Here is a 1153433-nt window from a genome sequence, read left to right on the forward strand (position 1 = left end):
AATGCGTAACACATGTACAGAGCCATGAATTGCACATGTAAATAATATAATGTATCATTTTATAAGGAAATTAGTAATCAACCACTAGTCAAAAGTAATTAGCTTGCAACAGATAAGGAAATTTGAACAATACAAAGCATACGTTTACTTGAGAATAGGTAAAAAATGTCTACCTTTCAATAAACGTCTCTTATATTCAGTGCTACTTTCTAGTTTCGTATTCCAACATAATCCCCTAACATGGCTGGGTCCCATCGTCCTTGGTAACGACGTTCCATGTCAGAAATGTCCTGATGGAACCTTTCCTCCTGTTTATCACTTGCATCACCTAAATTCGTGGAAAATATTCAAGATGAGAATGTAGAAGATGAATTTTTAAAGACATTCGGCAACCCTTTTCTTTGTAACACCTCAGTAGCTCTGAAACTAGAAATTCATAGTTCTCTTCTTTTTTGTTTCCCAGGAATCCATTCACCACAGCTTTGAAGAAACGCCACCCTGCCAGCTTGACGTCTTGGAGCTATGAGTAAAAAAAAAATGTCTTTCAGGAGTTTTCTAATTTGTGGTCCCACAAAAATACTTTCCTTCAATTTTCTTTGTTGTCTAGTTCGAGAAAAGATCTTGGAGGTAACGAAATCCACTGCCATCTTTATTCAAGGTTTTCGCGAAGTTCTTCATCAATCCTAATTTAACATGTAGTGGTGGGAGGAGAATCTTCTTTGGATCAATAAGCGCCACATATTTCACATTTTTCTCCAATTTGGTATTCATCCCTCATTCCCCAATCTTTAACTACAAAATGATGACTTGTGTCGCGACTCTTCCACAGGCACAAAAAGCAGCAATGTTTCAAAAAAACCTCCCTGTAATCCTGTGAGCAAGGCAATAACCTTGAGATCAGCACAGATTTCCCATTCATATTTATTATAATTTACAGCTGCTAAGAAAGCAGACATTGTTTCGTATGTTTCCTTCGTATTTAGAGCATGGAATAAAGGAATTGATGGTAAAACATTGCCATTATTCAACAATACAGCTTTCATACTTAATTTTGAGGAGTCTATGAACAGTCTCCAATTTGGGTACTGAATGTCGAACACCGAACTCATTCATTAAGGAAACAATATCTACACAGAAGCATATATTTTCTTTCATTGTGAAATACTTGGAAAACTGTTCGTGACTGTTTCGATAAATGGAAATTTTTGTATCTTTCGCAAGGAGTTTCCACTGCTGAAGCCTTGAACCAAGAATCTCTGCTTCTTTTTTCCAAAATTTAAATCACATATAAGATCACTTAGCTCATCCTGCATAATGAGGTGCACACCATCTTGTTCGTCACAATGGTATTCTACGTCGATTGATGTTGACGGCTCGTCTGCGGTATCTTCATCTGGTGCTTCCACAACCTATGTGCGTGGGGGTTTTGGAACTGGTAGATCCACGCTGTGGTGTACCTGTCTCATATATAAATTTACATAACAACTTTTCAAATGAAGTAATTCTTTCCCTTTCTTTTCCAGGTAAACATCTAGCCTTATTTTCCAATGTTCGTATACCTTATACCTTAAATTTTATTTTATTAAAAATTGACATTATGAAAAATTTTTACGTGTAGGAGAATTTTGAGGATTAGTTTCGCTTACAACACTACAAAAAACATTAAAAACAGTCATTACTTTCACGGGGGCAAAAATCATGTTCCCTAGTGTTATCATTCGCAGAGGTGTAGTAAGGGGTTCACATCTCATGGGACTGATATGAAAAAAAATTGCAATAAATACGAGGGTCACTATTTATATTTTGAGCCTAACAATGAAAAAACAGGAATTTGGCATTGAAAACTGCTTTATTGTTTTTCGAAGTATTCTCCTTTATGGTCAATACACTTTTGCATTCGTTCGAACCATTTGTCAAAGCAGTTTTTCCAATCTTCTTGAGACACCTCCATAATATGGTTTTTGAACGCATCAACGGCGTCTTCTGCCGACGAAAATCGTTGTCCACGCAATTTATTCTTGACATTCGGGAACAAGAAGAAGTCATTGGGTGCCAAATCAGGACTGTACGGCGGATGACCCATCAATTCGATTTTTTTACTTCATAAAGTCGGTTGTTAGACGAGATGTGTGACAGCTGGCATTGTCTTGATGAAGAATGATCCGACGGCGTTTGTTTGTTTTCCGTATTTGACCGAAGACCTCTGGCAAACAAATTGTTGTGTACCATTCAGAGTTGACCGTTCCTCTAAAGGCACAGTTGCCACATGACCAGTTTTCCCGAAAAAACAGGCGACCATTTGTTTTGATGTGCTTCGAGCGCAAACAACTTTTGTTGGATTGGGTTCATCTTGAAACACCCATACAGTCGACTGATGTTTACGTTCCGGCTCATATGCATATATCCATGATTTGTCACCTGTTACAATCTTATATACGTCTTTTGAAGCACCACGATTGTATTTATTGAGCATTTGTTTGCACCAATTGACGCGAGCGTCTTTTTGAGTTTTTGTCAATTTGTGTGGGATCCAACGAGAACATACCTTTCTCACAGCTAAATGATCATGTAATATTTTATATATGCTGGTGGAACTAATGCCTATGGTTGCCTCAATCTCACAGTATGTCACATGACGATCTTGCAGTATTAGGTTTTGCACAGCATCAATGTTTTCTTGAACAACAACTGATTTTGGACGACCTTCGCGAATGTCGTCGGGGAGCGAATGGCGGCCACGATTAAATTCGTTATACCAGCGTTTCACAGTGGCAAAGGATGGGGCTTCATCGCCAAATGTGGAAGTAAGTTCATCGATGCACTCTTGTCTTGATAATCCACGTCGAAAATCGTAAGAATCATCGCACGAAAATGTTCACGAGTTAATTCCATTTTATTGTTGTCGCACAATCTCCAAGGCAACATAAACAACACAAATGAAGCTATTGACAAAACATTTGAAGTACGTTATGGTCAATAATGCCAGACGATTCCGTGCAAACATCAAATCGCGCCTAACTTCAATCAGTGTTCTAAAAATATAAATAGTGACCCTCGTAGAAGTGAGAAAAAATAGATGAAAAAGGCTAATTTTTGTGAGCGATAAATTACAACATTATGCTTTTATCTGACTTTAAATTTTAGTTAAACGTTACAATTTGAATTAATAAGTCAAATATTTAGTACTACAAGAACATTTCAGACATGTACAACAAAATGAGGTTCACAATTCATTGATACAATTAATGTTCAGCAAAGTCAAAATGATTATATTAAAAGGTCTTATTCTGCATGTATTGAGCAAATGCCTATTATTTTATGATTTCTTGATATTGAAACTGATTCTTAGAAGACCATTTTGTTTTGTTTTTTTTTTCTGTGGAAGAAACTGATGCTGCTGTGCTAACAGATACCATTTTGAAAGACGTAGAATATTTGGGTTTTAGTATGAATGACTGTTGCAGTCAATGAAATCTATGGCAATGCACAGTGGTTGAAGTGACTGTAAAACCTGGCCAAAATCCCAAAATTAAAATTGCAAAAGTATACTATGTTGCCATTCATCACCGGACACCCGATACCAGTACATTAATCCGGTCGGAGCACCACATCAGTATCGTGTAGGGCCACCTTTCACTGCAATGACGTCCGCAACCCTTTGAGGAAGACTTTCCACCAATTTGCGATACGTGTCGATGGGAATCTTGCCCCATTCCTCCTGCAAAGCGGCAAACAGCTCAGTGGTGTATTTTGGGCAGCATGGCCTGGTTCTAAAGCTGCGTTCCAACTCGTTCCAAAGGTGTTCAATGGGCTTGATATCTGGACTTTGGGCTGGCCAATCAAGTTTTTACACACCCATGTCCTCGAACCACATTTTGATAATGTCTGCCGTATGACATGGAGCTTTGTAGTGCTGAAATAGGTATGGGCCAATACTGAATTGTTCCCACAATGTTGGTAGCGCAGAATTGTCCAGAACTTTTTGGTATGCATCGGCCTTCATGTTTCCCCGAACTAAAACAAGAGGACCAATACCATACAACAAAAAGCAGGACCACACCATAAAGCCAACTCCGCCGAATTTCATTGTGGGTACGATAGTCCTGTAAACAGCATTCACCGGGCATACGCCACACCCACACACATCTATCAGACTGCCACATCTGATAGCATGATTCATCACTCCATAGGACGGATTTCCATTGTTCAAGAGTCCAATGGTGGCGTTCCTTGCACCACTGTAACCAACGGGTCGCATTGCAGGCTGTGATATGCTGCTTGTGAACTGCGCGACCATGACAACCAAGTGCGACGATCTCCCGGCGGACAGTACGATCACTTGCAGCACTACTGGAAGCCGATCGAAACTCCTGTGCCACGATCTGTTAATATTTTCAGTTTACTGGGTCTGGGTCGGCATGTCATGACCCCCTCTCGCTTCCACTTCACGATAACATTACTCACTGTCAACCAGGGTATCTGAAATTTGTTGGAAATCTCATGGGTCGAATGCCCAAACCTGTGGGCTCCAATGATCATCCCTCTTTACGCCTCACTCAGTTCGCGTTGTGTGTCCATATTGACTGCTGTAGCTGGTATGAGTGTATTCTCAACCGGCAATGCCTTTTATAGGTTGTATGACATGTACAGACGATCCCAAGCACTTTTTGAGGGGTGTCCGGTGACAAATGGCAACATAGTGTAGGTTTGGTACCCTTATAATTCTAGAGTAAAAGGCCTATTCTATTGAAAAACTACCTGATGTTACACAATAAGTGTCACCCTCAGTTGACTAGCAACCCTTGAAGTGCGGCTATGATGTGATCTTTGTTAGTTTGTTGCAGAAAGGACTTTTCCATGTAGTTAGAATAGTGTTCGGGATCTCTGAGGACAATGTTGGAAGGGTGATAAGTTCATGAAAACTCATGTCGCCACCAACGATCATGTTCAATTGGAAAACCAGCATTCTGCGCTATAGCCCGACAACGTAATTTCCATTGCAACAGACTTTTCCGAAGAGTTATCATGTCCAACTTTTCCCACTCCTCATGACGGGCTTTCCAGAGGCCATTGAGAGTGTGTGGACGTAGTCTCTTTCCTAAGGCCCGTTTTAGGAATCCAAATGCACAGAAGTCCATGGGTGACCCATCTGGCACCTTGACCGGAATGTCGCTGTAAGGAAATGCACGGATGCCAGTTTCCAACTCCATTCGCTGTAAGAACAGATGAGTCGAACGGGAGGTATGGCTGGATGCTTTATCTTGGTGCACCCAGACCTGGTTTTTGGCACCCCCATACAGTGTCGGGATATCTATGTTAAAAATGGGTGTTAAAACCTCATCCTGATAGTACGTGGAGTTCACCATCACATTATTAGCTACACGGTGAATTGCTAGCTTGCCATTATAGCATTATCCAGCGATGATCATGAAACCCCATGGAAAACTTTCCTGGCATTCTCGATACAATGTTTGATAATTGTTTTTGTCGCGAGGGCTGTAGTAAATCGCGTGGGGTTTGTGACAATCACTAAGGTAGATATATGCTTCGTCTAATGTCACCACATTTTTCCATCTCTCCCCTGCAAGATAGATCTCGTAGAGCTTTCTAGCGTTCGTGCGACGTTCCGCAATGTGACGAGGCAACAGCTTGTGAACTCGCCACTTATGCTGCATTTCTAGTTGCAGGTCCTTCTTGATTATGGTGTCCACTGTTAACACAGACATTCCCAACTTACGTGCAATACTCCTTTGGGGAGCAGGGTTACCACCTGACACAAGGGCCTTCACTTTTCTCACTATGTCCGATGTACGACTCGTAGCTGCTCGTGGATTTGCCTGTTTCTTCCCCTGTGGAATTAGGCCCAGTCAGCATTTGCCTTTTTTTGTTCAATACCACACCGATCCCGTTCTTCGATATCACAAAACCATGCTTCTTGCACATTCCTTTGATTGCCAAATAGCTATATTTAGCATCAGAAAGGACTGTTATGTAGCCCTCCCAGTATGGTTCAATTTTCTTCGGCATCTATGTAGGTAAATGGCACAACACTCTGCACACGCGTTCTCGGTACTGACGTGACTCAGCATGCACCGTTTGGACGGACTGACGTTGATAACAGCGCCGCCAGCAGCTTTCAAAATCGTCACCAGATATCCTGAACAACCTTCTGTATTTATCGGATGCCAATTGTGGTTTGAAACTTATTTTTTGGTAGTTTTAAGCTTCAATTATAAGGAGATACTTTTGTCATGTGGTTTAATCAAGTATTAAATTGTTAATGTGCCGGAACTCAAGTTAGTGCTAAAAGCCACAGATTTCTTCTTTTGCGATACTTCTCGTTGAGTTACAAAATGACTAAAACAAGCTCAAGTTAAGATTCAACCATCTTATGTTAGAATAATGTTTCTAGTTTCAGGATCCAAAAGTAGTTTTTCCTGTTCTTGCCCCTTTTAAAAAAAAATCGTAAAATGCAATTGGATACGCGAGATCTTCCTTCTACTTAAGTTAGGTTGGCATGGACATCTGGGCAATTACAATGTAAGCAGAGGGTCAAGGAAGAGGGATTTCAAGACACAGGCCTTTTCTTCACATCCCTTGTGCAGCTTAAGCTGCACTATGAATGAAAGAAACTAGGAAAAGTTGCTATTTGACAAAATCTTTGACCTTCAACAATTTTGCTGGCCGATCACGCTTCAATTAAAAAAAGAAACAACTGCTCTCACTATCTTATAGACTGGGCCTAGATGTGGTGAAATTTGAGATGGGAACCAAAGAAAATTGAGCTGCACTTCTCGCTCTATCAACATGCCAACTTCCATTCACAAGATACTTGTCCATTGTCCTGTGATTATTTCGGCTGCTCAAGATGCCGGAAACAAGCATATAAAGAAGTATTATCCATAACACCATGCTTGGACCAATTCTCAGGGGGGGGGGGAGGGAGATGCTGCATGTAATCCTTCAACTCCTTAAATCCAGTCATCTCCACAGAGCAGACAGACACGTGTACAACTCCTGTGTGTGCCTAATCTACAACTTCAAAACGATGTATTAGACTTCCTTAACCCATTATGTACCAGCGTCCTATAAATAGGACAGTTGATTTCTTAATTTTTATTAAATGTAAAACTAAGTTTATGAACAACCAATTGTTTTATTATTCAATAAAGCATATTAATAACTATGTTCATAAATAAAGATAACAATTTGGGTTGAGAACAGCATAAGTAAAAGTACAGTTAATTAAAGCAATATTTAGTACTATGTCATGCTATCAGTTTAATTCATCTAGTTTGCAAACAATATGCAGTGGGCGTGTAAAAATGCTATATATAACTTTGAAAGGGTCTCCATACGATTTATATGAATAATATCTCAAACCCACGAGGTTTTTGTCTTTGTGGAATGGTAATGAAGTTTGCTGTCCTATTTTTAGGACGCTGGAACTTAAAGGTATCAATTTCATCTTTTTCCTCACAGATGTCTCTAGCTTCGTTGCAACAGAAGACAAACGAGTAGTTGCGTATGCAAAGCCATTGTGATTTTTGCGTGTCAGGAGGTAACAGCTTGCATGTTACAGTGCCCGTTATTCATCATCTTATCTTTGTCGACATGTTTAGGAAGGGGCTTACAGCAAGTGAAATAAAGGATATTCTCCTTGATCCAGCCGTAGTTGACAACTCTGCAGAACTGAGTGTGGTGGTTCTGCCTCCCGATAATGACATCATCAGCGATGAAGATATTTTTGAAGATGATCAAATAAATGATGTGGAGGTTGCAGATGTTCCTGGTGAGTTACTTTTGCAAATTGTACCAAATGAAGAAAACACGGAGTCTTCTTCTTTGAATGTGGAAGAACCTGAAGAAATCCCTACACCTGGTTGCAGCAAAAGTAGAAAGTTACGAGGGGGAGTGAAGAAGAGGCAGCTATCAACATGTGATGTAAATTGGAGGAAATGTGACCCAGTGTACACCAAATTGCAAGTTGAAGGTCTTTGTGCAGAATCACAGGCAGCCGATATGGAAACTGCATTGGCAGGCAAATCTCCGCTTCAAGTTTTTGAAATGTTTTTCGATTGCGATGTTTTGAATTTGATTACTACACAGTCTGTGAAGTATGCAACAGAAATGAAAAACGAATTGCAGTTTTCTCTATCAGTTGATGAGTTAAAGCGATTCTTAGGGATTCTGTTACTATCAGGCTATCACAAGGTGCCCAGCGAGAAGCACTTTTGGAGTGATGATGATGATTTATGTGTAGATATTGTGAGAAAGGCCATGCCAAGAAATAAGTATCTCAAAATTAAGAGTTTTATACACTTCAATGATAACAGCAAAGTGAACGAATTCAAAGATGATCGAGGTTTCAAAATCCGTCCACTATTGGATGCTGTGAATGAGAAATTCCGAAGGTGGGGCATATTCGAGAAATATTTGTCAGTGGATGAAATGATAGTGAAATATTATGGCCGCCATGGACTGAAGCAATTCATTCGCGGAAAACCAATTCGATTTGGATATAAGATGTGGGCTTTGTGTGGTGAAAGTGGATACTGCTTTAATTTTGATCTATATTGTGGCAAAGACATAGCACACAATGAAAGAGAAGACTTAGTTTTAGGTTCCCGTGTTGTGCTCAATATGTTGGAACCAATTCAAGAGCCAAACTGCTACTGGGTATTTTTTGATAATTTATTTACTAGCAGAGACTTACTTGTGCACTTGCGAGACAAAGGCATTAGAGCTACAGGTACGTTGAGACAGAATCGCCTTAGTAAGTGTCCCTTGAAGGATTCAAAAGAATTGAGTAAAGATGCAAGGGGCACATTTGACTACTATTTTGATGTGGAAGGAGAGATACTATTTGTCAAGTGGAACGATAATAAATGTGTTGCTATCGGTACCAACTTTGATACTATTGAGCCATTGTGTCAAACATCACGATGGAGCAGAACAGCTAGAGCGAAAATTTCCATCTCTCAGCCACATATTGTAAAGACATATAATAAATACATGGGTGGCGTTGACCACCACGACTGGCTCGTAAGCAAATACAATGCTTCTGTTCGAGGTAAAAAATGGTATTGGTGTATGTTTACAAGAATGCTTGACATGGCAGTTGTAAATGCGTGAATTGTGTACAGAAAGGTATCACAATCAGGAATGGACTTGCTGGAATACAGAAGATCAATTGCAGTGGCATATTTGAAGGCAGGACAAGGACGTCCATCTGCATTTGGAAAACGCACGAAAACATCATCACAATCCACATTTCAAGATGTGAGGTATGATGGCATTGGACATTATGTTGTGCGAAGAGATAAACAAAGAAGGTGCCAAGGACTGAACTGCAAATCTAAACCCTTAACATTTTGTGAGAAATGTCAGGTAACATTGTGCAAAGATTGTTTCACACCTTATCACACACAATAAGCAACCAGAGTTCCATATATGTATTGTTTCCTTTTCTTATTATTTGAAAATGTATGTGTATCGTGTGTATCAAATGTAATAATCAATAAACAGCGAAGTAGTAATAAAACTTTTAACCAAGCTATGAAACTTCTTATATCATCTTAGGTTCTGTCAGCAAGGTGCATATGTTGAGTATGATACCCTTTTGTACCAGCGTCCTATTTTTAGGACAGTTATTTATATGAAACTGGTAACAGGTAAATTTTTTATTGCTGCGTGGATCACTTTAAAACAACCCCCTTATCATATCCAATGAGAATTTCAGTCAATAAAATCAAAAGAAAAAGTGTGGTACTTAACGGGTTAAATATCCGCTCCAGGCACTGACTAATGTTGAAACCAAAAGAGATGGAAATTTTAAATATGTTGAGCAACACATATAAGTCGTGGTTTACTGTATTGTGAGTGCAATTGGCATTAATATATAATACTGTCCAATATTGTTTTTTTCCCCTAAAACGATAGAATATGGGGATAAAAATCTGCATTCTGAGGTCATACACCAAAAAAATGATTTTTTACCAGGTTTTCCATGCATCTGGACTAGGGATGGCCAAACGGATCCGGATCCAAAAGTTTCGGAACTGGATCCGGATCCGAAAGTTCCAGATCCGAATCCGAAAGTTCCGGATCCGAGAGTTTCGTATGTCAATCCCATTATAATATTACCACACATTAAAAGGTATTATGATCTTCGATTACAAAGAAATTTTTCATTAGTTAGTCCTACAATAATTTTTTTCAAGTGTTGTTCCTAAAATACTTTGCTACGCATCGGCTAACAAACTCGTGCACAAAAATAATCTTACTTGTTTAACATAAAATGTCAGAGGTGATTTTGTAAATGCCATTGAAACGAATATGTATTCATTCGAATGTATTGGAATTGGAAACACACATAAATGTGAGACATTCCATTCCAGGGTGAAACCTTTACTCGTATAACAAGATAGAAATGTTATACAAAAATTATACAATTTTTCTACAGTTACAGTTTTACAAATTAAAATAAAACATTATAATATATCCAGTGTTATATAATTACAAAGTGTAAGACTAACATGGGAGGTTATCTAAGTGTGCCCCTCCGATTTCCATGAAACTTGGTAGGTGTATAGTGGGTCCTAATGGAAAAAATACATGTTTTTTTTTTGTTTCCCTGCGTCAATTTGTCTTCATCTTGACCTTTGAGGGGGGTTTTGCCCCCTAAAGCAGTTTTTTTTTAGCTGAAACACAAAAACGCGTATTTTTTCCTTTGGGCCCCTCTATACACCTGCCAAGTTTAATGGAAATCGGAGGGGGAGACTTAGACCTCCCTTGTAAGTGTATTGATTAAATACAAATCGCGCATGCGCGCACACACACTATATATATATATGTATATTAGCAGGTAACAATATGTTATAAACACATTCTTACTTTCCTAAGAATCGCATGTGGGATGGCAAAACGGATCCGAAAGTTCTGGATCCGGATCAGAAAAATTTTAGGATCCGGAACCAACCGGATTTTGGATCCGCCAGGATCCGGATCTGGCCATCCCTAATCTGAACCACTGTGCAACGGTGTAAATATGCTTGGTGTAAATTCAGGCATTGAACCTGAGATCATTTTTCACACCATGGGGTTATAATTTGAATCTTCTTTTGGGTGATACTGTTAAATCATCTATTATGGCAAGTAGTTTTTTTTTTGGGGGGGGGGGGATGTTAGTTCAGAAGGTATGTACATCATCTTCTCTAGGTCTTCTAAAAGATTACAATACTTGAGTCTCTGTTTTCATTGTATGGTCTGATGTCCTGTCTCGTGTTAACGAAGTGAATAAGGTTTGGAAAGTTATTGAAGTAAAGAAATGTTTACATAGGCCTATATTGTTCAGTGAAAAATTCATGAAGCATATCCGAATATTTGTATTTTGCTGAAAATCATTCTGACTCTTACTGAAACCACTGCATCCACTGAAAGAAGCTTTTCTGGGTTGAAGTTAATGAAAAAACGACCCAAGTCACAAAATCAAATGTCAGGACTGGTAGTATTATCCTTAGAAAATGGCATTGCTGACACACCAAAAATGTTAAATTCAAATCAAATCAAAGAAAATGGCATCGCCTTCAGGTTCGGCTGTCTCCAAGGCAGGTGTTTTCAAATTTTCGTCTCCTTTTGAAAAACCACTATGATATTACAAAATCTGAAAAATTACATCTTAGAATTCCCTCTAGAGCATTGGTGTGGTTTGCTGTTATATAGATATTCTCAATAGTTTTGGGATTACGTAAGTCTATTAAATTATTGATAATATCTAGATAACAGTTAAAGCAAACCACATGAAAATTCATGTCAATGCTGTATACAATTTTTCCGGAATGTCTGGAGTAGTGACGCGTAGAGGCAAAAGCTTGTGAGCAGGGCCAGACTATGTGGAGAAGGGTGCGATTGGCTAGTCAAGTTGCCCCCTCCCCTCCGCATGTTCATTGGACGAGGCACACACCCGCAATGTGCACCCAGTACAAGTTCACGTTCTCGTACTCCAGACATTTCGGAAAAGGAGTATAGGAGAAAGTGTAAGATGTAATACAGTGTATTTCAGATTTTCAAATATCACAGCTGTTTTTTGAAAGGAGAGGAAATTTGGCAAACAGTTGTCGTGGCGGCAACCAATGGCCCAGCCAAGTCTTAAATCTTGACTATTCAGAAGTAGTGAGCAAATTCAGCTCCAGGAAAAGCAAAGAAACACATTTTAGAATGAGTGAAGCTAGTTATTAAATATCATCATTATTATTCAAATTTGAAAATACCTTTGCTGATGTATCTATGCCTGAAGGTTTTGTTTCAATTTACAGATATTTCAAATTTAAAGAACATGTCGGAACATCACATTCTAATCTCGCCCAGGGCCCCGTGATATGTTGCTATGCCACTGATCATTTGTGCACATAGAGCTGGCTGCATGTGGCTTCTGCCATCTGATGAAAATTTCACACACTAAAGTGAGTGACATATCCAGTTGGGAATGAATGAGTCAATTTGCATAAGCCTGTACTTGATTCTCAACAGCCAACATGTTTAGCTTCAGTGGGAAATCCTCAACCCTTTCGAGGCGGATGACAAAATATTCGTAATGCATTGAAATTCCCCAAGGATGGGGCTCATTTGAAGCAAAATGTAACATGGAAAAGTTGTAATAATATGATAAATGCCAATGAGGGCTTGTTTTATTCAGAATTTCCAAGGCTTTCGTTCGGTAAGGTAAACATGTCGATGTGTACCCATTTTTGGAAGCAACAGACAGAGGAATTTCAATTATTATTATTTTTCAAAGTTTGGCTAGCTCCCATCTGGTAGCACTCATCGATCTGGGCAAACCACCACTTGTCGCTGATTGCCCCAAGTTATGTAATGGCCAATACATAGTATCAAAATGATAATATTTTTAAAAAAAGAAGAAGAAAACTCAAGGTCAACTGACCAGAAACTCCATCAGAAATTTGGCCATCGATCTGGACAAACCGGCACTGGTAGCTGATTGTCCCAAGTTATATAAAGGCGATTACGTAGTATCAAAATGATAATACAAATAGTATATTTTAAAAAAAAGAAAAAAAAACTCAAAATCAAGGAGAATTTTCATCACAACTGGCCGCAGTGACGTCATCAGAAATGCGCCCATCGATCAGGGCAAACTGCCACTATACGGTGATTGCCCCAAGTTATATAAAGGCGAATATGATAGTACAAATACTAAATTTTATAAGAAAAAAGAAGGAAAACTCAAAATCCAGCCCATTGGCTAGCGCCCATCGATCAGGGTAAACTGCCACTAGTCGCTGATTGCCCCAAGTTATATAAAGGCGAAAACGACAGCATAACAATTAGCCTGGCGATGCAAGAATGACGTCCAAGTCTACTCAGTGATGATGGCAGATGTGAGGTGAAAGCTTGGAGAATAAACCAAAAAAAGATTCTATGTGTTTTGTTTTTTTAATTCGGTATCCTGTTTATTAAACTTTTATTAGCAAAACATTTCTTCGACTAAATATTTGTCGTCCGTCCGAGTTACTTCTGGCATCTATAGGCCCTGCCTCGAAAGGGTTAAAGGAGCAATAAGGTAACCATCCAGTATGTAGCATTTACCATGCATGCATGACAAAGACTACCAGTGACATGATGCATGTATTGAGAAAACAACGCAGTCTGAGCAACAAGCAAAGTGAGCATTTTGATGCGTTACTCCAGTACAAATTTTGCATTCACTTCTGAAGGCCTAATTCCAAGTCATACATGTTAATAATCAATTCAGTATGGAAACTCCCTAAGGGGACATATGATTCTAAATTTGTTTCTGCCAATTCGGGTACACGAGGGCTGCTGGAAAAGTTTCTGCAATTAATATGAAACAAGACATGTGAAATTCTGGGAATGGCTTTATTGTTTTTCAAAGTATTTACCCTCAAGATCGATACACTTTTGCGTACACTCAAACCAATTTTGAAAGCATTTTTTCCACTCTAAAGCTGATACCTCAGAAACCGCTTGAGGAATGCATCAAGAGTTGCTTCAGGTGACACAAATCGCTCACCACGCATCTTATTTTTCATGTGTGGGAACAAAAAGAAGTCATTAGGTGATAAATTAGGTGAGTACGGACAATGAATCATTAATTCGACATTTTTACTGGACAAAAAATCAACAGTTTGGTGTCTGAGTGGGAACTGGTGTTGTCGCAGTGAAGAATAATGCAACGATTTGGGTTTGTTTTACGCAATTCATCGATGACCTCTGGCAAACAAATAGTTCTATACCACTCAGTATTTACAGTCCTTCGATCTTCTAAAGCTATTGTTGCCACATGTCAGGTATAACCGAAGAAACAAGCAATCATTTGGTTTGCAGAACTCCTCGAACGAACAACTTTTGTTGGTTTTGGCTCACTTTGAAACACCCAAACATTGGATTCCTGTTTAGTTTCGGGTTCATATGAATAGATCCAAGTTTCATCCCCTGTAACGATGTAGTACACCAAATGTGACTTGCCTCAGTTGAATTTTTTTAGCATTTCTTTACACCAATTTACACAAGCTTGAAAGTTTCTGTACTTTCAGGTGACCATGCAAAATCGTATTTTTTGCTTTCATGTCAATGTTCAAGGATGTCTGAATCTCATGGTATGTCACATGCCGATCTCTCTCAATCATTTCACACACAGCATCAACATTACTGGCAACAACAGAAGTGGATGGACAACCTTCACGAAATTCATCACTGAGAAATGTGCAACCACGCTGGAATTAGGAAAACCAATTGTACACAGTCCTATTGGATGGTGCTTCATCCCCAAAAGCCAAATGAAGTTGCTCGATGCATTGTTTTTGGTGTTGAACTACATTTGAAATCATAAAAAAATCATTGCCCAAAAGTGTTCACGAGAAATTTCCATTTCTCACACGAAACTACTTCTTCAAACTGCTGTGAAAAATAAATGAATAGGCTTAAACAAACAATCAAAGATATTTTAACATAAAAAAAAAGGTATATCCTTCCGATTTTTATAATAGCGGAACACTAGCACCACTGTTGGTGGTAGTTTGCAGAAACTTTTCCAGCAACCCTCATAGAATCTGAAAACACTTAGGTAGATTTATTGTCTAAGTAACATGTGTCTCCTGAAGACCAACTAATTGACTGGAAGCTGCTGTGTGAAAGTTTGTTATTGATAGATTCATTGTCAAGTGACACATTTCACTTGCTACTTTGGTATGAAAGCTTCCTTAAACTTTAGTCGACGACTGAGAAATATAAAATGGGCTATACCAGTGGTTCCCAAAGTATGTGCTGTGGCTGGCTTACAGGGGCACCGTGAAAGGTTCGAATATTTTCATTGAAATGGCACTTGTTAGTCTACACACGGTTTTAGAATCGGACTCACATCAATCCAAATATGTGCTTATTGAGTACTTTTTACATGTATAATGTTTCTGAATTTGAAATATATGTTTATTTTTTAAGTTAAGGCGAGCAACCTTACCACACTCACTGAGCATTGCAAGTGTTAGACAGGCCTACATTCTGACTTGGTTGCTGCGGAAAAATCTTATGCTTTCTTGCAAATTTGGTCCATTTGGCATCCATAGGGTCAACAACACAAGAAGCAAAATTTCAAAATTTGTTTTCGTAAGCTGGTAACACTCCCCCCTCTCTAGAAATATCAGCCTATTTTCAACAGAAGTTTGTATGGTTGTAGGAATGTACCGCTACTACATTGTTTTTATTAACTTTTGTCTATTGTGGTAGCCACAGGGACATATCGAAAAAAAAAAAATTATAGAATTTCAATTCACTTCTGCTGAAAGCAGTCATTAAAAAAAAAAAGGATTTCATGCAAAAATTAGTTCTCGACCTATGTTCTTTTTTGTACTTGATAGCAAGTTTGAAAAGTGCTCGTCCATAGGGGCTAACATGGAGAAGAGACTTCCACCAGCTAAAGGTTAAGAAAGTATAATAAATGTGATGATGTGGAAAAAATACCATAAATCAAACTGCACAAAATGTGGTTAACAAACCTCTGAGGTACGCAACATATTATGCTCAAAAGCATAAAAATTATTCACAACTGTTAGTGTTGTGACACACTGAAACGAAATAAATTTGTTTATCTCAATGGTAAACTGTGCAGAAGCACCAAATCTTCGCAGGGGAGGCACAAAAACTTCTAAAAAAAGATTTCTTTTCCTCCTAAAGTTAAAAATTTATTTAAAAAAATAATAAAATAACTGGATCTTTAGCCATGGTGGTGATCCTGAGTCCATATACAGATCAAGAGTAAATATCTAGAATGAGATGAGGCTTGTAATTTCCAAACATGTACCCACATTGGATAAACTGTGCGACGTGAAGCAAGCTCATACATCCCACTGACCTTGCTAAACATTACAATGTGTCTGTTATTAACATTAATTATCCAGGTGTCCTTACTGGCTACATTTACCTTTTTTCTCATGAAAATTCTATCGCTGAGTGAATGGATGATATTCAACTTGACATCAGACAGTGTACTCTGGAAGAAATCTTGCAAATTCGCGCATGTTAAGGAAAGCATATGTTTTCTTACAGCGAGAAAATTTGCATTTCACCACTTTACATGGTTTCTGTAGGGCTTCGGGAAAAGTACACATTGCTCATATGATCACGATAATCATACTTTAATTCACTTTAGGCAAGGCCATACATACTGTAACTTGCTACCCAGCATGTTTTCAATGCAGAATCTTATCTGTTCGACTGAAATATGGCACTAGAAATTATGGGGAGGAAGTTGTTCGCTGAATATCATCCATTGACACTTGCTTATAAATCTTAAAAAATGTACATCATCTGTATTGATCTCATATTTCTATTACTTGTATAGTATGTGTACTGGGCCTCCCTGATGGTGTAGTGGTAACGTTGTTGCCTTGTAATCAAGGGATGCTGGGTCGATAACCTGTGTATCAGGATCACCAATATCACTGTTCTCATCTGATTCACGATGTGAATCATTGTCTGACTCATCACTTTCGTCATTTGTAATAAATTCGGCAATTTCAGCATCGATAAGAGCACTCGTACTTGCGCGACTAGAAGCCATTGCAAACAATAATAATGGGCAAAGTATACAAAACAACGACCGTTCTCACTATAGATGGCGGTAGTTATTTACAAGTTTCACAAACTCACATGGCAATTCCACGACTCAAAACACATACGCTAATCTTTAGAACCAGTATACTCGCCCGTAGCATACACGAACATAGTTGCTTTGTACCTTCCAACATGGCAGTAGCTATCAGTGATCAACAAATTTGAACCTGCATTGTGCTGACGCCAATCTAAAAATAGGAAACTAGTTGGGCAAGTATACTCGTCCATAGCATATGAGTGTATTATTCCTTGGATGAGTATACTTGCCGGTAGCATTAAAAGGGTTAAACTCTAGGTCCAGTCCCAATTAGCCTATCTGTGCATAAAAGTGGACTTAATAGGTATTCTTCGTGAGTGTCCCTTGGTCAATTTCATATCATCCTCATCTTCGCAATTAGCCAAGAGTGACAGAAAAGCTGATCACATCACCTTCATGGCATGGTGCAAAGCACAGGGGAGAACTCACTTCATGGTTAGGAAATTTTAAACAGTTTTAAATCAATTGCTTGCCTCACGAGTAAAAAAAATTACCACTTGCCGATGTATCATTTAGATGTTCAAAACTAATATTGAAATTTTCTTTTAGGCTTGAATTTGGTGTTTGACGGCCATTTTCAATTCATCACACATATTCCTTTTGGTACAGATGATGTTCCCTATTTCTGTGTTGCAAATTTAATTGGTTTTTTGGTTAATTTGAAGGGATCACTGCCTTCATTAAGAAAAGTTATGGGATGGTGCCACTGCTTTGTTCCAAGAGGAGGGGGAGGTCCAATTTCTCCCATCTGGCTGCATTGATATATATGTTTCTTGGCTTGAGTCATCTGCTGTGCTTTCTGCAAATAGTTGTTCTGATTTTTGTCACCTGGCGGCAATTGGCAGGTTGGGCTGCCTGCTGTGTTGTGCTGCTTAGCGCATCATGGTTTGTGTTCCTTTGGTAGGTGATAGCAGGTTGTACAGGAGGTCCGTATTTATTCTTGCTGTCTTGACTTTAGCACACTAAACTTCAAAAAAATCACAGACAGCAAGAACAAATGCATATCTCCTGTACAACCCTGTATCTGCCCAAGGAACACAAACCATGCTGAGCCAGCCTTTGAGGCACAGTGGTTAGCACAGCACACTATGATGCCAGGGGTCCCAGCATGGATGATCTTTACGAGTGTTCCTTCATTAATTTTGTCATATTACTAATCCTCTTCGTTGCAATTAGCCAAAAGTGGCAAAAAAGCAATGTTAAATAACAAAAATGAAACAAACCACGATGCACTTAGCAGCACAACACAGCAGAAAATCCAACCTGCCAATCACCACCCTCCAGTAGCGCAAAAACAATGGAAATTGTAACTGGCAGCAGACTAACTCAAGCCAATAACCAGGAACAAAACAAGTAGTGATGTACTACCATATCCAGCCCGTAACATTTGTTAATAAAGGCAGTGGTCCTTCGAAACTATCAGAAAAATCAAAACCATTTGCAACACAGGAATACGGAACATCTGTACCATATTAAACCACATTTATTGTGCTCACCATGAATATATTCCTTCTTGCTTATCACCATGTTCTACTCAAGAGATTAATAGCTTCTGATCTATAGTGCAATGAGTACGATGGATTTTTTTCTATTTCTCACCTTTGGGGCAAAAAATACCATAAATTTAACTTAATGTTTAGTGCAAGGTGACAGACAAATCGGAAAACTATTGAATATTTCAGATATCTACACACCCATTTTTTTCTTGAAGCTAGAAAAATAAATTAAAAATAGCAAAGGAAGAATTAAGCAACATGTGGAACATCGGAGCAGGATAAGGAAATCAACCCCCCCCCCCCCCCCGGTTTATTAGTGAACAACTGTGAGTGTGTGGACACTAAAAAAGCTTTGAATACTTGTAAATACAATATGGAAAATATGCATTCACTGAGAGTAGAACCATATTTAGTGCTGTATATTTTTTTATGCTTCTATCCAAAAATAAATTCATTGAAACCTAGACATGTTCACTTAAATTTTGCAAAGTTAAATTCAGTTTTCTTTTCATATAGCATACATTTATGTAAAAATATAATTCTCCTATCAACATTATTATGTGAGTAGATTATGCAGATTCAGTTATGTTATCTTAGTATACCCCCCTGAAATATTTTAGATTTGACAAATTTTGAGGTTGATGCTTTTTTTAAATAATATTCAAACCTTTTTATACATACCAGTCTTTTTTTTCAAAAGCAAAAGAATGAATCAAATCAAGTATTAGATTTGAACAATATCAGACCAAAGAGAAGTTCAGATGCTTCAAATACATTAATAAAAAAAATATATCACATAAAGTACATTTTTTACTTTGGTGTTTAATCTGAAAAGTCCGTGTTGACACAGAAACTATGCAAAATTCTAAATTTCTGCATTATTCTTTTAGCTAAAGAAATATCTTTCCCCTGCTCATGTTGGTTAGATATGAATACCTTAGTACAGTGTGACCCCAATTTTACATTTTTTTGCATTATACGCTTAATCTTCATGGTTTCAATGAAGGTTTACATTTTCCCACATTTTAAGTTTTATTATATTGGTTTCCTGAAAAATGTAAAACTGAAGTTCCACTGTATTTCCATGTTTCTTTCTACTTTTTTTCATGTATATAACAATTTTTTTAAGTCATTACACTCGATTGGCTGATTTCCCTTCGCAATTCTACCACTTTTCACTAATCAAGAAGATGAGGAGTAATGATATGGTGAAATTGATGCAGGGACACTCACAAAGAATACCCAGACCAGAATTTGAACTCAAGACCCCTGGCATCATAGTATGCTATGCTAACCACATGCAGCTAAAATTTACATGTACAACAACTTCTGTAACCTACTTTTTGGTGTGAAATTTTGCCACAATTTCACCTTAAAACGAACAACTTAAAACCAACATTCAGCTTTTACACACACACACAAAACTTTCAAACATTAATTCTCACTTATTTCTAAACTTACAAACACTTCTGTCATCCTCTCATACACCTTGCCAAAAACCATCCACCATACAAAATGCAGACCTAATCTTTAAGCATAGACTAATGTTTACAAAAATAAGAACTTTTAAGCAAAAAATATATTTTGCACTAAATCAATCAAACATATAAAAAAGCAACTTACATGAGATCAACTATTCAAAAACATTCATTTCTTACATGTAAAAGTGAAATCATGTGTGGTACAAATTAGCATCCATATTATATTTTCAAACCAGAAATGTGCACATCACAATGGCACTTATTTTCAAGTCCTATCACCTCTTATGCCATCATAACGATATACGATATTGCAATTGACAAAAAGATAACATGTTTATAACAATTTTGTGACTCAAAATAACATCTAAAACCTCAAATCAAGATGGGATTTTCTGCATCTGCTCGTAACCAACCTTAACCAAATACTTAAAGCTGCTATTGTTTGTAAGGCTCACCAGTTCATCAGAATCTAGAAGTTTTTCCAACGGTATTACAATCTCGTGGACTGGATCTCCCATCAACATAATAAGATCAATTAACTTGAAGAAAAGGGTCTTCTGACATACTTCCAGTGGGTTGTCCATATCAATATCTGCCCAAGTGTCACGAAGAACTGCCTGACACCAAATAAAATGCTTCAATTCTTCCTTCTCCATATCATCGTTGACGTACGAAAGGAGATCAAGTGCTTTCTTAAAGTCCAGCTCGTTTGCATCCCTGTTTTCATCAGAGGCATACAGTCTGATTAGTTCTTGTGGAGAGAGGACCTTCTGCTTCTCTACATCGTAGCTAAATGCTGTGAGAACAGGCTCTGGAAGATCCTCTTGGTACCGTGTGAGGTCTATTTCAGTGTTCAAAACCTCCATCTTGTTTTTCTTGCTCTCCATAGGCTCATCGGAAGCCAATAACGCCAGTTTGGAAAGGCTCAGCATAGTTTTCTTGCGCCTCAATAGCTCACTCTCATTTTCCGCCAACTGCTTCAGCGTGTTGCTGGCTTGCGAGTAGTTTCGTAGCAATACATTTTGTAACCACGAAAGGGATGGATGGCTCTCAAGAAATTCTCCCAACGCATGCTGCTTCTGAGCATCTTCTGCACCTCGGAACTGATTCAGCAAACGACCCTGTTTCTGTTCACGAATGTACCATCCGAATACAAACTTCGAAAAATCCTGATTAGCAAATTTCTCCATGTAATGATTGAGCCTCTCTCTATTTTCTGTGAGCTCACATATCTGGACCAGGATCTGGAAGTCACAATACTTCTCCGCAAGAACTGCAGCTCGTTCAAACTCTTCGTCTTCAATAAATGGTGAGATCAAAGCATATCTATCAACTTCATACTGGTGGAAATATGTTTCGTGCTTCTCTGTACCAGATATGCTTTCCAAATGGCTCTTGCGCCCATCAAGAATAATGTCTATGATGTTCACAAGCTGATCATAGAGTTGGTTTCTCAGTAACAAGTCACCAACAGAACGAGCTCCGTTGTTCAAAGTTACTGAATGCTGCAAGGTTAGAGCATCACGCAATCCACATTTCCCAGGTGCTGAGGTCCACGGTAAATACTCACACAAAGTGACACTGGATGACGAAGGCACAGTGGAAGAGAAAATGGATGCTTTTTGTTGACGGTATTGTATCACATCTTGGAGTACAGCCAAAATAATAGTGTTAGCTTCAGCTATTACCTTTGCTAAGTTCTGTGGCTGCGTGTCACCGTGTATTAGATCCTCACATTTCTTGCTCAATACTTGAATGATTTCATGAACCCTCGACACATCCCTGTAGAAGAAATCCTGGTAAGTGAGAGCACCAACAAGCTGTATGTTCCTCTCTGTAAGTACATGCTTGATTGCTGTATCTACTGGTCCTACCAATTTTACCTGTAGCATTCGCAAAGATATGGCTGCCACAATCTTTTCAGCATGCTCGCCGAGTACCAACGATGTTGCCTTCACAATGCCATCAAATGTAACAGCAGAAAATCTGTTCCACAAACCTATATTTTTCAAGAACGTAACATATAACTCATGTGCTTTTTGCTTGTCTTGCAACTGGTGAAGTATTTGTAACGACGTTGGAGCTCCAACAGTAGTGGTGAATCCTTGTGTATCAATTTCAGCCCAACGTGGGTCGCCAGCAGGTGAATCATTTACTATTTCATGACTTACTTTCACAACAACTTTATCCAATGATGCATCAATGTCTATAACATGTTCTTCTTCCACAGGAAATAATTCATTGACAAGAGCTTCAGCTTGCGATAAATTTTTGCAACAATAGTGCAGAAAAGCTGCTTTCAGACGTGCTGAACTATCCTTATGCACACTGAGCTCTTCAAGGTCAGCTACAGATACAGACATGTTCAGCGATTCTGACATTGACACATGATCCAACGTGGGCCCTTCACTCATATTTAAACTTGAATTCAAGAACTCTACATTACCTCCCTCCATAGACACAGAGACAAGACCATGCTTCTTTGAAAAAAACACTGGCACATTCCCACACATACCAGCACCTAAGATACAATCTCCAGTACTTACAAATTCAATTTTCTCATGTTCTTCACTGACGGATGAATGCTGAACTGCAACAACAAATTCCTTGTTGTACAACAATGCAGTATTGTCAACCAAGAGAAACTGGAATTCTAAATTATCGCTTCTATCATCTAGATAACCAGCTACATTTTTCAGAACACAAAAATTCACAAATTTTACAGGAGCAACATTATCATCGGTATTTAGTAGTCCGAGAGCATAGTACTTTTGTGGTGACATGTGACTACTTGTTCCTGCTGCTAAAACCATTATACCTTTCCTAGCAGGCTGCATGTCTAACAAAAACATATCTTGGTCACCAGTACTCCCAATGTTATAATGACCCAGATGAACATCAAAAGCCTCATGAACCATGCGATTGATGTCACATTCGTATACAAGTCTCTCATATTCACCGTCTGTAAGTACCCATTTTTGCAATGTCTGTCCAGCAAGAATAAACAAATGCCACTCATCATCATCAAACCCAACACCATGCTTATTCATAGCTACAACTTTTACAAGCTTTGCTTCAGTAATCTGCATGGATCCAAACAACAAGGATGACATACGGCGACCGATACCACCCAACCATCCCTGGGGAGGTTTAAGTGAACGGCAACTAATCGTATGCCGTCCACCTGAAAGAACTGGCTGTACTAGCACAATTGTAGTTGTGGTAGTTGCCAATATGCAACCAATTGGTGATATGTCTGTTAGAGAATCACACACTTGTCCTTGTAGATCTGCACTACCTTCTACAGATGTCCCTTCATGTGCTACGCTTGGCCAGAACCTTACTGTACCCTCAGGAGACACAGCTATACATGATGGCACCTGCTTTCCTCGTGGAGTAAAAACACACACCAATTCAGCTCGATGGGCGAGGTCACTTGGTGGTAAAGTTAGCTCACGACACTGGCTGTTTACTATTCTTCGCTGTCCATCTTGAAGATACTGCCAAATTAGAAGACGACGACCGCACACAAACCATGCCCAACCTGATGCACATAACCGAACGCTCACTGCAACACTGCGTTCTGCTCGTTGAAGAGCCTCAGTTACAAGGACAGGAAGTGATAAACCAAATCTTTCTACAGCATGGTGAACAGTTTTGAAAATCACTTGTGGAGAGTTATTAGAAAGAGCAGATACGTTAAGGCTACTTTGATTTTTTCTAGCTTGTCCGTGTAACAGTGATCTTCTCCTAGCGGTGCTTATCCCCGATCTTGGTGTTACAGATCCGAAACTTTGTGACTTTGGCCTAAACGGACTTCCACCGGACTGCAAAATACTTCTATCCATTTTTAACCGAGAATCGAAAATCTTGAAGCAAGTGACGATACAAACAATTAACGGTTACAATTTCCCGGCATCACGAACACACACCACGATTTCTCACAGACTAGTGAGAATTGACAAAACATGATCGGGTAAGTAATATGTGTTTTGCCTCTCTCCGAGCGAAAGATAAACATGCAGATTCCGAACGAAAAGTGGTCTGATCGGTACCGATCCAGAAAGCAGAAGTATGTTTGGTTGGTATCAGGTTCAGGTGCCTGCAGTCTCGTATCACTCCTTGCTTTAGTTTTGAAGCCAGTGGGCAGAGCTTAAGTTGGTCGTCGCAAGATGGCCACATCTACTTCATGACTTCAACAGACAGAAGAACATTGCATCGGCTACAGCGCCTATACATCGGCTGCTGCAAGCGCCCGCGGGCTGGAAGCCAGGCCCGTAGCTAGAATTGATCTATAGGGGGGGGGGGGGCTCACGGTTTATCAGGGGGAGGGGCTTTATAAAATGAGTGACTTTTAAAAAAAAGTTTCACATTAAATAAAGGTAAGCTATTTTGTGTGTGTTAAGGGGTCATTAAGTTAATATAAAACATTAAATAGAAATATAATACAAATAGTACCCTCTTTTTCAATATATTCTAAAACACTCTCATCTCTCGAAGTGTTAATTGAATGTTACTGACCTCATTCCTTACTAAACACTTCATAAACTTTTGATTACACAAATATTTGTATCCCATATGAAAAATGCACAATATTCAATAATAGTGACCACAGTACATACCTCTGCCTTAAAAAAGTTGGAGTCGGCGATTCTTCATGTTGTTGAACCTGTGAAGAAGTCTGGACATATCTATGTTCGATGCTCGTTTCTTCTCAAATGCCAGAAAACAAGATTTGCCAGGCGCTTGCTGCACATTGACAGTCTCTGAGGGCTATGATGCGGGTTAACACAGAGAAAGTGGATTCACACAACGCTGTACTGCATGCAAAAGTTCTTATGCCAGCAAGTAGAGCATAAGTGTCTTCATAGGCCATTCTAGTTTTGTACAGTTCTTCAAAAGTATCAGGGGAATCCAGTTTCTTGAGATATGCATTGGCAACAGTTAGTTCCTCTTTTGACGGAATGGTGATTCCAAAGGATGATAAATATTCAATATTGCTAAATTGAAGGAACTCAGCCGATGATATAGCCTCCAATAAGACGTATATTTAGACAGCCCCCCCACCTTCTCCGATTTGCACCAAAATGGTGCCAAACGTTAGTGCATCGTTTGTGCATGAATGTGCACGCAAAAATTTCGTTTGTGCACAAGGGGAAATCCGAGATATTAACACCTTAACTTTTGGGGTCAGCCCCCCCACCTTCTCTGATTTTCACTAAAATGGTGCCAAACGTTAGTGCATCGTTTGTGCACGAATGTGCACGCAAAAATTTCGTTTGTGCACAAGGGGAAATCCGAGATATTAACACCTTAACTTTTGGGGTCAGCCCCCCCACCTTCTCCGATTTTCACTAAAATGGTGCCAAACGTTAGTGCATCGTTTGTGCACGAATGTGCACGCAAAAATTTAGTTTGTTCACAAGGGGAAATCCGAGATATTAACACCTTAACTTTTGGGGTCAGCCCCCCACCTTCTCCGATTTTCACTAAAATGGTGCCAAACGTTAGTGCATCGTTTGTGCACGAATGTGCACGCAAAAATTTCGTTTGTGCACAACGGGAAATCCGAGATATTAACACCTTAACTTTTGGGGTCAGCCCCCCCACCTTCTCCGATTTTCACTAAAATGGTGCCAAACGTTAGTGCATCGTTTGTGCTCGAATGTGCACGCAAAAATTTAGTTTGTTCACAAGGGGAAATCCGAGATATTAACACCTTAACTTTTGGGGTCAGCCCCCCCCCCCCACCTTCTCCGATTTTCACTAAAATGGTGCCAAACGTTAGTGCATCGTTTGTGCACGAATGTGCACGCAAAAATTTCGTTTGTGCACAAGGGGAAATCCGAGATATTAACACCTTAACTTTTGGGGTCAGCCCCCCCACCTTGTCCGATTTTCACTAAAATGGTGCCAAACGTTAGTGCATCGTTTGTGCACGAATGTGCACGCAAAAATTTCGTTTGTGCACAAGGGGAAATCCGAGATATTAACACCTTAACTTTTGGGGTCAGCCCCTTCACCTTTGTGTTTGTGGGGGGGGGGGAGGTATGAATGACTTATTTGAATTCCTCCTGGTTAATATTCTTTATTCTACCAAGCTAAAGGTCCCGGGTTCGATCCCCGGTCGGTTCAAATCTCGAAACGTTTCTAACTTTGGAAGCGGCCCCGGCGACCACCCAGCATCGAATGACTTAGGTACCAGGGGGAAACCCTGGGGGTATAGCGGTCAGGGGCGTGATGCTGATCACATCATCCCTAGTCACTACCAGTCAAGAAAGTGAGGTGTTACCCCCACATCCCCTATAGCTACGCCTTCATGGCGTGGTGCTAAGCACAAGGCGGCACTTTACCTTTTTTCTTCTTTTTAATATTCTTTATAACTGTGATTTGTAAGTTAACCTATATTGTTTATTTGTTCTATGCGACCTGTTTTGCAGCTACAGGGGACGAATGGAACGGTTGTTGATGTAAGGTGAGCTCAGACCGAGTAAAAATATAATTTATATAAGATAGTGTCGATCACTTTGTCTTAGAGCCACTTGATTTTCTTTTGCGCATTATTTTAATAATTTGCAAAGTAGATGAAAGGAAAATCTTGTTCCTTTTGCTCCTGAAGCAGCTGTGTCGTAAGACACCTGTATGCCTAATAACTCCACACCACGGTATCAGTTCTTGATACACACGGTGATTCAAAAGTCCGGTGCAGAAAGCGAAAAATGTAAGGACGGAAAACGTGTCGTTCGGAAATATATTGTTTTCAGTCTAAAGCAGTGGCGGCGATTAGGGGGTTGAGGGGTGCAATTGACTTCCGCCACATTTTGCCACCTTTGCCCCCGCACTATGCTAAACCTTATCTAAAAAGGGAAATATACTGTCTTTGCCCCCCAGTTTTGTCATCTTGTATCCCGGTTTTGGAATCCAGTCTCCACCACTCGTCTAAAGTGATTGAATTTTCAACTTTGGTTCACCGTGGAGGTTGTATATTTGTACGAGTTTTAATGGAAGCAGAAAATGCCATGTTGCCACATGCTTCGTTCGAAATACCGTGCATCGTCGCAGTAGCGTACTGGATAAATTAAGAATTGGTGACGATTATTATGGGCAAAGTTAAAAATTAAACAACGTGATTACTTGAACTGTTACACGCGCAGATCCTCCACCCCTCCTCCCTGCACCACCGCTATTAGAAAAGGTGGAGTGTTTCATGTTGTAATTTTACGAATGCCTGTGGCGTCAACTTTTAGTTTTGTATGACGTCGTATGTCTTTCTCTGCGATTAAGCAGACACTTATGGAGTCAGCCATTTATCACGGGTGTACCCATATTATCACTTGTGCGTGTTTAGTCTTTTCTAGCGTACGAGGGAAGTGGAGGGGGATGCACGTGTCACATGTTTATTTCTCACTTTTTACAGTGCCTGTGCTTATTGTCAATAATTATTAATTTAGCCAGTACAGTATATTGCAATAAATATGATATTCTGGACAAAGCACGTGGCAAAAAAGTGAAATAAAAGTAAAGTGCCCCCTCCTGTGTTTTTCACGACGCCGTAAAGACGTATAGGGGGTGTGGATCACGGTCGAACGTGATCAATGTGTTGGTCACTATGGATCATACTGAATTCTCTCCTTAGAATAGCTATTTAGTTATATGATGATTACGCCAGGAGAAGACTTACTTCAAGAGATCAACAGCTGTGAATTGCCAAGTTCTTGTTTATAGCATATATTCTGAAGATAGAGAAACAAGGATAGAAACTTGCATATTTTCATTTTCTTGATGCGTATAATTTTTTTTATTTTGAACTAAATTCTTCAGAAATAGTAATCAATAAAAAGTTTTAATGTAAATTATAAGTGTATTGTATTTACAAATTAAATCTGGTATATAAAAATATGAATCAAGTAGTTAAGGAAAATGTGCTAATTGAAACATAGGCACATATTACACTGGGGAACAGTGAAATTGCGGCACAGTGTTTGAGAGCTAATTTAGGGCAATTCCATGCTGCTGATATAATATAATGATATAATAATATATTTCCTGAATTGGCTCTAATTTATTAAATAAATGCAACTTAATCAAAATGGCGGAAACATAAGACATACATATAAATGAACTTCCAACAACAATTTAATATTTCTTTTTGTGATTACAATAATTAAAAATAAATTTATATAGGCCTATGATCATAATAATTAAGAAAATATGTACACAATGAAGTAACAAACTATGTGAAACGTTTTCTATACGATTTCGTGCTGTATTGCTTTTTAGGACAATCCCTCTGTAAGCTCCAACAGTACTCGGCCATCATGTGGCGATCCCACCATCCCTGGTACCTTTCTTCCATTATCCTTATATCCTGATGGAACCTTTCTACCTGTTCTTCACTAAAATCACCAAGGTTCTCAGGAAATCTGTCAATGTAGCTATGTAGAAAATGTATCTTCACACTCATATTAGCTCCGAATTTCTAAAACTTTTTCAACATATTTCCAACTATATCGCGGTAGTTTTCTGCTCTGTGATTTCCCCAAAAGTTTTTGACGACGGACACAAAGCTCAGCCAAGCCCCAGATTCGATCTAAGACATGTAAGTTGTAAAATTGGCATCATTTATAAGTGTACTAATTTGTGGTCCGTCAAAGATTCCTGCCTTCAATTTTTCTATACTTAGTCCTGGAAAAGTGTGGCATATATATTTCAAACAATCAACACTTGTATCTAAGGCCTTGACAAACTGTTTTATCAACCCAAGTTTAATATGCAGTGAGGGAAGGATGATTTTGTCCCTATCTATCAGCGGTTCATGAATGATATTAGCTTTTCCCACTGTAATATTTTCCCTTGGGGGCAAAACTTTTATCGTCCAATCCTTTTCTCTAGCACGACTATCCCACAAACATAGGAGATATATTGCCTAACAATGCTTCGTAAGTTGCCTAGCAATGCTTCATAAGTTGCCTAGCAACAATTTAAAAATATATTAATAAGTTTCTTATGGGAATTTCAGCCCATTATCAAATTTTGATATTACCGAGAAAAGCGTGGAGTAATTTTACCTCCTACATTTTCCATGGTGTGTTTATTTTTTAAACTGGAGTCAATTCAACTGAACCAATCATACAATTGGCAATCACAGCTGTTTTGTGTGCTGAAACTGTTATTAAACTTTATACCGCAAAATAAAATAATTTTTTTGTTCCCCTGTGTTATGTATAAAACACAATTCAATATTACAATTTTAAGTTAATTGAACATTTATTATTGTTGTTAAAGACGAATAAAATTTATTACATTGATGCAGTGAATTTCTCGTTTTTTGTTAGTGTATCTCATTAAGAAATCTTTCATATCATTCTTCCAGTCATCATCATTATAAAATTATTTCATATTATACTTGCAGTTTGCAAACTAAGTAATGTCAATAGATCACACTAGATTTGATATTTTTTTTTTATAACAGCATACGCATATACCTGTGAGTAGATGCAATATTTATGCTGCTAAACAAGTAGAAGAATTCTAGGATTATGAGTTTCATCTAGAGTGATCTAGCATGCTAACTGATATGAGTACAGGTTCAATCAAGCAGGAAAATGTATTACTTGCTGGAAGTATGGATATGTAGGTGTACACATGGATATACGTCATTATTGAAATTGATTTTTCATATTTTTTCCGTAAAGGAAAAAATGATTTAGTGTATTTTACTTCTCTCTTAAGACACTTTCTGCTAATAGAAGGGGATGAGTGATGATATGATGAAACTGATAAATGGACACTCCCAAAAGCCCATGCCCAAGCCAGGATTCGAACCGGAGACCCCTGTAGTCTATCCATGTTCTAACCACTCCAACACTGGGCCCGGCGTAAGAGAAAAGATATCGTGGTACAGTGTACCAAGAATATAACCGTGCAAATTGTCCATAACCATCTTCATTAATTTTTATCTTATATCTTATGTGATTTTAAGCAATGAATTATTGTGTGTGCTCGTGCAGAAGTTGTCAACAGTTTGTTTGGACTTTTTATTAAACTTCTTGAAGCTCTTATTGCCTCGAATAAATTGCACCAAAATGGTGATGGACAATTTTCACTGTAATACATATGAATCCCATTGCACATGTATTCCATATCGCACACATGAGATAGAATAGATGTACACAAATTCACAAACGATGCACGAACGTTTGGCACCATTTTGGTGAAAATCGGAGAAGGTGGGAGGCTGACCCCAAAAGTTAAGGTGTTAATATCTCGGATTTCCCCTTGTGAACAAACTAAATTTTTGCGTGCACATTCGTGCACAAGCCATGCACTAACGTTTGGCACCATTTTAGTGAAAATCGGAGAAGGTGGGGGGCTGACCCCAAAAGTTAAGGTGTTAATATCTCGGATTTCCCCTTGTGCACAAACGAAATTTTTGCATGCACATTCGTGCACAAACGATGCACTAACGTTTGGCACCATTTTAGTGAAAATCGGAGAAGGTGGGGGGGCTGACCCCAAAAGTTAAGGTGTTAATATCTCGGATTTCCCGTTGTGCACAAACGAAATTTTTGCGTGCACATTCGTGCACAAACGATGCACTAACGTTTGGCACCATTTTAGTGAAAATCGGAGAAGGTGGGGGGGCTGACCCCAAAAGTTAAGGTGTTAATATCTCGGATTTCCCGTTGTGCACAAACGAAATTTTTGCGTGCACATTCGTGCACAAACGATGCACTAACGTTTGGCATAATTTTGGTGAAAATCGGAGAAGGTGGGGGGGGCTGACCCCAAAAGTTAAGGTGTTAATATCTCGGATTTCCCGTTGCGCACAAACGATGCACTAACGTTTGGCACCATTTTGGTGAAAATCGGAGAAGGTGGGGGGGCTGACCCCAAAAGTTAAGGTGTTAATATCTCGGATTTCCCGTTGTGCACAAACGAAATTTTTGCGTGCACATTCGTGCACAAACGATGCACTAACGTTTGGCACCATTTTAGTGAAAATCGGAGAAGGTGGGGGGCTGACCCCAAAAGTTAAGGTGTTAATATCTCGGATTTCCCGTTGTGCACAAACGAAATTTTTGCGTGCACATTCGTGCACAAACGATGCACTAACGTTTGGCACCATTTTAGTGAAAATCAGAGACGGTGGGGGGGCTGGCATTTAGACAGCCCCCCCAAATTGACTTGCTAATATTGGTGTTTTCCGTTTGTGCACAAACGAAATTTTTGCGTGCACATTCGTGCACAAACGATGCACTAACGTTTGGCACCATTTTGGTGCAAATCGGAGAAGGTGGGGGGGCTGCCTAAATATACGTTCCAATAAGTCGTTGTTATTGGTAAAACGTCTATTTATTTCTGTTAGCACAAGATCTAAACATTCGTAGAATATTTGTGTGAGAGATGTGTGCTTTTCCTCTCCTAGGACGTCAGTGATGACAAAGTCTTGCAACTGTGTATTTCGTTTTCTCTTTCTTGAGGTGTGCTCAACAATCTCGTCCTGAATTCCAACCTCTTCTAGCAGTGCATTACTTTCTTGCAAAATGCCTTCGTACACATTATCCTGACGCATGCTTTTAATGTTTCTGTGGCAGCTTCAACAGGGTTGGCAAAATTTGTGTTTTTTTTTAAAAAGAACAAAACAAACTGTTTTTTGTTTAAAACATGTTTTTTTTTAAACATAGCTTTAAACATGAGTTAAAAAAACATGTTTTAAACAAAACAAATTCAACCTTTTCCCAGTAAATTATATTTAAAGTCGTTAAAGAGAAAAAAATACTCATTTTTATGAGTACAGTGGCGACAGGACAGTTTATTTACCTTTGGAGATAAGGTTTACCATACTGCAGGGTAGGGGTGTGTGGGACAGAAATTTTTTGGTTGGGACGGGAAATTCTTTAAATCCCGACATTCGGGACGGAAAAAATTCTCAATTTCCCGAAAAAGTCGGAAAATTTTCGGGACGGGATGTGTTCGAAATTTCCCAAAGCTCTTGAAATCTCGAATTCTACCCGTAATTTCCACCTTAAGTGCTTGTTTTTGCGCTTCTGGTACAAAACCTAACATTTTCCGATAAGTTCCAGACATTTACAATGCAGATAACGTCTAAAATTGACGACGTTTTAAAATGACCATTCGGAATTTCCAGACTGCTTGGGATCCCAGAAAGTCGGGAAGTCGGGATCGGGACGGAAATTTTCTTTCCCGATCCCGGTTCCGACTTTTCGGGATCCCGCACACCTCTACTGCAGGGACAAAGGTTGTGGGTAATAGCCCCACTTTTTCCGCCACTACTGAAGTAGGTTAGGATGTATATTCATCTAAATTTCAAGAAACTAAATATTATAGAATCACTATCCTCGTCCTGAAAAAAAATCACGGTGAAATATTTCATGCTGCCTGAACAGTTTATATAGCAGAAAAGAACCTGCAGTGTCATAATAGATTCTCCAGATCAATTTATCTTTCAAAGTACAAAATTATGTTACCAAAAGTAAGCATCTGCGCTTCATTCAGTTATACAGACCAATGAATCGTATCGCAAAAGAAAAAAAAAATCACGTCATGATCAAAATCACGCATTGTGTATTCAGATATTACTTTCGATTTCCAGCTTCCACCAGTCTCAAACTTACAGGACGATACGAAACAAGAAACTGAGAGGTTTCGATTTCTACAGTAAAGCACGGGTCTTTCTTGTCGCACAACAATTTTGCTACCTTGTGCATACATAGCTAGCCTGCCTAACCTAACAACATAGGCATTTAGCATAAAATTAAAAAGTTTTCTCCCGTGACGTCAGAACATAAGGTTGCTCAAGTGTTGTGCGATAAGTGAGACCTGTAAAGCACGGATCAATTGACACAGATTCAATTAAAAACAGGGTTGCCTAACAAAAAAAATTATCACAGACTATAAAATATCTACCACCAAAATGTGTTTTAAACACTTGTAAAAAAACATGTTTAAAACATTTGTAAAAAACAAAGCCGTGTGTTTTAAACGTTTAAAACAAAGTGTTTTAAACACTTTTGTTTTAAACATGCCAACCCTGAGCTTCAATCATCTTTCTACCAGCATCCAAATGAACATTACGTGCTTGAAGCATTTTATCAACTGGACTTAATATTTCAAGGATCTTTTTCATGAACACTAAGCAAAACCGAAACTGAAGTTTGCTAATGACTACAAGCAAACCAACACTTGCTGCTACGTCATCCCCGTTAAAATTTCCATTTTTCACCAACTGCAAAACATGAATTATATCTCTGTAGTTTCCAAATATTGTTCTCGTCATTTCTAAATGTCCTGACCAACGTTGTTCTAAATGTTTTTAGAAAATTGTGCAACATGGAACTCTGTTCGAAAAAGTGTTTGATTGGAGAAATTTCATCCACACATTTAACAATTACCAGATGTAACCGATGGTTAAAACAATGAACGTAAGGAATTAGACGCCCAAACCGTTGCTGGATTAAAGCTTGCACACCCCTTTTCTTCCCACTCATAACTGAAGCTTTGTCAAAACACTGGCTGAGCAATTTCGCACTATCCAAACCATATTTCTGGAAAATATTTAGTGTTAGATCTGCAATAGACTCTGCATCAAAAGCTGACAGTGTTTCTATGTACAGAATTGATTCCACGACTGTCCCATTCTTTACATAGCGAATTCCTATGGCTACGTTTTCTCTGTTGTTTTTATCTCGTGTATCAAGGAACATCTGCACTATTAATGTCACTAACAATGTTTTCACGTACGATGTCAGCCATTATTTCAATAATGTCATTTTGAATTTCAGGGGACAAGCAAGATGCGTTTTTAGGCACCTGCTTAAAACAGTCGGCCAGTTTCTCATCTTTTCGAAGTGTGAACTCGAAAAGATTTCGAAACAGGCTTTGTTCTTCATGTTCTTCTAAGTGGTACGTTCCCCTAAGAGGCAATTCGTTTATTGCAAGGAACTGAATAACTTCAGAAATGCTCTTGATATAACATTGATTCCTTTCAAGAACATTCTGATTCACTAGTGTAGAGATAGATTTTCCCATCAACGAACGGTTTTGCTTTTCTGGCCACCTTGACATTGCTTCTACGTGTGTAAGTGTCGCATCATGTTTCACTAGCCCTGCTTTGGTTTTACCGAAAGGCCGATATTGTCTACAAGCATAGCAAAATGCTGCATCTAGAAATTGTGAATACTCTAACCATTTGGACCTTTTAAACTAGTCACTTTGAAAACATCGTCCATCAGTATTTCGGGGGTAATGTTTGAGTTTTAGCTGTTTAATTTCCTCACCTGGTTTGGAAATGTCCTTCACTTCTGTAAGCAAGAAATCCTCTTCTTGATGGGAGGCAGCCTAAGAGGGGAAAGAGTAGTTACGGTGGTCGCCGTGGTCAAAGATTCAGATGTTTTTTTTACGAATTATAAATTTATCCATGGTGCTGAGGAATCGTTAAAATATCACAACACTACACACCAAGGACGAAACATGGTTATATTATTCGCCACTAAAACCACTCACTATCACACGAATCAGTTTTATGAAGATACGAAACTCAATATCACCCGCGCAAACGCGAAACCTTCTTTACACGAACAAAGAACTCAACGAAGTGTCTTTGTCAATGTTTTTCCCCAACAGGGCATGGGCAAGCTCTTATATTCCACCCCCGACCGGGCAATAAAACTCCCCTTCGCAAAACTTGGAAGCCGATGACCTTTGATGCAGATGGAAAGGACCTGATACAAGGGAAAGCCGAAAGAGGGGAAGCGAAGGTGCATAGATCCCCTGTGGAAGAACTTTAGAGAACCTTCTAAATACATCCCGTTACTTAAACTTCGGTTTATAAACAAGATGAACAAATGTGATGGCTGCTCTTCATGTTCTGTGAATTTATCCTTGTATCAAGTAATGAGCAAATAATATCCACTCTCTACATTTCACTTGAAACGGCAAACAAATTATGCAACAGTTTTACCTAATACCAGGGGGCTGACGACAACGCCAGGGGGGGGGGGGCTGACGACAATGCCAGGGAGGCTGAGCCCCCCTGGCCCCTGCCTGGCTACGGGCCTGCTGGAAGCAGCGGAAGTAGGCTCCAACTACAAACGCAAACTCGAGGTTTACTTTACACTTAAATACTACAAAACATAACTATAACTAGCTTTATTTACTTATGGAATATTATTCCTTCAGGTTTCCTGTCGCTTCTGTTAGTACAGCCACATGTCGAGCAGGCACCATTACTTCCTAAATGTTATTCAAAAGTACACAAAATTACATGCTTTCTTACGGCGTCTTCCAATGTTTTGGTCTGGCTCACTTCTCCGGTTCTGTCACGTGACCCGGCTTCAGAAACAGCGCGCAGGGCTTACTCCTCCCTTTCTTACCTCCAAGGTTGGTATAGTCTTGTCGGATTGCAAGCAGGAGCGCACACAGGAAGGTACAGGGTGATTTTTTTAAAACTCATGGTTTTCTTTGTTGTGTAAAATTTGTAAATGAAGTATTATTTCCATGCGGTTTGTGGCAAATGAATAAGGAAGGATGGGAGATTTATTGGAGTATGTTAACCGGTTTATATGCATCCCGGGTAATATCGCCCACGCCTCAACAAAAACAGCAAATATTCACCAGTGTACCCTACAATAACATTGAAGTATTAGATTTTTGCTAAACTGAATTAATGAGTTCTTTTTTTTGTATTCACTCAAACATAAATAAAACATAAAAATTATGGCACAGACATATGACATAACATCTCACCTTTAAAGAAGGTGCTGAAAGTGTCGACCTCCTTCCTGTAAACAAAGTCGAACACGCCGTTCCATATTAAGGGCTGTCTGACATAGTGTTTCTGCGCTAATGTTCGCAATTTCAGTGATAATGTTCTGCTTCAACATTTTGTGTACACACGTCCCTTTAGGAAGCCCCACATAAAGAAGTCAAGTCAAGTTAAGTCTGGAGACCTCGGAGGCCACAATCCCTTTCAAATAACCCTATTCGCAAAGAAACTTTCAATCAGTGCCATACTGTCATGCGATGTATGGCATGTAGCACCATCCTGTTGAAAATAACCCTATGTGAGTTCAATGTCGTCCAAACTTTCAACAAATTCGATGAATATTGCCCTGTACCGCTGTGTTCACTGTTTCATTGAAGAAGATTGGACCCACTATACGTGATGCTGAGACAGCGCACCATGGTGAGCGCAACGGAATTTCGATTACACTATGTGGATTTCAGCTGCCCATATCCGTGTATTCTGAGAATTAACATACCCAGAGAGATGAAACCAGGCTTCATCAGTAAACCACGTTATTTTCAGAATATCAGGATTACGCACAATAAACATTAAAAACCAATTACAGTAATCTACTCGTTTAACTTTATGTGGATCCTTCAATTCTTGAACAGCTGTAATTTTGTACGCCCTTAGTTTCGCAGTTTTCGCTGCCTTTTGACATGTTGAATAGCTATAGCCGGTTTCTTGTGACAAACGACGGAGAGATTTCTTGGGCGACCTCAAGAGTCGAGCACTGACATCTTCCACAACACCTGCCCGCGGGGTCCGATGCTTCCCTGTCTCACTCAGAAGCGATCCTGTTTCTTCCAATTTCTTCACTAGCGACAATATTGTGTTCCTGTCTGGGGCAAAACGTGAGGCAAATTTGTTTCTAAATGCCCTTTGCGTAGCAACAACAGAATCAGTTTTCCAAAAACTTTTCACGATAAACACACGTTCCTGCAAGGAGTACACCATTCTTACTGTGTGTCCTGATCACAATAACGCAACTTTTCAGCACAACAATTACGCAAAAGCACACAACTTTCCAGCACAACAATATAACAGCTCAGTTTCCTGGTTATTGTTGACAATGACAACGGTGCTATCTACAGGAGGAAACTTAAACCTCCGCACTGCATCCAAACCCCCAGACCATATATACGCGAAAGATACACTGGTGAATATTTGCTGTTTTTGTTGAGGCGTGGGCGATATTACTCGGGATGCATATAAACCGGTAAACATACTCCAATAAATCTCCCATCCTTCCTTATTCATTTGCCACAAACCGCATGGAAATAATACTTCATTTACAAATTTTACACAACAAAGAAAACCATGAGTTTTAAAAAAAATCACCCTGTATTATGGTGCGCACTGCAACATCGATTTGGGGGGAGGAGTACTTAAAATAATATGAAATTCAACATTTATATATTTTTCTAGAAAATAAAAAAGTTTACACCTTAGGTACAGCATATTTAATCAATTAGATAAAGAAAAGGAATTATTTAGGGACAGGTGGGTTTGTAGACGCAAGTTGCGTATATGGCTTTGGACAAAAGTTGAATAACGTTACCAACTGACCATTGTTGTTATATGAGTAATTGTAATGACTAACAGGCGTAGCAAGGGGCAGGTCTTATTTTGCTGAGAATAAGTGTGGGCAATACTCAGATATAGGCATACGCACGGGGGGTGCGAGAGGTGTCTAAATTGGCTCTCAAAAAAATAAACTGTAGTAACTAACTACAATTATAATAATAAAAATATTATCTTTGTTTTATAAAGTAAGCGATTTCTTTTCATTTTAGATACTCCGCTCACGCTCCCTTTCCCTCTCCCCCCAAAAGAATGTGATATTGTTTACTATTATAATCAGTAATTATGTAGTAAATACACGTTATAAATCGCATAGAGTATTAACTTACAAGTGACCAAGTGAAATATCACATTTTATGAAGTAATGTGCATTATAAAACGTGAACAATTGAACCTGCAGATTTATTTAATGAGAGGGATTCATCCGATACCTATAGTGATATGGCTTTGTATTTTATTACATTTGCTCCAGTTGGTTATTCTGTAGGGGTCTGCGGGTTCCCGAAAAGTCGGGACCGGGACCGGGAAAAAAATTCCCGTCCCGATCCCGACTTCGGGAAATGACTTCCCGACTTTTCGGGATAACGAGCAGTCGGGAAATACCGAAATGTCATTTTAAAAAGTTGTTAATTCTCGACGTTTTCTGCATTGGAAATGTCTGGAACTTATTTGTTTTTATTCCAAAAATGCAAAAACAATCCCTTAAGTTGAACATTTCCCGTCCTGAAAATTTTCCGACTTTGTCGGGAAATTGCGAATTTTTCCCGTCACGAATGTCGAGATTAAAAAATGTCCCGTCCTGACCAAAAAAATTCTGTCCCGCACACCCCTATTATTCTGTACCAATACTGATTTTCAATTGCTCACTTTATTTAAGTAATGTAAATATCGTCACAATGGAAGAGAACCCTGCTCTATGGTGATAACAAACACTCGAACTATAATGTTCTCCATATACCTAATAGTTTCTGTAAAGAAGGTACATGAAGTCAAAACAATTGCGCTAACATTGTCCAGATAGGCAACTGATCTACCCCAAATAAATTAGCCTGCATACGCTGCCCTAGTCGTCGCCACTGATACAATCTGAAAATTGATATCTTTATACATTTTAGTCATGTTAAATTCATTAATTGGCCAACGTTTGCTAATTCAAATTATTGTAACTTTTCAGGTAAAGTAAATCTCTAATCTAAAATATGTTAATAAAGAAAAGTATGCACCAAATGTTAAATACAACACTGAACGTATGTAATACTAAAACACCATTTCACAATAATAAATCATAATAACAACAAACCAACTTGAAGAGTACCGAGATTTTTCTTTCCAGAAAACGAGCACTGATAATGATAATAGTAATAAATACCATTTTTATTTTAATACTATGAATTTATTAATTAGTTATTATTATTACTATGATTATTATTATTAGTAGTAGTAGTAGTAGTAGAATCGAATTGTGAGTATAATTTGCATTTTTGAGGTCCACGTTCAATACATTTCCGTCGCATTTTAAAATTAGCTTCAAAAGTTCCAAGAAATTTCCTCTATTAAGGCTTCCCTCAGACTCAGGCACGTAGCCAGAGGAAGGGCTCAGCCCCACCGAAATCCTTCAAATATCTAATTTAAATAGTGTACAGCAGTAATTAATTTTATTTCATTATCAGGATTATATATCTTGTATAATAAGTTGTAATACATTGGGAAATTCATCTTCAGTTCTTGTACCCCGCCCAATTTTTCGCCTTTAGGGCGATGAGCCGTCTCCGAAGTAAATTTCTGGCTACGGACCTGCTGCTCAGACTCATCATCATCTCGAAAAGCAAGCTTGTGAATATTGTAGTAAGATACCGCGATGCATCCACAATAACTGACAAGTAGTGTCGGTTTTCTTGAACCATCTTTGAATGTCCTTCACTAATTTTTGTTGCCACTATTATAATTATTTGCCGTACTATCGATGATGTTTTGTGGCCCTCAGAATTTTCATGTTGTTTTGAGACAATCCACGTTTAAAGCTATTTTCCAGTTAAACCTGGTTAAAACCTAAGTTAATGCAACGATAACAAGATATATATGAAGGAGAAATCACGTATAAGGCCAGGTCGGGTTTGGAATCTTGAACAAAAGTCACACAAACATACAACTGAAACAAAATTAATTTTTGTTAGTCAAATTGGTATTATACGCAGGGAAAGTGATAACATGGAGAATACACCACTTAGAAAAGTTTAAAAATCGCCATATTCCTAGAAATGAAGATTTATTATCCGATATTTCAACGTCAGTTGGGGAGCGGATTGTCTGACTGAGGGGCGCCAGCTCTTCCTGCTCCCCTCTGGCGAAGTCGCTGGATCTGAGAACAATGGCTAAAGACACTTTTAAAACATTGCCTAGATTTGAAGAATGTTTGGTCTGTTGCAGTGATAGCGCCAGGAGAAAGTGACAGGGGGAGGGGGGCGAGAAAATATTGTAGGGGCACTTACATTACTTGCACACAATGTGTACGTGCATAGGCTTGATTGATTGAATTGAATGAATTAGTTTATTTTACTTCGCGTTTTGTGCCTCTTGGCTAATTTGCGAAGATGGGGATGAGTGATGAAATGATGAAATTGATGAATGGACATTCACAAACAACCAAGCCCGACCGGGATTCGAACCCGGGACCCTTGGCGTCGCAGCGCGATGTGCTAACCACTCGGCCACAGGGTCGGGCACGTGCATAGGCGTGCGCAGGGTGGTTGCCAGGGGTGCCTGAGCACCCTCAATGTCTCCTCAAAAATAAAAAAAATAAAATGTAGAAACTACCATCAAAACAATGAAAATAATATCTGAATTTTTAATTTCGTTTAACTTGAGATGCCCCGCTCTATCTTCCCTCAATACGCAGTAAAAGTGTTTTTCACTTTATAAATCGCACAAAATTGCTTTGAAAAGTACTGCATAAAGAAAGAAAGGAGGTACTTCGGATGTTATGAAAAAATGTAGAAATACGTATAACTAACCACCTCATGTAGCTTAGCGAAAAGTTATAACTGAAACTGGAGGGGATTGGGGTGGGGTCTGGTGTTGTAAGCTCCGGGCCTTCACATATAGAAATCCCGGCCTAAAGGAACCAATAAAAAAACATCTTAACTGTTTCCTCCAGCAACACAATAAATTATTTCGACTCTTTGTAATTACGTCTACATTGAAATTCCAGAAGTGTCTCTTTCCTTATTTTATTACAATTTTTACATACATGTCATCTTCAAATATCTACGTTGTATACAAACAACAACTTTGTATTCGTTCTACTAATGAATACTAAAAAAGAAGTAATCACAATAATCACTACAATACCGAGATGTATAAATTTTGATGCAACAGTTATGTTGGTTTGGAAAAATCTACAGAATTATTGAATTGATAATAGTCAATCAGGTACGTAATGATGCGATTTTTCTTGTGATTAACTTATGTAGAATTAAAAGAAGAGAAAGGTTGGTAGGAAAGCTTTGTTTTGAGGGCGTCAGAAAACTAATCAATCACGATGAGAATGGTTTAAACTTTAGAAGCATCAGAGGTTCGGCCGAAAAGGTCAACAGAATCTGTAGATGCAGATGAAGTAAAGAAAAAAGGTGTCACGAAGTATCCATTAGAAAATTTTGTTTCTTTGTTTTTAAATCCACTTTTATGCTCAGATAGGCTAATCGGGACTAAACCTACAGTTTAAAGTGGAGTCCGAACCAGTGCGCATTGTGCTCCCACCAGGGAAGGGGGTAATAGAAGCCAGAACCTCTTCATTATAAGGCAACAACGTTATGCCATTCGAGAAAAAAATATGCATAAAGAACTCACAGAAAACGTTTCATTTTATCACCACAGAAGATGCGTTCATTCATATTGAGAGAGAGAAATATTTGAGATTTTCGGAAAACAACTTTATTGTTCACGGACTTATCTGCCTTGATCCAAGAATGAAACAATGTGAAATTGAAACTACCACCTCAACTTTCGAAGGGTATGAACTAACGAAACTCCACTTTTGAAAAAGTAAGTTGTTGCTGATTCGACTGATTTGTTCTATGTGAAGTCACTTTTCTGCTAACTTGGCTAATGGCGACGATGAGGTTCAATGGTGATTAGGTGAAAGTTACGAAGGACGAAAACAAATACACGCAGACTCTGAAAATACAACCCATCACAAATTATTATTTTGACTGTGGTTCCAGGCGCCAGAGATTCGTTCACCTTCAGGATTAAAGTTTCCAGACTCTGCTGGGCAGGATAGAGGTTGACATTTGAGGGCTTTCGAAAAGGTCGCGCCATACAACCTAAGTCATCTGTGAAAAAGAGATGAATTACCGGGTATGGTGATCAATTTCGATTAATTCCTTCTGTCCAAAATCACATTCTACAAAATGTAAACTATTTGTTACCTCAGTGCATGTGTTCATCTAACCATACGTGTGTTACTTCACCCGCATGAGTAACGAAGACTAACTTCAGAAAACGAATAGCAACTTAACAAATAATCTCTTCAATTCTTAACAGATTTTTTAATGTTACTTGATTATTACTTTTGGGCGATGTCTTGTCAAAATAGCCTTTCATAAGCCTTGGGATACTTTATGCAGATTGAAGAAAGAATTATTTTTTTCGTTTTTTTTTTTGTGTGTGTGTGTGTGTGTGTGTGTGTGTGTGTGTGTGTGTGTGTGTGTGTGTGTGTGTGTGTGTACATTCCCAATAAGACATTAATTTTAATCCAAATATCCAGTGGCGGCGATTAGGAGGGAACAAGGTGGGAAAGTTACCCCTCGCCACATTTTGCCACTTGTTGCATCGCACTATGGCCTCTTAATGCTAAGACTTTTCTACCAAAAAAGTAAACTGTCCTTGCCCCCAAGTTTTTGCACCCGATCGCCGTTACTGCAAACATACATTCAGATACATTTGTCAGTTGTAATAACTTTGTAAGCCAAGAACAGTTATCATTAACCCCTAATTTTCAGTCAAAAACTCATATGATGAAAATAAAATGATGAGGAGAAATTACAAGAAAGTAATTTAATTCTTCAGCATCACACTTTCTATCACTGTCGCCGGATAGCTATATAAAATTGAGTATGTGCCTTGTAGCTTTGCACTTGAAGGACAAAATGTGATGCAACCGATTCACATTTATTTCTCTACATTGACATGAATGAAAGAATGTGATTAGAATGTATGGCTGCGCACACACAAACACTTCCTTGAAATAATTGTGACCATCGGAGACAAAGAAGTGGAACAAGATGCGAGAATAGATTAGAAAAGAAAGAGGAAAGACACCAAACACACACACGTGTGTGCCAGTTAAGAGAAATACTTGAAGAATGCAACGAGAGAAAGTGAAAGGGAGAAAGAGGTAATAAGCTGAGAAAGATATGAGAAGGCACTAAAGAGTAAAAAAGAAAAGATGAAAATTAAAGGGAATAGAAGTGTAGGGAAATCGGGAGTGTAAGAGAGGAGGGGATACATATTAATATATACATACATATATGTATATGGCCATACATTTATACCTGCCCACCTTAATCTATCAATATACAGCTTCTGCCCACCCGGTGAAAAATTTCTGGCGCCGCCCCTGATCTCAGAGCAAGCAAAGAAAATAATACGCTCGAAAGTTTTCTTCAATCTTTTGTGGACAATATGAAGAGAAAGCCAAGGTTTCTTTTCGTATGTAGTGGTATTAAATGTATATTCATGCGTGTGTTTTTGGGTGACATATATATATACGCATATGTAGGGACGTGAAGTTTTCGTTTTATTTTCCCCTGAATTTAGTTGTTATTTTTTAATGCAATTCGGTGTATTTTTCGCGGTTTAGGGCAAAATTCGGTGTTATTAATTTAAAATCGGTTATTTTTACATGTATTTACTGTTCCTTCTATGCTTAAGATTTTCACCTTATTTCAGTTCTGGAAAATGGAGACAAATTTTAGTCTTAATAAAAGAAATATGGCTAAGCTTTCTGAGAAATGACCACAGTTCTTCCATTTGAAAACTATTTAATCTCACCAGCCACTAAATATGAAATATTTATTGAATGATTATATCCAAATCTTTGAACATAGTCATACACATATTTCCATAACAATGCCAAAAAAAACCTCTGCGACCATTTTGTGTACACACACACATACACACCCTACCCCCCTAAACACAACAGCTGCTTCTCCCTGAAAATTTTCCTACGAAATTTTCCTTCTGGGAAGACCCCCCTGAGCGAATTCTTTCTCAGGACGAGGTAAAACAATGCCAGTCATATGTGCGCCAAACTGAAATAAACGAAACGTGATAATCTCTTTTGAATCTAACTATTACCAGCTATACACTACAAATGACAGAATAGCGCCTCAGACAGGTCTTTTTGAACAGAAGAAGTATTCGCTATCCCAAGATTATATTGCATATTTCGTGGCGTTTTCACGTTAAAGTGTAAAATTAGGTGTAATTATGAATAATGGCATAATTCGCGTTATTTCGCGATTCCGAAACCCCGAAAACTTGCCTCCTTTACCTACCAAATACATTTTAAACACTTTATTTTGTTTTCCTCAACCTAAACACTCACTCGAGTAAAAGACAAATCCACACCACGGGTCTGATCGCAACTCGGAGCTAGGTCGCGCGTAGCTCACACTCCGGTGTCGATTCTAGTCAAACTGTTCTCGTTAATCCAAATCATCCCTTTTATTCAAGATTTGAACGTGGTGACGCTCTAGCCTTTTCGGTATTATCGTTAAAACAAAAATTTCACGTCCATATGTCTTAAAAACGTTTTTATGCTTTACATTTTGTTTCGACGCTGCGAATCGACGAAAGACGGAATTTTATCTTGAATAGATGAAACCGGGCAACACAGGTTCGCAATTGTCACTAACGGATTAACTTTGCAATTAAAGTAAACAAAATGTACGACTTATTTGAAAAAAGAAAATCAATAAGATATACGATTGGTATGCCTAAATAAGACACATAGTATTTATTTTAAGCAATTTCTTCATATATGATGCCAGAGTTTCAAACGAAATCGTCTCGATTATCAAGTTCCGCCTCGCTTCGATTTTGCAGAGATTAATTTCAGTACCGTCTCGAAATTTGAGAGGAAGCAGAGACTTTTCTTATCTCAGTACCATCTGTATTAAAAAAAAAATACTTTTAATATATAGGTTTAAGTATCGTTACCCGAACACCCCCTTACAGAGTTATGAAAATAATGGGTGAGCCCCAAGTTGGTCTGTTGTGTGTCGTCTCGTTTGTGCAAATATTTCCATTTAAAAAATGCAAATGAAAAGAAGGAGAAGGTCAGTCATATACTCTTCTGATGAAGATTTGTATCGACACGACCACTTTAGAAAAGTGTACCCCCCTACGCAAACCAGCATTTGTCTGGAACGTGATTTTCTGAAATTAAACTTTACCTGATTCCAACGTTCACGCACATTTTAAACAATTTTTATCTGTTTGAAGAGGTTTCCAAGAGAACCCGACAATGAACAAGCTAGTATTATCAAGCACAATGTAGTAGAATAAGTTTACATTGCTTGAATTTCTGTGGTAAGGAAGATAATGCTTATTAAGTTATGAACAATATGAATTTCTCTTATTGAGCGAAATGAAAATAGGTTCGTTTAACAGTAGCACCTTGCATATGTCAAATTATCTAAGGGGGTACAGGGGGTACAATTGGATTTACGGATTTATGGGGTACAGTAATCCCTTTCAAAAATTTGCGGGGGTACAATGTACCGCTGTACCCCCCCACCCCCCCGTTCCTGTGCCACTGATCAGAATTATGGCAAAAACAAGGGTCTCTATCTTATCGCAGAAAAAAACATTTATTTACCTAAATTCCGTTCCCTACTTATAACCACTCCGCCACGGAGGTCGGCTTTTCATAGAGTAAGGATCTACCTGTATAATTGTGGGACAAAGATTAAAACTTTGATTTCTCGAAAAATCTGGCAATTGTTATTTGATTGTGATATGTATTCTTTCTTCCCTGCTGCTGGTTCATGAAATAGTGACTGTTATCATTCACGTTATCAATTTATCGGGTTACGAAATTTTCCAATGTAATTTAGCACGTTACAATATCATTATTTCAAGGTAACTTCGCCGGACCCTGTGGCCGAGTGGTCGTCGACCCCCGTGGTGGAGTGGTTAGCACATCGCACCACTACGCCAGGGTTCCCGGGTTCGAATCCCGGATCGGACATGGATGTTTGTGATTGTCAGTCTTGAAAGTCCTGAAATAGAAATTTGAGTGAAATGATATGAGTAAATGAAGTGTGATGGGGGAAGCCTCCGCTTAGTAGCTTTCCTTTAAAAATAATAATAATAATAATAAAAAATGTTAGCAAATCGCGCTGCGAGGCCAAGGGTCCCGGGTTCGAATCCCGCTCGGGCTTTGTTGTTTGTGAATGCCCATTTATCAATTTCATCATTTCATCACTCATCCCCATCTTCGCAAATTAGCCAAGAGGCACAAAACGCGAAGTAAAATAAAACTAACTCAATCAATCAATCAATCAAGTTAACTTCGTAATCTATAATAATATTGGGAAATTTATTTAATAAAATTACATTTTTAGTGCCAGAGACCTTAAACAAGTACAGAAATCAGAAATAATACGTATAGGTAAATATTTAAATATATATACATACTTTTTTACATATTTTAGTATATTTACATATATTTGTACATATTTCAACTATTTTTTCTAAAAGGACCTCCCCGATGGCGTCACCTTGTAATCAAGGGGTCCCGGGTTCGACACCCGGCGGAGGCACAAGTGGTTCGGGTTCCACTTTAAACTGTAGGTCCAGTCCCGATTAGCCTTAATGTGCATAAAGTGGATTTAAACACCAACTCAACAACTCTATTTTTTCTAAACATTTATGTACATATTTCGTATGTTTTGTCTACATAAAAATTCAGGCTCTAGTTATGAGAAGTTGATTTTGCGAGTAAGGTGGACAAAGATTGGAAGTGTCTTCCCGATTGCTTAGTGGGAACGTCGTCGCCTTGTAATTAAGGGGTCCCGGATTCGATACCTGGTGGAGGCAGATAGTGGTTCGGATCCCACTTTAAACTGTAGGTCCAATCACGATCAGTCTTACTGTGTATAAAGTAGACTTAAAACACAAACTCAATTAATCAATTATTGTTTTTGACGAGTTATCTTACAATGGAGCACTGAAGTCGCAAGTGAATAATAATACAATCTGAAACTTGATAATGTTATACATTTTAGCCACTCTCAGTGGTATTACGATCAAATCATTAATACTTTTGCTAATTCAAATAATTGTAAATTTTCGGGTAAAGTAAATCTCTGAAGGTAGTCTTAAATATGTTCAGAAAGATTAATTGATTTGGTGTTTTAAGCCCACTTTATGCACAATAAGGCTAATCGGGACTGGACCTACGGTTTAAAGTGGGATCCGAACGACTTCGTGCCTCCACCGATGTTCATAAAGAAAAACATGCAAAAAATGTTAAATACGGCCATTGCACAATAATATATAATAACAACAACAAACCAAGTTGAACAGTACGGAAACCTTTCTTTCCAGAAAGAGAGCATTGATAATGCTAATAATAATAAATAAGGTTCTACTTTAATAGGAATTTATTATTATTATTATTATTAGTAGTAGTAGTAGTAGTCGTACTCACTATTTGTTTGTGGTTGGCGTTCCGGCTATTGATCGAAACTACTTCAAGCGCTATTGTCGGATTAAAAATTATGGATTCTCGAGTTTGGACTCCAATTTAAAATTAACCAGTAGACCTACATGAACACGAATTACATCAAAATTGAGCTTATTCATTTCTGCGTTAATCTATACTAACAATTTTTTTTTCAAGTATGCCTTCCATTTCTTATCGCCGTGAGAACAAAAAAAAAATGCCTTTTTTAGTTTTGCAAATGATCGCTCTCTTTGAAATCTTGTAAATAAAAAACGGGTAGTCTGATCGTAATGAAATTTTAATAGGTGCAGGCAGAAGGTTTTTAATACAGTTCTTAATTTTCAGATTTTAAGAATTGGTCCAAACACCGTTCTTATCACTTTTGTGGAACTACTTTTTCTTTGCATTGGGTAGTCGTTGCCCTACAAATACGATTTTGGTCTTGTTTTGAAGCTCTTTGCATCTGTTTTTAAAATCCATTATCATTATCAATTCACATTGCGAAACCGATTTAATAATCTTTTTTAGAGGTCCCGGGTTCGACACCCGGTGGAGGCTCATAGTGGTCCGGATTCCACTTTAAACTGTAGGTCGAGTCACGATTAGCCTTACTGTGCATAAAGTGGACTTAAAACACCAAATCAATCAATCAATCAAGATTTTTATTGAACGGAGTAAAGATTCATGTGGAACGCAGCTCCACACACAGCAATGTCCGTTGAACCGTGGAAACTGCGATTCAGTGATTAGCCTTTTCTCTGGGGGCGTGTCTCTCTGAAAGTGCACAAACAGTTCTCAGAACTTTTACTACACTTCAAATGAGAAAATGTACGTTCATCTGTAAAATTTGTGTTCATTAATGTTAAAAATGACAATATCTCCATTTATAGTGCTGCATCCCTTATCGTGATATTCCTTGTGGAACTTAAGAACGTTATGTAAAGCATTCCAGATTGAGCAAAAACGAACGTCTTCAAGCAAGCCTGTCACTATTACAAGTAGCGACACCTGTGGTGAATTCTTGGAAGTATTCCTTACGTAGTGCTTGTGTGTTCGTGTTAGATGGAATGTTTGTAAGTGATTCTGTTGCATTTGAAGATATATTTATATTGAATGGAAGCTCTAAACTGTGTGATATCGTATTGTGAGCGAAATACAGGATTCGTGTACCGTAATTTCAGGCTTTTTCGTGATACATCAATGACATTCCAAGTTGGTGGTGTACGTGCACGTGACTGCGAAAATTGTTTCGAACATTTCTATCGGTTTTTATTCATCCGTCAAGTTCAAAGAAAGCATATTCGTACTTGTAACGTGAATGTGATATATGATAAATGGATGAAACTACGTGGACAATACATTTAATCCATTCAGCATACAAGTGCAGGAAGCAATGTACATAAGGTATGTTACAAACTTATTATATTTGTTATTAGGTTCAACTTTTGTGACTTTGCGCCATATTTCTATCAATCAAGGTTAACAGCCGCTTCAGTGCCCAACCACGTTGAGTGGTCGAACTCGAAGTCTCACCAGGTTCTGACCTGCTTGTTTGTCATTTCTTTTCATTGCGAGTATCCCATCGACTTTTTCACTTAATCATTATTCCTCATCGTTGTAATTAGCCAAATGCGACAGACAAGTGACGTAAAATAAGTACAAGGGCAATGAATAGTGTTTGTATTTCGTTACTTTAACTCGCGTTTCTTCCGCTGTCTGCTAACCGCGACGATGAAGATGAGTGATGATTGGATAAAATTGATGCAGGAGTACTCACAAAGATCACATATGCTCATGCTGGTATTCGAACCCGGTTATTTTGGTGCCGACATCGTAAATCAACCACTTAACGTGCTCGTGCTACACCTAACCGGCTAGAGATTAATGACTCTTGAAACTAACTTGTAATTAAAAAAAAGTTCGATTTTTGGTGGGATCAGGGCCGGATTAAGACGAAATTGGGCCTGATGCTGCATACCGTCGATGTTTTTGTGTACAACTAACTTTCAAGGTGAAAATTTTACTACCCGTGTCTAGGCGTTCAAAACTGGGGCTCCAAATTTCATTCTAAGATTTATTTTCAGGTTAATATAGCAAAAGAAAACTGTTCAGAGTAGTATTGATCCGCGCCAACGTCGGTCGCTATTTAATATTCGCAATTTAATTGCACGTATTTATAACTAATTTGCACGGGTTTTAATTAATTCGCATGTACTTAGAATTCATTTGCACGTACTTAGAATACTTTACATTTATGTATTTGCTTAATTATAACTTTTATGAATATATAATTATTTATTTTATGAAAAAATATGTATATAGAAGGTAATTAGAGGTACTAAACGCTATGCATATGGTTTTATATTCATTACTGCAAAGTATGTAATGTAGGAATCGATAATAATTAATGTTTATAATATTGAAAATAAGAGTTTACGGTTTATGAACCGCTATGAAAGGTGGTAATGGGTGTAGGTACAGGTCCAATTACGATTGGGGACGGTCCCGGTACTCGAACCCGCGATATGTAATATTATTAATTAGTACTATGCAATAATTTCATTAAGTTATGAAACACGATGATCTCAGACGCTAGACAGTATACTGTCTCAGAATCTCGACTCGGCGTTGAAGGTAGGAGAGAAAGGAATTTGGGGAGTGTGCGTTCAAGGTCAAATGACGTCAGAACGTCAGAACAAAGGAAGAATCTGATTGACCAATCAGAGAACGCGTCGGTAGATTTTCAGAACCGGTTTTTTCAAGGTTAACCAGTACGCAAGAACAGGGGAAAGCTATGCAATACTGTAGGGCAGGGGAGGGATTGAACCAGACAACAAAGGATGTCTGGAAATGCGCAGCAAGGGTCAAATTTTTTGAAACTGCGCGTCGCTTGCATGCTACGACATGTTTCTGTCAAAGTATGCCAAGGTTACCGAGAACACTAGAACAAAGGATGATGGGAAGGAGTTCAAGGTTAACTAGTACGCAAGAACAGGGGAAAGCTATGCAATACTGTAGGGCAGGGGAGGGATTGAACCAGACAACAAAGGATGTCTGGAAATGCGCAGCAAGGGTCAAATTTTTTGAAACTGCGCGTCGCTTGCAGAACCGGTTTCCGCCGCCAATTAATATTCCGCTGAGGTTTGCCTCCAAGGCACAGGACGCTTTACCGCGTGTTTCAGGGTAGAGCGCTTGCATGTTAGAACAGGTTTCTGTCAAAGTATGCCAAGGTTACCGAGAACACAAGAAAAAAGGATTTTGGGATACCCAATTAGATTGGAGCGAGAATTTTACTCTGAACAAGGAGAACGAAGCGTAAGGGTTTTATATCTGTACTAGGAAGAAGGGAGAGCTATCAGGGACTGGGCATACAGTTTTCACTATGTGCTTTTATCACGGGGTATCGAATCTAGAACCATTTGATTATTGATTTAGGTAGTAAATTTATGTTACTGTGTGCTATTTAATATAATATTGAACTTATTTTTTACCAAACTTTGACTTTATGTCAAATCTTTTACAACTTTATGTTAATTTTTTACCAAAATAACACTATTTGTACTATTCAAGCAACATTTTTTATTATATTTTAGATTTACAAAGACATTTTTTCAACTTTGAACTTATTATTTTACAACTTTATGTTAATTTTTTACCAAAATAACACTATTTGTACTATTCAGGCAACATTTTTTATTAAATTTTGGAACAAAGACATTTTTACCAAACTTTGACTTTATGTCAAATCTTTTACAACTTTATGTTATTTTTTACCAAAATAACACTATTTGTACTATTTAAGCAACATTTTTTATTAAATTTTGGACTCTCAGACATTTTTTCAACTTTTAACTTATTATTTTACAACTTTGTTAATTTTTTACCAAAATAACACTATTTGTACTATTCAAGCAACATTTTTTATTATATTTTAGATTTACAAAGACATTTTTTCAACTTTGAACTTATTATTTTACAACTTTATGTTAATTTTTTACCAAAATAACACTATTTGTACTATTGAGGCAACATTTTTTATTAAATTTTGGAACAAAGACATTTTTACCAAACTTTGACTTTATGTCAAATCTTTTACAACTTTATGTTAATTTTTACCAAAATAACACTATTTGTACTATTTAAGCAACATTTTTTATTAAATTTTGGACTCTCAGACATTTTTTCAACTTTTAACTTATTATTTTACAACTTTGTTAATTTTTTACCAAAATAACACTATTTGTACTATTCAAGCAACATTTTTTATTATATTTTAGATTTACAAAGACATTTTTTCAACTTTGAACTTATTATTTTACAACTTTATGTTAATTTTTTACCAAAATAACACTATTTGTACTATTCAGGCAACATTTTTTATTAAATTTTGGAACAAAGACATTTTTACCAAACTTTGACTTTATGTCAAATCTTTTACAACTTTATGTTAATTTTTACCAAAATAACACTATTTGTACTATTTAAGCAACATTTTTTATTAAATTTTGGACTCACACGCACTCTCTCACACACACACACATCCACACACACACACACACACACACACACACACACACACACACACACACACACAGAGAGAGAGAGAGAGAGAGAGATATTTCCAAGTTTACAGGATTATTCTCCAAGTTTACTCAAATAACACAATTTAAATGTGTTTTGAATTATATTTTGTACACAGGAAGTGTGTTTCGTCAAGTTTTACCCTTTTATTTTACAAGTTTAGGCTTAATATTACTCAAATAACACAATTTAATCTAGTCAGGAAGGATTTGTTATTATATTTTGGATGCACAAAGAGATGTTTTCAACTTTTTTACTGATTTTTTGCAGGGTACGTATTAATTTTTATTTATTTTGTTTTGTATTATATATACATTTACAAATTTTTAACTTAGAGTTTAGTATTTATTTAAATTTTTTCAAAAACACTAAAAAAAGTACTTTTAGCTAAAATGTAAGCCACAGAATATATTATTATTATTATTATTATTATTATTAGGGTTTACTGATTTCCACTATGCTATTTTTGGTTCTGTATTTCTATATGTATTTATTTAGGTCCGGTTACGCCTGCTACGTAGGAAAGTTTGTTTATTTTCGAGTTTGCTGAGTATTTTATTACTTTTATACTAGGTAAAGTTTCCAAAATATATCAGGTAGGGCTCCATCCATATACTTTTGTTTTTGCTGTTTGGAGATGATGCGATCAGCATCACTCTCCATCTGCTTTTTATTTTATGTACCCAATATTATTTTGAGGCTTAGTGAATTCTAGAGCCTATTTATGCAGGAGAGAGGGCTTGAAAATTTTGATTTCAGATAACCCACAACTATTTGTCAGAGTATTTTAAAGGATATTTTATATTTATTATGTGCTACTAGAATATCAAAGCTTGCTTAATTTTTATGTCTGTAACGCTGTTATTGTATTTCTAGCTAAGGTTTACTGGATAAAGTACACGAAATGTTTATCATTTCGACTATTTACTTTTATACGAGGCCAAATTTTTAGTGTAACGAAAATTATTGTGTGTCTATAAAGACTGAAATCCCTTTACCGAAGCGTCATATCTGGACGCTTACCAACATTGTTTCTTTTTTTAAAAAAATATATATAACCATTTATCAATATATTCTCAATTCACAGGACAAGACGAAGTTCACAGACGACTGACTATATGGACCATAGGTCCACTTGCTAAACTTTTTTTCTATGCTAGAAGAATAATTTAGCCTTAAAGCCTTTTTCAAGGTATTTTTGAAGTATTACTGGTTTTTTGGGTGCATCAACATTTGGGTTATTTCTATTTTCTTTATTATACGAGGCCACAATCACTATCTGAACACTGAAATTCTCTGATTGAAACTAAAACCTTAGGCTGTAACTAGGGATTTAGTATGTATATCGACAATTTATAGGACAACACGAACCTTACAAAGGATTGTAGGTGATGTAGGTCCACACGCCAGAGCTTTGTTAACCTGCAAGAAGCATTTACAGCTAATGCTACGAGGAAATGAGGTTGATTTTTTACTGTTTCACAAGAATGCTATTTTTTATACACCCAATATTTGCTTTTCAAGTAACTACATGTACCAGAAGCACTTACAGGCCAACTCTAACTAGACTTCGACTTATTCTATATCAGGTGCTAAATTTATAAAGAACTATGATTGTGTATATTTCTGAGGAAGTACGCAAAAGCAGATTACCCGATTAAAGTATCTGAAAAACAGATTTTTCTATGCAAGTATATTTTTATTGACTGGATTATTTAACAGATCAAACAGGAAGACTGCAATATTCATTAAATGTAGTTCTATAGTATAGGTGGTTTCAGAGATATAAAAAGAACAAATATAAGATTTCGCTTTTTTTGCTTCTGAGGCTAATCGCGACGCTAAGGGTAAATGGCGAGGAAATGTAACGGAGGAGAAACAGTCCCAAAAGATATGGGCTGCATGTAAGTTAATACCACAGAGATATTACAGTAGGTGTAGGTTCTACCACCAGAACTTTTCTATTATAATAATACTAGTTATGCTGTACTGTTAACTAAAGATGCTGATATTTGAGAAACTTAAAAGCTTACTCACGACTTACTGTTGCACAAGATCCGATGACAAAATTTAAAAATTGTTATCGCCCAGACAGGGACTCGAACCCTGGACAGATAGGTTAAAAGCCTAACGCTATACTAACTAAACTATCTGGGCACAAGGTATTCTTTTCTTGAAAAGTTTGTTATGTTAAGAAATATATTGAAACATTTGAGAACAATCTTGGTCTGGTTCGACAGAGAAGGAGACAACATTTCCAATTTTTACAGACTGGGTTTATTTTTCCACTATAGAGGCCTTCACTATATGTAATTCGAAATGCTAAAGTTCATTTAGCTTCCAAAATTGAGGTAAAGATTGTGTTTGGCGAGATTAACAAGTTACAATTATATCCAGTTACGGACAAATAAAGCTAAAACTCTCAGATTAACTGTACTAGCCAAGTTTTAGTAACATTTTTCTCACTTTAGTACAAATACCAAAGAAATAGGTATATTTTATTTATAATTTGACAAAATGTACTAGTATTTAATTCACAAAGTTAGGTAAAAAACAGTATTTTTTAAAAAATATTGTTACTGCCTTCAAATTTTATGTTATTTAGCCACTAACAAGTGGTTTACACTGTTTGGCATCCTTTAAATAGGAAAAGAAGGAATTATTTGTTTAGTATTTTTACTACTTTATATTTATTTAAGAAAACAATTCTACAGTTTAACTTAATTTTTAACAAATTGTTACTAATTTATATATCAAAGTTATGTTATTTAGAGTGTATGAAGGCGTATAAAGTTAATATTTGTACTTATCAGTGCAACTAACAATTATATTTTACACACAAAAGATTATGTTTACAGTTAAATTATTTGAATCAGAGAATAATATTTTACAGTAATTGATTCATTCAGCACTAGTCAGTACTTTTATGCATCAGAAAGTTTTCTTAATTTTCTATTACGCATGCTATTTTGGGCTATTCTTAAAATGTATTTCTAAGGCAAACTGGTTTAATTTTCTGCTTATAATGCAAAGTTGACATAGTTTTCGCACAATGCATTGTACATTTGTTATATTCTCTACTTACAATCCTTATATTATGCTTATTTAATGTATAACTAACTAAGTCTCTAGCCTTTTTACACCCGAATGTTTATGACTGCAGCAACACATGCCTTTCATCTGTCCCTGTCCTGAGGAAGATCTATATACTCCTTTCCTTCCCTACCAATTTTCTTTAGGTCCATCTCTACATTATCCCTCCATCTTTGTTTTGGTCTTTCTATTGGTCTTTTACCATCAGGTTTTCCAACAAGAATCCTGTATACTCTTTTTTCCTCTCCCATATGTACCACATGATCTACACACCTAAGTCTTTTTGATTTAAGCATTCTAATAATATCTGGACATGAATACCAATTATGTACTTCTAAATTATGTAATTTTCTCCATTTATCTGTCTACTCATCTGTTTTAGGCCCAAATATTTTCCTAGGGATTTTATTTTCAAATACTCTCAATTTATGTTCCTTTTTCAATGTAAGGGACCAAGTTTGTTTACTGTATTTAACTTTCATTTTTTGTAATTAACAAAAATTAAAAGCTTATACTGTAGTTATTATATATTTTTCTATCAGCTTATTTTGAAATTAATATTATTAGGTATAGTCTTTGATTTATAACTATATTGCTTTTCTATCAATTTATCTAAGAGTACATGCAGACAAACATATGTGTACACACTTTTATGTACATAGATATGCCTTTTTTCAATATTTTAGTATGAAGATTGCACTTTAGCTATTCAAGCAAGGGTAGGACATCGGGGAGGCCAAAGGTAGGAAAGGTAGGATTTCTGATAATTTGTTGCAGGATTTTGTTTTCCAAGTATAGATGAGAACTGAGCTGGAAGACTGTTTTGAACCTTTTCATGAGAGTTTACATGTGAACTGTATGCAAATTGAGCACTATTGACTGTGCATGCTTCTAAGATTTGCTGTTATTTCACATCAACTCTGTGAGACTGTAGACAATTTTCCCATTTCAAGTAGTTTCTATTGATTGTATTTGTATATGTTTTGGGGACTTGACAGTTCTATGTTATGAGGCAGTTTATTGTAGAATATTTTTTACCTGATGGTATGAGATATTGAGTGTCTGCTGCTTTACTTGTAATTATTTTCCTTCTTGTGTTGTGTATTTGACTATCTTTTGTCCAAGTTCGTAGTATTTAGAATAATTGTTATTGACTTGTAGATGTAGGGAGTAATAATCCTTTGCAAGATGCCCTATACTTTAGTCTGAACATTATTCTTAGTGTTCACTTTTGAAGCCTTAGTATTCTGGTAGTATTATTAATGTAGAGGTAAATTAGGGTGAAATGTAGGCATTTTTCTGATAAATTATACTCACTTAGTTGTTTCAGCAGGTAAAAGTTGCATGATGGTTTACTGCTGATGATGTTAATTTGCTCTTCTTATGTACTATGTATGATGTAGCTTACTTGAGTAATTGGAATTTTCTACTGAAAAAGGATTGCTTGTCTATTTTATTCCTATGTTGTTGAGTTTGTCCATAAGCAAGCCATGTTTTTACTCTATTCTATGCTTTGGAAGAATCTAGATATATTGTGTTTGCAGTTTTATGTTTCTCTAAGGTTTCAGCTATGTAGTTTTTTAAACTGTGCTGTGGGTGTGACTATTGATTTCTCTTTCTGGATGCCATGTTGGTTTCTGTGTATTCCTCTTGCTGCTTGAATTTGACTTAGGTTGTTTGCTTTTTTTCTTAGATCTTTATTTGTTTATTTGTTCAGTATTTTTTTTTATTTTTGAATTTTAATTACTTTAATTTTACATTAACTAATATATTTTATTTTAACAACAAAAGAATTTACTCTACTAACAAAAATGTACTATTATAACTTTTAATTTTAGAAAATTGTATTTTTTAAACTTTAACTTTGAAAAATTGATTTTTAATTACTTTAATTTTACATTAACTAACATATTTTACTTTAACAACAAAATAATTTGCCCTAGTATAAAAACATGGCTTGCTTATGGACAAACTCAACAACATAGGAATAAAATAGACAAGCAATCCTTTTTCAGTAGAAAATTCCAATTACTCAAGTAAGCTACATCATACATAGTACATAAGAAGAGCAAATTAACATCATCAGCAGTAAACCATCATGCAACTTCTACCTGCTGAAACAACTAAGTGAGTATAATTTATCAGAAAAATGCCTACATTTCACCCTAATTTACCTCTACATTAATAATACTACCAGAATACTAAGGCTTCAAAAGTGAACACTAAGAATAATGTTCAGACTAAAGTATAGGGCATCTTGCAAAGGATTATTACTCCCTACATCTACAAGTCAATAACAATTATTCTAAATACTACGAACTTGGACAAAAGATAGTCAAATACACAACACAAGAAGGAAAATAATTACAAGTAAAGCAGCAGACACTCAATATCTCATACCATCAGGTAAAAAATATTCTACAATAAACTGCCTCATAACATAAAACTGTCAAGTCCCCAAAACATATACAAATACAATCAATAGAAACTACTTGAAATGGGAAAATTGTCTACAGTCTCACAGAGTTGATGTGAAATAACAGCAAATCTTAGAAGCATGCACAGTCAATAGTGCTCAATTTGCATACAGTTCACATGTAAACTCTCATGAAAAGGTTCAAAACAGTCTTCCAGCTCAGTTCTCATCTATACTTGGAAAACAAAATCCTGCAACAAATTATCAGAAATCCTACCTTTCCTACCTTTGGCCTCCCCGATGTCCTACCCTTGCTTGAATAGCTAAAGTGCAATCTTCATACTAAAATATTGAAAAAAGGCATATCTATGTACATAAAAGTGTGTACACATATGTTTGTCTGCATGTACTCTTAGATAAATTGATAGAAAAGCAATATAGTTATAAATCAAAGACTATACCTAATAATATTAATTTCAAAATAAGCTGATAGAAAAATATATAATAACTACAGCATAAGCTTTTAATTTTTGTTAATTACAAAAAATGAAAGTTAAATACAGTAAACAAACTTGGTCCCTTACATTGAAAAAGGAACATAAATTGAGAGTATTTGAAAATAAAATCCCTAGGAAAATATTTGGGCCTAAAACAGATGAGTAGACAGATAAATGGAGAAAATTACATAATTTAGAAGTTCATAATTGGTATTCATGTCCAGATATTATTAGAATGCTTAAATCAAAAAGACTTGGGTGTATAGATCATGTGGTACATATGGGAGAGGAAAAAAGAGTATTCAGGATTCTTGTTGGAAAACCTGATGGTAAAAGACCAATAGAAAGACCAAAACAAAGATGGAGGGATAATGTAGAGATGGACCTAAAGAAAATTGGTAGGGAAGGAAAGGAGTATATAGATCTTCCTCAGGACAGGGACAGATGAAAGGCATGCTGCAGTCATAAACATTCGGGTGTAAAAAGGCTAGAGACTTAGTTAGTTATACATTAAATAAGCATAATATAAGGATTGTAAGTAGAGGATATAACAAATGTACAATGCATTGTGCGAAAACTATGTCAACTTTGCATTATAAGCAGAAAATTAAACCAGTTTGCCTTAGAAATACATTTTAAGAATAGCCCAAAATAGCATGCGTAATAGAAAATTAAGAAAACTTTCTGATGCATAAAAGTACTGACTAGTGCTGAATGAATCAATTACTGTAAAATATTATTCTCTGATTCAAATAATTTAACTGTAAACATCATCTTTTGTGTGTAAAATATAATGGACATTTCCACTCAATTTTTTTTACAGCAGTTTTAAAAACTACACCCTGGAAAAATAACCCCTGCAAGTTCTCGCGTTTCTCTGCGTCCAGTTTAAGGCAGAAACGAGACTTCCAAAGTTGCGAGGCTAGCGTTGCGCTGAAAACACGCCGCCGCCATGTTACTACGTCACTCCTTAGGGAGAGCTCGTTTGTCGTCTGCTTCGAGCGTCCAGTTCCGGATGGGTAGCCCACGGTGAGCGAACACGTGCAGCAGTTTTACAAATCTGCCCCGATTTAAATAATGGAAGGAGGAGCGATAGGAGAAAGGAAAGCTATGCTTTGTAATGATCATTCTTCTATGGAATATCCGTGCTGCTCACGTGCAAGGTAAATGGAAGGGTTCAGTTGCGTGTGTGTTCTCAGGCCATACGAAAAATATTGCTTATAAAATTGGTTTGCTGACCAGACACTCAAAAATAATTTTTAAACTTATATTTATCGATACTTACCGTAATCTATGTAGTGCAAGATAGGAATTTTCACATTCTTCACTTTATTTATAAAGCCTATTTAACTTTCTTTTCCATAAAGCAATTTCAGTTTGTGTTCCATTTCTGTTGCGCAAATTATGATCAAATATTTTTGTGCAGATAAGAGAAAATACACTGAGAAGATTACATTAGTTGCACAGTACATATCTATACTTAGTTTATGTATAATTATTACAAGGAAATAATGTGTATAACCATGGGCGTATTTAAGGGGGATTCAACGGGTCCAACCCCTCTCTTTTTTTTGGTTCACTAAAATTACCAGTTTCCTTGTTCTATCCGCTTGTTCATGAAAAATTCCTTCGGACTTATTTCATTCTCTTAAATTAGAGACGTATAGGACGGGATACGGATGGGAAGGAAATTTCGTAATTCCACACACCAGATGGGACTGCAGACCAATATCTGCAATTTCCTGATAGTTTCGGAATTTCTGCGATAAGAAACTACATTGAGACTGTCAAATCAGTTATTCCCCCCCCCCTCGAATCATATTAAAGAAATTTGGTTCTTAAAAACGTAGTGACACAAGATGAACAGAAAAGTATCAATACTAATAAGTAGTGTGACTACATACACAAAACTTTGTCGGGTCCAGCACCCCTCCCCCCCCCGCTCCCCAACAAGCTTCCGGCCAGCAGTGTCCTGGATTTTCACTTACGAAATAAAGCAACCCTAATCATACCAAAAGTTGATCCATCCCTCTCCCCCGTGAACTACATATATATACGCCCATGTGTATAACAATATCCCATACTGAAATGGTACGATATAATTATTTTGAATTTTGTACTGCGAAAAAAGCCGCCTCATCTCGTTATCTCTAACGCATTAATTGGTTGGTTCACAACTTCACCACTAAGGATCCTATCGAGACGAGACATGGCAGCCTTGGTCTAGTTCTTGTTGAGAGTTGTAAATGTCTGTCTCGTGTTTATTTGTAAATGTCTCATTGACAGTCTCGTCTCAATTTATAAACATCCGTCTCGGTTTGGGAAGCAATTCTCGTTCTCGTCTCAAGTCTAGAAAAAATATAGAATTAACAACGTATGCAAAGGCTTATCATTATAAATACAAAAAAACCTTATATATATATATATATATATATATATATATATATATATATATATATATATTGATTCCTCGTTTCGACGGTGCAGCCTTCGAAAACTAAATATTATCCTGCTCATATATGCAAACCAAACTGCAGATTCAGAATTACCAGGAATGAACTGGCGTTGTAATTATTATACACAAAATTCATGCCTATCTGAGGAAGTCGCATGTTCCAGGTTTGACTCGACCTGGGCATGACTGTTTCCTTGTGAGTGACATTTCATTGAACTGGAAATTGTTACATGGGAGGATGTTTGCTCGAGACTTTGGGGACAGCTAGGGGGATGCTTCTATTGTTAATGTTAGTGTTGATCACCAGACGAGGCATGTTCCGTCTCGTCTCATAAAAGGAGATGGGACAGTGAATGATTTCGAAATGAGATGGGACAGAAGAAAAAGTTCGTCTCTTATGGTGGCAGGTTGGGTGATACTTAGATTGTGCAGTTGGTGGTAGTGTGTGTGTGTGGGGGGGGGGGTGTACTCCTGCACCCCGACTTCGAATACTGCTTGTAGGTATTCATCTTCATTGTAGCGATTAGCAAAAAGTGGGAAGAAATGTGATGTTAGAGATGATACATAATAAATTAACCATGCGTTCTCATCGTTGCGGTTAAACAAAGTGAATGGAAAAGCGACGTAAAAGTAGGCTAAATACAAAAATTTGCAATATACATTAAGTGAAGAAAACTGTCATTTACTGCAGGAAATTTAAAAACTCACGTACCTTTTTATACCGTATCACCTCTTATATTGCAGAAATTGGCGTGTAAACCAGTGTGTTCTAAAAGTATTATCTTAAAATTTGCGAAGAAAATATTATGACGAAAATAATTGTAATTCCAGAAAAGGCATTCCTATAACATTAAGTTCTTGTCAGTCAGAACTAACCTATGTATTCGCAATGAACAAGGCTGTTCACGTGTTCAGCCACTGACTGTTACAAGGTTTGTTTTGTCACCCTAATGGGATAACCCTCTACCGAGTGGCTGAATTATAGTAAATACTACTATACTGCTAGGTCATAATTCATCTCCAAGAAATGGACCACAGATTTTTGCACTGGAAGTTGTAAGATACTTGTTTTACACAGTAACAAGTTCATTTTCTGTCGCTTCCGCGGCTCATGCTAAGTTGACGGGACGAGCAGAAGCCCCGCCTCCACGCATTTCTAAGTGATGACGTCAGAGGACCTCCTGTCTGTGGAGAGAACGTTTTCAGATCTGTGACGTAGGAGGTGAATTTCAGCGGTGTTTGAAGGCGTGTTTCTCGAGAACCGAAACAAATATCGCCGAGATATTTTGCACATCTCATGTTTGTGTCATTATCTGTAAAATGAATGGATTTAAAACGTTTTTCATGTCAAAGTGGAAATGTCCATTGTTAGTTGCACTGATAAGTACAAATATTAACTTTATACGCCTTCATACACTCTAAATAACATAACTTTGATATATAAATTAGTAACAATTTGTTAAAAATTAAGTTAAACTGTAGAATTGTTTTCTTAAATAAATATAAAGTAGTAAAAATACTAAACAAATAATTCCTTCTTTTCCTATTTAAAGGATGCCAAACAGTGTAAACCACTTGTTAGTGGCTAAATAACATAAAATTTGAAGGCAGTAACAATATTTTTTAAAAAATACTGTTTTTTACCTAACTTTGTGAATTAAATACTAGTACATTTTGTCAAATTATAAATAAAATATACCTATTTCTTTGGTATTTGTACTAAAGTGAGAAAAATGTTACTAAAACTTGGCTAGTACAGTAAATCTGAGAGTTTTAGCTTTATTTGTCCGTAACTGGATATAATTGTAACTTGTTAATCTCGCCAAACACAATCTTTACCTCAATTTTGGAAGCTAAATGAACTTTAGCATTTCGAATTACATATAGTGAAGGCCTCTATAGTGGAAAAATAAACCCAGTCTGTAAAAATTGGAAATGTTGTCTCCTTCTCTGTCGAACCAGACCAAGATTGTTCTCAAATGTTTCAATATATTTCTTAACATAACAAACTTTTCAAGAAAAGAATACCTTGTGCCCAGATAGTTTAGTTAGTATAGCGTTAGGCTTTTAACCTATCTGTCCAGGGTTCGAGTCCCTGTCTGGGCGATAACAATTTTTAAATTTTGTCATCGGATCTTGTGCAACAGTAAGTCGTGAGTAAGCTTTTAAGTTTCTCAAATATCAGCATCTTTAGTTAACAGTACAGCATAACTAGTATTATTATAATAGAAAAGTTCTGGTGGTAGAACCTACACCTACTGTAATATCTCTGTGGTATTAACTTACATGCAGCCCATATCTTTTGGGACTGTTTCTCCTCCGTTACATTTCCTCGCCATTTACCCTTAGCGTCGCGATTAGCCTCAGAAGCAAAAAAAGCGAAATCTTATATTTGTTCTTTTTATATCTCTGAAACCACCTATACTATAGAACTACATTTAATGAATATTGCAGTCTTCCTGTTTGATCTGTTAAATAATCCAGTCAATAAAAATATACTTGCATAGAAAAATCTGTTTTTCAGATACTTTAATCGGGTAATCTGCTTTTGCGTACTTCCTCAGAAATATACACAATCATAGTTCTTTATAAATTTAGCACCTGATATAGAATAAGTCGAAGTCTAGTTAGAGTTGGCCTGTAAGTGCTTCTGGTACATGTAGTTACTTGAAAAGCAAATATTGGGTGTATAAAAAATAGCATTCTTGTGAAACAGTAAAAAATCAACCTCATTTCCTCGTAGCATTAGCTGTAAATGCTTCTTGCAGGTTAACAAAGCTCTGGCGTGTGGACCTACATCACCTACAATCCTTTGTAAGGTTCGTGTTGTCCTATAAATTGTCGATATACATACTAAATCCCTAGTTACAGCCTAAGGTTTTAGTTTCAATCAGAGAATTTCAGTGTTCAGATAGTGATTGTGGCCTCGTATAATAAAGAAAATAGAAATAACCCAAATGTTGATGCACCCAAAAAACCAGTAATACTTCAAAAATACCTTGAAAAAGGCTTTAAGGCTAAATTATTCTTCTAGCATAGAAAAAAAGTTTAGCAAGTGGACCTATGGTCCATATAGTCAGTCGTCTGTGAACTTCGTCTTGTCCTGTGAATTGAGAATATATTGATAAATGGTTATATATATTTTTTTAAAAAAAGAAACAATGTTGGTAAGCGTCCAGATATGACGCTTCGGTAAAGGGATTTCAGTCTTTATAGACACACAATAATTTTCGTTACACTAAAAATTTGGCCTCGTATAAAAGTAAATAGTCGAAATGATAAACATTTCGTGTACTTTATCCAGTAAACCTTAGCTAGAAATACAATAACAGCGTTACAGACATAAAAATTAAGCAAGCTTTGATATTCTAGTAGCACATAATAAATATAAAATGTCCTTTAAAATACTCTGACAAATAGTTGTGGGTTATCTGAAATCAAAATTTTCAAGCCCTCTCTCCTGCATAAATAGGCTCTAGAATTCACTAAGCCTCAAAATAATATTGGGTACATAAAATAAAAAGCAGATGGAGAGTGATGCTGATCGCATCATCTCCAAACAGCAAAAACAAAAGTATATGGATGGAGCCCTACCTGATATATTTTGGAAACTTTACCTAGTATAAAAGTAATAAAATACTCAGCAAACTCGAAAATAAACAAACTTTCCTACGTAGCAGGCGTAACCGGACCTAAATAAATACATATAGAAATACAGAACCAAAAATAGCATAGTGGAAATCAGTATACCCTAATAATAATAATAATAATAATAATAATATATTCTGTGGCTTACATTTTAGCTAAAAGTACTTTTTTTAGTGTTTTTGAAAAAATTTAAATAAATACTAAACTCTAAGTTAAAAATTTGTAAATGTATATATAATACAAAACAAAATAAATAAAAATTAATACGTACCCTGCAAAAAATCAGTAAAAAAGTTGAAAACATCTCTTTGTGCATCCAAAATATAATAACAAATCCTTCCTGACTAGATTAAATTGTGTTATTTGAGTAATATTAAGCCTAAACTTGTAAAATAAAAGGGTAAAACTTGACGAAACACACTTCCTGTGTACAAAATATAATTCAAAACACATTTAAATTGTGTTATTTGAGTAAACTTGGAGAATAATCCTGTAAACTTGGAAATATCTCTCTCTCTCTCTCTCTCTGTGTGTGTGTGTGTGTGTGTGTGTGTGTGTGTGTGTGTGTGTGTGTGAGAGAGTGCGTGTGAGTCCAAAATTTAATAAAAAATGTTGCTTAAATAGTACAAATAGTGTTATTTTGGTAAAAATTAACATAAAGTTGTAAAAGATTTGACATAAAGTCAAAGTTTGGTAAAAATGTCTTTGTTCCAAAATTTAATAAAAAATGTTGCCTGAATAGTACAAATAGTGTTATTTTGGTAAAAAATTAACATAAAGTTGTAAAATAATAAGTTCAAAGTTGAAAAAATGTCTTTGTAAATCTAAAATATAATAAAAAATGTTGCTTGAATAGTACAAATAGTGTTATTTTGGTAAAAAATTAACAAAGTTGTAAAATAATAAGTTAAAAGTTGAAAAAATGTCTGAGAGTCCAAAATTTAATAAAAAATGTTGCTTAAATAGTACAAATAGTGTTATTTTGGTAAAAATTAACATAAAGTTGTAAAAGATTTGACATAAAGTCAAAGTTTGGTAAAAATGTCTTTGTTCCAAAATTTAATAAAAAATGTTGCCTGAATAGTACAAATAGTGTTATTTTGGTAAAAAATTAACATAAAGTTTTAAAATAATAAGTTCAAAGTTGAAAAAATGTCTTTGTAAATCTAAAATATAATAAAAAAAATGTTGTTTGAATAGTACAAATAGTGTTATTTTGCTAAAAAATTAACATAAAGTTGTAAAAGATTTGACATAAAGTCAAAGTTTGGTAAAAAATAAGTTCAATATTATATTAAATAGCACACAGTAACATAAATTTACTACCTAAATCAATAATCAAATGGTCCTAGATTCAATACCCCGTGATAAAAGCACATAGTGAAAACTGTATGCCCAGTCCCTGATAGCTCTCCCTTCTTCCTAGTACAGATATAAAACCCTTACGCTTCGTTCTCCTTGTTCAGAGTAAAATTCTCGCTCCAATCTAATTGGGTATCCCAAAATCCTTTTTTCTTGTGTTCTCGGTAACCTTGGCATACTTTGACAGAAACCTGTTCTAACATGCAAGCGCTCTACCCTGAAACACGCGGTAAAGCGTCCTGTGCCTTGGAGGCAAACCTCAGCGGAATATTAATTGGCGGCGGAAACCGGTTCTGCAAGCGACGCGCAGTTTCAAAAAATTTGACCCTTGCTGCGCATTTCCAGACATCCTTTGTTGTCTGGTTCAATCCCTCCCCTGCCCTACAGTATTGCATAGCTTTCCCCTGTTCTTGCGTACTAGTTAACCTTGAACTCCTTCCCATCATCCTTTGTCCTAGTGTTCTCGGTAACCTTGGCATACTTTGACAGAAACATGTCGTAGCATGCAAGCGACGCGCAGTTTCAAAAAATTTGACCCTTGCTGCGCATTTCCAGACATCCTTTGTTGTCTGGTTCAATCCCTCCCCTGCCCTACAGTATTGCATAGCTTTCCCCTGTTCTTGCGTACTGGTTAACCTTGAAAAAACCGGTTCTGAAAATCTACCGACGCGTTCTCTGATTGGTCAATCAGATTCTTCCTTTGTTCTGACGTTCTGACGTCATTTGACCTTGAACGCACACTCCCCAAATTCCTTTCTCGTCTACCTTCACCGCCGAGTCGAGATTCTGAGACAGTATACTGTCTAGCGTCTGAGATCATCGTGTTTCATAACTTAATGAAATTATTGCATAGTACTAATTAATAATATTGCATATCGCGGGTTCGAGTACCGGGACCGTCCCCAATCGTAATTGGACCTGTACCTACACCCATTACCACCTTTCATAGCGGTTCATAAACCGTAAACTCTTATTTTCAATATTATAAACATTAATTATTATCGATTCCTACATTACATACTTTGCAGTAATGAATATAAAACCATATGCATAGCGTTTAGTACCTCTAATTACCTTCTATATACATATTTTTTCATAAAATAAATAATTATATATTCATAAAAGTTATAATTAAGCAAATACATAAATGTAAAGTATTCTAAGTACGTGCAAATGAATTCTAAGTACATGCGAATTAATTAACACCCGTGCAAATTAGTTATAAATACGTGCAATTAAATTGCGAATATTAAATAGCGACCGACGTTGGCGCGGATCAATACTACTGTTCAGCTTTCGGAAAATTCTCGTCTGTTTTCATCTGTGTCTATTTTAGGAATGGGCCTAATGCTGCAGCATCAATAGCACCCACCTTAATCCGGTCCTGGGTGGGATACTTTCGAAATATGTGTCTATGTCGCCAATAACCAGCCATCGATTGGTAAAAAAAAAATAGGAGTATGCTCAGGAAGAAATCGGAAGGGATTTTGAAAGTGTTAAAATTGTCAGCTCTGCTCTTTTTTATCACCAATTTTACCAACTTTGAAACTACTGGGTAATGTAGTACTCTGGCGTTGCGTGGCCAGTCAACAAGGATAACTTTTCCTTGACTCCGCACATCTAGAGCACGAGTACGTACTGCCGTTAGTTACATACGGAAAGGTTTAAAATCAAAGGCAAACATTCAGAAAGAAAAGTTACTTTTGAACAAGGTGGATTGATTAAAATCAAGTGATTAAAAATATTGATTTAAATCACTTAAAATAAATCATTTTTAGAATAATGTACATAAGGATTTTATACATATCAGAATCACTTTTCTTGAAAGCACACTAATCTTGTAATCATTGAATGGTGTTTATTAGGCTCTAAGAAAGAAAAATAAAGGAAACAAAATATACGTACCGATGGCGTGAAGCTCATACGAAAGGAAATTTAATATGTAAACTGTAAACACACTTAAATTCTCTTGATTTAAAATTCAATAATTTCTATGGGCAAAAATAGCAAACATTTTGTGTATAAAATTACACAAAATACTAATCATGTTAATCCGTAAATAGGGTCATTATCACTAAACTGTAAATAGACATTGCAGCTGATATTTTGCACATTAAAAAATAATTGCCAATATTCAGCTACAAAGAATTTAAAAATATTTTATGTTACAATTATAGAGTTCATCCAGAATGTTTTATTTTCACTCGAAGAAAAGTTACTGAAATAATTATAGTTTTACTAACCCTATCAACAAACATTTCGATAGAAAGTTCATATATCAGAAACATAAAAACGTATATTTACATATGATTTTTTATTTGCTTTAATCAAACTTTTAAATTATTTTACAAGGTCGTTTACTAGAAAAAGCCTTTATATAAAAACATATCTATATGTATGGTGCCAAAAACCAAACAAGCAATTTTATGCGTGATATTTAAAAAAATCGATTTAAATAAAATAAATCATTAAAAATGATATTTTAAATAAAAATCATGATTTTTATTCACCCTGGTTTAGGATATGTTAATGTGGGAGATAAGATTGAGGTCATTCCATGTCAAATCAAGCTTACAATGTTGTAATGAATAAAAACACAGCATATATTATTTATGGTTTTCTGTGTTTTTGGCCTTTGCGCTGGGTGGGCGTTTACTGCCTAAATGTAATTCTTGATTACGAGTTTATCTCCATACGATTAGTTTTAATAAGGGTCGTTCCATGTCAAATCATCCAGAATTTTGTGAAAATGTCACCCACCATCTCCGATTTTGATGAAATTCGGTACACTTATAGAACTTTTGATTCTAATTACAAAAATGACAACTTTTTTGAGATTGGTCAAGGAGTTCAGAAATTACGGGTTTTTAAAAATCTCCGTGTACGCCACATGCGGCTCCACTTTGAATGACACGCATTAGGTTATAAATTACAGTATCTTCTCTCAGGTTTTCCGTAGAAACTTCAAGTTTGATTTCTTTTGCTCAGGATAGTGTAAGCTTTCATTTAAATAAGATTTCAGATCAGTGTATCAATAATCATGTATTTTATGTATAGTTTCATGTATTTTTTATAAAAATAAATGACTAACTTCAAGAGCGAATTTCGTGCAATGCCCCCCACTTCAATTTCCCCCAAATTTTATATACAGGTATCTCAGAGTGGGTACTGATGCTTGATGGAAAAATTGGGATGGGCGGTTCAGAGACAGGGTGATAAAAAATCATTTGCATTAAAACTTAATCTTATTAAAAATGCTTATCTATTTAGCACAAAGTCTGAAGTACAATATGTTTTGAGGTATAATATTCAAAATTTCTGTTCACTATGTGTGAAGGTAAGCATAGGCGTAACCTGGCGGGGGCAATAGGAAGCATTTGCTCCTCCAAAATTTATAGATTAATTAAAATTTACAAATAATAATTGCAGTGGAAACCCCATTTCAAGATCGTCGATTTTACATTTTCCTAGATTTTACATTCAATATTGGTGGTCCCAACAAAGCAAATTGCTAAGAAATTTTCCTCGGTTTTACATTTTCTCGCATTAAAGTTTTTTTTAGCTTGGTCCCCTGAACAACGTAAAATCGAAGTTCTAAGTTAGTTTCAACTGTCTTCAATTTTTTAAAAAATTATAATCCTCTTCATTAGCATTCCCAAGTTTAGCAAATTTTCTTCGAGAACATTCTTCTTTTTGTGCATTTTATCTCAATATGGATTTTTTTTGCTACTCTTCACGGAGTACGTAATATGAAGTAAGAATTAATAATACACATTTGTGCTGATTGAATTTTTTCCATATGGAGCTTTTCTTGCCACATACCACAGAAAATCTCCTTGTGATGGGGTGGTTGGAACACTTAGATGACTTGTATAGACATCTACAGTATCAAGTAACAAGTGCAGCAATGAAGTACCAATTCCGTCAAAATAGTATTAGAGGCATAAATTTCTTATTAATCACGTAAGGTAAAATGACAACAACCCGTAGTACAATGTGTCAGCGATAGCAAAGTGCTATACAACAGCACCAGGAAGATTAAGTATGCACTGTTTTGAACTTAGGCTACAGTCTATTTACAGTGTTCGGTAAGTTACTTTTTACAAGTAACCGAGTTACAGTTACTGGTACTTTGAAAGTAACTGTATGTTACTTTACAGTTGCTGTGAAAGAAACTTACAGTTAATGATCATTGATTTGTGTAAAAATTACAAATTGTGTTTCTAGTACATAATATGTCTTCATATACTTACATTACTATTGCAAATAAATGATGAAACACAGAGTCAACTTTGCTTGAACGATTTTAATTAAGAAATCATTTGTATGCTGACCACGGTATTCTGAATATGGTGTCATTGATTCCACTTCCTCCTTTTTTCTCTCCTCCATTCCAAGTTCAACAAGATCCAAAGATCCACTCCTTCGACAATGACTTTTTCCTAGTTCGACAGTCCACCTAAAACCCTGAAGTTTTCACATACAATTAGATATGAATTGAAGTAAAGCGTGGATGAAGTTAGCATGCAACAGCATAGCTTTCTTACCAGGCCAGCAATTCCAAGAAAATCATTTTACGTAGCATCCAGAGAAGGTACAGATATATTTTTTACAGTTGGTAACAGAACATGTGAACGGTATAATTTACAGTGCATGAAATTTTGGAAATGCATAGTGTACAATAGAGTAAGTATTATTAGGTACTATCTTCATGGGCGTAACTTGGGAACTATCTTTGGGTTAAGAGAAACACAAAGTTTTCCATCCAATAAAAATAGTGTCAAAGATTATTTGCTAAATACATTTGAAAAATCACAATAATTACTCTTTTTTGTTTGTTCCTCAAGTGCCAGGAGATTTACAAAATATATTGAACTTGTAATTTTTAATTAATCTATACATTTTGGAGGGGGCATATGCTTCCTATTGCCCCCGCCAGGTTACGTCTATGCTTACCTTCACACATAGTGAACAGAAATTTTGAATATTATACCTCAAAACATATTGTACTTCAGACTTTGTGCTAAATAGATAAGCATTTTTAATAAGATTAACTTTTAATGCAAATGATTTTTTTATCACCCTGTCTCTGAACCGCCCATCCCAATTTTTCCATCAAACATTAGTACCCATTCTGAGCTACCTGTATATAAAATTTGGGGGAAATTGAAGGGGGGGGGGCATTGCACGAAATTCGCTCTTGAAGTTAGTCATTTATTTTCCTAAAAAATACATGAAACTATACATAAAATACATGATTATTGATACACTGATCTGAAATCTTATTTAAATAAAAGCTTACACTATCCTCAGCTAAAGAAAACAAACTTGAAGTTTTTACGGCAAAGCTGAGAGAAGACTATAATTTATAACCTAATACGTGTCATTCAAAGTGGAGCCGCACGTGGCGTACACGGAGATTTTTAAAAACGCTTAATTTCTGAACCCCTGGCCAAACTCAAAAAAGTTGTCATTTTTGTAATTAGCATCAAAAGTTCTATCAGTATACCGAATTTTAACAAAATCGGAGATGGTGGGTGTCAAGGCCTGGATGATTTGACGTGGAATGACCCATAAAGGCTTTAGTTCTCTTTATTCGTGGAAACTGCCGAAAGTTGCATTGTGTCTAGTGGCGTATTTCAGTTTAGAGAGAGAGGTAGAAAATGTTTTGAAATAGTTTTCTCATGTATAATTTCACAATGAATAGTTTTTCTTGAGATGAAACTAGTAATATAGATATTTAAGTTAGAAGATAATAATATAATGAGAACAAATCAACTGTTTCGAAGATTTTAATTTTGTTGCAAACTAATATAGCGGAAGAAAATAATTTCCTTAAGTATTAGAAACCACGAATGTCAGTGAAATGCAATTCTCCTATTCGCAACACACGTGCTTTGGAGAATGCATTGACCTCCTGCGGTACGTCCAAGAGTTGACATTCCTCCTTCTCAATAGCAATGACAGCCAAATGAGACAGTTTGGCATTCTGCTGCGAGCAATAATTTTAAAACATATCAAACACGAAAAAGATTCTTTACATATGCTGCACTGGAAACTGGGATTGTCACAGAGATTACAACTACAGGGTGTCCCACGAACGGCGCAACTGGGAATTAAGAGTGGCGTTACTTTGTAACCGAAACCTGTACATACATAAATCATACACCAAATGTTAGCCCTGTCCAAGTAGATATTTTTAAACATAGAAACAACAAACGGGGTGCAGTGTTGTTCATGCAGTGTTGCCAAATGTAAGTGAAAGTGTAAATTTATTTTTCCACAAAGCATGGAAAATTGCATGTCAAACATTCGTACGGAAATTTGGACGTCAATTTCCACCTTCGGTAGGTGGACTATTTCGCCATCTATAGTTCAGAGAAGAAAACCGATCGTTTTCGCGTATAGCCAATCCTGAAATGCCTCGTAAAGGCGTACCGGTCCAAATGGGTGTTTTAAAAAAAAATATGAGGTACAGTGGCAACGCTGTTGATGTTTGAAGGCAACAAAAGGTGTGTTTAGTGATGGTCTATGACATGAAAATACTGGAAACAGGAAAAAAAGAAAATGAAAATTATGGTGACAAAAGTGTTACTTACCTACTCCTGGCAACCATGCAATGCGATAAGAGCGCCCACCGAACGAGAACAAAAGAATCAGTTAGTTATGTACTCAGAACTGTTTGAGCCGTGCATTTCGCATTGTTCGTAGTGGAAGATTAGAATTGTTCTGTGAAATGAAGTACTCTTTAGAAGAGAGGGTGTTCATTGTGGAACATTATTTTTGTTCAAAATCGTACGCTAGTGTAAAAACTGTGTTTCGCGAGAAATATCCGAATAACAGTGTTCCAGAAAATTCGACAATACATCGACTTGTTTCCAGATATCGTGAAACAGGATCAGTTAATGACAAACCCTACCACAGACAACCACCATGTGTGCTGCAGGATGTAGAGCAGAGAATATCACAATCTCCCAGGAAATCTGTTCGTAAACTTGCTGCACAGTCAGGTGTATCAAAAACAACAACTCACCGAGCGTTAAAACAATTGCACCTACGTGCATATAAGGTACAGGCTGTGCAAGAACTGAAGGAAGCAGACAAAGGTGCACGTGTAAGATACTGCCAGTGGTTTAGAAATTTTATTAGAGACAATGGTGTGAATATTTTGGATAAGGTTTTTTTCACGGATGAAGCATGGTTCCACTTAAATGGATATGTCAACAGTCAAAATTCTCGACACTGGTCAAGTAACAATCCCCATTTGTTACATGAACAATCACTTCATCCACAAAAGATCGGTGTGTGGTGCGCGATTTCGCGGAGAAAATAATCGGTCCATTCTTTTTCAACACAACAGTTGACGGAATAGTTTATCCTGACCTTATCACACAGTTTATTTCTCTGTTGGAACGTGATGAAAGTGATTGTTGGTTTCAACAAGACTCCGCAACATGTCACACGTCTAATGAAACTTTAGACATGTTGGCAGCGTTTTTTGGCGATCACATTATAAGCAAAAACTTATGGCCCAGTCGCTCCCCGGATCTGACGTCTCCAGATTTTTTCTGTGGGGTTATTTGAAACAAACAGTTTACATTAATAACCCAAGAACACTTGATGATCTAAAAATAAACATTTGCACAGCCATTAACAATATAAACCAATCAACCTTACATAAAGTTGCTTCCAACATGATAAAACGTGTTGATGAATGCCTCAGGGAAAATGGTTGTCATTTTCAACATCTTTTGTAAAGCTACACTGCCTGTTACGCGCATTGCATGGTTGCCAGGAGTAGGTAAGTAACACTTTTTTCACCATAATTTTCATTTTCTTTGTTTCCTGTTTCCAGAATTTCCATGTCATAGACCATCACTAAACACACCTTTTGTTGCCTTCAAACATCAACAGTGTTGCCACTGTACCTCATAATTTTTTTAAAATACCCATTTGGACCGGTACGCCTTTACGAGGCATTTCAGGGTTGGCTATACGCGAAAACGATCGGTTTTCTTCTCTGAACTATAGATGGCGAAATAGTCCACCTACCCAAGGTGGAAATTGACGTCCAAATTTCCGTACGAATGTTTGACATGCAATTTTCCATGCTTTGTGGAAAAATAAATTTACACTTTCACTTACATTTGGCAACACTGCATGAACAACACTGCACCCCGATTGTTGTTTCTATGTTTAAAAATATCTACTTGGACAGGGCTAACATTTGGTGTATGACTTATGTATGTACAGGTTTCGGTTACAAAGTAACGCCACTCTTAATTCCCAGTTGCGCCGTTCGTGGGACACCCTGTAGCTTGTGAACTTCGCAAAATGTCAATTTATATTTTGCTACAAAATCTACGAAATGTATTAAATACTTCTGTTCCACCTTCTTTGAAACGCTGAAAAGTTATGGACAAAATCTGTAATTCAGCTTTCAGGATAATGATATCACAGTAATAAAATGTTGCAAAAGGTACAGTTATCTCATAAGACAAGAAATAATTTAACCCTGGCACACTTCTCACCCTACCACTCCATCATGTTTGCTACGCAATTACATACTTCTATGAAGTTATTGGAGAAAAGATATTTTTACGGAAAACATTAAAAAAAGTTAAAGTGCACCCCTGTGCTTAGCAGGAAGACGTATAGGGGGTGTGGGGGTAACGCCCTACACTTTCTTGATCCGGTCGTGAGGGAAGTGATGTGATCAGCATCACGCCCCTGACCGCCTTTACCCCCCCCCATTGTTTCCCCCAGGTACCCATGTCATTCGACGCTGGGTGGGCGCTTGGGCTGCTTCCGACGTTGGAAAAGTTCCCGGATTTGAACCTGCCCGGGGATCGAACCCGGGACCTTTAGCATGAAAGTCAGTTGCGTTACCGACTGAGGAAAACAATTTTGGCAGAGAATAAAACACATTATCTTTCACTTTCCATTTATATAGTATTGCCTCTGTAATGAGATAATTTTTCTCTGTTAATGGCAAATAAACATTACTTTCGATAATAAAATTAGTGTATATTAAGAAAATTAGTTCAAATTGTTTAGAAGTAAATTATTATTGTTGGTTAATTGTGTCGGTTAATAATAATAATGGCAACTATTAATTTTTTTAGCTTTATTGAGCTATGGAATGTAATAGAATCCTCACAATTTCTCTGCATTCGTTCCTGGCTATTCCACCTACCCTCCACACACACACTGCTCTGTGCAATTTTGAGTTTTATCACAAAATGTAGGGCTATCGGCTATGGGCACTGTTGTATTGTACAATACTCGGATAATAAACCATTTTTTCCTGTTTTTTTTTTCAAGGGAATTTCTCACCTGACAACACAGTGTACGAAGAGAGAGAATTCGAGAGCACAATGCCGAAAAAAAAAGGAGGGATAGTTTTCACACGATCTCAGGTGTTTTTCGTTGCTTTCCTGTTGCCATAGTGACCGGCAATTTTTATGACATCGTAAACCTTGAGAGGTTTCTTATTTCCCCCATCTCGACTCTTGCAGAGAGCACCATCTGCCACGAGACCGAGAGAGCAGCTCTGCTTTCTATTCTCTTGCAGAGCAATTCCCTGTCAGACTTCAACATGTGAGAGGAACAGAATATATATGTAACGCTTGAGAATTCAATTTTCCATTTTCCCCAAAATTCAGGATGTTATTTTATTCATAGCTTGATGTGAATAATATAAGAGAAAATGTAGGAAGAATGACTGCATATTTTCGTCACAGATTGGGCTGTGTATAAAGGAAAGGGGCGGGTAAATCTAAGCTAGAGTCGTTTTCACGTTCAGAAGACACAATGGGCTCTTATGGGCAATGCTTTTCTTATGGGAAATACGAGCGCGCTGTTGTCAAATTTCTGGATTTACAAATTTAGCTTAAGTAAAATCGGTACCTGCAGTTTTGCAGGAAATTTTGTAGAGAATACGATGGTGAACACAAAAAACTGGTAACTTGCTTACATAATTTTAGATAAATTAAAAACGCAAATTTTCTGTGAAAACACAATTTTTACATTGTTTTCATTTCTAACGTTGAAACATGCCGTAAAATTGAAGCTTTCATTATGAAAAAAATTGACACTGTTTTTTAATTGTCATAGGTGACGGTGGTACTCAGAATTTATCAATACTTTAAAGCATATTTGCATTAAAAAATATTCAAATAAAGTATGTGGAGATTTTTTATATTCGTGCAGTAGAAAATGTCGTCGCTGGCCATTTTTTGTTCGGTAATTCCAAGTAAAAACTTCCAGCGACAAAGTTGTGGAGAAAATAATGAAATTATTTTTTATAACCACTCAAAGGTTCCCAGAAATATTACTTCCATGCATTTGGAGTTTCTTTTTAACCCGAACCGCGCGCGAAGTAAGGAGACGTTGTCTGGCCATCTTGAGCTGACTCACCGCAGCATTCCGGCTAATCACCACCAAGTTTTCGAGTTATTTTATTTCCATTCAGTAAAAATATGAACTTCATGCTGTTTGTTATAATAGAATTGAAATTACTTAAATTTAATAATTGACAATTATTTCCAATGCTGTTGTTGTAATCAACATTAGTGCTGTTGCAAATACACGTTGTTTTCCTTTACATTACTATCGACATTAATAGGAAATGAAGATCACCTTTCAGTTTCCAACGTACACATAAATTCATAGACAACATATTAACCCTTGAAAGGCTTTCCAACACGTGACAAAATATGGGGCTTCAAGATAGAAATATGACAATCCTTGCTTGAGTCGTTCACGTCTTATCAGTTCACGTGGGCCATAACTCATTTGTTTGTTTGGGTTGCAACTTAATCTAACCCATGTGCCAGGTTCCCCTTACTTGAGTGAGAGATCTGCTTTGGTCTGTTTAGACTTTTTCCCTCTCCCGAAAAAGTGTTTTCAGTTGTGTGAGCTCTCAGTGATTTTTACTTCTTTAAGTGATTTCTGAAGTGTCATATTCGTGCATTACACTCGCGTGTGTAGTGATCGCAATGGATCATAGTAAAAAGGGTACCTGTAACGTTCTCAGTATAATATTAATATTAATAATTACATATAATTATCATTATATATACAAAATATGTAACACCTTCATTGTGAAGGAAGCTCAACATTTCCCGGCGACATGAGCTAGCGCTGTATTGGCAACACTGTGCGGTTTCTCCATAAGCGCCGTTGTCTCTTCTGAACGTGAAAACGACTCTAGTAAAACTCAAGACTAGTGACTAACGTTGTCAGCTTCATACTGTTTTTTTTCCCCACCAACTTTGATTCAGTCCCTCAAATCGCATGTCATGTTGTGATTGTGGTTCACGTTTCTTTTCCTTTTACATGGCTTCTTAGCTGTAGCCTAGAATAAATTAAATGAGTATTTTTTAAAAACGTTATCAAGTCCGTGAGAGAAAGATCTCCGTCACTACACACGGGTTCCTGGATAGGTTAGTGGTTCAGATCCTCAGTGACATATCCAATGCTCATGAGACATTTTCTAGGATTTACTTTGTCACTTCAGCATACAGAACTGGCTGTAATTAGTTCATAGTTCGCCCAAAACAACTTCTGCAACCACTTGACGCCCCCGTAGTATTCTTCGCTGCAGAACTATACACACAAACAAAGACAGGGTTAAACCGGCCTCCGTGGTGGAATGGTTAGTACAGCGCGCTACGACGTCAGCGGACCTTGGTTCGAATCCCAGTCTGGACATGGGTGTTCTTTGTGAGTGTCCATTCACCAATTTCATCATTTGTGTATCATTCATCCTCGTCATCTTCGCGATGAGTAGAAAATGACAGAAATGCGAAGTAAAATAAACCAAATCAATCAATCTAGTCGGCAGGGTATCTGACTGCCGCGCGGGATACACGGGTTCGATTTTCGGGGTGGGTGAACTATGGTAGGAAGTTTTCCGGCCTTATCCTCATATACAGCGGCTCCGGGTTTCACCCAGACTCAACCTTGAAGGGTAAAGGCGGCAGGAGGGTGATGATCATTACATCACATCACATCCAAAGTTGCCAAGATCGAGAACCTGTGGGGCCCTATCCCCACATTCCCTAAATGTGTCTTCATATGCACTGGGAACTTTACCTTCTCTTACCTTAATCAATTATTCAACATACAGGATAATTATAAAGATTTTTAAAAATCGATACTATAATTAACCGATTATGAACCATGTAATTAATCATACTCCAAGTGAAAACAAACTCTCAATTCAAGTTCTCATAAATTTTCAATATGTCAACCCTTTGAAACACAGGACACATCTAGTCTCTAGTCCATTTCTGTCAACAATCGACGCAGCATGTCAGGATTGACTGCTAATGGCAACGGTGATCTGGTGTCGCAGATCACCGAGGTCCAGTGGTGGGGGTGGTGCATAAACATGATCCTTAACGTAACCAGGAATGTAGTCGAGGGCTTACCGCGGTATAAGCAGTATACCCAAAGTTTAACCTTACTCATTATTGTATATCTTCTACAATTCATATATAACTTCTGCTTTCGTTTCGTTCATATTTATTTATGCAATTTGGTCATTACTCCAGTGAGCTTATTACTGTCAACTACTTCTGTTTTCACTTGACCGGGAACATAATTTCGACAAGGTCCACCAGTTGATCAGTTTAAGCCTGAGAAATATGTGAAAATATGGCTGCAAAATGCAAAATATGGCGGCGCTAGAAAATGTTGACCGGGTGGGCAGGATCCACATATTGATAAATTAGGGTGGACAGATAAAAAGTGTATACATTTCACAAACATACATTCTCCTTCTACCTCTCCCCCCTGATTTTGTTTGCATTTCTTCCACATTGCTTTATGCTGTGTACATTTTCAAATGTGTCCTTTACATATATTTTCCTCTGCTTCTTTTCCCATTTTTTTTTCTCTCTCTCTCTATCTATTTATCTATCTACCTGTATATTATCTATATCTCTCACACACTCATATGCAAGTGCGCGTAATCCTTTCATAAATTCTAATCAAATTTCTCATCTGAATGATCTCTATTCACTCCATTCTAGAAAAAGGTAGCGAAGGGATTCGATGCCGTCTCCTATTGAACAAAAAACACTTGGTAGGTCTTGGCTCAGGCTCGTAACCAAGATTTTATTTCTGGGGGAGGGGGTTCATCCTTTTAAGCAGCCGCTATCTAAAGTTGGAGGGTAGAAGCCCTGAAGATGAATTTCTCAGTGTATATCAACTTATTGAACAAGATGTTTATTCCTGCTAAGGAAGTAAAATTAATTACCACTAGACACTATTTAATTTAGATGTGTGTTATGTGTATGATTTCTGGGATGGTGGTGTTCAGTCCTCTTAGCCTTACCCTCTCGGGATGTGCCTTTCCTGACCCCTAAAAGACCTGCTGCTGCTCAGGGGTTTTTCCCCTCTCTCTCATATCTTCTGTCTTTCCTATGTCAGTCTTGACATAATCTTCCTAATTCTCTCTCATTTTAGTTCACATTCCATTCATTGCATCTGCCTGTCCATGCTTTCAACTGCTCACTGTATACTTCATTTTGTACAGTGAATATATTGTCTTGTCTCTTTAAGTTAAGAAGGAATTTTCATACTTCTTTATTAGGTGAAAGTGCAAATAACAGTGGGAACGTACTGGTTAATTCATGCTAAAATATGAAACCTACGAAAGAATTAAAGGCAACGAAAGTTATCAGGTTACATTCCAAGAAGTATTTATAATTGTGAAACCCTAGGGTTAAGGATTCGCCCTACCTATAGGGAAGCTGCCTAACAGCAAAAATATTTTTAATGTAATTTTAGCATACCCAATGGAGGCACATAGTGGTTTGTATTCCACTTTATATTGCATGTCCCGTCCCTATTACTTAAAACAAAAACTCAAATGTAATTTTAGCGTTTTAGGTTCGGAAAGCAAGTAATGCCAAAATTCAACATTTACAGTTGTACAGTGTTTCTCAATAGTTTTAGGACAACGACATTTTTAACTAGGCAACCCAATTTACACAAGGCGTTGGTGGGTTGCATGTAGAGTTAGGCTCAATTTCAGGGTTGCTACATGCACATTAGATATTTATAAAATACGCGAAAGAAAGATATCCAAATATTATTGCATAAAACTAGAAAAAAATCAGTATTACATTTGTTGCAATACTCTCAGAAAGAAACAACGTCGATTTTCTAGTATTTCATTGTTGATGAGTCTACACAAAGGAAAAGTGGAAAGAGGAAACGAAAGGGAAGAAAGGAGAGGAAAAAAGAGAAAGCAAAAGGAGAAGAGGAAAAGTAAAGAAGGGAAGAAAATAGAGGAAAGAGGAAGTGGATAGGAGAAGTAATGAGTGGAAAGGAAAAAGATGCGAGGAGAGATGAGGAAAATGGAGCAAATAGGAGAGAAGAGAGGAAGGAAAGCGAGGTGATAGAAGAGGAGGAAAGGAGTTTGGAGAGGAGAGGAGGAGACGAGAAGAGGGAAGTGGAGAGTAGAGTAAAAGAGAGAAAGAGAGAAGAACGAAAAGATGAGGAGAACAGTGCCGTGGAGTCGGAAATATAAGACAGGAGAGGAGATAAGAGGAGTGGAGAAGAGTGGGATGAAGACAAGTGGCGAGAAAAGTAGGGAAGGCGGTATGAGATAAAAATAGAGGAGAAGGAGGGGAGAGAAGAAGGAGAAGGAGAAGTTAAGAACAGAAGGGACTGGAGACGAGAGGAGAGGAGAGAAGGGGTAGTTGCAGAAAATACGTCTCAGCGTCAAGAACTGATGCATTGATAAATTTATCGACATGAAACATTCATTAACATTTTATAATGTATTGGAGAATGTATTAGATCGGTGCGAAATTCCTTTTGGCCGAGTTCAGAGCAAGATAAAATCTTCCACGTAAGATCTTTGATTTTACCTGCGATTATATCACTAAAATCATGAATGTAATTTTCATATTTATAAGAATTATCCAATTTTTCTCCTCTTCTCGGTTCGTTGAAATTTTGTTATTTAACATTTCCCCTCCTCCCATCGTTAATTCCAAACTGAATCATTCCGTTTCATACGGCGTGGACAATGAACGCAATGGGATATGTCTAAAACGTACGAAAAGTTTCTGCCACCGGAGGGGTTTGAACCTACGACCATCAGATTATCAATCCTTAACGGTAACCACTACCCCACAAGCTTTCGCTCCTGAACACAGCTAGAAGGAGCTGACCAATATGAAATGCAGATCCAACCCCCCTCCTACATGTCATGTGTAAAGAATACTTGTTTGTTACAAAGAAAACGAAGGTAATACGACTCGGCGAAAACATTTAATGGAGAATTGCACATGATGGAAACTTTTCACTCGATATTTGCGAAGGTATCTTTGCATTGAACTCGAGTGGAAAAAGGGGTAATATTAGTGTGTCCTGAATTGCCACAAATATAAATGGTTATTTCATTAATATTTGTCATGTCTTTGAAGCAGAACACAATTATCGTTAGAGTATCATAATTCAAGATCTGATACGTGAAAATATCCCTTTGATCGTGTGTCAATTCATTTATTTTTATTTTTTTTAGCAAATTCCAGATGTAGAACAATGTAACCATTTACACTACTACTACAAATAATGTCACCTTGCTCTTGTTTAATAGAAGGAGAATTAAATAAAAGAGAACACCTCGTATGGAGGATCGAACCTGGGACCGCTAGCAGCCCATATCATTTCATTCAATTCTCAATTTCAGGACAGACAATCACAAACATCCATGCCCGATCCGGGATTCGAACCCGAGACCCCCGGCGTGATAGCGCGATTTGCTAATCACTCCACCGCGGGGGCCGACACCACTACACCACGCCCTTACCTTCCGTTGAATCAACAATGTTTAAGTATTCTGTTCCTCCAATATTGTAAATGTCCTTGGATATACATGAATGGCTTATTGCAGAAAGGGACCTGAGTCACATTTTTGAGGTATCGGAGTTAATTTTTTCATCTCCACTGTGTCTAGCAGCATACTGCAGGGGGGTTGCAATTTTAACTATTCATTATGTTGAATATTTGAGCCAACAACGGCACATTTCTTTCTTACACTATTAATATTATACGATTTTTCATTGTTTTTCTCAGAATTGTGCAAAAGTGACTCAGGTTCCTTTCTGCAATAAGCCATTCACATGTAGTTGAATTTTACTTTAATTTTGAATTTTTTTTTGTAGTATAGCAGCTATCTTTGAGAATATATTTTGGAAGTGATGAAGAAAAACAAGAATATTGGTAGTTGTTGTGAAAATGCTAGTTACTTCTTCTAACTTATTATGTTAATTGGTCATTATTAATGAAAAATATCTTGAGTCTTGAACATTGCAGGGCGATGTTCTCTTCTTGTGATACTGCATCATACGAAATGCTTGTTTTCTGATGCAAGTCTCGTGTCCAGAACAGTCTTATGAAATGTATTTGCTGTTACGTATGGTAACAGGAAATAATTACAGCGGTTGCAAAAACGTTTGCGAACTGCCAAATGTGCGAGACATTATACGTAAACAGGCGGAAAATTGTATTCATAAAATCACATCACATTTGACAGTGTTGGTCAATAGAGAGTCGTGGAACAGTGTGTTAAGGTGTTGGATTAAATCCTTCTTATTTTACTATTTCGAACAACAACAATTTTTAAGGTAGAACAACAGTCGTTCCGTTCAGCTCTTTATTTCTTATATATTCTTACACATTCCTTTAATTGATTTAAAGAATAAATAAAAGTATTGCTTGCTTTTCTGTCATTGGCCTAGACAGTGGAATTATGTGTGAAAAATTCCTGAAAGCTCAGTTTGGTTAAACCGTTTATTGACAATCGTGAACTTTTCGTTTAATAGATAATATTTGGTTTTATACGACGGGAGAACATTGGTTGAATTTCCTTTCTTGCTCTTTTGAGATAATATATACAGTGATGGACAAAAGTAGTCATACAATGGAACTGAAAGGAAGAAAGGACGAATTGCAGCAGCTAGGAAAGCAATAAGGAAGTCAAAACTGTTAATGCTTGACCATGTATGCACCAAACGATATATTGACAACAACAATAAATATCAGATGCTGCTTGTAGAAAAATAAAATACAATACATTCTCAATACCCGCTTCTTTGGCTGGACAAAAGTATTCATACACCAACATAAAAGTTCACTTTGAAGACAAGAAAGGAACAAATACCATGTCGTCAGAATTTAGTACGCATTCCTCTGTTATGGAGAACAGCTGTCAGTCTCTTTTGCATAGAATGAACAAGAGGTGTGGTTATTTCAGATGTAATATTGTGCCACTCATGCAAAATGACCTCTTTCAGTCTATTCTTGCTTGTTATGTCATGTTTTCGGAGTCTAGTTTCCAAATGGCTACAAAGATGTTCAATGGGGTTAAGGTCTGGGGACTGAGGTGGAGTTTTGAGTGTGTGGGGAGTATTATATAACAACCAAAGGCGGACAATCTCAGCTGTATGTTTAGGGTCGTTGTCCTGCTGGAAGTAAAAATCATTCCCAAGACCCAAATGATTGATACTCTGCTGCAAATTATTCTTCAGAATATCCAAATAGACAAATCTATCCATAGTTCCCTCAATAAAGACGAGTTCTCCAACACCTGAGGCTGACATACAGCCCCAGACCATAACGCCACCACCTCCATGTTTAACTGTAGCCAAGAGATTTCGAGGCTCAAGCTCAGTATTGGGCTTTCTCCACACGAAAATTCTACCATCACTATGGATAATATTAAATTTACTCTCGTCCGTAAACAACACTTTATCCCAGAAGTCCAAACTTTTACTCACATACTCCTTTGCAAATGTTAATCTGGCCTTCTTGTTCTTCTTACTGATGTATGGTTTCCTTCTAGGTACCCTAGCTCTGTATTTTGCTCGGTTGAAAAGCCTTCTAATACTTCTTCAGGACACTTGTTTTCCCAGGTGTTCGTGAACATGTGCCGACACTGCTGACGATGTTAATTTTGGGTTTTTCTTGATCATTCTCAACAGTCCTTGTTTCTCTCTCGAAGTAAGTTTCTGAGGACGCCCAACCCTTTCCCTATTTAAGAGCACTTTTGTGTCATTATATCGTTTGATGACACTTTGCACAGTCGCACGACTTCTCCCAACTATGTCTGCGATATCAGAATATGATTTCTTATTGTGGTATAATGATATCATAATTATCCTCTCTTCGATCGTGGTTTCCTTCCCTTTGCGGCCCATTTGACTTCCTGCAGCACGCCAACACCAAACCAACCACTTCCTTACACAGGTGGAACTGCAGTAAACAAATATCTGGCACTGAATGATGGAAACGGTTGTTTCACGAACTTTTTTTTGGGATTTATAACCTGGCGTATGAATACTTATGACCATCCAGAAAGCAGTTTATCTAAGGATTACCCATCATGACAATTTCAATTGTATGCACACAATTGCTTTGCGTTTCTATTCTTGCCATTCCAATGGAGCATATGTGCTATAGACTTGATTTGCCTTTACGGTCTTCTTTGTATAATAACATGTTTCATTCAGACAATGCCTTTGTATGAATACTTATGTCCATGACTGTATATACTTCTACAGTAGGAATCGCGTTCGGGAAAGGTTAAAAAAATGACTTGGTATTCAAAGGCAGATAAGCTTGGTAGCCTAGCTTGTTCGCGTTCATGAGTCACGCTTCACAAGGTCGCTTGTTATCGCAAAACATTGTGCGTCGATGCACAGCGTCTACACCCAGCAAATTACAAGTGACCAGAGTCGAATTTTAAAGACAATCTGAAGAATAATAGATTTCATCAGAGGCGGCTAGGTGGGCACTAGCTCAACATGCAATAAGTAATGATTCCTGGCAAACAAAAATGCTTATTGAATGAGTATTCGGATAGTAATACGTGCTTTATCGTGTAACATGTAAGATACTTATTGGGATTACCGCGTAGTAGGGCAACCGATCCATGAAAAACAAAATGAAATTGAATGGTTGGTTTAATATAGATAAATCTTTTTTTTATTAATTTTTCCTCATTCCCTTGTTTTTCTTATTTTAATAATAACAATAACGCATAGCTCAACAGCTCTCGAAGGGCCTTGGCCTATCTCCCGACTGCCAGTCTTCCTCCCACAATCCATCCTAGTGATCTTCAACCAGATGGAGTGACGTGCGGTCAGCACGTCGAACCCTCAACCATTATGGGTTATTCACCTGATGTTTACAATTTCGTTCCTGTTCGGCACGGGCGGGACCCTACTTCTGGTTTTGAAAGAGTAACATGGATAATAAAGATGTAAGGGTAATATCTTGCAGAAAAGACGACAATCATTGCGTGGCTGTTGATTGCAATATGACGTCCAGAACGAATAATTTTTCTCAAGTATCTGTGAATCTTTTTTCGATAGACCAGATACGAAAACTCAGTGGATTCAGGCAGTAATCCAAAAAAAACTGTGAACCACGACATGAGAAAGTAGGCCCTAGACACGTCACTTCATCGCCGTTAAATAAACCCAATGAAATATTTAAGTGTTTTTAAATTATAATTTTCTAACGCACATATGTTGGCATAAATTTAAAAGATGTAATTTTTTACAACCATGCATGTTTTTATCTGTGGAAGAAAGAACAATTAAGAGAGCTGTGTTCTAGTGATACACAATGTCGAAAAATTATCCATTCTGATATAATCAGAGTACATTTCAGTTTTTTTTGTTTTAAGTAAGACTATTCGGGACTCAACCTAGAGTTTAAGCCACATTGTGCCTCCACCAGATATCGAATGTAAAAATTGATCTGTGGTTTTATTAATGAGAAATAAAATGTGCACTTTATAACTATTAGGCTAAGCAGAATATCTTTGTTTTTCATGGGTGTATTTAATCTTCCTTTTACCTTTAAGAATTTATTATTATTTACTTCTTTTTAATATAAAAAGTCTGTTACTTAATTTATAAGCGAATCAACTTTCTTGTTTAATGTATATACCAACGAAAGCATTGGGTTCGATACCCGGTCGAGGCACATAGTGGTTCGGATTCCACTTAAACTGTAGGTCCAGTCCCGATTAGCCTTACTGTTCACAAAGTGGACTAAAACATCAACTCAAAACAAAAAAAACAAAAAACGAAACCATTGGCAGAGGATCAACATTGTCTCAGTAAAGATTTCTATTGTTCCATAAATCTTCATCCAATGGCTCCGGGAACTGGTCAATTTCTTCGAGGTATCTTTAATTCTCTGTCACTTAAAAATTTCAAGTGATCCATTTTGTATCCGCTCCTTTTTAACAAAGTAAGCTCTCTATTCCAGTAGTATAATTGATGATATTACTGGCTCACTTATAGCGTAGAAAAGAAGAGCTCATATGATTAAACAGCCCGATTTGCCTACACTTAAAATTATGCCAAGATGCCCTTATTACCCAATTCTTCAAGTGTGATATGCTCTTAATCCCAAGAATCTTGAATCCTAGTGTAGAAAAGAAGAACCCTCAATAGACAGATTTGCCTACACTTAAAACAATGTCAAGGGGGGCATATACCCCAATCGGCCATGTGTGTACATATTTAAATCTAAAGAATTTTGAATTCTAGTGTAGAAAAGAAGAACTCCTCTCAGACAGATTTGCCCATGTGTGCAAAAGCTACATCTCTCAGTTTGTTGTCCATAAACTTGTCAAAAATATGCCCCCCTTGATATTGTTTTGACTACACTTAAAACTAGGTCAAAAATGTTTATATTCTCATGCTCTACAACTTACGGATCAATACAATGGGACAGGGGCAGGCAAGAAGTTTCATGTTCTTTCTAATCTTTGATCAGTTTCATGTCCCGGCCAGCAATAAATTATGCACGCCTGGGAGATTTTATATGCTTGCATGCATGAGATAAAATCTACACTGTGCCCTTTCAGGCAAAATTGCCATGCCATCATGCTATTAACTCCAATTTACTGGAAGAGCATAAAACTTCACTCTTGCATGTTATCATATATGCCTGAATTGGATTCAGGTTTTGCCTTGTTCTGATAATATATACCCGAGTGAGACTTACAGAATATTCATTGCACAGTTCAAAGTCCAACTTTGAATTGTATTTAGCTGATATAGAGCTCATAACTCCTGGGTTCTGATATTCAATGTGTATTGCATGTGGACATAGTCCCATGGCTTATATGCTTTGTAATCAAGAGGCTTCTGTGTTTGAGGCCTCCCCTGATGGCAAAGTGTTAATATTGTTGCCTTGTAAACAAGAGCTCTGGGTTTGAGTCCTGGTAAAATGTGAGGCCTCCCCTGATGGCAAAGTGTTAATATTGTTGCATTGTAAGCAAGAGCTCTGGGTTTGAGTCCTGGTAAAATGTGAGGCCTCCCCTGATTGCAAAGTGTTAATATTGTTGCCTTGTAAACAAGAGCTCTGGGTTTCAGGCCTGATAAAATGTGAGGCCTCCCCTGATTGCAAAGTGTTAATATTGTTGCCTTGTAAACAAGAGCTCTGGGTTTGAGTCCTGGTAAAATGTGAGGCCTCCCCTGATTGCAAAGTGTTAATATTGTTGCCTTGTAAACAAGAGCTCTGGGTTTGAGGCCTGATAAAATGTGTAAGATTGAAATACATGTGGCAAAATAATATCTCCACAAGTGAGATTTTGAGAATATTCACTGCTAGTTGATATACAACTGATAGCTCCCAGATCTGAAACCTGGTAAAGTGTGTTGTACAACAGCATAAAAGAGCAAAACTATTTTATATTGGGGATCACCAGAGCCTAGTTACTGCTGTTGTCTGGGTATAAAAGCACCAGCTCAGCCACTAGCTGCTGTTATAATTGTTTTGGCATTCTATCCATAGTTCTGTTTTTTTGGAGCAAGAAATTTTATATAAACAAACAACAAAAATGCCAAATCAAAAATATTGCAATCAGTGTAATAAAAATATATCTAGATCTAATTGGTCTAGACACCGGCATATTTGTGACCCTAAGAAATGCAGAAAGGCCACAAAAATGTGTCCAAGATGCCATAAAATATTAAGCAAGGCTTATTACAAATGGCATAAGTGTATTTGTTATGAACAGTCATCAACATTGCCCCCACAACCATCTACATCTGGTCTGAAAAGGAAGCATGAAGCACCTGTTAATGCTAGAGCAGCAAAGCAGCCACGCTATGAACCCATCCATAGAAGTTTTATTGGCCAATTAAGGGATCACTGTTTTAAATCAGAGCCAAGATGTGACATAAAGAATTTTTTGAACAGTATAAATTCTGATGTGCAGGCAATTCTAAATGCACAAAATGGCTCTTATAAGCTGTCCCTCAAATTGTTTACACAATATAAGAAGCCAAATGGCACACAATTTACACAGCCCCACATTACAGAAACTGTACCTATATATTCAAATGCAAATTCAGACAAAATAATAAGCAGTTTGATAGATTAATTGAATATTAAACACTCTGAATTTGCAGCAAAAGAGTCAGGATGGAGCCTATGCGGATCTCCACACAAGCTATATATTAATATTTCTGGATTCAGCCCATTACAAGGTTCCACTTATGTGCCTTTACCTGCCAATATTAAAAACAAAAAAGCCGTGGTTAATATAAAAAATAATGATGAGAAATGTTTTCTGTGGTGTATTTTAGCTGCTTTGTATCCAGTTTTAGATAATCCAGAGAGAATAAGTTATTATAAACAACATGAACATGATTTTGATGAGGCAATGGAGGGTTTAGAATATCCAATGTCTGTTCAGAATATTGATAAATTTGAAAAAAAGGCCCGGGATATCAATGGTAAACAATTATCTATTAATGTATTTATTTGTTCCACTGGTCGTGGCAATTGCTTGATAGCACCTCTCAGAATCAGTACACTTGATGATGATTCTGCTGTTCCGATTGATCTGCTTTTAATTGAAGGGGATGATAAACACCATTATACTCTGATACATAATCTTGAAGCTTTAGTCAGGAAACAACTAGACAAATATAATAGAATATTTAAGTTGTGCCGAAGATGTTTAACTGTATTTGATGGTCAAAAAATGGTGAATGGGGTTCGGGAAGTGAATGCAGAAATTGCTAAAAACAAGTTAATTGAGCATCTGAAATACTGTGGCAACCATAAACCTGTTCATATGGTGATGCCTAACCCAAGTGAAAATGCCAAATTCAAAAAGTTTGAAGCCTTGTTGGAACACCCAGCATATATAGTGTGTGATTTTGAATCAAACCTCAAACCCCTTGCATTCTGTAGCCCAGATCCTGATGAACCTTCAATTACATCATACCAGTTACATGAACCTTCTAGTTTTTATTATGTGATTGTACAGGATGGTGTTGTTAGTAGAGAATATTTATACATGGGAGCAGATACCATCAAAGAATTTGCACATAGAACAGAAAATGAGTGCCATGACATAGCATCTAATGTCTTATTAAAATCAAAACCTATGATGCCTTTAACAGAGAAACAGATTGAAGATTTCAACAATGCAGAAACATGCCCGGTATGTGATTCTGAATTTTCAGATATAAATAACAAGGTGCATCACCATTCTCATACAGATGGTAAATTCTTAATGGCCCTGTGTAATAGCTGTAATATTAAGATCCAGAGACCAAAATTTGTCCCCATATTTTGCCATGGTGCATCCAATTATGATTTTCATCATTTGATCAGGTACGAGGGGTTTGACAAGCAGAATTTAAATATTTTAGCTGAAAATAATGAGAAATATATTGCTATTAGCAAAATAATTAAAGTTAATGGTGTTCCTATTCACTTAAAATTTCTTGATTCATACAGAATTCTGTCTGCTAGCCTGGCTACACTGGCCAGTCAATTATCTCATGATCAATTCAGAATCACATGTGCTTTGTTTCCAAATCAGGACCTGAAATTAATTAGGCGGAAGGGTGTATATCCATATGACTATGTTACAGGTTTTTCTAAATTTGATGAGTGTTCTCTGCCACTACAACAAAAGTTTTACAGCAAAATCAGAGCATCTGGAATCACTGATGATGGTTATCACCATGCCCAGTTGATGTGGAACAATTTAAAATGCCAGACATTTGGTGATTATCACAAGGCATATTTAAAACTTGATGTCACTCTCTTAGCTGATATACTGCAGGCATTCAGAAAATCTTCCATGCAAAATTATAAGCTGGATCCAATGTATTTTTACAGTGCTCCAGGCCTAGCATGGTCTGCAATGTTTTTAAACACTAAAATGCAGTTGGATCTCATTCAGGATCAGGACATGTATCTGTTTATGGAACAATGTATAAGAGGTGGCATGGTGCAATGTTCTCATAGATATGCCAGAGCAAATAACAAATATATTCCTGATTATGATCCAGCACTGCCATCAAATTATATACTGTATGTAGATGCCAATAGCCTGTATGGTTATGCTATGATGGATAAACTGCCATATGCAGGGCTTGAGTGGGTTGAAGATTTCAATTTTGAAGATCTTAAGGATTTTGATGACAGTAACTATGGCCTGTTCTTAGAGGTTGATCTGACAATTCCTGATGATTTACACAACACATTTTCTGATCTGCCCCCCATTCCTGAGGTTGAGTGCTCACCTGGCTCTAAACAAAAGAAATTGATGATGACTCTAGTGCCAAAACAGGATTATGTCATATATTACAAAAACCTCCAGTTTCTGATGCATCATGGTGTTCAAGTTACCAAAATTGGAAAAGTTTTGAGGTTCAGGCACTCAAGATGGTTGAAACCATATATTGATACAAACACAGAGCTTCGAACATCTGCAATGAGCCAATTTGATAAGACCTTGTTTAAATTGATGGTCAATTCTGTGTATGGCAAAACAATAGAAAATGTCAGAAAACATATTGATGTTAAAATAATTACTGACCCCAGCCGGAGCAAAAAATTGATTGCAAAGCCCAACTTCAATTACAGAAGAATTTATGATGAGAATATGGCACTTTTCAACATGAAAAAAACAAAGATTAAGTTTGATAAGCCTATTTATATAGGGGCTGTGATATTGGAATTGGCCAAATTACACATGTTAAAATTGTATTATGATGTGTTGAAGCCTTTTTATAAGGATCGTGTAAAACTGATGTACATGGACACAGATAGTTTTGTTCTTGATATTCAAACAGAAGATGTTTATCAAGATATAACACAGCCTGAATTGTTTAAATATTTTGATACCACTGAACATTCAAAAATTAAACCCCACAACAAAAAGGTGCCTGGCAAGTTAAAAGATGAGACACTTGGTGATGTTATTGTGGCATTTGCTGGGTTAAGGGCCAAGATGTACAGTTTTGAAACATGTAGTGGCGCTGTTGCCAAAAAGGCCAAGGGCATTGGCAGAGTGACTGTAGACAAAGAGCTTGAATTTGAAGATTACAAAAATTGCCTCAAATTATGTAGCACAATCAGAACATCAGAATCCAGAATTCAGAGTGTGGATCACTTGTTGACTACAAATATTGTAAGAAAAGTGGCTCTGGATCCACATGATGATAAGAGATGCATTTTATCATGTGTCATACATACTCTACCATGGGGTCATTGTGATTTGAAAAGTGGTAATCAATGCCCAATTACAGAGCATGATTTGAAATAAATAAACATGCCTATGAACTTATTTAGGTTCAAAAAACAGGCTATTATGGACCTGCCAACACCACAACCCTCTTCTGATATAATATCTAAACTAAGTGCTTTGTTAATTATTCATCTGAACAGCATACTTACAGATGTTGATGATGAAACAGGTAAAACATTGTACATATTTAACAATAATTTAAATCATTACCAATTACCTGTAGGTGGTCAATTGCAATTTATTACAACCCCTGAGGGTAATGTCAAGATTTCAGTAGGGAGAAATATTTATAGAATTAAGCACTCAAACATGATTTCTGGCACTGTATATACTGTTTCTGCTGGTGACTGCTTATATATTGAGGTCCCGGGATCATATGACAAGCTTATACCTTTTTTTATAGAATTAAGAATCAGATATTCAATAATAAATAACCACTAAAACAAAATGCCTAATGATATATTTGGCCATACAAGGCATGAAGATCACAGTGATGAGATTCTGATGCTTGATGTCAGAGTCAAGAAATTAAGAAGTGATTTACAAGCTTTACAAACCACACTCAATGCCAGTCTTCAACTAGAAATTACAAATTTACAATCACAATGCATGGACCCTCTTCTTAAAATTGATTCTGAACTCAAATTGCTGCTTCAAAAACATACTGACTTGGCCACATTGGATAATTTTCAAAGTTTAGAAGAAGCTGTAGCAGCTCTTCAAGCCAAATTTAAGACCCAGGCCACCAACTCTGAGCAATTGAAACAGCAATTGGAAGAGCAGATAAATAATGTCCAGACACAGCTCCAAACAATTGTCAAAAGCATAAAATCACAAGAAGATTTTGATCTAGTGATTTCCACTCTAAAGGAACAGATTCAATCACTCCAGATACCTAATCTGGACCCCTTGAACAATGCCATAGCCGAGGTTAAAGAAAAAATTGAGACACTTGAAAATTTTATGAACAACTTGCCATCTTCTGATGCTTTGAGTGCAATAACTCGGAGTGTTGCCAACATTAAGCTGCAACTTGAAACATATGAAGATTTTGGAAAAATTTAAAGTACCATAACCCATCTTGAGGGTACAATAGCAGCAGTGCAAAGTGATTTGACAAATGTACAAGAATCTCTAGAATCTCGCCTGCCTGGTATTGTAGACACACTTGTCAGTGTCCAGCAACAGATCACAAAGCTTGAAAACCTCAACACTGAATCTGAGCTATCTCATTTTCATCACTTGATCGATGATATCCAAACAAAACTTGAAATTTTACAACAATCAACACCCACTCAGGCAGATATAGCCCTGCTCCAAAATGCTATGCAAAATGTGGCTGATGCTTCTGAATTAAATAATGTGAAATTGGCACTTGAATCTTTGCAAAATACTGTATCAAATCTGCCTACATCACAGGAACTTAAAAATATTAAGAGAGCTGTGAATCGCATATTGAAATCAGAAGATATCAAGAATATCCAGACAGAGATCAAACAACTTACTCAGACAGTGGCCACTCTACCAACTAATCAACATATTAATGAACTACATGCCCTGTTTGAGGATATCAGAAGACAGGTCCATGATCTTATTGTTCAAAATTCAAAATTGGAAGTTATTGAAAATTTGCAACAAATTGTAGCTAATATCAAGCAACAGCTAGGGACCATGGAATCCAATCAAGCAAATGCTCTGTCTGTTTTTGCCACCCAGCTTCAAGAGATTGTGCAACAATACAAGAAACTTGTTGTGGACATAAAAATCAAGCCAGGCCATGATGATGTTGTTAGGACCATCAATGAGCACCTTGAATCTGTAACAAGCAGATTGCTTACAGCATAAAAAGAAATAACAGGCATAATCGAGAATCCTAAACATACAGTAATTCTTGAATTGTACAGCATCCCCAACAAAGAATATGATTCACCATTTACACCAAGTGGCAAAATATATATGCTGTCCCCTGCACAATTTTATTACCAGTTTTTTGTTGGGGGCACACTTAGACCAATCAAGATCAAATATTGGCTTCAACCACAGGCACACCACTACCCCACCTTATCAATAACAAATGCTGACAACAAACCAAAAATCACCAGTGTAGAGTTAGAGGATTTTACAGATCCCAATACATTAGAAACATCTTATGCTGAAGATGATGGCTCTCTGGAATTTCATATACAAATAGGAGACAAATTATATTTAGAAAATCCTGTAGTATCAGCTGCTGAACACCCCATAGTTGCAATATTCTTGTTTTCATATTATGTCTAGAGAAATTATTGTTGATGAATTACACAGACAAGCCAGACATAATTATAAGAGACTGCCAGTAGTTACAAAAGGCATAGATGATTTATGGCAGAGCGACTTGATTGAGATGGCAAGTGGACAGCTGAAAAACTTAGACAAAATCAACAAGGGCTACAAGTATCTACTTACTGTAATAGACACATTTTCAAAATTTGCCTGGGCTGTGCCACTCAAATCCAAAACTGGAAACTGTGTTACAGAAGCCTTCAGGACAATCATCAATCAGAGTGGAAGATCACCGCGCTATTTGCAAACAGATAATGGCAAAGAATTTTATAATTCTGTGTTCCAACAATTTATTAAAAGCCAGTCAATACAACATTATTCGAGTTACAGTGATCTCAAGGCCTCAATTGTAGAGAGATTCAACAAAACCCTAAAAAATCTTATGTATAAACAATTTACACTTCAAGGTAATTATAAATGGCTTAATATTCTTCCAGAACTTCTACATAAATATAACAACTCGGTCCATTCCACAATCAATATGAAACCCTCTGAAGTAACTTCATCTGATGAGCAAAAATTGATCAGGACTGTTTATTATCCTAGATACCAGCCAACAACAAGAAAAGCCAAATACAAGGTGGGTGATCAAGTAAGAATCAGCAAATATAAGCACTTATTCAAAAGAGGCTTTACAAGAAACTGGAGCATCTTGGCATAATTTTAAGTGTAGGCAAATCGGGCTGTTTAATCATATGAGCTCTTCTTTTCTACGCTATAAGTGAGCCAGTAATATCATCAATTATACTACTTATTCCACTAGCTTATATTGGAAACTTGGTCAAACCGAAAGTTCTTTTATCGCCTTCGATAATCGAATTGTCTGATCGACTATTTTTTGTTTACCCAGGAACATCCCCCATAGGAGATTTACGATACCGGGTTACGCTACTCACTCGTAGTACCCCAATTTCCTCACGATGGTGGGTTGCCACCGGTCCTGTATACAGGCCGAGAACCCAGAGACTGAACCCAGGCGGACACGAACACATGCCGTCCCGCAGTCGAAGTCCAAAGCACAGCGCCTTAGACCGCACGATCACGGAGGAGGACTTTTCTTATTTTACTTTTGGCTAATCGCGAGGATGAGGATGAATAACGAATAGAAAAATACAAAGATGGTCACGCACAAAGAACAGGACGGGTCTTCAACCTCTTAGGTGACGAGTTCAAGCCCTAAATATGAGGATTTCAACCATAGACCTCAATTTTAAAATAATATATAAACAAAATAACTATTTACACTAAACTTCTTATCAAGGCCAAAATAGTTTGTAACTGTGAAACTACCCCCTGAATGCAAATTGACAACATTGAGTAAGAATTAAATGTGTGGCACACAATTAACTGTACCCTGTTCCAGCATGTCTGGAGCAAAGTCGCGCAAATCGGAAGAGAAGGGGAAAGAGGGGAAGGGGGATCGAGTGGACAGAGCGAGGCAGTACACGCTGCTGGAAAGGCTGGTAACTGCAGTGGATCTCCTCCCTCCACGCAATACCGTTCCTCTCATGTGTTCATCGCTGCTCAGATACTTGTTTTGTTCACTTGCTCCAGAGATAAGTGGGATAGAGTGTAGTTCGCATACATGTAGCAAGTAAGGCAACTTATCTCAGAATGAAAATTCCACAGAGTTTTCAAACATTTGTTTCAGCAATGATTACTGGACACGGATCACACATAATCCCTTGCCAAAATCTAGTGGTCTAAAATCATTTGAAAACTTGAATGTATCTGTTTACAGATACCAAGTTATAAGGAACTATTTCGTAGATGTTCATGTAACCGTTATAAAATTACAAATAAAATATATTCACAACCTTAGATATACTAATACGAAGAAAGAAATTCAGAGTAAGATTTCAAATGCATGTGTATAAAGTAATTATAGAAGTACAGAGCAATATGAGAGTATTTTTTTTCAGGATAACGTTTACAATATTGAGGCGACAGAATAATTAAGGACGTAGTGCATTGGTTAGAGTTCTTGAGAGCATTGTAAGCGGTCCTAGGTTCGATCCTCCTTACGAAGTGTTCTTTCTTTTTCTTTTTAAAAATATTTCTCCTTCTATTAAACAAGAGCATGGCAACATTATCTGTAATAATAGTGTATAGTGGCTAGATTGTCCTAAAACTGGAATTTACTAAAAAAAAGTAAAAAAAATAAAATAAATGATTGACACACGTTCAAAGGGATATTTTCACGTATCAGATCTTGAATTATGATACTCTAACGATAATTGTGTTCTGCTTCAAAGACATTGACAAATATTAATGAAATAACCATTTATATTTGTTGCAATTCAGGACACACTAATATTACCCCTTTTTCCACTCGAGTTCAATGCAAAGATACCTTCGCAAATATCGAGTGAAAAGTTTCCATCATGTGCAATTCTCCATTAAATGTTTTCGCCGAGTCGTATTACCTTCGTTTTCTTTGTAACAAACAAGTATTCTTTACACATGACATGTAGGAGGGGGGTTGGATCTGCATTTCATATTGGTCAGCTCCTTCTAGCTGTGTTCAGGAGCGAAAGCTTGTGGGGTAGTGGTTACCGTTAAGGATTGATAATCTGATGGTCGTAGGTTCAAACCCCTCCGGTGGCAGAAACTTTTCGTACGTTTTAGACATATCCCATTGCGTTCATTGTCCACGCCGTATGAAACGGAATGATTCAGTTTGGAATTAACGATGGGAGGAGGGGAAATGTTAAATAACAAAATTTCAACGAACCGAGAAGAGGAGAAAAATTGGATAATTCTTATAAATATGAAAATTACATTCATGATTTTAGTGGTATAATCGCAGGTAAAATCAAAGATCTTACGTGGAAGATTTTATCTTGCTCTGAACTCGGCCAAAAGGAATTTCGCACCGATCTAATACATTCTCCAATACATTATAAAATGTTAATGAATGTTTCATGTCGATAAATTTATCAATGCATCAGTTCTTGACGCTGAGACGTATTTTCTGCAACTACCCCTTCTCTCCTCTCCTCTCGTCTCCAGTCCCTTCTGTTCTTAACTTCTCCTTCTCCTTCTTCTCTCCCCTCCTTCTCCTCTATTTTTATCTCATACCGCCTTCCCTACTTTTCTCGCCACTTGTCTTCATCCCACTCTTCTCCACTCCTCTTATCTCCTCTCCTGTCTTATATTTCCGACTCCACGGCACTGTTCTCCTCATCTTTTTGTTCTTCTCTCTTTCTCTCTTTCACTCTACTCTCCACTTCCCTCTTCTCGTCTCCTCCTCTCCTCTCCAAACTCCTTTCCTCCTCTTCTATCACCTCGCTTTCCTTCCTCTCTTCTCTCCTATTTGCTCCATTTTCCTCATCTCTCCTCGCATCTTTTTCCTTTCCACTCATTACTTCTCCTATCCACTTCCTCTTTCCTCTATTTTCTTCCCTTCTTTACTTTTCCTCTTCTCCTTTTGCTTTCTCTTTTTTCCTCTCCTTTGTTCCCTTTCGTTTCCTCTTTCCACTTTTCCTTTGTGTAGACTCATCAACAATGAAATACTAGAAAATCGACGTTGTTTCTTTCTGAGAGTATTGCAACAAATGTAATACTGATTTTTTTCTAGTTTTATGCAATAATATTTGGATATCTTTCTTTCGCGTATTTTATAAATATCTAATGTGCATGTAGCAACCCTGAAATTGAGCCTAACTCTACATGCAACCCACCAACGTCTTGTGTAAATTGGGTTGCCTAGTTTAAAATGTCGTCCTAAAACTTTTGAGAGACACTGTACAAGTTTCAACTGTCCTCCTTTATTGGCTACTATTAACGTCCTTTACAAAACGAAATACTTTATTTTTCTTTGGATACAAGACACATGGTGTGTGTGTGCATTGTATATTCGAGGATGGCGACAGAAGATATGCAACCAGCGACATCAGTAAAGATTCATTTGTTTTATCCATAATTCAAATGAATGATGTTGAACATCAAGTTATTATATTGTGAGTTTTTAACTGGAAAGAGTGTTGCTTACTGAATGAGGGTTAATTGTTTTGGTTTGGTATTTTAGGTTCACTTATGCACAGTAAAGCTAATCGGGACTGGACCTACAGTTTGAAATGGAATTCGCCGGGTATCGGACCCAAGACCCATTGACTACAAAGCAACGACGCTACCACTGCGCCATCGGGAGGCTCTTCCAATGCGAAAAAAGGAGAAGTTGGAAGTTCAATAGAAATATGCAATTTGATCATGGTAGCTACGTAGCAATTTTTCTCTTCCTCAAGCGTTTTAAACCTTTTGGAAAACGTTTCATTTATTTATTTACTCTTATCACCATATGCGTCAACTTTAGGGGCAATTTCTGCCCTCCAAATTCCTCAAGAAGTATATAAATTATAAGAAATAAATTGTTGTCAATCTTGCCCCCTGCCAAATGTTTATATGAAGTTGGCACCCTCTGATTATTATCATACTATCGATATATACTTGTAACATCCATTGTTATATATGTCATGGATCGAAGTTCTTTTTCATACCATATGAAAGTAACGTGTTTTTTATTTACCTGTTTGGTTGTTTTAAGATATTTGTACCATTCTGAATGTTTTTTTTTGCTCGCCACCCTGGAAAACGTGCATTTTGGCTATACCCAGATATTACACTACTTCTAGTCACAGACAGAGGCGCAACCAAGAATGTTTGACGAGCGGGGAAAAGTACCAGGATAAACGTACTACTACTAATACTACTACTACTACTAATACTACTACTACTACTACTACTACTACTACTACTATTATTATTATTATTATTATTATTACAGTAGTAGTAACAAAGAAGTTATTATCCTCGTAAATCACGTAAAAAGGGGATAGAAGTCGGTGATACAGCATTTGTGTTGGCACAAACGATTGAAATTTTATTTTCAAAACGTTCAATTTCACATTAATAATGGAAAACAAGCACACAAACTGTATTTTTGAAAGTCAGAAAATGCATGATAAATGCATTCCGAATAAAATTCATTTCTTACACATAACATGTATAACTTTCACGTACAACATGTGTTTTACACATATGCAACATGGAGCGACAAGGTCTGGTGACCTTGGTGGCCAGGTCAGAGGTGCAGTCCCTGATCAGTGGCTGTCACTCGGCCTATCCAAGGACACGGCAGGTTGAGGTAGGCGCGTGCGAGGTGGTGTAAATGCGAAGTAATGCCAATCTTGCTGGGGTATGAAATCCCCGCTGCCGCTCATGCCAATGACAGTCCCCTGAGGGAAGAAGAAGTGGCCATAAGCCTTCTTGTTGGAGATGGAACAGAACACGTTTACTTTTGGCAAGTCCCGAATGGGCTCTAGAATCTAGCACGTTATGTCGGTTGATCTTTCTGGGAAGGTAGAGAGCTGCTTCGTATCTGGAGATCAATTTGTTTCCGAACCGTCATCTTCCACATGCTCCAACATTTCAATGCAGAATTGCTCTTGGACAAGTTTATCGTCGGGAGTTATGGCTTGGGGGAGTTGCAATTTGGGCTTCACTCGTAAACGTTTACGAAGGATTTTCCGTAGCGTTGGCTGCGGGGTGTTTAGCTTCTGACTTGCTCAATATATTGACTTTCTGGGACTGCGCTTGAATGTCTCCCTCACACGATCTTGTCTCTTGACAAGCAAGGGCGGATAGACAGGACACATTTTGGCGCATGGGCAGTAGTTGCAGCGTAGGTTGCGCTGAGCAGCGTGTCTGTAGCTGTTAACAGTGGTGCATTATCAAATTTCTTGTGAAGGAGAGACTTAAACCAGATGAGATGTTCAGAGGTTTGCAAGCATAGTGTAGGGAACAAACCAAGTCCCGGCAAGAATTCGAACGGTGTTGGGGTGTAAAGCGCCTAGTACACGATCAAATAAATCATGAACAAGTCCATGAATTGAACACTTAAAAGAAAATGACGTCAGAGACAACGCCATTTTTCTCATTGGATCCAAGGTTCGGTCAAATAATTTCTATTTAGGAATGGTTCTAATTAACACGATCCGAGTCTGACTGTCGACCAATCAGACCACATGATATTGATTTGATTTTGGTTTGATTTGGTGTTTCAAGTCCACTTTGTGCACAGTAAGGCTAATCGGGACTGGGCCTACAGTTTAAAGTGGGATCCGAACCACTATGTGCCTCCACCGGGTATCAAACCCGGGACCCCTTGATTACGAGGCAACGACGCTACCACTGCGCCATCGGGGAGGACACATGCTATTGAAATCGATTATTGAAAAGCGACCTCTAGGTTTCGAATGCAGATTTAATGGATGGCGGCCAGGTGAGATGTAAACAATGTATCACTTCACATTTTTAAAAGACGATAACTATTCAACCGAGAGAATTAACGTTTCGTATTTAATGGTTTTAATTACAAAGGAATGGTGCTGATTAAATACATACTTTATAGCGTTTACTGTACATGTTTGGAAGAATATTTTAGTTTTTTCAATTGTAAACACCGTGCATTCACCATAGAAGGTGTAACTCGATGTACCTTTCGTGCTGTATGTACATTGTAATCGGAAGAAGCTAACCGAAATGTTCCAGGAAATGCTTTCGTGTAAAGTACGTACTATCTGTTCTGCTATAAGATTTTTTGAAGCATTTACTTAGCATTTATGATAGCAAAAATATTAATGGAAATGCTTCCGTTTAAAGCTGACTCGAGAAAATACATCAACATCACACTTCTTTCGAATTTCTAATATATCCTACTTCTTTCTTTGGAAAAAAAATTGTCTCTGTTACGGCTAATAGCTAGTCTCTTTATTTATTTCCATACCGTACACACTGCCACGTTTTGGTGAAATGTGAACTTCTCCAATTTTTCTTTGATCGCGTACATGAACAATTTCAGACCATTCAAGATTTCCAATAGGAACGCTGTTCAACGACTTTCAATTGCGTTCAATTCAACGACTTGGTTGGCCTCCCCCATGGCGCAGTGGTAGCGTCATTGCCTTGTAATCAAGGGGTCCCGGGTTCGATACCCGGTGGAGGCACAAGTGGTTCGGATCCCACTTTAAACTGTAGGTCCAGTCCCGATTAGCCTTAATGTGCACAAAGTGGACTTAAAACAGCAACTCAACGACTTGGTTGACCCTTCCACGTAGTACACCCTGGACTACATTTTGCAGACTAACGAGGCTCTGGCGTCTAAACCTACGACCAGTATAATCATCTGTAGAGCTGTGTGTGTGTTGTCTCGTGTATTGTCCTTACGTGTCCTGAGTGCCCCTTTACAGTTTCAACTTTTAACCCAAGTAAGAATATTTTAGTCCGACGTTACAGTTATGTTTTGTTACTGTAGTTATATTTTAGTTGTGGTAAGGGGCTGGACCCCGTATTATTAGACGGGGGCAAAATAGCCTAAGTGCTGACGCAACCAAAACTTCAAATTCAATCAATCAATCAATCAATCAATCGAACGTTGTCAACAGTTACTCGGATGAGAGTTGTCTACGAATTAAATGCATGGGCAAGTGTGATAAAACATTACTGCACCATTTCATCCCAGGGACCAAAAGAAACTTCATGGAGTGGTGACATAAGAGTTCCTCGTCATCCATTAAGCAAAGTACAGTCGTCTGCCGACAAAGCCTTTGAAACTGTGTTCTAGAACATGAGTTGATATTTTGGATGAAGTGGTCACATTTAATTCCTGGCATTATAACAGATTATTTTGATGACTGCTTATTTCTTCCGAGAAGAAAGAGGTTAGAGAGATTAACACCCCTCGGGGAAAATGAACTGTCCTTACTATGCTAAGACAAAGGGACAAAGAAAAACGCGGGGAAGTTTTTCGAGTAGTGTTTGTAGAGCCTTTGAGTGAAAGGCCGCGTTGCTTCGCGCGTTGGCTGCAGAAGTTTACATGCAGCAGTTGGTGTCGAGATCTCTTTATATGGAGAATTCGCGAATTTGATAGTGCTATAGGCAGTAAGTTGCAGTTAGATATTCGGGGACTGTTTTTGTAGATGTCGTTTGCCTAGTGGACAGTTAACAGTGATCTGTGTCCCGGAGATCTGAACGTTCGCGTGATTGGGAAAAGAGCGCGCGGAATTTTATTTAAATACAGACTGTTTTCTCGTGGCAACTTTTATAGCGCAAAAAGTGAAAAGAACACTGCAAGTGTGTAGTTGTGAACTGAGAATTGCTAATCGAGATGACGACGTAGATACCAAGTCCGACCTTTGAACTATGAATGCGACGGTGAATTACTTCGAGGGATAGACGTCAAAGATCTTCGAGGGAAAGAAGTCATCAAGGAGCTTCTGCCAATAGTGTCCCCCCCCCCCTAGTGTCGAGAGCTCTCGAGATGTGTACTTTTATATCGGAAGTGTTGATTACAGTCAAAGTGAAAGCGCAGCGCTGAGTAAATTTCGTAAGTAGGTCGACCATATTATTTTAATTGAGGTTAAAGTGTTTATTTTCTGTTTATTAATCTATGTTACTAACCTAAGATTAATCTAAGGCAACTGGAGGTAATTTTTGTATTAGTTTTAACTATGTAAAACAAAGCCCTCCAGCTTTCCAGGGCAAATTAAAGATTTATTAACCGCTAGTTTATTTTAAAAGTTTGTAATAAATCAAAAAAAAAAGGAAAAAACAGTAAAGAATCCTTGGGTTTTCTTAAGTAGTTCTAGCGTAAACGAAACTGCGACGTTAAAAGTCCAAAAACAACTTATAGCGTTATATGGTGCCGGAACTACCGGGAACTGCTTTGGATTATATTGCTGAGAAAATAATAATAATAATAATAATAGCGAGCATTGTTTGTAAACTGTCGAGTGTGTTTATTTGTAAACATTGATTTTTGTATAATGTAAGAAACACGGGAACGGCTATTACTTATTGGTTCAAAGAAAACATACACCCGTGTCCAGACATTCTGTCGTCAAGCGAAGTTGAGTCGCGTCAGCTGTTAGGCTTAAAGAAAAAAAACAAAACAACTGACACCTCCTTGTTTTGTGTTATCGGAAAGGGGAGAAGTAGGTCGGCAGAAACGACAACATGAATCGTATAACAGTGTCACCTTATGAGAAGGATCAGGCCCCCGAAATTCCCTGGGATACCGTGATAGATTGCTGCGGGAAAAGACTTGACATTGATTGCGCTGTTGAATGTACATTGTGTAAGAAATGGTCGCACAGAAAATGCGAAGATATGAGTGAAGAGGAGTTTAAAAAATTTCAAGATAAGCCTGAGGAAATTTTTTCTTGTAAGCGTTGTCGAGATCAGCTGGAGAATGAAACGTCTAGAAAGGGAAAAGACAATGAAATTTCACAGGGTGTCTCGAAAGTAGTGGACAAATTTAAAGAAAAGGAAGATGTAGTTTTTGATGAGAGCTGTGATTTGAAATCTATTTTGTTAAGCATGAGAAAGGATCAGCTTAGATTTAGGGAAGAAGATAAGCTAGAGCGGAGTAGAGATAAACAGGAACTACTTAAAATTATGGAACAAAACAAGTTAGAACAGGATGAAAGATTTGATTTCCTATATCAGAGTATAGAGCAGACTAAACGCACTTTTCGGGAAATAAGCGACCGATTAGGAGAAAAAGTAGAGAAATTAGAAGTTAGGGCACAAGAGAATGATCAGCAGAAAGTCAGTGCTTTGGGACGGTCTGCCAGTCCGCGGCGTAATATGGTCGTTGTCAAAGACGAACCAATTCAAATAAAAGCGAGTTGCTGTGAAAATCAAAAGAATGCTGAAAAGATACAAGATCTTTGTAAACAAATAAGTAGGATAGAAACAATGGAGGACGTTATTCAGGATAATAATGCATCATGTCACGCCGTGATAGATGAAGTGAAAGATGATTGTAATGAGGTCCGTGAGAAAAGCGAAATGATAGAGGATAATTCTGATCTAGTACAAGTGGCTATAGAAAATGAACACAGAGAAACAGATGAAAAAGTACAGGTTCTTGAGGAACGAGTTTGGAAGTTGGGATTGAAAAGTCAAAAAGTTGATGAGTTACATTTTGGGATACAGTTAGCTCCCGAACTGATAAGTAAAGATGAAAGTTTTCACGAAAAACCGGAGAAAGATGATAGGTTTTCTAAACTGCAAGAATGTGTAACTTTAGACGTGACGATACTGGAAATGACTCTGATCAGTAAACGGAAGAAAATTAGGATGAGACCTAGATATAGTTCAGTAAAGAAAGTGAAGAAAATGAAGAGAAATAAATTGAAAGCTGCAAAGAAAATTGAAGAACCGTCAGTGAAAGCGAAGAAGAAAGTTCGTAAAAGATCTAAGAATGTCAGCGCAGAAGGATCAGACACAAGTATGAAAGAGATGAAACCAGAAAAGAGAGCAATGCATTCATCTGATGAGCATTTTGAAAATTACTAGTTTATGTAAATCTTGATAAAATGATGGAAATTGTTCAAATGTAAATAAGCTGTTAAAAAAAAAATGTGGGTATATTGTTATGAGTCAAGTATATTGAAAATTGAGAAAATGAAAAGAGAAAGTTATTGAAAGTCAATTGTTTTGTATAAATTATGTGAAAACTAGTTGTGGTTCAATGGGAAAAAAAAAATATTGATGGTTGATAGAAGTGCTGGTAAATGTTATTATTGTCAATGAGCGGGTAGATATTGTAAAATTGAAAAAAAAAAAAGCTTTGTAATAAGAAAAAGAAAAGGAAGATAGAAATATGAAAGTAAACCTCAAAACTGTTAATGATGCTGCAAAATAAAGAGTGAAGAACGAACAAGAAAGAAGGTTGTACAGATGTGCTCAAAAGAAGTCAATTGGGAAATTCTTCAGAGATCGAGATGAAATAGCGTTAACAAACGAGGAGATTGCATTAATAGCAGGATATTGAGAGTTCTTGGACACAGCTATATGAGCTAAAAGTCAGTGTGTATTAAGATATAGTGCGAGAGAGGCACGTAAATGTAAGGTCGAAGGCGGACCAGAAATGAAAAATAGTAGGTCGAAGGCGAACCGAAAATTATTGTAGTTACGTAATAAAGAACATGCTGATATTGAAGTAAAACTTTATGTCCAGAAATCTGATGCAAGTCTGACAATTATATGCTGTTAAGAAATAGTTTAGTTAAAGAGAAAAGCGATGTATTGTACGATGTAACTTCCTGAAATTAGTAGTTGGAGCATGCTGATATCTTAAAGAAGAAATGAAAGGTAAAGATCATGATAAGAGAAAAAGAGGTTTACTGTTAGGTTAATTTCATGAATATAATGATATTTTGTAAAGATAGAAATTAAAATATTTTTATAATATTCTACATTTACCCGCCTGTAACCGCTCTAGTAAATACTTGAATCACAACATGTGGAAAATTTAAAATTATGGAATTGTAGTAACTGTAAGAGAGAAATTTATGTAAGTCAGTTGAAAAAATTCGAAAACCTGCAAGACTAAATGTTATTGATTAATGTTACTTGTACTGGATTGATAGACCGTATAGTGGTAATGATTGAAAGTTGATTTTATGTAAGGTATAAAGATAGGTGAACTATGATGATATATATATGATATATGATATGATATATATATATATTGGAAAGTTTCTGTAGAATGTTAATAGTGCTTAGATGAATGAATACACATGGTGCTTATGTGTGAATTCAAGAGTAAATATTTGATTTTTTATTGTCGTGAATTCACGTGAAATCATTGTAATTAAAATATTATATACTCATTTGGTAACTGAAAATCATACCTTATAAATATTTTTGTGCTACATATAAAGGAATATCGATATAGTTATGTGTATTTAAAAAAAAAAAAATGATAACTGTAATGTGAGTGTGAAAAATGTATATGTGAGGTCTGGTCAAAAAATTCAGGGAGATGAATAGACTCTAAAAGACATTAGCTCTTCTTGATCAGTCCATCTAATGTCTCTTCAGGGGAGGGGGCATTTATAACAGATTATTTTGATGACTGCTTTTTTCTTCCGAGAAGAAAGAGGTTAGAGAGATTAACGCCCCTCGGGGAAAATGAACTGTCCTTACTATGCTAAGACAAAGGGACAAAGAAAAACGCGGGGAAGTTTTTCGAGTAGTGTTTGTAGAGCCTTTGAGTGAAAGGCCGCGTTGCTTCGCGCGTTGGCTGCAGAAGTTTACATGCAGCAGTTGGTGTCGAGATCTCTTTATATGGAGAATTCGCGAATTTGATAGTGCTATAGGCAGTAAGTTGCAGTTAGATATTCGGGGACTGTTTTTGTAGATGTCGTTTGCCTAGTGGACAGTTAACAGTGATCTGTGTCCCGGAAATCTGAACGTTCGCGTGATTGGGAAAAGAGCGCGCGGAATTTTATTTAAATACAGACTGTTTTCTCGTGGCAACTTTTATAGCGCAAAAAGTGAAAAGAACACTGCAAGTGTGTAGTTGTGAACTGAGAATTGCTAATCGAGATGACGACGTAGATACCAAGTCCGACCTTTGAACTATGAATGCGACGGTGAATTACTTCGAGGGATAGACGTCAAAGATCTTCGAGGGAAAGAAGTCATCAAGGAGCTTCTGCCAATAGTGTCCCCCCCCCCCCCTAGTGTCGAGAGCTCTCGAGATGTGTACTTTTATATCGGAAGTGTTGATTACAGTCAAAGTGAAAGCGCAGCGCTGAGTAAATTTCGTAAGTAGGTCGACCATATTATTTTAATTGAGGTTAAAGTGTTTATTTTCTGTTTATTAATCTATGTTACTAACCTAAGATTAATCTAAGGCAACTGGAGGTAATTTTTGTATTAGTTTTAACTATGTAAAACAAAGCCCTCCAGCTTTCCAGGGCAAATTAAAGATTTATTAACCGCTAGTTTATTTTAAAAGTTTGTAATAAATCAAAAAAAAAAAAGGAAAAAACAGTAAAGAATCCTTGGGTTTTCTTAAGTAGTTCTAGCGTAAACGAAAGTGCGACGTTAAAAGTCCAAAAACAACTTATAACGTTATAGCATTATTGCACATTGATGAAGGGTGCCGCACGAAATACCATTCGCAAGAAAGGGCCTGGGTTGTTTTCTGTAAATGTCATTCGTCATGACAATGCCCTTCCCCACACGGCCAATTTAACAACAGCAACTCTGGCGTAAATACAGTGGGAAGTTTTGCCCCATGTCTCCTATGGTTCGTACACGTAGCCCACAGGGATTATCGTTTGTTACGGCTCCTTAAACCTCTGGGAGGGAAGCAGGGGCGCCGACTTGTCAAAATTATTGGGGGGGCTCTGATCACTGAAATAAATTAATGAATAACTCACTCTCTCCCTTTTCTAAGTTTTGGCCTCAGTGTTCGGAATCTCATAAAAGCCCATGAATTCCTCAAAAATATCAAAATTTTTATTCACAGTTCGAATGCAGAATATTAATTGTCCACGGAAGGATATGTCACAAGTTTCGTCAACCATAATAGCAAAATATTCCCGACTTTTAATATCTGGTATCACGGAGCGCAAAACAGATCTCCCTAATATATCAATGATCTCGTTCTGAATGTCATGTGAGAGCCATTTGTAGCCCGAACGTCCCATCCACTATCCTAGTTCATGCACATCGTCTTTTGAAACTCTTTTTAGTAAAAATGTTAACAATACTCATAATTATATACTTAGTATATAGTAATAAGCCATGTGTTTTGCTGTCTCTGGTCATAGTCCCCACAAAGTTGATGGTTTAGCGGTCTCAGCCCCCCAAATTGATGGTCTAGAACATTTCAAATGTGTATTTAAAGTTAGGTTCATGAGGTACAATCCAGAGTAAACTTAGAAGAGAAGCAAAATAATACATTAGATCCTCTTAAGCAAAATTATTTGGGGGGGGTCTGCCCCCACATCGTTAACATTGGGGGGAGGGGGGCTCGAGCCCCCCAAGCCCCATGGTGTTGGCGCCTATGGAGGGAAGTAATTCAAGTAACAGCAGCAGCAGGCCAGTTCCTTCTACATCAAATGAATCAGGAAGTTACCACATCGATTTCAGCCGTGCCTGAACGCACACTGGCATGTTTGGTGCATGTCGAACTTTTCATTTCCTATGTAGAAATATGAAGATTCGGTCAACCTTGAACTACCAATATATATATCACCACAAAAATAAAAATGTATATATCCTAAGAGGTAATGTAGATATACTGTATACCCCTCCCCCCACACACATGAACGCACACACTGAGGTAATAACGTAGAAACGAGAAAATTTCCATAATTTTGATGTATCAGATTCTTGAGGATAATAATCGAAAGTAATGTCCTCTTTCTTCACAATTTGGAATTGTGTCTGTTCGAGGTGAAGTGGGGTGAGTTAGGGTGACTTAGTGGAGTTTATACTGCCCGCCTTATCGTCCACTTTTCTAGAGAATAAAATGACTTCACGTACATGAAAAGGTTGTAAAACATGATACTGGCTGATAAGAAAAAGTCATGCCCTTTTAACGGTCATGTCCTTTCCTACAAAATTCCAAGACAAGCCACTGTTGTAAGAATGAAGATGGAAGTCGGGCCACCATGGCGAGTGGGGAAGTTGAGGTTTATCTTTCATGTCACCTTTATGTAATTCTCTCACACGGAACACAACGTGAGTGACTCCATATTTAATAACACCCAATGTAGAATTAGTTCGTAACTTCAGAAGTTTGGTCGTAAATGTTGCATGTTGTCGGGTCATAAAGTTCCAGGATATTTTCTTCTGAGGTATTGAAGATGGAGGGCAGTATATGATTACGTCTTTTTTATAACAGCAATATTTTTTTGGGTAGTAAATGTTGTGTTTCATCTAGGTAAGCAGTGGATATGGTTCTAAATGATCTACAATTTGTGGTCGTCTTTTTTAAAACAATTTTTCTAATTATAATATTTCGTGTTATACTCTCTACTGTAAGAATTTCTTTTACCATAACAAACTGAAGGAAAAACTTGTTGACTCAATTCAGTTTCCAGGATACACGAAATAACATTATTGGAAGTTTCCTATCATATTTAGCCAGTGCCGGCGCCAGAAAAAAAGTAGTAGGGACGCAGGATGGACGGGAATATTTTTTAGGGGGAGTCCCATTTAGTACACACCCAAATAAAATATGAAATAAATATTTTGGACTAAAAGAACATTTTTATCTAGATTTTCATAACTGATTTTCACCTGTGTGTAAGAAAAATATAGCTATTTCAGTTTCAATGTTATCTTTTGGAACTGCTGTTAAAGGTACGTTCAGCAAAATCAAAACCGCTACTCTGTCTCGTCGTCACAATTCATGTTCTATTTCCGGACAAAATTCAGCATAATTTTAGAAGTTTTCATAAGTAGCCACTCTTTCGAATTGCGTATATTATATTATTTATTATCTTCCTTGTTTTTATATATGTTAAACGTATAAATTTGATAAATCCCCCCCTCGAAGTTTGCGCAGCTAGGTCGCTCCACTCAATGCCCTGTTTGAACCATTGTTCTTGCTTGGACCATGAATTCCTCGTCATATACAATAACAACCTTGTGATTAAATACTGCATTCCTTCTATTCGTTTCCTTTGCTTGCATTTGCTTGTAATGGATTACCAACACTGAAAGATTGTGGAACACTGAGTTCTGCAAGCAGTTTCTTCAGATGAGGAATTGGCAACACTTCTAGTTATTTTCCGTTCTTCCATCCTTGAAGAGTTGCCCCGAAAGACGAAATTATTTGTTCAAAAAAAATAATTGTTTTAAAAATTAGAAACAATTTCACATGCCAAGTATTTATTAATATGTGAAACAATACTTCTATTATCGATTAGTTGTTCGAGAAACGTATGTGGAAGAAAGAAATATATTAATTTAAAGGAATTCTCAAAGGAACAAGTTACAATTCATCAGACTGGTGAGTAACTGTTGTTTCATTTGCATGTTAGAACCTGTTAGAATTTTCTGTACGTACAGTCTTGGACACTGCTGGGTTGTAACGATCCTATTGAAGAAGCAGTGAAGCAAGCCCTCGATGTCTGACCACCAAGCGCCTTGTGAGTAGACAACCCAAACAGCATTGCAAATCTGCGGCTTGTATACCAGTCACGTGTATACATCTTGGGAAATTGAGCAGTGATGCCTAAGAGAAATACGAGATGAAGATTTTCGGAATTAATGTCTCGTGTTATCGACGTGGAATAATACTCGGTCCACGTTACGTTCTTTATTTAATGTTGTTTGGGAACGAACCTGACGGACTGGGTTTATATTTTCACTCCTTGCATTACACTAAGTTCTATATTTTACAATTATATTAATGCTTTGAACGAAAATAATACCTAGAACAACATCCAACACACGTTCGCACCACTCTTGTCACACACATGCACGTGAAAACACACAGACAAAGCTAAGTTTTAACTTCCAAGTGAATGTCCAAATAACAGTAAACGGAGAAGCATGATGTGCGAAACATGGGATATTTCACAGAAAGAATGCGTCTATTTTTTACATTCGTGGTTTCTATCAATAGACAATGAAACAATTATCAGTGAAATTAAGATGGATTTGCTTTTTCAGGTGTTGAGGAAGAAACAGACTGACTGGAGAAAAGGAAATGTAGTGTTATTGATAGTGTGTTGGTTAGCGTGCAGAGCTTTCATCAGAAAGGCCTGGGTTCGATCCCCACCATCGGCAATTTTTTTCATTTTTCTAGCAGTGAACAGTATATTATATTGTTTTCTAGGCATTCCCCTTACCCAACCAATCAGCACAAGTCACATAACCTCCCCCCGTAGGGGACGTAACCTTCACGACCCAAAATTATTGATGTTACATTCTTAACAGGTCAATGTGCATCAATCTCCACACACACACAAGCACACACTCGGGAATGTTTGGAATGCAAGACTATTGATTTTTGTCTGAGTAAAAACAACTAGGTTACATGAGAATTCCTGCAACATTTGTGTTAATATTCAATTTGCTTAAAGTTACTGCTTAAGAAAAAAGTTTTCTTTTTAAATTAAAAAAAGAAACACTACGAAAACCTATGACCTTACTTAGATTTATTCACCAAATCATCTGCTTTGAGTCTCCGATGCTCTGGTGAAGTCTGTTCAGGTTCTATCGCCCACAAGTGCGTTCCCTTGCCAATCCAGGAAATGTGAGAATAATAGACAGCAACCTTCTATTTATACTCTTAGGCAACAAGTCAGCAGAGGTCACATGACATTCTTAACAGGTCAATGCCTCGATGTTCGCACACAGCTGTAAGTACATCAATCTAAACACACACACACTCAGGAATGTTTGGAATGCAAAGAATTCTCGTGACAAGACTATTGATTTGCCTGAGTAAAAAAAAAAAGAAACTAGGTTACATAAGAATTCTTGCAACTTTTCTATTAGTATTCAATTTGCTTGAAGTTACTGGTTAAGAAAAAAGGTTTTTTACACACCAAGTTACATATATATTTTTATATAGCTTTTTTCTTTTAAAAATATTATATACATTTCAGACGTAAATTAATCAGAATATACACATTTGAGAAATAATTATTTATACTACACTGTACTGCTAATAACTTAAAACAGTATCTACATTTCAGACGTAAAATTAATCAGAATACACACATTTGAGAAATAATTATATGCACTACACAGTACTGCAGTGCTAATAACTTAAATTAGTATCTATACATTTCAGACGTAAAAATTAATCAGAATACACATATTTAAGAAATAATTATATACAGGGTGAGCAAAAAAAAACAGTCCCTGGTTTTGAAAGAGTATAACTTTAATACCAAAAGTAATATTCTGCGGAAATGTTCACACTAGTTGAAAAAACTCTTAAAGATTTTGGTGGTGTTCATTGACATTGCAAACACTCAATGTGCGTGCCACCTGTTACGCAAGAAACATCGGGACCGTGATTCAGTTCCAACCACACCTTCTCAAGCGTATCCGATGTTATGAAGTTGACAGTTGAACTGATGCGTTCCTGAAGATCATTCAGGGTTGTGTGTAGTAGAGGTACATAGACCTGGTCCTTCACGAACCCCCAAAGGAAAAAGTCACAAACCGCCATGTCCGGTGATCTCGGTGACCACTTGCATAGATTTTGATCTTTGGGTCCATCGGTGTGGGAGGTTGTCGTTCAGAAAGCTGCGTACAGATTGATGCCAGTGTGGGGGCGCTCTATCTTGTTGTAGAATGTAGTCACCTCTCTCTGCAGCAAGTTGAGGAATTAACCAATCACGTAGCATTGTTAAGAAACTTTTAGTTGCGATTGTTGGCTCCTCAAAGAAGAACGGACCGTACAATCGACGCTCTGACACTGCACAAAAGACATTCACCTTGGGTTAGTCAAGTTCCGCATCAAGAGTGGCATGCGTATGCTCGCTTCCCCAGATCCTAACATTATACCTGTTCACATTTCCACTCAAGTGGAAGGTCGCCTCGTCACTAGAAATGATCTTTGTCAGAAAGGTGTCCTCGTCCTCCGTTAAAGTGTGGATAGTCTCGCAAAACTCATGTTGCTTTACGTTGTCTTGTGGATATAATATTTGAACCAATTGCAGCCGGTACTGGTGAAACCTCAAACGCTTCCGTAATATGTTGCTTACGTTGTTTTGGCAAGTTGTAACACGCACCAGCTTGCTGCGAGGTGAACGTCATTTTCGATTTCACTGCCCTCTAGCTGCCGAAGTCACAACTAGTGATTCTGAAGAGAAAGGTATGAAAATATTTTGAGATAACTGAGCTTTGGATATCAATTTTATCAATATATTCAAGTAACTATTAATTTTATGACATCTTGAAATCAGGGAGTGTTTTTATGCTCACGCTGTATACTGCACTACACAGCACTGCAGTGCACTGTAAAATAACTCAAAATCATTATCAATATATCTATTTTTTTAAAAATATATAATAATTGTAAATGTATGCTTAACATATACTGATATAGGCTCAAAAAGTAAATTTTGCCCCCTATGAATTGAGCTTTGATTAAGAAAACATAATTATTTTTTATACTATAAAAATAGTAAACTTTGGACTTTTTGGATATTTTCTCCTTGGAAAATTAGCTGAAATCGGGGTAAAATTAATAAATAGCAAATAAATGGCCGCAAAGGTACAATTTACTCTACTTACGATAATTACTTGTGAATAGTATTACGTATATTTATTTATGCATCATTTTCTCGAAAGAAATGTATACTTAACATTTTTTGAATAAAACACGTGGACAATTAAATATGTAAATGTTTGTGAAATGATGAGTGGGAAACTATCGAAAAAAATCATTTTGATAAATAAAATTGAAAACTGTAAAATTGAGATTTCTACCCAAAAATAAAATAAAATTTAACCTTTATTTAAATAAATTATTAAATATAATACTAAAATGAGTTGCTCGAGTTATTTTTTTTAAAAAAAATGTGCAGCAGTAGAACGGGAATCGAACCCAAAACCTTCAGGATGCGAAACTTATTCGCTATCACGGGACCGCCTGGCCACTTGAATGTCATACAATAGCTTCGCCTCATCAAGACACTTGGAAAGCATTGAATCCTTCAAGCGCTTTTTCTTGGATTTTTTCTTCTTTTAAGTCCACTTTATGCAGAGTAAGAAAGGTAATACCGGACTGGACATACAGGTTAAAGTTGGATCGATCCCAAGCACTTGCGTCTAAACCAGGTATCAAATTTTCCTCGGAAATTGTCAATACTCGTTTCGAGCATGGATGTTTGTGTTTGTCCCAATGAGAATAAAGATAACATAGAGAAAATTAACATGTGTGACAACTGAGAAAAATGTGAAAAACTGGGGATACTGACGAGTAGATTTATTCCTTTAATTTAATAATAAAAACTACAGGGTGCCCTACCACTACAAAAAGTCCCGTTCCAAACCGTAGCCTCTTCTTCTTATATGAAATCAACAAATATTAGCAGTTTGTGACTTGTGTGCCTTTTCTTGAAAAAATTAGATATTTTATTTTAGTTTACAATTTTACTTCATCATTAGTTAGTAGTGTAAACTTATTGTTTCTAAGTAACACTTGGTACGAGCCCTTTTTCCCCCTCTTTTTTTATCAATTGAATATCAGTTTTTGACATATTTTGACAATTTTTTGTCGATGTTTTAGCGTCTGGCGATGTTTTAGTGAAATTTCCCTTTTTTCCCACCTCACACTTGGTACGAATTAGGGATGGCCAAACGGATCCGGATCCGAAAATTCCGGATCCGGATCCGGATCCTAAAGTTTCGGATCTGGATCCGGATCCGAAAATTCCGGATCTGGATCCGGATCCGAGAGTTCCGGATCCGCGGATCCGGATCCGGGTCTGAAAGTTTCGGATCTGGATCCGGATCCGAAAGTTCCGGATCTGGATCCGGATCCGAGAGTTCCGGATCCGGATCCGGGTCTGAAAGTTTCGGATCTGGATCCGGATCCGAAAGTTCCGGATCTGGATCCGGATCCGAAAGTTCCGGATCTGGATCCGGATCCGAGAGTTCCGGATCCGGATCCGGGTCTGAAAGTTTCGGATCTGGATCCGCATCCGAAAGTTTCTGATCTGGATCCGGATCCGAGAGTTCCGGATCCGAAAATTTTGGATCCGGATCCGGGTCCGAAAGATTCGGATCTAGATCCGGATTCGAAAATCCGGATACGGATCCGAGAGTTTCGTATCTCAATCCCATTATAATATTACCACACCTTAAAGGGTATTATGATCTTCGATTACAAAGAAATTTTTCGTTAGTTCTACAAGAATTTTTTTCAAGTGTTGTTCCTACAATACTTTGCTACGCATCGGCTAACACACTCGTGCACACATGTCAGAGGTGATTTTGTAAATGCCATTGAAACGAATATGTATTCATTCGAATGTATTGGAAATGAAAACACACATAAATGTGAGACATTCCATTCCAGGATGAAACCTTTAACACATATAACAAGATAGAAATGTTATACAAAAATTATACAATTGTTCTACAGTTACAGTTCTACAAATTAAAATAAAACATTACAATATATGCAGTGTTAAATAATTACAAAGTGTAAGACTAACAAGGGAGGTTATCTAAGTGTCCCCCTCCGGTTTCCATGAAACTTGGCAGTATAGTGGTGCCCAAAGGAAGAATTACGTGTTTTTTTTGTTTCAGCTTAAAAACGGTTTTAGGGGGAAAACCCCCTCAAATGTCAAGATGAAGACAAATTGAAGTGAGGATCTGACCCCTGTGTCCCCCTCCGATTTCCATGATACTTGGCAGGTGTGTGCATAAACGGGCCCAAATGAAGAAATACGTGTTTTTTTTGTTTCAGCTAAAAAACTGTTTTAGGGGGCAAAACCCCCTCAAATGTCAAGATGAGGACAAATTGAAGTAAGGATCTGACCCCTGTGTCCCTCCGATTTCCATAAAATTTGGCAGGTGTATAGTGGGGTCCAATGGAAGAAATACGTGTTTTTATGTTTCACCTAAAAAACGGTTTTAGGGGGCAAAACCCACTCAATTGTCAAGATGAGGACAAATTGAAGTGAGGATCGGACCCCTGTGTCCCACTCCGATTTCCATGATACTTGGCAGGTGTGTGTATAAACGGGCCCAAATGAAGAAATGCGTGTTTTTTTTGTTTCGGCTAAAAACTGTTTTAGGGGGCAACCCTCCCCCTCAAATGTCAATATGAGGACAAATTTAAGTGGGCATTTGACTTATGTGTCCCCCTCCGATTTCCATGAAACTTGGCAGGTGTATAGTGGGGTCCAAAGGAAGAAATGCGTGTTTTTTTTTGTTTCAGCTAAAAAACTGTTTTACAGGGCGAAACCCACTCAATTGTCAAGATGAGGACAAATTGAAGTGGGGATCTGACCCCTGTGTCCCCCTCCGATTTCCATGAAACTTGGAAGGTGTGTGTATAAACGGGCCCAAATGAAGAAATACGTGTTTTTTTGTTTCGGCAAAAAGTTGTTCTAGGGGGCAACCTCCTCTCAAATGTCAAGATGAGGACAAATTGAAGTGGGGATCTGACCCCTGTGTTCCCCTCCGATTTCCATGAAACGTGGCAGGTGTATAGTAGGGATGGCCAGATCCGGATCCTAGCGGATCCGAAATCCAGATCCAGAACTTTTTTATTTTAATTTGTAGAACTGTAACTGTAGAACAATTGTATAATTTTTGTATAACATTTCTATCTTGTTATATGTGTTAAAGGTTTCATCCTGGAATGGAATGTCTCACATTTATGTGTTTTCATCCCCCCCCCTCAAATGTCAAGATGAGGAGAAATTGAAGTGGGGATCTGACCCCGAAACTACGTAAATGTGGCATAGGAAGAAACAAGGGGCATACGGCCTCTCTATACACCTATCAAATTTCATAAGAATCGGAGGGGGACACAGGGGTCAGATGATCCTCACGTCAATTTGTCCTCATCGTGACATTTGAGGCGGGTTTTGCCCCCTAAAACAGTTTTTTAGCCGAAACAAAAAAAAACACGTATTTCTTCCTTTGGGCCCCGCTATACACCTGCTAAGTTTCATGAAAATCGGAGGGGGACACAGGGGTCAGATCCTTACTTCAATTTGTCCTCATCTTGACATTTAAGGGGATTTTGCCCCCTAAAACAGTTTTTAGCTGAAACAAAAAAACACGTAATTCTTCCTTTGGGCCCTTCTATACACATTTGAGAGGAGGTTGCCCTCTAGAACAAATTTTTTGCCGAAACAAGAAAATACGTATTTCTTCATTTGGGCCCTGCAAGTTTCATGGAAATCGGAGGGGGAGACTTAGACCTCCCTTGTAAGTGTATTAATTAATTACAAATCGCGCACGGGCGCACACACACTATATATATATATGTATATTAGCAGGTAACAATATGTTATAAGCACATTCTTACTTTCCAAAGAAGCGCATGTGGGATGGCAAAACGGATCCGGATCCGAAAATTCCGGATCAGGATCCAAAAGTACCGGATCCGGATCCGAAAGTACCGGATCCGGATCCGAAAGTTCTGGATCCGGATCCAAAAGTACCGGATCCGGATCCGAAAGTACCGGATCCGGATCCGAAAGTTCTGGATCCGGATCCGAAAGTTCTGGATCCGGATCCGAAAATTCTGGATCCGGATCCGAAAGTTCTGGATCCGGATCCAGATCCGGATCTGAAAATTCCGGATCCGCGGATCCGGATCCGGATCTGAAAATTCCGGATCCACGGATCCGGATCCGAAAAATTTTAGGATCCGGATCCTTAGGATCCGGAACCAACCGGATCCGGATTTCGGATCCGCCAGGATCCGGATCTGGCCATCCCTAGTACGAATGCCACGATCCTACGTGATTTAACTTAACCTATTTATTTTTTTTGGTGCTAAACTACACGAGAGCCTCTACGTGCTTTGACCTAGTTTAGATAGTAGGTGGAACCCAACGTTCTGGAACCATCCTTTGACCTACTTTTTATTTTACGACGTTTTACACACTAAACTAACCTACAATGAGAGAAAAATGGACAGAAAAAGCTCTGGCATCACTTTTTAAGCTATTTTTTACCTCCTGCAAATTTTGCTCTTATGCTAACTCGTCCTTTGACCTACTTTTGAAATGACTTACGACATTTTCCTATAAGGCTGCCTCCTCATACTGTAAGGTCCCCCTCAGTGTAATCTACTACGACCTGCTAATAGGCTTCTGCTCTCAGCGTAATCCGTTTTTTACGCACTAAACTAACCTACAATGAGAGAAAAATGGAGAGAAGCAGCTCTGGCATCACTTTTTTTTTTAGCTATTTTTTTTTTACCTCCTGCAAATTTTGCTCTTATGCTAACTCGTCTTTTGACCTACTTACCTATAAGTCTGCTGTCTCCTCTTACTGTAAGGTCCCTCATTGTAATCTACTACGACCTTGCTCTCAGCGTAATCTGCTACGATGTTTTTTTTTTTAAACTCTCATGTGTGATCTTCTACAATGTGTGCCCCCCACTGCTACGACCTAACGGGAGGACCTCTCTCCTACAATGTTTTTGGGCTCCCTTGCTACGATGTTTTTCTCCTCATGATGCAAAAAAAAAAATGCTATTGTAGCGGTATTTGAAATCGACTGTGCTGCGTGAAGGGGGGGGGGAATCTTTTCATGTTCAGTGAACAAAATAGGAGAGCGGAAGAGAGCACTTCCTGGCTTTTCATCGAAAACGGAGCGCGATGATGTTCAGTTCAAACAATTGGAATTGGGGGACTAAAATTTTCTGATGCGGATTACGCCACCTCGCATCTTTTTATAATCTGAAAGCTCTGTGCCGTGGAAACTTCCATATCATCTAGAGCGACTGTTCTGAAGGCGATATTTTTAAAACTGCTCTGTGACCCTCTCGTTCTTCACGTCGTGGACGAAGGACTTCTCTGCGACCAGGATGACGCTACATAGAGTATCCTCGGGCAAGGCATCGTGGAACTCGCAGACGACCTTGATGTTGGTTCGATCGTTGACCACGACCTGCTTCCTCTTCGTCGTGTTGATGACGGACATGGGTCTGTGGGTTTTGAATTCGCTGGGCGTGTAGTACATGTCCACGCTTCCCTCGGTCACGCGTTTGTAAGAGGTGTAAGCTTCATAAAGTTTTAGGTAATCGTCTTTGGTCATGTCGAGGTTGTAATTCTCGCGCGGGAAGACTTCGTTCCTACCGTTCTTCAGATAAACGTTCTTGATCTTGCAGTCGTCGAACTTGCTGGAATCTTTTTCCTGATTCTTATCGCGCCCGGTCTGAAAGAGCACTATGACGAAATCTGGCATGTCGAACTGTATGTTGTTGAACTGCGTCGTCACGTCGAATTCCATGTGACTTCCCGACGCTATCTTCTGCACGCACTGGTAACCGTGAAAGTGAATCGGCACCTGCGGACTTTTCAAGATCTCGGCTTTGTACTTGAGGGCGTAGTTCGTTTCGTATTCCACCACCGGCATTCTCAACTCCATGCTCCGGATGACGCACTTGGCTGCTTCGGGTAAAGTGTTGGCTATCGGCGTGGTGCCGTCCGGACCCAAAGTAGCGTATCGCATCAGTGCGTCGTTGTCGTTGGCCGCTCTTCGAAACGTGATCCTCAGTCCTCCCTTCCACATGATCTCCTTGTAGTCCGAGAAGAAACCGGGCAGCAGACGCATGGGAAAGAGCACCGTGTGACTTCTCGTCGATATTTTCGTCCCGGCTTCGAATCCTCCCGCTTGATAGTATGCCGCGTCCGTTTTGGATAATTTCAACGTTCCCACTGCCGTCGACGTGATGCCTGGATAATCTATTCTGTCGATGACGGTGTTGTGTTTCCTCACCTCCACCTGCGAGAACAGGTGAGGCACGAAGTTGTCCACGAGTATCAAATTTGCTGCTGCGGGGAACGCGTCTCCGCTTTCTTTCTTCACCACGTCGAATTGAAGGTAGAGGTCCGCTCTGTGAGGATGAACGAACCCGTCCCCTACGTCCACGTCGTATTCGATCTCCCGGTTCGCTTCGTTCAAATTTGCGAACGTGCGACGGTTGGGAGGAAAAGATTGCAATTCGTAACTTTCGATTTGTTCCATGATGTATGGTTATTTATTATACGTTGATCTCCACGATGGCAGTGGTCGTTGCACCTGCGAAATCCACCACGTCTCCTTTCTCGTTCGTCACCACCAACTCTATGTCGTCTATGCGGTTGCGACATACTGGAAAATAGATCGGCGAAGAGGGTGTGTAGATGATCGGTTCCATGAACTCGGAACTTGGTTTGAAAGTGGCTATGATTCCCGTCTGCTTGTGACTTCCCAGCAATCCGTCCGAGGATTTCGTGATCATGCCTTCCGCCACGTTACAGTGTACGTTCAAAGTTTCGATGGCTAGAAATTTAGGAATGTTTGTTGCTACGTGCTTGATGCCAGCTTCGAGTTTTGTGTCGTTCTCGAAACCTAAAAGTTCTCCCATGGTGCCCAGGTCCACGGTCTCCGTAGCGGACACGATTTCCACTCTGTGCGTGACCGAATTTTGAGAAAGGTACGTGCCTTTGGGTAATTGAGCTTGCAAAGTGGAAAGATTGTATTGGCCTGGCGTGACGACGATATGTTCGCTTCCGACGCTAATTTTGTTGTTGTGCTGCGTGACGTTAGGTATGAGGTACATGCTGTAGAATGCACGCAGAACTACGGATTTAGGATAGACGATGTCGTCGTGCAGCGTGAGTTTCAAGATCGAAGATTCGCTCGTGAGATGGAACACGCCCATCGTGGTGATGCTGTTTAAGATTCCACAATGCTTTCTGGAAATCCTTGATCGTAGGGTTATTTATTTTAGAGAGAAACGTGAACATGGAGAGGCAGAGATGACCGCAGTTCACGTCTCCGAAATTTTGAATGCGTTCGTCGTTGTAGTATATAGAGGATTTTTTCGTTTTCAGATAATGAACTAAATTTGTAGGTGGAACACCTCCGAAAGAATCGAAAACGAATGCCTTGTTGTTGTCGTTTTTGTGGTAACATATCCAATGCGTGCCTGGATTTTCTTGACTGTCCAAGTTGACTACTCCGCATTCTCTATTTTTAACGGTTGAAGGTAACGAGTCGGACATGAAAACGCCTCTGAAGTGTTTGATTTGTAACGGTTCGATCAGAGATTCAATGTCTCGGTTGGTGAGTGCTGCTGTTTCTTTTTTTTAAACTTCCTCATGACGCCCTTCCCCCCTTTCTTCTCCATGGCCAGGTTGTGACGTTTCTGTTCTTCCAACTCCGCCTTGTTCTTCTTCGAGTCGATGACGGTTTTCGCGATGGCGGCGCTTCCGCCGGCCAAACTTCCCACGGCCCCCAATGCTGCCAGGATGGCCGGGATGCTGAATATGAAACCTCCGATCTTTTGCTGTTTCCGCGAACGCTGCAAGCGTCTCAATTGTGGAGTGCTGAGAAGTAATTTCATTCCGTGTCCTTTCGTCAAGCAAGAACGTTTCTTCTCGCGTTGTTTCTTGGTGAGTAAGCCATCGAGGGCACCTAGATTTTTCAGATTGGAGTATGGTATCTGGTACACGACACCCTTGGGCTTCATGTTGATGCTCTATGTGTTATTTTCACGGTATGTTATTTATATATGTTCTGAGATTTTTTTTTTGTTTCGCGTAATTTTTTTTTCAAGGTATGTTATTTATATATATAAATATCTTTCGAGATTTTTTTTTGTTTCCCTCTCGTGTAATTTTTTTTTCACGGTATGTTATTTATATATATGTTCTGAGATTTTTTTTGTTTCGTGAAATTTTTTTTTTCAAGGTATGTTATTTATATATATATGTTCCGAGATTTTTTTTTGTTTCGTGTAATTTTTTTTTTTCAAGGTATGTTATTTTATATACTCCGCACAGCCGTTACACAAATTCTATTACGTGCTTCGTTTTCTTACCAAGAAGTTCCTTTGTCCCCTTGTACACGATTCGAGTTTTGTTCTCGATTAAGATAGCTAGCTTCTCGTCGGATAACATGTTAGCGTATCGATCTGGTAAAAATAGACTGTATTGTCCGTCGAGCAACAGACGCACCTTGGGACCATACTGGGTAGAAACGATTGAACCGGAAGTTATTGTGTAAGGTTTGCCGACTTCCAATTCCTGAATTTTTACATACTCGACTGACAAATTTAGCATTTGTTTTAATTCTTGGAGATCAGTCATTTTTTTTCAGTCATATCGAAGGAGAAAAATTTTCAGGGTGTTATAGAATTTTTTTTTTCACAATGTGTGTTATTTATATATACCGAAGATTATTTCTTTTTCACGATGTGTGTTATTTATATATACCGAAAATTATTTCTTTTTCACGATGTGTGTTATTTATATATCAAGTTTTTTTTTTGACACGTATATATTATTATTTTTTTTAACGTAGGAAGAATGTCCGTGCTTCCGACAACGCGATGATGTGCATAATAATATCTTCAGTCTCCTGTTTAGACTTGCGCCAATCATCCGTGTATCGTCTTCTCCCCTGCCTCGCCTCGTGCAGTTCGTCCATTCTCTCGTTTAATTTTTTCCCTGCGGCCGAAAGAAGAGTGTCGAGATCACCGCACCTCATTCCACTGATCTCCCGAAGACGGTCCTTGACAGCCATTTCACATGGGATTCGAAATGCCGGCGTCGTTTTAGCTATGATCAAAAGTTTCCCTATATCCTCACAATCTCCGTTTACTGCCTGTTTGAATATTTTTCTAAGCAGTTCGTGCGGCAAATCAGTTATGCAAGCCATGTTGTTTTTTACTGTATGTTATTTATTTATACACCCCACCCAAATTTTTGTTTCGTGTTCATGGCGATGGTGGTGCCCAGTGCGGCGACCCGTTCACCCAGCGATGCGTCTCTGCTGACGAATCTTTCGAAAGCGGCATGTTCCAATTTCTTGTCTGCTTCGTGACGTGCATCCAGATCCGTCTGCGTGGTGTTGTAGGCAATGTCGTGATCTTTGCATGCGGCGTCCAACGGATTCACACCCTTGTCTCCTCTCTCCAATCTTTTCTCGAGTTTGGTACCCGGTCCGCAGTACTTTTAGCCAGGTAAATGCATCTCGAAAGGTAACTTGTTGATGATGTCGTTCACGAGTCCCTTTCCTTCGGCCACGTTCCAGAATCTCGGAGGCAGCGTGTTGATAATTTTGATCATTTAACCTATGCCCTTGTCGTCGTTCACGATGAAGTTGGAAAGTTTCGTGCTGATCATGTCCACGATGCCAACCTTCTCGTTGTAGAAATTACGATTGCCTGCATTTTCTTCGCCGGCTATCACCAACAATCGGTCCAAGAGCTTCCTAACGTCGTCCACCCAAACGAATTCTTTAGGTTACGTGTTGTAGCGTTTGACGCCGCTGCCTGTTTTGACCTGGTTCCAAATCGGTTTGATGAGATTCCTGTACTTCTCGCCGCTGCTCGATTTCACCCTATTCTGCGAGGCATCGTTGTTCTGGTACAAGGCATCCGTCATGATCAGAATTTCCCTGTAACTCTGGTAATCTTCGTCGGTGTAATCTTTCGGCTGCTTTTTGGCAACGAGTTCCCACAGTCCCACCGTACCCGGATACCTGGTCCAACTATCCTTCTCGCCTAAATTAACTTTAATGTCGTTGCCTTCGAAGGTCACCTTCGATTTTCCAATCTTCCACACCACACCGCCTTCGTTGCTCTCCATGCTCGGATACAATCCGAACACTTCATCCTTGTCGAACTTCCCCGTGCTCAGGTAGTCTCGTGCCAAAGGTCCCAACTCGATCTTATCCGAAGACGACGACGTGCTACCTATGGCTCGACGTCGTGGTACGTCCTTCAGTTCGAACGGCGTCGAAGGAATGCTCGAAATGGGCGTGGGTACAGCGTAACTTTTAGCTGCGAGTGGTACGAGTTCGTTGATCAAATTTTTATTTTGTTCCGTGACACCTTTAATTTCTTTACCTAGACCGCTGATGGCGTCGATCACAGGTTGATCTTGACGTTTCTTCTCTTCGTAGGATCCGCGATTCTCGGATTTCCAACCTTTGAAGCGCTTCACGAGGTATTCTCGCAACTTGAGATTTTCGTCTTCTTAAAATTGACGTTTTGACATTTTTCTACATACGTTGAAACGTTTTTGAAACGTCGAATTCTCAGCCTATACGTTCGGTTCTCGTAGTTTTCTTGCTGTCACCCGCTTGAGACTATCCACTTTTCTAACACTCACTTTTTGTTGTAATGGTTATTTTACATATGCTTGTCAGACGTTTTGAAAAAAAAAGAACGTTTTTTCAAATTTTATTTTTTAGATTCTCGATTTTTGATTTTTTTTGGATTTTTTTCTTCTTGTTGCAAATCTGAAATTGTCCTCTTGTTAGCCTTTGAGACGTCTAGATAAACGTTTATTTTATTCCTATATTTTCCATGGTTTGCTTTTCGAGTCATGTCAATGGTCACGAATCCGAAATCACCTTGGTTCCAACAGTGGGAGCAGAATTTAGAAAATAGATTGTAATTCATTTCAGCCCCTACGTAATCATCGTGTGCGTGTTTTAAATTGGTGTGGTCTTGTCGAAACAAACATATGAAATTAGCGTTGTCGCGTAGCAGTTGTTTCGGAACCTTGGAAAAAGTTTGTGCCAGGTAGAAACAATCTAATCCTTTGTGACGTCCTCGAGTGAAAAAATTACGAATCTCGTTTTGATTTTCCAAGATCATGTCGTCGAACACCACAACGGAATTCTCGAGACAATCGTCCAGTGGAATGATTTCAGTTGCGAAAGTTGCAATGCCCAGTCCCTCGTACAGTTTCATAAGTTGCTGGTATTTCGCTTGTTCGAGACTTTTCGAAAATACGTAGAGGTGTCTGTTTTCCCAGTCTAACCAATTGGGTGCGAGGATAAAATTATCAATGAGCAGTGTCGTTTTTCCGCACCCCGAAGGTCCTACGATCAGACACTGTATGCTGTCGGGGAGCAATTCGCCGTTCCTTTTCTTCGTTCGATTTTCCGAATCAGGTAGACGTTTCACAACATTCCACGTACTCATACAATCACTTCGTTCGAATCGATCCAACTCGTGTCCGGAAGTCCCAGCCATTTCACCAAAAGTTTGTCACCTCTCTTACGCAAAACTTTTTCGATAAGGTACGTGTCGGGGTATTTAGTTTTAGAGAGTTCCTCCTCGTAGAATCGCCCCAATAAAATTTCACCGCCACTGTCCTTTATTATATACGTGTGACGGTTCCCGGGTAAAACTCGAACCACGGTAAAAAGTTCAGTGCTCCAGTTTCGTGTGAAACCCCTGTCGAACGTTCGCTTCAATTTACTGACCCTCACCTGGTCTCCAATTTTGTATTTAGGTTTTTTTGTCGTGGGTGTGTACTTTGGACAGTAAACGCTAGAAATTAAACGTTGCTCGTCGGACTTGGTAACGTCAGCTGGCTTCATGCCTATCGTTCTGTGCACCGTGTGATTATAGTCGTTAACGAGTTCCGGAAGAATGGTGACCCACTTGTAGCTTCCCTGAAGCGTGAAGCGTGACCACATGCGCGATTTCAGAGTGCGATTAAATCTTTCCACGATGCTGGCCTTTACGTCACTGAAGGTCGAGTAACGTTGAACGTCGTGTTTCCGAATAAACTTTTGGAATACGGCATTGTAAAATTCCTTCCCCTTGTCCGTGTGCAGAAACCGAGGTCGTCTGCCGCCGCTTTCGCGAAAAATTAATTTGAATGCTTCCGTGACGCACGTTCCTGTTTTCGCCTTCAAAGGTAGAGCCCATGCGAATTTCGAAAATGTGTCTATGACGGTGAGGAGGTACTTGTTGCCCTTGTTCAATTTATGTACATTTTTCAAATTGCCGCTACTCATCTCCACGAGGTCGCTTTCCCAGAGGTCATCGATGCCCTTGGTTACCACCGCCAAACGTTCGTAGTTGCGGCGTGCAGGTTTATGCAATTCTTGGACGATGGCTTGCCTAGACATTTTTTTTTAGAGATTACGTTTGAAGAGAAGCACCAGCGTGATGGGATTCAAAGAGGGTGGCACCTCGCTCGTGTTTTGAACGATCAGCTTATCGCCGGCACTCACGTCGAAAACGGTAAGATCTTCGTCTTCGTGTATTTCATATATGTTGCGCGTTTCGTTCCAACGTGCCAGAGGAATGTTTCCTGCTTTCTGGACACCACGATTCGATATCAACATCACGGTGGGAACGCTAGCTTTTCTGCCGTGAGACCAGTACGAAAATTCGTTTACCTGAATCGTGCCATCGAGGAGAAACTTGTAGTACGGATGATAAGGATGCAACATGAGTAGTGTCAATATGTACCTCTGACTGCAACTCTGATTTCTTGACCAAACGACCACAAAAAGTTGAAAAACTCACTTTTTCTCCCTGTTCCGTGCCTCATTTATTACGATGACGACGTTTCACGGGCGCAAAAAGGCAGTGATGAGTGAAAGATGAGCTCTCATCCCCTCATCCTTCTCATCTTTCTCATTCTCTTTTTATTCTCTCATCTTCCTCTCATCCTCCTCTCATCCTCCCATTTTTCTCTTATCCTCTCATTTTTTTATTTTCTTATTTTCTTATTTTTTGAAAGATGAGTGCATCTTATCGTAATTTTCCAAGTCTGGGACCAAATGTTTATATATCATGACCTAGGTAAACCTCTTTTCTCATTCTCTCATTCTCTCATTCTCTTATTTTTTGAAGGATGAGTGCACTTTATCGTAATTTTCCAAGTTTGGGACCAAATGTTTATATATCGTGATCTTCGTAAACCTCTCTTCTCATCCTCTTATTCTCTCATCCTCTCATTCTCTCATTCTCTCATTCTCTCTACCTTTAGAATATTGTCGTCAACATTAGAGATGAAGTTGGAGTGCTGGAATCAACGGGGCCAAATGTTTATATATAGTGATCTTCGTAAACCTCTCTCTCGGGGGGGAACGATGTGGCACATACACACGCGCGCGCTCTCATCTTCTCATTTTCTTATTCTCTTATTCTCTTATTTTGAAAGATGAGTGTATTTTATCGTAATTTTCCAAGTCCGGGACCAAATGTTTATATATTGCGACCTACGTAAACCTCTCCTCTCATCTTCTCATCTTCTCATTTTTGAAAAATGAGTGCACCTTATCGTAATTTTCCAAGTCCGGAGCCAAATGTTTATATATATCGTGACCTTCGTAAACCTCTCCTCTCATCCTCTTATTTTTGAAAGATGAGTGTATTTTATCGTAATTTTCCAAGTCCGGGACCAAATGTTTATATATTGCGACCTACGTAAACCTCTCTCTCGGGGAGGGAACGATGTGCCACACACATACGTGCGCGCGCTTATGTATTGTAACACAAACAAACAAACAAATAAATAATAATGGTTGTTTTTTAGGATGCCTGGCCCCTATAACCTCGCCAGGGTGCGTGGTGCCCAACCAAAAATGTAAAAGTTTTCTAATGGCTGCGGTTATAGATTACCGCACCTCTGTAGAGTTTCACGTGTTTTTTTTTTTTCCCCAAACTTCCATGAAACCCTACAGAGGACCTCCGTAATGCATGCAACGTGTACTAACGACTCTAGTGTTATTTGATGTTGTGATATTTTTTGGATATAGAGTTTTATTATGAGATAGATAAAAATAATTATGTTTATTATGTTTATTATAATATTTTCTTGATGAAGATGGAGAATGTATGTGTGTGTTACAAATAAAGTTGCATGCTTTTTTCTAGTGTGTGTGTGTATGTGTTTTTGATGTTTCGACAGCATCTGAAACGATAAAAAAGAAATTTTATTGTTAATTTTCACGTGTAAAAAACAACAACAAATTTTTTTTGTGCAAATTTTCTGATTGTCTCGTGCTATAGTGCAAAAAAGATATTGTAAGTGATAACTAATGAAATTGACATTTGTAACTGGTCTGAACTAGTGAAATTCGTATTGTGCTATTGTAACTGATTGTGCTAGTGCAGAAAATTTCTTATTATGCAAGAAAAGATGTTAAAAAACTTGTTAAAACTGCTCTGTGACCCTCTCGTTCTTCACGTCGTAGGCGAAGGACTTCTCTGCAATCAGGATGACACTGCATAGGGTATCCTCGGGCAAGGCATCGTGGAACTCGCAGACGACCTTGATGTTGGTTCGATCGTTGACCACCACCTGCTTTCTCTTAGATGTGTTGATGACGGTCATGGGTCTCCGTGCTTTGAATTCGCTGGGCGTGTAGTACATGTCCACACTTCCCTCGGTCACGCGTTTGTAAGCCGAAAACGCTTCGTAAAGTTTGAGGTAATCGTCTTTGGTCATGTCGAGCTTGTAATTCTCGCGCGGGAACACTTCATTGCGTCCATTCTTCAGATAAACGTTCTTGATCTTGCAGTCGTCGAATTTGCTGGAATCTTTTTCCTGATTCTTGTCCCTCCCGGTCTGAAAGAGCACTACGACGAAATCTGGCATGTCGAACTGTATGTTGTTGAACTGCGTCGTCACGTCGAATTCCATGTGACTTCCCGACGCCATCTTCTGCACGCACTGGTAACCGTGAAAGTGAATCGGCACCTGCGGACTTTTCAAGATCTCCGCTTTGTACTTGAGGGCGTAGTTCGTTTCGTATTCCACCACCGGCATTCTCAATTCCATGCTTTGGATGACGCATTTCGCTGCTTCGGGTAAAGTGTTGGCTATCGGCGTGGTGCCGTCCGGGCCCAAAGTAGCGTATCGCATCAGTGCGTCGTTGTCGTTGGCCGCTCTTCGAAACGTGATCCTCAGTCCTCCCTTCCACATGATCTCCTTGTAGTCCGAGAAGAATCCTGGAAGCAGACGCATGGGAAAGAGCACCGTGTGACTTCTCGTCGATATTTTGGTCCCGGCTTCGAATCCTCCTGCTTGATAGTACGCTGCGTCTGTTTTGGATAATTTCAATGTTCCCACTGCCGTCGACGTGATGCCTGGATAGTCTATTCTGTCGATGACGGTGTTGTGTTTCCTCACCTCCACCTGCGAGAACAGGTGAGGCACGAAGTTGTCCACGAGTATCAAGTTTGCTGCTGCGGGAAACGCGTCTCCGCTTTCTTTCTTCACCACGTCGAATTGAAGGTAGAGGTCTGCTCTGTGAGGATGAATGAACCCATCGCCTACGTCCACGTCGTATTCGATCTCCCTGTTCGCTTCGTTCAGATTGGCGAACGTGCGACGGTTGGGAGGGAAAGATTGCAATTCGTAACTTTCGATTTGCTCCATTTTACATGTATGGTTATTTATTATACGTTGATCTCCACGATGGCCGTCGTAGTGGCACCTGCGAAATCCACCACGTCTCCTTTCTCGTTCGTCACCACCAACTCTATGTCGTCTATGCGGTTGCGACATACTGGAAAATAGATCGGCGAAGAGGGCGTGTAGATGATCGGTTCCATGAACTCGGAACTTGGTTTGAAAGTGGCTATGATTCCCGTCTGCTTGTGACTTCCTAACAATCCGTCCGAGGATTTCGTGATCATTCCTTCCGCCACGTTACAGTGTACGTTCAAAGTCTCTATGGCCAAAAATTTAGGAATGTTGGTTGCTACGTGCTTGATGCCAGCTTCGAGTTTGGTGTCGTTCTCGAAACCTAAAAGTTCTCCTATGGTGCCCAGGTCCACGGTCTCCGTCGCGGATAGGATTTCCACTCTGTGCGTGACCGAATTTTGAGAAAGATATGTGCCTTTGGGTAATTGAGCTTGCAAAGTGGAAAGATTGTATTGTCCTGGCGTGACGACGATGTGTTCGCTTCCGACGCTAATTTTGTTGTTGTGCTGCGTAACATTGGGTATGAGGTACATGCTGTAGAATGCACGCAGAGCCACGGATTTAGGATAGACGATGTCGTCGTGCAGCGTGAGTTTCAAAATTGAAGATTCGCTCGTGAGATGGAACACACCCAACCTAGTGATGCTGTTTGAGGTTCCACAATGTTTTCTGGAAATCCTCGATCGTAGGGTTATTTATTTTAGAGAGAAACGCGAGCATGGAGAGGCAGAGATGACCGCAGTTCACGTCTCCGAAATCTTGAATGCGTTCGTCGTTGTAGTATATGGAGGTTTTGCTTGTTTTCAGATAATGAACTAAATTTGTAGGTGGAACACTTCCGAAAGAATCGAAAACGAATGCTTTATCATTATCGTTTTTGTGGTAACATATCCAATGCGTGCCTGGATTTTCTTGGCCGTCCAAGTTGACTACTCCGCATTCTCTTCTTTTGACACTTGAAGGTAACGAGTCGGACATGAAAACTCCTCTGAAGTGTTTGATTTGTAGCGGTTCGATCAGAGATTCAATGTCTCGGTTGGTGAGTGCTTTTGTTTCTTTTTTTTATATTTCTTCAAAGCATCGAGGTTGCTTTTTTGTTTTTTGGTTATACCTTTCCCCTTCTTCTCCATGGCCAGGTTGTGATGTTTCTGTTCTTCCAATTCCGCTTTGTTCTTCTTCGAGTCGATGACGGTTTTCACGATGGCGGCACTTCCGCCGGCCAAACTTCCAACGGCCCCCAATGCTGCCAGGATGGCCGGGATGCTGAATATGAAACCTCCGATCTTTTGCTGTTTCCGCGAACGCTGCAACCTTTTCAATTGAGGTGTGCTGAGCAGCAATTTCATTCCATGTCCTTTCGACAAGCAAGAACGTTTCTTCTCGCGTTGTTTCTTGGTGAGTAACCCATCGATGGTACCTAGATTTTTTAGATTCGAATATGGTATCTGGTACACGACACCCTTGGGCTTCATGTTGATGCTCTATGTGTTATTTTCACGGTATGTTATTTATATATATTCTGAGATTTTTTCTTGTGTAGTTTTTTACGGTATGTTATTTATATATAAATATTCTGAGATTTTTTTTTCACGGCCCCGCAGTCGCTACACAAATTCTATTACGTGCTTTGTTTTCTTGCCAAGAAGTTCCTTTGTCCCCTTGTACACGATTCGAGTTTTGTTCTCGATTAAAATAGATAGCTTCTCATCCGATAACATGTTAGCGTATCGATCTGGTAAAAATAGACTGTATTGTGCGTTGAGCAACAGGCATACCTTGGGACCATACTGGGTAGAAACGATTGAACCGGAAGTTATCGTGTAAGGTTTGTCGACTTCCAATTCCTGAATTTTTACATACTCGACTGACAAATTTAGCATTTGTTTTAATGCTTGGAGATCACTCATTTTTTCGGTCGTCATATCAAAAAAAATTTCAGAGTGTTAGAGAGAAATTTAATTGTTTTTCACGATGTGTGTTATTTATATATACCGAAGATTATTTTTTTCACGATGTGTGTTATTTATATATCAAGTTTTTCTTTGACACGTATATATATTATTATTTTTTTAACACAGGAAGAAAGTCCGTGCTTCGGAAAACGCGAGGATGTGCGTAGTGATATCTTCCGTCTCCTGCATAGACTTGTACCAATCATCAGTATACCGTCTTCTTCCCTGCCTTGCCTCGTACAGTTCGTCCGACCTATCGTTCAATTTCTCCCCTGCAGCCGAAAGCAGAATGTTGAGATCACCGCACCTCAGGCCGCTGATCTCCCGAAGAAGGTCCTTGAGAACCATTTCACAAGGGATGCGAAATTCCGGCGTCGTTCTTGCTATGATTACAAGTTTATTAACATCTCTGTTTACTACTTTCTCGAATATTTTAGATAGTAGTTCGTGCGGCAAATCAGTTATGCAAGCCATGTTGTTTTTTTTACTGTATGTTATTTATATACCCCACCCCAATTTTTGTTTCGTGTTCATGGCGATGGTGGTGCCTAGTGCGGCGACCCGTTCACCCAGCGATGCGTCTCTGCTCACGAACCTTTCGAAAGCTGCGTGCTCTAACTTTCTGTCTGCTTCGTGACGTGCATTCAGATCCGTCTGCGTGGTGTTGTAGGCGATGTCGTGATCTTTGCATGCGGCGTCCAACGGATTCACACCCTTGTCTCCTCTCTCCAATCTTTTCTCGAGTTTGGTACCCGGTCCGCAGTACTGGTAGCCAGGTAGATGCATCTCGAAAGGTAACTTGTTGATGATGTCGTTCACGAGTCCCTTTCCTTCGGCCATGTTCCAAAATTTCGGAGGCAGCGTGTTGATGATTTTGATCAGGTAACCTATGCCCTTGTCGTCGTTCACGATGAAGTTGGAAAGTTTCGTGCTGATCATGTCCACGATGCCAACCTTCTCGTTGTAGAAATTACGGTTGCCTGCATTCTCTTCGCCGGCTATCACCAACAATCGGTCCACGAGTTTCCTAACGTCGTCCACCCAAACGAATTCTTTGGGTAGCGTGTTGTAGCGTTTGACGCCGCTGCCTGTCTTGACCTGGTTCCAAATCGGTTTGATGAGATTCCTGTACTTCTCGCCGCTGCTCGATTTCACCCTATTCTGCGAGGCGTCGTTGTTCTGGTACAAGGCATCCGTCATGATCAGAATTTCCTTGTAACTTTGGTAATCTTCGTCGGTGTAATCTTTCGGCTGCTTTTTGGCGACGAGTTCCCACAGTCCCACCGTACCCGGATACCTGGTCCAACTATCCTTGTCGCCTAAATTGACTTTAATGTCGTTGCCTTCGAAGGTCACCTTCGATTTCCCAATCTTCCACACCACACCGCCGCCTTCGTTGGTTTCCATGCTGGGATACAATCCGAACACTTCATCCTTGTCGAACTTCCCCGTGCTCAGGTAGTCTCGTGCCAAAGGTCCCAACTCGATTTTATCCGAAGACGACGTGCTACCAATGGCTCGACGTCGTACCGGTGCATCCTTCAGTTCGGACGGTGTCGAAGGAATGCTCGAAATGGGCGTGGGTACAGCATAACTTTTAGCTGCGAGCGGTACGAGTTCATTAATCAAATTTTTATTTTGTTCCGTGACACTTTTAATTTCTTTACCTAGACCGCTGATGGCATCGATCACAGGTTGATCCTGACGTTTCTTCTCTTCGTAGAATCCGCGATTCTCGGATTTCCAACCTTTGAAGCGTTTCGCGAGGTAATCGCGAAGCTTGAGATTTTCGTCTTCAATTTTTCGTTTCCTCATGACGTTATTTATATACGTCGTTTCTCACAACGTTGCAACGTTTAGAAAGTCGTTGATTTTGTTTCTGTATTTTCCGTCGTTGGGTTTCCTCGTCATGTCGATCGTCACGAATCCAAAATCGTCAACGTTCCAGCAAGAAGAGCAGCCTTCCGAAAATTGATTGTAGTTCATGTCTCCGCCTACGTAGTCATCGTATGCGTGCTTGAGGTTGGTGTGATCTTGACGAAACAAACATATGAAATTAGCATTGTCGCGTACTAACTGTTTTGGAATTTTGGAAAACGTTTGAGCTAGGTAGAAGCAATCCATTCCTTTGTGACGACCTTGCGTGAAAAAGTTGCGAATTTCATTTTGATTTTCCAGGATGGCGTCGTCGAACACAACGACTGAATTTTCACGACAATCGTCAAGTGGTTTTATTTCCGAGGCGAACGTTGCAATGTCCAGACCATCGTACAGTTTCATCAGTTGCTGGTATTTGGATTGCTCCGAACTTTTCGAGAACACGTACAGATGCCTGTTCTTCCAATCTAACCAATTCGGTGCGAGGAGAAAATTGTCCACGAGCAGTGTCGTTTTCCCACACCCCGAAGGACCTACGATCAGACAGCGGATGCTGTCGGGAAGCAATTCGCCGTTCTTTTTTTTTCTCGTTTGACTTTCCGAATTAGGTAAACGTTTCACAACATTCCACGTACTCATAGAATCACTTCGTTTGAATCGATCCAACTTGTTTCCGGAAGTCCCAGCCATTTCACCAAAAGTTTGTTGCCTCTCTTGCGCAAAACTTTTTCAATAAGGTACGTGTCGGGGTATTTAGTTTTAGAGAGTTCCTCCTCGTAGAAGCGCCCCAATAAAATTTCACCGCCACTGTCCTTTATTATATACGTGTGACGGTTCCCGGGTAGAACTCGAACCACGGTAAAAAGTTCAGTACTCCAGTTTCGTGTGAAACCCCTGTCGAACGTTCGCTTCAATTTACTGACCCTCACCTGTTCTCCAATTTTGTATTTAGCCTTTTTTGTCGTGGGCGTGTATTTTGGACAGTAAACACTAGAAATTAAACGTTGCTCGTCAGACTTGGTAACGTCAGCCGGCTTCATGCCTATCGTTGCGTGCCGTGTGTGATTATAGTCGTTAACAAGTTCCGGAAGAATAGTGACCCACTTGTAACTTCCCTGAAGCGTGAAGCGTGACCACATGCGCGATTTCAGAGTGCGATTGAATCTTTCCACGATGCTGGCCTTGACGTCACTGAAGGTCGAGTAATGTTGAACGTTGTGTTTCCGAATAAACTTTTGGAATACGGCATTGTAAAATTCCTTCCCTTTGTCCGTGTGCAGAAACCGAGGTCGTCTGCCGCCGCTTTCGCGAAAAATTGTCTTGAATGCTTCCGTGACGCACGTTCCCGTTTTCACCTTCAAAGGTAGAGCCCATGCGAATTTCGAAAATGTGTCTATGACGGTGAGGAGGTACTTGTTGCCCTTGTTCAATTTATGCACGTTTTTTAACTTGCCGCTACTCATTTCGACGAGGTCGCTTTCCCAGAGGTCGTCGATTCCCTTGGTTACCACAGCCAAACGTTCGTAGTTGCGGCGTGCAGGTTTATGCAATTCTTGGACGATGGCTTGCCTAGACATTTTTTATTATTTTTAGAGATTACGTTTCAAAAGAAGCACCAGCGTGATGGGATTCAATGAGGGTGGCACTTCGCTCGTGTTTTGAATGATCAGCTTATCGCCGGCACTCACGTCGAAAACGGTGAGATCTTCGTCTTCGTGTATTTCATATATGTTGCGCGTTTCGTTCCAACGTGCCAGAGGAATGTTTCCTGCTTTCTGGACACCACGATTCGATATCAAAGTCATGGTAGGAACGCTAGCTTTTCTACCGTGAGACCAGTACGAAAATTCGTTTATCTGAATCGTACCATCGAGGAGAAACTTGTAGTACGGATGATAAGGATGTAGCATGTACAGTTTGTTACCTTCGACGAACGTGGAGATTCTCTGTTGATTGGGTACGCTGTTGATTTCGATGGCTTGCAGAGAATGCAGTTTAGCGAATTTAGTATCGACGCTAACGAGGTTGCTGTGAAGCTGACCCAGCGTGTTTTGTACGGGCAACAAATGTTCGACTATGGTATCCGTTACGGTAGAAAATGACGGTTTGATTTTCACTTCCACGTTCAACTGCTTGTAGCTTTCGTTGAGTTCTTGCAACTTGGCACCGAAAGAGGTCAGCGTTGATTCCTGCGTTGATTCCAGCACTCCAACTTGATCTCTGATGTTGACCACAATGTTCTGAAGGTTCTCGATTTGATTCAATTTCGAGCTCTTCTCGGTAAGATCGTTCACGATGATTCGCATCTCTGTAAACTGCGTGTGAAGGTCGGCGACGCTCTGCGAAGTGGGCAGCATCGACACCAGCGAAGCAAGTTCGTCTCGAATCTGTTCCACGTTCGCCGTTTCCGTTTCCAGTCGTTTCAGCATACGTGATATGTTCCTTTTCAAAGCATGTAATTCTTTGGAGGTGGGGAGATTGGCCACTTTACTCTCGAGATCGCTCAACGAACTTTTGATGTCACTCGAATCGGATAGTGCCGTCACCGCCGTTTTCAATTTTTCCAAATCTTCGCTCGAAGGCACGCTCGTTCGTAACGATTCCAAGTCACCCTGTATGTTGTCCAGTACGTGATGAAAATGAGCAAGATTGGATTCGACGTTCAAATTTTCCAAATATTGGATCTTCTGCTGAACTGTGCTTAACGTGTCCTGAATACTCGTCAATACACTTGCTTCAGCGTGAATATTTTTAATTTCTTCGTTGATCAACTCCAGAGACGCCTGAAGCGTAGCGATGGTGGTTTGAATGTGTTCGAAATCTTGATAAGCCTCCAGTTGAATTTTTATGTTCGCGACGCTTTTACCGATGACCTGCAGTTCGTCCGACGATGGTAGGTTCATTATTGTATCTTCCAAAGTCTGCAACTTGGATTTAATTTCTTCCAACGTGCCGGTGAATTCTTCTTGTAATTTGGAAACGACGACATGCAAGCGTTCTACATCAATATCGTTCACCACGGTTTGAAGTTCAGAGAAATTCTTTTCTATTGCGGAAGTTCGTTCTTCGATTTCGAGTTTCAATTTTTCCAAATCTTCATTTTTCGATTGAAATTGCTGTAATTTGGCCAAATCATTTTGAAGCGAATCCACGTTCAACTGTATATTTTGAACGCTGTCGTAAGAAGGTACGTCGACATAATTTTTTATCAGCGTTTTCAGTTCGGAATCGATTTTCAGAATGGGGTCGAGACATTGCGTTTGGAGCGTAGCGATTTCCGACTCTAAACTTTTGTTTAAGGTTTCCTGCAAAGCGATCAAATCAGTCCTCAACTTCTTAACTCGAATGTCCAACATGAGAATCTCTTCTGCGTGGTCCACACGCTTGGTGTTGCCGAAAATGTCGTTAGGCATTTTGTTAACGGTTATTTATAATAGGATAGACGATTCGTAATTCTACGAAGAGAGGAATAAGTTTGTCGTAGTCTCCGAGGAGTTCCACGTACAGGTAATCTCCTGCAGACACATCGTACGTAATGTTAGAAAGCATCTTGTCGTGCTTGATTCGAAAAATGTTCTTGCCGGTAGAAATTTTGATTTCGCCTGTGTTCTCCGGATTCACGGTGATTTGAAGTTTCCCGTCGATCGGAATTTCATAGAAATGTAAATTGTTATTAAAAACATAAAACATCTTGCCCACATCGTTATTTATTTCCGTCCATATACTATTAAGATGTACAATTAGTAGACCATTGAGTTTAGATAACACGGAAGGTAAGAGGCTATTGGAATTTGGTGATGCAGTCTCCATGTTGTTTTGTTTGCGAAAACCAAAGAGATTCATTGTCCTTGTTAGTTATTTAACACGTGCCTTTGCTATTCTTCAAAAACAGACGGAGGAAAAGAATGAAAGAGGGAGCCCTCGGGCGATGAAAAGTTGCAACCTGTTATTATGTTGTTAAGCCCGCTCCAAACCGAGGCTCATTAAATTCAACTCTTATTTTTCATCGCCCCGAGGGCTCCCTCTTTCATTCTTTTCCTCCGTCTGTTTTTGAAGAAGAATGGCAAAGACACAGCGGACTTCATGGCTATGAGGTTACGGTTAACACACGTCACATTTATCGCTTTTATTGTAGTGCCCCCACTCTCGCGTGTGGATTTGACAATCGAGAACACGTAACTTGTTGTCCGTTGCATCCAATGCTACTTTGGTTACGCGCGTCGTGTACAAATCATGCGATTTACTTGCAATGCGATGATCGGTGCTGAGTTGCCTTTTACCATGAAAAAGGCATTCTTTGTAGTCTTGCATGCTAAATTTGCTGGTACTTATTTTTCCCACCCCCTTCGCCTTCTTGATCTCTTTTTCTTCTGCAATCTTTACACAGTACATTTTGGCACGAAGCCCCGCAAATTCGCTGCTGTAATTACCAGCCGCTTCATCTTTGAACTTTCCAATCGTCATTTTGTTTTCTGCCGAATGTAAGTGATGGCCTGATGGTAAGTTGCTAAAATCAAACAGATGCTTCATCTTAGTCAGATCATGTTCGAGGCTTGGTGTTTGGATTAGAAAAATGAAGCTATCCGTGTCAATGTAACATATTTGGATGTTATCTCCATAAAAAGGTTGAAACTGATCGTAGTACGATTGGTACATGTGCAATTTTGATAGTTCAAGAACGGTGGCACCTATGGCAATCGGCTTGTTGAGCATCACTTGCTTCTTGTTCCTCTCAACGAATACTAGATTCTCGTCGAAAATGGTGAAGTTTTTGAAGTAGGGGGACGCGACGATCTTTTCAAATTTCTTTTCGTCCGTGACCAACGTTGCGTCGATGTAATTACGCACGTTCTCCATCGTCTTGCCGTAGATGGCGTTATTGAACAGTTTGTACAGATCCTTGTCTGCAGGCGATGTCGATTGCGCTCTGCGGCGCGTGTTCTCGGTTATGTAGGGTTCCAGCCACTTGCTCTGTCGGAACTTCAATCCTCTATGAACTTTCTTCAACTGCAAGCCGTGACTTATGTAAAATTGGAGGAGTCGGTAGTGCAGAACGTAATTCCGCTTGTTCTCCATGCTTAGTATGAGTTTTGGCTCCGATCCTCCAGGTGGCTTCTCCTTGGTGGGGGCCAGGGCCAATCCGTGATGTTTCTCGTGAAGCGTTTCGGGATAATCGAGATCCACTTCCAAGAAACAACCCCATTCATTATCTTCCCTCCAGTTGAGAAAATCTTCGCAGGAGAGTTCCTCTTCGGTCATCCACCCGTAGTTGTTGATGGGAAGACACTGGGACATGGAGTGGCCGTACAGGTTGTTGACATCCCAGTAGACGATGTAGGTGTTGGTCTTCGATGCGTCGTAACCAGGCGTATGAGGATTGTTTGCCTGAGTATAGCGTCGGGGACATTGGACGATGCCACCGCGTATCGCACTCTCCATGAAAGCATACTGCTCCTTCTCTGCAATAAGTCCCAGCTCCACGTTGGTGTATTTCATCATCGATTCCCAAGTCAATCCCGGCGTGGTGAAGAAATACGCAGGATCCAACTTGTATATCGCGATGCATCTCTTACGAAACGATTCGAAAATGTCCATGAGGAGAGTCACGTCCAATTTGAGATAGAGATCGTGATAATCCCGAAAAGTTTGGCAATTGAATGCCGTCCATACACTACGAGCGTGTTCGTAGTCCTCTTCGGAACAGACATCCTCTGTGAGATGAGAATAAAATGCCTTCCGGGGTGGAAGTTCCGTCTCATCAAATTTCTCGAAATCGTTGACGTACTCGTAGGGGTAGACGCCCTTGCAACGCAACAGATTCAAATTCTCATCTCTCCCCGAAAAACATTTTTGTTTGGTGGCCACAAGATCTTCGTCGTCAAGTTGAGATGCAAGGCTTGCGAGGCTGGAGGACAGGAAATTGTACGAGTCCAGGATTCGCACTTCCACACTTCCTCCTTCTTGGAGAGGGATCCACACTCTCACTGTAATATACTTCTCGCTCGTTCTCGGAATGATGCTGATTCGAGAAGTTATGTTGTGGAGCTCTTTGACGAAGAGATGTGTGTCGTACTTCTCCGTGTAGTGCAGAAACACGGCAACAAAATGCGACTCCTTAATTTTAAGATTGCACGAATTACAGATGGTGCTTAGAAATAATCCATTCTGGTGGTTATGGTGGACGACCTTGTAATTTTCGGGGGTGAAAGCTTGGTTACACTCCTCGCATCTTGTCGCCGCGTCATGTCTCTGTTGTTGTTCTGTTGTGAGAGCAGGTGGAGAAACGTAAGAGCCTTTCAGGCTGGGTGCAAGTTCTCTCGCGCATTCCGCTATCTTCTCAACAAAATGTTTTGCCGCATCGGGTCCGCAATACAAGATGACATCATTCAATTTTTCTCCGTAGATGGAGAAACTGCAAGGCTCGTGGTGAAAAATTTGGGTCGTGCTTGAGGTAGAGGGATCAGGGTTGCAAGACGTCATGGGAACTTGGAAGCTTTCAAAGTCGGCATAAAGGACGACGGGGTGGTGGAGAAGAGCCTGGTGTTTCTGAAATTTCATCTTGGTTCCGGGTTCCGGCATGACATCTTCGGGTTCTGCATTCACGGAGCCAAAACACTTGTGCTGTTCTTTCATCTTCTTACCCCCGCGAAAAATTCTCAAGCATCGATCGCAAATTTCGATCTTATCGTGATGCTTGGTGATCTGTCTTCCTACTAATCCTGAGAAATTCCGTATCAAACTGTAACGGCCATCTACAAGCAAGAGTCGAATTACATTATTCTGGCTTCTAGCAGGTCTTAACACACGAATATTGCCGGAATCGTCAACCCCAAAGACAGAAATATCGATATCTTCTCCTTTTTCCTCTCTATAGTTTTTTAAAATTTGATTGATCTTATTCAGGGGCACAGGATAGGAAATTCCTCTCATCATATTCTCGTATCTTCCCTCGTATCCTCTGTAATTGGACAGACGTTCGGGGTTAACATTATTAGCTGGGTGTAATGCGGCGATGACAGACCATAGGAAACTCTTCTGATCATTACTTTGTATGTTCAACACTGCATTTTGCTTTTTTTGTTTTTTGTTTTTTTTTGAGCGCTGCGTAATGGTTTGAAATTGCAGACTCGAAGTTCTAACATGTGGCTGCGACCGCAAAGACTCCACCCACTTCCTCTACCTTCAAACTCTTCTTGTTTTTGTGTCAGGTGCTCAAATAGCCGTGTCACTATCTCGTCAAGATCCTCGTTATTGTCATCGTGTAAGCCTTCACACCCTACGTAAAAGCTAAAAGTGCTTGACTCGGACGAGACAACTTTCTCATACAGCAGGGTCAAGACGAGATGAATTTTAATTGCAACATTGACGAGGCAATCACGTAATTTATCAACTACCAGAGATTTCACATTGTCGAGGAAGATGCTCGAGTCACATTTTTCGTCGCTTCCAGATTTATACGTCATGATGCGTGCATTTTTATTCAAAGCACCGTCTTCATGCACATCAATGCGAGATTTTTTTGCCGGCGGGGTTACAACATCATGATCCGGTCGACGACATTTTTTCAAATGCCTAGCAATGTTAGGTTTAGAAATTAATATTCCACAGTTGCGACATGCCACTTCCCCGCAAAGACCGGAGGGACCTGGTTGCGATTCCATTTTTTCCCTCTGTTATTTATATATATATATATATATATATATATATATATATATATATATACAGAGAAATTTTTTGGGGGGGTTGTGGTGATGGTGGTGGTGGTAGGGGAAAGCGCACTGAAACAGAAGAAAAAAAAATTGAAAAAAATGCTAGACATTTTTTTCCTTCCACATATATATATTAGACGCGAACAGTATGTATGTATGTATGTGTGTGTGTATGCACTGTTGTAGGAGGTTAAAAATATGCGACATGTAAGTGTGTGTCAATTTTTTATGACTCCTCTGAATATGTGTGTGTCAGACGCAAAACAAAAATATTAATATATTATGAAAATAAAAACTTACCTTTCAAGAGAGATAGAGAGAGACTTCAAAATAAAAACTTGTAGCTCACTAAAACTTCCACAATGATATATATGTATACTGCCAGACAAACAATTAAGAATACTGAACTGCCACGATTGACGTTCACCTTTCAAGAAAAATAGAGAGACTTCAAAATAAAACTTGTAGCTCACTAAAACTTCCACGATGATATATATGTATACTGCCAGACAAACAAATTAAAAAATACTGAACTGCCACGATTGACGTTCACTATGATAATAATGTACAAAAAAGAAACTGGTAGGTTATATAGGAACTCCTCTCCTTTTTCTCCTTCTCTCCTTCCTACTCCACGCGACTCTCTTTGGTGAAAACACAATGAGCGCTATAGTCAATGTCCTAGCAAATAAAACTCTTGTTGACTGATTTTACTCATGCTATATTTTTTTTCAACAAAAGATTTTTGTGATGCGCACAATATCCTGTGGGGGACAAATAACAATAAACGGGACGTTGATAGTTCCACCCATGTATGTATTGTCGATCATTTCCCCTCGGCCTCTATTCCACGCCCCGTCAGGGTGTGGTGTGTGAAACAAACGATTCCCAGTATAAAACTCAAAAAGCGGAAGATGCTGCTGTGTTTGCTTCCGCCACATCCCCCTCTGATTCTATTGTTATCAGGGATGTGATGGATTCTTCATTCAGAACCGTGGGAAAGCTGAAAAAAATAGAATCTCTTCAGGCGAAAGAGGATGCAAGGTGAATGGGTTCGGGGAGGGGTTGCTGTGGATAGTTTGGTCCGTGATGAAAATGTTACATTGAGCGACGAAACACAATTTCTCCACAGGGACAGGAAAAATTCTACCGAGCATGGTTATCCACGCGAACATTAGAAATTGCCTGAATGCCTTGGGGGCTTGGCATAGGATTATCGATTTTCGTTTTTAGAGAATAATTTATGTAAGATTCTAGCATCGAGAATAAACAATATTGATTAAATTTTTGACAACACTCACAGTACAAATCTAAACTCGTGATGATTTCGTCGCCACCACGCACCCTGGCGAGGTTATAGGGGCCAGGCATCCTAAAAAACAACCATTATTATTTGTTTGTTTGTTTGTGTTACAATACATAAGCACGCGCACGTATGTGTGTGGCACATCGTTCCCTCCCCGAGAGAGAGGTTTACGTAGGTCGCAATATATAAACATTTGGTCCCGGACTTGGAAAATTACGATAAAATACACTCATCTTTCAAAAATAAGAGGATGAGAGGAGAGGTTTACGAAGGTCACGATATATATAAACATTTGGCTCCGGACTTGGAAAATTACGATAAGGTGCACTCATTTTTCAAAAATGAGAAGATGAGAAGATGAGAGGAGAGGTTTACGTAGGTCGCAATATATAAACATTTGGTCCCGGACTTGGAAAATTACGATAAAATACACTCATCTTTCAAAAATAGGAGAATAAGAGAATAAGAAAATGAGAAGATGAGAGCGCGCGCGTGTGTATATGCCACATCGTTCCCCCCCGAGAGAGAGGTTTACGAAGATCACTATATATAAACATTTGGCCCCGTTGATTCCAGCACTCCAACTTCATCTCTAATGTTGACGACAATATTCTAAAGGTAGAGAGAATGAGAGAATGAGAGGATGAGAGAATAAGAGGATGAGAAGAGAGGTTTACGAAGATCACGATATATAAACATTTGGTCCCAAACTTGGAAAATTACGATAAAGTGCACTCATCCTTCAAAAAATAAGAGAATGAGAGAATGAGAGAATGAGAAAAGAGGTTTACGTAGGTCATGATATATAAACATTTGGTCCCAGACTTGGAAAATTACGATAAGATGCACTCATCTTTCAAAAAATAAGAAAATAAGAAAATAAAAAAATGAGAGGATAAGAGAAAGATGGGAGGATGAGAGGAGGATGAGAGGAAGATGAGAGAATAAAAAGAGAATGAGAAAGATGAGAAGGATGAGGGGATAAGAGCTCATCTTTCACTCATCACTGCCTTTTTGCACCCGTGAAACGTCGTCAGCATAATAAATGAGGCACGGAACAGGGAGAGAAAGTGAGTTTTTCAACTTTTTGTGGTCGTTTGGTCAAAAAATCAGAGTTGCAGTCAGAGGTACATATTGACACTACTAACATGTACAGTTTGTTACCTTCGACGAACGTGGAGATTCTCTGCTGATTGGGTACGCTGTTGATTTCGATGGCTTGCAAGGTGAACAATTTGACGAATTTAGTGTCGACGCCGAGCAGATTACTGTGAACGTGTCCGAGTTTATTTTCGATGGGCAGCAAATGCTCGACTATGGTATCCGTTACGGCAGAAAACGACGGTTTGATTTTCACTTCCACGTTCAACTGCTTTTAGTTTTCGTTGAGTTCTTGCAACTTGGCACCGAAAGAGACCAGCGTCGATTCCTGCGTGGATTCCAGCACTCCAACTTGATCTCTGATGTTGACGACAATGTTCTGAAGGTTCTCGACTTGATTCAATTTCGAACTTTTCTCGGTAAGATCGTTCACGATGCTTCGCATCTCTGTAAACTGCGTGTGAAGATCCGCGACGCTCTGCGAAGTGGGCAAGGTCGACACCAGCGAACTAATTTCGTCTCGAATCTGTTCCACGTTCGCCGTTTCAGTTTCCTGTCGTTTCAGCATTCGAGATATGTTCCTTTTCAAAGCGTGTAATTCTTTGGAGGTGGGGAGATTGGCCACCCTACTCTCGAGATCGCTCAATGAACTTTTGACGTCGCTCGATTCGGATAATGCCGTCACCGCCGTTTTCAATTTTTCCAAATCTTCCTTCGAAGGCACGCTCGTCCGTAACGATTCCAAGTCACCCTGTATGTTGTCGAGTACGTGATGAAAATGAGCAAGATTGGATTCGACGTTCAAATTTTCCAGGTAGTCGATTTTATGCTGAACCGTGCTCAACGTGTCTTGAATGCTCGTCAACGCCCTCGCTTCAGCGTGAATATTTTTAATTTCTTCGTTGATCAATTCCAGAGACGCCTGAAGCGTAGCGATGGTGGTTTGAATGTGTTCGAAATCTCGATAAGCCTCCAATTGAATTTTTATGTTCGCGACGCTTTTACCGATGACCTGCAGTTCGTCTGACGATGGTAGGTTCGTCATGGTATCTTCCAAAGTCTGTAACTTGGATTTGATTTCTTCCAACGTGCCGGTGAATTCTTCTTGTAATTTGGAAACGACGACATGCAAGCGTTCTGCGTCGATATCGTTCACGACGGTTTGAAGTTCAGAGAAATTCTTTTCGATTGCGGAAGTTCGTTCTTCGATTTCGAGTTTCAATTTTTCCAAATCTTCATTTTTCGATTGAAATTGCTGTAATTTGGCCAAATCATTTTGAAGCGAATCCACGCTCAACTGTATATTTTGAACGTTGTCGTAAGAAGGTACGTCAACATAATTTTTTATTAGCGTTTTCAGTTCGGAATCGATTTTCAGAATAGGATCGAGACATTGCGTTTGGAGCGTAGCGATCTCCGACTCTAAACTTTTGTTTAAGGTCTCCTGCAAAGCGATCAAATCGCTCCTCAACTTTTTGACTCGAATATCCAACATGAGAATCTCTTCTGCGTGGTCCACACGCTTGGTGTTGCCGAAAATGTCGTTAGGCATTTTGGTTAACTGTTATTTATAATAGGATAGACGATTCGTAATTCTACGAAGAGAGGAACGAGTTTGTCGTAATCTCCGAGGAGTTCCACGTAAAGTAAATCTCCTGCTGAAACGTCGTACGCCATGTTAGAAAGCACCTTGTCGTGCTTCATTCGAAAAATGTTCTTGCCGCTAGAAATTTTAATATTTCGCCCTTCGTTCTCCGGATTCACGGTGATCCGAAGTTTCCCTTCGATCGGAATTTCGTAGAAATGTAAATTGTTATTGAAGACGTAAAAAATCTTGCCCACATCATCATCCAATTTTGTCCAAATACTGTTGAGGTGAATGATCAACAGACCATTGAGTTTAGTTAACATGGAAGGTAGAAATTCATGATCTGTCGTCGTGCGGTGTACAGTCTCCATTGTTTGCTTTCGGAAACCAAAAAGATTCATGTTGGTTATTTAAGAAAAAATTGATATCGTATCTAATATAACCAACACCACAAATAGTAACTTCATCTATGGTAGATCGTTTATGTTTTGGGGTCTAATATAAATAACACCACAAAAAAAGTGTGCAAATTTAGTAACTTCATCTTTTTTTTTCTTAGCAAAAAAATTGAGAAGAAGCAAGCGAAACGTGCATGTGCCGACTGTGGGAAATATATATCCATTTCTAACTTGAGTAGGCATCGGAAGAATGTGCATGGGGAAGGATCAAGTAAGAGAAAGCTCGATGTTGATAATCAAGCGCCACGAAAGAAGCAGAAGAGTGCCGGCGAAAGTATTAGAAATATTTTAACCGAGGAGACTTTCCGATCTGAAGAAACATCTGATCTAAACAACTTTTTTCGCACTGTCAAAAGCAACTTAATTTCGTCTATCACCGAAGCTTTGTTGCAATGCTCGTTGAAAATCCACCTCATTGTTTCCGTTATTTATGAAAACGTAAAAAAAGAGCGAGAAACTTTCCATCATTACACTGGTGTAAAGAGCCTCCACGCCGCCGACGTCGATGAGGTGGATGCCATTTGCAACCAGATGTTTGACGCTTTGTTGAACAAGCACGAGACTTTCCAAAAACGTGGATCGGGTTGGACACTTTGCGGTTCGCCTCACACTTTAACTTTGAAGGTGGCACGATACAACCCGATGGGAGCATCCAGCTACATCAATTTGCCTCCGGAAATAGCCAGTAAGAAAGCAATCATCAACATTCAAAATGAAGATAACAGATGCTTTTTTTGGTGCATCATTGCCGATCATCACCCAGCCAATGATAACAAACATTGTTTATACCACTACAACAAGCCAGAATATCTCTCAGAATTTGAAAAACCTATGGCTGGCATTAATTACCCTGTAAATCTACGAGACATTAGTAAATTTGAGACACAGTACAAGACAGATAAAAACGAAAGTATAGCAGTACACATATTCGGATTAGACAAAAACAACACCATCTACGTTCTCAGACACAGCAACATTAAAAGTAATCATGTCATCAGATTACTCCTGATCGAAGATGATGATAATTATCATTATTGTCTAATCCAGAATCTTCCAAAATTAACAAGAAGTCAAATTACCACAGATCATCATAAAATTCGAGTATGCGACAGATGCCTGAGTATATTCTACGGTCGAGGAAAAAAGAATGTTGATGAAGAACTCAGAGATCATCATGAAATGTGTAGTAAACATCCGGCTACGGCTATCAAAATGCCTTCTCGAGACATGACATTTTCCAACTACAAGGCATTACTCTGGCATCCCGTGGTGATATGCGCCGACTTTGAAAGTTTCCAACTTCCACTCGCCATATGCGAACCGAATCCCAGCGTATCGAGCACTACCGAAATTCTACATCACGAAGCCTGCGCTTTTGGATTGATGGTCAACAACACAGGCAATGTTATTTTACATCGTGGCAATGATGCTCCACAAAAATTCGTTCAAACCTTGAAACAGATGGTCATACAATTCGCTCCTCTACTAAGAGAAGACAAAGCAATGGAGCCTCTTACCCAGGAAGAGAAGGAAGCATACGACCTTGCCTCTCAGTGTGGTGTGTGCGAAAGTAACTTCACCCTCGAAAATGTCAAAGTTCGCCACCATAATCATCACACGGGAAAATATGTGGCCCCCGTGTGTAACAACTGTAATCTTCAAATCAAAAAACCAAATTTTATTCCTGTATTCATTCACAATTTGGAGGGCTACGACGCCAAAAATCTTCATAAAGGAGATGGGATGCGACGCTCAACCCATTAGCGTCATAGCTCGCACCAATGAGAAATTCATTTCATTCAGCAAGAAGGTGGACGTTGGAAATGGCAATCACGTAGAAATTCGCTTCTTGGACTCCTACAACTTTCTGTCTTCGAGTTTGGCGACACTTGCGTCTCAACTCACCGACGATGATTTGGTCGCCACCAGGAAATGTTTCGGCGACCAACATTTAGCACTGTTGAGACGCAAGGGTGTTTACCCCTACGAATACATGACGGATGCTTCCAAATTCTCAGAAACATTGTTACCACCGAAGTAGTGGTATTGATGATACAACCAGTGCCGGAAAGTATGAACCCCCCTCCAGCAGATTTGCTTATACTTAAAACAAGCTCAACATGGCCATATGAGCTTTTTGCTCTAGTGTGGAACTCTGCCTAATTCAAGATTTTTGTAAAAATGCCCTCGGGAATTTCTCGGAAAGTATGACCCCCTCAGATTGATGAGGCTACACTTATAAAAGGCACTTCTGTGAGATTGTTGTCCATAAATTTGTCAAAAATATGCCCCTCTTGATATTTTTTGTTGCCCACACTTAAAACTAGGCCACCTACACCCACACATACACATACACATACCCATACATATTTATTTCTGGTTTAAGTTCAATTGGATACCAGCTTCAATTTGTTTATCTAATATTAAAACAATGTAATTCTTCTAGAATTGCTCAGTGACTCTCTCATTTCTTACATCATAAACATATGATTTTTCTCCTATGAGAATAACACTACAAATGGTGTCATCGGGTAATGCCTCATGGAATTCACAGATAATTTTAATGTTTGTCCTGTCATTCACCACAACTTGTTTCCTTTTTGAAGTGTTGATTACAAACATGGGTCTCTGTGCTTTGAATTCATCTGGTGTGTAATACATGTCAGTATTGCCAGTAGTGACACGTTTGAAAGCCGAAAATGCCTCATATAATTTGAGGAAATCATCCTTGGACATGTCTAAATTATAATTTTCTCTAGGAAATACCTCATTTCTGCCATTTTTAAGATATATGTTCTTGATGTTGCAGTTATCAAATCTACTTGAATTTTTTTCCTGATTATTGTGTCTTCCAGTCTGAAACAGTACCACCACAAAATCAGGCATGTCATATTGTATACTGGAGAATGAATTTGTAGCATCAAACTCATAATAGGTGCCAGATGCGGGCTTCTGTACGCATTGATATGTATAAAATTGCAGAGGAATCTGTGGATTTTTTACTATATCTGCTTTGTGTTTAAGAGCATAACTGGCCTCATATTCAACAACTGGGATTCTTAGCTCCATAGTCTGAATAATGCATTTGCCTGCATCAGGTAGGGTATTAGGCAGAGCTTCTCCTGTAGAGTTTAATGTACTGTACCTCATCAAAGCATTATTATCATTTGCAGCTCTTCTAAATGTAATTCTTAACCCACCCTTCCACATAATATCTTTGTAATCTGAGAAGAATCCTGGCAACAGGCGCATGGGGAACAGCACTGTGTGGTTCTTAGATAATATCTTATCACCAGCTTCAAATCCACCTATTTTGTAGTATGATGCCTCGGTTTTGGATAATTTTAGAGTGGCCAAAGCTGTGGAGGTAATGCCGGGATAATCTATTCTGTTTATAACAACACCATGCTTTCTGATCTCAATTTCAGAGAACAGATGCGGCACAAAATTGTCCACCAATCTTATATTTGAATTTGCCGGATAATCTGTTCCATCGAGCTTTACAACATCAAATTTGATGTATAGATCTGCTCTGTGGGGGTGTATAAAGCCATCCCCTACATCAAGATCAACCTCAATTTCTGTGTTGGGTTGATTTAAATTTGCAAATGTCCTCCTGTTTGGGGGGAATGATTGTAGCTCATAACTCTCAATATTTTCCATTGTATGTATTTTTATTTAAATGTTAATCTCTATGATAGCAGTTGTTGTGGCTCCAGCAAAATCAACTAATTCTTCTTTCTCATTAGTGACCATCAATTCAATATTATCTATTCTATTATGACACACAGGAAAATATAATGTTGGGGATGGATTGTAGATGATGGGCTCCATAAATTGGGAATTAGGTTTGAATGTTGCAATGATGCCAGTTTGTTTGTAAGTGCCTATGCCATTTGATTTGGTGATCATACCCTCAGCCACATTACAGTGAATATTCAGAGTCTCTATGGCTAAGAATTTAGGTATATTCATAGCAGTGTGTTTGATGGCCGCTTCAAGTTTTGTGTTGTTCTCAAATCCCAACAGCTCTCCTATAGTACCCAGATCCACTGTTTCTGTAGCAGATACAATCTCTACTCTGTGAGTGACAGAATTTTGAGTTAATACTATACCTCTGGGTTGAGCATTTAGAGTGGAAAGATTATATTGCCCTGGAGTGATGACAATTTTTTGATCCCCTACTGCAATTGTGTTGTTGTGGTGTGTAATATTGGGGATCAAGTACATGCCATAAAATGCTCTGAGAGCTATTGTTTTGGGATACACTATATCATCATGCAATTTGAGTTTCAATATTGAATTTTGGCTGGTGAGATGGAATACCCCCATGATGTTTTAAATACCACAAGGCCTTTTGAAAATTTTCAATTGATGGTTTATTTATTTGAGACATATATCTAAGAACAGATAAACACAAATGTCCGCAATTAACATCTTTGAAGTTTTGAACACGGGTATTATTGTAATAAAGATTAGGTGATTTTAGATATTTTATTAAATTTTCAGGTGGAACACCTCCAAATGAATCAAACACAAATGCCTCATTTTTTAAATATTTAAGATAACAAATCCAGTGAGTGCCCTGATTTTTGTACTCATCCAAATTAACAATGCCACACTCTTTGTTGAGTGGTTGTTCCGGTAAAGAATCAGACATGTACACACCTCTAAAATTTTTGATGCCCAGTGGCTTGATTAAAGCTTCAATATCTTGGTTTGTAAGCGGCTCTTGTTTTTTTTAAACTTATTCATGGCTCTCTTAACACCTTTGCCTTTTTTCTCCATGACCAGGTTATGGCGCCTCTGCTCATCTAATTCTGCCCTATTTTTCTTGGCATCTATTACTGTTTTTGCTATGGCAGCTGATCCCCCGGCCAAGCTCCCAACAGCCCCGAGAGCAGCTAAGATGGCAGGGATAGTAAATATGAAACCCCCCACATGTGATTTTTTTCTTGATTGCTGTATTTTTTTTAATTGGGGGGTACTAAGCAACAATTTCATACCATGTCCCTTTGCAATACAAGAGCTTTTTTTCTTGCGCTGCTTTTTGGTCAAGAGACTGTCAATAGTTTTAAGAGATTTGAGACCTGCATAAGGTATTTGATACATAACACCCTTGGCCTTCATTCTAGGTTTATTATATACATATTTACAACCCCCACCCCAGTTTTTGTTTGGTGCTCATAGCTATGGTGGTTCCCAATGCTGCTATTTTTTCACTTAAAGAAGCATCTTTGCTTACAAATCTACCAAATGCAGCCTCTTCTAATTTCTTGTCTGCAACATGTCTCTTGTCAAGATCAGAATGTGTGTTGTATGCTATGTCATGGTCTCTACAAGCAGCATCTAGAGGATTTACACCAGGATCACCTCTGTTTAATCTATGGTCCAATTTTGTGCCTGGACCACAATACTGATAGCCTGGAATATGTAGTTCAAATGGCAGCTTGTTTATAATGTCATTAACCAACCCCCGGCCCTCAGAAATATTCCAAAATTTGGGGGGTAGAGTATTAATAATTTTTATGAGATATCCAATCCCCTTAGGGTCATTTACTATAAAATTAGACAATTTTGTGCTTATCATGTCCATAATTCCAACCTTTTCATTGTAAAAATTGTGGTTGCCAGCATTTTCCTCCCCAGCTATCACCAATAACCTATCTACAAGTTTCCTGATATCATCAACCCACACAAATTCTTTAGGCAGGGTGTTGTATTGTTTGATTCCACTGCCAGTCTTGATCTGTGACCATATGGGCTTGATTAAATTATTGTATTTTGCCCCACTGCTAGACTTAACCCTTTTTTGTGTGGGATCATTGTTCTGGTATAGAGCATCTGATTTTATTAATATTTCTTTGTAATGCTCATAATCTTGATCTGTATAGCTGCCAGGCCTTTTCCTAGTCATCAGTTCCCACAACCCAGGTGTTCCGGGATATTTAACAAAACCACCTTTTTCTCCGAGACGAGATTCTGAATATACAATCAGATCATCTCCCATAAATGTTACTCTGAAATTGCCAATTCTATGTATGATGCTACCATCAAGCTCTGTGTCAGCATATAAGCCAAAAACCTCATCTTTATTGTCTTTAGGTGTTGTTAAATATTTTTGAGCAAGAAGACCCAATTCAATAGGATCCTGAGTAGCTTCAATTCTTCTAGGAGCAACAGGACTAGGTGTATGAATACTGGAAAGTGGGGTGATTGGATAATCTAAAATGTTCCTTGCAGCTACAGGCACAAGCTCTGTGATCAAATTTTGATTTTGCTCTGTAACAGTTTTGATATTTTTACCTAATTCACCAATAGCATCAATGATAGGCTGTTCTGTTTGTTTGTGTTGTTCATAGATTCCTCGGTTCTCTGATTTCCATCCCTTAAATCTTTTTACAAGATAATCTCTTAACTTAAGATCATCAATGATTGGCCTTTTCATGTTTATTTATTTATATTTCAATGTCTAGAAAATTGTTGATTTTATTTCTGTATTTGCCACTATTGGGTGTTCTTGTCATATCAATTGTGACAAACCCATAACTGTCCTGGTTCCAGCACCTACTGCAAAACTTGGAAAAATCATTGTAGCTCAAGTCCCCACCTACATATTCATCATGTATGTGTTTGAGGTTGGTATGATCTTGATGAAACACACATATAAAATTGCTGTTGTCTCGGATCAGTTGCTTCGGTATTTTAGAAAAAGTCTGTGCCAGGTAGAAGCAATCAATGTTTTTGTGCCGCCCCTGTGTAAAGAAATTTCTAACCTTGTTTTGATTATCCAGTATAATGTCATCAAACACAACAACAGAATTATCGAGACATTCATGAAGTGGCTTAACATCTGGTTCAAAAGTGGCAATATCCAGTCCATCATATAGCTTCATCAGCTGCTGATATTTTAATTGTTCCAAGCTCTTAGAGAAGATATACAAGTGCCTGTTTTTCCAGTCTAACCAGTTGGGTGCTAATAAAAAATTATCAACCATTAGTGTAGTTTTACCACAAGCAGATGGCCCAACAATAAGACACCTAATATTTTCAGGCAACAACTTGCCATTTCTCTTATTCTGTTGTTCAGGTTCTGGCAGCCTTTTTATAACATCCCAGGTGCTCATATTATCACTTTGTCTGCATCGATCCAGCTGTTTTCCGGATGACCCAGCCATTTGACAAATAACTTGTTGCCTTTTCTGCGGATGATTTTTTCTATGAGATATGTGTCAGGCTGTTTAGTTTTGCTGAGCTCTTGTTCATAGAACCTGCCTTTGAGAATTTCTCCTCGGTGATCTTTTATTATATATGTGTTAAGGGTCCCAGGTTTAACTTGAACCACTGTAAATAATTCAGTGCTCCAGTTTCTTGTAAAGCCTCTTTTGAATAAGTGCTTATATTTGCTGATTCTTACTTGATCACCCACCTTGTATTTGGCCTTTCTTATTGTTGGCTGGTATCTAGGATAATAAACAGTCCTGATCAATTTTTGCTGATCAGATGAAGTTACTTCCGAGGGTTTCATGTTAATTGTGGAATGGACCGAGTTGTTATATTTATGTAGAAGTTCTGGAAGAATATTAACCCATTTATAATTACCTTGAAGTGTAAATTGTTTATACATAAGATTTTTTAAGGTTCTGTTGAATCTCTCTACAATTGATGCCTTGAGGTCACTGTAACTCGAGTAATGTTTTATTGACTGGCTTTTAATAAATTGTTGGAACACTGAATTATAAAATTCTTTGCCATTATCTGTTTGCAAATAGCGCGGTGATCTTCCACTCTGATTGATGATTGTTCTGATGGCTTCTGTAACACATGTTCCAGTCTTGGATTTGAGTGGCACAGCCCAGGCAAATTTTGAAAATGTATCTATTACAGTGAGTAGATACTTGTAGCCCTTGTTGATTTTGTCTAAGTTTTTCAACTGCCCACTTGCCATTTCAATCAAGTCGCTCTGCCATAAATCATCTATGCCTTTTGTGACTACTGGCAGTCTGTTATAATTATGTCGGGCTTGTCTGTGTAATTCATCAACAACTAGACATAATATGAAAACAAGAATATTGCAACTATGGGGTGTTCAGCAGCTGAGACTGCAGGATTTTCTAAATATAATTTGTCCCCTATTTGTATTTTAAATTCCAAAGTGCCATCATCTTCAGTATAGGCTGTTTCTAATGTATTGGGATCTGTAAAATCCTCTAACTCTACACTGGTGATTTTTACTTTGTTCTCAGCATTTGTTATTGATAAGGTAGGGTAGTGGTGTGCCTGTGGTTGAAGCCAATATTTGATCTTGATTGGTCTCAGTGTGCCCCCAACAAAAAACTGGTAATAAAATTGTGCAGGGGACAGCATATATATTTTGCCACCTGGTGTAAATGGAGAATCATATTCTTTGTTGGGGATGCTGTACAATTCAAGAATTACTGAATGTTTTGAATTCTCGATTATGCCTGTTATTTCTTTTTCTGCTGTAAGCAATCTGCTTGTTACAGATTCAAGGTGCTCATTGATGGTCCTAACAACATCATCATGGCCTGGCTTGATTTTTATGTCCACAACAAGTTTCTTGTATTGTTGCACAATCTCTTGAAGCTGGGTGGCAAAAACAGACAGGGCATTTGCTTGATTGGATTCCATGGTCCCTAGCTGTTGCTTGATATTAGCTACAATTTGTTGCAAATTTTCAACAACTGCCAATTTTGAATTTTGAGCAGTAAGATCATGGACCTGTCTTCTGATATCCTCAAACAGGGCATGCAGTTCATTAATATGTTGATTGGTTGGTAGAGTGGCCACTGTCTGAGTGAGTTGTTTGATCTCTGTCTGGATATTCTTGATATCTTCTGATTTCAATATGCGATTCACTGCCCTCTTAATATTTTTAAGTTCCTGTGATGTAGGAAGATTTGATACTGTATTTTGTAAAAATTCAAGTGCCAATTTCACATTGTTTAATTCAGAAGCATCAGCCACATTTTGCATAGCATTTTGGAGCAGGGCTATATCTGCCTGAGTGGGTGTTGATTGTTGTAAAATTTCAAGCTTTGTTTGGATATCATCGATCAAGTGATGAAAATGAGATAGTTCAGATTCAGTGTTGAGGTTTTCAAGCTTTGTGATTTGGTGCTGGACACTGACAAGTGTGTCTACAATACCGGGCAGGCGAGATTCTAGAGTTTCTTGTACATTTGCCAAATCACTTTGCACTGCTGCTATTGTACCTTCAAGATGGGTTATGGTACTTTGAATTTTTCCAAAATCTTCATATGTTTCAAGTTGCAGCTTAATATTTGCTACACTTCGAGTTATTGCACTCAAAGCATCAGAAGATGGCAAATTGTTCATAAAATTTTCAAGTGCCTCAATTTTTTCTTTAACCTCGGCTATGGCATTGTGCAGAGGGTCCAGATTAGGTATCTGGAGTGACTGAATCTGTTCCTTTAGAGTGGAAATCACTAGATCAAAATCTTCTTGTGATTTTATGCTTTTGACAATTGTTTGGAGCTGTGTCTGGACATTATTTATCTGCTCTTCCAATTGCTGTTTCAATTGCTCAGAGTTGTTAGCCTGGGTCTTAAATTTGGCTTGAAGAGCTGCTACAGCTTCTTCTAAACTTTGAAAATTATCTAATGTTGCCAGATCAGTATATTTCTGAAGCAGCACTTTGAGTTCAGAATCAATTTTAAGAAGAGGGTCCATGCATTGTGATTGTAAATTTGTAATTTCTAATTGAAGACTGGCATTGAGTGTGGTTTGTAAAGCTTGTAAATCACTTCTTAATTTCTTGACTCTGACATCAAGCATCAGAATCTCATCACTGTGATCTTCATGTCTTGTATGGCCAAATATATCATTAGGCATTTTTGTTTTAATGGTTATTTATTATAGAGTATCTGATTCTTAATTCTATAAAAAAGGGTATAAGCTTGTCATAAGATCCAGGGACCTCAATATATAAGCAGTCACCAGCAGAAACAGTATATACAGTGCCAGAAATCATGTTTGAGTGCTTAATTCTATAAATATTTCTCCCTACTGAAATCTTGACATCACCCTCAGGGGTTGTAATAAATTGCAATTGCCCACCTACAGGTAATTGGTAATGATTTAAATTATTGTTAAATATGTACAATATTTTGCCTGTTTCATCATCAACATCTGTAAGTATGCTGTTCAGATGAATAATTAACAAGCCACTCAGTTTAGACAGCATATCAGGAGAGGGTTGTGGTGTTGGCAGCTCCATAATAGCCTGTTTTTTTAACCCAAATAAGTTCATAGGCATGTTTATTTATTTCAAATCATGCTCTGTAATTGGGCATTGATTTCCATTTTTCAAATCACAATGCCCCCATGGTAGAGTATGTATGCCACATGATAAAATGCATCTCTTATCATCGTGTGGGTCCAGGGCCACTTTTCTTACAATATTTGTAGTCAATAAGTGATCCTCACTCTGAATTCTATTTTCTGATGTTTTGATTAAATTCTGGGATTTGAGGCAATTTTTATAATCTTCAAATTCATGATCTTTTTCCACAGTTACTTTGCCAATACCCTTGGCCTTTTTGGCAGCAACACCACTACATGTTTTAAAAGTATACATCTTGGCACTTAACCCAGCAAATTCCACAATAACATCACCAAGTGTCTCATCTTTTAACTTGCCAGGCACCTTTTTGTTGTGGTGGTGTTGAATCTTTGTATGTTCACTGGTATCAAAGTATTGAAACAATTCAGGCTGTAACATATCTTGATAAACATCTTCTGTTTGAATATCAAGAATAAAACTATCCGTGTCCATGTACATCAATTTTATACGATCACCATAAAAAGGTTTCAACACATCATAATACAATATTAACATATGTAATTTGGCCAATTCCAATATCACAGGCCCTACATAAATAGGTTTATCAAACTTAATCTTTGTTTTCTTCATGTTGAAAAGTGCCATGTGCTCATCATAAATTCTTCTGTAATTGAAATTAGGCTTTGCAACCAATTTTTTGCTCAGGCTGGGGTCAGTAATTATTTTAACATCGGTATGTTTTCTGACATTTTCAATAGTTTTGCCATACACAGAATTAACCATCAATTTAAACAAGCCCTTATCAAATTGGCTCTTTGCAGATGTTCGAAGCTCCGTGTTTGTATCAATGTATGGTTTCAACCATTCTGAGTGCCTGAACCTTAAGACTTTGCCAACTTTGGTCACTTGAACACCATGTTTCATCAGGAACTGGAGGTTTTTGTAATATGTGACATATCCCTGTTTCGGCTCCAAAGTCATCATGAGCTTCTTCTGTTTAGAGCCAGGTGAGCACTGAACCTCGGGAATTGGGGGCAGATCAGATAATTTGTTGTGTAAATTATCTGGAATTGTCAGATCAACCTCTAAGATTAGGCCAGAGTCACTGTCATCAAAGTCCTGAAGATCTTCAATGTTAAAATCTTCAACCCATTCAAGCCCTGCATATGGCAGTTTTTGCATCATGGCGTGACCATAGAGGCTGTTTGCATCTACATACACTATATGATTTGATGGCCGTGCTGGATCATAATCAGGCATATATTTGTTATTTGCTCTGGCATATCTCTGAGAACATTGCACCATCCCCCCTCTTATACATTTCTCCATAAACAGATACATATCTTGATCCTGGATCAGATCCAATTGCATGTTAGTGTTTAAAAACATTGCGGCCCATGCTAGACCTGGGGCACTGTAAAAATACATTGGATCCAGCTTATAATTTTGCATGGAAGATTTTCTGAATGCCTGAAGTATATCAGCTAAGAGGGTCACATCAAGTTTCAAATAAGCCCTGTGATAATCACCAAATGTCTTGCATTTTAAATTATTCCACATCAATTGGGCATGGTGATAATCATCATCAGTGATTCCAGATCCTCTGATTTTGCTGTAAAACTCTTCTTGTGGTGGCAGAGAACACTCATCAAATTTAGAAAAATCTGTAACATAGTCATATGGATATACACCCTTCCGCCTAATTAATTTCAGGTCCTGATTTGGAAACAATGCACGTGTGATTTTGAATTGTTCATCAGATAATTGAGTGGCCAGTGTAGCCAGGCTAGCAGATAAAATTCTGTAAGAATCAAGAAATCTTATGTGAATAGGAACACCATTAACTTTAATTATTTTGCTAATAGATATATATTTCTCATCATTTTCAGCTAAAATATTTAAATTCTGCTTGTCAAACCCCTCGTACCTGATCAGATGATGAAAATCATAATTGGATGCTCCATGGCAAAATATGGGGACAAATCTTGGTCTCTTGATCTTAATATTACAGCTATTACACAGGGCCATTAAGAATTTACCATCTGTATGAGAATGGTGTTTCACCTTGATATTTGTATCTGAAAATTCAGAATCACATACCGGGCATTTTTCTGCATTGTTGAAATCTTCAATCTGTTCCTCTGTTAAAGGCAACATAGGCTTTGATTTTAATAAGATGTTAGATGCTATGTCACGGCACTCATTTTCTATTCTATCTGCAAATTCTTTGATGGCATCTGGTCCCATGTATAAGTGTGGCTCACTAGCTACACCATCCTGTACAACCACATAACAAAAACTGGAAGGTTCATGTAGCTGGTATGGTGTAGTTGAAGATTCTTCAGGATCTGGATTGCAGAATGCAAGAGGTTTGAGGTTCGATTCAAAATCACAGACAATATATGCTGGGTGTTCCAACAAGGCTTCAAACTTTTTGAATTTTGCTTTTTCACTTGGATTGGGCATCACCATATGAACAGGTTTATGATTCCCACAGTATTTCAGATGCTCAATTAACTTATTTTTAGCAATTTCTGCATTCTCTTCCCGAACCCCTTTCACCATTTTTTGACCATCAAATACAGTTAAACATCTTCTGCACAACGTAAATATTCTATGAGTTTTGTCTAGTTGTTTTCTGACTAAAGCTTCAAGACTGTGTATCAGAGTGTAATGATATGTGCCATCCCCTTCAATTAAGAGCAGATCAATCGGGACAGCAGAATCATCATCAAATGTACTGATTCTGAGAGGATCTATCAAGCAATGGCCAGTGGAACAAGTAAATACATTAATAGATAATTGTTTGCCATTGATATGCCTGGCCTTTTTTTCAAATTTATCAATATTCTGAACAGACATTGGATATTCTAAACCCTCCATTGCATCGTCAAAAAGATGTTCATGTTGTTTGTAATAAGTTATTCTCTCAGGATTTCTTGAAGCTGGAAACAAAGCAGCTAATATACACCACAAAAAGCATTTCTCATCATTATTTTTTATATTAACCACGGCTGTTTTGTTTTTGATATTGGCAGGTAATGGCACATAAGTGGAACCTTGTAATGGGCTGAATTCAGAAATATTAACATATAATTTGTGTGATGAACCGCATAGGCTCCATTTTGACTCTTTTGCCGCAAATTCAGAGTGTTTGATATTCAATTGATCTATCAAACTGCTTATTATTTTGTCTGAATTTGTATTTGAATATACAGGTACAGTTTCTGTTATGTGGGGCTGTGTAAATTTTGTGCCATTTGGCTTCTTATATTGTGTAAACAATTTGAGGGAGAGCTTATAAGAGCCATTTTGTGCATTAAGAATTGCCTGCAGATCAGAATTTATACTGTTCAAGAAATTCTCAATGCCACATCTTGGCTCTGATACAAACCGGTGATCCCTTAATTGGCCGTTAAAACTGCTACGGATGGGTGCATAGCGTGGCTGCTTTGCAGGTGAAGCATTAAGAGGTACTTCGTGCCTTCTTTTCAGACCAGATGTGGATGGTTGTGTTGATGATTGTGCAGAGCAAGTATCTTTATGTGTATATGTGAAGTATTGCATGCTGTATTTTCTATTGCATTTGGGGCAAATTTTTGTGGGAGTTCTGTATTTGTCTGGGTTACAAATCTTTTGGTGCTTGGCCCAATTGGGGCTGGATATATTCTTATTGCATTGATTACAATATTTTTGACTTGGCATTTTTGTTGTTGTTTATTATATACAATTTCCTGGGATTCAAATCAAAATTCTATGCTGGATAAAAATATCAGTTGGGGTTCAGCACTGTGCTTTGTATGTGTGTATGTATATATGTGTGTATACACTTAATATTTTTGGCTTTGGTATTTATATACAATTTCCTGGGATTCAAATCAAAACTCTATACTGGATCAGTTGGGTTCAGCACTGTGCTTTGTATGTGTGTGTATGTATGTATGTGTGTATACACTTAATATTTTTGGCTTTGGTATTTATATACAATTTCCTGGGATTCAAATCAAAACTCTATACTGGATAAAAAATATCAGTTGAGTTCAGTGCAGACAAAAAAAAAACTGCATAGCTCTATGTCAATTAGTTCTTGAGATTTTGTATTTAGGAACCACTTTGGCCCCCTGCCAAAAATTGGCTTTTATTGCATCAGTGTATATTGTGTCTATGACCTTACTTGGGTTATTCCGCCAAATTATATGCTTCAAGTCTCCTATACTTTGGTGGAGCCTGTTCAGGTTCTGCCCCCCACTTGTGGGTTCCACTGCCGATCCAGCAATGGTGAAGAATCTGCACTGTGCCCTGGCTTATATAGATTTACAGAGCCAATAGAAACACTGCTTATTTAAACCAATCAGAAAACACCACATCATCACATTATGTCATAACCATTTAATCAATTAATGCAATAGAAGTGGACCGGGAAGTAAATATGTATGGATGTGGGTAGGTGTGTATGGGGGTGGGTTGGGGGTGCATTCAGAAACATGAGCTCTTCTCTAATATTTTTTGCTGAAGTATTTTCTTCTGAGCGTACATCCCGTTTTTCTGCTGAGCGTACATGCAATCCATACCGCAGCGCCATGCCTCCCGGTGCGGCGGCAGAATTGTCTGGAACTAATCGATGTCAATAGGGAGAACCGCGCTGCGGCGATCAGTTGATAGGGAGAAATTACAGTCAATAGAACTGCCGCTCCAAATATTGATCCCATTGCTTTGGGGCCGTCATGCGCACATATTGTTCAAGTATTGATCTTATACCCTCTCGGTGCTTGATTTTATATATGAATAGATTACAACAAACAAGCTGGATGTAACAAATGCAAAATATCCCAGTTTCAATTCAATCCATTTATCTGAATTGAAGAAACCAACAATTCACATATCCCCATATCATTGTATGCTTGCCCTATTGGTACCTCTTTTGCTGTTGTGCAATTTTCTTGAAGAGGCAATTTTATTGAAAAAACCTAATAGAACAAGATACAGCGGTATGAGAAATATGTGAATTAAAGATATTTTAGTAATATACGACGTCTTAAGAAAGGCATATTTGGCTCCAAAGTACTTTGTCTAATGCTTATTACCATTTCCCTATTACTGGCAAAAAGAGTTAAAAATATTGACATATTGAAAAAAATTGACTTGTTCCCAAGTGTTCACCGAGTTCAGACATTTGCACATAGATGGCCCTGTTGTTGTTGCTTATTTTTTTGGAATATCTCTAAAACAGGCAAATTTTGTTTACTGTTTTCTACAATTGGCAGTACTGACATGTATTACACACCAGATGAATTCAAAGCACAGAGACCCATGTTTGTCATCAACACTTCAAAAAGGAAACAAGTTGTGGTGAATGACAGGACAAACATTAAAATTATCTGTGAATTCCATGAGGCTTTACCCGATGACACCATACGTAGTGTTATTCTCATAGGTGAAAAATCATATGTTTATGATGTAAGAAATGAGAGAGTCACGGAGCAATTCTAGAAGAATTACATTGTTTTAATATTAGATAAACAAATTGAAGCTGGTATCCAATTGAACTTAAACCAGAAATAAATATGTATGGGTATGTGTATGTGTGGGTGTAGGTGGCCTAGTTTTAAGTGTGGCCCAAAAAAAATATCAAGAGGGGCATATTTTTGACAAATTTATGGACAACAATCTCACAGAAGTGCCTTTTATAAGTGTATGCAAATCAATCTGAGGGGGTTCATACTTTCCGAGAAATTCCCGAGGGCATTTTCACAAAAATCTTGAATTAGGCAGAGTTCCACACTAGAGCAAAAAGCTCATATGGCCATGTTGAGCTTGTTTTAAGTATAAGCAAATCTGCTGGAGGGGGGTTCATACTTTCCGGCACTGGTTGTATCATCAATACCACTACTCACCGAGAAAAGCAATCTACAGTCGTCTTAGCGACACCTGTTGCACCGAAGAGGACTACCATCATGCTCACCTTGTCTGGTCTACATTCTCTTGTCAAACCATGGCCGACTATCATGATCTGTATTTGAAACTAGATGTTACGCTATTGAGCGACCGTTTTCATCTCCATCGCTCGAGAGGAATGGCAGCATATGGTTTGGACCCCGCTTTCAGCTACACCACACCGGGTTATTCTTGGCAGGCGATGTTAAAATCCACGAAGGTGAAGATAGAACTCATCAAAGACGTCAATCAACTTTTGTTTGTCGAAGAAGCAAAACGTGGTGGAATCGTCGAGTGTCCCCTTCGATACGTCAAGGCCAACAATCCATATGTTGCCGATTTCGATGCAGGGAAACCGACAAACTTCTTGGCATACTGGGACATGAACAACCTGTATGGTTATGCCATGTCCGAGCCTCTGCCCATCGGAGAATACGAATGGATGAGCGAGCAGGAACTTCAAGATTGTTTAGAATGGAGCGAAGATCATGAAAATGGATGTTTCCTGAAAGTAGATTTGGAATATCCTGCATCGCTTCATCGAGAACACCATGGATTTGCGATGGTACCTGTGATGGAATCGGCTCCGGAGAAGAAGCTGATGCTCACCTTCAAGAGCAAAGAGAATTACGTGGTGCATTATCGTCTCCTACAATTCTACCTCCAGCATGGATTGGTTTTGAAGCGTGCGCACTCGGGACTGAAGTTTAGACAGACCAGGTGGCTAGCAACCTATATCGATGGCAACACTCAACGTCGAGCATCAGCTTCTTCTTCGGCAGACAAAGACCTATACAAATTGATGAACAACAGCATCTACGGCAAGAGCATGGAAGATGCGAGGAAAAGAAAAAATATCAACTTGGTCTCCGATCCGAAGAAAATAAACAAGCTCGTCGCTCAGCCCACGTACAAGAACTTCACGATACTGAGCGACACGTTGGTATTGATCGAACGTGCTCTCCGTCACATAACATTCAACAAACCAATCGCCGTAGGAGTCGCGATCCTCGAGTTGTCGAAGCTGGCCATGTACAAGTTTCACTACGACATCATGAAACCACGCTATGGAGAGGGGATCGAGGTGGCTTACACCGACACGGACAGCTTCGTGTACAACATCCGCACCGATGATCTATACGAAGATCTCAAAAGCATGAGCCAGCATTTCGATTTCTCCAATTATCCGAAAGATCACGCTCTCTTCGACGACAGCCAGAAAATGACGATCGGGAAGATGAAGGATGAAGTCAACAGCCGCCTCATCACAGAGTTTGCTGGTCTTCGAGCGAAAATGTACGCCGTGAAAATTCAGGATGAGACCGAAATGAAGAAAGCAAAGGGGGTGGGGCGTTCGAGCACAAAGAAACTAACCGTAGAAGATTACAAGTCGTGCTTGTTCATCAAAGAAATCAAACGCATGACCGAACATCGGATCACGAGCACCATCGACCAGTTGCGTACATCCACAATCAACAAAGTGGCGCTTGATCCCCACGACACCAAATTGAGGCTACTGGACTGCAACATCCACACCCGAGAATGGGGATACCATGACGAGGAAGAAATCTGCTCGCACCATTAGACTTCTGCATCAAAAAAGTACGTATTATTTCTTGCACCACTTTTTTTTTTTTAAAAAAAAAACAATCATTCACACTAATTTTTGCATTCACACTTTTTTTTTGTATTTTTCTATCATATTATGTACACTATTTTGAGGATATTTTTTTTTCTTTCAGATGCTGCACCCTACGGAAACTTTTTTAGTTCTTACACATTCCATTCTTAACCAAAATTTTTTCTTCTCTTCAATCATAAAACACACACATTACACACGGAGGTCCTCTGTAAGGAGTCATGGGGGGGTTTAAAAAAAAAAAAAACCATGAAACTCTACAGAGGCATGGCTTAGTTAGCCGTGGCCATTAGAACTGTGTTGGGCACCACGCACCCCTGGCGGGATATTTTCTTTTTTTGGGGGCCAGGGATTTCCTTAACAAAAATAATTTTGATTATCACACACACACACACACATCGTAGAAGATCACACATGAGTTTTAAAAAACAAAAAACATCGTGGCAGATTACGCTGAGAGCAAGGTCGTGGTAGATTACACTGAGGGAGCTTACAGTAAGAGGAGACAGCCGCCTTATAGGAAAATGTCGTAAGTCATTTCAAAAGTAGGTCAAAGGACGAGTTAGCATAAGAGCAAAATTTGCAGGAGGTAAAAAATAGCTTAAAAAGTGATGCCAGAGCTTTTTCTGTCCATTTTTCTCTCATTGTAGGTTAGTTTAGTGCGTAAAACGTCGTAAAATAAAAAGTAGGTCAAAGGATACTTCCAGAACGAAGCATGCATACTACTTTAGTTCTCTCTTATTTATTTATATTAATAACTAAATTCCTTTTACAGTATGAAAATACATTTCACTGTTCATAAGTCATGCATTGTAAACTGTTAAAAAAATAATACATTGTGAACTGTTGAAAAATAATGCATTGTTCTCTGCAGTTTTCAATCCACTACTTAGGCTCTCTTATCGTGCATCTTAGGCTTCACATCAGGGACTGATCATTTTAAAGATGGTTTAAGCGAAATTCTCCATTTTTTTATTCTTTCAATATATGATATCAATATCACATTGCAAAAACAGTTATTAATGGTGTTTCAGTGTCATTTGTTTGGAAAAAAAATTGTATTACTTTGGATTCGAACATGCAAACACAAGTATCAAAGTATTTACTTTAGACAGCACTCACGGTTTTGAAACATGGGAAGGTAATAATTTTACGGAGAACGTGAAAGTTGGTGTGTTGACAGAATGTAACTACTGCCATATCAGCACTGACAACTAGGAAGCGATCTCAATGATAACATGGCTGCATGCTTTTCGCTAATAACTGTGATTTTTCAACATATAGACAAATACATCGTCGCTTCGGAACAATAAATTTTCATCTTTGCTGCTTTCAGATTACCGACATACGAAGTGGCATGTAATTCAAAAGGTTTTGAAGAAACCTCAGTTTTATAAATAATGTTCGATGAAATTAGACAAAAAAATGTTACCTTCCGGTGGGCTTGAGCTCAGGTTGGCCGCATGCTAGTCCGACATGATAGCAACACTTCAAACGAGACAACACGAAACGTTTTTGCAAGTAGTCGACTAAACCGAAAGTTTATTTTCAGATTGCTAATTCCCAAAATATAACATGGCTTGGCAGGTGTGTCTTGCATTTTCTGTACTTTTGGTATTTGAATAGCTTTGGTCTCTCCCTAAGTTAATCCCGGGAATAGTGAGTAATGTTTTTTTTTAGACGAGGATGATATATAGACACACAGGAATAATCACCCTTACAAGAAATCCAGAGCTCGAGCCTGAAACTTTCGAAGAGAGGTGTGTATCTTGTTCTAACTATATCTGTGTGCTTTTGTTAGATTCATGGTATCGTGAGGAGATATGAGGAAAGTAAATAAATAAGACAAGTGGGTGGAAGGGACTAGAGAATCGTAGCTACGGAACCATTGAGAAGATATCCTTTGCCAAGATAGAGAATATCTATATCCCTTGTGATAGAGAACCTCTTAGAACAATGAATGGACAGATTAAAATATTAAATTTGATGTTTATCCTTTCGTCAAAATGTCTAGAAAACAATATAATATACTGTTCACTGCTAGAAAAAATGAAAAAAATTGCCGATGGTGGGGATCGAACCCAGACCTTTCTGATGAAAGCTCTGCACGCTAACCAACACACTATCAATAACACTACATTTCCTTTTCTCCAGTCAGTCTGTTTCTTCCTCAACACCTGAAAAAGCAAATCCATCTTAATTTCACTGATAATTGTTTCATTGTCTATTGATAGAAACCACGTATGTAAAAAATAGACGCATTCTTTCTGTGAAATATCCCATGTTTCGCACATCATGCTTCTCCGTTTACTGTTATTTGGACATTCACTTGGAAGTTAAAACTTAGCTTTGTCTGTGTGTTTTCACGTGCATGTGTGTGACAAGAGTGGTGCGAACGTGTGTTGGATGTTGTTCTAGGTATTATTTTCGTTCAAAGCATTAATATAATTGTAAAATATAGAACTTAGTGTAATGCAAGGAGTGAAAATATAAACCCAGTCCGTCAGGTTCGTTCCCAAACAACATTAAATAAAGGAACGTAACGTGGACCGAGTATTATTCCACGTCGATAACACGAGACATTAATTCCGACAATCTTCATCTCGTATTTCTCTTAGGCATCACTGCTCAATTTCCCAAGATGTATACACGTGACTGGTATACAAGCCGCAGATTTGCAATGCTGTTTGGGTTGTCTACTCACAAGGCGCTTGGTGGTCAGACATCGGGGGCTTGCTTCACTGCTTCTTCAATAGGATCGTTACAACCCAGCAGTGTCCAAGACTGTACATGGGAAGTATGAATACTTGTACTTAATGTTCCAGTAATTTTTTGATAGCATAGCAAACCAGTAACAAGACAAAGGAACATAAATATTTCAATGAAGGGTGTTAGAATTACATAAGGTTGAGTCATGTTAATCAATTTTGAGTATTTACTTACAATGCATGCGATCTGATAACTCATAGCGTCGTGTGAACCAAACCCTCGAAAATTCACATTGAAATGTTGCACTAACCACATATTCGAAAATAGCAAAAAGTGAAAATTTGAAATCGAGCATAGAAATGCTTATATCTTGAAATGTCAGTTTATTTATGGTTAGTAATTACTAAAATTCTTACACGCTTCTTCTACATATGTGAAATTTCAAGTTTCATTCCCGTCTTACGTCACACGCAAGGAAAAGAAAACATGATCCTTAGATACAGACTGAATCTAGTGTTCAAGATAATTTTATTAATTACTTATGATTATTAAATTATGATACAAATTTAAGCAATTATAATAGAATAAAGCGAGAAGTTAACAGCACGTTTAGAAGTTTTAAAAAAGAGATTACTCGATAAGTAAAATTAACGAAATTGAAACAAACAGCAAAAATAAAAATATCAGAGATTTATATAAAGTTTTAAATTCATTTAAAAAGGTGTGGCAACCTAAAGTAAACTTGATAAAAGATTAAAACGGTGATTTTTTTGGCTAACAGTAGTTGTCAATATGTACCTTTGACAACAACTTTGATTTCTTGACCCCACGACCGCCAAACCCTCAAAAACTCACTTTCTCTCCACGTTCCACGCCTCATTTATTGCGCTGACGATGTTTCACGGCGCAAAAAAAGCCGTGATGAGTGAAAGATGAGCTCTCATCCTCTCATCCTCTCATCCTCTCATCCTTGAAGGATGAATGCATCTTATTGTAATTTTCCAAGTCCCGGTCAAATGTTTGTATATCGTGACCTTTGTAAACCTCTCTCTTTCGGGAACGATGTGCCACACACACGCACGCACACGCGCGCGTGTGTATCACTTTCTCCCCACGTTCCGCGCCTTATTTATTGCGCTGACGATGTTTCACGGCGCAGAAAAGCAGTGATGAGTGAAAGATGCACTCTCATCTTCTCATCCCCTCATCTTCTCATCCTCTCATCCTCTCATTCTCTCATCCTCTCATCCTCTCATCCTCTCATCCTCTCATCCTTTGAAGGATGAATGCACCTTATCGTAATTTTCCAACCCCGGGGGACCAAAAATGTTTATATATCGTGACCTTTGTAAACCTCTCTCGGGGAACGATGTGCCACACGCGCGCGCCTGCTTCTTATTATTTCCGTATTGTGACACAAACAAACAAATAATAATTGTTGTTTTTTAGGATTCCTGGCCCCTATAACCTCGCCAGGGTGCGTGGCGGCGAAAATCGTCACGAGTTTGGATTTGTATTGCAAATGCTGCCAAAAATTCAATCAACGTTGTTTGTTCTCGATGCCGGAATCTTACGTAGATTATTCCATGAAACATAAATCGATAATCCTATGCGAAGCCTCAACGGTGTTTATTGCCATCCGCTTCCGCAGTGGACGACTCCACCCTCGGCAACCACAAACGGCAACAAACTCCCCGAACCTAATCATCTCGCATCTGCTTCCGCCCGAAGTGAATCTGGTTGAGGAAAAATGATCGAATACCATGACAAACACGCATAAGGTGGAACTGTCAACGGTGTTTATTGCCATCCGCTTCCGCAGTGGACGACTCCACCCTCGGCAACCACAAACGGCAACAAACTCGCCGAACCTAATCATCTCGCATCTGCTTCCGCCCGAAGTGAATCTGGTTGAGGAAAAATGATCGAATACCATGACAAACACGCATAAGGTGGAACTGTCAACGGTGTTTATTGCCATCCGCTTCCGCAGTGGACGACTCCACCCTCGGCAACCACAAACGGCAACAAACTCCCCGAACCTAATCATCTCGCATCTGCTTCCGCCCGAAGTGAATCTGGTTGAGGAAAAATGATCGAATACCATGACAAACACGCATAAGGTGGAACTGTCAACGGTGTTTATTGCCATCCGCTTCCGCAGTGGACGACTCCACCCTCGGCAACCACAAACGGCAACAAACTCCCCGAACCTAATCATCTCGCATCTGCTTCCGCCCGAAGTGAATCTGGTTGAGGAAAAATGATCGAATACCATGACAAACACGCATAAGGTGGAACTGTCAACGGTGTTTATTGCCATCCGCTTCCGCAGTGGACGACTCCACCCTCGGCAACCACAAACGGCAACAATCTCCCCGTTCCTATATAACACACCAGTTTCTCTTTTTGTACATCATTATCATAGTGAACCTCAATCGTGACAGTTCAGTATTCCTAATTGTTTGTCTGATAGTATACATATATATCATCGTGGAAGTTTTAGTGAGCTACAAGTTTTATTTTGAAGTCTCTCTATCTTTCTTGAAAGGTGAACGTCAATTGTGGCAGTTCAGTATTCTTAATTGTTTGTCTGACAGTATACATATATCATCGTGGAAGTTTTAGTGAGCTACAAGTTTTTTGAAGTCTCTCTATCTCTCTTGAAAGGTAAGTTTTTTTTTCAAGTGTGTTTTATTTTGTTTTCACGATATATATTTCTTTTGTTTTGCGTCTGACACACACACACGCACATATTGAGAGGCGTCATAAAAATTGACACACACCTCCTACAACAGTGCACACACTGTTCGCGTCTAATATATATATGCATTTTTGTGTAAGGAAAAAATATCTAGCATTTTTCAGCTTTTTTGATCTATTTTTTTTCCTTCTGTTTCAGTGCGCTTTCCCCTACCACCACCACAACCCCCCTCCCCCCAAAAAATTTCTCTATATATAAATAACAGAGAAAAAAAATGGAACCGCAACCAGGTCCCTCCGGTTTTTGCGGGAAAGTGGCATGTCGTAACTGTGGAAAATTAATTTCTAAACCCAATATTGCCAGGCATTTGAAAAAATGTCGTCTACCTGAACATGATGTCGCCCCCCCGGCAAAGAAATCTCGCATTGATGCGCATGAAGGCGGTGCTTTGAATAAAAGTGCACGCATCATGACGTATAAATCTGGAGGTGACGAAAAATGTGACTCGAGCACCTTCCTCGACAATGTGAAATCTCTGGTAGTTGATCAATTACGTGATTGCCTCGTCAATGTTTCAATTAAAATTCATCTCGTCTTGACCCTCATGTATGAGAAAGTTGTCTCATCCAAGACAAGCACTTTCAGCTTTTACGTAGGGTGTGAAGACTTGCATGAGGGCAATCACAAGGATCTGGACGAGATAGTGACACGGCTATTTGAGCACCTGACACAAAAACAAGAAGAGTTTGAAGGTAGAGGAAGTGGATGGACCCTTTGCGGTCGCAGCCACACGTTACAGCTTCGAGTGTGCAATTTCAAACCCTTACGTAGCGCTCAAAAAAACAAGCAAAAAAAAAGCAAAATGCAGTGTTAAACATACAAAGTAATGATGAGAAGAGTTTCCTATGGTCTGTCATCGCCGCATTACACCCAGCTAATAATGTTAACCCCCAACGCCTGTCCAATTACAGACGATACGAGGGGAAATACAAGAATGTCATGCGAGGAATTTCCTATCCTGTGCCCGTGAATGAGATCGATCAATTTTTAAAAAACTATAGAGAGGAAAAAAAAGAAGATATCGATATTTTTGTGTTTGGGGTTGACGATTGCGACAACATTCGTGTGTTAAGACCTGCGAGAAGCCAGAATAATGTAATTCGACTCTTGCTTGTAGATGGCCGTTACAGTTTGATACGGAATTTCTCACGATTAGTAGGAAGACAGATCAGCAAGCATCACGATAAGATCGAAATTTGCGATCGATGCTTGAGAACTTTTCGCGTGGGAAAGAAGATGAGAGAACAGCACAAGTGTTTTGGTTCCGTGAATGCAGAACCCGAAGATGTCATGCCGGAACCCGGAACCAAGATGAAATTTCAGAAACACCAGGCTCTTTTCCACCATCCCGTCGTTTTTTATGCCGACTTTGAAAGCTTCCAAGTTCCCATGACGTCTTGCAACCCTGATCCCTCTACCTCAAGCACAATCCAAATTTTTCACCACGAGCCTTGCAGTTTCTCCATCTACGGAGAAAAATTAAATGATGTCATCTTGTATTGCGGACCCGATGCGGCAAAACATTTTGTTAAGAAGATAGCGGAATGCGCGAGAGAACTTGCACCCAGCCTGAAAGGCTCTTACGTTTCTCCACCTGCTCTCACGACGGAACAACAGCGGAGACATGACACGGCGACAAGATGCGCGGAGTGTAACCAGACTTTCACCCCCGAAAATCACAAGGTCGTACACCATGACCACCAGAATGGATTATTCCTGAGCACCATCTGTAATTCGTGCAATCTTAAAATTAAGGAGTCGCATTTTGTTGCCGTGTTTCTGCATTACACGGAAAAATACGATACGCATCTGTTCGTCAAAGAGCTCTACAACATAACGACTCGAATCAGCATCATTCCGAGAACGAGCGAGAAGTATATTACAGTGAGAGTGTGGATCCCTCTCGAAGAAGGAGGAAGTGTGGAAGTTAGAATCCGGACTCTTACAATTTCCTGTCCTCCAGCCTCGCTACTCTTGCAGCTCAACTTGGCGACGAAGATCTTGTGGCCACCAAACAAAAATGTTTTTCGGGGAGAGATGAGAATTTGAATCTGTTGCGTCGCAAGGGCGTCTACCCCTACGAGTACGTCAACGATTTCGACAAATTTGACGAGGCAGAACTTCCACCCCGGGAGGCATTTTATTCTCATCTCACGGAGGACGTCTGTTCCGAAGAGGACTACGAACACGCTCGTAGTGTGTGGACGGCCTTCAATTGCCAAACTTTTCGTGATTATCACGATCTCTATCTCAAATTGGACGTGACTCTTCTCATGGACATTTTCGAATCGTTTCGCAAGAGATGCATCTCGATCTACAAGTTGGATCCTGCGTATTTCTTCACGACGCCGGGATTGACTTGGGAATCGATGATGAAATACACCAACGTGGAACTGGGACTCATCGCAGAGAAGGAACAGTATGCCTTCATGGAGAGTGCGATACGCGGTGGCATCGTCCAATGTCCTCGACGCCATGCCCAGGCAAATAACCCTCATACGCCTGGTTACGATGCATCGAAGACCAACACCTACATCGTCTACTGGGATGTCAACAACTTGTATGGCCACTCCATGTCCCAGTGTCTTCCCATCAGCGACTACGCGTGGATGACCGAAGAGGAACTCTCCTGCGAGGATTTTCTCAACTGGAGCGAAGATAACGAATGGGGCTGTTTCTTGGAAGTGGATCTCGATTATCCCGAAACGCTTCACGAGAAACATCGCGGATTGGCCCTGGCCCCCACCAAAGAGAAGCCACCTGGAGGATCGGAGCCAAAACTAATACTAAGCATGGAGAACAAGCGGAATTACGTTCTGCACTTCCGTCTCCTCCAATTTTACGTGAGTCACGGCTTGCAGCTGAAGAAAGTACATAGAGGATTGAAGTTCCGACAGAGTAGGTGGCTCGAACCGTACATAGCCGAGAACACGCGACGCAGAGCGCAATCGACATCGCCTGCAGACAAGGATCTGTACAAACTGTTCAATAACGCCATCTACGGCAAGACGATGGAGAACGTGCGTAATTACATCGACGCAACGTTGGTCACGGACGAAAAGAAATTTGAGAAGATTGTCGCGTCCCCCTACTTCAAAAACTTCACCATTTTCGACGAGAATCTAGTATTCGTCGAGAAGAACAAGAAGCAAGTGATGCTCAACAAGCCGATTGCCATAGGTGCCACCGTCCTTGAACTATCAAAATTGCACATGTACCAATCGTACTACGATCAGTTTCAACCTTTTTATGGAGATAACATCCAAATATGTTACATTGATACGGATAGCTTCATTTTTCTAATCCAAACACCAAGCCTCGAACATGATCTGAGTTCGATGAAGCATCTTTTTGATTTTAGCAACTTACCATCAGGCCATCACTTGCATTCGACAGAAAATAAAATGACCATAGGAAAGTTCAAAGATGAAACGGCTGGTAATTACATCAGCGAATTTGCGGGGCTTCGTGCCAAAATGTACTGCGTCAAGATTGCAGAAGAAAAAGAGATCAAGAAAGCGAAAGGGGTAGGAAAAATAAGTACCAGCAAATTTAGCATGAAAGACTACAAAGAATGCCTGTTTCAAGGTAAAAGACAACTCAGCACAGATCATCGCATTGCGAATAAATTACACGAACTGTACACGACGCGCGTAACCAAGGTCGCATTGGATGCCAGAGACAACAAGTTACGTGTTCTCGATTGTCAAATCCACACGAGAGAGTGGGGCCACTGTAATGGAAGCGATAAATGTGACATGTGTTAACCGTAACCCCATAGCCATGAAGTCCGCTGTGTCTTTTGCCATTCTTCAAAAACATATGGAGGAAAAGAGGAGCCCTCGGGGGATGAAAAGTTGGAAGTTGTTATTATGTCGTTAAGCTCGCTCTAAACGAGGCCTCATTAAATTCAACTCTTATTTTTTTCTTCTTCATCCTGATCTAATGACATAATTACACGTTCGAGTAATTTGAATTGCATCGCCGTAGATAAAATCTTCTCTTCTTTTTATTCGATCTACAAAGGGGCACAGCATATAGAAAATTTAAATAACTAACAAGGACAATGAATCTTTTTGGTTTCCGGAAACAGATCAACATGGAAAGTGCACCACCAAATTCCAATAACCTCTTACCTTCCATGTTATCCAAACTCAACGGTCTACTGATCGTTCACCTCAACAGTATTTAGACGAAATTGGACGACGATGTGGGCAAGATGTTTTACGTCTTCAATAACAATTTACATTTCTACGAAATTCCGATCGACGGGAAACTTCGGATCACCGTGAATCCGGAAAACGTAGGCGAAATCAAAATTTCTACTGGCAAGAACATTTTTCGAATCAAGCACGACAAGATGCTTTCTAACATTTCGTACGATGTGTCTGCAGGAGATTATCTTTACATGGAACTCCTCGGAGATTACGACAAACTTATTCCTCTCTTCGTAGAATTACGAATCGTCTATCCTATTATAAATAACCGTTAACCAAAAATGCCTAACGACATTTTCGGCAACACCAAGCGTGTAGACCACGCAGAAGAGATTCTCATGTTGGACATTCGAGTTAAGAAGTTGAGGACCGATTTGATCGCTTTGCAGGAAACCTTAAACAAAAGTTTAGAGTCGGAAATCGCTACGCTCCAAACGCAATGTCTCGACCCCATTCTGAAAATCGATTCCGAACTGAAGACGCTGATAAAAAATTATGTCGACGTACCTTCTTACGACAATGTTCAAAATATACAGTTGAGCGTGGATTCGCTTCAAAATGATTTGGCCAAATTACAGCAATTTCAATCGAAAAATGAAGATTTGGAAAAATTGAAACTCGAAATCGAAGAACGAACTTCCGCAATAGAAAAGAATTTCTCTGAACTTCAAACCGTCGGGAACGATATAGACGCAGAACGCTTGCATGTCGTCGTTTCCAAATTACAAGAAGAATTCACCGGCACGTTGGAAGAAATCAAATCCAAGTTACAGACTTTGGAAGATACCATGACGAACCTACCATCGTCGGACGAACTGCAGGTCATCGGTAAAAGCGTCGCGAACATAAAAATTCAATTGGAGGCGTATCAAGATTTCGAACACATTCAAACCACCATCGCTACGCTTCAGGCGTCACTGGAGTTGATCAACGAAGAAATTAAAAATATTCACGCTGAAGCGAGCGCGCTGACGAGCATACAAGACACGTTGAGCACGGTTCAGCATAAAATCGAATATTTAGAAAATTTAAACGTCGAATCCAATCTTGCTCATTTTCATCACGTACTGGACAACATACAGGGTGACTTGGAATTGTTACGGACGAGCGTGCCTTCGAGCGAAGATTTGGAAAAATTGAAAACGGCGGTGACGGCACTATCCGAATCGAGCGACATCAAAAATTCATTAAGCGATCTCGAGAGTAGGGTGGCCAATCTCCCCACCTCCAAAGAATTGCACGCTTTGAAAAGAAACATATCTCGAATGCTGAAACGACTAGAAACGGAAACGGCGAACGTGGAACAGATTCGAGACGAAATTAGTTCGCTGGTGTCGACGCTGCCCACTTCGCAGAGCGTCGCCGAACTTCACACGCAGTTTACAGAGATGCGAAGTATCGTGAACGATCTTACTGAGAAGAGCTCGAAATTGAATCAAGTCGAGAACCTTCAGAACATCGTCGTCAACATCAGAGATCAAGTCGGAGTGCTGGAATCCACGCAGGAATCGACGCTGGCTTCTTTCGGTGCCAAGTTACAAGAACTCAACGAAAACTACAAGCAGTTGAACGTGGAAGTGAAAATCAAACCGTCGTTGTCTGCCGTAACGGATACCATAGTCGAGCATTTGCTGCCCATCGAAAATAAACTCGGACACGTTCACAGTAATCTGCTCGGCGTCGACACTAAATTCGCTAAACTGCATTCTCTGCAAGCCATCGAAATCAACAGCGTACCCAATCAACAAAGAATCTCCACGTTCGTTGAAGGTAACAAACTGTACATGTTACATCCTTATCATCCGTACTACAAGTTTCTCCTCGATGGCACGATTCAGATAAACGAATTTTCGTACTGGTCTCACGGTAGAAAATCTAGCGTTCCTACCATGACTTTGATATCGAATCGTGGTGTCCAGAAAGCAGGAAACATTCCTCTGGCACGTTGGAACGAAACGCGCAACATATATGAAATACACGAAGACGAAGATCTTACCGTTTTCGACGTGAGTGCCGGCGATAAGCTGATCATTCAAAACACGAGCGAGGTACCACCCTCTTTGAATCCCATCACGCTTGTGCTTCTCTTGAAACGTAATCTCTAAAAAAAATGTCTAGGCAAGCCATCGTCGAAGAATTGCATAAACCTGCACGCCGCAACTACGAACGTTTGGCTGTGGTAACCAAGCGCATCGACGACCTCTGGCAAAGTGACCTCGTGGAGATGAGTAGCGGCAATTTGAAAAACGTACATAAATTGAACAAGGGCAACAAGTACCTCCTCACCGTCATAGACACATTTTCGAAATTCGCATGGGCTCTACCTTTGAAGGCGAAAACGGGAACATGCGTCACGGAAGCATTCAAGACAATTTTTCGCGAAAGCGGTGGCAGACGACCACGGTTTCTGCAAACAGACAAGGGGAAGGAATTTTACAACGCCGTATTCCAAAAGTTTATTCAAAAACACAAGATTCAACATTGTTCGACCTTCAGTCACATCAAAGCCGGCATCGTGGAAAGATTTAATCGAACCTTGAAAACACACATGTGGAAACGATTCACGCTTCGGGGAAATTACAAATGGGTCGACATCCTGCCGGAACTCGTCGACACCTATAATGATACGGTACACAGAACGATAGGCATGAAGCCAGTTGACGTTACCAAGTCTGACGAGCAGCGTTTAATTTCTACCGTTTACTGTCCAAAGTACACACCCACGACAAAAAAAGCTAAATACAAAATTGGAGACCAGGTGAGGATCAGCAAATTCAAACGCACCTTCGAGAAGGGATTCACAAAAAATTGGAGCACGGAACTCTTTACGGTGGTTCGAGTTTTACCTGGAAACCGACACACGTATATAATAAAAGATAGTAGCGGCGAGATTTTGAAAGGAAGATTTTACGAAGAGGAACTCTCTAAAACGAAACACGCCGACACGTACCTCATCGAGAAAGTATTGCGTAGGAAAGGTGACAAACTGTTTGTCAAATGGCTGGGACTTCCGGAAAAGAGTTGGATCGAGGCGAACGAAGTGATCTTGTGAGTACGTGGAACGTGATGAAGCGTCTACCGGATCCGGAAAGTCAAACGAGAAAAAAAAAGAACGGCGAGTTGCTTCCCGACAGCATCCGCTGTCTGATCGTAGGTCCTTCGGGGTGTGGGAAAACGACACTGCTCGTGGACAATTTTCTCCTCGCACCGAATTGGTTAGATTGGAAGAACAGGCACCTGTACGTGTTCTAGAAAAGTTTGGAGCAATCCAAATACCAGCAACTGATGAAAGTGTACGATGGTCTGGACATTGCAACGTTCGCTTCGGAAATAAAACCACTCGACGATTGTCGTGAAAATTCAGTCGTCGTGTTCGACGACGCCATCCTGGAAAATCAAAATGAAATTCGCAACTTTTTCACGCAAGGTCGTCACAAAGGAATGGATTGCTTCTACCTAGCTCAAACGTTTTCCAAAATTCCAAAACAGTTAGTACGCGACAACGCTAATTTCATATGTTTGTTTCGTCAAGATCACACCAACCTCAAGCACGCGTACGATGACTACGTAGGCGGAGACATGAACTACAATCAATTTTCGGAACGCTGCTGCTCTACTTGCTGGAACGGTGACGATTTCGGATTCGCGACGATCGACATGACGAGGAAACCCAACGACGGAAAATACAGAAACAAAATCAACGACTTTCTAAACGTTGCAACGTTGTGAGAAACGACGTATATAAATAAACGTCATGACGAAACGAAAAATCGAAGACGAAAATCTCAAGCTTCGCGATTACCTCGCGAAACGCTTCAAAGGTTGGAAATCCGAGAATCGCGGATTCTACGAAGAGAAGAAACGTCAGGATCAACCTGTGATCGATGCCATCAGCGGTCTAGGTAAAGAAATTAAAAGTGTCACGGAACAAAATAAAAATTTGATCAACGAACTCGTACCGCTCGCAGCTAAAAGTTACGCTGTACCCACGCCCATTTCGAGCATTCCTTCGACACCGTTCGAACTGAAGGATGCACCGGCACGACGTCGAGCCATTGGTAGCACGTCGTCTTCGGATAAGATCGAGTTGGGACCTTTGGCACGAGACTACCTGAGTACGGGGAAATTCGACAAGGATGAAGTGTTCGGTTTGTATCCTAGCATGGAAACCAACGAAGGCGGTGGTGTGGTGTGGAAGATTGGGAAATCGAAGGTGACCTTCGAAGGCAACGACATTAAAGTTAATTTAGGCGAGAAGGATAGTTGGACCAGGTATCCGGGTACGGTGGGACTGTGGGAACTCGTTGCCAAAAAGCAGCCGAAAGATTACACCGACGAAGATTACCAGAGTTACAAGGAAATTTTGATCATGACGGATGCCTTGTACCAGAACAACGATGCCTCGCAGAATAGGGTAAAATCGAGCAGCGGCGAGAAGTACAGGAATCTCATCAAACCGATTTGGAACCAGGTCAAAACAGGCAGCGGCGTCAAACGCTACAACACGTTACCCAAAGAATTCGTTTGGGTGGACGACGTGAGGAAGCTCGTGGACCGATTGTTGGTGATAGCCGGCGAAGAGAATGCAGGCAACCGCAATTTCTACAACGAGAAGGTTGGCATCGTGGACATGATCAGCACGAAACTTTCCAACTTCATCGTGAACGACGACAAGGGCATAGGTTACCTGATCAAAATCATCAACACGCTACCTCCGAGATTCTGGAACGTGGCCGAAGGAAAAGGACTCGTGAACGACATCATCAACAAGTTACCTTTCGAGATGCATTTACCTGGCTACCAGTACTGCGGACCGGGTACCAAACTCGAGAAAAGATTGGAGAGAGGAGACAAGGGTGTGAATCCGTTGGACGCCGCATGCAAAGATCACGACATCGCTTACAACACCACGCAGACGGATCTGGATGCACGTCACGAAGCAGACAGAAAGTTAGAGCACGCAGCTTTCGAAAGGTTCGTGAGCAGAGACGCATCGCTGGGTGAACGGGTCGCCGCACTGGGTACCACCATCGCCATGAACACAAAACAAAAATTGGGGTGGGGTATATAAATAACATACAGTAAAAAAAACAACATGGCTTGCATAACTGATTTGCCGCACGAACTACTATCTAAAATATTCAAAAAGGTAGTTAACGGAGATGTTAATAAACTTGTGATCATAGCTAAAACGACGCCGGCATTTCACATGGGATGCGAAATAGTTCTCAAGGACCATCTTCGGGAGATCAGCGGCCTGAGGTGCGGTGATCTCAACATTCTGCTTTCGGCTGCAGGGGAAAAATTAAACGATAGGTTAGATGAATTGCACGAGGCAAGGCAGGGAAGAAGACGGTACACAGTAGATTGGCGCAAGTCTAAGCAGGAGACGGAAGATATCATTACGCACATCATCGCGTTTTCCGAAGCACGGACTTTCTTCCTCTGTTAAAAAAATAATATTATATATACGTGTCAAAAAAAAAAAAACTTGATATATAAATAACACACATCGTGAAAAAAAATAATCTTCGGTATATATAAATAACACACATCGTGAAAAAACAATTAAATTTCTCTCTAACACTCTGAAATTTTTTTTTGATATGACGACTGAAAAAATGAGTGATCTCCAAGCATTAAAACAAATGCTAAATTTGTCAGTCGAGTATGTAAAAATTCAGGAATTGGAAGTCGACAAACCTTACACGATAACTTCCGGTTCAATCGTTTCTACCCAGTATGGTCCCAAGGTACGCCTGTTGCTCAACGCACAATACAGTCTATTTTTACCAGATCGATACGCTAACATGTTATCCGACGAGAAGCTATCTATTTTAATCGAGAACAAAACTCGAATCGTGTACAAGGGGACAAAGGAACTTCTTGGCAAGAAAACGAAGCACGTAATAGAATTTGTGTAACGACTGCGAGGCCTTGAAAAAAAATCTCAGAACATTTATATATAAATAACATACCGTAAAAAAAAACTACACAAGAAAAAATCTCAGAATATATATATAAATAACATACCGTGAAAATAACACATAGAGCATCAACATGAAGCCCAAGGGTGTCGTGTACCAGATACCATACTCCAATCTTAAAAATCTAGGTGCCCTCGATGGGTTACTCACCAAGAAACAACGCGAGAAGAAACGTTCTTGCTTGAGCAAAGGACACGGAATGAAATTACTTCTCAGCACACCTCAATTGAGACGCTTGCAGCGTTCGCGGAAACAGCAAAAGATCGGAGGTTTCATATTCAGCATCCCGGCCATCCTAGCAGCATTGGGGGCCGTTGGAAGTTTGGCTGGCGGAAGTGCCGCCATCGCGAAAACCGTCATCGACTCGAAGAAGAACAAGGCGGAATTGGAAGAACAGAAACGTCACAACCTGGCCATGGAGAAGAAAGGGGGGAAGGGCGTGATGAAGAAGTTTAAAAAAAAGAAACAACAGCACTCACCAACCGAGACATTGAATCTCTGATCGAACCGTTACAAATCAAACACTTCAGAGGAGTTTTCATGTCCGACTCGTTACCTTCAAGCGTTAAAAGAAGAGAATGCGGAGTAGTCAACTTGGACGGTCAAGAAAATCCAGGCACGCATTGGATATGTTACCACAAAAACGACAATGATAAAGCATTCGTTTTCGATTCTTTCCGAGGTGTTCCACCTACAAATTTAATTCATTATCTGAAAACGAACAAAACCTCTATATACTACAACGACGAACGCATTCAAAATTTCGGAGACGTGAACTGCGGCCATCTCTGCCTCTCCGTGCTCGCGTTTCTCTCTAAAATAAATAACCCTACGATCAAGGATTTCCAGAAAGCATTGTGGAACCTCAAACAGCATAACTAGGATGGGCGTGTTCCATCTCACGAGCGAATCTTCAATCTTGAAACTCACGCTGCACGACGACATCGTCTATCCTAAATCGGTGGCTCTGCGTGCATTCTACAGCATGTACCTCATACCTAACGTCACGCAGCACAACAACAAAATTAGCGTCGGAAGCGAACACATCGTCGTCACGCCAGGACAATACAATCTTTCCACTTTGCAAGCTCAATTACCCAAAGGCACGTACCTTTCTCAAAATTCGGTCACGCACAGAGTGGAAATCCTCTCCGCGACGGAGACCGTGGACCTGGGCACCATGGGAGAACTTTTAGGTTTCGAGAACAACCACCCAAAACTCGAAGCTGGCATCAAGCACGTAGCAACCAACATTCCTAAATTCTGGCCATAGAGACTCTGAACGTACACTGCAACGTGGCGGAAGGCATGATCACGAAATCTTCGGACGGATTATTAGGAAGTCACAAGCAGACGGGAATCATAGCCACTTTCAAACCAAGTTCCGAGTTCATGGAACCGATCATCTACACCCCCTCTTCGCCGATCTATTTTCCAGTATGTCGCAACCGCATAGACGACATAGAGTTGGTGGTGACGAACGAGAAAGGAGACGTGGTGGATTTCGCAGGTGCCACTACGACGGCCATCGTGGAGATCAACATATAATAAATAACCATACATGTAAAATGGAGCAAATCGAAAGTTACGAATTGCAATCTTTCCCTCCCAACCGTCGCACGTTCGCCAATCTGAACGAAGCGAACAGGGAGATCGAATACGACGTGGACGTAGGCGACGGGTTCATTCATCCTCACAGAGCGGACCTCTACCTTCAATTCGACGTGGTGAAGAAGGAAAGCGGAGACGCGTTTCCCGCAGCAGCAAACTTGATACTCGTGGACAACTTCGTGCCTCACCTGTTCTCGCAGGTGGAGGTGAGGAAACACAACACCGTCATCGACAGAATAGATTATCCAGGCATCACGTCGACGGCAGTGGGAACGTTGAAATTATCCAAAACGGACGCAGCGTACTACCAGGCCGGGGGATTCGAAGCCGGGACCAAAATATCGACGAGAAGTCACACGGTGCTCTTTCCCATGCGTCTGCTGCCTGGTTTCTTCTCGGACTACAAGGAGATCATGTGGAAGGGAGGACTGAGGATCACGTTTCGAAGAGAGGCCAACGACAACAACGCACTGATGCGATACGCTACTTTGGGTCCGGACGGCACCACGCCGATAGCCAACACTTTACCCGAAGCAGCAAAATGCGTCATCCGGAGCATGGAATTGAGAATGCCGGTGGTGGAATACGAAACGAATTACGCCCTCAAGTACAAAGCGGAGATCTTGAAAAGTCCGCAGGTGCCGATTCACTTTCACGGTTACCAGTGCGTACAGAAGGTGGCATCGGGAAGTCAAATGGAATTCGACGTGACGACGCAGTTCAACAACATACAGTTCGATATGCCAGATTTCGTCGTAGTGCTCTTTCAGACCGGGAGGGACAAGAATCAGGAAAAAGATTCCAGCAAGTTCGACGACTGCAAGATCAAGAACATTTATCTCAAGAATGGACGCAACGAAGTGTTCCCGCGCGAGAATTACAACCTCGACATGACAAAAAACGATTACCTCAAACTTTACGAAGCGTTCTCGGCTTACAAACGCGTGACCGAGGGAAGCGTGGACATGTACTACACGCCCAGCGAATTCAAAGCACGGAGACCCATGACCGTCATCAACACATCTAAGAGAAAGCAGGTGGTGGTCAACGATCGAACCAACATCAAGGTCGTCTGCGAGTTCCACGATGCCTTGCCCGAGGATACCCTATGCAGTGTCATCCTGATTGCAGAGAAGTCCTTCGCCTACGACGTGAAGAACGAGAGGGTCACAGAGCAGTTTTAACAAGTTTTTTAACATCTTTTCTTGCACAAATAAGAAATTTTTTGTACTAGCACAATCAGTTACAATAGCACAATACGAATTTCACTAGTTCAGATCAGTTACAAATATCAATTTCATTAGTTATCAGTTACAATATCTTTTTTTGCACTCTAGCACGAGAGACAAATCAGAAAATTTGCACAAAAAAATTTGTTGTTGTTTTTACACAAGAAAATTAACAATAAAATTCTTTCTTTTTTTATCGTTTCAGATGCTGTCGAAACATCAAAAACACATACACACACACTAGAAAAAAAAAGCATGCAACCTTATTTGTAAAACACACATATATTCTCCATCTTCATCAAGAAAATATTATAATAAACATAATTATTTTTATCTATATCTCACAATAAAACTCTATATCCAAAAATATTACAACATCAAAATAACACTAGAGTCGTTAGCACACGTTGCATGCATTACGGAGGTCCTCTGTAGAGTTTCATGGAAGTTTGAGAAAAAAAAAAAAACACGTGAAACTCTACAGAGGTGTGGTTATCTAGAACCGCAGCCGTTAGAAAACCTTTTACTTTTTTGGTTGGGCACCACGCACCCTGGCGAGGTTATAGGGGCCAGGAATCCTAAAAAACAACAATTATTATTTGTTTGTTTGTGTCACAATACGGAAATAATAAGAAGCAGGCGCGCGCGTGTGGCACATCGTTCCCCGAGAGAGGTTTACAAAGGTCACGATATATAAACATTTTTGGTCCCCCGGGGTTGGAAAATTACGATAAGGTGCATTCATCCTTCAAAGGATGAGAGGATGAGAGGATGAGAGGATGAGAGGATGAGAGAATGAGAGGATGAGAGGATGAGAAGATGAGGGGATGAGAAGATGAGAGTGCATCTTTCACTCATCACTGCTTTTCTGCGCCGTGAAACATCGTCAGCGCAATAAATAAGGCGCGGAACGTGGGGAGAAAGTGATACACACGCGCGCGTGTGCGTGCGTGTGTGTGGCACATCGTTCCCGAAAGAGAGAGGTTTACAAAGGTCACGATATACAAACATTTGACCGGGACTTGGAAAATTACAATAAGATGCATTCATCCTTCAAGGATGAGAGGATGAGAGGATGAGAGGATGAGAGGATGAGAGCTCATCTTTCACTCATCACGGCTTTTTTTGCGCCGTGAAACATCGTCAGCGCAATAAATGAGGCGTGGAACGTGGAGAGAAAGTGAGTTTTTGAGGGTTTGGCGGTCGTGGGGTCAAGAAATCAAAGTTGTTGTCAAAGGTACATATTGACAACTACTGCTAACCCAAGCGATATTTTAAATAGATGGAATAACTACTTTAATGACCTTTTAAATGTTCATGTAGAAGATAAATCAGAAGTAAATGAAGTACACACAGCAGAACCTTTAGTTCCAGAACCTAACTTGACTGAAGTTAAAGATGCTATTAAAAGGCTAAAGAATAACAAAGCACCTGGCATTGATTTAATACCAGCTGAGTTAATTAAATATGGTGGAAATTCGTTAATATGTCAAATTCATAAATTAATTTGTTTGGTATGGAATAAAGAAGAAATCCCTCAACAGTGGAAAGAATCCGTAATTGTTCCTGTGTTTAAAACAGGTGATAAAATGAACCAATAATTACCGTGGAATTTCTCTACTCTTAACAACATATAAAATATTATCTAATATTCTTTTAGCAAGACTAACCCCATATGCTAATGAAATTATAGGTGATTATCAATGTGGATTTAAACGTAACAGATCAACAACACTTGAGAAAAAGTGAGAATATAATCAAAATGTCCATTAGCTATTCATTGATTTTAAAAAGCATATGATTCTGTCAAAAGAGAGAAATTATATACTATATTAGTTGAGTTTGGAATACCTAAGAAGCTTGTTAATTAAACGGTGTGACTTAGCTGTTAGCATATGCACATGATGTAGACTTACTGGTGGACGATGTAAATAAAATTGAAAATAATGCTAAAATATTTTTCAAAGCAGTTAAAGAGATAGGTTTGGATGTTAACAAAGAGAAAACTAAATGTACGGTATGCTTACGGGCCGAAACCAAGTGTTAGGTAATAATCAAAATCTAATGATTGATAACAACTTGTTTGAACCAGTTTCTAAATTCAAGTACTTAGGAGTGAGTAATACTAACAAATGAAAATTATATTAAGGAGTAAATAAAAAGTAGGCTTGTTACTTTTCTCTTCATAAAATTTGTCTTCTCGCGTAATATCTAAAAAAACTAAAAGTTAAAATATACAAAACAGTAATTATGCCTGTAATATTGTATTAATGTGAACTTGGTCCCTTACATTGAAGGAGGACCATAAATTGAGTGTGTTTTAAAATAGATCATTAGGAAAATATTTGGACCTAAAAGGGATGAGGAGACAGCTGAGTGAAGAAGGTTACATAATTTAGAAGTATATAATTTGTATTCATGTCCAGATATTATTAGAATTATTAAATCAAGAAGACTTAGGTGGGCAGGCCATGTGGCACGAATGGGAGAGAAAAGAAGAGTTTACAGGATTCTTGTTGGGAAACCTGATGGTAAGAGACCAGTAGGAAAACCAAGACGAAGATGGAGGGATAATGTTGAGATGGACCTAAAGGTATTTGGTAGGGATGGAAATGAGAATATAGATCTTGCTCAGGATAGGGACAGATGGAAGGCCTGTGTTGCTGCAGCCAAGAACCTTTGGGTTTAAGAAGACTAGAGAGTTTGTTAGTTAATTCTTTATGATCACACTTGATTACATAAGATCAATGCTTACATATGCTTGTGTAGTGTGGCAACATGGCGAAACAATATAAATCGCCTCCAAATGAAGAAAACAAAACACTGCGAATAGTAACAGGCACAGACAGATAAGATATGTTTCCAATATGCAGATTCGAGAAATGATAGATCCAAAACTCTATTCGACTACATGCAAAGAGAAAAATCAAATTTTGGATGAAGCAGCCTCACCATCCAAATCCTACAATTCATAATATAGGACGAAGGGACCCAAGAAGTATTTATATACACAAAATGCCACGTCTTGATCAATAATATTACACAACTAAATGTAACATCGAAGCCGCTGTAGCTCAGTCGTAGTCGGCCTCCGTGGCGGAGTGGTTAGCACAACTTGCTACGACAACAGGGATGCCGGACTCGAATCCCGGCTAGGACATGGATGTTTGTGTTTGTTCGTAATGAGAAGAACCGAAAAGATTGTAAAAATTGATATTAGAAGAGTTTGAATGACGGGGGATACTACCGCATAGGGGTATTATTTTCAAAAAGAAAAAGAAGTCGTTAGAGCGTCTGACTACCATGCGAGATGTCCAGGTTCGATCCCCGGCGGGATTTTTTCCATCTGTTTCAAGGAGCTCCGACGCCCACCCAGCGTCATATAAAGTGGGTACGAGAATTTTTACCAGGGGGTGTGGTGCTGATCACATCATCCCCACCTTCGGCCGTGATCAAGAAATAGTAGGGCCCTAACTCTACACCTCCCTATACGCCATCATGGCGAAGTGCAAAGCACAGGGGAACACTGAAATGTAACATCAAATAAAGTCCAGCATCTCCTTCGGTCAACGTATCGATGGGTGGCTGACAATCAATAATCAATGTATCATGTTAAACATTATACACACCATCAATTAATTATCTCCATCTAAATGTAACGTGAGTAGATTGGGTCTACATATATGGGAAAATGGGGTAGCTCCGGACATGTTCACACAGTAATGTGCTTCTTGGTAAGAAGAAGCAAAATTGTTTTAAAACAAGCCTGAAATATTTATTTGGAATGCGATCTTTATTGACAAAGCAAAGTTATCGAAAGAAATGCAAAAAGAAGTACATAAACAAATGACAATACAGATCGCTACATTTTACATATTTTCGCATATTGGCGGGTACCACCGGACACTGAAGATAATTGAAAAAGAATCATATTCTACACTTGGAAGGAACAATAAGAACACTTACCCACGAAGTTTACAGTGATCACTTGTGTAATGGATATCAGTTGATTCGATATCGGTGCAGTTGTCATGGGCCCAGCCATCGCAGGATTGACACTGAACCCAGCCTTCATTGAACGTTTCTTCGCAAATGATGGATTCAGTTGTGATTTCCTTCCGTCTGGTCGTATGTCCTCTTTGTTATTGTCACAAGCAAGCTGATCGTGGCCCATTAGCTTCTTGCGTCCTTTCTTTGCTAGTACATGTGTTGAGGTCACCTTTCTTTCAAGTTGCTTCTTATATGGTGAAGATGTTAGTATCTCACTCACTGCAGTTCTTCTTGTTCGTGACGCTAAACGTCTCTTACGATTTTCTGGTAATGGTGATAACTTTTCAATAATGGAGAGCCCTTTGCTAGTTGATGGACGAGGAGACTCAGGTTCCTCGGTGACATGTAGAGAACGTGGGTCCACTGCAGACGACGGAGAAGAAGCAGCCCCCGTTGCCTCCAGCGCTGCTGAAGTTGAAGGTTCTGGGTCTTCGCAGGTTTGCGGAGTGTAACATCTTTCAACGCGAGTCACGTTTGCGGGCAGGTAGTCAATTTCTGTGAATATATTACGGTTGAATGGATATATTCCAGCGCACGAAAATCCATTGAGAGCAATGTCCATGCGACACACCTTACGGTATGCCTCTGCAACAAGGTGCGCTACATCATAATCGGTTATCTTTACTCCAGCATTCTTGCGCATCCACATCGAACAAGCTTCATTGTATACTCCTTTAAACGGTTTCATAAAATACCTGTCAAGGGTCTGAGTCTTGTGCGTGGTATGTGGAGGAGTACTGAGGATTATTATGGATACTATGATCCCTCGCATATTGGATCAATTGGATATTCAAATCCTTATGACTGCAATGTCCGTCAACAAGTAGCAGAACTGGGTTCTGAGGGGGAAAGATGTGCTACAGCAATACTGTCGGACGGAGAACCAACCATCAGCTTGTCATTGAATCTCTTGCGCAGAAATATGAAGAGGGGCGGTACAAACTGACCAGTAACGGAAGTTTTACTGACAAACAAAATATAGCTGATACATTTTGTGAAATGTTCGAAAAGAATTTTTCTTTTCCTTTATAATGGTAATTATGCAAATAAAGAGTGGTCTACTCTGCCAATATTTCCTCCACTTATTGATGAAAAGGAAATCTTAGATGCTTTTCGTAAACTTAAATCCAGAAGTGATTTTGCCATTCAACGCATTCCTAATTATATTTTCAAGGGGTGCAGTAATTTACTTGCTCCTATTTTGTGCAGCATCTTCAACAGGTCTCTATCAAGTGGAAAGAAGTAACAATTATTTCTGTCCCAAAATCGAGAGGAAACATTGAGGTAACTAATTTTAGACCTATTTCAATTATTAATATTAATAGTAAGTTGTTTGAACAGATTATTTTCAAATAACTCTATTTTAATTTTAAGAAAAAGATTACTCGTATTAACCAACATGGATTTATGGCTGGGAGATCAATAAGTACGAATCATTTAGTATTCTCAACTGATATCTCCCAGGTTTTTAGCAATAGACACCAATTAGATGCTATCTACCTAGATCTGTCTAAGGCTTTTGATTCTGTGAACCACGAAGCATTGGTTGCTAAACTGAGCAACTATGATTGTATATCGATTTATTGTAACTGGTTTAGTAACTATCTTAGGTACAGATTATTTAAAGTCAAAATTCTCTTTCTAAACCCCGTTTTATCAACAAAGGTGTACCTCAAGGGTCTCCCCTGGGTCCCCTTTTGTTTATTTTTTTTCTAAATGATATAGAAGATGTTGTAAAGTATTCGAAATGTCTTCTTTATGCTGATGACTTTAAGCTGTATGCAGAGATTAATGATGTAAATGACCATTATAAACTACAAACGGACATAAATGCAATTAAGAAGTGGTTAGATGATAATCAATTCTCCATCAACTTGTCTAAGTCAGTTGCAATGACCTTCTCACGCAAGAGACAACACTCCTGCTACAATTATAACATAGACAATGTGAATCTTAGTCTTGTAGAAGATGTTAAGGACCTTGAAGTTTTTCTTAACAGGACACTTAGCTTTAAGGTGCATCTTAATCATATGGTGTCAACAAGTAGAAAACTGACAGCTTGGGTCATGAACAAATGGCAAGGTCTGAACAACCTCCACCTTCTCTTAGTTATGTACATGGCATTTGTCAGACCCATTCTGGAATTCAGTTCTGTGAAATTGAATTTTTCCTGTGGTGTTGGAAAAAGTGTGACATCATTGAGAATATGCAAAATAAATTTATTTCCTATTTATATTTTAGATTTAAACTGTTTAAATTATTTTATAGTTATGACAACCTATTGAACAAGTTAAAAGTTGAATACGTTTCAGCTAGAAGAATCAGAAATGATCCAAAATTCGTTGAAAATTCTTTAGAAGATTACTACTCCGTTCCAACGCTTTTATCCGAAATAGCTATACGAGCTACGCCATATCGAGTACGCACAAAAGGGTCGCTATTGACAACATGTACATATAATGAGTTTCTAAACTCCATAGTCACTAGTTATAATGATTTCCATCAAACCTAAATATCAATTGTATTTTAATCATTCATCAAGCCTATTTTAATGTACGAGTACTTATCATGTATACTTTAATGTATATATCATTTATATTTTATTGTACCTATTTTTGTATTTAGCATTTCTTTTGTACAGTCACATCTTTATCATTAAATCTTGTATTATAAATTTATGACATGATTCATTCGTTTGGAAAAGGCTATATTTTCAAAAGTATTACACGTACACACATGAAAGATATATGAAAAGAACCACAAACTCACCAAGTTTATACACCCTCAACAAATGTTCCTTGGATACACGACACACGTCCAGACGATACTCGAGCTCATTCCATACATTTTGTAGCATAGTCCTGTCAATGGTCTGCACTGTAGCACTGATGCGTTCTTTGAGCTCGACTATGGATTGTGGTAGTGGGGGTACGTAAACAAGGTCCTTAACGTACCATCACAGGAAGAAGTCGCAGGGCGTTAAATCAGGAGATCTGGGAGGCCAGGGGAACAAATCTAGGTCATCCTCACAAATACTTCCAATCCAGCGATGCGAAAGTTCATCGTTTAGGTAGTCACGAACTGGAATATTCCAATGAAGGGGTGCCCCCGTCTTGTTGGAAGACAAAATCCCTGAAGTCAGCACTGAGTTGCGGGAACAACCACAACTGCAACATATCCAGGTAACATTTACCGGTCACAGTTTGCTCTGTGAAGAAAAACGGCCCATACATATTTGTTTGGGACACTGCACAGAAAACATTCACCTTTGGCGAATCTCTTTCAACTGTCACGACTGCACGTGGATTTTCCGTGCCCCAAAATCGCACATTATGACGGTTCACGTCCCCGGATAAGTGGAACGTTGCTTCATCGCTGAATATCAACTTGGCGGCGAAATCCTCGTCCTTCAATGCTTCCTGCATGTTGACGCAAAATTCTAGTCGACGGGCGTAATCCTCCGGCTTTAATTGTTGCAGGAGCTGCACACGGTACGGTTTGAAATGCAATCGTTGAAACAAAATCTTCCACACAGATTCTTGTGGTATTCCAAGTTCACGGCTTGCTCGGGCCGTTGATTTTTTTGGACTACGCACGAAACTATCCCTCACTCTCTCCACTGTTTCTTCTGGCACTTTTGGTCGACCGGTGCTTTTCCCTTTACACAAGCAACCAGTGTCCTTGAGTTGCCGATACCACCGCAAAATGCTTTGTTTACATGGCGGTTCTTTTCCATACTCTCTTCTGAAAGCGCGTCCCACAGCTATAACAGACGAACATCTGGCATATTCAAGCACACAAAAACTCTTTTCTTGATTTCCCTCCATTTTCGACAGGTACTAACCTCGTACTGCCACACCCGATCGGAAAGATAATGATCTCGTGCTGCCACATGGAGTACACAATACAAACTTGGTGAGTTTGTGGTTCTTTTCATATATCTTTCATGTGTGTACGTGTAATACTTTTGAAAATATAACCTTTTCAAAACGAATGAATCAGTTAAGCTAGCCCTGTATTTATATGTATACATACTGCTGTACTAAGGCCAGCCAGCTGTTTTCAGTAGGATAATACTAGCATTAATAAAATTAAAATAAAAAATATAACATAATATAGCTACATTGCTTTATATGGCTTGTACAGTGTTCAAACGGGGCGTAGAATACCGAAAGTATGTAGTTTTTGGTTATCTCAGGAAGTGCAATGGGGAACTAATTTCGTTTATGCAAAAGAAATTGGAATCGTTTTCTTTCTTGGGAGCTGAGGATCAATTATGCCTTTTTTGGCAGTCCTGTATTTTAAAATATTCTTCCTGTATTGGTATTCATCGTTTAGTATAAAATAATATTATGACCCCAAATCTCTTCCTAGGCATAACGTCACTTAGTAGTGGCATAATTAGCTTCTTTACACAGCATTCATGTCCAATATCGGTTGAACTAATTGAACTCTATATATTAGTGGAACGCCCTGTAGTGACCGAAAGTAAATATTAATTTATTATCCGTCCACCACGGTCTCACTCACGTGTGAAAACTGGCTTGCCGCTAGATGGCTATCGAATCGAGAACCAGCTTGTGCACGCGCCCTGAGTCTTTATTTAGTTCTTGTCCTGCATTAGTACAACAATTTTACCTCCCTCTAATACTCGCCATCGCGTGCACGAATCCACCTTATCGCTATGCACGTGATAAGTTTGGAAGGAAGTTGCCACTCTAAATGGCAGACACCTTGCTCTTGGTAAGTAGTTTTTCGGCGTGGCATTAAATGGGAACAGTCAATAACATTTTTGTTGCAGAGTTTAGTTTTTTGTTTTTAAATCAGATTCTCACATTATTTAAAAACTTAAGTTTGAAATACTACGTGAATGAAACAGGTTAATTGCAGCTTCATAATAGCATCGTCGTTTCTGTATAACCTAAGTTAATCGCAACGATGTGTTAGAGGATGACGAAACACATTGGTGATGCGATTTGAAGAATGTAGGTATAGTGAAGAGTTGAATTACTTTGTATATTTCACTTTTACGTAATTTGTGTGTGGAGAGATTGAGTGTGTGAATGCCTGTCTTATTTTTGGCGAGGCCGAGTGATCGGGAGAAGAGTGGCGGGCGGCGCTAGCGCAGAGACGGAGATTTTCGACCAGTAACGTCCCGCTTAAGTTTACCCTCGAAAGCGTTTTGCTTCGCTCGGAATCGTTTGGAGGTTTCGGATGTGCAACACTGTGTCAAGATTGCGTTGCAGACTAAACAGTTAGAAGTCAATTGTTTTCGTTAGCATTGTTTGCAATCTGAAAGCTCCGAGCTGGAGTTGTTCTTTTTTTCGGGACTACAGGTGCCCTGGACAGAGCTGCGAATGGAGTGAGGAACAGATCCTGAACCAAGAGAGTGTTAATTTCGTACTGTGTGTAAGAGTGTGGTGTTTGGTTACTTGGCGTGCTACTTTTCTGTGTAATTGCAGTGTGTGTGTGTGTGTGTTGCGTGTAAGTGAGGCGAATGAAATCCCAGCCGCAAAGTTCACGTTAGAACAAATATTTTTATGTATGACACTTACGTGTGCGATTATTATTTGTGGGGAACCTTAAAATATAGAGTACTAGTTTACTATTGTTCGGGCAGATTTCTTCATTTCTACAGAAGAAACTACTTACCGTAATAAGTTCCTGTAGTATTGTCTAACATCGGGAAGATGTTGTGTGTGAAATTCAGGTAAGTTTTCCGTATCCTGGAAACGGATTTCTTCAAATTTAAAAGTTTGGGGCTCATTTGGGGGCAGGTGACTCCGGCCAATTTTTAACATGCCTTTAACAGGGAGTCTATAGAGAAAGCCGGGGAGCCGGAGCGGAGCGGAGGCGGAGCCGCGTCAGCGGTTGGGGGCGGTAGGTCAATTACCCCAGGGGCGGAGCCCGGAAACGGTGCGAATTTTTTAGTTTAAATTTCCCACCGATTCCGGGATGGATAGCTCCAAAAACCATTCACGGAATGTTCCGCGACGCAGATAGGTAAGTACGAAAGTCAAAAATTGACGAAACTAAGACGTTATATGTGTCCGAAGGATAGTAAACTGTTAACCAAAAATAGAGTCTCCCGAAATAACCCTCATAGTATCGACGAACTAAAAGACAATATATGAGCAGAACTTGGAAGTATTACGGAAGAACTTTTGCTTGTGAATCAAAACTTTAACAAACGATGCTAGAAATGTGTGAATGTAGGTGGACCTCACTTTGTACAACTGTTACGACTCAGGTTAGTGCTCGTTTTGCAATATTAATATCTGCATGCTATAGATATTTCCATAAAAATAAGCGGGACGTTACTGGTCGAAAATGTCGGCATATCCGCTAGTGCCGTCCGCCACACTTGTCCCGATCTCTCGGCCTCGCAATTGAATGGATGCACGGTATATAATTTATATCTGAGTGTATTAGTGAATGGCCAAAGACGAATACAAGGAATTAGAAATCTGAGAAATGACTTCTTACTTCAATCTATGTACGTATATGTGAATCTCATTTGTTTCGACTCGAAGAAATTTTCCGTTGCAGGACAAAATATATTCATTACCTTTGGGCCAAGACAACGCACCCTCACGTCGTTTGTGATTATTCAGGGAGGCAGCAGTTAAGAATAAGAGTGCAAGATGAAGTATTTACTCCAAGATACATTATTTTCATTTCCCCTCCGTTTATGACCATGATATGATGCAAGGATTATTGCTGGGTCCTCCCGATGGCCTTATGGTTACGTCGTATAGCCTTCTAATCAAGGAGTTCCAGGTTCGATACCCGGTGGAGTTCGAATCTTACTTTAAACTGCATGTATAGGTCCAGTACCGATTGCCCTATCTGTGCATAAAGTGGACTTAAAAAAGAGAAACTCATACTATTTTTTTCCTTTCAAATAATAATGAATTTCTATTTGCTCTTGGTATGCTATTCTCCATAGTGAAATGTAATTGAAGTAATTTCTATTTTTTAACGTTCCTTTGTTCTTTTAACTGAATTAAAAGAACACGTGAAAGATATTGGATTAACGTGACATGTATATTTTATTTTTCTTATCGTAAATTATAAAATAATTCCCTAATAAATATGTAAGTAACGAATGCAAGGATGTTCTTTCTCAAATGTACTCAAAAGTTCATCTCTGTTCCACGTAGAACAACCTAAAACTGCATTCATTCAGGCAAACGAGGCTCTGGCGCCTGTACCTACGACCAGTATACCTTTTACATGGCTTGCGTTCAATGTTCCCTTTAAGCATTATTCTTTTCGTCTAATCACCATAGATCCTCATCTAGACTTGAACCATGAATTTTGATTTTTTTTTGGATTTGCTTTGTTTTACTTCGCTTTTTGTGCCACTTTTGGCTAATTTGCGAAGATGGGAATGAGGGATGATATGATGAAATTGATAAATGGACACTCAGAACCATCCATGCCCAGTTCAGGATTCGAACTCGGGACCCCTATCGTCGTCGCGCGATTGGCTAACCATTGAACAACGTATGAACAATGCACGAGCACATTATTGAAATCCAGGAAACCATTGATTATTGCAGAGAAATGTTTCGATTTTGTACATAGAGAAGCATTTAATCATGTCGTCTCTCCAATGATAACTAGTAGATGAAACAGAAGTCTTTGCATGATGTACTAAGACAGTAAGTACAAATGGAAATATGGAGTGTGTGTGTGTGAGTATGAAACTACCCGAAAATTGAGGGCAAACCGTAGAACATATGACCCAATGCCATAAGAATCCATACTACAGTACATAGTTTTCCTCATTTAGCTTAAACGCAGACCTCCATTGCGGAATGGTTAGCACACATGTCTTCTCTGCAGGCTAGCACATAACCATTAGAATTGACGTCATAACAAGGAGAGTGTTTGTTATATTTAACAGCAAACATTCTCAATGTCCAACTATTCAATTGTGGTAAGATTTGATGAACATGAATAATGGGATAAAACACCATGACACATTCCTGGGTTCTAACCCGGTATCTATGGATCTGTCGCGCCTAACTCTTGCCACTAGTCCACGAACACCGTAGTTAGCACAGCCGCTACAGTTCTAGGTGTCCCGGGTTCGAATCCCGGCCTGGGCATGGGTGTTGTTTGTGAGTGGCCATTCGTCAGTTTAATCATATCATCACTCATCCTCATCGTCGCGATATTGTGTGTTGTTTTAAATAGACATAAAAATGTTAATTCGTACAAAACCTTTTTTACACCTTAGTAACTTTTCCCGCACACTGAACGTTCATTATTTTCTTCTTTGTAATTATTTTCTTCTTTAATGTTTAGAAAATATGAACATAGAGAATGGCTTAGGTGATTGAGTGATTCTGGTACTAGCACAACTGATACACATACACATTTTTGTAAAGTTCCGAAGATGTTTTCTGTTTTCCAAGTTGTTCCTGTGAAAGAGCGTTCTCTAGAATAGTGCACGTAAAAAACTAAACTGCGATCAACATCAGATACCGATTAAATTAGGTGATGTTGCCTTTTGTTGAACAAGTAGGGTACAGCGGGGCTATTCCGCTAACCTATAATAGATGAATTGAAGCATTTGTATGGAATTCGACACTTGCAATACAATAATGATACCTTAACTAGGAACACGTAGCCGTGTTGGTTAAGGCGTTCACTCGTCTTGAGACCGTTCGCTGCGGGACGGCGTAGGTTCGAATCCGGTCTGAATTTATTCGGCCTACGTATAGGGCCGGTGGCAACCCACCATCGTGAGGAAATAGGGAGATTCGAATGAGTAAGCGTAATCCGGTCCCGAAAAACTTCTATAACGGCTGGGTATACGTCGGGCTGACCCCCCGGCTATTCCAATACTGGTTGGAGATCTCCACGCTTAGAGGTGACGAAGGAACGCGTGGGAGGGAGACCGGCAGTCGGTAGGTAAGCCAAGGCCCTTCAGGGCTGTTGCGCAAAGGATTATTATTATTATGATTATAACTAGGAACAGATTACTAGACATATTTGAGGAGTGCAGCAATAAGATTTCACAAAAACAGCGCAATAATTCCGCCCAGTCAAAGGGCTATTCTGCCCAGCACGTTTTGGCTACCAAAATCTTAGACGAGAGGGTTGTTAAGGGGGAAATCAGTTTCGTCAAAATTAAAGGTCAGGTGAGGCTGACCACAAATGCCAATAATCCCACACAGATCCCATACAACTCCAAGAATTTACTGACAGCCTGATTATTCTTTCATTAGCTCTAGATTTTGATAATCATTCCGGCTTCTGAGCTCACCAAACCTCAGTTGAAATGGCGAGTAAACGCCAGGAGGGACGAAATTCTATCAAACCTAATTTGGAAGGACGAGTAAACCCCAGGAGGGACGAAATTCTATCAAACCTAATTTGGAAGGACGAGTAAACCCCAGGAGGGACGTAATTCCATCAAACCTAATTTCTAAGGACGAGTAAACCCGAGGAGGGACCTAATTCCATCAAACCTAATTTGGAAGGACGAGTAAACCCTAGGAGGGACGTAATTCCATCAAACCTAATTTGGAAGGACGAGTAAACCCGAGGAGGGACGAAATTCTATCAAACCTAATTTGGAAGGACGAGTAAACCCCAGGAGGGACGTAATTCCATCAAACCTAATTTCTAAGGACGAGTAAACCCGAGGAGGGACCTAATTCTATCAAACCTAATTTGGAAGGACGAGTAAACCCGAGGAGGGACGTAATTCCATCAAACCTAATTTGGAAGGACGAGTAAACCCGAGGAGGGACGAAATTCTATCAAACCTAATTTGGAAGGACGAGTAAACCCCAGGAGGGACGTAATTCCATCAAACCTAATTTGGAAGGACGAGTAAACCCCAGGAGGGACCTAATTCCATCAAACCTAATTTGGAAGGACGAGTAAACCCCAGGAGGGACGTAATTCCATCAAACCTAATTTGGAAGGACGAGTAAACCCGAGGAGGGACGTAATTCCATCAAACCTAATTTGGAAGGACGAGTAAACCCCAGGAGGGACGTAATTCCATCAAACCTAATTTGGAAGGACGAGTAAACCCGAGGAGGGACGTAATTCCATCAAACCTAATTTGGAAGGACGAGTAAACCCCAGGAGGGACGTAATTCCATCAAACCTAATTTGGAAGGACGAGTAAACCCGAGGAGGGACGTAATTCCATCAAACCTAATTTGGAAGGACGAGTAAACCCGAGGAGGGACGTAATTCCATCAAACCTAATTTGGAAGGACGAGTAAACCCGAGGAGGGACGAAATTCTATCAAACCTAATTTGGAAGGACGAGTAAACCCCAGGAGGGACGTAATTCCATCAAACCTAATTTCTAAGGACGAGTAAACCCGAGGAGGGACCTAATTCTATCAAACCTAATTTGGAAGGACGAGTAAACCCGAGGAGGGACCTAATTCCATCAAACCTAATTTGGAAGGACGAGTAAACCCCAGGAGGGACGTAATTCCATCAAACCTAATTTGGAAGGACGAGTAAACCCGAGGAGGGACCTAATTCCATCAAACCTAATTTGGAAGGACGAGTAAACCCCAGGAGGGACGTAATTCCATCAAACCTAATTTGGAAGGACGAGTAAACCCGAGGAGGGACCTAATTCCATCAAACCTAATTTGGAAGGACGAGTAAACCCCAGGAGGGACGTAATTCCATCAAACCTAATTTGGAAGGACGAGTAAACCCGAGGAGGGACCTAATTCCATCAAACCTAATTTGGAAGGACGAGTAAACCCCAGGAGGGACGTAATTCCATCAAACCTAATTTGGAAGGACGAGTAAACCCGAGGAGGGACGTAATTCCATCAAACTTAATTTGGAAGGACGAGCAAACTCCAGGAGGGAAGAAATTCTATCAAACCTAATTTGGAAGGACGAGTAAACGTCTTGAGAGGCGCAATTCCATCAAAACATAATTTGGAAGGACGAGTACACATCCGAGGGACGAAGTGCCATCAAACGTAATTTGGAAGGAAGAGTAAACTTGCGAAGGTACGAGATGTCATCACACCTAATTTGGAAGGACGAGTTAGCGCCCGAAGGGACGAAATTCAACCAAACCTAAGTTGGAACGACGAGTAAACATCGAATATATTATACTCATTGCTTTGTAATAAAAATATGTAATTACTAAATAATTGTATTTAATAATTTTGTAGTTTCGTACAAATATTCGAAACTGAAGTTAAACGGATGTGTAAGATGTTTCTTATGATTTTAGGTGACATGACGTTCTTCATTTTTAAGCAGTTTTTTTATCTTTAATATCGATTCCATTTATTTAAATGCATTTTTCACTTATATCTTGGAATTTTGATTTCTGGAGGTTTTCCTTTTCTAATCTTTTGTATGAAAGGTATTTTTTTTACCTATGGTAAGTACTGTGTAACTGTCATATTTAATTTTCCATTTCATTGTTATTTCTTTTGCTTATGCTTCCATCTATCGGTCGTCACTTTTAATATTTCTCGATGCATTTTTATTTGAAACTTTTAGAGCGTTGATTATGCGTATATTTGTAGACAATGTCATCTTTCGTGAAATTCTGTAGAAACAGGCACAATCATAGATACGTGACACTTAAATGCTACTAATTATCTCATTAGTACTTGAATCTTGTCGGACACTGTCACATAATATGCATTGCTTTTACATGTGACTTGCACGTACAGTGTCCAAGCGGGGTATACAATACTGAAAGCATGTAGTCTTTTGGTTATCTCAGGAAGTGGAATCGAGAACTAATTTAGTTTATGCAAAATTAATTGGAATAGTTTTCTTTTTGGGGAGGTGAGTATCAATTATGCCTTTTTTGGCAGTCCTGCGTTTTACAATATTCTTCCTGCATTGGGTATTCTTATTTTAGTATAGAAGAATATTATGATCCCAAAACCTTTTCCTAGGCATAACCTCACTTAGTAGTGGCCCAATTCGCTTGAAACCATGCCCATCCCATAAGCTAGCATGTGTATTCTGATCTATTGCTTTGCTATAGAACAGAAATAAATATGATTTGGTCATACTGTAACAATGCAATCACTTAGTCCCGCACTGTGGCCTGCGATCTAAGTAAGGCATCAGACTTTGAGCTACGGGACGCGCGTAGGTTCGAGTCTCCTGCGGGAAACATAACTTTTCTCCCGAGACTTAGGCTACTTCTAAAGACGAATACAAGGAATTAGAAATCTGAGAATTGACATCTTACTTCAATGTATGTCTATGTGAAGCGATTTGTTTCGCCTCGAAGTAATTTTCCGTTGCAGGACCAAATATATTCATTACCGTTGGGCCAAGAGAACACACCAGCAAGCAGTCTGTGATTATTCAGGGAGACAGAAGTTAAGAATAAGAGTGCAAGAATGTGTTCGGAAAGTTACTTTTAAAAAGGTAACTAGTTACAGTTACCTGCTTAAAAAAGTAACAGCTACAGTTACAGTTACTCATTTCAAAAAGTAACTCTGTTACAGTTACCTGTACTTCAAAGGTAACTAACTGTAAGTTACTTTTACAGTTACTTTCTGCTGAAAATTTTCTTGCAACCAAATTACACAAATCAATCATTAAGGCCGTACTAAAGGCAATTTTGTGGTAATTTTTCGATAACAGATGGCAGCATCGTTTGCCATGGCAACCGAGGGCCATGTTGCCAGATTTCCGCGTAATCAAGGAAGATACATACAGGTTAGTCGATTAGGGTACTCCTTAATGGGATATGACGTCACGTTGGTTATCAGATTTTATTAAAAAATTTAAGTAGATGCGGAACTAACGTAATAGTTTATCATGAGATTTTAGTTGTATGTTCTTATTGAAAAAACAACAACAATTTATCAGCAATGGAAGATAGTAATAGTCGTAATAGTAATATAAAATCCCTTGCATTGTATTATGTATTTCTTTTAATATTTTGAAAGCAGAAGAGAACTTACAAAGGTAACTGTAGATAATTCAAACATGAAATGCATAAAGTAAGGAGAATAATTGAAATAATTGAAAACATTTTGCAATTACGTTAGAAGCGAATACTGCGTTGACTGTAGAATTCACTTTATATGACAGTACTTGAACACATTATATCTTTTATCGGTGACGTTACCAGATTTTCTTCCTAAATTTGCAGAATTTCAGTGTACATTTTGTAAATATTTATAAATATTAGCGCTCTCTAATATATTTTAATATCGCGATTTTGAAAGAAAAATGTCAGAATAATCCTGGATACACAAGAGAAGAGAGATTTGTCATTTTTATAATAGTTAAATATTAAATACAGTTTTGTAGAGCATCTAATTTACTTGCATGTCTTGTCACCACACAATGTCCTGTTTCATAGTTCTTTACGAATTTGGTCTATTCTGGCTTTCAGTTCTGCAGCTGATGTAGAATCTTTGGAAGTATCAGTAACATTTGTAAGTAACAGTAACTGTAAACTACTTACGTTATGAAATTAGTAATTGTAACTCGTTATTTTTCCACCTAACTAGTAAGTTGTACAATTACTTTACATTTTTGCATGGAAAGAAATAATACAGTATGTAACATTATTGTTCCTACTCACGTATTTTCAAAGAAAAAGCATTAATATCTGAAAGGAAATACACTCTGTTGAAATTGTTTCTTTACAATTCAATAACTAATATCATTAGGAACATAAAATCTTAAATAAATTCTGTATAACCAATGACAATAATCAATTAAATGAAACTGAAAGAGAAACATGCCATTTTGTGTACAACTTTTCTATTCGTACACTTAATAATAGACAAGAAAAAAATATATTCAGAGCAAATTGACTGACAGTTCTAATACTTTGATGCGTATCCTTTGGCTTTAGTTACTGCTTGACAGCTGTTCTTCATAAAATTTACCAGTTTCCGACATGTTTCAGAGCTTATTTTATTCCACTTGGCTTGCACAAGTTTTCAACTCTTGTTTGGATTTTACGCCTACTTTATGGATTCGCCTCTTCAAAATTGCCCATAAATGCTCAATGGGATTTAAATCTGGACTTGGAGCTTGTGTTTGTAGTAGTTTGGGCACATTCCATATTAGCCAATTCACGTTAACTCGCGCCTTATGCTTACTGTTATTGTCTTGTTGGAATCTGTAGATAGGCGGCATGTCCACTTTTTGGACACTCTGCTTTACATTGTTCTTCAATATGTCCAAATAGACATATGCATCCATGATACCATCAATAAACTGGATGGTACCAACACCTTTGGACGACATACAGACCCACCACCGTGTTTAACTGTGGGAACTGTGTTAATGTGATCATTGTCTTTATATGATTTTCTGCAGACCGTATTTATCCCATCTGACCCGTATATATTAATCTTGGACTCGTCTGACCATATGACCATATCCAAAAATTCCTGGTCCTTGTGGATGTGCTCTTTCGCGAAAGAAAGTATATTCCTGCGATTTACCTTATTTACAAACGGCCTTTTTCGTGCTATTCTGCAATGATATCCATGCTTGCACAAGGCACGTCAGACAGTTTGATCGGACATCATTTTGCCAGCAACATTTTCTACTAACGGTCGTAACTGAGGAACACTTAGTCGAGGGGTTTCTCGCACTCTTTTTAAAATAAAGCGTTCATCACGTTTATTCATCCGTCTCTGTTTTGGTTTTCTCGGCACATTCTGTGTTGAACCATCCTCTCTAAATTTGCTTACTATGTATTGAACTATGGAGTGTGAGTTATTGACTGTTTGTCCAATTTTTCTTAACGAATAACCTTTAAGGGCCAAATTTATAATAACATCCTTCAATTCGGAACTAAGTTCCTTCACCTTGCCCATTTCGAATACGCTGATAGATAGACGATAGGCCTACAACAATACCTACGCCAGCATTCCGCTTGACGGGGAGCGCGCCTACACGTTGAAACTTGTTACGACGTTGCAAACTGCACGAAATCGCCCGAATAGCGGTGGCGCTGTATGCGAAGAAGATTGAAACTCTTGCCTGTACGAATAACAATGTTGCATGAAACAGCGTGTTTTTCTCTCTTCACACAAATTATACGCTTTGTTTATACACTTTGAACATATATTTTTATTGACATTTGTTGGTGAAACCTTCACTAACATTAATTTCCAGGTACATATGAAAATGATTATATTTAGTAGTAGATATGACATTTTTTCCTCGGAAATTCTATTTGTACGAATAACAATGTTACACACTGTATCTTGAACCAAATGTTCTCCTCAAAGAATGGGTAAATTGACGATTATTAAAGCCGGCCATCGTATCGGAGTGGTTAGCACATCGCGCTACGACGCCAGGGGTCCCGGGTTCAAATCCCGGCCTGGGCATGGATGTTTGTGAGTGTTCATTCATAAATTTAATCACATCATCGCTCATCCGCATCTTCGTAAATTAACCAAAAGTGGCAAAAAAAGCGAAGTAAAATAAAACAAATCAATCAATTGATAATTATTAAAATCTTGAGCCCATGAGAACAATTTTGTAATTTTTTCGTCAAGAGCCAGGATGTATCCCAAATTTATTTGTATTAGAACACTTACTATATAAGACTACATACATAATCTCCAACAATCGTCATGGAGACACAGTAATTTTATAGCTCAACAAAAATTCTAAAAAAAAATTTGGTTTGCTCAACAAAATAAAATGAAATGTTAATCGTGAATTTTATTGCCTCAATCTTTGTACATGAAATGTAAGAAATAAGTTATATTTCATGAAACTTAATGCTAAGCATTTGGTGGTCATCGGTGGTGAAAAGGACATCGCGCTTGCAACTCATGTTCGGAACAACATGTTACGAGATGAAACAAATCTAGAGTAAAGTAACTGTAATAATAACTATGTCAGGTACTTTCTAAAGAACAGTAATAACAGTAATTACAAGTGAATTACTTTCTCAAGTGATTAACTCTTGAGTTAATTTAAAATAGTAACTATTCAAACACTGCTGATATATCATCGAGTTCTGCAACATATGGGTACGAATTGGGAGGAAAGTTGAGCCTTCCCCATGGCAAAGTTGTAACGTAATAGCCTTGTAATACATGAGTCCCAGGTTCGATAGACGGTGAGTGTACAGTGATCGTCAATAAAAATGGGACAACTAGATCCTGAAAGTATCCCTTCTCTGCAATGCGTCTTGTGTGTTGTCTAAATCTACGGCGATGAGTGAATTTTAATAGCAAATTTTCAATGGCATGTTCTGTCACTACCGTTGAGTTAGGCAACACACGTAACGCATTGCAGGGATGCGGGTATTTCAGGATATAGGTGTCCCATTTTTATTGCCGGTGGCTGTACATAGTGGTTTAGATCCCAGTTTAAACTTTAGGTCCAGTCCCAATTAGCCTTTCTGTGTATAAAATAGACTTCAAAAGCGTATTTCGAGGGAAGATACAATACAGTAATAAATACCAATAGACCACAAGTTTCAAATCTGGGTCCTCTATTCTTTGCAATTTATATTAATGATTTACGGATACTAGGAAATTACAAACTGATATAAACATGGTTCATAGGTGGAATGTAGAGAATTATATCAAGTTTAATATTAAGCAATGTTCATACAAGATATTTACCAGAGCACGAAATAATTTTCGAAATGATAAGTATGTTATTAACGGCAAATTTATATAAAAAATGTGTATTCCATTAAAGACCTAGGAGTAATTATTACCCATAATATGACTTTTACTGAGCATATTTCTTGCATTATCCAGAATGCTTACAGGAATCTTGGATTTCTAATAAGAAATGCTAAAAGTTTAAATGATATATGCTCTTTTTGTATGCTCTACAAATGTTTAGTTAGAAGCAAATTAGAATATGCTTGTTCCGTATGGGCGCCAACCTGTGACTCCAGATAAATATGATTGAACGTATACAGAAGAAATTTATCAGATTTTTATATTATAAGAAGTATCGAGTATCGCCAAAAATTCTTAAAATACCATACATTGATTTGTTAAATGAATTTGATTTTGTAAACCTATCAAATGGACGTGAAATTTCTCAACAAATGTTTCTGTATAAAATAATAAATGGACATATTGATAGTAGTTCTATACTAGAGAGAATATGGTTTAATGTGAGACAGGGTCATTTACGTAATAGGCGTTTGCTCTCATACAAAATCCCAAGAACAGAAATGTATAAAAGTTCCCCACTACAGAAAATGACACTTCAATATAACAAAATCTCAAATCATTTGGTGGACTTGGATTTCGGTATGACACGAACCAAATTTATGAACATGTTAAAGGGGTATCTCTCTTAATAATGTATTTATTATGAGAATTGGATTTGTCATATTGAAGTTTGTTGTAATGATATATTGTACCAGTGTTTGTGATACTTGTTTTGTGTAATTCAGATGAAATGTGTAAATATCTGAAAATTTCTGTTGTCACAGTTAAGCAGTAAACCTGTTCTGTCACCAAGATGTCTGTATATATATATATATATATATATATATATATATATATATATATATATATATAATGTATTTTCTGTCTATGTTTGTGAATATGTGTGTGTGTGAAGGAGGAAGGAGGGAGAATGTGTACGTGTGTACGTACAAGTTGTAAATGAAAATTTCAATGCATATTTATTATTTTTCTTTGTAATACCCTTCAAAGCATTATTGCGTTCTCTGGGAGTAGTGTTGGCGATTGTGTTCCAAAACTGGGAGGGGGCAAGGACACTTTAATTTCCCTTGGTAATAAGGTTTTGTATAGTGTTGGGGTAAAAGTGGGGGCCATCTGCCCCTCCCCATAATTGCCGCCACTGTCTGAGAGATATGCTTTTTGCAAATCATCATCGCATTCAGGAAGCAATGAATGTCCTAAGATTTTGGAAAAATACCTCTCAAAATTTCAACTTGCAAGAATATCAATGAATGTGTGCCAATGCTTGACAGACAAGACAAGTAAGTCACACCCCTTGCATTGTTTTCTTTTCTCCTGTTTCTCCTAATATACAAGTTACAGTTGATGGCCACTTGCTATCAGATATTATTAAGGATTGAAACATCATTTGTTGAGCATATTTTGTACCCTTGATTTGTAGTAAATCATCACCATTCAATCAAGTGTGTACGCTAGCAAGCAAAAATGTATGTACTACTCTTCCATGTAAAGTTCAAACAGTCCACTTCGTTGATTTATAATCCGTAGAAGCTTATACACCAACTGCCATGGTACGCAACTGCTATTGTCGGTCAAACCTATTGTTCTTTTGTACAAATTTCAAGAGTACTCTTTACTATTGGTAGAAGACACTTCGATTAGATTCTCAAATACTCATCTGCAAAAGGAACAAATAAAAATGGTGTTAACATCGTATGAACTTACAAAACATGTTTAAAAATTATTGATATTACATTGTTACAGCCTTAGACAAGTTAAGTTAATAATGGAACTTACATATATTGTGTAAATGGATTTGAAAATAATGGATCTAATCGGCACTATAATGCTTAACGATATCGTCCTATTATTAAAGGCTGTTTGGTTCACGATATGAGCTCACTTCAGTGATCTAACGTTATAATGAATGCTAAATATGATGAGCCTAAACAGAAATTTGCAAAATAATTGTTAGGAATATTTTCATAGTAGAGTGATGATTGCAACGCTATATGGAGTGAGATTCCTCCAGGTTCGAATCCTGGTTTCATGTATGTATTTATATTATTATCTTTGTTCCAACCATCCATTTTATCAAATCATTATTCATCCTCATTGTCCCAAGGGGCATGAGTTGGATGTAAAATAACAGAAATACATTATGAAATGGAAATGATTCAGTTACTACTATATTTTAATTTGAATAATTATAGTAGAACAGCCAAGAAGCAAAAAAGCTTAAAAAAACTTTTACCTGCATGGAATTGACATGGTCGCCGTGCTCGCCGATCAACCACTCTCCCTTCAGTTTCCTTTCCTCCAATTCCAGGGGAGTCCTTTCAGGGCTGCCAATATTCCTATCAGCACATATCAACAGGTGAATGACTATGAAGAGCGACGCATAGCGTTACGCAAAATTAGGAAGGAAAACATAACAACTGATGAGGGATAACGCTCAAATTCAAAATAAAACAAATACCATCCTTTTGAAATCATCATTGCTTAGCTGCATAGCTGGGGAGAGACCTGCGCTCGATCGCCAGCTCTAAACTTCGAAGGAGACGAAGAAAGTGAGCGGAAACATCCATCGCGACACTTTAGGCTGCTCTCATACTGAACTAGGCTTCGTGGCGGTTCCTCTCTCGAACCTTTAGGCCACCCTCTGTCGTCAACGTCCTCGAGCATAAATCGCCTTCGAAAAACTATACAATCGCAGCTATTACATTTAAAAAAATCACGAAGACAAAGCGTCCATCCTCATCTTTACCTTCCTATTTCTTCAATCACCTTTCAATATCCTATGTCATCTGTTTCTTCACCTCGGCTAAAACTCAGTGGGCTAATGGGATACTCTGACTCCTCTCAGGTACGGGTATAGTAGTAGAAATACGTGGGATATGAAGCTTCGACTGTTATGTACTAAATCATTTGACAGGCTATGGAAAAAGAAGATTTTATAAATGAATAACATTTGTTTCCGAAGAAAGGTCTTCAGTAGGCTTCTTTATGGGCAATTATTTTCCTGAAGATGGTTTATTTTCAAGATACTTTTATAAATTTACATCTTAGTTACAGATCTCCATAAATAAAGGACAGAACAGATTTCTTTCTTATAATTAAATGTACGCGACTTTTGCAGTTTATTTACATAATATGGATCAAGCTGTCATATCAGTTATATAAAGACGACCAGGCGCTTGCTTGGAACTTTATGAACGCTCCTTGACATAATGAAGCATAACTTCGACGTGACTGGCGAAGGTTTTAAGTATTGACTCCGATTTTAATATAAATTGGACATTATGGTCTGGCTTCAAGATACGTATATGCAGAAATACAAACTGCTATGATTCTTAAAATATTAGAGACATCGACTTGATATCGGGTATGGCAACATGTTAGCATGTTCACAGGGCGAAACCTAACCATGCCAGATATCAATAATGAATAACCTGATCAATAAATAATTATCATGGAGACGAAATAATCTGAACTTATTCTTCCGTATGATGGCATGTTAGCATGCCCACAGGGCGAACCTACTCATAGGGCAGAATAACATTAAGTCCTGTTGCTTTATGCAAAAATTGAAAATATATTACGTATATGTTTCGAAGAAATCAAACTGAATTATCACAAAGTTGTGAGCAATCGTAAATTAACTTATTCTCACGCATGGTGACATGTTAGCATGCCCACAGGGCGAACCTACCCATGCGTCAGAATAACAGTAAGTTCTGAGTCGAAATTTAACATTATTTTGCTAAGATTTTATTTAAAATTTCAGAAAACTTCAAAATAAAGTTGAAATTAACTTATTCTTTCGTATGGTGACATGTTAGCATGTCCACAGGGCGAACCTACCCATACGACAGAATAACTATGTCCCTAAGCTAATTTGGGAACGAAGACAGTTCTTGAACCCTCCCATAAAGGGAGCTGAGTATTTAAGATGTTAATCCATCGGAGTCGGTGATGAAAATGCCCCCGAATTAGGTTCCGAAGCTGTGTTTATACCCCCGCATGTCAAGCAGAGCGCCTCCCGTGACTCACTCACTCACTCACTCTCTAGCCTTCTTAAACCCGAAGGTTCATGGCTGCAGCAACACAGGCCTTCCATCTGTCCCTATCTTGAGCAAGATCTATATACTCTTTTCCATCCCTACCGATTTCCTTTAGGTCCATCTCGTGACACTGATATGCAGAACTAATTTGTGTATAATGGCAATATTCTAAAGATTAAACAGTATGTTCCATAAGGTTCATTTTTCTATGTCTAAAACAACAGTTATGATCCTTAAAGTTTCTATAATATTCTCTACTATAAAGTTGTCACATTCTTAAGAACTTCTTCCCAATGCCCATAAGGCTTATATTACTAATAACTCCAACTGAAATTTAGCTCTTATGGCTTTCATAATAGTTTGATTCTAAAACTGAGAACACATATTTTTGACTAATTGTCAACAATGAAAGATTTTGCTTTGAAGAAGCTTGCAAATAACAAATTCTAACTTTTCGAATGACAGAATTAGGTCATCAGTTCAACTATTAAATATCTCATCCTTCATAACGCTTTCATAGTGAATATAAAAAGTAAAATAATTAAGAATAATATTAAATATGACCGAATCTTTGATATGGTTCGGGAGGATCATATCAGAATGTTAATAATAGGCATCCATGCTAAAACAATCAGTCATGGGTCTGACAGAAAAACTAGGGTGGATGCCACCAAAAATTTCGACCTTGTAGGTCATTTTAAGCTCATATTCTGACCATAAAAGGTCAGATTTCAAACTCATCCAAATATATCCATGTAATATATCAAGCGAAAGGTATTGACGAGACAAACTGTTTGGTGATATTTTTAGGTCAGAATATGGATGTCAGAAGTAGTATTGTGGCGTAAAGTTAATCAGGCTAAACTTGTATATGCGGGAGTCCTACATAGAGAACCATCCAAGAAGCAGAAAATGTATTTTTAAAACATTTGAATGTATGGAATGATAGTATCAGGCCAAGGTAATTTTATATAAGGTAGCGCCATCCGAAAATTGCCGATCATGCACGAGCGCGTGACGTCTTGTGGGAGGATCGGTTATGCTCGGTGCCCCTTCGGTTATGTTCGTTCGGGGCTTGGCCGAAGCAAACGGCCGCTATAATTTCTATGCGAGGTTCAGAGAGGGAAAGTGTTTTATTACTTTGAGGAGGGGGAATTATTAAATATCGAAATTTTGGGATGGTATTGAGGCATTCCTTTAATGATTAGTAACATGACTGATTGATTCAGTTGGTGTTTCAAAAGTCCACTTTATGCACAGAAAGGCTAATCGGGACTGGATCTACAGTTTAAAGTGGTATCCGAACTACTATGTCCCTCCACCGAGTATAGAACCCGGGATCCCTTGATTACAAGGCAACGACGCTACCATTTCGCCATCGGGGAGGCACTAGTAGTAACATAATTGAAAACTCGCAAACGTATTGTGAAAATCCATATTTTTCAAACTTTCTGATCGATGTTACAAAGATAGTTGCGCATGTTCTCATTTACCATGTCTTCATTTTATAATCATAGTATACTATAATTTTAACATGCTAAAGAAGAATTGCATGAATGAAAGAGTTAAAAAGGAAATGATCGTTTCATAGATTTATTTTGTTTATTTGTTTCACTCCGCTTTTCTGCTACTTTGGGCTAATCGCGAAGACAAGATAGTAAAATGTCACGTAATTGCCTTCTACTGGTTCTACTGGTTAACTTTTAATTGGAGTCCAAATTTGAATATCCGTAATTTTTAATCCGATAGTAGTCCGGTATAATCTATTTACAACATATAACACAACGCAGTACAAAAGCCTATAATAGTTCGTTTTCTGACTGAATCGTTCCTTCTTATTCATTCAGAACGTTGCAATCATTTCCAAGAACATTTCAAATTTTACATAACATCAGAAAGTATTAAAATAATACTGATATACTTAAAATCCAATACCGTTCTACATAATGTAACTTTATTTCTCAAATTATCAAGTGAAAGAAGCAATATACAATCTAGATAAAATTTTACTCTGCATTTGAAACTTACTCTAAATTCGAAAGAATCCCCAACCTTCTTCATACATTTATTTACTGTACGATAATTTACGGATCAAAGTCCCACATGCAAATTTTTTTTGGAAAGTTTTATGTGGAGGAAGAATGACGAAATAGTTTGTAAGATAGTAGTTTCAGACTTTGAAAACGCAATTCCAGTTTGTAATTTGCAGATATTTTAAATTTCTCTGGTTCAAATTTGGCTGCAAATTATCGTTGTCATAGTTCTGAAAAGTATTGTTTCGTATTAAGAACTTTACAATCAAACGCGTTCAGAAGACGAGCCAAAGTGTACAAGTACTAATTTAACTAACTTAACCTGCTCTAAATACTTGATGAGTGCTAGGAACATCAAACTTAAATGTCTTAACCTACTAAATTCAAGCCAATAGAAATAGATTTATGATCACACGGTAAATGAAACGCTTTGAGAATATCGATGAAAATATCTTAGTTTAATTAAACAATAAAGGAGAAAAGTTACATGAACTCACAATGATTGACTGTGCAAGTGTACGAATCATTATTCGTTAAAGGACTTTGTCCGCAGATTTTTTATTTCCATTTCCATGTGTGTCCGAGTTGTATAACCGGAAAATATACTCCAAGGTTGATATGTGACACACATTTGTACATTAACGAAGTAACTTGCATTACACTAATCTTATATCTTGCTCTTTTTGACAGAAATGTACTACAAAGAAATAATGTAAGTTCCATTGGTTTATATTGAGTACAAGGGTACAAAATTATTTACAATGTATTTGTGAAATACCAAAATTGAACAAAGTTGCAAAAATTTCAATGATGGGTGTAATATTCACTCATGCAATATTTACCATCGTGCATAGAACTCTACGTAACTCGAATTGAAGATGTACTAAGTGAATTTAATTTCCAATAGCGTGGAAGTTAGTACGCGATCTTCGAAATGCACATTTTCGACAACGTTTTTCACAATAATGTGAACGTACAAATCACAATCAACATCGGTTTGTGTTAAGTAAATGAATTTGTTAGTAATTATAAATCCGACTTACATAAAATGTACATAACAAATCAGTTAGGCTCACTACGTACTTCGCACTAGTTGAACACATTTTCAAGATATTGATGACTTTTCTTGTGGTACTGTCGGTTAGGTTACGTTTTAGGTTTTGAAATTATTTATTTAGTTAAAGCAGGTTGATAGAGGTTGTTTGTAATCTTTAATTTATTTGCTTCTGAATGCAGACGTGTGTTTCTCCTTTGTAAACGATCGAATATGTTTTCCAACTACGAAACATTGCTTGCAGTTTGTGTATATACCTTAGTCTATATATTTTTCTCTTTTCTGGCAGCATATTCTTTAGCTTGTTTATGGCACGTCTTCCTCGATTTTTTGGTACTAAAGTAGGTAAATTTCTTAAATTGGGTGTAATTTTAGCGATGGCACTGCAGTTGGCTTCAGCACGTTCTTTGGTGGAAAATACAGAAATTCTGCTTTTAGATCTCGCACATAGTCTTCTTCACGATAATTGCCACTGCACACTTGCATTTTTTTACATTTCGTCTACAAGCATGAGTCCACTGTTTACTTACGCAATTATCGACTGGAAATCTATGATATTTTATGTCAGTTCCTTTAGTTTTCTGGTGATAGTTTTCATAGCTTGCTGCAGCACAATTAGACATGATTGCAGTCTACAAGTACAAAAATACAATAAAAATAAATCGAACGCTACAAAATCAATAACCTGCTTGTTCCGATTTTTGCGACGTGTTAGTAGCTAAATGTACCCCGCACCAAACTTACTGCACATAGCAACGAGCACCGTCAAACCCGATCCTCCCAGATGACGTAATGCATACGTACTTCACATAGCAACGAGCACCCCCTGGTATCAGGCATCCATGCAAAATCAATCAGTCATAGGTCTGAGAGAAAAACTAGTCAAGCTTCATACTCACTGGTATTCAAAGGAAACTATTTACTATAGACGGGTACTCAAATTCAATATGATATTGAACCAAATGTACGTAGCATAATCAGGACAAATTATGATTTTTTATGAAGCTCTGTGTCATCCACAATTAAATTATTGCCCTTGTACTTGCCAGTATGGGAACTAGTATCTTCATTTATCTATACCGGTACTCATTTGTAAATTCTCAGTAAACATACAGACTTGTGTTCGATAGACGGTAAGACTTTAGTCTCATAACTGTTAGGGTGTACTTTTACACTGTAAATATATACAGCATAAAGTTTTTGGACGAAATGCACTCTCATTATGAGCCGTCCTAAATTATAAAAGGACAAGAAAACAGAAGAGCTTCATACAGTTTACAGAACGGGGATTCTGACGTGTTTCTGTAAAGGAAGGTAACAGAACTGTGTCCGAAACGTGCAAACATTCAGGGATCTCACATTACATCTATTCGAATCAAACCTAACTTAGCCTGACCTACTTAATACATATGAATATTTGCGAGCTGCTTCAAAAAAAAAAAAAAAATGGAAAAACTCTTGCAGAAAACAGGTCAACCATGTACAAGGGCAAAGTGAAAAACATTTAAACAAACTACTGATTTGTAATCAACATTCCGATGTTGTACATGTGAATAGCACGAGTTTCCTAGGTTTGGAAATTACTTACAGGAATTTTATGCAATACTGATTTAATGATATCAGATGTAATCTATTTTAAGCTACGTATATTTTATGCTCTAGTACAGATCTCGAAACGGTACTTATTAGGTTTATGCCTAACGTAAAATATAACATCCTATTCTGATTTTACATTTACAAAGAATTATCAACTTCGTTTGGAAGTAAAAAGTCATACCGTGTTGGTAAATTTCTTATATCCGGAAAACGGCTGAAATTTGCTAGTTATTTTAATTTCAATATTCGTACTTATAGCCCAACACATATATTTCTGCCGTGATATGCGCGACACAACTCAAGAAGCAGTGTTGCTAATGTAGCAGATAGAAAAATCGCTGGAGTGTGCCGATGCACAGCTGTTACGTACAACAAGAAAATTAGAGAATTCAGGTCTATCTAACATTGAGTTTTAAACGTCATGCATTAGACCAGGACTAGGATTAATATGTACTAACAAGTGGCTTTGCATGTAGCTACATACACATGGCCTAAAAATTCACAAAATATGGACTAACACATACGTAATATTACCAAAAATGCTACAAAGAAGACTTCTTTATAGTGATTCCTTATTTGAGTGATTTCAAACAAAATAAATAATTTATTATTTTCCATTACATTAATGCACTGGTGGCGTTCTAACTGTTCAGTCCTAAAAACCCGTCTACACTGGTACGGAACTGGAAAGACAGATAATACACGACCGACACTAAAACTGCTTTGAGAACTAATAACATGCGGACGTGTTAAAATGCGACTATTGGACCACAACACTTCTCCTCAAGCAGTATTATTGTCTCTCTGTGATCGGCGACAGTCGGTTGCCTTTGTTGTACATTTACAAACGATCCACAACAATAACAAGTACATACACTGCCACTAGACGATAAGCTGCGCGGCTTTTTCTTTTGCTATGAACTTGTCACCCATCAAAGCATGGCAATTTTAACACAGAAAACAATATGCATCGCATTAAGCAGCAAAAATGACAGTCTCTTCTATGCAATTTCTACAAGAACACGTGCCGGAGCCAAGAGTTGAAATACTCATGGACAGTGGTGCAACCACAGGGGGGCAGGGGGCATTGCCCCCCCAACCATTGACCGAAATGAGTTCTAGGGGGCAAGCGGGGGGCAAACATCGACTTCCAAGTGTACCTGCAGGGGGTAATTACCGCCCACAACTTAAAATTTTATGCAAATAAAAATACTTTTCGGAAAATTTTCTTGCTCGCTTCGCTCTCAATACCTCCTTCTCTTAGTCTCATCAAGTTCAGAACCGTAGCTAGGTAGCAGCGGCAGTCGGCCCTGGTCGCTGAATGATCTAAATGAAAATAAGTTGTAATATTGATTGATTTGTGGTTGTAAGTCCACTTTACGCACAGAAAAGCTAATCGAGACTGGACCTACAGTTATAATTAGGATCCGAACCACTGTGCCATTTGCTTCCACCGGGTATCGAATCCGTGACCCCTTGATCACACGGCGACGATGTTACCACTACACCATCGGGGAGGCACAAAAGTTGTTAAAGAGAGAATGCATTGGCGTCCCGTGAAATTATTTGCGTCCTATTAAATCAATATTGATTTCAGCCTGCAAAAAAATTGGATCCAAAATATTCTTCCTCGCTTCGCTTACAATTTATCATTGTTCTCTGTAATGCATTGTAAATTACCAAACAGAGAAATAAGACTTCTCTTCATTGATTTTGTTTTAAATGCATGAACAATTGTTTCGAGGAAAGGGAGCGTGCACATTTGAGACAATTTATGTTTGATTGATTGATTTGCTTTATTATACTTCGCGTCTTGTGCCACGTTTGGCTAATTTGCGAAGATGGGGATGAGTGACGATATGATGAAATTGATGAATGGACACTTACAAACATCCATGCTCAGGCCATGATCCGAACCCGGGACCCCTGGCGTTGTAGCGCGATGTGCTAAACCAATCCGCCAAGGGGACCGGCTGTAATTTTTGCTGTTGGATGTTGTGAGATGCATGAATAGGTTGTGTAATGTATTTAAATAATATATGTTTTATATAATATGTATTAAAGAAACTTTGAATACGTACACAATTTAGTGTCCACGTCGCTCCATGTTGCATATATCGTGCATGAAAGTTAAACATGTTAATGCAAAAAGAATTAATTATATTTGGAAGTCATTTATCAAGCACTTTCTGTCTTTCAAAAATAGTTTCTGACGTGTTGAAAAAATAATTCACATCGCTTGTTCGAACACAAATGCTTTAGCACCAACTTCTTTATACTCCTTTTTGCATAATTTACGAGGGTAATAACGTCTTGGATACTACTACTACTACTACTACTACTACTACTAATAATAATAATAATAATAATAATGTTAGTCCCGGGATCGAATCCCAGCTTGGGCATGTACGTTTGCGAGTGTTCATTCATTAATTTCATCATACCATCACTCATCCCTATATTCGTAAATTAGCCAAAAGTGGCACAAGAAGCGAAGTAAAATAAAGCAAATCAATAATAACAATAATAATGTTAAAATAATAACACTATTATTATTATCATTATTATTATTAAAATAATAATAATAATATTTATTATCATTATTATTATTAAAATAATAATAATAATAATAATAATTATTATTATTATTATTGGTACATTTATCCTGGTACTTGTCCTCCAGACAAGAGCTCGCGGTTGCGCCTCTGCTCATGGAGCCATATAATTTATTTATTTGAACAATTCCAAAATTATGAAATATGAACAATTTGTGAAATAAACCTGTTGAAATATGTAAAGTTAAGTATATTTTCCTTAAATATGTAAAAGTAAGTATGTATTAAAGTTAGAAATATGGAAAAATATTGACAATAAAATGTCGCAGCCGCTGCTCTCTTGCCAAATTTTTTTATTGGGATGCTAACACCTTGACTGGCTTCCTCCTTCATGAACTCGTGCACGTTGCTTAGAATTTCCAGAGCTTGGCTATGCAAGGTTTTTTATTTCACAGAACTGGAGGCATTATGGAATTTAACGTTCATTAACAAACACACACATTCACATAAACACACGCACACAACGTCAAACCGGTCAAATAGCCTACTTAGTATAAAATAAAAACATGGTGCTTCCAATCCAACAAAACTCACCGCTACTTTACCTGCCTTTCTCCTTCCGTGACAGAAATAGTGCTTCATTATTACAGTTGGCATCACTAGTAGTAGCTAGCCAATGAACATGCACTGCATAAAAGAAGCAACCACTTCGTCATGCTATATTGCCACATTACCGTTCCTGCCGATCGGTGTAAACCGCAAGCTGGAGCGCTGTTCAATTGTTTTCAATGATGTTTGCGCGAGTGTGTACAGGAATGGAATGACAATATGGCAACAATGGCGAAGGTTGGCGAACAACGTAGAACACGTGATGCTAAGAGGGAGGGAGACGAGACGAAAATTGGTATCTGCGCAACGGCAAAGATATGTGTGATGCACTCTACGTATTCTGCATTGAGAAATATTGTTGAAGGTGGCATTTCGCTTATTTCACGGAAATAAGCTATATTTGCGACATATCGAGTAAGTTTTCTTGGTTGTTTCTTCCCTTCCGTAACACGCGAAATGGCCATCACAGTTTCACCACCGTAGTCATTATGCAATTTCTAACTTGCCTTTAACACGGACTCTATAGAGAAATCCGGGTAGCTGGAGCGGAGCGGAGGCGGGGCCGCGTTAGCGGTAGGAAGCGGTAGGTCAATTACCCCAGGAGCGGAGCCCGCAATCGGTGGTAAATTTAGACCAAAAAATTGCAAATGAAAGCTACCACTTCAGCGCCATCTGTACGCAACAGTTTGAACATGACGGATACCTTATATTTTCTGTTATTTACTTAAATCCCTTCAATCGTAACAAAATTATAAGGTTCACATGTTCAAGTGAATGAAACAATCTTTTCTATCGGAATGTTTCTTCCTTACCGAATTTATATTAGCTGTACGGTTATCCATGGAAATTTGGGCTATGCTTTAGCATGGCTTTAGAACCACCTTAATTGTAACAAAATATTTTGTGGAGACTAACATGTATTTTACTTATGTTACTGGTAGATAATATAAGTCTTCGTATATTTATATTTATTACAAAAGAAATTGCTCTCCTGTGCTTTGTGCCATGCCATGAAGGCGTATGGGGTGTGTGAAGTTAGGGCTCCACACTTTGTTGATCACGGCCGAAGTTGGGGAGATGTGATCAGCACCACGCCCCTAGCCGCCATTACCCCCCAGAATTTCCTCTAAGTACCCGCTTTATACGACGCTGGGTGGGCGCCGGAGTCGCTTCAACAGGTGGAAAAAAAATCCTCCCGGTTCTCCCACCGAGGATCTAACCAGGGTCTCTCGCATGGTAATCAGGCATCCTAACGATAGCCCTATGCGTTACTATCCCCCGTTATTCACACTTTCTCAATTTTCTCTGTTTTCTGTATTCTTGGGACAAACACGAACAACCATGTCCGAACCGAACTAAAATGCGGAACCCCTGGCTGTGCTACCCACTCCTCCACGGAGGTTGACTGAGGTACAGTGACTCATACATTTATATTTAAATAAAATGTACATATATTTTTGTTGTTGTACTTAAGGAATGTCCATTGGTAAGGATAGGGGGCGGGGGATTCTAGAAACTGTATAGAAATGGCATGATATTATACCATCTAACATACCGTTTCCTCTCATTCGCTGCTCACGTATGTGTCTCTTTGTGTCCGTTAAAGGGATGCAGGGTGCTATCTCGACAATTTACGGGGGCGAACCACATTTCCGTGTTACTAGTCATTTAACTTCAAAATAAGCTCTGTACAAAAAATTCCTTTAAAAATATGGGACATCATTTTTTTAATAGTTGACAAAAAATTGTTGATTTAAGTTTGTATCCTGTGTCCTGGCAAAGAAAAAGTTCAAGGTTACTTTACGATCAGACCAGCTGCTGTGACTAGGCTGTGACAGTTTAAAGTGAGATTTCACGCTCCCACCAGAAAACATTGAATACAAGGTGACAGCAATAAGCACAACAATATCTCTGAGGCCCATTACTGTGTATATAATTTCAAAATTCATTTTTGTTTCGGAACTGATGAAGAGAATGAATTAAATATAGATTTTTCTGTATTTTAGTAATGATATTTGTTCGCTAATGCTACTTGAGAACGTATGATGAAACCGAAAAATATTTATAGCAAAAAATACAACCTTCCAACTGGCCTCGTGTTTTAATTCAGGGGTGTTGAAAGATTATCAACTTTCAAAGTTACAGAGATCCACTGTATGGGCTGGTATAGGGTGTGTGCTGAGAGAGAGAGAGAGAGATCGCTCGCATACAATATATTCTTACAAGGGAGGTCTGTTGCGCATAAAGGGTGTGTCAGAGAGAAATAAATTTGTTGTACAATTTCAAGTATATATGAACCAGAAAATGATAAAAATGATAATTTAGTAGCCTATAATTGTGCGATATCAATGAAGGTGAAAATGTCTATTGTTTGCAAGAATCAAAGGATGGGCTTTTATATCGCAGCAGAAACTGAATTCCGGCTCACTTTAAGTCCTAGATCGCCAATAATTTACGACACTTACAAAGCAGTTTAAGTGTCGCAAAGTATCTGTGAAAGTAACTGTTAAAACGTTACTTCTCGTAAAAAAGTAACTCAGTTACAGTTACTTAATTTAAAAAGTAACTAGATACAGTTACATTTTCTCTAAGAAGTAACTGTTACTTGTAACTAGTTACTTCCAAACACTGTCAAGATGAAGTATTTTCTCCAAGAAACATTAATTTTCTTTCCTCTCCGTTTATGACCATGATATGATGCAAGGATTGTTGCTGGGGCATATGATGATATGATATTTATTGATATTGATACGAGCCCTTCGGCTGTGCGTATCCTACAATATTGTTATACAAACACCCCGCCTTAAACATACACCCCATTGATCATACATTCAGAAACATTTGGAAAAGAATTACATATGTACATATATAAATGGGAATGTGGTCCTTTTCTTACAATTGAGATTGTTCATTATCACTACCTTCACAACACTGCACTCCACGCTCCACCTATGCCTGAGCCACTGCTATTCCGTACCCTTCACTTTCACTGCCTCCTTGCAGCATTTTCCTGCACTCCCTCCGAACTGCATGTAAATAGAAGCCCAAGCCTTTGATGTTTGCATTCGTTATATCACTCCACTCCTCCCTACATACAGCCTGGATCGTCTGCTCAATGCTGTCCCTTGCATTGTCCCCCCATTTGCGTTGTCTGAGGGATGCCGACCAAACACACTCATGTAGGATGTGAGCCCTCGCCTCCTCTTCGCCGCATAACGTGCAGATGGCACGACCGTCCGGCCTCTTGAGTTTGTGTTGCCTCCACCCCCCTAACAGGTACCAGGCGAATCGACTTCTTTGCTGGTACGTACACTTATGAATGTATCGTTTTCTCCCCCATTCCACCCCCACCCCTGGCGGTTGTGCGGCGGCGAGCGTTACCTTCTCCCTACATTCTGCCATGATGTATTGCCTGATACTGTCCACCAACCTCTCCCTTATAATTTGCACCATCCCAGTTTCGCACCTCCCGTCCCTCACATCTTCCCACAGTTCCCCCAGACCCATTCTGTACAAGTCATCCCTAATCCCACTTGCCCAGTGGCGTGCGAACCCTTCCTCAATCTGAACTCGCAGACAGTGCTCTTTCAGTGAGTCTCCAGCGCCTTGTTCCATCTTCACCCAGTACTTGAAGCATCTCATCTTTGCTTCCACATCCTCCCTATGTTTTCCCATATCCCTCAGGACGCCACACGTGCTTGCACTCGTGCTGGTTCTCAGTATTTGTTTTAAAATCTGCGCTTGTATCTGATTTGCTACCCTCCCCCATAGTTCCGCGCCGTAAAATAGGGTTGTTTTCACCGTTGCTTCATAAATTTGATCCAGCAATCTCACACTGACTGTAGGGACTTTCCGTTGCAGTCGCTCTACTTTGCCCAGCCCATAACAAGTTTTTCCCTTTCTACCTTCGATGTGCTTCGTCCACTCCCCTGCCATACTCAGCGTGATGCATAGGTAGGTGAAACGTTTGACCCTTTCAAGCTCGGAATCCCCGTAGGACCACCGCTCCTTTGTTGCGAAAACATAAACTTTCTTAAACACCATTATTTTAGTTTTTCGTGTATTTACCTTCAACTTCCATGTTGTGCAATATTGTTTAAGTCTGTTCAATCCCCACTGTAACCCCTGTACTTCGTTTAATATTAAAACGAGATCATCCGCATAGAGAAGCATTGTATCGGTGTCCCGACTATCTCCGGTGTTTCACCACCTTCTTCTCCCCCGTAGCTAATGTCATTAATAGAAAGAATGAAAAGTAAAGGCGAAAGTATGCATCCCTCTTTGACGCCTACCGTGCTCTTGTGCTGCCCAGACACCACCCCTGCCCACATTTGACACAAAATTTGACCCCTCTGTACATATTCATTAGCGTATTAATCATTCTAGCCCAAACCCCCATGTCCCATAACTTCCCCCATAGCATTTGCCTATTGATAGAGTCAAACGCCTTTTCAAAGTCAACGAAACAGCAATATAATTTCCCCCTTTTCTCGTTTAATTTGCTTTGGTCAGTGTGTTCAGGACAAAAACATTATCTACAGTGCTATAATTGGACCTTAAACCAGCCTGCAGGGGGGGGTCAGTTTCTCAAAAATATCGACCCATTTTCTCAATCTGTTGTATAGAATGCTACAATATACCTTCCCTAACACGGGCAGGAGAAATACCTCTGTAATTATTACTGTTATTTACATCCCCTTCCCCATTGTATAGAGGGCAAATAACGCTCGTTTTCTATATTTTGAGGAAGGTTCCACTATTGAATATCTTGTTGAGCAGAGACCTTCCCGTTTCTGCCAATCGCTCGTTACAATTCAGCACCTTCACGAGATCTGGCCCGATTCCATCATATTCCAGCCTCGACAAACTTTCGTCAAGGATTGGGACAAAAGTACCCAGGAACCTGCCCTCGTTTGGAATAGCCCCTGACCCCCCTCCCCTTCCAGCAGCTTGAGAAAATGATCCTCCCAACTCCGTGCAGAGATACTGCCTATTGTGTACCGGCCCCCTTGCAGATTGCGAATAATCCGCCACAAGTTCCTCGTATCCCGGCCCTGGATGGCCTCCTCAAGAGCCCTCACTTTCCCCTCCCCCCACTTCTCCCTCTCCCTATCCAAAACTTGCACGTAACGCCGGCGTTCTTCTCCGTAATTTAATCTAGACTGCTCAGTTTTGCGAGCACGGAATTGCCTTAGAGACTAATCCAATATTCGTTTGTGCATCTTACATACGTCATTATACCACGTGTCAGCCGTGCCTGGAGCTTGTCGACGTGTGTCCCGCAACATTTGCCTCGCTGCCCGCATTATGATGTGGTAGTATACAGAGACCGCTCTTTCCACTTCGCCTTCGCCCAGCGCTCTTTCCATTTCCCTCATAAGCATAACCGCTATATCATCTTGCAATCCTTGTTCGAACCACTCTAATCCCTCCTCTGAAATCTTATATTCCCTCAGAATCGTCGTTTCCTGTTCTTTCTGCCAAGGAATCGCCATTGCATTAAAATTAACCGCGATCGGACACTCCACTTCCAGCACAAACGTGAACTGCCGACTTTCTGTCCGCTCATCAACATAGAACTCTGCCACCCTGTTGGCCAATCCGCAAGTTGAAAAAATGTAATCAATCACAGACATCCCGGCTTCGCGCACAAATGTGAAATTTCCCTCGAAATCCCTCCCATATTTCCCGTTCATGCCCTCTAGTTCAAAACTCTCCGCCAGGTTGAGCAACTTTCTCCATTCCGCATTTATTTGTTGATCTAGGCTTCGTCTAACCCTCCCTCCCCCCTCTTCCCCGTTCGTCATGCAATCCTCCCCTCCAATTCTCGCATTAAAATCCCCCAGCTACAGCACGTCCGTCTGCGGATATTTATCTTCGACAAGGTGCAGAAAATCAGCTACAGGCTCAAAGAATCTGTCACTGTGGTACTTGGACGAGACTGGTTGGTTATAAAGTGCAATCAAACATAATTTAATATTGTCTATACACAGGTGCACGCCTTGAATCCCATTACAGTCAATCTCTATTTTCGTCAGTTGCGCCCGTAGGCTTTCCTTCACGAGCACCATCAGCCCCCCTAGACATCGCCCCCTCCCAGCCCGTCTCTTCATGATTTGTGCATACCCCACCATTCCCAGACCCTGCGGCGTCTCCGCAGTGCTAAACCACGTTTCCATAAATACCACAATGTCAAATTCGGTAACGTATCTACAGAATTCAGATTGAGGAAGTTTGCCCTGCAAGCCCCCCACATTCCAGCTAAGAATTTTCAAAATCCATTTCGAAAACGCTCGGGGTTCGCCACCAATCTCACCTCCCCCACCCCCTCTTCTTCCAAATGTCGCGTAGACTCACCTGGTTCCTGTGTGATGCTCCCTTCGTTTGCAGCCGGTCCAAAGGTCACTGCACCCTTCCCTTGGATCTCTTCTTGAGTTGAATTCCTGGAAACGTTCCTGTGCTTTCCGGTTCACTAACCCCCTTCCCCAAGTACCAGTACCCCCGGCGGAGTTTGTCGCCTGGGGGCGCCTTTCTCCCGTGACGTTGTCCTCTTCTTGTCCACCAGACACCCTGTCGCTTCCAGAGAATCCATTGTCCCTTCCGTTTGCAATGTTGCCATATCTTCCCCCTCTCCGGCAGCATCACGCAGATCGTCGTGTCCTCTTCGTTGTCCCACACAAATAATGTCCGAGCCATCATCGTTCGTCTTGTAAACATATTCGTTTACAATCAGCTTGTCGTAAGATACGTACGCGCGTCTCCCTTCCCTCCTGGCATCTAGCTTGTGTTCCGTGAGCACTTGTCGCTGCTGCGCAATTCTGGGTGAATAATCTTCTCTTCCGTACACGGATGTGTCGTGTAGTTTCCTCCAATTCGCCAATATCTGCTCCTTTATTTTGTGATGGTGCAGCTTCACTATGATGGGTCTGCAGCCGGCCACCTTGTAATCAAGCCTGTGAGCTCTCTTGACAGCCTCCTGGTCGAGCTCTACCCCCATCTTCTCCCTCACCAGCTTCTTGATTTTGTCCTCACACTGCTGCCAGGTCTCACGGCCCGCTTCTTCCACGCCATCGAAAATAAGATTGTTCCTTTTCGAGTGGCCCATAATTCTGTCCACATCAGCCTCCGTTGCACAAAGCCTACGCCACAGATCTTCGTTCTCCTCCCGGAGAGAGTGGTTCTCTCTCTCGAGTTCCTCTAGCCTCCTTCCAATTGATGCTAACCCCGTCTCGATATTCGCAGTCTTCTCATACACCTCTTGTAGTGTTCCCAATTCGTCATTAATATTTTGGATAGCCGACGGTACACTGTCCAGAGCTTTAAGCTGGTCCAAGATGCAGTCCAATTCGTCTCCAGAGTTTGGACCTGGGTTCAACTCCACGCCACCCATCACTAGTAGCATGGTAAGTAGGATGGCACAAATGACCGTCTCTGTGTGCACGTCGAAGGATTTCCGAGCACTTGAGCATCTACGGGCGTTCCATCGCCCCACACGCGCTCTCCACACAGCAAGCTCCGTCCTCATCTTAAGAGCTGTCACCCGGCAACGTCCGTACTCTACGGCGGTCAGAACAATTCTCCACAGCGTTGAATAAGCGGTGGATGGATAGGCAGGCTTGGAGATCACAATCGTGAGACCTCACGCCTTAAACTTTTACTTCTGATCACACCAAGACAAATGTGTACATACAGTGTTCGTGTTACCGATTTCGAGAACTTGAAAGTGAGGACCAGAGAATCAGTTCAATTTGCTTGTTTGTGGCAAGAAATGGAGTATCGATTAGATGTCTGTGGCGCAACAAACGGAAACCACATGCAATTGCATTAAAATAACTTTATGAGTTGGTCTTGACATCATCTTGCATGTATTCGAAATGTTTACTGTTCAGGATTTGTTCAATAAAAAGTTTTGAAACCTCACCATGACTTTACGGACACACTATACCTTTGCCTTGGTGTGAGAAATTCAGAATGTTGTTGCAATTTTACGCGGTGATTCAAACGTGAATATAAACTTGAGCTAATTACAAAAGGCATTGCGTACTTCAATTACTTCATGTGATATTGAATGACGTCTCAGTCACTATAAATATATCTTTAGTAACAACAGGAGAAGATTTACGTTTCAGCACTTAAAATAACGTTTTGTAATCCATTGTTTTGTTAACAGGAAATAAAGCACATTTTGCATTTGAATTTTGCATCACGGTTAATGTGATGTAAGCCTAATTCATTTTATTTAAATAGCTGAGCCGTTTGCTCAATGATAATTGCTACTACAATTGTAAATCCATATTTAATTCCATATTTTGATTAAAATAACTAAATATATATTTACATATCAAACCCTTTTTAGTACAGGGTTATTCAAAAAGAATGGTACAAAAGTAAAGTTAATTGATTTTTAAGTGAAAAGAGATACAAAAGCAATTCTGGTGGGAATGAAGAAAGGAAGGTTGTAAATTTACCTGGGCAATTACAAATGTTGGATATGAGCACCCTGGGTGATACTGCAGATGTCAAAGCAATAATCCATTTCTTGCCAGACGCGTTCCAACATATCCTCTGTTATCACATCCACTGCACAGACATCCATTTGATTTAAACTTCTGCACCCAGGTATAATGCATTGTCTAAGTGGTGGTCGTTTCTTGAATTTCGCATGAAAGTGTCTCTGAACTGTTACAACTGCCCCTGTTCGTGCAAATTCCATTACGCAATATGCTTTCTCTACCTTCGTTGTTGCCATTTTAGCTATCAACAACAAGTAGCGCCTCTAGCGGATTTTACGTCAACCACAACCACAGGCTATAAATTTACAACTATCCTTTCTTCTTTCCTACCAGAATTGCTTTTGTATCTCTTTTCACTTAAAAATAAATTAACCTTACTTTTGAGCATTCTTTTTGAATAACGCTGTATATATCAATCCGTTCATTGATCCACCCCTTCCTAGAACTCAACTATAGAATATCCAGCCCCTCCGAAAAAAAATATTCCTTACGGTAGTAGGGGAGAGAGGGGGAACTGCACGCACATAACTTTGAACGGTTACAGTGTGAAATTATTTATTTATTTACAAAGCTCTTTTTCTTAGTGGAAACCTGTACATTAAGGAATACATTGTTGGGAACAGATTTTCAAAATAAGTAAAAAATACAGAGTTATAAAATACATATGTTGACAATGGTGTAGAATACCATGTCTATTTTTCTGAACAAATATCACATTTATAATTGACTGCACTGTCTGCATCACTGCAATCTGCATGTACCCACCCCGAGCACAGCACACATCTGTTCCACAACTCCCTATCCCGACAAAATTCCCCTCAAAATAGACACACGTTCTGAGTATCATTGAATTGAGGAAAGGAATTACAGTCAACTGAACTGTCATCTTGATACAACTCTGCATCTGAAATACGAAGGTTTGGGAGTAAGTCATGGCAACCCAGTAATAATTCGACAATCGAAGGATGTATTAAAAATTTGTTATATACAACTGAAAGAGAATCCATTATGGATATTTTGTTGGCAGGAATCATGAAAGAAAACCCAAGCAACCCTGTGACATACACATGTATTAATGCACAAGTTACAAAAACCTATCTGACCCTGTGACGTGCACATGTTACAAAAACTTGTCTGATTATGACAAACCTTCGAAAGTTATCTCCCGACAAAATCTTATAAGAAAAATCACAAACACACAAAAAGCTTCACCAACGTGAAACACTTCCGCCGACATCGACCAAACTACTCGTGGAAGTTCAGACAAGCTTCTGATACCTAACGATGATGGGTAGAGTCCATTATGTTCAAGGGGGTGGCTCTCAGCATGCATGCGTGCCATTGCCCGCCACGTGCTATTACCCCTCTCTCCCCCCTTCTCGTGCAAAATATTTCCCAACAGATAAATGCTGCCAATATCAGGCAGAATAAGTTAGTGAAAGTTCTGGAATAGTGCCAAATAATTAACAATTCTTTGAGTTAATATGGAGGTGAATTGGTCTTGTTGAAATGAAATTGCGCATATTCTTCATCGAGGAAATTACATCATTGCCAGCTATTGTGTATATATATTGAATTGGTATACACAGTGATAATCAATTTAGAAGCCATTTTTGGACATGCCAGTCATATGCAGCAGGAGGGAAATGGATTACTGTTTGTATCAAAGGAAATTCTAATTCGTGTTTGAATTGGTTATTCATTTGTGTTGTTTGCGAAGCTCATGACTGGAACGCGGAAATCTGTTGTCTGCTACACGAAGCAGCATATACGTTGTAAAGAGGGAGGCGAACGCTCATTGGCTGTAGTGTTTGCAAATAGGAGTTGCGGGGAAGTAGGGGAGGAGAAAGAGAGTTTGCTGTGCTAGTTATACCCTGCCCCATCATATCTCTAGAGCAAGCGAACGAAAACAAGTCTCTGTGCAAGTAGTGACGCGAGACGACTCCACCAATGAACACGTGAGAGGGAACGGGATTGCGTGAAGGGGAGGAAAGCCACTGCAGTTCCCAGCCTTCGAGCAGCGTGTAGGCTACTGCTTCGCTCTGACCACTCAACCGCCCCCCTTCCTCTGCCGCTATAAGCGGCCATGCTCCAGCGATACCCGGAACAGGGAATAGCGAAAGTTGAGTAGCATGTACAGTCACAGACACTTGTGAGTTGCAAGGACCGTATTGGCCTTCAATGGGTTATTGCAACTCGGAAATGCCCATGACTGTACTTCCAAACTCGTAGCATCCCAAGAGATGCACAATTGTTTTGTCGATTAGATACGGCCTCACCCCATTATGTTGCTTTTAATTCTGATCTTCAACTCATTTTTGCTCGAGACTGTACTATAAATTGCTCGAAATCATCACACTGTTGTTGGAAGTAATTCATGTTGAACCCAAATTGATAAGAAACGGTAGTGGAGGTATTCATTCCTTTTTTTTTCAGTTTCGCATGTTCATTTGCTTACCAGAGTGATTTGACATGTTAGGGAGAGTTCAGACCGAAGCGACACATGTGTATATCCATTTCAGAGAGTACAAGCAGGGGCTTCTATTTCAGGAACCAACCATTGCACGGTGTACAGTCACACACACTTCTGGGATGTAGTTACAGTGGATATGTTACAAGCCACAGATGTCCGTTACTGTACCATTGCGTTTAATTTTCCCCGCGTCACGTTTGTTTACGTCTCAGGCTCGCATTCGTGGCGAATACATCCCATAATTTATATTTTGATAGCGTAAGTGAAATTCGCCTATTTTCATTTAGTGAATTTAAAAAGTGTATTAATTACTTTTACTTTTGAAATATCGTTTGTTTGCCCTTTCTTGACAGGGTAACCCTGCAGACAGCCCCGTGAGCTTTCCATGGAAACTTCTTCACTACCAATTAGCAGGACCTGAGTGGGGATACTCAAGAAGAATGTACCAAGTGTTTTCGACCTGCGGTTTCGGGCAAGGAAAAGGTCTTGTGAAGATCAAACTGGATATTTTTAAAATTACAGATGGAAAATTAGCAAAGGAAACTGTTCACCAATACAAACAGAATTGATATAGATATCTTGACTTAGTCTAGTGCAGTGGTTCTCAAACTTTTCTCATTGTACCCTTTAGTCGTAATTAAGCGTCTAATGTACCCCCGAATAGTGGATTTTGGAGATTTTTTTTTTGCTGCATGATTGGTGGGGCGCTTTTGATATGTTGGAGGCGTGTATCAACAATAGAGCAAATTGGCATTCAGGCTGTATGTGGAAAGATGGTTAACAAATAAACATTAAAATTCTACGTTGTTATTATATTGGGTGTTCCTATGTTAACAATCTTAATGATTGGTTACAAAAATTAAAATGTGAAATACATGTATGCTAAAAAGTATATAAAAAACTTTAATTTTCACATATTCTTCCAAGAGTTATTGAAAAAAGTAAAGAACAAACAAGTTTCTGAACAAACTGAGAAGCACGTTTGAAATTTTTATTGTAAATCCTCAGAGTTTCTAGTGAGAAGGATGTGCCTGCATAGACTGTCACATTTTCTTGATGTCTGGTTGTGCACTTGAAACTTTCAAGCGCAGATCGGCTCCAAATTTAGTCCATTATAGATTTCGAACGAGTATTTTATTTCAAAACATACGAAACAAAGATAAAAGTGTCAGTGACAAAATCAGCCTTATTTTCCTGTTGAGTGTTAAAGCTATGAAGTCTGAAACAATAAAGTCTGCTCTATACACCTGCAGCAAAAAGTTGCCGTGTGGGTATTCCGGAAAATTCTCTTCCGAGCTGACTGCCTTAGCTGAGGCCATGGATGGAAGTGCGCATGCGCCAATTGGACGTGTTCATTGGCAAAATATGGCTGACGTCACTTTGGTCTTAAAGCGGGTTCCGTGAAAATCATCTGCTGTGGATACAACAACGAAGTTGGAAACGTAGTAACATCGCCGCCAAACTACGTAGAGATGTTTACGAATTATGTAAGGTTACAGAATGAAAAAAATAATCATCCATTCTACTATGTAAGCAAACAGATCATATCAGGAAAGTATTTATCACGTCACATTCGTAGATAAACTTGTTTGTAAACCAGTAACATTATTTTAGATCATTCAATTAAATTGATCTCCTTAGTGAATATTATAATTAGCACAAATGTACTCAGCAGTAATCAGAATAGTATTCACTAATAATAGTATTATTATACATAGTATTATAAATAGATATAATAACGAAAATGTAGCAACTGAATCGTTTGTGGCATTATGTATTACATCAAGGGCGTTTTGGTAGAATGTGCAACAGGGACCAAAACGTCACAGTTTTCTTTGTTCGACTTCGAAACGGTTTGTTACGAATTGTAAGAAACATGTAAACACAACACAGCAAGCAAAAATAACCTCAACAAGCGAGCAAGCAAAATGCCACAGTGTGGTTTGGTGAGTGTTCAACCTTTTTTCCCTCTCGCGTTTGGAATGGCACTTTCCATCTAGTTTCGTTTCTCTTGGCCAGACTGTACCCCCTTCAAGACGTTCATGTACCCCTGGGGGTACGCGAACCACAGTTTGAGAACCACTGGTCTAGAATATGAAATTTCTCCACTTACTACGATGGCGAAAGTATGCCATAAAACAATGTTGTGCTCAAGGAGCGGTTGAGAGCGGTATATTCCCAAGTATCTTAGGTGTCAAGAATTGAAAGCAATCGCAGTGGCGGCTGCTCCTTAGGTGGCGAAGATGTGCAAACACTACATATTTCTGAACTTACATAGATAATTTTTGAACCTGTTTTGTAGAGAATAATAGTTACAATAAGGTAATCACACGGGCAATTTCTTTCGGAACATTTTCTGTTGTTGTGTGCCTATGTACGGGGTGGGAATACCCTGTACTCGGCTTCTGCCACTTCAAGAGGACATTGGAGGTCTCCCTATCCTTTTACACGCGTTTGAGGCGTTACACCTGACTTTTCCCCAATTCCAGTGTATGGACGGTCGGTGGTTGCAGGCTGGTTGCAATTGTGAATGCCTCCAGAGTTGACAACCTCAGAACTACAGCGCCTACTCAGAATGTCGAAACACGGATGTCAAAGTTGCCATATTCTAGTCTTCTGTACAGTACATTTGCATTTAACGATGTATATAAGATGAGAGCTTTCGCAATTATAGCAAATTATGCGTCATTTTTTATTACATTTTAAATAATTTAAGGGACATCTTTAGCAATTTTGTCTTGGACACTTTTATGACATTTCTGCATACCAACGTAATTTTTAACAGAATTTTTTGATTGGATTTTGATTTCACTACCGAATGTAACAGGTGACATTTTCAACCAATGACCATTCAACCTTATCGTCTGTATGGATCTAAATAGATTGAAAGGTAACATAGTAACATTAAATACCAAAATTCTGTTTGGAAATTTATCTGACTTTTTTAAAATTTATGTGAAATACAGTCTATATATAAGATTTCTTTATTTCTCTCCACCCATGCAATTATATACATACATACATACATACACACACTTTATATATAGTCTAGTGTGGTTGGGATTGTCTTGTGTAGTAGTTATGCTGTCTAGTGTGTTTGTGTTTATCTTGTGTAGTAGTTATGCTGTCGAATGTGTTTCTGTTTGTCTTGTGTAGTATCGGTGGTGTGTATGTATGTGTCTTGTGTTGTAATTGTGCTGTCTAGTATGTTTGTGTAGTAGTTGTACTGTCTAGTATGTTTGTCTTGCCTTGCGTAGTAGTTGTGTTGTCTAATTTCTTTGTGTTTGTCTTGTGTAGTAGTTGTGGTGTGTAGTTTGTTTGTGTTTATATTGTGTAGTAGTTATGGGGTGTTTGTGTTTATATTGTGTTATAGTTGTGATGTGTTTGTGTGTGTCTTGTGTAGTAGTTGTGCTATCTAATGTGTTTGTGTTCATCTTGTGCAGTAATTGTGCTGTCTAATGTGTTTGTGTTTGTGTTTGTCTTGTGTAGTAGTTCCTCCATTCATATTGGGGGTTAGGCGTAGAGCTGACAACTCTGCACTGTAAAAAGCCATGTCAAGAATCAGCAATATAAGGCCATGGATGTTCCCAAGGTAAAATATTCCGGAGGTAAAATAGTCCCCCGTTCGGATCTCCGGGTGGGGACTACTTTGGGAGGTCCCTGGACTAAGGATAAGATCTACGTTAGGAATAAGGATATTAAATTAGGCACCTGGAATGTTCTGAGCCTTTACCGGCCTGGGGCATTTCAGTGTACAGTTAATGAGATACTTAAGTATAAATTAGATGTAGCAGCTGTCCAGGAAGTTAGGTGGCCAGGAGAAGGGAATTGTAAAACTAAAAATTATACTTTTTTCTATGGTGGTACTGAAAATCATAATTTTGGAACAGGCTTTTTTATAAATAATAGAATTATCTCGGCTCTTAAAACAGTAGAATTTATTAATGATAGGATATCATATGCAGTTTTACAGGGTAGGTGGTGTAAAATTATTTTAATAAACATACATGCACCAACGGAAGATAAAGATGATAATACTAAAGATGATTTTTATACAGAGTTAGAACAGGTCTTTGATAAATTTTCTCAGTATGATATGAAAATTCTGTTAGGTGACTGTAATGCACAGATTGGCAAAGAAGAGACATTTAAACCTACGATTGGTAAAGAAAGTCTTCATGAATTAAGTAATGATAATGGTATAAGATTGATTACTTTTGCAACCTCAAAGAATTTAATTGTGAAAAGTACCACTTTTAAACATAAAGATATCCATAAATATACCTGGTCTTCTCCAGATGGTAAAACTCATAATCAGATAGATCATATTCTCATTGATAAGAGAAGACATACTAGTATAATTGACGTTCGTACACATAGAGGTGCGGACTGTGCCAGTGACCATTATTTAGTAATTGCTAAATTAAGAGAAAGACTCTCAGTGTTAAATCATAAGCAACAAAATCTAAAAGTTCTAAAATTTGATACAGGAAAGTTTACTGATGAAAGAATTAAGAAAGATTACCAAATTAAACTGTCAAATAGATTTGATATTTTGCAGGATTTAAATGATGATGAAAATATAAATGAAATAGACGTAAATAAGAATTGGGAGCACATACGTAATGCAATAGAATCAGCAGCTAAAGAAAGTATAGGATACCATAAACCGAGAAAAAGTAAGCCATGGTTTGATAATGAATGTCATAATCTAATAGAAATAAGAAATCAGGCTAGACTTAGGTGGTTAAATAACTCTGATGATACAAATATAAACAATTATAATAGAATAAAGCGAGAAGTTAACCGAACGTTTAGAAGTAAAAAAAGAGATTACTTGAAAAGCAAAATTAACGAAATTGAAACAAACAGCAAAAATAAAAATATCAGAGATTTATATAAAGGTGTAAATGAGTTTAGAAAGGGGTGGCAACCTAAAGTAAACTTGATAAAAGATAAAGACGGTGATTTTCTAGCTGACCCAAGCGATATTCTAAATAGATGGAAGAACTACTTTAATGACCTTTTAAATGTCCATGTAGGAGATAAATCAGAAGTGAATGAAGTACACACAGCAGAACCTTTAGTTCCAGAACCTAACTTGACTGAAGTTAAAGATGCTATTAAAAGGCTAAAGAATAACAAAGCACCTGGCATTGATTTAATACCAGCTGAGTTAATTAAATATGGTGGAAATTCATTAATATGTCAAATTCATAAATTAATTTGTTTAATATGGAATAAAGAAGAAATCCCTCAACAGTGGAAAGAATCCATAATTGTCCCTGTGTTTAAAAAAGGTGATAAAATGAACTGCAATAATTACCGTGGAATTTCTCTACTCTCAACAACATATAAAATATTATCTAACATTCTTTTAACAAGACTAACCCCATATGCTAATGAAATTATAGGTGATTATCAATGTGGATTTAAACGTAACAGATCAACTACAGATCAAATTTTTCACATCACACAGACACTTGAAAAAAAGTGGGAATATAATCAAAATGTCCATCAACTATTCATTGATTTCAAAAAAGCATATGATTCGGTCAAAAGAGATAAATTATATAATATATTAGTAGAGTTTGGAATACCTAAGAAGCTTGTTAGTATGATAAAAATATGCACCAGTGAAACAGAAAGTAAAATTCGTGTGGGTATTAATATGTCTGACAAATTTACAATTCATGATGGGTTAAAACAAGGAGATGCATTATCTCCATTGCTCTTTAATTTTGCCTTAGAATATGCTGTTAGGAAGGTAAAAGAAACTAAAGAAGGACTAAAATTAAATGGTGTGACTCAGTTGTTAGCATATGCAGATGATGTAGACTTACTGGGGGATGATGTGAATACAATTAAGAATAATGCTAAAATATTTTTCAAATCTGCTAAAGAGATAGGTTTAGAAGTTAACAAAGAGAAAACTAAATATATGCTTACAGGCCGAAACCAAGTGTTAGGTAATAATCAAAATCTAATTATTGATAACAACTCGTTTGAACCAGTTTCCAAATTCAAATACTTAGGAGTAATATTAACAAATGAAAATTATATTAAAGAGGAAATAAAAAGTAGGCTTAATTCAGGAAATGCATGTTACTTCTCTCTTCATAAACTTTTGTCTTCTCGTTTAATATCTAAGAAACTAAAAGTTAAAATATACAAAACAGTAATTTTGCCTGTAGTATTATATGGATGTGAAACTTGGTCCCTTACATTGAAAGAGGAACATAAATTGAGAGTATTTGAGAATAAAATCCTTAGGAAAATCTTTGGACCTAAAAGGGACGAGGAGACAGGTGAGTGGAGAAGGTTACATAATTTAGAACTACATAATTTGTATTCATGTCCAGATATTATTAGAATAATTAAATCAAGAAGACTTAGGTGGGCAGGCCATGTGGCACGAATGGGAGAGGAAAGAGGAGTATACAGGATTCTTGTTGGGAAACCTGATGGTAAGAGACCTGTAGGAAGGCCAAGACGAAGATGGAGGGACAACGTTGAGATGGACCTAAGGGAAATCGGTAGGGATGGAAAAGAGTATATAGATCTTGCTCAAGATAGGGAAAGATGGAAGGCCTGTGTTGCTGCAGCCATGAACCTTCGGGTTTAAGAAGGCTAGAGAGTTAGTTAGTTAGTTAGTTAATATAAGATGAGAGCTAAGCAGCGTCAAACTGTGCCATGCCGCAGCTCAAGCATCGAACCGTGGTCAAGGCATGGATATATCATTATGTTTGTCCGGTTCATCCATTTTGTTTGCTGATCATCATCGTCGCGATTAGACAACTACATAGAAAATGGACGTAAAATATGCACAATAGAAGTGAATGAAAATAGATAGATAGACAATAGTCTGTCAAAAAAAATTCTGAACGCTTTGGTTTTTTTGCTGCTTCTTTGTGCAGACCTACAGCTGTTTTATTCATAGATATGTTTCTATCACTTTAAAAACATTTATAATACACAACCGACCCCCATGGCAGAGTGGTTAGCACATCGCGCTACGACGCCAGGGGTCCCGGGTTCGAATCCTGGCCTGAGCATGGATGTTTGTGAATGTCCATTCATCAATTTCATCATATCATTTCTCATCCCCATCTTCGTAAATTAGCCAAAAGTGGCAAAAAAGCGAGGTAAAATAAAGTAAATCAATCATTCAAAACTAGGTACGTTTTTCACTTCATCCTCAGGTACCCATTTATTTGAGTCTGAGTGAACCTCAGAACCTTTTTATGCAGGTACAATGCTGGAAAATTCTGACATTTGATTACCCGCCCGGAAATCAAACACGCTTATTAAGCGTGGTAGATAGACAACCTCCAGACTAAAATATTGCCGCTCGAAGATATGTATAAGTTTCCAATATATTGTGGGGAAACTGAGAAAATAGTAGTAACGCTAAATAGGAGTGAAGGTGGCCCTCTCTCACAGAAAAACAACTGGACCCCAGTTTCAAGAAAAACATATTTTGATTGTCAATACATAATAACATCATTATAACCAGGGTGCTTTTTGAAGGGGGTTAAGGGGGAATTTACCATTCTGGTTTCTATGTGCTAGTGATGTGATTGAGATTTGTATAAGGGTATCTAAAAAAGATGGAGCATTTTGAAACGGTGGTATAGAGAAGATAATATATAGTTGCAAGAGAAGTAATCATGGAAATGAGCAATGCATAGGATGTTGTCGTTATGTAGTTACTAGACCTCGCAAGTAGTGGGGTTTGTGGTGGGATAAACTCAAGAAAGTATGAACCCCCCTTCAAGCAGATTTGCTATACTTAAAACTATCTTAACATGAGCATATGAGCTTTTTGTTCAAGTGTGGAATCTTGTCTAATCTAAGATTTTTGTGAAAATGCCCTCGGGAATTTCCTCAGAAAGTATGACCCTCTCAGATTGATTTGTTTATACTTACAAAAGGCACTTCTGTGAGATTGTTATCCATAAATTTGTTAAAAATATGCCCCTCTTGTGGCCACACTTAAAACTGGCCATCCATACACATACACACACACACACACACTCACATATTTATTTCTGGTTTAAGTTCAATTGGGCACCAGGCTCAATTTACATATCTAATATTAAAACAATGTAATTCTTCTAGAATTGCTCCGTGACTCTCTCATTTCTTACATCATAAACATATGATTTTTCTCCTATGAGAATAACACTACATATGGTGTCATCAGGTAATGCCTCGTGGAATTCACAGATAATTTTAATGTTTGTCCTGTCATTCACCACAACTTGTTTTCTTTTTGAAGTGTTAATTACAAACATGGGTCTCCGTGCTTTGAATTCATCTGGTGTGTAATACATGTCAGTACTGCCAGTAGTGACCCTCTTGAAAGCCGAAAAAGCTTCATATAATTTGAGGAAATCATCCTTGGACATGTCTAAATTGTAATTTTCTCTAGGAAATACCTCATTTCTGCCATTTTTAAGATATATGTTCTTGATGTTGCAGTTATCAAATCTACTTGAATTTTTTTCCTGATTATTGTGTCTCCCAGTCTGAAACAGTACCACAACAAAATCAGGCATGTCATATTGTATACTGGAGAATGAATTTGTAGCATCAAACTCATAATATGTGCCAGATGCGGGCTTCTGTACGCATTGATATGTGTAAAATTGCAGAGGAATCTGTGGATTTTTTATTATATCTGCTTTGTATTTAAGAGCGTAACTGGCTTCATATTCAACAACAGGGATTCTTAGCTCCATAGTCTGAATAATGCATTTGCCTGCATCTGGTAGGGTATTAGGCAGAGCTTCCCCTGTAGGGTTTAATGTGCTGTACCTCATCAAAGCATTATTATCATTTGCAGCTCTTCTAAATGTAATTCTTAACCCGCCCTTCCACATAATATCTTTGTAATCCGAGAAGAATCCTGGCAATAGGCGCATCGGGAACAGCACTGTATGATTTTTAGATAATATCTTATCACCAGCCTCAAATCCACCTATTTTGTAGTATGAAGCCTCGGTTTTGGATAATTTTAGTGTGGCCAAAGCTGTGGAGGTAATGCCGGGATAATCTATTCTGTTTATAACAACACCATGTTTTCTGATCTCAATTTCAGAGAACAGATGCGGCACAAAATTGTCCACCAATCTTATATTTGAATTTGCCGGATAATCTGTACCATCGAGCTTTACAACATCAAATTTGATGTATAGATCTGCTCTGTGGGGGTGTATAAAGCCATCCCCTACATCAAGATCAACCTCAATCTCTGTGTTGGGTTGATTTAAATTTGCAAATGTCCTCCTGTTTGGGGGGAATGATTGCAGCTCATAACTCTCAATATTTTCCATTGTATGTATTTTTATTTAAATGTTAATCTCTATGATAGCAGTTGTTGTGGCTCCAGCAAAATCAACTAATTCTTCTTTTTCATTAGTGACCATCAATTCAATGTAATCTATTCTATTGTGGCACACAGGAAAATATAATGTTGGGGATGGATTGTAGATGATGGGCTCCATGAATTCGGAATTAGGTTTGAATGTTGCAATGATGCCAGTTTGTTTGTGAGTGCCTATGCCATTTGATTTGGTGATCATACCCTCGGCCACATTACAGTGAATATTCAGAGTCTCTATGGCTAAGAATTTAGGTATATTCATAGCAGTGTGTTTGATGCCTGCTTCAAGTTTTGTGTTGTTCTCAAATCCCAACAGCTCTCCTATAGTACCCAGATCCACTGTTTCTGTAGCAGATACAATCTCTACTCTGTGAGTGACAGAATTTTGACTTAACACTACACCTCTGGGTAATTGAGCATTTAGAGTGGATAGATTATATTGCCCTGGAGTGATGACAATTTTTTGATCCCCAACTGCAATTTTGTTGTTGTGGTGTGTAATATTAGGAATCAAGTACATGCCATAAAATGCTCTGAGAGCTATTGTTTTGGGATACACTATGTCATCATGCAATTTGAGTTTCAATATTGAATTTTGGCTGGTGAGATGGAATACCCCCATGATGTTTTAAATACCACAAGGCTTTTTGAAAATTTTCAATTGATGGTTTATTTATTTGAGACATATATCTGAGAACAGATAAACACAGATGTCCACAATTAACATCTTTGAAGTTTTGAACACGGGCATTATTGTAATAAAGATTAGGTGATTTTAGATATTTTACTAAATTTTCAGGTGGAACACCTCCAAATGAATCAAACACAAATGCCTCATCTTTTAAATATTTAAGATAACAGATCCAGTGAGTGCCCTGATTTTTGTACTCATCCAAATTTACAATGCCACACTCTTTGTTGAGTGGTTGTTCTGGCAAAGAATCAGACATGTACACACCCCTAAAATGTTTGATGCCCAGTGGCTTGATCAAAGCTTCAATATCTTGGTTTGTAAGCGACTCTTGTTTTTTTTAAACTTATTCATGGCTCTCTTAACACCTTTGCCTTTTTTCTCCATTGCCAGGTTATGGCGCCTCTGCTCATCTAATTCTGCCCTATTTTTCTTGGCATCTATTACTGTTTTTGCTATGGCGGCTGATCCCCCAGCCAAGCTCCCAACAGCCCCAAGTGCTGCTAAGATGGCAGGGATGGTAAATATGAATCCCCCCACATGTGATTTTTTTCTTGATTGCTGTAATTTTTTTAATTGGGGGGTACTAAGCAACAATTTCATACCATGTCCCTTTGCAAGACAAGAGCTTTTTTTCTTCCGCTGCTTTTTGGTTAAAAGACTGTCAATAGTTTTAAGAGATTTGAGACCTGCATAAGGTATTTGATACATAACACCCTTGGCCTTCATTGTAGGTTTATTATATACATGTTCACAGCCCCCACCCCAGTTTTTGTTTGGTGCTCATAGCTATGGTGGTTCCCAATGCTGATATTCTCTCACTCAAAGAAGCATCTTTGCTTACAAATCTACCAAATGCAGCCTCTTCTAATTTCTTGTCTGCAACATGTCTCTTGTCAAGATCAGTATGTGTGTTGTATGCTATGTCATGGTCTCTACAAGCAGCATCTAGGGGATTTACACCAGGATCCCCTCTGTTTAATCTATGATCCAATTTTGTGCCTGGACCACAATACTGATAGCCTGGAATGTGTAGTTCAAATGGCAGCTTGTTTATAATGTCATTAACAAGCCCCCGACCCTCAGAAACATTCCAAAATTTAGGTGGTAGAGTATTAATAATTTTTATGAGATATCCAATCCCCTTAGGGTCATTCACTATAAAATTAGACAATTTTGTGCTTATCATGTCCATAATTCCAACTTTTTCATTGTAAAAATTGTTGTTGCCAGCATTTTCCTCCCCAGCTATGACCAGCAACCTATCCACAAGTTTCCTGACATCATCAACCCACACAAATTCTTTAGGCAGGGTGTTGTATTGTTTGATTCCACTGCCAGTCTTGATCTGTGACCATATGGGCTTGATTAAATTATTGTATTTTGCCCCACTGCTAGACTTGACTCTTTTTTGTGTGGGATCATTGTTCTGGTATAGAGCATCTGATTTTATTAATATTTCTTTGTAATAATCATAATCTTGATCTGTATAGCTGCCAGGCCTTTTCCGAGTCATCAGTTCCCACAATCCAGGTGTTCCGGGGTACTTAACAAAAGCACCTTTTTCTCCGAGACGAGATTCTGAATAAACAATCAGATCATCTCCCATAAATGTTACTCTGAAATTGCCAATTCTATGTATGATGCTACCATCAAGCTCTGTGTCAGCATATAAGCCAAACACCTCATCTTTATTGTCTTTAGGTGTTGTTAAATATTTTTGAGCAAGAAGACCCAATTCAATAGGATCCTGACTAGCTTCAATTCTTCTAGGAGCAACAGGACTAGGTGTATGAATACTGGAAAGTGGGGTGAATGGATAGTCTAATATGTTCCTAGCAGCTACAGGTACAAGCTCTGTGATCAAATCTTGATTCTGCTCTGTAACAGTTTTGATATTCTTACCTAAATTATTAATAGCATCAATGACAGGCTGTTCTGTTTGTTTGTGTTTTTCATAAATTCCACGGTTCTCTGATTTCCACCCCTTAAATCTTTTTACAAGATAATCTCTTAACTTAAGATCATCAATGACTGGTCGTTTCATGGTTATTTATATATGTTTCAACGTCTAGAAAATCGTTAATTTTGTTTCTGTATTTGCCAGTATTAGGTGTTCTTGTCATATCAATTGTGACAAACCCATAACTGTCCTGGTTCCAGCACCTGCTGCAAAACTTGGAAAAATTATTGTAGCTCAGGTCCCCACCTACATATTCATCATGTATGTGTTTGAGGTTGGTATGATCTTGATGAAACACACATATAAAATTGCTGTTGTCTCGGATCAGCTGCTTCGGTATTTTAGAAAAAGTCTGTGCCAGGTAGAAGCAATCAATGTTTTTGTGCCGCCCCTGTGTAAAGAAATTTCTAACCTTGTTTTGATTATCCAGTATAATGTCATCAAACACAACAACAGAATTATCGAGACATTCATCAAGTGGCTTAACATCTGGTTCAAAAGTGGCAATATCCAATCCATCATATAGCTTCATCAGCTGCTGATATTTTAATTGTTCCAAGCTCTTAGAGAAGATATACAAGTGCCTATTTTTCCAGTCTAACCAGTTGGGTGCCAATAAAAAATTATCAACTACTAGTGTAGTTTTACCACAAGCAGATGGCCCAACAATAAGACACCTAATATTATCAGGTAGCAGCACTCCATTTCTCTTATTCTGTTGTTCAGGTTCTGGCAGCCTTTTTATAACATCCCAGGTGCTCATATTATCACTTTGTTTGCATCGATCCAGCTGTGTTCCGGATGACCCAGCCATTTGACAAATAACTTGTTGCCTTTTCTGCGGATTATTTTTTCTATGAGATATGTGTCAGGCTGTTTAGTTTTGCTGAGCTCTTGTTCATAGAACCTGCCTTTGAGAATTTCTCCTCGGTGGTCTTTTATTATATATGTGTTAAGGGTCCCGGGTTTAACTTGAACCACTGTAAATAATTCGGTGCTCCAGTTTCTAGTAAAGCCTCTTTTGAATAAGTGCTTATATTTGCTGATTCTTACTTGATCACCCACCTTGTATTTGGCCTTTCTTGTTGTTGGCTGGTATCTAGGATAATAAACAGTCCTGATCAATTTTTGCTCATCAGATGAAGTTACTTCAGAGGGTTTCATGTTGATTGTGGAATGGACCGAGTTGTTATATTTATGTAGAAGTTCTGGTAGGATTGTAAGCCATTTATAATTACCCTGCAGTGTAAATTGTTTATACATAAGATTTTTTAGAGTTCTGTTGAATCTCTCTACAATTGAGGCTTTGAGGTCACTGTAACTCGAGTAATGTTTTATTGCCCGGCTTTTAATAAATTGTTGAAACACTGAATTATAAAATTCTTTGCCATTATCTGTTTGCAAATAGCGCGGTGATCTTCCACTCTGATTGATGATTGTCCTGATGGCTTCTGTAACACATTTCCCAGTCTTGGATTTGAGTGGCACAGCCCAGGCAAATTTTGAAAATGTGTCTATTACAGTGAGTAGATACTTGTAGCCCTTGTTGATTTTGTCTAAGTTTTTCAACTGTCCACTTGCCATTTCAATCAAGTCGCTCTGCCATAAATCATCTATGCCCTTTGTGACTACTGGGAGTCTCTTAAAATTATGTCTGGCTTGTCTGTGTAATTCATCAACAATAATTTGTCTAGACATAATATGTAAACAAGAATATTGCAACTATGGGGTGTTCAGCAGCTGATACTGCAGGATTTTCTAAATATAATTTGTCTCCTATTTGTATTTTAAATTCCAGTGCCATCATCTTCAGTATAGGCTGTTTCTAATGTATTGGGGTCTGTAAAATCCTCCAATTCTACACTGGTGATTTTCACTTTGTTCTCAGCATTTGTTATTGATAAGATAGGGTAGTGGTGTGCCTGTGGCTGATGCCAATATTTGATCTTGATTGGTCTCAATGTGCCCCCAACAAAAAATTGATAATAAAATTGTGCAGGGGACAGCATATATATTTTGCCACCTGGTGTAAATGGTGAATCATATTCTTTGTTGGGGATGCTGTACAATTCAAGAATTACTGTATGTTTTGGATTCTCGATTATGCCTGTTATTTCTTTTTCTGCTGTGAGCAATCTGCTTGTTACAGATTCAAGGTGCTCATTGATGGTCCTAACAACATCATCATGGCCTGGCTTAATTTTTATGTCCACAACAAGTTTCTTGTATTGTTGCACAATCTCTTGTAGCTGGGTGGCAAAAACAGACAAAGCATTTGCTTGATTGGATTCCATGGTCCCTAGCTGTTGCTTGATATTAGCTACAATTTGTTGCAAATTTTCAACAACTGCCAATTTTGAATTTTGAGCAGTAAGATCATGGACTTGTCTTCTGATATCCTCAAACAGGGCATGCAGTTCATTAATATGTTGATTGGTTGGTAGAGTGGCCACTGTCTGAGTGGGATGTTTGATCTCTGCTTGGATATTCTTGATATCTTCTGATTTCAATATCCTATTCACAGCTCTCTTAATATTTTTAAGTTCCTGTGATGTAGGAAGATTTGATACTGTATTTTGCAAAGATTCAAGTGCCAATTTCACATTGTTTAATTCAGAAGCATCAGCCACATTTTGCATAGCATTTTGGAGCAGGGCTATATCTGCCTGAGTGGGTGTGGATTGTTGTAAAATTTCAAGCTTTGTTTGGATATCATCGATCAAGTGATGAAAATGAGATAATTCAGATTCAGTGTTGAGGTTTTCAAGCTTTGTGATCTGTTGCTGGACACTGACAAGTGTATCTACAATCCCAGGCAATCGGGATTCTAGTACATTTGTCAAATCACTTTGCACTGCTGCTATTGTACCTTCAAGATGGGTTATGGTACTTTGAATTTTTCCAAAATCTTCATATGTTTCAAGTTGCAGCTTAATGTTGGCAACACTCCGAGTTATTGCATTCAAAGCATCAGAAGATGGCAAATTGTTCATAAAATTTTCAAGTGTCTCAATTTTTTCTTTAACCTCGGCTATGGCATTGTGCAGAGGATCCAGATTAGGTATTTGGAGTGATTGAATCTGTTCCTTTAGAGTGGAAATCACTAGATCAAAATCTTCTTGTGATTTTATGCTTTTGACAATTGTTTGGAGCTGTGTCTGGACATTATTTATCTGCTCTTCCAATTGCTGTTTCAATTGCTCAGAGTTGTTAGCCTGGGTCTTAAATTTGGCTTGAAGAGCTGCTACAGCTTCTTCTAAACTTTGAAAATTATCCAATGTTGCCAGATCAGTATATTTCTGAAGCAGCACTTTGAGTTCAGAATCAATTTTAAGAAGAGGGTCCATGCATTGTGATTGTAAATTTGTAATTTCTAATTGAAGACTGGCATTCAGTGTGGTTTGTAAAGCTTGTAAATCACTTCTTAATTTCTTGACTCTGACATCAAGCATCAGAATCTCATCACTGTGATCTTCATGTCTTGTATGGCCAAATATATCATTAGGCATTTTCTTTTAATGGTTATTTATTATAGAGTATCTGATTCTTAATTCTATAAAAAAGGGTATAAGCTTGTCATATGATCCAGGGACCTCAATATATAAGCAGTCACCAGCAGAAACAGTATATACAGTGCCAGAAATCATGTTTGAGTGCTTAATTCTATAAATATTTCTCCCTACTGAAATCTTGACATCGCCCTCAGGGGTTGTAATAAATTGCAATTGCCCACCTACAGGTAATTGGTAATGATTTAAATTATTGTTAAATATGTACAATATTTTGCCTGTTTCATCATCAACATCTGTAAGTATGCTGTTCAGATGAATAATTAACAAGCCACTCAGCTTAGACATTACAGATTGTAAATCAGAAGAGGGTTGTGGTGTTGGCAGCTCCATATTAGCCTGTTTTTTGAACCCAAATAAGTTCATAGGCATGTTTATTTATTTCAAATCATGCTCTGGAATTGGGCATTGTTTCCCATTTTTCAAATCACAATGCCCCCAAGGTAAAGTATGTGTGCCACATGATAAAATGCATCTCTTATCATCATGTTGGTCCAGAGCCACTTTTGTTACAATATTTGAAGTCAACAAGTGATCCTCACTCTGAATTCTATTTTCTGATGTTCTAATTGAATTCTGTGATTTGATGCAATTTTTATAATCTTCAAATTGGAGATCTTTTTCAACAGTCTCTCTGCCAATGCCCTTGGCTTTTTTGACAACAGCACTACATGTTTTAAAACTGTACATCTTGGCACTTAACCCAGCAAATTCCACAATAACATCACCAAGTGTCTCATCTTTTAACTTGCCAGGCACCTTTTTGTTGTGGTGGTGTTGAATCTTTGTATGTTCACTGGTATCAAAGTATTGAAACAATTCAGGCTGTGACATATCTTGATAAACATCTTCTGTTTGAATATCAAGAATAAAACTATCCGTGTCCATGTACAATAATTTTACACGATCACCATAAAAAGGTTTCAGCACATCATAATACAATATTAACATATGTAATTTGGACAATTCCAATATCACAGCCCCTACATAAATAGGTTTATCAAACTTAATCTTTGTTTTCATCATGTTGAAAAGTGCCATGTGCTCATCATAAATTCTTCTGTAATTGAAGTTGGGCTTTGCAACTAATTTTTTGCTCCGGCTGGGGTCAGTAATTATTTTAACATCGGTATGTTTTCTGACATTTTCAATTGTTTTGCCATACACTGAATTCACCATCAATTTAAACAAGCCCTTATCAAATTGGCTCAATGCAGATGTTCGAAGCTCCGTATTTGTATCAATGTATGGCTTCAACCATTCTGAGTGCCTGAACCTCAAAACTTTTCTAACTTTGGTCACTTGAACACCATGTTTCATCAGGAACTGGAGGTTTTTGTAATATGTGACATATCCCTGTTTTGGCTCCAGAGTCGTCATGAGCTTCTTCTGTTTAGAGCCAGGTGAGCACTGAACCTCGGGAATTGGGGGCAGATCAGAAAATGTGTTGTGTAAATGATCTGGAATTATCACATCAACCTCTAAGATGAGGCCACTGTCACTGTCATCAAAATCCTTAAGATCTTCAATATTGAAATTTTCAACCCATTCAAGCTCTGCATATGGCAATTTATCCATCATAGCATGACCATAGAGGTTGTTTGCATCCACATAAAGTATATAATTTGATGGCCGTGCTGGATCATAATCAAGCATATGCTTGTTATTTGCTCTGGCATATCTCTGGGAACATTGCACCATCCCTCCTCTTATACATTTCTCCATAAACAGATACATATCTTGATCGTGGATCAGATCCAATGGCTTTTTGGTGTTGAAAAACATTGCAGCCCATGCTAGACCAGGGGCACTGTAAAAATACACTGGATCCAGTTTATAATTTTGCATAGAAGATTTTCTGAATGCTTGCAATATATCAGCTAAGAGGGTTACATCAAGTTTCAAATATGCCATGTGATAATCACCAAATGTCTTGCATTTTAAATTGTTCCACATCAACTGAGCATGGTGATAATCTTCATCAGTAATTCCAGATCCTCTGATTTTGCTATAAAATGCTTCTTGTGGTGGCAGGGAACACTCATCAAATTTAGAAAAATCTGTAACATAGTCATATGGATATACACCCTTTCGCCTAATTAATTTCAGGTCCTGATTTGGAAACGATGCACGTGTGATTTTGAATTGTTCATCAGATAATTGAGAGGCCAGTGTGGCCAGGCCAGCAGATAAAAATCTGTAAGAATCAAGAAATCTTATGTGAATAGGAACACCATCAACTTTAATTATCTTGCTAATAGATATATATTTTTCATCATTTTCAGCTAAAATATTTAAATTCTGTTTGTCAAAACCCTCGTACCTAATCAGATGATGGAAATCATAATTGGATGCTCCATGGCAAAATATGGAGATGAATCTTGGTCTCTTGATCTTAATATTACAGCTATTACACAGGGCCATTAAGAATTTACCATCTGTATGAGAATGGTGATGAACCTTGATATTTGTATCTGAAAATTCACAATCACATACAGGGCATTTTTCTGCATTGTTGAAATCTTCAATCTGTTCCTCTGTTAAAGGCAACATAGGCTTTGATATTAATAAGATGTTAGATGCTATGTCACGGCACTCATTTTCTATTCTATGTGCAAATTCTTTGATGGCATTTTTCCCCATGTATGAATATTCTTTAATAACAACACCATCCCGTATAACCACAAAACAAAAGCTGGAAGGTTCATGTTGCTGGTACGGTGTAATTGATGATTCTTCTGGATCTGGGCTACAGAATGCAATAGGTTTGAGGTTCGATTCGAAATCACAGACAATATATGCTGGGTGTTCCAACAAGGCTTCATACTTTTTGAATTTGCAATTTTCACTTGGATTGGGCATCACCATATGAACAGGTTTATGGTTGCCACAGTATTTCAGATGCTCAATTAACTTGTTTTTAGCAATTTCTGCACTCTCTTCACAAACACCATTCACCATTTTTCTACCATCAAATTCAGTTAAACATCTTCTGCACAACTTAAATATTTTATGAGTTTTGTCTAGTTGTGTTCTCACCAAAGCTTCAAGATTATGTATCAGAGTATAATGGTGTGTACCATCCCCTTCAATTAAGAGCAGATCAATCGGAATAGCAGATTCATCATCAAGTGTACTGATTCTGAGAGGTGCTATCGGGCAATTGCCAGTGGAACAAATAAATACATTAATAGATAATTGTTTGCCATTGATGTGCCTGGCCCTTTTTTCAAATTTATCAATATTCTGAACTGACATTGGATATTCCAAACCCTCCATTGCATCGTCAAAATCATGTTCATGCTGTTTGTAATAACTTATTCTCTGAGGATTCCTTGAAACTGGATACAAAGCAGCTAATATACACCACAAAAAGCATTTCTGGTCGGTATTTTCAATATTGACCACGGCTCTTTTGTTTTTGATATTAGCAGGTAATGGCAGATATGTAGATCCTTGTAATGGGCTGAATTCAGAAATATTAACATATAACTTGTGTGGAGAGCCACATAGGGTCCATCCTGACTCTTTTGCTGCAAATTCAGAGTGTTTAGTATTCAATTGATCCATCAATCTGCTTATTATTTTGTCTGAATTTGCATTTGAATATACCGGTACAGTTTCTGTTACGTGGGGGTGTATAAATTTTGTAGCGTTTGGCTTCTTATATTGTATATACAATTTGAGAGAGAGCTTATAAGATCCAAGATGTGCATTTAGAATTGGCTGCACTTTAGGATTTACACTGTTCAAGAAATTCTCAACGCCACATCTTGGCTCTGATACAAACCGGTGATCTCTTAATTGGCCGTTAAAACTGCTACGGATAGGTGGTGCATGGCGTGGCTGTTTTGCTGCTCTGGCATTAAGAGGTGCTTCGTGCCTTCTTTTCAGTGCTTGTAAGGGCAATGTTGATGGTTGTGCAGAGCAAGTATTTTTATGTATATATGTGAAGTATTGCATGTTATATTTTCTATTGCATTTGGGGCAAATTTTTGTGGGAGTTCTGCTTTTGTCTGGATTACAAATTTTTTGATGCTTGGCCCAATTGGGGCTGGATATATTCTTATTGCATTGATTACAATATTTTTGATTCGGCATTTTTGCTGTTGTTTATTATATACAATTTCCGGGGATTCAATTCAAAACTTTATACTGAATAAAAAATATCAGTTGGGGTTCAGCACTGTGCTTTGTGTGTGTGTATGTATATATGTATGTATACACTTAATATTTTTGGCTTTGGTATTTATATACAATTTCCTGGGATTCAAATCAAAACTCTATACTGGATCAGTTGAGTTCAGTGCAGACAAAAAAAACTGCATAGCTCTATGTCAATTAGTTCTTGAGTTTTGTATTTAGGAACCACTTTGGCCCCCCTGCCAAAAATTGGCTTTTATTGCATCAGTCTCTATGACCTTACTTAGGTTATTCCAATGCAGACAAAAAAAACTGCATAGCTCTATGTCAATTGGTTCTTGAGTTTTGTATTTAGGAACCACTTTGGCCCCCCTGCCAAAAATTGGCTTTTATTGCATCAGTGTATATTGTCTCTATGACCTTACTTAGGTTATTCCAGTGCAGACAAAAAAAACTGCATAGCTCTATGTCAATTGGTTCTTGAGATATTAATTATTTTGTATTTAGGAACCACTTTGGCCCCCCCTGCCAAAAATTGGCTTTTATTGCATCAGTCTCTATGACCTTACTTAGGTTATTCCAGTGCAGACAAAAAAAACTGCATAGCTCTATGTCAATTGGTTCTTGAGTTTTGTATTTAGGAACCACTTTGGCCCCCCTGCCAAAAATTGGCTTTTATTGCATCAGTCTCTATGACCTTACTTAGGTTATTCCGCCAAATTATATGCTTCAAGTCTCCTATACTTTGGTGGAGCCTGTTCAGGTTCTATCCCCCACTTGTGGGTTCCACTGCCGATCCAGCAGTGGTGAAGAATCTGCACTGTGCCCTGGCTTTTATAGATTTGCAGAGCCAATCAGAAAACACCACACATCGCATTATGTCGTACAATATTAATTGATTAATATTGCACAACATGATGCAATAGAAGTGGACCGGGAAGTAAATATGTATGGATGTGGGTAGGTGTGGGTGGGTGGGGGTGGGTGTGTGGGGGTGGGTGGGGGTAGGGGTGGGGGTGAGGGTGGGGGTGAGGGTGGGGGTGGGTAGGGGTGGGGGTGCATCTTGGCTTAGTTTTAAGTGCTGTGTTCAAAATAAAAATATAGTGGCTGGTAGCTGTATCCAAACCCTATTATAATTTTTGTTTCTCTATTCTGTCACTAATTTTGATCCTAGGCCAGTAATATTTTATGGGGTGACTCTACATGGCCCCCAGAGCAACATACTGAAATTTTGAAAAAATCGATTGTTTTATTTTTGCTATTTTCACTAATTTTGATCCTAGGCCAGTAATATTTTATGGGGTGACTCAGTATAGCCCCCTGAACAACATACTCAAATTTTGAAAAAATCGATAATTTTTTGGATTTTGATTATCTCTGGAACCATGAATCCTAGAGACATGGGGTTTGTTGCTTTGGACTGGGCATGGCAAAATGCAACTTTTTGGTCTCTATAAATTTTTCAAAATATCTTGCTGTTCTCTAGATCTTGAATAACTTGCCTATTTTTCAAGATAGAGGTATGGGGGTTGCATATTTGAAATCTAGAGGCTGTTTAGAAGTTTTGTTAAAAAATCGATAATTTTTTGAATTTGAGATTTTTTCAAAAACTATCAATACTGGAGACTTGAAATTTTGTAGGCATATTTTAGACATGATTCTCTACATTTTATGTCTCTATAATTTTCCTGATATATGCAATATTTAAGCTGTAAATCTCTGATTTTTATAAATAGAATTTTCTGAAAAATGCAATATTAACAAAATTGTTAATATTTTGAAATCTATACATGCTAGGGTACTATAACAGTTACTATACTTAAGATATCATACAATATCAAGAGGGGCATATTTTTAACAAATTTATGGATAACAATCTCACAGAAGTGCCTTTTGTAAGTATAAACAAATCAATCTGAGAGGGTCATACTTTCTGAGGAAATTCCCGAGGGCATTTTCACAAAAATCTTAGATTAGACAAGATTCCACACTTGAACAAAAAGCTCATATGCTCATGTTAAGATAGTTTTAAGTATAGCAAATCTGCTTGAAGGGGGGTTCATACTTTCTTGAGTTTATAATACCACAAATACCACTACTCTCGCATTTTAGGTTCTAAAAAGTGTACTTTTAGGTTACTAAAATAGGCTCTAAAAATTTCAAAATAGGTCTTAAAAATCCTAAAATAGGTTCCGAAAATCTTAAATTAGGCAAGAAGAATCCTGCAGCAGGTTCCAAAAGAAACTTAAAATGCTTCAAAATTTCTGAAAAATACTGATTTTGTACATCTTCAAAAACAAAATTTGATAAGAACCGTAAAAAAATTTAATAGCCATATGTAACATCGAAATATTAATTTTCTAACAAAATTTTCATTTGCATACATTTTCAAAAGTATCCACAAATTATTGTAATCCTATATTTGTGTTGTTAGCAAAAGTTACTTGTTGATCTGAAGAATGAATCAAGTATCTATGATTTGCTGCACAATACCAGGGTGGCTAGTCACTGGGAACTCCTTGAATTCCGGAAATTGTCAGTGAATTATTGGCTCCGGTAATTCTGCGTCAATTTTTCTGCATAGACGTGACAAAATGCAACTTTTATTAATCCAAATCTCATGGAATTTATAGATACTTATAAATGCACTGACGCTCTTCGCAGTTTAGCTTTTATTTCTATCGAAGAAGGAAAGGAAAAGAAAGCTGCGTGGAAAATAAAGGGAGGGAAATCGTTAGAAAATGTTCAAAGACATTAGTCATTGATTTGTTTGTTATCAAACCGAGTAAATACCTCTGTGTGACATAAAAATCCAGAAAAACCTTAAAATATATATGAAAACCTAAAAAGAAGGTTTGATTTAGGCCCATAAATGTAAAATAGGTTCTGACCAGCAAAATAGGTTATTTTAGTCACTATGAAACTTCATCAGTTGTTTAGTTTTTAAATGAAACTCGGACGTAACTTGTTATTTCTTATTTACCTGCTAAGTAAAATAAGTTAAAAACATAAAATCCGAGGTCTAGTAATTACATATCGCTAAATAGATGGCTAGGTTTGTGACTTGATGACGTTCAGTAGATGACGATCACTTCTGTTCACACATTCCTGCAGTCGAGGGACATCCTGCAGAGCTCAATGTAACAAGGCCACAGGAATCTGGGCGATTCTTCAGTTGTGGCAGGTCTAGTCGAAAGGATCCGTGAGGAAATATTCGATGTAGAGGAATTTCTCTATACTTCCATTACATCTCCGTAGAGGTTAACCTCTGTTTACAAATAAGCGGCGTTAAATAGATCTCTGTATAGAAGCTAGAACTTTCATTACTCTCACTGGGGTGGTGGAATAACTGTGAAATCCACTAAGCACGAAAGGTAATACAGAATGAAGGGAAATTGATTAAGAAGGTATTTGATTGAACGCCAACGAAATAAACACGAAATGATAAGCGTGAAGCAGAATGGAAAATCGATAATGAGATTAAGCTCGATAGCAATCTATAACCCACATTAAGCACGAAAGAAACCGTGGGAAAAACAACCGTGAACAAGACGGAACACGAAAGAGTAACTGCAAACAGGATTTTCGTGGAACGAATAACTGTGAACAAGCTTAAGCGGAAAGGGACAACTTGGAGCACGATTAAGCATGAAAAGAAAAACCAGGAACACGATAAGCGTGAAAGAATCTAGGAACAGAATTATGTGTGAAAGAGACCATCATGAATAGGGTTAAGCATGACAATAGCTATTTTGAGCAGGATTATGAACGTAAAGGAGATGATAATGCGTGAAAGGAACAACTTCGAACAAGATTAATCGATTCTTGTATGTATGTATTTCTTGCATTGAAGAATTATTCCTCTTGTAGTTTAAGGTTTTTACAAGGAAAGAATTATTTGGACCAAAATCAGGTGCCACGAACATAGTTTGGACATCACAAACTTAGACACAAGAACGGGAGCTCACATCATCGAGAAGAAGTATACAGGGTGATTGGTAATTCGACCTATTCCTGGAAAGGGGTAATACTAGAGCACATTTGACCCTATGCACCGGGGGTCGAAAATCAATGGGTTTCGAGTTATTGCAGTTTGTAGATTTTCGTGAAATATTCCGACTTGCGACCAAAAAACTAATAATTGTGAAAAAACTACTACACCCTGGACACTTAATCGACACGTTGCTAACAGCTGATGAATGAATGACTACTGGGAAAAAAATCATGTCCAAAATTCCCATACTCACAGAAAGAAACAGTCATTGGTGCACACGTCATGAAGAAATTTGGAAACTATCGTTTAAATCTTAGATGATTACTCAAAAAAATGGTAACACACTTGGCGTAAAAATTACGGAAAAAACTTCCTCGTTTCATAAGCTCTCCAAAAATATACAAATATTGTCAACTGGCACACGGGTTGGGGGAAAAATCTGAATTAAAAGCGGAGAAGGCGCGTTGTAGACCTCTTTGTAAAGTGAAAAGAAGTTGTCGGTTGTGAGAAATAAAGGGACGAAAATGTGTGAAATAATAATGTTATTTACCATTCTCATGATTCCAGGTTGTCAGAATTAACTGTTACAAAAACTACAAATCCTGTTAAAATTGCCTCCCCCGGTTACGTATGCAGCACGCAGCCTGCGGCGTACTTCAGACACAGTCACTCGCGTTGACACTGTCTCTTATGTCTCAACTCTCTCTCAACACTTCTTGGGAATCCACTGGTGTATTGTAGACTGACTCTTACATGTGACCCCAAATGCAAAAGTCGCATGGGGTAAAATCCGGACTCCTCGCCGGCCAGGTTTTCTGGCCGCCTCGACCAATCCATTGCATGGGATAATTGTCGTCCAGCCACTGTCGCACACCCCGGAAATAGTGGGATGGGCAGCCATCATGTTGGTAAATCATATCCCATCTTGTGGCGAGCGGCACATCCCAGCAGCGTCGTCAATTCTTCCCTTAGGAAGTTTTCGTAGGTAATGCCGTTTAGGTTTTGTAGCAAAAAGAATGGACCGATCACATGATTGCGAATGATTCCCATTTAGTGAGAATTTTCTCTGGTGAGCCTTTTCTTTAGATTTTCTTGGGTTATGACCCTTAGGGGCCCAAAAATGCGCATTATGAAAATTCGTAATACCATAACGGTCGAATTTTGATTCGTCCGTCCACAGAATTCTTGTCAGGTGATGGGGGTCTTCAGTGTCGGTATGTAGTAAATATCGACACAAATCCAACCTTCCTGAGGATATCCCTCCTCAATAGCATGCGACTTTTACATTTGGGGTCACATGTAAGAGTTAGTCTACAGTACACCAGTGGATTCCCATGAAGAGTTGAGAGAGAGAGAGAATTGAGACATAAGTGACAGTGTCAACGCGAGTGACTGTGTCTGAAGTACGCCGCAGGCTGCGTGCTGCATACGTAACCGGGGGAGGCAATTTTAACCGGATTTGTAGTTTTTGTAACAGTTAATTCTGACAACCTGGAATCATGAGAATGGTAAATAGCATTATTATTTCACTCATTTTCGTCCCTTTATTTCTCACAACCGACAACTTTTTTTCACTTTACAAAGAGGTCTACAAGGCGCCTACTCCGCTTTTAATTCAGATTTATCCCCCAACTCGTGTGTCAGTTGACAACATTTTTATCTTTTTGGAGAGTTTATGAAACGAGGAAGTTTTTTCCGTAATTTTTACGCCAAGTGTGTTACCAATTTTTTGAGTAATCATCTAAGATTTAAACGATAATTTCCAAATTTCTTCATGACGTGTGCACCAATGACTGTTTCTTTCTGTGAGTATGGGAATTTTGGGCATGAATTTTTTTCCCAGTAGTCACTCATTTGTCAGCTGTTAGCAACGTGTCGATTAAGTGTCCAGGGTGTAGTAGTTTTTTCACAATTATTAGTTTTTTGGTCGCAAGTCGGAATATTTCACGAAAATCTACAAACTGCAATAACTCGAAACCCATTGATTTTCGACCCCCGGTGCATAGGGTCAAATTTGTTGCAAATGTGCTCTAGTATTGCCCCTTTCCAGGAATAGGTCGAATTACCAATCACCCTGTATAATCAAAATGATAAACATTTTAATAAAGTAATGGGATAATATAAATTTAAATATGAGGGAGGCTTAGTTCACTGCAGAAAAAGAAGAAATTAAGTAAGTTTAATAGCAATACAGACTCACTATGCAGTTCTCTTTTACACAAGTTGGGTAAGCCGCCATCTTTGATAATTTTTTACACTCAAAGAAATCAAGAAACTTTGTAGAAAATGAGATTTTGAATTACCTGATCCCATAATGGGATTATTAATCAATATTTAAAAAGTTCTTCAGTTGTTTGTTTCACAGTTGAGTTATTAGATTCCAACAGTGTAACATTACTGACAAGAGTTATTGATGAAGGGAGCGTATGTTCTCCCGAAACGTTACATAAAGATATCGTTTAACTCTAAAAATGATGTTTTCAGTTTTGTTTATAAATGAACTACTCTGAAGATCTCTACTTGGAGTTCGATCGACATACCACCACTTCTAATCCTTAGCAGTAAGGTAGAGACATCTATCTTCAATTTACTGACTCTTTTTAAGAGTCTGACCTATTCCTAAGAATACATTATTTCCTCTATCCTGTAAATTTGATAAATTGGAGTTAACGTCCCTCTGCTTCTCATACGATGAAATGCTTCTAACAACTGCAATATAAACTAGTTACGGAAATTTACGCGCTTTATTCACGGACAGCCTACAGTACCGCCATACGGCCGCGAGCGCCTCCTTTGCCGATAGTGCAAACAGCGGCGCAGCGGTCTACACTTGAATGGATCACTCTGTATAATAGGAAGGATAAATTATTCGCAAAAGGAAAAACGCCAGCAGGATTAGGCGTGATTATTTCACCTCAACGCTTTTAATGGTTGTTCCGTACAAGGCAGAGGACATATGTTTTGAAATTTAGATTAAAATGTCAACGAAGATTTAAATTTCCTTCCTGATTAAACCCTAATTTTGAGGGCTTCATTTATAATTAGACATCAAAATTTTGGACACCCTGTGTTCAGATTCGGACACTCTCGCCCTTCGCACGGGGCGGGCACTTGCACGTCGCTCAGGTGTTCCTCGTATGCGTAAACGTGACATTGTACAACCCCTTTCCCGCAGAGCTCCACTGCTACCCCGGGCAACGAGAGAGAGGAGCAACAGGATCCTCAGTCGAGGCCCAGCGACCGATCTAAGCGGTCGGACGGGGGAAAAAGCGAGCCGCACAGTGCTTTTCGGTTTGTTTTTGTTATCACAGTGCAAGAGAGAGAAAAAAAGTTTACTGGATGGATGCGAGCTGTTCGGAACTGTTGAAGGAAGAAGGCCAGGCGGGTACGGCAGGCGGAGCAGGTGAGTTGTGTTGCATACATCCAGGGGCTCACAAGCAAGCATCAGGTGGCTACGGATCACGTGCGGGAATGGGGGGAGGGGTGTAGGCGGATCAGAAAGTTGGCAGTTTCATTTTTTTCCCAACAGAGTTGGAGGGCGTTCTTTTCCACTGCCTTCATGACCCAGTCGATATGCTCTGTTTCTTGTTCTCGTTTCAAGTGTGCGATTGTGTGTAGTACGTTTTCATTTTAGATGAAATTTCGTGGATAGCCGTACATACAGCAAGACATACCTGTGTCCTAAGCTTGCATAAATCGTATTTCTTCTGCCCGTCTGTGCATCCGAGCTGTTGAAGCTAGTGTAATAAGCAACTTTATATCGTCTGGTGCGTAATACGGGCTTGTAGATGCTCGAAGGTAATGGAATAGTTTAACTTTACATAATGTGTTGCGCAACAGCTGTATAGCGCTCCATGTTCAGCATTGCAGTGCGTCGTGAGTATTTGAACGTTTTATAGCCCTTGATGTGCAAGTTCAATAGTTTTATAGCATTTCCTGTGTAAATATAATAACTCATTAACATTTGATACATAGCTATATAGCGCTTCATGTTTAACATGGGTACGTAATAGAATAGTCTTAAAAGGGCTTACTGAGAAATGCAATTGTTTTATAGACCTCGCTATGCAAATACAATAATTCTTTATCGGTCTCCCAGATGGCGTAGTGGTAGCGTTGTCACATTGTAATCAAGAGGTCCCGGGCTCGATACCCAGTGGAGGAACATAGTGGTTCGGATCCCACTTTAAACAGAAGGCCAAGTCCCGATTAGCTTTTCTGTGCATAAAGCGGCCTTAAAAGCACCAACTTAATAATTATTTAGCGTTTGCTGTGCAATTCTTGTTGGGAAACCTGATGGTAAGAGACCTGTAGGAAGGCCAAGACGAAGATGGAGGGACAACGTTGAGATGGACCTAAGGGAAATCGGTAGAGATGGAAAAGAGTATATAGAACTTGCTCAAGATAGGGAAAGATGGAAGGCCTGTGTTGCTGCAGCCATGAACCTTCGGGTTTAAGAAGGCTAGGGAGTTAGTTAGTTAGTTGCTGTGCAATATAGTAACTCTTTGACATTTGAAGCAAGAGCTTTACACAGTTGGCGATAGATAGTTTGTTTTGTACACATGCACAGAGAATCGTATGCTAATGGATGTACAGTTTAATATGTACCACTGAAATTTCCATCATCGAACCAGTGACACCTTGATTACAAGATTAGAATATATAGTGCTTTGAAAGTAATGCTATAATTTCATAAAGAATTATGCGTAATTCAATAGCTTTTAAAGTATTATAGTATTTGCGATCTTTGCTGTTTGGGTAATATAATACAGTGTGTTTCAAAAGTCGTGCAAAATTAGGTGAGAGATTAATATTTGGTATTCTCGCATATAAAGCTTCATGTAGTATATTTGTTTGGTTGATGGTTCATTTAAACAGGAATTCCAGGAAAAAAAGGACTCGTGTTGGAGTATTGTTTTTCCGGATTGAGAGAAAAAATGTCTTAAAATTATTGCAGGTTGATAATTACGTTTTGTCATTGGCACCTTGGTAATCTGTAACCTGCGCAAATATGAGCCATGTGCAGCACTTGATGAGTTTTGAAATAGCAAGTTTTATGTGCCAATCAATATGGTGACATTTTAGTGGCTTGGTTAGCAACACTAGCAGTCCAAAATTTGGTCAGCGTATCAATGCAACATGTACTCAAGTACTGACCATGCAATCCCATGGAAAAATCTTTGTTGATAAATTTTCAACCGGATTTCTCAGGAAGTACAATACCAAGAAATAAGAAATTCGGTACCCAATGCAGTGTTTCTGAGGCTATACTACCCGAGCCATAGTCACAATAGGCTTTTGAACTGTTTGAATTTTAAATACGTAATTGTAATTTTCACTGTACAAAAATGATAATTTAATAAGTAATAATATTATCTACCTGAAAATTTACAGTTGCCAGTTTAGTTTAAATATCTATGTGGAATGGATATTCTAGCGGTTAGCATAGGCATAATAGGAAGAATAGACAAAAGTCCTGAAGCATGCTGGGGTTGCTAATGGGATGTGAAGCCAAGTTGCCTACAGTAGAAAAAATACCAATTCTCCGTAGACTGAGTACGTGAACCCCACGTGAAAACTTTTCTAACATATTGTACATTAACAATTTGTCTGTCAGTACGAAACATTATAAGCATAGCTAAAATTAACGACTATTGAAACATTTGGTTATTAACAATTTGTATGTCAGTATGAAACATTATAAAAATAGCTAAAATTAACGACTGTTGAAAAATTTGGTTATTTTACTTCGCTTTTCTGCCACTTTTGGCTAATCGCGACGATGTGGATGAGTAATGATATGATGAAATTGATGAAGGGACACCCATGCCCAGGCCGGGATTCGAACCAGACCTCACCCCCCTCGACACTGTTGTGTGCTGGCGTGTTGAAAAGTATATTAGTTTTGTTACTATTTGTATAATTAAATTTGAAATGTGCATAGGCCTGCTGCAGAAAATATAACATTAAATATGTTTAATCAAGAGCTTGAGTTTCAGCTTTGTTTTAAGTCTACATTATGCACGTATGGACTCATTGTGCCTTGGCATACAGTTTAAAGTGGGACCCGAATTACTACGTCCCTGCACCAGGTATCGAACACGGGACCTCTTGGTTACAAGGCAACGACGTTATCACTACCCCATCGGAAGACCCAAGAATTTGACACATGTTTTACATTTACATTTACACATATATATGTATGTATATGTATGTATATGTATGTGTATACATACATACATACATACTGGGTGTCATTTTAATGGCGCCCACGGACCACGGAAACGTATAGAGGACATCAAAACAAACAACTTTTCTCAGTAACATTTTTCTCGTTGGTGCATCATTTCGGCGCTACAGTCGAAAGCCCGTTTTCCGCCTGAATGCTGGCAACCACACACAACATTCGATTGCATTTGTGACGTCATTTCCCGTCGTGAAGCGATGCGTTCCAGGGTTGTCAGGAACACACATATTCTGTGAAAAATGACATAGCTATAATCAGCCACATTATGTACCGTGAAACAAAACGAGAAAACACGTTCTGTAACCTAACAGGAAGTAAACAAACTATACGAAAAATGGTAGAGAGAAAATAGAATTCAAGTGTAAGTGGTCATATCGACTTTTGTCAGCTTACATGTCAAATATTTGCAAATCTAGTTACCAAGTTGGCATCTACAATTTAGTCTATCCACTTCGTCCTTCTGATAGGCCTACTAGTTGTCTGTGACGCACTGAACAAATGACAAAATAGAAATGGAAGAAATCAAAATTCAAAAGGTAAGCAACACATAATATAATGTACAAATTCAGTGCATTATGAGGCAAGTGACAAAAATGGATTAAAATACAGGGATATAAGTAGTAGTAAAACAAGCTCTCCGACGACTGTGTTTATCTACGCACCGGATACACATGTAATAGTTTGCATCTGTGAACAGGGCAGTATATTCGCTACTGATTCATAATTAGATTGTTACTGTGGTTGTACGTGGTTTAGGCGTAATGTAACAACGTGAACCTCGGATACTTCCGTTATCAGCACAAAAGTACCACAAAGCAACTGGACACAAACCTGTAGATATCAACCATGCAACGAGATTTGCAAATATAATTGACATGTAGCTGGGCGTAAACAGCCACATGTAAGCTGTAAGTTCAATAAAATTTATTGTTGTTCATATTTGACATATAGGCTGAGACAAAATCCGATATTGACACTTCATTTTGAATACGTTTTTTACCATTTGAAGGCCCAGGGGGAAAAACGATGAATGTCGATTTTTCGCCCATTTTGAGATCGCAGCGCCATCTGATAGCTCAGAAGCTGTACTATAAGAATGTGAACGACCTTGGTTGGGAAAACGGTGAGAAGTGCCTGAAAAACGCATTCAAACATACGGGGCAAGGAGGAAAAACGATGAAAGTCCGAGCGTCGGGGGAAGAACGATGAGTGTTTTCTGTTAAATAATGTGTGCCTCACTGAAACGGGTTAGCGCTACGAGAAGGTTATTCCAGTCGTTCGTTGTGCGTGTGTTGAATCGTGCAGTGTTGTGATCAGTTCTATTGTGTACTATTTGTGACGAACATGAATTTTTGCTTAATATTTGTTGAGATATTAAGATTTTTAAATGTTTGTTATTTCAAATTATATGCAAGATGTCACAGACAACTTTAATTATATTGATACAGTTGTGGTTGGAACTTGTATATGTGTTTCGAAATACGTCATAATCTGTTCGCATTGACGTCACGTTCACATCTCAACAGAGGATGTGACTCCTACGTACAAGTCGCAAAAAGTTGTGGTTGAAGCTGGCATCAATGACTCTGAAAAATCAAAAAGAGAAACAGAACTCTCAAGACTGGAAACAGAACACAAACTTCATTTACTGAAAGCTCAGAAGTTTTATTCCCTCAAGAATTTATACAAAAAGAAGAGTAGAAAGGATGACACCATAGCTGCAGTTACCATGGATGTTCAGAAAAATTTACCGACCCCCAACATTAGCACCAATGATGTGTATTATAAACGTCAGTTGAGCTTCTACATCTTCAATATTCACATCCTTTCTCTGGTGATTCAGTTTTCTTCATGTACGACGAGACCGTTGCTCATAAAGGACCAGAGGATGTGTGCTCTATGGTCGACAGTTTTGTGCACAACTTTTTCCCGGGAAAAAGTTCGTCGCGTGGTTATCTTGTGTGATTCTTGTGCCGGCCAGAACAAGAACTATACTGTCATTTGATACCTCCACCATCTAGTGACAGAAAAACGTCGTTTCGATGCCATCAACATGTTTTTTCCAATCAGGGGCCACTCCTACTTAGAGTGCGATAAAAATATGAGCTACATAAATCAACAGTCCCATGTTGAGTTGCCGGACGAATGAAGAGATGTAATAAGGAGCAGCAAACACAAACCAAAGCCATTTCCTGGGGTAAACAGTACGAAGGAGCTCTTCAAGACGTGGACTGAGTTCGTGAAGCCAATTTTCCTGCCAAAATGTCCATTTCCTACCAGGCCAGTGCGTTGTTTGGAGATACGAGCTGAAAACCCTACCAAAATTTTCTACCGCAATACCTATCTTGGCACTTACTTGCGCGCTGATGTCATGTGGCGACCACCAAAGCGAGGAAAGAACAAAGGGACCTCTACTTCACCTAGAACCATTTTGAGAAATCTGTACGATGGACCGCTGCCCATTCCTTTGCCCAAGTACATGGATCACCCGGATTTGAAGCGATTTTTCACCAACCCAGAGGCTCAACAGTTTTACGAGACCATGCTAACCACCAACGCTACGATAGAAAATGATGAGGATCTCTCTGTGGACTACTTAGTTGATGATCAGGAATAGTTTGTGAGTTACCCCCAAGACTGATCCAACTTTTTCATTTTGATGATAGTTTGATAAATAACAAACATCACTCTTTTTAATGTTGTAGTGTTACTCTCATTTTGTCTTTGTTCATTAGTGCACACCTACAGTGTAGAATTAAAACCACATTTTTCGGCATAATTTTGCTTATTACTCTTTTTTGGTTTCCTCTGATTCTCCAGCAACATTTTCCTATGGTTAACTACATCTGTGGGAGTAAAAAGATACTTAAAAATAATTATTTTGGCATATAATGGCGTATTTATGAATATAAATACTTGTTTTTCATTTCCTGGCAAATCGTCTCGAATGAACATTCATCGTTTTTCCCCCTGCCCCTTCATTTCTCATATCGATGGTTCACTTCCCCCTTCAACTGAGATGACTGCTGATCTTCTGGCTGGTAGGCTATGATGTTTGATCTATTGGACACGTTTCTCGCTTCGTTTTACAGCTAATAATGTGTTGGTATTTTGTCATTTTTCACAAAATTTGTGTGTTCCTTGCAATACTGCCGTGCGCTGTTTCGCTGCAGGAAATGACGTCACAGATACGATCAAATGCTGTGTTGAGTTGCCAGCATCCAGGCTACAAAACGGTCTTTTTTGAACGGCTGTAGTGTCGAATCAACGCACCAACGATAAAAATGTTACTGAGAAAAGTTGTTTCTTTTGATGTCCTCTATACGAATCTGTGGTCCGTGGCGCCATTAAAATGACACTCTGTATATATATATATATATATATGTGTGTGTGTGTGTGTGTGTGTGTGTGTGTGTGTGTGTAATAATGTACATTTACTTGTTGAGTAATTTTGGTGGCAGATAGAGAGCTGCGCTGTCTTACATTACGCAATGATGTATACAATTTATGCATTTCTTAATTCCATTTACAGTTTATCTCTGTCTTTACATTAAATTTTACTCCTGTGTGTTAAGGACTATATTAACAAGTTATTAAACGGCATGGGTTCGATCCCGGGTTCAGTCTCCGGGAATTCTCGGCCTGTGTATAGGGCCGGTTGGAACCCACCATCGTGAGGAAATTGGGAAGCTTCGAATGAGTAAGCATAATCCGGTCGCGGTGACCTACTATAACGTCTGGGGATACGTCGGGCTGACCAGCCGGCTATTCCAATACTGGTTGAAGATCTCCACGCTTAGAGGTGACGAAGGAAACCGTGGGAGGGAGACCGGCAGGCGGTAGGTAAGCCAAGGCCGTTCATGGGCTGTTACGCACAGGATATTATTATTATTATATAATAATACTTAATCTGGCTGTAAGAAATATGACGAACGGGTTTAGTCCTGCCAAGTGATGGACGAATTCTCATCCTCTTACAACTGTTGGCAATTAAAAGGGCATTTGCCTCAAAATATGTGTTTTCATGTAATCTAATAAGGCAAATAAATATGAATTTATGCTTATACAAAATATTTCACCGCTTTATTTAGAGACATTGTTTTAATCCACGAGTATGTGTTCTACTGCTCATTTGAACTTTTTTTTTACTCTCGTAATTTTTGTATGTACAAAAATGTTGTATATTTAATACATATTAGTATGATATTTGATATTTAGGAAGGAATCATTTGAAATATGTAAATGTACTCACGATTTACTAAAATAAGGGTACCTTCATTCCCGAAATTTTGCTTCCTCTCATAAGTAAAATCAGGTCAAAAGTTCATTGTAGTGATCAGTTAAAAAAATGCAAGAAAAAACATTCGTACATACAATCACCAGCGATAAAATAGGGACACCTAGATCCTAAAATACTCGCTTCCATGCAAGGCGTTATGAGTGTTGCCTATATCTACGGCGGTGGTAGAAGTTGCCACTTAACTTTCTCTATTAAAATTCACTTATCGCCGTAGAGATAGGTTGGTTGGTTGATTTGGTGTTTTAAGTCCACTTTATGCACAGTAAGGCTAATAGGGACTGGACCTACAGTTTAAAGTGGGATCCGAACCACTTGTGCCTCCGCCGGGTATCGAACCCGGGACCCCTTGATTACAAGGCGAAGACGCTACCACTCCGCCATCGGTGAGGCCCCCGTAGAGATAGGCAATACACATAACGCCTCGCAGGGAAGTGAATATTTCAGGATGTAGGTTTGTCATTTTTATTGCTGGTGATTTTACTTAGTGAAGCTTTACGGAAAAATGTAATTACACCTGCGTATCTTGTTCTTACGGGGGTCGAAAATCACTGATCATTATATAATCTAACTCAGTAATACAGGGTGGGTCAAAAGTTACGAAGGGGTTATAACTGTGAATAACTTTTTCATTGATCATTACTTTCCAATGAGATTTTACAGACTTGAAGACCAAGGATGGGAGATTGATTACACTTATGTGTGGAATATAATCTCCTCAGGTAGGTGTCCGCCATTATGGGCCTCACAGATACGGGCCCTGTGTAGCACATGATGCATGACAGGGGTCAACACTTCTGGTCCGAGTGCCCGTATTTCTGCACGAATATTGTCCTTTGAGCTGTAAACAAACATTGTAATGTTTGTGTTTTGTTCACATACACTTTGTCCTTCAGAAAGCCCCAAAGAAAATAATCAAGCGGAGTGAGGTCAGGCGAACGGGAGGGCCAGTTGATGTCAGTGTTTCTCGAGATTATGCGATGGTCGAAAATGGTCCTCAGGAGCCCAATTGAGACAAAAGAAAGGAGAAAAGAATAATTAATCACCAAACAAATTATCACGAATTGTACACTTAAATCATGTGCTACACAGGGCCCGTATCTGTGAGGCCCATAATGGTGGACACCTGAGATATTCCACATATAAGTGTAAATAATCTCCCATCCTTGATCTTCAAGTCTGTGAAATCTCATTCGAAACTAATGATCAATATAAAAAGTTATTCACAGTTATAACCCCTTCGTGACTTTTGGCCCACCCTGTATATCTTTTACGTAGAAATATTTACTTTATGCTCCAAAAATATGTTCTTCACTCTCAGTTTTTAATTTTAAAATTTTCTCACGGTGTTCCAGCGTGAGAGTCATTTGACTGCCAAGCGGGAGACATGCCTTCGATTCCCGTGATGGGTCACCTCAGGTGATAATTTTTCCGTTAATGCCCCTACTTAAGCTACTCGCACAGTCTCTCTTCAATGGAGCCGCAGCGTGGTGCTGATCACATCACACCCTCTGATTAATTTAAGGATTGCTTATTTCTTAGTGTCACCCAGTAATACGTAGTGATGCACGATTAGAATGCCCGACACTACACTTAATTTATCTAATTGGTTTTGAAATAAATATTTCAGAATCCATGTAGCCTTTGACAAAATACGTTATTTGCTGTACTTTTCGAGAATCAATACTAATAGAGACGTTGTGAAATCCAGAATTTGTGTATCATACCCTGTATAAGATAATCTAGTCCGTATAGCGTCGAGACCTGTGTTCCATTCCTGGGGTGCGCAATCTAAAGTTAGAAGTTCTTCGTCCTTGACTCCTCATAGCGGCTCTTTGGTTGACCCAACCTGCAATAAATGGGTACCAGAGGCATGTTAACCCTTAACTAGGCGCCCGGGGGTAAATGTAACCCCCAGGTAGGTATTTTGTAATGCTCAGACATTTTTTGGTTGCCCACGTTGCTATATCTCTTTTCAGTTCTTACGGCGGGCGCTCTAGAAGCTGGCAGGGGAGTGAGGAGCGGGGATTACGCAACAGACCAACCAGACAACAACAGTAGCGCCGAGAGACACGATGCGGCCGGAAAAAGTACTACGTGAAACTCGTTTGACTGGCCGCTACGTTTCTTATCGTGCTGGATTGCTCGCTTCCCTGCTCCCCACTTCCCCTACCAGCTTATACAGCGCCCGCCGTAAGAACTGAAAAGAGCTATAGTTTATCTAGTTGCTAAAATCTTTCGATTTAACTGTCAAGCTGACTTCCATCATTATGTGTGTAACTGTAGCAAGGCAAAACTGTTCCAAAGTGATGGGGATTAAATTTACCCCCACGCGCCTGGTAACGTATGTGATTTTTCTTGTTCATTTTTTAGAACTTTTGCTTACTGTGCATCTTGAGTGAAATATTTTAACAGTTTTACTTGTTTTGTGTTGTGTGACCGTCCTTTAAAGTGTATGTTTAATTTTTCTGAGAAATCGTTCAAAACTTGGAGTGTGAAAGACAGCAGGAGCGTATACGACAGCTGTTGGAGGAAGTTTTGAACCTAGTTCATCTGAAGTGTGTCAAGATGAAGAATTAACCCCAAAATCAGATCTTGATGTAGAATATCATGTAACTAAGTCAGAACATGATACTATTTCGAAGAAACATCATGATGAAGAGAATGATATCTCGGAAGAAGATGGAACTTATTTCCTTGGAAGAGACAAAATAACTCGGTGTAAAAAAAGTTTCGTGCTCATGTTCAAATATTCGCACGATATTTATGAACATTGTTTTACGGCTTCCTGGACCACGTTCAACTGCAAATAATGCCAAATCAGCTATTCAGGTTTCTCACTTTTCTTAGGTGACACTACTGTAAGGGTCCGTCGACGCCTTGTAATCAAGGGGTTCAGGGTTCGATACCCGGTGGAGGCACACAGTAGTTCGGATCCCACTTTAAACTATAGGTCCAGTCCCAATTAGCCTTACTGGCACAAAGTGGAATTAAAACACCAACTCAATCAATCAACTACTGTGAAAATCATTGTGGAAACTACCAATACGAATTTATAAGGAAAAGTGTTGTCACATTGACCGATGAAGACAAAGTTAAAAAATGAAAGCAAGTTTATGTAACATAATATATGATGTAGATAAACAAAACAGTGGTCCCATTTAGTTAGTTGTGGAAAACAAGATACAATTTGAAAATTGATATGCATTGCACTTCAATTTTTTTAAGGGAAAATGTTCTAAAAAATACATGTATTTTCTTTAAAAAAAATTGATATTACTAAATTTATACAAATATTTGAAGTGTATACTCAACAACAACAACAAAAACTAGTTTATTTTTTATTCTACACTTTCCATATTATTATCATTTGATTTAACTATTGCAAGGAAAGGTTTTGTAATGTTGAAATTGCCATGACTGTCTATATTATTTTTAAAAAATTAATTGCAACCCTTTTCTACATTCAAAAACTACTTTATGTTGTTGAAAATAGTCAATTTAATCACATTATGTCCTCTTTGTTACATATGAATCTTACTTGATTACAGATAATATTTTATATTTGGGGGTCAAATTTTAACAGCCTGTCTGTCAATTTACAAACACGGGACACGATCATTTTTTAATTAAAATATCATGTTATAACCAACCAAAGGTTGGGTATACATCCCCAATACATACAGGCAGCACTCCACTCCAACCAAAGTACAAGGCCAATTCAATTCAGGTAAAATTAATAGGAATAGACATTCCCATATATGTTAAGATTAACAGAAATTAGGCCTAATTAGTAAAAGTATGATAAAACATCAAAATATTAAGTAAATAATAAGCCCCAGACCAAAATTCATTGGTTATCAAAAAGACATCCTTTTTTTGGACAAACAGAATTCAGAGAGCACATGTTGTTTTTCATGCAAATTTTTTATTAAAACAGATATTTTCAGGATAACATTTGTGCAAGCACAAATTAACTTGCTTTCCCTGAAAATAACTCCAAACCACAATTATATGTGCAAACAAACCACAAAAACATCAAAAAATCGATGTTTTTGGACAAAAGACAATCGGTCTCACAGCACCAGAGCCATCTGGTGAGAGTCAGTGGAACTAGCCCTGACTGGACTGCCATCTATTGGATCTCCTTAGGTACTAGATCAAGGCAAGTAACCCAAGGTGCTGTGGACCAATCAGATGGCTTCATGGGCGTGGCTACCAGACAATGAGACTGTGATAGCTTCTAACATGTGAGGAAGCCATCTTGATTTCACTCTGTGTTGATAGTTAGGATAGTTAACATCGCTCCAAGTTTTGGGCCAGTGTAGGCCAGTGGAGAGAGGACAAAGGAGAAGCCATTGTGTTCGAACATGTGGAATATCCACTAAGTGCTGGGAAACAGCCCTGTAGTGTATAATATGGACGAATTACAGCACTTGAAGTACCTTAAAGTGCATGAAACCAATATCCATGAAAATTCGGAAATTTTCAATACCACATGGTGAGGGCAATGAGCCGTCAGAAAACCATGATGCTTTGTATCCAAAGACATCCACGATTATTCAGTCCATCCTTTGTGATATAGCTCCCTGAAACAGTCCATGTGCAAGCCAATACCCATATGTCTTAAGATACCGCTATATTTTTAGTGAAAACCCACCAGAAATTCCCCCATTTATAGTTGGAGTGAAAAGTGTTTGTTTTAAGGCCCATGTGTGATGAGGTGAATGCAGGATATGTAAGTACCATGCTTTTTGTTACCTATTTGTTGGTTCTAAGTGTAAAAACGAACCTATAAGTTTGTGCAGTGCTTGTGTAGAGTTAAATATGTTAACATCAGAATATTAAATGTGTCTTTCCAACATCTTGATTTATCAATTCATATTTGGGCGGGTAAGTCCGGGAAGCGTACTTCTCGCTCCGGAATAAATAGGCTGAAAGTCCCTATGATAAACCAGCAATCACTCCTCGGAATGGATGCTGGTCTATTGGGGACATCCTCCATGTTAATGGTCACTGGAGGACAGCGTAGAGCTGCACGGGGATAGGTGCGTCCAGGTTGCATAGCCAGGTAGTTTTGTGGGTTCAATGAAGCCCAAGGTGGGTGAGTAGGTTAGGTTCATCCTTCCTACCACTCGGCAACGTAACCTGGAGGCACGTATCCCTGGACCAGCCGCGTAGACAAAGCCATCCGACTCCCAAATCTATCGTCAGTAGTCTTTGGTATCCGTTGTGTCTTTTGTCTCCTTGCCGCGCGGATCGCAAGATTATGAGACTCAGTACCGGCACTCCCCAAATATGAATACCAGATCAAGGTCGTTGGAACGGCCAGCAGGTCGTGGGTTCCCACCCAGCGGTAGTGCAAGTTCCATTAATAACCCCCAGCTTGATCTCATTGTAGCAATGCTCCAGGAGCAAGCGAAAGTATCTGAAAATGTTAGTCAGAAACTTGAGGCACAGGGTCAGAAACTTGATGCGAAACTTGAGGCGCAGGGTCAGAAACTTGATGCGCAGGGTCAGAAACTTGATGCGCAGGGTCAGAAACTTGATGCGCAGGGTCAGAAACTTGATGCGCAGGGTCAGAAACTTGATGCGCAGGGTCAGAAACTTGAAGCTCAGGGTAGGGAATTTGCCAAGGCATCGGCTGAAGTAAATCGGAAACTCGAAGCCGTAAGGACGGAATTCCAGGCCAGACTGGACTCCATCCACAATGCCACCACAAAGACCTCAGAATTGTTAACTAAGCAAGTAGCGACCAACACCAATAGAATTAACCAAATAGAGATCCAGTGTAATGACCTAGAGTCAAGGTTAGGTAGGGATTTTACACATGTGTCAGGCCAAATTTCGGAACTGAGGGAACTCGTTAGCGAAGTGCAAGGCGGTGACAATCAGACCACCACAGCTCAGATTCTAGGGAGGTTAGATGCCCTAGAAAACATATGCAGAGAGCTCACTTGCAGTGACCACATGGTCACGATCGAGAACAGGGTTCTCGAGCAAGTGAGGAAGGAAATGCCGAACTGCCAGGCGGAAAGCCGCAGCTCGCATGTATGCATTTCCGAGGGCCAAGTCACTGAGCAGCGCACCTCCTCACAAAAAGGGTTGGTGAGGAGCAGCTGTCAGCAGAACAAAGGTCTGACGATGCGAGCCTGATGAGGATTCTTGCTTGCCTGGAAGGGATGGAGAGACGAATTACTCAGTCCGCCCTTCCACTGACGTCAGTTACCATGCCCGTCTCATCTGCAAGGAATGTGTCTGTTCACCATGCCTTGCACAAAGCCAAACGAAGACCTAAGGGTTACGAAAGCTCTGACCAGAGTAGTGGCTATGTGTCTCCCCCTAACAAGTACCACCCACTTGGTAACTCCCCGGAGTCCAACTCCGAAAGCTCGGACGCCGAAGTCCGCAGCCAGAGGAAGAGGAAGAACCGGAGGAGGAACAAGAGCAAACCTAGGGTTAGGTTTGCTGATCTCAAACAGCTCCCAACCTTTAACGGGCAGGGGAACAGGCTGGCCTCTGATTTTGTGCAGGAGTTTGAGAGAGATCTCACTCTCCTGGAGGTAGATTTGGCGGAAGCCCTCCAAATAATCTCGTTCTGTCTACGGGACGAGGCAGGGCAGTGGTACGAGAGGAACGAACGAAAGTTCAAGTCCTACTCAGATTTCAAAAGGCAGTTCCTCTCATATTTCCAAGGGGATGAGTTGAGAGCTTCTTCCCTTGCGAAGGCTCTCAACGAAAGGTACAACCCATCCCAGCACAGATCAGTGCACAAATATTTCTGGCGCCAAGTCAAAATGATTAGGCTTGCGTTGCCAGAAATCGCCGACAACCAGGTTTTCACCCACGTTGTGCAACAGCTGCCGCGCAGCTTGAAGGACCAGCTAATCCTAGCTCCCTTCGTCTCTCTTCAGGAGGTGGCCAACTCCATACTTCGGTATGAGAGTGTGCAAGTGCCACAATATACTGAGAGGGAAGTTGCAAGGCCAGCACGTCCCAATTACGGGAAAACCACGACTCGCATTAACCGGACCTATGTGAGTCGTGGTCAGGGTGAAGCGAGCGGTTCGTCCAAAAAGGAGGACGCTCACATGTGCAAATCTGCGAGGGGCTCCCGGCCTAAGGAGTACCCAAACAGAACCAAGGTAGACCGGAGAAAGGGTGGAACGTCCCAGCGTAAGAGTTCCGCCAGCTCACACGGGTCTTCCGAGCATCTCGCTGAGGTGCATCCAAATGTGCACAACCAGGGAAACTAGGTAGGCAACGTCCTGACGTGGGGAAGGGCGATGCCAAACCTAAACCTGTCCCACAATGTTCAGATTCATGCAAGCACACTCCATTGATAAATCAGTATCAGGCAGTGGGTGATTCAATGTTATCACGTCTTGCGCAAAGAAAATTCGGGTATCCTGTCCAAAGAGACAGTGATGGTAATTACCACATCGGACTTTGCATATCTGGACAAACCTCAGCGCAGTTGCTCAGTGCTTTGAGAAGGGAAAAGTGTGTTCATAAAAATGTGGTATTAATGGTATCCACAAATGATATGCTCCGAGGGAAGGACACCAACCAGGTGTTCCGGAACCTCCAGGATATCATTTACACCCTAAAGAGGAAAGGTGCTCAGAAGGTCATTGTTCTGACTCCTCCACCAGTTCCCAGGTTAGCCAATGAGAACCGACACAGGTTCTGGGCCATGTATGACTCACTAATTGCAAAAATATTATCCCTTGATGATAATAGCAATGTAAGGGTTCTGGATTCCTCATCGAAATTTGTGCACAAGGGCCAAGAAATGAACATGTCGCTGTTCGAAGAAACCATGGGTTACGGTCAAAACATGAGACCCGACCTGGTTCACTTCAGCCCACGAGGTATGGATGCCATACTCAATGCACTCGATGAGGTAAAATGGTTCACCAAACCAGGTCACACACCTAAGGGTAAACAAATGGAATCTCAACAGAGCGAGATGAATGCCATTCTGCCCTATGAGCAACCCTCGGGAAACTAGCCAGTGCTATTCTCGCTGGGGGTGATGGTGGCCAGGGTGTAACAATTCCTACTCGGTTAGTAAGCATGGAATTTAATAGTGAGGAAACTCATTGATATATGTTTTGTACATTTTTCACTTCCCCAAAGAATCATAGTAGACAATGGTCCCCAGTTAGGGCCAAACAATTCACTCAGGAACCCCGTTATGGAACACTTTCATATTCCTACAGGTGAACAAACCGAAGGGGATCAGCAATTGTTCATGGCTGTATCCCGGACGGCCGAAAGGCGAAACAAAGCCAACAATAAGGTAAATGAATCACAGCAAAACAGGACTGTGATCAAAGTGTATGACTTAGTATTTCTTAAATCCCATCTCCAAAGCAAAGCTCTAGAGGGACAGACCCACAAATTATTCCACACCTTCTTCGGTCCATTAGTTTGTAGTGATCAGGTGACAGATAACATATTTAATCTTGTTCATTGTGTTAGCGGTAAGAGCCTACCCAACCAACATGTCAATAACATGAAGTTGTGGAGGTGTAGCTATAAGGTGTATAGTCATTACATTGAGAAGCTCAGACTACTACATCCGGTGTTAGCATCGAGAGTACCTCAAAGAAGTTAATTCAAGCCAAGGGGCCTCTGAATTCAACGAGGACTCAACCTCAATCCCGACGGGGTGCAGCCGTTTCCCTACGACTTGCTTTGTCTGTTGGTAAGACGAGTAACTGCGCACAAATGGCTCCACCCTCGTACCCTTGTGATACTTCCCCATGGAAACTGTAGATGTCTGCTCGTCAGCTCTACGTTTCTTCCTAAACCCGATATCAGTAGGACCTAGGAGAGAAGTACGCGACGGTATGGCTCCTGCGCTATAGTATTAGTCGCATAAGAGGTATTGGTATCCCTCTAGCGCATCCAGGGTAAGACGCACGGATAGGAGTGTACAACAGGTACAAGATGAGGAGAAAAAGCTACACATTTTTTGAACACTAGTGTTAATATATGTTAAAGGTCAGAGGTTATGTGGATGAGGTTCTGTCTGGTCTGTGACATTCACCCATTTGTACAGAGGGTAGAAAAATTTATGTCAAGATCGTGTAAGGGATTATTTTATCATTGTATGCAAAAGTCAATTTCATTGTTGTATACAAAACCCTATTTCATTGTTGAGTATAAAAGTCAATTTCATTGTCGGTACAAAAGTATTATCTCGTTGTTTTGTACAAAAGTATTACCTCGTTGTTTTGTACAAAAGTATTATTTCATTGTTGTATACAAAAGTATTACTTCAGTATTATATGCCAAGGCAATTTCATTGTGGTATAAAGGATAATTTCATTATTGTATACCAGGGCCATTTCTTTGTTGGACACAAAAGTGAGTCCAACCATCATATAGAGATTTATTTCCTTATGAGTGCAAATCTATGCTAGATCACTCACTACCAATCAAGCGAAATATTGTTTAGCAATTATTGGGTATTTGCACTACCGATGGGTTGGGTTCGACCAAACCAGGGTTAGCGGTAATAGAGAGATGCAAGCACCCCCAAACATATAGGGTTGTTTATGAGGAACAACCCATAACCAACAAGGGTAAGGTCAAAGCCTGCGTGTGAAGTGGGGCCAGTGAGTACATCACTCCAACTCCCCCTCAGTGTCACCACAAAACCCCGGAGCAAACATACAAAAGTGCATGGTGTCATAGGCAGAAGCAGACCCCCAAGCATATTATGCCAGGAACCAGAGACAATCTTTTCAGCGTTCCAGCAATATGGGGAAGCAGGGAGTGTGTCAGGGGTTCGTAATCGAACATTGACATCCAGGAACGAACCACCATGACAATCCTACAGACTTCACGCAAGCAGTGCATTCCACAGATTGTTCACAATCCCAATGGGTAGCCAGGTCGAAGCATTGTTCCGCCAAGCGAGAACAAAAGCATTTGCTGGCAACGGATGCTGCGCAAAGCCAGGCGACAGCATGCTCCACCTAAGGAGATACTGAAGAACAATTGTGAGGTGACCAAACGTGGACAACATACCAAGGTGTATGATGAACAGTTCTTCAAGGTACTGCACCCTCAAGTGAATGAGGGGCAGAGACATTAGATACATGTCTAAAAACTATTATGCAGCTCAGGTCGAGTACAAAAACTGTATTCAGTGCGACAAAGAGCAGACATTATAACCAAAATCATTTATTGAAAACTTTTAAGTGTGTGTTATATTAACCATGTATATACCGTCTAGGAAGCCGTTCGATATATCAAACAGAACAATATCTCAAACATATATCCATGTGACGGACAAGAATAAGTGCAAATTTACTTTTTTTTCATGTATATGTTCTTTTCGGACCAGCGTGGTCATAACGATTCAGTGTGTATATAAATGTTTTGTGTATGTATTTGGGTATAGTGTAGTAAAGGGTAAAGAAAAATGATCCGCTTCACGTATCCTTTTTCTTTTCCCGAGGGCCCGGGATATGTATAACCAACCAAAGGTTGGGTATACATCCCCAATACATACAGGCAGCACTCCACTCCAACCAAAGTACAAGGCCAATTCAATTCAGGTAAAATTAATAGGAATAGACATTCCCATATATGTTAAGATTAACAGAAATTAGGCCTAATTAGTAAAAGTATGATAAAACATCAAAATATTAAGTAAATAATAAGCCCCAGACCAAAATTCATTGGTTATCAAAAAGACATCCTTTTTTTGGACAAACAGAATTCAGAGAGCACATGTTGTTTTTCATGCAAATTTTTTATTAAAACAGATATTTTCAGGATAACATTTGTGCAAGCACAAATTAACTTGCTTTCCCTGAAAATAACTCCAAACCACAATTATATGTGCAAACAAACCACAAAAACATCAAAAAATCGATGTTTTTGGACAAAAGACAATCGGTCTCACAGCACCAGAGCCATCTGGTGAGAGTCAGTGGAACTAGCCCTGACTGGACTGCCATCTATTGGATCTCCTTAGGTACTAGATCAAGGCAAGTAACCCAAGGTGCTGTGGACCAATCAGATGGCTTCATGGGCGTGGCTACCAGACAATGAGACTGTGATAGCTTCTAACATGTGAGGAAGCCATCTTGATTTCACTCTGTGTTGATAGTTAGGATAGTTAACATCGCTCCAAGTTTTGGGCCAGTGTAGGCCAGTGGAGAGAGGACAAAGGAGAAGCCATTGTGTTCGAACATGTGGAATATCCACTAAGTGCTGGGAAACAGCCCTGTAGTGTATAATATGGACGAATTACAGCACTTGAAGTACCTTAAAGTGCATGAAACCAATATCCATGAAAATTCGGAAATTTTCAATACCACATGGTGAGGGCAATGAGCCGTCAGAAAACCATGATGCTTTGTATCCAAAGACATCCACGATTATTCAGTCCATCCTTTGTGATATAGCTCCCTGAAACAGTCCATGTGCAAGCCAATACCCATATGTCTTAAGATACCGCTATATTTTTAGTGAAAACCCACCAGAAATTCCCCCATTTATAGTTGGAGTGAAAAGTGTTTGTTTTAAGGCCCATGTGTGATGAGGTGAATGCAGGATATGTAAGTACCATGCTTTTTGTTACCTATTTGTTGGTTCTAAGTGTAAAAACGAACCTATAAGTTTGTGCAGTGCTTGTGTAGAGTTAAATATGTTAACATCAGAATATTAAATGTGTCTTTCCAACATCTTGATTTATCAATTCATATTTGGGCGGGTAAGTCCGGGAAGCGTACTTCTCGCTCCGGAATAAATAGGCTGAAAGTCCCTATGATAAACCAGCAATCACTCCTCGGAATGGATGCTGGTCTATTGGGGACATCCTCCATGTTAATGGTCACTGGAGGACAGCGTAGAGCTGCACGGGGATAGGTGCGTCCAGGTTGCATAGCCAGGTAGTTTTGTGGGTTCAATGAAGCCCAAGGTGGGTGAGTAGGTTAGGTTCATCCTTCCTACCACTCGGCAACGTAACCTGGAGGCACGTATCCCTGGACCAGCCGCGTAGACAAAGCCATCCGACTCCCAAATCTATCGTCAGTAGTCTTTGGTATCCGTTGTGTCTTTTGTCTCCTTGCCGCGCGGATCGCAATGTTGTGCATTAAGTTAGATAATGATAAAAATTGCAGTGGTTGAGTGCACTATAAATATATTTTTAAAAACTGAACCATTAAAACTACATTAAATAGATTAACTATGTAATGGGCATTAATCGTTTAAAAACGGTTCTGGTAATTTTTATGTTTTTTGGATGGCAGCGGAAATTAACGGTCTTAGATCGTTATTTACCCAGTCAACTCGGCGTTGTAGTACTGTATGCTAACCACTCTGCGGCACGAAAATGTCAACAATGCCATAGTGGCAATTATATTTCTTGTTAAACCTGTAACAATGTGGAACACAAACAATCTACATTAAAATTAACTACGTAGAGTGAAATCCGTTTAATGGATTATTTATTTACATGTAGATTTGTCCCTATCAATCATAGTAGGTCCTGAATTATTATCATTTTGAAACGTTAACACTTAACGCGTTCCATTGTCATTCTATTGTATCCCATAATATGTCTATACACAGCATAAGACAAAGGTAAAGGCTATTTAATTGCGTTTCAAACAATAGAGATTAGATCAAAATCAAGCAGGCTTTTTATACCTGTCAGGAAATAGAAACCGGATACAATACCAATATTTGATATACTTTCTTATGCTCCCCACTTTATCGGCACTTAAATTCCCATTTGAAAGAGTTAAAAAACAAATTTTATTTTTCCTTCTTCATTATTTGGACAGAATATTTCCACTTTATCCTGTGAACTTGTCGCTGAATACCATGGGATCATGCAATTGTGCACAAACATGACACGTTCACATTGTTTTTCTGATGAAGCATTCTGGTAGGATTTGGGGAGGGAGAGTAAAGCTTAGTTGCTATGGAAACCACATTCATATATCAAACTTTCCTGATTCATCGTGCAATTGAGGTAACAAAAAATTTAAGCGGCTTAGGTTGTTAGGAGAAATGGGATTTTACAATACTTGAAGCTTGTACCCATGTTTTCTGGCATTTCCTATTTGTATTCTAGCGTTTCGTGGGTTGATGCTGTTAATTCAGGCGTCGTAACCAATGGGGGATGCTTGAGGTATGTTTCCCTTGTAATAATCGACGGATCTATGCTTTTTCTCTTGGGACGGGGAGGGGGCAGAATTATATTGCAAAATCATGTGTTCTCCCAAAATTACATGGTTCCTTGCAACAACCCCCAATTCAATACAAGGAGCAGTCAAAATGTTCCAGGAATTATGGTATACCACTGTAATGAATATATGGAAACGCTTACCTATCCAAAGTTGGATCCTTGCGCGCACACACACTTGCCACATCGATTCTGCCATTGTTGGAAGCAACGACGGAGGATTTGTTTTGTAATATTCCGGTGCTCAGCCTTCTTGTTCGATTTGTTGCTACACGCGTTCCCTTGAGGCTCATTTTCAGTCATTCAGAGCGAGATCCGGGGAGTACGGTGGTTGGGCGATGACAGGAATGCTTTCCACGGCGAAGATTGATGGATTTGGTTTACTTCACTTCGCTATTCTGTCGTTTTTGGCTAAATGCAAAGATAAGATGATATTGATGAAGGGACGCTCACCTAGGCTTAGATTCGAACCCGGAACCGCTGGCGGAAGACTGCTCTCGGAGAAGAGTTTCTGCACTGCACAACAAGCGATGTATGTGTCGGTGCGTTATCGTGCGAATGCTGTTCAATCACGACGAATGACAAACTCTTCCCACCACAACAATGCGCACTATCCTATCTCCGTATCTAAGTCTGGAAGGGAATTATGGAAACTTTTTGACAGCACGTCGTAAAATGTATGGTATAATATTATTGAACGTTACAAAATAAGTTTATTTTATACCTAGGCATTCCATGATAAATTTTAGATATATTGGGACTTTAAAAATTACATAGGTGAGTGAGTTTGAGTTTGAATGACCCATCGAATCCTTATAAGATACCCTCAACGGCAAAATAAACAGTAGGCGAATTGCCTACCATTTTTGTTCAGTTTGTTTTCCACACCGTGATGATAAGAAATTGAAATTAAAACTCAATAAGCAGAGGTCAACGCCTACTTCGAATCAACAGCATTCCATTTCTTTAAACATCACAGGGTGTAGAATAAAAAAAAATAGCTATGGACAATTTGCATACTATTATATTTGCTGTTGGCTGTGCAACTAGTGCGTACGACAACGGTAAGAAAATGATATTTTTTTCCATGTAGATTAATTAATTAATGTCAAAATAGCAATAGAACATCTTGAAACGAACATATACAAAATGAGTTTCGAAGAGATAATATCATGTGATGGAGCGCCAGGAACAAAGTTTAGAAGAGAACAAACGCTATTTGATAATTTAGGAAGAATTGCTAACGAAAAGATGTCGATGAAACGTGCATTGTCAAAATATTCACCTTCTGTTGGTGGAGTCCATTATCTGTCTATGCTCAAAGGAACGGATATCCTTGCATTATATGCAATGCACATGGTGGGCGCACGGGGGACAGGGGGACAGTGCCCCCTAATCATGGACGTCCGAAGATTTTTTCCACGGAGGGACAAGCAGGGTATTTATCCGCGGAGCATATTATCCCGATAATAGTGTCGCCACCTCAAAAAAACACCACTTGAATTTGAAATTATCTCATTAGTGTAAATTACTATGACTGAAATCAAATTATACTTGTGAAATATATACTTTTAGGTTGACATTCGATTTCTAAGGGGGAGATGTTGCCATCCTTGCCCCCCTTCCAGACGTCCATGTCCCTCCTACATTATTGTACTTTCACCTAGAAATTTAGTGGAGAGTAATCTTATCGCTGTTATTATTAAACGATATTATACTCTTAAAGATAATTAAGTATTTTCAAGCCGATTAAAGTTCAAAGCGACTACAGGGGAAGGGGGTGCAGTGGCGCAACCACAGGGAGGGCAATGTGCATTGCCACTCCCCAACCTTGGACGGAAATCAATTCATGGGGGGCAAGGGGGGGGGGCAAACATTGAGGTAAAACAAAGCAAGACTAGTAGAATCTAAGAGTAGCATGACAAAAGGATACTGAAGATGGAATTAGTTTTCACGTCTTTCTGGCATTATTTCTTCCAGAGCACCTGCAGGGGTGTTCCCCAAATGATATACAAATAAAAATACATTTCGTAAAATTTTCTTGATCGCTTCGCTCGCAATGTCTGCTTTTTTTACAGTCTTGTCAAGTTCGGAGTTGGCGGCAGGAGTCGGCCCTGGGCGCCGAACGACCAAAACAGAAAAAATATATTTAAAAGGGAATGCCATGGTGTACCGTGAAAATTTTTGTGCCATATTAAATCAATAACGTTTTCAGTTTGCAAAAATTGGGATCTATTAATTTTCTTGCTCACATTTTTATTGTTTTCTGTAATGCATTGTAAATTACCAGAGAGAGAAGTTATTACTACTAAGTACTTCAGACTCTTGCTGCTAAACAGTTTTTTGGAGGAAAAGGAGTGCGGCACATTTCAGAGACAATTGATTTATTCGTTATGGTGCCCCTATGTTGCTGCAATATATACTATATACGTATATATTATGTATGTATATATGTATGTATATACATATAATACATATAGCCATCAATGCAATGAAACTAAAACAGTGAGATAAAATGAGGTTTTTCTTTCCCGACTGAACTTTCATCACGACTTTTGCCACCTCCCCCCCCCCCCACTAATCAGAGGATCTGCGCACGCTTATGCTAATGCACCAATTGTATGTGTTATTCGAGTTGCCTAATCACAAGTGGTTGGCGGTTGCTTCATGTTCTAAGTGTGTTTTCCTTTGTATGTTGTGCATGGATTCCGTCCAACTACTAACGCTTGTGGCTGTACAATGAAATTCCACTCCAAGAAACACACACACACATGTTGACCATCGGCACATAAGGGTCAAGATCTTTGACTTCCAGGGATATTCTCTGACATGCCTGTCCTTTTCATCTTCGCGTTTGAACAGATAAGGTCGAAAAAACGCGGTTGTAGTGTCAAAATTCCAATCTCTTCGACGGTTGGTGATTGCTGATGTTCGGCCAACTGCAAGGGGAGGTGTTGCGCACATTAAAGGAAACTCCTGGATTGCAATTGCGGACGGAAGGAACGTCAATCACGCGATCGATTCTGGGGGAGAGGGAGACAATCGCATTGAAGAGGCGGTTGAGGCTCGAAGTTAGAAAGTAGTTCCCTGAAAACCTCCATAAATTCCTTTTTTGAGCTGCATTTCTCTGATGTTATGTGCCGGCCCCTATGGCGGAGTGGTTATCACATCGCGCTACGACGCCAGGGGTTCCGGGTTCGAATCTTGGCCTGGGCATGGATGTTTGTGAGTGTTCATTCAATTTCCTCACTCATCCCCATCTACGCAAATGAGCCAAAAGTGGCACAAAAAGGGAAGTAATACAAAGCAAATCATTCAATCAATCAGTTTGATGTTATGTGACGGTTTGTTGAAATTACCTGATCACAATCACATGACAGCAGATACCTGAACATCTTTTCTTTCACTTTCCGTCTCTGCATTCATACATGTATGTGTGTGTGTGTGTTAATTTTATCTGAAGCTCGGAACCTTCGGTGCTCGGCCAACGAGGTGGCATGTGTGTGTATACATGTGTGTGCAGTGCTAGGGTGGACCGAAAAAATAAAAGTTGGAATTTTGCAACGTAATAGGTGCAAAAATATGCGTATAGGCACGTGTATTCTCCCTGTAAAATCTTAGAAAAATTGATTAATATCTTGCCCTCTTCCGCGTCTTGTATAATTCGACATGTTGCAAGAATTCTCACACGCTAATTTACTACAAGGTAAATATTTATTTGTAACTACTAACATAAATTTGTTATCCACGGAACATCAAACTCAAAAGTGTTTTTTTTTAAAAAAAAATATATATTTATTTACAGGCATCCTTCACTGGGACAACAAAAGATGTTACAAGAAGTTGGAGCGAAGAACAACCCCCACCACTAAAATTTCTTTCAGGCTAAACACGGCTTAAAACAGGATATTCAGTCGTAATTTGTTTCAAGGCCAGTGCGGGTGTAAAATAGTGTTTGAATAGTTACCTACATGATATTAGGCAAATAAAAATGAGTGCTCAAAAGTTTGTTACGACAAGAAGTTCAGTTAGTTGTCCTATTTTTGGGCCTCCTAGTGACCTTAATTATTTAGTTTTGCCAACTGTAAAAGACGTTTTAGTGTTTTACTCTTTCATCAGACATGAGTTAAAAGATCAAAATAAGCCTTCGAATAAAGAACCGACTTTTCATGAAATATCAAATATAGTTGCACAAAAAGTTGATGACATCTGGAAGAAAGCGACAATTCCCATTGTGCCACGTTCTCGTGTCATACAGCTTTCAGATAAGTATCGTAAGGAGTGCTTAAAAATTATAAGGTTTCCCAAAACGAAGCGTAACGAAAGTTATGATTTAAGACTAATCGCATTTAAAAATAATTGTGAAGCTAATTTATTTGATATTGCTGTTTGCAAATGCCCCCTCTTTTCCAATTGTTCTTGTGAAAAGCTTCGAAAAGTTCCTGTAAAGGAATAACGTTTCCTAACAGACCAGAGATTGAGAAGAAAAATGGTAATAGGAGCAGTAGATGTTGCCGAGAGCAATAGAATGGAAAAACTAGAAGAACGAAAAATGAATGAAAAGGCAAGGCAAGAAAAACATTCTAAAGTTAGCTTTGATTCGGACTTTCAAAGTTGTGTACAAAATATTCCAACAGCTAACAGATCTTCCAATGCACCAGTAAATTTAAAGCAGAATCGTTCTCCAGAAATTCTGCAACCCTCGACTTCGGAGGAAAATCAACAGTATAGTCGGAACAAACTAGAACTTCCCACACTTGCAAGAATTTGTGATCAGTTTGCTGTTTCTGACCGATCGGCGGCAGCCGTTGCTTCGGCGGTTTTGCAAGATGTTGGTATTGTGACAGAAGATATTTCAAATGTAATTGACAAGAATAAAGTCCGCAGACTCGTCAAAAAAATTGGGAGTCCCTTAAAAAAATAACTTCCACCAAGTATGTTAAAAGTATTTACTTTGACGGAAGAAAAGATAAAACCCTTTACCAGGAAAAAATTGGAAATAGCTATCATCGCAGAACAATTACCGAAGAACATATTTCTTTGATTGAAGAGCCGAATTCAGTTTACCTATGGCACGTCACACCTGTTTCCGGCACTGGAAAGTCTATTGCAAAAAACATATACCATTTTTTATTGCATATAAACTGCCTTTGGGACAACTCAGTGATGTAGGTTGCGACGGCACCGTGATCAACACTGGACACAAGAATGGAGCGATTCGCTATTTGGAACTGCAAATCAAACTACCTTTGCAGTGGTTTATCTGCCAACTTCATGCAAATGAGCTGCCTTTGCGACACTTGTTCCAGTATCTTGATGGAAATACTACAGGACCTATCGAATACTCTGGACCAATTGGAAATTCACTTGAAAATTGTGAGCAACTACCGGTTGTGAACTTTAGTGTTATCAAAGGAAATTCTTTAGAGGTGGATCCAGAAGATCTTAGTAGCGATCAACAATATTTATTTGAGGTGTATCAAGCAGTCTCATCTGGCTATTGCCCACCAAATTTGGCGAATCGTCATCCTGGGAAGCTTTCTCATGCGAGGTGGCTTACAAAGGCAAATCGTGTATTGCGGCTGTATATTGGCAGTGAAGATCCCTCCACAAATTTAAAGATCCTTGCTGAATTCATTGTAAAAGTATACGCCCCAATGTGGTTTGATTAAATGACCCATTCATCTTGCAAAAATGGGGCTCAGCGCTACTTAAATGAGGACCTAAAATATGTAATTAACCCCGTAATTCAACGGAATGCACATTTTCTTCACTCAGAAAACCTCTTCCTTAACATGCTGTCTGATGATCGCCGTTTTGTGAGAGAATTAGCCTTAAGACGAATTCTGAAGGCAAAACAAAAGAAAGCCGTAGACGTAAGGCAATTTGTACTCCCAGATTTGAATTTCAATGGCACAGATTATATCGAACTGATTAACTGGGCTGATGTCGAAGTCACATTTCCACCAATTTTCTATAACGAAATTGAAGAAAATCTCCAAACATTTATAGAGCATTCTGACGAACCAACATTAGAGTTTTCTCGCTTTCCTTGCCATACACAAGCGGTTGAGAGGTGTGTTAAGCCAGTGGTTAAGTTTACTACAGAGGCTTCAATTGCAGTCTTCGGCCCCGAAACCAGGGATGGATTTGTTCGTGCAAGGATTCAGTCAAGAAAAAAATCTTCTTTCCTTTGAAGACAAAAGCGAATTTAAAGTTGTCTGACATCTTATTCCATAACTTAGCAAGTCAATTATGATTAGTTTTATGGTGTCACTGCGTTATAATATGATATTGCATATTTCATTTATTAATTATACTATCAGAAACGATAACTGTTTTTTATTTGCAAATCTTAAAAATGGTATTTTTGTTTTAACTACTGAACTTTGACGGCGAGTAGAGGGCAGAAGATATAAGATAAATGCAAAAACTTTTTTGCAGAATTATTACTTGTCATTAGCCACATCATTTGGCACCTATTACGTTGCTGATTTTGTAAAATAAAAATTTCACATCTATAAGAAAGGCCCACCCTAGTGTGCACGTACACAAGAGCGTGTGTATGTATGCATATCTGGTTTCCCCGATGATCAGTGGCGGTTTCAGGAATCGTGAACAAGGGGTATGATAAGCAAAACAGGTCCCCATGGACTTATACAGAATGAAATCGATTACAAAGTTTCACACCGTCTTTTATATAGGCCAATTACAATACCTCTACCAATTGACGTGACTAATGTACAATTTACTACAAAAGCGAAGCAAGAGAAAAAGCAAACCTATTTTTGCATAAGTGCGTAACCTATTTTTGTTCACATTGAGTTTCAATAAATTTAAAATTTCTTGCTTTTCCGTTGATCCATTGATAATTTTGTACAATAAAATTTGCTCGTGGATTTCTCTTCTAGTAGAATGTATTCTAATACTATTTTTTTCTAATTTTGTATGTAGTATCTGTATGACGATTTTTTTATAAGTTTAATAATACAGTATAATTAACGTAAGAACTTTTTAGAATATACAGCACTAGTAAAAAGGATCCCATATTATACAGGCAGATTTCTCTCTGCTTCTAAAGAAACTATTAATATTTAATTATTAATATTTAATAATTAAATAATATAATTAATGTCTCTATATTGTTAATGTCTTTTGTATTTGTTATAATAAAACCTAGTACATGATACGAGGTTTTACATACAATATTTTATCAATATGTGTTCCGAAACACGAAAGTTAACTTATGATCAATCATTGATTTCTGTCCTCCTTTCCAAAATATTACCACCCACCTTACACTCTAAGCAGACGAGATCTACCTTTCTCTTGTGGCGCCGGTGCCGTAAGGTTTATTTAATTTTCCTCTATTTGTACTGAAATGTTTGTGCATGTTGAAAATACCAAGGTTAACAGGCGAATTTACAAAAGAAGCCTACGAGGGCCGTACGATCTGAATCTATGAATGCAATGCGAAATATTAACATTTCTGCACAAGTTTCGTTCAGCAAACATCATCAATAATTCCTCGAGTCGATCTTGTGCCATAGTGGTTCTTATTTTTGTTTTCACCAGTCAACTTCGAGAAAGTTCTCTCTACGCTGGCTGTCAAAATTGGTATGCACAAAAATGATCTAATGATTGGTAATGTTCCGAACAGTATTATGAGAGAGGAGCAAGGCTTTTAGAAGTGAAACTCTTGCTGGTGCCACTAAATCGCTTAGTATATCGTACACTCAATAAGAAGATTAGTCTTATTATGAATAAGAAGCTATGAATAATGGAGGTTAGTAATCATGTACAGTTTTTTGAACAGTTCGATGTGGAACGTGGCAATATTCAAACATACATTGAAAGGTTTGACCAATTCTGTTTGGCAAATACTATTGCAGCAGATAAAAGAGTTTGTACATTAGTTTCGGTACCTGGCAGAAGAGTGTACGATATACTAAGCGATTTACTGGCACCAGCAAGAGTTTCACTTCTAAAAGCATTGCTCCTACTCTCTTAATAAGTTAAATTTGCCTCTTAACTCGCCACCGCTCCCTCGTAAGGAATCGTCGAATGAGGTCCATCCAGTTGGTAGAAGAAAAGCACAGAAGGCAACCAATGACTTCGTTAATGAATCAGAAGCTATGAAGTACATAAAGCTTCATAATGTCAATTTGATTAACATGGAACAGTATTTAGACAATAAAATAGCTGACTCGAAGACATCAGTTTGTGAGTCAGAAAGATCAAATTTGAACTCATTGCAAATAGGGGACAGTGAGACGAAATGTATGTCGGAGTATAAGAAATGCATGGATGACGCGGTACATAAAGTGAAGAGTTTGTTTGCTCATCCAAAGAGTGTATTAAACAATGTGTACTCAGTTGTTGTGACTGAAAAGAATGATGGAAAGTACACAGTAATGACAAATGCACAATTGTTAGATGTCTAATCCTAATATTTGATTTTCTTTGGGTGACGATGAAAGAGAATTTGTTTCTTACTTTTAGAATCATTAAGACGACCGGATGTATGAGAAATGGGATAAACTATAGAATTAGGTACGACTACTTCACTCAAATACTCGCCCAAAACGTATGATTTAGTTAACTTTTTTCTCAGGGTCGAAATGTCTCTCGATAACTTAACTTCACGGACAAAAGGTTGGTTAACTCACGTTTCGTTTAGTTGTTGTTAGCCGTACCTAATACTATACGTAGTTTTACCAAGAAATGTCCAATTCTTGCAGCAATATTTTATTGTGATTTCAAAAGAAAAAAGCCAGGAGAGAAGCAAAGACAAAAACAACCAGGGCGGTATCAAGGTTTGTGGAGGCCCCTGGGCAAAATGTTTTGTGGGGCCCCCCATTTTTAAATTTTTTTACTAGGAACTTTATTAGCTCAATATGTTAAACACCAATTTTCAGCAGTTGAAGTGGTAGACCTGATTTTAGAATCAGTAGTCATTCACAATCGAACATATCGCAGATAGGTTTGCAGGGAGAATAGCGCAGTAAAATAAAGTTACAGGACGAAGATTGTAGCTCTATAGCAGCAGTAAAATCCTGCGTCTAAATGTTTACAGTATATTATGAAGAGTGAACACCGTAACTACAATATATAGTAAATACTAAGGGGATTCAGATGGAAAAAGAGAACTGAGCAATATACTGTACTTACGTACATAATTTATTATAAATTATATTATTTACAAGTAAGAGTAAATATGTCACAACATATGCACGGTCCACCTACTGGATAATTACCGACAGTTTCATTGTGGAAATTGTAATAACTACACTTTCTTCAAGAAAATTCCCAAAGGCTTAACACTTATAATAGACACACTTTTCTTGCCTTTTTCGCCGAAAAGTTATCTACTATATCATCTAAATCCAATTCACGAAGAAGTTTATGTTCAATGCTTAATAAACAAAGATTGGATAAGCGATCCTGTCCCACGGCAGCACGAAGTCTGTTTTCATTAATTTCATTTTTGAGAAAGATCTTTCTCTGCTGCAGTTTGTTAAGTTTAAGACCAAATACATTCTAAAGAGAATTTCGACATTGGTAAATGTAACGGGTCCTTACATACAATATTATACATAGACAGTTTCATTGGGATGTCTTTCTGATGTTTGACATTGCTCCTGCCTACTAGGTGTTCAAACTGTATCAGCTCATTCTCTAGGGAGGGTTGCAGATCCTCCTCGTAGATGCTCACAAGCTCGTGAGCTGCAGATGTAATTTGTGATGGAGTTGCCACTTCAAGTTCATTTAGAATACTGAACCTCTTTGAGACAGTTTCATAGAGAAAAATCCTGTCTGCACTCTGAAATGTTCACTAGGCGAGAGGTGGATTTGAGGTTCATTTTCATAGTCAAGAGGATCAAGTCGGATATTTCTCACCCGCTGACGTGTGTTCCTTATTGTACTATTCTGTGCCACTTCTTCTTCTTCTGGCTATCTCCTCACATTCAGAAAACCAAACGATTTCCTTTTTGATTCTACGAACTTCTTTAAAGATCTCAAAATATCAATGGCTGACATTGATTTTTAAAATACAACTTCTTATGTAATTTTTCACAAGCATAGCCAGCTGGTTAAAAGAATGTTTGGTGGAGGCCCTTCACAGCTTCCTTTTGGTAGGGGCACCGGGACAATTGCCCCAGTTGCCCATGGATTAATCCGGCCCTGAAAACAACACTGAACCTGACATAACTAATGTTATCCAAAATCCAAGTTTCAGTATCTCTAGTTTCGAAACTCAATCGCAAATTTTATTTAGCTATGATACTGTTCGGAAAAATCATTCGCTTGAAGTAGCCCGTTTTTCAATGATTTCAATAACTCACCTGATTTTCAACGTTTCAGAAAATTATTCATGAAAGTAGACTGACGCAAGGTAGCCTTTTCCCGTTGTCTCTGCCTTTTCTTATTTTCTGCCCCTGACAGTTTTTCTTTGCTGTACTAATTTTCATTAGATGCGAAAACGGAAAACCAGAAAAAAATTTCAGAAATATGCAAACTGTTAAGCCGTACTCTTCTAATGTATGCTATTCACTCACTACCAGACCACAACTGAGTATCCGAAGGGAAGCAATACTACGAGCTATTTTAAATAAATGTTTATCGTGCCGCTTATTGTTGCGGATTATTAAAATGTTCAAAAACGTTCAGTAGCGCTTCCGAACAGCCGCCTGCCGCGTTTTGAAGCAGTGAACGGAAAAAGAAACACCGACAATTGAATTCGTAAAAGTGAGAATGGATCTTATAAGTAGACTTCGGATTTTTAGATTCTAAAATATGTGCTTTTAGGTTCCTAAAATAGGCTCTAAAAATCCTAAAATAGGTTCTAAAAATCCTAAAATAGGCTCGAAAAAACTTAAATTAGGCTTTAAAAATCCTGAAATAGGTTGCAAAAAAAATTAATTTGGTACAAAATTCCTGAAAAATACTGATTAGATACAATCGTTGAAAACAAAATTTCACAAGAACCGTAATAACCAAATATTAATTTTCTAAACAAATTTTCATTTCTATATATCATTTTCAAAATTATCTACAAATTATATAATACTGCACTTGTGCTGTTAGAGAAAGTTACTTGATGGTATGAAAAATGAATTATATACGTATGTATAATTTGCTGCAAAATATCAGGGTGGCTACTCACTTGGAATTCCTTGAATTCCGGGAATTTTGCGTGAATTATTTGCTCTGGAAATTATTCATGAATTTTGGCAAGACATGAAAAAAGGTACAACCGGATATTTTCTCTAGTCCCATTTTTCTTCGTAGACGTGAAAAATTGCAACTTTTATTAATCCAAATCCCATTAAATTTATACATGTTTATACATGCCCTGAGGCAAGTTTCTCTCAGTTTAGCTTTTATTATTTTTTATTTTTGTAGGAAGAAGAAGAAAGCTACATGAAAAATAAAACAAAATTTTCTCAATCCGTTAACTTCGTTAGTGTCTTTTGCAGAACAATCTATCTGACAGACGGAAGATTATTACAAAATAATATATCTTGAAGTTGATTAGGTAATTTTTTTGTTACATTGGAATCATACAAACCCTTTACATTGTTAATATTTTTGTGTGTGGAAGGGAGGGTGTGAGTCGGTAATATGTAAGGTTGGAATAGAGAAAACATCTGCTTGTATCCTTGAATTTTTGGAAAGTTCGCCTTGAAAACCAGGAATTATACTTGAATTTTTTCATGGTTCTATTGACCACCATGAATATTTTTGCGTTTTCCACACTCAAACTCCACCTCTCGTCTGTGAGGATAATTTGATGTGCTGAAAATTATCTTTCAGCAGAAACATAGTCAGTAGTGCGATTGTAATCAAGGGGTCCCGGGTTCGATAAAGGCACATAGTGGTTCGGATCCCACTTTAAACTGTAGGTTTAGCCTTACTGTGCATGAAGTGGTATTAAAACACTAAATCAATCAACCAGTTAAAGCAAATTTGAATACTGAAACATTACTTCGCAAGCCGTGAATGCCAAAATGGACCAAACTGACACGAGAGTGAGCAAGGCCACACAGATCTGAAGTTTGCACTTGGGACTGTGCAGGCAGTGAAGACGAGAATAGGGAGGAGGGGGGGACAAGAAGTTTACTTTATTTTAGTAGGCAAGGCTTAGTAGTATTAAAAGTCTACAGTGTGGGGATAAAAAGTAAGGGGGAACGTCCCCTTTCGCCGCCACTATGTGCAGGTGACAGTGCGTCAGCCATTTTGTTTTGTTTAGAGCTTTGATAAACATTATATACTTGGAGGGAGGGGAATCGTCAGGAAACATGTTTCAAACATGCCAGTCATGGAATTATTTCGCCACCAAATCTAGTAAATACCTCTGTGAGATATAAAAATCCTGTAAAACCTAAACAAAATATAAAGACCTAAAATAAGATTTAATTTAGGCACACAAACGTAAAATAGGTTCTAACAAGCAAAATAGGTTATTTTAGGCACTATAAAACTTAGTCAGTTGTTTCGTTTTTTTATGAAACGCTGATATCACTTGTTATTTCTTATTTACCTGCAAAGGGAAAAATAGGTTAACAACCTAAAATCCGAAGTCTGCTTATAAGGGATTGTTGACGTTAGAGGACAGGTTCCGCGTGATTGTTGACAGTTGATTTAAGCAGCAAACAAAAGGAACGATGTTTTGGCATTTTTCCTCTTACATATTTCCAAAGTGTTTCAGTCGGAACTTTGCAACGTGGAAGTTGCATAGCAACAAATATGCACAAGAACAAGAACACGTTTACCCCAAAGGATGCATTCAGTAAATACAATCCGGTTACGTTCTACCTTCATGTCGCCCCGGCGTCCGTGAAAAAACAGGGGGTACGGCCGTACCATCGTACCCCCCCCCCACCCCCCACTGGAGCCGCCGGTACCGGTGGTATAGTGGCTAACGCAGTTCCCTTGATGGCTACCTGTTCAATTCGTTGTGGAGAGAGAGTTCAGTGATTCAGATCTCACTTTAAACTGTAGGACCAGTACCGATTAGCCCATCTTGGAAGCATAGTATTTTTCGATAGTGAGAGAAAACTTAACGGGATATTGAAACCCTTATTGAACGAGTGGCATGTACCTGGAGTCTACTACTAGTTACTACTTTAACAACTAGGTTTTGGAGTTCATGCACAGATTGGCCAATCGGGGTAGACCTACATTTTAAAGTGGGACTCCAACTACTGTGGGCCTCCGCCGTGTATCGAAACCGGAAACACTTGAATACAAAGCGACGACTTAACCACTACGCCATCGGAAGATCCAAACAACTAGTATGGTGACAGGCACTATTTTCCACTTTTGCTAAACCTTATAACCAAAAGGCAAGTAAACTGTCCTTGACCCTCTCCCCAGTATTGGCACCTTCACCCCCAAATTTGGAACCCAATCGCCGCCACTGGTGACAGGAAATCTACGACTATATTTTGTGGACTCTCAAGTACTCCTTTCCAAACCTGCACTTATTTTCGTCTATAGCCTACAGTTCATAATAAGCGTTCTTCCTTTTTATATATACCAATAGTTCATAATTTCCTCTGCGATTGTTTATAAACCCCTGCAAAGTTTTACAAGAAACTGAAACTAATATCACTACACTGTTCATTATATTTATATATTTATTATAATATCTTTCAATTTATCCATTTTGGTGGTTATACTACTTAAAAGGCATGTGAAATTAATTAAATCTACTCAAAGGCTACTTGACTGTCATCTATCCTCATGGTTTGCACTAAATGTCTGTAATAGGGATTAATTTATTGTCATTGCGTTGGCGTTGTCAAATTTTCATGCAGACAGGAGTGGCTTATGAATTAAAGTTATCGGTTTGACGACACGCCATCTTGCTTGATTTGGGACTTACGTATGTCGACAGGAAATTATTATTGTAATAATCACAGGCGTAGTATGTGATTCTTTCGATAAGTGATGAATGAGACAGCGCCCCTCTCTATCGATTTCTTCGTCCCAGAGCTATTTTTAGATTTTCCTTATTCACGTACAAATCTTGAAGCAAATTTTTCATCACTTTCATCTGATCATCATTTATTTTCATCGTCGTGATTAGCCAAAAGTAGAAAAACTAAACGTAAAATGAGAAGACAGAAGATTTGTCATAGATTACAAAAATACATATTTTGTCTCGCTCTTGATTTTTCATTTTTTTAAAAATCTAAACTTAACGCCAGGTATACAAACATGCAAAGTTCCAAGAAATAAATGCATCGAAAAACTAATTCCATTCAGAAATTTCAGTAGGGGTGAGAATGGGTCAATAGTGATTCTGATTGCATTAATGATGTTAAAGTTTCAAGTAAGACTCGAGCAGGAAGTACGTATAAGTAACTCACATTTGTATTGAAGTAACATTAACACTGATACACTTTTAAGTAGAAGGGCTACATTTCAAATACTGGCGGAAACGTCTTGTATTTTGTGTGGCACAGCACGGGCAACACAGAGAGCACTTCTTGTAGGACGCCAAATGTGAAATTCAACTGTAAAAATATCCTCACCAAATAAAGTTAGGGTCAAAATAACTGCATCTGAATAACGCACATCTGAAATGACTTGCCACATGACCCCCTTTCCATTTGAAAATCTGGAGGTAATTTAAATATGGCGGTTTTCAAGATGGCCACCATGATGCATATTAGCCCCATCTGGTGTGCCCCCCGCCCCTTTACCCGTATCCGAAGTTTCATCGTCCTCCGTCAAACCGTTTTCAAATTGAAAAGTGTGGCGCTGACATTTTCTTCGACTTGCTACTTAAAAGTAGTAATAGTGCTCCCCTGTGCTTTGCACCACGCCATGAAGGCGTATAGGGGATGTGGGGTTTCGGTCCCACACTTTCTTGATCTCGGCCGAACTGGGGGGTGATGTGATCAGTACCACGCCCCTGGCCGCCTATATCCCCCAGAGTTTCCTCCAGGTACCCACTTTATATGTCGCTGGGTGGGCGCCGGAGCCGCTTGAACAGGTTGAAAAAGTCCCGGTTCTCCCCCGCCAGGGATCGAACCCGGGTCCCTCGCATGGTAGTCAGACGTTGCTACTTAAAAGTAATACTAAAACCAGGTGGCAGTTTTTGTGTGGACAGTGTAGAGCTCCACGAAAGTAATATGAGATTATGTTATAATGACACTCGTGGTTGAAGTCTTCGACATTCAACGTGCGTCACAGGTAAGGTAAACCTTGTTTCTCGTGTGACGCAGGAGAATGCCACTGCTTACGGCATCAGATAACAAAATGTAAGAATCACATCCTATGTATTATCTCAGTCCAAGTGTTTGCTTACTTTCCTGTACGAAGCAACACCATCACGTTGCATGGGACCACAGCCGACAGATTATGACAATCAAACATTACGTTTGTTGCGTCATCGAAATGGCACCCATTAGGTTAGAAGAACTAATATTTAACAGAGCTTCTAACGTTAAAATGTTTTTCAGTACTCACCAAGAGTCTAAGCGACTCTTAAAAAAGAAAATGTAATTGTAAAAGGTGTATTCCATTTTCACGGATGGGACACGGGAACTACATTTTTCATATTAAAGTAACTATTCTACAGATACAGCGTGTCCCGCTTATACGTATAATAAAAGAAAAATTCATAACTTCTAAACAAACTGTCAGAATGATGTGATTGTTGTTTCCTTTTAAAGAATGCCTCAGATTCTTTTTAGCAACATATTCAGTAGTAGTTGCGCATGCGCAGTAGCCAGAATGTCTTGAAATTTGATATTATCAGTTTCTCAGTAGCCATTCGTCTTGTGGTCGCCACAAGAAAAGGTGTTTTGTGTTTTAATTTTGTCTGAAGTGAAGTCTGCGACACTTGTGCAGAGACGATTTAGTGCACCTTATGGTTTGGGTGCTAAAGAAGTAGTTCCATCGTACATTTCAATAAAGAAATGGGAAAATGAGTTAACGCGAAACCGGTTCATTTCTCAAATCTCGTTAGAGACTTCCTGGACGAGCATTTCAATGGAAAATGGATAGGAAGAGGTTCGAATTTTATTGAATGGCCCCCACGGTCACCAGACCTCACCGTGTCTGATTTTTTGTTGTGGGAGTGTGTTAAGAACAAAGTTTACTGTACACCGGTTAGAGATTTCCAAGACTTGCGTGAAAGAATTGTGGTCGCAGTAAGCAACATTACCCCGCACATGCTTCAAAACGTGTGGCTTGAGGTTGACAACCGGTTTGACATTTGCCGTGCCACTAACGGTTCACATGTGGAAGTGCGCTAGTTTTCTTGATTTGTAAAAAAAAATTCTGAGTTGTTACATGTTTGTACAAAGTTTGGACAAAAAATATTGGTAAATAAAAAAGTTGTGATTTTTTTCTTTTATTATACGTATAAGCGGGACACGCTGTAGTTAAACAACATTTTTCTTATAGTTTCTGTGCAGTGAAATATGAAACTTAACACTGTTGATTATACGAGGGCCATCCGGAAAGTAGTACCCGTTTTGGATTTTTTTTAAAAAACTAACAAATATTTTTTTGAAAAACTTTGTAATTGTTAACAACAAACTTTAAACTACTTCTCTACATAGTCACCAGGTACATTTAAGCATTTGTCATAACGTGTGACGAGTTATTGTAATCCAGCTTCATATTCCTCTCCGGCCAGTCCATTGAGAAATGTAGTCTTCTTTCAGAATTTTTTCCTCCCAAAACGTCCTTTAGTTTTGTGAAGAGATGAAAATCTGAATCAATTTCGTGAAGAATTGTTCGTGAAACATCAGGGAACTGTTCACTGATTTCATCCAGTGTGACACGCCGATCTTTCTTGATGAGTTCATCCACTGCACTCAGCAGTTCGTCTGTAATGACAGACGGGCTCCCGGAACGTTCGTCATCATAGACGTTCTCCTTCCCCGAGTTAAAGTTTCGATACCAGCGCCGAACAGACGACTCATCAATAACATTGTCTCCATAAACCCGCTTTAATTTATGGTCGCACATTCCTGGCGTTGAGAAATCTGATCACAGCCCTAACTTCACAAGTGGCGGCGTTTTCAATTATTTTGAAACATTGTAAAAACTCACAGAAACAATAACTACAATGACAGCGCTACGAAACTTCGCACACACTGAGCAGACAGGCAACTGAAGTCGTTTGACCTTGAGCGGCGACTACTGGCGTCACTAGCGCTCCACACGGCGCGAGCAGGTACTACTTTCCGGATGGCCCTCGTACATAATTACCCTTAAAATATTTTCCCAGATTTATAGCTATAAGTGAACAATTTTGTGTCACGGGCGGGACAGACAAAACACTGCCTCTTCACTACATAGGAATTTTTAGAAAAATTCTGAAAATTCTCAAATAATGAAAAATAAATTATTTAAAACAAAGAGAAAAGTAATTGACTTTTTAATATTCTAATGGAGTTGAGAGGGAAATATAACAGATGATGGAGAAATTAATTATTTTTGGTGTCACGGGTGAAACACAATAGAAAACACAAGTAAATCTAAAAGTTAAATTAAAGGAACAATATGTATAATACGTGAATTTTTATCCAAAAGATAATTTTAGATTGTTCAGTGACAGTCACAAGATAGGATAAAGTTACAGCATTGAATTTAATTTTAAAAATTGATGTTCACGGGCACTTTCACATGGAATGTCTCAAAATGATACTTTTTCAGCGAAATTTTTTTCTAGTTTACTAAATACGAGGGCCACTATTTATATTTTGAGCCTTGGCAACACTGATTGAAGTTAGGCGCGATTTGACGTTTGCACGGAATCGTCTGGCATTATTGACCATAACGTACTTCAAATGTTTTGTCAATAGCTTCATTTGTGTTGTTTATGTTGCCTTGGAGATTGCGCGACAACAATAAAATGGAATTAACTCGTGAACATTTTCGTGCGATGATTTTTTACGATTTTCGACGTGGATTATCAAGACAAGAGTGCATCGATCAACTTACTTCCACATTTGGCGATGAAGCCCCATCCTTTGCCACTGTGAAACGCTGGTATAACGAATTTAATCGTGGCCGCCATTCGCTCACCGACGAGATTCGCCAAGGTCGTCCAAAATCAGTTGTTGTTCAAGAAAACATTGATGCTGTGCAAAACCTAATACTGCAAGATCGTCATGTGACATACTGTGAGATTGAGGCAACCATAGGCATTAGTTCCACCAGCATATATAAAATATTACATGATCATTTTGCTGTGAGAAAGGTGTGTTCTCGTTGGATCCCACACAATTTGACAAAAACTCAAAAAGACGCTCGCGTCAATTGGTGCAAACAAATGCTCAATAAATACAATCGTGGTGCTTCAAAAGACGTATATAAGATTGTAACAGGTGACAAATCATGGATATATGCATATGAGCCGGAACGTAAACAGCAGTCGACTGTATGGGTGTTTCAAGATGAACCCAATCCAACAAAAGTTGTTCGCGCTCGAAGCACATCGAAACCAATGGTCGCCTGTTTTTTCGGGAAAACTGGTCATGTGGCAACTGTGCCTTTAGAGGAACGTAGAACGGTCAACTCTGAATGGTACACAACAATTTGTTTGCCAGAAGTCTTCGGTCAAATACGGAAAACAAACAAACGCCGTCGGATCATTCTTCATCCAGACAATGCCAGCTGTCACACATCTCGTCTAACAACCGACTTTATGAACAGTCAAAAAATCGAATTGATGGGTCATCCGCCGTACAGTCCTGATTTGGCACCCAATAACTTCTTCTTGTTCCCGAATGTCAAGAATAAATTGCGTGGACAACGATTTTCGTCGGCGGAAGACGCCGTTGATGCGTTCAAAAACCATATTATGGAGGTGTCTCAAGAAGATTGGAAAAACTGCTTTGACAAATGGTTCGAACGAATGCAAAAGTGTATTGACCATAAAGGAGAATACTTCGAAAAACAATAAAGAAGTTTTCAATGCCAAATTCCTGTTTTTTTCATTGTTAGGCTCAAAATATAAATAGTGACCCTCGTAAGAATAATATAGACTTTTCAGCTGTCATAATTTGGAAGCACCGCAAAACGTTCCAAAACGTTCACACACTATTATTGCTACTAGCACCACATTTTACGTAGTTCCTTCTAGACGGAATGCTTTCTCCTGTGTACACTGGCGTACTAGGAGGGGGAGGTAATGGGGTTACAGCCCCAAACTGTCAACACTTTTTAAGAAAAAGCAGTGAAGAACTCGGGAAAAACCAAAGTGAAATAGGCGAACTTCCCTCAAGAAGACACCTAATTACCATTTTTGTCTTTCACCAACTTTTAAGACGAAGGTTAAACGTGGCATTTACGAATATTTTTCATGGAACCCATTCCTGCCTACAACGCAACTATAGGATATCCACTTTTACAATTCCAGCCTGTGTACAAGTACAAATTTCAATTTTCCTACACTATTTTCAGTTTACCATTGCAGACATTCAATCCCAGAGTCGAATTAAGCCAACGATTATCGTCGCTTGGATAGCCTCTGATACGGTCTGTGAGTAGTCTTTCATTCCTATGCCGGCTGCTGGTAATAATTGGAGCCATATAAGTTTTGAAAACAGCTTTTCAATTATCGAAAAATTGCCATTTCGTCCTTCCATAATATTCACGTCAATTCACACGATTGAAAGCTGTTGGAAATGGCATTGGGTCTAGCGTAATGGACTCAATAGTCAGAGAATCATTGGCGGGCAATTCCAGATACCTTTCTTCCCCACCTCTCTTCACATACGCACACACACACACACACTTGACCATTATCAATATGGTTCCGCCGAAAAACCTTTTGTTGTGTACAAAAGCTCACTGCTAACATGAAAATTGAATTTCGAATTGAGAGAGTTTTTTAAAAATCCCTTCTCTCGTTCGAGGTTTCATGATAGCCGTATTCGTACTCGCTTTTCTAAAACGACTTAACAAATTTCGAACTTTATTCAGGACCTGTTCCAGATTTTGATTGTATTGGGCGTCACACATCGAAATTCTACGTGAAAAAGAAATGGTGCCTGTTACGGAAACAGAAGTCTAATCAGAAAGAACCGTGTGGAAAATTAAATTTATTCCTTCGTGGTAACGATAAGTAGCTATTAGTAGCCTTGACCGATATTATCAAATATTATTTGAGGATAACTTGATGATAGCAAGTAGATCTTTGTTGCTTGTGAAATGAAATCTGCACCAAATTAAGTACTATTTTAGTGTGAGAAGAGACAATCATATCTGCTTTTCTCTCCTGTGACTCAACAAGAAATATCACCTATATTAGTAACCGAACCATGAATATAATATTTGGAGAAGTGTCAGGTGTTACCATTCGGGTTCAGATCTGCTCATAGTACGACAGGATAGTTAACAAGAGTGGTGGATCATCTAAAACCAAATTCAACAGAAATAACTATTCCCTCGGAGTCTTTCTAGATGTCGAGAGCGCATTTGATAGAGTCTGGATAACAGGATTCATCAGAAAACTATTCCAGATGCCAATCCAGGACACATAAATCCATCTGCTAGCCAGCTATCTAAGAGGAAGAACATTTATCTCCACATTCCAAGGAGCTACATCATTGGCCAGAAACATCAACGCAGAAGTTCCCCAAGGCTCCACACTAGCACCAATACTGTATGTCCTTTATACAGCTGACATACCAATAGTACCAGGATGCTTCCCAGCGCTATTTGCAGATGACTCTGCTTTCTGCGCATCCAGGCGAAAACTTAAATTCTGTTACAAAACACTGAACCGACAACTAGAAAAATTCCAACAATTGTCAACTAAGTGGAGGATAAAAACAAATGCAACCAAAAGCACAGCAGTCATCTTTGCCAGAAGAAGAAGACAAGAACAACAAACATCGGAGCTCTTTGGCCGACAGATAACACACGCCAAGACAGCAGATACCTAGGATTAACACTGGAGTGAGGGCTAACATTCAAGATTCATGCAGAAGAAACACACCACAAAGGCAACCAACGAGTAGGAGGATTGTATGCCATCTTCAGGAATCTACAGCTATCCCTTGAAACAAGGACAAGATTATACAAGACAATGATTCTACCAGCAATACTATACGCCATTCCAGCATGGCATCACGCAGCAAAGACATACATGGGGAAACTGCAACAAAGATACAAGGATAATCAGTGGCCATGATAGATTCACGACCAATCTACAAACACACGACGACCTCGAGATAGACCAGATAGAAGATGTCATCAGAAGATAGACAACCAAATTCTGGAACGAACTCAGAAGACATCTCAACCCCACAGTCAACCTAATAGGTACAGCGGCCATCATACATCGCACCCCACGGCCACAGTGAATTCAACGTAAGAAATAAAACAAGAAGATAAACTCCTCGAGCGACAGTTGCAGAGGAAAACACTCTAAGATCATATAAACAACATAGAAACTGGGGGAAAAGACAAATAGAAGTCAAGGAAACGGAACTTCAAAAATTAATCGTCAAGAAAATTCAGCGTCAGCGGTGTTACCTTACTACGTAACTTAATAACTTAACCCCTTCCTCTTCTCCATTAAGAAAATAAGCACAGTACTCTCGAATATGGAGAAGGGAAAGATTAAGTTGTTACATAGTAAGTTAAGAATTCGCACGACCATATTTGCTGGATGTAAGGGCCAATTGAATACGAATTTTATCTGACAACATTATCTCTTTTGGTCCATGCGTTTTAATTTTTTAAAAAGGGGAAATACCTAGGTTAAATAATATTTGATTACGGACATATTACTAGTGACAAAAATATACATTTGGTGGGTTGGAAATTGTAATAAGCATAAACTTTAATCAACAAATTATCCCGATCACTCCAGATGTTTGTTTGTGAACGTTAAACAATCGTTAATACTGTGTTTACCGATGTTGATGAAACCTAGAAATACACAAATCAAATTTGCCGAACTGAAAGATCAATGAATTACCAATTCAATACGACATAAACTATCTCCATTAATCAGCCTGTTTGTAATGTAAACAAAGGGTTTTGTGTTCGATTCTGAATAGGGCAGGGTGTAGTTCGGAGAGCATTACAAAGTGTATATCCAGTCCAGATTAGTTTATGTTCTGGGCTTAAAATATACTTTTGTTACGTTTAGGCCGTTCGCCGGCGTAAACTGCTTGGCTGCAAGAGGATGTGTGTATGAAGAATGGAATAAATTACTCTCATTGCTTTTTACCAATATTTAATAGAATCGCACAAGTGAGAGGGGGGGGGGAGATCACGCACGAGCCAGCAAGATATCTAAACACTGACAGTAATAAACCCAAAGTGTCACCACTGTACCTGATTTCCTTCGAGGTTCCTCGGTTGAGTCACGACGTGGCGCTCTATCGGTCCATTGAAGGTGTCCTCAGTGGGTTCGCCCAAACCTTTTAAATGGACCGACTTAACACTGTCACTCGCAACACACTTCGCGCTTCGCTCCCTCGACCAAGACTCCCTCGGCGACCTCTCGTCACCCGGGGACTGCTGGCGTTTTTGATTACACAGCATTTTATTTCCGGCTCGTGACATGCCACCTCCCCCTGAAAAGAAATGGGATTGGCCAGGGGACAATCACATTTCTTTATTGACAAAAAATATTAAGATATGATTAAATATGTACAAAGACCAGTCCCTGAATAAATGATTACACCCCGTATATAACATGATTCGTCGTAGGGCAGTAGGCAAGTAGCCTATGTAGTGCACTGTAGAACGTAACAAATAATAATACACTAATTGAAGTGTAACACTTTTCTGTCATGTATTCCGAAGCGGATGGAACCAAAATTGGGAATTAAGGTAGTCTCAGCGGCATCTCATCGCACGACGTACATGTACGTGACACTGTGAAAACACTTGAATAAATACAGAAGGTTGTTTCACGTTGATGGTAACGATTTCGATCACCAGGGAGCAGCACATAGGCACAGCACAGAGCAGCCAGAGCCAGTAGGACGAAAGTGCTGTGTGTTGACTTGATAAGACGATGGTTGGTGTGTGAGTGAGTGTTTATTAGGCACCAAGAATTCCAGTCTTTTGGGAGGGGTACATCTTTGCCCTTTCCGACGTTGGCTATAGTTATAGCCAGATAATTAAACAGTGCCACATTAAAACATTCCATGTGTCAAAGAAGGGCATCAATGCAGTGTTGAATCGCCATAAAGCTTCCACTGTACCTGTTGCTCGAAGCAGTCAAAGTGGGCCTCGGACATATCGGAAGCCCAAGCGTTCCTCCGATATTGTGCGGAAAGTGAGATCCTTGGTGCGATGTGAAAACCCTGCAATGCAAAGAGTGATTGTACAGGCAGTGCAATGTTTCCCTGCAACTGTAAATCGCATCATAGCCCAAGATTTACAACTTGTACGGAAGTACAAGGCTCAAGTTCATAAGTTGCGTGCCTCACATGTCCAGAAGAGGAAGACCAACAGTCGGAAGCTCCACGAACGCCATCTGGTAGGGGACCGCTGGAAGTATGTGGTGTCCCTGGATGAAGCATGTGTGTATCTGTCGGGTTGTGGTAAAAAAAAGGGCCATCTACTATCGTCCACGTGATGCAAGAGGTCGATCTGAGTGGGTACGTGAATGTGCTGAAAGTTTTCCATGCGGGTTCATGGTTGTTGGTGGTTACTGCCATAACGGCAAACTTCCACTGCGCAGAGTGGAAAAAAAGGCTAAAATGAATGCAGCCTATTACCAGACGAATATTTTGGAGCCACTTTACAGACATGATATTCCTTCTCTCTATGGCAGCGACACATCTCGTGTTGTCATCCACCAGGACAAGGCTTCCAGTCATACGGCAAAGTCCACGCAGGCATACATGGATCGGATGGCACGTGAAACGGGCATTCATGGAATGCCCTTTACAGACATCCCTGTGAAATCCCCCGATACCTATTCCATGGATTTTTGTGGGTTTCCGTTGTTGAAACGAGCCTTGGGAAGCAGACGGTCCCACACAATTGAGGGTCTTTGGAAAGCTTGTCAGGAGGAATATGATCGTTTGGACCAGTGTGTTCTTCAACGCAGTCTCCTCCAATGGAAACTCCGCTGCAGGGCCATTGCTGCAAGACAGGAGTATCATGTGGAGCACCACCGCTTGTGGTGTCATGGTTTTTCTTAAGGTAAGGTGGGGTCTAACTTTGTTACCATGGACGTGAAACGACCTTCTGTATATCACTGGTAACACTGAACCGAAGATAAGTTAGTAGGTCTCAAATGTTGAAAAGAATACACAAATAAGTTGATTGTAGACAAAATATGTTCGCAAGAAAAGTTCAGGAACAAAATTTATTCGATGCGAAATCTGCTTGCCACTTATGGATGACTTCTGGATGTACTCTGGGAAAAAGACTTCACCTTAGATCTATGAGAAGGTACATTAGTGATGACACAGCAAATGATGATTACTATCAGTGTTTAGTTTGTCATAAAATAAAATTTTGAGCGTGAACAGGAGCAAATGGTAAATTTAATCAGGGTGTAAATAATAAGATTAGATACATAGTATGCATTCGATTATAGCAAAACACAATGAAAAGTCTTCAGAAAAAATAAATGAAGTGAGAGTATCAAATATGTAATACCAGTTAATGTAAATATGTGTCATAAAAATGGCAGATGTAACAAGAAGAGGTAGGGACTTGATTTGGTATTTCTGTCCAAATCGTGTGAGTTGCGTGTCGTATCAGTAAAAAAAAATGTGTTTCTGTGTGAGAGTTTGGTCGGTTTTTAACGATGCAGCGCTCTCAGTTCGCTTCATCCATAGCTGGGACACATCTGCACGATAAAAATTTAGAAGTTAACATGCTGTCATATATTAATTAGATTGGTAATATTGCCGTTTATATGTAAGAAGTTATATGAATTGAAGAAATAGGAAGAGAAAAGGTGGAGAAGACGTTGGCCCGTACATGCTCTGTAAAGGCATTTTGGCGTGTTGAAGGTAGTTATGAATTATTGAAAAGTCACAAAATGAGAATTTTACAGCGTTGGTGCATAGCGTATTGTCTCCGCCAACAGTGAGAACACGTGAGCTCTCTTCCCATATGCAGTAGATGTATTCATCGCGTTCGTGCTCTTTGTTTACGTACACAAAATGCTGCCGAAGCAGAAGGTCGTGTTGCTACGGTATCGTCTTCAGAATTCCATCCTACTCTGTGTAAAATCACATCAAAAAGTGACGTCACGGTGACAAAGGGTCGGCACAATCTTGTATGAGAAAGAAAAAAAAATGTTGCGGCGAGTGCTGTCGCGTGTACGAGATATATTTAATTTTCTTCTTGTTCTGCGAGTTATTGGTGCAGAGAAAAATAGCAGAATTTATAAGAAGAAGCATAATTTATACGCGTTATTCAGCGAGGTAAAATATATAGTTGAGGAGTTGTTACTATTTCTGTTCGAATTTTCGTCGCGGCGAGGAACTATGAAGGATGATGATGATGATGATCGTCTTCGTTAGGAAGTAGCTGTTTTATACTGCCAGTGTTTCAATGTTTCTTGCAGTGTTGTCAACTTCTGATATATAAAGTTCACTAGTTGTGAATTCTTCCAGATAAAGTCCCTCTAGAGTACGAGGGATATAAGCTTGCACTCTTAAATGTAACTTTAAGGCATTCATATTATCTTCCTCTGTACGTGGTTGATCGAGAGTTACCATTTGTGGTGTGTAAAGTTTCATCCTGACCGATGCTGCCTTTTGTTCAAACCGTTTTCCTTGCTTGATCCCTTCAATTCTGTAATGGTTTTTGTCAAGTCGCTCGATTACTGTGAACGGGCCTTCGTACTTGCCTGAAAACGCTTTGGACGTCTTTGATAAGCGTCGATCGTTCCACAAAAGTATTTGATCGCCAGATTTAAACGCTGCTTGAGAATAGTGAGGATCAAGCCGTGCCTTGTCCGTTCTGTGGCGTTTGAGGTTATCAAACGTTGGTTATCTTGTGCAAATCGACGCGAAAGCTTCATGTGTTCCAGCCGTTCATAATTGCTCACATGCTGCCGCGGGGTTTGAAAAATCGCATCCGGTAAGGTGCGGGGGTGATAACCCATCATTAAATAAGTAAGTGAGTACCGTGCAGATGAATGCGGCGTGTTGTTGATAGCTGAGACCGCTGTTGGTAAGAAATTGGACCAATTATTGTGTTTGGCATTGACATAAAATTTGATCATTCCTTCCAGCGTTTGTTGCGTTTTTTCAACTAAGCCAAGGCTCTGATGAAATCCTGGGCTGACAAAGCTTAGTTCAATTTGGAATTTCTTGGCCAATTCTTTGAATAAATCTGAAGTTTGACCTGGAAGTTGGTCCACTATGATTTTTTCTGGAAAGCCAAATGGTAATATGATTTTCGTGTACAAAAAATCCGCCAGAACTTCAGCAGTGAGAGAATGTGTCGGTGCGGCTACTACGTAACGCGTGGCTGCGTCAGTGCACGTGATCACGTAGCGATGTCCCTCTGGTCCTGATGTGACATATGGACCGCATTGGTCCAAGGCGATAATTTGGAAAGGTGTCAGAGAAGTCCTTGTTTGTAGTTCAAAGTGCTTTGGTTGGCGGGACTGCTTAAGTCGTGCACACTGTTCACATTCTTTGCATTTCTTGTAGATGAAGGATTTCTGAGAAGGAAAATAATAACGGTCCTTCGCATAAGCATATGTTTTATAGTATCCAAAATGGTTGAGAGTGTGTGGAGAAGAGTGCACTTGTTCGAACCATATATCTTGTAATGCATGTGGGATGCAAGTCAGTAGCCTTTCTTGTTTGTCTGAACTTCGGGTCCTCCTGTAAATAATATCATCTAGGAGACGGAATTGCTGGCTGGTTCTGTCATATTTAGGGTCGGCTTCTTTACTTCCAATTAAATGTAGGTAAATATTTTTGAGAAAGGGGTCTGCTTGTTGTTCTTTGGCAAGGTCAAATTCACGTGTTCTCAAAACAGATACAATTTCATCTTCCAGGAGAGGAGAAAAAGCTTCATCTTGGATCCTCGTGTTACGGCTAATGGCGTCCGAGGCACTGTTGTCTGTTCCCTTTAGATGTTGAATGACGAAATCGTAGTCGGACAGAATTTGTGAAAAACGCCAAAGGCGGCCTTTGAGGGCAGTTGATTGTCGTAAATTTTGAATACATTTGGAATCGGTGTGTAATATAAATCTTTTGAAAAGGATGTAGTGTCGGAATGCTTTTAAAGCAAATATTATGCCAGAGAGTTCTAACATGTTTATATCTTGTTCTCTTTCCTTATCATTTAGTATCCTGCTTGCATATGCAATCGGCTTAACATTTCCTTGGGGGTCTTCGTGAGCAATGACAGCCCCTAGAGCTATTTTGCTACTGTCCGTGTATATGTGAATAGGAAGAGAGGGATCGTATCTGGCTAATATTGGGCTCGTGATTAGTGAATGCTTTAAAGCATTGAATGCCTCGTTTTGTGCTTCTGTCCATCGAAATTTTCTCTCCTTCTTCAGCAGTTGTGTAAGAACGGATGCGTGTTTGGAAAAATGTGGAGAGTAACGACGGGAAAAATTAGCCAGGCCCAAAAATTGGCGTAAAGTCTTCTTGCTTGTAGGTGTCGGATACGACTTAACAGTTTCTAGCATCTTAGGTGAAATAGCGCATCCTTTTTCGGATAAATGGTGTCCAAGATAGACAATATCATCGTACAGGAATTTTGCCTTTTTAGGAGCCAATTTTAATCCAGCGAGCCTAAGTCTTTCAAAAGTGTGACGCAATATCTTCAAGGAAGTGGGTACGTCGTCAGAGACTGCCAGGAGATCATCTGCATAGAAGAACAAATGGCGGTTGTCAACGACGTTGAGGGCTAAATTCAGCGCTATCGCTAACGCCGTTCCCGACAAATCCTTGTGGGGCATAATTAAAAGCGTAAGTCCCCATCTGCGGCACTTGAAAACTCACTTTTTCACGGCTACTTGGTGTGAGGCGTATCTGAAAATAAGCCGAGAGGATGTCCATAGATGAATAATATTTGAAACCTGCCGCCCTCTCTACGATGTCTAGGAGATGAGGTGCTGGAAAACTTATCTTCTTGGCGACGGCGTTGATTCGACGACCGTCGAAGCAGACGCGGTACGTGTTATTTGGTTTCTTCACAAGCAAAATAGGAGAATTCCAGCGTGGCGCTAAAATAGGAGAAACGACACCCTGTTGTAGCAGTTTCTTGATTTCTTGTTGCATGATTGGAAGTGTATGGGGTGGTATCCTGTGGGGTCGAGTGTACACCGGAGGCGAATCTCCTGTATCGATATCCAGTTCATACAGGGTGCAACTTCCTATATCGTCCTCTTTCCAACTAAAGACATCAGCGAACTCGTGCGTCAGTTCTAGTAGTTTATCTCGGTCTTCTTCACAGACGTTGGGGTTGATGTCGATCTTCGCTTTGTCGAAGTTGTTCCGAGATTCAGAAATGCGCTTTTGGAGTTCTTCAGAATTTTCCTTCAAAATATGTCGATGTGGCTTCCTATCGTCGCTGTTATTTTCCTTTAGTGGGTTCCAGATAGGTTCCGTCCTTGCCTCGGCAGGACCGTTTGTGTCTCCCGTTTCCTGCTGGCCAATTATTTCCAAGACAGCATCAGCTTTCCCTATCGTCGTGAATGTCTGGTGTACAGTGTAACGATAATAAGGCAACTTTCAAACAGAAGTGACAAGTAACATGCGGGTTTCACACTGAAGTGACAAGCGACACGGCGCAACCAACAGATCGTGGCGACACATGCAGCTTGTCGTGTCAGTTTGGTTTGAAAGGCTGCATTTATTTCTGAAGGTTCGTTTACAAGGGACGCGTGTAGCTTGTCGCTTGTCGCTTAGGTGTGCAATAAGACTCTGTGAATATTATATTGAGTTTGAATGTAGCTTTCAGACCGAAACAATATATTTGATTATTTATTGTTTTATTAATTATTAATTATTGTAGAATATGTTCTATATGTATCCCTATATCCACATAAATGTGTGTGTGTGTGTATATGATATAAATATATGTATGTGGATAAGCTTAAGGATATGTGTCCATTAATATGTGTATGTATTTATTTCATTATTGTTCTATCCTATTGTTACGTTTTACAGTGCACTACATAGGCTTTACCAAATTTCGAATCCATCCCAGTGGATGACACGTGATTCATCTGAAGAACATTTGGCACTTTAACTTATATACTCGATACGAGCTTAGAGCTACAGATTCCTTATTTACTTTTCAGATTCGCATCTTTACATCTTTTTTCCATGGTTATTAATTTTGAGTTGATTCTTTTTCACAGTTCTTTCTGTAAGGAAACTCACTTTCGTACTTTTCTTTAGCGGACATTTTCTATTTGTTAGTTTTTTTTAATTTTGATGTTAATACTACACTGAGAATTTTCCTGCCGCTTTTTTTGTTTTAATTGTTACTTGTCTTACTTTCACGGTTTTTCCTGTTCTATTATCAGGGGGAGGGTTTATAAAATTTAGGACGCTAGGCTATTCTTTGGACCCTTCCGACATTACTATTGTCATTAGATAATTTATTTATTTATTAACCAGTCGCCTATGACAGAGCGAAATCTCCAATTACAATAGGCATTACAATTTGCTATATACAAATATCATTTACATAAATACAAACACATATTGATTATTACACAAAACCTTAGATAGGTACGAATACAAAAAGGTATGCAAATACAATACATTACATATATACGGGGTGTTTCGTAAGTTCGTTTACAACGCTTGGGAGGTGATTGTACGAGTGAAAATAAGGTGGAAAGTTCATGTAACAAAATTCCGGAAACGGCTTTCTTGCCGAGTTATTGACGTTTGAAAACGTGGGAAAATGATTTTCCGAAGTGAATAATGGCAAAACGGGTGGAGAGAAGTCGTCGGTGTTGGGCGATCCACTAAGAAATTGGGTACGCTCTTGTCAAAAAATCACGCGGCAATGTTGTGCAATGTCGGCGCAAGGGATTCCCCAAAGGACGCGAACGAAGATGTTGACGGGAGTGGGGTGGGTGTGCGTTCTGCGTGAGCTGGTATCGACGAAAATTGGCATGTGTTAAATGGCACCAAGAAACAAATAAAATTTCCTGAGCGAAGGGCACCATGACGTAAAAACGAAAAAAATGAACTGTCATAGGTTGCATACCCTGAAGGGCAGATGGGTGTCCGTGTGATCTGACGTTAAGTACCACAGTTCCGCTGGGGGCGCCAACAGTGTAGGTTTCCTCATGAAGGAGCGCACGTGTCTGTGCCATTCGTGCTTCAGGTGCTGTGCCAGCAGCAGGTTGTTAAACATTCACGGTTGAAAGACGTGAGGTTCTTGGACAGTAATGTTGGGCAAACATTTGACCTAGCAGTGTTACGTGTTAATTCTTAGCCACAGCCCATCGTGTTCTGTGAAGTGTACTAGTGTTAACGGCCATAAATACTTGTAGCCCGGTGTAAGGGATGGCTGCATACACGTCCCAAGAGCTGGCGGACATGCATCTGATTTATGGGGAGGCTGGAGGTAATAGCGGTGCTGCAAGGCGTCTGTATGGGGCACTTTTTTCAAATAGGGTGTTACCATCGCACACGTTATTTACTTTGGCCCACGTGAGGACTTTTGCCAATGGTTTGTTCATCAAATTGAAACTATCCCCAATTTTCAGAATACGGTACTATGGACTGATTCAATAGTAAAAACAGTCATGTGTGGGAACATGAAAATCCACATGCACTGCTAGTGGCACATCATCAGCACAGATTTGCAGTGAATGTGTGGTGCGGGATACTGCATGACCATTTGATTGGACCGTACATTCTCCCTGTTCGCCTATGTGGACCCACTTATCAAGCATTTCTCAGTGAGGTTTTGCCTGAACTAATAGAGGACGTGCCCTTGGCACTCAGACAAAGACTGTGGTTTCAACATGACGGTGCACCCCCACATTTCGATCGGAATATGCGCCATTTCCTCAATACCGTATTCCGCAACCAGTGCATTGGCAGGGGAGGGCTTGTGCCATGGCCACCTCGATCGCCTGATATTACGCCCCTGGATTTCTTCCTCTGGGGAGAGATGAAACTCCTCGTTTACGAAACACCTGTCGTGTCAGCCGAGGACCTCGTTGCCCTTATCAATGTAGCTGCAGCATCGATATCAGAAACGCCGGGGTTGTTGGGTCGTACTAGACAATCCTTGATTCGCCGTTGTCGCCTCTACTTGGAAGTACATGGTGGACACTTTGCAAACAGTCTGTGATGAGGTTCCCTTCACATCTCCATTAAGCATACTGTGTGCCCTTCAGGGTATACAACCTATGAAAGTTCATTTTTTTCGTTTTTATGTCATGGTGCCCTTCGCTCAGGAAATTTTCTTTGTTTTTTGGTGCCATTCAACACATGCCAATTTTCGTCGATACCAGCTCACGCAGAACGCACACCCACCCCACTCCCGTCAACATTTTCGTTCGCGTCCTTTGGAGAATCCTTTGCGCCGACATTGCACAACATTGCCGCGTGATTTTTTGACAAGAGCGTACCCAATTTCTTAGTGGATCGCCCAACACCGACGACTTCTCTCCACCCGTTTTGCCATTATTCACTTCGGAAAATCATTTTCCCACGTTTTCAAACGTCAATAACTCGGTAACAAAGCCGTTTCTGGAATTTGGTTACATGAACTTTCCATCTTATTTTCACTCGTACAATCACCTCCCAAGCGTTGTAAACGAACATACGAAATACCCTGTATATATTTATATATTACAAATAATCACAAATAGTTACAAATAATTATGACAGTCTTGCTATCATGGTACTCCACTTCCACTAATTGCAAATCTCTGTATTACTAACACTTGTAAACTTTAAAATACAGTACATACACATCTGATTAAAAATTATTAATTAAACTTCGTTTTGGTTTGTAAGCGTCACTTGCACCATGCATTTCATCACACAACACTAATACCGCACACGCACCAAAGGAAAAGAAACCGACACTGCATTACGGCAGCCATACTAGCCGCGAACTAAGGAAGAAGGATGTTGATTTCAACCGTCAATATTCCTTCACTTGACTTTGAATTGTTGGCATTCAAAATGTTTACATTCGTTTCTTCGTTGAACAATTGTTTATATTGAAGCACTTTTACGCAACCTCTGAAAACTGATGTAAGAAGTCATTTAAACGCTAGAAAGTCCTTCCTTCTATCTTCTTTCATGAAATAAGCAAGTAAAAATACTTGACATGTTGTTTTGTTTTGTTATTATCATAATATTAAGGAACTTTAATAGTCGATAGTCTTCGTCACTTCAGCGTCTCATTTTTGTTCGGCCTCCATGGACTTGTGGCGTTAAGGCTATAACCTAGTTGACAATTCTTCCCCTGGTTCTTATTATCTATATTATTCGGTTCCGCGCTTGTTAATGCGTTTCGAATTCCTTTCACTCTTATCCCCCCGTTCCGTATTATCACACTAGTTATTCCTTTCGATTTTGGCCAATAGATAAGTATGTAATGAGGCGAATCATTACTTGATCCTTTTTTATTTTATATGTTTAATTAATTAATCTAATTGGATCGGTCGGGTTTTAGTGTCATGTATTTTGATAATGTTGTGGATGTCTATGTATTCCTGTACGTTTGAGTTCTTGGCCGTTGGGGGTAGGTAGATGTGTCGCTGGACAGCCGACCAGCGGTAAGTTTCCAGTAACGGGTTAGGTCATTAGCGGGTCCTATAAATAGGAAGGGCAGGGGAGCAGTGGCTCTCAGAGAGTGTTGATCGTTACCAGTGCGTAGTTACGAGATCGGTTAGTTCATTGAACTCTCCAGCCTAATTATTCCCTATTTTTGTGGGAGCAGGAAAAGGTTTATTATCCATTTTGCCTTGACTCATCTCACTCAACAGGTCGCTAGGTGCCGTGGCTTGCCGCGAGTTGATAGCTTCCTGGAGATGAGGCCTTCCTCGAAAAGGTTTTATTATCCAGTGGCTCTCGGATGTTTGGCTGAGTACAGCGATGTAAGACAGTAAGATGTGTCTTCTTCTCTAAGGGGAGCGGCTGGGCGAGCTTTCTTTCCTTACTATGTGAACCGACGGGGATATTAACTTTCTTTCTTTTAATACACACACTTGCTTTTTTACATTATTTCAGTAGTTCATTTCATGTAGTAAACCGGGTACACACCTTTTTTGGTACTGAAGGGTCAATTCTTATTTACTCGTGGAGCCAGCGGCTACACGAGTTCATTCTCTTCGGGAAGGGGGGACAGGGTACACCGAAATGTGGATTTTGCGAATAACGGCCAAGAATTAACTTATGTAAATATAATATGAATAAATCTATATATATATCTAAAAGGAAATGGGCGTTAAGTTATAATTTGAAGAAGTACCTGTCTATTGCCTAAACTAGCATCCACAGAACTTCAGGTACTGCAAGTTTTGAACCTCGGGACAAGGATTCAAAAATGTATGGTTGTGTATATTGTGTATGTTGCTGAGAATCGCCTTAAAAGCACAAATTGTACCTATACAAGTAGAAACTTCGGGCTTGTCACATATTTCGGTTCGACGTTGTAACTTTGTATTTTACAGCCTCTCGTTTCGCGGATATGCCTTTCCGCGGTTATCGTGTCATTTACACTTCAAAAAGATGGAGACCGAGAAAGATGGGTTTTCTCTTCCGTTGATTGCCAGAGGAAAAAGACCGTTCGTGATGCTTCACTCTGAGGAAACAGCAATGGAAAGAAAGGGAAGAAAGAAGCAGAGGGTTTACAAAACAGCTTTATTTCGTTCTCACTTCACATGTCTTGCAGAAACCTTCTCTCCGTTCTTCATTCCATCCGCCCGGAACAGATGATGGGCAGGATTAATCCCAATCCGGAACTCTGCTTTTGAGGTTTCCGGCGAGGCTGAACACAAGCCACTCTTGAATGTGGAAGACATAAATAACTTTCGTTTCTGCTCTGCTCCTACAGTTTATTTTTGTTTTCGCATAATATCCAAGATAGGCGTGCATTCTTTGGAAAGTTTTGTTCTTACAAATGTCCATATGGTTTTCTGGTGCTTCCGTGACTAGGAATTCTACCAACATCGAGATCGGAAAGGACTTTATCACGAGCCGCAAGACAAAGAATGGCTGACTGACACGGGGATAGATATCCTGGTAATTTGCTGCTTGGACTTGGACAACTTTTAAAAAGGAAGGTTTAAAATAGTAATTAAGAAATATTTAATGTGTTTCTCTCCCTCCTAGAATGCAGCTACTAGAGTACTGCTTTAACATCTTTTGCTCGCTCGCACTCGAGCGTTTACAATGGAATATCATTTTAAAGTGACAATAATCGTAGATGGGTCATTCCACGTCAATTCATCCAGGCCATGTCACCCACCATCCCCGATTTTGATGAAATTCAGTATGCTTATAGAACTCTTGATGCTGATTACAAAAATGACAACTTTTTAAAAATTGGTCAAGGGGTTCAGAAGTTACGCGCTTTTTAAGATCTCCGTGTACGCCACATCCGGCTCCACTTTGAATGACACACATTAGGTTATAAACGATCAGATCTGCCCTCGGGTTTGTCGTAGAAACTTCAAGTTTGTTTTCTTTTGTTTAGAATAGTATAAGCTTTCATTTAAGTAACGGTTCAGATGAATGCATCAGTAAACATGTATTTTTATATATAGTTTTATGTATTTTTTTTAGAAAATAAATGACTAACTTCAAGAGCGAATTTCATGCAATGCCCCCCCTTCAATTTCCCCCCAATTTTATATGTGGGTAGCTCAGAGTGTGTACTAATTCCTGATCAAAAAATTGGGATGGGCGGTTCAGAGACAGGGTGATAAAAAAAATCATTTGCATAAAATGACATTAAAAGTAAATCTTATTAAAAATGCTGTTGTATTTAGCACAAAGCCTGAAGTACAATATGTTTCAAGTTACAATATTCAAAATTTATGCTCACTAAGCATAGGCGTAACCTGGCGGGGGCAAAGGGAAGCACTGGCCCCCTCCAAAATTTATAAGTTAAATATATTTTGTGATCCTCCTGGCACTTGAGGAACAAACGAATAAAGAGTAATAATTGTGATTTTTCAAATGTATTTATCAAATAATCCTGGACACTATTTTTATGCGATGGATAACTTTGCGATTATCTCAACCCGAAGAAAGTTTCCAAGTGACCCATTAAGATAGTACCTAAAAATTGTACTTTATGCATTGCCAAAATTTCATGTACTATAAAGTGTGCCGTTCACATTTTAGATGGATATTTTGACCATTTCAAACACACTAAAGTATTTAAATGATCACTAAGTACATATGTTCATCCATTTGTATTGTTAATGTCCACTGGACACAGCATACTTTTTGGCCAGTAGTGGGAAGTTGATGGACAAAGTGGATGCAAGAATTTAATAGCTGCATCGCCATTTTCATGTGGACTTTTGAAGCAATCCTACAAACAAGTTTGAGTCGCGCACACACACATGCTACTACATAACTGTTCACTGTTGGAATTCGAAAGCCACTTCTTCACAGAAGTCAAGCCATACAGTTATACAAAACATATCACATCAGCACTTACTATTTTGGCTCTGTTAAACAAATAGTGTTTCGAAGTAACTAGTTACAAAGTTACAAGTACAGTTACTATTTATTTAGGAATTCTAACTGTAACTAGATACTTTTAAAAGTAAGTACCTGTAACGTTAACAACGGTAACAGAGTTACTTTTTGCAGTAGGGAAATAGCTAAAATGGACAATTCTGTTCCAGACTATAAAAAATAAAATATGTACCTTCTCCGGATGCTACATGAAAGGATTTACTTGGAATTGCTGGCAAGGAAGCTATACTTTGTTGCATGCTAAATTTAGAACATCCACGCTTTACTGTAATTCATTTCTAATTGCATGTGAAAACTCCATTGTTTTTGGTAGACTGCTGCATTCGTTTGGAATGTTGTTGTCCAGCTAGGAAAAAGTCATTGTCGAGGGAGTGGATCTTTGGATATTGTTGAACTTGGAATGGAGGAGAAAGAAATAGGTGCAAGTGGAATCAATGACACCATATTCAAAATACCGTAGTCAGCATACAAATGATTTTTAATTATAATCGTTCAAGCAAAGTTCACTGTGTTTTCCATAATTTATTAGCAGTAATAATGTAAATATATGAATACATATTATGCACTAGAAACATAAGTAAAACGTGGAAGTCTTCTTGATCATTGATCTTGTGTAACGCTTACACAAATCAATGATCATTAACAGTACGTTACTGTTACAGTAACTGTAAAAGAAACTCAGTTACTTTCAAAGTACCAGTAACAATAACTGAGTATAACTTTTTTAATGATTGACTGTAACTCAGTTACTTGTAAAAAGTAACTTACGGAACCTGTAAGTTCAAAATAGTGCATACTTCCTGGTACTGTTGTAGTACTTTGCAATCGCTGACACATTGTACTGTGGGTTGTTGTCATTTCACCCTAGATGATTACTAAGAAATTTATGCCTTGAATACTATTTCTTCATAATTGCCGTACTTGTTGCTTTATACTATAGAAGTCTATACAAGTATTTTTTTCTGTTCCAACCATCCCGTCAGAAGGATATTTTCTGTGGTATGTGGCGAAAAAGCTCCATTTGAAAAAAACTTCAACCAGCACAAATGTGTAGTATTAATTCTTACTTCATATTACGTATCCGGGTATCCCCATGAAGAGTAGCCAAAAAAGAACTTCCATATTGAGATAAAATGCACAAAAAGAATGTTCTCGAAAATACATTTGCTAAACTTGGGAATGTTAATAATAATTATATATATAATTATATAATATATAAAATTTTAAAAAATGAAGACTGTTGAAACTAACTTAGATACATTGGAACCTCAATTTTACGTTATCCAGGAGACCAAGCTGAAAAAACTTAATACGCGGGAAAATATAAAATCTTGGAAAATTTCTAACCAGACCATGACGATTGAATGCAAAATGAAGGAAAATGTAAAATCGAGGAACTTAAATCGGGATTCCACTGTAATTATTACTTGCGAATTTTAAATTAATCTCTAAATTTGGGAGAGGGCAAGAGCTTCCCTTTGCCCCCGCCAGGTTACGCCTATGCTTAGTGAGCATAAATTTTGAATATTGTAACTTGAAACATATTGTACTTCAGGCTTTGTGCTAAATACATAAGCATTTTTAATAAGATTTACTTTTAATGTCATTTTATGCAAATGATTTTTTTATCACCCTGTCTCTGAACCGCCCATCCCAATTTTTTGATCAGGAATTAGTACACACTCTGAGCTACCTACATATAAAATTGGGGGGAAATTGAAGGGGGGGGCATTGCATGAAATTCGCTCTTGAAGTTAGTCATTTATTTTCTAAAAAAAATACATAAAACTATATATAAAAATACATGTTTACTGATGCATTCATCTGAACCGTTACTTAAATGAAAGCTTATACTATTCTAAACAAAAGAAAACAAACTTGAAGTTTCTACGACAAACCCGAGGGCAGATCTGATCGTTTATAACCTAATGTGTGTCATTCAAAGTGGAGCCGGATGTGGCGTACACGGAGATCTTAAAAAGCGCGTAACTTCTGAACCCCTTGACCAATTTTTAAAAAGTTGTCATTTTTGTAATCAGCATCAAAAGTTCTATAAGCATACCGAATTTCATCAAAATCGGGGATGGTGGGTGACATTTTCACAAAATTCTGGATGATTTGACATGGAATGACCCAGATGCAAAATATCCGTCCTGGCAGTTTCAGCCCACAATCATCTGTTTCATTTTCATATATCATTGTATTGGTAAACAATACTTTAAGACTTTTGTACTTGATACAGAGTCTGATGAAGACCTTGCTAGAAGGTTGAAACGTTACGTTTAGTTTATGTTTTTAATCAAATAAATTACTGCCTTGGTCAGCATATTTATATTTTTTCATAATAATGGAAACAAGGCTTAATGGTGTTATAATTGGACATTTTCCAAGGCTGATGAGGAAAATTAACAACTGGAAGGACTTGAAGAGGAAAGAAATACACAAAGACGAACAAGAGAAGTTTCTGAGAAAATGTTTGGAGAGAGGCACAGCGCCTAAAGGATTAAAAATAAGTAAGAAGGGAGTGGTTTGCAATACCAGAAGATGGAAGATATTGGTTCAGAAAATGGAAAAAGAACTGATATGGAATGAAATAAGGGCAAGAAGAAAGGAGATAAAAATAATAAAGGAGAACCTTAAAAGAATTGAAAAAGCTATTGAAGATGGTCTCACCATTTTTACGAGAGAATATACATTTTACGAAATGAAAAGCTGGCAGGAGAAATTTAGAGAGAAAATAAAAATAAAGTTGAAGAAGAAAGGAGAGGGACTAGGATGGAAAGAAGAAAGGGGAGAAGAGGAAGAAGAAGAGGATACCAGAAGAAGAGTTGTGGTAATAGGGAACGTAGACCTATCAAAAGAAGAGGAAGCTTTTTTAAAACTAGGAAGAGGTTTCAAAGTTAAAGAAAGAAATGTAGATTATGAGGAAGTTATATATGACATTGAAGAAGCAGTACTCCATATAAAAGAAGAACCAGCTAGAGACAAGATTAGAAGAAGAACAGCAGCCATACTGAAGAAAGAAATGGGAAAACAAAGAAAAGTAGATAATTTGAGTCAGAAAGAAAGGGAAGAGATGAAGAAAATCAAGAAAAGAAATGATGTGGTGATAGAGCAGGCAGATAAAGGAGGAGCAATTGTTGGAAAGAGAATGGTACGAGAGGAAGTTTGAAGACCTAAAAGAAAATGGATATGAGGAGATTTGTGGAACAGAAGAAGAACAAACTATAAAAGAAAGGGTCATACAAGACTGTAGGAGGAGTGGATTCAAGAAATGCATAAAGGAGACAGGAAGACTACCAAGTTTGAAGGGCTTTCCAAAGATACACACAGAGGAGATAAAGTTAAGACCAGTAATGAATTGCAGAAACAATATTTTGGAACCCTTGGAAAAGAAATTAAAGAAAGTTATTGAAGTGTTAGTAACACAGCAAGAAAGCATAGCAGTTAAGAACAGTGAGCAAGTAGTAGACCTCATAAAAGGACTTAAGTTAAATGAGATGAAGACGACAATGTTTAGCTTAGATGTAAAAAGTATGTTCCCAAGCATCAAGAGGGGACACGTTTTGGACATTATTAAAAAGAGAATGGGAAAGGAAATTATAGGAGAATGGGATAGTGAAAGGGTAGTGAAGGCGCTGGAAACCATTTGGAATAACGGTTACAGTATAATGGGAGATAAAATAATGTTAATGAGTGAAGGACTGAATATAGGTTCTAGCCTAAGCCCGGCATTGGCTGAATTGGTTATGAATGAATGGGAAAAGAAAGTGATAGAAAAAGGAGGTGACAAAATAATTTTGTTTTGCAGATATGTGGACGATTGTTTTGGCATATGGAAGGGAACAAAGAGGCAGCTTGACATTTTTGCCAAAGAAATACAACATGAAGAAAGAGGGATTTTATTGGAACTTGAAATAGAAGAAGAAGGCAAGTTAAGCTACCTTGATATATTGATGAAAAGGAAGAGATTAGAAGAAATTGAAACCGCTTGGCATCAGAAGAAGTGTGCAGCAGGGGTATTCTGCCACAAAAGAAGTGATGTAAGTGAGGTGACAAAAAGAAATTTCATAAAGAATATGGAGGACAGAATAACGAAAATATGCACGAAGGAATGTGAAAAAGAAGGCAAAATAAATAGCCTATGGAAACAGCTGGAAAAGAATGGCTATGAGAAGCAGGATAGACTGGACATAAACAGAAGAAGGAAGAAAAGAGGAAGGGGAGAAAGAAAAAGATGAAGAGAAGGAAAAATAAAGGTGGTTTGGAATAAGGAGTATGGGGGAGACCACAGAAAAGATATGCAAAGTGCTTAGGAAAGCGGGCATTAAAACTTACGGGAAGGGAGGGAGAAGCATCTTAGGAATAGCGAAGAATGCAAACAAGAAAAAGGAAAACAGAGAAGAGGAAGAGGAAGGGATTATCTACGAAGTAAAATGTAAAGAATGTCAGAGTGTGTACATAGGAGAAACGAAAAAGAGACTGAAAGATAGGTTGAAACAACATAGGGATGATGTACGACTTAAGAGAGAGAGAAATGCGATATTTAAACACAAGAGAAACAGGACATGACATAGAGTGGGATGAGGCTAAGCAGATAGGAAGGGAGAAGAGAATGCTAGTGAGAAAATGGAAGGAAGCCAAAGAAATAGAGAATAAAGGTGAAGAAGACACAATGAACTGGAATGGGGGACTGAAGTTAAACAAAGAATGGAAGAAAGTGTTAGAAAGAGTGGAAAGGACAAGAGAGAAAGAGGAGAGGAGAAGGAAGAAAATGAAGGAAAAAGAGCGTGAGATATAAAGCCCAATCCACATTCTATATGAAAGTATATATTTTTCGCCTTTTAGGTGAAAGTACAGTTCAATAGTGAAAGCCACCTGCTAGAAAGTTCCAAAACAACTTTCTAATAGTCTGGAGGGAGTAATGTTTTGTGTATATATAATGCCCTGTTTTTGGTATCTTGTTACTTTTGTACTTGATACAGAGTCTGATGAAGACCTTGCTAGAAGGTTGAAACGTTACGTTTAGTTTATGTTTTTAATAAAATAAATTACTGCCTTTAGTCAGCATATTTATATTTTTTTAAGATGGAGGTAATGACTATGTTAACTTAAGTTTCAATTTCACTGTGTTTTCGATCCACAATTGAGGATCCACTACCACAGACAAATTACGGTTATATGTGTACTACTGGGCTTCGAGCGTATACCGCTCATTTTGCCTGTTCGAGCGTTATTCCCTCGACGGCAGATGATTTCGATTCCGCACGCTATCTAACGCCGTCCGTGCGAACTATTTGGCGCTCGAGCGAAATGCTCTTCCTGCAGCACTCTAACAGCTACCTAATATCCTGCATATGCTACACTCTGTCTCTGAATCTCTGGAGCAAGACTGCGCATAACGGTGGAAAAGGAAAGAAAGCGAGTGGGCGGAGTCTACTTGCGCAGAGACTTGTTTTCGTTCTTGCTGGGTTGTAAGGGGTGAATCTTCCACGTAGTATATCCAATTGTCAACCTCACTTTCACGTACTACACCATGGACTGCATTTTGCAGCCTAACGAGGCTCTGGCGTTTGGACCTACGGCCAATATAATCTTCGTAGGACTGTGTGTGTGTGTTGTTCTGTGTTTTGTCTTTATGTGTGCTTAGCCTCAGCTTTTAACCGAAGTCAGAATATTTTAATATTTTAGTTAAGCGACATTACAGTTATGTTATTTTTGTTGTGGTAAAGCGCTGGGCACCGTATAACGTGACGGGTGCAAAATAGCATAAGAGCTGACGCACCCAAAATTTTAAATTCAAATTCAAATTCGTTCGCTTGCTCCAGAAACTACACCCTGAGCAGAGTGTAGTTGTGAGGAAGCATAGTTTTTGCTTCTCTAGTCATGTGAAAAACAAAATTAATCGCTACTGGTTCACCGATCTGTACTTGACTATTCACTGGGGTCTGATTTTACCAGAAGACTGAAGTATGGAGGATATTGGTTCTGATTTTTCTCTTCGCAAGAAATGACAGAGTTTCAAATTTGGCGGTTTTAGGCAAATAGATGCTTTGGAATAATGTTTAGCGACTGGGCACATTTAATGCCTTTTATTTCCCTCCTTGCAACCATCCATGCTTTTTCCTCGGAATGTGCGCCTTTGCACTTCGATAACATTAAAGTAACTTTTCCCTTTGACTTTAATTCCACTACTTCCTCGTCAACCCACAGGCGCTTTACTGAATATTGCCTCCTATCTTGATTTCTTTCTCCGCTTCTCTCTACAGCACACATTACGGGACTCCTAATTATGCATATAAAAACGTGCAGTGGGAAAGCTTCCCAGATATTTGATCCCGTTTTTACCGCCGCTTTTTAAAATAGGTTTAAAAACTTCAGGAGAGGTCGAGTTTATGAAAATGGACTTCGCTTGATTTGCCGAGGCGTTCATTGGCGCTTCAGAGCATGGAGGGAGGGGAAAGAGGAGACAAGAAAAATGAAATTTATTTCCGTGTCATTTCCAAACACTGGATTGATTAATGGCAGGTCGATATTTGTTGTTGTGAAAGGTTCTCGTCGTCTTCGGTTCTGCTATCAGCGATTTCTTCCCGAACTTTAAAAGGGGAGGACGCGTAACATCCTTCTTGTTCTTCTTCAGATGGGTTCTAGAAGGATGTGGTTGAAAGTTCGTATCTTCTCTTCAATAATTAATCACTTTGGGAATGCATAATGGTCCCTGACGGACGGTATTAGAGCAACAGGTTACAATAATGGGAGATTTAGGAGTTGTGAAGGAGTTTTAAAGTCAAGGAAAGGCTGCTATAATTTTATTTAGTCGGTTTTGAACATGAGGTCCTTGCGAGAAGCTAATAACCAGTGGACTTGAAGAATATTCCGGCTGTTTTGTTCTCTTTCCTTTGTGACGATCCCCAAGTCACGCTAGTTGTCCAATCCCTGTGTGCTGCAGAGTTATGATACTCTTCTTATGTTGAGGCTACACTGAGCACTCTCAGAACGTGCGGTTAGAAAAATAACTAACTTCTTGCCGTTGTACAATCATATCACTTTAAACATTCACTGCAATCACTATACTCACTTATGCAAACTCGATACAATAACCTGCTTCCTTACCTTTAAAACAGTGTATTTTACAGATTTTACATCATCTCACTCAACTCAAACTACGTTCTGTCTTCTCACACACTGCCGATTCAACAAAAGATTAGACAGTTCTAGATATTTCTCAATACCAGAAATGTTTTCCGCTTCCGGTATGGAGTTTATCAAGTACCCTAACGCGGTGAGCTCGCTGGTGAGGAGTGTCGAATAGAGCTATTGCCTTCTAAGGGCGTTGGTTGACCTGCTGACATTGCTTGGAAAGGTAGATGGTGGCTCCTCCTTGCTGCTGACACAAAAATATAAAGTGTAATGTGAATTTGAGGAATGACAAATATTGCTGACATGTAGAGTAAAAGAAGAGGTGAATCACGATATATCAATGCGGTGAATGGTATTCGTGGGTGGAAGAAGATGAGGAGATCGGCTGATCTGAAGTTGAGCTGCTGGTAAGTGTTAAGTTGAAGTCCTCATTTGAACGCCACTTTACTTTAAAGAAAGTTCCGAACGATCAGTTTCCCTCTGACAACCAAGTCCGCGTAGAGCCCAGTAGATCCGATCCTCATCTTATGAATTTGAAAAGAAACACTGCAGATAAGTTGCTATTTTGTTACTTGTAAATTACCACCAATATACATCACCAATTAATACAGCCCAAGAATCTAATTGGCTAACCTGTCATGCAACTTCCTTGTTGACTTACCTGTCATGTAGTCTCCTTGTTAGAAGAGTCAGTAATTATGTCTCCTACATCATTACTTCGTTGCAAGTGCGCACATCGTGGATTCGGCGTCGACATGAGAAATATTCGACCGGAACCTTATGGCGTGACAGTCGAAACTATTCGGATGATCTGCTGCACACACTTCAGTGACGGTTTTGCCGGATACCGACCGTCACATTTGATGCATCTGATGGCTTTGTGGTCGGTTGTTTATTAGCTACCCATCCTTTCAGTGGCAACAATACGGGAAACTAGTTGAAGCCGCAATGCAATATGGTCAACATGTTTAAACGCCATTGTCCCCTGCTCACAGGAAATGCCAAAAATCTGCAATCATTCCATCAATCAGATGGTTGTCACCACGGATCAATGGAGTGGAGTAATACTCCTCTGATGTTGGTGGCCATTCGGAATGTAGTTGTATTCTTCCTGTGTAAATTAAAGTTAATTAACATTTTTATTCTAGCTTTGATAATCAGAAACACTGATGTACAGTCACGGACACTGCCGGCTTGTAACGATTCCATTGAAAGTCAATGTATTCATTACAAGCCGGCAGTGTCCGTGACTGTACAAACGTTCATTTCAATTAACGATGTCGAAGAATCTTCGAGGTGAAATGATAACATTTGGTGAACCATGTGACTTGCAAATCTACTTGGTTATTGCTACAAGTATGCAAACAATTTCTGAAATTATAACTGATAAGAAGCTACACAGTATATTCGTAGCTCAGTGTCCTGAATCACCGAGGATTAACTTAGGGAATTCAATTCCTGACAACTATTATGTAAAAAGGCTGGTCGCAGAAATAAAAATAAATCTTCTACCCCTTTCTCTTATCTTTAGTTAAGTTTTCCTTTGGCCACGTTCTTTAATTTTTTTCGTCTTTTTCCTCCTCTCCTCTGGTCTCTCGCTTCTCTTATATTTCTTGACTTGTATTATGTTCTATTCTCTTCTCTTTCGTCGGTAAACTCTTCTTCTCCGCTGTTCTCCTCTTCACACTTAGTTCGTCTTTGTTTCTATTATCTTACATTTTTATCTTTTGTTCCCGTTGTTCCCTTTTTCCGCTCTTTTCTTTCTTCTTTACTCTCTAACTTCTTTTCTTTTCTCTTCTCTCCTCTCTGCCCTTCTTTTCTTTTCTCCACTTTGCTCTTCGATCCCTTCCTTTTCTCTTTTCTCATTTTCTCACTCCTCTCTTGTTCTCTCCTCTCATTTTTCATCTATTACATTCCCTTTTCTTCACTCATTCATTCTGTTACCTACTCTCCTCTTCTTCGCTCTCTTTTCTTCACCCATTCATATATCTTCTATTCTCATCTCTTCTTTTCTTTTTCTTCTCTCTTTCTTCTTTCCGTTCTCTTGTCATCATTTATTTATTTCCCTTCCTTTCTCTTCCCATCTCCTCTCTTCTCTTCATTTATTCATTTCTCTCCTATTGTTTCCTTTTCTACATATTATCAATACTAATATTGTAAACCTTTTTTCTGAAACGAACAAATCCTACAATTTAATCAATTCATATCTCAAACGTTTTTATCCTTGCTTCGAAAAACTTATCGCTTCACCATATTTCTACCAATATTCGAAACCTTTCCAGATGAGCATTTCGGCTCGTCCCTGTGACTGGAAAGTTATTCACCGTTTCCATTGTCATCTGAACAGTCGACGGAGCAGAAATTCCCTGTAATTCGCCTCTGGTTGTGCTAAAAAGCTATCGATCACTCGGTGTCTACTCGGGCAATTGTGGGAGAGAGCGAGAGAGGGAGAGAGAGAGAGATGGGTGTCGGTCGGAACGTTTGTTCTCCGTTTACAATGCATCAAATATCATCCCCCTTTCCCATTCAAACCTACACTTCTGAGACAAAGGTCAAAAGTTCATTAGGTTTGCATTGCCACGAGCACCGAGCTATTTGGCACCAAGTGATGCATGGTTGTGGCTAAGACCTCAGTTTATCTTGCTTCAATGAATATTGTTATAACGGGGCATTCCGGTTTGTAAGAGGAAACTGTTACATTCTGATGCTTTCTGGGATATATATATATATATATATATATATATATATATATATATGGTTTCAAGGAACATTTTGATTCAAACACGCTTGTGATTTGATATTGCAAAATTCTAGACTTTCTTTGAGAGAGTTTCTTCACGAATTTCAGCGAATTATCATTCATTCCCCGACCTCTGTGGTGGATTAGTTAGAACTATTTAGAACAGCACGCTACGGGTTCGATTCCCGGCCTGGGCATGTTATTTTGAGTGTCCCTTCAACAATTTCATCATATCAGTCTCATCTTCGTGATTATCCAAAGGTTCAGAAAAGCGGTGCGAAATAGCAAAAAACAAAATCAAATAGAGTGAAATCGTTTTTTTGACTGCCTCTCGTGGTGGGCTGGTTAGCGTTATGGACTTCAAAGTCAGAGGTTTAGTGTTCTAAAAATGCATTAATAAGGCACTTGCAGAAGGTGTATGGTATTTAATCTACAAACCACTATCATCATTTCATCATTTATCACAAACGTTGCGATTAACCCAAGATATAGAAACGAGAAGATAATTACTCAATAAATATCAGTTGCTATTTAATTTTTGGTATTTCTATTGCCCTTCCTTCAGATTATTCATTTTACCTTTTTCTAATTTAACACTGTCAACAAACAACTAAGTCATTTGAATTACACATTTTAATACCAACATTATAGATAATTTCAAATCTTTATATCCGCAGTAGTTCTAATCTTTTCTGCAATTGTCTTATTGCTTTCTTCAAAGTATGTATTTCATGTCGATAGTGCGCCAGTGCTTCCAGTGGCGCGTCCAGAAGAGGGGGAGGATGGGAAAAGATGGCTGTTAAAAGAAATTGAGACATTACTGGTGACGACGCTATAAAAAAAGGGTGGCAGATTTTTTGGTTGTCAATCGCATTTAGTATATACCTAAATACTAGGTCTGAGCCGATACTGATGCCAATGGTGCCAGCATTTTGATCATTCCAGGGGTTTGCAACACTTCCGCCGAGTCTAATTATACTGAAAATTATACAAAATTCAAAGTTTCTCTTGACTTTCTACTAATATTATGTGAAGAAACTGTATTTTGTAATTACATAAAGGATATTGTTGATATTTTGATGTAATTGAATATTTTACACCGCAACTAATTGTAATTGGAGATGAACCCACTAATAATAATCAGTATTTTCAACAACTTTTAATTGTTAAAATTTTCAAGCATCGGTGTCGGTACCAGTGAGATTCGGTAGGAGTAACAGTATGGGTTCGAATATTGGTATAGGTATGGGTATCAGTTGAAAGTAGTATCTGCTCAGCCCTGCTAAATACCATATACTCTATGCGCCAGCCAAGATTTTGGTATAATTTGATGGTACTAATTTTCCTTACTATTCCGTGATTTACTAATTCGCTGTTGCTCATATCGAAAAACTTAAGATAACATTAAACGTAGAACACATTTTAAGCTTTCATTTGAAAAAAAATCAACACTGAAATCGGACCATTGGTTTCAGAGATATAGTAGTTTTTTCAAAAGTCAACATCTGTCATCTTGGATTGACCGCCATTTCTATTAGCTACCACTTTGAGATGGCAATCATGTTTTTTTACTATCCTCACACACCCATATAACTTAGCATATAGGAAAATTAGTACCCCCAAAATTATACCGAATCCTTGATTTTGGCCACTTGGCCCATAGACTAATGCCACAAAGTATTCATTGTCTTCTGTGAGCGGTGAGGGGGGCATTTACCCCGTGCCCTCCTTTTGGCGCATAAACAAAGCATAACCCCTTTAGAAAAATCTTGTGCACGCTTCTGGGTAGTCGAGAAAAATTTCCGCTTTTACGGTCAGTGGAATTAGTTCAGTGGGGCTCTTGCTCCCCTTCCCCCACATACACGCACACTAGGGCCAAGCAGCACGAGGCGAGCACAGTGGCGCCAGATTGGGAGCAACCGATATTAATGCGTAACGAGGGTCGTCCCTGGAGGCAGGCAACCCGTTCAACGCACTCGCGTACAAGACGTGTCTTATCCGAAGGAACCAAAGATAAGAACAGAGAATATGCCTGGCCCGACTGAAAGCAATTCAATTACTTTTGGCGGCAGGAAATCCTCCAATCTGTGATAATCCTCAAGGGTTGTTCTTTTTCATGATCGCCGCTCCTTCTTTGCTTCCAGTCGCACCCCTCCCTCCCTCTCCACCCCGCCCCCATGAAGGACGGGTTTATAGCGTGTTGCTGCCGACGATAAAAAACGGAGACCGTTTTTAATTCGCCCCCCAAAATCGTTTCATTTTTATGAGGATAAAATATTAAAGTTGGCAACATTGCTCTTTTTATTAAGATTTTGCTTCAACAAGGACTGGACTTTGAATAGGGACCCACACGATAACGCAAATTTAATTATCTTTTTGCAGGCTTCGTTTATAAAAAGCTCCGCTGTGGGACTAAATTATAGGTTTAATGTTGGTAATAACATATTTGATTTCCTTGGTTTTTTCATGTTTTTGTGCATTATATGATTTTTTTTGTAAATCGTAACTCTGTTTTTCACCAGATCATGTATATGATGCGACAGAAAAATGGCTTCATTTACTAATAACACCTAGGCTTAGCCCGAACTAAAGAGGGTAATGCTAGCCTTCTGGTCGCTTCTCCAATAAAAAAAACAACACAATAGCCTATGTTACAAAATTAGATCGTTTTGAATTAATTATCGTGATGTGTTCCCATCATCGGGTTAACTGCGACGGTGACGTGGAGGGTGGAGTAAGTCTCTGTGGTGAAGTGTTTAATGTATCACGCTGAAAAACATGGGGAGTTTCGGTTCAATTATGAGTCAGATCAGGTCATCATCTATTCATCAATAATTATTATTTCAATTAATTATTCATCATCGTCATGATTAACTCGTGGTAGTAACAATCCAGATGGGGAAGGAGGGACGCTTCCTTCATGATCAGACCTTTTCCTCAAAACCACATATATGAATATATAAAACATTAAAATGCTTTATATACCTAAACACGTAACGTTTCCACCCTCTAACAGGGTCTTCTTCAGACGAATATTCTTCTGAAGAAGACCCTGTTAGAGGGTGGAATCGTTACGTTTTTATGTATATTTTTTATACTATAAAAGTTTGTCTTGGTCAGCATTTTATTAACATGGAAACAAACACCATTAAGCCTTGTTTCCATGATTATGAAAAAATATGCTGACCAAGGCAGTAATTTATTTTATTAAAAACATAAACTAAACGTAACGTTTCAACCTTCTAGCAAGGTCTTCTTCAGACTCTGTATCAAGTACAAAAGTAACAAGATACAAAAACAGGGCATTATATATACACAACATTACTCTCTCCAGACTAATATAAAGTTGTTATGGAACTTTCTAGCAGGTGGCTTCCCTTGTCAACTGTACTTTCACCTAAAAGGCTAAACATATTTACTTCCATATAGAATGTGGTTGGGCTTTATATCTCACGCTCTTTTTCCTTCATTTTTCTTCCTTCTCCTCTCCTCTTTCTCTCTTGTCCTTTCCACTCTTTCTAACACCTTCTTCCATTCTTTGTTTAACTTCAGTCCCCATTCCAGTTCATTGTGTCTTCTTCACCTTTCTTCTATATTTCCTTGGCTTCCTTCCATTTTCTCACTAGCATTCTCTTCTCCCTTCCTATCTGCTTAGCCTCATCCCACTCTATGTCGTGTCCTGTTTCTCTCGTGTGTTTAAATATACAAAAACAGGGCATTATATATACACACACAAATATCGCATCTCTCTCTCTCTTAAGTCGTACATCATCCCTATGTTGTTTCAACCTGTCTTTCAGTCTGGAGAGAGTAATGTTTGTGTATATAAATCGTCCTGTTTTTGTATCTTGTTACTTTTGTACTTGATACAGAGTCTGAAGAAGACCTTGCTAGAAGGTTGAAACGTTACGTTTAGTTTATGTTTTTAATAAAATAAATTACTGCCTTGGTCAGCATATTTATTTTTTCATGGAAACAAGGCTTAACAGTGTTACCATGTGAATATATACAGGGTGTCTCAAAAGTAATAGCGCAAACTGACACAAGTGAAAGTACACGATAATAGAAGCAAAGAAGTCTCAGAAAACATGGCTTTCTTTCTATTATCGTGTACTTTCACCTGTGTCAGTTTGCGCTATTACTTATGAGACACCCTGTATACATACATACATTTTTGGCGAAAATAGTTTTTTTCGGTCCAGGTAGCGTGTTGCTATGTTTGTGCCCAAATTATTTTCCCTCTCTTTCTTTGATAACATGGCAAGCCACTGTTTCATACGACGTCATGCAGTGACGTTTAATTCTTTAATATTGACACTTTGTGGCCCAATTCTAGTGACGTTTCCAGTTCCTTGTAGACGATAGTGATGAGGACATTGACTATCGACGATCATGTGATAATTCATCGTCTTAAAGTCAATTAATCAAACAATAAAATAATTTGTGGCTTGTCATACTAATGTATCTGAAATTTCTAGAACTTCTGGGGGAAATATTTGGTACAACATTATTTACGGCATCAAATAGATGACTTTTTAATTTTAAGTACATCGGATATCTTCCTAATGTAACAACAACAATACATATGATATCTATAAAAAGCTTAATGTTGTAATAGTTTTTCAAGTTATTTAGAGAATGTGGCTTATCATATTGTGTTGCCGCGATACCTTGAGGTGGTTTATTATATGATTACAAGAGCATTAAATGAATAATAAAAACTATGGAATTCTTCAAGTTAAAAATTTCCATGCTGAAACATTTATCGGATGTGGCTTTTGTCATGTTGTTGCATCAAGCACTTCATGTTCATATAACCTTTTAGCCCTAATACTCAGTTTTCTTGTGATATGTAGGTGGGTTAAATGTGTGACTAACTTCTCCGAGTGAATATTGCCACCCTCTCTGTTTTCTCCACGCACCACTGTCAGAAAAGTAGGATAGTGACGTAAAATAGCATAAGTAGAAATAGAGATGTCGATGAACGCAGAATTAAAGAAAATATGGTAAATATTTGTGACCTTAGTTAAATGTATTATCGCAACATTTGTTCAGAATGACTCACTCGCCTCCCCGATGCCGTAGTGGTAACTCGCTTGTCTAGTAATCAAAGGTTTCCGGGTTCGATCCTCGATGAAGGCACACACTACATGTCATGTTCGCATTAGCCAATCTGTGCGTAAAACTTGACTTAAAGCAAAGCTAGACGACTTTAGCTTAGAATGACTAGGATAAGTATAATGTGTTTCCGCAGAATATCGAGGGATAGTGTTTAAGCTACTGTACCATTGTAACCGATCTTGACGAACCCCTACAAAAGTTGACCCGTCCTGGCTGGGGGAAAAAGGCGGTAAAACCTGTTAACGTTTTTTTTTCCCGGGGACGGTTGAGGTGCGTTGCTCATAATTAGATCTCGGATACTAGGTTTTTAACCTATTTTTTCCTTTGTAGGTAAATAAGAAATAAGTTACATCAACGTTTCATTAAAAAACGCAACAACTGGTGAAGTGCCTAAAATAACCTATTTCGCTTGTAAGAACCAATTTCAGGTTTTTCAGGATTTTTATATCACACAGAGGTATCATTCTCCTCTAAATTAAGATTTATAGCTAGCCTGAATTCATAACTCCTGTCGCCAGCCGTTGCTCTCGCAGGCATTCAAAGAATGTCACATCAGTAATTTACAAGTCCTTAATGGTCTATTGGAGTTAAGGTGCTGATCAGCTGGTATTTCAAGGCAACGAACAGGGAAGGAGGAAAGAGAACAAAACAGAGAGCAACGTGTGGTGTGAGGTCTTCTGCCTGGAATCGCCGAACAACAAGGAACTGAGGATATTGAGCGATAGAACACGTTTCGATATGAACAGCTATCAGCGGGGAATTGTATCATCAGAGACAGACAGGTATTGTTGCTTCCAACCACGTTGATCTAGACTTGAAGGTAGAAATCCAAAAACTTGTGTTTTGCCATTTCTAAGTGTGTAGTTAGTACCTCTCGCCCATTACCATTAGGCTTAATTTGAAGGGCGAGTGCTCAAATGAAGAGGATGAATGATTAAGCGAGCTACATCACCCACCTCAATGGTTAAGGTTCTTGATTCGATCCCACGTACTCAGAGTGCGTTACGGTTTTTATAGATTATTTCAGGTTTTTCAGGATTTTTATATCACACAGAGGTATTAGCTCGGTTTGGTACTCAAACAATTCATTGAGTAACGTGTTTGGAACATACTTTCAGTCGATTTCCCTCCCTCCTAAATCCATAATATTTTTTCAAAGCTCCAAACAAAGCAAATTGTCTGGCGGCATTGTTAGCCTACCTGCACAGTTCAAAATACAAACTTGTGATCCGTGTGGTCTTGCTCACTTTCGCGTCAGTTGGGTAATTTCTGGCATTCACGCCTTGCGAAGTAACGTTTCAGCATTCAAATTTGCCTCACTCACTATGTTTCAGCATTTGAGATGATCCACACAGACAAAAGGCAGAGTTTGACTGTGGATAACATGAAAAAGATTGATTCAGGGTGGCCACTCTAGGATAAAATTCACCTATAATTCCCGGTCTTCAAGGCAAACTTTCAAAATATTCAAGAGTAAAAGCAGATGTTTTTTCAACGTTCAGGATTACCGCCTCTCACCAACCACACACATACAAACACATACAGTACTATATTAACAATATAAAGGGTCGGTGCGATTCCTATGTATCCAATAATTCTAATTCAATTATACGGTATACATATTTTCAATATTTAATTTAAGGTGCGGAGTTTACATTTTCCATTTCACATACTCAAGACTAAAAACACATCTACGTATAAACAAAAGACACAAATGTGAAATACTTCCCTCAGGACATTAATAAATATGTATAAATTCAATGGGATCTGGATTAATAAAAGGTGGAATTTCACGTAATGGAGAAAAAAATGCTCTTAGAATTCGCTGAATTCAAGGAATTCCCGGTGAGTTGCCACCAAAGGTATTGTGCAGCAAATTATTCATGCGTAATTGATTTTTCATATCATCAAGTAACTTTTGCTAACAACACAAGTATAGTATTACAATAACTTGTGGATAATTTTGAAAAATGATTTATATCTAATGATTATACTTAATCAGTATTTTTCAGGAATTTTGAACCGTTTTCAGTTTTTTTTTGGAAGCTACTTCAGGATTTTTCGAGCCTAATGTAAGATTTTTAGAACCTATTTTAGGATTTCTAGAACCTATTTTGTGAGTTTTAGAACCTATTTGGGGATTTTTAGAACCTATTTTAAAATTTCTAGAACCTATTTTGGGATTTTTAGAGCCTATTTTGTGATTTTTAGAACCTATTTTAGGATTCTAGAACCTATTTTGTGATTTTTAGAAACTATTTTGGGATTTTTAGAGCCTATTTTAGGAACCTTAAAGCACACTTTTTAGGACCTAAAAATCCGAGGTCTAGTCATAAGACAGTGCAAGCAAGCTGATACGAGTAAGATCCGCGTCGATACATGAACTCAGTTTTGCACTCGGGTGTGCAAATTTAGTACAACATTTGGAATAAGTCTAAATGAAACTAAATGGAATACTGTTGAGACTACAATCGTGAAGCTTAGTGTCGTTACTATGGTGCGATCAGAGGTTTTATTAGAAAGGAATCCTATTTATTTCTAACTGTTAAGAAGCAAAGTCGTGTTCCTTTCAAAAGAAAAGTTCTTCTATCGCGAGCTATAAAAGTATTGAAGGTCATTACAAGATACCTGTTAGAATATTTACATATCTCTATGGAAGAGAGACAAGATCGGCGGAACTATGTGAAGATAGAAGACACACAACTGGATTTTAGTCACCACCAAGATTTATACTCCCCCCTCCATGTTTAGTGATTCAGTGTGTTCATTGATTACATTAGTATTTTTAGTGTTATGTAAATTTACTAAGCGCCCCAGGAAAGTTAACGCCTGGAGTGATGAAACAACAGGGTAGATAGTTTCTTGCCAAGTATAGTAGGCAACCTTGGTTACAAAATAAAATGTGTACGGTACAAGGAGTTATTGAAAAATTTTTATTGTATCTCAACAATACCTGAATCTGGCCGGTCAACGTATTCCGGAAACGTTCATAAACCGTTGATGTCAGGTACTTGGGGCCTTCATTATTTACTAATACAGTCTTTAGTGTATAAATATTGTAAGTTAAAGCGTCACCTATAAATCACAGTTCTATAGATTATATATAAATTTAAATATAAAAATCCACTGTTGGTTTTATTTTGCTTTTGACGTCAGTCCACGACAAAATTTCCAACTCAGTCTATTTTTTATGTAACGTTATACCATTACAAGTTTGAACAGCACGTCTGCAATGTTTAAGATGCCTCTCTCTCACCCTCTCTCCCCCATCTCCTTTTTCTTTCTTCGTGAAATATTTGTCACCCGATTCCTTCTTCTTTTCTTCTGGATACTAGAGCTCTTTTTCCACCCGTTGCGTGATGGGAGCCCCTGTGGGCTGGACATCGATGCAGAACCGAACCGTGCCTCTCATACCCCGGATACTGTCAGCGACTCCACTGCACCATGTAACGACAGCCTTGACAAACAGCTTCCGACGGAGGAGGCCGTCCAAGCACGTGGTTACCATCTCTGTCTTCGTTGATGTCTAAAAGAAAAATTCTTCTCTACAAAAATGGGTATCCACGTCTGTTTCTTTTACAACAGTCGATATGAACTTGGACATGAATAAAATAATTCACTTGCCTGCTCTGTGAGTGAGGGCTTTACGTGGTCGAATTTCGGCTTCGCCACCGACGTTCCCGGGTTCGATTCCCAACCTTGGCATTGGTGTTCTGTGTGGGTGTCCCTTCATCAATTAGATCAATTCCTCACTCATTCGTCGCGATTAGCCAAAATGTGGCAGAAATGCAACACTAAATAACAAAAATAAAATTACAAATAATTTATGACATTTCGGGCTTCTGTACAGTACGACAGCATATGACACTTCCCATTAATAGTTTTAATTTAAAACTGCCATACGATACACTGTGTTAATGGTGGTCATTCACATATACTGACAATGGTATAAGGCTTGCAAACACTAATGGAACAGATAGTTATGTTACTAATTGACCCTACCTATCGAATAGAGAAATTGTATTTGTAGACCACTCAACACTATCGGTCATCGAATGAATAAGGTGGGATAGACATTAAATATCGGGAAGACAAATCACTCGGAAGCACTATTAACACTTGGATTTCAATTTTTTGTATTTCTTTGTGGTTTCTTTTGTTCAGACAGGAATGGGTAATATGATGGATTCTAATCAGAGGTTCAAACCCATGGATATGTTTTTCATGTAGTTTTCTTCAGTCATTCCAGGCCAATGTTTGGGATGATACTTTGATCGAAAGATACAGACACGTATTTTCATCTTCTTATTAATCTCTTCTGCTTATTCCTCTATGAATTATTATTTTTTCATCATTAGACCAGAATTTAAGGGGACTAGGGGGCTACAACCTCGAGCCTCCATCTGCAAAGAGATCCTCCACTACGGGAAATTGCTTTGTAAAGGGATATAAAGTGGTGATAGATGACATTTGAAATGTGATGAAAATATAAAAAATATAGCTAATATATCACATAACTTGGAGTAGGCCTGAAAGTTATAACTGAAATTCTATAAAGAGCCTTCAGGATGATGTTGGTCCGGGTTTCCACATATTTAAAAATTCTCCATTCCTCTTTTTCACCATTTTAGCGTATATTTTTTTCCTATCCACAACGTTTCCTCAGGTGTCTAACTAAATAACAACACACATATTTTTACTAGTATATACGAACTGCTATTTTATAATGATGATTAATATTACACCTTGTAGATGCAGTGTCATTTACATAACCAGAACTCCAACTTGTTTGATGCATTTTGCTTTGAACGCAACATTACTAACATTCAATTGTATAAATTGTCTTAATACAAGTTATATGTCATAGTGTTAACGTCATTACCTTGTCATGAAAAGGTCCTGGGCACGGTACTCAGTGGAGACACATAGTGATTCGGATCCCACTTTAACCTTCTGGGACGCGCGCGAGCAGTCGCCTGTTGTACTTTTTACAACATATGCAATTAGCTTCTTTCACAAAACTAATTTATCTTGAATTTCTTGACTATGTTTTTTTTATGTTTATACATTTATATTATATTTATTTTTTATTTTAATTTTTGCTGGTTGAGATTATTTTTATAATTTTTAGTATACAGTGGTTCTGATCCCACTTTAAAATATAGTTCCAGTCCCGATTAGCCTATGTGTGCATAAAGTGGACTTACAACACAAGTTATAATATTCTATTTTATTATTTTTTATCGACGTCAAGATTTTTTCAATAATACAAAAGAATATACCATCCATACACTGTTAGCAAATGTTTTATTTCTGGGCATGCTGCTTCTTGAGAATGTTATGCTCAATATTTTCTTCACTCGCAGCACTGTCACTTTGATCTAAAGCACTAATTACTCCTACATCGTTCTCCGCGCCTGAAGGTTCTTGAAGAAATCGTTCTATTTCACTTGTATATAATCTATGTGACATGTTGAATAAAACAAAAACGCTCGTAAAAAAAGTACAACCAAAAATAAAATACTAGGCGAGAAGGCGTGTGTTGTAAAAGTACAACATTCAAAGTTCGAAACCTTATTTGTCCCTGACAAACCTTTAGGAGAGTTACTTGAACCTATGGATGTAGTGGAGGAGAGTCAAAGCAAGGAATTGACACGGGGGCCACGTTACAATGATAACAAATGCCTTTGTTATTAACAAGAGATCAACGCTGTTGTAAGATTTACAACAGCGCGCGTCCCGAAAGGTTAAATTTCAGGTTCAGTCCCAATTAGCCTTTAAAGTATGTAGTTTTTTAAAAAAACAAGTAATATTGAAAAAGTAAATAGCTGTAGCCTTACATTTCGCTCCCCCCCCCCCCCCCAACCTTCCAATCGTGTTTAACGATCCCATGAGAAAACATTAAGAAAGTGCGAGACCATGAACTGCAGTAATCTTAAATCCGATTCGGGCGGCGCTAACTTCACAGTACCAAGGCTAGCGTATTGGAATCCTCTCCTTCTGCTTGTGAAGGGTTCAGCCGTGGAGAGGGAAGATACGAGGTCGTTGTAGCAGAAAAGTATCTCTACTCCATCCAGAGAGACAATGGCTCGAAGCCAGCTTGGAGTTCCCGCAATGGGACTAAAAATCGTTGCCAACTCAGCAGAAGTCGTTCTCCCGTGTATTACTTGCTTCCGTCTCCTTCACTTGCTCTTAAAGAAGTGGATTTGAATGGAGGTTCTCAAATCGAAACAACTGCTATGTTCTCAGTCTCTGCTTCATTTTTTTTTTAGTTTTCAACAGCACTCTGCAAGGTATATTCCGCCCCTTTGTTCCTTTCACCCCGCCAATTCTCATCACGTCAACAACGTGCATGTCTGGTAATTATACAGTGCCTTTCACGGTCAAATCGTCCGCGGAGCGGCGGAAAGCTCACCTGGCAGCGAGAGCTCGTCTGCCGGCAAACTTGGTTCAACATTCGCGTAACTGGAAACGCAAACTATGTAATAAGATAAGATCGTGCAATTACATGGACAGTTACAATTAGAATGAACACGTACGTTGTTACAAGAAACGTTGGAAATGTTCTCCTCCTGCATCCGCATATTTACGGTACCTTTTTAGCAAATGTTCACTAATACGTATTAGTTTCTCTTCCAAAATTGCTTCAATTTCTCTCCTGATATTTTCTTTCAATTCTTCTAATGTATAGCTTCAGGTTTAAAAGCTTAGTAGCTCGCCACGGAGACGACTTTAAAATGTCCGTTTCTTGTGCAAGGCTTCGGAGGAATTCATTAGGATTATGTTCCAATCGTGCTCGAACGTCGTCTACTTTCTCTTCAGTAAGAACACGTCATTTCACCCTTCGCTTCTTATCAAGAACAAACCCTGTTTCCCAAAATTTGTTCACAAGTTTTCGAACACTGTCTCTGTGTGGAACAGGACCATCTGGGAATTATGCTGCGAAACGCCTTATAACTTCCTTCCCTACAATAATTCGTAATATCTTAAGAGTAGTACATAAAAATTCGTTGTTTTAAATTGTACGGATAGCGTGGCTTTATTGGTAAAACAAGACAATCTAAAACACTTGTAAACACCTTAACACTTCACAAAGACGTGCAAACTGGACACCAGCTATAGGGATACTGAAGCACTGACGCATCTAGTGCCAAGGTCGGCGTACAGCTGTGGATCTAAATGCTGTCAGACGCGCTCTCACCTGCCCGGCGAGCTGACCGCCGCTCCGCGGACGACTCGACCGTGAAAGGCACTGTATAGTCAGTTAAGGCTAGTATAATTCCACCAACTGATCCACGGTCTCATTTTTTTGCTCAATAGGATTTGGTATTGTGGAAAACGAAACAACTTCTAGGATTCTATTCTAGAAATATGACATTTGGAACCTGACAACCAGGGTTATTAAAGGTCCATGAATTTTAAATAAATTCAATTCCGGTCCAGGAGAGAAAAATCAACAAGCGTAAATGGGTTCTGGACCGTAAAAAACCTTTTTATCTGTAACGTATTTCAATTCTGTCCAGGAAACTTTTTTCCGGATCAATTTAAATACGGTTCAGGAACATTTTTCCTGATCGATTTAAATCCGGTCCAAGTTCCGTATTGAAATGAAACAATACGCAACTTGGACCGAATTAAAATGTGCGAGAAGAAAGGTTCAGGTCCCGCAGCGGGGAACCCAATATAACCCATTAGAATTTATGTGTTCCTGGACCTTCAACAACCCTGCTGGCAACATTCACACTGGCAATTCGTTTTACTCTGTGTTTAATGGCAAAAGGCGGCAATTTGCGGAGAGAGAGGACTACGCACTTTTAGCCCGCCCAAATATCCTGAAGAAGTATTCATTTTCGGTTAAAAGATTTCTATTTTAAATTCCTCTGCACATTGAAACAAGCTTTGGAGACCCATAGGGTAGAGGCTCCACACTTTCACGTTCTTGGCCATTGTCGAAGTAATGTGATCAGCACTAAGCTTCAGTGCCTTTACCACTATAGTTACGCCTCCTCGATGGCGCAGTGGTAGCGTCGTCGCCTTCTAATCAAGGGGTCCCGGGTTCCATACCCGGTGGAGGCACATAGTAATTCGGATTCAACTTTAAACTGTAGGTCCAGTCCCGATTAGCCTTACTGTGCACAAAGTGGACTTCAAACACAAAATCAATCAATCAACCACTAGAGTTACTTCCAGGTGCACATTTTTATTACAGGATGGGTGAATCGCAAAGCCATCTTATGCAGAAATATGCTCAAGTTATTATTCCAACACACTTTTTTTCACTTTCATCAAAATTTACTACTTGGATACCATCAACTAAACATACATGCTTATAATTTTTTCAGAATTTTATAGTATCAAGTAGTAAATTTTAGGATATAAGTGAAAAACTATGGGCTGATACAATAATAACTTGGATATTTGATACGAGAAAGCTCTTGTGGAACAACTGCGATATATCTATGTTCATTGGCTTGATTGGTTTTGCTCGTTGCGTAACGGGTATGGTGGAAAAAGGCATGGCTGATATAATTTGTTCAGTTCAGAGATTTCTGGTTCCATTTTCTGTCCAAAACAGATAACTTTAGTATCGAAATGATACACGATTCCTTGCTGAGCCCTTCACACTGTCACCTTCTCTCTGTTGTCACTTTTAGAATCAAGATACTGTGACTCGATTCCCAGTGTCGTCAATAACTTATCTCAATCTTGCTTACCCTTTGAACAACCTCTGCTTAATACTTCCGATGCCATCTGTTAAACGAAACAAACTGAACTATGAGCAAATACAAGTTTGTTCGGGAAAAAACATACATTAATGTAATTAGCTACAGCGTGACTTTTTTTGTAAATACCTTACCGATATGTTTATTGTGTACATTATGACACATATCGTATTCCTCATTGATTAACGTCCTGATTTCGGACATTAATGCGAGTTTGATGGGACAGGCAATGACGTCATGTTTGGTTAATAAACAGCTGCTTCGTGGTTCACACCCATGCCATTTCCGTGCTCTTTTTGTATTTTTTATTGCAATGCTAATATTCTCACAACAACATTGCTTTTTGTTCTACATCTGCCGAACCGAGAAATTTTGGACCATTGATTCTACGGCGAAATTAATAAAGAACATTATAGACCCATAAAATTTGACCCGACCTGACATTCTGAATTTTCAGGTTTCGATTCCTATGCTAACTAGATTTAACTCTTTACCCCGTACACGTTCTCGGCAAAGGTTTCCTGGCTAATTTTTCTTTCAGAGAACAAATCTTTAACAAAATAAATTTAGAAGTTTAAACATAAGCTTTGGAAGCCACAAAATACTTGTTACGTTTCACGTTAGTTCGAGTAAGAATACGACAATCGCTAAAACACGCCAATAATGACCAATAGGTGGATATCAGTAATCTGTACAAACCATCTACCGTGTTCCTTCATACTGGGACTTGAACTCGTATCTACATCCATTTGAACGCCGCGGTGGCTCAGTTGGTCAGAAGTCTCGCGCGAACCGCGGAAGGAGGAAGTTGGATCGGTGCTCTCTCCCGTAGCGTGTAGTTGAGACAGCGCGCGTGTATTACGTAATCGTCCAGTCGAACAAAACTGAAGTCTTGAAAATGGCCATCAAGCGAGTGAACACGTTGAAATTGAACTTTAGAGAAGTGAGATATAAGCCAACGTCAAATGAACTACATCGCTGGATAAGTACGAAATTGAAACTGAAACCAGAACAGGTTGTAAGTATAGAAGTAGACTATTATCGAAAATGTGTTTTTGTGAAATTATTGTCTAAAGTAACGGGTGAACAGTTATTACGCGAGTCGAAAGGAGTGTATATGTATAATGACGATGACGGCGAACATGAAGTGATAATGACGTGGGCAGATGAAAATCATGTGATAGTGCGGCTGCATGTCGTGCCGAGTGAAATGTCAGATGAAGCAATATATTCTGTACTAACTAACTACGGACAGGTGATATTCCTTGATGACGAAACGTATTCAAAAGACCACATAACCAGTGAGAACCGGAAGAAAATTAGTAAAGATGAACTTGTCCCGTGCGATACCTTCATATGTTACGATCAGTGGCGGCCGATATTGGGTCACGTACAATGGTCAAGAGCGTACGTGTTCCTACTGTGACGCGGTCGATCACTTCTTTAACCAATGCCCTAGTCGCCAGAAGCCAACAGCACGCACAAGTGATAACTCGTACGCAGGGAGAGTGCGACCCGCCCCATTCAACCTCAACAGCGCTGAAGAAGTGATACACAATGATCGGACAGTACTTCCAGCTCCAATAACCAAGACGCAAACTGAATCAACCGTAGATGCCAGTTCCGATACAATACAGGATGTCCCTTTAACACCGACCGAAGAAAACAGCACCTTGCCTAGTGTCGATCCCATGGAGGTTCCAGTATCTGCCAATGACGAGACTACAATCATGCCGCTAAGTATCCATACCACGCATATGACTCCTGTGGAAACCATCGAGAACTCACCACCAGTAGATGCAGATTCTTCGCAGACAACAAACATGGACCTGACTCTAGAACCCCCATCATTGCCGACCCCATCTTCACCCATACTGGGAAAGAAGAAGAGGAAGAAGCCACGTAGCACGGACCAGAATCACACCCACCCGGCGAAGAAAACGAACGAACAGCATTCACCATCGCCAGTGAAGTATACCCTGACCCCAATTGTGCCCAACCCTTTGGAAACACCCCCCAACCCCACGATGACGACCACTCTAAATACCGTTTCTTCAGGAAACCTGTAAGTACATGCAATGTTTTGGTTGTTTATATCATTAGTGTGTTATATGACGGCTCCCGTGTATCATTTTGCCACACTAAATCTGAACAAACTATCCTCTACAGTCAAACACCATGCCTTGACTGATTATATAAAGCAAAGTGCTCTCGATCTTCTTTTCCTTCAAGAGGTCGGTACAGACGATTTTACATGTGGCCACGACTACACTATATATAATAATTTCACATACAACGCCACAGGTACTGCCATTTTGGTACGACAAGGTATACCTGTTAACAAAACTTTCCTGCATCCCTCTGGGCGAATTACGTGCGTCGAAATAGGTAAAATCTGGTTTTGTAATATCTATGCGCCTTCAGGATCAGTGGCCCGCGAGGCACGAAACACTTTCTATGCAACAGAAGTGGCGACAGCTTTAGGGGGCAACCACCAACATATTGTTCTTGCTGGGGATTTTGACTGTGTGTTACGACGACAAGATCAATATCCAGGGTTTAACTCATCCCTTAGTCTCTCTACCCTGGTCGAGGCCTTTCACCTAAAATATGTCTGGGAAACCAAGCACCCACAACTGGAAGGATTCACCTTCATACGTCCAGACTCGGCCAGTCGATTAGACCGCTTCTATGTAAGTGCGAACTTATTACCCAAAGTGTCATCTGTAAAGATTTTTCCCACTTGCTTCACCGACCACCTCAGTGTGCAACTAGACATGGCAATGGACGCCAAAACTGCAGTTCGGGGACGGGGATACTGGAAACTTAATAGTCGGGTTCTTCAAGATGAACAATTTCGAACAGCCTTCAAACAAAAGTGGAAGGGATGGGAAAATATGAGCAGGCGCCAAACTGATATCATCACATGGTGGGACACATTCCTGAAGCCGTCAATCAAGCATTTTTGTATAGCATACACACGTATGATGCACACGGATTTCCATAAGAAATACAACTTCTATTATCGCGTACTCCACGAGTTGACGAAACAACTCATACGGGGCGACCCAGTCCTGCATGAACTGAAACGCATACAATCGGTCCTACTGAGGATGCACCACGAGCGAATGGCAGGTTTCGTGGTGAGAAGTCGTCTCCCAACAATTGACCCCCAAGAACAAGCCAGTATTGCCCATGTAAGCGCAGAACAGCGAAGTGGGAAAAGGAAACTCATAACGAGATTGCAACAAGGGAACGAATGCCTCACACAACCCTCGGACATTCGTGCATGCCTATATGAACACTTTGCAGCACAATTTAAGGCACCCCAGGCGGAAGAAGAACACGTGACATACCCCGATATCCCCACGCTATCAGGGGAAGATGAAGCCATCTTAAACCAACCGTTCACTAAGGAAGAAGTGGAAGCGGCCATCCAACAAGCTCTAAAAGGAAAAACCCCGGGCATAGACGGACTACCGATTGAGTTATTTCAAACATTTTGGCCTACCATGGCAGACCTGCTTATGCGGTGGCTCAATGCCTGTTTTGCGCAGAAGAAGTTAGGTCGTACAAGCTCGACAGGGGTCATGGTCTTAATCCCGAAAGTGATACATCCCTTAACACCTGAACATTATCGCCCCATCACTTTGTTATGTGCCGATTATAAAATATTGGCACGAATATTAACGCGCCGACTACAACACTATGCAGCTACCCTACTAGGCCCTCATCAATTTGTGCACGGAACTAATGGCAATATAACTACCGTTCTCACTAGCATACGAGACATCGTTACTGTAATGAATGAAGCCCCTGACTCGGAAGCAGCTCTAGTAGCCCTGGACTTCAAAGGAGCATTTGACTCATTGTATCATCATTATCTATTTCGGCATTTAACTCAGGTTGGATGCGGAGAATCCTTCGTAGAAGCGATAAAGAGCCTATACACCCAGGCTCGGGTACATTTGTGTGTAAATGGAACATTATCCTCGCCGTTTGTTCTTCAGCGCTCTGTTAGGCAAGGTTGCCCCTTTTCACTCCTCGCCTTCTGTACAGCTCTTAGTCCCTTCCTACACCAAATAAATCAACGACTACAAGGAATACAAGCATATGGCAAGACCTACCGAGTTTTTGCATACGCCGACGATGTCACAGTGGTGGTGCGTGATCATCAGGATTATGTTAACCTAATGGAAATCTTGGAACAATTACGAGTAAACACAGGCTTGTGTCTCAACCTGAGAAAATCAAAAATACTACCCTTGGGGACAATTTCATGGAACTGGACAGAATCTGTCCCAATGACCGTGACGGACGTATTGAAAGTACTCGGGATCTACTTCTCGAGAAACCTGGTCGAGACTTCCAACCACACATTTCAAGCCATAGTGCCCAAAATACAAGCAGTATTACATTTCAACCGACTCCGCCAACTGTCACTAAGCGCTAGAATCAAATATGTCAACACTTATGCACTCTCGAAACTATGGTATGTGGCGCAAATACTACCCGTGTCTACCCAAACGGCTGCGAGAATCCGGAGAATGATCACACGCTTTCTCTGGCACGGTCACCTGTTCCATGTAGCTCATAACACACTATGCCTACCAACTCGCCTTGGAGGACTGAACCTGCTGAGTATCGACCGACAAGCGCAAGCCTTATTTTTGCACCGCCATATCACCATGATAGTCCAGCATCAAGATAGCATTACGGCTCGTGTGCTACGCTCCATGCTGGATGAAGTGGAACTACGTGCCCCAATTTACCCAGGTGTTATACCCACTAAATTTCTCTATTTACGAACAACCATAGTGGAAATTTGTTACATGTTGATGCTCCTTCCAAGTGTGGATCCTTCTGATATAACAGTCAAATCTCTATCAAAAATGCTGCAAACCCGGATGAAACATATCCCGCGTATTGTCCCATTATTCCCCAGTGTGCGCTGGAATATCGTGTGGAGAAACATAGCCGCGACCCACCTCCCCAATCGAGTGCGCTCCATATGGTACCTAACTGTACATGATGCTATCGTGACTAGAGTACGATTGCAGAGATACCTTATGGCAGACAACTCCCATTGTACCAAATGTGCACAGGACGACACCTTAGTGCATCGACTGACGACATGTGTGACAGTCGTGGAACATTGGAAACACCTTAAGAAGTTACTTGGAATCATATGCCGCCGCTCCCCGAACGACTTCACTGTGAACCATTTATTAACTCCAGAGTTTCAGTATTTTCCTCTCACAAGAACACGTGCAGTACAATTTCTCATAGGACATTACGTCTATTATGTGCTTGGCAACCAACCTCATGTACAAAAACTGTCATTCAAATTCTATGCCAATGAACAATATTATCACAATGATCAGATAACCTGTAAAGCCTTGTATGCAAATTTCCTACATGTGATACTTTGAAATTGATGTCCAAATGTAAAATTTGTGTAAGTAGTAGCTAATTTCAATAAAGAAAATTTAAAAAGAAAAAAAAAAAAGTTGGTAACGCGTCTGACTACCATGCTAAAGGTACCGGGTTCGATCCCCGGCCGGTTCAAATCTTTTCTAACGATGGAAGCGGCCCCGGCGCCCACCCAGCGTCGAATAACATGGGTACCTGGGGGAAACCCTGGGGGGGGGGGGGTAAAGGTGGTCAGGGGCGTGGTGCTGATCACATCACCCCCCACTCATGACCGGATCAAGAAAGTGTGGGGCGTTACCCCCACACCCCCTATACGCCTTCATGGCGTGGTGCTATGCACAGGGGAGCACTTTACCTTTTATTGTGTTGATTTTGTTGTGTTTATATTGTTACATTAGAAAATAGAAATGCCGACAATGAAAATGTAAGTTTACTGATTAACTTCAAAACAAGTAAAGTTGTTTTCGAAATATTTTGTTGAATATGCAGCGTTACCCAGTTCTTGGCTGTACAGCCCATGTTGGGCGCCAAAACTTTTGCAAAGCTTCGTCCCGGTCTCTACACTTCGTTACACGAGCTGGAGGTCCCGTGCTGTGAGCACCATTAACTTTTGCAAACATCCAACACAGCACGAGCGATGTCCGTTAAAGTGCGGAAACTGCAGTATGAATCAGTGACAGTGAGCCACTTTCAACACGCATCCTTACTCCGTTGAATATAAATCTGTATACAATCTGTTTCGCAATGTGAATTGACAATTATAATGGATATTAAACGCAGCTGAAGAGATTCAAAACAAGTACTACCGAATACTAGGAAAAAGCTGTTTCACAAAATTATGAAAAACATTTTTTGGCAATTAAAAAAATGACAATTAAGAATTGTATTTAAAACCTTTCTACCCGTATTGTATTAAAATTTCATCACAATTCGAATTATAGAATTTCAATGAGAGCGATCGTTTGGAAAACACTAAGAAACCATCACTTTGTAATTCTCACAACGATAAAAATACGAAGGCATATTCTTCGAGAAACATTTTGGTTACCGTATCGTAACGCAGAATAATTTCGTCTTGTGTAGGTATAGTGGTTAATTTTTAATTAGAGTCCAAACTCGAATATCCATAATTTTTAATCCGATAGGAAGTTCGAATTCTGGATAAGAAGGGTGTTTGCTTGTGTTTCTATCTTCATATATATGTATATAGAAGTTCCTTAAAATTGACGTTACGGTACCATGACCATATTAGAATATGATTTCTAGTTTAAGAGTTTTAGATGGTCTTTCAGTAACCGTTCCAGATACGGTAAAAATTTTCAAACAAAAATCTTCTAATTGATAAAATGACGCCGTTTTGCTCTTGAAATTTTTCTATGATAATAGTTTTGACTTTATGAGGCAGATGATTCATATGTTTTATTATTCACTTGTTAGTGTATACTTGAAGAATTGCTCTGCATTACCGTGTGGCATAAAATGAAGAATTGTCCCTGATTGTTATGCAGCACCAAATAACACAGCAGGGAAGCATGAAGTAGGACACGTTAGGATGTGCTTTGTTTGCTAAGTGTTCTTTAGAGCTGACACTTTTTTTTTGAGGGGTAAAAACCGGGAGTGATTATAATTCACATCGCGTCGGTTATGTGTGAGTTGCTTGCTAGCTTTAAAGCCCAGGCAAAAGGAGACAATTTTTAACTGTGGGTGAGATGACAGAAATATTTATAACACCCATCTTCCGCGTGTAAATAGCTAGCACCAGAAAGAATTTGCGACTTGATCTATAAAGTATATAAATTATTCCCTACATACTTCAGGAAGGTATTCGAAGGTTAGCTTGGCATAACTCTGGAATAAATAATACTAACACTAATCGAAAAATAATGTAGGCTCTCTTGAAAACAACATGTCTGTTGTGACTCACTCTGACAGTCAGTGAAATTCACCGAACGAAGGTGTGGCTGATTGCTACAAGCACGCGCCTTATCTCTTTTCAGGGAAACACGGAAATTTTCGTTATGTTTTGCCAAGACGGTGGTGAAAATTCTCAGGATGAACACAACAAGTAATATCGTATTCTATTGGAATTAGATTTCTTGACGTTTAAAAGATATCATAACAGTAAGTAAACCTTTACTTTGAACTATTATGAAGTTATGTTTAAGGATTCATTGACATGTGAAAGCGGAAATTTAGAGATTCTTGTTCTTTACGATTTTTGATGAAGAGTGTGGTGAAACTCCTTACTGGTTGCTACAGCGGTATTGTTACAGATACCATATATTATAGGTTTTCTCCTTGGTTTTTACTAAGCATGATTTGGTTGACTTACGTTAAACAGAAAGTCCCAAACTGTTCTTTTCTGTTTTTTCCTCACTGTTCTGAGTACGCATATGATGATGTTGTTGTTTTAAGTCCACTTTATCTACAGATAGACTAAACTGGATTAGACCTACTGTTTAAATTTCGATCCGAACCACTGTGCAATATGCCTCCACTGGGTATCGAACCTAGGATCACATGATTACAGGACGACGACGTTACCACTACGCCATCGGGGATGCCCGAGTACATATTTCAATATGGAAGTGGCAGCGGCAGGAAAGTCTCGGATTCATTAATCCAAACCCTGTAGTATGTATGCATGTTTATGGAAATTATTTTTCTATTGTTGTAGGCTATGTCTTCGTTCGTCAATAAATTCAAGGGTAACGACGACAATGTTCATTTCCTTAAGCTTTGTTCCAAGAGATTTGTTAATTTGTTTTGAATGGAGTTGCACAATAGGTTGATAATTCACTTTCAGTTTTTAAGGAAACCGTTCCAAACTTCAGTTCATATGTTGTGTGATATAGTCATTTATGGATGATGTTAATTCTGCTGAATGATTCAAGGGCCTCCCTGACAGCGAAGTGGTTAAAGCTTTGTCCTTTTAATCAATTCCAGAACAAATCTAAGCACTTTAAACTGTAGGTCCTGCCACGGACATTCAAGCGAAATTCTCTAACCATTTTAATGGAAGTTTTAAAATTTTAAACAAAACACGTAACGTTACGAGCTTTTAGTACTCTTTGCACGGTTGTCCAAAACTTACCAAGCAGAATGGATATCATTTTATGATTAACACCCGTTTATTTAGTATTGACCTTTTTGTGTGCATTTTCTATGTTTTCCGTCCAAGTCTGATGTAAACCAAAAAACAAGCTGATGCGCTACCAATTCTTTTTTTTTTCTCCAGGCACTTTTCTTTCATTCAAGAACTCATTAAGATCTTGTTCCAGCGTGCAACATCTTCTCCTCCAGTTCTGGAACGAGCCCTCTTTCCCGTGCTCCGTTCTTGAGTAGAGCTGGCTAGTTTTTGTCGTTCAGTGCTCTCGTCGAAGTCTTCGGCGGCCGTAGGAAACTTGTCTTTGGCATGCAGCATTTGCTCGTCCCTCAGGAATGATTGATGGCCGTTCCGGAGGGACACAATTTCAGAGCTCTCCTGTTGGTTATGTAATTACTAAGATTAATACCTGAAAGCGTCTTACTTGTTTGCGGTTTCTACGTTTACGATACAGGAAGTGTAGTGCTAGAAAACGTTTTCGCAGTTTACGATGCTCTTCGTTTGCTCTGACGTACGCAACTCGTCCATTTTCGAAGATATTAAGGTACAGTGGGTGTGAAACGGAAAGGGGGTTGAGGTATAGAGGATAAGGGGCACCAAACGCAAATGTGGAAAAGATTCAAAAAGTTTGAGAGTTCACATCTATCTCTCTCAGAGTCGGACTCTGAATCTCAGAACTTAGTTGAATCTACTACATCATTCACTTGTTTATTAGTTCGAGAGTAGCTCTGAAGATGGCAGTGACTTTAGTTCACGATACTTTGTAAACTTATTTAGGGCTCAAGTGGTTGTTAATCGGAGGGAAGCTCTGATGATGACAGTAAAGTTAGCTCACAAAAGTTTGGAATCTTTTCCAGACTTCACCCGTTTTTCATCTGAGAGTAGCTCTGATGTTATTTCATTAAAGTATCTAATTGTTTCCAGAACTCACCTCGTTATTAATTCGAGAGTAGCTCCAAAGATGGCAATCACTTTAGTTCACGAAAGTTTCGGATTCTTCTGCAGAGCTAACCTGGTTGGTAATCCTAGAAAAGATCTAAAGATGGCAGTTAATTTAGTTAAGAAAAGTTCTGATTCTTTTCCAGAACTAACCTGGTTGTTAATCAGAGAGAAGCTCTGATGATGACAGCGTCTTTAGCTCACGAAAGTTTTGAATCTATTTCTAGAACTCGCTCAGTTGTTAATCCGATATTAGCTTTCTAGTAACTAAGAAAACTGATGATCAGTCCATATTCATTATGGTGGATGTCGACAATGTACAATACCATACATCTTCAAGATCCTATGTGCTATCATCACACCCTGTAATGCACTAGAGATTTTTTTTTTACTTATTTGTGTGTGTGTTTGCGTGTGTAGAGACATGTATGACTATGAAACTCATGAAACTCTTCCCGCTATGTAAATGAATTTGCGCTGTTCTCTGCGAAACTGACAGACACACAAGAAAGAGAATTGTGGTTATGGCTTTCCGAAGAACAATATCTTGTCAAATAAAAGGCGGGATCAATAGTAGACGCATAACCGGAAATAACAAGCCTAGCAATGGAAGCGTTGTCTGGCGTATTGTCGCACAAGATGCAATTCTTAGCCACATTAAAGTATGTTTATGGTCACTAACAGCTAGGTAAGTTTTATGACAATCTTTTCTAGCTGGCGTTGTGAAAGATTTTGTTATTGTCTACTTTTAATTGATATCTAGCCATATTTTCGTGTTTCGAAGATTTCAATTCTATATTTTTATTTTATTTTATGTACAGTCAACGGGAAAGATAATGGTAAGCAAATTGTCGACCGCTATTATTACTTTTACATTCTACATCCTGTGTTGTTTTAAGGAATGAAACTATGTTGGTTCGAAGCAGGCATTCTTCTTTGGTAATTGGCGTCTTTATTTCAATCCATTGTCACATTGTGAAATTCAGACCGAATGAAAATGGTGGTGGACAATTCTCCTACTGTTTCTTTTGCCGTTGGGTGTACAGTTCTTCTCTCTCTCCTCTCTCTCTCTCTCTCTCTCTCTCTCTCTCTCTCTCTCTCTCTCTCTCTCTCTCTCTCTCTCTCTCTCTGTGTGTGTGTGTGTGTGTGAGAGAGAGAGAGAGAGAGAGAGAGAGACGCCGGCCCCTGTGACTGAGTAGTTAGCACATCGCGCTACGACGCCAGGGGTCCCGGGTTCGAATCCCGGCCTGGGCATGGATGCTTGTGAGTGTCCATTCATCAATTACATCGTATCATCACTCATCCTCATCTTCGCAAATTAGCCAAAAGTGGCACAAAAGGGAAGTAAAATAAATCAATCAATCAAGTTCTTCTGTGTCTCTTTTCCTCTCTTCCAAGTACGTATTTTTGCCAAATTTCAATTCATTCTTCTGTATCCAGATATTTTTGCCTCTCTCCACTAATTCTCTTCACTACCTTTTCATTTGCATCTTTGCGTTAACCTCTTTCTACATGTCTTGTCTATCATTAGTATATTTTTCTTCTTTGGTTTATTGTTTAGAAAATATAATGGGCACGTCAGCACTGAGGCTATTTTCACTCTTCTCTTAATCTTAATACGAGAACCTAAGTATTTTTGCAAGAACATAGTAATTTAAAAATAAGTGAATTAAAAGAACAAATATTTCGGAGATAAACTCCTTAACACGATCAAACAGTAGCGGCGATTGGGTGCCAGAACTGCAGGGGCGTAAGGGGGAGGGGTTAAGGACAGTTTGGTAGACAAGGCTTGGCATTAAGAAGTCATAGTGTGGGGGACAGCTGCTTCACTCCGCAATAGCCGTAACTGCGAACATATATAAAGAGCACAGTGAAAAACTAAAATCAGTATCCTATTGAGAAAATCTGTAGAAAACACATTCATGGCATTGATGAAAGTTGAAGCAGCTAAGAGATGGGCAAGAAACAGGACAACACACGACCCCATCGAGGTTGGAGCTGCAAATAATCAGAACCTAGTTACCCTGCAATAATTCAGTCCAGAGCAGGGCCTCGCATCAAATATTGGCCCTGGTGGCAAACACAATAGTGGCATCCCTGACGAACACAGTAACAGATGCTTCTCTCTGCCTTAGATCTCTATTTGCTGCCTCCCTGTGGCAGAGTGGTTATCACACCGCGCTACGACGCCAGAAGTCCCGGGTTCGAATCCCGGCCTGGGAATGGATGTTCTTTGTGAATGTCCATCAATTTCATCGTATCATCACTTATCATCATCATCTTCGCGATTAGCGAAAAGTGAAAGAAGAGAGAAGTAAAATAAACAAAATCAATCAACTCTATGTCCTCTGTCACATCTAACCTCAACTCAAGATAAGGGAATACATTTCGGTTTTAGCGAATTTTGGGTACACTGAACCAACCGTACGGGTACATAATAAGCGGAGTTGACTGTAATCATGTATTTGGTTGTAGATTCGTACAAAGAGTAACAATAAGAAATAACAACATCTACTGAAATGTCCCCCTGAGGATATCGTCTCGCATATCTAGTTAAGTTCCTGCAAGAGCCACTTATCTTTCCTCCTAAGAAATTATTTCTGCGTTTATTTTAAGCCACTTTCGTCGTACGTTGTTACGCACCCTTCATCAGCACTGTCATCCCTCACGAAACAACCATAAGTTCATCCAATTCTTCAGCCAGCATTAGTGGAAGTGGATAATTTAATACGGGGAGCCTCCGCGAAAAAAAGAATGGCGCCCCTCATTGTGTCGGCCGGGACAGAGTGTTTCAATAAATTGCATAAAAAGCCTTGGCTCTCCCTTGCGGCCTGAGAGCCTAGAGAGAGGGGATCATGGATGAAGGACTCCACGGCTAAAAGCCTGAGTTGGGCTTGTCGTCTAAAATCCAAGGATGCTCTTAACATCGGCTCCGGACCCTTTACAAGAAGCTCGTATAGACAGGAATTGGTGGAAGCTATCTCTTATAGAGATGAAAGGCTAGGTCTTTGAATGGGCACCATTGTAACGCTTTAGGTTGAACCATTGCTGCTCGGATGGAAAGAAAATTCACTTTTTTGCGAACAATAATTATGAAAAGGGAAGGATCTTGGCCTTTGTTCGAATTTATTGGGAGAGGACGTTGAAGAATTTGCCCCTTCTCTGCCTCTTTTACCATTCTACGTTTCTAACTTAATTTTCAATCGAGCAAGGAGGCAGAGAGAGATACAGGGAAAACCTATTTGAGAGTGAACGTGTGTGCACACACGCGCGCGCACGCACGAATATACAGGGGGGGACCAAAAGTCGCAATACATAGGAAAAATAAATATGTTGTGTTAATAAACAATGTAATCGTATAATATGCTCTAGTTGGTTACCATTGGTTTGAACACACGTAGCAATACGTTTTTCCCACTCTTGATGAACTCGCATTAGCACATCTGGAGATATGTGTGCAAAAGCGTTGGTGATGCGGTGTATATATTATTATTTTCCTATGTATTCGACTTTTGGTCCACCCTGTGTATATATATGTATATATTAGGGCTGGGTCGATATTGATGCCCAGTGTATCGATATCGGCCGATATAAATGGTATCGGAAAGTATCGATTGGAATTTATTTACCGATGACAGCCGATACATTGTCGGTATTTTGATCTTTTATTAGGTTCTTAAAAATGTTGCACTACACTTTCGGGGAGTTTTAATTATCCTAGAAATTATGCGATATTCGAACTTCCTTTTAATTTTGCATCAATTTTGCGGTAAAAAACTGGATTTTGTGATTACATGTATTTAAATATCCTGATGTAATTCTTGAGTATTTTAAAACAAAATTCTTGGTTAATTGATCCATACGATTGAAGTACAATACTTACACGCTAATACTGACAAATATTTGACCAGCTTTAAATTATTACAACTTTCAAGGTTCGGTATCAGAATCGGTGGGAATCTGTAATAGTATCGGTATCAGTTCAAGGTGCAATTTATTTATTTATTTACAGAGCCCATATAAAGGATACATAGTGAATACAGTTACCTATATTTCTGCAATATAGGCTATATATACAGGGTGACTGGTAATTCGATGTATTCCCTGAAAGGGGTTAAAGTAGAGACAATTTGCAATAAATTTGACAATATGATACCCCGTCCGAAAATTAGTACTTTTCGAGATAATCGAATTTCAATTGTTTTTTTAAAAAATTACAATTTTCCACATAAAAAGATGAATTGAGAAAAAACTGCTCATTGTATGGAACTTATTTCAGCGTTTTCTGATAGCTAACAAATAAGTGGTTCGTTTAAAAAAAAGTTTTTCCCAAATAACAATCACATGTAAGTAACGGGTGGGTCTAAACTTACAAGTGATGATAAAAAAATGCACTCTTAGTTTACTTGGCAACGTATTAATAAAAAAAATGGTATGACACGAAGCGTACTTAAATTACTTCCTTGAGTCATCAGCTATCCAACAAGGTACAAATGTTGCTAACATTCACATTTGTGTACAAAAAATAATACTTCATTCATCTTCATGTGCATGGAAACAATGAACAATACAATTAAAGAACATTCCACGTCTTGCTCAAAGTGGGCACCTCCGTTACGAATGCAGGCACGCAGGGTTTTACGGACATTTGGTCTCTTAACTCGTGATGTGATGGTGTCCTTGATGTGTTGACCAGCTGTTGAGATCCTCTCCATGAGCTCTTCTTGCAAGTTTACCGTTGTCTTGTCATGTGGCTCCAAATGTAAAAGTCGCTAGGCGTCAAATCGATCGGGGGATCGAGCTGGGCAGTCATCATGCTGATAAATCATGTCACATCTTGTAGCTAGAGGCACATCCTCCAACACCATTGCCATCCCGTTCCTCAAAAAATGTTCATAAGTGATGCCATTTAAGATTTGGGACAGGAAAAATGGCTGGATCAAATGATTGTTGATGACGCCCATCCATACTTCTGCCTGGGCGTGCGACAGTGGCTGGATGAAAATTACCCAAAGAAATGGATTGACCGAGGCTGCCCGATTCGCTGGCCGGCTCGATCCCCCGATTTCACGCCTTGCGACTTTTACATTTGGAGCCACATGACAAGACAACGGTAAACTTGCAAGAAGAGCTCATGGAGAGGATCTCAACAGCTGGTCAACACATCAAGGACACCATCACATCACGAGTTAAGAGACCAAATGTCCGTAAAACCCTGCGTGCCTGCATTCGTAACGGAGGTGCCCACTTTGAGCAAGACGTGGAATGTTCTTTAATTGTATTGTTCATTGTTTCCATGCACATGAAGATGAATGAAGTATTATTTTTTGTACACAAATGTGAATGTTAGCAACATTTGTACCTTGTTGGATAGCTGATGACTCAAGGAAGTAATTTAAGTACGCTTCGTGTCATACCATTTTTGTTATTAATACGTTGCCAAGTAAACTAAGAGTGCATTTTTTTATCATCACTTGTAAGTTTAGACCCACCCGTTACTTACATGTGATTGTTATTTGGGAAAAACTTTTTTTTAAACGAACCACTTATTTGTTAGCTATCAGAAAACGCTGAAATAAGTTCCATACAATGAGCAGTTTTTTCTCAATTCATCTTTTTATGTGGAAAATTGTAATTTTTTAAAAAAACAATTGAAATTCGATTATCTCGAAAAGTACTAATTTTCGGACGGGGTATCATATTGTCAAATTTATTGCAAATTGTCTCTACTTTAACCCCTTTCAGGGAATACATCGAATTACCAGTCACCCTGTATATATACACGAATACACACACACACACACACACACACACACACACACACACACTTTGTTGCACCATTTCATTAGGAAATGAATAGTGGCTTTACTGAAGTCCCTTAGGTTCATAGAAAATATGTCAATGGTCTTATTATTGATTAGCAATTTATTGTAACTGCTGCACATTCTCGACCATGGTATCTTTTTTTTTTCAATTTCCGATCTAGCCTTCTTTATAAGAAAAACTTCATTCTTGAGTCTAGTTTTCGACGACAGGATTCGAAAATTGATCTGGCAGAATAGATGTTCGGCATCTACTTCGTAATTTAACAACTTCCACAAGAATACTATTTGATGTAACGTTCTTCTATGACACATATATTAGGTTGTCGTAGTGTTCAAATGTGGTGCAAACGTTCTGAAATTTGTATTTTAAAAATCTAAGAAATATTGATTGGACTCTTTCAATTGCTTCACTGTACTTTGCTGTGTCTGTATTCCATATAATAGATTCGAGTTTTGGTCTTACAAATGAATAATTCAAAAATTTTAGTGTGTCTATACTCATGAAATCTCTTCCCATTCTAAGAATAAACCCAAGGTTCTTGAACGCTTCACTAAAGCTCACGTGCGCAGCAGACAGAGAGAGAGAGAGAGAGAAGTGAGAGAGAGAGAGAGAAGTGAGAGAGAGAGAGAGAGAGAGAGAGAGAAAGAAAGAGAGACAGGGAGAGCGGGAAGAGAGTAAGAGAACCCAACATACGAATATGTTGATTCCATCAAAACACACATAGAAATGCATAAAAAGGTACTTTTATTAGATGCAATCCCGTATGATGCACTAAAAATGTATCAGTCGAAAAGATCGACCACGATCTTTCCAAAGAAACCAAAATCACCCTTTTAACTGTGTCAATTGATACACAGGAAGGGGATTTATAAAATTTGGGCCCCTACGCTCTCCTTTGTTTTGAGCCCAGCCTCCTACCTAAATATTATTAAGTTTTTCTATCATGGTACTTCATTTCCTCTAATTTCATGTTCTTGTAAACTTTAAAATATAGACACATTTGAGTAAAAAGTTGTAAATGCAAAATCCCCATGAAATAACCCCGAATACCATTTTCGTCTTTGAACAAGTTTTAAAGCGAAGATTAAAAAATGTTAATTATGGAATATTTTATACTGTACCCCCACCTCTCCCGTCCTCCGAGAACGCAGCTACATAATATCCACCTTTAAAATTCCAGGCTCCTCCGAAAAAATCTGCGAACTCCAGTGTTTGAAACAAATGGTTATTTAAAAATGAAGTGTTAAAAGGTTCAATTGAAGGACATGTAGTTCAATTTTACACATATTTGGAAAATATTCCAAATCACAGAGAGTACTCAGCCTCCTCATCTCCCGTTGGCAATCAATTGCTAAATTAATGGTTCAGTGGGCCTTCGAGAGCACTGCAGGCAAATCTTATGTTATTTCATCGCCTTTACAGCATCCACCTAGCATCGCTTGTTACTTGCAGTACGCCGGCTTCAGAAAACAAGAGAATACAGCCGGGACCCCATTCTTTATGTCCCTGTGACAAATTACACGGAGGCTCACAGTGATCCCGTAAAACATTACAACTGGTAGGGAACAGCAAGATGTAAGAGGCTTGTTTTGCTAGGCGTTACGAACGGGTGTGTTGATGACAAACGGTGCTGAGATTACGATGTCTCTTTCATTCATCACATGGCACTGGCGTTTTCGTCTCACTTGCAGCGACGTCATCACCGTGTGGGACTCTAGCACACTGTGAAAGCTTTCCCTCCTCTATCTTCCTGCAACCCAATTAGCCCGAATGCAAAATGTTCAGCATCATTTATAGTGGAGGAAGGATCACGTATACACTCGTTCACACACAAGTAGATACAGGAGAGAGAGACCGAGCGATAAACTTTGAGAGGAAGTGACAGAACGAGTGAGAATGAGGACGAAACAAGTTCATAGAAATAAAAGGAATAAAAGAAATCCAAGAAGGTAAAAGAGAGAACAAGATACATTGAAAGTTACAGAGAAATATTAAAGCAAGAGAGAGAATAAATAGAGAAAGAAAAAGAAACAGCAAAAGGAAGAGGGGGAAGAGAGAGAAAGAGAGAAGAGAGACCGAGAGGCAGAATTTGAGGGAAAGTCACAAAAAGAGATAGGGAGAAGAAGTGAAACCAAACCAATCCAAAGAATTAAAAAAAGGATATAAAGGTAGTAAAGTAAGTAAAAGAGAAAGAGACAGATATAAACTATGGAAAAACAGAGAACAAAATTATTGAAGAAATAAATAAAGAAGGTGGTAGAGAAAGAGGAGTGAGACAGGGACAGCGAAAGAAATAATACCACATAAAGAAACAGAGAAAGAAAAATTTCAAACAGAGGAATAGAAAGAGAAACAGGAGCAGAATTTGAAAGAAACAGAAATACAGAGAAAAAGAGGACGAAGCAATTCCATGGAATTGAGAAGCATGAAAAGGAAGCCAAGCTAATAAGAGAGAGAGATATAGAAAAACAAAATTTTGGAAGAGAGAAAAAAAGGAAAGAGGATTAAAGCGGAGGGTGATGTGAGAATGGAGAGAGGGGAAGAGATAGATAGACAGGAAAAGAAACAGAGTAAGACAGAAAGAGAGGGGGGAGAGCAGAAAAATTCCAGCACCGAAGCACCCAGTTGAAAATATCCTGTCCTCCCTTGGTCACACCTGCATTAAATTATTTGGGAATATCACTGTTCATGTGAAAGTGTTAGAGATCGCCTCCAAAATTAAATATGTATAAGGGGAAGCAAAATGCAAGTACAATGAGCCAGCTAATGAAATGAAGTAATTATATTCTCCAATTACGCTTGGTTTCTCACTAGTGGTGTGATTTAAAATATTTGTTCTCGCAACGCCAATTATATCTAAACATGTTTTATCCAAATCAGGTCAGTTCAGAGTGCCAGGAAGTGCATAGTGGAGAACGAAAAGCTAGAGCTATATTATTTTTTATTTGAAATATCCTGAATAGAGAATGATTCCATTTTGTATAATGATATCTACCACCCGAAATTCTAAATTATAATATTAATAAGATGCACACAAACATTTAACATGATATATAACGACTGTAAATAATGTATGCAATAAGTAAATATGTATTTGCTATTTTATTGTAATAATTACATTAGCTAAAAGAGTAACCTATGAGTTACTAATAACTTTTATGCGACAAAGTTAATGTGTAATTTAATTCTTTATAAAAAAGAATCTGAGTCGTTTGCTCGGATAGAGTAAATAAACTCAACATCCCCATCTTTCGGTGGAAATACACACTAGAAAAAATAATGTATCCATGGCCATTTGCGAGACCGATGGTCTTGGTGTTAATAAAACGTTTGTATCTTGAAAATCAACGAAAATCAATTATTCCAAAAACATGCGTTCTTATTGCGCCACCCTGTACAATGTACCGCATTATACCAAGAACACCACATGATGAGTGGAATAAAAGCAACAAGGATAATAAAAGCTTTGAAATTAAATGAGAGGTAGATTAAGACAAGAGGGTATGCACATGACGCGTCGCAGCAGCTGCACCACAGTTTGGTGTTTAAGGTGCTTCTGCATGCACCAAAGCGCGACAGAAGAGGGAAAAATATTTTGGAAGCTCCCTTCCATTTGTATTGCCCACAGACGCGCCGGAAAGCTTCTATTATCTCCTGATTTGTGCGCCATTGTTCCGTCGCTTACTGTTGTGCCGTCTGCTTTCAATTAGCGACCGGGACACAAATCCTTCTCGCCACAATCGCTGACAGAAGCGCGGCGAACGCAATTCTGCACTTTGTGAATGCGGGGGAGAGCATTTGTCATCAAGTACCTCCTCGCTTTTGCATGCGGTTTTGCTCTGCTGTTTTTTTGTTTTTAACATTTTGTTTGCTTGTTTTTCTCGTGTGTTCAACCCGATGGGAGAATATGGTGTTTATTGCACCTGGCGACGTGCTGACAGAGGTCAAGCATGGCGTATTTTTAGTGGTTATGGCGTAGGGATAATGGCGCCAAGAGTGGGCGATGTCGATTAAGGATGTAAGCGCAAATCTGAACGTGAATTACCTGAATCCAACATTGAATGGTCAGCCCAAAGAAGAAACTAAGCGCCAATGATCACGTATACTCTCTTGAAACTTTTACGCAAAGCAAAAATCGATCGATGAATTAGGTTTATTTTAGGGCTGAGCCGATACCCCTTGGACCGATACCAATTACTCCTACCGATACCGATACTTGAGAATTGTAATAATTAAAAGTCAGTGGCGTATGCTGAGTTTAAGACCCGGACCAGCTCTCTTTGACAACTGGTCCTAGGCTACGGGAGGCAGGGAGAAGACTAGGCTCATTCTTGACGTCTTCAAGGAAGACACTTTGCCATCCCTGGTTGCCAACTTCTAAGAATTCAGGTTGCCAACTCCTAAGAATTAAGGTTGCCAACTTCTAAGAATTCAGGTTGCCAACTCCTAAAAATTAAGGTTGCCAACTCCTCAAAATTCAGGTTGCCAACTCCTAAAAATTAAGGTTGCCAACTTCTAAGAATTCAGGTTGCCAAATCCTAAGAATTAAGGTTGCCAACTTCTAAGAATTCAGGTTGCCAACTCCTAAATCGCCATTATCTTATTTTTTAAATCAGGTTAATTCATAGTTCCTAATCGGTTTTTCCTCAGTATTTTACTTTCTAGGCTTCAGGATTCGCAGATAGCCTCGGTAGCCTGGAATATACGCTCCTGTTAAAAGTTGTTCAAAAATATTGATTAACATTTCTATGTATTTCATTGTAATTACATGCATCAATTTACCAACATTTTACTTTAAAATATTCGAGTATTACATCAGATTATTAAATTAAATGTTATATCTAGGGCTCGGAAGTTCAGGAAAAATCCTTTTTTTTTTTTCTTAGTGTCCGAAGACGAGGCCCAACATAATATGTGTTCATTTTGGGTCATTGTAGGCCAGAAAAAGGTGGGTTTTATTTGTCCTTTTTCGGCGTTTTTTGGCTTATTGGTCCTTTTTTTAGCCTTTTTTAGGTCTTAACGGCTTTTTTTTGCAACTTCACCTTCTTTCGACTACGTTTTTACTGCCCATTCTCAATTCGAATTATCATCAGTTCATCACCTCTTAAACATATAACAGCCCTAGTTATATCATTACAAAATTGTGCGCAAAAGTGGTGCAAAATAGAAAGAAACTGAATCTTGCATAATTTCTAGGATAAGTAGACTCCGCAAAAGAGTGTTATGGCATTTTTGCGGACCCCGTGTATCGGTATCGGTTCAGCCCTAGTATATTTTACTTCGCTTTTCTGCCACTTCCGTCTAATCGCAAAGAGGAGGACGAGTGATGATACGCTGAAATTGATGAAGGGACACTCGCAATGAACACCCATGACAAGGTCATCATTCCAAACAGGGACCCCTGGCGTTGTAGCCACTGTCGAAACCAAGCATTTCGGTGCGCATTGATTTCCGTATTTTTTTAGAGCCAATTCTTATCTCTCTTAATTTTTAATAAAAGCACAAAGCAGTAATTCTCCTACAACATTCTTCAAATTGCTCGTCCATCTTTACAGATTGTCTGCTCTGCGCAATGTCTTATGGGAACAAAAGTCTATCGACAAGTACGGCAACAAGTACCGTGCGAGGCGAAAACTACCAAATGGGTAACCAGTCCAGCGCCAACTAGGGCACAGCTACTGGAAATCCAGTTCCGTGTGATTCGGGTTTTAATCCACAAAGCAGCATACTTTTCAGCAGGAAAATCTTTGATGACTGGTACATTAATGGACACGAATGATTTTTTAAATTGTGTTTATTATCGACGATTAAGAAATGGTATACCGTACAGGGTGTCTCAAAAGTAATAGCGCAAACTGACACAGGTGAAAGTACTCGATAATAGAAGCAAAAAAGTCTCAGTAAACATGGGTCTGCAAACGAGCCGCTTTCGAGATAATCGCGAATGTGTGATTACAAGCCGCCACTGACTTCATTGTTTGTAAACGTCGTCCTAGTTGGTAAAATGCTAATAATACAGTAAGAAAAGTGACTCCCACAGTTTGATTAGACTGGGGACTGATTCTATCCATCCTGTTTGATTACAACGTCACCTCTCGGAAATCTTGTGTTTTGTAAACAAAGAGCAAACCTCGGAACGCGCAAGGAGTAAAAGCACTAGGTGTTTACAAAATGCAATCAGTGACGGTTTCTAACCACACATTCGCACACGCTATTAGCATTTTACAAACTACGTCGACGTTTACAAACAATGAAGTCAGTGGCGGCTTGTAATCACACATTCGCGATTATCTCGAAAACGGCTCGTTTGCAGACACATGTTTACTGAGACTTTTTTGCTTCTATTATCGTGTACTTTCACCTGTGTCAGTTTCCGCTATTACTTTTGAGACACCCTGTATAACTTGCGAATTGTGGCCGCAAGGTAGTGCAATGTTGCATCATAAGGACCTAGTTTTTCCGCACATTAAAACTACAAAGAGTTATGCTGACACACTAAAAGCGAAGGTCAAAACGCTACTCAATCGAACAGAGAATTGTCATTATTGATGTTCCACACAGTCTGCAACGTACAGTAGTTCAAACCTAAGCATTCTTTATAAACAACATCCTTCAGGTCCTAAATCTCCGATCTTACATCAGTTCACCCTAAACTTTTATTATTGTATTGTATGTTTCAAGAAAGTCACAAGAACTACAATTGAATCTAATCAGCATTATTTATTTCATTCTAGGTAAGTCGATCCTTTGGTTGAAAATCAGAGCGAATCGATGAGTTTATGTATTCAGCAAGTAATGAACCAGAAAGTAAGTAAATATTGTAGTTATCGTATTTGAATATTATAATATTGTTCCTGCAGAGCAAGTAAATATTCTAGTAATAGGTGTCGTTCCAATGAAAAGGTTAAATATATTTATCTAACAAAGAGTACACTGCAAAAATTTGGCCGGAAAACTTGCGGACTAAGACTGTTATTTTCGTTCCTATTCATACTTAATAATTTTAATTAATATAATTTTTATTATTCAGTGTTTAAAAACATATTTATGGCGCACTCAGTTGCAATTTATAGGCATTATCTATCTTTATGTATGACACCATGTTCAAATTTTTAAAAAATAACGGTTTGGGTCTCGTTTTTGTAAATTTGCAGGTGAACTTAAATTTTAACGGTAAACTATTTTAAATTACTACAACTTATAACAATGTTTTTGAATCGAAATTTGCAATTGTTGTAAGTAGAAGGCATGAACAGTGATATTTAGAATACCATGTACGTGTAGCATGAGTAGTGGTAGCGTCTTTGCCTTGTAATCAAGGGGTCCCGGGTTCGATACCCGGTGGAGGCACAAGTGGTTCAGATTCCACTTTAAACTGTAGGTCCAGTCCCGATTAGCCTTACTGTGCATAAAGTGGACTTAAAACAGCAACTCAAACGTGTAGCATGATTTATTGACATAGGAAATGTAAGCATGGAAATGAAAATATTTCACATAATAAAGTAGGGTTAAAAATGAGTTTTTATAATGATGCTTGATTACAATGTCAAATTCTATTAGGTTCATATCGTCCAACTAGAGTGAATTGGTGGTATAAACGACTGACGAGAGTCGTGAACGTTGCTAATGATCGTGGGAAACTGGCGCTCGATCAGAGCTGCAGCGGCCGCATTTTAAATCAGATATGAGAAGAATGATCCTTCTTGGTTGACGGCATATTTGTTTACCTGAAAAACTAAGCACATTTATAACTTTGATAGCTTATAATTCGTCTCGTAACCCTAAGTGCACGGCACTGGCTTGCTTAAATCCCCTTTGTCCAGGTGGGGGGGGGGGGGGGCGACCCTTTGGCCGAGTGGTTACTACATCGCGCTGCGACGCCAAGGGTCCCGGGTTCGAATCGCGGTCGGGCTTGATTGTTTGTGAATGTCCATTCATCAATTTCATCATTTCATCACTCATCCCCATCTTCGCAAATTAGCCAAGAGGCACAAAACGCGAAGTAAAATAAACTAAATCAATCAATCAATCAATCAATCCAGGTGGGGGGATATTAGTGAATGAATTAACCATAACCAAAAAGATATATTTTTCCAGAGTTCGACAGAAGAATGTTTATGAGAATGCGCACATGTGTAACGGAAGATAGAAATTTACCGATGCACCTGTTCCCCGTGTTACTTTCCTTGATCTGACCCCATCTTCTTTGTTCTTTGCCTTCGCAAATTCTACTAGGTTCACCCCGGCAATGACTGGATATTTTTCTCCACAATCTCTCACCAGTTTCATGCTGAGACTGATAACTGCAGAGACACAAATTCCACGAATTTGCCAACCCGTTTGCATCTAGGCTAAAACCAATTTGCAGATTTTTAAGGGAAATTCTAATCCGTTTTCATGTGTCATGTTACCCAATTTCCAATTTTAAGAAATCAACCCGTATCCAAGATTGTAGACATGTGTCTGAAATGTAGGTTTCTGTCCCCTGATTGTGGTGGTATGCCCATATTGACAATCACCACTCACATTTGGACACCAAAGAACTTCCAGGGCACGTCTGAATCGTCCTGTATCTCTATTTGTGTCTAATGTATTCATGTATATAGTGTTATGTATGGTTGAATGCAAGGAAAATCTGATTACGGTTTTAACTCTGCCCTTCGAAATAAGACAACAACAATAATGACTTGATGAGATATGTGATGAAACAAGCACAATAAAACGTCCATACTCTTCCTGAAACCCCTTACTGCGACTATCTAGAGCCTGGCTTTAGATTTTCATATCCAGTGCTTTTTTTTCTGACGGTACGCAACGGTACGGCGTAATAGGTTATTATTTATGAACATACCATAAAGTTTTGAGTAATTATTATGATGAACACAAGAACAAACCGGAACCTTTCTTCCCAGAAAAAAAAGCACTGTTGAATTAAAATGGATTCCAACCACATGTAAAATTAAATTTTTCTGAAAATTTCTATACTTTGCTTCCTATTTCTCCATGTTTTGGAAACCAGAGCTTTTGTACGTTCCGAATAATTACTTCTGGACTCTATATCTGTGCTTTTCCGAGAAAATTCTGAACGCGTAGCAACTGTATTGTTGTGACGGAACGTGAAATTCCAGGCAATGTTTTTTTCCCCCTTTTTCCAACGAAAAACTCTTTAGTTTGACAGAACAGAACGAGACGAATGATATTCTGCCCTTGAGACATGGAAAGTTAAAGGGGGGAGGGGGATAAATGTGTATCACATCCGAGAAGAGAAAGAAACAAATCGATCGTGCATTCATATTTGTTTCATGTTCAGGGAAAGCCCCAGGAACTCTCTCGTACTGATAGCTTTTGCCATTCAAGCTGACCTTTTCCCGATCAACGTGGGCCGTAAGGTTTTTCCCCGTGAACAACGAGAAGAGGAGTCTTGATGAGGTTTCGCGGGGGCCGGTAACCATGGCAACGCGAGACTTGCGAGGCACGAGGGGAGAGCCACGTAAGCTCTGATTTGTTTACAGTTGACAAATCCTCCCGAGTATGACGTGGAGAAGCCGGTGACTGGCGGGTTCATCCCCCGGCGGGATGCTTTACCCAAGATCCTCTCGCGAGGTAGGGGAACTTCGTTAGGAGGTCGTGTTACACGTGTAATGTCGGATCTTTCCCGTCTGCCTCGTTGGCGACATAATACAGTTACTGAGAGGAACACAGTTGTCGATTACAGGATTCTTAAACGTCATACTGAAAACTTACATTACTTCAATCATTTCACTATTTTTTTCCAACCCTCTTGTGTCGCTGCTTCCATTATTTTTTATAGTTTGAATTTAAAAAAATTCCTGTGAATTTCATGGAAACATGTTTTTATTTTTTTTCTGAATGGCCAAGAAAATATTTCAGTTTAAAAAATAATTCGTAATGTTCGTTACGTTAAGTACTATTTCCTAACATTTTTTTCGGAATTATTATTGAAATTTGAAATTATTGCTAATGATTCATTTATTTTACTTCTAATTTCCGCCAATTTTGACTAATCGCGAAGATGAGGATGAATTGTGATAAGATGAAATGGACGAAAAGGACAATCACAAACAAACAAACAAGAACAAACACAACACGAGGATTATACTGACCATGAGTTCAGACGTCAGAGCCTCGTAAGTCTGCAAAATGCAGTGCAGAGTGTATTTTGTGGAAGTGAGGTTGACGTTTGAGTGTCTTGAGAAAAGGTCTCCCCTTTCACCCCATAACTGTATTTTGTGCACACTCCACATATATGTATAATATATATATATATATAAATAGTTTTTCAACTTATTACGTCTACTGTCTTAAATCACGAATTCACAAATGTAGCCAACCTCCGTAGAGGAGGGGTCAACGCAGCAAGGGATCTCGATTAGAAAAAAGTAGCAGAAAAGCGATGCTAAATAACACAAATTAACAAGTATTCACAAATGTAAGGTGAAGACGTGTTGTTATATGTGGTATTCTGTGTGTGCGACTTCGTTCAGGCCTATTGCGACCTAACATGAGAACAGCACCGGCAAACTTCTGCACGTTCTCGATCTCAGCCACAGAGTAGATGATGCGATCAACGCCAGGCTATTTTAAATTTTATCCCCCCTCTACACACACACACAGTTGCAAGTTAATGAGTGAGACCCCATGCAAGAACATGCGTGGAAACATTTCTTCCTGACATGACCAATCTCTGAACTCTGGTCTTATCTTGTATTTTCATATGAGTATAAAATTAACCACATACACAGTCCGTGCAGTGGGAAATGTGACTAATGAGAAATGAAAGACAAGACGTTGTGGATTGGTAGTTTACAATAACGTTTATTTAAAGTAGACAACTTGTGAGTCAATACATGGACTGAAGCGGTTGAAGAACTTTGTGAAGCAGTCTTGGTACTCCTGTTTCGGAATTGCCTCCAAAATCGCGGTCGAAGCCTTTTGGATGTCTGGAATGGTGTCGAAACGTCTTCCTTTCAACGCCAATTTCAGTTTTGGAAATAGCCAGAAGTTGCATGGAGCTAAATCTGGAGAATATGGGGGGTGATTGAGCTCCACTATCCCTTTTTTGGCCCAAAACTGGCGTACCAACCTGCTCTTGTGCAAGAGTGCATTGTCGTTCAACAGAGACCATGAGCCATGTTCCCGATATTCAGGCCGAACTCTACAAATCCTGCCCAATAGACGATGACAAAAACCCACGTAATACTCAGCGTTCACAGTGTGACCATCTGGAGTGAATTTCTTGTGGATGATGCCTTTGGAATCGAAGAAAACCGTGAGTAGGGTTTTGATTCGGCTCTTCTGCATGCGCACTTTCTTCGGTTTTGGAGAGCCTGGACCCTTGACCATCAGGAAATCTTGTATATCACTTAAACACGTTCTTACGGCTCAATGCTTCAATACCGTAAACAGTTTGAATGATTTGAAACGTCTCTCTTGCACTTTTACTCAATGTGAAACAGAATTTAATGTTGGCACATTGCTCCGTTTCCGACCGACGTTCAGCAGGTACTGTCAGTCACAAGATCCGTATGCGTGGACAGTCGACGCTAGTGCTTTGCAACTTTGCCGGAAGAAAGTCAAAATGTGTCGCTACGTAGTACATATACTTCTCCATAGATGGCACTGGTGGTTCTGTGGCAAAAAATCAGTCACCTTTCCTACTGGACGGACTGTGTAGTTACAATGCAAGGGTAAGATGGAAAAAATATTTTTTAAATTTCTTTTCAATATCTACGTACAATCAAATTTTATTATCAATGTTGATTTCTGCTGGGACTCCTGATGTGGGGGGTGGTAACGCTGTCGACTTGTAATCAGAATGTCCCGTGTTCGATCACCGGGAAGGATGTAGTGGTTCGGATCCCATCATTCTAGTTCTGGGCATAAAATAGACTTGAAATAAACTTTCGATTGTATTTCTTTACTGAGCGTTGCATTTTTACATATTTTATTGAACTACAACAATAAGATTGAATAATTACAAGAAATAGATGAAAGGATAAATACAACGAAATAATATAAATTAATAAAAATAGTTATAATAAGGAAGTTTTTCATTAAGCGAGCGAGATTGAGCCTGGAGCTACTCTGGTACCTAACCCTTGTCAGGGCCGGATTAAGGTGGATGCTATTGATGATGCAGCATTAGGCCCATTCCTGAAATAGGCCCAGATGAAAACAGACCAGAATTTTCCGAAAACTGAACAGTTTTCTTTTGCTATATTAACCTGAAAATAAATCTTAAGAATGAAATGTGGAGCCCCATTTTCGGACGCCTAGACACAGCGTTAGTTATTATACAGATACTATTATTCTTTGCGCTGTGACGTAACTATAACGTCGTTGTGTTTATTGTTCACCAATGATTTCAAGTTAATGCTATCAATTTTACGTTAAGCATCAGGCCCAATTTCATCTTAAACCGGCCCTGGCCCTTGTCATGTAATGTAATATTACATATACTGAAATACGTATAATAAACTGCGTATGAGCAGTAAGATACATATAAAATAATACTTTTATGTGTACTACCTGCAAGGTAAAAAAAAAAAAAATTAAATGAACATACAATCTGCTTAAACACAAAATCAGAGAATGATAATATTAATAGACTTTGGTATGTACCGTGACTGCCATTGTTCCATTAACAGCAAATCTTTTACTTTACCTCTAAAACATGTTTGTACATTCAATGTTTCCAACATGATCTGTCTGAGAATACATAGTTATTCAGAGGCGTCTCGTGAACGCATGCGGTGCATGCTGCGCATGCGTCAATTGTGGGAAAAAGGACAGCTTGCTCTGCGACGACATTCATGAGCATTTCTACATTCTAATTTCTTCATGTAGGAGAAGTATTTATTTTACACGATAGCGCTGAACTAAGCTTATATTATATTTCTTGGATCTGAAGTGACGCATGCATCAATTGTGTGAAAAGAATTATTACTTTCTTTCACTTCAGATCCAAGAGATGTAATATAAGCTGAGTCCATTAGCAGAAAAAACACTGCCGCGGCGTCTGGTGAAATAATGATAAAAAGCCTTGAGGATAGGAGTAACCAGATGTCCGGTATTGTTTTCAAACCCTCTTCTTTCTTCTACTACCTCACGCTGCATTCAAATTTATGCAGATGTATTCTGTTCCGGTAGGGGACAGGGAGGGACAATATTAACTCTATCCGCGGGAGTTGGAGTCGCCCTTTTATTTTCTACATTGCACGACCATATTTTTAGGAAGTATATGAAACTAGGGTTGAAACGCATCTGGATATTTGGCGTGCTGTTTTCGGCTAGTTCGTTTTAAGGGCAGTGAATTAAGTCTGTCAGCGAGTTGTTTTTTTTATGATGATGATGATGCTGTTAGACAGACTATTAAAAGGCTGAAAGGAATCGAAGCGTGTTTTGGATTCGCATATTTTTAGTGAATGCAAAAATGTGCAAGTCCCTTATCACCCCGCTCTGTCTTGGTAGCATTGGCGTCCGGAAGGGGGGGGGGGGCACAGAAAAATGAAAGTGAAGCAAAATTTATGTATTTCACACATATAATTTCATTTAATTATGTGTTAATTATTGCATGATCACCATAAATTCAAATTTAAGCAATGTTTTGTTTAGGGAACAGCACTATTTTTGGAGAAAATGTGCCTTGTTTGCCCCTCTCCTGGAAAAAAATACCTTCCTTCCCCTCCCTGGAAAAAATCCTGCAGACGTCCATGCTGGTAGTACACCAAACGCCAATGCAAACAGTAGGCGAATTGTTCATCACCATTTTCATTCGATCTGTATTACACAAGTGTGATGAAAATGAATTCAAATAATGACGTCAATAAACAGAGGGCAATCAATGCGTGCTTCGAAGTAACATAGTTTCATTCCTTAAAAGAACGCAGCATTTAGAATAAAAAAGTAATGAAAATTGCGGTGGGCAATTTGCCTACCATTATCTTTGCCGTTGACTCTACATCGAGCTCCAAAGCCAGACGTCTCCTAGGTACAACCGTTTTCAGTAAAACGGGTCGAGCATAGGCAGGCGGATATTTCGTAGATGTACTGTCACACTGTATGCCCCAAAATAGGGTTTATGGCCCCAAATTTGAGATTTGAAGTTCTTTTTATTACAAAATTTCACTCATCAGTTGATTGATTCATTGCTATGCTCTATTTCAATTTGCTTTTTTGCGAGTTTTATCTAATCTCGAAGATGAACATAAACGGTGATATAATGAAATCGATAAGAGGACAATCACAAATACACATGGATAGAGGACACGGCACAAGTCGCATAAAGGATTACACTGGCTCATTTTAGGGCTAAGCACGACAGCCACGGAAGCGTCACACCTTTGTCTGGTTTTCTATCGACATCATCTGTCTGTAGTTTCACCACTTTGGCAAAGATCAAACTTTGAACTCTCAGTACAAAGATTGTACTCAGTAGTACCAGATCACACAAGTAGTTTATCTGCACCAAAACTATCAGTGCCAGTGCCAATGACTGTATGCAACATTTTCTCACTAAAACATTTTTCTCACGTACCCCTGTACGTCCGTTTCCTTTTACCGAAAGCAATGCTGGAAAATAAACTATCTTCTTTCGAGATGAAATGAGATCATTTTGGTTCATCTAGTATACTTAATCGAATATTTTACATGTCACATTATTTTCGTTTTAACAAATTTTTCCAGTTCGGAGAGCAATTTTCTTTTTTCGAACAGTATTTTTCATGATTTCATTGATTTGAAAAGAAGAAAAGGAAGAGTTCGAAGTTGAAACATTTACAAATTTGTCTTACAGAATCCACCAGAACTCATACTAGAAATATTTACATTTTTGTCCTACAGAAGCGGCCAGATGTAGTACTGGAAATGTGTACAAAGTTTGTCGCTTAGATATCTCCAGAACCTCCTACAGAAGCTGCCAGATCTAGTACTGGAAATGTTTACAAATTGTCTTAAAACACCAGAATTGATACCGGTTTGTCATACAGAAGCAGCTAGAATTCTTACAAGGAATGTTTACGAATTTGTCGTAACGAAGTTCTAGAATTCGTGATGGAAAAGTTTGCAAACTGTCTTAGACCACCAGAGTTGGTACTGGAGATGTTCACAAATTTTTCCTTCAGAAGCCACCAGAATTCATATAATGGAAATGTTTACAATTTTTTTTACAGAAGTCACAAGTATCCATACTGGAAATGTTTACAATTTGGTTTTGCACAAGCCGCCAAAATTAGTACTGAAAATGTTTAAAGATTTGTTTTACAGAAATAGAATTAGTATTGGAAATGTTTAAAAATTCGTGATACACACAAACTGCCAGAATTCGTACTGGAAATATCTGCAAATTGCCTTGCAGCACCAGAATTTATACCTGAAATGTTTAAAAATTTGCCCTTAAGAATTAGCCAGGAATTGCACTTAAAATGTTTACAAATTTGTGTTATATCGTCGGCACTTGCAAGGAGAAGAAAATATCGTTCTCTTTCGCTGAAAACAGCGGATGAAAAGCACATGTTCGTACCTCGGATAACACACATTCCCTTTCTTTCAGGCTAACGAGAAAGGACTCTTAAGTAATTACACATCCACTCTCCTTGAGATTAATTTAACACAGCCTCTTCTTTAATCTTCTTCCGGTGCATCGCCAACAAAGAGGGAGACAAGGCATTTCTGGAAGAAAAAGAAAAGAGAGAGGTGCACGATACGACAGCTATAACGTCAAGGGTTGCTATGACAACGGCACTTGACAACGGGGACCGAAAAGTAAAAAAAAAATGAAGGAGCTGGGGAAAGTTTTTAATTAAGACTAGGCCTAAATACATCGTCATAATTATCCAGATATGAGGGAGGCAGTGGACGAGACGACGTTTATCATTCCTGCCCGTTGTCCTGGAGAATTTTCGCTAGGAACGAAGCAGATGAAGCGTGATGTAATTGGATACATCTGCAGCATTGGATTATTTCTTTCGGAGCACTGAAGTTTGGCGGGGGTGGGCGTTGGGGTTAGTTGCAATTAAGCAGCTATTCATTTGGCGCCTGCTGCTTATTAATCCGCTATGATGTGCTGGGAAGTTAATTGGTAGCCAGTGTAGCTTCTCGTTCCGTTTAGTTTATCATTTCAATACTGCTGGACTGGTTTGGTGGTGTGCCGAAGAAGGGTAGGTTGTGACCCCATGGAAGGAGATTCTGTTGTCTTTTTTAATGGCTTCTGATGTATATTTTCGTGCAATCGTTGTTTTAAATGGCGAACAGTGAGTCAGTGGCGTAGTCGAAGAATTTCCATTGGGAGGTGTAATATAGCCTCTGCTTCAGTCATAGCTACTATGATTTTTTCTCTCTCTTTTCACTTCTTTCCATGTTGCTCTATCTCTTTTCCTTCTTTCTTTCTTATTTCTTTGTGTCTCTCTCTCTTTTATTCCTAGTTTCTCTGGCTCTATATCTCTCTCCCTCCGGAAAAGCCATCAACATTTGGGAAGTCCAGGCACTTGGCGAATATGGAAGGGAGATAACTTATCTCTTCCCATTTATTCTTTCTTCTTCATTATATTTCTATTTTCGCTCCGATTTTCTGTCTCTCTCTCTTTGCATTTCTTCCCCTGTTCCTCCACCTCCTTCCCTTTTCTTTTTTCTACTCTATTTCTGTTTCTCTCTTTCTTTCCATTTGTCCCCTTCTTTATATCTATCTTCTTCATTTATTTCTCTGTATTTTTCCCCTTGCCTTTTCCTTCTTTTATTTTTCTGTCTTCTCTGTTTCTTCCTCCGTTTTCATATCTCTATCACTCTCTCTTTACTTAGTTCTGTCTCTCAGTATTTCCATGTGTCTATCCTTCGCTGAGTGTGATTGTTGCTGTACTCTAAATGATAGTGAAAAGTTTTCATGTAACTTAGTTGGGTGGACAATGACTATTTCACGATGAGCAAGAAAACCCACCTCCATCTTCGTGGTGTCGACGTCCTTAGAGAGGGTTATAACCCCATCAACTTCATCTCAGCATACCCCTGAATGGGACCCTCAGCAAAACTGTCTTTGACATGGAGATGAACGCGGATTTTGTCAAAAAAAAGAAAGTATTAATTTTTGAGTTTCATAAATCGTCGCACGTTGTACATTTGAAATGGAAATGTTCATTTTTTTCCTTGTGCGGGAAAAGTATTTTTAACATATAATGTAAATCCTGAGACAGATTAAGTTTACATCAAACATTTCACACGCCGAGAGACCAATACACGCGCAGAAAATAGTTCCGCTGAGACAGGTTTTATTCCGACACAATTGTCTACTTGCAAATTCATCATTTACTTAATATGTAATGTAAAGATAATAACAATTACGAATTTTATCGATTGAATCACTGAACAGGCGAACTTCGAAAATTCGATTTGACAAGTGCCAATGAGCTAGCTACCAGATCGAAGTTTGACATCACTCAAATACACTGTTTTGGTTCATGCTAGTGTTGCTAACCGTACTGTCTTAACCCTACATATTGTAACGTTCTCTAAACATGGCAAAATTTGAAATAGATTATATAGATTTACCGATGATGTGTCAGTATGGAATTATAATTACGAAAGGTATAGGGGAGAGTCGTACAGTACCGGCCGTCGTACAGTATCGGCCAATTGCTAGTTCGGACATTTGACACTACATAGCAGTAGTTCACGGGAGTAGGAGGGAAGGGTATGTATTCGTGTGCGCTTTAGTTCGGGGTCACGCAGTATTGTGAGAGCTGTGCCTGTGTTACTGTGAAGAGTCAAGTGGCTGCTTGAGGGAAGTTATTTCTAGGGCCCTGGCATTCATGTTCGAGTTAAGTGTTTCATTTTATTGTCATATTCAGTTTATCGGTATTCTACCAGGCTGTCCCAGAAGTCCTGCACCATCAGCACACTGAGCTCCAAGAGGTGAAGTTTGCAAGGGTAGGTTGCGCCACCGGTGAAAGGCTGTTGGCAGGAATAGAGGACAGGTTCGTGGGATCAAGTGAAGGCACGCACAGCATGTGTAGCAAGTGTTCCCGTGAAGTTAAAGTGATCACGATGAGTGAGGACCAAATTGAACTTCGTGCAGTGCTACGTTTTGTATGGAGAAAACGACTAACAGCAAAAGCAGCAGCGGTGGAAAATTGTCGTGTGGAGAACGAAGAAGTAGTGAATCGGTCGACAGCTTCCCATTGGTTTAAAAAATTCGCTTCAGGTGATCTACGCCCCGCGGACAAGCCCCGCACGGGTTGACCTCCGATGGACATTAACGAGCCTCTGCAGGATGCCGTGATTGGTACACCACAATCCAGCAAACGTGTGTTAGCAAGAGTGGTTGGGTTATAAAAATCGAAAGTAACAGTCGCTTGCTTGACATGGATTACACCAATAAACAGCCCCGACAAAGTCCGCACGAGCTGACAGAGGTGCAGGCCCAGGGCAGAGTTGCAATTTGCCAGACATTGCTACAAAACCCGCATGATCTTTGTTTTTGGAGGAGGATTGTGACAGGAGATGAGAAGTGGGTGTTTCTGAAAACCCTGATACACGTAAAGAGTGGGTGAAAAGAAGACAGGATGCCATCGCCCATGTGAAACAGGACAGATTTGGGGAAAAGCTCGTGCTGAGTGTGTGGTGGAATATTGACGGGATTGTCCATTATGAGTTTGTTCCACAAGGTAATGCTGTAACAGGTGAACTGTATTCTGAACAATTACGCCGAGTGTATGCCATTCTGAACGGGAAATGCCCGGCATTGACGAGGAGGAAGAGGTTAATCCTGCAAAATGACAATGCTCCCAGTCGCCGGTCTCGAAGAGTGACCAACACACTAGCTGTGCTTGACGGATTTGAGTTGTTACCTCATCCCACCTATAGTCTGGATGTTGCACCATCGGATTACGGTTTGTTTAGCTCTCTCTCACATTTCCTGTGTGGTCGGTAGTTCAATTCATATGATGAGGTAAATTCTGCCTGTCGCGAGTTTTTTAATTCTAAACCTGCCACCTGGTATCGCCATGAGATTGAACTGTTGTCGCAGAGATGGGTGAAGGTAATTGAACAGGGAGGCCTGTACTTTGCTGAATAAAGTCTGTCTTTGTTTCTGATATTCAATGTTTGATTTTCGCCTTTGTATGGTGCAGGACTTCTGGGACAACCTGGTATAAGGAAACTAAAACCTGCAAATAGTTTAGCAAATTGATTATGAACAACGTGTAATCCGAACTTTTGTTACCACCTAATGAGCGTACAGTATCGGCCAGCGAAGTGTAGCCCAGTATCGGCCACACAGAATTTTGTACGCACCTACTGCAGTCCTGCTTGCTTTTGCTTTCAGAGTAAGATGGCAGACGAGGAGGGCAGCAAAAGAGGTAAATGGACTGAAGAGGCCATGAAAGAGGCGGTAAATGAGGTAATGACAAACAAAATGACAGCAAGACAAGCCGCTAGTATATATTGTTTACCAAGAAGCACGTTAGGAGATAAATTGATAGCAATTCAACGTGGTATGGATGTAGACCTGACAACTCAGATGGGCAGATTTAAGAAGACGTTTGATGACGAAATGGAAAAACATTACTTTCGTATTTGAAAGACTTGGACAATAAGTTTATGCCCCTCAGTAAATAAAAAGACAACTGTAGAAACTGCACAATGCATAATTTGTCTCTAGTCCTTGGAGGAATATTGCATTCACTGTACCGAATGTGGAGTTTGGCACATGGTGAATGCATAGACCAAGAAAATGTTTTGTATTTTTGTGACTATTGTAAAAATATGATTTCAACTCTGCTTTAACGGACTTTATTTCCACATTTGTAAACTACCACACCTTTGAACACATAGTTTACAGTTTCTTCATAAAACTGAAGCATTTATCAATAGTTACCACTACCTAAAATTAAAATATTGACTGGCCGATATTGGACGACAATTTTTCCACTCATTGAAAATTCAGCTTTTCGTTTCTTGTATATATCTTGTAGTTCTGAAAACATTTCAGAGAAATTAAACCCGTGTTCCTTAAAGTATACATTGAGGTATCATATTACTATGTTCAATCCGACTATCTCCTAATCCTTTATCAGTTATAATCAATAAGCATAAGGTGGCCGGTACTGTACGGCTCTCCCCTATATCTTGATTGGTGTATGTGTTTCGCACTACGGAAAAGTCCAGCTTTGAGAAAGTGTTGCTAACTTCAAATGATGTCAAGAATGGAATTGTTTGAACTACAAACAGCTAAAACTGACTAGAAATACTTGAATAGAAACCCAAATTTTAACAATCTGCATAGCACAAAATTGTAATAATGAGTAGCATATATACTCAGGGATCTAAATGTTATGGGCTGGTTCTGAGACAGTGTGTGTTTACAGATTAGCCCACACCACGAAAATGGTTATGAAACTCATAAATACACACAATCATCATACGTGTACATGCACACACCAGAGCGGTAGCTAGAGATTTCTACGATCAGTATGGGAATAGGATTCGCCCCCACCCCCTCCGAACTGAATTGGGAGCAACACTGCATTATGTATGCAAATGGTCATCTCTGTTGTCCAATATTCGCATGCAAACATCAGCCAATAAGGAATTCGTAGTCGAAATGATAGCAATTTTGTGTCAAATACACACACACACCCCTCGACAACAAAAACTCTTCTCTTTCAAAAACTGAACCAAACTTTACTTGTCCAGACAAAACTGTCCCATGGTAAAAGCATGTTCGCACTTGTCCTTATGTAGTATCTCTGCTCTATTGTAGAATTTACTGAGTGAGAATCGTTAAAAATAGCATTTTTTATTGAAACAACGTTGTAAAAATGATCCCATAACACCACAGTGAAGTGTTATTTTTGTAGTACGAGGGTCACTATTTATATTTTGAGCCTAACAATGAAGAAACAGGAATTTGGCATTGAAAACTGCTTTATTGTTTTTCGAAGTATTCTCCTTTATGGTCAATACACTTTTGCATTCGTTCGAACCATTTGTCAAAGCAGTTTTTCCAATCTTCTTGAGACACCTCCATAATATGGTTTTTGAACGCATCAACGGCGTCTTCCGCCGACGAAAATCGTTGTCCACGCAATTTATTCTTGACATTCGGGAACAAGAAAAAGTCATTGGGTGCCAAATCAGGACTGTACGGCGGATGACCCAACAATTCGATTTTTTGACGGTTCATAAAGTCGGTTGTTAGACGAGATGTGTGACAGCTGGCATTGTCTTGATGAAGAATGATCCGACGGCGTTTGTTTGTTTTCCGTATTTGACCGAAGACCTCTGGCAAACAAATTGTTGTGTACCATTCAGAGTTGACCGTTCTACGTTCCTCTAAAGGCACAGTTGTCACATGACCAGTTTTCCAGAAAAAACAGGCGACCATTTGTTTCGATGTGCTTCGAGCGCGAACAACTTTTGTTGGATTGGGTTTATCTTGAAACACCCATACAGTCGACTCCTGTTTACGTTCCGGCTCATATGCATATATCCATGATTCGTCACCTGTTACAATTTTATATACGTCTTTTGAACCTACCAATTTTTGTATTTATTGAGCATTTGTTTGCACCAATTGAAACGAGCGTCTTTTTGAGTTTTTGTCAAATTGTGTGGGATCCAACGAGAACATATCTTTCTCACAGCTAAATGATCATGTAATATTTTATATATGCTGGTGGAACTAATGCCTATGGTTGCTTCAATCTCACAGTATGTCACATGACGATATTGCAGTATTAGGTTTTGCAGAGCATCAATGTTTTCTTGAACAACAACTGATTTTGGACGACCTTCGTGAATCTCGTCGGTGAGCGAATGGCGGACACGATTAAATTCGTTATACCAGCGTTTCACAGTGGCAAAGGATGGGGCTTCATCGCCAAATGTGAAAGTAAGTTGATCGATGCACTCTTGTCTTGATAATCCACGTCGAAAATCGTAAAAAATCATCGCACGAAAATGTTCACGAGTTAATTCCATTTTATTGTTGTCGCGCAATCTCCAAGGCAACATAAACAACACAAATGAAGCTATTGACAAAACATTTGAAGTACGTTATGGTCAATAATGCCAGACGATTCCGTGCAAACGTCAAATCGCGCCTAACTTCAATCAGTATTGCCAAGGCTCAAAATATAAATAGTGGCCCTCGTATTGACATTCTAAATTCTGAAAATAATAATATAGTATAAACCATTACAATCACAAAACTCAGAAGCCACCTCGGTGGCCAAGAGCGTTGGGTAGATTCCGGCTCTTGACCTCCGTGTTTGAATCCTGGCTAGTACTTTGGCGTGAATGTCTCTACATCAATTTCATGAACCACAATGCATCCTCATCGTCGTGATTAGTCAAAAGTGGCTGCAAGGCGACGTAAAGCAACAAAATGAGAATACAATACGCCCAAAACTTATTTCATAATTTGAGTGTCTGAAAATTATCTTACGCATATTACATGTATTTGTCACCATCTTTGGCAACTTTTATATAACATATCACAATTAGGAAATATTTTTGAAGTAATGAATAGTGACGAAGAATACTTTCACTAAATACATATAGGCTATTCCTTTTGAATGAATATACGTATTTAGTATAGCACAGTGCCAATAATTTCACGGGGTAGCACTTTTTTTTACTCTTTTAATATTTTCCCCCTCGTTCAGGGTTCTCTCTCTCCGTCGTCCATTTTTACAGTTATGGCTCTAACGCGCGTGCGCACACACACACACACACAGACAGACACATTCACTCTCTGTCTCTTATATTTCGAAGATTTTTTACGCTTAAATGAAACTACTGTAAAAACAACTAAATATGTACATAAACCTCTAGAAATCTATGCTACACGAAACACTAAAGGAGAACACCACATTCTCCTTGGCTTGCATATCTGGCTTTCATGTGTTCTGAGGTTGGAAACACTGTCGATCTCCTCAGCACGCTGCGATACGCATGGTTACGGTACGATTGACATAGCAGAAGTTGAGACCTTTCTCGCGCGGAAAATATATAAAACACTTCTGCAAAGTTAACCGGTCTTCAGGCAAAGAAGCTCAGAATGTTTGCCTTTTGTCATACTGTAGATATACTTTCTGACCGCTTTTACTGTAGCTTCTAACTCTGCAGGAACAACTGCTCTTTCCCTAAAAGTTTGCAAACTAGCTGCGAATGGAAATGTCAAAGAGCAGATTCATCCTAGATTTAGTGGGCAACTACCGCTGGGCAATTTAACGGACCGAATTTGATGAAAGTTGGGCACAGAAACCATATTCTCCTTTCTGTGTGGCGCCATATTGAAAAAAAAAATACCTGGCAGTCAAATGTGCAAGCTGTTGTATAGAAACAATGGCCTGAGAAATTCATAAGACACAGGAAATATTTTTAAATACTCTGCATTTTGGTATTCATTCATACACGTGGAAGTAGGGTTCAAGGAAATACATTCATCACCTGACAAAAATGGAAAACCTTCAATGATAGAGAGGAAAAGTATCTGGTCTGAAGTTGATAAGCTAAAAACCTTTCCCGTTAGCTCTACGTCAAAGTCAAATTCATCCGATTTGCCACAATATCGAGGCAAATTATTGGCGATGTACACTCAAAAGAAAGAAATAGCAGGTGAATTGTCCACCATCATTCAAATTCAGTTTGTTTTTCACAATATGATGATCATGAATTGAAATCAAAACGTCAATAGGCGGAGGACAACATCTGCTTTGCATCAACAGAATGCCATCTCTTAAAAGAACACAGGATGTGGCATAAAAAGTAATGAAAAGAGTGATGGACAATTTTCCTACTATTATCTTTGTCGTTGACTATACAGGGTAATTATAAATGAATGAATGCAACAACTTTACGTGTTTTTTTAATAGAGCAACTATTTATAATACAGGGTGGCTCAAAAAGTCACTTAACACCCTCGGTACAAGGCCACTGCAGCGCGCAACATGGAAATGGTGATGACCAATCGTTATCAGGCCAAGCGGGAACCACATTGATACCACCCGCACGGTCGGCGGCCATCTTGATGTCCGCCATCTTGAATTCAACTTTAGAATTTTAAATGGGAAGGGGGTGATATGATATATCAAATCAGGCTAGAATTTCACGAGAAATGCAATGGCGAAGGTTTTTTTGTGTATCTTTAACCAGTAAAAAGTAATGACTGAATTCTTGTGCCAATTTGCTCCTTTTCGAGGTGTTACAAAAATGCCTTAAAATTTGTTTAGCGCATCCGTAATGCATCAAGATCAAAGTGACGTCTAGGGAGAGACGTTTGCATGCCATTGCACAAGATTTTAATCGGATACATCCACGAAGAGCTGTGCATTATGAATGGTTGTCGCGAACAATTACAGTGTGACGCTTCCATTAAATGAAAAGTCCTTCACAGTGACAAGGCTAATGTTTATGTTCATAAGGAAGTTCATAAACAGAATATTCGATGTTTTTTTATCTGATAACTCATTTTCGACAGATCAAGGCTGAATGGTTAGTGGTAAGTTAATGGTGTGGCGTGCTGTGTGGAACACGATTGGTTAGTCAATTTTCCATCAACGGAACTTTAAATGCTTAGGGCTACTTGGATTTGTTAAATAAACAGGTTTTTTTATCCTTGCGTATGGAAGAAGGTACTTTTTACAGTGTTTTTTTTTCAATAGGGAGGAACACCAGAACACTATGGGAACATTGTGAAGCAGTTTCTGTCCAAAGTTAGTTATCAGATGACAAGGGTCGCATATTCTGTTTATGAACTTCCTTATGAACATAAACATTAGCCTTGTCACTGTGAAGGACTTTTTATCCAATGGAAGCGTCACACTGTAAATTGTTCGCGACAACCATTCATAATGCACAGCTCTTCGTGGATGTATCCGATTAAAATCGTGTGCAATGGTATGTGAACTTCTCTCCATAGACATGACTTTGATCTCGATGCATTACCAATGCGCTAAACAAATTTTAAGGCATTTTTGTAACACCTCGAAAGGAGCAAATTGGTACAAGAATTCAGTCATAACTTTTTATTGGTTAAAGATACATAAAAAAACCTTCGCCATTGCATTTCTCGTGAAATCCTAGCCTGATTTGATATATCATATCACCCCCTTCCCATTTAAAATTCTAAAGTTGAATTCAAGATGGCGGACATCAAGATGGCCACCGAACGTGCGGGTGGCATCAATGTGGTTCCCCCTTGGCCTGATAACCATTGGTCATCACCATTTCCATGTTGCGCGCTGCAGTGGCCTTGTACCGAGGGTGTTAAGTGACTTTTTGAGCCTCCCTGTAGAATAATTTATTAGGCATCAATGATATGATATAGGAAAACTCTCAAAGTATATCAAAAATGTTCACAAACATTCCATTTGATAGAGGCGCTCTCAAGTCATTCTGAGATCTTTACCAAAGCGGATAAGCCTTTGTAACCGTTGTGACAGTAGTTTTTATTTGCTAACTTGAACACAGCATACGATTTGTCTTGGTCGTCCAGCATCTTACGACAAAGTTTAATAGTGTCCCTGACCGTGCGGAACAATGCATATGGAGTACATGTACTCAAACTTTGGGAGATTTCTTATCCACCGATGCATAACACTTTATTCCATTACAAAAAGTTCCATTATTATAAACTTATAAAGTTGTTTCATTAATTTATAATTACCCTGTATAAAATAATGGACACATAATGGAAATACTAATTGGAAATGACTTTTCCTCAATGCAGCTATTGCATCGATGAACGTTACCCGTTGCATGCTGGTTATTTTAGAATCTTGTATTATTTATTCTCTGGAAATTACAACAACTGGTTTCTGATAATTTATTGGCAGTCAATTGCGAGTGGGGATATGGAAAAGTATGAGTACCTATCATTGGTCTTTCATGACGTAAATATTGAATTTTGGTATGTACAAGAGAGTACACTGATGTTCAACATGCTGCGACCGAACATGTTTTGTCGTGGGACAATTCTCGACAGCTCTCGACTAAAAGAAGTACTCTTCCACATCAACAAATCCATACATCAGAGTGTCAATTGGAAATTACATCAGCGAATGAATTTCAAGAGGTTTGCATTCTTCAGATAACGTTCCACTATAATTTCGTAAATATGTAACAAAACTACATTCTCACTTGAATAACGTCACTTTCCAAGTGGCCAGTAAAAATTCAATTGCATTTCAATTTCTATTTTTCTTTATTAAAGGGTGAAGTTCAGCCTGCAGTTACAATGTTGAGATCTTATGACTTTACAATGTGAATTTAAGAACGTGCATGTTTGAAAACAACTGACAATCAAAAAGTAAACACTTAATAAAAAATTATGTAATGGATATATACAAATGGTAGTGATACAATTTATTGTTCATATTCAATTAGAAGTTGTGACGGCCCTATGGATACTAATTTTCTCTGTATAAATGATGTAATATTTGGAATTTGGCCTTTGTTGTGGTGACGAAAAACAACAGTTCTCTAATAGCTGTATATTTGAGGGAAACTAAATAGTCCAAAGTGAACTTAAATCTTGTATTGTTTTATTTCTAATACTAAAACCCACATAAGTAATATATTCACTTTCTTGCTTTCTTTAAAGGTACTTATGAACCAATGAAATAATTGAATTTGTATAATATGATTACGAAGTGATCGTTTCAGTAAATTGGTGACCTGCATCCACTGCTGGATGAAGATGATGAGTATCTTGTGTGTGTTTACACTTTTCTATGCTTTAGGAATGTATAAAACCTATTTTAACTGTGGAGGTTCCGCCGAGGTTGAGTTTGATATTGCGAGATTTCACCGATACACTTTAACAATGTTTATTTAATGTTCCCCCTGAAGAAAGCTTCTCTGTCGCAATGTCTGGGAATTAGGGGAGGGGCGTGTAATAGGTCCACCTCGTACGATATGAACCAAGGAAATTTGTGACCAAGCATTCCCTCACTTGACAACTAAAATGTGGATAAGCAACGTCCAAATTAGAGTCCCTGGATGTATGACGTGACGTCAAGTCATGCATCCGAACTAACAGGGACACTATGAATTATTGAAGCGTGTGCAGATACGAATTTCCTATGACTGTCGACTCCTTGACGGTGTTTAGGTGAGTGTCCTTCGTTGACACACAAAAAAATCACACAGCACTTGAACAACGGAATTCAGCTCGGAAAAACCATACGGCTTGTACTCTCTTTCACTTTAACATTCATTTTAACTCTCGCGACTGCAGCGCCAATTTGGAAAAAAACACTTACTCATCGAACGCATAATGTGCGTTTTGGTGTACTGCTTTATGGTACTGATTTGAAATGTATCACTCTAGTGTTGCTATATCCCTGACGTCAATCTCTGTCTCCGAAAAAAATATATTATTCTACGTAGCATCGGTTTTCCCTCTTCTCCAATGTTGTCCCTACTAACAAAGTTAGTAAATCTTGGGCAATGGTGGTGTGAGGAGTGATCGTCTCTGAAGGCACCCAAAATTCAACCTCATTTCCATGTGGTACACTCTAGAAACTGCAGGCTAACGAGGTTATGTCGCCTGAACTCACAGCCAGTATACTCTTTTGTAGAGCTTGTATTTGTTTGTGATTGTCGCTTCGTCCATTTCATCTTATTACAATTCATCCCCAACGTCGCGATTAGCCATAAGTGACAAAATGAGATGTTACATAAACTAAATCAATCAAATAAAATAAAATCTGGGCCAACGGTACCAATATCACATCTCTCACGTACCTAAACACTCAGCGGTGTAGCCCCCTCCCTTCCGCCATCTTGTTTTTTTCATCGCCAAGGCCTCCCCGATGGCGTAGTGATAGCGTTGTCGCCTTGTAATCAAGTGGTGAAGGGTTGGATACCTGATGGAAGCACATAGTAGTTCGGATTCCACTTTAAACTTTAGGTGCAGTCTCGATTAGCCTTCCTGTGCATAAAGTAGACTTAAACACCAACTCAATCAATCAATCTTCTTCGCCTAGTTGCAAAAACGTCGACAATAAACACTCGCTTATTTTGTTACAGAACTGGAATGAAATGTAATCAAGAACCGCATTCGTTATTGTAGTTTTAAGTTCCAACAATGAAACAGTTCTGCCAACTTCGAGTCATATGAAGAAAAAATAAATTGAATTGAAAATATCCCTCATTTGAAAGGAACAATAAAGTCGGTACAAATAGGCGCCCCGAAGATATTTGTCAGGACAGTGAATTCATTTAATTATTAAATTAATTTCTGTCCCGTAAAACCTGGCAATCCCATGCCGTCTCAGACTGGACATGCGAAATATTATACGATAGTTGCCTTTGTTGTTATAATAAATCGATTCTAATTGACTTTCAAATAGTACCATTATTTAAATCAGCTTAAAAAAATCTAGAAATTAGTAATTTTGTGCATTACGCCATCACATGACGAAATTATCTCACAATGAATATTCACATGGGAATGCGGCATTCGCGACTGGGAAAAATAGATTTTCAGTTTTGGACGTCAGCCAGGCGTACAGGTGTATCTGACAGACTAATTTCGGTAACTATGCGCCAGAGAAATCTAAACCCGTGTGAAACTATCACCGTTGAAATTGACAAATCCATGTCGCAGACGTATCCCTCGTGTGTAGTCGAATATTAATATGTTCGCCTAGCGGCCGTGGACGAGAACAATTAACATTCTGCTTCCGTATTAGGCTACTTTCATTTCGAAAAACGTGCTCTTTAATGACGAGATTAAGGGAGATCTCCTTTACTTTCGTGATTACACCGAGGCAAGAAGTTCAAGGCGACGTTCCACTGCAGCGTATGTGTTCTTACTTTCTCCACGGAAGAAAACTTTGCCAAAGTTTCTGCTCTAATCAAAAACTTGTCCAAACTTTCTTTTTCCCTGGAACGACTGCATTAACTTTTAACCCTCGGGCGAAAAATTCTTCCGGCGGGAAATCGGAAGAAGATGGGAACAATGCCGGGTTTGTTATTAACGAGGCGCATTCACGGACGCAACGGTCGTTCGGAATTTGAAATTGGCTCTAAAAGCAGTGTTAGCCCATTGGCGAGGATTGTTCTACACTTTCAGCAGCCTGGTTTTGGTTTTCGTCCTCCTATATGCGAATGGGCGTTATATTGCACGTTGTGCGTGTCGTAACATGACTATCCCAGAGGGAATTTGATGTACATTTGCAATGATAGTGCAAATATGACGTGTAATGATTTAATTCCAGTCCGTAGGTAGATGTTCTGGCGCCCTAGGCAGAATTGTGGTTTCCCTCCTCCCCAAGCACTACCAAGCACCGATATTTTAGGTGCGTCCTCCGATATTATCTTCTTATGCCCAAGTTTTTTGATATTGAAATCCTACAAATTTTGAAATGAAGAAACAAAGATGAACTCATTAAAAATAATATGAGTTCTATTTAAGGATTCGTAGTTTAGATTTCAGATTAAAATAAAGTAGTGTATTTACGAGTATTTTAGTGCCTGATGTCGTATTTAAAACATAATATTAATACTACTTTGGGAAATAGAAAATTCCAACAGTTACCTGAATGTGAGCTTACAAGTAAAAGAAGAAAAAGGTTTAAGAAGGGTGTGCACTATGTGCTTAGTAGAAAAAAATTGTAATTTAAAAATCAGTTTGAAAATAATTACATCGTCATAAACTAGTATGCATTATATTACACATTTAAGTAAAATTTACAATATACAGTAAAACCTCGTTAATCATGACTAATGGGGGATAAGTTGACCGGTTTAACGAAAGTCCGGATTAACTGAAATAACCTAAGAGAGCAGTAGAAAGTGCATTTAAACTCCGTTTATAGCAACAAAACACGTTTATTATGGTGTATTTAAAGGGCATAAGAACAAATACACTATAGAGTACAAAGACTGCGGGAAACAGAGAATTTTATCAGTGGTTGACTGCCTTTTCTTTGGGAAGTTCTCTTGTTGACTTGTAGCCTAATTTAAAACCTTTCATTGTGCTTTTCTTTTTTGCTTCTTGCCTTCCAGGTTAAGGGAAGTCCAGCTTATCGGGGCCCTAATTAACGAGGTTTTACTGTATTTATGAAATCCGACATATCTCAGAAAGAAAATAATTAGAATTTATCTTTTCTTGCATTCATTGAAATTAAATCGTAAATTATCCTTACCTCTGCCAAATGTGTAGCATATTCTGACTTTGTTTTATTTATTTAAAAAAAAAAAACATTGAATAGCGGCCTAGGCTTCAGTTAAGGAAAACAATGTATCATTGAGGTTACATTTGATAAGTGTATCAAAAGATGTAGCAATATCTTCTTTCTTCCTTCCTTTTTTTGCACGTTCATATGCCAAATTAACACATTGAATTAGATTACACTATTAGATTTTATTTACAAAATATACACAGAACTACTGTAGTTATTCGAGTGTTTAATAAGCCAACTGCAATATGAAGTTAACACTTGGGGGAAAACATCCATTCAAAAAAGCCGGCATTTTTGCAACTATTCCTTATGTCTAGTTATGAATTCCACGTTATACGAGGGGTAGTCAAAAAGGAATGAGAATGATAATTTTACTTACGAAATATCTTAGGCAGGGTCCAGGTTGATATGGTATTTTTCAAAGTAGTCCCCATTGAGTTGTATACACTTGGCCCAACGTGTCTGCCAGTCCTGGAAGACGTGCTGGAACCAGTCTTTTGACACCGTCCTCAGAACCGCCTTCGCCTTCTTCAGAACGGCCTTTGATGAGTCGAAACACTTGACCCGCAGCTCCGATTTCAGACGAGTGGACAAAACAAAAGTCACATGGAGCAAGATCCGGATAGTATGGAAGGTGCGGGACACATTCAATGTTTTGTCGAGCCAGATATTGGGCAACAACGTTGGAATCGTGAGGTCGTGCATTATCCTGGTGTAGGCACCAACCAGACGGATGCAGCTCAGGGCGTTTTCGACGGATGTGTTCAGCCAGGGTCTTCACAAAACACAACTGTCACGTAATATTGCCCAGTAATCGTGGTATGCGGGGCACTTCATGTTGGTAGACCATTCCACGGTCGTCAAAGAAGGAAATCACCATTAACTTATTCGCCGACGGAACAGCTTTGGATTTTTTGGCATCGGAGAACTGGGTGACTTCCAGACTGTGCTCGCCTGTTTGCTTTCGGGATCGTGGTGAAGTCAGTGGATGGAAATCAGGGAGGCCTCGCCATGCTCCGCTACCAGACGCTGAAGCCCGACACACGTCCACTCTCAACTGCTTCTGTTCAGGCGTTAGCAATCTCTGCACCCATCTTGCACATACGCGTCTCATGTGCAAGAGATCGTGCAGAATGGTGAACGCACTACCATGGGAAATGTGTAACACGTCCTTAGTTCATCTGTTGTTATTCGGCGATCTTCCAGAGCATTGACGGCAGCTGTGTTAACCATGATCTCGTCCACTGCGGTGCCCGGAGTGCCCGGATCGCCCTGCTTTGTGGTCGAAACACAGCCCTCCTTAAACTGTTTGAACCACCGAAATGCGGTTGATTGTGGAAGGACATCTTCGCCGTATGCCTGCTGCAACATTTCGTATGCTTCCGTCGCGGATTTTTGCAGACGAACACATAATTTCAAAGCCGCGTACTGCTCCTCACGAACCGACTAAATTTTTCCGTATGCGACTTCTGGCCATTCGTGTTTTGTTTGCGCAGTGTTACCAGACGCATGCGCATACGCGCTTGAAATTTTATCTGCCGATTCCAAGAGACACGTTCTTCTCGCGCAAATCTTGTTTCACCGCTACCATTCACTGTGTGATATATATAAAAAATCATTCTCACTCTTTTTTGACTAACCCTTGTATTTTGAATTTAGATAGGGTGGCCTTTTTACAGTACTGAGATAAATGCACTCAAGTAATATATTTTCAATGATTTGAAACACTTTTCGGAAAAATGCTGAAAAAAAGCCCAATAAAAAAAACCGCAGAAAAAACTTTGATTTTTCCAAAAAAATATGTTTTTCCCGACCACTTTTAACTCTACATACACCTGAGTATACTAACCAAATGCTACATATAGCTGTGTACCCTTTTGCCGTAGCAGCAAATGCTAGGAGTCAACAGTGTATTGCATGAAAATGATATTTAAGAGTTTTAAATTTTCAATACGACTTCTTGTAGTCATTTAGCAACGAAAACTAAATGTGTAACTACAGAAATATTAAATAATTTTACTTAAAAACAATTATGACGTTGCTTTGGCTTATTATAGCTTGTATCGTTAGCTAAATTCTGATTGCAGATTTTCAATGATCATGAAATTTTATTTTACTTTATTTGATCCACAATATGCCTACATCTCTGTCTTTTATTGTCACGAGCCAGAATAAAATGCTGTGTAATCAAAAACGCCAGCAGTCCCCGAGTGACGAGAGGTCGCCAACCTGGAAGCCGTTGTGTGTTTTTGTCTTTCTCTCTCTCTCCCTCTCTTCCTGTTTCTCTACATTTGATTCGTTATTTTATTCCATTCTCTTATCGTTTCCCGATTTCTATCTTTTTTATATTTGTCTCTCTCTCTCTCTCTCTCTCTCTTTATTCCTCTTTCCCTACATGTCATTCTCTCTTACTTCAATTTTTGTTTGGTTTGTTCCTCGATTTCATTCTTTATTTCTATCTCCGCCTCTCATTCTTTCTTTCTTCCTCTCTACGTCTCTATCTCTCTCTCTCTCTCTCTCTATTTCTCTCTCCTTCCCTTTCTTTCTTTCTTTCTCACTTTCTCACCCTCTTTTTCTGTTTTTCTCTCTTCCTCTCTTTCTCTCTCCTTCTATTTCCTTCTTCCTCTCTTTCTTTCTCACTTCCTCTCTTTCTCTCTCTCTCTTTCTTTCTCTCCTTCATTCTTCCTCTTTCTCTATTTTTCATTCATTTGCTTTCTTTAATTATTTCTGTATATCTATCCTTCTTTCTCTCTTTCTACCAGTTTCTCTTTATTTCATTCAGTCTTTCATTCTTGTTTCCATATTTCTTTCTTCTCAATTTCTTTCTATTCCTTTATTCATTTAATCTAATCATCGTTAACCGAAAGGGGCAGAATGGTGATGTTAGATGATTTTGAAGAAATTTTTGTGTATAGATGAAGACCATATCAGGGATAGATATATCCCACCCAATGTCTACGTCCTTTTTACGGTTAGTTTTTATACATGTTTAGGTTCATATGAACATTTTTATACTCTTGTGAACATTCGCTACTAATGTGTTGTGTAACAGTTAAATAATAGGAATATATTTCACTGCATGTGCATAACACACAAATTTACGTCGAAAAATAAACTCCGACCGTTGGTGATACATTTTCAGGACCTTGTATTCTGAACCCATCCTATAGGTTCAACTGGATCGGAATTAGCTACAGCTCCATTAATGTAAAGACCAAAACAAGGAATCCATAGGAGTCGTAGATAATTTTTTAAGGAGTCAAAATCGAAAAATTGTACAGTCATCGGCAATAAAGAAGGACACATAGATCCTGAAGTGCTTCCCTGCAAGGCGCTATGTGTGTTGCCTACATTACGGCGGTGGTAGAAGTTGGCATTGAAAAGTTGCTATTTAAATCAACTTATCGCCGTATATTTAGGCAACACACATAACGCGTTGCAAGAAAGCGAGTATTTCAGGATCTAAGTGTCACTTTTTTTGCTGGTGGCTGTACCTTGAAAATGGAGAGACGGGTATTGACGTCACTCTTACGGGTCAGAATAGAAGAGTAGAAGAGAAAATACATGAATAAGGGGAAATAAGAAATACAGAAATTCGAAAACGAAGAAATAGAAGAAGTTATGTAGAAACTAGGGAGAAATGAAAAAGGGAAATGAGAAGGAGAGGGAGTGAATGAGAGAGAGAGATTAAACAAACCATACAGAGAAGAGAGAATGTAATAGAGAAAGAAAGAGAGTGAGAGAAATAAAAGAAGCAAAACCGTGAGTAAGAAAGAGGGAGAAGAATGGAAAAATAATCAACAAACGAAGGAATATTTCAAAGAACATAAAATTAATAAAACGGAGAGGAAGGTAAAAATCTGACGTTACAAGTCCATTAACACGGAAAAGGATAAAAGGGATGGAAAATGTTTTTCTTATTCCAACAAGGAGAGAGGCAAAGCGGTAGAAAAGTCACAAAGATGCTACACGGACAATTGAGCTAGCGTACAGGAAGAAGTACATCAGTACAAATCTGAGGGTTAGAATGGCTGTAAGCAATAAAATAGAACTGTTCCCCTTCCCCAAAGATGGCGCACGATTTTTATTGCTCAATTTCTGGTTATTCAACTGTCTGGCCGAGTGCCAAGGTGCAGTGCTTAGGAACCATTTCAATGTTTTAATTCGCTCGATTGTAATCGCTGCTTTGACATGCGTCTAGCTCGTTGCTAAAAAATGCCAGCAAGATTCGGCTTACAAAATCTCACTATCCAATCGCTAATGGATTACAATAAATAAATCCCTGGGATTGGGATGCGTTCGAATTGATGGATTGTAAGGATTACGAAATATAGTGCTCTTGTATGCGTTATATATTTCTCTTTGAGATTTATTTTTTAAAACTCGACGAGCCTTTAAAAAACGACATTTTTCCTGTACCTAGATTCAGGGTTGCCACTGTTATTCTTTATTTTTTCGCTTTTACCTTTTCGGCAACTAAATTGACGATTTAAACCATGGGATAAGAGTACTCTACATGCAAGCATGCGTTAGTTGCTCCTTCTAAGAGTTAAACATGTACACTATGAGAGCAGTCCATAGGACAAAAGCGTATATTCTAGGCTAGCTTTGCTATGTGAGAAGCCTGAAGCCTAGAGAGAAAACACAGAAGAAAAATCGATTAGAAATTGTGAAGAATTTAAGCATTTCAACAAGAAAATGATGGTGATTCTAGAGTTGGCAACCTGATTTCTTAGGAGTTTGCAACCTGTTGCTGTTGGAATGTAACGTGACTTCCTTGAAGTCACTGAGAACGAGGAAAATAGATGTGTGTAACCTCTAATCACGGTGTTTTTACTCGCCTAGTCTTCCCCCTTCCTTCATAGCCTAAGACCACATGTCGTAGTGAGATCATCAAAATCTTAATGTCAGCATACACCCTCCAGTGATGACGCCAGATGGCAGCAGTCGATAAGTTTACTTTCGTTTACCGCTCAACAGAAAACCTGACATCGAGAAATGGTTTGGTGCCATCGACTTCGAATAAATACTGGATCATGCGTGATTTCATGTAGCAGCAAATGTAAGATAAACCTTATCGGAAATCAGAAGGAATTTATATTAGTCTCTCTATCCAGTTGTCTTGCTTCTGTAAGTAACATTTTAGTCTTTGATGTTGGGCGTCAACATCAAGAACATTAGATTGTGTTGAGTTACATTTGGAACGGATTTATATGTTGTAAAAATGTGCTAAATATGTAAACACATATTTAGATATTTTAATCAAAATTGCAAAAATTTACATTTTTAATAATGAGTCATTCCATGCCAAATCAACACATATATGTGCAATTTTCAACCTGACCATCTCCGATTTTCATGAAACTTGAGAGTTGAAACTATGCATGGAACTTAGTAACTATGAAAATTTTGAGTCTCGCTTGAGTCTCGGGTGCATATAGCACAACCTATGGCTGATTTGTTAGCTCGATGAGGCTAGCATATACTCTACCAGCCTCTGAGACTTTGATTTGATCCCTAAGATAAAGCTTCCGAACTGTTCCAGAGATTCTTCAGGCTATAGACCTGTGCATTCAAACCATCACCATACCAGGGCTGCCAGAGAAACACTACAACTTTCACATCGCTGGCAACGGTTGTACACAATGTTGGGACTGTAAAAGTTTCACAGAGGTATCTCTTTTTCATTTGAGAATAAAAGTTGTCGATATTAAATTTACAACCCACGTATATCACATCAGCCCCTTTCGATTGAAAATGTTTTGAGTTGAATTCAATATGACGGTCAACAATATGGCTGCCATGCCCCCTGGACCTAACATGTTTCTATCATGACCAATTTTACCCAGCATAACTCCCTTACATTTTATAGGTGGTGTAAAAAGACTTTCGATACACCTTTACATTGTAATGACGCCTTTATCAGTCACATAACTATGCATATTATTTTGCATCTTCTGATGCCATTGTAGTCCCAGCTTGATTTTTTCATATGTTTAAGAGTATAGCATGGTGTGCGAAATATATTTTTTTACGATATTTGTCGATGGTATGTTTTGAGATATTGCTACCTTCATTTGGTGCAAAGGTACATAAACCTTAATCTTAAAACTCAGCTAGCTTATCTACAGGGTAGGGTTCTTTGTAGACAACGAAACCAGACAGGATGCCTTCCAATGGAGACGTTTAAACGAATATATTATTTACACAGGATACATGGAGTAAGAATTTTACATGATAAGCTACATTCTTCTATAATTTTCTCGTTTACAGTCAATTTTCATCTCAATATTCTTCCTTCGTAATGGGCAGATCTGGATCGGGACTTCCTTCTCAATGGACGGTCTGGATCTGGACTTCCTTCTCAATATGGAGGATCTGGCCTTCCCTCTTAATGGACGTTCTGGATCGGGACTTCCTTCTTGATGGACGGCCTGGATCGGAACTTCCTTCTCAATGGACGGTCTGGATCTGGACTTCCTTCTGGATTTCAATTTATTTAGGTTTTGACTATTTAACGAATTCCTTTATCCTCCAAGCTTTGGGAATAATACTAATATCCTCCCTTGGGGCTGCAATTGGAACGCGCCACCACTAACTAGGTACAACAGAGTGTATACTTGGTGCAAACGATTTACACGCGCATCCAAGTAGGTGCTACGGTTAAACCGCGCAACCAAAAAGTGCTGTGGGGCGTCGATCAGAACGCGCTCGCCACTGATGTAAACAAAATTTCCCCTATAGGAATGGTAAATCAATCATACAGATGCAATATCTGTTCAAAGACACAAACATGCATCAGTGATTTGACTTCCTTAATTTTCATATTAACTTACATGTGATCACTGATTTGATTTATAAAATATATATATGAATTTACTTCTTTCATATTTATTTTTTTGTCTTCTTATAATATATTCTATTGTTTTTCATCTTTCCAATTTGCTTTGTTCTTATTTATAAAATTATTCACATATATTATGCCAATTCTTAACCTTGCACGCCTGGTGCTGCCATCTCTATTCATCTTTGGCAAACTATTTACATTACTTGGTCCTATTGGGTACGTAACAATATTCAAGTTCAAGGTCACGTGACATTTTTTTTCCAAAGGTACGCTTGTTGCATATCATTGGAAAGCTTGCTCCATTCCCTGCGAAATAAACTTTATTTCAGCTTCCTAGGCCGAACCCGGGACTGGCTTGAAGAGAATCCAGAAGCGAATCCCGTACGTGTGCCACAAAATCGTTGCTTCTGGCGCTGCTGTCGTGACTGTCTAGAAGAGAAACCAGAAGCGAATCCCGTACGTGTGCCACAAAATTGTTGCTTCTGGCGCTGCTGTCGTGACTGACTAGAAGAGAAACCAGAAGCTAATCCCGTACGTGTGCCACAAAATTGTTGCTTCTGGCGCTGCTGTCGTGACTGTCTAGAAGAGAAACCAGAAGCGAATCCCGTACGTGTGCCACAAAATCGTTGCTTCTGGCGCTGCTCTTGGGCGGCATATAGATGCTAGGCTGGGATTAGCAGTGGGCTGCTCGGCTTGGAACTCTCTTGCAACGTTGCCAAAATAACCTTTGTAACAACCAGGAGCTTGAGCCCTCATTCTCTATTGTTGACAACAATTGTAATAAACAGGAATTTCAAGTGTTTTACAATAGCAAAAGCAACCAGTTGGGAGGTTTGAAATTGAAAAAAATATTTTAAAAAACATTATTGTTCGGATGACAAAGAACTTGTAATTGGAGGGTGTAAAGACGGTCGTAAATTTTTGTTGTTTAACGTCGCCTTGCACTTTGTCAGTTATTTGTCAGTTCTTCGCAAGAAATTCAGCCAACTCTTTCGGTCACACGGCGACATGAAGTTATTGGGCGAATATGGAGAGAAATGTTCTAAAATATGAAAATAATGTGTAAAAGTAACCAAAATATGTAAAATATCAGCCAAAAACCTAATATTTGTAAAAATATGGAAAATATAAAATGAACTTTCGAGTCTACATACAATTATGCGCAAAGGCAATACAAAATATAACTGATTTCAGCTTCATACATAACTATGTACTTACATATAAATCAGTTCCCTGGTCATACCTTTCTTTCTCCTTGTACTTCACGTTTCTTATCGTTCGCAATTTACATCTGCTGCAACTCCATACATATTGGTAAGTATTTCCTACTTCAGTAATGGAAAACATGATCGCCCCAAGTCTGCAGGATGTCCTGAGTTCGAAGCGTGGCGACGATACTGCTTGCCATTTCATGCACTCCATCGTCATTCTGTCACGACGGCAGGTTTTTTCTCCCGAGAGTTCCCATCGTTTGATCTGAAGCGAGACAGCCACTCCACTCCGGATCTCAAAGAAAAACTTCGATCGCCCCCGCCACATTTTTATTACGTAGGGGGAAAAAAGTTTCCTCAGCTGAATCGAGAAATCCTTTTTCCTGTTTCTTCAGTTCGAAAGATGAAGATCAGAAGAACGCGTACTGGAAAGTTAGAGAGAGAGAGAGAGAGAGAGAGAGAGAGAAAAAATAAAAAAACACAGCTGGGAAGAAAATTTGAGAAAGAGAAAGTAGATAGAAGAAAGGGAGAATGAACAGGGAAAGAGACAGTAAGAGAAGTGGGAATTACAGAAGATGAAAGACAGGAGGAAAGTAGGAGAAGGGAGAGAATAATAGAGTAAAAGCGAGACAGTTGGAGAGAAAGAGAGAAGAAGGAGAGCTACAGAGATTGAGAGAGACAGAGAGAGTGGGTAGAGGAAGAGAGGAAACAGGAGAATGAAGAGAGAAGCGAAGTGGGGTTACAGAAAACTAATGACAGATGGAGGGAAGCAGAGAAAGAGAGAGAATGACAGAGTAAAAGCGAGACAGTTGAAGAGAAAGAGAGAGAAAAGAAGGAAAGAAGTGAACGACATAGAAATGATCGCTGGAGAGGTTGAGAAAGAAAGGTAGATGCAGGAAGAGAGAGAAGTTCATAGAGGAAACACAAACAGGAGAATGAAGATAGAAAGAGACAGTAAGAGAAGTTGAAATTGCAGATAATGAAAGACAGAATGAAATAATTAGGGAAATTGGAGAACAATCGATTAAAAGCGAGACAGTTGGAAGGAAGAGATAGATAGATATGTATGTGTTACTAATGGCCGATTAAGCTCCCGCTCTGTTGTGTAATGTAACGCTGCCACTTTTAATCAAGGAGTATCGGGTTCGATACCCGATGGAGGCACACTTCTCAGTTGGAACACATGTATACAGAAACATTCATCCCAGGACTTGAACCAGGATGCTTCTTAGTGACAGATTAGCAGGAAAAAATGTACTGAAGTTTGCTGAAGTTGTGAAAGTTGGCTCGATAAATTGCCCGTCATTACTTTAAGTGGAATCAGTCTTTAGCCAACGGTTCTAATTGAATGACTGGAAATTACAAAGGTATTAGCAGATTAAAGAAGGTGAAACCGCAGGGTTGTCTGTTCGAACGTAAAATCCTCTTACTCCTAGAAAGTTGACGAGGTCTTTAGTGCAAAGTCAGGTTCACCTCTCACCGCAAACCATTGACGCGGTGAGAACTCCTGACAGGAGGGGTGTTGATATCGAAGGAGCAATTTGTGAAATATTTTGCTTCGTTGTGAGCTTGTCGTAATTGGGGATTAAAATCCATGGGTGAACTTAGCAACGAATATCATCAGTCTTGTAAAATGCAGAGGATAAAAGCCTGAATACACGAGAAGTTAGTTTTGGGTGCCAAGATCACGGGGAAAAAAAACACACACAAAATGTTTTACCTTAAGTGGGAAACTGTAAATGAGCTAATTTTGTTTGTAAAAGAAAGCAAGTTAAAGAGTTCTATATGTGATTTGGTGTGTTAAGTTGTGACATGTTTTGATATCTGTATAGTGAAACTCTACCGTAGCCTACAGCGTTCTGGAAAATCTATTCAGATGAATAACTGCGTGAGTGATCAGAACAGAGTTGCAAACCATAGTTAGCTTTTGGATTTTGGACTTTATTTTCCCAGCACTAATATTTATCGTATTGACCAAGATGAGCAAACCCTCTGGCGCTGACATCGAATTTTTCAACCGTAAGCGATTGGAGGGAGCGTGAGCGATGAAATCAACCATTTATCATATAATCTTGCCCTTGCTTTCCTAAAATGTACTACATTATTATACACCTCGTCATCACCTTTATTCATTGCCAAGGTTTGTATCATCATGAAGGGGAAAACCGTACACAGCCAAAGCAGATATTGTTGAAATTTTTGACAACGTAGCAAGGTAGGAAAGTTATGCATGTTGCAACACAGCGGCACTCGGACACAAGCGAAGGGAACGAGAGGAGAAAACAAATTACTTGAGTTTGCGAATTTGCTGGAGTTCTCATCTTGGTTGATCTGAACACTTAAGGATTTGAGACGTGTATCTCATATACTAAACGTAGATCTTTTCCATACTGGAACTGTGAAAATTAGAACAAGACATTTCTTATAGCTTTCAAAATGTGCTGCATGGATTCTGAAACGCAACGCTTTAAGAGTCAGAGGAGTATTGTCATTACCGATATACTTCTACTGTTTAGGTTATTTTACATCAGTCTTTTGTTAATCGCGACGATGACGAAATGTTGAAGAGAGCAATTATGAAGGGACAAACACAATGATACGCCAACTCCTCACCCAGGGTTAGACCTCTGGCGTCGTAGCACATTATGCTAACCACTTCGCCACACAGGCCGGTAACTACTATTAAACTAATCTATAACTACCACTCTATAATAAATAGCAACATTGGATTACAAAGACTTACCATCATCATTGGTCCGTTTATTCGGTAACTTCACTTCGGCTCCAACATAAATTCAAACGCGGTGCGTTTGCCCTCGATCGCCGGCCTAACTCTGTGCAAAACTTTCCAGTTGGTTGAACGCAGCACCATTGCCTGGCAATAAATTTCCACCAGAGCCATGTCGTATTTGTTCCAGCAGACAGGAGAGGGAAAAAATTATTTCGGCATTTGTACTGGAGGCGGGGAACCATTGCGAAGCGAGCGCCATCTCTCTTTGATCCACGAATCATTCAGCGTAAGTTGGAATCGACGTAGCCTTCCGGTTCACATACTTTACTCATGAGTGGGATCAATGATCCATTGATACGATTTTAAATTTCAGTTTTGAAATTTTAGGAAGAATTTCCAGTTCTACATTTGATAGCTCGGTATTGGCAATAGGTCCAGTATATACGTGTGTTTCTTCCTTGAAAACCTTTGAGAATGATTTTTTTTCCTGTAACGTTTGCTGTTTTTAAGGCTATATCAAAAGTTTTCAGGGTATCGAATCGTTTCCAAATATGTTCCAAAACGTAGTGATTATCGTAAATGATCTCGAATCCAGTAGGAGCAGTTCCAAAACGGTTGTAAGGGGTGTAAAGGGTTACCCTATGCTTACACACCCAAATGGCAATCTCTCTTCCATTTGGTACACTCTGGACTATATTTCGCAAACTAACGAGGCTCTGGCGTCTGTTCTCATAACCCGTGTAATTGTCTGTGGGATCAACTTTCATTGTAATCTTCGCGATTAGACGAAAGTAGCAGAAAAGAGAAGTGGAATAAACCAATCAATCAAAGCAATTCTGTTTAGCGAGAAGCGAATAATAGCAGTTACTTTTCCAGTGGCAACCATGTAAAATGAAAATTAACTTTAATTATATGAAGCCCAAATGTTCTTCCGTACAAAAAACAAAGAAAAGTAACCGAAAGTAAAGTTACCATTTCATTACGTTCCTTGAGAAAGTAACTGTGTTACGGTAACTCATTTTCAAAAAGTTACTCGCTACAACGCCAGGGGTCCTGGGTTCGAATCCTGGCCTGGGCATGGATATTTGTGAGTGTCCATCAATTTCATCATATCATCACTCATCCTCATCTTCGCAAATTAGCCAAAAAGGCACAAAAGGCGAAGTAAAATAAATCAAATACAAATCACAAATCAAAAAGTTACTGAGTTACGTATACTGTTTACTCGAAAAATCAAAGAAGAAGGTGCCCTTAATATTTTCTCCATTCCTTTCCGTGTCCCTGTTTGCTTATACTTTCCTAATTGTGGGGACTGTATAAAATGCAGGGGAACTTGAAAGTAACTACCTATTGAAAAATAGTTATACCTTTTGTAAATAGCGCCGCATTTGCACAAAAGAAAATGCGTTTTGATCCTTGAAATGGTAGAATATAATTTATATGGTGTGCTTTCTCCTCACGGTGACAAAAGAAGCCCATAATGACGCGATGTGTGATACTCCGTGAACGTGCCCAGATTACGGCCCTCATCATGGCCACCCGCAGGGGGAGGCACTTGAGATTTCTGGAAAGAGTTCATGTATTCGAATGGTGAAATTGTAGAGATATTTTATAAGAAAAAGTATTGTTTTCTGTAACTTACAGGCCGTAAGTTACAACTATTATTATTATTATTATCAACATCATCACCATTTAAAATACGATTACATTTAAGCTTACAGTCTATTTTACACTAATTATCTAACTATAAAGAAACAGCTTTTTGTCCTACATGAATTAATGTTTTATGCAAATTGTATACCGGGTGGTCCAAAAGTCCCGGAACGGTCACATATCGTGAGAAATACACATCAAAGCGGAAAACGAAAAAATACATGTTGAATAAGTCAAAGAAAGCTATTCAACGATATCACACTTGATTCCCCACCCCCGCCCCCTGGGGGTGGGACGGGAGGCAACTGTGAAATTTTAAATGCAAACCCGATTTTGTATTGTAGAATCGGAAAGAGGACTTCATTCCGAGTCCAACGAACTATCAACCATCCTCCTAGCTCAATTAGAAACGGAGATATGGAGATTTTAAATCTTCGCAAAAGTTGAAAATTTAATAAAACCCAATTTTTTTTTAAAGGGGCGTATCTCTGCCCCTAATTGAGCTAGAATGAAAGCGATTGCAGATTCGGAATCTGCACGTCACGACCTTTCAATAGGGTATATGGGAAAGGGGGGTGGTTTGTCTACGATCACATGCAGATACCGAATCTGCAATTGCTTTCACGAAAATTTAAAATCGCCATATCTCCGTTCCTAATTAGTGTTGCCCACGAGACGAGACTTTGGTCTGTCTCGTCTCGTGGAAATGCTGTCTCGTCTCGAAAATATTCGTTTGTCTCATGACACATGGTCAATCTCGTCTCGTCTCGAATTTTTAAAAGCCTGTCCCGTCTCGTCCCGTGGACAACACTATTCCTAATTGAGCTAGGAGGATCGTTGAAAGTTCGTTGGACTCGGAATGAAGTCCTCTTTCCGATTCTACAATACAAAATGGGGTTTTCATTTAAAATTTCACAGTTGCCCTCGCTCCACCCCAGGGGGCGGGGGTGGGGAATCAAGTATGATATTATTGAATAGCTTTCTTTGACTTATTAAACACGTACTTTTTCGTTTTCCGATTCGATGTGTATTTCTCACGATATGCGACCGTTCCGGGACTTTTGGACCACCCGGTATATACCTATATTGACCTACAGAATATGGAAATTACAAATGTATGTAATTTTAAAAAGTAGTAGTAATAGTAATATAATAATAATAATAACAACAACAACAGAAAAATATAAACAATAAAAAGTTTCTGTAACTCTGCCCCCTCCCTGAGAAAAAAATCTTGCGGACACCCTTGGACCTCATGCTTCAGTGGCATTGCAAGTTGATAATTACGGGATCTGTGGTAGATACTAGCAAGGACGGTTGTCTCTCAAAATCCAGATTCGAGGAAACTTTGCAGCTGGTGCAGAAAATGTTTGTTCACTCATCAGTTTATGATGTTATTGGTATCCGATGAATCACAAGATCCGTGCCCGACATCGGCTCCTTTTGGGCTGCTCTTGTCACCGTGAGGAGAAAGCACAAATTAGCAATTAAATGCTACAACTTCAAGAATCACAATGCATTTTGTTTCGTGCAAATGCGGTTCTAGTCACAAAAGTTATACAGTAGAACATCGATTATCAGAAACAATTCGGGAGTGGGGGCGTTCTCATAACTGATTTTTCGGATAACCGATCATTTACGAAAAAAGTTGTACCAGTGTCATAGGAGCAATATAAAACAAAGAAACAGTGATATTAAACATAAAACTGTATATATTTTGTATCACACGTCTTATAAATACATACCTTACGTAAAGTAGTACAGTAAAGTAGGCCTACAGTTTAGGAAAAGAAGTCCAAAATTGTATTTTGCCGGACTGGAACGCTTTCGGTTAACCGATGTTCCGGTTGATCTGTGTTCGGATAATCGATGCTCTACTGTAATCATTTCTCAATTGGGGAGTTCCTTTTCAGCCACTCTGTATAAATGTGGACCAGAGCCCCACCATCTCCCACTGGGCTTTCCGTTGTTTTTACAATACATAAATTTCATGAAGCGGAATACTTTTCTGAATACGCAACATCTTACCACTTGTTCTGGGATTGGCACGTGTCATACTGCAAATGGGTGAATCAGAAACATGAGATTCTCTGCGGCTTATAAATCGATGAGGCGTTTCCTCGGAAGGGTGGATCATTCTCAAGATTCAAAGGAGCCATCCGGCTATTCTTCGCCAAAGCAATTGATTGATGAAACCCGGTTTCTTCTCTCTCTTCTCGGAATCTCTCCAGAGACCTGGAAGTGTTTCCATAACCATATCTTTATCGCTAAAGAGTATCTAGGGTACACTACACAACACAATATCAGACAAGACAAGCTTTCCACTGATGTTCCTCTCTTGCGAAAAATGATTAGTTTAGTGGCACTTGACTCAATCTGTATTTCTTCCTAAGTGTTGCCAACCCAAAATACGGATACATAAAATGGAGATGGCGTGTAATGTTGCGGCAGCAATGATAAAACTATCCACACAAATGTAGAGAATTAACAGGCTATATAACACGAGGAGAAAATGCAACAGCTTTTTTCATCTCATGTGCTCTCAATTCACTTTGTAAGATACTTTGCAAGTCTCATAAAATTACCTTCTTTTGACTTATCAAATCATGTATACATCTTTGGGTCTCCCTTTTTCATTTATTATGTAGAGCCTCCTCGATAGCGTAGTGTGACGCCATCGTCTTGTAATCAAGGGGTTCCGGCTTAGATACCTGGTGGAGGCACATGGTGGTTCGGATCCCACTTTAAACTATAGGCCAGTCCCAATTAGCCTTACCGTGCATAAAGTGGACAAACTCATTTATTATAACAGATCTATTTGTAATTATACATATGTGCCTCGACCCCCTTTTAAAAACAATCATTGCCATAATGAGTAGAACGAAAATAAACCGTTGCTCTACAAGGAGAAGGAGACATTTGAGCCTCGAATTATACACCAACGTACTGAAGGACTTCCTTTCAGATCGTGGTTACTGGGCATCTTTCATTACCTAACTTTTGCTCTTAACATTTATTTAGATACTCAATAACACTTCCTAGATTACTTTACTTATAACTCTCATATTTTTCGCGTTTATTTTGATAGTAATTCACACTTAATTCATTTCTCAGATAAACATTTTTACATTTATTTTACATTTGCATTCACACTTGTGCCTATTCCTTTCGCTTTTATATTCATGACATTTGAATACATTTATTCTTGTTCTTTATTTTCGTATTTTGTAGGAAATGAATCATAGTTTCTGTTTCACCACTTCTATCTATATTGTTTCGCAAGTTGCTTTCATGGATAACCACTAGAACGCTAATATTAATGTAACTTGATATATGAAAACTTGCATTATTTATCAAGACTTTAACTGATTATATGCATGCAAAGTATAAAGAATTTTCCTATTCTTGATAGAAATATTAATTACATATTGGATGAACTGTATCAAGAATATAATGGAGATAATTTTTCTATCTGGCATCATATTCATTGCTTATTCAATTATTCATATTTCTCTTCAACTATTTTTAAATTTAAACTTCAATGATACACTCCCATCTAGTGAGCAAATTATTAGTTTAATAGTTTATTTTTCCCTGCAAGTGGTTTCTTTGTGTGGAGACGTTTGCTAAGGATCATTCCATGACAAATATAGCTGCAAAAAAAGCCGGCTTTTTTTGAATGGATGTTTTTTTTCGACAAATAGCCGGCTTTAAAAAAGAGAACGGATTTTGTTTTGTTTTTAACTAATTACGGTTAACCTATTTCACTTGCAATGTCAGTTAAGAGTTCAGAAGTTCGTAATGTAATATTTTGGATGTAGTTAAATAATTTTACATGGTGTAGCAACCAAGAGACACATATTGTCGATTTCTTCGAGTTACTAATTTGTTTTTGCCGCATATACGCGAGTGTGTGCATGTGCCTACCCAATGGTGTAATGGTGACGCTGTTTCCTGGTAATCAAGGAGTACGAGTTTTCATACTCAGCGGAGGCATAGTGATTGAGATTCCATTTTAAAACTGTAAGCCCAGTCCTTATTAGCCTATCTGAGTGTGAAATGAACTTAAAACAAACTGTTACGTTTTTGTGCCATTGAAGTCATAAAAAATGAGACAAATGTTAATATTAAACTATTAGATGTTTCAGGAAAATTAAAAACTTTACTATTCACAATATGTATGCAGAACTACATTCATATAGGTATTATTTTGGTGTTTTAAGTCCACTTTATGCACAGTAAGGCTAATCGGGACTGGACCTACAGTTTAAAGTGGGATCCGAACCACTATGTGCCGCCACCGGGTATCGAACCCGGGACCGTTTGATTACCAGGCGACGACGCTACCACTGCGCCTCGGGGAGGCCCTATATACTGTATATAGGTATTATACCCCATTTAATGCTTAAGATCAGTATGCTACTACAAGGGAGACTTATAGCCCAAAGTTACTTATAAATGTGAGTACTGTTGTTGGAAAATGTCCAGATTTTGATTGAATGTATATACATAAATATATAATTTTAATATATATACTTTTTGTATACACACTCCTCACAAAAAGTTTGGATTATTGTTATATTAGGCATTAGGTGATAGGCACAGCCTTGGATTTGCAACAACACATGGTATCTGTCTCTGCTGGACGTCCTTGTGTTTTCGCCCACCGTGCCTGTCACTTACACCAATATTCCAAACTTATTTTGATTAATATAATAATATTCCAAACTTGTTTTGATTAATATAACAATATTCCAAACTTGTTTTGATTAATATAACAATATTCCAAACTTGTTTTGATTAATATAACAATATTTTAAACTTGTTTTCTTTAATATAACAATATTCCAAACTTGTTTTGATTAATAAAACAATATTCCCATCTTGTTTTGATTATATAACAATATTCCAAACTTGTTTTGATTACTATAACAATATTTCCATCTTGTTTTGATTAATACAACAATATTCCATCTTGTTTTGATTATATAACAATATTCCAAACTTGTTTTGACTACTATAACAATATTCCAAACTTTTTTTGATTAATTTGACAATATTCCCATCTTGTGTTGATTAATATAACAATATTACAAACTTGTTTTGATTTTTTATAACAATATTTCCATCTTGTCTTGATTAATATAACAATATTCCAAACTTGTTTTGATTAATATATCAATATTCCAAACTTGTTTTGATTACTATAACAATATTCCAAACTGGTTTTCTTTAATATAACAATATTCCAAACTTGTTTTGATTAATAAAACAATATTCCCATCTTGTTTCGATAATATAACAATATTCCAAACTTGTTTTGACTACTATAACAATATTCCAAACTTTTTTTGATTAATTTGACAATATTCCCATCTTGTTTTGATTAATATAACAATATTCCAAACTTGTTTTGATTACTATAACAATATTCCAAACTGGTTTTGATTAATATAACAATATTCCAAACTTGTTTTGATTTTTTATAACAATATTTCCATCTTGTCTTGATTAATATAACAATATTCCAAACTTGTTTTGATTTTTTATAACAATATTTCCATCTTGTCTTGATTAATATAACAATATTCCAAACTTGTTTTGATTAATATATCAATATTCCAAACTTGTTTTGATTAATATAACAATATTCCCATCTTGTTTTGATTATATAACAATATTCCAAACTTGTTTTGATTACTATAACAATATTTCCATCTTGTTTTGATTAATACAACAATATTCCCATCTTGTTTTGATTAATATAACAATATTCCAAACTTGTCTTGATTAATATAACAATATTCCAAACTTGTTTTGATTAATATAACAATATTCCAAACTTGTTTTGATTTTTTATAACAATATTTCCATCTTGTCTTGATTAATATAACAATATTCCAAACTTGTTTTGATTAATATATCAATATTCCAAACTTGTTTTGATTAATAAAACAATATTCCCATCTTGTTTCGATAATATAACAATATTCCAAACTTGTTTTGACTACTATAACAATATTCCAAACTTTTTTTGATTAATTTGACAATATTCCCATCTTGTTTTGATTAATATAACAATATTCCAAACTTGTTTTGATTACTATAACAATATTCCAAACTGGTTTTGATTAATATAACAATATTCCAAACTTGTTTTGATTTTTTATAACAATATTTCCATCTTGTCTTGATTAATATAACAATATTCCAAACTTGTTTTGATTAATATATCAATATTCCAAACTTGTTTTGTTTAATATAACAATATTCCCATCTTGTTTTGATTATATAACAATATTCCAAACTTGTTTTGATTACTATAACAATATTTCCATCTTGTTTTGATTAATACAACAATATTCCATCTTGTTTTGATTATATAACAATATTCCAAACTTTTTTGATTAATATAACAATATTCCCATCTTGTTTTGATTAATATAACAATATTCCAAATTTTTTGTGAGGAGTGTATAGGTATAAGAATGATTGATTGATTTGCTTTATTTTACTTCGCCTTTTGTGCCACTTTTGGCTAATTTGCGAATATGGGGTTGAGTGATGATGTGATGAAATTGATGAATGGACACTCACAAACATCCATGCCCAGGCCAGTATTCTAACCCGGGATCGCTGGCGTCGTAGTGTGATGTGCTAATCACTCTGCCACGGAGGCGGCAGATATAAGAATGAGCGTAAAGTATGAGGATTGAATTAAATCGTTAATATTTTTTAATGGTACATATTATAGTATTCATACTATTCATATGGGCTTTCCCCTCTACGTGAAGATTCGTTGTTGTAGCGAGGGGGTTTAACAGAGTATGGCGTCTATGTTGCTATCATTTTTGTGTTGTGGTTTATATTTTATATTTTATTTGTTAATTATTATTATTATTTGTCGTGTTTTGTGGGTTTGATTCTTCTGACAGACACATATCCTTTACAATATATTTACACAAATTTGGATTCTCCTTTTATGGGCATAGTTTCGTGGCAAAATTAGTCACGAAATATCGCAATAGTGTTGCGGGTACGTAAGTCTATATTAAACTATTGATAATATCTAGATAGCAGCGACTGGAAAAAATTCTAAGCAGATGCAATTTTTCAGATTTGGGAATACCCTAGCGATTTTTACGAATGCTGACTGTTAAAAAAGTTAGAGACAAGTACGGAGTGTTAAAACTACAACCAGCACTCCATCTACACTATTTCCCCCTATATTGAATTTCTCTTTTGTGCGTCTCTGTCGTTCTTTCTTTCCTCGATTAATCCAAGAGTAAAATTTCAAATCAGCCCAACGGTAAATCCAATTCTTGATCATGCGCGAAATAACAATATGGAAATACCTTTCACTTACACAAATTGATATTATAAATAATATTGAGACAAGGTATCGAAAATATATACAATGAAATAAAAAAAAATCTTCATAGGGACAAGCTTACTGCTAATTCACGATTTTAAAAAGAGAAGAAAATTTGAGAAGAATGGTATCCAATCTGTTATATATTATTTTACGTTTATTAAATATTTTAATATCAATTGTTTTTAATTTTAATACAGCGCGTCATTTCACTAGTCGTTAAGCTCGTCGTTGTAGTAATCGGAGACAAAAATTTCAACACAGTGTTCAGTTTCGTGAAAATTTCATTTCGAGCCCTGAGTATATGTAACGCTCGCGTCTTGTAATCACGTTGTCCCAGGTTACATCCCCATTGTACAGTCACCGGCAATATAAATGTAACACCTAAATTCTGAAATACTCGTTTCCCTGCAAGGCGTTATGTGTGTTGCCTAACTCAACGGCGATAAGTGGATTTTACTAGAAAATTTTCATGGCACCGCCGTAAAGTTAGACAACACACATCACGCCTTACAGGGAAGCGAGTATTTCAAGATTTAGATGTCACATTTTTATGGCTGGTGACTCTACATTGTATAGTGGTTCGGATCCCACTTTAAACTAGGTCCCTTACCGATTAGTACAAAGTTAACTTAAGATGAACAAAATATTTTGAGAAACATTGATTCAGAAGATAAATTCTCATGTTGAATACTATGACTATGGTTTGCAACACTTGCAGTGATAGAGTTCTTACAGAAAGGCGACGCTGGAACAATGGGAACAAAGGAGAGTACTTCTTTTTTTCTTCCCGACGAGGGTTTCAAAACACGATCCCCAGTCTCCTTTTTTTCTGGAAGAAAGCCGTTCTTTACTTGGATGTCGGTTGACCTGATACACCAGAATCAGCCCGTGCAAGTTCACGGTTTTTTCGCTGTGAGCTTACAAATTTATCGCTAGATGTAAAGACATTAAAGGTAGATTTATGTGACGCACGTGCTGTTAAACGTAATTCATTGTGATTTCAAACTTACGTTATTAAACTTTCTTAATTTATATACAGAACGTTGTGACTTTAAGTTTTAATTTCGCAGTTTTTTTTATATGGGCTCAGAAAATTAGAAACTGTTACAAGTACTTTCTTTACCCATTGAAATAAAGTTTATCTCAAGGTCTGTTTGGATCGAGGGGGTGTCCATCTCAGAGATCTTACTAATTGGATGCTCAAAATATAGTACACGTGAGTTGATGCTGGATAAGAGTGGGTTAACTTACCTACCAGTGTACGAATTAACAGGGGTGATTCCCCCACAAGAAATTTCATTCCCGTTAAAGTAAACATTCCCCCCCCCCCCACAAACAAAGAGAATGGGATTAAAAATATATATACTACCATTTCTTAACTGTGGAACAACCACCACTGAAATATCATTCGGGAATATAGTTATTTAAAATTTAATACCGTACAATTGCATGCTACTTTAGCATCTCAAGTTCTATTTTTAAAAAGTCCATTGTTTAGTGTTTACATTGTCGTTGGGTGAAGAGGTTTTACAAAGAGAAGTCAGACTAACACCATTGCTCGATTGTTAACTACAAAAAACCTATCGCCATGGAAAATAGATTTTGATTTCGTAAGAGGTAGCTTGAATTTTTCGTCACACGCAATCATTGAGTTAAACAGGCAATAGAAATTTGGTCAAGTTTTGACAGTGTTAGTAGTTCAATAACTTTTTTTTGTATGGTTTTTTTAAGAATATAAGTATACTAAGTGTTTCCAATTTACATTATAAGATTTTGATGTCGTAGGTAAGAACCACTATTCTGAAGTACAGGCTGGCCCCAAAAATAGGTAACCGAAACATAAGGTAACGAAAATTATTGAGTTATTTTTTTGGGCCACCCTGTACTTAGAACTGCAAAGCAATAATTTAGTTTTCTAAGTGGTAGCATATACAAATTTGCATAGCCACCATAAAAACTAACCCCACCGAAATTAAATCACAAATACGCCACTGAAAGGGCATCCCCCCTACCCCAAGCAAAAAGCTTAACTTGCACACTTCTAGTTCAGGCCCAAACTTCAAGTATAAATAATCTATTTTTTATGTCTAGCCCTTCCCGTTCTCAAGACGGTTGGTGACCCTTTCAACTGTCCCACTAATGAAACAGCGTTGTCTCGAAGAAACCATTAATATAACTCAGGCGGAAGTCGTAGGTAAAAAATAACAGATCCAAAAGAATGTAATGAGATTTTTTCGCGAGACAGTCATGTTAACTGCTGATATTAGGTGAACAGGAATGTTATTGTTCAGTGTATGATTATGAATTATTATTATTAGCATTATGTTTTAGAAATAATGCAAGTAAAGGGCGAGTCCAATAATTATTTCTCTGCGAACTTTCAGACTGAAGAGACGGTTACTCGCAGCACAGGTGTCACACTTCAGTCCGTAAAAAAAGCATTCATGCAATACCAACAGACCGAGGCGACACGATGCACGCTATTGAGAAAACGGTACAGTCCGAGTGACACACATTTGCAGCTTCGTGTCACTCCATTCTAAAAGGTTGCATTGATTTCTGAAGGTTCCTTTCCAAGTAACATGTTTTGCTTTTTGCTTGTCACATTAGTCTGGAATTCCCAATAAACTGTCCCACACAATAGTTTTTCACAGACAAGGATGCGCAATAGAATTTTGCGCACGATCAGAAAGATAAGCCGCGAATGAGAGGAGCCTTCTCTGCCACGTCCTGTGTTAGACTCGCTTGCAATCGCTGCTCTGTGCAGCTCTTTCTCTTTTCCCCTATCTGCTTCTTTATCTCTTTCCCCCTGTTTCTCTACCTTCTTTGTTTTCTCTTCCGTCTAATGTTTTTCTTTCTTTCATCCTCTGTCTCTATATCTTTCTTGTTGTTTCTATAACTTTCTTTCTTTCGTTGTGTATCTCTTTCTTAACTCTTCTATTTCTCTATCTCTTTCTTTCTCTATATTGATCTCTATTACATTTTTATTTCTTTCCCCCTGTCTCTTTTTCTTCTTTCCTATTGTTTGTCTATCTACTTTCTTTCTCTACCCGCTGTTTCTCTATCTTTTTCTCTTTTCACCTATATATTTCGTTTCTCTCCTCTATCTTCCTTTGGTTCCTTTTTCCTTTCTTTCTTTCTCTGTCTCTCTATCCCTTTCTTTCTTTCCTCCACTGTTTCTCTGTCTACCCTCATTTACATTGTATTTTTTCCTTTTTCTCTTTCTTAATTCCTCTGTCCATTTCTCTTTGTTTCTGTTCCTCATTCTTTACCCTTCTCTGCGTTATTTGGGTACCCAAAGATTATTTCCACCCTTTTCTGCGTTATTTCACAGTTTATTTAAAGCCCACCCTCTCTCACCCTGTGGGTGTTTTTTCCGCTGTTATCCCGGCCTTCTAGATTGCTTTTCTGCTTAATCTGGTACTATATTTTATATTCACGAATCACGATTAATCTATTTTTCGGTTATTGATTTCGAGCTTGTTTCTGTATTCAATTTTCGTTTCGCTTGTAATCTCCTTCGCTTTCACTGTTATCAGTTTTATCTTTAGCCCTTTCTTCTTTGATGCTTCGCGTTAAATTTCGTGTTATTCTCGCTGCTGTTCCACCCCGGATACATTTCGCTTCGTGATTATCTTAACGTGTTCATTCTATCACGTCAATATAGCTACTTGAAAGTTATTATGAGTCTCATTTTGAAAGCGATTTATCACTTCAAACGCTGTTTCCGACAGCTAGTTTACTGTTCAATGTACAGAGATCACCTCTAAAGTACGGTTGTTAAAGCTCCAGGAACACATCAATTCTAATTGGTTCTACTGGGTTCCACAACAGGACCGGAACAATTTTTCTCGCACAATTTAAATTCGGTCCAAGTTGCGCATGGTTTCATTTTAAAATGGAACTTGGACCGGATTTAAATTTATCCGGGAATTCCTGGACCGAATTGAAATACTTTTAAACAGAAAAAGGTTCTTTACCATCCAGAACCCATTTGCGGTTGCTGATCTTTCCTGGAACGGTATTTGAATTTATTTACAATTCCTTTAACAACCCTGGGATTGTTAGAGATCCAGGAACCCATACATTGTAATGGGTTCTATTGGGTTCCGTAACAGGATTGGAATAATTTTTATCACACAATTTAAATTCGGTCCAAGTTGCGTATTGTTTCGTTTTAATACGGAACTTGGATCGGATTAAAATAGATCCGGAAAAAAGGTTCCAGGGCTGTATTCAAATTGATCCACAACAAAGATTCCTGGACCGTATTTAAATTGATCCGGAAAAAAGGTTCCTGGACAGAATTGAAATATTTTAAACATAAAAAGTTTCTTTACGGACCAAAACCCATTGACGCTTGCTGATGATCTGTCCTGGACCGGAATTTAAATTATTTGAAATTCCTGGAGAAGTTCTAGAGTAGTTAAAACACATTGAATGTGAAGTTGTGACCTAATATGTGCCGTGAGAAAGCAGGTTATCGACAGCGAAGGAAGCACGTGATACGCAGCTGCAAGTTTGAATTTGGATCTCTCATTGGAGGACACCGGCAATTAGCAGAAATACATAGTAAGGCAAGATTTCACGTTAAAACAAAATACGATCGATTTCAACCTTTCCGCCTCTCTATACCCCTCTGCACTCGTTTGTATGAACATTTAACGACAAAAGTAATTTTCATAAGTTAATTTTATTGTACAAAATCCTCCAAGTAAAAGACCCGCAATATCTCTATAACCGATTTCAACATCTTTCCGACTTTCACAGCCGCATCACCAGATCGAGCGAAAGGTCTCTGCTCTCCATTCTACTCCACAAATCCAACTTTTATACAAATTATTTTACTGCTACCTCAGCAGGCCTTTGGAACAAGTTGCCACCTGAAATTCATGTCTCTTCCTCAATTGTGACGTTCAAAAAATTGTTGAAGTTACATATATTATATAATGAAAATTAAATATTTGACTTCCCTAATAAAGTGGCGGGTGTAGAGAATGATAGAAGGACGTAAGGCACAAAAATGATTTAACGTAATAGTTAAGATGAATTATGTTAAAGTATACCGTTTTGGGCTATGTTTAAGTAAGTGTAGTGTTATGTATTTGCCTGTACGTGCGTATGTGTGTATGTGTAAGTACAAGAATTTTTGGATGAGTGTGAATATCTATAGGTTAGATTACCATTCTTGTATGTATTTTTCTTTGTATTTTTTATTACTTTGTAATTTTTATATATTTTCCTTTCTTTTTTCAATAGTTCAATATTCCACTTTTTTTTTTGTAAACATGGTCAAGTGGAAGAAAAGGCTTCACAGCCTTAACTTCGCCATGTAAAAGAGGACGAAATAAATAAATAACATTCTACAGTCGTAACCATGTGACAAATCCATCCGTCCGTGAAAAATAGTGCACCGCTTGTGAGTCTCCCTGTACATGAAATTTTGAAATTCAGAACCGGAGGGTTAAACGTTCACTCAATGAAAAGGGGGAGTGCGCTGTGACGTAAAATGATTTTCCGATGCCATGCCGGATGTTCGTAATGGAATCCTTTGTTGCGTTGATAGTGGTTCGTTTGTGTCCCCACCCCCTTCCCCATTCGGCAAGGAGTTCTCAAACGCCTCCGATGGGATTATAATGTCCCCATTAGGGTGGATGATTATTTCTTTGTCCCCCTTGCTCCTCCAGGAAAAGGCATTGTAACCTAAGGGAACATTGCTAAGAATAGGGTTCCATCTTCAGAGTCCTTAGTAAGTCTCGAATTCTCTGTCGTCGTTATTCTGTGTTTTGTATGGAGCGAAACGGTTGAGTGCTATCGGTCCTTGTCTCGTGGATCCTGACAACAATCTTGCCGTTAAAATAGAAACAATCCGAGGCAGCCTCAGTAATTGCACAAGGCAAGGGAAGAGGGGGCAAGATGCCCTCCGCCAGGCGAATAGCGTTAGAAAAGATATGTTGAATGAACACTGTGAATTCGGAAATTGTGCGAAAATACAGGGACGAATTGTATTGACATACTTGAAAATATCCAAATTTACTGAAATCATACCCTTAGGAAAGTTGTGCAGGGTCAACGAAGTTAGTAATATGGTGTACTTTATACAGCGAATATTGATACACCTGTAGATTGAATTGTATTTTCTGCAAATATGATGTATAAAGAAACTAACTGCCGGAGTACTAATTGAGGTGAGTGTACAGTCGATTGTACGACCTCTCAGAAAAAAGTATTTCGTAGGGGTCAATTTTGATATTTGGGTCACTTTTAATCTCCGGCCCCATATTCAACAATTGCATTAAATTTGTACTTTGTTTTTGAACGACTCTCGTGAAAATATTACATGGGATATTATTTAAATAATTATTTTAATAGGTATTCCTTTTGTATTTAAAATGATTGAGTAAATGTAGTTTGAGATAGCGGCATTAAATGTTAAGTGGTTAAGGGGATAGACTACGGCCGCCATCTTGAAAATTCGTCCCATTCATTTACATGTTAAATTGCTACTGTGATTGTGTAGCTCTGAAATGGAATTTCGACATTCTGCTTGCAGGACATTGTTCTTTGTACTTGTCCGTGTGTGTACTCGTACCTATATTATAGATTGTATAATTACATTAAGCGCAAAATAATAATAAATCGTAAAATACAGCTCTCACGTCTTTCCACTTAATTTTCTTATTTCACAAGAAGAATATTAAAAAAACGACTACGTAGATCACAAGAGGAAACATTTATGCTGCGATTGCTATACTTTTGTTACTGGCAAGATTGCGTATTATTTTGCAATTATATTAACATTCCAAGCCTGCAACGTATTTTTATCACGGCAAATTGTGCTGCCATCTGCGACACCGTCTGGAACTTCCAGCGGGCGGAGGGATATTCGAGTTGGACAGCTTCTGCTAGCTAAAAGTTTTTCGAGTCTCGCGAGTGTTGTGTTGTCAACATAAAATAAGAAAATACGTCACCGCCAAGAAAGAAGAGAGGATTGTTTCTATTAGCAAGAAAAAAGAGGAGAGCAATTAACTTGAAAATTTGGCGAGACATCAAAAGCTGTATAACTGTCTTTTATCACTTTCCTAATGCAGATAATATAAGAAAGTATAATTGTCACGCCAACAATTCCGGCCGCAAATTCATAGATCCGCGAAATCTGTGTTCGCCATACCCTCGAAATAGCCGGAGGGGAATGGACTGTACCGTTCCTCGATCCTCCCTCAGAGAGCTGTGTTATCACCGCCAAAAGGGCAAGGTCGAATTTCAGAATCCTTCTTTGGAATGAATGGTCGATTACCAGAGCCAGGCCAGGAAGTAACTTTCTTCAATTGGGAGCAGGGCTATCTTTTCCATTGAAAAGGAAATATTATTTTTTAAATGTACTGAACCCGTGTATTTTATGTTTGTCCAAGCTTTTGTTACATATTTATGCTGGTTGATCACATTACATAATAATAATGATGATAATAATTGACCTCTATGGTGGATGTATGACAGAAATTGTCGTAGGTTCGAATCCCAAGCAAATATGCATGTGTATTTGTTCCATCGCTTCATCGTTCATCATCATCGTCACAAATATCACAAAAGCTACAAAAGCGACGTAAGCAAAATAGAAATAGAAATAACAATAACGTTTTCATTCTTTTATTTACATCCGGATATCTGCTTATTTTTTCTTGTTTCCTTGAATATTTGAGAAATATTCGTTAACGCATTATCACTAAATTCTATGAAACTATTGGCTGCGTAAGGTCCCTCTCAAGAATAATAGCGAGTAAATTCTGTTTTACTCAATGTGGGGTTTGAGAAATGAAAAATAAAATATTATTTAGAAGCGGAAATGACTGAGTGAAAATAATGGAAAGTAGTTTACCTGCTGATAAAACTTTTGGGGCCACGGACAAATCAACTGGATTTTACTGGATAAAAAAATGCTATGGTTCTAATAGGTGGAACACTGACTATCATGGTCATATGGAATGGAGGGGGCAAGGGGGGCCACGCCCTCCTGGAAAATGAATGTCCATTTAAAACTTTTATATTTCACACATAATTTCATTTCAATTACAGTAATTCATGTTCATTATTATAAATTAGTTGAAGAAACATAATAATTTCGGACTGAAATACTGTTTTTCGAGGGGGCATCACTATTATGGGGAAAAAATGTGCCTCCTTTGTTCCCACCTGGAAAGAAAAGTACCTTGTTTGCCCCTCCCTGGAAAGAATCCTGGGAACCCCCATGCTGACTAGTGGTGCGATTATACCCAAATGACAGTCTGGCCTAGCACTACTAACATGTAACGTATCATCATCTTTTATGTGAACGACAGAATTAAATTTTATATAATCTCATAGACAGTAGTGGTGACAATCAGAATGAAGATGCGAATGATTCTATTTCGATGAAAAGGGGCCAAAATGTGATTGGATTCAATGAATTAAATGTAAGAAATTGCTCCACGAAATTTGCAGAAAGGACCATTTATATTATAAAATGCTTCAATGCTTCTTGTATTACTATATATTTAATTTACATTGTATACTGAGTCTTATACGTTGTAATACAAAGTGTTCAATTTCCTTTCTCTCTCTTTGTGATATTGCAAACTTTATATGTTGTTCCACTATCCCCTTGTTGAAGATAAATGTAAGTTTTGACGCATTTAGTTTCATTGCATTTCTTAACCTTTTCACATTGAGCCGAATACAATTGTAATACAATTAATTATTACTTTCCTAGTTTACAGTTAACTAAACACGCACTATATTGAGTGTGATAATATTTGTTTTTCACATTTCATTTTAAACAAACATAACTATGTCATCTTACCCAGAGTTACCTTGTATGTTGATTGTATATGTGTGTGTTGATCAGTATGCGTCCATTTGCGTAATATTATGTTTTTAGTTTCACCTCATGTCCTCACTGTACCCCTTAGGACTGGAAAAGCAAACGATTCGCCAACAACCGGAAACGATCTATGTACCTCAAAGATCATAATCAAGTGAAAATTTCACAAAATGATCCCTCAAGTGCCGGATGAGGAACTCCCTTTAGTACGTACGAAGGGGTGCTTCGAATAGTGGATAAGAACCCATGGAGCCATGTGGTTAGCACATCGCGCTACAACGACAGGGGTCTCGGGTTCGAATCCTGGCCTAGGCATGGATATTTGTGAGTGTATATTCATCAATTTCAGCATATCATCACCACTCATCTTCGCAAATTAGCCAAAAGTGGCACAAAAAGCGAAGTAAAATATAGCAAATCAAACCAAACAGCCAGTGCGGGGGGGGGGGTTATAACTCGGCTACCATTCTCCTCATAAGGGGATACAAATATTGGGAGGGCCAGTTGTCCCGAGCTAACAAGGCCCTAGGTTGGACTCGTAATACATGAAATATCATCTGCATAGAAGACACAACATGAGATTTGGAACATGGAAGATTGTCACTACAACTGGAAAGGATAGTGAAGTAGAAGCGATGCAAAAATATAAATTTTAGATGACTGGGATTAGAAAAAAGGAAGAAGATGAAATTGAGTAAAGCCCTCTGAACAAGTCGTTGAAAATCTATCGAAAGGAAGTGACGTCAAATGAAACGTAATTTTTCTCCTAGTGCTCTGTGTATGAATCAATGCTTCGTTTCTGTGTAACAATTGAAACAAGAAGTAACGTGTTCTATTTGCTTGTGTATGATAATAACAACAGTACATTATTATTATTTCATTTTTTTTCCGCTAAATTAAATTGAAATGTAGAACAACCTTCGCATCTTGTCTAGTCTAACGCATAACATACGGCCAAAGTACATCTACGTTTCGTGTGCTGCACTAAGAATGGGTAAATTGTAGAGGAAGAACTGCAGCGACGGAGGAAAATGCAAATGAAACGGGGAACTATATTCCATCTCGGAATAAGGCATACTCTTGCGTTGGGCCCGCTCGCGAAACTATCGTTGGTGGCTGCTAGTAATTCGGAAGTTTCACCACCAGATGTCTCAGACGTAATTGTGGCAAACTCGTCTCCTTGATCCATCGCGTTAAGTGGTAGAGCAGCCACACTGACCACGTGCATTGGCCTAGAACAGTATTAAGCGGCACGTGTATACATGACAAAGCAGCAAAACACAATAAGTGCAACATACATATTCCGACCTTTTCCCCCCAAATGTTTGACGATTCCTCGGGAAAACGCCGTCACTTCGAGAGGGACGCTATTTTCCCGGTCGTAGAATTGAGAGTTGACTGTACACTAAAAATATGTATTAAATATTTCATTATCAGCCGAATTGATAAAGCAAATGAAGGCTTATATTCAAAAGTGGGATAGTGGAAGAGTCGATGTAGTCATATTGAAGACAGAAATTGTGAAAATCTTCATGTAATACAATGAGATGGTTACAGATATTTGAGTCTAATGATAACTCTAATTGTTCAGGTTTACGTGCTATCTTCGCACCGTTATGAAAGTGTAGTGGAAAAGGTGTGCGAAGCCATTAAAGAAGTTATCCAATAGGTATTTGAAAGGATATGCAACTGTCATGCTTCTTCGAGACTAGAATGCAGTGGTAGCAAAAGGCAAGTGTTAGTCAATGCAAATACTCTGTTCTTACGGTTTTATAGCCTAGACTTAGTCATGGAATATGTGTAGGGGTGCAGCATGTCAGAGTACAGCGCGCGAACTCCCTGCTGCTGCAAGTTCCTGGGTCCGTGGTTTCGTGTATTTCAGTTTCACTCTGGTACAAATCAAACACATATGGAGACATACTCACACTTTAATAACACGAAAAATGTAAAGAACACTAAATATACTGAAGTGTTCCACATATATACACGGGTAAAGGACGAGGCGTACGACTCCTGCACGTCGTCTCTTGACTCGACTCGCACACATACTGCGCATGCGCAGACTGGCATGGCAACAAGATTAATACGATTGACAATTCGTCCGAACAGAATATACGGGAAGACTGCAGAATATGAGCTGCTTAGGAGGAACGCGGTTCATAATTTTTTGGTAATGTTTTGTAGTTAGTAAACGGGAAAAGTAAGTTTGAAGGTGCGGAAATATTTTCATCTTTGAAAAAAACGAGAAATACGTATACAGGTTGAATGCTCTTGGAAGGAAAAAGTGACATGGTGGCGCACATTCCTGCACAAATCTAGTGAAAGTAAAAAAGGCTTACGTTGTTAGGTAGCTAGGTTTGGTTCTATTAGCCTGAATAATAATTTGTCATTGTATTTGTGCTAATGCTAATGAAACCTAACCTTGTAGGCATTCCTCGTCTGAAATAATGAAATAAACTGTGCGTGTGTGGGTGGAATGCGGAGCGACAAATCAACTCGAATTCAGCTTAACTAAGGTTCTCACTTACCGCACAACACTTGAGCAACCTTTTGTTCTGACGTCACGGGAAAAAGCATTATTATTTTAGGCTAGCTTGGTTTAGTTCTCTTAGCCCAAAGCATAATTTTTCATTGTATTTATGCTACTGGAACCTAACCTAACCTCGTAGGCATTCCTCGTCTGACGTCGGAATGCAAGGTAGCAAAACTCCTGTGTGGAGAGGAAGACCCCGAAACAAATGACAGCAACTGTGCGTAAACAATATGGACGCGAACGAATGGAGAAATGCATTGCTTTTAGTAGTAGGAAAAACATTTTTTACGCGCAATAATATAATAGTAATCGGAAAAGTAACACCGGAAAATGGAAGTAGAAGGTACGTAGTTTCAGGGGATATAAATTTTGTTAGTCTATTTAGAGGAAAAAAGCAGCCCATGTTCTACAGTGAGACCGAATATACGAATATATCGTACAACTGAAAACAGTAGTTTCCATGAGAAACCCTTTAGTTTTCCCGCAATTGATCCACCTAACACTCACCAAAATCAAATCAATTTATCCTGGATATATTATCGAGTTTCCCACTCTCACTTGATAATAATCCTTCCCAGCAAGCCTTCGCACAAAGGGAACATATTCTTGCTTGAACCATGGCGGAAAGAGAACACATTATTTTCAATTATTTCTATCTGGGTGGGTGGATGTTGAGCTGACGTAGCTGCAAGACGAAGGCCGGAACGAGAACAGCGGGGGAGTAAGAAGAGATGGCTCATATTTCCATATACCAAACGCCTTTGTTGGAAAATCTCTCATCTGTATCCTTGACAACGGGTAGTTATTTAGAAGATGTTCCACCTCCTTGTCGAATACATTGTGCAGCGCATCAACTCCGCGGCAATCCGAGCAAAGTTCCAGGAATCGCTCGAGTATAAGTTCTGCGTGTTGCGTTCGCAGAGTGTCAAGACAAAGTTTCTGACTTTCTGGCCCGCCTGAGCGCAACGTTACACGTTCTCCCTCCCTCCCTCCCCCCTCCTCAACATCTGCGGCATGCTTCAGCTTCCAAGTGCCTTTTCTGTGCCAATTAAATTAGCTGAATAACCGCATGCAGAAGACGGCTGGAACGTTTCCTAACATCAGCGGATGCATGAAGCGGTGCAACAGCACGTTTTCTATCGCGATGGTTGTACAGAGTGATTTAAAAAAATGTTAACACTGTATGGGGTATAGAAAATTTGCTTAAATGAGAAAACTTTGCTGCAATGACACAAATTTATTCGTGTTTAGTGTTTTATACAGTATGTTTTCACATTGTCATGTAAATTGGTTCAATATATTTCATTAAATATAGGGCCTCCTCTATGGAGCAGTGGTAATCAAGGGGTCCCGGGTTCGATACCCGCTGGAGGCACATAGTGGTTCGGATCCCACCTTAAACTGTAGGTCCAGTCCCGATTAGCCTTACTGTGCATAAAGTGGACTTAAAACACCAAATCAATCAATCATTAAAGAATACGTAGACGGTGAATAGTACATTTTCTATTTCCCATGTAGGGTTAACATGTTTTTGAATCACCCTGTATTTTACATGTTTCGGTAATCTCAGAAATCCTTCTGTTGTAATATTATAGCTAAACTTTGACACAAGCGTTTCAAGATATAATTTTCACCCAGACGAGATAGATTTTTGGCGCTCCGTCATCCTTATACTTTCCTGCCCCCCTATTTTTCCACTCCCAATAAAAATCTTGACCATGTTACGTATTTACAGTTTTAAATAATAACCTTATTAAATACCGTAAATTTTATTATTGTTAAAAATACGGTTATAGGTATGCGCTTATTTAATACCGTAGGGTAATATAGAAATATCGAAATATACATACGTATATCACTCTTTAATAGTAAGAAATCTTTGTAAGACAGGACCATCAACATTGTTAATCAAGCCTTTAGGCATTTCCGCGTACCTGTGTTACTTAAATACCGTACTTCTTTGTACGTGCCTACTATAGGCTTGAACTTGTTGAATGATCAAAACACTTGTATTTCCCTTTTCATCTTTTCTTTTATACATTATCTTCATCTTTTCACATAATTTTACCATATTTTTTACTTTCATTAAATAAACATTTATCCTCTAACAATTTATTTGTATTTATTTACTTTATTCAGCCATTTATTTTTCTTCTCCGAAACTAATTTATTTCCATATCCTGGTATTGTTTTCAATATGAAATATCTGGTTAGTAATATCAAAAAAAGAAAGCAGGCGGTAACGTAACATACACATTTTTGAAAGGGCAATTATGAGAGTAGAGTTAACATTATTTCCGTAACATCTCTGGCTGTTTGCAGCTTGGGAGGGAGTTAGAATTCTCGAACCATCCAATCAACAAGTAAATCACTGACGTCATCTCAACCGAGCACGTATCGCAAACCCTCTTGATCACGCTCTAGGCTGTTGGTAGGCTCGCTAGCCAGCATCGCACACTCAGCTGGAAATGCAATTTGAATTCCTTACTAAACGGTTAATTTTTCTTAATATTATACTGCACGCACGGAAAATGAGCAATTTAATTTATTCTATTCAGTACGAAGTGTCAAAATTAGCTATTTTTATGCGTATGCAAGTAAAGACTAATATCTTTGCCGCATAGAAACTTTCAATGACAAACGAAGTTGCAGAAAAAAAGCTTGAGCTTCACCATTGGCCGTTCTCTAACGGTTTCTATAGCAACGCCTATACTCGACCATCATGGGTAATTGTTGCCCTACCCGGAGCTGCTCTTGTTTCAATTTGCAACCTTCCACATTTTCTTGTTTCTCTGCTTTTAGTTTACAAATGCATCTATTATTGCCAGAGCCTTGATTACGTTTTGTTGTACAATGTTCATTTCCTAATACCGCTGCTAATCCCGAATCTTTGTTTATCGACGCCGCAAAAAAACACTAGCTCCATCTCTCGGTGGAATCCTCATTAAAATCTGGATTTTGGTCGGTTGGCTGCAGCCTTGACAAAAGCGAAGGGATGGGCGCCGAATGAAAATTAATTTAAAGCCGTTCTCGGGGAGCATTAACAATGCAGATAGGACGAAAGGCTTGTGGGTCGAAGAAAAACCGTTACGTTGACTCCCTCCTGGAGAGACCCGAAGTCACCTTGAATGAGGATATGAGGTTCCCCTCGCCCCTGGTGTAATCCGGTGGGTTGGAGATATTAACAGAGGCCGTTACGTCTCATTTATTTTGCAATTGGCTTTATGCTGCCTGTGTTGCTTGTGGTGTAAAATCTCAAGCTCTAAGTTTAGAAATACTGGTAATGGATAATGTATTATTAAAGTTTGTCGGCTGTAAATACGAGAGAAAGTCCGAAAATAAGTTTTCCGCCGGTTTAGCCAGGGAAATCGTACAGCAATGGGGCCAACCAGGCCGTGTTGGAACATAACAGACACCCATACATCAGTGGTGAAGTACGACCGCGATCCAACAGATGGCGTGCAAACGAGGGGAGGCGCCTCTCAGTCGTGGCCCGGCAGATATGGAGCATCTCATGCGTTATCACCGGGAAGAAAATGAATTTCTCTTTCGGATTGTGACGGGGGATGAAACGTGGGTCCTCCATAGCACACCCGAATCGAAGAACGCATCAATGGTGTGGACATATCCGTCATCTTCTGTCCGGAAGAAGTTCAGGTGTAAGGTGCTTCTCACAGTTTTTTGGGACGCCCATGGTGTTTTGTTGCTTTAACTTTTCGGAACAAGGAACCATCAACGCTGCATGTTACTGCCACACCCTGTCCAAATTGAAGCAGGCTATTCGGCGTAGGCGGCCTGGCCTTCTCACATCTGGCGTGCTGTTGTTGGATGACAATGCGAAACCGCACTCGGCGAGGGCTACGCAACACCATCTTGCAATCCTTGGTTGGGAGCGCCTTACCCATCCGCCGTACAGTCCAGATATCGCGCCGAGTGACTTCCATCTGTTTCCAGCTTTGAAGAAGGCTCTCGGAGGAAGGTGCTTTGGAAGCAATGCTGCGGTGACACATTTCGTGCAACACTTCTTCCATATACAGGACACTAATTTTTTCAAAGGTTTTTTTTTAAGCTTATCAAGCGGTATGACAAATATCTGAATGTCCAGGGTTCCTATGTGGAACAATAAAGTAAGTATGCTATTCCTTTTCTCATTTACGTTTTTTGCTCTTCCTTCCCATCTCTGTCGCCAGGGAAAACTTATTTTCGGACTCTCCCTCGTACTACACATTGTGTTTCGAGCACATTTGTGTCCTAAACACATTTCCTAGAATTCAGTTTCAGCCCCCCCCCCCCCAACATTAAGGATACATTTCCATACACTATGTAGCGGTGAAAGATGTGACCCTTCCACGTAGTACTCACAATTGTGAACTTCACTTCCACGTAGTACACACAATTGTGAACTTAACTTTCACGTAGTACACACAATTGTGAACTTCACTTCCACGTAGTATATCCAATTGTGAACTTCACTTCCACCTAGTACACCCAATTGTCAACCTCACTTCCACGTAGTACACCCAATTGTGAACTTCACTTCCACGTAGTACACCCAATTGTGAACTTCACTTCCACGTAGTACACCCAAATGTGAACTTCACTTCCACGTAGTATATCCAATTGTGAACCTCACTTCCACCTAGTACACCCAATTGTCAACTTCACTTCCACTTAGTACACCCAATTGTGAACTTCACTTCCACGTAGTACACCAAATTGTGAACTTCACTTCCACGTAGTATATCCAATTGCGAACTTCACTTCCACGTAGTACACCCAATTGTCAACTTCACTTCCACGTAGTACACCCAATTGTCAACTTCACTTCCACGTAGTACACCCAATTGTGAACTTCACTTCCACGTAATACACCCAATTGTCAACCTCACTTCCGCGTAGCATACCCTGGACTGCATTTTTCAGACTAACAAAGTTCTGGCGTCTGGAATATTTTAATCCTAGGCATTACAAATGTTATTTTAGTTGTGTTAAGGGACTGTACCCCGTATAATGTGACCCGGTGGAGGCACATAGTGGTTCGGATCCCACTCTAAACTGCAGCTCCAGTCCCAATTAGCCATTCTGTGTATAAAGTGGACTTAGAACAAAAGAAGCTCAAACATTGAAACACTCCGGATCTATGGACCAAGCGAACGAAAACTTGTCCTCTGCGAAATTAGGACTCGAGAGGGATCGACCGATGAACGCGTGAGAGGAGAAGTGAGTGTATGGAGGCGAAAAGGCAGCTGCAGCTACCACTGATTTGCTCCGCCCGTTCGCTTTCTCCTTGCTTTACCGTTATTCGCGGCATTGTTCCAGAAATTCTCTAGACAGAGTTATATTACGGCAAATCTATCAAATTTATCATAATTGGATTAATCATATAGATTAACCGAAGAATAAGTAAGAAAGTAACAAATTTTATTTAAAATAGTTGTTGCCGGTTGTCCAGAGGAATATAGACCTTAAGTAAAATAAATATGAGTGTAGTGTTCATTTCAAGCTTGAAGTTGCTAGAGTATGACATTCATTTTTGTTAATTATCAAAACAATTCATTACTGGAGCCTAATAAAATTGCATTAGTGCTAACTATGTACATAGTTAAAGACGTCTTTCTAATTACAAGATGTGGACTATTAATGGAGTAAATAACATCTTGCTAAGTGCAAGGTGTGGACGATGAATGGCTTAATTGTCACTTAAGAGATGTATTTGAGAAGGTTACGTCCAAAACTGACATCTCTGATTTCACGATGGAATTTACTAAACCGCCATAGTAGTGATTGCTTTCCAATATCTACGCGTACCTCGATCCAAAAATATATGAAAACGAATTGTGTTTACCACAGATCTACTACTATGAGAAATGACAGCTCAGATGTTAAAATTATGAAAAGAGCTCTGACATTTCCAAAAAATTACACCAGCGGTAAAACATTCGTAAACAAAAGAAGTCTGTTAGAACTAAAAATAGGTTAGGTTGAACTATAGTGTCTCTTTATCTCTGGAGGAAGTGAACGAAAACAAGTCTCTGCGCAAGTAGTGATGCGAGACGGCTCCACCAATGAACACGTGAGAGGGAATGGGATTGCGTGAAGGGGCAAAGCGACTGCAGTTACCAGCCTTCCCAGCAGCATGTACTGCTTCGCTCTGCCCTCTCGATCCCTCCCTCCCTTTCTCTGCCGCTATGCGCGTCCTTCAGAGATAACCGGGACAGAGTATAACAACACATCAATAATTGATTATTAGAAATAGTAATTTTTATGTGAAGCACACTATTAGGCACCACTTGATACGTCGTATTATGCAAAAATTCGGCGACAGTGTTGAGGTTCTTTGTGTAGCTACTTCATTTTTCTGATTTTTTGGTATTTGTACTATTCGTATCTTGTTATTTAGCGTCGGTTTTCTACCAATCTTGGCTAATCTGGACGATGAGGATGAGCGAAAATTACATGAAATTGATAAGGAAGCAATTGCTGAGAACATCCAGGACGGGATTCGAACCCGGGAACGTCAGTGGCGAGATCGAAAGTCGACCACTTAACGCGCTTTTTTTCTGTGTAAATTGAAAGGAAAACATCTAAGCATTTGTAGTTTCCCCTCTTCTCTTTCTCTGTATTTTTTCATATCAGTTTTTACTCGATACTCTCAATTTTTCTCATTCAGGACAAATACAAATATCCATGTTGATAGATGCAAGTTATAAAGAAAAGTTAATCAAGTTTATAGTCTGTGAGAGTTACCTAAGTTCGAGATTTTCTGTCAACAGTACGGAATACAACATTTGAATATTCCCCCATACCACAGTCCAAGTAATGGGTTTGCAGATAGGTACGTCAGAATAGGAAAAAATGTAACCAAGTTTATAGTCTGTGTGGGACAACACGATTTTGTTATATGGAAGTAGGAACATGAAGTAAATGTATACATGAATACGTTATTATTGTGATACGTTATGTGTAAGTTTTACACAAGTAAACCGGTGTTGTCATCGTTCGGTGTTGTACCTAATGATTTTTATTTATTATGAAATAAGCCTAAGCAACGGGGAGCGAGACGACATCACATGTCTTAGCCAGGATTCCAACCCAGGACTCCTGGCGTTGCAGGGGAGTGAAATAATCACTCCCCCGCGCAGATAGACTGCTCGGCCACTTATTTTAAAGTATTTTTTCCTTACCAGAGACTGAGGAATAAAATGTATGTTTACGTACCCCAAGGTGTTAAATAGAACCTGTAAAAATATCTTACAACTCTGGTTTTGAGGTTTTTTCTGGTGAAGCCCTCATCTGATTTTCTCAATCGATTCACATTGCGTGGACATCGCCTTGTAATCAAGAGGTCTCGGGTTCGATACTCTATGCAGGATCCCACTTTAAACTGTAGGTCAGGTTGATATGATCCTCCCGAACCATATCAAAGATTCGGTCATATTTAATATTATTCTTAATTATTTTACTTTTCATATTCACTATAAAAACATTATGAAAGATGAGATATTTAATAGTTGAACTAATGACCTAATTCTGTCATTCGAGAAGTTTAGAATTTGTTATTTGCAAGCTTCTTGAAAGCAAAATCTTTCATTGTTGACAATTAGTCAAAAATATGTGTTCTCAGTTTTAGAATCAAACTATTATGAAAGCCATAAGAGCTAAATTTCAGTTGGAGTTATTAGTAATATAAGCCTTATGGACATTGGGAAGAAGTTTTTAAGAATGTGACAACTTTATAGTAAAGAATATTATAGAAACTTTAAGGATCATAACTGTTGTTTTAGTCATAGAAAAATGAACCTTATGGAACATACTGTTTAATCTTTAGAATATTGCCATTATACACAAATTAGTTCTGCATATCACAGCTGTAGCTATGTTTATCTTTTGTGTCACGGGAGGCGCTCTGCTTGACATGCAAGGATTTAAATACAGCTTCGGAACCTAATTCTAGGGCATTTTCATCACCGACTCCGATGGATTAACATCTTAAATACTCAGCTCCCTTTATGGGAGGGTTCAAGAACTCAGTCTTCGTTCCCAAATTAGCTTAGAGACATAGTTATTCTGTCGTATGGGTAGGTTCGCCCTGTGGACATGCTAACATGTCACCATACGAAAGAATAAGTTCATTTCAACTTTATTTTGAAGTTTTCTGAAATTTTAAATAAAATCTTCACAAAATAATGTTAAATTTCGACTCAGAACTTACTGATATTCTGACGCATGGGTAGGCTCGCCCTGTGGACATGCTAACATGTCACCATGCGTGAGAATAAGTAAATTTACGATTTCCTTCAACCTTTGTGATAGTTCAGTTTCATCTCTTCGAAACTTATACGTAATATATGCATTATGCAACAGGACTTAATGTTATTCTGCCGTATGAGTAGGTTCGCCCTGTGGGCATGCTAACATGCCATCATACGGAAGAATAAGTTCAGATTATTTCGTCTCCATTATAATTATTTATTGATCAGGTTATTCATTATTGATATCTGGCATGGTTAGGTTTCGCCCTGTGAACATGCTAACATGTTGCCATACCTGATATCAAGTCGATGTCTCTAATATTTTACGAATTATAGCAGTTTGTATTTCTGCATATATCTTGAAGCCAGACCATAATGTCCAATTTATATTAAAATCGGAGTCAATACTTAAAACCTTCGCCAGTCACGTCAAAGTCATGCTTCATTATGTCAAGGAGCGTTCATAAAGTTCCAAGCAAGCGCCTGGTCGTCTTTATATAACTGATATGACAGCTTGATCCATATTATGTAAATAAACTGCAAAAGTCGCGTACATTTAATTATAAGAAAGAAATCTGTTTTGTCCTTTATTTATGCAGATCTGTAACTAAGATGTAAATTTATAAGAGTATCTTGAAAATAAAACATCTTCAGGAAAAAAATTGCCCATAAAGAAGCCTACTGAAGACGCAGACCTTTCTTCGGAAACAGATGTTATTCATTTATAAAATCTCCCTTTTCCATAGCCTGTCAAATGATTTAGTATATAACAGTTGAAGCTTCATATCCCACGTATTTCTACTACTATACCCGTACCTGAGAGGGGTCAGAGTATCCCATTAGCCCACTGAGTTTTAGCCGAGGTGAAGAAACAGATGACATAAGATATTGAAAGGTGATTGAAGGAAACAGGAAGGTAAAGATGAGGATGGACGCTTTGTCTTCGTGATTTTTTTTTTAATGTAATAGCTGCGATTGTATAGTTTTTCGAAGGCGATTTATGCTCGAGGACGCTGACGACATAGGGTGGCCTAAAGGTTCGAGAGAGGAACCGCCACAAAGCCTAGTTCAGTATGAGAGCAGCCTAAAGTGTCGCGATGGATGTTTCCGCTCACTTTCTTCGTCTCCTTCGAAGTTTAGAGCTGGCGATCGAGCGCAGGTCTCTCCCCAGCCATGCAGCTAAGCAATGATGATTTTAAAAAGATATTATTTGTTTTATTTTGATTTTGAGCTTTTTCCCTCATCTGTTGTTATGTTTTCCTTCCTAATTTTGCGTAACGCTATGCGTCGCTCTTCATAGTCATTCGCCTGTTGATATGTGCTGAAAGGAATATTGGCAGCACTGAAAGGGAACGTTACACAGTCCCGATGCTTGAAAATTGTAATAATCGAAAGATGTTCAAAATGATGATTAACATTATTGTGTAAGTATTTCACTGTAATTATATGCCTCAATTTACAAATAGTTTTGCTTTAAGATATTAAAGAAATGCATCAGAATATCGAATTACATGTTATCACAAAATTCAGTTTTTTGACACAAAACTGGTGCAAATTAATGAGAAACTTTGAATTTTGCATATTTTAAAGGATAAATAGACTGTGTCATTTTTGCGGACCCTGTGAAAGAACAAAATGACGGAAAGATATCGGCGGGTATCGGTACATAAATTTCAACCGATACTATCCGATACCGATACATCGGTATCGGCTAAGGCTTACTTAAAACAAAAAAAAACTCAAACAAACAAACATGACATGGAGATTGAAATTCAACCGTCATCCCTCGGTATTTCAGTTATCCGCGCAGCAGGTGTTTTCCATAAACCCTTTGGGAGGATTTCAAGTTCCCAGATAACCTCATCGTGGTGTCACGGTGCAGAAGGAGTCGAGCCCTCGCCCTGAGCTTTCAACCCCGTGCATCGCACCCCTCGGGTTCATCGATCTCGTCCGCTCCCATTCTAGTGGCCGGGATTTCAAAGGGGTGGTTAAAGGGTTGCGAGGGCGTTCTGGCAGCGGAATTGTGTCACGGAGCGTTCGATCGTCACCTGAGGGGGAAGGGCGGTTGTGGGGGGGATGAATGTACTGGGTTTTCATTAACATTAGTGGAGTTTCATTTACCGAAAAAAGAAAAAACCTAGAGGGCTGATAGGATTGATGTGAACGAGATTTGCTTTGAATTGATTCGATCCAAATTTCTAATTCAGGCAGTGTAAATGAATGACCTGTACTGGTCGTGAAAGCCTCTCATTTGTACAGTCACAGACAGAATTGCGTTGTGGTTCGTCGAAGAGGAAAAGCAATACTTTCAGTCTGGTCCCCTTTTATACAGATAGCCTGGATTACACAAGTATAGTGTGTGGTTGCATACGAACCAAGGATGAATGAATTTGTACAACGCACAATGAAGGCGAAATTTGATTGAAGTTCAATGTTCGGTTTATAATGTTTACTTCTCGTACAGTCATACAAAAAAAAATCCAGACTAATTTCTTTCACAATCTATACTTTATCTCTGTCCAAAGCGAGCGACCGAAAGTAAGTCTCTGCGCAAGTAGTGGGTGGAGAGGACTGGACCTCGACGCCAGGGGTCCCGGGTTCGAATCCTGGCCTGGGCATGGATGTTTGTGTGTGTCCATTCATCAATCTCATCATATCATCACTCATCCCCATCTTCGCTAATTAGCCAAAAGTAGCATAAAAGGCGAAGTAAAATAAAGCAAATCAAATCAAATTATAAATCGAGAGGACTCAACCAATTATCAAGCCCCAGGAAACGGGATTGCGTGGAGGGGGAAAATGTATTGCAGTTACCAGCCTTGGTAGCAGCGTGTACTGATTCGCTCCGCCCATGGCTTTCTCCCCTTCCCTATCGTTATGCGTGGCCTTGCTCCACAGATTGCCGGGAAAGAGTAGAGGAGAGTCTTACAGTACCGGTCGTACAGTACCGGCTATAGTTCGGGATCACCCGCTTTCACACAGTATTGTGAGAGCTGTGCCTGTGTTACTGTGAAGAGTCAAGTGGCTGCGTGAGAGAAGTTATTTCTGGGGTCCCGGTATTCATGTTCGATGTAAGTGTTTGATTTTATTGTCAGATTCAGTTTATCGGTATTCTATAAGGATAAGAAAACCTGTAAATAGTTTAGCAAATTGATTATAAACAAAGTGTAATCGGAATTTTTGTTACCACCTAATGATCGTACAGTAACGGCCACGAAGTGTCGCCCAGTATCGACCACACAGAATTTCGTACGCACCTACTTCAGTTCTGCTTGCTTTTGCTTTCAGAGTAAGATGGCAGACGAGGAGGGCAACAAAAGAGGTAAACGGACTGAAGAGGCCATGAAAGAGGCGGTAAATGCGGTAATGACAAACAAAATGACAGCAAGACAAGCCGCTAGTATATATTGTTTACCAAGAAGCACGCTAGGAGATAGATTGAGAGCAATTGAACGTGGTATGGATGTGGACCTGACAACTCAGATGGGCAGATTTAAGAAGACGTTTGATGACGAAATGGAAAAACAATTACTTTCGTATATGAAAGACTTGGACAATAACTTTATGCACCTCAGTAAATAAGAAGACAACTGTAGAAACTGCACAATGCATAATTTGTCTCGAGTCCTTTGAGGAAGATTGGGTTCAGTGTACCGAATGTGGAGTTTGGCACATGTTGAATGCGTAGACCAAGAAAATATTTTGTATCTTTGTGACTATTGTAAAAATGTGATTTCAACTCTGCTTTAACGGACTTTATTTCCACATTTTTTAACTACCACACCTTTGTACACATAGTTCACAGTTTCTTCATAAAACGGAAGCATTTGTCAATAGCTACCACCACCTAAAATTAAAAAAATATTGACTGCCCGATACTGGACGACAATTTTTCCACTCATTGAAAATTCAGCTTTTCGTTTTTTGTATATATCTTGTAGTTCTGAAAACGTTTCATAGAAATTAAACCCGTGTTCCTTAAAGTATTCATTGAGGTATCATATTACTATGTTCATTCCGACTATCTCCTAATCCTTTATCAGTTATAATCAATAACCTTAAGGTGGCCGGTACTGTACGACTCTCCCCTATATGCACTTATTTTTTCTTAAATTGTGTCACCTTTCTACTTTCCTAGGTTAATAGTGCCGAAAATGATGACATAGTAAGTTGAAACACCAGATATAGAAACATACATATACTTGTCCATGATTTAACCAGAATTGGGGCCCACTTGTTTCGCAGTGCACGACATAATTACTTTATAAAATTCTGTGTATCTTGGCATTTCCCAACATATCTTTCATTGATTGATTGATTGAGTTGGTGTTTTAAGTCCACTTTATGCACATTATGGCTAATTGGGACTGAACCTACAGTTTAAAGTGAAATCCGAACCACTATGTGCCTCCACCGGGACTCGAACCCGGGAGCTTCCCAACATATATCTTTGCCATTTGTTACTTTCTTCTTCTTTTTTCGTAAAAAATAACATGTACAGTCACCAGCAATAAAAATGAATCACCTAGATCCTGAAATACTAGCTTCCCTGCAAGGCGTTTTGTGTGTTGCCTAACTCTACGGCGGCGTTAGAAGTTGTCATTGAAAATTTGCTATTAGAATCCACTTATTACGTAGAGTTATGCAACACACGCCTTGCAGGGAAGCGAGTATTTCAGGATCTAGTTGATGTATTTTTATTGTTGGTGACTGTACATCAATATCATCCATATCTTAATCAAGAATTGAACCCGGGATTACTGGCGGCCAGAACTACAATTCTACTGATGGTGCTGCAGACGCTGTACTGTAATCCGCTAATATTTTTGTTGCAATTCTTGAACTCTTGTTTTATAAGCATGAACACGCTTATCTACCATTTGTTTACACAGTTTTTTGAGGAGTACCGTATAGAAATATACCCTCAGGACTTGAGTTCCAATCCCCGGAAAATATGGCGTGTTTTCCTCACTGTTTGTTTTCGTATCTCTTTTCACAATTCATCAATTCATTGCACGATTGTAGAAATCTGGTCGTAAATACGTTATGAAAGAAAAGCGGCCAGAGGCTTTGAATGTTTGTTCATTAGAATAACTTTCCTGCTACTTTTGACTAATCGCAACAATAATGATTTGCTGACATTGACGAATGGACACTCACTAAGAAGACCCATGTCGAGGCCGGGATTCGAACCCCGGACCTCTGGCATCTGGCATCGTAGGTCGTTGTGCTTACTACTACAGCGTGGAGGTTTACTCTTGTGGCTTTGGAAATGTGTTTATGGTACAGAATAGAGAGGGTGAAGTGAACAGGCAAAGTAAGAAATGATATTGTGCTGGTAATGGTGCACAAGGAGCAGTACTGGAAGCAATTTTAAGGGCAATTTCATTCATACAAATTTACATTCATTTTTTAATTATTTTCTTAGCACATTCAAATATGTAACTCTATCAATTCATGTAATTTCATTGAAGTAGGATACTTCAGAGCTTAAGATACAGAAACAATAAATGAGACACTTAGAATAAAATTAGAATCAATTTAGCCTATATCATAATGAAACTAAATTAAGTGGAATCACCACACATAAAATATTCTACTATAAAAAGTAATAGGTTTGAAACAATATGATATTCGAAAGCCATAAAATTAATGTTGGTTTTCATAATTCAAATTCTGCATAGTTTTCCCCTTTAATTTCATATGTAAAGTGATACTTATTACGGCTCATAATTGTCCCCAATAGGGACGTTTGCTATAAGTCTGGCCTCCTACAAGATGTGCTGGAAGGAATGCTTAACGGGGAGAGTCCGTTGAAGAAGGAGACATCAATTAGCCTATAGGATATACATAGATGTGACATCCAGGGTCTTGCTTATCGTACACCGTATTGAGCACCTTCGTCTACTAACGTCCCGATAAATGTTCTCGTTGTCAGGTATGCTCTAGCATAAATAATACCTTTTTGGTAAGCCCCGAAAAATTGCAGTGTATTTATGCTGAGAGACTTAAACCTAATAGGCCTAATTCAGGGGCATATCCAGAAAGAAAATTTAGGGGGGCAGCCAGGGGGGCTCATTCCCCAAGGCCAATGGCACCCCCTCTATAATAGTACGAGGATAGTTAGCTTGTTTTTTGTGAGGTGTTTTGTTATTCTTGGAATACCAATTTCAGAAGCAGTTTGAAATATTTGGCTTATCTCTTCATCTGAAATCTTCCGAAGTCTCAGAAGCAGTTCTGTGACGTCTCTTGGGTAAGAAAGAGCAGAGGCTAAATTGCGACGAGGGCTCCAAATACTTTGTCAACTGTACAGTAAAACTAAAAACCTCTTTATAGAAAAAGAGTCCAATTAAGAAAGTCAGTCACCTTTTTAATTGGGGATAGAAGATTACTTACTTGGGATGGTTCACACGGACAGCTCCACTTAACTGACAAAGTTCAAGAAATGTAACTAAAACATGAAATAAAGTATGTTTTTCGAGAAATCGAGTTTCACACACTGACAATAGTTTTGATTTTAATGTGTGGTATTTCAGAATCCACAAACCTGCAACACAGAGAGAATTTTCTATACTTGACACATAAAGTGTCTCATTGGAAAGTATGCTGAATCTACTATAGTATTTTCATAAAGAGGAAAGAAATTGGGGGGTCCGGACTCCCTGCATATGCCCTTGGCCTAATCTCACATCGAAAGCAATATGCACTGACGTCAATAGACGAAGGTGCTCAATGCGGTGTGCGATACGTGCGAGCCATGACATCCAACTGTAATGTAAAGCGCAAGGTGGGTGAAAAGTGTGCTTATTTGCAGAGAATAACACCACCCTGCGTTTTTTTTCAATCGGATGATTTCAAATGAATAGGTGATTCTGGAAGTATTTTGAATATCCACGCCAATTTCAATCAACCCACTACATTATAACTGAGTTTTGGACATTTTGTGAAGGAAAGTTTTATGAGGAATTTTGAAAATGGAACTTACGTAATGAAAGTTTACAATTTCCATTGCCATCTATTGAGGTAATGATGGATGGTTAAAAATGGATTTCATTTTCAGAGACACCAGTCATCTGTGAGTCATCCAAACCCATGCATGCCTGTGTAATCAATGAATGAATTTATTTCAATTAATATAAATAGATAGAAAAAAGGATTCAAAACAATAAATTACTATGGAACGAGAATCAATATGAAAGAATGATGGAAGCCATGACACAATTTTTGCCATATATTTCCAAAAATGAAAGAGCGCAAATGAAGGAGAATGCAGGAGAAGATGGCAAAATATGGATCCGACTGCTCTAAAAAGAATTAAAAAGAAAAAAAGAAGTAGACGGAACTCGCCTTGTAGTTACACCCCCTACTCTCCTGAGAAAGACATGCCATAGGAATCGACAGTGCAATATATGTTCTTGACATAAAATAAGAATATGAAGGCATAGAGTACATTCATGTGACACTGACGACTCACGAGAAGTTTTTACATATGAGTGGAAAATGTAACTAAGCAACAAGAACTGGAAACCAGTCACAATTCATCAAAATAACTGACAATAAGTATATTTATTGTTGCCTGAGTAATATTTGTATTTTCTTATTTTACTTTCTTTTCTGCTTCCTTTAAGTTATTGCGACGACGAGGATGAATAATAATTACATAAAGTCAAAATTTGTTTCAAATCCATTTTGTATGCTCAGGCAGGCTGATCGGGGCTGTACAGTAGGATCCATGAGTATTACCGTGCTAATTGTCCATCACCATGTTCGTGCACTTTTTTTGACCCAATAAGAGCTTCAAGAATTAAAAGAAAACTCAAAACAAGCTGTTGACAACTTCTGCACCAGCCTACATAAAAAGCCATCGCTTAAAAACACAGGATGTAAGAGAGAAATGAATGAATATAGTCATGTACAATTTACACGGTAATACTCATGTATGCCACTGTACCTACAGTCAAAGTGGAATCAGAACCACTGTACTCCATGAGGCCTTAAAAAGATCGCTTCGCGGGCTTGCAGCAGACGACGATACGGGGAGGTGTCTGTGAGAACCAACCAGGCCCGCGAAGGACGGAAGGGTGAGTGACCTCTGCCTCTTTCTACCTCGGTCTGTTTGTTCGGCTGAGGGGCAACAGTGTGCGAGCGAAGTCTGCTGTTAGCCCGCGAAGCGCTCTTTCTAAGGCCTCCTGCAGTATAAGCTCTTGTAAATGCACATGAAACTCGGAAAGCACTCTCACGAAGAAGGAACACCATGTTACCACGCCATTTGCCCAACCTTGGACAGACGACTTCCGCGATGGAGTGGTTAGCATAGCGTGCTAGAACGCCAGGGATGTTATGTTCGAATCCCAGCCTGGGCATTTGTGAGTGTCCCTTCATCAATTTAATCATACCATCATTCATCCTCATCGTCACGATCAGCCAAACGTTGCAAACAACAAAAAATTTTAAAATATATCACCTTGGATCGGTGGTAGCGAGATCGTGCAACGCGCTCGACTACAAAAGCGACTATGCATAATATTAGTTTTATTTCTACCTTTGCTGAAAACTTCTTTCAAAAACTTATTAATTTCATCTCTATTTTGATTTGGGACAAATACAATGATATAGAAATAGCTTCACCAGAGTTCGAACCTCGGATCCCTGGTTTTACAGAACGTGTCGCTGTCAACTCCTCCACGGAAGAGAGCTGTTGATTTGTTCTACAGTTATTTGCCTGTAGCTATGGAGTGTCTTGTATTGCATAGAGGCATGGGTATTTTTCTATCGTCTGTTTCATCAAATCAACAATCACTGACATGATTAACCTACGTGTGTTGAAAAATTACGTTTGGTTTCCTGGCTTTGATCCCTTTCCTATCAGTTTATGCATGACTGGGAGTTGGTGGTGCTTATCGCTAGATCGGCAGGTTACTGCTTACACACATTCACAAGGCTCAGCTTGCCCAAGGCCATGAAGCGCCTTCAGTGATGTGCGTCTACGCGTAAACAATGATAGTCTACATTCCACACGTAGACTATTTTATACACGTAGATGACGTAATCTATGTAAACAACATCGCGAAAGGTGATAACTTAGCAAAGGGCGCCGTGGAAGTAAAACAAAATTCTACTACGTATCAGTTGCCGATGTGTGAGGAGATTTTTTCATACTCTTTCTTCCAAATTCGAACAATTTCTCACCTAGGAAGAAACCTAATATAGGAAATATTCTAGTGTTTTATGGGGAAAAGACCACTCTTGCCTCACGACTGCCATCTGTTGTTGTTTTTAGCATTCTATTTATCTTCTTCCATAGTTGATAATAGAAGAGAAGAGAAATTTTGTTGTAAATGGGATTCTTTTCATTTCGTTAGGAACCAATATAGTTGAAAATGTCACTTTCCTTTCATGAAACCCTTGAAAATTAATTTTAATGCACTTTAGATTGTCTACGTAGTCTATGTAAACTACAACCCAATGTAATTTACGCGTAGATTACGTGTAGACAACGCATGTAGACGTAAACTTATAGTCTACGGCACATCACTGAGCGCCTTGCAACGGGAGAACCACGAATTGACAGTATTTTTTGCAACAGTGGGTACTCGTGTGTGTTGTGGTTCGTCGTGTTTGCACGATGGGGAGTTTTAAATCGTTTACTGTGGAACAAGAGCAGCTAGGAGCCGTAGAATGCATGTTCCAGCTACGAACGAGTGACTGGAAAAGCTTCCGACCGTACGAGGCAGTTAGGTCTGGTTTCGTAGAGTGTAATCGTGAAATTTGACGAATCCAACATTCGTGATGCATGTACTTGGAAGTGAAGTTTGATTAACATGTCTGTGTGAGTGCTCTATCGGTTGCACCTACAGGTATTTCACGTTCAGAATACCAAGCAGCTCATCATGACTTGCAATGTTGCTGTGCGATTTTGTGGACCCCATTACAAGGTAATGTACTGCTTTCCTATGTTTGTATTACACTCTGCACTGTAATGTGATTTTCTTTACTGACATACAAGCGAATGTATTTTCACATACGAGGCACATATTGTAAAACTACATTTATAAACGTTTGGTACACTAGACCCTCTATACCCCCTCGAGAAAGTGAAATATTCTGCACCCTTTATGAAGATTATGTTGTCTACGAACGTTTTCAGTAGTTTTTATATCGCGGAAATGTGTTATCCTGATGGGTAAATTTCTCGTATCGGACAAACAGATTTCTTCAAATTACAGGAGAAATTACTTACCGAATGCAGTTTCTTTATACTTGTGGAAGTTCGGGGAAGTGTTTTCTCGCTTCGTTCATTGAATTATGCCGGTAAATCATGTATTTTTCGATATAAATGTGTGACCGATGCACCAAAGCTCTTGCATACATTTACTTCCAGGTGGATGATGACGTAATCCCGGTCAGTGTTTCCAAACACGTGTTTTTTAAACTGAAGAAGGTAGGTTTCCGCAAATGGTTCGTGGGGCTATTCGAGAATGGTGTGTGGGGCTACGCATATTTTTTCAAGATAAATTTTTAACTATTGTAACCTATACGTGACTCTACCTAACCTAACCTTACCGGAAATGGTTCGTGGGGCTATGCGTCAATGGTTTGTGGGGCTACCTAGGTATTTTTGGGTGCAGTGGGGGTGGAAACACTGTATGCCGAGTACGGTAGTGAAACTGTGACTGCCATTTTGCGTGTTACCGAAGACAAAAAGAAACGAAGAAAACTTACTCGATATGTCGCAAATAGAGCTTATTTCCGTGAAATAAGCGAAATGCCACCTTCAGCAATGTTTCTCAATGCAGAATACGTATGTACGAATATTCAAATTAAATCAACTAGCAAATTTCAGCCGTTTGTCCTATACGAGAAATTTACTCGTAAGGATAGCACGCAACACGACATTCCACAACAGCAGCAGAATGTAGCATACCGTTTCAATAATGTATTATAAAATACAGTAAATCAAACGCGAATGACTGAAATCTTATGAAACCAAAATAGAAGTGAAATTATGTTGGGAGTTTTACATTTTTTGGTGTTTATAATTTTACGTGGTTAGATTCGTACTGCTAGGTTTGGTGCTGATAATTTTCGACGTTTTGTTCAGTTAGGAGTGCCAAGTTTGATGGTGTGATCTTTTCCACGTGTTCTTTAGCTATTTGAGTGTGCATAAAACGGGTTTTAACAAATAAAGATCGGCGAGTACTTACTCAAAGAAGGCAGTTTTTAAAATTACTAGGCCATATTTTTGGATCAGATGTCTTCTTTAATGTATTTCGCGCGCTGGAACCAATTTTATATTACGTAAAACATCGAAATCTGTCGATTTATAAAGTAACATAATTCTCGAGGGGGTACTGTAGGTCAACGACCCCCTTTGCTTCACCATAACACATCTCCATGAGCCAAAAGCAACAGAAAAGATTCATAAACAACATAGCCTTGCAATTTTCACTTTTTAGCGGGGGTCAAAAGTACCCATAAAACATAGCCACCTGTCGATTAAAAATTTTGCAAGTGTTTCTTCACTTTTATGTGTGTGCATACAATGGCTTTTTACAAATAAAACACAGGGAAAGTAGTACGTTATTCGTATGCCACTTGACATTTCATCCTGCAATAACATGGCGATAAATGCATATTTATAAGTTTCCTTTTAGATGTGTTGGTAAAAATTTACTATCCGCCGTACACCTATAACATCTTCGTTTCCTCAATTTTTGACATTCGTACTTACCTATCTGCTTCGCGGAACATTCCTTAAGGTGTATTCACGTTTTTTGATCAGAGTAATTGTAATTTTTCACATTACGAGTACTTCTTTCTCGTAGTCTTTTCGCTTGCCTGAGACACAATATGGCGCATACACCTTCTTACATAATCGCGCGTCGTGCTTGTGTTTTGTCGATTTTCATTCGTTATGCAGTGTTTCAACCTTTGGAACCCGTGAACAAGGCTCATCTGATCCAATTTTTTTTAAAAAAAAAAAAACTTTTTCGCATTGTTTTACGAAGAAAATTGAAATGTTTCGTGTCGCTATCCGTGAATGGTTTTTGGGGCTATCCGTCCCGGAATCGGTGGGAAATTTAAACTCAAAAATTATTTTCGTTTGAAATTTTTGAGTCCAAATTTCCCACCGATTCCGGGTTCCCCCCCTGGGGTAATTGACCTACCGCTACCGCGGCCCCGCCACCGCTCCGGCTACCCGGCTATCTCTATAGAGTGTCTGTTAAAGGCATGTTAGAAATTGGCCGGAGTCACCTGTCCCCAAATGAGCCCCAAACTTTTAAATTTGAATAAATCAGTTTCCAGGATACGGAAAACTTACCTGAATTTCACCACGCATCCACGACACGTCATGTTTCTAACTTTCGTTGCAAACACAGACAGTTCGAAACACTCGATACCCAATGAACTTGAACAAAACATCACGACGCGCCAAAGACTATTGTCCGTCGGAGAATTAATTTACAGCAAAGAACATGAATTTCCGCTATGAAACATTCCCACATCACACAAAACAACTTCCCGATGTTAGACAATGCTACAAGAACTTATTACGGTAAGTACTTTCTTCTGTAAAAATGAAGAAATGTGTCCGAAGCATAGTAAATTAGTACTGGGTTGGGATGCTGATATTAATTTTTGACATTTTTGTTAGAAGGGTTTGCTTTGATGCTGACATCAATTTTAAGTTCGTGTTAGCTTAAGCGTGTTTGGTTTTGATGCTGATAGGAAGTTTAAGTGTTTGTTAGGTTAGGAGTGTTCGATTTGATGCTGGTAGCACGTTTACGTTTGGTTGATAGTGTTAGGTTTGACGCTGATAGTAACCTTTGACATTTTTGTTAGGTTCGGACTGTTATTTTTCTCGACGTTAGCATTGGCACGTGTTTCTTCTTTTTCACTCTTCATAAAAACGGTGTTTCGAATAACAAGCTGTGAAAGTATCTGGATATATTAAAGTTACAGTGGTGTAAGTCACTTTATTAAAAAGAAAAACAAGTATCACTCACAGCACTCTGCTGATCAACACAACAGCTGTTTCCTTTATCACTAGACCTTAAACTGTCGTCTGTTGACAGTTGAATGAATCTATGATTGACTTCACGTTTTCTGTTTACAGATTGACTTGTATAGATCTGGTTTCTGTGTCTAAGTATATTTTTTTAAAAAGTTACTTACACCACTGTAACTTTAACCCGTCCATATGTAGTAGCTCTTTCATTTACGTGGTGCATATTCTGAGATTAAATATCTTGGTTATTTATGATTTCCACATCAGTTCAGTTCTCGCTTAATTTTTTCACCATACCTTGTACTTTAACATCGCCACTGTCTTTCTAGAATAATCGCGTACGGCAAGGATGAATGATGATTAGATTAAGTTAATGAAGGAACAGCCACAAGGAACGAGATCCCTTAGTGTACTCAGCCACAGAGGTGGCATCATAACCTGACACAATGGCAGGTCACAACCCTTTACAGTTTACAACCTCAAATCTGCTCTGTGATTGTATACGTGCAGGTTTTGATATTCAACTCAACAATTGAAATGATAGGCAATAAAGAAATGCATTTTACAGGACCATTTGTTTGTTTTGGTGGCAGTTGAACGTTGTCCTATTTCGCATTCCAGCATTTCGAATCCCATTTAACCTATCATGTCATAAAGTAGACTGCAAACAAACCTTTTTTGGCAAGCGCTGTTAAATCAATTAAGAATTTTAAAACTTGGGAAAAGTACCCCGTAGCACTGCTGTTTTCTTTTCAATTTCAATGAATTAGTGTTTGCATATGATGGGTCTAGCAGTATACACAGTAAACACTGCATCATGCAAACTAGTTTATCTGTGACGCAGTGCACAAATGCAGATTGAACAATGAAAACACTTTTTCACCGCAATTTGGAACGTGAATAGTTTAAAACAAAACATTTGCTACAACATACTTGTATTTTAATAGTTTTTAATATTTTCACTCATCTATCTTGAACCAAAGAATTTTCACCTTGCATATTTGATATAAAGTAATGCAAAATTGTATCCATCCTTGTCGACCTCCTTGGCGGATTGGTGAGTGCAGCGCGCTACAACTCCGGGGGGTCCGTGTTCGAATCCTAGTTAAGATATGGATGTTTGGTTTTTTTTGTCCTGAATGAAAATGTAAACAATTCAGTTAAACTGATATATATATATATATATATATATATATATATATATATGAGAAACAGAGAAAACTCATGACGGGGAAACTACCACTTAGGGATTTTCCTTTAAAGAAACAAAAGAAGAAAACACGTTAATGTGGTCGACTCGCCACCAATATTCCCGGGTTCGAGTCCCGACCTATGAAAGGATGTTCTTTGTGAGTGTCCCTTCATGGATTTCAGCTACTCATCAATCATCCTCACCGTGGCGGAAAAGCGACGTTAAATAAAAAAAATCAAATGAAATTAAATTAACAGCTCTCGGTTCGATTCCCGGGTGATTTCAGGTGAGCATTTTCCCGGCAGTGTCCTTGCATTGAGCAGCTCTGGTATTCTCCCAGCCTCTACTAACAATGTGCTTGGAGGGGGATAAAAGCGGACGGAGCGTGGTGCTGATCACATCACTTCCAAAAGGCTGAGATTATCAATGTGTGAAGAAGCTTTACTCCCGTGTACCTTCACGGCATGTTGCGTTATGCAGAAGATAATTCCAGTTTTCCTCGACTTAACCCTACCTTACCCGAGGGGGTTTGGGGGGCTGCCTGGCCCGCCACTTCTATTTTTTTAAATTTTCAACTGTGAAAATTTGTATAAAAATTTGAAAACAAAATACATTGTTCCCTAGGGTGTTCCCAATATTTCTCTATTACGTTTGTTCATAAAAACATACATGTAATGTAAATAGGAGGCAAAATTCACTTGGTGGGCTTATCAGGAGCAATCTTTAAATGTATGTCATTCGAAATTCCTGCGACCGACATATTATAATTAATAAACAGCTGCATCTCGATAACGAAAGAGCATTAATGAAAAATTATTATGGTTTTTGTGAGTTTTAGTGAATGGTAAAATATGTGTGTGACACTCGTGCAATAATTGGTTCTTATTTTTTTTATCAATGATCGTATTTTTTGTAAATATTATAATTAATATATAACTGCACATATATAATCAATAAAGGAAGCAGTGATTCAAAAACAAAATGATTTGTTAAATTTTAGCGTTAAAAAAAGTGTGGGCCTGCGCCCCCCCGCCCCCAAGTAAGTAAGTTTCTCGTACGGCACAAGTAAGCTAGGGTTAATTGGTTCTATTCGAATCGGAAATTGGACAATAACAATCTACTGATTAGTGTCTGATTCATTGTCTCGCTATTTGGCAGCGATTGTTAAAGGAGAAAGCTCGACGAACGTTTTCCAAGAGAGGATTACAACAAAAGACTTGTCGTTCGAAGAGCAAGAGAAGAATCTTGCGATTCAAAAAGAGGGATTGCCCCTACATTCTTTTCCCCCTTTCGTCCCTGGGAAGTTTTTCTTCTGTAAATTACATCAAGAACTGGAGGAGATCTCCTTCAAGGAGGTGGGAACAAAGAGGGAAGGTCTTCGGGCCATTTGCACGTCTGAAGGAGAATGGGCGAGGGGCGGGATGAAGGGGGTGACGTTGCATCGTAATCCACCCTGAAGCCGCTTCCCAGAAGATTTAAATTTTCTGGCTCCAGCAGAATTTGTTTTCGGTTGTGCGATCACTGAATCTTGTAGGCGGTGCACCATTAATATCTTTTAGGTTTCAATAAGGATTGTGACGGCTGTGTTTTTTCTTCTTATGGGTGTTCTAGGCTTGATAGTTCCTCAAGACACTCTGGAACAAAAGGCATCCAAAAATCCAAAATGGCTCAAAATATGGACTTTCAAATTCTAAGCATATTAAATTCGGTTAAAATTTGTGTTCTTGCTATTAGTGCAGTCAAAATAGGAAAAATAAAGGAACTAATTCATAAGCTGAAATTTGGTATGTATCGTCTTTACATCATTAATAACAACATAGCAAAAGTCCCCGGCGATCACCCATACGCTAAGTCCTCCATATTGAAAAATGGCGGACAATGAAAGTTTACACGAAATAAGAGAACCATAATTCATAACAATCTGAAATTTGGTATATAACATCTTAGTAACATTAATAACAACATACAAAAAGTCCCCGGCGATCACCCGTACACTTAAGTCCGCCAAAAATGGCGGACAAACAAAGTTTTCACGAAATAAGATAACTATAATTCATAACAAGCTGAAATTTGGTGCATAGCTTCCTTATAATATTAATAATAACATATCAAAAGTCTCCGGCGATCAGCCTTCCGCAAAGTCCGCCATATTGAAAAACGACGGATAAATTCAAGTTATCAGTAAATATAGAAGTAATTGACAATAGCTTGCTGTTGAATACATATCTTTCATCGTTGCCTTGTAATCAAGGGGTCCCGGGTTTGATACCCGGTGGAGGCACATAGTGGTTCGGATCCCACTTTAAACTGTAGGTTCAGCACTAATTAACCTTACTGTGCAAAAAGTGAACTTAAAACACTAACTCAATCAATTGAAGATACATATCTTTCTTATCACACTAGTAACATCAATTACAACATGTTGAGACTTCAGATGTCCCTTGCCAAGGTGTTTCCTCTACGAAGCCCATTCTTGTTTTCAGAGTTTCCAGAGAAGACAATGGTGAAGACGTTGATAACCAACATGACAACGATGAAGGTGAGAAACTCTCTAAATCAGATATGTCTTTGTGGTGTGCATTACCTATAGGTGTGCATTACGATAGTGACAATCTGATTTATTTTGTGAACAGAACGAGACACGTGAAAACAATAGCCCGCCTGATGAGACGGTAAATATTACAGAATGTCGTCATACCTTACATACCAAACACATTTGCCAAATCAATTTTACAAGTAAATTCCTTTCTCATGCGAAATATTGAAATTATCCGCCGTGCTTCCAATATGACGCCGTTACGTACCGTGTCAATGATCTGCAGAAAACTTAATATGTTGTAATTGATGTTACTAGTGTTATAAGAAAGATACTCGTATGTATCAAACAGCAAGCTATTGTCAATTAGTTCTATATTTACTGAAAACTTGAATTTATCCGCCATTTTTCAATATGGCGGACTTTGCGGCAGAGTGATCGCCGGGGACTTTTATATGTTATTGTTAATGTTATAGGAAAGCTATGCACCAAATTTCAGCTTGTTATGACTTATAGTTCTCATTATTTCGTGAAAACTTTGTCTGCCATTTTTAAATATGGAGGACTTAGTGGCAGGGTGATCTCCAGGAACTTTTGATGTAGAGCCCGGATGTTCAGGCACTAAAAAGTATTAAAAATGGCAGGCAAAAAGGCAACGAAGAAATTTTTAAAAAGGCAGTTTATGTCGAAAAAAAGGCAGTCAAGTTTCAGAAAGAGGCAGTGAAAATTGAAGGAGAGGCATTAAAAATTGAAGAGAAGGACTTAAATTGTTCTTAAATCTTTAAAAATGTATTTACAAATAATAATTTGAATAACAAGGGTTATTGAAAAACGAAATCAAATAGAAGAAGAGAAATATAATTTTAAAAATGCCTTGTCCGAATGACAAAAAAGGGAAAAATGTTTGAAAAAGTGAGAGTAAGGTGAAATAGGCAAAGAAAGGCAACATAAAGTATTGTTTAGAATGTTAAAAACCTTCGGATCGGTGTACTTTTGGCTTCAATTTTTGTCTATCAGCGTCGGAAACGAATAGGCATTCCGGGCTCTAGATAACTAACGTTACAAGGAAGCTACGCACCAAATTTCAGCTTGTTATGAATTATAGTTCTCTTATTTCGTGAAAACTTTCATTGTCCGCCATTTTTCAATATGGCGGACTTAGTGGCAGACTGATCGCAGGGGACTTTTGGTATGTTGTTATTAATGTTACTAAGATGTTATATACCAAATTTCAGCTTGTTATGAATTATAGTTCCCTTATTTCGTGAAAACTTTTATTGTCCGCCATTTTTCAATATGGCAAACTTATCATACGGGTGATCGATCACCGGGGACTTTTGCTATGTTGTTATTAATGCTATAAAGACGTTACATACCAAATTTCTGCTTGTTATGAATTAGTTCCTTTATTTCGAATAAAATCTTCTAAAGTGACTGCACTATATCGTAGAAGCAGAAAATATCATCAGGAACAATGCAAAATACGTTTACTTCAATGTATTCTCAACTAAGCTTATCGAGACTAAACGTACAGTTGAAGGTGCGATCCCGAGTCACTGTGTTCTGATCCTCCACTGGTTTTCGAACTAAATCGGGACCCTTTCGGGCCACTGGTTATCGAACCCAGGACTCTATTATTATAAAGAGACACCGTTAACACAACATCGTCTGAGAGATCCTTTCTGTGTTCTAATAAATGTTTAAGTCTGCACTGCCCTTCTGGATAGGAAGTTGCTACTTTGCACATAATGGAAGTTATTTTAGAATTCTATTCTGGTAACTATGGCCTCAATTTTTTTTAATGGCGAACGCACGAAATCAAATTACTTGTTTGTATAGACTTGTGGCTGACATTTTTGTGTAACGATGATTGAACTATGGCAATGACTTTTATTGTTGAAGGGTATGTAGTCTTTTGGTATACGATAAACATTATATTTATGGATACGATGTAGACAATTACTCGCTATTAAAAATTAGGCAAGTTTTACATATTCTTTTTAGATATCCAAAGCTGAACATCTATTGGCCATCCTGAAAAGGATATCCAATGGACGTCCAACGGATATTCGGAAATGGATATCCGAGACTGGATATCTAATAATGGACATCTAGTTGATATCCATAGTGTCTGAACTGGATATCGTAGTGTACCTCACACGATATCACACGATATTATGGACGTCCCTTGGAGATTTGTTCTGCATGGAAAGTTTTACTTGTGAACATCATACAGCAGTATGGTGGAGTGGTTAACATAGCGTGTTCTATTCACGGCCTGGGCATTATTGTTCTTTGTGAGTGTCCCTTTATCAATTTCATCATATCATCACTCATCCTCATCTTCGCGATTAGTCGAAAGTGGCAGAAAAGCGAAGTAAAATAAACAAAATCAATCAAATGAAACCACAATTAGCACTATTTGAAGATTCTTGTGATAATCACTGATTGTAGTGGTGTTGGGGGGTTGAGGAAAAATGGGTTCAGTGTAATCCTATTCGTTTTGGTACAGCTATTTCTTAACTCCCTGAGGAAGAGCAGAAGCAACAATTTTCCCAGCAACCTCTCCATTAAGGGCGAAGGGGGAAAAAGAGAAAAAAATTGACCTTTCTCCAGCGGTGGCAACTGAAATTAAATTGACCTTAGACTTCCCCAAAAGCTGATGGTGCACTGTAAATAATAAACAAGAAGAATCAATCAGTTCCTTGGAAAGTGGTGGTCTTTGTGCTTATTTTCGCCCACCCTCTCTCCCCTTAACAAGATTTCTGCAGCTCATAACAAACCTTCTGCACCAATACCACGCATGGTTGTTTTGTACACAAGTCGAACATCGGCTGCCTTTGATCGTGGCAACCTTCCCCACCCAGTGTTTCCAACTGATGTAACAAATAAACCCTTTCCAATGCTATAATTTTAAATTTTTCGATTGTTTCATAAATACATACATATCAGGGACAAGAGTGAGAGCGAATTGAATGCAGGAAAGTACAGAAACGCCTCTCCTCCTTCCCTAAATTTCTTCACCTTCCTGTTGATCCATACCCAACCGAGGGTAGAAAATGTCGTTGTTATGCCATTATTCATGAAGAATTTGCACTAAAAAACATAATGTTAAGATTGAAAACTATACGGTGATGGACAACGAACTTTTACACCAAATATTCAGTAGTGATTTTCTATTATTATTTTTTTTTTGTTATTTCGCGTTTCACTTCATCCACTTTTTAGCTAATCGCGACTATGAGGATGAGTGATATGATAAAATTGATGAAGGGACACTCACAAAAGACACGCATGGCCAGGCCAGGATTCGAACCCAAATCTTCAATAGTAAATTTGCTCATCATAAATTTAAGCAACACACTTAATGCCGTTGGGGAAGCGAGTATTTTAGGATATAGGTCCCTGTTTTTTTTATTGAGAGTAGCTGTACCACTGGCGTTTAAATCTTTGTGAAAAATAGAAATCTTCTAAAAGTTATAGAATATTATATTAATTTTTAAAGTACAAACTATGGTCTTAAATACACGCATCGGATATTACAACTTCCCATTTTTTGGCTATACTTATTACTTATGGGGGACCCCATTATATTTTTCAACTCAAATACAATACATTTGTATGTGCCTGTGTATGATCGCGTGTCTTTGGATTCTTTGAGTATTTTAGTTACTTTGAGTCCCTGTTCTGCCAGTTTTGGTTAATCGTGACGTTGAGAATTAATAATGATAGTTAATATTGGAACACTTACATAGAAACACCACGTGCTTAGCCGCTGGCTTTGTGGTTAAGAGAGTTGTGTGGTCGGCTTTCGATCTCACCATCGAAAATCTCTGGTTCGAGTCCCATCCTGAGAGCGTCCCTTCGTCAGTTTCATGTACTCATCAATCATCGTATTCATAACCACAAGCGGCAGAAAAGGAGCGCTAAATAACAAGAATACAGATTGGAAAAAAAAGGATTGGCAATTAGGTTTGTAGAAAGCCATATGCTTACACGCGATTATGTTTGGGTGTAAATTGGGTTGCCTATCTATAAGGATGCAGCTTGCTTAACCGTTTTAGTATCGTTCACAAGTAGAAGTATTTTTTTTTTGCAATACTGTAGTATTTACGGCGGAGTTCTCGTTTAGCCAACTGGCTAACGCTCCCACATTTGGTGCAATGGGTCCCGGGTTCGATTCTCGGTGGAAGGTAAGGAATTTCGGTGTTGACCCAGCACCGTGAAGGCAATTGGGGAGCTGCTTGAAGTAGTAGCGGGCTTCGGATTTGAAAGCCAGAAAACAGCGGCGATGGGACTCTGTGCGCTGACCACGCGTCTCCCAACGAAAAGTCGCTTGACAGGGCATGGCTCTCGAAAGGGCTGTTGCGCCACGGAGTATTGATTAGTAGTATTTACGGTAGATTCCAAGAGTTTCTCATTTATGTCGACCTCCGTGGCGGAGTGGTTAGCACAGCGCAATACGAAGCCAGGGATTATGAGTTCAATTCCCGGTCTGCTTTGCGAGTGTCCCTTTATCAGTTTCATCATACCATCACTCATACTCGCGATTAGCCAAAAGAGGCATAATAGCAAAGTAAAATAAACTAAATCAATCAATCTCATAATTAAATAATTAAAATTAGAACAATTTAATAAAAATATCTATTGATTAGTTACTCTAATTTAATTGAACATCGATTCTCTTGCCATGAATACAGACTCCTACCCCCAAGTTTCTAGCTTTCCTTGTCTCAGTGATAGTCAGGGTGCGAAATCCTGGAAGGATCTTGGCCTCAAAAATCCCCCCCACCAAAAATTTCCGGGGGGAGAGTTTTTGTTATAACAAACAAAAGATAAGCAATTAATTTTAATTTCAAATATACTTTACCAAGAATAATATCGAATACACACACAAATTAGTGTAGTTGTGAGTGTTGAATGATTTCTCTCTCAAGAGATCATTAACAAATCTACATCAATACGCACAATAAAACAAGAATGCAAAACAATAATAACTATGAAATCTAATTGATTTATATTACCACAAAGCAAAAACTAAATAAAAACCTAGGCATAATAAAACCACTTCAACTATTTCATAATTTATTAACTTGTTCAACCAATTAGTAAAGGAAGTAGTTACATTATAATATCTGATATATATAAAAGTAACATTGATTTATTTTTGTGTAATTTATAATAATAATAATAATAATAATATATTTTTAATTTAGTAATTTATTTTTACTTTTAATAACATTATGAATATGTATATCGTATAATTTATATGTATGTTTGAGGGGGAGGGGGTTTGTAGATTAAAGTCCTTCTCCCCCCCCCCAGTCTTAAATGATTTCGCACCCTGGTGATAGCTCTTCTGATAAATCGCTTGAGAATTTGGAAGGAGGGTTCTTAAAGGTCCAGGAAGTTTAAATAAATTGAATTCCGGTCCAGGAGAGAAAAGCAACAACTGTAAATGGATTCTGGACCGTAGAAAACATTTTTATCTATCAAGTATTTTTAAATTTGGTCCAGGAAACTTTTTATCCGGATCACTTTCAATACGGTCAAGGAAGCGTTTTTCCGGATCAATTTGAATACGGTCCAGAAACTTATTTTCCGGATAAAATTAAATACCGTGCAGGAACCTTTTTTCCGGATCAGTTTAAATTCGGCCCACGTTCCGCATTGAATTTAAACAATACGCAACTTGGACCGAATGTAAATTGTGTGATAAAAAGTTCTGGTCCTGTTAAGGAACCAAATAGAACCCATTAGAATTTAACAACCCTTGTTTGAAGCATTTGTCCACTTTGATGTTGATATAATCGGGAGTGGACCTACAGTTTAAGGTGGAACCAGAGTCCCTAAGGGAATCGCACAAAGGGCTTGATTACAAGAAAAGCTACTGCGATATCAAAGGGATTGTATAAGTGAGCTCCTTGTATTCAGGTCTCATAGTCTATGCAATCAACCGCTCGGGGAACGAGAATAGAATTCGCTCTGTCCACACCTGGGCTTGATATATGCAAATATTATTCTCTCCTAGTTTACCCCATTATCAATATTCCTGCGCAAATAACTACTCTACGACTATGTACGTTATCCGTAGGAATAATGATATGAGTTTTGTATCAAACGTAGCCTCTCTTCTACAACAGTAGTCCCTTAACAATTTTTAGGTGCGCAAGAAAATGTGTTTACAAAAAACATAACCTTGCTACTTTCCCCTTGCGCAGTTTGTTAACCCGTTGGTCTTTCTGCCGGTAGCACTAACACATTCTAGGCCTACACTGAAGCCATCTCAGGATCATGGAAACAAGAACACTGGATTACCATTTCAAAGAGTTTATTGTAGTAATAATCGTAAAGTCACTTTGGTAAAACTCATGTTCACAGACGAGATAATTTAACTATCGTTTGGTTCAACTATATTAGCGAATTTCAAATAAGTCTTATTTAGACCTGGTCCACCCAGGATAGATTCCTTTCTAGTCCACCAAGAAGTGTGATCCCTAGTCCACCCAGGAAAGCTTTTGTCAAAGAAATATACTATTCAAGTCAAGCCAGTTCTTGGCGGGTTGTGTTTGTATTTCAGTGTCAGCCCTTGTTGCGCTCGGACTCATTATTTTTAATTGCACTGATGACTGAGGATTTTCTGTATTTTTGTCCTCCCCGCAACTGTCGCGGTTTGTATATCCTTGTTTTCTCCCCTTATGGCAGAATAATGTGTAGCAGTTTCAGATAATCTTGGATGTTTTTTATTAGTCGTCAACCCTTGGCAGCTTATATGTATCGCCGTGGATTTTGCAATCCAATTTCACTAATGGTTGGATTGGGATGGCGTGGCTGAATTACCCAGAACTTCGCATGAAGTCGAAGAGTGTTTCATCTCCAATAGCATCTCTAATTTCAACGTTTGGAGTATATCTGTCTGCAGCAGTAATAATCCTCAGTGTCTTGTATTATACAGCACTATGCATCCAGATTATACATCCATAGGTGATCAGTGTCCGAATGAACAGCCTGTATATATTAAGTCTATTCTTCCATGTGAGCGACGATGTCTTCAGAATGGGATAAAGTTGTCCGATGAGTCTGTCGAAATTTCTCAGTATTTATACCTGATGTTTACTCTTCAATTACCCTTTGATTACAAAGTTATCGCTTCTTAATATAATTCAATTAGTTGAAATGATTTATACATATGTTCATTGAACGTACAAAATTTTAAATGCTGAGATATTATACATGTTTTTCTTTTAGCTTATTTTACCAAAAAGAAATTCTAATAAGTTAATTACATTCAGGTTAGTTACTTCCTTACAATTGAGCGCTGATTCGCGGAACACTTAAAAATGTCCAAACAACAATTACGTAATACACTAAAAACTTCTCAATGTATTTTTTGTTATGAGCCGTAACCTCTTGGTCCTTGGAGGTGTTCCCTCCTCTCAGACAGCAATTTTTGGTTCCGTCCTTGGACACGCTTTAGGCAAAGTTACGTTTCTATCCCATCTACCTTGGTTTCCACCAATTTCTTTCGCACATGTTATTCGTTTTTTAATCGTTTTCGTGTCGTTGCTTCATTTCCCTTTGATAATGGACACGTTCCCCGCTGCGTTTTACAACACATAATCTGGTTGATAATATATGTAAGTTATCGCAGAATGTGTGTGTTCCTTGCCACATTGGTGCACGCTGTTTCACATATGGAAGCGACGTCACCGATGCGATTTAATGTTATGTTGGGTTGCCAGCATACAAATAACAAAACTGTTTTTTTATCGTTACTAATGACGCAACAAGGACAAAAATGTTACTGAGGAAAGTTGTTTCTTTTCATGCCCTCTATACGTCTCTGTTGTCATCTGGCACCATTTTTATGACACCCCGTATAATACAGACTTGATCGAGCGCTCCTGGCTGTTCTGGCTTACCTCCTGCACAGTAAGTAGTAGTGGTGAATCTACTGGCGTTAAGGTATCCTCCTTTCCACTGAACCACCCCCTGTTTCTTCTGTCATGACTACAATTCGACACTCAGATGACGAGAGGTGTCCATTGCACGAATGTGACCGACGGTCCTCCTGCCTTGCTCGCTCTCTCCCTCCTTTCCGCCCCTGTTACAACAATAGAGTACAGTTGCTCGCTCCGAGGTCCACACGTACAGACGAGAACACTCTTTCACAAATACTCGTCGCGATTGGCAAAAAGGGCAGAAAAGCGACGTTAAATAACAAAATTCGAATCTATTACAAATTCGACAAGTTGACCAGGAAGGCATGGTGTAGGATTATAGTACATAACTCCAACATGCACCCATGCGAAGATGTCCAAAGGGAGTCAGGTCAGTTGACTGGGCTGCCCTATTATTCGTTACTTGTATCGATCCATTTCCTGGGAAAATGTTGCTCATTGTGACTTTAGGAACGCTGTGTATTTTATTCCTGGAGATTTACTATTTCTGTTTTTGATGTTTCCTGTCGCATTTCTACATTTTGCTTAATTGCGACAATAAACTGATGAAATACGATAGAATGACATTGGCATGCTTAAGCGAACGAATATAGGATCCGCGTGTGTGACGTCACAGAAACCGAATGTTTGCTCTAAGCCATGAGAGGAAGCAAGGTAGTCACATTCCCTGCGAGAAAAAAATATATATTGTTTATAACTAACATTCAACATTACAGATTGGTACATGCCATTTCAACATGCCTAACCTGCTCACATTGTTTTTGAGTGAAAATTTACCTCGTTCTCAAAACTCGTAACTAGTTTGGGTACAAATGAAGCCAAGTTGGCAACGATGAATCTAGTTTTAAAGTTCCACAGAGTTTTTATTTTATTTTCCCACGCTGTCTTTCTAATTGGATCCTCATGCAGCCAATGAAAAGTTCTTGCAGCTTCGATTCTGGACATGTTCTGAATTTCGAGGAGTCTGAAACTCTTCTTCCTCCGACATCTTCTTTCTTTCTCCCATTACCCTTCCTTCCTCATTACATCTCTGTTCTCGCATAATGCTTCTGGAAAGCTGGAAAAGAAACCAGGCGGAGATAGTCAACGTGCGTGAGTAAGGGCAGCACGTGTAGGCGCCCAATTAACTGTGACTTTATTCAGGGACTGTCGACTCGCATGACAACGATTCACAGTATTTAAAGCTCACCAGTGTTGAACACAGTGTTGTCGTCAGAGACTCGCAGGTCCCTCTACTACACTCTTTCTTCCTTCCTCTTGTTCTCTTTCTATTTCTTTCTATCTCTCGTCATTTTTCTTACCTTTCTTTCTCTGTTTTCAATCTATTTTTTCTTCTTATGGTCTCTATCGCCTTCTTTTCTTATTTGCTTCATTATCTCCTTGTTCTTCCTATGCTCCTTCCTTCCTGTGCTTTTATTTTTCTTTCTCTATTTATCTAATTCCTCACTAGTCTTTCTCTACTTCTCTATTCACTTTTATCCTATGTCTCATTTCCTCCTATGTTCCTCTATCTTATTCGTTTTCTCTTTCTTTCTTCCTCTCATTCTCTATTTCCTTTTCTTCCTATGTTCTTCTATCTCCTGTTGTCTCTCTTCTTTCACTGCTTCTCTGTCTGTTATTAATCTCATTTTCCTCTATCTCCTTCTTCCTCTTTATGATCTTTCATAGTCTGCTTCTATGTATCCCATTTTTCTTCCTGTGTTCACATATCTCTTTCTCTCTGTATCCTCTTTCTATGATCCTTTATTGCTCTATCTTATTTTCTGTTCTTCTATTTATCTTATTCATTCTATATGACTCTATTCTTTTGCGGGAACGCGCGCGTATGTATAATTCTAGCTCCACTAAAAATGATGCTAACAATTTCCCATATAAGCTGTATGGGTGAGCTAGAGTCCCAGGGGCGGCTTACTTACTTGAGTAGCGCTAAAACCTTAATTTGATTATTTAAGCATGGCTATTTGTTTTTAAAAGAATTGTTACTCACCCGTTATTTTATATTGCAAACAATATCACGAGATGGAAAGAAAAGAGTTTCCAAAAAGAAACACAGATGGCAGCACAGAGTAAAAGAGTAAAATAAAAATGTTTGAGGATAGTTATCGAATTATTGAAAATAAAAGTACAATATGAAGATGTAGAAAATATGAAGGCAACGTATAAAAATAGATGGTGGGCAGAAAGGAAAATAGTAGTGGTCTTTAGCATTCAACGCTTTCAAACCTATAGTCATAGGTTTACCAGACCATTATAAAAGAAATGTAGGATATGTTGTCAAATTGTAGGACCTTTAGCCATACATATGACACGATCTATTCCCAGTAAATGATACACATTACTAGAACATGTCAGTAAATAATGTAAAAGTTCCACGTTTTTAGTTAAAAGGAATAATGGTGTTCCATGGTTTCCAAAATACAAAATTATCAAATTTATAATCATTACGAAACCATAGACTTCTTACTACACGTACTTTCAGTTGTACTTCTCAGAGGAGTCAATTTTTCTCAAAATTTCAGGTTTAGTCAAAATATATTTGTGAAACTCTGAACACCTCAAACTCTGAAATTATACTGAACTAGTACCAACCCTCTTACAGACTTTATGAGAAATTTATTTCCCTCGTCAGTTTATTGTGTCATCTTAATGAAAATACTTTCTCAAATTTCCATTATGACCTGGAATGGAAAACGAATATATTCACCAATTAACATAACTTGAAATTATGTGAAACATAATGTCTTTAACACTTGAAATGGTTCCAGAAATTTAATTTTTGGTTTGCTTTTAGTTCAGTAACTTTGTTCTGTATACCCTCAGCTTTAAAATCAAAATATTGAGTATGAATGGGATACACGTAGTATTACTTTCATCGGTATATTCCCCACAGGAAGAAATTCCACACCTCTCTGCCACGATCGGAGCAGCACAACGTGAGAACCAGTGTTGCTAATCTGTTCGATTGAAAAATCGCTATAGTGCGCCGAGGCACATCTGTTCGTAGAACAAGGAAATTAGAGAACTCAGTTCTATCTAAACGTTGAGTTTTAAACGCCATGCATTATAACCAGGGCTGGGATTAATATGTGCTAACAAAGTGGCTTTATTGTATGACGATATTAAGTCATAATTACATCCGAGGTGATAAATACAATATCATATTCATGAATCAAACAGCTAAATGGGGTTTTCAAATTGTTAATTAAATAAACACATGATTTAATATTACTTGCCCGTAAAATTAATGCATATGTAGTAGAGATAATTCTCACTAGGGGGTAGGATATGCAGGCAATCTGTTAGCACGGGATTATTATAATGCTAAATGTGCTCGCTAGATGTCACAATTTGAAAGAATAGTAAAAGAAAGAAAAATCTTATTATTGCTGTGTTTGAAGTAATCAATTTTAATGTAAATTACATTGTTCGTTTATTGGGAATTTGAAAATTATGTAACCTGTATTTCGAGAGTTCTATAAATAATCTTGATGTAAATAATATGTAATGAGGGACAATTTGTCTCATTCGGCGTAAATTAGGAGTGTTCAAAAATTCATGAGAGGAAATGGATAAAAGAGCATTATAATATTTTCGCTTTTATATAAAAATTTTAGTGTATCATTAGCGTAAATTGATTTAAAGCATACTTAAATGTACCTTAACACACACACGTACTACCTCATGTAATAGTTTGGTGCGAATAAGGGTTGCGTGTGTTATCGCTGGCGGAAGTTGGAAGATTCCAAGCGGAGAAGGGCTTGGTGGGAGAGGTATCGAAAGGAACGGCGTCGGTTGAAAATGGAGTGGAAAAAAATGGATGGTGCGAACTGCAGCGGAACTTGGCTGCGTTGGTTTCACACATTTGCAGATAAGTAAAGCAAATGATAGTGAGACGTCCGTGATCCTGAAGTCATGGGCAGAGTTTGAGCTTTTGCTTTGGGGGCGGGGGGCAGACTCTGGGAGAAGCATGTGATGTACCTGAGTGTTGTTGAATATCCCCTAGCTTATAAGGGGTCCGGAGACCTTCTCAGGAAATTAAAAAACAACAACTTAAAAACACTGAGTTCTAGGCCTTTTAGATTTGAAAATGTTAAATTTTCTCGCTTAAGTAAACATATATTAATTAGTATATTGGTTGTCAGTTTTGAAAGAAGCAAAACTGCAGTTTGCATTTCATTAATTTTTTTATTGATACAATACTAGTATTACTTTCAAAAAGTTACGGTACAATAGTAAGCTTCAGAAATTTTAGAAAAATTAAATTGAAAAGTTCTTTTGATGCCTCAGCAGTAACTGTTGACTCAACACAAAGTCATTTTACGTTTTTCTTTCTTCAAACTGTACACATCAATCAAATCGTCTAAGTCTCGCTATTGCGGCGCAATTACCCCACATGCCATCATGCCAAACGTCAAGATTTGTGGTATGGCTTCATAACAAAAATGTAGCAACTGAACTTAATCATGTGTTATTTTTTGTATTTTTTAATGTGGGGGGCCAGGCCCCCTCTGGACCCTCCAAAACTCCGCCTATGCCTGAAGTACTATTGACACTATTAGGCATCAAAATCCAAGAAGTGATTTTGTGGGCTATTGCTAGCTAAGTGAAGGAACGGTAAGAAAGTGGGTTTGCTTGGCCACATCAAGAAGGTAAGAATTTTCCATACCTACAGTGAAGTGCTCACGAGTTACTCGCCACGTACTAGTACCATATACGCAATCGCGACGGGAATACAAGCTTCGTAGAGTTACGTATGTTCGCGAAAATTGCTGTACAGCTTAATTGAACGTAATATATCATGATATAAAACAGTGCATTATAACGACAACCAAGTAACGCATCGTGTTTAACGCAAGCAGCCATTGTGATAACTATCATATTTCACGAGCGAAACTTCATTGATAGGAAAGCAAGGTGATATTACACTAAATAGATACTGCTAGCAGTACATAATGGAACGTTAAATTGACTTCGAAAATAGTACATTCTAGTGGGGGACCGTCACGTGACGAAATCTTTATTTTGAATGTGCACAAAATAGCATTGAAAGCATTGCAAGTATAGCACCTAGTCCAATGCACGGACGAGGTATTTGAGAAAAATAAATGTGAATGGTATCAGATTGAATTCTTTCATATATGTGTATTGTCAACAGTGTGATAGGCAATTACCATTTGAGTATTATAAGAATTTCCGATTTGTTGCATGAGGAAAAGTAAGTTTTGAAGTCATACCTATATACAGGAACAAGTATTTATATTCAGTTCATCCACCGGCTGGTTTGTTCTTTGCTCAAGTGTTAGTTTGAACCGGATTCAAGTATAGAATAATTTGTTGTACTGAGGTACCTTTTAACAACCAGGTAAAGTAACCTGATGGGAATTTATACAATAGTATTGAAAGGTGATGTCAAACCTCATGTAAAATAACAAATATATGTTGTAAGCATGGATGATGGAAAAATCTTGGATATTGTGCTCAGCTTAAATGTAATTTTAACATATTCACAACAGAATAAATAGTTTGAACGTCTGTTAGCTTTACATTTCATCATAATATTACATCACAGTACCTACTATAGTTATCAACTATGCATGTGATATAACCATAAGATTACTTTTCAGGTGAGGGTAACTTCAGGTGCCAGATGGAAATTGCACATATTTGTATACTTAATTGATCAGGTTGAATTTTATTTGGTTCACCTTTCGCCAATAGTGTATTTCAGTATTCGAACATAAGTTATGCTTGAACCCTTTATGGCAAGTCAATTACCACTCAGGAAACAAAAGAAGGAAAATATACTTTAATGTTTACGAAGTCTAACTCTGGTTTAAATCAAGTTTGAGTCAAAACAGAGAATCACTAGTTATGTTCCTCATCTAGCTGGAGTAACACATAAGGTACAGGGTGATGAATAAATAAAGATACCAAATTTAGATTATATATATTTTTATTCTTAATTAGTATAAATTTAGTGTTAAAGTTTTTCTTCCTTTCGGTGGTTACGATCCGCTTATTGAGATTCAGAATAGACGCCAAAGCTACTGCACGGTAGCCAAGTGAGGGTGAGTTGGTATTGGGTCATATAAGTACAAAGGAAGTCATACTCTCAAGTGGGGTAGTGACAAAATTCTCACGAGGCTAATAGGATTGGGCATCCCTGCTCAGGCAGACCGTGATTAAAATCTCGAAATCCAGTTTGTCTCTCATAGCACTCTAAGGGGATGGTGATAATATGTACGTACATATGGACTAACACATGCGTAAAATTACCCAAAATGATGCAAAGGAGACTTCTTCATAGTGATTAATTATTTGTGCGATTTCAAATAAAGTAAACAATGTATTATTTTTCCATTACATTAAGTGACCTGGTGGAATTTTAACTGTTCACTCCCAATAAGCCCGTCCTCACTGGTACTGGAACTGCAACGACATGTGATGCACGACTGACACTACCACTGGTTTGAGAACTAATAACCTGCGCTGTGAACGTTTTAAACCTCGACAATTGAACCACAAGCACTCCTCCTTAAGCAGTATTATTGCCTTTCTGTGATGGGCAACAGTCGACTGCCTTTGTTGTACATTTACAAACGATGCCGGCTTCAGCAACAATAACAAGAATAACAAGTACATGTATTGCCACCAGACGATAAGCCGCGCGGATTTTTCTTTTTTATGAACTTGCCACCAAATCATAGCAATTTTAACAAAGAAAACAATATGCATCGCATTAAACAGCAAAAATAAAGGCTTTCTTCCTTCGTACAATTCCTACAAGAACACGTGACCGAGCCGGGAGTTGAAATGCTCATGCATCTACACAATTTATTTATTTTGAGAAATTCTAAAGTGATTAAATATGAACAATAGTACTGGAGGCATTATGGAATTTAACCTTCGCTAACCAAACACATGCACTTTCACATACACACAGGCAATACACGCACACAACGTCAAAGCGGTCAAGTACTTAAAATAATATTATGGTGCTTCCAATCCAACAAAACTCACAGTCACTTTGTCTTTGCCCTTCCGTGATAGAAATAGTTGGCCACTCTAGTTACTAACCAGCCAATGAAAATTCACTGCATAAAAGAAGCAACTATTACGTCATTCTATATTGCCACAATAACGTCCCTGTCGAACGGTGTGAGCCATGAGCTGGAGCGCTGTTCAATTGTTTTCAATGATGATTGCGCGAGTGTGTCCAGGAATGGAATAACAACTGGGAACAATGGCGAAGGTTGGCGAGCAGGGTAGAACACGTGATGTTAAGAGGCAGGGAAACGAAACTAAAATTGGGATCTGCACAGCGGCAGATATAGGTGTGTCGTCCTCTACTTGTTTTTGCAATATCAGAATCGAAATAAATTTCACTATTGAGTTGAGGAGTGGCGTCCATATTTGTAGTTTACCTGGTTTCTCTTTGTTCAACTGACACACGTACTTTCTTATTTCAAATTATGTTGCTCACAAAATGTAGGACATTTAGCAATTTAAGCTAAGAAATTAATGTTCTTTTGATATTACGAGGTAACACATAAATGCATACTTGCAATAAACGTATTCTTTAACAGTAATACTTAAAGTATTTAAAAATAAGGCTATAATTTTTCTTATGTAAAACCGTAAATATGAAAAGTGGCCAAGGTTTTTATTGGGAGTGAAATGTTGGGGGGGGGGGGGGTATTCGCCTCACCCGCGTCAAAATTTTATCTTGAGCCGCCCCTGTAGAGTCCACGCTTTAGAGACCAATGGCTACAATGTACGGTAACATATATTCTCTAGATATTTCATAACAATGCATTTTCACAATATCGTCTCGACGCTGTTTCACGAATTGACTGCATGCTGTAACTTGGAGACTTGGCACGAGTGCAAAGCGTACAGAAGGGGTTTTCTTGACTGCAGTATTTCTCGTAACCCGACACTAGTTCTTTAGTTCTTTTCTTTTCGGATCAGCAATGTCACATTTTGTCGATATCACAATACACGGACCTTCCGAGCAGGACTCATTCTCCAGACCGCCATCAACCTCGGGCAAGCCCAGGAATCTAGCAACCCTTTAGGCGAGAGTGAGGCTAAGGAATTCTCTTAAATATCGCTCATCAAGTGTGGTAACTCTAACGCTATGTCCAACGTGGATACGGGCAGCACGGTGCGTGCGGGGCGATGCGAGAAACGCGGCAGTCGTATCCGATCAAACCTGTAGTCAGAAACGGGCCCGTCCTACGTAGACACGTGACGCGTGCGATTCGTCCGCTCGCAACGCACGCAACGTTTGATTTTCAAACAGGTTTGTTTTGTATCGCATTTGCCGTCCGGTGGCCAGTCGCCAAGAAAGATGGAAGGGCTTATTGCAGAAGTGCAAAGAAGAAATATGTTCTGGGATAAAAGAAACCCTCGTTACAAAGATCGTTTAATTGTTGATAAGGAATGGGATTCCGTAGCTGAGAGTACAGGAATTAATGATAACAAGCACCATCCAATCTTTTCACAGTATAGTCAAAGGTGTTTATTGTCGTTCTTGTGTACTGATGAAATGCATTTTCATCTGCTCGTAGCTGCGGATACAGATCATGAAATTCTCCATACGACAACCTTTTCCTGAAGTTTGTGTGCGTCTTTTGTCTGTGACGTCTCTTGTGTTCCTTCAATATTTTCATTTTAATTACACTACTTTCCATTAATAGCACGGAGCGCACCGAACTGGAAGCCATGTTCGTCGCAACTGCTCAACACAATCGCACGCAGTAACGTTGGACACTCCCTGCGTTCACGCACATATCTGCGGTGCGGCGCTCGCATCACACCGCACGCACCGCCTTGCCCGTATCCACGTTGGACATAGCGTTAGAAGGATGATTTTGGAACATGCAAACGGAATCAAATCCAGTGAACATTTTCTAGCAATCCGTAGTGCAAATTCTGCATAATTTATTATATTCCCTAAATATATTAACTGTGAGAAACTACATAAAATTATAAATGTTACTTTCACACGTCAACGACCCCACCTCTAAACTTTTGTCCCATTATAATGTATCCCCCCCTATTGTAAGTAGAAAGACTTGTGTTTTTATTTTAAATTCCAGACTGGAAAAATCGAGCCACTGCGTTGTGCTCATCTAGAGCCATCTATCGTCATTTTTATGAAATACAGCTAGAGTTTCCTCAACAAACTTCCTCGCATGGTGTTCTTTTTTAGTTACGTTTGGTTGCCAGCTTGCCAAGAAATCTTGACAGCGTCATTCTTTATACGAGACAGTTTAGTTCGCGATTTTTCTGCAGCGTTGAGTAGAACAGTGACCCTGATTCTGCATGATGCTAAGACTGGGGAATCTGGCCAATGGAGGTTCAGAATTCATTATCTGTTTTTTTTTCTCTTCTGAAAGATAAGTTGGAAAAGGTTTAAAAAGAGAAAGAGCAAGTTGTTATCTCTTTCTTTATTTAAACAAAGGTTGTTCTGAATTGAGAACGAAAGACTTTCTCAGGCGCCTTGGCCACATTAGCCTGCAATGCAACGGATGAAAAAGCGAATTTAGAAAAGTATGGAAAAGTACTCTGATACATTATGAATAGCTTGGTACAGTCTAGCGTACGTTAATTGATTTAAAGAAAATCAAATAGGAAGTAATCCATTATGAGCGCCTGGTTTGGTTCGGCATACTTCGCTTCAGTTCGGCACATGAGCCGAACGACCGGAATGCCTCCGCGAGAATTAAAACCAATCCTTACACTTCGTCTTGAACAGCCAGTACTACCTAAACCACACTCTTTTGTGTACTGTACACACTCGTGTTCTGTGATAATATGAGCAGGAAAAAATAGTTTTTCTTTTAAATTTTAAATAGAAGCCTATCCCTCTGTGAAGCCTCCATTGAAGTTCGCAATATTTTCTCCTATCGTATATAGTGCATCCAGTATGCGGCCACGTCAGTGGTGTCGCCACAGAATGATGTTTCGGGTGGTGCAGCTTCGTTGGTCATTCACGCTAAGGTTCTCACCCTCTTTTGCCCTTTCGTTCTTCCTCGTACTCTTCCTTTCTCTTCCACACTACTCTGTTTCTCCTCTATTTCTTTATCAGTCTATTTCCTCTTCTCTCTATGTTCCCTGCTTCTCCATGCACCTATTCTTTGTTTTCATTATTTCTTTCTTATTGTTTTTCTTCCTTTCTTTCCTACTCTGTTCCTTTGTTTTATCTTCCTCTGTCTCTATTCTCCTCTCTCGTTTCCCTCTGTCTTTCTTTTATGTATTTCTTCTTATTTCATTTCTTTGTTCCTAATCAATTTATCTTGTTTCTTCTTTCGCTCTCTTTTCTCTGTTTCTCAATTTACTTATTTCTTCCTTCCTTTCTGTTTTTCTTTCTTCTGTTTATTTATGCCTCTAATTCTTTCTACTTTCCCATCTTTCCTTTATTTATGTCTTCCTTGGTTCTTCTTGCCCGTTTTTCCTTCCTTTGTTTCTTAAATTTTCGGTGTGATTCTTTCTCTAATGTATTTTGGTGTTATGAACGGTAGGCTGCGCAAGACAATAGCACACCCTCTGGCGACGTCTTTGTCCCACCTCCCTCCACCTCTTCTGATGAGCTATCCATTGGTGGCTACTAGTAGTCCGGTGCTGTGCCGGGCCCTTATAATGGATTTCGTAGTTTAGAGTTCTGACTTTTGTCCTTAGACAATGCACCGTTGCATTTTTGTAGACTGGCTTGGTACTATTCAAAGCTGTGATAGATCTCGAATTATTCTCATGATGCTGGATCAACTGCATAATGACGTGACCTAACCAAACCGAATCTTAGTAACATGAAACATGTAGCTGTATATTAAGAGCTGAAGCTGAAATGAGAGTGAAAATATATGGAAATCAACGGTCAAGGAAGGTTGAACAAAGTTGTTTGTTTCTCGTGATTGTCGTTTGATATGTAAACATTTTGGTTGCATCTGTACGTCACAAGAACGGGATAGGCCCCCTAAAAGCAAAACATGGCACAATTTTCTGAAAATGGCATCAACAAGATAAGAATTGTATATTTTCGACGAATATGATTGGTTGACTGACAGAGAACAGAGAGAAGAGAAGGAGAAATAAATTAAACGTAAAGCAAGAAGGAGAGAAACAGGAACACACAGAGAAACGGAAAATACAGGGAGAAGGGGAACGAGAAAAATGAGAAAACAAGGAAGTAGAGAGGGAAATTAAAGACAAAACATGGAAAGAGATAGAAGAGTGAACAAAGAGGATGATAGAGAGAGAGAGAAGATGACAAGAGGGAAAATTACAAGTACGGAGAGAAAACTGAGAAAAAGATAGAGAGGGAAATGTGAATAAATAACAACCAGAAATAGAAACAGAAAGGAAGAGATATCAGAAAGCACAGAAAATTAAACAGCAGTAAGAAAAACAGGAGAAGATAGGAACAAAGAGAATAGGGTAAGAACTGGAATACAGTAAATGGACAATCAGAGAAGACGCATGTAGAGAAAGATAGAGATCCAAGATACAGAGGAGAAAGTAACAAGCAGAAGGAACGAAAAGGAAAAACAGAAGAAAGATAGATCAAAAATAGAAACAAATAGAGAGGTGGAGAAAGATTAAAGGAAATATGACAGACAAAGACAAACGAACAGAGGTTATGGAAAATATAACTCGACATGCTCCACATATTTCAATATCTTGGCACATTGACATAGCTTGATGTCCGTAGGAGGAACAAAGTGTGCAAGTGAATATTGAATGATCTGTTAGGAGTCGCCCAAGGAGCGTGCCGAGGCTTCAAACAACCACGAAAACCAAGATTGGCTGACCTCTCCACATGCCGACGATGAAATCAACCTGTCACTTCCGCTTGGCATGCTGCGGTCATTGATGTCAGCGCCATAAGCAGGATTTCCATCCGACACGACAGGCGCTTAATCGAGCGTGATTCTGAAAAATTGATGACGCCGGCGGTCTTTGTTGATAAGGTGGCTCGTTTGTATGAGCGTGTTAAAGCTTTAGCTGTATCCCTGTACTGTATTATGGAGATTAACAGGATGTTTTAAAAGTCTTTTAAAGTGTATGGATTCATGTTATGAATGGTTTGTAGTCAGATACAAGTTTCCAATATTTCTCAGATTCTTTGTAACCTAACGGTTACATATTAACCTAAGCTATAGTACTTTGCACTTGACAACATTGAACGAGAAGAAAACTTCTCGTTCAATGTTGTCAAGTGCCTAAATCTCAAAGCTCGTTATGAGCGGTTGGGATAAAACGGGACAAGGTAGAAGTTGGAAGGGAGAGTTTGTGATTGCAGTATATGCGGAGGAGGAATAGGAGGGGTTCGTGCCTCCCTTTTTCACTACAACCATGACAGGAAGTCCGAAATTATTGATCTGAGTATCTATGTAGCCTTTATGTAAAACATGAACATGTATACAATGCGAAACACAAGTCTAGGGGGAGGTGATGACAATACAAACCAGGGGCTTCATTGGCCTAAAATTTTATTGAAAAAAGTAGAAATCGGATATGTGAGAAGGTTTTAAGGCTTCGTACCCTACTTTCAACTATAGGTTCAGTCCATTCACGACAGAAAGGGAGTTAGAGATCTTAAGACTGTATATCATGGAAAGGCCTTTTCCGAATTCGCCTTCCTTCTGCCGATAGAGCGCGCACAGCGTTTACACCACCAGATGTTTTGCCCAGGCCCGCTTCGCGAGGCCCTCAAGAACACGCCTCCTCCGGTACACGGGCAGTTAGTGATTGACAGGTCGTAAAACCCTTGTCATTTCTTTCCTCAGACATGTCCTAGGTTTTGCTGTTCGGGTCTTCACTGCCAAAAGCTGATCTTACCATTTCGTGTCAAAATTCCAGACGATAATATAGAGTCCTGCAGCAACAATATGTGGCTTGTAACATACATAATTGTGAAAGCTTCTTGTCTTCAACGAATAAGGAGTCCCAGTAGTCTATTATTGACCTCCGGGGCGAGGTAGTTAGCGCAGCGCGCTTCGACAGCAGGGGTCCCGGGTTCGAATCCCGAGTAAGACATGGATGTTTATGTTCTGAATGTGAATGTGGAAAAATGTGGAACTGAGTAAAAACTGATATATGAGAAAAGCAGAGAAAATATGACATCGGACTGCCACGTAGTAAACCCAGGTTCGATTCTCAGTGTGAATGATTTCAAGCGGAAAATTTTCCAACATTATCCTTGCATAAAACCAACACTGTGAATGTATTTGATCTATTTTTATAAAACTTTCACTGATACGCAATATATGCACTAATTTAATCAAACTTGCATATTTTAATTAATATTAGGTCTAAAGCAAAATATGGTTATTTAATACCATGTTTTCCAAAAAGATAATAATTAACAAAATGGTCAACTTTTTCTATTCATATATATTTTTGTTGTTGTAACACCAATGCAACGGTAGTATTTTCCTAAACTTGATTTCGTTTAAAAACTGCAGCCATATTTGACTTATGATTTGCGGCATTTTTAGCCTTTGTAGACAGTTGCGGTAATTATGATAACTCATCTAGCTTTGGTAAAGAAACATTGTTTTCAGTTCATTTCAAGCTACATTGTATGTTTCGTGTATTTTTTCAACATATTGATTTTGACCAAAATTCAAAGTTTAGGACCTTTTTTATAGGGAAGTTATGTAATATCAGAGTATTTCGACTGAATTACTGTTATAGTTCTTTGATCGTTTCTTGATTCTCTTTTTCAAAATTTTGAGCCCAGATGTCTCCGATGGGGGAGCTAAAAAAAATTATATTTACAGCGTAAGGATTACTCTATGACAGGTACCTGTGAAACAAAATTTCCAGATTGATATTTCATGGATAACAAACCTACAACAGGGAAGGGATTGTTCAAAAACAGGCATTTTACATTATTATTTACAAAGAAATGTTTGCTTTTTAATAATCATGTAATTAGAATTATTGTATTTATTAATTACATCATGCGAATGGCGTAATAAGTCCGTTAGTAGTGTTACGAATTAAATTTTCCTTTTTCTTTATCTCATTAGTTATGAAGAACTTCATCCCGGCTCGATAAATGTCACAAGGTCTTTCAAACTAAAAAAATAGACTGCTTTATGCCAAATTTAAGTCAGATTACGTGCCAGTAAGCAGTTTTTACCTGTTTAGACCACTACTTCAACTGCGACATTTGTCCGAACGGGAAGTTCACCGATTCTGGCCTATGTTAACTTATTCTTTATAGAATTACAACAAAATGGGTTGCTTTGTTATTTTATTGTAATTTTGAAAAATCCAATTATGTATAAAAATATGTTTTGTTACTATAATTAGCTACTTGTATTTGAAAGATATTGGTAAAGCCACCCACCTGCATTATGCAATGTGTTTTGAAGGCATATTGGTGGGTGGGTGGTGGTGGCTCTTTACATATTCACAGTCTCGGTTATTTATAGAGGCGATGCAGATCGTCTCTATGCTCCCACGAAGTTATATAGTAAGGGTTCCTTGTACGTAGATGCACCTCATGCAGCGGGAGAGCCCACTTTCCTCACCCTCTCCTCCGGGAATCGAACGGCAGTCAAGCTCTCCTATCGACTGACTTTATTCTCCCAAAAATAATTTCCGAAATAAATTATGACCGATTTTGAATCAGGTGCAGCACAAACAACATTGGAGATATTGAATCGGTAGAGAAAACCCGATTTGCAGGTTGTAAACTTATATTGGCTCCCGAGCGTTCGTGCATATAAATACAACCCCCCATTTTTTATAATTCTCTAGGCATTGAATTAATAATGAAGGTTAGTATATTGAATCTTTCACCCGAAATTCATTATAAAATTAATTCTTAATGATTTATTGATTTGGTGTTTTAAGTCCACTTTATGCACAGTAAGGCTAATCGGGACTGGGCCAGGCATGGAACCCGGGATCCCTTGATTACAAGGCGACGACGCTACCACTTCGCCATCGAGGATGCTCAGTTTTTAATGGGGATGTAATTTAAATTACTAATATTACAAAAGCCTACCCGCTATTTATTCCATCCTGTTTAATGATTACGAAAGATTGTTGTTTCAATTTAGCATGTAGAAGTATTCGAACAGGTGTACCAGCCAGATTATATCGGCGTTATCTTCCAACGTTTCGAGCACATACATAGCAACAACATCTCATCCCTGAAGATGAGAGCAATGTATACGATGGAAGCTAACGCTGATTTGACCTCCCCTGTTCAATTGACGTCGCCAGGTAAGCTACAACTCTTATGTAGAAGGGTGGAAATGCAAACGAGTTGGATGAGATAATTGAGGAAATTAATGAATGATAGCCTAAGTCTGATGAGATGGAGGCCAAAAAAAATGTACATATGAAGATAAAGTGCCTACTGGCAAGAGCTAAATAGAATAAGATATTAGATGGAAAATACAAAAATTGATTTAGTGATAATTAGAGGTTATTGTAAGCGTAAAAAATTGATGAATGAAAAATATGTTTTGATATGTTTAATAAGTTTTGATTAGGGTGCGGTTTTATAGGCAATTTTTTCTATCTATCTCTCTCTCTCTCTCTGTCTCTCTCTCTCTCTCTCTCTATATATATATATATATATATCATTACATATGTTTTGTGACTGCTGTTTGTCTACTAACTATTCATACTGTGCTTCAAAAGCTGCTTACTTTTAGGGATACTTCATATCGAAGCAACACGTGTCTCTTGGTAACTGGCTCTCAGTAATAAACGCAATCAACCATTCAGCTTGTGTTGTCTGTTGCTTGTGTGTCCCTAGGACTGAGTTCTTTTTCATACCGTGCATCGTGTCGCCCTGGCCTGTTGTTCGCGCATCCACAGTGAATATTTTGCTTTAGACGGTGTGAAATATCCGTGTCGCTTGATTGAACGCAGGTTTGTGTGACATGTTATCCTACAACTGTGTGAAACGTGACAGGAACTGTTAATTTAAAGGAATGACATTTCTCTTTGTACATTGCATGAAATGAAACTGTGTATTTTCAGAATATCTGCATGTAATATTTCAGATTCTTGAAATTACTAAAGGACAGGGGTTCGAGGCTGAGAGCTTGAGTATAAATTCCTCGTAAGTTGGGGTAGTTGAAGTGTTTGTTTAATAGGGTTGGCATGGATCTCAGGATACCAATAATATAATTTTGAGAATAGCCCGCACTGCCCTAAGTCCTTACCTTAGTGATATTAGACGAACGTTGATTGGATTGTTCTCTAGACGAACGAGTATCTTTTTATCTTCGTATATTAAAAACAACTATATTCAAGGTCTGGTGCTCAAATTTGCTGCAGATCGGAAGTATTCTGGTGGGAAATAAATATTTACAGTCTGACTCATAAACAGTGGGTGGATTTTCTTTACACCTACCATGAGATGGGTTGATGCCCCGACTACTGGAGAGGGATAGAGTAGTTTCTAGGAACGCAAACCCTTTCCGAAAATAAAATGGTCGCTACGCTGCGCCGCTGTTATTGTTGTTACTTTTATGACAGTTTTGCCATTCGCCGGCTTTACTGATCTTCAAATTTAACAAGTATTATTTATATATTTTATTCAATTTCTGTTATTTAGCGTCATTTTTTAGCCAACATCGGCTAATCGCGATGATGATGAAGGGACGCCACCAAGGTTATTGTTGTTGTTGTTTCATTTACTGAGTTTTAATTGTTTCATCATTTCACAATTTGTAATATGTAAATATTAAAAACCATTGCATAAGAAGAAAGTATAAAATGTCGGTGCTTAGTAGTGCGGGGAAAGGGAGGCACCAAACGACAATCCTGCCCAGGGACTGATCAATGGGGCTGGCGTCTTGTTTCAACTCTTAGAACCTCGGAAAACTGAATTCGCCTGAATATGTGAAATGAATGCGCACAGGTTCACAGTTGACACTTACGATTTATCTTTATGATTGTAATTTCGATTATGATAATCTGTAAATAATGAAGTTGATAAATAACGTTCAGGTATGTTTGAAGTAGTCGAGACCGAGAGTATGAAATGCTAATTTAAAAAAATGAAACCTCCAGAAATGAGGTAACTGCGAGGAAGAAGAAAGATCATCCGTGTTAGATGTAGTGAAACAGCAGTATTTGTTGGTGTTTACCGTAAATATGGAAGTACTGCGCAATTAACATAAAATTTCTTGCCCGATCATTTAGCCGTACCATAGAAGTGTACCATTAAAATTCCTTTGAATTATTATTACTTTTCAAACAATGTATCTATATTTATTTATTTATTTATTTATTTCGTCTTCTTTTACATGGCAAAGTTAAGACTGTGGAGCCTTTTCTTCCACTTGACCATGTTTACAAAAAGAAAATTGAATGTGGAATATTGAAATATTGCAAAATAAAAATATATATTAAAATTACAGAGAAATAAGAAATACAAAGAAAAAAATACATATAAGAATGGTAATCTAACCTATAGATACGGGCACACACACTCACACTCACACATACAGTGCTGTGCAAACTAATGCGGACGAAGAGAGAAAAATCACCTTTCCACAGTTCTCCACGCTTTATGGGAGATAATCGAATAAATACGTAACATAAACTTATACTAGTAGTATCAGCTAACTGTTTGATGCGTATTTGATACTGTTTACAACAATTGCAACAATTGCAAGGTTTGAAGCATTTTTGTTGTTTCATTATTGTCGTTGTGGTGCAATGCCAATTATTAACCAACAGACTTCTGTGAGTGCTTGGCTGTAGTAAACACGCTTTGTTGTGCTCCGTGTTCCTACGTGTTTTCAGTATGGATATAACACCCAGAAAACGTTCTAGAATTATTACATTGAGTGAGAACACATCCATGACTGTGCGGCAAATCGCTGAAGTGGCTGGTGTTGGGAAATCAGCGGTGTCAAAAATTATTAGAAACTACAGGGCAACTGGTATAGTTTTTCTCCAAAACGAAAAGGAAAGTGTGGTAGAAAACGTATTTCACAACTGTATACATAGCTACAGCTCGTCGGCTCACACATGAGAAGGAATAAATATCCTACCTCCAATTCTGGTTTGGCTCTATTTTAGAGACGGAGTATCATACTCGATCTCGTGTCCCTAGGCCACGCAGGATCTGATCTCGTTCTTCAATGTAAATTAATATCTTTCTGATAAACTATGGCAGGTGTGGTGAATGCAAACATATAGTGACATTAGAAAATCATGCGCTTATTCATACCTGTATGCTACACTGGTTGTTCTCTGAATTAATTCTTGTTAAAATGGCATTTGAAAATGATTAAATAATAGTTATTGTCAGCTTAAGAGCATATGTGCTAAAAAGGCTACAGAAGTGGCTGCAAGGGTAGGGACCCTCTTAGTATCGATCACGTAAAATTTGAATATCAAAATATATTTATGTGAAGATGTGGTCCATCCAAATCTTTGACAGGTTCTCCCACGTAAGAAAGTCTGGCGCTGTCACTGCTGTTTACCTATTAACTATTCAAAAGCTGCTTACTTTTAGGGATACTTCATATCGAAGCAACACGCGTCAAGCGACACGTGTCTCTTGGTAACTGGCTCTCAGTAATAAACGCAATCAACCATTCAGCTTGTGTTGTCTGTTGCTTGTGGGTCCCTCGGACTGAGTTCTTTTTCATACCGTGCATCGTGTCGCCCTGGCCTGTTGTTCGCTCATGCACAGTGAATATTTTGCTTTAGACGGCATGAAATATCCGTGTCGCTTCAGGATTTCACCAATTGAACGCAGGCTTGTATGACATGTTATTCTACAGCTGTGTGAAACGTTGCTGTTGATTGGATTGTTTTCTGGAGGTATGTGTCGCTTGTCACTTCGGTCTGCAGCTACATTGAGAAACGTTGCTGTTGCTGACACGGGACATTCACATCAAGCAACAAGAGCCTATTCATTTTAAAGCAAAACATGCACGAACAACAAACCCAGTCGACATGATACACGATATTGAGAGAAAGTCCCAATCCGAGCGACATGCGACACGAGTAGCTTCTTTCAGTCTCGAAGAAGTTATGAAGATGTAATTGAATTCATTGTCACTCGCCCTCTTAGGGAGACTCACACCGAAGCGACACGCAACACATGTCGCTTGGGAACGAGCCAATCAGCAGCAACGTTTCACACCGTAGCGGCATGACAGGCAGCACATGGCTACTCTCGATTGGTGAAATTCTCAAGCGACACGTGTCGCCGGTCACTTGTCGTTCCGGTGTGTTTTCTCCTTCCATCACGATTAATGTATTCACATAATATCCAAAGTAAAATATCAATGAAACTAGAATTAAAAAATTTGCAAGATGTGGGTTCCATTATTATAACATAACATAACATATAGTATAATTGAATGTGCAGTGAATTATTCTTAAAATTTAAATATCTACCTTCAGCATAGTTGTCTTACCTCTTTATGAAATACATCGGTGTTCTCTAAATGTGAATGTATTGCCCAAGCGTGTTCTTTGTATAGACACAAATTGTATTTTTAAAATGCGTTGAAGTTAATGTGACTATAATTGAAATTATATTCAGAGATCGAGACGAAAACGAGAGAGCTTTTACATAACTTGGGACAAGAACAAGATTTAGAGTTTGAAAGAGTACCCGACTGTCACTTCCTTTCGCTGTAATTTCTGAAGGGCCTCCCAAGGCACGTATCTAGAAATACACCGAACCAATTGTGTCAGGAATAATAATAATAATAATATGATGTTTAAGTTAAAATTATATTATTACCACATAAATAGGTAAAAAGATCGGATAACAGCACGTATTCATTATCTAGCTTACCTGTAGTTAAGATCGGCATAATTTGCATAAAAAACAAGTGCCCTGACAAAGAAATTCATTTCAAATTGATGAAGAATTGAATATTTATTGAATAAAAGAGAATGTTAGATCCGGTTAGCGAAAAGTAAAGTTCCTGATTAATATTTTATGTATATTGTTATAAATAGTAGCGTGCAATCATAAATCTTTGGTAATTGGTACTGTCCTTCTAAGCCCCCTAATTCCAATCTTTCTTCCAATAAGTTCAAAGAGTGGGCCTCCTCGATGGCGCAGTGGTATCGTCGTTGCCTTGTAATCAAGGGATCCCGGGTTGGATACCCGGTGGATGCAAGTAGTGGTTCGAATCTCACTTTAAACTGTAAGTCCAGTCCCGATTAGCCTTTCTGTGCAAAAAGTGGACTTAGAAACTACAAATCAATCAATAAGTTCAAAGGAAATTATAACCATCAATTATGTAATAAATGAATGCTACACAAATATATTTTCATTATTTAATTTTTGCACTTGGAAAGTCTTTCTTGGGGAGGGGTCCGGACCCCTCCCCAAATAAGTCCTTGAGTTTCCTCGATGAAATTAGTAGTAATTATCTCGACTTGTATTCAAGGGGTCTCACGTTCGATCCCCGGTAGAACTACACAGTGGTCTGGATCCCACTTTATCCTGTAGCCCCAGTCCCGATTACCCTATTTAAGCATGTAATTGACTTAAAACTAACTTTAATTTTGCTATAATGTATGTAAGATTGAATTGGGACAGTCTCTGTATTAATGTATTTATCCTTTTGGAAAATATAAATAAGACAAATGGAACACAATGAAAAAACAGCCGGGTGAAGGAAATCAACTTTGGATTTTCCGAAATGGTCGGAGCACGGTCAAAAGCTGCCCCCAAGGGAAAAGACAATACCAAGGGTAGAAGAAGAAGTAAGCGAAGTAACGCCCACTATTGTAAAACCTGGTCAGAGTCATCTATCGGCAGACGGCTGAACTTGTAGGACTTGAACATAACCCCGCCAGCCGATGGCCAACCCCGCTACGGCTCGAATAAAGCCATTCTCAAAGCTGTTTGAAAATGCATATCAATGTTTGCAAATGGCGTATTGTCACAATGGGCCTCTCAATTTGAAAAAACAAAAAATCAGTTTACTCAGGAAGGATGCAAGAAAGCCTTGCAAGGTTTAATTTTTACAGTAACTTAGAATCGGGCTCTATACGCCTATCCAAAAAGTGAGATATTTGACAGCTAATATCTTTTAAAATATGGAAGTGATAAAAAAAATTCAATATTCACTGTTAAGATTCATCCTTTCTAATCAATTCACCACAAAGATCATTCAAATGTCTCAAATAGTTTTCGAGTAAAAGTGTTCTGAATGAAGGTCTGTTTTTCCGCTGCCCATGATATGGCCTCTTAAATGAGTGCCTCGAACAAGATGAAGGAATCGACTCCATTCCTACATTCTGGGAATGTCTTTGCAATCGAACGAAAACAAATTCTCTGCGCAAGTAAGACTCCAGAGGGCTCGACCAATGAACGCGCGAGAGGCAGTGCCAGGTCTACAAGCCGCAAAACCCCGCAGTGCGGGGGTCCCGGAGGCAAGTAAACCTTTAGGGGGCCCTCAGCCAGAGTTACAGGAACGAATATATATACAGGTGAGAGAAAAGTCAAATTCCCTGTGCACATAGCATCGTGCCGATACCATTTGATTTGAAGCTGGGTGGGCCTTAGAGCCGCTTTATGCGGGGACAAAGCCGGAAAAATTCCGACCTTAGATTACCCAGCCCGGGTTTCCCGCGTGGCAGTCAAACTAGAATCAAATCAGGCTAGAATTTCACGAGAAGTGCAGTAGTGAAGGTTGAAGACTTCAACTTGTCTTTAATCAGGAAAGAGCTATGAGTGACTACATGATTTTGACAAATATACCATTTTCCACGTGTGAGAAAACAGTATCCTATCCCTTCCCAAAATGTTGAGTTGTGTGTTTGTGTGTGTAGGAAGAGGGGGGGGGGGGGGGGCTTTGATAATATTTTGCGGGCGGGCCCAAGACTTGTAGATCCGGCACTGGTGAGAGGGGAAGTGAGTGCATGGAGGGGAAATCACGGCTCCAGCTACCAGCGGTGCAGCAGCGCACACTGCTCTGACCCTCCCACTAGTTTTCTTCCCTTCTCTACCGTTATGCGTCGGCTTGCTTCACGGATTTCCGAGACAGAATGTAGATTTGTACACACTGCAGTATTTCGCCTGAACATCACCTGAGTCCACGTTGCTAATTGGCTGTATTCTCGTCGACCATTGACAAGTGTACATTTGTTTGTACAATTCCAACTCGACAAACTTCGTGGTACCATAGTGGCACTCTTCATATTCCACGCCTCCACAGCACCAGGGAATAGCAACAGCAATTATATCAAACAGTAACATCTTTGTTCACCAACAATGTAATATTAATGAGGTCAGCTTCTAATTTGGAACTTCTCGAAAGAGAATGAGAGAGAGAGAGAGAAAGAGAGAGAGAGAGAGAGAGAGAAAGAGAGAGAGAGAGAGAGAGAGTACACATGGGCGTATATATAGTTCACGTAAAAAGGGGGGGTTCAACTTTTGGTATGATTAGGGTTGCCATATTTCATAAGTGAAAATCCGGGATACGGCTGACCTGAAGTTTGTTGGGGAGCGAAGGGGGGAGGGGGGTGGTGAGCTGGACCCAACAAAGTTGTGTGTATGTACATATCCATTATCATATTCTTTACACTTCTTAAAAGGAAACAGAAATCTATTTCGAAGTATATCATTGATATAGGCGTGCGCAGACCCTCTGATTTGGGGGGGGGGCAAAAGCCTTGATTAAAGTTCAGTCTAGAAACAAAAACCACATTTTATCTCACTCTTTTAGTTTTATTGCATTGAGGGTGTGCGGGTATATATAATATTCTATTATACATATTATTTAAATACATTACATAATCAATTCATCGTCCCCATAACAAATCAACAGCAAAATTGATGAAAATTGTCTCTGAGATATGCGCGCACCTTTCCCTCCCGAACGATTGATTGATTGGTTTCATTTCACTTCGCTTTTTGTGCCACTTCTGGCTAATTTGAGAAGATGGGAATGAGTGATGATATGATGAAATTGATGAATGGACACTCACAAACATCCATGCCCAGACTAGGAATCAAACCCGGGACCCCTGGCGTTGTAGCGTGATGTGCTAACCACTCCACCACGGGGGTGGCCTCCAAACAATTGTTCCTGCATTTAAGACTGTTTAGCAGCAACATTCTGAACTTCTTAGTTGTTATTATTTCTCTCTCTCTTTCTAGTAATTTACAATGCAGCACAGAAAAGAAGTAAAATGCGAGCGAAGCGAGCAAGAAAAATTTGTCATCCAATTTATTGCAAACTGAAAACAATATTGATTTAATAGGGCACAAAAGAAATCATGGGGCGCCATGGCATTCTCTTTATTTTTTTTTTCATTTAGATTGTTTGGCGCCGAAAGCCAACTCCCGATAAAATTTTAAATTTAGTGGGCAATAAACCTCTATGTACCACTGCAGGTTCTCTTGGCCGTCTGGAAGAAGTAATGCAAGAAGGACATAAAAACTAATACTATCTTGAGTGTCATTTTGTCCTGCTACTCTTAGATTCGGCTAGTCTTGCTTCCTTTTACTTAAATGTTTGCCCCCTTCCCCAGAATTGATTTCCGTCTACTGCACCCCCTTTCCCCGTAGTTGCTTTGAACTTTCATCAGCTTGAAAATATAATATTGTTTAATAACGGCAATAAGATTCCTCTACACTAACTTTCTAGGTCAAAGTATAATACAGGGGAATGGTCATCTGGAAGGAGGACAAGGATGGCCACACCTCCCCCTTAGAAAACGAATGCCAATCAAAAAGTATATATTTCACACGTATAATTTGATTTCAGTTACAGTAATTTACATTAATTATTATAATGGGGATGCGGAAATGCGATAATTTCAAATTCAAGTGTTTTTTTTTAGGGAGCAATACTATTATCGGGGTAATATGCAGCATGGAAAAATACCTTGCTAGTCCCTCCGTGGAAAATCTCTTTTAGAATACTGACATGTTCACAGCACCCCTTTTGAGGTGCCCAACATAATCTTGCACTGCATGAAAACAAATTGGTTAGAACAAGTGAAGATGTTTCAAACTCCCCATAGGTTACAAAGTGAAGAAACTGAATAGCTTGCAGAGATATTTCTCTTCAACCAGTAAACATTGTGTCAAACAACTTGAGAATTTTACGGTGTTTGCCTGGTTTTCTTGCACTGTGTTTCTAAAAACCAAATTCCTTTAAGAAAACTCGAAGGAAAAAAAAACATAACTGATTTGACAGTCCAATGCAGTTTTTTTCGCAGAAATTCCGAAATTATCAGGAATTTGCAAACATTTGGTCTACAGTCCCATCTAGTGTGAAATTACGTAATTTTCTTCCCATTGGTATCCCGTTCTATACGTCTCGAATTGAAGAGAATGAAATAAGTCCGAAGAAATTTTCATGAACAAGCGGATAAAACAGGTAATTTGGTAATTTTATTGAACCATAAGGGTCTGTTAGACCCGTTGAATCCCTCCTTGAATACGCCCATGAGTGTACACCTAAAAGGAAAGAAACTGCCACTTCGCATTAAAACGTGTCATGGAGGCATTTAGTAAGGTGCGGATATAGGGATTCACACATTTACGATCTCCGTCATCGTGTAGGCGTCGTAATGAGCACCACGCTCCGGTCACCATTACACCTCACGGTTGCCCCGAGACACAGCCTTATTAGAGGCTAGGTTTAACCCAGAGTCGCATTAGCCAAGGCCATTGATAAAATTCCCACCTCCCGCCTCGGGCGTGGCACCTAGGCTCTCTACCTACAAGACCACCGTGGATCTACAACTAATAGTTAGAACTAGAATATAATTTTTATCTAATCATATTTTACAAAATATGTTCTGAACATTTGTTTACTAATTTGTTGTCAGCTTGGATTTGCTAACAGTATTGAAATTACATTGATATTTCAAAGTTTGCAACACTCCTTCTTAGCTCTTTGGGGAGAATTAAGGTTAGAAACACTGCTCTGAATGTAGACGACTTCATTAACTATTCATCTCTGTGAAGTTTAAACATGTTCCCGTTCTCATAACTAAACTAAAACCACGGACTTTTCCAACAACCTTTGCAACTGCTTAAAAGTTGGAAACTGTTGCATTCGTAATCAGATGTAACCGCAACGCCATATTGGATCCATCTGGAGAAGCTTAACTAAATAAAGTTTTTTTTTTACTCGTCTTGGTATGTCTAGATGAGAGTTTCTGCTCATAGGACTAGAGGGCAGGCAAATGGTACGAACTTTTGTATTCCTGTATACAAGAAAGATAGTTATCTTCACTTGTCAAACTTTAATTTGAGTTAAAGCCTTTGGTATCGCATGGCTTACTTTTGCTCCCTTCAACTTATAACTTTTCTTAACTTGTACAATTATGGGTTCTTCATATTATATGTGTGAAGAGTCTGTTAAAAAGGTGACAATGAAAATATTTATTTGGACGCATGAGTTCTATGTATTATAGTCCGGCTACAGCGCCTTGAATAACGTAGTGTGGAAAACGGCACGGTTCTGCGCTCTCTGGCTGATTCCACTCGAAAATGATCCGCTAGAGGCGCTGGTGTTGGACCCGGTGATTGGTATTCGTCTGCTTATAATGGAAGTAAATGGAGTTTTCGCTGCAACGTCTGATTCTATTACATGAAACATTTCTATGAATGTGATAATTGCTATAATATTTGGTACAGTGGTCGCGAAGATATTAACGAACATTCTAGTCAGTCGACCACGTCCTGTTATCGTCATACTTTCGTTAATAACACGGGAGAAAAAATACGCGTGGAATGCTCTTGGCAACTAAATTTTTGTGTATGAATTAAGTTCATTATTATTATCATCATCATCATCATTATTTCTTTTAAAGATATACACACTGAAGCATTTGTATTTTTCATATTTAATGTTTCTTTTCTTCCGCTTTATACTAATCGCGGCGATGATGGTAATGATGATTCCATGAAACGACAAGGGGAACCCCACAAAACTTTCTTAGTGCCATCGACATGAGTGTAAGGAAACTTTCAAACAAATGGGACAAGCGACACGGGATGTTCACACTGTCACACTAGTGACACACACTTCCAGACTGTAAAATAGCATTCATTGCACATGAGGGTCCAAACAGCAAACGACACGTTCATATGGCGTATTCGCGTGCTACTTGTTACTTCGGTCGGAAAGTTACTTAAAGGAAGGGTGCTCAGACCGAAGCGACGCGCTACAGGGGGAGTTCCCAACTAAGTGACAAGCGACATGGTGCCTTCAGTCTATCGGCAAGCGTTCGCTGCTAATTGTGCAAACAACAGATAGGCGACACGACAAACCGCACATTACAACAACAGATCTAGGCGACACGATAAGCCACACGTGTCGCTTTGTCGCTTGTGCGTCGCTCAAACTGAGCCATTTCCTCAATAGCTTGCAACATGTTGCCGTGGTTTGTTGTTCGCGCATGCGCGTTGCAATGAGTGTCTTGCTTTAGGGAGATTGCGCACCAAAGCGACAAGGGGCACGCGACACTTATCGCTTGAGGATTTCACCAACCGAACGCTGGCCTGTGCTTCCCGTCATGCCGCTACGATGTGAAATGTTGCTCTTGATTGGCTCGTTTCCAAGCAACATGTGTCGCTTCGGTGCGAAAGTTCCCTTGGACCGAAGGACCCGTGTCGCTTTGGTGTGAAATCCTCGTATCGTTTGTCGCGTGTCGCTTTGATGTAAAATCTCCTTGAGGAAACGGTGCAGTCAGAGCTTCTGTCCCTACGGTTCGAAGGGCTGCATTGATTACGGACTGTTCGCTTCCAAGCGACACTTGTGGTTTGTCGCCTCGGTATGAAATATCTCTCAGGATACTATTTATATTCTAATAACATAGAAAAATAAACTCTAGTACACAATCTAGTACACACCTGACGTCCGGAATCACATTGCAATGTTTCTTCTTGGTTACGCATGCTATTTATTTATTCATTTTATTTTACTTTTCTTTCCAAATTAATGTCATTTCGTGACTGCAAATCACTCCACAAATATAACTGTTTCCATCAATTCACGTACCGCCTTTCAAGACAAACAAATCTACATAATATATCCCAAATACTAACAAAGCCACATTACTTTCATAAGAAAATTAGCACCGACATTGATCGCACTGCCATCTATGTTTCTCATCCGTCTGGGGAACCAGTTTCGTGGGTCGTTTTCCACACTACGTTATTCAAGGCGCTGTAGTCCGGCAGAATATGGGGTACACCTCAATGTGGTCTGTAGTTTCTCTGCGTGCATTTTATGATAGTGGGGTAAGTACCGAAGTGACATCTGTCACTCTACAGTGATTTAATTTATGACATTTTTGACGTCACCTTTGCGATCCATCTGACTGAACACCTCACACTGTCCGCTGCATTTATATCTTAATCCGGACAAACATAAGAATAACAACAAAATGAAAACTTTTCGGATATGGTAGGAATGTATCCTGAAAATTACCAAGATTTTCCACTTCAAACAAATCCGCCATCTTTGAAAATGAGCCATGTTTGATTTTATGCATCACTTTAATTTCTCGCCCACATATCTTAACATTAATCAACATGGGGGCTTGATCATTTCTTAGTTCTTTCATACATTATAAAGATGGGTGAGCACTTTTTCTCTAAATACAACAATTTTTTCATGAATTCAGAATAAAACAACTCTGATCTTACGTAGACTTCTTGCACTTTTTGTAGATATTTTAATGTTTTAACGAGTTCATTTTACAGAACTAAAATCTGTAATAGTCCCTGGCTGTAGAGTGATAACAAAGAATCATAATTGTGACGTCAGCAATGACGTCACAGAAAACTATTGCTCAGTGATCAATCAATACTGCAATTGCGTTATGTGAAGGGAACAGGGGTGTGACGAGGTGTAACAGTCATCACAAGTGTAAGAAGCAAATTAACATAACGCATACAGATCAAATACAGTGTGAGACAAAACGTCTGCTTACGTAGGTTAACGGCCACCATAGTCGCTGGACCTAACACCCCTGTATTTTTACTTGTGGGGACACGTATACGCTAAGAAAATTAGAGAGCCCCGACCACCTCAAGGAAAGAATCACAAGCGCCATGTTTCAAATCAGCTCTACAACATTAGTATAGACGCCTTACGCAACTGGAGCGTCGAATTGAAGCATACATTCATGCAGGTGATCATATTGTACATCAGATATCTATGTTTGTATGCTTGTTTTCCTATGTAACCTGACTTTTGCCTCACCCTGTACTGATTTGAAACCTTCTTCATAGATTTTAGCATGTTTGTTTCATGCTCTCGAGAAAGTCTCGTCTACCGTGGTCGGACAGTACTTGAAAGTTTCAGACGTTTTCAAAAGATGACACCGCACAATCTGTTAAAAGAAGAGGTCGCTGGAGTGCGTCGTTTCTCCTTTTAGCAGGGGACAACAAATTCAATCAGAGACTTCCCAAGTGGACTCCCAGTTTAGTAGCGGAAATTGCGTCACCAAACCACCAGGAAACTCAATTTTCCCTCTCCAGACTCTTGTCTGTTTTATTCCTTGTTTCCTACACCCTCCCACCTACCCCTTCCATTCCAGTCTCACATGTCTTCGTACAGGATCCAATTTGCTAAGGATTACGATCTCACCGCACGATGGAGCTCCGAGCACACATCTCCCATCTGCGGTTTCACTTTGCTTAGGATTCACACGTTGTTGTTGAACATCCGGACTAGAAATTTTGACCTAAAAATCGAAACAAAAAGGACATAAATTTTAAAAAAATTGTCTTAGAATGTAAAAATGTGCCGTTAGTAGAAACTAAGGTAAGGGACAGACAGCTGAAATTTGCTAGTTCATTTAATTTGAATATTCGTACTTACGTATTCTGCATTGAGAAACATTGCTGAAGGTGGCATTTTGATTATTTCACGGAAATAAGCTCTATTTGCCACATATCGAGTAAGTTTTCTTCGTTTCTTTTTGCCTTCGGTAACACACAAAATGGCGGTCACAGTTTCACTATCGTACTCGGCATGCAGTGTTTCCACCCTACTGCACCCAAAAATACCTACGTAGCCCCACGAACCATTTCCGGTAAGGTTAGGTTAGGTAGGGTCACGTATAGGTTACAATAGTTAAAAATTGGTTTCGAAAAAAATATGCGTAGCCCCACACACCATTCTCGCATAGCCAACGAACCATTGACGCATAGCCCCACGAACCATTGACACATAGCCCCCAAACTATTTGCGGAAACGTACCTTCTTCAGTTACAAAAACACATGTTTGGAAACACTGACCGGGATTACGTCATCACACACAGGCTACATCCACCTGGAAGTAAATGGATGCAAAAGCTTTCGTGCATCGGTCACACATTTATATAAAAAAATATATGATTTACCAGCAAAATTCAATGAACGATGGGAGAAAACACTTCCCCGAACGTCCAGAAGTATAAAGAAACTGCATTCGGTAAGTAATTTCTCCTGTAAATTTGATGAAGTCCGTCTGTCTGTCCCTTACGAGAAATTTACCGAAACGAAATTTCACATTAATTGTTTTTGCTTCCTGAGATGAAATTTGAATTAATTTGACAGAAAATACTTTACTCCAAATATCAATACTTGGATTTTAACTACATACTATTTGTTATCACTTTATAAGCTTTGAGTTCAAGTGTACACTTCTGGCTGTCCTGAAGAACCGAGTCCTGAATTCGTAAAGTGGTAACATTGCACTCCACAACCAACAAGGTGAAGCAAGCTTTTAGAAAGGTGCTCGTACTAAATGCAGTCATGAAATATTTACATTCTCGCATATTCCATGCAGTTTGAAACTATAAACCAGTATTTAAATTTTCCTTTAAAGAGAAATCTTAAGTAGAATTGAGAATATTGGAGGATAATTACGATTCTTCATCCTCGCATTGAAAGGCGAGAAGGTTCCAAACACTGAAACAGGTTTCACTCCACCTGGAGGAAACTGGCAACAAATCTGAAACCAGAGAGTAGTTTCTCAGGAGTTCAGGCGAAATTTGAGTTAAAATACTTTGCAGAATGTAAAGTGCATATTTTCCACAGTGTGCCGAAATATTGTTCGGAACACGAGCAGGCGTTGTTTTCACAAACAGTTTCGCGTCAAACATATAATACGTACAAAGCAGTTAGTAAATGGTAACAGTTGTTCTCCTCTATAAAGAACAAAATATAGCAGGTTCATAATCATACCCACTACTGTTTTTCCTTTGAAAACAAAACTTTGGTATGTACTGAGCACGAAGTGTTGTAATATAACATTTTACTAGATCAATATAGAAATATTTATGCCATGCATACTTCGAGGAATACTCCTTCTGATCAGTTTGATTTTTTTACAAGGCAACTGGAAGTAAAGTTCGGTTTATTTTTGACTGTACCTCGTACATTGTAATAAATGTTATGCAAACACCACAAATTCAACATTGAAGATTTAGATTATTTACGAACCGATTTCCGCAGTTTCCTACCTAATGGGTATTGACTAACTCTAAGTTTCTTTCCGATTGTTGTTGCTGGTTTGTCTTGTGCGATTGGTACAAGTGAAGAAAACTTTTCTACATTAATATTATTATTACTTGATTGAGTGTTTTCTTTGAAGTGCAATTTATAAAGAACTAACATCAGTGGAAACTATAGGGCTATTAAATGTAGACTGACAGGAAGCATAAGGTAGAGTGAGATTATTTTCGTAACAACTGTGTGTGTTCTGCATTTGCAACTTCGGAGCGAGTCAAAAGGTCCGAAGCCTCCAATCAAGAAGCGTGCCGCTGACGTTATCTCAACCTAGCACCTATCGCTAACTCTCCCGCTCACGCTCTACACTGTTGGTAGGCTCGCTTGCTGGACTCGCACAGGAAGCTGGAGATGTTTTGAAAGTAATCTGACTATAGCGAGTGTGGATGAAGCATTTCATACAGTGTCCTAAGGTTTATCCCACATGTGAGGTGGCTGTTAACGTGTTGTTCTCCATGCCAGATTTCGAACCAGGGACCAGAGGCTTCGCAGCACGTTACGATAATAACTCTGCCACGGAGAACGGCACACATTAACGTGAATACAACAGGAGACGTATACAAATTTGCAAATTAAAAGATAAATAATACTGTAGGACCCCGAAATTCTAAATGCTCCACTGACTCAATCTACTTTTACTCTTGATCGTACAGTCACTCACACTTCTGGGTTGTAACAATCCCATTGACTTTGAATAGCATCGTTATAACCGAGAAGTGTCCGTGACTGTACATACCATTCGGAGCGTGATTGTACCGGGAATCTATTGATTACAAGCTACTTACCCCTAGTTTGTATAATGGCTGAATACTTACGTTACATAAGATTTTCCCTCTTATTAATTCTTTTACTGGGGCTATATCATGATACGAACTCATTGCGTGTAAGGGGACACCCAATGCGAAGACACTATAATGTCAACCTATCTTCCACGTACGGACTGCATTTTGCAGACTTGCGAGGCTCTGGTGTCTGGACTAATGGCCCGTATAATCCTCCGAGGAGCTCCTTTTGGGTGTTGTCCATGTGTCCATGATCGTCCTCTCATCCATTGCATCTTATCACCAGCCATTCTCATCTTCACAATTAGCCAAAACTGGTAGAAAAGCGAAGCAAAATAAACAAGTTCAATCAATCAATAGCGGTCTGCAAGTATACACTGCACGCCAGTAGCGGCGATTGGGTTCCAAAACTGGGGGGCAAAGACAGTATATTTCCCTTTGTAGATAAGGTTTAGCATAGTGCGGGGGCAAAAGTGACGAAAAGTGGGGGACAATTGCCCCCTCGCCCCCCTAATCGCCGCCACTGCTGCACGCTTATATCCCTCACCGCGAGAGGCCTACATGGATTTCAGCCGCCCACAATAAAACATTAATTAAGCTTAAATCGAATTCTCTCTTAGAATCCTTCTTCTTTTTATCAAATTTAATCACGAATTTCTCTCTGAGTTCTATCCCTCATGCTCTTAGCTTGTTCCGTTTCAATCCGACCAGACAAGAGTGCATGCAGAAAATACCCTTCCTCTTTTCCCTTTCCATTATTTCAGATGACTATTTTGTTATGTAGCATTTCCCTGTATCGTTACCCCAGCCTCCGCCTTCCTACGCCCTTGCTGAAACGTTTTTAATAAGCAGCCAGCTTACCATGTAATCCGATGCGTTTCGCATACATAACTCGCAAAAAAGGTAAAAGAATACAAAAGGGATTGTCTGCAATTACCTCCTCCTATATTATCTTGTGCAAGAGTTTTAATTTCCAGCTTCGCAATGTTCACTTCTAATTGTTCTTCCATTTGGTGGCTACCCACGTATCGCCGCCTCCTCCGAACGGAAGAGATCGCCATGTTAAAAAAAAACGATATTGCACTTTCAGTTGAATTCTAGAATGCGCATCTAACAGAAAAACAAAGTAACTTGCCATAAGGACGCTAGAGGGCAGTGTAGTCTTTGCAAAGTGGGATCCACCGATAGGCACTCGGAATGTCTACAATTGTCAGAAAGGTAGTCGCTGAAAAGAAGGACATATTGGAAGAGTAATTAGACAAAACTACGAGTGTTTATTTTTTTAAAAACTAGAATAATTATATCTGAAAACACAGCTTCTTTCAAAAACAAGTAGAAGTATATCTAGTACGTGGATCTGTGAACATCACTCATTACAGGCATTCTGGGCCGACCCACTTCCACGACAACCCCGCTGTACGCAGCATTGGACAGACAGGCCCCCATCCTAGGGTGGAAACACCGAACCCCCAGACCAGACGACCCAAGAAACAGACAGAGACGAACCACTGTACCACTAAACCAACAACCCGACGCAAAAGCAGAACCCTGCCTCCTCCATTTTACTTCTAACCGTTGTAATTCAACCTTAACCTTACCTAAATATCACCCATCAAACCCTGAAATAACCATGTACTTATTGATTTCCTTGTAACATTTAGCACGGTTCGTGCATCACCCAAACAATATTCATGTAATTCCTTGTACCTTGCATTTAACTTGTATGTACCTTTAATTTAATTGTATTTACCTTGTGCCAATCTCTTTCATGTATCTCCTTGAACCTTGCATTTTCCTTGTACGTGCCTCTAAAATCCATTGTATTTACCTTGTGCATAACTCATGTACGCAAATGCCAACTGCATCCTTTGTCACACCCAAATCAAACAAACCTAGCCAAGTCAAAATCCTTCACACCAGGCGAAGGAGCAAAAACACCTCCAACAAACTGCCGGCACGCTCAGCCTCTAAGGAAGCAAATCAATCACTTTCGAGGACAAAACCTCAAAACTTACGATCCAGCCAAGTTAACAGGAGCAAAACCACTTCCCTACCCTCGAAATTCCAGCTGTTGCAGTTGCAACAGGAAACAACACATCCCAATAACAAACCACGCAATTTACCTCTACTACCTAGTACCACCCTACCCAATAAGAATGATGATGATGATCATCGTTACTTTCAAAATTTGTGCCTCTTTCCTGGAACACATTTCTTACTTTTATAACATAGACTGTACTTTTTAAATAGGAGCAACTGTATGGAAGACTGGGGTGAGTTGACTATGTTCGTATGTTTAAATTTTTGCAGCTCTTAAAAATTACATACTACTGATAAAATGCTATAAGCAATACCTGTAGTTTCCTCGATCACTGTGAATTTTTACTTCACCATTCTCCTAAAACTTGTAAAGTTATTGCTTGTTCTTCTGAGCGTGTCAATATTGTCAATTCACCCCGTAGGATTGCTCTCAAGGAATTAATAGTCGTGTTGACAGTTTTTACAAATCTTAAATGCACTCTGATAAATATCTTACAGGAAGAGTTAAATTTTAAACTTTGTTTTTGAAATGTTGGAGTGACAGAAATTCTGTGGAAGTAGTTTAGGATACGGCGATTTGACATAGAGTAAACCTTTCTCGTTTTGTTGGATGCTCAATTGTAGAGTTTTTAGATTTAAAACATAACAGATAATTCACTTTGGAAAAATTTAACCTGGGTGGCCGTGGTCATCATCCACAGGACGCTTTCCAGGAAGCTACCCTAGAAAGGAATTTCTCGAAGACTTTGGTGTCCCCTATTCCTGTGGTGAACCAGTAGAAGCCTTACTTGTACAGGGTGGCTACTCACCGGGAATTCCTTGTACTCCGGGAATTATGCGTGAATTATTGGCTCTGGAAATTATACGTGAATTCTGCATGAATTTTTATCCGTAAACGTGAAATATTGCAACTTTATTAATCCAAATCCCATTGAATTTATACATATTGATTAATGACCTGCAGGAAGTTTAATATATCTTGAAGTTGACTAGATAAATCTGAAATTATTATACAATATTAACAATTATCGTAGATTACCATATCTTGTAACATTTGTGACTTACGTTTGTAGATGTATTTCGAGTATGAATATGCGAAATGGCAAATGTAAACTACGCACCTTAAATTGCATACAACCGTTCAATTGAATTGAATTAGAATTTTTGTATACATTGGAATCACACAAACTCTTTATACTGTTAATATATGTGTGTCTGTGGGTTGTGGCGGTAATACGTAAGGTTGAATAAGAGAAAATATCTGCTTGTAGCCTTGAATTTTTGGAAAGTTCTCCTTGAAAACCGGGAATTATACTTGAACTTTATCATGGTCCTAGAGTGGCCACTCTGTATCAGTTTCTTTTAATAATAAATTACATTTAAGAAATATATAATTTCTCTAAATACGGCCACGAGTTTTGCCTGTCATACGATGAAACCGTTACCGACAAAAACGTATAAACATTACTTTAAGTTTGAAATAGTTACTTATGAAGAGAATGGACATTAACCAAGAAGAGTCATTGCTTTATTTTGCAAGTAAGTATCCCAGCTAAAACGACTTTGAACGTAACTTTGGAATTGTAATTACACCTATTTCCGGGGTACAAGAGATTTTTTTGTACAAGAAAAAGTTTTATCACTGAATATTATAAAGAATTTACAGGGTTTCAAGTCTACTATCAACAAATAACTTACGTAATATAATTAGGAAGGAATACATTTTAATCCTCTTCGTCAAAAACGCAAACAGTAATCTCCAGAGCTAAAGGAAGAATATTTTGAAACCTCCAGAGTCCTCGGACATGCGTATGAACGCTACGTGACTGGAATGCTCTCCCACACAGCAAGAAAGAAATCTAACTCAGAACGGAAAATTTCCAGAAATGAAGGTCAGTGGCGTAGCAAAATATCGCGAGGCCTCCATCCGTTCTTCAAAATTGAAATATCAATGTGAATCCATACAAAATATTCAGGGATACATCAGCAATTTATCATATTTAGGCTAAATAATAAATAAATTACTGACGAGAATGATATTTAATAATTTCACGTACAAGTGTGTCTGTTTTCCGGGAGCTGAAATTTGAAGCTGTATGACAGGCCTTCCAGAGGAGGGGCCATGATACCACTCAACCTATGAAATATTATAATGTGAATATATAAAAACCTACAAAAATAGCATTGACGATTTTTCAGATTGTGCACGAATTTCGATTTCGTCCTTGCATATATGAATGGGTTGTTTGTGGGGCAGGCTCTAGAAGTCTCCAGTCTGCAATATTGTGTAATTTTTGTGTTAATAAACATTGATGCAAGTCTACAAGACTCCCGATTTAGTCGGGACAGTCCATTCTTTCTAATCCCTGTCCCGACATTTTTCAAAGTGCAGTCGTGTTGCGAAAATGTTTTTTTTTCTGAACTAATATTTAGACATGTTCTTCAATCGCCACTAAATATCACAAGAACTTACATTGTCAAGGGAAGTGAAATTAGAAGAGCATTGCCAGTGTGTAAAAGGTACCGAGAAATTAAAAAACACAAACTTGCTGACCAAGACAGATTTATTAAGAAATATAAACACTTAACAAGTAACGTTTCAACCCTAACTAAACTTAGTTTAGTTCTTCGTCTGAGGAAGACTCTGATACAGGGTTGAAACGTTACTTGTTAAGTGTTTATATTTCTTAATAAATCTGCCTTGGTCAGCAACTTTGTGTTTTTAATATGGAAACAAGGCTTAATTGTATTACTTCGAGAGATTCACTAGTAATAGTCATAGGAACCTGAAAAGGCATTAATGGAGAAAAATAAGCTGTCAGAAATACCTCGTAAAGAATATATATATATTCAAAGAGGTAATGAAGGGAATGGGCGTCTACATATTCGTTTTCAGGTAAAGACCATAGTGAACAGTTCCGTCCTGACACCTATTTTATTTTCTGCTAACTAAACGTATGCAAGCGGTAGTTTTGAAACCTGAATATATTCCCTCTCTCTTCCTCTCCTAAATTGGCCACATCTTAATTGTGTCAGAGAGTGATGCGGTTGTGAACCCATCCCCCCATGTTACTCTTCTCGTGTGCCGTTCGCCGCGCAATATTGAAGTCTAAAGAGAGATAGGCAGGTCAAAGGAATTAGTCTCTTTCCAGCGGCGTCTCTCTGATGGATTACGCCACTGATTGTGGCACATTGGTTGGATCTCGTTGTGCTCTTCCACTCACGCTCTCATCTCACAGACTCCGCTCCGAATGTCTTTGGGGGACGATCAATGAAGCCACCGAATTGAAAAGGCTCCAGGGGAACTCCCCCCCACTTTCCACTTCGCGCTTTTTACTCCTTTTTCCTTCCCACCCCCGTTCTCAGCTACCCCTTCCCTCTCTCCCGTGTTAAGCTGACGACTTTTCTTGTTGATGTCAATGAACTGGCAGAAGAACACGATAGATGCTCTCTTGGAAGATGCTCTGTCTAATTTGTTGTCTCGAGACTTGAAGAGATCTCTGAGTTTTCGTGGACAAAGTTGCGGCTTTCAAACCGTAACAATCGCATTTTTCAAAGTTTTACCAAAGTATGTTCTATGCCCACTTTATGCACAAAACGCGGTCGGCAGCCGAGGTGGCTTTCAGAAGTTGGGTTCTCAATTGACAAGATGTATATTTGCTCTCTAAACAAAACTCCATAGCGCAACAGCACTCTACAGATCAGAGCCTGCAAGAGCGACTTTATCATTGGATGACGTCTTGTCAGCGCATCGAGTGGTGCCGTGGGCGAAGCGCACCTGACTTCGTGGCCTTAACTGCACCTAACTTCCGGTTCGCGGAACCGGTCGTATGACTAAGATAGTAGAGTGGACGGTTGTAGGAGTCGTAGGAGTGCTATTAGTATTATTATTATAATTATAGTATAGAAACAATATTGTTATTGAGTGATTAATGGATTTGGTGACTTAAGTTCACTTCATGCACAGTGAGGCTAACCCGGACTGTACCTGAGCCCGTGAATATTATTATTAGGTTAGCTTAGGTTGACCAACGAATACGGAGGGTTCTGAATATGTACTTGGAAGGAAATTTGCTGAAATGCTTACGTACACTGGCGTATATTACGAAGCTAGAATAAGGGTTATCTCTGTAAATGATGTCATTTTGTAATTACTTATGACTAGGGCTCGAAAGTTGAAGACCTATAAATTGCCAAAAAAAAACACCTATAAAAAAACTAAAAATGTTAAAAAAGGGACCTAAAACGGAAAAAATACGTATAAATGTGATCCAAATTAATTAATAACTTCAGTTTTAATTACATATTTAATGAATAAAAAAATAAAAAATTCTGGTGGTATGGAACACAGTGCGAAAAAACTGAAAGCTTCAAAACAAGAGAAAGTTGCCACTTACAGCGCAATCTTTCAGACAAGTTACGGTTAAAGGACCTTGTACCGTACCTGCTTCAGTCGTCAAAAAATGATTTTCTCTCGTTTCAGGGATGATTCAAATATATTTATTATTATTATTATTTTTTATTTTTTTATTTCCTTACTACAGAAAGGATGTTTAAGAGGTGATGAACTGATGATGATTTGAATTGAGAATGGGCAGTAAAAACGTAGTCGAAAGAAGGTGAAGTTGCAAAAAAAACCCGTTAAGACCTAAAAAAGGCTAAAAAAGGACCAATAAGCCAAAAAACGCCGAAAAAGGCAAAAAAGGACAAATAAAACCCACCTTTTTCCGGCCTACAATGACCCAAAATGAACATATATTATGTTGGGCCTCGTCTTCGGACACTAGGAAAAAAAGATTTTTCCTCAACTTCCGAGTCCTACTTATGACACATTATGCGACACGACACGAAAAAAGCCATATTGTATATACATTTTTAAATATGGTGCCATAATTTTAAGTCTATAGCATGCCAATTGACAAGGCTACCAGGCCGCTTGTACAAGTTGGTTGTACTATTCTACAGAAAAGTAAAAGTTATCTCTGTAGATGGGGATGTCATTTTGAAAATATTTGTATATTTTCTGACTGTATTTGAGGATTAGGCTTAGTCATTCTAGTAATATACAAGTTGCTTGTACAGAAGGGTAACCCACGACCTGACCCACCGAACATCCCTTGTGCGCTTCGCCCACCTGCGTCTCGTCCACGGAATCCATCGAGTCCCATCGCCGCTGTTTTCTGGCTTTCGAGACCGGAGCCGCTACTCTTCAAGTAAGTAACTCCACAATTGTTCTCGTGACGCTGGGTCAACGCCGATATTTTGGAGGCTTCCACCAGGAATCGAACCCTGGACCGTTCGCACCAAAGGCGAGAGCGCTACCCACTTGGCTACGGCTCTTGTGTTGGACACACCCAGCTTGCAACAAACGCCAATACTAAATGCTAAGAATTCTAAACCTTGCCCTCCTAATGTAACCACATTTGTATTATTTGACCTACACTCTGTCCCAACTATCTCTGGAGCAGGCGAACGGAAACTAGTCTCTGCGCAAGTAGTGACACGAGACGGGTACACCGATGAACACGTGAGAGGAACGGAATTGCATGGAGGTTGGGATGCGACTGCAGTTACCAGCCTTGCCATCAGCGTGTACTGCTTCGCTCTGCCCACTGGATTTCCTCCCCTTCTCTGCCGCTATGCGCTGCCTTGATCCAGAGATAGCTGAGACAGGGTATACGCGGAATTGTAGGTCACGAATTGTTAGATTAAGAGGGGCAAGGTTTAGAGGTTTTAGCATGTAGTTTGGCATTGACCCTTTAGCTAGGCATGAGCCCTATATTTGCTCTTAGCAAAAGAAGAAGATAAATCTAGCCCCTGAAAATTGTAGCTTGCTGTGAAGGCAAAATGGGAGGGGGGCGGGTACGTAGGACTCTACACATTCACAATCGCGGACATTTATGGAGGTTATATGATCAGCAACAAGCTCCGGGCACTTTTATCCTCCAGGTTGCAATTCCTCGCAGTACATGCAAATTCGACCACCCATTTAAATGTTAATATGAAAACGTTGTCACTGGTATGAAAATAGTTTTCTGGAATTGGTACACCTTCTCAAATAGGGGGATGGGGATAAAAATTGTCATCCATAATTCCATTCTTTTCTCATGCAATGCAGATTGCGCTCTCTCTCTCTCTCTCTCTCTCTCTCTCTCTCTCTCTCTCTCTCTCTCTCTCTCTCTCTCTCTTATTTCACGCTGAACAAAGTAAGATGAACACATTAACCTACGTCTAATTTTGAAGTTTGGTCATAAAACGAGATATACGGGTGCGATGAAAGCACATTTCTTGCAATAACCGAGAGATACTAGCAGCAAGATGAGCCCGTTGGAGGCACAAACTTTATGGATCAACAAACTTTTAAAAAATTAAGCCTCATTTAATGTATTTTATTTACGCGCAATAAGTTGCTTAGGCTCAGCTCGAGACATTATTGAGGAAGTTCTCATATTGTTCTTAGTGGCCATTATCATGTCGCTTTTGTAATATAAAGATGGCGTCTGAGCATTGTAGAGGTTAGCTTAAGGCTCTGGCGTGTTTGGTGGGAATTTCTGCCATTGTTCTTTCATCTACTCATGTTACAATTTTCATAAATCCAAATGATATTTATTCATTCCTCAAAACCCCATTTAAAATTGCATATATTTTTTCCAAAAATAAATTGACACTTTAAATTGTGGTGGATTTAATTTATTTCCCTTCGCTTTTCTGCCACTTTTGGTTATTGCGAACATGAGGATGAAGCGTAATAAGATGGAATGGATGAGAGGACAATCACAAACACATAAGAACAGCACAAGCTTTACGGATGATTATACTTGCGGTGAGTCCGGACGCCAAAGCCTCGCTAGTCTGAAAAATGCAATCCAGGGTGTACTACGTTGGAGGCTAACATTTGGGTGTCTTCGCAAAGGGTCACCTCCTAGGACCTGTTGTTATGCATTGCTTCATGTTTTGTATATTTACTGAAAATTTGGTGGGGGGCCGAAAACAGCTTTGATATATCGTCATAAAAGTCACAAGGCATTAATGGGCGTCATCAGGATATTTTTTCCAGGGAGGAGCAAGGATGGTATTTTTTCAGGGGGGCAAACAAGGCACATTTTCCCCAAAAATAGACTTTTAACTATTGTGCTTGGTTTGTTACAACGATGTTTAAGAGATTCGTTTTGTATCAATCTTCAGTTCATATGTCAATAGTCTCTGAACCCAGGATGTGTTTGGAAAAGGTGTCATTGTGTCAGTGTGTTTTCTCTCCAGTAATTTCAATTCGTCTTCACGACATCAAAGCGTGTCTTCCATTCCAAACTACTTAAGGTGGAGCCTCGGCCACCGCTAGACAATCCTTCAGGCATTATTTATCTTTTCTGTTTTACGTTCTGATTACTAACATTGACTCCATCTCCAAACACAGCCTGTGTTCGGAGACTACCGACCGTCACGGTGTGTACAAAGTTTTAAGACTGGCTTAATAAAAAGTGTAAATGTGTGACTTACCATAAGCCTTGGTTAGTCTTCGATGTATATCCCTCCTAAGTCCACACACTTAGTGATATGGCTGTACGATTGCTGGATACCCCTGCGGATATCTTATTTTGGGATTGTGTTTAGGTGCCTCTTCACACCTTCTTCAATTTCCAAAATGGTGACAAAACGCTGGCACATCAGGTGGGATTTCAATTTGGAGAATAAAAAGTTGTCAGCCAGTGCCAAGTCTGGCGTATAAGGTGAGTGGTTTAACACAATCACTTATTTCCGTGCCACAAAACTGTTGGACAATAATTGCCTTGTGGCTTGGCGCATTGCCGTGCTGCAGAAACCAAGCTCCGGATTCAACCAGCTCTGTTCTTTTACTCGTCATAATCTCTTTAGCAAGCACTCTAAAATGGATCTACACTCAGCTGCAATCATCAGTCATTAGCAGCAATCATCCTCAGTGACTGTGCCCGGTTTTCATTCAGATTTTGTCGAACTTTTTCAACATTACCGCCAGTTCGACTGGTGAAGGAACGATCCTCACTGGGATCATCCTCCACATCTTCCTGACCATCACTGAATCGACAATGCTAAATGAAAACATTGGAATGACAAAAGGCTTCATTGCCGTAAGCAGTTTTCAGTATTTCAAGAATTTCTGAAGGGATTTACTCAGTTTTACACAAAACTTAATCATCACTATCATCACTCTTTCTTCTGTTCTCAAATGCATGTCGAGGGTAAAAAAACACTTCACTAGTTTAAAAGCTGTAACTCACGCAATATTTCACCGAATCAGAAACCGAATTCACTACGCACTCACTACATGTGAAACTACGTAATACATGTATCGAATGCCACATTGCAGCATATATCTTGTTAAAATGTTGCCAGGCTAAAAACTTAGTAGACACACTGTGTACGTATGTCCTGTAGACGGGGACAGAATAAGTCTTTCAAACGCTGGTGTGTATGTGTAATAAGCAAGTATATGGCATGCCCAAGTGAAAAGGAGACTTCCGTTTTATCTAAAAAAAAAAAAAAAAAAAGGTAAAGTGCTCCCCTGTGCATAGCACCACGCCATGAAGGCGTATAGGGGGTGTGGGGGTAACGCCCCACACTTTCTTAATCCGGTCGTGAGTGGGGGTGATGTGATCAGCATCACGCCCCTGACCGCCTTTACCCCCCAGGGTTTCCCCCAGGTACCCAATGTTATTCGACGCTGGGTGGGCGCCGGGGTCGCTTCCATCGTTAGAAAAGTTCCCGGATTTGAACCGGCCGGGGATCGAACCCGGGACCTTTAGCATGGTAGTCAGACGCGTTACCGACTGAACCACCGCGGCCACCGTTTTATCTAAAGAATATTATATTACAGAATATTTACATTACATAATATGTGAATTACATTTAATGTGTAACATGATACCTACATATAACTGCCATTGATATTGATGCACTGATCCCAGCGCGTAGGAAGGGAGTGGATGGCTTCAGTGTAGAAACTCTTGGCTTGCTTACGGATATAGTTTTCCACGGTGGTATGCACTTCCTTGTCACAGGTGAACCGTTGACCTTTCAGTGATTGTTTTAAGGGGCCGAAGATATGGGAGTCACAAGGGGAAATATCGGGGCTGTATGGAGGATGTGCGAGGACTTCCCATTGAAATGTTCCTAGTAGGTCGAGGATCTTCTTGGCCACATGTGGCCTAGCGTTCTCCTGTAGCTCTCCACCTTCTGCGTCTCTGACACACTTTGCCATAACTCAGTTTCTTGTGGATTATGTGTTGCGCAGTTCCGCCATCTATCTGCAAACACCTTTTACCTTTTTCGATTAGATACATCGCCGCTACAGCTATGGTCTCCTTTTCATTTGGGCAAACCTAATAATATTGACCCGTGGCGCAATAGCCCGTGAGGGTCAGGGCCCACATACCGAGGTAAATTGTGGGTAGCCACCGGTTCCATACACTGACAGAAATCTCAGGAGGAAAGTTGTTACGCTTTCCCCAGGAGACTCCTCTCGCAACGGGAACCCAAAGCATGACACCTTAAGCGGGAAACTCGGCAACAGAACGCAACAGACCCGTTTCCGGCGTCTCAATGAGCGATAACCTTTAAAATAACCTGCAGACTTCTGGCACGGAAATTCTGGCTTCTGTTCCGCGCTTTTCCCTGTAGTGGGCGTTACAGCATTTGATTTCAATGGAGGCAGTAAACAGAAGTTCTTTTGCCGGATATTTTCACGATCCGGAACATAATAAGAAAGTACAGCGATTGAAAGTTCAAACAACTCATCATGAATCAGCCTGGAGTCCACAATTTTAGGCTTTTCCCGCTCGAACCTCCAAATCCGTTCGTTTCACGACACCCCTCCATAAACGTCCTCCCATCTCTGCTCCTCTCTTCCATTTATTCGCTCTGCAACTACCAAAACAAAAATCAGTATCTACAAGTTAACATAAGAAGCATAGTACTGTACTTAATGAAGTTAAAATGGTAACTTTTTATGGACATTTCATGCATAGGATTCACTAGAATCGAAGTTGAGGGTTCACTATAATCGAAATTTGCACACAGTATATTCACGGCTGCAAAGCTCAAAATGATTTAAATATGTTCGTAGCTTATCCCATCTGAATCTCTGATGCCTGAAACAGTTATCGTAAAGTAACTTTCTGGTTGGCATCCCAAGCAGGAAGCTTAGTTTACAAAATGCATTCCCACATGTGTTAGATTAACTATGATAGGAAGGGACGAAAAAATGCACCAAAAGTTCCGTTCGAATTTCATACAAGACTGAGCATGTGTTCAGCACACAAGTTAACATGATCAAAGTATCAACTATTTAATAATTCATCATGTAATTTAACTATTTAATGGAGCAAGAGTACCAACTAAAGTTGAAACTGATATGGATGCTACAAAATGCAGGAGTGTTAGGTATTCATAAGGGAGGGTACATGTTTCGTTTTGTGTTCCAATTGCAAGTTCATGAATTCATAAAAATGCTAGAACAAGGTGGCAACATTTCCATGGTGTTTCATCAGGTCACAAAAGCAAATATGGTGCTTATTCAAGAAAATTATTCAAACAATGTGTACGTACCAGGGGTGCCCACAGGGGGGATTCATGACGCGCCTGCGTTATGGGACTTTTCTTGGGAGACAAAATTTTATACCAATTCTATATATATTTACACAAAATTGGGGGGAGGGGGGTCGTATCGTTTGATTGACTTATTGATTTTGAATTCTGGTTATTATGTATAGTTTTTCTACCTACCTGTAGGTGATCGCCGCAATGGGGTTGTAATGAAACACCACCAGTTATGCCAATAGAATCGGTTTGGTTGGAGGGGGGGTGTGGTATTCGCATTAATACAAGATTAGTCGAGCAGACAAACTTTGCAGAATAAGTTTGACTAACAATGGCAGTGAGCCTGAAGTATCTAAAGTAAACATATATTGTTTAAATATGTTTGTATTATACAGTGACGCAACCACAGGGGTGGCAGGGAGGTTAATGCCCCCAAACGTTTGACGGAAGTCAATTCTAGGGGGGCAAGGGGGGACAAACGTTGACGGCCAAGGGCACCTGCAGGCGGGGCACAGAGGAGCAATTACCCCTTCGATTTCAAATTTTATGCAAATAAAAATACATTTTGCAAAATTTTCTTGCTTGCTTCGCTCGCATTATCTGCTTTTCTCGTTTTTGTCAAGTTCATAGATGTAGCTAGGGGCGGCGGGAGTCGGCCATGGGCGCCGAATGATCTACAAAAAAAGTTGTAAAAGAGAGAATGCCATTTCGTCCAGTGAAATTATTTGCGCCCTATTAAATCAATATTGTTTTCAATTGGATGTAAAAATTTACTTGTTTTCTGTAATGTAATGTATTTAAATTGTATTTGTTGTATATTTGTATTGAATAAGCTTTGAATACGTATACAATTTAGTGTTAGCTTGTTGCATATGTATTTTCTTATTTTATGTCGCTCCATGTTGCATATGTGTAAACACATATGTTGTACATGAAAGTTACACATGTATCTTCGGAATGCATTTCTCATTCATTTTATGCGATTCGAAAATACAGTTTGGTTCCATTATTAGCTAATGTGAAATTGACGGTGTTAAAAAATATTTCAAATAGTTTGTTCCAAACAAATGCTTTAGCACAGACTTCTACCACCTTTTTGCGTAATTTATAAGGATAATAACTACTACTACTACTACCACTAGTAATAATAATAATGTCATTCTTATTATTGATGCGTTTGGTACTTGCGCCTCCCCAGACACAAAAATCGTAGTTGCACCTCTGGTATTATATTTTCCCGCAAATTTTGTCTGACAAAAATAATTTGAGTAATTAATTCGGGATAAACGGGGGGGGCAAATGTTATTTTTGGGGGGAGCGCGTCATGGGCCTTGGGGGGGGGGGATGGGTACCCCTGGTACGTACAATGAGGAAGAAAGACAAGTTCGTAATTCCATTGTTCTTTAGTTTTAAATGCATTCTTCTCAGGTTTTCTCTCTTGTATTTGAAGTAATGTTCAATACTTTTTGTAGTGTGAAATGTAATCTACCAAGTTAAACAGACTGTGTGGAAAAAGTCAACTCATATGTCACATTTCAATTTTCTTATTCAACAGAGCTCAATATATACATAGTTAATTATAGTTTGCAATTGGTAGGTTTCGTCGGTATCAAAATAATTTTAGTATTTTGTTAATAAATAAGTATTTTTTGCACAGATTAAAACCATTCTATATTATTTCGCTTTGTTTTACAAGAAATACAAAACTTTATGAAATTAAGTAATGAACTAATTGTAAATACAGACAACGCCATCTCTTGTCAATATTTTCGTGACAGCTAGCGCTTGGCTTTGTCAGAAGTACATAATGCCTTGATAATTATTGTCCTTGCCACAGATTGTCTCCCCCACGAAGCTTTCCGAATTCCCCCGATAGTAAATTTGCTTGCGGATCTTTCGGCATTTCCGAACTACTATTACGTATCGATTTCCCATTATCCGAATCATTTAAGGGTCCACAATTCAATAGAATTGCTAAGGTCCAGGTTACGTTCTCCTCCTGTTAATTTTCGATCCAGCGGCTCTGTAGAGTGGGGGGCTACAAATCACCACGGATTGCCCTCCCCCTCCTCCTCCTTTGCCGGAAGCGAACCGAGAATTGGTCGAACCGGGTGAATCTTCCTATCTCCTCTAAATGTACGAGACAAAATAGGTTTTCGCATGAGGTATAAGGTCCTAAACGGCTGTCCCGATTTCACATTTATTAGCTCTTTGCATATGACACATCAGGCACGCGGGATTTCTGAGCGTGGAGTTGCGGTAATAAAGGGGGTTACAGCTGTGACTGCACCGGTTTGACACACACTCATTGCACCGCTGGCTTTTACGATTGCTGTTAGCGAAGATAAGAGCAACTGAAAGTAGTTTCCACGCTCGTAATCCGTCTTTGTGTTCACAGAATTTGAGCTGCTTCAAGTTACTACCAACAGATGACACTTGCAAATATGTTTGGTGCAATGAGTTAGAAGCACTAGAGTGAGTTTTCCCGCCTGAAGGAAATTGAATGCAAGTTGTGCCTTACAATCGACCGTAAAGTGACTGTCTCTTGGCGGGGAAGTAACCACAAGATCTGCTTATGTAGCTGCGAGTTGGAAGTTGTTTCTCTCATTGAACAACGCTCAGCGTTGTCAGAAAAAAAGTCGCAATATCTATTGCTTTCTCCACGAAAACAGTCCAGTCAAGGTCGGAGCTTCCTCTTGCACGCTCCACACCACTGGCTCTCCAGGGTTGCCACATTTTTCTAAGTTGCTCAGTCGACACTTCGCGCGTTGTATGTATGCGGATATTTTGTCGGTTGAAATTGTTGCTTATTGAGAAAAATGTAGGTGAGAGCCGTGACTTTGACTGGACTGTTTTCATGTATTTAGATTTAGTTCGCTGCACTTTTGACTCTCTTTGCACTCACGTGTCCAGTTGGTTGCAAAGTGCTCACCGATTCGTCTACTTCGTTGATTTGGTGTCGCATTGAAAGCAGCAGGCAGGCATTTGTTGAATTTTCTGTACTTGAACACTTATATTCTTGAGTACTGCGTCTACTTGATCTGCACTACACCTAGTGTTAAAAAGCGCTGCGAACTAGACTGAGCTAGTAAGCTAAAGTGACCAGACGTCCTATTTTTAGAGGGGGACAGTACCGTGTTTTGTAAAAATGTATAAATCTATCTTTTATATATATAAATGTATGTATGTATGTATGTATACGTGTATGTGTGTTTGTTAAGCAATAACTCTCAAACGCCTGGAGCGATTTCAACCAAACTTGGTACACGTATCACTTGCAATCTCGAAAGAAATACTGTGGAGGTAAGACACCGCCGGCACCCCTAGGTATGGGGGTGGGAAGGGGACATAAAATAACATTCTGTTATGTGGCATTTTCGTGTCATAGCCTGCAAGTTATGCTTCCTGCAACACAGCACGGCGACGTTGGTTGCCTACACAGATGGTCCGATATTGCTATCCTCGAGCAATTTCAACACATATCACTTACAATCTGGAAAGAAATACTGTGGGGGTAAGATACCCCTGGCACCCCTATTGGTTGGGGTGGGAAGGGGGTGACATGTAAAAATAATCGAAAACGACCGATAGTAATGTGGAATCCACAGTTTTCGGGGTCACTAAGATGAATAGTGACACTCCTAATGCCGTTCAACTCCAAGTTAATTTTACACTATAGTTACAATTCATTATTTTCCTGTCTAATAGAATATTGGGATAAGTAAATACCCGGGCAACGCCGGGCAACCAGCTAGCGCTGTATAAATGTTCGTTCCTCTCTCCCAGAGAACGCAAAATTAACCTGCTTAGCAAAATGTACTTTACATTTCCAGCTTCAGTGGTCTTTGTAGGTTAGCTCGTTGTGTGTTACCATGTAGCAGAGAAATGCCAAACTTCGACTATCGTTATCGATTCACGATATTGACGTATTGATTTTAGATACTGATAATCGGAATTTGTCACTTCCAGTTCCTTTCCATAGCCCATTTCTTGTTGCATATTCTACCACAGCGTGTACAATATAGCGTCTCAAGTCCCGAAGTGGGATCTGGTGCATGGAATATCGTCGTGTGAGAAAAAGAGGTAAGCAACTCTAATTTATCAAATTTAGGAAATAATGTATTCTTAGGAATATATCTGACTCTTAAAACGAGTCATTGTATTGGACTCCACCTTGCTGCTAAGAATTAGAAGTGGAGATATGTCCGTCTGACTCTTCAGACGAGTTCATTTAATCAAAACTGAAAATCTCATTTTTGAAGTTATGTTCCTCTGGTTGTCATATGACTATACATTCAAGGTCAGTGATGAGGCCGTACGAGTAGCATAACCGCTCGGTTTTCCGAACACAATTTTTCTAAGAGAACTTATCTAATTTACTGCAGAGAGGTATTGAAAATTAAGTTTTAGGAAAATGAGATGAAATTAAAGAAAATTGTAAGGTTCAACATTCATTAACATGCGTACCATGATCTACATGTAGTTTCAAAGAGCAAATGATATAATTTTAAGATTTCTGATCATCGTGGCAGAGTGGTTGCCAAATCCAATAAGACTCGGCGCCAGAGAAGGGGGGGAGGGGTTTGGAAGACTGGCCCCGTTACCGTACCCCTCCAGTAAACAAGATTTGCTGGATATATACTAAATGTTCTTTTAGCTCAAATATGTATGGTATGGTATATAGAGGTATATTAATTGGTCGGATAGGTTCGATTCCTGGTCAAAATAATGGATGTTTCTTTGAGATTGTGCTTTTGATTCAAAATTCATCCTCACCGTTACGATTAAATGAAGAAAAGCAACGTGAAATAAGCAGCAACAAAAAAGGTATATCTTAAAGTTACGATTTTCCGCTCCCATCTACTTAGTTTTATGAACTGCGGTAGCTGTGTTGGCGAGTATCTGTCTACCACGCGGAAGCCCTGGTTTCGAATCCAGAAGCAGGCGATCTGGACCACGAAATTTTCTGAGGCCCACCCAGCCTCGAATCAATGGGTACCTGGGGAGTAAGGGCCACCAGGCGTGATACTGATCACATCTTACTCGTTATGTCCGAGATCAAGAATATGTCGTGCTCTATCTCCACATCACCCCCATATGACTTCATGGCATGTGTGCACGCACAGAGGTACCTTTAAATTTACCTTTTTTATCTATATAATGTTATTAAAAGCTTGCAAACGCTATTTTAATTCTGTCGCAACCCTAATTCCTTTACTTAAAACAAGAACAGAATTCATGTCGATTCATAAAACCCATAATTCAATGGGCGTCGAATTATAAACGAGAGAGAATTTTGCATGACCTCGTATATCAATATAGCAGCCAATCCGGTCGATCGTTCCCCCATCACACCAGGTGGCGCAGAATCAATGTACAAACAAACTTGATGCTGTAATTTAGTGTGCAACCAGACGAGCACGAATTAACGCTTGTAAACTGATTGCCAACTGAGCCCGCAAAAATTCCTGTGGGTATCCATGCTTTTAGACTCATTGAGTGCATGTATGTTTGATTTAAAACTAGTTTACGCAGTTGCTTTAACAAACGTGTTTTGGAAATGGTTATCGGCTGGTTAATAAACATGTTGGGCCAAAATAAATCATCTTGGTGTTAAAATCTTCAGATTCAGTTAGTTCGTTAAACTATCCAGCCTAGCTACTAACTCTATGCCGAAAATATCTGGAGCAAGCCATGGAATTCACTGCGCAAGAAGAGGGCTCGACAAATCAACGCGTGAGAGGGGAATTGAGTGCATGGAGGTAAAAACGCGGCTGCAGCTACCAGCTGTTTGCAGCAGCGCGTACTGCTTTGCTCCGCCCACTGCTTTCTCCCCTTCTCTGCCGTAATGCGCGGTCTTGCTCCAGAGATTACCGATACAGAGTTGATTGATTGATTTGGTTTATTTTACTTCGCTTTTCTTCCAGTTTTGGTTAATCGGGAGAATAAGGATGAGTGATGATATGATGAAACTGATGAATGTACATTCATAAAGAACACCCATGTCCAGGTCGGGGTTCGAAACCGGGATCCCCGGGTTCGATACGCGGTGGAAGCTCATAGTGGTTCGGATTCCACTTTAAACTGTAGGACCCGTCCTGATTAGCCTTAATGTGCATAAAGTAGACTTAAACACCAAATCAATCAATCAGTCGAATTCGGGATCCCTAACGTCCTAGTGCGCTGTGCTAACCACTCCGCCACGGAGGTCAGCTGAAACGATACAGTGTGTTGTACAGTGGGATCCATTAGTATTACCGTGGAAATTGTCCATGACTATTTTTATTATTTTTTTCTCTTAGCTACATCCTATGTGTTTTTAAGCGATGGATTTTATGTGTGCTGGTGCAGAAGTTGTCAACAGCTTGTTTTTGAGTATTCTTTTAATTCTTGAAGCTCTTATTGGGTCAAATAAAGTGCACGAACATGGTGATGGACAATTTGCACGGCAGTACTCATGGATCCGACTGTACCTATTTATGAGGGGTATTCTCACCCAACGGGTTGTCAGGTAACTGTTGCTTGACTGGTATTGATATCTTCCCGGAGAAAGAACATTTTTGGAGAATTTGAACGGATTTGTTCGATACGATATAATTAAAGTGCATTGGGTAAGACTAATGCATCTTACGACTGGTATCTTCACCAAAGGTCGCTGATTTGTTTAATTCTCAAAACTGTATATACTGATTTGAACTCACGTTATCCGCTGCTAAAGCCATTGTTGTGATTCTTTTTTCTTTCATTCTTACGTCAATGTTCTACCCCTTCACGTGTATTGCTCTACCAGGATTCGAACCCGAGAACTTCGGTGGCGATATCGAAAATCGATCACTTGACGCGTTGTGCCGAATTGTTGTCAAATGTTTGTTTCTACAATTTTTTCGCACTTAAGGTAATTTCAACGTATGAATATTAGAACATAAACGCCTTAGTCTTGATTCATGGTGATAAGAAGACATTTCTCCACATTTCCATGCTTCCTTGATATGAACGAAAGGATTATCATCCTCCATATAGTCTCTGGAGTTCAAACTTTGCAGATGCTTGCTAATATTTCCACTGCAAACACTGCTTCCTGTTGACTCAAATTTGCACAAGTGATCAAACTAGGAACACATTATGTTTGCGTAATGTTAATATTTGCACAACTAGGCTGTGGCTCTCCCCTTTCTTTACGGGAGGACGTCTAACTGAAGAAGCAGCTTCATGTGAAATTTCTTTGATATTTGTGCCAGAAATCTCTGCGTATTTAGTAAGCAATTGTCGTTTTATATGTTCCCTTCTTATGTAGGATTACTTTAATAATCACTCGCTTTTTAATTCATGACAATTTGTGTTCTTGGAACGCTAAGTTTGTATTAGGAATATGGTACACGTAAAGTCATAAGTTTGTTGGTAACCAGGTTCCTTAGCCGCTTCTCTGACTAGTCGGAAGTGGAAGTACAGTGACCGGCAATGAACATTGCACCTAGATCCTGTAATATGTATTGCCTAACTGTACGACGGCGGTGGTAGAAGTTACCATTGGAAAATTTACTATCAGTGTCCACTTATCGCCATATATTTAGGAACCACACATAACGCCTCACAGGGAAGCGATTATTTCAGGATCTAGGTGGCCCATTTTTATTGCCAGAGTCTGTACATTAGGTATACAGGGTGTCATAGGCGTAGCTAGAACTTTATATTTGGGTGTGCACAAAGAAAAAAAGGTCTTGTACCTTTTTAATAGCATATTTCGCAACACAATCACTTGGCTCTTTAACTGCACCGATGTTTGTAAAGGAATATAAATTCACTAAATGACAGTGTTGAAAATTTCTGAATATATCTAGTAGAAAAAAACAAATTGAATAGAAATTACACACACACAAAATATTCATAAATGTTACAAACAAATACATCAAAATACACGTCATCTATAACAAGAGACGTCTGTCAAAAGGTACAGTGTTCGTAAACTCATCAATAACTTCATTTATATCAATAGACGAAGCTTTTTCCTGTTCCACAAATAACAAGAGCAGGGCTTCCAATCTATCCTGCATCTGAGTTCCTCTTAATTTAGTTTTAACTTGGGTAAGCTTGGAGAAAGCTCTCTCACACGTGCAGCTTGTGACAGGTATAGAAGATAGGCGCTGCAGTACAGAGTAGAATGCTGTAAATATCTTCTTTCTACAATGACATCGAAAATCTATAGACACCCGTTTCATCAGCGATAATGCACACGTTTGTACCAAGTAATGACATTTTCAACTTCTTACAAACTGCCGCATATTTTCTCTCTTATTGAAATATCTGTCTTTAATTCTCTTTGATAAAGCAGCCCATTAGGGTGTGCCTAGGCACAGCCCGTAGCTACGCCTATGCAGGGTGTACCATAAGTAATAGCGCAAACTGACACAGTTCAAAGTACACGATAATAGAAGAAAAAAAGTCTCAGTAAACATGGGTCTGCAAAAGAGCCGTTTTCGAGATAATTGCGAATGTGTGATTACAACCCGCCACTGACTTCATTGTTTGTAAACGTCGTCCTAGTTGGTAAAATGCTAATAATGTGTGTGAATGTGTGGTTAGAAGCCGTCACTGATTGCATTTTGTAAACACCGAATGCTTTACTTCTTGTGCGTTCCGAGGTTTGCTCTTTGTTTACAAAACAGAACAGTTCCAAGAGGTGGCGTTGTTATCAAACATGATGGATACAATCAGTACACAGTCCAATCGTGGGAGTCACGTCAGTTGTGCTGTACTGCGTATTGAAAATGGAACCTTACAGCAACGAAGAGTACATTTTTCCAACTAGGAGGACGTTTACAAACAATTAAGTCAGTGGCGGCTTGTAACCAAACATTCGCAATTATCTCGAAAACGGCTCGTTTGAAGACCCATGTTTACAGAGATTTTTTCGCTTCTATTATCGTGCACTTTCAACTGTGTCAGTTTGCGCTATTACTTATGATACACCCTGTATACAGGAAAATAGCACAAAACTACTGAAGTGTGTAACCATATGCAAGGTGTACGAGTGTAAAAAAAGAGAAATGTTTAGTTAGTTTGCCACCAGATGGCTTTGATTTGTAAAAAGGGAGCGTGGCTAAGAAATGTCGGAGGAAAGCGAGCCTCGTGTGGGAACTTCACTGATTACCAGAGGTTAAAGCACGTTAAGTTGAGTTCTCTTTGAGTGTTGAAAGGGGTCATCTGGGAATGGAACAAAGTACAGGGAGTATTTGTTTTGTAGTGGTTTAATATTTTAAGTTTTTATGTAGTGTATTTAGTTGGGATTTTTAGTTAAAGCACAGCACTCTATGTTCTATTCTGAGATATGTCTTTTGGGGGGAAAAATAATATTGAAATGAGATTACTACAATCTTCTTTTGGTTAAATAAAGTGTAAGGAAGTCTTAGTTATGTAAATATTTAATTGTATAATTTGTTTCTTTATTATTTATTGTATTTAGATTGGGGGTTTATATTCTTATAATCATCATTTATGTAGTCTCATGCCCTTCAGGCATTATGTTGTTAAATAAACCTCTATACTATCAAGCCTATTATGTATAATTCCTCTAAACCTACAATTTTACGGCTTAAGCCTTCCACTGCCATATATTTATATTTCTGCTAGGTTAATGTACCGACTTCAGTTGCAACCCTTGTGTCCTAATGAAGGACAATATTTCTTAGTGAATAATTTTATAGGACCTGCAATAAGAAGTTGGTCATACACCAAAGCATGGCTGTAGAATTTATGCAAATTGTGATTACTGATCACAATCAATGTGTATTGTTTCAATGCAACATCAAGCAATTACTTTTATTCGCATCGATACATTTCTTCAGACGTTCCCATGAGCTCCTCAAGGGGTCTGAACCATGTCCTGTTAACAGTGGAAACGATTAGGCCGCTTGTTCCCCCTGCACTACAGCCTCTTGATGATAAGCCTTGTCTATTAAGAAAGCGAACTGTCCTGACACCCAACCAAGTTTTGGCACCCAAGCGCCGCTACAGTCTGTAGAGTAGCCTGTATCTCTTCTGGGATTTCAGTTTTCAAATCCACAACACCATGTAGCTGCCGGGAGGGAACTTTTCCTTTGACCCCACAGAAAAAAGTCTGGAACCGTCAGATCTGGAGACCTGGCTGGACAAGGGGCATCCCTATATCTTCAGATCAGTCGCTTTTGAAAGAACTGCGTCAGTTTGGCCATTGTGATACGGACTGTGTGTGCTGTAGCCCCATCTTGCTCAAATCATGTTGTGTATAATACACTTTTTCTTGCAGGTATGGTACAAGAAAATTGTAAGTCATATCCCTTACCTCTCGACGACCGTATCAAGCACAACTCACGATGCACAGCGACAACACCTTTCACGTGCACGTAGGGTATCCATAGTCTGAATACGCATCTGCCCTGGCCAATGGCTCGTGGCAAAAACTAAATTGTTTGTGCTGTAAGGAGTGACCCTTCCACATAGTACACCCAAATGTCTACCTAACTTCCATGTAGACTTCCAATAGTAGTGCCTGGACTTCATTTTGTTGACTAAGGAGGCTCTGGTGTCTGGGCCCATGGCCAGTATAATCCTAGGTGGGATATGTGTTTTGTATTGTCCATATGTGTTCGTGCTTGTCCCTTCATTTGCTTCATCTCATCGTATCACTTTTAATCCTCAACTTACCAATTATCCAAAACATGCAGAAAAGCGATGTAAAATGAATCAGTTCAATCAATCAATCACTAACTAAATGACACACTTTTGTCTCTCAGTTGTGAAAGACATGTGGCACCGATACCCATTCATATTTTAGGATAGCCAGTTATCATTGTACTATTTCCAGATGACCACCTTATACAATACACAATTAATACAGGGTTTTCAAGAATGAATGGTGGGTTATTGTGAAAGATGCTGTATACAATGGATTTGTTTTAGCTTCAGTAATCAAAGAGATGGTTTGGGAACTAAAATAAATTCTGCATTGACTGAAACACATTCAAGACAGCCTTTTTATGCCAGTAGGTTTTAATACGAGACGAACCATTGATAGAGCAATACATAGCGTAAATTAACTCATTTTCAGTTCACACTCGAGCTAGAATGTTTGTAGTAACACTGCTATTTCCTACTCCGATTCCTGATTTGACATGATCCACGTTTTAATTTATTTTCACTGTAAACCATCGTCTTGATATGGTCCTACACACAACACATTGCAGGAAAGCGAGCATTTCAGGGTCTAGGTGTCCCATTTTCAGTGCCCCTGACTGTACATAACTCTTAAAAATAGACATGTACGAAGAATTTACATTGCATGGTTGTAAACCTTTACAAAGCTAACAAGAACTATTCTAATTATACCCCTCTTAGCATTTTTATTGCAAGTACACACCTAATGAAAACATATGACATTTCTGGTTGACAAGAAATTCGACACGTACGAAACCAGCAACAAAATTCGCTTTTCTCTGTTTGAAATTCACATTTGCACGCAGGTCCTGGTAATAATTTGAGTCATGATGGTGCATTACCCCACATTGATATTGCCCCCACCTGCTAAACCATGCGTTTTTTATACCGACCCGTGAAGAGGTGTTTTCTCTTATGACATTGTCCCAGGCCAGAGTTATACCCATGCAGATCGTAATTGTTAATTACGTGTTCTGTTTTGCAGCTCTTCCTTTGCATCTCTGTAGCTGGCAGGTTGTAAAAAAATCTAACTCCCAGGGGCCTCGTTTTGGAAGGTCCAGTTCTAAAAACAGCAGCCTTTTTGTTTTATATATGAGATTCAGGGTTGGCGTTCAGTTGTCGATGCTTTGGCATAAAATAGATATAAATGAACCTGAATGATATTTTCTTTGTTGTTGGTGGCGGCGAGTGAATATTCAAGGGTATTAGAAGCCGCTTTTTTATTTTGCCGTGTTTTCTCTCAATCAACCTACATCCTGTCTCGGGAAACTGTGGAGCAAGGCCGTGCATAAAAGTAGAGAAGGGGAGGCAGCGAGTGCGCGATGCTGCAAAAGACTGGTAGCTGCAGCCGCGTTTTCCCTCCCATCCTCTCACGCGTACATATGTCGAGCCCTTTCATGTCACTACTTGCGCACAGACTTGTTTCCGTTAGCTTGATTCAGAGATTCCAGGAACAGTGTGTGGACGAATGCTGGTATGGTACCTTAACTTTAAATTCCTCCAATATTCGTGCTCTCTTCCTTCCAAACTACATATCCCTAAGCAACGGGACATCTAAGAGAATATTTATTTTCTCTTTTCATTTTTTCTAGGTTGTTTCTATCGCGCTTTATTCGATACTTATTTCGTGCTTGTTTCTTTTCTAGCTGATTATTTCGCGATTGTTCGGTTGTCGTAGATTGTTTTCGCACGTAAACCCATGTTCCTTTTCTTCTAATGTTATTCATCTTCGCGACTAAATAATCTGTTTTGCGCATGTTCCGTCGCATTCATTCTCCTTGGTATTTGTATTTATTTAGTCTCTTTTCTATCAGTTAATTTCGACAATGAGGATGAGTGATGATATGATTAAAATTGATGAAGTGGGACTCACAAAAAACCCATTTCTACATCGGGTTTTGAGTCTGAACCAATGGCGTGTTGGCCAGGTGTCCCGGGTTCATTCCCTTTACACTTAATTGGATTCACTTCCAATGCTTTCGTTGAAAATCTGTTTCTCTCTTTATCATTTCGCTCTCAATCTGCATCCGTTTCTTCATCCTTTTGCGCTCAATCTGCATCGCCTCTTAATCCTTTTGCGTTTAATCTGCATCGCCTCTTAATCCTTTTGCGCTCAATCTGGATCGCCTCTTTATTCTTTTGCGCTCAATCTGCATCGCCTCTTAATTCATTTTTGCTAAATCTGCATCGCCTCTTAATTCTTTTGCGCTCAATCTGGATCGCCTCTTTATTCTTTTGCGCTCAATCTGGATCGCCTCTTTATTCTTTTGCGCTCAATCTGGATCGCCTCTTAATCCATTTTTACTAAATCTGCATCGCCTGTTAATCCTTTTGCGCTCAATCTGGATCGCCTCTTTATTCTTTTGCGCTCAATCTGGATCGCCTCTTTATTCTTTTGCGCTCAATCTGGATCGCCTCTTAATCCATTTTGCTAAATCTGCATCGCCTCTTTATCATTTTGCGCTCAATCTGGATCGCCTCTTTATTCTTTGCGCTCAATCTGAATCGCCTCTTTATTCTTTTGCGCTCAATCTGCATCGCCTCTTAATCCATTTTTGCTAAATCTGCATCGCCTGTTAATCCTTTTGCGCTCAATCTGCATCGCCTCTTAATAGTTTTGCTCTTAAACTATTTATCTCATAGTCCTTTCACGTTTAACCTGTTCCGCTCTTAATCCTTTCCCGGGTTAATCTGTTTGCCTCTTAATACTTTCATGGTTAATCTGTTTCCGTCTTAATCGTTTCGCGGTTAAACTGTATCGCTCTTAAAACCTTCGCGCTTAATCTGTTTCGCTTTAATTCTCTCGTACTTAGTCAGTTTGCAACGACAGAAATAGGTCGTATCAGGAACTTATTATTCATTATTTATTTATCTTCATTATCTTCGATTACATATGTACATGTATAACATAACATATCAGCCATCACACATTTCCAGCCTCGGCTGCTAGATTTTGTTTCCCGTGAAGCCAGGATCCGCTGAACTTCGTCTGCTACTAAATTGCCTTGAGATTATATCAGCTTATGATTCAACTGCCCCACCGTCTCAATTTACAGGTAAATTATGGTCATGAATGATTTAATTTGAGATATGAGCTTCATTACGTTCTCTCATCTCGCAGTTTCACCTGGTATCCGGTGTTTCGGCTTTCATCGTGGCCCAAGTAATCATCATATTAGTCAGTATTGGGCTTAAATTGGTGTTTGTGGTAGGCGGAAATGCCACTTCGGTGGCCTGTTAAGCTCTTTCTCGGAGAAGAGTAGAGATTGGAGTACGGATTAGCATTTTTTTCCGCAAGTGAACACACTGGTGTGCACAGAGTCTAATGTTGAGGGGAAATTTTATACCATACACTCAAAAGTTCTGGATTTTGTGCTTCCTCTGGGATATACAGGGTGTTGCTAAACAAATGCGACAAACTTTCCCCATTACATAGATGACACCAATGTGAACAACATATCAAACAACATTTTACTCTTGAATATTTTCGTTGACCCTACGATCACTCGAAAGACGGTATTATTATAGTTACGGAAAATGATAACTGTATTCACTTCTTTATGTGTAGACTATGGCATATATCGTCTTTGAATTTTACCGGAGAGAGGAAATCATGTATTTTTAGGAATACATTTGTATGACTCATGAAAAGAGTCAGTACATTGGAGACAGGTGTGACTCCACTTTACTGCTAAGGATTAGAAGTGGAGATATGTCGGTCTGACTCGAAATAGAGCTCTTTAGAGGAGATTGTTTGAACAAAACTGAAAACAGCAATTTCTTAAGTTATGTTCTTCTAATACTCATACGACGATATGTTTTCTTGACAATACTATTTAAGACAAGTAGTAGTAATTGTAACAATGTTACTTTTATGTAAAACCTTATATGGATTCCCGAATGCCGTAATGCTGTCACTTTGTAATCAAGTCGTAACAGGTTCGATCCCCGGTGGAAGCACAGTGGTCCTCCTCCCACTTTAAGCCCAAGATACAGTCCCGAATAGACTGTCTGAGCACGTGGTGGAGTTAAACAAGCAAACAAGAACTTGTAATGACATTAACTCTTTACTCTAACCTTATAGTTTTATTACCCATGTACCCAAGGGTATAAGGATAACCTTTAAAGACTCAAATATTAGCCTCTCTTCCACATAGTACAGTGTGATCTGCATTTTGCACACTAACGAGGCTTTGGCGTTTGAGCTCACAGCCAGTATAACCCTGTTAGCCTCGTGTTGTGTCGTTTATTTATGTTTGTGATTGTCCCTACATTAATCTCATCCTCATCGTCGCGATTAGCCAAAAGTGACAGAAAAGCTACGTACGATAAACTACACCAATGAATTGAACCAAAAAGTTCCATATGTCCTCTAAGTTAGGTCTGAAAGAGAAAGTATGAGATAAAGAAGCACAAGAAATACTGAAAATTAAAAGAAATGATATAGGCAGAAATATAGAAAATAACACGAAATGATCAAGAAATAGATAGAAGAAGAGGGACAAATTACTTGTAAAGTATTCGATTTCTCATTAGTATGATGAATTTACTTACCTGTAAATACACTCGACCTTAAGCAAATAGTGATAAGTGTGGTTTGGTCATAGGCTTGCGCAGACCGTCTGATTAGGTGGGGGGGGGGTGGTGGAGAAGCAAAAGCGTTAATGAAAGTTCAGCCGGCTTAAAAGAAACTTCATTACTACATCTTATTGTTTTAAAAGATAGCCGGATATAAACAAAATTCGCGCCTCTTCTTAAATTAAAACTTTTCCACTACACGCATGCACACACGCTTTCAAATTAAAGGCACATATATTTACAAACATTGGAAAGCGTAAACATTGTTCGTCCACCATTATAATGAACTCCAGCAGTCTTACGGATGCGCCTTACACTTACTTCTCAATCTTCTTTTCATTCTGTATACGAGTTACAAACACTGAAAAACCTGCGGGGCAAGATTTTGCTCAACATAAGACAACATTAATTGATTTAAACTGTTAAAACGGAAATATGATGTTGCGCCATCTTGGAGAACACACTTTCACACTGTCACGACAAATCGCAATGGCAGCGTCAATTGCCAAGGCGACGTGTCTTACTCACTTCGTCAGTTTGTACACCCAAACATACAACGGGCTATCACGTTTCCAACGTGTAGACAATGAGGCACAGGCGAAGAAAAACGCACAACCGCTGATCGGTCGCACGGCAGCTGCTTAACTGGACGCGACGAACGTCTCGACGCTACTGTCAACTCAACCTCTTTCACAGCGAGCGCGGCTCTGACACAACTTACCTACCTGCGAGACTTACTATGGCCGTTACGCGCGCTTATTCACACACGAGGGTTGACCTTAGTTTTATGTAAGACGCAATTCATCTGCGTATATATATATGCTCATATAAATATAACTGTGTATTATTTCACCCTCCACCATAACCTTTCAGTAACACACACACACAGAGCACCAAATTATGGTAATCCTAGCCTGCTTCTGTCTTCCAATACCTTATGTTAATTTCACCTCGGCTAAAACTCAGACTGCTAAATGGGATACTCTGACCCCTCTCAGGTACGGGCTTGGTGAATAAAGCATTGAGAACTTAAGGGAGGTGTTCGTGAATCACGAAATAAATGATCGACTCTTCTCAAATTTTGAGATTGGCAACTGAATCTTCTGGGAGGTTACTTTGACCTTTCTTTTCATTCATTTTTATCCAGGAGATGGTTTATTTCCAATACATACGAAAGTTTACATTACACTCAGTTACAATTTACAATCCATGAATATCCTTAAATTTAAAAGAAATACAGAATCCCCTGTTCGTTAATATTAGATTCGATGAATCCAGAATTCTAATTTGCTGCATGTCTCCATGGGAAAAATCCAAATATGTATATGTGCAGGGAATAGTTACGTGTGTCGCTAGGAGGAAGCCGTACCAGGGAAGAGAACCCTGTCGTTTTTGCAACCGTAGACGAAGCTTACGGCCTACCATTCAGTAGCAAACAAAAACTTTCGTACGTGCCCCTTCCTACAGTATTGCGACCAAAATGTGTCACGAGTATCGATGTCAATACGGGCAGGATTTAAACAATAGAATCTACGGCCTCCACTGACTACTTGGGATCGAGAAACGTTAGTAGGCAGAGTGCTTGCATCAAGATACACGCCAATGATGACATTTTCCATTGAAAAACGAGAGACATTGCATTACATGTCTAGTCTTGCTTCCTTGCCCAAATAAGTCGGCGTTGAATAAATTTTGAAGGAGGCCAAAATAAAGTTCGAAGATCTGAAATTCTATCATTTATCCGTAAGAATGAGAACACATGGGTCAACAGTGACAAATACATGTCCAATAGGCAGGCGTCATTAACTTCAAAGGATTTCGGCCGATCGTAAAATGTCGTCCCATAACATTATAAATTTCGAAGTATAAATGTGCTTGGCGAAATACAGGTATCTTTATTCCAAAGTGTCATTAGATGTTTATATCGTAGAGCCGACGCTGATGGAATGTGTGCAAACTAAGCTCCGCATCTACTTATATACCTTTCCAATCGATGCTCACTTGTTAAGCATTACTTAATTTGCACAACGCGACTCGCGACATTTCCAAAAGCTAAATACTCATCAATGTCTATATTCACAATCTCAATATCAAAGTTTAACTAGTTTCCACGTTGCAGCAAAACCAAATAAAGTTGTATAAGGTGAACGATTCATCTCTGTTAATAAAGACTAAACTCGAATCATTCCCCGTTGCAACTTTAACCTCATTTATAACGATCAAATCTTGCTAACTATCAGGTAAATAGATTAATGACCGTAATAAACAATAACAAGCATTGGATTGTGGCTGTTCACCGAGAGTTGCACTGTGGAATACGGAGGACAAGCAGGTTTCCCGAGCGAAGGGGCCGATTCTTGGGTAAAAAAAAAACATAAAAATACAACTGTGGAACCAATGATCGGATTCGATTGAAATTTAAGACAGCCCAGTATCAGATTCTGATCGGCAAAATCCCAAAAGCACAATATGATAGGAGGTGAATTAAAGAAGATATTAAAGTTTAAAGAGCGAGAGTTGATGACAATAGGTACAGACTTCCCGGCGCTCTCTTCGAAGCGACCGTGCAGGATACAATGGGTTCGGCGGAAGGGTAACCTCCCTCCGAGGAGCCGCTGGAGATAGGTCAAGGAACTCAAATTACGCGGGCAAAGATAGAAGGGTAGGATGCCATGGTTTGAGTACGATCTAACAAGGCTGACAGAGAGGGTATCTTAACGAACATTTTGAATAACAGATAAATAGACAAGCGGAGAGCGTAAGAGTACCTCGTGTGTCGGACCGATCAGTGTTGTGTATAGTTCGCCCGGGATTGTTTACTAACACGATGAAGTAGAGATAGCGAAAGACCCCGCTGGGGGCGTTCGACCTCCCTTGCCTCCCTTGAAGATGCTGAGATCCAACCTTACCGCCCAGAAGCCATCTAATCCATCACGCCGCCAAGTATCCATCTCCAGCACGATTACTTCAAACAGATCCGACAAAGGTAAGCCGTATGTGCAAAGTGAAAATGGATAAGCTTCGTTCGCCCCGTCGTAACACGTAATGAACTCGCATAATTACGTATAAATTACTAAGTGACATTGCTTATTACGGTGATTAGATCGTACCAGCGATAATTTTACGAGGCGCATCCAGAAAGTAAGTTTCCCTATTTTTTTCCCGTGAAAGTAAACATAATGAGCCGTGTAAATTGCGCATGCGCAGCAGAGCTAAGACGTATCAATCATATGCCAGGCGGACAGATCCCGCCCGGCGCCAGTAGCGAGGCAGCAGTGGTCCGAAGTGGAAGCTCGTATTCCTTCTCCCGCCGCATGCCAGTAGCGAGGCAGCAGTGGTCCGAAATGGAAGCTCGTATTCCTTCTCCCGCCGCATGCGAGGTTCGGTCGGTGATAAAGTTCCTGAATGCACAAAGCATTGCGCCAATTGACATTCATCGTCAGCTCTGTGAGGTCTATGGGCCGAACATTATGAGTAAGCAGATGGTGCGTCGCTGGTGTCGGCGAGAAACTTAGATCACACTCAGCATCCCTTAGCGTACGAGTACTGCTGCACTGAACTAATGCACTGCTAACTGTTATGCACGAAGTCTTGTAAAGCACATCCAATGAACTTTCGCGCCCGAACTCTTCCACTGAACTTTTCTCTACCAACACTTGTCCAGAACTGTCCTGTAAAGCACTTCCAATTAACCGCTCTCTACGAACACTTGGCTAGAACTGTCCTCTACCAACACTTGTCAAATACTGTCCTGTTCTTTATTGTCCGCCAAACTGTTGTTCTCTCCTCTCGCGGGCTTCCATTCTTCCCAAAATATCCACATAAAGGAGCAAGCTCTGATTGGCCCTTTCCTAGTGAACCACGGGGTCATGCAGGCCAAGGTTCAAGAAAATGTCGGCTACCGACATACCCAACCTGATGAACGGTATCTGAGAAAAGGGATCTATTTTTGCAGAAAAACAGCAAGCGGCTGTCGCCAAGCACGGTAGGTGGTGATGAAAGTTTGGGCCGGAATAGCCACTACTATTGTTCTGAAAAGGTGGGAGATGGCGGGCAGAAGATTCACCCTTTTGGAAGGAAGAGGTGGAATTTAGGTCAGAGCTGGGAGACAATAATCTGCTTAGTTCCCACGAGAAGTAAAGTTTCCATAAACGGGAATATGAGCAATGTGCATCTTAAATAAATAATATAAATATCCATATACCTATACTTAACATAATTAGTAATAATATATATTAGTGGTAATATGTACGGTTACAGTGACAAACGACAGCCTTGAAGCGGCACTTCAGTCTTATTAGCAAGCGTTTGCTGCTAATTGTGCGAACAACAGATCTAGGCGACACGATAATCTACACGTGTCGCTTGGTCGCTTGTGTGTCGCTCAAACTGGGCCATTTCATCCATAGCTTGCAACGTGTTGCCGTGGTTTGTTGTTCGCGCATGCGCAATGCAATGAGTGTCTTGCTTTAGGGATATTGCGCACCAAAGCGGCACGCGACACTTATCTCTTGAGGATTTCACCAACCGAACGGTGGTCTGTGCTGCCCGTCATGCCTTTACAATGTGAATAGTTGCTCTTGATTGGCTCGTTCCAAGCAACATGTGTCGCGTCTCGCTTCGGTATGAAAGTTCCCTTGGACCGAAGGACCCGTGTCGCTTTGGTGTGAAGTCCTCGTATCGTTTGTCGCGTGTCACTTTGGTCTAAAATCTCCTTGAGGAAACGATGCAGTCAGAGCTTGTGTCCCTACGGTTCGAAAGGCTGCATCGATTACAGACTGCTCGCTTTCAAGCGACACTTGTGGTTTGTCGCCTCGGTATGAAATATCTCTCAGGATACTAATAACATAGAAAAATAAATTCTAATACACAGTCCAAGACCTGACGTCCCGAATCACATTGCGATGTTTCTTCTTGTGTTACGCACGCATGCTATTTATTTATTCATTTTATTGTACTTGTATTTCCAAATTAATGCCATTTCGTGACTGGAAATCACTCCACAAATATAACTGTTTCCATCAATTCACGTACCGCCTTTCAAGAGAAACAAATCTACATAATATATTCCAAAAACTAACAAAGCCGCATTACTTTCATAAGAAAATTAGCACCGATACTGATCGCACTGCCATCTATGTTCTCATCAGTGGCGGATTACCAAATAGGCCCACTAGGCACGTGCCTAGGGGCGGCAACTCTTGGGGGCGGCAAATCTTTTTTCCAGAATATCAAGAATAATAAAAAGTGTCTTACGTACACAGTGACAATTTAGACCTATGAAACCAATGTTTCAAATGAACGGTTTCCAACACTTTCGCTTCATACGAAAGAAACCTTGATGTATCGGATTTATGTGTTATCAAGAAATGTTTCGTCTGTTCTGCCTCCTTCAGGCGCCAATCAATTTGTTTTTAACCCGTGCCGTGGCTTTTATCACTTACAATGACAATGCAAGCCGACCAGCCTTTGTTGGTTTGTTTTTGTAATACATACCCCTCGATCTTCCACTAAGCGTTTGTTAATGGCCAGGCAGGAAAGAAGACTGATTGTTTGAAACTCGCATCTGTAATAGGGATGGCCAAACGGATCCGGATCCGAAAAATCCGGATCCGTTCGGATCCGAACCCGGATCTAAAAGTTATGGATCTGGATCCGGATCCGAGAGTTTCGTATCTCAATCCCATTATAATTGTATTACCACACCTTAAAAGGTATTATGATCTTCGATTACAAATAAATTTTTCATTAGTTAGTCCTACAAGAATTTTTTTCAAGTGTTGAAAAAGTGTTGTTCCAAAAATAATCTTACTTGTTTAACATAAAATGTCAGAGGCGATTTTGTAAATGCCATTGAAACGAATATGTATTCATTCGAATGTATTGGAAATGAAAACACACATAAATGTGAGACATTCCATTCTAGGATGAAACCTTAAGACATATAACAAGATAGAAATGTTATACAAAAATTATACAATTCTTCTACAGTTACAGTTTTACAAATTAAAATAAAACATTATAATATATGCAGTGTTATATAATTACAAAGTGTAAGACTAACAAGGGAGGTTATCTAAGTGTCCCCCTCCGATTTACATGAAACTTGGCAGGCGTATAGTGGGGCCCAAAGGAAGAAATACGTGTTTTTTTGTTTCTGCTAAAAATCTGTTCTAGGGGGCAACCTCCCCTCAAATGTCAAGATGAGGACAAATTGAAGTGGGGATCTGACCCCTGTGTTCCCCTCCGATTTCCATGAAACGTGGTAGGTGTATAGAGGGGCCCAAAGGAAGAAATACGTGTTTTTTTGTTTCAGCTAAAAACTGTTTTAGGGGGCAAAATCCCCTCAAATGTCAATTGATTGATTGATTTTTTTATTTTACTTCGCGTTTTGTGCCTCTTAGCTAATTTGCGAAGATGGGGATGAGTGATGATATGATGGAAGTGATGAATGGACATTCACAAACAACCGTGCCCGAGCGGGATTCGAACCCGGGGTCCCTGACGTTGCAGCGCGATTTGCTAACCACTCAGCCACAGGGTCCGGCCCTCAAATGTCAAGATGAGGACAAATTGAAGTGGGCATTTGATCCCTGTCCTCCACTCTGATTTTCATGAAATTTGACAGGTGTATAGGGAGGGCCCAAAGGAAGAAATACGAGTTTTTTTTTGTTTCGGCTAAAAAACTGTTTTAGGGGGCAAAACCCGCTTCAAAGGTCAAGATGAGGACAAATTGACGTGGGGATCATCTGACCCTTGTGTCACCCTCCGATTCCCATGGAATTTGACAGGTGTATAGAGAGGCCCTATGCCCCCTGTTTCTTCCTATGCCATATTTACGTGGTTTCAGGGTCAGATCCCCACTTCAATTTCTTCTCATCTTGACATTTGAAGTGGGGGGGGGCTCTATACACCTGCCAAGTTTTATGGAAATCGGAGGGGGAGACTTAGACCTCCCTTGTAAGTGTATTAATTAATTACAAATCGCGCACGCGCGCGCACACACTTATATATATATATATATATATATATATATATATATATATATATATATATAACTTCCGGTTCCGTCTATTTCTCCTCACACCGATGATGCTATGAAATTAGCGAAAATTTTGAATTTTTCTACTGTCCGGTGAGTGTTTCCTTTTACCTTCTTTGATTTTTACTTAGCCCTTTTGGCCCTCCTTGCTTTTATCCATTATATATATATATATATATATATATATATATATATATATATATATATATATATATACATATATATATGTATGGATGTATATTAGCAGGTAACAATATGTTATATGCACATTCTTACTTTCCAAAGAAGCGCATGTGGGATGACAAAACGGATCCGGATCCGAAAATTCCGGATCCGAAAAATTTTAGGATCCGGATCCTTAGGATCCGGAAGTAACCGGATCCGGATTTCGGATCCTCCAGGATCCGGATCTGGCCATCCCTAATCTGTAACAATGCCAGTCTTTAAAAAAAAATAAACACATAAACACTGCTGATAAGTGAGTGAGTGAGTGAGTGCAGCTTTCGCGTGGACTGCAAAAGTGTCTTACTGTATTATCTGGCTGGTGCATTCAGTTTGTTGCTAGTGCGTTTGCGATTTGGTGTTTTTTTTATGCAGCAGGAAGCATGAAGCGAACAAAGTCAAGTGGGGCGTCTTATCGTAAACTTGCAAACGAAAACCGTGAAAGAGAAGCAACCTTACAGAAAAAGCTTGGTATAGTGGACACGTTTTTTAGGCGAAAGGAACAAGTGATTTCCGAAAGCAGTTCAAAAATTGAAGTGGAAGCGGCTACATCGAGTGAACACTGTGAAACGAAAAATGTCGAAAATATTGTGGGTTTAGTGGAGGAAAGTGCACCTGAGGTAGTGTCCCATCAGTTCGTAGGAGTTCCTGATTGTGACAGTGAGAGTGCAAATTTCGTTAGTGACGATCCTGCCGAGTGGTGTCTGAATGAGTCTACAATTGACATCCTTCTAAGACGTGGAATTAATCAGAATGCTGAAAACGATTTTTCTAAATCGCAAAGACTCATAGCAGGTAAGACAAGCAACCAAAGTCAGGCGGAAGCGGCTTCATTTATGACTGGTGAGTGTTGAATTTAATTTCTCAATACATTACATAATTTTTAGGAATAGCACATACAGAAAATGAATTGTTTGTTATTGATTTTTATCCTTTGTTTTTTTATTTCAGTATGTCCACTCATTTTTATATTAGCCTGTAAAAATACTGCAAATAAGTTACTACTTTTCTTTTGAGAAGGGTGCACATTAAGTTTGTGCCTAGGGGCGGCGAGGAAGCTTAATCCGCCACTGGTTCTCATCCGTCTCGGGAACCAGTTTCTTGGGTTGTTTTGCACACTGCGTTATTCAAGGCGCTGTATCCATGGGTTTTCAAACTTTTCTCTGTCGTGGCTCCTTCCATTGGCCAAATCGGCACGCGCCTCCCCTCAATAATAATAATACACGTTGATAAATACATGTGATGTGGCCAAGAAAGATGAACAGATAATCTCTTCGTATGTTTATTTACTGTTGGTACACACATAAGTAATCCAAATATACTGTGTATAATTTATACAGGTGGTGATATTCAACTTTTATATGTTTATAAGCTTGTGTCAATTCATTCAGCGATACGATATTCATGATATAAAAATGATGATACAGACAGTAAGAAAAATTGGAGAATAGATCTTAAAAACAGATTACTGCAATGTTTGAAATTCTTCATTAAATTATAGTCCTGTATCTTCTAAGATCTTGCTCAGTGTAAGAAATAAATCATCAATGCTTTTATCTTCAATATTTCTTTTCAAAGTAGCAATTTAATTTTGAATGATGATACCTTGTCTGAACAATCATTTTGTGTGAGATATGAGAACGGTATGTCCAATTCTGTACAAAGGCACTATCAATGAAGTTTTCAGCATTGGATGGTTGGGTATAGTTCTTGTCTCCGACGGGAGATGACATCGCAGAGAGACAGTATAATCCTGTACGTCTCTTATTTCCCCCTTTATAAATAATATAGAAGTGAGACGAGGATTATATTATCTGCGCAGTGGAAGTTAATTATCTTTCAGTAGGTATTCAAACTATTTAATGTAAACTTAATATTCATTCAACTATAATATTTATTAACAAATCAAATCAGTAAATATACTTTCCAAATTTAAATATTCATAACATGGTTCATTCATAACCAATCAAAACACCTAAGAACCACATTTTAGTTAACTCAACAAAAATAACTTTGTATTATCTCCCAATTAAATTATAACAGTCCGTCCAATTAGATTGTCAAAAGTCAGTACGTAAAGGCTATACGAGTCCGAAACCTCCACAGCCAACATGACCCGGAGCAATCTACCCTTAAAAAAAAAAGAAAAAAAATCCTTCTCTAGCACTTTTAAGAAGTCGAAATAACTATATTAACGTTAGGCAAATTACACCAGGCCATGCAGGCCCAAAAGGGTGATACACGGAAATACAGTATACTCAGCCTGTGTCCAGTTAGTCCTACTTCTCCCCCAGTAGGCAAGGATCTGCCACGCCAAACTCCTCGCTCAACCCACGCAGAAGCTTAGCCAATGGCATACCCTACCTTAGTCACATGTATATTGCGTCTTCAATACGTCATCAATGAGCTATCGTACACTATGGGCTTACAACAGCCAACATGAGTTGCAAATACAGAAGAATATATTGATACTTTTTAAATTAATACATTTTACACTTTCAGAAAAAAAAATCTTCGGAAGATCTCGTGCCTCCCCTGCGAAAACTTTGGCGCCTCACAGTTTGAATAACTTTGGTATAGTCAATGAACAATATGACACGGAAAAAATTGCAAAACAAATTATTTTTGTCCCATAATGTGTCAGAAAAGTGTAATAATTTATATTCTAAAAATTCTCCACTCAATTATTTAAAGAAAGTCCGCCATCTTGGATAATGGCGGCAAAAATTTTTTTTTTGTAAATAATGTATAGCTAATCTCGTCATAGACAGAAAATATAAATATATGAAACAAAATACCATTGCATTCTGAAAGAAAAATATTCTTCGTATTTTTCGTAATTTTGATGATGAATTACATTTATTTATAAATATGAACTAATTAGAAACTCCGAAAAGTCCACATTATAGGCTAGCTTAAGAAAAGTACATCCTTGTAGTTCTGGAATATGGAAACAGTTATACTTTGTTTTATGAATCATTTTATGCTCAGTTTAATAAACCGTTAAATGCCAGTAGTTGTGTATAGAGCAGTGACGTAAATAACATCCCCGCGGTGCGGAAGGGGGGCGGTGCTGTTAGGATGATAAATTTAGAATGACCGATAGTTCACAAAAGTTTTCCTTTCTGCGTTAAAATACATTTTCAACCAAACATATTATATTTTTATGCCCTACAACTGCAAACAGTAATTGTTAATCACTAGAAAAATAGAATTACCAGATTAGAAGAAAACCTTCATTAGCCTGAATGGTTCAGGTTAACGAAGGGTAGACGACAGGCAAGAAAATGAGTTGGCAACGCTGACTTCCAACCTTGCAACGAGATTTGCAAATAACTTGACGTGTAGGCTAAGAGACAAAAATCAAATATTACCACTTTCGCAAAATTTGTGTGTTCTTTGCAACTGTGTGCTGTGTCACAGCAAAAATTATACCACCGATGCAATGTTGGGTTGCCAGCATTCAGGCGGCAAAACGGGCTTTTTTGAACAAGTGTAGCGCCGAAATGACGCACTAACGATCAGGGACGTCGTTAGGGAGGGGCAAGGGGGGCACTGGCCCCCCGAAACGTTCACGTGGCCCCGGCAAACTGTTCTACATTTGCTGAAAATTTTACATTCATCACAAATATTGAGACTTTTTGTGATTTTTCTTCATTTAGCCTCCACCAGGGTTCTCAAAGTTTCAGGAACCCATAAATTGTAATGGGTTTTATTGGGTTTCGTTGCAGGACCGGAACCTTTTTTCTGGCACAATTTAAATTCGGTCCAAGTAGTGCATTGTTCCATTAAAAAATGTTCCTGGACCGCATTAGAATTCAACCGGAAAAAGGGTTCCTGCACCGTATTTAAATTCAGTCGTAATCAACCTTCCTGCACAGTATTTAAAATCAACCGGAAAAAGAATTCCTGCACAGGATTTAAATTCATATGGAAAAAAGGTTCCTGGACCGAATTTTGGCCTAGAACCCATTTACACTAGTTGATTTTCTCTCCCGGATGGGAAATGAATTTATTTACAATTCCTGGACCATTAACAACCCTGGGATTGTTAAAGATCAAGGAAAGCATACATTCTAATTTGTTCTATAGGGTTTGTTGGTTGATTTGGGGTTTTAAGTCCACTTTATGCACAGTAAGACTAATCGGGACTGGACCTACAGTAAAAAGTGGGATCCGAACCACTATGTACCTCCACCGGGTATCGAACCCGGGACCCCTTGATTACAAGGCAACGACGCCATCGGGGAGGCCCTGTTCTATAGGGTCCCGTAACAGGACCGGAACCTTTTTTCTCACACAACTTAAATTCGTACCAAGTTGACGGAACTTCGACCCTATTTACACTGATTCGGAAAACAATGTTCGTTGACCGTATTTAAATTCATCAGGGAGTAAAGGTCCTGGACCGAATTTAAATTCATCTGGAAAAAATATTCCTGGACCGAATTGAAAACTTTACAGATGAAAAGGTTCCTTACGGTCCAGAACCCATTTACGCTTGCTGATTTTCTCTCCTGAACGGGAATTGAATTTATTTAAAATTCTTGGATCTTTAACAACCCTGGCCCAACAAATGCAGACGCTGTGGCTGCTGCTTAGGCGGGAAAGTTGACTAGACATACAAATAGAATCAATCCGAAGTTACAAGGGTCGTTCAAGGTTGACCAAGACTTTTATTTATAGACAGGAAATATACACACAAATGCATAGAAGCACCAAACTATGTCAGTTTTTCAAAGTGTTCCCCTGAACATCCAGACACCGTTTCCGTCGTTCTGGAAGTTCCTTGATGCCTATGGCGTAGAAAGAAGTAGGTTGGTGTCGTAACCACTGCAGGACAGCGTTCTTGAGTTCCTCATCTGTCTGGAAGCGCGTCCCGCCCAAATGCTCTTTAAGAGCCCTAAACAAGTGGAAATCACTGGGAGCTACATCTAAAACCTCCCAGTGCAACTTGGCCAGTGTTGTTTGAGTCAAATGGGCTGTGTGTGCCCTGGCATTGTCATGGAGAAGAATGACATGTTTCGACAACATTCCAGGCCTTTTCTTCCGAACGGCCCCACGTACAGCACCGTGAAGCAGTGTTGAGTAATACTGGGCATTAATTGTGGCACCCTTCTCCAAAAAATCCACACATATAACTTACTGTCCTGCCGAAGTAATGCAGCGCTACATTGATTAATTAATATTTTACGCACGAAAGTCTTGACCAACCTTGAACGACCCTTGTATATAACGAATAATAGTTACTTACATAATAATATCATGAAATATGGAAAGCCAAATTACTTATCAAGCATTTTCTGTTATTTGCCTATCCTAGTGGGAGCGAAAATCTTTTGCCCTTGGAGGTGAACTCTGTACCTGCAAATTCAAGACGACATTTTCTAATTTTCATTTCAATTTGGGCTGACAACTCCGTGGTGGAGTGGTTAGCAGGTTAAGCTACGAAGCAGAGTGTCCGGGGTTCGAATCCCGGCCTGGGCATGCGTCTTCTTTGTAATGGTCCTTTCATCAATTTAATCTTAACTCATGCTCATCTTCACGATTAGCTACAAAGTTTCAGAAAAGTGATGTAAAATGAACCAAGTCAATCAATTATTTCTATTTCGTTATTTTACGCCGCTTTTCTCCCTCTTGGGTTAAATGCGACGATGAGATTGAATGATGAACCGAAGAAATAGCGATGCGAGAGACATGATGCAACCACACCTGTTAGAGGTCCGAACCTGGGACCTCTGGTCTCTGGTTTCGTAGCGCGTTATGTTCATGCTTCGGGAGTGGAATCCTTTGAATGTATAACTATAAAAGTAGGGTGAAAGAAAGCAACATTGTACTGTGCAAAAAAGCAATGTTTAGTTCCTCTAAAGAAAACTACAATTATGCAGTAAAATTAATTTTGAAGGACAAAGTCTGCGAAGTGTTTTATCCATTCGGTGACGCGAGGTCATCACATCGAGTCCCATCTAGTTTTGAGAGTGGAATTCACTTACATATTGATTTCAAGTAGCTTCCCAATTGTCTTCACGATGTTGGTCCAAACCTGTCAAACCTGTCGTACCAAAGACGAGAGCGCAATAGTTTTAGCGCGCAGGAATTTTGTTATTTCTATTGCCATCATATAATCAGTTTCGCACGCACAAAGAAGATTAATTTTAAGAAATTAGATGTGTGCATAAAATTTCATATATATCGTCATCATTCTCTAATGTATACAGTACGACGCCACAAAAGACTCGGGCATGTTCCATGGGATAGTGATTAACGGTGTCGCCTTGCACTAAAGGGCGCCGGATTCGATTCTGGTATAAACAATATACATGGGATGCCTATCTTGAACTCATTACACAAACATTTCATTTTCGCACCGTTTTCATACTTGTACACCTGATTTCAACACCCTTTTATATGTAAACCCACGGAAGAGGGTTTTCTCTACTTCTCAATTTTCTTCGAGCAAATTTACAAATCTAAGGAGTAACGACTAATGACATTGTTCTTGGTATCTCAAATCTGACATAAGAGAAAATACATGGATTTTTAAAGACTGTCTAGATGCCATTAAGTTAATGCGTTAATTGTGCATTTAGATTCCCGAATAATGGCCGTGGATTTCGCGAGTCTATATTCGTAAATTTTAGGGGGCTACAGGAGAATATAATGTTATATATACATATATATATATATATATATATATATATATATATATATATATATATATATATATATATATATATATATAAGCACACACACATACTGTACATACGCGTATATGTAGGCCTATATGATATATTAATAGTTTGTTAGTTTTTAATGGTTTGATAAAAAAAAATCTTAAGTTTTGGGCCCCCCCAAACTGATCAACCTAGCTACGTCCCTGCTAACGATAAAAATGTTAGTGAGAAAAGTTGTCAGTTTTAATGTCCTATATTCGTTTCTGTGGTTTGTGGTCACCATTAAAATGACACCATGTATAAATTTTACAGTTTGTCTGTTGTATTAACCTTTCGAACCAGTTTTTACATTGATTCTTACATGTATGTATTTTTATGTTTGTGTATACCTAATGTAAATTTAGGCTGTAGAAAGTAAAGCTTTTCTTCAAAACGAGTAGGGGCGCGGAACTGAAAGTTGCGGGGGGCGCAGGATTATTTTTCGGAGGGGATTTAAAGTGTAAAGGTGGATATTACATTGCTGATTTCTAGGAGGGTGTGGGGTACACTATATACTATTATGTAATTATCATTTCTTTAACCTTCGTTTCAAAAGTTATTCAAAGACAATTGACGGTAATTTAAATTGATTCTTTTTTTTAATTCATTGCTACTTTTTTTTTTTTTTGAAAATGTTGTTTTTCTTAAAAATTTCTGGAGCGGATGTAGCCCCATCATCTCCCACCTTGAGTACGGCAGTGAATGCCAATATGCAACTGTTGTTCAGGTTGAAATATTCAAAATGGAGTCCCAGTATGGCCGCATGCACGCAAAACATATTAGTTAATTTCATTATTGAGTAACATATGCCTAAATAATAAACAGTATAATGCCAGCGGTAGCGTACGCAGGACTATTTTTCTCAGGGGGCTGAAAGTGTAACAGTGGATAAACGATTCATTTGAAAATGAAAATGAGAGCAAATGTCGTTAATGTACAGTGCCGGATTACCAAACAGGCAGAGTAGGCACAGGCCTATTGGCCAAACGACTTTTAAGAACAAACGATCAAAATCATGATCATTTGATCTTGAAAAAATTACAATCAAGGTTTCATAAATTGGTACCAAAAGATAAACAAAATGAATTAACTAAAAAAAAGCGAACACTTTACATTAAAAACACCATAGAGAAAACACTGTATTAATTCTAATATTAATACGTAACACATAATTTTTCTTACAATTGTTTTAATTGGATAATATTTTGCTGGCATATTCCTCAAGATTTTGCATAGATTCACATTATTGAAAGTTCAAATGTTAAGAATGGATGGGGGTCTCACATTCTAATTTCGCCCAGGGTCACGCTATATGTTGCTACGCCAATGGTTATAACTGATCAACTTCGAATGATAATTAATCAAGGGATAAATACGTATTACTTAAATAGTTTTGCTTGAACTCTTCAAATCAGCATCTCCAGTCCATAATTTCACAGACACCACCTTTTGAAGTTCGAAAGACACATTGCATTTTGTCCGTGCTCTAAACCTGTGAAATACTGCGTTAAACCAACCTCTGGGTTCCATCCCTCTTTCTACCAGCTTGTTAGATTAATACCAGGTCCTATGGAAAGACCGGTAGATGGCAGTGGAGTTTCGCAACCAAAACATGAAATTTCACAAACAAAATTAATTACTTTACGATAACATAATGCAGTAAATAAATGGAGAAAACAACATTTCTCTAGAAACTTGCTTTTTTCATTGCTCGGGTGAAATTTGAAACATTTCTGTTACCTGCTTCTCAGATAATCCTGACCAAAATTACGCCTTAAGGTTACATATTATATCTCGACCACGGTATTAATACCATTAATGTTAGTATGATTTGATTTAATTTTTAGAAGGGTTGCAGGAATGAATGTATTGCATTCTGGGAACCCTCCAATTAAATTCACCACTGCTACGAAGAAGATATCCGATGGATGCCATAGTGGTTCAGATTGCACTTAAAGTAGGTAGGTAAAATCCCACTGAGCCTGTATGTGTATACAGTGCGATTAAAAACAAACATCTAAGTACAACAAAGTTTTTAAAATCAATGTACTGTCAACGGCAATAGAAATGAGACACCTAGATCCTGAAATACTCGCTTCCCTGCAAAGCGTTGTGTGCGTAGCCTAAATCTACAACGGTTGTAGAAATTGCCATTGAAAATTTGCTATACAAATCCACTGATCACCATAGACTTAGGCAACACACACAACTTTTTGAAGAAAAGCGAGTATTTCAGGATCTAGGTGTCCCAATTTTTATTGCCATTGACTGTACTTAAGGAACTGGAAGAACAGAGACAATAGTGGAAGGGAAATGATGAGGAAGTATTTTTCTAGTCAGGTTGCAATAACTGAGGAAGATAAGGAAATACAAAAATACAGGTTGGAGCATTTTCGATTACCCAGTTTGAAAATAATTTACTCAGCCTTAGAGACAATGAAACTCCAAAAAATTTATGTCACCCTTTTCACTACACTTGTCCATTTACATGCATGCCACGTAGACTTTACTACTGTGCTTTGTGTGCATTTGCTACAGTTATTTGTGAAACACTGTCTGCCAAATGACCACCTTGTTTAGCAATGCACTGCACAAGATGATTACGGACACTTTCATGACACGGCCAAGGACATCCGGGGTTATATGCGCTCAGTTTCCTCCCTGATGAGTTTTTCAGCTCTTCCACACTTCCCATTCTGGTTGCAAACACCTAATCCTTCAAGTGTCCCCAAACGAAGAAGTCTGGGGCAGTTAGGTCGGGTGATCTGGCGGACCATTGAATGAGCCAGCGCTCCATGGCCACTGGTAGTCAAGGCCACAAAGCTGTTTCCGTCGTCGTCCGTCAACGCAGTGTGGCCAACTCTCCGTTTTAAAAAATGTCCGAAAGGTTTCATTTGGCAGACATAGCGTTTCACAAATAATTGTAGCAAATGCACACAAAGCGCAGTAGTAAAGTCTATGTGGCATGTATGTAAATGGACAAATGTAGTGAAAAGGATGATATCACATTTTTGGAGTTTCATTGTCTCTAGGGCTGAGTATACATTATTTTCAAACTGGGTAATCGAAAATGCTCCACCCTGTACAATACAATACAAATACAAAATGTAATGAGAGTGGTAAGGTTTAGATGTGTGTGTGTTTGGAAGGGGCTGATACTCGATCCTTCATAGCAGAACTCAAAATTGTAATCCCAGTTTGAACATAACGCAGCTAATCGACAGATTAATTAAATGAAGATTTGATTACTGGCAGAAGTAATTGATGATCCGAGTGGATCGAATTTCGCGATAAATATAGATAGGCGGAACCGCGCGTCAATGGACTAAGCAGATCTGTTCGTTATCCGAATGTAACACAAATAAAAATCACAACACTGATCCAGTAATTTATTTTAGAATTCATTAATTCCATGTCCGGTTAACTGCAAGCACGCGATCAAATGAAAGAATCAAATTGATATATTTATCAGATGATGCATTCGGAGAGGGTAATATAAATTGCGGTTTATGCGATAAGGATTGATTCTGTAAGTGGTGAGGTGATGGTGAAAAATTAACTACATGCAAATAGTCGGAAGGATATCATCATTAAGTTGTACCTTGGAAAAGATATAGAGAGTAAAAAAGCATGTGCAAAATACTTTTTCTGTATTTTTATACATTTGTATTTTTGTTACTATACGTAGCGTGGTTGGCAAACGTTTGTTTTAAGTCCACTTTATCCTCGGATAGGCTAATCTGGACTGCATCTATACCCTGTCCCAGCTAAATGTGGAGCAAGGCTGCGTATAGCGTCAGAGAAACGAAGGAAATCGAGTGGCACTCCACGCAATTCCGTTCCTCTTACGCGTTCATTGGTGGAGCGGTCTCGCGTCACTACTTGCGCAGAGACTTGTTTTCGTTCGGCTGCTCCACAGTTAGCTTGGACAGAGTATAGAGTTTATTGTGAGATCCGAGAGTAGTTGAAGATATCTCGTAACCAAGAACCCTGCTACTTCATGACATTTGAAAGTTGTCCATCCGTTATTGTTATGTTACATGGTGCTAATAATTTTACACTTTTTTAGGTTTGATGTCCTAACTTAGGAGTTAGGTTGCATGCTTTTAATTAACGGTTTGATGGTTTTAGTAATTTTACTTTTGGTTAGGTTAGGTATTGGTATTTTCAAATTTTACGTCGCTGTTTTGCCTCGTAAGCTAATCGGGACAATTAGATAGAATAAATGAATTAATTGAACTTGGGCAAGATCGCGACTCCAGCTCTCAACCTGCTCTGTCACAGAGGAAATTTAGGTTTAGTGTTAACTGTTAATTTTCACAAGCCCTATACAAAAACTTAGCAGTATAGGCTCTGAGACTGAAATGTTTCAAGTTTGACTTCCTTCAAGCAGTCGATGTAGGTGGTGGACCATTGCGTTATGTGAGGAACGCTCTATTATTGGCTCTACCCATTAACCACACCCGCAGTTGCAATTTCTATATGGGTTTTGTAAATACGCTCCTGAGGCTTGTATTTCCTTCATTGTGCCGGTAGACGTTGGTGTAGCTGCTGCACAGTTGAGATTTCCATGTGGGCTTTAAGGGCCTCCCCGATGGCGCAGTTGTAGCGTCATCGCCCTGTAATCAAGGGGTCCCGGGTTCGGTACCCAGTGGAGGCACATAGTGCTTCGGATCCCACTTTAAACTGTAGGTTCAGTCCCGATTAGCCTTACTGTGCAAACAATCAATCAATCAAACCATGTTGGCTTTGTAAATACACTCCTGCGTCTCGTACAGGTATTTCCTTCATTGTGTATATGGAAACCGACGTATCTGCTGGAGTTTCGTCATGTAAGAAAGGCTATACTATTGGTTGTTACTGTTGCGATTTTCATATGGATTTTGTAAATGCGCTCCTGTACCTTGCATTTCCTTCATTGTGCATGCGCACATAAAACTAAATACATCACTCTACAGTATTTGATGCACCACAAATGCAATCAATGCAATGCCAAGAATCAAGTTAGCTTGATGCATTTTCGTGTTTCGTTTGTAAAGGTAACGCAAGGGTGCAGGTATGATGCAAGTAAGTGTTTCTTTCCATATCCAGCTACATTTTAATGCATCAGTTGATGCGTTTTATGATGCACCTTCCTGCATCTTTCTCGGTGATGCACTTAAACATTTGGTCTGAGCTATAGACTTTACGCATTTTTTTGTTTCAGATGATGCATTTACGTTTCTGTGTGTAGAAGCCCACGTAGCTCCTGGACAGTTGTGTCACGAAAGAAACGCTCTACTATTGGCTATTACCATTAGCCACGCCCACAGTTGCGATTCCCACATGGGTTTTGTAAATTAGTTTCCAAGGAACGAAAGCTCGAGTTCTTCAGCCTTTATATACGTTGGGTAGCGAGTGGAGATGGTCGTTGGCAGCATAACTCACGCTGAAACTTCCAGTAGGGAATGAAATCATCCTCCACTAACCGCTGACGCCCTCCTCACGTGATGCACTCTGGGAGGAGATTTGGCAGGTCTCGATGGCTCTTCCTCCCCCATCCGTCTTCTCTATAATACGCCATTATTCACGCCTGAACACAGGTGTTCACGTAACGCAGTTGGTTCCGGAATTAATTCAACGTGGTCTGAAGTTCAGCGATTGCCTAAATCGTATGGGCTGCGCGAATGGCACGCCACGATATGCGTGAAAATTCCAGTCTTGAGTGATTTGCTGTGTGGGAGGAGGAAGAACATCTCTCGCTAAAGATCAATTATTATTTCAGGCCTGTTCTCTTTATTATTTTATCTACCGTATTCCTTTCGTTGATAATATACATCAGCAGTTCTGCTCATGGTCTGAAATTGTTATAGCTCTTTTCAGTTCTTACGGCGGGCGCTCTAGAAGCTGGCAGGGGAAGTGGAGAGCGGGAAAACAACCAATCCAGCACGATAAGGATCGTAGCGGCCAGTAGAACGAGTTTCACGTAGTACTTTTTCCGGCCGCGTCGTGTCTCTCGGCGCCACTGCTGTTGCCTGGTTGGTCTGTTGCGTATTCCCCGCTCCCCACTTCCCCTGAAAGCTTCTAGAGCGCCCGCCGTAAGAACTGAAAACAGCTATAGTGGCCTCCTAGGTGGCGCAGCCGTTACTTTGTCGCCTTGTAATCTAGGGGTTTCGGGTTCCGTACCCGGGTGAGATACATAGTAGTTCGGATCCCACTTTAAACTCTAGGTCTAATCCCGAATAGCCTTAATGTGCAAAAATCAACTTAAAACAAAAACTCAATGACTTAATGAAATGTTAGTGAACTGAAGCGTTACGTAAATTAACCATATGATATCAATCTTGGCATGAGTAATGTTCAAGGAACGGATTAATATGTACCAAAAAAGTGTTATATATGTGAATTAGTTACTTTAAGCAAAATATGGAATCAAAAATCGAAATTGTGAAACATTGTAATTTCCGGCTTACATAGCTAATAAAAAGGATTAGGCTTGCATAACATTCATTGTAATGCCAATTTCAAATACAAAATGTGCTTCATTTTTTTGTTACCAAAACAATGGCTTACCAAACGTTCTTTCAAGTGCTGAAACGTGAATCTCCTTCTGTTGTTATTAACATATTTATATTGACTAAAACGGCGTTCAGTATCGCATCGCAAAAGCTTCTCTTTTGTTTTTTAATAAGGTAGGTGAGCCAAAGATGGCCATAGTTAAGCTTCTAGTGCAATTTACAAATCTTCAAGAGATAAATTTATGAAATTTTAAGAAATAACTCTTAGAACTAATTAACAACATGGTCCATATAAATATGTTGTAAAATAATTACAAAACAGTTACATCTGTTCCCAAGGTTCACTGCTTATAGTTTCCTAGAAAAATGTTGCTTTGTGCTCAAGAAAATATATTTCTTCATTTTTTTTATAATTTATTAGAGAAATTGTTAGTCTGAAACTTTCGATAGGCGACATGCATTATGTACAGTAACGTCGCATAACCTACCTCCGTGACGGAATCGTTAGTACTGTCTATGATGTGTTGCCAGTGGTCCCAGGTTCGAATCCTGCATGGGCGTTCTTTGTGAGTGTGTCTTCCTCAATTTCATCATATCACTCATCTTAATCTTCGCGATTACCCAAAAGTGAAATTCTTCAATTTCTCTTCGGAGTGATTGTCATCATTAAGAGCAGCGTCCATTGTTGTGGTGAGCTGATCATCGGCCATTGCCAATATATATACACCTAGCATTATAACAATATTTAGTAATTCATGAAAATCTGTGCAAATTTAACATTATTAGGTAAACTTTAATAATAAAACTTATTTCAATGTGGAAAAGAGTGTAAATTCCAGAGGCGAGTGTAACCTGTGGCCCGCCATGGGCACCTTAGGAACTCGCCTCTGGACTACGTTTTTCAACAAACATCGCTCCTTTAACAAAAAAAACATTTTTACAATGTAACTATGTGATCGAAAATATAATTAAACTAGCTTTCAAAAATATGTATAAAATATTAACATTCGTTAATTTCAAAGACGTACACACTCACATTTCCCATTTACCTTAAAATAACAGCGAACAACTAATCTGATCGATCCCTGGCACAATAACATACATAAAATGGCTGCTGCCAGCTCGAGACAGTTGGTTTTCTGCATAGTGCGGCAGAGCGGGACTGGGTACATTGATGTAAAATACTACCTAATATGACTTGCGTGAAGTGGGGCCACCTTGGGAACTATGGCCACCTTTGGTTCACCTGCCTTATGTTAGAATAATAGATTCATTGTATATTGTCAGGGTTTTAAGCAAACAGAGTATGTAAAAGAGGAACAGAATATAATTATAGAAAGCTGAAAGAAATGAATATGAAATATAACTAAAATATGAAAACTCTGTGCTAAAAAGCTAATATATGTTAAAACATGGAAAATGTAAATCTCAATCTTTTAGTTTATATAACACAATTCGCAAAGATAATGCAAAATAACATTGATTTTAGCATGAAATGTGTTTATATATATTTACATTTAAATCTGCTCCCTGTTAATGTCAATTTTCGGGGAGACTCTGGAATGCAAGTGGGACTCGGGAAGTGATACTATAGGGGAGAGTCGTACAGTACCGGCCATCTCAAGCTTATTGATTATAACTGATAAAGGATTAGGAGATAGTCGGATTGAAAATAGTAATATGATACCTCAATGCATACTTTAAGGAACACGGGTTTAATTTCTCTGACATGTTTTCAGAACCACAAGATATAATATACAAAAAACGAAAAGCTGAATTTTGATTGAGTGGAAAAATTGTCGTCCAGTAGCGGCCAGTCAATATTTTAATTTTAGGTGGTGGTAACTATTGATAAATGCTTCAGGTTTATGAAGAAACTGTGAACTATGTGTACAAAGTTGTGGTAGTAATAATATGTAAGGGCGCAGTGCTAATAATAATACAATGCCATATCACCGTTTTCCTGCAAACTCAAATCCATTAAATTCTCAACATAAGCAGCAGGTTTGGTATCACAAACTAATTCGGATTCTACAAGAATGGCAAATCATGAACAGAATACTTCGCGAATAAATCAAGTACAAGGTTCTTTACCTTCAACGCAAGTTTCCGTGAGATGTTAAAATTAAAAGACGAGATAATTTACTTCAAGCAAGTTTTGTTAAAGCATACATCAAGAAATTTAGTTATTCTTCGTACTTTAATTTGAAGACAATTGGATTTTTTTTAAATCTATGCATATTCAATGGAACTGATAATGTTGGAACTTCTTCCTAATGCTACTGATGTGTTAAAATACGAGAATTGTTGCTGCATGCAAGTAAGAATGTGAATGTACATTCTGTTTCTGCGCGATATTGTTTAAGAATTTGTTCAGAGAATAATATACTCTGAATATACGTAAATGATGGATTTATGCCAATGTATTGTGTCTAGTAGGACATAAAAATAGAATTGTCCACTAGATTAAACATATGGTTATTATTTTATTTGAGAAGTGATGCATCTACGAGGTATATGAGTAAATGTAGACATTGCTTTCGTGAAAGGCCATGGATGCCTGACGATGTGATGATTATCTTCGTCTAACAAGTATGATATTTGAAGAAACAGTTGCAGCTTTATATTATTACTTGCAACTCAATATCCAACGTTGAAGTATTTGTTCAAGGAAATTTGTAATCAGGTAGCCAGCCATATTTGAAAAAAAATTACGGAGTTTCCAACTGAGATAGTGATTTAGAAGATATAGAAGAAGGAATGAACTAAGTGTATGTTTTGCATTTCTTGATTGTCTTGTATTAGTTACATCTATAAATTACTATTGCTGAAGAAATTATCCAAGATTTAGTGAAGAAGTGAAGCAAGAAGGTTTGAAGATTTTGAGAGTTACATCGGACAATGAGAAGCTATAAATACAATTTGAGATGTAATAATTTATGTTAATGATTGTTTACATTCAAGAATATTGTTTTTTGTTTAGTGTACTGAATGAATGGAATTACAACAAAGTGCGGTACAAAATGTGTCAGTCAAGTTTGATTCACGGAATTCATAATGAACCGAAATAATATTGTTTAATAAAATGAAGAGTTGATTACAAATTGTAACTTAAAAATGCCATGTTCTTAAGTTTGTAATTAAATCTGGTAAAATTTTCGATATTTACATGTTTGAAATCAAGGGGTGCGTATGGTGACTGACCCAAAGATGTTCATTTATTTCATTTATTATGTTTTGTTTAATTTTGTGCTTAATACGCACGATCATATATCTATGTTATCAATTTCTGTTTTGTTATATTTTGGAAAACGTTGTTGCATTAATATAATGTATAATTAATTATAATCACATTCTTCATAATGTAAAATTACGATGTATACTATATACATTTTTGACCATAGCAACGAAAAAGAAACAAAACACAGTTGATCAATAAGTGAAAAAATATATGGAAATTTTAATTAGTGAAGTCCGAGTTTCATTGAAGTTATCAAAATCCTAATTGCTATTTTGTAAAGTGAATACTAGGATGCTTTGTTGAAGTTCAAGTAAAAGGCTTGCTTCAAAGAGCTCGTGTTTGTAATGTCCTTTTAAGTATTCTGCATTTTCTCGTTAAATGTGCCAATTTTTCTTTCTTCAGGAAGACTTTTTAATCTTACAAACTACAGTATTTATCATCCCTGTTGGGAGATTACAACAGTGTTTTATCAAGAGTTTTTAGCTGTTTGCGAAGAGCTCGTCTCTTCCACTATCTGTGAGGAAGAATTTAGAACAATCTTACATTTTAATGGGTTTGTCTTGTGCACGTCCCTTTACAACATTGTGCTTTTAACTTTTCCCAAGGAACTTTTTACACCTTTTGTTTTATTATTTTTAGTAAGAATTTTAGATAAGGGGATATTGAAGGGTGCAAAATATCCTAATTCACCCAACAATTTTAAATCAATCAATCAATCAATCTTTAACACTACACCAGCGCCACAATGGCCGTGTTTACAAAAGTATTGCTGATGAAAAACAAACCTTCAAGATTTTCTCATTATTATTCAACGAACCTAATTGTTGTGTTTCATATATATACTGTATATAAGTTGTTTACTCAATTATGATACACCCTGCATGTTAATACAGGGTTGAGTTTTGCAAGAATCTCATCAGCCACCGTTTCCTTTTTTCAGGTGCGGTATGAAAGTGAGAACCCAAGGTTCGAAGTCATTCCGAAGGAGCTGTGGATTGTCACTGGCGTGGGAGCCACTGTGCAAAGGAATCGAAAGGCCTAAAACAAGCGACGAATGAAAATCCAACCAATGGCTGACATCAGCGGGAATTCGCAGCTCCGTCGTCACGGGTTCCGGCAGTCACGTGGATTGAAGACCAAATACAACGTCAGCATCCCTCTGGAGCCGCTAAAGGTAGGTGCAAGATTTTGTTTATCTAACCTTCCATCTACCACGTTGATGTTGAATTTACTAATCTTTCTAAGCAGGACTCGATCTCCGGCAAACAGTGTGGACAAACTCTCACACCTAGAATGAGGCAACGTGGTTTCTACCCTTTAGGTTAGAACCAGATCAAAGATCATTAACGTCCTCTTCTCCCTCCAATATAAATTAGACCAATAACCTACTATTAAGATTTAATTTAGGTCATTAAGCTGTCAAGCAAACTAACAGTTTAGCAGAAATTTGCCAATAAGGCATTAGCATAAAAACTAAGATGTGTTCCCATTTCCTTTATCCGACTACGTGAAGTTGATATTAAATTAAAAATCTTATTTATTCTCCAATAAGTCAGTATAGATAGCAAGAGTATGGATATCTGTTGCCGTTGAAACAATGTTCTTGGCTGCGAATCAGTTGATAATTGATTTGTTCTATTTTCCTTAATTAGTTTATAAGTATGATAGTTCAATTCCAGTGTTAAAAAGCAATTTGTACCACGGTAATCCGCTTCTACTAGGTACAGACATCTAGCGACATGTTTCGAAGGTTTTGACACAGGGCAATGATAAACTGTAGTTATGGATCGAAGAAGTAGAACATGTATCATTCGTTCAAGCCTCTTACGTCACTTCCCATCTATTTGATAGAGATTTCTGCCTCATTAAAATGTAGTTTTGATAGCAATGATATGATATATTTTCTTTATCACGTGGCTGAACAAGTGTCGATGAAAGCAGGCTGACCGACGAAGCCTCCTGGTGATTCATTCTTGCACGACTTACGTCGCACATCGTGAACACACTATGTATGTACTGATTATAGCAATATTTACTAGGTTCTGCAAATTCTGCGTGTCTTCACCTGCTAGTAAGCCAGTTACAATAGGTTGCAGCCTATACTGGCAGTGAAAATTTGCTTCGGTTTTTCCTATAACACATATTGGAGTATGCGTAAGTTGCAGATTAAAATTTGCCTTAAATTATCATTATAACAGAAATTCCAACTTGAGTTGTTGATTTATTGAATGAAGAAGAAAATATTTGTGATGCAGATTTTTCTTGTGTATTCCTTTTACCGCAAACCGTAGAGAACTGAAACTCGCTAAGGAGTGAGAGATATAATTTACTGTAACTTAAATAACACAGTATCTGGGACACTTAAAATATTATTTGTATAAACACAACTACAAAGCACAGTAATCAGGAAAATATAAGATCCATTGATAAAAGTACCTGTTCCATAATCCTCAAATAATTTCTCGTAGTTCTAATTAACGCGTAGCCATGTAACAGTCCAATATATCAATTTCTAGAACTTTGGCTGTGTCCAAAAGGTACAAAGAGCAAACTTGAAGAATGGTCTTGACGGAAGTGACGTCACATAGTGCAGTTCGAAAGCGCTAATTAAACTAGCAATCGAGACCACAGCGCGGAGCACGCGTCGATGCAGGCTTGAGTGCTTGACTCCTGCACTCGTTGTTCATTTGTTTAAAATAAAGGAAGTAGAAAGTCTGCAAGATGTTGAAGTTCTTCTAATGTGTGGAAATATATGTATGAGAATGCTGTGTGATTCCTATGGTGAAGAACAAGTGTTTAAAACGTGGGAAGAACAACATATCCTCAGTTTTATCTGCTGATCGTATTTGGCGCTGCAGTCGAAGTGCAATTCGAAAGACGTTCACTTCCAGTCCACGATTTGAAGTCCGGGTTTTCGCCTTTGTTCCTTTATTTTATTGTTGTTTGCAGTCTTCCTGACCAGATGATTGGGCTGCTAAATGATCGAAGAAAGCAAACAAGATTTTGGCATGGTTTTTAAACCCGATTGTATTGTACACTGAACGGCGAAAGAAACAGTAGGCGAATTGTCTACCACCATTTTCATGCGGTCTGTATTACACAATGTGATGACAATGAATTGAAATAAAGACGTCAATAAGCCGAGAACAATGTCTGCTTCGATCCAACATAGTTTCATTCCTTAAAACAACCCAAGGATGTAGAATATAAAAGTAATGAAAATAGCTGTGGACAATTTGCTTACCATTATCTTTGCCGTTGACTGTACAGTCGTGGGAAGAAATACTTCCGCCATAAGGCTGTATGGGGGAAGTATTTTTTGCCATGACTAAGCTATGAGATCGAACAAGAAAGTGATATATTTGTAAAGTAAATCTCATTCCGATCTTAAATGAAAAACTTGTTACAATCCGTACAACGATTTTTCACGACAACCCCATCATGCGCACGAAGAAACAGTTAGGAGAAAAATTGCAACGGAAGAGAAAACATATTTAAAGACAGAAGGAAATATGAAGCATGTTCTTGCCTTGTATCCGAAAAATCTCTCCACCTTGTCCCAATCCTACATTTCCGTTCTTCTCTACGGATGCCGGCAAATGAGAAATGTTGAGAGGTTGAGACGGGCTGTGCCTTTTTCATCTTCTTAACTCTTCCAAAATTCCGGTCTCTCCCCCCGCCCTCCCTCCGTCTCTCTCTAACTGAGCATATTTTGTTTTGTTCCTTCTGCATTCTTCATTTCAATATTACTTCCATGCTTTTCTCTATTATGTAGTCCTTCTGAATTTTTCTTTCACTGGAGAACGAAATTTTTTTTTAGCATTAGCTCCTTGTCCTTGGTCCATTATTCAAGTTACTTCATGTTTCGTTCTCTGTTACATCCAGTCCATTAAGTAGACATTAATTAGAAAAGAATTGAACAGTATATTCGAGCAATATAACCCTGATATTTATTAGCTTATCCCAGAGGTAGACATGTTCCGCTGAACAGCAACTCTGCAAATTTTATCACGTAAAAGAAGATAAATAGGACTGGGTCGATACCGGTGTCGATGGATCTGTATCGGAAGTTATCGATTGGATTTTATACACGGTGTATCATAAGTAATAGCGCTAACTGACACAGTTAAAAGTACACGGTAATAGAAGCCAGAAAGTCTCAGTAAACAAAGGAGCCGTTTTCAAGATAATTGCGAATGTGTTGACTTCATTGTTTGTAAACGTCGTCCTAGTTGGTAAAATGCTAATAACGTGTGCGAATGTGTGGTTAGAAACCATCACTGATTGCATTTTGTAAACACCGAGTGCTTTACTCCTTGCGTGTTCCGAGGTTTGCTCTTTGTTTACAGAAAAGAACATTTCCGAGAGGTGGCGTTGGAATCAAACAGGATGGATACAATCAGTACACAGTCTAATCATCGGAGTCACGTCAGTTGTGCTGTACTGAGTAGTGAAAATGGAACCTTACAGCAACGAAGAGTACATTTTACCAAATAGGACGACGTTTACAAACAATGAAGTCAGTGGCGGCTTGTAACCACACATTCGCAATTATCTCGAAGACGGCTCGTTTGCAGACCCATGTGTACACAGACTTTTTTGCTTCTATTATCGTGTACTTACTTTAAACTGTGTGTTTGCGCTATTACGTATGATACACCCTGTATAGCGATACCATCCGATACATTTTCGTCGTTTTAAATGTTCGTGGGGTCCTCAAAAATGCAGAGCAACACTTTCGTGTGGTCTAATTGTCCTTGTTATGGAAAATTAGAAGTTTCCATTGATTAGGCACCAATATTACATGAAAAAAATATTTTTTATGATTACATTTATATTCTGATGTAAGTTTTGGATATTTTGAAGAAAAATTCTGGTAAATTGATGCTTACAATTGGAGTCGAATACTCACCCATTAATATTAACATTTTTAACAACTTTTAAGTATTACAATTTTCAAGCATCGATATTGTTTTGTATTGTTGTAGGGTAATTGTAATTTTTGAATTGTTTATTATTTTTTTACTCTACGTTCACCTATTGTAATTGGAGCCAGAGCTCTGTTATAGGATATCGGTATCGGTGGGAATCAGTAAGGGTATCGTTTCAAAGGGGTATCGGCAAATAACATTTAATCTACCGCAGCGGCGGCGCCAGGATTAATCATCTAGGAGTGCTGAGGGAGTGCGGAAAGAAATTTAGGGGGTGCGATGCTGAAAGTAAGGCAAACATTAAAAATACGCATCAAACCTTTCAAAACTGGGGGAGCAAGTTGCCAAAACTGGGGGGATGGAGTCAGGACAGTTTGCTTTCCTTTGGTAGATAAGATTTAGCATAGTGCGGGGGCAAAAATAGTAAAAAGCTGGTGGGTGGGGGCAACTGGACCCCTAATTGCCGTCACTGATTAACATAAATTACTCACTGAAATGCAAGTATGTGGGTGAAATATATAACTTTTGGTTGACATTCATTTTCCAGGGAGGCTGTGCTCCCCCTGCCCTCCCCTTGGACGTCCATCATTATGTGCATTAAGTCTTATACTCCAAGAAAGTGGTCATTCAGATACACGTTGCAGTCTTATTGAACTATGTACTGAAATACAAAATGAAAATAAAAAATTATCCTTGCCTTTAAAAACACAATTTTTGAACTTTTCAATGTAACCAATGGAGGTACAAATACATAGTACATACATTGTACCTTCCGCCTGCTACTTCAGGACAAAACGCGAAGTCCACAGCAACTTCGCCTTCGTTAAAATCTCTTGTGCCGCACTATCACCAACAACGAACTGTAAAGTTTTTTCGTGAATATTGGGCATCTTCCTAACATTTTTTTTAAAAAGCCTCAAATAGTACTTTTACTAGACATGTTACGTGGAACAAATACATAGAACGTATTAACTCTTCACGTTACAACTCGCATTAAATAATTTCCCGAATACGACTTTGTGATATCTTGACAGCAGCTGAAATTTTTGCTCCAGTGTGAGGAAGAACAGGTAGGCGGAAAATAAACCGTTTATCAACAATGCAAAAAAGAAACAAGAAAAATAACTCACATTAAGGTATAGGCAATTATGGAAAACCACAAACATACCCCTTGAAGAAACCAAAGAAGAAAAATGCATAACAACGCTGCTGACGAAAGAAGAAAAGGGCCGCTGATCTTTATATAGGCTGCCACCACTACAAGAAAGTATGTACTTGTACATCGGCATGTCTTTCAGTGCTTGCTTGTCGCATACAATAATAACGGCTTACTTCAGTACCTAACATTCTGTGCTCAATATGATGACATGACATAAAATGACACTCCAAGGGTTAGTGTTTTCAGTTGAACGTAGGGGGTGCTGAAGCGGGTGTGGAAGAAAATTAAGGGGTGCGCAAGCGCCCCCCTGATCTACAGTTTCCGATACCGATACATCGGCACCAGTGTGGGTGACTTTCCGAGATATCGCTATATCGCGTCCCGTATCGAGCCTGTTTGGAGGAAAAGTTAGTTACACTTTCACTTGCGAATAATCGCCAAGGCCGAATGGAATATTTGGGAACAAATAAGTGCAAACTGCATAAACGGACATCAATAAAGATAAAAATAATAATAATAATTGATAATTATGAAGCGCAAAACAAGATGAATGCAAAGGCGTGAAATTAATTAATGTGAGAATGATTTCCAAGAAATAAACATAAATGAAATACTTGCAATGAAATGACGGTGAACGGAATCATCGCAAAGGAATGACCGTGAACGGAATGATCGCAAGGAAATGACCATGTACGGAATAATGGAAAGAGAATGATCACAAAGGAATTACCGAAAATACAGGGTGAGCATAAAGTCTTTCCCTGATTACAAACTTTTATTGCTAAACAACTTTGCTAGATACAGATATGCAGTTTGTTGGAAATGGTAGCTTAATTCATAAAAGTTTTTATCAGTACATGATACTTTCCAGACGGATGGATCGGTAGAGACGGTCCCATATCATGGCCACCGCGTTCGCCGGACATAACCCCTCTTGACTTTTTTTATGGGGTTACGTTAAGGGCACAGTGTTTAGTTCACCAGTTCCTGATATGCAAACTCTTCAGACACGAGTACGGGATGCTATAGAGACGGTGAGGGAAGAGATGTTGGCAAAGACATGGAGAGAAATTGAGTATCGCCTGGAGGACAACAAAGGGAGCACATGTCGAAGTGTACTGATAAAAAAACTTTGAGTTAAGCTACCATTTCCAACAAACCGCATATCTGTATCTATCATAGTTCTTTAGCAATAAAAGTTTGTAATAAGGAAAAGACTTTATGCTCACCCTGTAAATAATAAGGAAAGAAATAATTGTAATGGAATAACTGTGAACGGAATAATCGAAAAGGAATAATCCCAAGGGAATGGCCCTGTATGGAATAATCACAAAGAAATTACCGTGAATGGATTAATTGCAAAGATGTTACCGTAATCGGAACAGGCGTGCATCAGTGAGCTTGAGCTAGACAGTCTCGATGAAATAACAACCGCAATAGACGCGACTATCCTGCCTTATTCCTGCCGCTGGTCCAACGCTATGGTTCCCTCTCCAGTTTACGATCCAGGAAAGCACAGAGCAGACACAAATCTCAGGTGCGGCCGTCCTATATTGAAACTCGAGACCTTTCGCAGGTGACAGAGAAAGTGGGTTTCAGCCCCAAGCACTCGGAGTTACTAACTCCCGCTCGCAAATTGCCGCCTCCGTGCCATCTGTTTTGGTTAGAAAAAGCGAGATTCCCAAGCCTCTCCACGCACAACGAAGTCCAATTTGCCGAGAACGAACGGAACTGCCCGATCGCGGCCGAACGTGGCGGAGAGGTAAAATGTGCCTCGGCGGGCAGTCAGAAACGTCGGGTATTGACTTCGCATCCCGTCACGCGGACTTGGCAATCGAATTAAAAGCCGGAGGCAACCTTTCCGTAACGAACAGCTTTCTTCGCGTAAGAAACTAGTGTCAATTTACTGGTTGTTCTAACGTTCGAGAAGCGATTATAGTTTCAGCCCTGTTGACGGATGGATCTGCAACCCCTGGGCAAAATTTCACGCTATAGTGCAGGAAAGTAGACAGCATCTGTACACGCTCAACTGTGGTGACCTTGAACTTCAGGAATGTCGGACCCTGTGCCCGTTGCGCGCCTTCCGGAGAAACCGAAGGATATCTTCATTCTGCCTGGCATCGGGTTCGATCCTCTGAGAGCTCAGGTAGGAAACTTTTTATTTTCCTTAATCGGACACTTTAGTATTTTCACAGTCATTATTGCAGATAAAGTTTCTTCCTACTTCTTTGACCTACCCTCGATAAAGTAAACTTTTGACTTTCTTGAAAAGTTTGTGTGTATATTGGTAATGTACCGTCACGGACATTTCTGGGGTGTAACGATCCTGTTCGTAGTCAATGTGATTGTTGAAACCCAAAAGGGTCATTTACTGTAGACAGCATTGTCGGAAAAGACATAACTTACCACGCGTCTATGTGCATTCACATATTTGACAGCAAGAACAAAATCTCTTTCACATAGATTTGAATTTGATTTGTTGTTTTAAGTTCACTTTATGCACAGAAAGCCTAATCGGGACTGGACCTACAGTTTAAAGTGAGATCCGAACCACTGTGCCATGTGCCTCCACCAGGCATCGATCCCGGGACACCTTGATTACAAGGTGACGATGTTACCACTATGCCATCTGAGAGGCCCTCTTTCACATAGACGAGGAACATTTGAACAACATGAACAATTGTCAATTGACATGGTAAGCCAGTGACATTTTTCAGCCTGATTTACAACAACAAACAATAATAGTAATCCTCTATAATAAAAATAAGAGTGAATGACTCTTTTGTCACCTGTATATTATTAGGATCCTATAGTTACTTAGTTTAATCAGGAAGTGAACTTGCAGTTTAAAGTGTGTGTTTAAACCGCTGTTCCTTCACTGGGAATCGGAATCCGGAATATTTTTATAACATGGAGTTAAGCGTTAGCCACTTCACCGTCAGAGATCCACTCTTCGCCGCGCTATTAAACATTTTCAATAAACACGATTTCCAAACATAACTTTTCTCCTCGCCTCAAGACCATTTGCAGTGCAGAAAGCTTCAGTTTAATATTGATTTTCTAAGAACGCTTACATATAATAGTTCAATAGACCCTAAGATTCATTCTTGATTAGATGAACAACAACACTATGATGCTGTGATTATACTCAATTTTCCAATTACCTGAAATATTACTGTACGCAAGTTTATGAATAACAAACTTGCAAATTATTTGAAAGTTACATCACAATTTGTATCATCCAAAATATCAAATATTCACCAGCAGTCTTCTTTATTTGTATAGGTCTTTAGTTCAAATACTTGCAATTGAACAAATAATAATACAACACTGTTTTCAGTATGATAGTTTCAAATATATTTGTTTCCTCCTAAAGTTTATGGAAATATAAACCAACATGTAACTGCAGAGACATCTATTGTGCGAGCTGATAATGAAACATGAGAATAGTGCTGGCGAATCTGTCTCCACCTCTTTGAAAGATTGTTTTCACTTGAGTTTGATTGGCTGACAGCATAATTACCCAAAGGGTTATGGATGGGTTTTCCTGAAAGCTTGTCAGCTATAGGTCAATGATAAATCGATTATATTGTTTGACAATTTTTGCAATCGAACCGATGTCGTGGATTGAACTAATCTTAGAGTACAGGGAGTTATCTTTTTAAAATAAATTAGACAATGTTTATTTCAAACGAAACCAAACCTAGTTCGATCCAAAGCAATCAAATGATTCGCACAAGATCAATTCGATCTTACAAAGTTCGATTCACGAGAACAAATCGCACCAAGTACGATTCTTGAGAACAAACCGCACAGAGTTCGATTCGAGACTACAAACCGCACAGAGTTCGATTCGAGAGAACAAACCACATAGAGTTCGAATACAAATAACAATTAGTAAAGCGTTCGGTTCAAAAGAACAATTAGTACAGCGTTCGGTTCAAAAGAACAATTCGTACAAAGTTCTGTTCACAAGAACAATTCGTACAAAGTTCGGTTCAAAAGAACAATTCGTACAAAGTTCGGTTCAAAAGAACAATTCGTACAAAGTTCGGTTCAAAAGAACAATTCGTACAAAGTTCGGTTCAAAAGAACAATTCGTACAAAGTTCGGTTCAAAAGAACAATTCGTACAAAGTTCGGTTCAAAAGAACAATTCGTACAAAGTTCGGTTCAAAAGAACAATTCGTACAAAGTTCGGTTCAAAAGAACAATTCCTACAAAGTTCGGTTCAAAAGAACAATTCGTACAAAGTTCGTTTCAAAAGAACAATTCGTACACAGTTCGGTTCAAAAGAACAATTCGTACACAGTTCGGTTCAAAAGAACAATTCGTACACAGTTCGGTTCACAAGAACAATTCGTACACAGTTCTATTCCAGGGAATAAAATCGTACAATGTTCTGTCCCAGAGAATAAAATCGTGCAATGTTCTGTCCCAGGGAATAAAATCGTTCAAAGTTCTGTCCCAGGGAATAAAATCGTACAAAGTTCTGTCCGGAGGAATAAAATCGTACAAAATTCTGTCCGGAGGAATAAAATCGTACAAAATTCTGTCCGGAGGAATAAAATCGTACAAAATTCTGTCCGGAGGAATAAAATCGTACAAAATTCTGTCCGGAGGAATAAAATCGTACAAAATTCTGTCCGGAGGAATAAAATCGAACAAAATTCTGTCCGGAGGAATAAAATCGTACAAAGTTCTGTCCCGGGGAATGAAATCGTTCAAAGTTCTGTCCCGGGGAATGAAATCGTTCAAAGTTCTGTCCCGGGGAATGAAATCGTTCAAAGTTCTGTCCCGGGGAATGAAATCGTTCAAAGTTCTGTCCCAGGAAATAAAACCGTACAAATTTCTGTCCCAGGGTATAAAACCGTACAATGTTCTGTGCCAGGGAATAAATCCGTACAAAGATCTGTCCTAGGGTATAAAATCGTACAAGGTTCGATTCAAAAGAACAATTCGTACAAAGTTCTGTCCCGGGGAATAAAATCATACAAAGTTCTGTCCCGGGAAATAAAATTGTACAACGTTCTGTCCCGAGGAATAAAATTGTACAAAGTTCTGTCCCGGGAATAAAATCGTACAAAGTTCTGTCCCGGGAATAAAATCGTACAATGTTCTGTTCTGGTAAATATTTCGTTTCAAATTCTGTTCCGGGAAAAAAAATGTTCAAATCTGTCCCAGGGAATAAAATTGTTCAAATCTGTCCCAGGGAATAAAATTGTTCAAATCTGTCCCAGGGAATAAAATCGTATGAAGTTCTGTCCCACGAAATAAAATTGTACAAAATTCTGATCGAGGTAATAAAATCTGTCTATTCAAGAGAACAAGTGCATCAGCAAGTCATAAAATGTGAGAAAATAAGTTTTACAGTTATTCCTTCCTTTCATAACTTGTCATTGTATATTTCAATCTCAAATTTAGCTCTTCAAAAATATATGGTGCCCACGCAGAAAATTCGAAACTTCTAAAGCAAGATTTAAAGCACGCGGATCGACTTGAAACTCGAGGGGTTTTGTTAAATAATTGAAAGAATTGTAACGACGCCCTAATTTTAATTATAAACGCTTTCTGAGATGCATTTTTTTATGAAGTATTTAGTTATATGATAATTTAGTAACATTGGCATTTAAATGTCTTATTACTGAAGGAAAGTTATTTGTTGGCATTTTTAGTTATTATTTCTTATCTCTGTTCACAACAATGGTTATTCCATGCTATAATTGTGAAAATTGATTATTTTGTCTAGCGATATGGAAAGCAACTGAACCGAAAGAGATAGGCTATCCTTTGGTTCTGGAATTGACAGAATCTAATTATAAAGCTCACACAAAGACCTGCTTTTCTGAGTACATACACAGAACATACCTGCTTTCTCAAGGGTATTTCTATCTGGAATAGCACAAGCGTAGATAGCAGTGTTTCCAACCTCTCAATAACCCAAAAATCGTAAAAGGAAACCCCACTTGTATTTTAAGGATTGCTACACGATTATGGTACATAATATGTGTATGCGAGCGCGCACGCACGTGGCTTATTCAGGCTGTTGTTTTTGAAGAGAAATATAAAAACAATTTCTTAAAAACTTTACTTTGTTTACGGATGATTGCGATTTGCATTTATTTGCTGGTGCAAGATTTTTTTAAGGTTAGGCATACTTCTATTCAGTTTCAAAAGTTTCTATTTCGGTTGGTTAAAATAACTCAATTTTAGACATTATTTTTTTTTAAGTTAACGGGAATTTCTGATACTTATCCACGATAGTAAAATATGAACTTTGGTATTGCAGTTCAGTATTGAGAAATCATTGCTATCTCTTTTTCTATGTGCCGACTCTGTGCAGGAGGAGTTAGTACAGCGCCCTGCGACGCCAGGGGTTCCGGGTTCGAATGCCGGTGTTGCAGGAATGGTTTACCCCCGAGAGCTTTTACCCCCCGGTAATAATTCCCTATGAATGGTTTACCCCCGCAGAAACTTCAAAGAGAGAATAGCATAAATGGTGGTAATACATTACTAGGGAAATATTATCCCCGGTATTTTACCCCTTCGCCTTTGTCGGCATTGAGTGAGAGGGGGTTATCGTACCCTAGGGATGGTTTTCCCCCTAGAGTACGATTACACCCCTTTCACACAATTAGGCTTTTGTAGTTCCTTTGTAGTGACACCATATGCCGACATTAGTTGAGGGGGTAAACCATTCCTGCGACACCCGCTTGGGTATGTTTTTTTTTTTTTTTTTTTTTTGTGAATGCGATTACAGTTACTTGCGTAACGTTCTACCCTGTAGAACGGGGATCAAGCCAATAGGATGTAGCTCATTCCCCAAATTAATACACCTTCTTGCTGCGACGGTTCTGAAAGGGCCAGATGTGAGGTAACTAATCTAGCATTTAATTAAACGACTTAACAGATGCTTTAGTCACAACACTTCTGACTGAGAATGGCAGATCACGAGAAGAAATAATAACTTACCCCTTCGGCTCGAATAACCTCTATTCACCAGTCTTACTCCTATAGCGATGACCGGTGGGTGCACATAGTGGGTCGGATCCCACTTTAAACTGTAGGTCCAGTCCCGATTAGCCTTACTGTGCATAAAGTGGACTTAAAACACCAACTCAATCAATCAATCAATCCTATAGCGATGATAACCAAAAAGACCCCGCGCCACTCTCGTCACCTGACCTTCACCCACCTTCCGTCTCGCAGTTCCCTGTGAAAAACCTCTTTCTCGACAAAAAACAGACACAGATTATGGCAAGATTCTACTCGTGCCGCTAGGGTATGTTACGATCCCCACCTTACAAAACAATTTCCCAAATTGAAATTGTAAAACTTGAAAATAAAATTTAATTGTCTGCCATTCTCCCAAAAAATTAAAATAGAAGTAATTTTATTACATAAGGAGTACATAAAATGAGAAAATAATGTTTTGAATCCACCACCAAAATAATTAATAAAAGTAAATTTAAAACAAATTGAAAATCACAAAGCTTGACAGATGGAAATGAATTCCCTTTTGCCAGACACGCTGGTAGTGTTTTGTTTTGAAAAAAGAATGATGCATACACATTTGTTTGACAGAGTTTCAATTACTCATTTTAAAATATAGTTTAGTTACTGTTACGTTCTGCGGTAAATTTTCGTGTAAACAAATAACAAATCAATTATCCTTAATTGTTATAAAATAAATATATGGTGGCTTACAGGTGTTTCATTTATGTTTCTGGTGCATGATACAAAATCTTCAAATACAATTAAAACAAATAAATTATGAAACATGCTGTCAGCTTTGCTTGAATGAATTGAATTTCTGCTTTACGTGTATTTTATGCACCGATAGGCTAATTACGACTGGACCTACAGTTTCAAGTAAGATTCGAACTACTGTTCAATATACTTCCACCGGGTATCGAACTCGGGACCCATTGATTACAAGGCAATGACGTTACCAATACGCCATCTGGGAGGCTCCTTAGCTTCCTTTCCTTGGACAGTAGTACTCAACTAATTTCACCTTAGCATCCAGAGAAGACGCAAAGTTGGAAACAGAGTTGGCAAATTTAACCCTTCCCTTACGTTACAAAATTTCAATTTAAGAATTTAAATCCCGTAAAGTACATGTAGAAGTAACTGTTGATTACGTTACTTTTATTGCGAAAACGTTAGAGCTTGAAAGTAACTAGTTGCAGTTAGAATTCCTCAAAAATGTAACCTGTGTTACTAGAAACTACCGTAGTTGCTTCGAAATATTGAATTATGCATTATGCTTTCCTTAATTTCGTCCAAATACAATAACGGAATAATTCTACAATGTATTTCAAACGAAGAATTACTTTACTCCCTTTACCATTTGAAACTTAAGAGTCACAAACCTACTCCTTCTCTGGGGTGACACCACATGTGTTCAAAAATATAATTCTTGACTCGCGTTATCGCGAAGTTGGTTGCAAGTTCCTTCAATTTCTTGCCAGTTTCTAAACTATTAGACCGTTACGAAGTTCTAGACGCACCCTATATATTCTGAGCTTGCTTGCACAGTAAGGAGAATAAATTGGAGTTGGCAGGGACTTCTTGAAATACATACTGAAGTTCCTGCAACTTACCCTATCCTTATTTGATTTGGTTTATCTTACTTCGCTTTTCTGCCACTTTTGATTAATTGCGAAAGATGAGTGATGATATGATGAAATTGATGAAGGAGTGCTCGCAAGGAACGCCTATGCCGAGGACTGGATTCGAACCCGTGACCCCTGGAGTCGAGCACGCTATGCTACGAACTTCGCCACGGAGATCGACACCCTATCCTGAAAAAAAAATGTTGCACGCGTATTGCCTCCCTTCTTTTACCATTATCTGGTTTGTCTTCTACAAATTATGGAGATTTTATGTATTTTTTAATGATTCCATAGCAACGGCAATTTTCCCGTTACTGTACAACTTCAACTTTTTATCATAGGTGCGATAGTACCGCCACAGACGACGTGTCGTTTCTAGAAACTAACCACTGTCCTCTAAGTGTTCATTTGTTCTGAATGAGAAGCATTATCAGGAGAGGGAAACGATGTTGTGGTGTATTTTTCAAACGATAGCTAAACAATTCGAAAATCAAGAAAAAAAGCGAGAATCCTGTTCAACGCAGGAGAACACCAATGATCGTTTTCGAAAATTGATATTTTTTATACCTGTAATTAGCTGGATTTTTCCTGCTTCGTATCGGGAAGAGCTACACAAATCACAGGGAGAGGCACAGGAGGAACAAGGACGTCATCGATTTTGCCATTAGCTCCAGCTTTGTACCGGGTAATAACAAGAGGATCAGCCTTTGGAGTTAGTCCAACTTTTTGTTGTATTTACAATATATAATGGGGCATGTATTTACTGGTTATTTCGTTTTTGCTGTACTTCTTTATTTAGCACGAGTGCGCTTCTGTCATCTCACTGCTTACACAAATACGAGTTCAATGTAGCCTCTTTGATAACTGATTGAACAAGTAGATAAAAACCATTTCAAGCACTAAAAGTAAATTACATTTAATTCGGTGACATCAAGTCACTGTCACTTTCGTTTCTGCGCATATGTTCAGTTTGAAACGTTATTTTAATGAAAGCACAATACTGTTGTAAAAACATAAACACAAGTAAGTTTAAGCACTCAGGATACGAATAGTGTTTTCATATACTATCCAATATTTGTAAATTTATGTGCGTTCAATTTGCAAGCGTGCGTGTAGTGAATGATTTACAATAAGAAAAGTCTACTTTTTAGATTCGGCTTTCTTTACTTCGAGTAAATATCAGTTCCATTTTCGTATCAGATGTAGGGGAGAGTTGCCTATATTGTACAGTGTCTCTCAAAAGTTTTAGGACAACGACATTTTAAACTAGGCAACCCAATTTACACAAGGTGTTGGTGGGTTGCGTGTAGAGTTAGGCTCAATTTCAGGGTTGCCACATGCACAATAAATATTTATAAAATACGCGAAAGAAATAAAAACAAGTATTAGTGTATAAAAAGTATTAAAAATATCAATATTATATCGCAAGTGACAAAATTCTTTCTGAAAGAAAAATAATAGGTTTTCTAGCATTTCATCGCTGATGAGTCTACAGAAAGGAGAAGAGGTGAGAGAAAACGAGAGGTGACAAATGACAGGAGAAAGAGAAAGCGAGAGGAGAAGAGGAAAAGTAGAGGAGAGAAGAAAGAGAGGATAGACGAGGAGAGGAGATGTAGTGAGGAGAATGGAAAAATATTCTAGGAGAGATGAGGAAAATGGAGGAAAGAAGAGAAAAGAGAAGGAAAACGAGATGAGAGAAGAGTAGAGAGTAGAGAAAGGAGAGAAAAAGAGAAGAACGAACAGAAGAGGAGAAAAGTGCGTGGAGTCGGAAATCTAAGACAGGAAAGGAGATACGAGGAGTGGAGATGAGTGGGATGGAGATAAGATGCGAGAAAAGTAGGGAAGGCGATATGAGATAAAAGCAGAGCAGAAGGAGGGGAGAGAAGAAGGAGAAGGAGAAGAGAAGAACAGAAGGGACTGAAGAGAAGAGGTAGTTGCAGAAAATATCGTCTCAGCGTCAAGAATTGATGCATTGGTCAAATTATCGACATGAAACATTCAATAACATTTTGAAATGTATTGGAGAATGTATTAAATCGGTGCGAAATGCCTTTTAGCTTAGTTCAGAGCAAGGTAAAATCTTTCATGTAAGTTCTTTGATTTTACCTGCGATTATAACACTAAAAACATGAATGTAATTTTAATATTTATAAGAATTATCCAATTTTTGTCCAATTCTCGGTTCGTTGAAATGGAGATTTTGTAATTTAATATTTCCCCTCCCCCATCGTTAATTCCAAACTGAATCATTCCGTCTCACAAGGGGTGAACAATGAACACAATGGGATAGGTCTAAAACTTACGAAAATTTTCTGCCACCGGAAGGGTTTGAACCTACGACCATCAGATTGACAGTCCTGAACGTTAAACACTACACTACAAGCTTTCGCTCCTGAAAGTAAGTAGAAGGAGCTGACCAATGTGAAATGTAGATGCAACTCTCCTCCTACATGTAATGTGCAAACAATACTTGTTTGTAACAAAGAAAACGAAGGTAGTACGACTCGGAGAAAATATTTAATGGAGAATTGCACATGATGAGAACTTTTCATTCGATATTTGCGGAGGTATCCTTGCATTGAACTCGAGTGGGAAAAGGGGTAAAATTAGTATGTCCTGAATTAACACAAATATAAATAGTTATTTCATTAATATTTGTCAATGTCTTTGAAGCAGTACACAATTATCGTTAAAGTATTATAATTCACGATCTTATACATGAAAATATCCCTTTGAACGTGTGTCAATTCATTTATTTGTTTATTTTTTTAGAAATTCCATTTGCAGAACAATGTAGCTACTATACACTGCTATTACAATTAATGTTACCATGCTCTTGTTTGTAATAAAAGGAGAATTAAAAAAAGAACACCTCCTAAGGAAGATCGAACCTGGACCACAATCAATGCTTTCAAGAACTCTAACCACTACATCACGCCCTTACTTTCGATTGAAACAACAATTTTTAAGTATTCTGTCTCTACAATATTGTAAATAAAGTTGGGTATACATGTGGTTGAACTTTTACTTCAATTTTGGATTGCTTTCTTGTAGTATAGCAGATATCTTCGAGAAATAATTTTCGAAGTGATGAAGAAAAACGAGAATATTGGTAGTTGTGAAAATGCGAGTTATTTCTTCTAACTTATTATTGTGATTAGACATTATTAATGAAAAATATCTAGAGGCTTGAACATTACAGGACGATGTTCTTTTCCTGTGATACTGCAACAGACGAAATGCTTGTTTACTGACGCAAGTCTGGTGTTCAGAACAGTCTTATGAAATGTATTTGCTGTTGCGTAAGGTAACACGAAATAATTACACCGTTTGCGAACTACCAAATCTGCGCAACGTTAGACGTAAACAGGCGGAAAATTTTATTCCTCACACTTGACAGTATTAGTCAAGAGAGACTCGTGGGACACTGTGTTAAGGTGCTGGAGTAAATCCTTCTTATTTTTCTTCCTCGAAGGACAACAATTTTTATAGTAGAGCAACAGTAGTTCCGCTCTTTCTTATTTCTTTTAAATTCTTCCACATTCCTTTCATTGGGTTAAATATAAATAAAAGTATTGTTTGCATTTCTGTCATTGACGTAGACCAGGCCAGTACGCAGGATTTCTTTGAGGGAGTGGCCAGACCCTAATGTATGTATGTGTGTGTGTGTGTGTGTGTGTGTGTGTGTATAGATACGAGAGAGAGAGAGAGACAGATATTACAAAATAGTTCAAATAGTGCGAGCGCGATTCAAAAGTCATGATAATTCTATGTTTAGAAAATAATAATAATAATAACCCATAGCTCTACAGCCCGATGAGGACCTTGGCTTACCTACCGACTGCTGGTCTCCCTCCCACACTGTTCCTCCGTCACCTGTTGTAGCGTGGAGATCTTAGACCAGTATTGGAGTGTCGGGGAATCAGCCCGACGAGCCTCCAGCCGTTGCAGGTCTTCTCGATCGGGTTACGCTCACTCACTCGGAGCTTCCCAATTTGTTTAGAAAATAATATATTTATAAATTAAATGTTGCGTACTAGGAATTATTATTACAAGAAAAGAACAACAACAAAGAGACATTCTCGCATCTCACGATTGCAGTTCGAAAAAGTCGGGTCAGGGATTGAAAGTAGCGCACTGTCCTGACTAAATCGGTGAATCGGACGTCTGCTAGCCTTGCATTATAAAACTAAAACCATCCAATATGCAGCCTGAAGACTTTTGCGCAAGAAACAGATTCATTTATATAAGAACAAAATTGAAATGTTTACACATTTCTAAAATCGACGATGTTATTTTCGTAGTTATTGATAGAGGTTCACATTTAAATATTTCAGGGTTCGAGGGGGGCATGGCCCCCATGCCCCCCTGGATACTGGCCTGACGTTAGTGACGTAGACAGTGGGAGAGAAATTTTGGAGAATCTTTGTATTAAATTTATTATTTACATCCACCTTATGCTCAGATAGGTTTATTGACAATCGTGAACTTTTTTCGTTTAATAGATAATATTTGGTCTCAAACGACGGGAGAACATTGGTCTAATTTTCTTTCTTGCTCTTTTGTGAGAATATATACTTCTACAATAGCAATGGCGTTCGGAAACGGTGAAAAAAAATGACTTGGTTTTCAAAGGCAGACAACCTTGGTAGCGTAGCTTGCTCGCGTTCAAGTGACTCACTCACGCTATTCAAGGCCGCTTCTTATCGCGAAACATTGTCCTTCGATGCACCCAGCAAGTTACGAGTGACCAGAGTCGAATTTTAAAGAGAATCTGAAGAATGACAGATTTCATCAGAGGCGGCTAGGTGGGCACTAGCTCAACATGCAATAGTTTAAGTGATAATTTCTGACAACCAAGAAACCTTATTGAATAAGTATTGGGATAGTAATACGCGTACCCGCTCCTTTTTAACAATGTAAGCTCGAAGACAATCTGTATTCCATTTGTTTGTATTGGCAACTTGGTCAACCTGAGGATATTATAAGGAACTATTTCCTAGATGTTCATGTAACCGTTATAAAATTAAAAATAAAATATATTTACAAGCTTAGATATACTAACAACGAAGAAATAAATTCAGAGTTAATTTTCAAATGCATGTGTATAGGGTAATTCTAGAAGTACAGAGCTATATCAGAGTATTCAACTTCTTTTTGCAAGGATAACGTTTACAATATTGACGCGACAGAATAATTAAGAACTGTTTCTCCAAGAGAAGCAAAGGGCGTAGTGTATTGGTTAGAGTTCTTGAAAGCATTGATTGTGGTCCCAGGTTCGATCCTCCTTAGGAGGTGTTCTTTTTTTAATTCTCCTTTTATTACAAACAAGAGCATGGTAACATTAATTGTAATAGCAGTGTATAGTAGCTACATTGTTCTGCAAATGGATTTTTTAAAAAAAATAAACAAATAAATGAATTGACACACGTTCAAAGGGATATTTTCAAGTATAAGATCGTGAATTATAATACTTTAACGATAATTGTGTACTGCTTCAAAGACATTGACAAATATTAATGAAATAACTATTTATATTTGTGTTAATTCAGGACATACTAATTTTACCCCTTTTCCCACTCGAGTTCAATGCAAGGATACCTCCGCAAATATCGAATGAAAAGTTCTCATCATGTGCAATTCTCCATTAAATATTTTCTCCGAGTCGTACTACCTTCGTTTTCTTTGTTACAAACAAGTATTGTTTGCACATTACATGTAGGAGGAGAGTTGCATCTACATTTCACATTGGTCAGCTCCTTCTACTTACTTTCAGGAGCGAAAGCTTGTAGTGTAGTGTTTAACGTTCAGGACTGTCAATCTGATGGTCGTAGGTTCAAACCCTTCCGGTGGCAGAAAATTTTCGTAAGTTTTAGACCTATCCCATTGTGTTCATTGTTCACCCCTTGTGAGACGGAATGATTCAGTTTGGAATTAACGATGGGGGAGGGGAAATATTAAATTACAAAATCTCCATTTCAACGAACCGAGAATTGGACAAAAATTGGATAATTCTTATAAATATTAAAATTACATTCATGTTTTTAGTGTTATAATCGCAGGTAAAATCAAAGAACTTACATGAAAGATTTTACCTTGCTCTGAACTAAGCTAAAAGGCATTTCGCACCGATTTAATACATTCTCCAATACATTTCAGAATGTTATTGAATGTTTCATGTCGATAATTTGACCAATGCATCAATTCTTGACGCTGAGACGATATTTTCTGCAACTACCTCTTCTCTTCAGTCCCTTCTGTTCTTCTCTTCTCCTTCTCCTTCTTCTCTCCCCTCCTTCTGCTCTGCTTTTATCTCATATCGCCTTCCCTACTTTTCTCGCATCTTATCTCCATCCCACTCATCTCCACTCCTCGTATCTCCTTTCCTGTCTTAGATTTCCGACTCCACGCACTTTTCTCCTCTTCTGTTCGTTCTTCTCTTTTTCTCTCCTTTCTCTACTCTCTACTCTTCTCTCATCTCGTTTTCCTTCTCTTTTCTCTTCTTTCCTCCATTTTCCTCATCTCTCCTAGAATATTTTTCCATTCTCCTCACTACATCTCCTCTCCTCGTCTATCCTCTCTTTCTTCTCTCCTCTACTTTTCCTCTTCTCCTCTCGCTTTCTCTTTCTCCTGTCATTTGTCACCTCTCGTTTTCTCTCACCTCTTCTCCTTTCTGTAGACTCATCAGCGATGAAATGCTAGAAAACCTATTATTTTTCTTTCAGAAAGAATTTTGTCACTTGCGATATAATATTGATATTTTTAATACTTTTTATACACTAATACTTGTTTTTATTTCTTTCGCGTATTTTATAAATATTTATTGTGCATGTGGCAACCCTGAAATTGAGCCTAACTCTACACGCAACCCACCAACACCTTGTGTAAATTGGGTTGCCAAGTTTAAAATGTCGTTGTCCTAAAACTTTTGAGAGACACTGTACCTCCTAAGTCGTTCCACCGCTGGATTTCTGTGATCCTTGCTCATGAGTACCATCTAGCGGCATGTATAGAAAGGTCTTCAGCAGCGAGGGAGGTAGAGATGAAAGTTGCTGTTTGTGCTCGTCTCTGCTAGTTGCTAGAAACCTTTGAAGGTTTTCAGCAGTGTGTGAAGTAATAATTGTGTCGAAGGCGTAAGGAGATACACGTCGAACTGTGAGTTTGAAGTAACTGATCTTTAAGTGCATGTTGACTGCGAAGTTTTGGGCACGAGTTTTCTTTGTTAGGAGACGAATGGCGGGAATAAGGAGAGAGTGCCGGTTGCCTAATTTGTACCACACGTTGGTTTCCTATATTGTACCGGTACAATATAGGAAACTGCGATGAAAGTTGCTAATGGTCCGTACCCCAATTTTATTTTTCAGATGTATACGAAACGGATGTACGGTACATGGACCACAGACGAGTTGGAGATGGCCATGGCTGCATTCAGGAACGGGGATTGCGGCGTAAATGAATGTTGTCGACGGTACGGCATCCCAAAACCCACTCTGAAGAGACATCTAGAGGCCAAAAATGCATATGCGAATGAATCTGTGAAGCAAATGGGTCGTGGTACAGTTTTCTCGCCAGAACTGGAAAAGGAAATTGAGAAATACCTTCTTCAGATGGAGGAAAGTTTCTTTGGATTGTCAATATCAGATGTTAGGAGGTTAGCTTTCGACATGCAAATAATTTGTCCCATAATTTCAACAAACAGAAACGAATAGCAGGTAAAAAGTGGTTCTATAATTGCATGAGACGACACCCCACGTTATCTGTGAGACAGGCAGATCCAACATCATACGCTCGAGCCAGGGGATTTAACAGAGAATCTGCAAACGCTTTCTTTGACATAATGGAAAAGTGTGTAGATTCAAATGGACTGGATGGAACAAGATTTAATAACATGGATGAGTCAGGAGTGACCACTGAGCAGAAACATATGAGGAAAATAGTGGGAATGAAAGGGAAGAAACAGGTCGGAGGAATCACGTCAGCAGAGAGAGGTGTCACTACAACTGTTTTGTGTTGTGTAAACGCCTCAGGACATTACGTACCGCCCATGATCATATTCAAGAGGCAGAGAATGAGTGATGCCCTGAAGGTGGGCACACCACTTAGAAGTGTGGTGGAAGTCTCCGAGAGTGGGTACATGAATTCGGATTTATTTGTGAAGTTCCTCCGACATTTCATCCAGCACGTGAACTGTTCCCCGGGAAGGAAAGTTCTTTTGCTACTAGATGGCCATACCACCCACTCTAAAAATCTTAAAGCTCTGACTGTGGCCAGAGAACACGGGATAATAATGCTGCAGCTTCCTGGACATACAACCCATCGACTTCAGCCTTTGGACGTCGGTTTCTTCTCGCCACTGAAAAGGTACTATGATGAAGCCATAGAAACTTAGATTAGAAGCAATGTCGGATGTGCAGTAACCCATTATCATGTGACCCAGCTACTTGCACAAGCCTACGGTCTTGCATGCACTTCAGCTGTTGCAGAGAGCTGCTTCAAAACGTGTGGTATCTGGCCTGTAAACCGTCACGTTTTCATAGACTCTGATTTTGCTGGTTTCTCAAATTTCTCGGGAACCTACAGAGGTTGTCGATCAGGTTCAGGGCGCCGATGTAGCCGACATGCCACGACCAGTGACCTGCGCAAAGGTGACCCCAGCAGAAATATTCCCTGTCAGGGTGAAACACTCCACTCGGAAGAGATCCCAGACAGCTGTAGAACTAACTGCTTCTCCATACAGAAGCCAGTTGAGTAAAAAAGAGTTGAAAACGTTTCATCCCGACACCACGGCATGTGCGGTTCTGTTCGAAGCTGCTTCTACGTCTGGTAATAGACGAGGTACAAAGAAAACGTGTCGACCGACAACTGAACCAGCATCAAATAGAGAGGCACATCCTCATCCACTCTCACATGAACATGCAGAAGATTGGTACTGCAATATCTGCGATGCATGTAGCGTGGAAGCAATGACTCAGTCTGTCCAGTGCAAACTGTGGACCCACGATTTATGTTCTGGAGTAAAGAAATATGCTGTGATCTATATCTGTAGTAGTTGTGAAAGTGCTGTGTGATTTACTGCTCCCAGGCTATAATATGAAAGTGTAGGCCTAATTCAGCAAATTTCATATTAGTAACTGAACTTTCAATTATTATCTTTTCATTTGCACATTAACTTGTTATATTCAATGTAGAAGTTCTCATTTTAACTATTAGCTTCAGTAAATATATTCTGAAAGATTATATAAAAGCCTACATATATTACTTCTTTACTTTGACACTGTTTCTGTGATACTTTTTATCCGGTACGAAATAGGAACCCACTGGTACAAATTAGGAGCCCAGTTGCCAATATTGTACCGTTTGTAAACTTCTTTTCAAATAGCTGTTTAACATATTTTGAATTCACTAAGTCAATTGTAACTTAGTGGAGTGTTGCATAAAAGAGTAAATTTTATTTTGGTAATGCAATAGTGCATATATATTTAATATTTGTCAACAATCGTCCAAAATTGCGAAGTGGTACAATATAAGCAACTCTCCCCTATGACAAGTATGTAATTACGCGTAACATTACACGAAGTTAAGACAAGAATGGAATTTTTAAAGTCTCCTGGTCAACCCTAGATAGTCCCCTGTTTTGTACTTGTCGATACAAAGTTTGTAAAACAGGAAAATATAATGTAGTTTTTCTTTCCCCAACAGAAATTTCATCAAAGCTTTTGCCCCCTACCCTAATCAAAGGTAGCCTGCCCGATGGCGCAGTGGTAGCGTCGTCGCCTTGCAATCACGTGGTCCCGGGTTCGATACCCGGTGGAGGCACATAGTGGTTCGGATCCCACTTTAAACTGTAGGTCCAGTCCAGATTAGCCTTTCTGTGCATAAAGTGGACTTAAAACACCAAGTCAATCAATCAATAATTTAATGGGAAGATTGGTGCAAAAGGAGCTACAAAATACCACATCGTACAAGTGGCATGCTGAAGGACCTTGGTATCAAGAGATGAATCTACCTCGGGCAGTGGTTGTTTTTTATATTAAGAATGCGTACAGGCCATGTTTTAGTGAACGGATATTTAACACGTTCTTATCAGTGCGTGGAAGCTCACTACTTGAGGTGAGAAGCCCACTCAAACATTTGTTTCTTCAATGCCACTTAAGGCAACAACATCGAGACACTTTATATAAAAACTCTCAACACGTACAGACTCCATTTCCGATACCAATATCGACATTGATCTCCGAACCTCGTAATACAGTTATTTGGATGCTTTATAGCTGTGCTCGTAAACATAAGATTGCATTGTAGACACTCATAACCCCGAAACTATTTAGACAAATCAATTTAACTTTTAAGGACCTCGTAAATTTGTATTAATAGTATCATGAGACCAGAATGGACAACAGAAAGTGAAAGATATGAATCAAGTGTTAGAATATACGAGGGGCATTTAAAAATGATTTACACTAGGGCTGGTATTCGAACCCCGGAATAGGCAAGCCGGCGACAATACAGTAGTCTGAAAGAGTCGACCTTGCAGAGTGAATAATGATGCGTGAGGCCGGTAGATGTTAGGAGTGGTGTGATTAGCGCGCCACCTGTGTGGCGTCACTTACAGATCGTAGAGAGTGATTATCACGGACAGAGGTGGAGAAATTGCAACGGTCTCCTGGGACGAACATGGCATCCTCATGGTGGATTTGCTCCCGCCGAACATGACCATCAACAGCGATGTGTAATGTGCTTTTCTACAAAAATTGCGTCGCCGGATACAGCAGTATCGCAAGGGAAAGTGGGCCAAGAACGTCCTGTTGCTTCATGACAATGCTTGTCCGCATACCAGCCACCGCACTGAGGATAAGCTGAGATCACTGGGGTTCACTGTGTTGGCACATCCTCCTTACTTACCAGACCTCGCACCGAGCGACTACGCCCTCTTCAATGAAATGATGAAGCCCCTACGTGGTGTCAGACTTCCTGGCAATGACGCTCTCCAAGCAGCTGTCAGAGACTGGGTACGTGACACCACAAGAGATTGGTACCGTGCGGCCATACGAAAGCTACCGGAGAGGTGGCAACGTTGCATCGCTCTTCAGGGAGAATCCTTGGAAAGGATGAAGCCTAACCTGGGAGCCCGGACCATCCACGACATTGTTTGTGTCATTAGTCTAAATTTGTAAAAGCCCTCGTATATAAGAGTGCCTGAACTCGTCAACTTTGGCTAGAAATCAGAAAAATACCCCGGTGTGAGCCAATAAAATAACGACAATGTCTTTAATAGTTCGCGATATACGATAGCTACAATAGAGGGAAGAGCAAAACGACAATAGAGGGAAAAGCAAAACGACAATAGAGGGAAGAGCAAAACGACAATAGAGGGAAGACCAAAACGACAATAGAGGCAAGAGCAAAACTACTACAGTTGTCTCCTGATTTGCTAATCCTGAATCGTGTAAGAAAGAAAGTGAGTCTGTCGCATACCGCCATCACAGCCAGGATTAATGTCCATATTTTCACACACGCCGCACCATTTTAAACCTCCACACAGAGCTGAGAATTGCAATTTACACTTTTCGTCCCGTTATGCAATATACGAGCGCCATCTGCTTCAAGCGCAACAAAATTGAAATGAGTTAGAACCACCGACGGCCGTGTTCCATATGAGATTCCCTTGCATTGGCCGTTATTTGACCTAGAAACAATGCATACACCTCGCACTACCGAGTTTGTATTAATAAAAACCATATGGTGGGGACTGGCAAGCGAACGCAACACGGAACAATATTTCAAAAACTCTCTACGTACTCGCCCACTCTCCAGATTCACCTCCCCCTCCTCATCCACCCCTCCCCTTTACATGCATGAATCCCAGATGCTCTTACGGGATGTCGATACAACGCGCGAGTCCTGTACGCTGATTTACTGTCAAACGGCGTACCCTGGGGATAGAACCGAATCGTAAATATATGGAGCTAACTGTAACATTCAAGATACGGCTAGTTTTGTAATTAGACTCGCAGCGAAATATTGTTGGAAAGGTGGTGTGAGAGAGGGGGACGTGTATGTAACATTTTGGTGAAAGGTACTGTAGAACATTTGGAATTGCCACGTACGGTAACGTACACCTTTAAATGTCCCAACACCAGCAGAATGAGCTTGCAAAGTCTTTAGAAAAAGTCTCAAGGTTGTGATAGAACACAGTTTAAAAACATTTCTCAGAAGTATATGTATATACGTGTTATTTACTCAAATTCGTAAACTCATTTTGATTTGCAAGATCATCTGCTTTTCTACCCACGCAATTAATAAATATGATTTCAAAACTTGTTGAAATTATTTATATTCGTATTTATTTACATATTATCGTGCTCATTAAAGTTGACACAGAACATTTACATATAACATTGTTATATAATTACATTGAATATTTGCACCAGTTAAAATTTAAAGTAGAATTTATATATAAAAAAGATCAATAGCATAAAAAATAGTGAATTAACATGCAGATGCATAAATATTAGTGCCGCGTGGATAGAATATTATTTACATAACTATTGTATTTTTTTAAAATTTTGTTTACATTCCTAGAAATCACTCATATCTTATGCTATGTTTGGTACCCAATCGAAATCATTTTAAAGGAAGAATCACGGAAGTTGTTTTCTTTTTCATTCTCGACAAGAACAATCAGTCCGGAAACTTTTGGGACAAAGGTTGAATTCAATTTTGAGAAGTAGAAAGCAAGTTGAATACGAAATACATTCTTTAATTTGTTTGGTTTTTGCATTGATTGCACTTTCAGATCATTCAGAAGCTACCGATGACGTCAGCAGGATTTTCTTCCAGGGAGGGGTATTTTTTTCCAAAGGAGAGGGGACGAAGCACATTTATCTCGATATTAGTATTGTTCCCGCAAAAATCATTGCTTCATTTGGAGTTATCTTCCTGCAACGATATGAAAATAATTAACGTACTGTATATTACTATGACTGAAATGAAATTAAGTGCGAAATGGATAAATGTTTGGTTGACTTTCATTTCCCACAGGAGGGATGGGGTGACTCACCCCCCCCCCCCTTCCGGACGTCATAATTATAACATGTGTATGCTCTTCTACGCTATCTACCGCTAGACATACACCCAGTGGCGGCTCTTGGTCTGACTTTATGGGTGTGCACTTCAGAATCGTATCCAGAAGAAGTGTTATCAACCCTCTCAAATACTCGCACCCGTATTTGTGTACAAAATGATGCTAAATGTATTGGCAACCAAAGGTATGACCACCTTTTACTGAAAGTAAGGCTATGAGAGAGTTTTATTTCATGAAATATATATATATATATATATATATAAAAATTGGAAATACTTCGGTGAATTTTATTGGGTAATTCAATAAACTAAGTATAATAAAATTCAATAAAAATAAATATTAAGAGAATTGTATTGGGTAATTCAACATTCAATAACCTGACAAAATCACTATAAAAATAGAAATACCGATCTACAATATCAATATTATTGTCGATTTGCAAAATATTTAGTGAAAATTTTCTCCTTCGCTTCACTGATAATAATGAACAAGAATAATAACAGTTGCATACATCAAACAAGCAGGGCCATGCGATTATCCGGGGCGCCAAACTGAGTATCCTCCTTGATTAGAGGAAAATCCTAACCGTGCCTATTTCTTTCTTTGTTTGAGTTCCGTATTATTACTGCAGTCGCTGCACGCTTTGTAGCTAACTTTTCTTCAAAAATTCAACAACGTTAAATATTACGTCTCTGCCTTCGCTATGTAGAGTTTTTCCTTTCATTTTGAAAGCATTTTCCACTGAAACAGGAACGAGCTTTTGACAGTGCAACAATTTTGCAACGCACGAGCAGGCACAGCTGACTGATCCACGGTTCCCCTGCGCCGGTTGATAAATCGACTACGCCACAAGGACAGTTTATTTTGACCAAGCTGCACTAAGCAAAGACAAAGCAAGGCACTGTTCAAAGCACGCGTTTTGCTTTCAGTCCCCACCCCTCTCCCTTCCGTCCTCCCTTCTGTCTTACCCCTGTCATGCTCGGAACAGTGTGAGCGAAGAAACCATACAAATTCCCTTTTCCGAAAAATCCCTCGATTTACGACGATGTGTGGGTTGCCTCTACTCCGCTACACGATCTCGAATGGAACGGGATTGCAGCACTGCTGTATCGTGAACACAGCGCTAGCAGTGTACGTGAAGCCCATAATACCGCGATCTAGAAGATAGAGTCCCTACTCTTTTCTTGCGTGCTGTAAACAGCGGCAAACGAGCACAGGGCGACTTGTGTTCCGAGCAAACGTATCTCAGCGGCAGGCGCTGGTAATGCGAAGCCGACGGGGCGATTGGGCTTCGGAACGTTTGATGTTTTGAAGGAGATAGTGTCCAGTGAATAAGTTTAATAAAAATAAATTGCATTGCAGATTTATTTGGGTGTGCACGTGTGAGTGTGCGAATAGGCAGAAGCCGCTACTGCATACACCACATTTGTAGAATTTACCAACCACGAATTCCGTGCCAATATGCTCGTTTTTCTTTCAAAATTTGTGCGAATCTCTGTAGTTTTGCTCGATTTAAGTTATATTCAGTTGCAAATTTACTGTATCTCCTTCCCGCTTATTGTTAGCCTCGGAGCGAGATAATTTCTTGGCGCGTTCAGCCTGGCTTCCGCAGGACCGGGAAAAGCAGGGAATCTTGGCACCCTTTTGCCTCCTTTTCTTGCTTTTTTAAAAGGCGAAAAATGAGAAAAACGGGCGACAGTCAAGCAGTTTTGAATTTACACATAATATCTCTGAAAACAGCGGTCGTTAACTACTTGGAAGTGCAGTGAAGCGAGCGATAAAGGTCTGATATCATTGCGTAGACTATTTCGGAATTTGCATAGTGCAAGTGGAAGCAAGGGCAGAAGCGGTGGCGCTGTGGTCGACACAACAACCGCTCCATAAACAGAGCTCTGCATCCAGGATTGTGGTGGAAGAGAGAGTTTGGAGATTATTTTTCTCTTCTTCCTCCTCGTCTGCCTTGTGCGGCGCTAAGCTGGCCAAGGACCAAGCATGAAGTCAAGATTGATATTTCGGAGTCGCAGAGTAAGGTTTCCTCGTTTTCTGGAAGCCCGATATGACTCCGTTTTTTATTTGCGTTCCAGACGAAGCCTCCGATTCATGCACGAAGCTTGTGCCAATCGGAACCCGGTGTTGTGTGACGTGGGCAGCGAATCACTGGTCTCAGCTATTTCCCCTCCAAGTACTCTGCTCCAGTTTTTTTCGTGTTATCCGGTACGGTCTTATTATTCTTCCTGCCTATTGTCGCAATTTCATTATTAAGATATAGGCTTTGCACTCTTTTTCCTTTGCACTAAATTTATTTTGGTCCATTCTTCCTGCTGTTCGTCTCAATTTTCTTTTTTGAAATTCTTACTACACATTCTCTTCCTTTGTGAATGCGTTCTGTCTTCTTCTTATTGTCATTCGGCTGAAAACATAAAAATCAGTCTTGGAAATCAGCTTCTTCATCAACCTATAGTTATACTTTTATTTTAAGAACTTGCTAATGCATAGTATTTTCGATTAACATACAGTATGGAAACTTGTTTGTGTATTCTTGTCACATGAAGTCAGCCTTTTTCTTTCCTGTCCTTTCTTTTATTTTTTTATATTTCACAATATCGGGATGGAAATTTTCACTTGTTAATATACATTCAGTTTGTTCGCAGGAGTTGGTTGCAACGTCCTTCCACGTAATCGCCACACTTCAATTAGGAGGACCGCAAAAGTATACCCATAAGTGCTAACTTCCTTAATTCAATCGGTGGACACAGACTCTAGATATCTCAGGGCTTGCTGGGTAAAACGTGAACGACAGCTTTTTATGTGTGTATATATATGTTCATTATAAACTGATCATAAGGAAGTCTGTTAGCACACTAGTCTTTATCACTTACGTGCATTTACAATTACCCTACACGTGCATTCACCACTTCTGGTCTCAAAGGGGGGCAGGGGCCATTCAATTTATTCCTTGCAGTGAGGCGCCAGGCGGAGTATAGGGACCTAATTTTAATTAGGGCGCTGTTCGCGGCCGACGTCACGGGCTACCCTGTAAGAGAAGGTAGTATATGCGTGGTACCCCCAACCACAGCTGGGAACTGGCCGTAGCCAGCCGGCACCTCCGACAAGCGGACGCTGAGTAAAGGATGCCGCGACACCCCCGGCGCTAGCTAGGAATCGGCAAGCCGACCGGTGTCTCCTGTACAAGGACGGCAGGTTAGGAAGGAGGTCCTGGTACTCCCAGACAAGCCGGGCAGGTAGAACTTGGCACCTATCAGCCGAAGCGATTAGACCAGGTAGTTAGGTTGCTGCTAGGCTCTTCTTCCCTCCTTCCTTCTGGGATGGCCGGTTTTTCCCAGGATGTTTGCCAGTTGACATCCGGGAGCCAACTGAGCTCCGGGCCACGCTGCGCTGGCTTTGTACTTGCGGTGGCGCATGGGCGGTGAAAATTCTAACTACAAGTACGCGTTGCCAACTCATATTTTTTACATATTGCAAACTCCGTACTGACAATTATCAAGGTTTCTTATTGAGAAATCACTAGTGGGAAAATCACTAGATGCACGTGTCATAATAAACTAAAACTGTGTGAATTCCGACGACACAATTAATAATGAGTCACGCAGGACTCTGCAATACTAAGCAAAGAGTTGAACAGTGTAAATGACAATAATTGATAACGTTTACAGAATACAGCGACCACGCAGGGACTAATAATAAGTGAAGCTAATAAACTTGGAGGTGGATCCGTAAACGTTTACAGAATACATTTAAACTAAAAGCGTACGCCTGGCAGGGACAATCCGCCTAACTCTTTCATCCGACATTAAAAAGAATATAGCGACCACGCAGGGTCTAATAATAATAATAATTGAATGGCGACCACGCAGGGTCGTTACATGGTATTGTACTAATGGTATTGCTCTGTTTTTTTTTTAATGATCTTTTAGAGTGACGCATGATTGGGACACGTTACTTACTGAGTGACTGTCCTAAGTGACCAGTTCCTTTCAGGTGCTCTCCACAGCATCTCCTCTCTTTTGCCAGACCGAACACTTCTATTACCATGTGATCAACCCCCGTGATCAACCTATCTGTTATCAAGAAGATACTGATAAAAATAACAGAAACTCTTTAATCTGCAATTAGATGAACCAAATATAGGGTTAGCCTAAAAGAAATATACACTTTCAAAGTTTTACAGAAAGAAGAGTTTTAATAATAGGGCTGAAATACTTACATGGTTTTAAGAGTACGCCCTGAAGTTTACATTGAAGTCCAGTTCACCCCCAAACACTATTTTTCTCTTTGCACAGACAACCAGTTTCCTTAAATCCCTTGCTCCAATCGTAGATTGACTGCCTTGTGGGTGGTTGTTTACCAAATCGTGTTCTAAAACGACGCTGCACGATAGTAACAGTATTTGTTTTTGTAAATCACGCAGAAAGCCTTCTCCACCTGGCCAGCGGCCATACTGCTCGACTTGAGGGTGCTCATGTGATGCCGATGTCACGAAGACAGACGAAAAGCGGAGGTCGTAAACTTGAATACTTTCTCTATACAACAACACTAAATGCTTTCTGTTGTAATAAATTTCAATTTATTAAGCGTTTAAACTGTTTATTTCTTTTAGGCTAACCCTGTATATTATACACTACATTAAGATTTTGTTTTAGGTAGAATGTACAGACAACTGCAAATATAATAGAAAGAAAATTGTCCATTGCTATGTTCGTTTTTTTGTTTGTTTTTTTACATCGTGTTGTTTTAAGGAATGGAATTCTGCTGATGGTGAAGTAGATGTTATCTACTTATTCATGTCCTCATTTCAATCAATGGTCATCGGATTGTGGAAGATAGAGCGAATGAAAATGGTGATGGATAATTCGTCTATTATTTTTGCAGTTTGATGTACTGCTTGTAGTTAGTGACAATTTTGATTGGTTTATCAGAAGCTACGACAGATTCGTGTATTGCAACAGATTCAGCGCAGACCATTGACGAAACATGCAAATAATTGAAGAGATGCGCTCTTTAGAAACTTGGTGTTTGGATGAGACAATGAGATCCTACAGTTTAAATAGGATCCGAATAACTATGACTCCACGAAAATCGAACCCGAAATCCTTTGATTGCAGGGCTTCGACGTTAATCGCCGCTGTTATATGACGTTAATAATAAATTACACAATTTGCAATCACTAAGATTGCACTGTTCCTAGAGTTTGATGTGCAAAATGCATCGAAATGGCCAAAGAAATGTTACTATTGGAAAACCGTTTATTGAGAGTAAATATTGGAGATGGTGAATGGTCCTCCGCGTAGATGAATGGTTAGTGGTCTAGACTTTGGTGCGAGCGATTCCGGGTTCGAATTTCGGTGGGAGCTCCCGTTGTTGACCTATTATCTTGAGCATAATGGAAAGCCACTTGAAAACAAATAGTTGGGTCTAACGATGTATCTAACCGACATCCTGCATCTCTAGTCCAGAGTCTGTCTTTGTAGATGTTAGGACGGCAAATATACTTGAGAAACTGGATTCCTGTTTTATTTCCCAAGCAGTTATTGTTAGATAGTTGCGGAACATAACTGCTATTTCTATTCTTCCTGTTCCATTCCTCCATCTTGCCTCACTTAACTTCAATATCCTATTTCGTCGTGCAGAAATCGTCGCAAAGAATGAGCGCCATCTGTGATGGAATCTCTCGTCTCAGACTCTCATTTCTGACACATCTCTGCTTCCCTCCACCCATTCTTCTTTACTGCATTCCTCTCTCTCTCTCTCTCTCTCTCTCTCTCTCTCTCTCTCTCTCTCTCTCTCTCTCTCTGTTCCCGCCTCGTTCTTCCTTTGCTAATGGAATTTTCACCAGACAACGCACTATTCGGAAGTGTCTGAGATTTCGGAAAGCAATGCTGGAGCGTCATAACTTTCTACGTCCCCACCCCCCTCGAAGAAAAACGTCTGACACAAAGAGATTCCATTCCTCACTACATTTATAACGTATCAGGTAACCCTTTAGAAAAGTGTCCCCCAGACGATGGTGGAATTTGACAGAACTGCAGCTTGCCAGAATATTTATATTTTAAGAGCTACCGAGCGAGCGAACAAAAGATAGAAGCGGGAGTGTGAGGGAGAAATTAATATAGCATGAAATCTTTAAATACGAAGTAGGGAGAGCAATGTAATTCTGAATCCTGTGGGAAGGATATTGTGGAACTAAATTACTACACACCTATCATTGTGTGAAACTTTAATGTGTGTAAAACATGGAATAATTTACAACCCCCAAAATAGGGATGGCATCGACAAAGGTTTGTGAAAATCGAGACAATAACGAGACCAGACGCTTCGAGATTTATCGAGACGAGAGTGATAACGAGACAGAACTCTGAAAATCGAGATTCTCGATCTAGTTCGAGATTTTGGTTATGATATTTGAAATAAATTACAAAAATCCAAGTTTACTTCGCCATGAGACTCCAACAGGCTTAGGCCAGCCACACACCGGATCCAACGCGACGAGTCATTTTGTTGCAAACCAACTCGAGGGAACGTTTAACATGGGGCTCTTATGAGCCGCCGCACACCGGACGAAACATTTGATACGAGTCACGTTGCGACAGCTTGCGACAAAACAGTGAAGGTCCCGGAAATTTGGTTTCGGAGGAGCACGATGCGACAAAACGCTCTGCGCATGCGTGAATCCTTTCCTTAATAAGGACAAAATTGATGTGCTATGGAATGAGGTGGCACAGGAGATGAATTACATTACGTGAAAGAAATAGACTTATTAGAAATTATCTTGTAATGTACAAAACATTTCATAAATTGTACAAGAAGACGATGTTCAGGGCAGTTGGATATTTATTCCTCGAATAACTATGTGGTTGCAGTACCCGAATTAAACTTTTTCCTTTTTGTAGGGAAGCAGCGTTTAAAGTGAGCCACAATGCACCGGAACTCCATTCTGGCAAAACTCAGTTCCTGCTGCGACATTGGACATCCATTTTATTTATTTAATGCACCATACAAAAGTCCATTCTTTGTTACATTAATTCTTGTAAAGAATAGATGACATGGATAAAAACTAAATTTGTCTCTTGTCGGTGGAAATGTAGAAAAAAATAATATCTTGCGGTGAGTGAGTGCTATTCGTTTAAGATGCAAATGAGAACCTAATTTCTTGAAACGACAGATGTGATAGATCTTGTGTTTATGCATATAATAATAATAATAATCGGGGCTTTATTCAGGCGGTACCGGTAACCTTTATATGTGAGAATGAAACTAAAATAATTTTATTTTAACGAAAAGAAGTGTGTGTTTGTGTGTATGTGTGAGTACATGTGTGCATGATTTTTAGGTTCTAAAAATGTACTTTTAGGTTCGTAAAATAGGTTCTAAAAATCCTAAAATAGGTTTTAGAAATATTAAATTAGACTAAAAGAATCCTGAAGTAGGTTCCAAAAAACTTAAAATGGTTCATACTTCTTGAAAAATACAAATGAGATACAATTATTAAAAACAAAATTTCAAAGGGACCGTGAGAAATTTTAATAGATATATAACCATCAAAAATATGAATTTTCTAACCAAATGTTTATTTCTATGCATCATTTTCAAAATGATTCGCTAATTGTTGTAAAACTAATACTTGTATCATTAGCAATTTTGCTCTCTAGAGTATGTTTCAAACAAGTTAGTCATTGAATCTTTTCGTTACGAAACAGAACAAATATCTCTGTGTGACCTAACAATAATATAAAACCTTAAAAAAAATACAAAAACCTAAGAAAAGGTTTGATTTGGGCACAAAAATCTAAAATACAGTAGGTTCTAACAAGCAAAATAGGTTATTTTAGGCACTATAACACTTCATCAGATGTTGCATTTTTTAATGAAACGCTAATGTAGCTTTTTATTTCTCATTTACCTGCAAAGGAAAAAATAGGTTGAATACCTAAAATCCGAGGTCTAATGATCATTTATATACCCTAATATTTAAAGAAGTTCTTATGATAAACACAATAACAAATAATAACAACAAACTAACTTGTAGTACCGAAAACTTTCTTTCAAGAAAAAAAAACTACTGAAAAGAATAATTAATATTTGTTTCGTTTTGTCGGAAGCAGTGGCTCGTCGTGTTGCGTCGCGTCGCGTCGCGTCGTGAACCGGTGTGCGGCTGGCCTTACCGAGCCGATATCTACCTGATTATTTAAAGATGTCATGTATTGTGTCTATAGTAATTGCGAAAAGCTAGTCCTTTAATGGCCATTCTGAGCCTACGCTGAGTAGGCTGAGTACGCATATACGGTATATTCAGGATAAAATCCTGTTTTTTCCAGGGCTTGCAGAGTCAAACGAACAAAACAAGAAAGGTGGCGAAGAAAAATTACATGTCAAAATTTATTTATTTATTTTTTTATTTATTAACCAGTCGCCTATAACAGAGCGAGTGCTCCAATTACAATAGGCATTACAATTTGCTTTATATAATATAATTTACATAAATATATAATACATGATACAAACACATAGTAATTATTTCACATACAAATACAAAAGTTACACAAATACAAAAAATTACACGCATATATTACAAATTTTGAACAGAGGAGAAAACTAAAGGACAGAAAAAACAAAACATTAACAAGTAACGAACTATAAAAGCTTGAGAATAATAAAGAAATTATACAAATACCACTATTTAAATAAGAAACAGGAATAAAAAATACAAAGCAAAAGTTCAAATTTGAATTCGTTTATATGTATACAAAATTTAAAAAGCTATAAATTGTATTTGAGACTATAAATATATCACTCTAGAATTAGATCGGTTTTATTTGTATATTATATCTAATATGTTGTCTATATAGAAAGCTTTTAATATTAAAAGCAAAATCCAAATGAATTCCATTCGGGACAATATTATTATGTTTACTTAATAAACCCCTATACGCTGTCAGCGTTTGCACGGTGACAGGATTTTATGTGTTGTTTATACCAGTGTGCGAATTAAGCTTTTTGCTTTGGGAGAATATTCCACGAGTGTCGTATTTGTGGTTTCATTTAGGGGGATAGGTTTTTCTTTGGTGGTATGAAAATTTGTATATGTTACCAGTTAGACAACTTTATTATTGCATTCCAGTTCTAAACACCTAGGACATTAAATCTTATTATAATTTAGAAAGAGTATTTGTACATTCTAAGAAAACCAACACACATACACAAAAAGAGCAATTGAACTAGGAACAACGAGAAAACTTGACCAAATATCTCTTGCGCGTTCAACTCAATGACAGCGTGCGGCGAGAAATGTGATCTACGTACCTCCAACGAACAAATCTGACAAAATCAACTCTAGTTGCCATGGTGGCAGGTTTTCGTAGTATATTTAACAATGGACACAGTCGGCGCAAGTCTGGGAGCTTTTTATAAAACCTCTGCACCCGACCACAATGTAAACAAGTAAACAATGGGCTGTTTAAAAATAAAACTTCAAATTCGAAGTAGGATGCAATTGTTTTGTAAGTCAAACAAATATTTTTCCGAATTTTGAATTCCATTTTCTTTTTTGGGAGTGATATAAAATAATCCGTGACAGGGATTATTTTTTTCTCCTACCCGGGATAAAAAGTTATGCGCGGGGAAATCCTCGGCATCCCCCCCCCCCCCTCAGTTAATTCACATACTGGTTTATACTATATATTTTTAGATGAGATTGAAATTTACTGTTCGAAACCGAGAGTGAAACGAGACGGATGCTTATAAAACGGGACGAGAACGAGACAGACAGCTATATTATGAACTACAAAAGTTTGAAAGCAGGTAACGCCATTTTGATTCATCGGCTGCACAACATTTGCAGGGTGGCGAAAAGTGATGACGTCATGACGAAAGCTCTAGTGTACATTGGTTAATTCCGGAACACCGAAGCGTGCATCAGCTTGTGAACCGGTGAATTCTGGAAAGCTCCGAGAGTGTTCTAGGAGAACTCAACAGTGGCACACAACAGGTTTCCAAAAGATGTTTCGCGCCAGGAAATTCACCCTAATGACTCGCAGTTGCTGTCCTCAGATAACTTGAGCGTAGATTTGCCCATAACGTAAGTCATGGCGCTTTTCCACCCGCCATACAGTCTGGATTCACCAGACGTGACTTGAAAATTGAAGCAGCCACTCAGAGGGATGGCATTCAAGATGTTTCTATAGAGGAGACCCAAGAAACAGGACCTTCGAAAAAAATAAAGATGCTCTAACGAGAAATCCAGTCGGAAAAGCCTGAAAATTTCAACCTCACCCCCCACCCCCCCCCCCCCCACCCCAACACACATATATAAGAAACAATACTTTAATTTCTACGCTGCTTCAAACTAAAAAAAAAAAAGTTTTCAGGCGTCTAAAATTCAATTGGGATATTTCGGTTATATCCCCAAGTATTTTACATGGAAATTTGAAGCAGTGTCTCAACCTGGCATTCTTATTGACAACGGGCCGGCCCCCGTGGCGGAGTGGTTATCACTTCGCCCTATGACGCCAGTGGTCCCGGGTTCGAATCCCGGCCTGGGCATGGATGTTTGTGAGTGTCCATCAATTACATCATATCCTCACTCATCCCCATCTTCGCAAATTAGCCAAAAGTGGCACAAAAAGCGAAGTAAAATAAAGCAAATCAATCAATCATTATTGACAACGAGTGAACACATTGAAGATTTCTTTTTTTAAAATTTCCCGTGCCTATTCATAGATGGAACTGCAGGATGTAATAATTTCATGGTTACTTACTAAACAGTGAAAAATGAAACTGCAATTAACGTTATTTAAGAAATACGATAGAGTTATTACCTTTTAAGAAACCCAATATAAAATTTAACTATGTCTTAATTACTTTCTATTCTCAACAAGAGTTTAATCTTATCCAAGCGAATAATTTTTCAGGTTATCAATGAGCAACAAAGCTATGTTGGCATGTGAAATGCATTCTCTTGAAAAGCACACCTAGTTTAATAACAAATTACACCATTATAGAGACGTTGGACAGGTAATTTACTAGATACGTATTTTCGTAAAATACGTAGAGGTTACTAGTAAATTACTCGGCGTAGAAAACCGTTTTGTATGTCTGTGTAAAGAAAGATTATTTCCTTTAGTTTTGTCAAGATAATGCTTTAACTGAAAATATTCGTAAATTGACATTCATAATTCAATTTCCACCTGATGCTATATAAATATGTACATTTTTGTATTAACTGCAACTGTTCATTGTATTAAACCCTGCTTTAAGAACCAAAGATATCAATTTTTTTCAGTTTCAATAAATCAAGTTTCATCTTTGATTTTTCGGTTTTATATAAGAAAACTGAACTTATAGTATGCAAATATTTTAATCTATTGTTGGAATTAGGTTATTTTGCTTTGCATTTCTGCCACTTTTGGCTAATCACGAAGATGAGGGCGAGTGGTATGTTGAGATTTATGGAGGGACATTTATCCCCAGGGTAGGATTCGAACCTGGTACCCCTAGCCTCGTGAAATTTATGAAGGGACATTTTTGCCCAGAATAAGGATTCGAACCCGGAACACCTGGCATCGTAGCGCGCTGTGCAAACCAATACGCCACGGATGTCTGCGCAAATATTTTGAAATTTCTCATGTACGCGGATAAAGGTTTGTCCAATCACATAAGTACTTCAGTATCGGTGAAACCTGATAACCTTCTCCTATAAATTTAACGCAACTGGTGAGAATTACATCCCGTTAGGATTTGACCATCCACAACACAAAATGTAGGTCATTTGTTAATTAGCGAATGGATACACTGTTAAAACGACGTATTACATGAACGTCCTCATAAGTAAGTGACAACAATTGAACGTGACATTTCGATCAGTTACTTAACCGCTGTTTGCCGTCCATCTCTTAATGACTGCGACAACAATTACGAAGCTCCAGCTAATTGAGAGCAGCAGGTGTGATGGCATCGAGTAATTGATTCGCATACTCACAGTTATAATTAAGTACCTGCGACGAACGCGTGTCACATCATGTGGGGAATCACCAACAATAAACAGGCGTCTATCTGGGTATGGTTCTACCTTGCATGTACGGTACCTGTGGTGGTGTCTATGGACGGCAGATCATACGATTGATGTGGATTGATGTGGTGTTTTAAGTCCACTTTATGCACAGTAAGGCTAATCGGGACTTGACCTACAGTTTAAAGTGGGATCCGAACCACTATGTGCCTCCACCAGGTATCGAACTCGAGACCCCGGCAGATCATACGATTACGAGGAGATGCAGGATGAAAACTATTCTCTGCTTCCAGCTGTGGTATTTGGTTGTGCCGTTACTTGATGACGCAAATATTTCAATTTCGGTATCTGTGTGGATGTATGGTTTCAAGAAATTATGTTATTATTACAGCAAGAAACGTTACTATTTGAATTGCCCTCGTATATGAGTTGTTTGTACATCTTTTGTACATTCATATATATATATATATATATATATATATATATATATATATATATATATATATATATATATATATATATATATATATTTTCTGGGAAAAGGGTTTCAGTACTCTTCGTGTTGGTTTGTTATTGTGTTTATCATGAGAACTGATCAAATATCATGGTATGTTCATAAATGATCGGGTGTCCATGTAGTTACACACACATATTTTTCTGTTTTAATGTTATTGGTTGTACTCTCACCTCTAAAAAGATACCGCTACGGCGTACCGTTGCATATCCCAGAGAAAATTACTATACATACATATAGTCGTACATAGCCGCGCTGGCTCAGTCGGTAACGCGTCTGACTACCATGCTAAGGGTCCCGGGGTTCGATCCCCGGCCGGTTCAAACCCGGGAAGTGGCCCCGGCGCCCACCCAGCGTCGAATAACATGGGTACCTGGGGAAAACCCAGGGGGAGTAAAGGCGGTCAGGGGCGTGATGCTGATCACATCACCCCCACTCACGACCGGATCAAGAAAGTGTGGAGCGTTACCACCACACCCCCTATACGCCTTCATGGCGTGGTGCTAAGCACAGGGGAGCACTTTACCTTTTTTAATCGTACATATATGTGTGTGTGCGATCCTACTGAATTAGTGGCGATGCGATTTTTCTTTTTTTTTTTTGGTATGTTTGGCCACTTCTCGTCACTCATCACCGCGAAAGTGAAGACGAAAGAAAGAGAGAAGCATGAAATATTCATGCTTTACCCAGGATTCCAACCTAGAACCCTTTAGTGGCTACTCACGCACGCTGAAAAACAGTAAAAGAAGTAATATTTGCTGAAAAATATGAAAGCCCTGTCCAAAACAATTAAACCTTTTTTGTTGTCCAGTAGATCGCTGTATGTACCCTCTATGCAAATAGAATCTTTCATGATTGTAATTCTGGAAGGATAACTATATTTTGTGTATTTCGTCATAGTGTGAAATTAGTTCACTACACTTTAATATTGTCTGACTTGTACATACAAGGAACCTCAAATGTATCAGGAGGTTAGTGAGTTAGAAACCCTGCGTGGTCAAGGGCAGCTTTCATAAGACACCTGAATTGCCTCGAGTTGAACCAGGAAGTGGGCGATCCTTCGTGTCGAAGCTGAAGAGCGAATGCCAGAAGAGGTTTGTGTGTGGATTTGGCCAGAACGAAATTTGCTGGATTTGATTTTGATATTTTTTTTAGCGTTGCTTTTTTGCCTCTTTTGGCTAATCATATCATCGCGAAGATGACGATGTGCGATGATATAAGATATGTGGATATTTACAACGATAAGCTTGAATGACGAAATTTTACAAATTAAATTGACGAACAAACACAAGAGTAGCCCCTATGGTAGTGTGGTTAACGTAACGTGGTTCGAAGTAAGATATCAGGATTAAAACCTAAGCTGGAAAATATGGATGTGTATTTATCTTGATCCAACTCCCATCATCTATTGCATTTCATCTCGTATCCTCATCACTAAAAATTAATAGAGAGGGACAGAACATCGACATACATTAACAAATACATAAGTAGAAAAATAAAGATATACAGATGCCCAGTCTGAGTTTGAAGCATTGTTGTTCTTCAATCAACAGCGACAATAGAGTATGGCAGTAAAATAAAATGCCTATTATTTTGAAGGCAATAGTAACACTGGTAGAGAGGGAGGTAGATTCCCCTACTATTTTGATACGCAGAACGGAACCACAGTGACTCCGAGATTATGCATGCCTGCCTCACTGCCCGAGGAATGTTATTAAAAATGTTATTAATACTGTTCTACCATGTAAACACAAGAGTCGAAATCAGAAACCGCACAATAATGGAAAATGTTATATTTACACAATACACAATAGTTTAAAAAAGTGTACATGTAATGTCACTCACGAGGTTCATGTTCTCTGTTCTAGATCCAAGAACAGATATATCACATAATGTAATTGTATACACCAATCATGTCATGTATATATTCCTATGTATAGCATTGTAATTTATTATTATACCTATTACAAAATGCAATCAAACTGTAATAAATAGAGAAAATAAAGTCAAATTCGGAGCAACTGACGTCCTGGTATATTTTTAGGAACCAGGAAAATAAGCGCATACACTCGAATGTATGCGGGAGGAGGCGGGTTTACTTCGGGGGTTCGTCCCCTTAATTTGATTTGATTTTCGATTATATCTCAAACCAATTTCCAATCTGTGTCAATTTCATGGAGTCAAAGTATGCAAATTAAATTCATTATAACGTAAATCTATGCACATTTGACTGATTCTGGATTTTATAGAAACATTGTCAGATCAGAAAGATACCAACCATTCTTCAGCATGAAAATGGATTCGAAAGCAAGACCACCGAAAGCATCTATCAACACAATATTATTCGTCAATTAGGAATAATTATGTTACGGTCCAAATCCTGATATCTGCATTCCATTTTTTGGCAAAACCTGTGCGTTAAACTGTCTCAACCATATGCGTAACTTGGGAAGGGAGGGGGGGATGGGGAGCACTTGCACTTGACGCGGTTCAAGCTAAAAATTTTACCCGGGCGAGGTGGACTTTTGGCGCCCATGGTTCTACCATGGTCCTCCTAGTTCCACCTTCCTTGTTTTCTGCGAAAATCTCTGTCCGACACGCTGTTTCTGCTGCCGCCATTTGCTTTCAGCACGAGAGCACAATGTTCCGTGTGTTAGATGACGTAAACCCCGTAGTCAGTGTTTCAAACTCGCCGTGTCTTCACTATAACATGACGTGTCGAGTATTTTTTTTTAACTATGCTTGCCTAACCTAACTTAACCTAACCTTATGGCAAATGGTTTGTGGGGCTAACGTGAATGGTTTGTGGGGCTAACGTGAATGGTTTGTGGGGCTAACGTGAATGGTTTGTGGTGCTAACGTTAATGGTTTGTGGTGCTAACGTCAATGGTTTGTGAGACTAACATCAATGGTTTGCGAGGTATTAGCATAATTTCAAATCCGGGCACGAAAGTAGGTATTTTCCGGTGAACAAGGTTGCAACACTGCATAAATCGGCAAAACACGTGCGATGAACCAGTACGCTATCGCCATAATGTGTGTTACAGAATCGAAATAACGAGTAACAGTAAGTACCCGTAAATGTAAGAAATATACATCATTTTCGTTAGAAATTCATTATTTCACCTAATGAAATGTTCAGCATTCCAGAATAGTACGTTAGCAATGTAAAAAAGTGCGAAATAAATGATTTATAGGTGTCACCCCTATAGTGAAGTAGTACCAACAATACTATAAGTGTTACTGTTAAAGAACACGTTTATTGTACGTATGTCTTCATTTAATACCTACATAGTGACATCAAAATAACCTTTTAGCTTAAATTGTCACATGATTTTTGCCTATTACGTATGTTATGAAGCCAGTGACTGCGATTAGGAAGGTTGTGGGATGCAGTTGCCCCCCCCCCACATTTTGCCACTTTTGTCCTCGCACTATGCTACACCTTATCTATCACGGGAAAGTAAATTGTCCTCCCCTCAGTTTTGGCATCTTAACACCCAATTTTGGAACCCAATCGCAGCGATTACTTTATGCATCAGTAACTTCAATTAATTAATGTCAACAATAAATACAATTCATTTGAAAACATATAGCCACGCTGTAAACACACAATGGTTCGACTAATCCCTCTTTAAACTATAGGTCCAGCACCGATTAGCCTTTTTGAATAAAGTGAACTTGAAAATAAACAAACAATCAAACAAATAGCCACGCTTATGTAATCAGAAATAATGTATTGGCGATAACCAAATGTGAGGCTATGTTTTGGCGGCGTCCAGGTCACCCGTCCTTGAAGCGGCCCCTGGCAGTTATGTAGCAAATTAGTCCTGTGCACTTGTTTAATGGAATGGAGGACTTTTCTATTTTGCTCCTCATCTTCGCGAGTTAGCGAAGTGGCAGAAGAGCGAGGTAAAATAAGCTTAATCAATCAATATACGAATGAATAGGAATCTTCTTGGGCCTTCCTTGGAATGGTAGATGAGCGCAGAAGTGAGAGGGCGGGTGGACAATTGCGATTACATTTTAAACCTTTTATCAAATTGAAAGTGACTTAACACCCCATAGAATACCTCTTACAAAAGAGTTATGTGAAATATTGATATTTTCGGCTGGAAATTTGGTCCAATCAAGTTTTCGATGATGGGCTAGAGCCAACAGACATCTTTTGAAGTGACCCGTTTCCTCATATGTGCGAATACACTTTCCAACTCTCTCGTCACGTTTCTTCCTTTTCTGACCTTCTAGATTAAGTTCCATCCGCATGTACTTAATGTTGATGTCTTCTACTTGGCTCTTGAGGCAGACCAGAACGTCAACAATTTTTGGATGTGTTATTCAAAGCCACCTATTTACTTTGTTGTTCAAACCTTCTACAGCATTATTAGTTCTGTGGCGCCTTTGATTAGGTTAGGTTAGGTCCTGATCGTCGCATTTGTCCTACCATTAATTTCTAAAATGACCTTCACCGTCAAAATAATCGCAATTGTCCGCCATTGTAATTGTTCTAGATTCCTTGGAATACATAATTTGCTCGAGCGTTTTCAATTTTGCCCTGTTCAGTCATCTATTTACTACTTCCCAATTTGTGGCAGTTAGTTATTGATCATAAGTTGCATAGTTGCAGGATCTGGAGATACCATGCATGTTCAAAGGATAATGTAATTTTCACATAGAATTTTTATTTTTGCTATTCAGCGCCGGTTTTCAGCTACTTTTGACTATCACGACGATGAAGATTAGTGATGATATGATTAAGTGACACTCACAAAGAACACCGATGCCCAGGGCGGGATTCGAACCCCTGGATCCGGTTAGCGCTGTGCGAACCATTCCGCCAAGGAGACAAAGAAAGAAAGAAACTTCTTTCCTTATTTCTTTCTCTCTTCTTCCGCAGAGAAAGAGAGGGAGAGAGAAAAAGGAAGGAGAGATGGAAGGAAAGAAAGAGAGAGAGATTGTGAGATGAGAGAGAGAGAGAGAGGAGAGAGAAAATGAGAGAGAGAGAGAGAGGAGAGAGAAAATGAGAGAGAGAGAGAGAGAAACTCTTTCTTTCTTCCTCCTTTCTTCGAAGGAAAGAAAGAAAGAAGGAAAGAAGAAAGTCTCTCTCTTTCTTTCTCTCTCTTTCCTTCTTTCTCTCCTTCTTTCTTTCGAAAGGAAAGAAGAAAAGAAAGAAAGATAGAAGAAGGAAGGAAAGAAAGACCTCCTCTCTCTCTCTCTCTCTCTCTCTCTCTCTCTCTCTCTGTAAAAGGAAAGGAAGAAGGAAGGAAAGAAAGAAGGAGAGAAAGAGGAGAGAAGGAAGAAGAAAGAAAGGAGAGGAGAGAGAGAGCACGCACGTCTTCCTTACATACTTTCTTTTTATCTACAACACTTCCTACCACTCTCATTATACGAATACTGGAGGGACATAGTGGTTCGGATCCCACTTTGAACTGTAGGTCCAGTCCCGATTAGCCTTACTGTGCATAAAGTGGACTTAAAACACAAACTCGATCAAAATCTTTATACGAATACTACTCACTCGTTTCAAGTTTAGCTAATATTTACAGCTATAGTAGTGAGTTTCATTCATTTCGTGTTGACGCAAATTCCATTACCAAGATTTTACAAATTTTAAAATACGGTCCAATATAGATTTGTCATTGTGAGTTGAGGTAAATCAACAAACTTTTGCGTTGTTTCAAGATTATACATTAGTATAAAATTTGAATGAGACGAATCTGAGTAGGGAAAATGCAATTTCGAGATAGCAATTGCCATGTCCAACTGAACTCCGCATGTAGTGTTTAGCACGTCATACTGCAAGTATGACTGTTTCCGTGATGTGAACTAGGTGGCCCCTCCCGAAACAAAACAGAGATTGTCAAGCAAGTCCGCGCATAACGATGTAGTGTCACTCAGATAGTGTCCAAAAGAAAAGGTATTTGACATGAATATAACAAAAAATACTCCTTAGCAATTAGTAAAAAATATAAGCCAGATTGTCTTACAAAACCTCTCCACTTTAGATTCCGAGTTCGAATCTGGCCGTGGCTATCTCTTTGTGAGTGTCCCTTCATCAATTTAATCTAATTATTATCCATCCTCATTGTTGCGATTAATTATAATAGTGGCATAAAAGCAAAGCAAAGGAAGGAAAAATTGAAATAATTGTAAGATTACTACAATCTCTACTACAACTTCACTTGAAGAAAATGTAAAGACATGATTGAAACATGCATTTGGGGAGAACTGTGTAGACAGACAACATGCTCCCGTAAGTTGCCAGTCGACGTGTAGCATGATCTTCAGTACTGGAGTTGTGCGTTGAGAAAACTTTGCTGGAGGCTCCTCAAGTGTCCTGTCACGAATGTCTCCGTGTGTGCAGCATTGCCAACCAACTTTTTCCTGTTATATCTGCGACCGGGTGTACAACCATACTGTACTGTCCGAGCAGAAATTGCACTACACCCTTGCATATAGCCAAAACTGCGCAATAATGTATAGGGTTACAAACCATTCAGGGATGTAAGAGTTATGGGAACGGGAATCGTGTGTTCCATTTCTGATGGTGAAACGGAACAACGTTGGGTTAAAATTCCGGCACTGAATCGGATATTTCTCTAAAGCTTGGGTCACTAGATTATCAGAAGTCCATGTATCATCCTCACGGACAGCTGGAATAAAAAGGGAGCAGATCGATCTGTCCACATTGACACGTCCCCTGATGGACGCGGAGGTCGATCAAAGGACGTGAGGAGACTACAATGATCCCTGATGACCTCGGCCTCAGCCAAAGACGAATTACCAATCTTATTCCAAAGGATTGCTTTCGACGAGAGGAGGTCAGGATCGAAGGCTTCCTTCCATAAATTGCAATCTTCGGGATATTTCAAATGCAAAGGGTTTGGGTCTTATCTTTGACTTCAGAGCTCAAGTTCCTCACTTCAGTGAGGTTCCTGGATTGCGCTCGATCCCTGGAGATAGTCATATTGTTTTCGGAAAATCTCCAGCTGGTGTCTCTCATCGTAGTGCGGTGGGGAGGTGATCCTCCAACCCAGTGGCTGCTGGTGGTCTGGCTCTATGGATGTGCACTTCAGCCTTGGCTATATATTTGTTGAGTTTATTTTTTAGATCCTCCTTATGCATATAAAAGCAGACACGACCTACAGTTTAAAGTGGGATCCGAATCACTATGTCTCTCCACCGGGTGTGTGGATATTTGTTTTTAAAACGAGTAGGATTTATTGTTAGCAAGAATTAATTGAAGTTACCGCTGAATAACTTAATAAGCATATTGCAAAATCATGTAGGAATTTAAGCTAAGTGATAACTGTTACTTTGATGTCATTATATAGGTATTAAATAAACACATACAATAAACATGTTCTTTAACAGTAACACTCAAAGTATTTTTAAAATAAGGCTATTATTTTTCGTCATCAAAACCGTAAATGTATAACATGACCATGATTTACATTGGAGCAAGGTGGAAAGTAGGAGCACCAGAGGGGGCAACGCCTCACCCGGGCGAAAAGTTTATCTGAAGCCGCTCCTGCAAACAAGGTAGCCGATCCAAAGACAGCATGCAGAAAATCAGTTGTAATCTATCTAGCAGTTGTTTATTTCTAATGACCGACTGACCAAAATAACAAAATCAAGAGAATAATAAATTTGAAAGAAAATAGCAGTACTCACTCAGTCCACACTGCCCTGCTTCGTATTTCAGATGTTTTCCCATTCCGCAGTATCCGTATTATTACTGCAGTCGCTGCGCGCTTTGTAGTTAACTTCCCTCCAAATATTCAACAACGTTAAATATTACGTACATATATGCTTTCGCTGCGCTGTGTAGAGTTTTCCTTTTCATCATGAAATCGAACACTTTGCACTGAAACAGGAACGAGCTTTTGACAGTGTAACAATTCTTGCAACGCATGAACTGGCACACAATGAAAACAGCTGACTGATTAATGATCCCCCTGCCCGCGTTGATCGACTACAGCGCCATAAGGACAGTTTATTATGACCAAGCTGCTGCACTAAGCAAAGGGAATGCAAGACATTGTTAAAAACAAGCGTTTCGCTCTCAGTTGCCCCCTCCTTCCTCCCCTTCTCTCTTGCGCCTGGCATACTCGGAACAACAGTGTGGGCGAATATACCATACAAATGTACCTTTAAAAAAAATCCCTCGATTTACGATGATGTGTGGACTGTCTCCACTCCGCCACACGATCGCAAATGGGATGGGATTGCAATACTGCGTGAACACAGCACTGGTGGTGCTCGTCAAGCCCATAATACTGCAAGCTACAGGCGCCAATCATTATCTTTCCTTTCGTGCTGCAAACAGCGGCATCTGAGCTCACTTCCACTTGTGCGAAACAACGAACTTCAGTCTGCAGGCGCTCTAACACGAAGATATGGTCGCCGATTGGGCGTGGGAACGTTTGATGTTTTGTTTGAAGGAAATAGTATTTAGTGAATAAGTATAATAAAAATTTATTGCATTACATATTTATTTGGGTGTGCACGTGCGAGTGTGCACATAGGCAGAAGCCGCTACTGCCCCAACCCCACTCCTTGGAGTCCGGGTGTTGATTTTAAATCTTCGTTGGTTTGTTGCAAGGAGAATTGCAATTATATATTCCATTATTTTTGAGGGTTTATAAAAGTAACGTATCCTCTTTCAGAATTACAGAAAATGATATTAAACATATTCATTTTATTTTTAATTTCATATATATTTTCTTCACTCTATGAATATGAACAAAACAGAATGGTACATAATACGCGTACGTGTACATTACGAATCTTTTTTTTTTATCTTGAGGATTAAATACAGAGCCTCGTTTATCAAATTACGGAATTGATATACTACAGCAATTTGATTGAAATATAGACTACGTATATATTTTTAATTTACAAAATAAAACAGCAAATATATTATTACCAGACTGTTTTGTCCTAGCGATAAAAATTGTAGGAAAGTTTTATTCATTTACTGTTATTTGGTTTCATGACACTAACTTGAGTATGTATTTTACTATTTTTAGTGTCATATACAGGGTGTCCCAAAAGGTACTTTACAACTTCAATGTCATATAACGAGACTTGTAATTCACTTAGAGAAACAACGTAAGTTTTATGTGGTGCACCAACTCAAAAATTTTTGTTGTGTTAGGTAATGAATAACTTCCTTGTCTTTCCAGGTGGCAGGACCAACATAATGTGAGAAATAGAGTCTGCACAGGAAAAGTTCAGAGAAATTTCAGAACCACCACCGTCTCGGCCATCCATAAGAAAATGGTACAGCAACTTCATGCAGACAGGCACTGTGGATTTGAAGCACCAAGAACAAGTGAATACGATACGGAAACAATTCGACAGACCTTCCAGCGTTCACCGCAGAAGTCTATTCGGAAGGCATAACATTCTGAAATTTCTCTGGACTTGGGTATCTGACTTGATTTCAATAAACCAAGCCACACACTACGCCTTTTCCTGTGCAGACTATATTTCTCAAATCATGTTGCTCCTACCACCTGGAAAGACAAGGATGTTTTTCATTACCTAACAGAACAAAACTTTTTGAGTTGGTGCATCAGATAAAACTTACTATTTTTCTCTAAGTCAATTACAAGTCTCGTTATATGACACTGAAGATGAAAAGTACATTTTGGGACACCCTGTATTTCCTTATTCTGTGTAATGTATAAATCTTGTTGATATGGGGCATTAACATTTGAGCGTATTTTATAATATTAGACATTAAACACATTTAAACAAACTTTAACAAATATTACTTTTTTTTTACTATTGCCGAAGACTTAACTTCAATTCAAATATTGGTTTCTCAAATTTCAGATTTTCGCTTCTTGCTCTTGTAGCCGCATAAGAGTCATTCCATGCCAAATCAACACAGATATGTGCAATTTTCAACCTGACCATCTCCGATTTTCATGAAATTTGGGGAGTTGAAACTATGCATGAAACTTAGTTACTATGAAAATTCTTAGTCTCGTGCGTCTTGTAATTGTTAAATTATTCAAGGTCAAAGTTAGCAGAAATTGCCCTTTTTGAGTCCGCTTAGCTATACTAAATGTGCTGTAACTCCGCCACTATTTCCCCTAGAAAGCTCAAATAAAGCTTATTGTACAGGGAATTGAACAAGCTTTCCAGTGATATATAACAAGCCTACCTTTCGATAAAAATATAATTTTGACACGTGACCTTGACTTTTGACCTTGAATATCTCAAAACATGTCATCACCAAAAATCGTGAAAAAAATATATTTGGTCCCTCATGCCATACTCTAAAACATATCAAAAAATCATTCTGGGACTGCAGTGGGATCAGAAGATACAAAATAATATGTTTAACTATGTGACTGATAAAAGCCTCATTACATGAACCATGACGAGTCAAAAGTCCTTTAACACCCCCTACAAAATGTAAAGGAGTTATCCTGGGTATAATTGGTCATGAAAGAAATAGGTTAGGCACAGGGAGATCTCTAGCTGTGTTTGTCAAGCGCAGGTCCGGCATATTGTTGACCGCCATTTTGAATTCAACGAAAACATTTCAAAGGAAAGTGGGCGATGTGAAATATCGAATCAGGCTAGAATTTCACGAGAAATGAAGCACCGAAGGTTTTTCCAAAGTATATTTAACCAGCAAAAAAATATTACTGCATGCTTGTAATCATTTTCTCCTTTACGAGGTGTTAAAAACAAAGAATTAAGAATGCTCCTAACATGTTAGGAACTCGTCGAGATCACGCTGACAGCTTGGGACAGAAAGATGTATATTCACCATTGCATATGATTTTAATCAGCAACATTCACCAAATACTTGAATAGTGGAGAATATTGGGCAAAGTATCTCAAACAATTATGTGACACTTCCTTTGGAATGAAAAATTCTTCAGTGACGATGTAATTTTTATGTTCCCGGTAAAGTTAATAAAAATTATACGCAATATCTGTGATTTGATAATCTACAGTAGACAGATCCCAGCCGAATGGTTGTTGCTGGTAAGCTTATGATGTGGTATAGTGTATGGAGAACGGGAATGGTTCGTCCATATTCAACAACGGAACCTTAAATGGTGAGGGCTTCTTTGATGTGTTATGTTAAGTGAACACGTTTTTCATCCTTGCTTACGGGGTATGGCACTTTTCCAGAGCTTTGAAACAGGGCAGTGTGTGACCACACTATGTGAACATTCTTCATGGTAAATTTCTAGGTAGATTGATGGGCAGATGGGGCTCTATTAAAAGGCGTGCACATTCCCCAGATCTAACATCTAAGGAGGACTTTTACCTTCAGAAACATTTGAAGAGAATGGTGCATGCACTAAAAGTCCCTGATATTGACCATCTGAGAGAAGCCATAGTTGCTGCTTGCGATGATGGTGCACCTGCTACATTGCCAAATGTTCTATGTGAGTGTGAGAGACGTCAACGAGTGTGCTCACAGGAATATTGACAACACTACAATGTGCATATATCGTAAGTGAAAGATATGCGTATAACGTTTTGCTGGCTAAAGATACGTTGGAGAAACTTTCGTCACATCATTTCTCGTGAAATTCTAGCCTGATTCGATATTTCACATCGCCCACTTTCCTTTGAAATGTTTTCGTTGAATTCAAAATGGCGGTCAACAATATGCCGGACCTGCGCTTGACAAACACAGCTAGAGATCTCCCTGTGCCTAACCTATTTCTTTCATGACCAATTATACCCAGGATAACTCCTTTACATTTTGTAGGGGGTGTTAAAGGACTTTTGACTCGTCATGGTTCATGTAATGAGGCTTTTATCAGTCACATAGTTAAACATATTATTTTGTATCTTCTGATCCCACTGCAGTCCCAGAATGATTTTTTGATATGTTTTAGAGTATGGCATGAGGGACCAAATATATTTTTTTCACGATTTTTGGTGATGACATGTTTTGAGATATTCAAGGTCAAAAGTCAAGGTCACGTGTCAAAATTATATTTTTATCGAAAGGTAGGCTTGTTATATATCACTGGAAAGCTTGTTCAATTCCCTGTACAATAAGCTTTATTTGAGCTTTCTAGGGGAAATAGTGGCGGAGTTACAGCACATTTAGTATAGCTAAGCGGACTCAAAAAGGGCAATTTCTGCTAACTTTGACCTTGAATAATTTAACAATTACAAGACGCACGAGACTAAAAATTTTCATAGTACCTAAGTTCCATGCATAGTTTCAACTCCCCAAATTTCATGAAAATCGGAGATGGTCAGGTCAAAGGCTGTGTTGATTTCGCATGGAATGACTCATAATTGTAATATTGCAAGATTCGTAAGAAATATTAAAACCAAGTGAATGACCCAATTCATATTGTTACTTACTGTTCATGAAATATGCATTTAGTTTTAAGCACTTATTTCAACTTTTGATAACAAAATAGTTGAAGTTTACTCCACGATTGCAGTTGAATATTTCTTATATTATGAAAATACTAAGAGAACAACAATGATGATAAAATTTGCGATCTTGTGATTTATTTCTATAATGCTGTTAACAGCGCCATCTCTGTTTCATTTTTTCACTTTTTTACATTTTTTTAGCTACTGGTTTAAGGGTGGTAAGAAGGAGAGAAACTACAATATCCACAAATTACTTATCTGACTTAATGTAATTATCTTTCACTTGCTCCTTAAAAGAAATATACCGGGTGGTGAATTTTTAAATAGAAACCCCCATTTTGTATTGTAGGATCGGAAAGAGGACTTCATTCCGAGTCCAACGAGCTATCAACCATTTTCCTAGCTCAATTAGGAACGGAGATATGGCGATTTTAAATTTTATACTTGTGTTAAAGAGGATATCTCAAAGGAAAATAGAAATTGATGATACATGAAAAGAAATGGTCCGAAATGATGATAATATCACTTAATAAAGTTGAAGCAAAACAAAATTATGCGAATTCTTAATGAAAGTGATAAACAGTCATACGATTTCATCTATTGGATATCTTGAAAAACTTTCCCGTGAAACTTGATAAGTGTGAATAATGAAAAACTGTTACTTTGGTATCCGTGAACTTCAGGAATCAGAATTAATTTTTCATGGTGTTCAGCTCTGAAAACTACATAATATACATACATTTTAAACTCGGTATTTGAATAGATGTTTTCCAAGGGTAAAAACTGTTAATCAATGTAGGTCATACTCTACACTCAGGAGTTTTCCATTGTCTTGTAGATTGTGGCCTAGGGAGAGGTACAAATATTGTTCCGCAACTGATCCGTGACTATTTACATTAATTTCCCCTTTTTTGGAGTTTTGTTTCATTTCTTGAAGCTCTGACTTTATATAACAAATAGAATAAGCATTCTGGTGGGCAATTTGCTTAGTAATACTCACGTCCATTCTACACAGGCATAAAATCATGCTTAAATGGTTGTTTAATGTGTATCAATATTTGCATTGGAATGTTTTGATTCCACAAATAAACTTTCATTAATTGTACACAAGCTTTCTGTATTTCTTAGGAGAAAATACTATGCTACATGGCACAACAGTGCTTTGAAGGCCGATAATTGACATGGGTTTTCCGTTGGGTGACGTGTTGTAAGCGCACCGAGACTCGTGTGTTATCTGGCTTTCTGCACCACTATTGCATTCAAGTTGGACACCATTTACCCTCTGGTTGCAAGACCAACACCGAATTTCAGGTTCCCAACGGATATCGTGCTGGTACCGTTCGCACCAAAATCGAGAGCGCTATTCCACTAAGAGCAAGGCCGATATTATTTCCGACCTCCAATCGCAGAAGAGCGCTGGTGATAAACTCGTGTGATTGGCTGTTCCATCCACCTGCTGTGGCATATGGAAAGCACATCCCTGTAAGGGCCAATCACTGTCCTTACCTCCTCTATAAATCAATGGCTCCTAGCCGGGTGCGGATAGAGCTGTAAGGGAGGCGTCATGCCGCAAATTAAAGCGGCACTGCTATAGCGGGAACCAATCCTATGTTTCAGAACTTGTATCTTTAGTTTTAGGTAGGTGTATAAAAAAATTTGAAAACAAAACAAGAAGTAACATTTAGATAACTTAAACAGAGTGCACATTCGTAAAAGTGAACAGAATGAATGGATTTGAGACATTGTACCATAAATCAAATTGTTGTTTCTTAAAAAAACTATTTGAGTGAAAATTAATGCAAGATTCAAATTCTAATGCTTTAAAAAAGGAACCTCCCGATTGGATGTGAAATTCTGTTCCTAGTATTAAATAGAATGAATACTTAGAAAGTGGCTAGCACACAAAGTGTTGTCTGGCATCTGAAAAACCGTTGAAAATTATACAGAAAAAGCATAACGTTTGACGTCCAACGAGAATTAGGCTAAACAAGAACATTATATCGGATGGTAAGATGAACTTGAGATTTAATTTGAAAGCAAGTTAAAGATGGGATACGTTCTATTGCTCACATATCCATTCTTGCGATACCGAGAAAAACTCAACAGTTAGAAGAGTTATACATATAATGTTATGAAAACATAGGCAAATAGACCCTTTGAGATGATGTCAAATGAAAGAAGCCGGTCTCTGTGGCGGAGTGGTTCGCGTAAAGCACTACGAAGCGAAAAGTTCCAAATTAGAATCCTGGGTAAGGTGTAGATGTGTCGTCGTGCTTGTCGATTAATCAAGATAGAAAATGGACGTAAAATATGCAACACGAGAATGAAAGATTATGCATATTTCTATTTCCTGGTGCTGGCAACCCTGACTATCTGGCGGTGAGACTGTTTATGAAGCAGGAACTTTCTTTCAGCCCTGTCGGAGAAAAGTGGATGAAATGAGCTGCACCAAATTTAAAATTATAATGAACGAATCGAGTCTCTCCTATTTTTCTTGCCTCGGAGCGAATAATTCCGATTCTTGTTTGCAGAAGTTTAAATCTACGGCCTAAAGATGGGGGAAGGATCGCATTCCAATCTTCGTCAGAAGGGAAAAAAACAAATGATGCGCCTTTCTCTTCCATCGTCTCGAGTTTCTCTAAGAATAAGTCCCTCGCGTATTCAAGTAGCTAGCTTCCTCACTGATGCACTCTTAAGACTTAAATTTCTCCGTAGAATTAATGCTGTCGCCTACCCCTGTCTGTTTCTAGTTATTTTTCTTTCTAGTGCCACCATGAAATCACGATTCTCAAACATCAACAGCTGCACGTGCTCCCTCCCTCCCCCAAATCGTCGTAAAACGTAGATTAAGATGGAGCCAGTTAGAAAATTTTCAATTATGACCCTTCAGTACATGTACAATATTGAAAGATAAGAAACATCACCCTAACTTGCTCAATTAATTTCCACATATTTGTCAACGTAGTAGGAGTAATAATGTAAAAAACAATGTAAATATTGTTCCGAGTTTTAAGTTCACTTTTAAACACAGGCAGGCTAATCGGGACTGAAACTACAGTTTAAAGTGTGATTAGAACCACTAGTGTATGTACCTCCAGCAGGTATCGAAGCTAGGATCCCATGATTACAAGGCAGCTTTTGCGATATCAGCGATCCAATTAATAGTTGCGTGACTTTTGAAACACCTTGTAAGTTAGCTCTTCCCATAAGTTCCTTGGAGTTAGGCAACACACACAACCCCATTCAGGGAAGAGAGTATTCCAAGATATAAGTGATGGCATGCCTTGTTTACAACTGATTTAACTACTTCTCCCCATGCATATAAAAAAGCAATACTTTATTTTGCACACTGTTTCAAATTGAAAAAAAAAGTTTTCAGACTTCTAAAATTAAATTGGGAAGTTTCGGTTATAATACTCAAGTATTTTACATGGGAATTTTGAAACAGACTTTCAACCTGACAGAAATACTGACATGTGGCATTAATATTGACAGCAAGTGTACACTTTGAAGATTTTGTTCTCTAAATTTACCAATCCCATTCATAGATGGAAGCACAGGACTACCAAATTTCATGATTACTTATTTAAACAACGAGAAAATGAAACTTCAATTAATTCTATTCACAAAATAAGATAGAGTTATTGCCTTTTAAGGAAATCAACAAGACATTTAAATCCTTAGCCTTCGCAAAATAATACTTAGCCTAGGCTAAGAAATCAAATAATAGTACAATGGAAAATACAATTTCTTGATGCAACACCTCACAATCTGTGGATGAGCCCTCTAGCTTAATTACTTGATCTTTTTTTATTATATTTTGGTGTATGATGCACTATGGGATTTGATACCATTGGTGAAAGTTTAATCTTTTAGATTTAGTGGGTTTTCCAGGGTTTTGCTTGTATTCTATGTATTCTCCTATTCTACGTCAAGTAGAGAACCCTTCTTACACGTAAATATCCACTCTGATTGGAGACGAACATTTCTCAATCATTGCAATCGCACACATGGAATCAAATGTGTGATACACATCATGAATGACGTCTTGCTCTCTGGACGTTTCCTTTCCGGGTGAGGAAGCAATGTGTAGATGCAGGCAGGCTTGTAGTGTACAGTCAACGGCAAAGATAATGGTAAGCAAATTGTCCACCGCTATTTTCATTACCTTTTTGTTCTACATCCTGTGTTGTTTTAAGGAAAGAAACTATGTTGGTTCGAAGCAGGCGTTGTTCTTTATCAAAACATCAACAACAACAAAAGCATGTTGTACTGTAGCCTGTAAAATATTACTGTAGCCTTTATGTTTAAATGCTATTATTAACCAAATACCAGATTCATATTTTTATATTTCTAAAATGCTTCTCTATTATAATGTGCTTAATTTATATCAATTATGAGAATATCATCATTATAATGAACATGATCATTCCACCATCAATCGCCTTTCCTTGAAGGAATTACATGATTTATCCATTAATTTAAAGGAATCATGGTCTGCGTATAACATGACACGAAACAGAGTATATCCTCTGAAAACTTTGGGACTAGAGCATTGCATGGATACCATCATTATTTACACGCATACATACAACACTGCCCGACACAGTCGCGTTGAGTCCGCTTTATCATTCGAAGTATTATACGTCTTTTCGTTTCATCCATTAAAACTTCAGGGAACAAGACACATGAGAGACTCTAGCTCCACCTAGCGCCACGTTCTCAAATGACAGCAATTTCCACCGAACCTTTCCCTTGTGTTTGTCGTTCCTCTCCTCTAGAGACAAGCTTTCCCGCGGCAACAACAAAAAAAATAGTCCGCATGTTTGAACCGAGAGACGTGCAGTGGTCAAAACTGCAGGTCCATTTGAGAGCGGGTGAACGTGTCCTAAAAACGGAACTGCACATGTCACGAGAGATCATGCCATGAATGCTAAGAATCATATAAATGATATAAATTTCTAAACGTACAACACAAACTCGATTCTTCCGAGACCGCTAGAAGGTTCGTGCAGAACGTATGCCCAGAGGTTCAAAAATACATGTCGCTTCGACCCGAATCTTTCCTTTAGAATACAAATACGCAACAAACTTTTTAACATTTATATCGCATATGCAGAAACAGCCAACTTGAAATAAATGTACCTGAGATGGTAACATTGACAAGAATAAATATTATTATAATATTTTGGCCCCCTCACCCTCCTTTGGGGGCCGAGAGTGACTTGCTCCCCATAGACGACGCCTATGTCGAAAAATGAATCTTAAATCCGCAACTTGTAAAACTGCGAAGATTGTTTTGGATGAGCTGCAACTGTTGTCTCGTACAGTGTTCCACAACAGACACGAAATAGGAAGACAAAATGTACAGAAAGAAAGCCATAGAGAAAAAGGGCCGCCGTCAAATATACCGGGCCGCGAGAGGCTTTTATGAAGATTTGAGACTAGCAGCCCGAGCTGGCAACCACCTGGAAAGATTACCTTTAGTTCGGGGTTCACCAGCGATAAGAGGAAATCCTTTCTTGCCAATGCTGGATAGAAATCAAAGCCATTGAAGGACCCGTCCAGCCCTCAAATTTGAATTAGGCTCCAATCGTGGAGTCTCTTTCGAGTCAGAGCAGGTAGGGTGAAGTGACTTGCAGCCCGAGCTGGCGGGTTGATCAAACGATCAAACCGGTGGTTGTGGGGGGAAATATTTGATAAGCTTAAACATAATCGAACTAATACTTTCTACGATTATGCTATAATATATTTATAAATATTAAATTTTAAGAATATTAATTAACTTATACAGATTTTAAAAATTAGTTATGTACGAGAAAAATTGTGCGTATCGGGGCATCGAATCTTAAACACCGAATTTACCAAGCGGCGAGCTAACGAAGGTTGAGAACCACTGGTCTAGTGGTTAGTGTTGAGTGTAGCAAAACAAGAGCCTATAAGATTTTTTGTCAGTCTTGTATTTTACTGACACATTTGTTATGTACTTATCTGAGACCCGGATGTTTTACACCCACCTTTCTAGATTAATCGCGACAATGAGGATGGGTGAGGAATTGATGAAAGTTGATGAAATGGATGGAGGAATGACAATGAGATTTTCATGCCTTATCCTGGATTCAAACCTAGGAAAAATAGCGTAATAGCACGCTACGGAAACAACATGCTACTCTGTTTTATTTCACACGAGTTGGATATTTTCTAATGTATTCAGCGATTATGATTCATTTCATAAAGGACTGAAGTAACTAATGCAACTGACACGATATGTATTTTAGTTTAAAAGCATTTCTATTGAACGAGCTCAAACATAAGGTTAGTTTGTGTTTACATTGTAGGACGGAACTCTACCAAAGTAATAAGCCACGACTAGTTCGCAGCACTTTTAGACACTAGGTGTAGTGCAAGCGTATACCGGTGTCAGGCTGATGCAAGGAAATGACGTTCAATCAAGTAGGCGAATAGCGGCGTTCAAGTTCAGAAGATTCAACAAATGCTTGTCTGCTGCTTTGAAAGTTCATTTGATTAGTTAGCACGTACCACGTGACCATACACCACACATTACACCGTTCCAGAACGTAGTGCAAACGGTGCAGACACCAAATACACTACGTGACACCAGTGATGTGCGTCTACGCGTAAACAACGATAGTCTACATTCTACACGTAGACTATTTTATACACGTAGATTACGTAATCTATGTAAACAACATGGCGAAAGGTGATTACTTAGCAAAGAGCACCGTGGAATTAAGAGAAAATTATACTGCGTATCAGTTTCTGATGTGTAAAGAGAACTTTTCATACTCTATCTTCCAAATTCGAACAATTTCTCACCTAGGAAGAAACCTAATGTAGGAAATATTGTAGTGTTTTATGGGGAAAATACCACTCTTGCCTCACAACTGCCATCTGTTGTTGTTTTTGCATAATATTTATCTTCTTCCATAGTTGATAATAGAAGAGAAGAGGAATTTTTTTGTAAATAGTATTCTCATTTCGTTAGGAACCAATATACTTGAAAATGTCACTTTCCCTTCATGAAACCCTTGAATATTAATTTTAATGCACTTTAGATTGTCTACGTAGTCTATGTAAACTACAACCCAATGTAAACTAGAACCCAATGTAATCTAAGCGTAGATTACTTGTAGACAACGCATGTAGACGTAAACTTATAGTCTACTGCACATGATTGCGTGACACCTAATCATCGAACTAGGCGACTCGGTGTTGCGCTTGTAACCAACCGGACGCGTGAGTGCAGAGAGTCAACAAATGGAGCGAACTAGACGACGCAATAGATATTGGTTCCGGCTACTCAAAAATATCGTCACTGAATTTGGTTGAAGTTCATGCTTTAACAGTTATTTTCAAACTCTTCTACTCAAATCGTATTGTTATTTTAGATGGCGAAATAAGAGAGAATTTGATACGAAATTCAAGAGTATGAAGATTTATGCAATCCATTCCTCTTTCTTCGCGATGGTGCAATTTACCATTTCATATTAAAACACACAAAGATTTTTGGTTTCGAATTGGAATTCAATGGTCAGGATTGCAAGGGAGATAATGTTAGTACAACATTTGGGACTAGATGTCTCTGTAAATATGGAAAAGTTAAAAAGAGGAATACAACAAGCAGAAACTATATCGACTCGAATATGTAATAGCCCAAAACCTCTAACAGATTATGCTTAAGAGATGAAGGAATTTAAATTATTTGCATATATTTTCGTTGTTTCAAAGGGAAAATCTTCTTGTCTCTTATCTGTATTTTGTGTATAAAATGTTAAAATTTCATTGATGGTTTTTCACATGGTAAAAGTTCATGATACGTTAACGTTTCTTTCTTTCTTTCTTAAAGTAACGTATAATTTACCCATGTATATTGGGAGCCATAGAATTTGGGAAAATTGCTTACTTGTTATTTTTCTTACAATTCATTTCCTCTCTTTCTGTACTATGGGCTTTTTTTCCATAGATTTCGTGTTCTTCCTATCAGTGTGCGAATTAAGCTTTTAGCTTGGGCGGAGGGAAGGGGGGAGATTTGCACACTTTGTGCGGTATTTGTGATACTTGATATTTGGGTGTTTTTAGGTATACAAATTTGTATATGTTACCAGTTAGCAAACTCTACAATTGCCTTCCAGTTCTAAGCACCTATGACATTATATATATCTTATGATAATATTTAGAGTAATTTAGAAAGAGTATTTCAAATATCTCTTGCGCGTTCAACTGAATGCCAGCGTGCAGCGAGAAATGTGATCTACGTACCTCCAACGAATAAAGCTGACAAAATTAGTTCTACTTGTCATGGTGGTAGGCTTTCGTAGATTATTTGATAATGTATAGAGCAACGGCGTTACTCTGGGAGCATTTTGTAAAACCTCTGCACCCGACGACAATAAATAAATAAATAATGAGCTATTTAAAAATAGAAATTCAGTCGCGAAGTAGGATGCAATTTTTTTATGTTAACTAGCTGATTGCCCGGCGTTTGCCCGGGTATTTATTTATCCCAATGATCAATTCTAACTATAGGGTAAAATGTAACTAATATTAAATGTCATCGTGAATGTCACTAATTAACTTAGCGACTCCGAAAACTATGGATTCCACACTAATCTAGGTCATTTTTAAAATGACCATGCCGATAGGTGATGAACTTGGAGTTGAACCCCAACCCCTAGGGGTGCCAGGGGGATCTTGGAGTTGAACGGCATTGGGAGTGTTACTATTCATCTTAGCAACCCCGAAAACTATGGATTTCACACTAATATCGGTATTTTTCGATTATTTTTACATGTCACCCCTTCCCACCCCAACCCTTAGGGGTGCCAGGGGTGTCTTACCTCCACAGTATTTCTTTCCAGATTGTAAGTGATATGTGTATCAAGTTTGGTTGAAATTGCTCCAGGATAGCAATATCGCACATTCTGTGTAGGCAACCAACTTCGCCGTGCAGAGTAGCGGGAAGCATGACTTGCAGGATATGACACGAAAATGCCACGCAACAGAATGCTATTTTATGTCCCCTTCCCACCCCGACCCCTAGGGGTGCCAGGGGTATCTTACCCCACAGTATTTCTTTCCAGATTGCAAGTGATACATGTACCAAGTTTGGTTGAAATTGCTCCATTCGTTCGAGAGTTATGCCGGAACAAATACACACACACACACACACACACACATATCCATTATATATATATATATAGAAAATGGATTAACTGTTTTCCCGAATGATTTTCAAGGGTGTTTAATCCATAGTTAGGAAATGGTATACTTTATGCTTTCAATTTTATTTTCTTTGTTGAGGATAAAAACATCCCTAACAGGGATTAAAACACTTTTCTTCTGCCGGGGATACAATTTGTGGGAGGAGGGGGTTAATCCCCGGCACCCTCCCTTTAATCCGCGCGCTGCTTCCTATATTGTCTCTGTTGTGGAAAAGGAGACATTACCAAATCACCTCCTCCATAGTAAACAAGTCAATTAAGGTACCCTTATAATTTGGACTAGAACGAAGTATGACCTTTATATACATACATGGCCAACGCTCAACACCTACAGGATTTCAGAGCATAGAGAAGACAGCATGCAGAACGAACAACGTTTCTTAGGAACCTTGCTATAGAGACATGTGACACAGATTCATGTTTGCCACCGCATTTATTTATTATTATTATTATCTTGTCGGAAAACATACTAAAAAGATAGTAGGCTAAGGAGAAAAGACTGTTGAAAACAGGCATCAAGGAGAGAAATAAGTGAAGTTGTTTATCTTGAATATCCTCTACAAGCCTAGGAACTTTGTCGGTGTTGTACGGTGATATCCTCTGTGTATGAGAGAGTTATCACTTCTCAGTATTGAAATAAAATATATTTTGTACCAGATAATTTTTAAAACTGCAAATACATATATTATGTGACTGTTTGTACATTGTACATGCATTCATATCTATATCAGTTGAACATATCTACAACTATAGGTGTATGCCATAATGTATAGTCAGCCGCAATAAAAATGGGTCACCTGTATCCTGAAATACTGGGTTCCCTGCAATTTGTTATGAGTGTTGCTTAATTTTACAGCGAGGAGTGAATTTCAATAGCAACTTCTCAATAGTAAATTCTGATTTCGCCCTAAAGTTAGACAACAACATACCGAATTGGAGGGAAGTCAGCATTTCAGGATATAGGTGTCCCATTGTTATTGCAGATGGCTGTAAATATAATACCTGTCAATATATTTGAGTGGTCTAAGTAGAAAACTATTTCAGAGTGTCACAAGGTAAGCTATAATAATAGGTTTATTGAAAATATATTTCTTAGAATTTTATTCATTGCGGTCATAATTCATAAAGCCTTTTAAAGGCCCCTTAAGATATTTGAACATTAGTCACCCTATAAGAGGACATATAATTTCTCACGTGATTAATAGTTTGAATCTGAGATAAATGAACCATATTTAACGAAAGGTCCTGAGAACAGGGGAGCGATAGAACAAAAAGGATAAAAAATGTCCCTGCCTCATTTTTGTCATTTGGCTGTGAGCCAGGTTTGATGCATCCCGGCTTATTATTCTAGGCATGATGTGTCTACTGCAAGCCCCAGACTGCGAACAGACACTAACGTATAGCTTGTGCATGTGGAGCCATCTCTCGGGCTTCGATGCAACCTGCAGATGGCTAGGGGGAAAAGATAGAGTTTTGACTTTAAAAAGAGAAATGCCAAAGTGTTTCTCAACGTCAGGCACGTCAAAGGGAATGCGAAATTGTATTAAATGAGCGAGTCGGTAAAGAATATGAAGATGAACTTATGTTTGTACTTCACAGCAAAGATGTAGCTTTTGAAGAATTATCGTAGAACTCCATGATGAAACAACGCTTGCAGTAATGGTAGCGTTGAATTAATGTTTTGTTGTATAGTTGGCATATGTAAGTGCTTGAAGTTAAACATGCAATATCCTTGGGACTTATGCAATCCAATATACTATTTGCCTTGTAGCTTGATAAACTGCAAATATCTTTTAGGTTGATTGTATATACCTAGGAATTTTGTAACGTGGAATCTGTGACTACTTTTGCACGTAATGTATTATTGTATTAGACGTAATGTTTTTTCACAATAATAATCCCATGTAAGGAACAAGGTGTGTGTAAAAGACCTCCTCTGACTTGGGTTAAAATTTATATATTAATGTGTTTTGTTAGGGGAAGTAATGACAAATGTTTGCATATAAAATTAATGCTATTGCTTCAATTTTAGTACCATTTGTTAATGAAACTGTCTAAGGTTTCCAGATATTAAACTATCCAGGTATGTGCTTTCATTTGGAATTGTGCAGCTCGAACGCGTGACCGCGTAGCGGCTAAAATCGCACCACCTACCGGCAAAATAGGATGTGGGTAAGCTCTCAACTCAAGCTCAGAGATTTATTTTATTAAAATATTTAACAATTACAAATAAAGTAATCACGAATGTCCACACATTTTTCAGAAGGTTCACTTGAAAATCGCCTGCTAGCACTTCTACACGACTTTGTTTGCACATAAGAATCGTACATAAATATTCTTTGTTCTAAAGTGTACTTATGTCGAGACATTCTAACAACACTTATCAACACTTATCGATTCATCACCTTAGCTTAGCAGAATACACAGAAGCAAATATAAATATTTCTTCAACGCAACACATCCAGCCGTATGAAGATCAAATACTGACGTTCCCGACAGAGAGATGCCTCGTTTCGACGACATATTTTTTTCTTCTCGATAACATGTTCTTGATCAGAGATAGCTCGTGTTCCGCAGTGTGCTTATAGAAGAGATACTTGAGGAAATCACGGCTTGGAAAGCTACGAAATACGCTATGCGCTGAAGTTTAGGACATCCGATTTCGTCGGCAAGCGGGGAGGTTTCAGCCGCTACATAGTTTCACGTTCTAGCCACACAATAAACAAATGAATGCAGGATCTGTGTGCGTGCGTGCGTGCGTGCGTGTGTGTGTGTGTGTATAATATATATATATGCACAGGGTGTTTCATAAATAATTGAGGGGTTACAAATATTTATTACAAATTAACTATTGAACTTACGTTAATGAAACCAGTCCAGAACGATCGAGGAACACAAAGAGTTTGCGTGTATGTGTTTTGTTAAGCTGAGAGTTCACATCCCTGCTGCAAGGCGATACTCACATCTCTCACATCACTCACAGTGTTTTGTGCAATGTTTTGGTCCCCAAGATGACCGGCCCTAACACCATGCGACTTCTTTTTGTGGGGTTTCATAAAAGACAGGGTATTCGTCTCACCCATGCCGCGTAATATCGCAGCCCTAAGGGTGTGTATCATCGCAGCGATAGACACTATCGACAGGCCCATGTTGATGCCAATGTGGCAAGAACTAGACTATTGTGTCAATCTGTGCCGTGTCTCGCGTGGTGAACATTTGAACATTTGTACATGTGTAATAAAGAACACCTTGAGTTCCTTGATCGTCCTGGACTAGTTTCATTAACGTAAGTTCAATACTTTACTTGTAATACATTTTCGTAATCCCTTAATTATTTCTGAAACATCCGGTATATTGTGAATTCAACTACTTTTAATATTAAAAAACTACATACATACGTACTATCCTTAAATTTATATTGTGTAACGTATTATGCATATCTCATTTAATGGTGTATTTGTAGAACAGTACGCTATGAAAGACCTTCCAGTGCATATGCACCGGAAACGGAAAATTATTTGTTCCAGAGTTGACTGTAAGTTCTTGTGCAGTAAATGTCACATTGCAAGAAAGATAGTTATGTCAGAGGTTGTAAAAATTGTAAACTTTTATAGTTCAAATGTAATAGTCTATACGAGTATGTAGTTTACGAGGACGGTATTCAATGTATGTTTTATCCTTCGAGAGAATTTCTCACAAAATCGACGACGAATTTTCTCACCTTTGGACAGGATGAAACTTCATACTAGGAAACGTCCTGAAATTTCACAGACAAGGAGTTGAGTAGCTGCATGGATCATTAATGGGAATATTTAAATGGATACATTGGAAACAGAAACTTATTTCCAAAGCCAGACTTAACTTTGTTTATTAGTTCAGTCTCTTTATGTACAGGTGTAGAGTCCATCCTATTTTTCTTTTTTCTTTTGTGTTATTTACTAATTACTGTCATTACATCTATATATCATCGTTTTTAAATGTAAGGTGAAGTACATATGTTTTTCCTTGGTTATTTTCTTGGTTATCATGTGTAAGTTCTAACCCAAACTGTCAGGTTAATACTTTATACTTCTCTTTCATATCTAATCTTATATTAATTTTATATTACTGTAACACATATTATCATATTATTGTACTTTTTGAATTCTTCTGATTGCATATTTTGTGTACCAAACAGTGTTATAATTCCATACCAACAAGACACTGTAAATGGGCATTTGCCTGTAGTGTCATGTCTTTAAATAAAAGAACACCTTTCAGTTTTTGTCCTGAAGGATCTCTGCTACAGCGAAGAATTGTTGGGAGATAACTGAGAGGACAACGCAGAGGGCGCTAAAGCCAAAAGGGAGCATGCCACATTATGGCCGGAATAGTGCACAGAATTGAATCCTGTTTCGGCTTCACTGTGGCGTACTCCCCTCTGCGTCAACACTCCTCGCCCGACGAGGAGACGAGTCGACATGAGCAAGAATATCGACGGATCCTGTTCGCAACTGTTGTGCAAGTGGAATTTTGAAGATGGAAGGGCAATTACATTTTAATGTTAGTTATATTACAAAATGTTTGTGCTATTGTGGCTGCTAATTGACTAGTTTGGTACATCAGTTTGGCTTTTTTATAGGCTAAGGAAACATTAAGAAATAAAAATTCAGGCACAAACAGTTACCACAAATGTTTACGTCAAGGTTAATTAATTTTGCTTTACATATTTTTGCCGTCTTTGATGGGAATAACATTATAAAATTATATTCGAACTTTCTTCCTACTTCTAATAACTGATTCTATGAATTTGTTTATGCGCGGAGACCAATAAAGGAATATTTAGATGATTTTGAAATACACCATTAGTATGGTTACAATCAAAAACCTATCATATTTTAACCTAAAACTTTAATTATCTGATAATTTAATTAGGGCTATTGTATAAAGTATCAAATTTGATCGTCATTAAATTATTTAATTTAAAAGTTGGAATTAAGTTATGTCCCTTAAACAGTGCTCCAAAAATTTACCTCAAAGCTAGGCGCCAGCTCTGAAAATCAGGCGCCAGGAAACCACCTACAAGCAATTGTGCATACTACAGTATGTTTCAAAAGTCGCTCAAACTTTGAAAATCTATATCAGAAATCGTTAAGAGGTATTTTCACCGGGTTTTCTGCACTAAACTAATCTTGCAGGCTATCACTGGGTTCATAAATTTATGTTAGCATTTATCTACATAAAAGCAATTACATTATTTTGAAAAGAACATTGTTAATTTGCTGAAAACATCTGACAACTGATTTTCAACAATAAATACCAACTTTTGAAAAATTTGAGGGGATCATTTGTTGGTGTTTGACTGGTTGTAAAACAGTTGCTTTGTGAGGTACAGCAGAAGCAGGGCATTTTTATTTGAAAACCTCTTGCACATGAGTGTAAGAATGAGTAGTAAAATACTCTTCAGCAATGCACATGCACTGCTCCAATGAATACGCAATTCTGAATCAATTAATAACACAGGCACAGTAGCGGCGAAAGTGAGTGAAGATAAGTCAATGTAACCAGGATCAGCCTAGGATTCTCTCAAAAGTCCAATTTCGGCACAAAATCTTGATTTACGATTTTTCACGTAAATGTATAGACACATGCTGCATGCGACTGTTGGCAATATTTCGACCTGCTAGTGTTGCCATATACGGAGATATGTCCAAAAAATGGACTTTTCACTCAAACCATAAAATCGCCAGTAAAAAATTCATCAAATGTTGCACATGACCAATACTCTACAAAGAAAAGAAAAGAAAAACAATTGTCGCGAATGAAGAGAGCATGGGTGATACAACCAGCTGCTTGCATGCAATCCTGACCCTGCCTTGCCAAAATGGTCGACGTTCCTCAACAAATAGTCGTCACTTTCATTCAGTTCCAAGCGGATCATACAAACAGATGGTGGCAGAGTGAGGTGGAAACAAATGACTGTCTGCTTTAGTTCGGGCTTTGGCTGGGGTTCGTATCTTATTGGTACGACCGTACACAGGTGGCCCACCAAGGCTAAACCTTTCATATGCTATCATGCAAAATCAGAAAATCTACTAGTAACGAAACAAAATATAAATAAATGTACAAGTTTTTCTTCATTTTTCATACAGATTATACAAGCTAGTGATTATGGCACGTTGTTAATATTTTATTGCGAACAGAGAGCTATGTGATTTCTGTACAATTATTACAATTCTTCATTTCTTCTGGGGCCTCCCCGATGACGCAGTGGTAGCATCGTCGCCTTGTATTTTAGGGGTCCCGGGTTCGATACCCGGTAGAGGCACAAAGTGGCTCGGATCCCAATTTAAACTGTAGGTCCAGTCCCAGTTAGCCTTAGTGTGAATAAAGTGAACTTAAAACTCCAAATCAATCAATCTTCATATCTTCTTTCATTCGAACTTTAATTTTAAGTTCTCTTTTCGAATCTTCAAAAGTCTTCTTCTTTTTCAGGCCGATGTAGGCATTAAAGGATTCTAGTGCTCTTGCCTTAGGTGCGATCGGTCCCCGGTTCGATTCCAGATGCAGAACCAGCATCATTAAGACAATTGAGGAGCTACCTCAAGAGAAGAAGTAGCGGGTTACGGTTTCGAAAACCAGAAAACAGCAGCGATGGGACTCGTTGCGCTTACCACGCGTCAACCAGTGAAAGAAACTCCTTGACAGGACCTGGCCCGTTGCGCTATGGAGTTTAGAGACAGGTCTTTAGGCACTAAAAAGAATCGTCTTTTTGCAGGGTTTTTTATGTGGTCCTAAATGCTACCATGAATACGGCGGAAAGATATCAAGCATTTCCTTCTTTCATCAAGCTACAGTGGAGCATATTTGAAGAAAATTTATCGCTCCCATACGCAAGATGGGAGCGCCTCTTAAAGAGTGCTGTAAAACAGGTCCCTTCCTTTCCTCGTTTTCACACAATCGCTGGCAGATTTGCTAGAAGAAAAGGTGTATTCTCTTTTGATGGGCTGTACCCAAGGATGAGAAAGCTTAGAGTCCATATTGCGCGGGAGATTGATTATGTTGAGCTCAGGCCCCGGCTGTTCAGAAGGCATGGCGACGCATGGATTCCGCTCTGTGAGGTTTTTGGCGCTGACAGCAGCCAACATCTGAATGGACCGGTGGCAGATGCGCTCGAAGCGCCTCCTGTGGCAGATGGCGGAGACTCCTTTTTTTTTCGCGGAGACCGCGGGTAGAAGATGAGGGCACATGCATAACCGCACGGGTCTCTGCTGACTGTTAAACGCATGTGTCGCGAACACGAGAAACTACTAACCTCGTTGCAGTGTTGCGTGTAGCGTTCATGTACAGTACCGAGAGGTTAAACACGTTCTTGTGTTTGTAGTAAACGTTGATGTTCTCGCTGGGGTGATACGAATGGTTTCAATAAAGGCGATCACAAAAGTATTAACCGCGAAACTGAATAAACGCGAAAGGAAAGCTCGATAGTGAATGAACACAAAAGGGTAGGATGACCAACTCCCCGTGTTTTCCGGGAATCTCTCGTATTACGTCTATTTTTTACCATTCCGGTTCCCGTACTTACATTCTACATATTTCTCCAGTGTATTTCATTATATTGCTGATGGTTTATTCTGGGTGTTGCAATTCTTTATCGCGCACAAGAGGTGGTACTGTACTGAGGAGCCTTACGTGAACTTAAATGCATGCAAAATAAAAAAAATATGATTTTCAATAATCACTAATAATACCAAATGATAATTATTCAGTACTTGCCCTATTTACATACAGGGTGTATCATAGGTAATACCGCAAACTGACACAGTTGAAAGTACACGATAATAGAAGCAAAAAAGTCTCAGTAAACATGGGTCTGCAAACGAGCCGTTTTCGAGATAATTGCGAATGTGAGGTTACAAGCCGCCACTGACTTCATTGTTTGTAAACGTTGTCCTAGTTGGCAGAATGCTAATAATACAGTAAGAAAAGTCATTGGAGATCTCATTGATTTTATTGAACATTACACTGTGTACTGTTTGTATCCATCCTGTTTGATTCCAACGCCACCTCTCGGAAATGTTCTGTTTTGTAAACAAAGAGCAAACCTCGGAACGCGGAAGGAGTAAAGCACTCGGTGTTTACAAAATGCAATCAGTGACTTCTACTAACCACACATTCGCACACATTATTAGCATTTTACCAACTAGGACGACGTTTACAAACAATAAAGTCAGTGGCGGCTTGTAACCACACATTCGCATTTATCTCGAAAACTGCTCGTTTGCGGACCAATGTTTACTGCAACTTTCTGGCTTCTATTACCGTGTACTTTCAACTGTGTCAGTTTGCGCTTTTTACTTATGATACACGTGGACATTTTGTCTGTTGCTCTACGGCGCAGGACATAAACGCTGCTGCTCTCTAACGGCGTATAAAAGAATTAAAATTCCAGCGTTTGTTGCAGGTGTTCTGCAACGACCAGAGTGGACTGAAGCACGGGGATAGGAAAAAGAGGATTGAACCTCGCTGCAATAGCATGCGCTGTAGAAATCAGACTGTTGCTCCGTCGCTGCAATGCCCAAATGTGCGTCTACTCGTATACTGTCAAATCTCGCTGGTTACCTAGTTCTTTTTAACAGATCATAATGGAATTTGCTTTTTTGAAACAATTAAAGGCAAAATTATCAGATAATTAAAGTTTTAGGTTACAATATGGTAGGTTTTTAATTGTAAGCATACTAATGGTGTATTTCAAAATCACCTAAATATTCCTTTGTTGGCCTGCGTGCATGAACAAATTCATTGGACTTGAAGTTTGTATCGCTCGCCGAACTCTGAATCAGTTGAAATTTCGCGATCTTGTTTGTTAATCAGCGGCGGTTACTGATATTGTTGCAGTGTTGCACCGGATATTTACCACGAAATTGCATACCTTTTGTTAGTAACTTTTTCATTATTTTCATATGAAATATATTGAACATAAACAAATGGATCTTGTTCAGCTTGAAAATGGAAGAAAAGGAAACAAGTGCAATTGATAACACCGCATAGAAAGTGCCGTGGCTAGCATACGAATGATTTTTAGAAGTAAAATCAGTGAAGCAAAGCTCGCTCCTTGTCTCCTCATTTATTTGTTGAAGTAATAAAAATATATGAAAACTTATATTATAAACCAGAAACATAAATGAAATACATGTACACACTCCGGCAATAGAAATGGGACACCTATATCCTGAAACTGATATACTCTCTTCCTTGCAAGGGGTTATGTGTGTTGCCTAACTCTAAAAGTAGATTTTAATTACAAATTTTCAATGGCAACTTCTACCACCGCGGTGAACTATATCACCATCTATCAGCACATATATTTATTTTATTAGAGGTAATGAACTGAGGGTTTTTAATGTAGTTTTAAAACTGTTTTTATAGATGCATATATTGTAGTGTCGGTTACCATAATCTATGCTTTGGTTGATTGATTTGCTTTATTTTACTTCGGTTTTCGGCCACTTTTGACTATCATGAGGTTGAGCGATGATATAATGAAATTGATGAAGGGACACTCACAAAGAATACCCATGCCGGAATTCGAACCGGGGATCCCTGCAATCATAGCGCGCTGTGCTAACCTATCTGCCGCGGAAGTCGGCTCCATAATTTATGCATTTACAGAGTCGTACTATTAAAATACTTTATAATTAGCATAGAGAGGTAGTCTGGAGCATCATAATGTAACCACTCCTAGAAATACAACAGTTCTAATTATACAATATAATGTGGCAAATATACATATATTTTCAACAACCATTTATATTGGTCCTTGCATACAACAGTCATATTGAAATATGAAAAATTTACATAGTTACAATGAATTAACTCAAGGCTCAACAATTTCGATATAAATGTTTAGTACCTATTGTATTGACACAGAGACTGAGTAATGGGAACAATGTATGTGGACTGGGGCAGATATGCGGTGCAGCCAATGTGACTGAATGACATGAGGGGTGAATTATTTACAAGTGACCGGGCTGAATTATTTGAACCCTCGCGAGTGACATGATGTGTGCTTCTGTGTGTGGGCAGCGGTTTTCTGTAACAGCGGTTCGGGCAGACACAGGGAATGATGTGTTTGAGCAATGTCGCACATATGCAGTGCAAATAGTAATACTGAATACCACAGAGATTGCGTTCAAGGACACACTTTTTTTGTTGCTCTGTTTCATGGCTAGAAATTAGTATGAATAATACAATAAACTTTTTAAAAATCACTAGCCTGCCTTTTCTTGATCTAACTTTCTGCTTTTCATTAGTCTACTTAGACTTTTCAGAGAAAGTTACAACAAATGTCCTCTCTGCATGGCATGTTTAAATACTTCTTCATATCTCCTTTATTTAGATTGACATTGTTGCATTTCCTTCCAACTTATATTAGGTTCTGTTACCCCCACCAACTTTTAAGGGACATGGTTTGTCAATGTTGTTACATTGCACTTTCTTGTAACACATTTTTAAATATCAATGTTGATACATTCCTCCCTGTTTGTGTCAGATATTGTTACATTCCCTTTCAACATGTATGAAGCATTATTACATTACATTTCCACTTGATAGATGTTGTTACATTCCCTTCCAACATGTATGAAGCATTATTACATTCCATTTTCACTTGATAGATGTTGTTACATTCCCTTTCTACTTTTTATGAAGCATTATTATATTCCATTTCTATTTGATTGATGTTGTTACATTCCCTTTCTACTTTTTATGAAGCATTATTATATTCCATTTCCACTTGATAGATGTTGTTACATTCAATTTCCACTTGACAGATGTTGTTACATTCGCTTTCTACTTTTTATGAAGCATTATTACATTCCATTTCCACTTGATAGATGTTGTTACATTCCATTTCTACTTGTATGTGGTATTATTACATTCAATTTCCACTTGACAGATGTTGTTCCATTCCCTTTCTACTTTTTATGAAGCATTATTGCATTCCATTTCCACTTGATAGATGTTGTTACATTCCATTTCCACTTGATAGATGTTGTTACATTCCATTTCCACTTGATAGATGTTGTTACATTCAATTTCCACTTGATAGATATTGTTACATTCAATTTCCACTTGACAGATGTTGTTACATTCTCTTTCTACTTTCTATGAAGCATTATTACATTCCATTTCCACTTGATAGCTGTTGTTACATTCCATTTCCACTTGATAGAAGATGTTACATTCCCTTTCTACTTTTTATGAAGCATTATTACATTTGTGTTACGTGTTGTATTAGATATTACCCTTTCTTCCTATTGATATTATGTATTACATGTTCTTTTGGAAACCGCGATGGTCTAGTCGGTTGGAAGTCTGACTACCGCTAGCAAGACCCGGCTTCTATTGCCAGGGTGGTTGATCTAAAGGTTGGGAATTTCTTCGCTCTTGTCCCTTCATTAATCGACTCTGTAAATGAGAACCTGGCTCAAACCTGTGGGATGAAGGCGACCGGAGAGTGATGTTGATCACATCGCTTCCATTATTGACCGAAATTTTGATTATGTGGAGGCCATACCTGCACTTCCCCTCTATATCCCTAAGAAATGACACGGTGTAATGATCACTGGGCAACTTTACTTTACGTTACCTTACATGTTCCTTTGTATTAGGTATTGTTAAATATCCTTCCCTGTTACTTCAGGAATTTCAAGCTTTCTTGCGCTAGGTATTGTTACATCTTACTTGCATTAAGTATTATTACATTTCATCTCAATACATATGAGATATTACGACATTTCGCCTCCCATATGCTACAATACGTTATGTACTTTTTGTTTTTGGTGTACAGTCACCAGCAATATAAATGGGACACACAGATCCTTAATTGCCTGGAATCAAGTGTGTTGCCTAACTCTACGGCGGCAGCAGAACTTACCATTGAAGATCTGCTATTGGAGTTCACCTATCGCCGTAGAGCTAGATAACAGACGTGGCGCCATGAAAGGAAGTGAATATTTCAGGACCTAGGTGTACCATTTTTATTGCTGGCGAGTGTACATTTCCTCCTGGACATTTCACCCCACAGGCAGTTTCCTTTCTCCTCCCGCGTTCAGGCCCATGCGAAAACACACGAAGGATAACAAAGGTCATAATAGAAAGGGGGTGTTTGCGGTCCGCCCTTTCCACGGTCTTCGGTGGGAGCCCAACACCATCGACAGACGGAAACCACCACGTCATTCTTTACAGAGATAAAATGGAGAGGGTCGTTAAGTCATAAACCTTGATGTTACCTTCGGAATGGCTCATCGATTCTCCTGTTGCCCTTTCATGGGCTTCCGGGCGCTCTCTGGTTGATGGCCCAGCGACCGGCCATTCAATCATCGGGAAACAAAGACTTCAACGCTGCTCTGTATGTCGTCAATGCCTCTCGATGCGTTTCTTCGGGCAGGGTTGCCAGAACCTGTTTGAAAAAAATATATAAAAAAGATTCTATTGATCTTCCAGGCTTGTCGTAATTAAATTTAAAGCAGTGGAAATGTCTTTCAAAGAACATAAGCCTTTGATGGGAAGTAATTTCGGTGTCTGTAGGTTTGTCTCCGAATGAAGGAGACTCGCGGAAAGCTCCAAAGGTCTTTATTAAGCCTGAAGTGGCTTACTTCAGTGACGTATTTACGATTTCATTTTAGGGAGGGCTAAAAGTCTTTTATGTCGCCGGTTCTTTATAAGATGAGAATTTGTGTGACTACAAACAACTGATGATAATTACATTCTTTTCAAGGACATTTCGTGGGCGGCTCAAGCCCACCGTTGCTACTTAAATGCCCTACTGCCTTCCTTATTACAAAAAAATATAGTTTTATTTTAAAGTATGCCTTATGGGATGGTTCTGAAAATGCATTTGGGTCCCTCGTATTTCCATATATTTTCTTTGCCTTGGCCGGCCATATTTACCAAGGATTTCCCATGGTTCCCCTCAGTCGGTCAAGGCGAATGTTGGGAGTGTACCTTTAATGAAGGTCACGGACACTTCCTTCACACTTTCTTGTACCTTTGCCTTCCCACTTCTAAACATGGTTAAACTAATGTTTCAATAACGAACCAACCAAGAAGTCAACCAATGTGTTCTCTTACTTGAAACGTCGTTTAGAACTTCACTTCTGGCTATGCATTGGGAGTTCGTAATTATTGGCACTTCACGAAATTGTGTTTTTATCTTAAGCTTGTTCAAGAGAGTAGCGATTATGAGGCAGATGATTGAAGGCAGAGTCCATAGCTTTCATTAACTTAATCGTTTCTGTATTTGGCTGGAGAGCCTCAAACGACTTTATCAAAGTTTATTGTAAGTAAACTTTTTTGCTTAGGCAGGCAAATAGAACTCGAACAACAGTTTTAAGTTTGCAGTGTGCATTTAAAGTGCATCAAACCCAGGATCCCTCGATTACAAGGAGATAAGGTTCCCACCACTCCACAAGGAAAGTACCCAATCAAAGGTTATAATAATATTTTATTCAGACCCATAGCTTCCGCCAGAGACAATTTTAAATTCAGTTTCTTAAAACTCATTGAAATTATCCAGATAATTCATCACGTCGATACTCTAAAAATCTTCTACATGCATATAAAGGACCCGAACCCGGGATCGCTGTGCTAACCACTCCGCCACGGTCCTTGCCGTGGTAGAGAAGATTAGTTACAAGGACGGCATTCATCCTTATGCTCATCTTTATCTATTCCTTCATATTATCGTCGTCCGTTCTTCGACTAAGGGTCCTATCCTAGTGACGTACGATTTTAATGTTTCAAAGTTCTTGTATTTTTTTAGCTTCTGGCTCCTATACAAGGTGACATTCTTTGAAGGCAGCCTGAAGTCAACCTCTCTTCATGTAAAACACCCTACCAGTACCTGCTTGAACTTTTGCCACCCGGTTACACAGTCAGTATTAATCCTCTCTGGGAGAGGATTCTTACTTATCTATTTGCTATTTCACGACCTCTGTTTTTATAAATATCTGTGATTTTAGGACTAGACATATGTCTGGCCTTGTTCTTAACAACGATGTCAGTTTTATCAATGAGATAGTGATTTTAATGCATTTGGTGTGTGATAATTTTATCTTGATTGGGAGTTCCCTGTATGTTCTTCAAGGTTGCTCACAGTGGTGGATAGTGGCGCCATCAAAGTTTTGGGTGGTGCTTTTCCTTAAAATAATATAAAATTCAGCATGTAAAGGGTGTTCCGTATAGGATGCCGAATTTTAATCGAGTGCTCCTGTTTTGTTTCGAGATTGGCAGGCCTGTTCTCACCAACGTTGGCATCTCTTGTCATGCCGATTAATGTAGCCTCAATTGCTTTGACTCGTTTGTTGTGGTTTCCTTCCGAAATCCCTGTTTTAATCTACTGATGTAAATTCTATATGCTTTTACTAAAGATCCTCTGCATCGGTATTATACGAATAGGGCAAATAGCATCGGTGCTTACCGACATGAAGTTTTAAGAAACAAACCATTCATTACCCACAAGAGAGTTAAGTTACAAGTCACGTGGCATTCCCTTCCAACGAGCATCCCCAGGTCATCCCGTTTCCTCTTCACTAGTGAAAAAAAAGTTCGGTTCCCGCAACATTTCCAGAGAGCCTCACAATCCAAAAAAAGTCTCCCTTAACGGCAGCCATGTTTTAGTTGTTGAAGAAAAACAATCGACACATGTACTATAACGTTCCACTCTCCCTCCCAAACTAGTCGTAACTTGATTTTTTGCGATGCCGGCCAGAGCGTAAAACCCGTGGTGAGAAATAGGACATAATGGAGAATGGGGCGATGAACTTTTGATGGCCAACCCTTACCTCATCTCCTTTCTCGGCGTTTATTTTCCTTCTCTTTCGTTTCGGCCTGTTACGAAAGCGAAGGAAGTGCGCGTTGCCTCTGCCCTGACCTGGTTATTCGTGGCTGAATCGTAAAATTCTCTTAGGGATGGAACATTGAGCTTCCAGCGACAGAAAAAATGAACTCTCTACAGTTCTATGGCTGGAGTCTTGGTAATTGTGCTCTGGATATAACTCTAAACAATCTCCAGTTCGGAAGTTTCATTACATGCCATTGCCGTCTCTATTAGCTCAAATTACATTGTCCAAATAGTGTATTTATGATTACACCTCGGAGTGTAGGATTTCTTTCTTTACTATGACCTTAACTGATAATTAATTTTTAGTTCAAACTTCCAGCACAGATATATGGGAAGTTTTCCCTGCAAAATACAAAGTTTAAAGTGACTGTAAGTATGTTTTTTGTTTCGAGGGCATTTAGTGTATATTTGTATTGTTTATTTAACGTCGCTTGTGTACCTAAAACGTTACTGGAAAAGTAACGTCTAACATCGTCAATTTCTGCTACGATCAAACTACCGTAAAAAACTTCCATGACCGTTTTTTAAAGTATTAACGGTTATTATATGGTTAACCTAATTAATATAATTTTAATGATTCAGTTTTAAAAATATGTTTATGATAAACTCAGGTGCAGTTCACAACCATTATCTATGTAAATGCACGATAAAAATATTCTAATTAAAAAAAAAACCTGTTATGTACTGTTTTTTTTTCCTGTTTTTTTTATGCTAGGCGCATTGTTACATTTGAACTGTAGAATAATGTCTGCTAGTCGCAACAATGAAGTGATTAAATGAAATTGAAGAAACGGATCTCGCCTGGAGTGGACCTAGGACCGCCAATGAGGTGGTTGAAGAGTATTTGAGATAAGGTTGAAGTCCGATATCCCCCCTTGCCCAAGATACTTCACTTATCTCAACTACAAAGCTAGGAGTCGTAAGTCCATATCCTGGATAATGCATGGATGCATCATTGGGTTGTTTGCCAATTATTATAACTGTTCACCATTATTCTCATCATCGAGATTAACACAGAGAGGTAGAAACACTAAAATAACCAAAATAGGAATAGAGTAACTACAGAAAGTATAATAGAGAGCATAAAGCTAAATCTATCCTGTGCTGCAACATGTTGTGGAGTGGATGTGAAGCTAGAGCCCACAGATATCCGATCTCAGTTATTTGTGTAGGTGATGTGATCAGCACCACGCTTCGGCCACCTTTATCTCTCAAATTTGCTCTTTGGTATCCATTTATTAGAAGCTGGGTGGACAGCAAATCTATTCCCAGCAGAATCAAGGGGTCCCGGGTTTCATACTCGGTGGAGATACATAGTGGTTCGGATCGCACTACATATTAAACTGTAGTTCCAGTCCCGATTAGCCTATATGTGCATAAAGTAGACTTAACAAACGCAATTCATTCAGTTCATTAATTCATTCGTTCTATGCAGGGACATTACTTGAACAGTTCCCACCTGAAATATCCCATCCCAGGAATCGAAGAGACAGTCAGACGCCCTGCTACTGGAAACTACTGCACAGATGAAAGCAAACTTATCAAGGGGGAAAGGGGGTAATATTGCACAGCGGGCAATGGTACACATGATAGAGCAACCGACCCAACAATGCTACCACCTAGCGGCAATCTGTCTGAATCTGTTAATTGTTTTGTGGCTGTTGATGAGAGTCCCAAACTGTGCAGGGTTTGGAATGTTAATGATTTTGTTTGCACAGCTGGCTCTGGCTAAAGTTGTAGTAACTAAGTTGAAATTAATTTCATCTAGCAGGTCTGACGCTATTCGCTACTTTTGTTCTTTGAGTTTCTATTGCGTTGCAGTTTGCCTCACTTCTTCCTGTATCGCTCTAATGATTGATGCAGAACATTAATGTCGCGTGGAGGGGCAGTGGTACGCACGGGGCCTGCCATTTATCCCCCTGCGACCTCTATGTTTGGAAACTAATTTTTCAAATTTCTGTGTCAGGACGCCGGTTCAACACATGTTGGATTTTGAACAATTGAATGACAGCGGGGGGCGTCTCGTGTCTTCCGTGGCGAGTTTTGTCCGGATAAACAGTTATGGCACCAATGATGTTCAGGTGTTTGTGAAAAATTTCAAGGATTTATTGTGTTCGTTTCACTGAGTTTCGGTGTGAGTGCTGAAAAAAAACATTAAAGCTTATCTGTGGTTTTACGCAAGACAGTGTAAACGGAACTGGACCTACAACTAAGCACAAATTTGGATCATTGGCCATTTGGCTCTATGTTTGGCGTACCACTGCCCCTCCTCACGGTATTAATGCTGCATCAATCATTAGACTGAAACAGAAAGTGAGGCAAAATGCAACGCGATGATAACTCGGGGAAAAAAAGTAGCCTACGTACAAAACCAGTATTAAAATTGAATAATTTTTTGGATCTTTACTTGAGAAGTTCATATTTGAATTCATTACTCTATTACTAGTTTTGTGCCAACGAAAACCAACCCTTAGAATATTGTTGCGTACTTCGTGATAATTAATTACTATCTACTTTCTTTCCCAATTGTCGCATGGAAAGGGAAAGAGAGGGAAAAAATATTACCGGATGGGATAAAAAAAAATCCCTTTCTTTCTTAGGGGGGAAAAATCTTGCTTTGAAAATAAAACCCTCTCCACTCCCTAAGTTAATTCTCACTCTTACTTGTAGAGAGAAAGATTTTTAGGTGCTAAGAAACTGATAAAAATACTTTTGTTCTAAAAGCAACAGAAATACATGGCTAAAAATCAAAAAGATTTTTATCCGTAATGGCTAACTCACCCATACTTTTTCATGTTCACACGCATATCTAATTTTTTGCAGTTTCGTCGTAACTAGGGCTAGGATTTTTATGACCTAAAAATCACCAAAATATGCAAAATAAAATATGCTCTTATGACCTACAATTTTACAAAATATGCACTATAATTTGAAAAATATGCCTTTATGACTGGACTGTTTTAAACATAAATATCTAACTTATGCTGAAATATTGTCATATACATACTATTTCTAGTTCACTTTATGGGCCCTGATGAGTTGAAATGCACAACGAATACTTTCTGTAAATTTTCAATTAAAAATGAAAAAGATGTTGCTGCTGTCCAAAAAAAAAAAAAAAAAAAAAACCTAGAGTGAACATGGGAGTATGAACGAATCCACTTGGAAAATGACTATATTTCTTGAAAAATCGAAAATATGCTCAATATGACTGAAAACCCATCAAAATATGCTTTATCAAGTAGAAATGGCCAAATATGCCAAAATATGACCTTAAAAATCACCTTAATTCAATTAGTTTCTTCACAATATGAATTTCTATATGTTTAGGGAACACATCACCCTTACCAAAAAAACAAATATGCTAAGTCATGAAAATCTTAGCCCTACTTATAACACTGGGTGGTAGTGCTTATGTTACGGGAATTCATGTTGTGGCGCAAATTGTATGTTGTCGTGTCTAGTTCCCTGCACTTTTTGACACTTGGTGTAGTGCAGGTGTATCCCGGTGTCAGGATGGTGCAAGGAAATTAAGTTCAACCAAGTAGACGAGTTGTTGTTCTTCTTCTTCTTACTGACCCTATCAACTGTGAGTTGATTTTGGTCATTTTATCTGAAGTGTGGTTCTGACAAATTGAATTCAGTTCAGAATGCACTTGTTATCCACAGGAAGGGAAGAAAGGACAAAAGAAAAAAATATGTACTGTTCACTAAATAGTTAAGTTACATCTTCTGGCATATCCGTAAAAGATCCATATAGCCTAATGGGAGACTGGGATCCGTGAGGAGGGTAATTAGGGATACATGGAATGGAACACAATAACGGCGCAAACCATTATATAGTTTGTCTTGTTCTCTGCCGAAATCTGAACATTGTAGAAATAGATGTGTGGCAACTTGATTAATTTCCCCACATGTGCAGGCTTGTTTTGATTTTATGTGTAACCATGATCATTAGTGCGAACATGGCCCGTACGAAGACATATAACTGATTATAACTGATCTTGGTAAACTTTACTAATAGTACCAAGGTTTAATTTATATGTATTACCCGTGGATTGAAATTGTACTATACACCACTTTCTCCATTTATTTTGAAGTTTTATTTTTAACTCTTGGGAGTAGGTCCTTGTTAGGAAGCCTCGCAAGGGAGATTCGGATGATCGGGCAGTTTTGGCATGTCCACACAGAGTAGCAGTGTTCAAGTTAAAATGCAACAAATGCCTGTCTGCTACTTTAAAGTTCATTTGATTAGTTAGCACGGACCACATGACCACACATTACACCGCTCCAGAACGTGGTGTAGACACCAAATACACTACTTGGCACCAAATCAACGTAGTAGACGAATCGTTGTTGCACCGTGTAACTTAAGATACATTTTGGGGAGGCAAGGCAAATTTTGGGGTAAGGTTGGCATAAACAATATTTTATGTATGTAAATATATATAAAATGTGTTCCTTTACGTGAATTTTGGGGGGCACTTGCCCACCCAAAGTCGGCGCCTTTGCCGTGTAACCGACTACGTAGATGCGAGAGTGAAGAGACAGTCGAAAAGTGCAGCGAACTAGACGGGGCTTGTTTTATGACAGGAAGTTGGTCATAACAGGATTGTTTATTTTCGTCAGTATGGTGTCCACTGCTACAAATCCTCTACTTAAATCTAAATAATATTGCAAACACTTAGGATGTCTTACTGGGGTTCCTATTGGCACTTATCGTGAACGCACATGTAAATTTGCATCTCAATGTTTGTTTCCTGACAAATGCTGACTAACTTGAGAACGCTGTTCTACACGAATTACCTTGCAACATGGCTGACAAAACACCACCTTCCCTTCAGTTGTAAACACACTCGGAAACTCAATGATGTACACTGGCTGACAAAGAAAGTGAAGCACCCAGAAGGAGTGGTCGAAGATTACCCCATTTCGGTATACCTGCATGCCATTGATGTGTGAGTAAATGATTAGATGTACAAGGATCTGTAATGTGTAGAACGCCCACCAGAGGGCATTTGTGACGTCACCTCCTGTTGCTGATAAGATGGGACCAGTCACCTGCTATGAGTCAGACAGTGCAGCACGAAGTTCAGAGAGGAAAACGAATCACCGGCGATGCCTCACAGACACGTTAGACAGCCGATCCAGCAATTGACAGCACTTGCAAGAGGCCGCATTGTGGGACTGCATGAGGCGGGTTGGTCGTATCGGGCAATTGCCAGGCATGTGGGCCATTCAGATGTCACAGTGGCCCGATGTTGGAATCAATGGGCACATGAGGGCACCCATGCACGTCGTGCAGGTTCAGGTCGACCAAGAAACACCACCCCGAGGGAGGACCGTCGTATGGCGCTCCAAGCAGTGCGGGATCCCACAACTTCGGCACCCGTCATCCGAGAACATGTACTGGACACTCTACAACATCCTGTGAGTTCCCGCACAGTGTCTCGACGACTCGCATCCGCCGGATTCGGGTCCTACCGCCCCATGCGTCGGTTGCCGTTGGCACCACAACACCGACACCTGCGGTTGGTGTGGTGCCGTGCTCGGGAGGCATGGACAGAGGACGAATGGCGTCGCATCATGTTCAGTGATGAGTCCCGCTTCTCAATGACCTCCGATGACCATCGTGTGCGGGTGTGGCGGCGTCGAAGGCAGAGGGCACATCCTGCCTACATTGTGGAGAGACACACAGGTGTCACCCCTGGCATCATGGTGTGGGGAGTCATTGGATATGCGTTCAGGTCACCTCTAATAGTGCTTCGGCAGACTTTGACGGCACAGCGATATGTCACAGCCATTCTGCGTCCACACGTCCTACCCTTTATGGCACAGCACCCTGGGACAGTGTTCCAACAAGATAATGCACGCCCACACACAGCCCATGTGTCTATGGACTGCCTAGAGCATGTTGAGGTCCTCCCGTGGCCAGCACGATCCCCGGACCTCTCCATCATTGAACATGTGTGGGATGACATTGGACGGGGACTCCGTCCTAGTGCCAACCTGCGGGATCTGGAGGGACAGCTGCAACACCTGTGGACGAACGTGCCTCAGGAGAGGATCCAAAGGCTGTTTGACACTATTCCGAACCGCATAAGGGCATACATTGCGGCCAGAGGGGGTGCGACACCCTACTGACCTGGCGCCACCATTCCACCTGTAACTGCCAACGGCCTTGACTCTTGCATCCTATATTGTAATCAGTTCAATAAAGGTACATGGACTTTCAGCATATGTAGTTTCATTCACGTCCAACCACTCCTTCTGGGTGCTTAACTTTTTTTGTCAGGCAGTGTATTTCTGAAGAAGTGAACTTGAACTTCTTTTCACTTTCGGCATCTTACAATCCACCATCTGAACAAAGCTTTCACATTTCAGTAGTACTCCGGTAGAAGATAGTAGCGACTGTGCGTTGTAGACCCCCGAATAGGATAGCAATTTACCGCATATTTTGTCTTTTTTTGCATTAACTCCAAAATATGCACTTTCACAAAGAATTTGGAAACTTCATTTTGTCTGGAATATCTAAAATATGTGCATCTTACATATGTAAATTGCAGGTGTATGGTCGGCACTTATACCGGGTATAGTCAACTTCCGAAGCAACATAAAAAATATGTTTCTACCTAAAAATTCTCTCCCTAATGATAATAAATTGCAAATGATATTGAGATTTATTTATTGAAATAAAGTTTTGCTTTAGGCTATTTGAAAAGATCGTGTCGCATAGGAACCACTCCGCCATGGATCTCGGTGCTTATTAATATAAATAGTTGGGTACGTGAAGGTTTCGTGGCTGATTGAGTTAATATTTTCCTGTTTCTGGTAGCTGTACGCGTACAGACAACTTCTACCCGCAACTGTACAGGGAAATATTGAGAAAATTCAAACCAGAAAGACTCGAGACAGTTCACATCCATTCTCTCCACGTAGCGAGCAAATTGCAGCAACATCCCCCCCCCTCTCTACCTCTGCTTGTTTGTGTAAAAAAAAAGTTTTATTCTGACTGGCTTTCGCATCTCAAATAAAACGGGGTCGTAATACTCTCGCTTATTTTTCTCTGCAGAAACTGAAAGTTTGAAATCAAATAATAAATTTCAGTATTCGGTATTTGCCCCTCGTAAACCCCACAATGGCTGCGCCAAGAGTAGAAATATTAATGTAACTGATAGTTTTGCACGTACACGACGCATGTGTTACACAGAATAGGAATACCATGTGGTTCCACTCGCGTAAGCAAGGGGGGAGCTTATGGGGTTACAGCTCCTCCCGAAATTTTCACCGAGTGCAATGTTTAATAGAGTGGAACGCTCCAAAAATACAAAATATGTTATTGTGTATCCTTCCCCCTAGAACGAAGTTATGTATTATCATCCACCTTAACAATTCCAGCCCCTCGCGAAAAAATTGCTGTGTACGCCAGTGTGTGGTTCTGAATGGTTCACAGCATTAGCGACGATTGGGTGCCAAATCTTGGGGGAAAGAACAATTTACTTTTCTCGCTAGACAAGGCTAAACATTAAAGAACATAGTACGGGGGCAGAAATGGCAAAAAGTGGTAGGGCAAATGCCCTCCTTAATCGATGCCACTGGTACACAGTAATTTCTTAAGTGGTGGAGATATGACAGTAAAGGGTAGGACGTTAAAACATTGTTTTTAGCTGTCATTCCTATATAACGGCATATTTACTTTGTAAATATGAATGTTGAACGTGGCAACAGCAGCGACACTACAGCAATGTTCGTTAAACCGTGGAAACTGAGGGCTGTCACTACGAGCGGTGTCACCAGGATCAACGAACATCTGTCCTCCGTCGAATAAAAATCTGTATAAAACCGGTTTCGCAATATGAATTGACAATAATAATGGATTTTAAACGCAGCTGCAAAGAGCTTGAGAACAAGACCAAGATCTGTTTTGTGGAACTACGCAGTAGTATGAACAAGTTGTTTCACAAAATTGATAAGAACCCTTTTTTGGCCGATTTAAAAAATCTGAGAATTATTAATTGTGTTTAATACCTTTCTACCTGCACTGTATTTAAAATTCATCACGATCGGATCACAGCTTTTGTATTTATAGAACTTCAAAGAGGGTGGAAAACACAAAAAAAGAACGGCAATTTCTTTGTTCTCACGACGAAAGAAAACACAAAAAAAGAACGGCAATTTCTTTGTTCTCACGACGAAAGAAAAAGGAAATTTGGTTACCATTGCTTAACCCCGAATGAATAAGCTAAGTTTTGATGTGACTCATTTTTATGTAGGTCAACTGGTTAATTTTTAATTGGAGTAGAACTCTAGTATACATTATTGGGCTACAGCCGGATTGCGCACACTTTTCAGGTTTTATCAGTGGCATCTGATAAGCCGTTGACAAGCTGTCACAATGTACAGGATTACGCACAAAAAAATGAGGCCATGTTGTCAGATGTAAAATGTTCTCAAGCCGTTCTCACTTCTGTCGTGTTTGTTTGTGTGTGTGTGTGGACTTACACGTGTTTTCGCTGGAAGGGTAGCATGAGAAGTGTTTCTTGTGCAGTCATTATCCTAACCTAACCTAACTTTTGAGTTTGAGTAAATTGGTACGAAAATTGTATCTTGAAAACATCAATAATTGCTTACTATATTATGTAAATTGGTATGAATATTGTATCTTGATTTGCTACATTTACTGGTCAAATTATATTTTTTTTATTTAATCCTTAACAGATTTACTATTTTATTTCTAATTTCTCTCTCTCTTCTTGTCAAAAGAAAAAAACAGTTTTGCGCACAGACTTTAAATCTATCAAAGTGGCAACGTTCGCAAAACATGTCAGTGAGATTTGTGCGCAATTCTGGATCTAAAGTGTGCGCAATTCGGTTGCGGCGACATTATAGTTAATCTTTTAGTAAGCCGATGGATGCGCTAGCAGTTGAAGTGAATGGGGTCCACTGCCGAGTAGCCAAGAGCCAACGCCGCTCTGTTCAAAACGAGAGGTCCCTCGTCACCAGACGCTCAGGGCAACACAGGTCAGAGCACGGTCACATACGCACGGCGCAAGGGAGAGGAACGAACACTGCTCTAGCGGCCGTCGTGGTTAGTTTAGTTCAAGTACTTTCGTTCAGTCATATCTGTCGTTCCCTCACCTCGTTGAGAAAAAATCCACGCAAGTAAAACCTTATTACCAGGACCGGATTTATATGTAAATACATATTTATGTATTCATCTCGTATGAAGATGAAATTAGTTACATTTCGTATTATCGTTGCGAATCATGGCATATAGATTCGAAAAATTCTGTTTTTAATTTCCATATTTGTACATAAATTAAGTTTTGGCTTATTTTTTTACATATTTGAGTTACCTTTACATATTATTTCCATATTTCAGAACATTTATCAACATATACTCCATATTCACGCAATAACTCCCCATGTGACCGAAAGTGTTGGGTGAATTTCTTGTGAATAACTGACAAATTTGAAATACACTCCTTCTTGCGATATTGAACGCAGTTTTAGTCAATATCAATCAATCTTAAGAGATTATAGAAGGAAATTTACGTTGGAACACTTACACACAAAATTTATGTTATTCATTGATTTGGAAACAGAAAATAAAAACACATATTGTGTTCTTTTACAATTAATATCAATATAAGCGTAATGTAATTTTTGTAGCTCGTGTGGCTTATATTATTTAAAAGCTTAATTTTTACAATTCTAAGTCCATATTTTGGTGAATACATATAAATCCGTTTCCATTACCATTTTCATTGAGACACACACTCTGCTTGAGTCTAAGAGACCCCTCTACTCTTTTTAATTCGAACTCCAAATGAAGACGAAAAAAATCGTATTATCCAAACTTCGAATTAACAGAAATATGCAGTATTAATAATCTATTTATACTACAGTATAAACAAAAATAATGAACAAGCCGCATTTTGTGTGTGGTTCTACAGTGTAAATAAAATAAAATTCCTCTCACAGTAGTAATTACCAGCAAATGGAGAAACACATTTAACTGTAGCTACTATATTAACACACACAATGAAATTCACGTATAAAAACATTAGGTACCTCTTCTTGCTTCAAGAAGTTCGTGATATATTTTTGTGCGGGCCTTTTCTTTGTTTTTTTACACGCTCAAGAAAACCGTGTAAAATATACAAACCGGATTTGTAATAAAATATCAGGTCTGTCGTAGCTTCGATCCCCACCACCGCCAAAATAAATTTTTTCATCTAAAGAAGAGAGAAGATGTGTTCTCTGCAAATTTTTAGTGTTAGAATTAGTTTAAAGCTCTAGACAATTGATAATGTCCAATTACAACATTGCACACTTAGCATGTTTAAAAGAATCAGTGGTCGATAACATAGTCCTCGGCTCGCAAGCCCACCACCAAAGGTCCTTTGATTTTGATTTGAGACTTGTTATTTATCGTAGCTTTCTGTAAAAATAACCTGCACTATTCGTAGGAACGGATCTATTCACTGCAAACAGTTCGGTCCTCGGCCTGACAACGAAAGATACCGTGACGTAACTAGATCAAAGTGAGGCGTCCTTGATGCATGGTGATGAAAAACCTGTCTCCGTAGGAACTGTGACAAAAGACTACGCCATGCATTCGTCAGCCAGTGAAGTGTTGGAAGCCTAAAGCTTTCGTTTCGTGATAGACAAGCTCGCTAATTACCTGCTCTTGACAGATTAATCACCGCAGTTTACAAGGGTTGACATCTCGTGGCACTCTAGACACGTCGAGGGGTGATATTTTACAGTCTCATCACCAAATGCTCCGGTTAATTCAACTTGATTGCTACATGTTGTATTTGTGTGTCTCGTTCCACTTTTTTCTCCTCTCGTGGTTTATTACATGGATAGATGGCGCTACGAATATAATGTCATATCCAGAACACTCAAGCTCAACGAATAATCATCGAATTGCTTTTGAAGGATAAATTCTATTACAAATATTAATTTCCTCTAAAAAGGATTATGTGCAGCTAATACAAATATGGGTTCTTATCTGTTTCTTTTGCTTTGTATGCGATAACTCGTCAGTAATATTTTAAATTCGTTGTTCATTTACTTTCCTTGTTTTGGTTTTAATTCAAACAGTCAAATTTAACTTTGGATTCATGTACACTCGCCTCAATTAGTACTTCGGCAATTTGTTTCTTTATACAGCATATTTGCAGAAGATACAATTCAAAATACAAGTGTAATACGCTGTATCAAACACAACTTATTACTAACTTCGTTGACCCTGTACGTACAATGGCATAAGAAGTGTCAGTATCTTTCGAGTTAAAGCAAGTCATAAAATTCGTAAAAGACATTGAAAGGCAATAAATTCTCTCTGCATTTTGGCATAATAATATTAGAATGGATAAATATGCACTAAATTAATATTAACTTAAATAATATTCTTTTAATTGTAACTAGGGCTGAGCCGATACCAATGATCTTGAGTGGCTAGAGCAGCCAAGAGAAACAACTCATTTGTCAAGATTTGTCCTTTTCAAAGGTTGTTCACCTTTCCTTGTGACAGGTTGAGGTCGATCGCAGGAATTCCATGTAGATTTCCTATACATGATGCACCCTCCTGGTAGAGAGATGACAAGGTCAAAGGCAAGACTAAAGTGATAGTGCTGCACCCAAACGCGATATTGAAGTCATGTAATTGCCTGGTGGTCAACGCCATGTGGAAATAAAATAAACCATTAGTTGCCAATTCTTACTCGCAAACTCGTGGGGTAAGAACGTGGACATTTTCAAAACCAACATTATGATCATGCTAGGCCGATTTCGGAATTCTTGGGAACAAGGACGTCGGAACCGGGGGGCAACTTGTCCACCCACTCATCAACGACGGGTGGCAATATGGTCTTTTTGCCCCCCAGTAGCGCTCTAAAAAATTAGACTATATTTTTCTAACTTATTTTTTATTCTGAAGAAATTTTGAGAAAATATTTTTGCAGAAAGAACAGAAAGTACATGACTGACAGATCCCTAAGCAGATTACGAATGGCAGTTTGGTCTCTTCAAATAAAGTGAAACGTGAATTGTCTCCCTCCCCCTAGAAATTTACTACTTCTGTCTCGAGTTCCACCAGGTTTTGTAGAGGTGCGCTCGGTTGTAACAATACTCAGCGGAGGGGAGCAGAGGTTGGTGCACTCAGATAACTGCCTGCTGTTCCTAAATAGATACTACCTGACAAATTTCTGCGTAACAGGTGCCGTGGAGGAACCAAATGTCCTTTGACGAATTCCTGGCCTCCATCTGTGCATGCATCGTGCCCGTAACCTCTTTGGCGGGAGAATATGAAGGTTAAGTAAAAGCAGATGCGCGTTTCTCACGCTTTGTCTGGAACTTTTTAGTTGAAGTTTAGTGTTGGGTTGGCCAGTTACGGTCAGTAGTTATGTATGGTGATTCGCCCCGGTGCATCGAAACAGTGCGTCCGTCGACCACCACGTCGTATCATTATTAATACAGTCAAATTTTGATTACGAATAGTTGGTGGTTGCAGGGGAAGAGTCTTTTTTTGAGGTAAGCACTAAGCAGTAGAATACAATTTTCCTTGATCATTTACATGAGAGAGCGCGATTGTAGTAAAACCGCCAAAATTAAAAACTTAACAACAAGGTGTTCGATTTCCGGGGAAGCGCACACATGATTCCTTCATTCATGATTATCATCATCGTATCCTTTAACTATTGCGCAAACGTCATTAACAAGTTCTACAGTAATCGCCTCTGTATGAACGTAAGACATTTAAGACGGAATGTACTCGTAAAAATGTGCAACACATCGCACCGGCTGGAGGAAGGAGGGGGTGGGGATGCATTTTGGGCACTCGCCAGAGGTCCAGTCTTCAGTGCTTCAGAGTGTCACGCGCCAGATAAAAATAATTGTTTTGCCCAGTTTATTGCGGGTTTATATGACCTTGGCTTGGTGGATCCAATAAATCAACTAAGTTGATTTTTCATAAATTCATGGGTTGTTTTGACATACTTAAAAGTATTTAAATCATGTCGTAAACAAGTACTAAATTAAAATCGTGTATTTCAATCAACTATAGTTCATATGCAATATTCGTTTAATTATAGAGTGAAGTCGGGAAGTTGAAATGTTATTTTATTATGAAACAAGATAAATTCGCCACAGCATCAAAATTCAATGAAAAGTAAACCAAAAGGAATTATGATAGAGAATATTATTGTATATCATTAAAATTTGCCACATTCATAGGTATGACAGTTTGAAATTGAACACACAGATTTTTGTAATTAAATATAATGAACGTCGAACCATGAAAAGAAACACCAATTTACAAGATCACATAATTCTTGGTTTTAACCTTCAACATGTTCTGCTTATTGCTCGAAATTGTGATTTTATAGAACACCTGTACTTCAGACTAAGGAACAAAAATCTTTGATTTTTTCAGACTTTTGAAATATTTTGGTTGTAGGTTTTTGTTGTATATTGTATGCCCCTACCTAGGGCTGGCTCTGGAAGGAGTTAAGATTTGCTTTAACAGCCCTTCCAAGAGCCATGTGGCCATTAGAAATTTTGAAAAAAGAACATAGTTTTTAAAGAGAATTAAGACTATTCTTAATGGAGTGTATCATTCTTTAACGGTTTATTTGGAATAATTTAGTGACGGTTCCGAGAACAACTTAATATTACAAAAACTGGCTGTTTACCGTCGATAGCGTAGTGGTTAATGGAGACGTCTTATCATGAAAGGGACAGGTGGAGATGGGACAATTTCACCGCTTCGGAACTATATATACCCAGCTCCAAATAATATGTAATGTTGATTATAATTGACAATATCTGTAAGTGACATTCTTCAAAATCCATGTCAGTTTCGAAAAGTTTTTCTAACGTTACTTATTTATAAAATCAGATTAACTGCAACGACGACTGAAAAGCAGTAACTCTCCAAAAAAGGAGCGAGGAGGCAAGCGACGAGCGAGACTATTTACTGGGTGGAGATCCCAATTCTATATAGCCTATATTCCTAAATATCACATGCAAATTTCTCTTTTGCGGACGAAAGTTCATTAAACTACCAGGTTATTTACTACTGAGTGCTCACTGTTGAAAAACCGGCAATGAAACAGGAGAGAAATAAATGTCCCTGTGTATTAACATCAACATAAAATGTAACTGAACTGTCTGCCATCGTTAATCACCCGAAAGTCATTGGCAGCAATTTAGAACGGTTGTACCTATATGGAATCTTACAACCTACCACTCATGGAAGCATATACAATACCTGCAAGGTAAAATGCTATTCACATGCCTGCCAGTTACATTATCCCCTCTTCTATATGGAATATCAATGCAAAATTGACACAAGACATTTCTTTTATTTTAGTTCTTGCATTTATGATTCGCAAAAATTACATAATAGTAATTGCACCTCACATTTCTTGACTTTAAGTAGTCTCGATAACAAAGTTCCTTAAGTTCAAACAGTATAGCCTCATGAATTTCGAGCTTTGAAAATGCATTTTTTTAATAAATGATTTGAACATTTAACTGCCTGTACACATAGCAAACTGCTTGTAAGGAACATGCTTTTCTGCAAGCATGAATTTGACTTCTCTTGCGCTTGCATCTGAAATTTTGAAATCGGGGAGGGGAGGTTTCAGGTTCGAATCCTGGGCTGCGCATGAGTGTGTTATTGTTGTTGTAGCGTTATCTACTTAATCTAATCATTATTCATTCTCAATATCGCGATTAACTCAGGAAATAAAAATGCGACAAAAATTGAAAAAAAAATATAATTTTCCCTGGATGTCGACCAGGCTAAATAAATACTAGCTCCCTTATCATCAGCTCCGAAAACTTGATAACATCCCCACAACGATATCTCGATATAATCAACATCATTCAGCAGCATAAAACTTCAAGACGTATTTTACGTAATACTTCTCTTTGTACCGGATGTCCCGTAAAATTTCTTCCTTTATTTTAATACGATAATCATGAGTAATGCTACAGTATAAATTGGAATGTTACAGTACTTCTCACTGGCAAGTTCTTTCACCTGCTGTTGAACCAGGGACCATTTAATTACAAGGTGATATCTGTAGGGCGCCCAAAAGGGAAGTTTAAAGGTCACTTGACCGCCCTACAAGGAAAAATTACGGCTTACTTTTCCCAAGAAGAATGTGGCACCTGGTCCCACAGCCATTATAATTATAATCCTCTGTGGAGTTATGTGTTGTCCTTACGTGTGCTGAATGCCCCTTTAACAGCTTCAGCTTTTAGCAAAGATTTGGAGACTTTTAGAAAGCTTTATGGGTTTTAGTCTTGGTAGGGAGTTCATCTCCGATCGCCTATGTGTGTGTGTGTGTGCACACACATGCACCCCCACGCACCCCACAACACATATATAAAAATTGGTTGGTGGATTTATGAACTTGCCCCCCTCCACTCCGAAATAAGTTCGGACGTCCCTGCTTGGGAAAGGGATAAATGTCGCTGTGGGAGGGAAGCTTGTGTGCTTTTTTTTTATTTTGATCTAGTCTTTTGTGTGACTGCTGACCAACACCGACACTACATTCACTTGTTTTTATTTCAAATAACAGAGAATAATGGACAGGAGGGCATAAACAGAGCGGGACAAATGGTCATTAAATATATCTGTATTTGTATAGGCTATATTTTTATATTCTTTCCTCCCTCTCTAGGTTAATCCAAACGACAAGAATGTTGTTGGAATTACGCAAGTGTCGGTATGGACAGAGTATCGATATCTTCAAATGGAGGTATCGGCTCATCTCTGTAACTAAAAAATATCCTGAGTGGTTTGCGTGTTGAGTTGCCATACATAGATTCGATTCTCGGTTAAGGCATCGATTTCATCACTTCATCATTCATTGTTACAGTTTTGATTACTAGAATATGTTTTAGGGAAGGTTAAGATGAATATGAAGAAAGTCTCAACTACAGTGTGATTCAAAAGTCGTGAGACCCTAAATTTCATCGATAATAACTTAAAAATCGTAACTGATATTTACACTGCTTTTCCATCTTGAAGCCTCCTTGTTTATTCTATACAGTAAGCTCCAGAATACTAATTTCGGACGAGGAGAGATACGAAACATTTTTATCAGGCTCTGTAGTTTTGCGACCAATATTGGTTATTTGTTGGGTCTCGACAGCCATGCATTTTGCATATTGCATATGCAGATTCAAATGTACATCATGCATAGGCTATAAGATTATTGTATATTTTGGAGCCAAGAACCAGTGCTAAGAATGTATTTTGGTCTGTGCGTTGGGCGTATTTTCTTCTTACTAAAATAGGTTGGTATTTCCTTCCGTCACTTCTGTTGTTTATTTTCCACTTTGCTTTACAAAATCAGAAGGTAAGACTTCTTTCGTCGTCTTCGCGTTTGAGAGAGAAATGACAACAATACAATGGACAGTCTACAGGAAAAGTTGATTTGAACTTCTCCAGTATTATCTTGTGAGGTAGAATTATTCCTTTTTCTTAATATAACAAGCATTCTTGATGAAAACAAGGAGTTCCAAGGTTGAAAATTTGAGATGTCATGTTTTAATCAAGTGCAATCAAGATCTGTAAAAAAAAAAATTCTTTCTTTATAATACATCAGTGTAAAGTATACAAAAGTGTGTGGAAGAATTCAGAATTCATGCCAAATCGTATGAGTTGAAAAAAGAACAAATATCTTTTTTACATATGGGGTTTGCGGTAACTGAAAGAAAACCTTTAAAAAAGGTAAGGCGTTTTTCTAAAGTGCATATTTATTTGCATATTTTGAACCTTTGAAGTCCATATTTTAGATAGGAATGGCTGTTGTACGGGATGAGTGATAAATTCAGATTAAGTACAGTTATCCGCAATAATAATTGGACACCTAGATCCTGAAATGCTCGCTTTCCAGCAAGACGTTATGCGTGTTGCCTTACTCTACGGCGGTTGCAGAACTTATTGAAAATTTTCTATAAATCTACTCATCCCCGTAGAGTTAGGCAACACACACAACGTGTTTCACGGAAGCGAGTATTTCAGGATTTTTATTGCCGGTGACTGTACCTCTGAGACAGTTTCTGCTGATCAGTTCCAATGGATGCCGGTTGCAAAACCCGCCACAGTAGAAGTTCAATGCAGGAAAAGAGGCAGCGTTTTCAGGAGACGGATGCAATAGCTGCCCTCATTGAATGCCTTCATTAAGAGCTGGTCCTGAGCCATCTCAGGTATCCAGGCTCGTCGAAGCATACACCTGGAGTTCCTGGAATTTCTGCCATAATTAAGGACCTGTTGCTGGGGAAGAAGAAGGAGGAAAAACAGAATTTAAATAAAGGGTTATGGAAGTTCTTAATTAAATTTGAATTATTGATTAATGACGGCTGCTGTTCACTTGGTAACCACTTTGAGCGCAGCTTTTTTTTTTAGAAGAGAAATGCTCACAGCTTAAAGTAACATGCTTGGTTTTCAGCCTTGATACAAAGTCACGCTTTTTCATCCAGTGCCTTCTGCCTGCTGCGGTTCTAGAAAGGGTAGCGAGACGAGACTTGATGCGGCCTCGTCTCATCAGGGAGAAAGATAGTCTCGTTTTGATAATGCCACGTATCGTCTTTTCGTCTCGTCTCGAGTTGCGAATTCTGGGCTCGTTTTCACTTTCGAATCGAATTGAAAATACGAGGGTCGTTCGGAAAGTTCTACCACTTTGCTCACAAGATTGCGCACAAAGAAACGACCTTCACTTCTCCCGGCATAGGCCGCCTCAGTCATTCCTCGGCAGTGTTCCGGGAAGATCCTGTCTTGTTAACAGTAGTTAATCTCGTTCCAGTGAGATATATCGTCATATTTCAGCTGTGTATGCTGAGGGCATATTGGATGAAGCATCTGTCACACATTCTTGTTCAGTGACGGATAAATATTCACGACGAAAGCGCGGTCTGAGCGTCCATCTGTTATTACAGAGAAATTCCACCACAGAACTGATGAGTTCATAAAGAACGAGAAAAGCTTAACGCTTGACGACCTTAAGGAGCATTTCCCTAAGTATTCTCGCACGGTCCTGTATGGCATTGTCAACAATCATCTCTTCTACAGGAAAATTTGTGCGAGGAACTCTAGGAAACTGCGAAAAACTGGTTTTACAGACTTCTACGACGAAGGTATGACAAATGCCTGAATCTTAGTGATGACTATGTAGAAAAATGACCAAGTGTATTCTGAAACACGTCACGAAAATATAAACTAATTCTCTACACAACTGCTTTTTTTTTCTAAAAAGAAACGGGGAGGACTTTTCAAACGACCCTCGTATGTCTCGTTTTTGGATTCAGTATTTATCAAAGTTTGTTCTAAGACAACATAATGCTCAGAATGTCAAATTGGGACTGGTCCTACAGTTTAAAATGGGTTTGGAGAAATCGGCATCCGTAATTCAACCTCGCCTTAATTTGAAAGTTTGGTTCTCGTTTCAGACTCGAAGGTAAATCTAGATCTTGCCTCGAATTAGGAATAGTAATATTTAAAGTACAGTCCTTATTAAGAATAATCACAATCTTGTATATAAAAGAGCACATTGTAATCTATTAATCTATCATAGGACATAGTACATCCCATTGAACACTGACGCCAGTCTATGTACCCATCCTAATTCGGACCAACAAGCTTGTTCTCAGTTGGATTTTAACATTTCCTCCTATTCAGATTTCCTCAGTTTTATTTTATTGTACAGCCTGACACCTTTCTTTAGTAATTAAAATACAAAAATTAAAAACACGAGAAAACATGAACGTGCGAATCCACAGCGTATACAATATGCCATTCAGATTTTAAGAAATTCCTCTTTGCCCACGAATACATGTTTGAAGGATTTTTTAAAAAAATACTAATCTGTGTAATTTGTAATTCCTGAGCTAAACATAATATTTCACAGCATTATTTCATTGTCCTTACACTATATTTCAATCAATAACAAAAATCCATCGTAATTACAGTGGGAGCACAGCTTCATAAATTCAGGTTGGTATATATTCTTTGACGTCATCACAATTAGGCAAAAATCACAAATCTACCAATCATATAATTTGCCCTAAAGATTACAAATAACAATAACGACTACCTATTTTGTCCACCAGGGGGAATACTTGTCAAGCTTTAACCAACGGATTAAATAACTCTCTCCTCCCTTCCCCATACCTTGTCTCTTCATGTTTCCAAATACATTATATTACAGTTCTCCTTTAGAAGCTGAGAATTTCCGTTTCAAAAATCACCCATTGGAATTAAAGTGATGGGAATATTCTGGTAAACGCGAACATTTTTTCGAACAGATTTATAATTCAAAAGGACCAACAATTGAAATGAAATTGTATACAGCCATTTGGCTGAAATCCAATTCTTCTGTGAAAGCCGGAAACGAGGGAACGGGTGGGAGGGGAGGGGGAGATGCGATGAACGAGAAGACTGTTCAATTAAATTAGCTCTCGAGAGCTTGGCTGTGAATAAATATATGGCTTAAAACAAAGTTCGTTTCTGTTCAGCCGAACAGTGACTGTCATTGTTACCTTCTGCGATGTGATCCAATAAAAGAGAATGAATTCAATAGAGGATTGGATTGGGGTGAAATGAAATTTTTAAACCGTCAATGCATTGCCCCCAGTAGGGCTTACTTTGCGAGTCGCTGCACTTTGTAACTCTCTCTGCACCCGCGCGTCCAGTTGGTTACACGGCGCACCACCGACTCGTCGTCTTCGTTCATTTGGTGTCTGATCCGTTTGCACTATGTTCTGGAATGGTGGAACGTGTGCTGTATGGTCAACGTGCTGCGTGCAAACTAATCATGTGCACTTTTAAAGCAGCAGACAGTCATTTGTTGAATCTTCCAAACTTGAACACCGCTTTTCGTCTTCCTCATTGAACGTCATTTCCTTGTATCAGCCTGACACCGGGATACACCTACACTACACCTAGTGTCAAAAGGTGCAGTGAACTGGACGGAGCTATTGAGAACAAAATCAGTCACGTTTTGACCCTGAAATTACCGATGCACTTTTCAGCGTCGCGGAGCTAAACGCGTTGTTGCACAAATTCTGACACCTTATGATACGCCCGTCTAGTTCGATAAACTTCTTGACACCAGGTGTAGTGTTGACTCCCCGATGGAAGTGTCATCGCCTTGTAACAAGGGGTCCCGGGTTCGATGCCCGGTGGAGGCACATAGTGGTTTGGATCCCACTTTAAACTGGAGGTTGAGTCCCGATTAGCCTTACTGTGCATAAAGTGGACTTAAAACACCGAAATCAACCAACCAGGTGTAGTGCAGGTGCATCTAAGTGTCGGGCTGGTGCAAGGAACTTGCGTTCAACCAAGTAGACACCGTACGTAAGAATACCGCTGTAGCTATATTCTACCAATGCCTGTCTGCTTCTTCAAACGTACGTTTCATTGGCTGACACGCACCAAGTCACCGTACACCGCGCTCAAGAACGTATACTATGTCACGGGAATCTCTGGAGCGAGTGAACGAAAGCTAGTATCTGCGCAAGTAGTGACTGGAGAGGACTCGACCAATGAACGCGTCCGAGGGAACGGGATTGCGTGGAGGGGGAAGAGTGACTGCGGTTACCAGGCTTTCCAGCGGTGTATACTGCTTCGCTCCGCCTACTCGCTTTCTCCCGTACTCTGCCTTGCTTGCTTCACAGGGTCTCGGGATAGAGTATGGTGCAAACGGTGCAGACACCAAATACATTGTGTGGCACCCAAATCGACGAAGTATACGACTCAGTGTTGCACTTTGTAACTAACAAAGAGACTAAAAAAGTGCAGCAATCTATATCCCGTGAATATCTGGAGTAAGGTCGCGCATAACGGCAGAGAAGGGGAGAAAGCGAGTGGGGGAAGTGAGGCAGTACACGCTTTTGAAAACGGCTTGTGGCTTCAGTCGCTTATCCCCCTCCACGCAATCCCGTTCTCTCTCACGCGTTCATTAGTCGTGTCCTCTCGAGTCACTACTTGCGCTGAGACTGGTTTTCGTTCGCTTGTTCTACAGATTCCCGGAATGGAGTATAGATGGGGCTAATGTAAGCAAGAAAATTAAGTGTCAGCATTGAGAACCCCGTAACATTATTTGGTGGTACGGCAAAAGTATGAATTTTGTCTTTTACTGATCCACCAGTCTAAAAGTTTGGGCACTATTGGATTTAGATTATTGCCGTACATAACAACACCGACACCGCATCACTACCAATCATGCATTAGACATTAGCATCCAACGCAAAATAAAATTACAACAGCATTGTCATTTATTGTAGCAGTACTATATATTGTTACAAAGCATAAAGGCGGCAATGCAACCTGAATCTTTGATATTTCGGCTCTGCTTGTACATCAAAACAAAATTTGCTTCAAGAACTCCTCTTTCCATTCTAACGTTAAGTTCAAATTTCTCCTCTTCCATCCAAACAAATGAGGCGCTTACATCGAAGAAAACTCGGAATGAATCTGAGTTCATTACCACAAATTGCTATTTTCTCCAGGGGTTACTCGAATTTCCTATTAGGTTCAGTTCGCAATGGGGGAGAATGCATTAACGGAAGAAGCAGCGCGTCCTTTCTCTTTCTCATTAATTTAGGAGCTTCTAAATATGTAATTTTAAGCGTTCGGAAGGCGTGTGAAGACCCCTATAATAACTAGTCATTCTGGATTCGTTAAAAGCTCACTAGATGGCAGGTGTTTAGTCTCTCAACATTCTTACATTCAAATTATTCTCTAAAACTGTTGCAGTAATTTTCGATAATTATAGGAAAAATAATAGGCTACATATGAAGTTGACCGTACCCTTTGGGTTATAACTTTTAATTTTAAATTGTAACGAATTTGTGGGTAAATGATTTGTGATTTGAAAAATACAATGTTTTATGGTTTATTCTTCTCATAAAGAAATAATTGATCGAGGGAAGATTTATAAAATATACAGGGTGTCCCACTAGCTTTCGAACCCGAAAAAAACGTTATAGTTTCCGAACAAACATACATAGGAAAATGAAATTCACAAACACCTACCTTGTTTCATGCTGAATACATGATCGTCACAGCAGGTGCTGCAAGTGTCTTCCCTGGACGTCCAGACATGTTTATACACGACGTTCCATATTGTGAAAAGTCCGATGTAGAGTCTCCGGTGTGATCTCGTTAATCGCATTATCGATGTTGTTTCGCAACTCTTGCAGTGATCGTGGTTTGTTTCTGTAGACACAACCTTTAAGGAAACCCCATAAAAAGAAATCCGGAGGTGTCAAATCTGGGGATCTTGGCGGCCACAATCCTTTGGAGATGATTCTGTCGGGAAATTGCACACCAAACTCCCAATGGTCCTTTACGGCGTCCAACTTCACGTTGAACAGTCTGATACGATCCCGATATCCATTATTTCTTTACAATGAACACGCGTTCTGGTAAGGTGTACCGATCCATCCTCGCGATGCAGGGACTCGCGCATCACACTAACCCACACGCACCACTTTCCCTGGCGCCACCTACCGTCTTTGTTTTGACACGTGCGTTTATGTTCAACCCTGCCTCATGTCCAGCATGAAACAAGGTACGTGTATTGTGAATTTCATTTTCCTATGTATGTTTGTTCGGAAATTATAACGTTTTTTTTCGGGTTTGAAAGCTAGTGGGACACCCGTTATTATCTGATGGTATAATAGTGTATGAATAACACCTTTAAGCCTTGTTTCCATGATATGAAAAACTCAATATGCTGACCAAGGCAGAAATTTATTTTATTATAAAACATAAACTAAACGTAACGTTTCAACCTTCTAGCAAGGTCTTCATCAGACTCTGCACCAAGTACAAATGTAACAAGGTACAAAACAGGACGATATATACATATATACTTACCTGAGGGGGGACCTCATATGTGCAGTTATTTATTAATTATATAATTACTATAATTAATTAAAAATAACAAATATATGTCTCACATATAGTATCATTCACTAAAACTCACCAAAACCATAACTTTTCATGAATGCTTTTGTGTTCACAGAGGTGTGCAGTTGTTTATTAAATACAGGGTGAGGCAAAAAGATGTTAACACTGTATGGGAGACTAAATATTCGAAATGGTGAACATTGAGCCTGACATTCTGTTCATGTTTTCTGACGAAGCAACATTCCACATCAGCGATCGTGTGAACAAGCACAACCGTATCATATGGGCGACTGAGCACCCGAAGGAAGTTCGAGAGCACATGCGGGATTCCCCTAAGGTGAACGTTTGGTGTGCCGTGAGCAAATTTGGAGTGATTGAACCGTTCTTTTTTGAAGAACAGACCGTCAGGGGAGTGAATTACCTTGCCATGCTCAGCACGTTCATGGAGGTACCACTTGCCATTCTCCAGCGAGGGTACTTTCAGCAAGACGGCGCCCCTGTCCATTACAGTCTGCTGGTTCGGGATTACCTGAACGACACGTTTGGTAAACGCTGGATTGGTAGAGGTGGTCCTCTTCCATGGCCAGCACGTTCAGCCGACCTGACGCCATGCGATTTTTGGCTGTGGGGCATGGTCAAGGATCGGGTCTACGCCAGCAAACCTCGCAACCTAGCCGACCTGAAACACCGCATCACTCACGTCATCGCTGGAATTCCTGCCCAAATGGCCCAGAGGGCCTTACAAACAACAATGAACAGACTCAATGAGTGCATTGATAGGGATGGGTGCCAAATTGAAACCCTGTAACCAAATCCCTGCTTGTAATTGAAAGTGATTAAACACCCATTTATTGTTAACATCTTTTTGCCTCACCCTGTATAATAATTACAATAGTTATCATCATTACCAACCAACTGCATACTGTCACTGTCTCGAATGACACGCATTCGAAGATGGCGGCTTATAGGCATTTTGCCTCCTATTTACATTACATGTATGTTTTTAAAAACAAACGTAATACAGAAATATTGGGTACACCTTAGGAAGCAATGTAATTTATTTTCGATTTTCTATGAAAATTTTCACAGTTGAAAAATCGACAAAGTAGAGGTGGTTAGCCTGACAGCCCCGCCCGCCCTCGGATAAGGTTTAATTTAATTTTATATATATAAGGAAACGTTTGGACATATTAATTATTTTATTTCCATTACCCGTTTCTAGATGTACAAATCAATTGAGATCGGTTTAATTTAATAAATAATGAAAAAGTAAACGTAAACGTGCACAATTGCTACAAGCCACGGAGGCTTATGGAGGAAGTTTCAATTTAGGTTTTAAGTCCACTTTATGCACAAAGCCTAATCGGGATTGGACCTACAGTTTAAAGTGTGATCCGAACCACTGTGTAATGTGCCTCCACCGTGTATCGAACCCAGGACATCTTTATTATAAGGCGACGACGTTCCTACCACGCCATCGGGGAGGCCTGGGTTGGTGTGGAGGTAGGGGCTCCACACATTCACGACCTCGACCATTGTGGATGTGATGCGATCAGGGTTACCCAAAGATACTATATTTTTTTAGAGGCTGTGTGAGCTCCAGAGCCGTCTTATGCAGGGATATGGTCTGAAACATTCCCGCCCCCTAAGTGGTAGTTCATCTCTGTCATTCTCTTTCTCGTCTATTTTATTTAAATACGACATATTTCCTATTTTTCGTCGGCCTCCGTGGCGGAGTGGTTAGCACAGCGCGTTACGACCTTAATGGTTCCGGGTTAACATCCCGGCATTGACATGGGTGATCTTTGTGAACGTCTCTTCATCAATTTCATCATGTCGCTCATCCTCATCTTCGCGATTAACCAAAAGTGCCAGAAAAGCAAAGTAAAATAAACCAAATAAATTTTACATTCAGGGCAGACAAACACAAATATCCATGTGGAAATCTTAGCGAAAAAAGCAGGTTCGACCAGGAACCATTTTGGATCCTCGTGTTGAGCATCTAAGACAAAACTATAAGGTGAAGTAAATTCATTTATTATACATTTAACCTACACGACTCCCTAGATTTTACACGCAGTTCTGCGTGGTCTAGTAAGAACCGGAAGTTAGATCACAACTCACTTTGCTTCTATCAGGAAAAGCCACATTCACTGAAACCCAACGTTCAGTTCTAACACATGGCAGCTTCGTTATTGCAACGAGGCTATTTCCAAGGCGCGAAGAAAGATGGACCGTTAATAAAGACTCGTTGCATCTGTTAATGCAATAAACGTCAACAGATGGAACCATCTGGAGATTGAAGATGTTTCCAAGTTCGGTGGTCGCCTTATTGCACGGAAGGAGCTGTTGTCGGCATCAATAAATGAACTTCCGCTTCTCGTTGTCACGTTTAGCACGATGGAAGAAAAGAATATCCATTGTGTTCATTCACCAACTGCAAGGTTTCGACTCCTCAAAAGCCTCTTCACCACTTAAGCTTACCTTAACTGCATCAGAAGATCTGACATGACTAAGTTATTTATTTCTAGTGGGTCATCTATTTTAACTTCAAATATTACACTTACATTACGACTCTGAGTCCTACTTAAAAGTCCGCATGTTTATTATGTCCCCATCGTCAACCCTTTCATGAAACTTAACACTGGCAACAATAGCAAACAATAGCCAAACCGCTCCCGATAAGCGCGTGCACTCAGACGTTGTTGCCACATTTTCATTACATTTCTTGTAGTTGCAAGGCGCCTCTCGTTATTTTTGCGCCATAACCACTTGCGGGGTTGATTTTTTTTAACTAGTTGTGTTGTGTTATTTCTTTGTTGTGTTATGGTGCTGTTTTGTTGCTTTGTTATAGAGTTGTGCTTTTAGTTTTTTCCTTAGACTTTGCATAATGCAAGTTATCACTCACGGCTGCTCGTGAAAATCCCAAGTATGGAGACAACATTGCAGGATATTATTTCCTTCATGGAGAGCTGAGGTGCCCATCCCCCCCCCCCCCCAAAGCCAATGGCGCATTCCCCCCCAAAATCATGTCATGCGTCCCACCAGATCATATCATATGTGTTCCCCCTCAAAAAATATCATTCGCGTCCTCAAACCATATCGTAATCCCCACAAAGTATTTAATTACGACAGTGTGTCTACCGAAAGTAACTTTTTTCTTAGCTTTACAGAACACTATACTTGATCTGCCCGTATTGCCTAAACAGGGGTGCCCATCACTCAAGACCACCCCTAAAATCGTTCATCATAATCCCCCAAAAATAGTTTGGATGAATGTGTAATAGTTGATGTCTATGAATGAAATACCATGTTACATTGTCCATATTTTTTGATTGTTCGATTTTCGAATAAACTTAAAGCTAGCACATTGATTGGTTAAATGTAGTAAATTAAAATATGTAAATATGCATATAAATAGTATTTTTGAGTGGGTTTATAAAACTCAATTTGAGTATTTAACACAAATTGTTACACAACTTAAGATAAAGATAGAATAATTCAACCTTGGCAAACCAAATAATATGCTCCAGCCGTATTGCAAATAGGAAAGCTATAAAAGTTCATTTTTAAGCTTTCCAACTTAAGGGGGAGAAAGATACAACGTGAATAGTGTAATCGTGAAGAAATCATGGTTTACGAGGCGTACATAATTGTACATACATAGTGATGAAGTGAAGATATGTTACTTCATGTACCACATTCTGAAAAATGTACATAATTATGTACAGTATAAATAGTCATGAAGAAATAGTGAAACAAAACAGGAGAGCTGAGAGTTCTGCACGTCGGCAGAAACTGTGCTGAGTAAATGAAACATATATTTTATTATTATTAGGCTTAAATATACGAGGGGCGTACTATAATGATTTACACTTTATTTTTTTTTTCAGGTCCCATGGTCCACCATTCGAGAAGTGAGGACTAACATTTGAAGCTACGAGTCTAGTCTACCGATTGCAGGCAGCAGTGCCCAAAAAGGATTCCCGGTGTTCACACAGCACGTTCCGTACATCATTGTCAGCGAACTATTGGACAACATGGAAAGCGACTATAATGGCCAGCATTGGACAAGTTGGTTTCTATGGAGAGAGGGTGTGACCACAGCAGAGATTTACAGACGATTGGTGGCAGTGTGTGGTGAACATGCACCTTCATGTAAAACCATTTACAATTGGGTGGAAGGCTGCAAAACAGGTTGCACGTCAACAGAAAAAGGGACAAGTGTTGCCACAGTCACTTTCCTTCCAGAACTTGTCCCTTTTTCTGTTGACGTGCAACCTGTTTTGCAGCCTTCCACCCAATTGTAAATGGTTTTACATGAAGGTGCATGTTCACCACACACTGCCACCAATCGTCTGTAAATCTCTGCTGTGGTCACACCCTCTCTCCATAGAAACCAACTTGTCCAATGCTGGCCATTATAGTCGCTTTCCATGTTGTCCAATAGTTCGCTGACAATGATGTACGGAACGTGCTGTGTGAACACCGGGAATCCTTTTTGGGCACTGCTGCCTGCAATCGGTAGACTAGACTCGTAGCTTCATATGTTAGTCCTCACTTCTCGAATGGTGGACCATGGGACCTGAAAAAAACTGTAAATCATTATAGTACGCCCCTCGTATATATATTTTTTTTATGAATAACTTGTCTCCTCACATTATAACTAAACGTCTAACCTTGTGGTTCTAAACCTTAGAACATTTGATTCTAACCTATCTCATTAAATCTTATGATACCATATACACGTAATTTAGAAACACACTATATTTACATTCTAAGAAAACCAAAACTCATACACAAAAGGAGCAATTGAACTAATAACACCGAAAATTTGACCAAATTTTTATTGTAAAGTTCAAAATTAACGTCCATCTACCTACCTACAAGTTTCTTGTGATCACTTTAATACTTGTAAAATATCAGCACTATGACATGAAAACTGAAGTGGAAAACAGCTCGGTGAGGTTGGTCAGTTGCAGAATGGTGACCTCCTTCAATCCACAAAGCTGCATACTTTTTGGCAGATAAATCTTTGATGACTGAACCGTTAATGGACACGAATGATTTTTCACTTATGTTTGTGACATGGTATGCTATATCTTTTCAATTCCATTCTTTGAGGGAGATAAACACATCCCTGCCAGGGATAAAAATAATTTTATTTTGCCGGGGATAGCATTTTTGTGGGGAGGAAATCCCTGGCTTCACCCCTCCCCCTCCCCGTTAATTCGCACGCTGGTTATATTAGACGCGAGTGCGAACTGTTATGTGCATTATACATAATGAAACAAGGGTAGTGAGGGTGCGAAGGCAGCTAAAAGTATACCTCTCTTCCACTTAAACGCACGGCAATGAAGTGAGGTGGGTGGAAGAAGTTCGCGCTGTTGCCACGTCGCAGCACAACCCCGTCTGTTCGAAGGTTGTAGAGTTGGTCTTTGTAATCCATGCGATACAAACTGACGGTATTTGCTCGAAAGGTCAGGGATGACACACAAGTGCCCCGGGGAGAAGTCGGTCTGACGCTCGAACTAGGCAACGCAGCCCGGTTAACGTTGCCACACAGTGCGCTGGAACCAGCGACTTTTGTCCCGCTCTCGCTTTGCTTTTCCCATATGTGGCAACAGCGCAATTCTGCCCAGCCGCCTATTTTCATGGACGTGCGTTTAGTACACCCCGGCAACTGCAATATTGAAGGCGAACAAGGCTCTTGCGTCTGAACCTACACTCATTATGAATAAGTCTCTATAGCAATGTGTATTGTCCTGTGTATGCGTATGTGCTAAGCTCTCCTTCACAGCCTCGGCTTTTGACGTGGGTTAGAGATTTTTAGTCCTCAGAGATGGTATAGTTTTAGTTATTGGTAAGAAGTCTTAAGTTTTAGATACTGAGAAAGAACAGTTTTGTACAGACATTTTATCTTATTGTTAGAGTCTTTGTCATTTTCTATAGTATCAAGTTTAGCATCTAAGACAATGTTTACCGCGCCGTGGAAAAGTTGTTAATCCTGCCAACCATCATAATCCGATCCCCGTGTACAGATCCGGACAAATTTAAAGAAACTCTGACTCATCTTGTCAAGGCGTGAAGAGGACTGTGACAACCACATGTCCACATGAGTGCCCTTACAAGTATTGACAACATGGAAGAAGATACATGTAGTGGCCACATATCTCTTCAAGTCTTGAGGAAAATAAGGTCAGAGTTTCTTTAAGTTTGTCCGGAACTACACTTGAAGCATTCATTGAATAAATTTTATACGAGGATGATTGAGAAATGAGCAAAAGTACATTGCATCTTTGGAAAGAAATCCTTATGTCAACTTCTCTTGCTTATGGTGTTCTAAATAACAGACTAAGTCTTACATGAGCCGTTCTCTTCTTCTTTGTGACTTTTCCCATAACAGTTTCTCCCTCCTCCAAGTCGGACAGTAAATTGCTGTGCCCAGAACCTTGCAGCAAGCACACTTTTCGTTTTCCCTCTCATAGAGACAGCCTTTTCTTGGAAATGAACCAGTAACCAAGTGACCACCGGCCAACAGAACACAAGCAAAATCTGCAGTATTATGGAGTTCTTGCTACTATTGTTCTAGAAGTTTCTGTTTTCTCTTTAAAAGGAATCTTTTGAACTTTAAGGTTTCGTATTGTAAAATCCTTCCCTTAACTATTCAAGCTCCTTTAGGCAGACGAATATCTGGAAACGCTTATCGTCAGGTGACCGGCATGCAAATTCAAGATCGTTTGGCTTCATTTCTTATTGCTCGCTCAGAGCTGCTTTCCGAATAATGCTCCTTCTTATTCTTCTTTTACTTTCTCTCTCTATCTCCTATATATCTGTTTCTCTCTTTTTCAAGTTCTCTTCCTCCCTCTCATACGTATATTTATCTTTCTCCTCTCTCTTTCTCTCTCTCCCCTCTCGCTATCTCTCTCACACCCTTTTATATTTATTCCTCGTGCACTCTCTTTGTATTTTTCTCCTATTCTCTCTTTTAAGTTCTATAACATATTCTCCCGTTCTCTCTCTCTCTCGTTTTCAAGTTCTGTACTCCTTTTCTCCAACCCCATCTCTGTTTCTGTTTTACTTCTCTCTCTCTACCTCTCTCTCTTTCTCTGGCCTTTCGTTGTCTTTACCTCCAGGAAGTTCGGCAGTGATCAGTCAAGAGAAAAGTGAAAGTGGGGAGAAATTCCTCTCAGACGTCTGGCAAAGTTCCAACTCAAGCAGAAGTGCAAGGTAGAAATGCAATATTCATATGAGCTGAAGAATTGATGACGACTTTCTTATTTTACCTGTCCCTCAATAAGAGGCTCTATAAGCTACCTGCAGCGGCTCCGAGGTTTTTCGCTTTGTACTGTCCTTTGTAAAAATCCAGAGGCTTTGGTGCAGATTTTTCCTTTATGGATTGCAGGACTGGAGATGTCTATAATGTTCTTTGCCCTTTAAGCTGGGGAAATTCCTTTTATCTCTGAAAGGGGAGTGTCTGTAACGTTCATACCTTAAGTGCGTGAGAGGTTTGGTGTTCGTATGGAATAAGTACACGCTACTTACCTACACCAGCTTACTAAACCGATTACAAACTCCACTCTCCTGAATGGAATCTTTTTAGAAGATTTTCTTTTAGGAGAAAGACATTATTACGTACTAAAGGGAAATCGTCAGTAGTCAAGTTTGCCTATTATTCCTGCTGCATTTATTGATAATTTGTTCTTGATATATATTGTTTTGTTGTTGCTAATGTTTTAGAAGCTTTGTAATTTTGCCTATTTTTAATTTTAACGCCTTTTTTTCCATTTTCAAATAAATTTTAGATTTAAAAAAAATGTATGTAACTTCTTTTGTTTCAAGGACGTCATTTATTAGTACGCTATGGTGTTACCAGAGCCAATTAAAAAGCTGAAAAAAGATGTGAAACACTTATAGCATCCATGAAAGTCTTCGAGGAATCGGCTCAGCAGCTGATGGAAGTGCCAGGAAGAAGGGGTTAGCTGTTTCAGAAAAGTGCAAAGGTGGAAAATTTGAAAACAATTAGTGATATTCGTAAAGGTGGGAATTATTTTCTTGACGATATAAATCCAGTTACAATAGCCTGTTTCACGGTCCAAATACTTCTGATGAAGTAGAGATATTTTCTGTTATAAATAACATTCTTGGTGATGGAAGGCTATCTATGAATGGCGGGAAAATACTTAGTGATTATGTGCAATCGAGGCAACAAGGAAAAGTAAAAATGTTGTTTCATTTTAGATTTTGACTTTTCAAATGAAATTATAGATATGAGTGACTTGGAATTTGCTACTTTTTTTGGGATTATTGTGCCTATTTTTTGTTTTGGTGCATATCTTCCACATTATACATGCCTTTTTTGACTACTTTAACCAAAATAAATTAACTTCCTGGCTTCACTTATAACGCAGTTGCATTTTTCGAGTAACTGTGCCTTTAACTTTGATAGGTTCCTCTCTCCCTTCATTTCATTTCCTTCAATTCCAGGGGAGGCCTTTCAGGGCTGATAATATTCCTATCAGCATATGCCAACAGGTGAACAACTACTAGGATGAATCAAATATAAACGGGAATTTATTTTTCATAATTTATTGAAACTAAAATACAAATACAAAACAAAGTAATTACTTTTCTACATAGCTCCCTTGAACTCAAATGCACTTTTGCCAGCGGATAGGGAGTTTGGCAATCCCTTTGTCCCAGAAAGTTCTCGGTCGTGTTTGCAGTCAGTTGCACACGAACTCTTCCACTTCTGCGTCATCCTGAAAACGCTTACCTCCGAGAGCTTCTTTCAGGGGTCCAAACAAGTGAAAATCACAAGGGGATAAGTCTGGACTGTATGGAGGATATTCAAATGGTGTCCAATGAATTTCGTCAAGTTTGTCACGTGTTGCACCAGCTGTGTGAAGTCTGGAGTTGTCATGAAGCAGCAGAACACTTCTGATGGGTGTACCATGTCGTTTGGTCTGATAAGCAGCCTTAACACTTTCCAGGAGTTGACAAATAGTAAGCAGCATTTACTGTTCTTCTTTCATGAAGGTAATAAAAATGACACCTCTGAAATCGCAAAAAAACTGTGGCAAGAATCTTTCCAGCTCATGAGTGGCTTTTGGCCTTGACTGGCCCAGTCTCTTCTTTCTTCCGCCACTCCTTGCTGGCCTGTTTTGACTCTGGTGTGTAGTGGTGGATCCAAGTTTCATCACAGGTGACAAGACAGTGCAAGAATTCATCCCCTTCTCTCTCATAACGAACCAGGAGCCTTTGAGAGATTTCCAGTCGAACCTTTTTCTGCTCCTCAGTGAGGATGCGTGGGACCCACCTCGAAGCGATTTTTCTGTAGCCCAAGTTCTCATGAATGATTGTGTGAGTACTACCATAACCTATGCCCACTGCAGATGAAATTTCACTGACTGCCAAGCGACGGTCAACTTCAATCAAGTCCTGAACAGCCTGGATGTTTTCTTGAGTGATGCTTTTCCTTTGCCGCCGTTGATGTCTTTCATTTTCCACAGTTTCCCGTCCTCCCAAATACATGTTGTGCCATTCATACACACGAGTCTTTGAATGGGTGGACTCACCAAACTGTGCTCGAAGTCTAGTCAAAATTTCACTTGGTTTTACCCCTTCGTTTGTAAGAAATTTGATAATGATGCGTTGCGCAATGGACGGGTGTACCTCCTACTCACTCATTGTGCTACTGACTGATGTTAAAAGTTGACAAGAACTCCAGGGAAGGAACAGACTCTGGATACACCCACTATCATCACTTCAAGGTCACAGGACTCCACCACACTTTCCCTGCAAGTAAGAAATAAATTCCCGTTTATATTTGATTCACCCACGTAGGAATAGCGACGCATAGCGTTACGCAAAATTAGGAAGGATACTTAACAAAACTTGCAGGGTTAATGATGAGGGAAAACGCTCAAAATAAAAATAAAACGAAATACCACCCTTTTAAAATCATAGCTTGGCTGCATAACTGGGAGAAACTTGCGCTCGATCACCAGCTCTGAACTTTGAAGGAGACGAAGAAAAGTGAGCGGAAACATCCATCGCGACACTTTTGGCTGCTCTCTTGCTGTAGGCTTCGTGGCGGTTCCTCTCTCGAACTATGCAACTCTTGCAGTTTATTTACAGAATATGGATCAAGCTGTCATATCGGTTATATAAAGACGACCAGGCGCTTGCTTGGAACTTTATGAACGCTCCTTGACATAATGAAGCATAAATTTGACATGACTGGCGAAGGTTTTGAGTATTGACTCCGATTTAATATAAATTGGACATTATGGTCTGGTTTCAAGATATGAGACGAACTTCTTTCCAATGTCCATAAGGCTTATATTACTAATAACTTCAACTGAAATTTAGCTCTTATGGCTTTCATAATAGTTTAATTCTAAAACGGAAAACAACATATTTTTTTCTAATTACCAACAATGAATGCTTTTCTCGCTTTCATGAAGCTTGCAGAAGGCAAATACGAAACTTCCAGATGACAAATTATGTAATTAGATCAACCCTCAAATATCTTAAAATTATAAAGAGCAAAATGATTAAGAATAATATTAAACATGATCGAATCTTTGATATGGTTCGGGATGATCATATCAACTTGGTTACTTCTTGAGTGATGTAACTAAGTCGTTTAAAAAAAAAGCTTTTTCAGATAGTGTTGATAAGCAAAATTGCTCCCGGCTCTGTTATTACTGGAATATTAGGAATATCTATTCTCCATCCACTATAAGATCGAAGTTAATGTAAACAAAACCACTTGACTTACGAGAAATAGTTAATTTCCTGTGTGTTGATTCTGGTGTTATTTCGCCCATGAATACATTCGCTGCAGCTGTGCAGCTCTCATAAGGTCCGGCAATTGCACTGTAGCAGCTACATTGAGTGATACGGGCTTAACATATGCACTATATTCCTACGCGCAAGATTACTGCACAGCTGCCATTGGAGAATAACCAATAACATTTCTCACACAAGTCACGTGTATTTGTTTACAATGGGCCCAGATCTTACAGTGGGCAGAGCAAAGCCAGAAGGTGGGTGGCGTCGTTGCCTCGCACATGAACCTGTCTGGATGTCGTGTTTTTTCATCTGATGCCCTCAGTCCTTACCTGCTATAAATGAAAGCTGTGTCCTATCTCCTTCATCTGTTGTCGCTTAGCTCTCCATTTTCCGTGGCTATTCCCGCCACACGCAGAAACGCATCGTTAACCAACGAAACCTGCGGAATCGAAGTTGAATAAAGCTGACTGGCTGAGTCAAGTCACGTGATATTCCCTTCCACCGCGCATCCTGACGAGGGGCTTCTTTTGTTATAGTTGTTGTTAATAATACTAATAATGTTCATTTATCTCCCCCTCAAAAGAGAGACTTTCCTTAGCATTTCATGTTTACAACTGAATCCAGCCTTGGACATGGTGGGTGAAAAGAGTGACATGTCAACTTCCCTTCCACGCACATCCGGGCTTCATCCTTGCAGATGAACTAGGAACTAGCTCTTGGATCCACAGCCCCTTTGGTGGTTTTTGTTGTGGGTTGTCCACATGTGTTTGTGATTGTCCTTTCATCCATCTCAACACCGTTCATCAGCAGCATCACGTAGCCCCGAAGCTAGATATTTTGGCGCCCTAGACAGGACATGAATGTAGTTTGCTCCCCCCTCCCCCCACGGAATATCCAAGCATCGACATTTTATGTACGTCCTTTCATATTTTCTTATTGTTTGTTTGTTTGTTTGTTTGAGTTGGTGTTTTAAGTCCACTTTATGCACAGTAAGGCTAATCGGGACTGGACCTACAGTTTAAAGTGGGATCCGAACCACTTGTGCCTCCACCGGGTATCGAACCCGGGACCCCTTGATTGCAAGGCCTTATTATACCATGGTTTGTAATACTTACATTCTACAAATTTTCAAATGAGCATACAAAGAAAAACTCATTAAAAATATACAGTAGATTCCCTATATTTCGAGTTCGTAGTTTGCATATCTCATTCTTAGAAATACGTTCATCATATTTAATAATATTTCAGTTATATATTAGTGTCTGAAGAATATTTTTACTATTACCACTCCTTTGGAAAACAGGGAATTCCAGCAGTGTGTTATCAGAATACAAGCTTACAAGAAGAAAAAGGCTAGGAATAATAATTAAAATAAATTATAAAGTGTGCAGTATGTTATTAGTAGGAAAATTTGTAATATAAATGAACCGAGTTCAATAGTGACATTGTATATTCACGTGCTGACCCTCCGCCCTTCAAAGGATGTATCTAGATGTTACATCATTTGTTAATCTTCGATTGGAAAGAAGGTCGAGTAACACCTCGTATACTTTCCTTCTCCCCTTACCTCTGCTAAATGTAAATTTCTCGTATATTCTGACAATGTTTTCTTAAAAAAATGCGCCCTCTATGCATGGCGCCCTAGGCTTCAGTACCCCTAGCCTACCCCTTGCTACGGGCCTGTAGTCGCAATTGGATCAAAACCTGAATAAAAGCGACGTGAAATAAAATCAACAATAGATGACACCACCTCCACAGGAAAGTTTTCATTCGTGCACTGATCCTGACGTCATTCGCCTTGAAGCGTTATTTTTACTTTAACCCAACGGGCACTTTGAAATGCGAATTAACCGAATCCTGAACCAAGCTTCCATTAGGAACAGAAGGAATTATCACTCGGTTCCAGGGCGAGAAACACTCACAAAACTCTCTCTCTCTCTCTCTCTCTCTCTCACCATTCTATCCCGAATCTGAAAGTTTCCAACCGTCGTTGGTCACCTCGCAAATGCACGAACTATTACTCGAGTCTCGAATTGAGGAAACTCTCAGTTCGAGTAATCGATATCCTAATGCTGAGTGTGCAACCGCTACGTGAAACTCACTCTCTGAAACCTTTACAAGAAAACTGAAAATGTTCCACGACCATTAACTTCGGGGAGTGTTGTCCGATTCTCCAGTATCCTTTACATAATTTATAAAATACAATCCTCGCCAGTTTAGCAAAGTTACATATAGATGGAGCAATGTTTAGAACATTTTCTATTCACACGTAAGATATAGTTTGTGTTACAAGCCTCAATACCAGTTAATCTGGTTTATTATATCAACAGTTTCAGTAAAATATATTAGACTGATACTAGTATTTTCAAGAATTTATCTGTTCACTGATTGGAAAATATACTTACATTGGTTATCATTCAAAACTATTTTAATGTATTTAAGTAAAGTTTTCATATTTCAATAAAACATATCCTAAAAGGTTAATTTTCGTCGCAAATTAAATGGGGTAAAATAGGAATGTAGCAGTTTCAAAAGAACACACAAAGTGGTAAATTTTCCTGATTCTACCCGTACTAGATTTATTCCATATGCTTTCCTAATGAAACCTAGGCCAATATAAATATTTGCCAGTACTAGAGTCAAATTTCAATAAATATTAGCTGCTTTCCAAGCAGAAGAAGTGGATAATGTCTGTATGGCGAATGTCATTTTATTTATTCTTTCATCGTTTCAACACTTACATTAATCTTCAGCGTTGCTATTAACATATAGAAGTTGGTGAGCGGGTTAAAGTTAGCGAAATACAAATTCGAGAATGAAACCATGGCATTTATACACCATTTCTTTTACGAAAGCTCAGCTAGGAGTCGATTGATTGATTGAATTGGTGTTTTTAAGTCCACTTTATTCACAGTAAGGCTAATCGGGACTAAACCTACAGTTTAAAGTGGCATCCGAACCACTATGTGCCTACACCGGGAATCGAACCCGGGACCCCTTGATTACAAAGAGGATAGGAGTCTATTAAGACTGCTGTGTCAGAGTAGTCAGTAGTACAGACACGGATATTTTTTGGTCGTAACAAAGCCATCAAGTTGTTGACATGCAGAAGCGTCCGTGACTGTGCAACGTGTTACGAAGGGGTTCAAATCCTGGATAAGGCAGGCACTAATTACACCAGTCAGGATGGGTTTGGATGACTCGCAGATGACTGTTGTCTCTGAATAATTTCAGCAATGCTGATTCCAAAAATGAAATCCATTATTACACATCACGTCTAGTTTTTCAGAAAATCGCAATTAATTTCACAATAAAATCTGTAGTTCCATCATTTCCTCAATAAAATGGCTCTGTTTAGAAGATAGTAAAATATTGGTTTTTCTACAATACAAATCTTTCAATTTCGAATATAAGTGCACGTAAAATAGGAAGCATGTAATTCACCTTCTATCTTCACAAGACACATTTGGCATGAAAGTTGTAAACTTTGATTACGTGAGTTCAATTTTCTAAATCCTCATGAAAATTTAATTTATAAAAATTCCAAAACTCAATATTATAATGTGGTTTGAACTTAATGACGTGGAGAAAAATCCTGATCTAGGGGCAAATCCTGTCGTGATGGGGGGAAAATGGATGCCATGTGCGTGATCAGCATTCAAAATACTTCCACCATCACCTATTGGTTTGTAAGCAACCGAATCCTTTGCATAAATATATTTTGTTGTGATCTGTTACAGATGTAATGGCGAATATGAGAATTTTGTTTGGCAAATTGTGAAAAATCTTGACGTGAGGGGACAAAATGGATGCCATTTCCATCATCAGCATTCAAAATACTTTCAGAATTACCTATTGATTTGAAATTATCCCAATTTTTTCCCCAAAATGCAGGGCTGTGTTGTAATTGAGTTCATCTTATCTAATTCTGGGTCACTCTCAGAAGACACCAAAATGTCTCCCTCCCATTTTGCAGACTAGCGAGTCTCTGGCGTCTCGACTCTCAGCCAGCATAACTCTCTATGGGGTTCGTGTTGCGTCGTCCCTATATGTTTGTGATTGCCCTTTCATCAACCTCATCTCACCACCACCCATACTCATATTCGCGGTTAGCCAGAAGTGGTAGAAAAGCGAAGTAAAATGAAACAATTAATTATAATCTAATTCATTCTCATCGTTGCGATTAATGTATTGAGGTAAGTATGTGAATGAAGAAAAAGTAAAATTGTCCCCTGCGCGTTGCATCGTGCCATGAAAACACACACACTACTTGACCGCGAAGTCGCCCCAAGAGCGAATGGACGAGTTCACGGTTGAAAGGGGAGGTAGGTAGACACATGCGCGAAATTATGCCGTGGGTTTCAGATCAGTATTTTGCTTGCCTGCTCTCGGTTGTTTATCATATCTCGCTTCTTTTGTGTTTGCGGTTCGTAACGGCTGTTACAACTCGTAAAAGAACCTTTCGAAGTGGAGCAAAGACAATAGCGAAGAATCTGCTATCCCGTCTCCATTCTACTCGCAGCCGTCACCCCTATTTTGCCACTGGACTCGTTCATTTGGCGCATGCGCGCTGGTGATCCACGGTCACGACTAAGGCCCACTTTACACGGAAACATTAACTGTAACATTCGGGTTAACATTTGCGATGCGAAGCGTGGAGAGAACATCAGATAATATATACAGGACGAAAGGCATTCCGAGTTACTCGGTTTTGATTTAATAGCTAATAAATTTAAAGAGGAAGAGATTTAATATAAAAGGGAAATGGTTATTTGATAAGTGAGGTATTGTGTAAACAAACTGAAATCTACAATTGTTTGTAACATTAAACACCCATCAACCTCGCCTACTTATATTGAGCTATTTTGTTATCCACGAGCTAGTATAGTCGACCCGCTAGCTACGTTAACGACCGGCTGGCTTTGAAGTCCACGGAGCGCGCCCACCAGCTCCAACAATCACATTCAACGCAAAGTGTTGCTACACATCTACTTTCCACATCAAATCTACGCCACCTTGTCCCTCCGCGCACAAGAACCTTCCCACGGTCTCCACATTGAAATTGCAAAGTACGGCAACAGCGCAACCACAGTCATGTGACAGAGACTTAACGTGGAGTAGACGAGCAGAATGACAGCTGCACCCATTGGCTGAAGGTTGAGTGTGATTGGACGAAAACAACTCGCCCGCTATTTATCCGCACCCACGTTTGTGGCGGCGGCCGTCTTTAGTTCTTGGACGTTAACGATGTAAACGCGTGGACTATACCCGATGTTGGTAATTGAAATATCTAATGTTTTCTGCTATACGTGTACTGTATGCACTGTAACGTATATATTTAAGCAGCGCCATTGATTTCTCCCTAAAACCGTTTAGTAAGCAACATTTCTCCTCTCCGTTGAATAGTAATTGGCTTTTCAAACTGGGAAGTGAAGCATTGCTAATATCGCACCTGGCAACCATTATGACTTAGAACTCACTTTTGATTGGTTATGCTTCCGAAATGCTAAGAAAATTAGGATCGGTTGTATCTGTGAAATGTACCATGGAATATGTTATGGCAGTGGTTCCCAAAGTTTGCGCCGTGGCTGATTTACAGGGGCGTCGAGAAATGTTCCACTATTTTCATGGAAAAGATATGATTGTTCCAAATATGTGATTATTTAGTATTCTTTACATATAAAATGTATCTGAATTTTAAATGTGTTTATTTTTTAACTTAATTCAAGCAACCTAACCATACTACCGTAACTGAGCGTTGCAAGTGTTAGATAGGCCTACATTCTGACTTGGACGCCGCGGATAAATTTTGAAACACTAAGGGCTCCGTGAAACGAAAATGATTGGGTATCCTTGTGTTATGGTATCAAAATGCTATAGAATTCGATCGTAGCAGAAATGTTAAGAAAATTACAAGGGGAATGATTTCGTGTAAAGCATGTATAACGCACATAAGGTGTGTGTATGTGAGAGAGAGAGAGAGAGAGAGAGAAATAAAGAAATATGTATAAAGAGAAAACGTGAGTGAGAGAGAAAGAAACAAAGAGGGAAGGGAAGAAATAAATTAAGGGAGGAAGAGATAATTGTATGGAGAAGGATAGAGAATAGGTGAGAGAGAAAGTGAAAGAGAGAGAATGTAAGAGAAAAATATTAAAAGAGAATACAAGAATGAGTGATGGAAGGGAGAATGAGGAAGAGAGGGAGAAATAAACACAGAGAGAAAAGGTGAGAGGCAGGGTAGGATAAAGAGATAGTGTGATAGAGAAAGAGAAAAGAGAGAGAAAGGATAGGGAATGTGAGGGATAGTGAGAGAGGATAGAGAGAAAGAGGAAGTGTGTGTGTGTGTGTATGTGTGTGGAAGTATAGATTCAACACAGACGATCTCTAGTTCAGTGGCGGTTATTAGTACCGCGCTAAGGATACTTATTCTGTCATTGCTGATTATTGGGTAGCTGGATGAGCCCCAGAGCTGCTTAAACACAAAGGAAGATCGCTAAGATCGCTCAACCGAGACATAACCAAATTGTTGAAGCTGTTTTGAAATTTGACATCTGAATTTGAGTTTGGTTTTAATTCCACTTTGTGCACAGGAAGGCTAATCGGGACTGCACCTACAGTTTAATGTGGGATCATCTGAACCACTATGTGCCTCCACCGGTGCCCCATTATTACAAGGAGATGACGTTACCACCACAGCAATGAGTCCATTGTTGCTCGATTGGAGGATTCTTGGAGAACCATGGATGTTGCCTAGGAACAGCATCTCGAATCGAACCTGAGTAGACAGCATCATAGATCATCAAAACGGTCCTGAGAGACGCAAACAAATGTCCGGAGACAGCGAAGATGCCGAAATGGCACCAGAGAAGACCTACGGAGGATGCGAGGGGAAAGACTCCGAGTACGTCAAACTGGTCTCCTCGGACGGACACGAGTTCATCGTGAAGCGGGAGTTCGCACTAGCTTCTGGGACCATCAAGGCGATGCTGAGCGGACCCGGGAACTACGTCGAGAACGAAACGAACCAGGTTGTCTTCCGGGAGATCCCGTCCCACGTCCTGCAGAAAGTCTGTGAATATTTCTCCTTCCATGCAAAGTATTCTCCTAACCCCGTCAAAATCCCAGCCTTCCCCATCCCTCTCAGGATGGGCCCGGAGATGTTGCTCGCCTCCGCCTTCTTGGACCTTTGAGGTGTTCCTAGCTTCTCCAGCAGGAAATAGATAACGAAATTCCAATGTTGCAGAATTCTACAGACTGTTCTGTCGTTGTTAGGAAGGGAAGTCAAATGATTGTGTGGAAATTTTCAGGCTGTGGTATCTTTCGCTACATCTGATCTGTCAATAAAGTAGTTTAATTGTAAAATATGTACAAAATATTAAATAACTTTTGTTACACATCGTACTTCTTTTTTATTTTTGTTTGCTGTCGCTTACCCTCCAACCCTTTAACGGCATATATCCTTTTCCACAGGCTATGTTAAACATTCTTCCCTAGAGATTGTTCTTGTTCCGGTGTTGAATATCTACATATTGCAACACTGTCGTTCAATCCTCCATGTGGCTTCACATTCAAGCGATACATTCACTTTACCGGTAACACGCCACTACACCGCTGCAACTATTGCAACAATGATGCCATTGTTGCACGCGATGACGAGAATGAGTGATATGATGCAATTGATGAAGGGTCACTCACAAAGAACATTCATGCACAGATCGGGATTCGAACCCACCACTCCTGGCATAATAGCGCGCTTCGCCACGGAAGTCGGCATATTCAGTTGACTTCAGCTGATTTTAAAGTCGCTATACATTTTTGCATAAACAGGTTTTATGGACTAACTCACTTTGACACCTGGTCCTAGGCTATAGAGGAAGGGAGAAGACTAGGCAACCTAGGTAATCAGGTTGCCAACTTCTAAAAAATTCAGGTTGCCAACTCCTAAGAATTCAGGTTGCCAACTCCTAAGAATTCAGATTGCGAACTCCTAAGAATTCAGGTTGCCAACTTCAAAATCGTCATTATCTTCTTTTTCAAATCAGGTTAATTCACAGTTTCTAATCGATTTTTCTTCAGTATTTTACTGTCTAGGCTTCAGACTTCGCAGATAGCATAGCTAGCCTGGAATATACGCTCCTGATGTATTGAAACGCACACCCCTAACAGGGTTTCCCCAATGGCGTAGTGGTAACGTCGTTATACTCTGTATCTGTGGAGCAAGGTCTCACATAACGGAAGAGATGGGGAGAAAGCGAGTTGGCGGAGAAAAGCAATGTTGCCTACCAGGGTGCGAAATACCGGGGGGGACAGGGGGTATTCCCCCCACCAACGATCTTGTTCTGAAATTCCCCCCCTCCACCAAAGTTTTTGTTCTACCAGCAAACATAAACAATTACTTTGGGAGTCGATTTTACTTCACTGGAATAATATCGAAAACAGACGCAAACAACGAACAACAAAGAGCCTCATCTCTAAGGACACTGAATCCAGTAATTCCCAGAACACAGCAATCACTCAATTTCTCATCGCCTTTCGTCAGCTACCTCAAATTATATAAATATATTAATAGAACACGTAATAGCATTTAGATGTGAATTTTATGTAGGAAACTATTATCTTCTTAATGTCTCTTAATTTTTGACCGTCCCTCCTTAGCCACGCAAATCATTGTTCATGCTCACAGTAGTAAACCCAAATCTTCAATTTGCAATCGAATTTTAAATGGACAGTTGATATACAGTAATATATTGTATATTTTATAATTTTCGATACCCGGTGGGGGCACATAGTGGTTCGGATCCCACTTTAAACTGTAGGTTCAGTCCGGATTAGCTTTACTGTGCACAAAGTGGACTTAGAAACACCAAATCAATCAATGAAAGTCGCCATCTATTGTCGCTGAAAATTACTAAAATATGCATTTTGTAACCTTTCACTTGTTTATCCTTCTTGATGTTATTTATAAAACATTGGCCAGAAGAATTAATTTAAGGTTTTTAATGAGTTAGGCCTAAGTACATTCCAAGCTATATCTGACCTATAGTTAAGGTGAGATCTGAAAATGTTCCTCTATCAGGAATCTAAGCATGGAGCTCTGGATTACATTCTATGCTGTTTGGCAGCAGATAAAGGTTTAAAAAGTTAGAGGGTGCATTGCAGATCTTTGGAGAGAACTTGGCAATGTGCTTCTATGGCAGAAGACAAGGGAAACTGCACCAGTTGTTTCCCAGAGAAATACATGGTCAAAAGAGATAAACAAAACTAGACTTGGAAACAACATCACGTACCCCTGATTCATTTTCAATCTAGTGAGCGGGCGACATCTTGAGATTACAGTCATCCCAGATCGTGCCGTTCCTTCTCAAGAGTCCTCGACGTCCTTTTCCCTTCCCCTCCGGGTCGAGAGGAGGCACGAGCACCCTCTCCAGGACGCTAATGGAACCTCCAGCGGAACCAGACAAAGCCCATTTTGTAAGCATTGATTTGCGACCGGCTGGAAGCTGAGTTTCTCGGGTGTCGCACCTATCTGCAATCTGTTGCCGACTGACACATGAATTTTGCAACGGGAGGGAGAGGCCCCCGAGGCTCCTTTCTCAGTCAGCTTTAATGGGACGACCGCGGCTGTGATGGATGGGACTCCACTGTTACTTACCTGTCATTTGTCATCAGAATGAATGGCTGCAATTCTAATGCCCTGGCAATCTATGGCAGTTTGCATGAGTGCTCCCACGTTATATGGGAAAATTGGTTATTCTTTACTCCCGCTGTTTTCTGTCCTAGATTTTCGTCTTCCTTTCTATGTTTAGAATTTATTTTCTATGTATGTACCACGGCTGTCCAGTCGATGGCGTCAAGATTGAAATACGGGACAAAATTACAATTAGAGTTGAAAATAAGGGACAAAATTGCCCAAGAAAAGTACATAGCTACATGTCTACTCACTTTTCATATTCAGCATAGTTCTTTCTTGTGAGAAACTGATAATACGTATGTATGTACCACGGCTGTAAAGGCGATAGTGTGTCTGACTGCTATGCAGAATTGCAAGCTTGTCAACATGAAAATACGGGACAAAATCGCAATTGGAGTTAAATATAAGAAACATAATTGCGGGAAAAAAAGTACATAGCCTGTAAACACTACTCACTTTTCACCTTAACAATAGCTCTTTCTTGTGAATAAATGTAGGCTATGTATATACATTGCAGACTTGCTGTCTAGACGATAGTGTGACTGACTACCACGCAGGGTTGCCAACTTGTCAAGGTAAAAATACGGGACAAAAATCGCAATATGAGTTGAAAATAAGGGACAAAATTGCTCAAAACAGTGCATACCCTGTACATATTTCTACTCACTTTTCATATTTTATTTTATATTTTCGTATTTATATACCACGGCTTTCCAGCCGGTAGTGTGTTTGACTGCCATTCAGGGTTGCCAGCTTGTCAAGATGAAAATACGGGACAAAATCGCAATTAGAGTGGAAAACAAAGGACAAAATTACAAAACATTTCTACTAATTTTTCATTTTCAGAACAATTCTTTCTTGTGAGATAATAATTAGCTCTTTTTTATTTAATATTCAATAATTTTTGTTATTTGGATCCATTTTTAGTGATTTGAAGAATAAGTTACCTTAGGATGCTGTACTGGATAAAGAAAAGACTTTGTTATTCCTGTACTAGTATATTCCTCGAGCATGCGCAACCCCTATGCTCTATTGAAAATTCTTTCTTACCCTGCAACTATAGGTGAATATCTTCTTCCAGTCTGCAACCATGATTTGTGAAATACATTTGTGTATACACAGTTGTTTCGTTTTTGTGTTGAAAGACTAAAGACTCTACTTTATGTTAATCACTCATCTTGAAACACGTTGAACAGAACTTGCAACAGCACCCACGGATCACACTCGTTGGGAAGAAAGTAGGAAGAGTGCAGACGAGTTAGCCGTTACACACAGGTGGGAAAGTGGAACTGAAAGTAGTATGTCCTAGAATGCACTGCTACCGGTGTAAGAAAAGTTGATGTTCTAGAAGCCTTCTTTGTTTATTTGAGTTTATTTTTAGTCAAATTTATGCACTGGACCTACAATGTGGGAGCCGAACCACTATGTGCTTCCGCTGGATATCTAACCGGTGACCCCTTGATTGCAAGACGTTTACGTTACCACTACGCCATCGGGGATCTAGAAGCATGGCTAGAGCTGAGAAAAATTGAATTTTCAAATACGGGACAGTTGATGCCACGAGATGCGCGACATACTACTCAAATAAGGGGCAGTCTTTGAAATCTGGGACGCCTGGCAACGTGCTGCCAAGATTGGATTCCCGAGTTCGGTGATCTCGGGTGGATACATTTCCAACAGTATGAAGAGGGTTTGATGCTCAATCAGACTTTAATTAATGGGTGCCTATGGCTGTGTTCGAAAGGTGTGGTATTGACGGATGTGACGTCACCTAGTGCAGTTCGAAAACGCCAATCAAATGAGCAACCGAGACCACAGCGCGGAGCATGCATCGTTGCAGGCTTGAGAGTGCTTGATTCGTGGACTCGTTGTTCATTTGTCTCTAATCACGGATGTAGAAAACCAGCAAGTTGTTGGTTGAAGTTCTTCTAATGTGTGGAAATGCATGTATGAGAACATTTTAAAATGCTATGTGATTTCTATGATGAAAAACAAGTGTCCAAAACGCGGGGAAAACAACGAGTACTCAGTTTCATCTACTGATCGTATTTGGCGCTGCAGTCGAAGTGCAATTCGAAAGACTTTCACTTCCAGCCCACGACTTCAAGACCGAACTGGGAGACCATTCTCTGAGGATGTTCGATCCAAGTACGGTCTTGCACCTTTCGGGCACGGTCTTTGTATGTTATCCCAAATCTTATCAAGTTATTTAATGTTCAAAATCTTTATTTTCAATCTATTCGCGACGAGACAGAGACTTTACAACTTGAGACGAGACAGAGAGCGAAACAGATTCGCTTGTCCACGAGACCATAGTAGACCTCTTTGTCATCACTGTATCAAACCCAAGACACTCAGCTCCAATCTGTGCTAATCAGAGGTCGTCCAGATCTTAACAATGATGGGACCTTCAGTTTTAAGTGTGCGAGACTCATATTACCAAAATGAGCAGTCTCCTTCTTCGACAGAGGCTACTTCCTCTCGACCATTTCCCTTAACCGTTCTGTCCAATCCTAGGAGCAGCGAGGCTGGCTGAAACCCAAGAAGCCCAGGGCGAACAGCCAAAGCGGAAAGCAGCCCCCCTTTCCGTGTCTTTTCCAATTGAGCCCTCCTTAACGTCTGAAAACCTTACTAAGAATGGGCATACGTCAGGAGATTTTTCCCAAAGGAATAGAGATGTCTGGTTATGTCCGTCCGGATCTTTCCACTGAGTTTCCTTCTTCAGGGCGAAATGTATGGGAGGGAGCGAAAAGATGATATAGGAACGAAGTCTCGTGGATGTTGGCAACCTGGAAACTTGTCAATATCTGCAGTAGCGACTGCAGTTCTCTGATTCGAAAATTGTTACTTGGAAGTATATTGCCGATTGTGCCTTAACTCAGGCTGGCTCAACCCGCCGTATTGTGAAAAAGGCCTCTCGTATGTAAAGTTGAAGTCCTGATTCGAACGCCACTTTACTTCAGAGAAAGTTCCGAAAGATCAGTTTTCCTCCGACAACCACGTGTCAAGTTCACGTGGAGCCCAGTATATCCTCCCTTGAAACCTTTCCGACCAATAACGTCCGTTTTAGGAACTGACAGCTCCTGCCAAGTCCACGTGGAGTAAATGAGATGTTGCCAATTCAGTTTCTTTAGAGATTTCATAACATGAGGTTCCGGTTATCTTTGCTAGGTTGTGTCGTGCTATTTTTTTACATGCAATGTGGAGACCTTATGAGTGTAACGTCGTCGCAGTTCCACTAAATACCGCAGGTAAAAGTGACAACAGCGCTTATCAGAAAAACAGGTGCTGCCTCGAAAACAAGTAACTCGTCCGGTCAGCTTCGTGTCGAGTTATGTCAAGGATTGTTAAAACTCCAGGAATTTTAAATCAATTCAATTCCGGTCCAGGAGTGAAAAACAGCAAGCGTAAATGGGTTCTGGACCGTAAAGAACCTTTTTATCTAGTATTTCAATTCGGTCCAGGAACCTTTTTTCCGGATGAATTTAAATACGGTCCAGGAACCTTTTTTCCATAATGAATTTAAATACTGTCCAGGAATCTTTTTTCAGGTACAATTAAAATACGGTTCAGGAACCCTTTTTCAATGCAACTACGCAACTTGGACCGAATTTAAATTGTGCGAGAAAAAAGGTTCCGGTCCTGCAGCGGAGCCCAATAGAACCCATTAGAATTTATGGGTTCCTGGACCTTTTAACAACCCTGACTTCAACTACACGTGTAGACTACAGAGCGAGCAGCGGTACTGTAGCGTTATAAGAGGGGCGGTAAGGAGGGAGTGAGCTAGACAGGAGGGTTCGTCGGTCGCGTTCGTTCATGGGAGATCTCTGGTCATCTGATTTGTGAGTAACAGTGCAGCGTGGCATTGTAATCATGGGAGAAGAAACAGCAGATAGTTCCGTGATAAGAAGTACTTACACAGTACTTTTTACGTTCCAACGTAAGGAGCTCCACCACTCCTCTGCTGGATTAGGGGGTGCGGTGTGCAGGCGGTAAACTCTCACCGCACCGAACGCTCGCTGGACTCCACAAGCGCAAACGAGTTGCTCTAAGCTGCCATATAGTGGCGCCAAGACTTCTGAAACTTTGAAAAATATGCGAACTACACTCTTCCCCATGACGAGCGGTTAAGGAAAGCATTAGCACCTTGGGAAATACATGCTAACAGCACTAAACCTATCCACGTAGGCATTTAATAGCATAAATAAGTATGTAAATAGATTTGGCAAGTTATAATTTCTTTGTTTAAGCTATTGTGTGTATACGTGGATAGGTTTGGTGCTGTTAGCATGTATTTCCCAAGGTGCTAATGCTATCCTAAGCCGCTCGTTTCCTCGTGACTGCGACACTAGCGCCACTGCTTGCAAGCCAGGGTTTCATTTTCATGGCTGTTTGTTGGTAGAAGTATCGCATCAAGCCAGGCTTCTCTCTGTAGTGAGGGGAGTTAACTATTGGCGTGTTATTGCTATAGTGGGTTTCTTCACTCCTGCCTCTGTCGTTTGGAGTTTAACATCAGTTGTGTTGTAGTATTGATGGGTCCCATTGTCCTACCATTGTGATCCTGGGAAGGGCCGACTTGTAGTAAGTTTGTGAATGCTGCTTGTGCTTACCATGGACGGGGTGTCCTGGTTGATGACTTTCCTAGCAGATGTCTGCCTATCTCTGCAACAGTAGGATTTCCATATACATATATTTCCATATATATATATATGTAGCATTTCCCAGAATTTTTGGACTTCGCTGGCAATGATATATACGTATTAGTGGTTTGAGTGCAAGATCCTCATTGATCTGTAAGTCGCTTCTTGAGTGTCCGCTGATAAGTCTTGAAGCTTTATTTTGGATTATTTGGAGCTTCTTGAGATGGTTGGAGCGTTGTTGTTCCATACAGGTATGGCATACAAGATCATTGGCCAAATCATCGTCTTGTATACATGTGTAGTCTCTCTTCCAGGGACAGTCCAAAGTTTCTGGCGTATAGGCCGGCTAATCTTTGGCTTCCTCTATGTTTGATGTCTTCTACATGTTGTCTGAAGTTTAAGTTGTGATCTAGCGTTAGGCCTAGATATTTGGCTGAGTCCCCGAACAGGATATGTTGGCCCAGGTATTTCAGTTCCGGTTGCTCCTTATATCTTCGTGATCTATGGAAGTGAACTGCTATGCTTTTGGTGTGGTTCATACCTTGGTGAATTTATATCATGATCCCACTCCATCTCGCATTATGATCTTTAGGTACTTTGGTCTACACTAGATGGCAACATTAATTAGGCTATGCCAATGGATGTAATTTCTGGGGGATAATATTTATTAAATTTTATGTAGCTGTACCAATAAGTGTTACTTAATGTTTACATATTATGTAGTGGATATTCCCTCTCTTACTTGTTTTTATATTTGAAAGCCTTGGTTCTATGAAAAAAAATGCTATTATATTTTTTTAAATATTGCAATAAAATAAATCGGAAATTTTCCTGTGAAATAGTAACCACTTGCATACAAGGAAATGGACCACCTCACACTTTTGACATAAAATATTTACTTGTTCTTACTTATCAGAATAAAATGTTAATAAATTTAGGTTCACTTTAAGCGTTATTAAATGATCTTTTAAACAACATACTTCATACTTATTTTATGGTCTTATTTTTTTTCTGGAAAATTTTATGTCAAAAGTGTGAGGTGGGTCTATTTCTTTGCACGCAAGTGTACACGAGTGCTGACTTCAAGATGTGATAGAGTATACAGCAGTGGTTCCCAACCTGTTTGACTTGCGGAGCTCTTTTTAGAATCATTTTCTATGGCGGAGCCCCTTAGGCCTACCGTACCCTATGTCTTACAAGTTAATGGCGTTTTCAATTGTGTGTTACAATAGATTTTCAATTATTGCGTTACAATAGATTTTACTTTGTTGGCGAGAGCAACAAAGGTCCATAAAATAGCGTATAAATGTTTAATGAGACACCTGTGGTTGCATTTTTTTTTTGCACAGTTTTCTTATTTCAGGTTCAATTGATGATAATTGCAGACGAATGTCTGGTTTTGCATTTAAGCGGCTTCTGTATTTTGTTTTGGTAGCTGTATAAGCGGAGAATCCCGCTTCACAGAGAGATGTAGGTAGAAAGGCAGCAATACTCCGCGGAGTACAGGTTGGGAACCGCTGGGTCTGCATTGTAATTTTATTAGAGTCGGGGTGGACTTTGTAAGTTCAATATCTTATTAATCTTGCAGATGTTTGCCATTAGCTTCGCAGAAATCTATTAATTACCGTAATAGGTCTCCGTTAATTTTACCTTACATGCACTTTGACATTAATTGCCAAAAATTTAATTTTGATATCGAATGGAATACAAATCAAAACATTTCTAAGTTGAATTCTGAAATCAATCTGTAGGAAAATTAAGATTTTGACTTTTATAAGTCAGTTGAATAGCCGAGATGAATGAGACTGCTCCTGCAGGTTCGATGACTTGCATTTTAAGGGGCACTGTGGGTCTTAAGCTTGATCCAATTTGTTGTAAATTTTTCTACGTCGAAGCAATGTTCTGGAGATGTATTTATAGGCAACTCCGAAACAAAAATAAGAGTGTACAGCAACGTATACTAGGTGCTGCCATGATTAAAAAGCAGCATTCTATTAAGAAATGCTTAATATAATGCTACTTTTACATATACTGTGGGACTCTAAAATAAACTGAACATAACGGAAGTCCTATAATTATGATAAATACGAGTAATATAGTGGGTGGGAAATAATTATCTTTGGTTGGGTTATGTCGTTCATAACCAGATGGGATGGTTCAAGGCAGAGGTGGTGAAGGAAAATCCGCCCTATCCCCGCCCCTTGAAATTACACCCGGTCTGTTCGTCCACCTGTGTCAGCTATCAATAGCTCAAGACAGCAACTGTGATTTGGTGTCAGAACTGAAGGGGGTGAAGCAAGCACAGTTTGCTTTTATTTCTTCTTGGTAGACAAAGCTTAGCGTGAAGAGAGCATAGTGCAGTGGCAAAACATGACAAAAGTTGGGGGCAACTGCCCCCCACCCACGTTCCCATGGCTCAAAAACTACTGCGGTGACAAAGCTTCCTGCTCTGATAGACCTTCCTGATAATAGTCCAATACACCATGAAATAACTTGATCCGCCTGTCACAGGCAACAATTCGAGTAATAGAATACAGTAGAATAGAAATCGCCTTTATTGAGGGGGCATGTTTCGGTCTCGCGGGTAACATGTACAACAAACCCTTTGTCATATACATGTTAAAATTGACACTTTACACTTTCCGAAAATCACTGTTACAATAGAAAAAATAAAAATAAAACATTTATACAACACAAGATTTCTGGATATCAGAGACACTCAAAGCTGTTGAAAACACGCGAAATAACAGATATGCATCTACAGGGTCCGACAACTAAACTGTTTTGAAATCAACACTGGACGTAAGTTGCTGGAGGTAACGACATTCAGCTGTTCGTTATCTCAAAGCATGGAGCAGTGGTTGGCACAACACCGTGCTCTTGTGCTTGAGACATGTTTTATAATGAATGCATGGTGGCAACGCAGCGTGCCTTCCGTCGGCACTTTAGCATTCAACATAATCTGCATGTTCCCAGTCGGGACAACAATTTACTGTGGGTAAGGAACTTCAAGGAGACGGCATCAGCATTGAAAATAACACCTGGTAGATATCATAAGGTTCGAATTCCCGAGAACATCGAACGAGTTAGAGTTTCTCTTTGAGGAGTCATTCAAAAATGAACTGTCCTTGTCCAGAAACTGCATGAAACTGCCACTCTTCCTATTTTCCTAAAGTGCTTTGAGATGTAGAAGAACCTGTATTAAATTGACTAAGTTGCATGAAAGAGTTTTGTTTTCTATGTTCAGGTTTAGTTGCCGGACCCTGTATGAGTAAAGTATTCAATTACCCAACAATCTACGAGTATTAGAATTTACGCTTTTGAAATCTTGGAAACTACTCTGGTTACAAATCTTCTGCTTTTCCCTGTTTGTTGAAATTTTTTACCACCATACGACCTGAGAACGAAGGCAGTAAAGACAGAATCCAACACTTTTTTGCCCTTTTTTTTAGCTCCGCGGCCGAACAAAGATCTCCGTGCTCCTCTGTGGTTTCTCTACAAGATGTAGTAGAAAAGTTTCTCCAATCGGAGAAAAGGACAAAGAAATACAGTCTTCGGTAGTCTTCCCCTTTTTCCCGCAGGAATTCCCAAAAGACAAGCGGGAGCTGGCACTGCCGTTGTCTCATCCAATATTAGACTCCTTTTCCGCTGGGCAGACGTTGTTCTGTTCGAAATTACCCGATGAAGAGGTTCCATTCGCGTTGTCAAAGCTAGTATAAACTTTTATCGTTATGTGTTAAGTTGGTTATTGTTGTCGCGATCGAGTGGTTGTGTTGTCGTCACCAAATGGCCTCGTCTGAAGGAAATGGTCTTTACGTCATGGAGGCTCGTTTATCTTCATGGAGACAATACGCATGAGCTTTACTAACATTCATGAAATTTAAGGGGATGTTCAAGATGTTCCCGGAATTATAAAAATATCATTTGTTTAGGGTCTCGAGTGGTTAAATGTTGTGATAGCTACTGTAAGATTTTGGTCGTTACTTTTCTGTCTTTTTTGTTTGATTGTGACCGTTAGAATGAATGATGATTAGATATAAATACTGGTGGTTCTTGTCCTATTTTCCTATCACTTTATTTTCAAACTAATTACATCAGGAAAAATACAAATTTTCTTACTTCTTTACAGAGGCTATAGTATATTTAGTGCGCAAGATACATTAATTCATTTATTGCCTGTTTATCTAACCATCTATTATGGATATTGATATGATGATCCTGATGTTAACTATAATGATAATGTGAACGCAATTCGATAGAGGAGGGTGTTGAGTGATCCACTCCTAATGAAAGTTCCAGGTAATGTAAAAAAAAATACAAATGTAAGTGATGCTCAGATAAGAATACAGAAGATATGCACAACACTCATTTCCTGCGAATAGACTAATAACTGTCACATTGGCCTCAAATTAACCACGTCAGAAATCACTTTTTTTTTTGGCTTCAGTTAAGTGTGGATTAAGTTCCTCGTTTGCGTGTGTGAAGAATTTTACATGAAACCACATTTAATGTTTCATTAAATCGTTCCATGTTGATTCCCTTTTGTATTGGCAAGTCTGTCACAGATCTAATAGTATGGCACTCGGCTATTATATGCAGTACACCTAAGTCATCGCAATGTTGCAAAGAAGCATTCCATAGAAACTTTTGAGGAGACATACAAATGCAAAGGTGTGAGTGTAGGTTAAGTAGGAGAAAATGAATTTTACTTGGACTGACAGTTTTGGGTCGCGCGTTGATTCATCGGAGTGTTATGCAGGTGGTTACAAAGGAATATCCATTTCGTTCGCTGCAAACTTCTTTGTCAGTTCGGAGAATTAAAATCGACGAGAAATGTTGGGTTCCAGTCAAGTTTGTTCCCTTACGTATTGTCCTGGAACTTAGCAGAAAAGTTCAAACAAGTTTGGGTCCCATTCCAGGAAGTTCCCAACAGGCATCAGGGACAACAATTAGACTTCTGGAGTTCACGACTTGCGCTCTGGGTGTTCCGTTTGTGCAAAGTGATTTAAAAGTGCATATTTCCCCCTCTTTTCAACTCTCACGGTGCAGTGGGATTGAGGGTTTCGCCGTTTTTGCCTCCAGAAGAATGGTGCTTTTTCCCACGGTTTAGGCACCAGAAAAATAAAGGTTTTTCCTGCTTTCATTGCGTTGGAGTGTGCGCGATTCGTCGATTGCCTCTTTGAGGCAATTTTTCGCGGGGTTAACCTTCGGACAAGAGCAACAAACTGAAACGAGGCGTGAAATCTAAAAGCATTGATTTTCCTTAACCAAACAACCGACACTGTTTGTTGCCCTGTTTTCTCCACTCTTCGTAGACCCTTTTCTCCGACAGTCTTGGATCAATCGGAAAGCTCCAATATAAAGATTTATCTTCAGTATTTGCGCGTGTCTTGCGCGTTGTTACAATGAAAGTAGTTCATATGCACATTCGGGGATAGAATGTGTCTATGAAAGGGCACGTAATGCAGAAATATACGAGTGGTCATTAGGCAAGCCGTTAAAATGGCAATTTAAAGCAGTGACGGCGGTCGACCTGTCGTATCCACCCAACAAACAAGAGTAGGTAGATAAATAAATGCAGATTTTAGCGCAAATATAGCTTCTTGTGTGGTACTTCTGACTATACTCTGCCTCGCTTATCTCTGGAGCAAACGAACGAAAATAAGTCTCTGCGCAAGTAGTGACACGAGACGGAATGGGAGTACGTGGAGGGGAAAACGACGATCACCAGCCTTCGCAGCAGCGTGTACTACTTCGCTCAGCCCATTCGATTTCTTCCCCTTTTCTGGCGCTATGCGCGGTTTTGCTCCAGAGATGACCGAGACAGAGTATATATTAAATGTGCGTGCCCCCGTCTCCATCTCTCCTCCTTATTTTTTATGGTGATGTGACTGTCTTACTGTTCCCAAAAGTGAACACAATCACTTGTCACTACGTAGATTATGCCAAAACAGACGCATAAATGAAAAAAATCCAAAACTACATTAAGAGAGTACTGGCGTATATAACGGCAAGGAAGACTCTTAATTTGTTTTCTACCTCAGCGTATAAATAGCATTTTTCAAGGAATTGACAAATTGAAACAAAATGTTTATTTATCAAATCATAAAATAGAAAGTGTGTGAAATAAAAAAAAGACATACACTCTACATACATAGTTTGTCTGTTCCTAATTCGACTATTAATGAACTTTGTACTTCTGATATACTATACTCGTACCCTGAATTAGGGAGTAAATTGTGCTTGAATATTGAGTGCTTCTTAGCTCAATGACACGAGAAAAAATAATTTCAAATGGTTGGTTTGCTTTGATTTTTATTATTTAGCGTCGATTTTCTGCCAGTTTTGGATAATCGCGACGATGAGTGATGATATTGTAGACGGTAGGGCAAGAGTGACGTATGCTGAGCATAATATATGTGCGCTCCAACTTGGCAGGATCATTGCGTCAAGTCGGGGGTCATGCACCTCCGAGTATAAAAGAGCGAGACGCAACGTCTCAGGACTCTCATAGCTGTTATTGCTACCGTCGGCTGTCAATCCTAAAGTGTTCAACTGGACTGTATCGACCTGGAGTCGACAGGACGGTGTTTACGGCTGAGCAAGGTGAGTGACTGGTAATTGCCTTACCGGTTACAATCCCTTCAATTATCCTGCCTTCAATTAAATGTGTGGAACGAGACGAAGGTCTATTCATTAACAATCTACCAATCTCCCTGTGCAGTCTCTATCACCCCGAGATAATAGGTGTGAGCAGAGCTGGAGGCTCCCAAATCAAAATTTCGAACATTATGAATAGGAATCGAAGGCAACATTTTCGTTAGGTCAAAATTGTCACGGACGCAACGGCATACCATAGATTTCGTGTTTTGCGGTAAATTATGTTAATAATAATAATAAGCCCTTTTTCTAAATTACGAGGGCTATTTTTTATTCAACCTCCTATGGCGCCGCCAGGTGGCCTGTGAAGCGCTAGGAATCGGGCCGTCAGGCAGCGTGATTGGCTTCCCCTTTGCCACTACCACCAACACCACCCAACGCTTATGTTGAAGCTAAGCGACGGGCGCGTAGAGATGTCTGCTACAATCGACAATGTAGGTGTGTTACTGGTTGACTTTATGGAGCCGGGGATCACAATCAATGCGGCTGCATACTGTGAGACATTGCGCAGACTACGCAGAGCCATCCAGAACAAACGGAGAGGCATGCTGTCTACATTATCTTGCTTCATGACAATTCCCGACCACATGTTGCTGCGTCAAACTCAAGTCCTTCTTCAACGATTCCACTGGGAAGTGTTTAATCACCGTCCCTACATCCCAGACCTGGCGCCGAGTTACCTTTTCCCGGCGATGAAGAAGTGGTTGGGAGGACACCAATGAGGAGATTCGGGACAACGTGCAGATCTGGCTCAGCAGACAGGCGCCACCTTTTGTTTTGCAGAGGGTATTGGAAAGCTGGTGCATCAGTTCGATAAATGTCTGAATCGTCTTGGTGATTACGTTGAAAAGTAGATTATACGTGTACGTAACTTTTGTCAATAAACCCATTGATTGTGGTTGAAAAATAAATAGCCTTCGTAATAATGATGAAATTAATGAAGCGACACTCGCCCAGGCCGGAATCGAATCCGGAACCGCGTCATAGCGTGCTTTGCTAACCACTCCGCCGAGGAGTTCGACTCAGATGGTTCGTGTTTACTTTTCAATAAATATATGGGTAAGGTGTAGAGGGTGTTGAAATCCAAACTTCTTCATGCTCCACAGTGTTTCAACCTATATGGTAGAGACCGAGATATTTCCTCTTTACTATCGGGGTTATCAAAGCGTTTGGATGAAACAATCATTGTATGCTTGCATCTAACCGTCGATACGAATGATCTCCATGACAAGTACCGTCGCCTTGTAAACGCTTCCTACCACTTTGAAATGATAGGAAACGGCAATGTAGAATGCGAGAAAGGACTCGCCTGCTTCTAAAGCTTCTTTTTCTGGTAGCTCATGAATTTCGACTTAATACGTTCAGCCATTAGAGCGCTACGGTTAAGACCTAAGTGGCTCTGGCAGTAAGTTATCCTTAAGCCTTCACTGGCTAAAGGGTTTCTGGAAATAGCTTTGACAAGAACTGCAAACTCTTTATGAAAGGTCCTGGTTCGTCTTTAAGCATCGTGTAACAGATGAGTTTTTGTAGCAGCAACAGATACAAGATAATTTTCTGTACCTCCAAACACTGTGCTACCCCCCCCCCCCTCCCACATTGTCTTTACTGTACTTTTTTAACGTAGCGATTCAACAATTTATGGCCATATGGAATTTATTAGACTGAAAGACCAATCAGGAGAGCCGTTGGGTAACCTCTTTGCCGAAGGTTTCTCTTTAAGAGTTTTCCTTATTAAGTTTGAAACATTTGATGCAGTTACAAGCAATTCCCTTTTTTTTTATTGCATTTTCTATTACCTGAAAAAGCTACTACTAGATGGCCTTTAATGCAATACAAATAAGTACTGGAATACGTATAGTTTTCTCATACAAGATAATATGTTATAAAGCACATGAAAAGTCACATAAAAGTTTCTCGGAAAGTTCATACAAGTAGACAACCTGTTTGTGCTTACTGATCCATCAGGAAGAAGGAAGACTAAAGTCCTTACGATGCAAATCGGCATTAGACGCCATAAAGAAATGACACGGTCGTGCCAGTTTCAATCAGCATATTCTACCCTTGCTCAATACATACAAAAACTTTAACATGTCTACGCGACGCCTTCTGCATCAGTGTTCTACAATATATAAGGTATTAAAATTGCAAACACCTAGCTATCTCCACGAGAAACTGGCATTTAGAAAAACTAAATATGCTGACCAAGGCAGTAATTTATTTTATTAAAAACATAAACTACACGTAACGTTTCAACCTTCTAGCAAGGTCTTCTTCAGACTCTGTATCAAGTACAACTTGTACAGACTTTTGTACTTGATACAGAGTCTGAAGAAGACCTTGCTAGAAGGTTGAAACGTTACGTTTTAGTTTATGTTTTTAATAAAATAAATTTCTGCCTTGGTCAGCATATTTAGTTTTTCATAATGATGGAAACAAGGCTTCATGGTGTTATAATTGGCATTTAGAAATTCCATATCGTATCAATCCAAAAGATTATATTTTATTTTAAAAGCCTCTCTGAATGCTTCATGTTGACCAGGGCATTCACTTGTTTATCTCAATTGTCTCAACCTCTGAGGCATGTAAATAATGCACAGTGTTGTGCTATGCAAACCTCCCGAGGTATTCAGGAAATAGGAAGTTCCATCTGCCTATGGAGTCAGCTGTTTGCATAGTGGCGGTTAAAATCACGATTCGGCATGGAGGAAGGTCTCCATAGCCTGGGTAATAAAGATGTGAGACAGGCTGAGAGGGGACTGACTTTGGATTGGGATTGAGGAGAGAGAAGAGCTTAGCGAAAGGATTGGAGCAAAAGTGAGGCGACGCGCTGGTCAACCTGTAACGAAGCCAACAGATTACTTAGTTTATTTTTATTCTTCGAAATTGTCTTCATTCGTCAGATAGACAGGTAATTATCCTAACCCAGCCATGATTCAGGTTCAAAGGTTTATAAAACCCAATGAGTGACCATTGTCTTTTCTAGTTGTTAAGTTCCTAAATCTTACTTGTACCTTTCGCACTGCCAAGCGTTAACTCGTCATGTTAATGACGCGTGTTCTTATCATCGAGGATGAACGATGAATAGGTTACATCACCCATTGATTAATTGGTTAACATTCTTGGTAAGATCCCACGAACTTTGCAGTTCGGTACATCCATACGATACTAGAGGTCGGCGAAAAATCGACATTCCCCGCCCGCCACTCTGCTGTCAGTTTCGAAGGCTCCTTCTCCCTCTGGTCTGCAAAGGTTTGGAATGCTCTTCCCGATTATGTTTCTTATGCTACAACACCCAAAAGCTTCAAAGAACAAGTCGTATTATTTTTATTGCAAAGACAACAATTGAGCATTAGCTCGTACGGCTAAGCAACAGGAATCAAGTAAAGTAAAGCCATGTATTTTGCAAACACTTATCTGACACAACGAATATTTCAACCTGTGTGCTTGCTATTTTAGTATCGATTTGGAAATTACGTATGTACACGTGTGTATGTGTGTGCGTGTGTGTGTGTGTTAATGTATCCGTCATTGTATTCTCTTATAATTATATTATTTTTCATTTATGTCAAATTCATTCATGTTATGTTATATATTTGATTTCAGTATTATAAATATATGCGTTGTAACTTTTATTCACTAGAGTTAGGTGGTAGAACAGCCCAAGGCTGAATCTCGTTCTGTAGTAAATAAAAAGACTTTTCAATTCAATTCAATTCAATAGAATATTATTTCCACTACGATCAGCATGAAACTGTATAATGGTATATAAATGACACCTCTCAGAGCACGGAAAAATATTAAGATTTGCAGTCAAACTCAGAACCAACTTTTGAAATATAGATTCAGGAACCTATTTCTTTATTTCCGAATACGAAGTTATTATTTTCAAAAAGCAAAATGTACATAAGTGTACAAGGGCAAAACTATACAAAACAATAAACCAATTCAAACTGCCCTGTCAGTCAAAAAGAACATACAATGGCACTGACAAAATAAAAATGCACAAATATATCACCCCGAGACAACGGTCTCAACAAGGGTTGAGGGTTCGAGCCCAGACAATAAGAAATCAAACAAATTTGTCCTCCCAGAGACCCTCAACAAGTGCCAGGGCGAAAATGAGTTGTGTACAAACGAGAGGGCCGTAGGGTGTATTGCACCCCACACTAGTCCTCCACACGAACCACGCCTCAACGAGCACCAAGGAGAATCTAAACAAAGCACATTACACATTTATTCACTTCAAAGATCAAATTAAAAATGCTTCCCAATCTGGGCTGACAGGCCCGTATATACTCTTTTTGTCGCCACAGACGACTAGTATCAGAATGGAAATTATATACGCAAAAGCGTGTAAAAAATATTAATACGTGATGACAAAATGCACAAAAGACACTGTAACAGCACAAAATTATAGAGTGCATTTTGAAATTAAAACATTATTTAAATAAATCAAAACTTTATCACAAAACTATAAAAACTAATAACATGACGTCAGCAACAAGATTAATATATACAAGATGAGACTATGTACTTCAACAGTCTGACGTCACTCAAAGATTTTGAACGTAAATAAAATATAGAAATAAAACGGAACGTAAATTATACAAAAACAATAACATAAATTATCGCGTGTTTAAAACTGTTTCATTTCCACCGAAGAACATACACACGATTCCATGGTGAACCAAACACGTCACGTCATACTTCTTACATCGAGTTATGTGTTCGTGTTTATCACACACAGATACGGCACCACCACGACAGTTCGGCACAATCACACGTGCGAGGTCAAACTTCTCCCAACTAAAAAGAACACTGTTCATAAGTCTGTAGTGGGAAAAGGGGACAGAGAGATTGGGCGGACCAGAGTAGTACGAACTGAAGCAAACTGCTGTAGCTGCAGCCGTATTTTTCCCGCGTTCATTGGTCAAGCTCTCTCGAGTCACTACTTGCGCAGATATTTGTTATTTTGCTCCAAAGATTACCGGGACATTGTGTACATGCGCAACCAAAACCCAATTTCATAAAATAGAACTGCACAATAAAAAGTGCAGAGTTGCCAGTAAGTGATATTTTCCTGCAAAATTAATTCATTAGTGGTCAGCAAAATGCACTAAGCACCCATAGGATCAACGTTCAAACACTGGATAATGCTTGGATATGTGATTGTGGTGCTCCCTTATTCATTTCATCATGTCATCACTCATTCTCATCGTCGCGATTAACCCAAGCGTTAGAAAATAACCAAAATGGAAGGAATGATTGTAAGACAAATTCCAGAAACATATTTATCTTGAAAACTCATTTAATCTTTTTTTGTCTGTTACTTCCCCTTAAATATGTTCTGTTGTTTTGTTACACTTCAATCTACATCCTCCATTTCGTATTCCATTTCCTCCACTGCAAATTTCTCTGTCGCCATTAAATATTAATCACTCTCGGCCCTTTGATGAAGTGACGTCATAATTCAATTAAGACTTCAACAACTCGCAAAGGAATCCGTCTTTATTAATTAACACTTGAGAAATTCTACCAGACATTTTCCTTTCTTTCCTGCTGTTTGGAAATGATTTAGGAAATGCCTTTGATCTATTTCGCCGTATGATACTCAGAAAGAACAATGGCTGAAAGCATGCGATAATATTTCTTTACCGAAACGGAGCTATTTGGAAGAAAATTTGAGTGAATGAATGGAATAAGGAACGTCAAAAACCATTGCAATTAAATTAATCGTGCGAAGACTTACTTATGTTCCTTATTCTCACACAAGTCTTCAGACTTTCTTAACTCTGATTAAAACTTTTTTTAAAAAATGTGAGCAAATTTGAAATGTCTAAGTAATAAATCTCATTGTTGTAAACGGCAAGATAAGAATTCGTTTCAGACAAAATAAATCCCTTAGTTTTAAACGGGTTATGCATGGTTTCGATAGCGCTTGCTTCTGGTGCCCGTTTAAATTACATAAAATATTTCCTCGATTTATCCTCATGAGGTACAAATCGTATGAAATATACGTCGTAAGCTAATGTACAAATGGTGTTAGCCATGATGCCTACACTCTATCCCGGGAATCTGTAGAGCAAGGCCGCGCATAATGAAAAGGAAGGGGAGAAAGCGAGTGGGCATAACGAAACCGTACACGCTGCTGCAAAGGCTGGTACCTGCAGTCGCTTTCTTCCCTCCACGCAATCCCGTTCCCTTGAACTTGTTCATTGGTCTTGCCCTCTCGAGTCACTACTTGCGCAGAGACTTGTTTTCGTTCGCTCGCTTCAGAGATACCCGGGACAGAGTATACAAGTGAGTTCTAGCACTTTATTAACTGTCTGATTCCCTTGTATCTTTACGGAGGTCATCATAGCAAGACATTTTAAAATATTCCAAATATCCTCAGTAACGATTTACAAAATTTATTGGGCACTATACTTTGGAGCTTAAAGAAATAAGCTTATATCAGTGCTGGACGATCGTTACAATTTGGAATTATAAAGTTTCGTATATAGTGTGTATTTAGAAGGAGCAAATCAGTTCTGTGACCATCATAGCTGCCGTAAATTTCGATCTTTTAAGTACAAATTTTAAAATCGACCACAGATACATTCCAGTACCGATATAGTATTTCAATATGATAGATTTCAAATCTGTTGTTATGCAACATTAGACATTTTGCTATTTTGTGCTTAATGGCGCGGAAAACGTATTTATATTTATGAATAAGAAGCTGATATTCTTGGTGTCCAACATGTGTGTGTATCCTGAATTTCCATACAATCTGTCTGCGTGGCGGTAAGTGGTAAGTGAATGGCACTCTCATGGCATTGCAGTAACATCCTCTGGCATGTTTTTTCGTTTGATTTCGAATGAGCGATGTGATTAGTGAGTGATTGCATGAACAAATGAAAGCTGATGGTACGAATTTCATATTTCCCGAAAATATAGTACTTTTGCTAAAGTACTAGAGATTAAGTGTGTGTGAAGGTGATATTTCATGCTAAAGAATAACATTAGAACAATGCCCTCGTACGTTTCGGCTCAATAGAGCGAATCTCTCTATCCGGTAAATAGTTGCTCAATAAATCGAATTTTCGGAACGATTTCCCTTTTCTCATTAGCACTTTGCACTTACGGCAATGCAATTAAAGGGCGTGCATAACCATTCAAGGACTTTTAATGCGGGGATAAAATTGATGGTTTATGGTTGCTGCGGGCGCCAGATCATTCTTTACCTCGTAAGCCCATCCTTGCGTGGTTCCGCCCCCCCGTCACCCCCTAGGGCCTATCTCAGATCGTAGCAGCACGTCTGCCATTTCCTCTCGAACATCAAATACGACTACATTTAAAATCCACGCTCGGCAGATCCTGAAGTGTAATCGGGCGAACGTCTTTTCCGGATTCGCGTTTCCTGACCTCGACCATCTTTCTCTTCCTTTCCCTGTCCGCTTGACTTCCGTTTATGGTCCTCTCCGAACGAAGGGTCGTTACTCTGATACCACTTGATGGAAGGATGCCTAAAGATATTCATGTTGTGTGTTTGTGTTGTTGCGAGTGTGTGCGTTTTAGAGAGAAAGAGGAATATATATAACCCCTTGGGTTTCATGAAGAAGTAGCAGACGATATGTCTACAATTTCCTTTCGAAGAATATGGATAGTACTGCATCTTTCTTACCAACACGACAGGCATAGATGACTTTACAGTGCACGAACTCGAGAGCGCCATCTAGTAGTAGCTTTTTCAGGAAATTGAAAATATAATAAAAGATGGAATTGTTTGTAACAGCAGCAAATGTTTCAAACTTAATAAAGAAAACTCTTAAAGGGAAACCTTCAGCATGAAATCTACCCAACGGCTTTCCTTGCCGCAAGTATACTGACGCACAATCAGTGTCAAAGTTTGTTTTAAGTCAGATTCATGCTAACGTACGGTACGACTGCACTTAATGCTTTAAATGGCTTCACTTTGACCTTCTAAAGCAGTGTATCCAGCTATCTACACAGTTCAATGGCAGCTGCGGACTCCTCAATATTAATCAACTTTTACTAAGAGTACCTTATAATACAGCGCTATCGTCATTTTAATCTTAAAATTTCTGGTTTTTCAATATAGCCTGAATCCTTAAAAATAAGGGAATAATAACAACAAAAAATTGATGAAAAATTAATCATCTTAAAATGGTCCTCCGTACTCCTTGTTAATATTTTCTAATAAATTATAGTTTCTTTTTATTAAATAATATGTCGTAACAATACGTTTTCCGCCATTGAAAAATTTGTCTGCCTCAGCTTTTCTTACCCTTTTACCTGGCGTAAGTAAGCGAGAGAATAGCTTCACTTTTGCGCCGTAAATCAGTCTTTGCAGTTATATAGTATACAGCTCAATGTATTTTCCGAACACTGCAAGAGTGTTCCACACCGCAGTTCCAAACACCATAGTGGACGATAAACTTCAGCAAACTTTATTATATATCTGGTTAAGAGATCGATCACTAGTCAAATTCCAGTACATACTACAGCCTACGGTAAAGATATGCAATGCTAATCGGGCATTATCTTCTGCTGCTTCTGCTACTAACATCTCTATCATATTACTAACATACTATATCCAGGTAATCTCTGGAGCAAGGTTGCGCATAACTGTAGAGAAGAGGTGAAAGCGAGTGGGCGGAGCGAAATGAGCACACGCTGCTGCAAAGACCGGTAGCGGCAGTCGCTTTTCTCCCTCCATGCAATCCCGTTCCCTCTCATGTGTTCATTGATCGAGCCCTCTCAAATCACTACTTGCGCAAAGACTTGCTTTCGTTTGCTCGCTCCAGAGATTCACGGGACAGAGTATAAAATTGCGATTCGAGAGAACATATATTCTTTCGTGGATTGCGCCGTGAGTAGTTTGTTAGCCTGCCGGGCTTGTCCCAGGTTCGATTCCCAACCCCGGCAGAAAGAAAGTGCTCACTTGGAAAGTCTGGAACAAGCTAACGAAAAGAAGTGTTCTGCGCAAGTAGTGACTCGAGAGGGCTCGAGCAATAAACGCGTGAGAGGGGAAGTGATTGCATATGAAGAGATTACCGAGGATGCAGCTACCAGCCGTTTGCAGCAGCTCGTTTTCTCCCCTCCCCTATCGTTATGAGCGGCGATTCTTCGTAGATTCCTGTAGTACCCGTGAATAAACTTTACACGGCATAACAATATTTTAATATAGAAAATTTACAAACATATATAGTTATTAATCTAATTATCAATGCGAATCATTACATCTATAACTGAAGGGTATTAGAAATAACAAGTTCGTGATTACTAACTATTTTGGTAACTTTCGAAATGCATTTTTCATCATCTATAATGCAAACATGCCTTCCAATTATGGAAGATTGTAGTGCTTATAGGTCCGCCATCTAGTTATCTAAGTTGAAGCTATGTCATTCGTGATAATATCTTAGGCTTCGTTTACACTTTAAACCCACGCCAAAACTCGCTAAACTTATACCACAATGTCAGGTTCAGTTTAGTCTTTAGTTCCATGAATCTTAAAACATTAAACAGGTCCTGAGATGAACTCAAGAGCATAAACAAGCATTCCGTACACGTATCCACAAATCTCTTTACAGATCTTGAAGAAATCTGCCTAATTGAACAAAACCTGTAAACTAAAATTCTGCAGAAGAAAACCGCATAGATTCAAGCTCAAGATGCCCTAATTGCTTCGTAGATGGAGGGATTAAATTTGGAGCCGTTATAAAGATAATTGAGTTTGTCGAATTTTCCGCAGTTTGCTCTGAAGTTTCACCCAACTTGGTTCCACCCGGCGTCGCGCCGGACGTGTTAATTGAGACAACACTCCGGAGTTTAAAACTGGAGTCAAGTTTCCCGCCGGAAGAAAATATTCCCTGAACGCTGGAGGTAATTAATGGAAGACATCATCTGTAGATGAATAATTAGCGTGATGTTTCCAGGCGGCTCTATTCAAGGGAGTGAATTATGTTGGTAGCAACGAACTTGAATAGGTGAAGCGTGAAGAGAGATCGAAGAAAACAAAGTTTGCTACACTGGAAAACAAAATGGAGTATTCAAAGTTTGTTTGTTTAAGTTTGTTTTTGAACCGCTGTATACACAGATAGGCTAATCGGGACAGAACCTACAGTTTAATGTAGAATCTCTAATTATGTACTGTGCGGGCCTACCGGATATTGTAGTGGTTTACGCGTTGTAATGCATAGGTCCTCGATTCGATTTCAGATGGAGGCAAAATTTCGTTTTAATCTGTAGGCCCAGTCAGTATTACTCGTAAGCTATAAGAGCTTTGTGTGGTCTTAAACTTTTCTCAGGGTGCTGTGTTCTCAGCGGCAAATCTAACCAGGGCTCTTGGCTTGCAAGGCAACAACACTAGCAATTACGCTATTGGGGAAACTGCATTTTGATTTTCAAAATTAGTGTCAGGATAAGACAATTAATCATTCTTGATATGAGATTTCACTTTTTAAAATGTTTGTCAATTCAAATACTTGAATGCATAATATGGATAAAAATGCACTTTTTCTTTAACGAGTTCTGAACAGAACTCCAGCAAGCAATAACTACCATCAAGTGTAGAAGCTTAGAAATACCTTTGAAAGACAATGAGGCAATAAGGTTATGTGAATCTCGTGTAATACATTGTACTGTCTCGACTTGTCAGTAGTCGACATTGCAGTATTTTCTAACTTGATGTCCTCTGTGGTGAGCTCGTAGGTGAGGTGTGTCGAGTGGAGTCTAGTGCCTCAAGGTTGTCGTGGTGATGATGTGGAATCTGATGATTCTTGGGAAGATAGCTACGTGGTGGTTCCTTAGTGCTGCTGTCGCGAGAAGGATAAAGTCACATATGAGGGACAACTATTTCTAGCATGTAGAAGAGAAGAGAGGACGATCCGGATATCACCATTGACGGTGCCACCATAGACCAGTTCGTCCTTTCACAGCCCCACCAGAAGACAAGAGAAAGTAGATAAGTAAATACTCGTCTACCACAGATATACATTTTTGTGTAATACTTAGATGTGTGTTAAGAATACCTCTTTTTTGCTTCTCCACTAACTTTTCTGGCACCGTCACTTCTGACCGAAGATTCTTCAATAAGGTCTCCCACATATGAGAAGCCCAAATCTTTTTGCAGCCGTACATTGTAAACTGTACTTTGTTGTTCATCTTTTTAATGCACATGAAAGTACAACTTTTATTTTCTTTCTACCATATCTTGGTGCATGGAACGCTCATTGTGCCATGGCAGGCTATCATTCTACATACACACCTTGTAACTAGAGTCCCCGCCAGGAAAACTGTCCAGTCAAGGTCGAAGCTTCCCCTTGCCTCCTCCACACCCCTGGCCCTCCAGCGTTGCCGCACTACTTGTAAGCTGCTGAATCAACACTTCACGCTCTGTACGTACGCGGTCGATTGAGTATTCGCTGGTGTATTGTGTACGGATTATTTGATTTTGCATTCATTATGATGACATTGAGGAGCAGCGTCCTACGTGCGGTACAATAGCAGGTGGAAGTAATGGTGGTGTACGTGCCTGGCGAACGGACATTAAAAAACGAAGTAAGGTAATCACTGGAAACGTTTACAAGTTTCTCAGAAATCTTGTACATACGAAGAAGCAAGGAAGAACATCAACTTTGCACAAGTAATAAAACTGACGGCGCAGGCTTGTGGGATTTCTGAAAAGTCTGTAGAACGTATCAGCAGTACTTTAACTGCAGAAGAGGCTCGAGGTGTGAACGTTGTCTTCGAGTCACCAAGAAAGAGTTACAACGGGAACGCCAAAATATGTTAGTGTGAAGTGAGCTGTAGCTACTGTTGTACTGGCGAGATGTATTGGCGAGTGATGATGTGACCTATTTTCATCCGCCAATAGTCTTTGAGGGGATGTTCGCTGGAGCAAATGGGAGTATCAGTTGCGATGTGAACGCTGTAGGGACAAGATCGGTTCCCCAAGAACACGTTGTCAAGTAGATGCGTAAATAAGTAAAATGAGCCAAGGTTCTTCGACCACTATTTTCCCTTTCGGTCATGAGGATTCACTCGTAACAAGACTCTTTAGCAACCCTCGCGTCTACAACAGCGGAAGAAGCAAACTATGCACTATAGATTTGGCAACATGGGTTGTCTCCAACTCTAGTTCGTTTCATACCGCGAGCCACGGAAGTAAACGATGACAGCCGAACACAATTGAATCTATCGCTCATTCGTTGCTTTCCACCTACGAGTTCAAATGTCGTGGAAGCTACGCTACCTGAATACAAGTATTGAAAAATATAGACATTGATCAAGAGATATTGCAAAATCACCAGAAGTAATATCTTAAATCTAGTTCGAGAGCACTTTTGTTCGTGACTGAAATTGGACAGCTCACCGCTCAGGAGATGATCCCCGACGGAAGTGAAGTGACGCAGCAACAGGCGACTATACTATTAAGGTTTGGGGAGAAACACGCATGGGCTCGCTGTAACCGGTGCAGCGACGCAAGTCGTTTAGGATTACCAGACGTCCTCTTTTACCCGGATGAAACCTCCTATTCGGGTCCGAAAAATGGTCCGGGCCGGTTTTTAGGAACATTTGGAAATATGATCTTTTTTGGGATAAAGACAACTGCTTACCTTCAAGATTAGTAACAAAATTTTATTTGTAAATAATTGTTAATATTGTTTCAGTTTTCAATTTCAAAGTAAAGAAATGCAACAACCTCGGTTGCAAACGCAGAGACAAAAATTTTTCTTCCACCAAAAAAAAATTGTTGGACTTCTGCGTCTCTTCTGTTGTCGCCGCTCGCAGTGTGAGGTGTTGATTTCGAACCATTTGCGACATCTACTGCGGCTCGTGGTGAGCAACAAGTTTGTTAGGTAAGAATATGTGATACGGCTTACTTTGATTTGAGATTCATGACAGAATTCAGAAATAAACAGTAATTTTTAACTTCTGTACTCTTAGTTGTGAAGTGAAGTTCTGTCGATCAGCGATCTGAACCATTCCGAAACGCAAATGTGATTTTAGTGACGACTTACAAAAACGGTTTCCTGACTTTAGGCCTGGAAGAAAAACTCCGAGGCAGAATGTCAATTTATGTTATTCTTTCAAAGTAAGAGACCAAGTTTCAAAAGCGTATAATATTACGGGCATAATGAATAAATATTAGAATATTCAGACATTTGCGTATAATGAGGCATATTTTATTAGTTATACGGAAACGGTGTAAAATTATTCTACAGGGGTGTGTGATCTTTAAGATCACTAAAAATCAGTAAGCACAAAACGTGTGTTCGAAGTGCTGCATCTTCGTCGAAAGTTAACTTTTTGCAAATCTAAAAATGTCCTCTTTCTTAAAGCTTGTCATCTCGTAACCCTAAAGTCGTTGCCGTATATTATTTTTTAAATTCTTTGAAGTACAATCTAAATAATGTATAGGATAAGCAATACATAAGTATTTTGCACACTGAAGAAAAAGCAGCAACCTGTTGCCGTAGACACACGATCTGTGAGATTGACGCAAATCATCAACTCGTACGCACTTCCAAAAGGACACTAGACCGCAGCGGAAGACTTTCTGCTACCCCTAAAATCTGCAAATGGACCGTTCTTCCCCTGTCCCCCGGAACTCCGTCTCCTCTCGTTTGGGGATCTTCTCGTGATCTGACTGTTGTAGTACCCCAAGCGACAAAGACAACAGTGAACAAATTGCCCAATGCTATTTTCTTTTATTTTTTGTTCTAGATCCCGTATTGTTTTAAGTAATTGGATTCTGTTGGTGCGAAACAGATATGATCCTCCGCTTATTGAAGTTATTATCCAATATAACCCAGTATAACCAAATATAATAACGTTAAAGAAAACTTAAACATAATCAAAGAAAAGCTGAAGAAATATATGGTGCGGTGCCTAACTGAAGAGATAGTGAGTGCATAGTTCGTTCAACAGAAATTTGAAAGCAGAATTGCAAAGCTTTGTTTAAAATGTATACAGAACGTAACTTCAAGAAGGTAAATGTGTATTTGCAATATGCGGTTCATGTGAAGTAGCATAATAGCTGTTTCACATAGCGCGTGCCATCTGTTATCAAATTAAATAAAGATTCTTGCAGATTATACCCAAGTAGGTTAGGTTTCCTTACTTATTTATTTTCTATATCGTATACTATATTTTTGTAATATTTCAATGCATGAGCAATTTGTAAATATAAACTTGGGTGATCCAAAACGAAAGATTTACCTTCCAAACGCAGATGTGACGCTCCAAATTAAGGACACTACCTTTCGGTGCAACCATGGAACCTTCCACGTTATTAAAGCCTGAAAACCACGGAAACGACAACGCAGGGCAATGTGTTACTTTGATGTTCGAATTTGAGGTTAGGCCGTAGGGTGGCCGCAAAAACCGTGGCGCTATATTTTGCCCTCTTCTACCCCCCTTTTTCCCCCGCTCCAGAACTGGCCGTACGATAAAGAGTCCCGCATAGCTAGTGTCCCTAGTCTGTGGCTATTGGCGATGCTCCAGCCGGCATTCTTCTGTATTTCTTTCCTGCTCTATTTTTTTTACCTCCCCCTGCTGTTCCGTTTATGTATCTTTCTTGCCGAGCGGAATGGGAGATACCTCACAAAAGCAGCCGCGAATATCTTTGCTGGCACTTTTTGGTCCTTTTGCAACGACCGGGACTTTACAAAAGACAAACACATTCAGTAAAGTTTGCCAAGTTTATGTCAATTAGCTCCAAATATATGCATGTGACACACTGCTACTGCGACAATACATTCCACCAACCCTTCTTCATTGATGCATAAGAGGACTAGATGTAATTTAAGATGATGTTTGAAACTACTCTCTGCTGCCATCCGGTAAATTGACACTAAATTCTAAACTATGCTCTAAGATGTGAACATAGCACTGATCTGTTTTCGTAAATTTTCCCACTCAGAAGACAAAAATTCCCACTTTCACAAAAAATCCCTCAACACGTGCATATTATTGACATTATATTTTGTTAATGGTATTATTATAATACATACTATTTATTAAAATGTACTGAGAAGTCCGGAAGTTTGTGTTTATATAGTTATCACGCTATAAGAATAAGTATATTCTGAAATCTGTTTCTTTTGAAAGTACCTAGGTAGATATTGAAAACCAAAAGCCAATGAGTCTATACTCTGTCCCGGTTATCTCTGGAGCAAGGCCGCGCATAGCGGAAAAAAAGGGTGGGCTCGATTGAGCAGAGCGAAGCAATACACGCTGCTTCGAAGGTTGGTAACTGCAGTCGCTTTCCTCCTCTCCAGGCAATTCCATTTCCTCTCACGTGTTCATTGGTGGAGCCGTCTCGCTTCACTACTTGCGCAGAGACTTGTTTTCGTTCGCTTGCTCCAGAGACACCCGGAACAGAGTATATATTTAGAACAAGCAATGGGGTGGGAGAATTTAAAACTCTTGTCAAAATGATGAGCTGCTCCTGACGCATTTACCTACATGTACCAAGTTTTCAGGAAATTTCTATTATTTTTCCCCTGAGCTAAGCCAAATTTCCATGAACCGAGGCAAAGTTCGTCCAATCACCATGTGCATAGCACTGATCGCTACCCGACATGGTGAGGTCACTGCTGCGGAGCATCTAGTGAAACCTCTTGCCTGCTTGTCGCAATCATTTAGCGGAACATGCTGATGCTTGGGTAGATTAATGTTGTCCCCTGCAGCGAGAAAAGTGTAAGGTAGATTGGATAAGTTTCTGGTGATGTTAGAAGTTTGTTTGGCGCTTTCTTTAAATTCTCGAAGCTCTAATTGGGTAAAACAAGGTGCATGAACATGGTGATGGGAAATTTGCTTGGAATACTTATGCATCGCATTATACAAGTGGGTTAGTGTGGACGCGAATTATTTTCCATTTACTTGTCCGCAGATTTCTGCATAAGGTCTTCCAGATATGGGAAGCCCAAGTCTTCATGTTATGATGAGAACTGTCCATTTTAGTGCACTTACATGTCCACGATACAGTGATTAAATTACCTAACTACTAACATGATAATCTAATCTTGACATAAGTGATATGCCAAACACTGAAGCGTGTTTCCATCGGTTCTATCTGCCACTAATCATACTTATCACTAAGTTAGGTGCAAGTAGTATCACTTCAGGCACTAAATCTTTAAGTTTGGATGGGAATATAGGCGATGCGATACACGTAATATATGGAAATGAGCAGTAGCGGCGATTGGGTTCCAAAACCGGGAGCAAGGTGCCAAAACAGAATATTTCCCTTTGTAGACAAGGTTTAGCATAGTGCGGGGGCAAAGTGGCGAAAAGTGGGGGGAACTGCCCCCCTCGCCCCTAATCGCCGCCACTGGAAATGAGCACAGGCAGAATAGAATACTGGTGGATGGATAAATTGTTCGTTACAAGGCTAGAGATGTTTAAAAACATGACAAACGAAGACGTCCCTTTTCTTGTACAATGACGCAGAAACATCAAAATGAGTTTTCCATATCCTAGAGGTTGTAAATGAAATTTCGGCTCAAATTGTATATTTTTCACACTAAGTATAACGAAAGAAAACAATATCAACAAAAAGAAGATGATTAAGTTGCAGAAAAGTAAAAAAATGCAATTTATACCTATTTACAGGGAATCAATAAGTGCTCCATCTACATTAAAAAGGTCAAAACTTACGCGTGCAATTTAAAAGATTCCAAGGAACATACAAGTAATATTTCTCAATTTGATCTTACATATAAATAATACATTTTTATTTCTGTGGAGCAACTGCCAGGGAAGTATTACTGTCATACTTGGTAGTATCGCGGTGATCTAGTTGGTGTGGTGCCACACGGGCGGCCTGGGTTCGATTTTTCCAGCCTTGTCTCCGCATAAAGCGGCTCTGCGGCTCGCTCAGCCTCAAATCAATGGGTACCTGGGAGCAACCCTGGGGGTTAAAGGCTGCCGGAGCGTGGTGATATGGCATGCTTATCGAGCGCCTTTCAACTTCACCATGAACCCAGAATGGTAGATAAGCAGTATAAAATGAGCAAAATACGAGTGCAAATCAATAAGTCGGTTCCACGATTTTATTCACAGCAATTTATTGGTCAAACAAGACGACAATAGGTGTGCAGGAGTAGCAGTTTGTTACTTATTTTTCTACATATCCACCACCTACGGCAATGAATTTTTCCCACCGTGACACCAATTTGGATATTCCAGTGGCATAGAAAGTTGTCGGCTGCTGCTGCAACCACTGCAGCACAGCATGTTGCACTTCACGATCAGACGAGAAGTGCTGGCCAGACAATGCCTTCTTCATAGGGCCAAAGAGGTGATGATCAGAGGGCGCCAGATCTGGACTGTATGACGGATGTTCCATGATTTCCAAGCCGTACCGAGCGATTTTTGCCTTGACTGCCATGGCGACGTGTGGCCGCTCCTCGTCCGTGACACTGGTGCGACCGGCCTTGAACCGCTGACACCAATTCCCAATGACTTTGTGGCACAGGACGTCGTCCTCATACACCAGCTTCACCCTCGCGTGAATCTCAGTCGGTGTCTTGGCTTCAGCCCAGAAGATCCGCACCATGGAACGCTGCTTCTCGACCGTCGACGATGTCAGGCGGGTAGCCATGTTTGTCACTGCTGCCATCTGTGGAAAAGACAAAGGAACATTACAAAATCACTCATTATGACCTCGGGTCGGACGACATTTTCAGTACCCAAAATTCACCTTGCTGTGATTATCCAATCCTCTGCAAAAAAATCGTGGAACAGACTTCCTGATTTGCCCTCGTAGAAATATAATATCCATAAAGAGAAGAGGAGAGAGACGCTAGACTCTTCACAGAAGTTAAATGTAATTTAACATGCATGCATGTAATTCAATTGAGTTTCAATATATCTGCGAATTATTCCGTGAAAAACACAAACTTCACCCGTAGAACAAATAGTTCGAATATACAAGGCAATTCAAAAGTGTAGAACGACCCATATAATTTCTACAGATATTACTGGACGTGAATGAAAACATTGTGTCGCCCCAGTCGGATCTGGTCATATTTCCATTTGAAAATAGGGAGTTCAACATCTGCGCGTGCATAAATTATATATGACTTGCACAAGATTCGAATGTTCGGGAATTAATCTGCATTTCTTAAAGATAACAAAATTAATAATTATGCAAACGTTTTTGGCATTGGAAAAATATATTAGAAAGGTACGTTATTTACAACTTTGATTATTTTATGTAAATATTGTAAAAATCTAAATTGCATGGTGTAATTATGTAAATCCAATATATATATAGCCCCAATCCCACCACTCACTCACTCACTGACATAAATGTTCTCCGTGAAGGAAGCCCCGGAGGCGACAAATGTCCGATTACGACCCCCCATGAAATCGTCCCAAAAGAGCGAGAAAATTCAAAAATCGCTCAATCGGCCCTTCCTTAAGGGTGAAAATGCCCTTTTCTCACGCCCTTAGCAACCGTTGCCACGGGCATTTCTTTTGCACACATTGTTTCCTTCAATTCTTAATTGTCTAGCTACATTATATTTGTCACAGATCAATAGCACACAGATGAATCAACACCTGGTTCAAAAAGGTGCCTTAAACAAGGGTGACATCTACATAAGGAGTTTCAGCCCAGAATCAATTACTTACGTATATATTGGTAAACTCAATGCGAAAAATGTTATCTACATCGTGGTTCTTTTAACTAAATGTTTAGAGGTATAATAACAAACAATTATTTAGAGTTTTTGCCGTGCTTGTTGTTGTCCATGGAAACGGACGTTGCTAGGGAACTTAAAGAAAGTATATTTTCACCCCGAGAACTACTGTAAGGGAATTATGCTAGACTTTTCGAATTTCAAAATACAAGCGTCAGAATTTATTACGGAGGCAAGGTAGGAATTTGAGGAGAATGACGGAAAACAATTATTATCCAATTATGTTTAAAAATGTAAAAATGACAAAAGACGTAAATATTGCATTTCCAATTTAGTCTCGCTATTGAATTCGTTTATGCAAGACATCCAGCTAATAATCTTGAAACGGTTATTAATTACTCAGTTTATTATTAAGAAAATAGACAATAATGCTTTGAATATTTGTGCCTTATTAGAGTCCATACACACACAAAGTTACTTTCTAAACTTTTAAAATTAGTGAACTTATACACTTGTTCCCCTTCATCCAATACAACATGCAGACATTTTATCCCATCTATAATATGATTACGCCCACAAAGTGGCCGAAGGTCACGCATGCGAGCGTACAAGACGTGGCCTTGGCCACGTCGAAAGTACGCGAGTCCAATATATATAAAGCCCCAATCCCACCACTCACTGACTCACTGACATAAATGTTCTCCGTGAAGGAAGCCCCGGAGGCGAAAAATGCCCGATTACGACCCCCCATGAAATCGTCCCAAAAGTCCGAGAAAATTCAAAAATCGCTCAATCGGCCCTTCCTTAAGGGCGAAAATGCCCTTTTTTCACGTCCTTAGCAACCGTTGCCACGGGCATTTCTTTTGCACACATTGTTTCCTTCAATTCTTAATTGTCCAGCTACATTATATTTCTCACAGATCACACGCAGATGAATCAACTCCTGGCTTTGAAAAGGTGGCTCAAACAGGGATGACATCTACATAATAAGGAGTTTCAATTACGTATATATTGGTAAACTCAATGCGAAAATATTATCTACATCGTGGTTGTTTTAACTAAATGTTTATGGGGTATAATGACATGCAATTCCTTAGAGCTTGCTGTTCTTGTTGTTCACCATGGAAACGGACGTTGCTAGGGAACTTAAAGAAAGTTTATTTCACCCAGAAAACTACTGTAAGTGAATTATGCTAGACTTTTCGTACTTTAAAATACAAGCGTCAGAGGCAAGGTAGGAATTTTAGGGAAATGACGAAAAATAAATATTTTCTAATTACGTTTAAGAATTTGAAAATGACAAAAGACGTAAATATTGCATTTCCAATTTAGTGTCGCTATTGAATTCGTTTATGCAAGATATCAAACTAATTATCTTGAAACGGTTATTACTTACTCAGTTTATTATTAAGAAAATATACAATAATATTCTGAATATTTGTACCTTATTAGAGACCATACTCACAAAAGTTACTTTTTAAACTTTTCAAATTAGCGAGCTTATTCACTTGTCTCCCCTTCATCCAATACAACATGCAGATATTTTACCCCATCTATAATATGATTGCGCCCACAACGTGGCTGAAGGTCACGCATGTGAGCGTACAAGACGTGGCCAAAGGCCACATCGAAAGTACGCGAGTCCATAGATACGTGTAAATATCGACCAAGTTTCCTTGGTATTTTGTAAATAACAGTTTAGTATAAAAAGGAACCAGATTTCTGTATATTTGGGCTATCTTACCCGTTTGCTGGTATCACAAGTCTACCTCGTAGGAAGAACTGCCCTGTTATTTGTGGACGCTGCAATTTGCTTGGGTTAGTTACTCATAACCATGCTGCTTCGGCTCTGGGTTCTTGCGATACCAAAAAGCAACCGTGAATAATCTTGGAAGGGTTACCCGTTACAGATTTGCACTCAGATCTGCATCAGTTAACCTGAATCCAAGATTGACAGTGGATAAGTGATATTGTATATGTGCATAAACGATAATAAACCAGACTTTATTGGAAGAAAGTTACATCCCCTTTCATATCTAACTTATGAAAGGTATAAAATCCGACACCAGTGACCAAGTCAGGGCCTGTAAATTAGTTACTCTAATAGCTAACTGAGAAGTCCGATCAAGGGTAACTTAGCAACCCATCCTTGGCCCTAGAGGACCAGTGTAGGTGCTTGTCAACATATGCAGTATCTATATGAGACTAAGAACTGCACTCCGTCCTCCATCTTGGATCCGCCATCTTGATTTCAACTTAAATTTGTCAAGTGGATAGGGGCACGTGACATATCAAAATGATGTTACATTTTCTGGGAAATAGAATGGTGAAATCCATTTTAAGATGTCTTGAATCATTTTGAAGTTATTGCATGTGATACGTTACGTCAGGTACGAATAGCACTTGACAGAACGTATGCTCTGCTTAATGTGTGTCCTTCTTCGGCTACACGCATCCGTAAACATCGTTTCTAGTTCATATGTACCCGGTTGAGCACATCAGGTGACATGATGTCACACACAAGAATAATATATTCCTGCAACTGTCACACACATTATGTTACCAGAGTTGCATAACGCACATGCGTCGTCAGGGATGCAGTATTTGCTCCCCTGGATACTTCATATGGTCCCATTGATATACAGTGATATCTGTAGAAATTACATAGGTGGTTCCACACTTATGAATCACCCTGTATCAATGGCGTGCAGTGACATTATTCGTTGGGAAATCAGTTCCAGAAAAATTAAGAATATCACAAATTCATGGTTTCTACATGCTATATGCATCACTTTACCGTTCAAATTTCTGTTCCTTAAAGAATGTCTTCAATCACTGGCTATTTGAAGGTAGAAGATGAATGTCCTTGATGAAGTTGTTCCTGTATTTGAACCTCAATTGGTATGTTGTCAAATATCTGATGAATGAAACAAATTTCATGATTTCCACAAATTGCCAACATTCAGAATTTCACTTTGTCACTGCGTAGTTCTTTCCGTAGAAAATAGTAAACAAATGCCACCAGAAATGTTTTTGAAGCTTTCGGTTACCACATAACCACTGGCGTACGCAGAGGGGGCTTATGGGGTTCCAGCCCTTCCAACAAGCTTGAGAAAATCAAAATTTCCAAATTAAAATCCGTTAACAACGTTAAAAATAAAAATGCGTAAATGCAAAACCACTTTTTAAGTGTTTCTCGATTACCATTTTTGTCTTTGAATACAATTTCAGTGGACTGAAAAGCTCAAAAAATACAAAATATTTTATTATGCATCCAGCCCCTCCAGAAAAAAATCCTGCTTACGCCAGTGAACACAACCACTCGAACTTTCCGTAGTTTAATGGTTGGTACTGTTTCTTCAGGCTGCCACAATTCAGGAACATCTGTAGTTGGTCTTCCTTTGATAATGATGGTCTTCTATTCAAACTTACTAATCTAGAATGGTTTCTAGAATGGTTTCTCCATGAACAATGTACACTTCACACTCCATATCGCAACACACACACTGACACACACACACTCACACGTGGGAGCAAAAACAAAACAAACAGAAATTCACAGTCACGGAGAACAGTAACTTTTAACCTCGTAAAGAATTTTTAAAAACGTGACCGCAAGCAGGGAGTATTTTTGGCAGATGTTTGATTGATTTGCTTTAATTTAACTTCGCCTTTTGTGCCACTTTTGGCTAATTTGTGAAAATGGGGATGAGTGATGTTTATGATGAAATTGATGAATGGACGCTCACAAGCATCCATGCCAACGCCGGGATTCGAACCCGTGACCCCTGGCGTCGTAGCGCGATATGCTAACCACTCCGCCACGAGGGCCGGCTTTTGGCGGATGTCTAGGGAGGGACATGTTAGATGTCTGATCTCAAATATATATCTTCAGGCATACCTCAGTTATTATATTTTTGGGTTTCTACTGTGCTTTCAAACTTTATATTCAAAAGTATAAAAATTATACGGAGCTTGCTTCGTTAATCTGCCATAACATTGGCAATATGCAGTACACGTAAACACTTGTTCATGCAGTTCGGAACACTGAGTACATCGCCACTGGTACCAGACTACTGTTACAGTCCCTGCCGATTAGAGAAAATGTTTTCCTCTCATAAAGTAGCCTGTTGTTGGATGGTTCAAGGTCGCCTGTTTCAATGTTCCGAGACTTGCTTAACCTGGCCAGGGTGATGGGTATCAGTTGTTTTGTCAACGCGCCGCAAGAGGGTGTCGATGACTTCATATCGGAAATGATCGAACTTTTGTACTTGCAAGTTATTTCTATTTAAAGAGTATGGCAGAAGTAATGTTTTTTTAAAAAAAAAATCTAAGGCAACTGGAATGATGTGAAGCAGTAGCGTTGGCCTTGCTGTACTGGAATGCACATGGATGTCCTGCATATACTTATGTACGTATATCGTTGAATTCTAATGATTACACGTTGTCGTTCTTCTGCCTATATTGTTTAATTTGTTGGACTTTTGAATATGATTGATTGATTGAGTAGGTGTTTTTAAGTCCACTTTATGCACAGTATAGTATGCACAAGAATAAAAAAAATCGTATAAATTCAAAGCATTAACTTCAATTCTAAAAATAGTAACAAGTGTTAGCAAGTAATCGTTGCGTGTAACGTAATTAAGTTACCTTTCCGTTACAATTTTGAACCGAGGAGTTATTTAAACCGTATCCAAATTAATCCAAACTTGAATTTCCGTATTACAGATATGTTACATTACCCAGCAGGCAGCAATTAACGGTCATGATTTGCCTGATACTCGATCCATGCTTGCAGATAACACATGGCGACAGATAACTACGCATATACATCAGGTTATTATCTGAGGTAGTTATTTGACACAAATCGTCCTTCCGCTGTGATTTGACAGTCGTCTAAAACAAGATTACATCTAACAGCTAAAATTCAGTGTTCATTAACGTTGTGATTCGTTGGATGTCATACGTTTTTATTATTTCAGGTTAGTAAACGCCAGAAAATCCGTTGATGGATTGAGCTTGATTTTTCATTGTTGGGTGGAGAGGAAGTGCCATAACATTTTTATATCTAGTCTAACTGAACTGAACGATCTTCCGAATATCATTCTCTCACTGTGACGTGTCCAGGGTGTGTTTGTAGGAGGGGAGTAGATTATAACACTCGCCTCTTTCCCAAGATTTCCTAATACACTAGCTTTCTTGCAGCCATATACGAGGGTTGAGGCATAAGTCATGACAACATTTTTTTGTGAGAATGCGGGACCTGCACGAAAACCCGATATGTACAAATGCAATAGGGCAGTGTATTGTAATGTAGAATAATGCGGATCATGTGTACCAGGTGTAACATAGGGAAGCGAGCAAAACATTCTTAAATATAGCATCGTGCCACATGTGTTTTAAAGTCTGAAAGCATACATTAACATTGCAAGAACAAAAGAGGCGTTTACTATGATATGACGCAATTCCGCAAAGTTTTCACCAGCTCCCTGTGGCTTTCTCTCGCCGACGAACAGCTATTTTGATACACGAAACGCTGTTCACGCTGTGGAACGGCTGTTGACTCAACATAGAATTACCGTTGCCCTCTGTGCCATTCGTTCATCACACTGCCATCTAGTGACGTGTCAAAATACTACGGGTGCCATGTTCTTTGCCAGCTACGATCATATTATGGTACCACCTTTTAACTTTCAGGAAAAAATTAGTTGTCATGACCCTGCCCTTGTATCATTATTAAAATTTTGGAGTTCTGTCAAAAAATAGTCGCTTTTCTTTTCCAGAGTTATGAACATTTTATGACTCCATTAGCAGTTCTAGCACACAGATGAAGCGCACTTTGACCATCAGTTCATTCTTATTGAGGAGTGTAAGGGGTGACTTCGGAAGGTACCCAAATGTCAACTTGTCTCACTCAAGGTGCCCCCTACATTTTAGCACTTTTGCCCCTACACTATGCTAAACCTTGTCTAGAAAGGGAAATAAACTATCCTTCCCCCCAGTTTTGGCAGCTTGCCCCCTGGTTTTTGAACCCAATCGCCGCCACTGTGTCTCAGATCCCCTGAATAGTCACTGGTGTAGGACTTTATCTATAATATTTGTAATAGAGGATTAACTTAAGTTTAGACTTGAATAGCTGATTACACGATTAAACAGTAATAATTCAGACCACCTGGATAGTGCTAATAGGCCTAAGCCGAATAACCATCCTGAAGTTTATGTGCCAGACCCAGATAACCACTTGTCAAACAGAGATAGCAGCACCAAACAAATAGAATGAGAAGATTACAGCAATGCACATAAACGATAGTACATATAAGAATAAAACCAAATCAGGAAGATGGAGAATTATGATATATAGTGTAAGAAGAAGAAGAATGATAAAAATGATAAATTAATAAAGATACTTATGTAATTATCAAGATTCTCACAAACAAGTATAGAGGAAATGTCAATATGTTGAGAGACGAGTAAAAAATTGCGTCTAAACATTGGTACCAAAATTGCACAATGTTTTTGTTTATCTTGTTTTTTTAATGTTTATTGCTTAATTACATTATCATTATATGATTAGAAAAGTGTTTTTTCTCCAATGTCAATATTTTGGATGTAACAATGAATTATCAATTTTATCTTAAGAATAAGGAAAATAACGTGTTTAATTGAACGTAACTGGAGACATACAGAGAAACCTAAAATACAATACACTCTTTAATGGTTTAAATAATTACAAACATACTGAATCATATTGAATGGTCACTTACAAACATACTGAATATTATTGAATGTTCAATTATAAACATACATGTTCAATACAACAATGCCATTTTTCAAAAATGTACATGAGAACTGTTTTTTCTTTTATGAGCTTCACGCACTAAACCCCATAGCACAATCCCAACCAACGTCCCTGATACCTTCTTTCCATAAGCTGAATATCCTGATGGAAGCGTTCACCATGTTCCTCGCTTACATCTCCTACATTTTGTCTAAAGAAATCAATATGAAAGAATAAATAGTGCATTTTAACTGACATTCTATACCCAAACACATGGTAACTCCGTATCAAATTCTCAACCAGTTCTATATAGTTATCACTTCTTTTGTTGCCAAAAACCATTGCACCACCATTCTAAAGGCTTCCCGCGCATTACGTTCATCAAGTGTCATTACATCTACAAGTTCTTTAGATTGTAGCATCACTCTAATCTGAAGCCGAGTAAAAATTCCACATTTTACTTTTGCTTCAGATAACTTGGAAAACATTTGACGTATGAGATTTAAAGCTTCAGAGGTACTATTCAAACCTTTGATGAACTGTTTAACAAGTCCAAGTTTGATATGGAGTGGCGGTAAAAGAATCTTCTCTCTGGAAACAAGGGGTTCATTTCTTGTGGAACCAATTCATTCCTCGTTGGCCATTATTTCCTGATATAATGCTGTTCATCTGCCCTGCTGTCCCATAGACAGAGGAATCACGACTACTTCGTGTAGCCAGCCACCTTGAAGCCCCAGAAGAAATTCCAACATCTTAAAATCACCACAAATGTCCCACTTACAGAATTAGCCACTGGAATTAAAGGAAACTTGTTCCCATTGTGCAGAAGGACACCTTTGAGACCTTTACTTGAACTATCTATAAATAGACGCCACTGGTCTGGTTCATGAGGAATCTCTATGTACTCAAAGACACCATTAATATCACTACAACAATAAAGGTTTTCTTCCATTTGGTAGAAGCATGCAAAATCCTTATGCCTTTCCCTGTATTTTGTTATTTTGTAGGATTTATCAAGCAAATTATATTCCTTAAGACAGGATGCCAGTAGTTCAGCCTATGATTTGGTTACCTTATAAGGTCATCCAATTCCTGTTCATTGAATCAATGTGGTTCCTTTGAAATGCTCTCATCATTAATGCTGAAATCACTGTCATCACTTGATTTTTTACTTCCTCTACAGAAGTAGCACATTTATGTGGCGATGGAATTGGCAGATCCTCGCTATGCGGTACTGGAGCAATGGATGATGGTATGCTAGGATATGGAATAGTCTTTCTGTTCTTTGTACTTTTATAATGTGTAATGTCCACCATACAAAAGTAGCAATTATCGTGATGGTTTGTAGGCTCTCTCCATATTCGGGGAATTGCAAATGGCATACACTTTCTTGTTCCACGTAGCCAACCCTCTAAAGTAGACCGACAGCTACCACAAGACACATGAGGAGCTCATGCAACACTTTGATCTCCAACTGGTACTCCGAAGTAAGCTCGGTAAGCATTACAGAACTTTGTCCCAAACTCAGTGTTATGTTTTACTTGTTTGGATCCGATATAATGGCCACAAACATAACAAAACGTGTCTGCTGGCAATTTACAACCTCTGGATACTGCCATTTTTCACTGAAAAGATAAAAATGAGCTGTATTTAAAACCACAGAACTCCAGGTACATTCACACACAACAGGAATCCATTTTGTGAGGAGATATCGATAAATATCGATATATAACCATGGATTCTTAAATATTTCGATGTATTGAGGCATTCTAGTGTTATATTAACGAAATTGAAACTGTACCTGACTGCCATCTACTGCTAACTGCTTTGAACTACTATGATAGCCAGAAAAATCGGTAAATTCCAAAATTTTCAAAAATCCATGAAATATAAAAAAAGTATCGACATTTGGGAAAAACTAATGGTATATCCGTGTCCAGCATGTTCATTTCATTCAATAAACATTTTGAATGTTGACCCTTGTGAACCTTTTGAACTTTTGATATACATTAGTGGTGGCGCTTTCGAACCGCTACTCACAGCACTTTCTGGCTGCGCGTTCCAACCTAGGCCCCAAGGTTAGGTTATTTGATGATCAATAGTTTATCAATGCCCAAAATTAAAGGGAAGAGGGCTGGAAAGAAAGTAAAGGAATTCTTATATCGGCGAGGAACTGCAGATGGTGGCGCAGATGTAGATCCACCCAGCGCGACGTAACGATCCCTTAGGACTTTGCGTTAGTGATTCTTATTTGGATTTGAAAGCTAAAGTTGAAGCCGGATCGGAATACAGAGTAACCCTTTTTGAACTTGATGAAAAAGTGAAGAGCCTATACGAAGATATAGCTACCAATTAGTGATGTGAGGGATCCTCGAGTTAATGAACACACAAGATTTCTAGCCAAGAAGGAAGCCGCTTCAGTCCAGAAGGAAGTAGTTCCAGTAAAGAAGGAAGCCGTTCCAGTCCAGAAACAAGCCATTCCAGTTCCAGTCTAGACGGAAGCAATTCCAGTTCCAGTCCAGAAGGGAGTCATTCCAGTTCCAGTCCAGAAGGAAGCCATGGCAGCGGAGAGGAAAGCCATCCCAGTCCAAATGTAAGAAGAGGAAAGTTACCAGGCCAGCAATTGAAGAGAGAAGGCATGAATCGTGACACGACTCGTCGTGAAATGGCATATAATAAATGACTGATGATTGAGAAATAAATATTGAATGTGTAGTGATGTCGCATAAATTATTGATGAGAAAATTTTGACTTCGTCTGAATGTTTATTGAAAATTGATCATTCACATACTAGTACATGTGCGCATGGTTCCAATTATAGTATAGATATAACGAAGAAAAGATATAATCCGTTAATAGTCTCCATTGGAAGGCTCACTGTCTGGTTTCAATTATAAAATGATTCCTCAACCTTTTAGCCGTGGTATAAGATAAGCACCCGAAGGAGTTACCACAAAGTTGCCCGCCTGTCTGCTTCAAATTCCACATAGTGAGAGCACGGCACGTTTCGGATCAGTCCTCTAGAAGATCAGGTGACGAAAGTCGGGGAAAATATCCAAGAACTTAAAGAAAATTTGCTCATTTTATACAAGTTTTTCATTTTTAAGATATGTATGAAATGAAGGGTTCTATATCAATTTACATAGTTACACTTACTTAGCAAGTTGTAATAATTTATAGGTATTTTAGAAGGCTAATGTAATTTTTGTTAATTTTGAAAATTACCTGTAAAACCTAAAAGGTAAACGTATTTTAAATGCGTTAATATTCAAAATAACAACTGTGGAACGGCGTAGAGTTACTGTATTAATTATCAACATACAGATGTTTCGATTTAAACTTTAATTTGCATAGCTTTGTCAAAACGACTAGGTCGACACAAGAGCCATCTCGCGTTTGCCTACGTAAGCACGACGACAAGAAACATATTTAGGAACCCAGTCGATGGCTCTTAAGCGCCTAAAGTTGTCTACTTTCCATCTGCTTACCCAAGTTCCCAAGTTCGAATCCCGGCATGCGTGTCAGTCGTGAGTTTCCATTCATCACTTTCATTCAATCATAACTCATACTCATCGTCGTGATAAACCAGAAAAGCAATATAAGAACTAACAAAGGAAAACTACTTTGAAAGGCAAGCGTTATGGTTGACAACCAGCGGGCTTACTGCATTAGATCTGCACCCAAAGGAATATATAATTCTTCCAACGTAGCTACACTATGTCTCGGTAATCCATGTATCGAGGCCGAGCATAGCGGTAGAGAAGGGGAGATAGTGAGTGGGCAGAGCAAAATAGTGCGCGCTGCTGCAAACTGATGGTAGCTACAACCTCGTTTTCCCCTCCATGCACTCACTTGCTCTCGCACGCGTTCATTGGTCGAACCCTCTCGATTGATTAATTTGGTGTTTGAGTTCACTTTATGCACAGTAAGGTTAACCGGGACTGGACCTAAAGTTAAAGTGGGATCTAGTCCACTACGTGCCTCCACCGGGTTTCGATCCCGGGACCCGTTGATTACAAGACGACGACGCTACCACTGCGCCATCAGAGAGGCCTTCGAACCCTCTCGAGTCTACCTGTGCAGAGACTATTTTTTGTTTCGTTTGCTCCAGAGATTCCCGGGACTTACTGTATATATATATATATATATATATATATATATATATATACGGTGACGTATAAATACGCATAGAACTGGTCGCTAATTTCTATACATTCAACCCTAAAACGACCATTGGAATTCAATTTCGAATACAACTTTAGGACTTTCCAGATGGCGTAGTGGTAACGTCGTCGCCTTGTAATCTAGACATCCCGGGTTCAATACCCGTTGGAGGCACATGGTGGTTGAAACACATTTTAAACTGTAGTTCCAGTTCCGATTAACCTAGTTGTGCATAAAGTAGACTTAAAAACTCAAACTCGAAAGCGACTTTGGGAACATACTGTAGCTGTGATAAAATTGCGTATACATAGTAGATCTTATGAGCATAACCTTATAGCCTGATTTGCAATGAAGAATACGACATATAATTTGTAACTCTGCGGTTGTAAGTTTTGGAGATATTAAAATTTATTTATGAGCAGTACGTACATTATTTTTAAATTTCGCGCTGAAAACTGCCAAACGTTGAGGCTAATATCACAGAGTCAGCCTGTCCGGAGGTTTTTAAGAGATCTGTATGGGAAAAGTTTTGGAAATTTTCCTCAATATTCTCTCTTCTTGGATGTTTCTGCTTTAAAAGCTAAATTCGATTGAACGAGGAATGCAGGTGGAAGGGGAAGTGGCAATCTGATGAATAGGAGGAGAAAGCTATCAAACCTTTCCCCCTTCCCGGTGGAAGAAAAGATAAGCTTCCTGCATTTTCGCTTTCTATTCGTTCCTTCGCCCGAATTACGATCCAGAAAAGGGCAAAGGACAGTGTTGTTCAGGGTCGTCTGCCGGAGTACGTAGGGTGGAAATCATCCCGTTCCCTATAAGTGGGTCGCATAGTTTTTCAGCTCTATTTTATTGTCGAAGAAAAAGTTCAAGGGGAAGAATGGATTGAAATCACTGTTGCCAACTCATGATTCAAAAAAAATCACTAGGTCTAGGATTTTCATGATTTAGTATGTTTATCTTGCTCAGGATAGAGACAGATGGAAGGCCTGTGTTGCTGCAGCCATGAAACTTCGGGTTCAAGAAGGCTAGAGAGTTAGTTAGTTATGCAAAAAAAGAACACTTATGACCTAAAATTTTCATAAATATGTCATAAAACTTTAATTTATAATCAATAAATTATTTTTTCTTATATAGCTTACTTCATAGGGTGAACTATTTATGTAAAAATGAAAACAATGAAAAGTAATAAAGAATACAAAATTTGAAACTATGTAGATCTATGTATTTTTATTAGAAATGTGAATTCCAAATTCTAGTATATTTGGACAGAAAATGTTCAAATGTAACAACAAAGCCTTGTGTCTAGGAAAAACTTTCTCTACTCTGACTGACACAAGCGGAAGAAATTTAGTCCACTTTGGAAATAGCTAAGTGTATAGCTATATAAGGAATGTTCTGCCTTCAAAATGCCTAAATATGTTGAATAGAATGTTCTATCACCGTAGAAAGGGGCAAAACATACATGCCTATAATCTAACAGAGCAGCTTACAATAGTTATTTTCTCACAACACGAATTTCTATACTCTGTCCCCGGAACCTGTGGAGCAAGGCTAAGCATAGCGGCGGAGAAAGGGGAGGAAGCGAGTGGGCAGAGCGAAGAAGTACACGCTGCTGCGATGGCTGGTAACTGCAGTCGCTTTCCCCCTCCATGCAATCCCGTCCCCTCTCATGTGTTCATTGGTGGAGCCGACTCGCATCACTACTTGCGCAGAGACTTGTTTTCGTTCGTTTGCTTCAGACATACCCGGGACAGAGTATATAGCGGTTGTCCCATAAGCCTGGAACCATATGTATTGTTTATATTACCCTATTTTCTGTTACAGGTAAACCATGGCACTGACTAAGGAGGTGCGAATCCAAGTTATTTTTCTGGTGGGAACTTTGAACACATTCTTTAACTGTTTTCTACAATAATAAGTTCCCAACATGAATTTGTTTTGTTCTTCTCCTATGGTTCCAGACTTATGAGACACCCGGTATATTTGGAAACATAAAGTATGCAGAATTTTGGAAATCCTTGTCCTACATATCACAAACCAAACTTAAATTAGAAGAGCGCGCTTGTACATGATAGTTAGGTTGACTTCGACTTACAATTAAGCGGAAGAGCAAGTACGGAAAAACCGGAATTCTAACCCCATATATTTTTCTTTCAATTGTGACGTTCCATTTGCGTTCTGTCGCAGATAGAACCCTATTCTCCTGTTCCGTGGAGCTGAGGTCTCGGAAAATATATTCATAGACCTCTAACGTACGAGTGTGCATTTAGTGGGCTTCAATGAAACGCAATAAATAAATTCTTCTTCTTGGTGTATAATACTCAGAAGGAACGTGGCATTCCATGAGAAAGGTTCAGCGAACTGGAGCCTTATGGCATGGCCGCGATTTGAACTGGTAACTGGTAAACAAAGAATCCACGATTTCTGTCCTGTTCGGCTGATTTAGTTTATTTTCGGGTCTCTAGGAACTGACTTGACGAAATATTAGACCTTAGAGTTATTAATGAATATTTGTCACTTTTGTAGGCGTGATGAAAGAAGGTGTGTTGGCCAGTGGCGTAGCAATATATATCGAGGCCCTGGGCTAGATTATAATCTCAATGTGAATCGACATAAAATCTTCAGAGATACGTCAGCAATTTATCATATTTAAATAATAACAATAATAAAAAAATTACTGACGAAAATAATATTTAATAATTTCGCTCACTCTAAAAATGACTTGTCTCTATTTCCGGGAGCTAAAATCTGAAGCTCTAGTACGGGCCCGTACCCATGGAAGGGGCCATCTGGGTATGCAGCCCTCGAACTATGGAATATTATAATGTGAAGATATAGAAATCTACGAAAATAACATTAACGATTTTTCAGATTGTGCCAGAATTTCGATTTCGTCCTTGCATACTATGTATATGAATAAGAAATATCCAAACTAAATATGGTTACCTTTAAATGAAAGCCTCCCCGATGGCATAGTGGTAATGGCATAGCCTTGTAATGAAGAGGTCCCGGGTTCGATACCCTGTAGAGGCATATATTGGTTGGATTCCACTTTAAAATTGTAGGTCCAGTCTTCATTAGCCTATCTGTGCATAAGGTGGACTTAAAAACTCAAACTCAAATATTATTGTTTAGACTTACTTGAATTTGTTTTTCTGCCACTTTTGGCTAATCGCGAAGATATTAAGGATGATTGATTGTATAATTAAATCGATGAAGAATAAAGAACTCCCATGCCCAGGCCGGGATTGTGCTAATCACTTCGTCACGGGGCTCGGCAAGAGGTTTGTTGGAAAGAATCACAACATTTGGTACATATTTATTACTTGTACTGTACGGAATTATAGGTTCGGTGTCGATTGGTCTCTGTGTATATAATATACTTTGAAACAAGATTCCGTCCTTCCTTCAACTTTACAAACTTCTAAAAAATCACCAGATCTTGACCAAAAGGAGCACAGTTGGCAACCATTATCCTAGCGCGGGAAGTGAGAGCAGCCGCTACATCAACTTGCCATCAGAAGCCTCAGCCAAATCAGAAATCATTTTCCCGTGGAATATGAATTCCTCGTTCTAAAAGGTATGTGGAAGGCGGAGGCCAAATTTGATGCCTTCGTGCAGGAAACCCGGATTGGAATAATCGGTATTACGGGAAGGGCGCCCGCTTCCAGATAGCCCAGCTTCCGTCACCATGACAACGCATCAGTCCTCCACGCTTTTGCTTCTGTTAAACGAGGGTGGGGAGAAAAAGTCCGGTTTCATCAAAAGCCTTCATATTGGGTAGCTATTGTGCTGGGGCTTAAGCGAGAGACGCCGTGCGGTGAGAAATATTGGACGAATTTATCTCGGTCTTCACAATGATACTTTTAAGATTAAATAAAGCCGCTTTCTTTCTTGCTCATATTGACAGGACCATGATTAAATAAACGTAAAAAGCTTTCATTATATGCATGGTAAATTTCGTATTCATGACAGCTTAAAACATGTTTTGTCTCAATTGTACTTCACAATTTTACTTGAAAGATAAGGATTTACAATAATGTAACAAACATTATATCTTTATGAATACTTATTGTACTTAATATTCCAGACATAAACCAAGATTGTAATAATAAACAATTACTGCCCTTAAACAAAAAACGTTGTATATTTCTGCTACATTTGTGAACCAGATATTGTTGAAATGTTGACCTATATAGATTATTTTCTTTATTTAGTTTAATTCTTAGAATTATTTTTCTCATTATATCTTAGGAACAGAAAGGTCTATCTATATCTCTGAATGGAGAATATAAATTCTTGAGGAAAGTGAATGTCAAGACCAAAGGAAATAAAACCAGTACTCGGCAATTTTGGCTAGAAATCGCTTAAAGACGGTGAGAGCCAATAAAAGAAGAAGAAGAAGAAAAATATGTTCTTTCACATGTAGATGTTGAAGAATCCTGCTCATTACATCTTGCTTCAACAGCAAATAGTAAAGAACCCTTATATTTACTTTTCACTTCATCTCTCAGCGCTGAATACATGTAACATTAATTCATCACAATATTAATGAAATACTAAAGAAAAACAACCTCCTCGTCAAACATTGAATAAGGAATGACAATTACTTAACAGAATTTTTCCCGGCGCTTGGGTATGGGTATTCTTTGTGAGGACCCCTTCATAAATTGCATTATCATCACAATTCATCCTGAACTTCGCCATTAATCAGAAGTGTCAGAAAAGCGAAGTAAAATAAGTAATTCAGTCTTATTATTTCTACATTTCTTGTGTATTAAATCGAAAATTGTTCGAGGAAGGAATGGGGTTCAAATGCGACTCCAAAAATGAAGGCGCATATACTGTCGGTATCTCTAATAATAACACATTAATAATCATAGGAAACATACAATCTTGGAAATTCTGTGATTCACATGATGACACTGCCATAAATCCACAATAGCCCCGTCTATTTGGCTGCACTTTATGACTCGCTTTGACTCTCTCTCTCTGCACCGAGGCGTCTAGTTCTTTGATTTGGAGTCAAGTAGTGTATTTGGTGTCTGAACTGTCTGCACTACCTTTCGGACCGGTGCAAGTGTGGTGTATGGTCACGTGGTGCGTGCTAACTAATCAAATGACTGTTTAAAGCAGCAGACAGGCATTTGTCGAATTTTCTGAACTTCAACACCGCTTTCCGTCTAGTTGGTTGAACGTAATTTCCTTGCACCACCCTGACACTGGATACACCTGCACTGCACCGAGTGTCAAAAAGTCCAGCCAACTAGACGGCGCTAATATGACTGTTAAATAGAATACTCTGTGCCTGCGACTGTTCTCATACAATTTGGTCGTCACTCTCACTGTTAATAGTGTAGAGATTATCACTGACATCCGTGCCAAGAGCATGCAGGTTGCTGGATCGCAGCTGATGCTTCACGATGTCCAGCGACGTTGCCTGAAAACGCAGATGGCTTCTTGTTGGCAAAGGCCGGAGGCTCGAAATTTGTGGTTGAGACGAGATTAGGAGATGCAGTGCTGCTATAATGCTTTGAGTTGGAAGATATATGTTCGTCTAACACATGTTGTTTTTTAAAGAAAAATTACAAAGCTTCTTCTTCCAATAAAAAAAGCATTATATGTGGGATTCATGTAAGGTCAGGATGCGCACAGCCGCCATGTTTGCAGCTAATTTTACCACAGTGCAACAGATTATATGATCTCGAGACACATGAAATTAGTCATGAAATGTAAAATTCAGGTGATATTTGGAGTCTGATTGGCACTCTTACTGCCCCTCGCTGCACTTGGGGCATCCTGTCTTGCAGCCTCTTTTTCGCTTCTCGCACCAGCTTATGGTGCAGATCATCTTCCGCTTGCAAGGCTTCTTTCTGCACGGTCTCTTCTTCTGGTACGTTGGAAATTCTTGTTCTTCGCCGGACGATCCTTCCTCATCACCATTCTCTGGATTGATCGTGTAGCGACGGTTTCGAAACTGCGGCGTCTTTTGTTCCACCAGATGGTCGAGTGAGGCCTGCAGCTGGTCGCCAGACACGTTGGCCCTCCCTTCTTCAGATGTTTCTTGGTATCTGTCATCGTGCAAACTCGGACACCTGCTCCTTGCACCAGGCAGACGATAGCGTCTTCCACGTCCGAGGTGTAATCGAAGTCACAGTCCTCTTCGCCGCTTCCGGACATTTCGCTGTCCGACGCGCACGGTTTCGGTCAGGTCGGGCAATGTTCTGGACAAGGATTCGGGAAGGGTTTCTGCCGTGGTTTCCTGCATTTTGGTGGGCACGACCTTCGACGTTGGCACCTCTTTCGCTTCTTTTGGCAGGATGGGCAATCTGAAGGCACATCCAGCCTTTCGGCTTCTGGTAAGAAGAATCTGTCACCGTTTGTTTGTATTGCCCCGGTGCTCACTAGATTCTCCAAAGCTTTTTCGATGATATCATCAGGTATGGCAGAATCTTCCCGACGCTGGATGCAAAGCTTGATGGCTTGACGAGTACAACCTTTCTGCGTTAGTTCAATAATAACATCCAAGATTATTTTCTTCACCGCCTCCTCGGTTGTAGGTGATTCGTGCGATTCCTCCTGACGCTCCTGAATTATACGATCCAGTTTATCAGTGAGCTCTCGTATTCTATTCAACACCATCTCCTCGACTTCAGGCTTCATCTCCTCGACTTCAGGCTTCATCTTCTTGACTTCAGGCTTCATCTTCTAATAATGATTTTTTTTGTTGCAACTTAGCATAGGGTAAGGACGGGGAAAACGGACACCCTAAGCACAATTATCAAAATAACTGTGAAACATTTTATTGAAGAATGAAACTAACTATTGGCATAAAAGGTGTGAACCTTCAGTTAACACATGATAGCACATAGTATGCAAGCAAATGAACATCTGTCTCAAAATAGTCTGATCAATCCCCGGATGCGGCCGTGTCCGTTTACCCCGCACGTTCGGGGCAGATAGACACGTGATGATTTATGAACTATCATCACTCTCACAATAACAACACACATAAAATGGGTCATTTGCCTTTGCAACACAATTTACACGGAACCAGAGAGAACACTCTAAGCACTGCACCCAATTTTGATTCTGGTTGTACACATCTTTGCATTAACGGCACTCATCACCTGTGGTGCGTTTAAACTTCTTTGCTTTTTGCTGCAGCTTTCAGTTTTTTGTACTTGAGGCAAGAGATGAAGGAAGGATCCCTCAATGCATGTGATTGCCCAGTTTTGCGTTTCCTACTGCAGGTTCCAGAAGTTGATGGCAAAGGGTTTAGCTCTTCAAAATTTCCACGAGATGACACATCCTCTTCAATTGCTGTAAGCTCTGATGATCGCTCATCTTGAACATGGACAGTTGCAGGAACAAAGACATGCCCAGGCAGTCGTTGTGGATCAACGGGATATATTCCATAAGCATTGAACCCATTTACAGCATTGTTCGTTCTCGATGTCTCACCATTCTGTAACAAGGGTACATTGTATTAGAAACGCAAACATTTGAAGGGTTAAAAATGCATTCTATACAATTCACACTTGCTATTTCCATCACTGAGTCAAATATACATTAGTATCTCAATCAAAAAGTACCTAACAATAGTTAAATGCAATACAATTCATCTATGTCCGTTTGCCCCAACGGCAACCTGTCCATCTGCCCTACTTGTAGCCTTTGACTTTACAATCCGGAAAAGTCCACCAGATGGCAGCACAATGTTGTCAACACGTATGTATATACACGAAAGGAATCACTGCCTCCACCACACATCAAATCACAACTTCGGCAGGACCATAATAACCTATGCAATCCTTGTGTTCGCAACACATTTTTTTAGTAGTCAAGGTTTTGCACGTACATTTTCTTCTTACCTGGTCAGGTTTTTATGCTGGATTCGCGTTTCTTGTTTACGATTTATTCCGATGCTCAACACAACTGCTCGCAAACGTTCAGGTTCGTACACAACTCCAACTGCTGCACTGTTGCTAACTTCAAACCGAAAATATTCGTACTTTTCTTAGGGGATGTCAGTTTGCCCCGTCCTTACCCTACCAAAAATTTTCTAGTCGAAAAAAGAAAATGCTTAATTTCTGTTATCTGGTAACGAACACTAAACTATTGTCAAAACTTCACATTCTGAATATTGTTAACTTCACTCCTACTTGCTAATACGTTACCTTAGTAGTAACATTTGGAAAAGTTTTTGTTCATTTTTATCGCATTTCAAACTAATTATAAGTGACAGTAGTAGAAATTTTGGAAAACAATAATGATTTTCAATTTCTCGTCTTTGAAGAGATAACGTAATCTGTTACTTCTTAGTAAGTAATTAAAGTCATAACTATAAGGCGGATTTCCTGCATTAAAAAGCAAAAATTTGCAATCAAATATGCCATAAAAACAGACAAAATATACTAACTGACTAACTCTCTAGCCTTTTTGAACCCGAAGGTTTATGACTGTAGCAACACAAGCCTTCCATCTGTTCCTATCCTGGGCAAGATCAATCTAATATTTTCCATTCTTACCGATTTCCATGATTTCCTTTAAGTTCATCTCAACGTTATCACTTCATCTTCGCCTTGGCCTTCCTGCAGGTCTCTTACCATCTTCGCCTTGGCCTTCCTGCAGGTCTCTTAGCATCTTCGCCTTGGCCTTCCTGCAGGTCTCTTACCATCTTCACCTTGGCCTTCCTGCAGGTCTCTTACCATCTTCGCCTTGGCCTTCCTGCAGGTCTCTTACCATCTTCGCCTTGGCCTTCCTGCAGGTCTCTTACCATCTTCGCCTTGGCCTTCCTGCAGGTCTTACCATCAGGTTTCCAAACAATAATCCTGTAAACTCTTCTTTCCTCACCCATTCGTGCAACATGGCCTACCCACCTAAGTCTTCTTGATTTAATAATTCTAATAATATCTGGACATGAATACAAATTATGTACTTCCAAATTATGTAACTTCCTGTCTCATCCCATTTAGGTCAAAATATTTTCCTAATAGTTTTATTTTCAAATACCCTTAATTTATGTTTATCTTTTAATGTAAGAGACCAAGTTTAACATGCATATAATACTAAAGGCAAAGTTACTGTTTTGTATATTTTAACTTTTAGTTTCTAAGATATTATGCGAGAAGATAAAAGTTTACGAAGCGAATAGTAATATGCATTTCCTGAATTAAGCCTGCGTTTTATTTCCATTTTAGTATCATTTTCATTAGTTAGTGTTACTCCTAGGTACTTGAATTTGGAAACTGGTTCAAACGAGTTGTTATTAATAATTAAAGTTTTTATTATAGCTCTTTTCAGTTCATACGGCGGGCGCTCTAGAAGCTGGCAGGGGAAGTGGGGAGCGGGGATTACGCCGCAGACCAACCAGACAACAGCAGTGGCGCCGAGTGACACGACGCGGCAGAAAAAAGTACTACGTGAACCTCGTTCTACTGGCTGCTGCGTTTCTTATCGCGCTGGATTGGTCGCTTCCCCGCTCCCCACTGCCCCTGGCAGCTTCTAGAGCGCCCGCCGTAAGAACTGAAAAGAGCTATAGTAGCCAACACTTGGTTTCGACCTGTAAGCATGTATTTAGTTTTCTTTTTGCTAACTTCCAAACCTATCTCTTTAGGTGCTTTAAAGATATTTTAGCACTTAAAATATGTACTATAAATGTTTAACATGTGCCGTAAAAACTGTATTATGGTTCTTATATGCATTATAACCGCACCAATACCTCTCTTCCTCACCTCTCGGGATGTCACTGCCCACACTCTTCTAACATTGAAATTATTTCCTCCGATAGATCCATATTTCTAGTGTAGTTTAGTGTAGTTCTTTTGTAGGGAAAAGGGCATTCCTGCTAAGGATATTCATGAGGAATGGTTCTTGTTTACTTTGAGAAGTGTTTGCCGCGTAAAGCGGTGCACAACTGGGTTAATAAATTCTCGCAAGGGAGGTCAAATGTTGTTACCGAAGACAGACCTATACTCTGTCCCGGTTATCTCTGGAGCAAGGCCGCGCACAGTGATAGTGTCACCCCCTCCACGCAATCCCATTTTTCTCAACGTGTTCATTGGTGAAGTCTTCTCGCGTCACTACTTGCGCAGAGACTTGTCTTCGTTTGCTTGCTCCAGAGACAATGTATCATGCGGCTCGAGATGATGTTCCCCGTGAGGTGAAACTGTGGCTAGGACAGCAGCACAAAAACTTTTATGCAGAAGGTTTTTGGGGCTGATAAAGCGATGGAATAAGTGTTTTAAAGTTGGTGTAGATTACGTTGAACGATTTTCAAGTCAGTATCTCACTTAGAATTCTTTTAATGCACGTTTGTGACCTACTTTCTGACTTACCCTCGTATAACTGAGCTCAAATGGACTTTAAACAAAGAGAAACCTAAGTTATTGAGAAGTATTCCCCGGAGAGACAGGGTTACTTTTTGCGTTAGGTTTAGCCTGTTATACTGCTGTGCTTTTCTACAGGGTGAGGCAAAAGTTCAGCACAATTATTTAAATTTGAAATCAGCTTTACAGAGGACGATGATTGATTGATTGATTTGCTTTATTTTACTTGGCTTTTTGTGCCACTTTTGGCTAATTTTCGAAGATGGGGATGAGTGATGACATGATGAATTTGATGAATGGACAGTCACAAACATCCATGCCCAGGCCGGGATTCGAACCCAGGACCCTGCTAACCACTCCGCCACGGGAGCTGGCTCGAAGGACGATGAAACTACGGTTATGGGTCATAGGGTTAGGGGCAGACCAGATGGGCTATTATGCATCATGATGGCCATCTTGAAAGCCGCCATATTGTGATGAACTCCAGAGTTTCAAATAGGATGGGAGTCATGTGGCACATCATTTAAGATGTGCGTTTTCTCAGAAATAAGAATATTTAGTTTTTATGGGCATACTAGCCCCATCTGGTGTGCACCCACTCTCATTACCCATATCCGACGTTTCATCGTCCTCCGTCAAGTCGTTTTAAAATTGAAAGGGTTGTGCTGGACTTTTGAAATGTAGGTTATACTAATGCTGTTGTCCTGTAGTGAAGGAGCTCCGGGATTCATTCACGATGATAGTGCATTACCCAGTGGTTCGGATCCTACATTGAACCGTAGAACCAGTCCGAGTCAACGTATCTGCGCATCATAAAGACTTCAAACAAATCTCTCCATGACAGCAGTATTTGTTCACGGCTTTAACTCAGTGGCAATGAGCAAAGTTCTTTCAGTCAACAACATCCATTTCACGGATCATACACCGAGGCTTTGCCGACCGTTACAATCATTCCAAAACCATGTATGAAAAACCACATTCCATGACGTAGGATTTTATTTATTGGCCAATTGCAATCCCTCAAACTGTTGACGTAACCGATTAGTGGGACATAAAAGCGCCAGGGATTTTTGAAAAACAACACACCAAAGCATTAATCCGTAAGAGGTAAAATAAATTAGTGGTTTTTGGCAACGACGGTGTTTAATTTGATTACATGCAAGAAAACAGATTTAAAAAAGTTCAGGGGGTGGGATTACAAACCTTCCCTCTCTGCGTTTGCTTCCCGGACTGCTTGCAATGATGTACGAGTCCAGCGAAATCTTCTGAAACCAAAACTAAAAGCGTTATTCGCATTGGATAACTCCAATTGAGGCTATATCATGTCTTCCTAGTCGCATTTGTATATACATCCCCAGCTTAACCGTTACGATAATATTACGTATGATGAAATGTATGAAAAACACACTCGCTCATATTTAACTTCGGATACAAACTCAGAGGGTTACCTTGGAAACATGTTGCTCTGGATACATAATGAAAGCAGTTCTTCATATGAGTTCAATAAACTGATTTTTTTTTAATATTTAATCTGTGGACTATTGCTGAAGTTGAAAAGAGAAGACTGGAAACCTTGGAAATGTGTTGGTATCTGATATTTTTGAAGATCTAATAGACACAGTCATAAACGAAGATGTCATGAGGCACATACAGTCATGGACACTTCTAGGTTGTAATGATCCCATTGTAGCAATCCAATAGGATTGTTACAATCCAGAAGTGTACGTGACTGTCAACCTGTGGACTGGATGGGGCCTTACCGTTAGACATGAAGGAATAAAGAAAGTTGCAACTGAAGGGGTAAAAGGCATTGGCAGGCCCGGATGGAGTATATCACTATGTGAACACCAAAAGCTATAGAGAAATATAGACTTTATGACCAGAATGGAGAAATGCAGCAAAATAAAGCGACCCCCCCCCCCCCCTCCCAATAAAATTTCGCGTGATTTATGCGCCACGAACTTTCTAAGGCGAAACGGGACATCCCATTTCGCCTTACACACAAAAAATTTCCCACCAGGGAATATTTTCGACATGAAGGGTCATTATTATTAATGTAATAAAACACCATGCTACATTGATATAACGTGAATTTATCGCGTCTTTCTTGGACTCATACTAAGAAACTAACCTAACTTAACCTGGAAGTCATGGTGGGAAGCCAAGGTAGGCAACATCACAAGCTCTTCGCTCCCATTATGAATTACCCTTCAAGTCGATAATACCGTATTCCCAGGTGGGAAAATTTTTGTGTGTAAGGTGAAACAGGATGAGGCGAAATGGGATTTCCCGTTTCGCCTTAGAAAGTTCGTGTCACATAAATAATTTGAATGTCACTCACTCACATGGACGTATTAGGGGGGTCCAGCGGGTCCGGACCCCCCCGAAATATTTATCAAGTACTAAAATTAAATAATGAAAAATATATTATTTTAGCCTTTGTTGTATAATTTCCTCTGAACTTATTGGAAGACAAGGATTATATTGGGATCATACGGCTTTGAAGGACAGGTACGACGTATTTAGGGGGGTCCAGGGGTGCGGACCTCCCCCAAAAGACTTACGAAGTACAAAGATTAAGTGATGAAAATATTAGCATTTGTTGCATAATCGATGGCTATTAATTTCCTTTCAACGTCTTAGAAGGCAAGGACTATATTGGGATCATACGGCTTTGAATGACACTACAAAGATGATTTAAGCACACTAGTACTCAATATGCATAAAATATTAATCAGAAACTTACTTTTCTCCAACTGCATGTAACATCATTTTTGTTATTCGATAAATATTCAATTATTCATCTATTCGACATTAATTTCATTGCCAGGACACTTGTTTTTGTAAATTATTCCGATCTTAACCACAGGTAAGCTACGTAATGAACATGCGCTGTTATATCTCTATTCCTATACAGTCTTTTTACCTATTCGTGTAATAATAATATAATATTAATTTATGTATTGTATTTAGTATTAATTTTATTTAATATAATTATTTTAATTTAAACATTATTATTATTGTTATTATTATTATTCCTGAGACACTTGGTACGGACCCCCCCCCCCCCCCCGAAACATATTTCTAGATACGTGCCTGCTCACTAATTATATATGTATTTAGGTACAGCCAACGGCAAAGATAATAGTTGGCAAATTGTCCATCGTTATTTTCGTTATATATGGTATTAGGGTGCTCTGAATTGAGCGCAATTCTCAATGTCAGTCCGTCTTATAAGATGCGAGTCGTCGATAGTCCTCTTGATACTGATTCTAAGTGGCAAAGAGACTAAGAAGCGTTTTCATACATATTTGTACGGTATGAATAAAAATGGGTACCTGGGGGAAACCCTGGGGGGTAAAGGCGGTCAGGGGCGTGATGCTGATCACATCACCCCCACTCACGACCGGATCAAGAAAGTGTGGGGCGTTACCCCCACACCCCCTATACGCCTTCATGGCGTAGTGCTATGCACAGGGGAACACTTTACCTTTTTACCTTTTTACGGTATGCATTAACGTGGATTTCTCTATTTGTTATGATTCTCAAGATAACAACGGCACTTCCTCGTACTTTTCCAGTAATTATTCGCCTATTGATCGTGGTTAACTTAGAGGTACTAAATAAGCGACTTTGATTAAGTTAATCGAGCAAAAGTATTAGTAGCTTAATACAGGACTATATGGAGGTCTGAGAGCGCTTCGTCCAGTGCGAGTTTTCCACCTGAACACTGCTCAGTAAGCACCATAGCAGTGGGGGAGTCATTCGTTGAGAGGGAAAAAAATAACATGAAGGAAGGCGCCTCCTTTTCACGGAATCGCCTCCCGAACCTAGATAATGAGAGGTCCCCACTACACGAACGCGACCGAAGAAACCTTCTGCCTCGCCCATTCCTTCATTCCAGCCCTCTTACAACGCTGCTCGCTCTGCAGTCAACATACGAGAGCGCTATCTCACAGAACGGGTGAAGATCGATTTTTATAAAATAGGAAATAAAAAGAAAGACAGGAATTCATAGGCAGAAAGAGAGAAAAAGAAGGATAGAAAGAAACAGAGATAGAGAAATAGGACAGAAGCGAGCAACGTCTGCTCTTTGCAATTATCGCTTTCTTTCTTTTCTTTATCTCTTCCTCATTCTTCCGTCCAATTTATCCCCATGTTCTTCCAATCCTTTATTCTATCTTTCTGGCTCTCTTTTTCCTCCTATTTTCTCTTTTCCCTCTATCTCTATTTCTTCCCGTTTTCTCTTTTCCTTCTATCCCTCTCTATTTTCTTTCATTCTAAATCTGCTATTTCTCTCTTTTTTTCCTTCCATGCTTTTCTTCTTTCTGCCTATGTAGTTCTCTTATATTTTCTCTTTTCTCTCTATCCCTTTATCTTTTATTTCATACTCTCTCTATTTCTCTTTTCTTTCCTTCATGCTTTTCTTCTTTCTGCCTATGTAGATCTCTTATCTTCTTTTCTCTTTTCACTCTATCCCTTTATCTTTTCTTTCATATTCTATCTATTTCTCTTTCTTTCCTTCCATGCTTCTCATCTTTCTGCCTATGTAATTCTCTTATCTTCCTCTTTTCTCTTTTCGTTCTATCCCTTTATCTTTTCTTTCATACCTCTCTATTTCTCTTTCTTTCCTTCCATGTTTTCTTCTACCTGCCTATGTAGTTCTCTTATCTTCCTTTCTATTTTCCCTCTATCCCTTTATCTTTTCTTTCATACTCTCTCTATTTCTCTTTCTTTCTTCCATGCTTTTCTTCTTTCTGCCTATGTACGTAGTTCTCTTATTTTCCTCTTTTATCTTTTCGTTCTATCCCTTATCTTTTCTTTCATACTCTCTCTCTATTTCTCTTTCTTTCCTTCCATGCTTTTTCTTCCTGCCTATGGAGTTCTCTTTTTCTTCCTTTTTTTTCTCTTCTCCCTCTCTCCTATTAAACTGTCAGTCCCGATTAGCCTATCTGAGCATAAATTAGACTTGCAACGAACTTCGATACATAAAAAGATGACTCTTACGGGTCGAGGGATAAGAATGTCTGAAAATGGAGCTTTTGTCAATTTTGCTGATATTAAGAACGACGAAGCAGCCAGACGACTACTTACGCATTTCTGGATCCTGAAAGTTTGAGAACTGCTGTCTGCAACGCTCGATTTCCTTCTCATCCATTTAAAATTTCTTTTTGAAGCAGGAAACCTCCCGAAAATCCAATTTTGAGCACTGAGTATTTATAGTTAAACCCGAAAGCGTACATTGGAGTGGATTTAGCTTTTGAAAGGGAGTACGGGAAGGTCAAGCTAGGAATCCCTGGCTTAGAGCAATGGGGGAACGCCAACCCCTCGGAGAAAAGATTGGAGAGGAAGGGGTTGTTCTGGAGAAAGTTGGAGGGGAAAGTTCCGTTGACCCAATCTTGCTTCCGCTTCGATGAGCACAGTTAAGCGTTATTTGAGGCAGTTTCCAAAACTGCTGCCACCGAGGTACAGAGATCTGAGAGCTCTTCCATGCATGCAGCCGGTGCCGCGGGGCTGGGAAGGATACGAAATAAGGGGAGGAGTGAGAATACGAAAAACAAAGACAATGGAGGGAGCAAGACTCCTCGACTCTTGATTACCTCTTAAATCAAAGCATATACTTGTGCTGCTGCCATCTGTGTCGAGGCGCGAAACTATTTCCAAGTAGAATGCAGTTACGCTTTTTTCTGATTGGCTCCAATTTGACAGAGAGAATGGTTCATTGGCGTTTTCATGAGCAATTTAAAAGAGCCGTTATGTTACTGGCGTTTTGCCTCCTTTATGAAATACTGGAAGTTGAGTTCATCTAAATGAAACACAAATTTGTCACCCACTAGTGTATAATTCATGGCCAGCGGCGTCGCCATCCGGATGGGCGAGAGTGCATTGTAGCCCACCCTGAAACAATAGTAGCACACATTTCTGACCCGAAAATGGCCCACAAGAAAATTTTTTGAGGATCCTTTGCTGTAGATGAAAAATCACAGACGATGGGATGGAGCGATTAAGACATGGAATGAACGAGAGGCAGAGATAAAAAAATGAGCTTGCAAGCTACCATGCCATTACTTCTCTCTTTTGATCAGGAAGAACGACCCGGTAGTTGCAAGCTGGATTCTGTCTAGCAGAATTTTGTTATTGTCGCCGCCTTGATTGGGTCAGTGTGTTATCGAGTTAACTTGGTTTTTGCTATTTCCAACTCCTCATCCGTTCTAAACCGAAGCAAAGCAATTGCCCGACTCCCTTTTGTGAAGCCCACAAAAGGGGATCCCTATATTTATCCACTTTCTCTTCCAGAATCCCTAGTCCATTGGTCCAGTCCTGTGTCACCAAAATTCCCCATTCTTCCTGCAACCACCTCCTCCCATCTCGACAGTCAATAGGAAATGAACACATTTGAAAATAACTCAAGCGAACTCTGAATTCAGGAGCAGTTTTCGTTAAGTGTCATGTAGATGACAGTGAAGCTCAAGTACACGGTAGGATGGAACTAAACGTACATCCATGAAAATAGGCGGCTGGGCAGAATTGCGCTGGTGCCACATGTGGGAAAATCAAAGCAAGAGCGGGACAAAAGTCGCTGCTTCCCGCGCACTGTGTGGCAACGTCAACCGGGCTGCGTTGCCTAGTTCGAGCGTCAGACCGACCTCTCTCCGGGACACGTTTGTGTCGTTCCTGACCTTTCGAGCACAGTTTGTATCACATGGATTACAAAGACCAACTCTACAACGAGATTTTTCATTCTCTTGAACCTCCGAACACACGGAGTTGTGCTCCGACGTGGCAACAGCGGGAACTTCTGCCACCCGCCGTGCGTTTAGCCAATGGTTTTGTCGTGTAGTGGCACAAGACTCAGAGTTCGGTTAAGCATAATCGCAAGCCAATGGAAAGTGAAGTTCACCCAAGGCCTACGGACGGTGCCGTCAGTGTTGTGTGACGTCAAGGGCCCCTCCCTACATGGTGGCAAACCGTTAGTGACACGCAGCACTAGAACCGACTACCGACCTACCAGTTATCGGGCAAGGGCTACATGACAAGAAGGGCTGAGCGGGGAACGTCCGACAGAGGGCGACGCTAAGGCACGGCATCACGTGACAGTAGCCCCGTCCAGTTCCTGCACTGTTTGACTCTCTCTGCACTCTCGCGTCCAGTTGGTTACACGGTGCAACACCGAGCCTTCTACTTAATCGATTTGGTGTCACGTAGTGTATTTGGTGTCTGAACCGTTTGCACTACGTTCTAGAGCGGTGTACAGTGTAGTGTATCCTAACGCACTACATGCTATGCAATCAAATGAACGTCTTGAGCGTCTACTTGGTTCAACACAATTTCCTTGCAACATCCCGACACTGGGATGCACCTGCGCTACACCTGGTGTCAAAAGGTGTAGCGAACTAGATCTCCTCGATACAACAAAAATAGACTCCTCAAAATGGACAATAATAACCAAACTGATCCACAATATCTTGATCTTGTCGAATGTAAATATTATAGGCTACTAGAATTATATCCCAGTAGATTCGATCCTTTATCTGTATAATTTCACAAACAACTCCCACTTTTTCGTCATTACAGTAACCTCCTGTCATTTATTTGTGTGTACCGTGCCACTCTTCACAGTAAATGTCCTGCAACAAAAAGAGCTGGCATGTAGTCGTTGTCATTCCCATCTGTTGAACAAAGACCATAGTTTCGGGATTGTAACATCTAGTTTCCTTTCATTTTAACTGTGGAAAGATGTTTTCCATGCTATCTTTCAGAACAAACATTCGTTGTGAAATTACACATATGCACTATTTCTACACTTTTTCTACAAAAGTCCTTATTTTTGTTATGTACAGGAGGGGGGGCCTCCTCTGCAGTTTCCTGAATTAAGGTCATATTCAAATGTTCCAATTTCAATAAAATCAATTCTAATCCCAGGTGGCGAGCTTCAAGATAACGGCCATACCTTAGTTACAATGTATAGGATGCCCCACGCCCTCAACTACGCTAGTATTGCCTATAATCATCCATATTCAGTACTACAGGACTGTGAAGACACTTTATTGCCTTGTATATTCCTTCCATGTAGAAAGGAAGCACAAGGACTGACCTCTGTTGTGATGTTGCTAAACTATTAAAAAATTTCGAACCAATAATAGTATTTAGATAGAACTGTGGCCATGTGTTACGAGACGATCGTATACTGAATAAATAGTACTTTATTGTACTGTGGAAGGAACAATCAAAGAACACAATCTAATTTGTGGACGATTTGACAGAAATGCAAGTTTTTCTGACAATGAATGGAGACTTATCAGGGCAACAAGGAAGACTAGTAGAAGAATCATAAGTTTAATTACGTGCGTGTGTGTGCACGAGGAGGCGTTGTGTGCGTGCTTAAGCGAATAAAAGCCATGGTGTGATAAAAGGTGTCCCAAAAGTCCCGTTACCAAGTGTCTGACACTAACCGGTGTCATCATTTACCAATCTGCAGAAAACAACATCAATGAACTAATGCAAATGAACAAAAATCACAACAACAACAACAACAAAAAATATTTTTGAGCTGTAGAACATTTTGCAAAAACCGCCCTGCTCTATCATGTGGTTTCAGAGTCATGTTTGATTGTAATGGTAACGGTGCTTTAGGGACACCCTGTACATCAGCTTATCGAGTTAAATTCTCAGGGTTGATGCGAAGGGGTAATTCTAAAGACAGTGTGACTGCACAAAGTGGCTCTGAGGGTCGGGCAGCCTTTAATCAATGTGTATCAGGTGGCCAGCCTGCGGGCAGCTTATCACGTGACTTCAAGTACGCCCATGATCATGTGGGCTCTTACCAAAGACTGTGGAGAAAAAGACGCCTCCACTAGTCTAGAAGTTTAGCAGCAGCTCTACCTTCCATCGTGCAAATACGTTGCTCAGTAGTCTTTAGGAAGAACGAATGAATGAACTCGCTTCCGCCAGGAAGTTCTGCCATTGTAAGATATTTGTTTCGAACTGTCTTGAAACAGGTTTCAAGCCCAGAATACGTGAAACGTAAACTGTCAATCCGCCGTGCTTGTTATTATACGACGTAAGCACAACTGTTCTTTTGCTGTAGCTACAGTGGTGGCTGGACTCTACCGTAGTCACTATTTTGAAGAAAACGGCATCATCTATTAATATTTAAAAGGTTAGAGTAAATCTGGAGGAGCCCTTGCATACTGCTTGGAAGTAGTTTCGCTCTTGATAAGAGGTGGCAGCACTGCACATGTGTTACGTTTCGATTTATGAGGTATTTGATGTGTCTTGTTCGTCTTTGTGTTCTGCATCCATGAACCCTAGGAAGTCCTTTAAAGGCACGGCTCAGAGCACTGGGGGTAGCTAGGAAATTAATTTATGCTAAAGGTTGATAAATATAAATTTGATGTGGAAATCTTTGAAAACTTGCAAGTCCATCATAAATCTCCATTATATATATATTTTTTGGGGGGGATACAAATCTTTTCTATAGCATTCTCTGCATTTACTGGCTTTCTATTACAACAAGGTTTCCTCTTTTTTCTGTTTAATTAACCTATTCGTTACTAATGATATTTTTAAATCGCTAGAGTATAAAGGGACTGATTGCCTCAAGGGACGTGCTTAATGAAGATCAGCAGCTTGCTAATTCGCTGGGTGCAGACTTCGTTTCGTTGTTCAACGAGAGCTCTCTAACGATTTTCCACGTCATTTACGCTAGTCCGAACGAACCGCTGGTCACTCTACACACAGTCCTATTCATGACGGAGCAGGTTCCTTCTATCACAGGATGCTGGTTGTATTCAAACTTCACAATTATCCTTTAGCTATAGGCTCGCTGATTGGCATGAACCACTCCAATTCCAATGAATTAATTGGCAACCCTTTTGGAATTGTTTGTGCCTTCTCGCGTTGTAATATCGTTACCGTCTATGAGAACTTGACTGAATACTGGGGTTTAGTGGAACGGTTGAATTTGTAAGCGTAAAGTCGTTTTATCGAGGACGCAAACAGTTTTCACGGATTTGATGACCTGAATTACAATTATGTACTAGTCGAGAGGAAGTACCTAACCTAACCTAAGTTAACACAACCCCTTTCAATAAGAAGTAACTACAGCTGATTCGATATCGATACCCTTACCGATTCCCACCGATACTGATGCTTGAATATTGTAACAATTAAAAAAAAATGTAGGTTCAGTCCCGATTAGTCTTACTGTGCATAAAGTGGACTTAAAACACCAAACAATCAATCTTTACAAAAAGAAGAACGAATTATTAAAATTCAAAATGTTCGTCGTTGTAGACATGAGCATAGATACAACAAATTGTAAGTTTCATGCTAATGGATGATATTCAGCTTGACGTCATCACGCAGTGTACTCTGGGAAGAAATCGGACACGTGTGTAAGGAAAGTTACGAGAAGTTTACAGCGAGAAAATTTGCATTTAACAAGTATACACATTTTCATTGTTTCTACAGGAAAAGGTAAAAAATATATATATATATATATGTCTCATACGATCACTATAATCATACGCACGATGCTTACCGGGCATGTTTTCAATGTGGGATCTGATCTGTTTGCCCAAAGAATGGAGCAATGAAGTGTGGGGAAAGTTGTTCTCTGAATATCGCCTATTCCTTTTACTGTGTTGAGCGTTATTAGCATTGATTGTACTTAGTATTATGTATAATGTGTTGACATTTCATAAATAACAGCAGATTAAAATATGAACCGTGATTGAAGAAGGCTGTTATTTGGAACTTGTGTAGTAACATTGTATCATCTGCGTAAGAGGACCCAGCACGAGCTAATAAGTGATGAAATATGAGTTTTTCTACACGCATTGTAGGTGATGCAAAGTGAAAAAGTTTTGCAAGAATCTGATGTAATTCTTGAATATTAAAACTGCATGTTACGTAATCACAAAATCAAATTTTCGCACAAAACTTTGAATTTTGCATAATTCCCAGAATAATTAGACTCCACGAAAATTTCGTTCGGCTATTTTGTGGGTCCCTTAAAAGAACAAAACGCCGGAGAAAGTATCGGTCGATATGCAATCGACACTTTCCGATACCGATACCACTGCTATCGGCCGTTACCCGTATATTGGCATCTGTAATAGCTGAGCCCTAGAAATAATCGATTAGTCTTTAAGCTCCCTTTACATATCTTTCTAGCCTTTGGATTCCTTGTTCTGTTTTAGAATTATGTTCTCGTTTACGCCTTCAATCCTTCATTGTTTATTTTCTTTTTCTATAGTTTCCTAATCTAATCTAATCTAATAACGTTATCAATAGTTACTTCTACACTTACTTTACAACACTTAAATTGTTAACGTGCAATTTTATAACGGGGGAATAGCTACATTTCAAACTATGTGTCTTCTCTGGATGCGAAATTGAAAGGATATTCATGGAATCGACTAATGCAAAGGCTATGCTTCGTTTAAGAACATTCACGCTTTGTTGAAATTCGTCATTTCTATTTCCACCTGAAGACTTAGTGTTATGTTCCATATCATATTTATTGTAACATAATACCATGAAGACTTATATTATGTATCAGAAACATAAATGAAACACCGTTCATGATGGGTCCAGCACGATCACCGGATCTTACTGTGTTCGACTTTGTTTTGTTGAGTTTTGTCAAGGACGAGGTATATGTTACAAAGGTTCGAGATTTGCCAGACTTAGGCGAAAGAACTCGTGCTTCAACAATGTGACTGTGTGTGTGTGTGTGTGTGTGTGTGTGCGCAAAGGCCCCAATTCTTTCTTTGAATTTGAAATCTCAAAGTGAATCGATACAAAATAGTAGCTCCCAATTTCCTCACGATGATGGGTTCCCACCGGTGCGATATACATGCCGAAATATCAGGAGAAAAGTTGTTTCGCTTCCCCCAGGAGATTCGAATCTGTGCATCCCGTAGCCTTAGACGGCACGGGCAGGGTGCGGGACTATACGTCAGCAAAGGTATTATGTCATTTAAATGCCGTATTTCTTCGAATTCCAGGCTCACCTTTTTCTCGGTCTTTCATATTTAAATTTAGCTGCGCCTTGGATTTGATCCGAGTATATAAGCATAAATATACAATGGTATTAGTGTAATATGGAACGAAGTATTTGCACACTTCAATAATGGAGTTTTCTCCTCGATGTTTACCGAAGTACACGTATTAGTATAAAATCACCCTTAAGGAAATTTTGTTTCCTTTAAATTTGTTGTTAGAAAAATCAAAATTTCAAAACAAAGATTCAGTCTACTTTTAGCAGTGAAGCAGGGTATGCTGTTTGTAGTAAATAGGTGGTCAGTGAGCCAGCTTTTGTAAAGTGTAGCCTTCATGAAGCTAACATTAAAATTGGAGAGACAGAAGCATCGCTCATATGATGCAGCACTTAAACGTAAAGTTATTTTGTGTGTTGAGGAATTTGGAAACCGTGAAACTTGTCGACGATTTACAGTAAGTGAAGTGCCCACTCGTCGTTGGCACTCAGTCGTCTCAGCCTCTCCCTTAGCTATACATGGGAAGAAGTGGTACAGATTTATGCCTGGGGGGCTGTTATAGTCATTCTTCTTGCCACTCTGGTTGATCTGGGAGTTTATTTCTGCAGTGGCAGGGGTATGTAAATCTACCAATTACTTTTTAAAGTCTCTTGTCTTGGCCTTCCTTGAACCAGTACTATTTGACGGCTCTCTGTTTGTTTATTTTGTCGATAGGCCATAGCCCTGTAATTGTCGACGTTGTTCGAAATGCACCTGATCTTATTTTTGTTACATAGGTTGCACATTTTTAGAATTCTACCCAGATTAGTGCGCCATAAGAAACAATCGTGTTGTAGATTGTGAATATGTATACTTTCATAAACGACATTGGAAGTCTGTATGTGTTCGAACCCATTGTTGCCAATTTAATTATTAGCTACAGATTCAGCTTTTGAAGTTAGGTAATCGTTGTGATTGTTGGCTATATTTTTGTAATTTTACACCTATATATTTAGCTTCCTTTATTATTTTAAGATTCTATCCTCTGAGTTTAATTTGTTGGTGTCTATTACCATTCAGCTTACTGTCGAGGCTTGTAAAGTGAATCTTCTGGGTGGCAATGGTCAATCACACAAGTCCTCGCAATACTGGACTATTCTTTTTACTCTGTTCTTGAATTACCTTCTATTGCAATTATTACGTCATCTGCATAGCCTATTGTGATTTTATTCTCGGTCTGGGAATGGGTGTTTGTGAACGTTCATTCATCAATTTCATCATATCATCACTCATCACCATCTTCGCAAATTAGTCAAAAGTGGCACAAAAAGCGAAGTAAAATAAACACAATCAATCAATCAATCTATTCAATCTATTGTGATTTTGATCTTGGAAATATTTCCTAATTTTTAGAGAGCTGGCTCCAAGTTTAGATTGCACAATTCGGAACCTAGAATGGATCTCTGCGAACATCCTTGTGTAGTTGATTTTGAGGCCGTGAAGTTAGGACATTTGATATGCTTCCTGTAGGTGCAATATATATCCATAATTCCATGGATGGTTCCAGGGCAAACCTTAAGATCCTGAAAACATGGGCCAAACTTTCGTTGGTACAGGTAGATGTCAGTTCAAAGCCTCACAACTGCGTCAAAGTCTCTACCATCTGTGAGGGCCTCTTTTTTCAGTTGGAAGAGGGACGAAAGGCCATTTATACCATACAGCCTTGCGCCAGAGAACCAACTGCAATCGACTTGATATATCGATTGCAAATAGAGCCGATATAAATGTCGATTGCATATGTGTATAACAAGATCTCGCTTTCATGTACACAGCGATCTCTTGTAATAGAACATGAAATAATTATTCCTGCAAATTCTGACAAAGCACTTGAAATACCTATCACTCAACCTAACCTACAAGCTTATGGAATTACTTCGCAGGCCAAAAAGGAAGAACCGTTAGTGGTCTTACATTACACACCTACTATCTGCATACCTACATACTGGCTACATATCTACATTTGCGTGAAGTGACATGGGATAATCTCAGGGATTACTGTAATTACTGTAATTGTACTGTGGCAACCTTGCAAAGTTTACAACAGCATAACAACAGTGGATGTTGAGCAAACGTGGAACCTTCCCAACAAGGTAGTATTCCAGAGCTGACGAACTCGTACTAGCTCGGAAAACGTCGTGTACTATCACACACTAGTATAGAGAGCCAACGCAGAAGCAGGCTCAATCATTGACCTAGGTGGAACTTCCACGACGTCTCCTACCACACAGATAGGGGAAAACTTTATCGGGAGTGGCCCTACAGTTTTACTTGCAATCCGAATAACAAGAATCCATGAGATGGTGAAAACGTAACGTGCAACGTGCTTTTAATTTTTAATGAAACTGCCTTGGTCAGCAACTGTAGTGTATTTAATATGGAAACAAGGCTTAATCTTCTTACCGCAAGACTCCAAGTTACTTCAGGCAAATACTGCGTGTTCTCTTTAGTACATTATACAATAAGCTACTGTCAACAATAAAAGCAACAGATGAAGAGAATAACTAGCATTCATCCTGTAATCTGGTAAGCTAGACAGCATCGGCGATGCGACTCTAAGTTGACTAGTCAACATCTAACTGAAAGCTGGTTAGTAGACTTTGGCACTCTTAAGACCTGTTGGCTACAGTGTTTATCTACTTCAAACAAACATATTTTAACATATACAGCATTAAAAAGGGTCCCTGGTTTGTATGCTGGCCTGAGCATGGGCGTTCATTGTGACTGTCCCATCATCTTTGTCTTCGCGAGTAGCCAAAAGTGGCAGAAAAGTGAATAAAAAATAAATCAATGTAGCATTAATAATATAAAAACGCCAGCTCGGTGGCCGAGTGTAAGATCTTGGCACTGAAGTTCTCGGATCTGGGCATGAGTGTCCTTGTAAGTGTCCTTTCATTAACTTAATCACATCATCACTCATCCGCAAGGTCGCTATTACCCAAAAATTGCAGAAAAGCTACTAAAAATAATAAAATTAAAAAACTTACGTACTATCCTGCAGCTGGAATTCGAATAGAATTCTTAGAAAGGGTATTTCATTAAGAGTGATACTTTTTAAAATTTGAAAAAGAAAAAAAATCACTCAACGTATCAAAGTAAATTGGGCTTCTTTTTGAAGCTTAGACATTGCAGTTACGTTCTGAACAAAATATCGTTCAAATGTACACCACGGCTTTGAACACACTGACGCACACGATGGCTCCAATTGTTAATCACTCTGTCCAACATTAGTGGCGTTATGTCTACGATAGCCTGACGAATGTTCGCCTCCAAATATTCCAAAGTTCGTAGCTTGTCAGAATAGACCTGGGCTTTGATGTAGCCCCAAAGAAAAAAATCCATTGGTGTTAAATCACACGACCGTGGCGGCCAATTCACACATCCACGTCTTGAGATTATCCGGTCGCCAAACTTCTCCCTCAGCAAATCGAGCGTAGCATCAGCTGTGTGGCACGTAGCGCCATCCTGCTGGAACCACATGTTTTCAATATGTATGGTCTGTCTCAAGTTCTGGCCACAGAAATTCGCAAAACATGGATCTGTAGTGGTTGCCATTGACGGTAACGGTTCTTCTCTCATCATCTCGAAAGAAATAAGGCCCAATGACGCCGCCACGCCATAAACCGCACCACACAGTGAGTTTTTCTGAATGCAATGGCACATCATGGACCACTTGTGGGTTCTTCTCGCTCCAATAACGACAATTGTGCGTATTGACGAATCCACTAAAACAACAATGCGCCTCGTCTGAGAAGATGATTTTTCCACTGAAATCAGGATCAGTGGAGCCATCGTGTGCGTCAGTGTGTTCAAAGCCGTGGTGGACATTTGAACGATATTTTGTTCAGAACATAACTGCAATGTCTAAGCTTCAAAAAGAAGCACAATTTACTTTGATACGTTGAGTGGTTTATTCTTTTTCTTCAAATTTTAAAAAGTATCACTCTTAATCAAAGACCCTTTACGTGTCGAGCCGTCAGTTATTTAATGTATTTCCATAGCTACTGTAACAATCTTCAACAATGAACAATTACTGTTGAATGTTAAACATTGTTGTGCTCCAAATAAAAAAAGGTTTAGGTCACGTTTACGTACAAAATAATCTAGAATATAAAAGAGCAAGTTTCGAACTTAAAGAAAGTAAAGATTGAAACTGAACATTAACTTGCTAATTTTACCTTTTTTTATTGTAGCCATTTTGACTTTGTTGCTCATTACTTGTATCAGTTCGTTTTGAATTTCAATACAGTGAATAATAATCGTGAACTTCATTTCATTCTATACACGGCTATCATCCGATTTATTTTAAATTCCAAATATTTGACATTTGAATCAAAGTGTAACGTTTAACTAGACTTTAAAGCCGGATAAAAGGATAATGTTTGAAATTTATTAACCCTTTGCATCTATTTTGCTCACTTATATTTTTGCCCACCCTTTGCTACGCCTCTGTGTGTGTGTATACATCCATCCATATATGGAATTATATAGAAGTGTAGACACTAAAGTTGCAAGCCCATTAGTTTTACTAAGTTAAACAAAGTGTTGGTGGCTTGCCTTACATAGCGTCAGTCTTTAAGGTCAATTTCGTCAAGGCAGCGCATTCCTAGTCCCCCACCATGCTAACCAGGATCATCACAGAGAAGTTAGTGTCACCAAAATAATTTGGCACGTGTTGCTTACACATGCACTGTTACCAAAACCCCAATTAATTTTTTCCCTAAAATATGGTGTTCTTTGCATGTTTTTATACCCTGTTTCGCACGGTCAACAATACGTGCGAATTGAGCGTCTGGCGCTGTGAGCATTGCTCCAACTTGTTTCCGACTGCAGTTTCGATTAATATGACTTCAGCTTGAGCAATCCGCCAAGAACACTTTTTAGCACACGCTAGGCTCATGGGGAAGAATCTGGGCCCATTGCGATGACGGACAATTGCAATGAAGCCAAAATCACGGACAATTGCCATGATTTTGACGGTGAAAGTCATTTTACAAATTAAGAACCATTATTTTGAAATTCGAACAAAGTGAGATAGTTGTATTTCTTTGATTGGCTTGATTTATTTATATGTTGAAGTAGGTCATGAGAAATAAATATTGTGCAATTTTGAGACCTTGAAAAATTTTTCCCTGCCCTGTAGAAAATGTCAAAGTTCAAGGTCACACCGTGCATTTTTCATGAAAAGTGAAACATGACTATGTTTGGAGTGCTGTATCTTTGGAAAGCAATAACATCCTAAACTTTTGTTTTGATATACTGATAATATAAGACTGTTTACTGATATATATTCTATTGTTTTGATGGTGCATTGTTGCTTTCCATTGTTATGAGGCAACAAAGAGGGTCCAAAATGCATTTTTTTTCCTGTTTTCGGCCCTTAATATCTTCGCTAAGCAACAGTACCCCAAATATTTGTTTACTGGGTATTGAAGCTCACCATTAGGACAAGCTACCTGAAATAGCACATTACTTGGATATTGATGCTGTTAGCAGATATAACGCTTTGAATACTGAAAAATTACGAAATCCACAACTTTAGAATTAGACTTATCTCAAAACGGCATCAAGCAAAAAATAAACCAAGTATGCCATCTTGTAGCTGAATATATGTACTAAAACACGCAAATGAAAAACTTTGGGGCCTCGTCCCATTTTCGAGAAAATAGTTTTTAAAATATTATGAAATGTCAATGTAAATTATCACATTTCCTCCCCTACCAGAAAGTGGAACGCCTCTTCTCCCTTTCTCTGTTCCAAATGGAACAATCCTTGTCTTGACAAGTTGTGGGACACTTTTTGGTTTCCTTTCTTTGATGGATAGTGTAGTGGTAACATCGCCTCCTTCTAATAAAGGTGTGCCTGGTTTGATGTAAGGTTGAGGTACAAGTTGTTCGGATCCCACTTTAAACTGCAGATCCCCAGTCCCAAGTATCCTTCCTGTGCATATAGTGGACTTAAAAACAAAGCTGTACCAAGTTCTATATACAGTGGCGTACCAGGGACTTTCGAAAGGGAGGGGACATATATTTTTTTAGTAGCCAGCCATCTTTTTGCGATCTTTTCCTGCCTTTGACATTATTTTTACTGGGCCAAAGAGGGGTTATGATCACCCCCCACCCCTTGCGCACAATTGCGATAAGAATATGTTTGTAAAATATTCTGTATTGTTTAACCAAAGAAAACAAAACTTACTTGTGAAAGTCTGCACATGTAGCACTATGCGGTGTGTGCGAGATTCCAAAAATAAACCAATTTCAGTTAAATCAAAGAAGTGCCCCCCCCCCCCCACTATGAGACTATTAGGACTATGAGGAAACGGTCTGGCGACTTCAAAAGGTGTATGTTGGCTCTAGCCCATGTTCAAAAACTTGATTGAATCACATTCCCAGCTGAAAATATCAATATTTCACATAAATCTCTTGTTAAGAGGCATTATACGGGGTGTTAAGTCACCCTTCAATTTGATAGAAGATTTAAAATGTCATCGCAATTGTCCACCCGCCCTTTCACTTCTGTGTTCATCGCAATTGTCCGGGAAAAAGCACTTAAGACAAAAAATGCAATTTTACAGCAAAGAGTTATTTGTTGTTTTTTAGCAAACAATACAGCCATGATATAAATATTAGGTCGTCACTGCTTAGAACCTTTGCACATGCCCAATATACAATTAGAATATTTTCTCTAATTGATTCAGTGTGACTTAAAGCAACAGAACATCGCAGTTTGTGGCATAAGTGACACCCTAGAATTGTGAATGTGAAGCTTCATCTTCTCTCTGGGCTTGTAACAATAAAACCTTACTGTTGGGAACTTGAAGCGATCTAATTTAGTGGCTCAGAGACTCTACAACGCTGCAATGAAATCTTGTATGAGCCCCTTTATTTCCTCTGAAAAGCTCCTGCGAGCCCAAGTAAGCTTCTATAACTCTTAACTCGAATGACGCACCACTCGGCGCATCTTACAGTCATAAAAAAAAGGAACGGAAACTCGAGCTTCCATCATTTCGACTCGGATTTAGATTTTCCCCTTCGTTACCCGGCAGTTAAATCTCTTTCTATTGATGTTCGCACCAGTTCCGCTCAGCTGTCTTCTTTTTTCCCCAGCGCGCTTGCATTTTGCAATATCACTAAGTGCTGTTATTCGATTAGCTGTAAGGGCAGCAAGGATTCTTCACCATAGGAATAGGAAGAAGTGACAAGAATTCTTCAACGTTGAGAGATGAAGCATTAAGTATCAATAAAGATGCGTCAACATTAAGATATGGTGTGTAAGGAGCGATCTTCTGTTAAAGCACTCAAACGTCGACGTAGTATATACACCCGAGTAACTGCATTTTTTTGCATGCTAACAAGGTTCTGGCGTCCCTTTTACAATTTCAGCTTTTACCTTTGGTGTACAGATGGCGGGGCAAATAGCTTAAGTACTGACATGCCTAAAATTATAATTTGAATCCATCACGCATTACAGTATGAAGCAAAAAGGGGGGAAAAATTGAGGTATGTGCACAACCTATGTATTTAACATAGCATTTGTGGTATTATTACATTAGAGTTATTATTGTTTTCAGCATAGAATGTTCATCCACAAGATTCAAACGTTTAGCTTTAATAAGAGTAAAGTAGTCACTACAGCTCAAAAAGTGACTTTCTGTAATAGGATAGTAATAGACGCGCTGTTGTAAGGAAATACTTTATGGAGATTATGACTTGCTCTTGGGGTGCGCGCAATGAGCCTTGCTGCAGGTCAGTAGTCAGAATTTTCTTTCTGTGGGAGCTCATCTCGCATCAGCAGCCGCCATCTAAAAGCGAAAAAGTGGGGAGGTTGTAGAAGCCCTGAAGATGAGTAGTATATTACAACTTATTATACAATATGTATAATCGTACCAAGGAAGTAAAATTAATTACCACTATACGTTAGTCCAACGAAAAATGTGTAGGATTTTGGGGGGGCGCTTCAGCCCCCAGACCCCACCTTCTGGGTACGTGCCTGGCTTCTGGAGGGAATGAACACCCCTGCCCAGCGTACTATTATACAACCAACTTGTCTAAAAATAACCCTTCTGCTCTGCTTGCCCTCTTTCCCTTTCACACGCTGATGACGTCACGCCATTGTTCTCACTTTTTCCAAATTAAGAGCAACTTCATTGGCGGAGCCCGAAGAATTGAGAGGCCTCATTATGGAGAGTTTACTGTAATAATATTGCAAATACTAATTCATTTTTCTACAAGTCTTATGCTCTTCTTCCCATGTATAACAAAAATTCAAATCAAGTAACTTCTCACAGCTACATGTTTCACCAACCAGCTTTTCGTAACGCAAGGTGTGCTTGTGGCTGAAAATGTTGAATATAGATGGCAGCACGGATGAAGTAACGCGGGAAGTCGAGACCACGTGCATTTCAAAGAGAGGATTCGTTACCTCAGCGTGCCCCTTGCGACGAACCTTCTTCCCACCGGGCGCGCGCCTTAATGAGGAAGCTGCAATGCCAAAGTAGAATGTTAATTAGCGGGTAATTAGTCTTTACAGGAATGTCTGTCTACTATGTCTGAACCAGCCGTGCTAGCGAAATGCGCTCGCGTAGATTTCCCCGGAGGGTAAACGCGGCCGAAAATATCCTTCGAGAAGCGCGATATCCACTCATAGATGGAGCAGCTGCATAAATTCTTAGATTTGCCATAATGAAGCCGAATTACTACTCTTTTGCAGCACTGTTTCCTTCAGAATTGGCAGTATAATGTACTAATAAAAATATAGTTTACACATTCTCCTTAAAATGAATCTGCAAAAATGTTTGGAGGTATTATACTCAAATAGAATAGGTAGATTTAAACTTGTTCCACTGTAAGCTTTATACGCTTACTTGAGAAGTTTGTAACTTATAGAAGTTCGTAAATGTAATATTTTCCATATTTTTGTGACGTCACAACTTTAAAATATGTCACTGATATATTATATTTTTATGAAATGACACGTACATGTTGTGTTATTATATGTAATATTGCACCTTGCTTGTAATGTATAACTTTTGTTTAATGTTTATTGTATTTTATGCTCTATTATGAGTAGTTTAATGTATCTTCATGTTTGCGAGAGTGCACTATGTGAATTTGTATTTCTAAACATGTGTAGATGTCAGTTTTGTTGATAATATCCTTTTGTAGATAGTGAGTGATTCATCTGTAATTGAATCTGTTTTCTCGAAAATAGTATAAAAGCGAGGATATCGCGTAAGAAATATCACACTTTCGCCACGGATCCACGAAGCTTTTAAATTTAAAAGGAAGTCATCGGTGTTGTGCATACATCTTGGTGTGGTAGTTCGGGGCTCAAGCTAGGTCTATGTGATCATAGGCATGCCGATAGTCACGCGTTGAGTTTATGCGTTTTTAGTTGGGTCAATTCATCGACAAAGCGAAATCCTCGCCTTCGTCTCAAGTATATTTGCATTATAATTCCAATAAATAAAGAATAAAACCTTTTAGTTTATCTACTGCAGCAATGTGGTTTTTTTCCTCTGTGCTGTGAATATTGTCTTTGCCTAACACTATCCCTGTACCTGAGAGGAGTCTGTGTACTTCACAGAGTCTCATCGTTCACCGCTGATTATTATTAAGTTAATATTAATAGTATAATAATACAATGCGTCTATTCTAGAACGTATCAAATGTGGTTTGTACACTGTGTATACATATTTTGTTATTTTGCTTTGCTTTTCTGACACTTTTGGCTAATCGCGATGGTTATGATTAAAAATCGTATTTTTAGGTTCCTAAAATAATAGGCTCTCAAATCTTAAAATAGGTTCTAAAAATCTTAAACTATGCTCGCAAAGTCCTGAAGTAGATTCCAAAAATATTAAAATTTACCTGAAAAAATACTGATTAGGTACAATTGATAAAAACAAAATTTCAAAAGAACCGTAAGAAATTTTAATGTGTACCTAGTTATATATATAACAACTAAATATTAATTTTCTAACCAAATTTTCATTGGTCTACATCATTTTCAAAATTATCCACAAATTATTGCTATACTAAACTTGTGTTGTTAGTAAAAGTTAATTGTTGATATGAAAAATGAATTACGTTTGTGTATAATTTGCTGCTCAATGATACATAACATTCTTTTTCATGTTATCGCCGCATTTTCTCTGTGAGGATTATCTTATTTGCTGAAATTGATCTTTCAACAGAAACATAGTCCGTGGTGCAAATTTGGAAAGTGTGCAAGACCGTAGATTAGAAGTTTGCACTTTAAGCTGTGTAAGTAACAGCGGCGCCAGACAGTTTGTTTTCTTCAGAGCTTTGATAAAAACATCACGGACTTGTAGGAAGGGAAATCGACAAGGAGCATGTTTCGAAAACGTCATTGATTTTTTCCGTCACCAAGCAGAGAAAATACTTCTGTGTGAATCCTGTAAAATCTTAAAGATATATATAAGGACCTAAAAAAGGTTTGATTTAGGCGCATGAACCTACAATAGGTTCTAACAAGCAAAATAGGTTATTTTAGACACTGTAGAACTTCATCAGTTACTGAGTTTTTAAATGACACTCTGACATAACTTATTATTTCTTATTTCCGTGCGAGGGAGAAAATTGATTAAAAACCTAATATCTGAGCTCTACTTATGATCAGGGATTATTGTATGAAATCGATGAAGGGACACTCACAGTGCACAACCATGCCCAGGCAGGAATTCGAACACTGTACTTCGGTAGTGAGATTGAAAATAGACGAGTTTACGCCACCGAACTGGCAAAATCGTTCATCAAAATCCCCCTCAAAAGAATTGTTCATCATAAGCCCCTATCCACACACAAATAAGTTTCGATAAACATGCAGTAATTGATTTTTGTTTGTCGATAATTTGATTTCATTTTTTTTTAAAAAAAAAATTTCGAAATACGTAAGCTTTAGACAACGAAAGCTGACAGTACGCACAGGAACACATACAAGCGAAACAAATCATTCCTGAAATCAACCAAGACTAAAAAGTGAGTCCGCATGTCGGAAGTACCGAGCCGACTCGGAACTACCACAAACACCGGACAGTTTACCACTGGCCGAGATGCCAACAATTGAAAGGCGCATGAAATTCAAATCCTTTCATTGCAGTTGAAATTAAAAGACTAAAAAAGAAAATGCACGGCTCACTTCATGTTTGCTAACATAAAATGTGCACAACTGCTTAGGCTCACTGCCATTGTTAGTGTACTGAATCAACCTTATTCTTAATAATGTTTCTGCTTGACTAACCTTGTATTAATGCAAACAGCACGCCCCCCTTTTCAAACCGATTTTAAAGGCATAATAGGTGGTGTTTCATTTCAACCTAATTACCGCGATCACACACAGGTAGGAATAAAAACTAATAACCATACCTAAAACTCAATAACAAGTCAATCAAACGAAACGATTATTCCATTTTTGTCTGAAGATATATAGAATTGGTAGGTAAACTATAAAATTTTGTCCCCCCTGATTCCCGGTTGGAGCCACCAAAATTTGGTGTCGACAGCATTGTAAGGGCAATTGGGGGAGTTACTTGAAAAGAAGTAAAGGGCTTAGGTCTCGAAAGCTCCACGCTGCAGTCTATACTTAACACTTTACAAAGTACACTGAAGAAAATAATAATAATATAATAATATTGAACAACATTCCGTTAATTGAATCTGTTACACGAACAACGTTGCGTCGTCCAACAAGAACCAAATGCCACAGGAACAGCAAAATACTCATGTTGTTTTCTGTTATACATGTTCCCTTCACCAGGAAGTCCCACGGTGCAGAAAACTTTCATATGTTTATAAAACATGTCACTACTATATTCAAGAAGCCAAGAACATTTTCCTCCAATTTAATGTGTGGGTCGTCTCTGTCAGCAAAACGTTGTTCGTGTACAGGCTGGCTACTCACCGGGAATTCCTTGAATTCCTGGAATTCTGCGTGCATTATTGCCTCCGGGAATTCTACTTGAATTTTCCTCCGTAGATGTGAAAAATTGCAACTTTTATTAATCCAAATCGCATTGGATTTATACATATTTATAAATGCCCTGAGGCAAGTTTTCAGAGTTTACCTTTCATTTTTATCGAAAAGGGAAAAGAAAGCTGCGTGGAAACTAAAACAGAATTCTCTCAATCCCTATACTTTGTTAGTGTCCTTTGCAGAACAGAAGGAATATTATTGCAAGATGTCTTGAATTTGATTAGGTAGATTTAAGTTTGAAATTCTTCTACAATTAATAATTTTTCGTAGATTAGTATATCACTTGTTTTTGTACATGTATTTTGAGGCGGTAATACGTACCTAAGGTTGAAATAGAGAAAACATCTGCTTGTGCCCTTGATTTTTTTTGGAACGTACACCTTGAAAACCGGGAATTATACATGAATTTTGTCATGGTCCTAGAGTGGCCACCCTGATGTGACCGATTCACACATATCTGTGTCTTGCTGCGTGCAATTATAGTTGTCAAAATTGCGCAAACAAAATCACAATACAACACGGCATCAGTATTCCTCCTGCCACTTCAAAATCTCAAATAACAATCGATCTTTCAGTGACCGAATATCTACAGGCAGTATGCGAATTAATGGGAGGGGGGTTGGGTGCCAGGTATCCATTAAAGATCTAGTCATGGCTGAAAAGTATGCAGCCTTGTGGAGGAGGACATCATTCTGCAACGAACCAACCTCACCGAACGTACATTAATGTGTTCACAGGAAACATGTAAGTAGGTTAAATGGAAATTAAGTTTGACCATGACAATAGAAATGTCGTCAAATTTTCGGTGTTACTAGTTCGATACTTCCTTTTGTGTACGAGTTTGGGTTTCCTTAGAATGTAAATATACTGTTTCTAAATTACGTGTAAATGTATTATCGGTAAATAAGATTCAATGAATGACCTAAGTTAGAGCCAATGTTTTAAGCTGCTAAGAAACGTAAGGCAATAGTTCAATTTACCTAATGATGACATACGTATATACAAATTTGCATACCCAAAAACCTACTTCCCAAAATGAAATCACAAATACGTGAGTCACGCTATTCAAGGTTGCTTCTTATCGCAAAATACTGTGCGTCGATAACACGGCCAGCCTGCACCCAGCAAGTTACAAGTGACCAGAACCGATAAGAGTATTATACAGCGTGTCCGGAAGGGGAATAACGGTTTTTAAAAGTGTGTGGTTTTAATATGGGCAGAGATAGGGAAGAAAGAAGACATGCATTTTGAAGGAAAACTCAAAACGTTTTGTTCAGCAAATTTTCATAGTTGTACGACTACCGGTGACGGCGCTAGTGTCGCCGAAACGAAAAATGGCGTCGGTACTCGAAAAGGCGCAATGTGTGTGGTGGTTTGCAGAGACAAAAAGTGTTGTTCAAGTGCAACGAAACTTCCGACGTGTTTCCCACAAGGATCCTCCGTCACGCAACAGTATCCAGGCGTGGAAGGAACAAATTTTATCGACAGGGAGTGTAGTGAAACCTCACAGTGGTGGTAAATCGCGTGTGTCAGACGAACGGGTGGAGTCAATAAGAGAGTGTTTCACACGTAGCCCGAGGAAGTCAATTCGCGCAGCGAACAGGCAGCTGGGAATTCCAAGGTCAACTGTGCACGATGTGGTACATAAACGATTACGTTTGCGCGCGTATAAGTTGCAATTGTTGCAAGAAATGAAGCCTAGAGAACGTTGGATAGGCCGTGATGGGCCAATTAGATGGCCACCACGCTCCCCTGATGTAACCCCTCTGGACTTTTTCCTGTTGGGGTATGTGAAAGACATTGTGTATTCCGGTAAAAGGTTCGTAACCTTGATGAACTGATGACCTGTATTCGGAATGCGATTGCTTCTGTCACACCTCAGATGTTACAGAATACTTGGAAAGAGATTGAATTCAGGCTGGATATTCTTCGAGTCACAAATGGAGCTCACGTGGAGTTATACTGAGTTACAATGACTTGTAAGTAATACCAATAAAACTTTTTCAGTTTTCCTTCAAAATGCATGTTTTCTTTCCCCATCTCTAACCATATTAAAACCACACACTTTTAAAAACCGTCAGTCCCATTCCGGACACTCTGTATTTCAATCTCAGAAGTTTAAATGCCAAACTACTAGATTAGGTGTAGGCATAATATAGCTATGAAAGTATCCAATTTCTTTCCTTACGCCGACATTTTAGCTCTATGAATGATCAGATGTTGTAGACTTGGCTTGTCTGCCAGGACCCATCACGAAATATATTTCTAGATCCGTGCCCGACTACATAGGGGGCAAAGTTTTAAGCAGCAAAACATTGTGAAGTTTCAGAAAGCAGAAATTTAAGAAACTGAAAGTGATTAATGGCAAATTTGGTGGATGGTGAGAAACATCAAAGCTGAGCGGAAAAAGAGTGAATAATACGTGAAAGAAAACGGTCGAAAGGCCAAGCAATGAAAGCAGGAAGGAAGATAGGGATGAGAAAGGAAAGATTAACGACTGAATGGAGGACACTGCGCAGACGCGGAAGTTTTTCTTTTGAGGTAAAAAATAAAAAAGGCCCGCTACTGTCGCAAAGCCTTTTCAGAAGAGTGCGTGGAAATCCGGTATTTACCGTCGCTGAATAGAGGCGCCGCCTGTATTTCCACAGCCTCGGGCGGAGTCGATTTTTCACGTCGTTGAGCAGGTTAGAAACAATTGCAGTCGCGGGGGAAATCCACTCAAAACACAATTTTCTGCTAAGCGACGTTGCCTCTGAGAGCGGCGGAATTTGTAACAGCTCCCAGCTCAACTGCTCGCAGCTGGAACGTACCGGTAGCCGACCGGTTCAGGTTTAAAATGAACTTGGAAAGTAGTCCCTGGAATTTGTGTTAATGCGCACGTAGCTGTCCGCACCTGCCTACCCTGGACGAATTAGTAACGGCGTATGACTCTTCAATTATGCGAGTATGTGTAAATGGGTTTTCAATGTCTTCGTAAACAATCTTCTGAAAGTGCTTCGTTTAGATAAGGCATATCACTCCGCGCAAGCGCTGCTTGAGGTTGCTACACCAATCAAAACTTAATGAAGACACGCAAGGATCGCTACACCAACGAACGACGTGCTTTTCCATAACAAGGAATTAACCAATTGGAATGTGTTGTGTGACGTTGTTTTAATTAACCCAAGTGTTGACACACCCAAGATTTTTATTTCAATATATCGATCAGTTTCTCCCTGCAGGAAGTAATCATAATTAATTAAATCAGGTGGCCTGTAAGCGACCGCACAGTCACTATTTTTATGAAAATAAAACCATAACTTCATGTTGTATTCAATTTCACCGATCAAAGTTTCGAAAATGACCTACTTTTGCTAAAATGACAGTCAATAAGTGTTGCCAACACAACGAGAATATAATTTCCCGCAGCAAACCAAAACTCCCATGTTATTTAAACTCCCTTTATTTTGCTAGTTCTGGTCTGCAATGATTCCGCAGACTGTGGATAACAATAAAACAATAAAGAAAACTCTGCCTTTGTTGCAGATTAAGGTTGTCGTACATGTCATGGCGTCTTCTTTGTCCTTGGAACCCGAGATAATCCGAAGCATCCACGACCAGAAAATCTCTCCTCTACAAACCAAGTCACGTAATTAATCCGAACAAGGGCGAAGCCACTGTCATCGGAATCCGACAGCAACAAGATTCGGAGAACGTAAACAGCCGGAAAACATGGGATTTCGGGATCATTGCGGCAGCCGGGATGGCTCAATGCGCCACCGACCCCTTCCCCTGGAGGAGAAACGAGAGTGAAGGGATACGGATCTGTGTAAAAGGATGTGGTAATCTCGTTTCTCTATTTGATTTCGTTTCCTCTCTTGTTCAGAACATTCTCTCCCCCTATTTTGGCTGTTCTGTTTCCCAAAGGGTGATCTCCGTGGTGGAGTGGTTTACATAACGCTCTGACAAGCCCGTTATCCAAGTTTTGAACTCCATTCAGGAATCGATGTTTTTGATTGGTTTATTTTACTTTGGTTTTGTGTCACTTTTGGTGAAATTGCCAATAACTTTATCTATCAGTTATTTCTAAGAATAACCTGTAATTTAGTGTAAGTTTTACCACTACGTTATGCTATTTATAAATGTAGAAGTATAGTTTCTTACATCTATTAAATAAGTGAATAAACCATTCAGGTTCTTCACAAAATACTTGCAATTTTATATCGCATCAGCAGAATACCAGTAACGGTAAATGTTATAAATGTATTGCGAAATTTCGTATAAGTCCATCCATCTTCTTCTATCTTTTATTTTTATTATGTATATGCATATATATTTCAAATTTCAATGTTAATTTTAATTTGCTAAAGAAACTCAGAAAAGAATGGAAAAGTGAAAACATTAATATTGGAACGAAAAGAACACATGTTCCTGTTAACAATTGGAGATGATGTCAGACAAGTGACCACCTCTGGAATTGCGGCAAGCAATCAGTCTTGTATCAAAATTTTCAATGACATTTGCACTTAAACGCACGTCTCTTGCTGCGGCAGCAGCCATAATGTTGTCTGTAAAGTGCTGCTTTGTTTGTGGGTTGTTGGCATGCACTTGTTTTTTCAAATAACACAACAGAAAAGAATATAAGGTTGTCAGATCACATGATCTAGGCTGCCAGTTGATGTCCCACCTGCGTGAAATTATGCGCCCCTAAACTTTTCACGCAAAAGATCAATTGTTGCGGTCGCAGTGTGACAAGTGTCTTGTTTGAACCACATGGTGGCGACATCCATGGCTTCCAATGCATTCCACAAAAAGTGTGTAATCATCGCTCGATATCGAGTTCCATTGACAGTAGCACCATCTTGAAAGAAATATGGACCAATCACACCCTCTGCCCACAACCCACACCATACTGTTACCTTTTGTGGATGCATTGGTTTCTGGAATACTCCTCGTGGATTTTCTGTACCCCATATCTGCCGTTTTATTTGTTCACAGGTGGAATAGGCTTCGTCAGTGAAGATGATTTTGTTTAAAAATTCGCCATTGTCCTCTTTTTGCCCTAGGGGCAAATCCACGAATTCACGACGTACTGTGTGATCATTTGGTTTCAACTCTTGGGTTAACTGCATTCTGTACGCCTTTAAATGCAAATCTTTGTGGAAAATGTTGAATAAGGTGGTTTTTTTAATGTCCAATTGCTGTGAACGGCGACGAATTGATGTGTTTGGGTCCTCATGAACACTTGCACTCACGACTGCTATATTTTCCTGGGAGCGACCACGACGACATCCCTCACTGAACCACTTTCTTCAAACTTGGCACAGATTCTCTTGATTAGCATGTTTGACGGACAACTTTGTCTTCCATATTTGGTACGGAATTTACGACCAACGTCTGCACAGCTTTTCCCACATTTGTAATACTGTTTCACTATGAAAACACGTTGTTCAATGGTGTAGCGTTGTATTTTCACTCACCACAAGGTCCCTCCTTCCCAACTCACACAACTTCTTGCTGCTTCTCCTACAAAAAAGAGAAAAACATATACAATTAAAAGTAACATTGAAATTTGAACACCCTTTATATGTATAATTATATATATAAATGGATGTATGTGTGTGTGTGTGTGTGTTCCGGCATAACTCTCGAACGCCTGGAGAGATTTGAACCAAACTTGGTACGCGTATCACTTGCAATCTCGAAAGAAATAAGAAATAATGTGAGGGTAAGACACCCCTGGCACCCCTAAGGGTGAGGGTGGGAAGGGGTGACATGTAAAAATAATCGAAAACGACCGATATTAGTGTGGAATCCATAGTTTTCGGAGCCGCTGAGATGACTAGTGACACTCCCAATACCGTTCAAGTCCAAGTTAATTTTACACTATAGTTAAGATTCATTACATTCCTATCTAATAGAAGATTGGGATAAATAAATACCCGGGTAATCAGCTAATATCTTATATAACTCATGTCTAGGCAACGCATTTGTAGCTTGAGCAAGATAAGGTGTACTATGTATGTGAACTAGGTGTAGTTTGAATTGAATTCCGGAAAGTTCTCCAAATAGTGGAACTTTTGCGTGAAAAGTATATGAATTAGTTCCCATCAAATATTCCAGGTGGCAGCACAATGCAAAAGTGTGTAAGATTTTCCAGAAGCTTGATGCCCAGCTCATTTGGAACCCATAGTATGAGTACAATGCAAAATAACAGAGTGCCCGAAATAAAGTACCCTGTCAGGTTTCCCGGTTTAAAAATCTTATAAACCATGGTGTATTTGTGTGTATTTATCATATGTAAATTTACATTACTTTGTCATTTAAGACGCGTTAATACATAATTAAAAATTAAATAGTACAATTGTACCAATTATTGACCCTAATAATTTTCAGCCACAGAAAATTGTTTTCAGTTACAAGGTATGCAGCTATAACATTGAATTTTTTCCTCTATGGTGTGATTTCATAAATATGTTATTCATATTTTTTTTGGTACAACTCCAACCTGAAAATACTGCTGTTATTTTCTATCTCAATCAATGTAATTCTTTGCTTAATGTAGCTTTTATGCATCTTGTAGTTGAGTGACATCATGCGGTCAAAAAGTTAATGAAAAGTAATTCTCTTTTTACTTTCATGTTGGACGTATTCAGGGTTTTACTTTCATATGATTATTTTCTGTATTGTCACCTATTTTTCGGAAGGAATTAAGTACGTCCTGTACCGCCGAACCTACTGTAAATACCACATTATAAAGGGTGCGTCACGGGAAACGGACGGTTTTCAAATTGAGAATTCGAAGCAGGGGAAGGGGTAGAGATGGAAGTAGGGTGGCATTGAACTCTCTCGGCCATGCCAATTTCGGCTAGGTTCGACTCGACGTAAGAGAGTACATGCAATGTCAGTTGCAGTCATGGCACCGTAGACATTATAGCATCGTGTGTTTGCATCAGAGATGTGCCGTAGACTATAAGTTTACGTCAACATGCGTTGTCTACACGTAATCTACGCGTAGATTACATTTCGTTGTAGTTTACATAGACTACGTAGACAATCTAAAGTGCATTAAAATTAATTTTCAAGGGTTTCATGAAAGGAAAGTGAAATTTTCAACTATACTTGTTCCTAACGAAATGAATTTAATCCTATTTACAACAAAATTTCTGTTCTCTCCTATTATCAACTATGGAAGAAAATAAATAGTATGCAAAAAACAACAAAAGATGTCAGTCGTGAAGGAAGAGTGGTCTTTTCCCCATAAAACACTAGAATATTTCCTATATTAGGTTTTTCCTAGGTGAGAAATTGTTCGAATTTGGAAGAAATAGTACGAAAAGTTCTCCTCACACATCAGCAACTGATACGCAGTATATTTTTTTTACTCCACGCGCCCTTTGCTAAGTTATCACCTTTCACCATGTTGTTTACATAGATTACGTAATCTACGTGTATATAATAGTCTACATGTAGAATGTAGACTATCGTTGTTTACGCATAGACGCACATCAATGGTTTGCATGCGACAGTTTCGTGTAAATTGGCGAGTCGCTTATTGAAACACAGTGGCTCTTTCGACGCTGCTTTAATATCTGGCGTCATGGGTCCATTCACAACTTCACGAAACTGTCGTATGCGAACACACGATGCTCTAATGTCTACAGCGACATGACTGCAGCGGACATTGCATGTACTCTGTTACGCCGAGTCGAGCTCAGCCGAGCAGAACCGAACCGAACCGAGAGAGTTCAATGCCATCCTGCTTCCATCTCTACCCCCTCTCCCTGCTTCGAATTCTCCATTTCAAAACCGTCCGTTTCACGTGACTCACCCTGTATCTTCAGGTAGAGTTGGTTTTCTCTCGTAAGTAAAAAAAAAACACCCAGTGTCCGTGAGTACGTTATAAGCAAAAGTTAAAAAAAGGATGGAAGAGTCCACAAAGAGGGTACCTACAAATTTAATTCTCTCCGTAACGACCAATTAGCACTGTGACCGTTGTCGCACGAGGCGAACTAGAGGGGAAGTACGAAGCTACATCGGGGAACAGAGGACAAGAAACTTAAAACCACATCCCCAGGAGACCCAGAAGTAACCATAAACGCATCAATGGCCATCCTCCCATCGCGTCCTCTTTTAATTTCCTGTGCTTTATAGCGATCCGGGGAATGTTTCCGGGAGGGCCACCGGAATTGGATTACGGTCGCGGTGATTTGTGGAGTTCCAGTTATTGCCCGCGGGCACCATATGCCCCCCTCTCCTCCCTTGACTTTCGTCATACCGGAAGGAACAAAACCACAAAGAATGGCTGACAATGACACTTCATAATCTCTGGGGAAATGAGAACCAGGACAAGATATCGGTCTGGCCTACTTTTTCGTAATCATTTGATACCGTGTCATGGGAAGGAGTTTGTTTTACGTCGCTTTTCTACCTCTAATCGCGACGATGATACGGTCTGGAAAATTATGTACTAATAGCAGTAACATAGAGGATGGCGCATATTGTATTTACCAACTTCAAATAACAACGGGAAGACGTTGAGTGCTTGTAGTAACTTCATGGTTATGAAATAGAAATACACATAGGCATTTAATACAGTGTATATTATGGGCAATACAGACATCAGTACACCTTGAAAATAATGTCCCCTAAAAGTCCTCCTTGTGCGTGGATGCACTGTTCGAGGCGACGCGCGTCTCAACATGTCCTGTGGAATAGCACGTACTTCACGGCGGCTGAAACATTACCCTTGGCTCTCCACTGTCTAACCCAGCTCAGAATGCTGTGTGTCTCTGGAACAGGTGCATGGCGATCTTCGTTGGTCCGCCACAGTGCTCGGTGCCTGTTTGGATGAAGGCTTCCACCGCCGCAATCCGCGCCTGCACCGGCCAACGCTCCATGGTATCAGTGTTGCTACAATATGAGAGTACAATTTCCCTTTCCAAGGGGCAAAATTTCCCTTCTTGGAACAATTTTTCCCTTCACCTAAGCAAATTATATAATAATAATAATAAGTAGTAGTAGTAATAGCAGCAGCATTATTAGTAGTGGTGGTGGGAGCAGTAGTAGTACGTAGTTAAGTATTCCGTTGAATTCGTTATTCGTTTGGAAAAAAAATATTTTTTAAAAAATTCACATATCAGTTTCATCACTTCCTGACCGTCTCAGGTTTGAATCCCATTCAGGAATCCATTTAATTTATCCAAAGATGCATAAAAGCAACGTACAATAAACTTAAAGGACCAGTACGCATAGCAAAATAAATAACATAAAAATGTGGCGATGAAATTCGAAATTAACATAAACTATAATAATGTAATCAGATGACCTTAAAATTTCCCTGCAATTGTGGTATTTTTCATCGAGTTTCCTATTTCCCTTTTGGCTAAAATTTCGGTCCGAATTTCCCTGCAAAAGGGAAATTTCCCTTCATGTGGCAACACTGCATGGTATACTAATTGCCTTACTCCCAACTATCTGCGGATGTAGGTATGCCACACATGTGCACGTACATCCTGGCAGGGTTGCCAACTCAAATTGGTAGATACAATATGCTCCACACTGTATATACATATATATTGGTGCGTGCCTGGAGATTGTAGAAGACACATGAAAGAATATGAGAGGGATTCTAAATCATGCGGTCTATCCCTAGTCGAGAAGGGGGAAGATGAAGAGATAGAGCGTAGCTATTTAACCTATATGGGAGTATATTGGGACACGTTCAAATATTCTCAGTAACAATATATATTGGCAACTCGATGGTAGAGTTTAGCTAGCAGTGGACTCAAGATATCACCACCGAAAGTTCGAGCCCTGAGTGACACTTAGTAAATATTCGATATTTGTTCTTAGGATGTGTAAATAATTGACTTACCTATCCATTCACAGTACAAGCAAAGATATTTCAACTTGTAGAACAAAATTAGGGGCCGTTTACCCACTGTACCCCCTCGAGAATTACGTCGAATTTTTATTTAATCGACAGATTTCAATGTTTTACGTAATGTAAAAGTTGTTCCAGAGTTAGGAAAGCACAAATAAAGGGAGATATTTAATACCAAAGAATGGCCCACGTAAGTTAAAACCTTCAATTTCGGAGTACTTTCGCAGCTTTTTCTTAGTAAAAACTGTTCGTATGTACACTAAAATAGCGAAAGAAGACGCCGAAAATAACTATGAGTACCAAACCTAACAATCCTAACCTAACTACGTACAATTATATCTGCTGTTGTGGAAAGTCATTTTTTGTGCTATATTCACTTGCGCGAAGCCTTCGGACTGTTCTGCATCATAGTAAAGTAACATGCTAAGGTAAGAGGCATACTTTACTTCACAATAACACATTTCTGAGAGCAACAAAATCAACTGAAAACGTTCATAAACAACAATATCATCATAAACCATGCAAGATATTTCACTTTCTCTAGGGGTACAGAGGGTCAAGGGCACCCAAAATGAGCTTCCAAATAAATTTGAGGTTTAATGCATATATGTATTTCATCTTTTACCCCTTTTAAAATTCTATTTTCAAACCTCGGTCTGGAACTGACAGAAATTTTAGAGTATAACTTAGGCGAGATACAATTGGCAAAAAAAAAAGAAAACTTCAAATTATACTTCGTGGTTCAGGAGAAGTTATCATGGTATCCAGTGACGTATAAAACCACAGTTCGATATTAATATTTTTGTATATTTAATCATATTATGATCTGTTTAAAGTGCGAAGTTTCGTTTATGAAATCTGAATACTTCCAATGCATATATGGTAAAATTGGTATTCGAGCAAAACATCGGGAGTTGGGGGACAGGTTTTCTGAGTCACGGCACGAACTGTCAACACGGAAAAGTACATGACATTTTTGCAACCGAAGTGGCTCGTCACGGAGGAAAGATGGACTTATTTTCGTCAGGACCAACAGAGAATTCGCCGCGGGAGGGCAAGCTTCTTTTCATCATAGCTGCACGGCAGACCACAGATTCCCAGATAGCGCCAAGCAGGCGAGAACTTAATTGCCCGCACTAACCTGAAGACACGCCTTTTGACCACGTTTCGAGACAATCGAGCCGATGTTTTTGCACCTTGCCCAAAAACCGAAGCCAAGCCATCTTAACGTCTTTTCAACTGACATTTTTTTAATATCATATAAATCTGCAAGACTTCGAGTTTGCCACCCAGTTTGTCAGGATGTTTGTAGAGAGAGCATATCCACGCTAGACTCCAGTGCACTTATTGTTTTGTTTTCGCGGACTTTGTTTTATTTGCGGACCGTCAGCAAGTGACCACATCTGAAGTGATCAGCGTGTGCTTTGTCCTGTGAAGCCATTCGCGGTGATTTGTTTTTATGAAACAGGAACTATCATAACCATGGGCGGCTAACACGATAGAAAAAGGGGGCCGTCGCCCTTCTCCGAAACCCGCAACGACACTGCGAAACCACCATTCGGCGAAGCCAGCCAACGCCAACACCACCGACGCACAATGCCGCGAAGCCAACTAACCCCGACGCCAAGAAAGATGATTCCAGATCGACGCCCGACAGAAGCCCGATACCCGTGAGAGAGAGAGAGGGGGGGAGGGAGAGATGATTCCAGGACGACTCTTGATAAAAGCCCGATACACAAGAAAGATTCCGGAGCAACGCGTGAGAACTTACAGCCGACGCTTGTAAGAAGAAGGGATACGCGACGTCCTGTGAAAGTGAAAGCGCCCGATATCGTCGCAACTACCCTTCGTCGCAGTCGACCTCAAAGGAACATTTTTGGAGCAAAGGAACCTTGTGCAAATCCCCGCATCCACGAAAGATGAACGATCCCACGATGTAGCAGAGTCTGGGTAGAGTATTCTTCAGCTGGTTCATGTCCATGTACTCATGTATTGTTTGTATCAACGCCGTACCATAAAAGCCGAAGTCTCATTGATTTGCAAAGTGACTCAGGAACTCCGAAACTAACTTCCGTGTCTGATATTTTTGAGTAATGTTATATAAAAGGTTACTTCATGTTCATATGTAATAATTTGATTGTCTGCATTTAGAGTTAGAAGCTCCTTTCTATTACGTTAATTTTCCGTGTAACTTGTCAAAGTGTGCTCTAATTTTTGTGTAACTAACCGCCCAGTCGCGTCAATTAGCTTGTCAAAGGTCGACTGATTTGTCTTTTAATTTGTTGAAAGCGTATGTTATATTGCAAGGTCGTGCGAGTGTAGTATTCTTTATTGCATAGTGTTTTTGTTGTAATTTTTGCTCGCACCGATGCTTAATTTGTGTATTCCGGTAGCTGGAGCCGAATAAGTTCTGCATCGCTATATAATGGTGTAATTGTTCTCAATGGACGAGAAGCGTGTGTGTATTACCCCCGTCCGAGAAACTTGGTAAATGTCGTGCTTACAACTTTGATGCGTATGTTAATTCGAACGAAAGGTACGCCGACCTATTTTTTTCAGATAATTGCTTTCCGAGGGCTGGCGCATATTTGATTTAAATGAGCACAGGGCGGGCAGACTAATGACCTAAATTCACGTAAATGTTTAAACAAAAAGGAAATGGTACGTTCATTAGATCCATGATTTGTATGTGTATTCCCATGTGACAAATCCCAGGAGTGAGAATGAGAGAGTGAATCAGGGGGACCTGTAAGATGTTTGTTATTCCAATATTTTATTTGATACAATATATTCATATTTTACCATTCGTCCGAGTTATCATTTGATATTTTCAGGTATCAGGTATAATGCTATTTGTGTTTTGTTATTGTTCGAGTCGACACAACTAAGGTAAAGCCAAAAGTGTAATATTTCAAGGTATTTTATCTCCGCCTTGCACTAGTACGACAACAATGACCGTCTCAGTACCCGAACTAAAAACCTGGATCATTTGCAATCACGCGACCGGCATCCCCTACCTATTGTGACGTCTGACTCCGTTCCGGGGAATGAAAGATATGTCACCCGGGTACCGGGAATTTGATTAATTACAAGGTGGGGTCAATCACTAATTTTGTAATTACCACAACTCCCCTAGACTTAGAGTTGTATCTGTAACTTGTATGGTTAGTACCCTGGAGGGTTCTCCTTGGGTCACTTTCGAACTAAATCGATTGATTTTGTTTATTTTACTTCACTTTTCTGACACGTTTGACTAATGGGTGAGGATAAGTGATGATATGTTGGAATTTATGAAGTAAAGAAACTGACAATGAGCACTACACAGGCTGGGATTCGAACCGGCAACCATTGAACGAAATCGGCTGAAGAGTTTAAATGTCTGATTTTTCTATAGATATGTTCAAAATCGAGCAAATTGAGAAATGTTTGAAATTTTTATAACGCAAAGAGGGAAATCAAGTTTAAGGTAACCAAACAATAGATTCTCGCCAGCAAGTATTTGGTTTATTTAAATAGGCAACAAAAAAATGTCAATTTTCACCAAAACCGAAATTGTTTAGTAATTGTTCACGTTTGTTTAGAGTCAACAAAAACTTTTGTCCAAATTGTAATTTTTTGGGAAGACTACCAGTTTTTTTTTGTGTTTTTTTCGCGTTTACCGAAAGGCTTAACCAAATGTGTTTTGTTAATTGAATCAAATCAGGTTTTTTTTTGGTGCAGTTAGATAATTGCAAATATATATCAATTTAATTTGAGCGAAATTAATCTACGCGGTTAAATATGACAGACTATAAACCTATCGTATTCACACTGTGGAAAGTGCACTTGTGGTTGATACACCGGATACAGTTTAGGATAAGCGCAACAATGAAACTGTGGCTTTTTAAACAAATAGATTATGTTACGAACAACAATGTCGGGATATCAGTACAACCTAGGATGCCATATCTGTTGAATTGGGCTAATGATAAAGTGTAGTAAACCACAGCAAAGTATCTCCAACGTCCAATCAGTCCTGAAGATCTCTGCATGACCAGAGGTTACCCTGCCGGCAGACCGCAGCGCTTCGTGAGAGTTGTGACGAAATAATAGAACTTCATTTGCGGAGACGGAGTTCCTGGGGAGAGCCGGTCCAGGTCTCCGGGGGACTTCTGGGAACCTCTTTCCGCCTGTTATGAAGATTAATGAGATCCTCAGGAAATGAGAACAAAGTTCTCTCCATGACGTTTCCTCTGTACATGAAGCTGGCTGTCTTAGCCTTATGACGCAAAATTAGCCTTGATATAAACAGAAGTATTCGAGGTCGGAACAAAACTTTAAAAGACTGCTGTGGCGTCGCCCCACAATACAACGTGTAGTAATGTTTTGCTTGCTGAGGCCTACTTTCAAAGCTACAAGCCCTAAAAGAACTGCAATTCTTACCCTGCATGTATGCAACCATGCTACACATATTCACGGTTGCCACTGATAGTTATATCTTCTGTCGGAAGAAAAAAACTTTTTTTTAGTCAGTACAAACAATGTGTTTAACCAATCATGGAGTGTAAATATCTCAAGAGAAAACTTACAAATACATTATTTAATGCAACCTAATTTATGAATGTACAACCTAGGTATAGATTTAAATCATTATTTTAAAGCAAAGGGTTAAACCCTACGACTTCACTCCGACGGCGTCTCTGTGTTACGTTCGTTTACCGGTAGAAAATACAAGATACAGTGGCAACCCTGAATCTGTGCTGCATTACTGCACATGTACAGTCAACGACAATAAAATTGGGACACCTAGATCCTGAAATCCTCACTTCCCTACAAGACTTTGTGTGTTGTCTACCTTTACGATGATAAGTGGATTTTAATAGCAACTTCTACCATCGCCGTAGAGTTAGACAACACACATAACGCCTTTCAGGGAATAAGTATTTCAGGTTCAAGGTGTCCCATATTTACTACCGGTGACTGTACATGATAAAAATGAAGTTTTTCGAGGGTTCGTGCCTCAAAAAGTAAGCTTCGACGAGCTAGATGTTGGCAAGAAGACTTGTTCATATTGATGTCCTCTACACATTGAAAGTGTTTTGTAGTGACACACTGTATATTGAGCGAACCTGAAGCATGTTTTCTGCATGTTTACCTCCATCCGTGTTAAAGTTCAGGCGTCGTGACCGATATTTTACCACTATTCTGTACCCCCAATTTCCCCTTTTGGTAAATGACCAAAATGTAAGCTGTCACGTTCAACTAGTGTAGTTTGCAACACTTATTTGAAAACTGTGGATTCGCTTGAGGGTTGTGGCGCAACCTTGCACTCGACGAGGCAAAGTGCAGCTCCAGCTCCCACTCACATCGCACATGCATTCACGCTTGCGGAAAGCCAGTAAATGCATCTGCGCTATTTGCCTTTGTGTAGAGAGTTCGCTCCCGGCAGTAACCGCCGTGCGTTGTGCAGTCTAGCGAGAGCAAGGCTTGTAGCAGACAGCATGTAAAGAAGGGAGCATGCGCAGTGATCTCTACTCCTGCAGTTGACCAATAAAAAGCCTTGCGTGAGACTCCCATATTGTTGAGGATATGAGGAACTGGGGCCTGAAGCAGATTAGTTAAGCCTAAATTAACTAAACTATGTTTAGAATGTGCCAGTGGCGAATTCATTGTAAACGGGAAACTGATAATGAAGATAGGAATTTTCAAAATAGGACAAGGGTTGTTCTGTGGCTACAATAGTTTAGAATAGGTTGAGAGATGGGTCATAAAAAGTAAAGAAGCTGAGAGAATGGCGATACTAGTATTTTATCCTAAGGATGTCAAACAAACAATAGACAGTCTTTTATCCTCTCGTATTGTTATGAATCCATTTCGTTAATGCATTAATGAAAGGTGTATCAAAGTACTGGTACATTGATACAGAATAAGACATTTAAGAGCAGCTTTAACGTATCCGAATTCGTTCTACGAATCTCGAATAAAAGTTACTAATTATGCTGACCATGGCAGTCTTTATTTCCGTAAATAGAAAAACTTAACACATGGCGTTTCAACCCTATATCATGGTGTTTCTCAGACTCTGAAGCAAACTAACATTTTAGGCACTGTCCGAAAAATACAAAATGTCAGCTCGAAGTACGGTTTTGACGGAAGTGACGGCACCTAGTGCAGTACGAAAGCGCTAATTACATGAACAATCGAGCCCGTAGCTTGCAGCAGGCATGATTGCATTCTTGTTTACTAGACTTCCGCACTCGTTGTTCACTTGTTTGTAATCGTGGAAGTGTGGAAATTAAAATATAAAAACTTTTTAAAATGCTGTGATTTATATGGTGTTTAAAACGCGAGGAAAACCATGTGTTCTTAGTTTTATCTACCGATCATATTTGGCGCTGCATTCGAAGTGCAATTCGAAAGATTTCCGCTTCCAGTGCAAGGCTTCGAGACCGAACTGCGAGCCCGTTCTCGAAGGTTGTTCGCCTGAAGTACGGTCTTCCACCTTTCGGACACTGCCTTTTTTTCACTGAAATAAAGATTGACTTGGTCAGCGTATTTATTGTTTTTTTCTATAATAGAAACAAGGCTTAATCGTGTTACTAAAGTTCTTTATCTGACATTTTGTTCCAGAGACTTGCACCTCAATTCAAATTTGACCCCTATCTTACGAGCAGCAAGATAGCTTTAGAAAGTTGGAGGTGTGATATCAACAGCTGGTGTTCTGACGTCTCATACTTATCTTCTGCTGGGCACGTTAAGAACAACAAACTTAACTGCCTAACCTACTCGCATATACTTACGTGAGTAGATGAACCAGGTTAGATTTGGTGCTACTAGCACGCAGTCAAGTGGTGTATTGAAGTGCGGTGCTGGAGTTCAGCTTGAGTCCACATTTCTCTTTTACAGAACGGAGAAAACAATAGGTGCTAACGTCATAACTCCCAACTGCTACAGCTGTCTCAAGCTGCTTCTACCTGCAATCAGTTTCCATTTATTCGTAGTGCAATTCAGATCCAATCCAACCTTCAAATTCAATGTTTCCTTTTCAAATTATTTATTTACTTATTGAACTCAACAGGTTCATACCTAATTACAGAATACATATACATAGCGAATACATACATGTGATGAATTTATGCTTGCTACTTTCATAATACCATACTTTGATTAGGAAATTATGCCTTACTGAATTCCCTTAGGTTCATAGAAAAGATGTCATTGGTCTTATTCTTGATTAGCACTTTATTGTAACTGGTGCACATTCTCCGTAATGGAGATTTCTTTTCGATTTCCGATCCAGCCTTCTTGAGGAGAATTATGAATTAATAACCAATTCTACATTATCATCTGTGCTCCGTAGTTTGTCATATGTTATCGAAATTATTGATCCCTGGAAATAGTGATCAAATTTAATGTAGATCCAAGGCTCAGACTAAAATTCACTTTCCATGAATCGAAATACGATCTGTATTTTTGTATTTCATCAAATTTATTTTTTTCTGTGGGCTAATTGAGACGAGTTTGAGTTGTTGTTTTGAGTCCATTTTATGCACAGATAGGCTAATCGGGACTGTACCTACAGTTCAAAGTAGGATCCAAACCACTATGAGCCTCCACCTGGTAACGAACCCGGGACCCCTTGATTACAAAGCGACGACGTTACCACTAAGTCATCGGGGAAGCCCAATTGAGACGAGGGCTAGTAATGTTGATCAGATGAAATTAATGAAATGACACTCGCAAGGAAATATCCAAGTCGAGAACTCGAACCACAATCTTTGATGACGCTATCGTGGGCCGTCTATTCATAATGCTCTGTGTCTGAGCAGGCACCTCGTATACGATCTGAAACCCTCTCTGATATTTTGAATCCATGAACTGGTCGTGGAATACAAATATATACTCGTTCCGAAACGAGAATTCAAGTTTGAACATATTGAATCCATTAAACGACAGTCGAACCAGAACTTCGCATCCAATCTCCTCAAAATGGATTCTGAAATTCATGAAGATTCTCGTGACCAGAAAGTCCAGAAATCTGACCAAACTATTACGACTAAAGTTTACCTTCTTAAGCAGATTCAATAGGGTTTTCTGACGTAGCAAGCGTTCTACTTGGATCAAACGCGAATATTACAAGTCTTCTGGCATCTCAAAGGATGTCCGAAATCATGAATTTCAACGAGAGAGCAGCCCTGCGGGTTATCCCGTGCCCTTTGGTTCAAGTGACCCAGGTTCCTTTCTTTGTCAGTGTTGCCAACCTTTATTTTAGCAATGTCCCTACTATAGACAAAAAGTTCTTACGTCACACAGTAATTCATGTCTACTATAAAAATTACGCACGACCTCCGTCGTCCAGTGGTTAGCACAGCGCGCTACGACCCCAGGGGTCCCGGATTCGAGTCCCGTTCTGGGCATGTGTGTTCTTTCTAAGTGTGCCTTCATCAATCATTCTCATTTTTGCTATTAGCCAAAAGTGGCAGAAATGCGAAGTAAAATAAACTAAATCAATTAACAATCAATCAATGTAAAAAATATGGCCGAGAGACCACCTAAATACGAAATATATTGCAGTTATATCTTCTACTTCTGGCTAAACCGGACGATGAGGATGAGTTATGATATGATGATATTGATGAATGGACACACGCATAGTAAGACCCATACCTAGTCCTGGACTCGAACACAGAACCATTGGTGCCGATGTCTTAAAACGACTGCTCAACCTCTCTGTCACCGAGACTCCTGCACTGCTTCGTTTCTAACAATGAAATTAAGCATTAGAATTGTACCCTAAAATCCAATAAAAATCGTCTAAATCCTAAGATTTGGGGATCGTACATTGGCTAATCCAGCCTCGAGCACTCCCTAATCGAGAGGTATGTTTGTACAAGTAAAGGGGAGCAAGTCCCTGTGCAATAAGAACAACACTTAAACTTCAGATTAAAACACTTCAATTGACTGGTCTGGCAGAGGTGAGAGAGAGAATGATAGACAAGTATATAGGAACGTTCGTTTAACCTGTAGACTCGATGTGAAGATAGACTCGCTGATTCGTAGATGAAACACTGATGAAGCACTCCTGAAATAAAACTCCTTTCGGTAGCACTCTACTCCTTTAGCACCGGTCGATAATCCGACTATAAGCCGGAGGCTATAACTATTCACGCCATAACTTTCTTAGTACAACTGCATGTATAACTCCGAGGCACGACTGTGCACGCGATGCATTTCTAATAATAACTGGGCTGAGAAATATTCTCTCGAGCTATTTAACTGAAAATCCAACTATCGATTGCTAAACTCCGCTGTCTCGGAGCATCCCTTACCAACGGCGATTCCTTAGCATAAACGCTAAGGAATGTATTTCATATTCTGCCGGCCTGATACATTGTCACTGAAGGTCGCTGACGTGATTTGCTTTTCAAGAAGCTCCTTTCCAATGCTTCAGCGGGACCCTTTTTATAACTTGATTAGCTTATTTATTTATGACGCCCGGAGTCCTGGGCTCGAGTCACGCCTGCGGCGTGATATGAAATGACCACAAGAATAACATAACAACAAAATGCTTTTCGTTCATATTTTATGTAGATCATGACGTTCTGTAAAAGTGAACCTCTCTTCCACGCAGTGCGCCCTGGGCTACATTTTTAGGCTAACGAGGCTCTAGTGGCTGGATTCACAGCCAGTGGGTGTCTGTGATTGTCCCTTCATCCGTCGCAACTTATCACCATCGTAGCGATTAGCCAAAAATCCACGTAAAATAAACTAAATCAACAAATAAAATTTGAGGAAATTATGGTCGAAAATCCGTAAGACGCTTAGTGATATATCCATGGTGTTGGCAACACTGCTCTCCGCTTCTCCCAGAGAAGGGCCTTGAATTCATCTGGTGGGGTAATTTCCCTCCATTTATAACCTCCCAGGCGCTCTCGCAGCATCCCTCCCGAATGGACTTAATAAATAATGCATGGCAACGCGAGAGTAAACCTGGAGCTAGGAAGTCCTCGAACGAGAGAACCTGTGTCGTTTAGGCGCACTTAAAGTCCGGATCCCTCGCGGAGAATCCGAAAGATGGATTTGGGTTTCAAAAGTTAAGAAGTTGCGGAAGACTATATATCTGGCATACCTGGCGCGAGTGCTGCGTTCTCTTAGCGAACGAGCCTTTTTTTCCAGGGTTGAAAGGGTACGTTGGAACTTTCTGGTGTGCGAGCTGTATACTCTCGTCACTTAGGGAGCGTGCTTGAATGCCTAATTGCTTATGTCATTTTCCACCAGACCATTTAATTAGGGATGGTGCCTTTAAGAATGCGAGGAGAAGAAGACCAGATCATTCGAGACTTAATCGAGAAGTGTTACAGACTCTTAGTTCTTGTACCAGACTTCGTACGAGGGCTGTTCAAAAAATAATGATCATTATTTTTTTGTTTTACAACATACCTTTACTCATCCCCACAATCTTGATATTTTTCTCACAGTAGTTCTCATTCGATGTACTTGTCCCAGTGTTTTTGCCTGTCTTCAAAGAAATTCTGAAATCCGTTTTTTGATAGGTCCTTCAGAATAGGGATGGCCAGATCCGGATACAGAACTTTCCGATCCGGATCCGTATGGCCATCCCACATGAGCGCTTCTTTGGAAAGTAAGAATAAGAATGTGTTTATAACATATTGTTACCTGCTAATATACATATATAATATACATACATACATACATACATACATTATATTATATAGTGTGTGCGCGCGTGCGCGATTTGTAATTATTACACTTACAAGGGAGGTTATCTAAGTCTTCCCCTCCGATTTCCATGAAACTTGGCAGGTGTATAGAGGGGCCCAAAGGAAGAAATACGTGTTTTTTTGTTTCGGCTAAAAAACAGTTTTACGAGGCAATCCAACCCGCCCCCCCTCAAATGTCAAGATGACAAATTGAAGTGGGAATCTGACCCCTGTGTCCCCCTCCGATTTCCATGTAATTAGGCGTGCGCGATTTGTAACTATTACACTTAGAAGGGAGGTTATCTAAGTCTCTCCCTCCGATTTCAATGAAACTTGGCAGGTGTATAGAGGGGCCCAAAGGAAGAAATACGTGTTTTTGTGTTTCAGCTAAAAAAAAACTGTTTTAGGTGCAAAACCCCCCTCAAATGTCAAGATGAAGACAACTTGACGCGGGGATCTGACCCCTGTGTTCCACTCCGATTTCCGTGAAACTTGGCAGGTGTATAGAGGGGAACTTTTGGACCCGAATCCGGATCCGGTATTTTCCGATCCGGATCCCGATCTGCAACTTTCGGATCCGGATCCGTTTTGCCATCCCTACTTCAGAATCGCCTGCGCAACCTTCACTACTGATTCTGATGTTTGCTCTCTGGATCAAAATGATGTATTCTCGTTTCATCTCTAGTGTCAGATTACATTTGAAGGAAAACTCATCGTCTTCCTATAACATAATGTTCAACTACGAGCAAACTCGAACGCGAACGAGTGCTTCCCCGATGGTGCAGTGATAGCGTCGTCGCATTGTAATCAAGGGGTGCCGGGTTCGATACCTAGAGGAGGCATATAGTGGTTCGGATCCCACTTTAAACTGTAGGTCCAGTCCCGATTATCCTTACTGTGCATAAAGTGGACTTAAAACCCAAATCAATCAATCAATACATTAAGTACTATCAGAAATACTGTGTGTGTGTGTGTGTGTGTACAGTAGGTATACTATACACACACACACACACACACACAGTATTTCTGATAGTACTTAATGTTATTCGACGATCTTCTTTCACAATGACAGCAACGGTTTGATGTTTTCTTCCATGAGAACAATGATCGGAGTTCCTGGTCGACCTTCCTTTGAAATTGAATGTCCCCTCTTTTAAACATTTAAAACCACCTTCTAGCTGTGCTATAGGGAAGAACAGCCTCTCCATAAGCCTTCTGTAGCATTTCATAGGCCTTAGCTGACGATGTGTATAGGTTAAAACAAAACTTCAACGCAGCGTATTGTTCGTCCAGGACGTTGCCTGCATTATTTCCGTAGGCGGAACTGAACAAGTCTGAACCTGCACGGCTGTCAGACGTACAACTTAAATCAAAACAATGAAACTAGTACCGCATGTACATTACACATTAAGCTAACAATATAACATAATTTTAGCGCAAGAAATTATGTGAATATAAAATGATCATTATTTATTGAACAGCCCACGTATATTGTATAATATTTGAAGAGCTCGGGTGTAAAACATGGTGACATTTTGGTCATTTTTGAGTTACAAAGTAAAATGTGCCATCCTTCAATTCTCGAGTGAAATTGCCACGTCATACAATTTGCATGGGACTCGGTGAAGCCTTCTGAAATTGATAAATACAACACGAAAACCATTTATTTACAGTATAGCTTCTAATAACATTTTTTCTTAATGAACTCAGAAATGACCAAAATGCCATGTTTTACACCCGATTCCTTCATTTGTTCTCTATTAAGACTTATTCCAACATACGAAGCCAAGATATGCCTGATAAGGTCACACATTTTGTTTGCTGTAATTGCAAAGTTGGAAATCTGCAACTATGCAGCGTGGTTGCATATATTCAGAATAAATTATGTTTTTGGAAGGTTCATAGCGTTTAAAGAGCCGTTAAACAGAGAAGAATCGTTATTAAGAAAGGTGTTCTTTTTTCTATAATAGCATCCACACATAATGTGAAATGTGCAACGAAGTAAAACGGAGACGACTGTTCTTAAATCGAGACGAGACCGAGAAGAAGGCAGACTTAAACACGAGACAGCCTCATCTCGATACCATCTCTACACTTAATTGTTCTTTTCCGTTTTCGCATATCCGTTGGAGGCAGATCCCACTTGCAACGTGACACCACAATCGCAACTCCAGGGTAGGGAGCAACGAATTAGCTACACTCTGCTCCTTACTCCGGCTGGTGAGTTGGAAACACCAGTTCTCACCCAGGGATCGGGATTAAGGCGATCCCCAATCTACCACCGAGCATCACATTACGTCAAATAAAATTCAAATACTTTATAATTAAAATGTCCAAAACTTTAATCAAGAATCGCGCGCGTACATACTTATTCGCACAAGCCAAACATGTAATGTGTTGGGTCCTGCTCGCTTGTAGGCAGTGATGAGTAACTTATTTATCACGACAGAATCCGCGCACCGCCTTCACCATTAATAGCAAGACCTCAACTGCTACCTCAGGCGCGAGGTACAGCTTAATAGATTCTATTTTGTAATCCTACAAAATCATAACATAACAATAATAACACAAGAAAAGCTGATAATGTATATGTCAGATTAATGCTAATTAGCGATAGTAAGCTTTGATTAAGGTTGGCAACAATTAAGAATGCCAACGTGGAACTCTTGACGTCGCCATATACACGTAGCGTCATTCCCCACTCCTAAAATAAAAGCCAATAGGAGAACGCGATATTATTGAAAGCGAGAGAGAATTGCTTCGCTTTCATGTTACAATATTAAACTAAGAAAACAAATAACGAAACTGATTTTATAAAATAATTCACATTTGCCCTTGCACATAAAATTATTAAATAAAGATTTAGTTTACGGAGTTATAACGAAGACTAAATTACTTTGATCTTGCCTATTGTTGAACAAATATCGATATTATGTAGAAATGTATTTAACATGTGCTTAAACAACAACATTTGCGTGAAAGATAGAAATAATCCCAGCCATCTTGGATTTCACAAATAATGAAAATGTTGCATAAACTATAAAGAATAATTATTAGCCTATAAAATCTGAATTAATGGTGCAAAAATACGCGAATAATATAATAACATAAGATAAAACATAAATATATACATGAATTATGAAAACAATTAAGTATAAATAATTAAATGCAAGTTATTAACGTGAAAGTATACGAATAATATGAATTCAAATATATATCTGAAATTTGCCTAACATGGCGGTCGTTACACACTGCTTGAAAATTACAACTATGAATTAATTTTAATATTGGATACATGGCTGCTCCGGTTAATTAATAGTCTACCGTTTGAATTGGGCCCGCCCTCAGTGTCGGAGTGGTGAGGTGAGCACAGTGCGCTACGACTGCAAGGGTCCCGGGTTCAAATTCCGGCCTGGACATCCGTGTTCTTCGTGTGCTTCTCTTCATCAATTTCTTCACACCATCACTCATCCTCATCGTCGGGATTAGCCAAAAGTGACAGGAAAGCGAAGTAAAATAATCAAATCTTGGTCTGGAAGGATGAACCTTGTATTGACTGGACATATTTAACTATTCCAATTGCCCGTGTGCGAGTTTCAACCTGAACATGAATGTCCTTTGAGACATGTTCCTTCATGAAGTTCTCTAATCATCACCCATCCTCATCGTTGCTTTTAATCAAAAGTGGAAGAATTGCGGCGTAAAACAACATCAATGCAAATGAACTATCTGAATTACGTTACAACTGCCGCTTCGTAATCATCAGGTTTAGAGTTCGTTTCCTCCGCAGAACTCGAAATGGAACAAAACAAACCTGATGCCAATTTGGTTCAACAGTTGACACAAGTGATTTCGTAATTTGAATTATCCGTGATTGATCTGCCTAGCTTGTGTATTTTTCCTGCATCCAAACGGATATCAGCTTAAAAACGCGCCCTTTGATGCCTCTCTGCGGTTACTGAAATCAAAAAGGATGATTTTTCATTGTAAATTGACAGAATTTTCGTTCTTTGCGTACCATTGGGAAAATGTAGCATTGAACACAGGTACATTTGTTTGTTTTACTTTTGTTTTTGATCACATTATGCTGAAATAAACTAGTTAGAAGTGAACCTACAGCCAGTGGCGTAGCAAGGGGGGGGGGGGAACTGCTCGGAGCCTCACGTCCCATGGGGTTGATAAGCAAGACTTTGTATTTTCTTCTTTTGAATACACAAATGTCAAAAAAGATAAAGTTGTAATCTATGAAAATTCACAGGCAGAGGTTCGATTTGTATAATTATTAATCTAACTGTAGCCGTAAATTTCTTGGGAGAATCTGACTCTACATGGAGTACCGAAATTTATTTCTTAGTTCTACAAGAACATTTCAGACTTATACAACAAAAAGAGGTTCACAAATATCATCCAAGTCCTGAAATTCAAAATTAACTGGTACAATTAATGTGCAATAAAGTGAAAATGGCTATATTAAAAATAATAATAATAAATAAATAAATAAAAGATCAAAGTAATTGAGGGTATCAGAGATTCCACATGCATGGAGAAAATGACTATCTTTTTCAGATTTTTTATATTGAAACCGATTGTGTTGAAAAGCTAATAGCTAGATATTTTGGTGCACCCCCCCCCCCCCCCACGCTCTACCAAGCACCGATATTTTATGTGCTCTCTTCGATATTTTCTTATTTTTCTATGGTTTGTGATATTTACATCCTACAAATTTTAAAATGAGAAAGCAAAGATAAACTCATTAAAAATAATATATGTTATATTAAAATTTCGAAGTTTGCATTTCTCACTTATAAAAATAATATATTTAAAGATATATGTTATGTCTTAGTGCGTGAAGAACATATTTATAAACGCACTATTACTAATACTTAGGTTAAACAAAATACTTGAAGTGTGTTACAAGAATATACCTCTGTCAAGTGTAAAATCCTCCGTCGCATTTATTGGTTCGATACCTGGTGGAGGCATATAGTGGATCGGATCCCACTTTAAACTGTAGGTCCATTCCCTATTAGCTTTTCTGTGAATACAGTGGACTTAGAAACAAACTCAATCAATTTATGAAAAATTTTGTATCGATTCACATTGAAATTTCAAATGTAAAGAACGGATGGAAGCCTCGTATTCTAATTTCGCCTAGGGCCTCGCGATATGTTGCTACGCCACTGCCTATAGTTTAAAGTGGAATTCGTACACTGTGCAGAGCCTTCCCGATAGCAGAGTGGCTGTTGGCTTGTATATTGTTATTTAAAAATATCTACTTTTACATTTTCAGGGAGTTCTTTATTATTTAATATATTTTCGCTCAAATCATTAATGGGGAAAATTATAAATTAACTCCAATCAATATTGAAATGAATTGTATTCAATACTCTTGAAGAATTAATTGCAAAATTAGATAATTGGAAATACATTGCACAGCGATTCGTTTCCAGCTGTAGCCTGTTTGAACTCAAAACAAACTTTGACAAGCTTTTGAGTCACCGTGCAATATGCCCCCACGGGAGACTAACCAGGAAATACTTGAAATATATATTACATTCTTTCATTTACATAAATTTACCTACTCTAATAGATTGATGGTGAAGATGCTAAGCTTCGAGCATTTGGTCTTGTAGTGTGTTTCACAAGCTCCAGAATCCAGTTCCAAATATAAGGGCTCAGAGCGTGAGAAAGAACTCTTCCACTAACATACACAGACACATTATTCCCCCCATATACACACACACACACACGCACACAAACCTTTCGTGACATCCAGCCTCGGCTTTAACACCATTAGGATCATAATTCTTCCCATCTCGTGGTTATACTAATGCTCACAATAGAAGGAAAACACATTTGGTACATGCTCAGAAAATCTACTGCTGCTTTAAGATGGCAGTTTCATATTTTATGCGTTTTGCGTTTCTTGTGGTTCAAGATTTGCTGGAGGAGATTGCTGGATTTTTTTGGTCCATAAATCTTCCGAACTTGTTTCCTCTCGTGTACCTGTTCCAAGATGTGTAACCGCAGTGACAAGGGTTTATTGCGAGAGTCCTCTGCATGGCTAGTATATATACACACACATACATAATGTGGTGCGAATACCATTATTCATTCCAGGCCAAGACATCCCGTTTTTGCTTGCCTCCTCATGCACATGGGTTGCTGTCCTTAAGAAACAAGGGGACGACGGTGTGCAGTATTCCCTACCCTGTCAACGAGTTGGTGAATTATGTTCATTTGGGATTAAACCTTACGTCTTGGTAAAAACTGAAAGAGTGTCATCTTCTTGACTCTTGTTATAAGGCCAGGTACGGTTTGTATTGTATTGTATTCTTTTTTAATTGTACGTCACTTTTACCTCTCTAGGCTAATTACAACGATAGGGATGAATGTCGATCTCCGTGGCACAATGGTTAGTACATCACACTATGACGCGGTCGATTTCCAGCCTAGGCAGGCGTGTTCTGTGTTAGTCTTCCTTTAATAATTTCATCATATCATTCTCATCGTTGCAATAAGCGAAGAGTGGCAAAAAAGCGAATTGAAAAAACAAAAACAAAAAAAAACAAATAAATCAATGAAATAAAATAAAGATAGGGCTGAATGGTGGTATTTTACCCAGGATTCGAACCTAGGACGCCCGACCGAGTGTAAGTTTTGATGGCAGTCGTAGAAAAACTTGCCAATTCTTTATACCTACTCTTTTCTCCATCATATTAATATCTCCTTGCACCACTGATCCAGATTTATTCAGTCGCCTCTGTGACTCGAACCAGGAACCCACCGTGGCGAGGTCTTCAGTATCACTACACGGGTTCGGCCGCTGAGGTAACTCTTTCTGATTTGAAAAGGATACACCATTTGCATTCCGAATTGTACTTTGATAGAGACTCGTTATGGAATAAACAAACATCTAAGTTCTAGGAGAGTTAATGAAAAGACAGTATGTCCTACATTTATCCTATTGGACTACATTTGTATTTCGAACAAAGCGGAAACTTCCATGCAGTGCAGCCCGATAACTGCAGTCTTGCAGGTTATCGAGGCTCTGGCGCCTGAATCCACAGCCATTGTATTCCTCTGTAGGGTCGTGTTTGTTCTTGTGTGTGCTGAGTGCCCCTGTGTAACCTTAGCTTTGGACTGAGGAATGGGGTTTTCATCCTCGGAGATAGCACTGTTTTTAGTTATATGGCTGTATTAGTTTTAAATTGAGTGGCGAAGTTTTTTAACAGACATGCTTTTTTTTGTTAGTGCCCTGTCCTCAGTTTTCTTTAGTTAAGGGGCGTATCCTTGTATTGTGTGACAGGCAAAAATAGCGTTACCGTAATATAAAATTCAATCAACCACGCAAAATAAAATTCAAAAACACGTACAGTGTTAACATCTGATTCTTATTTGTTCTGTAAAAGCTAAAAATATCGTTCTTTTATTTCGTTTAAAGAACCACGCCTCCTCTATCTTTTCCTCTTCAGAACTTAAATCCGAATTTTTCATCTCCATAAGGAGAAGGTGGGGGAAATAACTCCTTGTTTCCTTAATATAGCCTTTTTTCAGCCTAATAGTCCATAATTAATTCTTTGCCTTATCTCTTTTAGCTAATAATCTTCATCCCTCTGGGGCCATTCCTCTTTCGTCCTCATTCTTTAACGAGAGAAAAAAAAGATTTCCAAGCTTCCGAATATCTTAAACGAGTTCCCTGCAAACTGTGTGAATTAGCAACTTTCACGTCAGCAGTGAGAGAGAGAGAGAGAGAGAGAATGGGGAAGAGAGAAGTTAGGTGAGAGTTTGAGGCTGAAAGAGATTGATTTTTTTCACTTGAGTCTGGATGTAAATCTTACCTACCCTCTCATGCTACGTAGCTATAAAGTCTGCCTCTCAAAAGGTAATGAATGGGTTCACCCTTAACACATTTTCATTCTTAACAATTTACCAAAGTGTGGGTCTGTAGGTACACTCTTCTTCAGAAAAAGTTTCACAACTGCATCAATGTTATTACTAGGGGATGGATTTTAAGGTGCAGCACCTTACCAAAAATATACAGTAAACCCTCGTTAACACAAACTCACTTAAGACGAACACTCGGTTAACATGAACAAAACGCTGGTCCCAGCAGGGATGTATTATATCTTATAGAAAGTTTTATCGGTTAACGCGAATTTCGGTTACCACGAATTACGAACTGTTTTTTAGTCCGTTGCGTCATTAGATCTCATTTAACACGAACTTTAAAAGTTTTTCATATTTTTTTCTGTTGTTCCTCTGTCGTTCCACTGATAGGTATGTAAGAAATCGCTCAACAATCTCTATCATCTTGCCAACAATCAACTTATACAGTATTGTAACCAACAGATTCAGATCAACAATGTGCTCAAATATGTTTTTCTATTCTTTAAAACATAGCCAGTACGAGTAACATCAAGATTAAAACTTGGGTGCAATTGCTCGACAATCGCGATCATCGCGTCAACAATGAGCTGACGTATTTAACCAACAAATTCAGTGTGTTCAGATGTGTTCTTCTATTCTTTAAAACGTAGCCAGTACGAGTTTGATCCGAATTGACTGCTAGTTTTACGGGCGCAATGAGTACAGTTGGTCATGAAGTTACCAGGCATTTGCGTTCTCGTCTGCGACAGCGCAATATACAGAAATTTTTCACCAGAAAATGATCTATGAGTACTTTTTTAAAAAGTTAATTACTGTAGTACTGTTTTCTATGATGACATACATAATACATATTGTAAATGGTTAATATGTAGAAAGAACTGTATTGCAACAATATAATTTGAGTCCCCGGTTAGCACGAATTTTTTTAACACGTACTCTTGATTTTTCGGTCCCTTGGGATTCGTGTTAACGGGGGTTTACTGTAGCTATTTTCATATCGACCGTTTGAAATATGTATTTTAGGACATGAAATGAAGTAAAATGATCACACTTTATTGTACCGTTTTGCAACTTTTCGTGAGATTAGCACATTTATTCCCTTTTACCCCTCTTTGATGTTTTCACTCCTCTTGAACAGCTACATAAAATCCTATGATCTCATTTTGTAGAGCAGAATGAAAGCTATAAAATGATATAATGTAATCATTGCAGCCCCAATAGTTTCCAAGATAATGTCAGTCACTGAGCTCAAAGCGCCAGCGACTAACATTCGAAAACATGGAAATGTTGTGCGTAATCCAGTGTAACAAGTTGATTGAAACCCAGTAAATTCCACGTTCACTTCCTAAATACTGGTTACTTTATGTAATTATTACTAATTATGTTATTTGCTACAGTGTTGAATAAATAATCTAACTGGTTTAGACCTGAAAAAAGGCATTTTATCAGCACATTTTTGAATACATTTTCAGCACCTCTTTTTCCCCTTCCCGACCATAAGTTTGTACCTTAAAATCCGTTCGTAGTTATTACATATTCAAATTACTATGGATCCGGCAGTATTTAGATTATATCTGCAGGTCACTGAAGTCGAGAGGAGCGGCCAAGTGTCGATCTCTATTCTACGCAGGCTAACGAAGTTCCGCCGCCTGCGACAGCCACGGTTTATTCCGTTTAGGAAATGATGATATTCCAGTTTTCTTCTAAAGGAAACAAATATTTTTGGGTTTATTTAAATAATTAAGTGTATTTCTGTTGTGGTTTTCCACATTTTATCATTCTCAAATTCTTCTTTCCAGGTAACTTCCAATCCTCAACACTTCAGTTGTTCAGATGCTATTTTGTTGTGTTATTTCGGTTGATGTGTTTGACCTGTGTCCAATTGAAGGTATGTGTTCAAAACATATTGTCTCAACTACTTCTTTATTTATTCTTTTTTTTGGCTCCCATCGCGTATTTTTGCGATTTCTAGCCAAAGTTGCTGAGTTCGGTAGTTCCAAACTGTTGATGAATATCTTTCGCTTTCTTCGAAACACTATTGACTTATTGAGTACTGTTGTCCATTATGTTCTTATATCTTCTATACATTAGGATATTCTGTTTTTATATTAGTATGGAAAGCATGCACATGTTTATAGAAAACGTCTTGTTGTGACAGTAAACTTTGGGTTTAGAAATGCCAGAGAGTTAGTTTAACCCTTTGTCGATAGGCAGTGGTTCAAAAGTTTCAGTCGATACGTTAGCTACTGAACGTACGGCCATGAAATTAGACGAGTGGTAGAAGTTCGCGCTGTTGACACGTCGGAGCACAACTCCGTGTGTTCGGAGGTTTACGAGCAGTCCGACGTGTAGATATGTGACTCCCTTCCTGGGGACTGTACCGAACTTTAAATTTACGCTATCACTCGCTCTGTATCAAATAGGACTCGAAAGTGCCCCGAACAGTGGTCGGTCTGACGCTCGAACTAGGCAACGCAGCCCGGTTGACGTTGCCACACAGTGCGCGGGAACCAGCGACTTTTGTCCCGCTCTCGCTTTGCTTTTCCCACATGTGGCACCAGCGCAATTCTGCCCAGCCGCCTATTTTCATGCCCGTGCTTTTAGATTATATTCACACGTCTTTAGATATGAAAAGATAATTGTAAGTATATTATAATATACATTTATTCATCTCAACGTAAAGCAAAAAATATGGATAATGAATTTTTTATGAAGAATTTAATGCAAAAATACTAGAATTTCGATAATGTATGGAATTCTCCGCAGCTAAGATAAAAACGCTGTAAAGTGATGTGTCGACACACAGCAATGTACAGTCACAGGCAATAGAAATGGGACACCTAGATCCTGAAATACTCGCTTCCCTGCAAGGCGTTATGTGCGTTCTGTATCTTTATGGCGGTGGTCGAAGTTGTCATTGAAAATTTGCTTTTAAAATCCACTTACCGCCCTACATTTAGGCAACACACACAACACGATGAAGGGAAGCGAGTATTTCAGCATCTAAGTGTCCCATTATTATTGCCGGTGACTGTACAATAAGTAACCAACAATCAACCTATCAAATGCAGAACAACCCATGTATTATCCTAAAAATATACAAAATGTCTTTACCGTTGTACAATTAAATTATATTTATGGATTTATTGGACTATGAAATTATCAGTAAACTGAAGGTACGGTGATTTTAAAGAATGTAATTTTGAATTTTTGTTCAATATTATGTCCCTCCGGCTTTACAAATATATCACACACTAGTTTTCCTTTGCTCTACAGTACGTGAACTGCATCATGTAAAACAAATTATCATGTAGACAACCCTTGTACATGTAAACACGTACGTTAAGGTACATCATTCCAAAAGAAAAATCAGTTCCCACTGTAGACTACAAGAAAAAGTTCGAGTTTCAGTTTTGACCGGAACACTGTTGTGGAATATAATACGGTTATATTCCGACATGTCAGAAGTAGCAGCTCGCAAAGGCGGTTTTGAAGTCACCCAAAACACACAAGCAGATAAAAAAGTTTATTTTTTTCATCGTCCTCCGGCAATGTGAAATTTGCGACTCGCCAAAAAAAAAGGGGATGATGAAAAAACATGAGCGAATACGTTACGCACCACTCCCCTCCTCTATTATTTTTCATGATAATGGGACTGGGAAGTCAGGTCTGACGTAACAAGCGTAATTTTTTATGTACAAAACGAGAACAAATTGCCTGGGGATTCTCATCTGAATGGAGGGAGATAAAAATTATTCTCCAAGCAACATGCTAGTGTGCGTAACGCATCCCTTCCGTTGCTTCGTGGTCTATTGAACTTGAGACGTAGAGAAAACTGGTATTTCTTTTTCTCTTATATATATATATGTGTGTGTGTGTGTGTGTGTGTGTGTGTGTATGGGTAGCACGCAGTCTGATGCAAGGCGGTTGTAAACGATTCGAATATCCTGGCTTGTTGTCAAAATACGAATCAATAAACAAAGCGACCTGGAAAAATACAAACGAAGGTTGAGTATGAGGAGAAATAAGTTTCGAAAACATAGTTTACAAAGCAGTATTGAAAATTTGTGATGTATAAATCGTACTTCCGCCAGGGGTCCCGGGTTCGAATCCCGGCCTTTGCATGATTGCTTGAGAGTGTTCATTCATCAATTTCATCACATCATCAGTCATCCCCATCTTCGCAAAAAGCCAAAAGTTGCACAAAAGCGAAGTAAAATAAATCAAATCAATCAATCAATAAATTAATAAGTAAATCGTACTTCCATACGCATACACGCGTTCGAGGTAGTGACGAGTTTTCTTTTTGTGTGTATAATTTACCTCGGAAGTGTGATGTGTAAACTAACGAGGAACCTCGTAATAACGGGTTTGACAACTTTGTACGTGTGTATCTGTCTATGTGAGAGATAATAGATGCTTAGCCGTTTATCAGTATTTTGATGTAACACTTCCAATTAAGTTAGGTGGTGAAACAGATGCGTTATATCTCTAGTATACTACTATGTCAATTCTATCTCGTTAGAGGGTAATTCTAAATATTGTTATAATATTATTTTATGTAGAAAAGGTAAACACAAGTACTTATGAAAAGGAAAGCTGTGTGATTTTCGTTTATCAAAATTACAACGTTACAACATTCGTTGAAATGTTACAAAAGTATAGACACTAAAATGTTTAAACTACACTCCACACGTAACACAACACAATCAGTTAATCGCATTCCTTCCGAACAGCGTTAGAGCATGTTGGAGTAAATTTGTGTGCTGGTAAGAACACTTGCAAAGGCAGCATTTGTTCATTGTATGCACACTGTTTCATTGTTACTGCTTTTATTATTATTATTGGTCACCCTTTATATGACTCCCTTCTTACAGTTGCTGTCCGACATTGCTCCCCCTTTTCCATCGCCATTTTCTTCAATGACAACAGCTTTAAAGTAACGAGGAACACTTTATATCGTTTATGTGATACGAGATTGGCACTCTCTTTCGTAAGTGTTGCTCTTCTTTTAGCCCACTCCAATGTCCGCCCCTGATGCGAAGGGAACCAATCGGAGAGATGCAATTTGGAATGCTGTTTTCGTGTCGCAGCTAATGAAACATTTGTTGGTGCCGCAGCTTTCCACTGAATGTGGCGGCAACAGATCAATCAGAGGACGCACTAAAAACCCATTGCTAAAGATAATAGTCCGTTTGGTTAACACGCTCCCCGGGCAGTTGCATTAATAGCGCATAAGTTCATTTCAGTTTTAAGTGCAAGGTTAGCCTTGGTAATAAATAGTTAATTGAACGAGGCGATACACTTGTTTTAATAGAATTGAGAATATAGGGGAATTAGTGCAAACGGAAAATTCGGATCTGATAAGTTTTTCATTTGTTGACGTATGGTCTGTGCAGATTATCACCTTTATTTTCTGACCGTCTAGACTGGAGCTCGTTAATTCTTCTTTTCAAGTAGATATACCCAGTTATCCTGTCGATGTTGGGTCAGCACCGAAACGTGAAGACTCCTGCCGCGAATCGAACACGCATCCTCTGCTATCAAATACAACAACAACGCTAACCATTTGATCAACCAATACTCGTTCCGCATTAAGGATTTATTTGACCCGCGTTTGGTACAACCTATCACCTTTCCCGCGCTTGTTGATCGCTGACATTTCTAGCAGAAACCACGCGGTGTTTCCGCTGTAGACAGAGTGAAGTCCGCGTTGGGGGAGCTGAGGCTAGGCTGGGATTAAGATACGTGTATTAAGATAACGCCACACTAACCAGCACCACGCTTACAAAACAAGCTTCTTCATACAGACAAAAACAAAACACGTGAGAGTTAAACTACAACATAGCAACAGCGTCTGCGTAAGCGCCTATTCGGGCTTCCATTCGATCCTCGCTGCCTATTCTCTATCCCGGGAATCTTTGGAGCAAGGTCGCGCATAAGGGTAGAGATGGGGAGGAAGCGAATTGGAGGAGCTGAAGCAGTACATGCTGCTGCAAAAGCATGTATAGTGGAACCACAAGCAAGAAAGCCTGCGCAGACCCGCGACTCCTGTGCACCGTACTCCCGCGTGGAGGGGAGGGGCAGAGTGGAGCATGCTTCCTTGTGGCCCGAGTTGAATGAAGAAGGGGGAGGTTTTTTTTGTTTGTGGTGGTTCTATGACTGCAGTCGCTTCCCCCTCTACGCAATCCCGTTCCCTCACACTTGTTCACTGGTCTAGCCGTCTGTCATTACTACTTGCGCAGAGACTTGTTTTCGTTCGCTAGCCCCAGATATTCCCGGGACAGAGTATAGCAGACGATTTTTTTCTTGTTTCTCATTGGCACAGAAACTGTCTAACGATCTCTAGCTTGGAAATCGCGACAGGTTGTACCAAACGCGGTTTAAGCTATGCGTTTTCGGAGGATTGCAGAGAAATAGCACTTTCACTCGTTTATATCTATCTCTTCTGGTTCGGATGACGATGAGGTTCTCCACTCTTGACTGATAGGCAATTACCAGATCCACGTTGTCTTCATATGCTCTCGGGGTACTTGTTCTTCGAGCCAGTATTATGCTTACTTTTTATACAAGGTGTGGCTCCATCGACATCTGCACCTTGAACAACCGCTTGTACTTGTGGAGGCCAGAGTGCGCTCCCGTGCGATGAGAGCTTCCCGTCTGCACATACACGAACGCGATCGACGAAGCCTCTTGCCCCACGCCCTCCTTATCGTCCCACTTACAACGCTACAGCAACGCTGCTCGCTCTGGATTCCGCAATTACAGATGAGGTCTGGTCTACCGACAATAGCTCAAAGGACAAATCCTTTTCTACGTGCAAGACCCTAAATGTAAAAGCGTTTTAGTGCTGTTGTGAAGACCTTCGTGATGTTATTTAAACTCCAGACCGTGTTTCGAGCGTCGGTCTCAATTTGTAGATCGATATGTGTTGATTGATTGATTTGATTTCACTTCGCTCTTCTGCGACTTTTGGCTAGTTGCGAAGATGAGAGATGATATGATGAAATTGTTGAAGGGACAGTCATAAACACCCATGCCCAGGTCGGGATTCGAACCCGTTAACCCCTGGTATATGTATTGTTTTATCTTCATCAACGACGTATAAGAGAATGGACTGAACATTAGAAAAACTGTTGAGAATACATTTGTGTAGCTTAAGGAACAAAACTTTGGATGCAAAACTTTCAAAATGTTGTACGTGAGTTCGAAGGATTGTAACAGAATGATCAAAACTGATATATGAAGGGTTAGCTGGAAGAAGGGCTTAATTCAGAAAACATAGTTCGGAGAAAATCAACGAAAACTATCTCCGCTCTGCACTCTTTCTGGTACAGTCAACGGCAAAGATAACGGTAGGCAAAGTGTCCACCGCTATTTTAATTACTTTTTTATTCTACATCATGTGTTGTTTTAAGGAATGAAACTATGTTGGTTAGAAGCAGGCATTGTTCTTTGCTTATTGAAGTCATTATTTCAGTTAATTGTTATCATATCGTGTAATTTAGACCGAATGAAAATGGTGGTGGATAATTCGCCTACTGCTTCTTTTGCCGTTGGGTGTACAAGACAATATTCATGTATATCGTATTTGGCCTAAAGGGTTCTTCCTACTTCTTTACATTTATTTTCGTAGGGATATGTACATGAATATTGTCTATTCTAGCAAGAGATGCAGGGTGCATATAATTTTCGTTCATTACCTCCATACTAAGTTTTGAGTTACGCTCTTCTTCCAGCCAACTCTTCAATTGAAGGGTCAGGAGGATAAACCAGTCGTCAGTTTTCTGTCGTAAGCGACGTAGTGGTGTCATTTCCTGCCATGTTGATTGCTGTACTGGACTTTACGGCATGCTTTTATTCATTTCATACATTTGACACTTCCATTCATCAAAGTAATTGTCTTTTGTACCTTTTCATTTACATGTTCAGTAAGGTTTCTTAATTAAAAGTTCATTTTTCTGAAGTTTGACGAAAGTTGACTTCCCTGGATTTTCCCCTGATCCTTCAATTAAAGAATGAGCCATCTTATTTAAATTCCAGCGAAGGTAATTTGGAATATTAATGAACAAAATATCTGCCTTACTGGCGAGTAAGCAAGCGGGGGAAGAATTCGATCGAAGGAGTTGAAGACTAAAGTTGGTAAACGCTGTAAGTGCCACAAGAATTCAAACACCGTTTTCCACGTTAAATTGTGAAATGTGCTAAACTTTATAATGTGGTAAACGTGAAATGTGGCTGATAGCCATCTAAGTAGTTCAAGGGGCGCGTAAAGAGGTCACTAGTGTGCACGTTCTTACGGGCTGATGTTGTACGGAACGATGCGATTTCCCAACACTTTCGCTTTTGGCACTTACAACGTTTACCACTTTTAGTCCTCAGTTGTCAATGTCTGCCTCGAAACGCGATGTAGCCCTTAATCTTCCTGTGGTAAACGTGAACAATGATGGTTCTGGATGTAGATACACAACGTGACCACAGCGGAAACAGTTTACATTCATTCTAGTCGAATTTCGCGTCCTCTGTCAGGCTGGGTAAAGGAGGAGGCTGTGTGTCGGACAAACACCTGCACTCCTCAAAAAATATTCATGCCCTGTAGCGAATCGGAAAAGGGGTCCAGGGCTGCAATTTCCATGACTGCAGCTCGGTCCCTGATTGAGTTATGCCGATGAATTTTGCAAATGGCGCGTATCCAGAGGAGAAATGCAGTATTTTTTTTTTGTTCTGGAAGCGGGTTTCCATTGTTTGCGTAATATGGAATAAATTTACTACGCATTTTCGGGACCCTTCAATAAATCTCGCGGGGGGAAACTGTTTCCTTCCTCTCCCCCCACCGCAGCGCCCGGGTTCTTTATTCCCTCCCGCCAAGCCTCGCTGCTTCTCACTTTCCCGACAGGAGGAGAAAAGTTCGACGCTTGCCAGGAAACAGAAAAGTTTCGTCTGGGGCCTACAGAAGCGCAGAGGAAATTGGGAGTCTGTTACGCTCGCGTCAATACGTTCAGCTTCTGAGGAAGGGTCTGTTCCCGAGATCGCCAACGGGCCAGCTCTTGCGATGGGATACGCTCGCGAGACTCCATATGTCAGCTTTCATCAAGGGAAGATCATCGCCGCGAGCGTCAGTGCGGAGTTTTAATTAAAAGGATGGTTTCGTCGACGTGAAATACAGGGTGGTTATCACGTATTTCCAACAACACAAAAGTGTATTACGAAGGAACTATTACAGTTACAGCCAGTGGCGGTGATTGTGTTCCGAAACTTGGAGGAAGGTGCCAAAACTCGGGGGTGGCAATGACAATTTACTTTCCATTGGGATATGGTTTAGCACAGTGCAAAGTGGCAAAATTAGGGGCAACTGCCCCCGTGTCACCCTAACCGCCGCCACTGGTTACAGCTGTTGGCTTCTGCATGCAGGTTTCTTCTCCTTTATTCTACGTAGATACTGAGTTGGTACAGGAGGCGCTGCAATCGCTGGAACTGAAATGACGTCAGTACAAGAGAAAACTCATGTGTTTTTTTATATCATGAGACAAAGTCACCGAGTGCTGTACAGTGAAATGTTAAGAGGGAATATGGACGACCACCTCCTAATGGCCGCACAGCAATCAGTCACTTGGTCTCATGATAACTTAAAACGCACTGAGCTTTCTCCTACACTGGAGCCACTTTCAGTTCCGACGACTGCAGCGCCTCCTATATCAACTCAGGCTCTACCTAGAACAAAGGAGGAAAACTTTGTGTTTCTCTTTCTTTTCCCACGACCCATGCAGCTATAATAATAATACAGTAAAACCTCGTTAATCCTGACTAATGGGGGGGATAAGTTGACCGGTTTAACGAAAGTCCGGATTAACTTAAAAACTTAAAAGAACAGTAGAAAGTGCATTAAAACTCCGTTTATAGCAACAAAACACGTTTATTATGGTGCATTTAAAGGGGCATAGGCCTAAATACACTATACAGTACAGTACAAAGTCTGCGGGAAACAGAATTTCATCAGTGGTTGACTGCCTTTTCTTTGAGAAGTTCTCTTGTTGACTTCTAGCCACATTTAAAACATTGCATTCTGCTTTTCTGTTCTTTTTCTCCTTTTGCCTGTCCGGATTAAGCGAAGTCCGGCTTATTGGGGTTCGGATTAACGAGGTTTTACTGTATTTTCCTTATACTAAACCTTTGTAATGTTTGAAATACTTTATGGTCACCCTGTATATCTTTCCGCGTGGCAATCTCCGAAGTGTTTCCATCTGGAAGCATGCACTTCCAGGAACAAATCTCATTCTTCAAGCGGATCGAAAAAGAGTGAGCTGAAAACTGACATGCAGTGATGAATTCAGGGGGTGGCTCAGAGGGGAAAATCCCCCAGGATCTACTGTATATTCCAATTGTGTCCTTACTCGATGTAGCATATCTTCGTCCCCTGTAATATCAGGTGGTCTACGAGGCCATGCAATTGGGTCATCTATACCAATCCAGTGTGCTAGAGAAATTTGGGTCATATTTCAAATTATGAACTTTCACCTGGAGTAATCAAAACAGATGATTAAATATCTGTGAAAAACTTCTTGGGTTGATGTATCACTTGAACTATAGTAGATTCCTATATATCAATTAAGAGTCATGTTATTAAATTGTAAACAACTTTATGAACACCCTATATGTGCCGGTGCTACTTGCTTGAACATATTTACGAGAAACTTTCGATATTCTATTTTCCTATAAACAAAGCCCCAAATTCCGAGTCCAGATACATATGCACGAGTTTCAACTTCGCCTGATTTAGTTTGCCCAACTGAACATCGCAAACATTTCACATACTGTCCGGAGGATCGGCTGAAAGTAGCGGAATGCCAAAATCTGGAACCCTTGCTCCGGTAATCTGCAACAAAAACAGGATCTCAGAGAAACTCCGTCTACCGCGTTCCTCTCCTCCTGTCCATGAATTCCAAATCGACGGCACAAAACGCCGATAAATCTTCCGCGAGTGGATTCCTTCTGTTTCACGAAAGAGGATTTGTCGAGAGGATGAAGGGGGGGAGACCATGTAACGATTCTCCATTATGGAGGGAGAGACAAACAAGCATCACGCTAGCGAGGCCCTGGGTGTCAGGGATGAGGCGTGTGCCCTCGCCGCTTCTGGGTGGAGAATGAAAATTATTGCCAAAGCAGTTGACCTGGTGGAGATAGGTGACTTTTCTTGCGGCTCAGGGACAAAGGTTTCTCGCTGTCGCCTCTGAAACTGGTGTAGGTGGGAAAAGGAAACTTGATAATTTAAAGCTAGAAAAGATTGTGCAGCAGCAGAAAAAATAAAACTCAAAGTTGCGTTTTTTTAATGTGTTTATGAGGCTTACTTAGCGAAATGTGTCTTAATTGTTTAACAAAGCTTCTCCATACAGTTAATTTTTCATTATCCGTAGTATGGATTTTGATAGATTTAGGATATTTTACTTCGGGTTTTGTGCCACTTTTGGCTAATCGCGACAATGGGGATGAGTGATGATATGATGAAATTGATGAAGGGACACTCACAAACACCCATACACAGGCTGGGATTCGAACCCGGGACACCTGGTGACCACTCTTTCACGGAGGTCGACTATTCGTAGTATAGCTTACACACATGCACATGGATATCTTCACAGTGCTTGAAATAATAGTCTCAATGCTATATACTAGTCTGTAAGAATATGAAATAGGCTCCCTGGGTGGGTAAGAAAGGCCGGAACGCGCGCTGATCGCATCTCTCTTTCACGAATGCAATGTTCAGGGGTTTCTTTAGCTTTTACCTTTTCAATACTGATGCGAGATCTCTCTTACGGAAATATACAGAACGTTTCTGAATAACTCGATCAGAAAAGAAGACGTGACAATTGCGATGGATAACAGTAGTATTCAAATTTGCCTTGGTTGAAGAACAAAGTTCTACCTGCGGCTGTTCTCCCAATTTGAACTCAAGCATCTTGCATCCGTCGACGGGCCTTGACCATCTTGATTGCTTCCTGCTACTCACGTAGTTTACCTCTTTCACCGGATTTTGGACTAGCTTAAATCCTTATACTGCGTATTCTCTAATAGCTTTACTTAGCGCGTTTAATAGGTGAGACACATTTACATTATATTACGCTAAGAGGAAGGGAGATACGAGAGAATGGTACACATATTTAAATGCAAACAAACATTCTTTCCATCCATTTAAAATAAAAATTCTTATTCGGGAGTGAATATTGGGAGGCGAATGGGCACTCTGTTCTCCTTTGAGATACTGTGGAGCCAGAAAGTACTTTATCCCCTACTCGAAATCTACGCTTATGGCTCACTCCTTACTTTTATGCTACTTTCCCATAATTTACTTCTTCCTCGGTTTTTGTGGAAGAGTGTAACTCAGTGAGAAAGCATCCACTGTCACATATTATCTTCCCTGAACAGCATTACGTTACCATCAACGTTACACACTGTATATCTTCTGTGTTCTCTTTCGCGTTTTGCTTTATGTGTGACAATTCTCGTCACGGAGTAGTTAGCGTAGCACGTTATAATCCAAGGGACTTATGAATAGGTTCTCTCTGGTTATCGACCAGGTGAGTTGCGGAAAATATTCCAAGCTTTCGAAAGCTAACGTCACTCTTATCTTCAGGGTTCAAGTTCCGCAACTTACCTGGTCTATAACCCGAGAGAACCTATTCATCAATTGTCGCCAGGAAAGCTTCAAGTCTTACTTCAAGGGACTTACGCGTATGTTCCAATACTGGGTAAACCATGGATGTTTCGCTGTGCTTGTACCTTCCTCAATTATTGTTTCATCCTATCGTCGTGCAAGCGGTGGCGCCCGAATTAGTCATCTAAGGGTGTTGAGGGGTTGCAGAATGAAATTTAAAGGGTGCGATGTTGAAAATAAAGGAAAATGAAACATGCATGCAACCTTTAGCCTCTATATCAAATACCAATGAACTTTTAGTAGACATCTGTGATAATATGTCAATGATTACTAGTGGCTTGCTTCATTTTTTGCTTGCCAAAACAATCACATGTTTGGAAATTTGCCCATCTTTTACGTCGTTTTTCTGCCAGTTTGGAAATTTGAAACCAACAGCGTTTTGAAGGCAGTACAATGATACTTGTGTGTTACACTACAAGAAAGTGGTCATGGAGTGTAAACATTCAGCCACAAGTGCGTTCGTTTTGGTTCTGGGCCGAGATAGCGCGTGAACAACTCTTATAACACGAGTTACTCGTTATGCAATTTATCTATATATACGAGGGGATATCAAAAAGTTCGTGCAATCTCCTGTAAGGAAAGAAACTAGAAACCCCTCGGATATGTGTATTGTACAATGGCCCTTCTAGGTTAAGCACACAATTTTTTGTCTTTTTTGGATGTTTATTGCTATCCATTCTTTACACGTGAATAAAGGAAGGTGACATGATTGACAAAATTGAGGCACGGAGCGTGATCAAATTCATGCATCTCCAGGGGAAAGCAGCAAAGCAAATTCACGATGAGATAAGGGCAGTGTACGGGGAGGAAAGCCCATCCTATGAGATGGTTTCCAACTGGAAACGGCAGTTCCAAACCTGTCACATGCTAATTTCCGATGCCCCTAGGACAGGGAGGGAGACAGTCCTTCACAAATGATGCCACATTGATGGAGAAAGTGGAGAAGATGATAACGGAAGACAGGAGGATCACCATTGAAAGTGTGATGTCTATAATCGGTGTTAGTTATGGGTCCATCTGGAATATCATCCATCACCAGCTGCACCTTCATCAAGTTTCGGCGCGGTTGATGCCACGATTGCTCACCCCTTTCAAGAAGAGGCCTAGGGAGGAAGCAGCACTAGAGATGTTCGGCCGCTGTGAGCTGCATGAAGATAATTTTTTCAGCAGACTGGTTACAATGGACGAAAGCTGAATCTACCTTTATGACCCAGAAACAAAGGAGATGAGCAAGCAGTGGAAACACAGCTCCTCACCGCCCCCCCCCCCTCCCCAAAAGGCAAGAGTGCAAAGGTCAGCCGCTAAGGTGACGTGAAGAATTGAAGGTGAAAAGGCGAGGAAAGCTCACAAAAGGAGTGCTGCTATTGGCAGGCAACGCAACAGCCCATTTCGACCATGCATCCATTTCGAAAACAGTTCAATTAGGATACGAAATTTTGCCCCATCCTCCATATTCCACAGACCTGGCACCGAGTGACTTCATCCTCTTTCCGGAAATGAAGCGTCCACTCAAAGGACGCCACTTTGACACGGGAGACGATGTCATTTCTGAAGTGGAACAGTGGGTTCAGTCCCAAAATGCAGTGTTCTATAAAATGGCTTACGCAAGGTGAAAGATCACTGGCAGAAATGTGTCATCAAGCATGGCGACTATGTGGACCATGATTTCGTGCTTGTCTAAAGTTCATTCCTTCCAGGTGATTGCACGAGCCTTTTGATACCCCCTCGTACATGTATATATATATATATATATATATATATATATATATATATATATATATATATATATATATATATATATATGGATGTATATGTACGAGGTGTGGCTAGAAAAAAACCGGATTGATATTGCTGTCGACAAACGGCAAGCGTGTTAAGCTCAGGCGGTGCATGAGTGTATAACGTGATATCCTGCCTATCGACTGTGTGATTGCTCAGGGTGCGCGGTAGTCAGTTCCGCTGTAGCTTGTGGACGAAGTGAACCGTACATCTGTGGTCCATCGGAAAAGTGTTAAGTGTGAAAGTGGAACAGCTTATCAATGTGAAGTTTCTTATGAAACTCGGAAAATCCGCCACAGAAACGTATGGTTTGTAGGAGGAAGCGTACGGAGATGTGTGTTCATCACGCACACATGTGTGTAAGGGGTTTCAAAGGTTTAAAGAGGGACGAGAAGTGACCGCGGATGACTTGCGTCCTGGACTGCCTTGCACGTCAAAAACGGAATCAAACATGCAAATGTCGGTGAATTGATTCGAATTGGGTACCTGAAGGTCAAACTGTCAACCAACATTATTTCATTACGGTGCTGACGACCCTTTGTGAGCGAGTAAGAAGTTGACCAGATTTGTGAAAAAGCAAGTAATATATTCTTCATCAGGAAAATGCTCCTGCCCACACGGCATTGTCAGTCAAGGCTTTTTTGGCCAGTCATGGGATCCCAGTGATAGAACATCCACCCTATTCGCCGGATCTCGCTCCGTGCGACTTTGTTTTATTCCCAAAGGTCAAATTAGCACTGAAAGGAACCAGATTTACGACCGTAGGATCTGTGAAAAGGAAAGCGACGAAGGTCATGAACATGGTTTCAGAAAATGATTTCCAGCACTGCTTCCAGCAATGGAAGATTCGTATGGAGCGGTGTATCGCTAGTACAGGGGAGTACTTTGAAGGGGATAATGTTCGTATTGTACAAAGTAACCAATAAAATATTTTGCAGCAACAGTCCGGTTTCTTTCTAGTCACACCTGGTATGTATGTTTGTTCCGGCAAAACTCTCGAACGCCTGGAGCAAATTCAACCAAACTTGGTATACGTATGACTTACACTCTTGAAAGAAATACTGTTGGGGTAAGACACCCCTGGCACCTCTAGGGGGTGGGAAGGAGGGTGACATGTAAAAATAACAGAAATTAGTGTGGAATCTATAGCTTTCGGGGCCGCTAAGATAAATAGTGACACTCCCAATGCTGTTCAATTTATTTATTCTTGCTCCTGGAGGTGTAACTAATATGTTGTTCATAATCTAGTTTTGAGTTAAATTAATATTATAGTGAATTTGTAAAAGATTTTACTTTATAATTTGTATACTGTACTTATACTTTTAAATACCTGTAAATAAAATTAGTTACATTTTACACTATAGTTAGAATTCATTATTTTCCTGTCTAGTAGAGGATTGGGATTAAATAAATACCCGGGCAACGTCGGGTAGTCAGCTAATATAAATAATTGTCTGCATGCTAAAGATATGTGAGTAAATAAGCGAGACGTTACGGAACGAAAATGCCGGCATCTGCGCCATGTCACGCGGTCTCTCAGCCCAGAGCCAAAACAAACGCACTGTATAACGACATGACAATATCACACTGCAAGAGTTAATAGTATTTTCGGTGAAAATGTGTTTTGATGAAGGTGTGCTGAACGGAGTTCGGAAGAAAATTAAGGGGTGTGCAAGAACCCCTTCGCACCTCCCTGACGCCGCCCCAGCGCCGTTCATAACCTACAGTACAAAGCCTGGAAGGCGACGTACAGTGACAAGAATGAAGTTTTCGTCCACACCAATTCCCGCAAAGAGTCCTTCGCTCGCAAAAGGTGAACGAAGACAGTTTGGCCTCTTTAAGATTCTCCGTGATCTTCGTAATTAGATTCTTCCTCCGCGAAGATAAAAGAGGCCGCTCTTTGTTATCGTTACGAAGCCCGATCGCAGCTTTTCTCCTAACAACAGGGGACATTATTCAGCCAGCGAGCGAAGAGAGGACGGATTTTTCCTCCGTACATCTGCGCGAAATGAAATTCGGGCAGCGGTGTTCATCTCTGCCCATCTTATCTCCCGGAACATGTTTCTCTCTGGGCCACAGGAGAAAAGCCAAGTACGGAAGGGAAATTATCCCCAGGAGAAAAGAGAAAGAGGCGGAATGAATATAAGATTTGGCCAGGAAATTGCCGCAAGCTTCAATCAAGTTTATTCAGATCCTGACAAAATTAATAAGCTTGTTTTCCTATTGTCAGACCAGCGCATCTTCCCAGCGACATTGTGTAATCGGTCTAGTTCAGGTCTCCGCCGCCGGAGCGCTGCTTGCGTGCATTTGCACTACATTGTATCTTCTTAACTTGATTGGTCTAGGGAACTGACCTCTGTAGCACGCGAGTCCCATATAATTCTAATAAACCTTGGAGTGTCCTCTCCATGTGTGTTTGTGATTGTTTTTCATCAATTTCATCTATTACTATTCATTCTAATCTTCGTGATTAGCCAAAAGGCGAAGTAAAATAATTCGTATCAATCAATATTATTATCTTGAGGAATTTCGTACAAATATTTCTCCTAGTCAACTTAAGAAGACTACAAAAACAGTACGAAAGGTTAGTGGCGGAGATTAGGGGGGCGAGGGGGGCAGTTGACAACCCACTTTTCGCCACTTTTGCCCCCGCACTATGCAGAGGGGCATATCAACAAAGTGAAATATACTGTCTTTGCCCCCTCCCCCAGTTTTGGCATATTGCGTAATGACACGCTATGAACGCCACGATGGCTAATAAGAGTACTACAACTTGCTCGCGATAATGCAAGAGAAACAATATGCCAGTATTTTTCGAGGCGATTCGTTGTGATCAGCACCACGGTCCGCTCGACCTTTCTCCATCAAGATTGTCACCAGGTATCCATTTATTAGAGGTTGGATGAACACCAGAGCTGCTCAATGCAGGAGAATCATCCACCCTGGGTATCAAATCCAGATTCTCTACTTGGCAGTGAGACATGTTACCGACTGGAGCACTGCGACTCCGTTTTTAAGGTCCAATTCTTAGTTTTTATGTTAGTGGCTATTGAAAGTCTAAAGCTGTTGTTCCCCTTGGTGTATACGTGTCTTTGCAGTTGTGCTTTGAGATTAATATTGCCAGAAGATCAATGCATTATTTTGGTGTATCAGTGATATTTCATCAAACTACACATGCGACGTTATCCGAGGATCAATAGGAACCACTGGCGTACGCAAGGAGAGAGCTGATGGGGCTAATTTTGATAAAATCCCTCCCGAAATGTTTATAAAATCAAAATTTCAAATAAACGCAGTAAAGAACTCGGGAAAACCAAAGTGGCAGATGCAAAATCCAAATTAAAATGACTCCCAATTATACTATTTTTGTCTTTAGTTTTTTTAACGAAGGTGAAAAACGATAATTATGAAATATTATATAGCGTATCCCACCATTACCTAGGACGTGGTATGTCCACATTTACAATTCCAGCTTCCCCCAAAATAAAATCCTGCGTACCTTAGTCATTGGAACTGCAGCGTGTTGCGCTTAGAGGGATCGATACATTATTGATAATTTGAAGTGTAAATAATGGTTTATTAACACACCTTTTTACATACCTTGATGTAGAAGCTATCAGAGTTAGGAATATGGACAATGAAACTCGATGTGTGCGCCGTGAGTTGCCCTGCAGACATCTAAATGGTCCACATTCTTACCGTCGTGTCGCATGTCTGTTGCTGTACTGACTAGTGCCAGGATTGTTCCCGCATTACACACTGGTGAGTATGCGCAAGCACGTGTATTCACTATTGGTGTATAAACTCGAAGAGTGTCTGTATCATGTAAAATCATAACAATATCTTCCTTTGTTTTTAAACGGTGAGCATTTTTTCTCGATCCCTCTAAGTGAAGTCCGCTGTTACTTTTCATGTCGGTGAACATTTAAGCACACAGGGCGCAACATCGCCTTTAAAAACTAGTTCTGTGTTTCGCTGTGGTACTTTTTTTCCCAACGGTGTGGGGAAGATCGAATCCCTTTTCGCCCTTTGGCCTTCTCTCCGAAAGACAAAAAATCGCAGCTGTCCGTCTGGAGACACAGACATATGAGTTAGATCCCAACGACCAGGTGCGTCGGGAGCATCTCGGCCAACTAAACTTCATCAGCCCGACCTCAGAGCGAGGTATCGGAGCCTTCCTATTGGTCCACACATCTCTTCAACCAACCTGTGTTTTATCTCCTTTAGAGACAAACTTGTTTTATTTTTTTTCGATTGTGGAGGAGGGGTTAGGAGATCGCGCTAGGACGCCAGGGGTCCCGGGTTCGAATCCTGGCCTGGGCATGGATATTTGCGAGTGTCTATTCATCAATTTCATCATATCATTTCTCATCCCCATCTTCGCAAATTAGCCAAAAGTGGCACAAAAAGCGAAGTGAAAATAAAGCAAATCAAATTAAACGTGGGGAAATGGATTCAGGCAAATTCATACTACTTTGAAACCTCCAATAACACTAGATGAAACATGCCAGCGCTTTGATGGAGAGAAAAACAGTTTCATATTAAATTCTTCGTAAATTTCATGAATAGCACAGTTGCAATGTATTGATTACGATTGCGTAGCTGTGTGAAAACTGTTCTTTGTGTGTGCGTCCTGTAGGTTTCAAGGTACAAAAGCACGTTTATTATGACGTAAAGAGCTCTCTTTACGATTGTACTGTTGCAGTATGGCAGTTGGACAAATAAACGACTACGTTTGTTGTCCCTCTGGTTGTAGATAAAGCTGTCCATGTAGAGTTGGTCATCAAATGGAAAATAGGATTATGTTTCTCGTGCGCATTTCAAATGTAACAAAGTATGGGAAATGAGAGCGAGTGGGTTGCCAAGAGCAAGGGTTGATTTGGTGCATCCGTGCGGATGTGTCAGTCGATCCATGCCACTTGACTTAGTACTTGCCATTGCAGAGTGACCCACAAAAAATCCCCGTCACTACTTTCGTTCGCTTTATTTTAGTCTATTGATAAGAGAGTGTATACTAGTTCTGGCAAAATATTTTCTTCTCAATTGGCATTGTTGTCCTAATTCTTGAAACTCATTTCAAAAAGCACAAAATTAATGAACCTGGCGTGAGAAAAAATGGATTCACATAAATGTTTAGGTAACTGTACCAAAATTGTATTAGGCGCATCCAGAAAGTAAGTTTCCCTGGGGTCGTGTACAAAAAGGAAACATTATTTCATCCAATGATTTATTGCCACAGATACAGCACTTGTCCAGTCACTTGTCAATATAATTCCCGCTGGAATTCAGGCACTTGTCATAGAGTGGGACCAACTTCTGTATACCTGCGTCGTAGAAGTCCGCCGCCTGGGCGCCGAACCATTGTGTGCCAGCCGTCTGAACCTCTGTGAAAATGTTGACCGGGCAGGAACTTTTACAGGTGCAAGAACAGGTGGTAATCAGTGGGAGAGAGGTCCGGGCTGTACGATGGATGATCGAACACCTCTCAACCGAACCTGTCGAGAAGGGCTGCAGTGCGCCTAGCCATATGCGGCTTCGCATTGTCGTACAGCAAGATCATCCCGGCACTAAGCTTACCGCGTCGCTTATTTTGAATGGCTCGTCGCAATGTCCCCAGTGTTTCACAGTAACGGCTAGCTTTCACAGTCTCACCTCTGGGCAGAAACTCGATGAGCAGAATGCCTTGTCTGTCTCAAAAGACCGTGCACATCACTTTTCGCGCCGACACAGTCTGTTTGAACTTCGTCCTGCATGGAGATTCACTGTGACAACAATGCATGGACTGCTGCTTGCTTTCTGGAGGTGCTGTATGCAACCCACGTTTCATCCCCTGTGATGATCCGGTTGAGAAAATCGTCATCATCATCAGCGCCGTGCCCATGCGTTTTCCTTTGTGTTTGGGCGTCAGTTGTTTCGGCACCCACCGGGCACACAATTTCCGGAACAAGAGGCGTTTGGTAACAATGTCGCTCAACAACACCGAGAAATCTGCGGGAAATGGCTGCCGAGTTCCGTGATCGTGACGCGACGATCCTTCAATATGCGCTGTTGCATCTGCTCCACAAGCTCGTCCATAACGGCCGATGGCCGCCCATTGCGCTCGTCGTCATGCACATTTTGCCGGCCTTCAGTAAATGTCCTGCACCAACGACGCACCATCTTCTTGCTCATGACGTCTGGCCCATACACCTGGCACAGCTGACGATGAATTTCGATCGGCTGTATGTTTTGTGCGTTCAAGAACTTGATCACCGAACGAACCTCGCACGCGGCGGGTGATGAAATAAGAGCTACCATGTTTCATCGCTGCCGCGACGCTACTGAGGAGTTTCGGGAGGCGTCTTCTGGGACATTCACTATACAGGGCATGTGCCTCTCACGCAGGCGCAAAACCGGTTTCAATACGCATGGCCTGCCACCTGTGGGCGAGTGGGAAGCTTACTTTCTGGATGCGTTTAATAATTGCCCTCCTCTTACATACACACAAATTTGTGGGGGCAGACAGAGAGAGAGATAGAGAGAATTTGATTGATTGTGTGTTTGCGTTTTTTCTTATTGTAGCCGCTTTTCTTCTTTTTAGGCTAATTGCGACAATAAGGATGAATAATGGTTAGATGAAATTTATTAAGGAACATCGATTCCTATAACAGAATCCAAACCTGGAACCTTGGATGGTGAGATCGTAAGTCGACCAGTCAGAACAACCGGTCATTGAGATGATACGGGTGTGTGTTTGTTTGCTAATCATAATTTATGAATAATTGAACGTGATTATATTACACAGAATTTTATCTTTCACATAAAAATAAATAATTAGTGTCATATGAAAATTTACGGAATGATTCTAGGTGAAATGTTTTTAATAATTACTGGTTTCTACTAGTTTTTATCTACCCATACAAAAGCCAGATAAAGATATCGACTAATTGGTTTGGCGAACAATTTGCGAAATGATTCAACATTTTGTGTCAACAAATTTGTACTCATTGTTTTTCAATTGCACATAAACATATTTGAAGACATAGTTAACAGAGAAGCTTATTTCTTGAATTCTGTTGCCTTGCAGAAGAACAGATATTGGAACAAAAGTAGCAGGCACCTGCTATTCTTGTCTGAGAAAGGAACCTCCTGCAATTCTGTTCGGTCGCCAACTCCGCTCAACTTGTGTCACATGTAACGTACGAACACAGCTACTATTGGCAGAGCTACTAACGAGTTTCCCCTGTAATTGTCGAGAACACTCGGTCATGTTAATTAGCCGGGCCGGCTTTTAACTGTTCTGCAGCGACGCGTGTGAGGGAAGAATGTAGCGAACGACTCAACTGGACGCAATTGCGTGTAATAGCAGCACTTCCGCCATGGTGCAAGATGTTCACATCTCTCACTGGTGGCGTTCGTGGAGCTTGTCGGTTGAGTGCATGGGATGTTAGCTCCAGTGTTATCAAGTAATTTTATCAGGAGGATTCCAAGTGCAGTCGTGAGCAAACGTACGTTGTGACCAACCGTGAGAAAGAAATGTTCTCTCGTCTGGCTATTTCTGAGGTTAGGATTTGAAATCAAAATCTAAAAGTAATTTTCTTTCGTGAGGCAACACAATTTTGCTTCAGGTTGTGGTTCATCATGTGGCAAGATTATCTTGATGATCCCTGTTTCATGTAGTGCACCGTGGAATTGCATTCTTGCACTCTAACGAGGCTGTTATCCTGTTAAGATGAATTTGTTCATTCTTGCATCTCCTCTAATCGCTGTTCGTCATCATCGTCGAGATTAGTCAACAGTTGAAGAAAACAACGAAATCACGCCAATCAATTAACAGCACTTTGGAGATATCTGGATGAACGTGGAAAGGCATTGAATGTGCTAATATGGCCGAGCGATTTTCAAAAATTCCTATCAAGTGATGCATTTTAGATTTTAATCTAAAGTAAGGTATGAATATTTATTTATGGTTGTTCCAATATCTAAGTCATGAATCATCATTTATTCTCATCGTCATCATCATTAATCCACAGGGCTTAAAGAACTAAGTAAAAGAGGTAAAATACAGCACGGAAAATACAATAATGGCAACATGATTATATCATAATCTTAGTTTCAACTTAACTCCTATATTACAGCAGTATGTTTTGGACATAACTTTCATTCCAAGTACAGTTGTACTTTTCACCTCTATCTCCATTAGAATACTAGCCATGATTTTTAGATTACTGATCCGTTAGGATAGCCACAGCACTACCTTTCCACCTTCCTATAAATTCCTGAATGCTAGTTTTTACATTGGGTCAAATATGAGTATTTAAATGTTGCCTTAACGTTAGTGAAAACTCTTTTCAAGCCACATGCAGTCTTCAAAATACAGTAAAACCTCGTTAATCCGTAACCGACAAACCGGATTTCGCTTAATCCGGACAGGCCAAAAAAAGCAGAATGCAAGGTTTTAAATGTCGCTAGAAGTCAACAAGAGAACTTCCCAAAGAAAAGGCAGTCAACCACTGATGAAATTCTGTTTCCCGCAGACTTTGTACTGTACCGTATAGTGTATTTAGGCCTATGCCCTTTAAATACACCATACTAAACGTGTTTTGTTGCTATAAACGGAGTTTTAATGCACTTTCTACAGTTATTTTAGGTCATTTCAGTTAATCCGGACTTTCGTTAAACCGGTCAACTTATCCCACCATTAGCACTGAGACGCCAAGAGTCCCGGGTTCCAATCCCGCTCGGGCTTGTTTGTTTGTGAATGTCCATTCATCAATTTCATCACTCATCCCCATCTTCGCAAATTATCCAAGACGCTAATCAATCAATTATCCCACCATTAGTCAGGATTAACGAGGTTTTACTGTATGTACAAAAATACATGGTAGAAACGGGTGGCCTGAAGCCAAGAGAATTTGGCCTTCTCTCGAAATAGAATTATGTTAATGTCAATATAATTAAGAAACAAGGCGTGTTGTTACTTCGATATGGTAGGTTTCTGTTCGGGAAAGTATGAAGTTTTATATTTAATGAAAAGATAAATACTTCGTTTCTTTGTTGTAAAAGTTAAGTTGGCCCTGGATAAATCATCCACCCAGGAAATCGAGCCTTAGTTTCCTTCGTGGCACTAACTAGACCACTATAGCCCTCTTTAGTACAGATGTACCAGATCAGTATATTATCAGTGATGAGGATATATTTTCTACATATACGTGTATTGCATTTACTTTTACCTATGTGCTTACCATGTTACCACTTATACGAGGGTCACTATTTATATTTTGAGCCAACAATGAAAAAACAGGAATTTGGCATTGAAAACTGCTTTATTGTTTTTCGAAGTATTCTCCTTTATGGTCAATACACTTTTGCATTCGTTCGAACCATTTGTCAAAGCTGTTTTTCCAATCTTCTTCAGACACCTCCATAATATGGTTTTTGAACGCATCAACGGCGTCTTCCGCAGACGAAAATCGTTGTCCACGCAATTTATTCTTGACATTCGGGAACAAGAAGAAGTCATTGTGTGCCAAATCAGGACTGTACGGCGGATGACCCATCAATTCGATTTTTTTGACTGTTCATAAAGTCGGTTGTTAGACGAGATGTGTGACAGCTGGCATTGTCTTGATGAAGAATGATACGACGGCGTTTGTTTGTTTTCCGTATTTGACCGAAGACCTCTGGCAAAGAAATTGTTGTGTACCATTCAGAGTTGACCGTTCTACGTTCCTCTAAAGGCACAGTTGCCACATGACCAGTTTTCCCGAAAAAACAGGCAACCGTTTGGTTCGATGTGCTTCGAGCGCGAACAACTTTTGTTGGATTGGGTTTTTCTTGAAACACCCATACAGTCGACTGCTGTTTACGTTCCGGCTCATATGCATATATCCATGATTCGTCACCTGTTACAATCTTATATACGTCTTTTGAAGCACCACGATTGTATTTATTGAGCATTTGTTTGCACCAATTGACGCGAGCGTCTTTTTGAGTTTTTGTCAAATTGTGTGGGATCCAACGAGAACATACCTTTCTCACAGCTAAATGATCATGTAATATTTTATATATGCTGCTGGAACTAATGCCTATGGTTGCCTCAATCTCACAGTATGTCACATGACGATCTTGCAGTATTAGGTTTTGCACAGCATCAATGTTTTCTTGAACAACAACTGATTTTGGACGACCTTCGCGAATCTTGTCGGTGAGCGAATGGCGGCCACGATTAAATTCGTTATACCAGCGTTTCACAGTGGCAAAGGATGGGGCTTCATCGCCAAATGTGGAAGTAATTTGATCGATGCACTCTTGTCTTGATAATCCACGTCGAAAATAGTAAAAAAATCATCGCACGAAAATGTTAACGGGTTAATTCTATTTTATTGTTGTCGCGCAATCTCCAAGGCAACATAAACAATACAAATCAAGCTATTGACAAAACATTTGAAGTACGTTATGGTCAATAATGCCAGACGATTCCGTGCAAACGTCAAATCGCGCCTAACTTCAATCAGTGTTGCCAAGGCTCAAAATATAAATAGTGGCCCTCGTATGAAGTAAGTTCGAAACTTTTATGTTGAGGTAAACTCATTAGGATTCAAAATATAAGTACACTTTATGTACAATTAAGTTAATTTAGACTAAACCTGCAGTGCAAATTGGAACCGATCAGCTATGTGTCTCCACCGTGTGTCGAACCCAGGACCCCATTCATTGCAAAAAGATGGCGTTACAACTACGCCAGCGGGAGTCGCAACAGAAACTAATCTTGAGTTTCCGTGAATTCGAAGCTAGAACTAACTCATTACGCTACCCACTTCGCCAGGAGGACCAGCATATTGGTTAAAGGATGTTCCGGAACTCTTATCCCTTGTTGAACGTGTGTGATTACCGTTAAAAGTAGCATTATTTCCTCATAACGATTTCTAGGACATGAACTTTAATGAGAAAAGAAAGCAACGGAAATTCTATCTCTCCGTTACTGCTTATCTCGAATTTCAATTAGGCTGAACCGCTTTTATCCCGCTTAGGTGAATCCCTGTTATTTCCATCTCTTTAACGACAATTGCTCAGGCAATAAATTCAAAGGAGCAGTAAAAGTTTTGGGGCCGTTCGTTGTGGCCGTGAAATACGAGAAGAGCTAGCAGACAAATTTCTGGAAGCGGTGAATTAGTGCACTGAAAACTCCAGCTTTTCTTTCGTGGTAATTAAATTCTCAGTCTCATCCTGAGATTCCTGCAACCGGCACTACGCAGAAGCTGGTTGGGTGGACTATCTGCAAGGCAATTGCAGCGAAAGTCTATAAACGGTTCTGAAAATCCGAGCAACAATCATCCCTTAACTGCTGACTCCTCGGAAATGTCTCCTTCGTCAGATAAGAGGATTGCAGGGGAAAGGACCTGCTCCCCCTGGCGGAAGAAGACGGATAACGGGAGGTTTTAGCGGAGTGATTCATTATACGTAGAGAAGGTTAACATGCGGAAGCGATTCGACGGTTAGAGTTTCGTTTCTTTATTTCGCCGTTGTGTCGCTAGCGTTTCTATGGTTCCCTGGCTGGGAAGGGATCTAGTTTCATTTCTTTAATTTATAGCACTGTCTCTTTCACGCGGACACACGTGCGTATGTGTTTGTCTGAGTCAGTAATGTGTTTGTTTCTCTTTTCCTTTAAATCTACACCTCTTTTGCATTTTGATAGTCGTCTGTTCTCTCTCTCGCTCACTCCTGGATCTTCCCGTTGTCGTAGTGGTAATTCTACCGTCTTGTAATGAAGAGGTCCCGGTTCGATCTTGGTTGGATCTGCATTACAGTACTTTGGGTCAGACTTTAAAATCTAGGGTCAGTCCAGATTGGCCTGTTTGGCCATAAAGAGGACTTAAAACAACTTCGTTCTTTCATTCTTTCCGTTTTCCAATCTCTTTCTTTTCTATCTTTCTTTTTCTCCCTAGTTGGCTCCATCTATTTTTCAAATTCTAACTCTTTTCTCTCCACTTCTCTCTCTTATTCCATCCCTCAGTCTTCTGTCAATTTCTCTCCAACTTTTCTGTATTATTGTTTTTGGTTTCTGCCTCTGTCCATACCCTTTCGTCCTCTCTCTCTCTCTCTCTCTCTCTCTCTCTCTCTCTCTGTATGTATGTGTGCGTATGTGTATGTCTCTCTATTCCATTTTCTCTTTCTCTCTGCCTCTTCCTGTTCGTAACACATGCTCTATTTCTTTGTTATCAGCATTTTATCTATCAACTTTAATTTTGTAGTTCTTTCTTTCGATTTATGTTGTTTTTGTCTGCATGTACTATTTTTCCTCCCTCTCCCCCTCTCATTTATTATTTTCCTATAACGAATTTCCGTCAACAATCTTGTAGTGATTCTAGAATTGCATGCTCGGAAATAATAAGCATGATGTCCTGTTTGCACTAGAAAAGGGCATTTGATCCTGCGTGTCCTTGATAATTTATTGTTACACTTGAGTAAACTGTTAGCTGAAGCCAAAACATGTGTTGTACCATATCTACGTCATTAGATCGAAATATATCATACACAATCAAGTTTTTCATGGAGCCTAAAATAAAATATCAAGTTATGATACAGGTAATCTGAACGAAACCTTATGCCACTTTATCAACTATGCCTTATGCCTGTCACTGTACAATTATGTAAATTAAGTGACAATCTAGATAATTCTGCAAATTGAGAAAATTATGCAGGTATAGTGTTGGAGTCATTTTCTAGCTAACCCGAGATTTGTTGTATATGGAAGGTTCAGGTTTTGTAAATATTTTGATAGTGAGCAGAGTTTTCTCAGTTCTATAAACATATTTGCATTTTGCAGTAAACTATATTACGAGTTTTGAGTGATTAAATGTAATCCTGTCGCGCACAGTCTTGGAGAAGCTTCCTACGAAAAGAATTGCCCTCATTTTTAAATAATAAATTAGGTTTATTCTTACTTAGAGTTGAGTTACATTGAAATCCAAAATATTGGCGTTTACATATCTGCATATTGCTACTCTCATAAGCTTGACACTCTACCCATGGGCCTTAATATGGCCATCAACTAGGGAGACAATTCAACCTTCCGTATTGGGATTGGAAAATAAAAACCCTGTCTCCAAACAGAAAGTCTCAGGATTATATTGTCTGCTAAATCCTGTTTTCATTCCAGAACATGACTGGCGGATGCTTGGTTTCTCTATTTTTGCTCCTAACAAAAAAAAACAGGGATGAAGAATTTACAACAGGGCTTGTTAGCTTGGCTTCTTTTCCATATATTTACCACGAACATTTCTGCTAATCGTCTTTCTATTTGACGGAAGTATTAGAAGGAACTCAGATATGGCCGCAAGTGGTGTATAAATACAGCTGAGGCTGCTATATATGTAACAAAGTACTCCGTAATTCTGTTTTATACGTATATTACTGTAGGTCCCTGCAAAATATAATTTAAAAACGTGTTAATTAAACCTTATTTGTACATAATGCGTTTATACGTAATTCAGTGTTATATGTATTAATTTTCATGAGATACAGTTGATTTGTACGTAACCAAGCTACAGCAATGTCACAGAAGTATACATTACAAAAACATAAGGCAAGTTTCAAATACGAAACAGGATAGGCGGACATGGCGGCGGTTGGTCGGTCTCGAGTTGCGAGAAAGACAAGTGCGGTGCGGTGGTGACACAGAGAAAGCAAGGAGGGATGGAATGAAATCGGAGGATTCCCCCAGTTGTTCAGAACATGAGACGCATTTTCTTTTGTAAGTGGCCGCAGTGGCTCAGTCGGTAACGCGTCTGACTACCATGCTAAAGGTCCCGGGTTCGATCCCCGGCCGGTTCAAATCCGGGAACTTTTCTAACGTTGGAAGCTGCCCCGGCGCCCACCCAGCGTCGAATAAAACTGGTACCTGGGGAAACCTGGGGGGTAAATCATGATGCTGATGCTGATCACATCCCCCCCACTCACGACCTGATCAAGAAAGTGTGAGGCGTTACCCTCACACCCCCTATACGCCTTCATGGCGTGGTGCTATGCACAGGGGAACACTTTGCTTTTTTTTTTTACGTAATCGTGATACGAAAATACACACGTTAGAAAGATGCCGATAGCTGACGTTTGCAGTGTCCATAATAAAAGCAGAACAGCGGTTCCTTCAGTAAAGGTTTTCAGTTGCTACTGGTCGGCCATGGAGAACAGAAAGAGGAAAAGTTACAAGCTTGACCAGAAAGTGAAATTTATTCTGGAAGTGGAGGCTAAACCACATAAAACTTAAGAATCAAACTTTTAGATTCGTGAATTTATCTCTTTGATAGCAACAACCTGTATTACGTATATTTTGTCTCTCAAAATAGATACAATTACAGTATTTTAATAATGATATGACATACTATCTAAGTCTGATTTGTGAGTAATTCTCAGTTACAGGTGTTCTTTTCTCTTCACCTTGACATACGTATAACCCAGGCTCAACTGTAGTCTAACTCTACAGCAGAGGCAGTGTGTGACAAGCTATTGGAGAAGTTTCAGCTCACTTGCTCAAACCATGTCCCCAGCAGCGAGCAAGCCCTTTCACTATCTGGCATTGACATGTCTATAATCGATACACAGACGAGATTTACGAGATTCTTGCAAGCCTCCCATTGATGGTTCACATCTCCAGAGAAGCACAACAACACTAAACTCCGTATACGGTGATAAACGGTACAGAATCGAAAATCAACAAAGTAGTCAAGTTCTGAACTGCCTGTTAGTGCTTTTTACAGCACAGAAATAGGCCCAAAAACCTCCAAATTCTTGATATAAGGCTTTCCTCTACAATAGCTTCAAATATGCACATTGTCCTCAATGTAGCAATGGCTCTTAAGACACCGCCGTTAAGTCTAATGGCTTCCTATAAAATTTGCATTGTCTTACAGCGAGATTCCATTACTCCTGTCTCCTGCACATGCATTCGACCCAGTTTCTCCTTTGTTCCATCTCCACCGGCTGCCTCTTCCTTATTTAATCATTACAACTCTTCATTGTCTTTTTCCTCCTACCGTAGACGTTTGTCTATTCCCTTGGTCGTTTATTTCCTCGTTCAACGTACAAGATGTTTCCACAAATGTTCCTAATGATGCTTCTTAGTTTACAGCTACAGGCTAAAGTATTGCCTGCGACAAAATGCTTCTTCAAGTTTTAACTAACTCGTCTTCTGTTCACTTATTCTAATTAAAACGGACGTGCTATGCTCAGGAGTTTTTGTAAATTGGTGTTTCGTGACAAAGTTACAGCGCGCTACGACACCAGGGATCCGGGCTCGAATTGTGGCCTGGGTATTGGTGTTCTATGTGAGTAACAATTCATCAATTTCATCACATCATCACTCATCCTTATCGTCGCGATTAGTCGAAAGTTGTAGAAGATAAACGCTAAATTGCAGATATCAAATCAAATTAAAAAAGGTGTTTCATCAGTGTATACAAGCTATACACTGTCTCGGTTATCTCTGAAGCAGGCGAACGAAAACAAGTATCTGCTCTAGTAGTGACGCGAGACGGCTCCACCAATGGACACATAAGAGGGAACGGGATTGTGTGGAGGGGGAAGCGACTGCAGTTACCAGTCATGGCAGCAACGTATACTGCTTCGCTCTGTCCACTCGACTCCCCACCCACCCCCTTTTCTGCCGCTATGCGCCGCCTTGCACCACTGAATCCTGGGATAGAGTACAGGTACTAACCGTTTTCAAATGGCAGATAATACGCTAAGATTTCTGCTGTGTTATTACTTCATATCCGTATTTCTACAAGAATTTGTAAGCCTAATGTAAAGGAGAGATACGTCAAGGAAATTAAAAATAAATGTATAATCAATAAATAATGTTACGTTACTCTGGTTTTCGGTCAATATATTATATTTAACCCTTTGCTCCTTCAGCAGTATGATACTTCAAAGGCCTGATGTGAAACCTGCTCAGACGTGCTGAAAACTATGGATTCTATGATGCAATACCCTACGTGTCCTCACTACAGTACGTAGATTCTCTCGTTCACCTCTAAACAGTTCTACCGCTAATATTCGATCTGTATACCTTCCATTTTTAAAATAAACGCTGAATGAAAAAATAGTAGCTATTAAACATACATTCTTCGAAGTTATACAATAACCATTTTGTGAGACATTTGCGTGATATACTAAAACTGTGGCAAAAGTCTACCCATAGGTGCTAACTTTTTAAATACAGTCCGTGAACACAGACTCCAAAATATTCTCAGAGTTTGCTGGGTTAAGTAAAGGTTTCACCAGTTTAATGTATGTTTTTATTATAAATACAATATATTAATGTCTGTTAGCACACTTACAGATGTGTATTTTACCTGCGACTCTTACGTGCATTTAACTGGACCGTGCTTTTACCTGCACTACTTCTATTCTCGTACAGAAAAGGGGGACAGGGAACATCCAATTTATTCCTCGTAGTGAGGCGCCAGGGGGAGTATAGGTACCTAATTGTATTTAGGGCTTTGGTCGCTGATGTCGTCACGGGCTCCCCTGTAAAAGAAAGTAGGAAGCACGCGGTACCCCGAACCTCAGCTGGGAACTGGCCGTAGCCAATCGGCACCCCCGACGAGGGGGACGCAGGAGAAGCAAACGGCACCCCTGGTCACTAACCGGTTTGATGCTTCCGGCAAGCGGGCGCTAGGTCAGGGATCAAAGGATGCCGCGACACACCCGGCGTTACCTGGGAATTGGCAAGCCTACCGGTGTCTCCTATACAGGGACGGCAGGTTACGAAAGAACGTTCCTGGTACTCCCAGGCAAGCCGGGCAGGAGGAACCTGAGCACCTATCAGCCGAAGCGATTGGACCAGGTAGGTAGGTTGCTGCTAGGCTCTTCTTCCTCCTTGGATAGCTGCTAGGCTTCTGGCTGGGAGGCCGGTTTACCCTGGATGTTCGCCAGTTGACATCAGGGAGCCATCTGAGCTCCCGGCCTCGTTGCGCTGGCTTTATACTCGTGCTGGCGCATGAAACGGTGAAAATCCTAACTAAGAGTACGCGTTGCCAACTCACTTTTCGATTACATGTTGCAACATCCGTACTGAGAAATATCATGGCTTTATATTGAGTAAACACAAGTGGAAAAATCACTAGATGCACGTGTTACCATAAACAAAACTGTGTGCATTAAGACAAATACAATTAATAACAAGTCGCGCAGGACTCTGCATCACTAAACAATGGGTATAACAATGAAAATAACAATTATTAATGTTTTAAAGAACAAGTTGGATTTAAAACTAAAAGCGTATGCCTCGCAGGGACATTCCGCTCAACTTATATGTTAAATCAAAAAGAATATAGCGACCACGCAGGGTCTATTAGTAAATGGCGACCACGCAGGGTCGTTACATCTTTAGAGGTAAATATTGAGAGTAGAAGGGTAGAGCAATAAGGTCCTAGGAACATTGACAAGTAAAAATTAATGAAGAAGAGGAAGCTGGGAGAACAAAAAGTAAAAGCTAAAGGAAAAGGTGGAAGAAGAATGTGTAGAAGGATTTGAAATCAGAGGGTGGAAAGAATAGGATAACTATGAACAAGATCGTAGTCTTGGATATGTGATGCTATCTAGCATTTCCATAGCTTGTAAAAAGCCTATTTTATTTATTTTATGGTGAAACTTTGAATACTAAGTAACAGGATAGAAATAGATGTTGAGCTGCCCTTTCTCTTTATTGATTTGATGTTTTAAGTCTACTTTATACACAGATTGGCTAATCAGGATTGGGTCCACTGTTTAAAGTAGAATCCAAACCATACCGGGTATCGAACCCGGGACCCTTCTATTAAAAGGCAATGATGTTACCACCATGCCATCAGGAGTCACGATCTACCTTTTCGATCAACAAAGGGTTTAGTTCGTGCCTTATCTTTCCCTTCCCTTTCACCGGAATAGAGCTCCGATATGTACAGTAAAACCTCGTTAATTCGGACTAATGGGAGGGGGTAAGTTGACCGGTTTAACGAAAGTCCGGATTAACTGAAATAACGTAAAAGTACCGTACAAAGTGCATTAAAACTCCGTTTATAGCTACAAAACACGTTTATTATGGTGTACTTAAAGAGCATAGGCCTAAATACACTGTACAAAGTCTGCGGGAAACATAATTTCATCAGTGGTTGAGTACCTTTTCTTAGGGAAGTTCTCTTGTTTACTTCTAGCCACATTTAAAACCTTGTATTCTGCTTTTTTGTTCTTTTATTTCCTTTTGCCTGTCCGGATTAACAGATGTCCGGCTTATCGGGGTCCGGATTAACGAGGTTTTTCTGTATTGAGAAGTCATGGAATAAAGCCGGCCACTGTGTTGAAATGTTTAACGTAAACAGAAAAACAGTATGAGTTCGCCATCATCCTGGAGAGATAGGAAAATAACGTGCAAATAATCAAATATTCTATTAAATACAAATTTGCAATGAACATGGTAGTTCTTTAGTACGAGATCATATTTGTATATACGGATATATGCACAAAATATCTCTGCATTGGCATAGTTGCAGTTAAAATGACCAAATCCAAGGAATTAAATAAAGTAACTATTTAATAGCAGTGGAAAGTATCACGTGTGAGACTATAAAACATTTTTACACCTCTCCGACAAATTAAAAATTCGAATAATATGTATGTATTTTTTATAACGAAATAAAATTTATTTTCCAACCGAAGGGAGTTTATATTACCTTCTACCTTAAGGGTTTAGACTACATTCAGTTCAATTTGAAATTAAATCATAAACTCTCTTAGTAACAAAGAAATTGGCTCAATGCAATTTAACCAAATATCTTAAACTACAATAATGCACCATTACACAGTGTGGCCACCCCTTATAAAATGAAAGGGAGTGTAGATTGCAGAAATAGGTCATGGTAGTAATATGTTAGGCCTAGGGGGAAACTTTATGGTGCATGTCATGACAACGTCCGCCATCTTGGTGACCGCCATCTTGGGTCCAACTTCATTTCTTTAAATAGGAAGGGGGGCATGTGGGGTATGGTTTTGGGCTAGAAGTTTACCAGGAATTCTGTGGTGAAGTCAGATTTGTGAAAACTTTAATGATAAGGAAGTTATGGGCATATGAAACTACTTTAATTTGTCTCGTGTAAGAGACCTTAATAATCAGAAGGGGGGCATAGCAATACAAGTGAGATGAAATAACCCATTTTATCGCAAAGAAAGGCAGAAGAAGGAAACAATTTAGAGTTAATCATAAACATTTATATACACAAATAAAGCGAAAACATATAATTCTCACAAAAAAACTGTTTCAAAGTACAAAAAGTTTATGAACAACATATAACAATACATGCTTTAACTGGCAGTTTCGTATGGGTCCTGCTCCGTGGCTAATCTAACCAGTTTAAAATGAATCATTATATTTATTAATTTTGCAAACCTCTCAGAAGCAGAATGTGGTCCTGTTTCGGACACACCCATTTGGCAAATCAAGTTCAGTACCGAAGAGTACCGCAGCCTAACTAACCAAATACGATTTTCAATCAAATATCCTATCTTTAGGTCGCCGCTAATTCTGGTACACCGCAGATTCAGTATTGGACGTCCTTCCCGCCGTTGATGTCCGGAATATTGAACGTCATATTTCATGCCCCATTCATCGTGTGTCTTCCCCACACGCGAGGGTTTCATATGGTATGATCACTGTCTGTGACATTTTCAACTTCTGAAACTGACAATAGATGGCAGAATGCATGGTAATCTCAGTTTTTCTCAAGTACTTTGAAACATGCCTCCCTTGATCCGAACGCTAGGTAGAATAAAACCACAGGATAGTTGTAATACTGTATATATTGACAAATTGTAACTAGTGGCGTGCAAGAAGATTTTTTTTCCGAGGAAGGTACTAGAATCTCGCTCTTATTTTACTTCATTCTTTAGTTATTAAGTACATCTGTTTAGGCCTCTCCGATGACGCAGTGGTAGCGTCGTCTCCTTGTAATCAAGGGATCCTGGGTTCGATACCCGGTGGAGGCACATAGTGGTTCGGATCCCACTTTAAACTGTAGGTCCAGTCCCGATTAGCCTTACTGTGCATAAAGTGGACTTAAAACACCAAATCAATCGATGAAGTACATCTGTTTATATAATGAGCTGAAACAAAGATATGATGGAGCACTGCTAATATTATTTGAAATACTTAACTCATTTGAAAAGCGCTTGAAAAACTTTTAGAAAACATATTTTTGTGGTTTAAGGGCCGCGCTGACTGCTACGCGGGAAACCCGAGTTCGATTGCCGGGGGGGGGGGGGGGTGATCTAAGTTCGGAATTTTTCCGGCCTCCCCCCTCCGATAACGAGGTTCCGGGGCTCACCCACCCTCTACTCAATGGGTACCTGCGGGTAAAGGCAGCCGGAGCGTGGTGCTGATTATATCACCTCGAAAATATCGGGGCTTACAGTTTTATTATTCAATTTAGTATTTATAATATTAGAGTTTGTGTGAACCATTCGAAATAATTCATTTTGTTATTTTACGTCTTTTTGGTTGCTCTCAATTCCTGATTCTTTAAAAATACTTTTCTCTAGTAAACATGTCTTCCGGATTAGGTCTTGTTCTAGCAATCCATAAATGTATGGAAAACAGCGACGAAACTTACTACGTCTTAACTTGTTCACTACATCTGATGTGATAAATGCGTTATTGATGTCCAGTATGATCCTAAAGTAAAGTATGAATATATTGGCCATAATCTTGAAACCCCGAAGATCTTGGGATTTCATTCACATCAAACAACACGTGCGTGTTTACCGTTCAGAGGAAAATTCATTGTGCCAGCGGCGTGTTGAAGTAACTTTGTCAGTGCGATTTCAGCTCGATGCCGTTGAAGCTGTGAAGACAAGTTGTTTTCGTTCCGTCATGCGACTTCCTGGATATGTATAGGCTCATGCTGTGCCACAATTGCCGCAGGTTTCCTACACCAGGCATTTTCTCAGCGATGGGTCATAAGAAAGGTGGTGGCCACCACGCTCGCCAGATCTTAACCAACAATATTGATTTTTATCTGTGGAATTGTTCGTAGAAAAACGTGTACTCTGTTAAGATGTGCAACACCCAATAAAAACGGTTCGCTTAAGCTTTTTCCTTTCAAGACTATGACTGATCACATCCACACCATTATTGCTCTGTTGTTTTGTTTTATTGCAAGTAAACTCTCTTGCTCCCCCTACATTTGGCACCCATTAGCCGTTACTGTTTCATTGTAATACAATAGAGAAGTCCCACCTAACTGGAAAAATATTTTTGATCAGTATTTCCAATTCAGTGATCAAGATAATGTTATTTTTAATATCTTATCCATGTCTTTATCAACAACTTTCATCATGTCCGTCTGTTATAATTTCTCATAAAATGCTCGGTTACAGCAGTCCGCTATAGTAATTTTTGTATAACGTCATTAGAATAGATATACGCTGATAAATTAACCGTTCAGTTTCACGTGTACATCAAAGTAGCTAGAATCCTGCTGAGCCAGTTTGCTTAGTAAAGAAATTAACTTCCGAATTGCTAATTCAAATTACATTTCGGAGCAAGTTGCTTCGTTAGCGAGTCAGTTCCTGGGAACTAGATTTCACTTGGAAATTTCTCTGCATAATGAGTGAAAGTTTAGGGCTTCTGTCTCAAGCTATCAGAATGCAATCGAAAAAGAAGTTCTTGTTCGTTCGGTAACCTGAATTCTAGAAGTTAGTCTGCGATTCCCTGTGCAACCTATACTTCGAAATATGAACAAACGTGCTACATTGTGTATTTGCACTTTATCGGCTTTTTTAAAAAAGCTACAAGAGCTGAAATGAAAAAATGCTATCTAAAAAGTACAATATGGTGGAGGAAACATTTCGAAACTAGCATCAGGTTTACGTTGTAACGTTTCTCAATATCAATGGGTACGTTCAAATCACCATGCATCATATAGAGTAAATAACCTTATTATCTAAAATAAAAACTTGCACAGCGTGAATTGGGTCGCCACTATTGACGTAATGCAGGCTTGAGCATCTTACTGTATTTGTTGAGACCAGCGAGGAGGGTAGTCCGCCCTTGTACCGTGCAGCCACGCTCCGAACAGCGCCGCCGTGCGGATACAGAGGGGCAGAGCATGACGCTTGCCGGAGCTAAACGAAGAGACACGGAATTACACGACAGCGCATTGGGAGACGCAGCCAACGGAAAATTTTCCAACCTAGTAACCTGCAGACTTCTGGCACGGAAATTCCGCGTTTCGGTTCCGAGTGTTTCGCTGTAGTGGGCTTTCCACCATTTGATTTCAATAGAAGCAGACAACAGAAGTTTTGTTGACGCGTTTCCCCGCGTCTCAGTGGGTGATAAGCTTAATCCGTGCGGTGCGAGCTTCCCGATTCTTCAATTCCCGCTTTTCCGTCCCTCCTACAACGCTACAGGACCGCTGCTCGATTTGCAGTCCACACGAGCATACTGGAGAGCTCTTTCACAGATACGCCCTGTTGACAGTGCTTGGCGTTGTGTCTATGCTGTCGCATTGTAATCGTCAAGCTCCGGGTTCGAATCCTGGCAGGAATACTGTACAGTCGTTCCGTTTTCCCTTGAAACAATGAATCCAGGCACGATTAGAATATCTCAGTATTAAAATGGACTTAAGCTTTATCAAAATATTTTGTCAACATGCTACGTTATAAATGTGTTGTTGTTTATTTTTGCTTCCTTTTAAAAGAAAACTTTAGCAGAGATGGGATTAAGAAATGACACATTTGCAGACAAACTTATTTATTATGGGTGTATTCTAGTTATTTTCCAATCAGTTTATATACAATACTCTGATTACTCTAAGACAAAACTAGTAGAATGGTGGATTTAAAGTGAGATGAATTTCGTAACATCTCTGGCTGCCACGCATTTGCAGCTTTGGAGCGAGTCATAAACTCCTGGAGCCACCAATGAACAAGCGAGCTGCCGGCATCTCAACCCAGCAGCTATCGCTAACCCTCTTACTTATGTTGTTGGATCGCTGACTAGACTTGCGTGGTCGGGCTGAGATGTTCCGAAAATAACCGGACTGTGTCTATCTATGTATAGTAAGCAGCTGGAGAAATATATCTGTGACAGAATAGAGTTGCTTTTTCAGATCGGAAGGTCGTTTTTTCGTGTGTGTTCCCAGACGGTTTATTCGGGATGTACTGATAGAGCATAAATTTACTGTTCTTTCGCGGAAAAGAAATGCGTTTTATGGACATTTACTTAGGTCAGAGGATGGAACAAACAAGACCAAAGCGATGTAATGTGTGTTACGTATTAACTATCCGTTCACGGCATTTTGCTTATCTTTTCCCCATCGGTTATCGCGGTTAATACCTGTTGTTTCGTTTCACAACATGTGGGCGGAATAAAACGCAGCATTCCCTAGAAAATTACAACGCTCTTTTTTATAATATATTTTCAACGATTTGTTTTCATCTGTCCAGAAACGGTACGTTACAATGCGCGGACAAGGTAAAAACAAAAACTGGAATAGAGGAGCGGGAAGAAAAAAAAGTAATTTACGAGATGAAGAGGAATCCAGGTGGGGAAATTCCCAGGTGCGACCGGAGCGCCTCTGGGCGGAATGCCTTGTGATTCGGATAATCTCACACGAACATGATTCTCATGAGGGATCTGCCCTGGCTTCCCCCGCCCCTGAACGGTCGCTAACAGGTTGGAGAAATGGCCTCATCCGCGCGTCTCGTTTATCTCAGCCGTTCCTCCGAGAGCGTGGCCCTTGTTGCAAAGATTGGATGGGCTAAATTCTCCTCCGAGCTGCTGCAAGGGAGGGAAAAATTACTTTTGATGAGTTTTGGACTCTGGAAAGAGCCTCCACGGCTGGGTTGTTAGGGAATGCAAAAGAAAGGTCCCCAGAGCGTATCCCATTTCCGTCCCGGGATTCGGAAAAGGTATCGTCCCTCGTCCATTATCACAAGGAACGAGGAACGGATGTCCAATGGACATTGATAATGCCGTTAATAGAATCTGTTCAGAGCCGTAGTGCATTAGGACATCTGATATCAGACTGCCTGAAATTTGGAATTTCCCGGGACGCCTAGAATAGAATAGATGTAGGCTAATACGAATTCTTAGTACGGGGTGTCTACAAAAGAATATCGGAGTTTTAAGTTTGTGTAATTTCTCTTACCACACATGAGATGGAAAAGTAAACCTACAAGTTTATACAACACCAATTACACACACTCCACATACGTATACTACAAATGCTCAATGTGGGCATATTTTGTTACACGTCATAGATCCAGCCAGTAGTCACGTTGAACAACTGAACGGCGTTTGCGGTGTAACGGTTGAAATAGCCTGTACAATCCTGCGTCTCAAGTCCCGAGGGGAATCAATTCCAAATTCACGTCTGATCTCAAGCTGAACTGTAACGAGTAAATTGCATTTCTCAAACTGCAAGACATAAAAAGATTTCTGCTGATGAGTCGCCATCTTGAACACTGGCGCTGTCACGTGGCGGGAATAGGAAACAGCTTTCATTGTTGCCAGACAAAAATTTCACAGTTGTTCTTTCATTACATCTATTGCGTGCATTAATACTAATAATGCTCTTTATTACATTATTGCATTACATTACATATTAAATTTGTATTATAATATAATTATAGACACTTTTCAACCATAAGCAACCAATATACACGTATTACAACTACTCAATATATGTAATAAGCCCGCCTCCTCCAGCATACATTCGAGGGTATGCTCCGTATTTGACGATTCCCCCGACCTTATTCTCTCTATTTATTACAATCTGATTGCATTTTATAATAGGTATAATAATAAATTGCAATGCTATACATAGGAATATATACATGACATAATTGGTGTATACAATAAATACATTATGTGATATCTGTTATGGGATCCAGAACAGAGGGCATGAGTCCCGTGAGGGACATTACATTACATGTAAATTCTATTTTTTTTAAACCATTTGTGAATAGTGTAAATATAACATTTTCCATTTGTACGGTTTCTGATTTCGACTCTTATGTTTACATAGTAGGGCAGTATTAATAACATTCTCAATAACGTTCCCCGGACAGAGAGACAGGCATGCATAATCTCGGAGTCGCAGTGGATTCCGTTCTGGCTTTCCAGAGCGGTTCTGATATACAAATTATTTTCATCATCAATTCACAGAACCAACTCACTAGTCCTAAACCCCATTCTGGCATACCGGAGCAGTTGACCAAAATGCCGCATCCTGCGCCCACACTGATTGTCATTCATTCGGTAAGGAAGGAGAGATAAAGTAAATGGAATGAGATTTGTAGTTGAATATTAGTTTCCTTCTCGCTTGTACTTTAGGGTCGTTGCCGCCGCGAGCATAGCTGCTTATCTGGCACACGTCGATAGAAAAGTGCATCGTCTGCATTGCATTCCAGGGAGGGGACAAGGGATCACGACCGACAAAGAGCAATGTCCCTGTGAAGAACGATGCTTTATTGTCTTTGCGTCTCCACAATATTCTAAGGGCTGTGCGTTATATTTCTTGCATCGAGTTCGTTTTGAAATGCCAAAAATAATAAATAAACGTATAATAAAAATAAATATGGCATCCTATCACGCCCGTCTCTACCCGGGGTCATATCAACAATATTCAAGCCTGAAATCATATTGTAGATTTAACTATTTTAGACTGCTAGAATCGGTGTTGAAATAATTGGAGTTTGCTCCAAGTATGAGATTAAATCACTTAACTTACTTTGGAAAACGTAAATGACTCAAACATAAGAACTTTGTTTCATTACATTATTATTAGCATTAGCTTGCATAGCTAAACGAACTACTTATAACTCCAAATATTATTTTGTGTACACCCTGTATATTAGTAGCAATAAAGAAGTAATAGCCGGGCAGATTCTACGGAAGTACATACGTAGGCGCAGATAAGAACGACATCGCCGTAATGGTTCTAAACAAAGCCAAGTCTACTGCAAGAACCTAAATGAGAAAAAGGGGAAATACAGAATAGTAGTTGCAGCATTGCATTAGATTACAAAAAATGTAGCAGCCAATACGTAAAAGCGCATATCGTTGAAAAACTGAGATTGTTCACAAAGTCTTACAGGTTCAAGCTTTGTATTCTTTTGAGGTCTTTGGAGGTATCTACATACTTCTATTTCTTCTATTCGCTGGAAATATCTACATTCTATTTTTAACTTTTAATACTTTTTGATTGTAAGTCACGTGACTACATTACCTCCTATGACGTGCGCAGTAACACATCGTTTCGTTCTTCCAGACTATAAACTTTGACTTTTATAGTGTGATTAAATTTGCCATTCTAGGCATCCAATCTTCTTTTATTGGGAAATTTGAGCCAATGGGGATTATAACTTCAATCAACCTAATTCCACTTGTTTCTGTGCTTATTTATCATCATACACTCTAAACGTCACAGTTAGCTTCGAAGCAGAAATTAGCAATGTAAACTTTCCCAGTATGGCAGCAAATATATTTCCTTTTTTAAACTCTAAAGCTACATTCATATGAATTACGGCAGTAATTGTATGGCTTGCGTTGAGAATTGAGAACACTCCCGCACATAGATGGCAGTGTTTATTACGAACGAATTAAACTTGTCTTTTGTTTTAAAAAAAACAAGCTCTTTATTTATAGTTGCGGGATCAGCAATACATCATTCCAAAATCACCGACATGGAACAGACTCCCAGCTCGTACAACGAGTAGAGCTACATTCATTAATCCCGAAAGCATCTTTAAATCTTTGCGCTGGCCATTAACATGCTTGACACGGAAGCGTTTTAAATCTCTCGATGTCATGGCATAATCTCTGACACGAGTTGTTTTCATCCTGTCCCAATATGAACATGGCGTCGTGCTGACCTCGTAAGCCGATTAAAAGCCAGGATGTATTGAGCGGCTTAAAGAAAGGAAAGACAGAGGGCTATAGAAACCGTAATTTGAAACCTGATTGCGGAGAAATTATATTTTCATGTGATTCTTTTAAAATGATAGACTGCATTTGTGTGTATATTCTATCTCTTATATATATAAAAATGGATGTATGTGTGCGCTTGTTCCGACATAACTCTCGACCGCCTGCAGCAATTCCAACCAAACTTGGTACACGTATCACTTGCAATCTCGAAGGATATACTGTGGGTGAAAGACACCGCTGACGCCCCTAAGGGTAGGGTGGGAAGGGGTGACGTAAATATAATCGAAAACGACCGATGTTAGTGTGGAATCCATAGTTTTCGGGATCGCTAAGATGAATAGTGACACTCCAAATGCCGTTCAACTACAACACACCTGTGGCACCCCTAGAGGTGGGGGTGGGAAGGAGGTGACACGTAAAACGACCGATATTAGTGTGGAATCCATAGTTTTCGGGGTCGCTAAGGTGAATAGTGGCACTCCAAATGCCGTTCAACTCCAAGACACCCCTGGCACCCCTAGAGGTGGAGTAGTAAGGGGTTGACATGTAAAAATAATCGAAAACGACCGATATTAGTGTGGAATCCATAGGTTTCGGGGTCGTTAAGATTAATAGTGACACTCCCAATGCCGTTCAACTCCAAGTTCATTTTAGACTATACTTAGAATTCATTATGTTCCTGTCTAATAGAAGATTGGGGTAAATAAATACCCGAGCAATGCCGGGCAATCAGCTAGTATTACAAATAAATGCCAAGGAAAGAATCATACTTATGTGTAATGTTATTCAAATGTTGGTTATGAATAGAGCCTCCATGATGGCATAGTACGTAGTAACCACGTCGCCTAATTAAGTATTCCGGTGTCGCTCTTTGGTGGAGGCACATTGTACAGTAGTTTGGATTCCACTTCTAACTACAATCCCAGTCCCAAATGATATACTTTAGCATAAAGTGGACTTTGAAACAAAGTTTTGAGGTTATAATTTTTATCTTGAGTTTCTTTTATTTTAAATGCATTTTATGCACAAATATGCTTGCCTCCACCGGATATTGATACCATTGACCCCTTGATTACAAGCCGTCAAGGTAACAATTGAGCCATCGGGGAGGCCCTTTAAATAGTATCCCATTTACCTAGTAGCTGGTGGAGTGGCTAGTGTAAATTGATACTAAGCCAGAGGTCTCATGTTCGGATACTAAACTGTGTTTGCTTCATCATCCATCATCACTTAATATTTCACTTTCATCGTCACGATTAACCTTAGAAGTAGAAAATTATCATAAAATACCAAAAAATTGAAATAGATTATTCAATTGTACAACTCATACGGAATTCTATTCAGTTGTACGAGTCACACAAAGTTATTTCTATTCAATTATACGACTACTACACTGGTGGCGTAGTGCTAATGTAGTCACCTTGAAATCGAGGTATTCCGGGTTCGATCTGTAAATAAAGTGGAATTGAAACTTAAAACTAAAAGAACTCAGTTGCACGACTCACACAGGGGTGTATTAAATTACACGTGTTACACCGAGTTCTATTGAATTGACCGAATCGATCATAGGGATACAATCGACCGAATCATAGAAAATTACATTCGATTGCACATCGCATTGAATTCGATTCATTCGAAATGGAGAATCATCCTGATTCCGAATTCAATTGAACGAATCAAGTTAATTCTGGCATGGTACCTGTAACAACGTCCAAGAATGATTAATTTATTCAATTTCCCTTTGTTCTCAATTTCTTTCTTGCGGTTCCCCTAACGGTACGAGTGAGCGACGTTCAGTCAGTCATCATACTTATCTGAACTCTTACTTTGGGAAAGACCGATGTATCACCACATTATTTCCGGAACACGTTTTCCTTGAAGCAACACACCGCTTTGAGATCCAGTTAGAAACTGCCAGACATATGCACCGACCAAGGCCTTCGGAGCGGACGCCCTGAAAACATGCCAAATGCCATTTGGAACCCTCTCTCGGCGATGATCTACAATCATGGTCCATTGGCGGATGCCGCTGCATTAGGACTTGACGCCTGACCTTTGGCTTCGGTTATCGCTCATTAATCTTTGTTAGTATCCTCCTGATCATCCCAGTCTATAGAATATCCGTATTCCGATATTGGATGTAAGAGGAAGATTACGACTGTGATGAAGCAACATGGCTCCAATTTGCTAAGTGTATTTCTTCATTTTAACATGCACTCGAAGTTCCTTTATTTGAGGCAGTTTCGAAGTACATATTTTGTGTAGGTTCCTTAATTAAAAAAACTACTTGTAATTGTTCTTTAGTTTCCGTATGAATATCAAGTTTTCAATTGTGGCAATACCAATGTAGCCGCAATTACAACTAATTCGAAAAGTCCTGAGAATATCAATGACTGTGACATACACAAGCGAATCCCAAAATTGAATACAGTAAAAAGCATTTTTGATACAATTTAATTTCAACCGACTGCACAGTGTTTGAACCGGCTGAACACACCGCAAGAGTGTCAATCAATTGAACATAGAACACAGTACTCTTCAATCACAGATAGTACAGTCACGAACACATCTTGGTCGTAACGGTTTCATTTAGAGTCAGCGGTATTGTTACAACACAGAAGTGCCCGTGGCTGTACAATTCGTAAACAACATATATGGAATATTAGAATCGATTAAAATAGAAATCGTGCACAGTTGGATTTCAATATACTTTATGTACTCGTATACTACAGAGTTCGATTTATCTAAAGAAATCATAGGTAATCTTTTCCGCAATGAACAGGACTTGTACAGAATTTGTTTTCAAGTAAAGATTAACATGGAGTTCTACTCAATTGTACGACTCAACACAGACTTCTATTGAATTGTACAACTCTATACAAAGTTATATTAAATTGCACGAGTTCTATTCAGTTGTATGCTCCGCAGTTCTATTAAGTTGTACGATTCTATTGTTCAAGTCACGCAGAGTTCCATTCAATTGTACGATTCAACACAGACGTAAATTCAGTTCTACGACTCAACACAGACTTCAATTCAGTTTTACGACTCAACACAGACTTCAATTCAATTGTACGACTCAACGCACTTAAATTCAATTGTACGATCCACACAGACTGCATTCAAATGTACGATTCAACATAGATTTATTTTCAAATCATAGATTAATTGATTTGTTTTATTTTACTTCGCATTTGTATCATTTTTGGCTAATAGCGAAGATGAGGATGGGTGATGATATGATGAAATTAATGAAGGGACACTCACAAAGAACACCCATGTGCAGGCTGGGATTCGAGCCCGGGACCCCTCTGATAACCACAGCGCGCTGTGATAACCACTTCATCACGGAGGATGGTTTCTTTTCAAATCAATCATTCAATCGACGGAATCCTAGAAAATTACATTCTATGGCATATTGCGTTGCTTTAAATACATTCTGGAGAATCATCCTGAACCGAATTCAATTGAACGAATCATTTTCTGTTGACATCTAATCGCCAGGAGAAATAATTTTCTCTTTTTCCATCATCGCAACAGTTCAGTCTGTTTGTCAGAGCTCTTCTGTCGTGCCAAAAGAAGAACTCGGGAAGACGAAGTGGATCCAGAGATTATAGATTCTGAGCAAAAGGGTGAAAAATGTGTTTCGCGCGCGGGGGGAGGGAGAGAAAGTTGCTATATAGATTTTTTGACTCTGTTGCTGACTGCGGGAGATTTATTTCAGGTGCCGTTCGGTTCCTCCGCAGCCCAGGAAGACGTCTGAGTAATTGAGTTGTCGACTGTCGAATATCTCAGCATCGATTTATCGAAGCGAGACCTGATTTTCCCGGCTTTTGAACACGGTTTGATAGGACTGGAATGGACGGGCCACATGTAGTTTCTGCTCCTGTCGGAAAAGTAAACGTTGTGTTAAACTATTGGTGTTCGACCGTGTTCCCTTATCTCAAGAAATATTGCTTTCAGATGAAAGGGGCGTTCGTAAAGAAAACTGTAAAATCTCTTGGATACGTGTGTGTGTGTGTGTGTGTGTGTGTGTGTGTGTGTGTGTATATATATGTGTGTGTAAATTCTTTATGTGTGTTTATATATGTATATGAAGGTATATATGTTTGAGTTTTTGTTTTAAGCTCACTTTATAACACAAGTAGGCTAATCGGGATTGGGCCTACAGTTTAAAGTGTGGTCCGAACAACTGTGTGCCTCCAGCGGATATCGAACCCAGGATTCCTTGATTACAAGGCAATGACGTTGCCCCTACGTCATCGGAGAGGTCTATATTTATGTATGTGTGTGTGTGTGTGTGTGTGTGTGTGTGTGTGTATAAGTGTGTGTGTGTGTGTGTGTGTGTGTGTGTGTGTGTGTGTGTGTGTGTGTGTGTGTGTGTGTGTGTGTGTGTGTACATATAATTGTTTGTTTGAATTCGTTAAGTCTACTTTATGTTCAGAAAGGATAATCGGGACTGGACCCACAGTTTAAAGTGGAATCCGAACCACTATGTGCCTCCACCTGGTATCGAGTCAGAAATCCTTTGATTACAAAATACTCGTACACAGGGTGTTTCAGAGTGACCCAGACACTACCTTTTTCTCGAGAACAGGAGATCGTATCAAGTTGTAACAAAAAAATGCACCACTAAGTTGGGCCCAAAGAATCCGTAGAAATTATTTGCAACAGCCCGAAAGCCACCCTTTGTGGTTTTTGTGGGGGGCACATGCCCCGTTCGTGCGATTTTCAAATGGAAAGGGTATGTTTAGAATGCATATTCGGAAAGGCTGTGAAAAAATACGATTGTCATATGAAACATTTGTCTGTACCACCTACCGTTTTCCGTGTAGAAAATGGTTTTGCAAAAAAAGGAAGGTGAGCCAAATCGAGTATAACGAGCTTAACAATTAAGATAAGTGCAGCTCCATAACAGTTTCGGAAAGTGCAGGGCACAAGCTTTCCAATGATATGCCACATGATGACTGCGGGACTAAAAAAGGATGAAACCGCGTGACCCAAAAAAGGGGGCTTAAAGTTAGGGAAGAACTCGAAAATTTCAAATGGCTAGGGGGTTCGAGTAATACCTCTTTTTAAAGGTCACAGAAAACGTGTAAAGGATGCGAACATGATTTTGTAATCCACTGACCGGTTTCAAAATGGCGACCAAAACAATTCCAACCCCTAAAGTTGGTGTTCCAAAGTGAGTAATTACGTACGTAAATAGCAAAACACAAACACTGGACAGAGTACATAAGATCCTGTACAAACAATTATAGTAATGGGTTCGCTCTTGAAACACCGTACTACTATAAGCTTTCTTTGAGCTGCAACTTTGACAGTTGATACGATCTCCCGTTCTCGAGAAAAAGGTAGTGTCTGGGTCGCTCTGAAACACCCTGTATACGCGTATATTCTCTGCACACTGTTCATGTCTGCCGGTGTTGTGCGGCGACATTCTGTATTACTTTTACAAAAAATTATGCAGTGTTGCAATATTAGATTTTATTTCTGTTAGTGAGTTTATAAAGAACTGACGTAATTTGTTATTATTGTATTTTCAGTAAGTATTGTTGTTAATTTTATTATTATCTTTGAAGTACACTCGAAACTGAATGCATCAAATCAATACACTCGAAACTCTGAATGCATCAAATCAATACACTCGAAACTCTGAATGCATCAAATCAATACACTCGAAACTCTGAATGCATCAAATCAATACACTCGAAACTCTGAATGCATCAAATCAAGGGTGATGCACTGTATTTTTTATTTCTTTGGAATTATCGTGTCTGATCCCAATTGGTGAATCCTGTGGTACAGTACATGATAAAAGTACCCTTTCATGCATTTCTGTGTGTACAAAAAAAACATTATTGGCGGTTTATACACTTTCATGTGCTACTGGAGTCAACATACTTGTATGAATTGACATATTTTGGGATCTGTATGTAAGTGGTCTTACGTCTTTTTTCTACAAAGAAATGATACAAGTATTCCTTTTGGTGTGAATCGTCAAAAGTAACTTACATTTCAAAGTTTGGAAATTTGTCTTTGCTATAATTTGATGTTGCTTGTTCTTCAGAAAACAAGCGCAAAAATAATATTGTCAAAGATTGACAGATTACAGCAATAAGAGCAATTGTTATGACAGTGAGGACAAGTTATTCTCTTTCACGTTAAATAGCTTTATAGTCTCACGTGTTTCTTTCAGTTTCAAATATCTAAACAATTCATTATACATATTCTTTACTGGGAATCGTATTGCATGCGCGCGTGAGTGTGCTTTCAGAATATGTAAAGGTACATGCTAACACAAGTCGGGTCAACCGGATGTATTTGTGAGGGTCGTATGCACGTATGAACTACAGAGCGAGCGGCGGTACTGTAGCGCTGTAAAAGGAGCGAAAAGGAGGGAGTGAACGAGGCAGGAAGCTTCGTTGGTTGTGTTCGTGCGGCGAGAAACATCTCTTCGTCTTATTTGTGAACAACAGTGCAGTGCGGTGTTGAAACCGTGGTAATAGAAAGAGGTAGTTCGGTGCTATCCCCAGCAGTGTTTTTAATAATTATCTTTCAACTCTGTAATATTTCACGAAAGTCTTGTTAATTTTTCAGTTTTTGTTGTAATTTTTGATCGTAAGCATGCCTTTAAAAGTCATTTCAGCAAATCTTCTATTGTTTAAGTGATTTTAAAATGTTTATATGCTCACTTACAATCTCAAAAACTGGAGAGTGTCGACATTTGAAGGGGCTGTAACCCCTCGATTTCCTTCTTAGCAACACTATTCAATCTGTAGACTAATTTAAATTAAACAGAGAATAATAAAAGATTAAAGTACATAGCAATACTAGAATAGAACTGAAAAAGAAATTTGATTATCATTTTGAAAAAATCCATTTTCAACAAACATTTGTGCTTTCACATTCCAAAGTTGTTCCTGTTACAAATTGTACACACCTCAATCTACCTTTGGGTATTTTCCGTTAAGTGCATTTTTTAGGTCGAAGACATTTCTGGGGGGGCAGCCAGTGCTCAAGCCAGATACCCTCCCTTTTTTTAATACTCCGATGATGTGTTTGTTAAGTATGAAACCTGCTAAGTCTTATCTCAGTTAACGCTTGTACGCCCAAGTACACGATTCGTCGATGCAGAAGAAAACGATTCACTCTTTGAAGGAAAATATCTTCGGTGTTGGGTGCATTGGGAAGAAATATGATTGCTCCAGCTCGTATTTCAACGACGCATTTCAATCCATTCTCGGCCTTTCGAGGAAGAGAAAGGGAAAGATTCGAACTTTCCGCTAGATGTCTCTTGCGAGTCGTAGATTCACATAATTGTCATTTACGTGGAAACTAGAATATTTTGCTCGACTATTCCACAAGGAATCTTATATTTTCCTGGTTTCAATTTGTCTTTCATCAATTTCTTCCTTTTCGTTCGTTGCCCTACTATTTTATTCCTGGCATTCAATGTACTCATACTCACTACGTATTCAATGTTTAATTGGTACGTTATGCAAATATATCGTATGTAGAAAAAGCATCTTTCATTCCAATTACTTTATTTTACTTTAGAATGTATGTTTCATGTATCGTTACAAGTTTAAAAAATATGCAGCTATTTCCTCTTATAAATTCTTAATCGCTTTATATATAACTATAAAACAAGCCTACTCTAGATATATTGCGGATAAAATAAGTAAATTGTCACAATCAGGGGTGACCATCCGCCCCAAGGCCTATGACGCACTCCCCCCCAAAAAGATATAAGATTCCTCCCCCGTCCCTTATGCCGAATTATTTACACAAATGCTTTTGGTCAGCCAAAATTTGCGGAACAATATAATACAGATGTATATTTAAGCAATGTATATTGTATTATTGACATTGATTGAAATAACATTTTACATAAATAATAATAACTTCTGACGTTGCAAAGTTGATGCAGCAAACGTATTGATAATTTCCTAATTTTGCACCACTTTTAAAATTGTTAGTGTGCTGAACCTTATTCTTAAAAGTTCGTCTGCTTGATTAGCCTTATATGAATGCGAACAGCACGTCCTCCGCCCTTTCCAAAACGATTCCAAAGGCATAAAGAGGGCGTGTTTCATTTCAATCCCATCCATGCGATCACCACAGGCAGGTAGAACAACTGTACATAATAACCATAACAAGAAATCAATAACATGTCAATCAAACGAAACGATCCTGCAACCCCATTTTTGTGTGAATATAGGTAGCTAAACTATAAAATTTTGTCCCCCCAAAAATTCCCATGACGCAGGCACGTCATGAATCCCGCCTGTGGACAATCTTTCAAAATGTACAAGCAAATATTAGCTAACATTAACAGTTTTCAAGTTTCGATCCATTATGTGGTAAGGTAATGAACATGATACGATGCGATTGTGTTATAGGTACTGTATGGCATCACCAACTGTACCCCACAGTTGTAATAGGCTACAGTAACTCCATACTTGATTTTAAAGTACAATGGTATAATATTCTACAGTCTTCAGATGGTTTCCTTTGGTAAGTGGTTGTTGACATTTGTACTGAAAGTGAAAAATTATTAAATGTTATTTTCAAATAATAGCTTCTTGATTGCTTGCAATTGCTGCCACGGTACCTAGGTAATTTTGGTGCCTGAGCGTTTTGGTGCTTTACATTTGATGCCTTTCTCTTTACACACCCTTTCACCTCTGGCCTCTGGCATTCAATTTCACTTTTCAGCGACTATAATACTGAAAGTGAGTTACTTCATCACTCATAATATGGCTTCTTTGGTGAATAGCTCTCATGGCGATAGCACGAAAATGTCCATCTCCCGCTGCCATAATGTATAGCATGATGAATAAATATTACAAGCAAATTGTCCATCATCATGTATATTGTCTTTGTCTTAGGCAGCGAGAGCTTCAAGAACTGAGCCAGAACGCCACAAAAGTTACTGACAACTTCTGCATCAAGACGCATTAAAATTAATTACTTAAAAAATTGCAGGATGCAAGAGAAAAAGTTAAAATAGTCGTGGACAATTTGCAGAGCAATATTTGTGCATCCCATTGCGCTATATTGGAAGACTTGGCGTTTGATTAGCATGTACGCGTGTTGTAATTTCACTAATAGTCGCCGTGGATGTCCATGAATGATTGTGAATGAGTTATCTTGATGTAACATGACGTTATTTCATCACTACTAATTGCTCGTTCTTTCTTTCGCAGGATGGCCACTCAATGGACCCAAAGGATAGGCTGTTCCTGGAAGCGGCGGAGAGGGGGGACCGCCACACGATGATCCGGTGTTTGCAGCCTCCCAATCCGGTCAACGTGAACTGCACCAACATCTTGGGTCGCTCGGCCATCCAGATCGCCGTCGACAATGAGAACGTGGAGATCGTGGAGCTGCTGCTGCAACAGGAGAGCGTGAAGATCGGTAGGTGGCAGCACCGGTCGCATCATCTCCCGAGATACATTTCCCCGGGATTAAAGATCTCAGATGGAGATTTTTATTCGAAAAAATGTGTCTGCATAGAGCAGCTTACCAGGCTCAGTCTTTCATCAATGGGTGCCTGAAACCAACCCTGAGGAGGTAAAAGCAAATGGACCTCGCTGATGATCCATTTCCACTGAAAATTAAGATGCCCAAAATTTTGTGTAATGGCAAAATTTTTAATACCGGGTCACGTGATTGCTCATTTGAATGCCAATATTTGCTCTAAACATTAAAATGGTGGTTCTCCTTCTGACTAAAAATTAAATAGTCACTTTAAAATTTGTAAATATTGAAAAAAGACTGGGAGTGTCCATGCTCCCCTTCACATGTGCCTTTTACGGCACGATTCAAATCAAAATACTCAACTTTAGTTTTGAACTTTGTTTGTATTATCAACGTTCAGGTTTGATGGCGGATTGAGTTAAATCTGGCAGAACTAGATTAAAATATATGCCACGTATCGTTAAGATTCATTCATTGTTTTCTTCCTAATAGGCAGGTTTTTCTCTGTAACTTCCAACCTTTCCAATCTTGCGCTTTCTGTTAGCCTAGGATCCACTTAATTTAATGCCATATATCAGTTGAAATCTGATTCACTGGACATTTTCCACATTGACATTTCCTTCTGATGTATCTTCTAACAAGTAGATGCTTCTTTGCCAGTGTTCGAATTTAGATATTTCTTCTTAATCACTTCCAGTATTACTCTTTGTGCACCAACATTTTCTAGTAATTTTATTCCTTACTTTGTTGTCCACTCCATATGCTTCATTCTTGGTCTTAGAAAAATCATCTAAATGCTTTAGAAATGTGGCTATCTTCAACGTGGCATAGGCTTCGGTGCTATACACACCACACTTCATAAAGAACACTCCATTAGTCTATTTCTTAATTCTTTGTTCAAAGGACCACAAACAGACACTTCTATTGAAGACTTCATTCGCCACCATTCCTGTTCTCACTTTGACTGCCTAACTGCAGCTCATGTCACTATTTCTCCGTCGCTCATCTGCCACTTTCGGCTAATCTCCAAATGAGGATGAATGATGATAAGATGAAATTACTGAAAGGAGACTTATAGTCAGGACTCCAAACATTATTCGGAGTTTTAAAATATTCAACGCATAAAAATGTGAAGATCAAAATAAATTTTCTAAAAGAATATCCACTGTGCTTATTCATTTAATAAAATTTGTTTGTATGATAAAATAAGATATTCTATCTTGATGAACTTCTTATAATTCTGGGAGTTTAAGCTAGAATAATCATTTAACTAACTAACTCACTCTCAAGCCTTCTTAAACCCGAAGGTTCATGGCTACAGCAACACAGGCCTTCCATCTGTCTCTATCCTGAGCAAAATCTATATACTCTTTTCCATCCATACATATTTCCTTTAGGTCCATCTCAACGTTATCCCTCCATCTTCGTCTTGGTGTTTCTACTGGTCTCCTACCATCAGGTTTCCCAACAAGAATCCTGTAAACTCTTCTTTCCTCTCCCATTCGTGCCACATGGCCTGCCCACCTACGTCTTCTTGATTTAATTATTCTAATAATAGCTGGACGTGAATATACAGTAAATTATGTAGTTCTAAATTATGTAACCTTCTCCACTCACCTGCCTCCTCATCCCTTTTCCAAATAATTTCCTAAGGATCTTATTTTCAAATACTCTCAATTTATGTTCTTCTTTCAATGTAAGGGACCAAGTTTCGCATCCATATAATAATACAGGCAAAATTTCTGTTTTGTATATTTTAACTTTTAGTTTCTTAGATATTAAACGAGAAGACAAAAGTTTATGAAGAGAAAAGTAACATGCATTTCCTGAATTAAGCCTGCTTTTCATTTCCTCTTTAATATCATTTTCATTTGTTAGTATTACTCCTAACCCTAAGTACTTGAATTTGGAAACTGGTTCAAACGAGTTGTTATCAATAATTAGATTTTGATTATTACCTAACACTTGGTTTCGGCCTGTAAGCATATATTTAGTTTTCTCTTTGCTAACTTCCAAACCTATCTCTTTAGCGGCTTTGAAAAAATATTTTAGCATTATTCTTAATATTATTTATATCATCCCCTAATAAGTCTACATCATCTGCATATGCTAACAATTGAGTCACACCGTTTAATTTTAGTCCTCCGTAAGTTTCTTTTACCTTCCTAACAGCGTATTCTAAGGCAAAATTAAAGAGCAATGGAGATAATACATCTCCTTGTTTCAACCCATCATGAATTGTAAATTTGTCAGACATATTAATATCCACACGAATTTTACTTTCCGTTTCACTGGTGCATACTTCTATCATATTAACAAGCTACTTAGGTATTCCAAACTCGACTAATATATTATATAATTTATCTCTTTTGACCGAATCATATGCTTTTCTCAAATCAATGAATAGCTGATGGACATTTTGATTATATTCCCACATTTTCTCAAGTGTCTATCTGATGTGAAAAAATTGATCTGTTCTTGATCTGTTACGTTTAAATCCACATTGATAATCACCTATAATTTCATTAGCATATTAGTCTTGTTAAAAGAATGTTAGATAATATTTTATATGTTGTTGAGAGTAGAGAAATTCCACGGTAATTATTGCAGTTCATTTTATCACATTTTTTAAACACAGGAACAATTATGGATTCTATCAACTGTTGAGGGATTTCTTCTTTATTCCATATTAAACAAATTATGAATTTGACATATTAACGAATTTCCACCATATTTAATTAATTCAGCTGGTATTAAATCAATGCCAGGTGCTTGTTATTCTTTAGCCTTTTAATAGCATCTTTAACTTCAGTCAAGTTAGGTTTTGGCACTAAAGGCTCTGCTGTGTGAACTTCATTTACTTATGATTTATCTCCTACATGAACATTTAAAAGGTCATTAAAGTAGTTCTTCCATCTATTTAAAATATCATTTGGATCAGACAAAAAATCACCGTTTTTATCTTTTATGAAGTTTACTTTAGGTTGCCACCCCTTTCTAAATTCATTTACACCTTTCTATAAATCTCTGATATTTTCGTTATTGCTGTTTGTTTCAATTTCACTAATTTTGCTTTTCAAGTAATCTCTTTTTTTACTTCGAAACTTGCGGTTAACTTCTCGCTTTATGCTATTATAATTGCTTAGATTTGTATCATCAGAGTCATTTAACCACCTGATTTCTTATTTCTATTAGATTATGACATTCGTTATCAAACCATGGCTTACGTTTTCTTGGTTTATGGTATCCTATACTTTCTTTAGCTGCTGATTCTATGGCATTACGTATGTGCTCCCAATTCTTATTTACGTCTGTTTCATTTATATTTTCATCATTATTTAAATCCTGCAAAACATCAAATCTATTTGACAGTTTAATTTGGTAATCTTTCTTAATTCTTTCATCAGCAAATTTTCCTGTATTAAATTTTAGAACTTTTAGATTTTGTTGCTTATGATTTAACACTGCGAGTTTTTCTCTTAATTTAGCAATTACTAAATAATAGTCACTGGCAGTCAGCACCTCTATGTGAATGAACATCAATTATACTAGTATGTCTTCTCTTATCAATGAGAATATGATCTATCTGATTATGAGTTTTACCATCTGGAGAAGACCAGGTATATTTATGGATATCTTTATGTTTAAAAGTGGTACTTTTCACAATTAAATTCTTTGAGGTTGCAAAAGTAATTAATCTTATACCATTATCATTACTTAATTCATGAAGACTTTCTTTACCAATCGTGGGTTTAAATATCTCTTCTTTACCAATCTGTGCATTACAGTCACCTAACAGAATTTTCATATCATACTGGGAAAATTTATCAAAGACCTGTTCTAACTCTGCATAAAAAACATCTTTAGTATTATCATCATTATCTTCCGTTGGTGAATGTATGTTCATTAAAATAATTCTACACCAGCTACCCTGTAAAACTGCATATAATATCCTATCATTAATACATTCTACTGTTTTAAGAGCCGAGAGAATTCTATTATTCATTAAGAAGCCTGTTCTAAAATTATGATTTTCAATACCACCATAGAAAAAAGTATAATTTTTAGTTTTACAATTCCCTTCTCCTCGCCACCTAACTTCCTGGACAGCTACTACATCTAATTTATATTTAACTATCTCATTAACTGTACACTGAAATGCCCCAGGCGGGTAAAGGCTCAGAACATTCCAGGTGCCTAATTTAATATCCTTATTCCTAATGTAGATCTTATCCTTAGTCCAGGGACCTCCCAAAGTAGTCCCTATCCCGAAGATCCGAATGGGGGACTATTTTACCTCCGGAATATTTCACCTTGGGAACATCCATGGCCTCATATTACTGTTTCTTGACATGTCTTTTTACAGTGCAGAGTTGTCAGCTCTACGCCTAACCCCCAATATGAATGGAGGACCGCACCTGTCGTTGGTCAGCGGATCCCTCGGATCTACCTGGGAGGATCAAATAGTAGTCCACCAACCATACCCCACTTCTGCCGATTGTAGGACGCTCATAGAGCCATGACAGGACAGCTCTGTAAATCCCAACAGAGCAAAATGTTGACCATTTCACTCTGTTGGTTGACTAACTGCAGTGAACAAGCCACTGGGCGATGAGGTCGTCACATCACTACGCCGTGCCCATTCCAATGAGAATAATCCTTTAGCGAGAGGAAATGTATTAACATGTTAACATAGCAGCATCAACTGCGAATGAACTTTTGGGTGACAAGATGAACAAACAATATTTTATAATAAGAGCGTTTTGAGGGGGAGGGGGGATTATGAGTGTTTAACCTTGCCTGAAATGACAGTGAATAGTAATACTAAAGCGGATGTAAAATTAGCACTTCATTTTATTACCCATAGGTGGAGTAGAATTTTTGTACACTCAACTGACAGTACTGTGTTGAAATGAAAAATTTTCTTAGACTTTAAGCCCACTCAGATATTAGAATATAACTAGAAAAGTATACCAGATTTCGTACAAGGTTAACAAAAGGTTGCATCAAGCAGCTGAACAGTAATTGATATTTGTTATATCCTAGTTATTATTTTATACTTGTTATATATATATATATATGTGTGTGTGTGTGTGTGTGTGTGTTTGTGCAGGTGTAAGTGCTTCTCTGTAAATTTCTCCTTTTGATATCCTTATATAAAATGGATTCTCTCTGTACTCAGGAATTTTAAAATAAAAATATATAAGAATGTTCACCACAAGTGACGAGGGAAAATGGCATCACAGATTGCAAGTTTTTTGCAAACCAAGGAACCATAAAGTATTGGTGTGTGATCGGGAAGAATTTTTCAGATTTTCAGGATCCTAAACAGTCTAGAAATTTTGAATGGTTCTGTATTAAAGTGCTCAAGCACCGGCGGCTCCAGGGGGTGGTGGGGTACGATGGTACGGCCGTACCCCCTGTTTTTTCACGGACGCCGGGGCGACATGAAGGCAGAACGTAGCCGGATTTTATTTACTGAATGCATCATTTGGAGTAAACGTGTTCTTGTTCTTGTGCAGATTTGTTGCTATGCAACTTCTTCCACGTTGCAAAGTTCGGACTGAAACAAGATATGTAAGAGGAAAAAATGCCAAAACATCGTTCCTTTGGTTTCGTTTTTATTTTGCTTGCTGCTTCAATCAACTGTCCTCTAACGTCAACAATCCCTTATAAGATCCATTGTCACTTTTACGAATTATTATTATTATTTTCGTTCACTGCTTCAGAACGCGGCAGGTGGCTGTTCGCAAGAGCTACTGAACGTTTTTGATCATTTTAACAATCTGCAACAATAAGCCGCACAGAGGAGCAATTGCCCCCCCTTGATTTCAAATTTTATGCAATTAAAATACATTTAGTAAAATTTTCTTGCTCGCTTCCCTCGCAATGCCTCCTTTTCTCAGTTTCGTCAAGTTCAGAGCCTTAGCTAGGGGGCGGCGGGAGTCGGCCATGGACGCCGAGCGTCTAAATGAAAAAAAAATGTAAAAGAGAGAATGCCATGGCGCCCAGTAAAATTATTTGAACCCTATTAAATCAACATTGTTGTCAGTTTCAAAGATTGGATCTAAAAATTTTCATGCTCGTTTCGCTCGCAGTTGTTTTCTGTAATGTATTTAAAGAATATGTGTTGTATTCGTATGTATTGAATAAACTTTGAATATGTACACAATTTAGTGTTGCATATGTATTTTCTTATTTTATGTCGCTTCATGTTGCATATGTGTAAAACATATCTTGAACGTGAAAGTTGTATATATTATGTAAAAAAAGAATTATCTTCGGAATGCATTTATCATTCATTTTCTGCCATTCAAAAATTCAGTTGGTGTGCTTGTTTTCCATTATTAGCTAATCTGAAATTGAACGTGTTGAAAAAAATGTTTCAAATATTTTTTTCTAAACAAATGCTTACTTCTACTCCCATTTTGCGTAATTTATGAGGATAATCACGTCTTTGATACTACTACTACCACTAGTAATAATAATAATAATAACGTCATTATTATTATTGGTATGTTTATCCTGGTAATTGCCCCCCCCCCCAGACAAAAATTCGTGGTTGCGCCTCTGGATTTAGTGTTGTTTTTGTCTTTGCTTCTCTCCTGGCTTTTCTTTTGAAATCACAATAAAATATTGCTGCAAGAATTGGACATTTCTTGGTAAAACTACAAGGTGTACAACTTTGCTTCCGCCGTTTTCCGACAGGTGGCAACAACAGGAAGTAGCGGTCGAAAGAAGCAGATCGCAGACGTCACGCAGTTAGCTTGGACCTCTGTCAAGATAACCCCATTCAAACATTAGTCGAGTGGTGTGTGCATCGTGAAGTTGTTCGCGATTGAAAATGTCAGTGTACGAGCCAAATTCTCGCCATTTGCCATTTTTGTTTCAATATGATGAAAACTGCGGCTGAGGGTCATCGAATGCTCTCCACTGCGTATGGTGAGGACGCTATAAGTGAGAGAAGCTGTCGTGAGTGGTTTCAACTCTTCAAGAACGGTGACTTTAACGTCGAAGACCGGCATAGTGGTGGAAGACAGAAAGTTTTCGAAGATGCAGAATTGGAGATATTGCTGAGTGAAGACTCGCGACAAACTCAAGAAGAATTGGCACGATCATTGGGAGTGACACAGCAAGCCATTTCAAAAAGTCTGAAAGTGATTTTGCAGCATGACAACGCACGACCCCACGTTGCCAAAGTGGTGAAAACGTACTTGGAAACCCCACCCGCCTTATTCTCCAGACATCGCTCCCTCTGATTATCACCTGTTTAGATCAATGGCTCATGAACTGGCTGACCAACACTTCCGATCTTATGAAGAAGTCAAAAAGTGGATCGATTCGTGGATCGCCTCCAAAGATGAACAATTTTTTAGACGCGGCATTCGTACGCTGCCCGAAAGATGGGAGAAAGTAGTGGCCAGCGATGGACATTACTTTGAATAATGCCTGGGTAAGCAATGTTTTTCATTACAGCGTCATATTTTTGGGGAAAAACGGCGGAAGCAAAGTTGTACACCTTGTACGTATAGTATTAGGTACGGCTAACAACAACAAAACGAAACGTGAGTTATTTAACCAACCTTTCGTCCATGAAGTTAAGTTATTGAGAGACAATGAGAACACGTAACATTTCGCCCCTGAGAGAAAAGGTTCACCAAATCATACGTTTTATGCGAATATTTGAGTGAAGTAGTCGTACCTAATTCTATAGTTTCATCCATTCCTCATACCTCCCGATCGTCTTAATGATTCTAAAAGCAAGAAACAAATTCTCTTTTATCGTCCCCCAAAGAAAATTAAATATTAGGATTAGACATGTCATTATACTGTTCGGAACTCTGAAGTTCCCGATTTCTTCTTTGTGGCCTTTACTTTTTTTTATGTTGATATGTATACTTAGGACGAAAAATCTTAATTTTCAGGGTTAACACGGTAGCTAATGGGGCATATAGTAGAAATATGTCTGTATAATGTGGGATCCTTTTTACTACTTCTTACGTTAATTATGCTCTATTATTAAACTTATACAAAAATCGTCATAGAGATACTACATATAAAATTGCTAGAAGAAAATAGTATAATACATTCTACTAGAAGAGATATCCACGAGCAAATTTTATTGTACAAATTTATCAATGGATCAACGGAAAAGCAGGAAATTTTAAATTTATTGAAATTCAATGTGAACAAAAAATAGGTTTGCTTTTGCAGTAAATTGTACATTAGGCACGTCCGTTGCAAAGGTATTGTAACATATAAAAGACGGTGTGAAACTGTGTAATCGATTTTTCATTCTGTATAAGTACAGGGGGGCCGGGGGCGCTGTTTTGCTTATCGTACCCATTGTTCACGTATCCTGAAACCGCCAGTGTGCTCAAGTGGTAAAAATTACTTGGAAATGTTAGTAATTTATTCCAAGAATGCAAAAACGATCACTTCAAGGGGGGATGTGCATATAATTCCACATTTCTATTCACTCTACATCATATGTGTATGTTAAGAATTGACAGTGTTGCAATATTAATAGACCTATTAATAAGAAACGCACACACAAACGGTATGTATATAGTGTATGAAATCCATGCCTGTGTCAAAACCCTTCCTCTCCCAAATTTTATTCTGGGATACGCCCCTGTTTTATATATACATAATATACAACCTTTGAGGTATTTTATGGGAGAAGCACAAGGCGCCCAAATTCAGCACCTGAGACTCTATATGTATATTTTCACATTGTTGGGACTGAATGCTTGGGAGGAAAGGTTTGTCTTTATTTCTGTCTGCACAAGAAATAAATAACTCTAGATTTACTTTCAAGTGACGGCAAGAAAATTTGGTTTCTGGTACTAATCTACTTAACTAAACTCGTACAAAATGTTGAAGTGCGAGTTTCGACGACAGTGATAGATTTGTGGATCTGAATTTGTTTCAGGCGATGCTCTGCTGTACGCCATCACTGAAGGAGTCTTGAAGATCGTTGAGATGCTGATCAACCATCCGAGCATCACGCCAGAAATGCTTGCCAACGATTGGTCGCAGTCAAGGAGCCCGGGCGAGCCAGAAAGCTCAGACTTCTCTCCGGACATCTCCCCCATCATCCTCGCCGCCCACTGCAACCAGTTCGAAATCCTCCAACTCTTTCTCTCACGAGGTAAGTCAAGCCTGTGCTAAATACTGGTGTGTCTGGATGCGGTGGCTACGAGCAGACAGAGACAGCAACTTGGATATATTACAATACTGTCAGCAGTGGCATCACATATTCATTGTCTGCTGTTCAAGATACGCTAACAACACTAAACCTAACCTGCCTCTGCCTAACCTATTCACATGTTTACTTCTACCATTAGATGCATACGCAAGTAGGTTAGGCAGGTCAAGTTTAGTGCTGTTAGTATAAGGTAGATGAGCCAAGGGTGGCCATTGTTAAGCTTCTAGGGCAATTTACAAATCTCTAATGAGAGATACATTTTTGAAATTAAGAGAAATAGCTCCTAAACTAATTAACAACGTGTACCAAATGGACATTTTGTAACACTGCTTGTAACGTTTTTAAAAGAAAAAGTTACAAAACCGTTACATCTGCTCCCAAAGGTGGCCCAGGGCTTATAGTTGGCTTAGAAAATGATGCTTGTGCTCAGGAAAACATAGTTATTCATGTTTATTCACGTTTCTACATCTTATTAGGGAAAGTTGTTGGTATCAACCTTTTGATTGTTGACATGCATTATATACAGTAACGACGAATAGCCGACCTTCGTGGAGGACTGGTCTGCACAATCCCTACGACGCCAGGAGTTCCACAATAACTTACATAAAATGGCTGCTGGCAACCCGAGACAGTTCGTTTTCTGTATGGTGCACCTCAGGGGGACTGGGTATATTAATGTAGTGCCATCTGTTAGCCATGTTTAATACTAATATGATTTTCGTACAGTGGGTCACCTTTGGAACACGAGCTACCTTTGTCTCACCTACCTTATATCTTCAAGTTGCTATAGTAATAGGTATCCGTTATTATAGCAGCTGGCTTAAGTTCAAAATCTTCCGTATAGATGGCAGTTGATTTGCTCTAACTTAGCTAACTCTCTAATTTAAAATTTCTTAGCCGAAGTAATTAATTATCTATGGAATATTTTTGTATGACACATAATTGAATCAAAATTACATTCAAAGGATATTAAGTTACCTACTAGACAACTTGTGGTATATATATAAATATTCTCATAAACGTTCTGAACTAAAATTGTAGATTTTAAAAGTGTGAAAAACAGATTATTGAAGCAATGTACTTTTTATAAATTGTCATGGTTTCAGTCGTCGACAAAAAATCAGAAAGTTTATATGAAGAAAACTATTCAAATTGTGGGAGGATATTGTCTCTCACAGTTGAGCATACTTCTGAGAATAGGAATTCTGGGAATATTTTTTCGATTGCGAAACTATATTTACGGTATTTTACAATGAATTCGTACAAACTGTTGAAGCAGAAAATTTTTCTTTTTCTCGAAAGAGTCATGTTTGTTCTTACTGCTTGAACCTTAAAAGAAAAGTTCCACGTTATTTTTTGTTTTACTATAGATGAACTTGCTTTCTATACTTATTTTAAAGCTTCCAAGCTCTAAATAAAAGATAGGAGATATCAATTTCCTGTGAAGAGTTGCAACACATTTCTACTCGCAATTGTACGTAAAGTTACCCTCTGCACTTTGCAATATACCGTAAAAAGGTGGGGGTATGTGAAAGTAGGGTCGCACACATTCACGATCATGGTCTTTTGTGGAGATGATGTGATCAACCGCCTACCTCCATTTACAAATTCATTAAGTTAAGTGAACGCCACATTGTGCAGGGAAGTTATTAATATGCTTAATATTTCTTGAAAAATTCCCACGTGATTTCCATCTCCACCATTATCCACCTCAGAAATCGAATTCGAGTCTCGCGTGTCAGTAAAAAGCCCTGCCGAGAGGATCATGGCAACTTCGTAATCGTAGTAGAATGATTCGTATGATGTAGTTGTACCAAACGATCTTTAAACATATATTTTCTTGTAATTATAGAATGGGTTTGTTCAAATGTCGATTTCGTTATAGTTACTGCAAAAAGCCTGGTTGCAGCTCTTTCTTTTTTAATAATAATAATAATTGCGTTATAGTTGGTGGTAACTATAACAGATGTATTCGGCATATTAATGTTAATAATAAAATTAGGATTGTTCCTCAGTTAAGGGGGTATATATTAAGGGGAGGCTGCTAACTTCCATCTTATATCATATAATATATATTATATCATCATATAATCATCACTCATCCTCGCGATTTTCCAAGAGTTGCATAAATCGACGCAATATACCGGGTGTCCCAAAAGTTGCTTGACCGAGAAATAAATATTTGTATTTGAAAACAATATATGCGAACCGCATGGACATTGAAAATGCTGTGCGACAACAGATCACCCGCTTCAGGCATGGTGAAGAGGATGGTGCTGCCGATGGTATTCGACGTCTTCCACATCGATGGCAGCGTGTTTTTGTAACATGTGCACATGTGTATGTCACAGGTTCAGACAGGTTTTTGTAACTTGTACATTAATACATGTGTATGTCACAGGGTTGCTTGGTTTTTCTTTCATGATTCCTACCAACAAAATATCCATAATGGATACTCTTTCAGTTGTATATAACAATTTTTTAATACATCCTTCGATTGTCGAATTATTACTAGGTTGCCATGACTTACTCCCAAACCCTCGTATATACAGCCTTCCTACTTCCCGAACACGATTAGCAAGCGTTGCATCATGTAGCTCCGCCTGTTGTATGTATTCTGGAAGAATAGAGACCAAACCTGGATCTGTATTCCAGACATCACAACGATCGCATCTCCCTACATTTATGCATTTACTGAGTCACATAAGTCGAGGGATTGCAGACGGAATGCACAGACTCTCACTCACCTTGCCTACTGTAGATTGGTTCTCAATGGAGAGGGGGGGGCGCTCGCTGAGCTGGTCTTGGTCCCGACACACTTGCTGTATAATAGGAGCTTCCTGAGTTTATATACAAGAAGAGTAAATAGCCCCGCACATGTATCACGCCTAGTTGGTTATTTTACGTTGAGTATACGTGTGGTCAGGCAAGGTTTGTGGGTTGCTTGCGCCTCACTGCCTACATATGCATTGACCTCCGTATGGTGAGAGATTGTGTCGCTCTAGATTGACGAAGCTCTGTGTGGTAAGGACAGTTAAGTTGGGGTATGGAATAATTTTCAATGAACACGAGCCAAGTCCGTGCAAGTAGCCCTATACCAGGTACAGAATTTCTTGTGAATTCTATGGGGGAAAAAAACCCTAACATTTTTACCATTGGTATTTCAAAAAACTAGTTCCCGACTTCCGTGGTGGAGTGGTTAGCACAGCGCGCTACGACGTGAGATATCCTGGGTTCGAATTCTGGTCTGGGCAAGGGTGTTCGTTGTGAGTTTCCCTTCATCAATTTGATCATATCATCCTCACCATCGCGATTAGCCAAACGTTGCAGAAAAGCTTCCCTAAATAACAAAAGTCAAATTAAAAAAGTAAGATTGAACAGACCAAAAGTTGATTTCCAGTTCGTATATGGTGAAATACCATTAGGTCATACATGGCATTCCATAGGTTAATTTTGAGGTTAAATATAACAGTCGAAGGAAAACTGGAAACCTGACGTCACCTCAAAAACATTTTCAACATTATTCCGGAAACTCAATTCGAACAAACAATATCAAAAAACTGAGTCCAGAAAATCGGAGGAGAATTCACAAACAAAAAAAAGGTTCGATTCGGATATCGAAAAGCAAGTGGATAAACAATGGTAAAAGGATTTCCACCTTCCTCCCTCCGAAACCAAGTCTACCAGCCAGGAGGGAATTTTCTTCTTATTTTTTCCCGGCTGATAAATCCACAACAGCTGTGGTTTGCCACTGCCAGGGACAGTTTCTATTATAAAAGTAACGGTTAATTAATTTCATGAAGTCTTCCCTGGGGGGAGAGGAAATTTATCTGCCAGCAGTCTCCCCCCCTCCCCCCTCCCCCGCATGCTGATGAGAGAGAAAGAGCTAACGGCTATCGAACGGGTAATTACAGAATTTGATCTGTTCTCAAAATTTCTTGTAAGAACCATTAACAGTACCCGTTGTGGTCTGCTTGAAAATATATGTACCTATACAGGCAAATAATCAATTATTACATTGGAAATGCATGCGATTATATTCCATGGAAAGGTGCACATCTGTTCTATCTAAAAGCACAATTTTCAAAAGAAATATTGCTGCCATTAAGCTCTCAATTGTTCCAACTTAGAAGGAACAGTTCTTTTGCTTTAACCTCTATCGTAATTTTCTTATGATCGAGTTCAGACTTGGTAAATGCCGACCGTTTTGTAGCAACCATTCACACATCACCTTATACTTAACAAAATTACATAATTTTATTTACTTCAAACACGTGGAGAAATGCTGAACCATTTTTTTATATTAAACCTGTTTGTTTTGATTCTTTACTTAGACATAGCTGCATTAAAATGAACATTTCATGTGCAGTTTGAATTTGTTTTTTGATTATATACTTATAAATAGCTTCATTTAAATGAGCATTTCTCGTGACGTTTGAATGTTGATTTAGGTGCAGTCTTATAATTCAGATGAAAGGGAAAGGACGTAGGACAGAATGAAATAAATTACAGCAGGGAAGTAGGCACTTGCCTCCAACCTCCCCCTCTTCCTGGAAAACAATTGCTGAAAGATTTCATTCTGTTCATTGTGCTTTAGGGTATTACGTGGAAAGTAAAATAAACGAAAGTATAGGTATACGCTAATGACTAGAGTCGTTTTCACGTTCAGAAGACACAATGGGCTCTTATGGGCAATGCTTTTCTTATGGGAAATACGAGCGCGCTGTTGTGAAATTTCTGGATTTACAAATTTAGCTTAAGTAAAATCGGTACCTGCAGTTTTGCAGGAAATTTTGTAGAGAATTCAATGGTGAACACAAAAAACTGGTAACTTGCTTACATAATTTTAGATAAATTAAAAACGCAAATTTTCTGTGAAAACACAATTTTTACATTGTTTTCATTCCTAACGTTGAAACATGCCGTAAAATTGAAGCATTCATTATTAAAAAAATTGACACTGTTTTTTAATTGTCATAGGTGATGGTGGTACTCAGAATTTATCAATACTTTAAAGCATATTTTCATTAAAAAATATTCAAATAAAGTATGTGGAGATTTTTTATATTCGTGCAGTAGAAAATGTCGTCGCTGGCCATTTTTTGTTCTGTAATTCCAAGTAAAAACTTCCAGCGACAAAGTTGTGGAGAAAAAAATTAAATTATTTTTTATAACCACTCAAAGGTTCCCAGAAATATTACTTCCATGCATTTGGAGTTTCTTTTTAACCCGAACCGCGCGCGAAGTAAGGAGACGTTGTCTGGCCATCTTGAGTTGGCTCACCGCAGCAATCCGGATAATCACCACCAAGTTTTCGAGTTGTCATTTTATTTCCATTCAGTAAAAATATGAACTTCATGCAGTTTGTTATAATACGTAGAATTGAAATTACTTAAATTTAATAATTGACAATTATTTCCAATGCTGCTGTTGTGAGCAACATTAGTGCTGTCGCAAATACACGTTGTTTTTGTTTACATTACTGTCGACATTAATACTGAAATGAAGATCACCTTTCAGTTTCCAACGTGCACATGAATTCATAGACACCATATTAACCTTTGAAAGGCTTTCCAACACGTGACAAAATATGGGGCTTCAAGATAGAAATATGACATGCCTTGCTTGAGTCATTCACGTCTTATCAGTTCACGTGGGCCATAACTCATTTGTTTGTTTGGGTTGTAACTTAATCTTACCCATGTGCCAGGTTCCCCTTACTTGAGTGAGAGATCTGCTTTGGTCTGTTTAGACTTTTTCCCTCTCTCGAAAAAGTGTTTTCAGTTGTGTGAGCGCTCAGTGATTTTTACTTTTTTAAGTGATTTCTGAAGTGTCACATTCGTGCATTACACTCGCGTGTGTAGCGATCGCAATGGATCATAGTAAAAAGGATAACTGTAACGTTCACAGTATAATATTAATATTAATAATTACATATAATTATCATTATATATACAAAATATGTAACACCTTCATTGTGAAGGAAGGTCATCATTTCCCGGCGACATGAGCTAGCGCTGTATTGGCAACACTGTGCGGTTTCTCCATAATATAAGCGCCGTTGTGTCTTCTGAACGTGAAAACGACTCTAAAGTTAACCAGAAATAGCCGTTTCTAGAAAATGGGAAAGTGTTGAGTTGTTATTTGCCCCCTCTGGAAAAATTTTAGTTTGTCACTCCTGGTGGGAAAAAAAAGTATGCTACGCCCATTCTAGCGATTGGCTCATTTTACCAACGCCTTCTGTATCACACCCTCTCTTGATCTCTAGCCCCAGGGGCGGCTTAAGGTCTGAACGACCAAGGCGCACCAAACAGGGTGTCCCCTTTTAGTAGAGTAGTGCGTAGATATTTGTATTGAAAAGAGTTGAATTTGTGCAGACAAAGATTAATTAGTTACTACTCAGGGGCGCCGACTTGTCAAAATTATTGGGGGGGCTCTGATCACTGAAATAAATTAATGAATGACTCACTCTCTTACTTTTTTAAGTTTTGATCTCAGTGTTCGGAATCACATAAAAGCCCATGAATTCCTCAAAAATATCAAAATTTATATTCACAGTTCTAATGCAGAATATTAATATTGTCCACGAATGGATATTTCACAAGTTTCGTCAACCATAATAGCAAAATATTCCCGACTTTTAATATCTGCTACCACGGAGCGCAAAACAGATCTCCCTACTATATCAATGATCTCGTTCTGAATGTCATGTTAGAGCCATTTGTACCCCAAAAGTCTCATCCACTACCCTAGTTCATGCACATCGTCTTTTGAAACTCTTTTTAGTAAAAATTTTAACAATACTCATAATTACATACTTAGTATATAGTAATAAGTCATATGTTTTGCTGTCTCTGGTCATAGCCCCCCCCCCCCAAAGTTGATGGTTTAGCGGCCTCAGCTCCCCCAAAGTTGATGGTTTAGCGGTCTCAGCCCCCCAAATTGATGGTCTAGAACATTTCAAATGTGTATTTAAAGTTAAGTTCATGTGGCACAATTCTGAGTAAACTTTACAAGAGAAGCAAAATAATACATTAGTTCTTCTAAAGCAAAATTATTTGGGGGCTCAAGGCCCCCCAAGCCCCATGGAGTCGGCGCCTATGTTACTACTACATAATATAATAAGTACATTGCAAAGTCATTGTCGCCTAACTCCGTGGCGGAGTGGTTATCACACAGCGCTACGACGGCAAGGGCCCCGGGTTCGAATCCTGGCCTGCGCATGGGTGTTCTTTGTAAGTGTCCCTTCACTTCATTATATCACCAGTCATCCTCATCTTCGCGATCAGCTAAAAATGGCAGAAAAGCAAAGTAAAATATACCAAATCAAACAAAATAAAAAAAATCATGTAGCAATTTAAGGTAAGGTTAATTTGATATCATTATGTATGTATTAGAACAAATACATACCTACAGTAAACGTGTTCTTTAGCAGTAAGTCTTAAAAAATGTTAAAAAATAGGGCTACTTTTTTTCCTTCATTAAAACCGTAAATAGTATACGTTATAATTTGATCATGTGTTTTATTGGGGAAAATGTATAATAGTGCTGGAGCAAAAGTGGCTAAAAAGTGGGGGAGCGACTGCCCTTGCCCCCCTAATTGCCGCCTATGAACCTACATGAAGTTTGCTTATGAAATCTTCAGGGAGTTGATTGATTGATTTGATGTTTGAAGTCCACTTTATGCACAGAAAGGCTAATCGGGACTGAACCTACATTTTAAAGTGGGATCCGAACCACTGTGCCACGTGCCTCCACCTTCAGAGAGTAGTGAATCGCCTCATATAACCTAATTGACAACATGGCTAGTGCTCATCATATATTCCGCAAATATGTACACAGTATTGTTGAACTGAGCTGAACCTTTTTTCATATACTGAAGAAAATTTATCTTGGATTCAAAACTTTTGAATTTTCATGTTCCAGTCAATATCATTGAAACAGCTGATTCCTTCAAATTTCTAATCTTCGTTTTCAAGTAAACTACGCAACTACTTTAACTTGACCACTTACAAAGATTAATAACTCGTTTAACAATTGTAACGCAATACTTCACCAAAAGATGGCAATAAAATATTCATATGTACATTTTTATTCACTTTTACAGAAAATTAGACTTAAGATAAATTACTGAAACATGTGTCGCCCCTGTCAACACATGCTTTTTCAGGCACTAAACTATTCAATCTGTATTATATTAATCTATGTTAGAATCTTTTCTTTAAAAATGTATTATTGTTAATATGTAATGAATTGTTTAACTTAAATCAGGAAAAATGATGAAACTATGGAAATACTAAACAACTATGTAGTAACCTTGGTAAATTGTAAACAACAATATGATATAAAAGAGCAAGACTTTTGTAAGTCTACGGGACATTCTCCTGGTTGCCGAAAGGTTGATGGTTCAGGGGACGTTGGGGAATATCTTGCTTCAATCTTCGGATTGGCTGGAGTACTTGTACTCCATTTTGGCGGATATTCACAAACCCAACTCTGAATAAGGTGTTCTCCTGCATCATCAAAAGACCAGGGTTATAAACTTCGGTATATCTAATAGGTTTAGGCCTACAAGTTATACCGGGTGAATTGTCTGTTTGGAAAAGTGTTTGTATAACATCGAAAGTTTAAATAAATCTTCGAGTAAAAGATCTTAAGGATCTTTCATTTCAACCTGCATAGGTGATAATTAAAATTAAATCCTACACCACAGACCTCGCAAGGGCTTGGTCCTGCTAACCCTTAGAAGCCTTTGAGAAGTCCGATAAAAGGGTTATAACCAGACTAAACTAAAAGCCCTAAAGGCAGAAGGTGCGTGTCAGTGATTTTTGGCGACCGTGACCAGGATCCTCGAAGCAACCACCTGTGGATCTTCGTAGCCTAGCTGAAGAAGAAGAAGCCTGTTCCAGAAACAGAAGAAGAAGCCTGTTCCAGAACCAGAAGAAGCAAAGATGATAGGTTCCCAGAGACCTTTGACCAGGCAGCAAAAGGAGAGACTCGTTTGCTGTACGAATGAAGAAAAGAAAGAGGAAACCTTATTACCATGCTCCAGCTGCAACAGATACGTTCATGAAAGTTGCGCACATAAAACCCCAGGATCTGACGTAGCAGCAGAGGTAGAAGTTAAATGTAGACAGTGCGTGGAAAAACAAGCTACGCCCACCCCAACAGGTGATAGTTGGAGGGAAATGATGATCTCCTTTATGACGGATTTTAAGAAAGAGAAAGAAGCAGAAAAGGAGCAAAGATTAAAAGAAAAAGAAGCAGAAAAAGAGCAAAGATTAAAAGAAAAGGAAGAAGAAAGAGAGCAAAGATTAAAAGAAAAAGAAGCAGAAAAAGAGCAAAGATTAAAAGAAAAGGAAGAAGATGATCAGAAATTCACACGTTTAATCAAGAAGCTAGAAGAACGTGAAGCTGAACAGAGGATGCGAAGACAGATAGAGAAAGAAGCAGAGAAAGAGCAGAGATTAAAAGAAAAGGAAGAAGAAAAAGAGCAATGATTAAAGGACAAGGAAGAAAATGACCAAAAGTTTGCACGTTTGATCGAAAAGTTGGGTGAACGAGATGCTGAACAGAAAGCAGAAAGAGAAAGGGAACGAGAAATGAATAAGAAAATGTTTGAAGATTTTAAAGTAAATCTAGGAAAAGAAATATCCGAAGCGATAGCTGAAATCAGAAAAGAGAGAGACGAAAAATATGAAGAACTAGTGGAAAGAAGGAGAGAAGATCGGCAGATAGATGATGACCGTTTTAAACAGCTACAAGAAGGCTTGAACCAAGAGATGACTGAGCTGAAAGAAATGTACGTAAATTTGGAGGGTGAAATAAGAGTGACAAAAGAGGCCCAAACACAACAAGTTGAAATTATAAAAACGTTAACCTCAAAGTTGGAAACCTTACAACTAGGCAAGGAGAATAGGAATGAAGAGATGGAAACTCTGCCAAAGAAGATATGTGTAAGAACCTCTTGCTCCTCGTATTCTTCCAGTTCCGAATCCCCCGAATATTCTGAACCATGCCAAAGAAAGAAACGAAAAAGGAGTGGCGGAACGAGACGAACTAGAGAATACGCTACGGAAAAAATGGTTGAAGATAATTCCTACTTAAACCATTCATCCAATCGAATTCTCCGAATGTCTGACGTCAATTCCCTCACCAAGTTTAATGGAGAAATCAATTCAGTATCTGCTGAAAGGTACTTGGAGGAGATAAACACTTATATGGATTTAATGAAAATGCCCATGATGTATCGACTAAAGGTCCTCCCTTCGCTAATGGTGGGTAAAGCCAAGGCTTGGTTTATGGCAAACGAAAAAAGATGGAAAACTTTTGAACACTTCCGCTCTGCTTTTAGGAAGCAATACGCATCGCCTGAAGCAAAACAAAGGGAAATGAATACCCTGAGGAATAAACATTATAGCAAAGGTGCAGGGTTATCATTGGAAGAATATTGCTGGGAGGTATATGCAGCATACTGCAATCTGACGGAAACCATCAACCAATCAGAAGTGTTGAACTTAATCATTGGCCAATTACCTTCACGAGTGCGACAACTGGTACTAACTCGAGATCCCACCAACATAGACCAACTCACGAATTTCCTGGGAAAGTTCGAAGCGTCTGAACAAATGGAAGGATGGAAAGCCGATTACCAACGAACTGATGAACGAAGAAATCCTCAACCTCGAATCAGGAATCTAGAGCTATCCCGGAGGAATGGAGGAGAAGAAGATAAGAGGCCCACACCGATCAACCAAAGGTTGAATGGAAATCTAAGGTTCCAAAGGAAGGATGCAGATAGAAGGACATTCTGGAATAAGAACCAGAATCAAAGAAACTGGTTTCAATCTCGTAAGAAAGAATGTGGAATACAGACTGACGAAAGTCCAGAAGACTGTGCTTTGAACCCTAGAGCACCTGTATGGGAAATTCCTTCCACTATTAAAGCACCTTCTTGGGAAATTCCCTCTACCAGTCGAGCAAATTTAAACCAGAGGTCGTTGTAGATGAAGCTCTCCCTTCTACAACGCGACACAATCTTGATGTTTGTGAGAGCGAAGAAGACAAACAATTTACTAATGAAAATTTAGATGTTTTATATCTAGAGCTAAATTCTTGTCCAAATTCTAAAGAGGAGAAATTGTTTAATGTTTTCGAAGTAACTGGGAATTGCAGCAAGAAGCCAGAAATTCAAATAGAAGTTTTGGGATTAAAAATAAGATGTACTTTGGATACAGGAAGTGAATGCACAGTCATGAATTATAATGTTTGGGTAAATCTCCGAGAGAGATTACCAGGCTTGAAACTGCAAAGATGTCCAGGGATAAGGTTAAAGGATTTTGTTGGACACGAGAGGTCTCGCATTGTAGGATGCCGAACCATTCTTTTTGAAATTGCAGGACACACTTTTGAAGATCAAGTCTACGTAGTGAAGAATTTAGAGGCAGATTTGTTATTTGGATATCCCTTCTTCAAGAGATATAGAATCAATTTGGATGCAGGTGCCAATAAATTATATTTAACGGTGAAGGGACAAGTCGTTGAAGAAAGTTTGATTCCAGATGACCGAGAAGATAGTTTTGAAGCAATTAATGGTAAGACTTAGTGTGTTAAACTATCGATGGCTGAAAGGGAATCGCATTCAGACAATAGGTCCGCCGCCGAGGAAGATATAAGAAAGAAGGTTTTCGCTCCAGGGTTGCTGAATCAAGAAGATGAGGAGAAACTACACTGCCCATTATTTGCTGACAAACAGGGACTTGTAAATGCTTCAATCTGCAAGATAATTGCGGAACAACCTGTATTTCCTTTACAAAATCCATCTCCCATTCAAAAAGAGGAGAATCTAGAAGAAGACCTAAATGGATGGAAGACCTGGCTAATGGACGTCAAGAAGTTTTACGAAGGAGTGTGTTAAACAAGATGTAAAACCATTTCCTGTTTTCTCCAGAAGCTACATGCAAATGAAGAATGAAGTCCAAGAAGACGATCCCAAATGAAACATCGCCTCACATCATGAAGAAGAAGAAGAGAAAGAAAAATGAAAATATACAAAAAGGGAGAAAAAGTTATAAAACAAAATTAAATAACGTTCACTTATATTTAATTTTATTTTCTTCTGGGGGAACGCTATGTGTCGCCCCTGTCAACACATGCTTTTTCAGGCACTAAACTATTCAATCTGTATTATATTAATCTATGTTGGAATCTTTTCTTTAAAAATGTATTATTGTTAATATGTAATGAATTGTTTAACTTAAATCAGGAAAAATGATGAAACTATGGAAATACTAAACAACTATGTAGTAACCTTGGTAAATTGTAAACAACAATATGATATAAAAGAGCAAGACTTTTGTAAGTCTACGGGATATTCTCCTGGTTGCCGAAAGGTTGATGGTTCAGGGGACGTTGGGGAATATCTTGCTTCAATCTTCGGATTGGCTGGAGTACTTGTACTCCATTTTGGCGGATATTCACAAACCCAACTCTGAATAAGGTGTTCTCCTGCATCATCAAAAGACCAGGGTTATAAACTTCGGTATATCTAATAGGTTTAGGCCTACAAGTTATACCGGGTGAATTGTCTGTTTGGAAAAGTGTTTGTATAACATCGAAAGTTTAAATAAATCTTCGAGTAAAAGATCTTAAGGATCTTTCATTTCAACCTGCATAGGTGATAATTAAAATTAAATCCTACACCACAGACCTCGCAAGGGCTTGGTCCTGCTAACCCTTAGAAGCCTTTGAGAAGTCCGATAAAAGGGTTATAACCAGACTAAACTAAAAGCCCTAAAGGCAGAAGGTGCGTGTCAAACAATAGTAATTTATCATAATATCCCAGATAAAGGGATACTCTAAATAATCAGATAACATTAATATAAACCTGTCACAAATTATATATTTTCAAACATTTGCAATAAATAGAGAAACACGAGAATTTGCATACAATTAACATGCTTTTTATGTAATTTGTTCGAAATGAATGTCCTTTAATTCCATCGTACAGTATACACAAAGTAATATTATTTCCATGAGTCGGACTTCTGGAATTCCATGTCAGACTAACGCACGGTTTCCATGTGCTGGGCTTCTCCTGTGACTCTTGTGTCAGACTAACGTATGGTTTCCATGTTCTGGGCATCTCCTGCAACTTTGTGTCGGACTAACGCATGGTTTATCCATGTGCTGGGCTTCTCCTGGGACTCTGTGTCAGACTAACGCACGGTTTCATGTGCTGGAACTCTGTCATACTAAAAAAACAGTCTCCACATATTGATGATGCAGTTTTCTAAAAGAAATAAAATCGGAAATTAAATATATATTACGATTTTATAGTGTAAGTTTAATAATGTTTTAATACTAGTTCTAGTACTGATATATTTTATGCATCTCTAGAGAGATTTGTTTGATTGGATATTAACGATCTGATGTCCGAAGTTTGACTTTCCCAGACTGTCGGATGAACGAACGGAGTAACTTATTCCATTTTGGGTGATAGCCTGCTGTACATCTAACTTCAATTATTCTTAAGTTAGTTGGTTTAGACTCATGTATTGTGAGGAAGCTGAAACATACTGAATTTGCAGAGTTTATAGGCCTAAGTGATAAGTTACTTGTAAATACAAATCAAGTATCAGTTACTTTCACAGAGGAACGAAAATTTTAAGTTGTTTCTTGTTGAAATTTACCTAGTTACTTTTGGCAAAGTAACTATAATTCAGATACTTTGAAAAGGAACTTATATAATTCTGTTTCTCGTAACAAGCAAGTATTGCTGTATATTTTAGAAGTAATTCTACTTCATTTCACTGTAATTCAGAATGTAATTAAGAAACTCCGCTACATTGCCGTTTGAAGTTATAGCCTAATATCATTCGTTGAATTTGTTTATGTTATTTATATTATGTAATTTATAATGCTTTATAAAGCCAAGATTTCTTTAAAATTTTTGTACGTACGTTGCGATTTCAGATGTGAAATATTAGGCATAGAAGAATAGGCTGTATAACAATAATTTAAGCTTTGTATGGACATTCGTTGTTCTTAAATGCTGTTTTGCCCTCACTTACATTAAACTTAACTTGTATTATCTTATTATTGTTTTGATTTATTGTTCCAATATCTATATTTTCTATTGTTGTGTACGTACATTTCACTTTTCGTTGTCATGTTTTATTTTTCTCTGGATATGACAAATAATAAGAGTATGTCTGCATATATTTCCGTAATTTCTGAATGTTGTTTTTTTTGTCAAAATCATGTAGGTTTACGCTTAAAAACTCAAAGCAGAAAATATAAAACAGTTCAACTGGAAATTTTCCGTTGTGTTCGAATTAATTGAATATATTAACATTAAACAAACCTTAAATGACTTAGATAATAGCACAATGTACGATATTCGACTTGACGTTATCACACAGTGAAGAAGTCGGGCAAACAGACTCGCGTGTGTTAAGGAAAGCTTATGAGAAGCCTTCTTACATTGAGAAAATTTGGATTTTACCGATTTACACACTTTTCACGGTTTTTGTAGGAATTCGAAAAAGGTAACAAAGTACACATTCCTCACATGATCACGATAAACATACCTTGAATCACTTCGGCAAAGACCATACGTACAATGCTTACTCGGCATCTTTTCAGTGCACGATCTGATCTCTTTGTCCGAAATATGACGCAATGAATTGTGGGAGAAGTTGTTCGCTGAATATCATCCATTAATAAGTAAACGCTAGCTACACTTACTTCCTTATACTAATTATCAGTTGAAAACTGCTCTAACAATGAACAATTTTATCATGATTTGAAAACCTAACACAAAGCTATGAACTTCAAAATTACCTTCCAGGCATGTATGTTCCTTTCGTCCATTTTTGATTTGATTTGCACTGGGATCCATGGTGATGGACATCTAAAGGTATTGTTCAATGGTGTTCAGTGTTACTTCTAGGAAACATTATATTTCTGTGAGCATTGTTTGCTGATACTATTGTTAAAGTATGACAATAAAATATATATACATGCCTCATAGCTACAGGATAAAGGTTTTTCGTCAACCAATTAGAACTCTTTTCCGACATTGTTCCATGTTATACAGAGTGTTTATACGTCGCGTAATCCAAATTTGGCGGGTATTTCGCCAGATTTTCTGCACTATAAAGTATGAGATATTTTTCAGTGCTTAACATTATGACTTTATTCCATACAAAAAATCTATAAACTAATAAATGGTGGAAGATAGCATTGAATTTTATCCAGAATGTGACTTTTGGGCGAGAAAAATATGTAAGAAGTAATCGTTGAAGGGTCATAAGTAGGCGTCTGATGACTGATGCCATGTTAATCTGCCATTTGCGACTAATATTGGTCATGTACAGCATTTGATGGTTATGGGACTTGAGATTATATGAATTAAGTGAAAAAGTAGAATGTTTAGAGACATATCGCCTTATCTGGCAATAATTTTACACCGAAATCAGACTTTTAACTTGAAAATTTTATGTACCTAGCAACACTGACGATGCATTCCAGCTACTTGTTTGAAATGGCAAGAGTGAAAGAGTGAGTCAATTGCGGTGAAGACTGTATATTCCTTTTACTCCCTATGCTTACTTAAATCCAGATTACTTTAAAACTATAATTGCAATTAAACAGTAATACTATGTTACTTCTTCCACCCACAGGGGCCTACATAGATAAACCGCACTCCTTGTCCTGTGGATGTCGACGCTGCACGGAAGGAATGCACACGGACAGTCTGAGGTACTCTCTTCGCCGGATACACACCTACAGGGCTCTGGCCAGCCCTGCGTGGATATCGCTGACAAGCAGGGACCCTATTCTGGCTGCCTTCAAGGTAAGATATAACGTTTCACGACTGCTAAAAGTTCTGGAACTAGCTATTGGTGTGAAACTTGCTAGAACTTGCAACCAATCATTGGTTGTGGTGATTTTTCACAATTATATCCAAAAACAAGGGAGAAAAGTAACACAGTAACAGCAGAATGTGAGAATTTATACATGGTGACCGCAAGATACCTGTTCAAAACATACAGCATGATACTGAAAATTGATTTATTACTAAATTTTTGCAAATACAGGGTGTTCCAAAAGCACTATTTCAGTGAAAACCCTGATATATCTTTCTTTGGATTGCATTTCTTGTGATGTGATAGGTAAGTGGGCACCAAGAAAGCAGCCACCCCCCGTTAGCACATCGCGCTACGGCGCCAGGGGTCCCGGGTTCGAATCCCGACCTTGTCATGGATGTTTGTGAGTGTCCATTCATCATTCATTTCAGTTACTCATCTCCATCTTCGCAAATCAGCCAAAAGTGGCACAGAAAGCAAATCAACCAAGAAAGTAGCCTCTCCTGTCACCCGACCTAACATCTTTAGATTTTTTCGCATTGAAATTCTAAAAATCCAAGGTTCATAACCGTAAGGACAGTGATCTAATGGTGATACGTGTCATGGAGGAAATATACTTTATCAGAGTCTACATGTTAGAGCCCACGTTTAGAGTGAACACTTGAGTGTATGAGAGGTCACGTGGAGTTACATTACGATATGAGTTTCAATGGACTGGAGTAGGAGTGTATATGTCCATTGAAAGACGACTGAGTTATATATATATATATATATATATATATATATATATATATATATATATATATATATATATATATATATATATATATATACATATATATACGTAGATACAGCTATAGCTCGACCAAAAGGAAAAAAACCTTCCCTCAAAAGCGTTCGCGCATCTTCCCTGCCGTTATCGGTGCTCGGGGCAGTGTTGCCAGGTCAGACTTGAAAAAATCGGGAGATTGTTCCTTGGGAAACCAGAAGATCTGCTACAAAATCCGATGATCTAATAGTAGCGGATGAACGACCTTCTCGGGGGCGGCATAGGCGTGCGCACTGGGGGGCAAGAGGATGTCTGCAGATTTTTTCCAGCAAGGGGGAAACAATGTATTTTTATCAGGCAGGTAAACGAGGCATATTACCCCGTATAATGTTGCCCTCTCAGAAAACACCACTTGAGTTTGAAATTATCACGTTCCTACATCCCTATTATAATAATGGATGTAAATTACTGTAACTGAAATCAACTCATACGCCTGAAATAATAAGTACTTTTATGTCAACATTCATTTTCCAGAAGGGGAAAGACGTCCTTCTGGACGTCCATGCCGCTTTATAATTTTGTAGAAAATTAAGTATTTAAGTATAGAATAGTATATTAAGGATAGAAAATTAAGTATTTTCAAGCCGATGAAAGTTCCAAGCAACTACGGGGGAGGGTGTGCATTATTTCCTTTGTAATTGAATTATGCCGCTTCGTTCTGTAGCAAATTTCTTGTTATTAACACTCACATGCTTTATTCGTCAGTTATGCTGCCTGTATGTTGCTGCATTTAATATATAATAGACACATACACACACACACACACACACATATAAAATAATTTGCCCACGCTACGAAATCAGTATTTCTACTTAGTAAGGCAAGGACGTTTCACTGTGTTTGTGTCACTTCATTCATTTCATCAGTTTTTCATTCATCCTTGTTATCGTACTTACCCGTAGACGCACAAAAGCGACGTAAAATAACTAAAATAGAAATAGATTTTCGGGTGGGATAAAATACAACCATCTAAAAATAGTAATGTACATGGACGTCCGCAGGATTTTTCCAGGCAGGGGCAAGAAAGGTATTTTTTTTCCAGGGGGGCAAAGAAGGCACATTTTCTCCAATAATAGTGTTGTTCCCTCAAAAAACATTGCTTAAATTTCAATGTATCATATTCATGCAATAATTAACACACATTATTGCAGCTGAAATGAAATTATATGTGAAAAATATATAATTTTTGGTTGATTTTCTTTTTCCAGGGGGGCCACGCCCCCCCCTTCCGGACGCCCATGGTAATGTAGTAATAGTAGTAAAATAATAATAATGTCCTAGCACATCGTTTGGCATAATTTCACAGTTCAAACAGCACTTTTCATGGCTGAGTGGAGTTCCACTCTCCCCTCCATGTTCAAGTAAGGTGACCAGGAAACTTGTTTTTGAGCAGGCCGTCGGAGGTGCCATAGCAATAGTTTAGTATGGAATCCTACCGAGAAATCAATAGGTCTGGCAACACTGATGTGGGCCGCTCTGAAGGCTCCTTCCTCCTGTCTTTTTCCCCCACCCGCCAGCGCGATGGGGTCTGCGCAGGTTTCTTTCCTTGTGGTTCCACTATACACAATAAAGTGCTTTTCCCGCTTTTGACCTTTCTTCATTGTAGTGACTTTTGGAACAATCTGTATATAATTTCATTTTATCGAAAGTAACTTTGAAGGCTGCCTCTGTATAAGTGACAGAGATTCACCAGCCTCTCATTAAGAAAACATGAAAGGGTAAAATCAGTCGAAGAGTGAGACGTCATCACTAGGAACCCGGGAGTTTATGTCCTATAAAACTGAAAAATATGTATGTAATTATGTCATAAAAATTGAAAAATATGTCATAAAAGTTTAAAATCTGTCAGAAAAATGCATAAATATTCCCAGAACAACCAAAAATATTGCACAACAGTACTTCGACTATGGTGGAGGTCAGAATAATTCCTTTAACCGAAGAATGTAGTGGGAAAATACTGGAAATATCGTGAGGTTCAGTGCAATTATGCCGAGTTCCATTCACTATTATGTCAGATTTACATTGGCAGCTCGCTACAGATTTGGTAAATCTAGGCAATCGATACAAAAAACAACTTTTTTAGGCAGATTTTCAATGTTTCGCCATGCCTAGACACTGCTCTTTTGCTTTTACTGAAGATCTCTTCGACGGTTTCACTCAACTTACAAAACAGAATCTTTTATTTTGACTGATTGTTTTGAGAAGCGAAAACAAGGTAGAGAAATGAGAACAATTGAAAACTTGTTTACTTCCTGTCTGGTGATCTATCTGCACAGCAATGTCAAGTATATCTTTCCTGTTTGCACAGCTATAAATTGTCGGCGGGAATAAATTTATAAAATAACTGATTATGTGCAAGACAATTAGGAAATTATAGCTACATAAATATGTCTTATTACGAGAAAATTGAAGAAATATTTTGTAATTTGTAAAATATGCTAAAATATGCCTTATCAAGTTCATCTATTTTGGGTGATATTCATCCGATACGTAAAGATCTCACCCAAGTATTCGATCCGATTCCAAATAAAAAATATGTTATAACTAAGTATCGGAAGTTGAGGAAAAATCCTTTTTTTCTCTAGTGTCCGAAGACGAGGGCCAACATAATATATGTTCATTTTGGGTCATTGTAGGCCAAAAGAGGTGGGTTTTATTTGTCCTTTTTTGCCTTTTTCGGCGTTTTTGGCTTATTGGTCCTTTTCTAGCCTTTTTTTTAGGTCTTAACGGCTTTTTTTTGTGCAACTTCACCTTCTTTCGACTACGTTTTACTGCCCATTCTCAATTCGAATCATCATCAGTTCATCACCTCTTAAACATCATTTCTGTAGTAAAGAAATAATAAAAAGAAAGAAAGAAATATATTTGAACCATCCCTGAAACGAGAGAAAAACATTTTTGGACGACTGAAGCAGGTACGGTACAAGGTCCTTTAACCGTAACTTGTCTGGAAGTGGCAACTTTCTCTTGTTTTGAAGCTTTCAGTTTTTTGGCACTGTGTGTACCATACCACCAGAATTTTTTATTTTTTTATTCATTAAATATGTAATTAAAATGAAGTTATTAATTAATTTGGATCACATTTATACGTTCTTTTTTCAGTTTTTAGGTCCTTTTTTTGATATTTTTAGGTCTTTTTATAGGTCTTTTTTTGGCAATTTATAGATCTTCAACTTCCGAGCCCAAGTTATAACAAAGTCCCGTGCCTTAGTCATCACTATTGCCTACCTCCTTGTGCCTACGTGTCATCGTGCAATGCATTGTTTTTGTCATTATTGTTGTTATTATATATAATTTAACGAAAGCGGCCTTCTTAGTTTGAAAGTACATGAAGTGTTGTGTCTTGCAGCTCTCGTGGGAGCTGGAAAGGCTAGCCATGGTGGAGAATGAGTTCAAGGATACGTACTTGGAGCTGAGCAACCAGTGCAAGAGATACTCCTGCGACCTTCTCGATCAGTGTCGATCAACGGAAGAGGTAAGCCCTGGTCATTTCGATCAGCATCACTGCGTTTTCATGTAGTGGTATGGTCCAAAAGTTCCAGGACTCTGCCAATAAACAAGCAAAACTAGTACATAACTATATTAGCCAAATTTGTAATACTCTTCTTGGTGAACTATATTTCAATCATTGAATGGAGGGGAAGCATTGTCCTCGTCTTTCCATCAGAACCTCCCTTTAATAGCTAAAATTAAATCATCAAGTTAATCAGAGAATAACGAATGAGAAATTTTATCTTCATTATCACTATATCATATATTTTGTTTGGAAAAATTCAGTGTGGATCTCGTATGCTCAGAATAAGAAAACTACAACGCAACTAACCTACATAAGGATCATTATTGTTTTGCCTTTGCACGCAGTCCTAAGTACGAAGAACGCACATAGGATTGTTTCAAAATTGAACAACAAATTTCATCGTATGTGTATGTATCCGCCTTGAAGTCAGACCTGTGACAGACCGTCCACGTTATTCAAGGAACACATTTAAAGTGTGTTACGAAGAGGAAGTGAGTTTCTGAAGAATAACAAAGTACTTGTCACATGAAACGAAATTTCCACTAATCCGTGAGTAACGTCTTGTGTCTTTTTTGATCATGTTAATTCATTGATTCACGACCTTCTGTCTTTTTGTCAGCATCCAAAGTATATTACGCGAATCCTTTATGCAATTATAAATTCACATATATTGCAATCAAAACAAAAAGTTTTCAAATTTACATACTATACATCGTGGTGGTAGCTGCAAGTAACAAACAACCTAACATTTAATAGTTAAAAACTTTCTGCACAGTTATCAATAACGTCCAAAGGAGACACACTAAAGAATGTGAAATCCGAAATAATTATATTTGAAAACAAGTTTTAAGTTCTTCTAGGGAAGCCTAAATGTTAGAAAGATGCTCCCAAAGATATTTCGTGCACATTCTATATTATCTCCAAACTACAACACAAAAGAATTCGCTGAAAATTGCCGAACACGAAAATGTCAGACGGAATACGACACCTACAAGAATAGATGGGTATTTCCCTTGGACACACAATAACACAATGTTAATTGATGCAAGTGTTCATTGTTCCTGCGTGAAAAGGACGAGAAGTGTAACTTTAGAATGAGCAGAAAGCCGGAATAATGAAAACTGATACTTTCGTCGTTTACTGCAGCAGAGACAATCTTCGCATTCAGATGGCGAGGGGAAGCGGTGCATTTTTCTTGCGACGGTGCTGCCGCCGACGTCCAATTTGCAAGCTAATGAAGCAGCGAGTGCAAGGCTACGTTATTATCTGCTAATCCCGACTTGGGTCCCTTGGCTCAGGCGTAGTAAGGAGGAAATAGAAATGTTATCTCGCTTGCGGAGTTGCTTTCGGCTACCTTTTCTACCCCTCGTTGTTTTTCTCTCTCTACAAAATAATTACGCTCGTAAATCTTTGTTTCGTTTTCTACCTTTTCTGGCCAGCGCCTACATTGCTTCATACACGTGCAGGATTATAAAGAATAATTACGTTTTCATCTAGATTTGTGTGGACATTTTTTAAAGCACTAATCAACAAAACAAAACAAAAAATGTACTTTTATGTGACCGCCCGATAAACTTATGAAAGATTCCTGGACATACACGAGCTTTGGAAATTCGCAACTCAATGGATTACTCTGTTAGTTAACATAAATTTCACACGATATAATTATATATCAGGAACTGCAAGTGCAAACGAAAATAGGGATACAGTGCCTTCATTGGGGCATTGTGGCGGTCGAACGCATACTCGTGTAGCGGCCGGAACCACACCGCCTGCCGGCGAAATAGAACTCGCGCAACACCCTCAGTTCAAGCGCATAGAGTTATTTGAATTATTTTAATTAAAATATTCACAAAACCTCATGTACTTTTGTCGCAGAAGATGTTGCAAATGTTTTGCTTGTACTGCAACATATTTTTTACATCTTTTCAATTGAATTTTCCTTTATTGAAGGGTGGGGTTCAGTCTGCGGCTGTTCTGCCACCTAACCCCAATCGAATACATATACTACATACTAAATATAAATAACAAACAAACAAAAAAGAGAAGATAAAATAGAAAACACACAAGAAGAACAAATAAAAAAGTGAGAACAAAGGCTCGCTTACAACAAGAAAGGAAAGAAAAATATAATACACAAATTAATAGACATGATTGTGCTTGGTGTCATATATGCAAGTCAAATACAAATCAAGATTATGTAATATATATATATTTTTAATACCCGAGAAAGGACAAACTATAATCAAGGGTTGGCGACATGTAAGGGGGGAAAGTAAATAAGCAAAATTAAAATACTTGTTTTTAGGAAGTTGTTTCAGAAGTGAGAGCTACTATTCGTGAGTGCTGGAACACAGATATTGTTCATTTAACAATAGATTTTTCAGTTTGTCTTTGAAGTTGTTGCGATTAGCGAGGGACGTCATGGAAGGACGAAGTTCATTCTACGCTCTTGCAGCTGAATATGTAAAAGATGATTCGAAAAGCACTACTGTGTGCTTTGGAAACTCAAGTTTAGATTTGCCTCGTTTTATAATCATGTATTTCCCATCTTAATTTCAATTTCCGAAATAGGTTTTCAGGTGTTTTTGTTTGTAAAAGATTACGAGTAAAGCAACACAGATGTAATTTTCTGCGTCTGGCCACGTCCAACAATTCGTTTGCGTTTGATGTTGGAAGGATATGATCATATTCTCCTGCACAAGTTCGTTTTCGCATAAGAATCATAGCTACTGTACATAAAACTTCTTTGTTCTAAAGTGTACTTAGGTTGTCGCCTTATAACAACACTAACAACTTTAACTTGGTTACTTTTAAAAAGTTACTTTCCGAACACTATCAGTTATGTGGTTATCGTAGGGTCTCGCAAAGTGGTGAGTTTGGGGTTTGAATTGCGACTATTCAATAATTAAGAAAACAATGAAACAAAACGAAACCATTCTTAATATCTTGTACCGACTCTTTTTTTTTCTTTTTTTTAATTTCTGGGTCGCATTATCGCAACAATGAGACTGCAATCCTTAACATTTAACGAAACGTAGGAGCTGGTAAATTTCAAGAAGGAAGACACTAACAGTTTGAACTGGTGTGCAACATGATATTAGATTCTTCAAGGTTAGAGGATGGTTATATTATGGATATGTAAGGACTAGAACCGTTGCCTTTAACGTTTTTGAGACACATTTCAGGTTTTCCCTTGTGCTGCAGGTCCAGTGTCTGACGTTTTCAAAACGCTTTCTCTCCTTTGAGCAGGTGATTGCGGTCCTCAACAGGCGGAATGACAACTCAGAGGAATATTTCATTCCCGGGTATGATGACCTTGAAAAACTCACTCTCTCCAGGCTGAAGTTGGCTCTAAAGTACGAGCAAAAACAGGTAATGTATATTAATGCTTGAAATCTGATATGTGTACATTTCTTGTTTCTAGATAAGTTAAAAAAAGAGAGATTGATAATATTTTTTGTCTTGTAATCAGTGGCGGCGATTGGGTTCCAAAACCGTTGGGCAAGATGCCAAATTTTCCTTTGTAGATAAGGTTTAGCACAGTACGGGGGCAAAAGTGGCGAAAAGTAGGGGGGCAAATGCTCGCCCCCCCCCCCAATCGCCTTCACTGCTTGTAATGGATTAGTTTGAATTTAACACGCATGAGGAAGACCTGTTTATATTACGAAATTGAATTATTCTTGGCCATGCGCCCCGTTAAACCAAAAATTTACTGGAAATACAATCGGTATAGTTTCCAGAATTTCAAAAATGGGAATGTTACGGTAATGGATAGTAAGTTCTATATTTTACCATCTTGGAATGAACCCTACTTTGCTTTTCTCGGAGAACTGAGATTCTTACATTACAATTCCTTCTGCGTGATTTCATCTGTTTGACATACCAGCAGCTCCTGCATTGAACGCAGTCTGTAAAAGAATTTATGTGTATTCTTAATTAAGGATTCAAGTCATTTTCATTTTCCCTCTGTGCAATAAAAATAATCCAATGTGAGGAAAATGCATTATCTGAATATACCTTTAACAACTGAACCTTATGTTCTCATAGCAACACTTCTTGTACGGAATAAGACCTGCTTATACAGAGCATTCCCTGACATTCGCTACGAGACTCGGCGGCAAGCTGCCGGCATCAGCGCTTGTCTTTCCCGGTGAACGGGTCCACGACAGTCGCTTAAATTAAACCTCGTAAAAATGTTTAGAGTAACAGGGTCAGTTCTGAATAAAAGTGGAAAGAAAAATGGGGAAATAAAGTATACAAAGACAATCCGCACACCATCCGTGAGTCAAAAGAGAGTATTGTACGAAAAATCGGGAGAATTACAGTAGACGAACTTGCACGTGTAAATGCCAATTTCCTTCGGAGATGCCAGGAATGTGTTGCAGCAGAGGGACATCATTTTCAACACCTTCTGTAGTCAAGGTTAGTACACAATATGAAAACTGTAATTTTAATAGCCGACTCTAGCGACTGTCGCTGACCGTTCACCGGAAAAGACAAGCGGTGATGCCGGGCAGCTTGCCGCCGAGTCTCGTGGCGAATGTTAGGGAATGCTCTGTATTAAAGCATTGAATTCTATTGTGCTACAGTTCTCCGTCTTCTTAAACTGCAAAATTACTAGAAATGCATCCCCTTTCACAAAGGGAAATATGGCCGTAGTGGATAGTCAGTTTTATAGCAGCCTCATACAAATCTGTGACGTCACTAGAGAGTGCGCACGATCCACTGGTCAAGTAGCTCCACTCCCCCAGCAAACAATAAAACTGGATCCAAATATTCATTTCTGCATCGTATTTAGGGGGTTTATTAAACGTGACTGCCATAGAGTTAAGCAACACGCACAATGCTTTGCAGGGAAATAAATATTTCAGGATCTTGGTGTCCCATTTTTTTGCCGGTGACTGTACATTAGAATTTCTCTCACCACCTCTTGCTTGTATTCATTAAAATGGAGTATGCAGAGCAGCACGTAAGGTTCAAGGAAAATATTTTACAAAGTCTTGTGTTTCGCTATTTCTCTTCCTGTAATGAGCGGATTTAAAGCTGCAGAGCAAAAAAGTTCGAAGTATTTAGTTTCACGGAGCTCTTTCAGTTTTGTATTTCAATTTTGAACACTGCGATTTAATTTTAATTAACTGAGTTATTCGATCCATGAGATTAGATCTGTGGTGGCTGTGGTTGTTTCGTGCAAATACAACGGCAGGGGGAGTACATTGGAAGAAGAGTATAAAATTCAATTCGTGATTTAAGTACAAAGAAACATCTCATCATCCTTGAGAGATCCACCCGCGCTGGATTTCGTTTCCGACCAGAAAATGCATTTGTACACCTGTCTTCAGGGGTTCAATCTCAGGAGACACTTTGCGTCGTTATCGATTGTAAGGCATGCCAACAGCTCGCTTTCTTCTTTCGCGGCAGGGAAGAGGAAATCCAGTGTTGCGCTCTCTATTATGTTCCCAACTTCAACCTCAAAACAAGTGAACCGCGACGGGAGCACATGAGCTCCCTCAGGTGAGCGATGGAATCAATACACGATTAGGCTTTTAAAGCTCGATGTTGCACAGCTCTGGGGCACCTTTGTGCAATACGAGCGGGCGTGTGACAAAATTTACTGAACGAATGCAAAATAGAAGAATGGATAAAAGTAATGATTTTGTTCATTTTCCATTCTATCGTTCGTTTTGTGGAAATTTGTCACATTGTTTTCTTGTACGCTACTATCGTTAGCGGATATGAATGTTTAGTTCAGTTATATTCAAGCTTTGTGATCGTGTCTAAGTATAATTTCTGCTATTAAATTAGGCTCAACCTCAGATTGCTCGATGCTAATCTATTACATACATGTGTAGGTTAGATTGCAATGCCTAGGTATTTTGCCATAATCATCCCTCCGGTTCAAAACTTATGTGCATAAGTTGGGTAGGTAGATTTTTGCACAATTAACGCTACTATTTTCCCGACTTAAAAAGGACAGATTCCTGAAACTTCAAAAGTTCCTCGTCCTCCCATCTTGCACAAATCATCACGCGTACAGAAGTCAGATATTAAATTCTGGTGTATAGTGTCAAATACGGTACAAGAAATGGAATAAGTGGGCAAAGTGTAAAGTAAATTAGATGTGTCATCGTTCTTCTAAAAATGTTTAAGTTTGGTTGTAACGGATCTTCAAAGAATTTATCAGGAGGAAATATATAGTCGTGGAAAGAACCTATTATTTTATGAATGTATTTAAGCAAGTTCAAGACCTTTATTAAAGTACTCCAGCTTGCACTGTATAATTTATCATTGTTAAAATCTGATTAAATTGTCCTTGCACAACTATACATTGGAATATGTAAATGATTGATTTAAAATTTGTGTTGTGGATTGATGCCCTGTTTTAGATCTCCGTGCAAAGGAAGATCACTCCACCAAAATTTAGCTCTTGGTTCGTTGTTAACGAAATTCCACCGCCGTGGCGTTATTGAGCGTCCCATCTTGTGAGGGAATTACAATCTGTGGTGCATAATATCAATTAAGCGAGAGACTTGGGGCAAAGACTGTAACAACGATGTTCAGCGTCTTTTCACTTCAAGGCAGAGGAAATGTTGGATCACTCGCTAAGAGGAACTTAATGATTGCGCATCAACTAATATGGCCTTATTCGTAGGCCCTTGCCAAATTTAGCAGATGGAATATTATATTGCATGCACATGACACAGTTAGATCAACTTTAAATCTGATTAGCACATGTAAAATATGAAAAGTTTGTGTCTTTTTTTGTGTACAGTCAATGATAAAGATATGCTTGTGCTAATTGTGTATCATTACTTTCATACGTATATGTTTTATACGGTGCTTTCGTTTTGGCTCTGGGTCAAGTTAGTGTGTGAACAACTCTTATAGCACAGGTTAGTGCTCGTTATGCAATTTAAATATATAATTGTCTACATGCTAAAGATATGTGCGAAAATGAGCGAGACGTTACGGGACGAAAATGCCGGCATCTGCGCCATGTCACGCGCTATCTCGGCCCAGAGCAAAAACGAACGCACTGTACTTCACTCGTGTGTGTGTGTGTGTGTGTGTGTGTGTGTGTGTGGGTGTGTGTGTGTGTGTGTGTGTATATATATATATATATATATATATATATATATATATATATATCTGCTAGATTTTATGCTTTGTCTGGGTCCTCACTCGTGTCTAACCTGCTCACATATACACTGGCGTACGCAGGATTATTTTTTTTCGGAGGGGGCTGGAATTGTAAACGTAGAAATTACATAGCTGCATTCTAAGGGGTGGGATACACTATAGAATATTTCATAATTACCATATTTAACCTTTGTCTTAAATGTGGTTCAAGATCAAAAAAATTTAAATCGGGGTTCTTTTTAAGGCGAGGTTACAGTTGATTCCGATTTTTTTCCCCGAGTTCTTTAGTGCTTTCATTGGTAAATTTTTATTTTCTGAAAATTCCGGGAGGGGCTGTAGTTCCAACAGCCCCCTTTCTGCGTACGCCAGTGCACATGTGTATTTTCCCGCTATTGTGCGCTTACTCGGATAGGTTAAGAAGGTCGGGGTTGGTGCTACGAGTATTAGCATGATGCATGAGGCGGCGGGGCCATGAGTTCCACTTTTGTCTCCCAAGCATATAGCATATCAAGTTTTCATGCATGCTTACAGAAGTGTACAGTGTAAGTAGTCTTACCCTAATAAGTGGTTGGACCTTGCCGGTGGCGCAGTGATCTCGTCGCCGCCTTGCAATCAAGGGGTCCCGGGTTCGATTCCCGGTGGAGGCACACAGTGGTTCGGATCCCACTGTAAAAACTGTAGGCCCAGTCCCGATTAACCTTACTGTGCTTAAAGTGGACTTAAAACACCAACTCAATCAATCGATAAAACCTAACAAGTGGTTAAATTTTAAAGATAGGAAGCGCAAACGTACAGTCACCGGCAATAAAAATGAGACACCCAGCTCCTGAAATACTGGCTCCCCTGCAATGTGTTGTGTGTGTTGCCTAAAACTACGGCAATGAGCCAACTTCAATAGCAACTTTCAATGGGAAGTTCTGCTATCGCCGTACATTTAGACACATATTGCAGGGAAGCCAGCATTTCAGGATCTAGATGTCCCATTTTTATTGCCGGTGACTGTACACATAAACCGCCGCGTAAAATCTGTGAAAACATCACGAAAGAAACCGTAATGTACCAAAGTGGCTATTTTTGTAGCAAATTCAAGATGAAATGTCGTAATACAAAATAGATTCCTAATTAATGAATTGTTTCTCTTCGTGGGTGAACTATTTACGTAACAAACACGAGACATAAGTAAAAAATACTATGAAATTTGAAAAGTATGTAGGACTATTTTACTACAAATATCAATTATATATAATGACCTCCCCGATGGCGCAGTGGTAGCGTCGTCGCCTTGTAATCGAGGAGTCCCGGGTTCGTTACCGGTGAAAGCACATACTGGCTCGGATTCCACTTAAAACTGTAGGTCCAGTCCCGATTAGCTTTACTGTGCATAAAGTGGACTTAAAACTCCAACTCTGTCAATTTTATATGCTGGGATATTTTGTCACTAATACTTCTTAATTCACTTTGTGGGGACAGAATTGCAACGTACAGTACAGTGAGCACTTTGTGCAAATTTTGAAATGCAAATTATAGTCTATTGTCAGCCAAGAAAGCCTTTACCTACACTCTGTCCCGGTAATCTCTAGAGCAAGGGAACAAAAACGAGCCCTCTGCGCAAGTAGGACTCGAGATTGCTCGGCCAATGAACGCGTGAGAGACGAACTGAGTGCATGGAGAGGAAAACACGGCTTCAGCCACCAGCAGTTTCCAGTAGAGCGCACTGCTTTGCTCCGCCCACTCGCTTTATCCCCTTCTCTACCTTTATGCGCGGTCTTGCTCCACAAATTCCCGACACAGAGTGTAGAAAAGCTTCGATAGTGTAAACGCAAGTTGAAAAGCAAAAACGTATCATGACTATAGTTTCAAGCAGACTTTAACATTGATTAAAATATTCTTATTCTTGCAAATCATTGGTTGTTTTCTGTTACCTTTTATCTGCTTTCAGTTCGTTGCGCATCCGCATTGCCAGCAGCTCCTGACTTCGATCTGGTACGAGGGATTTCCCATCTGGAGGAGAAGAAACGGCTTCGTTAAAGTTCTGCTATGCCTTGGGATCATCATCTGCATGCCTCTTATAACCATCACATACTTGCTATTTCCCCGCACGCGACTAGGAAGACTCATACGATCTCCCTTCATGAAATTCATCTACCATAGGTAAGTATCGACATCTGCTAGATTTACATCTGTGTGTTCCAGTTATCATGAAAGTTTTAGGAGAGAAAAATGAGTACGGTACAGGCACGCAGGCAGAGGGAGGGCTAAGGAGGCTGCAGCCCCCTCCCGAAATCCTACAAATATCTCATTTAAATAGTGTATAGAGGAAAAGGTCTAAATATTGGCCCGCCTTTATGGGTAACCAGGGCAAGAGTGAACATCGGGGCAAGAGTAAACATGGCATTTCCGTAGATTTGGCAACACCGCAAAACAAATGTATAGCGTAAACCGGGAAGTCGACATGGCTACCGAGTGTTAACAGCAGCAGAACGTTCGGCCTGGACTCTGATGCCGAGGAAAGTGGCATAGTGTTGAAAACTCCCACCCGAACAAAGTTTTTGCAGGTATGTGTTACATGTGATAGTGTAGTATATACAACAAGTGGAAGGTTGTAATTGTTCGTGCGAAAGGCACCATTCCTAAGTATTATTTGGATATGGTGTAGAAAGAAAACACGTGCCCAGCCAAGAGCTGGCATCCACGATTGTGAAGGACGACAATTCCGGGGAAAGAGTGAATGGGGTAAGAAGGAACGTTCACTCTTGCCCCTCCTCGAGAGATGTAATATTGACATGCTTACATAGCAGTGGCGTACGCAAGGGGGGGGTTACCGGGTTTAAACCCCCCTTGAGCTTTTGAAATATTATGGAAAATGCTGCAGAAAAAAAATTAAAAATGGCTAATTTATCACAGTCAAAAATCTGCGACAGTAATAATAAAATAATAATAATAATAATAATAATTTGAATTATTATTCCCATGCAGCATGAAGAAAAACACAACATTCCAAACACAATCTAAGCGGCTGCAAAGTTCAATTTCGCAATTTTTTTTGTAAAAAGTCGCGCAGTGACTCTCGTGAGAATTGTGAAAATTCCTTGCTTCGTCGCAGTGTGCCGACCTTATTGCAAAAGTTCTTCCAGGTACTGATTTCACATTCCCTTGTGAACTCTCAACTGATGCTGAGTCTACATCCACATCATTAAATAATGTTGAAGAAGTGCTTTGTGAATCACCTAGAAGTGATAAATGTGTTGGAATGTCTAAAAACTTACTTTTCAACGAAAATATAGACTCAGTGGAATTTAGCAACATGTATTCTCGCGCTTCATCATCATCCTGGGCGAGTTCCATAGGTAAAGGTAATGTAAATTCCCCCGTGCATATAGCACCGTGCCATGAAGGCACACGTAGTGGTGTGGTGGGCCCCAAAGATTCTCGATCTCTAACTATTTTTGCAGGTGATGTGATCAGCACCATGCTCCGGCAGCCTTCATCCTCCAGGGTTGCTTTCAGGTACCCATTGCTATGAGGCTGGGTGAGGAGACAAGGCTGGATAAATTCCAACCAATTCCGGGAATCGAACCCGGATATCCCACGAAGTTGTCAGATTAGACCAGCGCGGCTCCTTGAATGAGTTTCATATTTCGATTATTTCAATAAATTTAATATAGCTATTTGCTTTTTTTATGGATTTTCTTCACACTTAAAATGTCTGACTTATCACATACAAATAACCGTTGACTAGACAATTATTTTGTAACAAAGAAACAAAAGAAATGTAATTTTGTTCTATTTGTTTCATAATAGCAGCTGCATTAGTAGTAATTATTAGTAGTAATTAAACTAATTAATTAATTAATTATGAGAAGTATTACTTTATTATTATTATTAATTAAAGTATAATAAAACAATGGTAATGTGAATTTGTGGAAAGTTTTCGAAATAACACCCCCCTTGATGAAATCCTGCGTACGCTACTGTTACATAGTAAACACTCCCACCACATTGCAGCCATAAATTACAGCCTTTGGACAGATCTTTCGATTCTCCTTTTAAAGCAAAGTACGACAAATGTTTGGACTTATGGATGTCAAATCATCCAGGGCGAAAAGTTACTCACATTGATCTTGCTAAGCTTGTAACAGAAGCTTGTAGCTCAACAGCGACGGGTGCAATTGCCTATGCCGGATTCAAATGTACTGGGATATATCCTTTCAACCCCGACATATTCCAGGATGTCGACTACGTGATCTCCAGCCTTTCAGAGCACCAAGTGGCAGAGCAAGTCCATCACAACGTTCCAGGCAGTTCTGCCACAGGAAATAGTCATCCAGAGGCAGCTTGTCGACAAGATGATATCTCAGACGGCCAAGTAACACAACAGATAGTCCACCAGGAAGGAAATGAACCAGTTCCATCCACTTCAACGCAAAGTGTTTTAGATATTTCTCCGCTTCCTCTCTTACAGGCATCTAACACAGGGCGAGGGGAAAATCAACAGTTCTTACATCGTCACCACATAAAAATATGCTTATAGAAAGAGCAAGGAAACGAAACTGTGCCGGTCGCGCCAAGAGAAGGTCATCATTGGAGCCAGCAGTGACAGGTGAACAATCCAAGAACATACCTTCGTTTCATGGATCTGATAATGAGACATCTTCTGTGCAAACTGACGAAACAACACCTCATGCTTCCAACACCAGCCACAATGCACCTTGCCAGTTCTGTGGTGAATTGTTTGCTGAAACTCCCGAAGGTGAAATGTGGGTACGCTTAACCATTTGCCAGCAATGGTCTCACGAGCAGTGCTCAAACTTTGATCCTGCACAGCCTCTGAATGTGTGCGACTACTGCAAGTGATTTTGTTTGTCCTTCATAGCTACTTTCTGCATCACATTTTCTTTCACATATGTTCCAACTACAATATTTGAGCTCTTATGGTGTAATAGTTTTGTATTCCATTAAATGTCTAATGTTTACTTGTGTGTTCCTTCTTGCCCCGTGCCCTGTTTATTCTTACCCCACCCACCGGGGCAAGAGTGAATTTTTGCAGAGTTTGGAAATATTTCCTGTGGCACATTTGTAGTTTGCCTAAGTTAATAAATGTGACATTCCTATCATACTAGAAATTTGTACTTTTCATGGGATACCATTGTCATATCTTTACTCTACGTGTTTCACTTCAAATATGTCTTCCGAAAAAAAATGTTCACTCTTGCCCTGGTTACCCATATATGTTGTCATTTTAGGAGGGAAAAAATAACATATCAAGCACCTGCCTTTAAAATACATATCTATGAAATATATACTTAAATGTAATAGCATGCTAAAGTATAGAAGGTCTCCATTTAAAAAAAAATCCAAAAAATGGTAAATTGATGTATTTCAAAATTGTGGTCTAAATATGGGCTACTAGTGGCAATATCACAAAAAGCAATTAAAATTTTAAAAAAACCGTCATTTATTGCTAAAACATTATAAAATTCATATGTATGAATAATCTGTTGTTTTGAAAATCACGCGGAATGGGAAAAATCGAAATTAAGAAAAACATCCAAATATTTGTTGAAAATGTGAACTCAACATTAGACCTCATGTCATAGCCCATATTTAGACCATCACGCTATATTTCTTCTTCAATTTATTTTCGCTCTCTGTGGTACATATTTCACAAACAAATCATGGCATTATAAAAGCCCATATTTGTCTTATGTACCGCTAATATCATAACTTATACAAAGCAGATGAGAATTCAGAAAACGCCGAGTTAAAACATACCTGCAAAAAGTTTTCGGAGGTCGCAATTCTATAACAGCGTCCAAGGCCGAAACTTACCACCACTTTCTCTTGCGAATTGGCGCCGCAACCTTTGTCCTTCACAGATAACCAGTTCCCATAGCCTCTGCCAGGCTGCAGCAGCCGGGAGCGCTGATAACTCCAAAACCCATATTTAAACCTTCGCCCATATTTAGACCTTCTCCTCTAATGGTAATTAATTTTGCTTCCTTAGCAGGATTAAACATCAGATCGAAATAAGTTTAGTTATAATAGAGGAACCAGGTTATTAATTTATATTCTACCATTTAATCCACAGCTCTCAAAATGTATAGTTTTCTTTGTGAGAGGTCACACAATATAAACTTTATGAGAGGCCTCCCCAATGGCGCAGTGGTAGCGTCGTCGCCTTTTAATCAAGGGGTCCTGGGTTCGATAGCCGGTGGAGGCACATAGTGGTTCGGATCCCACTTTAAACTGTAGGTCCAGTCCCAATTAGCCTTTCTGTGCATAAAGTGGACTTAAAACAACAAATCAATCAATCAATAAACTTGGAGTAAAATTTGGCTTTAACTTTTAAAGCCTTTTTTAACGGAATGTGTAAGAGTTAGTAACAAAATACAATAACTATGAATTTCTGTGCACTAACTGTACAAAATGTAAGAAAAATAATGGACAACAATTGTGTTAGATATTCACTGGTACGGTGGATCGAGCAGCAAAGTCTCTCCATTTATATAATAATAATAATAAATTATAACAATAACCATAAATTTGCATTAAAATTGGTTTATTTTTAATAACTTATAATAGTTATTATTGTAAAATAATAATTAGAACCGTGGTAATAATAATTATCATTATTATATCTATTAATCAAGTTTATCAATGGCCTGCCCCTCTACAAATATTTCTGGCGACGCCTGTGCTTATAAGGGATGAGCCCCTTCCCCCGAAATAAAATTCTGGCTACGGGCCTGTGGGATAGTAAACGAATATTAGACAAGTTGTCGTATGCAGTGCATAATAACCCGAGGCCCAACAGCCCATTTAGGGGCCGGACCAACCTACCGACTGCCGGGCTCACTCCCACCTTCCAAGGTGGGTGATCATACAACTGTTTACGGGGTGACGTGTGGTCAGCACGAGGAACCCACAGTCGTTATTGTAGGTTTCCATGACCGAATTACGCTACTCGTTCGTAGCTGTCCAATTTCCTCACGATGGTGGGTGGCCACCGGTACCATACACAGACCGAAATCTCAGGAGGAAAGTCGTTACGCTTCCCGCTGGTTGCGCAAGTACTATACGCGAGGTTGCCGACACATACACTGCAACGTTTATTTTAATTCGTTCACTCTTCCCTCGGAGCCCAGTTCTTTCAAGCCCAAGCACTACCTACCTTCTACAAAGGGGTGGTAGAGTCGAATTACTTTCCGAACATCTCCAGCAGACTACGCGAGTCTGTCTAGCGAGCCTAGTGGGCGTGTAGAGACTGAGCAGGGGGCTTAGCTATAGGTTCTGGGTTGAGATGACGTCAGCGGCTCGCTTCGTTGATTGGCTGCTTCGAGAGTTGTGACTCGTTCCGAAGCTTCAAATGCATTACAGCCAGAGATGTTATGGAAATAATCTCCCTCTACCTCACGGAAAGTACGGGTGCAACCTCAGAGATTTCAAGATTTCCAATAAGAACGTCGTTCAATGACTTTCAATTCTCGATTTTGTTGTTCTTTGTAGCCTAGTTAGAAATAATTAATAGAGCTAAATAAATAAAGTTGAATAAAATTGCCATCATTTGAGTATTATCTCCACTATGTGATGGAGAATTTAAGAATTGAAGATACAAGGCAGAGTCAAGCGAAAATCTTAAAAGTCTGGAAAAAATCGTATTTTAGACTGTATATACAGTAACCCCCCGAGTTACGTAAGTAATGCGTTCCGTAAACCTTTACGTAACTTGAATTTTACGTAACTCGAATTTGTAAATTGCGTAAGTGTAACTTCGTAAGAAGCTGTAATATTTATTATTATTATATGTATGTATATTATTTACACAGTATTGTTTTATAAACAAAACATCATGCAGCAGTATTTACTCGGATATAAACTATAAAAGTATGAAAAATATATAAAATATAAAAACAAACTGGAATCACAGTTTTCAAAAAATCTCTTGTGACATCTACGTACGGTTATTAAGTAACTGCAAATTTACGTAAGTCGCGTATTACGTAAGTGTGAGGGGTTACTGTAGTTCAAATTTATACAAGGTATCAACTATAATTTGAAGAACAACCTCAAGATTGTAACACTGCTGAAGTGAATTTCAAAACGACATTTGTCATTTTAAAGATGGCGCCTCATTCACACAGTTGCGCCAGTGAAGAACACCGGTTTCTTGCCCTCTGGAAGCCTAGAGAGAATAGAAATTCTACAGCAAATGAAAATTCAATATCTCTATGCGTGCTTACCACACCATCAAGTTTAAGAATTGTGGGAAGGAATTCAACAATGGCCCCAGTTTGTAAGGCAGACGGGTGGAATGGCCTCCGCAGTGGCTCATGTGTGACTGCACTGGACGTCCATCTCAAAGGTTCTATACTACAGGAGGCCTTAGAAAGAGCGCTTCGCGGCATAACAGCAGACGTCGCTCGCACACTGTTGCCGATACTCTCGTGTCGTCTGCTCCTGAGCTGAACAAACAGGCCGAGGTAGCAAGGGGCAGAGTTCACTCACCCTTCCAGAAGGGTGCAGCGAGCTAGCTGTGGCAACCGGGCTCGCTCATTCACGGACCTGATTGGTTCTCGCAGACACCCCCATATTGTCGTCTGCTGCAAGCCCGCGAAGCGATCATTTAAGGCCTCATTGAGTAATAACAATTGGTCTATGTTAAAAATGCAGCAAACTTGTGCAACAATACATGGAGAAATATATAATAAAAAAGACGAACTCTCCCTTGTGACATAGTGTTTTGTTGTCGCATGAACTATACTTAGAAGTTGTGCGTTTTTTAAAATACCATATTTCGTTATTTCAGCGCCTCCTTCGGTTGTTTTCTGGTACTACTTGTGCTTGCATCGACAAGGACTGAAGGAAGCGAAATCTATCGACAAAATATTCGGGGTCCTTCGCCATCTATCATTGAGTGGCTTATCCTCTTCTGGGTGTCTGGCATGGTAAGTGAAAATTAGGAAACGTAGATTTTAGTTCATTTTTTAAAATTTAAAATATTTTCTTAGACACACACACACACACACATATTAATGTGAGAGAGGGCCTACATACGTTCTTGGAGCCAAGGGTGCCCGCAGGAATTTTTTTTTGTGGCAGTCATTATTATTATTATTAGTAGTAGTAGTAGTATTCTTATCATTATTTTGTTACCATTATTATTTGTATTATTTTTGTTATTACTAATAATAATAATTATGTTTTTTTATTAAATAACATACATTTGTAATGTCCATATTCTGTATATCTGTATACAGATAAGCATTGTAAAATAGACTATAAGCTTAAATGTAACCCTACTTAAAAACAATAATAATAATAATAATAAGATGCTGTAACTTACGGCCTGTAAGTCATAGAAAACAATATTTTTTGTTATAAAATATCGCTACAATTTCACCAATCGAATTACATTAACTTTTTACGTAAATCTCAGGGGGGGCAAGCGCCCCCTCGCCCCTCTCTACGGGGGCTTGAGCACTTAATTGACAACGTCGCAAGTGAAATTTTAAGATGAAAGCACTGCGTACGCAAGCCCCTTCCGAAATTTTGAGAAAATCGTTACTTTCAAGTAAAAGCAGTGAAGAACTCGGGGAAAAAAACCCTCATTGTCATTTTTTAGAATATGCTAAATAGAGACCGGCAGAAAAAGCTGAGGGTTTTGAAATGTGTATATAAATAAAACAATTAATGTAATGCAAGGTTTAATAATCAAAATTGCTACAAAAATAATTGCCATCTTCAGTGCTTACATTAATTTTTCTTTGTTTTGAAAATTGTGTCCGATAAATGATGACCTCCATTCCTTCCACATTCATGTAGCCTATCCTTTAAGTTGGACGTCGACCTCACGATCATTTTCATTTGGAATTGCCGCTATTTCGTAGCGATAGCTAACTTGAGATCACCAATGGTGTGAGGTCTTTCAACATACACTTTTGCTTGAGGTAGCCACAGAGGAAATAATCACACATCGTCGGATCCGGGGAGCGAAGAGGCCAGAGAACGTCACCATTTCTTGACACTACACGTCCAGGAAACATTTCCCGGACCATGCCCATTGAGATCTTTGCAGTGTGCGCAGTAGCACCATCTTGTTGGAACCAAATGTTTGCAGAATTAATTCCACGTCTACCTAATTCCTGTGTAAGGAAGTTGTTCAGCATATTCACATAACGAACTGCAGTTATGGAAACCACTCTTCCGTCTTCTTCAAAAAAATATGGACCTATCACTCCAAACTTCGCCACACCACACGGTTACTCGTTCACTAGGTAGTGACCGTTCATGAAGCTCCCGGGGGTTATTTGGCGCCCAGTACCAGAAATTCTGTTTGTTTGCACATCCTCAAAGATGGAAGTGGGCTGGGCCTCGTCGGACATTAGAATGATTGAGTCATCATTCAAGATGTTCAAAATGGACTGTTCGGGTTTGGACGTCACGTTCTCTCAACTCTTGCACTGTTACCATTTTGTATGGGTGGAAATGAAGATGCGAGTGCAGCATCCTTCTAACACTACGGTTTGACATGCCCAAAGCATCGGCATGTTGTGACACAGGGCGACGTGGACTCCTGATAACTGACCGAAGCAAAGCGTCCACATTTTCTGGTGTACGAACAGTAGTTACGCGGACAGCCTGTGGGTTTCTTTTTCAGACTTGACCCTGTCTCTCGAAAAGTTCTGACCCAAAGCAGTATCGTATTCCAACTGGGTACACGGCCGTGACGATCGACATGGAACTCCCTTCGAAACCATCGTTGGGTTTGGACAACGGACTAACACAAAAGCACGGTGTCGCCCAGTCCACTGCTCCATCTTAACTGAAATAACGCTGAGCGACGAAGCCAATGAGCACTCCTCCCACTCCGCCGTTGCAAGACCTCACACAACAATCCAATTGTGCCAAAGGTAAACACAATTTTTTTTAATATTTGAGCCATTTGAACAACAATTGGTGATCTGAAGTGTTATTTGCAACGAAATAGCAGCAATTCCGAATGAAATGCTCGTGAGGGCGACGTCCAACTTAAAGGAAAGGTTGCATGAATGTGTAAGGAATGGAGGTCATCATTTATCGGACACAATTTTCAAAACAAAGAATGATTAATGTAAGCACTGAAAATGAGAATTATTTTTGTAGCAATTTTGATTATTAAACCTTGCATTACATTAATTGTTTTATTTATATACACATTTCAAAACCCTCAGCTTTTCTGCCGGTCCCTGTTATTGTGTATGCCGCCCCCTAAAAAGCAGCTATGTACGATCCACCTTTTCAATTCCATCCTCAGCCCCCGGAAAATTCCTGCGTATGCCAGTTGATGAAAGTTACCGAAATGTCTTGTCAGCACGTATTTTGCAACACACACGTTCACAATCTCAATGTGGCAGTCGAAGAAGAAAAACAATTTTTAACACTAGAACGGTGGACGATCCGATGCCCTTATATGAAATACACTTAAAAATTCCAAATTATTTTTAAATGGAAACTTTAGTTTGTTACATATTATTTTCTGTGTTTTTGTGTGTTATAATCAAAGTGCTTAGGTGGTACATTTTGATTACAAATTATAATCAACAACAACTGAACACTCCAGATACGCAAAATTTCATCACTAGAAACTGCTACTTGACGCGAGATGTTCGGAGACGTCCTTCCAGGTCCAAGAACACTATAATGGGGTGGAATTAGGTTCGAACCCGGAAGTAATTACTACAGAAATGATCTTTGGGGGTGTTGTTCATCTACTTCAGGGTAACTAATATCCAGAATGCCAAAACCGTACGCCTTGGGGAAAAATAGATATCTAAGGAAGAATAATAGGGACTACATAGGCTTTGTCATGAATATTATGTAAAATACTTTTTGCCACAAAACCTTATCAGAAGGATATTACGTATCCATATATTGTATCGGTAGCTGAAATGTGTTACAGTTCAATGTATGAAGGTATAATAGAGCGTAAAATTCGAATTGTAGAAGTACAGGGTGACGCGTAAGTCACCTTACACATTACACACGGAACTAATGACGGAATGAGGAAACAATGATCGAAAGAGTTCGGTAATATTGATATTTCGTGATCACTGATAGCTTGGAGGTGCCATGCTATTTTGCATTGTGGGGAATGGTTAAGGACATGGTGTACTCCTCAAAACCGACAGACTGAGCGTGATTGCGGCTTATTGGGTGAGCTGAAATTGGGGCCATCCTGTATTAAAGTGACAAAATATAGTGGAAAGTTGTATGCTGGTACGTTGTAACATGAATGTTTTGAAATGTTTGAAGTCTATAAGGAAATATAAATGTCTATGAACATAGGGGTAACTCGGCGGTGGAGGGGCACTTGACTCCACCACCAAAATTTTCAGGTTTATGAACATTTACGAGTTAATGGTAATTTTGATAACCTCCTGGAACCTGAGGTAACGAGTATTTTTTTGTAAAAGTTATTTATCAAAATAGTCGTGGATGATAGTTTTATGGGTTCCAAAACCTTTTGATTCTGCCCTCGAATGTTAAGCGTACTACATGAAACAGACTGTGTGGTGCCGATGGTTCAACGGTTGTACCCTGGTTAAGATGCTCTCTTTGTGTCCAGCCACATATTGCTGGATCTTGGTTGCTAGTTGATAAATATTCCTACTGTTATACTTGTATATATTCGGGTAAACTATGGTAACGAATTGTTCTGGGTGATGGAGATGAAACGTTTGAAACCTGCACATTTCATTAGAATGTGCTGAACATATAAGATAACATTAAATACATGGAAGAACAGAGGGTCCAGCTCTCGCAGCAAATGACTATGGATGAGACGGCCGTGTCCAATGAGAAGCCGATTTAGTATTATCCTTTCTCTGCCGGAGGGAACGACATGCTCCACTGATGGGTGTGACAGGGTGGAGCTTGTTCCCCGTTACCCCATCCTGCCAAATCCCAAGTAGGAAAGAACGGAACTCATTCTGAAGGTCTCTGGCCGATGCAAAGTGGGAGGCACCTTGCTGTCTCCATCAGCAGACTTTGGCAGCACCAGAAACTGCTTCGTTGCCTTTGATGCCCACGCTGACAGAGAAGGACGCTAACAGTCGAGAAATTCACTGCACTGTAGGGTGTCCGGAAGAGAGTGGTTCCAGACTCTAGAGCACACTGAAGAAATCCGATAAATGAGGACACTCTGCAAACTGTGAAATTCAGCAAAGTACAGCGCCTTTAGTATTTAGTTCTGCCATATAGATGGAACAAGCCGAATGTAAAGCAAAGCTGTAACTGGGCGAGTTGACAACAGGGCACAACCCTCTGATTCAACCGATATATACTTATCCGTACAAAGAAGAGTAAAATTGGGATATTTTGATCGAAACTGTAAAACACATAGGTTCCCCTGCCTTTGGGAGAGCAGTAATGAGACAGGTTAATGGGATATGCAAGCAATTCCCAGGTAGAGACAGAAGGGAAAGCGGATGCACCAGGCAGATCGCTATCAACGATAAGTGATGAGCTCATCTGCACGAACGCAGAGTGGCCTTGTGGCACGATGATGTAGGTGGTACACAGTCAACTCTCTCTCGTCAGAGACTGTGCTAAGATGGATGGGATGACATCGAGCGCAGATGGTGGCAATAATGAAGACTAGGTTGTCTTTGTAGAGACAACGAGGGCTCTGATGCCTCCAAAAACAAGTACACGACTGGACCAGTACAAAATCCACCGAAACGAGATGAATAGCAGCACGAGGAATAGCTTTGAGGATGTTAAGTTGAGAAAAAGGGAGAGTGGAATGCACAACACATCCTGAATCGAGCCTCGACCTAATGAGAGAACAATAAAGTCGAAAGAGAACAATGCGAATAGAACTCCAAAATGTGTGACTTAACACATGGAAAAAGTTGAGAACTTGTAGATAGAGTACTTCAGCTGGCAGAGATGAGATTGCCGGGCCTAAATCGGGGAAGTGCTAACCACGACAAAGTGTGTTCGAATGGATTGAGAAGTTCAAAAACTGTTGGGAAGTGTTAAGCGCGAAGGAGCTGCAGAATGGCCATTCACATCCACTACTCACGACAACATTGAGCAAGTTCGTGCCATGATTCTGACCCACGAGTAACTATCGATGAAGTGGCAAGTCATCTGCAACATTATATTGTGATGCAAGTGTTCGGCAAATTTCGGTCTGTGATACACCTTCAGAGCACAAAAGAGAGATTACTGATCACTGTTCTTCTTTGGCACAAATGGAGGGTTGGGCGGCCATATCCCCCCCTCTAAACACTACAAGAAAGGAAATCAATAATTGTGAATCTGAAAAATACACGAAATCAATGACAAATGCACACTTCATTGACATGTCCCCGCAGAATGCAGTGTGGACAGCCTAAAGGAAATACGGCAAGAGTGCAGATAATTATTGACCGACCCTCGTATGTGGAATTATTCCCCCCAAGATTCCATCATTTGACATTTTGGATTTGAGATGTCCTAACATTGGGGAACATTCATATAAAAAATCTTTTCTGTAGTATTTAATTCCTGGTTGGAGCAAAATTTTAGAGATCGCTGTTCTTATTTGGTATAAATGGATGAAAAAAAAAATATTGTGAAGGTCAAATATGCACTAAGTCAATGACAAATTAACACTCCATTGACATACCCGCACAGAAATCAGTGTGGCCAACCTAAATAAATTACGGGTTGGAGCAAAATTTTAGCAAATTCTACTACTTACATGTGCTCAAAACAAAATGATACAGGAACCGCAACCTGACGCTGATATTGCAGTATAAATGAAACTTTACAGGGGTCAAATTGACCTCTCCCGTTGTTCTAGGGGTTCAACATGAAATTTCACAGAAATAATTTATATTTTGTAGGTTTTAATATACCAATTTAAAGATACAAATAATTGTGAAAAGTCACAAAATTTCAAGGAATAAATAAGAAAAATAGGATAGTTATTAAAGAAAGTAGGGGCGATTACTCCCGCCGTTATAGTGCCAAGCCTCACCGTTCTCATTTTAAGTGCAGTTGCTCTAATATCCAAGTTTAATTTATTTTATCAAGATCGGTCGAAGCATGGGTGTATCCAGCGGGATGCAAGGGATGCACTTGCCCCTTCCGTCTTGGGAAATGAGTGCTGAAAAGTTTAATTTACTTCATTGTGCTTTTTTTTCTATTCAAAATAAAGAAAATCCACAATTTACCAGGGAAATTGTTGATTGCTTCCTGTAAAAGAGTCTGGGTGTTTTATTTTATGAACAGAAAATGTATGTTGCGTATGAAACAAATGTTTGATGGACAAAATTTGGTGCGCTAATAGAACTCATTGCAACCTTAAGTAACCTGATGGCCCTGTCTGTCTAGCTGTGAAGGACAACAATCGATCAGAAGTGACCTGCTGATGGCTATGAGAGCAACAATGTAAACATCGAAAGAATTGATGAGGAATTAATATTAACCCTAGAGCACTAACCATGAGTAAAATATACCCACTCCCAAACTTTTTTGATTGCTCCTCCCTTCCGTGGTGTTGGAGTGGCACCCTCTTCCAGATATGCCTCGGGCAATTAGTTGGCAACAAGATGGCAAAGGGAGAGGTTCGCGTCATCTACCGTCTCTACACTACTGCTCTGTTAATAGAAGCTAGGGAGTAATTTTTACTCATAGTTAGTATGTGTAGAAAATGTGGTGAGTAAAATTTACTCATGTTTAGCATTAAAGGTATGCAGATTTGTGAGTAAAACTGACTCATGTTCAGTATGCTTGAATGAATAATAGTAGCATTTTTCTTACAAATTTAATGACATTGTATTGATTGATTTAATTGTTTTAAGTCCACTTTATGCACAGAAAGGCTATCTGGACTGGACCTACAGTTTAAAGTGGGATCCGAACTACCTTGTGCCTCAACACGGTATCGCACCCGGGACTCCTTGATTGCAAGGCGACGACGCAACCACTGTGCCATCGGAGAGGCCAACAACATATTTTGTCAAGTGCAACAAGCCTATTTCCAGTTATCATCAAAGAAAAATTGGTCCAACATGCACCTGAATGTAAAACTGTTCTCTTTTCCGTTCTTTTATGTTGATTTTCATAACTTTCATATATATTTTTACAATAATTATTATTGTCATAAATTAATATTGGTTAATTATATTACTGTGTATTATATAACTAAATTATGAATAAACATACCAAACTATAAAATCTTACTTAATTCTTTGCTAAAAACATTAATAATAGAAGATGAGTCATTTTTACTCATGGTTAGTAACCACTATAGGTAAAATAAGGTTAGTGTTCTAGGGTTAACATTATCTGTGGGTCTTAAGGGACTATCATCTTTTTTCATCTATTAACACATGCTATATTTAAATCTTTATTATTTTTATGTTGGGAGAAAAATTGTGTTCTATATAATAATTGAATTAATGATTGTGTGAGGATTGTTACATGGGAGAAACTACCACATGCTAGTTTAACGCCCCGCCCCATCCGTATGTAATTAGCAGCAAAGTTTACAATTTATTAATTTTTAATGATGTATTTTCGAAACTATTCACAGTACAAATGTGAAATTTTGTTGAGTTGAACCACTTAATACAATATAGCCTATATATTCTCTCGATTTGTCAATTTATCAGTTCTAATCAACAATCGAACCCAATCAATACGTATAGATTACTCATAAGGAACTAGAGATGCACATACCAAATTTAGAGGGTAAAGAGAACTTGCTAGTACTATGTTACTGCAAAATAATAGAGAATCTGTCCATCAGAATCAAATAAAAGCTTTGCGATAAATAAGACAGCAATATAAGTCAGTCCATTAGTTTCAACTTTTCCAGAGAAATCAATCTTTTATTTTGTATCTCCAGTATGCATAATTGCTTTACATTTAAATTATTGTTATATATTTTCCCTCCATTATTTCAAAGATATCTGAAGACTGTTTAGAACAAAAATTAAACCATTTCCATTTACAATTGTTTGTTACTTTTTCTTAAGAATGTTAAACTATATCCCAGTCGAACATATGGGTTGGCCACCAAACTTGTCATATTTATTGGAAATTGAAATGTTATATTACATAATGTTTTGTACAGTGTATTATATTTCGGACATTCCAGTATTATATGGTGCACGTCTGCATTTTTCCAGCCACATACATATATCTTATTATTCGTTACTCCAATTCTATATAAATGTAGCATAATACGTAAATATCCCGATCTCAGTCAGTCTTTAACATAATTACATTTCTTGTATCACCGACATCATGAAATCATGGTTCATGTGGCTTGAATTGAACAATTGATCTGCACGATTCATGTAAACACTAATCAAAGTACCAGCATAGGATTCATCGAATATCACTGCTACAGAAGTTTCTTGCAGAAGTTTTCTTAATTTTTCTGTGCAAGTAATTTTAAAAGTTGTTGCTAAAGGTTTTCAAAGTTTCTCTTTCAAAAGATCCATGGCATACAATCGAAAAGTTTTTGGAAACCTTTCTATAGTCTGTTCTTTGCAAGAGGAAAAAGTTTGTATTACGCCGTTAGTTAATTTTCTTTCAAAAGAATGACCTTGTAACCAAGTTTATGACTAATGATGTTTACGAACCTTCCTCGGTTACTCGACAAAAAGCTTTTGCTAAACTGTGGAAACAATATTCAGAAATGTTAATGAAGAAGCAACAATGCTACTATTGAATATCAGGAATATTCTGCTACGACGTGCCAATGAATGCGAATTCCAAATAGATTTTCGGAGAATTTCAGTCAATAATTACCTTCACAGAGTTAGAGAAAAGGAAGTCTTTTCGATGCTGAGGTTATGGATTATTTTCCCAATTTGCTGTAATCATATTTAGACTTCTTTGGAACAATATACAATGCCGTAGCAAAAACTTCAGGTATTTTTCTGATTTATACTGTACGTACAAGCATTGTTTTCACCCCGATAAACTTTGCAGTGGATTTATTAGAAAGCTGTTGAAATGACAATATATCTCTCCGAAAACTTTCACTAGTTCAATTGGTTGAACCATACAAAGTGAATTTTGACTAAGGAGAAATTGCGGCTGACATTGTATTCAACAATGTTGTCGAAATATTCAAATGTGGTCTCAAGAGTTCTGTCGGTGACACAGTCAAAATTGTACCTAACATTGTGCATTTGTGCCAAGCCATTTTTACGTGCAACTGCATTGACTAGATATGTGGGAAACAATTTAAACTATTTTTATCTAACACGTACTTATTTTTTTATGGCAATCTATTTTTCATATTTAAACTGAATTATCATTTGTTAAAACCTAATGCATCGTGCTAAATTACATCGGATATTTATTTGTTTCCAAACGTTTTGATGAAATGTCAGTTCGAATGGTTAAATGAAATTGGTCCTAAATTGTCACTGTGCATTCATTGCCTCTCAGATAGCCGTCGGCCTCCCATGACGGAGTGGTCAGCACAGCGCGCTACGACGGCAGAGGTCCCGGTTTCGAATCCTGGGAAAGACGTGGATGTTCGTGTTTGTCCTGAAGTACTGAATGAAAAAGCAAATATATTTAGTTAAATTGATTAGATGTTGAGGAGGTGAAAACCGCCGCTTACAAGTTTTCTTTTTAAATATAAAAATGACAACGTTGTCGCTTGTAATCAAGGGGTTCCGGGTTCGATACCTGATGGAAGCACAGGGTGGTTCAGATCCCACTTTAAAACTGTAGCTTCAGTCAGGGTGCGAAATCCTGGGGGACGGGGGGATTTCCCCCACACCAACAATCTTTGCCCCAAAAATCCCCCACCAAAATTTTTCGGGGGGAGAGTTTTTGTTACAACAAACAAAAGGTAAACAATTACTATTAATTTCAAATATACTGTACTAAGAATAATATCGAAAACCTACACAAATTAGAGTATTTGTGAGTGTTCAGTGCTTTCTCCCTTTCAAGCGATCAGGGACGTCGTTAGGGGGGCCTGGGGGGGCTTTGGCCCCGGCAGTTGTAACTCTGGCCCCCGCAAACAAAATTTTGATCGATTAAAAATTATCCTAAATTAATACTACATATTATTTTCTGGTAAATTTGTAGCAGAGTTGGAAACACTGTTCCGAAGAAAATCTTCGGAAGCAAATGTAGGACAGCAAAATTCCACCCTTTCCTTGCTTACCAGATTATAACCAAGGTCATAAAATCTGCCTGCTTAGAGGTTATTACCCTTGCCCTAAGTTCCTGGAAACCAGAGATCCGACCCTTTTGTTGCAAAGACCCTTCCAATACAGATGGAATCAAAGACTCCGCCGTTGCCGAGCGGTCAACAGTAGGTGGTCGAGCGACATAGGCTATGGAGAGAGTTCTCCAGTACTGGCATTGTTCTGAGATTTAAAATTGCTCTATGCTTCAGCTTCAGAGCCACAGATTAGCTTTGTGTTCTTGCTTGCGAGGAAGGTCTGCTATCGGGTTCCTACGGTCACTGTGTATTTGTTCGTGTGTGGGAAGAGTTCTAGCGTTGTTGTGCATTTCCATCTTGAATGCATAAATTTATCAAAACCGGATATTTTAAAACTATCTCAAAACATGTGGAAGATGACGGCAATGAAGAGGGTGTTGGTCCAAGTTCTAACGTTCGAAAGTTAGACAAAACAAGTGAATATACTAATGTGAAAACAATTACTGATCTTGGGGTAGATAATCCTAGGCAACCACTTTTGCAAAACTATCCAAATACTACGTTCGGAAAGCGAAAGCGGTCATTTCAAAAACACTGGTTTGCATCTTCGCCGTGGCTAGAATATAGTGTGGAACTTGACGCATGCTTTTGTTTTCCATGCCGTAAATTTGGCACAGATTCAGGATATGCAGAACCAAATTTCAGGAAAATAGGGGTGCGCAACTGGAAGAAAGCATGTGAAAAAATCAAGGAACACAAAGGAACGTCATACCATCTAAAATGCATGGAACTGTGGGCGAATTACAAAGTGAGTACCAATTAGTTTTGTAAAACAATTATATATATATATATATATGTGTGTGTGTGTGTGTGTGTGTGTGTGTGTGTGTGTGTTCGTAGATTAAATTTAAAAAATGAAATGTGTATGTCTGTATCCAGTGTTCAAATTGAAAAAATGCTGAGGGAAAAATTTCACAGCTTCCCTATTCTAATTTTGAGAATTATACCTGACAGAAAGCCAACTGCGTTGGGCAGAAATTTCTCTAGGGGAGGGGTTTCAAGAATCCCGTATCTAAAACATACGGACTGATTTATATAAATTTCTTGGGTTCAAAGTAAATAACACAAATTTTCCAATTAGTGTACAAGGTTTCAGTAATCACTGATCTCGTCTCAGTGGACTTTTATTTAATATCAGAATTATTTTTCTTAGAGGAAGGCAAATTAATCAGGAAATATTTTCTCATTAAATATATATTGTAATTTGCAAACCTACAACAGTATTAATTTTAATGTAAAATATAGTTCAGAAACTGACAATATATATGTTGATATTAATGTAACATTTACTTGAAATTGAAAGAAATGATTGCGTCAAATTCTGAGCAATGGCAAAATATGATCTAGAATATACTTATGAGGGTAAATTCTTTACATGGTCAGGAGTTAAATTAAAAACTCCCCCCCCCCCCATTTTAATTCGAACACGGAATGTACTTTGATTTTCTTCAAAGATATGCAACGGTGATACAAGAAATTAATGAATGGACAGTAACAAAAGACACGCCTGCCTGTCCAGGGGAGGACATCGCGTAGTGGTAATGTCGTCACCATATAATTCCATATATATCCTTGGTTCGATATCTAGTGGACGCACATAGTGGTTCGGATCAAACTTTAAACTGTACGTCCAGTCCCGATTGGCCTCCTATTTGTGCATGAAGAGGACATAGAACATTTGGGGACAAAATCGTAATTCGGGAGCTAACGTGCTCAGCCACTGAGGCGGCTAAAATTCAATAGGTTTCCATTTTGGCTATTTTACCTTTTTTCCTACCTCGTAGGTTAATTTTTACGACAAGTCGATGTGGATTGATGAATGATGGATGGATGGAAAAGTGATGGGAGCATAGACAAACAGAATGAGTCACCAATGGCTGGTGGAGGTTTGAACATGGGATCTCTGATTTCGTAGCCCTTTACGCTTACCACTCCGCCACGAACACTGGAATAAATTAAATAAGTAATGCCATGGTTTAGAATGAATGTCGGAGAGAGTGGAAGCCGAGATAATAACTTGTACACTAATGCATTGTTGGCATTGCTAGCAGATGTTAACGGTCTACCGATACCTCGCAGAACGGAGAAATAATTTTTACCTATATTTGCATTGTTTTAAAAAATATATACAGCACTGACGAACGAAGGAACAAAGCTAATCTCCACTGTCTAGAGCAGGGGTTTCCAAACATTTTCGTTTCACGGCGCCCTTCGTGTTTCAAGATTTTTTCACAGCGCCTACGTCATGAATGTAGGCCTATCTAGTACTTGCTTTGATTGACTGAATTGATGTTTTAAGTCCATGCATAGTAAGGCTAATTGGGACTGAACCTACAGTTTAAAGTGGGATCCGAACCACTATGTGACTCAACCGGGTAACGAACCCGGGACCCCTTAATTACAAGGTGGCGAACTCTAACACTACGCGACCGGGGAGGCCCTATCTAACACTTGTAACGCTCTGTTAGTGTGCTTACGTTGCTTGCCTTAAGTTAAAAAATAAACATATTTAAAATTCAGAAACATTTTTTATGTAACAAGTACAAAATAAGAACATGTATTTGGAACAATCATATCGATGACTGAATTTCATTGAAAATATTGGAACATCACGCGGCGGCCCCGTAAGCCTACCAGGGCGCCGCGGCGCACACTTTGGGAACCACTGGTCTAGAGATTACAATTTCTGTAAAACTGAGTCCTAGGTTTGAATCCTGAAGGAGATATTATTTTCTTTCATTATTACAATAACTTGTCATCGTAATCAAAAATAGTTTAAAGTCCATTTTATGCTCAAATATATTAATTGCAACTGGATTTATAATGTCAATTGGACTCCGACCCATTGTGTAATGTGCCTCCATCGGGACTTGATCCTGGCACTCTTTGGTTATAAGGGAACGTGGTAAACCACACCTGGGAGACCCGCCGTGGTGAACGTGTCGTTATAAGAAATATGCAATATAAGGCAAAAATGTGAATTTATTCTTGAGAATGTTAAAAAACAACAAGAAAAACCAGAATATTTGAGTCGCTAATAATATTCTGCATATTACATATAATTGTGATGGCCGTTTGCGAGTTTTCCTTCATTAATTGCCATTCATAATCGTCAACATTGCGATTAACTAAAAGTAACAAAAAAGCGGTACAAAATTTGAAAAATAAAATATACATAGAATAAAAGTAAATGGCAATTAATGAAGGAAAACTCACAAATGAACTGAAAAGAAAGGTAATAACAAGTTGATATTCACTACCTACTTTTGTCATTTTTGGCGCCAATTTACCTGTCTATTTAGCATGGTTTGTGGCTATTATAAACGCGCTCCCTACTGATAACACGAACTGATACAGAAATAAACAAAGTGTAAAAATACCTAAATCAGTGTCTTCATGACACTTGTACAAACCACCAACGTCGTTTTGCGATAATGCAGGGTGCAAGTTTAGAGGTGCACAATTTTCGAAAGAAAAGTGGCACGCTTCCTATTTTTCCTATTACATCTCGAGGCATTGGTGTACACATGGGGGAGCTGATGAGGCTACAACTCTCCAGAAACTTTGAGAAAAACAAAATTTTGAAATGAAATCTGTAAAGAACTCGGGGAAAAAAACAAATTGGTAAGTGCAACCCTCACACCCCCTAAAATGACCCTAGATACCATTTCTCTCTTTGAACAACTTTAAAAAGGAATCCCAAAAGTGGTAATTACCAAATATTTTATATTGTCTCTCTCCACCTCCCCTCCGAAAGAAAATCCTGCGTACGTTTGTGTCTGGAGGAGAGTTACAAATCACTCGCGTAATGTAAAGTGCTGCTTGCGCTGGAATACTGCTAGAATTTAAATTTGAAAATAATTTCAATGTTAAAGGCGTCATCATTATTACTATTATTAATATGATTTTGTAACGTCCTATTATTGTTATCATTACGTCCCTGCCTAAATTCGCAGCCAGAAATACGATTGATTGATTGAGTTATTGTTTTAAGTCCACTTTATGCACAGTAAGGCTAATGGGGATTGGACCTACAGTTTAAAGTGGGGTCCGAACCACTATGTGCCTCCACCGGGTATCGAACCCGGGACCCCTTAATTACAAGGCAACGACGCTACCAGTGCGCCATCGAGGAGGCCCAGAAATACGAATAAAACGCGATCTTCTATCTTCAGGAAAGCAACGTCTTGACAAGGCACAAGGTGGTCCTAAGACCAGCACAAAGCTTGAATGGAGACAATACAACAAGCTTGTTCAACAAATGTTGGCGCGAAGGTTGCGGACAACCAAAGGCGGCACTGCGTCCCAAATACTCTCTGAACTGCCTGTCATAAAATATTCCTGCGAAAGGACAGTCGTCACCTGTCGAACCTGACAAATTGCAAGGAGCGGTCTTTCTTGCTTCAAGGGAACAAGGGAAAGATGGAGAAGATAAAGGGAAGGAAATGACAATCAAATGGTAGAGAAGACTTATCCCTGGGTTGTACCCCTGCTGTTTGAGAGCACAGTTTCTGAAAGGCTACACGCAAATATGGTTAAATTTTCCCTTCCCCAGTAAATCTTTGTTTCCGATTCATTTTGTTCATTCTGCTAGATTTTGCTTCTATCCAGGGTGCCAAGTACCAGAACGGTCCAATGACCTCGGTGCCCTCGAGCAAGGAATGACTTGAGTGAGGAGGCAGGAGGGCTTTGGGAGAGGGAGGCGGGGCAGATGCAAGAGGACGAAGAAAATGTAGCAGTTTACTTACATGATGACTCGTGAAAGTAAAATTGTTATTGCTTGCTTGAAAGAATGAAAGATATGAAATTAGTAATATTTTTCTAGTTTGCTTCGCTCTCAATATAAGCGTTTCTAATAAGTAACAAATTATAATTGTTATCCCAAAAAACAGTGTATGTGTGCGTGCGTGTATGTAATATGTTTTGTTAATGATGACATACTGGATACCAAATAATGTAAAAAGTAAAGTGCTCCCCTGTGCTTTTCACCACGCCATGTAGGCGTATAGAGAGTGTGGAGTTTGGGCTCCATACTTTCTTGATCACGGCCGAAGGTGGCCGCCTTTATCCGCCAGAGTTCCCTCCATGGACCCACTTTATACGACGCTGGGTGGGCGCCCGTGCCGCTTGAACAGATGGGAAAAAATCCCGGTTCACCTCCGCCGGGGATCGAACCCGAGTCTTTCTCAAGGTAGTCAGACGCCCTAACGATTGAGTTCTAGGACACCAAATAATGACTAAAACTATATGCGGGAGTGCTCTGAAAATACTAAATAGTTAAAATCTGAAAATGTGTTGTGCTTATTGATACATAGAAATTATTCTCAGTTGTAATTAATAATGGTAATTATGAAAATATTTCGTTGTGGAATTGTATTGCAATTAAAGAACAGGTATAACAGTTTTTTCAGTGATTTTATAGTAAAAACAGTATGCTATTCAGCGCAGCTTTGTGTTTGTGTGAATTCGCTGAAAACCGCAAAAGTAGCTTCTCTACGCCTAGCTGTATCTTTTCTTCGTGTTATTATTGCTGGAGCCAGAAGTGTGATTTTTTTGCATGTCTCAGCAGAGAGGAATTTTCAAAAACATCTCTCCTCTGAAAGTGCTAAGCAGATTTCGTAAATTCTGAAAAATGAATATGTATAAGATTTCATCTGTAGGTTTGTTTTGTTGTCTTCACTTTATGCACAGAAAGGCTAATCAGGACTGGACCTACAGTTTAAAGTGGGATCCGAACCACTGTGCCATTATCTCCACCGGATATTGAACCCGGGACCCATTGATTACAAGGCGACGACCTTACCACTACAACATCGGCGAGGCCCTTTCACCTGTAGGTTTGGAAGAATCCTCATGATGGTTGCATTTGTAGCTGTGTTAAAAATAAATGTAGTAGTTTTGTCTTTCCGGAAACTTAATATCAAATATCTTGACAGACAATAATGCAATCCACAGGAGGATTCTCCAGAATAGCTAAATAGGAAAAATCCTGCACAGAATAATTTATCAGATGTCAAGAAATCAGCTTAGCACTTCCACAGTAGTTTCGATAAAAAAGAAGAAGTTGTCATTGAGACAGGCAGAAAGTAAAATACATTAAGAAAACTGTAAAGTAATAGTTTAATAGTAGTACTTTCATAAATTGATTTGCTTCCTGAAAATTCTTGAACTCTGTTTATTTGACCTCCAGTATTCACATATATATTATATACACTTCGTAGTAGTTTTATATACCAATGCACTATATATGTAGCAATATTATAATGTAATATAATGTACATATAAAACATTATATATATATATATATATATATATATATATGTGTGTGTGTGTGTGTGTGTGTGTGTGTGTGTGTGTGTGTGTGTGTGTCACGCAGAGTTGTTTAACTTTACTGTCTGGTAATATTTACATAGGAACAAATTTTAGATTTGGCCCCCCCGAACTGATCAACCTAGCTACGTCCCTGCAAGCGATCATTAACAAATCTACATCAATACGCACAATTTAAGTAAAACAAGAATGCAAGACAATAATAACTATGAAATCTAATTTATTTATATTAACATAAAGCAAAAACTTAATAAAAACTTGCACATAATAAACCACTTCAACTATTTCATAATTTATTAACAGCTTTAACCAGTTAGTAAAGAAGTAGTTTGCTACTTTATAATATCTGATATATTTAAAAGTAACAAATTTATTTATTTTTGGGTAATTAATAATATTATTATTAATAATAATAATATATTTCTAATTTAGTAACTTAATTTAGTAATTTATTTTTACTTTTAATAACATTATAAATATGTATATCATATAATGTATATGTATGTTTGTGGGGAGGGGGGTTTGTAGATTAAGATCTTTCTCCCCCCACCAGTCTTAAATGATTTCGCACCCTGGGTTTAGTTCAATTAGCTTTTCTGTGCATAAAGTGGACTTATAAATAAACTCAATCACTTATGAGCATTCACATTTTGCTTTTCTAAAAAGATCTAAAAGTAATAACGTGTAGCTGACAGAACATTTAGAATAACGTACAGTAATAAACTGAATATGAAGATGAATCTACACTCATCATGTACAGTGGAGTCCTCAAAATCGGATCGGCCTGCAAATCGAATCGCCCTAAGGTTTACTGTCTCCATCGCTGAACATATGGCGTGGTGATGTATTTTACTATTCTCACTGAGTGACCCCATGCCTCGTGCAGACAGAAGCGGACGGGTACAGTGTTCACTCTGATTCATTGTGACAAAGCGATTCGAAACATACCGTTGACGTGGGCTAATGTGTATGTTTACTGCTGTGAAATATTTCTTCACCTACTAGGTTAGGCTCATAAGGTAAACATTGTTGTAATATAGGTGTTGATGTCTGTGTTATAAATGGGAGGAATACTACACAAATACGATATCATTGACGTTTTCATGGTCATTGTTGCTGTTGCTCGTGTAGGTGGTACTTTGCAGTTTGTATACTAATCCTTTTATGGCCGCGGTGGCTCAGTCGGTAACGCGTCTGACTACCATGCTAAAGGTCCCGGGTTCGATCCCCGGCCGGTTCAAATCCGGGAACTTTAATAACGATGGAAGCGGCCCCGGCGCCCACCCAGCGTCGAATAACATGGGTACCTGGGGGAAACCCTGGGGGGTAAAGGCGGTCAGGGGCGTGATGCTGATCACATCACCCCCACTCACGACCGGATCAAGAAAGTGTGGGGCGTTACCCCCACACCCCCTATACGCCTTCATGGCGTGGTGCTATGCACAGGGGAGAACTTTACTTTTTTTACTTTTATACTAATCCTTTAAATCTAATCATAAAAAGTAGTGCAAATCGGATCACCACAAAATAGCACAATATGTAAACAGAATGTATGATTAGATGTTAGAAAACAGGAAAACACGGATATAACACACACACGTACTACACATATATACTAATAAACATCGTACCCTCACCAAAAAAGAACCAACACCAGCACGAAAGAGAAAACAACAAGAGAAGAAAGACGCCCATGTAACATCGCCAAATAATGTGAGAAAATTACGAGACCTTGCAGCAGCATCTAAAAGTCTAGAAGTTCTAAAATCAAAGCGGCGACAGAACATCACATTATAGAAAAAAAGAGACGGCATTTCTTCAACTGATAGCTCCACCAGTTCTGATGACGAATCGTTAGAGGAAAGTCAAGGTAACGACAAGTGTGGATTTTGTGAGCGGTTGTACTACTCAGATTTAAATTACAGTTTTATCGGCGATTTGATTTCTTGCATACGGTGCTCGGCGTGGTACGTACCTGTCGGATGCTGTTCAGTTCATGTCGAAAAAAATTACTACTTTCGATTTTATGGTATTGGTGTTTCATTTGAAAGTGATCCTATTTTGAGGACTCCACTCTTATCACTAATTAGAACAACATAAATTACTTAACTACCACGTATGACAATATAGGTGGTGAAATTATTGGTCATATCAAACGGTGGGAAAATTGGTCCATATAGGTATAGCATGGAGCTATTCATTACTTTTGGTATGTTTATTGCCGATCGTCTGTCTCGTAGCTTACACAGTCTGTGGCTATGCCTCATTAGGTAATTAATGCTCGGAAAAAAAATGCAATGTATGCAGGTGATATCCGTAAAGTAAGTTGCTTTGGGCTCTTAAAGAACGACGAAATAATTTCAAATAGTTTTGTATGTTTATAATCGTCATACCTTACAGTGCTTTTCTACTTTGTTTTCATATTTATTGGCATATATCACAACAGAATAATTACATTTTCTTTTTATTCTTTCCTTGCTGAACGAAGCAGCTTGTGAATACATGATTTCTGCACTGCCATCGTCGTTTTGTTGAAATATTGATTCCAGAAACATGGAAATCTGCTAAGTATGGGCTATAAGTTTGATATTACCAGTGCCTCTTGAACTTTTGAGTTAATGAAATCACCACCGACTATCAAAAGCGCCCGCAGGATTTTTTCACAGGAGGGGGGGGGGGCAGGGTCATAGAAACTTTCATTATTAATATTATTTTTGCTATGATTACGGATTTTATTGTTACTATTATTTTTATTATTATTGTTATTATTACTGCTACTACTTATGTTTTTTTAATTACATACATTTGTAATTTTCATATTCTGTTTATCTATATACAATTTGCATAACTGTATACTGACAAAAAGCTGTTTTTATAGTTACATAATCAGTGTAAAATAGACTAAGTTAAATTTAACCCTATTACTTATAATAATAATAATATTAATAGTTGCTGTAACTTACTGCCTGTAAGTTACAGAAAATTACATTTTTTTCTCATAAAATATCACTACAATGTCACCATTCGAATTACATTAACTCTTTTCTGAAATCTCAGGTGCCCCCTCGCCCCTCCCTGCGGGCGCCCTTCTCGACTATAGACATTTGCTTTACTACTCCATCACTCATGTCATTTTAACTTCACGTATCTGGCGACGAAGTTCCATCCGGTTTCACATTTCTTCCATTCATTGTTATAAATATCAAAAATGATTGGACACCGAAATACCAATCAGATGTTGCTATCAGCTCCCCTTCAAACTTATTTTAATTTTTGAAAATAGAAAACAGTCCTATGAAGCGAGATCTAGTGAGTAGGGTGCATGATCTTTCAACTGAATGCCAAGATTCTTTAAAATAGACATTATCCTACTGGCCCGGTGAGCAGGCGGATTCTCCTGCAAAAGAGAACATCCTCTCGAAGCATTTCTCCCCGTTTATCTTTCAGAGCCTCTTTAATTGGCACTTCTGGCTAGAGTAGGGTCATTTTTTGGGGCTTTCTGAAGATAGTTTGCCATTAAAATCCCATCTTTATCCCCAAAACCAGTCGATGCGGCCTTTGCAGGTGACTTTTGGGTCTTCAATTTCATTGGCTACGGCGTCGTCATTCCATGAATTGGTTTCCCGATTCCACGTTTCATCAACAGTCTCAAAAGCTTCGAGTATCACGAGATCGTTAAAGTTCTTGCAAAATTCCACTTTGAGGTATCAAAGTGGAAATGCAAAGACATTGAGGAATCCGCTCGATGTCTTTGCTGATCAATATTCAAGCATTTCTGCACCTATATAGCCGACAGCCTCTGTATATCCAAATGTTCAGGAATTATGAATTCAACACGTACCCAGGAATCGAATGGACTGACATTCATCGACTGACCAAGATTAGCTTATGAATGTTATCAACAATTTGAGGAGTTGACACCATTGTTGGCGGTTCTTCATTTCCGATCTGAAAATATCCACGCTGGAAGTTGACACACCACTTCTTCACAATTGAATTTTGTGTGTATTTTTGTTATTTTACGTTACCTTTCTGCAATTTTTGGTTAATCGCGACGATGGGGATGATGAATGTTAACTGGATGAAATTAATGAAGTAACACTCACAAAGAAAACCCATGCCTACATGAGCACTTGAACCTGGTATTTTCCGTGGCTAAATCGAAAGTCTGCTACTGAGTCGGTTTCACAGGTCAGTATGACGGGAACTTGTCACCCAAGTGACAATGCATAATGCGCTCGTGGATTTTCTTTGAAGTTCTTTTCTGGAGGTAAAAAAGAACTTGTTTTGTACATGATTTGTACACTTTTCGAGTTCAAATTTGTTTGATTTTTAAGTCCACTTTATGCACAGATAGGATAATCGGGACTTTACCTACAGTTTAAAGTGGGATCCGAACCACTGTGTAATGTGCCTCCACGGGTATCGAACCTGGGATCTCTTGATTACAAGGTGACGACATTACCACTACGCCATCGATGAAGTTCTTTGCACGCTCTGAGTTCACTATTTGAAAATTCGACACTTGCCTTTCATAAGTTTTAAGTTGATGTGAAAAAGATTAAAAAATTAGAGCAAAGTTGCTACATTTTGGAACTTTACATCACAAAAGAACCACTTTCCAGCTGCAGTGACAAAATGGATTAAGATTGTGGGAAATGTGTTAGGCCGAGAACTTTCAGCACCCTTGCGAATATATTTGAAGAATAGGTTCTGTCAGGCCAAGATCCTTTCAACCTTTACCGCCATCATTAACTACATACTTACGAAAATATTACAATTTTGTAGTAGAGTTATCTGTTTCGGTTCGTTTTTTTGGAACCATCCTGTCTTTGTCTAATGAAAAAATACACCATTCGCCCACTGTGCATGTTCATGGATTAAAGTGGAATTAAGATATAAAATGGCGTTGTGAAGAAGCTTAAAAAGTGGCAGTTCACTGTTGCTTAACCTCACCGGAAGGGATTAAAGTTAACCGTGCGTATTAGGGGAGGGGGATCCTCAACCCACCCTTCTTTGCCATGGCGCTGCACTGGATTAAGTTTCATCCAAGCGGGGCACGGTTCGCTGCTGAACCCCAACAACCTCGTTTTCTACTTAAATAAAGTTGGTTGGCAGTGTCAACAGATCTTGTGTGTTCTTCGAGGTAATTCTAGGCACAGGGAAAAACTAAAAGGAAGCACACGTGGATCTCTCAGGCGAAGAAGAATGAAGCGGGAGGGGGATGCTTAAAGTAGAAAGGTCTTTTTGAATATTGTGATTTTCAGGGAAGTATGCATATGCGTACGCACGTGGGGGGGGGGAGGCATTGGGGGCGGTTCACTATAATATTTTCACTTAGAAGTTCAATGTAGAGGGATTAAAAAAAAGAAAAAGCTTTTACAAGCCGATGAAAGTTCAAGGCAACATGGGAGGCAACTATTTCTTATGTAATTGGATGTATCAGTGACAAAGTCGAGGTGTTTATAACCCTTGTACCAACTGGACGAAGACTAAATTGTAGGAAAGGATATTGTCATAAGGCTGCAGAAGTCCATTCTAATATTGAACCATTTGTGTTTCATATGCTATCTAATATTTGAAAATAGCGTGGCGCATATTGTATATACCAATATCAGTTGGCAACCCTGTCAGAATGCAGCTGCGCATGAGCAGAAGTCTCCCATGCCTAAGCAGCTGCAAGTCTCGTTATCAGTCTCCAATGGAACGTTTGCTTCTTCAGACACAAATCATTGCTGTGGAGGCGTTCATCCGAACGGGTGCCATTCAGGATATGTAGCGGGTACTGCACTGAGAAGCATCAGGACGCCAGAAAATACGCCTCCTCCGACTTGGAGACTTCTGTTTCCGCACGTTGCCATTGGCTCTCTATTGCCTGACTCGTCTTATCATGGTGTGACGCTCTGACACAGGTTGATCGCGACCTTCATTGAACCAACGTCTCAGTGCCCGCTGCGTCTCCTGAACGAATCCTATCAGATGAACACCTCTACTGCCGCGATACGTGTATGAACCGGCCAACGTTCCATGGCAGACTTATTGCGAGACATTCAGCTGTCTAAGCATGGGTGGCTCTTGCGCATGCGCACTTGCATTCCGACAGGGTTGCCAACTGATATTGGTAGATACAATATGCGCCACCGTGTATGTGCATTCAATTCCCAACCGTGCGTGTGTGTGTGTGTAAAGCCCCGTTTCCATTACCACAAATTTGCCGCGCAAAATGACGCGCGCCATGCGACGCGGCATGTGCCAAGTATTTGTTGAAATGGAAACTGTCTGCAACATGCCGCGGCGCAAGTGCCAGGGATAAAATTGCCCCAAACGATTTTGACGCACAACATGCGCCGCGTCATGCGCCCCGGACAATGGAAACAACCTGCAGCAAGTTCCTGGGGCACGGGCATGCGCACTAGAATAGAAACAGACGACGCGTCTACAACCACGTGCTCGCTGTTCGGACTGAAGCGGCGTCACGACACAACGTCCTGTTACTTGAGTGTAGTTGTTGTGGTTTGTTGTCTAGTTGTACGTGAGTGTTGGTTTTGTGGACAATATGGAGTGTCGAAAGATGAAATAGTAAAACTTATAGAGCAATATGAACAGGAGTTAGTGTTGTGGAACGCCTCTCTTTTAGAAGTTCATGGTACGCGCCTGCCATAACCACAAAACCCGCCAAGCTGTATTGTCCATCTTTACACAAGTTAAATCACCTCCAAATTATTACAATACAAGAGAAGAAATACTGAACCACTCTACAGCACTGCGGTCCTGCATTCGTGTTTTTGCGGGCGTAATTTGCAGAAGTAGTTTTCAATTGGAAACGGCGTACTAAATGACGCGCAACATGCGCCGGAGCATGTTGCGCGTCATGAGTGTGGAACTTGTCAGAATGGAAACGTAGCTTAATGAAAGTTTTAGTACGAAGAGTCGTGGCTTTTGCTTAGATTCGGCTTTCGTTTACATGGGGTAAATATGAGTTCCACTGTCGGATCAGAGGTATGACATGTCTAAATCTACACTAAATTAAGACAGCTATGATATTTTCGGAGATATTCTAGATAATCTCCTATTTTGTACGTATCAATGCAGAGTTTGCGAAACGATTGGATTGGATGTATGAATAATTTCATTTTCCTTACTAAGCTTGCATCAAAAGAGGATTTATTACAGATTCAGGATTTCCCAGTTCAGGAACTATGAAAATTCCAATGAAAATAGATCAGGAACTGATCTTGGATATTACAGTGAAATGTCTTCCCAACTCAGGAAGTCCTTCTAATTACCTCGGGGGAGAACGAACTATGAAAAATTGGCGCGTAAAAACTCTTCAATCAGTGTACTCTGAATTATTCCAAAATTGGTTTACGACCTTTTTCTTAAGGTTCGCTACAAAATAAAATAAGTGGTCAGCAAAAACGTGAAGAGATGTTGCACAGTGTGGCTGGCTTCTGTACCAGCACATGCCAATGTCGGAATTATGCTATCATAACCTGGGTATTGAATTGTTTAAAATTTGGATTCGTGACATTTATGTATGTCCTGTAACAAATTAAAAAGAACGGGCCTCTAGTTAATATGGTTACGGAGTTGAAAACAAGACAGCGTGTCGCCTTGTAATCAAGGGGTACCGAGCTCGACTTCCGGTCGAGGCACATGGTGGTTCGGATCCCACTTTAAACTGTAGGTCCAGTCCCGATTAGCCATATTGTGCATAAAGTTGACTTACAACAAAAACTCAATCAAGCGACCGACAGAAGAACAAATGCTTTATGTAAGGCTTCTTCGTCCTTGTAATGCAAAAGCTTAAAATATTACACATGTTTTCTCTCTTAAGCCGCACATGTTGTTTTTCTCAATTCTAACTTATCCTATTCACTCCCTATCTTGAAAAAATCCTGAGCATCATTATTCGGAAAAGTGAAGGTACTGTAAATCCTTTATGAAAGTGAGAATAGGGGATGCAGACACTTTTTTTTTAACGCTTATGTTATTTTATATACTACATGACCTTTAAAGTGAATGATTTTTGATTACCTGTTTGAAGCTAACTTGATTATCTTTCCGAAAGGTTTGGTCCGAGTGCAAGCAACTGTGGGAAGAAGGCTTCAAAGCGTACATCCGCCAATGGTGGAACTGGCTAGACTTCATCATGCTCTCCCTTTATCTCTGCACCTTCTCCCTACGAGCCGTGGCCTATGCGCAAATCAACACCAGCAAGTATGGACCCAGGTGAGTGGTTATTAGACCAAGGCTGTGGTTAGAGTATTGCGCTGCGACGCCAGGGCTCCAAATCGCCGCCACTGCTTATTAATAAAAATGGCGTATCAATTACCAAATCAAAATGCACCATCCGAAGTTCAACATGTGTACTAGTGGTAAATTGTACTGCAGTATTGCTACAAGTGTGACACGCCAGTAAAAAGCAAATTAACATGTGCGCATTTGCGGCAAACTTATGTGGACTTAAATTGCAAACTCATGTTTCTTGCACACTTAGATTAAACTTGTATCCAACTTGAAGCGTGAGGCAAGTCTTGCGAGATAATATCGAATCTAGTGCATACGCGTACTTGCAGTTAATTTACGTGCTATCTGGGGATCGTCGGGTTAAACCTGGAGAGGTAGTATAATGATGTAATAAACAGGATATAATATTTAATATTATATAATGATAATGCCCCGTCCTGTCCTGCCCATGTAAAGTCAATGACATATCCTCGTACGTAGATAAAGTTCCGGACAAACTTAAAGACACTCTGACCTTACCTTCTTCAGAATGTTGACGTGACATGTGACTATTATATGTTCCATTGGCGTTGCCAATTCTTGTAGGGGCACCCACGCGGACATGTGGTGGTCACACTCCTCTTCATTTCTCGTCAAGATTGTGAGAAAGATAACGTCCGAGTGTCTTTTGTTATTATAAATGGGTGTGTCTATTGTTATATATTTTTTAAAATGTACCCACCCACGCTAAGTAATAATTACTTCAAGCTTGCGTCCAGCTTGCCATAACAAGCTTGCTATCGTAAGCTTTCCGCAAGCTTGTGTGCTATCTGGGAATATTTCTTGGAGATTTGTGATGCTATAAGCGAGCATTAGCCCGTATCTTGTATGCAGTGTATTGTAAGATTATAAGATTATAAAATGTTTCAATCGCTAATAGCTCTCACCAACAAGGAAAACAATCACAAGCTTCTGATTCACTCAGGCCTCAGGAGTAAAGCACACGAACTGAAAATTATGTGCATAGCTACTGTCCATGCTAAATATATATAAGGAACGGGTTTTCCCGGTTGAGCTAAGTAGGATTTACTCGATTTTAGTCTCGATTGTATTGTAGCAGTTAGTAAGACTAAATCGACATTTTATGATTCTAAGAAGAAAATATTAAATCACTAAATATAACAAGTAAATAAGTTTAGAAACGCTAATGCTTCAGTGCAATTATTGTCTCAATTACAAGATAAAGTATAAAAAAGTATACACAACGGGAATACTATGACCATTTTCTAGGGCTGTGTGAGACAGAATATTTTGGTTCGGGATGGGAAATTTTTAAGTCCCGACATTCGGGACGGAAGGTATTTGCAATTTCCCGACCAAGTCGGGAAATTTTCGGGACGGGAAATGTTCCTGAAGCTCTGGAAATCTCGAATTCTACATGTCATTTTCACTTTAAGTGATGTTTTCGTATTTCTGGTACAAAAACAAACCATTTTCGATAAGTTCCAGGCATTTATAATGGAGAAATCGTCGAGAATTAACGACTTTTAAACATGACCATTCGGTATTTTCCGAGTGCTCGGGATCCCAAAAAGTCGGGATAGGGACGGGAATTTTTTTTCCCGATCCCGGTCCCGACTTTTCGGGATCAGGCACACCCCTACCATTTTCTAATATTCGAAACATGTCCTATTTAGGTTCGTTGTTGAATAACAAGTTCTGGATCAGTTCTAGACATGTATTAGATATCCAGAATTGTATGTATTTTGGATATGTTTTGGATATCCAGTTTTGGACAAGATCTGGATATGTTTTGGATATCCAGAATTGGATGTGTTTTGGATATTCAGTTTTGGAAGTGTTTTGGCGACGATATTTGATATTCGGAATTAACAATGTTTCTTACAACCAGTTCTACACACGTTTAGGCTGTGTATTAGATATCAATAATTTGTCGAGTTTTAGATGTCCAGTTCTGGATATCCTCTAGACGTTCAATGATATCCAGAATTAGATATCCAGAAATGGTATGGACATCCAATGGATATCCATAATATCCATGGATCTGATCTGGACATTGTGGGTATCCAATGGATATCACTGTGAGATTTGTACTGTATGAAACTGGCTTAGGAACCAAAGGAATCTTTCATTCTACTACGTAGAGTCGAGGCAAGCTTTCATCCGGCGCGGGACCCGCCTTACTGGCAGTGATCGGCTGTTTGCCGCGTTAATTTACGAAGAAACGTGCCGTCAAAGACCCGATTAGATCTACCGCTGCTCGCCTATTTGTGCAACAAGCGGCAACCTTACAATCCCTCCTCTCCAAAGCGGCCAAGAAAGGAACAGCATTTTATCACCATAACTAGGGGTGTGCGGGATCCCGAAAAGTCGTGACCAGGATCGGGAAAAAAAATTCTCGTCCCAATCCCGACTTCGGGAAATGACTTACCGACTTTTCGGGATCCCGAGCAGTCTGGAAATACCGAATGGTCGTTTTAAAAAGTTGTTAATTCTCGACGTTTTCTGCCTTGCAAACGTCTGGAACTTATCGGAAATTGTTTGTTATTATTCCAGAAATGCAAAAACAATCACTTAAGTTGGAAATAACTTGTAGAATTCGATATTTTCAGAGCTTCGGGAAATTTCGAACATTTCTCGTCCCGAAAATTTCCCGACTGTGTCGGGAAATGACGATTTTTTTCCCGTCCCGAATGTCAGGATTAAAAAAAAATACCCGTCCCGACCAAAACATTTCTGTACCCCTAAACATAACCGTTCTGCGCTGTAAATGGGCGCCAGAGTTAGCTTGGCTCGGGTATAATCGGACGTCTGACTAACCTTTAAAAAGACAAGACAAGCGATATAACAACAGTCAAAATACAGAGTTACCACAGTTTACGCCGAAGAGGCTTCAACAGTAACGATGATATGGACCACTGTTGTTTGAGAAGTAATTGTGTCCGAAATTCTGCAAAATGTTAGCAAGGATATGTCATAACAGAGCCGAAGTTGGAAGTTATGTCAGCGAATAGTGGCAAGACCATTTCTTGTGGATATCTTAACCATAGGCATATCTTGGCGGGGGCAAGGGGGCTCTTGCATTGCCGAAATTTTCAAGATACTAAATTTAAAAATTAAAGATACTTATGTTGACCTCCTGGGACAAGAGGGGCAAGGGTTTGACGAGTATTTTTTTTTTATGATTGCTCAAATGTAAGTTATTTAGCAAATAGTTCTGGATTTGTGGACGGAAAACTTGCCCATCCTGCCTCCCGAAGTTCCAAGTTTGATTCTGCCCCAGGAAGTTAAGTCCCAAGTTTGATTTTCCCTCGAGAGTTAAGTCTCAAGTTTGATTCTGCCCTCGAAAGTTAAGTCCCAAGTATAATTCTGCCCTTGAAAGTTAAGCTCTACGTTTGATTCTTTCCTCGAAAGTTAAGTCCCAAGTTTGTTTCTGCCCTTGAAAGTTAAGTTCTAAGTTTGATTCTGAACTCGAAAGTATAAGTCCCAAGTTCAATTCTGCCTCCGAAAGTTAAGTCTCAAGCTTGAGTCTGGCCCAAAAAGTTAAGTTCATGTTTGATTCTCACCCTCCAAAGTCAAGTCCCAAGTTCGATTTTGCCCAACCCCCCCCCCCCCCCCACCCGCCCAAGTTAGGCCCCAAGTTACGCCCATGACCTTAACTGTTTTGTTCGTAACTAAATCCATGCTAAAGGCGGAGGAATTGTATAATATAAAAATGTATATTCATAAGAAAAGGAACATATTATGGTCGTGCAATAAGTGCGGAGTAAAGTAAAACGAGTATTAAAAAATGGCAAAAAAATATATTTATATAATTCCCTTTTCTTTATAAAATCTATCATTAAAATTACTTGCAATTTCTTGAACATCCTTCGACAGAGTTTTTATAATGTTATTTCTACTACATTATTATTCATTACATAAATGTTATTATTATATTTCAGGCCTATTATTATTTCTGCTATTACGTTGTATACCAATGGACTTAAAACTCTTACAAAAATTTCTGGTAATGTCCGTGGTTAGAGTACATTAAAAATGTATGTTTTATTTTCAGGGAAATGTCAAGAAACCAGTGGCCAAACAACGATCCAACGCTGATCGCCGAAGGAGTATTTGCAGTTGCCAATGTGTTCAGTTTTGCCCGTATCATCTACCTGTTTCAAACGAATCCCCATCTGGGGCCTCTGCAGATATCTCTAGGTTGCATGATTATTGGTAGGTACTTCTTCCTTGCAGGACAATATTCTAGAATGAAACAGGAGAAAATGTAAATTTTCAGTTCTAATTGAATCTAACTTGTGGCAGTTCCTGCACTGTTGTCAAACTCCAATAATATTTTTTTTTGAGTGGTAATTCAAATATGATCCAATATAATACTATTAAAAAATAATTCAAGTAAAATATTTTTGTTCAAACTAAATACTTACTCCCCATTGGTGCATTTAGGAACTTCCTGAGGAGAAATATATTATGATTGTTTCCTATTTTATGTTTCTTCTTCCTTCAGGTATCCCTCTTTCCTTTTGAGATGTACTAATATGATACATTTAAAAACATTTAAAAAGTATTGCATTTGTAAAATTTCAAGTCATCCCAAGTAACCAGAAGTGGTTGGCTCAACGTTGGGCCAACCATACTAAAAAATGATTGGTCAAATGTAAGAACATACTGTTGCCAATAGTAATTTTGGCCATGGTTCCAATGTTGGCCCAACATGTGGTTTTTATGTTGGGCCAATGTACCGAAAACTAAAGTGTAGATAGGTTTCTAGGTGTGTGTGTGTGTGTATGTGTGTGTGTGTGTGTGTGTGTGTGTGTATATATATATATATATATATATATAATTTATTGAGAGGCCAAATATGAACTTTAGTACAAATTATTTGTGTAATATCTTAAAAAAATTACACAGCACTTTCTCATTCATATTATATCATTGTTTTCAAGGTACTTTCAAGTGGTAGCACAAAACACTTTCTACAGTTTACTTAGTTTTTCATCTTTCATGGAATTTAGTCTGAATATAGCATTGTTTATTATACAGGGTGTCATTTTAATGGCGCCCACGGACCACAGATTCGTATAAGGGACATCAAAACAAACAACATTTCTCAGTAACATTTTTCTCGTTGGTGCGTCGATTCGACGCTACAGCCGTTCAAAAAAGACCGTTTTGCCGCCTGGATGCTGGCAACCCAACACAACATTTCATCGTATCTGTGACGTCATTTCCTGCAGCGAAACAGCACACGGCAGGGTTGCAAGTAACACGCAAATTTTGTGAAAAATGACAAACTACCAACCACATTATTAGCTGTAAAACGAAGCGAGAAACGCCTCCAGTAGACCGAACATCATAGCCTATCAGCCAGAAGATCAGAAGTCATCTCAGGGGAAGGGGGAAGTGAACCAACGATATGAGAATGGTAAAAAAACGTATTCAAAATGAAGTGTCAATATCGGATTTTGTCTCAGCCTACATATCAAATATCAACAACAATAGATTTTATTGGACTTACAGCTTACATGTGGCTGTTTACGCCCAGCTACATGTCAAATATTTGCAAATCTCGTTGCAAGGTTGATATCTACAGGTTTGTGTCCAGTTGCCTTGTGGTACTTTTGTGCTGATAACGGAAGTATTCGAGGTTCACATTGTTACATTACTGCTAAAACACGTACAACCACAGTAGCAATGTAATTATGAATCAGTAGCGAATATACTGTCCTGTTCACAGTTGCAAACTAATACATGTGTATCCTGTGCATAGATAAACACAGTTGCCGGAGAGCTTGTATTACTACTACTTATATCCCTGTATTTTCAAACATTTTTGCGCCACTTGCTTCATAATGCCCTGAATATACATTATATTAACCTATGTGTTACCTTTGGAATTTTGAGTTCTTTCATTTCTATTTTGTTATTTGTTCAGTGTGTCACAGACAATTAGTATCAGAAGGACGAAGTGGATAAGACTAAATTGTAGATGCCAAATTGGTAACTAGATTTGCAAATATTTGACATGTAAGCTGACACAAAATTCGATATGACCACTTCCACTTGAATTCTATTTTCTTTCTACCATTTTTCGTATCGTTTGTTTACTTCCTGTTAGGTTAAAGAACGTGCTTTCATGTTTTGTGTTACGGTACATAATGTGGCTGATTGTAGCTATGTCATTTTTCACGGAATATGTGTGTTCCTGCCAACCCTGGAACGCATCGCTTCACGACGGGATATGACGTCACAAATGCAATCATATGTTGTGTGTGGTTGCCAGCATTCAGGCGGCAAAACGGACTTTTTTGAACCACTGTAGCGCCGAAACGATGCACCAACGAGAAAAATGTTACTGAGAAAAGTTGTTTGTTTTGATGTCCTCTACACGAATCTGTGGTCCGTGGGCGCCATTAAAATGACACCCTGTATATATATATATATATATATATATATATATATATATATATATATATATATATATATATATATATATATATATATATATATATATATATATATATATAATATATGTAAGTAGATCATGAAATGCATTCACAAGAATACCTGTAAGAATGTTCTTTTTCTGCTACAGCTAAACAGACAAACCACAAGCAATTCCCAACATATCGTTCATCCATGGCAGCTGACAAAGGGCTGCTGAGTGACAAGTTAGGAATAGCTTCTACTTTCATTAACAAAGATACACTATCACACATAATTTATTTCATACACTAGCATTTACAGCATACCATTGGAAGTTGTCTTAACAGGAGAAAGTAGTTTGTAAAACTGATTTTGACTCACTTTTCCATGGTTGGGCAAGAGTGGCACCAACTGTTGGCCCAACGTAAGACCAACTTCAGTTTGCCCCCAACCAACCAACCTTTCCCACCCAAGGAGGGTTCATGATGGGTGCCATGTCATAGGAAATTTTAAAAGGGGACAAAAATAACAAAACTTCTAAATACCTTATGTATTATTCAAAGACTGAATTTTGAAGCACATTTTCTTCATTTCTATTACAGATATAGCAAAGTTCCTTTTCATTTTCTTCCTTGTTTTGACAAGTTTTGCCTGTGGCTTGAATCAGTTGTATTGGTATTATGATTCCACGACAGAATACTGCCACCAGAAGCCTAATGGGAAAACAGTGTGCCAGTCCAACCACGATGCCTTCATGACGTAAGTTTTTCTTTTTGATTGTGAGTTTTTAAGGTAATAATTAAGTATGAGATATGAAGATCTGGACTCTCTTACACCCAAATAACTGAAAATATGGTAAAATCGAAATGAATAAGGTAACACTCCCTACCTACTTCTGTGAAAGTAATTGTCAAAAGGTAATCAATATATTATGCTTAAAGAAAGATGATAATAACAATAAGAAGAATACATGTAATTACCATTTTTAAAGGAAGACATAATTTGCACATCTTACAGTATTGATTTATTCTTATATGATACACATGTAATATTATAGCATAAATTAATCTATGGTTGATTTTTCATTTACTACTAAATTTCATGTTCCTCCTTGAGTGTAGATTTGAGTTACATTTTCAGAGCACTTATATATATATATATATATATATATATATATATTGTGTTTATTATGGGCTAAGATTTTTAATTGGCTTTTTTATTTGTTCTACCATTAAATAATTTACCCTATGTAAATTTCTCATAAGTATTCTGAAATTTAAAACATAATTCAAGGCAAGCAAGCAGAATAATTAATTTATCCAACACTTGTAGTAATCCTCTCCATTTTTCCTGCAAATTTAAGATGAAATCTCAGAGTAATTGAAATTATCAATTACTTGAAGAGAAAGCAACATATATATTCAACACTACATAGTGATTGATTCTTCTCATAAAATTTCTGAATGTTTTCAATCTAAACTTCTCTAAGAAGAAGTTTAATGGTGTAATGTCAGGACTTCTTGGGAACTAAAGCATGGATCCATTTCATTCAATCCACAGTCTTCGTAATTGAAGCCTCATATGTAGTGGTAGAAAAATACAAAGTAAATCGCCGTGGCACCTGAAAATTTTCACCTGGCGTCTGAATATTTAAATTCAGTTCTAAATTATTTTTAAAATATTTCGAGTTGGAAATTCCCAATAAGGATTTTTTAATAACGAGTACAGTATGTGATTTTTAATATCCATGCATTTTCTGTACCATGTGTATCATTAAATAAGAATAATAATGTGACATTATAATTTTTTGCACTCGTTAGCCAAATTCTAAAATCTGCAAGAATATGGTAGAGAATGTATTGCATAGTTATTCATGCTGTTACCAGTTGAGCCTTCTTTAGGAATGCCACTCTGGCTCAAGAATTCATTACTTTTAATCCAATTTTGTATTAATTAATAAATAAAATGTTTTAAAATCACATGGTTTCCTTAGTTTTCCCCTCCTAATGGACTAGACAAAGATAAAAAATAGAGATCGGTGTCATTTTTGTGAAATTGGATCATAAATATGTACCATCTTAAGACATTATAATCAGTTACTTTAAATGTCCAATATTTTATGACAATGTCATCAATATATATTCTCTACTTAATGTGATTGAACTATAATTCTGCCCAATAATGTCATTTCTAATTACCATGTTTCCACAATTAGCATTTAGAGATTACGAGCATCATTAAAATTGTATGTACTGTACATAGAGTAGTATCAATTGGCTACTTGACATTTCTATTCCATGAAGAAGGCTCTTTTGTAAGGATTATGAATTATTGGATGTTACTTATGAATTGAACTGTTGTTAAGCCCACTTTATGCACAGAAAAGCTAATCGGGAATGAGCCTACAAAGTGGGATCCAAACCACTGTGTCGTGTGCCTCCACTGGGTGTCAAACCCAGAACCTCTTGATTGCAAGGTGATGCCGTTACCACTAGCCATCGGCGAGGCCCTACGTTACTTATGAGAATAGGTTAGTATCAATTATGAATGTACATATAAGTATATAAAATTTCACCAATACTGACCAACTGCCAATATATCTACAATTGACCAACACAATAAGTGGTAGTGTACCTATCTGTCATCAAATAGTAAGCATTACATACAGTCATGGACACTTCTGGGTTGTAACAACCCCATTGACTTTCAATGTGATCACTGGAACCTAGAAGTGTTCATGACTACAAAATCTAAATGTTATATATTCACTTCCCTCAATCATTGCCATCATTGGCTAATAATTATGTGAAGCCTGTGTTGTAAATAGAATGCATGTCACAACAAATTTGTATTCATATTTTTAGGCAATTTAAAACACAAATTAACTAAGACTTAAATAATAGCGATATGCAAACTTTGTAATAAATTAAAGTAAAGCTTTCACCTTGTCTCAACATTATTAAGAATAAATAATAAAAATTATTAGTTTCCACTCATTATAAAGTAAATTGAAAGTAAGAACTTGCATCAAGATGAGAAATTTGGGTCAATCAAAGATTGTACATTTTAATTATTACTCTATTACACCAACTAATGTTTCCTTAAGCATTTAATGAACAGGAAATGTATTCTTGCCTGTTAATTGTGAATGTACCATAACCTATAAACATATATGTTTAGAATCAAGGCCATGTGTAAATTTATGACCATGGCCTGTTCTCTATTTCCATTCTGTTTTAGCATTGACGCCAGCTACACATCTTTGCTGTGGTCGCTGTTCGGGCAGATCCCCATCAAAGAATTGGCCGCAAGAGAAGACCAGATGTTCACCCAGTGGGTTGGTCAGGCCCTTCTTGGCGCCTACCTGATCATGGCAGTTACTGTCATGATCAACATGCTTATAGCCATGATGAGCAGGTCTTTTCAGCTCGTCGAGGTACCTCAGCGCAGGCCGCACTCTGTGTACTTCTGGTTTCCTTTAACACTGTTTGTTCTGTGCTTTGTTATGCAATGCATAGAGCTGACCAGCATCCAGTAACTCCAGATCTTCAGATCTGGACATGTAAGAATGTCTGACCAAACTACTGTGAAAAATTATAATTTGATATGTGTACTAATCAAAACAACCTCCAGTTCTAGTGCAAACCAGGGACTTCACAAACAAAATTTGCTACTGAAACATTATTTCAACATGCAAATTATTTTATCTAAATTTTCATTGATGAAAGATAGAAAATTGTTATCGAATATAGATATTTAATTAAATCCATAGGTATCAAACTGAAATTCTTATCGGCCATAATCAAAATTCAGCCTGTGCTGATCAATTTAAATTTTTAAGCCAGTTAAATTATATTGATGGGTGCAACAGCTCAGCTTTGCATAACATTTTGCAAAAGAAAACTTACTGATTCTCCTTTTAACCTCAGCTACAATCTTCATTTTTTTTTTTGTTGTAGTCATTTGAAGGAACGTAATTCAAATAACACCCATAACATTAACAGTGGCTCGTTATCTACTCTCATAAAATGATTGTGATGGTAAAAATGTAAAATTGCATGAGATTAAGATGACAAGATTCATCTAAGCACATGTTTCCCAGTCAGGTTGGAGTTTATGTTCAAAAATTAAAGTTTCATTTTTACTCAATTCATTGCACTTTCTTTGCCATCTCAAAGATTTCCAGTTGGTCCAGCATACAATAGTTCTGGGTTTAAATCCTGGAAATAGCTTGTGTATTTGTTGTTCTTTCATCTAGTTTAGCATCATGGTTAATCCATTCACACACCTGTTGTGGTTAATGCAATACTGCACTAATCTCTCTCTCTGGTATAAAGGTAGCTTGATAACAATCACAGTTCTTAGGTTAGATTCCCCTTCGCAAGGCATAGACAGTTGTGATTATTATTTCAAGGTGTACTGTTTTACAGAATGCTGGGAACTAAAACTTCTTACTACCATGAACATAGCTTGGGTTTATTCTATGAGAGATCTTATGAACTTTCATATATTTGCCAAGTTCAAACAGCTCTTACAGCTCTGTCACACTGTGATGCCATATCCAATATGCCATGAAATATGTCAGGGAGAGCTACCTATATCCATCATGAATATCATAGAAGTAATATATGCATTGCTCATATTCATGGTTGTAACAATAAATCTACATGAAAACTTTGCAATTGAAACTGGTATTGTAAAGTGTGTTCCTGCATAATTTATAGGGATGGGACCGATTAATCGGTACTCGATCGGTATCGGCCGATATAGGCATATCGGTGTATTGGTTTATCGGTAAAATACTGATTATTTTACTGATCCGATATATCGATAAATATCTGATAATTTAGTGCAAAATTCTGCCATTTTGTTGTAATTTTTATGGATAATCTCCATGCCCTACTTTCTGAAAAAGTAAATGTCTAAATATTCAACTTCGTTTGTATTGCAATCAGCTCGAAACACACATTTATTACGGAGATCAATGAAAATTTCAAGGTCTTCGAGGACCATTTCTAATTTTGTATCAGATCGGTAGAATATTGGTTATCGGTATCGGTAAATTTTATATCGGTACTGTATCGGTATTGGCCAAAATTTCATATCGGCCCATCCCTAATAATTTATAATATTGTAAAGGAAAGAGGTGGATTAAAGAATGAAAGTATGTTACTCTTTACTATGAGAAGTTTCTAACACAGTGTTGTGAATTCAGATTGGGAAGGGGAGGTGGAAGGATTCACGCAACCTACATTGCGCGATCGTAATTTTATAACACTCATTAAACTCTTAAAAAGTAGTGAACTGGAAATAAGTATAATTAAACTGTAGGAAGTTCCTCACTTCCTACATGGAGTAATCGCCCCTTAGTCAAGCCATGAATATGTTATGGGTGTTACACACTGGTGTCACATGACAAAAACTTATTGATTTATATCACCTAAGATTGATAGTTTTATCCCCAATCTTCTCCCCCTGTACTCTTCCCATAAACTTTCAAATTTTCTTTTGCATGACACAACTTACTGAGTGTACTATTACCTGTTTCTCTTCATTTTTTTTTCTTTCTGGTGTCGTGTGTCAATGTGAACATTTGCATTGTCTCCTTCTTGCCTCCAGGTTAGATGTCACTTTTGCCACCTTATTTTGGTCTCTATTTGGTATCAGTTCACCAAAGAGCACAGAATTGGTGGAACCCCACACATTCATTGAAATCGTTGGGCAAGGCCTCTTCATGGCGTACCATGTGCTTTCCATAATTGTGCTCATCAACATGCTTATAGCTATGATGTCCAACAGCTTTCAAGTTATTGAGGTACTGTACCATGCATTTACACAACTCAAGAATGCAATTTTTTATTATAATATTTTCTTGTACACTGCTTTAAAATACATTCAGTTTCTACTTTTGTGTTTTTTAAAAGGAAATACCAAGCAAGCAAATATAGTTTTGCATCTATTAGAAGGCATTAAATAAGAAGCATTAATATTTGCATTACAAAAATCAGTAACATCCAAAATGTATATTTCCAATTAACGATTTTCATAATAACATTCCATGCATGGCTTTGCAATAGGTAGAAAGTAAATTTTCATGTTAAAGAATCTGTAGTGCAAGAAAATGGAATGTGCAATTTTAATCCCTTTTTTATAAGATAGACTCAAAGAAATCATGTAAATTGACAAATAAAGCATGAAGCTTACTTGATTATGCAATTAAAAAGGCAATTATTAATTGTATTTGTTCCTCTCAATGCTCAAATAAAACTTGAAGAAAACCATACATATAAAAGGATTTAGGCATGTTTTGAAAGCTTGAATCACTGTAAAATTTCTTGGATTTAACTATAATTCTAGTTCTGGTACAATGATCGGATGAAGGATCCCTGTTCCTAAACTACCCCTTGTTAGTATAATACATTAGATACAGCTTTCTGCTCCATTCATGAAACTTGGCATATATGATCACATAAACATACTAATTAGCATGAAACAACAATTCAAATAAGAAAAAATATATCTATTATCAGTCATTTTTATACCTATACTTGATCAGTATCAGCAAGGTAAAATCATATCAGTCCATCCCCACAGGATAGTAATTCCTCACATCTAGACATGTTAAAGCCTTTCTGCTCTATTAGATTATTTTAGTTCTCAACCAGATTTTCTTGTAAAACAGCAAATATTTATCTATTAGTTTGGGCAACCAACTTGAAATGCATGCCACATTCTTCCTGTTACATCAAAAGTGTCCGTGACTGTACATGATACTTTATACCGAAATTATCTCAATGGATAACATAATATGTGCCTGAATTGAAGTACTGAAAAGTGAAAGCAACACAGTAACATCTTAAAGTGCTGCAGATTAAAGCTTATGTCTGTATCTAAAAATAAAAATTCCAATGCCTCTAATTTCACTATTCTCTGAGTGGTTAGGAAGAAATCAAGACACTTTTATTAAAGCGTAACATGTGAATTTCAATTCTTATTCTCATAACTTGGAGTAATTTTGATAAAATTGGTTGTCATAATGAGCGTTTCTGTAAATTATGGAAATTTCCTGTAACAAAACATTATTATTATGTGTGCACTTTCTTTCAATAAATAAATCTAAATCTAAATAAATCTAAATCTAAATAAATCTAAATCAATACAATAATTATGAGACTATACATGAAAAATGCAACAATGCATTTAACTTAAAATCTATTAGCACATAACTTCAAGAATTGGACAGGTTTAGGTCATATCTACAAAACAGGAATGCAATTTCCATGCAGAATCGAATAGGAAAAATCAATGGTCAAATCTAAAATCGCCAGAATTTTTTCCCAGTAATTACATAATAGGAACATATATATATAAAAGGTGGTGCTATATTCCTTTCTATCTATCATTACTTTGTCTATTTGCATGAGATGTTACAGCATGAGCATGTTTAGTGATGACGCATTGTAGGTAAACATACAATAGCTTAATTTATTCATGTCAAGTTTTGTAATCTTTTACATTGGTTGGTTTGTAGAGGGCAATAAGAGAAATAGACCTTCATGTTTTGATATTGTAATCAAATTGGAACTGATTTATAATCCATACATACAATATAGATATAGTTTATATCTGTCTTGGCTGCAGAATGCACATGATTTGATCAATTTGCTCAAATTTGCCAATGGCAAATGGAAAATGCACCAAAAAATAAATGTAAAAATTAGAACTTTCTTCATCAATGCAATGGCTAAAACTTGGAGGATCATCTGTTTAAGAGGAAGGGCTACAGTGTCTCTTCCAATGATTCACAGTGACTTCATCGGGAAGTGTTAATGTAATGATGGAAGTGAATTCCCAGATAGCACGTAAGTTAACTGCAAGTGTGCACTATATTCGATTTTATCTTGCGAGAGTTGCCTGACAACTCATGACAAATAGAAGAAATAGACTCTGTCCAATTGAATGACTTCAGATACCAGCTGTCAAACAATACCAAGAATTGTTGCTGTACACAGTAATGCACAATTTGCAATACTGAATATATTTATATTATTAGGTACCTTCTGTACAGTGTATTATTGTGCATTTACAGTACCTTCTCTTGTATACTTAAAGAAACTTGGTTTCCTCGTTACTGAGGGTGGTGTGAGGGCAGCGAGAAATTATAATTTTTTATTGAGTTTAATTAAAAGCTGAGCAAGGATCTCTTATAAGATGTTTCGTACATATGTGTTTACTTTACTTTTTAAGAAATACTCACTTTTAGTGAAAGAAAAATTATTTGATGGATAAATTGTATATGAGCCATTGATTTAGCATGCACTGACTATACTCCTACACCTTTCTGAAGCTTCATAATAGCCTAACAATTAGTAGGTCTTAATTCTTGACTCGGTTCACATTTTTAATGGTTTGAACTAAGGTAAACTTTAAATTATATTGCAGTTATTCCTAGACCCCGGATTTTTATGTAATATCAAAGTACAAAATATATACATAAATATGTAACAATAATTGATGAAATAAAATATGTACCTAAATATATATTATTAAAAGGATATGTACCTAAATACAGAGTGCTTCAAAAACATGTATACACACATCAGGAGAAGAAAAAATTGTTAAAACTTATTCATACAAAGATGTGTATTTACCTGAAAGTAAAGTTGTAAGTCAGTTTGAAGATTTCAATGCACTTTATGGGCTAAACGTTTACAATAAATGCTCAAACTGGTGGCTTCCAGCATCATTACATCTCTGAGTATGGACCACTATTGCTTCAGTAACACTCGGCAAAGTTTGCAGTGGGATTTCTGTACATGCTGCTTTAATCTCGTCCCAAAGTGTCCAGGTTATCTGGTTTCGTGCAGCACACCTTATACTTTACTGTTTCCCATAAGTAAAAATTGAGGGTTGTACGATCTTACATTCTGAAATTTCCAGTAACACTTGATCAAATTCTTACGCTCTTCAAAGTACAACTGTACTTCCGCCATGTTGATATGAATCACTCGCCACTGACCACGTAGTGATGCTAGCTCTCTGGTACCTGCTGCCATCTATTGAGCAAATATCATGCTACATTTCTACCGTATTTCATCCCCCAGGTGAGAATATGATTTTTTTAATGTTTTAAAGTGTGTACACATTTTTTTTGAAGCACCCTGTATATCAAAGAATATGTAATATTAATAACAATCGAGTATCCAAGCAATTTCAAGAATTCTGATAGATATTTATTTATTTGAACATATTCAGCATAATTTTAAGGACATAAGTTGTTGAAATTAAAATTTGAATCAAATTTATAAACTCAAAAAAGCACAGCAACATGTACATATTTAAGAAACCAATTTTGTCAACTATTATTTACTTTTCACATCACAAATTATTGTAGAATATGTAAATATGTAAGAGAGCTCTTTGTAACTTTCGAAACAAATTGTAAAGAGAAACATCTACAGAAAAAAACAATCAAGTGAAAATACATACCTAGTTTTGTACTTTTTGTACAAGGGAACATATTGTGTAACTTGCTACGCTAAGGAAAGTAGCTTTCTTGTCCATCACCGATTACAAGTTTCTATGTGATTTGCCTAAACCTAAAAGCAAAACGAAAATATATAACCTGAAGGGAAGGTGGAGAAACTCCATCATCTTTCGATAAATTATATGGCATACACTTTTAGAAGGAACATGAGTTCAGCCAATACGCAGCCAGTGCTGTTGCGCTGTTGCCAAACCAGCTGCTAGCAGAAGGGAAACACAGAGAATTCGCTGTGCCCAGTATTCAGCTATTTTACATGTAATGCATGCACATTATATTTGAGTAGTGAAATAATGTAGTTAATATTTCTACACACGATTATAATATTACATCACTGCAGCATATAAGAGAAACTCATACCTGAAAGAAGTTTGAAGGTATTTATTGTAGACGAACTGCAAGGTCATCATCATCGCTCTCGTTTCTGTTTTCAGGCATGTTTCCCTGTAGATTTGAGTAGCGGTTCGCCGATTTCTGTGGTAGATATTTTACACTGTTTTATAATACGCTACTCCATATGCACACTACACCACACACTTTAGCCATAAGTTCTGGACTTCTTCCCACGCCAATTCCTTGAAATATTTGAACATTTTTAAAGAAATATTTCTGTCTTGTGAACGTTTTATTTTTCCATTGGTGCCTGTACTGCTGGTGCTAGTTTTCGAGAGCGACATTATTAAATAACACTCATGGAACACACACTATTGCAACAACAGTCAAACATAACGGCTGTATAGAACAACGTGCTATGATGCCAGGGGTACCGGGTTCGTATCCTGGCCCGGGCATGGGTGTTTGTAAGTGTCCCTTCATCAATTTTATCACATAATTAATCATCCTCATCTTCGCGATTAGCCAAAAGTGGCGGAATAGCGAAGTAAAGTAAATCCAATCAATCAATAAGGGCTGTATTGATTGATTGATTTGCTTTATTTTACTTCGCCTTCTGGTTAATTTGCGAATATGGAGATGGGGATGATGAAATTGATGAATGGACACTCACAAACATCCATGCCCAGGCCAGGATTCGAACCTGGGACCCCTGGTGTCGTAGCACTATGTGCTAACCACTTTGCTACGGTGGCTGGCAATAAGGGCTGTATTGAATCATCTCACAAGGCACAACTGTTCTTCGTGGCGTGAGAGTAAAATAATTTTACACCACCCTTAATATGAAAACTGACTCAAGATCGCAATGTTCGTGAAAGCCCACGACAATGAAGGGCCATTGTGTACATTCAGCCGAATTTAACAGCCATAGCTTCTCAAAGACACAACAGTTCAGCAGCGTCAACATGGTGGCAACAAACAAAACAGACAGAAGGAAAATGAAAGAGTTATTGTGTGTGTGTGTATTGAGACGTGCTGTTTCCCGTGTCACTTCAAGAAGTGATAACTCTGGCTGTAGGCGATGGAAATTCATGGGACTTGGACAGTTAGGTTCAAAATGTCGTGCCCCATCTTATGATGAACCTTAAAGTGGCGAGTTTTATGAAAACTTCTTGCTCGCAAGAAAAATACAGGGAAATGGCGTTTAACTCGCACGCCGCAGTTTCCTAACTGTACAACGTTGCACTCCTGCCATTGACTGGTCGCCAAGGACACGCTCTCCGTATCTCCGCCCGATATCGCTTCTAAAACCGTGCATCATATAGTTTCCTTTTTTTTTCCTTCAGCCTGTCTTTTGACTTGGCAGTAAATTTTAGGTGACCGTAAGCCCCTCTAAGCACCTAATCTCATTGATTAAAAAATATGACATCACATGAGTTACAAATTTTCTTCATCATGTTTCAGATATTGAAAACATAGGAAAAAGGATGAAGATAAGAAAAAATTACCAAAATATGTTGTTTTATGTAAAGTAAATTAGCAAATATGTAAAATATTTAATATCCTGGCAAATATGTAAAAATATGTAACATAGAACTTATGCAAAATCATGTCAGTTATGTAATTGGTTGACATTTTCCTTTTCAAGGTACGTATCTAGAAAGGAATAGAATATGTAATTACATACAAATCCGGACTCTAGTTATTTCTTGTGCATACAGTAGGATGCAATGTAAGCTTATGTTAGCTCTCTTCTAGATATTTTAGTCGACTATAACATCTTCTAGTGCCAATTTCCTGTTGTGTGAGGTGTCATTATCTCAATATCATAGCTATGCCTTTCTGTAATGAAGTTCAGTATCAATATCTCCCCTTTCCTCCGCCAGTTAAAAAGATTGAAGTTCTTAACAATTTTTCTTGTTAACTGATTAGTAGAATTTTACACATGTGCATAATCTTTGCATATTTTGATTGCTAAATTTTGATTTACTAAATGTCATTTTTCTCTCAGAAAAAGATTAAAAAGCATGTATAGAAAGTGAGATTGTAAAATTGTCTACCACCCTATCATACTTATATGGTCGGTATCAATAACTATCATATTTTAATCTGATTCTCTGAGATTTGTTTACAGTTCATATACTGGTAAATGTTCATTATCTTTCTTGATACTGAATAAAATAAACATTGAGTAATATAAATCTGAGTGAAATGCTGTTCTGTTATTTGACATTTTAATACCACAAACTTTAAGTAATGAATTTGTTAGGTACATTTACTGACTCATATTTTGCAAAGTAAGTACTTGCATGAATATTATTGTCCTTTCAGGATCATGCCGATCAGGAATGGAAATTCGCCAGGTCAAAATTATGGATGAGTTACTTTGATGAAGGCTGCACTCTTCCACCCCCATTCAATGTCATTATCAGTCCAAAGTCCATCTACTACTTTCTTCGTGGACTTAAAAATCTGTTGCACAAATTGTATTCACGGCCACGGAAGGACGAGAGGAAAATTGCAGCAGCTGAGAAGGGCGTCATACCATTAAACACCAAGGTATGTATATTTGATTTCTGAATCTTGTCAATTTACTTTGAAGCTTCCTTTTGTTTAAGAAAAATAGTAATGTGTGGAAGACAACTACTTTCACAAATCACATGTTCTGAGCAAGAAGACAGGATGTTATACATGATAAAATTTGTTACGAAATAAGTTACTTGTTTGTGACAAGTATTTGTTAAAATACTGCTCCTTATAGGTAATCGTAGTGAATGAAATTGGGCTTGCTATTTGACTTTGACATTTTGGAGACTTGATCTTCTCTGTCTTTAGGGGCTGTTTTTAATTCTATGAGGTTCAGTGTATTGGAGGTGTAATTACATTTTTCGAGTAATGGTAACTATGACTAGTCAATTTTTCAAATGAATAACTCAGTTATTCTTTCAGTTAAAGAGTAATGAAATTAAGTTACTTTACTGTGTGTACCAATAGCATTGAACAAGGTTATGATTCGCTAACATAGTTTTAAAATTGTTAAGAGCAAATGTTTTGTTTGATGTGATTTTTTAAACTATAGAGGTTTGCTTTGAATTTTCTTATCTCTATTTTCATATTTAAAAATATGGAGCTGATTATAATTTAATTAAAATTAATGTTAACTTGAGTAAAACAAATGACAGCTTGCCTGCAGTTCATGAACGCTATGCATTTCTACTAGTTATAGCTCATCCAGAACAGAGTAACTGCAAAAGTAACATTCTAAATTTCTAAACTAATCATAACTATAACTCAATTACTTTTAAAAAGAAAGTTCCTAATGAATGATGAAGTCATGTATTCACTTATTAGTTGGGTTCCGGGTTCGAATCCCGGCCTGGGCATGGATGTTTATGAGTGTCCATTCATTAATTTCATCACATCATCATTTATCCCCATCTTCGCAAATTAGCCAAAAAGTGGCACAAAAAGTGATGTAAAATAAAGCAAATCAATCAGTCACTTTTTAGTTGAGTTGTTCAAAACCCCAGGGGAAAAAAATTTGCAATATGTCAATGGAATGTTAATGTTCTATTTCCATATCACGTTTGGATATCCTTATTTTTTTTATTTACTATTGAAAATGAGTTAACATCTTTTTGTATGATGTAAAAACTTGTATCAAAAATTTACTCTCTCCTTTGTTCATTAATAATACCATTAAGCCTTGTTTCCATGATAACCAAAAACTCAGTATGCTGACCAAGGCAGAATTTTTTTCTATTTTAAAAACATAAAGTAAACATTATGTTTCAACCTTCTAGCAAGGTCTTCTTCAAACTCAGTACCAAATACAAATGAAAATTGTATTTGGTGCAGAGTTACATTTCAACCTTCTAGCAAGGTCTTCTTCAGACTCTTTGAAATGTAACGTTTAGTTTATATTTTTAAAATAAAATAAATTCTGCCTTGGTCAGCATACTGAGTTTTTGGTTTGTTCATTCATATGAAACCACCTTGATGCATATTTAGTTAAACTAAAAAAACTGTTCGTGTTAAAAATGTGTGTGCAGGGCCACTGTTTGGGAATGCGAGGCCCTGTGCGAACTATATCCACAAGGCCTCTGTATTATAAAATGTGAAAATATCGGCATGGTCCGTTTTTTGTAAAATTCTACACTAAAGCAAACATGGTTACTATTATTATATAATTACTATCTATTGTTATACCCACGTGCATGTTGGTAGTATCCTCTCTTACCAAGGTGACATCAATGCAAACAACTTTTCTTAATGACTTTTTCTGATTGAGACCTTGTTTCTGCACTGTAAGCCCTAGAAAAATATCCTAATTTGTTCCTGCATTGCCACCTGGCTCACAGAAGAGTTACATTTAAAATTACCACCGCCACTGGCACTCGCATCTGTGACAATGACAATATCACCACCAACAACACTAACACTAAACCCCAGGATTTCACCATTATTTCCATTTATAGATCATGGTGGAATTTAAAGCAAACGGTATTTAGAGGTAGTAACAATCTTTCAAAGGCACCCTTCTGACTTTTTAAAAATTCGCGACCCCCTTCTTTCCTTTCTTATAACCTTTTGGAATCCTGATCAAAATTTTCAAAATTTGTCCTGTTCCTTAGACATTTAATTTCTTCCCATAATCGCGATTCTAAACACCCACATGCACTACTGTCTCAAACACGAATGACAAGAAAGAAAATGGCTTCATTGACTTGAAACTTGTTGGCACTTTGGCATAGTTGTAGAATCTGGCAAAATCTGGGAGGGTTTGTAAGGAAATAAAAATAAATTATCTCCATATCTTTATTTCTATTCATCCATGGAGGAATATGCCAACCCAAGGGCTGTTGACCTACTCACAGGCTGCCTTGAGATGTTTGTCTATAAAGCCCCTTTTTGGTAATGGATAGAGCTGTAAAGTTTGACGTTGGAGGAATGAAAGGTCGCCATAGAAAACATAGGACATGATTGTTTAGAAAGTGAAACAGGGCCGTAGCCACGCAGGGAGGCTCATCCCCTCTGAAATTTGGTAAAACTACTTTATAAAATTTGTTTGCAGTGATGAGTAAAAATGTAGACAGCAGATATTATTTTGCTCAAAACTTGATAAAGGTTAACTGCACAGAAGAAAAAGAACAAATATCACATTCATTCATCTGATTAATGAGCCAAAGTCAAAGTAGCGGGAAGTAATTAGAATATTCTCTCTGCATCAGCTACAATTGGGAACAAGGGGTGTGTGCAGGATGTTGGGGGAAAAAACTGTATTTATTTGAATGATATTTCTACATTATCTGTGTCCTATATTAACTTAATGAACCCCACCCCCCTCCACACACACACACACACACACACACACACACACACACACACACACACACACACACACACACACACACACACACACACACACACACACACACACACACACACACACACACACACACACACACACACACACACACACACACACACACACACACACACACACACACACACACACACACACACACACACACACACACACACACACACACACACACACACACACACACACACACACACACACACACACACACACACACACACACACACACACACACACACACACACACACACACACACACACACACACACACACACACACACACACACACACACACACACACACACACACACACACACACACACACACACACACACACACACACACACACACACACACACACACACACACACACACACACACACACACACACACACACACACACACACACACACACACACACACACACACACACACACACACACACACACACACACACACACACACACACACACACACACACACACACACACACACACACACACACACACACACACACACACACACACACACACACACACACACAGAGAGAGAGAGAGAGATATACATATACACATATATAATTTATCTTCATATAATACTGTTAAACTTTTGAAAATGGATTTGGTTTATAAAATCCCCGCTGATAACCCATGCCCCCTTCCCCTCCCAGAGGTCAATTTTGGCTATGGGCTTGAAGTGAATATGCTTGTGTATTTTTTTTTTTATATTAAATTTGTTTGTTTCTTCTGAGGAATAAATCTGTCTGTAAGTATATCTTGAAAGTACTAAAATATAATTTTTAAAACCATGTTTTCTTGCGACAATAAGTAGTGAAAAGTTGTTGAAAAGACAAATTTGAGGTAGGAAATTGTAAATCTGCCCTTCATTTTTTCACAAGAGTGCTATGAGCGCTGTTTAAAATCTGAAGTGCTTGGAATATGGCCCTATAAGGGACTAAATAAAAATGGATGCCAATCCTGTATTGTGAATTGTTCACCTCAAAAAGCCTTAATGAAAACACAATGGAAAAAATTCTTGCAAACTTAGTGCTCAGTCACAAAGTAAGAGGCAAATGATTGATTGTGACAGCAATAGGACTGTTCTCAAATGTATGTTTATTCCTGCTTTTCTTATTTTGCATCATTTTTCTGCCTCTCTAGGCAAATTGTAATGATGGTTACATGAAATTAAAGAAGGAACATTCACAGAGAAACACCCATGCCCACCATTACATGAAATTTATGGATACTCACAATGAAATTAAATTAAATGAAACACTGAAGCCAGGTCGGGATTTGAGACCAGAATTTTCGGTGGGGTTGACCAGTCAATGACCTTGACCACATGTCTTAAAATCACAATGACTGACTTACTTACCAGAGAACTGAATGAGAATGCTCTAGATGAATTTTTCTTGCAAACATTGCGTGATGGAGAACTTTTCATTAAAGTACACAAATCACTATGTGCCATGATTAATATAAACAGGCAGTCATGTATGATTTAAAACCAACAACCAATTTATTGTGTAGATGATGGCCTTATCTCTTCCTCTACTCAACTATTACAAATTAAGACAAGTTGTTAAACTATATTCACAAAGTTTCACGGGGAAACACTAAGTAATAGAGCAAATGTAATTTGCTGTTTGCTTGACTTTTCAAGAATAAATATTATGAAGATGACAGATGCCTACTCTTCTTGTCTCAATTTGGCTAGAACGTAAATTCCAAGAGCACAGAGCGACACACCCTCAAATATGTTGTCCCTCAGCTTGAACAGTAGACAAATAACCATTTTATGGTGCCTGTCCTCTGTCGAGCAGTAATATATGACAGGAAATCGAGGAAAGTTGGATTCACAAATACGTCGCTATTAGTTGTTAGCGAATTCTGACTGATAGCTTGACAAGAATGGACACACAGTTGTCCGTTGCAAGAACTTCAGTTTTGTTATGGTGAATTTTTTTGTTTCACAGGAATTACTAGTTTTTCTTCCTTTTCTTCCCTCTATTTGAATGCAATCTTGCTTGCATAAGAAATTAATGAATTACTGATTTAGAAGCATGAGGCCCCTCAAAGCACGAGGCCCTGTGCAATGGCACGCATTGCACACCCCTAACAGTGACCCTGTCTCTCTCTCTATCTCTCCCTCTCTCTCTCTCTCTCTCTCTCTCTCTCTGTGTGTGTGTGTGTGTGTGTGTGTGTGTGAGTGTGAGTGTGTGCGCGCGCGTGCGCGCATATTCCATGGAAGAGAAAGGATGAAAAAACATATACAGATAGAGATTTGTGGGATTATGTAGTTGACACAGTAAGAAATTAAAATCATTGTAACTCTTGGATCCAAAGGACAAGATAATTTGTCTATGTTAGTTACAAGGAAATTATGACAGGTTTTTTTTGTTTTTTTTTCAAAAATTTGTTCCTTGGAATCATTGTCTCAGTAGGAGAACTGATGCGGGAATTTTAATGTTTTCATGACAGGGTCTTTTTCCATTAATTTATTTAATTGTTGGAAAGATTGTCATATGAACACACTGTTAATCTGCAAGTTACAGACATTATTCTTTATTAGTAATACATTCTTGAGGTGAACTTAAATATATTGCCTTTCTAAGAACTGTTTTTGTTGTTATCGCATAGTCCAGTGTGTTTGATTAATTATAAGTTTGATTTACTGTATTTAATTAAGAAGAGTTTGTTTTGTACAGTTAAGGTTATTAAGAATGTAATATACTCAATGATACTCCACTAGAGTGAAAAATCTGCTTGTCATGAATACCGTTTGGTTATTAAGGACTATCTACTTCTTGTAGTGTTAGCTGTTATCCTCCAGCTATTCACGTTCTTCCAGAGCTGTCACTGCTTGAAGGAAAAATGTTTCTCGTTTCATTTTATTAAAAAAAGAAGGTAACATTAACGTTGCCTTGATGACTGCCAAGAATTTAGAAATACATGAAGTACCTTTCTCCTTAAAGAATTGAATTGACACTTAGATAGGCCATTCAACTAGCAACTAGGCAAGAATTTGTGCAGAATTTTCCATCGGGTGGGGGTGAGATTAGGCTGTTCTTAGTGGATGTAAAGGTTTAATTGATTGATTTGTTTTATTTTACTTTGCTTTTCTGTCAATTTTGGCTAATCGCAAAGATGAGGATGAGTTATATAATGAAGCCACACTCGCAAGGAACACACATGCCGAGGCCGGGATTCGAACCTGGGGGTGTAAAGTTAAATTTTGCCTCTAAATTACCATAAATTTGGCTTTTTTAAAAAAATTGTAATAGAATGGTGCAAAAAAATTAAGGGATATTTAGACAAATCACTGCAACTAGGTAAACAGATCTATTACTTATTTACTTTGACTATTCATTGAGTATCTTTGATGTCCATGATATACTCTTAGAGATTCCTACTCAACACTACTTCAACAAACTATATTTAAATTTTTTAATGTTTGCAGCACTATTTACTCTATGACCTTAAAAAAAGTCAGTGTTTCTGTAATATGAGAAACCAGTAAAGCATAGATTTCTCCTGTTTTCTGGGTACTTTAGAAAGCCTCAGTAGCCTAAAATAATGAAATATTCTTTGGAAACTGTGAATGTTTTTCCTCCATACAGTTAAAAACATAAAATTGTTCTCTTGTTTACTCATGTTTCGAGGTATACTAAGAACTCCTCACTCTCCACTTTCCCCAACTTATCATTTCAAAGTAGGCGTTTTCTGTATGTATAAAACTACAGTTCTAATACATATTATTTTAAATAATAATAGTTTGCTTAAAGTAGAACCCTAATTCTAAATTGTCCTGATTTATATGTTTTACCTTGTTGGTCCTTGTAAAGCAAAACTTGATAAAATTTAAAGTAAGTCTTGAAGCTTTCCAGGCAACGAATGATGAAAAGATAATCTTTTTTGTTTCCTGATGAAACAAATAAACAACAATAAAAATCAAGCTTGATATTAACTAGTCCACACAAAACAGTTAAAATGAAAATAAGTCTTATACTTCTATACATTTGTTTTTAGGTGTTAAGCAGTATTTGTCAGTAAAATCAGGGAAGTACTTAATACAAAGATGTAGAGGTTCAATTTTAGGAATCTAAGCTTAAGTTATGATTGAAGTCTACACACTAACCAAATATAAACCAAAATTTGCATGGCTAACTGGTAAATAGGGAATCCAATTCTTTGTTTTCCTTGATTTTATCAATTATCCTCTAGGTTGCCATTCTTAATTGTACTATTCTTACTGTTTCTATTTCTCCTACCTGTCCCTCATTTCTTGCTTTGCAATAGAGTTAAAAACTCTGACACATTATAAGCATATGTATAAATATATATTATTTAATAATTTTACGTTAGGTAAACTCCAAACTTTGAATGTCACTGGATGACACAGCAATTCCCATCACCATTTTCCAAAATATGGTGTAGTAACACTTAATATGAATGTCCTTTCCAGGGGTCAAAACTCAAAACTGGAGACTATAACTTGCTCCAAAACATTAAAGCACTAACATGCCATTAAGTTATACAGGAACCCCCTTCACAACACAGTGCAAGCATCAATTTCTGGAAATGGAAGATTGAAATTGACATATGGATATCATAAACAAATATAATCGATGCACGACATACATATTTTACCAACTAGATATCCCACGGACATTTTGCATATGACGATAGTGCACCATCTTCTACATGCAATTGCTGATGTGCAGTAACCAAGTTTTATTTTTGCAGGGCTCTGAAGCAATATCAAATCCTGATTACCATGAGCAATCAGTAAGTACCGGAAAAGCTTCTGGATGTATGCTACTGTCTGTCCCCTCGCATCTTTGTTTCCCTCCCTTTAAAACACCCCCCAGAAAAAAAAATTATAGTTTTTGATGCACTGCTTCCAATGTGATGCTTTTGTTGTTTGTCGCTCCCAATGTTAATTTGTGTACGTCCATGCGTAAATCCTGTCTGTGTTATATGTCCTCAACAATCTTATGAACAGGAAAGAGAAATTATCACATGAGCCCCTCATGAACAATGGGATAAGTAGTAGTACTTATTAATATATCTGTATGCTTTTCATGCACTTACAAATTACTATCTTATGGATATATACTTAACATTCACTGTGATCTTCAAAAATTACATTCTGCACAACTGAATTATGATTCATTGTTGAAACAGATGGTTATCAAAACACACTTGTCAATTATAAATTGTATAGTTCCAACCCACATACTGCAGATTTGAATTATTGTTTGGAAACAAGTTTTGTTGCCCCATTCAGACACTGTAGCCTAGCAGTAGTTACGTAGCAAAATATTTTTATTTGAATTCAAATGTAGAAAAAACTTAATGCTTCTTCAGCAGCATTTAATATACTTTCTCTCCTTAGAATATTGACATAATGAAAGAACCATTTTTGAACATGCATTGAATAAGTGTAACTATATAGAGCACTTCAATAGAATAGACAAAAGCTTTAGAAGTTTACCAAATTCTTGTCCCTAATGTTACATGCTGTTGGTAAGCGATTGTGCTCTGTATATAATACATTCCATCTTTAAAAATGTGCAAAATTTTTAATCAAATAATGAGTTTAATTAAAACAATAAAAATGTTAAATTTTGTCATGGCTTCCCCTTAAAAAAAAAAGTGCTCTGTACCCAAAGACCATTCCTCTTTCCTGTTCATGAACGTTTTTCATATCCCTGCTGTGTAAGCTTCTTTCGTGAGTAAATTTTGCTTCAATTCCAGAACACTCGATGGGAAAATCTTAAAAGCCTGACCCAGGACTCATCTTATTCTTCCTTCCCTCTGAAAGATATCCATGAGCCTGAAAAGAAGTTCACCATGAAAGATATTTTCTTCAGTGTAAGTTCAGTTTGCAAAATCTTCTGAATTTTAGGAAAAGCAAAAGAAAGAAGGCATGCACACTACACAACAGCCATGACAATTCTGGTTAAAAAAGAACATCTAAAATGTGAAATAAATAAATTATACTTTTCACAAACTCTTAAAATACATAAATTACTATGGCTAATGCACCCAATTTACGTAAGTATCTCATGTTGATGTCAAAAAAGTTTGCAGTCCACTTTATGCTAAGATAGGCTAATTAGGACTGGACTTGCCATTAAAGGAGGGTCCCTCTGCCAAAAGTTGAACCTGGGACCCCTTGATGGTGAGCACCACACCATCAAGGAGTTCAAATACTCAGGTCATGTGAGGCTATGGCACGGTGAGGAGGTTTCCGAGTTCATACTTAGCCCAGCAGAATGCATGTTCTCTGCCAGGATGCAAGTATGCATGCTGTATCAATATTACCCATAAGAAAATTACTTCTTAAGTTGGAATTATAACTGTTTTAAAGCATGTAAATTATAATGCATTGATTAAATTAATTTTATTAAGTTTGAACATTTTTGTTGTATTATGCATCTGATTAGGATAAGAGGCTCTCAGTCAGAGACGGAAGGACACATGCTGGGTAATATTAGCCACAAGCAAAATTACTTCTTAAGTCCAAATTATAATTGTTTTAAAGCATGTAAATAACATACTTTTATTGATTAAACTAATTTTATTAAGTTTAAACATTTTTAATGCATTATGCAATAGATAGAAATGAGAAAAAAAATTGAAATACCAAACTGAAACATATGAGCATGTGTAAGGGTGAAATTTACCCAGGAAGTGTTTCTATGTGGAGCAAACAAAGTCTCACAGCTAATTCAAGGTTCAACAGTTGGACTGCTTCTCTGGAAAGGTACTGAGAAGGATAGCGTCAGACAGCCATATGCATGTCCTTATGGGATATATTCATACTTAATGATATGATGCATCTTACAGTTTGAATAATAATTTATTTATTAATTTCGCAGTGGCTCATCCACAGTCACATTGCAACATAGCTATATGCAAATAATAATCAGACCAACCTCCGTGGCAGCGTGGTTAATACAGCATGTTACGATGCCAGAGGTCTTTGGTTCGAATCTCAGCCTGGACATTGGTGTTCTTTGCGAGTGTCCTTTCATCAATTTTACCATATCATATCATTCATCCTCACCTTCATGATGAGGCAAGGAAGCAAGTAAAATAAACAAAATCAATCAATGAATCAATCAAATAATAACCATGAAATTGAAGTTTTATATGCAGGGAATCCCATTAAATATGTTACTTCATTAATGACTTGAATGTGTAAAGTGAACTTAACGAAACATTTGCAAAGCATGGATTTTGCTACCTGAAGCAGCTATTCCTATTGCATCAAGCATTGTAACAAGTGAATGCATACGAACTATAAATACACTGTGCAACAAAGGTATTGCTTTCTGGATTTCATCCAGCATTTGTGATAGGTGTGCACTTACTAGAAACATACATGACCCACAGTTTCTGAGAAATGTCATTTTGTTTATGAAGTGATCAGGAAATTGTGGTACGAATAAGAACACTTTGTTTTATGTTGTGGCAACACTGGGAATTTTTCCACATGTGGCAGAAGTTGTTTTTATGCCACTGTATCTTGAGAAATACATATTGACACTTTGTGTTGAAAAATATTGTTGTATGAAGTAGGTTCATGCTATACTTGTGCAGGGCCAGATTGAAACGAAATTGGGTCTGATGCTGCAGCGTAAATTGGGCCTGATGCACTTACATACTATGATTAACATATATATTTTTTGTTTTTCTATTTTAATGTTTTTCTTGTTTTTTATGTTTTTTATATTATTATTATTTTTGTGATTATGATAATGACTTGAATGCGAAAGAGGAACATAAATTGAGAGTATTTGAAAATAAGATCCTTAGGAAAGTATTTGGGCCTAAAAGGGATGGGGAGACAGGTGAGTGGAGAAGGTTACATAATTTGTATATATGCCCAGATATTATTAGAATGATTAAATCAAGAAGACTTTGGCAGGCCATGTGGCACAAATGAGAGAGGAGAGAAGAGTTTACAGGATTCTTGTTGGGAAACCTGATGGTAAGAGACCAGTAGGAAGACCAAGATGAAGATGGAGGGATAATGTTGAGATGGACCTAAAGGAAATCGGTAGGGATGGAAAAGAGTATATAGATCTTGCTCAGGATAGGGACAGATGGAAGACCTCTGTTGCTGCAGCCATGAACCTTCGGGTTCAAGAAGGCTAGGGAGTTAGTTAGTTAGATTATGATAATGTACCATGAAATGATTATGAGAGGTGCACTAGTGCTGCTTACTTATATTGCTGTTTTTCGAGCCTTAGCAAGCAAGAATTCTTTGATCGTGTCAGTGAAGTCAAGGCTGTGCAGGATCTCATGCTCAATGCTCATAAGCACCAGCATGCTTAGCCTTTCCTGCCCCATTGAAGACTGCAGCTCCTTTGACTATTCCCAACTTTGAGAAGCTCCGTTCGCCGGAGGTATTGGACACCATCATGCACAAATAGATGCGCAATGCAATCTCGATGTTTGGAAATGTCCGAGAAAGATTCAACGATGACAGAAGCCTGTACATGGTAAGCTCTGCTGATTCGTTCACAGTCACCGGTTCCTGAGTGCGCATAAATGCAGCAAACTGTACCAGCTCAGCTGCCAGTGTGTCTTCCAAGTCATCTGGATATGAAGAAACAAGATTCTTTGCTTTGTCCTTGATCTGCTCAATGCTCAATGAGGTTAGCTCTGAGAGAAATCCGAATGTTTTAATAATATCGTCATATGCCTTCATTTGCTTTTCCAGTTCAGCTAACAGACTGTCGATCATGACCAGATACGTCTGAGTTTTGAACGTTTCCCTTTGGCTGAGATCTGCTTCGTTTGCAGCTCCTTCATCAGGCATTCACTTTTGCTTAAGGCCTCGATGCTGCTCATCTTTGTATTCGCTGTGTTGAACCTTTTCAGTCGCTATCTGCTCATACACATAAAATCTATCCCATGCAAACTGAACCGTGTTGACCAGTGATGCCATCAAGCTAGTTGCCATATTTAGGCCGGTTGTAGGATTTTGGAGGCAAATGCTCGTATTGTTGAGACGGCCAAGGATATCGTTCATCCTGCATGAAAATCCAGCCCTCTGGTTTCTCGTATCTGCCTTCTGCTCCTTATCTACCAAAAGCTCATCCAGGACTTCCTGAATACTCTTCCACCCTTCTATCAGCGCTTTGACAGCATCTGCACGTTCACACCATCGTGTTCCAGGCAAACCCTTGAGCGTCAGCCTGCAGCGATTCTTTACTTGCTGCCAGCGATATGTTGAGTCAGACAGGAAAACATATAGTCCATTAACAAAATCAAAAAACCGGGTACAGCCACTGCAGTTTTCAACAGCCTGATCTCCTACCAGGTTTAGGCTGTGGTTGAAGCATGGAATGAAAGTGGCGTATTTACATTCTTGCTTGACAATTACCTGTACACCATTGTACCATCCTGACATGTTTGACGGATTGTCATATGAGACTGGCCTCTGCAGTTAGTAATATACATGCTTTTTTCCTCCAGAAAGTTCAGAAGTATGCTAGCCATCTGCTCCACAGTGTGTCTCATCATAGGCATGAATGTCAGGAACGGTTCAACTGGACCATCAGGCAGAACATACCGGATAACAATTGTTAGCTGATCGAGGTGTGATATGTCAGGCGTCGAGTCAATGGAGACAGAGAAATACTTTGCCTCCTTGGTTTCTTTCAGGATGGTGTCCTGCATCTTTTGTCCCATGAGCTTCACCAGTTCATCGCATATTGTGGATGACAAATAGGAAACGTGACCTTTCCCGCGGTTGGCATAGTTTCTAATATGGTATCATACTTCGCCAACAGCTCAATGATGCCAAGGTAGTTACCATTATGAGCGGAACCTATGATCTGATCCCCCCTTATTGCAAGATCATGCTCAGCTAGGAATATCAGAGTGTCGATGTGCCGCTTCACAATCTGGCTCCAGTAACACCACTCTTCCTTCGCCTGTTTAGTGACTAGGTAGTCAACATGACCGGCTTCCCTCTGTCGGCTCGCAAAGGACAACATAGCCTCGATATGACCATCGCTGCTTTCATGCATTTTTATTCTGGATTCGCCTGCCCTCCAGTTGTCAAAACTGACAGAAACTAATTTGGTCGCTTGAACAGCACTGCCGCTGAACAATTTGCATGCAAAGCAGAACATCTTCCCTGTCGATGGCAAATAGCACAACCATTATCTATAGGATTTTTCTCCATTAAGCAGATGCGTACGCACAAAGAAAGTCTTTGTGCATCGACATTGGAACGACTTGCCTGGGTATCGTCGGGTATTGTCTGGCACTTTCTTCAAACTTCGATTCAGTGTGTTGACAGTCTTTGGGACCTTTCTTGGCCCAATATTCTCGAGTGTCATCGTTGATTTCACCCCACTGTCCCAAATCATTGGCAAAATCCTCCAGCGTCGGCGCTAATGCTTCAGCGATAGCATCTCCTTTCACCTCTTCTCTTTCCCACTCTTTATTCTCTCTTGGCTCGACAGGTTCATCTTGCTTGGCCTGGCCTTCAGGAGCACTCAAACTCGCAATCGCTTCCGATGCAGACGATTGAGACGAAGATGTTCGTACTCTGAAGTATGAACTCAATTTTGGAATTTTTGCCAAAAAATTTTCTTGTTCTGCTGCTTGTTTCCTTTTCTTTTTCGCTTTATCCCACCCACTGAGTTGAGACGCCATAGTAAGCGTGCGTGAAACAGTACGAACAATATCACAATGTGAGGTCACATCAAAACCTAACAATGAAATTCCGTCGATTTTTTCTGTACAACTAACTTTCAAAGTGAAAAATTTACTACGTTGCAGTTACCAAACAATAATAAAGTGGCAACAATCGCCAAGATATTGCAAAAAACTCAGCTAAATTACTAAGTAAACTATTTAATGTAAAATTGATAGCATTAACTTAAAATCATTGGTGAGCAATAAACACGACATTATAGTTACGTCACAGCTCAAAGAATAATAGTAACTGTATAATAAGTAATGCTGTGTCTAGGCGTCTGAAATTGGGGCTCCAAATTTCATTCCAAGAATTAATTTCAGGTTAATATAGCAAAAAAAAACTGTTCAGCTTTTGGACAATTCTCGTCTGTTTTCATCTGGGCCTATTTCAGGAATAGGCCTAATGCTGCAGTATCAATAACACCCACCTTAATTCATCACTGTACTTGTGTACCTAGGTACAGAAAACATACTGTAACATACATAACAATCAGGTATTGTTTTCACTGTGTGAAGAATAGTAATTTTTTTGTTAGATTTGTGGACAGTTTACGTTATAAACACAGAAGAGAAAAATTACTCCAATTGTAATGTCTACAATCTTTATTTTGGATGTAAAGATAAAACCTGTGCAACACAAGTATGTTGTTTGTCTTGTACAGTCACTAGGATATGCCTACATGAAATAGTAATATCATTTCCTGTCCCTAGGATTTGGCAGGAACCAAGGAACCATGTTTCCGACTGCTACAGCTTGAGCAAAATAAGAATGCCCCTGTGACTCTCTAGTCACACACGTCTAATTTGAAGCAGACTATCTTTCAACATGACCTACAATCAGTAATTCATCCTCTGCGACATTCTGCAGAACTCCCCATACCCAAAAGGTCACAATTCTGTGAAAATAAAACTGACTTCGAACCCACAGAAATTGAAGTAAATGTAGGTAAACCACAGTAAGTCAATGTGAAAAATGTGATTTTATATGGTACTTAAGAATTGTGAAAATGGAAGGCAGAAATTCTGTCTTCTAGGATGTAGGGATGAAAGGGATGGAGCTATATGAAAGGCGAGATCTTACACATATTTTCTCTTGTTCTGGTTGCTTTTCATGCTGAAATGATGTTGGCAGGTTAATGGCAGTATTGTGACAAAAGCATAAGTCAGAAGACTGGTCTCTTTTCACAGATACATCCAAGACAATCGACATTGGAAACATTTACTTATGTGCAGGTGATGTTTCATGCGACATCTGAGAAAGAAGACAAAAGAATAAATGGATAAAATGGTTTCTCAGTTCCTCTTAACACTTCATCCATATACAATTATATAATTTTTGATTGTTTTTAGTACACATATCATGCAAGCCTGTCACATCGATTTGCTTAACGTGTGTGATAAGAGAATAACAGTTGGTCATTGATAAACCTGCAAAGATTTAAAAAATTATAATTTGTCTGAAAAAGCAATTCTCCACAGGATTTTTTATATATATCCTTTTAATGTGTGATATTCATTTAGAGGTGAAGAGAAGCAATTAAGTAGGTATGAAAGAATATGATACATGTTTACTTTCCCGTGTTTCTCTGTGCAGTTCCATCATTCACATTACAGATCTTCTGAAACATCTAGTCTGAAACTTCAATTCTCAACCGTGGCGGCAATTGAGTTCCAAAACTAGGAAGGGAGCAGGGGGGCAAGAACAGTTTACTTTCCCTTGGCAGATAAGGTTTAGTATAGTGCAGGTGCTGCAAAAATTGGGAGGCTATTTCCCCCTCATGCCTCCCCACTGCTTCTGAAATACATGATTTACATCAAATTCAGTTATTTATAACTTCTGCTTTTCTACATTATAAATTTCCAGGTGATAATTTCCAGGTGAGCCTCAGTATAGCATTTTGCTTGAAAAAGCAAATACCAGGTGTGCCGGTTAAAAATTCTTAATAGATCCGAAAGAAAACAAGTGTATCTGGGGAGAAAGGTAACAAATGCTTTATTCAAAGTATGCGCCATTGCTAGCTACACATTTTGCCCATCTGTCCATCAAATTGTGGATGCCCTTCCAGAAAAATCGTTCACATTTTGAGGTGATCCAGTCAGCAAGCCATTGTTCGACATCTTTGTAATTGTTGAAGTGTTGCTGGGAAAGTGAGTGAGACATCGATGAAAACAAATGGTAGTCTGAAGGGGCTAAGTCTGGTGAGTATGGCGGTGGGACAAGAATTCCCAGCCAAGTGCAGAAATGGTGTGTCTGATGCCTTTTGCTGTGTGTGATGAGGCGTTGCATGCTGCAAAATCACTTTTCCGTGTCTTGTCGCCCAGTCTGGGCGCTTTTCGATCAATGCATGGTTCAAATTGATGAGTTGTTGACGGTAGCTAAAGGCATTCACTGTTTCACCTGGTTTCAGAAGCTCATGGTACACCACACCCTTCTGATCCCATCAAATGCACAGCATTGTTTTCCTTCCGAAGCAATTCGGTTTTGCGGTCGATGTTGAAGGTTGTCCTGGGTCAACCCATGACTTTTTGCATTTTGGGTTCTCGAAGTAGATCCATTTTTCGTCCCCAGTCACTATCCGATGCAAGAAAGACTTTTTCATGTCGAGAAAGCAACACTTCACACACAGTTTTTCGCTTTTCCATTTGTCTGTCGTTCAGATGATGTGGGACCCATTTTCCTGCCTTCTGGATCTTTCCCATGGCATGAAGACAATCAGATATGGTTTGGCGACCAACATTTAACTTCTCTGCCAGTTGTTGTTGCGTTTGCGTATTGTCTTCGTCCAACAGTGCTTGCAATTCGGCGTCTTGGAATGTTTTCGGCTGGCCCAGGTGATCTTTGTCTTTAAAGTCGAAATCACCACCAAAACCAACGCACACACGCATCTTGCATTAGGACATTGTCACCGTACGTTTCCACAAGGATACGATGGCTTTCACTTGCGTTTTTCTTTTGATTGAACATGCTCCTTATTTGGTTTGAAGGTCAAAATGTTTCCTACACAAACCCAATATCACGATCACTCGCACTTGGTTGCACATCCACGGCATTTTGACAGGTACTGTCCTGGCAACACACTGACGTAACAGTTGAGACTGTCCACCAACCCTTGCTTCCAGCACACCTGGTATGGGAGAATTTCATGGTGAGAGCCACATTTCAGAAAAACCTTGGGTGATACAGCTAAACTAATTCCAGATTCGAACTCTGGAAGTCAAAATCTTTAAGAAAAACTCTCTTTCATGCAGGAGACAGAAAAAAAGTTAAAATTTGTTGCACAGTGATATCTAAAATAGAGAAACAATGAAACATTGTGTTCCTATTTGGAGCATCAAAAGTACAATGTTGGCTAAGTAAACACTCCATGGTAGAATGGTGAGTGTAGCATGCTATGATTCCAGGGGTCCTGGATTTGAATCCTGGGTAAGAGGTTGATATTTCATTGCATTTGTTGCTTCATCAATTTATCACATCATCACTCATCCTCTTCATTGCGATTAATCTAGAGTGTGACCATGGGTTCCTGCAGAAAGAAAGAGGGATCACTTCATGCCCTAAAGAATAAGGATAGATTTTTTCATTCTCCCTCTTATTTCTCTCCTCTCTCACTTCCATATTTCTCACTTTACTTCTTCCCATTTTCTACTCCTATGTCTTTGTTTCTTATTGCTTTCATTGTGTTTACCACACTTCTTTATTTCTCTCTTTTCATCTCACTTATTTCTTTATAAGCTTGTTTCTTTTGTAACTCTTTGTTCTCTCCCCTTTAATCTTTTTATGACATTCAGTTATAACATCAAGCATATCATACTTCGAGAGTTCTTTATTTTGAAATTATTTGCCAAATTTTCCGCAATCCCCCATGAGAGTAACATGAAATAGCTAAAATGCAAGTAGACAAACATGCTTCTTCATAACAATTAAATACTGGACTACTGATTTTCTAGTGTTAAATAAAATTATAAATTAATTAGAACTGACTAAATTGTAAAATAAGTCAAATTAACGGTGAATTTCAAGATTTTGCACATGGAAATATTCTGGGCTTAAACAAAATTTTCATAGTCCAATGCATTATGCTTGAACGGAAGATGGTTAGCAATCACTACTGTATAATCACAAATAGCCTCTGGTAACACTTCCTTGCATGTTTGGATAACAACTGTTCCAAAATAAGGGAATAAGAAAGGGTACCAACATGTGGTTCTTGCCCTAAAATTTTGATATTTCGGTCCCTTTTCTGGAACTTTCCTCTGGCTCAACAAATGAGTTTTGAAAGAAGGGAGAAAAGTAAATGTTAAAATGATGAAGTTAGGCACTGGTGGCACACATCCCCAACCTCCTGAGGAAAGTCCCAGTAACAGGACAAAAATGTTGCTATTGAAGAACAAGTAACCTTTCTTTCAACATTTTCAAATCAAATTTTCTTTAGATGAACTTATAATTTTTTGAGTTTTGGCTCATCAATATCAATATTCATCATTAATCATTACAATAATGCAATAGATGTTGTCATCAATACAAATATAAAACATAATACAAGAATAATATAAACATACACATATAAAAATATAAAACATAATACAAGAATAGCATAAACATATAAATATAAAACATAATGCAAGAATAGCATAAATGTACATGCATAAGTACATCCGGTGAGTATGGAGAGAACAGTATTACATGTATGAACAATTCTATAAATTTAAATCATCTTTTGAGTGCATAATAAATTCATCTATTGAGTAGAAAACCTTTCTCTTAGACAATCTTGCAGTACCCTTCTAAATTTTTTTTTAAAAAATTGGTAATTATTTGGTAATAAATTTGATGTAAGCCGATAGTGTCAATAAGCTGTAATAGCCCACAGTAATGTTGCCTGTTATTAAAGTTATTTAATGATTCTCTCATTTTTTTAGTTGGTTTGTATTGGTTAGTGGTTATTAAAAGCTGTATTGAAAGTTTAAAACTGTAACTGTTATTTTCTGTTATTTTCATATAACAGGTTTTTGATTCCACTGCCACTGTTGTGTATAGTATGTATTAAATAGGAAACTTAACATTTGTAACTTTGGATGATGATATAACAAAAAAAACAGAACAACATTCTGAATGGTTGCCAATGAATTACCGTGATGTAACATAGTGATAGAGATATTTCATCAAAAAACACCAGACACAGATAAGTGTAAACCATAGTTTTCCCAGTCAGTTTGTTCCTACAGTTAACCATTGCTTTTATTATTCCTTGAACATTTTAGAGAGGAATTATTAAAATATTGAGGAGAATGTTTAAGTAAGGAATGCTCACTTATTTGAAGCAAGATGTTGGTATGTGATGTTAGTTATATATTACAGATGAAATGTATTTCAAGAAATAGATTAACTTTAAAGGTTGTATACTCAAGAGCCAATTAAAGCATAATTATTGACTTTTACTGCAACAATATGTGTGTGTGTGAACATTCGCAGGTGAGAGAAACTATGTATGGTTGTTGTTAAAAGTGTTTTCTTTCTGATATCTTTAATAAGGATGTAATGATTTGTCATTCATAGTGATGATAATTCCATATTAGTAAATTTAGAAATAATTTTACTGGCCTGATATTTCTATTCTTACCTAATTTTATTGTTTAATTATTATCTCTATCATTATAAAAGAGACAAATTCATATACTCTGTTTATAAAAGAATTTCTAAGTATGTAAGTAGTTCAAACAATCTTCTGGTTATATATATTTATTACATGTATGCAGTGTTTGCATGTAAGCAGTTACTTTTTGATAGTATTAACTTTAACTCGGTTACTATTCTTTAAATTTTCACCTGGATGGACATTTTCTTCAGAGAGATTTTTTCAGTATTGAACCAAATGTTCATCTGAAAGAATGTGCAAATTTACAATTGTTAAGATTGTGAGAACTGTTATGTGAGCTATATGTTATCTAGAACAAAGTATCTGTAGGAATAACTTATAGTTACTTTTCAAAATAACTTTAACTGTAACCAAGTTACGCACATTCGATTTTGCCAGCAAGCAGCACAGTTCCTGTTGCTGCATGAGTCACAGTCAAGTGGCACAATATGCAAATGAAGGCACTATAGAAATCTTGCTTTACATCAAGACTACTGAGCGCATCTACATAGTTTTAGAACCAATATTCATTTAGATGCAATGCCTTAGCCGTACTTTATTGTTGGTACATAGTTAATGTCTTTCTGTTAAATATTAATTGAACACATGATATTCTTATATAATTCATTACATAACTTACATACCCCTGTGTGCACTACTTTATCACTACTTTCTGTACAAGTGAGACAATAAAAATCATACTCAAATAGGCACGTATCTAGAAATAGGTTTCACGGGGGGGGGGGGGGGGGGGGTTCAAAACCAAGTGTCTTAGGAATAATAATAATAATAATAATAATAATGTTTATATAAAAATAATTATAAATCAAATTAATACTAATTACAATACATATATTAATATATTATTATTACACAATTAAGTAAAAAGACTGTATAAGAATAGAGATATAAGAGTGCATATTCATTACGTAGCTTACCTGTAGTTAAGATCGGAATAATTTACATAGAAACAAGTGACCTGGCAAATGAAATTAATGTCAAATAGATAAATAATTGAATATTTATCGAATAACAAAAATGTTACATGTAGTTGGAGAAAAGTAAGTTTCTGATTAAAATTTTATGCATATTATTTTGAGTAGTAGTGTACATAAATCTTCTTTGTAATGTGATTCAAAGCCGTATGATCCCAATATAATCCTTGCCTTGTAAAAAAGTTCAGAGGAAATTAATAACCATCGATTATGTAACAAATGCTAATATTTTCATTACTTAATTTTAGTACTTGGTGAGTCTTTCGGGTGGTCTGGACCCATGGACCCCCCTTAAATATGCCTTCCTGTCCTTGAAAGCCATATGATCCCAATATTATCTTCCAATAAGTTCAGAGGAAATTACAACAAATGCTAAACGAGTATAACTAACTAACTCTCTAGCCTTGTTAAACCCGAAGGTTCATGGCTGCAGCAACACAGGCCTTCCATCTGTCCCTATCTTGAACAAGATCTATATACTCTTTTCCATCCCTACCGATTTCCTTTAGGTCCATCTCAACGTTGTCCCTCCATCTTTATCTTGGCCTTCATATAGGTCTCTTACCATCAGGTTTCCCAACAAGAATCCTGTAAACTCCTCTTTCCTATCTCATTCGTGCCACATGGCGTGCCCACCTAAGTCTTCTTGATTTAATTATTCTAATAATATTTGGACATGAATATAAATTATGTAACCTTCTCCATTCACCTGCCTCCTCATCCCTTTTAGGTCCAAATATTTTCCTAAGGATCTTATTTTCAAATACTCTCAATTTATGTTCCTCTTTCAATGTAAGAGACCAAGTTTCACACCCGTATAATACTACAGGCAAAATTACTGTTTTGTATATTTTTACTTTTAGTTTCTTAGATATTAAACGATAAGACAAAAGTTTATGAATAGAGAAGTAACATGCATTTCCTGAATTAAGCCTACTTTTTTATTTCCTCTTTAATATAATTTTCATTTGTTAATATTACTCAACAATATTGACAATATTATTGTCAATGAGTATATTTTCATTATTTAATTTTCGTACTTAATAAGTCTTTCGAGTGTGTGGGGGAGTGGGGGGGGGGGAGTCTGTACACCCTAAATACATCCTTCGTGTCTACAAAGCCCTATAATTACAATATAATCCTTGTCTTCCAATAATTTCAGAGGAAATTATACAACAACGGCTAAACAAATATATTTTTCATTATTTAATTTTGTACTTGATAAATCTTTTGGGGGGTCTGAATCCCGTAGACCCCCTAAATAAGTCCTTGTAGTGTACTTTTTTACATGTTTATAATAATAGAAGGATTTACTATCTCTGCTTATCATCATTGAGTGAAAATCTCATTTAATCTCCCACCTGGAATTATGAAGTTAGAAAACTACATGGCTAATCTTTAAGGATAATTACACACATGAATGTATGGAAGCACACAGGGTGTAAACAGTGACCTTTTGAGAAGGCATCCAAATGTCAACCTCACTTTCACATAGTACACCTCGTTTAACTGCAATTTTGCAAGGCAACGAGTCTCTAGCATCTGGACCTACAGCCAGTATAATCCCTTGAAGGGCTGTGTTTTGTCCTTACATGTGCTGTTAATTTCTCCTTTAATACCCAGAGACAAGTATTGATTTTGGTTATGGTAAGCGGCTAAACCCTGTATAATGCAACAGGTACAATAATGCAAGTGTTGACACACATAAATTTTATTTCAATGAATAAATCAAGCATGCCCCCCCCCCCCCCCACCTCAACACACACACACACAAACAATCAAAACATCAATAATAATAATAATATAGTTAATAATGCAAAGAACATTGTTGGAGGCAATTGTTCTTGAAAAATAATTTACAGTTCTTGCAGTAACGAGGTTGTGCATACACTCACTATTTTTTTACTTTATTTGCAAGTGTGGTGTTAATTACTTAAGTTACAAGTGTGGTGTTCATTACTTGCTTTTTTGTCATGTGAACTCATAAAGCATTATTTGTCCCTCTTTCATGATTGACCTCTATGTATTTACTCCCTTCTCACCCAGTTGTATTTAGAGGTAGTGTAATTGCCTTATCCTTATATGTGATGTGTTAGTTGCTCCATTAGTGTTTGTTGCATGTAGATTTTACATGTAGCATCTCATTTCTTTCCAACACCTTCACGATAGTTTTTATTAAATAGAATTTCAGTGTGTGTATGTAGTACTTATTATTTTTATTGTAGTTCTGAGTTAAGATTGTGTAAATTACATGTGTGTAGTATTTTGTTAAGTCTATCGAAAAATAACAGATCATGATTGACAGTAAGTATCACCGTACTAAATGTGCAGTAAACTTACATAGATACCTACTGCAGCTTATTTTTTTCTATTTTGATGTTTGCAGTTAATCAATAAAAAAAATAATTATGGAATTGATTGGAAGTGCAAGCAATGTAGAGGCAAGTTCATGCAGATGTAGGGTGACTCAACATTGTACTGCTATGATATTTATGACAATATTTTAATTTTTCAATATTGTACTATCAAGATATATTTTTTTTTACCATTGTAGTGGTCATTGGTCAGAAATAGCGTGCTACTTGTAGTGGCGCTACAAAAGTTTTAGCTGTAGCAGCACTTCATTTTTAAAACTGTAGCTGTATTCATGGTGGTTGCGGTAAACGCGGTTTAAAATTACTTACGTGAAATTTAAAAGATTTCGTAATTCCGCGTTGCACAATTTAATGGTTCAATCCTATTAATTTCGAAGATCCACTGTCTTCATTCACAAAAGGGTACGGCGTTTGAAGCGGAGATGGTACCGCGTCAGTACATTGTTTGTTCCCGGGCGGCGGTGGTTGCTTTAAAAGATTTCGTAATTCCGCGTTGCACAATTTAATGGTTCAATCCTATTAATTTCGAAGATCCACTGTCTTCATTCACAAAAGGGTACGGCGTTTGAAGCGGAGATGGTACCGCGTCAGTACATTGTTTGTTCCCGGGCTTGTAGATAAAATCGCTTCGCTATAGCTACTTTTCTTCTTGGAGTTTTGAGGCAAATTTTGGTATGTCAACAGTGTTCAGCCCACTACATATTCATAATAACAATATATGGATAATCCTGATTTTAAATACTCGGATAAAATATACAAAGCTATATAGATTACCACCATTTAAATTATTGAAGAATTACTTCAGGTTAATGATGGATATCTAGACAATTTGGATATCTGGATATCGATTCACATAATTATCTTGAAAATTATCCTAGGAGTCGGTGAGGAAAAATTGCCATTGATACTTTTCATTCAAAATACTGTCTTCATATTAGTCATTAGAAATTAATTATTCCTAATAAAAATGGTAAAACAAGTAACAGATAGTACCACTATCGAAATATATCAAATGACTGGTATTGTGGTGATAGTGGAACCTATTTTCTAATAAGAACACCTGCTAAGGGCTTTTGAATACCCATATGCAAATTTTTGTTTTTTATGATAAAGTAGTGCAAAACAAAGTAGCAGATAGGAATAGCTGTAGAGAAGCAAATTTTTGAATAGTGGGTGTAGCTATTTTCAAAATGTAGCATTCTGATCAGTGGTAGTGCTTAACAAACACTTTTTCCTTTGCTGCAAAGTGGCTCAATTCTGCGAGATACACAAATACGAGGGGCGTATCATAAAGAATTACACTTTATTGTATTTGATACATACAGACATAGATACATTGAATCGGCTATATGCACTTTCTCAACATAGTCCCCCTGGAGCTGTAGACACTTACGCCAGCGGTGTGGAAGTCGTTCGAGACCATTTTGAAACCAGTTCTTTGGAGTTGTGTGCACCCATCGCTGGACAGCCTCATGGAGTTCCTCACAATTGTTGAAATGGTGACCACACAGGGGCTTCTTCATGGCGCCAAACAAGTGAAAATCAGATGGTGTCAAATCGGGAGAGTATGCTGGATGTGGTAACACCTTGAAACCCAGTCGGTCAATAGCAGCTGTTGTTTCACGACTGGTGTGCGGCCGGGCATTGTCATGTTGGAGAAGCACACCTTTGCCCCATTTGCCTTGCCTCTTCTTTTGAATTGCACGACGCAACCGTGTCAGTGTTGCCACGTAGACTGCACTGTTAACGGTGGTTCCCCTCGGTAGCCAATCAATGAGGATGATGCCATCACTATCCCAAAACACAGTGGCCATTTGTTTCCCAGCCGTGGGCGCTGTTTTGAATTTCTTGGGTGGGGGCTACCCTTATGTTTCCACTGCATGGATTGGGATTTGGTTTCCGGTTCGTGGTAATGCAGCCACACTTCATCACCTGTCACAAGCTTCCCCATGAAATCAGCTGGATTCTGGTCGTAAAGTTCCAAAAGCTCCCTGGAAATGTCTACGCATTGTTGTTTGTGGCATGCGTTAAGACATTTCGGTACCCACCAAGCTGACACTTTACCCATTTTCAAGTCACTGTGCACATTGCGTTGCAGGGTTCGTCTGCTTAATCCCGTAATCCTCTCCAGTTCCGTAAACATCACACGCCTGTTCTCCAGTATGACATTTTCCACACGCGCGATGTTTGCGTCTGTTTTCACACTCACATGTCGCCCTGGACTCTTTCCCTTCTCCGTCTACGTTTGACCGTTTTTCCAGCCAGTTACCCAATTATACACCATTTTCCGTGACACTGCATACTCGCCACACACAGCCACTAACCGTCTATGGATACGTGCCGTTGTTTCCCCTTCCTTCCACAAAAACCAACTCGTCCATCGTTGACCACGTTCATCTTGTTCCATGTTGTCCGCAACAGCACTCGTGACGTTGTGCTTCGACGGCTGCACAGGCCACAGACTACGCACTGTCACATGGTGATGCCACCTGGCGGTAGACAAGGTACCTATGCGCCCATTCTGCGTAGTGTGTGGAATTACGCCATTTCATTTTGCATTAAAACAATAAAGTGTAATTCTTTATGATACGCCCCTCGTACTTTGGATTTGATGCAGTATCATGAGGACAATTGTGGAATTTTATTTAGTATGAACTAGTTGTAGGCTCTGAATATAGAAAACCAGCTAAAAACAACTTATCATGCTGACCACACACCATCCAATTCAAAACCTATTTGGCAGATCTTGGCTTCGAGATGGATGTAGTGACAAAGCTTAGATTTCAGTTTGATCTTTAATAATAATAATAATAATAATAATAATAATAATAATAAAACCAGAAGAGGTTGTAGCAGTGGTGGTCATTGGGTGCCAAGACCGTCAAGACTGTGGGGGGAGGAAGGTAAAATATACTAGGAGAGCAACGTAGACAAGGCTTAGCATTAAGAGGTCATACTGCAGGGCCAAAAAGTGGCAAAAAGTTGGGGGAGGCAACTGTCACCCGTAATTGCTGACACTGCTTTGTAGAGTGATGATGAAACCCATCAGTCCATCCAGCAAAGTTTGATGAAACACACCAAACACATACTTAATAAATGTACCATGTAAAAATTTAAAATCTGGAAATGCTTTATTGGAAGTGAAAAGATTACATGTAAAATGGAAGTTCTACTATCTAGACGTTCTGTTATATAATAAATTCATACCAGTTGCCATTTATACAGTATTTGAATCATTTATCATCACACAGCAGTGGTGGTGATTAGGGGGGCAGTTGCCCCCACTTTTCGCCACTTTTGCCCCTGCACTCTGCTAAAACTTATCTGCAAATGGAAATAAACTGTCTTTGCCCCCCCACCCCAGTTTTGGCACCTTGTCCCCCCAGTTTTGGAACCTAATCACCGCTACTGTCACACAGTACACATATTAAATTTCTTGTCATATTTTTTCCAATGTATTTAACTTCTATGGTTTCCACTTTGCATGAAAATTGTTGATGTAAGGTGGTTGACTGTGTTATGGCCATGCTAAGGTTTGAGAATTTTTCTAGCCGCCATTTTGAAACCAAATCAAAATCATTTTTTTAAATCGTTCTCAGGTTAATGGACTTCCATAAAAAAAATTACATTCCCCATGAAAATTGTTTTACTGGTTCAAAAAAACGAAATTCCAAAAGTCTACGTTGTGGCCATATCAGGAACATGTGCACATGATATGGCCACCCTTGTTCAATGTTCTAAAAATCGTGATTTGTTTCAGTTTCATAGTGTAGTTCTGCTAAAATTAAATTATTTTGGCGTAAAAGGAATAAACATGATACTAAGTAACCCTTTTTGTAATCCAAAAGTGTATTCAAAACAGAATTTTCCATTAAAAATGAAGTTGTTTACAAAATTGACATTACAATTTACGTATTTAAAAAAAAAAAAATTGAAATCATTCAAGACAAACCAAGACAAAAATGAGATTGTTAAAACAAATTACTGGTTACAAATCACAAGTTAGTTTTTGTTGCTATGTTAACATAAGCTTATTTTATTTTTAAACACCTGGGTGACCATATCAGGAGCAGGTCAGCTTTCACGAAAACTGTGAATAATCGTGTGATTATGAACAACTCGTACGAGATACACCATCACGGACAACACCAATTGAAAGAGCATTAAAAACTTAACAGAGTACGATGGTTTTCATGAAAACAGTCTTTGCAAAATGTGCATAAAACAAAGGGGACTTACCAAAGAAAAACAGGAAGAGGTCACACGAGAAACACAAAACAGGCAACTGACACCATATTGCTCAACCTGGCTGGATGGGAAATGATCACGTGACACATTAGGAGGTCCCCCTCACTGGATGCTGATGCCATTTAGCGGATTTTTTCCTTAGCTAGCTCACAATAGGGGGGTGGCCATATCAGGAACCATGGCCATAACATGGTCAACCACCTTAGATAAAATAGATGATGATGATAATGAGTTAAAATCTTTGGGGTGCATTGGCACATAAGGCCATGTTGCACTCTTCAAAGTATACAAGGAAAACTCCTCTTATCTTAAACCCTTACCTTAAAGTTATCATTAGCTCTAAATTTAATCCTATTATAAAGTGTCTTTACAGTTTTGATACAATGTGCATGAAAAAATTATATATTATATAAAATTTAAAGCCTCATTGAAACCATAACAAGTAAAGCATACAGGTAGGAATTGAAATATACAAGGGGGAGTCAAATGAAAACCTTAATTTGTTTTTGTTTCTTGTCTAGTGGATTTCTGCATGTAGGGTTGCACAAGTTTGCTACATTTTAGCACAGAGCTATTGCTGTACATATATTTTCAAGTTTGAGTTTGTGTCTGTGTCTTTGGGGGATCCACGTGCAGCCACTTATGAGCCACTGCGAAGGCGTTTTTACCAATCTGCTGCGAACTGAGACCATTGTCAAACTTTCATCTCCCTTAAAAAACTTGCTGGTGTGATAAGCATGCACAGATATTGAATTATCATTTGCCGAGAATTTTCTGTAAGTTTTAGGCTGACGGAGGGCAAGAAACCACTCATTTTCACTGGTGCAAGTGTGTGTAGAGGAGGCACCATCTTTAAAATGACAAAAATTGCATTTTGAAGCTCACTTTATCAGTGTTGCAGCCATGATATTGTCCTATAAATAACAATTGATACCTCATGTAAATTTGGGCTGTATGCAGTCTGTCCTGTAACTTTGGTCAGACTTTTAAGGTTTTCATTTCACTCATGTAATATAAACACGTTACATTCAAGGTAATAACATGATATTTCAGTAGAGTACTCATGAGAAGAGATGACTATGTCAGCTTATGCTAGATTTCTGCTTCCGCAGTCTACCAATCACAATGAAAATTATCCAGGACGAGGGCAGGCTATTTACAATGAAGTGATGAGGAGACTGGTTACACGTTACATCCACAAAATAAAGAAACAGCATCGGCAAGATGGAGTTAATGAAGATGACTTGCTTGAGATTAAGCAGGATATATCTAGTCTCAGGTAAGTTTATTCAGCAGTTCTTAAATATTTGAGATAACATATGTCAATCTTAAATCTATAAATTAATAAAAGACTCACATCGGGTTGTTTTTTGTGTGTGATATGCATAATGCACTCAAATGGTAGGTACCATTTTGAGAATAACAAGGGATGGGGGGAGGAAAGCACTTTGGACTGCAAATATGCAAAGGGTACATTCTATTCAATAGGCTGGTGGGTGAAGTTCAATAATTGCAGATCTATGTATCAAGATTTTTTTTATTATATTAAGCAATACTAGCACAATAGCTTCCCATGTGAAATATCATAGCTAATGTTTACTTAATAAGTGCAAAATTGCATTCAAAATTTAATAAAAGTTGTTTCTGCCTTCATAGCAAAAAGTTCACATTGTTTGTTTTAAGTGCACTTATCGGGTCTGTGGTCAAATCCTACACCCTCGATTTCGCAAGGATTTTATTTATATTTATGAAGATTGTGTGTTGCAAATTCTGCAGCCATGTTAGTTTCATAGCACCCATACTCTACTTGCAGCCATGTTAGTTTCGTTGCACCCGTACTGATGGATATATGTAAAAATCTGTTTTTCAGGGTTATACCCCAATAAATTTCATAAAAATTGCTGGATCCAAATTTCCCGCCGATTCTGGGCTTCGCCCCTGGGGTAATTAACTTACCACCTTCTACCGGTACCGCGGCCCCACCTTTCTCTATAGAGTCCCTTTGGAAGGCATGTTAGAAACTGGCCAGAGCAACCTGCCGAACACTATTTTTAACAAAAAATTAAATCTCAGAAGGTAACTTACCTCTTCATCCTAAGGCCAGGCACTGAATCCAAGGTTATTAGAAGTATAGGTTGGGCCAATCCGTTGTTTACTCGTAATGACGAAACGACGGTAAGAGGTGAATTTATCCATGAAATGAATTCCAAATCTATGCGCTAGTGTTGCACTATTTAGATAGGAAACCATGCCAGAAACTGAACACACGAAATCGAGTACACAAATGAGCATTTCCACCCATTTACATTTTGTGGCTTCAGACAAATTGAAAATAAATATAGATAGGTACTTATTGTTATGCGGGACAGAATATTTTTGATCGGAACGGGAATTTTTTTTTTAAATCCCGACATTCGGGATGGGAAATATTCGCAATTTCTCGACTAGTCGGGAAATCTCAAATTCTCATTTTCACCTTAAGTGATTTTCTTTGCATTTCTGGAATGAAAACTAACAATTTCCGATAGTTCCAGACACTTGCAATGTAGAAAACGTCAAGAATTAATACCGTTTTAAAATGACCATTCGGTATTTCCCGACTGCTCGGGATCCAGAAATTTAGGTAAGTAATTTGCTGAAGTCGTGATAGCGACGGAATTTTTCTTTCCTATCCAGGTCCCGACTTTCCGAGATACCGCACACCACTTGTTATTATTATTTATTTTAGTTCAGCACAAGATACATCTTCCAAATACGTTGAACATAATATATACGTTATTCAAAAGGATTCTTCGGTCACCGAGCTTTGGATTCGTGTGGAAACGCTAACGTGAATCATGCTAGAATCTGCAGTGCGCATTTCTGCCCAGAAGATTATGTACGTAATCTGAAAAGTCAACTTTTAGGTTTACATCGAAGAAAGATCCTTAAGCAAGATACCTTCGACTCCTTATTATGAGCAGGAATGTAGGGAGTATAATTCTGGTAAATACTTCGCCTACCATTTCTTTGCCATTGGTGTACAATTCTCTCTCGGTTTTTCCCTACATATTCACATAAAGCAATAAAAATACAAACTGCCAACTTTTCATTCCATTTTGGTTATTTATTAAACGGTACGTGTTTGTATTTATATTTGATAAATTTACTTTGCTCTTCGGGCCATTTAAGTCAATTGAGATTATGAAGAAGTGATAAAATAGATGAATGGCCAATCACAGTTCCCCTTACTTACAAGAGCGACCACAAGAAAAAGAACCTTCCTCCTCTTCCGTTCAACTCGGACTATAAGAGAGCATGCTCCACTCTCCCCCTCCTCTCCACACTGGAGTACGGTGCACAGGAGTCGCGAGTCTGCGCAGGTTTCTTTGCTTGTGGTTCCACTATAATAGTAATATAAAATTGTACACTCACCTCACTTAGTTCTCCGGCAGTTTGTTTCTTTATACATCATATTTGGAGAAGATACAATTCAATCTATAGTTGTACGTACACTGTATATAACACACCTTATTACTGACTTCCTTGACCCTGGATGTACAGGGTCAATGAAAACAAAGAAATGAGCATAATTTTCTCTTCGGTGAAGATGTTGTACCTAAGCCAAAAAAAACTCAAATAATGAATTCGACAATGTAAATTGATGAGATTTAGTAAATCATTTGATGAAGTGAACTAATTCTGAGTGGACTAATCGCAAAGGACATAATCAGCTCAGATCCTATTACTTCTTCATGGTATGTGACGTAAAGTTCCCGCCCAACCGTTTGACGGCGTTAGTGGTTATCGCATCTCCTTTTCCATAGCCTGTAGTACACATCCTCATCTAGACATTGTTCTTGTTCTGGTGTTTAATATCTGCATACTGCAACACTGTCGTTTTGTCATTTCACGTGACTTCACATTGAAGTGATGCATTCACTTGGCCGGTTACACGTCATCGCACGCAAAAACTTCAACCGTTACCATGGTTTTGGGCCAGGGCTGACTGAATCCCATTCCAGAAGTCAATCATAAGAAGAAAAAGAAAATGTGTAGAGGTGCACCTGTGACATGAATCCATGATGGAAGCCCTCAAAAACCGTGTTGACGTTATGTACGCAAGGAATTTTAATATTACAAAAATGTAAGTTTCGTAGCATGTAGATGTGAAAAAATTAACTTCCGCGCTATTATGAAACACCCTTTTCTTAGAAGAAACTTATATTTTGACGAAAATATTTGAAATGCAGCCGAAATCGAGGGTGTGGGATGTGACCACGGAGCCCACTTATATACAGGACAGAATGCAAATTACCCAAATAAGCTACGACATACATAGTATAGTCACTAACTTTAAATCACAAAGTAGGAAAGTGTTAATGGAGTTACCCCAAGGATCAATCCTGGGGCCCTTGTTCTTCATTCTGTACATAAACAATGTACCACAATACCCAAACACAAAAATTATCACCTATGCAGATGACACAACCATGCTTGCCAGAGGTGCCGACCCTAGAAAGCTTGAAATAAACACTTTTATCACCATAAACCAACTGGCACAATACCTAACTTCACACGGATTAATAATAAACAAGAATAAAACAAAATTTATGATATTCAATACAATCTGAAACATGGATTTTTAGTCACAAACCCTATGCATAGACAATGTGCTCATAGCAACTGTATCTTCAGTCAAGTTTTTGGGAATAACACTAGAACAAAAATTAACGTGGGAAGAACAAATTAACATCTGCAGTAAAACAAATGGCTGAATATAATTTAACAGAAATTAACAAATGCATATATTATGGACTAATTTACCCCTATGTTGAATATGGCATAATAGCGTGGGGTGAATCATCTTATAATAATGCTGTCAGAATACTGAGACTTTAAAAGAGAGCACTTAGAATAATGGACAAACTAGGCTGTAGGGAATCTTGCAAAGAGTTATTCAGGGAGAAACAAATAATGACAATATACTCCCTATACATCTATAAGGCTATAACGTTTGTTCTAAATACTAGAAGCATGACTAAAAATAACCCAATACGCAACCACAATACAAGAAGGAAAGATGATTATTGCCAGAACCAATACAGACTCAATATCTCAAAATAATCACCAATGAATGCCGGGAAAATATTCTACAACCAGTTGCCTCATGACATAAAAATGATATCTCCAAAAAAATAAACAAATACAAACAATAAAAAATGTATTTGACAGACAGAGCTCTCTACAGTCTCACAGAACTCGTGGAACAAGACAGAAATATGCTCAATGTGTATACACTTCACAAGCAAACCTCATGATAGTTGAACTAAACAGCCCCCATCTTATATTCCAGCATGATTATAATAAATGTTTTTTTTAAAAAATATATTATTATTTTGATGCAAAGCCAATGTACTGAACAATATGTATTTTATTTTTATTCTTATTTTAATAATGCAAGGCCAGTGTTCTAAACAATATGTATTTTAATTATATTCTTATTTCAATGATGCAATGCTAATGTGTTTTTATTTTAATTGTAGTGTAATGAAGTGTATTTTTCAATTTTTACTTTGATGTAGTGATGTAATGTACTACACAATGTTTCTTCTTTTTTGTTATGATGTACTAAACTAAATACTATTTTATTTTGTATCTTGACATTTTCCATGCCCTTTTAATCAAGGGTCAACGGAAGAAAATAAAATTCAAATTGTAATTTAAACATCCCCAAAGATGTTTAAATTAAAAATATTTTTTCATCGAACATAGCAGTGAGCAGTTAACAGCAGAAAAAGAAAAACAAGTGCAGACGAAGAAAACTTATAGAAATACGGTACAGAGAAATAACAAAACAAAATAAATTAAATATATAAAGTGTGTTTAAGTAAATTGAGTTTGTGTTTTAAGTGCACTTTATGCACGGTAAGGCTAATCGGGACTGGATCTACAGTTCTATCTGCCTCCACCTGGTATTGAACCTGGGACCCCTTGATTATAAGGCAACAACGGTACCACTGCGCCATCGGGGAGGTACTGTTTCAGTAAAATAACAGGTTATTGAAGTTTAATAAATGTTAGTTAGTGCGATTGTTGTTGAAAGTAAAACAATTACTAGTGGCTTTCAGGAATTTATATTTTACTCATGCCTTTGATAATCTATCATACCTCATACATGAAGTTGCAAAGCGTTTCTAGTTCTGTAATTTTGCTTTATTTCGAAGTGTCTTCCAGCTTTTAGGTGCAGTTTAACAAAAGGTGCAAACAGAGGTTCTGCATTTCTGGTGGAGAATGTGTTTAAGCTTTGAAGTCAGATAATGTGGGTTATTTTTTGATTACATAAAAAAATAACAATAAAATAGATTAATGTAAAATGAAAGTTCAAGAAGTAAAAATGGAAAAACTCTCTTAAATTACATTGTAGTTCAACTCATAAAGTTGTTTTTCAGCAGCTACATGATAAAAGCACTGCACATATCTTTGGGACTGTAATATATTTCAGCCAACAACTTACATGACTGTAAATAAATTTCAAGTTGTAGAAATTCATTCCACTCCAACCTTACATGAATCTACTCTTTTCATTCTCAGGTACGAACTACGGGAAGATAGGAAACGGGAGACAGCTAGGGCCACGAGTCACATGGATGCCATCAAAAGGGATATAATTCGCTCGTTACGAGGACATCCAGGCTCTATACCACCCGCAAACAGCCTTCCGGTGAGTCATCCCTCAAGCTACGCTTCAGCCAGCCAGCCGTTGCTGTATTCCTCACCACCGATGACAGTGTCGTCCATGCCCCAGCAAAGATCTGTTGATTTGGGTATGTTGGGAGTGGAAGCCAACCGCGATCGTGCATCAAGCCCAACACCACCTTATTCTGTATCCCAAGGTAAGAACAATAATTCACGTACAGCAAAGGACAATGTTCAAGCAGAGCAGTTGCCTTCTTTTGAGTATGTTTTTATATTTTTGGAGACTTTTCAATTAGCTGCTGCTGTGGAACTTAAATTATACATTTTTCATGTGTGGATAAGGAACGTACAGGGTGATGCATATTGTATCTACCAATATCAGTTGTCAACCTTGTCAGAACGCAGGTGTGCATGCACAGAAGTCTCCCATCTCTCTTTTTTGAAGCTGATAAATGCACATTATTATTACTATTATTAATAATAGTAGCGGTAGTGAAATTGTGGGAGAAATATGTTAAAATAATTAATAACTACATAATAAATCATTCTGGTGCGAACCTCAGTAACTGAATAGATCACAGGTGGCGGATAGTTAAACCTCTGTCTGATATGAGGGGAAGCTGCGAATAAGGGGAAACCCAAATAAGCAGTGCCGGACCAAGGCAGCAAGGATATCAGAGTGTGGAGGGTGTCCAGTGGCATGGACATACTCAGCAAATGTCACAAATACCCATCGACAGCCTTGTGTCATGGCGAATAAACACCACCATAAAAGTGTTTGCCCCCACTGCCTTATGGGCCTGGAGGGATCCAGAAAGGCTAAGGGAGTTGGAATCCTGACAGAAAACAAAGGTGTACCTGGGAACCCACAGGTGGCAGCCCCACAACCCAGGTGCATGCTTTGACAGGCCCGATTAGCCGACAGCCTAAAACATAAAAAAAATCGAGAAAAGAAAGAAGCAAGCCAGACTGAAAATTGGAGGTGACGAATAGGGACATTGAATATTGGAACACTGACAAGAAGGACTGAAGATATTGTAGATCTAATGGAGAGAAGAGGAATCAACATCTTTGGAATGAGCGAAAGGAAATGGAAAGGAAGAGGAGAAATGAAATTGAGGAAAGACTAAAACTGTACTGAGCAGGTACTGAAGAGTGCAGGAGAAATGGGATTGGATTCATAGCAGAAGTGGAATAAGTGAGGAAGTAGAAAGGGTAAATGACAGAATAATAAAACTAAAAATGAATGTAAGAGGGAAAGTAATAGAAATAATTCAAGTGTATGTCCCACAAACAGGATGTACAAGGGAGGAGAAAGAAGAATTTGAAGAAGACTTGGAAGAACATGTAGTAGGAAAGGAATGGCAAATTGTGATGAGTGATTTTAATGCACAAGTGGGAAGAGACAGGAAAGGGATTACAGAAATACTTGGAGCAGATGGATGGCGACAGAGGAATGAGGAGGGAAGGAGGCTACTGGACTTTTGTAAGAGAAACGGACACTTAGTAGGTAATAGCTGGTTTAAGAAGAAATATGACAGCCACAAAATCACAAGATGCAGTTGGAAAAATGGACAAAAGTCTGTAATAGATTATATATTGTTAAACAAGGAAGTAGAGAAGAAAATGAACAACATTAAAGTAATATGCATTGAGAACTTACACAGTGACCACAGGCTACTTAGTAGGAGATGGAAAATAAAAGATAGAAGGGAGGAACAAGAGAGAAGGATAAGAGTGTAGAAATTGAAAGATAAGATGATAAAAGAGAAATATCAAGAAATATTGCAAACAAAAGTGCCAAGAGATGAACCCAAAGGAGTAGAAACAGAATGGATAAGATTTAAGACAGAATTAGTAGAGGAATGGTATGTGGAAGGACAAGCAAGAAAAGAAAGAAGAAAGAAATACAGTGTAAAACAAAAATGATGCATTTAGAAAATGGTTTAAATGTAAATCACAAAATGTACGAAAAGAGTACATGGAAAAGAAGAAAGATGCAAGAACAGTAGTAAAGGATGAAAAAAGAAAGTGGATGGAAGAATAGGGCAAAGTGCTAGAAGAAGATGTAGATGGGAACAAGAAAGTATTGTATGGATTAGTGAGAGAGAGAGGAGAAGAGAAAGAGGAGACAGCTGTAAGCTAAGGGATGAAAGGGGAAACATTGTAGAAGAGGATGAAGAAATAAGGAGAATGTGAAGAAATCTTTTCGAGAAATTGCTGAACATGAAAAAAGGAATTGAACATGAAGAATTGAAGGAAAAAGAGAACAGGAAGGAAAAAAATTAATCTCACATGGAAAGAAGTGGAGGAAGCACTGAAGAGAATGAAGAGAGGTAGAGCACCTGGAGTAGATGAAGTGCCAGTGAAAATAATAGTAGGAGCTGGAGTGATAAGTGTGCAGTGGCTATACAGAGAGTTAAAAACAGCTTGGCAAGAGAGAAGTGCCAAGAGATTGGACAAAGGGACCAATAGTTCCCATATTCAAGAAGGGTGACAGAAAGGAATGTAAAAACTACAGAGGAATGACACTAATGTGCCACTCAGCAAAGATGTATGAGAAAATAATAGAGAAAAGAATAAGGGAAGTAACTGAGCTGAACATGAGAGAGGAACAGTATGGATTTAGGAGAGGCAGATCAACAGTAGATCTGATATTCACCATAAGGCAAATGCAGGAAAGGCACTACGAGTATGGAAATTATTTGATTATTTCTAGAGATAGAAAAGGCATATGATAGCATGGACAGAACAAAGATTTGGAAGGCTCTAAGAGATTCGAGGAAGAGATAGTGTGTAGAGTACAAGGCCAAGCAGAGCTGTGTGAAGACACCAGTTGGAAGAACAGAGTGGTTCAGTATAAGTAATGCACTAAAACGGGAAAGTGCTCTTTCCTCACTTCTCTTCATAATCACAATGGATGCAATTACGAAGAGGTGGGGAAGAAGATAGGAGAGGAAGAGATGAAGGCCCTGTTGTTTATTGATGACTTAGTAATATGGGGAAACAGGGAAGAAGTACAGAGACAGCTTGATAGTTGGAATGAAGAAATCAGAAGAGCAGGAATGGTTTCAGTGCAGAAAAGAGCGAAGTGCTAATAACAAGAATCAGAGCCAGGAATGAACCAAGAATAAAGATGAGCACGGAAGAGTTGAGGGTAGTGGAGAGCTTAAAATATCTAGGAAGCATAATTGAGAGAAGTGGAAGAATAGATGAGGAGGTAAACAGAAGAGGACAAATGAGTGGTGGACTACATCAAAGCGTTCGAAGATTAGTATGGAACTTGGATGTACCTATGAAATGCAAGAAGGTAATATGTATATAATACATACTATGTGCCAATAATTATGTATGGAGCAGAGACTTGGACAATGACATGAGAGAGACAAATGAAAGATGCAGGCAGTGGAGATGAAATTTTTAAGGAGTATATTGGGGAAGACTAGAAGGGATAGAATAAGGAATGAGGAGATCTTACAGACAGTGGATGTGGTGAAGCTTCAGGACAGGACAGATCAGGCACAGATGAGATGGTTCAGACACATGAAGAGGATGGATGCAGAAAGCCTACTGGTAAGAGCTTACCATGCACATGGAGTGGGAATAAGGCCAAGGGGGAGACCAAGATGGCAGAGAGTGTTAATAGAAGAGGACAAGATTGGAATAGTGATGGAAGTGGAAGACCATGAAAATGGAGAGGTCTGACTTCTATGCCAACCCAGCCAGAGGCAGGAAATATCAAAGGATGATGATGATAATAAATCATTAATTTTCTCACACTCATCTTTCACAACATCATGGTCACAGTGCTATCTACTGATTTTTTTTCATAATTATTGCATTTTTAAAATTGTATTAGTCTAGAAGTTTCGTTATACAACAAAGTTTACTGTTTTTATGGAATTAGCATTGCAATTCGTTGAATATTTGCTCAAACTGCACATATGAATTGAACTTTTTGAAAACAGTTATTTTAATGCAGGAAGTTTAATGTGTGGATGACAAAAAGGAGAAGCTCTCCATTAATTTTGAATGTTTATTCCTTTTTACACTTAATGACAAACACAGAAAATGTCTCTAAGTACAGTATTTCTTGATAGTAAGTTGGGTTCAGTATATACTGTGTTTTATAATAGTTCATTGTAATGTCATAGATTATACTTGAGACATTTGAGAGCACAGAAGTTACTTACTTTGTGAGAAATTTACATTTGGGAAATATATGTGTTACAAATACATCTATTATATTATTTTTTCAAAATAAAGTCACCCCTGGCAGATATGAAAATTAACTTTTTACCAGGATACTTGTGTCTGGGTGGCGGGATCCTGGCATCCACTCTCCCCATCTAACCTACCTAATCATTAATTTGCATGCTGACTACATGTAGCCATATTGTTAGTAAATAACCAGATTGATGCTCAAACGTTTTTTTATTGATCAAATTGCACATGCAAAATGTTATCGCCTCTAATGTACTTTCCTTCCTTATAGCTACATTGCTCAATGCAAATTTTCCACTGTTATAAACAGTGTTGCAAATCATTTTCTGAACAACTGTTCATGAGTTTCGTTACTTTTGCTTTCATCACATCTATGAACTCAAACAGGGTTCCTTTTAGTACAGATTTGACCTTTGGGAACATAAAGAAGACACACAGGGCTAGGTCTAGCAAATATGATGGATGTTCCATCACTGGGATCTTGTGTTTAGCTGAAAATGTCTTCAGAGACAATGTGTTGTGTACCTGCGTGTTTTTCTGGTGAAGAATCCATGAATCGTTTTTCCACATTTCTGGTTGTCATCTTCTCACTTACTCACAAAGAGCCATCAAAACCTCCATATAGTAGACCTGGTTCACTGTCTGTCCTTTAGGCACCGAATTAATGTAGATGATAACTCGGTTATCGAAAATAATAATTGTGGATTTGAATTTTGACTTGCTCCTCCATGCTTTCTTTTTTTCATGGAAGTGGGACTTTTCCAATGCATGAACTGTTGTTCAGTTTTAGGATCATACTGAAAAACCCAGGTTTTGTCATAAAGTAAGGACATTTTCCAGGAAGTTTGGGTTGTTTTCAGTTTTTACAAGAATTTCAGCACAAATAATCATTCCATGTTCGTTTTGCTCAGGAGTGTGGAGTTTTGGCAACACTTTTGTACACATTTTTTCTTCATTCCAAGATCTTCGTGTAATATATGTCTAGCGCTTTCTATATCCACATTTACTAATTCAACAATTGCTTAAATGCTTGGGCAAAAATATTCTCTAACAATTTGAGCTACTTTTTCTATTTCCCAGCTGTTCTTGAAGTGCACGGGAGGCTGGTGTGTGGATCATCTCTGACATCTTCTCTCACCTTTTCAAATCTCTTGAACTACTAAAAAAATGAATATGATGGAGACACTCATGTAAACTTCCCTCAACAAACTGTACAATTAGGTAACTGATTTTCCAAGTTTTTTGAAGAATTTTGAATTGATGCATTGTTTGATTTTTAGCACTCGGCATGTTTTCCATGGCATATTTTGTACATTGTCTGCTTCTTATGAAGCAACGAAGGCTACAGCCAAACTGTTCAATGCACACGAGTGGAAGTTTGTGCCCAGATATTCCTTCTTGGTTTAAAAGGACACCTGTAAAGAAAAAAAAATCTGGTTATTTTCTAACCACAACCCATATATCTGCTTTGTGTTGTTTCAGATTTTTACAGATTTTGATCATTTCGCACAGTATTTTACACAAACTGTAGCTATGAAGTGCTGTAAGGTTAACTTTAGTGGCGAGTTTAAGGTGATCAGATTTTTAAAACAATACGGGACATTTTTCATTTTTTCATAAAGGAAAAACTGCACAAAACGGGATGGCAAAATGTACACATTTTAATATAAAGACTGTTTTGTCATAAATGTTTAACTTTGATAACTAATTAAATAAATAAATAACTATTGCATAAATAACTTACATGGTGATATGCACTGCACTTGAACCAAGCAGTCGTTTAGAATTAGAATTCATTCATTGATATATTGCTGATGAATGGATCCTCTTCATTTTGTAAAAGTTTACACATTAAACTGTATCTTATTAATAAACATAGCTTTCAAAGTTTGCACTGAAAGAGCATTCTTGTCACTTGTCCACAAACCATTCGTGTACGAAGATAGTCATTCAGTGGTTTCATTGACTTACTTTCACTTAATTCCTGTTGTTCCCTGTGGAACGTAGGGCATCAACAAAGCATCTCCACCTGGTCCTACTGACGGCAATTCTCTTCACTGCATTCCAGCTCTTTCCTTCCTCTAATACCTCAACGTGAACAGATCTTCGCCACGTCTGTCTAGGTCTCCCTCTTTTCCTTCTTCCCTGCAGGTTCCAGTCTAGTGTCTCCCTCTCGACAGCCTCATTTTCCTTCCTCAATGTATGCCCTATCCAATTCCATTTTCACTGCTTTATCTGTATGGACACCTAGGTTTCTCCAGTCTTTCTCCAAAGTTCTTGGTTTTGAATCACTTCCGGCCAAAAGATATTCAATTTTTTTCTCAGGCAGCGATTGATGAAGGTCTGCAGTTTAGAGGTGATCTTTTTTGTTTCCTTGCATGTCTCAGACCCAAATAACAGCACAGACTTAACATTACTTCAAAAAATACTAAGTTTGGTCTTCATGGATATTTTCTTGTTTTCCATACTGGATAGAGCCTCACAAAGGTGCCGCTTGCTTTTTTGATACGTTGAGATACATCCTGTGTAGCCCCTTCATCTTTTGCCACCACACTACCCAGGTAAATAAAGCTATCCACATTTTCAATAATCTCTTCACCGATACTAAACGTGTTTTTTTTTGTTTGTTTTTTTGTGTGTTTAGTTAATCCTCAGTTCCTTGGTCGTCTTGGAGTTAATCACAAGTCCTACTCTTTTTGCACTTTCTATCAAATCAGCTAGTTTTCTTTGCCTATCACCATGTGCTTCAGACAAGAAGCACAAATTATCTGCAAAATCAAGATCTTCTAGTCTGTTATTCAATCCCCATTGGATACCACGTCTTTTCCCTCTTATTACATTTTGCATCACTGCATCAATCACAATCAGGAACATTGTGGGTGCTGATAATATGCAACCTTGCCTCACTCCAGACTGCACATATATTGGCTCAGATACACGGCCTTCATGTATAACTCTACATGTATAATCACGATAAGTTTCTCAGATAAGACCAAAAATTTTTGTCACTACCCCATAACGTTTCACTTCCTTCCACATTGCCTTTCTGTTGACTGAGTCAAATGCTTTCTCTTAAGCCTCCCTGATGTCACATTGGTAGCGTTGTCGCCTTGTGATCAAGGGGTCCCAGGTTCGATACCCGGTGGAGGCACATTGTGCTTTGGATCCCACTTCAAACTGTAGGTCCAGTCCTGATTAGCCTTACCATGCATAAAGTGGACTTAAAACACCAAATCAATCAATCAATGCTTTCTCGAAGTCAACGAAAACTGTATAGACGAGATGACCATTCTATACACTGCTCCAAAATTATACGCAAGGTGTTAATTTGATCGATACAAGAGCGATTTGGTCGAAACCCTGCCTGTTCTCTTCTGAGTCTCAAGTTAACATGTTCCTTAATTCTGTTTAGGATAACTTTAGTGAAGATCTTACTCGAAATGGAGAGAAGTGCTATACCTCCCCAGTTGTCACACTTTGATGTATCCCCCTTTTTAGGTAGCTGCACCAACAGGCCACTCCTCCAGTCCTTAGGCATTTCTCCCTCTATCCATATCTTCTCAAACAAGGGCTGCAACAAATTTGCCATGGTGTTCATGTCACTTTTCGTCACTTCCGGTGGTATGTTGTCAACACCCGCTGATTTACCATTACATATCTCTTTCAGAGCCTGTTTAATTTCTCCTACTGTTGGAACATCAGTCATGATTCTTACACTGGGGTCAACATCACCTTCATTATCATTTTCCTCTTCCCCCTGGTCTATCTGAGCATCCACAGAGCGATTGGTCGATTTTTGTGCATCTTGACAGAACTTTTGTGATGTTGTACAGTTCTTTAAGATTTCTCTTTTTTGCTCCTTCCTCTACCTGTTGGGACAGATTGTCTACCTAATTTCTTTGATCCCTATGAACACTACTCTTTACTTTTCGATCCTTCTCTGTATACTTTGTTTGCAATTCTACCTTCCTTGCCCTTGTCCTGCTTGAGTTCATTGCCTCCTTAATTATTTTTCACTCTTTAATCTTTTCCCAGGTCTGTTCAGTCATCAAGTCTTTTTTTCCTCTTTTCTTTAAAGCCCAGAACCTTTTCACTTATTTCTGTGAATGCAGATCGGATTTTTGTCCATTTTCTTTCAATGGTTTCATTTTCCTCATTTACATCGGTCAATACTTGGAATGGATTTCTCAGTTCAATCCTGAAGGTTTCCTGGAGATTCTTATCCTTCAACTTACTAACATCATATCGCTTTCTTGTCTGTTCTGTTCTCTTCTTCTGTGCTTTCATTTTCATTTTAAAGTTAGCCATTACCAAATGATGATCACTCCCACTGTCTGCACCTCTCGTTTCTTACATCCTGTAGCGAATGTCGACCACCTCCATCTAATTGCCACGTGGTCTATCTGGTTTTCCGTTCTGTGGTCTGGTGACACCCATACCTTATGGTATTTCTTGTGAGGAAATATAGTACCATCAATAACTAACACAAAAGTCCACCAAAAGTTGTCCATTCTCATTTTGCTCTCCTAAGCCATGTTTACCCATGACATGTTCAAGGCCTTCATTGTCCTGCCCCACCTTTGCATTTAAATCTCCTCCAATTATTATATTCATTCTTTTTTGCTTCTTTATTGTGTCATTCAGCAGCTTATAAAACTCTTGTTTATCTTCAGGCTCTGCTGCTTCTGTGGGTGCATAACACTGTATCATATCGATGTTTACAATATTGGTTTGAAATGTGCCACAGTTATCCTCGCAGACACTGGATACCATTGAATAAGGCTCCTTTTTGCCTCCTTGTCCATCAATATACCCACACCATCGCGGCTCACCCCTTCACCCTCAGGTCTTCCAGAATATATGAATGTAACTCCTTCATGGGTATTTAGCCCCCAAACTCTGGCCATCTGACTTCACTTATACCTAGGATGCTCAGACCATAGCTCTTCCTGCACGCCACTGCCTGCCATAGTTTTCCACTCTCCCACAGAGTTCTTATATTCCATATTCCAATTTTCGTTATCCTTTTCAGGCCAAATGTTGTTGTCTTAGAATCAGTTCGGCTTCCTCTTGTTGATGTTTCTTTAATAGTGTGATTTAAAGTGTGCGGGCAATTGACCCACAGCACCCGATCTTGGTGATGGGGCTGCCACGAAAACCTCCAAGCAGGCTAAATTTCTGTTGGGGTATTTTACCCTAGTCTTTGAGGATCCCCCCTCTCCACAAGACAGTGGCTTTTTCTCATATTTATACTCAATGAGAATGAGTGCCTCTTCCACCAGCTATGCCATTCTGAAGGTCTCCTTCTCCGCCATAGTTGCCTGGCAAGGAGCCCTTACAAGATGCTACCAGCTGGTACCAGCTGGACCAAGGTTTTTAGAGAGGTGTTACTCCTCCTGGTTCCTGGTTCTTCCGCCTCCTTCACCTTTGAGATGGCCATCCATCTTCTTCCGCCATTGACCAATAGGTTGCTTCTTAGTCTGAGTCTTCACCACTAGCCTGCCCAGCATGGGAAACCCTACCAGAAGGTACGGACGGTACTGCTGGTATAGCCTAGTGGATCATCAGATTACACAAGGCTCACCACCAACTACAAGGTCATGCAACCACTAGGTGGGGAGTGGGGGCATTAGTTTCAGGTAAACTGAGAAGAAACTCCAATATTTTAAGAAAATTGGAACATGGCACATTGTTGACATTGAAATGTGAAATAATTTCTATCCAGCAATGCCATAACTCACAGTAATTGTAGAGAAGGTGTAATGTTGCAGTATTTCTACACCGATAAGTCATTGCCACAAAAAAAGGGACATTTTGACATACTGTTTTATGTTTTTAAAAAATAGGGACAGAGACTCCAAAAAAAGGAAGTGATGACATTCTTTTGCAGTTGTCAAGATTCAGCCGAGGCTGCAAGTTAATAATGTAGCAAATCATATGATTTCTTTGGGTACCTCTTCTAGCCACCTACTATATATTTTACTGCAGGTAACCTGACAATGCCGTCGGTACCAGGTTCGGAACTGGATCAAATGAAGAAGGACATCATAATGACCTTGCGAGCTGAGTTGCGGGAAGCAGTCAGAGAAATCCAACAACACGCTCTGCCTCGGCATGGCCCTACACCTTCAGTGCCACCATCTACACATCTCCACCCTCCTGTGCCAAGTGACCTGTATCAGACCCATTTGTATACTCAGTTGTGAGAGCAAAAGTTTGTATTTAGAAGCAGATCATGGTGTAAGTTGTGGTTGATCATTTACCAAAGATTGATTTGTTAGGCACGGGGATGGCAAGATTTTTAAAAATTAGATGAGATGCGCCGGTTTTTTAACCTGGTGTTTGTGTCTAGTTTTGTGTGGCATCGAAAGGAGAAGGGATGTCTCAAATTCTCCTGATATCTTTGGTAGGCTATATACTTACGGTAGCCTCATATGTTGTGTAGGCCTAATAGGCCCTGCTATGTTTTGATATAGCATACAATAAAATGTGTGTACGGTTTAACTTGCAGTATAAACGTACATATATATATCCAAAAATAAATAAATATATATATACACACACAATAATTAGAGGGAAAAGTTCATATACTTATGTAAAAAGGTAAAATGTGTGATTGTGAATTGTTGTAAATATATGTTTTTCATTCTCAAGCAAAATATTAGACTGAGGATTCATGTACAGAAAGTTCATGTTAATATCATTACATACAAAGAAAAAAACAGTATCAGATTAAAAGTTCAAACTATATGCATGACTTTGAAGATCATATAGCTTCAAATACCACTTGGATGAATTGATAAATATGCACAAGGTGCATATTCTATATATATGCAAGCTAACCTAATGTAATTTCTTAGTAACAATACACAAATCATGCATTACAAAATTACTGAAACATGTGCATGCAGCATTTCTAAATTTTGGATAGTTTTATAGGTATGTGCCTTGAATCTGCATCAGGTTAGATAGGACAATATTATCTGCAGAGGTAAACTTTTGGAACATTTTAAATCTTATGAATTTATGTAAATAAGTAAGAATTCATCTTTCATTTGTAATGTGTGTAAAGAAAATTTACCAGTGCAAAGACAATTAACTACAATTCAATTAGTTTTGTTCCTGGAAACCCTTGATTAAAGGATGTGAAAAATGTCACATAGGTTGAATTGAATTGAATTGCACCTGTTGCTGATCCCAATCCCTTTTCCCTTAAAAATTTCTCCCTGATTTGCTAAGTAGTATTTGCACTACTTTTATGTATTTATTTGCTGCTTTATCTTCATTATTTTCCTCTCGTGTGTTGTTTCATGTAAGTTTCACAAAGTAAGTTTTTGACATGTTGCTTACAAGCAGTGCTTTCATTAAAATGCATTATCGATGAAACAAAAAAGTTTGCTTTTCTTTATGTATTTACAGAAGTTATTATCCGATTTATCAAGTTAACAAACATGTTCAAAGAACGAGGTGTTTATGTACTTCATAAAAAAGAACTAGAGAGGAAAATATTTCTCTTATGACTGTAACAAAATCTGGTAGGTATATTTGACAGCTGAAGGAAAGCTGAAATGACTTTTATGGATATTTTGGTTAGGCTTTACAAACCATGAATCCTTGGTCTGATAACTCACATAATTTTAGAATTACAAGACAGGAAGGAGCAAAGGTCGGAACGTTTAATGCTACTGTCTTGAGTCTTCCTCTCGCTTACGTTTCAGCTTTATCAATAGAGCACTTCATCTTCTGAACAGAAATAGGGAAAATATGTGCAATGTGTAAAACTTCAAACCATTTGTCGTAGTTCATTCTATGACAAGCTCAATTAGTTCTTCCTCACCCTCTTCCGCACTTTTACATATTTTTACAAATTGGAGAAAAAATAATTTGTTGTTGTTTGTTGTTATGACTGGTATATGACCAATTGTTTTATCTTGAAACCCACATTGTTTCCATGTTCAACATTCCCTTAGTAAAACGATGCCTGTACCCTTGAAATGACATTGCACTGAAAACGTCAATTTTAAGACATTTTATAGTAGTGAAGCTATAGATATTTATGGATGGTTTGATTTCCAATGTGTTAAGAAATATGTAAAAAATAATGGTGTAATGAAACGGGTATGTGTGCACCAAAACAAAGTAAAAAAGACACTTGGATAGACTCTGGCCATAAAGTGGTACCTACTGTTTAGCATTATTACCTTAAACCTACACACTCTTATTTATTTACGTAATACATTCCTTAGAATTAACTTGGTTAAACTTTGCACCTTCTTTTCATTACAATTTTCAGTAGTGTCATTAAAATGAAAAAAATAAATCGTAAAGCAAAGTACGTAGAAGAGTTTCAAGGTTCGACCTACACAAATATATCTATGGCATCAAATATCAGTAAATGTTCGTTCCATTTGATCACTAAAACCAGCTGGTACTTTTCTGCTAACTGTCACAAAATATTGTCTGAATACACTGCAGAATATGAATTCGATTGAGGTCCGTTACAGTATGACAAAAGTCCATGGATTCTGTGATAAAATGAAAACTATTTAAATATTCTCATTCTCTCAATCCTGGTAGATTGATTTGACATAATTGCAATGTGATACCTATAATCGAACAGGGATGAACCAATATGAATTTTCTGCTAATTCAGATATTCATCAATCCAATATTCTAGGGGTGTAACGTCTGGGGACCTGTGAAAGTTGCCACTTTCTTTAACACTACACAGCACCACAATGATCATGTTTACAAAAGTATTGCGCATGAAAACAAAACTTGAAACTGGACTTTTAACTACTATAGGTTTACTCCAACATTTCAGAGATTTTTTTTTCCCTCCAACTTTACACATAATAAAATGTAATGAATTTTTGAAGGTATGAACAGAAAAAGTCTCGGAAATGACCAAATAAACCTACAAGAGTGGTTAAAAGTCGTAAATAGAGGGAATGTTTTTACTTTTGCTACAAACAACTTTGATCATACCAATTGAAATTCGGATTTAATATTTGTTTGTATAATAAACATAAGTGTAATTCATCATAGAGAAAATTTATTAAAGAAAATATATAGTTACCGAACCACAATGTGCATAGGCCAATTTCTTCCAAGTGTCTTTGTACATATGTGTACATTTCGACAATGCATTAATGTCTTTGCATAAGAACAAGTGAGCTGTAATGTGCCCTATGTATATAGTGTTATTAGGAAGAGTATTTTCTTAATAGATAGCACTTGACGAAATACTAAAGCACTTCCTTTCTTGGCCTTGTATGCATTCTCTTCATATGTTGTTAAATGTACATATTAACAACTTTCTGACTTGACTGGAGGAATAAAATAAATATAAAAAAGAAGTGTGTCTTAGGAATCATTCTTGTGTAGGAAATTACTGGTAAAGCTCTCGCCTAAAAAATATTGATGAACTTCGCAATATTGCTTAAAACTGATATGCATTACATCATCTGTCACTCTATTCATTCATAGATGTAAGAACATCTCTAGAGCGATACAAATCATTCATCTAAGTTGAAGATGCCCAAGAACTTCTCACTGCAGAGCAAGAAATATAAAAATATATAGATTCATATAAACTCTGATCTTTTATTTTTTCACTTCACCCATGATCGTCTAGCTTACTGACCCTTTTCAAATTTACCATATTTGCCAGCGTATAAGATGCACTTTTTCCTTTAAAAATAGGTCTTAAAAACAGGGTGCATCTTATATGCCAATACTCAGTTTTTTATTATCTTCATTTCTGGAAATTTTCTCTGTTCTGAGTTAAAACATTTCTTTCTTGCTTCCTTGCGGTGTGTGACGAAGATTAAAATGTATTCTTCCCTAGTTAGATTAGGTAAGTTATTTGTTGAAAATAGACTTGAATATTACTTTATGTTTGAAATACTGTAAATTATTTATAAATTCAGTGGTAAAGCTTTTTCCTCAAAAGGGGTGCAATATATATGCCAGCAAATATAGTAATTACATCCCAAGTCAGGAATACTTTGTTATGGAAAATATTCCTGGTCTGAGAAATTTTGGTGTAAAAAATGTTTCCTCAGATGTTGCAATCAGCTATTTCTTGTCATAACAGAAGTGTTACATGTTCAGGATATAACCAATGGCATAATTGAGTGTGGTGTGAAAAGAAACGAAAGACATCTGTAAGATCAAATCATAACTAATTTACAAATGAAAAGTCTATAATATCAAACAGGTTCAGGTTTCAGTCCCTCAAGCATATCAGTAGCTGCAAGAAAACCCTCAGAGAAATTATACTTAGTTTTTATATTTAACTTCTACCAGTCCAGCTCTATACTGTCCTAAAATCACTTACAACAGTTCAAAAATATTTCAAATTAAAGAACTCAACTTTGTCTCTATGTAACATCCTTGGCACCCAACTGAAATACATGCATATAATTAGAGTTCATATCTACATAATTTGCAAATTTCTAGAAGCTTATAAAATATACTTGACACAAGACATTCACTCTCTGAATTTAATTTTCAAGTCTGACTGATTTTATAGCACCTTTATATGTCTTCTAAATTGTAAATATACTACATGTGCATTTTCTGGTTTGGACTGATATTTTTACATCCAGCGTAAACAATTGAGCCCTGCTAACAAGGGATCCATATCCCCTCAAATGTTGGATAACAATAAATGCATACATAATTGTTAATGATAATAGTAATTCTAGATGATTTCCACTCAGAACTAGACATAGACAGTATATAACACCATTAAGCCTTGTTTCCATTATTATGAAAAAATATAAATATGCTGACCAAGGCAGTAATTTATTTTATTAAAAACATAAACTAAACGTAACGTTTCAACCTTCTAGCAAGGTCTTCATCAGACTCTGTATCAAGTACAAAAGTTGTACTTGATACAGAGTCTGATGAAGACCTTGCTAGAAGGTTGAAACGTTACGTTTAGTTTATGTTTTTAATAAAATAAATTACTGCCTTGGTCAGCATATTTATATTTTTTCATAGACAGTATGCGCAAATAAGCACTATGTTTTGTTTTATCATAACTTGGCAGTGGCCTAAGTTGAAAGAACTGTCAATTACCAACTTCGTGCAATAGGTACATGTATTTTCTATGATCCCTTCTATTCGCCTCTTCCAGCCAACAATGAAGCCCAATTGTAATTGCTCAGAATCCACTTCATATACAAATATAAAACTTAGTGCACTGAAAAACATACCTTACCGGAACCACTCAGTCTCCATTGATATGTCTGTCCATCTGTAAGATCCAATAATAAAATACCAACAACCATTATGTATTCGATCTTCAATACCTCGTAAAAGCTAAAGCTAAAGAACACACACACCTTAAAAAATCCAAATTAATTGTAAACATTCTTGATTATCCTGTCGAATTGATTGTGCATTTGAACCACTAGAATAAAACACTATGCATTGCTTTCTCAGAAACTATAACACGAACAATGACAAAATTTAATACACTGAAAGACCCACTTTATTTCAAGGTAAACTAACCTGCTTGATCCAATTTGTTTAAGAAATGCTGGCAATGATTTACCATGTTTGTGATTAGTAGATTAGTACCTATGAAGCACATCACATTTGCATAGTAAACACCACCTTAGTGAACAAAAACGTAGAGTGGTAGATGCAAAGATTCTCTTGGGCTATCGACCAGGTGAGTTGTGGAAAAGATTCCAAGCTTTAGAGAGCTAACGTCACTCTGATCTTCAGGGTAGAAGTGCAGTTCTGAGCATCAACCCGGTGTGTATATACTTTCGTGGAGGGGGGATCCTGGTGAAGATGGTGGACCAATCGGGTGGCATGTCTGCTGCATGCACACTTCTGGTTAACTATCGCTAACCAAGCTGGGTCCATTTCGAGCCCCGTGTTACAATTAAGATTATCTTTTTCTTCATGAATGGCTATTGCTTCCTTGATGATGCGGTCCCAGTAGTTTGAAGTTTTGGCTATGATTTCTGTGTGGCTGAAATCTGGTCTATGTCCCTCGTTGATTGAATGTTCTGCTAGTCCCGACTTTTCAGGATGGAAATACTTGATGTAGCTTTGGTGTTCTTTACAGTGCTGTTCTATTGTCCTACCCATCTGCCCAATGTATGCTTTCCCACATTTGCAGGTAATACGGTAGACTCCCGGTGTTTTGAGTCCTAACTTGTCCTTGGGGTTGCGTAATAGACTTCTGATCTTCGGAGGTGGTTTGTGAATGGGTTTTATGTTATGTTTCTTGAGAATTCGGCTTTTAATTCCGGAGACATTTCCAATGTAAGGCTGGATGGCTATCTTCTGGTCAGTTTTGTCCGGGTTCCCTGGAGTGTCTGGATTCCCTGGCTTGCTCGAGAGAATCTTTTCATCATTCGTCGCCAGGAAAGCTTCAAGTCTTACTTTTAGAGTGGTAGATTAATCATCTCACCACCAAAGACACTATGGGCTCAAGTCTTGTCCGTGTATTGGTGTTGCTTCCTGAGCATTGTGTCAACAGTTTTGCCTAATTTTCATTCATCCACATTCAGATTCAAGCTAAAGAAGCAGAAAAGGGACATAAAATAAGAAAAATACAATACAATTTGACAGTGTTATGACAAACAAGAATATATACAGCTGGGTCCACCCTGGGTATTCAATAAATATGATGTTGCATGAAGGCCTATTGAATTTGTCAAGAATAACAGTATTATAATTTTTAATAATTTTTTGCATTGCATTTTGCATATACATCAACTTACTGAATTATCCTTAGAAAGCTTGAATTGAAAAAAAAAACAAAAAAAAACACAGAAGTTATTTTTAAAAAAATGAAAATTTATGATGGCCTCCAATCTATATCATTTGAAAGTTCCCTGAACATCAAATGGGTCTGTCTGCCTGCATGTAGTGTTTTGTGAGTGTAATGTATGCGATATTTATTAGTTCAAAGTCAAAATGCATTTTGAGAATGACTAAAGCTTGAGCTTAGTACTTATGGTAAATGCTCAAGTGAACACCACTCAACAAGCAACAATGGTCAAAATTATTCTACTCATAAATTGAAGCTATTATTCATAAGATTTATTATGTTGTAGGTTATTTTACAAAATGTATTTTTCAGTCTCGTAATTCTTGTTTTACAATTAGAAGTTCTGTGGGCTGCAATCTCTATTCAAACCACTGAAATATATTGTCAATTATGTGGATAAATAAAGACATGAATGAATGGAAAATAGTGATATTATTTGTGAATATACCTCACCTGTAATGTTGCATGTGCCATTTTTCATGTTTTTTTTTTCGGTGGAAAAATTGTTTATACAAATTTGTTCTGTAATTCAGTTATTCCCTTAGCAATGTGATTATGAGCGAGGTTTGACATTATAACTTGTTCAGTCATAATTTGTATCTACGGCTGAACCTGAGTTATACATTATGTCAAAGGTGAAGAGAAAATAATATGTATAACTGAGAATTACTTACAAATCAGATTTAGATATCATGTCATATCATTATTAAAATACTGTAATTGTATCTATTTTGAGGAACAAGATACAGTATAATACAGGTTATTTCTGTCATAAAGTGCTAAATTAACGAATCTAAAAGTTTGATTCTTAAATATATTACATTTGCCACTTTATTAGTTTTATGTGGTTTAGTGTCCACTTCCGGTATAAATTTTACTTTCTGGTCAAGCATGAAACTTAACCTCTCTCTGTTCACCATGGCCGACCAGTAGCAGCTGAAAACATTTACTGAAGGAACCACTGTTTGGTTTTTATTGTGGAAACGGCAAATGTTCAGCTCTCGGCATCTTTTTAACGTGGGTATTGTGATTACGTACAAAAGAAAATGTGTCTCATGTTCTGAACGACTGCAGCAAATCTTTCTTCTCGGATTTTATGTTGCGTGCTGCCTCTCCTTGCCTTAACTGTGACACTGCCATGCCTCACTCGTCTTTCTCCCAACTCCAGACCAACCACTGCCATGCCAGTCTTTCATATTTGAAACTTGCCTTGTGTTTTTGTAACGACGAGAAAGTAAGCTTCTGTGACATTGTTATACCTTGGTTACATATAAGTCAACTGTATTTTTTTAAAAAAATTAGTACATATAACACCAAATTACATATAATTGCATTATGCACAAACAAGGTTTAATTAACAAGTTTTTAAATTATATTTTGCCAGAACATCCAGCAATTTATGTATGAAACAGAATTTCGCAGAACAGTTGTTACATATAAAGCAATCTCAACTGTCTGTTGTCAGTGTCTGTTACACTTAGAAAGAAAAGTAGCTCATGGCAATGACATGTTTTGTACCAAAGTTAGTAACACATCTCACTGCCATGCCAGGAACCCAGATTTCATGCCAGAGCAGAGGAGTTACATATCTGTAGCATGATGCTGATCAACAGTGTGGTATTTAAGAAATTTCCAGTGGGAGGGAGGAATTCTATGGTCTAGAGATACAGCATGAGAATGATTTCATATCACCTAGCACACACAAAAACACATATCTATCTACCTTGCTATATATCTAATCTACTCTATCTATAAATACATATATCTTTACACACACACTCATACATACATACATACATACATATTAGGGCTGAGTCGAGTATTTTTGGTTGAATTTTCTTCACCGATTGACAAGTAGGGAGGCCAGGACATGAAGTTCCATAGATTTTCCAAGAAACTCTGGGAAAACAAATGTCTACCCCCCCCCCCCCCCACACACACACACACTAGTCTCAGACTACTACGATTTAACTACGATTTCATCAGCTGTATGCAGTGCTTTTTAAGGCAGTACACTGTATCGGCACCTTTATGGGTGAGAATTAAACTAATAACATTTTTTTTTTATTTCAACAAAAGAAAGGTGTATGTGTAACTACATGGATATCCGATCATTTATGAACGTACATCAATATTTTGAGTTGTTCTCATGATGAACACAATACAAATGAAAACAATAACAAACTAATTTGAAGTGTCAGAACCTTTCATCCCAGAAATAAAGTACTTGTATGTACAGGGTAAGTCAAAATGATGGACCCGATTACAGAAATTTATTCTGTGAAATCTAATAAACATATGTTCTTGTGAGACATGCGCTTCGAAAGGTTAACTTTCAAAGTTTAGTTTCCACGCAGTGTTTCCACTTTCTACTGCTAGGAGTCAGCAGCGAGCAGGAAAATGGTGTTGAACAGAGATCTTTCTGTGTGCTTGATTATCATGTGAACAAGTCTGTGATTAGTGTGCAACGGCATTTCCGTACCAAATATCGGAGAGAACCACCTACGGGGAAGGCCATTCGTAAGTGGTTTGAACATTTCAGAGATTCGGGCTGCATCTGTAAATGAAAATCGACTGGCCGTCCGTCGACTGGGGAAGAGCCAGTGGAGCGAGTGCACACATGTTTCGTGCGGAGTCCACAGAAGTCCACCTACCGGGCAGCGAGAGAACTTCAACTTCCACAAGAAACTGTCTGCCGGGTTCTGCAGAAACATTTACAAATGAAACCCTACCGCTTGCAACTAGTTCAAGCCTTAAAAGACACCGATTATGCTTTGCATGCGTCCTTCTGTGCTGATTTCCTCGCATTAATGGAAACTGATGGGTTCTCTGAGAGGTTAATTTACAGTGATGAAGCAACTTTTCACCTTTCAGGGATAGTGAATAGACACAACGTAAGGATTTGGGGAACTGCTAACCCCCCATGAATTTGTGGAACACGAAGGCGATTCTCCCAAAGTGAATGAATGCCTTTTGTACTATTTCCCATGAAAAGATTTATGGGCCCTTTTTCTTCCATGAACGTACTGTGACAGGACTTGTTTTCCAGTGGCGATGCTACATAAAGGGCAACTAGGGCACTGCCCCACAACAATTTTAACATAAAAAGTTCATCTGAAGAGACGATCGGTATATACGCGTAAATATTTTTTTTGTTTTTTTCCCTCAACCCCTACGTTGCTGCAACCAGTCTTACAGGGTATGCACCCTGTGCGAGGTTAATATATTTCTCCGTCCTGTTGGAGAGAGTCCAATCTCGGCTCTGCCCCGGAGACGTGACGGGACGTCACTGACTGATCCAAACATTTACAGCATAGGCAAGGGACCCAAGGGACGGTCCCCAATTCGTAGCCGTCTTTGGGCAGTGGACGAGGTGCCCTGCCCATTCATGTTTGCCTCGTTCACCGTTCAGTGTTTCCAATGCTTGGCAGGCAGTTCATTCGTTCTTCCAGCATGCAGCAATAAGATAGAAAAAAATTCCTCGAATGCTTTTCTTCGCGCTTGTTCCGGCGACCTGAAAAGTTGACAACACTTTTTATTGCTCAAACTAGTCCCTCGTATTTTCAAAAAGATCCTCCTTTCTTCCCATTGTAATACGGATTTGGATTTGAGTTAGTGTGTGAGTTTGCGTTGCGTTCCGTTTGTGCGTATTGGTCGCTTATGAAATAATTCGTTTTTCGCAAGTTTATAGTTAGTGTACGCGTTTATTTATTTGTGTGATTGTGTCTGTGTTCCAGCAACTTGACATGCAGAATATCGTTGTAAGTATAAACAAAATTTTTGGGGGTACATGGCCAATGTAAAGTGTTGTTACTGAACTTAACGCTGCATCATCTTCCAAGTTAGTCCTTGATATTAGTGGATACTTGGTGAATATAGAATATTTCTTTTCATTATTTTGGAAGACATCTTGCGACGCTAAAATGACATTGAATCACGTAGAAACTTTAATATCTACGCCTTTCAATTCATTGACAATGGAAGAGAAACTGCAGATAAAGCTACTAGGACCACATCGACCAAATATTTCAATTCAGCATTCAACAACATGTAAGGGAAAGCAAGTAAATCGGAATTTTAACATGGACTGGTATCAACGAAAAGTGTAGCTTTGTGGTTGCGATAAACGCATCGCTTTATTTTGCTTTCCTTGTATTTTGTTGGGGGGCGACTTTGCTTGGACACGTACGGGTATAAAGGACATGAAACATTTGTCAGAAAAGATTAAAAGCCACAAATCTTCCAAATTGCACATTAATGCATGTACGGATCTTGCATTACTGGGTCGTGTAAGTATTGCTAAACAACTGGACTCCTCATATCGAATAGCAGTGAAAAGGCACAATGATATGGTTGACAAGAACAGGAAAATTCTATCAACTATTATAGACTGCATTAAATTTTGCGGTGTATTTGAATGTGCATTGAGAGGTCATGATGAATCTGCAGATTCACTTAACAGAGGAATATTTCTTGGCCTTGTAAATTTTGCGGCAGAACTTGATTCATCATTGAGTCTGCTAGTGTATTTAAGGGAACCTCAAGCACAGTTCAAAATGAAATTTTGGACTGCATTTTGGAAGTATGCAGAGAAGAAATAAGCATTCAGATAGAAAATGCTCATTTTGTTGCAATTCAGGCTGACGAAACTACAGATTCTTCTTCACAGCTACAACTTGTTCTCATTTTCCGCTATGAGAGATCTGGAAAAGTTTACGAACGATTCTGGGGATTTTTTAACCCTGCTCGTGCCAGAGCAAACAATATTGCAGATATATTGTTATCCGAAATAGGTCAGTTCTTAAAAGATACGCCATATAAATTAATTGCTCAGTGCTTCGATGGGGCAGCTGTAATGAGCGGGCAACATGCAGGTGTTCAAACACTTATTAGGGAGCATTATGAATGTGCATATTTTATTCATTGCTATGCCCATCAATTAAATCTCACCATGCAACAGGCTACTCTGCATATAAGTGGGGTCAGGATATTTTTCATGCATCTTGCTGGCTTTGCATCATTCTTTTCGAGGTCACCTCAGAGAATTGCTGCTTTAGAATCAGTTGCATCAAAGCGGTTGCCCAGGGCAATTCCTACACGGTGGAATTTCAATAACAGACTGGTGTATGTGTGTCTTGAGAAAAGAGACTATTTGATTGAATTTTTTTTTCTTAGTTCGTTCAATTTTCTTTACACTTGTAACATAAAGATCTAAAAAGGAAGCTGCATATATTTATCCATTGAAACTATTTCATAAAATGTGGTGAAATTTTCAAGAACTTAGATGTTATAAAATTAGAGTGAGTGCACCATTAAATGACCATCTCCAGTGAATTACCATTCTCAAATACAACAAAGCAATATGAGGCTTGGAAGAAAGTGAGCTAATACTAAATGACTTTGCATTCATCTACAATACAAATTCTATTATGTAGGTTGTGATTGGTTTGTCCAGGTCACAAGGTAGGGGATTCAAGATGATGGATGTGAGCACACTTGTGAGAGTTTAGCAAACGAGACAAATAACCTGGTATTGCTAATAAGCTAAGGATTAATACACTCTAATCATGTGTAGAAGATTCATTAAAGTTGTGTGAAATTTGTGCTTATGTAATGGTTACATCAAATCAGAATAACAGGGTATTCAAAAATCACATATGCAAGAGAACGGGGGTGGAGGTCATTGCAACTGTCCCCAGTGTGGAGCAGTTTGTTGCAATATTTTAAATAAAATCATTTGACAAATGTCACTGAACACATTAGTATATTAACCAATTTCTACAGTCACCATAGTAACGAATAACAAAACAAAATAACATCAACATTGAATAAAGTATGTACAACAAAATTTTCTTCATTCCTTTCAGATTATACACAAAGAAAATATCAAAATATAATTGCAAAAATTGTCTTTGAATTAAAGAACTGTTGCATCATACACTAGATACCAATTTGACATCATCTCTAGTAAATTACCACTGCACTGTTGAACGAAGATGACAAAATAGCTCCTGAGGGTCATAGAAAAGGAAGTTCCAGCTGAAATTCTTAAGGCCTTCCAATCATCTGCAACGCTGACCAACTATCACTTTTTGATCTTTGGGAAAAAGTCAAAGAGAAAGTTCTGGAAATGAGCCTTGTGATTTTCATTTTGATGAGGAAGGAAATACTGATTTGCCCTGCTCATTACTTCATGAAGGAAGTGAACTTCAAAGAAGTCAAGTTGAAATTTCTAACTGATACGAACATTGATACCGTATTTACGCGTGTATAATGCGCGCGTGTGTATAATACGCACCCTGGTTTTTCATGGGGAAAAGTGACAAACAACTATATCTCATATATAATGCGCAGTATAATCCAGTTTCAAGAAATGGCTTTCTTAGTTGTAGGTTGTAAATCTGTTGCTATGCTTATCTAGGGTTACCAGACGTCTGGATTTTCCCGGACATGTCCTACATTTTAGCCTTATGTCCGGCGTCTGGGAGAAATTTGAAAAATATCATAAATGTCCTACATTTTGAGCGTCGCATAATATTAATTAGGAAAATACGTTACGGAAAAAATCATGAAAGTTACAAGTCTATGGATTGCGCTTCCAAACTCAATAGTGAAATTTATTTTGATTGTCATTGCCCAAAAAGAAAAAAAAGTTTGTCCTGCTATTAAACAAACTGGAAAACGGAAGCAATAATTAACATAGTTTTGGGGGACCACTTTCTGATAACGTCACTGTTTAATGCCTGAGCAGAATTTCTTGCCTTAGGGTTTATACTGATGGAACAAGGTGTTGCCCATTCTTACTCAATATTCAATATAAATTGATTTTAAAGCAGGGGTTTAGAGAACAAAGTTATTCAGAGTGTCTGCCAGTCAAGAAAAAGTAAAGAAATCAACAAATAGGTCAAGAAGCCAATAAAAAGGCAATAAATTATTCTTGTGGTCAAGAATTTTTGGTACCATAATGACTGATTGGTTGAGTTAGTTCATTTTACTTCACTTTTTTCTGTCCCTTTGGCTAATCGTGAAGATGAGGATGAATGGTGGTAAGATAAGATGGATGAAGGGACAATCTCAATCAGAAACATATAGGGACAACCGACACAAGCCCCACATAAGATTATACTGCCTGTGAGTCCAGACGCTAAAGCCTCACTTGTCTGCCAAATACAGTTCAGGATGCTTTAATACGAGATAGCAGATCTAATTCTCTTCAGTTTCATCTTAACTGGCCCTTTGGTAGGGGTTTTCATTCAATAAATATGTATTATCCTAATTACTAATTTCCAACTTTACCTAAGTAGGGGTCGAATAAATAAACGTTAAGAAAAACGGAAAAAAGGTCTAGAAAAGTCTAGAAAAAGTCAAGAATTCTGGGTGTGTTACTTTCGTAGACACCCTGCTATTGAACTAAAAACTACCCAAAGTGAAACTTCTGGAACCATTTTAAATTACGGTAATTGCTGAATATTTGTTTGCCATTACAGGTCATAATTCAAATGTTGAGAGAGTTCTTTCATTACAATCAACACAACAGACTCACGAGAGAAATTATTTTTTCATAAAGTGTGTAAAATGTTTGGTACTGGTCCCTATAATTTCAAAGAGTTTGACTGTCCACTTGAACATACAGGGTGGCGCACGAAATGATCCACCATTTTGTTGTTGAATAAAAACTATATTATAAAGAATCTCTCAGTGAAACATAAATGCCACAAAGGTTACACTTTGGAAAAACGTACTACTGCATTACATGTTCTATCTGGCCACCGTTTTGACTTTTAACCTCAGTCAAGCGAACACTAATATTTCCAATTACCCTATGGAGATAGCGGCCCAGACCGTAACCTTCGGTGCATTGCTAACTTTTTCATGAAGCACTCGTGGATTCTCAGCTACCCATAAGCGCACATTTTGTTGTTAACCACACCATCCAAATGGAAGTGCGCCTCGTCAGAAAATCACACGTTGGACAGTGTTGCATTGTTACCCTCGGCCCAATTAGCGAAGGTTCTGTTTCTGTTCATTTGTGAATTTTTGCACCACGGTAATCTTGTACGGATACATGTGTAGATCACTTTTAAGAATCCTTTGAACAGAACGTTTTGATATCCCAAGTTGTGTTGCTGCTTTTCTGGTCGATTTGCCAGGACTTTTGTGCACAGCGACGTGGACGGCTTCAATATTCTCAGGCGAACGCACAGGTTTACGACGATCACGCTTTGATTCCAGTACTGTTTATTCCACTAGAAATTTTTCATGCAGTTTGTGTACCGTTTTACTCGAGGGGGACCACCGAGTTTAGAATTGTGCACGAAAGCACCTCTGAGTCCCCACAATGCTCTTTGTTTCGGCGAAAAATAGCACAGTTGCTGATCGCTGTTCCGTCGTAAGTCTTCCTTTGTCCGCCATGTTGTATACTCTAGCCCCCTGGGGACAGGTGGATGCACTACACTTCAGTTTTCATCACACGATATTTCCAATGACTACTGCAATTACTGTTGGCACACTTGACGTCATTCCTCATCTAAGAACTGAAAAAAATAAAAAACAAATGGTGGATCATATCGTGCGCCACCCTGTAAATATATTTTGACTAAACCTGAAATTTTGATAAAAATTGTCTCCTCTGAGAAGTATCACTTTAATCATGTACTAAGAGGTGCATCGATAAGTATGATTGCAAGTTTTGAAATTTAAAAATTCATTGAGAATTCCTTTCTTTAAAACTGAAAAGTGTCATTTTTCAACTGCTTTCTAACGTGTTCTATAGAAATATGTATTATTTATTGAGAATGTTTTTTGTCCTACATTTTGACTTAATGTCCTACATTTTAGGACAGCATGTCCTACATTTCCCATACAGCGATCTGGTAACCCTATGCTTATCAAGAGTGAATGACATCATACCTATTCAATGAGTCACCTGTTACTATGTAGACCAAGAAGAGAATATTCTCGTGTGTGTAAACAATAAGTCACCAACCCATGCCACCTCTCCCTCCACTGTGCTTTTATCATCCCAAAGCATTCACTCTTTAACCACCTTATTTATTCTGTAAAGAAAAAGAGAAAAAATATGTTATGGATTTGCAGTCCCCAGGAAGTTTTCTATTATTTCTCGCCCAGCAAATACCATTGATACGCATCCCATGTGACGGGAGGTGCATGCTCGAAATTCATCAGAATGGCACTGCTTTTCTTGGTGTTGTAGAACATTACATTAGAAAGTGAAAAATCGTGGGAAATGGTTTTCAAACTTTTATACGTGGTTTTGCTCATTTCCTCTTTACTTTTTCTAAAATAAACTTCAAAATAAATACTTTTTTTGTGACTAACGGAACATTTATAGGAGGCACATTCAGGACCCTCAAACTACCAGTTAGCAGCACAAGCTTTCTTCCATTAAGGCATTTACACACTTCATATATATAATATTATTTGGTCAGTAATGCTTTTTAATTATTGTTTTCTATTTCCTTGTCTTTTCTTTCATCCAAAGTACCATACAAATCAGAATATTCCTTGATTTTGTGATGGGCTTATTTCAAACGCATTTCACATTAGTGTCACTATCTTCAATGGAATACTGTTGCCATATTCAGAAACTTCAGGATTTAAGCTTTCCAATGATATATAACATGATAGGGTTCCGTAAACATGAAAAATTAATGCGTCAAGAAAATCATGGAATGATCCTGTACGTTTTCATGTTGGCTGTCCGAATTATTCCATGCATAATATGCACCACAGTTTTTGGGGGCCAAAATTTTGGAAAAAAAGGCACATTATACATGAGTAAATACGGTAACTCCCGTCTCCAAAGATATATCTAACCTTGATGTATCTTCCAGTACATCGTATGGATGCGGATGAGTGCCAACAACAAAAAACTACACAGCGTGGGCTACTCATTTGCATTGGCCCAGAGTAAACGGCAATAACATGAATAGCCAATAGAAAAAAATATGATCTGAAAGCTTACCATTTGCAATAACATCAAAGAAATGGAAATAATATAATGAACTAAAACAATGAGAGAGAAAACAGCAACAAGTGTTAGTGGATGTTAAGAAGAAATTAAAATCTGTGCATGGGAAGAAGATAGCGAGACCAAAACAGATTCGGATCAGATGTCCTTGGCATCAAAACCTAAAGGAGATTTACATGAGTTGTCTGTTGCGCAAAACAAGAGTGAAAATTGCATTATGCACAATGTTGGTGATTACACTAGTGTGTTATGGTAGTGAAAATTTTCCAGGAATAGTGATTCATAAATTCTAGGATGAATCTGAAATAAAAGTTATGCATAACTGTGAAGCTGACAAATGAAAATGGCCTAACAAAGCTGATAAAATTTGGTACAGTCATTGTGACATCAAGGAGCATATTCAAGCTCCACAAATATCCTGTCTGAAAGGTTTTTACGGTGTTTACTATATATATACAGTACCTGAAATGCTAAAATATACAAAAAACAGCCTGTAATTTATTTCAAATTTGTTTGTTCAGGAAACATTATAATAATTATTAAAAATGGTTTTGGTCATTCACTGGTTCTGAGGTAGTCATTCATTGAACTTTGCTGGTCAATCACTAGTGTTTTGCTTGGAATTCACCATCTTTAACTATTTCTTTCATATTGGTATGGATTTACTTTAAAATAGTATTCAATGAAACCCAACAAATTCATTCATGCAATTTGCTTGGATTCACTTTGTTTTTCCTTTGACCTAGAAATAAAGTTGTAGTAAAATGTTCCTAACTAGTCATTTACTGGTGCACTCACCCTATATTTTCTCAAGGAAGATTTAATGTTCATAAAGAGTGTGACAGAAATAATTCTTTCTTCAGTTTCAAGTATTTATGAACCAGAAAATGATAACATAGCAATCTATTATTATACATTATCAATTAAAATGAGAATATCATTTTAAGCTTACCTCTTCAGTTTTCTATGAGACTATCACATAAACAAGTGTGAATAGTGGCGAGGTTCTTCCTGCTTTGTTGGTTTGCCACATGAACTTTCCAATACACTATTTTGTTCAGACTTTATTCTGCATACTCAGAAACGTTGAAACAAGCAACGGGCAGACCATTCAATGATAAAAACATCACTGCACTCACAGTTTCCACGTCAAGCCTATTTCTGATAACGGTCACAATGAGATTCATGGAACTGAATCCTTGCTCGCACTCAGCGGAAAAAAACTGGAACGATGCTCACATCACGGATAAGATCTTCCAAATTTTCACCTAAACTTGATGAAGCATCTTTGTAGCAGCGGAATTCCTTCAAAATTGTGGTAACGTTCCTGTTCAGAAATTTGATACACGAATCACTTCATTGTCACCAAAGTGAATTTGTTCCTCTTTGTTTGCAGGCAGGGGCAGTGCCAGTAGGGTGCAAAGAGGTCCTACTACCCCCCTCCCCCCCCAAAAAAAATAGGACATGGTTTGCATCTCAGGCTTAGAGTAAGAGAGAGCCTAAGCATGTTTTCTGGGCGAGGGGAATGAAGCTGAGGGGAAGGGGGTGAGGTAAAACCACCATCTTGGAAAGCACCACAGTTTGAGCGTGGAATGTTCGTTTATAGTGTATAATATCTGTACATTTCAGTGACACTGCGAGTAGACAATAAATTGGAAGCTATGCCTCTGTGCGCAGCTTTTGTATGCAAGAACAGAAGTAGCAAGAAATGTTTTTTTTTAAAAAATGAATTAAGAGGTTCAAGAAGATTACACATTCTCCAGGTAAAAATGGTTACAATATTTTTACGTTTGTGATTTTATGCATGGTACGTAAAAAAATTAAAATTGTGATATATCAGAATAGCAAAAATCATTCGCACGTTTCCTAAAGATAACTTGATTGACTCATTGAGTTGGAGTTTAAAGTCCACTTTGTGCACAGGAAGTCTAATCGGGACTGGACCTACAGTTTAAAGTGGGATCCGAACCACTATGTGCCTCCTCCAGGTATCGAACCTGGGATCCCTTGATTACAAGACCCTAAAGATAACTATTGTGAATGTTTATACATTGAACAAACAGGGAGACATCAGAAATGCGACAAGAGACACGTGTCGCTTGGAAACCAACCATCAGAAATAAAGGAGGCCTTCTGAACCGAAGCGACATGCCAAACTGTATGTGTCGCTCGGACTAGGGTGTATGATATTTATATCATACATCGTGTCGCCTTGGTCTATTGGTGACGCATGTTTTCTTTCTTCTTCAGACTGAAGGGGCCCGTGTTGCTTGTCTCCTCCAATAAAGGAGTTTTCAGATGTCGCGTGGGAATGAGCCAGCTGACGTTTACACATGCCACAATGGCAAGACAGGCCTGTGTTGGTGAAATCCCCAAAGCAGCATGAATCGCTTGTTGCTTCGGTGTGAAATCTCTCTATCCAAACAGAAGCGACAAGCAACACGTGCCACTTGGAAGCAAACCCTCAGTAATCAATGCAACTTTTTGAACTGAAGCAACATGGCAAGCTGCATGTGTCACTCAGACTAGTCTGTTTTCCCAATAGCGTATATCGTGTCGCTTCGGTCTGTTGGTAACGTATGCACGGTGAATGCTTGCTTTTAGGGAGATTTTACACCGAAGCACCAAGTGACATGTGTAGCTTGAGGATTTCCTCAATCAAAAGCAGGCTTGTGCAACATGTCATGCCTCTACGGTGTGAAACGTTGCTGTTGATTGGCTCATTCCCAAGTGGCATGTTTCCCTCAAGCCCCTGAGAATTCACAACGGAATGGCAAGCGATAAGCAACATGGGTTCCTTCGGTCTAAAGCAAGACATTCACCACACTTTGCGGTATAGAACAATACATCAAAGCGACACCATGCATGGTACTATGAAAATGACCCAGTCCAAGTGACACACAAGTAACAAACGACATGTGCAGCATGTCTTGTCACTTCGGTTAAAAATAAATTACATTCATTTCTGCAAGTCGATTACCAAGAGACAAGTGTCGCTTTGGTGTGAATGCTTGAATTGACTGAACTGGCTCCTGTCATTTGTCACCTATTGAGTGTCGCTTTTTGCCTGACGTTTCAGTCTGAAATCTTCCTAAGATCTCTACTTACATATTACATATTGAGGTGGCGTAAATTACGTTATTAAATCGAGTTAAACCTCTGTACACAGTTCATATTTTCATGTTAATAATGTTTTGTGATGCATTTATGAGTGTATGAGTTATAATGTAACTCCTATTTTGATTCTATTGTTATTTCATTAAACTCTTTCTGGTGTACTAACGAGATATACGTAATAGAGCATTACATATGATAAATGAAGACGCCCCAGTATATAAAAGATCTAGATTTGTTTGTTTTTCAAGTCGAAATTAGTTACTAAGAACTTTGTGTTATTGTTTCTGATAATTTAAACATAAAGCAAGCAGCCTTATTTTTCCCAACGAAATTCCCTCTCACTGAATGGATGCAACAGGCAGGTGGCGCTTCCCAACATGGTAGGCACCGCAAGCTATTTTGGCACGTGGGCACGTGTCGTGATCTCAGGAAACATCATTCTATGATAAAGGGAAACAACACTTGTGCCCCACTTTGACAAGTGATTCAAGTGATGGTAAGTATGTTGAAAAGTAGTGTACGGTATGTACATCAAATGGCAATATGGATGGTTTATAAATAAATTCTTGATTTTTCTTAATAGCCCATCAGAACTTACTTTCTGGATAACCCACCTACATTGATAGCTTCACACTATGTTACACTAAAAAAGGCAATTCTGATTGTCAATTCTATCTCATAAAATTTGCAAAATATTTTGAATTCTACTTTAACCAAAATAAGCTAATTGGGAATAGAGTCACTCCTCTGTAATCCTGATTGCTTCCATCTCTGTGAACATGACCTTTAGGTTTTAAAGTGCATATTAAGTGCCAATCAAACCAAGGCATTTATTTCCTTAGTTTCTTATGTGATAATGGAAAAGTGTATAGTAAGGATATGAAGGTACAACATACTCAAATAACAAAACAATATATCCATTGTTACTATGTATTATTAAAAGTTCTTTGTTTCCCTCTTGCGATAGATTTTAGAAAAATGACTATAATTCCTCAACCACTATCTGATAATTTCGATTTTACATGTAATTTTGAGACCAAAAGAACACTTAAACAATGTGCGACAATTAGGAGTCGGGGCCTAATTTTCTGGGAAATGTTTTTAATTATTAAACATTTCAAATGGGCAAAAAAAAAAAACTCGGTAGGGCGTGGGATACAGGGAGTAGTTATTCCCATGACCTAAAGACCAGTGACATCTCTTCTGTCTTGCAGATATCAGTGGATGAGTAAAATGTCAATTATTCTGGATGATTTTGAGAAGTTTAATTTTTCTTCCGTGTTGAAATTTAGGACATTTCTGTTGAACCAGTTAGTATTTCCAATGGGTTAGTATGAGTTTATTATGATCTACAGGAGTATGCTTAGTCAAGTTTGGGGATGAAGGGAGATGATGCAGTAGGCAAAGGATGCTTATGCAAATTATCCTAGCTGGGAGGATCAATCCTGCTGCTCCCCTGTCAATACATACACTTTTGGAGCACTGACGATCTATTTTTTTTTCTTCAAAAAAATAGGTCTTGCTTTCTGAATAAAATTTAACATACACACAGTGCGGCAATTTGAAATCGAGACTGATTTTTTTTCTTGGTAGGTGGCGGCACTGTGCAAGCGTTCTGTGGTGCAAACAAGTAATGGGTATTTCACGAACGATCGACTCAGAGTTCATTGACCTTGAGCGACATTGCCGCTTGTGGAGTTGTTGAATGTGGGCACGTGTCGTGATTCAACATGGTACAACGAGCAAACATCAAGTTTTGTGCACTCTTGGGTAAAACTGCTGTGAAAAACGTTTCACATGTTGTAGCAAGTCTATAGGGACAATTGTTTATCCTGTACGCGTGTATTTGAAGTATTTGCATGCTTCAGGCGTTTCAGTGAAGGACGGGAGCCAATTGAACACTATGAGCATCCAGGTGTAGCAGGGACAGTGACAACACCAAAATTTGTTGAGAAAGTGAGGACAATCATTACTGAAGACTCAAATTTCAGACAGACTGTTACTGCTGCATTTTATCTTCAGGTACTGAAACGTTTGATGCAAGGAATAACAATTGTGAGGCCCAAGTATCAGGATGATGGCAGCTGGTGTCTGCTTCATGACAGTGCCCCAAGTCACAAGACTGTGATTACGAAGAAGTTTTTGGCCCTAAATCGACTCTGTGTTGTGTCACACCCTGCCTACTCACCGGATCTGGTTCCGTTTGACCTTTTTTTTTTTCCTAAATCAAAATCTGCACTGAAAGGTTCCTCCTACTTTTATGATGTACCAACAATCAAGAAAGCTGCAACATGGATTTTAAACAGCGTTACACAAAACTAATTCCAGCAATCCTTCCATTCACTGGTATGCATTGTGCTACGATGTGTGGATGCAGGAGGGTCCTACTTTGAATCATCCAAGGTAAGTAACTTTCTATGAAGACCTGTTTATTTTTTTACACCACCAGTCTCGATTTCAAATTGCCGCACTGTGTATGTATGTTCAGTGGTATATCATAAAGAAAAAAGCATCGTTTAAATTATTATTTTTCTTGTAGTTTACGGTTGTTACAAGCATAAAAAACAGTTCTTTTGTGACGTTTCAGGAGAACACACGCTCCATTCATCAGACATTTTAACTAAAAATTATTATACATATATCATTATAATGGGAGCATGTGTTCTCCTGAAGCATGTAAACTACAAGAAAAATTATGATTAACGATATTGAGTTCCATGTGGCAACAACCTTTTTGGGACCCATCTTTCAGATTGTGTGAGTGATGCATTTTAAGTGAAAAAAATCCCACTTCTGCCGCTTTATTACCCCTCTCTCTCAAAACTGACTCCAGGCTAGTACATTCCAATTGATCTTGTGAAGATGTTTCAGCACCAACAATCCAGAGGTCCAGTTCAACCACCAAAACTGAAATAGTAAGTTTGCTTGAATATATTAGTCACCATTGCTATAGTATTAGTAGGCGAATGTGAGCATTTTGGATTGGTGCAGCCAAAGCAATGGCTCTTGAGGCTGTAGCCCTACCCAACCCGAAGTCCAAAATAGGAGTGTTCACATCAATTTCTTAATCAATAGATGTTATTATTTTATGTGACACAAAATTTGTTTCAGGGTGAAGATATTTGATTCCAAGGTATGGCCTGCAAAAGTAAATACAGTAGAACATCGTTTATCCGCAATGTCAGTTATCCGCACACTCAAAAAAAGCAAGATTCAACAAGTGTTTTCTCATTTTCTCATGTCTTTTGTTTTCTTGTACATTACGGTGTAGTGTATGTATAAAATAAACCTGTACTGTATGTGCTTTCCTTTGTTAAATAAACACATGTTTGATTATCCACAAAAATCGTTATCCGCATAACTCTCGGTCCCAATTAATGCGGATAAACGACATTCTAATGTAACCTCATATCTCTCGCTGCCTCCAGTGTTAACAGCTAACGTTCATAAACAATGCAAATTTTCCACTTTCTAGTGGAACAAATGGTCAAGGGTACGTAGTATTTCATAAATGTAGAAATGGCTCTCTCTCATGGATAGCAAAATCACACAATTAGGACCTGGGCCAAAATCAATTTACCTGTTGATAGTATATGAATATTCACAGGGGAAAAAATGCAAATAGGAAGAAAAAACGGTATGACTGAAGATGACCGGACGCCTCTCCGATTTTCTTCATATTTGGCATACTTACTAATTGCAGCCTGCTAATGGTGAATCTGAAGTTAAAATTTGTCGGAAACGTCTAGAAATTGCAAAATAATTTGAACCATTGACGCTAGCCCCACGAACCATTGACGTGGTTAGGTTAGTTTCGGTTAGGTTAGGCAAACATAGTTAAAATTTGGTGTCATGGTTGTATCAGGAATATACATATTTGCTTGTGAAACAAAAAATTTTGCGAAAATAGATGGTTTCCATTCTCAAAACTAACGCCTTATTTTAGCTTATTTTGCTATTTCTAGATGCTTCCGACAACGTTTAACTTCAGATTCGTGATAAGGAGACCTCAATTAGTGAGTATGCCAAATATGAAGAAAATCGGAGAGGGGTCCGGTCATCTTTAGTCGTTCCGAAAAAACATTATCCCCTATTTATAGTCCTGTACAGAGTACTTAATTATTATATATAATAATAAAAAAAATGCAAAAATTGAAGGTAAATAGAATTTTATTCTCAGCTACGAATGCATCCTATCTACAGATTGCATGTTTCCTTGTAGCAAATATCAGGTTTTGATCTATCTTAAAGAAAGTTACTACCGAGAAAGACATGTAAATACATTAGCATATAGGAAATGCATTATATGCGTTTGTACTTATTTCATAAAGAAGATTTGCTGAAGCATCTACTTATCTCGATAGATCTAAGTAATTAACATTCGTCTACCAAAAACTTCGAAACACTTTCACAATAAGCTGTAGGTAGCTTTTGTTGAAGTTCGTCACGTACCAACCAGCAGTAGTCATTAATGTAATCACCTGCTTCTAACTGTCCAGATACATGTTGGGCTTTGAAGAAAAAAATCTTTGCACCAACTGAACCTTCCGAACCATTTCTAACATTACTGGGATATTTATACTTATAAAAACCCCATGGAGCATTTCCATGGAACTTGGCATTCACATTAACACCACACGCTTCTTTTAAAACCCTTTCTGCCGTTTGTCTCAGTGTCTCGCCATCCTCTCTTACTCCTTGCGGAAGGACCCAATGATGATCACTGCCTAACTTTTGATTAACAACAAGCAATAAGTACCTATCTAACTTCCTCTCTAAGGATCTAACATCATTTTTCCGGTCTGCTTCAGTCACCCTGGAACTGAAGTTAAAATTTGAAAGTTCTTCTTGAACGGCATCTTCAAAATCTTGTGCGGTCTGTTGGCTTGACAGATCAAGATCTTCCTCTGTTGCAGATGCATTCTTTCGTCTCATATCATTCTCGTGTCGTACTTCATGATCTGACTTCATACTGTTTTCAAATTCTACCTTAGTTTGCATCTCTAAGTATCTTCTTTCAATTTCATTCGGTTCACGTGTAATAATTGGGTTTCTCTCCAAGCACACTGCACTTACTAAATCCCATTTCTCTTTTGTATTTGTACTGAATAAAACAACTGGGGCGCAGCCATGCATCTTATTAATAATGCGTTTTCGCATAAGGACACCACTTCTGTAAGTTTGTGCAAGTTCATTGTGAAATAACCTTGTACTTAATTTCCACGAAAACACAAACACACTCATTTCGCAGCAGTTCACTCAGAATTTCAAATCTCACACAAATGTCAACAAGGTTATTCGCCGATGACAAATCCCTAACAAACCAAAAAGAATAGACTTTAGTCTAAAATGTGCTTTTAGTGGTTTATCGATGGAATAGACAGAATGGATATTGTGTTGCGTCAAGTCAAAAAAGATAAATACAATATACGATGGGCTTGGCTAAGGGAAGATTGCAATGCGAGAAAACTGGAAGTCTCACTTATTGCACAACAATTGAGCAACCTTGTATTCTGACGTCACGGGAATAAGCTTTTAAATTTTAGGCTAGATGCCTACGTTGTCAGGTTAGGCTAGCTAGGTTTAGTTCTCTTAGCCTAAATAATAATTTTTCATTGTATTTATGCTAATGGAATCTAATCTAACAGGCCTAACCTAAACTCCTAGGAATTTTTCATTTGACGTCAGGACGAAACGTTGCTAAAGTGTTGTTCAATAAGTGATACCCAGAAAAACATGCATTTTCCATACCGCAAATTTTCCATGACAATTTTAATGTTATTGTCTTGTATCCTGCGTATTTTAAGGGTTCGTGTTTTACGTATGCCGGTGCAGAGGTTGTCAGCAGCTTCTTTGGCATCTTTTTAATTCTAGAAGCTTTCATTGCGGAAAAGAAAGCGAATATACAAAGTGAAGAACAATTTGCTAGTTAATATTTATGTATTTATTAAATTGTCCATGACTATTTTCTTTATATCTCATCCCCCTCTTCCGTCGTACATTCTATGTGTTTTTATCGAATAGATTGAATAGATTCTTTTAATATCGGTGCAGAGATTATCAGCTGCTTTTGAAGCTATCTTTGCGTAAAATGAAATTCATGAACATGGTGATGGACAATTTGCTGTGTACTTATGCATCTCGCTCGAGACAAGACAAGAGGAAAACAAAAGTATAGTCTGTCTGCAGTACTGCACAAGAATTTAGGAACGATGATTAATGAACTAACGAATGATTATTCATCGTATTTGAAATTAGATATATCTAAAGAAGTAAGTTTCCTTGTTTATATGTGAAAGGTAGGAATATTGGTAAGAATTTACAATATAGAGAGTATCTCCAATTTCGTTAATGTTTGGTATACAAACTAATTTTGGCGTCCGGTAACACTTTCAACGGTATGATTTTACAATACCGGACCCTTCTCCAATTTCGTCCATATTTCGCATACTCACTAATTCAGGGCGGTAAATATGCGATATCGTCCGAATGGATTTCTTCAAATTTACAGGAGAAACTACTTACTGAAATCAGTTTCTGTAGCATTGTCGAAGTTCTTCGAGGTATTTTCTTTCGCGGAAACTGAATACTTCACCATAGAATGCTACAGAACAAGAAATAATCACTTTTTATGTAAGGAACTTGCATTTTCTGTAAAGCGACAACATTATGCAAGTTGGGCATGAGTTTACAATACCGGACCACTCTCCAATTTCTATAAAATTTCGCCTACTTACTAATTTCGATGTCCTGATGACGTATCTGTAGTTCATATTTGGCGGTCACTTGTTAAAGCTGTACATTTACGTGTACAACTTGTAAAATAACCTTGCGATTTACCACGGTGATTGTCCATACACAGCAATTCGGAACCATCTTTCTTTTGCAATTAATTACCTAATGGTCTTCCTTTACGCACAACAATCTTGTTGACGACAGACGAGGAATGCCTACGAGGTTAGGTTAGGCCTGTTAGGTTAGGTTCCATTAGCATAAATACAAAGAAAAATTAATATTTTAGCTAAGAGAACTATACCTTATCTTGCCTGTTGATTTCTTCATGTTGGGAAAATGGCGTCTTCCGTGGAGCTATTGTTCTTATGGTAGGGTTACGTTACGTTAAGAAAACATAGTTTATTTCATTTTTTTCTCGATTTCCATACTTGATCGCCAATTATTACATGCAGATTCGTGATTAGGAGTTCACAATTAGTGAGTAGGCGAAATTTCATAGAAATTGGAGAGTGGTCCGGTATTGTAAACTCGTTCCTGCAGTTGTTTCCATTATGTACCTGCAGATGGCGCGAGAGTCAAAAGTCACACGTTCTCCCCAGTATTTCCAAACGTGCCTTTTTTTTACGAGATTGTTTTCATTTTTTTTAACTATGCTTACCTAACCTAACCTTGCCGGAAATGGTCCGTGGGGCTATCCGTCAATGGTTCATGGGGCTATCGTGAATAATTTTTGAGGCTATCCGTCAATGGTTTGTGGGGCTATCTGTCAATGGTTTGTGATGACATAATGAACACGAAAGTAGGTATTTTTCGGTTTAGAAGGTTGAAACACTGCATACCCACTCCAAATCGACAAAACACAAGCACGTAATATGAAAAATTGGAATTATTTTCGTGAGAAATTCATAATGACACCTTATACAATGTTCCGCAATGCAGAATAAGTAAGTAGCAATGTTAAAAAGGATGAAATAAATATATTGTAGGTGTTTTGACAACATGAAAGTAGTAATTTGGCCTTCTAATCACGAATCTGTTGTTAAAATTGTACATTATGCACAAGTAGCCCCACAAACCATTCACGGATAGCCCCACAAACCATTTCCTGTAAGGTTAGGTTAGGCAAGCTTAGCTAAAATTTTGTTCGTAAAACAATGCGATACAGCTCTAGAAAATATATATATATATTCCACTTACATCGGCTTTTTTTCCGATTTGCACACGTGACCCCCGCATTTTAACACCAGATTCGTGATTAGAAGGCCAAAATTAGTTAGTATACCAAATATTATCAAAATTGGAGATACTGTCTATATTGTAAATTCGCTTCGGAATATTGGCAGTTGTATCAACGACTGTTAGTACATATTTTATCCTATTCGGTGTTTAGATATTCATTTTATATTTGTAACTTTATTTTTCAAGTGTGTAGACAATAATTACTTAAATATACAAAGAATGGTCCATATAGTAGCAAAAAGAAAACAATATATTGAATGGGAACAAAATTAAAATGTAGGAACACTTGAGCACAGACGTACTGTCTGTGAATATCTGACTTGGGATAATACGACTTGAGCTGGTTAAGTTTATAGGTGCAGCCAGTTCGAGTTGGAGACTTCAAATCATTCACCTAGATATTGAATGTTGTTCACATTTTACGTAATATTTCAATCACTTAAGGTTATAGGCTCTTAAAAACACACCAAAATAGGCAACGTACATGAATTTATTTTATTCTCATTTGCATGCATATGCTCTTACTTTGTATGGTAATGGTTCCGATTGTTTAATGGTATTTTGAAAGTCTCTTAGGATAAAGACTAATTGTCGCAGAATTGTGGCAATCATTGTCACACTAAATTTGAACCTTCCTGAAAATAATTAGCACTCTTAGGATTTCCGGAAACAGGTATTTACGGTCGAAAAAACTTAAACATCACCTAACACAAGCATCTGCTTTCCCATGGACAAGGCAATCTCTGTTCATAGAGGAAAGAGGACGTATCGTAGATTAGTAGAAATGATTGTGGAAGTAAATTGGAAGATTTCTGAAACTAATTAGCACAGTTTGCTGTTCGAAAAAGTTAAATTTGTAGTCAAAAAGATGATGTAAGAGGTACCTTTCGCAAACATCCCCATTTCGCACTGATGACTCATTCCACAGAGTACTACCGTTATTCACTGGGGGGAGGGAGGGTGTCCTCATTTATTACACATGAGTCAAACACCTCAGTCAAGTGCCACATTTCATCTTCTGGCATCAAGTTAAATGCTTTCATTGTTAGGCTAAATGTAGTTATTTATGCTAAGATATTCAAACCTAACAAGGCTAACCTAACCAGGAAGGCATTCCACATTGCGTATGAAATACAATGCTTGACCGAGAAGGTGTTTGATTTATGTGCCATGAGTCATAACCGTAAGCAAGGGTGATTGATTTAACTTGAGAATTAAATCTTTATTTTTTTAAAAAAAAAACCACTGATTTAAATCACTTTTGGTCGAAGTACACCAATCTTGTAATCATTTAATGGTATTTATTAGGCTCTAAGAGGGTAATTCCATGTCAAATCAACCAGTGCATAAACCTTTGATGTCATGGATTTGGCTAAATTTTGGTTTCTTATCATCTGAAATATAGAAAATATATATATTTTTTTTCATGTTGCCGGTTTTTGAGTTATTGAAATTTGAAAATTGACAAAATTGACCAAAAACTGCTCACTGCTGAAACTTTAAATATAATTTGCAAGAGACCTGTTTCAACTGGCGCCTCCCCGATGGCGCAGTGGTAGCAACGTTGTCTTGTAATCTAGGGGTCCCGGGTTCGATACCTGGTGCAGTCACATAGTGGTTCGAATTCCACTTTAAACTGTAGGTCCAGTCCCAATAAGCCTTACTGTGCACAAAGTGGTCTTAAAACACCAACTCAATCAATCAAACCTGTTTCAACTACAGTGCTGCACTTTCATTTGATATACAACATGCTTGGTTTTTGCCGAAAAACAAATTTTGGAAGTTTTATTTTACAGTTTCAACAAAAAAAAACGAAATTTTCAAAAATATTTCACACATTGGTACACATCTACTGAAGGTTCAGTCCAAATTTCAAGGTGGTATCTCTTTGGTACTATCATGAGTTAGAGACAGTTAAGTGTGAGTCTTTCCTGCAGTGACGTGTTTTATTCCTGCTCTCCTATGCTGCTTTGTCCAACTGGATCAGTTTGATGTAGCTGTCAGTGTGTGTACATTTCAGTTAATTCTGTACTGTGAATTATTTGAATTTTGGTGCTGCGACATGTCCATTCCTGCAGTGACTTGTTTATTCCTGCTCTCCTATGCTTCTTCGTCCAACTGGATCAGTTGTGGTGTAGCTGTCAGAGTGTGTACATCTCGGTTAACTTCTGTGCTGTGAATTGTTTGAAACTTGCTTTATTAGTGTCTTCATTTTTTTAAAAAAAATCTTGATATGGATGGCAAGAAATGGTCCATTTACTGTTATAATCATTTGAAGAAAAAGGGACACTGGTATCGTAAAGATCTGAGGAATGTGGCAGCTTGGATGATTTCTTTAAATTTCGGAATTGAAGAAAGCATGTAAATTTGTACTTCCTGTAGACAGCAGTTGGGGAAGGAAAAGCAGGCTATCGTTCCAGAAAAAATCTTCAGGGCCAGATGATAATGCTGGTCCTAGTTGCAGTAACCAAGATTCAGAATATACTGATGTTGATACAGAGTTCAGTTACTTGAATGCCTCTTTGATCCCTCTTGGTGAGTCTCCAGTGAGTAAGAAGAAACTGAAGAGTTATAAAAAGTTATTGCAGAGATAAGATAAAGAAAATAAGAAATACTTAACACCCAATCCCTTTCTAATGCAGAAGGTGATAGCCTAAAGATGAAGAAGAATGCCACTGTAGCAATTCAGAATCAGAAATCTTTGAGCAACTTAAAGAGAGATTTAAAACTGCAAATAAAAGTGAAATGTTCATGATTTTGTCTATTTTGCCCAAAAGTTGGCCATGTGGAAAAAATGAAAAGGAGTTTGGTGTTAGTAATTACTCGTACATGGCAAGGAAAGCAAAAAAGCTCGTCGAAGAGAAGGGAATTTGTCCTCACCTCCTCCCTGGCAAATACAGTGAAGCGTATTGCTTTCAAATTAATGTAATTAGAGGGAAGGGACATTGAAAGTTTGGAGCTGGACAGGTAAAAGTGCAATCTTCAGGAAAAATCTCCCTAATAGCATGCTTTTTCGCACAGCAGCTTGTGTCCATGTCGGTAAAACACCAGCTTCGTAAGCTGAAATCCTAGGTTCGATTCCCCGTGTGATCAAAGTTTTTTTTTTCATTTTCTGCCAAACGGGTGCCACAAAAAGTATTTCACCAAGTCACAGCTTTATACTTTGTTGTTGTTCTTGTGACAAGGAGAAAATAATTATTGAAAGGACTATGCGTGTGGCATAATTTTGATTTGGAACGTATTTTTTCTTTATTGCGTTGTTACTGAAAAAAACAAACATGTATGGAACTGTATTTAAGAAATATTATGTATGGGATGACCACGGTTGGAGTTTAAGTACTGTAAAAAGGGAAATTACATATCAGTGATTCTTTAACAGGGGAGGGGTGGCTATGATTCATAAAAATCAGAAGGCTACCACATGGCTTTTACCTTGACAACCCAGGAAAGCCACTGTTACCTGGCTTTCTAGAACAGAACACATACCCATAAAATCATTACTTTGTTAAAAAACAAGTTTATGAGCCGATATCCATAGCAGAGTGGTTAGGACACTGGTTATGACAGCAGTGGTCCTGGGTTCGAATCTCAGTCTGGGCATGAGTGTTCTTTGTGAGTGTTCCTTCATCAATTTCGTCATATCTTTACTCATCATAATTTTCACTAATAGTAAAAAAGAATGAAATAAAATAAACCAAAGCAACCAAGTTTGTGGAAAAAACTAGAAAAAGTACCATCATATCTGGCTGGGTCACATCTTGTACACAGAGTTTTAAATCCTAAATTCCATTTTCTTTCAGATTAACAGTCTTGAGGAAACGATAGAAGACATGTTAACAAGATTAGAAGAATTTGAAGGTTTAGTGGATATGGTAAGTACACTCTTTCTTTTTCATTCTTTCTTTCTCCGCCCCTGTGTTTGCATGGTAGAAGATAACCCCACATCCACTTCATTGCAGATCATCCATGGGTGTCCACCCACTACCTAGATAAATATAAGAATCCATATTTTACATGTTTGGAATATCATTTCCTTATTTTACGTTTGGAATATCAATTCCATATTTTACATCTTTGGAATATCAATTCCATATTTTACATGCTTGGAATATCAATTCCTGTTTGAAATTTACAGCCCTTCAAAATGTTCACCATATTTTTTTTTCTTAACAAAATGGCATCATTTTAACTTGTATTTTTCATGAGGAATTATTATCATAACATTTTGTAATTCACTAAGCCACGCGTCAAGCTAACTTTTCAGCAGGTTTTATGTATCAATCCACGCGAGAACTGAGCTCAGAATCTTCTGTGCCAGTCTTGCCTCAACTGCCGAGCTGTTTACATCGCAGACACTTAGAAAATCCACAGTGTTGCCACCTTCACAACACATCAAAACCCGCACGTGCATGTCAAGCAGAATGTATTTTTGCCTCTTTTTGTCTACTGAATTGCCGGACCCTGTGGCCGAGTGGTTAGCACATCGCGCTGCGATGCCAAGGGTCCCAGGTTCGAATCCTGCTCGGGCTTGGTTGTTTGTGAATGTCCATTCATCAATTTCATCACTCATCCCCATCTTCGCAAAGTAGCCAAGAGGCACAAAATGTGAAGTAAAATAAACTAAATCAATCAATCAATTGTTTACCGAATCATACAATTTTTAAAGTACTTTCTCTGACTAAAAAAAAGTTCCTGGAGAAATTGAATTGAGTAGAGTTCTGGATGGGACCACTTTCGCTCATTCAAACTCGTTTGTCTCTCCGACGCTCGAGCATACCGCTATCATAGTGGAATGATTGGCCCATCCCGCATTTCAGAGCCTAATAAGCAACACTGTCAATCTAATGCCCATACATGGAAGGAAACTACTCTATGCAATTACAATTCTATACTCAAATACGAACCATGCATTTGTGGATACACATGATGAACAGACCTGACTAAGCAATTAAAAAATTAAAAATATTGTATCACAGTGCAAGTACGTGTACATAATTTTTCAGAAAAAAACACCAAAAGAAAACAGTAAAAAAGTGTTGTTTTTGTTTCAGAAAATGTAAATTATTTCTTTAGTTACTTGTGAGGTTCTACAATTGTCAATTTTTTTTGTAAAACTTGTAAAGAAAAGGCTTAACAGAGCTTATAATACTAAAAATAATGAATGTAAAAATAATATATATCCAAGAAACAAAGAAGAATAAGTATCAGAAATTTTTAGATAAAACGTTTGCATTGATTGATGCAATATAGTTGAACATAGTTATTTTGAAATGTGGTAATACGTAGCACTTTGGTTATCAGTCATTTCCTTATGTGGAGGTAACCATACTAGCACATATTAGTTTCACCTGTGACTATCAATTGGTACAATAAATTTTTGCATGTTTAAAGCATTACATTTTATTGAAATTCATTAATTGTGGCATAATTAAATCGGAACACTCTTTAAATTATTTTTTAATTTCTCATCGTAATGGGTTGCTTGCCTATGCAGGATAAATGTTATTTATGTCTGGTTAGGAGCTCTATACCCATGCAAGTCATGCACCTTCACAGTCTACCACAATTTGTTTTTTTTCTTTTTTTTCTTCTTCTTTCCTTTTTTTAAGGGTGTGGGGTTCTCAAGTAAATACAGTGTATATGTATACTTCCATATTTTGATCATTTTGACATTTTCAAACCTTTATATAGACTATAGTTTTGAGCTTTGTGCACAAAACTTGCAGGATCATTATGTACTTGCATTATAATTTAACAATAAAATTATCAAAATATGGTACACTATTTAGGAGCAGCATTTTTCCCTACCTGAATGCCTACCCTACCACTCCACCACAGAGGTACTCACTTGCTTTATTGAGTGTGTCAAAGGAAGTATGTAGGTAGTTATTTGTGGAGATGGGGGGGGGGGTTCAAAATGCCAAAGTACAAGGCAGCCAGAAGTGTATAAATTAAAAATGGATTGCTGCAGAAGCTTGATTTTTGTTATTTAGTGTTGCTTTTCTCTACGTTTGACTAATCGCAACAATGAGGATGACTGATAATGAAATTGATGAAGTGACACCCACCAAGAACACCCATGCCTAAGCTGGGATTCAAACTCGGGATCCCAGGCATCGGCAATTAGGGGGCATGGGGAGAGGGACAGTTGCCCCCACTTTTTGCCACTTTTGGCCCCACACTATGGCCTCTTAATGCTATGCTTTGTCTACCAAGAAAAGCAAACTTTAATTCCCCCCAGTTTTAGCACTACCTGTATCATAGCTGTGTTATACTAACCACTCCACCACAGAGGTTGGCACTGACGAAACAGTAATTTTCTGTCAAGTTTGTATGAAGTAGCCAGGTTAACTGTTAAATTGCTTTAAAATATATACCATATATTTCTGAATCCAAGATGAGTTTTTTTTGCCGCAATTTCGTGCCCAGAACTATGGGGTTGTCTTGCCTTCGCGGCATATGATGTAGAGAGTTTTTCTTTTCTTTACTGAACAGAACCACGAGCTTCCATTAAGCCCTAACTCTACCCTCTGCCACACCTACCGCTTTAACCTTGAACGTTCGCGTTCGCTTTGAGCATTGTTGTGCGATAGCACATAGTGAGTGTTGTGGCAAACATTTTTTTTATCGATTGTTGTGAGACGTTGTAGATAATAAGGTAACCATTTGTAAGTTTTGAAAATAGTTTTTTTCTGTAATCCCTTGTTGAAAAATGTGGAGGTTGTCTTGGATTCGGAGTCGTCTTGCATTCAGAGGTATATGGTATTTCTTTCCCATATGGAAAATACTATGTGTACATATATTGTTTTATATACCCATACACCCATATGTCTTCTGGATATTTGTGTCGAAATTCTGGATGTCCATGGGATATCCAGGAATGTCCAGTACACATCCACAGGCTATCCAGGAAGGATGTGTTTTGGACATTCTGTGGATCATTTTTGAACATGTTTTGGACATTCTAAGGATGATTTTTGGACATGTTTTGGACATGAGTTCACCTGAGCAGGACATTATCTGGATGTTTTTATTTTTTTGTGGATAAGGATATATTCTGGACTAAAATTTACCACATCTGGACATCATGCTGATATTTTTTCGCACATACTTTGGATACGAAAAGAACATTCCTAGACTAGATTCACACATTTCAAAGACCTCATGTGCACATTTGTAACAAGTACTCCACTCTCTGCCATTCACTAACTGTCTCTCACACACCCAGACTGATGCACTCGAATTCAAACACACATATCTACACATCCGAAAATGCTTTGTATTCACATGCATATCAATGATAAGCAGAGTATGGAGAGCTCATTCTTCACTACAGCGGGTAAGTAAGTTAACTTCCTCAATGCAGACTGGCATCTGGCATTGTGTTCAAGGCACAAAGAATGCCTCTTGGCAGAGAAAGTTCCCCTGACCTGGTGTGCATGCGTGACTTGCTGAAAAGACAATGGGCCTACGGATGACACAATTCCTTTGGGAGATATTTTTAAGTTATGATTTAGTACTGCATCACAGAATTTGAGTCCTAACATAATGAACTTGATACTAGATACTGTGAATGAATATTTGCATGAAAATTAAAACTTTTATGTAACTTTTTAATAACACGTGGACATAATGCCACATATCCCATAAATATCCAGGACAGGATATCGATCCCCAGGACATCCAAAATGTGAGATTCTCTGGATGTCCCTTGGAGATTTGTGCTGTGTGGGTAATGGCCTTGTTCAAAATTCTCAGCTGCATACACAATTTCTGACGTGTTTGATACCCGGTGCAGGCACATAATGGTTTGGATCCCACTTTAGACTGTAGGTCCAGTTCCGATTACCCTTTTTGTGCACAAAGAGTGGACTTAAAACAACAACGCAGCTCAGGTCAGTAATTTCCAACTCCTCTCAAAATGTTTTTTCTATCTCTCACATTGTTCAGAAACATGGATAAATGGTGAACAATGCATACTGTGATGAGCCGTCATCTTACGTAAACTCAGTTCCGAATTCAATAATGCTAAATTATGTGAATAACGTAAGTTTAGTGGCCTTAGAGAATTACACTAAGCAGCGCTTGAAGTGGAACATGTTACGTGGAGAGATATTTAGTCGAGCATTGGGGGTGGCTGGAGGGATGCTCCAGTAGTTTAACATGGTGACAATGAGATAGCTGTGGGGATGCCATCCACCTGCACCCCCTCCCCCCCTCACTTCGAGCATTGACACTAAGTCATATACTCATGCAAAAATATGCAAGTGCTTTAAACTGTTTGATTTGTTGTTTTAAATCCACTTTATATACAGAAGGCTAATCGGGACTGGACCTATAGTTTAAAATGGGATTGGAATCACTGTGCCATGTGCCTCCAGCAGGTATTGAACCCTTGATTACAAGATACAAGTGCTTTAAATTAACCAGGTTGTGTTATCCTAGCTTCCCTGCAACTGAGGATTTGTTCAAACTATTGTCAATTGTTTGTGAAACATTTTGTGCGAAATTAGTACAATGGTAACACAATTTAATTTCTTCAGAGAAATTTTAATTCGAACATTGTTCAAAATATTTTTTTCTTAAAATGACACAAATTGTTTCTCATCACTTATGCAAGTTATGTTTGTGAGTCACTTTAACTGACAATTCCTCGAAAATATGAATTTCAATCAAGATAGTATTAATAGTTTGTGAATCATTAGCGTGCTTTTACATATAAACTGTAATGTTAGCACAGTATAACTGTAAACCGCAAAAATAAAATTGAAATAAATTCATGTTCAATGCCTGTTTTATGTCCTTTTTTCATTTAGAGTGTCTATTTTGGTGCCTTTTCTTACTTTATTATTTCAATCATTTCTATTTGCCTGCTTGTTTGAGAGGTTTTTAGTGCCTATAAATCTGCACCCTAATTATAAACTGGGGTGTAAGGGGTACCTTCCACGTAGGTGCCCAAAAGTCAACCTCACTTTCACGTAGTGCACCCTGGACTAAAGACTAACGAGGCTCTGGCGACTGGCACTATGGCCAGTATAATTTTGTGTGTATTGTCCTGTTTTTTGTCCTTGTGTGTGCTGAGTGCCTGTTTACAGCCTCAGCTTTTAACATAAGTCAGAACATTTTAAGATTTTTAATTATGAAACGTTAGAGTTGTCATTTGTAATGGTAAGGGGCTGGCCCCCGAATAATGTGACGGGAGCAAAATAGCCTAAGTGCTGACGCTCCCACAATTTTAAAATCAAATTCAAATCCTAATTATAAACTAACAAATAAAATGTGATCTACCGTTATCATAAGGATAATATAAGTTATGCATGACTTACACTTGATGTTCAGCCTACATTCGAGTGGAGTGTTTCACCGCTTTCAGAAGGACATAATACCTTATGTGGTTCACTTAAAATCTGTACCCATGTTGAATAATGTATTATGTTGTGAGTATGTTGAAAAATAGCTGAACAATTGCTGTATCTGTTCCAATAAAAAAATCCATTGCAGTTGTGTTTCTTTCTATAGATGTCCTCAGGGTAACTTACTTTCTAGACGGGCCTCGTATTATGTCTATTTTAGTAAGAATAATTATCAATTTTCAAACCATAGTTGCTCTGTACATTGAAAAGTCAACCCTCAATTAAGAATTTTAACACTTTGATTAGTTCCAACCCCTGTTTACAGAATTTTTTTAAACTATATTCATTGGTTTTTTTGTAAGATCAAGCATACATTATTAAAGTATAAGATGGATTGCTGTAACTATTACTGCTTTCAGGTTCGCAGTGATGGCACACAGTGCTTGGAAGGAACGACACCAATGGTATATTCTTGTCACAAGGAACTTCAGAACTTATTTGACAGGATTGATCACCTTGAATCATTTGTGGGAAGAGTGAAGCATGATTTGGATGTTGTAGAACACCATTTAGATGCTGCTGAGGCAGATGTTGGATCAGAGAGCGGCCTGAAGAACATACTGAAGCCTCTGTTTTTTGTAAGTTTATTTCATTTCACTAAACACGTGATGAAATATGCCCATTTTCTCCATCCTTATGGGCAGTATTTTAGTCTTTCAGCAGACACATATATATAACTATACTTTGGGAGGTGTCCAAACTAGGGATGGCAAAAAAAAAAAAAAAATCTAGTGTCCAAATTCGGAAAATTTACTATCTGGATTTCATAGGCAATCCAGATTTCAGAAGTCTGGATTTGGAATCGACCCATCCTGGATCACACTTATTTTACAAATCTGTGGTCAGTGGGTGCCATTAAAATGACACCCTGTATAATCTGTTAATTATTATGAATATTCACTTTCACAACATTTTGTAGGAAATTTTGTTCTACACCAGGGCGTGAAATTTCAAGTTTGAAGTCAGTCGCCAGACAAAAATCGTTGGTCGCCACTATTTTATATTGATAAGTAATAAAAATATGAGCAAGTATTAAAAAGAATTAATGTTTGTGTAGTGCTGTCGTTCTGCACTGAAGTACCACTTATGAATCGCAGCTGCTGGGTCAAACTCTGACAGGGGGGGTGGGGGGTCCATTTACAGAAACTCGGAGCAAATCATCCAGTGTCTCAATCTTCAGAGAGTTCCTGTAATTAAGTAGTCTTGAGTCTGTTGTGACAGCTGAAACCTCTCTCACATGAAACTGTGCTCACTGGTAGAACAGCACAAAATGTCAAAATCTAGAGCAAATTGGGGAATCTTGTTGAACACTCCTCACTGTGAATTTTCTCCAGCATCTGATTCAAAGTCAGAGAAGGAAACAGAAGTTTGTATTCTGTCCACTCTGCTAACAGAACATCCATTTTCTCATTATGAAGGCTCGGGTTCAAGTACATGTAGAGCTTCTTTAATTCTTCTATCCCAAACTGAAGAATATTTTCTTTTGGAGACGGACCCAAAGTGTCGAAAACATGCAGAGATGCAATCACATCTGTTGATATAGATTGCAATCTTTCTATAATGTACACTTTCACATTGTTAATTAAGTTTCCTCTAACAGTCTGAAACTCTTGCTCTCCATTTTGAATGTTTGTGAGCTGCACATCCCTGATCTTCCCTGAAATGGATACATGATCCAAGAAATCTTGTTTGCTTGGTCCAACATTAGATTGTAGGTCATCCAGTGTTCAATTCTTATTTTCAGAGATGCAATCAAAAGATTCTTATTTTATAGTGCCACACTTAAAGGGTTCAATTTCCTGTAGAAATCGAAAAGGAAGTACAGAAGCTTAACAAATTTAAATTGCTTCAAACTTTTCAGCAAACCCTTAGCTTTAGCGCCATCGTCTTTTCCATGGGCCACCTATTCAAGCTTTCATGATTGCAAGAGAGCTCTTACAGCACTTCTTGCTGGCTAGCCACCTAATAGTGTGGATATCACTCAGTTTGAGAATTTCTTCTATAACTTCTGCCGTTTCTCTCAAGAGGTGAAGTCTTTTAGAAGAGCCATGATAACACTGAAAAATATTCCTAATCACGGAATCAAATGCTCTAAGATATTCAACTTCACGACACGCATCCAGCACAGCTAACTGCAAACGGTGTGCAAGGCAGTGAATATTTATAATTTTATTACAAATAGCTTTATTTTGCACAGATTTGTGCCCGACCATATTTGCTGCAGTACCCAAGCCTAAAATGTAACACTTGTTTCTGTATTTATTTGAACCTATTGCCTTATCTAAATAATCAGTTATGGCTGTGAAGTAGCCAGCAGAAGTAGAGTTTGGAAGCTCTATTACTCCTAAAATGTCCTCCTTGATGTGACCAATCATTTGCATCCACGTATCGAACATACACATCCATCAATCAGAAGGCTGATGTATGTATTTCTCTGGAACCACTTCACTCACAGGCAACTACCACCGAACCAAAAAAAAAATTAGGTAAACAGAAAGAATTTACTACCACGTCAACCAACCTTCACGAGTGCATTTATCGCATTCTTTTGTCAACAAAGACTGGACACTGGCACGTGCGAGAGCAGTTCACAACTGTGAAAACAGGGTTTTTCCGTGCACAAGCAAGGAGTCTCGGTTGGGCCACGGTCTGCTCCACTCTACCCCTCCCCTCCCCACCTCAAGTCCGAGTGGAGGAAAAGCAAAGCAGGGAAAATGGGTTGGGGTTGCATGTGCATGCAAAGTGGTAGCATCCCAACAGTTGCAGAACTGTTGTGCCGATTAGATGGTGTCTGCATTGAGTGGACGCGGGGTTTTCAATCGGCTCGCTTTCGAAAACCATGTACGAACGTTGGATGGAGATGTTCGGTCGTGTTTGACACATATTTGAAACAACAAAATTTTAGTCGCCAGCCCCAAACTTTTGGTCGCCATTGGCGACCTAGCGACCGGAAATTTCGCGCCCTGTTCTACACACACAAGAACACGTGAAAATTTGAAGAGTAAAATGTAAAATTACAATCAGCATCAAATGTTTTGGGTGCTACAATCAGGTGCATCTAGCCTTCAGGCTAAGGTAACAGAGGTACTATATTTCATCATAACAGATCTTCACAATATAAAAACAACAGAAAAAAAATCATAAACCATACATAATTTTTCATTTTCTGGCGGATTTATAGTATCATAGAAAATGCTGCTTTTTTGCTTGCATTTATAAGAACACAGCATCTGGAGAAATTTTTGTTCCATATAGGAATTCTATACCAACAAAACTAAGATCTATAAAATAATAGACAATAACCTCATCTTCATCAACCTTTCCTATAATTATGATCATATTGTCAATGTACTTTAGTTATCAATTAGATATCTGGACTGCAAGTTTTACTTTGATATTCTTTCTAATATCTAGTATTATAATAGTAAAAATTTATTACAGAAATTTGAAGGAACCATAATTTTGCACAAGACTGAGAATCACAAGAATGATAGAAAAAGTTTCTAAACTTAATCTTTTTGAGACTGGAATACAAGAACCGAATCCAGAACTGGAAGTGAACTGCTTGTTCATTTTGCAACTTTTTCTCTTACAGACTCCAAAATGCATGTAAATTCCAGACAATCTGCAAAATTCCCTGACATTTCCCCGTTTTCAAGACACGTAGCAACCCTGCTTACAAATTAAAGTAAAGCCAGAATAAAACTCAATATCTACTGTGGATGTTGACATGCTGACCTGAGCGTGTGAAAAAATCGATTATCATCTTGGCATTCTCAATGTGACAAAATGAACACACACAGAAATGTACTGATACAAGACATAAAACTCTTAGAGTTTATCCATTGTCATTGCCACCAGACCAGTTAATTTATATCGCCACTAGTTTCTGATATATTAATAATTAAAATGTGTCCGACACTTTGTGTACACCCTGTATAATGCTATCTATATTTTTCATAATACATAGTCATGCCCCCATGCTCCTCCTGTCTTGCCGATTTTTCCTTCTGCTTACATCCAATGTTTTCCTGCTCTCATGCCACACTCACAAAAAACATTCAGATTACATCTGATTGCTGTACCAATTTTTTGTTAAGCCATACTAATTATCGTTATCCAAAAAGGAAACATGTATGTATGCTGATAAGCGTAACACAATCAGTTCATAGAAGTATTGTTAATCTTCTATATAGGCTTCTGTATAATTTCGTTAAAAATATATTAGAACTAGCAAATAAGGTGAAACAGTTTTACAAAGCTCCACTACAAGAAATGCCATAAAATAACCGAACAGTGAAAATTTTAGAGATTGAAAGGCGTTGGGAGGTGGAATGGTTCCGTTGGGAAAATTATTTATCTGAAGGCAGGATTCATTATAATTTTGTACTAGTAACATTGTTTCTTATTGCCTTATTCTGTGATCTTGTGTATTTATTTTACTCCAAAACGTGCATTTTAGTCTTGCTTATATCTTTGTTTAAAATCCACTTTATGCACAGACCGTGGGACTGCGCCTATACAGTTAAAAATCTGAGCATCAAACTTACAACCCCGTAATTATAAAGGTGACAGAGTTAACCCCTTCAGCATCGGAGATTAACTAATTTTTATTTCAAGGGAGAGCTGTTATGTGTGCACCCCCCCCCTCCCCTGTAGGCTAATTTGGCGGTGCCCATTATAAAAAATTATTGAGGCCACTATAACGTTTATAAGATGTAGTAGCATTAGAGGGGGGATAGCCCGTTGTCAACAGTACTTGCCCAAAATAGGCAAGAAAAAATGTTAGTGATGTGAACTTAGCAGTTTTAAGGTGACTACCTCTAGTTTCTCTGCAGTTTTTTTTTTTCTATTTTTACTTGCTTTGTTATTGTATATATCAGAGATCTCTTGATTTTTTCTTCAGAATAATACATGTACTAATTTAAACCCAATGGCCTTACTGCTCCTGAATGCACAACACCATAAAGCAACTGCCAAAATCCAAGTATTTACCATTTCAGGTTAAACTTGCTTTTGGTCTATGCTTGTTCAAGATGATGTTCACATTTAATCGATAAATTATGTGAACTTTAAGGACTCCCAGTGAGGGATAGTTAACAGTCTTGCCTTTTGTGCAAACAGTCCTAGGAAGACATTCCAACATATCGATGTTATACAGCACCTTGAGGATAACTTAAAGAAATCATAGTGGCCGCGGTGGCTCAGTCGGTAACGCGTCTGACTACCATGCTAAAGGTCCCGGGTTCGATCCCCGGCCGGTTCAAATCCGGGAACTTTTCTAACGATGGAAGCGGTCCCAGCGTCCACCCAGCGTCGAATAACATGGGTACCTGGGGGAAACCCTGGGGGGTAAAGGCGGTCAGGGGCGTGATGCTGATCACATCACCCCCACTCACGACCGGATCAAGAAAGTGTGGGGCGTTACCCCCACACCCCCTATACGCCTTCATGGCGTGGTGCTATGCACAGGGGAGCACTTTACCTTTACCTTTTTTTACCATAGTGATTCTCGTCGTCACCTTGTAATCAAGGAATCCTGGGTTCTCTACAACCAGTGGAGACACAAAGTGGTTTGGATCCCACTTTAAACTGTAGGTCCAGTTCCTATTAAAAACACCAACTCAATCAATCAATCATAGTGGATTCTCGGCTAGAAAGACACATAACAGCTATAATGTGTATCGAATCGAAATCCGGATTCCTCTGAAATACAGATTCTCCAGTTTTACTATCTGGATTCCTAGTTGAAACCCAACGTCTCATGCAGAGCCTCTCGATGGTGCAGTGGTAGCGTCATCGCCTTGTAATCAAGGAGTCCTGGGCTCAATACCTGGTGGAGGCACATAGTGGTTCGGATCCCACTTTAAACTGTATATCCAGTCCCGATTAGCTTTACTGTGAATAAAGTGAACTTAAAACACCAACTCAATCAATCAACCAATGTCTCATGTGTAGCAATAATAATAATAAAGTTTATAATTGAAGTGTTAATAATATTAAATTTTTAATAATTATTATTATTGTTATTGCACGGACAGGTAACAATATTATGTAAGAATAAAGATACAACAGCATTCATTTTAGCTTTTATAGTTAAAATCACTAAAATTTGTGATTGATTATTGATTATCCTACCAAAGAAATTAATGTCAATTGGTGTTAATGTATTATTTATTGATACCAAAAAGATTGTTAGGTCATTCCATCCCATAAAAATAACATTGTATCTAAAGATGTAAATTTGGCAGGTTTTTTTTCCTCGATCAATTTCACCACCTAACTTCATCGGGCATACCTACCTACTGTTATTGATTTTTTTTAAAATGTATAATATTTATTATGAACTGTGTTTTACCTTTACTTCTCAAAAAAACTCAAAATAAAAATTATATCAATAAGTTCATCTGCCTCCCTGTGAGATGTAACAATTAACTGTGTGGCAAGTGGAAACTATTTGCTTTTTGTCTGATTTTGAATTTTAAGCTGAGCCATGTATCATTATCGGAAAACATTTGCGCATTTTAAATTTTATAACGAAATTACTGCTAACATATATTTTTATGGAGTCCAAATATGTTGATTATCTCATAAGTGAATATTTAAAAGATTAAACTCTAGAGATCAGTATGACATAATGTGTACAGTGGGATGTACAAGTTTTGCTCAGCAAATCGTCCACAACTATTTTCATTAGATTTTCTTGTGCATCCTACGTGTGTTTAATGGTTAGGTTTTATGTATACTGGTGCAGAGGTTGTCACCAGCTTCTTTGGCCTTTTGTTAAATTTTTAAAGCTCTCATTGTGTAAAATGAAGAGAATCAATGGACAATTTGTTTGGTAATATTTATGCATCCCACTGTACAGTACCATGCTATTAAATGCGTACTTCAATTACACGTAATGACTTTTTGTTTTGTGTAGGGTTAGAGCAAAGGGAGAGACATGCTATAATGATTCTGAATGGTTCACTCCATGTAAAATGGTCCAGTAATGTTTTCTTTTTCAGAAATCTTAATTTTGTTGTATTGAAATTTCATATTTTTTTGAAATTTCAACAATTATTTATTAATTACATTTAATCCAAACTTGTTATTAATTAATAAATTAAAGTTTTAAGATCACATTTCATATCTTATCTTGGTTGGATTCATGGCTTTCTTAACCTGTATTTAAAATAATTAATAATAATAATAATGCTGGCCCCTGAGAAAAAGGGGACCACAATTACTTTTAGTTCCCTGCTACCCCGTGTATGAACTTTTGTGCTTTACAGGATAAATTAATTTCTAATGTGGTCTGAATTAGCAAATGAGTAACAACTTGTTTGAAATATGACCACAAGTATTTCATGTATCCCATTATTGCTATGAATCCTTTAATGAATTAATAGATTATATTGACAGTAAAATATTGGTTTTGTATTCTTTATACTTAAAATGGTTGTATTTTGAAGCTGTATTCAAGAAATATCAATTTCAAAAATTCCACTTTTTTTCCTGCATTTCTACCTGCCATATCTAAGTGATTCTGCAATTCAGAATTTTTACCACTTTTTATACCCCTATAGTAGTAAGAGCCTGAATATGATGTTATGCTCGAAAATTTTGGGAAAATGTTAATTTTGCAAATTGAGGACCGTGCAAAAGTATTTAAGCAGATTTCTAATCAAAGTGACATGTGGCACAGAGGTTTCATACCAAAGTCGCAAGCAATTTTGGATAGGATTTGATTTAGTTTTGTAGTCAAATTGTATCCTGTATTTTACCATTTTTTTTATCCCAAGTGTCTGGGTAACTATAGCTGAGATAATCCAATTTCCACCAACCACTGCAATTGAAACAAAACAAAAACTATTTCTTACTTTCCAGTATTTATTCACATTTGTGAACATTTGTAGCAAATGTAGTAATTAATAATGTATAAAATGAAAAATAAACTATACACTCTGTCTCAGGGGATCTCTGGAGCAAGCGAACAAAAGCAAGTAGAACTCGAGAGGGAAAACATGGCTGCAGCTACTAGCCCTTTGCAGCAGCATGCACTACTTTGCTCCGCCCACTCTCGTGCTGTCCTCCTTTACCATTATTCGTGGGCTTGCTCCACTGATTCCTGAGACAGATTGTCGTTCAAAGTGGTATAATATACTCATTGTTGGTAATTTCAATGCCAGTAAGAAAATTGTATTAGGTTTGGATTCTATTATACCTTTCTACTTTGCAGAAAAAGCAGGACCCAGCTGCTGGTAGCAGGAAGGTGAAATCTCCCACCTACGAAGCACCACCAATATTCAGCACATCTGAATTCTTCATAACCCAAGATGATTCAAAAAAGCAGGAAGAATGAACTTAAAGTTTGTTTTCATAGCTTGCCATATTGTATAGTGAATATATGTTACATTGTTATATGATTTTGATGTGTACATCAATTTGTGTTAATTTTGTTACCAGCGGCATTGTATGTATATTTTTGTATAGCTATTGATTTCCTTGTGGTATTCTTAGTAAACTAAGATTATTAAAACTTTATTTCTTGAAGTTGTGGTGCCTTCATTTTGTGCTAATCGTTAGGGGCACATTTTTGGTAAATAAAAAAAGCAAAATTTCGATACAAAAACAGTCAATTTTGGGTTCAAAAGCGGTAAATAATATGAAATTTCGCTGTTATAGCAGTGCAAAAGCAGCATATAAAATGACATTTTGGTTTTAAAAATGTGAATGTAATCTCAAATTTGATTTAAAAATTGCACCATTATACAAAATAAACATATGTATCCCTTCTAATAGCACAGTAAATCATTATACAGGAATAAATTTATTATTATGGAAAAGGTCCATTTTTGCTTCTCAAATGTTTGCAGCAGAATTAATCAATTTTCTGTGAATTGCATAACTCGCAGGAGATTTCAGAAAGTGTCACATTGGTATATAAACGGTAAATTTCGTGTTTAAGAGTGTATTTCGCATTTTGCATAGTGACAGAACTGGGTAGGAAAATACACCTCAGACCTTTCAGAATAACATATTAGAATGTGTTATTTCACATTTCGTCAAAAACGAAATATGCATGCCTCTACTAATCATGGAAGAACCCCATTCTAAAAGCCTTAAGTAACAGAATATGCCGAGATTTTAATTTTGATGCTACCAACTAATAGGGGCACCCTTCAAATTATTACATTCACAACTGAGAAGCAATGAAAATGCCGAAAATGTGTTGGAACCTTTTCATTCCTTCCAATGTCAAAATGTCGTCGAAAAACATGCTGTGTTAAGAGCAGCAGTGTTTCCACAACAAACAACTGATGTTCTTCCGACCAATGCTGAAGGCTTTAAACTGCTCTACCCAGGGATCTGTGTTCACCACATAACCTTTGGTATGCTGTCAAATTTAAATTGTCTGCTAGTTTCTACTCCACATTGCATTTTTCCACAATTAACTCCAGTGGTATGCTGGAGGATTCATGGAAATCGTAACACTATCTTTGATCCAACTCTCCTTTTAAAAAAATATATAGAAAAGGTGGGATAACACGAAGTGCTATAAAAAGGTTAACTTACCTGTTTTATGTAATGTTTTCTTTCAACATCCTTTTCAAAGAAACATCTCTTCAGCAGATTGTCCCCTGAACTTATGAACATATTATTGGAGAGCAAGGTTCCAAATGCTGTTCGACCAGGATCGATAAATTAAGCATGTAATATGTGAAAAGATAATTTCTAAATCTGATTATATCAAAGGCAAAATTAACAGTTGAATTTAGAGTCCTGGTACATGCATATAAAAAATATAAATTAGAAGTCTGAAAATTGAATGTTCCTTTAGAAGGGACATTAAGCAAAAAGTCTGCAAAAGCTATGATATCTCACATGTTGTCCACCAAGAAATAGAAAAAGTCCAAATTATTTTTGTGCTGTGGACTTTTACTCTAGACTTAGTAAGGGGAAAAAAAATAACTAACAAATCGTGAATATCATTCTGTAACAACAAAATGGAAAAGTAATTACTGTCATATTCCTAAATTGAGTGGCTCTGGAGTAAAACTTGATAACCCACAAAAGTATGAAATCGAGAAAAACGAAGGTGAAAGTTTGCCCATTACATTGTGGCTTATGGGCTACCCAGATGCTACCATGCGTTTCTCCTACTGAAGGAACTTTGTTCACTATTGTACAGCAACTGCAGACTTTGCAGCAACTGAATCCAATGTTAACTCAATTTTGAACGGAGTTGGTTATAAAGTTTTATTACTCCAGTCATTCAATTAGCATAAAATTTGCAATACTGTTCCACTCATTCTGCATATATATATGCAGACAACTTCCATTATATGCTTAGTATTATTAACATTTATAGATTTCACAATACTTTTCCAACATCAACTGTTTCATATATATCTTTGTACATATATTAATCTTCCATATAATATTTATAAGTATAAAATAATATATTTTCTTCTGACACACAGAAAGTTAACTATAGCTCATGGAGCACAACTAATAATATCAAAATTTGTGTTTTTGAGAACTACATATAAATTATTGAGTTTTAGGTACTCAATCATTATTAAAACTATTCTAGTTAGAATAAATAAAGTATCTTGTTTTTGAACACCTTTCTTTTGTACTACACAATGCTTCTTCCATTAAATATTCCTCTGATGCATATAACTGCATACTTAACATACACAACAAGTTAATAGCTATTTCAATGAACTCCAACAATTTTACATATTAGGGGTTTACACATATGAACTGCAAAAACATACACACAAAGAAAATCACTGTACAGATATGTACAAGAGTTAAACAATAACAAACATTAACTTATTTCTCCTGCAATATACTACAAATGTTGGTATATAAAACGATAGCTGATTAAATGAAATAACTGGGCAAAAGGCAAAATTATACTCAACACAAAATATAAAGCTTCGTGCAAGTGATCTCGAGACAAACTTTAATTTTAAGATGTAAACTACCAGTAAATTATCAAAAGTAAAGTGCACCCCTGTGCTTTGCACCATGCCATGAAGGCATATAGGAGGTGTGGAGTTAGGGCCCCACACTTTCTTGATCACGGCCACAACCTAGCCATCTTTACCCCTAGAGTTTCCTCCAGGTACCCACTTTATACGAACTTGGTTGGCACCGGAGATCGAACCCAGGTCTCTCGCATGGTAGTCAGACAAGTACATTATCAAGTCTTTTGTTATTGACTTTTAGCTGCTCCTTTCTGTTTTGACCACATTATTTCATATCTAACCACACAAGCTTAATTGTCTGCTATTTGATAAGTAGCTTGCTACATTTGGTGTTACTATTAGTAAACATCCCTTGGAACATATTTCATGAGAATATTTTGAGTTTTGGTGACTTTATTCCACATGTCAACATATCTTACAGGAAAAATAACACTTCTTTGCTCAGTAGCAGCAATTAGGTGCCAAAATTGGAGGACAAGGTGTTTACTTTTACTTGGTAGACAAGGCTTAGTTTTAAGAGGCCATAGTGTGGTAGCCTATCTGTGCATGAAGTGGAATTAAAACATCAATCCATTCATTCATAGTGCGAGGGCAAAATGTTGGGGGAGGGAAACTACCTTCCACTCCACCTAATCACCACCACTCTTATCTTTGTTACATAATACTTCACTCAATTAACATAGCAGATGAAATTTTAAACAAATTCTGAAATCCACTTGAGATTCATTTAAGTATATGAATATGACATTCAGTGCAAGTGACATTCATTACATTTGCACATGGCAGGTAAAATGAAATGTATTGTGGGTGTGTGACCTGCCCATTTTTTTAATATATGTATACACAAGGTTCCTATATTTCAAACCATTTTTCACTATAAACATAGATAACCTTGGATCATTTTTCTAGCAAACTTTATTTTAGCTTTTATTAGTTTATAGTTGCACCAATATGTTTAACATACAATAACTGGATTGTTAAAGTTATGTTTGTAAAGAAGTACACGCATAAAGTAGTACAGTATTTTCCTGATGTATTCTAAAACAATATGGTGATGCACATAAAAAAACACAAGTCTGAAAAATCCTTCAATAAAACCTTAAGAATTATTGACATAATGAAAATAACTTCACCATGTTCCCCCATATAACACTTTTCACCATGTCTCTCACCCAAATGACAGCAGTATGTGTAACTGAAAAACTTGCACCTGCTGCCCTCCATGGCAGACTGAAAGACTTGCACCTGCTGCCCTCCATGGCAGAGTGTTTATCATACCATGGTATGCCAGGGGTCCTGGGTTGGGTGTTTTTTGTGAATGTCTCTTCATCAATTTCTTCACATCATCACTCATCCCCATCTGCACGATTAGCCATAAATGGCAGAAAAGCGAAGTAAAATAAACCAAATCAATCAATCAAGAACTTGCACCATCACAAAACATCTAACAACAAACAGTGATTTAAATAAAATCAATAAATAAAACCAATAGGTTTCGCATGACAAATGTAAACATTAGGGATGGGACTGATTAATCGGTACTCTATCGGTATCAGCCGATATAGGCATATTGGTGTATTGGTAAAATTACCGATTATTTTACCGATCCGATATATTGATAAATATTTCGTAATTTAGTGCAAAATTCTGCAATTTTGTTGTTATTTTTATGGATAATCTCCATGCCCTACTTTCTAAAAAGGTAAACGTCTAAATATGCCATTACTTTTGCACTGCAATCACCTTGAAACACACATTTATTAAGCAGGTCAATGAACCTTTCAGGTTCTTCAAGGATCATTTCTAATTTTATATCGGATCGGTTATCGGTATTGGCCAAAATTTCATATCGGCCCATCCCTAGTAAACAAAGTAGGATCATATACACAACAATGATTAAAGGATTGTTAGATTTTCATCAAACAGTGCAACTGATCCCAGGTTAACATTCTTATTTTGGAACAACAACATGTAGAAACAATTTATATTACATGCTACCACTTTGATCTAACAATATTTACATTGAAGAATGTATAAAACTTTTTATGACTAAAATTTCTTTCCAGAAATTACTTCGAATATAGCATCTTGCCTATGCAAGAAGGCACACACTGTAATCATAACTACAGCCAAGAAGTTCAGGCAAATGTGCTGACTAAACTAGGCAGGCAAAAAATGCAGTTCAAATGTGAATAAGTTACTGTGTAAACAGCATGTGCTCCATGGGTACTCATCAGAAATTGCCAAACTGATATTTCTTTCAGTACATATTTTTCAGTGAATTGTAGCCAATCAGGTTAACTTATATCGTGGTAAACAAGTACATGATATGTCAGTTGGAACACCAAATTTTGTCTTTGTGCTTTCAACAAATACTGAGTAATCAATTGATTCAAAAATATGATTTGTTGTTGATTTGGTGTTTTAAGTCCACTTTATGCACAGTAAGGCTAATTGGGACTGGACCTATAGTTTAAAGTGGGATCCGAACCACTATGTGCTTCCACTGGGTATCGAACCCGGGACCCCTTGATTACAAGGCAACGATGTCAAAAAGATGAATAGATGAGCCAATCAAGAATATTATTAATGTTTGAATTTTGCAATTAATAGATATTTCATTCTCTAATTAGTATATTTGTAGTTTTAGTTGTTTCAGGTATTGTAAGGTTAATAAATAAGATTTGTTGACATTCTGTTGTTTCACTACTACAGACTGTTCTTGCAATTCCAAAATTTGATATTTGAAGATATAAATAATTTTGAAGATATCACAATACCAAAAACTTTAAAATTGTTCACATTATTGCCATAAACAGATGGACAAGCCAATAAATATTTTACGTCCCATTAAATTAGCATTTGGTTGGCCTTCAACTTTTTTTTAAACCTTCACATTTATTAGTTTTTGATATAGTGACAGGTCAACTTAGATTGATTGTTATCTCTCCTTGCCAGATTAACCAACTGAGTTGATTTATATTTCGCTGGACTATTACTTCCACCAAATTTCAATTTTATAGCTGTGGTTTAGTTTCTGAGATACTGATAGATGTCGTGGAGAGATGTTACTCCAAGTGCATACGATGGGTAAAAACAAGAGGTAAGAAGAGAATGAACTTTTTCATAATTTTGTTTTCATTCACAACAATGCAAGTCAACCTTTTTTCAAATTGGAGTAGTTAGCACAGGGGTTTAAGGTCCAAATCCTGGCCTGGGCATGTGTGTTCTTTGCGAGTGGAAATTCATCAATTTCATCATATCATCAGTCATCCTCATTTTGTGATAAGCCAAAACTGGCAGAAGGGCAAAGTCAAATAAACCAAATGATTCGACAATTCAAAGAAAATCTGAGAGTTTTTTGGTAGAATACCAACTGATCTATTACACTTTGCCTGTTTAATCAAAATTTTCAACCAGGTTTCACTATTCGTAAAAATAAATACAAATGCTGTGCTCTGTAGTGTGTGATCATCATTGTGATAATTTATTGCAGAAGATACCGCATGTTGATGGCCTTTCTGTTTTGCTAATGCAATGAGAAAAATGAATGCAAGCATGTGATGAAAAAGATTGATTTTAAACTTTAAATTACAAGAATGAAAAAAACCATCTATCTATGAAATTTAAGAAAATAAATTATTATCCCCATGAGATGGAATGACTTACCTTAAAAAATTAAAAAAGACAGAAAGAAACCTATTAAAAATTCAGTTCCAAGTTAAAAACCCTTTCTCAGATTCATCACCAGGGAGAAAATATTATTTTCTTCTTAAGGTATAACCATTCATGCAAGGCGATGGATGGTGAACCAGAGGGAATACAGAAGCCATCTGCAGCCTTGAAAGTGGGGAATAGTAAGGAACGTGAAAGAAAGGATAAATCACATTATAGCACAAGAATCACCAGTAATATACAAAGAATAATAGAGGAGAAAGATATATGGATAAACAAGAAAAAGGATGAGATATTGCGAATCAAACAATCGAAAGAAGCAGAAAATATAATGAGGAAACAGCAGAAAATATAATGGGGATACGAAAATGAGATGCACATCGGCAGATTGTTGATCAAATGGGTGACGTAAATGCAGTAAAGAAATCAGAAAGAAGAGCAGTCTGTCTGCTGGTGAAATGATGTTGCAAAGAGAAGGAATGTGCATCCACCACAAATTACACTTCCAAGATCTGTTAAACAACCTACAAACGATAGACTCTGAAAAAGACTCCATTCTGGTTTGAATATGAACTCTGCATTTGGAGAAATATAAGTTGAGAACCTGTGCGAGGCAGTAAACGATGTTCGTGGAAGAAAAAAAAAAGGATATTAACTTCCACCACTTCTTTGGTCTCCAAACCTGCACGTTTTCCTCTGTGATGATTACTCTGAGAATGATAAAAGCTTAAAACTAAATTTGGTTTCATGCTGTGTCTTTCAATTTTCTGGCTACAAGAAAAGTTGGATTTTATCATGATCTATTAAAAATTTGAGTTTGATCAACATTCTCCATTAATAGTACTTTTTTAAAAAAAAGCCAGGGGGCGAGGGGGGTCTGAAAGAGACTGGCACTTTACCAAACTTCTAGGCTCCAATTATAACTCATATATTTTGTACAAGTCATGTTAAATCACATAATCACAATTATACAGCCACCTTGTCCACTGACGAAAATACTATACGATACATGCTTTACGTGTCTGTCCACATGTAAAACCTACACAATACATTTATTGGCCTTCTATAGATGCAGAAACTCTGATCACAGGAGGCTTAGACAGATTTCATTTTGATGGTGTGGTAAACACGGTGAAAATACTACGTGGCAAAATTTCATGTTTCCACATCTCTTTTTAATTCTTGCAATCATAAGGTCCACTGCCTTCGTTAACATAGGTTAATAGACCTTGAAAATTAATCAGTCACAAGAATAAGAAGAGTAACATGGAATCAAAAAAAATTCCCATACGAGATGCATTTTGTTGTTAATTTACACAATAACTAATAATACCATTAATAATAATTACCAAATCATTTTATAAAAACAATAATTTTACAGCAGTAAAAAAAAAAAAATTAATTTAAACGTAAACATTGCTATATCAGGTACGAAACTAAATATATCAACAGTGGCAATTATAAAGAGGGGAGTACACCTCCCCCAAGAAACGCACCAAAAATTATACAAACTTGAGTAGCCACTGAAGAAAGTATTCACCACATGTGTGATAAACAGACTGAAGTGACACAACATAAAAAAATGTCCCAAACAGTGTTGTATCACTTTGGTGTGAAATTAGCACAAAAAAAACTATTTGTCCTGGATATCACTTTAAAATAACTGTATGCACCATATACAGTTACCTAGCAGCACAACTGAACATTCTGATTGTTCAGTGTACTAATGTGTTCAATATAAACTAAACTGGACTTGCTGTAACGCTTGGCTTTCAACGTGTATGATGTACAAAGAAATTTTTCCTATTTTTATAATATTTGATAAATGAATATCAATACTATAAAGTTACAGAAAGTTTTCTACAGTATATAATTTAAGATGCCAAAAACAATTGAATCATATGAACTCTGGAAAAGTCATTTTCACATTCTTTTGTACTGTAAATTGTATTCCATTTCCTATTGAATAGGTGTCCTTAAATGCAAAAACAAGTTTGAAACTTAAATTGTATTCATTTTTAAGTGAGGGTGATCAAAATTGTATTTTTTTAAGTGGGGTTGATCAAAATTGTATTAATTTTTAAGTGAGGTTGATCAAATAAAGATTGGGGGGAAAAGCTTTCACCAAACCAATAAAAGCACTTAATCTTTGAATACAATATTGCATCCTGTCTGCCTACATTTGCACCTCCCTGATGGAGTAGTAGTAACGTCGTCGCTTTGTAATCAAGAGGTCCCAGGTTTGATAGCCGGGGGGAGTACATTGCACAGTGGTTTGGATCCCACTTTAAACTGTAGGTTCATTACAAGTTAGTCTACCTGTGCATAAAGTGGATTTATAAACTAACAAACAAACAAGCCTACATTTGCGAAATTTGATTACTAGATGCCAGGATTTTTCACATTTGTAAAGAAAATTCATGTACAATTGCCACACGATTCCAGAAATTTCCACTCAGTAGACACCCTGCTTATGGATGAATGTGAGAAACTAACTGTGTGAACTTGAGAAATCAATTCAAAAAATAAACACTGGTTGGTAATGATGAAGACATGGAAGTTATTTTTCATCAGTTCTTAGAATATTTTATCATCTAGTTTAATATGATCTTAATCATTTATTTATCAATAAAATTTGGTCAGAGTATAAACTATGGATTTAGTGGGAATCATTGCTATGTCAATGGCAACACTGCACGGAGGGAGAGAGAACGAAGAAGTATTAGCCAATGGTGGAGAGCCAAGGCTTGACGTTCAAATGTTGATTCTTGTGTGACAAGAGATTGATAATGGATTCCTCACAATACACCAGCACACTGTACATGAATATGTATAACTTCATCAAAAACTCAATTTAAAAAATATTTTAAAAAATCTAACTGTACCTAAACTATGGTTCTACCTCATCCACATACATAAAAATTTATACACAAAACATTTAACTCTTAACAATAAACTAGCAGTACACTTAACATATGTTATAAAAATCAACACACATGGATATTTTCCAAACTACCCAACAAGCAAAAAAAATTGTAAAAAATATAAACTTCTACATAAAAAGTTTGTACTGAAGCATGAATTTTGTAACAATGCACACAGTTATACCTTGCATAAACAATTTACTAATGCAAAAATCAAAACTACAAAAAAATATTGAATAATATTTGTTGTACAAACTGACTAGCGGGATTATATAAAAATTAAAATATTACCTACACATTGAGATTCAGTGATGTTGAAAAAAATCATTTCTTGGTCTTTTTAAGAGGCACTTTATCACCCGCACCACAGGCTGCACAATTCCGACAGTGTGACGAAGGTTTATGTGCAGGTTTTGTTTCACCCATGATTTGTCTCTTTTGTGCCCTTGTTTGTATTATGCTCCATCGGCCCTTGAGAATGTTTAAATTGGGTGTCCTCTGCTCATTTGTGCTTGATTTTACAGGTTCAGAAGTGAATGTCTTATCCCCACCACTTGCAATGTCATTTTTCAACTCTACTGTTAAAGTTTTGCGATCTTCCTTTGGTTCACAATTTTTATCTAAAACACTGTCCACCGACACTACATCTGCAGGTTTTGGCTTTATTTCCTTCCTCCTGGAAGTAACCATGCAAGTTTATCAATATATCAAACTTCAATTCTACATGTTCAGGGGTCTGCTTCTAAAGGTATTGCAAAGCGCGAAATGTAAAACTGGGAACATAAAATTTGGAATTAACAGCATTTCTACAGTGTACAAAAACAAGTTACCAGAACATTGATAGTAAATGGTAACTTGAAACTATTCTATTTATGGAAAATCATCAGTCTCTTCGTTACTTTAAAAAAAGAAAAAAAAAGAAAGGAGTACATGTGTAAAGGTAAGTTCCCTGTGCACTTTGCACCATGCCATGAGACAAATATACGGGGGACATGGGGGGTAGGGCCCCACACATTCTTTGATCTCGGCCATTTTGGAGATGATGTGATCAGTACCATGCTCCAGCCACCTTTACCCGACACCCCCAATACCCATTTTATGAGGGTGGGTGAGCCCAGAGCCACTTTATGCAGGGACAAGGCCACGAGAAAAATTCTTGGGAATCGAATGTGGCAGTGAGACGCCCTAGCAACTAGACCACGTACATGTCTGAAAACATAAATATCCACCATCAAATAAAATTGTTGATATTCAATCTATTAAATTTGTCAATGCATAGAGACACTGTGGTAAAATTATTAACAGCTTATAACCTTGGTGGTTGAGTGCTGGACTTGGAATCCTACCATTGAAAATTCTAGTTTCAGTCCAGGCCTCGGCAAGGATGTTTTAACATGTTTTTTCCTTTAGTCGAATCACTTTTCTTCATATTCATCACTGCACATTGGCCTCCCCGATGGCGCAGTGGTAACCTCGTCACCTTGTAATCAAGTGGTCCCGGGTTTGATACCTGGTGGAGGCAGATGGCACAGTGGTTCGGATCCCACTTTAAACTGTAGGTTCAGTCCCGATTAGCCTTTCTGTGCATAAAGTGGACTTAGAAATTAATCAATCAAATTAATTGACAGAAGTAGAATATAACTAAATACAAACACACACATGTTAAACTGTCAATAGTGTGTATGTTGTACTTACCTCCTTCCTGGGATGATCTTAACCTTTTTTATATTCCGCTTCTTACCAAGAACTTCACTGGTTATGTACTGTTTATCCAATTCTTCTTTAGGGTATTTCAAAAATGGCACGATAATCTTAGGCCACTTTGCATACACATGATCAACTAAGTGGAACCATCTGGAATAGAAAGAAATCTTTCTTACACTATAGTTTACATCTTTCATAGATCAATTGTGGACATTTGCAGCAATATATCTAAATGTTTATTACAATGCATACTTTGATTATTCAGTGAATAAACAGGGTGGCTACAGACAAGTAGAAATAAAATTCCCTGACTTTTCCAGGTTTTCCAGGACAAATGTTGCATTTTTCCCCGACAATTTTGAACTAAATCCACGTATTTGTACATGGAAAATAAACTCGTACAGCTTTCAGGTATGGACTGTATTAAGTATCTATATTAGCTTACAAGAAATAGACTTCATTTCTCTACAATTTATATTTGTTCTGAAAAATAGTGAATTTGAAAAATTATTACAATTCACAAGCTAGGGAGGGACTTTTACAGGGCTTTTCTCATTTGCAAGCAGGCTTATATAAAATATTTGATTATTTTTAAAGTTATCACTAAATGAGATTAGAGAAAATTAGTTGTTTATAATGAAGAAATTTTGTGCGTGTATTCTGTCTCTTTTCTATATAAAACAAAGAAACAACTTAATCCATGTACACATGATTCAGGGTTCCCACGCAAACTCCAAATCCATTTTCCCTGAGATTTCCCTGAGTTTTCCAGAATCCTTATATTTTTTCCAGAGTATTGAATGCACAGTAAATGACTACTATAATTTTACAATGGCCTCCATTTCCCCTCACAGCCATACCATCCTCACGTTCTTTATTACTGTTGTTTTCTGATGCAAATAACAAAACTAGAAAATAAAATTACACTTCTTTGCATGTAATTAAGAACAAAGATGACCAGTTATCTATAACTTTAAACAACTCTGAAACAATTTCTAACATATCTGATATAGAACATTGAAATATTTTCACACTTTTCATAGATGTTTCTAAATGGATACAATATCAATTAATCTGTAATGCCTACAATAATAGTTAAGACAAACAAATTATTGGAATTTTTAAAACATATAAAAATGAAGTGACAATTATTAGTACGAATTTAAAAAGGAATAATAAGTTACCGAGACTGAAATATAAAACAAGAAATGTACTTAATGTCGGATACAGCAAATTAAGAAACTTTACTTCTCAGAAGCTTCAAGTTTTTTTTTAATTGTTCTGCAATAGCCTTTGCTTCTTCTTGCATCTTTTGTTGTTTGGCTTGAAAAGCACAGATCTCACTTGCTTTTCGTTTCATTTCTTTCCTTTTGTTTTCTTTGTGATCACATTCCTTTCCCATCTTCTGCAATGCTTCTTCGTATCTAATACGTGCACCTTTAACACTCTGGATCATATCTTTGCTTACTTCTACATTTGACACTCCTCCTATCACTTTCACTGCATCATAAACTTGCCGAATAGCCACAACAGACTCTTCTTTCAAGTTTTCTATTAAAACCTGCTTATTTACAGAAAACCCACTTTCCAAATATGCATTGTCATGTAATAAAATCAAAACCAACTCATCAGTGCTCCATAACTCAGAGAAGTCATCCTTGCCCTTCATGACACCTGTAAAAAAGAATCTAGTGCATCAGTTTTGATTGAAAAGTTACAAAACTTCTCTTTCAATTCCTTTTCACTACTGAATTACTTTATCACCAGTTACAGCCTTCATTCTATTTCTCCTGAGAAGTTCCTGTATCAGGTCTTCCATGCGCTGAGCACATCGCTTTAGAAACTGAGTCATTTGCTTAGGAACTAAACAGCTGGCGGCTCTCGCCAACCTGAACTCAAGGGGACTACAATCCACAATCTTCTCTGTTGTTGACTGCAAAAAAAATTCTGCAGCTAGTAAAAAACATAAGCTTCTCCTTTTCATTCACCTCTTTAGCTTCCAAAGCAGCTTTGGCACCAATTCCAATATCAATCCTTGTCAAAGGAATCAAGTTGTCAGAATTCCTGACATCAATTTGCATTAATTTAAAACTATTTTTTGCATTGTTCAAGATGTCACTTTTTATGAATCTCCCCATTACATCTCTAACAACACTTTCTAGGGAGTCATGAAGAAATGGGAACATAGGTTTGGGGGTTTGGAACATTGTCAAATATGTCATTCTGGCATATCTGTTGAGAAAACTATTTCACTACATGATATTAATGTAGATCTGCTGGTCCTACAAGTAATTCCATTTTACACATATGTGAGCTATTGAGGCATGTAAAAATTCACGTGTCATGTCATGACTATAACAATAGTTGAACATGATCAAAAACTTAAAATATGAACAAGTATTTATGAACAGTACATAATTCATATATGGCACTAGTAAGTAAATATTTAAAATTCTGTTCTAAATGCAGTAAATACATAATCAACAATATTGTACACAAAAGATGGCAGAAAATAAATATTTCCCTAAACAGGACACTCCATTTTTTTTACTATTTTGTAAAAAAAAGAAGGAAGAAAAACTTAAAACTACTCCCTAATAAGGGAAATCAGATGAACACTGGTTAACTTTAGACATCACGTTATCTTTATTATGAGTTTTCCACATCTTGAAATATATTTTACGTAATGTAAAAGATTGAAATCGGTTAATTAAATTTTTAAAAGCGTAACATTTATGAGGGTATACACTTGGTCACCAGCCCTGGAATCACATTTATAAACAAGAAACAGACAAACAAATAGATATGAGTTCCTTGCTGAAAGAGAAATGCTACAACAGCTTGGATTATCCACAGACAGGAGCATATTATAATCCCTCAGTTTTGCTCCATTGGGAACCATTAATCAATTACAAGATTTTCCCTGAGATTTGTATTTTTTTCAAATTCCCTGAGATTTCCAGGTTTTCCAGGTTTTCCAGGTGTGTGGGAACCCTGATGATTGAGATATTGGTATGGTGAATTCGCAGCTTGTTTGATGTGAACATGGCAACGCACAGCGTCCGCTTTGCACTCAAAACCCTAACATATCTTAAACCTGTTTCTTGGGACTAAACGTTCTGAAAATGAAGCAATGGAATTGTACAGAACAAAGTGTCATATTACCTTACAATGTGCTTCTCTTTCAGTACAAACCTTCACAGTATATCCAACAAAAAAACTCAAGACGCTGACCAAGGCAGAATTTATTTCATTTTAAAACATAAACTAAACGTTACATTTCAATGTCTTGAAGACCTTGCTAGAAGGTTGAAATAAAATAAATTCTGCCTAGGTCAGCATACTGAGTTTTCGGTTATCATGGAAACAAGGCTTCATGGTGTTATAGTATATCCAAGTACCGTGAAACTGACCACACACTGTTACCTATATTGCCGGCAAAAAGTGTGTGTGTCTGTATATATACATATATATCCCAGATAGCACGTAAGTTAACTGCAAGTTAACTCGCAGTTAACTTACGTGCTATCTGGGATATAATATTAAAAACACAAGCAATTTATAGTAGAGGAATCTACTGCACTGCACAGGCATCTGATTTGCTAATCAGACAGGATAAGATAGGAACATGCTGTTAATAACAGCATCCGTAAGTCTGATATCATTGAAATGCTGCAATAGTAGTTGGAGGACGACGCAAACACACAGATAGGAAGAGGTGGTATGTGTCTGTAATGTGGTGCAGTCGCATTGTTGTGAAGTGAGTCGATTTAAGAACAGCGTTATACCAGTGCCAAACTATCTTCTGGCTGTATTGACAGGGTAGAACAGTTATTTTGGCAAAAACATGTTTCCCTACTGGCCGCTGCATGGATGAGGGATTCTAAGGTTGCCGATTGTTGCTCAAAGAGGGGGGGCAGCGGTAGGCCTAATTGGCTGTTTGACTGCAAGTCTCTTTGTAGGTAAAATTGGCAACAGCGTGTCACTGCCATAAAGACTAGTCCTGCACCAGGAGTTAGCTTGGTTGATTGATTGATTGATTTGCTTTATTTTACTTCGCCTTTTGTGCCACTTTTGACTCATTTGTGAAGATGGGGATGAGTGATGAAATTGATGAATGGACACTCACCAACATCATGCCCAGGCCAGGATTCGAACCTGGGACCCCTGGTGTTGTAGCACGATATGCTCACCACTCCGCCATGGGTTAGCTTGGCTCAACTCTATGAGAAAGATGGCAGTTCTCATATACCGACTGCATGCTGTAATAAGACTTTTGCACGCTCAGAAGCGGATGCCGACAGAGATGCACCGGAACTTGTGAGAGGTGTAAGAACTGGATGCCATTAGTGACAGTATGGTTAGCAATATTTTAAACAAAAAGAACCATTGTTATAACTGTATCTTTAGTCAAAATGAAAATAAATGTCTGATGAAGGAAGCGTGTGTTCTCCTGAAACGTCACAACGAAAAACTGTTTTCTTATGCTTGTAATAACCGTAAACTACAGGAAAATAATTATACAATGCAAGCAATGCGTACACACAAGAAAAACTACATATATCAGGGTTCATCAAACTTTATTAGCTGGACAAAAAATTCACTGTACTTCTGTGATTATGTAAATGTACAACATAATACTTTACATGTAACTTTTGACAGAATTTGATTATCGTATTCGGTTTATAATACATATTCCTACAATCCATTATAGGAATTTAATATCTTCACCCATATTTACATAAAAAAAGGAAGGCACAAGAAAAAATTTTTCATCTACGCGAAGTCGATTTTTGGCACCCCAACTGTCCACCGTGTCACCCTCCTGCTTTAACATTCTACCCTGATCCCACTACTTTTCACCTTCGGCTCATGAACATGACATGACCGTGTTGTATATTTACGGTTTTAATGACGATAAATAAAAGCCTTGTTTTTTCAATGCCTTAATGTCAAAGAATGCGTAAATTCTTAGGTTCATATCAAAATAACAGTAATCTCTTAGTTTAAATTGCTACATGATTTTGCAATATACATTTGTCATTGAGAAGTAACTTCAATTAATTTTTCTCTATGCAAATCGAACTTTTTAAAAAACAAATACCCACATTTATGTAATTAGAAATAAGAATTTGGGTCTATTCAATCGGGACACTCCAGTCTGGCGGCCCCGGAGTCGGCAGCCAGGGCAATCGCTTGGGTTGCTGGGCTCTTAAGCCACCCACAGACACGTATTGTTTTGAACGTTGGTTAAGCATTGGTACAAATATGTAACACTGCAACTTTCAGCTTTGTAAATGCAGTATGAACTAGCACACACATGTTTACCTGTACATGTAAAAACATACTAATCCTGATTACATAAAACAGTGGCATATTGGAAAACAGAATATTTTCAACTTCTGCTTGACTTTTCCAAAGGGAAACAAAGGTGTCTATTTTGCAATGGACTGGCTCATTTAGGAGCATGAAGACCACAGTATTCCCATGCTTTTCTTCCTCTATACTTGCACATATTCGACCACAATATACCATGCATTCTCCTTAATTTATTGTCGGTTTGAAAAAGGAAATACTGAAATAGTAAATGCACAAGCACAAGAAAGCCACTCAAACTGAGTGATAGTCCCACATTATTGATTCTGAACATTTCAGAGCAGTATCCTGCATAATTTTCCACCTGTTGAGTGCGAAGTTTCTGTGTGCAAATGTTATGTAATATGTTGAAAATTATACATTGGACCCCCTATAGGGGGGAAGGGGGTAAATGAGAACTGGAGGGGTCTGCCTCCCCCAGTTTCGGCACTTGTGGTGATGTGATATATGACACTGTTTTCTCACACCTGGAAATTTATACATTTGTTACGATCATGCAGTCATAATTTTTTCCTGATTAAAGATAGGTTGAAGAAACCTTCACGACTGCATTTCTCGTGAAATTCTAGCCTGATTTGATTCTAGTCTGACTGCCACGTGGGAAACCAGGGGTGGGTGATCAAGGTCGGAATTTTTCCGGCTTCGTCCCTGCATAAAGAGACTCCAGGGGCTACCCAGCCTCAAATCAAATGGTACCCAGTGGGGAATAAAGGCAGCCGGAGCATGGTGCTGATCACATAACCTCCAAGATGTCCAACATCGAAAATATGTGGGTTCCTACCCCCACATACCCTAACTGTGCCTTCATGCACGGTGCTATGTGCAGGGAACTCTAAATTTACCTGTAGGGGAAGGAAGGGTAAAGTGACCAGTGCGGGCAAAGTGGCCATGTGAGTTTTCTTCGCTGTATAGTGCTTCCGCCACGCGGGAGCCGGGCGAAACAGTCGCCACGGATGCTGTCAGTGTTGTCTGTGACTTTGAAGCAGGAGGCTGCACTTTTGTAGATGTGAACTCATTTTATTGTTTTTTCGCAAGTCTGATTTTAGCTAAGTGGTACAAATTGTTGATTATAGCTAAATAATAGTAAGTGTTATAATTATATGCTCTTGTGCTGTTTGATAAGCGTGAAATAACCTTTTCAATGATGTGTGTTTGAAAACGCTAAGTCATGTAGGTTAGACGTTAGACCACAGTTTTTGTAAGGGGTCATTCCGGGCAAAGTGGCCACAAAACAGACAGACTCGAATGTGATGGATGGATTAGATGTATAAAATGTAAGAAGTGGGCACATGAAGAGTGCGCCGGTTGTGACGAAGATGATGAGTTTGAGTGTGAATTTTGCAAATAGGCCTACGCATAATCCTTTACTGATAGACTATTGATTACGAATTACTATTTACTTTATCTTGTAAAGATTTCATACTTAAGATAATACTTAAAAACATAATATTTGGTCTAGGAATTAATTCGTGCGGTTGTTACGCACACATTGAAGCTGTAGTTCAAACACAAAATACATAAATACCTTAAGAAAAATATTGTCCATCGCGAGCCACCAATTTCGCCCATCTGTCAGGCAAGTTACGGATTCCGTGGCGAAAGAAGTCCTCATCCTTTGAAGCGATCCAGTCAGAGACCCATTTTTCGATATCTTCTGAAGAAGTGAACCGCTGTCCAATCAAATCGTTATTCATGCAATCGAACAAGTAGTAGTCCAAAGGAGCAACATCTGGTGAATATGGCGGGTGGGGTAAAACTTCCCATCCAACATTTTCTAAATAGGTTTTGACCGGTTTTTCGACATGTGGGCGAGCGTTACCATCTTGAAAAATAAGTTTATCATGTCTGTTCTCCCATTCTGGTCATTTCCTGGCCAGAGCTTGCTTCAAACGCGTTAATTGTCGTCGATAACGTTCTCCATTAATAGTTTCACCCGGTTGCAGCAGCTCATAGTACACCACACCTTTCATATCCCACCATATGCACAGCATAACCTTTGCACAGTGAATATCTCGTTTCGGTTGTGATGGTCCTGGTTCACCTGGCTTCACCCAGGCCTTTTTTCATTTCGGGTTCTCGTAATGGATCCACTTCTCATCGCCAGTAACAATGCGATGCATAAACCCCTTTCTTTTCTGTCTTTGAAGCAGCAATTCGCAAATGGTTTTTCGTCTTTCAACGTCTCTGTCTTTCAATTCATGTAGAACCCAATGTGACATCTTTTGAATCATTCCCATGGCTTTGAGGCATTTGGAAACTGTTGTTTGATCAACGCCTAACGCTTCTGCAAGTTCTTCCTGCGTTTGACACGAATCCTGATCAAGCAATGCTCTCAATTCTTCGTCTTCAAATTTTTTTGGCTGTCCAGGTCGCTCTTGGTCTTCCAGGCCAAAATCACCACTTCTAAACCATGCAAACCACTTCTGACACGTTCGCTCACCTAGCGCATGGTCACCATACACTTCCACCAAAATACGATGACTTTCGGTAGCACTTTTCTGCATGTTAAAGTAATGAAGCAGAACACCCTGCAAAAATACTTTATCTGGCACGAACTGAGCCATATTCAGTTGACTACAAAATGCTGTTGTTGACGCGTCAATCAACTGCCCTATACTACGAACGATGCACGCTGACATGAGTTTTCAACGCATGTGTGGATACACGGAACTGTGGGACAATACGCTCGTTACGCCAACAATACGCTCGTTACGCCATCTCTTGTCCAGGTGCACGAATTAATTCCTAGACCAAATACTTATTCTTAATGTGTATTACTTCAGCTTGTGTTGATTAAATACACACTCTGAATCAATGTGATTTGTTTATTAAAGTCATGAAACTGTCAGCAAATACATTATTTTCCCTTTACACTAAAGAAAAATGGCACACTGTTACAATGCAAGACATTGTTTACAATGACAGTTTCACTGTCCAATGTTCTCCTCTCCTCATCCTTCCCCTTCTTTTTTCAAAGCAGAATAACAAGTTCTTACTGATCCCCCCCCCCCCTTGCCATACTAAGAACATGGTGACATGGCAAACATACAATCAAAATTTCACTTTCCTAAAAAAAATCCCTCAATTTGCATTGCTCATGATTCCACAGAGTCTCGAATGAAACTGGGTGCAACACTATATGATGGAAGAGGGATGTCATCACTGGAAGTAGTAACTCACAATTTTTTTGTGTGAAGGGAGCACTCGAAAAATCCACCGATCCAAGCAATAAGAACCTCTCCACTTTCTCTACTTCTTCGTTGAAACAACGTGAGAGGTAGCTACATCACTTCAAAAAGTGTGAACCTCAGTCATTGCAAGAGACTGATCGCAAGCAGAAATGCTCAAGTACGAAAGCAAATGGAAGGTGAAGCGGAATGCTAATGCGATGGTGCAAATAGGTTGAAGTTGTCACTGGTGGGGGTTGTGCTTGATACATTTTAAAAATTAATGCATGCTTTGCGTAAATATGCTTTAACATCATTATAAGTTTTACTAAAGTTTGCAAACACTCCTGACTGAAGAGAATAATTTTGCAAGTCAAGTTTCTAGGCACTCTGAAAATAAACAGTCTTTGTTTACCAATTTTGGAAAACTTAAGAAATATATAAATTATAAAACACACTTACTGCTGAGGTTTCATGTCTTCCATTAGCTCCATTGCTGCTGTTTTTCTGGAAAGAGAAGTTGACTAGCATAAGTTACATTTCTGTACAAAAACAAGGTAAAAAACAATTCTGGTGGCATGAAAAATATGGCAAGTATTTGACTACTGAACAACACATTTTATAATACAAAAGAAGACTGAACTATATATGAAACCCATCAAAAGAGTAATTTGTTCAAAAACAAATTATAAAATACTGAAAGCAAGACATCGTTCAAGTATTCCTACCCCATTCAGAATTGAAAATATAGTATCTTTAATGTACATGCCCCTTCTTGGCTTTTTTGGCCTGAAAAAAAATAAAAAATAAAATTGGAGAGGCTCATTGAACTTCATATTGTAGGTACCATATCTTTATAAACTATTAGGTTGGTGCAAAAATAAAGGCAGTTTGTGTTACAATTAACTTTGGAACGAACTTTGTGTAATATGCGATTTTAAGGCATGAAAGTTCATTTACCGATTTATGCTAATGGTTTTGGTTTTACATTTATTTTTCTTTATATAAGGTATGCCCTTATGGCACGTTGTTTGTCCTAGTTTGCAGGTGTGGCAAACAGTTTCACCTGCTGTTTCCTTAGTTGGCGAGAGTTGTTTTGCATGGACGGGTGCATTATGGATTCCTCCAGATCAGTGCAGAGAGCTGTAATCCAATTTCTTCACACACAAGGTGAGCATGCTTCCCAAATTTATTGCAGGATGAAGGACATTTATGGAGAGCAGTGTCTCGCACGTTGCACCATATTTCATTTGTGTCAGCGTTATGAGGCGGGACGCGAAAGCACCAAGGACTTGCCATGACCCGGCAAGTGCAAGTTGTTATCAATCCTGCCACTATTGCTGCTGTGGATAATGTCATGTCGTCAGAATCGTGGGATCAGGACATGTGAAATTGCTGCTGAACTGTCGATAAGCAAGGGGACTGTGCAACACAGAATCTACAAGATGCTGAGTTTTGGCAAAGTTTGTGCACAATGGGTGCCCAAGCATCTGTCAGTGATGCAGAAGGTAGAGAGAATGGGTGTGTGCTTGATGGTACAGTACGCGGAGCAAAGTACGGATTTCATCGCCAAGGTTGTGGCATGTGATGAGACTTGGTGTCACCATTTCGACCCTGCTTCCAAACGGATGAGCATGGAGTGGTGCCATCCCAACTTCCCACGTCAAAAAAAAGCTCACTTTGTCATGAAGGCCGGAAAAATGATGCTCACTTTCTTTTTTGATGATGAAGGACCTCTCTCTACTCATCGACTGGCTGGAACAGGGTTTAATTCTAATTTCATCAGATATTTTTCATGATTCCATGGACTTCTGTTGCCATGTAGGTCACGTGTGTGGTGTGAAGGGGTTTCATAGTTAGGTCAGTCAAGTCAGGTTTAGGGCTCTTAGCATTACAATATATAAAAATAATATAATAAACCATGGCTCTACAGCCCTCAAGGGCCTTGGCCTATCTCCCGACTGCCAGCCTGCTTCCCACAATCCAATAATTTACCAAAATGCTTTCAACATCTCATCATGTTGCTAGTGGTCTCAAGCATGACACCCTTTTGAACCTTGGGTCAGCAGTAGTCTGTGCCTGTGTAATGCCTTGTCAATGGGAAGCAGGGATATTTGCTAACGATACATTTTACATCTTCTTGTTGGACTTTTCCTAACTGCAAACAGTGCTAATAACTTCCAGAAAGTTTCAAATTTACTTTCACAATCATTTCCACTATTGTTCGATTCGTTTTGTCTCTTCTCTGAACAAAGAATGCCTTGTCAATGGGAAGCACAGAAGGTACTTTTATTACTTTTTTCCTGATAAATTGCACTTTTCAGAACTCCATACAGTGGTGATTACTTTCACCAAGGTTCAAATTTAATGTAACAATCATTTCTACAATTCTGCAATACTTTGTCTTTCTCCTTTGAAAAATCAATAACCAGTCAGAAGTGTTACTGAAACAGCATATCTCTCAAGCAGATCCTCAGTCATTCCAACTCCCGTAGCCTTAATACCAGATCACACGAGAGATCTCAGCTGTCCATTCCCCTTCACAACTCAAACTTCTACACAAAATCTTTCACCGGGTCCACTGCCTGTCTCTGGAACAAACTGCAATAAAAATTTACCATTCCACAAACACCTGTAACTTCTTCGTTTTGTCACTTTTAACATTCGTAGTTACCTATCTGCTTCGCGGAACATTCTTTAAGGTGTATTCATTTCATTTTTGATGAAAGTAATGTCAATTTTTCACATTACGATACTTCTTTATGTGCATTGTCTCGCTTGTGTATGACACAGTATGGCGCATACACCTTCGTAGATAATCGCGTGTCAGGCTTGTGTTTTGTCGATTTTCATTCGGTATCAGTGTTTCCAACCTTTGTAACCCAAAAAAACACTCGTGAACAAAGGTGATGTAAATAATTTTTATTTTTTTCACAAAATTTTTTTTTTTACTTCTTCGCATTGTTTTACGAACTATGCTTACCTAACCTAACCTTGCCGGAAATGGTTCGTGGGGCTATCCGTGAATGGTTTTGGGGGCTATGTGTCAATGGTTGTGGGGCTCCCGGTATGAATTTCACCACGCATCCACGACACGTCATGTTTGTATTTTTTGTTGGAAACACAGCATCCTAATGAACATCAACAAAACACAAGCACGACGCGTGATGATCTACGAAGGTATACGCGCCAACGGCTACTGTCCGTCGGATAATTAATTTTCAACAAAAAATATGACTTTCCGCTATGATACATTCCCACAAGACAGAAAACACCTTCCAGATGTTAGACAATGCTACAGGAACTTATTACCGTAAGTAGTTTCTTGTGTTAAAATGAAGAAATCTGTTTGTGGAATAGTAAATTAGGGTAAATTTCTCGTATCGGACAAACGGATTTCGTCAAATTTACAGGAGAAATTACTTACCGAATGCAGTTTCTTTATAGTTGTGGAAGTTCGGGGAAGTGTTTTCTCGCATCGTTCATTCAATTTTGCCCGTTAATCATCTTTTTTTCGATATAAATGTGTGACCGTTGCACGAGAGCTCTTGCATCCATTTACTTCCAGGTGGATATATCCTGTGTAGCCTGTGCGTGATGACGTAATCCGGGCCAGTGTTTCCAAACATACGTTTATGTAACTGGTCACACGTTTAAATACGTATGATCAGTTGAACGTTTTGAAAATGACGTGTGCAGGATGCGCGGATGCTAAATTGAACGAAAGGAGTGCTAATGGAACCGAACCTAACAGGCCTAACCTAACCTAGTAGGCATACCTCGTCCCCGTGATGGTCCGTGGGGCTATCGTGAATTTTTAGGCTAACGTCAATGGTTTTTGGGGCTACCCGTGGATGGTTTGAGGGAAATAAGGAACAACAGTAAGTACTCGTTAATGTAGTTAACGTAACATTCTGCATTGCGGAACATTTCTTTAGGTGAAATAATGAATTTCTAACGAAAATAATGTATATTTCTTACATTAACGAGTACTTACTGTTGTTCTTTATTTCCCTCAAACCATCCACGGGTAGCCCCAAAAACCATTGACGTTAGCCTAAAAATTCACGATAGCCCCACTGACCATCACGGGGACGAGGTATGCCTACTAGGTTAGGTTAGGCCTGTTAGGTTAGGTTCCATTAGCACTCCTTTTGTCCAATTTAGCATATGCGGACAACGTCGGCTTCTAGCAGCAGCAATAGCGTGTATTGTGCTCTTGTGCAGAAAGCAAATGACGGCAGCAGCAATAGCTCGTCGGAAATAGATTTTCGTAGAAAACCACATGCATTCGCATTAAAATGGATCAAAACTTCATTCCCGAACACGTTTCCCACATTCGGACATCGGCTTCTAGCAGCAGCAATAGCATGTATTGTGCTCTCGTGCAGAAAGCAAATAGCGGCAGCAGCAATAGCTCGTCGGAAATAGATTTTCGTAGAAAACCACATGCATTCGCATTAAAATGGATCAAAACTACATTCCCGAACACATTTCCGACATTCCTCCTCACCGCTAAATAATGAGCAATTGTGCCGATCGCGGATCACTCAATTTCGCTTATGTTGCACTTTCTACGCGTGGTGGGGTTGAAACATTGCATATGGACTACGGTGTTGAAACTGTGACGGCCATTTCCCGTGTTACGGAAGGGAAGACGCAACCAAGAAAACTTACTTGATATGTCGCAAATATAACTATTTTCGGTGAAATTAGTGAAATGTAACCTTCAGCAATGTTTGTCAGTGCAGAATACGTAAGTACGAATATTGAAATGAAAAGAAGTAGGAAATTTCAGCTGTTTGTCCGATACGAGAAATTTACCTAAATGAGTACCAAAGAAAATAGTGGGTAATGACAGGAACACTTGGAATGTACGTCTACACACATACACTGGTATTATTCTGAGTTCATGTGATTCTAAGTTTAACCAAACACCTTTCGATCATATATTGAGAGCAGAACATCACTACAATGTTGTTAACCTTTTCAAAGAGAACTTTGTCCTAACTTTCTCTTTTGCTTTAATATGGCAATGCACAATTGTAAACATAACATAATGATACTAAAGAACACATATACTACCTTGTCATGTTAAACTATTATTCTCAAACAAACGTAAGTATGTTTCAGAGCATCATAGTTTAACTGAAACTCCACCCTGACATAAAATATTCCAGTTTACTTTCGATTAATCTCATTCGTAGTACCACAAATTTCTCTCTCCTTGCGCCATGTTATTCACACATTAGCAACGTTGCCAGTGTTTCCGCTGGCGAACATTCTAATCGATCATCCTAAAATTATCCGTGTGACAAAAAATTAAATTTTGGTTCTCACATTAAGCAGCTATTCAATATCTAGTAGCTCAACCATTGTCTCCAAAATCAATTTACAAGATTTATTACATAAGTGTTTCTTTCCAACAAGGTAGAGTTGAATTTATTGGGATATTCCAACATATGATCTGCTAACTCTGTAAACGTAGATTGTTTTCATCAAGTAGTTCAACTGTTCGCTACTAGATGGTTCTGATTTAGAACTGTAAGGTTGTAAATCACTGTTGTAAGGCAATAAACGTTTGGGCAAAAAATTCAGATCAACTTGATTTTGACCTGGTCTGTTCTTTGTGAAATAAGTAGGATCGATGGCGTACGCAGAGAGGGGCTGATGGGGCTGGAAGATTTTCTGAAATTTGAGAAAAATCAACATTTTCAAATAAAATGTGTGATGAACTCGGGGGTAAAACCAGAGTGGTAAATGCTTAGTTAGCCTCCCTGGAAAAGTCTGCTGTTTAATTTTAGACGCCAGAGACAATGTGGTCGACTTTTTACACGTAAAAGCAGGCCCGTAGCTAGAGGGGGCAGGGGGGCAACTGCCCCCCTGAGACCATTGTTTGCCCCCTTGTGAAAAATATAGAACACATTCCTATCTGGAATTCTCACTATTCTTTACAATTATATCCTATATTGCTATAGGAACTTAACAAATACACTTATGGATTTGGTGATTTATTAAGGAAGGTGTGTTGGATTCCATAATGTCGTACCAGAATTGGGGGGAAAAATCCTTTCCAGATCCAGATTTCGGAAAATGATTTCAAGATTTTCAGTATCTAGACATTCTGAGTGGTCTTGTATTATTAGGCTAAAGGTGCGTAATGTAATGTGTTTGGAACTGTTTTCTTGAATGTATTTCTATGGAATTTGAACTGCTCAATTTTTTGTTTCCCACGTCTACCTGTTGGTAATAGTGATGCACGTGGAAGAGAGAGAGTGAATATTTAATTTTTGTTTCTTAACATTGCTTTTCTGCCACTTCTAGTTAATTGCGACAATGAGAATGAGTGATGATATGATACTGATGAAGGGACACTCACAAGCAACACCCATGTCCAGGCTGGGGTTCGCACAGGAACTCCTGTCGTCGTAGTGCGTTGTGTAACCACCCCACTACCAGGTCGGCTAATGAAAGATTTAGAACAGCTTACTGGGTCAATTATCAAACATGACGAAAATGTGATAGTGTTTCACATTTATTATTTCTGTTAGAAAGCAATCAAAATTGTGATGTGATACGAGTTACACTAGGCACCTTTTGGAGTGTAAATAGAAAAGGCACTAAGAAAGTTTTGCAATACACCTTTAATTTTCACAATCTTTCAAAATACTTTCCACAACACACGATTCAGTCCTCCATCCTTCGACACCAGTCGTCGAACCAACTGGTTTCCTCAGGGAGCTGGGCACACTCGTCATCCCACGCCATTAGAATGTCCTCTCTGTTGGAAACCTACTCCTTTAACCTGTTATTGACGCGAGGGAACAGTGCTAAATCACATGGAGCGAGGTCTGCACCGTAGGGAGGATGCTCCAGCACCTTCAACACAGTACGTGGCAAATACTCGGTGCAAACTTTGGAGCGGTGGGCAGGAGCGTTGTCATGGTGGAGAAACTAAGTGTCTGACCATGAGAGAGCTTTAACTACTCTGGGCAGGCACTCCTCGGTGTACCACTTCGCGGCGACTGTCTTCTGTGTTTCCAGCACCACCCCATCCACAACTCCCCTTACAGTCAAGAAGGCAGTCACCATTCTGTTCATTACGGATCATGATTTTCGCATAGACATGGGCGTGTTTTTATCTTCGAAGAACCAGTATTTTTTCTGGGCTTTAGTGGGCATGTCATAATAGTAAAGCCAGGTCTTACCAACTGTTAAGATGCTGTTGGTGTAGCGAGATGTTCCATTTTCCTCAACATGCTTCAACGTGTCACAACGTGGTGCTGATCACATCACCTTCAATTTGGCCGAGATCGAGAATGTGTGGGGATCTATCCCCACATCCCCATAATGTGTCTTCATGGCACGGTGCTATATGCACGGTGAACTATACCTTTACCTTTTATTTATAACCTAATTATTCCACAAAACATTCTTGTTGTTGTTGTTGTTGAGTTGTTGTTTTAAGTCCACTTTATGCACTGTAAGGCTAATCGGGACTGGACCTACAGTTTAAAGTGGGATCCGAACCACTTGTGCCTCCACCGGGTATCGAACCCGGGACTCCTTGATTACAAGGCAATGACGTTACCACTGCGCCATAGGGGAGGCCCTCACAAAACATTCTATCAACTCTTCTGCTGTGGAGTGGATTCTCCTAACTTAAGCAATTATCTGACTAGCAGGAATCAGTATCAGCATAAAGAAACCCTGATATTTGGGATTGAACGTTTCTGCTCAGTGGTAGCGATAAGCGCCCCAGAGACCTCACGCTGCGAGGATGGAGAAAGGTGAAGGAGGCCCCTTTATAGTTGGTTTCGTACCACAGTCATTAAGGAACATATTTCTCAAAATGTAGAGAGAATACAAAACTTCCCTCTATGCATCTTAGTTGCATAATGATGACACCGTAATCCAAATAGCCATTGATCAATCAAGGGGTTCCTATTTGTTTGTTGGGTGTCAAAGAAATGTGTTTAAAAAAATAAAACAATACAATTCAAACACTATTTTGCAAAATGGTTAGCGTAACCAGTAAGCCAACATTGTCTGTAGAAGCAAATAGAATCCGTGGTAGACTGAGAGGCCCATGTTTTAATGTACAAAAGAGGTATTACAAATTTTTACAGCATTCATCAGAGTGTAGATAATATGTAATCATTATTATTTAATTTATTTGATTTATCTTACATAACACAACACATTAGTGTTATTGAATTCTCATTCTGAGGGAGGCCCAAAAGTGTTGGTATGTATTAATCGCCTATTAACATTATCGACCTGCAATGTAGATGCCTCAGATTCGATTTTCAGTAGCGGCACATTTAAATTTCAAGTATATACAGTCCCAATTAGCCTATTTATGTTAAATTTTATTGTTATTCTCGATGTTTTTGTTGTTCGTTGGAATTTCACCATATCATCCCTTTCCGGTTACTTATTGCTTTGTGGGAGGGGGCACGTGCTCCCGTGTGCCCCACTACATCTGCTAACGCGACATAATATATTAAACAAAATATTAAAAATTTGACCCTCTCGGATTGACTTTCCCCCCCCTCCCCCCCCCGGCCAAGAATTCCTGGCTACGGGCCTGCGTAAAAGGCGGCAAGGTATCACCTTTTTTATGTGTCGAAGGGGTTGGTAGTAAGTCGTATATTTTGCTATTATTTCCTGCCTTTGACTATGTTTTCATTAATGCTGGGTAAAAGGAGCCCCTGTAAAATGACCTCCTCCAACAATTCCTGGCAACGTCACTGGAGATCACCCACTCCGCCCTCCCCTTTAATTCACTCACGTGGAAAGTAGACAGAAAACATCCGAGTTTCAAGGTTCCGAGGCAATTATTAAAAATTGTGAAACTACTGATGCGTCAGAACAAGTGACATACCAATAAATATGATATCTAAGATTTGCCTAATGTTAAATGTATTCGTTGAATATTTAACTCACGTGAATGCTTGGGGCGTTGAGAGGGGGGTAGGGGAGGGTCGAACAAGTCCGTCGACTTCCCTGGAATTTGACATGGTTCATTTCAAGTTAAAATAAAAAAGCAGAACGCTTGTTATTTTTTATTTAAAATAACATAAATAAGTTTTTCTTGGAAGAGGTGTGTAAAATTTAATAAGAAAATAATATAACTATGCATTTCAATGCATGAAATGTAAGAAGGTAATGAAAACCGGTTATTCACTGGATTTTGTTTTTCATGCATAAAAAATTTCCCCAAAATGCTAATAATAATAAAAAATTGGAACGAAATAGGTTTATTTTTATCAGATTATAGTAGTTATTAATGAATAATAACCATAAGCATAATAATAATAATAATAGTAATAATATTCAAGTTTCATAAATGGCCTGACACGCATACAAAATTTCTGGCGACACCCACGGGGGGGGGGGGAAGATTTTCTTAAACAAATGCCAATGGTTAACAGCACGTTACCCAATTTAGAATATTATTTAAAGATGAAAGTGAACAAATATAGAAAAAAAAGCTCTCATATTTATTAGAAAGCAAGTTAAATCCAACTGTCTTGTTCTAAACTAAATACTTTATTAAGCATTTTAATTAGCATCATTCTTGAGAGCGTTTAGAGTGTTGATTTACATCTCTCTCTTCATATTTAGCCGTGACGGTAGGCTACTGCATATAATGCTCAATCATGGGCACTTCCATATAAGGACATTCACATTTCCGAAATCCTAGTGTTGTTTCAACTTCAAGTGTATGAATCTATAATACAACATTTCTTCAATTTTTTTGTGTATATTTGAATTTAAAAACATTAAATGGATGTATCGAACCATGTAAGTTTGACTTATCATATTCGACTGTAGGCTACTTGTCTTAGGGTGTACTCTTAACGAATGTAAAATTTGAAAACATTTCAGGTTTTGCCCATAACGGAATGCTATTTCATCATAAATAGCTGCTGTTCCTATTGGGAATAAATAGATTGAAGAGTTAGAACTTGGCCTTCGAACTTGGAAACAAATCTTCGGCACCAGTGCTGGTGACCAGCAAATTTGATGATCTGGCAACTCTGGTTCATGTACTGAATACTGGAATTTCGTTCACAGAGCTCACGAAGAAACAAATTAAGGATATTTTTTTTATTTTTCCCTTTTATTTAACAGTCATTTTTATGTATAAAGTTATTTCCATATGTAAATAAGTAACAGATAATAAGATGAATAAGAATAAACGGTACGTGAATTCTACAATTATGAAATGACGTTTGTCATTAAACATACATTTTTCACACATTTTTAAAAATTATAGGGAGATAAATCTTGAGCAAATATTTAACTTAAAATATGTTTGTAATCGAATCACTATCTCGAACATCGGTATTTGACACAATAGACTATTGTAATGAGGGGAATTTCTGCAAATTATAGCGAAGCTGAGAGGTTGGCCTAAGAAAAGAAGGTTCTATTTCTAAACATTACCTTGGACATTCCTCATAAAATAGTTGATTATACAGACACGTCAAGTAATATAATGATTAATTTATATCATTCACTATCTCGAAATTAAAATACGTGATATGATAAAGATATATTCTGTATGTGCTTCGGACGTTATTTAACAGATATAGGGACTTTTAACTGTTTATGAATGTGGAGTTCATTTTTGCTTCTTTACTTTCAGTCACATTAGTTCAATTGTGAACAGTAGTGTAGTGGTCAGTTGCATGGATAAATTTAAATGTCGAAACGAGAAACGTTGCAATTAACACTAGAGCGCACATTCCAAATTATACAGTGATATCGACTAATTCATAAAAGTATGTAAAATAATCCAAATGAGATGTTTTTTATAGTTTCCGTACTTCATTTACATAAAATATTGATGCAAACGTTAACTCGCATATACGTAGGTTAGATAGTATTAAAGCTATATTCAAACTTCACCTAAAAGAGAGAGAGCAATGCAGATGATAAGATGTACATAAAAATAAATTATCTTGAAACGTTGTTATTTCCAGCATTTGTAGTATACAGTTGAACCTGAATAGTGTTTTACATTGACTTGTGAAAATAATTATCCGTGCCTAAGCGAAACAAATATCGCCCTTGAATGAAATGAATTTGTTACATATTTGCGAATGTGTACCTCAAGATAGATCTTAAGAAGATTAAGTTTATCTATTATAGTTATTCGTTAACGTAGTGTTACACTTGGGTTCAATACGGTTGAAGACCCACGACTTACACTACTTCAGGTAGCTCAACAAAAAGAAGGTCGCTATTCGCTGCTTATGATTTTTGTGTATCTTGGGTCGTCGTTTTGACCTACTTTGGAATTCAACCATGATTAGTCTTTTTTTTAAAAAAAAAAATAAAAAAATCATTAAATATTTTATTGTAATAGTTGTGAATAAACTACATTTAGTATTCGTCACGAAAGGGGGTCAATTATTAAAAACATATCTCAGTATTATAAGTCTCGTTCTCATTACAGATTTATTTTAAAATAAATAAATAAGCATTACTCTTTCAGGTTGTGTTTGCGTCGCTCAGAGAGAGTGAAACTACGAGAATTACTAGAAACTCAAGAAAAGAAAGTGGTAAAGCATCCTCTAGGATATTTCAGTATACTCCCTACAGAGACCGTTCACGGAATATTCAATTTCTTGTCAGGTTAGTAGTAAATAGCTATAGACTCGACACGATTATAAAGAATATGAAAACAAACAAATGCTTTGTGGTGCATTTTTCTGCCAGAGATAGGCTATAATTTATGTTTTATTTTAGGATTTTTAATATTTAGTGTCCGATTTATGAATTAGGGGGTTTCCATTAACTCATTGTTTGCAATTAATCTCTCGATACAATCGCAGCGTCAAAGGTCCCGGGTTCGAATCTCGGCCTGGGCATGGATGTTTGTGAGTGTCCATTCATCAATTTCATCATATCATCATCATCCCCATCTTGGCAAATTAGCCAAAAATGGCACAAAAAGCGAAGTAAAATAAAGCAAATCAATAACAATAACAATCGCAGAGATTTCCAGTAGCTGGGAGCTCCTATAAAACTTCAGTTTCGTTCCGTATGTATTAATAAGTAACCATTCAGTACATATTCTTGTTTCAGGCCTCCCCGATGGTGTAGTGGGAACATCGTCACCTTGCAATCAAGGGTTCCCGTGTTCGACCACTGTGCAGGCACAATCATACAGTGGATCACATCCCACTTTAAATTGTAGGTCCAGTCGCGATTAACTTGTCTGTGACTTGATTTCATTTTCTTCTTAATATTTCAGGAGGAGCTGTAGCCCCATCAGCCCTCCCTCTGCCAGTGATTTGAGTGAGCAAGAGGGGCTATACCCTGTGACTCCACTCTGTCGCTATGCCATGACGCTATTTTCATAACGTACTATCGCTTTCAGGGTTTTATCCGACAAAAAAAAATGCTAGTGGCAATCATGAAACTATGCTACGTGGTTGCATACACATGGGATAAAATGCCGCTTTTTCCAGGACTCTTGGCGTATAAACGAGTGTGTACCTCTTGTCTCCCTAAAAAAAGTAACCTTTGCACAAGTGGAAATACATAAGTGGTATAGGCCCAATTCAGCTTTCGGAAGGGAAACACCAGCGAATTATGCAGAATGTTAGCGAAATGGTAACAATATCAGTAAAAAATGACTGAAAACATTTTAAGTACACTTTTCCACTATAAGTATCAAATGATTACGAAGGGATTTGTATTTTCAGCTGTGGATGTGAGTATCTTGACCATCACGTCCCATCACATGAGAAGTCTTGTAGGATCTTGGTTGGAGTTCCCGTCCGGAATAGCCTGGCTGAGACCTTCCACAACTTTAGACCCTCTACCGTCTGCTGAAGACAGAGCAAACTTCTACGAGCAAGTAAGACTCACACTTTTATCGTTAGAGGTAAAGGTGGTATTATGAGCCCCCATTTTGTTTTGTATTTTTTAAAATTTGATTTTTATCTTTTTTGTTCAGATTCTTATGATAACTTTAACTACAACATTTCATAAAACTACTATTAATATATAAACCAATTTGAGCAACCTTAAGGATATGAAAAAAATAAAATACAAAACAAGTCATTTTGTGGAAAAAAAGTTTTGTGCTGGTAATATGAGCCCCCTAGGGAAAAAAAATAGAATAACTGGTTTAGAAAAGTTTATGACAAATTAAATCATACAAACATTTTATTCATGACAAAACCTTAAAAAATATATTATGATCTGGAATACCATAAAAGAGTTCATAACAAAATTATTGAAAAAATCATTACAAAACCAATGGAAAGCCGAAAGGGTCATTAAAAATGAATTAAAAGGGTCATTAAGAAACCAATGTATCCAACCGGACGGATGACATCTACCAATTGTCCCTGGTGGAGCGCCTTTCATGAGAAGCTCAGACATATTTTTCCTGGAAAAAATTAAGATAGGAGGTACAAAAGTTCCCCCTGCACTCATGCAGGAGACTACTGTCACGAGAGAGCCCCGTTCAGCAGAACTTATAGCTCCCACTTGTCTTTTTCCTCTCAACCCAATGATTCGAGGGATTCTGCTTTGAACGACTGATATTCCTGTCTCGTCGACATTAAATAGTACTCTATCTGCCGTGTAGTTGTGTTTGGCGTAGCTACTCGGCTTCCAGGATATCAAAGAAATTGTCGACTGCCTCTTTGTTAAGCCATTTGCTCTTGAAAACGATGTCGCAGCAGGTTTCAAAACAGATAAAACATTGTTATGAAGTGGTCGAACCAAGCTCTACCAGCTAACCCCTCTTCTGTGAATGGGTGATTAATTCCATTTCTTTCACACAGTTGGTAAGTTACTCTGCGAACATCTTGTCTGGTAAGACCATAGAATTTACTTTCCATGATAAGTAAATACTCGATTAACTCTGTCTCCAGCTCCTCGCTCATTATAGGTTTTCTCCCTAATTTTGTTAAAGCGGCTTCTTCCCGTGGTTTGTCAACTCGAACAAGTCTTTGAAGAGTAGGTCTTGGAACAAGAAACATTTTTGATGTATTTTTCAATCCCATATCTTTGTTTCTTACAGCCTTGATCGCCTTAACCATATCTTCAGTATTCCAGTTTTTTTCTTTTGGTCTTGTTTTTTGGACCTAGCACTTTTCGTGGCATCTGAAAAGACAAAGTTGAAACCACTCCTGTAGTGTATATAATATGAGCCCCTTAAAATTTGGGGGCTCATATACCAAGCACGATGGGGGCTCATTTTACAACCCTCGCCATATTGGAATTGGAACACGCATAACGAATCTTTGTTACTTGCAAAATTACATAGTATCTACACAAAAACAATCTTTTAAACATGCTTTATCCAATGCAATAATGCACTAGGATGAGTCTAAATGAATAAGTACTGCAATTAAAAGCAAAACACTTACCTTTCAAAGTTTTTCAGATCGAGAAAACAAAGAGAACACGTTCTCTCATAAGCTATCAGCTGCAACTGAACGAGAACTCTCTGGCGGCAAGAGGAGTTACTAAACTAACAGTTCAAATCGTCGCCGCCAGGTTGAGCGCGCTCCATCAACAGATATTGGGGGGCTCATAGTACATGAATGGCTCATAATACCACCTTTACCTCTATGTGCCCTTTCTCGGTGGTGCACGTCCATGGACGTCCGGAGGGGGGGGGGGTGGAAAATGAATGTTAATTTCATAAGAAATAGTGTTTTTTAAAGGGGTATCACTATTATGGCGAAAAATATTCCTCCTTTGCCCCCCTGGAAAAAAATACCTTGCTTGCCCCAACCTGGAAAAATCCTGCGAATGCCCATGTGCATGTCCATCTGTCTGAATGTAATTGGAAACAGTATTATCAGTCTCTGAAAACTTTAATGGGCACCAAATTCGTGAACATCTCTTTTTAATTACACCAGGGGCTTTCATGTTGTCTCGAGCATTTCTATAGCGCCTATAAATGCCTAATGCGAGCATTAGTGCCAAGTTTGTCAAAAATGCCTTTTTACTATTTTTTACTTATTGCTGCTTTCTGTCGGTACTTTTTTATTAATAATAAAACATTCTAGAAGGCAATTTCTTGTTTGTAGGTGTCCCTTCAACAATTACACCGCTTTTGCGATTAGCCAAGAGCAACAGAAAAGCGACGAAAATTTAAAAAAATAAAATATGATGTAAAAATGTTAAGTCGATGTGTGTGCAACTAACTTATAGAATCATAAATAAGTTCATGTTCGTGAGTGTCCCTTCAACAGTTACATCTGTCTATTCATCATCGCTCTTGCGATTAGCCAAGAGCAACAGAAAAGCGACGAAAATTTTAAAAAATAAAATGTGATGCAAAAATGTTAAGTCGATATGTGTGCAACTAACTTATAGAATCATAAATAAGTTCATGTTCATGAGTGTCCCTTCAACAGTTACATCTGTCTATTCATCATCGCTTTTGCGGTTAGCCAAGAGCTACGGGAAAGCGACGAAAATTTTAAAAATAAAATATAATGCAAAAATATCAAGTCAATAAGCGTGCAACTAACTTATAAAATGATAGAGAAGTTCATGTTTGGGGCTTTTTTATTTTACAGTGGCTATTTTCATTATTTTTGGTTTACAAGTTAGTGACACATGGAGAGTTTGAATTTACAAAGGGAACTTTGCAAACATATTTCAACCATTAAAGAAAAAAGTTGTTTTTACTAAATTATAATCTTCTTCGCTAAAAATACTGAACTCATGCATTTTCTTATTTCCTTTGCAGTACAAGAGTCTAGGAATACTAGTGAAACGTTCAACCTGTTTGTATGGTTACAGGGAAAGGTTTAGGATAGCACTCAACCTACTTGATAAGGTTTGTATCATGTGTAATTTTAGCATTCTTGCAAGCGAAGCTTATGTTGTAGCGGCGGAATTTTTCGTTGTGTTAAGAGTGACACGTTTTGTCACTATTAAATTCTAAATTTTGTATATAAATTTTTAGATTGTGAGTGCTATATTTTTATTTTTACGTAGCGATATGTTTTTTTTAAAAAAGGAAAAAAAATCAAATATGAGGCATTGAACGGAAACATCCCCATCGCACAGCACGGGCTAAATCGTGAATACACTTTGACTAGTACCAGTGGCGTGCCCAAGGCGGGGTTGGCGGGCGGAATAGGCCCACTATTCTTAAAAAAAAACCCAAAAAAAAACATAAATGGCAGGAAAAGATGCAAAATGATGACGGACCACTAAAAAAGTACATGGAAACACCCCCACCCCTTTCTAAAATCTTGGGTGCGCCACTGACCATTACATTGTGTTTCGTTGGCTACTATACACTACAAGCACAAATTACATAATACACACGTATACGCCGATCAGTCATTTACTGTACTTCCAGGATGATGTCAAAGCTAATCGAGGAGATATTAGTCTGTGTATTGGTACTGATAAAAAAAAATACTCTGCTGGCTATTGCATAATTTCGACCTACCCTGAAATAAGACGTAATAGGAATAGAAACGTTCCTGTGGACAGAAAACAAACACACTGGTGAAATTTTAACACTTTAGGACACTTTTAACCAGTTGCGGCAATTGGGTGCCAAAACTGTGGGGGGCGGGAGGGAGCAAGGACAGTTTACTTTTTCTTGATAAACAAGGTGTAGCATTAAGATGCTATAGTGCCAGGGCAATTGTGGCAAAAATGAGGAGCAAATGCCCCACGCCCCCAAATCGCAGCCACTGCTTTTAACAAATAAAAAACAGGAGAATCCCCTGAGGATGCTGACCTCCACCCGCATACTTAATTTAAATCAGAACGTCAGTTTTCCCTTTTTTCTTTTATGTGTGCTTTATATAGAGTTATTACAGATATTAAAATAGGTATGAACATGATTGCATTATGTATTTGGATATCAAGTCTTGTTCTGATAGCCAGAACAGATCTTGTTTGCATAACTTGCTTATTGCATATTTTGGATTTCCTTGAATTGACGGGTGAGGATTTACTCTGTGTGTATTGTATTTATACTAATATTTGTTAGATGATTCTGATATGTTTACTGATTAATATGATGATTAGGTTTTTTCTAGATTCTTTTGTTTGTCTTGAGGTTTACGTACAGGATGTTTAAAAAAAATATAACTGAAACTTAGCACTCAAATAAATGTTCAGTTACTTTTTTTGAAAATACCCCTATGTATTGTATTTTATTCAAGTTACAAAATTACAAAAAAAATTGAATTGTACTTACTGTTAGGTAATTCATAGCCAAATGCAAAAAGAAAAGTGTATTGAAATATATGATGATTGTTGTTACGCAGTAGGTTAAAAAACACACTATTAACACTTTATGGAAATAAAAGATAACTGTTTGGCACACTTAAACGTGTCAAATGTTAATTAATCATTTTCTACAGTATAAGCAAAGTGCACACTACAAAGCTGAATACTTCAGACTCACTTAGATTCTCTGTGCTATTCATGCATTTAAACATGTATTTCATGGAAACACATGAGAATTATGACAGAAATGCTGGTTGAAAGTTCTCAAACATTTGCACTTCGGTGCGTAAACAAAATGGATATTAATACTGGGTTCTAATTAAATATAAAGAGCGTCACAACATTTATGTTCCAAAAATGATTTAAAAAATCCAAAAAATTCATAATTTTTACCCACTCATAGCCTCGGGTTTTAATATTTTACGTGGCAACAGTTTTTGCTTATTGTAATACGTAATAATAAGTAATAATAATAATACATAAAGTATACATAAGCCATAAAGTAATTGTTGCCTTGTTTGCCACTTTTCCAGACCTCGAATTCAGATTTTTTATTGTTTATTTTTTTTATAGGCCTGCGCCCTCTGAAACAACAACAATTAAAAACCAAAACCGAACTGAGAAACAAACATTTGAATACAAGTGAGTGTCTTTTTTTTCAGATTTGGAAATCATATTGTAGAAAGGACAAATGGCACCAGTCTTGTTTGTTCCTTTCTGCCTACGGGCACTTCATACAGACCATTACTGCAGGGTGGGACGATTACGATTGTAGCAAGGTGAGTATGGAGGATAATAGTGTACTGTTCTTTATTTTAAGTCATACCACATCTTCAGGTCCGTATTTTCCAATAGGCCCGGGCTTAGATCGGCACTTTGGTAGGGGCGGCACGATTGTTTGTTTTAAATGTATAAGGAATACCTAATTCTCGGATTGCCTCTTTTGTTCTCCAGACACACGAATGGAATGACTTAATGTAGTTGTATTGTAAATATAAGTTAACGAAGAATATTTCTCAAGAAAGAGAAGCTAGCAGGGCTCGGAACTAGTTTACTAATGTGTTGTTTCGAATGTACAGTATTGTGCTGAGCCGGGTCGGCAAGAACGTGCCGCTTGCTTCTGAAAGACAACACCGGCTGGGCTGCGTTTCAGGAACGCCCTTCCTTGTTACTGCAGGCATTGGCCGCATATCAAAAGCATGTGATTCGCGTTGAATTGTTGAGAATTAAACTGTCGGCGCAACCATTATTAAAGGGGTTTCGCATTGTACGAGTACTATTCTACTGTTAGTTGCTCGAGAATATTATTCAAGAAGTAGGTGATGTGTTGCGTCTCGCGTGTGTCAGTGTCCGACGTGAGTTTGTTACGCTCATTATGAGTGATCAAAGAGTAAGACTCAGTGGGTCACAATACAAAAAGAGAAAAGCGGAGAAAGATGAAAATCAGGAAGCATTTTTGAAGAAGGTTCCGAAAATCAGTTCTATCTTTATACAGAAATGTAACCAGGGAAAAAGTGAGGAAAGTGCCGTTGATGAGCCCAGTGTGTGTTCTATCCTATCACTTAAATGAAGTAAAAATAAAAGTCTTCTCTGAAAAACAAGGTAAATGTTAAAATGTAATTTATGTAATTTTGTCATATCGCTTTGTTACATTTTTTGTATGTAACTATCATTTAATTAATACTGCATGCCGTTAATAGTAAAAATAGTAATACAGAAAATAATGATTTTTTTTTTTCATTCTTGATAAACGGTATTGGGGGCGGCAGAGCTTGCTTGGCCTAGGGGTGACAAAGAGGTAAATCCGATCCTGCACATCTTCACGAAACACTTGAGTTTTTCCTTGAAATCAATTTTTCGGTTCCATTTATTAACAATTTTAGAAATTTAAATTTAAAAATGACATAGGCTACAAGTTTTCCCACGTTCATTTAGCATAACAATATCCATCACGGGGGTGCAAGGGACAACCTTCTGGCAGGCACGTATCTAGAAATATATTTCGAGGGGGTCCGAACCAAGCTAATAATAATGTTTAAATTAAAATAATTACAATATATTAATTAAAATAATTATAATAGTATATTACTTAAAATATTCAAATTTAGTAATATTATATTTTTGTTAGTACATTAATAGGTAAAAAGATGGCATAAGGATAGTAACAGGGGTGCCCATCCCCCCAAGGCCAATGGCGCATCCTCCCAAATCATATCATTCGCGCCCTCAAACCATATCGTAATCTCCACAAAGTATTTAATTACGACAGCTGTCTACCGAAAGTAACTTTTTTCCTAGCTTTACTGAACACTATACTTGATCTGCCCCCCTAATCAGGGGGCCCATCACTCAAGACCACCCCTAAAATCGTTCATCATAATCGAGAATACAGCTTGTCTTGTAATGCAGCTATAGTTTAAAAACTTCACACTCACCTCATTAAAGCGTCAAACACGCATCCTAACAATATATTATTGCGAGCGAAGCGATCAAGAACATTTTTACATCCATTTCTTTGCAGGCTTTCAAGAATAATAATTTAATAGGATGTCAATACATTCTTAGTCTTTTCCAGCTTCTCCTTTGGCACGTTCGGGGTCGAAAACGTGTGGATACCACATCGCTAAATACAGTCTCCAAAAGTTAATGTTCGAACTCTCTCCACTACAGAAATCCCTTGACAATCTAAGATTTAACACTTTATCAAGAGCTTTATATCTCCCCTTTTAAATTAAATACTCAATCAATTTTAGACTTACTGTTGATATTGAAGAGTGGATATTTCCTCCTCCAAAAAAGTAATTCTCAGTCTCCACATACGTACGTATAACTGGCCTGGCAAGAAAATTAATGTCAAATAGCTAGATAAAGAATTGAATATTTATTGAATATCAAAAAAGGGTGTTAGATTCAGTTAACAAAAAGTAAAGTTCCTGGTAATACTTTTAGTATATTATTATAAGTAGTATTGTAGTAATTTATAGATCTTTCATAAATCTTGTTTGGTACTGTCAAAGTTGTATGATCCCAATATACTCCATGCCTTCCAATTAGTTCGGCGGAAATAAATAATCCTCGATTAATGAACAAGTATATTTTCATTATTTATTTTTAGTTATTTTATTGTTTAATTTTTTATTATAACACCATTAAACCTCGTTTCCATGATATGAAAAACTCAATATGCTGACTAAGGCAGAAAGGACAAGAGCGAAAGAGGAGAGAAGCAGAAAGAGGAATGAAGAAAGAAAGGATAAGGAAAAAGAGCGTGAGATAGAGAGTCCAACCACTTTCCAGATGAAAGGAAATGTTTTGCTAAATCGCTTATCAGGTGAAAGTACAGTTGAGAAAGGAAAGCAACCTGCTGGAATGTTCCAGAAAAAAACAACTTTCTAATAATCTTGTCTGGAGGGGAGTGATTTTTGTATATATATGTGCCTTCCTGTTTTGTACCTTGTTTCATTTGTACTTGGTACAGAGTCAGAAGAAGACCTTGCCAGAAGGTTGAAACGTTACGATTAGTTTATGTTTTATAATAAAATAAATTTCTGCCTTCGTCAGCATATTGAGTTTTTCATTATATCATTTTAGTACTTAGTAAGTCTTTCTGGGGAGTCCTTACTTTCCAGTAAGGCACCCAAAAGTCACTTCCACGTAGTAAACCCCGAAAACTGCAATCTTGCAGGCTAACGAGGCTCTGGCGTCTGGGCCTGCAGCAAGTATAATTCTCCATAGGGCTGCGTTGTCCTGTGTTTGTCCTTCTGTGTGCTGGGTGCCTCTTTACAGACAATTTAATCATATCATCACTCATACTCATCTTTGCGATTATCCAAAAGTGACAAAAAAGCGAAGAAAAATAAAACAAATGAACCATTATAATCGTGATTTGTGCAAAATGTTTCAAGTATGAACTGCAAGCGGACTTTTCTCATGTGGTTACGTAAAATTACAATTTATTTTCATTAAATTATAATTACCGTCATATTAAATATAAGAATGTGAAGTATGAAAATTCGATTTTATTCTTGAAAAAGTGTCACGAAAAATATATTATATATTTTTTGTAACCGAGGTAATACACTGAAATTAAACTAGAAGAGCCTAAATTTTCTTCCGTACGAAATCGTAAAAAATAAATAGTAACTGGAAACGTGACTGTTAATGGTGTTACTTGTTAGAATTCAAAGCTAATTCAAGAAATTGTTACTTCCAAAGTCTTTCATTAATGGGTCGCGCCTAGGGTTAACCAACAGTAAGGTTGGAGTGTGATGATGATATCACCTCCACAATGGACTGAGATAAAGTATGTGTGAGGTCCAGTCCAAGCTCCACGCCCCGATATACTTCCATGGCACAAAACGTCTTCACTGATGGATATTAATTCAATTTTGGCCACCGTACATTATTTAAAAGGGAAAAAAACAGCATGCGTGTGCGTGCCTGCTTCTCTTGGAAGTGGTAGGCAAGGCATATGTACTGGACGTGTCTTGTGAATCAGAATTAAAAAGTGGAGGTGCCGGGGATCGAACCCGGGGCCTTTCACATGCAAAGCGAACGCTCTACCACTTTTTTTTTTTTTTTTTTTTTTTTTTTTTTTTTTTTTTTGCATAAAAGGAAATACCCCCTACACGGAGGTATCCCCCACCATTCACTCTTTTTCTCACTTTTACACTTTTCAATTCTTACATTTTCTTTGTTTCTTCTCAACTGGACGAACACAAATACCCATGCCTTACCCGGGACTCGAACCCAGAACCCCTGGCGTTGTAGCGCGCTCTGCTAACTACTTCGCCACGGAGGTCGACATCACTGAGCTACACCCCCGGAACAATAAATATAATTAGACTGCTCTTGTCACGCAGCACTTCATAATTTACATAGAAAGGTGTTTGCACATTGCATTTATTTAACCCAATTCACAACACTAGCTCTTTACTGAGAAATGTGACATAGGCTCATTGCTCGACTCATCCGTTTTTACGAGTTAACAACAGATCACGTGACTTATGATATCTTGTGTCCGATCAGATAGTTAGCTACAACAAGATAATATTTTATCTGGTAACCAGCAAAAAAATTGCCCTGGAAAGGGAATTAATGTTAAATAGATAAAGAATTGAATATTTATTAAATATTAAAAAAAGGTTAGTTAGATCCAGTTGACGAAAAGTAAAGTTCCATTATGAATGTTAGGTTGTAAGTACTGTAGTAATAAATCTTGCCACTGTCATTCAAAGTACATTCTTGCCTTCCAATAAGTTTGGAAGAAATAAATAACGCTCGATTAAAGAATAACTATATTTACATTACGTAATTTTAGTTATTTTATTATTTCATTATTTAATTTGTAATTAGTAAGTCTTTCGGGGGGTCCGGACCCCCTTGACCCACCTAAATACGTCCTGGGCAGCCTTGTAAAGCTTTGGAAATGTAAGAGTATTGTAAGAGTCTACTATACTTTCATAGATACTTTTCTGTACAATAACCATTAGAAAGAAAGTGCCTTACCCCTCCAAAGTAGGAACCTTCCTACGCATAAAACTATAAATTGGTTTTACACTAAAGTTTCTCTCAATTAGGACTGCAACAATGCCCACTCCCCCCAATTCAAGTCTTACAAAATATATTCATCATTGTTATTTGTTATTACTTTCCATTTCAGGTCCTGTTCAGTGTACAGTCGATGGCAAACATAGACAAGGACTTTTCCATGGCGCTGCATTCCGCTCCGGGGAAATTTGTGTATGCTGAAATGAGGATACGCCATTTTTTCCGCCTTGTGTTCTTGCAGCCTTGTAAATCTCCGCGCCAAAGAGCTATTTGGCTCAGCAGGTTGCTGAAACCATTCCCCCTTGTGCAGAAGGCCAGGGTGTTATTTATGCTGTATGGCCCAAGTCATTCCTGTAAGTATTTATAGGCATACGGATGTAGAGAATATCTTTCTTAGGTGAGCATAGTTTCATGGCCGTAGGCAGGATAAAATTTCGGGGGGGAGTTCATTCATAATTGTCTCTTGGGCGTCGCCAGAAATGTGAATAATAGAAATATTAACAATATATAATAATAATAATAATAATAATAATTAAAATATAATTATAAACCAATTTCATTCCAAAAAATAATAATAACTATCATTATTATTATTATTATTATTGCTGTTGTTATATCCTTGAGGAGGCTTATTCAGTCCAGCAGAAGATGAGTGAATATACAGCACAAGTCCTTTTTCTTTTCTTGTACTGAAATACACAATTATTATACTTTGTTATTACATTTTAAATACCTTCATAAAAATGCTTTAAAAGTTAGATGGAAATTTTAGTCAAAGTTTTTGTTGTTTGACCTTAAAACTTAATTTTTGGAATTTTGAAAACTATGTAACCAGTTTTTTTTTTAAAAAAAAACAGCCGTGTACATGTATTGTAACCGCAATCGCGATCGTAACGCACTACGAAACTGGAGATCCGAGGTTTGAACTCCTATCAAGGGGGATTTTCAACTTTATCGGACAGGGAATTTAAAAGTTGGGAAGGAATTTTGGGACAATAATAAGGGAATTTTTAGTCTGAACCATGAATAATACTGGAAAATGGACATCAGAAGTGAAATTGAAGGGGTCGCGCGGGTGGACTGCAATTCCGAGAAAAAATACTGTTTCATTCAAGTTTCAGAATTCCAAATTTATGAAAATTCTAGATGGATCGTTTCAACATTGTCTCCTTGTTGTATTTCTGTGAAACTTCGAATACATTTTTGAAAATGAGTTACGGGTTTTGGTTTCTGAACTTCAATTAATCCAACATGTGAGATGTTTCGGGGGGGGGTGTTTGAACCCTAGAAACCCCCCTCTAAATACGGCCATGCATAGTTTTATTTACGTAGTGCTTGGAATTAACGTTTTCTCCGGCCAGAATTTTGCAACATCTTGAACCGAATAAGTTTTTGCATGAAATAATGGCCGAGTCCATGATTAACAAAATTGTGAGAAAAATATTCTACTTTTAGCGCCAAAATTGCTATTTTAGAAGAACTAGGTCTTAAGACTGGTAGGTATATACTTTCCTAAAATCATCCTAGGCTTGTCACAGCTTCTCGGTTCGACAGTAAATAGCAAAATTATGGTTTTAAAATATAATAAATAATAATAGTACAGTAAATAATAATAGTACAATAAATAATAATAACCCGTGAATGTACAGCCCGTAAAGGCCTTGGCCTATCTCCCGACTACCAGCCTCCCTTCCACAATCCTACGTAGAGGTATGGAGATCTTCAACCGGTGGGGTGACGTGGGGTCAGCAACGCGAACCCTCTTGAAAAATAATGTTTTTAAGTCCACTTTATGCACAGTAGGTTAATGATATGAATGTTAAACTCAACATTATTGAAGTAAAAGAACAGCATATTTCCTATTCATACATGAAACATGCATAACGGTACGGAAATTTCGTGTATTGTCGTTGCACAATTGTAATAATGTAAGGCAACAATTTATGAATTTTTATTATTTTATAATTTTATTAGTGAGGCGATTTCAATACTTTTGTTTGTCTGTGCATAGTACTATATTACTCATACTGGATGGATGAGCATTGTTTTACAGTTTTATCACATTATTGTAGATAGAATAATGATTCCGAATATGTATTTCTTTTAGTTGTGAAGATGTGATGTTTGTAGATTTCTGAGGTTATTGTTATTGATGGCGTCGTTTCCTAAACCGACATACGTCAATAATTGGGTTCCCCTAAACCGTTGCGCCAGATGAATATGCCATAGATTCTGAATGTATTTTTTTCTTTTCTTTTATGAAGGACCTTATTCTGGAGATGCTAATGGTGAATGTGTATCATGTGCAATCTTTGGACTCATGTTCAATGTACAGGTGCAGAACAAGACCTTTACTAGGTCTTTGATTACTGAAACTAACTGGCTTTATTTGTGTCGTCCTTGAGGACTAAATAGTTCAAGGAAATTACATTTTCTTTCAAGTTTATTAAAGGAATTGATTTACTCTTTAATAGAACCCATTAAAATATTATTACATATGCATCTGTTGCTTTGTAATGAAATTCCTAATTTAAACAGGTGTGTCGGTTTAGGAACCTATTTTCTCAGATGGCCTAATTATACCTGTTGTGAAAAAAATATTTTGTGAAACAGACAGGCCCGTAGCCAGGAATTCTTTGTAGGGGGGGGGGGTGGGGCGAAGTCAATCCTATAGGGGGCAATTTTTTAATATATTGTGTCGCAATGGCAGATATAGCAGGGTGCACAGAGGCACTTGCGCCCTCCCCCAAAAGAGATAAGTAACAGAAAGGGGATGATATCTTGAAACTGCAATGAATAAAAAAACTTCGAGCAACATCAAATAGCAATATTTCGATAATGACCTTTCCAGATATCCAAAGAATATAAAGTTTAACATAAATAGGCTAATAGGGACTGTATCTACTTGATATTTTCAGGTCGATAATGTAGACGATTAATATGTACCAACAGCTTTGGGTGTCTCTGCAGAACTGATTAAGGGAGCTCTGTGTAAATCATGCTTCATAATGATTCCCTCTAATTTCCAGTATGTAAGATTTTTACGCACAAAGGAATCTAACGAGAATCCAACACCATTGTATTGTGTTATGCCAGAAAAAATAATTCATTAAATAATAATGGTTACATATTATCTACACTTTGATGAATTGTGTAAAAATTTGTAATACATTTTTGTACTTGCTAAAACATTAAAACATGGGTCCCTTAGTCCATGACGGACTCTATTTCCTTCAAAGGGGAGACTCTAGCATCACTACAGACAATGTTTGCCTACTGGTTACGCTAACCATTTTGCAAAATATTGTGTGAATTGTATTATATTATAGTTGAAATAGGCTACATGTTTTTACACCTGACAAACAAATAGGAAATCCTTGATTGATCAAGGCCTTCTTGGATTACAGTGTCATCATTAATATTTCATATTAAGTTTCATAGAAAGAAATTGTTTTAATAGGGCGCAAACAATTTTACGGGGCGCCATGGCATTCTCTTTAAGATTTTTTTTTCATATGGATCGTTTAGCTCCAAGGGCCGACTCCCGCCGCCCCATAGCTATGGTTCAGAACTTGGAATATAAGAATAGCAGATATTGCGACCAACACGAGCAAGAAAATTTTACGAGATGTATTTTTATTTGTATAAAATTTGAAATCTAGTGGGGGGCAATTGCCCCTCTCTGCCCTTTGTAAGTGCCCTTGGCCGTCTGGAAGAAAAATGCAAGGAACACGTGAAAACTAATTCCATCATGAGTATTCAATTATCCTGCTATTCTTAGATTCTCCTAGTCTTGTTTTTTTCTTACTTCAATGTTCGCTTCCCCTAGAATGGACTTCCGTCCAAGGTCGGGGGGTGGGGGGTGGCGGACAATGCCCCCTGCGGTTGCGGCACTGTTTATGAGTGTCTCTTCATCAATTTTCATGTCATCACTCATTGTTGCGATTAGCTAGAAGTGGCAGAAAATCAACGCTAAGTAACAAAAATCAAATATCCACTCCATCTCTCTACCACATGAATCACTATTACCGAAAGGTAGACTTGGGAAATAAAAATTTAAGCAGTTCCAAGTTCATAGCAACACATCCAAGATAAACATCCGAACACATTAGGCACCTTTAATACAAGACTACTCAAAATGTCATAACTGTTCTAGATACTGAAAATTGTGAAATCATTTCCCGAAGTCTGAATCTGGAAGGGAATTCCCTCCCCCCCAATTCTGATACGACATTATTCGGAATTCCATGCACCCTAATAAATCACAAAATCAATAAGTGTCTTTGTTATATTGCTAGAGTAACACATGATATAATTGTAAAGATTAGTGAGAATTCCAGGTAGGAATGTGTTCTGTATTCATCACAGGGGGGCGGTTGCCTCCCCTGCCCCTCTAGCTACGGGCCTGGAAACAGAATGTTGCTATAATAGACACTGTTACACAACTTATACTTGTGCATGGAATTGGTGTGTATATTGATGTATTCCACTACCGAATATTCTTTCTCTACTCGAGTTAAGGGTAATAAACAAAATGGTATGTCGGTTTTGGTAACTTTCCTCTATAACTTTCATGTTCAAGATATGTTTTACAAATATGCAACATGGAGCGACAATATTGATTTAATAGGGAGCAAATAATTTCACGGGGCTCCATGACATTCTCTCTTTTACAATTTTTTTCATTTAGATCGCTCGGCGTCCATGGCCGACTCCCTCAGCCCCCTAGCTAAGGCTCTGAACTTGACGAGACTGAAAAAAAGGAGACATTGCGAGCCAAGCGACCAAGAAAAGTTTACGAAATGTATTATCATTTGCATAAATTTTGAAATCAAGGGGGGCAATTGCTCCTCTGTGTCCTCCTGCAGTTGCTCTTGGCCATCAATGTTTGCCCCCATATTTGTCCCTAATAGGGTGCAAATAATATCACGGGGCGCCAAGGCATATTTTCTTTCACAGCTTTATTTCATTACCAGTGGCGAAGCGTCCTATGAGGCCCGGAGGCCGGGCCTACCCTAATATATTTGTCTATAACGGATTATTTTATTACTTATAAATTTCATTAAACGACGCTTAATAAAAGAAAACTGAAATTCTTGGTCTTCCGATAATTACCGCAAGTTTGCAACCCTGCCTGGAACCGTATCTGAGTATTCAGCGAGGCCCGCCTGAGAGTGCCTCAGCTGGTCCCATAACAACCTATGTGATTCGTGCGGGAAAGCATAATTTCAGGGGTACGTTCGCCTGTAATATAACCTGGGAGGCCGGCCTCTTTTCTCTCTCTCTCTCTCTTTCTCCCTGACTTTCGAAGAGTGCCGATCGTGTACGAGCGCGTGCGTAAGCAGGCAGTGGACGTACAGAGCTTGTTGAAGCAGTGTTTCCATGGAAGATTCAGAGCTGTGCCGGGAGCGGAGCACACCCAGCTGCTAACATGTAGCGAAAATGTGTTGCTATCACCTCTAAGCCTGGCCTCCTAACCTATCAAAGTAGGCATTATTAGAATTCTAACTGCAAATAATGCATGCAAGTTGGTTACCAGTGTTAAGTTTGGTGCTTTCAGCTCTTTTGAGGAACCGCTTTTCGCGAAGTGTTAGCTGCTGGATGTGCCCCACACCAATCTCGATTCAGAGAGGGAAAGTATTTTATTTCTTTGAGGAAAGGGATATTGAAACGAAATTTCCTTTCATGATTAGTGACATAACTGAAAACGCGCTACTTTTAAAATGGGGCAAAGTACGTACAATGCAAACGTATAGAGAAAATCCATGTTACTGAAATTTTCTGGTCGGTGTGTTACACAGTCCGTGTTCTCATTTAGCATTTCATCATTTTCTAAATCATATTATATTTTTTTTAAAAAAGTCGCCTGTTGAAGAAGAATTATATGCACAAAAAAGTTAAAAAGAAATAATTGATTGATAGATTTAGTTTATTTTACTTGGCTTTCTGCCATTTTTGGCTAATTGGGAAGATGAGAATGAGCGATAATATGATGACATTGACGAAGGGACACTCACGAAGAACTCCTATGTCCAGGTGGGAATTCGAACCTGAGGCCCTTGTCGTAGCACGCTGTTATAACCAATCTGCCGCGGAGGTCATAAACGCTAAGTGACGATCAAGTGAACCAACCATTTCTGTAATGCGAGAAACATTTACAATACTGTTATTGAAGTAGCAAATAATTTTTACGAGCAGCTTTAATCTAACAAATGTAAGATGGCTAGGGCCTGACAGAACGGATTTTTTCATTGGGTGACGCGTGGTCAGAACATCGAGTCTCATTGTCACTTTTTTCTGACCTTCGAGACAGAAGCGCCTTTATTCTCAGATATCTAATCGAGACTAGATTAAAGTAGAATCTGAACCAATGCCTCCAGGAGGAATCGAACCTTCTACTCCTTGATTATAAGGCGAGAGCGTTAATCACATTATCCTTTACAATCACTATCCCGACTTAAGTAGACGAGATTCAGGGAATATGTTATCTTTTATTTTCTAGGGGCTATATTTTAACATAGCTACTACTGTTAAAAAAATCACATCTTCCCCTCCCCCAAACCCTGCTCCGTCCTGTGCCTACCCTTCCCGAGACAGCACGCTTCGCCACTGTTCATTACATCATTCGGCCCTCATTGCCGACTCCCGCCACCCCCTAGCTACGGCTTTGAACTTGACGACACCGAAAAAAGGAGGCATTGCAAGCGAAGCGAGCAAGAAAATTTAACGAAATGTATTTTCATTTGCATAACATTTGAAGTCGTGGAGGGTATTTGCTCCTCTGTGCCTCCTCTGCAGTTGCCCTTGGCCGTCAACGTTTGCCCCCCTTGCCCCCCTAGAATTGACTTTCGTCGAATGTTGGGGGAGGGGCAATGTATCCCTGTGGTTCCGTCACTGGCTACGAGTAACTAGCGTAATCCAGTCTCGGAAATCTCGTCGGGAGATAGGCCAAAGACTTCCAGGGCTGTCTAGCCACGGATTATTATTATTATTATTATATATTTTGATGAAACTGAAAACATTTTTTTTTATTAAGTATGGGTTACAAAACTAATTCCACCAATCCGCGAATACAGTAAAACGTCCACCACATATCTTAAGTACATTATAAAAATTAGGGGAAACATGTTTAAGTGAACTCCTGCCACCACAGTGCGTGGGTAAAAACTGAGGTGAAAGGCCCCCATGCCCCCTAATCGCCGTCACTGTTTAGAAAGTAATTGCTATCTTTCAGCTGATGTAGCACAAACACAATAATACTGCGGTTTGTGCAAGTAAACGTCAAAGCAAAGATTTAGAAAGGCAAAAAGAACATCCATTTCACTTCAGTTTGTGTAATATAACCAAATTTGGATATACATCAACGAATACTCACAGAAAATATGAAATTTCTTTTAAGATTAATATTGATGGAGCTCAATGAAAGGCTGTACCGTTATAAGAGAAAATTCTTGAAGTTGGCGCCGTGGCTTAGTTGGTTAAAGCGCCTGTCTAGTAAACAGGAGATCGAGGGTTCGAATCCCTCCGGTGCCTGCGAGCACTTTTTTTTTACTCTGCATTTTATACTTGGTATCATGATCAAATTTACAAGAATGAAACTATTCAAATGCTCAGTTTTTTCCAAATATCGGGGAAATGCCAACTTTTGCAGCGCCATTGTTCAATTTGAGTCTGTGATTTTGATCAAATTAAGTGTGATTTGTAGGGGTGTGCAGGACAGAATTTTTTGGGTCGGGACGGATTTTTTTATTTTTTTTATCCCGACATTCGGGGCGGGGAAAAATCGCCATTTACCGACTTTGTCGGGAAATTTTCGGGATGGGGAATGTTCAAACTTTCCCGACGCTCTGACAATCTCGAATTCTACACGTCATTTTCAACTTAAGTGATTGTTTTTGCATTTGTGGAATAAAAACAAACAATTTCCGGTATGTTCCAGACACTTGCAATGCCGAAAACTTCGAGAATTAACAAGTTTTTAAAATGACCATTCGGTATTTCCCGAAAAATCTGGAAGTCATTTCCCGAAGTCGGGATCCCGCACACCCCTAGTGATTTGTGTCCGGGACATTGCAAATGGGATCTCTGTGGTAAATTTTAAGGGGGTGCTTGCACTGGTAAGCAGGGGGAGCTGATCCTCTGACATTTGGATAAAATTTAAATTTTCAAAGGAAATTAGTAAAGAACTCGGGGAAAAACCAAAGTGTCAAGTGCAATCTCCCCTTATTCCTAAAAATGATCCCATTACCATTTCTGTATTTGAACAACTTTCAAAGGAAGGATGAAAATGGTAATTACAAAGTATTTTATTCTGCCTACGCTAGTGATGTTGAGGAAATTTAGGAGGAACGGAGTGTGTTACGTGCGTGTGGATCACTGCACCAAGGCATGACCCGCGGTTGTTCATTGCATCCAGTGGCGTGTCCAAGGGGGTGGGGGTAGTAGGGGCCATAACCCCCCTTTGGCCCAGTATTCCTATAAAAAGAACGTCAAATGCAGGAAAACATGGTAAAAGGAGGGCTGACTGCTACGAGAAAGTATTCGTAACCCCCCCACCCTTTCGCAAATCCTGGGCACGCCACTGATTGCTTTCCATTAAAAGTTGTACCCTTATCTGTAATTGTACTATCTGTCGCTGTTGTTGGCGATAAAAAATGGATAACCTACACATTTAGTAACATGGAGCGACGAGTGTTTAATGGGATTAAAAAAAACTGCTAATGCAATTTTTGATTTATGATGCACATCGTCATATCATAATACATAACCAGTGGCGTGTCCAAGGGGGGGTTGGTGGGGATATAACCCCCTTTTGTACCAGTATTCCTAATAAAGAACGTCAAGGGCAGGAAAAGATGGCAAAATGGGGACAGACAACTAGAGAAGGCATACATAACCCACCCCTTTCAAAAATCCTGGGCACGCCACTGTACATAACATACATTAAAATGGGCAAATAATGAACACAGGTGCAGCGAAATAGGGTTCAGTACCTCTCACTTTGGACTTCATTCTATTCGCGAAAAGAAGGTAATATAATTATTTATCTGGATATTCCTATTCTGTAGTCCCCCTCCCCTTTGACAAACATCCGAAACCAGTGGCGTAGCAAGGGGTGGGCGACCGACAGGGGCCTCGCGTCTCATGGGGTTGATACAAAAATGTATTAAATGGAAATGAGGGGGGGGGGATGGAAAATGCTAATTTTTGTAGGCAATAAAATTAAAACATTCTGTTCATATCTGGCTTTAAATTATATTAAACGTTATAATACATCAAATCGGGGGCGTAACATAGAGGCTCTAAGCATAAGGAGGCCCGGAAAAGTAAAAATTATTGTCATATTTCTCATATGAAACATTTACGCAAAAATTCATGATATTTGCGTGGACATTTTTACCCACTTATTCTTTTCTCGAATAAAAGGCAATTTGTCTTGTATTTTATTCTTTCTCAATCAGGCCCGTAGCTAGAGGGGGGCAAGGGGGGCAACTGCCCCCCCTGAGAGCCTGCTCTGCCCCCCTGTGAAAAATACACAACACATTCCTACCTGGAATTCTCACTACTCTTTACAATATTATATCCACTATTACTCCAGCAACATATCAAAGACATTTATTGATTTTATGATTTATGAAGGTGTGTGGGATTCCGTATAATGTATCAATATTGTGGGGAAAAAATTACCTTCCAGATTCACATTTCGGGAAATGATCTCGCAATTTTAAATATCTAGAACAGTTGTGACATTTTGAGAAGTCTTGTATTAAAGGTGCCTAATGTGGTTGGATGTTTTTTTTGGATGTGTTGCTATGAAGTTTGAACTGCATAATTTTTTGTTTCCCCAGTCTACCTTTTGGTAATAGCGATTCATGTGATAGAGAGAGGGGAGTAGACATTTAATTGTTTTTACTTAGAGTTGCTTTTCTACCACATCTAACTAATCGTGACAATGAGTGATGACGTGAAATTGATGAAGATACACTCACAAACAGTGCTGCAACCACAGGGGGGCAGGGGCATTGTCCCCCCAAATCTTGGACGGATGCCCAATCTGGGGGGGGGGGCAAACATTGAAGTAATGAAACATGACTAGCAGAATCTAAGGATAGCAGGACAAATGGATACTCAAAATGAAATTAATTTTCAAGTGTTTCTTGCATTTTTCTTCCAGACGGTTAAGGGCACTTGCAGGAGGCACAGAGGGGCAATTGCCCCCTCGATTTCAAATTTTATACAAATAAAACTATATTTCATAAAATTTTCTTGCTCGCTTCGCTCGCAAAGCTAAGTCGCGCACATTTGACAGACAATTTGGCGGATGAATTTATCATGTAATCTATTTAAATAATATATATTAAATAAAACTTTGAATATGTACACAATTTGGCGTTAACATGTTGCACATGCAATTTCTTATTTTACGTCGCTCCATGTTGCATATGTGTAAAATATATGTTGTACATGAAAGTTATACGTGTCATATGTACAAAAAGAATAACGTTCGTCATGCATATTCTGTCTTTCAAAAATATAGTTTGTGTGCTTGTTTTCCATTATTAGCTAACATGAAATTGAACGTGTTGAAAAAATTATTTCAAATCATTTGTTCAAACACAAATGCTTTAGCACCGACTTCTACCCCCTTTTGCACGATTTACGACGAAAATAACGTCTTTTAATGCTACTATTATTACTACCACTATTATTATTATTGGCACGTTTGTCCTGGTACTTGACCCTCTCCCCTCCAGATAAAAATGTGTGGTTTCGTCTCTGCTCACAAAGAACACTCATGCCCAGGCTCGAACCTGGAACACCTGGCTTCGTAGTGTGTTATGTAACCATGCCACCATGGAGGTCGGCTAGTGGAAGATGTAGGACAGCTTACCGGCTCAAATTATTATCAAACACGATGAAAATGTGATAGTGTTTCACATTTATTATTTCGGTTAGAAAGCGAAAAAATGTGTACTTTGATACGGGTTACACTAAGCATCTTATGGAGTGTAAATATCAATTTCAAATCTTATTAGCCGGCCCCCATGGCGGAGTGGTTAGCACATCGCACTACGACGCCAGGGGTCCCGGGTTCGAATCCTGGCCTGGGCATGGATGTTTGTGAGTGTCCATTCATAAATTTCATCATATCACCACTCATCCCCATCTTTGCAAATTAGCCAAAAGTGGCACAAAAGGCGATGTAAAATAAAGCAAGTCAATCAATCAATCAAATCTTATGAATCATTTCTCTATGTAAACGCATAAAATATGATAAGCAACGTAGGTGTGTGTTATGATATCCATTTTATAAAGGAAAAGTTAAGTTTTAACCCTGACTGTTCGTATGATATCGTTACCATAGCATGTTATATATTGCTCTAAGAAATTTAAACGGCAGTAAAAATAAATTACATTTGCAACTGCGAATCTATCAATGGGATTGCATACATTAACAAAATATGCCATATTTCTATTGCTGTAACATCGGAAGAAGAATTAGACGAGCAAATAGTGACTGAGAAAAGTTGCTTGCCTTGATGTCCTGTACACACTGTAAAAGTTGTCGGTGTTCATCAGGCGGCACCCTATGAATATAGGTTCACGAAAATGACAAGTAGAAAAAAGCTGCAGTCAAATAAATACGATTGAAAATCTCTCAAATTATATTCTATTTATTTTCTTATATTTATAATATTACATTTTGTCTGTAGCAGACGTTGTCTGTTAAAGTACCTCAGACACAACCTAATCTTTTGACAAATAATTATGTCAACTCTTCTGCTATGGAGTGGATTCTCCTAATTTTATTCATATATCTTAAGCCATTCTGTGACTGGAAGAAATCAGTATCAGCATAAAAAATAATGATATTTGGGGTTTGTAAGCTTCTGCTCAAAAAGTGATGGCGATAAGCTGCCCAGAGACCTTGTATCGTGGAAATGAGGTAAGGCGAAGGAGGCCCCTTATACCGTTCGGTTTCGTACCATAGTCATTAAGGAAGGTATTTTTCATAATGTAAAGAGGATACAACATTTCCCTCTATAAAACTTGATATGAAATATTAATGAAGACACTGGGAGTCCTATTTGTTTGTCGGGTGTCAAACTTCAACAACACAATATTTTGCAAAATGGTTAACGTAACCAGTAGGCAAATAATGTCGCAAGAGTATTTCATTTGAAGCAAATATAATCCGTGGTGGACTAAGGGACTCATGTTTTATCAAGTAGGCCTACAAAATATGTATTACAAATTTTTACACACTTCATCAAAGTGTACATAATATGTAACCATTATTATTTAATTAATTCGATTTTTCTTGCATAACAACACAATGGTGTTGTTGGATTCTCGTTAGATTCCTTTGTGCGTAAAAGTCTTGCATACTGGAAACTAGAGGGAATCATTATGAAGCACGATTTATAAAGGACTGACTTCCTTGATCAGTTCTACAGAGAAGCCCAAAGCTGTTGGTACATATTAATCGTCTATTAACATTATTGACCTGTAAATATAAAGTATATACAGTCCCGATTAGCCTATTTATGATAACTTTATTTTTATAGTCTTTGGTAGTCCGATAGGTCATTATCGAAATATTGTTATTTGATGTTGCTCGACTTTTTTTTGTTCGTTGGAGTTTCAAGATATCACTCCCTTCTTGTTACTTATCATTTTTGGAGGAGGGGGGCAAGTGTCCCTTTGTACCTTGCTATATCTGCCAATGCAACACAATATATTACAAATTTGCCTCCTCTAGGATTGACTTCGCCCCCCCTACTAAGAATTTCTGGCTACGGCCCTGTTCTCAATATGTAAAGCATCTCCAACTGCCACCAAGCGAGTGCGAGGCATTTAAATCAGTGGCGATTCCTCCGTGTAGGAAGTAAGGAACTTCCTACAGTTTCAAAAAAAAAAGTTAAAGTGCTCCCCTGTGCTTAGCACCACGCCATGAAGGCGTATGGGGGTGTGAGGGTAACGCCCCACACTTTCTTGATCCGGTCGTGAGTGGGGTGATGTGATCAGCATCACGCTCCTGACCGCCTTTACCCCCCCCCCCCCCAGGGTTCCCCCCAGGTACCCACGTTATTCGACGCTGGATGGGAGCCGGGGCCGCTTCCAACGTTAGAAAAGTTCCCGGATTTGAACCGGCCGGGGTTTCATTTATCCTTATTTTCAGTTTTCAACTTTTTGAGTTTAATGAGTGTTATAAAATTTTGAACGCAATCAAGGTTCGCTACTCGACTGTCAAGAGTCAATGTGCTAGCTGTCACCCGCTCCTTCCAGATCTGTTACCCAAAGACGACTAGAGACCTGCACAAGACCCGGAAAAAACCCGTCTGCGAGGAGGCGCGCCTACAATAATATGCAACACGCACGTCAAGCCCAGGTGTTCAAAATTAGAGACCTGCACAAGACCCGGAAAAAACCCGTCTGCGAGGAGGCGCGCCTACAATAATATGCAACACGCACGTCAAGCCCAGGTGTTCGAAATCGCGCAAGCGAGCTTCACGTCACAGTTGTGCACAGGCATCGACGCCTGACAGGCTTTTCTATTACCCGGGTCTTAAGAAGACCCGTGAGACTCGATGTAGTTCTTGCAGGTAGACGGCGAGCACTACTGTCAGTGTTGCCAACGGCCATTATATTTCACTACGCATGGAAATATTTGAATTTCTGCTAGGCGCAGGTGCCTTGAGGTTGTATAACCATTGGCGTAGCAAGGGGTGAGCAAAGTGGGCGACAACCCTGGTCCTCGCGCATATAGGGGCCTCGCGTCCTATGAGGTTGATACGAAAAACGTAATAAATGGAAGTGAGAAAGATAGAAAAGGCTAATTTTTTTGGGCAATAAAATTAAAACTTTTTTTATCTGGCTTTATATTCTAGTTTAACATTATAATTTGAATGAATACGTCAAATCAGAGGCGAGCGGGAGCTCTAAGCCTAAGGGGTCCCAAAAAAGTCAAAACAATTCTCATTTCTCATGTGAAACATTAACGCAAAAATTGCTTGGACAATTTTATCCAATTATTATTTTCTTGAATAGAAAGCGCTTTGTCTTGGCTTTTCTTCTGTCTCGTGACCTTGCATAGCCTACACGATTTTAATATGTTAATGATAAAGCACTTCAGACTGCCACGGAGCAAAGTATGGGGCATTTAAATGCTCCCGGTGTTTTAAACTGAGGAAGGGTATGGATAATATTTGTAGTTCTTCCTTCCTTCCTACAGATGCAGCTATTGCCCTCTGTAACGGGCACGAAGATGATTTATCTTCAGAATATCCTGATAAAGTTTTACGTTTCAGGAATGTGCTTAAATCTGAAATCAAGTGCTTTGGCAAAGTTTATTCTCCTGATAGCTCTACACTAGCTTCCAGTGTTCTCTGCATCCTGTACCGCCTTCTGTTTTTTTTCCTACTCTTCAAGTAACAAACACGAAAAAGGAACTTTCTCAAAATTGAAACTTAGGAAAAACTTCTGGAAGGTAGTGTCGAATGGCATGATTCAGCCCAAATTTACCGGACTCAGTAATCTCACTCTTGAACGAGAAAGGGCAAGATCTAATGTATGTAAAAGTATCTTTCGCTGCCCAGAAGCCAGCTTTCTGTTAAGCAAGGTGGTTTGATTTAAATCAAAATTTAAATTGGGGAATTCTATTTTTAAAAAAATCACTTATTGAAATCACTTTAAATAAAATTACAGAATAATGTACACACGAAATTTGTAGATATCAGCATTGGCAAAATTACACCAGAGAGAAAATATGTTTGATTGATTGATTCATTTATTTGGTCAATTTATGCACAATAAGGCTAATCGGGACTGGACCTACAGTTTAAAGTGGGATCCGAACCACCATGTGCCTCCACCGGGTATCGAACCCGGTACCCCTTGATTACAAGGCGACGACACTACCACTGCGCAATAGGGGAGCACCCCCCCGCAAAAGTAATGTAGAACAACCACCAGTAACACAAAGTCCAAAATATTTACGATGGCACTTCTTACAAAACTTGGTTCGTACTCCTTTACAGGTGTCAGCAGTGGCGGCAATTAGGGGCGGGGCCGAGAGAGTGCAGTTGCCTCCACCCCCCGACTTTTTGAAACTTTTGCACCACGCTAACCTCATGTATCAAGGGAAATTAAACTGTCCTTGCCCCTCCCCCCCACTTTTGCACCTTGGCCCCTTAGTTTTGGAACCCAATCGCCGCCACTGGGTGTGAGTGATACAAATGTTTTCTAGCAAGGAATAAATGTCTGCAATTTCAAATTGATAAAAGTGATGAACATTTTAAGTGCTCCTAGAACAGTTTAGAATCTAAAAGTTGGCAACGGTGACTGCGTGACTCATGTATCTGGAGACGGTGCAAAACCGGAATGAGCGTTCGCTGAAGATAAGCGAGCTTCGTCTTGCAAGGCCTTCCAGTTACCCGTGGGCTTTCGATGCTTGACGGGTCAAATCTCAGGTATATAGTTTTACTCGCCCGCCCGACCAGCCAGGCGGGCCTAGTAAGCGATTCTGACCGATATGCAGCCCTCTGTTCGAAATCGCGCAAGCGAGCTTCACGTCACAGTTGTGCACAGGCATCGATGCCTGACAGGCTTTTCTATTACCCGGGTCTTAAGAAGACCCGTGAGACTCGATGTAGTTCTTGCAGGTAGACGGCGAGCACTACTGTCAGTGTTGCCAACGGCCATTATATTTCACTACGCATGGAAATATTTGAATTTCTGCTAGGCGCAGGTGCCTTGAGGTTGTATAACCATTGGCGTAGCAAGGGGTGAGCAAAGTGGGCGACAACCCTGGTCCTCGCGCATATAGGGGCCTCGCGTCCTATGAGGTTGATACGAAAAACGTAATAAATGGAAGTGAGAAAGATAGAAAAGGCTAATTTTTTTGGGCAATAAAATTAAAACTTTTTTTATCTGGCTTTATATTCTAGTTTAACATTATAATTTGAATGAATACGTCAAATCAGAGGCGAGCGGGAGCTCTAAGCCTAAGGGGTCCCAAAAAAGTCAAAACAATTCTCATTTCTCATGTGAAACATTAACGCAAAAATTGCTTGGACAATTTTATCCAATTATTATTTTCTTGAATAGAAAGCGCTTTGTCTTGGCTTTTCTTCTGTCTCGTGACCTTGCATAGCCTACACGATTTTAATATGTTAATGATAAAGCACTTCAGACTGCCACGGAGCAAAGTATGGGGCATTTAAATGCTCCCGGTGTTTTAAACTGAGGAAGGGTATGGATAATATTTGTAGTTCTTCCTTCCTTCCTACAGATGCAGCTATTGCCCTCTGTAACGGGCACGAAGATGATTTATCTTCAGAATATCCTGATAAAGTTTTACGTTTCAGGAATGTGCTTAAATCTGAAATCAAGTGCTTTGGCAAAGTTTATTCTCCTGATAGCTCTACACTAGCTTCCAGTGTTCTCTGTATCCTGTACCGCCTTCTGTTTTTTTTTCCTACTCTTCAAGTAACAAACACGAAAAAGGAACTTTCTCAAAATTGAAACTTAGGAAAAACTTCTGGAAGGTAGTGTCGAATGGCATGATTCAGCCCAAATTTACCGGACTCAGTAATCTCACTCTTGAACGAGAAAGGGCAAGATCTAATGTATGTAAAAGTATCTTTCGCTGCCCAGAAGCCAGCTTTCTGTTAAGCAAGGTGGTTTGATTTAAATCAAAATTTAAATTGGGGAATTCTATTTTTAAAAAAAATCACTTATTGAAATCACTTTAAATAAAATTACAGAATAATGTACACACGAAATTTGTAGATATCAGCATTGGCAAAATTACACCAGAGAGAAAATATGTTTGATTGATTGATTCATTTATTTGGTCAATTTATGCACAATAAGGCTAATCGGGACTGGACCTACAGTTTAAAGTGGGATCCGAACCACCATGTGCCTCCACCGGGTATCGAACCCGGTACCCCTTGATTACAAGGCGACGACACTACCACTGCGCAATAGGGGAGCACCCCCCCGCAAAAGTAATGTAGAACAACCACCAGTAACACAAAGTCCAAAATATTTACGATGGCACTTCTTACAAAACTTGGTTCGTACTCCTTTACAGGTGTCAGCAGTGGCGGCAATTAGGGGCGGGGCCGAGAGAGTGCAGTTGCCTCCACCCCCCGACTTTTTGAAACTTTTGCACCACGCTAACCTCATGTATCAAGGGAAATTAAACTGTCCTTGCCCCTCCCCCCCACTTTTGCACCTTGGCCCCTTAGTTTTGGAACCCAATCGCCGCCACTGGGTGTGAGTGATACAAATGTTTTCTAGCAAGGAATAAATGTCTGCAATTTCAAATTGATAAAAGTGATGAACATTTTAAGTGCTCCTAGAACAGTTTAGAATCTAAAAGTTGGCAACGGTGACTGCGTGACTCATGTATCTGGAGACGGTGCAAAACCGGAATGAGCGTTCGCTGAAGATAAGCGAGCTTCGTCTTGCAAGGCCTTCCAGTTACCCGTGGGCTTTCGATGCTTGACGGGTCAAATCTCAGGTATATAGTTTTACTCGCCCGCCCGACCAGCCAGGCGGGCCTAGTAAGCGATTCTGACCGATATGCAGCCCTCTGAAGACGACCGTCTTTGCCTGCCGCTGAGGAACCTTTCTCGCCATTCTACAGGCAGATCGGTGAGGGACAGTGCAAGGGAGGGCGGGGGCACGCAGGGGGTTGCCCAGTTATACGCTCCGCGAGGAAGGTTCCGTGGGTTCCTCAACAGTGTTGCCAACTTTAGCATAATGGTTCTAAACCTAGCAAAATTGGAACTTCGTTGGCACGTAGCACTCTGCGTTTGGCATAATGGAAAATCCAGCATCATCTCAAAAACGGGCGTCCCTGGGAAAAAGAGAAATTGAATTCTAATGAAGATGTTTTGATGAAATATTTATTTTTAAGAAAATCTCCAGGTCTTGTTTGTACTTCTCTAGCGGACTTGTTTCAAACAAAAGGAAGTATGCCGACCAAGGGACAAGCTTTTACAGGCCCTGATCCATCCTCTTGTTTTCATCTTTTCTTTATCCTCCCCGATTTAACAAGGGAGGAACATTTCATAAAAGGAAATCGGTAGAAAGAGTTGGAGGTCACAAATAAAACAAACGGACGCCCTTACCAGTCATGGAATTTTCTTCAACTTTTTTCAAGAAGTATGCTAAACCCATTTTATCGATTGGTCGAAATTCCTAATGTTGCTTAACTACAATAAATAATCAATAACGCAGTTCACAACTCCAAAATAGCAAAATAAAATTAAACTTAAAACTACTACAGTCATCATAAAATGATGATAATAAATTAATAATAATTGTATAATAAAAATAATAAACCCTAGCATAATTTTGTCACATTTAGCGTAATTTATGAGTTGAAACAGCACCTTTTCTTATCAGGAGGTTGGCATTGGCAAAGCTGCTCTTAATCCACACATGACAGGCAGGGAGGGCCTGCAGATAACACTACAAATCCAATGGCTAATCCAAGGTACAGGCGATACATGTCACCAGCGGTGGCTCTAAGGGGAGAGCCGCCGTGCCATGGTTCTACCCTCAGAAAAAGAAAAAGCACTTGCTTTGCCAAAATATAGTTAAATTAATACATTTACGAACGAGGAGATTCGAATCTCGTAAGCGGCCGCCTCAATTCCTGCACCGCATCCCCAGCTGTTCTCTCACTTGCTCTGGGCCAGCATAGTCTGGCCTGTGCGCAGAGGCATGAAAAAGTCTCCGCAGGAAACGAGCGAGGAGGTGGTAGCCAGCCATAAGACAACCAGCCGTGCCCCATTTCGGCTGGCACGACGCGAGAGATTTCGCATTGAGTTGACATAGTTGCAAACTTCACAGAGAAGTGACTAATCCTGACCGATTTGTAATACTCGTTGGAGAAGTAATTCGCGAGAAATATACTTTGCTGCATACTTGGCAAGATCGAACGTAATATATTCCCCAAATTTATATAACCATTTAGATAGATGCGTCTAAAGAGCCATGCAGACTTTTTTGTTATAGATTTCTTCCTTAAGAAAAGATATATCCCTCGCTCTCACGCACACAGACACTCACGTGTTGCAACTGACGTTGACAATATTGAAGAAATTTTCTGTACAAAAGAATTGCCTAAATATCAAAGGGAATTCGCATCACCAGGCGATTTTTTACTTTAATATTTGTAAAAAATCACGCGAAATATCTATCACTATAAGAATTTCACTTGGAGATATAATTCAATTTCTTGCATTGAATTTTAAAAATTGTAGATCTACAGTTCATTTAGCAGATAATCATATTTCAGTTGTTAGTAACACCGATTGTTGATGTACCGTCTGCCGTGCTGGGGTTGCAAATTATGAACAAAGCAAGGCGAGAATACCGTGGTCGACTCTGTGTATCTAATTGTTCAGTGTTTTTCTTTTTACTGAAGTGAAAGTGTCCGATGTTGTGTGAAAGGAAAGCTAGTAACTAAAGATGAGTCAGATTAGAGCATTATTACATACACCGTTTTCCAAGGTACTATACGATATTAAATTAAAAGTTAAACAACTTGGCTGTCCCACGCCAGATTTAACAACAATTCTATTTAAAAATATCAAAAAATGATAAAGGTGACAGGCATCGAAATTGTAATAGTCGCATTTATTTCCTAGTAACTCTGGCCGACCTCCGCACATCATGCTACGACGCCAGGGATCACGGATTCGAATCCTGGCCTGGGCATCGGTGTTCTTTGTGAGTGTTCACTCATCCTTATCTTCGCGATTATCCAAATGTAGTACAAATGCGAAGTAAAATAAACCAATCTTAGGAACTCTGAATTTTTGTCTGCAACTTTAGTAAACAAAGTTCCATTAAAATTACCTCTTTCATTAGATTTCTATGACATATGCTAGCAAAAATTTTTCGATTTCTTGATCACGTTGGCACTACCCATCATACTAGCTCCCAGCCGCCACTGGATGTGACTGTGTAATTGAATGCATTTTCGAAAACCTGTTTACCATAACTTCCTACACCCCAAAAATTACACGAGTCGCCACTGATTTAAATGCCTGTTTGCAACTCAAGAAGGCAATGGATAATATAAGCAGTTCTTACTTCCTTCCTACAGCTTCATATATAAACTCCCGGAAAACAAAGAAAGACATTTTTAGAGTGAGTGAAATCATTAAATATCAATTTTGTCAGTACAGGGTGTCCACAAAGTCCTGCTACCGTTACGATGAAACTTAACTCCTAAACTATATGAGATAAATACATGCAGTTTTTTGCAACGTGTTCTACAGCTCTCAAAGTTTTATTTACAATTACAACACTTCCACATGTTGCCCTCAGGACGTCGAGACGGTATTCGATCTCCATCCATACATGCTGTAGCATAGCAGCATCAACCTGTTCGAGAACTTCTGCAATCCGTGTACGAAGTGTGACAATATCTGGAACAGGGGTTTCGTAGACACGATCCTTGACATACCCCCAAAGGAAAAAAAATCCAAGGGGGTGATATAAGGGGAGCGTGGTTGCCAAAAAATACCACTACTTATTAAAACTTTGAGAGCTGTAGAACACGTTGCAAAAAACCGCATGTCTTTATCTCATATAGTTTAGGAGCTACAGTATGTTTCATTGTAATGGTAGCAGGACTTTGTGGACACCCTGTATTATTTAAATATGATGATTTGGTGACGTATCCCTGAAGATTTTGTATCGACTGACATTGAGATTTCAAATTTAAGAACAGATGGGGGCTTCGCATTCTAATCTCGTCCAGGGCCTCGCGATATGTTGCTACTCCACTGTCCGAAACAAACATTAAAGTTTCAATGAACATTCTGGAAGAGAGCTAAAAATATTAAACTCACTCCGAACAAAAAAATAAACATTTTATATAAACATTAAAGCCATCATTTTTTTAAAAAAATCATACGTACCTCTCAAGGGGGTGTAGCTCAGTGGTAGAGCGTTCGCTTTGCATGTGAAAGGCCCCGGGTTCGATCCCCGGCACCTCCACTTTTTTGGCACTTGAAGTTCAAAATAAATAAAAACTGTAAATGTAAGCACATCATGCCTGAAGGATTGACGATCGCATATTTTCCATGGGGGGTGGGGCATTGTCCCTTATTATAATTAATGCAAATCATTGTTAACTTAAATTAAATGGTATGTGTAAATACATAGTTTTAGCTTGAATTTATTTGAAAGGGGGCGTGCCCCTACCCCCTTCCGGACGGAAAACCGTGCAAAATTGGGAATCCAATTTCTCGATTTGGCACAAGTGTATTGGTCGTCTACTTACGGATTAAAAATTATAGATACTCGAGCTTGGACTCAATTAAAATTAACCCGTAGACCTTATTCAATTTTGCGTTAATCTATATTAGCCAATTTTTTTTTCGAGTATGCCTTATATTTTTTATCGTGGAGAGAACAAAAAAAAGCGGAGTTTTTTTTAAAGTTTTGCAAACCATCGCTATGTTTGAAATTCTTTAAATAAAAAACGGGTTGTCCGATCGTTATGAAATCTTAGTAGGGTGCAGGCAGAAAGGTTTTAAACCCAATTATTAATTTTCAAGTTTTCAAAATTTCTCAAAAAACCGTTATTTTCAATTTTGCTAAACAACTTTTTCTTGGTAGGTATTGGGTAGTCCAGAAATACAATATTTGTCTTGTTTTGAAGCTTTTTGCATCTGTCTTTAACGTCTCTTCCATACCAGCAATGACAACACGCTGCTATTACCATTACGTACTACTACTGAATGTAAACAAAGATTAATCCTACATAGAGCGGCCATGTTGGAAACGACACTAGCGCTCAGGTGGTAATTTTAATCGCGAATTGCGAAACCGATTTTATACAGATATTTATTCAACGGAGTAAAGCTGTACGTGGAACGTAGCAACACCGCAAGCCTTGAATCGCACCGCCCGCCGGCAGTTTCCGCACGGACATCGCATGTGTTCCACGTATAGCTTTACTCCATTGAATAAAAGTTTGTATAAAATTGGTCTCGAAATGTGAATTGACAATGACAATGCATTTTAAAAACAAATGCAAAGAACTTTAAAACAAGACCAATATCGTATTTGTAGGACTACCCAATACCAAGAAAAAATTGTTTGGCAAAATTGAAAATAACGTGTTCTTTTTAGAAATTTTGAAAACCTGAAAGTTAATAATTGTGTTTGAAACCTTTCTACCTGCACCCTACTGAAATTTCATAACGATCGAACAACCCGTTTTTGATTTACAGAATTTCAAAGATAGCGATGGTTTGCAAAACAAAAAAAAAAACGGCCCTTCTATTCTCCTAATAATCCTTTGCGCAACAGCCCTGAAGGGCCTTGGCCACGACGATAAAAAAAATTAGTTATACTCGAAAGAAATTGGCTAACATAAATTAAAGCAGAATTGAAACTCTAGTATCTATAATTGTTAATCCGATAGTAGTCATCTGTCATCGTCACAGTGCATCAGTGTTGCGTGAAGCGTTGGGTAAGTAACGTTGTACTTTGTCCAATCTTTGACCTTTGGATCAGTTCAGATTCCGACACAATTGCAGACAAGCGAATATGGCACGTTCAAAATGCATTTCACAATGCAAAGGCAGTGTGAATAATATAAGTTGGGGGTGTAGCTCAGTGGTAGAGCGTTCGCTTTGCATGTGAAAGGCCCCGGGTTCGATCCCCGGCACCTCCAGATTTTATATCTATTCCTCCATTAATTTGTGGCAGGAATTGCCGAATCTGCATGCATGTAATGATATCGAATAAACGTAATGTTACATTCCAGGTAATTTTTTCATGAAGCTGAGTGGCTTAACACTAAAAAATATATATTGTCAGACAAACGCAAAAGCAAATTAAGGATCGTGGAAGCTTTTATAAAGCAAAAAAAAATAAAAAATAGTCAGTTTCTAAGATGGCGGAAACATCTATGAAGCAAAAACCGTCAGTTTTCTAAAACATAGGGATCAACTCCTTGGATATTTTTTTAAAAAAAACTAATAATGAAACTTCAGTGAACATACGCAAATTTAGCACTGTCAGTTAATAAATTATACTGCATGTTCCTCGACGAGTGTCCGCCCCTTGTCCCTCCATGATGGTGTTGTGGTAACACTATTGATTTGTAATTAATAGGTCCCAGGTTTTATCGCCAGGGCTCTAAATGAAAATTTTCACGAAACGGAATGCTTTACTTTCGATAGTTTGGTGCCGTCTCCTTTCTTTGTCTCTGATTACTGTAGCATCAAAATTAACAATGACACACAGTATTACAATTCATAATAGTTAATATTAAACATTTACATAAGCATAAGATAATATCAAGTACATTGGACAATGTGTGGGCGTAACTCGCAGCCTAACTTTGTGGGGGCAGCAGTGGCGCAGGAACGGGGGGGTACAGGGGTACATTGTACCCCCCTAAATTTTTGAAGGGGGTACTGTACCCCCCTAAATTCGTAAATCGAGTTGTACCCCCTGTACTCCCCTTGCTAATTTGACAGCAGACGCAAGGTGCTACTGTTAAAATAACCTATTTTAAGTTCGCCCAATAAAAAAAAGTGTATATTGTTTATAACTTATAGGCCTAAACATTATCTTCCTTACCACAGAAATTCAAACCATTGTAATCTTATTCTACTACATTGTGGTTGCTGCTATGCTACTAATTAGTTCATTGACCTAACTTCTTGGAAACCTCTTTAAGGAGATGAAAATTGTTTAAAATGTGTGTCGAACGATGGAATCAGATTTGCTCTCAGACAATCAAGTTGCAGACGAATGCTCCTTTGCGTAAGGAGGGGTGGGGGGTACACTTTTCTAAAGAAGTGGTCGCGTCGATTCGAATGTAAGATACAAATCTTCATCAGAAGAGAATATGACTGATCGCATTTTCTTTTGAATATTTAAAATGGAATTTTCCAAAACGAAATACTTACACGAACGAGACGACACACTACAGACCAACTTGGGGGTACAATGTACTGCTGTACCTCACCCATATTTTTCATAACTTTGTAAGGGGGTGTTCGGAAAACTATACTTAAACCTATATATTGAGAGATTTTGAAAATAGAGTCCCGATTAGCCTATCTGAGCATGAAGTGAATCTAGAATAAGTTTTAATAACTTCTGAGTGTAAACCGAAACAAAATAAACACAAACATGAACGAGAAGGACCTCGCCACACAGGAGACGAGATGAGGCTGTGACAATTCTCAACTCATCGCATCGCGATATCATTCCTAGGTGAAATGAATTTTTTTCTTAGATATTTAAACAGGGTTCAATTTGCGATATTATCAGAGGAGGGGGGAGGAAATTATTTTTACCTATGTATTAGGTATACTTATAATTGGACATTAATTACTTAAAATCAAATTTTGATATCGAATGCAACACAAACACAACGCCATTTTAAGTTATACCCTAAATTTTAAACTGCAAGAAAATTACATTAGTCAGATATATGCACGAGATAAATTAAACGCACTGCAGGTTCTATTGGTAGATTTTGGATTGGATTCGCCAGGTCTTTGAGTGAGATGTGAATGTTTGATTGATTTATTTGGTTTATTTTACTTCTCATTTCTGACACTCTTGGCTAATCGAGAAGTTGAGGATGAGTGATGATATGATGAAATTGATGAATACTCACAAATAACACCCATGCCCAGGCCGGGATTCGAACCTGGGATCTCTGGCGTCTTAGCACGCTAAGCTAACCCTTCCGCCACGGAGGCCGGCGAGGTGGGAATGTGTTTTGGATTTTCTTTGTAGATGCGAAAATCTTTAACTCTGACGCGCACATGCTTTTGCTTATATTGAAGTTTACCTTTTCACATAAACGAGAAATTGACATGTCACTCTAAAATACACGCATGTATCTGCATTTAATACCACTACATACAAAAAGAAACCTTGGTCGGTTCTTCATATGGTCCACCAAAGATTGAAAAGAAAACAAAACTTTTGAGCATATGGCTTTCCTTGCTTCCTCCGAGATCTGAAGAATTTCGGTTTTAGTATATGTAATAATAGTACTTTCAGTGCTTGAAGAGTGTCATTAGGTACAGCTAATTATATAACAAATAAATGCTTTGTCAAATGTTTCACAAATATTTCAAAGTTAGACTTCAAACGAGTAGATCGGGAACCATCTCAAGTCAGTCTTTTTCTTTTTTTAATACAACGCCCTACAGATGTCTGAGTAAATACCAAATACATGGCTTCTAAAATACATTAGATGTGGTACACATCTGCCATAAATTGTTTAAAGATATTTTTATGCGTAGCTATGGGAATTTAAAATTAGAATGAACTGAAGTGGAACTCTACAACAGTATGATATATTCATAATGTGGTTTCTATATCCAGATGATTATTCCTGGTTCGGGTGGCTCAAGATCCTCCTCACACCCTTTAATCTCAACCTGCATTAAAATGAATAGATGTATCTTTGCTCGCAATTTTCACATTTTGAACTCCTGATTTTCCGTTCCGTTAAATTCAAATAAGCCCAGAACGAAGTCCAGAGCTATATATGTTTCAGAATTGCTATCTGGTTTTAAAATCTGTTTAAAGAAACATAAATTCTAAGAAAAATGAAGAAAAAATAGTTATGCAAATTTTGCATTAAATAACAGGACATTCGTGTGTGGTGTTCTAAAATAGAATATTTCCCATGCCTTCACATTATACCTAAGTATCAAGGACGTATTTAGTAGGGGGTCCAGACACTTCCCCGAAAGACTTACCAAGAAGTAAAAGTAAATAATCAAATATAATTGTTTAGCATTTGTTATATAATCGATGGTTATTTCCGCTGAACTTATTGGAAGTCAAGGTATTTGGCTCATACAGCTTTGAAAGGTTCAAAAGATATATGCACACAACTAATGATAATATCCATAAGATATTAATCAGAAACTTTACTTTTCGTTAATTGGATCTAACTTTTGTTTATTATTCAATAAATATTCAATTCTTTTTCTATTTGACATTAAATTCCTTACCAGGGCAGTTGTTTTTATGCAAATCTTAGCGATCTTAACTACATGCAAGCTAGATGCTGTTATATCTCTATTATTTTACTATATTTTACCTATTCACGTAATAACAACAACACAATATGAATTAACTTACATATTTAATTAATATTTTAATTTAATTAAACATAATTATTATCATTATTATTATTATTATTATTATTATTGCAAATGTATTTCTAGGTGCAGTAGTATGTGTGTATATAGTATATATGAGGCTGAATTTTGTACCCCCCCAAATGAAAAACGTTCCTGCGCCACTGGGGGGCAGAATCAAATTTGGATCTTTGGGGCAGGGAGGCACAGGATCAAACTTAAGACTTAACTTGCAGGGTCACAATCAAACTTGGGACTGAAGTAGAGGGGGGAGTGCAGAATAAAACTTGGGTTTTGGGGGGGAAGAATTAAGCTTGGGACTTAACTGGGGGAGGGGGCAAATTAAACCTGGGTCTTAACTTGGGGAGGGCAGAATAGAACTTAGAACTTAACTTGGGAGCAGAGTGAAATTTGGGACTTAACTTTGGAGCAGAATCAAACTTGGGACTTAACTTGGGTCTTTGGGGGCAGAATCAAACTTGGGACTTAACTTGGGTTTTTGGGTGCAGAATCAAACTTGGGTCTTTGTGGAGTAGAAGCAAACTTGGGACTTTTCTGAGGGGGGCAGAATCAAACTTGGGACGGTTGCTCACAGTTGAGCCATACCTGCAAGTTTTATATATATAGTGATACGCATAGGTTTTTTAGTTTTTTAACGTTTTTAACATGAGAATAGGTTAATTGTGCAAGTTTTTAGTGATGACGAGCTTTTTAAAATACGTCTGGGGCAGGGATATAACATCTTAAATGTATCCACACCAACCATTGTCCACAATCCTTTTATTACATTTCGACGTGGTACTATGTTAGGTACCTAGTCTTTTCATACAAACCTGAAGAAGGGGATAGTTAGTCTCCGAAACATAGTTCTAAAGAAAGGAAAATAGGAACAACATACTCGCATACATAAGTACAGTTTTTAACGTCCTTTATATACCAAAGTTTCCCTTTAAAATTTAGTAACCTGAAAATTTTGAGGGGACCCCTTGCCACTGCCAAGTTACGCCTATGGAACAGAGTAATCTGGAATATTCTTCCCCTCTTACAATTTAAAGAGATGTAAATCGTGAATGGCTGCCCGCTTGCCTAACTGGAGAAAATTTATTAAATTAAATGCACATATCCTCAATACTTTGTCTTAATACAATATCAATTTGTGCAAGTGAAAGATATTTCCATATTGTTATTCTGTGTCTGCTCAGCTTATTATCATAAATATAAAAAAGCATGCTGCAGGAACAATTTTATTAAGTTATTCAGGGAAGATATAAACATGAGAAAGAAAAAAATAATTACCATAAAAAGAGAACCCAAATTTGTGTAAAGATCTTGTGAAAAGAATACCTCTGGTAGAAGAGTCGAATCCACAACACAAGACAATTAATAATAATTAACAAATAAAAAAGTAAAAATAAGAACTGCAATGCACAAAAAGATGAAGGCAACATTGCTGAGCCCGCATCTCCACATAGGGTAGCTATAATATATCCTGTTAAAGAGTATTAACAACTTAGTTGACACTGAAAAGGAAAATGTAGTGAAATATCGAAAACATTTAACATACCAGAATCATCCGTTGCAATTTCTGATGAGACGGAACTTGAAGATTCCAGATATTCACAATCCAGAATGCAGTTCCAGTCCACTTTGGCCAATTTCGAGCCCTGTTTATCCCTAGCAGAGGTGCATTGCACAGTGGTTCAGTAGTAGCGGTGCTAGACCATCTGGTATGGGTGGGCCATTGGATGACTCTCAAAGATTTGAGTGAGCATCATCTTCAAAGAAAAATGTGATTTGATGTTGACATTGTTGTTACGTGGTTCAATGAAGGAAGACTTATCATATTTATCATGACCTGTACATGTTTCTTTTACTTTTGTAATGAAATTTGTCCACTACATTTTGACAATGTTGGACATCCTGATTTTGAGTGGGTCATGGCCCACTCCGAGTGCTGCCCCTGTTTGGATCCTACTTTAAACTGGAGGTCCAGTCCCGATTGGCCTGTCTGAACATAAAGTATACTTAAACTATTGACCATAGCTTAAAAATGAATTTTGTAAAGGGTGGTTGTGTATGTAAAGTAGGATACAAACTTTTGACTATAGGTGTACCTAGATACATTTTTTCTTTTCTGGGAGTGGCACTGCAGGTCCTGCAAACATACATTTTATACATATATACGAATGTTTGAGTGTGGCATGTATACAAGATGCCACCATACATCACGGATACATTTTCAGAGGGCATAGAGAAAACGAAGTTGTTTTTTTACTCAATTATGTCTACTACAACACTCCAAAGTTTCTACTCCAAAAGTTGTGGATGGCCAGTAATTAATTATTTCTACTGTTGGAAATAAGTTGAAATTAGATTGATACCAAGAAAGCTATAAAGCAATTGAATTTGAATTATTAATAAAACAATTTCATTTATGAACATGAATTGAGGCAAAGCAACTGCTATGCAATGCTGTGTTTAAAATTGTTCACAATAAAGTATAAACACATGAAATTTGCAACATGATTTTACTGTTAGTGATTGTGTATTTGCCAACAATTCATCTACCTGTACATGTACTGAAATCTCGTAAACTATGTAATTTAACAAAGATTCATTTGTTTAATTTCTTTCTTTCCAGCAAAATTATTGTGGAAGGAAATGTCTGAAACTGTTCCCATTACTGTGCAGCAAGCACAAGAACGGTTTTCAGAATTGGCTATGGCTTTGTCAATCCTGCATAATCTTAGACAAACATGGACAGATGATGATTTATTAAGTGTTATGGAGGATCTTGTTGGTAAGCAACTTCCCAATTTTTTAAGCTTTGCATAATCTAATAATGTAACCAGCCCCCATGATGGAGTGGTTAGCACATTGCGCTACGACGCCAGGGGTCCCGGGTTCGAATCCTGGCCTGGGCATGGATGTTTGTGAGTGTCAATTTATCAATTTCATCATATCATCATTCAGTGCATCTACATGGTTATACTGAAATAATGAGCACTCTACCTGATATTGTTTCCTTAATGTCTCTAGTACTTTAAGATTGTCTTCAATCTCCGAGTATTTGAAGGGGAAAGATAAATATCCTGGCGCAGTTTTTCATTTATTCGAAACTTCATTTGGTCTGTTGTCACAATCGCAGATAATTGAAACAATTTTCAAGATTTTCACACATTGCAATATCCATAAGTCAGCAATTATATTTTTGTGTTTCTCCTGTGTTTTGAAATTTTATAGTTTATTTATGATTATAAATTTAGCTAGCTTGGGAGCTACATCGCTGACAGTATACAGTACACTTGAACACTTAATCGTGCAGTTCGCAACACTGAGGACATCAACAGACTGAAGCGATGGCACTCTGGCATTCTTTCCATCCTTGCCAATTGGAAAACAAAATTTCCCTCTACAGGGTATCCTCCCATTGGATCCTTCAAGGTCGCCTGTTGATTTTTCGGGCCCTTGCTGGCTTTGTTGGCTACAGGCTGGAGAGGGCGATATGCATGTTTTGTCAACATGCCACAAGAGGGTGTTGATGGTCTAATATCGGAAAAGGAAGAAACCTTGGAGGCTTGCAGGTTGATTCTGTTGAGGCAACACGGAAGAAATAATGTAAAACCAAAAGTTAAAGTAGTAATTTTGTAACAGTTATGCTGTGTGCCAGCACTGCTGGTCTTGCTGTACTGGACCGCACGTGCATAATGGTAATATATGGAGAAATTACTTCTCAACAACGACCATTCTCAATAATGTTGCGGACACTCAAAACTATATAATAGAGCAAAGTTACAGTGTGTGAATAACAGGGCAATTTCTGAAAATTAGAGTTGTAATAATGGGAAGACTATCTATTGTTGTTAGGGCTGTCGTTAGCAAACACAAGGCCCTGTGCAAACTATATTCACGAGGCCCTAATGTCGTCAAAATTAAAAATATGTACACCTTCATGCCTTGAAAAATTCTACACTACAACCAATGTAATTATTACTCCCCCCCCCCACACACACACCTTTTGTGTCTTCCGATGGCATAGCGGTAACTTTGTTACCTTGTAATCAAGGGTTCCGGGAACATTAATAGTCATCATCATCCTCTGTCCTTTCCTGCCTCTGGCTGGGTCGGCATAGAAGTCAAGCCTCTCCATTTTTTCATGGTCTTCCACCACTCCTCTCTTTCCACTGTCTTCCAATCTTGTCCTCTTCTCCTAACACTCTCCACTATCTGCTCTTTCCACCGACATTTTGGTTTTCCCATTTGGCCTTATTACCACTCCTTGTGCATGGTAAGCTCTTGCTGGTAGTCTTTCTGCATCCATCCTCTTCATGTGTCTGAATAATCTCATCTGTGCCTGATCTATCCTGTCCTGAAGCTTCGCCACACCCACTGTCTGTCGGATCTCCTCACTCCTTATTCTATCCTTTCTAGTCTTCCACAATATACTCCTTAAAAATTTCATCTCCACTGCCTGCATCTTTCTTTTGTCTCTCTCGTGTCATTGTCCAAGTCTCTGCTCTATACATAATTATCGGCACATAGTATGTATTATATACAAGGTGACGCAAAAGTCATCAACTAATTTTCTTAGCCTAGAGCTTGGGTTTTAAATTAAACAAAGTAGGTTTTTTTGTGTTAATCTTTTATTGATACTTGTAAGTTTTATGTCCTCAATTTTTAAAGATAACATCCAATAAATGACCACCATTCGAATTGATGCAAATCTGGGCTCTTTTTATTGCGTTTTCCATGGTGTTGGAAATAATCTGCGGGGAAATGTTTTCAATTTCATGCTGAATATTGTCCTTTAGTTGCTGTAAGTCTCTGGCTTATTCACATAAACCAATGACTTCAAATATCCCTAAAGGAAAAAATCTAGAGTGATCAAATCGGGGGACCTGGCCAGTGTAGGTGCTGGACGATTGGGAAAATGTAGTCTAAATTCTTGTTGTGTCAAGATTTCCTTGAAAATATTGTCACAATTTTTCCACGTTCTTGTGGGGTATACTTATTCATTTTCCCACACAATACATTTCGTGAGTATCTTCTATTTAACTGACAAAACTCTACTGATATAAACAACAAGATGTCAAAATAAAGGTCAGTTCAAATAGGATGACTACTTTTGCGTCACCTGTTATTACCTTCTTGCATTTCATAGGTACATCCTTGTTCCATATTAATCTTTGAACACTTTGATATAGTTCACTACCCATTTGTCCTCTTCTGTTTACCTCCTCATCTATTCTTACACTTCTCTCAATTATGCTTCCTAGATATTTGAAGCTCTCCACTACCCTCAACTCTTCCGTGTCCATCTTTATTCTTGGTTCATTTCTGGCTCTGTTTGTTGTTGTTATTAGCACCTCACTCTTTTCTGCACTGAATTTCATTCCTGTATTTCTGATTTCCTCATTCCAACTTTCAAGCTGTCTCTGTACTACTTCTTCCCTGTTCCCCCATATTACTAAGTCATCAACAAAAAACAGGGCCTTCATCTCCTCCTCTCCTATCTTCTACCCCACCTCTTCGTTAATTGCATCCAATGTAATTATGATAACGAGCAGTGGGGAAAGAGCACTTCCCTGTTTTAGTCCATTACTTATACTGAACCACTCTGTTCTTCCCACACAGCTCTGGTTGGCCTTGTATGTGCTCTGCACTCTGCATACTATCTCTTCCTCGACTCCTTTATCTCTTAGAGCCTTCCAAATCTTTGTTCTGTACATGCTATCGTATGCCTTTTCTATATCTAGGAATGCCATAATCAAATCATTTCCATACTTGTAGTGCCTTTCCTGCATTTGCCTAATGGTAAATATCAGGTCTACTGTTGATCTGCCTCTTCTAAATCCATACTGTTCTTCTCTCATGTTCAGCTCTGTTACTTCCCTTATTCTTTTCTGTAATATTTTCTCATACAACTTTGCTGAGTGGCACATAAGTGTTATTCCTCTGTAGTTTTTACATTCCTTTCTGTCACCCTTCTTGAATATGAGAACTATTAGTTCCTTTGTCCAATCCCTTGGTACTTTTCTCTCTAGCCACACTGTTTTCAACATCTGTACATTCACTGCACACCAATCACTCCTGCTCCTAGTATCACCAGAACTTCCTCTACTCCAGGTGCTCTACCTCTCTTCAGAGCTTCCTCCACTTCTTTTCATGTGATTCACTTTATCCTTCCTGTTTTCTTTTTCCTTTACTTCTTCATGTTCATTTCCTTTTTTCACATTCAGCAATTTCTCGAAATGATTTCTCCACATTCTCCTTATTTCTTCATCCTTTTCTACAATGTTTCCCCTTTCATCCCTTAGCTTATAGCTGTCTCCTCTTTCTCTTCTCCTTTCTCTCACTAATCCACACAATACTTTCTTGTTCCCATCTACATCTTCTTCTAGCACTTTAGCCCATTCTTCCATTGACTTTCTTCTTTCCTCCTTTACTACTGTTCTTGCCTCTTTCTTCTTTTCCACGTACTCTTTTCGTGCATTTTGTAATTTAACTTTAAACCATTTTCTAAATGCATCATTTTTGTTTTTCACTGCCTCTCTAGTTCTTTCATTCCACCATGTTGTTTCTTTCTTCTTTCTTTTCTTGCTTGTCCTTCCACATACCTTTTCAGCTGCCTCTACTAATTCTGTTTTAAATCTTGTCCATTCTGTTTCTACTCCTTTGGGTTCATCTCTTTGCACTTTTGTTCGCAATATTTCTTGATATTTCTCTTTTATCATCTTATCCTTCAATTCCCACACTCTTATCCTTCTCTCTTGTTCCTCCCTTCTTTTATTTTCTATCTCCTCATCTCCTACTATAAGTTCTCACTGGGTATTACTTTAATGTTGTTCATTTTCTTCTTTACTTCCTTCTTTACCAATATATAATCTATTACAGACTTTTGTTCAAGATTTCAACTGTATCTTGTAATCTTATGGCTGTCATATTTCTTCTTAAACCAGCCATTACCTACTAACAGTCCGTTTCTCTTAAAAAAAGTCCAGTAGCCTCCTTCCCTCCTCATTCCTCTGTTCCCATCCATCTGCTCCAAGTACTTGTAATCCCTTTCGACTTGTGCATTAAAATCCAGTGATGTGCACTGAGGAGTAGCTAGTCTAGCAGAGATAGATCAATCAATCTCACATCTCGAATTATATTCAAATCACAATATTTATTGTCTTGTTAAAGCCACAGTTCATATGCAACACTTTCTTTTCCACGCGCTTCTCGTCCATTGGTGTGATCCATGGGCAAAGCTGGCTGGATACCCTAGCTCGCTCTTCTTCAGCCTGACCAGTTTCCAGGTAGAAACGGCCGGCTGAAGGAAAAGGAATATTTCTACCTCTACCTCCCTTGCTCCCCGCTGCAATGGTTGAAAGCCCAGGCTTTCAGGTCCCCCCAGTCTATCTCCTATAGGACAGATTTTTTTGTTAAATCCTCTAAAGAACTCAGGGTAAAATTTTTTGCAGTACTTACGTCCTCTGTATTTACACAACCTTTTACACGTTGTACATTATGTAGGTATGTATAATATGGGATGTAGTTTTATTATTTATGAAATGGGAACGTGTTATGTGCAGACAATAATGTTATGCTGCTTTCTTTCTTTTTTCTTTTTCAAATATGGAATATATAATGATTAAATTACAAATGTGTGCTCGGACTCTCTCTCACTCTCATTTTAGTAGTGTTTTATTTAAATACACTACTCTTGGCCTCTAACAGTCATAAACACGGATGTATTTATTTGGACAAGAGAACGCGCATTCATATTGTTGTTGGTTTGGTTTATTTTACTTCACTTTTCTGCCACATTTGGTTATCACGAAAATGAGGATGAGTGATGATATGATGAAATTGATGAAGGGACCTCATATGAACAATCCAGGCCAGGATTCGAACCCGTGATGAGTGCGCATTCTTGTCCTATGTGTTGCAGTGAATAATGAAATAATTTGGAATGAAAAATGTATCTCAGAACTCAAAAAGTCAAATGAATATCATTTAAGAAACAACAAAAAAGTGTGTTGTGTTTTGTTACCTGTTTTTTTCTGTGCACTTAAAACATCAAATCAACCAACCATGGGGGAGTGGTTATCACAGCGTGCTACGACACCAGGAGTTCCGGGTTCGAACCCCGACCTGCACATGGGTGTTCTTTGTGTTTGTCCCTTCATTAATTTTATCGCATCATCTTCGCAATTAACCAAATGTGACAAAAAAGCTACGCTAAGTAACAAAAATGAAATCAAATCATTGATTGATTGCTCGATTTGGTTTATTTTACTTCGCTTATCCGCCACTTTTGGTACGATAAAATTGATGAAGGGACACACACAAAGAATACCCGTGGCCAAGCCGAGATTCGAACCCAGGATCTCTGGCTTAGAGTCAAATCAAATCGTTTTTTATTTTCGAATGTGGGTGGGGGTTATGTGTACTTTTTCTTAGTACTCATTCATCATTTTGCAATCTTTTCCTGTTATTGACATTCTTCCTTTTTTTAGGAATACTGGACCCTAAAGGGGGTAGGGGTGTGACCCACACCAATCCCCCCCCCCCTTTAGCATGCCACTGACTGCTACCCCAAGTGTCGACGTCACCGCACGTCACTGTTAAAACCACCCATCACAATTTGCCATTCCTTTCCTGTGTGTTCTTCCAAGACTTCATCAAATTCTTATTTCTCCTCCCTTGTACATCCTGTTTGTGGGGCATACACTTGAATTATTTCTATTACTTTCCCTCTTACATTCATTTTTAGTTTTATTATTCTGTCATTTAACCTTGTTACTTCCTCACTTATTCCACTTCTGCTATGGATCCAACCCCACTTAACGAAGAAAAAAATTGTCAAATGGATATTTAATACTATTTTGAAGGAAATCATTTAATTCTCTGTTATTGATGCCAACATAACCAAAATAATTTTCTTTGTTTATGGGGCTGTTATTTTTTAAAAAAACATTGTGAAAAGTTGTTATATGCAGACACAACAGCGTAGTAACTAGCTGTCAGAGTGTTGGTTATGACGTTGTTTTTGATACAGCAACCAGGCTAAAGGAGAGATTGAGATAAACTATACTCTACTCTCTGTGGGGCCCGTCTGCGGACACACACTGCTGCTACCAGTTATGAAAACAGATTGCTAAGAGCCCTAAACCTGTCCCTGTCCCTCCTAACCTAATAAAAATAACCCCTGGTGAAAGAGCCATTGAGGATCAGGGTCTACCTATCGACTGCTGGCCTCACTCCCACCTGCCAAGGTGGGATATCATCCAACCAGTTATGGGGGTTATGTGTGATCAGCACAATGAACCCCCAGCCCTTGTAGGTTTTCATGACTGGGTTACACTACTCATTCATAGTTCCCCAAATTCCTCATGGTGGTGGGTGGCCACCGGTCCCATACACAGGCCTAAATCTCAAGAGAAAAGTTTTTACGCTTCCCCCAGGAGACTTGAACCTGCATGCGTCCTGTAGCCACAGCACGAAGCATGACACCTTAGACCACAGTGCAAGACAAAGAAATGCTGCATCAGAGAAGGATACCTCAACTCTAACCTTATTCTTCAAGTCATTCATATCTCTAATAATACAATGTTGCTCTCCAGTTTGGTCCATGAGAATCAATTTAACTTTTCACTTTTTCCTAGCTATAGTTTGTTCCAAGGTGCAACTTTTCAACAATACATCTCTTGTCCTGTCTAATTTTACAGATTCATAATCAGCCCCATATTTAAAAAAAAAAAAAAAAATATCTCATGTGCTGGGCAGAGCAGTAGCGAAGGGTTAAGAATTGTCAGAGCATGAGACTCCCAAGGTTCATTCTTCTCCGTTGCAACTACAACCAGGCACTGGGAAAAGGTTGCTGCCATTTACTATTACTATTCTAGGTCAATAATGAAAATAAATAGCCGTCACTTTATACTATAATCTATTCTATATAATGAAATAAAAAATCAATAAGTACAACTCTCCCACCCATTTGTTTTACATAAGATTAAACCCCATTGGCCAAAGGAAAAAAATGAAATATTTGAATTGTGAGTTTTGTTCAGTTTGTACACGTTAAAAATTCAACTTGATAAATTGGAGGTGCACACGCTTAGCTTCCACATTTCCTCTGTCCGTGAGGGTCTAGGAGACAAGGGGCGATAGTCAATGCCACTATTGCAGTCTGACTTAACTTACATGTCTGTCTGGATCAGCTATCCTCGCCTGCAGAGCACTAAATTGTTCTGGTGGTAGAAGCTCATCTTCACGTGGTGTAGAATAACTGAGTGGAAGATATATCCTCTCATCCACTGTACTCCTGTTCCATCCACTTCACCAAAAGACACAAAGAAGCACGAGAACAAAGAACATTCTTCTCCTTCCCACACTTAACACAGTTGCACTCCTCCTCTTGTCAGAATCTCAAACACACTGTCCTGAAAAACGCACGTTTCCCTCTTCCAACAAAATTTAAGAAAAAGCCAATCAGTCCGTCAGTTCTATCGCCCTTTGGCTCCTCTGTCCTCCCTTGGACCAATGGTCAACCATCTTCCATGGTTCCTCTCCATTTACCAGGTCACTTCTTGGCGACCCCCCCCCCTTTTCACATAACACACAACTGCCAACTCGTGTCCTTATTCACCCCTAGCTTAGTTTCTGTACAAATTCTTTGTTGTAGCTTTAGTACTCTATTATTACATGTATAACCACCCTTCATTCCTATGCAATGGATAGAGGATTCTATTATTAATTAATTGTTCAAATTATGAAAATGTAAAGTTTAGTTACTTATATATAGGGGTTTGGTTATACTGAATCCTGGGGTGTCGCTGGAATGCAGGAGTTGGGATAGCCATCTTCTGGGGTGACAAAGAAAAAGACAAGAAACGGTTGACTAAGAAAACAAAGAAAAATAAAAAAAATGGGCTTGCCAACGATGAAAGAAAATATGTAAAAATTAAAAGCATAATACTAATAATAATGACAAAATAAAGGTGCGCAGTACACTATGCACAATTGTCAATGGAAAATCCACTTCAACACACTCCTTAAGGAATTTCACTTTCGAAGGCCTATGAGCAGAATGTATAGCATAACCATCTTTTACACAGAAAAACCTGGACCGGATATACAGAAAAATAAGTTCTTCTACGGACTCCCACACAATATAATGGCTTGCAAGATATACGTACTTTCATCAGAGTATGCCTTCAAGGTTTCCATAAAAATAAATGCTGCTAAATAATATCAAATATCTTTCACTCATTATTGATGATTTCAGTGTAAACGGTCATTTGTGATTGATCTGAAATTTACTCAATAAATAAATAAATGTATTCAATTCACTAATCATAATGCTAATATTCAACATAAAAAATTGTCGCTAAAGATCTAAATATATCTAATTTCAGCTGTGCCTGCCGAGTGGCTTCCTGAAAATCTATCTACACTCTTGCTTTTTGCTGGTGATGAGATTTCTTGCCAATTTTTGGCAAGCAGAGCTTTAAGTGGTAGAGTTCAAGATGTTTCCTGTTTGCTAGCTGCACTTGTGCTAGTTTGTCAAAAGTATAAGGTAAGATGAAATTATTATACATTTCAATCGTAAGGTACACATACTAAAAGTTTATTACTTCTCTTCTCAGTAGAAAAATTCCCATCTAGCAATGAAATGCAAAGTATTCTTGGAGTAACTAGTGTGAATTCTTCATGATTTTAAAGCAGGAACTCTTTTTACCTCTGACCTGTAGACTTTTGTTCGCGTATAATCTTTTGTGTGTTTTTGTTCGATTTTTAAATTAGTTAAATTTGTTAACTAAAACAAAACTGAGCACAGGACTACTAAAAATACAAATGAAATGACTGTTCAAAAATTTTCTCTCAATTTCTAAAACAGACTCCTTAGCAACAGTTATACTGTCTCCGAGGATAAAATCTCCATACCCATGTTAAAAGCTGAGGCTGCAAAGGGGAACTTGGAACATGTACAGACAAACAAGGGCAACATAGCCTGGCAGACCATGGGTTTGTTCACCCATGTATTGGCTATGGTTCAGACCTTGGCTTGCAAGATATCAGTTATTATGTGGAAGGAAGGTTGATATTTTTTTGCCATCTCAGGTCTGTTGTGTGTTTTTATTTTGACACGAGTACCATTCATTTCCAAAGGAACACTTGAATGTAAGTGTGATTCAGAAAGTGTTAACATTTTTAAATACTCTGGATCGATATGTGGTATGCATACAAACCTGCATGTAAATAAAATACAACAATACAACAGCTTATTCTATTGTAGGTTGTGTGCTTTACATACTGTCACAAGTTTACCAAAATCATGCAACAATTTCCACTTATTACACATTCTTATTAACTCACTATTCCCCAACTGTATAAAATTTGTAAAAAATACACAATCTTTCAAAATCTGCAATTTATTGAAAGCATCTCAAATGCTATTTTTATGTAACAGATTGCTCAATTTTTACAACTACCACTATGGTATATAGCAGTGGTATTCAAACTGTGTGGCATGCCTCCCTGGGGAGGTGCCCAAGTTTCGCAGGGGAGGCACAAGAACTTCCGAAGAAATAATTTTCTTCTTAAAGTTTAAAATATATTAATAAAAATGTATCAATATCTTGTTCTGCATTATTGCAACTCGCATAGGTTGTCCCTCAGCAATGTTATATCGAGGTGTAAGAGGTGACTTTTTTTTGGAGCCAACCAAATGTCAACTTCACCTCCACTTAGCACACCCCAGTTGAACTGTATTAATTACACATTATCTTTTCATTATTGTATGTGTATCAACAATAAATAAACACATGACGAGATTTTGTCTTTAATGGTCACATGTAACTATCCATTATTATTGAGGGGAGGCATGTGCATATTTTGAGGGCTGAGGGGAGACACAACAGCAAAAATTTGAAAACCCTTGGTATATAGTTTAGTTTCTACTAAAATGAAAAAAATAGCATTTGCAAATCCATTGAAATTCTATTAACTTCAGATGTTGACAATAATACAGATCATGAAAAATTGTCAGCAATTAGTATGCAATGCAGTGATATTTCACAAAACACTAGAGACAGTAAACATGGATTAATATTAATGGGAATCATGGTATGTTCCCCTGTCAAATTTGAATATTGCTCTACTATCTCTTTAGGTTAATTGCAATGATTAAGATTGAAGAGGAATGATAATTAGACAAAATTGATGAAGGGATTAGGAACAAAGAATGCTCATGTTCAGTATGAGATTCAAACTCGGAACCTTCAGTAGTGGGATCTTAAATCAGACTCTCAATATGCTTAGTCTGAAGTGTCATATGCTGATTTTTATAAAATAGAATCAAACACATACTTTATTAATGTTCAAAATAAAGGGATAGTTTCATCCTTTAAGTATTATATAACAAACTATAATTAACTGTATATTTTATCAGAGACCAATAAGTGTAATATAAATAATAACTACTAGGTGGCCAGAATTAAAGTTACCGAACTCAGAGCGTAGAACTCTGAAATTTGGTGAATCCACTATGCAGACCATGTGGAAGAGGATGGCGATAAAAAAAATAGTTCAATTTTCTGCTACCAGGTTGAAATGTGGTGCTGTAATAATTAATATTAAAAAATGTTAAGTCAGGTGTAAAAAGGTAAAAAAAAAAGGTAAAGTGCTCCCCTGTGCATAGCACCATGCCATGAAGGCGTATAGGGGGTGTGGGGGTAACGCCCCACACTTTCGTGATGCGGTCGTGAGTGGGGGTGATGTGATCAGCATCACGCCCCTGACCGCCTTTACCCCCCAGGATTTCCCCCAGGTACCCATGTTATTCGATGCTGGGTGGGTGCCGGGGCCGCTTCCATCGTTAGAAACGTTCCCGGATTTGAACTGGCCAGGGATCGAACCCGGGACCTTTAGCACGGTAGTCAGATGCGTTACCGACTGAGCCACCGTGGCCACATTAAGTCAGGTGTAAAATCTTCATTGTTGGTTTCTGCCAGTATAGCAGTGTTCACTATGGATGCCAGAAGTGTGAATGACCTGTTGGAAGCGTAGTACAGCTTAATCAACAGTTGCACGAAGCATGTCCCTGGAAATGGTAGCAACATGCCAGTTTATGCTTGCTTTCAGCTCAGGCAGCGTCTGTACACGTTCCTGGTACACATGATCTTTCAGGTATCCCCATAGTCAGAAATCACACAGAGTCAAGTCCGGTGATCGGGAAGACCAAGCCTTGGGAGAACACCTTAAGATGACACGATCAGGTCCAAAATTGTCCCAAAGAAGTTCCACCCCTTGTTTACCAATATGCGGGGCTGTTCTATCTTGCATGAAGATTGTGGTCACTAAGCATCCTCGTTCTTGCAAGGCAGGAACCACTTGCCGTGCAAGGAGTTGAGCGTAACGTGCACTCGTAATGGAACATCAGATTGGGCCTTGCAGTGTTTGCTCCTAGAAGTAAAATGGACCCAGAATGAAATCTGCAATGAAACCACACCAGACAGTGACGTAATCAGAATGCAATTGTTGTTGCTGCAACACACAGGGTGGCGACAGTTCTGTGAAGTGCGCCTCATCTGTCCACAGAATATTCCAAGACCACATGTTGTCCACAGACATCCTTGCCAGAAATCGAAGAGCAAAATCGACGTGTAGAGGCGGATCTTGCAGATCACATGGATCTTATAGGGGTACCACTGTAAAATGGACCGTAGCACTTTGTGAACCGTCAACCGTGGCAGGGAGAATTGAACTTTTTTTTTATCGCCATCCTCTTCCCCATGGTCTGCATAGTGAATTCACCAATTTCAGAGTTCTACGATACACTACAGAGGGCTCTGAATTGGGTAACTTTAATTCTGGCCACTTGGTATGTGCTAACTCCAGAATGATCAGGGATATCAGCTAGGATGAGTGCATTTTATTTAACGAATCCCAATACTAAGGGGTAAAATTAAATAAGTCTGACTGAATTGTTGGTAGATGGCAAAATTATTGCCGGCAACAATATACAACTTTCAATCTATTATTACTGTAATAAAAGTACTTTCATGTGGGAATCATTACTTCAAATATATTATTTTTAATTTGTGATTCTCCACAAAATAACTCTGACCACGATAAGGGAAACAATGATTAAAATGCAAAACTATTTTATTATGAAATACTAGATACAAATCCCTGTCCAATGCAACTATTTGAGACAGATTTTCTCAAATAAATTTGCTTGGTAAAACTGATACTGAATTAACAGAGAAAAAAATAAAAGTGCTACATGCTGTTTGGTCTAATTTTGTGCTATTTGTTCCATTGAGTGCAATGTCAATCGAACATTGTTGCATTATGTATCCACGTCATCTGTAAAAGCAATTTAAAAGTATTTGGTGTGATAGTCAGATCAAGGAATTTTAAAGTGATGGGTTGTCTATCTGCTTATATCACATCAATGCTTGATTATGTTCAGCATTTCTCTTACATATAAGCATGAACATCCCTACAAAAACTCAACACAAAACAAAATTTTTGCTGAGCTCTAAGGCAGAGTGATTAGTACAGAATGCTATGATGCAAGGGGTTCTGGGTTTGAATACCAGCCATGAATGTTCCTTGCGAGTGTTCCTTCATCAATTTCATCATATCATCACTCATCCTCTTCTTCGCAATTAGCCAAAAGTGGCAGAAAAGTGAAGTAAAATAAATCAAATCAATCAATCGCGAAACACAGTTCCAACATTGCACAAACTTCTACCACCAAAAGCTGGTGTCATGGATGCCTTTGTGGTGGTGACCCTCTCAAGGAGTGGCAGGCTGCGGCAACAGTGGTAGTTTATTAACTGACTTAATTGGCTTATGTTTGGAATAAATACTGCAAACATTATTTCTTTGGTAAAAATTGTTGTATAAAGTGGTTATTCACTTCATAAAATGCTGACTCAATGTTTTGGGTAGTTTAAAATTTCATCTTTATGATTTTAACAGTGTGAAAAATTCTTCCAAATCTCATGTCATGTATCCTAACTACCACGGTTGATTACTTCAGTCCTAAATTATTTCTCATCACTACATGATTTATAAACTTTGTATTCATTTATTCAACACTTAGTGCTTACCCATTTTACATTAGACTCTCTACCTGAACAAGTTTTAAAGAAGGTCTTTCAATCTTTTACAGTTCTCCATGAGCAAAGTCTTTCGAATAATGCAAAAGATATTAAGTGTGATGTCCAATCATGCAGACAAATCAGAACTTATCACAGGCATGTGGGAAATTTTCTGTAACCAGCTAGTGGAAATGTGGAATATGGAAGAAGAGGATGAAGGTAACCATAACTAAGCTTTTGCACTATAAAAAAATCATTATTGTTATTATTTTAAAATGTATCCTCCTTAAAATAGTAATAAACTTTACTTTCTTATGCAATGCAATAACCTATGGCAACAGCCCTTGGGGGACAAGGCCTACCTACCGACTGCCTGCCTCTGTCCCACATGCCTCAGCAGAGGTGGGCGATCATTCAAACGACCGGCTTACGCTACTCATTTGTAGCTCCCTAATTTCCTTATGATCGTCAGTAACCACCGGTCCCATACACATGGCAAAATCTCAGGAGAAAAGTTGTTATGCTTACACCCCTCCCATCCCTTTCAGGACCTCGAGCCTGAGGTCAGCCTTAGACCGAACAACCACGGTGTAGGACTACTTTTTCTCTAAGTTTTATGATTGTAAATTACGTGTGCAGGAGAAATTCACCAGTTAATAATAACAATTGGCAAACTCGCTGATATTTTCCTGTGAGCTGTCATTTCTATTAAAAAAAAAAAAGATGTTATGTGAATATTAGAAGTGGGTGGGAACGTGGTGAGCTAGTAAGAGCAATTCAAGGTGTTTTATATTGGAGGGGAATGCCATAATTTCGTTTCAATTCCCCTCCAGAATACAGTGCTCATAGGTGGGGGATGATTATGCAAATTATGCTAGCTTGGGGTGATGATTTATGAAAATTTTCTAACTGGGGATAGCATCCCTCCATGTCCCCCCACTTCAAGCACTACCAGAATAGATCATGTTGAATTCTTCACTTACCAGCTCAGCACTTTCTTTTCACCCCACTTCTGGATGTGAATTATAGGGAAGTAGTGGAGCAAAACTATGATAAGATAGAAGAAATAATGGAAAAAGACAAGGAAGGATCATTTATCATTGCAATGGGTGACTGAAATGATGCAGTAAGGCCCAAATGGTAACAAAATATGAAAATATGGATTACGAGACAGAAATGAAAGACATGGGTATCTGTAAAAAGAAATCACTAATTGTTGAAAAATAAACTATCCAACAATATAATACAAGAAGATATACCTGGGCATACCAAAACAACAACGAAGGATACCAAATAGACTACATATTGGTACAGGAGAGATTTCAGAATTGTATGAAAAATAAACTCCTGTTTGTAGAAGATAAGAAGTAGCTAGGAGATAAAGATGCCTCACACTGAGAAACTTAAGGTGGGAGAAGAAAAGCTCACCTTGGGGAAAGGTGAATGAAGGTCGGGGCAACATGAACAAAACCAGGTAATCTAGGAAGCGAGGGGGTCTTTTGATTGTCATTGCCGAGAGGAGTAACACTGCTAGGCGAGTCTCTATTCGTACCAAACGGGGTAAGTTTTCCCTTTTCCTGTAATCTGCCATTCTCAGTCAGAAACTTTGGGACTTAAACATCTGTCATGTCATTTACTTGGTATTAGTTTAGTTACCTCACATCTGGCCCTTTTAGGGCCATCGTAGCCAGCAAGTGTTGTAATTAAAGGATGGGCTACAGCCCTCCATTGATTCGATCCCCAGTTCCACAAGGTGGAACGATATATCTAAGCGTAATGATGAGATTTGGGGTGGCATAAAAAGCTCTCTACGGAAAGTAGCAAGAGCAACAACAGAGAGAGTACTAAGAAACCATGAGTCACAGAAAATATGCTGAAGTTGGAAGAAAGAAGAAAAGATAAGAATGCACACCAGTGGCGTAAATAACATTCCCACAATCCCCATGGTGCAAGGAGGAGATTGATAGTTCATAAAAGTTTTCCTTTCAGGTTTAAAATATATTTTCAACCAAACATTATATTTTTATACCACTACAAGTGCAAACAGAAAAAGTCAATCACTAAAAAAGTAGAAAGTGAATTAATTACCAGATTAGAAGAAAATTTTCATAAGCTGAATAATTCAAAATCATTTACTGTATTACGTCACCGAAGGGTAGATGACAGGCAACGATGACCTTCACCCTCCCTGCTCCTACTTACTGCCTGCTTTTCAGCAAGGTTTTGTAAAATGGTGCTGCTCCTACGTGTAGCTAAGTTTCTTTTGTAGTTGCTGTTGTTAATGAAGTGAGAAATGTTTAAAAACAAATTATCAATTGACGAAAAGGCAAAGAATATTCTGTGATCCTTTCATTTTTTAAAAATGGCAGCAGTAGTGATACAACTGAAAATATCAACAGTGGTGGGTCTGGTGGTGGTAATTTACATGCGTGTGGACAAACACGAGACACTGGTAACAATGGATTAGCTAAGAGAGAACTTTGTAGATTCTTGCCAAGTAAGTGCAAGTGAACTGTTTGACGATGAGACAGACTTAAAACCCTAGGCAGACACAAATACCTGTAAAAAAATGAAGAATATGTGGTTGTTACAAGAGGTGCAACAAGTGACAATTTTGACTTTGTGAATACCGTTGGTTTGTACTTACAGAATGAGGTAGTAGCAAACGATTTTAAAGCTTCAATTTTATCATCCAAACCAAGTAAACCACAAGGACCTTTCCCGAAAGACCCGGTGATATTTCTTTGATTCAAATTACGTGTATTTTCATATTTGTATATAGCTAATATATATGTAGGCGTCAATTAATCTTTTTGAAAACTTTTTTTTTTAATGTGTAGGGATCGGGAGGGCGCAGGGCATGTTAGTTACGCTATTGATGCACACAAACAAAAGAAATAAAAATTACAGGAAAGTACATAACTAGTTACGAAGAGAAACTGGTATGGCAAAAGAAGAGTGAATGAAGTACAAATATGAAGAAATAGAGGAACTAGGAAAAATGGAAACTATGATTTGATGTGTGGTGAAAGCAAATTACTTCGAATTTGTGAAGAATAAGTGGTAAGCAATATGGATGATAGATGAGAAAGGCTGTGAAATCACAGACATCCAAGGAATCACCCAGATACTATACCTAAAAAAAATTAAGGACGTGTATCTTAAAAGGAAAAGGGCTTCCCATCATGAAGGAAGAATCAAGCAGGCACTTGGGAAATGAAGACGGAACGTCAATGAAACTGAATGAAATGCCTACTGAACTAATCAAATGTTTGGGTGAGGAAAATGAGATTTTATGCTTATGCAATGAAATCTATGAGTAATGTGACTGACCCAAAACTTCATAGAGACAATTTTGGTATCTACACAGAATAAAAGAAACAGCAGGAAATGTACAGAGTACAGGACACTCAGCCTGATATTGCACTAAATATAGTGGAACGTTGATTAAATTTTCAGGTGACCAAGATGAAAAAGTTAAAATGCCAGAAAATTTAAAACTGGGGTTTTCTCTGTAGACATTTATATTCTAAGGTTCATGGGGAGTTAGAAGATGCAAGGTATGCCATAATATTACCGTGGACAATTGGTGAAATCATTCTACAGAGTAAATAAGAGAAAATTTATGGAGATTTTGATGAAAATCAATGTATATTGGAAAGAAAGTAAATTTTTAAGCAATATCCACGAGTTAAAGTGAGAAGAGGAGAATTGAAATTGGGAGAGGTGCATGACATTATTCCATTGGTTATCAGAAGGAAAATTCATGCAAGAATTCTAGGAGAAAGAATTGAACAAGTGGATAAATAGATTAGGTACCTGGATTACCTTATTGTGTCATTAATCTATAGTACTGAATTACAAAGCACAAGGTTTATTATTGTGAATGATATTTTTTTACAGCTGAAATCTAAAACATTTGGTAGAGCTAAAAGTTTCCTAAAATTTAATTTTTCAATCCAACTAGCAATACATTCAATGTACATTGTATATTTTCTATCAATCCTGTGACATTTTACACAAGCCTGGGTCACCTGCAAAAGCCTGTCAATACTTCAAGGAAAAAGGTGAAGAAAAAAAATGTTTGGGGCAATGAAACTAAATATTTATTTTCTAATTTCACCCCAAAAGTAAATAACTTTGTTTTTTCATTTCAGAGGCCCAAAGTCAACATGTGTTTACATTGCTTCAAGCAATGAGTAACTTTGGAAAAGGTGTATCCATGAATGCTTTTTGCTCTTTCCATCGCCATTAACCAATCATAAGAGCAAAATTGTGCTGTGGTATTAAAAGTGTATTCCATCATGTATGTAGAAGAAAATATTTCATTTTTAGTTTCTACTCTCTTCTAATACGTACCTGAAGTAATCAGGTGTGTTACACATGTACATTCATAATGTAATATAGGTAGTATATTTGATTTAAATATTTTTCAGCTTATAATCATGTGTTATCATAGTTAAAACATCTTCAGTTCGGCCACATAAGCTGAATGGATGATGTGTTGTTAAAAGTTGCCAGTCATAATGCTATTACTTATTACTCAATTTTGTACTATGTAATCAACATAATTTCCTTTTGTATTTAAATATGTTAATGTTATGTAAAAAAGTTTATTTGAAAGAATTCAACATACTAATATCAGGTATATTTTTCAGTTTCTTTGTACTTTTGTTTTTGTACTGTCAAATAACAGTGAATCAGGTTGTACATATAAAGAGTGTTGTTTGTACTTATCACAGTAGTACGCTGCTTTTTTTTATTTAATTTAAGAAATAATGAGGATTCCTATGATCTATTTCAAATGTACAGTTATCCCTTTATTTTTAACTGAGCATTTTGTCCAAAATACACAATTCATACATACGTAATTTGAAAATATATATACCCTTGGAATTATAGTTTTCATAATAAATGTAGAAAGACATGCATGCACATACATGAACTGGTATTTACAACTTACTACTGAATATGTTTTAAACTAACATCTTTCATTTTATAGTTTCAGTACAAAAATAGTCAATGTAATCACTGCCAATAATACAGGTGTTCTTGGTAAACTTAACATTGTATTTTTCATGGATTTTAAAGTTAAACCAATTTATGTTATGTATGTATATTTCAGATCTTATTTTCATATTGATTACCCCAATACCAGAAATAATTTGTAATAGGAGTTTATAGTATTATTTTTGTGCAATATATTATTCCACACAATATTTTGTATTTTAAATTTTATTGCTATTTTATAACAGTAATTAATTTCAATTATGGATAATTTTTAAGCCAAAAAATACCAAGTTGTTGGGAAACGTATTTCATGTGTGAAGTTTGGTGTTTCCGCAATTTTTAAAGCCCACTGTTTTCATTAACTGAGGATGCAGCATCTGCGACGGAGATGGTAGTGCATCACTGGTTTGTTTCTTTCAAGGTGACAGTAGTTTCAATTTCTCCTGTCTGGTAGTGCAGACTCACTGCTCACAAGGACAAGCTAAACTACTGCTAAAGAACAGCCTTGAAGCCAAGAAATCTGTGACCTCCTTTGTCAAAGCTGACAACTTTAAGTATAGACATTGTTGACATGTACTCCTCAATACCAATCAACCTTGCACTTGACTATCAGAAAGTGGCTGAACAGCACAATACACTCCAACATAAAATTTACCATAGAGAAGGAAGAAAAAGGCTACCTCAACTTTTTCGATCTGAGCATCTGACACCATACGACAAGGCACCCAGTACATCCACGCAAAATCCAACAACTCCCCCCAAAACAGAAAGCTGGAGTATGGATGAACTTATATATAGAAGAGTGCTGCATGGAAGACAACCTCCGAGATGAGAGAGAGCACGCATCATAGAGATAGGACTAAGGGGTCGGGTACCCTATTCTACACCCTCGAATTTTCAATTATTTTTTTTCATTATGACGATTATGTGATCCTAATTGTGAATATAAAAAATGGAGCGCGGAAAGAAGTATTTACGACTGTACAGCCGTTTAAAGTTGAGATTTTGTCCTTTGAAATTGTTGAGTCCAAATTTCCCACCGATTCCGAGCTCTGCCCCTGGGGTAATTGACTTACCGCCCCCTACCGTTATCGCGGCCCCGCCTTTATCTATAGAGTACCTTTTAAAGGCATGTTAGAAATTGGCCGGAGTCACCTGCCCCCAACACTATTTCTCACCGTTTTCTGCATTGACACACGAAGATACCACAAATGAAGGCTAAAATTAAACCTAAGAAGGTAACTTGCCTCTTTTTACCAAGGCCAGGCACTGAATTGTGGGTCGAAGTTAAATTTGTAAGTCCAAAAATGAAGTAACTCCTACGTTGGAAGTCCTTGTTGTCCTTTTCCACAGAATATCACCCTCCACTCCCTTCCCATCATAAAAATGAGAAGTCTTAAATTCACACAAATAACATATCGCAATCCCAAATGTTCCCATTGCACAAGTCAACCATAAGAAGAAAAAGAAAAAATCAGATGTGCACCTGTGACATGAATACATCATCCGCAAGGAATTTTAATTTTATAAAAAACGTAAGTTTTGTAGCACGTAGATCTCAAAAATTAACTTCCGCGCTATTTGCAAACACTGTTTGTTATGTGGAACTAAATATTTGAAATGTGCTTGAAATTGAGGGTATATGAAGGGGTACCGGAGGCGGACTAAGGAATGGATACAACAGAAAACATTCAAATTCACAATGCGGAAACATCAAACTTCACACATGTGCTTACTGAATCCATCATGAAAATAAACATATATTTTGTACTGTGGTAACTAAACTGAACTTATAGATTGTGTTTTGTTCAGATAATTTTTTGTAAGGCAAACAGTACAAAAAATGCAACTGATAAAGTGGACACATTTCCAGATATGTAATCTATATCCAGATTTTGCCATTTATTCTTAAACGTTTATATTTGACCCTTTTCAAATCACTTCAATTGCATTTATCTTCAAGACATTACCTATTAATTCAAAAATAAAATCACTATAAAAAATTCAGCACTGAAACAAAGCACATAATGTAACTAATGACTGAAGAAACCACAGAAATCTTAATCTAACTGTTTGAAATTATTCTCAAGTATTCTCTTCATAAATGTCTGGTGCGAGGTAATAATTGTCTGTAGTTCACATTTCAAACTAACTGACAGTTTGGGACCAATATTTTTGATCACTGAGAGCAGAACTCTTGCAAATTTTATGTTCCTTGAAAATTCCGGAGATGTTACCGACATGAGTTTAAGGAGCTTGCTATTTGTGTCTTCGCTGCACGCAGCTCCAGAGATTTCAATCATTGTTTGCAGCAGAAGAAAGTGAGCTTCTTCAAGCCTTGGAACATCAGTGGCAAAAGCCCTGCAAAATAATAAAAACAATCTAGTTCTGTGGGTAAGGCAAAATCAATATTCACAAATCATTCACTTGAAAAAAACAATGGCATTCTGCATTGCTTAAGGAGAAAAAAAATGGCATATGACTGGAAATTTTTTTTCACAACCAATGCAGAACTCTAGCTTTTTTTCCGTGTGAATCAATAATCACCTGAATAATCCAAATTTGATTTTCTGCCACTTTTGGCTTATCATGAAGATGAGGATGAGTGATGACATGATGAAAGTGATGAATGGATACTCTCAAAGTACATCCATACCCAGGCTGGGATTTGAATCTAGGACCCCTGGCATGGTAGCATGCTCACCACTTGTAATGCAGTCCTATGATATAAACAGATTCCCATCGTACTTCTTGTTCTGAGTGTCACGTTTACAGGGTTAAGGTCATTCTGGATCCTTGACCAGTGTCAGAAAAGTAGTTTTTAAAAAATCATCTTAATATTTAAAATTCTGAAAAATTACATCTGTTCAGAATTCAACCTACAAAAGTTGTGGATGGGCACCTGGACTAAATGAAAGTAAGTTTGAAATTTTGCGTATACGACTGACAACCAACAAAAAGTCATAATGTCCCTTATGTCCCTCATGAGAGTGATGGTAATGCCACTGCACTTCCTATTCCATAAGGAGGAACGGATGATTTTTGTCACCATCATACAGGCATTCTATGCCAAATTTCGATATTGTATCAACACATTAAATCATTCGTTAAGTACCAACTACAGCCTGCTTTAAATATTTTGTCAAGAACTAAACCTCTCCTCCAGAACACAATTTTAGTATTGGCAATTTCTCGATTTGCACATCACAGAGACACACTATACAAATGTGCTTACCAGATCACAACAACAAAAAAAAAAATAGCCCATTGGTGTTTCAATTCCAGCTTGCTATTCAACAAGCATTTAACTCCTCCACATTCTCCCAGAGTTGATGGTCAATTTGTTTTGACCATTCCTTAATCATGTTGGAAAATATTTACTAAATCAGGTTATCGTATTTAGCCAAAATTTTACACAAAAAGTATTGCAATTTCCCCTTGCACCAATCAACACCATCCAAATGCAGACACTGAGAACATACCAGCCAGGAGATCGCATAGACTTAGAAGACCTCCAGATTCGAGGGCAAATCAAAAAGTCTTTGTGCTTATTTTCTTTTTTCTTTGGACACACCACACCATGCTCTGCTGTTTTGACTCGGGAGTGTAATGCAGTATCACGTTTCATTGCCAGTGTCAATGAGGTCCAGGAAACTGTTACCCTCGTCGACGTAACGCTGCAAATGGTTCAATGACATGACCATTCGCTTGCCCTTGTGAACATCATCAAGAAGCTTAGGAACCAACCGACACGACACGACACCTTGCGGTATCCCAACGAATCATGAACAATGTCGTAAACACTACCATAGAAAATGCCAAGTTCAGTGGCAATGTCCTTCAGATGAACACGTCGATCAGCTTTCATCAGCTGGTAATGTTATCCAGTGTCAGCAAGGAATGAGGTCGGCCCGATCGCTCATTGTCCTCCACATTTTCCCGTCCATTTTTAAACTCCTTGCACCACCACTGCACCCCTTGCACTGATAAACACTTGTCCCCATACACTGGCTCCACTTCCCTGTGGATATCTGTGGTTGTTTGTCCTTTGCACCATACAAAAAGAATAACACTTCGCTGCTCATATGGCGTGGATTTCCTGAGCACTCCGGCCATCTTTGCCAACTGATAACAGCACCGTGCCATGGAAGAAATCGGAAGTTACAATAGGGCTGTTCCAGGAAAAGCCTACTACATCGCTCGTATATCTCGCTTTTGTAATAACACTTATAACAAGCTAGAAAAAAAAAATAGGTGCAAAGACTTTTCGATTTGCCCTCGTAGATATGGCCAGACCATCACTTAAAACAAAAACAGAAGACTCCAGGAGATGATCGACACATGGCAGGAAGAAGAAGCAGCATTTGTATTTATAGCGTGTTATTGATTGTCATGGCAACAGTGTGTAAGAGTTACATGAATGGTTTTCACGCATTAAAGTTATGTTGTTATAATTTGAACCTACGTATGTGCCTTGTGCAAGTTTAGACAGGAATTACACACAAGGCTCCAAGTGTAAGTTTAAGAACTAAAATTGTGAGTATAATGATACACAACACAGGGATTAAGAGTCTAGTTTTGTATTCATTTTAATAATTATTGAAATATCGAATGTTTAAATAAAAGGTGATGAAATACTACATATATAAATTTTAATTGCAAATCATACAATAGATGTTCACCTGAAACACTGCTTTAATATTTTTGTAATCGGTATAATGTAAGAGGGTAGTTGCATAGATTATATTTTCTCGCTGTACCATTAAGAGAGTTGACGAGCAGTACAACCAGGGGTGTAGTGGTGCCAGGGTGGGCCAGGGCACCACCCCGGTATTTTTTTTTTTACCCCTGGGACCGCCCTGGTTCTTTATTTTTGTAACAACTATATTTTTCCTTTAAAAGTCTTCCTTAAAATATAGTTAGGTCTATATCAAAAACATATTAACTGATATAATACAATACATCTACTTTGTTTAGGCGAAATAATCAATCAGCTGGCTGCATTGTGTCGACAATGGAAGTTAAGACTGACGCTGCCAGCATTTTCGCTCTCAACAATGGATTTTAGTTGCAATAAGAAAGTGAAGCATAATAAGGGGAGAATTTGGGGCTGATTCTAACTTGCGTCTGTTCTTTTGTTTTTAGCATTTGCATTGTGAGTTTTGAGGTGATTAAAACGTATTTTCAGTCGCGCTCTGATTTTCTATTCGAAATGAAAAGGTGTGAGAACAAGGTTATAAATTATTTCCAAAAAGTACAAAAAACAGAAAATTAAACTGTGAGTTTAATGGTAGTGATTCTGCAGTACTGGCTGTACATAGTGTTTATCCTTCGCCGAGTGTATCACATGTAATACCAGCAACAACCACCTCTGAAACGGCAACAACTACAGCGACATTCCAACATGAAGCCAATACACGTAATGTTTCGTGTTCTGATTTTTCCCTCTATATGGTCTGAGCAACAGTGGTTGGAGCGTAAGCCAAAACATACATGGTTGATAGCAAGAAATGGGTGTTTAGGGTGTGGTGATTGTTGCTCCATAGGTTATTTAGGGGCTGATAAAAGTCAGGGATTATCATTAAGTAAGGAATGGGTTAAGTGTCAAGTTTCATTTAATGGCACAAATAAAAAACAACAGTTGAAGTCGTTAAGAACAAAAATTTCGTCCCACCAGCTATCTGTAGCACATCAGAAGGTAACACAAATTCTTGCTGCATCTAAAAAAAAAGAAATTTGAAAATGCTACTTTAAAACAAGAGGAGCATTTGATTGATGCGACAGAAGAAAATCTTCAATACTTCATGCTATTTAGCTAAGAAGGATAGACCATTCAGTGATCATAAGGATCTAATCAATTTGCAAAGGAAAAACGGTCAGTTTTAATCCTGTACATTGAAACCACCCTAAATAGTAAAGACGAAATAGTTTTTCTTGATTTAGTAACTCTCAGTGATCAAAAAGCAAATACAATAGCCAATGAAATTTTAAATTGTCTGTATTCTTATGGGTTAACAGACACGTTTCTTGGAAATCTCATTTGCATTGCTTGTGATGGGGCAAGTGTGATAGTTGGTAGGTCTTCTGGTGTTGTAAAACTTCTTAAGGACAAGTTACAACAACCAAATATTATTGTATGGCACAGTCTTAATCATCGACTCGAACTGGCTGTTCATGATTCTATTGCTGACATAAATGCTATAAATCATTTCAAAAGTTTCATCGACACATTGTACGCTTTATTCAATCAATCACCAAAACAAATGAATGATCTGAAAAGAGTCGCAGCTTCTGTAAGTGTACAATTACAGAAAATTGGCAGTGTTAGATTCGCAGTGGGTTTTGAGTAGCTTTAGATCAGTTTCTGCAGTATGGGATGCGTATGTAGCATTGGTGACTTTTTTTTTAAACTGCTGCCAATGATGGTGCTAGATCACTGAATGAAAGAAATAAATTACATGGTATGTTATTACGCATGGAATCAGTAGTTTTTAAAGGATCTAGCTTTGATGCATGATGTATTGCAAGAGTTGGCAAATTTATCTTTGCAACTGCAGGACAGAAAAGTTACTGTAACCCGTGCTGATAAATTAATCAGAAGAAGTATCATAATCATTGAAACATTTAAAGAAAACCCAGGACAAAAAGAAAAAAGAGGTAATGAAAGCTTCAGAGAGCATGGCTTACTCTGGACTTTGCTTAAAAAGTAACAAGAAAATAGTTTGCATAAACAGACTGCAGTTCCTTACAAATATTGTCAACAATCTCAATGCCTGTTGTTTCACCAATGTTGCTTCATGTCGTAGCAAAACTGAGAGTGCTGAAAAAGAATGTGAATTGTATAATTAACTGTTGGTGGATTTTGAAGTTCTAAATCCTGACATGTGGCCAGAAGACTGTGAAAATAATCTGAGGTATGGCGAAGAGAGTGTAATGAGAATGTGTTCACAATGTTGTCTTCCTAATACAAGGACAATAGTAAATGGTTTCCGGGAATACTTAGATGAAGGGGGGAAAGAAAGTTCCGAACACCCTGCTTCCCTTAACACTTAGAGTGCTAATCACGTATATATACGGAGTTCCTGAACTTTTCTAGTGTGCGGATCACGTATATATACGGAGTTAGCAAATCCTGAGTAATGTTTGGATATCGTACTTCCTCATACTGCCACTAGATGGTTGGCAAATGCCCATAACGGTTTTGTTGTCATCGTTGTCTGATAGCAATAGGCTTGCTTCCCTTTTCTACAGTGCCGACAATTAGGGGGAGCAGTCCCCCCCCCATTTTCGCCACCTTTGCCCCCGCACTATGCTAAATCTTATCTACAAAGGGAAATATACTGTCTTTGCCCCCCAGGGAGCTCACACAATGGTTAGGCAATATCACCGACTTTTGACGTCAGTTACGGAAAGTTCCACGTTTTGACTGCTTACAGCACCATTTTTTACCCTGGTGGCGAGAATTGGAACTTTTTTTTTTTTTGCATAATTCGCGAGCGCATTGCTTCATTAGCATATCTATGAAGTTTCAGACTGCTACTCTCATTACAGCCCGTGCTGTACCACTCTGAACACCGTCACTTTAATTATAACCACCTGGTACATATATTTTACATTTTTAGTTTTTGAGATGGTTTTTTAAAAAGTAGTGAAAATGATCAGCATTCTTGGGACGGAAAGTGACAGAGGTCAGCACTCTCAAGTGCAGTTCGGTCAATAGCATGCAGCACAGCTGAGTGTGAACGTGGGTTCAGTGCAATGAACATAATTGTAAATAAACTTAGAACAAAACTACTGATACAGAATGTTTCGTGTGTGATGTTTATAAAACTCAATGGACCACCTCTTTCTAAATGGAACGCCCATCCCTACATTACTTCTTGGTTACTGCATCACCGTTCAGCTAGACACCAGAACTCGACAGTGTGAGGAGGAGGAGAGGGGAATATGGAAACTCTTCTGATAGGTGAGTGAAGATTCCATTTGTCATGCATTTCTAATGAAAAAATGGTCTAAAATATTTTGACATATTCCATATATTCAATATATTGGGTAAACTTTCGGACACAAAAGTGTACACGAATTTTCTGTTCCAGTTTCTGAAAAGTGCACTGAAAGCGATTTTTTTACAATAATACATTTATTAAATAAGAAAACATGAGGTTTACATATAAAGTTTTAAATATATTGTTCTTATTTTTCGCTGCTACAATTATTACTTTAATCTTTGATTTATCCTCTATTTCGTAGTTTTTTAATTATTAATATGCAAGTTGCATATCAAAATGTTCTTGTATTTTTATAAACCAAATTGGAATTCGGCATTTGCTGCATTATGGGAGAAATTGGAAGGTTATGATAATATTTATTCAATTTATGAAATACTGTGCAGTGAATATGTCTTGAAACAGGCACGTTAGTGACACGAAGATGTCTATTATGAGAAAACACCGAAGGGAAGGGACTGCCCTGGTACTATTTATTTTACCACTACACCGTTGAATACAACACTTCTGTATAATCTTTTGTGAAATGTAAAAATGTCTTCTTTTTTAAAGCTCGCCATCTGCTATTCCTTGGTCCATTTATTGACAAGATATCAAATATTTTGTAGGAATATATTTCCCCTAAACAAGACAATCCACAATTGTCGTATTTGTGCAGCTTAGAGGAAAGAAAGAACAATTGCTTTCTACTTTACCTTCCCTCCACGAGTGTTGGGGAGTACGTTGCAGCAATTGTTGAAACAATGCGATCTGGGCTTAAGCAGTAATAAACGTATTGTAAGCAGCATGCCTGTTCAGTTGAAAGTGTACTTATCTGCTAGATTTAAACTTTTATTGAGAAGTTTTTAGAATACTTTTAACTTCACTGTGTGACAGTGACAACAGTATTGGGTGTCAGTGAAATGGCGAAGCCAGGTACAAGTGGCAGCAAGCTATGGAATGCAGTAAGCTGTTTCAAGGAAGATTTCATGGAAATGGATGGTAAGATTATTCGCTGTACTTGGCCTTGGCCTAATAAAAGCTTTGCTTTTTGGAGCTTTTCGGCTTCTCGAAAACAGCCGAGCCAAGCAGAAAGCAGACACGGCAAGCAGAAAGCAGACACTACTAGCAGAAAGCATATAAGTGTTAATACGATGTTGAAGATGAATATTTGCTTTATTATAAACACAGAATTATTGAAATAAATCATTATAACTGTAGACAAACATTAAAGCATTACTTTAAGTTTCACAATTTGTAAAACGTGTCAATAATGTCGACGTTCAGTTATTCTTTTTTTTAAACACAAACATGGTGTCCCCTGAACTGGAGAGCGCTGAAATCTGGCTGTTCACCACCTCATGCCTCAAACATCTCAAATTACGCCAGTGTTGACAACTACCAAATAATTTGCACAATATTTATTGTGAGTTTCTATACAAACAAATTCAATAAACTGATGTTTTTTCGATAAAACTTATGTAAAGAAAGCAATGAAACTCTCTTCTGAGACCTGCAAATAGCAAAAACGTTAAGTCCTAAATGCTATCAAACCTGAAATACTATTTGTATTAATATGATACACTAACATGCCCACTAAATAATGGTGATTCTATTCTATTATTATTAAAAAAAATAACCATGTTATTCCTGTTGTAATGACCTATTATTCCAGCGCTTAATTAATTTTAAGCTTCAAGTCACATATTTTACTCTCCCGTGAACAATAGTTTTTACAACGAGGTTGGTAATCACTTTTGTGTTAGTTTCGGAGCTTTTCGGAACATTTTCCATTTCTGTGGGAAGAACGAGTGGTTGAAGTGAGTGTTCTCTTTTGTTTGGTGTATTGTGAATTTACCAAAACACACATGGATATTTCAAGATCCACTCAGGGTTGTGGGTGCAGGTAGGCGAGTGGAATGAAAACCACATTATTCTACCTCATATACTTGTTTATCTGATACAACAGGAAAATACAAAATATAAAAAAGAAACAATCTATAAACAATAATAATGAAAGTATTACATATTTTGAACACAAAAAGTCTTTGGACACTTGCCACTCTTGTCCATATTTTCTGAAAAAAAAAAAACACAAAAAAAAACACAATAATTTAATATTTTGTTGGATTTCCTTTGGCACGAATCACTGCCTGGAGCCTGTCTGGTACAGATTTTACCACATCTGCAGTAATCTGACGTGAAATGGCATTCCATTCTTCCTGCAATACTAATTTTAGGTCGGATTTGCTTATTTTTCTTATCTGTTTCTCTAATACACTCCATAAATTTTCTATGGGGTTCAGATCTGGGGATTGAGGGGGGGGGGGTGTTAAGTTTTTTTGGCATGTTATATAACAGCCACAATTCTGTATTAAGCGCGGTATGCTTAGGATCGTTGTCCTGTTGAAACAAGTAATCATTACCCAAGTTCATTTGAGCCGCACCAGCACTCAAATTATTTTTCGATATATCAATGTACATGTACTGGTCCATCGTCCCCTCTATGAAATGCAACTTGCCAACCCCGCCAGCACTCATACAACCCCATACTAAGAGTGAACCGCCACCTTGTTTGACAGTTGGGATTAAGTTTCGCGGCTCCAACTCTATTTCTTTGCCGCCATACCATATGCCCACCATCTGACCCAAATAAGTTGAATTTGCTTTCGTCCGAAAAAATGACCTTGTTCCAGAAGTCTGCATCGTAATTGCGGTGGTATAGGGCAAATTTGAGGCGCTTCTTTCTGTTTATTGCACTAACCCAAAATGTCTTCCTTGCCACGTGTCCATGGTAGGCATTTCGTCAGCATACGTTACGAACTTTACTGGAGGAAACTTGCTTACCTCGGTCTTGAAGGCTTGCAGCCAACGTCTGAGCACTAGTTTTGGGGTCCTTTTTGATACTTCGCAAAAAAAAAAAAAACGTTCGTCTTACACAGAAAGTACTCTTGGTCGTCCACACCTTGGCTTATTTTCTACTGTTTTTCTATCGCCAAAGCAATCTATGATCACGTGCACTGTTGATTTAGAAATTCCAGACAAGCGTGATATTTCCCTTAACGATTTACACTGGTTGTGTAGCCGGATAACTTGCAGACGTTCGGAACTCTCTCCTTCCGGGACCGATGTTGCACTATCGTGTTCAATGAGGCGGAGCTACTGCCAGTACTGAGACTTCCGAACTGACGTTATGAGCCCAGAGGTTGAATGGGTCAGTGGTACGTGTATGGCAGTCCAGGTTTATTGATCGTGTTTCACAGAGGTCCTTTTTAATGTTTCTTTACTAAGTGTACAAAGACTTTCTGTGCCCATAATTTGTGGCATTTTTGTTATAATTGTTCATGGATTGTTTATGTTTTGATATTTTTATTTCGTTGTTGTGCCAAGAAAGAAAGAATTTGATGTAGAACCATTGCACTTTTATCTCGCTCACCTACTATCATCCACAACGCCAAGAGGATCCATTATTAACGTAACTACAGCAGTGTCCAAACACTTTTTACACTCACTGTATATAATATTATTAATTAAAATGCTCTTTCTTCCCTAGAAAAACTGGGGCAATGGGCTGTATAATTTACTTTGGACACTTGCCCCCCCCCCCCATTTGGAGTACTGCATTGTTTGCCTTCTTCTAAAGACCATGCTTCGCCACTGATTTCATAGCCTATATATTCGAGCGAATCACGCTCAAGCGTGGGAGATTCGATCGAGTATTCTCGAGTGAAAGTGGTCCAAGCAATACTCTATTTAGCACTGATTGGTTGATTGACATAAGTTTATTTAACATCCCAATTCTACCACTTTGTTGAGATGAAATGGATGAAGGGACAATCAAAATGTATATGGACAACACAACACAAGCTCCACAGAGCATTATACCCTTAAACATTGAGGTCCATTTTACTCAATAAGGCTCCAACATTGAGCGTGTTTTCAGTGGGAAGTTTAAAATTATGCAAGGTTTTAAATAAAAAAATATATCTCTTTGGAACTACGAATGATAAGAGTCATACATTGTAACTCATTATTTTCAGTACAGGTTAGGCTACAAGCCCATGGTAAAAAAAAAATAATTTATCAAGTACAAGAAGAAGAAAAAGATGATGATGAAAGTAAATTAATTTGATTTTCTTTTTACAAAATTTGAACTTTTATGGGTCCCCACATAGGCAATGTTGGGACGTGAGGGTTCAAAACTGTATGTTCACATTGCCTGATATGTGTTCTATTCTCATGGTAAGAATTGCATGCATGCTGCTGATCCTCTCTCGGAGCAAAAACAATTCTAATGTAAAAGCAGTGTTTTTAGCAGAAAATTCGCCCCTTCCCCAATTATAGGCTAAACCATACTAGTTACTAATAGGATGGATGCTTCAAGGATCATTTAGCACTCAAAACATGCATCTCCAGACATTACCTCAGTCGCAGTATGTTCCAAATGTATCATATATGTCATGTCTCGACATTAGCAACCTCACCTGAATGTGAAGCATATGTCACCTCCCAGCATTTAAGAGTTAAATATTGACAGCACAAGAACCAACACAACTTTCTAATTAGCTAATTCTCTATGTAATAAACAATACTTACTTCAAAACTTCAGTTCTGTGTTCAGCTTTAAGCCCATCTTTCACAATTGCAACAATGGTATCTACAAGTACTGAGTTGAATGGAGACTTCCTCAACAATGGAACCACCAAATTTGAGCACACAACATGAGGGAAGTGTGCAGCAAATTCCACTAACGCAGAGCTCAATGCATGAGGTACAACATCACGTAAACTGTGAAGCTGTAATGGACAAGAGTTCACTTGGTATCTCTAAAAAGGGTGTAAGACATATTTATTATTTATTCCACATTTCTGGAATAAAAACTGCTATTTTCAAGAAAAACACTTACAGTGGAAACAACTTGGAAAACTAAGCAGTTTTAATGCATGACCAATTTCCTAACTCTTCAGCATCATCAAAATTAGGAAATCATTTCCCAAATTAAAGTTCAAGGTGGAAATATTATTTTTCCAATTGTAGCACCAAAATTTGTAGGGCTGACCCAACACTCTCAACGATTTCCACCGATACCGATGCTTGAATATTGTAATATTAAAAATGTATCAAAATAATCATTGATATTAGTGTGCGAGTATTCCACTCTAATTATATGCATCAATTTACCAAGATTTTTTCTCTAAAACATTTAATAATTACATTAGAATATTAAATTGCATGATATGTTAATACAAAATTTGGTATGTTCATGCAAAACTGGTGCAAAATGAAAAGCAACAATTTTGAATTTTGCATAATTTCCAGGATATTTACTCTCTGTGAAACTGTCATGCAGCATTTTTGATATCCAATGAACAACCAAAATGTTGGAAAAGTATCGGCTCAGCCCTAAAAATTTGTGATTCCACACACCCTCATGGAAACCATGAATACGAGTCACATAGATGCATAAATTCAGGATGAAAATGCTATTTTTGGAGGAAACATAGTGTTGAAACAAGACTTCACACAGAAAAACTAAAGAGTGCACAAAGAATTATGTATTCAATTTAGATCTACAAACCAGTTTGATGTAATACATTTACACATAGAGCGACCACAAACAAAAGATCCTTTGGCCAGAAGCCTTCATGCACCTTCCCCTCAATCTGTTTGGCTCGGCCTATGGTGAAGCCTGCTCCACACGTGAGTATGATGCACAGGACATGCAGTTCTGCACAGACTCTTTCACCTGTAGTCCCACTATAGAAGAAAATTGTTGTACTTTTTGGAAGTTAGGAAAATAAATACTAAAATCTGAACAACTTACCTTTGGAACAAGCATATGACGACAAATCATTGGGCTCAGCATACTACGTCCTTGCAACCCCATTTTGCAAACAAACATACAGAGATTACCTAACCCAGCATCTGATAACTTGGATGACAACTCCTGAAGTAATTGTTCAAGTTCCTTCTCAGACATGGAGCATAGACTTTCAAAGTCAACTTCTTGAATATTTCCATTCTCCAGCCCTTCCACTACATAGTCTGCTGAACTGGGAGGCTGTGTGCTTATGAACTGAGTTGGTTGAGACATCTGAGTGAGTATCAATCTTCTTTGGGATGACGGAAGAGGAAGTTGCTTAACTAACACACGATTCGAATCATGATTATCACCGTCACTTGTTTCCATGGCTTCATCAGATTTGTCATTGTCTATTATATCTTGTTCCACTTCTTTCACTCTCTCATCACTTGAGTTCTCGCCTATAACAACCTCTTGTCTTGAACTGTGAAGCTCTTCTGAACATCTATACATTAGGTGCCAGATGTTAAATTTTTCCTTACAATTTTGCTGCACTAAGTTTCCTTTACAGAATTTAGCTAACTTTTCTATCTCTTGCAAGTTCCCCTCTGCAAAGTTCCAGGTACCCCATGGTTTTATGGGGTGGTCTGGTGCCATTTTATCCATCTGAAAAAATAGACAAGTATTTGTTACACAGTAAATAAATTTGACTTGGCTTATTTAACTTTGCTTTTGGCTAATATCAAAGATGACGAAATTAATGAAGGGACACTCACAAAGAAAATTTGTGAATTTAGAATATAAGTTGATTTTTTAAAGGTATAGCTAAAGAGGATCCACATAAGATGGCTGTTAATGATACTGGAAACGGACATGCTGCTCCATGAAGGCTCTTGTATATGGAACTAGCTGATTACCTGATGTTGTCCGCGTATTTATTTATCACAATCTTCTATTAGACAGGAAAATAACAAATTCTAATTATAGTGTAAAATGTAACTAATTTTATTTCATCGTGAATGTCACCAATTATATTAGCGACTCTGAAAACTATGGATTCGACAGAAATTTAGGTCATTTTTCACAACTCATGCTGATAGGTGATGAACTTGGAGTTGAATGGCATTGCGAGTGTCACTATTAATTTTAGCAATCCCGAAAACTATGGATTCCACACTAATATACACTGCTCGCCATTAAAATTGCAACACCCAGAAGGAAATGAGATAGAAACACGAAACTTGGCAAATATGTAGTTCATAATAAGATAAGAAAATTATTACAGTTAGAGCTCGGTGGTGTGACATGTGACACGTAGAACATGGTTGCATAACCCCAAGGAGCTAGTAGCGTGTACAGCCTCCACGAGCGGCAATAACTGCTGCAACACGGCGAGGCATGGACAGAATGAGTCTATCGATGTCTGCTTGCGGTATGGCGTCCCAAGCGGCTTCCACACGGTGCCAGAGGTCTTCAACATTACGTGCCGGAAACCTGAGTTGGGCCAGCCGGCGACCCACCATGGACCAGACATGTTCAATTGGCGACATATCCGGCGAACGTGCTGGCCAAGGAAGCAGGGACACGTGGTTAGCTTCCATAAATGCGAGGACATTCCGTACAACATGGGGGTGCGCGTTATCCTGTTGAAAAGTGGCATTATGCAGTGCATGGATTAATGGGACAGCAACAGGGGTGAGAACCTGTGTGATGTACCGTTGGCTGTTCAATGTCCCTTGAATGCGTACGAGACGCGAACGAACACCTATGGCGATGGCACACCATACCATGATACTCAATGAAGGCCCTGTGTGATGATGCATGATGCAGGCGTCATGAAGCCTAGTGACACGGTGCCGCCACACGCGTGTACGTCCATCATGATGTTGTATACAGAAGCGGGATTTATCAGAGAACACTACAGCATTCCACTCCGTCATCCATGCACGACGGTCTTGGCACCATCTCAGATGCAAACGCCTATGCTCTTGCGTCAGAGGAATCCGCAACAGTGAGCACCGGGAAAAAATTCCTCGGTTTGCCAAACGACGAAGCACGGTATGTGGGGACACTGGACGTTGTAAAACATCCCGTACTTCATGACCAATAATCGTTGACGTGGCCGTTCTGTCTGTAAGGGCCATGCGTATCAGACGTCTGTCCTCTCGTTCCGTCGTCCGACGTGGACGTTGTGAACCTCTACGTTGCTCTACAGTGCCTTCCTGGACCCACTGGTTCCATACACGGATCACTGTGGATGCATTCCGTCCTACACGGGCACCGATCTCATGGTAAGATAATCCGCATTCACGGTATGCAACAATTCGGCTGCGATCGAACTGGGAAACCTGCTGGAATCGCTGCCGTATTCGACGACGTGGCATTGCTGACCGATTTTAACACACTACACTCACCACCATGCACTTTCACTGCTCTTCTGCACCTATCTGACCTGCTACAGGTACCACTTACCAGATGGCATGGCAGGCGCACATGACGCATGACGGCCTTGAACACCTAATCATTTCCTTCTGCACCTCTCCTCTACACACTGTGCACATTTCGTCCGATTCCGATTACTCCTTCTGGGTGTTGCATTTTTAATGGCGAGCAGTTTAAGTCATTTTCGATTTACATAGTAATTTCGCACCTTCTGTGTAGGCAACCAAATTTGCCGTGCTGTGTATAGGGACTCATAACTTGCAGGATATGACGCACTAAAATGCCACACAACAGAATACTATTTTATGTCCCCTTACCACCCCCACAGTATTTCCTTCCAGATTGTAAGTGATATGTGTACCAATTGATTGATTTAGTTTATTTTACTTCACCTTTTGTGCCTTTTGGCTAATTTACGAAGATGGGGATGAGTGATGAAATTGATGAATGGACATTCACAAACAACCAAACCCGAGCGAGATTCGAACCCAGAACCCTTGGCGTCGCAGCGCAATGTGCTAACCACTCGGCCACAGGGTCAATATGTGTACAAATGTTCGGTTGAAATTGCTCCAGGCGTTCGAGAGTTATGCTGGAACAAATATATACAGAAACACACACACATCCATTTTTATATATAAAGAAAGACGCTGATTACCCAGGCATATTTATACGAGGGCGATTCAATAATTATTGTCCCCGGCATACTTAGAGGATATGAATTGCAATGAATGATGGGGATATTGTAGCCTAATGTCTTAGATGCCTATATGCAAAATTTCAGAACCGTAGGTGCTACAGTAAATTTGTTTTTCTCTTTTTATGTGTGAGAGGTGGCACTTAGTTTGAAAAATGGAGAAAACCGAACAACGAGCTGTCATCAAGTACCTCCAGAAAAAGGGGCTAAGCCCAAAGGAGATTCATGAGGACATGGTCAGTGTGTTGGGTGATGGGGCTCCTACCTACCAGGTGGTAAAAAACTGGTGCCGCGATTTCCGTTGCGGCAGGGAAAGCTGTCAACAGGCCCCTGGTGCTGGTCCTCCAACAACAGCATCCACCCCAGAAAACATTGATGCTGTGCATGACATGATTATGGCTGACAGAAGAATCACGGTGCAACAGTTAGCAGACATCATGCACATCTCTGTAGGCTCAGTGGAAACCATTGTGCATGAACACTTGGGATTCAGAAAGGTGTCAGCGCGATGGGTCCCCAAAATGTTATCCCGTGAACAACAGAAAGACAGAGTTCAATGTTCAAGGGCTGGTTTGGAGCTGATGGGGGTAGACCTGAAGCAGGTCTGTGATAGATTTGTGACAGTGGATGAGACATGGCTCCACCACTATGATCCCGAGTCCCAACGACAGAGTATGGAGAGGCGGCACAGCAATTCACCTCCTCCGCGCAAATTCAGGGTGCAAGCATCAGCACGCAAGGTTATGGCCACAATTTTTTGGGATGCGAAGGCTGTGCTCCTTATTGACTACCTGGTGGGACACACTGTTACTGGGGACTATTATGCAGCCCTAATCCCTAAGTTACGCGAAGCAATCAAGGAGAAACGGCGTGGGATGTTGCGGCGAAAAGTGCTGTTTCACCACGATAATGCTCCAGCACACAGAAGCCATGTTACTGGTGCCGCAATCCATGCTGCTGGTTTCCATGTGTTGGAACACCCTCCCTACTCACCCGACCTCGCCCCTAGTGACTTTAATTTGTTCCCGAAGTTGAAGGAGCACCTCAAGGGGACGCATTTTCCCTCAAATTCTGCTGTTATGGACGCTGCGGAAGAATGGCTCACGGCTCAGCCACAGACATTCTTTGAAGCTGGCATAGTGGCTTTACAGCATAGGTGGAAGAAGTGCATTACTGTGAAGGGGGACTTTGTGGAAAAATAATACTGCTTATATGTCAGGGACAATAATTATTGAACCACCCTTGTATATCCCAATCTTCTATTACACAGGAAAATAATGAATTCTAACTATAGTGTAAAATGTAATTAATTTTATTTACAGGTATTTAAAAGTATAAGTACAGTATACAAATTATAAAGTAAAATCTTTTACAAATTCACGCAAGCAATATACCAGATCTCTCTTTCATATCCTGTAGTTGGGACTCCCGCTGCCGTACTGTCTCTGAAGCTCTAGATGTAGCAGGTCTCTCTTTCATATCCGGTAGTTGGGACTCCCGCTGCCGTACTGTCTCTGAAGCTCCAGATGTAGCAGGTCTCTCTTTCATATCCGGTAGTCGGGACTCACACAGCTGTACTGTCTCTAAAGCTCTAGATGTAGCAGGTCTCTCCTTCATATCCTGTAGTCGGGACTCACGCAGCTGTACTGTCTCTAAAGCTCTAGATGTAGCAGGTCTCTCTTTCATATCCTGTAGTCGGGACTCACGCTGCCATACTGTCTCTGAAGCTCTAGATGTAGCAGGTCTCTCTTTCATATCTCGTAGTCGGGACTCACACAGCTGTACTGTCTCTAAAGCTCTAGATGTAGCAGCTCTCTCTTTCATATCCTGTAGTCGGGACTCACGCAGCTGTACTGTCTCTGAAGCTCTAGATGTAGCAGGTCTCCCTTTCATATCCTGTAGTCGGGACTCACGCAGCTGTACTGTCTCTGAAGCTCTAGATGTAGCAGGTCTCTCTTTCATATCCGGTAGTTTGGGACTCATGCAGCTGTACTGTCTCTAAAGCTCTAGATGTAGCAGCTCTCTCTTTCATATCCTGTAGTCGGGCCTCACGCAGCTGTACTGTCTCTGAAGCTCTAGATGTAGTAGCTCTCTCTTTCATATCCTGTAGTCGGGACTCACGCTGCCGTACTGTCTCTGAAGCTCTAGATGTAGCAGGTCTCTCTTTCATATCCCTTAGTTGGGACTCACGCTGCCATACTGTCTTTGAAGCTCTAGATGTAGCAGCTCTCTCTTTCATATCCGGTAGTCGGGACTCACGCTGCCGTACTGTCTCTGAAGCTCTAGATGTAGCAGGTCTCTCTTTCATATCCGGTAGTCGGGACTCACGCAGCTGTACTGTCTCTGAAGCTCTAGATGTAGCAGGTCTCTCTTTCATATCCGGTAGTCGGGACTCACGCAGCTGTACTGTCTCTGAAGCTCTAGATGTAGTAGCTCTCTCGCACACCGTCACAAGTCTTCTATTCCTCTCCTCTGGAGTTTCTTGTCTACACTGTTGTTTAATTTCTTTAGCCTTTGATTGCACTTGGCCAATCGCCTTATGTTTCCTTGGAGGCATTGGTACAGCAATAAAATCTGTAAAAGAATAAATCTATTTGGGATAAAATGTCATCGTGAATGTCACCAATTAGCTTAGCGACTCCGAAAACTGTGAATTCGACACTAATCTAGGTCATTTTTGACATTTTATTTTTCACCACCATGCCGACAGGTGATGAACTTGGAGTTGAAAGGCATTGGGAGTGTCACTATTCATCTTGGCGACCCCAAAAACTATAGATTCCACACTAATATCTGTCTTTTTCGATTATTTTTACTCCTTCCCATTTTACCCCTAGGGGTGCCACTTGTGTACCAAGTTTGGTTGAAATTGCTTTTTATATATAGATTTACACAGCAATTTTGCACCTTCTGTGTAGGCAATCAAATTGCCGTGCTGTGTAGCAGGAAGCATAACTTGCAGGATATGACACGAAAATGCCACGCAACAGAAAACTATTTTATACCCCCTTTCCACCTGCACCCTTAGGGGTGCCAAAGGTGTCTTACCCCAATAGTATTTCATTCCAGATTGTAAGTGATATGTGTATCAAGTTTGGTTGAAATTCCTCAAGGTGTTAGAGAATTATGCCGAAACAAACATATACAAGGTGACCTGTAATTAGATGTATTCCCTGAAAGGAGTTAAAGTAGAGGCAATTTGCAATAATGACCATATGATACCCCGTCCAAAAATTAGTAGTTTTTGAGATAATCGAATTTTATTGTTTTTTTTATTACAATTTTCCACATAAAAATACGAATTGAGAAAAAAAAACAGCTCATTGTATGGCACTTATTTCAGTGTTTTCTGATAGCTAACAAATAAGTGGTTCCTTGAAAAAAAAAAAGTTTGTCCCAAATAACAATCACATGTAAGTAATGGGTGGGTGTAAACTTACAAGTGGTATTAAAAAAAGCACTCTTAGTTTACTTGGCAACGTATTAATAACAAAGATGGTATGACAACGAAGCGGATTGTGTATCCTAACAAAACCCTGAGGGAAGCATCCATGTACCACTTGTATGTTGACGTATTGGTTACATGATGGAGTGCTCAGTCCTCTCAATGCTGTGTTTTGTTTTTGACACATGGCAGCTAATTAGTGAAAGATAGACGCTAAATGGGGGGTGGTTAAACATTATATTATAGCAATATAGGAAATAATAACAGGTTGGGTGGGGGTCAATGTAGTGTGTTTGGTTCCATGGTTATTGTATGGTAAACTGAATATAAATTGTAATGTTTTAACGTAAATCTGTGAGCCAATAATGCTTCTAGACTCTCCTCATACATGCTTATGTTGGGGCTGGAGGATGGAGATGTGAAGGGCTCACTTCTCGAGAATGCCAAATTTACTGAGCCATACAAAATGGTAGAGTAGCCAAGTAACAAATGAAAGCAATATTTATGGAGGGTTGACTTCCTCACTTGCTGGTTGAGAACTGGCCGAGTTTATTCAGCAATTGCTTTGTTGTGACAAATATTTGATATGAGGTACCCAACTTAGATTATGGTCAAAATAAACTCCTAAATATTTACATAGTTTACAAGTATATCATGGATGCACTGTGTGTTATTGGCTAGATAGTGAGAGTGCGTAGGTTCAGTATGAGGATTTCGAAAGTAACTATTGATGGCATCAGGGGTTGTCTGGAAAAAGTAACTCATTGGCATACTGTAAAAGTTTAAAATCATTTAATTTCAAATTGTAAAGGTATTTAGTATAGGCGTTGAATAGTGGCAGGCTGAAAGGGGGGGGCTTGCAGAAAACTGTTGCACATTATTCATGGACCTGTAACATTCTCTTTGAACCATGGAACCAGATGAGTAGAAAAAAAACTAAAAATAATTCAGGCCCCAGCCACTTTTTCTCAGGATCCAGATTTTCATTTTTGTTTTATTTTTGTAAATCCAAGTAAGATAAAGCTACACATTTTGAAATGAGATCTTAAATACATTTAATTTATTTATAAATATAAGATTGGATTAAAAGTAATTAATTCTTGCGCTGGAGTGTCCTTCCTAAAGAATGCTCAACAGGTAGCAGCATGAATAACTATGCAATATATTCTAATAACATGCAGACTCTACCATAACACTGCAGATTTTGAAATTCGGCTAGCAATGGCACAAAAATTCAAATTAAGATGTTGTGCAGAAAACACACAGGACATTAAAAAATACATACTGTACTTGTTACTTAAAAAAAGGTAATGGGGAATTTCCATAAGTGAAATCAAATATTTGAATCTGGGATATCTGGCATCATAGTGCACTGTGCCAACTCCCCCCCTTTCCCCGGAGGTCTATTCCACGTTGGGGGTGTGTGGTTGATACTTGATGATGATAAGGACGTGGTTGCTACATCTTACATCGATGTCACTACACCAAGTTTGGTATGGAATAGTGTGTGCCCATTATGTGGGTAGTGAGTGGGTGATCCATCATTCAGTACAATAAAATTATCATCTGTGGTCCAGTCTTCAAATGTCTCTCCCAATCTATCTCTACTCAAATTATCCCACAAACTGTGATGGGAAGTCAAGGATTGATTGATTGATTTGGTGTTTTTAGTCCACTTTATGCACAGTAAGGCTAATCGGGACTGGGCCTACAGTTTAAAGTGGGATCCAAACCACTATGTGCCCCCACCGGGTATCGAACCCGGGACACCTTGATTACAAGGCCCACGGATGGGAAGTCAAGTTTCTCATGATAAGATATGGTCGGAGTAAGGTACCTATGAGATCTTGTACGCCAGGATGACTTATTTTTTTGAGAGGGTGTGTATACAGACAACACAGTAGTTACTCTTACAGGGAATTGTACTCTAACCCCAATAATTTCTACTTTATAATGTCTGATGAGTGAAAGATCAAGAAAGGCAAGCTCAATTCTGCATGCTTAACATTTCATGAATGAAAATTGCTGTACTCCTGGGTGTTATGGCCGTGGGGGCAGAAGAGAGTACCCAATAATTTTTACATTGTGTGCCCATAATTTGCTGTACACAAAGTACTTTTGGTTCATATTGTACTACAAGATTTATAAGTTCTAATTTTCAGCCAGAAAAACAATTTATGTTCCATCATAATGGCCAGGAGGGTTAATAAGGACTTGGTGGTGGGTAGGTCCAGTGGAAGCACGATATAGCCTAATACATAATAATTGAGTCATAAGGTCTTGTATGTGTGGTTAAGTTTTTTATGTTCGCTTATGTTTGTTATAATGACTACCGAGGCCCACAATTATGGTTTCGGTTTGATTTGAAGTTTAAGGTGAGGTGTGACTTGTCACACCAGGCATAAATATTGTCAGAATGGGTACTAATACTAAAGAAAATCCACGCAAAATTTGAGAGTATGAATTCATCCCCATGTTGCAAAAGGGGGTGGGGGGGCAGTGGCGTATACTGGTTCTAACGAGTGGGTAATCTCCGACCCTTGATCATCAAACTCCAAAAGTTTCCGTGCATTTTATATCAGGATCCGTATGGGATATAGGAATATTTGTCTTATTGTGGCGACCACAATCTATTAATTCTCATTATTGCAGTTTAATCCACTTGTAGAATTTCAAATAATAAAACAAGACAGTATTATAAAGCAAAATAAAAAAAAACTGTGAAATATAAAATGAAAGACATGCACTAGTGAAATAGAAACCCTCATTATTAATTTAAGTGCAAAATTCAACTTACCCCAGGACCCGATTACTTGTAGTTGAACTCCAGTCTTCTTATTTGAGAGGTGAACTTCCCAATAACGATTTCATGAAATGGAAAGGTAGGGTTGTTCCGAAGATTACGTAGCAACTCCTTTTCAATTGATAGCAGAGCAAGTCCACTTAACCTGTCCTGTCCTTGGGTTGATCTGCAGAATGATTTTATTCTTTTGAGTGCCGAAAAAGAACGTTCAACAGAAGCTGTAGTGGATGGTATAGTGAGAATGAGTGTTGCCAACTTATATACTTCTGGCAAGGCAACAGTTAGTTTGTTCTTTACCATATTAGAAACTATCTCGTAAATTGGCTTCCCAGTAACATTGAGATCTTGAGATGCATAGAGAACGACGAGTTCATTTTTCAGCCTCACAGAATCAAAGTGTGCACCATATTTTTCCAATAGAGACATGAAATCTCTTTCTGGAAAGTTACTCTTAAACACTGGGAACTGAAATGAATCCAAGAGGGAAACAAAGTGCAATGTATGAAAATCGCCAAATCTATCATAAAGTTGACCATGTAATGTGTCGATCACTTCATTAAACAATTTTCTGTAACTAGTTTCTGGGTCTTCATTTTTTCGTTTCCTTTCCAGGTCTGTAACTTCTCTCTTAGTCGAGTACCATACTTGCGCAAAACCATCAACTCTCATTTCTTTAAGTATTTGCATCACGTCATGATTTTTTTGTGAACAATAGGCTATGTCCAAACTCTTAGTTTGCAATGTGTTGTATAACACATCAGTGTAGGAAAAAATTTTGGAAAATAGTTCGAGCAAAAAACAAGTTTGGAACTTGTTTAAGAAAGAAATGCACCCATTTGCCTGTAGCATAGTCTCGGAATCCCATTCCCCAGCACCTTCGGCAATATTCTCAAAAAACTCTATAGCTACAAAATTAGCTTTGTCTACTTCGCCTTTTATAGCTTCACTGACCACGCTACAGACTGCCTTAATAAGGTCATTTTGAATTAGAGGAGACGTGCCTTTAAAGACCGTTGCAGTTTGCAAGTGATCGGCAAGTTGCGAGTCATACTCGGCTGAATACTGCAACAATTCTACAAAGTTTCCTTTGTTCAAGGAGTCACTTTCTTCACCATGGCCTCGAAAAGGAAGTTCTTGCTTTGCGAGGAAAAACACTGCATTTATTAAGCGCACTACTATATCTCTATTTCTCTTCATCATTTCATTGTGCCGTACCACATCCAAAGCACGCTGTTTGTCCAGTTGCACGTCAATACGTGTCTGTGCGAAAGATTGCAACTTAACAAAGGAAGTTATATGACTTTTTGATTTTTCATGTTTGGCACAAGCGTTGCAAAGATTGTTTAGATTACAGTATCCGTCACGCGTCCAAACATTCTTTTCAGCCCCGAAAAGTAAGCACGGCCAACAAAAAAGCTTATTAACACTTGTACTTCCTGTCAACCATGGTGTTTTGTCATAATTTGCTTGCGAGAAATGTCTCACATATTCCCGATTTTAGTCTTTGTATATAGAAGTAAGTTCAAGCGATGGCACTGGCACTGGCACCTGTATTAACAATTTGCAACTTCTCCTGAAAAGATCTTGTTCCAAAAGGTTTCACCAGCAAATATTCTATCACATCCATTATCCTTTAACACAGCACTATCACGACAAACACTAACACCTAAATAAATAATAAACACCAAGCACAGCACAAAGCCAACGACCACACGCATTCAGTTTCACGCGCCAAACTTCTGTTGTGTTCCTGGCTCAGAATGAAATTCCCTATGAATGATAAAAAAATTCCCTTTCCGAGCTCCAAATTCCCTGCGATGACAGGTTTTAAAAGTTCGAATCAGTGCAGGCCTGAGCCAGAAATTTATTTCGGGGTGGGGGTGGAGAGGAGGGTACTCATCCCTTATTAGCAGCCGCCACATAAAGTTGAAAAAGTGGGGGTAGAAGTTCTGAAGATAAATCTCAGATAATTACAACGTATTATGCAAGGTGTTTAATCCTGCAAATGAAGTAAAATTAATTACCACTATACACTTTTTAAATTAGATATATGTAGGATTTTGGGGAGGGGATTTCAGCTCCCCGAGTCCTCCACCTGGCTACCTGCCTGATGTGTTTGTTCCTTATATGTTTTAGTCGTTCATCTTCATCACTATTAATCTAAAAAAGTGGAATAGTAACTTAAATTAACTAAAATATATATAATTTATTTATATCTTTTCCTTTAAAAAATATTCAGTTCCGTGAAGGAAGTACTCTCGCTGCTTTTGAAGATTAGAGAGAAGAAACAATCGCTAGTTTTGCAAATACAAGAATGGGGGGAGTCAGCTTATAGGTGCATTAATTGCTTAAGTTTTGAATTTTAATTTAGTTTGCTTCATCTTCAATATTTAAGCTTTTTCCTTTTGATAAATTTCTATGTAACAGACATCAGCAAGACAGAAGTAAATGTATAGTGAAAATTAGCGTAGAATTGGTTTGCCTATGTTATTCATATTTTCCTGTTCTTCGCACTTTACCGGGTATGTTTTTCCTATTTCCCTTACAGAAGGCAATTTGTGAACCCAAAATTCCCGTTCCTGAGAAATGTCCCTGCCATAAAAAACACAGTTTCTATGTTTAGCGACGACATAGCCTTCGGGAGAGAATTATGGAGGAGGGTTGTAGGAGGTCAATGGTCGCCAGCGGAGGGAAAGGCAAACTCTAGGGGTTAAGACGGTGGATTCTCACCAGAAGGAGCTTACCCTGGCCACGGAATCGCCGGGCCTGAGAAGCAGAGTTTCCTCCCCCTCTTTTCTTTCTCTTCCCTCCTCGCCAAGGGTTGTAAAGGAAGCGGGTGGAATGACGTCAGGGTGAGATTCCCTAACGTCATTCCACCGGCTGGAGAAAGGTTCCCGGACATTCAGCGGCAAATGGTTGGAAGCATTCGCGGCGCGCTGGAAGCAAAGAAATGTATGCATCGAAATTGGTTTGGAAGAATATTGCGAAGAAATGTATATATTTTTTTTTAAAAAAAAGAAAGAAATACAGCCGGGTCATCTGCGATTACCTAGATGACCCAGAGTATACGCCGCTGGGGGGGGGGGGGCTGCTAATAACAATAATTTTAAAGTGATGACTAGGGCTAGGATTCTGATGACCTTAAAATTGCCAAAAAATGCATTTATGACCTAATACATGCAAGAAAATGCCCTATAAACCACTTGTTGTTAAATCACTTTCAATTCCATGGAGCGCAAATTGTTTCCCTGACAAAATGCCTGATACAGAGCACAAAACTTAGTACCCCTTGTTCTTTAACAATAATCCGTTCGGCGACAATGTATTTACTGATAGAGGGGTAAATCACATTGTTTGATCTGAATTGTTACACAACAGCTTGTATCAACACTGCACAAATGTTTTTTTTGTTTCTTCAAACACAGTTCTTCAGAACTGCGCTTAAGGTAATGAGATGAGAGTTGGGAACCTTTCTGCTTCAAAGGGTTGCACTTGCATGTACAACGTTGATTATCATGGCTGCAGAAACACAGGCCTTCCATCTGTCCCTATCTTGAGCAATATATATATACTCTTTTCCATCCCTATCGATTTCCTTTAGGTCCATCTCAACGTTGTCCCTCCATCTTCGTCTTGGCCTTCCTACAGGTCTCTTACCATCAGGTTTCCCAACAAGAATCCTGTGATCCTCTTTCTTCACCAAAATGTAGAAAAAATGACCTTTACTCCAAAAAGGGTCAAAAAATGCAAAAAAAAAAAAAAAAAAAAAATGCAGGCATCACAATATATTCACTTACGTGTAAAACATTTCTGCCTTACCAAAAAGAGATGCATTTGAATCAAAATCCTAACCCTAGTGATAACAATGTAATCTCAGTTTCAATCATCTAGATCTGACGGCATCACTCATCTCAATAATCCACCGATGGTTATATGAAATCGAAAATAAGGTAACAATATTGTCATCTTCACCTCATCTTCAATGGATCCTCTACACGATCATATTGGAAGTTTGATATTCCCAAGGAAATGATTGATTGATTGATTTAGTTTATTTTACTTCGCGTTTTGTGCCTCTTGGCTAATTTGCGAAGATGGGGATGAGTGATGAAATTGATGAATGGACATTCACAAACAACCAAGCCCGACCGGGATTCGAACCCGGGACCCTTGGCATCGCAGCGCGATGTGCTAACCACTCAGCCACAGGGTCGGGCCCCAAGGAAATGAATATTAAAGTATTAAAAGTAGCTGGGGACGTAAGAGGGGGTGGGGCGACGTAGCATCATGTCACGTGCAAAGTGTATAGGGCTCTACGTATGGGAAAAGTTGATCTATGTGAGCCGGGGCTAGTGATGGCATCATAGTGGGACAGGTCTCCAATGGGTATCGAACTAAGGACCCCTTGACTACAAGGCAACAATGCTACCACTACGTCATCAGCAAGTAGGAGGAAACAGCTGTCTTACAACAGGCAGAGATAGGTCGTTCCTCCTCCATGGATGGGCTATTGGCATGGGCGTCCGGAAGGGGGGGCAAGGGGGGCCGTGGCCCCCCCTGGAAAACGAAAGTCAACCAAAAATTACATATTTCACACATATAATTTAATTTCAGCCACAATAATGTGTGTTACTTATTGCACGAACATGATAAATTCAAATTTAAGCAATGTTTTTTGAAGGATGAACACTATTATTGGGGAAAATATGCCATGTTGCCCCCCCCTGGAAAAAAATACCTTCCTTGCCCCTCCCTGGAAAAAATCCTGCGGACGCCCATGGCTATTGGTTATTTTATGCCTACTACTTTTAGCTAGTATGGCCTGTTGGAAAAAACAGCAATCTCATATGCAATTGCATTGCTGTTTCTAAAGGAGCAGGGTTTAAGTGTGGGAAAATATCAGACCAATGTTTGTGGCAGAAAATACGAGGGGTTAACAAAAAGTTTTGCCTGTTGAGGTATAATTTGTTTAATAATGGAAAGATTGAAACAATGAACATATATATAGTTTGCCTGTAGTGTCCTCTGCTCAGAGTTACCCTTCCACACAGTTGCCATCAAGTTCGATGCATTTGTACTGGCATTTTATACAAACTAACTCTCTCTAGCCTTCTTAAACCCGAAGGTTGATGGCTGCAGCAACAAAGGCCTTCCATCTGTCCCTATCTTGAGCAAGATCTATATACTCTTTTCCATCCCTATCGATTTCCTTTAGGTCCATCTCAATGTTGTCCCTCCATCTTCGTCTTGGCCTTCCTACGGGTCTCTTACCATCAGGTTTCCCAACAAGAATCCTGTGAACTCCTCTTTCTTCTCCCATTCGTGCCACATGGCCTGACCACCTAAGTCTTCTTGATTTAATTATTCTAATAATATCTGGACATGAATACAAATTATGTAGTTCTAAATTACGTAACCTTCTCCTCATCCCTTTTAGGTCCAAATATTTTCCTAAGGATCTTATTTTCAAATTATCCAGCCCTCAAAACCAGTTTGGAAAAATTCCACAGAACACTCCCTGCCCCACTGTTCACAGTTGTTTTAACCTCCTGTAGGTCATTGAATCTCATGCCACAAAGCACACACTTAGCTCAGACTTTATGGTATCTCAAACTCTCAATCATTGCATATGCTGACCCATAGGACATGTGCACTGCATCAGAAATTTCCTGGATGGTGATGTGTCTATCCTCTCGAATGAGCTCATCATCCCTTTAGCGGTTGTAGTCAGTTAACGATGTTGATGGCTTGCCACTCCTTGTCATGTCCACACTTTTGGTTTCTCCCACTTTGAACTTAACTACTTAAGTCTGGGCTAAGTCTGTTGCAATGGCAACTGTATGGAAGGGTAACTTGAGTAGAAGTTAATTTTTTTAAAAAAATGTACAAAAAGACTAATTGAATACCATTGAAAAATGTACTATAAGTGTTTTTTTTAAGCAAGGCATTTTTCCTACTTTTTCTTTGTGTATCCACACGATGATATTTCACAAAAGGTGTCAATAACAGTGAAACAGGATACAAGGGATTTGTCTCATATGGGTCACATTTCAAGATCAAATATCTCGGCTATTTGAAATATTCGGGTAAAACTTCGGTATGGTCCCAACACTTCTCACTCGTTTATTTAGTCATTCTTAACATTCTTACTTACCTATTCTGCATTGCAAAAGATTCTTCAAGGTGATATTTTGCTTTTTTCACGAAAATAATTTCAATTTGTGACATGAGGAGTAAATATTGTTCTTCCTCTTTTGCGCTTCCATAAGACACAATATGGCGAGACAGCTTGACTAGCGTGGTAGATCATCAGTGGGTATGTAGTGTTTCCAACCTTGTCAACCAAAAAATCCCCACGAACCATGCATGGATAGCCCCACAAACCGAAAAATTCCCACGAACCATTCACGGATAGCCCCAGAAAAAATGCACGGCAAGGTTAGGTTAGGCAAATATAGTTAAAATTGTCGGTAAATGTTTGGTATATCGGAGACACATTAAAATTGGATATTTTGTGTTTTGCATGGTTCGTACTTACCAATTGTGTATTGCGGAACATAGTTCAAGGTGCCATTATGCTTTTTACACGAAAAGAAACACAAATTTTCACATACAGAGTACTTCCTTTCATTCATTTCTTCGCTTTCGTAACACACAATATGGCAGGCTGAGGTTGACTACCATAGTAGTTATGCAGTGTTTCCTACCTACTTCACCGAAAAATACCTACTATCGTGTTCGTCATGTGCAAATTGTACATTATGCACGGGTAGCTGACGGATAGGCCCACGAACCATTCACGGATAGCCCCACGAACCATTTTCGATAAGGTCAGGTTAGGTTAGGCAAGCATAGTTAAAATAAAAGGGGTTCAAAACACTTACAGGGGGTTACATCATCACATCCGCTTCACGTCGGGAAAGCAATGGCCATTGTGCGTCGGTGAGATATTTCTCTTGCAAAATACATGATTTCCCGGTCAAATAGATTCTACGATGAAAGAAAATACCTCGACGAACGTTAGAAACCTTAGAGAAACTCATTTCCATAGTTTGTTCTATAAAATTGAAGAAATGTGTCTCCGATATACCGAACGTTTACAAAATTGTCATCTTCTTACAAAAAAAACGGCATGGTTGGAAACACCAACAGAGAGTTAAGTCATCAAACGTTCGCAACATTTGGTTCACGTAGTGCAAGCAAATGAAAGCAACAGCAATGGATTCCAATAGTGTGACGTCACAGCAGACAACGAGCTGGGACTGAGTCCTCGCAATGAGAGAACTTGTTTTCTTGGTATCCAACAACTCAGTGCTATTTTCCTTCGGAAGGGGTAGCTTTAATTATTGTGACAGCAGTTATAAAACAAAATTATGATGCGTATCGTACATCAATGAAAAGATGAGATTTCTGAGAATACGACTATATATATAACATATACCTTACAGATGATAATGTAAAGAATAAATGGAGTAGGAAATCGAGTAAAGCGAATGCTCCAAAAGAAATCTCAGCCAATGGGCGTCGTCAGTTCAATCGCCTAAGGCAGCTGATTTCCTTCCCAAAGTTTCCCATCATCCATAGTGACAGCGTGGCCAACTTGAGATCGGGTTAAAATAAAAGGGGTTGGAAACACTTACCGGGGGTTACGTCATCACATCTGCTTCACGTAGGGAAGGCAATGGCAATTGTGCGTCGGTGAGATATTTCTCTTGAAAAATACATGATTTCCGGGTCAAACAGATTCCACGATGAAAGAAAATGGTAAAATTTTTGTTTCCCCAAAATGTCTTTTTTCAATTTTATAGGAGAAATTACTTACTGAAATGTGTTTATTTATACTTTAGGAAAGTCTTGGAATTTTGTTTTTCCCTCGTTGAATTTTTTTTGGCGGTAAATCATGTAATTTTCGACATTAATTTCATTCCGATGCACGAAAGCTGTTCCCTTGCTGTCCGTCTACTACGTGAACCAAATTTTTGCATGCGTTTCATGACGTAACAGCCGGTCAGTGTTTCCAAATATGCGGTTTTGTAACTGTGTAACAGTTATAGAACGTAAATAAACCTGCGTTACTGTTCATCATTTGTCATAACGAACTTGCGACACCATGACGTGCAAAGGATGCGTGGTGAAATTCGATGGGGTTCAAAATCCAGTACAATTTGTAACTCAACATGGAATTTTAAGGAGGGAATTTCTTCATTTTGTTTGAAATTCGGTATACTCACCAATTTTGGCCCCGTAATCACGTATCTGCAGTTAAAATTTGGCGCTCACACGTGGAAATAGCAAAATAATCTCAATTAAGTTCGTATTTCCACACCCTCGATTTCCGAATTTCCCGCCGGTTCCGGGCTCCGCCCCTGGGGTAATCGACTTACCGCCCCCAACCGCTATCGCGGCCCCGCCTGTTTCTATAGACTCCCTGTTAAGGGCATGTTAGAAATTGGCCGGATTCACCTGCACCCAAATAAGCGCCAGCAGTTAAAATTTGGCGCTCACACGTGGAAATAGCAAAATAATCTCAATTAAGTTCGTATTTCCACATCCTCGATTTCCGAATTTCCCGCCGGTTCGACTCCCTGTTAAGGGCATGTTAGAAATTGGCCGGATTCACCTGCCCCCAAATCAACGCCAAATTTATACGTGAGCGCCAAATTTTAAGTGCAGATTCGTGATTACGAGGCCCAAATTAGTAACTATCCCAAATTTCAAACAAATCGGATAAATACCCTGCATTTTAACAAGAGATTCCAAAATTAGTTAGTATACCGAAAATTAACAAAATTGGAGCCTTTCTCTATATTGTCAATTCGCTCCGAGTAGGTGGGAAAAAAATCCAAAGTTCGTCAGACTTTTTCTTTGACATCAAATGAGAGTACGAGACGTGTATTACCTATTTCACAATCAGTTGCTTTGATTTATTTCAATCACTTATCGCACAACACTCTTGCTACCTTCCGTTCTGACGTCAGCAGACTCAAGTTTATTTTTAGGCTAAAGGTCTATGTTGTTATCCATATCATTCAAATTTCAGTAACCACCAAACGTCTCTAATTCCCTTATTTTCGTATTTTTCACATTCATACTTAAGTATTCTGCATACTAGAACCTAAATATTTTGCTATGAAGAAGGTCGCAACACTGCATAACCACTGATCATGGACTACGCTAATCAAGATTTCTCCGCCATATCGCGTGTGACGCAAGCAAAGCGAACAAAATAAAAATACTCGATATTTCGAAAATTGAGACTATTTGCCTGCAAAAAACGAAACGCGAAATAGAAGAATCCTTACGAATGCAGAATATGTGAGTATCAATGTGAAAAATACGAAAATAAGGGAATTAGAGACGTTTGGTGGTTACCGAAATTTTAATGAAATGTGTCTAAGATGTATGAAACTGTTACCCTTTCCGTTACACACAACATCTAAATCTATAATTAAAAATTCAAAGTATTTTTGAGAGGTATAGTCAAAAATAGTGACAGGATAACGTTATAGCAAAAACATAATGTGACCACATTCAGTTTGCTTTGCGTATTTCCTATTCTTTCACAAGTAATGAATAATCCTTCACAAAACAAATAACATTTTATAAATAACACATCAATAACAATGAACTGACCAAAATCCCTTGGATTATTCTTGATAATCCCGTGTGCCCAACTCGACGATTTATCTCAGCAAACAGAAATCGTAATCGGAAAAAAAATTGCAACTTATATGAACATGACTCACTTATTAATCGATGGTGTCTTCACAGCAGGCTATTTGCGAAACATGACACCAAGGTAGGTTCAATAAAAACAAAATTTACGACGGTGTAGAGTACGCTACTTCAATTCTAATAGTTTGAGCAAATCCTAAAAACTACCGCGCTACCGCCAACACAGATTACCGCCCATGCGTGCGTCGTACACACCACAGCTGATTTCACGTTTAATCTGTGCTGCATTCTCAGGACTTTTGAAAATATGCAGCAGTGTAAATATGATATTATTACTTTATTAGTGTTTGGTGTAAGCATAGTGCAAAGAAGATGCTGAATATTACCAGCATAAGAGTGCAAGGCTGTAAAAGTTTTGGTGGAATGTCGGACGAGCAGCAAATTTTCCTCTTCGTCTTTTCCCGACAAACGCCTAACTGTATCTTCATATGATTTATCGCTCAAGCGATCGATTTTATATCTTTAATGGTAACAGTATGGTACACACATTTCTTCAAATTTACAGGAGAAAGTACTTACAGAACAGTTTCTGTAGACTTTTGGGTACTACTTTACTATACCGGAGACACCTATCAATGATTTATTTCGCAATTTTTTACATTGCTAACGTACTATTCTGCATTGCGGAACATTTCTTTAGGTGAAATAATGAATTTCTAACTAAAATAATGTCTATTTCGTACATTAACGAGTACTTACGGTTGTTCCTTATTTCCCACAAACCATCCACGGGTAGCCCCAAAAACCATTGACGTTAGCCCCAAAATTCACGATAGCCCCACGAACCATCATGGGGACGAGGTATGCCTACTAGGTTAGGTTAGGTTCCATTAGCACTCCTTTCATTCAGTTTAGCATATACGGACAATACGAGAGCGTATTGTGCTCTCGTGCAGAAAGCAAATGGCGAAAGCAGCAATAGCACGTCGGAAATAGATTTTCGTAGAAAACCACATGCATTCGCATTAAAATGGATCAAAACTACATTCCCGAACATCAACAACGCTACAGAAAATGATTTGCGTAAGTACTTTCTCCTGTAAATTTGAAGAAATCAGTCTCCGGTATAGTAAAGTGTTACTGCAATTTTTACATGGTTCAATTTCGATGTCCGTATGTTAACACATACTGCGGAGTTTTAGCGATTACTTAAGGTTTCGTTCAATATATGCTCTCGTAGTTAGGTTAGGCAGGTTAGGTTTGGTTTCCTTAGCTAGGGTGACCAGACATACTCTTTTTAAGAGTATTATACTCTTTTATAGGTTCATATACTCTATACTCTATTCAATTTGCAAAAATCCCCAAATATACTCTTCTCCTTACTATTTAATTTCATTCATTATTTTTCGCATAAAAATGCGTTAAAATCACAGAAAGAAAAGAAATATTGATGGGTAAGTGGAGGTCAGTACACGCTGGGTCAAATTTAAAAGTGAATGTCTGTTATATCGGAGACACATTTCTATCGGATATTTTCAGTTTTAAATGATTCATACTTACCAATTGTGCATTGGGAACGTAGTTGAAGGTGCCATTATGCTTTTTACACGAAAATAACTTCGATTTTTCACATTACGAGTAATTCTTTTGGGTTCTTTCTTCCGTTGCGGAACATGCAATATGGCACGCACAGCTGTGGATCATCGTGCGTCGAGCTTGTGTTTTGTCGATTTGGAGTGGGTATGCAGTGTTTCAACCTTCTTAACCAAAAAATACCTGCTTTCGTGTTCATTATGTCATCACAAACCATTCACGGATAGCCCCAAAAAACATTCCCAATAGCCCCAAAAACCATTCACAATAGCCCCAAAAACCATTCACGATAGCCCCACGAACCATTTCCGGCAAGGTTAGGTTAGGTAAGGTAAGGTAAGCATAGTTAAAAAGAAATAAAATTCTGGTAAAAAAAGGGCATGTTTGGAAACACTGTTGAGACCGCGTGACTTTCGACGCTCACGCCATCTGCTGGTACATAAGGGAAACAACGGCATAATGTTGTCGCTTTGCACAAAATGCAAGTTTATTATATCAAAAGTGCTTATTTCTTGTTGTGCAGCATTCTACGGTGAGAAAATACCTCCACGAACTTTCAAAATACTACAGAAACTCATTTCCGTAAGTAGTTTCTTCTGTAAAAATGAAGAAATGTGTCTCCGATATAACAGACATTTACCAAAAGTGATTGTGCCTCTTATAAAAATTTTGTTTACTCTGCCTGGTACAAATGTTGATTGTGAAAGACTCTTCAGTGTTATTAAAACTTATTGGCGAGAGGAAAAAAGTACACTCCTGGTGTCAACACTCGAACAAGTAATGAAAGTGAAATTCAGTGTGGACATGACCTGTGAAGAGTTTGGACTGGCAATAAAGGATGATTTAATCATAATTTAATTACATTAGACCCATAAGTAATTTGAATCTGTCAAGTGTAGTCCTTTTTATAGGGGCTATAATGGAAGAAATAACAAATAGCCACCCTTATTTTAGTTTTCTTTTTATGTTTTGTGATTGCGCACCTTCAACCTATAGACTATACTCTTTTTCGTCAACAAATATCTGGTCCTACCTTAGCATTTAAAAAATGCATTGTACTAGGGTTCCGATTTACTTTTACATTCATTCCCACGCTTCTACGATATTTACTGGCGCTTGTCGACTGAGAATATCTTGTCCATGAGAAGTGTGTAAGGTAATTTTCAAGTTGCTTTTTTTCAACATAAGTAACATTTTTTCCAGTCCAAGCAGTGCTCATTACTTTAAGGAAGGTTCAAATTTCGTGTGACAATGATTTCCAAAATTCTATGATAATTAGTCTTTGTGCTGGAGAAATCATAAAACAATCGGAATCGTTACCCTAACCTAACCTTGCATGCATGGTTCATGGGGCTATTTATGAATGGTTCGTGGGGCTATTAGAATGGTTTGTGGGGTTATGTGTGCATGGTTCGTGGGGCTATTTATGATTGGTTTGTGGGGCTATCCATGAAAGGTGTGTGGGGCTACACGTGCATGGTTCGTGGGGTTTTTGAACCTGGAAAAAAACACAAAATGAGTAACACGAAAGTAGGTATTTTTTCGGTGAAGAAGGTTGCAACACTGCAAACCCACTGATCATCGACAACACTAGTCAAGATTTCTCTGCCATATTGTGTGCGAGAGGAACGAACAACAATTACTCTATATGTGGAAAATTGAAGCTATTTTTGTGAAAAAAGCGAAATCCCACCTTAAACAATGTTTCACAATGCATAATAGGTAAGTACGAATGCAAAAAATGACGGAATGAACGAGTGAAATGTGTTTTCCCTATACCATACTGTTACCTTTTTAATTTCACACACACACACACACACACATATATATAATGCAACATCGATAACTTATCACTTAACTTAAATACGACCATATGGAACCCGCACACCTCTATTTCTGTGCGTGAAATCATGCCCGCCGCCATGTTTCCGACAAATCTTTCGGGGTCTCCCTCATTGCACAACAATAATTTTGCAACTGCAATGCTGTGGGTCAGCACTGCTGGCCTTGCCCTACGATAACTATTTAAATAAATACTGTGTAAATAACTTACATAATATGACAATATCTGCAACTCTCCTTTAGAAGTAGAAGCTATTCATTGATTTTTTGCCAATATAGGATCTTCGGTAACGGTTCAGATTGTTTTATGATTTTTTTCAAAATCTTGCAGGAAGACTAATTATCGTAGAATTTTGGCATTCATTGCCACACAAAAATTGAACCTTCATTTGAACCTTGAAGTAAAATGCACGGTTTTATTTCGGGAAAAAAAAAGTTATTTATGTTGGTAAAAAAAATATCTTAGGTAAGCAAGCAATCTCTCCATTCTCCGTTGATAGAAGCGACAGTAAGTATCGTAGATTAGTGGGAATGAATGTATAAGTAATTTGGAACCTTCTTGAAACTAAGCAGCACAGTTTTCATTTCGAAAAAGTTTAATTTATGGTAAAATAAAATCTTCAAGCATTTGGCCACATTCAGTAGTAAAAAGCATTCAGGGATCTTATTATAATGCTACGAGAACTAAACCTGACTTGCCTAATCTAACCAGTAAAGCATTAGGTTTGATTGATTGATTTAGTTTATTTTACTTCGTGTTTTGTGCCTCTTGGCTAATTTGCGAAGATGGGGATGAGTGATGAAATGATGAAATTGATGAATGGACATTCACAAACAACCAAGCCCGACCAGGATTCGAACCCGGGACCCTTGGCGTCGCAGCGCGATGTGCTAACCACTCGGCCACAGGGTCGGGCAGTAAAGCATTAGGGTTGTTATTAAAATTCTAAGGGAACTGACCTGCCTAACCTAACTACGAAAGCTTTTATTGAACAAAATCTTCAAACATTTTGGCCATGTTCAGTAGTACAAAGCATTTAGGGATCTTATTTTAATGCTAAGAGAACTAAACCTGACCCTCCTGACCTAACCACGAAAGCATTTAGGGTTATTATTAAAATGGGTAACAGTTTGATATAGGCAAAACACATTTCTTCAATTTTACAGGAGAAAGTACTTACGGAAATGAGTTTATGTAGACTTTTGAAAGGAGTGTTTTCTCCCTTCGTTCAATTTATTCGGCTGGTAAAACATCTATTTTTCGACATTAATGTGTCTGCGATGCACAAAAGCTCTTGCCTACATTACCTTCGTCTACGTGAACCAAATGTTCCGTGCATTCGATGACATAACCCCCAGTCAGTGTTTCCAATGATTCCATTGTTTTCCCAAAACATGACAATTGTAAGTATGTTTGCCTAACCTAACCTTACCTTGCTGTGAATGGTTCATGGGGCTATTTATGAATGGTTTGTGGGGCTATCCGTAAATGGTGTGTGGGGCTATACGTGCATGGTTCGTGGGGTTTTGGAACCTGGGAAAAAAATTAACACGAAAGTAGGAATTTTTCGGTTAAGATTGTTTGAAACGCTGCATATCCACAGATGATAGACAACGCTAGTCAAGATTTGCCCGCCATATTGCGTGTAACAGAAGCGAAAAAGCAACGAACAATAAATACTCGTAATGTGAAAAATTACAATTATTTCAGTGAAAAAAGCAAAATCCCACCTTAAATAATGTTTCGCAATGCATAATAGGTAACTACGAATGTAAAAATAGACGAAATGGACAAGTGAAATGTGTTTTGGCTATATCAAACTGTTACATTAAAATTCTAAGTGGAACCTTCTTGAAACTAAGCAGCACAGTTTACATTTTGAAAAAGTCTAATTTATGGTAAAATAAAATCTTCCATCCTTCTGGCCACATTCAGTAGTACAAAGCATTCAGGGATCTTATTATAATGCTATGAGAACTAAACCTGACTCGCCTAACTACGAAAGCATGTATTGAAGAAAATCAAAGTAATCGCTAAAGCTCCGCAGTATGTGCTAACACATGTAAATCAAAATCGAACCATGTAAAAAATGCATACGGAGCATGATGAAATCACAATAAAACATATGGAACTTGGGTTGGATCTTCTTCAGTACATTCTTCTTTTCAAATAAAATTTTTACACCAGCCTCCATGGTGCAGTGGTTAGCACAGCATGCTATGGCACCAGCGGTTCAACGTTCGAATACCAGTCTGGGCATTGTATTTGTGAGTACCCCTTCATCGTATCATCACTCATCCTCATCTTTACAATTAGCCAAAAGTGGCAGAGATGTGAAGTAAAATAAATGAATCAAGCAAAATAACATGTAAAACTTAACACACACACACACACACACACACATATGTGTGATTAAAGTTCACTTTATTAATCAACATAGCTTTCAAAGTTTGTACTCCAGGAAACAGAGAAGAAACTCCAATATTTTAAGAATATTGGAATATGGCACATTGTTGACATTGAAATGTGAAATAAATTCTACCAAAATCGCTAGGTGATGTTTTTCTAATAGTTCCATTGGAATTAAAATGGAATAAGCCTAAAGTTTTTCCAGATCCAGCACTTTAACTTAAACCCCCTTGGCAGAATTAAAGTATCTGACAAGCAATGGAAATATTTTTACGTCCTTATGATTCGACAAATCTGTCTTTATTGAAATAAAATTATCTTTCTCTAAATCATACTCTAGTTGAGAAATTGCAAATGTGGATAAAACATTTTAGCACAATTGCCTCACCTTTATTTTCATCACACATAAATCTTGGTTCAAAAGCACACTCGATAAGTTTAGAAGTACAGTCCACAGATCCGAAAGAGTTGTTGAACTGGACTGTGTGATAAGCAAATGTTCTCTCTCAAGTGTTGCTAATTTCATATCTTTGTCACCAAAATTTGCACTTTAAAAAGCAATCTTTAAATGCCGAACTAGATGCATTTGCACACACTATACTTTTATGTTTTTCTTGTTTATATCTTGTCTTATATCCGACCACCCCTGATGACTTATACTGAAATTAGATAACACTTGCTACAGTGAACATTTGAGTCAAAAATTGTTTTCTTAATGTAAAGATATTCCTTGTGCAGGTCGGTATTGAAAAAAACACTTGGCATATTTTAATTTTTCACTGTTGTTTTGCACTACACAGTTCACTCACAAAAACAATAAACTACATTCTATTTTGTAAGTGAAGAACTTAGGAACACTGGATCATCTTCTATCAGAACCACATCTGACTGAATTCCTTTCAACTTAATCTTATACGTTTCCAATTTCAAATTGTTGGCTGCATTTATATAAAGGAATAAAGGTCATGAAGTCTCAAGATAATCTACTGCAAAGCACTACACATTTGCTAAGTGTGTTCTCAAAACAGACCTGCCATTGGTTTCTTCTTACCAGTATGCAGAGCAATGTAAGTTGGCACATCAAATGCTTCTTATGCTCCCACATAACTGCATACCTCTAATAGAAACCACACTGCAGTCAGGTGTGAAAAACTGAATGTTACTATGCCATAGTTCATAGTAATAGTGCCGGCCCCCGTGGCAGAGTGGTTAGCACATTGTGTTACGATGCCAAGTTTCCCGGGTTCGAATCCTGGCCTGGCATGGATGTTTGAGAGTTCATTCATCATATCATCACTCATTCTCATCTTCACAAATTAGCCAAAAGTGGCACAAGAAGCGAAGTAAAATAAATCAATTCAATCAATCATTCATAGTAGACAAGATGTATTTTTACAGTAATTCTATGCTGAAAAGTCATTGCACAAAAAAGGCATGCAGCGCACACAATTATGCACTTTCTGCACAAGCTGAATATTGACAGTGGTCAGGCACATCATGTTTGGCTCCCGCTTTTGCAAAACTCAAACCTATCACAAGCAACAGACGAACTGGTTACACCAGCGCCCCTAGCAGTAAGCGAGGGAACAACAGGAACTGGAAGTCAACCCAACAGTGAAGCCTCGAGTTTCCCAAGTGGATGGTGACAGAGGCCACCAAAATTAATAGAACATTTTCAAGTAAGTTTCGCGGGAATCTTTTTAGTACTCACTTATGTCTTCTAATTATGAACCGTGTTTTTTATTCCCTCTATCATGAAAAAAGGGACATTTTGCTATCCCATTTTACTTACAACCCTCTGCCCACAAAATTATATTTGCTAACATTGTGTGATGTCATGCCTGAGGCTGATTGGCTGGCTTGTTCGGAGCCACTAGGAGGAAACGAGCATGCGTTGTCTTGAGGCAACTGTCACAGGGGAAGAGCACTAGCTAAGCTCTCACAGCGTGTATGGTTAGTGTGGCGGCATGATGGAGAGAGAATTTATGTAGATAGGGGTTCCTTTAAATTCTATAGTTTATTTGGTCATTTAACCACACTCACTATTCACACACACACACACTGCCCATAATTTTATCAATTTAATATACTAGGGATTCAAATGTATGATGATTGAATTCTAAAGACAGGTTTTTACATATTTAAAATGGAATTTGAGTACAGAAACAAATATGCACTTGTTAGTTGTTAAATTTATATGAAGTACAATTTCACTGTTAAAATGAAATGAAGAGAATCAAATTTCCTGATTTTGAATTTGTAACTATTATCCTAGAATAATGGACTCTGATAACAGCCTGCTTTCGCTGTCCTTCTGTATGGTAGATCTTGCTTTAAGCAGTTGAGGTAGACATGAGACATGAATGCTTTTTGCAGCTAAGTTGCATACTTAAAGAAATATGGACAGAGACTAAGAAAAAAAGGACTGTCTGGCCGCCTTATGTATATCCCTAAACCTCAACATCTCCTACGTGCCTTTATGGCGTAGTGCAATGCACAAGGAACAGCTATACCAATATATATATATATTGATGATGATGTATATATACACATACACACACATACACACACAAATGGTTCTCAATTACTCATGTGCTGCAATTAAAGATTGTCTGCTTGGTATAGAAGAAATAAACATATTAAAACGCATTTTGGTTTACATTTTTGTTTGCCAAAATTCCAAAAGAGAATCAAGGTCTCAGGAACCTAGTGTCGGTCTCACTTCAATTTGACAGAAGCCTTGTCTCAGCAGATCTGGTCTTGTTCTCATCACAATTTTCAAAGAGGCCTTATCTTTTTAATTTTGGAGTGAGAGATGAGTCCGATACTTGTCTCGTGTCTGTAGCATCCTTAGCTGTGGTGATTTGCCACATATGCCATAACAAAATTTAAAGAATTTAGAGAATTTTACTGACTTCAGGCCCTCCATCAAAATTTTCTGGATCTGCCAGTGTGTTACATGTTTTGACAACTCCATGTTTGGTGGAAATTAGCTTAAGCAAAGAGCATCAGCAGTAGTTGCAATTTCTGAAAATTTAATGAATAACTAAAAATAGTACAAATCAAACAGTTATGGCAACAGAGACTTGCACCAAGTTCTTCAGTTCTGATACATAAATTGAATTTATCGAGCATCTCTCTCTTGTTTATATTTCCATACTTACAAACAACAAAATCATCCATAATAATCTGCATGCCAGTTCATAGACCTAGGTGTCGCTAATGCTTCAATGCCTGACAATTAAACAAAGCCACAAGTGTTTCCAAATGAATGTGCTATTTCCTGAAACAAATTCAAGATCATTCTATAAATATACTTTCTGAAAAATGTGTAAAATATATATAACCTTAACTACTTCATCCATTCTGTAGTGTTTGAATTTTTTTTAGGATTTCTGAAGTCAAATGACATTCTGTCCATTTTTTCTCTTCATCTTAAAAACTGAAATCAGCAATCTCACTATAATAATACTATTCTTTGCCTTCAAACTGAGAAGAAATACATAAGTAAAATGTGTTTGCCTCCATTGAACCTTTCATTGTCATTGCAATCAAATGGTTCGTGCTTGAAGTGGGCCTTCAGTGCGTATTGAAGAAGACTTAGATTGCAGAGTGAAGGCCATCATGTATGAACTGTGGTTTTCCTCATTGAAATTAGAAATTTTATGCACATTTTCTAATCTGTTTTTGTTCTGTATTTTAACCTCTTGGCTTCAGGTTTCACAGATAACCTAGCTAGCCTAGAATATCCGCTCAATACATATATAGTATGTACAGTGGGATCCATTAGTATTACCATGCAAATTGTCCATGACTATTTTCATTAATTTTTATCTTACATCCTGTTTGTTTTTAAGCGATGGATTTTTATGTATGCTGGTGCAGAAGTTGTCAACAGCTTGTTTTGACTTTTCTTTTAATTCTTGAAGCTCTAATTGGGTCAAAGAAAGTGAACGAACATGACGATGGACAATTTGCACGGTAATACACATGGATCCCACTGTACACCTTGCCTTGTAATAACAGGTATATCAACAATTGAATTTTGAAAACACACACACACACAGATTAACACTTTAACTGCCAGGCTGAATTTTGCATTTTCTTGTGGGGCGTTGGAGCTATTTTGATGGTGTGTACACTTATTGTGCACATGATCTGTATGCTACACGTTTTAATTCCTTTCAAAACTCGACTCCCATGCCATCTGTGAGGAAACTCTGAAACCAAGAATGCACAGCCCTTCCAGGAGGCCAGGGAAACACACAAACACATTTGTTTTCAAAGGAGCTGTGTATAAGAACTATACACGCTGCCTGCAAGTTGTGTATCAATGTGATACACATGCTTTACAGCAGGAGACACCATGTGTATCAATTTAATGCATATGGCAGTTAGTGTTAAATATATGATACTAAATTGTACAAATGAAAGATGCCACTGTTCTAATGGTAATTTCTTTCACACCCTTCTTGAAACTATAATCTGTTTAATGAAATTTATGCTTAAGTTTATGACTTGCAAACAGATCACAATGATGACAAATTGGAATGGATATGGTTCAGTGAATATTGGAACTTTGAATGTGAGAAGTCTATATGGTAAATAATGTGAACTAGTAATAGAGATTAAGGAAGGAAAAGTAAAATACTTGGCAATGACAGAAACAAAGGAGAAAGGTAATAGAATTGAAGAACTCACTGAATACTTTCTACTATTCTACAGTGGAGTACGAAAACAAGAAAGGGCAGGAGGGAAAGGAAACATTTGTTGGAACAACATAAAACCAACTTCAATTTGCCAACATCGACCCAAAATTTCTCACATAGTTGGCCCAAAAGCTCTGCTTACTTGGAATTAGTGCTTACATGCAAGCTTCATCCATTTCCTACACAAAATATATTATGTGAACAGCATCACTCTAGAAGTGATATTATAATGTAAACACAACACACAATCACATTTTCTCCAAGTAATGCTTTTTTTGTTTACACTGAATTATGCGTGAGCAGACAGAATTTTTGTGCTCAACTTTTTGTATGGCAAGCACAGGTGTCTTCATTTTCTATCAAAATGGAGACAAGGATTCAAGCAATGAAAATATTTTGTACATATTTCAATATAGCTGTGTTCTGAAATATTAAATGACAATGGAGATGATATTGAGTAGTAAACAGTGTAAACTTGTTTAACATATCTTTATCCGACAATTTACAATTTTTATTGCTTCATCAAAAGTATAATCACATGGCAGTTTCAAAGCATTCATTTCTACATAGTTTCAATAAGAATAAGATGAACAGCTTAACATATACTATACTATATGCTTGATACTGAAAATATAGAATACTGAAGTGAAAATAAAATAGCTATTAAGCAAATTTGGGCTTGGGTGTTTTTGTTACTGTCCTTTCAATTTCATCTAATCATCACTTATCCTCGTCATTATGATTAGCCAAAAACACCAAATAACAAAAATACTATACAAAACTGAGAACTCTACATGGTTCCCACACACTTAGAAAACCTGGAAATATCAGGGAATTTGAAAAAAATACAAATATCAGGGAAAATGATATAGCATTAATCCTAACTTACCTGTGCTGTACAAAAACTTCATGCCCCCTCCTTTTTTGCCATCAAAACAAAATAAAAAGTGGGTGAATATCAATGCTTCTTTTCTTTATACAAAAGCAGTCATATAATGATTACAAAAGTTACGATGAATAAGAAACAATATTCACTGTCACTGATTTGATCTTCACAGTTAATGCACCTGTAGTACATGTTTACTATGTTTGTGGTACATATGATTCTGACATATTGGCTCCTTGTTTTAGGTTTCCAAAGGTTATACTTCACTCTTTGATGATGCCTAATGGCTACAGATTGTTTCAACAGGTACCCAAGTATCTCCTTCATTTCATACAATACAATGGTAGGTTCATGGTGTGAATCTTGTCTCCAATTTGTGTTGCTGTCATTAGTTTAAACACAAAAGTAATACAGTTACCAAGCGCACTTAAGTGGCAAACTTTTGATGTTGCCACCAAAGTCCCCATGTTTGAGTCCTGGATTTGTGCTTGGGTGTTCTTTGTTACTGTCCTTTCATCAATTTCATCTAATCATCACTTATCCTCATCATTGCGATTAGCCAAAAACACAAAATAACAAAAATACTATACAAAACTGAGAACTCGAGACAGTTCCCACACACTTGGAAAACCTGGAAATATCAGGGAATTTGAAAAAATACAAATATCAGGGAAAATCCTCCAATTGTTCAATGCATACTAACGGAGCACATCTGAAGGACTAGAATAAAGTCCTGACTGCTGATAATAATAATTACAACTAATAAGTACTTACAACTGCATTAACTTGTATATATTACATATTATTTGATAGTGTGTATATTTGTAAACTTCTTTTTGTCAAAACTAAAAATATTTACATGTTCTCCATAGGAATTGTTTGAAATTTCATTTTGTGAACTAGAGTACAGTTTGATAAGGTGTTGAACTCCCAGAAAACCTTTGCCCTTAATTATATGCAAAGATATGTCATTTTATTGTTGCATTAACTTGGTTTTTTCTGTCAGAAAGTAATAATAACAGTAATAATAATAATTAGGGATAAACTGATGAAATTTTTGCCAATACCAATACTATACATATAAAATTTACTGATAGTGATAACCAGTATTCTAGAGATCCAATATAACATTGCAAATGTTCCTTGAAGAATATGAAGTGTTCATTCACTTCCTAAATTAATGTAACTAGGAGAGAGCAATGCATTTGAAAAAAAGAAATTTAATTTACAAACTATGACATATGAATAATGTTCTTATTCATAACGTAATAACAGAATTTGACACTAAATTACAGGTTATTTATAAATATATCTGGTCGGTAAAATCACCCAAACTTTTACTGCTATATCTGCTGATTCAAATATGGTACTAATTTTTGTCCCATTCCTAATAATAATAATAATAATAATAAAAGAACATGAACAACAACAAAAAAGGCAAGGATGGTGTAGTTATTAGAGGAAATGGAAGTAAAATTAATTTAAAATATTAATTAACTGTGTATCCTGACTCTGGGGAAAAAAGTTGAGGATTCTGGAAAACTCGGGGATATCTTGGAAAATACATTTGGAGTACTTGTGCCTTGAAACTGTGGCCTAGCCCTGAATGGCAAAAATGATGTATGATGATTAGACCAAACAGATATGTTGTATTTCTCTATCATCCAAGATGGAAGGTGGTATCCACCTTTTTGCTTTTATGCATCTGTGGGTTAATCATGACAATAATGGTAAATTACAAAATAGAAGAAGAAACAAACGTAATGAATGCTTTGCTAACTACTTGGCTGCACAGGCTGAAGCAATTTAGATAGAACGATAATATTAATATGAGGTGAGAACAGAGAAAGACACGGCAAAGAATTTTCAATAGGAAGTCTATGTCCGAGGACCATGGAATATGAAGCAGAATTAACAAGTGCACTGAAAGTGACAAAGGCAGAAGTTTGCATCAAATAGATACAGTGAGGATTGAAAGACAACTTGCATATGAACTGAAGAGGTTTACAATGAGAAATAGTTGCATGCAAAACAAATAGAACATCTATGTAGTATATAACTTACTTCTTACTTTTATATGAATATGTGGGATTTATGTATTAAAAGTCAAAGACATATACTTTAGCACTGTGACAGTTTAGTACTGTGAGAAGGCAGTTGGCTTCTGTGTGAATTTCAGAACCACTTAACTGTTCATTCTGGTATTTCTTCAGCCCATCTTCGCCTGTCCAAGATTCAACAGAAATCACTCACATTCGCCAAAAATGACCAATATATTCAAGCAAACTTACCATTTCAGTTCTAGGGGTTGAACTGAAGCTCTACATTGTCGATGTTGACCCAGCATCGCAAGGTCGATTGGAACATACTGGAAATAATAAAGTGGCGATGCGACTTCATTCACTGATCACACGTCGCTCAATGAAAATCCTCTTTGAAGGACCCTCCAAAGGTTGTTTCCATTTGGACACATGATTTTATTTCGTTTTGTTATTTAGTGACTTTTCTGCCATTTGTGGCTAATTGCGATCATGACAGATGAAATTGGTGAAGGGGCACTCACAAAGAACACCATTCCCAGGCCGTAATTCAAACTTGGGACTCCTGATGTCGTAGTGAGCTGTGCTAACCACTTCACCATGGAGGTTTGCTACATAATTAGTTTTATTGTTAGTGGCCCCCAATATTATTAATCATATTTTTTAATGAGGCCATTTCTTTTTGATACATACATGAGACAAGACCTGAAAAAATAGATCAAATAAAACAATCATAATACACCAGAAAAGAAGAACTGTTTTGACAAAAATATCCACAAAACATCAAAATGGAAGAAAAATTAGTTTCACAAAATCGTTTAATTAACAGTGAAGTTTAACTTGTATATTGCAACAGAAGAGAGCTGTAGAATAAACTACTAATTATCAGGGGGTGCTTTGTATAAGGGGGCAACAACCCCCAGCATCCCACCTCCTGCCGAGTTTTTGGGGCCCCATTGAAGTGTTTAACAGTTAAAAGAAAATTAAGCACCTTGTCACAAGACACCTAAAAGAGATTAATGTGACACAAAACAGGTGTGGAAAATGTGTGAAAATTAAGTTACATATTAAATACCACACGTAAAATGAATATAAAAGTTCATTTTTTTATTGTATGGCAATAAGAGACAAATTGGCTGAGCAATGAATCTTCATACTGGATCCATAACTGTAAACAATTTATACCACCCTCCCTCCTGTTGATGAACATCTAGGAGCAAGTAAGTTATTTTGGAGGGAACCCACATGCCAAGTTGCCCAGGCCCCTCTCTGGCTGGCAGTATGCTCCTGCTATCATCACAGACATAGTCGTATGATATGTTACTGGAAGCTCATTCGACATCTTGTCCAATATTTTAAATAATAAACACAGAGTTGTGAAGTTATTTGTGGTATCTGAGAACTAACTTTCATTTGATACATTCTAAATTCACCGCTAATTGAAATACGAGAGCTGGTCTTTCTATTTGGTGCTCGCCTCAAAAAATGTCCTCTTCAAATTGTGTCATTGCTGACCCTCATCTGTTTCGTAAACCATTTTTTCCGATATGTGCAACACAATATGTTTAATTGAATTTCTGGGATTATACAAATTTCAGGAGCACATAGATAACACTGTGGGGCCTCTACATCTTGCCCCATCTCCCCTGCATTGCAGGAGCAGCCACTACACCATTGATTATAAAAAATGAACCACTTCACTTCTTTGCAAGGTAATGAAGATTTTCACTAATTTTCATGCTGCAAGATCTAAGAATGTGTTGAACATAATGAGGAATTATTGGGACCCCTGCAAAGAGGACAGATCAGATTCTGGAGAGTTTCATCTAAAACTTTTGTTTTGCAGCTGGAATTCAAAAATAAACAAAAAGAATTATGGTAATTATTCTGTCAAAAACTTCGTTTTAAGTCAACTTCATGTTTAGAGAGGCTAAATAAGATTGGACCTACAGTATAGTGGTACCCAAACCAATGTACATCAGGAGTCAAACCTGTAACTCTTGATTACACTATATTATCAGGGAATGAAAATAGTTTACTTACATTTTGGTCAACATGCCTGGGATTCAAAATTTTTCTTTGTAAAATGGCAGTAAGCCTGTTTTTATGTACTCGCAATGTAGTGTTCACATGTTAAATAAAGGATGTTAACTAATGGGCTTTTGATGTTAGTATGACACACATGTACACAAATATTTCATGCTAAAGTACACAATTTTTGGATAAATGAAATGATGCAGTAGATGTGCAAATATATGTGTTATACAGAATACCTAACTAATCTTGAGGAGAATCTCTTAGACATCAAAGATTAATAAGTAAATTAATTTTGTATGTAATTGCTATAAAGAATGAGGAACATGATTCAGAACACAGGTTAACACAAATGAAAATTACATTACAAATGAAGGGAGACCCAGAATACAAATTTCATAAATAGAACAATAATTCCTTCTTAGTTCTGACATTGAGAAATTATTCTGGTTATTTAGGATTTCAAAAAGTGTAAATTCCAAAGCTTGGAAGATCTGCACTGTAATATATTGTTTTGCTTTGTTTGCATTTGGTTATTTTAACACTGTATTTTTTTTATGCTCTCCCACTATGGCGAATATGTGAGATGAGTAGATGAAAGCACAAAGAAACAACTGAATCTTGGCCACGCCTTAGTTCAAATGTAGAATCTCTACAAATAAATAAATATATGTTTTTTTTTTGTATATGCTAGCTTTAGCCATTTTAGCTTTATATGCCAAATTAATTGTGCTGCTGTTAACTCAGTTATGTTGATGAAAACACATACAGTTTGCACATTTTTGAAAATCGTATTTGGAGAGATACTTTTCTACTCAAAATGTGTTCAGTTATATCTGATAAAAGTCATTTTAAATAGTATCTGAAATAGCTCTGATGCTTCAACTTTATTATTATTTTTTTTTAGAATGTCATTATCGTCATCTTTTGATAAACTATTGAATTTCATTAAATAAGCCATATAAAGAAGAAACAAACACTCTTAGCATATACCAGAGCAGTATTATCAGAGAAATGTTTAGCACTAACAATAGGCCAAGGTGCAAGTTAATGGGAGAGGATGCCAGGAAATCCTCCATCACTAGACCATGCTATCCCTGGCAACTAAGGTAACATTTCATCTCTACCAGAGACTATTTTCACTGCATTGTCAAGAATTACTATTTTAAGTTTCGTTATTGTTTAAAAGGAGCAACATATTAGTAAATTTACGATAAGTTCATAGGATTATATAAGAAACCATAAGTATGGTATAAATTTTTGCCATCCTAACAGAAGATGAAGATAATGAACTGGTGAAGATCCAATGAGTGTTAATTGAATTTAAATGTTGGTTCTACCGTATAAAGACAGTTAAATTTGATGCACAATAAGGAAAATACGAAGGATTAGTTTTTTGTGTTATACATGCCGTTTCCTTCTATATTATAGCAACAATCACAACATGACATAAGGGGTCTCCCTGATGGTGTAGTGGTAATGTTGTTGCCTTGTAAGGGATCCCTGGTTCGATACAGGGTGGGGGCAGATAGTGGTTCAGATCCAACTTTAGTGTAGGTCCAGTCCCGATTGGCCTATCTGTGCATAAAGTGGAACTCCAAAAACATGCCATAACTGGGAGATATTTATGTAATGATAAATACAAAATTCCGATCATAAAACTAATGATGAACTGATATGCCATTATTTGGTGTTCACCATTGCCCCCTACAAAAAGTGAAGACAGTTTAGTTATTTAGACAGACTTTCCAAAAGCATTCTTTTATTTATTGGAAACCTCTGATTAAATCATACTTGTAGAAAGGATATTTTATAAATGAACTATACACATACATGTTTATCAGTTTAAAAGTTTTATTGGCATTGAAAAAGCACACACCTCGAACCACGATTAAATCAATCGTGGAGCCTGGTCATTTTCACAAGTAGAGGTTGCCAACACTCGCATCTTAGGAAAAAAAAAATTGCGAGACGGACAGAAGTTTTAAGAAGAAGAAAGAGCAACCTCTATTTGTGAGTGACCATTGGCAGTGGAACAGAACAGAGTGGACTCAAAAAGTACAAGACAGACCAGAAGGAAAAGAGGGCAAATATTGTCTTCCACATTGTATTTCAAATGCTTTTTCTTCATTCCTGCTATTTTTTTTGTAAACACACCACCATGGAATATTTTATACTTCCCCCTTGACCTAGTTTTCAAAACATGGAAGTAATGGTTAGAAATTCATAAAAGATGTTCATTTATTTTTTTTATTATTCTTGATACAAAGAGAAAAATGCAGAAGGAGTGACAAAGGATCAAGAAGGTATCTTATAAATAAAGATATTCTCTTAATATAAAATAGGAGGTTCATGGAACTGAATATGTTACATGCACTCACAAGAGAGCAAATGCTTTCTAATTATCATTATATATATATATAATTATTAAGTCTTAAGAGCAATGACTTACTTCATTATGCATTGTTATGTACCTCAGGTACCACAAAAATAACAAACCACTCTTTTTGATTTTTATATATAGATTTCAGGGAGGGGAGTATAGGATTTATATTCTCATACAAGCAAAACAAGAGTGTTTGGGGTGTCCTTCTGATAGTTCCCTGCCTATAATAAAGTTTAAACTGCAGTCGCCATTATAGACAACTGATTTCCTTTTTTATTAAACTTTAAAGATGACTGCTTTTTTTTTCTTTAAAAGATGCTGCCTTTGGCCTCCTTTACCATACTGGAAAGGCAGATGGCAGGCCAAGACAAAAGCAATCTAGAGTAAATCTAGAACCAGAGTCTAGTACCTGAATTTGAACCACAGAAGCAAATAGGTCTTGGCATACAAGAATTTGATTTTTTATTTCTGCTAGATCCTGCTACTTCATTTCCAAAAGGATCCACAAAAAAGTCTAGGAATAATCTATCTGCTTTTTTGTTCTTTTTATTACTTATTTGGATTCGTGTATTGGTATATTTGTATTGTTGGTTACTGCAGGAAATGCATAAGAACCAGGAACTAGCAGAGTGATACTATTTTTTATTATTATTATTGATTGGTGTGCTTCCCTGCCAAAAAAATTCTAACTGGCAAGAATCCACGCCATGTATAAATTTCAGATTTTTTTTTATCTTAACCCACTCAACAAAGTAAAATAACTGTCAACAATAAACATGTTGGGTGTAAAACAAACAATGGTGTCTTATTTACACTTTATGTACATGATGCAAATACAAAGAAGCGGTTATAAAAATGATCATCAGAATGTAGTTAATTGACTGATATTGTAAGAATGAAAGCAGGCTTATGCTTTATGAAGTTCCATATAATTTTTTTTCCCTTTCTTGAATGTTGTAAATAGTCACTTTGGCTGAGTTGTACAAGTGTTGGGTAGAATGAGTATATATATATTTATATGTATATATGTTTTATATTGTGTTGTGTTTTTTTTTTCAAGTACTGGGATAGCTTGCATGCTATACCTACTGTCTGGCTACATAGTCTAGAAGAACTGGACTTCATATTTTCTTAATGTATATTTATTAATTTATCTTCTTTGCATTAGCAGTACTTTGTGATTCTACTGGAAGATATAATTAAAGGCTTATTTTTCCATTCATTTATAAGTGTAGAGCTTTAACTTATTTTTTTTCTTTCAGAATGTATGCACTTTACATTTTAGGAAGTGTAAATTACAATTTGGTAATATCACAACTGGCTACAGCAAATTCATGACCATTAGTTCTTCTTTAAACAACATATCATTATCAAATTATTGAGCAACAAACAATTTGTTAAACTGAAGTTAAATTATATCTGGTACTCATCTATTACATTATAAGTAACGACGATGAACGTTTATCTGCTTTAAATTTGCAAATATTGCTTACTTCGCACATTAAAAATGTTATCTTTAGTTTTATAGAAAGGTGTTACTGACAACAATATCACTCAAATTTTAAATAATATATTACCTTCCTACACTAGTTTTCATGAAAATTCCGTAGCCACTTCTCAGATGTGTTTTATTACCCCATTATTCACTGACAACCAACTTGAAATATCCAAAGGACTTGTTTGTCACTGTTTCATTCTGAATGTTGTTTTTTTGTAAAGCACAATGGATATGTATGTTTTGGAGTCCAAATTCTTACAATAACCTGATGAACAGGTTAAGTGTAGCCAGATGATTTTTATATATCCTACACAGGGCTAAAGTATTGAAGGTTCAAAATTGGGACAGGGAGCACAGGGGGGCGAAAAACTTTTAAGGAATGAATTTTTTAACGCCATAACTGGTAAAATTCAGAGCTAGGCAAAAAGCTAATCCAACTCTATTAGTAAGCTTCACACAGCCCAAAAATACAAGCACTTAAAACAGTGCTCAAAACTAGTTTCACAATAAAGTATTCAACAAGAAATAATCTTGAGTTTGTAATACCTTACACAATTGTTTATAATTAGCCTACGTGTTCTTTACAAGTCGTGAGCGCTCAAGATTCTTGTATATATATATAGATATATATATATATAGTTATATATATTTATATAATAGCTCCACTCGATTTTTTAAACTTTTAACAAATATCACCAGGATTCTCCCACAAAAACTTTACATATCAGGACACTTCTCTTAGAATATGGCTCCATCACCCACAAAAAAAAGTTGAGAAAAAAATCACCAGATGTCCTTCCATACATCCATAGGAGCATGTTGTGGGCGGGCTCTGCAACCTCAGTGCAGTAGACAGATTGAGGGGAGTCAAACAGGGAGGGATCGGAGAATACTGCTTGCCGCTTTTTTCTTATGAGTTGTGGAAAGGCTTGGTTATATGATAATATGGAGTAGAACTAACTATCAGGCACTACTAAATGTCTTTCTTTCCTTGAGGAGATCGAAGGGCTTTGAGACATTGGAAGTAAATATATCTACAAGTTTTTCTACAGACTCTCTAGGTCGTTATGCTTTAATAAACATTTGAATATTACTTTTTTTTCTCTATTAGCTTCATCTCCGTTCCCTAGCAGTGTACAATGAAATGTTTTAAGCTATTGCATCTTTGCGTACTTATCCAGATCTAAGCATTTTATACAGATTTTCCTTTTTCTTTCTTTCTTAATAATCTTAGTAACATAATGAAATGAAGGCATTTTCCTTATTTTTGTTCTTTTCTGTCTTTAAAACTGTTTCCAAGAACTCTATCAAATCTACTACAAATCCAGATCTAAACAGGATATAATTTTATAATGCAGAAATATTTTGCAGCCTTACTTCGATTACCATCAGGCTAATATTAACTATTGGGACTATCAGTTATAAGGGTGAGAGTTCAGAGTCTTTCTATAGGGGAACTATGACCTTTTTATCTTTTTCAAAGGCTACAATTTAGTTTAGGTTAAGATGAAAAAAGTGAGTGTGCTTGTAAGATAGAAGAAAAAAAGACTTGCACCCGTTTGTCTGCAAAGACGTCACTGGTTGTTTTTTTCTTTTCACCCAATCACAGTGATGAATACCCCATCTATGCAAAACGCCTAAAATGTGGTAAGAACAACTTCTGTTTCCACACACTTTTTTTTTAAATATAGGGCACTGTCGAAGGGAAGCTGTAGTAACGACGTTTTCCTAGACTTCAAATTGTCTTCCATTTTTTTTTCAAAAGCACCATGTAGTGAGTAGAGTTTTTTTAAATTGCTGAACAATGTTCTTGTATTCTCTTCTTTGCTGCAGGTCGAAAAGAGGTTGCCATCTGGCAGCAAAAATTTGTCCCTGCAGAATTCGTCACCTCCTAAGGGCGGTTTCTTGTTTGTATTTAGGACGAACCATCCATTTTAAAAGTTCCTGCTGCCAAAAGGTAAGAGCCAGCCATTATAGCACCTTGTTTAGTGTTTACAGAAGGTACACTGACATATTGGCACTCGGTCTGATTGCAGAGAAGTTAACAAAGAGAAAGGCCTCCTTTGCTGAAAAAAATAATAAACACAATTAGTGCAAACCTGTTGACATTCATTGTAATATAAATCATAATTTATATATATATACAGGGTGGACCATTTAAGTTGAAATATCTTTCAAACGAAGTGTTTTCAAAAGAAATGTTTCAAATAAAAGTTAACCAACTTGAAAGGGGAGAGAATGTCATTTTAGTAGGGTGCCATTTTCAAGGTCATTTGAAGGTCGCTCAAATTTTTAAAATGGAAATCTAATTTTCATTGTTTAATATTTTTATTCCTCTCACAGAAATAAACAACTTTTGTAGAAACCATTTTTCCATTCATCGTGTAGTTTCACAGATATAAGTAAAAACTGGTAACAGTCCGTGCTTCAAATTACCAGCCAAGTCTGAAAATGTAACCAATTTTTAGTTTAGTGCAAAAATGTAGAATATTTATTTCATATAATTAGATAATTTGTAATTTCATTTACATTTTTGGTGAAGGAACTTATACTACATTTTACAATATTTTAGTCATTTTGTGTAAACTTTTACCTCTCTAGCCTAATTGTAATGAGAACTGGATGAAAATGTGAGATAAGAAGCACAAAGAATGCTTTATTTTGGGTTACAGCCAGGAGACTCCCAGCTATAATATAAAGCTTTTGAAAAGTTATTATAGCCAACATATTTCTCCTATCACAACAAGTGAAACAATGGATCCTTAAAAAAAATAGTGATTTGTGTTTTTTGTATACACAAGTCTCAACATTTAACTTTTTGCTAAAGGGTGTGTTCGACGAGTTGAACCACTCCGGAGCAACCCAGTGATTTATTTCTTAATAGAACAAGAATGATGCAGATAGTGAAATCGCATATAAATTCAACAAGAAATGCATACAACTAATACAGTAGATTCAAAACCATCAATGGAGTAGAAAGTGGTTAGTATATATTTCCTTTCAATATTTGTTAGCTGCAGTTTCAGGTCAACAATAAAATTTAATATTATACTCTATAATCTGACACTCATCTGTCCTGTGTAGTCCAGAAGCAGTGGTGCTTTTTGCATCTAGAACTTAAGGTATTGACAAACAATGAAAGTGTTAACCCCTCTCCCCTATCTCTTTTGGAACAAATATTTCAAATTTTCTTTGAGCAATTTATATGCAAATTTAGAAATATTTACAGTAAAATTGAATCATATAATTAAATAAACTGAATAATAAATTTAATACACTGAAGGTAAGAAATAATTTTAATTCCTGCTGAAGTACTGCGGAAAACTGTAAAAGTCAATAATTGTTCCTTTAATGGAGACTCAAACCTGACACTTGCAATATGGAATTCCATATAATTGCCCTTAGAGATTCTGCATATTCCTCATAGCCTTGGACTAGCAGTTCTTGTTTTGCTAAATAGTAACATTTTTTAAAACTTTTTCAGCCTTTTGTTGGCTATCCAAATGAAAGCCAATTCTAGTCAGGCCTCCGTGTCAGAGTGGTTAGTACATCAGTGGTTCCAGGTTCAAATCCCAGCCTGGGCATGGGTGGTGTTTGTGATTGTCCCTTCATCATATCATCACTCATCTTCATCTTTACGATAGCCAAAAGTAGCAGAAAAGCGAAGTAAAATAAACCAGGGCAACCTTCTTCCCAGAGAGATTTCACTTGTCTCATTCACCACCTCAGAGCCTTTGCTGTTCCCTCAGCTGACAATCATTGTGATCTTAGCACTCTTGTCTGCCATTCTTTCCCAATGGCCTATGTGCTATTGTTAATCATAGAAGCTGTGTTGTTTACAGCAGGGAAATTTCTCAGGAATGGGAAATCTGAACAGTAGAAACCAATTCTATGCTAACTTCCATTTTACATTTACTTCTGTCTTCCTGTTTTATGCTTTTTGAACAGGAATTTGTCAAAAGAAAAAAGCTTAAATATTGAAGATGAAGAAAGTTAAATATATTAAATGTAAAGCTTAAGTCATTAAACTAATTATATGCTGGCTTTCTTCCATTTTTATGTTTAAAAAATACATGATTATTTCTTCTCTGTAACCTTCAAGAGCAGTGGGCAGTGGGAGTACTTCTTTCACAGATCTGAATAATTTTTTAAACGAAAGGGTACCAGAAATAAATTATGTATGTTAGTTAATTTATGTTGCTTTTCCGACTCTCTATATTAATAGTGCCTGAAGTGGAAAATGTTAGCTGTAGAGATGTTTGGTCAAGCCTTGGTGTTAGCTGGGGAGGGGGAGAAGTGCACCTATGGTTTAGCATGATGACATTGATATAACTGGGGATGCTTTGTGAAAATTTTGCCTTCTGCATCCCCTTCACTTCGAGCACTAAGAGTGATGATGGAGATGAACAGTGGATGAATGAGAAATATATTAAGAATATAGACAATGATTCAAACTCATAGGACCTCTGGCATCACAGGGAATTTCAAGCTAGGGAAGGGAATTTTTTTTTAACATCTGTATAGAATTTCATTCTGAGACAGGAGCACAAGAGAAAATTGGCACAAGGCATTCCTTATTGGTGATTTAAAAGTTAATTATTATTAAGGTGCATTCAATAAATAACCGAAAAAGTAGTATAAACAACCTAAAATACGACCATGATTGTTATCTGTTTGTTATTTTGTGAAGGCATCTGTAAGCTATTCATAGCTGGGGCTCGCATGCCTGCCTCATGCATGGGACGCTGGGAAACAGTTACACAAGATGGCGGCACCCTTCCAGGAGCGTTCCAAGCTGGAGCAGCGAAGTGTGAGATTTTTGTTGAGTGAAAGCGTGAAACCTATAGAAATTCATCGCCGCATGGCAGTTCAGTATGGTGATAACTGTTTGAGTCAATCACAAGTGTACAAGTGGGCTGAGAAGTTGAAACAGGGCATAACCAGTGTTGAAGATTCTCCGCGTCAAGGTCGCTCTGTCACTGCAGTCACGGCAAGCAACATGCTCAAGTGGAGGACTTTATATGGGAGAACCGGTGTATGAAATTGCTTCCCAGTTGGAAATAAGTGTAGGATCAGCCCACCATATCAGTCATGACATACTGAGGTTCAGGAAAGTGTGTGCGAGGTGGGTTCCAAAACGTTTAACACCGGAAATGAAGGAGAGACGTGCTGATGTGTGCAGGGAGCTTTTATGCTGTTATGAAGCTGACGGTGAGGCATTTCTTCATCATATTCTCACTGGAGATGAAAGTTGGGTTTGTTTCTATGAACCAGAACGTAAGAGGACAACAATGGAATGGCGACATCCTTCCGTCTCCCAGACCAAAGGAGGTGCATGCTCAACGGAGTGTGGGAAAGTCCATGTTAACTTTGTTTTGGGAGCACAAAGGACCAATTCTTGAATATTACATACCCAGAGGTCATAATGTAAACAGTACCACCTACTCCGACCTTTTGCGTGAAAAACTGAAACCAGCCATTCTGCAGAGACGACGTGGTCTGGTTTGAGTGCTTACATAACCCTCCATATTCACCTGATCTCGCACCTTCCAATTTCCACACCTTTGGCCCACTGAAAGATGCACTAAGTGGTTCCAGAATGATGACGAAGTCCAGTCAGCAGTGCATGAGTGGTTACGCACACGTCCAAAAATTTTTTTCCTGTGAAATCAGTGCCCTTATCAAGTGCTGGCATAAGTGGATTGAACTATGTTGAAACATAGTTCTGTAGTTCTGTTGGTGCTTGTAATAAATATTTGGTACAACATATTTCCGGTTATATATTGAATGAGCCTTGTATTATTGGCAAGTTTGCTTCACAAACAAGAAAGTTGGAGTTTAACTACAAGTAACTGGGTACTGCGTTAATTTGAATTTTACAGTTGAATTAATATATTTTTTTATTTCTCTAGCACATGCCTTTCATATTATATTTTACAAATTGTGTTGTTTTTTATATATTTACTATACTTTTTTTTTCTTGTTTTATTATTTCAAATTCTATACATACAGTAACTGCAATCACAAGAATTAGCTTGATAGTGGTTGCAGCAATAAGTTAAAATTTTCCAGATAATATTCATAAATCCGATATGGATGCTGATGTAAATTTGCAGGGAGACTTTAGGAGAGTATGGATGAATCAAGGGCCGGAGATTACCCACTCATTAAAACCAGCATATGCCACTGATTCATGGGCGTAACTTGGAATTTTGAGGGGGCAGAATCAAAGTTGGGCCTAATTTTCAGGAGGCAGAATCAGACTTGGGCCTAATTTTGAGGGGGCAGAATCAGACTTGGGGCCAGGCCCGTGGCCAGGGGGGCTCAGTCCCCCCTGGCTGAGCCACCAGCCCCCTTGACATCATTAGGTACAACTATTTTGTATTCTAATTTATTTGATGTGAAGAGTGAAAATGTAGACAGCATATATTATTTTGTTCACAAGTTCGCGAGGGATAAATTCACAGAATATGAACAGCAGTTATTAGATTTCTTCATCTTGTTTGTGAGCAGAAATCTAAGTACCAGCAAGTGTTAAGAAGATTCTCTAGACTTTAGAAAGTTCTTTCATAGGGGAGCTTCTTAATCTGTAACTTCCCTGCCCCTGTTGCATCATCTCGTTTGACAAATATCTGGGACTTTTACTTCATCATCCACATTCCTTCCACAGCTGCGTCAAATGCCAACAGTTTTGGGAACGAAGAGGAGTTTTATTGCTTCAGTTGGGGCACGGTAGGCACTATGATTGAAGTGAATATTGTACATTTCTACTTGTATGATATAAATACCTGTATCATCAAAAATAGTATAGAGTGTGTATTAAGGGATGGTGTCAGTAGCAGTCAATTAACACTTCAATAGATGTTTTAGAAGATATAGAAAAAAATGTAGTATTTGCATGGTATTTCTAAATTTTATGTTTTATAATAGCATAACGCCCCCCCAATTTACCTTGATTTAATACTGTTAAACTTTTGAATACTGGACTTGGTTTACGAAGCCCCCCCTGATAACCTGTGAGCCCCCCATGGAGATCAATTCTAGCTACGGGCCTGCTTGGGGCCTAATTTTGAGGGGGCAGAATCAAAGTTGGGCCTAATTTTGAGGGGGCATAATCAGACTTGGGTCTAATTTTGAGGAGGCAGAATCAGACTTGGGTCTAATTTTGAGGGGGCAGAATTAAACTTGGACCTAATTTTGAGGGAGTAGAATCAAACCTGGAGCGGAAAGAGACTTGAAAAGTTTTTCATCCCATAAAAACAGAGTCCAGGATTATTTGCTAAATAACTGTGACGTTTGCAAAATCAGAAATATTAATCTTTATTACTTTGCTCCTCAGGTCCTCTAACTTGTAAATTTGAATAAACCTACAATTTTTTTTTGGGGGGGAGGGGCAAGTGTCCCCCTTGCCCCCGCCAAGTTACGCCTATGCACTGATTCATATAGCTTCTTTGGTAAGAATAATTAAGAATCTGATTCCCTATAGGGACTCAGATTTTAGGTAAAGGCACCATGAGTACAATACTGGAACTACTTACATAATAGGTAGATATAAAGAAACAGGGGCAGAGGAGTGAATGGAAATCAACACATACCTACAAACACACATACACACACACACCAAATGCATGACCAGCAGCAGACTGACAACACTCTCTCTCATGGGACTGGTTGAGCTTTTTTTTTAGTTATACATGTAGAAAATATATTGCTAGCTGCTTGCACATGTGGCAATTGATATTCAGTAGAACATTGTTTCAAAATAAGTGTGTGGGTGTACACACAATGTATGCACAAATCGACATCATTCAGTTTGTCACCTTCATAACTAGTGCTTTGAAACATTGTGTACCCCTCCCCTCTTCTCACACACATAAGTACACAGATTGTGTGAATTCTTACATGCAGAAAAATATTTTAGAAAATTTATTGGAAGTGGTAATTTTGTAAATCCTGAATTTTATTTATCCCCATGTATATGTTAATTATATACCAGTTACCAGTAGATAGCAAGTTAGCCTCTCTAACAAGGGAGGTTATCTAAGTGTCCCCCTCCAATTTCCATGAAACGTGGCAGGTGTATAGAGGGGCCCAAAGGAAGAAATATGTGTTTTTTTTTTGTTTCGGCTAAAAAACTGTTTTAGGGGGCAAAACCCCCCTTAAATGTCAAGATGAGGACAAATTGAAGTGGGGGGTCTGACCCGTGTGTCCCCCTCCGATTTCCATGAAACTTGGCAGGTGTATAGAGGGGCCCAAAGGAAGAAATACGGCTAAAACGGTTTTAGGGGGCACCCCCCTCTCAAATGTCAAGATGAGGACAAATTGAACTGACAATGAAGAGTACCTTTGCCTCTGTACACATCCAAGCAGAATTGGGAGACTTATTTGAAGTAAAGCAAGGGCTGAGGCAAGGAGATGGACTGGCCTCATTCATTTTCAACCTGGTGTTGGAATACGTTATCAGGCAGCTACAAATTGATACCGATACCAGAAGCACTCTACAATACAAATCTACACAAATAGTTGGATTCGCAGACGATATTAACATCATGGGTAGATCACTAAGAAGAGCAAAGGACCTGAATGAGGAAGGCAAGAAAGTTGGACTAAAAATAAACGAGAATAAGACAAAGATATTAATCCAGTCAAGGAAAAGAAGAAACTGTGAACAGAACATGGTAATAGAAAACTTTAACATCGAAATGACCAACTTCTCATACCTAGGTATAATCTGAATGAAAAAAATGAAGAAATAGCAGGAATACAAGCACGTATTCAAGCAGCAAATAAGGCCTACTTCTCGATATTACCTTTAATCAAATGTAGAGATGTCAATTGGAGAGCTCGAGTGATGCTATACAAAACACTCATTCGTAGTATTGTAGTATATGGGTGTGAAGCATGGACTCTTACGGAACAAGCTGCCTAACAATCTCGACTCATTTGAGCGTAAAATCCTCCGAAGGATCTTTGGCCCTATTCAATCAGAAGGAGTGTGGAGAATTAGATATAATGACGAAATTTACAAACTTTATAAGGAAGTACCTCTCTTCATATACATAAGAATAAAAAAAAAATAAAGAGACTAAACTGGGCTAGCCATGTAGCTAGAATGGATGAGCATCGGATCCTGAAGATGATGCTAGGAGGAAACATGGGAGGAAGAAGACCTGCAGGAAGACCAAAGATCAGATGGGAGGATAGCATCCAGAAGGATGCAGACTCCATCCTTCACATCAGAACAGGGCGTTCTGGAGGAAGAAAGTTGGGGAGGCCATGGCTCGAATACGAGCCGAAGCACCATAGGTAACAGGTAACCAACTGAAGGCATGGTTGAAAATTCTTGGTAATAGAGATTACATTTGTTAAGCTTCACAGGGTTTGAATACAATGTAATGCTGCACTTTAAGCCTCAAAGTGTCCATAAATCGAAAAGAGAATCATCAATATATATATGATCAATAATAATAACCCGAGGGAAAGCCCATGACATCCAGGGCCTACCTACCGACTGCCTGTTCACTCGCATATGCCTCAGCAGAGGAGGAAGATCATCCAACCAGTTACGGGGTGACGTGTGGTCAACATGATGAACTCCCAGTTTTTGTTTTAGATAGGTATGATCGGGTGATGCTACTCATTTGCAGCTCCCACGATGGTGGATGGCCACCGGTCCCATACACTGGCCGATATCTCAGGAGAGAAGTCCCCAGGAGACGCAATCCAGCATGCATACCGTAGCCAGAGTCCAAAGCCTGACGCCTTAGATCGCGCGGGCACGGTGCAGGACGTAAAATGATCAAGAACAGACATATTCATAATGTGGACATTGTAGATGGCTAGGGATGTTGGTGCAGAACTTTTGCTTCCTGGCGCACATCACATCCGGTTACTTCCAACTTCTGGAATGATCTGAATGAAATGATTCCACATGAAACTGAGGCGACAAAGGATGGGGAAGCTATGTAAGCGAAGGGTGCTCTAAGGCTACCCATTTTGCTTACGTATTATAAATCAGTGTAACAGGGACTGTAGCAGCCAGTGCTGCTGCCAGGAAGCAGAGGTAAGTGCTGGCACCTCCTTCGGCCACCTACTTTCCTCCTCATCCTCTGTTGTTTAATCTTGGTAAACAGTCTAAATCTCGCATTTTGTTACCGAAGAGTGCTCAAACTGTCTATGGTTGGCTAGGCGATGTATCAAACTGACATTTCTTGGCGGTTGTTGCGTGTGCAGAGGACCCAGCCTGTGTGCACACACACACCGTAATGAAGAGTGGTTTTGAAGATCATAATTTATCCGTAATTTTCAAGAATCAAATAGGAAAATTGGTATAATTCGAGCCATTTTCATACACATACTTCCATTTACATGTTTGTATATTTGGTCTCCTTTTTCTTTTAAAATTTCTGGGTGTCGCTTTGTTTCACACTTTCAATGGCACTTATTTTGGAGATGTAAGTAAAATTAAGGGACTACGAGATTGTGTTTATATCATCCAGGGGTGCCTCGCCTTTTCCAAGGCCAAAGGTGCATTCCTTCCAAATGTGCAAGCATTCCCTGCAAATAACTAATTTTAAGGTGAAGGAGGCCTAGCGATTAATGAGTAAATAAACTTTAACCTTCACCGTGTCATCAGCATTGTTAAATTCCCTGTCTTGTTTTTAGTGTAATTGCAGGAAATTGCAGAACCAGACCTGATCTACAAAGTAGTAATACAACCTTTGAAATACGTATATATAATGCGTGGCTTAGGAATGGTAGGTGCGAAAGATGAGTGCATCATTAATTTTGCAACTACGATAAACTGCCATAAATATATATAACGATTTTGTTGAAACTAACTAGATAGCTCGGAAAGCAAGCATAGTATTGTATTATTGTAGTATAAATATTTTTCAAAACCCTGTCTAGAATACATTTGCAAAGTTTAAGGAAGTAAACTCGCAACAATATTAGACAATTTGGGCCACATTTAAGCGATAAAATCTTTAAAATGCGGGGCTTTCACAAAAGTAACAATTGTAAGGAAAGTATAAATCCTATTGTACTGAAGTGAGTAATGCAGCCGAAAATTCAGTAAAACTTCAAGTTTCGTTTAAAGGCATTACAAATGTTCAATATGGCTTCCACCAGTTATAAGGCAGATTTGTAATCTGTAAGCGGGTTTGTCCAAAATTTCTGTTGTCTATGGTCGGAACTGCTTCTGTTATCCGAAACCGCATTTCGTTCAGTAGAACTTGAAGGAAGCAGTGTTAGAAAATTCTTGTCTTTAACACAGCTTCACACACAGAAATGTAAAAGGTGTCAGATTACGTACCCGAGATATCGATATATCACGTCCGATCCACACAGGAAAGGTGCGATGCAGTTAATGAAAATGTGGAGGTGCATCCTCATATCACACATAACATAACAATCAAAAATAAGAAAAAGAGGGAATTCCATACAAAACAGACTTGCTCTTGATAGTTTTCCTTCCAACATGAATTTCTGACATATTGGACATGCGAACAATGATAGCGCAGAAAAAGAAATTAAATATGAAGCTGCAATATGTCGAACACTCGCCCATTTTACTTGTCAACACCACAGTTTCTTTTCAAAGGCGACAAGTGAGGAAAAGGGGGCAATAAAACTTGCAATCCCTGTGATAGTTCCGGCAAGACGGAACAAAAATGGACTTTTTGTTTATTCATGAACGGCATGCTCCCCTTCCCACTAGCTGGAAGGTAAGGTGTTAGCGCTATTTCGGTATGGGAGTTCATAAACCTGGTTCATAAGACATTGAGGAATCGGTCTTTATTTTGACCAGCAACAAAAAACTGCTCTAGAGCAATTTACCACTTTGAAAGATTTGGCTCAAAAAATTATGTTAATGGATGTAGGGGAGCGGGGACTACGCTTCCTTCCACAGTTCTTCGGATACGCTTTTTCAAAATCAAAATCAAAAACGACATAATTGAATTGCACGATTCTGAGAATTCGAAAAGTTTTGCTATCTCACTCGTGTGAAATAATTCCAGCCTCATTCCTGTCTCTAGACGCTTCGCTACAGAATAAGATTGAGTACGAATAGAAATACTTATTTACTATGTGAGAGAATATATTTCCGATAGCGTAGTGGCTAATGCTTTCACCTTGCAATCAAGTGTTCCCGTTCGGAACATCCGAATTTAAACTTTATGTCCAATTCTTTGATTTATGTTATTTAGCGTCGCTTTTCTGCCACATGTTGACTAATCGCGACGATGAGGATGAGTGATGATATGATGAAATTAATAAAGGACACTGAATTCGAACCCAGCACTCCCTGGCGTCGTAGCGCGCTGTGCTAACCACTCCGCCACGGCATATGTCTAACACTTTTTTGAACTTTTGCTACGAGGGTTGGACCATAGACGTGCGCACACCCTCTGATTAGGGTTAAGGGATGCGAGTCTTGATGAAAGCTCATCGGGGAAGGGATTCAATTTCATTGTTTTAAAAACTATGCACTGGTGCGTACAAAACGGGCGTAGATATTAGGTTGGGCCTGGATCCCCCGAAAATCTCATTCCTGTGTACATTTAGTTTACTGTAATTTTATTCGTAATGCAACTCATATTTGCTCTAAGTCGTATAACGCCGCCTACCTTCAAAGATGAGGAATCAGCAGGTACGGGAGATTAACAGGAAATATAGGAAATAAAATAAAAGTCAGCGTGAACTCGGAGAACGGTTGGGTGCAGGACAGAACATGAACAGCCGGCTAATGTTCGGAAATTTGAATCTCGCTTAAATAGATCGCGTGAAAAGATCTCGAGGTCAGATATAATACGATTGTCTTAGAGTTCGGAGTCATAGTCTGATTATCGATTGATACGCAAAAGAGTTACAGCGAGGAGTGGTGCGCCATCAGAGTTTAATTTCAGGGACCGTGTCTGCACAGGAGAACCGGTGGAAACGATCTTCACGTCTAGAACCAGAGGTAACGAAAACGAACATCATTTTCTCTTACATCATGACCCTGCCAGTCCAGTCAAAGGAAGTGTTTTAAAGCGTAAATGTTGCACGAGTTAACTTCATTTCTCAGTGGGTGTTACCCCATGCTATAAAAGTTTTATACGAAGTCAAGGCTTGCAACATCCACGGCTCTTCTTCTTAAACTAAAACCGCCCGCCACTATACACATACGCATGCGAATTGATTGGACATATGGTGAGCCGAGATTAGAATAAACTTCGGGAGTCTTACGAAAAATATCCTCTTTTAGAATGCTGTTATTCGTTAAGTTTGTACAGAAGTTTTAAACACCTCTACTATGTCACTGACAAAAAACTGTGCGGCAGGATTTAGCTTAACGTAAGTCGACATCGGATAATTTAAACCCTTATTTGATTATGTTGCTCACAATTCAGTTTTTTTAAGTGTACTATCTTAGAGTCACACGAAAAAGCAACCCCTGAAGACCTCCACCTGAATACATTCAGGGGTATGCTCTTTGTATCCTGGTGACTTTAAAATAAACCAGGACGTCAAATCAGCGGAATTTAGTTTCCCCCCGTTTTTTCTTTTCCTTATCCTTTATTGATGGTTTCAATGATAACATTTCACACAAACAACTTGCCACAGGATAAACACAAAACATGCATTCCCCAGAAGTCGATTTTCACTTGTAGATGAAGTCGGACTTCTGCATTGAACTCAATCTCGGATACACTGAACTGAGCAGAAATAAGCCTGAGATCTTCCTGAGTAGGTTTAAATGCAAAAGCCCGCCCACTGCGTTCACCAGGTTTACAGTTTCCTGACTGAAACAAACATTACTTATCTAGGAGTAAAGTGTTGTATTCTGAATTATTCCTCTTTTTATTGAAACTAGACTTGATTTTACCGCATATCATCCAGTCGGCGAGAGAAATTTCCCTTTTCGAACTTCCGTCATCTTCACGTAGATTTAGCATTGTGGCTCTAAGATGTTTCACGTTGACCATTGCCGATATGAGATCAAACTGTTGCGACTGCAAATACCTGTTAACTATAGCAATCGAACTTAAAACATGGGGCAATATCTGTAAACGTACCATGAATTAAAACCATATTATCTGCGAAAGCAGTCCTTTTTGCTTTCCCCCTCACCTCACACCTCAGTTACTTTGTGGTTGATTTTGTTTCTTTAAAAGCTGCGGCTGTAACTGTTTCCCTATACCTCGGATGAGCCACCCTGGTGGTAAAGTGTATTAATTACTTTCCCACAATGTCGCTTGTAAAATTTTTGGATTCGCGTGCTAACCGGGGCACGAGTGTCATTGTTCATTCATCTATTTCACTTAATCATCATTCATACTAACCGTCACGAATAATCTAAAGACGTAAACATTCGATGTTAATGATTCATATTAAAATTTATCAGATGCGTCAGCGCTTAGGAATTGAAACAAAGAATATCTGTGTTGTATTGTGGAGGTGAACTCCTCATGAAGAATGAAATTAATATCCGAGGTTGAGTAGTGACACTCAGTATTGAAAGACAAGCACCTGACAACACAAAAGTCCAAAGTCAATTTACTACGACCTTCCGAAAAGGCCACGTCTTACACCCCTAAAAATCTGACGTAAAATAGTAAACAGACAACTATCCAAAGTAACCAGTAGGCAAAACCAAACCAAACTACAACTGGTCTTGGATTGGACAAAAGTTACCAGCATCATCGAAATGTTTTGTGGCTAAACAGCTAAACACCCTGCTATGACTTGAGAAAGACCTCCCCCCCAAAAGTGGATAAGTGGATTTTAATAGCAAATTTTCAATGGTAACTTCTACCACCGCCGTAGAGTTTGTTACGTACCCAATAGGACCAAGTAACGTAAATAGTTTGCCAAAAATGGAAAAAAAATTGCAGCACCAGGCGTGCAAGGTTAAGAATTGGCATAATATATGTGAATAACTTTATAAATAAGAACAAAGCAAATTGGAAAGATGAAAAACAATAGAATCTACTATAAGAATAAATATAAAATAAATATGTATATTGTATATTGTAAATTGATCAGAAAACTAAAGAAGTCAAAGCACTGATACACATTTGTGCCTTTGAACAGATATTGCATATGTCTGATTGATTTACCATTTCCATAGCGGAAATTTTGTTTACATCAGTGGCGGCGCGTTCCAGTTGACAACCCACAACACTTTTGGTTGCGCGTTTCAGCCGTAGCACCTATTTGGATGCGCGTGTCACTCGTTTGGCACCAAGTATACACTCTGTTGTACCCAGTTAGTGTTGGCGCGTTCCAATCGCAGCCGCAAGGGAGGAGATTAGTATATTTCCCAAAGCTTAAGGTAAAAAGTTGGAAAAAAGATATATGAATTCATAAATCGTCAAAAAGCTGAAATAGAAGGAAGTCCAGATCCAGACCATCCACTAAGAAAGAAGTCCAGATCCAGATCTGTCCAATAAGAAGGAAGCTCACGTAGGAAATCCAGATCTGTCCATTAAGAAGGAAGTCCAGATCCAGACTGTCCATTAAGAAGGAAGTCCAGATAGAAGAATATACAAATTGAAGAAAATAAATAATAAAAAACATATTGAGATAAAACTTGACTGTAGATGAGAATTATCTGGTTTCATTGTCTACAAAGAACCCTACCCTGTAGATATTCTAACTGAGGTTTAAGATTAAGATTCATGCACCTTGCACCAAATGGAGGTATTAAGTTAGGCAACACACACAAAGCCTTACAGGGAAGAGAGGATTTCAGAATCTAGGTTTCCCGTTTTTATTGCCGGTGACTGTACTTTACGGTTGAGCCCCCGTGGCGGAGTGGTTAGCCCATTCATCAATTTCATCATGTCATCACTCATCCCCATCTTCGCAAATTAGCCAAAAGTGGCACAAAATGCGATGTAAAATAAAGTCAATCAATCAATGTACTTTACGGTCATCTAAAATATATTTAGGCTATGTTTACTTATTGTTGACAATGTACCATGCTTTTCTTTTTACCTCTTTAAATTTAAATTCTGTTCCAAGGATTGCGCTAGTAGCGCACGCTGGCCTCTAGAAATACATATTAAACTGTTGAAACTGCTCGAGTTAATAGTCAGGAAGTTATAATTTGCACTTAAGGGACCAGGTTCATGGACACGTACCCTTTGTTCAGAGATTGGGAAGTATGAAGGTGAATTCTTAGAAGAAAATGGTTTCCATCCTTTTCTTTAATTCGACATAACATACAATAAACAGCGCTTGGCATAAGCTGTTGCTGTTCCCGCGCTTGCCCAACGTTGACCTTCTAGCACAAACCACGCTACGTTGTCGCTATCTACTGTCGACCCTCAGTTAGGGGAGGTGGCCCAGGGTGCGAATGTGTTGCAAGAGAACGTCCTAACGTACGTATAGCACTCTCACGAAAACTGGTTACAACTAGCTTTCTTAAAAAGGCATTGAAAAGTGAGGATTAAACTGCGAAGTGTCAACAGCGCAAGCGTAACTGCTTTCCATTCGCTCCTCACTGTCTAGCAGACGTCATATTCCCCGTTCCCGATTGGCACAGGAACTGTCGAGCGATCGCTAGCGCGGGAAAGGTGACAAGTTGAACCAAACGCGTTTTGGTTCCCGCCACATAGACGGTTCGTTAAAAACAAGTCTTTCTCGAATTCACAGACATTGTCTCTTCGATCGCCACAGAAAACATCAATAAAGCACAAGCAAATAATCGAAGCGAAGCAAGTGCTTCCAATATTGTTCTGGAGTCCATTATAATCACTCTTCTAATTCCTTCCCTAACTGACCTTATTATTGCCTAGCAATATCATATATGAATGTTTTGGATCAAAAAGTCCATGAGAAAAATGGACTTAGTCCTTTTTCCGTAGAAGTCTCAGGTCCGATTTCCGGGGTAGGTGCTCTCAAGTGGATATTTTTCCGGCGATTAGAGTAGTTGATTACCGCACCGGATTTGTAGCAAAAGTCACAATGTCTGTCGTAGGTTCGAACCTCACCACCTGGAAAAATAAATTGTTCACCTGGTGACGAAAGAAGATATGTCTCGGAACGTGTTAGATAGGTGTATGTAGTAGAAGCACTAGTCAATGGTCCCGTCTATTATATCACACATCGGGAGCGTATATTTTTAGCTATCGAGACTATCTGATAAACCCGAAGCCCAGAGACTAAAATAAAAACAGACATCGGTTAGAAACGCACATAAAATTGTTCATTTCAATAAAATTATGTATATTCTTGCATATACCTATTGCTTGCATTGTAGAATTATTTCTCTTGCAGTTCACAATTTTCGCTGTTACGTTTCTGGAAAACGCAGGTTCCCTTCATCAGATATTTATGGCATGTGCTTTGGTATTAGTTTTCTCCGATTTTGATTACTAAAGTTAGGCCGTTCTAAATAAGGATCATTAGGTACACTCACGACACTCCCCTCTCGACATGAGCGATTTGCTAGTTTCCAGAGAAAGTAGACTTATTGAAATTTGTATTAACATTTTTTTTTAGAGATAACCTGTGAGTTAGCATTATTACCGACCTCGCATAATTGTCGATCTGCCACATTTGACTAATCGCGAAGATGAGGATGAGTGATGATATGATGAAATTGTGAAAGGGCGCAAAGAGCATCCAGGCCGGAATGAGAACCCTGGCGTCGTAGGGTGCTCTGCTGACTCCACGATAAGAAGATAAGCTTAAGATAATCACATGAACATTTGTGAAGTAAAACTCGTCCAAATCATTTGTACTAGTGAGTGTCCATTCATCAATTTTATCATATCATCACTCATCCTCATCTTCGCGATTAGCCAAAAAGTGGCAGAAAAGCGAAGTAAAATAATCAAAATCAATCAATCTACTAAATTTTAATTTCTGATATTCCTATTTTAGTTATTCCCACACGTTTGTTTTCGTCGTTCATTTCCTCGTTTGAATCCTGCATATTTTGTTTTAATGAAAGTTGCAATATTCAACTTGGAATTATCTCCATATGGTGACGACGTCAAAGGGGGGTAAGTGGGCGCACGCCCTCTGGTCGTACAGTCTGTTCAATTTACCGCCTCTCGGCAAACAAGAAAAACTACTTGCATATATTATGTTTTCTTGTATGCTAGGGGTTTATATCGGATAGTCGAATTGTTGGCGCTCTTGCCTTTGGTACGAGCGGTCCCGGGTTCGATCGCAATGAGCTCCAAAATTTCAGTACTGACACTGAATTGTGAGGACAATTTGAGCTGAATATTTGATTGTAATACCATTTATGATGATAGAGAACCCAGTAATTCAATGTTTCGTATCAGTGTAAATAGAAAATTTTACCCTTCAATGAAAATTCAGACAATGAAACAAAGCAGTAAGGGAGGATATTTTGAAATATGAAAACGAACCAAACTCCAAACCTTGGTGCTGTGAGGAACCGTTTCCGCGAGATATTAGACAACGCTTTCAGCCAGCGAGTTGAATCCTCCCACCACCACCGCGCGGCCTGGAAGGTTCGTTTATTGTGTCTCTGAAAACATCAACCGTTACGTTGTCTCGAGGACGGTCCCTGGATTCGATTTAAAAAGGGACCATATCTCGTCATTCTGCATCGATTTCACCTTGTCCTGGTTGAAAATTGTGGGTTCTGATTTCTGGTGAAAAAAGGTATAAACGTTAGTTTATATAAGAAATGAAGCATTTATATTTCGCTTTTTCTTCGCGAGGTAAGGAATATATTCACCAATCTTCACGTTGTATGAACCACGAAAGAACCTCTACGTAATGTTAAACTTTGAATAATGCAGATGGCAACACTTTCAAAAGTTCGTGTGCCAAGATATTTTGCCAGCACTCTACTACATGAAAGGATATTTTCTTCGGCGCAGAGAAATTCAAGTGTGAATTTAGGTGAAGGGGAGAACAGAAAATTTTATGGTCTCATATTTTAAGTTTAAAATATGAGAACAATTGTCATTTCTTTCAACTCACAAACAAGTAAAATGAACTCTAATGGAAATTGTAAATTTGACTTGTAAAATAAACTACAACTAAAATTGTTGTAATAACAATGAAAATTTTTGTATTATTTTCGCCAGGTAGACAATTCCACACATCAATAATACTATTTTTTCATAATGCACCATTTTATTTACTAATTCCATTTAGCATATATTTTATTCCTTCATTTCATTGAAGTTTTCATCTTTGAATCCCAAATCGTTCAAGAACCTCCCCCTCCTTTTCAGCACATTTCTTCAATTCGAACACTACAGTTTGGTGAGATAGCCCATATATTGAAACCAGCATACGCCACAATCAAACATATAATCCAATTTTAATCACAGTAATTTACGTTAATTACTCTTAATTACAAGCAAGATAAGATCGTCGCAGAAACACGATAACTTCGAATTGAAGCAATGTTCTTTGAGGGTGCAACTTTGTTTTGGGGGCTGCCTAGCTTCCACCCCGGAAAAAAATCTGACACCCACGGGCCCACGTATTCATACTACACAATATTCAGGAGCAACTTCGTTCTCTCCAAAGTTATGCCTAAATAGAAAGTAATCTGTGGAAGCCATTGTATTTCTAGACAAAATATTATTGCAGCAATGCTTTATCCATACACAACTAACACGTCCCTCCCCAAACATTTCTCATAAAAGTTTTACAAAGGCCCAATTTATGGTTATTGTGTCACTAAAATTACCCCTATATCCCTTTAAAAGCGATCTCGCACTGGTCTAAATGAATAATACACCCCTGATCATAAGCACATTCTATATTTGAATGTTGTTAGTATTAAAAGCCCAAGGTTGTTCTACTAACCTAATTTTCACATCGACTGAAATCAGGTGATTTTAAATATGTTCTTCCCCTCCCCAAAAGAAAATCCTGGGAGGAAATGCTCGGTGATCCTCATTTGTTTCACGCGATGCAACGATAAATTGCGTCAAAGCATCGAAAATCCGCACCGGTGTGTTGAATTGTTGCAGGAAGTTACATCGAAGCTCATATTTGACGTTGACCGTACAATGCAGCGCAGGCAACTTATTCCTCTGCTTTCCTTACAACTGACGCAGGAACAAGTAGGAAAGATCACCTAGCTTTCAACTTTCCGTTCCAACTTACAAGGAATCATCTGTAGCCGAACGAGGAACTGGCAACATTGTACCTTGCAACCGGCGATCAATACAATGCCTCTGCCGGGTCCTCATCTGCCCACTCTACGGGACCTCTCTAAAACTTCAATGCGATGTCATTTCAAGAAATATCCAGACTTCTTTCCCTTCTCGAATACACCTTAAACTGGAATTTGTCGCTCTGGAAGAGCAAACGTGATCCAACACTTCAGCTTCCAGTTCCATTGGAAGCTATCGAGGAGTTCTTATCCTAAAATTACAATTCCAGCAACATTAAGCCATCACTCAGTCAATTGGGGATAAAATTTGGGACGGAACCTATCGTTAATATATTTTAACATTAAGTAAATGCTACACAAGATTTTTATTATGCCTACATTCTAGATTTATACGTCATAGCAGAATACGGTAAGGTGGGTGTGTTTTACCTGAACATTTTCTATAATTCAACAAGTTTGTGACCTGAAAATATCTATGATAAAACCTGGAAAATCTATTCTAAGAAGGCAGTAATTTCACAGGTGCAAAATAATAATAATAATAAAAAAATAGTAACGTACAAAATTATGAATGGGATAAACAACAGATTTTTTCTCTCTAAGAGTAATCAAGAGCATATGATCTGTATGCGAGATGCTGTATCTGGAAGTGACGTAGGGGTGCAGAGTTGGAGCCCCACATTCTAGATCTCTGCCATACCCGATGTGATGTGATGAGCATCGCGCTCCGAGCGCATTTACCAACCCATCACTACAAGGTATAGATTGCTTAGAGGTTTGAGAGTCCCAGAGACGGTTTATGTAAAACTTTCTACCTGAGATTACAAATACCGAGAATCAAACAGGTTCATCGCTTCTCACGATAATATAATGTAAAATAATATTGGCCGGTTGACTACTGGATAAAAACAAGGATCATCTTATGAAGGCCTATGTTAAATTATAATTCCGTTTCCGACAGAACAACGAAAAGTTATCTCCTGTGTATTGCACCTGTTGTCACACACGGGTCTCGATCTCAGTGTAGTGCAACAGATGTGATCAACACCAAACTCCGTCAGCCTTTACCCTTACGGTGGTCTCAATGGGGTGGAGCGAGGAAATCGAATCCGGATCTCCCGTATGCAACTCAGACACCATACCGACTTGATTACTTTAGTTTCAACTTTACTAATGTAATATATTCAAGCCAGCGTTTGAAAGGACTCGACCTCCGATCTCGTCACCCAAGTTCCCGGATTCGTGTCCCGATCTGGGCATGGATGTTTGAGTGTCTATTCATAAATTTCATCTAACCCCTCATCGCGATTGGCGAAAAGTGGAAAGAAGCGACGTAAAATAACAAAAATACGAATACAAATCAGCTTTGAAGAGAGAATTGTTAGGTGAGTGATATTTGTTCAGTCCTTGGGTACGTTGGTTTAAGATGACTATGGGGAAACAGGTGAGGAATTTATACAAATTTCCCTAGCTGGGTGATGGCTTACCCTTACACTTCGAACATAGATTCAAATGATATAACCGGGTCTTTTTCTAACTTAAAAGAAAACAATTTTCTTCTGTGAATTTCTGCTTATACATATCAAGAGACTTTTATAATACCACAATACCAGAAATATAATTTTGAAAGAGATTTAAAATGTCAAAAATGGGCAAAAGGTGGAGATGAATTTTGAACGTCACACTTTCATGTTTTAAATTTCGAGAACGACATTTTTCGTGATTCCATCCTGACTGTCTCTGCAATAGTGTATTTCCAAATATTCACTATTTATGATGAAATACAACGAGTTAGTTTCATAGACTATTTATTTATTTATTTAAGGTTTGCAATACTTGGATTTTATCAATAAACTTGGTTAATTGTTAAGATGGCTTTCATTTAACTGAGTCGATATAACCTTTTACTTTCTCCACGAGAATGAACTAAAGAACGTTCACTAGCGACATAACGGCACAAATATGAAGTTGCTCAAAGCTCTACGGACACATGCGGCGGTGGTTCAATAATCTTCGAATCAGCTGAAGATATTTTGTTTCAACATTTCATTGAGAATACACATACTCAATTAAGGTAAGTTTTTTGCAGATTGTACTTGTTAGTGATGCCATTAGTACAATACAAACTTACCTTACAACTCACTTTCCATACAAAGTTACGCTAAATAATTATCTGTATTTACCTAGTAGTCAGACATCTGTTTCGATGCTCATAGCATTTATGTTGTTGTTATGCCTTGGATTGCAATTCTGCTTTTTACTGACATCATGAGTTAGCAAGATACCCTCTTCCAGTTCCATGATGTCGGACGATGATTCAGATAAAGAGCTCTTCTTTAGATGTTGACCTGTTGAGTAGAAATAACGAAGTTAGAATTTACAGATTCTGAATATTAGTTGCTTCACGTAAGTATGCGAATTCATATTATATATGAAAGTATAACAATTTTCCTAATACGAGTATTTGCAGTGATGGCGCCAGAGGGAGGACAGGGGATGCAAGCCCCCCCCCCCCTAACGCCACCAGTAAACATAAAAAAATAGGCTTTTAGTAAAAAATATGCATTTTCGTGTGATAATACGTACTAAATGTTAGTGTCCCCTGAAAATATTCTCGCATCCTCTGCCACCCCATTTATTTTTACTGGTGCAGTCATTGCTTATGTATTCACATTATCTAAACATCTACATTCACAATTGTATTTTTATATATAATGTATATTTCATTCACTTGAATTTCTTACTGTATTTCGAAATCATGGTCCAATCACTATGTACAGTCAGCGGCAAAAAACGGCGATAACTGGATTTTAATAGCAAATTTTCAATGGCTACTTTTACCACCGCCGTAGAGTTAGGCAACACGCATAACGCTTGCAGTGAAGGTAGTATTTCAGGATCTAGGTGTCCTATCTTTATTGCCGATGACTGTACACAATATTTACAGATATCTGGAGTGAGAAGAGACTGCAGAAACACCCCAGGATCACTAACACACACAACACAGACGCAAAATGTTTACATGAACAGAGAGAGATACATAACAAGATTTCCAGTACTTGAGAGTTGTCCACTTGATATTTTAATAAACAACTACTAGATTTTTAACCGTAAACATACCAGAGAATGCGTTGCGTGGAAATGGCAATTCACATACAAACATCAAGTGCAGAACTATATGAACCACTATATGACCTCAACCGGGTACTGAACCCGGAACGCCTTGATTGCGAGGCGACGACGCTACCACTACGACATCAGAGATGCACACCAGTCAGTGGCGGCAATTGGGTTCCTAAACTGGGGGGGAAAGGTGCCAAAAGTGGGGGGCAAAGACAGTATATTTCCCTTTGCAGATCAGGTTTAGCATAGTGCGGGGGCAAGAGTGGCAAAAAATGTGGGGGCAACTGCCCCCCTCGCCCCCCCTAATCGCCGCCACTGACCCCAGTTATCTTACATTGCTCATATTCAGTGTATGTACATTTCTTTAGCATTCCATAGTCTTTTAGGTTTCGAAGAAAGGCAACTTTTTTTAAAAATTTCTCGGTCGTAGAAAGTTGCAGAGGATCTAGACGGAGAATCTGGATAAAAACCTACCTTTGAAGTCGTCACTCTTTGGGCGAGAAAAACAAAAATGCTGTTGGAAGCTTATGTCTCTACCGATGGGATTTCCTGTGCAAAACTCCATCCTCTGCATTGGGCTCATGAATATACAACTTTTCGGAAATTCCAAAATGGTCACTGAGAGCTCATGACTTCAAAAACTCAGTTTAAATTGAGCTTCGTTGAATTTAAAATTGTTTTATCTTTTTGGATTTAATATTAATGATTTCAGTTGAGTCCTGGATACTATTTAAATAATATTTTTTTAGGTAACATTTAATTTCGCGGTGATAATTTTAAAGGAAGCTTTATCAATTCAGTATTTGAATTTACATCGTGTGCCCAGGCTTGTGCATGAAGTTTCATCGCAAGCATTGCAATTCTAAGCTATCTGTATCAAGTAAAAGAAATGTGATACATATTCATAAACTGGTCGATATTGTTATATTTGAAATAATTAATTGTTGAAAGGTAGTAAAAAGGCCTGAATTTTCTCATCGAAATATGCACGTCTATCACTCACCTCCAGTTGAAAATTATGTTTAGTTTGAACTAAAATTAACATAGTGTCATAGGCGTAACTTTGCGGAGGCAAAGGTAGCACTTGCCTCCCAAATATTCAGGTTTATGAAAATGTACACGTTAATGGTACTTTTGTTATCCTTCTTGACCTTGAGAAGCAACGTAACGGTTATTTTTTATGATTTTGCAAATGTAACAGTTATTTATCAAAATAGTCCTGGATAATATTTTTATGGGCTTGAAATTTTTTTGAATATGCCCCTCCCCCAAATTTGCTCAAGTTCGATTCTGCCCACCCAAGTTATGCCAATTAAGGTGATATTTAGCCAAATGTGCTACCAAACACTGGATTAAGTAACGAACAATTGCCGGATACTACAAAATGGGGCTAGACGTTCTGAACATAGGATTCTCTTCTTTAAGTGGAAGAATTTCAGACAAACGGAAAAGTCTAGGAAACATTGGGGTATTTAATTACTGTGGACAAAAGTAGAATTAAACATTGTTAGTCATTAAGCAGTTGTTCATCAGGAGGAGGGAATGTACTTGGCATCGACCTTTAACTATCAACGTGCACGATTACTAACGCCGTCAGTAAAATATGAGTTGATGTGTAGGTAAACAATGTATTTTTGGGAAGGAGCAGTAATAGTTACTATGTATAATACAGGAAGGATGCGTACTTATTGTCTGTTCCAGGAAGGTATCTCTATCACCCCTCCCCCTCAACTCTTCTCTGGTCCAAAATCTACAACTTTCCCAATCAGACCTTGAGTCGGTGGTTCATTCGCCTTGATGGTTGCTTGTTCCGTAGTCGTTTCGTTCCTTATTTAATGACTACTTACAGTAGGCATGCACTAATCCAATTTGGCGCCAGGATATATAAGCCTTGATGGTAAGAAACGCATTGCTGAGGTATGATAGGAAAAGCTGTATGATAAGAAACAGTACATATATATTTGGCCCCGAAAAATGCTCTTGTTTGTCTTGGCGCAATACAGTGCAGTGTTAAGCTTTCATTTTGGGAGTAAGGGGTTTCCTTCTTCCTTTTTTAACAGTGGCAATTTTGTATGTATCCAGCCTTCACATCTTACGATTACGTTGCTTAGTTTGTTTTAAGTCTGCTTTATGTTCAGACAAGCTAATCGGGAATGCATGTTAAATTTAAAGTGAAATCCGAGAATCGAACTTCTGATATCTTGATTATATGGCAACAGTGTTAACCACTACGCTATCGGAAAACCCATCAAATAATTTACAAAATAAGATTTTTTGATTGAGTTGGTGTTTTAAGTCCACTTTATGCACAGTAAGGCTAATCGGGACTTGACCTACAGTTTAAAGTGGGATCCGAACCACAATGTACCTCCACAGGGTATCGAACCCGAGACCCCTTGATTACAAGGCGACAACGCTACCACTGCGCCGTCGGGAAAGCCCACAAAATAGGAAATTTAAATCGAAAAGTGAGATTGCTTCAAGTATATACCGGGCTATTTCAAACTCGCTAGTCCCACCCAAACATATAATTTTCCAGTTCAATGGAAATGCTACATTGGGAGGTACCAGTGGAAAGAAGAAATGTTTTGCTGAACGTGGTTGGTTATTTAAGGTAAGTCGCAAGCATTAATATAATTTGATTCTAGAATGTGTAACAGCAGCTGCGACTTCGCCTAAGGGTCACAGGAGCATAGGCTTCCCCTTTAGGGGCACGACGTTTAGGGCACAATACCATCGTGCCTCAGTGCTGCCTGCCTGATTCAGGTGACTTCCTGTGTTGCCTCAAGAAACGCACTGCAGCGCCCAGTACAGCTTTAAAGTTCCTCCGTGGGGCACAAGGCTCGTGAGCCCTAAGGTGGACGGCTCATTTACTCCAAAACAGACAAAGCTTTGCCAATGAATGGGTAGCCGTGAGCTCCATGTGGTGTGGTGTGAGGGAATCATTTTTTTTTTTAAGTGGAGTTGTGCGAAAATGCTAAAGCTGCACGAGTAATTAATTTAATTTTATACCGAGTAAAGATTAGAACTTGAATATCAGCGGTTCATGAGTATCATTGTTGAAAAAGAAACTGTGGGTTCATAGGCTCATTTCATTCTGTTGAATTTTGTGTTTTTTAGCACGTGTACGTGTCCAAAGGTAACAATAAATGAAATAGTAGTAAACATTCATGACAAAGGATGTAGGTTACCAATGAAACAATTAAGATCGACTAAAGTAAAACGATATTTCAAACATACCAACCAAGAACAGTTACCAATGCCTGTCGTTCTTCTTCATAAAAATTGAGACAAAGAGGGAACCTCCTTGTTTGGTACAGTATTGAGAAAGGTTGGACTGGGGCTGCCAAGAGGGCGGTGATATTTTCCTCAACAGGCACCCAAAAAAGTTGATTGTAATGGCCTAGTATTACAGTAAAGGCAGAATTGGGATACACATATTTTAAAGAAATTCAAGAGATTGTTATTACCAGCACAGTTAACAAAATAACAAATGTCAGGTTGTTTCACTAAAGTTTGGACGTACAGCAACAGAAATGAAAAGGTTTACTCATCACTGCTATATCTGACTGACTGTGAGCAGAAGGGATAAAAATGCAACGAATTAATGTTTTCGGAAGGGCGCCGAGAGGGCGTACCGGGATTTTATCCAGTGTTCCTGTGGGCCAGTCCGGCCCTGCCATTGACCTATATGGTATTTAGATAAGATGGAGGAAGATTTAATAAATATCTTTCTTGCATGACTTGTCGGAACACTAAGTAGTTTCATCGTTCGTTATTGTATACATTCTAGCAGACTTTTCAAAAATGTCAAGAAACCCCTCTCTTCAATTCGCCGTAAATCTGCAATTTGTTCCTCTAATAAGAGATAGTGTTGGGCTTTAATAAATAATAATAGTAATAAACACTGTACAATCAGACCCAGTCAATACTTTGATTATTTTCTTTATGAAAATACAAGTAACCAAATCAGTTTCTAGCCCCCAATAATGATAGTTTATGATAAACCTAGACCGGTAAAAAAATAATAAGAAATAGTCGTTCCCCTCTAACGGTAATAAATATTCAACCAATGACAGAAGATCTCTTAAGTTTGAAAAGCACACCATGCTTCACTTACCTAGTGTACCAGGTAAGTATGGACAGCTGGTCACATGGTTGAAGTTCTGCGATTGCATCTCCTCCTGATCAGTCTCTCTGTGGTAGAAGTAGTTGAAGTTCGACACGATCACAGGGACTGGAAGCGCTATCGTCAACACGCCAGCAATGGCACACAGGGAACCAACGATTTTACCCCACACTCCAACCGGCCTGCAAAACACCATTCAACTCAATCAGAGTGGAACTTGAGGCGAATGCAACCATCTTCTTTACTACATATAGCTTGAAGCCAGATTTTGAAAAAAAAAATCGGCAAAAACGTTGCATTAAAAAAATACTGAAGATAATAGGCTAAAGCTGCAAATTAGAAAATGAAAAATTTGAAAATTATATTTAAAAAAATAAATTATTATTCTTGAAAAAAGTGCTCTTATTCTCACATACTCATTCTCGTCCACACGCACTCACGCATACACTCAACACACTTTCACACGCAGAATAGCATAACGAAGTAAAAATCTATTGCCTTACGGTCATAATGCAATTTTAAAAAAATCATCAAATAACTACAAATAACTTCTCCTTTCCCAAAATTAATTTCTATTAGGAACCACATGCAGTAAATTGAAATATCATCACATAATATCTTGCACGGTACAGAGCCAAGGGTGATCACATAAATCAGCGCACTACCGTAACTGTTCTTCTATGCTAAATACCTGACACATGCTAGATTCAGCTAAGGCTTTTGCCACATGAAAAGTTTCCTTTGAACTGTTGTCATGCATCTCCAGTATCCTTGCAAAACATCCTCTAAACACACAAAGAAATGCACAAAATTCTCTGCCTTTCACCAAACGATAAAACGATTTTGGTTTTAATCAAGAAACCAAATATACCATGTAATGAACAAAAGTGACTTGATTTACATGAAATAAAACATTAATCAATTTCTTCAGAATGAAACAATAATATAACCAATCTTACCATTTTTCAAACAAAAAAGAAATACGCTATACAAACATTATATTTGTATGAATGCATAGCTGGTGTACTTTTTAACAAAATTCTATGTATGTATATATACCCAATAGTAATAGTGTGGTGGTGTAAGAAAAACTCATGGAAACAAAGTAAGTGAAGATGAAAGAGCAAGTATTTTATTTTGTGACAGTTCACATGCATAAAATACAAATAAAGTATCTGATAGTTGTGCAGAAAATTGGATTTTTTTAAAAAGTTATAGCGAAGGAAAAAAACAATCACAAACCATGCACAAGAACTTTAAAGTCATCGCATGCAAGTTCTAAGTGCAAAATTCTAAAACTTTTGTTTTCATTCCACTTAGAAAATTCTTTGTTCATTGTCCATTAAGATTCCACACTAGACGTCTAACCAAGCACAGAAACACTGTACAATGATTTTACATAGCGGAGAATTCAAGAAAGAGAAGGAAGGATAGAAAAATAACAGCAGTTATATCTTGAGCAAGAGTAACATCAGGTTAGGTTTTGACAAATAAGAGGTTACGATCAGAAATAAAAGTAAAAGCTTTTCCGGAAGGCTTTTGGCACTTACAACACTGAAAAAACAAGTGTACGAACTTAGAAATTACAGCTGTCAGTAAGACGAGACAGCATGTTCCCGTCTTACTGAGAAGAAATACAACACTGACGCCCAATATCGGTTAAATAATTGGTACTCATATTGTTTTTCGATTTTTCTTTTTAAAAAGTCGGGGAAAAAAGTTAATGATCTATCTTTGAGTTTGAGATTAAACGTCTTGTCATGCCAACAAAGAATTTTCTTCGTTTGCTTTTTTTTTTAAATAAAATTAATTAATGTCTCTCTCTCTTTTACTTTCTTTAAGAGGAAAATGCCATTGCAAGCTACGGGAAAAGTAAATCGCTATTAAATTGAGTACTTCATACGTCATATCACCATAGCCCACGGTTGTCATGGTTACGACAGCCCACCAGAACGCGTCCGGGATAGACTTGAAGTATGAATTTTCAGAGCCCGCTTCCGCGAAGTACACAGCACTTGAGAAGAGCACCACACCTGGAAGACAACATCCATAGGAATTTTAGATTACCTCATATCACCATAGCCCACGGTTGTCATGGTTACAACAGCCCACCAGAACGCGTCCGGGATAGACTTGAAGAAAGACTGTTCAGAACCCGCTTCAGCGAAGTACACAGCGCTTGAGAAAAGAATAACACCTGGAAAAGGAATAAAGAGTTCTTGCTACCTAATAAATTGATGGTGCTTTGCAAGTTCCTTTTGGTTTGCCAAGAAAAAATGAATCTTAATTTTGAAGGAAAAGCCAGGTAAATAACACTTCCACACCATTTTTTTTTAAAAAAATAGTGCGATTGGAAATATTTTCATAAAATGATTTTGAATAATAATTTATTCAATGCATGAAATCATCTAATTATAGTTAAGTTTATACTAGAGGGTTGTCAAGCTAGGGAATTACGTTGGCATGTTCGTATTAAGGTCTAACATTACATGAATTGCAAACCAATTTTTACTTCAAAAAGGATTTGTTAAATTTGGAATTGAACTACTCTTACAGTTATATCAGAATATATAATATATACCAAAACATTTTAATAGAAAACTACTAATAGATATAAAAGCATCTACCCGCAATCACAATTTAAGTGCATTTCTACATGTGACATGCCAAAAACATTCAAAATCAAGAATTTACAATCAATCCTGAACGTATACTATGTCAGTAATAAAAACACACACCACATAATCTAGTTTTCTGAATGATAACTACTGAATGATTTTAAAAACTTCACATGTCAATTAGATTTCGTTCTACTAAATGGCATATTGAGTTGATTAATGTATTACATCTTTTTTTTACTAATTAGACCTAAATACCAATAAAACACGTTGTAATAATGGAACAAAAAGGTGATATCCTTGAAATAATTGCTAAGGAATTTTCTGTTGATTTCCAAAAAATAGGAGGTACGTTTATTACAAAAACATAAGTAAAATTAGGCAAAATACACTCTTAAAAATAACATTCAACATGGTCCATACAAGCATCTCCCCAACTAGGAACTTTCACTTCGAGCACTAAGTTTAAAGCTACAAGCAAGTAATTCTTCTTGTACATTTGGATATTTTTTTAATAACTTTAAAAATTATGTTATTTGCTTTGTATATCCTTTTTTCCTAATGATATTCAATATTACATTGAAAAGAGAATAAAGATGAATCAAAAGGCGTCAGAATTCAATAAAAACATTTGTGTGATAAGATGATACAATATAAATTATTAAGAACATAACGTAGATGTTAATTATTTATTTCGTATCTTGGACACGCTTAACCTACATGCAATCTGCATACAAGGCAACTGAAAATTAAATACATACATACGTGTGTATTGAAATAGGAGTAGTTAAGTAAACCCTATTTTCGCTATTTGTATTAGTTCAGTTGTTACTGTCAAATATTTGTGAACAGAGTTCTTAACAATGTGCAGAACTTACGAAAATACCAAGTACGTATAATACAAGCATTCGGAACTATTTATTGTTATGAAAATACGTGTTCCGTACATAATGCACATTATGAACGACAAAATCAAGGGGAGTTCGATTTGTTTCAGCTAAACAAGAACTTAACCAAGCTAAAGCCAACAGAAAAGCGATAAAAATTAATCACAGATTATATTGAAAAATATTAAACAAAAGTAACCTTACTACTGAACGGAAAATATTGTTCACATTTTATGTTCACTTCTTTTTTTAAGAATTCTGGCCAGAATTTTCGTCTAAGACGTAGCTAATATGGTATATTTTCGCTGTTCTCAGGTGGAAATTGTAAAAAAAAAGTAACAATAATTTTAAAAAGAATATATTTGTACTAGAGATGCTTTAAGAAATTAGACGCTTCGATAAGTGTGTTTCAAAGATAATTCCAAATTAATTTATGTAAAGAAAATTCCAGTGTTAGTTGGAACGATATTTTCCTAAGCCTGGGGATACATTGTATGTGCCAACATAGTGAGAATGAAGTAGGTGGGGGATGCTTTACATAAATTTTCCTGGGTGGTGCCCCCGTGTCTCCCTACTTTACATGCGCGGGCCTGCGTTTGTGTGGGAGAGAGAGAGAGATAAAGAGAGAGTGGTGATGGGAATTATTTTGCAAGCTACTGTAAATGCTTCGCAATAATTAAGGATGATTTACTGTTCTATCAGGTCCCGCAAAAAGTCATTTTTGTTTTTTCGTAACTTAACTTTTACCCGATTCCTTGCTGCTGGGAATAGTCCCATTGAACCAAAAGGTGTTTACCGGATGAAGTTGCCCTTGACCATGACCACAGCTCTGCTATCATTTGCCATCAAATGTGTGTCACTGAACCCAAAGTAAAATTCGATGAGCTCTCCTCTATGAGTTCAAGTTGGATCATAATGGTATCGAGGCAGCACGAAACATTCGCAATGTCTTCAGGTAAGGTCTACTGTCGGATCGCGAGGTCGACGAACACCGTTCAGGAAGATCACAAGAGATAGATGATAGCCACTTTCGACCGTTTATGACCTAGTCAGATCCCCATCAAGAGTGCTTGGAGCTCAGTATGAAGCTTGGCATATAGGAATCTCCCACCAGACTTCATCTCCACAAGATTTGAAAGGTCCAATTGTCTGATGAACACAAAAATCATGTCTGAACATTTCCTCTTCATTGCTTGCGAGACAAGAGACAAAACCCATATTGGATAGGGTCACAACCTTTGCATGACAACAGAACACGATCATAGCACTGGCTGCATCCCAGTAAATCACCAAAGAGCTAAGAAGATATAGGTAGAGGGTGGCCACGAATTAAGGGGGCACCTTTTGTCGCTGTAATTTTTTTATTAATTGAGCTAGTATTTTTCTCTACTTTTTATCTTTCTTTACACGAACAGATAGAAGGAAAGCCAATTACGTCTCCAAGCTTGCAGTGATTTAAATGGAGCTCACATTGATAATTATGTGATAAACAGATAAAATTGTCATTGTGATGTCTAAGTTTCTATCTTCAGAAAATAAAAAGTTTGCCAATATTATAAATATGTTCTCATTGTTAAAGATAATTGATGATCGAAATGTGCCCCCTTGCTTCGTGGCCACCCTGTAGATCTCCATAAAAAAACAACTTATTACTACGTTTTGAACAGCACGCGGTATAATGTACTTCGGACTGATAGGACATGGCGAAACGATTAATACAGATTTGTTGTGGCCATCCTCAACGAGGCCACAATTCACTGTGAAAAGAGCATCATGCAATAGTAAATTGCCAGAAGACCGTATTACCTCATGGACACCCCTGCCGCAAGAGAACTTGGGTGGTGCCCTATTCACCAGACCTTTCACAACGGACTAACACCCTGGATAATCATGTGTGAAAAAAGTTCCAAAACAGATATCCTGTAGAAACTGCGCTAACGAGATTTTCTGTCGAACAAAAATGAAACGGGAGGCATCAATGACCTTCTGCGACGTTGGTGGAAGATTGTAAAATGTGCTGGAGATTGTTTTGAGGAATAAGGGTTCCTTCCTCCTGGTCGAGGTAAGGGCTCTTCCGTTACTTTCCAATTTAGTGCGGAACCTGATATTTAAAACTATATTCCAAACGGTGTTGCAGAACGCGTTGAGTTTCCATATTAAAGTAAACAATTTCACACACATCGCGAATATTTTTTTTAATCTTAAATGGAAACTAGTTGAGATAATATAAATTTTGTAATTATAGCACATTATTTGTGGTTTACTATTTCACTGACCTAAATGACAGTGTTTTTGTAAAACACTGAGGTTCTTTCTAATCTATAGTAATGGTCATTAAAATTTACTGTTCTAAGTAGAATGAGAAATATTAAAAACGACTAAATACAGAATTAGTTTCGTTAAACAATGTACGGAAAAGGGTACAACAGAAACCTAATAGATGAGTTATAAAGAATATATGCACATGTTTTTTCTTCTTCAAAAAGACACATCAGATAAATGAAGAAAACTTCCTTTTCTCTCTTGTATTTAAATGCCTATTTTGGATCTCTAAAATTTCATTAATGCCTTGTGTCATGGCAATAAAATATTACGAGTAATCAATTCGAACAATCCCTGTTCTTTGTATGTGACTACTGCACCATTTGTGTCATTACATACTTACGGAAATTTTTACAGGATTTACTATTAGTAGAAGTAAGAAATATCATACATAAGACATTTTAATTTAGTATGCTACATATCGAAGTGTATAATATCAATGTGATGTTGATTTCAATCTGTTATAAACTTGTATTTCGTATTCAAAAGGAATTATATTCATGGTAAAATAGAGTTCATATAAAGTCATCGATTTATGAAAATCAGAATATCATTCTTTAGTCAAACTGTTATGTTTCACATGAAATTAGCCACTGTAGACAATATTGAAACTATAAATATTAGCAAACATTACGTTATGAATGACTTTTATTGAGCATTTAACAACATTAAACAGAGAACATAACTTTTTAATTTCGAGCGACAATCTGAACAGAACTATAATCACGTACCAGTAAGTTCTACTTATTTTAAAGCGTACAAATTTCAACACGCATATTATAACTACGTAATGCATACGTTTGTAATCCTATAATTTCTACATGGAAATTAATTTGTAATGTCAATTCGTACATGTAATTTTAATTTTTAATGTAATTTTAGAGCATCTCTCAAGGTTATTAGAAGTATAGGCATCTCCAATTCTGGCTCATTATTATTCCAATATCGTTTTTCAACTGTTTGAAGTAGTAACAGGATTTCATCAAGTCGAGCTCATTGCCAACCATCCAATCAATCACCTGCGAACGTCGTTTATTCATATGGTGTATTGGTGAGTGTTAGTTTATTTAATTAGTTAAAAGTGAGCTTTCGAAGCGTTCCGGTGAATGAAGGTACAAATTGAAAAGCGACCGAGCTCAAATGCAAGTATTTATAAATATGACGTAGGCGTAGATGACATCGAAAGAAAGAAAAGAATTATTTATAGCCAGGCCAACGCATTTAACTCTCAAGGTGATTGCAGTTAAGTAATGGAAGATGTAGATTTTAGTTCGGTGTTGCTCGTTGGAGGCAGCACTATTATTCCGAGTTCTTTGTAACTGCTTATTTTTCCGGCGAGCCGACACCAATGACAAAGAACTCATTCACGAACTGTACACTGGGAGTACAAGTACTGCTCGGCAAATTGTCCATGACTACTTTCATTAATTTCTCTCTTGTATCCTGTTAGTATTTAAGGAATTAACTTTTACTTATGCTGACGCAGAGG

General features: G+C 38.6%; 9 protein-coding genes, 3 non-coding genes and 1 pseudogene across 15 annotated transcripts in view; 7 read left to right on the top strand and 6 right to left on the bottom strand.

Annotated features, from left to right (window-relative positions):
• Nucleotides 1-19908: 19908 nt before the first annotated feature.
• Nucleotides 19909-24128, bottom strand: Nup133 (nuclear pore complex protein Nup133). The gene has a single exon (XM_083126530.1). The coding sequence runs from the start codon at nt 24011-24013 to the stop codon at nt 20543-20545; it is 3471 nt and encodes a 1156-aa protein (XP_082982656.1). The 5' UTR covers nt 24014-24128; the 3' UTR covers nt 19909-20542.
• Nucleotides 24129-48565: 24437 nt separating this feature from the next.
• Nucleotides 48566-933944, top strand: LOC145991421 (transient-receptor-potential-like protein). Its single transcript, XM_083127420.1, has 19 exons — nt 48566-48694; nt 524360-524593; nt 798056-798266; nt 807265-807483; nt 823227-823399; nt 827591-827716; nt 831011-831133; nt 836838-837049; nt 843705-843843; nt 868534-868694; nt 872770-872930; nt 875744-875900; nt 880761-880956; nt 887350-887577; nt 895150-895191; nt 896164-896280; nt 915501-915667; nt 920962-921263; nt 931279-933944. The coding sequence occupies exons 2-19, from the start codon at nt 524474-524476 to the stop codon at nt 931494-931496; spliced, it is 3072 nt and encodes a 1023-aa protein (XP_082983546.1). The 5' UTR covers nt 48566-48694; nt 524360-524473; the 3' UTR covers nt 931497-933944.
• LOC145991736 (protein GVQW3-like) lies at nt 288104-288502 on the bottom strand. Its single transcript, XM_083127789.1, has one exon. It carries the CDS (start codon nt 288500-288502, stop codon nt 288104-288106), a length of 399 nt encoding a protein of 132 aa, XP_082983915.1.
• On the top strand, nt 640751-641185 carry LOC145991324 (elongin-C pseudogene; annotated as a pseudogene).
• Nucleotides 933945-955364: 21420 nt separating the features above from the next.
• Nucleotides 955365-956672, bottom strand: mRpL46 (mitochondrial ribosomal protein L46). Its single transcript, XM_083127421.1, has one exon. The coding sequence runs from the start codon at nt 956445-956447 to the stop codon at nt 955578-955580; it is 870 nt and encodes a 289-aa protein (XP_082983547.1). The 5' UTR covers nt 956448-956672; the 3' UTR covers nt 955365-955577.
• Nucleotides 956673-957301: 629 nt separating this feature from the next.
• Nucleotides 957302-977128, top strand: Blos4 (biogenesis of lysosome-related organelles complex 1 subunit 4). The gene is made up of 4 exons (XM_083126533.1): nt 957302-957475; nt 962978-963049; nt 968950-969168; nt 976815-977128. Exons 1-4 carry the CDS (start codon nt 957338-957340, stop codon nt 976935-976937), a joined length of 552 nt encoding a protein of 183 aa, XP_082982659.1. The 5' UTR covers nt 957302-957337; the 3' UTR covers nt 976938-977128.
• A 2751-nt stretch (nt 977129-979879) lies between these two features.
• LOC145990954 (uncharacterized) lies at nt 979880-1001656 on the bottom strand. The gene is made up of 4 exons (XM_083126532.1): nt 1001507-1001656; nt 996884-996928; nt 987870-988028; nt 979880-986850 (listed from the first exon to the last, which is right to left on the bottom strand). Exons 1-4 carry the CDS (start codon nt 1001512-1001514, stop codon nt 986499-986501), a joined length of 564 nt encoding a protein of 187 aa, XP_082982658.1. The 5' UTR covers nt 1001515-1001656; the 3' UTR covers nt 979880-986498.
• On the top strand, nt 1001123-1066010 carry LOC145990953 (F-box only protein 47-like). Its single transcript, XM_083126531.1, has 10 exons — nt 1001123-1001177; nt 1007931-1008070; nt 1009147-1009301; nt 1012164-1012253; nt 1014334-1014450; nt 1019334-1019574; nt 1048034-1048192; nt 1056798-1056958; nt 1061567-1061714; nt 1065653-1066010. The coding sequence occupies exons 3-10, from the start codon at nt 1009185-1009187 to the stop codon at nt 1065748-1065750; spliced, it is 1131 nt and encodes a 376-aa protein (XP_082982657.1). The 5' UTR covers nt 1001123-1001177; nt 1007931-1008070; nt 1009147-1009184; the 3' UTR covers nt 1065751-1066010.
• TRNAT-AGU (transfer RNA threonine (anticodon AGU)) lies at nt 1026681-1026754 on the top strand. Its single transcript has one exon. It is a non-coding gene; the product is annotated as a tRNA-Thr (tRNA).
• On the top strand, nt 1040183-1040254 carry TRNAA-UGC (transfer RNA alanine (anticodon UGC)). The gene has a single exon. It is a non-coding gene; the product is annotated as a tRNA-Ala (tRNA).
• On the top strand, nt 1041870-1041941 carry TRNAA-UGC (transfer RNA alanine (anticodon UGC)). Its single transcript has one exon. It is a non-coding gene; the product is annotated as a tRNA-Ala (tRNA).
• A 278-nt stretch (nt 1066011-1066288) lies between the features above and the next one.
• LOC145990957 (Fanconi anemia group E protein-like) lies at nt 1066289-1099382 on the bottom strand. Its single transcript, XM_083126534.1, has 4 exons — nt 1099314-1099382; nt 1080315-1080959; nt 1079087-1079286; nt 1066289-1068866 (listed from the first exon to the last, which is right to left on the bottom strand). The coding sequence occupies exons 2-4, from the start codon at nt 1080957-1080959 to the stop codon at nt 1068566-1068568; spliced, it is 1146 nt and encodes a 381-aa protein (XP_082982660.1). The 5' UTR covers nt 1099314-1099382; the 3' UTR covers nt 1066289-1068565.
• An 18913-nt stretch (nt 1099383-1118295) lies between these two features.
• Sh (Potassium voltage-gated channel protein Shaker) overlaps nt 1118296-1153433 on the bottom strand; it is a 635294-nt gene continuing 600156 nt past the window's right edge. For 3 of the 4 annotated variants that reach the window (XM_083126538.1, XM_083126539.1, XM_083126535.1), the window contains exons 5-8: nt 1148021-1148150; nt 1146109-1146299; nt 1141049-1141213; nt 1118296-1120818 (exon numbers count right to left, since the gene is read on the bottom strand). In XM_083126538.1, the coding sequence (XP_082982664.1) occupies nt 1141056-1141213; nt 1146109-1146299; nt 1148021-1148150 (479 nt within the window). In that variant the 3' untranslated portion in view covers nt 1118296-1120818; nt 1141049-1141055. Of the gene's footprint in view, nt 1120819-1141048; nt 1141214-1146108; nt 1146300-1148020; nt 1148151-1148184; nt 1148315-1153433 lie in introns of all 4 variants that reach the window. The other variant, XM_083126536.1, reaches the window with a different exon arrangement.

Source organism: Lepisma saccharinum, chromosome 8 (genome assembly GCF_977018435.1).
Source record: "Lepisma saccharinum chromosome 8, izLepSacc3.1, whole genome shotgun sequence".
Taxonomy (NCBI): Eukaryota; Metazoa; Arthropoda; class Insecta; order Zygentoma; family Lepismatidae; genus Lepisma; species Lepisma saccharinum.

Excerpts from the sequence above, each read along its gene's own strand:
- LOC145991736 (XM_083127789.1), bottom strand. The coding sequence starts at position 288,502 with ATGTGCGACCATAAATTAAAGCGGGTTTATGGAGACAATGTTATTGAT.
- Nup133 (XM_083126530.1), bottom strand. The coding sequence starts at position 24,013 with ATGGATAGAAGTATTTTGCAGTCCGGTGGAAGTCCGTTTAGGCCAAAG.
- LOC145991421 (XM_083127420.1), top strand. The coding sequence starts at position 524,474 with ATGAAAATCCAACCAATGGCTGACATCAGCGGGAATTCGCAGCTCCGT. Across the intron at positions 524,594-798,055 it reads TCCCTCTGGAGCCGCTAAAG|GATGGCCACTCAATGGACCC; the intron begins GTAGGTGCAAGA and ends TTTCTTTCGCAG. Across the intron at positions 837,050-843,704 it reads ATGAAATTCATCTACCATAG|CGCCTCCTTCGGTTGTTTTC; the intron begins GTAAGTATCGAC and ends TCGTTATTTCAG.
- Blos4 (XM_083126533.1), top strand. The coding sequence starts at position 957,338 with ATGCATCTCGCTCGAGACAAGACAAGAGGAAAACAAAAGTATAGTCTG. Across the intron at positions 957,476-962,977 it reads AATTAGATATATCTAAAGAA|ATTAACAGTCTTGAGGAAAC; the intron begins GTAAGTTTCCTT and ends ATTTTCTTTCAG. Across the intron at positions 963,050-968,949 it reads TTGAAGGTTTAGTGGATATG|GTTCGCAGTGATGGCACACA; the intron begins GTAAGTACACTC and ends TACTGCTTTCAG.
- LOC145990954 (XM_083126532.1), bottom strand. Across the intron at positions 988,029-996,883 it reads GAAGACATGAAACCTCAGCA|ATGGTTCCACTTAGTTGATC; the intron begins GTAAGTGTGTTT and ends TTTCTATTCCAG. Across the intron at positions 986,851-987,869 it reads AAGATCATCCCAGGAAGGAG|GAGGAAGGAAATAAAGCCAA; the intron begins GTAAGTACAACA and ends GGTTACTTCCAG.
- mRpL46 (XM_083127421.1), bottom strand. The coding sequence starts at position 956,447 with ATGAGTGTGTTTGTGTTTTCGTGGAAATTAAGTACAAGGTTATTTCAC.
- LOC145990957 (XM_083126534.1), bottom strand. The coding sequence starts at position 1,080,959 with ATGGATAAAATGGCACCAGACCACCCCATAAAACCATGGGGTACCTGG. Across the intron at positions 1,079,287-1,080,314 it reads GTCATATGCTTGTTCCAAAG|CTTCACAGTTTACGTGATGT; the intron begins GTAAGTTGTTCA and ends TGTCCATTACAG. Across the intron at positions 1,068,867-1,079,086 it reads CACAGAACTGAAGTTTTGAA|GGCTTTTGCCACTGATGTTC; the intron begins GTAAGTATTGTT and ends ATTATTTTGCAG.
- LOC145990953 (XM_083126531.1), top strand. The coding sequence starts at position 1,009,185 with ATGAGAAGTCTTGTAGGATCTTGGTTGGAGTTCCCGTCCGGAATAGCC. Across the intron at positions 1,019,575-1,048,033 it reads GTATGGCCCAAGTCATTCCT|CAAAATTATTGTGGAAGGAA; the intron begins GTAAGTATTTAT and ends CTTTCTTTCCAG. Across the intron at positions 1,056,959-1,061,566 it reads TAGTTTGTCAAAAGTATAAG|TTCTCCATGAGCAAAGTCTT; the intron begins GTAAGATGAAAT and ends AATCTTTTACAG.